Source organism: Bubalus bubalis, chromosome 9 (assembly GCF_019923935.1).
Source record: "Bubalus bubalis isolate 160015118507 breed Murrah chromosome 9, NDDB_SH_1, whole genome shotgun sequence".
NCBI lineage: Eukaryota > Metazoa > Chordata > Mammalia > Artiodactyla > Bovidae > Bubalus > Bubalus bubalis.
This window is the reverse complement of record NC_059165.1, coordinates 1,883,155-2,858,329: the sequence shown is the minus strand read 5'-3', so window position 1 is coordinate 2,858,329 and position 975,175 is coordinate 1,883,155. Positions and strand designations below refer to the sequence as shown.

General features: G+C 41.6%; 2 protein-coding genes, 1 long non-coding RNA gene and 1 pseudogene across 19 annotated transcripts; 2 read left to right on the top strand and 2 right to left on the bottom strand.

Annotated features, from left to right (window-relative positions):
* The first annotated feature begins 21,464 nt into the window (after positions 1 to 21,464).
* FER (FER tyrosine kinase) lies at positions 21,465 to 500,880 on the top strand. Of its 16 annotated transcripts, none has more exons than XM_044947250.1 (20): positions 21,465 to 21,588; positions 70,071 to 70,338; positions 113,194 to 113,367; positions 121,415 to 121,514; positions 145,536 to 145,719; positions 147,803 to 147,940; positions 148,557 to 148,676; positions 175,359 to 175,481; positions 185,621 to 185,810; positions 259,057 to 259,146; positions 270,651 to 270,854; positions 287,704 to 287,826; positions 352,207 to 352,263; positions 360,364 to 360,479; positions 362,962 to 363,056; positions 398,666 to 398,789; positions 483,920 to 484,074; positions 489,415 to 489,537; positions 490,881 to 491,061; positions 500,681 to 500,880. In XM_044947250.1, the coding sequence occupies exons 2-19, from the start codon at positions 70,132 to 70,134 to the stop codon at positions 491,021 to 491,023; spliced, it is 2,466 nt and encodes an 821-aa protein (XP_044803185.1). In that variant the 5' UTR covers positions 21,465 to 21,588; positions 70,071 to 70,131; the 3' UTR covers positions 491,024 to 491,061; positions 500,681 to 500,880. The 16 variants fall into 16 exon arrangements, 14 of the variants coding, with proteins under 14 accessions (XP_044803185.1, XP_044803186.1, XP_044803189.1 ...); XM_044947251.1 differs by lacking the exon at positions 500,681 to 500,880 and adding an exon at positions 491,168 to 494,871; XM_044947249.2 differs by lacking the exon at positions 500,681 to 500,880 and adding an exon at positions 40,124 to 40,270 and having other exon boundaries at positions 21,515 to 21,588; positions 490,881 to 494,871.
* A 75,241-nt stretch (positions 500,881 to 576,121) lies between these two features.
* LOC123334960 lies at positions 576,122 to 581,897 on the top strand. Its single transcript, XR_006553122.1, has 3 exons — positions 576,122 to 577,489; positions 580,752 to 580,960; positions 581,596 to 581,897. It is a non-coding gene; the product is annotated as an uncharacterized LOC123334960 (long non-coding RNA).
* Positions 581,898 to 661,694: 79,797 nt separating this feature from the next.
* PJA2 (praja ring finger ubiquitin ligase 2) lies at positions 661,695 to 734,162 on the bottom strand. 2 transcript variants are annotated; one of them, XM_025292150.3, is made up of 11 exons: positions 734,006 to 734,162; positions 713,334 to 713,451; positions 710,092 to 710,292; positions 707,408 to 708,458; positions 695,141 to 695,326; positions 685,348 to 685,533; positions 682,884 to 682,937; positions 679,496 to 679,607; positions 667,855 to 667,969; positions 667,373 to 667,494; positions 661,695 to 664,819 (listed from the first exon to the last, which is right to left on the bottom strand). In XM_025292150.3, the coding sequence occupies exons 2-11, from the start codon at positions 713,362 to 713,364 to the stop codon at positions 664,694 to 664,696; spliced, it is 2,184 nt and encodes a 727-aa protein (XP_025147935.2). In that variant the 5' UTR covers positions 713,365 to 713,451; positions 734,006 to 734,162; the 3' UTR covers positions 661,695 to 664,693. The 2 variants fall into 2 exon arrangements, with proteins under 2 accessions (XP_025147935.2, XP_006067456.3); XM_006067394.4 differs by lacking the exon at positions 682,884 to 682,937.
* A 2,408-nt stretch (positions 734,163 to 736,570) lies between these two features.
* Positions 736,571 to 736,722, bottom strand: LOC112587189 (annotated as a pseudogene).
* Between the last annotated feature and the right edge of the window lie 238,453 nt (positions 736,723 to 975,175).

Genomic DNA, 975,175 nt, shown 5'->3' with positions numbered 1-975,175 from the left:
AATGCAAAATGGTTGTCTGAGGAGGTCTTACAAATGGCTGAGAAAATAAGAGAAGTGAAAGGCAAAGAAGAAAAGGAAAAATACACCCATCTGAATGCAGAGTTCCAAGGAATAGCAAGGAGAGATAAGAAAGCCTTTTTAAGTGAACAATGCAAAGATGTAGACTAAAATAACAGAATGGGAAAGACTAGAGATCTCTTCAAGAAAATTAGAGATACCAAGGGAACGTTTCATGCGAAGATGGGCTCAATAAAGGACAGAAACTGTATGGACCTAACAGAAGCAGAAGAGATTAAGAAGAGGTGGCAAGAATACACAGAAGAACTATACAAAAAAGGTCTTCAGCACCTGGATAGCCATGATGGTGTGATCACTCACCTAGAGCCAGACATCCTGGAATTTGAAGTCAAGTGGGCCTTAGGAAGCATCACTAGGAACAGAGCTAGTGGGGGTGATAGAATTGCAGCTCAGCTATTTGAAATCCTAAAAGATGATGCTGTGAAAGTGCTGCACTCAATATGCCAGCAAATTTGGAAAACTCAGCAGTGGCCACAGGACTGGAAAAGCTCAGTTTTCATTCCAATCTCAGGACTTCCCTGGTGACTCAGCTAGTAAAGAATCCACCTGCAATGCGGGAGACCTGGGTTCAGTCCCTGGGTTGGGAAGATCCCCTGGAGAAGGGAAAGGCTACCCACTCCAGTATTCTGGCCTAGAGAATTCCAGACTGTATAGTCCATGGGGTCACAAAGAGTCAGACACGACTGAGTGACTTTAAAAAAAAAAATCATTCCAATCTCAAAGAAGGACAATACCAATGCTGTTCATAGTATGAACTATGAATGTTCATAGTACTGTACAATTGCACTCATTTCACATGCTAGCAAGGTAATGCTCAAAATCCTTCAAATTAGGCTTCAGCAGTATGAGAACAGCAGTATGAGAACTTCCAGATGTTCAAGCTGGATTTAGAAAAGGCAGAGGAACCAGAGATCAAATTGCCAACATTCGTTGGATCATTGAAAAAGCAAGAGAGTTCCAGAAAAACATCTACATCTGCTTGATTGACTTCACTAAAGCCTTTGTGTGGATCACAACAAACTGGAAAATTCTGAAAGAGAGGGGAATACCAGACCACCTTACCTGCCTCTTGAGAAACCTATATGTAGGTCAGGAAGCAACAGTTAGAACTGGACATGGAGCAACAGACTGGTTCCAAATCGGGAAAGGAGTACATCAAGGCTGTATATTGCCCCCCTGCTTATTTAACTTATATGCAGAGTACATCATGCAAAATGCTGGGCTGGATGAAGCACAAGCTGGAATCAAGATTGCCGGGGAAAATATAAATAACCTCAGATATGCAGATGACACCACCCTTATGGCAGAAAGTGAAGAGGAACTAAAAAGCCTCTTGATGAAAGTGAAAGAGGAGAGTGAAAAAGTTGGCTTAAAGCTCAACATTCAGAAAACGAAGATCATGGCATCTGGTCCCATCAGTTCATGGGAAATAGATGGGGAAAGAAGGGAAACATTGTCAGACTTTATTTTTCTGGGCTCCAAAATCACTGCAGATGGTGACTGCAGCCATGAAATTAAAAGACGCTTGGTCTTTGGAAGGAAAGCTATGACAAACTCAGACAGTGTATTAAAAAGCAGAGACAGTACTTTGCTGACAAAGGCCCATCTAATGAAGGCTATGCTTTTTCCAGTGGTCGTGTACGGGTGTGAGAGCCGACAGTAAACAAGGCTGAGCGCTGAAGAACTGACGCATTTGAACTGTGGTGCTGGAGAAGACTCTTGAGAGTCCCTTGGACTGCAAGGAAATCAAAGCTGTCAATCCTAAAGGAGTCAACCCTGAATATTCATTGGAAGGACTGATGCTGAAGCTGATGCTCCAATACTTTGCCCACATGATGCGAAGAGCTGACTCATTGGAAAAGACCCTGATGCTGGAAAGATTGAAGGCAGGAGGGGAAGGGGACAACAGAGGACAAGATGATTGTATGGCATCACTGACTCAATGGACATGAGTTTGAGCCAACTCTGGGAAATAGTAGACAGGGAACCCTGGCATGCTGCAGTCCATGGGGTCGCAAAGAGTTGGACTGAGTGACTGAACAACAACATTTGATACTCAGAGGCCCAGTTGATAGAAGAAGACAGTAAAACCTTTACCTTTAGGCCCCTTTGGGCTTGTGAGTAGTTCACTCAGTCCTGGGGAAGAGGAGATGAAATATAAATTTATCAGTGAGTAAATGCAATCTATAACTGCTACAAGAAAAACAATTCCTGTGTACTTTATGCCACTGTTAATGGACTAAGTATTAAAGAGTTCTTACTAAATTTGGACATTATTAATATCATTAAATAGGCAACAAAATCTCAGGCTCACTCTGCAAGGAAAGGATTTTTTAAAGAATGCCTTTTTATATCAATCAAACTGTGCTCATTAAAGCAGGGAAAAAAATGTTAAAGGTGCTAAAATAGAAGGCTTTTCCCCACCTTTCTTCTGCAGCCTCTTTTTCTTTCTCTGTCTCTATTGAGATAGGTTTTTTATTTGCCACTAGACAGAATCTTTAATTTTAAATTATTTTACCATTCATCTTTCTATGATGTGTTAGTAATTTTAAATGCCTATATAAGAATATTTAACTTGTATAGTCACCAAAACCTACAGAATTCATATTACATAGTTCATATATGAGTATGTATTTCATTCTTACCAGAAGAGTGTAAACTACACAAAACTAACTCAGTTTTTTTTTTAATTCAGGTTTTAAAAGTTCACTTTTTGATGTTTACACATCTATCAACTCTCTCTAGCTTTAGCTTACTAATGAGTAAGAAAGGACAAAAAAGGAAATCTGTCCTCACTTTATGTCATCTGTTCTCACGTATGGTGTGTCCTCATGTGCCATCATTTTAATATGAGTTCAGTTCAGTTCAGTCGCTCAGTCGTGTCCGACTCTTTGTGACCCCATGAATCACAGCACGCCAGGCCTCCCTGTCCATCACCAACTCCCGGAGTTCACTCAGACTCACGTCCATCGAGTCAGTGATGCCATCCAGCCATCTCATCCTCTGTCATCCCCTTCTCCTCCTGCCCCCAATCCCTCCCAGCATCAGAGTCTTTTCCAATGAGTCAGGTCTTCGCATGAGGTGGCCAAAGTACTGGAGTTTCAGCTTTAGCATCATTCCCTCCAAAGAAATCCCAGGGCTGATCTCCTTCAAAATGGACTGGTTGGATCTCCTTGCAGTCCAAGGGACTCTCAAGAGTCTTCTCCAACACCACAGTTCAAAAGCATCAATTCTTTGGTGCTCAGCCTTCTTCACAGTCCAACTCTCACATCCATACATGACCACAGGAAAAACCATAGCCTTGACTAGACGGACCTTTGTTGGCAAAGTGATGTCTCTGCTTTTGAATATGCTATCTAGGTTGGTCATAACTTTCCTTCCAAGGAGTAAGCGTCTTTTAATTTCATGGCTGCAGTCACCATCTGCAGTGATTTTGGAACCCAAAAAATAAAGTCTGACACTGTTTCTACTGTTTCCCCATCTATTTCCCATGAAGTGATGGGACCAGGTACCATGATCTTCGTTTTCTGAATGTTGAGCTTTAAGCCAACTTTTTCACTCTCTTCTTTCACTTTCATCAAGAGGCTTTTTAGTTCCTCTTCACTTTCTGCCATAAGGGTGGTGTCATCTGCATATCTGAAGTTATTGATATTTCTCCTGGCAATCTTGATTCCAGCTTGTGTTTCTTCCAGTCCAGCGTTTCTCATGATGTACTTTGCATAGAAGTTAAATAAGCAGGGTGACAACATACAGCCTTGACGTACTCCTTTTCCTATTTGTAACCAGTCTGTTGTTCCATGTCCAGTTCTAACTATTGCTTCCTAACCTGCATACAGATTTCTCAAGAGGCAGGTCAGGTGGTCTGGTAATATGAGTATTTGGCCAATACAGGCAGGAACACAAATAAGAAAGAATAGGATAGGATTCCTATTGGTTCACGTTTCGAAGGATGCCATTGCCTTCTTCCTGCATTTGAAGCAAGTTCTGACTTGGACGGAAAGCCTAGCCTTTAGGGTTGTCGGTGTCCCTGGTGACTCCGTCATAGGCGTGACGTGCTGGCCTTGTGCACACTGTGGATGGCTGAGCCCTCAGCACGTGAGTCCCCAGGCGGGCAGGACGCCGGGGCGCTGGGCGCACTGATTCCGTCATAGGCGTGACTTGCTGGCCTTGTGCACACTGTGGATGGCTGAGCCCTCAGCACATGGGTCCCCAGGCGGGCGGGACACCCGGGGTGCCGGGCGCACTGCTGAGCACAGCGGCAAGGAACAGGGCAAACTCGCGCCGTGCGTGTCTTCTCTGTGCACAGCACATTCTGTCGTTCCTTCCGACTCGACGTACAAGGCCCAGGGTCAAAGATAAAGTTACTAAGCATCCCAAGCCTGCCAAGGGGAGCATTCAATGAAGGACAGGGTCTCCTGAGCGTGGGCACCTGTGCCAGCATTCACCTGTGCTCACTCTGCTGGCTGGGCCCACCCTTCCCTTAGAAAGCCTTGTTTACCATAAGCCTCTGGTCTTAAAATATCTGGGGGAAATATCAATCCTACATACTTTCCTGGATTCCTAGGATAGTGCTGCCTGGGATACTAATTTGCTATGGGCTCCTTGTTTGGTTCTTAGCACTAATTCTAGGCCTAGCAAAGAGGCTGCATTTAAATTTAGCAAATCATGACCTTTTGACAAATGCAGTTAGGCTAAATGGCCTCTAGAAGAGACCAAAGCTTCTGATTTTCAAAGAAAATAATAATACAACAGTATATTTGGCAAAAACCAAAACTGAAGGGAATTGCTATTTCAACAAAATAGGTAAAATATATAACAGAGTTTTTCCATTTTCTTAACTTTCTATAACTATATACTTAGACAAATACATATTCACGAATCCATATAAGACTATATATACCTTCAGAATATACTTGTAAGACCTGCCCTCCTTAGATATAACCTCCCTAAGGCTAATACGTAATGAGACCAATTTGAAATCTGTAAGATGATGCCATCCATCCATAGTACTTGTTATTTTAGTCAATAAAGGTTCATTTCATTCCATGGGAACATATTGCAGTATATCAAGTGTCTGGCAAATACATTTAGGTTTTCAGTTTAAAAAGAGACCAGAATATAAGAGTATATTTACTAGTGTATACTGTTTTACAGAAAAGTAATAATGGCTGAGAAATGTTCATTCATTCATCCACTAGTGGTCTAGACATATGAATTCTAGTTCATCTGGTCTTTGAATTTTTCAGAGATGAAATTTGAGTTGAGCTTGAATGAATGAAAATGAAATGAATGAAAAGAATGAAAAGCATTTCTTTAAAATCAGAGAATTATATGCTGCCTACATGCCCTTCATCAGATGTGTGATTTGAAAATATTTTCTGTGGTTTGTCATTCTCCTGCCCATAGCTTTCATAGATCAATTTTTCCCTAATTTTAATCAAGACCAACTTACCAATTTTTTCCTTCCACATGTAGTGCTTTAGGCATTTTATCGAAGCACTCTTTTGTTAACTGACGATCACAAAGATTTTCTCCTGCTTTTTTTTGTTTTTCATTTTATATTTAGGTCTTTGGTTCATTTTGAGTTAGTTTTTTGTATAAGGTGAGAGATAAGGGTAAAAAAACAAGCCACCAGAAAAACTTTAGCAGGTGAGTGTCCAAGAGTTACAGAGTTGAAAAGACAGTTCCTTTCTCTGCTGAATTGTCTTTGCATGTTTGCCAGTAGTCAACTAATCATACTTACATGGGTATATTTTTGGTTTCTTTATCCATTCCATTGATCTGTATATCTATGTTTTCACTGATACCTCACTCTCTTGTTTATAATAAGTCTTAAAATCAGATCATAATAGCCCTTTGACTTTGTTCTTTCTTTTCAAAACAACAATCCAGTTTTTCAAATTTGCAAAAGCTTTGAACAGATACTTCACCAAAGAAGATATGTGGATAGAAAATAAGCACATGAAAAGATGCTCAACACTATTAGTCCATAGGGAAATGTAAATTAAATCCATAACAAGATACCACTATACACCTATCAGAATGAGAAAACAAACCACTAATCCTCATCCCCCTCCTCAAAAAAACACTTGACAATACCAAGTGTGGGTGGAAATGAGGCAAAAGTGGAACTGTCGTGCGTTGCCGGTGGGAGTGTGAATCCATGCGGCAGGCCTGGAGGAAGTTTGGCAGTTTCCTGCAAATCCGCCCTGAGCACAGGGCACAGCGATCTCACTCTTTCATATTCTCCCAAGTGAAATAAGTCTTTGTGCTCCCACCCTGAAACCTCTATGTGAATGTTTATGGCAACATTTTTCATAATACCTGACAACTGCAAAACAAAACCCAAATGTCCCTCAGCTGGGAAACTGATGAACAATGACATACTCTGCTACAATAAAATGGAAAAAACTATTAAGGCATGCTGAAACATAGATGATTCTCAAATGCATTATTCTAAGCGAAGGTGTCGGACTCAAATGCTGCATACTCTTAGGCTGCATTTAAATGACATTTCGGAAAAGGCAAAACTATGAGAACAGATGGAGGGAGAACAGATGAGGGGCTGTGTGAGGCAGCATCGACTTCAGAGGGGTAACGTAAAGAGACTCTGTGTGGGGGGGTGGTGCGAGGGCAGGAGAGGCTCGGAGCTGCTCTGCATCTTGATCAGGGTAGTGGTTCCATGGCTATGCCATGCTCAAAACTCATGGAACTGTACACTGAAAAAGTGACTATAACTGTATAGAAATTAAAAATAAATTAAACTGCATGTGGAGGCATAACGTATTCTATTGGTGAAGGTGAATGGGGAGAGGCAACAGTGAGGTGGAGAGAAGTGTGGATAGTCAGATTGCTTGTACATTTGCCAAGGCTGAAGTCGAAGTTAGGAGACTAGATTTGTGTGCAAGCTAAAGCATTCGAATGTGGAAACATCAAAGTGAAAAGGATGGTTAGGTGGCTTAATCTGTTGACAATGTGTACTGTAGAACACTAGGGAAGCAGACCAAGAAACCAATTAAGAACTGATAAGGGCTCTCCAAGGGTAAAAAAACCTTACATCTGAATAGGAATTTATTTATTGAAAATCCATTCACTTACTCTATCTCGATTATCATAAGACTCAGTGAAGATAGAATTACTATGTGCAGTTAATAGGTATAGAAATGGAGGCTCAGAATGGCTAAGGGTTTGTTTGCGTTCATAGTATACTGTGAAGTAGAGATCCGAAGCCAAGCCCCAAGTCTCAGCTGTTTGATTCTTTCCAGTTCTCTTTGTCTTCTCCCATTTTATTCATTCCCTTCCTAGCCTTATCCAATGGTCTGCAGGTTTCTGGCTTATTGTCTGCATCTCCGACTTGCATTCAGGTGAAGAGGTTTGCCCTGCGGTTTCCTGTCATATCCTCAGAGCTGCTCATGGTGTTTGACATGAGATAGGTGCTCAGGAAATATCTGAGTGAATAGCCATCCAAGTTAGAAAGCAAATTACGTCTGGCACGATTCTTTTAGCCATGTGTGCTATATGCAGTGATAGAGACAGGTGCTCCTTGTCCTGTTCTTTATCCTGAAAGTGTTTCTCCCTCAGTTGTGTCTGACTCTGTGACCCCAAAAACTGTAGCCCAAAAGGCTCCTCTGTTTATGGGATTCTCCAGGCCAGAATACTGGAGTGAGTTGCCATTCCCTTCTCCAGAGGATCTTCCCGACCCAGGGATCGAACCTGAGTCTCCCGAGTTACAGGCAGATTCTTCACCATCTGAGCTACCAGTTCTTCATTCTGCTGCTGCTGCTGCTGCTAAGTCACTTCAGTTGTGTCCAACTCTGTGCGACCCCATAGATGGCAGCTCACCAGGCTCCCCTGTCTCTGGGATTCTCCAGGCAAGAACACTGGAGTGGGTTGCCATTTCCTTCTCCAATACATGAAAGTGAAAAGTGAAAGTGAAGTCGCTCAGTTGTGTCCAACTCTTCGTGACCCCATGGACTGCAGCCCACCAGGCTCCTCCATCCATGGGGTTTTCCAGGCAAGAGTACTGGAGTGCGGTGCCAGTTCTTAAATCTGGCTGTGCAACAGATTCACCAACATATTCTTCTTAATGTTTATGTTTATCAAAGCAATGCAAGTGAAACAATGGCCCGAGAAGGGAGCCTCTGTCCCTATCCCCTGTTACTCTTCAGCTCCCATCTTCCTTCCCATGCTTGAACTCTACTTCCAAACACTGGACTTTATCCTTGCAAGCCTGAGGCAGACTTTCAATACCCTGTCTTGATTTTTCAGAATTAGCAAATATATGCTGACTTCCTACTATTAAAGAGGAAGATTTAGTTCTCTCAAATTATTTCCACTCAAGAATTTCCTTCACTGTATTCCTACAGTATTACAAGAATTACAATATTGTAATTTTTTGTTGAATCAACATTCAGTGTTTAGAGTAGGATGATTGTGTAATTATCTTTTTAGGCTGAGTCACATGTACTCTATGGTTACATTTTTTAATGTAAAGTTTTTTTAATAAAGTTACATTCCTGTGGCTCATAATTGTCATTTTTCATTTGCTTCATATCTTATATGCCTACTCTTTAAGTCATCTCCAAGTTGTGTCATGATGCTAATGCATCTCTTCTGGTAGTAAAATGCATCAAGTTACCTACTGATCCTGTCATTGTTTTCATTATTTGGAGACATCAGTTCTTGAGACTTCCATTCTCTTTCCTCAGTCTGTACTGGCTGCTTTTTAGGTCTCTCATATAGTTATTATCCTGGAAATATCCTTCATCATCATTCTGGGAATTTTCTTTTTCCAGTATTGATTCACAGAGAAGGCAATGGCACCCCACTCCAGTACTCTTGCCTGGAAAATCCCATGGATGGAGGAGCCTGGTGGGCTGCAGTCCATGGGGTCGCTAAGAGTCGGACACGACTGGGCGACTTCACTATCACTTTTCACTTTTATGCATTGGAGAAGGAAATGGCAACCCACTCAGGTGTTCTTGCCTGGAGAATCCCAGGGATGGCGGTGCTTGGTGGGCTGCCATCTATGGGGTTGCACAGAGTTGGACATGACTGAAGTGACTTAGCAGTAGCAGTATTGATTCATTTCTTCATCTCTCTTTTTCAGTCCTTCTTTTTGGTGGAAAACATTTTCAAGTGTCCTCCTAATAAAACGTTCCTTTCAAAGAAAACTTTCTGAGATCTTGCATATCTGAGGATGCCCTTATTATGTTCTTAGACTTGATTGATGGTTGAGTTTATAGGAAATTGTAAATTGTAAGTAATAGCCCTTTGGAATCTGAAGAGATTGCTCTGTTTTCTTCTAGCTTCCAGTTTTATTGTTGAAAAGCCCAATGTCATCCTCTGTTATCGTGTCTGATCTTTTGTCTGCAATCTGTTTGTTATTCTATTCGAAGCATTTAGGGAATTCTCTTTATCTCTGCTGTTCTGATATTTTAGGATTAAGTGCTTTTCTGCAAATCTTTTTCATTTATTTTTCAGGCACTCACTAGATCCACTTCAATTTGGAAACATACTTCTTTTAGTTCTGGGGAAATGCCTTTCTTTGATGATTCCACACATCCTCCATCCTGCCCCCCTTCTCCTTTTGTAACTGCTATAGTTACCTGTTCAACTTCCTGGATTGATCCTGAATTTTCTTTTATCTCATATTTTCCTAATGGCTTTTTGTTTTTCTCTTGAAACTTCTCAACTTCATTTTATCATTTACTACCAAGTTAAGACTTTTCATTTTTCTAATTTCCAAAAGTTCATTTTTTTCCTCTGAATATTTCTTTTTTTAAAAGCCATCCTCTTTTTATTCATGGAATTTCTTTCTTTAATGGTATTGCTCATAGTTCTGAAACTTTCTTCTGCTCTTACCTTTGGTTTTGTTCAAATCTTTCTCACCTCTTCTGGTAATTTTTTTTTGTTTTAGTGCCTGATTTTCATGATTGTGGTTTCCTCAAAAGTGTGGTAATTCCCAACGTCTCCTCAAATTTAAGAATGAGAGAAGTTAATTGCATTACTTGAACTTGTGGATTGACAGACTTCACTTTTGATGTGATAAGGCAATGAATCTGAATGTTGGAAGATTCTCCCCTCCCTAGAGTATCTGTAAAAGTATTTTTCCATGGACAACTCAGTTTCCATAGAAAGTGTTGACTTAAAAAACAAAACAACCAGCTATATTACCAGCAAAATAAGTTTATTTAGGAATTGTTGTGGTGGTGGTTTAGCTGCTAACTCATGTTGGACTCCTGTAATCCCATGGACTCTAGCCCTCTGAGGAGGCTCCTCTGTTCATGGGATTTCCCAGGCAAGAATACTGTACTGGGTTGCCATTCCCTTCTCTAGGGCATCTTCCCAACCCAGAGATTTAACCCGAGTCTCCTGCTTGCAGGGAGATTCCTTACCACTGAGCCACCTGCTGCTGATGCTGCTAAGTCGCTTCAGTTGTGTTGGACTCTGTGCGACCCCATAGATGGCAGCCCACCAGGCTCCCCCATCCCTGGGATTCTCTAGGCAAGAATACTGGAGTGGGTTGCCATTTCCTTCTCCAATGCATGAAAGTGAAAAGTCAAAGTGAAGTCATTCAGTTGTGTCTGACTCTTACGACCCCATGGACTGCAGCCCACCAGGCTCCTCCGTCCATGGGATTTTCCAGGCAAGAGTACTGGAGTGGGGTGCCAGTGCCTTCTCCACCTAGGAAGCACTATTTGGGAATAGTGAGTGAGTGCTCAATCGCTCAGTCACTTTTGATTCTTGCAACCCCATGGACTGCAGCATGCCAGGCTTCCCGCTCTTTCACTATCTCCCAGAGTTTGCTCAAATTAATGTCCATTGAGTCGGTGATACTATCTGACCATCTCAGTCTCTGCTGCCTGCTTCTCCTTTTGCCTTCAACCTTTCCCAGCATCAGAGTTTTTTTTCCAATGCAAAGAGTCAGCTCTTTCCATCAGAAGGTCAAAGTATTGGAGCTTCAGCTTCAGCATCAGTCCTTCCAATGAATATCCAATGTTGATTTCCTTTGGGATTGACTGGTTTGATCTCCTGGCAGTCCAAGGGACTCGGAAGAGTCTTCTCCAGCACCGCAATTGAAAAGCATCAATTCTTCAGCGCTCAAACTTCTTCATGGTCCAGTTCTCACAGCATACATGACTGCTGGAAAAACCCTAGCTTTGACTATATGGACCTTTGTCAACAAAATGATGTCTCTGCTTTTTAATATGCCATCTAGGTTTGTCATAGCTTTCCTTCCAAGGAGCAAGTGTCTTTTAATTTCATGGCTGCAGTCACCATCCAGAGTGATTTTTGAGCACAAGGGGAAAAAAATCTCACTGCTTCCACTTTTTTCCCTTTTATTTGTCATGAAGTGATGGGACAAGATACCAGGATCTTTGTTTGTTTGTTTTTTTTTGCTGTTGAGTTTCAAGCCAGCTTTTGCATTCTCCTCTTTCACCCTCATCAAGAGGCTCTTTAGTTCTTCACTTTCTGCCATTAGGATGGTGTCACCTGCATATCTGAGGTTATTGATATTTCTCCTGGCAATCTAGATTCCAGCTTGTGATTCATCCAGCATGGCATTTCACATGATGTACTCTGCATATAAGTTAAATAAACAAGGTGATAATATACAGCCTTGACATACTCCTTTCCTGATTTGGAACCAGTCCGTTGAACCAGTCCGTCTGGTTCTAGCTGTTGCTTCTTGACCTGCATACAGGTTTCTCAGGAGGCAGGTCAGGTAGTCTGGTATTCCCATCCCCTTTAGAATTTTCCAGTTTCTTGTGATCTACCCAGTCAAAGGCTTTAGCATAGTCAATGAAGCAGAAGTAGATGTTTTTCTGAAACTCTCTTACTTTCTCCATGATCCAACAAATATTGGCAATTTGATCTCTGCTTCCTCTGCCTCTTTGAAACCCAGCTTGTATATCTAGAAGTTTTCAGTTGACATACTGCTGAACTCTGCTTGAAGGATTTTGAGCATTACCCTCCTAGTATATGAAATGAACACAATTGTATGGCAGTTAGAACATTCTTTAGTATTGTCCTTCATTGGGATTGAAATGAAAACACCTGTTCTAGTCTTGTGGCCACTGCTGAGTTTTCTGACTTTGCTGACATATTGATTGTAGCACTTTAACAAAATCATCTTTTTGGATTTTAAATAGCTCAACTGGAATTCTGTCAGTTCCACTAGCTTTGTAGTGATGCTTCCTAAGGCCCGCTTGACTTCACACTCCAGACTGTCTGGCTGTAGGTGAGTGACCACAACACAGTTATTATCTGGGTCATTAAGACCTTTTTGTATAGTTCTTCTGTGTGTTCTTGCCCCCTCTCCTGCTTCTGTTAGGTCCTTGCTCATCTTTGCACGAAATGTTCCCTTGATACCTCAAATTTCCTGAAGAGATCTTTAGTTTTTCCCATTCTATTGTTTTCCTCTATTTCTCTGCACTGTTCATGAGGAAGGCCTTCTTTCTCTCTTTCCTGCTCTCTGGAACTCTGCTTTCAGTTGGGTATATCTTGCCCTTTCTCCCTTGCCTTTCACTTCTCTTCTTTCCTCAGCTATTTTGTAAAACCTCCTCAGACAACCACTTTGCCTTCTTTCATTTCTTTCTGTTTGGGATAATTTGGGTCACTGCCTTGTGTACAATGTTACAAACTTCTGTCCACAGCTCTTCAGGCACTCTGTCTAGCAGATCTAATCCCTTGAATTTATTCGTTACCTCCAATATATAGGGGATTTGATTTAGGCCATACCTGAATGGCCTACTGGTTTTCCCTGCTGCTGCTGCTGCTGCTAAGTCGCTTCAGTAGTGTCCGACTCTGTGCAACCCCATAGACGGCAGCCCACCAGGCTCCCCCGTCCCTGGGATTCTCCAGGCAAGAACACTGGAGTGGGCTGCCATTTCCTCCAATGCATGAAAGCGAAAAGTGAAAGGGAAGTCGCTCAGTCGTGTCCGACTCCCAGCGACCCCATGGACTGCAGCCTACCAGGCTCCTCCGTCCATGGGATTTTCCAGGCAAGAGTACTGGAGAGGGGTGCCATTGCCTTCTCCACTGGTTTTCCCTACTTTCTTCAATTTAAGCCTGTTATGTCTCTTGACTTCCTACTTTTACATTCCAATCCTTTATGAGGAAGAGGACATCTTTCTTTGGTGTTAGTTTGAGAATGTGTTTAGGTCTTCACAGAACCAGTCAACTTCAGCTTCTTCAGCTTAGTGGTTGGGATATAGACTTGGATTACTCTGAGGTTAAATGGTTTGTCTTGGAAATAAACTCAGATCTTTCTGTCATTTTTGAGGTTGCACCCAATTACTGCATTTTGGACTGCTTTGTTGACTACATAGGCTACTCCATTTCTTCTAAGGGATTCTTGCCCACAGTAGTAAATATAATGGTTATTTGAATTAAATTCTCCCATTCCCATCCATTTTATTTTACTGATCCTTAAGTTGTTGATGTTCAATTTTTCCATCTCCTGGAAGATTCTTACATCTCCTCTCCACATCCAATTTACCTTGGTTCATAGACCTAACATTCCAGGTTCATATACAAAGATTTTATAGCATTGGACTTTTCTTTTACCACCAGACACATCCACAGCTGAGTGTTGTTTCTGCTTTGGCCCGGTCACTTCATTCTTTCTGGAGCTATTAGTAATTGCCCTCTGCTCTTCCCCAGTAGCATATTGGACACCTTCTGACCTAGGATGCTAATCTTCCGGTGTCATATCTTTTTGCCTTTTCATACTGATCATGGGGTTTTTGCAGTAGATTTGTAAAACAAAACCACATAGCCATTTTAAAAGAAACTGAAATTTAGAAAGGAAAAACAAAAATAAAAAAATATCAAAATAAAGTTCCACACAGACATGACCTCTGGTGATAGTATTCATTCAAGAGAGCAATTTAAAAACCAAAGAAATTTGTATGCACTGAAAACAGAAACTGAAGTATGTATAGCATAAAGGTAGGTATGATTTCCATACTCCTTGCCTCAAGTCTCTTCATTTAAGGAGTGATATGTGTAAGCTGTTAGGTATGAATTGTGGATTAGAGAAAGTACAAAGCAAAGGAGTTGGTGAGCAGGAGGAAAAGAAGAGATATAAATTAGGGAAAAGAGGGAAGGATAGATGTGGAGGCCACTGAACGAAGAGGACACATGGCCAAAATTTCTCTTAAAGGCTATTGTGAGAAACAGTCACACAGGTAAACGGGAGGGGGGAGTGGCGCCATAGGGTAGGGAAAAGATTTTAAATCATTTTTTACTACCTAAGGTTCAACATCAATGTTATTGTATTCATTTGCTCAGGTAAGTGATGTTACTAGAACAGTAAAAAGTTGGTACTTGGGAAAATGGACTATACAGCAAAAACTCATCTATAGCTGGGAAAGACTGTGCATTTCCACAGTCATCGTAGTACCTGGTATAGATCTAAATTTTAATGACTGAAGATGCATCTTTAAAGTCTTATGCTAACAACTTCAACTGAGATACATATCCCTTCAGGCCCTTTGTGGGTGTCTAGTATTTTATGGATCCCATAGATCATCAAGACAGGAAATTATTTTCCTTTTTTCCTCTGTAATCTCCCTACATTTACAAGATGTAAGGAAATTTGCACAGCAATCAAGTGAAACAAAGTGTTTGCTAATTGTGTTGCAATGCACAGTAATAATTATAACAGAAGGAACATTTTAAATGGATTTCCTATAATTGTTTTTTTGAGTTTCAAAAATATAGCATAGATTTTTGCCACATTCATTTATCTCAAGTACATTTACTCAAAACTGCATTTCTTGGCACAGTGCTTGGCATATGGCAGGCAGTTTTTAGGCTGGCGTGAACAGGTGAGAACTGAGACAATTGAAGAACTAGGAAGATTCTTAATCTTTTCAGAGATCTGAGTTCCTTAAAACACACACACACACGCACGCACGCACGCACAAAGACATAGCGTATAGCAAACAGTTCTATTTTTCACACCAGACTTTTACTTAAAGCTACTCTCTGCAAATACATAATCACAAATTCAACAAACACATCTTTCCAGGCTTAGATTTTTCTTTGTATAAGGATAGAGGCATTCTAAGTTTCTTGGAGAAGATGTGCCTTGGTGAAGCAATCCCCAAAGTTGTATTTTGCCTTTGTCTAACCATTTCACGCATAAACATTCATCAATTTCTTTCATATTGATTTGACACATACCACAGAATTTAATATTCACAGAAAATTTTCTATTTTAAGAGGTTTATTCACCTATCTTTAGTTTGTGAACAGTCATCACAAAATACACACCAAACATTAATTTGATTATTTCTGACTGTATTAAAATGTTATCTTTAGTTTCGGTGATGTTATTACCCAATGTGACATCATTTTCAAGAATAAATAAAAAACTAGAAACTAATTACTTTCTTTAACTTATAGTCTCAATATTTCGGGCATAGGTATTTTGGGGAGAATATAATTAAAAACAAAATGTTCTCCTGACCCAGAAATTCTCTCCACAAAGGTAGTGGAGAAATAAAACACTTTTCTTATTGAATAAGCATTAGACCAGAATGTGATGGGCAATGCAGGCAATCCACAAAGAGACTGCAAAGACAGCAGGCATCCTTTTACACAGCCCAGCAGATACAACCTATTACTTACGTTTCCAAGTTAAACAATAACTAGTCATCAAGTACTAGGCCTTGATAACAAGGCACATATAATTCATCTTACCTTTATTTCATAATTGGGATGACCATCAGTGTTAGCTAATAAGCATCATCCACAGGAAAAACAAATGTTTCATTTTTATGACAGAAGGTAGTTTTGCAATTTGGGAAAATTTGCCCAAGAATGTTGGCTCCTAGCATCCCACAGAAGCTGGGAGAGCGGTGCCATAGCTCTCTCTCCCATCTGTTTAGCTGGGGTGTAACTGTCACACTAGCTTGAGACGCACAGCACAGTGCCTTATTTGTGTATATTTTTAAGTGATCACCGCAGTAAGTGCAGTTAACAGCCATTATGTATTACACAAGTTTTTTCTTATGAAGAGAACTTTTTAAGATCTACTTTTTTTTAGCAACTTTCAAATATACAATACAGTATTATTAACTGCAGTCATCATGATGTCTATTACATCCCCATTATTCATTTTATATCTGGAAGTTTCTACCTTTTGACCACTTTCACACATTTCACCCGCCTCTCACCCCTTGCCTCTTCCAACCACCCATTCTGTTTTCTGTATCTGTGATCTATGAGTTCTTTACTTTTTAACTCCACGTGTAAGGGAGATTACACGGCATTTGTACTTCTCTGTTTTATTTCACTAAGCATAATGCCCTCAAGGTCTATCCATGTTGTGGAAATGGTAAGATTTCATTTTTTTTTAGGCCGAATAATATTCTATCCTGTATATGTATGTATACCACAACATCTTTACCCATTCATTGGCACTATTTTTCTTGATATTTGCGTTTCAAAGAGAGAGGTCCCAGGTCCTTAATAAAGACATTTCTGGGATATAAAGCTAACAAAAAAAAATGACTAAGACCTATCCAGTCTTCAAAATAATTTGTATACATTTCAAAACGATGAAAAAGCATACAACAATTACCAATTTTCTAAGGCAAATATTCTAAGAAAGGGAAATACCTTCTAGCTTCAGTAGGGTGAATTAAGCAACTTTTTAAAAGTTTCTGTCTTTACATTTTGATTCTAATTGGTTATGTCTAACCTTCATAATTTTGCTTAACCTTTCTCAAATATAGAAAAATTTAAGAATAAAAGCTCTTTTAGTTTTGAAAAAATACAAATAAACAAAACCCCCAAAAGACAATAGAAAAAAAATTTTTTTTTTTGTCTTCACAGCACATTTTGGTTTCTTAACAGAGTATACATGTAAAGTCTAAAATTTGTTTTTCTATGTATAGGGCTGTTCATTACAGTAAAATAAGGAACTATTTAGAAGTGATCAACTATGAATTAATTATTCACTGTTCTCTGGTTCCCATGTAATACACAAATTTTGGAGGGGGAGGTGGAGTTTGGGTTGATCTTAAAATTTGCTCCAGAAAAAGAATGTGGTCCAGCCAATGCAGTGTTACTACACAATGCTTTAAAGAGTCGGTCACAGAAACACACCCTGGAACAGTGACTAATAACACCTGTCACACAGTTACAGATCACCCAGGTGTCTTTGTGCAGCTCCAATTACTCATTTTCCACTAAGTTCTTTTGGGGAAGGGCGCCTCAGAGCCGGAGCAAACCAGCTTTAGTTCTTCCCTCATTCCAGATTCTGGAAGAGGTGAGAACTTACAACATGGAACCACTCACAGAACTGCTGTATATTTTTTAACAGCATCCATCACACTCACTCTCACAGAAATCCAAGTCTATGCCCTGGCCAGTGTGCTGAACAAGCTGAAGGTGAATGGTTCTATGAAGACCTTCTAGATATAACACCCAAAAAAGATGTCCTTTTCATTACAGGGGACTGGAATGCAAAAGTAGGAAGTCAAGAAATACCAGGAGCAATGGGCAAATTTGGCCTTGGAGTACAGAATGAAGCAGGGCAAAGGCTAATAGAGTTTTGTCAAGAGAATGCACTGATCATAGCAAACACCCTCTTCTAACAATACAATAGAAGACTGTATACAGAGACATCACCAGATGGTCAATGCCGAAATCAGATTGATTATATTCTTTGCAGCCAAAGATGAAGAAGCTCTCTACGGTCAGCAAAAACAAGACCGGGAGCTGACTGTGGTTCAGCTCATGAACTTCTTATTGCCAAATTCAGACTTAAATTGAAAAAAGTAGCGAAAACCATGAGACTATTCAGGTATGACCTAAATCAAATCCCTTATGATTATACAGTGGAGGTGAGAAATAGATTTAAAGGACTAGATCTGATAGACAGAGTGCCTGATGAACTATGGATGGAGGTTACATTGTACATTGTACAGGAGACAGGGATCAAGACCATCCCCAAGAAAAAGAAAGGCAAAAAGGCAAAATGGTTGTCTAGACCAGATCAGATCAGTTGCTCAGTCGTGTCTGACTCTTTGCGACCCCATGAATCACAGCACGCCAGGCCTCCCTGTCCATCACCAACTCCCAGAGTTCACTCAGACTCACGTCCACTGAGTCAGTGATGCCATCCAGCCATCTCATCCTCTGTCGTCCCCTTCTCCTCTTGCCCCCAATCCCTCCCAGCATCAGAGTCTTTTCCAATGAGTCAACTCTTCGAATGAGGTGGCCAAAGTACTGGAGTTTCAGCTTTAGCATCATTCCTTCCAAAGAAATCCCAGGGCTGATCTCCTTCAGAATGGACTGGTTGGATCTCCTTGCAGTCCAAGGGACTCTCAAGAGTCTTCTCCAACACCACAGTTCAAAAGCATCAATTCTTCGGCGCTCAGCCTTCTTCACAGTCCAACTCTCACATCCTTACATGACCACTGGAAAAACCATAGCCTTGACTAGACGGATCTTTGTTGGCAAAGTAATGTCTCTGCTTTTGAATATGCTATCTAGGTTGGTCATAACTTTCCTTCCAAGGAGTAAGCGTCTTTTAATTTCATGGCTGCAGTCACCATCTGCAGTGATTTTGGAGCCCCCAAAAATGAAGTCTGACACTGTTTCCACTGTTTCCCCATCTATTTCCCATGAAGTGATGGGACCGGATGCCATGATCTTCGTTTTCTGAATGTTGAGCTTTAAGCCAACTTTTTCACTCTCCACTTTCACTTTCATCAAAAGGCTTTTTAGTTCCTCTTCACTTTCTGCCATAAGGGTGGTGTCATCTGCATATCTGAGGTTATTGATATTTCTCCTGGCAATCTTGATTCCAGCTTGTGTTTCTTCCAGCCCAGTGTTTCTCATGATGTACTCTGCATAGAAGTTACATAAACAGGGTGACAATATACAGTCTTGACATACTCCTTTTCCTATTTGGAACCAGTCTGTTGTTCCAAGGAGGCCTTAAAAATAGCTGTGAAAAGAAGAGAAGCAAAAGGCAAAGGAGAGAAGGAAAGATATACCCAACTGAATGCAGAGTTCCAAAGAATAGAAAGGAGAGATAAGAAAGCCTTTCTCAGTGATCGATGCAAAGAAATAGAGGGAAAAAATACAATGGGGGAAGATTAGAGATCTCTTCAAGAAAATTAGAGATACCAAGGGAACATTTCATGCAAAGATGGGCTCGATAAAGGACAGAAATGGTATGGACCTAACAGAAGCAGAAAATATTAAGAAGAGGTGGCAAGAATACACAGGAGAACTATACAAAAAAGGTCTTTACAACTCAGATAATCACGATGGTATGATCACTCACCTAGAGCCAGACATCCTGGAATGCTAAGTCAAGAGGGCTGAACGAAGTATCACTACGAACAAAGCTAGTGGAGGTGATGGAATTCTAGTTGACGTATTTCAAATCCTAAAAGATGATGCTGTGAAAGTGCTGCACTCAATATGCCAGCAAATTTTCCAGTCCTGACCACAGGACTGGAAAAGGTCAGTTTTCATTCCAATCCCAAGGAAAGGCAATGCCAAAGAATGCTCAAACTACCGCACAATTGCTCTCATCTCACATATTAGCAAAGTAATGCTCAAAATTCTCCAGGCCAGGCGTCAACAGTACATGAACAGTGAAATTTCAGATGTTCAAACTGGATTTAGAAAAGGCAGAGGAACCAGAGATCAAATTGCCAACATCCACTGGATTATACAAAAAGCAAGCGAGTTCCAGAAAAACATCTACTTCTGCTTTATTGACAACACTAAAGCCTTTGACTGTGTGGATCACAACAAACTGTGGAAAATACTTCAAGAGATGGGAATACCAGACCACCTGACCTCCCTCCTGAGAAATCTGTAGGCAGGTCAAGAAGCAACAGTTAGAACTGGACATGGAACAGCAGACTGTTTCCAAATCGGGAAGGGAGTACGTCAAGGCTGTATTTTTTCACCCTGCTTATTTAACTTTTATGTGGAGTATATCATGCGAAATTATGTGCTGGATGAAGCACAAATTGGAATCAAGATTGTCAGGAGAAATATCAATAATCTGAGATATGCAGATGACACCACCCTGATGGCACGAAGTGAAGAACTAAATAGCTTCTTGATGAAAGTAAAAGAGGAGAGTGAAAAAGTTGGCTTAAAGCTCAACATTCAGAATACTAAGATCATGGCATCTAGTCCCATCACTGCATGGGAAACAGATGGGGAAACAGTGGCTGACTTTATTTTTTTTGGCTCCAAAATCACTGCAGATGGTGATTGCAGCCATGAAATTAAAAGATGCTTGCTCCTTGGAAGAAAAGCTTTGACCAACCTAGATAGTATATTAAAAAGCAGACATTACTTTGCCAACAAAGGTCCATCTAATGAAGGCTGTGTTTTTTTTCAGTGGTCATGTATGGACGTGAGAGTTGAACTATCAAGAAAGCTGAGCACTGGGGAATTGATGCTTTTGAACTGTGGTGTTGGAGAAGACTCTTGAGAGTCCCTTGGACTGCAAGGAGATCCAACCAGTCCATGCTAAAGATCAGTCCTGAATGTTCATTGGAAGGACAGCTGCTGAAGCTGAAACTCCAATACTTTAGCCGCCTGATGTGAAGAGCTGACTCATTTGAAAAGACCCTGATGCTGGGAAAGATTGAGGGCAGGAGGAGAAGGGGACGACAGAGGATGAGATGGTTGGATGGCATCACTGACTGGATGGACATGAGTTTGAGTGAACTCCGGGAGTTGGTGATGGATGGACAGGGCGGCCTGGTGTGCTGCAGTCCACGGGGTCGCAGAGAGTCGGACACGACTGAGCGACTGAATTGAGCTGAACTGACTGCACTGGTCACAACTATAGCGCCTCGTGTCTTGCCTTTTTAAAAAGAGGGTCTCAGGTACTGGGAATTACAGGAATGAGAAGGAGCTCCCGTCTTTACGGCAATTCCAGCCGAAAGCTAGTTGAAGAGAATGAAGGCTACAACATCTCCATGTAAGATACACGAAGAGAAGGAGCGACACGCGCGCACTCCGGGTGGAGGGTCCGCGCCCTCAAAGCCGACTTCAGTGCCCGGCGTCGCCCGCGGGCGCCCTTAGCGTTTTAGTCACGCCCCCGCCCCAGGCCCTGAATTCCCTCCCGGCCGTCCAGCCGTCGGGCAGGCCCTTCCAGGCGGCCCCGGCTTATCGCCCCCGGCCCGGCCGCTTCCCGGCGCGGGCGGGCGAGCCTCCCCAAGCTTCCTGTGACGACGCCGGCCGCCGCCCGCAGCCCGCCTGGCGGGCCTGGAGCCCGGGCCGCGCCCCGCCCCCCGGGAGCTGGTGGGGGAGGGCCGGGGTCGGACGGCAGCGCCCGCCCCCGGCCGGCGCCCATTGGCCGGCAGCTCGCGGGCGCCCGGAGACCGGAGCGCCGCCGGATTGGCAGCGAGGGCCCGTGACGGCTGCGCCCATTGGCTGGGGCGGCCCCGTGACGCGGGGTGGCGACGGGCTCCCGCGTCCGAGGGGCTCCCGCTTGTCAGGTTCTAGGTAGGTGAGTTCCGCGCCGCCCGCGGCGGGCGCTGTTGCCTAGGGCAACGCGGGGAGGTGGGGTGGGGAGCGGGGGAGGCCGGCAGAGAGCCTGGGCCACGCTCCGCGCCCGCCGAAGGGCGCCCGGGGCTCCGTCCCCGCCCTCAGCCGCCGCCGCCTCCCGCTCCCGGCGGCTGGGTCTCCGCGGTGTCCCGCGCCCGCGGCGGCGCGCCCCTGCTCGGGGCTCGGGCCGGCCGCCCGCCTGACTGGGCGAGGCCCGCGCTCCTCACCGCCCGCGACTGGACGCTGAGGGGGCGCGTGCCTGCGCCGCGGGGCTGAGGCGGCGGGGTGAGGCGGCCCGGCGGCCCCGCCCGCTCGCCGGGTGCGGGGGCTGCGCGGTGCGGGGCGGTGCCGGGGCAGCGCGGGCGCCGCCCATCGCGCCCGCACCCCCTGGTCTCCGCGGAACCTTCGGCCCGTCCTGGCGCCGCGGCTTCTCAGAGCCGCTCCGCCCGCCCCCAGCTCGCCCTGTCACCCCTGACCCCCAGCGTCCACGCCTCACCCCCCCCCTCCCCCGCCGCGGCCCGCAGTGGCCCTCGGGGGGCGGACGAGGTGCGAAGCTGGCTCCGCCGGGTCCGCTCCCTCCTTGCCGATTAGGGCTGGGGAGGTGTCTGGAGGCACCTGGGGCCAGCTCTATGCTTCGTCTCCCACATTCAGGTTCCACCTTCCGAAACACGCTACCTGGGTTGGTGTTGGTAGGGTGCTACGTTTTGCACAAATTAACTGTGAAGCCGTGGCTTTTTACTTTTGTGCATTTATGATTTTGATAGGCAGTGCAGTGCAGCCCACCGTGTGTTAATTTCATAAGGCTGGCACTTTCGTTTTCGTTTGCCTTAGGGTTAAAAAGCCTTAATCTTTTAAATTCGGAAGCCACTGTATATATATTCGTAGCGGCCCCACTATCGGTTTGACATAAATTACTCTAAAGGTGTGGTGCTATTTTTTTTCTCTTTCTCCAGATGTTTTAAAATACTAAATTGGCAAATGGAGTCAGCGATGTAAAAAGTCTAATAGAAAAATCAGTAAGAATAGACCAAAACTATTTCAGTGAATAAAGACTAGAAAGCATGTTTCAGCTTACGGAATGGGGACTTGAATTTTGCAAAGTGTGGTTCTTGGGCTGAGCAGTGCTGTCGTCCTGCTGTATCCACCTGTGTGGGCTTTAGGAAAACAGACACGTGAAGAGCCAGGCGTTTTGTCAGTCAACGCAAAGGAAGACAGTGTGTGCTTTGTCATCTGGGTCGTCGTTTCTGCTAGTTCTCTTGAGCCAAGAGAACTGTTTTCAAAGGGAGTACATAGGCATACTTGGAAACCTATTTCCAGTTTCTTCCATGAAAGACCTTTGCAGAAGATCTGTTTCTCTTCATTAAATATATACCATGTAAAATTATTTGGGGTCGGGTTAATGCAGCTTCTACACTATTTCAAAGTTTGATGTAAGTAGTTGAATAAATAAGTCAGGCTTTTGGTAGACCTGCCCTTTTCATTTCATCTTCAACTATTAATGTAGCTATAACTGTGATCTGTGAACATTTCACGTTTGCCTTTTTCCCCTTCCAATATTTCACGTTGAAAAATTTCAAACAATACAGGCAAGTTCAGTTGCTGGTGAATACTCACCAACTACACAACAATAATAGGAACAGCTGTTAAATGGTATATACTAAGGAACAGAAGAACTGAAATGATCAACTTTGAAAACCAGAATAAATATGTATTATACCAAAATATTGTCAAGTGCTTATTTCCGTTTGTAGATGGAAATAGTGTTTATAAAAACCATAGTAATTGAATTCTGTGAGACCATTATAAAGCAGTCATCATCTTTGTAAAATCAAGGCCTTAAGTTAATTGTGTTTTGGTAATCAGAAAAAAAAAGGAAATCTAATGAACTTGTTATACAAATAAAAGTTTTGTTTTGAAATTGGACTTGTGTTAATAGATTATACTTTTGTACTTGATTTTTAAACGAGCATGTTTTGCAGATGAGTCGAAGGGACTATCATCTATGCACTGTTTTGGTAACATACTTAATAAATTGAATCATCCGTATGTATGTTGTTTTGGAATAAGAATGTTTTTGTAGTGGAAAAAGAAAGCTTACGAACATGAACTTTTTAAATATAACTTTTCCATGGAAAAGGAACTAATTTAGAGAGATTGAAGTTAATTTTGGTAGGAATCAAAGCTATCTTGCGTGTTATTTCATGGTGATGCTAAAGGAATATTTTAATACGAAACTTCAATTTATGATAAAAAATAAGAAATGGATATAAATTCATGCATGTGTATATTATATTTATAATTTTCCCATACTTAGGAAATTCCTGCCCTTTAAGTATGTAAATCCTGCTTTTCAGTTTTTTTTGTTGTTGTTGATAAGTTGCTAAGTTGTGCCTGACTCCTCTTTGCAACCCCATGGACTGCAGCACACCAGGCTTCCTTGTCCCTCACTGTCTCCTGGAGTTTGCCGAAGTTTGTGATCATTGAATTTGTGATGCTAACCAGACATCTCATCCTCTGCCACCTTCTCCTTTTGCCTTCAGTCTTTCCCAGCATCAGGGTCTTTTCCAGTGACTCGGTTGTTCACATCACGTGGCTAAAGTATTTCAATTTTAGTATGCCCCAAATCTGTTTTTCATACTTAACAATATTTTATTCTTAAATATTGAAATTGAGTTGTGCCTCAGAATGTATAGATCTTTGGATTGCCTCATTATTTTTTCATATGTCATTTGACTTTGGCACGCTTCAGTTCAGTTCAGTCGCTCAGTTGTGTCCGGCTCTTTGTGACCCCATGAATCGCAGCACGCCAGGCCTCCCTGTCCATCACCAACTCCTGGAGTTCAGCCAACTCATATCCATCGAGTCAGTGATGACATCCAGCCATCTCAGCCTCTGTCTTCCCCTTCTCCTCCTGTCCCCAATCCCTCCCAGCATCAGGGTCTTTTCCAATGAGTCAACTCTTCGAATGAGGTGGCCAAAGTATTGGAGTTTCAGCTTTAGCATCAGTCCTTCTAATGAACACCCAGGACCGATCTCCTTTAGAATGGACTGGTTGGATCTCCTTGCAGTCCAAGGGACTCTCAAGAGTCTTCTCCAACACCACAGTTCAAAAGCTTAATTCTTCGGCACTCAGCTTTCTTCACAGTCCAACTCTCACATCCATACATGACCACAGGAAAAACCATAGCCTTGACTAGACGGATCTTTGTTGGCAAAGTAATGTCTCTGCTTTTCAATATGCTATCCAGGTTGGTCATAACTTTCCTTCCAAGGAGTAAGTGACTTTTAATTTCATGGCTGCTATCACCATCTGCAGTGATTTTGGAGCCCCCCAAAATAAAGTCTGACACTGTTTCCACTGTTTCCCCATCTATTTCCCATGAAGTGATGGGACCAGATGCCATCATCTTCATTTTCTGAATGTTGAGCTTTAAGCCAACTTTTTCACTCTCCACTTTCAGTTTCATCAAGAGGCTTTTTAGTTCCTCTTCACTTTCTGCCATAAGGGTGGTGTCATCTGCATATCTGAGGTTATTGATATTTCTCCCGGCAATCTTGATTTCCAGCTTGTGCTTCTTCCAGCCCAGCGTTTCTCATGATGTACTCTGCATATAAGTTAAATAAGCAGGGTGACAATATACAGCCTCGACGTCCTCCTTTTCCTATTTGGAACCAGTTGGCATGCTTACATATGGTTAATTTTTCATGCCATGCCATTGGGAAATAAAAGGGAACAAGCAGGGCATAGTTCTGGAACTTTTGAAAGAATAAAATAGATGTTTTTTAATCAAAGCTCCAAATCTTCCCTTCCATCTCTTTCACCCATTTTTTTTATTATGAAAGTTAAGTGCTTTAAAATCAAATCAGAAAACTACAGAAGAAAAGTAATTCCATGATAGTTAATGTTTTGGAAAATAACTGAAGCTCTTGTTTCTTCTGTAACACTCGACCAATCTTTGCAGTTTTATGGTCTTCATTGCAGAATGTCAGCACTTACATCTAAACTTGGAGGAGTTCCTGAACTTGAGACTCAGTTAGCCTAAATTAGAAGAGGGCTCCAAGATCTGGAGGAAAAATGGAAAAGAATCAATAGAGAACAGAATAGAGTCAGAACAAAAGAATCAGACCCAAGCAATTACCCACTTTTTCTTTTTTCTTAAGTATAAATATAGTCCTAGTTAACCTTATGAGACTGCTGTATAACTGACAAAGTATGAAGCCTTTCACGTTTTGTCTAAGTAAGATGACGTTTACTTGCTGCCTGTCTACAGAAATTTTTGGATTTTTCTCTTTTGGAGAGATACTTCATGTTCAGCTTTTAAAAATTTAATGTCATGCATAACTTGGAATTATTTCCTAAATATTAATTTAATAATTTATTTCCTAAATATTAATTTATACAAACTATGACTAATTTTTAGCCTTATAAGTTACCACTGCTCACTATAAGCTTAATATTGCCTCTTCCTTCAGAAGGTTTTGATTAAAAGACTGTAAAGTTCAATGTATGTGTTTCTTGTGAGATTGCAGGGTATAGTGAAAAGAAAATTCTTTTTATTTTGGAGCCAGATAATCTGGGTTTCAGTCAGAAATTAGGATTTTCTTTTGTGGGATCTTGAGCAGGTTTTTAAAAACCTCTTTAAACCATAGTTTCTTTTTTTTTTTTTTTTAACTTTTTGGTTCTGTATTGGGATATCGCTGATCAGCAATGTTGTGAGTTTCCAGTGACCCTAAAGGAACTCAGCCATGTATATACATGTATCCATTCTCCCCCAAAGTCCCCTTCATCCAGGCTGCCACTTAACAGTGAACAGAGTTCCGTGTACTATACAAAAGTCCTTGTTGTAAGTCATAGTTTCTTCATCTGTAAAATGGGGATGATATTAATAAAATTGCCTCATAAGGTTGTTATGAAGAAGAAATGAGACAGTCGAGGTAAAGTGCTTAAATTTAGGGAGCACGCAGTCCCTTTCCCTGTAGTTTTCATTTTACCTCTTCGGGTGTTACTGTGTTTATTCTGCCATCCTAAGAGCCCCTAAGTTTTAGACTTTGGAAATTAAAGTAATGTACATTAAATGGACTGAAATTGAAAGACATTTACATTTGTACTAACCAAATAATAGAAGTATCTCAGATTAGCTGTTTTTTTTTTTTTTTTTTTGTAATAGTTCTTGGCTTATTGTATCTCAGTAGTGATAATCAGAAATTGACCTTAAATGATTTTTACCTCAAAATATGTCCAGTTTGTCTGAATTCCTGAATTATTTTTCTTTCATATTAGATTATCATCTGTTGTTGGATGGTTTCCCTACATTCCTTCCAACCACAAATATTTGCCTAAAAGTGGTACAGAAAAATGTTACCTTCTTAAATCTCTAACTAATGCACCCCACCACTTTAAACTACATTTACTTAATCTGTTTAAAACTTTGTTTTCAAATGTAATAATACACAAAACTCTTGAGTGTTTTCTGTCTCCTACAGAAATGTCTCCTCCAATTTCCTATAGGATTATTTTTTAGGGAGCAATATATCCCTATTTCAAAATGTGTGTTCAAAGTGTGGGATTTTGATTCTTAAATAATGCAATTATAATTAAATACACAGACATCCTGTAGTTTTTGGGTGTTGTGACAAACTCTGAATTGAGATAAGATTTGAACTAAATAGTCTTTACTGTCTCATCAGCAGGAAAACAAAGATTTTGTGGTTTAAGTCAGTGATTCTCAATGTTTTCCCCCACCCCAGTACAAGATGTGTACACGTGTGACATATTCTAACACGTAGTTTGCTAGTATGCCCTCTGTAATTCCATCTTGTGATGGAGAATGACACTGCGATAGGGATAAACTTGAATCTACTCTTATTGAGGAAAGTGGGTCATTAAAAAAAGCCAAATAGCTGTTATCAGTAACAAATCCTCGAGACACACCTTGTAGTACTGTCATTGAGGCCCTAGTTATTTCTGCCTTTTCCTGAAATGAGTACTCTTCACTTTTCCATGTCAGTCTTGTAATGCTACAGAAGAGATGACTAATTTTATGTAATTGATACTGAAGAGCCTTACATTTTTAAGAGTAACTGATGATGAACGTTTAAAAATATTTGACTAATAGCACCATGGTCTTTATAGTAAATAATATTACTACAGAAAAATTGAAATTGGTTTTCCAATATAAGTTATTTTGCTTACAGAAAATGTATTTCCAAAGTGGGACAAATGGTTTTAGGAAAAGGGGAAACTCTTAATAGAATATTTATATTCTAGGTGTTTAGTATAAATGATGTTCTTTACATTCTCTCAATCAGAAGAAATTTCTTTAAAATTACATTTTGTGGATGAAATTGCTCTTAAATAGTTCATCCTACATAGAAGTAATATATGTAATATATAAGTTGAAGTAAGATTTAGAAAAATTATATTCATTATACTCTTGGCATTAGCAAGTGGTATTTCTTGAAATCTTTGCATACCTAGGATATAATTACCTTCATAAAATGCAGTCAGATTTAATTGAAAAATTCAGGTGATCCCTTCAGACCCTTAATAATTCTGTAAACAGAACTCCAGTCCTCAAAGTTGTTAAACAATTTTTTTTTTTTTTGCTTCTGAAATGAAGGCTGGATGACTTTACATTACGTTATTAGTGTACATACGAAGTTTCTTCTACTTGGCTTTTCTTGTCTGTGGGTTTGTGGACTGGAAGAGTGTTTCTGGCTTGCTGCACTGCCACAGAGTTGAAGAGTTCGTCCTCGGTCAGTGCGGTGCTTGCTGCTCGCTGCTGTTTCTTGGTGATATTTGACAGCAGTCAGACTCTCAGGAGTTTGTGTCCCTTCTGCTCTCTGGATGTCTTCAGCTTGGGAGGGTTTCCCAAGCTTTTCCCGTCAGGCGTTCGGGCTTTTTGTTAATTTCACATTCTGCAAACAAAACTGCATTTGACTTTTCTACCAATATTCAGTTTTGGCAACAGATGCATCGGTAGCCACCTAGCAGCCACACGATTACTTCATGAGAATGTTTATACAGTATTCTGACTTTCTCTTGAATTATATTTGCTTCAGAATCACATGCTTTCTACATACATTATTATACAGATTAGCCATCGTTTTAACTTTCATTGAGGATTGAAAATTTTGCTTTGGTAGGAGCAAAAGAAACATGGTAAGCACTACCTTTTCGTTTGTTTTAGTGTGAAGTTTGTGGTGTCTGGTGGAATTTCTAATGATTCTCATCCAGTCACTGTTGTATTTTTTTTTAATCCATCCTGAATTTGTTCCAAATTCATATATTCTAAGTACCATCACTTTGTCAAGCCTCTTTGCTTTCTATAAGTTGAATAAATTGCCAGTAGAAGAGGAATTAAAGGGAACGGAACAATGCTGTCGTCTCAGGTAATTTTTAACGACAAATAACTTGATAAATCATTATCCCAATTATTTATAAATGATTATGTTGGACAAAGGATAAGAATTTTCATCTAGACTTATATATAATATAGCTTTTTACAAAGCAGGAGACTGATTGCTTTCTCTTACCAATAGTTATGTACATGTATGTATGTATGTATATGTATGTATATGGGCTTCCCGGGTAGCTCAGTGGGTAAAGAATCTGTCTACAATGCAGGAGATACAGGAGACATGAGTTTGAGCTCTGGTTCGGAAAGATCCCCTGGAGGAGGAAGTGGCAGCCCACTCTGTTATTCTTGCCTGGAGTATTCTTGCCTGTCCATGGACCGAGGAGCCTGCCTGGCAGGCTACAGTCCATAGGGTTACGGAGAGTTGGACACGACTGAAGCAACCGAGTATGCGCGCACACACATACATATTGTATTATAATTCTTTTTATGCGTAACCCTTTATCCCCTCCTCAACATTTTAACCTCAAAGTAAGAAGCAATTTCTGTCTGTAAAAGTTTTTGAGTACATTGCATGGATTCAGATATTGTTATGAGTGAGGGGCATTGGCATTTCTTTAGTACTTGCTAAAAATGTTAGACTTTTCTATGCATTTGTTTTGATTTTCATCACAACCTTGTAGATTGGATAACTTGTATTTTCATTTTGTGATCTGGAACCAATCTTAGGTCATATCCAAGGAGATTCTGCAATAAAGTGATACCTGGGATTTGAATTTAGGTCTTTCATATAAATGATAAACGTTAAAATATAGTGAACCATTAGAAGTCCTGGATTTAACATCAATTTCATCCACTTGGGAGTGACTTAGAGTTCGTGTTGAAATATCTGAAGTGTTACTGAAATAATTTCCTCTTATTGGAAGTGAGATCCTGAGATATTCATGACCCCACCCAGCTGCCCAGTGTCCACATGTCACCTTGACTGTGTTCTCAGTTTGAAGTTATCCTGTATAATAACTTTCGTCAAGTGATAAAACGTTGCTGCTTTGTAAAAAAAAAAAATTATTGAAAAGGAATACAACTGCTAGAAGTGAAGGAAAAGTATAGGCATAAGAAAGTGGTAGATCGTAGCCAAAGGATAGACATTTTTCAATATGTTTAAAATGGAATGGTGAGTCCCATGAATCTGGATGTGAATCAGTGTACTTCTAGGGAAACAAAAGTTGACTTGTGAAACATCATTATTTAATGTTCAAGCTCTGTCAAAAATTCTCATAGTTTTTAGATTTTTTGAAAATGTCAGGGGTCTTATATTCATAATTTCTATCCCATTTCCCTTCTCTCTCACACTTAACAATAATATTGAAAGAGATTTCACTCTAAGTAGCTGCTCCTGTTTACAAGTTAATGTCATTCTGACAAATATCTTAAAATACTAACATAAATAATAGCATTCTCACTTACGATTTGGGTGTCCTTTTCTGAGTTTTACAATTAATTATAACAGAATAGTCGCTAGTCTGTGGTGATGGCCTTTTTCTAAGGTTCTGATGTTCTATTATTATTTTGGATCTGATTTACCCTAAGATTGAAGTGGCTTTGCTTAGAGACACTTGCTATTACATGTCTTTACAGTAGCTTACATTATAAAAATAATGCAGAAATGTTCTGTGTTATTCAGGAGGCAAGTTGTTGCAGGAATGGGACAGAAAGCAGGAAGTTGTGGGATTCTTCCTTTTTTGGTTGTTTAACAAATGCTATATTCACTTCAGGTAAGGTCTTACTTTTTGGCTACAGGGGATTTTAAAACACAGAGAAGTTTCACACTGTTTTCTTGAGGAAGAGTAGATGTTGTGCAAAGAGCATTAGAACTAGACCCACTTAGGGTTGGATCTGTGCTACCAGCGATTAGGTGTATGAATTTAGCAAATAATTTTAATTCTTGGACAGCAAGGAGATCCAACCAGTCCATCTTAAAGGAAATCAGTCCTGAATATTCATTGGAAGGACTGATGCTGAAGCTGAAACTCCAATACTTTGGTCACCTGATGTGAAGAGCTGACTCATTTGAAAAGACCCTGATGCTGGGAAAGACTGAAGGCAGGAGGAGAAGGGGACGACAGAGGATGAGATGGTTGGATGGCATCACCGACTCAATGGATATGAGTTTGGGTGGACTCCGGGAGTTGGTGATGGACAGGGCGGCCTGGTGTGCTGCAGTCCACGGGGTCGCAGAGTCGGACACAACTGAGCAACTGAACTGAATTTAATTCACATCACTTCAGGTTGTTTGTTTTATTTTTAGTTTGAAAACTAACACCACTTTTGTCTGATAACTGGTAACTGATATTAGATTTTTCAATATCTTTCAGTTGCATGAGACCAAAACCCCATTCACAGTGTCTCAGGGCACTGGGACCAAGAGGGGTGTACTCTCTTCAGCTGTGGATGGACTGAGGGGCTCAACCGACGACCTCAGCAACCTCGGTGGCTCTCTCTTGTGTTAGATGTGCTTTCAGGTAGAATTTTTCCTGTGGCACTCCCTGTTGGCTTAACAGTGTTTAAGGTTAGCAAGCCCAGCCCAGACAGCCCTTTTCCTACTCGTAATTTTAGCAAAGGCCCTGGGGTTGCATTTCATTGAAGGAGTTGGGTCATTTTTTCATCCTTGATCCTGTGGTCCGGGCAGTTAGCATACGATGATAGCCCAGATCTGAATCAGGTATGAACTACTGGAGCTGAGACTAGGAAGCGTGGTCAGTCCCGTGGTGGGAGCCAGGTAGACAGAGAGACCAGGTGGGAGGTTCACTGAAGCAGGAGGAAGGTCCTGTGACTGTGGGGAGAGGGAGTGGATGCTAGACCAGCGTGATGAAAAGGCTTTCGCCGCAACCTTCCCAGCTTGCCTCTGTGTCCTTCCTCACATAGAAACCCTTGAAAAAATGCCCTCCCCTAACGAGATGCAGCTTCCAATGCATCTACCACTTGAGCCCAACAGAGGAAGACAACTCAGAGACTTGTTTAATTACTGCTTAAGTCTAGGATCACTGGGCGATTTCTCTCAATTCTGTTTGAAAAGACAGCCTTAGGGTCAAGGATCTTACAGTTCAGTCATAAATATAACTGATTATAATAAAGCCAGTGTTCAGTGATAGAAGAAGAAGAATCTAAGGACAATAGAAACTCTGAATCGGAAAAGAGAAAAAGGGGAAGAAACCCACGGAGATTTTCCAGTTCACACTGTGTACATATTTCATTGGTCAGGGGTGGCACGAACTCTTCGCCTTGGCAATGGAATCAGATTTTTGGTTAGCCAATGTGTCTGTCCATTTTCTCCCGCCTGGGAAGGTCGTTGTCGTGTTTCCTCCTGGTCACGGCCAAGATGGGTGTTGAGAAGAATGCCCTTACTGGGGGCTGCGTGGCCTCAGGAGCCGCTTCGCTGTTGACGAGAGGTTGGAGTCCAGGGAGATATTTTGAGGGTTGGGCAGTAACAAAGCTTTGTTGGGAGTTTCTTTGGCAATACAGCTTTCTTATGAACTTAGTAAGTTTTTGATTTATTTTTATTTGATTAACTTCTCCCAGGTTCCCAAAGCCCAAATCCTGGTCTTTGGATCAAACTGTTGCCTGGTATGTCTCTAAACAGCTCTGCCACCCTAACCCAGTGAGTGGGTCTCCAACAGGCGGCTTTTTTTTTTTTTTTTTTTTTTAACCCTTCAGGGGCCTTTAGCGATGTCTGCAGACATTATTATTGTCACAATAGGGGGTTGAGGGGTGAGTAGGCAGGTACTGCTGGCGTGGAGAGGTAGTGCCCCAGGGTGCTGATAAACATCCTGCCATGCAAAGAACAGTCTCCCACAACAAAGAATTTTCCAGTTCAGTGTGTCAATAGTAATGAGATCTGAAATCAAGCAAATCCTAGGCTTCTCAACCTTCATCTTGGCCTCCATCTCTAGGCCATTCTGAGCAACTTCTTGGAAGTAACAGTGCGCACTCATCTGTCCCTGCTCCGAGGGCATTGATATATCTTTCGCTAGGATGCTTGTGTTTTATTGACCTTTTATTTTGTGTGGTTAAAAGCCGGATTTTAGTTTAGGGATATTTGATTTTCAGCATTGTAATTTGCAAGATTATCAGCCATCTTGGATTTGCGGTAAAAGACTGAAAAGGTTTTCCATTTATTAAGACTTGACTCAAAGTGTGCCGCTTTTTTGAAGGGCCTTACTGAAGACTGCGGCATAGTAGGCAATATACCAACATCCTGGCATTTTTACCAAGTGTCCTCCTGTTCCATTCTTAGTAGGCAAGCAGTCTGATTTTCAAGAGCTGTGAGTTTACTAGATGTTTTGCTGATTATGGATCAGTCACTTCTTACCCTATATTAGAGGGTACCTCTTTGTTTTGTATGTGTGGAAAAATGCGTGACACACAGCTTAGGAGCCTCCCAGCACATGTTTGTTGCATAAAATAATAAGTAAGCCTTGTAGCTCAGTTGGTAAAGAATCTGCCTACAATGCAGGAGAAGGAAATGGCAACCCACTCCAGTTTTCTTGCCTGGAGAATCCCATGGACCTTGGGCTGCCAGGCTTCTCTGTCCATGGGGTCGCAAGAGTCAGACACGACTTAGCGACTGAGCCACCAGAAGCAGTTTATTGCCTCGTGTTACTAAGTGCAAAACACTAATGGGGCTGAGAACACCCTGCACAGGGAGAGAGATTACTCACTGAGCGGATCTGAGGGGAGAGAGGTAAAGTGTCTTTAGATTTATTAACCTAGAATACTGGTCAATATGAGTAAAAAGTATGATGTACCATAAGAAATGTATGAAGAAAAGAATGTAAGTGAATGTCTACCCGGGAAGGGAAGGAAAGGACTTTATTTCCCTGAAGCTCGTTGGAGGTCCCTGTCTTTAGGGAGTTACTCTTTCCATTTCTGAGTCTGTCTGTTACAAAGGTATCCTCGTAGTACCTTTTCCTTAGGAGACTCGGACTGAGCAGGGACTTGAGAAATGCAGAGAGAATTGTTTCCCTGCAGTAACTCCGAATTCCAGCAGCTGCATCTGAACTCCCCTGAACTAAAGGTGTGATTAAAGCTAGAGACAGAATGTTTTCAGAGTTTTCTTTCCTCTTGTCATCTCCTGGTGCTTCTTTGGGTTGGCTCACTGTCAAGTAGGAACTTAGTGTGTTCTTTTAGTTGAGCAGTCTCGGCTGAAAGTTGTCTTTCCGGTTAGTTCCTATAGAATTTTTCGATTGAGTCTTATCAGTCCAGTTGGGTCACATGCTCATGCCTGAACTACTGCTTCGGGCAGGGAATATGCTGATGGTCCAGACCTGGATGCCTGGTCCATCTGCACCTCTTCCAGGAACTTAAGAGTGGGAAATGATTGGTGCCATCCATACTATAGAGATTGACAACCGAGAGGGGTAGTTCAACAGAAGGAAACTGAAACGCTGCTGCCCAAAGAAAGGGGGCTTCCTAGGTGGCGCTAGTGGTAAAGAATACACCTGCCAGCTCAGGAAACGCAAGAGACGTGGGTTCAATCCCTGGGTCGGGAAGATCCCCTGGAGATGACAGCCTGCTCCAGTATTCTTCCCTGGGAAATTCCATGGATGGAGGAGCCTGTCGGGCTGCAAAGAGCTGGACACAACCGAGCCCCATACTGCTGCTAAGTCACTTCAGTCGTGTCCTACTCTGTGTGACCCTGTAGACGGCAGTCCACCAGGCTCCCCTGTCCCTGGGATTCTCCAGGCAAGAACACTGAAGTGGGTTGCCATTTTCTTGGAAGTGAAGACAACACAGGTCAATCTCATACACATGCAGTTTTCGTTTTTTAAGAAATATATGTATTTACTTTTGGCTGTGCTGGGTCTTGGTTGCTGTGTGGGCTTTTCGCATTGTGGCGAGTGGGGGCTACTCTTCATTGCGTTGCTTGGGCTTCTCACTGCGGTGGCTTCTCTTGTTGTGAAGCGTGGGCCTGGAGCGCACGGGCTCAGTAGTCGCAGCACGCAGGCTCGGCGGCTTCAGCTCCCGGGCTCTAGAGCGCAGGCTCAGTAGTTGTGAAACCCGGGTCAGGTGCTGTGTGATATGGGATCTTCTTGGACCAGGGATTGAACCTGTGTCTGCTGCATGGGCAGGTGGATTCTTAACCATTGAGCCACCAGGGAAGCCTGCAACTTCCTTTTTTTTTTTTTTTTTTTAAGACTTAGGCCCTTATTGTATATTATTATATTGTATAATAATATATTGTATATATTTTATTCCTACCTAATCTATTTTTCACCTGACGTCATGGACAAGAAATTTTCTTTGAAAACATGATTTTAAATGAATATAAAATGAAATCTGAATTCATTGCCTAATTTCAGATGTTTGGTTTGTCAGAATTAGATTTTGGTTTATCAGAATTGGGACATTCCTGATTAGAGAAGCCGGAGAAGTAAAGCTTAGAAAGAGAAGTAGGGCCAGGACGAGGGTGAGGCGAGAGAGAGACCGGGACACACAGCGTAGGTCGCTGCTCACTTTTAGGGTCGTGCAGCTGCAGGGAGACACTTGGTGGCCCTGAGAAGGAGTGTGTCTCTATTTTGCACCCCGGGTCTCTCTCCCGTGTCAGCCTAGTCCTCTCACAAAGGGAAGCACCTTCAGGGAATAGGAACTGTGTTTGGTTATGAGTGTGAGTTAGAGATGGTAGCCTGTGCAGTTGACCAAGTTGGTGGGGATGATTAAGGTGAACTAGAAAGTAATTATTAGACATTTTCACTTGTTTGTAGAAACCTTTGCTGGGCTCTGATAAGGATAATAATACCTTTGAAGTAATACAAGGAAGGTAAGTTTTATTCATGGGTTTGTTTGAACAAGGAAATGTTCCATTTAGAGCTACTACCCTGAAAGCTGTTACTTATTTTTAACCCAAACTATTTCAAGTGGAAAATATGACTTTTTCATTGAATAATATTGAATTTTTATTAAACAGTAAAGATTATAGAAGAGACTTGAGTTAAGAGAGTGATGCATAAGTAACAAATGGGTACTTTCACTAACTTCCTTGAGACGTTTGCCACTTCTCAATGTCAGATATGAAGTCCCAGTTGAATAGTTGTCTTTTGTGTTCTTAGGTCTTTGAAAGTCATGTTTCTTTATCAAAGTGAGAGACTAGAATATGGAATTCTAGACAGTTCTCAAGTTCCTTTGCTGATCAAGAAGCTGAAAAAACTTTTAATTAAATGAATTGTCCAGTAATTTTGAAGTCTGTGTTTGAGTGGATTAGATGACATATGTAATGTGTGCACTTAGGGACACATTCACTACAGTTTTGTTTCTTGGAAATCCATAAGTAATACTGCTTACTATAATACTGAAGGTTAGACTGAAGCTACTCTATTGAAAGCAGTTTAAGAGAGAAGTCATGATTAAAATTTTCATACTAAAATACCATCTTAATCAATACCAAGTATTGATTTTATCATTTACTGTTACAAATCTTGTTAAAGCCTTACTTTACACCAAGTGTACAAATCAGAGGAAGTCATATTCACCTTGGAATTTAACCATTCGGTAGTCACTTGTTTGGTGGCTGTAATGCTACAGGTATTGTGTGGGATGCTGACTGTATGTGTGGGATGCTGATTGTATGTGTAGGGTGCTGTCTGTGTGTGTAGGGTGCTGACTGTATGTGTGGGATGCTGACTGTGTATGTAGGGTGCTGACTGTATGTGTGCGACGCTGACTGTATGTGTGGGATGCTGACTGTATGTGTAGGGTGCTGACTGTATGTGTAGTTTGCTGACTGTATGTGTAGGGTGCTGACTGAATGGGTAGTTTGCTGAGTGTGTGTGTAGGGTGCTGACTGTATGTGTGCGATGCTGACTGTATGTGTAGGGTGCTGTCTGTGTGTGTAGGGTGCTGACTGTATGTGTGGGATGCTGACTGTATGTGTAGGGTGCTGACTGTAAGTGTGCAATGCTGACTCTGTGTGTAGGGTGCTGACTGTATGTGTAGGGTGCTGACTGTATGTGTAGGAAGCTGTCTGTGTGTGTGGGGTGCTGACTGTATGTGTAGGAAGCTGTCTGTGTGTGGGGTGCTGACTGTATGAGTGGGATGCTGTCTGTGTGTAGGGTGCTGACTGTATGTGTAGGATGCTGACTGTGTAGGGTACTGACTGTATGTGTAGGATGCTGACTGTATGTGTGGGATGCTGACTCTATGTGTAGGGTGCTGACTGTATGTGTGGGATGCTGACTGTAAGTGTGCGATGCTGACTCTGTGTAGGGTGCTGACTGTATGTGTAGGGTGCTGACTGTAAGTGTGCGATGCTGACTGTATGTGTAGAGTGCTGACTGTATGTGTAGGGTGCTGACTGTATGTGTAGGAAGCTGTCTTTGTGTGTGGGGTGCTGGCTGTATGTGTAGGGTGCTGACTGTATGTGTGGGGTGCTGACTCTATGAGTGGGATGCTGTCTGTGTGTAGGGTGCTGACTGTATGTGTAGGATGCTGACTGTGTAGGGTACTGACTGTATGTATAGGATGCTGACTGTATGTGTGGGATGCTGACTCTATGTGTAGGGTGCTGACTGTATGTGTAGGGTGCTGACTGTATGTGTAGAATGCTGACTGTAAGTGTGCAATGCTGACTCTATGTGTAGGGTGCTGACTGTATGTGTGGGATGCTGACTGTATATGTAGGGTGCTGACTGTATGTGTAGGATGCTGACTGTGTAGGGTACTGACTGTATGTGTAGGATGCTGACTGTGTGGGATGCTGACTGTATGTGTAGGGTGCTGACTGTATGTGTAGAATGCTGACTGTAAGTGTACAATGCTGACTCTATGTGTAGGGTGCTGACTGCATGTGTGCGATGCTGACTGTATGTGTAGGGTGCTGACTGTATGTGTAGGGTGCTGACTGTAAGTGTGCAATGCTGACTCTATGTGTAGGGTGCTGACTGTATGTGTGGGATGGTGACTGTATGTGTGGGATGGTGACTGTATGTGTGGGATGCTGACTGTATGTGTGGGATGCTGACTGTATGTGTAGGGTGCTGACTGTATGTGTAGGGTGCTGACTGTATGTGTAGAATGCTGACTGTAAGTGTTTGATGCTGACTGTATGTGTAGGGTGCTGACTGTATGTGTAGGGTGCTGACTGTATGTGTGGGATACTGACTGTATATGTAGGGTGCTGACTGTATGTGTAGAATGCTGACTGTAAGTGTGCAATGCTGACTCTATGTGTAGGGTGCTGACTGTATGTGTGGGATACTGACTGTATATGCAGGGTGCTGACTCTATGTGTAGGGTGCTGACTGTGTAGGGTACTGACTGTATGTGTAGGATGCTGACTGTATGTGTGGGATGCTGACTGTATGTGTAGGGTGCTGAGTGTATGTGTAGTTTGCTGACTGTATATGTAGAGTGCTGACTGTAAGTGTGCAATGCTGACTCTATGTGTAGGGTGCTGACTGTGTAGGGTGCTGACTGTATGTGTGGGATGCTGTCTGTGTGTGCGATGCTGACTCTATGTGTAGGGTGCTGACTGTATGTGTGGGATGCTGACTGTATTTGTAGTATGCTGACTATATGTGTGCAATGCTGACTGTATGTGTAGGGTGCTGACTGTATGTTTGGGACGCTGACTTATGTTTGGGATGCTGTCTGTGTGTGTGGGGTGCTGACTGTATGTTTGGGACGCTGACTTATGTTTGGGATGCTGTCTGTGTGTGTGGGACGCTGACTTATGTGTGGGATGCTGACTTATGTGTGGGATGCTGACTTATGTGTGGGATGCTGACTTATGTGTGGGACGCTGACTTATGTGTGGGATGCTGTCTGTGTGTGTGGGGTGCTGACTGTATGTGTAGGGTGCTGACTGTAGTGTGTAGGGTGCTAAGTGTAGTGTGTGGGATGCTGACTGTATGTGTGAGATGCTGATAATAATCCCTGTCTTTAATTTTGTCACAGTTTAGTGGAAGAAGAGGAATTATAATAATACTTTCATTGTATGTAGATGTCCAACCCATTCGAGCATTGAGACCCTTGCCACATCTGGGAGTGAAATGCTTAACTAGGGGCAAAGAAGGGATGCTTTTGGAAACGGGTCAAGAGCTTAGATGAGTAGGGGACTTGGAAGATATTCCTGATGTACCGTGTTTGGTTAGCTTCCTGACCAGGAAGAAAGGAGTAATGTTATTTATCGGTTGAAGTATGTATGTTAGTCAATCAGTTGTCTGACTCTTTGCCACCTCATGGACTGTAGCCTTCCAGGCTCCTCTGTCCATGGGATTCTCCAGGCAAGGATTCTGGAGTGGGTTGCCATTCCCTTCTCCAGGGGATCTTCCCGACCCAGGGATTGAACCCGGGTCTGCTCTACTGAGGCAGGCTCTTTACCGTCTGAGCCAAGGTTGGAGATGTTTATTGGTAACATCTGTATGTTTCACGTGATTCATGTGAAGGTGAAGGAGGCAGGGGAGATGACAGGATATAGAATAGACAAACAAAAAAGAGAAGCTTGAAAGGAAAGAGTTGATTATAAACCAAGAAGTCAAAGTTAGAAATACAGAGGTGTGAGACAAAAAGTCAGAAACCGTGATCGGGGTGTAAACCTCAGATTTCAACATCAGCGACAGAGAAGAGAGTCAGTGGCCAAGGAACATCTTAGAGATTCTCCTAGCTTCAAGGATTGAGAGAACAGCCATGCTGGAGCTCATGTTAGACAGGGAAAGTAGGTGTCTGCCAGGAGCATCCTTCCCAAACCTTCTCAGCCTTTGACTAAGTTTTTCTTACATAGTTATTTCTTAGGCTGTAATATCTTAACATATTACATATAAATATTTAAAATTTTGCTTCTTCTAATATGTTTCAAACTTGAAATTGGTTTTATGCTGTGAAAATGGAGGAAAAACATGAATTAACTTTTCAAAACTGAAGATGCAGGTTGGGGAGAAGATAAAATGCTTTACTCACGGGGAAAGTTGTGGAAAGAAAGGGAAGAGAGGAAGCAGAGAATGGACAAGCTAGGTAAGCAGAAGATCCTGGTTTTCAATGTGGTGAGCCTGGTGAAGTGTAGGAGCCCACCACACTCCTTGTGTCCATTTTTTAGCTTTCTGTCCGTAGGGAACAGTTCTGACTTGTTGAATCTCTTCTTGCAGCTCATGTTTTCTGCATAGACCTATGGTCGTTCCCCGTGAGACTTCACTGCTCGTTTTCTCAAGTGTCTTCCTCACCCCTAATGCATTGTCCTTCAACATGGATCTGCTACTTTAGCTAAGATATGACCAGCAACGAATAGTAGTAAGGTAGGATTACTGTACTCTTCTTAGAAAATTACTAAATATATATATATACATATATATACACACACATACATGTGTACACATGTATGTGTGTGTATATATATGTATATATATATATATATATTTTTTTTTTTTCTCTCTCTCAAACTGAAGCAGTTTTGGCTTGTCTTAATTTCATAGTGTTCTTTGTGTTAGATTGTTCTCCTGCCTAGGCAAGCTGCGATCATTTTATATTTGTGTTACTAATTTTTAGCTTGGCATTTATTCTGAATTCTATTAATATCTGTGATGTAATTACTCTTTTTTTTTTTTTTTTTTTTTCAGCTAACACAATCAGCAGAAGCCCAATCTGTATCTCTTCCCTGACCTGGGTGCTCATCTGTCCCTTATTTTCAACTCTGTGGCACCAAACTCCATGTATTTTATTTTTCTTCTCAAAGACTTATTTATCCTTCTGGTTTTTGTATTTCTACTAATAGCATTAGTAGTCCATTATTTTAACATAGTCCTATATTCATTTACTGTTTTATTCATTCATTTAATGTACAGTAATAGACTTCTGTTTAAGGATCAGAGAATTTCTTGATTCTGGGGATATAATGATGGATAAATTGGATATCCTGTCTTTATAGCTTATATTCTTGAGGTTATTGTTGTTGGTGGTGGTGGTTTAGTCACTAAGTCGTATCAGACTCTTGTGACCCCATGTGCTGCAGCCCGCCAGGCTCTTCTGTCCATGGGATTCTCCAGGCAAGGATACTGGAATGGGTTGCCATGCCCTCCTCCAGGGGATCCTCCCAACCCAGGGATCAAACCCAGGTCTCCTGCACTGTAGGCAGATTCTTTGCTGCTGAGACACCAGGGAAGCCTGTATTCTAGAAATTGGGACAGGTAAAAAAATAAGCTGGCAAAAATAATTATGAATTGCAGTATATATTTTTTGAAGGGAAGCAAATGACTTGGAAATACGGTCTCAGGAGCCACTTTAGATAGCAGAGTCGCAAAAAGCTCCTCTGAGGAGTTGGTATTGAAGGGGAAACCTGTGTCTGAGAAGGAGCTGTTTCCCGGAGGCTGTGTGGGAGGGCAGCGGTGGTGATGGTTTCGGTGGTGGAAGCGTTCTTATTAGAAGGAGTAGAAGGGTGAAATAAGTCAGACAGAGCGATGCTGTGTGCGCTCGCTTTTTTCTGCGGAATTTTAAAACGCCAAACGCGTAGAAATAGAGTGGAATTGTAGTTGCCAGAGGCTGAGAAGTGGAGGAAATAGGGAGGTGCTGGTCAGAGTACAGACTGCTAAATTATAAGATGAGTAAGTTCTGGGGATCTCATGTAGAACATGGCGACTTTAATTAAAAATGTTGTATGCTTGAAAATTTTCAAGAGAGTAGTTTTGAAATATGACCCCCGCTACACACAGCTGTAATTATGTGACGGTATCTCCGTGTTAACCGGCCTTGTGACAGTCCTCACGGTGTATGCGTGCATCTAATCGTCACAGTGTGGAAGTCACACTTACGTATGTTGGATGCCAATAATATTTCAATAAAGCTGAGTGGGAAAAAAGAAAAAAAGGAATAGAGGGTACAGAAACTTTGGAGGAAAGAGCTTGGTGAATTTGAGGAACAGAAAAAACTTCAGTGTGGCTGACATAGTGGGAGAGACCAAGATAGGTAGGAAGAGGTTACAGAAATATTCAGAGTTTTGAAGGGTTTGGCATGTTGTCTGTTTTGTCCTTAAACGATATCATCATTCTAGCTACTATGTGAGGAATGGACTGAGTGGGCTGAAGGTAAAAGCTGACAATTTTAGGAGCTAAAGTGAGAGAGAGTGGTGCCCTGATAAGATGCTGGCAACAAGAGGGAGATGGATGAATTTGAGATTCCTTTTAAAAAAAAAAATCTATGGGTATTTTTGGTGTGGAAAGCGACAACACACTCAAGGATGATTTTTGGGTTTTGAGCAACTGTGTGGATGCTAGCATCAGGTACAGAATCTTTTTAGTTTATTATCTTTCCTGTTACCTCAAGGATTGGTTGTTTTTCCAAAAGGGAAAGTAATTATAATGCTACAAATAGCATTAGTGCTGGAAATAAAAGCATCTGACAAATTTGTTACATGTACTAGTTAATACTTTGTTTTGCTTTATCTGTGGCTCAAATTGACGGTTTTTAATTCAGTAGAAATTGCATAGATATTAAGTAGATCATTCCAATTTTATGTTACTTATTTTATAAGTTAATTAGTCATAGCTATCTTTTTTTTTTTTTTGCTGAAGAAGTTTTACAATATTTTCAAAAGAGAGGAGTTAATATTTATTGTCTGTGTTCTATGTGCCAGGCATTTGGCTAGCTGTTTTAAATGTTTCTTTTGACAGTCCTGTGTCTTCATATCTGGTTATCTTTTGAATTTTAGACCTGAGAAGAAGTAGTGGAGTAATGGGGCTTTTAGCTGGAAGGTTACCTTAGAGGTCATCCACTTCCTCTGCTTTTAGCTTAGCTGAGACCTACGGCGGGCCGTGAGCTGCCCAGGATCACCGCGCTGCCTTTACCTCTGGCGCGTGCGTGCAGCCGGCAGCCCCGCGTGCTGTCGCCCCCTCAGGATTTCATTCTGAAAGTGCTCAGTGCTGCGGAGAAAAGGGACCGTGCAGGGCGGTGAGCACCCACACTGCGTTCATCTGCGTCTGCTCACCCCAGCATGCTGCTACATGCTCTCTATGCATTTATATATTCTAAAAACCACTTGAAAATATATTACATATATCTCTTACATTATATTACAGTATATAAAATTAAGCATGTATTTCCTAAGAATATGGATAATTTTTTGCATGATTATAATGTCAGTATTTATTTAAGAAAATTAACATTAGTTTAAGAATATGTCTAATGTAATGTTTCATATACGTATATCCCTAGTTGTCCCTGAACATTTTTTTTGTTTTTTTTAGTTTTTTGGATTCAAGATTCAATTGGGTTTCTTTTTTTTTTTTTTTCATACATGATATTTTACATGTTTCAATGCCATTCTCCCAAATCTTCCCACCCTCTCCCTCTCCCACAGAGTCCATAAGACTGTTCTATACATCAGTGTCTCTTTTGCTGTCTCGTACACAGGGTTATTGTTACCATCTTTCTAAATTCCATATATATGCGTTAGTATACTGTATTGGTGTTTTTCTTTCTGGCTTACTTCACTCTGTATAATAGGCTCCAGTTTCATCCACCTCATTAGAACTGATTCAAATGTATTCTTTTTAATGGCTGAATAATACTCCATTGTGTATATGTACCACAGCTTTCTTATCCATTCATCTGCTGATGGACATCTAGGTTGCTTCCATGTCCTGGCTATTACAAACAGTGCTGCGATGAACATTGGGGTACTCGTGTCTCTTTCCCTTCTGGTTTCCTCAGTGTGTATGCCCAGCAGTGGGATTGCTGGATCATAAGGCATGTCTATTTCCAGTTTTTTAAGGAATCTCCACACTGTTCTCCATAGTGGCTGTACTAGTTTGCATTCCCACCAACAGTGTAAGAGGGTTCCCTTTTCTCCACACCCTCTCCAGCATTTATTACTTGTAGACTTTTGGATCACAGCCATTCTGACTGGTGTGAAATGGTACCTCATAGTGGTTTTGATTTGCATTTCTCTGATAATGAGTGATGTTGAGCATCTTTTCATGTGTTTGTTAGCCATCTGTATGTCTTCTTTGGAGAAATGTCTATTTAGTTCTTTGGCCCATTTTTTGATTGGGTCATTTATTTTTCTGGAGTTGAGCTGTAGGAGTTGCTTGTATATTCTCGAGATTAGTTGTTTGTCAGTTGCTTCATTTGCTATTATCTTCTCCCATTCTGAAGGCTGTCTTTTCACCTTGCTAATAGTTTCCTTTGATGTGCAGAAGCTTTTAAGGTTAATTAGGTCCCATTTGTTTATTTTTGCTTTTATTTCCAATATTCTGGGAGGTGGGTCATAGAGGATCCTGCTGTGATGTATGTCAGAGAGTGTTTTGCCTATGTTCTCCTCTAGGAGTTTTATAGTTTCTGGTCTTACGTTTAGATCTTTAATCCATTTTGAGTTTATTTTTGTGTATGGTGTTAGAAAGTGTTCTAGTTTCATTCTTTTACAAGTGGTTGACCAGAGTTCCCAGCACCACTTGTTAAAGAGATTGTCTTTAATCCATTGTATATTCTTGCCTCCTTTGTCGAAGATAAGGTGTCCATATGTGCGTGGATTTATCTCTGGGCTTTCTATTTTGTTCCATTGATCCATATTTCTGTCTTTGTGCCAGTACCATACTGTCTTGATAACTGTGGCTTTGTAGTAGAGCCTGAAGTCAGGTAGGTTGATTCCTCCAGTTCCATTCTTCTTTCTCAAGATCGCTTTGGCTATTCGAGGTTTTTTGTTTTTCCATACAAATTGTGAAATTATTTGTTCTAGCTCTGTGAAGAATGCTGTTGGTAGCTTGATAGGGATTGCATTGAATCTATAGATTGCCTTGGGTAGTATACTCATTTTCACTACATTGATTCTTCCAATCCATGAACATGGTATATTTCTCCATCTGTTAGTGTCCTCTTTGATTTCTTTCACCAGTGTTTTATAGTTTTCTATATATAGGTCTTTAGATTCTTTAGGTAGATATATTCCTAAGTATTTTATTCTTTCCGTTGCAATGGTGAATGGAATTGTTTCCTTAATTTCTCTTTCTGTTTTCCCATTATTAGTGTATAGGAATGCAAGGGATTTCTGTGTGTTGATTTTATATCCTGCAACTTTACTATAGTCATTGATTAGTTCTAGTAATTTTCTGGTGGAGTCTTTAGGGTTTTCTATGTAGAGGATCATGTCATCTGCAAACAGTGAGAGCTTTACTTCTTCTTTTCCAATTTGGATTCCTTTTATTTCTTTTTCTGTTCTGATTGCTGTGGCCAAAACTTCCAAAACTATGTTGAATAGTAATGGTGAAAGTGGGCACCCTTGTCTTGTTCCTGACTTTAGAGGAAATGCTTTCAATTTTTCACCATTGAGGATAATGTTTGCTGTGGGTTTGTCGTATATAGCTTTGATTATGTTGAGGTATGTTCCTTCTATTCCTGCTTTCTGGAGAGTTTTGATCATAAATGGATGTTGAATTTTGTCAAAGGCTTTCTCTGCATCTATTGAGATAATCATATGGTTTTTATTTTTCAATTTGTTAATGTGGTGTATTACATTGATTGATTTGCGGATATTGAAGAATCCTTGCATCCCTGGGATAAAGCCCACTTGGTCATGGTGTATGATCTTTTTAATGTGTTGTTGGATTTTGATTGCTAGAATTTTGTTAAGGATTTTTGCATCTATGTTCATCAGTGATATTGGCCTGTAGTTTTCTTTTTTTGTGGGATCTTTGTCAGGTTTTGGTATTAGGGTGATGGTGGCCTCATAGAATGAGTTTGGAAGTTTACCATCCTCTGTAATTTTCTGGAAGAGTTTGAGCAGGATAGGTGTTAACTCTTCTCTAAATTTTTGGTAGAATTCAGCTGTGAAGCTGTCTGGACCTGGGCTTTTGTTTGCTGGAAGATTTTTTATTACAGTTTCAATCTCCGTGCTTGTGATGGGTCTGTTAAGATTTTCTATTTCTTCCTGATCGAGTTTTGGAAAGTTGTACTTTTCTAAGAATTTGTCCATTTCTTCCTCGTTGTCCATTTTATTGGCATATAATTGTTGATAGTAGTCTCTTATGATCCTTTGTATTTCTGTGTTGTCTGTTGTGATCTCTCCATTTTCATTTCTAGTTTTATTGATTTGATTTTTCTCCCTTTGTTTCTTGATGAGTCTGGCTAATGGTTTGTCAATTTTATTTATCCTTTCAAAGAACCAGCTTTTGGTTTTGTTGAGTTTTGCTATGGTCTCTTTTGTTTCTTTTGCATTTATTTCTGCTCTAATTTTTAAGATTTCTTTCCTTCTACTAACCCTGGGGTTCTTCATTTCTTCCTTTTCTAGTTGCTTTAGGTGTAGAGTTAGGTTATTTATTTGACTTTTTTCTTGTTTCTTGAGGTGTGCCTGTATTGCTATGAACTTTCCCCTTAGGACTGCTTTTACCGTGTCCCACAGGTTTTGGGTTGTTGTGTTTTCATTTTCATTCGTTTCTATGCAAATTTTGATTTCTTTTTTGATTTCTTCTGTGATTTGTTGGTTATTCAGCAGCGTGTTGTTCAGCCTCCATATGTTGGATTTTTTAATAGTTTTTCTCCTGTAATTGAGATCTAATCTTACTGCATTGTGGTCAGAAAAGATGCTTGGAATGATTTCTATTTTTTTGAATTTACCAAGGCTAGCTTTATGGCCCAGGATGTGATCTATCCTGGAGAAGGTTCCATGTGCGCTTGAGAAGAAGGTGAAATTCATTGTTTTGGGATGAAATGTCCTATAGATATCAATTAGGTCTAACTGGTTTATTGTATCGTTTAAAGTTTGTGTTTCCTTGTTAATTTTCTGTTTAGTTGATCTATCCATAGGTGTGAGTGGGGTATTAAAGTCTCCCACTATTATTGTGTTATTGTTAATTTCTTCTTTCATACTTGTTAGCATTTGTCTTACATACTGCGGTGCTCCCGTGTTGGGTGCATATATATTTATAATTGTTATATCTTCTTCTTGGATTGATCCTTTGATCATTATGTAGTGACCATCTTTGTCTCTTTTCACAGTCTTTGTTTTAAAGTCTATTTTATCTGATATGAGTATTGCTACTCCTGCTTTCTTTTGGTCCCTATTCACATGGAAAACCTTTTTCCAGCCCTTCACTTTCAGTCTGTATGTGTCCCCTGTTTTGAGGTGGGTCTCTTGTAGACAACATATGCAGGGGTCTTGTTTTTGTATCCATTCAGCCAGTCTTGGTCTTTTGGTTGGGGCATTCAACCCATTTACGTTTAAGGTAATTACTGATAAGTATGACCCCGTTGCCATTTACTTTATTGTTTTGGGTTCGAATTTATACACAATTTTTGTGTTTCCTGTCTAGAGAATATCCTTTAGTATTTGTTGGAGAGCTGGTTTGGTGGTGCAGAATTCTCTCAGCTTTTGCTTGTCTGAAAAGCTTTTGATTTCTCCTTCATACTTGAATGAGATCCTTGCTGGGTACAATAATCTGGGCTGTAGGTTATTTTCTTTCATCATTTTAAGTATGTCTTGCCATTCCCTCCTGGCTTGAAGAGTTTCTATTGAAAGATCAGCTGTTATCCTTATGGGAATTCCCTTGTGTGTTATTTGTTGTTTTTCCCTTGCTGCTTTTAATATTTGTTCTTTGTGTTTGATCTTTGTTAATTTGATTACTATGTGTCTTGGGGTGTTTCGCCTTGGGTTTATCCTGTTTGGGACTCTCTGGGTTTCTTGGACTTGGGTGATTATTTCCTTCCCCATTTTAGGGAAGTTTTCAACTATTATCTCCTCAAGTATTTTCTCATGGTCTTTCTTTTTGTCTTCTTCTTCTGGGATCCCTATGATTCGAATGTTGTAGCGTTTAATATTGTCCTGGAGGTCTCTGAGATGGTCCTCATTTCTTTTAATTCGTTTTTCTTTTATCCTCTCTGATTCATTTATTTCTACCATTCTATCTTCTAATTCACTAATCCTATCTTCTGCCTCTGTTATTCTACTATTTGTTGCCTCCAGAGTGTTTTTAATTTCACTTATTGCATTATTCATTATATATTGACTCTTTTTTATTTCTTCTAAGTCCTTGTTAAACCTTTCTTGCATCTTCTCAATCCTTGCCTCCAGGCTATTTATCTGTGATTCCATTTTAATTTCAAGATTTTGGATCAATTTCACTATCATTATTCGGAATTCTTTATCAGGTAGATTCCCTATCTCTTCCTCTTTTGTTTGGTTTGGTGGGCATTTATCCTGTTCCTTTATCTGCTGGGTATTCCTCTGTCTCTTCATCTTGTTTAAATTGCTGAGTTTGGGGTGTCCTTTCTGTATTCTGGCAGTTTGTGGAGTTCTCTTTATTGTGGCGTTTCCTCGCTGTGTGTGGGCTTGTACAGGTGGCTTGTCAAGGTTTCCTGGTTAGGGAAGCTTGTGTCGATGTTCTGGTGGATGGAGCTGTATTTCTTCTCTCTGGAGTGTAATGAAATGTCCAGTAATGAGTTATGAGATGTCTGTGGTTTTGGGGTGACTTTGGGCAGCCTGTATCTTGAAGCTCAGGGCTGTGTTCCTTTGTTGCTGGAGAATTTGCTTGTTATGTCTTTCCCTGGAACTTGTTGGCCCTTGTGTGGTGCTTGGTTTCAGTGTTGGTATGGAGGCGTTTGATGAGCTCCTGTCAATTAATGTTCCTTGGAGTCAGGAGTTCCCTGGAGTCAGGGTTTGGACTTAAGCCTCCTACTTCCAGTTATCGGTCTTAATTTTACAGTAGTTTCAAAACTTCTCCTTCTATACATCACCACTGATAAAACATCTACGTTAAAGATGAGAAGTTTCTCTACTGTGAGGGTCACTCAGAGAGGTTCACAGCGTTACATGGAGAAGAGAAGAGGGAGGAGGGAGTTAGAGGTGACCCAAATGAGATGAGGTGGAATCAATAGTGGAGAGAGTGGGCTAGCCAGTAGTCACTTCCTTATGTGCACTCCACAACTGGACCACTCAGAGATGTTCACGGAGTTATACAGGGAAGAGAAGAAGGAGGCAGGAGACAGAGGTGGCCAGAAGGATAAAAGGGGGAAATGAAAAGGAGGGAGACAGATCCAGCCAGTAATCAGTTCCTTAAGTGTTCTCCACCGTCTGGAACACACAGAAATTCACAGAGTTGGGTAGAGTAGAGAGGGGTTAGGGAGGAGATACAGGTGACCTGGTGGAGAAAATGGAGAGTCCAAAGGGAGAGAGAGCAGTCAAGCCAGTAATCTCGTACACTAGTGAAAAATGGGTCCTTTAGATTGGGTTCTTAAAGGTACAAAATTGGTAACAAATACATAAAAACAAAAATTAGAAATCTAGAGTAGAGTTTGGAATTTCAAAAATGCGATGTTAATGAAAAGAAGAAGGAAAAGAAAGAGAGAAAAAACGAACAAAGAAAAACAAACAAGGTCGTGAAAGTAATAAAGAAACTACAGGTACAAAATTGATAACTAATACCAAAAAGCAAAAATTAAAAATCTAGAGTAGAGTTTGGAATTTCAAAAATACAACGTTAAAAAAAAAAAAAAAAAAAAAAAAAAAAAAGACGAAGAAGAAAAATAAAGAGAGAAAACAAACAAACCAACAAAAACAATGTCGCAAAAATTATAAAGAAAATACAGGTACAAAATTGATATCAAATACCAAAAAGCATACATTAAAAATCTCGAGTAGAGTTTGGAATTGCAGATATACGATGTTATATAAAAGAAGAAGAGAAAGAAACAGAGGAAAAAAAAAAGTCACAGAAATTATGAAAAAAACTATAGGTACAAAATTGATAACATATATCAAAAGGCTAAAATTAAAAATCTAGAGTAGAGTTTGGAATTTCAAAAATACAATATTAAAGAAAAGAAGAAAAAGAAAAAAGAAAAAAAAAAAACCACGGTCAAAAAATTATAAAATATATATATGAAGTTTGCTGAAGAAGAAAAAAAAAAATGGGGTCTTTTTTTTTTTTTTTTTTTGCAAAGTAATAGTTATAAAAGTGAAAATTAAAGGACAATAGAGGACTTAAAAAAATTTTTTTTTTTAATTAAAAAAAAAAAAAGAAAGATTGATCGTAAAAATAGTAAAAATATATCTAGGTCTTTCTCTGGTTTTGTTGTGAGTATTGTGGGTTCAGTTCATTTTTGGCAGTTCCTTAGTCCGACTTATATTTCTCAAGATCCATAGGCCCCTTCCTATGTAATCCGTAGTAACCACAGGGTTTTAATCTATGGCCTGTAGCTTCCAAGGCGTTTCCCTCTGTTATAGCTTCTTCTGTTTGCTGGTCTCTTCAGTGTCTGGTTCCCGCCCTGACACAAAGGGGATGGTTGAGGACACTATTTTTTTTTTTTTTTTTTTAGGCTCACTTGTTCAGCCGCGCTGTGGGGAGGGAGGGAGGGATGCTGCAAACAGATAACACTGGCGTGCGCTCGCAGTGCCTCAGCCACACTGGGTCTGCCCCCGCTCACGGCGCGTGTAGCCTCCCTGCCCACACTGCTCGGGCTCTAGGTTGCTCCACCGGGAACAATCAGAGGCCGGCCCTGGGCTGAGCTCCCAGGTCCAAGCCGCTCAGGTTCAGGCACTCGGGTAGTCCTCAGAGGCGCAGACTCGGTTGGGCCTGCGTTTTGTGTTCTTCCCAGATCCGAGCAGCTCAGGTGATGTGTTTGGCGGGCGCCAATGCTGCGACTTATTGCCTCCCCGCCACTCAGTTATCTGGGTGTAAAACCGGCGCACCTTCTCAGGCAGCTGTTGACCGTCCAGACCCCCAAGAAGTTTTAGTTAGCAAAGAAGCCTGCTTACAGTTTTATAGATCGTGTCTCTCTGGGGCTGCGATGTCCCCCTTCCGGCTCTGGCTGCCTGTCACCGGAGGGGGAAGGTCTGCAGCCGGCTATCTCTGTTCAGTCCTTTGTTCTGTGCGCGGGCCTGGCGGTGTCTTAGGTTAGGGCTGGCTTTTCGCGTGGTAGATATCCCACAGTCTGGTTTGCTAGCCCAAATTATTTCGCTCAGATAGCGCTCAGGACATTCGGCCTGATTCTTACTCTAAGGGACACAGCCCGCGCCGCACTTCCCTGCCCAGCCCCCGCTTGCTAATGCCGTGTGCAGGCGTCTGCGCTGCTTCTCCGCTGGGGGAGTTACCGTAGGGCTCACAATCCGCGATTTTTAATTGTTTATTTTTTTTCCCCTCCCTTTTATGTTGCCCTCTGTGCTTCCAAAGCTCGGCACAGATTCGGCAGTGAGAGGGTTTCCTGGTGTTTGGAAACTTCTCTCTTTTTAAGACTCCCTTCCCGGGACGGAACTCCGTCCCTCCCTCTTTTGTCTCTTTTTTTGTCTTTTATATTTTTTCCTACCTCCTTTCGAAGAGTCGGGCTGCTTTTCTGGGTGCCTGATGTCCTCTGCCGGCATTCAGAAGTTGTTTTGTGGAATTTACTCGACGTTTAAATGCTCTTTTGATGAATTTGTGGGGGAGAAAGTGTTCTCCCCGTCCTACTCCTCCGCCATCTTGGCTCCTCCCTCAATTGGGTTTCATACATTGCATTTGAGTCTTAAATCTTTATTCTCTTAATCTTGAACAGTCCCCACCTTTTTTGTTTTTCATGATTTATCTATATTTTCTTTTACAATATGTAGTTTATGTATGTTTAATACCTTTCTTGAGACTTCCCTGGTTTCATGGAACATTATTCATTCAAAGTTTATTTGCAATTTACTTTTTCCTTCCAGTTCTCTAAAGTTGCTGGAGATAAAATTGTTTATTCTGAGTTTTAATTTTTTTAATCATTCCAGCTTTAAATATACATTTGCTGAAGTTTTTACATTTGGTTGCATTAAGTTAAAGATTAAAAAAAAAAAAAAGAGCTAGGAGATTTATGCTGTATTCAACCCACTGGTGTACATGTGTGTGTGCTGAGTAGCTTCAGTCGTGTCTGACTCATGGTGGCCCCATTGACTGTAGCTCAGCAGCCTCCTTTGTCAGTGTGATTTCCCAGACAAGAATACTGGAGTGGGTTGCCATGCCCTCCTCCAGTGGATCTTCTGGACCCAGGGATCAAACCTGTGTCTCTTACATCTCCTGCATTGGCAGGTAGGCACCAGCTGGCAATTAAAGTTCGCTTAAAACAACAGAAATCTGCAGGAATTACTCCCCCATCCACCATGGCCCACTCCCAGCTCCTAAGCAGTTGTTTTTCCTTAGGAAGGTGTATGTAATCGCTGTGGGCATTATAAGGCTGTAGCAGCCTACGTTTTCATCTTTGAAAAATGCACAGTTTCAAGGGGGAAGTAGACTGAAATGCTGGTGATACATAAGCAAGTGCGTAGAGGCCAGCAGAGCTAAGCACGAGAAGAGACCTCGGTACCTGCTCCCTCTGGTGCTTGCGTAGGACTGGCCTGCAGTCGCTGTTGTCTTCCTTCCTTCCTTGCTGGCTTTTGAGTTTCACAGATTTGGTTGGTTTTCTTTAAGCATTACACGGCATTTAGGAACAAGTGGAGATTTGCGGGGAGAAAGTAGGAGGTAAGATTTTAGCAATATTTTCCAGGTGGGAAGAGTCATATTTTGGTTGGAGGAAAGGAAGAAAGTGGCAGTGAGGAAAGCACTGCTCTGAACGTCCTGGGGCTGTCTGTGAAGGCTTTTCCTTCCTTTTACTTCAGCCAGGACTCTGTTGTTCGTCTGTGTTTTTATTGCACTTGGTACAGGGATTCCTTAGAGCAGTCACTGTTTGATGTTAGAGCTCTTCCTTCTTGTAAACTTCCCGAGGCTGCGGCCAGAACTTTTCTTATCTCCGTGCTCAGGACCTCACTCAGCGTCTGGTATATTGTAGATTTTTTAGAAGTACTTATTGGATGAATAAATCAATGGATGAAAGTCTTTCATTGAGACCCTGAGCAAAAAGACAGATACCTTCCCTAGGCAACCATGGTAATGGTTCGACCTGCAGTTTAGACCAGTGTATTGTTGAGGTGTTGAAATTAGAGCTAGAATTGGTTCAGATAAAACCTGAAAAAAATAAGGGACCAGAGAAGGGGGAGACTTTTGGTTCAAGAGTCTGGGATATGGAACAGGGATGAAATTGTTCAGTGGAAACCGGAAACGTTCTGTGAGAGAAATTATTTTTTATTTCTCCCTACATTGTAACTCTTTGAAAGGAAAAAAAAATTGGCCTTAATTTGAAAATTGAACTCTTTTATAATAATTGATCATATAGGAAGAGTTAAAAGTCAAGAGGTACCTAGATAACTAGCCAAGGCTATGGTTTTTCCAGTAGTCATGTATGGATGTGAGAGTTGAACCATAAAGAAAGCTGAGCGCTGAAGAATTGATGCTTTTGAACTGTGGTGTTGGAGAAGACTCTTGAGAGTCCCTTGGACTGCAAGGAGATCCAGCCAGTCCATCCTAAAGCAAATCAGTCCTGGATATTCACTGGAAGGACTGATGCTGAAGCTGAAACTCCAATACTTTGGCCACCTGATGAGAAGAACTGACATTTGAAAAGACCCTGATGCTGGGAAAGATTGAGGGCAGGAGGAGAAGGGGACAACAGAGGATGAGATGGTTGGATGGCATCACCAACTCAATGGACATGGGTTTGAGTGAACTCCGGGAGTTGGTGATGGACAAGGAGGCCTGGCGTGCTGCGGTCCATGGGGTCACAAAGAGTCGGACATGACTGAGCGACTGAACTGAACTGAACCTAGATAACTTATATTTTTATAAGTTAGGACATAATGATTTGTATGCCGTGTGGCCATACTTGATCCTTTTAACCTTTTGTTCCTGTTTTCCTTCAGAGTAGCCGTGGTTCACACACGTGGTCTGCACTTTCCCACCTGCTGTCTTTGCTTGTGTTCAGACTTGTGTTTAGAAAGGAGCCCTCTTCCATCACCTGCTCTTCCATGTTCTTTGTGTAGCTCTGTCTCTCATAATTTCTTAGCAATGACTGCTTCTTAATGTCTCTCCAAAGCCTTGCATGTTAAATACTTTATCTCTTCTGATCTTCACAATAACCCTGCAAACTTAGTATTACTGTCCCTATTTTAAAGATAAGATCTTTTAGGAGGTTAATTAAAATGCACAGTTACTCAGCTATGACATGTTAAGTTAGGATTTCAACCCAGGAGTGTTTCCAAAGCCGCCTCCTACGCACACCTTTGCAGAGAGACGTGCGTGTACTTGCGCTCCTTTCATGACTATTCCTCAAGGCTTGCCAGGGATTTTCTTTTTTTAAATTAACGATAGTTTTTCTAGCTTTAATGAGATATAATTGATATGCAGCATTGTATGAGTTTAAGGTGTACAGCATGACACACCTATGATTGTGAAATGATGTTTTTTTTTTGAGTGCTCTGCTCAGCTGTACCTCAGGTACTTTGTACCTCAGGCTTTCATATTCTGTGAAGGCTTCGCTGATGGTCTCTGGATGTATCCCCACTAAGCTTATAACCGATCTGTGTTTGTGAACCGGTTTAATCCTATATGGCATTTGTTTGTTTCCCTGTTTGTTATGCCTAGTAGGTGGTGAGCTTCTTGAGACTAGGGGCTATAATTTTATGCATTTTGATATTCCCGGCACTGAGGAATATGCTGGCAAATAGGTCCAGCTCTTTTTCCACCCCTTGGACTGTAGCCCTCCAGCCTCCTCTGTCCATGGGATTTTCCAGGCAAGAATACTGGCGCGGGTTTCCATTTCCTTCTCCAGGGGATCTTCCCAACCCAGGGATTGAACCTGCATCCTGCCTGGAGGGTGGATTCTTTACCATAAAGCCAGGCTTCCTTGCATTTGTTCTTAATACATCGTAACTTGTTTGAAGGCAGTAATCCAGGATTTTATTTATCTTTTCATCCCTAACAGTATCACTCCCATGATTACTCAATAAATACCTGTTGGTTTAGCTTAAAACACACACAAAAAATCTGTTAATAATCCTGCTCTGCCCAAATAATTTTAAATAATCAGTATTTCAAATACATTTTTAAAATGAAAAAAAAAATAGTTAATTTCAAAGCGAACATTTTGTTCATTTGTTTATAACCTCACACAGAATGTATTCAGTTCAGTTCAGTTGCTCAGTCCTGTCCGACTCTTTGAGATCCCATGAATCGCAGCACGCCAGGCCTCCCTGTCCATCACCAACTCCCAGAGTTTACCCAAACTCATGTCCATCGAGTCAGTGATGCCATCCAACCATCTCATCCTCTGTCGTCCCCTTCTCTTCCTGCCCCCAATCCCTCCCAGCATCAGAGTCTTTTCCAATGAGTCAACTCTTCGCATGAGGTGGCCAAAGTACCGGAGTTTCAGCTTTAGCATCATTCCTTCCAAAGAACACCCAGGACCGGTCTCCTTTAGAATGGACTGGTTGGATCTCCTTGCAGTCCAAGGGACTCTCAAGAGTCTTCTCCAACACCACAGTTCAAAAGCATCAATTCTTTGGCGCTCAGCTTTCTTCACAGTCGAGCTCTCATATCCATACATGACCACCGGAAAAACCATAGTCTTGACTAGACAGACCTTTGTTGGCAAAGTAATGTCTCTGCTTTTGAATATGCTATCTAGGTTGGTCATAACTTTCCTTCCAAGGAGTAGGCGTCTTTTAATTTCATGGCTGCAGTCACCATCTGCAATGATTTTGGAGCCCAGAAAAATAAAGTCTGACACTGTTTCCACTGTTTCCCCATCTATTTCCCATGAAATGATGGGACCAGATGCCATGATCTTAGTTTTCTGAATGTTGAGCTTTAAGCCAACTTTTTCACTTTCCTCTTTCGTTTTCATCAAGAGGCTCTTTTGTTCCTCTTTACTTTCTGCCATAAGGGTGGCGTCATCTGCATATCTGAGGTTATTGATATTTCTCCCGGCAATCTTGATTCCAGCTTGTGCTTCTTCCAGCCCAGTGTTTCTCATGATGTACTCTGCATATAAATTAAATAAGCAGGGTGATAATGTACAGCCTTGACGTACTCCTTTTCCTATTTGGAACCAGTCTGTTGTTCCATGTCCAGTACTAACTGTTGCTTCCTGACCTGCATATAGGTTTCTCAAGAGGCAGGTCATGTGGTCTGGTATTCCCATCTCTTTCAGAATTTTCCACAGTTTATTGTGATCCACACAGTCAAAGGCTTTGGCATAGTCAATAAACAGAAATTTATTCAGTATTCTCTCTCAATGAAACATCATTGTCTGTTAACGCTGTCCCAGTAGGCGGTCTGCTAATCTACTGCAGTTTCAGTTGGATGCACTGACATGTATACACTACTGTGTGTAAAATAGATAGCTAGTGGAAAGCTGCTGTGTAACACGGGGAGCTCAGCTCCTTCTCTGTGGTGACCTAAGGGTTGGTTGGAGTGGGAGGAGGCTCAGAGGAAGGGGCTGTACATAGCTGATTCACCCTGTAGAGCAAAAACTAACAACATTGTAAAGCAGTTATACTGCAATTAAAAAACCAGGAAACAATTAGACAAGTTTAAAAGCCAGCAAGAAAAAAAGCACCGTTTATTTTGAATTAATCTAAAGCGACACTTTGAAATAAGGAAAGTGTAGGAGAAGTTTTAGGATCCATATCTGAAAGGCAGTCAAGGTCAGTATATATTAACTGGTAATGAATGATGTTGTCTTTGTAGTTAAAGTCTGGTGACCATTCATTTCTGCCTGCTTAACTGCTTCTGAAGAAGCACCCTGTTCTGTATTCACGTGAGGTCAGCTTTTGGTTTGTGACTGTGGTTCTTACTTGCACACTCGGTGGCTTTTTGTGACCTTTTTTTCTGTCTTACTGCAAGCAGCTTTAAATTCTGCTCAGATAGTCTGACTTCTGTCAGTATTGAAGCATATGAAAGGTAAGAAATAACCGTTAAGTAATTATTTTTGTTCTTCGGTTAATGGTTTTATAGTCTTTTATCAATGAGCAAACATTCTGATAAAGTAACTTGAACCATAAACTGATTTGATGGGTTTTATTAATTAAGGATTATAGATTCAAACTCTGTTAAATTTCTTCTAGCTTGTGACATCTGTCTTGGGTGAAGAATGAAAGGCTTCCTGATTCTTTACACAGCTTTTATTCACTTATCTTTTGATTTTTCTAAATAAGCATATCTTCCATGGTATATTTGATTTTTTTTTCAGGGTTAAGAAAGGAAATATTTAAGGAAATATTTTTGACTACAATATACCATCTGTGTTAAAATAAATTCCCCTTACTTCAAAGGAAGTATTAAATACAGATTAAAGTTTCCTTATGCTATATAAAAACATTATTTTCATCTGTGTATTTGGAGGATGAAAAAAAAAAAAATTGCCAGTTGTGAAGCCAAAAGTTGAAAATCAGGAGGCATTTTAGATACTTACACACATCCTTATAAAATATGCCATTGGAATTCCATTGTCCTCCCAAAGAAACTAGGTATTTCATAGTTTGCTGTTTAATAATGTCAGTTTTTGTCTAAGCAGTATATATTTATAGATGTATTTTATACAGAATGAAATTCTAATTTTTGAAAATATGGCAACTTTTAATGGTTCTTTTAAAGTCTTTAATCACTATTTATGGTGAATTGAAAATTCGAGATAACTTACTCTATCCTAAATACCAAACTGAATACCATTAAATAAGAAAGATTTAAATAAGTCTAAAAGTCAGTAGTTTTTTAGGATTTTTATTAGTTTTACCTTTTAAAAAGATGGTATTTTAAAATGAACATCTTTGCTAATAACATGCATGTCCTTTTGTATATTACTCTATTTCTGCCTGACTTGTAGTTGGTGGTGGTTTAGTTGCTAAGTCGTGTCCGACTCCTGTGACACCCTGCCTGCAGCCCACCAGGCTCCTCTGTCCGTGGGATTCTCCAGGCGTGAATACTGGAGTGGGGTGCCATTTCCTTCTTCATGGGATCTTCCCAACCCAGGTATCAAACTTGAGTCTTCTGCCTTGCAGGTAGATTCTTTCATGACTTAACTACCAGGGAAGCCCCGATTTGTGCTTAGTATCCACTAAATTATAGGAATTTTTGTTTTAAAATCTCATTTATAAATCTTTTTAAAAAATGAATTCGCTCTTGCAATTATTTGATAAATTGAATGCCTATTGCATATGGGTAGTAATATTAGCCCCTGTGATAGAAAGATGAAAATATGTAATATTCTTATTTTCATGTAGATCATAGTATGATGGGAGAGATACACCTGAATAAATAATTATACTGTGAGAAGTGTTATATTAATCACATGTGCATACATGATCCCTGAGAGCTGAGAAAAAGGAACACCTAAATTGTCCTGGGTAGTGATGGTTGTAAGGATGGTCAGAGAAGGTTTCACAGAGAAAAATGGCTTTACAATTTAGTTGTTGGTAATTCTCCAGCTGGACAAGGGACAAAACATTTAGACTGAAGGAAGAACATCTCCAAAGGCAGAGAGGTATGATTGTGAGACATTCAGAGACCATAGATAGTAAGTTGTGGTGCTGCTTTTGAGGGTGGAAGGCGATCTGAGACCATCTTGGATTACCAGGCAAAGGGATTTGAATTCTAACCTATAGTATAGATCAGGGTTGTAAACGTAATTCTTAGTATTACAAGTAACGATAGAATTAATATCTAGAATCACTGAGTATCCTAAAGAATTAAGAGGGCTAAGTGTGGATTGTAGGGCATGTGGAGATGTGTGTATAAGGCAGGGGAGACGCAACCAGTTAGTTCATGTACCAGATTTTTATTGTGTACTATGCAAGGCATTGGCACCCCACTCCAGTACTCTTGCCTGGCAAATCCCATGGACGGAGGAGGCTGGTAGGCTGCAGTCCACGGGGCCGCTAAAAGTTGGACACGACTGAGCGACTTCACTTTCACTTTTCCCTTTCATGCATTGGAGAAGGAAATGGCAGCCCACTCCAGTGTTCTTGCCTGGAGAATCCCAGGGACGGGGGAGCTTGGTGGGCTGCCGTCTATGGGGTCACACAGAGTCGGACATGACTGAAGTGACTTAGCAGCAGCAGCAGCAGACAGCATGCAAGGCACAGTTTCAAGCAGTGAAGAGCTTAGTGAGGGAAGAGAGCAGAGTTATTCCTTGCCCAGTCGGAACTTAGATTACAAAGAAGTCTGTATTATACCCCCACCTATGCTCTGTCTTTCTTCGTAATTTTTGTCTGCAACATGACTGTATAATTTCCTTATATTTTTCTTTTTTCGCCTTCTTTGTGGTTGACATAGGCATCTCTGCCCTATGACTTGTGGAAGAAAGTACCTAAGTTTGTGACATGCTCTCCATGTTATTGTTCTTCTCCCAACCAATAGTTTGAGGTCCGGCATTACTTTTTTAAAAACTTTGAAGGTAATTGTAGATTAATATGCAATCATATGAAATAATAGTCCCTTTACATTTGGTCCCATTTCCCCTCTTAGTAAAATTTAGTAAAACTATGACAACCAGCATATTAATATTGACATAATGCACTGACCTTATTCATATATTTCTCCAGTTTTAATTGCACTCCTTTGCTGTGTGTATATTAAGCTCTGTAGTATTTTATTACCAGTCTAGACTGACGTGTCCGCCACTTCCACCAAGTACTGAACAGCTCCAACACTACTTCTGGTGCCCTTGGTATTCTCCTTCTGTAACCACGCTTACTCTAAACCCTAAACCATGGCTCAAACTCTAAACTCTAAACCCCTAATCTGTTGTTTTCCCAAGATTTTTCACTTCAAGAATGTTATATAAATGGAATCATAGAGTATATAACTGTCGGGTTGACTTTTTTGTTCACCAGGATTCTAGAGATTCATCCAGGTTGCTGTCTGTGTCAAGAGATTACTCCCCTTTAACGTGGGTAGTAGTCCACGGTATGCATTCACCTGTTGAAGGGTCTCTGTGCCGATTCCAGCTTTTGGCTTTTCCAGATGGAGCTGCTGTGGACACTTGGGTACAGGTTTTGTGTGGATGTGTGTTTTCATTTCTGTGCATAAATGCCCAAGAGTGCAATGGCTGGGTCATATGGTGCTGAATTAAAGTTTGATCAGAAGCTGGAGTGGCTGTACCACTTCTTGTCTGCTGACCAGTAGCAAATCAGTGACCCAGTTTTTCCATATCCATACAGGCATTTGGTCTTGCCATGTTTTATTTAGCCATTCTGATAGGTGTGGAGTGTATCTCATTGTGGTTTGACTGCATTTCCCCAGGGGCTGGCTTATGTTGAACACCCTTTCATGTGTTCATTTGCCATTTTTATACCCTCTTCTGTGAAATGTCTGTCGTCTTCTCATTTTCTAGTTGGATTGTTGTTTTTAAATGTTAAATTTTGAGAGATATTATGAATTCTAGGTACTAGTTCTCTGTCAGATACGTGGTTTGCACAATTTTCTCCCAGTCTATGGCTTGTCTTTTTCTCATCTTCACATGTACTTTCACAGGGCAACCTTTTTACTTTTGATGAGCCCAGTTTATCAATTTTTTCCTTTTTTGGATTGTGTGTTTTGTTTGAAGTCTAAGAACTCTGCCTAGGTTAAGATCCTGAAGATTTTGCTTCTGTTTTCTTTTTTCTGAAAGTTTTGCAGTTTTGTGTTTAAGTTTATGATTCTTTTGAATTAATTTTTGTGTATGGTGTTAGGTCAGGGTTCATTTTTTTCCCTTTTATTTAGCCTATAGTTAACTAGTTGCTTCAGTGTCATTATTAAAAAGGCTTGTTTTCTTTTGCTGACTTGCTTCTGGACCTTTGTCTAAAAACAGTTGAACATGTTTGTGTGGGTCTGTTTTTGAGTTCCCCCCTCTCTATCTGTTGTCTGTCCTCTACTGATAAAACACTGTCGTGATTTCTGACTTGTGAAGAATCACATATTTCTTTGAATACTCTTTCAGCCCTACTGCCTCCTCTTCTTCTGGAACTCAAGATGATACAAATGTTGGGTCATTTTTTTAAGACTTTAGAATATTACTTATTTTTTGGCTGCATGGCATACGGGATCTTATTCTCCCACCAGAAATTGAACCCTCACCCCCTATGGTGGAAGTGTGGAGTCTTAGCCACGTCAATGCCAGGGAAGGTCCCCAAATGTTGGGTCTTTGTTATTGTCCCACAGGTCCCCAAGGCTTTATTATTATTCTTATTTTCTGTTTGTTTTCTCTTTCTGTTCGGATTGATTGAATTCTATTCCTGTATTCTTACATTCACTGTATCCTCTCTTGTCTACTCCTGAGCCCATCTAGTGAGGTTTTTTATTCCCGTTATTGCAATTTTAATTTCTATAATGTCCATATATTTAAAAAATTTCTTCTATTTTTTGCTTAGATTTCCTATTTTTACAGGTGTTTTAAGGGAATTTATAACTGTTGTTTTGCATTTGTTTTAAGAGAATTTATAACTGATTGTGGAAGAGTTTCTTATGGTGTTTGATTTAAAAATCCTCTTCTGATAATTCCAATATCTGATTCATCTTGATGTTGGTATTAGTTGTTTGTCTTGTTTCAACTGTAATTTTTTTTCTTGGTTCTTGATACGACACGTGAGTTTCAACTGAAGCCTCAATGTTTTGTCTGTTAGGTTAGGAGACGCTGGGGCCTGTTTCAATCTTTTATTTTTACAGGCAGTCCATCAGTGTTTAGATTTAGCATGCGGTCGTTGGCCTGTTCTTGTGGGCTGTGGTTCCAGCGACAGCTCGTTTTCAGGGTCTTCATGCTGTTATTTCCATTTGCTTGATCTGGTGTCACAAGGGCTCCCGCTGGTCCTTGCTGGTGCTGCTTGAGGGAGTAGAGGACGTTCTTCTTGGGCTGAGCTGCTGGCTGTTGGTTGGTTAGGGAAGGGGTGAGATCGGGTTTCCTCCCTGTGCCCCTCACTACCCTGCCACCTCTGGGCAGGAGAGGAGCACCCTAGCCTCGCAGGGAACAGGGGCTTCCTGGACGGACCTCCTACTGCAGCTCAGCCCTCTGGCCAGTTCCGTGCACCGGCTCCAGAGTTTCTGGGGGCAGGAGAGCCTGGGGCCTGCGGGGCGGAGAGGACTGCTGTGGGCTCTTGCTGTGGCCGGGTCCCCATCGCTGGTTCTTCCTGCCGCGTTCCCTTTCTCTTGGCCGAAAGGGGGATTCTTGGGCCCTGATGGGAAGGAGACTGCCTCTCTTGGCTGTTCATTTTTGAGGAGGCTCGCCGTCTGTCTGTCTTGCTGGTGCTGGCTGGCTCCATGTTGCCAGAGGGACCCCCGTGGCATCCCGGGGGAGCTGGCCTTCACCGACGGCCTTTTGTTCCCAGACGAGCGGGTGGGCAGCCAGGGACTGACCACCTTTTCCTGTTGGGTGAGGGAGCCCAGGATACCCTGCCTCTGCCTCTGTCGTTCTCCCAGGCATGGGGCCAAAGGACTGTACCTCCTTTCCCCCGACTTTTCAGAGTTCTTCTTTGGTTGTCCCTTTTGCTATTCCCAGTGTTGACAGCTGTGTTCTGTGGGGCGGACCTGGGAAAGATGGCCTCTGCCACGTTACCTGGATCAGAAGCCAGGCTTTCCTTTTGCGTGCTCAGTCGCTCAGTTGTGTTCAGCTCTTTGCAGCCCGTGGTCTGTAGCACACTATACTTTTCTGTCCGTGAGATTAAAAGGTCTTACTTTTGATTTTGGCTTATTTGTGATACAAGCCTGGTGATCGAGGGCTGGGGTGGTATGGGCTGGGACTGAGTTTGGCCTTGTCTGGAGCCCTGAGAGACTCTCTGTCTCCTGAGAGTCCACTAACCATCCTGCGCTCCTGGGTTTCACCTCATCCACCAGTTCTTCACAGGGCCCTGGAAAATGGCAAGGCAGGGCTGCCCTCCTTGCATTTTTTCTGAGGTCCTGTCTTGGTCCAGAGAAGCTTGCTTCTTTGTTCTCTTGATTTTTCCCTTGGTGGGCCTATTTGGTCTCTGCTGCCTCTTTTCATGTTGGGGTATCCAGTGTGACTTCTCAGGATTTTGTTACTTCTTCCTCCTCAGGATTTCTTCTAGAAGTTGGGTAGTTTTGGGGCACATTTGCATGCTGCCTAGAGTGCCAGGACTTTCCCTTTTTTTCTCTTTGAAACTGTGTAGTGAAGCTTGTGGCGTGAAGTTGTACTCCTTTACTTGCTGATGGTGTGTTTAAATTTTTGTTTTTTTCCTTAACAATCTTTTGTTCTTTTTGTTATTGGCAGTAGGAGCTTCTGAAGTACTTCTTTTACTATGATGGCTTTACCTGAAAATTCTAATAATGACTTTCTGCAGTTTTCATCTCTCTCTCTGACATTTGACATTGCTAACAACTTCTTTTTTTTTAAATCTCAGTGTCTGTAACTGTCAAACCTCTTTTATTCTTCTGCCTACCTAATTTCTACCCTTTGGCTTTTTTCCTCCAGTTCCTCCACTGACAGATTCTCATGGGCTTTGTCCTTAATGATCTGCTTTTCTGTCAACATTCAGTCTTAGTTTGATCACTTTTAAGCACTTGACTCTCAGATTTGTATCTTTTAGCCTTGATGCTTTACCTAAGCATTTATTTCCTGCTGAAATGAAGGTATTTTCTTTAAAGTAGCTCTATATTCTCATTCTTCCATTTCTTTTGACATTATCTTCATTTCTTATAAAAGTCTTAAACTTGTCCTGTATCATCTGTCTCTTCCTTAAATCCATTTATCAGGTCAAGCCTGGTACCTTTTTACCTCTCACTGACATTGTCAATGATAGATCCTCATTTCTCAAGCTGTATAGCTATAATGACTTATTAATTTTCCTTCTTATGTCTTTTTTTATATTTTTGCTCTCATCAATCTATTTTATACCTAGCTTCCATATTAAAATCTATATTTCTCTCTTTTAATTAACTGTAACATACATATAGAAAAGTACACAAATCACAGAGGCTGAGCTTTAGGAAATTTTTCAAACTGAACGCACTTGTATAACTAGCACCAGCAAGTTACTCATTGAATACCTCACGTTCATGACTTTGCCGTTTTGCCTTAACACCAGTGACTAAAGGGATTGGAGCCTCATTAGTCTCCTTAACTTTAGAAGAGCAAGAGATCAATCGGCATGCCACTGTTTGCAACATTCAGCTCGATTTTGGAGACATTTCTTTCTTACTTCACCCCTATTCACTTATTTTCTCTATATTGCTTCCTGAAATACATTTCCTTTTTGATCTTTTATAATCTAAATCATGATTATTCAAATCTTAGCTCGTATCTTGCCATTTCTAGGAAACTTTCCTGGGTTACTCCAGCTTTCATTAGTTTTTTTCTCTTTCTCATCAAACCTTTTTGGGTTGTTGTTCAGTTGCTCAGTCGTGTCCTGCTCTTTGCCACCCCATGGCTGCAGCACACCAGGCCTCCCTGTCCTCTACTGTCTCCCGCATTAAGCTCAAACCCATGTCCATCGAGTTGGTGACGCCACCCAACCATCTCATCCTCTGTCGTCCCCTTCTCCCGCCTTCAATCTTTCCCAGCATCAGGGTCTTTTCAAATTAGTCAGTTCTTCGCATCAGGTGTCCAAAGTATTGGAGTTTCAGCTTCGGCATCAGTCCTTCCAATGACTATTCAGGGTTGATTTCCTTTAGGATGGACTGGTTGGATCTCCTTGCAGTCCAAGGGACTCTCAAGACTCTTCTCCAACACCACAGTTCAAAAGCATCAGTTCTTCAGTGCTCAGCCTTCTTTATGATCCAACTCTCACATCTGTACACGACTACTGGAAAAAGCATAGCTTTAATTGTATGGAAATTTGTTGACACAGTGATGTCTCTGCTTTGTAATATGCTGTCTAGGTTTGTCATAGTTTTTTATCCAAGGAGCAAGCGTCTTTTAATTTCGTGGCTGGTCACCATCTGTAGTGATTTTGGAGCCCCAACATATGAAGACTGTCACTGTTTTTATTTTTTCCCCATCTTTGCCATGAAGTGATGGGACCACTTACCATGATCTTAGTTTTTTGAATGTTGAGTTTTAAGCCAACTTTTTCACTCTCCTTTTTCACCCTTGTCAAGATACTCTTTAATTCCTCTTCACTTTCTGTCATTAGGGTAGTGTTATCTGCATATTTGAGGTTATTGATATTTATCACAGCAATCTTGATTCCAGCTTGTACTTCATCTAGCCCAGCATTTCTCATGATGTACTCTGCATAAAAGTTAAATAAGCAGGGTGACAATATACAGCCTTGACATACTCCTTTCGGAACCAATCCATTGTTGTATGTCCGGTTCTAACTGTTGCTTCTTGACCTGCATACAGGTTTCTCAGTAGGCATGTAAGGTGGTCTGGTATTCCCATCACTTTTATGAATTTTTCAGTTTGTTGTGATCTACGCTGTCAAAGGCTTTAGTGTAGTCAATGAAACAGAAGTTTTTTTGGAATTCCTTTGCCTTTTCTATGATCTACTGGATGTTGGCAGTTTGATCTCTGTTTCCCTTGCCTTTTCTAAACCTACCTTGTACATTTGGAAGTTCTTGGTTCTTGTACTGTTGACACCTAGCTTGAAGGATTCTTGCAAAAATTCTTTAATTCATTAATTTTTGTGTATCAGTATGTTCACTTAAAACAAACTTCAGACGTTCAGAAGGGCATATGATGAAAGTCTCCTCTCATTCCTGTGTCCCAGCCGCTGTGTGTTCTTCTAGAAATATTTTGTGCACTTACAAGTACATTTAATTTCTATTTTTCTGCTTTCTTTTTGTACAATGTAAACAAACCTAGTTCTGTATCTTACTTTTTTCTGGTAATAGCTCTTGATGATGGCTCCAGATCCACATGCGGATTTTCTCATTTTTTGTGTTAGGGCTGAATGGTACTCCACTGGACGCATGTGCCACGATCACGTCCACCACATACAGTTGTGAAGACTGAATCCTGAACAAATTCACATAGGCCAGATTTGAATGGTACTCCCTTCAAACGGTTTCTCAGTTACAATCAAATGTAGTAGCTTTGATTGTAATTTACGTAGTCAATTCCTTTTAATTAATATTTACAGTTTTTAAAAAAATTCACACATGTATACCTGTGGCGAATTCGTTTTGATGTTTGGCAAAACTAATACAGTGTTTGAGGTTTAAAAATAAAATAAAATTAAAAAAAAATTCTAAACACTACTGAACTGAATAGTCTTACATACATTGTTTGACATCTATGGAATAATTATCTTTCGGATACCATTTCCTTTAATTCCTAAACCGTTTATCATCTCTACTAATTTAATAATTAGACATAATCAGTTAATTATGGAGTTGTTTAAAAAATTCTTTACTTGTCATTCTTCAAGGAATGGTACCATACTTTGAATCCTTTTATATTTGCCCTGACCTAGAATGTTGGTGTAGATAAGCAAGCCCTCCGTGTGGGCTGGAGTATGTCTCAGCTGCCAGATTCTGTTTCCATTTTTATTCATCTAAGCTCTTCATCATTCTTTTGAAATTCCTAATAATGAGATAAAAATATTATTGTCAAAGCTTAGACCACAGCTAGATGCATTTAGAAGCAGAAGTGATATTTATTTTAAGTTACAGAATAAAATGAACCACAGTCTCAGAAATAGTTTCTTAAAAAAGCAAAATATTTCACCTTTCTTTGTCTGGAAAAAAAATGTTTCTTATTCTTCCATTGAAAATGTGGTATGAGATAGACTATGTCTTCACTGAGATTTAGTTGAGCTATACGTAAAATAATGGAAAAATTTTCTTTTTTATCAAAAAAATTTTTTGATACAGTTTTTAAGCTACTGTGTACAAAGTGAAAAGACTGGAATTATCCTGTGGTGTGCTTAGTTGCTCAGTCATGTCCGACTCTTTGTCACCCCATGGACTGTAGCCCGCCAGGCTCCTCTGTCCATGAGATTCTCCAGGCAAGAATACTGGTGTGGGTTGCCATGCCCTCCTCCAGGGGATCATCGAAACCCAGGGATCGAACCCATGTCTCCCACATTGCAAATGGATTCTTTACTGTCTGAGCCACCAGGGAAGCCCATGAATACTGAATTGGGTAGCCTATCCCTTCTCCAGGAGATCTTGCCATCCCAGGAATCGAACTGGGATCTCCTGCATTGCAGGCAGATTCTTTACCAACTGAGCTACCAGGGAAGCCCCTGGAATTCTCCTACTTGATATTAAAGTGGATAAGTCAGTTACTTGTATTGGCTTATTTATGTTAAGGTCCATTTAGTGTCCTGGTTGCTACTTTGGAAACCTTGATGAAGTATATTTTCCCACCATCTTTCCCTCCTACCCGCCCACCCCCGCTGACTTATTTGAGTATAAAACTAAACAGTTTTCAGTTGGGAGAAGATTGAAATTTGCTTCCTATTTGGAAAAGTCACAGTTTTATCATTTTAAATGTGTATCACTGAGGTTAGAGCGAAAAATCTCTTTTTTCTGATTAGCCTAGAGGATTTCAGCTCAATTAAATTGACTTCTGATATGAGCCAGACCTAAAAATTAAAGATGTGTTTTATTTCTTTCTTATAACTGACCCTGAAACATTCACTGCCTGAAATTCTAGGAGGCTGGAGGGGAAAATAAATTCTATTATAGTTCTTGGGATTTATATCAAACAAGTAGGAATAGATTTGGGGTAATTTTCTGATAATTGACCTTTGGGCTTAGTCAGTCAGTTGTGTCTGACTCTTTGTGACCCCATGGACTGTAACCTGCCAGGCCCCTTTGTCCATGGGGATTCTCCAGGCAAGAATACTGCAGTGGGTTGCCATGCCCTCCTCCAGGGGATCTTCCCAACCCAGGGATTGAACCCAAGCCTCCCACTTGCAGGCGGATTCCTTGCCATCTGGACACCAGGGAAGCCCAAGAATACTGGAGTGGGTAGCCTATCTCTTCTCCAGGGGATCTTCCTGACCCAGGAATTGAACCGGGGTCTCCTGCATTGCAGGCAGATTCTTTACTAGCTGAGCCACCAGGGAAGCCCATTAACTATTCTACATTTCCTAATAAATGGCGGTGTTAACCAAGACACAGACTCCTCAGTGGTGATTGCTTCTGTGGAAGAGCATCCTTAAGAAGTGTCCTTAAGCCATCAGGGAAGCCCCACTGACCTTTAGATGATTATAAGTTATGCTCTAGTGATTTTTTAAACAACTTTGAGATGTAACTCACATGCTGAATAATTCACCCATTTAAATTGTACAATTCAGTGGCTTTTATTGTTCACAGACTTGTGCAGCCATTGCCACAATCAATTTCGGAGCCTCTCCTCACCACAAAAGGAAATCCATTACCCGTTAGCAGTCGCCCTTCACTTCTTCCCACATTTGCCAGCTTTAGTCAAATACTAGTCTGATTTATGTCTATAAAGGTAGATTTCAGACATTTCATGTAAGAAGACAGGACAGCATGTCAGTCTTTTGTGTTTGACTTCTTCACATAGCATGTTTGCGAGGTTTATCCATGCCGTACCTTGTATCAATTCCTTTTCATTGTCAAATAATGTTTCCTTATACCATTATATTTCATTTATCCATTCATCAGTTGATGACTATTTGGCAGATATTCATATACATGTTTTTGTGTGGGCATATGTTTTTATTTCTCTTGAGTATATGCCTAAGAGTGGAATTTCTTGGTCATATATGATAACTCTGTGTTTAATTTTTGAGGAACTGCCTATTTTAAATGTATACCACCAACATATGATGGTTCTGATTTCTTCCCAGTCTCCAACATCTGATATTATCTATGTTTTTGTTATAGACATCTTAGTGATACGCAATGATATCTCATTGTGGTTTTGATCGGCATTTTCCTAATGGCCAGTGAAACTAAGCATCTTTTCATGTGGGAGAAGGAAAGAGCAGCCCACTCCAGGGTTCTTGCCTGGAGAATCCCAGGGACGGGCGAGCCTGCTGGGCTGCCGTATGGGGTCGCACAGAGTCGGACACGGCTGAAGCGACTTAGCAGCAGCAGCAGCAGTGGGCATCTATAAATTTTATTTGGAGAAATGTCTAGTCATATCTGTCTTTTGCCCATGTTAATTAGTTTGTTATGTTGTTACTGATGTTAAGAAATCTTTGTATAATCCAGGTAGATGCTGCTTATCAGATATGTAATTTGTAAATATTTTCTCCCGTTCTGTGGCATTATCACTTACTTGATGTTGGCCTTTGAAGTACAGAAGTTTTTAATTTTGATGAAACCAAATTTATATATTTTTATTTTGTTTCTTGTACTTTTGGTATCATATCTAGAAGCCATTGTCTGAGCCAAGGTCGTGGATTTACTGCTTTATTTTCTTCTGGGAGTTTTACAGTTTTAGCTCTATTTGAATCTGTGATTTCTTTCGAGTTAATTTTTTTTGTGTATGGTCTAAGGAGGCATCCTGCTGAAGTCTTTTGCATGTGGAATTCAATTGTCCCAGCATCTGTAGTAGAGAAGACTTTTTTTTTCCTCCGTTGAATAGACATGGCACTGAATTCTGAGTCCTCCAACTCTGTTCTTTTTCTTCATGGTGTTTTGGTTTTTTGTTTGGTCGACTGTTTTGGCTCCCTTGCATATCTAAGTAAATTTTAGGATTAGTTTATCAATTTCTGCAAAAAAAAAAAAAAAAAAGCTAGCTTAGATTTTACTGTGGATTGAGTTAAATTGGTAGATCAAATTGAACAGGCTTGCCTGTTTAACAATATTAAGTCTTTTGGATCCATTAACATGAGTCTTTCCATTTATTTAGGTTTTCTTTGCATTTTTCAACAATGTTTTATAATTTTAAGAGTAAAGTTTTGTGTTTATTTTGCAAAATTTATTCCTAAATATTTAATTCTTTTTGATGCTATTGTAAATGGAATTGTTTTTAAGTTTTATTTTCAGATTGGTCATTGCTAGAGTATAGAAATACAGTTGCTATTTGTATATTGATCTTGTACCCTATAATATTACCGAGCTCATTTATTAGTTCTAATACTCGTAAAATTGTACTTCTTAGGATTTTCTAGATACAGTGTCATATCATCTGTAAATAAATATAGTTTCATTTCTTCCTTCCCAATTTCAATGGAAATTGTTTCATTTCCTTCATTGTACTGACTAGAACAAGGTTGAGTTGAAGTGCTGAAATTGGACATTCTCATCTTGTTCCTGATCTTTGGGGAAAAACATTCAGTTATAGTGATTTTTTTTTTCACTCTAAAAAAATGGGCCATAACTTTGCTTTACAGATTAATTTGCTTTTGATTTAAGATTCTTTTCCTTTTGTTTACATACACAGATATGTGCTGATTAGAAGGCTCAGTTGTGCAGTGTGGAGGATAAGACAGTGCCTTACAAAGATGGGGTTTGGGAGTGACCTGAAGAATTCACACGAAGCTGTGTTAAAATTGCAAGACTGGGAATTACGGTTACTGGAAACAGTGAAGAAATTCATGGCCCTGAGAATAAAAAGTGATAAAGAATATGCATCTACTTTACAGAACCTTTGTAATCAAGTTGATAAGGAAAGTACTATCCAAATGAATTATGTCAGCAATGTATCCAAGGTAAGAAGAATAATTTCATCATTTATCGTCTGTAGCTTCGTAATTGTCCTTAAAGCAAATAGATAATACTATTGAATAAGCACACCTAAGTCAGAATTCTAAAGCAGTGGTTCCAAACTCCTGCCGACTATCAGAATCGCCTGGGGAAAGTTTCAGAAACTGTGAGATTGGGTCCGTCTCCCAATATTCTGGACATTAGGTCTGAAATTTTTGAGCTTTGAAATCTTTTTTTCCCCAATAGATGTCCAGATTATTCTAATGATTAGTCAGCTTTGAGAACCCTTCTTAAAATTTTATTTTCTTAAGTACCCTTGGGTACTTAAGTTCCTTGGGTCCCTTGCGTCCTGCTGTTTATCCTTTTGGCACAAACTCTTTATAACCCGCCTTCCTTGAATTCTTCTGTGAGTTATTAGTGCGGTCCCATGGAGTGTTGTAATGTGTAGGTGTTCTTTGCTACCGTTTCATCACTAAAATGCTAATATACTGATGATTTAATGACACATAAAATTCTTTGAATAAACAATATGGTTTTTTAACTTAAAGATTATATTATTATTATTCATTTTATAAAATATATAACATTAAAAATTGAGGGCTATAAAAATAAAGGTCCATATGGTACTGCTCATTATCCTTTGAAGGCATTAAAGGTGAAATATTACACACCTTAATAGTTCTTGGATTTTTGCTCTGTTTCCATTGTCTTCACATTTCACTGTATTTATTCAAAGTTAAGAAAATTTTATTTTACTTCAGAAAGTTAGAATTAGTGTGTTTCTTGCACTCACGGGTCTTAAGATCTGAGTAGATTGTAGAGGAAGCTGTGTTTCTTATGGGGATTGTGTGTGTGGTGTGTGTGATCTGGGAAGGATCTTTGATTTCTCTGAGAACTCCTAATGTGAATATCTAACTTCCTTTCCTGGGCCAGTGAGGTTCCCTGAAGAACATTTCTCTAGGTTCTAGTCTGAAGGTAGGGTTGCTGGATGTAGCAAATTAAAATATAGATCACCAGTTAAATCTGCATGCAATAATGAGAAATGCATAGCCTGGGAGTGCTCAGTCGCTCAGTCGTGTCTCACTCTTTGCGACCCCGTGGACTGTAGCCTGCCAGGCTCCTCTGTCTGTGGGATTCTCCAGGCATGAACACTGCCATTTCCTCCTCCAGGGATGCATACACTAAAGACTATTTTTTGTCCGCTATTCAAATTTACCTGGTGTCCTGTATTTTGTTAGACTACTCTGTTACGGGAATATGTAGAGAAAGTAGATTGGGTGTTCAGAGAGTCATGTTTTAGTTAATCCTCCTGGTTTGGTAAGCTGCCTGGTGTCTCTGCATCCAGAGGCTCTCTGGTTAATTTTTTCTGTTTGTTTCTGTCTGCTGTGGTGGAGGAATAGTTGCCTGTCTGTGGGCTGAGCAATAGACCCTAGAATTCTGGCTGTTCCTTATGCAGCCTGAACCGATCCTCCTGTTTCAGTGCCCTCTCCCTTTCCTTCATTTAGCTTTCTCCAGTTCTTGGGCTTTCCTGGAGTTATCTGGCCGTGTAGGTGGGTCTTTTCTTCTCCCTGCCCCCCAGAGTCTTATTGAGATATCATTGACATACATCGCTATATAGATTTAAGGTATATATAACATGATGGTTTATGTCTGTTGTGAAATGATTACTGCAATAGATTGTAACTCTTTGCAACCCCATGAACTAATACAGCTCCCTGGAGAGTTCCCCAGGCCAGAATACTGAAGTGGGGAGCCTTCCTCTTCTCCAGGGGATCTTCCCAAGCCAGGGATGGAACCCAGGTCTCCCACATTGCAGGCAGATTCTTGACCTGCTGAGCCACGAGGAAAGCCCCATTAAAAAGGGAATAAAAAGTTTCTCCTTTGGGTAAGAACTCTCAGAATGGACTCACTTAGCAGCTCTCCCATCTCATACGTCAGTGTGACCCATGGCCACCGTGCTGTGCCATCCCTAGCGCTTACTTGTCTTATTACTGGAAGTTTGGCCTCTTCGCGCATTTTCTTCCAGTTCCCCCTTGTGTCACAAGGCCTTCTCTTCTTGACCTCTACTTTGTAGAACACTTGTGTTTCAGCTTTTCCTGATGCTACTCAGTTATCCCTTCCTGCTTTTATAATATTTTCTAACATTTTTATTGGCATGTCTTATCTGTGATTGTTGCCTTTTCTATCTTCTTTGTGATTGTAAATTTATACTTTATCTTGTATTTCAGTGGGATTTTGGAAAGGAGTGGAAAAATAGCCATATGTTTTATTGACTACGTTTAACTGGAATTATACTCCTTAGGAAAGTAAGATACTGAAAGGAACAAGAGATAGGATTAATGGGTAAGAAGATACAGGATTTGTGAGGTCAGGACAAAGGAGGAATCATCAACGTGTATTGAAGTGCCAAGTATTTTTATTTTATTTTATTTTATTTTTAAACTTTACAAATTGTATTAGTTTTGCCAAATATCAAAATGAAGTGTCAAGTATTAAGGTGAGGAATCAGCTCAGTTCAGTCGCTCAGTTGTGTCCGACTCTTTGTGACCCCATGAACTGCAGCACGCCAGGGCTCCCTGTCCATCACCAACTCCCAGAGTCCATAGATGGAGACAAACGCTAAGATGATTAAAAAAGGCAGTAGAATGTGGGGCATGGAAAAGGGGGCTAGGGAAGGGTGATAGATTGAGAGGAAGTGGTCTAAGTGGGTAGTGTTGCCTTTCAAGAGGAAACCTTGAGAGATAACGGTTGAACAATAGTAGGAAACCCAAAGAAAAACAAGGAGTATGTCAGCTTTTCCTCTTAATGCTGAAAGTGCATCATTTATTCTACCTAAAAGTAAAGTTCAATATATCAATTTTTTATTTAGCTCATTAGGTTTTTCATGTTATATCTAAAAAAAAATCTGCCTGATCCAAAGGTGTTTTCACCTGTGTTTGCATCTGGAAGTTTTATACTTTTATATTTATGTCTATGACCCATTTTTAGTTAATTTTTGTATATGGGACAAGTTATAGATTAAAGTCAGTTTTTTTTGTTGCTGTTGTTAATGGATATCAATTTATTCCATCAACATTTTAAGAAAGGATTAAGCTTTCTTTCTTGAATTACTGTTTCATTTTGTTGAAAATCAGTTGACCATAATGAGTAAGTCTGTTTCTACACACTTGATCTGTTCCATTCATTTCTTTGTCTACCATGACACCAGTAACACTATTTTGATTACTGTGACTTTCTAGCAGTCTCAAAGTTATATAGTGTAATTTCTCTTTGTGCTTTTTTCCCCCAAAATTGTTCTATTTTAATTCCTGTGTGCTGGGAGCCGGCATATTGCATATTGAGTGAGGATCTGGAATAGCTCAACTGGAATTCTATCACTGCCGGGAGCCAGCGTGAGGCACTCTGCCCATGACAAAGGTCATGAGGAAGGAGGCTCGGCATACGCAAAGGCGGGATCGAGCCTCAGGAGTCCCCCTGGAAATTCTTGAGCATCTACCCCCAAAACCAGAGTCTGCCTACTTTCTGCTTTGTGCTTTCACCTACACCTCTGACTTTACGGGGGGCTGTCCCCCACTACCTCTCTCTGAAAAAAGAGTTAGCTTACAGCTCCAGTTAATAATTCCTGGGTGTGACAGTGTTTAACCTACAAACTCCTTTGGAAATCCTCTAGCCTGCCTGAATAGGTTTTTCCGGCCACATGTGATTGTTCAGAGCCTCCCAACTGTGAGAGGCAGGAGATGTTCTAAACTGTCTAAACACAGATTGCTTTGAGTAGTTAAAAGATTGATTAGAAAATGTATTGGTGAAGGGTTTTTCACTTGTTGGGCCAATGTTTGCTGCTAAGTCTCCATACTCCTTACCTACTGTGTCTTTGGCAGTGTATTGATTGATATAATGGGTGTATAGAAATGTAAAATGCAGCTTTGTCCAATGCTTTTTGGAAGGCTGGTGCCTGACTTTGGAATAATCACCTTTAGAGAAAAATAAGTTTCTTAAAATGTTAACAGGCCTCCGGGCCAGAAGATGATGTCAATCACCTGAACTTTTGCATATGATAAGTTTGAAAGCCTGGCTTAGATTAGAACCAGGAACTGCTGTCCTTGCATGACTCCACCCCTTCCCCCATTATCCTCTATGCATACCTTAAGGTATAAAAACTACTTTGGAAAATAAAGTGCGGGCCTTGTTCACTGAAACTTGGTCTCCCCATGTCACTCTCTCTCCCAAATTCCAGCTGAGCGTCCATCTGGAGCGCGGATGTCCTCTGCGACCATTTATTTGCCTGGGCTTCTAAGACCCACTCGAGAAGGTGTCTAAGGTGGGGCACCTTCCGCTATTCGAGAGGGCGCCTGTGGCCTCCGTGGTCAGAGCTAACCTGGTGTCACGGGTTATATTGATTTTCCGCGTAAACCAAGCCACTCAGCTTCTTTTCTCCACTGAATTTTCCTACTGAGCTATCCTTATTTCAGCCGCTTTTCTCCACTGAATTTCCTCACTGAGCCATCTTTATTCTATTACTCTTTATATCTTTGATAAATAAATAATTAAATAAGTCGCCGACGCCGTCCCCGCTTCGAATACCCTGGATCAGCCGGGGCTGGACCCCGGCACCTGTGCATTTCCATATGTATTTTAGAACACCTCATCAATTTTTTTAAAAGAGGTTACTGAGTTTTTATTGGAATGCATTAAATATATATACATAGGTAAATTTCAGGAAAATGTATATTTTAACAGTATTGGAGCTTTACAATACACCATATTATATTGGAGCTTTATATATATACCATAAACATGGTGTATCTTCTTTTTCTGAATAATCTTAGAGTTTTCGGTGTATAGACCTTTCAGATTTATGTGTATTTCAAATATAAGTAGCATTTTCCCTAATTTTTTGTTTTCCACTGTTCATTGTTATTATATATGTCAATCTCATAATGTAAACTTTGCAAAACATACTTATTTGCCCTTTCCTTGTAGATTCCATTGACTTTTCTACACAGATGATTATATTATCTGTAAACAAAGAGAATTTTAGTTCTTCTTTTCCAATTTGGATGCCTTTTATTTATTTTTCTTGCCTTCTAACAATAGCTAAAACCCCCAGTGCAAAATTCAATAGAAGTATTGACAGCAGACATCTATGTCTTGTTCCTGATTTTAGGGGAAAAGCATTGTCTTTCAGTATTTGTTATGATGTTAACTTTGGTAGATGTCTTCTATACGCTTGTGAAAATTCCCTTCTCTTCCTGCCTAGCCAAGACTTTGTTCATTAACATTGGATTTTGTCAACTGGTCTATCTTCTTCTGCTTAGATGATTATGTTGTTTTTCTTCTCAGTTTGATAATATGTTGAAATGTGCTCATTGATTTTCAGGTGTTTGAAACATATGGTGATTGCTAAAACAACAACAACAACAAAATGCGACTTGTATTCCTACATTAAATCCCACTTCATCTTTTTTTGTATTATCCCTTTTTTATATCACTGGATTCGATTTGCTAAAACTCAGTTTTTGGAGAATTTTTTTATCAGTGTTGCTGGGGGATTTTGATCTAGAGTCCCTTTTGTTTTAATATTGTCTGGTTTTGGTATCAGAGTTATGCTGGCTTCATTATACAAGTTGGGAAGTATTTTCTCTTCTTCAATTTTCTGAAGAAGTTTATGTAGAATTGGTTTTATTTCTTGCTTAGATTTAGATGTTTGATAGAATTCACCAGTGAAATAATCTTGGTCTAGAGTTTTCTTTGGGAGAAGGTTTTTAGTTATAAATTTAATTTTTAAAATAGAGAGCTATTCAGATTATCTTTTTCTTCTTGAGTGAACTTTGGTGCCTTTCGGGAATTTGTCCATTTTTTCCTAAGTTGTCCATTAATTTTTAGTGTTGTTTATTATTTTGCCTTATTGTCTTTTTCCTATTTGGAGAAATGGTCTTATCTCTTTCATGCCTGACATTGGTAATTTATGTCTTTTTTTTTTCCCTGATCAGACTGGCTAGAGATTTCTCAGCTTTATTGATGTTATCTGGGAATCATTCTTTTATTTCATTCACTGTCTCTATTGATATTCTGTTTTCTGTTGCATTGACTTCTGCTCTGCAATCTATTAATTTTTTCCCATTTAACCTGGGCTTCATTTACTCTTTTTCTTCTCTGAATTAATAAAGTAGAAATTGAGATTAAGACCATCTTCTTCTGCAGTGTTCTCAGTTTTCTCTGAGTAATGTTTTTGCTGCATTTCAAAAAACTCTCTGATGCTTATTTTCATTTTTTTCAGTTCAGAATACATTTTAGTTTCACTTTTGATTTCTCCCTTGACCCATGTAGTCTTTTAAAGTCTATTATTTAGTTTCCAAGAAGGTTTTTCTTTTAAGAGATATTTTTGTTATTGATTTCAAATTTAGTGCCATTGTTTTCCAGGATCTAATTTTATGTGACTGGAACCCTCTTAAATTCACGGGTGCTTGGCTCACGGCGCAGTGTGTGCTCTGTCCGGGTGGCTCTTCACGTGCACGTTATGCTCTGCGCTTGTCGTTTGCACTGCTGTGCAGGACGGGTCACGACGGTCGATGGTAGTGTCTTTACTCATTTCTGTCTCCCTAGCCTATCAGTCATTGAGGGGGTGTTGAAACCTCCGATTATAATTGTGACTCTGTCTGTTTCTCCCTGAGGTTTGGTCATTTTTTATTTCATACCTTTTGAATCTCTGTTACAAAGTACATAGTTATTTAGACTTGTTCTCCCTTTTTTTCACAAATGAATTAACCTTTTTCCCTTCCTCCCTTCCTACCTCTTTTTCTTGTTGGGATAGTTTTTTGGTTTGTTTGTTTTAATTCCAGTAAAACTGGTGTACACTATAGAGTGCTCATTACAGTGTCTCGTTATCATCTGTTAGCATATAATTGACCCCTTCACCCTTTCACTAACACCCGAACCCGCTTTCCCTTTGACAACCACCAGTCTGTTACTGCGAGTTTTGTTTTCCTTGTTCATTTGTTTTGTTTTTTTAGATTCTGCATTTACGTGAAATCGTGCGCTGTTGGTCTTTCTCTGACTGACTGACTTCACTTTGCATAGTAGCCCCACAGCCCATCCGTGCAGTCATTAACGGCAGCGTTTCCTTCTTTCCTATGACTGAGAAGTACTCTGTCGTGTATACGTACACATCTTCTTTATCTCTTTGTCCCCTGATGGACATTTAGGTGATTTCCATGTCTGACTGTTTTAAACAGTGTTACAGTGAACATAAGGAGGCATCTGTCTCTTTCAGTTGGTGTTTTTGTTTACTGTAGATAAATATCCGGAAGTGGAATAACTAGATCATACGGTTCTAGTACCATATGAGGTATGTTATTAATCATTTGAGGAACTGTCATATTGTTTTACACAGTGGCTGCACTAAATTACATTCTCACTCACAGTGTACAAGGGTTCCTTTTTCTCTTAAAAATTTCCAATACTTGTCCTTTTGATAAAAGCCCTTCTGACACATAAGTGATGATATCTCATTGTGGTTTTGATTTGCATTTCCCTGATAGTTGGTGGTGATGAGCAGCTTTTTATGTACCTCTGCCTACTTTAGACTTGGGTTTTGTTGTTCTTGTTTAGTTGTATGAATTCTTTATATGTTCTAGTTATTAGTGCTTTATTGGATATATGGTTTGCAAATATCTTCTATTCTGGAGGTTGACTTTTGGTTTGGTTGATGGTTTCCTTTGCTATACCGAAGCTTTTTGATGTAGTCTTGTTTATTTTGCTTTCATTGCCATTACCTTTGAATCAGATCCAATAATATCTCTAAGAGTGATGAAAAGGAACATAGTGACTATGTGTTCCTCTAGGAGTTTTATGGTTTCTGATCTTACATTCAAGTTTTCAATCCATTTTGAGTTGATTTTTGTGTATGGTGTAAGATAGTAATCCAGTGTTATTCTCTTGCATGTGACTGTTCGGTTTTCCCAGTACTATTTATCAAAGAGATTGCCCTTTCACATTGCATATTCTTGCCTCCTTTGTTGTAAATTCAGTTTAGTTCAGTCGCTCAGTTGTGTCTGACTCTTTGCAACCCTCCCTGTCCATTGCCTCCCTGTCCATTGCCAACTCCTGGAGCTTACTCAAACTCATGTCCATCGAGTTGGTGATGCCATCCAACCATCTCATCCTCTGCCAATCCCCTTCTCCTCCCGCCCTCAATCTTTCCCAGCATCAGAGTCTTTTCTAATGAGACAGTTTTTCGCATCAGGTGGCCAAAGTATTGGAGTTTCATCTTCAGCATCAGTCCTTCCAATTAACATTCAGGGCTGATTTCCTTTAGGATGGACTGGTTGGATCTCCTTGCAGTCCAAGGGACTCTCAAGAGCCTTCTTCAGCACCACAGTTCAAAAGCATCAATTCTTTAGTGCTCAGCTTTCTTTACAGTCCAACTCTCACATGCATATATGACCACTGGAAAAACCATAGCTTTGACTAAATGGACCTTTGTTGGCAAAATAATGTCTCTGCTTTTTAATATGCTGTCTAGTTTGGTCATTACTTTCCTTCCAAGGAGTAAGCGTCTTTTAATTTCATGGCTGCAATCACCATCTGCAGTGATTTTGGAGCCCCCAAAAATAGTCTGTCACTCTTTCCTCTGTTTCCCCATCTATTTCCCATGAAGTGATGGGACTGGATGCCATGATCTTAGTTTTCTGAATGCTGAGCTTTAAGCCAACTTTTTCACTCTCTTTCACTTTCATCAATAGGCTCTTTAGTTCCTCTTCACTTTCTCCCATAACAGTGGTGTCATCTGCATCTCTGAGGCTATTGATGTTTTTCCTGGCAATCTTGTCGTAAATCAGTTGTCCATTTGCCTGTGGGTTTGTTTCCTGGCTCTCTCTTCTGTTCCATTGATCTGTGTGTCTCATGCCAGCATCGCCTTGTTTCCATCAGCATGGTCTGGAATCAGGGAGCATGATGCCTACAGCTTTGTTCATTCTCCCCTTCTTTTCTTCCTCAAGGTTGCTTTAGCTATTTGGGGACTTTGATACCATACAGATTTTAGAGTTACTCTAGTCTGTGCAAAATGCCATTAGAATTTTGATAGAAATTGCGTGATATTATTTCAGGCAGTTTATTGAGACTTGTTTTGTGGTCCAGCATGTGGCTGAATCTTGAGAATGCTCCACATGCCCTTGAGGATAATGTGTGTTCTGCTGCTTTGCGGTAGAATATTCTGTGTATTTCTCTCAAACCAGTCAGGTCTAATGATTCGTTTCAAGCTGTTATTTCCCTGTTGATTTTCTGTGTGGATTTCTATCCATTGATGTAAATGGGGTAGTCTCCAACAATTACTGTATTGCTGTCAAATTTTCCATTTAGATCTGTTGATAGTTGCCTTATATATTTAAGTGGCCCTATGTCATGCGAAGAGTTGACTCATTGGAAAAGACTCTGATGCTGGGAGGGATTGGGGGCAGAAGGAGAAGGGGACGACAGAGGATGAGATGGCTGGATGGCATCACTGACTCGGTGGACGTGAGTCTCAGTGAACTCCTGGAGTTGGTGATGGACAGGGAGGCCTGGCGTGCTGCGATTCATGGGGTCGCAAAGAGTCTGACACGACTGAGCGACTGATCTGATCTGATGTTAGGTGTGTAGAGATTTACAAATGTTACATCCTCTTGTTGAATTGACCCCTTTACATTATATAATGCTTTTCCTTGTCTTCTATTATGGTCTTTGTTTTAAAGTCTGTTGTGTCTAATGTTAAGTATAGCTACACGAGCTTTCTTTCCATTTCTCTTTGCATGCAATATCTTTTTCTATCCCTCTGCTTTCAGTCTTTGTGTCCTTAAACCTGAACTAAGTCTCTTCTTGGCAACATATAAGTTAGTCTTTTATTTTTTAATTTTAAAAAATGTATCCATTCAGCCAACCTGTATCTTTTAACCGGATAATTTGGTCCAATTACATTGAAAATAAATATTAATAGGTGTGTACTTATTAATAGGTGTGTACTCATGTCATTCTGTTGCTTGTTTTCTGGCTCTTTTTGTAATTTCTGTCTGTTCCTTTCTTCATCTCTTGCTTGTTTCTCTTGTGGTTTGATGAATTTCTTTAGTGTTATGTTTAGATTCCATTCTCATCTTTTGTGTATCTACTGTATATACATATTTTTTTGTGGTTACCATGAGGTTTACATATAATGATCTATATATATAGCAGTCTAGTTTAAGTTGGTAGCAACTTAAATTTGAACACATTCTGAAAACTTGCATTTTTATTCCCCTCAGTCATGTTTTATGTTTTTGATGTCATATTTTACATCTTTTTGTGTATCCTTTAACTAATTATGTAGTTTTAATTAATTTTGCTACTTTATCTTTTACCCTTCTTACCAGTAGTTGTGGTTAATCTACTACCTTTACCGTATATTTGTTCTTACTGGTGAGGTTTTTGCTCTCATATGTTTTTCATTGGTTAGTGCCGGTTCTTTTCAGCTTAGAGAAGACCCACTAACATTTCCTGTGAGTGTTGTTAAGTGGTGATGAACTCTTTTTCATTGTTGTTTAGTCACTAAGTCGTGTCCTACTCTTTTGCAGCCGTGTGGACTGCAGCCTGTTAGGCTCCTCTGTCAGTGGGATTTCCCGGGCAGAAATACTGGAGTGGGTTGCCATTTCCTCCTTCAGGGGATCTTCCTGACTCTTTTCGAACCCGCAACTCCTGCATTGGCGATCTGTTGTTTACCACTGAGCCACAGGGGACGCCTGATGAACTGCTTTAGCTTTTGCTTATTTAGAAGCCTTTTTTTTAAATCTCCCCTTCAGTTCTGAATGATAGAGTGTTCTTGGTTGTGGGTTTTCCCCTGTCGTCACTTTAAGTATGTTGTGTTATTCCTTTTGACTTGCAGAATTTCTCCTGGAAAATCAGCAGATGGTCTTGTGGGAGCTCCTGTTTATACAACAAGTTGTTTTTCTCTTGCAGCTTTTAAGATTCTGTCTTTATCTTTGCCTTTTTCGATGTTTGGTTGATTGTGTTCATCTTACTTGGCACTTCTTTGCTTCCTGGATCTGAATGGTTTCTTCCCCAGGTTGTGGGAGTTTACGGTCACCATTTTTTTCTGCCTCCCTTCTCTCTTCTCCTTCTGGGGCCCCTATAATGTAAATGTTACTCTGCTTGATGTAGTCTCATAGGCCTCATTATCTTCACTTTTTACAACTCTTGCTTCTTTTCGCTGCTTGTCTGGGTGATTTCAGCTGCCCTTCCAGGTTGCTGCTTTGTTACTCTAGTTTATCTGGTCAACTCTTGAACCCTCTAGTGTAGTTTTCAGTTCAGTTATTGTGTTCTTTGGTTCTGTGGCATCCGTGTAATGTTTTAAAATACTTTCTGTCCGTCCATTATAGCTCTCACAGTGTTCATCCATTCTTCTTTGGAGTTCAGTAAGCATCTCTTTACCTCTGTATCATGCATTTTACTTATATCTGTTATATTAAGGTCTTTCTCTGAGGTTTCATCTTACTCTTTTGGTTGGAATATATTCCTGTGTTTTTGTTTTTTTTTTTTTTCTTTGCTTGACTCTGAGTAATTGTTTCTATGTATTAGATAAAAAAGCTCCCTCTCCCAGTTTTGAAGAACCAGGCCTTATGTAAGAGAGGGCTGTGCTCATTCAGCCATGCTCAGCTCTTGATTGTCTCTGGGTCCTATGTGCTCTAAGTAGTCTGATTTATTCTTGATAGCTCTCACTTGTCCAGGGTGTGCCAAGAGTTCTAAAGGGAATGTTCTAAAGGGAGTGATCTCAGTCAGCACCCGGGTTCAGGCTGATTGGAAGCCTGTTTCTCAGACAATAGCTTTTGAAGTAATTGGATAGATACATGAAGTCTTACAGCACAAGGATTGTATGCCCTGCTGACATCCAGATCAAGTTCCAGAGGTGTCCCCTTGGTAGCTGTTGGAAGGACTGGGGCTTCAGATGAGCGCACGTGCTTCTTTCTGGGAGTACCAGCGTGCTGTCGCGAGGATGCGATGTGCGCAGATGGTGTTTCCTTGCTTGTGCTCCCAAAGAGAAGCCATATAGCCTTTAGGTGTATTGCAGACATGAAACCTCCCATTCAGGTTGAAGTCCGGGGCGATTAATGGGGCCTTTTTCATGTGCAGACCAGGGGTGTTTCCCTTTGCTCTTTATGTAGTGTCCTGGGTGTGGTATTCTGCCCAGAACTGTCTTTCTGACTGTTCGAGTCCCGTGGGGCCAGGAGCGAAAGCTCCTCTGGCCCCCAGAACTGGGCAGTCAGGAGGGCTCCTTGTGTAGGCTGTTCTTCGAGAGCGTTAGTGCGGCTGTGCGAGAGTGCTGGGACGGGGCTTGCCCCCGATTTAGGGAGGCAGGAAGCAGAGAGTGCTGGGGAGGGGCACACCTGTGGTGTTCCCCATAATGGGGGGGGGTTGTTGGAGGGAAGTGCTGGGACGGGGCTTGCCCCCGATTTAGGGAGGCGGGAAGCAGAGAGTGCTGGGGAGGGGCACGCCTGCGGTGTTCCCCATAATGGGGGGAGTGTTGGGGGGAGTGCTGGGATGGGGCTTGCCCCTGATTTAAGGAGGCAGGGAAGGAGAGAGTGCTGGGGAGGGGCACACCTGTGGTGTTCCCCATAATGGGGGTGGAGTGGTGGGAATGGGGCATGCCTGTGGTAAGCACTGTAGGTGGGGCAGGCTCTTGGCTCTAGACGGATGGTGTGCTCTCCGGATCAGAGTGCAGAAACCCAGGAGGAAAAATCCCAGGTAATCTGTTCCTCCAGCAGACGCGCAGCCACATCTCCTTCAGGTACAATCCAGTTACTTTCCAAACCGGCCTCTGTGCTGGTTCCTGGAACCAGTGAGTCCGTACCTGAACCCCTTCATAGGAGGACCTCAGATCCACACAGCCCACCCTGGCTGTAAGCCCCATTGGTTTCTAAAGCCAGATATTTGCGGGCCTTGTCTCTCTGGCACAGGTCCCAAGGGTTGGGGTGCCCGACGTGGGGCACAGGCCCTTTGATCCTTAAAGACAGACTCTGGGCTCATGAGATGACGCCCAGCTGTGTGCCACTACACGGGGGGCGGGTTTCAGGGTCACTGCGCATCTTGCTGTGGTCTCTCTATCCCTTATTGCGGAGCAGTCCATTCAACTAGTTTACAGTTCTTTTTTACTTGGAATTATTACATGTGTTCAGTTCAGTTCAGTTCAGTTCAGTCACTCAGTCGTGTCCGACTCTTTGCGACCCGTGAACCGCAGCATGCCAGGCCTCCCTGTCCATCACCAACTCCCGGACTTCACCCAAACTCATGTCCATCGAGTCAGTGATGCCATCCAGCCATCTCATCCTCTGTTGTCCCCTTCTCCTCCTGCCCCCAATCCTTCCCAGCATCAGAGTCTTTTCCAGTGAGTCAACTCTTCGCATGAGGTGGCCAAAGTACTGGAGTTTCAGTCTCAGCATCACTCCTTCCAATGAACACACAGGACTGATCTCCTTTAGGATGGACTGGTTGGATCTCCTTGCAGTCCAAGGGACTCTCAAGAGTCTTCTCCAACACCACAGTTCAGAAGCATCAATTCTTTGGCGCTCAGCTTTCTTTATAGTCCAACTCTCATATCCATACATGACCACTGGAAAAGTCATAACCTTGACTAGACGGACCTTTGTTGGCAAAGTAATATCTCTGCTTTTTAATGTGTTATCTACGTTGGTCATAACTTTCCTTCTAAGGAGTAAGCATCTTTTAATTTCATGGCTACAATTACATGTGTTATATGTTGCCAAATTAAGACTTAAATTGAAGACAGTAGGGAAAACCACTAGACCACTCAGGCATGACCAAAATCAAACCCCTTATGATTATACAGTGGAAGCAACAAATAGATTCAAGAGACTAGATCTGGTAGACAGAATGCCTGATGAACTATGGATGTAGGTTTGTGACATTGTACAGGAGGCAGTGATCAAGACCATCCCCAAGAAAAAGAAATACAAAAAGGTTGTCTGAGGAGGCCTTACGAACAGCTGTGAAAAGAAGACAAGTGAAAGGCAAAGGAGAAAAGGAAAGATATAAGCATCTGAATGCAGAGTTCCAAAGAATAGCAAGGAGAGATAAGAAAGCCTTCCTCAGTGATCAATGCAAAGAAATAGAGGAAAAGAATAGAATGGGAAAGACTAGAAATCTCTTCAGGAAAACTAGAGATACCAAGGGAACATTTCATGCAAAGATGGGCACAGTAAAGGACAGAAATGGTATGGACCTAAGAGAAGCAGAAGATATTAAGAAGAGGTGACGAGAATACACAGAAGAACTATACAGAATAGATCTTCATGACCCAGATAATCACGATGGTGTGATCACTCACCTAGAGCCAGACATCCTGGAATGTGAAGTCAAGTGGGCCTTAGAAAGCATCACTACGAACAAAGCTAGTGGAGGTGATGGAATTCCAGTTGAGCTATTTGAGATCCTAAAAGATGATGCTGTGAAAGTGCACTCAATATGCCAGCAAATTTGGAAAACTCAGCAGTGGCCACAGGACTGGAAAAGGTCAGTTTTCATTCCAATCCCAAAGAAAGGCAGTGCCAAAGAATGCTCAAACTACTGCACAATTGCACTCATCTCACATGCTAGCAAAGTAATGCTCAAAATCTTCCAACCCAGTCTTCAACAGTATATGAACCGTGAACTTCCAGATGTTCAAACTGGATTTAGGAAAGGCAGAGGAACTGGAGATCTAATTGCCAACTTCGTTGGATCATTGAAAAAGCACGAGAGTTCCACAAAAGCATCTACTTCTCTTTATTGACTATGCCAAAGCCTTTGACTGTGTGGATCACCACAAACTATGGAGAATTCTTAGAGATAGGAATACCAGACCACCTGACCTGCCTCCTGAGAAATCTGTATACAGGTCAAGAAATAACAGTTAGAATTGGACTTGGAAGAACAGACTGGTTCCAAATCGGGAAAGAAGTACGTCAAGGCTGTATCGTGTCATCCTGCTTATTTAACTTGTAGGCAGAGTACATCATGAGCAACGCTAGGCTGGATGAAGCGCAAACTGGAATCAAGATTGCCAGGAGCAATATCAATAACCTCAGATATGCAGATGACACCACCCTTATGGCAGAAAGTGAAGAGGAACTAAAGAGCCTCTTGATGAAAGTGAAAGAGGAGACTGAAAACGTTGGCCTAAAACTCAACATTGGGAAAACTAAGATCATGGCATCTGGTCTCATCACTTCATGGCAAATAGATGGGGAAACAGTGGAAACAGTGTCAGACGTTATTTTTTGGGGCTTCAAAATCACTGCAGATGGTGACTGCAGCCGTGAAATTAAAAGATGCCCACTCCTTGGAAGAAAAGTTATAACCAACCTAGACAGCGTCTTAAAGAGCAGAGACATTACTTTGCCAACAAAGTTCCATTTAGTCAAAGCTATTGTTTTTCCAGTGGTCATGTATGGATGTGAGAGTTGGACTATAAAGAAGGCTGAGCGCCGAAGAATTGATGCTTTTGAACTGTGGTGTTGGAGAAGACTCTTGAGAGTCCCTTGGACTGCAAGGAGATCCAACCAGTCTATCCTAAAGGAAATCCGTCCTGAATATTCATTGGAAGGACTGATGCTGAAGCTGAAACTCCAATCCTTTGGCCACCTGATGTGAAGAACTGACTCCTTGGAAAAGACCCTGATGATAGGAAAGATGGAAGGCAGGAGGAGAAGGGGACGACAGAGGATGAGATGGCTGGATGGCATCACTGACTCAATGGACATGAGTATGAGTAGACTCTGGGAGTTGGTGATGGACAGGAAGGCCTGGCGTGCTGCTGTCCATGGGGTCGCAAGGAGTTGGACACGAGTGAGTGACTGAACTGAACGGATCACATGTGTGGTTGTAGATTTGGAATATCAAGCGGGGAAGTATGTTAAGGGTCTTCCTGTGCCACTGTTTTGGACCGGCCTCCCCCTCTAGCTCTGTAATAATTGTATCAGTGAGTTAAATCACCCTCCTAGACCTCTTCTGTTCCAACAATATCATTGCCTCCTTCCTTCTTCCTCTGGCAGTGCCACTTCTTGTCTCACCAGTATTTCAATTTAAATATGCCCCTGCATGCCAATCCTTCATCTTTTCATACCTTTTGAAACTCACATCTTGGTTTTACCCCACACCTGTGTTTAAGATGGAAGATTTGGAGAGAAGAAAAGAGAAAGGAAGTGCTTGAGTGATTTGCATGTTGAAAATGAGCAAGTCATTCATGAATCATCTGTATTAGTTCAGTTTGAATCCTTTAAAATTTCCATGTCTCTACTTAATGTATGTGTTCTTTCTTTTAATTTTATGAGCCTATGGAATCCCATCATAGTGACTCTTATTTTCCCTGTCTTCTGTTATATGCTGTTATTTCTGGACCAGCTGATTGACTGATTTCTCTCCTCATTTTGGGTTGTATTTTCCTGCATCTGCATTCCCTTGATATCGGGCATTATCAATTTTACCTTTTTAGGTACTGAATAGTTTTACCTTTAAATATTCTTGAGCTTTGAGATATGATGAAGTTATTTGGGCTCAGCTTGATGTTTTTGGCTCTTGTTTTTTACATTTGTGTGGTGGACCAGCAGTGTGTGTGTAGTCTTGGATGGATTTATCTCCTCTACTGAGGCAAGATCATTCTTAATATGCAAAGGATGCTCCCTATATTATGAGGTTTTAAATTCTGGCTGTTGGGACCTGGTACCGTTCCACGTGAGCCCTGTGTAGCATTTCCTGTCATAATCCTTATGGGTGGATTATTTCCTTGGCATAGAGTCGTTTCCTCATGCCCTGACCTGATCACTACTTAGCTAAAACAAATCACGGGTGAGTCTCTGCAGATCTTCTGAGTTTTCTCTTCCTGCCGCTCTCTTTTCTCTCGTCTCTGTCCTTGTCTCTTCACCAGTACGCTGACTGCATTGGCCTCTCTGTGCTCGGAATCATCTAACTCGCGGAGATTGCTGAGTTCTACTCAGCTCTTCTTCCTCGAGCTGTATCCTGGACATTCTCAGCATTCAGTAAACTAGGATAACCTTACGGTTCAGTTCATTTATTTATAGTCTCTCAGAGTTCACTGCCCTTACTCGCTCGATGTCCAGTGACTTGAATGCTATTTCTTATACTTTTGTCCAACTTTTAGTTGTTTTATCCAAGAGGATAAGTTCCTCTTGTTCCCCTTGCTTGTTCCCCTATCTTGACAGAAGCAGAAATCTTGTAGGTAGTAATTTTTATGTCTTTACTTGAAAACATTAAAATGTGCAACAACATTTCAAGAATAGAACAAAGATTCCCCTATGAACTCTACTCTGTTTATTAATTGCTAGCATTTTGCCCTATTTGCTCTGCAGTTCCCTTTCTCTCTGTATATAATTTGTGTTTTATATATATATATATATATATATATATATATGTACATTTTTCTGAATGATTGGCAGGTTGGTTGAAGACATCATGTCTCTTTATTTTTAAATACTTAAACATGTTTTTTTCTAAGAGCATATTCACAATGTAATGATTTGGGATTTGGGAAGTATAGCATTATTACCATGGTATCATCAAAATTATATTGCATATCTAGCTTCTGTCAGCTTTTCCAATACAGTCCGCTTTTGGCAGAGAATTCTTTTTTATCCTGGTTCAGGATCTAATTGAGAATCACTCATTGCATTTAGTTGTTAGGTTCCTCAGTTCCTGTAATCTGGAACATGTCGGTGAGAAGTCACACTCTGTGCTTTGGTGCTTTTTCTTAAATTTATTTTGAAGTGTGTACATTCTGTCTTTAATCCTGAGGGCATGGTTTTGTGTTTTTTTTTTTTTTTTTTTTTTTAATTTTTATGTTTTCATTGTATTGCTTTTGGAAAAATATTAGGTGATAGACGCCTAGGTAGGCATGTTTTCTTTCAGTTACCTGGAGTGTTTTCCTAGATTCTTTGAGTACTCTCTATTTCCTGGCATACTAAAATGTTCCAGGCTCATCTTTTGAATGTTCCTTTTTCAGTCCTTCAGTAAACCCTTTCCCCAAGGGATCCTGATTCCTTTTAAAAAAAAAATTTATTTATTTTGTTGTTGTTATTCAGTCAGTAAGGTGTGTCCGACTCTTTTGTGACCCCCCCGCCCCCACCCCCGTACTGTAGCACACCAGACTCCCCTGTCCTTCACTATCTCCTGGAGTTTGCACAGATTCATGTCCATTGAGTCGATGGTGCTATCTAACCATCTTATCTCCTGCTGCCTGCTTCTCCTCCTGCCTTCATCTTGCCCAGCATCAGGGTTTTTTCCAATGAATTGACTCTTGCCATCAGATGGCAAAAGTACTGGAGCTTCAGCTTCAGCATCAGTCCTTCCAAAGCATTGATTTCCTTTGAGATTCACTGGTTTGGTCTCCTTGAAGTCCAAAAGACTCCCAGGAATCTTCTCCAGCACCATAATTCAAAAGCATCGATTCTTTAGCACTCAGCCTTCTTTATGGTCCAACTTTCACATCCTTATCTGACTGCTAGAAGAAACCATAGCTTTTGGTGTTGGAGAAGACTCTTGAGAGTCCCTTGTATAGCAGGGAGATCAAACCAGTCCATCCTAAAGGATATCAGTCCTGAATATTCATTGGATGCTAAAGCTGAAACTCCAATACTTTGGCCACCTCATGTGAAGAACTGACTCACTGGAAAAGACCCTGATGCTGGGAAAGATTGAGGGCAGGAGGAGAAGGGAGAACAGAGGATGAGATGGTTGAATGGCATCACTGACTCAGTTGACATGAGTTTGAGTAAACTCTGGGAGTTGGTGATGGGCAGGGAGGCCTGGTGTGCTGCAGTCCATGGGTTGGCAAAGAGTCGGACATGAATGAGCGACTGAACTGAACTGAAGTAAACTAGAATGGGAGATGAGTCCAATTGTCTGATGGTTAGCATATTCTTTGGTACTGCCCACATTCCTGGAAATTTCTAGGTCATTTCTAGGTCAAAGTGTAAATGTCTTTGTAGTGTTGCTATATTGGCACTATAAATATAAATTTCCTTTGTGGCCATTGCACCATTTTGTGTATCTAGCAGGAATACATGAAACTACCAGCTTCTACTTGATCTAGGCAAGAGATTATGTTGTCAAACTTATGAATTTTTATTAATCTGGTAGGTAGAAATGATAGCTAGTATAGCTTAAATTTTTATTTCTCTAATTATGCATGAAATTGAACATCTCTCGTTATTTTGACAGCTGTTTTAGTTTGAATATTTGTTTTATTCTATGCTAATGTGAATTTTACTTCGTGTTTCTTTATTTACGTAAAATTACACCTGCCAGAAATAAAAGGCATCCAAATGGGGAAGGAGAAAGTCAAGTTGCCTCTGTTTGTGGAGGACATGATATTATATATAGAGAATAATAAAAATAATACCAAGAAACTAATAGAACTAATAGGTGAATTCAGTAAAATATATTTTGTTTCTATACACTGATGATGAACTATTTGAAAAGAAAGACAGTAATCCCATGTACAATATCCTAAAAGTTAAAATCCTTAATAACAAATGTGACCAAAAAGGGAAAGCCCTGTACACTGAAAATTATAAGACTGATGAGAGGAACTGAAGAGGACACAAAAGTGGAAAGACATTCTGTGCTAATGAAATGCGATAGTTAGCATTTTTAACATGTCCTTACTGCCAAAAGCCATCTATTGATTTAATGCAATTTCTATCAAAATTCCAATGGCATTTTTCACAGACACAGAAAAACAGTCCTAAAATTCATATGGAATCACGAAGACCCCCAAATAGCCAAAATAATTCTGAGAAAGTAGAATAAATCTAGATGCATCACACTTCCTCATTTTAAAATTTTTTGCAAAGGTGTGATAATCAAAACAGTATGGTACTGGCCTAGAACCAGAGACCTAGATCAATGGAGCAGAACTGATAGCCCATAAATAAACCCATGATATGGCCAACTAAAATTTGACAAGGAAGCCAAGAATGGCCTTTTGCAAAAGGATGAAGCATGACTCACACTACTCATAAAAGTTTAACTGGAACGGACAAAAAGCTTAAATGTAAGACGTGAAACTGTAAAGCTGCTAGAAGAAAACATAGGAATAAAAAAAACCTCCTTGACATTGTTCTTCGCAGTGGTTTTTGAAAAAGACACAAAAACTCAAGGAACAAAAAGCAAAAAATAAATGAGCAACAAAAGCATTTATGAAAAGCTTCTGTGTAGCAAGAAATTAACAGCAGAATGAATAGGCTGCCCACCGAATGGGAGAAAATATTTACAAAACGTCTATTTGGTAAGGAGTTAATATATAAGGAACTCATTTTACTCAAGAGCAAAAATCAAGTCATCCAATTAAAAAATCATCATGTCCACATGAGATACTCCCTTTGTCTCTCCCTTTTAATCTACAAGTTGTAAAATCTGCAGCCCAGCAAATGTGCCTCTGTGCAGAGCACTTCGATGCTGGAGAATCGCTCGTGTCTGTCCATCTGAAGGTGGGCGTCTGGGAACACACAGAGGAGGCCGCAGGAGAATGCGGTAGGCAGTGCTGTGACCCCAGAGCCCTGGCCGCCGTCTGAGCTGCAGCCCCAGAGAGCCCGGTGGCATCAGGCTCGGCAGAGGCAGCAGCAGCTCCCTGGCCGCAGAGCTGTCCCCAGCTCCCAGCGACAGTAGCAGGGACCGAGGAGCCCGCAGCTGCATCTGTGCAGCTTCAAAAGTGCCCAGCACTCCGCCCTGTGCCCACAGTGGCGGGACCTGGGCACCCTACAGCCCGGTCACAGTAGAGACACCCGTGACCCTGGCCTCCTCCACACACTCCCACCCCCACCAATGGCAGCAGACCCTGCCACCCGGGAGACTCTGAAAGTGCCAGAGGCACCTGACACCCTGGTTTCCCAGGGGATGATCCTGTTGACTCCAGCAGTAGTGAGGCGTCAGTAACCCTGCGGGCACAAACGCTGACATCCAGGGGGCTGGGTGGTACCTGTCAGTGGGCGGTGGCAAGTGAAAGTGCCAACTCAAATTCACCAGAGGCAGCTCAGGTGGGACAAGCCAGAAACTTGTGCTCTTGTGCCCCCTACTGTAAAACAGCTGTCATGAAGAAAGGCGGGGAGCTACAAGGAAACTCAGAGGCAGTTCTGTGAGCTCAGGAATAAAATGAAAGAACAGAGGCAATACTTTACCAGAGAGATTGAAACTCTCAAAAAGAACCAAACAAATTCTGAAGTTACATCAAGAAAGGAGATGAAGAATTCTCTCGAAAGAATTGGAAGTTGAGCAGACTGTATGGAAGAGAGAGCTAGCTAGTCCAAAGACAGAAATCTAGAAATGGTACAGTTAGAAGAGCGAGCATTAAGATCTTAAAAAAAATTCTGTGAGAAATACCCATTTCTATTAGAAAGGTTAACATTAGAATAGTGGGTATCCTGCATGGAGATGAGAGGGGAATGGGAGCAGAGACTTTAAATAAAGAAATAACAACTGAGAACTCCCCAGACCTGGGGAAGGAACTGGTTACATGACGCTAAGAGAACTCTTTATAACCTCAATGCAAAATGACCTTCTCCAAGACACGTTATTGATGCTTTTGAACTGTGGTGTTGGAGAAGACTCTTGAGAGTCCCTTGGACTGCAAGGAGATCCAACCAGTCCGTCCTAAAGGAAATCAGTCCTGAATATTCATTGGAAGGACTGATGCTGAAACTGAAACTCCAGTACTTTGGTCACTTCATGCAAAGAACTGACTCATTGGAAAAGACCCTGATGCTGGGAGGGGTTGGGGGCAGGAGGTGATGGGAACGACAGAGGATGAGATGGTTGGATGGCATCACCGACTCAATGGACATGAGTTTGAGTAGACTCCGGGAGTTGGTGATGGACAGGGAGGCCTGGTGTGCTGCAGTCCATGGGGTCGCAAAGAGTCAGACACGCCTGAACTGAACGGAAGACCCATTATATTAAAATTCTCCAAAGTAAATGCAAAACAAACAAACAAACAAAAAACAAAAACACCACACCACCACCAACAATGTTAAAGGCATCCAGGGAAAAAAAGGATGGTAACCTTCAAGAGGGCCCACATTCGACCATCAGCAGATTTCTCAGCAGAAACTCTACGTGCCTGGAGAAAATGGGATGACATACTCAAAGTACTGAAATATGAAAAGTGTCAGCCAATAATACTACATTCAGCAGAGTTATTCTTCAGATATGAAGGAGAAAAAAAGTCTTTCCTAGAGTTCATTACCACTAAACGTGCTTTATAAGAAATGTTGAAAGGAGCTCTTCTCCTAAAACAAAAAGGCAGAATGCACAAAAGTATGACTAAGGTGATAGAATAGAATCAGGAAATTGCAACCCTATGAAAATAAGTTGTTAAACATTTAATTATTGGATAAAGGTTGGCGGGGGGAAACAGTAAGAAATAAAACAAAATAAAACTATGGCTACTTCAACTTGGTGATAAACACAATATAAAACAGATAATTTGAGACAGTCAAATACAAAAGTGGAAGAAGGAAAGGAAGCAACCCATGTAAGCAAATGAAAACTGTCCAGCAGAAAAAAAGGACTATTTTATCTGTGAGATATTTCATGCAAACCTCATGGTAAACACAAAACAAATTTAGAACAGAGACATGAGGAAAAAAAATTTTTTTTTATTTTAAAAAGGAAACAGAAAAATCTCATGGAAAATCACCAAAGTAAAATGGCAGAGAGAAAAACAAGGAAAAAGAAACAATGGAGATACAGAACAACCAGAAAACAAAGGATGGCAGTACTCAGTATTGACAAACCTTTGGCTAGACTCAGTAGGAGAAAGAAAACTCTGGTAGTAAAAGTCGGAAATGAAAGAAGAGAAATGGCAGTGGGTGCCACGGAAATACAATGGTGTGTAAGAGGATTTTATGAACTGCTATCCACCAACAGATTGGACACCTGGAAGCAGTGCACAGTTTTTCAGTCACACCGTACAACCTTCCAAGGCTGAATCACAGAGAAAAAGCAAATCTGCATGAACAGATCAACAGGAAGAAGATTGAGACAGTGATAAAAAAATTCCAAAAAACAAAGTCTAGTAAAGAATCCGCCTGCACTAAGGGAGACCTGGGTTCCATCCCTGGAGAAGGGAAAGGCTACCTACTCCAGTATTCTGGCCTGGAGAATTCTATGGGGTTGCAAAGAGTTGGACACTACTGCGTTACTTTCACTTTCATGACAAGTCCACAGCTTATACTGAAAGGTGAAAAAGATCTCTAAGATCAGGAACAAGATGATGATGTCCACTCTCACACTTTTATTCAACAAAGTATTGGAAGTCTTTCCAATTGGAAGTCTTTTTCCATAGCCATCAGTCAAGAACAAGAAATAAAAAGCATCCGAATTAGAAAGGAAGAAGTAATCCATCACTATTTGTGAATCCTGTGGTGTTACGTATAGAAAACCCTAAAGACTCCATTAAAAAAACCTGTTAGAAATAATTAATGAATACAATAAAGTTTCTGGGTACAAAGTCAATGTAAAACAGATTTTTTTGTGTGTTCCTATATGCTAAGAACTAACTCGCAGGATAAGAAGTTAAGAGTCCCATTTACAATTGAAACAAACAGAATACTGAGGAGTAAATTTATTCTAGGATGTGAAAGACATGTACACTGAAAACTGTAAGATGTTATGGGAAAAAAATAAAGATGACGCAAAGAAATGGAAAGATATTCTATGCTCATGGAGTGGAAAAATTAAGATTGTTAAAATGTTCCTATTACATAAAATGATGTATGGATTCAGTGTAACACCTATGAAAATCCCAGGCTTCCCTGGTGGCTCGGTGGTACAGAACATACCTGCTGGTGCAGGAGATGTGGGTTCAACCCCTGACTGGGAAGAGCCCTTGGAGAAGGAAATGGCAATCTACTCCAGGATTCTGGCCTGGAAATCCCACAAACAGAGGCAGCTGGTGGGCTCCACTCCATGGGGTCACAAAGGAGTTGGACTTGGCTTAGCAACTAAATAGCAATAACAAATCAAAATCCCAAGGATATTTTTCACAGAAACAGAACAAAAAATCTTATAATTTGTATGGAACCAAAAAGACTACCCTGAATAACTAGAATAATCCTGAAAAGAGAGGGCAAAACTGGAGGCATCACACTCCCTTACTTCAAGTTATATCACAAATCTATTATAATTAAAACAGCATTGTATTGGCAGAAAATTGGACACGTAGATCAGTGAAAAGAATTGTGAGCCCAGAAATCCACACAAATATGTATATATAATTAATTTATGACAGAAGAGCAAAGAACATACAATGCAGAAAGAATATTCTTAATAAATGTGTTGGGGAAAATGGATAGTCACATGCAAAAGAATGAAACTAGGTCACTGTCCTATGTTGTATAAAAGAATCAACTCACACTCTATTAAAGACTTGAATATAAGACCTGAAACTGTAAAATTCGTAGAAGACATAGTATCCTTTTTATCAGTCGTAGCAATATCTTTCAAAAAACCAAATCAACAACAAAACCCACATGAGTATATCAAATTAAACACTTTCTGTCCCCATCAGCAAAATGAAAAGAGAGGCTACCAACTGGGAGAAGATGTTTGCAAATCATGTATCTGTTGAGAGACTAATATCCAAAATATATGAAGTACTCATACAACTCAACAGCAAGTGAAATAAGCCAGTTGAAGAAAAATAAACAGTTTTACTCTTAGATGGAATACTTTTAAAAATAAAAAAAGAAAAACCCCAACTAAAGGAGGAAACTAAATGTAACAAAAGCTAACACATAAATACAGAGAAGAGAGTAGTGGTTATCGAAGGGGAAGGGGCTGGGGCGAGGTTGAACTGGGTGAAGGGGAGTGACTGTATGGTGACAGACGGAAGGCAAACCTTTGTTGGTGAGCACACTGCAGAGAATATAGAAATAGAATGCTGTATGAAGTGAAAGTGAAAGTCGCTCAGTTGTGTCCGACCCCTTGCGACCCCATGGACTGTAGAGTCCATGGAATTCTCCAGGCCAGAATACTGCAGTGGGTAGCCCATCCCTTCTCCAGGTGATCTTCCTAACCCAGGAATCGAACCCAGGTCTCCCGCACTGCAGGTGGATTCTTTACCAACTGAGCCACAAGGGAAGCCCAGAATATTGTATACATGAAACTTATATAATGTTATAAACCAGCAAAAAAAAAAAGGAACTTAAAACTCAAGAGCAGATAATCAAACAATCCATCTAAGAAATGGGCACAGGATTTGAATGAACATTTTTCTAAAGAAGACATACAGAAGTCGTAAAGTGGTGCTGTTACTTTGGAGAACAGTGTGTAGGTTCCTCAGAAAATTAAAATAGAACTGTATAATCCAGCAGTTCCACGTCTGAGTGTACGTCTGCAAGAAATGAAATCACTGTCTGGGAGAGATACGTGTGCCCTCAGGCTCATTTATGACAGCCAAGATATGGGAGTAACTTCAGCTTCCATCAGTGGACGAGTGGGTGAAGAGAATACGGTATATGTACTATATATACACTATGTAGTACTATTCAGTCACAGAAAAGAGGGAAATCCGGCCTTTTGTGACAACGTATTTCTTGAGGTCATTACACTAGGTGAGATAAGTCAGACAAAGACAAATAATACATGTTCTCAGTTACATGTGAAAACTAAAACCCAAACCCATAGAAATAGAGAACAGAACGGTAGTTGCGATGAGCTGGGGTGGGTATAGAAGAAATGAGCAGATGTTGATCAAAGACTGTAAACTTCCAGCTCTAGGATATGTACAGCGTAGTGACTGTAATTAACAGTGTTGTATTGCTTGAAAGTTGTTAAAAGAGTTGATCTTAAATTATCACTGCAGGAAAAAAAGTAATTACGTAAGAGGATAGAAGTATTTAACTGACCTTATTGTGGTAATCAATTTACAATATGTGTGTGTAACTAATTATCATGTTTTCTACCTAAAAGTTGCATATGGTATAGGTTACTAATGTCTCCATACAGCTGAAAAAATAAGTAAAAATCAAAGTATATCTGTAGAATATAGTCAACTTTCTTGTGAAATAGTATAGCGATACAGATTAATTATCAAATAACATAACATATTTGAGGGGAGATATTAAGCTTACCTTTTAAACATGCAATGGCTTGAAATATTGACAATGTTCCATGTACTATGTGGGCGTTAGGAGTAATTAAAGATGCTCTTCGAGGGGCCGGTAACAAGCCAGCCTTGTTGCTCACAGTCACACTTAGGAGCAGATGTCCGCTGCAGCACTGCACTCTCCAAGGTCAGTTACATCTGAGGATTTGGAGCTCACATGGTGAGGGCCGACTAAAGTTACATGGACATTTTCTGCGTAGCAATAGGTGGCGGGTTGGTGCCCTCAACCTGCAAGTTGTTCAAGAATTCAAGTAACTTACATAACTAGAGTTCCAACTTCCTTTGTATCTTAAGGCAATAAGTCTTAAGCCTAAGTGTAGAGTCAGTTCTGCTGCAACACTGGATTTAAGAACATGAATTTGTTCCCGTGCAATGGACATATCAGGGAGCAATTTGAGCATAATGGGTTTTACGTTGCTTATGCACAAACCTGGAAGACTGCTGCAGACTGCATGTCTGAACTGATCTGCTTAGGAATATATAAAACACATGCACACACACACACACACACACACGCTTCCCTCATTTACAGGCTACCTTGTTTACCCCTTGTGTTATGAGGAATATCCACTTACATGTGATACTGCAACTTTCTGTCAAATCAGATAGCTCTTTCTATCACTTTACGATAACTGACAAGCTGCAACCCTTGTGACACCTGCTTTGATGAACAAGCTTCTTTTCAAGGTAATGTCACGTCACCCTCGACGTTGGAGCTTCCCTGGTAGCTCAGCTGGTAAAGAATCCGTCTGCAATGCTGGAGACCCCAGTTTGATTCCTGGGTTGGGAAGATCCCCTGGAGAAGGGATAGGCTACCCACTCCAGTATTCTGGCCTGGAGAACTCCTGTGGACAGAGAAGCCTGGTGGGCTACAGTCCATGGGGTTGCAAAGAGTGGGACATGACTAATCACACAGCACAGCCACTCTTGAAGAGACCAAAATCCAAGGAGACCCAAGTTCTTTTATCAAATGGTATAGTGTTTGTATATAACCTACTGTGTATCCTCCTGTTTACTTTAAATCATCTCCAGATTACTTCTAATACCTAATGTAATATAAATGCTGTTTAAACAATTGCTGGTATACAGTACATTGAAGTTTTGCTTTTTGGGACTTTGTGGAATTTTTTTTTGGAGTATTTTTGATCTGAGGTTGATTGAATCTGGGGATGTGGAACCTGCCATATGGAGTACCGACTTTACATCTCACTTATTTAGTGCAAGCAAGATCATGTAAAGTTTTTATTGTTCTATCTTTTTTTTCTTTAATCTTAAAAAAGTTATAGTCAATTAATATCCCTGAAGACGTTTTTGAGCATCGTACCTTTAACACTGGTTTCCCATAAGGTCTTTGGTTTTTACTGTGTGATTTTGCATTGCACAGTGATTTAGAGACACAAATGTTTTGTTATAGCAGAACTTACACATTAGAGTTACTTGGAGAGCTTTAAAATACTGACGCGAGACCCCATTCCAAACCTATTAAATCAGAGTCTCTGGTCATGGGATTCAAGAATTGGTATTTTTAAAAGGCTGCTGCGTGATTCTTATTGTAGAGCTTATTGCAGAACTGGCCTGGGAAAACTGGGAAACTGAAAAAAAAATGTAGAAAGGTAGGCTCTTCAGAATGGAAACTGCCTAAGGTCTCCCTTGCACTTGCAGTTCAGCCTTTGAAAAGCTCAGTTTTAGGGAAATTTAATGGCTTGTCTTCTAAATTTCTGTATCACACAAGAATTCAGAGATTTCAAAAACATCCTTATTTTGTAATGGGCAAACTCTGAACAAAAAGTGTTGTTTCAGAGAAACATTTGTTTTGAATTATTGTGCGCAGAAACTGTACTTTCCTCTTTATGTATTTTTATGTTGTATTTAAAAGTGTTCAACCAAGAAGAAGGCAAGCAAGTAGTTGGAAGATATACTTTGTAGAGAAAAGCTATTTACGACAACCGTTATTTAGGTATTTTTCAAGCTTGAGTCACTTTGTTGATTATTTTCAATGCTTTACTGTAATTATAGCTCTCGTAGTAGTTTGTTCTTTGACTCAAAGTCCCAGAATAAGTGTTTTTTGGTATAACGAACTCAAAACACTTAAATTACTACCTGTTTGAGATACTCATTTATCTCACCACGAATCTGTTAGTTCAAGCATGCTTTTCTAAAAGACAAAAAATTTCCCTATATGTAGGTTTCTGTTTTCAAAAAATTGAGTACAGTGTTTACTTTTTTATATTGTGCATTCATTCTAGTATTACCAATAATGTTTACCTCTGTTGACTTCCTAAGAGTGAAATGGACATTTTAGGAGTTATGCTCATTGATTTAGAAAGCTGGGATGATATCTAATGTATGCAACTGGTCTCCTTTTGGGAGGGGAGGGGATGTATAGGAGATTAAAATTTCTGTAACTTGAATCATTATTTGTCTTTTTTACTGTGAAATAAGAGATGCATATATTTCTAGGAATTATTTTTGATCACAAAACAATCCAAATATAAATATAAAATAAAATATAAAATAATAACATTTAGAAATTCAGAAAATCTTTTGAAATAATGCATTTCCCAAGTGGTGCTAGTGGTAAAGAACCTGCCTGTCAGTTCAGGGGACATAATAGACTCTGGTTCAATCCCTGGGTTGGGATGATCCCCTGGAGGAGGGCATGGCAACCCACCCGGGATTCTTGCCTGGAGAATCCCATGCACAGAGGAGCCTGGTGAGCTGTGGTCGATAGAGTCACAAGGAGTTGGACATGACTGAAGCAACTTAGCATGCATGCATGTAAAAAACAGTATTTTATGAGATAATATTAGTGTTCTTTAATATATGAATCGATATTCTGAAAAGTGTTCTAGAAATTGAAAGTCCCAAACCAGTCATTTTGTTTTCCTGGAGCACAAAGAAATGTATACTACGAATGTGTCCATCTTAAACTGGTGCTGTTTCCAATTATTCAGTGTGGTACTGGGGTTGGTTAGGTAAAATAAGTATTTCTTAATGATTTTGCTTAGGGAGATTTGAAGTGTGGCTCCTTATTCTTAAATAATTTCGTTAGAAACTTAAATGCAGTGAGAGTCCTCTTCCTTTTCCATCTTCGTTTCTTCTAACAGAGTGTGTCACACCAAGAATGACTCACTGATCTTGGCCTGCGAGGACTTCTTCACTTTAGCTGTTTGTGACTCATGCTGCAAAGCAGGTGGTCTGCAGGGAGTCGATGGATTTTCCCTCTGGCTCTTCAGCTTGTAATTTCATGATAAAGTGCTAAATACAGATTAATGTAATATGTAACCAGTTTGTAAGGTCCTCTCATCAGTTTATCGTAGGTAGTTATTCTCAAAGTAATTTTTATTACTTTGATGCCAGAGTCGTTAGGGTCCAACCCTTCTGTGTCCTCCAGACATCTGAGGTTGTGTTAGGTCCAGCTCACTAAGAGGTGGGTTTGGGTTGAAGTTGAACTCCCCCATTCATTAGCTGTATGATCTTAAGTAATTAAGATTACTTAATCTCTCTGATACCACTTATAAGATGAAGATATGTGTTTCAGATTATTGATATAAGGGGTAAGTAAGAGACAATCTATGGATATATCACAGGTAGATAATGTTAAAGAGGAGGAGGAAAAGGCTGTCTAGACAAGCAAGGTCAGCTTTAATAGGGGTGGAGTTGGGGAGAAGTAATGGAGAACGTAAAGCTCACCGCCTGGGTCTTTATTGCAGAGAATGCAAAAAAAGAAAACAGCATTTATTCCATAGAGCTTCGGAGAAAGGGGGTACCCTAAGTATACAGCCTGATTCATGCCACCTGGGAACTAATACAGAGTTTTAATTTTTTCTTTAACCCCCCTATTTCAGGGGTTTTAAACAAGATTAGATTGAGCAGTAGCTGGAAGAACTGGTTGGACTGAGGAAGTAAAGAGTTGTTTTCATAAAATATTTTGAACTGAAAGCCATTCGAGGAAACTTTGAGGATGCAGGAACTAGGGAATGACAGAACTACCCCTGGGACATGGCCGGGGAGCGGGGAATGGGCGTGGGGTGCAGCAGGGCGGAGGACAGGAATGTTAACACAGAAACTGCAGGGGCGTAGGCACGCATCTCCGTACTGTAACTTACTGCTTTCTCTAAAATTTCCCAACAGGCCATCCCCGTGTTAACAAAGACCCGCTAGAGCTGGGTCAGCAAAGGAGTCCTGTGGGTGTGAGCCGCAGGGAGTTTGTAAGGTTGATGAGGGAGGTAGCTGAGCAGAGAACGGTCCCCGGGTGTTGGAGCTGGAAGGGACTGCGGGGATCTGGAATCCAGCCCCTAACTTTTGGTAGGACAGACTGCTGAGCTGATGCGATTTGCTTCTGAAGGACAAAGGTGACTCTGGCCAGCTAGTTATCTCTGTTCCTCAGAAGAACAACAAGAGTGACCTTTAAGTCCAAGAAGAACAAAAGCAATTGAGGGGCACTGAGTCTAGAAAACTGGACGAAGTATTAGAAAAGAAAAGGTAATGCGGTTTCCTTTGTAGCCTGCATCTGTGCTTAGACGTTTTTTTAAAGCTGTATCAGTGGCAGGCGGGGTCTTAGTTCCGTCAGTTCCTTAGTTCCCTGAACTCCTGCCCTCTGCTATGGGAGCTTGGAGTCGTAATCACTGGGCTCAGGAAGTCCCTGCTTAGACGTTTAGACTTGCTCTTTTTCAGTAGTAGCAGCAGTATTCTAGTAGTGCTGAGGTTTCCTTACTGCTGGACGAGTGAGCTGACGTGGGTCAGCGTATTTGGGACCAGTCTTTAGAACCCAGATACTGACTTTGATTGTGTTGATTATTTTGATTCTATTTTATTTTAAAGTGTTTGATAATTGTTTTGCCTACCTAGTGTTTTTATTCAGGATTTGTTTTTATTATGTTAAGTGTTTGATAATCTGAGAATTTATACTACTTGAGTAACAGGGTCTTCAAAGTTTCAGCCCTTCCGTTGTTATAAAGATGGGGTTCCCTTTGTAGCTCAGTCAGTAAAGAATCTTCCTGCAATGCAGGAGACCCAGGTTCAATCCCTGGGTCACGAAGATCCCCTGGAGAAGGAAATGGTAACCCACTCCAGTATTCTTGCCTGGAGAGTCCCATGGAGAGAGAAACCTGGCAGGCTACAGTCCATGGGGTCTCAAGAGTCGGACATGACTTAGCGACTGAACCACCACCTATTAAAGAGAGAAGCTGAAATTCCCCTGATGTTAAAGGATGTACTTAACTCAGATGACCCATTTCTTGCTGACTCATTAAGTAAACTCAGTCCTTTGGTTCTTTAAAAATATCCATCAGATGAGATCATATCTGTAGACATTTCTGGATACTGGGATATAAACCATGAAGAGAAGGAGACTAGTCAATACCTGCTCTGTTTACAGGGAAAGAAACTGTAAATGCTGTAAGAAAAAAAGATATCCAGAAACTCATCAAAATAAATTGTACAGTTGATGGTTTCATATATGTAATCAGTTTATGAAAATTATTACAGTCATTATAAAACATTTGAATGTCCCAAGACTGCTGACTCAGATATGGTTCTGATTGTTGTTGTTCATACACTAAGTCGTGTTTGATTCTTTGTGATCCCAAGGACTGCAGCACACTGGGCTGGACAGGGGTCCTTCACTATCTCCTGGGGTTTGCTCAAACTCAGGTCCATTGAGTCGGTGATGCCATGCAAACATCTCATCCTCTGTCGTCTCCTTCTCCTCCTGCCCTCAATCTTTGCCAGCATCAGGGTCTTTTCCAGTGAGTCAGTTCTTCAAATCAGGTGGCCAAAGTATTGGAGCTTCAGCTCCAGCATAAGTCCTTCCAGTGAATATTCAAGGTTGATTTCCTTTAGGATGGACTGATTGGATCTCCTTGCTGTCCAGGGGACTCACAAGGATCTTCTCCAACACCACAGTTCAAAAGCATCAATTCTTCAGTGCTTAGCCTTCTTTACAGTCTTATTCTCACATCTATACATGACTACTGGAAACACCATCAGTTTAGTTCAGTTCAGTTCAGTTGCTCAGTCGTGTCCAACCCTTTGTGACTCCATGAACCGCAGCACTCCAGGCCTCCCTGTCCATCACCAACTCCCGGAGTTCACCCAAACTCATGTCCACTGAGTCGGTGATGCCATCCAACCATCTCGTCCTCTGTCGTCCCCATCTCCTCCCGCTTTGACTATATGGACCTTTGTTGGAAAAGTGATATTTCTGCTTTTTAATACACTGTGTAGGTTTGTCATAGCTTTCCTTCAAGGAGCAAGCATATTTTAATTTCAACGCTGCAGTCACTGTCCGCAGTGATTTTTGAGCCCAAGAAAATAAAATCTGTCATGGTTTCCATTGTTTCCCCATCTGTTTGCCATGAAATAATGGGATGGGCTGCCTTGATCTTGGTTTTTTGAATGCTATGTTTTATGCCAGCCTTTTCACGCTCCTCTTTTACCCTCATCAAGAAGTTTTAATTCCTCTTCACTTTCTGTCATTAGAGTGGTATCATCTGCATATCTGAGGTTGTTGATATTTCTCCCGGCAATCTTGATTCCAGTTTGTGCTTCATCTAGCCTGGCATTTCACATGATGTACTCTGCATATAAATTAAATCAGCAGGGTGACAATATACAGCCTTGATGTACTCCTTTCCCTATTTTGAACCAGTCCATTGTTCCATGTCACGTTCTAACTGGTGCTTCATGACCCGCATACAGGTTTCTCAGGAGACAGGTAAGGTGGCCTGGTATTCCCATCTCTTTAAGAATTTTCCACAGTTTATTTTGATCCACAAAGTCAAAGACTTTAGCGTAGTTAATTAAGCAGAAGTAGATGTTTTTGGAATTCCCTTGCTTTTTCTGTGATCCAGTGGGTGTTGGCAATTTGATATCCAGTTCCTGTGCCTTTCTACACCTAGCTTAGTTCTCAGTTCACATACTGTTAAAGCCTAGCTTGAAGGATTTTGAGCATAATCTTGCTAGCATGTGAAATGAATGCAATTGTACAGTAGTTTGAACATTCTTTGGCATTGCCTTTCTTTGGGATGGAGTGCAAACTGACCTTTCCAGTCCTGTGGCCACTGCCGAGTTTTTCAAATTTGCCGACATATTGAGTGCAGCACTTTCACAGCATCATCTTTCAGGATTTGAAATAGCTCAACTGGAATTCCATCAGCTCCACTAGCTTTGTTTGTAGTGATGCTTCCTAAGACCCACTCGAATTCACATTCCAGGATATATGGCTCCAGGTGAGTGAGTACACCATCATCGTTATCTGGGGCATTAAGTCCTTTTTTGTATAGTTCTTCTTTGTAGTCTTGCCACCTCTTCCTGATATCTTCAACTTCTCTTAGGTCTTTGCCATTTCTGCCGTTTATTGTGCCCGTCTTTGCATGAGATAGTTCTTGGTATCCCCAGTTTTCTTGAAGAGATCTCTAGTCTTTCCCATTCTGTTGCGTTCCTCTTTCTTTGCATTGTTCGCTTAAGTAAACTTTCTCGTCTCTCCTTGCTGTTCTCTGGAACTCTGTGTCCAGTTGCGTATTTATTTCTCTTTCCCGTCTCTTCTTTTCTCAGCTATTTGTAAGGCCTCCTCAGACAACCACTTTGTCTTCTTGCATTTATTTTTCTTTTGGAGTTTTGATCACGGCCCCCTGAGCAATGTTGTGAACCTCTGTCCATAGTTCTTCAGGCACTGTCTACCTGATCTAATCCGTTGAATCCATTTGTCATATCCACTTTATCATCATAAGGGATTTGATTTAGGTCATACCTGAATGGCCAGTGGTTTTCGGTACTTTTTTCAATTTGAGCCTGGATTTTGCAATAAGTTGCTCATGATATGAGCCACAGTCAGCTTCTGGTTGGGTTATCCATTAAAAAAAAATTTTTTTTTAACATTTTCTGTAGGTGAAAGTTGTTAATATTTTAACATCTAACATTAGGTGAATGCTTAGCGCTGTTCAGTGCTTCATTTAAGGCCTTGTAACAAAGTGAAGAGGAACTAAAAAGCCTCCTGATGAAAGTAAAAGAGGAGAGTGAAAAAGTTGGCTTAAAGCTCAACATTCAGAAAACTAAGATCATGGCATCTGGTCTCATCACTTCATGGGAAATAGATGGGGAAACAGTGGAAACAGTGTCAGACTTTATTTTTTTGGGCTCCAAAATCACTGCAGATGGTGATTGCAGCCATGAAATTAAAAGACACTTACTCCTTGGAAGAAAAGTTATGACCAACCTAGATAGCATATTAAAAAGTAGAGACGTTACTTTGCCAACAAAGGTTCGTCTAGTCAAGGCTATGTTTTTTCCAGTGGTCATGTATGGATGTGAGAGTTGGACTGTGAAGAAAGCTGAGGGCCGAAGAATTGATGCTTTTGAACTGTGGTGTTGGAGAAGACTCTTGAGAGTCCCTTGGACTACAAGGAGATCCAACAAGTCCATCCTAAAGGAGATCGGTCCTGGGTGTTCTTTGGAAGGACTGATGCTAAAGCTGAAACTCTAATACTTTGGCCACCTCATGTGAAGACTTGACTCATTGGAAAAGACCCTGACACTGGGAGGGATTGGGGCAGGAGGAGAACGGGACAACAGAGGATGAGATGGCTGGATGGTATCACTGAGTCGATGGACGTGAGTTTGAGTGAACTCCAGGAGTTGGTGATGGACAGGGAGGCCTGGCGTGCTGCGATTCATGGGGTCACAAAGAGTCGGACATGACTGAGCGACTGATCTGAACTGAACTGAGAAACAGTAAATAGCATTGTTGATATTAAACAGCCTGGTTTGCATTTGACTTATGTGGGAATACTTCTGTATTTCACTATTAAATTCTCATTTTTGAAATTTCCAAAACTGATTATAAGATCAGTCGGTCCAGTCACTCAGTTGTGTCCGACTCTGTGACTGCATGAACTACTGCACATCAGGCCTCCCTGTCCATCACCAACACCCGGAGCTTGCTCAAACCCATGTCCACTGAGTCCGTGATGCCATCCAACCATCTCATCCTCTGTTGTCCCCTTCTCCTCCCGCCTTCAATCTTTCCCAGCGTCAGGGTCTTCCAATGAGTCAGCTCTTTGCATCGGTGGCCAAAGTATTGGAGCTTCATCTTCAGCATCAGTCCTTCCAATGAATATTTAGGACTGATTTCCTTTAGGATTGACTGGTTTGATCTCATTGCAGTCCAAGGGACTCTTGAGAGTCTTCTCTAACACCACAGTTCAAAAGCATCAATTCTTCAATGCTCAGCTTTCTTTGGGGCTTCCTTTGTAGGTCAGTCGGTAAAGCATATGCCTGTAATGCGAGAGACCTGGGTTCAATATTGGGTCAGGAAGATCCCCAGGGGAAGGAAATGGCAACCCATTCCAGGATTCTTGCCCAGAGAAACCCATGTGCAGAGGAGCCATGGGATTGCAAAGAGCCGGACATGACTTAGCGCTGTCTTTCTTCTTTCTCACATCCATATATGGACTACTGGTAAAACCATAGCTTTGACTAGACAGACCTTTGTCAGCAAAGTGATGTGTCTGCTTTTTACAACGCGGTCTAGGTTTGTCATAGCTTTCCTTCCAGGAAGCAAGCATCTTTTAATCTCATGGCTGCAGCCACCATCTCCCGTGTTTTTGGAGCCCAAGAAAATAAAATCTGTCACTGCTTCCTCTTTTTCCCCTTCTATTTGCCATGGAGTGATGGGACCAGATGCCATGATCTTACTTTTTGAATGTTGAATTTTAAACTAGCTCACTCTCCTCTTTCACCCTCATCAAGAGTCTCTTTAGTTCTTCTTTTCTTTCTTTTTTTTTTTTTTCTTCTTTTCTTTCTGCCATTAGAGTGGTATCTCTGTATCTCTGAGGTTATTGATATTTCTCTTGGCCATCTTGATTCCAACTCATAATTCATCCAGCCCAGCATTTCGCATGATGTACTCTGCATAGAAGTTAAATGAGCATGGCCAGAATATTGGAGTGGATAGCCTTTCCTTTCTCCAGGGGATCTTTCCAATTCAGGGTTTGAACCCAGGTCTCCCACATTGCAGGCAGATTCTTTACCAGCTGAGCCGCAAGGGAAGCCTGAGAATACTGGAGTGGGTAGCCTATCCCTTCTCCAGCACATCTTCCTGACCCAGGAATCAAACCAGGGTCTCCTAAATTGCAGGTGGATTTTTTACCAGCTGAGCTATGAGGGAAGCCCCATACTTTTTTAGAGGTATTTTATTGATAATTGGCTAATAATAACCATGTGTTACATGGTTATTGGCCTCTTTGAATTTTCTATCTGTAAAAGTTAGGATTCAGTCAGGAAAACAAAACTTATACCAGGTACTTCAATAAATAGGGTTTAATTGGGAGAAATATGTTCAAAGGTTTTTGAAGGTCTAGGAGTGAACAGAGGAAGGTGAGGCAACTCAGAGATTAGTAACTCCATGGAGCCTCTGCCGTCTGGAAGCCCCAAAGGGCTGAGGAAGGCTCATTACAGTCAGCAAGAGAGACAGACGGAGGAAGAAATCTGAGCAGAGAGAGGTATACATCCAGGTTTCTCCCTTCTTCCCGCCTCTCCATCTTGTGCCAGGACCTCCAGTTGCACAACAAAACCAAAAGCCAGTTAGCAGGAGGACGCCTGGGAAATACAGTTTGCAGAGATCAGGTTCTAGCTGGTAAAGGACTGAGAATGTGCCTGTGAGCAGAAAGTGGGATGATCTGTGTGCTATCTCTTGAAATGTCGGTTTTACTAAATTGAGTTTATCTTTAAAAGAAATAAAGGAGCCACTTCATTTATTTTCAGATCAATTTCATCTTAACTTATGGTGATTTCTCTTTTCTAATTATAGATCTTATGTACTTTATTTCTTTTATTATTTCCTTTGTCATTGCTAAGCTCTCCTTTTTAATGCTATCAACATTATTTTTTCTATTTTTAATTTATCTAATTCATAAATATTTTAAATTTTTTCTTTTCAGTTTCTCCTGTGTACTTTCCTTAGTTTTACATTGTTCTCCATTTTCTAACTTCTAAACTTGAATTTTAATAAACATTTTTAAACTTTTTTTTACTTAGAAATAGAAGTAAATCTTTGAGCAAATTGAGCTATATATCATGGATCTTGATAGTATTTTACTGACTGTTATTTCCAGGATTTCTTTTAGATTAAAAATTTGTTTTGGCCTGTGCATTTTGTAGAAATGATTTGATTTTTTCCTTTAAAAAATTCTGATTTTTTTTTTCTTTAACTGAAAGAAGCTAGATACTGGAATTAGTATGCCCTATTTCTATTTTTGAGAAAATTTATACAAATTTTTATAGCCTGCTATTATCTAATTTTTAAAAATATTCTTCTAAAAATAGATATTTTCTAGATCTATAGTATATAGAGTCTTATAATGATATAGAGTCTTATATATATGATGAGTCTTATAATGATATAGAGTCTTATAATGATAATGATAGATCAAACATATTAATTACTAAATTTCTTGTTCAGACTCTGTATTATGAATTTTTTTGGTTTAGTCTATCATAGGTAGAGATGAGTATATTTAATTCTCTCACCACTTTTGATTTATCATCACGTTCCCTGATTTTTGCTTTTTGTTTGGATGCATTGATTTCTAGAATGAGAAGAATCACAACGGTTATATGTTATTGTGAGTGATATTCTTTGGCATCATACTTTGCCCTTCCTTGTTTTATATTTTGTGTCTAAAATTCAGTTTTAGATCATTTGAGTATAATGACTGTTGAATTTTATTGTTCATATTTTTCTGGAGTGATGTCCCCTACCATTTTTTGTTGATGTTACATGTTTTTTTACTTTACTGATATTTGTTATTTATAGTGTACAATGAAGTCTTTCCCCCCTGATTTGATAATAATTTTCCTTCTTGTAGATGTTTAACAGGTAATATTTTTATGTACTGCTTAACAGATGTTGTTATTTTTATTTTGCAGCTTATTTTTATTTTGAATCATTTAAAACTTTTAAATTTTCTTTCCTTTTTTAGTGGACAATGTTATCTTTCTTTAAAAATTATTTTTGTGACAGAGGAAGCCTGCAAAGTCTGCCTTTTTAAACATTCACTTGTTTAATTTTTGAAGCTTAAGAATTATAAGCTTAAATCTGTATCTCTTTATTTATAAACTTTCTAGTTAATGCTGTCTATTGACTTATATATGGAAGGTTAAGAAATGAATATACTTCTTATCAGTCTCTCACTCTTGATTTTTGTTAGTATCCTTTGGGATTTTTGTCTAGTTTATTATAGTTAAATTATTCCTACTTTCATATTTTGTAGCTCTTCTCTGAAAAGTTAATATACTTATATTCTATTCTGTAAACTTAACCACAGTGGTTTTATTTTCAAGTTCTATTATTCTTTGCCTGTGATTAGATTTTGTAAAATTAAACCAGTTATTTTTACTTTTTTTTTTTTTTTTTTATTTCTTACTCTATCTGTGGCTTTCAGCATCAGTGACTCTGACTGCTGGTAAAATTCCATTATGAGGAACATTATTAATCATTTAAACAGGATTCTGTATAATAAAGCAATTTGAATGTCTGCAGATGGCCTGCAGATGAGATGATTATTTTGTTTATTAGGTTATAAGGAATTATCTTCCAGAAATTATCGTAATCAACAAATATTTTATGCTTTGACCAGTGCTGTGCCAGAACTAAAGAGCCATATCTGCAAAGTGCTGTGTCAGTTTTACTATAAATGTTGAAACGCATCCTTTTTTGTTTCTTTATCAAGCATCTGTTACCATTTTACTCATATCTCTATATAACAAACGTTCCAGCCACGTGTCTAATTCTCGTTACACACCACCCAAACATTTTCTTGCCCGCTAACTCATTCCTTTTAGGCCAGTACTTCTTACTGTATTATGTGCTGCTCTGATCCCTAGCTTGTTTTATCAGTTGAAGATAGACCTGTTAAGTTTTCCCTCCCCATCATAATTGGCACTGCTTCATGCTGTCTAACCCAGGGATCAGACCCAGGTCTCCCACCCCACTCCAGCATTCTGGCCTAGAGAGTTCCATGGACCATATAGTCCATGGAGTCTCAGAGTAGGACACGACTGAGCGACTTTCACTCACTCACTCATGCTATCTAATTCCAGTTTGAAACAATTTAAAAAAATCTTTTAGTGGCATATTTTCACTTCATGGTTTTATATCACCATTAATACATAAAATAGTGAACAAGGAGACACAGTACTAACCCTCATGGAGCTTCCATTGTAGTTGGGGAGATCTTAAAAAAAAAACAAACCAGATATACACACAAATAAATAATTATTTTAAGTGCTCAGATAGAGAATAGCAAGGACGAGACCTGCATGAGATTTAGCTGGTTCCTAATTGAAGAGACGGATCTTGCCATGTGAAAGAGAGGATAAGCTCCCAGGAAGAGAGAATGTTCAGGAAACTAAAGGCCAGCACTCCTGGAATTTATTCAGCTGGGTAGAAGATGGCAAAACAGAAACTGAATGGATAGATTAGCTCAGATCAGTCGCTCAGTCGTGTCCGACTCTTTGCGACCCCATGAATCACAGCACGCCAGGCCTCCCTGTCCATCACCAACTCCCAGAGTTCATTCAAACTCTCGTCCATCGAGTTGGTGATGCCATCCAGCCATCTCATCCTTTGTCATCCCCTTTTCCTCCTGCCCCCAATCCCTCCCAGCGTCAGGGTCTTTTCCAAGGAGTCAGCTCTTCGCATGAGGTGGCCAAAGTACTGGAGTTTCAGCTTTAGCATCATTCCTTCCAAAGAAATCCCAGGGCTGATCTCCTTCAGCATGGGCTGGTTGGATCTCCTTGCAGTCCAAGGGACTCTCAAGAGTCTTCTCCAACACAACAGTTCAAATGCATCAATTCTTTGGCGCTCAGCCTTCTTCACAGTCCAACTCTCACATCCATACATGACCACTGGAAAAACCATAGCCTTGACTAGACGGACCTTTGTTGGCAAAGTAATGTCTCTGCTTTTGAATATGCTATCTAGGTTGGTCATAACTTTCCTTCCAAGGAGCAAGCGTCTTTTAATTTCATGGCTGCAGTCACCATCTGTAGTGACTTTGGAGCCCCCCAAAATAAAGTCTGACACTTTTTCCCCATCTATTTCCCATGAAGTGATGGGACCGGATGCCATGATCTTCGTTTTCTGAATGTTGAGCTTTAAGCCAACTTTTTCACTCTCCACTTTAATTTTCATCAAGAGGCCTTTTATAGCGGATACGTAATTTGAGACACTTTAGGTCTTAGAAGGAAGTTTGGATTTTCCTTTAAATGAAAAGGGAAGCCTGTATATGGTTTTAATGCAGGGGGATGGCAGTTTCTTTTGCTACTTTAAGGGGAATGGTGTGGAAAGGAGCATCAGCAGAAGAGAGGACACCAATTAGGTCTAAACCAGAGACAATAAAAACTTCCAAAAGGGGTGGTGGTGACTATGAAGAGAAGTGGGTAGATCTGTGGTGGCCTTTGGAGGGAGAATCAGAAGGACTTGCTGATGGATTGTTCATGTTCAAGGGTTGCTTCAGCTTCAGAAGAGAAGGAGTATTTTTTAGCCTTATTAGGTTGTTAGTAGGATTTCCCTGGTGGCTTAGACGGTAAAGCGTCTGTCTACAATGTGGGAGACCTGGGTTCGATCCCTGGGTCAGGAAGTTCCCTGGAGAAGGAAATGGCAACCCACTCCAGTACTCTTGCCTAGAAAATCCCACGGACGGAGGAGCCTGGTGTCCATGGGGTCGAAAAGAGTCGGACACGACTGAGTGAAGTGGGATCGAGCAGATTTTTGTTAAAGATACAAGATAATGGAAAGTTCTGATAAAAAGCATAAGGAGTTTTCTAATCACAGAGCAGGAGTTTTTGACAGTACAGGATTCTATAGATTGTGCCCTGGGTCAAAATGGGAAATATTGAGGTCAGTCTGGCTTTGACAGTCGTGGTGATAATATATTCCTCGGGAGGTTTTGACTTTTCCACAGTAACTACAGTGAACAGGGCTGTTAGACAGGATGAGATGTGCTGTCCTGCGAGGTGGAGGGTAATCTGACCTACTTGTATGACCTTTAACCTTAGCTTCTAAGAAGACTTCTCCCTAGGCTGCAAGGACTCCTACATAGAAACACAAAAAATTTTTGCTACAAAGCACTTAGAGAATATTTGTTTTTTGAAGATAGAGGATATTTATTTTTTGAGAAAGAAATTGATTCTTCTCACTTTATTTTTGGTAGCCTTAACATTCTGCACATGCTATATAGAATGTTTTCCTAACCCTCTATTTCTTAGAGTGAAAATATCATGAAAAAGGCAGAGCTACGGCAGTTACTAGGCAGTCTAGATTATATTTTAAATCCACATTTGTATAGTTTTTTGTTTTCATCTTCCTTAAATTTTATATTTCAATGGAGGAGCTATGTCAGTTTTAAATGGCTTTATGGTATCAAGAGCTTCTTAGTACTCAGGGTTTTGAATTTGAAAGTAAATATGATGAGTTTGTAGGCTACCTGTCTTATTTTGTGTTTGTAAAAGCAACTGAAATTTTACAACTAAAATGACCTTTTTCCCTAAAGAAATGTCCTCAAAGATTACTTTTTTAAAAAGAACATATACTGCAGTGTATCAAACGCAAGAATACCCAGTTAGACCCTGGAGAGTTCTGACTGTGACCACGAATTTGCTTCCTTTAGGCTAGCCTATGATTTAGATACTTACTAAATTTTGTTTTAGGATTACCTTGGAATACTAACAGTAATGAAATTAATTCTGTTCATTCACAGATCAAAAGTAATAGTGTAGAAAAATTACTTTTGAGAAATATCCAAACATGCCTTGTCTATTTTTTTGTGTGTGTCTTTAATATGGATCTTCTCTGACCAAACTAAACTTGTTTCTGAATAGGATTTTGAAGACCTATAGTGAAGAGCATTCTTCTGTTGCTTTTTCCCCAGTACTTATATGCTAGAAAGGCTAATAACAAATGACTTGTTCTTCCAGCTGTAACTATATGCCCACTTGTCCCAAACCCAGCATGATGTGTGTCTGCTGTTGAAGCAATGTGTTACGCTAGAACAAAGAATGGTTTCTAACTAATTTATTAAGAGAAGAGAAAAGATAGAAATCTAGAGAAGTCAAGTATTTAAGACATAGGCAGCAAAAGAAGAGCAGGTATAAAGATTGAGAAGGAATTTGTAGAAAGGGAGGAAGGCAGGTCAGTATGTTGGAAGAAAAGAGGCCGTAGGAACCAGCAACGAGAGTTTCAGGAAGTGTGAGTCAGTGGGATCAGATGCCACAGAGAGACAGGTTACAGTGAAGATGGGTAAGCTTCTGTTGCATTTGACTGTTGGGAAGTGGTTTCCTTACTGAGACAATGGAAGAGTGTGGGCAGAAGCAATACATCAGTGTTGGAAAACAGACAAGAAGTGATACAGTGAAGACTGCAAGAGTGGGCTCTCCATGAGCCCCTCAGTCCTGTCCTGCTGTTCTGCACACTCTCTGCTTACTGAATTTTGAAGCGTTTGTGCTTGAATTTAAAGATGTTGTATACAAAACATTCATATAGCTTATTGCATAATTGCCAGAAACCTGTTATTTTTATATTAGTGTAATAATTTGTGTAAAACTAAATGTTTAAAGTTCCTGAACACAGTGAAATGGAAGTCTCTAATACAAATGCTAATTTTGTTTCTTATTTTTTAAAAAGTCTTGGCTACTTATGATTCAGCAGACGGAACAGCTCAGCAGGATCATGAAGACACATGCGGAGGACCTGAATTCTGGGCCCTTACACAGGCTCACCATGATGATCAAAGATAAGCAGCAGGTGAAGAAGAGTTACATAGGTGTCCATCAGCAGATCGAGGCAGAGATGATCAAGGTTTGTCTTCCCACTCTGGGATTCTTTCTTTAGTGTGAGTTGTAGATTCACTGAGATGCTATATCCTGTTTGACTTTAAAAAGTGTTTAGTCACTATTTACTGTAAGAAATAGATTTCAATGTCTCTAATAAGTAGTATCTTATTTTTATTGAATATAAAACATGATTAATAAGATATGTGATTATATATTTGCACGAAAGAAATGCTGCCAAAATAAATTAGTTGGGATACTTCTAAATTTTCTTCACAACTGGTGTCTGTCCCTTCTGCCTAACTTTTTACAGTGGTTTTAATTGTGAAAATTTGCAAGTGTACAGAAGAAGAGAGAAGAATTAAATGAACTCCCATTGACCGGTCCATCCACCTAGTCAATATTTTGGTTTGTTTTTTTCATCTGTACTCTCACCTACCTTTCTTCTACATTGGATAATTTTATAGAAGATTCCAGTTTTTTACTTTTATCTGTAAATATTATTTATTGCTAAATAATTACACTTTAAAACTATTTTATGAACTCACCGAAAAATAAAGATAATTCCTTAATATTATTAATTATCCTGATTGTGCTCAAATAATTGTTAAATGTTATTTTTGCAGTTGGTTCATTTGAATCATGATCCAAACCTGGCTTATACATTGCCTTTTAATGATCTCTTTTAATCTGTAGGTTCCCCTTGCCACCCCGCTTTTAAAATGCTGTGCATTTAAAGAAACTGGGTAACTTACTCAATAGAATTGAATTCTTTCATTTTGGATTTTGCTGTTAGTATCTTATAATGCAGTTTCATGTATTCCTTTATCCTTCAGTTTTCCAGCAAACTGGAAGTTAGATCTAGAGGCTTGATAATACTCTTGCTGTTTATTTCGGGCTGGTATAGATTTCCTGTTGTTTCATAACAAGAGGTATATATTATCTGCTAACAGGTACCAGTGTTGCCAGCCTTGTCAATCTATTAAAAATTTTCTCTTCAGCCTTTCACCTAATGAAGCACTTGATGTCCACTGCTTAGATCCATTAGTTCAGTGGAGGTTGTAAAACGACAATATTTTACTTCTGTCGTTCCTAATGCAATTGTTAGCTGGAATTTTCAGTAAAAATTTTTCCTGTATCAGCTATTTGGTTGCCATGAGGTATAGATCATGCAAGAAAGGTAGGACAAATACTTGCTTTTAGACATTAATTTGCCAGTTTATGAACAGTGAATTGGTTCTTTAGCAACTTCAGAAGTTAAGACTTCCATTTTCCAATCCAGCATGTAAGAAGCTTGGAATTGTCACTCCATCCTAACAGCAAATAAAAATTGGAACAAACTGAAAAATCAGCAACTCTTCTTAGATCCATTAGAGAAGATAGGTGTCACAGAGCAAAATTACTATCCCCCAAACTGGACAAGTGAATATAGAGAATCACAACTAATCAGAGCAACATCAGACTTGAGAACAAGTGTTCAGCTCAGTTCAGTCTCTCAGTTGTGTCCGACTTTTTGCGACCCCATGAATCCAGCACGCCAGGCCTCCCTGTCCATCACCAACTCCCGGAGTTCACCCAAACTCATGTCCATCGAGTCAGTGATGCCATCCAGCCATCTGTGAAAAGAAGCGAAAAGCAAAGGAGAAAAGGAAAGATATAAGCATCTGAATGCAGAGTTCCAAAGAATAGCAAGGAGAGATAAGAAAGAACAAGTGTTAGGTGTAGAAAAACCCAAACTATAACTGACAAATTCTGGATGCTCTGATGGTTGAAAACTCCAGGAGGACCCACTCGTTGAGGGGTCTTCACACTTGTGAGTTTTACCTCCTGAATCTCTGTGAGGTACTCACAGTGAATATAGGGGGAAAAAAAAAACAAACTCATGATCTTGGCAGTGGAAGAGAAAGGGAACCATTTTGGCACAAGTTAGAGCATTCTGTTCCTACCAAGGTCTGTCCTCAGAAGAAGCTGTTGAGCTGGAGCCTGGCTGATCTGAGGAAAGGGCAACAACTATATGTTGTCTATAAGACACCCACTTTTTATATAAAGACACATACAGATTAATAGTAAATGGATGGAGAAAGATGTACTGGCCCTAATACAAAGAAAGTGGGAGTAGCTATATTAATTTCAGATAAGACAGACTTCAAAGCAAGGACGTTTATCAGGGATAAAGAGGGGAGTTACAGAATGCTGAAGGGGCCCGTTCTCCAGGAAGACAGTACAGTCCTTAATGTACATGTGCTTAACAGCACAGCATCAAATATTGGTAGGACTGCAAAAACTGTTAGAATTGTAGGGAGAAATGAGTGGACCTCCATTACAGTTGGAGATTTCAGTACCTTCCCCCCACCCCCATCAGAAATGGACAGATGCAGCAGACAGAAAGTGAGTAAGGACAGAGTGAACTCAATAATGTCATTAATCAGCTAGATGTGATGAACATCTATTGACGACTTCACGCAAAAACAGGGGAATACACATTCTTCTCAAGCTTATATTGCACAATTCAGCAAGATATTCCACATTCGAGGTCATAAGCTACATCAAAATATATTTAAAAGAGTGGAATTGATACAGTATGATAGCTAGAAAATCCCCAAATACTTGGAGATTAAACAACACACTTCTAAATAACCCATGGACCAAGGAAGAAAGCTCAAGAAAAATATAAAGGTATGTTGAACTAAATGAAACTGAAAAGAAAACTTATCAAAATGTGTGGGATATAGCAAAAGCAGTGCTTAGAGGGAAATTTATAGCATGGACTGCATTTGTTAGAAAGAAAGAAAGATCTAAAATCAATCATCTCTGCTTCTACCTTAGAAGAAACGGTGGAAAAAGAAGAACAAATTGAATCCAAAGTACACAGAAGAAAAGAACTAATGAAAATTAGAGTAGAACTCAGTGAAAATGAAAACAGGAAACTAATTAAGAAAAGTCAGCAAAACCAAAATCTGATTCTTCGAGAAGGTGAATGAAATCAACAAGTCTCTAGCCAGGCTAACAAAAAAACCAGTGTGGGTACAAATGACTAATATCAGAAGTGAAAGAGGAGACATGACTATGTATCCCATGGCTATTAAAAGGATAATGAAGGAATACTCTTTAATCAACCCTGTGTCCGTAAATTTGATAAGCTGGGAGAAATGGGAGCATGCCTTGAACGACACAATCTGCTGAAACTCACATAAGACGACATGGACAGTCTGAACAGGCAGGTATCTATTAAAGTAATTGAATTGATCATTAATAACCTTCCAAAACAGAAGGCACCAGGCTCAGAAGGCTTCAAGCTCAGATGCCTTCACTGGTGAATTCTATCAAACATTCAAGGAAGAAATTGCACCACTTTTCTACAGACTTAACTCAGAAAAAGAAACAGAGAGAAGCTTACCAATCCCATTCTAGGATGCTAGTGTTATCAAACACCAAAAGCAGACAAAGATATTAGGAAGCTATAGACCAATGTCTCTCATGAACATAGATGCAAACGTCTTTGAACTATTGAGAAATAAAATCCAACAGTGTAGAAAAAGAATTTACGCACCTTGCCTAAGTGGAATTTATTTTAGTTGTGAAAGTTTGGTTCAATATTTGAAAATCAATTAATGGACTCCATTATATCAACAAACTAAAAAGAAAAATTACGTGAGCATATGAATAGATGCAGAGAAAGCATCTGACAAAATCTACCACCAATTCGTGATTAAAAACTCTCAGTAAACTAGGAATAAAGGTGAACTTCCTCAACTTGATAAAGGATATCTACAAAAAACTTCCAGCTAACATCATACATAAATGTGAGAAACATGTAACTTTCCCATTAAGATCAGAGCAAGACATGGATGTCCCCCACTTGCCACTGCTTGTTAAAAAAATCCTGTCAATCTTAACTAATAAAACAAGACCAGGACAAGAAATAAAATGTATACAGATGGGGAATGAATGTCATTATTTACAAATGACATGGTTGTTTATGTAGATAATCCGAGAGAATCAACCAAAAACTCTTGAAACAAACAATCAGTTATAGCAAGTTTGCAGGAAATTGCAACCCACTCCAGTATTCATGCCTGGAAAATCCCATGGACAGAGCCTGGCGGGCCACAGTCCATGAGGTTGCAAAGAGTCGGACACAACTGAGCGATTTCACTTTGCAGGATACAGTGTTAGCATACAAAAATCAATCACTTCCCTATGTATTAACAATGAACAGGTAGAATATGAAATTAAAAGCACAATACCATCTACATTAGAACCTCAAAAAATGAAATACTTAGGTATAAATCTAACAAAGTGTATGTACACGATCTGTAGGAGAACAATGACAGAATGAAGAAGAACTAAAGAGCCTCTTGATGAAAGTGAAAGAGGAGAGTAAAAAAGTTGGCTTAAAGCTCAACATTCAGAAAACTAAGATCATGGCATCCGGTCCCATCACTTCATGGCAAATAGATGGGGAAACATTGGAAACAGTGGCTGACTTTATTTTTGTGGGCTCTAAAATCACTGCAGATAGTGACTGCAGCCATGAAATTAAAAGACGCTTGCTCCTTGGAAGAAAAGTTATGACTAACCTAGATAGCATATTCAAAAGCAGAGACATTACTTTGCCAACAAAGGTCCGTCTAGTCAAGGCTATGGTTTTTCCAGTGGTCATGTATGGATGTGAGAGTTGGACTGTGAAGAAAGCTGAGCACCGAAGAATTGATGCTTTTGAACTGTGGTGTTGGAGAAGACTCTTGAGAGTCCCTTGGACTGCAAGGAGATCCAACCAGTCCATCCTAAAGGAAATCTGTCCTGAGTGTTCATTGCAAAGACTGATGCTGAAGCTGAAACTCCAATCCTTTGGCCACCTGATGTGAAGAACTGATTTATTGGAAAAGACCCTCATGCTGGGAAAGATTGAAGGCAGGAGAAGGGGATGACAGAGGATGAGATGGTTGGCTGGCATCACCAACTCAATGGACATGAGTTTGAGTAAACTCTGGGAGTTGGTGATGGGCAGGGAGGCCTGGCATGCTGCAGTCCACAAAGAGTCAAACACGACTGAGCAACTGAACTGAACTGAACTGAACTGAAGAGCGTTGAAAGTCAGATGCAGTAGAGTCTCAAGCACACTCTGGGTAGTCTGTAAACAAGTATAAGCTATATAATGACTTCACAAATTTAAAAGAACAATGAACTGAAAGCAGCCTGATATACAAGATAAAATGAATCAGATTGGGAAATTTTTCAGACAGGTTTCAACAACAGACATGAATGGGATACATCAGTTTAAAGGTGTGCCAAATTGAAAAATGTTCAATTCCCTGAGACCAGAGCAGTAAACTGTGATGGGCAGTCATGCAGATGGAAGTGTCCATATTTCTTGCCTGCTGCAAATATATATTTACACACACACACACACACACACACACACATTCTCCTCAAAAACAAAAAACAAAAACCACACTTCTACAAAATACATTATCAAAGGAATGAGAAGATGAACTGTAAACTGGGAGAAAAAGTTTGTAAGGACATTTGATAAAGGACTGTTATCTAAAACACAGAAAGAACTCTAAGTCCGTTAAGACAAGAAGCAACCTTATGAAAAAATAAACACGTCACCAAAGAAGATACACAGATGGCAAATAAGCAGATAAAAATTTGCTCAAATTTTATGCCATCAGGGAAACGCAAACTAAAGGAACAATGAGATACCACCGCCACACATTAGAATGTCCCAAATCCAGAACACTGACGACATCAAATACTGGTGAGGTTATGGAGCAACAGGAACTCTCATTCATTGCCGGTGGGATTACACAGTAATTCAGCCGCTTTGAAGACAGTTTGGTTGTGTTTTACAAAAATAAAAATAGTTTCACCGTAGGTTCCAAAAATTGAGCTCCTTGGTATTTATCCAAAGAAGTTGAGAACATATGTCTACACTAAAGCCCACACATAGCAGTTTATAACAGCTTTATTCATAATTGTCAAAACTTAGACGCCACCAAGATGTCTTTTAGTAATGAATGGATAAACTGTGGTGCATTCAGACAATGGAATATTATTCAGTGCTCAAAGGAAATGAGCTACCAAGAAAGATATGAAGGACCCTTAAATGTATATTACCAAGTGAAAGGAAGGGAAAGTGTTCGTTGCTCAGTTGTGTCTGACTGTCTGCAAGCCTGTGGACTGTTGCCCTCCAGGCTCCTCTGTCCATGGGATTCTCCAGGCAGGAATGCTGGAGTGCATTGCCATTCCCTTCTCCAGGGGATCTTCCCGACCCAGGGATTGAACCCAGGCCTCCCACAATGTAGGCAAATTCTTTACCATCTGAGCCACCAGGGAAGCCCACTAAGTGAAAGAAGCCGCTCTGAAAAATATATATGATTCGACCTATATGGTATTCATATACCATATATGTCGGTAGAACTGTGAAGGTAGTAAAAAGGTCATCGGTTGCTAGGGGTTCGTGAACAAGTGGAGCACTGAGGGTCTTAGACAGTGAAACCTCTGTGTGTGGTCCTGTGGCGGTGGGGTATAGGTCACGGCATGTTTGTTCAAAACCATAAAAAGTTCCACTCCACGCGTGGAACTTAATGTAACCTGTGTACTTGTGCGAGAATGATATGTTCTTATAGGTTCATCAGTTGTAACAAATGTACAAACAGACTTGAGTGGAGCATGTTGATCAGTGAGGCCGTGCACGAGTAGGGATAAGGGACAAATGGGAAATCTCTGTACTTTGTGCTCAGTTTTGCTGTGATACTAAAACTGCTCTAAAAGGTAAAGTCCGTTAAAACATGTTAACCAGTGAGGTTTTCTTTTAAAAGGAAATGATTTGAAGTCATTTCTATCTATATCTGTATCATGGGCTTCCCTGGTGGCTCAGTCTGTAAAGAATCCGCCTGCAATGCAGAAGATGCAGGTTCGATCCCTGGGTCGGGAAGATCCCCTGGAGAAGGAAATGGTGACCCACTACAGTATTCTTGCCTGGAGAATCCTATGGCCAGAGAAACTGGATGGGCTACAGTCCATGGGGTTACAAGAGTCAGACATGACTTATTGACTAAATGACGAACGGTATCTATATATTATGGGGCTTCCCAGGTGGCGCTAGTGGTAAAGAACCTTCCTGCAATGCAGGAGATATAAGAGATGTGGGTTTGATCCCTGGGTTGCAAAGATCCCCTGGAAGAGGGCATGGCAACCCACTCTAATATTGTTGCCTGGAGAATTCCATGGACAGAGGCGCCTGGTGGGCTACAATTCATAGAGTTGCAAGGATGCGGACACGACTGAAGCGACTTAGCACATATCTATCATAGTTGTTGACATTTTTGTTCACTTACACAGTGCTGTCTTCCATGCTGTCAAGAGCCTTGGTGATGCAGAATTTGTTTAAAGTAGGCTCTGGGACTTTCTTCCAAGTTGCTTATGTCCCTTTAGCAAGTTTTTAATGGTGCTGATTTCTTAACTCTTCTCAGAAGTCTTAGTAGATGTTTTTCAGATACCATCTAAGATCCTCAGTTTTTTCTTGAACGCTTTTTATGGCTGACTACAGAGTCAAGGACTTGGATTTGTCAAGCCTTTCTGCAGAAATTATAACCAAGTTAATGTGTACATGCAGTGACCACTGTCATGAATGCTGCCTGGTCAACATTAACTGGATGCATCTTTTCAGAGATGTTACAGTGTAAAAAAAAAATTCATATTAGAAATGATGAATTATGACCACTCAGAGCTATTCTGTATGATTAAAATAAGAATTTTAAATTAGTTTTTTATTAGAGAAAGTATTTCTGTAAATAGCAGGGAATTACTGGCCTTCACATTTTAGGCGGTGACAGCGCTGGTTTACGATTTGCTTCTCTTCAGAAATGCGTTTCTTCTTTCATATGCTTTGAGTTTATCTCCAGTTTCTAAGCTAACTTTAGTTTATTGTTTCTAATTATATAGTAAAGAACACTTCTGACTCATAAGCAGTAAAAGATGCATCAGTTAATGCTCTGAAATTTAAGTTCTTGACAGATGTACATTTAAGCTTTTAAAAATCTTTTTGCATTTCTTTTTTTTGACAGGTTACAAAGACAGAATTAGAGAAATTAAAAACCAGCTATAGACAATTAATAAAAGAAATGAATTCCGCCAAAGAGAAATATAAAGAAGCTGTAGCTAAAGGTATGGCACAATTAGGAATAATGTTTATTGTAGTGACTTTTATTTTTATCATTTGAAAGTTATCTTTATAAGTGGTGGAATGAATCCACTTAGACTGATTAACATATAGGTTTATTAAAATAAGCCTAAATAGACAAATTATCAAACTGAATAATTTTTTCTTTTTGAGGTAGAAACTATTTTTGAGTAGTTCATACTAAATAGAGTTATGTAGTACTTGTGATAGGGTGCAAAGAATGTTTAAAATTTTCCCTCAGCCTTCAGATTTACTTATTGAATTAATATTAAATAAGAAAAGTAAAGTCATATTTGTTTAGAAGTCTTTATTGATCCTCTTTTTACCTGTATTTAAGTACCATTAAAATCACAAGTCATTTTATAGCTTAGTTTTGCTTTTATAGCTCGATTTTATTGTCCTAAAATTTTCATAATACGCTTTGGAAATAAATGGAAAGAGAAATATTATGTTTTTAACAGAGATTTCTGGTTATAGTTGTAAATGGGACTAAATAGTCTTCATATTTAGATTTTGTTAATTATAAAAGTTTTTTTTTTTCTTGGTTATATATAAACATTATTAGCAGCTCTTTTGGGGATGGAAATGGGAACCAACTCCAGCATTCTTGCCTGGATGATTCTGTAGACAGAGGAGCCTGGGGGCCACAGTCCTTGTGTGCTCCAGTCACGTGCAACGAGCTGCTAAACAACAAGCAGCTCTGACAAAGTTTTATCATTTAACTTATCTTCCTCTTTTATTATTGTATTCTCTCTTCGTCTTCTGGTTGCATATTCTTCTGTTGTGTTGTTGAGGTAGACAAACAGCTCCCGTGTTTGGATATGTTTTGCACAACAATATGTTGTTCTTGTTAGTCCCAGTAGACTAGAAGAGAGAGGGATTTGGAAGCCGTGTTCCGCTCTCCCTCTCCGTCCAGGCCTTTCTGCCTCCCTTCCCCGCCTCCTCCTGCTGCCCTTTCCAGCCTTCCTCCTCTGCTCCCTTCCCGCCCCTCCCCTGCTTCCCTCCCCGCCCTCCCCTGCCTCCCTCCCTTCTGCCCTGGCCCTCCCTCCCAGGACTCCCTAAAGTGTTTCCTTGGCATCTCTCTCTCACCCTGTCTCTACCCCTCCCACATTGTTTTTCCTGTTTCTGTTTCTTGCAGGGTTTCTGCTGCTTTTTTAGGGAAGATGAATTAATATTCACAGTTTGCTTATTTTTACTTATTTTTTCTTGTGCCTCAACCAACATTTTGAGACCCTGATCTCTTTTTAATGCAAATTTGTCTTTCAAAATGCCTTTGTACTTAAGTTATGTAAGTTATTTAAGTGAAGAAAAGAATAAAAGTGCAATAGCGGAAAAATCAGTCAGACTTTGGAGTCAGTCTTGGATGTAAGTTCCAATGTTGTATGATTATTTCATAATTTTCAAATTTCATATACCTAAGTATTATTCCTTTTTTGTCTTAAAGAGTCCTTTATATAATCAAGAAATATTTACTGAGTATTATTTGCTATCTTTAAGTTGTTGAGGTTCAAACATTCAAGGAACTTACCCATTGCTAGTTGATGTTCTAACTTGGGAACTTCAAGTCTTCTCCTGTTTCAAAATTTAGCCTTTGCTAAGCCATCAAGAGTAATATAAAAACAGTTTTGTACATTGAGCATTACTACTCAGTCTGTCAAAGAGTAAGTTTTATAAAGTTCATTACCTAATGCTTGGCTAGCATTCTCAAATTTCCTGTAGTATAAATATCCATATTTGAATTCACCCAGAGCAAGTGATGACTTAATTCATTTATATTGTAATCCATCTATGTGAAGTATTTCACAGTAGGTCTACATCTGTTGGAGAATGATTAGTTAGGAAAAGAAATACATTATTACTCCCAAGTCTTTGATACCTACTTTTAATGATAGTTTATTTTTGATTAAAACATGAAATCTAATTCTGGTATCATAAATTTTAAATAGTTCTTGTACCTAATGTTTATATTATCAAAGATTATTCACCGGTAATAATTGTTCTTTATTACTTTTGGTAGAGATAAAACTGGAGAAGGCAATGGTAACCCACTCCAGTACTCTTGCCTGGCAAATCCCATGGACAGAGGAGCCTGGTGGGCTGCAGTCCATGGGGTCGCTAGGAGTCGGACAGGACTGAGTGACTTCACTTTCACTTTTCACTTTCATGCATTGGAGAAGGAAATGGCAACCCACTCCAGTGTTCTTGTCTGGAGAATCCCAGGGACGAGGGAGGCTGGTGGGCTGCCATCTCTGGGGTCGCAGAGAGTCGGACACGACTGAAGTGACTTAGCAGCAGCAGCAGCAGAGATAAAACACCATTTATTGCTGTGTTAGTAATAAGAAGGAAACTAGAAAATCTGAAGACCATAGCTTTAATTGATCTTAAGAAGTATGTTATTTGACTGAGTCTCCTGTTAAAATATGTGAGCTTATTTATTAATGTATTTCCTTTCTAAAGGTGTTAGTGATAGTGTGTTCCTGTTTTCAAGAATTTGATTCCTCTCATTAAATCAATTTATAATGTGTAGAGGATGTACTTTTAAAATAAGTTCTTATGTAACTATGTAAATGCATGAGACATATGTAAATTTCCCTTTTATAATCATAGCTATCTTTATACTCCTGTTTATATGAAAAAGTATAAAACTGTACTTTTGAAAACCTGATTTTCAAACTGCTTCTACATTTATCATGGAAATAGGGGTTGTTTGTGTGTGTGTGATGTTGTTTACTCTTTATAAGCATGATGTGTGGGCAGATTCTTGCAGCATTTGCAGGTTTTATGTCAGAACCGTAGTTTATCTGGGAAGGCCCCACCAGGTCACTTCTGGGACGGGCTCTAGGAGCTGCTGGGGCACTGGCGGTGGAGAGCCGAACCACGGGTCTGGTGTTTAGAGGCCTTACTTTAGGAATTGGGAGGTCTTGGGAAAGCTATTTGAAAACTCAGTCCAACACATGGGATCCACCCTGAGAAGACAAGGCTCTGGAGGACATAGCACCTGGCAGTAGTTCCTGTAGTGAGTCAGAGTTAAATTCTGGATTTGGTGGAGAACTGGTTTAGAATCCAGGTTCAGTGACTGCGACTGGAGGTTCAGCCACAGTAGTAGATCAGTAGGCAGCCTGGGTTCATAGTGATGTTCCAGACTCCTGACCCCTGCTGTATGGATTACACAAAATACTTTCAGTTTTCAGTGTTAGAATTTATATCAAAGAAACACTGATTTATGTTATCGAATGTAAAGGATAGCATTCATTTGTAATATTAGTAGAGCATCATTTTTGCTGGGCTTCCCTGATAGCTCAGTTGGTAAAGAATCCACCTGCAATGTGGGAGACCTGGGGTTGATCCTTGGGTTGGGAAGATCTCCTGGAGAAGGGAAAGCTATCCACTCCAGTATTCTGGCCTGGAGAATTCCAGTATTCTGGCCATGGAGTTGGAAAGAGTCGGACATGACTGAGTGCCTTTCACTTTCATTTTAGTTAAACTTTTTTTCTTTTGCAATATATCCTAAATATCAAACTCATTTTGTTCTCATCTATGTTGCAGGAACAAATATTTGTCTTAAATTAACTTGGACTAATTTGGACAGTAGTCTCTTGGTTTTTACTTATAACATGTATGCTGAGAACAACCAAAGTATGAACTGAAGTTAATAATTTAGAATGTTTCTTGATAGCATGGAATAGTAAGTTCTTGAATGCAAAATACACAGGTTTTCCTTTCTTATTGCATATTATTCTGAATACTTTTAGTTGATTAAATACATGGTTAGGTTTGCCATAAAACAATTTTGTGAGTCCATAAAGCTTGTATCCAAATTAAGGTTCTGACATAATGGTTGTTAAGTGGAAAAATTTGCTGTCGTATCCTCTCTTTTTAAAATAATTTTTATATTAATCTTTTTTAATATTTTGAGTTTCTTTTTTATATTGGAGTAGAGCCAGTTAACTATGTAATGATATTTTCAGGTGGTCACATCTTCCTTATAGAGAGTCAATAACTACTCAGGAGGACTCCCACAGGATCATATTAGCTGTGAATAAAGACAGTTTTCCTTTTCAGTCTAGAGGTTTGTTTTTTTTTTTTTTTCTTTTTCCTCGCCTAACTTCCCTAGCTAGAATCTCCAATATAGTGTTGAATAGAAGAAGAAAGAGCAAGCATGTTTGCCTTGCTGCTGATCTTAGCGGGGAAGACTTGCATCATAAGGATGAAGTTAACTATAGTTTATCAAAGATTTTTTTTCCTGTTGGCTTGAATAAGTTCATTTTTATTCCTGCTTAGTAATGGAAGTTAGATTTTGTCAGATGATTTTTCTGTATCTGTGGAGATGTGTGTTTCTTCTTCTTTTAGTTTGATACAGTGAGTTGTTCTGATTGATTTTCACATTTTTCAAATATTATACCAACCTCACATCTGGGGGATAAACTCCTCTTGGCTATGATATATTATTATTTTTGATGTTATTTGATATGATTGGCTAAGTTTTTATGAATTTTCCTATTTGTCTTTGTTTCTTTTAATAGCTAGTCTCATTTTGGTATAATTTTAACACTTTTCCCCTGCTTGATTTTCCCCCTCTTTAATTTTGTAGAGATCCTTGTGTTCAGTTCATAATATTTCTTAAATATTGGTAGAATTCACTTGTGAAGCCATGTGGGTCTGCTTGCTTTATTTTTTTCTTTTCAGCTAAAATTTTTAAACAATAAATTCAGTTTCTTTAGGTGATACCAGCTATTTGTTTATCTTTTTCTTTGAGTTTTAGTAGGTTGTATCTTTCAAGGAATTGTTCGTTTGTTAAGTTTATTGGTACTAAGTTGTTCAGAATACTTCCTTTTTCACCCTTTTACAGAATCTGCGGTGATATTTTCTTTCTCATTTTTGTTATTGACACTTTCTGTCTTGTCTTTTTTACCTAATCATTCTGGCTAGAGGTTTATTGGCTTAATTAATCTTCTCACAGGTCGGCTTTAGGCTTTATTTTGTTTCTGTTTTTCTGCTTTCTTTTTAATTGATTTATACTCTGATCTTTGTTTCTTTTCTCCCTTGTGCTTGCTTTAGGCTTTGTTTGCACCAGTTTGTCCAAGTTTTTTTTTAAATGTGGAAACAAAGATCATTGATTTGAGAATTGTCTTCTTTTCTAATATAGGCATTTAGTGCTATGAATTTCCCTAAGTACTGTTTTAACAACATTATATTATGCCGTCATTTTTCTTTAGTTCAAAATACTTCAGGTATTTCTTTTGTGTTTTTTTTTTCCCTTTGATCCACAGGTTATTTAGAAATGTACTGTTTCCTAAGTTTTGACATTTAAAAAAGTCTCTGTTTTTGATTAATAATTTAATTTCACTTGTTCTGAGAATTTTTTTTATGATTTTATTCCTTTTACACTTATGAATATATTTTATAAGGTCCATAGTTGGTTTATCTTGGTAAATGCTTCGTGTGCACTTTATAAGAATATGTATTCTGCTGTTGCTGGCTGCAGTGGTCTGTATTGTTGGCACGGGCCAGTTGGTTGACAGTATTATTAAAAGCTATGTTCTCACTGATACTCCGTTGACCTGCTCTCTCGGTTAGTGAGAGAGGGCGACTGACATCTCCCAGTGTGGTTGTGTTTGTCTCTTCTCGCAGTTTTGTCGGTTTTTTGCTTAATGCGTTCTGAAACTTGCTATTGAGTGTAAGCAGCCATCATGACTGTTGTTCCCTCCTAATGCTCTGACCTTTCTCTCATATGAAATGACCTTTATTATCCCTGGTATTATTCTTTACTGTGTTATCTGTTCTGATGTTAATATTAGATATTTTGATTAATGTTTACATGGTATTTTTTTAATCCTTTCACTTCAACATTTTTTAGTCTTTATATAGTTGACGTACATTGCTGATAAGCAGCATATAATGAGGTCTTGCTATTTTATCTTGATAATCTCTACCTTTTAATTGGGATGGTTAGACTATAATGGGATTGATTTTGACAATGTTAGGTTTAAATTTGTCATCTTGCAGTTTCTTTCCCCTTGTTCCATTGTTCTTCATTGTACTTTTCCTTTTTTCTTCCTACTTTTGAATTAATTGAAAAAATTTCTTAAGATTCTCTTTGTTGTCGTATCTCCTTTGTTGTCTCATTAGCTATAACCGTTTTGGTATTTTATGTTTATTTTACCACAGTATACCTTAAAGTGACAGTGTATCACCTTGTGTACAACAAGGAATCCTGACACTGGTATGGTTCCTGTGTTTGTGCTATTGTTGTGATATATTTTACTTTTCCATATGTTTTTAACTTTATATTATATTGTTAATATTTTTGTTTTTGTTTAGTCAGATATCTTTAAAATTATATTAAAGCATCTTATATATTTATCCATGTAGTCATCTTTCAAAGAATTCTTTATTCCATCTGGTATCATTTTACTTGTTCATTTAAGAAGGCCTTCTTTGCTCTCCTTGCTTTTCTCTGGAACTCTGCATTCAGTTGAGTATATCTTTCCCTTACTCCCTTGGCTTTTACTTCTCTTCTTTTCTCAGCTATTTGTAAAGCCTTCTCAGATAAACCCGTTTTCCTTCTTGCATTTTGTTTTCTTCGCGATAGTTTTGGTTATTGCCTTCTCTGCAGTGTTACGAATCCAGACAGTCTGTCTACCAGATCTAAACCCTTAAATCTTTTCATCACTTCCATTCTATAATCATAAGAGATTTGATTCAGGTCATGCCTGAATGGGCTAGTGGTTTTCTCTACTTCAATTTAGCCTGAATTTGGCAATAAGGAGTTCATGATCTGGGCCACAGTCAGCTCCTGGTCTCGTTTTTGCTGACTTACAGAGCTCCATCTTCGGCTGCAAAGAATATATAATCAATCGATTATACCCAAGTGAATGCAGAGTTCCAGAGAACAGCAAGGAGAGATGAGAAGGCCTTCTTAAATGAACATTGCAAAGAAGTAGAGGAAAACAGTAGAATGGGAAAGACTAGAGATCTCTTCAAGAAAATTGGAGATACCAAGGGAACATTTCATGGAAAGATGGACACGAGGAAGGACAGAAACAGCAAGGACCTAACAGAAGCTGGAGAGATTAAGAGGAGGTAGCAAGACTATGCGGAACTATACAAAAAGGTCTTACTGACTGAGGCAATCACGATGGTGTGGTCACTCACCTAGAGCCAGACATCCTAGAATGTGAAGTCAAGTCGGCCTCAGGAAGCATTACTACCAACAAAGCTAGTGGAGGTGATAAAATTCCAGCTGAGCTATTTCAAATCCTAAATGATGATGCTGTTAAAGTGCTGCACTCAACATGTCATCAAATTTGGAAAACTCAGCAGTGGCCACAGGGTTGGAAAAGGTCAGTTTTCATTACAGTTTCAAAGAAAGACAATGCCAAAGAATGCTCAAACTACCACAAACTGCGCTCTTTTCACATGCTAGCAAGGTAATGCTCAAAATCCTTCAGGCTAGGCTTGAGCAGTATGTGAACCGAGAACTTCCAGATGTACAAGCTGAGATCAAATTGCAAACATTCATTGGATCATAGAGAAAGCAAGGGAATTCCAGAAGAACATCTGCTTGATTGACTACACTAAAGCTTTTGACCGTGTGGATCACAACAAACTGTGGAAGATTCTTAAAAAGATGGGAGTACCAGACCATCTTCCCTGTCTCTTGAGAAACCTGTATGTGGGTCAAGAAGCAACAGTTAGAACTGGTTGACTGGTTTTAGAACAGTTGACTGGTTCCAAATTGGGAAAAGAGTATGTCGAGGCTGTATATTGTCACCTTGCCCATTTAACTTCTATACAGAGTACAGCATGTGAAATGCCGGGCTGGATGAAGCACAGTTGGAATCAAGATTGCTGGGAGAACTGTCAACCTCAGATATGCAGATGATGCCACTATATTGGCAGAAAGCAAAGAGTAACTAAAGAGCCTCTTGATGAAGGTGAAAGAGGAAAGTGACAAAGCTGGCAGGTTTTTTTTTTTTCTTGTTAGGTCTTTAAGGATGTTGCCCTTTGTTGCTCTGAAGGAGAAATCTGTTCTAATCCTTTTCTTTGTGGCTGTACATGGGTTGTATTTCTTTGGCAGCTTTTAGGATTTCCTTTTATTTATTATTGATTTTGAGGAATTTTATTCTGATATTCCTTTATGTGATTTTTTTGTATTTATGGGTTTTGAGCTTCTTATATCTGAAAGTTTATAATTTTTATCAACTTTGGGACACTTTCAGCCATTACTTCTTCATGAATATTTTCTGCCTGCGTTTCTCTCGTTTCCTTCGGAGACTGCGGTACGTGTGCATTATGCAGTTTGTATCTGCTTACAGCTTCTGATGGCCTGTTTACTTTCCCCTTTATTATCTATCCCCTTTATTATTTAAATTTATTATTATATAAATAATTCCCCTTTATTATTACTATCCCCTGTATTATCTCTCTTTCGTGTTGGTTAGCTTGTACGGTTATGTCTACAGTTCTACTAATCTTGTCTTCTGCAGTGTCTAACCTGCTTTTAACTTCATGCACTGTATTTTTCATCTCAGGTATTAGAGATTTGCCTGAATAATTATGATTTGGGTCCTTTCTTCAATCTTCCGTATATCTACTTGGCACATTCACCTAAGTTTTAGAGTCTTAGTGGACTTTATCATTCTGTCTCATATGTTGGTAAAGTTGAATGAGTTTCTTCATTCCCAGATTTTGTTTGTTTCACTGTCATCTTGTTAATATTGTAGAAAATATGCGTCATCTTTATCTGCATACCTACATGCACAGCCTTGTTTGTATGCCATGTTAGTACCTTTTTCAAAGTTAAAAAATACTTCTAAAGAGTAAACGCATGCTAGTTTTATAAAATATAAGGAATGCTATATAGTATTGAATTAAGTGAATTTAAATATGATTCTCCTTTGAAGTTCTATAGTTTGCTCAAAGATATATTGAAATATCGGAAAAGATATTCAAAACAACTGCTTCACAGCTGTGTGTTCTGATAGCTAGAATTACACTAATGGTTTTATATTTACTAAGCCTCAGAATACCCACAAAGACATTTGTGGGGCTTCTCGTACATGGGTGGGAGTCTCAGTGTGTCTGCTTTGTGCATATCATATTCAGAAAAGACAGGATGAACTCTTCCACACTATACATGCCCTTACCAGTCAGTCTGGAGAAGCTTGTGAGGAACATTCTTCATCAGCTTTTATAACAAGAGAGAGGAAACAAACTCTTTTTCAAATTCTTTTCTTCTCTATGAGAAACAGAGAGGAAAACTAAAGCATTGGTAAAATGCCTGATTATCTACAAGCCCTCACTTAACCCAAAGCAGACAGAGTACGAGCTTGTCTATTGCTTGAGCTGTGGGGGATTACTTGTAAGTCTCATTCAAAAGTAAAATTTTCTGTAATGGGAAAGTAGATTTTCTTAAATTGCCTCTTCATGCTTTACAAATGGTTCTGTGATATATTATAGCCAATTAAAAGTGATTAGATCCATTGAGTTGTCTCTTTGGAGTACTTTAATTATGAAAACCAGTTTGAAATGAGCCCAGACTTGAGACAGATGGTTGAATTTGTATTTAAACAAATCTAAATCTTAAAAATGAATGAAACTTAGGAAAAGCTCTTTTAGTTGATTTCCTTGAGTCTACTAAGAATGGCAACTGGCTTTCTTATTTGATAACCCCTAAATATTGGGGATTTAAAAAATTCAGAATCATGTATGAATGATGTATGGAGGTCCTCTAGGAAAATACTCTGAAATTCAAATTACCTCTCAGTTCAACATATGGAAGGAATGTGTTTTGAATACAGAGTTTACTAAAGACCAAAATAGAGTTCAGTCTATCTTTGTTGGTTATTGGTCTATTGAAATGAGCTGAAAGTGGGAGGTTTTTCTCTTTTTTTGGATCTACTTATTTATATATATCAACAGCTAACTTATGGCATGAATGTTTTTCAGTGTATGGAACTTAATATGATAGGACTTTTACAAAGTCATAAGGAATAATGGCACTCTTAATTATTAATCTAATTTACATTGGGTTAAAGCTGTATAAATTGGAATGACAGTTATAATATTTGCATTAGATGCTGAAATATTATGTGGGATAGGATATGCTATGTGATTCATTTATATTCTGCAGATAACTTCCTAAAAATAATATGAAAGAACAATAATTTGATTTGTCCCTACTTTGCTTAGTTTTATTAAGTAAATAAAGCTAAGTTTCATATACAACAAGATTAAGAGAAATTATATTCTTTTGCTGATTTTCCTCTATATTTTGTAGGTGAGCTCCTTAACAATATTAGTTTTGGACTTGATTACTAGAAAGATGATATAAACAGATGCAGAAGGTAAAACAGTAATCTTTCTCTAACTTTTAATTAAAAAAATTATTTATGTTTACTTTAAAAAAATAAGAACTATATCAATTTGTACATTTTCTTGTTATTTACCAGGCACTGTTATTTGTATAAGTGACATTGTAGATAACAGAGCACAGGAAATCCCTGCCTCTTGGAGCTTATGTTTTAGAGCAGAAGCTAGCTAATGAGTAAAATAAGGAAATGAAACATATAGTGTGTCAGGTGATAAAAGATGTGATGGAGAAAACCTGGTAGGTAGATAGGATGTAGAGGATGATCAAGTTAGGTGTCACAAAGAAAAACATTTAAATGAAGGGTGAAAAGTGAGGGAGTGAACATGTGGTTATCTGTACTCCAGAGAGAGGGAAAAGTGGAAGCAAAGTCCCTGAGATGGGATCATGTCTGGAGCCTTTGAGGAGTAGCATAGATGCCTGTGTGGCTGGAACTGAGGGGTTGGTAAAGGAAAGGTGTGGCGGTACGAGATGAGAATGGAGAGGAAGAATGATGGTAGGTGGAAGGGAGGCACAGGTTATGTGGGGGTCTTGCTAGGGCTTCCCTGTAGCTCAGTTGGTAAAGAATCTGCCTGCAATGCAGGAGACCCTGGTTCGATTCCTGGGTCGGGAAGATCCACTGGAGAAGGGATAGCTTCCACTTCAGTGTTCTTGGGCTTCCCTGGTGGCTCAACTGGTAAAGAATCCACCTGTAATGTGGGAGACCTGGGTTGGGAAGATCCCCTGGAGAAGGGAAAGGCTACCCATTCCAGTATTCTGGTCTGGAGAATTCCATGGACTGTATAGTCCATGGGGTCACAAAGAGTCGGACACGACTGAGGGACTTTCACTTTCACTTTGCTAGTGGAAAGCCATTGGAGGGTTTGAGCAAAGGAACGACATGAACTTAAGTTTTAAGAGTAGAATTCTGGCAGCTTTGTTGAGAATAATATGAGTGGTTGGGGAGGGATGGAGGTACTAGTACTTCTAGGCTACTGGAGTAATCCAGGAGAGGGCTCAGTGCTTTCTTGGACCTGGCTGGCAGAAGCGGAGGTGATGAGAAGTGGTCAAATTCTGGGTTTATATACACCATTGATTCTTGTTATTTGTGGTAGTTACATTCTATGAAATCAATGTGAATACTAAATTAGCATTAGCTGATTACTGGATCATTGCCCTGGGTGCGGATAACATACGAAATTGGGTCTCTTTAAGCAGGGTCACTGGAGAAGGGTCACTGGCACCCCACTCCAATGTTCTTGCCTGGAAACTCCCATGGATGGAGGAGCCTGGTAGGCTGCAGTCTGTGGGGTCATGAAGAGTCCGACACGACTGAGTGACTTCACCTTCACTTTTCACTTTCATGCATTGGAGAAGGAAATGGCAACCCACTCCGGTGTTCTTGCCTGGAGAATCCCAGGGACGGGGGAGCCTGGTGGGCTGCCGTCTATGGGGTCACACAGAGTCGGACGCAACTGAAGTGACTTAGCAGCAGCAGCAAGCAGGGTCGCAGCATTTTTGACGCTTGATCGATACAGCACTTCACTGTTTGTGCGCTTCTGTTTAGAGACGCCTTCTTTCATGTGTATTGTGGGCGCATTGGCATTAAGCTCGCAGCTAGCACTGTTGTAATCGGGACCCAGCAGAGCTGTCTGACGCACACGTGCTCCGTAAGGCATCACAGGCTTCTTGAGCGCAAGAGCACCAGGCAGCGCTTCAGCATAGCGCTGGGGTTCGATTTAAACGGCAGAACTACCAACAAAAGGATCATAAAAAAACGTTTCTGCCGTCTTTATTAATTTTTCTTATTGTGTAAGTATACCTGCTTTGAAACATACATATTAAAACCAAGTTTTTTTTCTGTCATTGAGACTTTTTATCTCTAGGCTAAATAACTGAATTTTTAGATATAATGAACATTTAGATACTTTTGAGCTTTAATGAGTTTTTATAACTTTCTATTTTTCATTTTGACATTATTTTGGAACAACAGAAGTTTTGGAAGATTAATACAAAGAATTCTCATATATACTTCAGCCATATTCTACAAATATTAATGTTTTAGCAACTTTATCGTTTTCTCTGTACATGAGAAGGAAGCTGAAAACTGGTTCCTCTGTCTTTTTGGCATGTTCCTGTTATTTACTGAACACTTATTTTCTGGCTCATCTTATACTTTTCCTGTTCTGGGTTTTGCTTCATTTCTCTAAGGATCCGTAGCTTTCACTTAGTGGAAAATGATAGTTAAAAACCAGTGTTTGGCACTGGGTGTGCTCATTGCTGCTGGGATGTCTTTGTTCTCAGTCCTTTCAGTAGACAGAGATAGGAAATAAGCAAGTGCACACACACACACACACACACACACACACACACACGCATACCTCTGTGCCTGCTTCTGTGTCTGTTGCTCTGTCTATATTGAAACTGAAGTATTCACATTGATACTTCTAATTCTACTCAAACACCAAACAGTTCATTCTGTCTTTTCCTATTTACATATTTGTAATCTCCTTCTTTGACAGTGAGAATCCTGGATGTTATTATTTACAGTCTGCTTATCTGTTCAGTCCTAAAAGGTGATTTCAGAATTGCTAACTTATGCCTCTGAAAAAAAGAAACCTGCTTACTGTAGTTCATTTTTTTTTAGAGCTCTTTTTGCCTTTTGTCTTCCACTGTGGTCAGATATTGTTTGCCAGATTACTTGGATTAATTTTTCCCCCCACTATTTACATTACAAACTGGGGAAAACAGTTTGGTTCTTGTTTCTTGTTGTCCAGTTGCTCAGTCATTCTGACTCTTTGCAACTCTGTGAACTGCAGCATCCCAGGCTTCTCTGTCCTTCAGTAACTCCTGGAGCTTGCTCAAACTCATGTCCATTGAATCGGTGATGCCATCCAACATCTCATCCTCTGTCGTCCCCTTATCCCTTTTCCTCCTGTCCTCAATCTTTCTCAGCATCAGGGTCTTTTTCCAATGAGTTGGCCCTTCACATCAGGTGGCTGAAGTATTAGAGCTTCAGGATCTGTCCCTCCAAAGAATATTCAGGGTTGATTTCCTTTAGGATTGATTGGTTTGATCTTGCAGGCCAACGGACTCTCGAGTCTTCTCTGGCACCACTTTTGTTTCTATTGTATCCCATTTTAAGTTGCATTTCCTCTCTTACCCTAGTTGACTTAATTTATTTTGTTAATGATTAGACATTCAGTTCAGTTCAGTTGCTCAGTTGTGTCTGACTCTTTGCAACCCCATGAACTGCAGCATGCCAGGCTTCCCTGTCCATCACCAACTCCCGGAGTTTAGTCAAACTCATGTCCATTGAGTCGGTGATGCCATCCAACCATCTCATTCTTTGTTGTCTCCTTCTCCTCCTGCCCTCAATCTTTCCCAACATCAGGGTCTTTTCAAATGAGTCATTTCTTCGCATCAGGTGGCCAAAGTACTGGAGTTTCAGCTTCAGCATCAGTCCTTCGAATGAATATTCAGAACTGATTTCCTTTAGGATGGACTGGTTGGATCTCCTTGCAGTCCAAGGGATTCTCAAGAGTCTTCTCCAACACCACAGTTCGGCGCTCAGCTTTCTTTATAGTCCAACTCTCACATCCATACATGACCGCAGGAAAAACATAGCCTTGACTAGACAGATCCTTGTTGGCAAAGTAATGTCTCTGCTTTTTAATATGCTGTCTAGGTTGGTCATAACTTTCCTTCCAAGGAGTAAGTGTCTTTTAAATTTCATGGCTGCAGTCACCATCTGCAGTGATTTTGGAGCCCCGAAAAATAAAGTCTGACACTGTTTCCCCATCTATTTGCCATGAAGTGATGGGACCAGATGCCATGATCTTAGTTTTCTGAATGTGGAGCTTTAAGCCAACTTTTTCACTTTCCTCTTTCACTTTCATAAAGAGGCTCTTTAGTTTTTCTTCACTTTCTGCCATACATACGGGTGGTGTCATCTGCATATCTGAGGTTATTGATATTTCTCCCCTCCAATCTTGATTCCAGCTTGTGCTTCCTCCAGCCCAGCGTTTCTCATGATGTACTCTGCATATAAGTTAAATCAGCAGGGTGACAATATACAGCCTTGACGCACTCCTTTTCCTATTTGGGACCAGTCTGTTGTTCCATGGTTAGACATTAATGGTTCCAAAAGTCAGAACTGTATAGAACTATATTCTTAGAGAATATCTCCATCATTTCTCTTTATTTCTTATACAAAATCGTAATATTATGATATGCTTTTTCATTTTGTTTTTCCACCTGACATTGTGTCCTGAAAGATCACAATATTTCAGTTTGTAGATTTCTTTGTTATTCTTTTTAACTGCTGCATAGCACTTTATTTTAACTTATTCAAGCACTTTTTTATGTATGAGCAAGTTTCAATTTTTTTTTAATTATTTACACTACTACCATGAGTAAACTTGTACATAAAGTTTTTTTTTTAATTGTTGAAGCAATATCTTTATTTTTGAAGCAGTACCTTAAGTATAAATTTCTAGAAGTGTGAATGTAGGGTAACAATATAAATGTGTGTGTAGTTTTGTTAGATATTGCCAGATTTCCTTCTATAAAAATTATACCAATTTACATTCCCACCAACTATGTATAAGAGTATTGGTTTCTCCACATCATTGTCAGAACAGTGTTTGTTAATTTGGTAGGTAATTTTAATTTACATTTCTTCTACTATGAGTGAGGTTGAACATCTTTTCATATCTTTAAAGGCCATTTAAAAGTAATTTTTAATGAATTCTTTTGCCCATTTTTTAAAATTGAAGTTCAGTTTTTTTCCCTATAATTTAAAGAATTTAAAGATATATTACAGTGAATAGTCCCTTTTCTGTTATACATGGGACACAAATTTTCTGAGTCTGTTGGTTGTTGTTTGACTTTGTTTATAGTCTTTTTTTCCACAAATGATGATATTCTAGCTACTCATAAATAAACTGAGAATTAAACTATCCTTTGTCTCTGTCCCGAGTCTTGTGTCTTTTGCCTGCATCCACGAAATTGAGGCAACCCAACTTTTCAGCTTGCTGAGTACGATACAATCTCATGCCTTTCACTTTTGTGACAGAAATATGCTTCCTTACATTTTTGTTTGCTTTTCTGTAGGATTTTTTCCTTTCTCCCTTTTCAGAGTTCTTTCATGTTACCATTCCTCCCTCTAAAGAATCACCTTTCTAAGACTACCTCCCTTGTCTTTCACGTGCATTTTAAAGTCCCTGTCTCGAGGTCAGTTCTGTGATCAGCCATTACGCTTTTTCAGTATTTTCACATGTAGGGTAGACCTCCATATTCTGATGGTGGTTTTAGATGAGTCTTAGGCATGCTGGTAGCTCTTGTATGTCTCTCTTTTCTCTTCAGTGCATTTTTCTTTTTATTTCCCTTTTTTTTCCCCCTAGAACAGTCTTTGGTGCCCATGAAGGCTTGCAGTGGGAGGATGCAAGATCATTTTCAAAGATTTGATGTTTATTTTTCTACTCACTGCAAATTTAAACTGAACATTCTCTGTTATACTGAGGGTGCAGGTTTCATTTGTTTTTCTTTTTGTTCTTTATTATATTCTTAGATAATATGTGGGAGATTCAGAATTATGCTGCTGCCCCTATTGTAGCTACTCAGAATCCCCCCATTCATAGCATTGTTATTAGGAATATAGATTTGACCATGAAATATCATTCAGTTTGTAGGTTATTAAAAGACTGTGGGTCAATTGAATCTAGCAGTCACTGTGTACAAGGAAATGACATTGCACAGAGCTAGGGAGCTTGCTTTTTAAAGGTATTTTATATTGAAATTTAAAATATCACTATTTTAGTTCTTTGAATAGTCTAAAACCTATAATGCGTTTCAATAAATATTTCTTGATTGATACATAAAGTTCTGTTATACTAGTATGGATGCATCTCATATTTTTTAATACCTATTTATAGGACCATATAATCAAAAAGGTTGTTTTCTGCTCTCCGAATTCTGTCTTCTTTGTTATTAACTGTGCATTTGACAGTTTTCTGCCATTTAATTTCCATCACAACCCAGTGGATTGAGTAGGGCAGACAATTTAACTCCCAGGATTAAAAATTAGAAGCTGAAATTTATATTAAATGACATGCTTGGATTGTACAGCTAATCAAAGGAGAAACTGAGATGAAAAGTGACTTCTTAACTTTGTTGTTGTCAGAACATCACTGAGTAAAATAGATAGCTTATTCATGGTTCCCACATAGATACTTGTTCCCACTTTAGCTTCCCTGAGAAAAAAAACACGTGCAGACGTTTGGGCCGAGTGACTTGTAAGTTAAGATGAATTCTTGTTCATGTTCTTCTTACTCAGAGTAATGAGTATTGTATAGTTGAGGAATGTTTTGAAAGAAAGGAAAAATGTAAGGTGATAAAACATTTATTTATCCACATCAAAGCAGAGACTACTTGCGGGCACTTTACTTTTGGAAAATAATCACTTCTCATTTGTTACCCGGAGGCTTTTCACCATAATATTTAACAAATGGTAAATGCTTCAGAGGTTTTTAATAAAAAATATTTGACTTTCTAGACTAACTTAATGACTAGTCTAGCCTGTCTCCTGTAAATGTCAAACATCTGTAATTGAGTTTTGCTAGCTTCATAATACTGTTTGTGGCATGACATGTTGTCTACACACTCTGTTATTACAGACATTAAATGGATTTGTCAACAAGTGGAGGAAAAAGAATTGTGATTTAGTCTCTTTGTGAATTTTGTTATGTGGAGGAGGAAAAATTGGATGTTTTTCTCCCTGTCAGTTGACACGTAGAATGAGCCCATGCCCTGCTTCAGTGCTGGTTGTCGTTAAAAAAATAAAAGCATACATCACCAGAGGTGTGATTCTGTGTCTGTCATGAGAATTTATTTACTGTGTGTAGTCCACAGTAATTTTAAGCTAAGGTATGGTTATTTAAAAGTTAGGAAGGTATACTGTTGATCTGAGATATCCTGAACTAAAATGCAATGCAGCAGGAATCATGGTGCATAGTTTTTTTGTAATATATTTTGTTAAGTGAATAGAATTTTAAAAAATTTAGTTATAACTGGTTTTCACACAGTATTACTATTTCTTGAATTTACTTACATAGTCTCTTTGGAACCCTAAATATTTTTAAAAACAAGCCAAGTAAGAGTACACTGGACTCTCCTCTCAAATGATGGCATGTTTTTGATGCTTTTGAAACGTTTATTAGTATCTCCAAGGGAGGAAGTACAGGGTGTGTGCACACGTATAACCAAGTGCATGGGTGTGTTTGAGTGTGGAGGACAGCAAACTACACTAAGACATTCCCCTGGTTTATTTCAGTTTTAGACCCAAAGCTATTTTAAAAGAAATTTTCATGTTACGTATTATTATTATTATTTTAATATAATGGATTCTGCCTTGGATGTTTTCAAAGGCTTTTAATTGTTTTCTAAATTTGCAGACAACTACTGGTAAGCTGTTTATAGACTTTGGCTATGATAGTCTTCTTCACATTGTTGGTCATACACTGTATCTGATAAACCGTGTCGTCACTCAGTCGTGTCCGACTCTTTGTGGCCGCGTGGACTGTAGTCCACCAGGCTTCTCCATCCGTGGGATTCTCCAGGCAAGAGTCCTGGAGTGGGGTGCCAGTGCCTTCTCCAGGGATATCTGATAAATAAAAAAAATGAGCTGGGAAGTTCTTAAGTTTTCTAATATTATCTTGGATTATAAAACCTTAGTGAGCCAAGTGTGGCATATTTCGTGAGTCATTTCTATACCAGCTAGAAAGACAGATGGGTCGTGTACAGCTTAAAAATTGGTGCAAATAGGAAGACAGATGGGTGGTTTAAATGGTTTAAATGTCTCCATGAAAATGTTTGTGTGAAAAGCTTAACTCCTGAAATTACACTAAAAATATCTAAGTAATTAATTGGGAATAATAGAGTTTATACAAAGAAAGCAATATTTTTTAAGGAGGGGGAAAATGTGGAATTCATTGAATTTGCTAGTTATAATTTTAAGCTTACAATAAAAATAAACAAATTAGAATACAGTTAGAATGCAGTTAGAATACAGTCCCCAATTAGTGCTGCCTTGTTTTCTGATTATGGACATGTGGACTCTAAAAGACTTCTTTATTACTTGGAGTTGATTTAACTGCCTAATTGTACGTGAAATTTTGACATACCTGTTGTCAGAATTTGTTGAATATCAAGCAAGAGCACCATAAATCTGCTTTAAAATGATGAAACCAAACCAAACCCAAACAGAACCAACTCTAAGAAAAGGACCTTAGAAAGGGCTGCTCTGGCAATTCCCGCAGCCATTTTCACGGACTTTCACTGCAGCAGGCGTTCACGCATGAATGTGACTTAGCTCCAGCCGAAAGATGTGTTCCTGTTTGATTGGGTATACAGTTTGGATCTCAGGTGACAGCTTCATATGGGAGTCTCTGCCTGAGTTGTGTGGGTTGGTAGAAAAGGGGATGGTTCTTTTAGAGGAAGGCTGCGGGACTGATCATAGATGTATCAATTGTACTGCCTTTTGGAGACTTTTTTGGAAATGTATTGCTGCAAGAAGGATGTTAAGTAGCAATGTTTATGGGCAAATTATTTATACAGAGTATTCGATGAAGAAATGATTAAAGTAACTGAACATGTAAGCAGATGTGTTCCTAAGAATGTTTAAAATCATTTGTGATTATTATTATTGAAGTGTCTTATTAATTGCTAAGTTAAAAAATTAGCCTTCATGTCATGCAGAGTAAGTTACAACCGCTTTAGGAATTTATATTAACAGAGGACAAAAATATATTGGTTTCTGAATGAACATTTTTAAAAATTAAAAATTCAGATGATAGAATTTTTTTAAAAAATATCACAGCATCCTTCTCTTAATAAGGATAAGAATTTTTTAATGAATTTCTTATTTCAGTTATATATTTAAAATTTTATATGATTATTTACTAGTTCGTGGCATATAATAATATGGACTTCCCTGGTGGCTTAGATGGTAAAGCGTCTGTCTACAACGCGGGAGACCTGGGTTCGATCCCTGGGTCGGGAAGATCCCCTGGAGAAGGACATGGCAGCCACTCCAGCACTGTGTGTGTTGGAATCAGAAAGTGAGAAAACCTACTTCTTTGATAGCTAGTGTTACCTTTTTCTGATCCCTTCAGATCAGAACTGAATTAATATATTTGCTCCTATACTCCTGTAGTATTAGGACCTCTTTCCAGTCAGCTATGAAAGGGCTTAGGAAAGACACTCTAGTGATTAAATTATTTTCTCATCAATGAGTTCTTTATGTTATAAAGTGAAATAGGTTATCCAGGGCAATATTTTGTGAATAATTTGGCTAACTATTAAAATATCCTCATGTGCACGAACAAGCTAACGTCTGTAACTGGAGAAGTCGAGCTGCACTGCGTGCAGCTTCCCTGGAGGAGTCAGAGGTGGTTCTAGTGTCTGGAAACACTAGAATTTGTTGGTAACAGAGACATGCCAGTTTGCTGGAAGGATTTGTTCACTTTTTCACCAGCTGAATGTGGTTCCTTTCCTTCAGAATTAGCAGAGTGATGAGAAAGACAAAATTGTTCCAATTCTGTTGGTCTGCCTGAGGAAGTCTGATGCCGCCTCTCTTTGCAAAAACTCTGGGTTGTTCTCTGTTTTTGGCCCTGGGCTGCGACGTTTTTTTTTTTTCACTTGAAATTTTTTTTTTATATATAAATTTATTTATTTTAGTTCAGTTCAATTCAGTCACTCAGTCCTGTCCAACACTTTGCGACCCCATGAATCGCAGCACGCCAGGCCCCCCTGTCATCACCAACTCCCAGAGTTCACCCAAACTCACGTCCATCGAGTCAGTGATACCATCCAGCCATCTCATCCTCTGTCGTCCCCTTCTCCTCCTGCTCCCAATCCCTCCCAGCATCAGAGTCTTTTCCAATGAGTTAACTCTTCGCATGATGTGGCCAAAGTACTGGAGTTTCAGCTTCAGCATCATTCCTTCCAAAGAAATCCCAGGGCTGATCTCCTTCAGAATGGACTGGTTGGATCTCCTTGCAGTCCAAGGGACTCTCAAGAGTCTTCTCCAACACCACAGTTCAAAAGCATCAATTCTTCGGCCCTCAGCCTTCTTCACAGTCCAATTCTCACATCCATACATGACCACAGGAAAAACCATAGCCTTGACTAGACGAACCTTTGTTGGCAAAGTAATGTCTCTGCTTTTGAATATCTATTTAGGTTGGTCATAACTTTCCTTCCAAGGAGTAAGCGTCTTTTAATTTCATGGTTGCAGTCACCATCTTTAGTGATTTTGGAGCCCAGAAAAATAAAGCCTGACACTGTTTCCACTGTTTCCCCATCTATTTCCCATGAAGTGATGGGACCGGGTGCCATGATCTTTGTTTTCTGAATGTTGAGCTTTAAGCCAACTTTTTCACTCTCTACTTTCAATTTCATCAAGAGGCTTTTTAGTTCCTCTTCACTTTCTGCCATAAGGGTGGTGTCATCTGCATATCTGAGGTTATTGATATTTCTCCCGGCAATCTTGATTCCAGCTTGTGTTTCTTCCAGTCCAGCATTTCTCATGATGTACTCTGCATAGAAGTTAAATAAGCAGGGTGACAATATACAGCCTTGATGTACTCCTTTTCCTGTTTGGAACCAGTCTGTTGTCCCATGTCCAGTTCTAACAGTTGCTTCCTGACCTGCATACAGGTTTCTCAAGAGGCAGGGCAGGTAGTCTTGGTATTCCCATCTCTTTCAGAATTTTCCACAGTTTATTGTGATCCACACAGTCAAAGGCTTTGGCATAGTCAATAAAGCAGAAATAGATGTTTTTCTGGAACTCTCTTGCTTTTTCCATGATCCAGCGGATGTTGGCAATTTGATCTCTGGTTCCTCTGCCTGTTCTAAAACCAGCTTGAACATCAGGAAGTTCACGGTTCACATATTGCTGAAGCCTGGCTTGGAGAATTTTGAGCATTACTTTACTAGCGTGTGAGATGAGTGCAATTGTGCAGTAGTTTGAGCATTCTTTGGCATTGCCTTTCTTTGGGATTGTAATGAAAAGTGACCTGTTCCAGTCCTGTGGCCACTGCTGAGTTTTCCAAATTTGCTGGCATATTGAGTGCAGCACTTTCACAGCATCATCTTTCAGGATTTGGAATAGCTCAACTGGAATTCCATCACCTCCACTAGCTTTGTTCGTAGTGATGCTTTCTAAGGCCCACTTGACTTCACATTCCAGGATGTCTGGCTCTAGGTCAGTGATCACACCATTGTGATTTTCTGGGTTGTGAAGATCTTTTTTGTACAGTTCTTCTGTGTATTCTTGCCATCTCTTCTTAATATCTTCTGCTTCTGTTAGGTCCATACCATTTCTGTCCTTTATTGAGCCCATCTTTGCATGAAATGTTCCCTTGGTATCTCTAATTTTCTTGAAGAGATCTCTAGTCTTTCCCATTCTTTTGTTTTCCTGTATTTCTTTGCATTGATTGCTGAAGAAGGCTTTCTTATCTCTCCTTGCTATTCTTTGGAACTCTGCATTCAGATGCTTATATCTTTCCTTTTCTCCTTTGCTTTTTGCTTCTCTTCTTGTCACAGCTATTTGTAAGGCCTTCTCAAACAGCCATTTTGCTTTTTTGCATTTCTTTTCCATGGGGATGGTCTTGATCCTTGTCTCCTTTACAGTGTCACGAACCTCATTCCATAGTTCATCAGGCACTCTATCTATCAGATCTAGGCCCTTAAATCTATTTCTCACTTCCACTGTATAATCATAAGGGATTTGATTTAGGTCATACCTGAATCGTCTAGTGGTTTTCCCTACTTTCTTCAATTTAAGTCTGAATTTATTACTTTACAATATTGTATTGGTTTTGCCATACATCAACATGAGTCTGCCATGGGTATACACGTGTTCCCCATCCTGAACCCCCCTCCCACCTTCCTCCCCATACCATCCCTCTGGGTCATCCAAGTGCACCAGCCCCAAGGATCCTGTATCCTGCATCAAACCTGGACTGGCGATTCGTTTCTTACATGATATTACACATGTTTCAATGCCATTCTCCCAAATCATCCCACCCTTTCCCTCTCCCACCGAGTCCAAAAGACTGTTCTATACATCTGTGTCTCTTTTGCTGTCTCGCATACAGTGTTATTGTTAATATTTTTCTAAATTCCCTGTATACGCATTAGTATTCTGTATTGGTGTTTTCTTTCTGGCTTATTTCACTCTGTATAATCGGCTCCAGTTTCATCCACCTCATTAGAACTGATTCAAGTGTATTCTTTTTAATGGCTGAGTAATACTCCATTGTGTATATGTACCACTGCTTTCTTATCCATTCATCTGCTGATGGACATCTAGGTTGCTTCCATGTCCTGGCTATTATAAACAGTGCTGTGATGAACATTGGGGTACACGTGTCTCTTTCAGTTCTGGTTTCCTCGGTGTGTATGCCCAGCAGTAGGATTGCTGTCTCCAACAGGAGATACTTTTCAGACTCCTGTCTATAGGGAATACCCAAATGGGTGCTGAGTCTAAACAGAGTGGAAGCAGAGAAAAACCTCTTGCATCAAGAATTCTCAACATAAGATTTATTTTGGGGGAAGGATTCATTTGGTGAGCTCTCCTTGGATAGAGGGCAAAAACTTTTTATGAAGTCTAGATAATTGACAAGAAATATTTTTTCCGTTTGCTTCAAAAATTGAAGATCTGCTTAAAATTTTTATTTGTTTGTATCATCATTCATTTATATTGTCAACCTGTAAATATTTTCTGAATGATTTTAGTAAGGGAATCATAGAAATTTCTAATTTATTACTTTGTCATCTTCTAGACTTGTTCTGTATCAAGCCTAAATTTCTCTGCTTGATCTTCAAGTCATTCACAACCTAAAACTATCTGAGCTATGCAGCTTATTTCCTTCATTTCCTCAAAACTTGCTATCTTTGAGCTATTGATTTGCTTGCCTATATAACATTGCTTATTCTCTCCATGTTTTCACTCAATATTCCAAATCACCAGACCTTGGGCTGTTGTCAAAGACTCTGTTTTGCCAAATGCTGAATTCCCAATGTCTAGCACAGTTCCTGGGGATGAGCAGCTAATGATATTTATTGAATGAAATGAAGGAAGAAATGGAGAAAGAGAGTGAGGTGAAGGAACTATTATTGTCTCTCCTGTCTTTCTTATGCCTTTCCAGACTTGCCTTATCTTTTAAGGTCTGTTTTCTCCACAGAGTCTCCTCTGACTTCCCTGGTCTTTACTTACATCTCAAAAGTAGACCTTCAAATTTAACATTATTTGCAAACTTTCTTGTTCTCTTGGCGGTGCAGTTTCACGTGCACTGTCATTCCAGTTTGGTGTAAGCTCCTTGAAGATGAGAAGGAGCATATATCTGTACAGTTTTTCAAAAAAAAGTGTATATTGACCTTTATTCATCAAACAGCTCCTGCAAGGTACACTGGCTTCAGAGCATCCTTTGTACAAAGTACTGACAAATAAACATAATACGTGTTCAGTAGTCTTTTGATTATTCATAAAATGTGTGAGGTAACATGAATTAGTGGTAACTCAGTTTGCATATAGTGAAGATAGAACTTTTAAATTATCTCTTAACTTTATTCAACTTTTTTTTTCCAGGGAAAGAAACTGAAAAGGCTAAGGAACGTTACGACAAAGCCACAATGAAGCTCCACATGTTGCATAATCAGTATGTGTTGGCATTGAAAGGGGCACAGCTGCATCAGAATCAGTATTATGAGACTACGCTTCCCCTGCTTCTCGATTCCTTACAAAAGATGCAAGAAGAAATGATAAAAGCGCTGTAAGCTGCATTTCCCATTTGATACAAAAGTCCTTCCTGAAGCGATTGTAGCATTGCTTTTTCCTCCTAGTTAAAAGTTTTAGTATAAAATTTGTCTTTGTTTTGTAAGCTGTGTCACTGGACTAGCTCAGAGGGTGTTTCAGACCTTTTCTCCCTTGGTCCTTCTTGATTTTCTTGTCTGGTATCCCTTCATCTTATGCTCACTCACTCTTCTTTTTGTATGTTTTTGTTTTGCTCCAGTTAGCTGGAAATTTAAATGAGAAAAAAATCATTGTTTTGATAAGCATTAAGAAGTGGATGGAGAAGGAAATGGCATATCTATCTGTAGACCACTGAATGTTTAAATCTCGAGCATCTGATAAGCCCAAAGGAAATAATTTGTTTATTTATTTATTTGCCTGCTTCTAGTTGTATGAGATTACAGTGAACACATGTTTATTGAAATTGTCTGTATGCAAAGCACGCTGGTGCTTGGGGATGTAGAGATGAGTAGGGCACAACTTTTGCCTTCAGGGAACTAACAGTGTTGGTTAGTAATTCACATGCATCATGTTTACCATACATATCAATTCAGTACACCACCCTCTGGTAGACTTCATCTCATTATTAATGCTGGTGAGTCCCCGTTTTTCCAGTAAAGGATAAAGTGATTTTAGTCAACTTGAATATGTCAACGTTTAAGGGTATTGATAAAATAGTGAGATGCCTACTTAAAATATTTAATTAGTTATGTCTTCTTTAAATTACATATTATTGACTTATATATTTATATTTCCTTTCCTACTTTCATTTTATGAATCAATGTTTTCTCAAACTCCCCATACGAATGTTCAGTAACAGTATCTTTACCATCATGAGAACATCCTTTAGAGACATTTAATAATTTCACAAGTGTATTATCTTTACTGTCTAGTAAATTTTTTTAGATCTAGCACTTAAAAATATAATATCACTAAAACTGAATCCTTTGTCACACTCATTCATATAACATTAGGAGACTTCTTCCTTTTTTCCCCCAATTTGTCTTAAAGATGAGTGTTAACATTATAACCACTTACTGTATTGCTTTATAAGAATTATCTAGAGAGGCTCATTTACATTCATATCATCCAGTACTTTCAACTGTGAGGCCCCAAGGATATTTACTAAATCTGAATTAAATTTTTCTACCTAGCTCTTTTCTTTCAATTGTATCTATCAGGTGATTTCTGTAATCATTCAAAATTAGCATTGCCTGAAGCAGTTTGAATTTAATTTTTTTGTTTTTTTACCCAAATAGTATTTCACTATTCGAAATAAAGTAAAAGAATTCTTCAAAATAAGAGAGATTTTGTAAGGATTCCTTTTTGTGACTGATGATTTTGGAAAAGAAAATCAGAGTCTTATATTTATTTGGGTACATGCAGGATAAACATGTCTGTCCACACTTTTTAAGGCTACTAAATGAGCAGTTGTGTATTTTTATAGCATAGCATTATCAAGTTGAGGATTAGGGTCTTTGCAACAGAATAGTTTTCTTTTTGCACTTATTACATTAGGGTAATAACTGTTACGATCATTTTTGCTATTGACTGGTGGTCAGAAGAGATTGAAAAGTCATTGGAGATGTAAGCCAGATAAACTCTGAGTATAATATGGAAAAGAACAGAGGCTGAGGAGCAAGAGAAGACCCAGGAGGTAGGGCTTGTGAGGAAGCCGCACACAGTGAAAGTAACATTCTGGACACAGGATCTGACCCACAGTTCATGTGACGGGATCAGCCTGTCCGTGGTACTGTTTAGAAGTAGAAAGTGATCAGTTCAGGATTACATTTTGTATGTTAGATAGATGTTGAAAAATGTAATGTTGTAGATCATTTGCAATTATTCTGTTCTATCAAATGTAAATTGTTAATGCATACATTTTTATACTCCGTTTACTTCACTATCCAGGTGAATGAAATAAGGTGGTGCATGGACCCACCGTCTGTAAAAATTGGCGTTACATTTCTCATTTTTATCGTTCTATCATTCTAAATCCTTTCTGGGCCTGTGTTTCCCTGATAAAACTTTAAAATGTTGTAAAACTTTCTTCTTCTTTTCAGAAAAGGTATATTTGATGAATACAGCCAGATAACTAGTCTTGTTACAGAGGAAATAGTGAACGTTCATAAAGAGATTCAAATGTCGGTTGAACAGATAGACCCTAGCACAGAATACAACAATTTCATAGATGTTCATAGGTATGTATAGATACTTTCATTCTTCTTTCAGTATTTTTGACAGTATTATTTTTTGCCATGTGTTATTTAATGAATTAAAATAAGAAATATTGACAAACTTTGTTAGGACATAGGCTGTTTCATATTAGTCTGTTTTTAATTATTTTCAAAGTCCTTTCTCAGTGATTATAACTTTTGATATTTAATTTATATAATGATCTTTAAAAGTTTTTTAGTTGTTACTACATCATTGCTTAAACCCATATTTAATTCATGAAGTAATATTTTCTTTTTAACAATTATGTAATAATAATAAACCTATTGTTTTATGTTTGTGTTAAATTTTACAGTGATACTACATTTATTATGTTTTCATGTATGCATCATCTTATTTTAATTATCATCGAAAAAGGAATAAAGCAGATTAATATCTGTATTCTACAAATGAGGAAACTAAGCTGAAATTACTTGACTAGATCTTTGAGGCCTAAGGTTTAGTTTGATTTATACTATTTATTTTTGCTCTACTTACTTAACATAATTTTAAATAAGAACAAATATTCTGCCTTTAGTGTATACTAAGACATATTATGATAGGATATTCATATTGATCAAATTGTTTGGCATGCTTTACTAGAACAACGGCTGCTAAGGAGCAAGAAATTGAGTTTGATACTTCCTTACTAGAAGAAAATGAAAATCTACAGGCAAATGAGATTATGTGGAATAATTTAACAGCAGAAAGTTTGCAAGTAATGTAAGTATTTATAAAATCTGAAGCTTAAATATTAGTGTTACTATTTATAGTTTAACTTTATCAGATTAAAATTCCAATTTTTGTTTTCTTGAAAGTAATGAAAAGTAATTAAAAATGAACAGCTTTTTGTTTGGTCAAAGTAAAATGTTGTGAGAAATAGGTTAACTTTACCCATTATCATCACTAATTTTGGTAATTATGAGAATAAAAATTCTGTGTGATGTTACATTCATTTGCCCAATTATTAATGACATAAGAATATTAGAATAACGTTTTATTTTTTCCAAAATTTATATAATTTTTTTAACCCCATTTCATGCTTTAAATGGCAGAGATATTTGGAAATGAGGACAATGAGTATTAGAGATAAAAAGAGACTTACAGATGTTAGAAGCATTTATTATAAAAATTTGACTTTTCAGTTTTCCCTTTAAGCAGAAATGTCATCTGTTATAGACTGTTATAACACTTATAGACTATTATAACTGTTATAGACTATCATTTGGCCTTGGAGTACAGAATGAAGTGGGGCAAAGGCTAATAAGACTTTTGCCAAGAGAACGCACTGGTCATAGCAAACACCCTCTTCCAACAACACAAGAGAAGACTACACATGGACATTACCCGATGGTCACCGAAATCAGATTGATTATATCCTTTGCAGCTAAAGATGGAGAAACTATACAGTCAGCAAAAACAAAACCGGAAGCTGACTGTGGCTCAGATCATGAATTCTGTATTGCCAAATTCAGACTTAAATTGAAGAAAGTAGGGAAAACCATGAGACCATTCAGGTATAACCTAAGTCAAATCCCTTACGATTAAACAGTGGAAGTGACAAATAGATTCAACGGATTATATCTGATAGAGGGCATGAATAACTATGGATGGGGGTTCGTGACCTTGTACAGGAGTCAGGGATCAAGACCATTTCCAAGAAAAAGAAATGCAAAAAGGCAAAATGGTTGTCTGAGGAGGCCTTACAAATAGCTGTGAAAAGAAGAGAAGCTAAAGGCAAAGGAGAAGGGAAAGATATATCCATTTGAGTGCAGAGTTCCAAAGAATAGCAAGAAGAGATAAGAAAGCCTTCCTCAGTGCCCAGTGCAGAGAAATAGAGGAAAACAACAGAATGGGAAAGTCAAGAGATCTCTTCAAGAAAATTAGAGATACCAAGGGAACATTTCATGCAAAGATGGGCTCGATAAAGGACAGAAATGGTATGGACCTAACAGAAGCAGAAGATATTAAGAAGAGGTGGCAAGAATACACAGAAGAACTGTACAAAAAAGATCTTCATGACCCAGATAATCACAATGATGTGATCACTGACCCAGAGCCAGACATCCTGGAATGTGAAGTCAAGTCGGCCTTAGGAAGCATCACTACGAACAAAGCTAGTGGAGGTGATGGAATTCCAGTTGAGCTATTCCAAATCCTGAAAGATGATGCTGTGAAAGTGCTGCACTCAATATGCCAGCAAATTTGGAAAACTCAGCAGTGGCCACAGGACTGGAAAAGGTCAGTTTTCATTCCAATCCCAAAGAAAGGCAACGCCAAAGAATGCTCAAACTACCGCACAATTGCACTCATCTCACACGCTAGTAAAGTAATGCTCAAAATTCTCCAAGCCAGGCTTCAGCAATATGTGAACCGTGAACTTCCTGATGTTCAAGCTGGTTTTAGAACAGGCAGAGGAACCAGAGATCAAATTGCCAACATCCGCTGGATCATGGAAAAAGCAAGAGAGTTCCAGAAAAACATCTATTTCTGCTTTATTGACTATGCCAAAGCCTTTGACTGTGTGGATCACAATAAACTGTGGAAAATTCTGAAAGAGATGGGAATACCAAGACTACCTGCCCTGCCTCTTGAGAAACCTGTATGCAGGTCAGGAAGCACCAGTTAGAACTGGACATGGAACAACAGACTGGTTCCAATTTGGGAAAGGAGTACGTAAAGGCTGTAAATTGTCACTCTGCTTATTTAACTTCTATGCAGAGTGCATCATGAGAAATGCTGGGCTGGATGAAGCACAAGCTGGAATCAAGATTGCCAGGAGAAATATCAATGGCAGAAAGTGAAGAGGAACTAAAGAGCCTCTTGATGAAAGTGAAAGAGGAGAGTGAAAACGTTGGCTTAAAACTCAACATTTTGAAAACTAAGAACATGGCATCCAGTCCCATCACTTCATGGCAAATTGATGGGGAAACAATGGAAACAGTGTCAGAGTTTATTTTTTGGGGCTCCAAAATCACTGCAGATGGTGACTGCAGCCATGAAATTAATAGACGCTTGCTCCTTGGAAGAAAAGTTATGACCAACCTAGACAGCATATTAAAAGCAGGGACATTACTGTGTCTGTCTAGTCAAGGCTATGGTTTTTCCTGTGGTCATGTATGGATGTGAGAGTTGGACTGTGAGGAAAGCTGAGCACCGAAGAATTGATGCTTTTGAACTGTGGTGTTGGAGAAGACTCTTGAGAGTCCCTTGGACTGCAAGGAGATCCAACCAGTCCATCCTAAAGGAGATCAGTCCTGGGTGTTCATTGGAGGGACTGATGTTGAAGCTGAACCTCCAGTACTTTGGCCACCTGATGTGAAGAGCTGACTCATTGGAAAGACCCTGATGCTGGGAAGGATTCAAGGCGGGAAGAAAAGGGGACGACAGTGGATGAGACGGTTAGATGGCATCACTGACTCAATGGACTTGAGTTTGAGTAGGATCTGGGAGTTGGTGATGGACAGGGAGGCCTGGCGTGCCGCAATCCATCAGGTTAAAGTCGCAAAGAGTCAGACATGACTGAGTGACTGAACTGAACTTACAGACTATTATATCAGTTTCTTTTCCACTTTTTGTTACTACTGCATAAAATTTTAAAAGGGTTTTGAGAAATCTTAATTTTTTTTCTTTTCAAACATTAGAAAACATAATTAAGGCATTCTTCTTTTAAAGTAAATTTAGGACTTCCCTGGTGGCTTATTGTAAAGAATCTGCCTGCCAATGCAGGAGACATGGGTTCAATTACTGGGTCAGAAAGATCCCGTTGAAAAGGAAATGGCAGTCTACTCCTTTATTCTTGCCTGGAAAATCCCATGGACAAAGAAGACTGGCAGGCTTCAGTCCATGGGGTTGTGAAGAGTCAGACATGACTTGGTGACTAAACAACAGCAACAACAAAGATATTTAAGCTGTCTCCTGGTTTTTTCAGGAATGACAGAAAGAAACTAAAATTTGTTGGTAAGTGTTGTATGTACCTATCCCTGTGTGAAAAATACAGCTGGAAATTTTCTCCGTTTCTCTTCAGTTTTGCACATGTTATATCATCTGAGTTAATGAAATTTTATCTCAAAAGATTCAGCAAAAAATCCCTATGTAATATAATCAAAGAGTCTCTCTTCTACTGTTCAGTAATGTAGCATTTACAAATAATTAACTATGTGGTAGTATCCTGGGACTAGCTTTAGGTAAGGGTTAATGTCTTTCAAGTTGCTCAGACGGGGTTGAAGAAACTACCCAATACTTGTTGAGTTACCTTGTTCAAGCTGAAGGCTTAACAGTTATGGTGGACTGACCATCGACGAGAGCAATGACGAGAGGAATGGTGCATTGGGTGTATCCTGCACTAGTGGGTCTTTCCAAGAAGGCGTGATATGATTCTTGAAGAATCTCTTCTTCTGGGTTTGATACCCTTCACAGGAGACTCACTTTGACTTTGTGTTACGGTGCCAGCTATCTCTAAATCAGCGGTTCTCACCTGGGCAGTTCTTCTCAAGGGACATTTGACGATGTCTGAGACATTTTCATGTATCAGATGGTAAGGTAGAGACCATGCATGCTGCTAATCATCCTACAGTTCACAGGACAGCCTCCTGCAGCAAGGAGTTTTCTGGCAAAAATGTCAGTAATGCTGAGGTTGAGGAACTGTGCTTGTGACAGTAGAGTTGACTGCATGTCATGAAATGGATGGTAGAGTTTCTCAGTTCTTGTGCAGTAATAAATTCCATGCCTTAATTCCTGAGCTGCTTGGTGAAGGAACATGGCAGAAATTACTCTTGTTTTTTTAAACCATAATATTGCCTCATCAAGATATATTTACTGTGTGTTTAAGGTTGCAAGGTTTAATACTCTCAAGGAGTTTAGGCTATAATTGATCAATTTATTTTAATACACCAAGAAAGGATGAGCATATAGATATTGGAGTGTTATGTGGTAAAACTAAAAATTGCTAACTGTTATAAGCATATATAAGGTAAGAGATTTTGTGGCCAAAGAAGAATTTGTTTTATTGCTTTTTAGGGTATAATTAAAGCTAAAGTAGTTATACTCATAAATCATTATTTCTTAATTATGGTGATGAAGCAGTGAACAAAAATTCAATAAATTAGAGATAATAAGTCTTTGATAATGTGATGGAAGATTTAATTGCTTACATCTTACTGAGGTAAAGCTTTAGCTACATTTCAATGAACAGTGTCTAAATTCAGGTTTGAGTTTAGGATTAGACTATCCTCAAGAAGTTTATTCCAAGAATGAGTTATTCAGTGTGTCTCTAGGCACTGTTAAAATAATTCAATTCCATTAAAAAATATATATGAATGTATATGTGTGTATATATGTATATATTTTAATGTAATACAAGATGAAAGAATTATTAAGGATTTACTGAGCATGGCCCTGCCAATTGGAACAAGACCCAGTTTCCCCCTCAGTCAGTCTCTCCCATCAGGAAGCTTCCATAAGCCTCTTATCCTTCTTCATCAGAGGGCAGACAGACTGAAAACCACAATTACAAAAAACTAACCAATCTATTCACATGGATCACAGCCTTGTCTAGCTCAATGAAACTATGACCATGCCGTGTAGGGCCACCCATGACAGATGGGTCGTGTGGAGAGTTCTGACAAAATGTGGTCCACTGGAGAAGGGACTGGCAAGCTACTTCAGTATTCTTACCTTGAGAACCCCATGAACAGTATGAAAAGGCAAAAAGATAGGACACTGAAAGATGAGCATGCCAGGTCGGTTGCTACTAGAGATCAGTGGAGAAATAACTCCAGAGAGAATGAAGAGACAGAGCCAAAGCAAAAACAACACCCAGTTGTGGATGTGACTGGTGATGGAAGTAAAGTCCAATGCTGTAAAGCAATATTGCATAGGAACCTGGAATGTTAGGTCCATGAATCAAGGCAAATTGGAAGTGGTCAAACAGGAGCTGGTAAGAGTCAACATCAACATTCTAGGACTCAGCGAACTAAAATGGACTGGAATGGGTGAATTTAACTCAGATGACCATTTATATCTACTACTGTGGGCAAGAATCCCTTAGGAGAAATGGAGTAGCCATCATGGTCAACAAAAGAGTCCAAAATGCAGTACTTGGATGCAATCTCAAAAATGACAGAAGGATCTCTGTTTGTTTCCAAGGCAAGCCATTCACTATCATGGTAATCCAAGTCTGTGCCCTAAACAGAAATACTGAATAAGCTGAAGTTGAATGATTCTCTGAAGACGGACAAGACCTTCTAGAACTAACGCTCAAAAAAGATGTCCTTTTCATTATAGGGGACTGAAATGCAAAAGTAGGAAGTCAAGAATCATTTGGAGTAACAGGCAAATTTGACCTTGGAGTACAGAATGAAGCAGGGCAAAGGCTAATAGAGTTTTGCCAAGAGAATACACTAGTCATAACAAACATCCTCTTATAACAACACAAGAGAAGACTCTACACATGGACATCACCAGACAGTCAACACGGAAATCAGATTGATTATATTTTTTGCAGCCAAAGATGGAGAACTCTACACAGTTAGCAAAAACAAAACTGGGAGTTGACTGTGGCTCAGATCATGAATTCCTTACTGCCAAATTCAGACTTAAATTGAAGAAAGTAGGGAAAACCACTAGACCATTCAGGTATGACCTAAATCAAATTCCTAACGATTATACAGTGGAAGTGAGAAATAGATTTAAGGGACTAGATCTGATAGACAGAGTGCCTGCTGAACTGTGGATGGAGGTTCATGACATTGTACAGGAGGCAGGGATCAAGACCATCCCCAAGAAAAAGAAATGCAAAAAAGCAAAATGGTTGTCTGAGGAGGCCTTACAAATAGCTGTGAAAAGAAGAAAAGCAAAAAGCAAAGGAGAAAGGAAAGATAGAAGCATCTGAATGCAGAGTTCCAAAGAATAGCAAGGAGAGATAAGAAAGCCTTCCTCAGTGATCAATGCAAAGAATTAGAGGAAAACAATAGAATGGGAAAGACTAGAGATCTCTTCAAGAAAGTTAGAGATACCAAGAGAACATTTCATGCAAAGATGAACTCAATAAAGGACAGAAATGGTATGGACCTAACAGAAAAGTAAAAGTAAAAGGAAGTCGCTCAGTCGTGTCTGACTCTTTGCGACCCCATGGACTGTAGCCCACCAGGCTCCTCTGTCCGTAGGATTTTCCAGGCAAGAATACTGGAGTGGGTTTCCATTTCCTTCTCCAGGAGATCTTCCTGAACCAGGGATTGAACCCAGGTCTCCTACATTGTAGGCAGATGCTTTACCATCAGAAACCACCAGGGAAGTCCACCAGGGACCTACCAAAAGCAGAAGATACTAAGAAGAGGTGGCAAGAATATGCAGAAGAAGTGTACAAAAAAGATCATCATGACCCAGATAGCCATGATGGTGTGATCACTCACCTAGAGCCAGACATCCTGGAGTGTGAAGTCAAGTGGGCCTTAGGAAGCATCACTACGAACAAAGCGAGTGGAGGTGATGGAATTTCAGTTGAGCTATTTCAAATCTTAAAAGATGATGCTGTGAAAGTGCTACACTCAATATGCCAGCAAATTTGGAAAACTCAGCAATGGCCACAGGACTGGAAAAGGTCAGTTTTCATTCCAGTCCCAAAGAAAGGCAATGCCAAAGAATGTTCAAACAACTATACAATTGAACTCATCTTAGTTCAGTTCAGTCGCTCAGTCATGTCCAACTCCTTGAGACCCCATAAATCACAGCATGCCAGGCCTCCTTGTCCATCACCAACTCCTGGAGTTCACTCAACTCATGTCCATTGAGTCACTGATGCCATCCAGCCATCTCATCCTCTGTCGTCCCTTTCTCCTCCTGCCTCCAAATCCTCCCAGCATCAGGGTCTTTTCCAGTGAGTCAACTCTTTGCATGAGGTGGCTGAAGTATTGGAGTTTCAGCTTCAGCATCAGTCCTTCCAATGAACACCCAGGACTGATCTCATTTAGGATGGACTGGTTGGATCTCCTTGCAGTCCAAGGGACTTGGAAGAGTCTTCTCTGGCACCACAAAAGCATCAATTCTTCAGTGCTCAGCTTTCTTCACAGTCCAACTCTCATATCCATACATGACTACTGGAAAAGCCATAGCGTTGAGTAGATGGACCTTTGTTGGCAAAGCAATATCTCTGCTTTTGAATATGCTATCTAGGTTGTTCATAACTTTCCTTCCAAGGAGTAAGCGTCTTTTAATTTCATGGCTAGTCACCACCTGCAGTGATTTTGGAGCCCCCAAGAAATAAAGTCAGCCACTGTTTCCAATGTTTCCCCATCTATTTGCCATGAAGTGATGGGACCAGATGCCATGATCTTAGTTTTCTGAATGTTGAATTTTAAGCCAACTTTTTCTCTGTCCTCTTTCACTTTCATCAAGAGGCTATACACAAAAAATTGGTGTTTTCTCAGTATCAGTTGAACAGTTTGTCTTTTCACCATGTGTATTCTTGCATCTTTGTCACAAATTAACTGACCCTAGGTGTGTGGCTTTATTTCTGGGCTGTCTGTTCCTTTCCATTGATGTATGAGTCTATTTTTGGAACAGTACCATTCTGTTTTCATTGCTGTAGCTTTGTAGGGTAGTCTAAGGTCAGAGGGCTTGATTCCTCCAGCTCTGTTTTTTTTTTGTCTTTGGGACTCTTATATGTTTATCTGTATTGGTTTTTCTTTTAGTTTTTAATGCTTGGAATAATAAGCACTCTGAGCGCAATTCTTAGGTTTTTCAGGGACTTTTGGAAATACTTGACATCTGAAAAATTTTTGTTTGTTCCAAAATATGACAAGAAAACTGTTGTAAAGCATAATATCACTGTCATTAATTATTAAATTGGGTATACACCAAAACATTTCAAACAATTTGTAGGTTAAACTTTCTCACTTTTTAATATATGTGTATAAATGATGGTGTGTATACATACACACACACACACTTTGGATAGAGGACAAGTATTGTAAAGGTCTCTAAGTAGTCCTTTCATTTTGACAAAATACTGGGAATACCATAAATATTCATCAATAAGGAATTGGTTAAATGAATTATAGTAGGTCTATATTAATCCCATAATTTTTCCATATTATTCAGGCTTTAAATAGAATAAGATAGGCTTTTATATATGCTTGTATGGAAAGATCACCAGAGAATATGATAGAGAGCAAAAATAAGCTATAGAATAATATTTATGTAAAGAGTCTATTAATAAATGTCCATATAGGTTTGTATATACATAGAAACTATTTTGGAATGGAGATGAATTGATGGGTTTTATAAGGAAGCATGTTGGGGCCCATATTCATAATAATTTTAAATAAATACAGTATTATTTCACATCTTTTTGCAGTATTATTTGAAAGCTTATGTTAGTTCTCCAGAATATAAGCTAAATATTTTCCTTCCCATTATATCAGTTCTTATCCTTTCACTAAGCATTTGTTCATTAGTAAGATTGCTTTAGGGCTTCCCTGGAGGCTCAGTGGTAGATAATCCACCTGCCAAGCAGGAGATGTGGGTTTGATCCCTGGTTTGGGAGGATCCCCCTGGAGAAGGAAATGGCAACTCACTCCAGTATTCTTGCCCAGAAAATCCCATGGACAGAGAAGCCTGGTGGGCTACAGTCCACGGGGCATGACATGATTTAGTGACTAAATAACAACGCAACATTGCTTTATATAGTTTTATAATAGAGCACTCTCAAAGCTCTTTTAAAAGACAAGGAAGGTCAAAGGAAGGTCCGAGGACCAGGGTGAAGACTTCAGGCAGAACAAACAGCACTCCTGGCTAAGCCCAATTTGCATAGGGCAGGCCCAGGAGGAGGAAAAAAACATATAAAAGGAGGAGCCAAAGCGCTTTCTCTCGGACTCTCTCTCCTGCGTGCGTGCGCTCTTTTCTTTCTCTCTCTCTCTCTCACCCTCTCTCCTGCTATCTTCTAAATAAAATGGAGCTGTAACACTGAAAAAAAAAAAAAAAAAGAAAATGCTAATATTTAATGGCCTGTGTTTCCTTGTGTTCTACATTTTTTCTTGTCACATGTGAAAATTTTAATGCGTTATTAAGGGATGGTGTTAAAGAAGACTTCAGAAATATTTTTCCTTTTGTTTTGCATTCCTTTATGTTTAAGTGATATGTGACCCTATCCTTTGTGAAAAGTTATATTCGTTTGGAAGTGAGAATCATTAATTTTTGACTTCTGGAGTTTTTCTATAAATAGGGATCATACTGGCAATCTGTCAGACTGCTGATTAGTCTTGACTATGAAACAAAGAAAAAATTGGGCTGCGTTTCTTTCGGATTTTTCAGAATTCTTGGCTAGATGTCAGATGTTGCAGATGATTTATGAACATCTTTGTTGAATGAGTGAGTGAATGGAGGTATTTTATGGAGATTTCAGGGAGTTTCTCAGTAGCAGGTCTTGTCTGTGGCTTCATATTAGGATCACTGAGGGAGCCTTCAAAAAATGCTGATGTCTGGAATCGGACCCAAACCAGTTAAATCAGATTTTCTGAGGGTTTTATCCAGGCATTGGAATTTTTTGTAAACTTTCCAGATGATTTTAGTGTGTAGAAAGGATTGAAAATCTGCCATAAGCCCACTGAAACTGTTTGTAGAAATATGTGTTTTACTTTCTGTGGGGAGGGTGTGTGCAGGTTTTCAGAGGGTTTCTCAACCCAAAATGCCTGAGGACTGCTCTACTTGAATATCTGTCATATTTAAAGGTGTCTTTTTTGTTAAACTTTTCTAGTGAGGCTATATTTATCAAATTTATAGTAGTATTGGCAAAAATTAGCATTTTTTATAGTGGTCTAGCTGGAATTTAAAAAAAAGTTTAATAGGATAATTGCTTTACAGTGTTGTGTTGGTGCCTTTCCTACAACAATGTGACTCAGGGAATTTTGTTTTGACTCTTTTTCTTCTTTTGATCTGCCATACTTCTGGTCTAGTCTTGACTGGTAAAATATTTGAAATTTAAAGAGATCCTCTTTTTCTGAGGTTATCTTTTTCACTTTGCTAGTCATAAAAAGACACCTGTTAAGTTTTCTTATTTTAGATTCCTAAATATAACCTGAAAATTGTTGTTTTCGTTAACCACACTCATAAATTTAATAGTTTAGGTTGCTCTTCAGTGTATCGTGTAGCGGTTTCTCAGATAAATGTATGGGATTCTGAGATTATTACACAATTACTATTTACATCCGGAACAAGATTATACAATGTTACTCCTTGCCTCTTTTCAGATCTGATAGAAATCTAATGATATAATACTAAATGGCAAAGTTACTGCATTTTTCCATGTAAATAATGTGCCACAAAACATTTTTTATCATACTCTCATTATTTGTCTATTAACCATAATTATAAAGGTCATACCACTGCCATATTCTTGCCAGGAAAATCCCATGGACAGAGGAGCCTGGTGGGCCACAGTACATAGGGTTGTGAAGAGTTGGACTTGACTGAGTATAATATCACCGCTGCCCGCCCCCACCCAGCATATATGCAGAGAGAGGAATTCATGTCAGCTATTTGTAGATTGTTTGTTTATCTCTTGTATATTGGGAATGTTTTTGAATGGTAGATTGCTATGTGGGAAAGGGCTATTTCTCAGCCTGTGATAAATTCTGGCGCCTGATCACACACACGCCACCACACGTGCGTTCAGGTTGAGTCACCTTCAGGCTTGAGTCTGAGACTGCTCCCTTTGTCTCTGTCGTCTGCAGCCTCTTTGCTTCCCCTTCATCACCACTTTCACATCTACCTCATTTTTGGATCTCCCTTCTTGGCCAAAGACTGAAAGAGAATACTAAACTTTTTGTTTAAGATTATATATGTAAATATTTCCTCTCATCCAATCACTATTTAATTGACTGATTTGGGATTGGTTTAGTTTATCAAAATACCTTGAAAAAGTCAAGTCTGTTGAACATTAGAAGAATATATTTAAGTATCTGTTGTGTGGATTTTTGCATTTTGGATCGATGAGGCATTGATCTGTGATCCGGTGCAAACATAAAGCAGGGTAAATGGAGTTATGAATCCATAGTTTAAGCTAGGCAGGTTACGGATAGCGAGTTGTTCCAAAATATGAACAGTAACATGTCTGCCAAAAGAGGAATTTTTATTAATTTTACTGAATGGTGGAGAGCAAAAAGCCTCTGTCTTTTTGTGGGGTCAGTTTTCCAGTTTCAGGTGAGGTCTCTTAATAATGAGTTGTTACTGCCTAGCAGTAGGAAATAGATTTGAGTTCCAGAAGACTGTGTTAAATGTCTAGTTGTATATTCTAAAGTAAAGCCCAATCTCAGGTCTCATGTTTCCCAGATCATTTAACAAAATTTAAAGTCAAAATGTGTTTAGTTTTACAGTGAAATATAAATAAGATCTCTTAATTGAAGAATGATAATTCTCTACATGGGAAAGTGATTATTTTGGATTTTTTGACCTGTGAATGAGCAATCTATAGCTTATAGGTCACATCCTGCTAGCCACCTTATCTTGTGCAGTCTATGAGCTAACACTGCTTTTTACATTTTCAAATGGTTAAAAAAGTCAAAAGCAGAAGTATATTTTGTGAATATGAAAGTTACATGCAATGTAAACATCAGAGTACATCAGTTACATTGGAACACAGCCGCGCTCGCCCTTTACCTGCTGTCTGTGGGTGGGTTCCTGTTGCAGGGCAGAGTCGAGTGGTTGAGGCAGAGACCACGTGTGGCATTCCCATCGCTTCACACTGCTGCTTGGCACACTACAGACCGCAGTGCCATGGTTGTAACTCAGCAGTGTTTTGAATGCCACACACATCACTGGACTACAGCATTTATTTCCTTTTTATTATCAGTGCATGCATGTCATATCAAGAGGAGAAGAGAAAATGGCTTTTGGTTGTCACACTTTAAGATACAGTAGAGTGCAGATTATTTTGTTGTTGAGTTAGATGGCACAGCATTGTGTTCGTCATGCACGGGCACTGTGGCTGTGCTAAAATAACGTCTGTTGACATTACCAGAGTCAACACTCTTCTCAGGGTTACTGACACACAGGGCAGCAAGAGTCAAGAAAAATTATTAAAGTTAAACTGAAATGCTTCATCACAGCAGACTTTTTTCAGAAAAATAAAATATGAATGAGGATAAAACCAAATGAAAATAAGTTTCTGGGTGACTTATTTGTTAGCCAAGCAGGGAAAGCCCATTTATCAGTGGTAATTTAATTAAATAGTGTTTTAAAGAATAACTGAAGAAATATGTTCAGAGGAAGTAAGTTTGTTTATGACCACTACATTTTCAGTAAGGACATTTGCTTGAGGGGTTGAGAACTTTGGGAGCTGCGTCATTCGTTAATTAATAAAAAGCATGACAAATTATTCAGAGTGGTTTTCCCTGGCTCTTGACGAGTCAGCAGATATGATCCAAACTACTCAGTTGTTTACTTGAGAAGTCAAACCAGGTTTGAAGCGATTGAAGAATTACTTTCAGTGAATGTTGTGTGTGGGTCACCTACAATTAGTATTTTCATTGAAGTTGAGAAAAGACTAACCCAGTACAGACTGAAGTGGAATCTGTTACGATGTATTACAACTGATGGTGTTAAGAATATATGTGGATCAAAAAGAGGTTTAGTTGAACAAAGACCTGTATGCGGGTCAAGAAGCAACACTTAGAACCCTGAACGGAAGAACTGATTGGCTCAGGGTTGAGAAAGAAGTTCCACAGGGCAGTCTGCTGTCACCCTGCTTATTTAACCTGTACACTGAGCACATCATGAGAAATGCCGGGCTGGGTGAGTTACAGCAGGAATCAAGACAGTCTGGAGAAACATCGACATGTGGATATGTGGATGATACCACTCTAACGGCAGGAAGTGACGTGGAACTAAAGATCCTCTTGCTGAGGGTGAAGGAGGAGAGTGAAAGAGCTTGCTTAAACTGAATTTAAAAAATGGAGATCATGGCATTTGGCCCCATTTCTTCATGGCAAATAGAAGGGGAAACGGGAGAAGTAGTGACAGATTTCCTCTTCTTGGGCTCTGGAATCAATGCGGATGGTGACTGTGGCCATGAAGTCTGAAGACAGTTGCTTCCGACAAAGCGGATGACAAACCTAGACAGCGTGCTGAAAAGCAGAGATGTCGCTCTGCCAGCAAAGGCCGTGTCGTCAAGGCTGTGGTCTCCCAGTGGTCACGCACAGTTGTGAGAGCTGGATGGTTAAGAAGGCAGAGCACTAAAAAACTGAAGCCTTCAAAGTGTGGTGTTGGAGAAGACTCCTGAGAATCCCTTGGACAGCAAGGAGATCAATCCAGTCAATCTTAAGGGAAGGCAACCCTGTAAACTCATTGGAAGGACTGATGCTGAAGCCCCAGTGTTTTGGTCACCTGATGCAAACAGTGACTCATTGGATAAGACCCTGATGCTGGGAAAGATTGAGAGCAGAAGGAGAAGAGGGTATGAGAGGATGCGACAGCTGATGGCATCACCGATACAGTGGACATGAACTCGGGCAGACTTTGGGAGATGGTGAGGGACAGGAAGGCCTGGTGTGCTGCAGTCCATGGGGTCACAAAGAATTGGACATGACTGGGCAACTGAACAAGAATAGCAAATAAGGACTCTCAAAAAAGTTATATCAGGCAACTGTAACCTTTTTTGCATTTGGGTTTTTATTAACCCAAATGTCACAATTAATGAGACAGTATTAGGAATTTTTAATTTATATTTTTTTAGGAAGTTGGATCTCTTTAGAAGTGCTCGGAGATTTAAATAATGGTAGAAAATGGTTTGAGAATATAAAAAGTATTGTCATGAGTACTGAAAATTTGTTATCATCCACAATAGTTGCTTTCGGCTTTTGTATCTTTAAATATACATAGTAGTTGTATGAGGAGGCCTGACAAATAGCTAAGAAAAGAAGAGAAGTGAAAGGCAAGGAGAAAGGGAAAGATATACCCAACTGAATGCAGTGTTCCATAGAATAGCAAGGAGATATAAGAAAGCCTTCTTAAGTCAACAGTGCAAAGAAATAGAGGAAAACAAGAATGGGAAAGACTAGAGATCTCCTCAAGAAAATTGGAGACACCAACAGAATATTCATGCAAAGATGAACTCAGTAAGGACAGAAAAGGCAAGGACCTAACAGAAGCAGAAGAGATTAAGAAGAGGTGGGAAGAATACCAGCTGAGCCACCAGGAAAGATCCCCTGGAGGAGAAAATGGCAATCTGCTCCAATATTCTTGCCTGGAGAATCCCATGGACAGAGGAGTCTGGCGGGCTACTGTCCAAAGGGTTGCAAAGTGTTGAACATGACTGAAGCGACTTAGCGTGGCAAGAATACACATAAGAACTATACAAAAAAGATCTCAATGACCAGGACAACCACGATGGTGTGGTCATTCACCTAGAGCCAGACCTCCTGGGGTATAAAGTCAAGTGGGCCTTAGGAAGCATCACTAAGAACAAAGCCAGTGAAGGTGATGGAATTCCAGCTGAGCTATTTCAAATCCTAAAAGATGATGCTGTTAAAGTGCTACACTCAATATGTCAGCAAAATTCCAAAATTTGGAAAACTCAGTAGTGGCCATAGGCCTGGAGAAGGTCAATTTTCATTCTAATCGCAAGGAAAGACAATGCGAAAGAATGTTCAAACTACCGTACAATTGCACTCATTTCACATGTTAGCAAGATAATGCTCAAAATGCTTCAAGCTAGCTTCAACAGTGCGTGACCAAGAACTTCCAGAAGTACAGGCTGGGTTTAGAAAAGACAGAGGAACCTGAGATCAAATTGCCAGCCTCCACTGGATCACAGAACAAGCAAGGAATTCCAGAAAAACATCTACTTCTGTTTCATTGATTACACTAAAGCCTTGACTGTGTGGATCACAACAAACTGTTGAAAATTCTTAAAGAGATGAGACTTACCTGTGTCCTGAGAAACCTGTATGCAGGTGAAGAAGCATCATTTAGAATCAGACATGGAACAACAGACTAGTTCAAAATTGGGAAAGGAGTTTGTCAAGGCTGTATATTGTCACCCTGCTTATTTAACTTCTATGTAGAGTACACTATGTGAAGTGCCAGGCTGGATGAGTTGCAAGCTGGAATCAAGATTGCAGGGAGAAATATCAACAACCTCAGATATGCAGATAATACCACTCTCATGGCAGAAAGTGGAAAGGAACCAAAGAACCTCTTGATGAGGGTGAAAGCAGAGAGTAAAAAAGCTGCCTTAAAACTCAGCATTCAAAAAATGGGGATAATGACATCCAGTCCCAATACTTCATGGCAAATAGATGGGTAAAAAGTGGAAACAGCGGCAGATTTTATTTTCTTGGTTTCCAAAATCGCTGAGGACGGTGACTGCAGCCATGAAACGAAAAGATTCTTGCTCCTTGGAAGGAAAGCTGTGACAAACCTAGAGTGCAGATTGTAAAGCAGAGATACCACTTTGTGGACAAAGGTCTGTATAGTCAATGCTATGATTTTTCTGGTAATCATGTGAGAGTTGGATCATAAAAAAGGCTGAGCACTGAGGAATTGATGCTTTTGAGTTGTGGTGCTGGAGAAGACTACAGAGTCCCTTGGACAGCAAGGAGATCAAACCAGTCAATCCTAAAGGAAATCAGTCCTGGGTGTTCATTGGAAGGACTGATGCTGAAGCTGAAGCTCCAATACTTTGGCCACCGGATGCGAAGAGCTGACTCATTTGAAAAGACCCTGATGCTGGGAAAGATTGAGGGCAGGAGGAGAAGGGGAGGACAGAGGATGAGATGGTTGGATGGCATCACCGACTTGATGGACATGGGTTTGGGTGAACTCTGGGAGTTGGTGATGGACAGGGAGGCCTGGCGTGCTGCAGTCCATGGGATTGAAAGAGTCAGATAGGACTTAGCGACTGAACAACAATCTTTAAATACAACTAAATCTTTAAAAATCATCTATATATAACCTGTATCTACTAGAATGTTTTTCTCTTAATCCATTCTACTGCAAGTGGAAAAAAGGCAAAATCCTTTCCCTATATAATTCTGTTCTTCTAAATCATTTGTCTTTTCTACTTTGGATTTACAGCCATGGATCTATAGAGACTGAGAAATATTAAGAAGTTTTGACTTCAAAGGGTTATCTTTGCTCAATTTTTTTTTTAAAGAAGATTTTGCATAAAGCTTGGGCATGTTTTGTTTGTGCCAAGGCTGTAAAAGATTAAGGCCTCAAGAAGCGCCACTATTTCTTTATATGATCAAGAGCTAGAAAAAGGAAAGTTAGCTAATATTATCATTCCTTTTCCTCTGATCTCCCTTTTCTTATTCTTATCTCCTTTATTTTTCCAACCTTCATTGCTTAGCGAAACAGGTAGTAAATTGTAGGTAACACAACAGATCTGCCAGAGAACAGAAGTGTTGTTAGCTCTTCTAGGCCTTTGTTTAACTTCTAGAGTTTCCAACTCCTTAGAGAATCTAATACGCTGGTGGTAGGACTCTTTCGAACTGTGGTGCTGGAGAAGACTCTTGAGAGTCCCTTGGACAGCAGGGAGTTCAAATCAGTCCATCCTAAAGGAAATCAGTCCTGAATATTCATTGGAAGGACTGATGCTGAAGCTGAAACTCCAATACTTTGGCCACCTGATGCAAAGAGCTGGCTCATTTGAAAAGACCCTGATGCTGGGAAAGATTGAGGGCAGGAGGAGAAGGGGATGACAGAGGATGAGATGGTTGGATGGCATCACTGACTCAATGGACATGAACTTGGGCAGAGTCCGGGAGATAGTGAGGGACAGGGAGGTTGGCATGCTGCAGTCCATGGGGTTGCAAAGACTTGGCGACTGAACAACAACAGCAACAACAGTTTTCTTTCTCTTTCTGGGTTAAAGTTTTAGCACAGATCGGATGTTTGAAAGAGAAATAATCGTGAGTACCACCTCATTGTTCTCACAAATTAGCGTACGCATGTACTCCAAAAGTTGAGCATATACAAAACTTCAAATCTAATTCCTCACTGAAAGCCTAAGGGATATTTTTCAGAAGGCTGAATGCTTGCTAAAGGAAGTGAGTATGGGATTTTAATATCCTTTGTTAGAATTCACATGTGCCAGTGAGCTCTGATAAATAGAATTAGGATGTATCAGGTGGCTTAAACAGTGGATCAGGACTCTCTGGCTTTCACCTCATTCCTCCCTTCTTACCCTGTTTCAAAGTAAAAAGAGGGCTGTACTCCAATTAGCTAGGGTAAACATGATGTCCAACACAATCAGATGTCTTCCCTTGAATTTTTCTCAATCATATATGTGAAGAAATCAGTAGTAAATCTCCTCAGTTTTTGACTTGTTGTGATATTGTTACCATTATGTCACATCAAATCAGGAGGTATGTGTGTGTGTAGAGATTTTTTATTATTTTGTGTCAAGGGTAGCAATGACACGCAAGCTTACATTAATTTCTCTTGAACTGAAATTTTCCACATTTCTAAAACGTGAATGTTCTTGGAAATGACATTGTTGTAAAGGGAAAAACAACTTTGAATTATGAGTAACTCATATACTTTTAATATAAAATTCTTACAATATTTCTTTACTTGTCCTTAACTGGGAAAAATGTATAAATAGTATAACCTGTTCTTAAGTTTTATTTAAAATACCTTCAGGCCGACCCCTGCCTTGGGGGCAGTGTTTATTTTTGCATCCAGTGTTAATAAAACACTCTTTAAAAAAGGTAGAAGTCAAAATTTAGTTAATTTTCAGAAAAAAATGTTTCTTGATATCAGTAGTAAAATTGGTTAATAATATATAATTACATTTATAGGGAATATTCTATGCTTAAAAATCCATACTCACTTCAGTTCAGTTCAGTCACTCAGTCGTGTCCGACTCTTTGCGACCCCATGAATCACAGCACGCCAGGCCTCCCTGTCCATCACCATCTCCCGGAGTTCACTGAGACTCACATCCATCGAGTCACTCTGTCGTCCCCTTCTCCTGCCCCCATTCCCTCCCAGCATCAGAGTCTTTTCCAATGAGTCAACTCTTCGCATGAGATGACCAAAGTACTGGAGTTTCAGCTTTAGCATCATTCCTTCCAAAGGACACCCAGGGCTGATCTCCTTTAGAATGGACTGGTTGGATCTCCTTGCAGTCCAAGGGCGGAGAAGGCAATAGCACCCCACTCCAGTACTCTTGCCTGAAAAATCCCATGGGTGGAGGAGCCTGGTAGGCCGCGGTCCATGGGGTTGCTAAGAGTCGGACACGACTGAGCAACTTCACTTTCACTTTTCACTTTCATTCATTGGAGAAGGAAATGGCAACCCACTCCAGTGTTCTTGCCTGGAGAATCCCAGGGGCAGGAGAGCCTGGTGGGCTGACGTCTATGGGGTCCCACAGAGTCGGACAACACTGAAGTGACTTAGCAGCAGCAGCAGTCCAAGGGACTCTCAAGAGTCTTCTCCAACACCACAGTTCAAAAGCATCAATTCTTCGGCGCTCACAGTCCAACTCTCACATCCATACATGACCACAGGAAAAACCATAGCCTTGACTAGATGGGCCTTTGTTGGCAAAGTAATGTCTCTGCTTTTGAATATGCTATCTAGGTTGGTCATAACTTTTCTTCTAAGGAGTAAGCGTCTTTTAATTTCATGGCTGCAGTGACCATCTGCAGTGAATTTGGAGCCCAGAAAAATAAAGTCTGACACTGTTTGCACTGTTTCCCCATCTAATTCCCATGAAGTGATGGGACCAGATGATCTTCGTTTTCTGAATGTTGAGCTTTAAGCCAACTTTTTCACTCTCCACTTTTGCTTTCATCAAGAGGCTGTTTAGTTCCTCTTCACTTTCTGCCGTAAGGGTGGTGTCATCTGCATATCTGAGGTTATTGATATTTCTCCCGGCAATCTTGATTCCAGCTTGTGCTTCTTCCAGCCCAGCGTTTCTCATGATGTACTCTAGAAACTTTAAAAAAATGTATCATAGTTACATGAACCCTTTAAGTTAGATATTAAATTAATTTCCATTTTATTAGAGGAGAAAATAGAAGTCTAGAAAAGCCAAGTAAATATTGAACCCTAAGGTGTCTGCTTCTAGACCTGGTGTCTCTTTTACCAGGGTAAGGAGCTTTACAAAATGCAGCAGAGACGTGTAGAGTTGCAAACACAAATGATTTTCTTACTCTGAGGTGGAAGGTAAGGTGATCAGCTTGATGTCAAAATGTTTACGTGAAAAGCATCAGTCCTGTATTAACGACGTCTGTGTAGAGAATTAAAGCTTCCTTCACTGCAGTGTGGTTCATGTATCAGTTTAGCTGTCGTGGTGGGGGAAAGTCGTAAACTGTGCTGTTCCCACATTGAGGTAGCTCTTTGGTTTCTCTTTCTAGATAATTCAGAACTATAGGAATCAGGAGAGCCTTGGGAGTTATTAGGAAATTGCAGAAAAAGCTTAATGTGTGAGATTCTAATGAGACAAACAGGACATGCAGAACCGAGTTGGGCATCTACTGTGCGAAAGACACAGAGCTAGGTGTGAGGGCTGAGCAGTGAAGCGGAGGCCATGCTGCCTGCGTCTTACAGGTCGGTGGGGTTATGTGTTTATTTCAGGGTGGAACAGAATGCAGTGCAGCGAGAACTGAGAAGAAACCAGGACAGAAAGAGTAACAGAGAGAGGAAAGGAGGAGAAGAAAAGGGAGGGTCGGAGGGAAAAGGCGGTCCCCGTTTCTTCTGCTAGCATCTGCGTTTCCTGAAGCCAGGCTTGTTTACTGTTTATCCCGAGCGTCTAACAGTGTGCCTGTCACAGGGAATGGCCTTGGTGAAACCTGGTTTAAATGAATGAGCGAGGAGCTGAAAAGAGCGGTGAGTGGAAAACTGAGCAGGAAGAGCTTGGGGAAAGGCGTAGGAGAGCGAAGTAAACGACCAGAGAGGAGGGGAGTGCTCAGAGACGGGAGCTTTCTTTCCAGTTCATCTCTGGTGCAGCATGGCCAGGGCAGTGTGGGAGAAGCTGGTCCTTATTCCCCCCAGGCTGGGGTAGGGACAGGCACAGAGGTAGGGCCAGTGTTCCAGACTCCCATGAGGGTGAAATGGGATCATATATATGGCAGAGTTTTATAACGAGCAAAGCATTATGCGTGTTACTAATGTATATTATTTGTAGTTGGTAATAAGTAACTTGAAGCCAGAAGTTGAAGTGTAGATTTCTTGAGAATGACCTCAGATTTTAATATAGTAACTGTGTATCTAGTAGTCTGGGTATGAACTATTCCACAGAAGTGCATTTAACCCAACATTGTTTTGCCATTGAGTGCAACAAAATAATTTTACTAGATTTGATGTATGTCTCATAAAGATATGTATATTCTTAATGAAAAATACTTTAATTTTTCTTTTATTATTCTGGATCATTATTATAAGCATCATTAATTATGTTTTGTATAATAATGCCCTCAGAAACCTGTTGAGGTTTATTATATTGCTTAACTCTAAACATGGATGAGAAAACCTGGATTACTATATTCTGAGTTTTATCATGTTTCATGGTTTTTCTGCCTTTTCTGTCTCCATTACCTATTATTTAATAGCTTAAATTCAAATTCATTTTCGTTATAAGATTTAAATATAATATAGATTAATACCGAGTAAAATATGAGACTTTTTTGTCCAAAAGTGAAAGTCACTCAGTCGTGTCCGACTCTCTGTGACCCCATGGTTATATAGTCCATGGAATTCTCCAGGCCAGAATACAGGAATGTGTAGCCTTTCCCTTCTCCAGGGGATCTTCCCAATCTAGGGATCGAACCTAGTCTCCCGCATTGCAGGCTGATTCTTTGTCAGCTGAGCCACCAGGGAAGCCCAAGAAAACTGGAGTGGGTAACCTATCCCTTCTCCAGCAGATCTACTCAACCCAGGAGTTAAACTGGGGTCTCCTGCATTGCAGGCGGATTCTTTACCAATTGAGCTACTAGGGAAACCCTTTTGTCCTTAAATCACCCCTATTCTATTTTTTTTTTTTTTTTTTTACTTTTCTTTTTTTTTTTTAAATTTTATTTTATTTTAGACTTTACATAACTGTATTAGTTTTGCCAAATATCAAAATGAATCCGCCACAGGTATACATGTGTTCCCCATCTTGAACCCTCCTCCCTCCTCCCTCCCCATTCCATCCCTCTGGGTCGTCCCAGTGCACCAGCCCCAAGCATCCAGTATCGTGCATCGAACCTGGACTGGCAACTCATTTCATACATGATATTTACATGTTTCAATGCCATTCTCCCAAATCTTCCCACCCTCTCCCTCTTCCACAGAGTCCATAAGACTGTTCTATACATCAGTGACTCTTTTGCTGTCTCGTACACAGGGTTATTGTTACCATCTTTCTAAATTCCATATATATGCGTTAGTATACTGTATTGGTGTTTTTCTTTCTGGCTTACTTCACTCTGTATAATAGGCTCCAGTTTCATCCACCTCATTAGAACTGATTCAAATGTATTCTTTTTAATGGCTGAGTAATACTCCATTGTGTATGTGTACCACAGCTTTCTTATCCATTCATCTGCTGATGGACATCTACGTTGCTTCCATGTCCTGGCTATTATAAACAGTGCTGCGATGAACACTGGGGTACTCGTGTCTCTTTCCCTTCTGGTTTCCTCAGTGTGTATGCCCAGCAGTGGGATTGCTGGATCATAAGGCAGTTCTATTTCCAGTTTTTTAAGGAATCTCCACACTGTTCTCCATAGTGGCTGTACTAGTTTGCATTCCCACCAACAGTGTAAGAGGGTTCCCTTTTCTCCACACCCTCTCCAGCATTTATTACTTGTAGACTTTTGGATCGCAGCCATTCTGACTGGTGTGAAATGGTACCTCATAGTGGTTTTGATTTGCATTTCTCTGATAATGAGTGATGTTGAGCATCTTTTCATGTGTTCGTTAGCCATCTGTATGTCTTCTTTGGAGAAATGTCTATTTAGTTCTTTGGCCCATTTTTTGATTGGGTCATTTATTTTTCTGGAGTTGAGCTGTAGGAGTTGCTTGTATATTCTCGAGATTAGTTGTTTGTCAGTTGCTTCATTTGCTATTATCTTCTCCCATTCTGAAGGCTGTCTTTTCACCTTGCTAATAGTTTCCTTTGATGTGCAGAAGCTTTTAAGGTTAATTAGGTCCCATTTGTTTATTTTTGCTTTTATTTCCAATATTCTGGGAGGTGGGTCATAGAGGATCCTGCTGTGATGTATGTCAGAGAGTGTTTTGCCTATGTTCTCCTCTAGGAGTTTTATAGTTTCTGGTCTTACGTTTAGATCTTTAATCCATTTTGAGTTTATTTTTGTGTATGGTGTTAGAAAGTGTTCTAGTTTCATTCTTTTACAAGTGGTTGACCAGAGTTCCCAGCACCACTTGTTAAAGAGATTGTCTTTAATCCATTGTATATTCTTGCCTCCTTTGTCAAAGATAAGGTGTCCATATGTGCGTGGATTTATCTCTGGGCTTTCTATTTTGTTCCATTGATCTATATTTCTGTCTTTGTGCCAGGACCATGCTGTCTTGATAACTGTGGCTTTGTAGTAGAGCCTGAAGTCAGGTAGGTTGATTCCTCCAGTTCCATTCTTCTTTCTCAAGATCGCTTTGGCTATTCGAGGTTTTTTGTTTTTCCATACAAATTGTGAAATTATTTGTTCTAGCTCTGTGAAGAATGCTGTTGGTAGCTTGATAGGGATTGCATTGAATCTATAGATTGCTTTGGGTAGTATACTCATTTTCACTATATTGATTCTTCCAATCCATGAACATGGTATATTTCTCCATCTGTTAGTGTCCTCTTTGATTTCTTTCACCAGTGTTTTATAGTTTTCTATATATAGGTCTTTAGATTCTTTAGGTAGATATATTCCTAAGTATTTTATTCTTTCCGTTGCAATGGTGAATGGAATTGTTTCCTTAATTTCTCTTTCTGTTTTCTCATTATTAGTGTATAGGAATGCAAGGGATTTCTGGGTGTTGATTTTATATCCTGCAACTTTACTATAGTCACTGATTAGTTCTAGTAATTTTCTGGTGGAGTCTTTAGGGTTTTCTATGTAGAGGATCATGTCATCTGCAAACAGTGAGAGCTTTACTTCTTCTTTTCCAATTTGGATTCCTTTTATTTCTTTTTCTGCTCTGATTGCTGTGGCCAAAACTTCCAAAACTATGTTGAATAGTAATGGTGAAAGTGGGCACCCTTGTCTTGTTCCTGACTTTAGAGGAAATGCTTTCAATTTTTCACCATTGAGGGTAATGTTTGCTGTGGGTTTGTCATATATAGCTTTTATTATGTTGAGATATGTTCCTTCTATTCCTGCTTTCTGGAGAGTTTTTATCATAAATGGATGTTGAATTTTGTCAAAGGCTTTCTCTGCATCTATTGAGATAATCATATGGTTTTTATTTTTCAATTTGTTAATGTGGTGTATTACATTGATTGATTTGCGGATATTGAAGAATCCTTGCATCCCTGGGATAAAGCCCACTTGGTCATGGTGTATGATCTTTTTAATGTGTTGTTGGATTCTGATTGCTAGAATTTTGTTAAGGATTTTTGCATCTATGTTCATCAGTGATATTGGCCTGTAGTTTTCTTTTTTTGTGGGATCTTTGTCAGGTTTTGGTATTAGGGAATCACCCCTTTTCTAATCCCATACCTGTCAGAGTGATGATGAAAGTTTGGTTTGTAGTAATCTGGTTCTTCTCCACACATAAGTATATAATAGTGTATTACTCTGCTATGGCCGCCATGATAAAATACCATGAATGAGTGGATTAAACAATAGCAATTTATTTCTCATTGTTCTGGGTGTTACAAGTTCCAGATCAAGGTGACGGCCAGTTTGGGTCCTGGCGAGAGTCTTTTCCTGCTTGTAGACTTCTGCCTTCTCATGTACTGACATGACCTCTGCTTCATCTAGGCCTGGGGAGAGAGAGCAAAACTCTCGGTATCTCCTCTGAGGACCTTAATCCCATCATGAGGCTCTACCTTCACGAGCTCATCTAACCCTAGTTACTTCCCAAAGTCCCCCTCTCCAAATATCATCACTTTGGGGGTTAGAATTTCAAGATATGAATTTTGAGGGAATACAGTTCAGTCAGTAGTATGTGTATACACATACATTGATTTCAGTATAAATGGAGCCAGGCTATATGTACTTCTCTGCCTCATGCCTTTTAAGTAATGCCTTGGAAGAACCTTTTATGTGTTGGAAGAACCATGCTTTGGAAGAACCTCATTCTTTTTAATGACTATTCTGTTTCTTTAAAAATTTTTATTTTTCCTTTAATTGGAGGATAATTGCAGTGTTGTGATGATTCCTGCCGGACATCAGCACGAATCAGCCTGGAGTGTACACAGGCCCCTCCCTCTGAACCTCCCTCCCACCTGCCTCTCCCTTCCAGCCACCCCTCTAGGCTGTCACGGAGCCCCAGCCTGGGCTTCTCTGTGTCATGCGGCAAATTCTCACTGGCTGGCTGTTTACAGATGGCAGTGTGTATATGTCATCATTACTCTCTCAAATTGGACCAAAATTTATTCAGCTATTTCCCTGTTGATGAACAATTAAATATTTTCTAGTTGTTTTATAAACATTGTAGTACAAACATCTTCATATGGACTAATTGTGAGCATGTGTAAAGTATATTGATAAGACAGATTTTTAGATGGTCAAAGGAGATTCTAATTTGAGGTTTGAGAGACAGTTCCAAGTTTCCTCTCTCCTTTCCTTCCTTCCTTCCCCTCTCATTCTTGCTACAGTTTTGAGAATACTGTGTATTATCACTTGTTTTCATGCTTGTCAATTTTAGTAGGTAAAAAATAATTTACTGATTATTTAATCTGAAGATTTTAAATTGTGGTTCAGGTTGTAAATATCTCCATGTACTTACTGATCATTCGAAGTTTTCTTGGACTCCAGTTGTGTTTTTGTTCATTTTCATTGTAGATTGACTTTTTTCTAAGAGTTTTTCTGCATGAGCTTTTGCTTGTAACTTCCATTGCAAATATTTCTTCAAGGTTTGACTTTTGACTTTTGACTTTATCATCTCTTTAAGTTAATTTAAATTTTCATATACTTGGGTTATTTAGTATTTTGTATGGTTTGGGTTTCCTGTCTTGCTTTAAAAGGCTGAAACAATAAAAATTTTAATGTGATATGGTAGGTGTGTGTGTGTATATTTTATGATTATAGCAATTTTATTTTTTGTTTTTTTTTAATTAAGCTACAGTTGATTCAAGATACTGTGTTAGTTTCAGGTATATAGCAAAGTGATTCAGTTAGACATATGTATTTATCCTTTTTCAGATTTGTTTCCAGTGTATATTATTATAGGATATTAAATACAATTGTCTGTGCCATACAGGAAATCCTTGTTGTTTATCTGTTTTACATACAGTGATGTGTATCTGTTAATGCTATACTGCTAATTTGTTTCTCCCCTCTCTATCACGTTTGATAAGCATAAATTCCTTTTCTGTGTCTGTCAGTCTGTTTCTGTATTGAAAAATAAGTTCATTTTTATTATTTTTTAGATTCCAGTTGTGTGTTTTTGTGATAGAAATATTTCTATTCAGGGCTGGATGCATTTTATGTAATCAAAAAATGTCTGATCTATGGGTACAGACTAATTTTATACATACTAATTTCAAATCTATATAGTACCTCCAAAACATTACTGCAACATGTGAAAACAGAAATAGCTTATATTAATTTAAATTACCGTGTGACTGAGCCTTACTTTCTTTGAGGATAACAATATATATCTCATAGCTTGTGAGAATTAAATGAGATAACATATGCAGATAATACTAGATGTTATTTACTCAAATGCCTATCAAGTACCATTCATTATTTACACATAAGTGTATTTCATCTTCAAAACAATGCACTGAAGCAGGTGTTACAGTACCCAAAATATGAGTAAGAAAATAGAGTCAGTGAGCTGAAGCAAGTTTCATAGGATCTCAGATAAAAAATGGTAAAGCTAGAATATACATACATGTTAGTCTGAAACAAAAATCATGGTTATTTCACCATACACTCTTCCTGGGAGAACTACAGGTATTTTTTCTTTGGTTCTTTCCTCTTTCTCCATTTCCTGTTTCTTTTTCTCTTTTGCTGTTTGATGAATAAAACCCTCTAAAACAGACTGCCCAGAGAACTCACTGTGATTATTGGAATGTTCTTTTCTCTGTCCAGAGCGGTAGCTGTTAGCCGTGTGTATCTGTTCAGCTTGAAATGTGGCTGATGCAACTGAGGAGTTGAAATTTTACTCTTATTTAATTTAAGTTAAACTGCTGTGGCTCCTGTGTTGGACTTTGCGGCCTTAGGTGTGTGGTTCTTTTTTGGTCTGTGTAAAGTGAGCGTGATTCATGTGCTGACTGACAATGAGGAAACCTCCTCCTAGGTTGCGGACTTTGGCAGAGGAACTAATGCAGACACAGCAGATGCTTGTGAACAAGGAGGAAGCCGTCCTGGAGCTGGAGAAGAGGATCGAGGAGGCTGCCAAGACCTGTGAAAAGAAGTCTGAGTGAGTACAAAAGGGGTTATTTGAAGAAAGAAAGTTTAATTGATGTAATTTTACAGAAATACTTCATTTTACATGAAATTAGAGACAAAATTTCCAAAAGTTGAAATTTCATGTATAAAAGTATGAAACTGTGTATGGTTGACTTACTTTCGAGGACTCTAGAGGAATGATTTTGTGTTTTTATCCGTGTAATGTTACCTATCATTTGTCTCAGTGTTTTAGTGGTTTGAATTATTTTCTGAAAAGCCCCATTAAAACCTGTCTTTACTCCACCTTAAATGGTGACCCATTCCAGTACTCTGGGCTGGAGAATCCCATGGACAGAGCAGCCTGGCTGGCTCCTGTCCATAGGGTCACAAAGAGTCAGATATGACTGAAGCGCCTTGGCACAGCACAAATCAAAGTCCAGCATATTCTCTGTGAATTCCTTGTCTTTTACCATTTGGGCCACCAGGGAAGCCCCTAAAAGAGTGTTAGACCAGTGTAATCAGGAAACTGGCCTCTGCTGTGTTAGGAGGAAGCAAGTGAAATGAGAAAGGAGTAGTCTGCCTCGTGCATCCTTCTGAGATTCGCCGTGCTGCTGTCTTACTACTGCCTTTCGTCTTGGCGTCTGAATCATTGAACACATTCATGGGTCCTCTGACTCGTTTGGCTGTACTCTTGTGTTTTCTGATTTCAATACTTATGTTTTCTCTTGTTTTCAGGTTTACATTTTGATCTGAAATTTAAAATTTCTAGTCTGACTTTGGTCACTGTTTGCATCTTCAACGAGGATTACTTTTCTGTGGTTTCTCTAACCCCTGACTAGAACATATATATTTCTTGCTCTGGTACTTTTACAATTGGTTTGATTTGTCAAGACTTCCAAGGAAATTGTGATGTGTGACATTTCTCTGGTCTCTACTACTTGCTCGTACTTTCTGTGCAACTTTTCAGATATTTTCCATGTCTCTCAAATCTCTGATCCTGTTATATGCCTGATTAGAGTCGACAAATGGATGTCTCCTACATTACAGAAAAAATGAAAATCACCAGGTGGCAAATGCCTCATTTTTTGCCATTACATGTCTAAATTTGCCACATTTGTACTCATTCTCTTTCCTTACTTTTATAAAGGGTCTGTTCCTTGTCCTGTTTCTTGTCCCTGCTTTATATCTCATCATTTCTTACTTTCCCTGAAACTTTACATTGTTTTATATGTTATGGTTACCTTTTCTTCTGAACTGTGTCCTGTGCTCACTTTTTAAACATTTGTAAGTCCTGACTCCTAAAAGTAACCTCTACCTCTCTGCCCACCCTAGATAACCCTTCTTTAATCTCAGTATTCTCTCTCAGTTACTGGCTTTGCCTTCTGTTTTCTTAGTCAGACTTGTTCTAAGAGTGCTAATGTGCACTCAGTACCTTGACTCTTACTTAGTACTTAACCCACGAATCCCTAGTTTCTGCCCCAGCATTACTGAAGTAGGTATCTATAAGATTCTCAATGACTTTTTTGTTGTTTAGTCATTCAGTGATGTCCAACTCTTTGCGGCCCCATGGACTGCAGCGCGCCAGGCTTCCCTGTCCATCACCAACTCCCAGAGCTTGCTCAAACTCATGCCCACTGAGTCGGAGATGCCATCCAACCATCTCATCTGTCGTCCCCTTCTCCTCCTGCCCTCAATCTTTCCTAGCATCAGGGTCTTTTCTAGTGAGTCAGTTCTTCGCATCAGGTGGCCAAAGTATTAGAGTTTCAGGTTCAGCATCAGTGTTTCCAATGAATATTCAGGACTGATTTCCTTTAGAATTGACTGGTTTGGTCTCCTTGCTGTCCAAGGGACTCTCAAGAGTCTTTTCTAGCACCATGGTTCAAAAGCATCAGTCCTTCCAAACCCAGCCCTCTGTGTGGTCCAGCTCTCGCATCCATACAGCACTACTGGAAAAACCATAGCTTGGACTAGATGGACCTTTGTTGCCAAAGTAGTGCTGTCCAGGTTGGTCATAGCTTTTCTTCCAAGGAGCAAGTGTCTTTTAATTTCATGACTGCAGACACCATCTACAGTGATTCTGTAGCCCAAGAAAATAAAGTCTGTCACTGTTTCCATTGTTTCCCCATCTATTTCCCATGAAGTGATGGGACCAAATGGCATGATCCTCATTTTTTGAATGCTGTTTTTTAAGCCAGCTTTTTCAGTGTCCTCTTTTAGAGGAAAGCGTAGTTCCTCTACCCTTTTGGCCATAAGCATGGTGTCATCTGCATATCTAAGGTTATTGGTATTTCTCCCAGCAATCTTGAATCTAGCTTGTGCTTCCTCCAGCCCAGCGTTCTCACGATGTACTCTGCGTATAAGTTAAATAAGCAAGGTGACTATATACAGCCTTTCCAGCATACAAGGTGAAGGCTGCTGCTGCTGCTGTTAAGTCACTTCAGTCGTGTCCGACTCTGTGCGACCCCATAGATGGCAACCTACCAGGCTCCCCTGTCCCTGGGATTCTCCAGGCAAGAACACAATACTCAATGACAATATATACGTTTCTAAATTTTGCAACTATCTTACTTGACCTTCTCAAAGTATCTTTGTTGACTTCCTTTCCCTTGGACTTTGCGAACCAAGATACCAGATCTTGCTTCTCCCTTTCTGACCACTCCTTCTTTGTAAACTCATTCTTGCCTACTTGGCCAGTATATTTTGGAGTTACCCATGGCATGGTCCTAGGCTGTGCCAGTCTCCTTCCTGCACTCTGTCCCTGGGTGACCCCCTGAAGATGACTCATGCTTATTTCTCTAGCTCAGATTTCTCTGGGAACTCCATGCCCATGTAATCGATTGCTTACTTGACATGCCTCCTTGGATGTTAGTAGTACCCTGCATTTCTCATATCTAAGACTGAATTAAAAACCCCCTAAATACGATCCAACCCAGCCCAACCTAGTTCACTTTTAGTATTTTTTTTTCTCTCAGTTTCAGTGAATGGCAACACCATCTATTCTAGTATGCAACTCAGGTTAGTAGAAGCCTACCTCTCCCACTTAAGGAAAGTGAAAGTGAAGTTGCTCAGTTGTGTCTGACTCTTTGCAATGCCGTGGACTGTAGCCCACCAGGCTCCTCTGTCCATGGGATTTTCCAGGCAAGAGTACCGGAGTGGGTTGCCATTTCCTTCTCCACTCCCACTTAATACTATGGCTCTTATTACAACTTGGTATTAAATGTCATATTGAAATTGCTGAGCCTTTTAAAGGCGAGAACAGGAAAATATGAGTTACTCTGGATATTCCTTTAATAAATCTGAAAATTTTCAGTATTGAATCAGGATTAGATTTTCTTTGGATTATAAAGATAAATTTTATCAACCATTGCACATATAAAAGTAAAAATATAATTATCTTTTGTTTTTCTTTATTTGCAACTAAATCTCTGCACATGTCTACAGATGACTAAGTAGTTCTACTTTTTATAGTTTGGTAAATGTACACATTGTAAATGACTTTTGTTTTAAAATTTGTTAGATATAAAGAAATACAGTAGGACCCTCTCACCAGCATATCTGGTTATATATTGTTGAAGGAGACAGTCTTTAAGGGTTATCTTAACCTAGAATTTGTAAGATTCTTTGATTTTTTTGGTATGTTTTCTTGACTCGTATCTTCAGTTCTCGCTTCATCTGCATAATCAGGGTGATCCACATTTCTCCACCTGTTTATATTTATCAGGAGATAAGAATGGGATGAGAGGAGAGGAGGCTTAAAGGGTGATGGATATATGGGAATCAACACCTCTTGAGTTCTTACTCATTTCCACATATTATGCTGGATATTTTATATATATTAATTCACTTTAATGTTATCTTTACTATGCTCTCCGTGTAATTATGAGCATTTTACCTTTAAGACTTAGAGAATTTAGATAACTTAAAATCACATACCTAGGAAGGGATAGAAAACTCATGAGTTCTTGACTCCAAAGTTTCTGTCTGATCACAGCAATTGCTTGATCTCATGATTTTAGTAGTGTTCTTAGGAGAGTACGTTAGAAGGGATAGTATGTCTGGCAGTTCAGCAAATGAGTCCGGTTTAACCCAAATTCTGTTTGCACTCTGTTATCATGGAGTTTTTATTGTTAACTTCAGGGCATAAGTTTGAAAATGTTAAGTATATTTATATAACTAAGTAGTTATTGTGAAATCTCATTAATTTAGACATTGGTAGGTTTAAGTTTGTCTTTGAACTATATGTTAAAATAATTTGCAAAACAAACAGTCTGAAATGAATTCTAGGGTAAATGTTTGCATTTCATCTTCTGAATATTTCTTAAACATTTCTATATATATATATGTATGTATGTGTGTATATATATGTATATATATAATCTGTTGCTGTTTAGTCACTAAGTCGTGTCCGACTCTTTTGTGACCCTCATGGACTATACCTGCCAGGTTCCTCTATCCATGGAAATTTCCAGGCAAGAATACTGGAGTGGATTGCCATTTCCTTCTCCAGGGGATCTTTTAGACACAAGGCTCAAACCTGCCTCTCCTGCATTGCAGGCGGATTCTTTACCGCTGAGCCACCAGGGAAGCCCTGAATATATGTCTTCAGATACTTATTTAAATATATGATTAAAAGCAATTTTCATCTAATTTCAAAGATTTATTTTTACTCCAGAACTTTTTTAGCTTCAAATATCATGTTAGTTAAAAGTAATAAAACAATGAAACAAAACTACATTTCCCCCAAGACTAAAAATATCCTATATATTTGCCTTTCTTAAATGATCTCTAAATTAATGAAATTACATGAATTTTTACTATTATAAATAGCACTCATGTTCTTATGAAAGTATAACATATGAGAGACTAATGTTAAAACTTTTGAATTTAGATTTGGCTTAAGTTTCTCCAAAGCATGATACAGTGAAAAAATAAAACTACATGAAAAATCATCTGATAACTTTGATTCTTATAATTGAATTATATAAAATGAAAAATGAACTTAAAGAGTGGTTTTTATGTGACGTGAAATTCACACTAAGAAGCACAGATTTTTGGCTTATATAAATAATGCAGGTCTTAGTTGAAATATAGCTATTGCAAATTTTTATTTAAGAAATAAGGTGAAAGAAATAAAACCAACTTTTTGAAGTGGTATAATTTAATACAACGCAAAGTGTGACTCTATTATACATATCGTTACTTATTACTTCCAAACATGCTTATTCAACTGGAGGTAGTATCCATTTTTTCCTGATTTATGATCCTTGACTGCTGTATTAGAAAATAGTTTATGGGAAAATATACCAGGCATTTGTCATTTATGACTCATTGGCATAAAGAACTGGTAATATTGCTACTCGTTTTAATGCTTGATTTGACTCCAGAGAGTGAATGATAATTCAGTTTTGTATAGTTATGTACCATTATCACCTGGTACTTAAAAATTCTTTACACATTATAAAATCATAACTTTTAGAGCCATGTGGAATCTAGAGAAATCAATTTGATCATCTAATCTTGCAAATTATGTGGTATCTGAGGGCCAGAAATTTTCAGAGACTTGGGAAGATTCACATCCAGCTTATAGTGAAGGTGATGCTTGAACCATCTGGAGTATTGTTCTGGTTTGCAAATTCAGGTATCTGTTTTTTATTTTTGTCTCAGAGTGTTTCGGTTCTATCTACTAGGTGCTGTGACTGCAGTGAAACGTAAGGCCCATGTGGGCACATGGCTCATGAAGCTTGTGCTTTTGTGGAGTCGGCCAACACAAAATGAGATAGCGACAGTTGAGATGGTGGCTGCGGAACAAGTTCAGGTAGAAGAATGACACAGGAGCGCTCGCCTAACGCGGGTGATCAGGGGTCTTCTAGGAAATGGCATTTTTGCTGAGACCTAAGGGTAGAAGGGCTTCCCTGGTGGCTCAGATGGTAAAGAATCTGCCCACAGTGTGGGAGACCTAGGTTTGATTTCTGGCTCAGGAAGATCCCCTGGAGAAGGAAATGGCTACCCACTCCAGTATTCTTGCCTGGACAATCCCATGGACAGAGGAGCCTTGTGGGCTACAGTCCATGGGATCGTGAAGAGTGCGTAGAAAGAGTAGTCAGAAATAGGGAGTAAATAGCACATGCATAAATCCTGATCCCTTGCATGTTTCAGATTTATTTATAGCTTCCTGTGCATCTTGTTTTATACAATCATGCATTTATTATAATTAACTTCTTATTGAAAAATGTATAGCTCATTTGCTGAATGGTGTTGTAAGCATATAAAATAATTATATAGTGATTACAGCAATATTTTTTAAAAAGTGATTATTAAACAATAATAAGATGATAATGTATTTGAAACGGTCATTATACGTAGAGCTCAGTGAACTTAATTGGATGAAGGTAATAGTGCTCCTTAATTTGCTGATCAGATGTATTAACTAGAAAACGTTTGGACTAGAGCTATATAATAGGGCATCTACCTCCCCAAAATCTCATTGTTCTTAAAAACAACTAAATTAAAAGCCAGGATGCTTATCTATTTACTTATTTATTAAATTAAATTTTTATTTTATATTGAAATATAGTTGACTTATAATGTGTTAATCTCAGGTGTACAGCAAAATGATTCATTTATCTGTGTATATATATCCATTCTTTTTCAGATTATTTTCTTATGTATGTTATTACAGAATATTGAGTAGAGTTCCCTGTGCTATACAGTAGGTTCTTCTTGATTATGTAATTTATTTATAAGTGAAAGTGAAAGTGAAGTTGCTCAGTCGTGTCTGACTCTTTGCGACCCCATGGACTGCAGCCTACCAGGCTCCTCCATCCATGGGATTTTCCAGGCAAGAGTACTGGAGTGGGGTACCATTGCCTTCTCCGAATTTATTTATAGTAGTGTGTATATATTTGAATCCCAAATTCCTAATTTATCCCTCTCTGCCACCTTTCTTCTTCGGTGATCGTTAAGTTTGTTTTCTACATCTGTGAGTCTTTTTCTGTTTTGTAAATAAGTTCGTTTCTATCGTTTCTTTTTTAGATTCTATAAGTAAGTGATACCATATGATATTTGTCTATATTCTGACTTATTTCAGTTAGTATGATAATCGTTAGGTCCAACCATGTTGCTGCAAATGGCAGTATTTCGTTCTTTTTGTGGCTGCCTAGTATTCCATTTTATGTATTTCCTATTCTTGGTGTTAGGATAGTGTCTCAAAATGTTCACAAGTGATTTCTTATATGATGCAATAGATATTTAGAACTCCTGAAGAAAAATTTAAAAAGGCCTGTTTTAAAAGAGATTAGTTAAGAACCCAAGGTATATGAGATAATAAAATCTTCACATTACAACAGGAAGCTTCTTTTTCTCTTTCTGCTCGCATCGTGTAGCTTGTGGCATATCAGTTCTCCAGCCAGGATTGAACCCGGGCTGCAGCAGTGAAAGTGCTGAATCCTAACCACGAGACTAGCAGGGAGCTCCCAGTGATACATATTTTTAAATTAATTTTTAATGGAGATAATTACCATTGGAGAAGGAAATGGCAACCTACCCCAGTATTCTTGCCTAGAGAATCCCACGGACAGAGAAGCCTGGTGGGCTACAGTCCATAGGTTTGCAGAAAGTCGAATATGACTAAGCAATGGTCACTCACATAGTTGGAAGAATTAATGCAGAAAGATCCCATTAAGCCCTAGGCCAATGCAGGAGACATAAGAGACACAGCCTTGATCCATGGGTCGGGAAGATCCCCTGAAGGAGCAACCCACTCTAGTATTCTTGCCAGGAGAACCCCATGGCCAGAGGAGTCTGGCAGGCTACAGTCCCTAGGGTCACAAAGAGTCAGACACGACTGAAGCGGCTTAGCATGCATGCACATGCCATTCCCACTAGCAATGTGTTAGTGATAATCTTGCCTCATCTTCACCAGCATTTGATATTGTCATTACTTTTTATCTGAGCCATTCTATTAAATCTGTACAGAAACATCTAAAAAAAGACTTTTTTTTAGAGGAGTTTACATTTCACAGCAAAACTGAGGGGAAGTTACAGAGATTTCCAATATACTTCTCCCACAATAGTCTCCCACATTATCGCCCACCAGAGCATCAGATTTGTTACAACTGACGAATCTAGAATGACCCATCATTATCATTCCAAGTCCATAGTCTGCATTCGGTTTCACTCTTGGTGGTGTGCGTTCTGTGGGTTTGAATTAGTGTATAATGACCTATGCCATAATTATGGCATCATATAGGGCATTTTCACTAAGCTATGCTGTGCCCCACGCATTCATACACCCCAGCCCCAGCTGTTGGTGGCCGTGGTACTTTTACTGTCTCTTTATGTAGTTGTGCCTGGTACGGAGTGTCACATGGCTGGACTCGTGCATTATGCAGCCTTTCAGACTGGCTTCTTTCACTTAATGATGTACTTTTAAGAGTCCTCCATGTCTTCAGTGGTCTAGTGGCTTGTTTTGAGTTGTGAAACGTATTCCCTTGTACAGTTATCCTTTGTTCTGATGACTGACATATTGGTTGCTTCCCAGTTTTGACAATTATGAATAAAGCTGCTGTAAATATCCATGTGTGGGCTTTTATGTGAGCGTAAGTTTTCAACTCCTTTGGGTAAATACCAAGGAGTAGGATTGCTGGATCCCATGGTAAAAGTTTGCTTAGTTTGCAAGAAACTGCCAGCCTGTCTTCCAGAGTGGCTGCACCGTTGTGCGTGCCCGTCAGTAATTCCAGGCCACACCCTCACCAGCAGGTGGCGGTGTCACTGTTCTGGGGTTTGGCCTTCCTCGTAAATTTCTAATACTATCTCGTTGTTTCAATTTCCATTTTCCTGATAGTATAGAATGTGAAGCACTTTCTCATATGCTTATTTGTCATCTGTATATCTGTAAGTTATCTGTTAAGGTCTTTGGCTCATTTTTAAAGAAGTTTGCTTGTTTTCTTATTATTTATATTTAAGAGATCTTTGTATATGTTGGATAACAGTCCTCTATCAGATATGTCATTTGTATATCTTTTCTCCTAGTCTGTGGCTTATCTTCTCATGTATTTGATCAATTTTTTAAATTGATGTATAATTGATTTACAGTGTTGTATTAACTTCTCCTGTACAGCAAAGTGCTTTAGTTATACACGAATATACTTTTAAAAAATGCTCTCTTCCATGGTGGCTTGTCAGAGTATTGAATATAGTTCTCTATGTTATGCAGTAGGACCACATTGCCCCTGATTGCTTCTATGATTTTTAGGCATCTTGTTTTACATTTAAGTCTTTAGGCCATTTTAAGTTTATTTTGTGTGTGGTGAGCGTGTTGTAACTTCATTGATTTACATGCACTGTCCAACTTTCCCAGAAGCATTTGCTAAAGAGACTGTCTTTTTCCAAACTGTCTGTAATCTATTATTAACTTGCTTTCAACAGTGCGTGGCACAGTTCTTTCAGATACTAATATACTACATATGACAGCATTTTCAAGATATTTCTCACCGCTGCTACCTGTTTTCTTGTGGCTTTAAGATGGGCAAATTAATTTGAAATTCCTATTAGGGACAGCCTTGAAGGGTAAAACTTTAAAGGAGGAATGAAGAGGTCTACTATCTTTCTAATGGTGTATATTGGAAGATTTGAGGGCTTACACTTATTCGGTAGTCCTTGTCAGAAAACTTTCCCTAGCTCTAAGCCCACGATCCTTACAATAGGCACACAGCTTGCTTCCAGCTGTCACCTTGATTTGATTTATTCTCTAGGCACAGATCTGATTTTAGCGATATTCTGTTTGAGATTTAAAATAAATTAAGATTCTGCTTCAGTCATGTTAATTCATTTTGGGCTCTACACTTCTGGACCGAAATGTCTGTACTTTGTGAGGTGGACGGTTTACCGTAAAATAAAATGAGTGCCATGGATCGTAAAAATTTGAAAGCATTTTGAATTTGGTTTTTGCTTCCAAAAACTTCCTTTAATTTTGTAAATGCTAACGTTTAACAACTACTGTGATGACTGAAAACCCGTTTAGTTTCATAATCCTTACAGTTCCGAAAGACGCTTATAAAGGGGAAGTGAAGAAAGGAACACAATCTACACATACACAGTATATGATTCCCTTCAAAGTCTTTATTTCTTAGAGTAGTTGAAATAATTTATATTAAATGTGTTCTCTTTTAGTATTGTACTTCTGCTAAGCCAAAAACAGACACTGGAAGAGCTGAAACAGTCGGTCCAGCAGCTGAGGTGCACCGAGGCAAAGTTTACAGCACAGAAAGTATTGCTGGAGCAAAAAGTGCAGGAAAATGACGGGAAAGAGCCACCTCCAGTAGTCAATTATGAAGAAGATGCACGATCAGTTACATCTATGGTAAGCCAAAGAGTAAACAAATGAGAAAGTTGAAAGAGTTGTATATAGATAATAAGTGAATACAGAAATTAATTTTGGTTGCTATAACAAGTTATTACTCTTGTTAATGTGCAGGTCCTATTAAACTTGTGTGTAAATACAAAATAAACTTGTCGGTCACCTCAGGTCACCTGGAGAGCACTTTCAGAAACCACCTGTAGAGTCAGAGGAAAAAGCTCTTCTCTTGCCTTTAAATCTGAAAACAAAGACTGCAATTGTTTTTATTCCTGGGATACAGCAGGAAGGTAGGGTGTTATTCTTAAGGTAGAAATAAGAAAAAGATATTTATTGATTTTTTCTTATTAAGAACAGTAGAAGTTTATCTGAGATTGATGATGTTTTTGTTGTTTTCACAATACAAAACATTGATTTTGCTTATAAAGATTTTTTCTTATAAATATCTTTTAACTACAATAAACACATTTAAATCTAGCAACTACTAATTCAACTTTATTTTATATAGATTTATTAACTGTTTAAGAATGCTTACTGTAAGTACTTTTTCTCTCTTCTCCTTCCTTGCCTCCTTCTTTCCTCTTATGTTGGTGGTTTCTATCAAGCGACAATTTTGACACCCACGGATCATTTGGAAATATCTCCAGACATGTTTGATTTTCCCAGCTGGTGGATGCTCTTGGTATCTAGTTGATAGAGGCCAGTGATGCTGCTAAATATCACACAATGCCCATCACAGCCCCTCTCTTCTTATTCCCAACAAAAAAATACTCAACCTCAAATATTAACAGTGCCAGTGTTGAAAAAGACTGAGCTATGTCCTTGGTTTTTTCTGTGAGTAACTGAGTAACTGGATGCAGTCCATAAGTAGAACTATTATAGTTAATGGTACTATAGATGATATTTGAATAATTTTTAGTTTATGTTATTCTGAATAGTACAATTTAGCTGTTAAATGAATTCATAGGAAATGTCTCCATAGGAAAAAAGATTGCATTTGAAATTTCTAATTCCAGATAAATCTGGATATGAATATGAAGTGTTTAAGTTATTGTGATTATTGCAATTTTTTAATTAATTGAGCCATACTGATCTATGCAATACATTGTGAAGTATAATTCTTTGCTCTCCTTTATTGTCCTGCCAGATAATAAGGATCTTATTATATAGACCAAGGCCCCTACTAGATTAATTTTCTTATTTCATGATTTTTGGTAACTATCTGGTATATGTCTTTTTTTTTTTTTTTTTTTTTATTCAGAGAAACTTCTGAAGGTCATTCTTTTGCTTGGCTTTCAAACCTTAGTAAAGTGTTTATTCTCTGAGTATGGTTTATAATATTTCCTTGTCCCCATGTGGCTGTGGAAGTGGTTACTTCATAGCCTGATTTAGTGGTAGATTGTCACTAAATGGTAACATATCCCCATTTTATAACTACAACTAGAATCTAGAGTTTGCAATTTAAAATATAATAGTTCATTAAGTATTTCATTAAGAACTCCTAATCCTTTAGAGTTTTATCTTTGATAATCATTGAAGAAGAGGTTTTTCAATAAATGAATAAATAGTGTTTTAAAGAGTATATATAATACTGTGATCTCAAGTGGCATTAGTGGTAAAAACCCTCCTGCCAGTACAGGAGAAACAAGAGATCTGGTTTGATCCCTGGGTTGGGAAGGTCCCCTAGAGGAGGGCATGGAAACCCACTCCAGTATCCTTGCCTGGAGAATCCCTTGGACAGAGGAGCCTGACTGGCAATGGTCCACAGGGTCGCAAAGAATTGGACCCAACTGAAATACAACATAAAACAGTTTAAGAGACTAAACTGCTTTCTGGTACTTTCAGACCTTCTCTTGTACCCATTTATTAAATGATGATAATATCTTATGAACGTTTAGAAAGTGATATCAGGTGTTTCATTTTATTCAATTTATTTTAAATAGCTGAAATGCTGTTTGTTTCTATACATCTTATCTATTCATTGAAGTAATGCCTTTAGTAAGTCTTTAAGGAATTTGCAAAGAAATGCTGTGTGTAGTTTAAGGTAATAAAGTAACATTTTATATATCAAACAGGACATTCCACCAATTGATACCAATTGATGAGGTTCTACAGTATGTTTTATAAAACAAGTAAAAACTATTTTCAGTTCGTAGTTCTTACAACTAAGTAATACTCCCACATATACCAATGAAATCTTTGCATAATTCAGCCTTTCAGTAATAATTAGAATATAACTTTTCATTTTATTCAAAAAGTCAAAATATTAAAACTATAAATGGTTTTTCCCCAAATGTCTGTTTAAGCATTATGAGTAATTCTACCAAAATGCTTGAAATTCAGGTAAGCAGGCCCATTGGTTTTTCCTCTTTATAAATTGTATCTTTATAAATGATATCTTTATATTTCAATAAGGGAAATTTAGTTGAGTATTGGAAGAATTGGAAGAACTAAAAATTAAACCATAATATAGTGAAAAATAGTAAAGCTTGGCCTAAATATTATTTAAGAGCAAGTATTAACTATTCTGTGCTGTACTTAATCTCTCAGTTGTGTCCAACTGTTTGTGACCCCATGGACTGTAACCTGCCAGGCTCCTCTGTCCATGGGATTCTGCAGGCAAGAAAACCAGAGTGGGTTGCCATGCCCTCCTCCAGGGAATCTTCTCAACCCAGGGATCAAACCCAGGTCTCCCGCATTGCAGGCGGATTCTTTACCATCTGAGTCACCAGGGAAGCCCAAGAATATTAGAGTGAATAGCCTGTCCCTTCTCCAGAGGATCTTCCCAACCCAGGAATTGAACCGGGGTCTCCTGCATTGCAGGTGGATTCTTTATTAGCTGAGCTAATAAACTATTAACTATTCTACATTTCCTAATTAATGGCAGTGTTAACCCATTAACTATTCTACATTTCCTAATTAATGGCAATGTTAACCAAAATACAGACTCCTCAGTGGTGATTGCTTCTGTGAAAGAGCGTCCTTAAGGAACTGTACTGCTGAGATGGGCCATGGATTGTATATTCTTAAAAAATTCCAAGGTGATTCAGATAATCATGGTTAGAAGTCTCGTTAGGCTGTTAGATGTATTGACATTTATTTCAACTTTGTAATTTTATGAGAATAAGCAGATGTAAATTAACATCTGTTAATTTACAGAAATCTAAAGAATTGTGTAGGCAAGTAATATAAACATCTTTGCCAGGAAAGCAAGAATGAAAGTTGCTCAGTTGTGTCCAACTCTTCGTGACCCCGCTCCTCTGTTCATGTAATTTTCCAGGCAAGAACACTGGAGTGGGTAGCCATTCCCTCCTCCAGGCGATCCTCCCGAGCCAGGGGTTGAACCCGATTCCCCTTCGTTGTGGGCAGATTCTTTGCCATCTGAGTCACCAGGGAAGCTGATCCTCTAACGTTGTATTTTTCACCTGAGTCTAATTTTGGCCAAAATACCAAGGAGGAAATGATAAATATCAAGTATTGAAAAGTAAGGGCTTCCTTAGTAGCTCAGACAGTAGAGACTCTGCCTGTAAAGCAGAAGACATGAATTCGATTCCTGGAAAAAGAAATAGCTACCCACTACAGTATTCTTGCCTAGAGAATTTCGTGGACAGAGGAGACTTGCAGGCTGCAGTCCATGGAGTCACAAAGAATCTGACACAACTGAGCAACTAACACACAACAAAAACAACACTGCACAGTAATTACCTATTATTTGTGGACAAGTGTGTTTTATTTATACATTTAAAGCAGTATTTATTGATCACCTACTATGTGTCAAAGATGTTTTTATATGCTTGTAATATATCAGTGCATAAAACTAATGAAGACTCTTAGGAGTTACATTCTGTGGTGAGTGGCACTTAATAAATAAACTGTATATTATATTGTAATTGTAATTGAATGAACGCTCAGTCATGTCCGACTCTTTGTGACCCCATGGAGTACCAGGCTCCTCTGTCCATGGGATTTTCCAGGCAATAGTACTGGAGTGGGTTGCCATTTCCTTCTTCAGAGGATCTTCACTCTCCAGGGATTGAACCCGAGTCTTTTGAATTGTAGACACACGCTTTACCGTCTGAGCCACCGGAGAAGTCTGTATATCACATTGGAAGATGCTAAATGCCAGGGCATAAAGACAAAGCAGGGTAGGGGGTCGGGGGCCCAGTGGGTCAGAGGTTGGGATACAATTTTGTTTTTTGGGATACAATTTTAAATGGAAATAAAGATAAGCACCTTTGAGAAAGTGACATTTTAGTATTAACAATGTTCTTTTTAATGAAAAAAATGAAATAATAGGTAAATAATCATTACAGAATCTCTGTGTGTTGGAAATTTTTTTCTATTATTTTTCTTAATTTTCAAGATTTCTGAAAATAACATATGCTGCTTTAATAACTAGAAATGTGTGTGTTATTAAATAAATGCAATATATTCCTACTGCATAAAATAAAAATAGTAGATAAAATAAAATACCTCATAGTCCTGCTTAGCATTCAAAGGCATCCAGTGATCAATTTTTACACAAGAAAGTGACATTTGAACAAAACCTTGAACTGGGAAGCTAGTAAACCGCTTAATTTCCGGGAGAAGAACATTCTAGTCAGAGGATGTGTTTAGGTCAGAGACAAAGGCAGGGACCTATCTGGACTGTCCAGGGTATAGTGAGGAGCTCTGAGCAGGGGGAAGGTGAGAGGAGAGGGAATGAGAGTGAGAAGCCATGAGAGCAGGTCTCAGGTCCCGGGAGCATAATGAAGATGCTGCTGCTGCTAAGTTGCTCAGTCGTGTCCGACGCTGTGCGACCCCATGGCTGGCAGCCCACCAGGCTCCCCTGTCCCTGGGACTCTCCAGGCAAGAGCACTGGAGTGGGCGCCATTGCCTTCTTCAGCATAATGAAGGGTCATGCGGTTTCTCTGAATGAAAGGGAAGCCGCTGGATGAGGAGGTTATAACAGAAGATGCACCTGCTCTGACTTGTGATTTCAGTGATCGCTGTGTCGATAATATACTTAAAGGTGGTAAGGTTGGAAGAATAGGGTTCCTGCCACACCCGGGAGATGGCAGATGGCACACTGCGGACGGCGTCCTGGGGGCGGTGAGGTGATTCGCTTCTGAGTATGCTTTCATGGTTGAAAGCGAAAGTGAAGTTGCTCACTCATGTCTGACTCTTTGCGACCCATGGACTATATTATAGCCCACCAGGCTCCTCTGTCCATGGAATTTCCCAGGCAAGAATACTGGAGTGGGTTGCCATTTCTCCAGGGGATCTTCCCGACCCAGGGATCAAACCCGGGCCTCCTGCATTGCAAGCAGACACTTTCACCGGCTGAGCCACCAGGGAAGCCCATGAGATTTCCTGTGGGTTTAGTCCGGGGTGTGAGAGAGAGGATTCGAGGACAGTTTTCAGGTTTTGAGGAGGAGCTCTAGAGGAATAGCATGTGTTTCAAGTGCGGGGAAAGACTGCACGAGTAGCCTTGATGAGGAAGAGCAAGGATTCTGTTTGTGTTTCCAAAAATAAAGAAAAATAAAAAAACACCCAATCAATGTGGAAATTTGGTAGTTCCAGAGCATGTTTTGGATTGGAGATATACATTTGAGAGTTGTTTAAAACCATTTGACCATAGAAGGTCACCAAGTGAAGGAGGCAGAGAAGAAAAGGGAAGCAAGGGCTGCTCTCTGGGTCACTGCAAGTTAGGTCTGGACAAGGAGGAGTTGGCATAAACTGAGGAGGAGGGCCCAGTGAGGGGGCAGAAAGTCAAGAGAGTTTGGTGTCCTCCAAATACGCGCCAAGGAGAAATGAGTTCTGTGGTTTTGGACCTGCCAGGTTAGGGCACTTCTGATTTGACTGCAGGACTTCGCTAAACTTTCTGTATCAAATGGCCAAGAGAACTATAGCACAGAATGCTCTATCTCTGCAAAATACTGGTCCCATCCTTTCTCAATCCTTTTTCAGAGTGTCCTTAAGGGACCACTGTGCAATGGAAACTGTACTTTGAGAAGTGAATTAGAAGACAAATCCTTTCTTATCTAATTGAGTTATTGACTGATTAAATGTGCTGTTAATGCTAAAGGCATTTTGTGTTGTTTAAATGCTCTATGGACCCAAGGATTATTTTATCTTATTCTTCAATTTTAGCTCTGCAGGCAGAAGAATCTGCCTTTTGAGGCAGAGTAGAAGGGTAAACTCTTTGTTGGCTGCCCTTGGATAATGATGGCAATACCAAGATTTCTAGTCCCTGACTAAACATTGCCTGACTTTACTCTCTCGCTTTCTCTCTCTCAATTTGTTAAAAAGTATTACATAATTGTTTTTAGCTATCTAGTTGTAAAACATGATAAATTTTCAACCAGTGTCTGTTGAATTGAGGAATTGCACTTCCTTTTTATTCCAGAGTAATCTAATTATTTTACTTTATAGCAGCGTGTACATTAGGCCAAATATAATGATTTTTATTCAATCTCCTTTCTGTGTCAAATATAGCTAGAATTGATAGCACCATGGAATGAGTTCTTTTTAAATGTTTTTAGCTATACTGTAAGATAATTGCCTTTACTTTGATGTTTCTGAAGTTGTACATTTTAAGCCCTTTTACTAGCGTAGTGCACAATATAAATTTATCTTCTCTATGTATTTTATTGATTTATGCTTAATTGGACAGCACTGTCAGTAAAATCCTGTTTTGTTACGTTTCAACCAACAAAGTATCTTGTTTGCTGACTAAATATTGTCTGCCGTTATGACTCAGTGGTAATCCGTTTTACCACAGTGTTCAATGCATTTCCAGTTTTTATAGTGAGTCCCTGAATTGGAAGGCTATCAATTGAGATATCATATTGACAACATTATTGAAGCTTTATCTGTTTTCATCATCAGGTACATTTTCTTTCGTTAAACATAGAAGTTAAATGTTAATTCCAAGCTTTACTGTCAAATGTGCTGAGCAAAGTGCCAGACTAAGACCAGGAGACCTGAGTTGAGCTTTGCCTCTGTTGTGGAACTCTTGTGAGGTTACTTAACCTTTCTGAGTTGGTATTTTCTTCCCATAAAAGGAGCAAATGTCTGCCAGGATTTCTGTGACACTGAAATGAGATTATGTAAAGTATTTTATGTTTTATGAAATACTGTTAAAACACGTTTCTATTTCATTTCTTTTTCTAATAATGTACCTTAGTTCACATTTAAATTAATTTGTTAGATACTTACTGCATTCTTAATTATGAATTATAGATATTTCTGTTGGATTATCATTTGTATTTCTTATTTATGAAGGCAAACATCGTAATTAATTTCTCTGAATATGTAGAACATATGCAAGCACAGGGGTCTAAGTGTCTTTTTGTGAGTCCTCAGTCCCCTGCCTCAGAGGTAACTTTCCAGAAGCATTGTATGCAAATATAAACATGAATTTATACCACATGTTTTCTGCTCTTTTGACATAAATGGTAAGGCATATAACAATACTGTTTACTTTTCTGCTTAATATATTTTAAGTATCATTTACAACAGTGAATATACACTACTTTTTTTTTTCATTTATTTGTTCAACAAATAAGTATTTATTTCATGTCAGCTATCAGGTACCATTTTAAGTTCTGAGGATGCAGTAGTGAACAAAATAAACTTTTTTTTGTTCTCATGGACCTTGCACTCTTAACTGAAGCAGGCAGACAGTAAATTTATATATCTATATGTGTGTGTCTACACACACACACACACATATATATAGTCAGGTGGTGGTAAGTTCTTTGGAGAAAATAAAACAATGGAAGAAGAGGGTATGAAGGAGACAGACAGTAAATTTATATACATGTATATAGTGTCAGGTGGTGGTAAGTTCTTTGGAGAAAAATGAAACGGGAAGGAAGAAGAGGGTGCTGGGAGGTGTTTTATATGGATGGTGGTTGAATATGGCTTCACTGATCAAGTGGCGTTTACACAGAGATCTGAAATGACTAAGGAGCAAACGGTGGGATTGCCTGGGGTTAGGATATTTCAGGCGGTGGGAAAAGCAGCGGGTAGGCTCTGGTGCAGGAGTTTGTTTCTTGTGTTGGTGGAGCACCCAGGAAGGCCGTGCGCTTGGAACAGAATGAAGTAGGGGAGGGTTGGGGAAATACCAGTGTTCAGGTCACACAGTCGTGCAGACCGTTGTGAGCACTGTGATGCTGACTCAGAGAAATAAGCTTCTGAGCAAAGAATGACATGTGTACATGGTCTATAATATTTTCTTATTAAGACAGTTTTGGTGAAATCCTATACTTTTTCTATGTATATAAATGGAGAGTATATGTAAGATCCATTTTAGAGGGTTTTGTGCAGTTTATATAGGTTTAGATTTTACTCTAAAATAATTTAAAAGTTTCTTAATCTGAGAACAATGTAAGTTATGGATAGTAATTACTATATTAATATTGACATTAGTACTTCAGTCTTATAGATGAATACATTCTTGCTTTCAGCTTTCCTTTGGCATAGATTTTTATCATGCTTATCTTTTAGTAGCTCTCTAGTTTATTAAATTATTAGATTCTCCAGTGGATCTCATACTTAAAGAGTATTTAGAAATACGTGCTTTATGTTTATTTGATGGACAGATTTTTAATTTATAAAACAAAGATGTTCGCAGGTGATAATGATTACATTATAAAAAATTTGTTGATTTTTCCAAATGATTCAGGTCAAGATTCCTTAACATTCTAACCACAGGGGAACCACCAATCAAAACCACAGTGATATATTACCTTACTCTGATCAGAATGGCCGTTATCAAAAGAACAATAGATAGTGTTTGGCAAGGATGTGAATGGGCAGGAATGCTTCGGCACTGTGGGTGGGAATATTAATTGGTTCAGCCCCTGTGGATAACGGTATGGAGGTTCCTCAAAAAATTAAAAACAGAACTGCCACACAATTCAGTAATTCCATTTCTGTGTATTTATTCCAAAGGAAATGAAAACACTAACTTGGAAAGGTAGTCTGCACCCCATGTTCCTAGCAGCTTCCCAGGTGGCATGAGTGGTATAGAATCCGCCTGCTGCTGCAGGAGACAGAGGCTCAATCCCTGGGTTGGGAAGATCCCCTGGAGAAGGGCATGGCACCCCACTCCAGTATCCTTGCCTGGAAAATCCCATGGACGGAGGAGCTTGGCGGGCTGCAGTCCATGGGGTCGCACAGAGTCGGGCACGACTGAGCGACTTTCCATGTAGCACAAAGGGCAGAGAAAGATGTGGAAACTTGAGTCAAACTGGCATGATTTTCATTGTGTTTAAGTAGATTTCTGCCTCCCCCCACCTTAGGTCAATTTCATCTGTAAAATGCGGTTAGTAACATGCCCTTCATAGGATTGTCGTCAGGACTAAACGAGTGTTGCAAAGGCAAAGGCACTTTATAGAGCTCTGGATGGAGTTAGCAAGGAAGGTGTTTAGCGCAGTCGGTTTTTGTCCGCTTTCTCTTCCTTCTTCCTCCCTTTCTCCTTTTCTTCTTTTCTTCTGTGTCTTGCACTTTTGTCTCTGTTTCTCCTCTTCCTTCCTTTGCCTTCTTAGTAAACACAGTCAAACAACTTGCATGAGTATTTATTGTGTGCCATGGATGGAGACATCCTCAAGTAGAACAAAGTCTCCGTACTGAAAAATCTACATTCAGCAGGCAGAAAGTTGTAATGAATAATTGATTAACAAGAAAACATCAGAGTTAAGGGCTATGATGAAACTGATCGTTAATATTCCTCAGATTTTTGCCTTTACCCCAAGGCCTTCTGTTCTTTGTAGTTATGTTATCTGTGGGTTTTGTTGCCTTCTGTCGTGATTTAAACGTTAACTTATGACCCCCATATCTACTTGTCCAAGGAAATTAGGAATACTGAAATATTACTCAAGACAAAGATAAAAAATGAAAGCAGAGAAGTTAAGTGCAATATGCAGATTCACACAAAAAGGTTAAATTAATACAGATTTTAATTTATTGACAATTTCATTATTATTCATACACTAATTAGATTTCATTTTTGTGTATTTTTTTGGACTGTTTACTTATAGAAGTAGTGTTAACTGACATTCTCTGTTATTTAAAATTAAAAAAAACTAAACTGTCTTATGGTAGTTTAATACAGATACATTATTTGTAAAGACAGAGGAGAGATCTCATCATATGAAGAACAAAAAAGACTTTTAAGTACATGACTAATTTGTTATAATAATTGTGAATAATAAAATTGCTAATAGTTTCTATTGATAATGAATACATAATACATTATGTATTTTTTCCATAATACATTAATGGTCTTGTTTTTTTTTTTTTGCACCCATTAAAAATAGGTCAGTCAAAAGCAACTACTTGGCATATAAACTTTTACATGTCATGTTTAGGACATTCTTTTAAATTTTAAAAATTATCTAATTTCCTCAACCTGAAAAAAGTTATTTCCGTCTCTACAACTTATTTGCTCATTCCTGTATTAAGTTGAATAGTATTTGTCTTGAAATTCATCTGAGAATACATCATCTTTTGATTTGAATTATAGGCAGACAGTTGACCTTGCATGTGGTAAGGAATTCATATATTTTTATCTCCAAAGCCTTACATCTTAAATTTTGAAAATTATTTTATGACATATTAATTTCTTTAATTTAATTGAAAGGTTTAATAAAGAGGACATGTAAATATTATGATTGATTGCTTCATTTGGTACCTAATGATAGAATTTTAAATCCTAATAAATTTTCTCTTTTGTTATAGTATTCTGTAGAAAATTATTTCTTAGTATTAATATTTAAAAGATTAAGACTCAAGTGTTCATTTTTAAAGTCATTGTTTTATTGCAAATTCCAGGCAAATGATAAAATCTTGATCTAAAGAAGATTTTCTCTGTCAGAATTTATCTAGAGATCTTTTAGAGTAGAGTCTAATTCTTGCAGATACATTCTCAGAATTGCTAAAAAATCATTTAATCCTTGGAGGGAGAGAGAGCTCTATCAGAAAGAAATCATTTATACTCCTGCTGTGTATTTACTGTGTGGTAAATGTTACAGGCGGAGAAGGCAATGGCACCCACTCCAGTACTCTTGCCTGGGAAATCCCATGGGTGGAGGAGCCTGGTGGGCTCCAGTCCATGGGGCCGCACAGAGTTGGACACGACTGAACGACTTCGCTTTCACTTTTCACTTTCATGCGTTGGAGAAGGAAATGGCAACCCACTCCAGTGTTCTTGCCTGGAGAATCCCAGGGATGGGGGAGCCTGGTGGGCTGCCGTCTATGGGGTCGCACAGAGTCGGACACAACTGAAGTGACTTAGCAGCAGCAGCAGATGTTACAGGGGCTACAAGAGAAGATAAACAAATTCAGATCCTTTCATCTGCCTTCATTTTGAAACTTGAGTGTTTCTTCCATGGACAACATTTCTCCCTTCCTTTCTCTTTTGCAAACAAGCCATAATTAACTATAGTGCTTGCTGTGAGAGTGTTGCATCCTTCAGAGTGTTTTGGGGTTGAAAAAAGTTTGAGGACTATTGGGCGAAGAATTTTGTCTTTAGAGCTCTTTTAAAGTTCTGAATGCCTCTTGTGAAAGTAGCATATTAAGCATTGTGAGATAATAAAATGTACCTCAAACCAAGGCTTGGGGGACTAAACAGAGTGGCAGTCACCCTGAATGTGGGCAGTGCTGGCATGGAAAAAGACCCTTTGAATGAAGTCCTAATATAGATAGCTAAGCTAGAGAGTGGGTGTTGGTGTTAGAAAGGAAGCTCAGAAATTGCTGGAGATGAATTTAGTTTCTTTCATAATTTTGTCCTTAGGCCTGTCCCTTTCCTTTTTCAGAAGTAGTTTAGGTTGAGAAAGGTGAGGAAAAAATTAGGATAGAGGAGAAAGCTAAAGGAAAAGGTCTCAAAATTTTGGAAAGGAGAACTGACCTCTTTCTGTGATATAACCAGAAATGGTAGAGGGCTGCAGGTGGACACACATGGGCTTAGCAAGAGCAAGGAGCGCGTGGGGTAGGTGGGCCAGAAAGGCGAGCCGCGGTGGGTTCAGAGGCCAGTGAGCAAAGGACTGAGAGCAGGGTTGGTCAAACAGGATCAGGCTGGTGAGGGAAAGAAGACAAGAAGGGCAAAGAAGATGGCAGGTAAAGAACAGGAGGGAAACAAAATACAGAAATAAGAGGTAACTAGAAGAAAGACTAGAAGGGGACTCGGAAAAAGGAGATGGCAGAGGACCGTGCACTAATTGAAAATAAAACAAAAATATTTATTGAACCAAGCTAAGGGTGTCAAAATTTTTACTTTGTAGTTCAGAAATATCTAATATATGGGTACAATTTGTGGTTCCAATATTCATTCTTATATTTTCAAGTTTTACGTCAAGAGCCAAATTATAATGAGTGATTCCCAAAGGTTTTTATTGGATGGTATTTAATAAGAAAAAATAAAATGGAAAATTTTAACGTTTACCCACAAACAGAAATAATTTAGTTCCAAATAATTAGTTCCCCCATAGAGAAATATGTAATTTATTGGTACAGGGTATGAGTGAGAATAGAGTTCCATTATACCTATAGCTGCTTTGATTTGCTATTTCTTATATCATGGGTATTTGAGATAGCTTATGTTAATAGTGTGTAGTTGTTACAGATACCTATACTTTTGATATTGTGAGCCTTTTTCATTTTTGTTATTTATAAAATAGTTATGGTCTTTGCGTGTATTAGTCTCCAATGCAGGTAAATTATTAGCAAAGAAGACTGTGGGATAAGTCTTTATGTTCACTCATGGTTGGATGACGTAAGAGGAAATTCAAATCAATGTGAAAATTCTCACTGAGATCCTTTGTTGTCCTCCGTTTGTGCATAATAGAAAATGCATAGACTTTTTCTGTAGCCATAGTTTATATCACATTTGATCATGCTTTCAATAATTTAATTCCTGAGTTTACAACTAATAAAGACTAATTGATCATGGGACCCTACGTTTTGGTCAGGCAGTGTTTTCTGATATGATGTAGTGAGTACTTTATATCACCTTTTATCTGTATGATTGTCTTAGTGTACTAAAAATGTATTTAATCAGAAAGGTTCTTTGCCAGGCTCTTTTGGTAATAATGAAGACCCTTGAGGTTTCTTGTTTTTTACTGATGTACCTAGTGATGTAGATATGCTCTCGGTACGAGCACGTTGATTCTTACTCTCCACTGTTTAACTCACCAAGAGAAAGTGCCTTTGTACTTTCTAGCGTTTCATGACAGCATCCAATTTAGAGGTCTCAATTTAGTGGTTGCATGTTATAATTTGAAAATTGTGCTGAGGAATTAAATTATATCTATTTTGAAATACAGACCGTGCTTTTAAAGTGATGAAATAATTTGTGTAGATACTTAAGATACTTGGTATGTGAGGAGTAAAACAAGCATGGCCTAGCCATGCTGTGAAGAGAATGCTGGTCTGATGTTTTCCATAGGAATTTGAAAGCCTAATTTAGCTTTTGTTTGCCATTCCTTGTAGAACTTCTTGGATGGTTTTTAGGGATGTTGCCTCTTTGCTGTCTCGCAGTCAGAGACAGCTTGACTTCTTGCTCGGTGGCTGTACAGTGTGACTGGGGATTAGAATCCTGAAAAGCAGAGAACACGAGGAAGTCTTCCTGTGTCCTCTCCTGTTTCCGCAGAGTTCCTCAGCCGACTGACAGGAGGTGAAAAAGAGCCGTTGCTGGAAGCTTCAGCTGCGTCACTTCTAAAAACGGCAGCCTGGTAGAATGGCCGTGTCTAGGGGTCTGAAAATTGCAGAGACAGTGGTGTCACCAACACTAGATAACCAGGTTTTGTTTTAAATTGTTTACCAAAAAGACTGTTAACTTTGGGAATTTATAATCTTCACATTCCAAGGCTTTTCGTATACATTTCAAATTTACTCGTTTATATACTTGTGTCACCTCTCATTTACTTCCTGCCTTAGTCCTCAGAGTATTGGAGGAAGCTAATGATAATGATATTCAGAAAAATATAAATAAAAAATAAAACCAGAACCAGAAAAAAGGGAGGCTGTAACAGCAGTATGAAGACTGGAGGAAACACTGTGTAGCTTATAACGTGCTTGGTTACTACAGTAGAGCTATTATTTTGTCTCTAAGCTTCCCAAAGGCCAAAATGGAAAAGAAGATAAAGTTAGTAGTTACTGTTACATAAAAGAAAGCATGTCACATTGCAAGAGAAGCAGAGCTTTTTGCTGCATTTAGCTGTAATAGAATTTTTTCTGGAGGCTTTAACATTGACTTCTGCCATGACGGTGCCCTTGGCGATATCACTACAGCTCACACTGGAAAGAGATTCATAAGGCCATCTCTTTCAGAATCTAGAATCCCTCATGGAAGTGGAGGCCGTAACATCAGAATCAGTCCATGGATGTCTAAAAATACAGCTGTCTGTAAATTGAGTCTATCCAGGAATATAATCTCGGTTTAGAAATAATTCATGAGCTGTATGTACTTCTGATGACTCTTAGTACCATTTTTCTCAGCTGCAGTTAGCTTATGCAGTGAGTGATTATTTTCCCTGGAAAAAGTTTTCAACTGCAGGTATCCTATACTTGTTTGCAGGTAGATCTGCAAGATTAGAAGGATTCACTAGTAAATTAGCTTATGTTTAAAAATTGTTGAAGACCTATATATTCTTTGAAAGTTATTGGGAATATTTTATATGTTTAAAATAATTTTGATACGTTTGTGAAAACAAAGCTCCCATAAAATTATCTAAAGCTTGTCCTTTGTTAGGGCTAGAAACTATTACTAATGATTTAAAAGGAAATTGTCAACGTTAAACTTCAATTTTTACTTGCAATGTTCAAGATAAATTGATGTCTCACTGTTTATCTCACTGTTTACAAGGTGATCATTCTTAATTTAACTTGGTAGATTTTTTTTTTATTGGCTTTATGTATAATCACTCTATAGATTTTAAAGATAAGTAAAGAGTTCTGAAAATCTTGCTGTTATTTAAAATGTTCCATCTTTGAGGATTTTTCTGAACAGATTTTTTCACTGTCTATTACAATTCAAAATTTAAAATTTCCTAAAAGATTATTCTTTTAGAGACAGTGGATTTGACTCCTTGACATTTGGCCAATTAAAGCCTCGTACATTAGGTTGCTCTAATATGTTCGTTCAGTAAAATTACCAAAAGAAACTGACTGCATGTTAGACATAAAATATTGTCACTGGCAAGCAACCTCCAAGGAAGCAGTGATTCCTGCCTTACAGATGAGAACATTGTAACTTGGCGAGATTAAGGAATTTGATCAGAATCAAAGTGGCAGATTCAAGCTCAGAATTTTCTGTCTAAATTCTCAGCGTTGTCGCCGGTTTACAAAGCCAGCAGACTTGCAGTCAGAGAGAATTTAGTTCAGATCCTCTCTATGCTGTTAAAGATATGACCTTATGCGAAGTCACACAGCCTTTCTGAGGTAAATATTCTTACTTGTAAAATGTACCAAGTCATAGAAATCTCATAGAATTGTTTTGAAAATTAATGAGGTAATGTTTTAAAAAATGTTTAGCACAGTACCTGGCATATAGCTAATAAAAGGTAGCTATAAAGAGAGAAAAAGTTACCATGATGTATTCTAAGGGAAATAGATGGAGAAACAGTGGAAACAGTGTCAGACTTTATTTTTTTGGGCTCCAAAATCACTGCAGATGGTGACTGCAGCCATGAAATTAAAAGACGCTTACTCCTTGGAAGGAAAGTTATGACCAACCTAGATAGCATATTCAAAAGCAGAGACATTACTTTGCCAACAAAGGTCCGTCTGGTCAAGGCTATGGTTTTTCCTGTGGTCATGTATGGATGTGAGAGTTGGACTGTGAAGAAGGCTGAGCGCTGAAGAATTGATGCTTTTGAACTGTGGTGTTGGAGAAGACTCTTGAGAGTCCCTTGGACTGCAAGGAGATCCAACCAGTCCAATCTGAAGGAGTTCAGCCCTGGGATTTCTTTGGAAGGAATGATGCTAAAGCTGAAGCTCCAGTACTTTGGACACCTCATGTGAAGAGTTGACTCATTGGAAAAGACTCTGATGCTGGGAGGGATTGGGGGCAGGAGGAAAAGGGGATGACAGAGGGTGAGATGGCTGGATGGCATCACCGACTCGATGGACGTGAGTTTGAATGAATTCCGGGAGTTGGTGATGGACAGGGAGGCCTAGCGTGCTGCGATTCACGGGGTCGCAGAGTCAGACACGACTGAGCGACTGAACTGAACTGAACTGAACTGATGTATTCTAAATGTGATTTTTCAGTTTATTCATGTTGGAAGCTATATTCTACAGAAACTTAAAAAAAAATTTTTTGTAGTGTAATACCTAAAGATAAGTTACCAGCAGGTGGAGCTCAGTGTCAGAGAAACCAAATTTCTGAAATTGAGCTATTTTTTAACCTTACGTTTTAAAAATAATATAAATGCATATGGTTTTGAAATTTATATGTGAAGGTTTTCTATTTTTAGCATGCCTACCAAAAGTCATCACCCTGCCAGCTGGTTCTTGAATATGTGAAAATAGTGCTTTGGTTACTCATATCATTTAAAATTCTTTGTTATTTCTGGTATTATATAATGGGTGACAGTTATTTGCCTAAAGAAGATGTACTTAAAGTGAACTTTGTTTAAGAGACTGACTTAGAATTTGATCATTTCATTCATATTTGGACTGATAATGTCATATTTTATTGGTCAAAACCCTCAAACCTGCCACTCTCTCAGTATTCCACTTCTTAGTAAATGGTGTCATCTTTAATCTGCTGCTAAAGCCAAAAATCGTGGGCATCACCCTTGTGTTCACACTTTCAGAAATCTCATATCCATTCCGTCTGTAAGTTCTCATGGTGTTGCCTCCAGAATACACCCCAGATCTGACGTCTCGTCAGCTGCTTCCCCGTGATCACCCTGAGAAAGCACTCTGTAAGTTGCAGCCTGGCCTGCTCCCGTGTCCTTGCCTCCCACACTTCTGTTTCCCATGTTGTGGCTGAGTGCCCTCCTTGTGGTCTTGTGTCTCTCCTGCGTATATGCTCCAGGGGCACCCTAGTGTAATTAGAATTAGGCTTCTCAGCACAGCTTAAGCTGCACGAGCACGTCCCTGCCTACCTCTGCTGAGCAGAGCTGCCCACCCCTTCTCACCCCCTGCTGTCTGGCCTTCCCGATTTTATTTGTCCTTTGATCAGGTCACGCTGCTTTCCATCTGAGCGTCTTTCTGTTTCCTCCCTCGTTAGAGGAAGAACTCTTTTCATCATGTCAACTCAAATGTCATTCTGAGACACCGCTCTGACTACTCTAGATGTAATAGGCTCTTTGACTGCCTCGCTACACCTTGCCATGATTATTTATCTTGTCATGCTTTTCCATTTCTTACATGGCGCTTCTAGTATCTTTGCTGCTACTACTACTATTCTGTTGGCTAATGTTTACTGTATGGTAGGTTTTTTCTAGGGCTTTCCAGGTGACATTCTGTTGTGTCCAACTCTTTGGGACCCCATGGACTCTACAGTCCATGGGATTCTCCAGGCCAGAATGCTGGAATGGGTTGCCTTTCCTTTCTCCAGGGGATCTTTGCATCCCAGGGATCGAACCCAGGTCTCCTGCCTTGCAGGCGGATTCTTTACCATCTGAGCCACCAGGGAAGCCCCCAGATGGCACTAGTGGTAAAGAGACCGCCTGCCAGTGCCGGAGACATAAGAGAGTCAGGTTTGATTCCTGGGTCAGGAAGACCCCCTGGAGGAGGGCATGGTGATCCACTCCAGTATTCTTGCCTGGAGAATCCCACGGATAGAGGAGCCTGGTGGGCTGTAACGCAGAGTCAGGCATGACTGAAGTGACTTAGCATGCACGCACAGGTTTCTTCTATGCTTTTCTATGCATTAAATACTTTAAAATGTATATTTATATGTTAAATAGCTAATTCATTTAGCTATGGAATTTCATTATATATCGGTGTCTATTTTCTTCCCTATAGTCCCTGCTAGACCCCCAAACTGTAGCTCCACAAAGATAGGCACTTTCATTTTGTTTACTGTGAATTGTTACTGAATTTGTTACTGTGAATTCCATGGCCTTGAGCAGTACTTGGCAAATAGAGGAGACTTAGTAAATATTTTTTGAATATTGGGCAGGCTGTTAGAATTCATAATAATAAATAGAATCATCAAATATTTAAGTAAAAAAATATTCTAGGGGAAAGGGAATAGTTTCTAAGGAAGGAATCATGCCTAACTGATAATTCTTAGAGTTCTTTTTTATGAAAGTAATAGAGAACAGAAAATCATCTACTTAGGTTTTAGTTCTTTACTAAAGATTACTACATATTAAGTCACCACTGGGTAGGAAATATACTTTTAGCATTGGCCCAACAAAAGGTTTAAACTCAGAAATCAGAAGGTAGGAATAAATAGGTATTTCTTTAACTGGAAAATGTAAAAATCAAGGTGTTGTTCAGTTGTTCAGTCATGTCCAACTCTTTGTGACGCTATGGACTGCAGCACACCAGGCTTCCGTGTCCCTCGCTATCTCCCAGGGTTTGCTCAAATTCATGTCCATTTAGTTGGTGATGCTGTTTAACCATCTCATCCTCTGCCGCCCCCTTTTCCTCCTGCCCTCAGTCTTTCTCAGCGTCAGAGTCTTTTTCCAATGAGTCAGCTCTTTGCATCAGTTAGCCAGAAGCATCAGAGCTTCAGCTTTAGCATCAAGCCTTCCAGTGAATATTCAGGGTTGATTTCTGTTAAGATTAACTGGTTGGATCTCCTTGCAGTCCAAGGGACTGTCAAGAATCTTCTCCAGCACCACAGTTCAAAAGCATCAATTCTCCAGCTTCAACTGAAGAATTATGGTCTAACTCTCACATCCATACATGACCACTGGAAAAACTGTGGCTTTGACCATACAGACCTTTGTCCGCAAAGTGATATCTGTTTTTTTAAATATGCTGTCGAGGTTTGTCATAGATTTTCTTCCAAGGAGCAAGTGTCTTATAATTTCCTGGCTGAAGTCACCATCTGCAGTGATTTTGGAGCCCAGGGAAATAAAATCTATCATTGCTTCCAGGACTGGCTGTCATGATCTTAGTTTTTTGAATGTTGAGTTTTAAGCCAGCTTTCTCACTCTCATCTTTCACCCTCATCAGGAAGCTCTTTAGTTCCTTTTCACTTTCTGCCATTAGAATGGTATCAACGTACATAGCTATTAAGAATCCTACCTGTTACAGGTTGAATTGTTTCCTCAAAAAGATATGTTGAAATCCCAACACCCGGTTCTTGTGAATGTGGCTTTAATTGGAAATAGTGTCTGTTGCTGCTGCTGCTAAGTCGCTTCAGTCGTATCCGACTCTGTGCGACCCTATAGACAGCAGCCCGCCAGGCTCAGCCATCCCTGGGATTCTCCAGGCAAGAACACTGGAGTGGGTTGCCATTTCCTTCTCCAATGCATGAAAGTGAAAGGTGAAAGTGAAGTCGCTCAGTCGTGTCTGACTTAGCGACCCTATGGACTGCAGCCTACCAGGCTCCTCTGTCCATGGGATTTTCCAAGCAAGAGAACTGGAGTGGGGTGCCATTGCCTTCTCCGATAGTATCTGTAGATGTACTCAAGTTAAGATGAGGTTATTGGAGTAGGCTCTGATTCAGTATGACTGGCGCCCTTGAGAGCAGATAGACTGACATACAGGACATGTAGTCACGTGAAGATGGGGGCAGACGTAGGAGTTACGCTGCTACAAGCAGAGGATTGCAAGAGCAAGGAAGGCTACTTCCTTAGAGGTTTTGCAGAGCATGACCTTGTTAGAACCTTGATTTCAGACTTACAGCCTCTAGAATTGTGAGAAAATAGATTTCTTTTCCTTTAAGCCACCCAGTGTGTGGTATTTTGTTAACAGCAGACCTCGGACACTGATATAACATCCATTGTGTTTATTATCTTTAGAAGTGACCTGAAAGACTACCTAGTGACGTTTCTTGTTGTGGTTGTTTAGGCAGCTAAGTCGTGTCTGACTCTTTTGAGACCCCATGGACTGTAGCCCTCCAGGCTCCTCTGTCCATGGGATTTCCCAGGCAAGAGTACTGGAGTGGGTTGCCTTTTCCTTCTCCAGGGGATCTTCCTGACCCAGGGGTTGAACCCACATCTCCTGTGTCTCCTGCATTGATAGGCGGGATTCTTTACTGCTGAGCTACCCGGGATGCCCAGTGAAGTATCTAGATGACATAAAATTTTTCTAATTGTGAAGATGAAAAGTAATGGGTACAGATGATCACAGGAGAAATAACTGAATTAACTTTTTTTCTGTGCTAGACCAAGAGGCAAGAAATCTAGCTTCTCTAGACTTTATATTCCTTGACTGTGAACATTAATTTTGATTTATTTTATCTCCAAGATTGTTTTAAGATTTAAAGTTTTGTGATTTTATGAGCCTGTGAATTTATATGCCAAGCGTCTTGTAAATGCTCAGTGAATATTGAAACAATAAATAAAACCTACAGGAAATAAAGAAAGGTAGGAAAATACAAATAAATCTTTGTAGGTGTAAAACTACAAATTATATTTTTTAAATGGTCTAGGGAAAAGGTGAGGCAAAGGAAAGAAAATTGAGAATCAAAATTCATTGTTTCTTGAGTGTGTCAGCATATAGCAAAAAAAAAAATTAATAAATTGCTAATACACCCTTTGAGGCTCTGTTTTGGCAACAGAATACTTTCAGTGAGCTGGAGTAGAGATTTAACCTGAGAAGTGGAGTATAAGTTAATTCTATAGATTTTTGGAGTAGAGTTGTTTGGACTTGAATTCTGAGTTACCTGCATATTGGCTGTATGACTTAGGGCAAGCCATATAGGCTGTATGACTTCTATGCCTCAGTTTTCTCTTCTATAACCTAAGGTTTGTGATAGAACCTGTCTCATAACGTTATCGTGGGGTATTAAGTGAGCTTTCCGTTCAGTTCAGTCACTCAGTTGTGTCTGACTCTTTGCGACCCCATGAATTGCAGCACGCCAGGCCTCCCTGTCCATCACCAGCTCCCGGAGTCCATCCAAACTCATGTCCATCGACTCTGTGATGCCATCCAACCATCTCATCCTCTGTTGTCCCCTTCTCTTCCTGCCCTCAATGTTTCCCAGCATCAGGGTCTTTTCAAATGAGTCAGTTCTTCGTATCAGGTGGCCAAAGTATTGGAGTTTCAGCTTCAGCATCAGTCCTTCCAATGACCACCCAGGACCGATCTCCTTTAGGATGGACTGATTGGATATCTTTGCAGTCCAAGGGACTCTCAAGAGTCTTCTCCAACACCACAGTTCAAAGGTGTCAATTCTTCGGCACTCAGCTTTCTTTATAGTCTAACTCTCACATCCATACATGACTACTGGAAAAACCATACTAGGAAAAGGAGTACGTCAAGGCTGTATATTGTCACCCTGTTTATTTAACTTATATGCAGAGTACATCATGAGAAATGCTGGGCTGGAAGAAGCACAAGCTGGAATCAAGATTGCTGGGAGAAATATCAGTAACCTCAGATATGCAGATGACACCACCCTTATGGCAGAAAGTGAAGAGGAACTAAAAAGCCTCTTGATGAAAGTGAAAGAGGAGAGTGAAAAAGTTGGCTTAAAGCTCAACATTCAGAAAACGAAGATCACGGCATCCGGTCCCATCACTTCATGGGAAATAGATGGGGAAACAGTGGAAACAGTGTCAGACTTTTTTTGGGCTCCAAAATCACTGCAGATGGTGATTGCAGCCATGAAATTAAAAGACGCTTACTCCTTGGAAGAAAAGTTATGACCAACCTAGACAGCATATTCAACAGCAGAGACATTACTTTACCAACAAAGGTCCGTCTAGTCAAGGCTATGGTTTTTCCAGTGGTCATGTATGTATGTGAGAGTTGGACTGTGAAGAAAGCTGAACACCAAAGAATTGATGCTTTTGAACTGTGGTGCTGGAGAAGACTCTTGAGAATCCCTTGGACTGCAAGGAGATCCAACCAGTCCATTCTAAAGGAGATCAGTCCTGGGATTTCTTTGGAAGGAATGATGCTAAAGCTGAAACTCCAGTACTCTGGCCACCTCATGTGAAGAGTTGACTCATTGGAAAAGACTCTGATGCTGGGAGGGATTGGGGGCAGGAGGAGAAGGGGATGACAGAGAATGAGATGGCTGGATGGCATCACTGACTCGATGGACATGAGTTTGGGTGAACTCTGGGAGCTGGTAATACACAGGGAGGCCTGGCGTGCTGCGATTCATGGAGTCGCAAAGAGTCAGACATGACTGAGCGACTGAACTGAACTGAACTGACTAGACGGACCTTTGTTGGCAAAGCAATGTCTCTGCTTTTTAATATGCTGTCTAGGTTGGTCATAGCTTTTCTTCCAAGGAGCAAGCATCTTTTAAATTCCTGGCTGCAGTCACCATCTGCAGTGATTTTGGAGCCCAAGAAAATAAATTTGGTCACTTTTTCCACTGTTTCCCATCTATTTGCCATGAAGTGATGGGACCGGATGCCATGATCTTAGTTTTTTGAATATTGAGATTTAAGCCAGCATTTTCATTCTTCCTGTTTTACTCTCATCAAGATGCTCTTCAGTTCCTCTTTGCTTTCTGCCATAAGGGTGGTGTCATCTGTGTATCTGAGGTTATTGATATTTCTCCTGGCAATCTTGATTCCAGCTTGTGCTGAGATAATCTACCTAGAATGTTTTAAAGAAGGTCTGGCTGATAAAAGCCTCCCCATCCTATGTTGTCTATTATTATTATTCATTAATTCTAACATTTTATTAAGTTATTCTCAAAATATAAAATGAGTCTTTTCCCTAATGGACATGATATAAAAATGAATGATTGTTATAACAGCAAAATCAAAATGTGTATGTGTTTAGACTAGAGAAATAGAGGAAATTATACAGGAGATACCGCTTTTTTTTTTTTTTTTTTTTTTTTTTTAAGTTCATGGAATTGAAAAAGGAAGCAAAGGATTTAAAGAAAGAGACTTTATGTCAGAATTGTGAGCTAGGAAAGTTTTATTGAGTAAGACTTTTGTATAATTGGTTTCTCTTGCTTTTCTCCTGTTTTTTCTTATTTGTTTAAAAAAAAAGCGTCTTGGAGTTTGGCCCGTTTTAAAGAATGTTCTGCACAGTATCTGAATATGGTATCTGGCATCTAGTAGAAGCACCGTGCCTTCTTCTAAAGAAATGGATGAATAGAACAAGGGTTTATGTAGCAGTGAACAAGTTAGTATAAAACAGAGTAACAAAACAGGAGCCTTATTTTCAAATTAAACATTTGTGGTGTTAAGTAGCCCGAGCATGATACTGCTTCTCCAGGCCTTTCACCTCATTGTACATTGTTAAGCTCAACACATTTCTGTATGGACATGTTTAGTTTTTATTTAGACCTTAAAGATTATTTTTGTGTATAATTTAGATTCTTAATGTTTGAATCAGATGAATTATAAAGCATTGGAGAATTATCCCTTCTTGAAATCAATTAAAATATACTGGGTTGAGAAAGGCTTTTTAAGAAGGCTTTTTGCCAATATTTTTGTTTCAAGAAGTGCTTGAAAGTTTGGTCTGTTCTTGGAGATCTCAAGATCCAAGTTTCTAAAGCAGATGACTTCTACCGGTTGTATAGAGAGGAGACAAGGTGTTTGTATTTAAAAAGGTCAGTTGCAGCGTGGGTTTGTTTCTGAAATAGTGGGTCTTCACAGTCTGTGGGCCAGCACACCCGTTCCCTTCGTGGCGTGTGCGAGTCCCTCTCCTCCGGGAGCTGAGTGTCAGACGTCGTGCCGCAGGGGAGACAGTGCCGGCGGCAGAGCCCGTGTTCCTGCCCGGCTGCCGGCGCCGGGGAGGCCGAGGGAAGGTGCCTCCCGCGAGCCCTCGCCCGGCCCTCGGCGGAGGCCGCCATGGAGAGGAGCCGCCGGGGCTCGCAGGGTGAGGGCGCGCCGGAGGCTGGCGGTGACCCACAGCCCTCTGAGCCCTACGGGCCCGGGGACAGCTCCGAGGCGTCCTGCCCGTCCACCTCGGAGGTCAGGAGGGGGCAGGTAAGGCGGCCCGGGGCGTGCGCCCACCCCGGGGGCGCGGACGGAGACGCAGGCTCTGCCGCCGTCTGAGGAGAAGCACGTGAGGAGAATCACCGCGCGGAGGGCAGAGGCAGGCGCCTTGGGAAGGGGAGGGCCGCCCTGCCGCCGTCTGAGGAGAAGCAGCGCGCGGTGGGAGAGGCAGGCGCCCTGGGGAGGGGAGGGCCGCCCTGCCGCCGTCTGAGGAGAAGCACCGCGGTGGGAGAGGCAGGCGCCTTGGGAAGGGGAGGGCCGCCCTGCCGCCGTCTGAGGAGAAGCAGCGCGCGGTTTAACTTCTGTGGCGGGGTTACGGTTTCTTTATCTCCAGATTTCAGTTTCTTTATTGGCTGGTGAGCCTAGTTTGACCCTCTTAGTTTCAATTTCTGTCAGCAAAGGGAAATAATATTTTCTCGGATGGTATTAAGTAATCAGGAACGATGCCTGGTGAAGCTTTTCACTGTGCTGTGTAACTGCAGAGTTCAGTACTACTTTTATCATCAGTTCTTGTGTTTTAATTCGGTTATCGGGAACACACTAGTATTTTAGGATGTTAGTGCCTGTCATTTCTATGTAAGAATGGGGTCCCATCTTGAGTTTGTTAGTTAACGCGTAGGTTTACGTGCTCTTTTGCAGTTTAAATTGAATTGCCTGCCTCCCGCAAGTCGCTCAGTTAATGACCCTGTATTTTAGGCTGTCATTCTTCCAGATTCGCTACATTAAGAAAAGTAAATTCTGGCCTTCAGATAAGAATGGAAAATGTCCAAAAGCAACATTCAATGATTTTGTATGCTTCATATATTTTTTCTTTTATATTTGAAGAGAATTTAATAGACATAATTTCTGTTTTAATGTTACAAAATTCGTAGTTATGGTGTTCTAAATACTAGTGTCTTAGAGTCATTGGGTGAGTACCATTTATAAGAATCATTTCTTATATTTGTAAGTTTTATGTTACCTTGATTTAAGGAGTCATAAAAATGTCAGAGGATGTAGAATCTATTGGTGTCATCCTGTCTAATCTGTCATTTTATATATAACAATGTCTCTGAAGACCGAGATAATTAGTGCCTCATGTAGCTAGCTAGTGACTTGTACAACTGTAATTTTCCTGTAGCTTTAAAATAAAGTCTTGCTTCCTTTTCACTTTTCTCTTCCTGATATATTTTATGATCCTTATTTGATATTTTTCTGTACTTCTACTTTTTGTGTATCTCATTACTGTTTTTGCAAAACAGACTTATGCTCTGTATTTCTTGTTCTTGAAATTGTGCTTAATCCTCTTAATTTTATCTTTTGTGTCAACTCTGCTGCATGTTTTCAAAATAAAATGGAAAAGATTAAAAGTTATATTATTAGCTATTATATAAATTTCTACATTATTCTGCATTACTCCTACATTATCTTAAGGCACATAGAATAAGAGTTTTTGTCTTGATGGCTATCAGGCACCAACCTCAGGTAGATATTATGTATAGATATGCACACTATCTTCAAATAGATATTTATTGAACTCTCATACCTGTGAATGTCCATCTATAACTATGATTATTTGTTTTTGGTTATTAGCCAATGCTGGCCTAAATATAATGGGACTTTTTAGCTTATGATAAATCTGTAAATATACTTTTAAGCGCTTAAACATTTATTGTCAGTCTTGTTTAGTCGGATGTTACTACATCCACTCAGAAACACACATATTCAGATTCATTTATATTAGCTTATGTGATGATCCATACCTGAATTGATCAAAGGAGGGTTCTGTATTCTTATGAAGTCACTGTGTGCTGTGCTGTGCTTAGTCGCTTGGTCGTGTCTGACTCTTTTTGACCCCATGGACTGTAGCCCACCAGGCTCCTCTGTCCATGGGATTCTCCGGGTAAGAATACTGGAGTGGGTTGCCATGCCCTCCTCCAGGGGATCTTCCCTACCCAGGGATAGAACCCAGGTCTCCCACGTTGCAGGTGGATTCTTCACCGTCTGAACCACCAGGAAGGGCCAAGTAAACTGGAGTGGGTAGCCTGTTATTCAGGGGATCTTTCCGACCCAGGAATCGAACCAGGGTCTCTTGCATTGCAGGTAGATCTTTACCAGCTGAGCTACCAGGAGGCCCATGGAGTCACTGTTTATCCTCATTTCATAGGGATGTTCTGACCTCTTTCATTTTTACTCTCTGTTATTATTTTATGATGTTTTCAGTGAATCCTTATCACCATAAGATGTATACTGAGTAATGAGGGCTAATTTTAGGCAGGGGCCATTCTTTTTACTGGAAGCTCGGGCTCTGGTGACAGATGCAAGCCTGCTTCGTCTTCTTTTGCTGAGCTTTGCGGCCATGCTGCTTTCTCTAGCTGTCTTCTTCCTCTGTCAGTTAGTGTGTGATATTCACTCTGTGTTATATATGGCACGTTCATTCTTTACCTTAGTTTCACTTCCCCAAAGCATCCTCAGATAGCTCTGCACTTTCTGACACTTCTTTACTGTGCCCCTGGAATTTCATTCTGCTAAGTGTGCTTCCTTCTCAAGAGATTCATCCTCTCATATCAGTATAACTCAGTGTTAAGAAATGTTCACAAGTACTACCTTTTTTATTCTTTCACTTTATGTGAAAGCCTCTGTGCTGTCAAGGCTTTTGGGGTTTGGTTGTACTATATATTTACTTCTTCTCTGAAGTAATTTTTTCATTTTTTCATGAGTTCTTTTATGTTTCTGGTTATTCCTATTCATTTATCAAAGAATAAGTGTTCTGTGGTTCATTGTCTCTTTTTCTACCTCTAGCCATTTGGGATGACTTTAGCATTCATGTGCAAGTTCCATCCAAAATTGTAGTTTCTATGTTCATCAATCTAAAAATAGTACTGATTGAGGTCTGATAGCTGGTAAGCAAGTTTAGGTCAAGAGTCTTTTTCTTAAAGATGGACGAGGACTCCTTGACCCTTGTTCCTCTCGAGTTTCTGGCATCAACTCTGGGCTGCTTACTTTATAGACTTCTTATTTTATAAGAAACACAAAACCTGATTTGGTTAGGTTTAGATGTGTTTTTGAATGGAGTTCCGAGTGGAAGATTAAGTAAAGTTTTAGTGAAAATAGAAAATGTAGCACAGCACAAAGCTGCTATTTTTATTGTTATTATTTGTTTATATATTTGTATGTTTGAGAAGGTGCTAGCTTCCACAGGAGCTTTTGTGGCACTGAGATTATTAAAGTAGAAGAATTTCAATGCATCAATAGGTGTTATTGATTCTAATATTAAAGAATCTGGCTATCACATTTTGTTTTCATAAATACCTCTATTTTGAAAGCATGGTAATCTACCTCGCCCCCACCTCCCTAGTTTTTGGTTGAATTATTAGGGAGACTTAATTGCCTCTGTAGCTTTACAGCATATTACATGCTGTTTTAAAGTTATATACATATTTCAGTGTTTGGTGATATGATAATATGAATGAAAGTAGTTAATTTGGTGAGTTCTTGAGATTTATTGTAGGACTTAATCTTTTTCATGAGGACAAAAGCAAAGATTTAAAGAATTTATGGGCTTTTACATATATTAAGGGAAAACAGGGTCATTGTACATATTTCAGATTGTCGCTAATTTTATAGTTTTAGGTTATTGCTTTATATTCTCAATTTCTAATTAATTTCTGAATAAGATTTATTCCAGGTATGAATGATGTGATTTTTATGGCATCTGCCTTGAAAGTATACATCTATTAAGACTAGTTTTGCTTGTTTCTTAAGAGGATGAGAGAGGGTGGCAGTGGTAGCAGTTATGGTCAAAACTGTAAAATAAGCCAAAAGGAAGAATGATAGACGAATACTCTAGACTCTGTAGCCAGTCATTCAGCCAGATAATCCCTAGAATCTTTACAGTTTACTCTTTACAATGCTTTTCTATGTACTAAAAACATTATTTATATAAAACTTTATTCTGATTAAGAAGCATACCTATAGATATCTGAGAACATTGGATATATGTTGAAAATTCATCCCAAAGTACTCTAGGACCCTGGAGGTTACAGATGAAAGAGAAATGGCATGAGATGTTTTTTAGCTTCTTTTACTCAATCACTGCAGGTAAAGTATTTCTACATTTCTAATTTTATAAAGGTATATATCCTTCAGTAATTAGTAAAGTCCACATCTGTTGTTTTGTTTGTGGTAGCAAGAAAGCATTGGCTACCTTAAAGCCTCTTCCTCTCCCTGTACTCCCCTCGCCCAAATCTTGAATTAAGAAAGCACACAAAAGTAGATTGCTGTGTTCTAGGATATGTTGCACTGATCAATCTAAGTGCTGATGGGACCAAGAGAACATATTTCATCAAATAAAGCTAAAGTCTTATAAGTCAATTCTTGTCATAACCAGAAGTTTCTAGGTAGAATCTAGATATCATTTGAACTACTATTTACTGGAATTCCAGAAATCCTTGGTTACGTGGTTTATCTATTGCATTATTCACCAATGGAACGTTAGCTTTTGTATTTTATTTATATTAACAGAAATAAGATACGCAGGCATCTTATGGAATTGAGCTTGTAAAGATTATAGCTGGTTTTTTTTTTTTTTTTTTTAAACTAAAGGGAAGGTCACTAAGAATGGCTGGCCAGAGAGAAATGAAGACTCATGACTTGCTTATTACAGGCTCTCTATCAATGGGGGGAACAGCAATAGAGTAAAGAACAGCAGTAGAAAGTGGTAGGAAAACTACTACTTATTTTAAAACTATGATTTGCTACTTAATCACAAATCTCTGCTATTATTCGTCTTTGAAATAAACATAGAAGGCTTATTATAAACATAAAAATTTTGAGCTCCACACTTAGTTGACTGTTCATATAAACATTAACATCTAACAGATTTTAAATAGATGTTAATGTTTATATTTTATCAATTATTATAGACTTTTCTGTCTAAGGCAGAGAAGCAAGTATGATTTTTAGGGGGTGCTCAGTGGGCAGGATGGAGAAGGCAGTGGCAACCCACTCCAGCACTCTTGCCTGGAGAATTCTAGGGACGGGGGAGCCTGGTGGGCTGCTGTCTATGGGGTTGCACAGAGTTGGACATGACTTAGCAGTAGTAGCAGTAGCAGCAGTGGGCAGGAAGATGACTGACCGGCTCTGTGGAATGAGTGACAGGGAGAGATAAAGGTGGGGTGGAGGATGGCCACCGACAGGTGACGGGGGTCGTACTGGCTCCATCCACCTAGTGCCCCAAGCAGGGGGACCACCAGGCTGTGGGAGGACTGAGTTCAGTGTGGGATATTGACAGCCTGAGGTGTCCTGAACTTTTTGTCGAGATGAGTAGCCACAGTTTGGGATGTCCTTCTGAAGCTGGAGATGAAGACTTGGAAGTGGCCAGTGTAATTAAAGAGGAAGAGAAAAAAAGAAGAAAGTAGGGTAATTTGAAAGATAGAAGAACAAAGGAGTAGACAGTTCAGTGGAGAGACAGACAAGGCTGAAAAGCTTTCTGTGGCTTTGGCAGCTTTAGAGGTTCTCAGTGAGCTCAGAGGGAATGTACGTGCTGTGGAGTACGCAGGGAGAAGGTCGGGTTGCAGTAACACAGGAGTGAATGGGTGAAGAAGTGGGGTTTCAGCTGAGCAAATGGTTTCAGAATATTGAAGGATAAGATGTATTCCAGATTGGGTTCAGACTGAGGGACTTTAGACACTTACTTGGGCTTCCCTGGTTGCTCAGACAGTAAAGAATCCACCTGCAGTGCTGGAGACCTGGGTTTGATCCCTGGGTTGGGAAGATTCCCCTGGAGAGGCAAATGGCAACCCATTCCAGTGTTCTTGTCTGGAGAATCCTATGGACAAAGCAGTCTGGCAGGCCACAGTCCATGGGGTTGCAGAGAGTTGGACATGACTGAGCGACTTCCACTTTACCTCCCTGAGTCTGAGTTTCCTAAAAGAGGTTGGCGATTTGAATCTGGAACACAGGAGACAGTTTTGCCTTGATTACAACAGAACCAGTGAACCTTCCACAGGAGCAGGAGTTGGTTTGTTTTTTTTTTTCCCCTCACCTCACTGATGGCTCCCTAGAGCTCGCATTACTATCTGGAACGTTGTAGTTGGTCAACAAACATTATCTAAAAAAGGAGAGAAATCACACAGGAAGATGGTAGAGTTTGAGGAAAAGGCTCAGACCAGAAGCTTGGGGAACCTGAGGAGGATGGGGAAAATAAGGCTCACATGGAGACAGGAATGACGAGAGGAAACAAGAGTCACCCAAAGAAGCATTTCAGGAAAGGAGCCACCAGTGAGATGCAGAGGCTGAGAGATCTTACCTTCCTTTTCTGTGCTATGTTGCCAACCACCACTTTTTTACTGGCTTCAAAAAAGCCCTGGATTTAGCTCCTGTAGGTCAGAAGTCCAGGCCTGGCCCGACTCCTTGCTCAGGATCCCATTAAAGTCAGGTTGTTTGCTGGCTATCTTCTCACGTGAAGCTTGCGGGTCTGCCTCAAGCTCCTGAAGTTGTGGCAAAAGTCAGTTCCTTGCATTTGAGGATTGAGGCCCTCATTTGCATGCTGGCTTTCACCTGGAGGTCACCAGAATACTTTGCTGTATAATCCCCTCTGGCAGTGGAGGACGTTCTTCACACTGAATCTCTGCTAAGCTTTAAATCTCTGCCTTCAGGGAGACGCCAGTCTCTTTCAAGGGCTTACCTGATTGGGTCAGGCACATTCAGAATATTCTCCCTTTTTAAAAATCAACTGTGTCACATGCACATAACCTAATCGTGGAAGAAACTCCACCACGTTCACTGTCCCAGTGATCATGCGGGATGAACACACCAAGGGGTGGGAACTGTAGAGACCGTTTGAGAAATCTGCCTTCCCCAGGGCTCAAGTAAAATGAAAGCTGAAGAGAGAACAGGAGATATGGCAATATCTTTTTCCAGGATGGTAGTGAAAACCTGGAAAGACTATCCTAATTTAAGGCATGCAAGTAAGGCATCCAGGTGGTGGCACTAGTGGTAAAGAACCTGCTAGTCAATGCCGGAGACATAGAGACGCGGGTTTCATCCCTTGGTCAGGAAGATCCCGTGGAGGAGAAAATGGCAGCCCACTCCAGCCTTCTTGCCTGGAGAATCCCATGGACAGAGGAGCCTGGCGGGCTGCAGTCCGTAGGGTCACAGAATCAGACATGACTGAAGCGACTTAACAGACATAGTTTCACGCTTAAAAGCAAGTAGGAAAACATCCAGTTTCTCCGTGGATCATTGTCTCTGTGACTTTTACTCTGAAATAAGAAGTAGGAGAAAAAATATTCTATTTGGATTTCACAGATGAATGTAAGTTCACATAATAAAGATCAAATGTTCTTTCTACTCTTGTTTAGAAGCAGTTGTAAAGAAGTTATTTTCATGATTTTGCAAAGTATTGTAGATTAGAAAGAGCAAATGGTAAATATACCAAGTGCAGGCGTGGAGTGGCAAGGGACTGGGGGAGGAACAGAATCGGGCATTGTCAGTGGCAAGAAGTGATGACCCATATTTTAACATAACTGGAGGAATCTGGAGGGCGGGGAAAGGCCTGAAATTCAGATGGAAGAAAGTATGAAACAGTTATCTTGTAGTTTTGACTTAGCAAAGTAAGATTATGTTCATTTTGAACCATGTATTATTGATAGGAACACAGAAATATAAATTTGTTTTGTGAAGATAGTCTTTTTTTCAAAATATGGTCTAATGAGGCATCTCATTAGTGCCATTTAGTTCTAAAGTAAGTTATTCTTTTAAAAATTCTTAATTTCTACTGAAGTTTAAAGATACCGTAATTCACTGTTTGATTTTATTTTGTACCTTTTAAGACTTAAGACAATTTGTGGGTGATCTTTTGAAACTTTGTATGATTCTTAGAGCCCTGAAGCTGGTTTTTTTAAAAATTCTAGGCATTAATCTTTTGGTTCTGTAGATTATCTTGTTCCTACCCAATCATTGTAGGGAAGGGATCAAGTGATATGATTGTGATTACAAGATTGAATGTAAGAATTAGTACTCTGGATGAGAACTTACTATTGCCCTTGCAAAAGTTACCTAACCACTGCAAACTTCAGCTTTTTAATATATGAGGTGAGGCTAAGAGGGCCTGCTACGTAGTGTTAGAGATGACTAGATGTGCAGAAGACTGCGTGGACAGGCTGCATGGTGCTTGGCACATAGTTCGTGCTCAGCAAACGTCAGCTACTGCCAGAGCCGTTTTCAGAGCATGTCCGTATTTTCTCCACAGTGACCTCAAGCAGTGTATTATGGCTGTCCTCTTTAACAGAGCCCCTAAAATTTTAGTAGTAGTGATGTTATTCTCAGTTTTATTTAAGTATTTGACATTACTTAAAATCATTTGGCTTCTCACTGAACTACTTTGAAATGTAACAGAATTTATAGGCACTGAATGAAGCATTTCTGACATGCGGATCCAGCCTTTCCTGTATCTGTATTCAAAGCGCTCTCCCCATCTTAGTTTTTATCTTTAGTAGAAAAAATAGATAATTTTATCTGTCTGATGTTTTGTAGTTTTCGGTCACATCTAACATTTTGCCATTCCAGTCCCCAGTGCCTCTGTGTGTGTGTGTGTGTGCATGAGTGTATGTTCTTATTAGCAGCATTCTTTAGTCTTATAATTATTTTAAATTTTTACTGGTCTTTTTGTGTTTTTATTACATTCTTGAGATATGGTATTCAAAATAGTGCATCTTTTGGGGGTGTAAATGAGCAACAGTTTTTACACTAAATGTTCTAAATTTGAATGCAGTCATTGTTTCTATGTAACATTTCTACTTTAATGTCATTAGAGCATTTTCTCCTCACCTCACACTAAATTTCTGAATGAGTGACCAATGCCCAGCGTTGGTTGACTTTGCGAATGTAATCTAAGCCAGGCGTTACAGTAGAAGAGGGAGTTGGCTTTGTCATCATACATGTGTCATGAGTTGAGTCATCTCACTGCTGATCTCCATTTTTCTCAACTACGTGAAGTGAAAAGTTTGAAGTAGAAAAATAGCTAGCTTGGAGAAGTCTGTCTAATACCATTTCTATATAAACCATGAAAAAGATCTGATAGAATAAAGACTATGGCCCAGTAATTTTATACTTATTTCCAGTGTTAATCTTTTTACTACATGCCCTATATGCATAAACTTATATCAACTTATGTTTTTGATTAGTGGTTGATTGCCTTTGAAATTCCTCTTTTCTTTGCTGGCGCCTTATAATTGGAAACAATACTGGATCCAAAAATGTGAAAACCATGTGTGCTAATTAGTGTGAAATAGATGCTAGCAAAGCAAATAAAAAGTTAGCTACTGTTCCAGCTGCTGCACTGTAAATGAATAAAAAGGTCCTGTGACCTTGCTGCTGCTGAGCTGTGCATATTGCTGTATAGTTTCTGGAGTAATCAGGGTTCCTGTTGGGAAAAACTGTCTTTGAGACTGCAGCTATACTTCTGATAGTGCATTTGAGGGCACAGTGTTGTTTTGGCCTGAGATAAGTGTCTAAAACCTGGAGTGGAAAGAGTGAACAATAAAAATGCATGTATGCACATTTTAATCTCACTGTATAGAATTTATGAGAATAATGCAATTTTTGGACCAGTTTTCCTGATTAATAGAATTCACGTAAGCTTGGGTTTTTTTTGTTTTGTTTTTGATGCTTAGGGCAGCTGATGATCACGTTACGAGGTAAATATTCAGCGACTCTTTGTCAGCTGTGCATCAGTTTCCTAGGACTGCTATCACAAATGACCACAAACCTGGTGGCTTAAAAACAACATAGATTTATTCTCTCGTAGTTCTAGAGGCCAGAAGTTAAAAATCAAGGTGCCCCCAGAGTTGGTTCCTTCTGAGTGAGAATGCCTCCCTCCAAGCTTCTGGCGGGTAGCTGCTGGCAAACCCCGGCATTTCTTGACCTGTGGGCACGTCATGCCAGCCTATGTCCCCTTTCTTCACACCACCTTTTCTTCTGTGTGTTTTCTTCTCCTGTTTGTCTTCTTGTATGGAAGCTTATCTTTGGATTCGAGACCCGCACGGACAATCCAGGTCGATTTCATTTTGAGATCCTTGATTATAAACTCCTTAATTATAAACTCCTTTTCCAAGAAGGGTCCCATTTATAGGTTTTGGGTGGATATATCTTTGGCGGGGGCTCACATCCAGCCCATTATACCTGTGTATGTTTTCTCTTTAATTGTCAAATTTTTCAAAAGTTGAAGCTTTGGTTGTGAGCAAGACCTTTAACTTTGAGAGAAGCTGGTTCTTTTGACCTTTTATTCAAATATTTTTTGAGTACCTATTCTGTGAGCCCCAGAAATATTAAATAAATTACCCAAGGTCATGTGGTCTAGTAGCTGAAATGTTAATCCTGCTTTGATACTGATTTTTTGCTCTTAATCACTGTGCTGTTGTGTCTGTCTGGAGTAGTCTTTGCCAGCCTCTGACCTCATGCTTACCAAGAACTCTTTTCCAAATCCCTCAGAAAGGAATGTTGTCTAAATTTTGGTCAATAAATGTCTACTAAATTGCTACAAAGATAAAATAAACAGAGGATTTTCTGGCCTGAAAATACAGATGAAGACAATTGATTCTAGTTCTGGTTTTGACTTTAACTCAGACTTGAACCAGAAACATCCTTGAGCTTCTGGTGAAACAAAATTACTTTTATGGTATCTCCCAGTTGGGAAATGTTATGGCTGTTTTTTAAAAGATTTTTCTCTAATTATGCCTGTAGACATTCGGAAGTAGAATGCCTTTGCATATCAGAATGTGTATTATTATGAGATAGAACTTTTACCGTGTTTTGATTATGACAGCAACAGCAAATTTATTTGACTCATTATTGGATGCTAGGATCTTTGCTTAGTCCCTTCTGTGCCACATTTCATCCGTATAGTAGCCCTGTTCAGTTCAGTTCAGTCCAGTCGCTCAGTCGTGTCTGACTCTTTGTGACCCCATGAATCGCAGCACACTAGGCCTCCCTGTCCAATACCAACTCTCCAAGTTCACTCAAACTCATGTCCATCGATTCGGTGATGCCATCCAACCATCTCATCCTCTGTTGTCCCCTTCTTCTCCAGCCCCCATCCCTCCCAGCTTCAGAGTCTTTTCCAAAGAGTCAACTCTTCACATGAGGTGGCCAAAGTACTGGAGTTTCAGCTTTAGCATCAGTCCTTCCAATGAACACCCAGGACTGATTTCCTTTAGGATGGACTGGTTGGATCTCCTTGCAGTCCAAGGGACTCTCAAGAGTCTTCTCCAACACCACAGTTCAAAAGCATCAATTCTTTGGCGCTCAGCCTTCTTCACAGTCCAACTCTCACATCCATACATGACCATTGGAAAAACCATAGCCTTGACTAGATGGACGTTTGTTGGCAAAGTAATGTCTCTGCTTTTGAATATGCTATCTAGATTGGTCATAACTTTCCTTCCGAGGAGTAAGCATCTTTTATTTCATGGCTGCAGTCACCATCTGCAGTGACTTTGGAGGCCCCAAAATAAAGTCCAACACTGTTTCCACTGTTTCCTCATCTATTTGCCATGAAGTGATGGGACCAGATGCCATGATCTTCGTTTTCTGAATGTTAAGCTTTAAGCCAGCTTTGTCACTCTCCTCTCTCACTTTAATCAAGAGGCTCTTTAGTTCCTCTTCACTTTCTGCCATAAGGGTGGTGTCATCTGCATATCTGAGGTTATTGATATTTCTCCCAGCAATCTTGATTCCAGCTTGTGCTTCTTCCAGCCCAGCATTCCTCCTGATGTACTCTGTGTATAAGTTAAACAAGCAGGTTGATAATATACAGCCCTGACGTACTCCTTTTCCTATTTGGAGCCAGTCTGTTGTTCCATGTCCAGTTCTAACTGTTGCTTCCTGACCTGCATACAGATTTCTCAAGAGGCAGGTCAGGTGGTCTGGTATTCCCATCTCTTTCATAATTTTCCACAGTTTATTGTGATCCACATGGTCAAAGGCTTTGGCATAGTCAATAAAGCAGAAATAGATGTTTTTCTGGAACTCTCTTGCTTTTTCCATGATCCAGTGGATGTTGGCAATTTAATCTCTGGTTCCTCTGCCTTTTCTAAAACCAGCTTGAACATCAGGAAGTTCACGGTTCATGTATTGCTGAAGCCTGGCTTGGAGAATTTTGAGCATTATTTTACTAGCATGTGAGATGAGTGCAATTGTGCGGTAGTTTGAACATTCTTTGGCATTGCCTTTCTTTGGGATTGTAATGAAAAGTGACCTGTTCCAGTCCTGTGGCCACTGCTGAGTTTTCAAATTTGCTGGCATATTGAGTGCAGCACGTTCACAGCATCATCTGTGTTCGTTTCCAAGGCAAACCATTCAATATCACAGTAATCCAAGCCTATGCCCCAATCAGTAATACTGAAGAAGCTGAACCATTCTATGAAGACCTACAAGACCTTTTAGAACTAATACCAAAAAAGATGTCCTTTTCAGTATAGGGGACTGGAATGCAAAAGTAGGAAGTCAAGAAACACCTGGAGTAACAGGCAAATTTGGCCTTGGAATACGGAATGAAGCAGGGCAAAGGCTAATAGAGTGTTGCCAAGAGAACACACTGGTCATAGCAAACACCCTCTTCCAACAACACAAGAGAACACTCTACACATGGACATCACCAGATGGTCAACACCAAAATCAGAATGATTATATTCTTTGCAGCCAAAGATGGAGAAGCTCTATATAGTCAGCAAAAACAGGGCTGGGAGCTCACTGTGGCTCAGATCATGAACTCCTTAATGCCAAATTCAGACTTAAAGAAAATAGGGAAAACCACTACACCATTCAGGTATGACCTAAATCAAATCCCTTATGATTATACAGTGGAAGTGAGAAATAGATTTAAGGGCCTAGACCTGATAGATACAGTGCCTGATGAACTATGGATGGAGGTTCGTGACATTGTACAGGAGACAGGGATCAAGACCATCCCCATAGAAAAGAAATGCAAAAAAGCAAAATGGCTGTCTGAGGAGGCCTTACAAATAGCTGTGAAAAAAGAGAAGCGAAAAGCAAAGGAGAAAAGGAAAGATATAGGCATCTGAATGCAGAGTTCCAAAGAATAGCAAGAAGAGGTAAGAAAGCCTTCCTCAGTGATCAATGTAAAGAAATAGAGAAAAACAACAGAATGGGAAAGACTAGAGATCTCTTCAAGAAAATTAGAGATACCAAGGGAACACTGCATGCAAAGATTGGCTCGATAAAAGACAGAAATGGTATGGACCTAACAGAAGCAGAAGATGTTAAGAATAGGTGGCAAGAATACACAGGAGAACTGTACAAAAGAGAGCTTCACGACACAGATAATCACGATGGTGTGATCACTCACCTAGGGCCACACATCCTGGAATGTGAAGTCAAGTGGGCCTTAGAACACATCACTACGAACAAAGCTAGTGGAGGTGATGGAATTCCAGTTGAGCTATTCCAAATCCTGAAAGATGATGCTGTGAAAGTAATGCTGTTACATGAACTATTATTATTCCTATTCAGATCAGATCAGATCAGTCGCTCAGTTGTGTCCGACACTTTGGGACCCCATGAATCACAGCACGTCAGGCCCCACTGTCCACCACCAACTCCCGGAGTTCACTGAGACTCACGTCCATCGAGTCAATGATGCCATCCAGCCATCTCGTCCTCTGTCGTCCCCTTCTCCTCCTGCCCCCAATCCCTCCCAGCATCAGGGTCTTTTCTAAGGGATCAACTCTTCGCATGAGATGGCCAAAGTAATGGAGTTTCAGCTTTAGCATCAGTCCTTCCAAAGAAATCCCAGGGCTGATCTCCTTCAGAATGGACTGGTTGGATCTCCTTGCAGTCCAAGGGACTCTCAAGAGTCTTCTCCAACATCACAGTTCAAAAGCATCAATTCTTAGGCGCTCAGCCTTCTTCACAGTCCAACTCTCACATCCATACATGACCACAGGAAACACCATAGCCTTGACTAGACGGACCTTTGTTGGCAAAGTAACATCTCTGCTTTTGAATATGCTATCTAGGTTGGTCATAACTTTCCTTCCAAGGAGTAAACGTCTTTTAATTTCATGGCTGAAATCACTATCTGCAGTGATTTTGGAGCCTCAAAAAGTAAAGTCTGACACTGTTGCCACTGTTTCCCCATCTATTTCCCATGAAGTGATGGGACCGGATGCCATGATCTTCGTTTTCTGAATGTTGAACTTTAAGCCAACTTTTTCACACTCCTCTTTCACTTTCATCAAGAGGCTTTTTAGTTCCTCTTCACTTTCTGCCATAAGGGTGGTGTCATCTGCATATCTGAGGTTATTGATATTTCTCCCAGCAATCTTAATTCCAGCTTGTGTTTCTTCCAGTCCAGTGTTTCTCATGATATACTCTGCATATAAGTTAAATAAACAGGGTGACAATATACAGCCTTGACTTACTCCTTTTCCTATTTGGAACCAGTCTGTTGTTCCATGTCCAGTTCTAACTGTTGCTTCCTGACCTGCATACAGAATTCTCAACAGGCAAATCAGGTGGTCTGGTATTCCCATCTCTTTCAGAATTTTCCACAGTTGATTGTGATCCACACAGTCAAAGGCTTTGGCATAGTCAATAAAGCAGAAATAGATGTTTTTCTGGCACTCTCTTGCTTTTTCCATGATCCAGCGGATGTTGGCAATTTGATCTCTGATTCCTCTTCGTTTTCTAAAACCAGTTTGAACATCAGGAAGTTCACGGTTCACATATTGCTGAAGCCTGGCTTGGAGAATTTTGAGCATTACTTTACTAGCATGTGAGATGAGTGCAATTGTGCAGTAGTTTGAGCATTCTTTGGCATTGCCTTTCTTTGGGAGTGGAATGAAAACTGACCTTTTCCAGTCCTGTGGCCACTGCTGAATTTTCCAAATTTGCTGGCATATTGAGTGCAGCACTTTCACAGTATCATCTTTCAGGATTTGGAATAGCTCAACTGGAATTCCATCACCTCCACTAGCTTTGTTCGTAGTGATGCTTTCTAAGGCCCACTGGACTTCACATTCCAGGATGTCTGGCTCTAGGTCAGTGATCACACCATCATGATTATCTGGGTCTTGAAGATCTTTTTTGTACAGTTCTTCTGTGTATTCTTGCCATCTCTTCTTAATATCTTCTGCTTCTGTTAGGTCCATACCATTTCTGTCCTTTATCGAGTTCATCTTTGCATGAAATGTTCCTTTGGTATGTCTGATTTTCTTGAAGAGATCCCTAGTCTTTCCCATTCTGTTGTTGTCCTCTATTTCTTTGCATTGATCACTGAAGAAGGCTTTCTTACCTCTTCTTGTTATTCTTTGGAACTCTGCATTCAGATGTTTATATCTTTCCTTTTCTCCTTTGCTTTTCGCTTCTCTTCTTTTCACAGCTATTTGTAAGGCCTCCCCAGACAGCCATTTTGCTTTTTTGCATTTCTTTTCTATGGGAATGGTCTTGATCCCTGTCTCCTGTACAGTGTCACAAACCTCATTCCATAGTTCATCAGGCACTGTATCTATCAGGTCTAGGCCCTTAAATCTGTTTCTCACTTCCACTGTATAATCATAAAGGATTTGATTTAGGTCATACCTGAATGGTCTAGTGGTTTTCTCTACTTTCTTCAATTTAAGTCTGAATTTGGCAATAAGGAGTCCATGGTCTGAGCCACAGTCAGCTCCTGGTTTTGTTTTTGCTGACTGTATAGTGTTTCTCTATGTTTGGCTGCAAAGAATATAATCAGTCTGATTTCGGTGTTGACCATCTGGTGATGTCCATGTATAGAGTCTTCTCTTGTGTTGTTGGAAGAGGGTGTTTGTTATGACCAGCGCATTTTCTTGGCAAAACTCTATTAGTCTTTGCCCTGCTTCATTCCGTATTCCAAGGCCAAATTTGCCTGTTACTCCAGGTGTTTCTTGACTTCCTACTTTTGTATTCCAGGCCCTATAATGAAAAGGACATCTTTTTTGGGTGTTAGTTCTAAAAGGTCTTGTAGGTCTTCATAGAACCATTCAACTTCAACTTCTTCAGCGTTACTGGTTGGGGCATAGACTTGGATTACTGTGATATTGAATGATTTGCCTTGGAAACGAACAGATCATTCTGTCATTTCTGAGATTGCGTCCAAGTATTGCATTTCAGACTCTTTTGTTGACCATGATGGCCACTCCATTTCTTCTGAGGAATTCCTGCTTGCAGCAGTAGATATAATGGTCATCTGAGTTAAATTCACCCATTCCAGTCCATTTCAGTTTGCTGATTCCTAGAATGTCGACATTCACTCTTGCCATCTCTTGTTTGACCACTTCCAATTTGCCTTGATTCATGGACCTGACATTCCAGGTTCCTATGCAATATTGCTCTTTACAGCATCGGACCTTGCTTCTGTCACCAGTCACATCCACAGCTGGGTATTCTTTTTATTTTGGCTCCATCCCTTCATTCTTTCTGGAGTTATTTCTCCACAGATCTCCAGTAGCATATTGGGCACCTACTGACCTGGGGAGTTTGTCTTTCAGTATCCTATCATTTTGCCTTTTCATACTGTTCATGGGGTTCTCAAGGCAAGAATACAGAAGTGGTTTGCCATTCCCTTCTCCAGTGGACCACATTCTGTCAAATCTCTCCACCATGACCCACCCGTCTTGGGTTGCCCCACGGGCATGGTTTTGTTTCATTGAGTTAGACAAGGCTGTGGTTCTAGTGTGACTAGATTGACTAGTTTTCTGTGAGTATGGTTTCAGTGTGTTTGCCCTCTGATGCCCTCTTGCAATACCTACCATCTTACTTGGGTTTCTCTTACCTTGGGCGTGGGGTATCTCTTCACGGCTGCTCCAGCAAAGCGCAGCCATTGCTCCTTACCTTGGACGAGGGGTATCTCCTCACCACCACCCTTCCTGACCTTCGAAGTGGGATAGCTCCTATTATTCCTAATAGGCAGTACTATTATTATTCTCAGCTTATAGAGAAGGAAACTGATGAAGAGTTAGGCAACTCGTCCAAAGTCATGTAGATTGGAAGTAGGGAGGTCACATGTCAACCACATTCAAGACTGTGGAACCTGCCCTCTTAACATCTGCTTATATCACCTCTGTTGTATAGCTTCTGTAATAAGTGACGTAATAGGAGTTGCACATTATGGCCCATGGGGTCACATCTGGCCTGCTGTGTCTATTTGGGTGGCTTGTGAGCTAAGCCTTGTTTTTATATTTTTATTTTTTTTTTCATTGATTGATGGTTGGTTTACAGTATTGGTTTGGTTTCTGTCATACATCATCATAAATGAACCATAGGTGTACGTCTGTCCCCTCCCACCCCCTGCCCATTCCCACCCCTCTGGGTTATTCTAGAGTTTGAGTTTGAGTCTGCTGGTCTCACAGCACATCCTCCTTGGCTGCTTGTAAACGTATGTTAGCGTATATGCTTCCGTGCCACTCTCCATTCCTCTCACCTTCTCCCTCTTCTCCTCCAAAATGATTGAAAAAATTTCAAAAGAAAGACTACTTCATGATATATAAAATTTATATGAAATCAGGTATCAGTGTCTATAAATAAAGTTTTATTGGAACACAGGCTTGCTAATTTTTTTGGCATATTGTCTGTAGCAGCTTTCATAATACAGTGCTACAAACATTGGCCTTGTTGGGTAGTGATGACCGATACATATGGGCCAGGAACCTAAAATATCTCCTGTCTAGCCCTTTACAGAAAAACGTGCCAGCCAATGTAGTATCTCTGGTAATTATTATTTTTACCTTTTTATTGCTTTTATGGCAAAAATGTTAAGAACTTCTTTTTAGGTTTCTTTTTCAAAAAGGCAGTTTCTTAATAAAGTTTTAGATTTTTGACATTTATTTTTAATATTATATGCCATAATAAATATTCGTCAGTAGTGGGGGAATGGTAGTGAATATTTGTATGCTAAGTTGCCTCAGTCAAGTCTCTGCGCAGGTCTGTGGACTGTAGCCTGCCAGGCCCCTTTGTCCATGGGCTTCTCCAGGCAAGAATACTGAAGTGGATTGCCATGTCCTCCTCCAGGGGATCTTGCTGACCCAGGGATGGAACCCACATCTCTTAGGTCTCTTGAATTAGCAGGCAGGTTCTTTACCACTTGCACCATCTGGGAAGCCCCAATTAATATTTAGGAAATCATATAATTGGGAATTGTATGTAAAAATATATTTGTAGGCTTATTACTAATAGTTTGTAAATTATCATAGAATATTATGTCCGCTTCATAATGCAATGTCTAAAATTATAGTAAATATTTTTATACCTGAGGTAATTGCATGTTGTAGAATATCCCTTGTTATTTTCATGATTTGTATTTAATTATTTATATTTGAGAAGCACTTCCCCTCTAGCACAGAGGGCTTCCCTGGTGGCTTAGATGGAAAATAATCTGCCTGCACCGCAGGAGACCTGGGTTTGATCCCTGCATCAGGAAGATCCTCTGGAGAAGGGAATGGCAACTCACTCTAGGAGTTTGAGAAGATTCACATTCTTCACTGGTATACCTAGTTTATGCTTAGTATGAAGAAAGTGAAAATATTGTTTAAATCTCAAGTGAAACTTCTATTTGCTTAAATGTAATAAATGTACTTGAATAGTCCAGTTAGCTCATCAAGAGTAGATATCCCATACAGATTTCTCATTTAAATCTACACCAAATGTCTTATTTAAGAGAACTGTATGTTGCAATTCTGGTGAAATTACACTCTTGTTGTATCTATCAGAAGATTCCTCATGAGCTGGTACCTGCCTATTGAGGCAGAAGTATGGGATTGTAGTAGTTGTCATCCAGATCGCCACATGAGATTTAATCCATGTACTTGTACGTGGATTATATAAGCGTTGTTTATATAAAACAACAGTTTTATATAAGCATTTATACAAGCGTTATTTATATAAAAGCAAAACTGGTTAAGAAAGAATTGTCTTTACACTCTTAAGTATTCTGGTTAGTATTAGGCCAAATGATTAGAGTTACATCTGTGTAACCTATTTTGTTTCATTAATCTCTCTTCATCATGCATTTCAAAATCATGAGTTCTTGTTGATTTTTTACACCTAATATTATCTGAGTAGTATTGCTTTTTCTTAAAGTTATAAGAATTTCAGGATAAACTCTATAATCAAAGTTATTTATAGCAGATTTGAATCTTTCAAAATACAGTTTTATTTAAATTTAGTTTTTTAAGAATCTATTCCCGTGAGATGATTCAGTGTGCTTGAGTACTTTGCTGATTGTATTGTGTTCATTGGCTGATGTAGTTTTTATTATACTTTCTACTTGTTCGCTCTTGTGTAAAAGCTTTAAAATAATGAGAAATATGTATAATGTGCCAGACAGTCTTGAATTTATGTGTTTTGATTATTCTTTAAAAGCTTTTTCAGACTATGGTATTTTTGTAATTCAAAGGAATGGACTTCTGAAGAATATTTTTTACAAGTAAACATAAGTAAATGGTAGAACAAACATCTGGGTACATTAAATTGTAGTGACCGTGTTAAAACACCTTCTTCTGGTACAGGGATTATTACTTTATGTAATAGCTTTGGAATTTTCTATCTCAGAAGACCATCAGAGAACATATTTCCATGAAAGGTTTTAGAGACAATTTCTCATGTTAACCTTTGCAAAATAATCATTTTAGTTTATCTTTATAATAATATAGTTATTCAGTTCAGTTTAGTTCAGTCGCTCAGTCGTGTCTGATTCTTTGCAACCCCATGGACTGCAGCACGCCAGGCCTCCCTGTCCATCACAAACTCCCGGAGTTTACTCAAACTCTTGTCCATTGAGTCAGTGATGCCATCCAGCCATCTCATCCTCTGTCATCCCCTCCTCCTCCTGCCTTCAATCTTTCCTAGCATCAGGGTCTTTTCCAGTGAGTTGGTTCTTCGTATCAGGTGGCCAAAGTATTGGAGTTTCAGCTTCAACATCAGTCCCTCCAATGAACACCCAGGACTGATTTCCTTTAGGATGGACTGGTTGGATCTCCTTGCAGTCCAAGGGACTCTCAAGAGTCTTCTCCAACACCGCAGTTAAAAGCATCAATTCTTTGGCGCTCAGCCTTCTTCACAGTCCAACTCTCACATCCATACATGATCACTGGAAAAACCGTAGCCTTGACTAGACAGACCTTTGTTGGCAAAGTAATGTCTCTGCTTTTTATTATGCTGTCTAGGTTGATCATAACTTTCCTTCCGAGGAGTAAGTAAGTATGAACTGTTATCACATAATAATCATGGTTAACCAAATGTTTGATGAGGGGATGCATCTTTTTATAGAAGTATTCCAACTAATAAATGGGAAATGAATGATAGGATTTGAACACCACCATTTACCACACCCTGTGAACTGGTAAACGTAAATGCTGAGCATCAGTCCCTGCTGACATCACAGCAAGAGAGAATCAGACATTATTTCCTGGTACATACCACCATGCTTTCACTGAAGATGTTGCACCCAAGTCTGATTTAGTCTCTGATCCCAGCTGCTAATTTGTAGAAAAGAGGACAGAGGACACGCCAGACTGCCCCTGGAGTGTGGAATCATGCAATCCCATGCTGTGAACCCTGAATCCTATGGCTGGGTCTTTAAACAGATAAATTGTAAGTAAAATATAGGGACAGAGAGGGAACTTATCGATTAAAAGGTGCTTAAAGGTACCTTAAATAAAATTTTAAAAATGCCCAAAACCACAACTATCTTTTCTAGGGATGCACACCAAAGACTAACAATAATGCAGGTGAGTGATTTGTTATGGACAGCAGGATAGTGGTAACCTCGGAGGGAGGCATGCAGTTGGTGGTTGCGCCTGGGGCGCGTCGAATGGAAGCCGCCTGCAGTATTTAGCAGGGCTCTATTTCTTGACTTGGGGGATGGTTACAAGGGCATATAAATTCCTTGTGTTTGATTGTCAGTTTTTTAATGGTAAAAAAAGCTGAGATAGTTTAATTGTCCAATTAAAATACTTGGAAATTCTCTCCTCTATCCACCAAATCTAACTTACGTAGTAAAATTGATAGAGAACATATTTACTGATTCACCATATTTTATGTATGTGTGTGACTATGTCCTGTTCATGTGTAAACTCGTGTGTGTGTGTGTGTGTGTGTATGTGTGTGTGTGTGTGTGTGTGTTTACTCTGGCAGGCACTGTTCTGATTTTCTGTTCCTATGTAACAGATCACTACAAAGCTTAAAGGCTTGAAACACCCAGTCATTTTATTTATGCATGAATCTCTGTTTGGGAAGAATTCAATGCAGAAGGCTTATCTCTCTTCCATGTGCCATAACTGGAACACTTGGACTAGACGCCTTCAGCTCCACCTCCTAAGTGGTTCAGTCCCATGATTTTCAGTTTGGGTACTGCTGGCTCCAGGCTCAACTGAGCTCTGTTTATCTCCTGTGGGTCTGTCTGTGGGTTGCTTGAGGTTTGTTACAGCTTGAGGTGGCTAGGTTCCAGAGTATGTGTTCCAAGAAAACCAGAAGGAAGCTGGTTGTGGGACCTGGGCTCAGCCATCACATCGTGTCCCTTCACCATAGTCACGTACTCACCCAGAATCTTGAGGAGAGGACATATGCCCCACTTCCCAAGAAAGTGGAGTCAGAGTCTTTATGGTAAGAAGGGTGCGTGTGATGGAGGTACTATTGAGGCCATTTGGGGAAGTTCATATGCCACACGCACTGTCTCACCTTTGAATACAAAGCTGAGTGAGATTAAGTCTTTGTCTGCAAGGAGCTCAGAGTTGAGCAAAAGACAGGTTAGTAGATCATTATGACAAGAGTATGGGGAGTTTGATGAGGGTTAAGCCTGGGTCCCATCAGAGAACATAAGACGATGTCCTAGATTTAGAGCTTCAGTCCTCCAGGTGAAGATCTGCTTTGCGTCTGAAGAAGACACGGGACTGGACAGGCCAGAAGACAGAAAATTGGAATAGTTTTTCAGGAAAAGGGAGAGGCATCATGTATTACTCGGGTAAGAGAAAATATGGTGTGTTCTAAATCTTCAGCATTTATATATGACCACATTATGGGTATGAAAAGTTAAGTGGAGAGAAATGATATTGGATATTATGTCGGAGCTTAAACTATGGAAAAACCTTTGTGTGTGAGCTGGGGTTTTATGGTGACCACAGTGCAGGAGCCATTCAAGACAGTAAGCTGCAGAGTGAATCTATCTGGCTTACCTTTTCACAAAGAGGACTCTGGGGTTTTGTAGCAAACAGGAGCAAAGAACTATCCAGGCCAGGAAGGCTGGTGCTGACCTAAATCGAATCAGGGAGTACTGAAAGAAAGGGGCTGATGTTTAAATCTGTCTTTGTTTTTTGTCTGTGCTGCGCCGTGTGCAGGATCTTAGTTCCTCGACCAGGGGATTGAACCTGTGTCCCCTGCAGTGGAGGCGTGGAATTGTAACCCCTGGACTGCCAGGGAGTCCCTGGGGCCAGTTTTGGAGGTATTTTATAGATACAGACTTTGGAATTTGGTAACTGATTGGAGATGGATATGAGGGAGAAGGAGTACCAAGATTGCCCTCCAGAGTTCTGCCTTGGGAGTTCTGTCATTGGTGGTGCTCACCGCAAAAGATGAGGGTCATCGGAACAGAAGGACAACAGATTGGACTAGGTGAAGGATGGCGAGTGCTAGTTGGAGGTCAGGCTGCAAATGTGGCTGTTGGGAATCCTCAGCATGCGGTTTATAAGTGAAGTGATGGAGATAACTGTGTTTGACTGTGGGGCAGGAGAGGAGGGCCACAGAGGGGAATGTTGAGTGACTGGTGTTGAGGGCCAGGCGGAGACAAGGGGTGGGTAATAAGGGCTTTCCAGGTGGCGCACTGGGGAAGAAGCTGCCTGCCGTGCAAGAGACACATCAGGGAGGGCTGGGAAGATCCCCTGTGTAGGGGACGGTGAGCCACTCCAGTGTACGTGCCTGGGGCACTGCGTGAACCCAGGAGCCTGGCGGGCTACCGTCCATGGGGTCGCAAGGAGTCAGACGTGACTGAGCACACACACAGACACACACACGCGGGAATGAGGTGGATCAACCAGAGTAACCTGGCATAGTCTGTGGGTCACAGGGAGTCAGACGTGACTGAGCACACACACGACACACAGACACACACAGACATGCACACACACACACACACACACACAGGAATGAGGTGGATCAACCAGACAGAGTAACCTGGCAGGCTACCGTCCTTGGGGTTGCAAGGAGTCAGACGTGATTGAGCACACACACACACAGACACACAGACACACACAGACATGCACACACACACACACACACACACACACACACGGGAATGAGATGGATCAACCAGACAGACAGAGTAACCTGGTAGGCTACAGTCTGTGGGGTCGCAGGGAGTCAGACGTGACTGAGCACATGTCAGACACAGATATGCGGACACACACACACACACATACACACACGGGAATGAGACGAATCAACCAGACAGACAGAGTAACCTGGTAGGCTATACAGTCCGTGGGGTCGCAGGGAGTCAGACGTGACTGAGCACATGTCAGACAGACACACACACAGACACACACACGAATGAGGTGCATCAAGCTGACAGACGGAGAAAACCAAGAGGCGACGATGTCACTGAAGCAGGGAGAGATGGGCGTCGTCAGAAGGGAGCGCCGCAGTGCCCGCAAGTCTAGCAGCGCTGAGGTCGTGTGGGGGTGGGTCAAAGGTCAGCGACGTGCAGGCAAGTAGACAGCAAGGGACAGGGGCACATGGGCATGTGGTTGACTTTTTCCCTTTTTCTGTCCACACTCGCAGGTGGCTACGTTTCAGAGGGAAGGAAAACGTAGCATGGTGATCTGTGGAGAATAAGAGTGTTTTAGTTGTACCACTATCCCAGTGTTGAGGTTGATCATTGTGGGTGTTTCTGGTCTTTCCTCCATTGACAGAGTGCTTCCTGATTATCTGCTGTCCTTATACAATTTTCCTCCATTAACTCATCTGTTTTATCACATGAAGCAAAAACAACGTAGGCTAGGGTACTTTTCATAATGCTTTAATATTGCTTCTGGTAGGTTATTTCATTGCTTGTATTTTATTTTTTAATGAGAGGAAAATTCCAAACTCCATTTTAGAATTAAAAAAAAACTTTTTAGTGAGATAATCTTTTTTCTTTATTCTTTGATAAAGAGGATTATTGTTTAATTAAGATTCATCCTTTATTATTTCTCTTGGTATTATTTCAAATGAAAATATTATGTTTCTGTCAGTCAGTTCTATAGATATTATTGAGTAGTACTGATAAAAATTGGGTTTTTGATTGGAATAAAGTATAGCTATGCAAAAGTATTCTGAATTAGAAATAATGCAAATTAATTGTGCAGTTTCAGTTACTTCTGTGGCCAAGGAAATCATTGATATTTTAATCTTATATTGAAGATTAGAAAAAGCAGTACCTGTCTTCTTTCAGCTTCATATCTGTTAGAGATAAAGTTCTTTATGCTCTTTGAATTTTAAATGTGAATTGTGAGCTTATCATGAACTAAGCGGGTTTAAAATGCTTTCTGAGGGATAAATTTTGTCTTCTGAGAAGCTTATTTGAATATGGCTAAATGGCATTTTGAGGCTCTGGAAAAATTTTTGCTGTGTCTAAGGCCATGAAAACATGATTAGAATTAAACACATCTATACAGTATTATTCTTGTTCTCTTGAGTGTATATACACACACACACATACATATATATATATATATATATACACACACACACACACACACACACACACACACATACAAAGAAGGCAGTGGCACCCCACTCCAGTGCTCTTGCCTGGAAAATCCCATGGATGGAGGAACCTGCTAGGCTGCAGTCCATGGGGTCGCTAAGAGTCGGACATGACTGAGCGACTTCACTTTCACTTTTCACTTTCACGCATTGGAGAAAGAAATGGCAACCCACTCCAGTACTCTTGCCTGGAGAGTCCCAGGGACGGGGGAGCCTGGTGGGCTGCCGTCTATGGGGTCGCACAGAGTCGGACATGACTGAAGCGACTTAGCAGCAGTAGCAGCATACATATATATATATATATATATATATTTCTGCTGAGCTTGATATGTGCCTTTGAGCATAGCTATTCATGTTAAATTAGACCTAGATAGACTGTAAACCACTTCCTCTTTTTCTTACCCATCCTGAGAAGTTGTGAATTCATCTAAGTACTACCAGACTTTATATGTATTTGTATCAGCTTTCCTCCCGTTTTATAGGAAAATTTTCTTCTCTATAAACTATTTTGAATCTCAGATAAAACACACTGAAGCTACTTATAAGGTAGGAAGTTAATGCTTAGCGAGGAGAAAATGGTTGGAATATATATCTTGAAATAGGAATGCCAGTTTGACTAAGAAATGAAGATAGTGTAGAACAATCAAGGTGCTTAAAAGCCGTGCTTTCTAGGATATGTAGGTCATGCAAACCTAGGGAAGTTTAGTCAAGACAGTTGGCATTCACTTTGGCTATGATTTAAAAAAAATACAGCCTCTCAACTTTTGGGCTGCCACTTCCAATTGAACCAATCACTTTTTGCCTCTAGTTGTATATTGAGATAGGTAGAATATAATCACAGCCAAAAGAATGCTGTGGGGAATGTTGTCATCAGGAATAAAAATTTAAAGACCATTCATAACTTTTCAGGTACTTTTATTAGAATCTTCATGAAGTTTTGCTCTGAATGAGGTAACTACAGGAAACCTTCTTGGAGAGGCTTTTTTATTTAAGGGCTTAGTCAACTCTGTATTCAGCGGTATAGTGTTTTTTCCTCAAGCTGCTAGTATTTCTGGACTACACTTTCTTTGTCATAATCTTGTCTATGAGCATTTCCAATACGTATAAATTAAGGTATCCTCTATAAAGACAGAGATAGACAATGCTAATTATAAAATCCATGGAGAACTCAGTAGGAATAAGGGGATTTATGGGATGTTCAGATTCTCATATCTCTAAACTTTTTCTCCAATATAATAATTTTGCTTAATAAAAATATAATTTTAATTATTTAGAATTATTGTACCATTATGTACATTGTGTTCACATATACCATTATACTTTAATAACTTTGTGAGACCATTGGTACAGTTAGTTAGTGAATACCCACTCTTATTTTTCAAATGAGAACTGTGGCTTGTATGGTGATACCTAATCAGAGTTCTTCCTGATTTACAAGTATGATATTTGGAGCTGCACATTGAGTATTCTAGGCTAGTAGTTTGGTGTCTCTTTTTTCTTATTGATTCTGCTCTGCCTGTTGCCCGGTGGTGAAACAGTGAATGAATTTCTGAAAATACCAGTAAATATAATGAGTGCTTTATTAATTTAAACAGATTAATACCTGTTACTTAGAAACAGAGACTTGGTCCCAAGATTTCTAGCTGACATAGATAACTCTTTTAGGGATTTTTTTTTCCCTTTTGTGAAGAGCACACAATAAATGGAGCAGAGTATGTGGTTAAGGGAAAGGTTCATCATCTCCTCTCTTCATTGCTCTCTCCCTCCTTTCTCTCCTCCTAAATCTTCTTGTTTCCTTATGAGAGCAACTTAAATATGAAAGTCAGTGGGACAGTGCATCACAGAGAGGTCTGTTAGGTGTTTAAAGGTGTAAAGTCCTTGGGAGGGCAGAAAGGCAGGAAGTACAAGTAGAGTGGCCGTCCTCGGTGGGAGAGAGACAGCTCCATGTGTCCACATGGGGACGGGATTAGAATGGGAGGGGAAGGAATGCGTTTGTGGGCATGAAAAGGGATGCTGAAGGGGTTTCTGCCTTGTAGTTTCTTTCTAAAGAGGCAGGGGAGGGTAGATCAAGGTGGTTTAGACACATAAAGTAGGAAAGGGTGGACAATGGAAGTGGGAGCATTAAGAAGTGAGTTGACCAGCGAAATGCCATCGTATGTCAGATATTTAGGGCCCATTTGAAGCAATCATCACGTGACTCTCTCAACAGTGGTGAGTTGCCAAATGTTAGCTCAGAGAGAGCAGAAAGTTGGATCTGTCCGTGGTTGGGGTTTGCTGTGTGGGGACAACTAGGAGACCGGAGAGCAAGGGAATTGAGAATATGGCGAGTGTCAGTGGAGTGAGGCGTCATGGTCATCTCAGTGAGGAAGAGAACAAAAGAGAAGGTGATGGAGTGGAAGAAATTAGGAGACTCAAAGCCTTAGGGCTTCAGTGAAGTTGAAACATGGTTTTAGTGGATCTAGTTAAAAGCACACCAGTGGGGTAGGTGCTTGTGGCCAGAAAGAGACAAACTGGAATTCGTTAATTTGGACCTGTTATATCTGAGGATAATGTCCAGGAAAAGCCATGACTGATGTAAAGTGAAAGAGAATGTTTTCTCTCCTACTGCCTTTAATGAAATCCTCATGACATCATTTCTTAAGGTGAATTTTGTAGAATATTTCCCCCCAAAAAAAGTACATTACTGAGGCTCTGAGACATGTTGCATTTAAGAAATCTGCTTAAATATTTGTTTAACTGAGCAGTTCTAAAATCTGTGCAGTTACTAAACCTTTTGCAATATAATATCTATTAATAACCATCTACACTGGGGTTTTCACCAACACATTGGGCAGTTATTTCGTGTGTCATGTGCTGAAACTGTTCAACTAATGGGAATCAGTAAGAAGGAGCACCACAACATAGTAAATGTTTATTTTGCAAAGAATTTTGACATTTATGTTGATGCATTTCAATACTAAAATATTCATTTTCCTGTTAGAAGTTAACATATGTCCAAAATGTTAAAAATGTTAGTGCATTATTTTGTTAGTGACATTTGTGATAGTTGTAATTATTTATTAGTAATCTTTAATTACTCATGGATATTCTAAGAAAGCCTACTGTATTCATTCCATAATAGCAGTCAACTATGGCAGATTAGTTAAGACAAAATAGAGCATTTATCCCCTCAGATTTCTGGATATGTCCAGAGATTCCGAATCGTGTCGTCAGGCATGTGCCCTGGTTTCTCAGTTGTGCCTGTTATCGTATCGACTTCACTCCCCGCGGTGGTGCCACGATGCTGCAGTGTTGTATTATCTCAGGAGGGCTGAGGCTGAGACAGATGCTTAGAGCCTAGTTTGCTTCCTTCTAAAACAGGTTTCCCGGTTGTATTTTATTTGCTGATAATGCAAGGGTAACATTATACATACCACATTTCCTTTCTTTAAAATTTATGATTTTCTCTTTTTTAAGTCAGGATTCTCTTTTGAGTCCTGCTGTTTCTGATTCCATTCTAATAAAGTCTTGACTGAGGCCTTGAAACTTGAAATGTTCTCAGTTCTAGTTACAAAAGGAGCTCTGAACAGATAAGAGGATTATTGATACATGTGCAGTATGAGACTATCAAACAGTATGTTTCCATTCATGAAACTTCTCAGATAAAGTTGGAAACTTAAAACCTTTTACAAAAAATGAAATATGTTACACAGTAGTCTTTATAGTATCCTTGTGAGGTCTGCAGCAAATACAAGACCAATAAACTTCATCTCCCTTACCTCCCAAAAGCAATCAACAAAAGAAAACCAAAACAGAATAGCCATCAAAATTTCTGAGAAGTCTGGATGTTAACCCTTTAAATAATTTTCTGAGAAATGTAGTCTTTAAAGGCCTTTTGTGATAATTGACTGCTTTAGAAAATAGTAGTTAAATTCAAGTCTGTAACTTTTGATAAATTAATGACTTCTTACTGAAGACCCTTAAAGTATGTCTTTTTATTTTCTTGATTTGTGAATAAAGATAAATGATGACTAGTAGGTTACTTATCAGAGAATACGGTACAAAATAATAGTTAAAAAAAAAGACTCATCAGAGATCTGAGGACAGAAAGAAACCTAAATGAACCAAAATCCAGAAAGTGACAAGCTTTCTTAGGGGGGAAAAAAGACCTATGATTTCCTCCATCCTGGGTGAAGCTGTGTGATAAGAAGAAAGTTCCACTGAAAGGAATAAGGAGAAATCAACTGAACAAGCTTTAACCAAACTGGTGATAGCAGTGTAGGCTGGCGGGACAGATTAGAATTTGGGGGAGCCCTCCCCACAGAATGAGGCCGCTTCTGATCTGCTCACGTCTTCGCTGAGTTCAGCAGGGAATCAGAGATGAACGCTTGAGAAAGATATTCCGAGTGACATCCTCCTCACGTGTAAAAAGTGTTGCAGACTTGTCTGGGGGACGTGGGGTGGCTGTTTGAGGTTAGGGACAGGAGGACTGAGCCCTCTGGGTTTTTACTGACAAAAGAATGTAGGAACCCTCTCTCAGATGGAATCTCTGCAGGGACTTGTGGGTCTTCACAGAGTTGGGAGCAGTGGCCTTCTAAAGGCTACAGAAGGTAGAAAGTTATCTTAGATATAATGTAGCGGGTGAGCCTGGGGAGGAAAGAGAGCTCCCCAGAGCCTGCCTTCTGCCCCCCTCACCCCTGCCAAAGAGCCTGCTGGAATCTGGCCACAGTTCAGATTCCATCTGTAGCTGAAGAAAAACTTGCTGCTGCTCCTGCTAAGTCGCTTCAGTCATGCCCGACTCTGTGCGACCCCATAGACGGCAGCCCACCAGGCTCCCCTGTCCCTGGGATTCTCCAGGCAAGAACACTGGAGTCGGTTGCCATTTCCTTCTCCAATGTATGGAAGTGAAAAGTGAAAGTGAAGTCACTCAGTCGAGTTAACTCTTCGCGACCCCATGGACTGCAGCCTACCAGGCTCCTCCATCCATGGGAGTTTCCAGGCAAGAGTACTGGAGTGGGGTGCCATTGCCTTCTCTGGAAGAAAAACTTGATCTAGCCCCAAATATTTGAAGCTGGTGATGGATTAATTCAAACCAAAGCAGTAGCAGAGGACAAGCCCAGCTTATTAACTACAGCCCCAGTTCTAGCATCCTGAAAGGAAAAAAGAGTATGTGTGCCTCTTTCTTGAGGTAAACATATAGAATTCAGATTTTGCTTTTTTTTTTTTTAATAGAAACCATCTGTTAAACATTGTATGGCCACTAAAAAGTAAGAAATGTGACCTACAGCTCAGAAAATAAGCAGACTTAGAGATGACACTGGTATTATTAGTGTCTTTTAGTATAGCTTATGAAAATGCTTAGGGGTCTAAGAAAAGATACACAATGTGTGTGAAAAGATATACAGTGTGTATGGAGCAGTTCAGCAGCAATGTGGATGCTATAAACATGGGAATTCTAGAATGAAAAAGTTATCAGAACTGAGAAATTCATTAGCTGGACTTGTCAGTAGACTGGACACAGGACAATTACAGTGAGCTGTGAAGACAGGTGATAGAGAGCATTTAGAATGAAGCAAAAAGATAAAAATAGACAACTGAGTATTTGAGATCATGGGGTAATATCAAAAGGACTAACATACATGTTTAATAATTAGAATTTAAGAAAGGAGAGAGAGATGGGAATAGAAACGTATTTGAACAGACATGGTTGTGTTTTCTAACACTTTCAGTCCAGAAATCCAGGATATTTAACAGACCCCAAAAAGAATAGTTAAAAGAAAAATTTACATGTACTTATATCCTAGTGGATTACAACGCAATCAGATAAAAAATAAGCATTATGTACAGGGGAATAATGACATGAATTCTTGCTGACTTCATACGAGGAACAATGGAGACCAGAACGCAAAGCGCTGGAACAAAAGAAAAAAAAAGCCTCAACTTTGACTTCTATCTTCAGTGAAAGTATCCTTAAAAAAAATGAAGGCAAGCAGCACTTTACAATCACTGGGATGTTTATAATCAGAAAAACAGAAATAACAAGTGTTGGTGAGGATGTGAAAAATTTAGAAGCCTCATACATTGTTGGTGGGAATGTAAAATGGGTCCACCAGTTTGGCAGTTCCTCTGAAAGTTAAAATATAGAATTGCCATCAGGCTATCTCCCTTTATTTTTTCCTATGACCAACCTAAAATCAGGAGTATGTGTTCTGAAAGGCCAAAATGACATTACAATTTTTGTTGACTGAGTAAAATTAACGGAGTAAATTTCTTGAGTTTACTCAAGAAAAATAAGGATATCTGTTTTTAGAATGGCTATAGTAGTGATGATATTACGTGTAAACGTTCTCAACTCAAAAGCATTAAAATATAAGCTCCATTAGCCATTGTAACTTCCACAGATAGAACAATGCATAGGACATGGAAGTGAAAGTCACTCAGTCATGTACGACTCTGCGATCCCATGGACTATACCATCCTTGGAATTCTCTAGGCCAGAATACTGGAGTGGGTAACCTTTCCTTCCTCTAGGGGATCTTCCCAACCCAGGGATCAAACTCAGGTCTCCTGCACTGCAGGCAGATTCAGTTCAGTCAGTTCAGTTGCTCAGTTGTGTCTGACTGTTTGCGATCCCATGGACTGCAGAACGCCAGGCCTTCCTGTCCATCACTAACTCCTGGAGTTCACTCAAACTCATGCCACTGAGTGGGTGATGCCATCCAACCATCTCATCCTCTGTCATCCCCTTCTCCTCCCGCCTTCAATCTTTCCCAGCATCAGGGTCTTTTCAAATGAGCCAGTTCTTCACATCACGTGACTTCAGCATCAGTCCTTCCAATGAATATTCAGGACTGATCTCCTTTAGGATGGACTGGTTGGATCTGCCATATGACCCAGCAATTCCATTCCTGTATAAATCCCCAAAATAGTTGAAAACAGATACTCAAGTATGTTTGTATGAATGTTCATTACAGCACTATTCACAACAGCCAAAAGATGGGAACTGCCCACATGTCCTTGTCAGTATTAGTAAAACCCAAATAATGATGGCTAAAGTTTATAAGTGCCGGGGACCAGCCCCGGCTGATCCAGGGTATTCGAAGGAGAGACGGCTAGGCGAGGGTCAGGGAATAACTGCTTAATTACACTTTAATTAAGGATACAAAGAGTAATAGAATAAGGATAGCTCAGTGAGGAAATTCAGTGGAGAAAAGAAGCTGAGTGGCTTGGTTTACGCGGAAAATCAATATAACCCGTGACACCAGGTTAGCTCTGACCACGGAGGCCGCAGGCGCCCTCTCGAATAGCGGAAGGTGCCCCACCTTAGACACCTTCTCGAGTGGGTCTTAGAAGCCCAGGCAAATAAATGGTCGCAGAGGACATCCGCGCTCCAGATGGACGCTCAGCTGGAATTTGGGAGAGAGAGTGACATGGGGAGACCAAGTTTCAGTGAACAAGGCCCGCACTTTATTTTCCAAAGTAGTTTTTATACCTTAAGTTATGCATAGAGGATAATGGGGGAAGGGGTAGAGTCATGCAGCAAGCCAGGCTTTTTTCCTGTAAACTTATCATATGCAAAAGTTCAGGTGATAGACATCATCTTCTGGCCCGGAGGCCTGTTAACATTTTAAGAAACTTATCTTTCTCTAAAGGTGATTATTCCAAAGTCAGGCGCCAGCCTTCCAAAAAGCATTGAACAAAGCTGCATTTTACATTTCTATACACCCATTATATCAATCAATACACTGCCAAGGACACAGTAGGAGTATGGAGACTTAGCAGCAAACATTGGCCCAACAAGTGAAAAACCCTTCACCAATACATTTTCTAATCAATCTTTTAACTACTCAAAGGAATCTGTGTTTAGGCAGTTTAGAACATCTCCTGCCTCTCACAGTTGGGAGGCTCTGAACAATCACATGTGGCCGGAAAAACCCATTCAGGCAGGCTAGAGGATTTCCAAAGGAGTTTGTAGGTTAAACACTGTCACACCCAGGAATTATTAACTGGAGCTGTGAGCTAACTCTTTTTTCAGAGAGAGGTAGTGGGGGACAGCCCCCCGTAAAGTCAGAGGTGTAGGTGAAAGCACAAAGCAGAAAGTAGGCAGACTCTGGTTTTGGGGGTAGATGCTCGAGAATTTCCAGGGGGACTCCTGAGGCTCGATCCCGCCTTTGCGTATGCCGAGCCTCCTTCCTCATGACCTTTGTCATGGGCGGAGTGCCTCACGCTGGCTCCCGGAAGTGATAGAATTCCAGTTGAGCTATTCCAGATCCTCACTCAATATGCAATGTGCCGGCTCCCAGCATCTCCCCCTTTTTTATTTCTTAAAACAGCCAGATGCAGCTCAGTCGCGAGCTTCTGAATGTTTTGCCGAAGAATCCTGACAATACAAGGAAGAATGAATATGAGAAGCAAAACTAAAGCACCAGCAGCGATGTATCCAAGGATATTAGACAGAATGTTTTTTCCTGAAATGAAGTCAGAGAAAGTGTGAAAAAAGTCATTAGCTGCCCCAGCGGCAGTAAAATCCAGTCGAGAGTGTTCCAGGGTTTGTATTTGATTATGAAGTTTCCCTAAGTCCAGGCCAATGTCAGAGCTGTTCCAAACACCTGAGATATGATTTTTTATTTTTTCCCATTCATAATCTGTCTCATTTACCTTTAAAGATGTCACGCATATCCACCGGTAATCAGCGTGGCAAGACAGAGCCATTTTCACTTTTAACGCCTGTAACTCAGTCCCAATATGCATTATTGCCTCTTCTAAGGCATCTACTCTCATCTCCAATTTTCTATCTATAACTTCCTGTGTTGCTAGAGTTAAAGAGACATTTTTAGACATGGTATCAACATATTGGGCAGTATGCACTTGTTGAGTCAATGATATTGCTGCTACTAAAGCTGCTATTAAAGCTGATATTCCTAAAATAAGTAGACCCACAAACTGTCACGATTGCATTAAATCCTGTAGTTGTTGTAATACAGCAAGACTATAGTTATATCAATAAGTGGTTACATTATAAGATAAGGTGGACGTTGTAACACTACAAAGGAGCAAACATTATATTGAGGGTTTAAATAAGATGAGAGCATACATTATTCACAGGTCACTACATTGGGTCCACCAGTTTAAAGTCACATGTACATTAAGTTTTCCAGAATCATTGGTAAAGAGAAAAACATAAGAAGAGGGTAGACAAGCCAAAACAGAATAGTAGAATTATTTTCTGGTTGGAGTTCGGGCTGCAGCAGCCTCGTCAGTCTCGCCGGGATCTCAATGTTTATCTTGCCTCCCCTTCTGGTGGGCTCCTCTTTTGTGATCGAAGCAATGGGGGGACTGGATGTCTGGGGGTCTGCAACATGGTGAATCAGCCTGTCTAAATTGGAGAATCTGCATCCTGTGGAAAAATATAAGCACATCCTCGACCGATAGTTAATAATGGGTCAGGACCCTTCCATTGTCTTGAGAGGGCCTTCCATTTGACTAATGGTTTTGCATTTAATTGCTCCAGGCACCAATGACGAAGCATTGCAATAGTTCTGGCTGAAATCAGTATTTGAAATATTTATTGCGAAAAGAGCATGTTGCAAGATATGATGGGGAGAGCTATACTTAAACTCCCCTTCTTTTAGTTTTTGAATTTGGATTTTTAATGTTTGATGTGTTTTTTTTACAATGGCTTGTCCCTGTGGATAATAAAGGATGTCTGTATTATGTTTAATTTGAAACTTTATATAAAATTTCTGAAAAGACTTAGAAGTGTAAGCAGGAGCATTGTCAGTTTTCAAAGCTTTTGGCAGGCCCAAATATGAAAAACAAGTAAAGAGATGTTGTATCACATCTTTACCTGCCTCTCCGGTACAAGCAGTTGTAATAATAACGTGAGAAAAGGTATTTACAGTTACATGAACAAAAGACAGTTTTCCAAATGAAGAAACATGAGTTACATCTATTTGTCAGAGTATGTTAGGTTTGAGACCATGAGGATTAACTCCCATAGGTAGACTATTATAAACAGTGGGGCAGTGTAAGTAAGAATGTACAATCTCTCGAGCAGTCTCTCTGGGAATTTGGAATTGATACCTTAAGGCAGTAGCGTATTGATGATGAAGTGAGTGAGAGGCTCTGGCCTCCTCAATCACAGTAGCCACTGTATTTTTGGTTAACAAGTCAGCCAAATCATTAAAGGCATTTAAAGGGCCGGGCAATCTGGAATGAGCCCGAATATGTCCAATGAAAAATATTTTATTCTTTTTTCAAATTTGTTGTTATAACTTAGTTAACAAATGAAATATGGTAGTTTTATTTTCAGGCAGGACCGCAGTCTCAATGTGTGGAAACAGCCTGACCACATACTGAGAATCAGAGTAAAGATTAAATTCTTCATCTGCAAACATAGCAAAAGCCTCTATGACTGTTGTTATTTTAGCTCTTTTAGCTGAAGTTTTTTGTGTTTTTAAAACTTTTTGGTGATTTTTAGTAACTATGAAGGCTTTACCATTTGTTGACCCATCAGTAAAAACTATTTGAACATTTGGAACAGGAGATTGTTTATATCTGACAGGAAAATTAACTGGATGTCTGGATATAAAATTTAACAAAACATGTGAAGGTAAATGATGCAAAAATTTTGACCAAAATAGTTTCCTATAGCAATCTGTCAATTTTCAAACATTAGAAGAGCATCAAATTGTTTTTTATTATATGGAATTACAATTTTTGATGGCTCTTTACCAAATAATTCAATGTTCCGCTTTTTTCTTTTAATATCAAAGTAGCTATCAATCCTGGATAAGAAGCCACTACTTTTTTAGTTTGAGCGGGAAGATGGACCCACTCTAGGGGGCCGTTTTGCCATAAATCCAATTTTTGTCTGGCTTCCCCAATTACACCTATGGGGGTTTTATGGCAAAGGAATTGTCAAGCAGTTGTCAATTTAATTTTTTAATTTTTAAAATTTACATTTTAACAGCATGAATTTAAAGATATGTTAATTTAGGTCTAATGTTTAGTTTAGGTCTTTGTATAAATTTAAAAAATAAACGTATAACCTCATCTCATTTTAGTATACAGATATACCTAAATGCAAAATGTATTTATATATGTATTTATATATGGCAACAAGTATAAACTTATTGACATATATATAAATCAGTATACTTGAATTAATCGTTATAATTAATATATTAATATATATACTACAGCAATATAACACGTACACAGCTAATACCAACCAACACAAACCAATGCACTGCAATAATACATGTCACACATATATAATTATACGGTATATAGAACATATATCATCACAGCACATCAATCTATACCAATTAATATCAGCCACTCACACATTATATTACTGCAATACATATTCAATTATACAGTATATATATAATATGCATATATGGCATACATATTTATATACAAATTAATCAAGTATAGATCTATAAATAGAATTAGGTATACCTTTATTATATTTTATTTATACCCATACCCAACTAGGTAAACTGTAATTATGTAAATATATTTATATTATGTATTTATAACAACATATAAAGTATTGTTAATTGTACCGCCTGTTGACAACTAAGAAATTGAGAAAACCCTTTTCTGAGTATCTCCTATTTGAGACAGCACGTCCCTCCCCCATAGGGTAAAGGGGAGCATAGGAACTACATAGGGTTGGAAAGTTTCACAGGTATCCTCAAACTTCCAATCTAACATTTTTGAACTTTTAACTACTGTGGGGGCTTGAGGGCAAATGAAACAAAATTTGACTCTTGAAATCTATCAGGCAACTTGTCAATTATCACTATTTTGTAAAAGACTTGCAGTTGATCTTTATTGAGTGAAATTATTATATTTACTTTTTTTTCTAAAAAGTTCTACACTTCTTATTTCTTCTTTTTATAATTAATTGTGCCACCAAGCTGGGATAAGATAAAACTATTTTTCTTGGGGTCACTGATAGATGGAACCAATGGGCCTTTTTGTCACAAGCGCCTTGTAGGTGTATGTTTTGTGGCAAGAATAATTTAATCTCATCTTTTGGTAATATTAATCTTAATTAACTGATCATTTAAAGTCTCATCTACTTTAACAAGAGCTGACTGTCTCATTTAGTCAACTTTCTCTTAGAACTGGAATTAGGATTGCTTTTTAAGTAATCAAAGGCTTTAAATCTGCAGTAGTCAGTTTTAAATGTGGGCGTATCCAATTACTGTCTCCTAATAATTTTTGGAAATCATTTAAAGTTAGTAAACAATCTTCAAATGGGCATTATCAATTTTTAAAACTTTTGGCACCTAAATATGAGAAGCAAGTAAAGAGGTGTTACACAACATCTTTATAAGCTTCTCCAATTATCATTTTGTAAACTAAATCTGGTCTATAGCTTTTTATATGACAAGTAACCATCTAATCTTTGCTTGAATACTTCCAGCAACGGGGAACTCACTACTCTTCAAGGCTTTAAACGCTCTCTCACCTTTTTCTCTATAGCATTCCCACTCTGCTTTTTCTAATCCCACCAACTCATTTTCAGTAGTATGTGTTGGCCAGGAGCTGGGTCAGTCTTTCCCAGAAATGTTAAGAGACGTCTGTTCCTGTGTCTAATAGCCCTGAGATTTTACTTTTTTGAATTAAAAGATCTTTTAAAGGCCTTGGAGCTGTAATTTTCTGCACCCAAAAAGCTAGATCACTAAATCCAAATATTCTGTGGCTCTTAGCTTGAGAAGTCAAGTTTTTTCCTGTCTGATAAGGTAAAAGCAAAAACTGTGTTATTCTTTGACCTTTATTAATTTGCAGTTTTGGTAGGCTGCGAGATCAAAACTAATTTCTCCAATATAATCAGAATCTACTACACCATGTACCACCGAATTTTTTTTTTTTTTTTTTTTTTTTTTTTTTAAGAAAGCGAGCTTCGCCCTAGCACAAGTCCTACAATGCCCTCAGGCAGGGGGCCAGCCACTCCCATTGGAATTGGAGTAACCAGCTAGTCAAGGGTTAATATTGTTGTTAAATCCCCTTACGGTTTTTCTCTTGGCCTGGGTGAGACCCCCCTGAGGGGGTTTTCTCCAAGGAGCACGCTCTGCATATCGTGCAGGCAGTCTGTTTTAAAAGCTCCACTGTTTAAAAAACTTTCTTTTTTTTTTTTTTTTTTTTTTTCAGGCTTAGGTAACACTTTGAGAGGCTTTGGGGGCAAAGTGGGGAACTCTTGGGCCCTGAAAAGCGCAAACGGAGGCGGCGGCGATGGCCTTAAATCAGAAAGTGGTGCATAAGTTTTTTGTTTTTTAAAGGTTTGTGCAGAGCGGGAGGGAGCTCGCCAGGGCACCTGGTCACAGCGTCTCTTACTGTCTCTCTCTCTCTTCCTGCCTTTCTCACTTTTTTCTCACCCTTCCTTTTTCGCTACCCTTCTTTCCTTCGTTTCTTTCTCTTTACCCTCTTCTCTTTTTTAATTTTTTTTTTTAATCTTTTTCTCTGTATCTCTTTTTTTTAAACTTTCTTTCTCTATCTTGTTGCGTTCCTTGATTCCTTCCTTCTCTGTTCCTCTCCTTTTCAGTCTTTAGCTCTTTCTCTATCTTTACATCTTTCTCTACTTTTTTCTTTTTTCATTTTTTTTTCTTATTTTTCTTTTTTTTTTTTTTTTTTTATTTTACTCTTTTTTTTTTGTTTGTTTGGGTGAGGCCCCCCGAGGGGTTTTTCTGCAATGAGCAGGCTCTGTATATTGTGTATTTTTTTAAAAGCTCCTTTGTTTAAAAGAAATCTTTTTTATCTTTTTCAGCCTTAGGCAATGTTCTGGGAGGCTTGGATGTAAACTGGGGAATTCCTAGGCCCTGGGAGGTGCAAGCGGAGGTGGGGTAGCTGCCTTAAATCAGAAATTGTTGGATAAATTTTTAAAGGTTTGTGTAGAGGGGGAGGGGGCTCGCCAGGGCGCCCGGCCGCAGCGTCCTGTAAGCCCTCTCCTTTGTCGGGAGGTAGAGCACAGTCTCCCTCCTTTTTTTTTTTTTGTCAATGGCAGAAAATATGATCTGCGCAGAAGGTGGAGACCCACTACCATCCACCGCTATAGCCTCTCCCATAGGCTATCCCACAGCCTCATGACGAGGGTCCAGAACATTTTTAATCATATTTATAGCATGTTTTTAGTTGTTTTTTACCTTCACCCAAGTATCTAAATTAACAGTAGCCTCTTTATCAGTTTGAAGATTACTTGTATAAAGAGTTGCCATTCTTAGTTTCAGTGTTACCCATGTCAGAAAATTAAGTATAATAGAAGATAAAGCTTTTAGCTTTTAAAAGATCAGGCTTTTCTTTGGCCTTTTAACTTCAGAAACTGTTTTCTCTAAGTCTTCAACACTTTCAACACTTCCCACTCCTCAGCCCTGTCTATCCTACAGGGGGGTCCGCGGCACCCTTGAGTGGGGTCCTAGCCGTCCCGAACATTGGAAGGACAATAGGGGCTGATGACCCAGATTGTCCCGGGGGGGAAACAGAAGGCTGATGACCCAAACTGTTCCGAGGGGGGAGCAGTAGAGCTGATGACCCAAACTGCTCCGTGGGGGAACAAGAGAGCTGATGACCCAGTTGTTCCGAGAACGGGGAGCAAATAGAGCTGATGACCCTAATTGCAGGGAGCTTACCTTCGAAAATCCTGTCTCGGGCGCCACCTGCCGGGGACCAGCCCCGGCTGATCCAGGGTATTCAAAGCGGGGACGGCGTCGGCGACTTATTTAATTATTTATTCATCAAAGATATAAAGAGTAATAGAATAAGGATAGCTCAGTGAGGAAATTCAGTGGAGAAAAGAAGCTGAGTGGCTTGGTTTACGCGGAAAATCAATATAACCCGTGACACCAGGTTAGCTCTGACCACGGAGGCCGCAGGCGCCCTCTCGAATAGCGGAAGGTGCCCCACCTTAGACACCTTCTCGAGTGGGTCTTAGAAGCCCAGGCAAATAAATGGTCGCAGAGGACATCCGCGCTCCAGATGGACGCTCAGCTGGAATTTGGGAGAGAGAGTGACATGGGGAGACCAAGTTTCAGTGAACAAGGCCCGCACTTTATTTTCCAAAGTAGTTTTTATACCTTAAGTTATGCATAGAGGATAATGGGGGAAGGGGTAGAGTCATGCAGCAAGCCAGGCTTTTTTCCTGTAAACTTATCATATGCAAAAGTTCAGGTGATAGACATCATCTTCTGGCCCGGAGGCCTGTTAACATTTTAAGAAACTTATCTTTCTCTAAAGGTGATTATTCCAAAGTCAGGCGCCAGCCTTCCAAAAAGCATTGAACAAAGCTGCATTTTACATTTCTATACACCCATTATATCAATCAATACACTGCCAAGGACACAGTAGGAGTATGGAGACTTAGCAGCAAACATTGGCCCAACAAGTGAAAAACCCTTCACCAATACATTTTCTAATCAATCTTTTAACTACTCAAAGGAATCTGTGTTTAGGCAGTTTAGAACATCTCCTGCCTCTCACAGTTGGGAGGCTCTGAACAATCACATGTGGCCGGAAAAACCCATTCAGGCAGGCTAGAGGATTTCCAAAGGAGTTTGTAGGTTAAACACTGTCACACCCAGGAATTATTAACTGGAGCTGTGAGCTAACTCTTTTTTCAGAGAGAGGTAGTGGGGGACAGCCCCCCGTAAAGTCAGAGGTGTAGGTGAAAGCACAAAGCAGAAAGTAGGCAGACTCTGGTTTTGGGGGTAGATGCTCGAGAATTTCCAGGGGGACTCCTGAGGCTCGATCCCGCCTTTGCGTATGCCGAGCCTCCTTCCTCATGACCTTTGTCATGGGCGGAGTGCCTCACGCTGGCTCCCGGCAGTGATAGAATTCCAGTTGAGCTATTCCAGATCCTCACTCAATATGCAATGTGCCGGCTCCCAGCATATAAGCTCTCACTGTGACCCGGGAGACGGATGGGAGGAAAGAAGGGAAACGGGAGACAGAGAGGGAAGAGGAAGAGAGAGAAGGAAGAGACGCTGGGAGAGGCACGTGCCACTTACACAGCTAGTGACAAGGGGATGGTTTCGGCCTGATCAGAGCAGTTTGTTAAATATAATAATGAGCTTGGGAGTTAGTGAGGGTGGGGCTGAAGTTGGTAAAGTGCCTTGATTACTAGACATAGGGACCTCAAATGAAGTAACACTTTCATTCTCTATATAGTCTATACATTATAACATATATATTTCATAATTTGTTAGTTTAAGCAAAGGGAATAAATGTATGGTCTTATTATTATGTCCCTTATTTATTTTAATAGCAGAATTTCAGTTAAGATGTCTTAATAATTTAATTAATAATAGTGTACTTTTTTAAGTTACTGAAATGCACAGTTGCTTACTGAGCAAAATCTATCTGTATGTAAATTGAGTCAGTGAGGTCCTCAAAAGGAAACTGGTTGGTGTGCATCTTGCACTTCTGGGTACTTTATAAAAAACTATAATGGATATTTGTTCCTACACTTGAGGAAAGCTCCATGGAACACAAATTACGTTTAGATATTGAACAGGAAGGGAGCTGATTATAGCCTGACGCTTGGGATTTGTTTCCCTAGAGGAGAAGTCACCTTATTTAAGAGGATACAGAGTCAGAAAAGCAGGCAGTATGATGGGGAGCTTTACAGCCTGGGTTTCGCTGAACCCCATTCTATTATACCATAGATTTCTTCAGCATTGTTATTTTAAGATAAACTCTTAATCATTCAAGCATTCCTTTTGTGCATTTAGTTTCCTATTTCATTATTTCAAAAGGTGAAAATGCTTGACTTAGCAAGGGGGTTGTCTTTCTTTTTTTTTGGGCTTCCCTTGTAGATTGCCCGGAGAAATATCAGTAACCTCAGATACGCAGATGACACCACCCTTATGGCAGAAAGTGAAGAGGAACTAAAAAGCCTCTTGATGAAACTGAAAGTGGAGAGTGAAAAAGTTGGCTTAAAGCTCAACATTCAGAAAACGAATATCATGGCATCTGGTCCCATCACTTCAAGGGAAATAAATGGGGAAACAGTGGAAACAGTGGCTGATTTTATTTTTTTGGATTTGGGCTCCAAAATCACTGCAGATGGTGATTGCAGCCATGAAATTAAAAGACGCTTACTCCTTGAAAGGAAAGTTATGACCAACCTAGATAGCATATTCAAAAGCAGAGACATTACTTTGCCAACAAGGTCCGTCTAGTCAAGGCTATGGTTTTTCCAGTGGTCATGTATGTATGTGAGAGTTGGACTGTGAAGAAAGTTGAGTGCCGAAGAATTGATGCTTTTGAACTGTGGTGCTGGAGAAGACTCTTGCGAGTCCCTTGGACTGCAAGGAGATCCAACCAGTCCATCCTAAAGGAGACCAGTTCTGGGTGTTCATTGGAAGGACTGATGCTGAGGCTGAAACTCCAATACTTTGGTCATCTCATGTGAAGAGTTAACTCATTGGAAAAGACCCTGATACTTGGAGGGATTGGGGGCAGGAGGAGAAGGGGACGACAGAGGATGAGATGGCTGGATGGCATCACCGACTCCATGCACATAAGTTTGGGTGAACTCCGGGAGTTGGTGATGGGCAGGGAGGCCTGGCGTGCTGCTATTCATGGGGTCGCAAAGAGTCAGACACGACTGAGCGACTGAACTGAACTGAACTGAACTGTGGTTCAGCTGGTAAAGAATCCACCTGCAATGCGGGAGACCTAAGTTGGATCCCTGGGTTGGGAAGATCCCCTGGAGAAGGGAAAGGCTACCCACTCCAGTATTCTTGGGCCTTCCTGATGGCTCAGCTGATCAAGAATCCCCCTGCAATATGGGAGTCCTGGGTTTGATCCCTGGGTTGGGAAGATCCCCTGGAGAAGGGAAAGACTACCCACTCCAGTAATCTGGCCTGGAGAATTCCATGGACTGTATAGTCCACGAGGTCGCAGAGAGTCGGACACAACTGAGCAAATTTCACTATTACTGTCTTTACTTTAATAAATATTCTTAATATGCAAGCATCCAAGAAAAACAGTATGATGAACGAGTTTCCCAGGCAGTAAATACTTCTAAAATGATTTGTCTTCAGTAAGAACCCAATTGCTAGAATAAATCATTTAGAAACTGTTTTAATGCTTAAATTCTGTACTGTGATGGGAGTAGAAACTGTGTGTCCTTCATTCTCTCCAGCAGATCAACATCTGCAAAAGACTAAGGTATTTGTTTATTTATAAATCCATTCCTTTTATGAAGGACTTATTGATATTTGCAGTGTTTCATTTACATTATGGAGTTATCAACTGTTTAGAATTTTTTTTTTTGAGAGACAGTCTTCTCTAGCATTGTAATTTCCCTGCAGCTATTCCTCACAAAATCACTCCAAATTTCATGGCTGCTTTGCATAAGAAGTCCCAAAGATATTTGGCACACAGTCTGGAGGTTGAGAGTGAATATTGTGAATATTATCTTTTTCTTGAATCTTACCGCCTGCTGATTTGTAAACATCTGACTGTTCCTGCAGGGAAGAATAATCCCTTTCAGTGTTCCTTCTAAGAATGTTATTTGATTGAGTTTATTTACAGAAGTCTATGAGAAACAATACATGGTTACTGCCTCAATGAATGCGCAGTTATTAACCAAAGAGTGTTCTGGTGTCACCTCTCTCCATAGTTCTTTCCCCCTTCCTGGGGACAAGTTCTGGGGGCACCATCTGTCAGGTGTGACTGAGTCCCCCAGGGGGAGTAACTCTGGTTGCCAGCCTGATCCAGTGCAACCCTTCTGTGAGAGCGTCCTTAGTGATCAGCGTGGTACAGATGACTGGGGAGTCGAGCAATGGTCACAGAATTTTCAAGATGAAAATTTTTGTCTAGTCCAGTGTTCTTCTATTTGCTGATATGGAAACCTAAGAGCCAGAGTAGTTAAGTGGTTTGCCCAAATTTCTCTTCTGACATCAAGAATCGTATTCCTTCTTCCTTCAGTTCAGTTCAATCGCTCATTCGTGTCCGACTCTTTGCCACCCCATAAGTCGCAGCACGCCAGGCCTCCCTGTCCATCACCAACTCCCGGAGTTCACTCAAACTCATGTCCATCGAGTTGGTAATGCCATCCAGCCATCTCATCCTCTGTTGTCCCCTTCTCCTCCTGCCCCCAATAGTGCCTCCTTTAAGAGCCTTGCTTTGAGACCTGTTACGTGCTTTTTCGGAGAAGGCAATGGCACCCCACCCCAGTACTTTGCCTGGAAAATCCCATGGATGGAGGAGCCTGGTAGGCTGCAGTCCATGGGGTGGCTAAGAGTCGGACACGACTGAGCGACTTCCCTTTCACTTTTCACTTTCACGCATTGGAGAAGGACATGGCAACCCACTCCAGTGTTCTTGCCTGGAGAATCCCAAGGACGGGGGAGCCTGGTGGCTGCCGTCTGTGGGATCACACAGAGTCGGACACGACTGAAGTGACTTAGCAGCAGCAGCAGCACGTGCTTTTTGGTTCAAGTCGTTAGTTTGTAATTTACTTCGGCATCTATATAGACTGTCATTTGGAAGAGGGGTTCATTTTTAGCAAAACCTCAATACTTGCCTTTTATATCTTTGCCTTTGGACAGGAGATGAAGGTAACTTGAGAGCCTATTTTACTATAATTTGAGAGTTTCAGTGAAGAGTGATTTGGGAAACTGGATAGGTTTGGTTTTATTTGAACTGTAATTAAGATATTATTTCTTTCAGAATGTTTTGAAAGAGTTATCATAGATAGGCTTTTAATTATTATGGAAATCTCTTAGTTATTATATATATATGTGTATATATATATTGAGAGGGATATTGAGAAGCTCTGCTTTAATTTTAATGGAATGAAAAGCTGTTCTTAAATGAGATGTGAAACTGGTACTACATCTGTTCTTTCTAGATACCTTTATGGAATTTTTATAGGCTACTCATCATAATATTATTTGATAACATCATATATTACTTCATCACATTGCCTCTCCTTTCCCTCCTTCACTGGCCCGCAGCTGTCTCCACTTTGAGGGACTTTTAGCTAGAACTGATCCCTGTTTATCTGGAGAAATCTCTTTACATTGTTAAATCATCACCAGCCTTAGCAGGCCTACAGGCAAAATTAGATGCTTTGTCCATGGTAACTGAAGAGAAGCTTTTTAATTTTAATTGTTAAAGTAGGCATTTAATTCATTGATACAGTAATCAGCATAATTTGATGTATTGTTAGGTGGATTATTTAAACTTGATATGTAATGCTACACTGACCAGAAATTCTTTTGGTAAAAGAATTTCACATTTATTTGTGGAAATCTGGGCACCAAGTGAGCTGACACTGGTTAAAATGTTTTATAAACTCTAAGCCACAGGACTGGAAAAGATCAGTTTTCATTCCAATCCCAAAGAAAGGCAATGCCAAAGAATGCTCAAACTACCGCACAATTGCACTCATCTCACACGCTAGTAAAGTAATACTCAAAATTCTCCAAGCCAGGCTTCAGCAATATGTGAACCGTGAACTTCCTGATGTTCAAGCTGGTTTTAGAAAACGAAGAGGAATCAGAGATCAAATTGCCAACATCCGCTGGATCATGGAAAAAGCAAGAGAGTGCCAGAAAAACATCTATTTCTGCTTTATTGACTATGCCAAAGCCTTTGACTGTGTGGATCACAATCAACTGTGGAAAATTCTGAAAGAGATGGGAATACCAGACCACCTGATCTGCCTCTTGAGAAACCTATATGTAGGTCAGGAAGCGACAGTTAGAACTGGACATGGAACAACAGACTGGTTCCAAATAGGAAAAGGAGTATGTCAAGGCTGTATATTGTCACCCTGCTTATTTAACGTCTATGCAGAGTACATCATGAGAAACGCTGGACTGGATGAAGCACAAGCTAGAATCAGGATTGCTGGGAGAAATATCAATAACCTCAGATATGCAGATGACACCACCCTTATGGCAGAAAGTGAAGAGGAACTAAAAAGCCTCTTGATGAAAGTGAAAGTGGAGAGTGAAAAAGTTGGCTTAAAGCTCAACATTCAGAAAACGAAGATCATGGCATCTGGTCCCATCACTTCATGGGAAATAGATGGGGAAACAGTGGAAACAGTGTCAGACTTTATTTTTCTGGGCTCCAAAATCACTGCAGATGGTGATTGCAGCCACGAAATTAAAAGACTCTTACTCCTTGGAAGGAAAGTTATGACCAACCTAGATAGCATATTCAAAAGCAGAGACATTACTTTGCCAGCAAAGGTCCTTCTAGTCAAGGCTATGGTGTTTCCTGTGGTCATGTATGGATGTGAGAGTTGGACTGTGAAGAAACTTGAGTGCTGAAGAATTGCTGCTTTTGAACTGTGGTTTTGGAGAAGACTCTTGCAAGGCCCTTGGACTGCAAGGAGGTCCAACCAGTCAATTCTAAAGGAGATCAGCCCTGGGATTTCTTTGGAAGGAATGATGCTAAAGCTGAAACTCCAATACTTTGGCCACCTCATGCGAAGAGTTGACTTGTTGGAAAAGCCTCTGATGCTGGGAGGGATTGGGGGCAGAAGGAGAAGGGGACGACAGAGGATGAGATGGCTGGATGGCATCACTGGCTCGATGGATGTGAGTCTGAGTGAACTCCGGGAGTTGGTAATGGACAGGGAGGCCTGGCGTGCTGCGATTCATGGGGTCGCAAGGAGTCCGACATGACGAGCGACTGAACTGAATCGTGTTTGATTATTTCTTATAAAACAGTCTATTTATTGCTTCTAATAATACATTTTTTTAAGATCACATTATTTGAAGAGTGTCTTTAAATGAAAGGTTCTTTCACTGATCATATTCCTTTGAATACAGACAATATTATGCTTTGTAACTTGATATAAGGGAAGCAATTTTTTTATTCCACATCTAGACCTATCTACTAGTGTTACCTAGTTAGTAATAGCTTTTTTTTTAAATTTTATTTTATTTAACTTTACAGTATTGTATTGGTTTTGCCATATATCAAAATGAATCTGCCACAGGTATACATGTGTTCCCCATCCTGAACCCTCCTCCCTCCTCCCTCCCCATACCATCCCTCTGGGTCATCCCAGTGCACCAGCCCGAAGCATCCAGTATCGTGCATCGAACCTGGACTGGCGACTCGTTTCATATATGATATTATACATATTTCAATGCCATTCTCCCAAATCATCCCACCCTCTCCCTCTCCCACAGAGTCCATAAGACTGTTCTATACATCAGTGTCTCTTTTGCTGTCTTGTATACAGGGTTATTGTTACCATCTTTCTAAATTCCATATATATGTGTTAGTATACTGTATTGGTGTTTTTCTTTCTGGCTTGCTTCGCTCTGTATAATAGGCTCCAATTTCATCCACCTCATTAGAACTATCTTATGATCCAGCAATCCCACTGCTGGGCATACACACTAAGGAAACCAGAATTGAAAGAGACAAGTGTACCCCAATGTTCATCGCAGCACTGTTTATAATAGCCAGGACATGGAAGCAACCTAGATGTCCATTAGCAGATGAATGGATAAGAAAGCTGTGGTACATATAGACAATGGAGTATTACTCAGCCATTAAAAAGAATACATTTGAATCAGTTCTAGTAATAGCTTTTTAAGAAAATGTTTCTCTTTAGCATTATTAAGAGGCTTGGGGAGAAATTGTTCTCTTTACTTTCGTAGGGTTTGATGCCCAAGGTGTAGCTTGAAGAGAGTTATTTTTAGCATGAAAGTGAATATTGCTGTAAACATATGCAAGTAAAATACATTCTAACACTTAAATCTCTCCGTTGAATATTCTACTTTTCTGCATAACCTCCCATGTAATTTTCAGTTCAGTTCTCATAGTACTCCTACATAGGGATTCTACTCTCTTTAATATTTTAAGAGCATTGACTCAATTGATCTCCTAAGATTATTTTAAAGTATTAGTAGGCATATGTTTGTAGAATAATAAAAACTAACAGTACCACAACTCGTAGAATAACAGCAAATAACCTGGCAATAAGCAAGTGGAGAGACAAAGGTTAAATTCCAGGAAACATGATGTTTACCAGGTAGCATGTGACGAAAAATATTTACTATATAAAGAGACATACTATAGGTATTGGAGACACAGTGTCAATTGAAAAAACAAAAACAAAAACACACAACCTAAAGCTTGGGAATTAGGTTTTATCGATGGGCTTGTTGAGGACTTAAGCCCGGGACACAGCCCCTCAGATAGGTCTCGAGAGATTGCACTGAAGAGGTCAGGGAGGAGTCATAACAGATAGGAATTTTTGCAAGCAGCCAGGTAGTTGGAACATCAGTAGATTACTGCTGATTAAAGTAAGGTGGACGTCTCGTGTTAATAAGTGTAGTCCTTTTCTGTGTGTGGGAAGGTGCAGGAGCCTGGCTCACTGAAGTCGTCCCTTTGACGTGCACCTCTGGTATCGAGGGCCAGTGTCCACTTTCTTCTCCATCCTGAGTCCTCTCAGGGTGGACAGCTGAGGCAGCCGCAGAGGCTGATGGTGCGATGCCATGACATCCTGTGTTTACTGACGTGGCAGGAAACAGTGTTTATCTATGAGAGGAAACGGAACATGCTGTTTGTGGCCTGCTCTGGTTATTTTTCCACGACGAGTCGAGTCGAGCATCACTGCTGTTGGAAGACATGGAAGTACAGAGCTTGGCGCTGTGGTGCCTCGTTCTCTGCTGCCAGCGGTGGAACTGGAGTCGCTGTGGGGCCATTAGTCAGTGCTTTTACTACCCTCACACGCGCTTTGCTGTCGTTCTTCTCACCTCCAGGCTCTCAGTGTTGCTTTCCTTCCTGCTCTTCTTTCCTAACCTCTCTTACCTCTCCCATCACCTGTGTCTGTAGAACGGATCTAAGGATTTGAAATTTTAAGGAAGAGTTTCCTTCCGTTGTGGTATGTGACCGGCAGAAATGCATCCCGTAGCAAATAGTAGCCTGGACGCGCTCCCTTAGTGGCAGAGCTGCCGCCCCTGCCTGCTTGGTGTGCCTTGTCCTTTCCGTTGCCATCGTTCTCATCATCACGTCAGTCTCTGGGAAACCTCCACGCTGCTCAAGTGAAATTCGCTGTTTAGAAATACATTCCGTACAATTCTCCTCCTGCCCCTCGACTCCCGTTTTTTCCTTGAAAATCCCTCACAACCGTCAGAAATTTTCTGTTAGACTGATTCCTTCTAGTTTGTGTCTCCCCTGCCCCGCCTTGTGCTAATGCTTGTGTTTCTGTGGGTTTTCTTTGCATTTCTTGTTTTCTCTTATCTCATGAATTTCTTTCTTATTTTTTCCCAAATCATGATATTTATTGAGTGAACAGGCAAATAAAATGCTGCAGAGTTCATGTGCATTTGATTACTTATCACTTGGAATGTTAGGAAACTTGCATTTCATTTACTTGCAAGACAGAGTGAATGGACTTAAGCTGCGGATAAATGCCTGATTGCCTAGCGTAGCTGTGTGTGTACCCGACAGTTTACTACTGCTAACAGCTGCTTTCTGCATCTCTCCAGGAAAGGAAGGAGAGGCTGTCCAGATTTGAGTCTATTCGTCACTCAATTGCTGGAATCATTAGGTCTCCAAAATCTGCACTGGGCTCTTCAGTAAGTACGATGAACTCTATACATTACTGAAAATAGTCATTGTCTAGCTTTTTTCTGATATATCAATGAATGTCATGTAAATTTGTATTTATCAATGGAAAGGTAAGTAGACAATTTAACTTATGTGTGCCTGTGAATCTGTGTGTATATTAATGATATGTGTAGTAAGACCCATGTAACAGTGAAATAGGGAGGAAAGAAATAAATTTGATTTGTAGACTTTCTGTATTATGTATAAGTACTTACAGTATTTTATGTACTTTGTAGCATTATTTGAGGAAAACTTTAAATATAATTATTTTACAGTGAAACATTTTTATAATAGGGATTATTATATATGTATTTTTAAAATGTATCAGTTTATATGTGTTCATATTTTTAAGAATGTTTTAATTGGAAAATTAAAGTCCATTTGAAATTTGGGTGTGGCACATGGTAATGTATAGAATATTCACTACTCCTAGTAATAGCAGCTATAGCCAAGCAAGATAAAAAAAAATATTCTTATTCCATTTATATATAAAGGTATAAAGTATTTTTTTGCTTCATTACCTATAATACTAAGTTATCAAGCTTTTTATTCTAGCCATGCCTCACTCACAGTATAGAGCTTTATAGTATTTTATTGAATGATGGTTGAAACAGTATTCGGTACAAACTAATTACATGCTTTTCCCCCCATCTTGCCAAGTTTCTACAACATAATATCTTAATATTATTTCTTGTTCTTTAAACGTTTAGCTAAAACAATGTGACCTACTCATATATTAAAAAAAAAAAAGTGCTTCCTAACCTTAGATTAGTTCAATGTTCATTCACATTTTGGATATATTTACTATAGTTCCTTTTCAATATGTGGCTTTCCTGGTGCCTCAGTGGTAAAGAATCCACCTGCCAAGCAGGAGACACAGGTTTGATCCCTGGGTTGGGAAGATCCCCTGGAGGAGGAAATGACAACCCACTCCAGTATTCCTGCCTGGGAAATCCCATGGACAGAGGAGCCTGGTGGGCTGAAGTCCATGGGGCCGCAAAGAGTTGGACACGATCTAATGATTGAGCATGTACGCTTTTTAATATGTTAGACATATTCCCATATTTATTCCACTCAAGCAACAATCTTTTATACACAACTGTGGCAAGGCATCAGGTATTTTAATTTAAAAAAAGGAAGAAAAATATATTTTGCGTAAAAGATTTTCAACTTATCTTTTAACCTTTGATGCTGCCTTTGTCACTTTCAGTGTTCAGAAGTATCCACAGGAGAAAACTAATGCAGACCGTCTCATGTGGCATTAACTAGCAAATGAAAATTAAAATTATGTGCAGGAGCCACATGACAGAGTACGTCTCTTTCAAGCCTTATCTCCTGCTCTTATTTTCGTAAATTTACAACTTTACAGATAAATAGTAGTTTATAAGACTTAGTTTATTATGATTTGACAGTCAAAGTAAGGCATAGGAGACTTGATTAAGAATTCATGAGACGTTTCAGAGACTCTATGAGGAGAGTTTTTTTGATAATTTTTATTAGAAGAAAAGGGCTTCCCTGGTGGCTCAGGTGATAAAGAATCCGCTTGCAATGCAGGAGACCTCGATTCAATCCGTGGGTTGGGAAGATCCTCTGGAAGAGGGCATGGCAACCCACTCCAGGATTCTTGCCTGGAGAACCCCATGGATAAAGGAGCCTCGTGGGCTACAGTCTGTGGGGTCACAGAGAGTTGGGCATGACTGAGCAACTAAGCACAGCACATTAGAAGAAAAAGAAACAGTTCTTACAAGGAAATATTTAAAGTATTTTTTAAACAGAGGATGAAAGAGGTTTTTCTTTTCCTTTAAGACACATTGATTTACATCTAGAAACAAAGGAGAAATCCTGTTTGTTCATTAAGATGAAGTTGTATGGGGTTAGCACTCCTAAAAGTACGTCAGATATACTGTACACAATCTTCATAATTAGTTGATATAAATCATAGCTTTTTAAATGCCTTAAGATATTTACATGTTTTGTCTCTACTTAAAAGTGGTATTTACCTTATTCTTAAGTAAAATTACTAAATTGGCAGTGATTGATATAGGTTAAATTTGGTGTTTACTAACTGCTTTTATCTGAAATGAAGTGCCTTTCCCACAAAGCATGTACCTCATTCATATATACATTTTAATAACCTTATCAACATCCTTGAAGCTATGAAATGCCCGTTTCATTTAAGAAAATTTCCCTCTGTAATCAAGAATTCTAGGGAATCTGTATGTTGTCTTGCATTTGATCACGTTTTTATCTTCATGATTAAGGCAGTCATTATATCCATCAGTTAAGAGCCCTTTGACATTCCCTGGTTTATTCAGAAGTCTTATGAACTAAGAAGACTGAGATAGTCTGCACTTTATGACACTGTGGTACACTGTGAGTAAAGGTACAGAACTACTTCTGTAAGGTGTTAAATATCCTGTTTACTTGAAGAAGATTTTCCCCTCAACTACACAGGTAACTGAGGTCTTGAGTCTTACTGCCTTACTGTGAATGTGAAGGTTTCAGGTAGTATGGTAGTCTAAGATAAATAAACTTTAGAGGCTATTTAATTATAATTAAAATTTTTTTCTGACATAGTTTAGTATTTTTGAGTATTCTAGTCTGGTAAAGGTAGTGTAAAAGAAGGAAAATTTTTAATTACTCTAAACGAGTTTTTCTTTAAAACTTTTTAAGAACCCTGCCAAAATGGCAAACTTAAGCCAATTAATTTATTTTTTTGTGATATACTTCACACAGTGTGAAACTCACCATTTCAGCATATACACACAGTGGTTTTAGTATATTCATTGTTGTAGAACCATCACCATTATATAAATACAGAACCTTTCAGTCTCCCTAATTAGAAACTCCTATTAGCAATTGGTCTTAATTTCCCCCCTTTTCAATTTTCTGATAATCACTCATCTATTCTTGATCCTATGGATTTGCCTTTTCTGGACATTTCCCATAAATAGAGTCACACGCTATGTGGCCTTCTCCTGCCTGGTTTCTTTCACTTTGTGTAGTGTCTTCTTGATTCATCCACGGTGTAGCATTTATTGGAACTTCATTGCTCTTTATGAGTGAATAGTGTTTCCTTGTGTGGGTTTATCTGACATTGTTTACCTATCCATCAGCTGACATTTGGGTTGCTCTACTTTTGGGCTATTATGTATAAAGCTGCAGGGAACATTCAAATACAAGTTTTTATGTGAATGTATGTTTTCAGTTCTTTCAGTTATATACCAGGGAATTGCTGGGTCAGGTGGTAATTCTTTGTTTAATTTCTGAGGAACTACCAAACTGTTTTCCACAGTGTTCGCAGCATTTTGTATTCGCACCAGCAAAGCATATTATTTGAGTGTTGCAGTTCTCTACAATCTCAACACTTTTTATTTTTCCATTTTTTAAAAATTATGGGCATCCTAGTGGGTATGAAATGATATCTCATTGTAGTTTTATTTGCATTTTCCTGACAATTGATGATGTTGAGTATCTTTTAATGTGATTTGTTGTCACTTGTATGTATTCTTTGGAGATATGACTATTCATATCCACTGTATATGTTTTAATTGGTGATTTTCCTTCATGGTTGAGTTATGAGTTCTTTATATATTCTGAATACAAGCCCCTTATCAGATACATAATTAAAAATTTTTTTTCCGTCATTTTTGGAATTGTCTTGACACACACAAGTTTTTAATTTTGCAAAAGTCCATTTATCTAATTTTCTTTCATTGCACATACTTTTGGTGCTGTATCTAAAAAGATTGTCTAGTGCAAAGTCATGCAAACCCTCACCTGTGTTTCCTTCTAGAGTTCTGTAGTTTTACATATAGGTCTTTGATCCACTGCAAGTTAATATTTGCATATGGTATGAGGTATATATTCAAATTATTTTTTAAAGTGTGGAAGCATATTTAATTTAAAATCTAAAAGCAGCAACTATGAAATCGCTGGTTTTTTACTCAAACATATAAAATTGGGAGCTTAGAGCATAATTTTAGATAAAACTGTTAATTGCATTATACAAAGGGAAATGGATTAATCATGATAGTATTCCCATTGAACTTCTCATAGCTACTTATTTTGCCATTTTTTACACTGTGGCTAAAATGTAGATCTCTCTGTGAAGACAGTCTGATGGAGCACTTTAATCAGAAATGTTGCTGGAAGGAAGAATGTCAGATAATTAGCTCATAGGTGAATTTGACTTTAACAGACTATAGTATCTGATGATAGATGTTTAATATTTACTGTTATGGTGAGATTAGTATTTTAATACGCTGTATCAGCTCCAAGCAGGCGTTCCTTTTTTTCTACTGCACTAAAGGAGTTAAATAGCCTATCCTGAGTCCCTCCAGGCGCTGAGGTCTGCTTCATATCCTGCATCTTTCGTGCTTCAGGCAGTTATGAATTTGCATTGAGGACTATTTCTCATAGACTGCTTCTGAAATCAAGGCCAGGGGTGTTAGACAGGGTTCGTTGTATAATCTGAAAGCCTACAGGCAATCATGAGGGTCCATTTCCATTGAAAGTCTTTCAAACCACATTATATTTGATGAGATCTGTTCTAGTCATATCAAGAATACTGCCCTTTCTCCAGAGCCATTTTTTGACTGCAGAATTTTTGTTATAAGTGGCTGAACAATCTCTTCTGTCTTACAGCCCCTTCTAAGTACTAGTTGTTCACTGATGAATGGAGTACAGAACACATTTATAATAGTAGCACTCTTTGAAAAATGTTATTTAAAATAAAAATAAAGCACACTTTGGTCCAGATAACTGTTCTTTAGATGTCAGAAGAATTATTAAATTATTCTTCTGTCACCTTAAAATTAACATTTTTCTGGATCTAGGTTTTTTAAAATTTTTGAATTACTTTGAACTTGATTGAAAATAAAAATATTGAAAAATAATGATGTGCATCCATAATAATAATATACTAAGTAAGATTTGCTTGTTTGCTTCTGTTTAGAAAATAAGCAGATTATGGTTCAGTTGTGTTTGTTGTACATTGGTTATCATGTTGGTATTATAATGCTGGGCTTTCACCGTTGGCATAAGGGAATATAGTTATTTTCATTCATAACATAAAAAACTGCTCGTGTTTTTTAGTGTCTTTCTTCAAGTCCAACAGAACAACCTTGTACTTCCTCTGACAAGGGATGTTGTTAAGTTCAACTTAGATATTATGTATTTTAAACCTTGGTTGTCTTCCTTTATCCTTAAGGACTTAATATTTATTTATGTATCCCAGACAGTAACATGTAGAAAAATGAGAAATAGGAAAAATAAAAATTAAACTTCTTACATCATATCACTGCCATAAATAGATTGAATCCTCCATGTAGCTAGTCATGTCTAAGAAAACTAAATAATATTCTCAGAATTACATGTTTTGAATCCCTAGTATTATACATAATTTTCAAGAAGAGCTTATCAAGCTTTCAGTTCAGTCAGTTCAGTCACTCAGTCGTGTCCGACTCTTTGCGACCCCATGAATCACAGCACGCCAGGCCTCCCTGTCCATCACCAACTCCCGGAGTTCACCCAGACTCACGTCCATCGAGTCAGTGATGCCATCCAGCCATCTCATCCTCTGTTGTCCCCTTCTCCTCCTGCCTCCAATCCCTCCCAGCAGCATCAAAGTCTTTTCCAATGAGTCAACTCTTCGCATGAGGTGGCCAAAGTACTGGAGTTTCAGCTTTAGCATCATTCCTTCCAAAGAAATCCCAGGGCTGATCTCCTTCAGAATGGACTGGTTGGATCTCCTTGCAGTCCAAGGGACTCTCAAGAGTCTTCTCCAACACCATAGTTCAAAAGCATCAATTCTTTGGCACTCAGCTTTCTTCACAGTCCAACTCTCACATCCATACATGACCACTGGAAAAACCATAGCCTTGACTAGACGGACCTTTGTTGGCAAAGTAAAGTCTCTGCTTTTCAATATGCTATCTAGTTTGGTCATAACTTTCCTTCCAAGGAGTAAGTGTCTTTTAATTTCTTGGCTGCAGTCACCATCTGCAATGATTTTGGAGCCCCCCCAAAATAAAGTCTGGCACTGTTTCCCCATCTGTTTCCCATGAAGTGATGGGAGCAGATACCATGATCTTAGTTTTCTGAATGTTGAGCTTTAAGCCAACTTTTTCACTCTCCTCTCTTATCAAGCTTTATTTTCTATTATTTCAGTACATAAAGAGTGTGTGCTAAGTCACTTCAGTCATGTTCCACTCTTTGCAATCCTATGGTCTGTAGCCCACCAGGCTCCTCTGTCCATGGGATTCTCCAGGCCAGAACAATGGAGTGGGTTGCCATGCCCTCCTGCAGGGGAGCTTCCTGAACTAGGGATGGAACCCAAGTCTCTTCTGTCACTTGTACCGGCAGGTGGCTTCTTCACCGCTAGTGCCGCTTAGGAAGCCACATAGAGAGTAAGCCTCTTCTTTTATGTGTTTGCTCAGATGCTTACAACATTTGACCCAGATCATGTCAGAATGACACTGTGTTCTGTACAGGCAATCCCAACATGATGATAAATTTTCAAATTTACTGAGCTGTGATTTTATACTGATTCATCAGAATGATCTGGTAATAGTTTTAGTTGAGATGTGTAGTATAGCATTTGCACTGAAGAGAGTTAATGGACTAAAATGTTATTATTGATGCAGTGGTACATTTTCTCTGCAACATTGTATGAGCTTCAGGTCAGGATGTTTGATTTGGAAAAAATAAAGCTGTAGAAAAAATGGCAGCAATGTGATGAGATGAAAGAGAATGAATGAGAGTCACAGGCACAACTGGAAAAAGTAAATGGATAAAAATAATGAGAAAAAAGAACGATTACTCCTAAAAAGAAGTTGAGTAGAGGAACTAAAGAAGCAGGGAAGAAATAGCAAAGCCGGGAGAAATCAGAAGGTATTGGAGAAGTATGAGACCAAAAATGAATGACCTTTAAAAAATATATTTTGCTAGAGATAGGGTCTCTTATTAGAGATCCTGGAAGGTGCACACATAGGCAGTCAAGGAAGTGGAAAGTCATGCAAGTAAGGTGACATTCAAGTTTGATTGAGTTGTATATCTTTGGGGAAGAGTGACATTAATATTGTTTGGGGAAGAATTGTATAAGAATGTGAATCTGATCAGCATATAATGCTGCCTAATCATTATGGTAATCATAGTTGTATTATTACCTAACGACTGAACAAACTCAAAGTCTCAAAAAGTACAAAAATTGTTAATTAAGAAATTTGTTAATAAGAGTTTTGCTTCTAGTTTCATAGTATAAAGTGAACATTAGATAAACTATGCTTTTGATAAAAATAACAGATATCAGTGCATGAAAAAAAGATCAATTCTACTTTATTGCTAAAAAAATAGAATTTGTCAATTTACAGATAGGCCTTTGTGCCTGTTGAAGATGGAAGCACTGCTTTACATCCTGTTTGTCCAGCAGGAATGCAAACAGTCATGAAGGTGAAATATCCAGAGTGTTTACATTGCCCTTTCATAGAAAGTCGCCTTTACTGCCGTCAGTCAGATTCCTACTCAGTAGGCCAGTATTTCCCACCTTCTGCAAGTGTTTGGTGATTCTCTTCTGTTTGTATGACATTTGATTCTTAATTGCCTCTAAAATCTCTCAGTGATATATAGCTTTAAAATTAAAGGAGTCATTATGGAATTTTTTAGAAATGTTTAAAATCCTATGAGTTACTTGTAGACACTATGGTATATTATTACACTCGGTTTGAAATAATTCTTTACTTAAATTGTTAAACTAATAACTAAATTTATATAAGGATTTAGAAGAGAATTATGTTCACTTTTATGTTTATTAAAAATTCATAAAAACTCATATGTTAGTGTTGAAATTTTATTTAGCTTGTTTCAAATCTCACTGAGAGGTTTACTTGCATATTTTCGATGCTGTTACATTTTAGTTTTTTTTTTTAATGGTTTCTTATTTGGGTGCTTAATTTGAGTAAAATCCAGACATTGATTTTTTTTTAAAAAAACATCGTTGTCTTTGTCTCTCATAAGAAGCTAATCTTGTGCTCAAATGTTTGAGATAAAAGCATACAAATATTCATTAAATTCTTGGTAATTAGTCTTAATTAGACTAAGACAAAAAAATAACCTCTTATTCTTAAGTCTGGAAAAAAATTTTCATTTTCTTGGGCTGATTCCTCATTGCCTCTTCATTTAAACCATCTTTTTATTAAACTAAGTTCAGTATGTTTTTGCTGGAATATTCTTTAAGAATAAGGTCTGGGGAAGATAGGTAAATAGCTAGTCTAGTCAATCAGGAAAGCTTGTCTTATTATTGTATAACTTGTTAATTATGTTATATTACTGCACATTTGAAAATGGAAACTTCATCTTCCCCATGTCTTTGACAAAAATTTTAGATAACAAGGAAAAATCTTTCCCCACTTAGGCTGAGAAAGTTGTGATGTTTGAAGTAAAAAGCTTCCTTTCATTTTTGATGTCATTATGAAATCCTTTGGAATGCTGGATTTCATTGCTGGCACGTCCTTCATTCTGTTAATGTCAAGCTTGCAAAGCTGCATTAGAATTTAATTGAAAGCACATTAATAAAAACGTTTTTTCCAGTGTTTCCAGGGAAATTCCTGAAAGACCTGGATAGACGCAGTCAGGGGCTATGTACAGCCTTTTCCTGTGTATGCATGTCTCACATGTACACACACATATACCCACAGTGACTTCAGCCTGCGTTCCATGACAGTATTGACTAGGGCCAGGAACAGCAGAAGTTTTCCTTCCTACCCAAAAGACCTTATGAAACAAAAAAACAGAAGTATAATCCCTATGAAATACCATTGTAAGTTCCTTCCCATTTATTTCTCTTTTTAAAACAAACAAACAAACTTAGATGTTTCAGAATGATTTTTTTTCCCCAAAATGTATTCTTCACCTTCAGATCCTTAAATGAATTTCTGTGTTAGCTGAGCTTTTGTATTTCAAATGCCCTTCTGACTTAATGAATTCCCCAGGCTCTTTGTTGTCCCACTTCTAAATAAATCAACCTTTTGGAGGATAGGTTGATAGGAGAGGAAATCAAGCATATGATATCCTTGTTTGTGATGCTTTTCTATTATGTAGACCTTTTAAAAAAGAGATAATAATAAAAAGTTTTTTTTGCCTAAAAATGACACTGAATTTCTTTCTATATTGATTCTTCTCAGAGGAAAAAATCAATAAAACACTCGTCATCGGTTGAGACTTGAAAATATTTCTATAACAGTAAAAATTTTAGTGTTTTCTATATTGAAATCCATTGTGACAAAATTTTAGAGAAGAAATATTTAATCATTCTGACCACCTACTTTAAGAATTATAAACTCTTAGTATCAGTATACACAAAAATTAATTTCATATGGATTATGTATTTGTTTTAAAAAAATAATTATTTTTATCTCATAGTTGTGGCTAGTTCTTTATATAATTCAATTGTAAACCCATTTTGGGAATACAATTTAAATTGTTTTGAAAGTAAAGTATTTGTCATAATTCTAACAAAAGAAAAGGCTTATTCAGCTTATAAACAATTTCCATGTACAGATGCATCATATATGTATTTAAAGAATACATATATGTATTTAAATACATCATATATGTATTTAAAGAATTAATCTCATAGTGGCTTGGATGGTAAAGACTCTGCCTGCAATGCGGAAGACCTGGGTTCAATCCCTGGGTCGGGAAGATCCCCTGGAGAAGGAAATAGCAACCCACTCCAGTATTCTTGCCTGGAAAACCCCATGGACAGAGGAGCCTAGTGGGCTGCTGTCCATGAGGTCACCAAGAGTTGGACACAACTGAGCCACTAGCATTCACACTCACATGGTGGTAGAAGTAGAAACCAAACTGTGTACTCTTCTTTGAATTCTGTTTGGGATTTCTCAGTTTTTTAAGTCAGTAGGATGGGCTTTAGCTAATATAAAATGGAACTTTGACCAGTAAATTTTAGGCCTCTTCAAGCGATAAAACTTGAGGGCTTCCCTCATAGCTCAGTCAGTAAGGAATCTGCGTGCAATGCAGGAGACCTGAGTTCGATTCCTGGATTGGGAAGATCCCCTGGAGAAGGAAATGGCAATCCACTCCAGTACTTCAGCCACCTGATGCGAAGAGCTGGCTCATTTGAAAAGACCCTGATGCTGGGAAAGATTGAAGGTGGGAGGAGAAGGAGATGACAGAGGATGAGATGGCTGGATGGCATCACCGACTCAATGGACATGAGTCTGAGTGAACTCCGGGAGTTGGTGATGGACAGGGAGGCCTGGCGTGCTGCAATTCATGGGGTCACAGAGTCAGACACGACTGAGCGACTGAACTTAACTGAACTGATTCTTGCCTGGAAAATCCCATGGACAAAGGAGCCTGGTGGGCTACAGTCCGTGGGGGTTGCAAGAGTCAGACATGACTTAGCCAGTAAACCACGAAGTGACAGAAACAGTGCAGACTCTCTTCAAACTAGTTCTCGTTTACCAGAAAGGTGCCTGTGCCTTACCTATGAAGAGTTCTTAGGACTGGGGCAGTTCAGTTTCTGTGGGTGATAAACAGAAACAAACAACTTTTTACTTGTAACCATAAGATGTATGCTTTCATCTATTATTTTTTTAATATAAATTTATTTATTTTAATTGGAGGCTAATTACTTTATAATATTATATTGGTTTTACCATACATCAACATATTAATTAGAAACATTTCAAAGAAATATAGCCAGCTCTGAGTTATCTCTATTTGTTGTTAGCATTTGGCCTCCTAAAATAACAGATGACTTGCTTCTTGCTGCGCTCATGGCTTATATCCCCCTCGCCTTGTTTTTGTCACATGTTTGTCATTGCACCTTGGTGGTTTCAGGGATGCTGTTTCAGCTGAGCCTTTGTCTGCCATTGCTGTGTAGGATCAGGACCAGCCATGTGGCAGAGGTAATGGTTTAGGAAGTCGGAGGAGCAAGGATGAGCAGGCACAGCAAGAAGGCAGCACCAGATGAAGCCTTAGTGTTTCTGGAACCCATGACGTGGGCAGCCCATGTGATCAAGAGTTAATTCCATAAAAACATATAATTCAACTTTTAATTCTTTGAAAATGAAGTTGTTTATGATAAGTGTCTCTGATAATACTCTCATTTCATCATAATCCTCTGATTGAAGATTTTTAAATATATGTATTTTATGATATGGTGACTCAGACTACAAGTGCTAACTCTAAATGCTAATATTGTGTGTACCTATGTCTGATAGAAAAAACAAATAATCTTGCAGTATTTAAGGGTATGTATTACACTTCAGCATCAGTGCTCCAGGAGGTATTAAAAGATTATGAACATCTCAGAGTTTTCAGATAACGTTTAATTGATCAATTAAAGGGAGGAACATAGGTAAGAAGTATTTATAATTGCTATTAGTCCTACCAGAAAAAAATTGCTATCTTCTCTAACTTAATGTTTTTTTTTCAATATTTGCTCAAGTTCTGTGATACGATCCCCGTACTTGAGAAACCTCTGGCAGAACAGGACTGGTACCATGGTGCAATTCCCAGAATAGAAGCGCAAGACCTGTTAAAACAGCAAGGAGACTTCTTGGTGCGAGAGAGTCATGGGAAACCTGGTGAATATGTCCTTTCTGTATTTTCTGATGGACAAAGGAGACACTTTATCATACAATATGTTGATGTACGTTTCCACTTTAGTTTATATGTATATTTTGATGTAGTTAATTGAGGTATACTGGTAATAAAATGATGAATGATTTGTGGTAAATGCCTATAACAGTAACTTTAGCACTTAATGTTTTTTTAAATTCCTTAAATTCAGTGCTCCAAAATGCACTGAAATTTTCATCTTTTAAAGGAAATATGCATTTTAAAATATTAAGTTAAAAATAGTTACAATTTGCATTAAATTTAAATGCATTAATATTTAATATTTTAAGTTAACTTTGTTTATGATCCTTTAAATTAAAAATGAAATATGTGATTATTACAGTTTTTTTCTAGAGAAACTTAATTATGATTTTTATGCTCTTAAAATTGGACCTTGAAATTGCACAAAAATGTTGCCACAAGATAATGAAGTACCTTAATGAATGAGACGGTGATAGCTGAATTGGTTTTATGATTCACTGAGGATTAAGGGGTTTTTTTCCATTTAAGTATAAGCTTTTATTTGTTGGTGTTAATGAACAGTAAATAGGAATTTAGGAAGAATTTTAAAAGTGATCAAGTCACATTGCTTGTTATACTGATTTATTTATTGAAGTTTAAGTCTTGTAAGCTGTTTCCTTTTGTGTTGCATTCTTTATTAAGCACTAAACAGATGAAGAGTGTTTCAAAATTCTTCAACTTTATCCACTGAGAAATTTTAAACTTTTTGGCATAGGAAGGAATTAATACTTCTGTTTGTCATTTTTTAACCTCATCATTTCAAACAGCATGAATTTTCAAGCTGGCTGCCTATAGGATTTCAGTAAATGTCCAGGCACTATAGCAACACTAAGTACTTACAAGAAGATTGAACCATTATCATTAGATGAATTTCAGAAGGTTTTAGGAACATATATGTTCCAGTTCATACATAGTTCATATAACATATAAATTCATCTAATGATAATACATTACATTTTATCTATGTGTTACATAGATATAGTTCTGAGCTGAAATTCATGTATCATAAAAATAACCATTTAAAAGTGGCATTTAGTGTAGTCACATCTAAGAATTATATTTAAAGGAAAATAGATGCTGATCAGATGGGTTAAGATAAGCCTTTTAAAGTGTATATTAAAATGTTAATTTTGTATAGTATTCAGATCTCAACTTGATGATTATAATTGTTTACTCTCATACATCAAACTTACTGTTTCTAATAGTATGTCATTCCTTATTTCCTTGCCAAACTGTTTTATAATTTGCATCTATCTTTAAATTATGGGTGTATTGATAGATACCCTTCCTTATTACAACCTGTAACCATGTTGGCAATATTTGTAAAATGGTGTGAGAATTTAGAAGGAAAGAGGGTAGGTAAAGTATGAACTAACTACAACTTATATGAATGTTTCCTTCTATTTTCTAAGCTCTAAAAGTTACTATTTTGAAATGTTTCATACAGTAAGACTGAAATATTTCTTTTATTACCTATTATAGTTTAAAATGTAACCTCAGGAATTTAAATTAGTTTTTTTTAGAAACAAAATGGAAAGGGTCCACTTGGAAATTATCACCTGTCTTTATATTTCCATTTTGTTTTAAGTAACTAAAGTGAACAGCATTATATATTCAAAAAATGAGACATTGTTACAAGTTCACATTTAAAGATTTTATTTGGCTTCCTCTGACATTGAAATTTTGCAGAGATCTTTGAGAGTGCCTATGTTTCTGTAAATGCCTCCAGTTTTCCACTGCCTAATTTTATTTAACTTGCCCTCCTTATATAATGTTGAGTTCTTCAGTCATAAGAGTTTTGAGGTAAAATAGACTACTGGGAAAATTTTAATTCTTTTTCTTTTTATGTAGGTGATTCTGACTTGGTCTAAAATTATTCCATTTCCTTCGTCATATACCTGTTGTCTGGAAGGGTTTTATAAATGGGGGAAGTCATTACCAGATATTTATTATATTGCCTATTGAAATTTTATTCCGATCAATGACTTTTTAATCCATTACTAGATTATAAAAGCTGTACATAAGTGAGGGGACAGGTGTCCTCAGAGAGGAAGATATAAAGACATATAGGATTTTAGAAAATGGAAAAAATGTCAAGTAGTAGACCAATGGAAACTTGGGTTTCAAGCCCAGATATGTACTTGATAAGCTCTGTGGTTTGGGATGTAATGGGGGTAATAGCCAATACAGTGCTTGTGAGAGTCGGAGAGTGAATATATTCTTATTAAGTGCTGTGCAGATCATTAGGCATTTTTACCATTGTTTGAGCACTTTATTTGAGAAAACATACAAACGTACTTTGTATGGAATATCAATGTAATTGGAGAATTTAAAAATTCTTTCTGGTTCCTGTTGAGATTTATTTGTGAAATTTAAATAATGGTGGAAATGTTATTTTGAAAATCATATATTTAAGTTTGAGGCATTCATTGATCACAAATAATGTTGTTTTTAGTAACGTTGTCTCTGCCAGCTAGAGTCTAGTGTGGCAGCTAGTTTGAAGCTTTATTTTTGTGTGCCTATCAGTTATTTTACAACATGGTGTGAAGCTGCGTGCTGTGAACATATGGCTGACCTGCATGGGTGCAGATACTTTCAGTTTTCACCTTTCTTACTATGCTAGCAGAGAATGTCTGTTGTTTTAGCTAGTTCAAGCGAGGACAACTGTACTTTTTATTGGATGTTAATGTATTAAGCATATCTAAGTATCTGAATCTCAGTGTAATTCTAGTGTTACTTACTGACTATTCCATAGTTATTAACCTGTTTATGGTGCATATTGTAAAGTCACAGTTAGACTTTGTACCTAAAACTATTTATCTTGTGTCATAAATATTGGTAGATTTTCATAGATTCAAATAGCATCGTTAGATTTCATATGTTAATGTATAATCAAATCCTTGCTTTTGTATAAGATAAACAAAAATATGTGATAAAGTATTTCAGAGGAAACTTTTATGCTGTTATTAATAGGAAAGTACCAATTCATATTTCTCTGATTTATTTATCTGACACATTTGCTAAAAACACATTTTGGTAAAGTATCATTTTATTCATGTTGGGAGGGTAGGAAGTATCCATGTTGGCAAGGTAGGAAGGTGAAATTAAAAATGCATGGCCTACTGCTTGGTGAGCTTAATACCTGGTAGGTGAGACATTAGTAGAATTTATGAACAGAGAAACATTAAAGATGCAGAATTAGAGATGACTGAACCAAACATTTGAATTAACATCTGATAATGAATTGAAAAATAGCAACATAGTAAATATTTTAAAATAAAACTTGGGGGAAAGTCCTCTGTTGTAATTGCATATCATCGTTTTTTATTTCTTCATTCATTTCAATCAAGAAGTACTAGTTGAGCAAGTATTCTGTAGGACCCTGGGGTGTGGGCCAATCAAAAGTAACACAAAAGTGGAGGCCGTGAGTAGTAAGTATGTGAAATTAGGTATCTCAGCATGTTGTATCATCAGTTCATTCAGCAGGTACTTACTGGATGTCTGTCATGTGCTAAGTTCCGCTTTGAGCTGATGGATTAGTCTCTGAATGTACCAGACAGGTTTGCTTTGTTTTGTTGCCACAGTCTCTAGGCTCTTTGAACTACCTTTTAAATCCATACTATGAGTCTTCAGACAGACTGAGTGAAAGTAAATACAGATCCACAGTTTGTTTGTATGACAGTCAATTCCAAGTTTGTAGCCTTGTCCTTGTATGCTTAAGATTCTTTTAACTGTTTCACTACCCAGCCATTCAAGGATTCAAGAGAAGGCAGTATATATATATACCTTGAAGTCAAAATGAAACCATCATGAGATACCATTTTCTGTGCCCCAGGCACACAAACAGGGACTTAGGAGACTTCCTCCTTAACAATAAGACAAATCCATTCCAAACCCTGATTAATTAATTTCCAGGAAATACTAATCGAGTGAGTGCTTTTGAGGCCCAGACATATTACAAGGGAGCTTACATGGTGGGGAGAATTCACGGTCATTTATAAATCGCATACAATATATGAATTTATAAACCATAGTAAATGCTATAAAGATACACAGTGCTCTGAAAGCTTTTAACTGGAAAACTTAAGGAAGTTAACATTTGAGACAACATCTGAGGAATGAATAAAAGTTAACTAGGAGATGCCATGCCAGGATCATTTTAATATTATTCCTCAGGTTCCCCAACAACCTTTTCTGTTTTACTGGTTTAACTGGTAATATGTTACAACTAGTCAATGTGCTGTTTTTATTTGAGAAAGCTAAAATTTATGTTTTACATTTTTAGATTTGGGTATTACCCCAGAAAGGAGTGTTTTAGCATTTTGCTTTTATTCAGCTTATTCATCTTGGCCTCTTTCAGAAATGATTTTCCTTTTTTCCTTTTTATTTTTTTCTGAAGCATGCTTATCCTCAATTTCTTTTTTTTTTCAGATCTCCTCAGGCATAATATTTCAAATTAACATTCATTGAATCCCCTTCTCATTTTTATGTGCTTATGCTGTTCTGTCTGACTTTCTTGCATAATAATAGTCTTCTGGAAATATGTGTAGCAACAAAATCTGATTCTGCTTTTTATGTGTTTTTCATCAGTATGCATGATTGATTCTTAAGTTGCACAGTGATAAATCAGGAATGAATTCTGGATATTGTGAATGTTTTAAAAACAAAAGTAATGCATACTCTTAGTGAAGATTCAGAAATATGTATCACGGAATGTGTGCTTCACAGTAACACCCCCTTATAGGCTCAGGGAATATTCTTTGAGATTTAAAAAATATCTAATAGTATGTATCTATATAATTCTTATTTTATAAAATTGAGCCCTAGCATATTTTTATTTATACTTATTTTTTAATGATATATTACTTGATTTTTAAAAATGTAATACAAATGACAGTCAACACAATTTTGTTAGAATTTGTGGAAATTTATTCTCTACTACTGTTTTTATTGCTTCTTTTGAAATTTACATAGAAATCATTAGTAGCTCCAAAAAGAAATCTCTTATTTAAAAATGAATATGAATTCTCTCAGTCACATTGTCATTAAAGCCACATTAACAGTCACATTATTCTTTTTTTTTTTTTTTCTGGAGGATAGCATTTTATTTTATTTATTTTTTAATTTTATTTTTTTTAATTTTATTTTATTTTTAAACTTTACATAATTGTATTAGTTTTGCCAAACATCAAAATGAATCCGCCACAGCTACACATGTGTTCCCCATCCTGAACCCTCCTCCCTCCTCCCCTCCCCATTCCATCCCTCTGGGTCGTCCCAGTGCACCAGCCCCAAGCATCCAGTATCGTGCATCGAACCTGGACTGGCAACTCGTTTCATACATGATATTTTACATGTTTCAATGCCATTCTCCCAAATCTTCCCACCCTCTCCCTCTCTCACAGAGTCCATAAGACTGTTCTATACATCAGTGTCTCTTTTGCTGTCTCGTACACAGGGTTATTGTTACCATCTTTCTAAATTCCATATATATGCGTTAGTATACTGTATTGGTGTTTTTCTTTCTGGCTTACTTCACTCTGTATAATAGGCTCCAGTTTCATCCACCTCATTAGAACTGATTCAAATGTATTCTTTTTAATGGCTGAGTAATACTCCATTGTGTATATGTACCACAGCTTTCTTATCCATTCATCTGCTGATGGACATCTAGGTTGCTTCCATGTCCTGGCTATTAGAAACAGTGCTGTGATGAACATTGGGGTACACGTGTCTCTTTCCCTTCTGGTTTCCTCAGTGTGTATGCCCAGCAGTGGGATTGCTGGATCATACGGCAGTTCTATTTCCAGTTTTTTAAGGAATCTCCACACTGTTCTCCATAGTGGCTGTACTAGTTTGCATTCCCACCAACAGTGTAAGAGGGTTCCCTTTTCTCCACACCCTCTCCAGCATTTATTACTTGTAGACTTTTGGATCGCAGCCATTCTGACTGGTGTGAAATGGTACCTCATAGTGGTTTTGATTTGCATTTCTCTGATAATGAGTGATGTTGAGCATCTTTTCATGTGTTCGTTAGCCATCTGTATGTCTTCTTTGGAGAAATGTCTGTTTAGTTCTTTGGCCCATTTTTTGATTGGGTCATTTATTTTTCTGGAGTTGAGCTGTAGGAGTTGCTTGTATATTCTCGAGATTAGTTGTTTGTCAGTTGCTTCATTTGCTATTATCTTCTCCCATTCTGAAGGCTGTCTTTTCACCTTGCTAATAGTTTCCTTTGATGTGCAGAAGCTTTTAAGGTTAATTAGGTCCCATTTGTTTATTTTTGCTTTTATTTCCAATATTCTGGGAGGTGGGTCATAGAAGATCCTGCTGTGATGTATGTCAGAGAGTGTTTTGCCTATGTTCTCCTCTAGGAGTTTTATAGTTTCTGGTCTTACGTTGAGATCTTTAATCCATTTTAGTTTATTTTTGTGTATGGTGTTAGAAAGTGTTCTAGTTTCATTCTTTTACAAGTGGTTGACCAGATTTCCCAGCACCACTTGTTAAAGAGATTGTCTTTAATCCATTGTATATTCTTGCCTCCTTTGTCAAAGATAAGGTGTCCATATGTGCGTGGATTTATCTCTGGGCTTTCTATTTTGTTCCATTGATCTATATTTCTGTCTTTGTGCCAGTACCATACTGTCTTGATGACTGTGGCTTTGTAGTAGAGCCTGAAGTCAGGTAGGTTGATTCCTCCAGTTCCATTCTTCTTTCTCAAGATCGCTTTGGCTATTCGAGGTTTTTTGTATTTCCATACAAATTGTGAAATTATTTGTTCTAGCTCTGTGAAGAATGCTGTTGGTAGCTTGATAGGGATTGCATTGAATCTATAGATTGCTTTGGGTAGTATACTCATTTTCACTATATTGATTCTTCCAATCCATGAACATGGTATATTTCTCCATCTGTTAGTGTCCTCTTTGATTTCTTTCACCAGTGTTTTATAGTTTTCTATATATAGGTCTTTAGTTTCTTTAGGTAGATATATTCCTAAGGATTTTATTCTTTCCGTTGCAATGGTGAATGGAATTGTTTCCTTAATTTCTCTTTCTGTTTTCCCATTATTAGTGTATAGGAATGCAAGTGATTTCTGTGTGTTGATTTTATATCCTGCAACTTTACTATAGTCGTTGATTAGTTCTAATAATTTTCTGGTGGAGTCTTTAGGGTTTTCTATGTAGAGGATCATGTCATCTGCAAACAGTGAGAGTTTTACTTCTTCTTTTCCAATTTGGATTCCTTTTATTTCTTTTTCTGCTCTGATTGCTGTGGCCAAAACTTCCAAAACTATGTTGAATAGTAATGGTGACAGTGGGCACCCTTGTCTTGTTCCTGACTTTAGAGGAAATGCTTTCAATTTTTCACCATTGAGGATAATGTTTGCTGTGGGTTTGTCATATATAGCTTTTATTATGTTGAGGTATGTTCCTTCTATTCCTGCTTTCTGGAGAGTTTTTATCATAAATGGATGTTGAATTTTGTCAAAGGCTTTCTTTGCATCTATTGAGATAATCATATGGTTTTTATTTTTCAATTTGTTAATGTGGTGTATTACATTGATTGATTTGCGGATATTGAAGAATCCTTGCATCCCTGGGATAAAGCCCACTTGGTCATGGTTAGCCAGACTCATCAAGAAACAAAGGGAGAAAAATCAAATCAATAAAATTAGAAATGAAAATGGAGAGATCACAACAGACAACACAGAAATACAAAGGATCATAAGAGAGTACTATCAACAATTATATGCCAATAAAATGGACAACGTGGAAGAAATGGACAAGTTCTTAGAAAAGTACAACTTTCCAAAACTCGATCAGGAAGAAATAGAAAATCTTAACAGATCCATCACAAGCACGGAAATTGAAACTGTAATCAAAAATCTTCCAGCAAACAAAAGCCCAGGTCCAGACGGTTTCACAGCTGAATTCTACCAAAAATTTAGAGAAGAGCTAACACCTATCCTGCTCAAACTCTTCCAGAAAATTGCAGAGGATGGTAAACTTCCAAACTCATTCTATGAGGCCACCATCACCCTAATACCAAAACCTGACAAAGATCCCACAAAAAAGAAAACTACAGGCCTATATCACTGATGAACATAGATGCAAAAATCCTTAACAAAATTCTAGCAATCAGAATCCAACAACACATTAAAAAGATCATACACATTATTCTTAAAGTAGAGAAACTTTAAAAAGAGCCTATCTATATGTGAACCCAACCTCTTAGCTGAATTATAATACATTTGCACAGATTTGTACAAGGTCAAATGTAATATTTGGAATTTTGAGTGTATCAAGAAACAAGTCTTCAACATTTTTTGAGTGTACTTTTTAGTTTTTTTAAATAGAAGTATAAATCGTCTTCCAATATTGTGTTTGTTTCAGGTGTACATCATAGTGATTTGATATTTTTGCGTAGTGCAAAACGATCACCATGATAGTCTAGTGATGATCTGTCACTATAACGTCAGTGCACTCTGTTGACTATGTTCCCTGTGCTATGCAGTATGTCCTATGACTTCTTTGTTGTATAGCTAGAAATTTGTACCTCTTAATCTCCCCTACCTGTTTCTTTCATCCCTCTACCCTCTTCCCCTCTAGAAAAGACCACTTTGTGCTCTGTATCTATGAGTCTGTTTCTATTTTGTTAGTTTTGTTTTTTAGATTCCATACATAATATTTGTCTTTCTCTGACTTATTTCACTTAGTATGAAATCTTCTAGGTCCATCCATGTTGTCACAAATGGTAAGGTTTCATTCTTCTTTATGTCCAATTAATATTCCAATGTGTGTGTGTGTATATATCTTCTTTCTTATCCATTCATCTATTGATGGATACTTAGGTTGATTTGATATCTTGGCTATTGTAAATGATGCTGTAATAAACATAGGGATGCATATATCTTTTCTAAGTAGTTTTTATTTTCTTTGGAAAAATACCACATGGAGGAATTGCTGGATCATATTATACTTCTTCCTAGCTGGCACTAGTGGTAAGGAACACGCCTGCCAATGCAGGAGACAGACAAGGGTTCGATCCCTGGGTCGGAAAGATCCCCTGGAGGAGGGCATGTCAACCCACTCCAGTATTCTTGCCTGGAGAATCTCATGGACAGAGGAGCCTGGCGGGCTGCAGTCCATGGGGTTGCACAAAGTCAGACATTCCTGAGCACACACATATTGCAGCTCAAGTTTCAGTCTTTTGAGGAAGTGTTATACTGTTTTCTGTAGTGACTGCACCAATTTACATTCCCACCAACAGCGCGTGAGGGTTCTATGAATGAACTGTTCTTCACCATAGTTGTTTAGATGAACTTTGTGAGCAACCGTCCTTGGCATTATTTTTAGATTCTTTATCTTCATCTTTAAGAAAGGGAGTTGATGGGTTTTGCACTGTGTTAGGACTCAGGATGTCCCTGATGTCAGAAGGATTGCTTTAAACAAGTAATTGCCAGGAGTCAGTTTCTCCTTTCAGCCCATGAAGGAGGTACCGCTGCTTGTGTTACTCTCTGTATTACTCCATCATGATTGCTGTGTCAGTGGCAGAAAGCCACCTTCAGATTAAAAACTAGATATGTTCTTTAGAATTGGAAACTGAAAATTCCCATTATTTTATTCACAATTTCTCTAGTTATAAGAGATATATTAGAAATTTATACAAGATCTTAGGACACTAGTGGCTAATTTGAAATTTCGTTTTCTCTGTCAGCTTCATCTCATTATTACATTTTATTAAACACTCTCCTGTTTGACTATGTCCAGTTCACCTTGATTCATGGACCTAACATTCTAGGTTTCTATGAAATATTGTTCTTTACAGCATTGGACTTTACTTTCACCACCAGATACTTCCACAACTGAGCATCGTTTCTGCTCTGGCCCAGTCACTTGGTTCTTTTTGGAGCTATTAGTCATTGCCCTCTGCTCTTCCCCAGCATATTGGACACCTTCCGACTTGGGGCTCATCTTCTGGTGTCACATCTTTACTGAACGTTGATGTCTTAGGAATCAGTGAACTAAAATGGATGGGAATGAGCCAGTTTAATTCAGATGGCCACTGTGGGCAACAGTTCCTTAGAAGAAATGGAGTAGCCTTCACAGTAAACAGGAGGCCAACATGCAGTGTCCAGGTTCAGGCTCAGAAACCACAGAATGATCTCAGTTCACTTCCAAGGCAAACCATCCAACATCACAGTAGTCAAAGGCCCCGACCACTGATGCTGAAGAGGCTCAAGTTGACCGGTTCCTAGAAGACCTACAGACCTTCTAGAACTAGCCAAAAAAATAGATGTTCTTTTCATCATAGGGGACTGGAATGCAAAAGTAGGAAGTCAAGAGACACCTGGAGTAACAGGCAAGTTTGGCCTTGGATAACAAAATTAGGCAGGGCAAAAGTTAACAGAGTTTTGCCAGGAGAGCACACTGGTCATAGCAAAGACCCTCCTCCAAAAACACTAGAGACAACTCTACACGTGGACATCACCAGATGGTCAATATGGAAATCAGGATGATTATATTCTTTGCAGTCGAAGATGGAGAAGCTCCATACAGCAGGAAAAACAAGATCTGGAGCTGAGTGTGGCTGTGATCATGATCTCTTTATTGTACAATCAGACTTAAATTGAAGGAAGTATGGAAACCATAGGCCATTTAGGTATTACTAAATCTAATCCCTTATGGTTATACAGTGGAAGTGACAAATAGATTCAAGGGGTTAGATCTGATTGACAGAGTGCCTGAAGAACTATGAATGGAAGTTCATAACATTGTACAGGAGGCGGCGATCAAAACCATCCCCAAGAAAAAAGAAATGCAAGAGGGCAAAGTGGTTGTCTGAGCAGGCCTTACAAATAGCTGAGAAAAGAAGAGAAGCGAAAGGCAAGGGAGAAAGGGAAAGATATACCCATTTGAATGCAGAGTTCCAGAGATAGCAAGGAAAACTAAGAAGACCTTTTAAATGAACAGTGTAAAGAAGTAAAGGAAAACAACAGAATGGAAAAGATTGGAGATCTTTTCAAGAAAATTGGAGATATCAAGGGAACATTTCATGCAAGGATGGACATGATAAAGAACAAAAATGGTAAGGATCTAACAGAAGCAGAAGAGATTAAGAAGATGTGGCAAAAATACACAGAAGAACTATAGAAGAAAGGTCTTTAATGACCCAGATAACCAAGATGGTGTGGTCACTCACCTAGAGCCAGACATCCTGGAGTATGAAGTCAAGTGGCCTTAGGAAGCACTACTATGAACAAAGCTAGTGGAGGTGATGGAATTCAGGTTGAGTGACCTAAAATCCTAAAAGATCATGGTGTTAAAGTACTGCACCTAATATGTTATCAAGTTTGGAAAGCTTAGCAATGACCACAGCCCTGGAAGCGGTCAATTTTCATTCCTATCCCAAAGAAGGGGAATGCCAAAGAATGTTCAGACTACCATATAATTGTGCTCATTTCACATTGTATTAAGGTTATGCACCAGATCCTTCAAGATAGGCTTCACTAGTGCATGAACCAAGAACTTTCGGATGTAGAAGCTGCATTTACAAAAGGCAGAGGAACCAGAGGTCAAATTGCTAACATTCATTGGATCATATAGAAAACAAAGAAATTCCAGAAAAACATCTACTTTTGCTTCATTCACTACAAGAAAGCCTTTGACTATGTGAATCACAACAAACTGTGGAAAATTCTTAAAGAGATGGGAATACCAGACCCGGTTACCTGCCTCCTGCGAAACCTGTTTGCAGGTCAAGAAGCAGCAATTAGAACTGGACATGGAACAACAGACTGATTCCACTGGGAACAGAGTACATCAAGGCTGTATATTGTCACCTGCTTATTTAACTTCTGTGCAGAGCACATGATGAGAAGTGCCAGGCTCGATGAATCAGAAATTGGAATCAAGATTGCTGGGAAAAGATCAACAACTTCAGATATGTAGTTGATACCACTCTAATGGCAGATAGTGAAGAGGAACTAAAGAGCCTCTTGATGAGGGTGAAAGAGAAGAGTGAAAAGCTGACTTAAACCTTAACATTCACAAACCAATTTGCCTTGATCCATGGACCTAACATTCCAGGTTCTTCTGCAATATTGCTCTTTACCAGATTGGACTTTGCTTCTATCACCAGTCACATCCACAACTGGGTGTTGTTTTTGCTTTGGCTGCATCTCTTCATTCTTTCTGGAGTTATTTCTCCATTGATCTCCAGTAGCGTACTGGGCACCTACCAGCCTAGGGAGTTCATCTTTCAGTGTCCTATCTTTTTGCCATACTGTTCATGGGGTTCTCAAGGCAAAAGTGGTGAAGTGGTTTGCCATTCCCTTCTCCAGTGGACCATGTTTTGTCAGAACTCTCCACCATGACCTGGAATGTTAGATTCATGAATCAAGGCAAATTGGAAGTGGTCAAACAGGAGATGGCAAGACTGTATGTCAACATGTTAGGAATCAGCAAACTAAGATGGACTGGAATGAGTGAATTTAACTCAGATGACCATTATATCTACTACTGTGGGCAAGAATCCCTTAGAAGAAATGGAGTAGCCCTAATAGTCAACAGAAGAGTCCAAAATGCAGTACTTGGATGCAATCTCAAAAATGACAGAATGATCTCTGTTCATTTCCAAGGCAAACCATTCAGTCTCACAGTAATTCAAGTCTATGCCCCGACCAGTAATGCTGAAGAAGCTGAACAATTCTATGAAGACCTACAAGACCTTATAGAACTAACACCCAAAAAAGATGTCCTTTTCATTATAGGAGACTGAAATGCAAAAGCAGGAAGTCAAGAAACACCTGGAGGAACAGGCAAATTTGGTCTTGGAGTACAGAATGAAGCAGGGCAAAGGCTAATAGAAGTCTGCCAAGAAAATGCACTGGTCATAGCAAACACCCTCTTCCAACAACACAAGAGAAGACTCTACACATGGACATCACCAGATGGTCAACACTGGAATCAGATTGATTATATTCTTTGAGCCAAAGATGGAGAAACTCTATACAGTCAGCAAAAACAAGACTGGGAGCTAACTGTGGCTCAGATCATGAACTCCTTATTGCCAAATTCAGACTTAAATTGAAGAAAGTGGGGAAAACCAGTAGACCATTCAGGTATGATGTAAATCATATCCTTTACTGTTCTACAGTGGAAGTGACAAATAGATTCAAGGGATTAGATCTGGTAGATAGAATGCATGATGAACTATGGATGGAGATTCATGACATTGTAGAAGAGTCAGTGATCAAGACCATCCTCAAAAAAAGAAATGCAAAAAGCAAAATGGTTGTCTGAGGAGGCCTTACAAATAGCTGTGAAAAGAAGAGAAGTGAAAGGCAAAGGGGGAAAGGAAAGATATACCCATTTGAGTGCAGAGTTTCAAAGAACAGCAAGGAGAGATAAGAAAGCCTTCCTCAGTGATCAGTGCAAAGAAATAGAGGAAAACAATAGAATGGGAAAGACTAGAGATCTCTTCAAGAAAATTAGAGATACCAAGGGAACATTTCATGCAAAGATGGGCTCAATAAAGGACAGAAATGGTATGGACCTAACAGAAGCAGAAGATATTAAGAAGAGGTGGCAAGAATACCCAGAAGAACTGAACAAGAAAGATCTTCACGACTCAGATAATCACGATGGTGTGATTGATCACTCACCTAGAGCCAGACATCCTGGAATGCAAAGTCAAGTAGGCCTCAGGAAGCATCACTACTAACAAAGCTAGTGGAGGTGATGGAATTCCAGTTGAGCTATTTCAAATCCTAAAAAGGTGATGCTGTGAAAATGCTGGGCTCAATATGCCAGCAAATTTGGAAAACTCAGCAGTGGCCACAGGACTGGAAAAGGTCACTTTTCATTCCAATGCCAAAGAAAGGCAATGCCAAACAATGCTTAAACTGCTGCAAAATTGCACTCATCGCACACGCTAGCAAAGTAATACTCAAAATTCTCCAAGCCAGGCCTCAACAATTCGTGAACTGTGAACTTCCAAATGTTCAAGCTGGTTTTAGAAAAGGCAGAGGGACCAGAGATCAAATTGACCAGAGATCAAATTGCCAACATCCATTGGATCATTGAAAAAGCAAGAGAGTTCCAGGAAAACATTTACTTCTGCTTTATTGACTATGCCAAAGCCTTTGACTATGTGTATCACAATAAACTGTGGAAAATTCTGAAAGAGATGGGAATACCAGACCACCTGACCTGCTTCTTGAGAAACCTGTATGCAGGTCAGGAAGCAACAGTTAGAACTGGACATGGAACAACAGACTGGTTCCAAATAGGAAAACGACTGGTTCCAAATAGGAAAAAGAGTACGTCAAGGCTGTGTGTATTGTCACCCTGCTTATGTAACTTATATGCAAAGTACATCTTGAAAAATGCTGGGCTGGATGAAGCATAAGCTGCAATCAAGATTTCCCGGAAAAATATCAATACTCAGATATGTAGATGACACCACCTTTATGGCAGAAAGCAAAGAAGAACTAAAGATCCTCGTGTTGAAAGTAAAGAGGAGAGTGAAATAGTTGGCTTAAAGTTCAACATCCAGAAAACTAAGATCATGGCATCTGGTCCCATCACTTCATGGCAGATAGATGGGAAAACAGTGTCAGACTTTATTTTGGGGGCTGTAAAATCACTGCAGATGGTGACTGCAGCCATGAAATTGACAGACGTTGTGCCTTTGTAGAAGTGTTATGACCAACTTGGACAGCATATTAAAAAGCTGAGATATTACTTTGCCAACAAAGGTCCATCTAGTCAAGGCTATGGTTTTTCCAGTAGTCATGTATGGATGTGAGAGTTGGAGTATAAAGAAAGCTGAGCGCCCAAATATTGATGCCTTTGAATTGTGGTGTTGGAGAAGACTCTTGAGACTCCCTTGGACTGCAAGAAGATTCAACCAATCCATCCTAAAGGAAATAAGTCCTGAATATTCTTTGGAAGGACTGATGTTGGAGCTGAAACTCCAATTCTTTGGCTACCTGATGCGAAGAACTGACTTGTTGGAAAAGACCCTGATGCTGGGAAAGATTGAAAGTGGGAGTAGAAGGAGACAATAGAGGATGAGATGGTTGGATGGCATCACCAACTCAATGGACATGAGTTTGAGTAAAGTCCAGGAGTTGGTGATGGACAGGGAGGCCTGGCTTGCTGCGGTTCATGGGGTTGCAGAGAGTTGGACATGACTCAGCAACTGAACTGCCTGAATTTTATATTGCACAAATGGAGTTTGAGTTTTTTTATCCTTTATCTGGGAGAATACCTTCCAGTAATGTAAGTAATATCCGAATTTGGAGAGTTCGCAAATTTCTTGTTTCTTACCATGCTGCTGCTAAGTCGCTCAGTCATGTCCGACTCTGCGACCCCATAGACAGCAGCCCACCAGGCTGCCCATCCCTGAGATTCTCCAGGCAAGAACACCGGAGTGGGTTGCCATTTCCTTCTCCAAAGCAGGAAAGTGAAAAGTGAAAGTGAAGTCACTCAGTCATGTCCGTCTCTTCACGACCCCATGGACTGCAGCCTACCAGGCTCCTCTGTCCATGGGATTTTCCAGGCAAGAGTACTGGAGTGGGTTGCCATTGCCTACTCTGGTTTCTTACCATAGGATTTTCTTAAAACGAAACACATTTGTATCTGTATTAATACACATGTACATGTGAGCTATTTGTGAATAATCAGATGGGAGCCTTTGTTACACGACACTGTATCGTAATGCTCCTTTCATTGAAAAATAGCCCCAAGAAGATGTTTTTCTTTGCTAAATTTATTGCCATCGGTTCTTTCATAAGATTACCAACGGATGTGCCTTTTTGAAGTCAGAGGAAAGCGGTCTTGACAGAGTTTGGGAACATGTTACTAACTTCATGTGTTGAAATCACAAGTGTGAAGATGTGACTGTGCTGATGTGCACAGATTTGTCTCTGCTGCATTTTCTCTATCAAGTGTATGTGACTGACTGTATAGTTTTGTTTTGTTTTTTTGACTGTGTGGTTTGATGAGAGAATAATACATGATGTGTATTATTCTACATAATAATAACAATGATGCTGAAGCTGAAACTCCAGTACTTTGGCCACCTCATGCGAAGAGTTGACTCTTTGGAAAAGACTCTGATGCTGGGAGGGGTTGGGGGCAGGAGGAAAAGGGGACAACAGAGGATGAGATGGCTGGATGGCATCACCGACTCAATGGACGTGAGTTTGAGTGAACTCCGGGAGATGGTGATGGACAGGGAGGCCTGGCGTGCTGCGATTCATGGGGTCGCAAAGAGTCGGACACGACTGAGCAACTGAACTAAACTGAACTGAACTGAACCCAAGTATAGAAAAATCAAATCATACTGTATTGATGAAAGGGAATATATGGTCATCAGAGGTATTCTTAAAATACTATTATATTGGATATACTTCTGCAGACTTTTGACATTATTTTTAATCTTGAAAGCTTTTTCAAATGAAACACATCTGGAATCGTATGTACACATATTTCTGTTGCTTAAATGTATCCTGTATTTTATTTCCTTTGGTTATTATTTTAGCAAAGTGCATTCCAGATCTGTAAATTTTTCTTTTCTTCTGGTTTTTTTTTTCTTTTTAACAATCTGAATTACATTTAGTCATTTATGAAAATTAGTTTCTTGATGCAAAGATTATTTTTTAGCATGTTGCAATATCATTTATCTTTATTTTTACCATCTTAACCATTTTTAAGTATATTATAATTCAGTAGTGTTAAGTATCTTCACATGGTTGTACAACAATAGATTTTCTAAATGGAACTTTATTGATGGATGAAGTGTTGCTTAAGCAATGTCTTCATGATTATTCTACTTTATTGTTCTTTCTCCAGAATATGTATCGTTTTGAAGGCACTGGGTTTTCAAATATTCCTCAACTTATAGATCATCACTATACAACAAAACAGGTCATCACGAAGAAGTCAGGTGTAATTCTGCTGAATCCTATTCCTAAGGTAGGTGCTTACGTTCACTTTTTTTTTAACAAAAGGAAAAAGAAAGGACTGCTTCGTGAGTTATGTCCCACACTAAATAAAGTCCTTAGATTATTTATAATTTTGGAAACAAATATAGTTAAAGCGTGAAATTTCCTTGGTTGTACTTAGATGGCAGATGGGTTGTCTTTTTATTCAGTGTTTGCTAGGTTACAAATGGCCTGTTTTTTTTCTTTTTCCTTTCAAGTGTTGAAAGACTTGAGGCTTTCCTTCACACTGTAAGGTTCAGATTTTAAAAGGTTTAGTTTATAAAAGATTCTGAGATGTAGATGTTCAAGAAAATGTCCAGCAATTAAGAGTTCATTAGAATTTTACTTTTTGGTGTTAAGTGTATGATATATTGTAAGATATTGGAATTTTTAAAAACTGCACTACTCTTCTCAAGGGCAGTAAATCATAGCTTCACTGTAGAGTCAGCCAGCTGGGTGAGAGATTGTTCTAGGTCAGTGTTACCTCTAAGATCTGTCACAGAGCATACTGCATTTAAGTGCTTTAAGTGGTCTGTGAGGTAGTGAGTGAGTTGAGGAAGGCTTATGTTTTTAAGGTGAAACCTGCGGCACCTGGACTAAGGGAACAGTGGAGCTGGCCTAGCTTCTGGGCACTTCTGATGGTCCCGGAATTGAGTTGGGGTCAACAGGGGCCCCTTTCCTTAGGGCGCCATCTCACATGAGGAACAGTGTAGAAACAGGGAAGTCATAAAACATGGGAGGTTAATATTTGCTGATTGAGGTTTACATATCCAAGGATGACTTGTAATATGAAGCAAGTGTTACTCCCAAGAATGCTAGTATATAATCTAAATTCACCTGAAATTTTAAAAATTTAGAAAGCAGTTGTTATATTTCCCTTTGTTAGCCTGGAGCATGGTGTCTGTGTTTGTACTTGTATTATGTATTTATTCCTCACTCTTTATTTTTACATTCCACCCACAGAAGATTTCAGCAGTCAGTTACTAAACATTAATTCGGTGGCTAAAGAATTGTCCTTTTTGCATAATTTTCTAGAATTATGAGTTTGGCTCATTCTTTGTTAGTGTTTTTCCATTCACTTTTGTTTTATATTTTAATTTCAGAAAACCCTATAAAAATTCTCCTTTAGTCTGAAACAGCTTGTCATATTTTTTTCTCTAGTTAAAAAAAGGTCTATTAATATTTCTTATTTCATCAATGAATAACTGCTGTCTGTTCTCATTACTTTATTTACTATTAAAACATCAGTGACTTGCAAATTTATGTTTCCAGCTCAGATATATATCTTTCCCAAATCTAAAAATTTTCTACTTTTCACCTAAAACTGAATTTATCGCATTTAACTACAAAATGTGTTCTTCCTTTATAGTAAATGGTATCACCAAATACCCAGCTGCTCAAACTCTAAATCTAGGGGTCCTTTGACAGCTCTTCACCACTGCCCTGCCTCAGCACTTCAAGTGCCAGGAGTTTTGTATACTCAGTTGTACATGTGAAAGTATGAACTCAATTCTAGTATATCCCAATATGAAGTAAAGTTCAATGTGGTGAAGGTACCACAGTTTGACCGTGTTAAGTTAATGAGAGATGCTTGGTTTTCAGAGATACTGATACTGTCAAATGATTTTGACTCATTTCACAAGCCAACCTAGTGTTTGCGTTGTCTACTTGCTTAGCCAAGTCTAAGTTGAGAGATCAGAGCCCTAAAAGAGGCACAAAAAAGTGCTTATCTGGCCTTGGATATGAATATATAAGTAAAGCTATATCCCTCATAATATGAAATATTCCATGAAATCATTGTAGAGAAATGGAGTAGATGTTCTGGACTTTTAACATGGCCAGTTATTCTCTTCCTCTCAAACCCCCAACTCTGGCTGTGGAGCCGATTATCCCAGCATTTTATAGCCTTAGTTATGAAAATAACTATACTGAAAGCTATAAAAGATTAAGGGGCTACATATGATTGTTTTATGAGGTAGAAATTTGAAGTTAATCTACTTGACTGTTAACTTGATCTAAAGTACTGATATTTGAAATACGCAAGTTATTATCTCAATTTATGGTAAATATTATTATGCACTTGATTTAAAGAATCATATCGCTCTTTTAAAAGAAAATCACAAAACAGGGTTATGAGAGCAGGTAATTTTCAATCATGAGTGGGGAACAATTTTCTTATGCTAGTTTTATCTGTTACATATCTTCTCTTGGAAAGTTATTTGTCGTCTTATAAATGGAATCTCTTTCCTGATTTAATTTGTGTAAGAAGTTAATGTCTTTGACCATATAATGTGCTATAAAACATCTAATTTCCATCTTGCCAGACTTCATTTTTAGCCTACATAAAGAATGCTATTTTGGTCTCAGTATAATTTCTGTTTATAGTACCTCACGCCTCTCTCCATTTGTTTCCCTCTTACTCATGAGAATATACGTGTACATCATATGTCAGAGTAGAGGACGTGGCAACCAGGGTAATTTCTCTCTTATTCCCAGAGGCACATGAAACTAGACAGCCTGAGTTAGAGAAATTGACTTTCTCATGATGATGAAGCGAACTGATGTTCCACCCACGCATCCCTCCCTCTGCCCTGACTGACGTTTCCTCCTCTGCCTCCCAGAGCCTGTGGGAAGGTATGGGAGTGAGAGAGGTGTCCCACACAGGTTACTGATCATGATCTTCATCATCATCCTAGCAGCACAGTAGGACGCACAGTGCCTGTTCTTTCCTCAGCTCAGACTCTGTTCAAATATCACTTCATCGGGGAGGTCTTTTCTGACTGCTGCCTGTGAAATAACACCTACCCCTTATATCTCTCTCTTGTCCTCAATTTCTCTTTGTTACAGTTCTGTTTACCTTACATCATACTATAGGATGTATTTTTGGTTGTCTGTCTCCCGCAAGAGAAATGTAAGTTCTCAAAGAAGACATACAGATGGCTAACAAACACATGAAAAGATGCTCAACATCACTCATTATCAGAGAAATGCAAATCAAAACCACTATGAGGTACCATTTCACACCAGTCAGAATGGCTGCAATCCAAAAGTCTACAAGTAATAAATGCTGGAGAGGGTGTGGAGAAAAGGGAACCCTCTTACACTGTTGGTGGGAATGCAAACTAGTACAGCCACTATGGAGAACAGTGTGGAGATTCCTTAAAAAACTGGAAATAGACATGCCTTATGATCCAGCAATCCCACTGCTGGGCATACACACTGAGAAAACCAGAAGGGAAAGAGACACGAGTACCCCAATGTTCATCGCAGCACTGTTTATAATAGCCAGGACATGGAAGCAACCTAGATGTCCATCAGCAGATGAATGGATAAGAAAGCTGTGGTACATATACACAATGGAGTATTATTCAGCCATTAAAAAGAATACATTTGAATCAGTTCTAATGAGGTGGATGAAACTGGAGCCTATTATACAGAGTGAAGTAAGCCAGAAAGAAAAACACCAATACAGTATACTAACGCATATATATGGAATTTAGAAAGATGGTAACAATAACCCTGTGTACGAGACAGCAAAAGAGACACTGATGTATAGAACAGTCTTATGGACTCTGTGGGAGAGGGAGAGGGTGGGAAGATTTGGGAGAATGGCATTGAAACATGTAAAATATCATGTATGAAATGAGTTGCCACCAGGTTCGATGCACGATACTGGATGCTTGGGGCTGGTGCACTGGGACGACCCAGAGGGATGGAATGGGGAGGGAGGAGGGAGGAGGGTTCAGGATGGGGAACACATGTAAACCTGTGGCGGATTCATTTTGATATTTGGCAAATCTAATACAGTTATGTAAAGTTTAAAATAAAATAAAATTAAAAAAAAAAAAAAAAAGAAATGTAAGTTCTGTAAGGGCCAGCACTGCATTTAATAATCAGTCCAACCAATACCTAAAACAGTGCTAGCTACTGTGTGCTCAGTTGCTTCAGTCGTGTCCGACTCTTTACGACCCCGCGGACTGTAGGCCACCCAGCTCCTCTGTCCATGGGATTCTCCAGGCAAGAGTACTGGAGTGGGTTGCCATTTCCTCCTCCAGCTAGCTAGTAGGTGTTCAGTAAATATCTGTTGAAGAATTGAATTCACTGGACAATTGCTAGAAGCCAGGTACTTCCAAGCTTCTTACATGCCTTAACTGTATATATTGCCATGAAATAAATATTGTTACTAACCCCATACAATTATGAACCCGGAACTGAAGTTTACAGTGGTAAATTACTTTCACAAAACAACACAGCTGTCGGCAGAGTTGAGATATTCAACCCATGTTCTTAACTGCTATCTGTCTAGACTGTAGAGTCTAAATTTTAGAGGCTATAGGGAATAAAAGGTTTATTTTATGGGACATGTGTATGAGTTTAATGGAAAGGAAATATCTTTCATTGCACAAAACAGTAAATTGGAAAAATCTTTACTATAGCAAAAACTATAGGTCTCTATAGAAGGAAAAGTATTAGACAGTAATATTGGGTGACAGAGTTGGAATTTAAGGTATAGTAGAGGAGGATGTTGGGGAGAAGGCAATGGCAACCCACTCCAGTACTCTTGCCTGGAAAATCCCATGGACAGAGGGGCCTGGTAGGGGGCAGTCCATGGGGTCGCTAGGAGTCGGATAGGACTGAGTGACTTCACTTTCACTTTTCACTTTCATGCATTGGAGAAGGAAATGGCAACCCACTCCAGTGTTCTTGCCTGGAGAATCCCAGGGACGGGGAGCCTGGTGGGCTGCCATCTATGGGGTAGCACAGAGTTGGACACGACTGAAGTGACTTAGCAGCAGAGGATGTTGTAAGATGTAGGTAAGGAAGACAATCTAGTTCACCTTTAACATTTGAAAGTCTGGCTTTTGAAGCTTAATATTTCTTTAGGTTTAGCTCTTTAAAAATTTTTTTCTTTCTGAATGGAAGTTAAAGTTCATGATTTAAATTCAGGCAAGTTAGGCAGTGAGCCGTTAAGTTGAACCTTTAGGTAAATGACTTGCCTGCCAGCTTAAATCAAGTAATTCTGGCTTTTTAATCAGAATTTGTATAGTATGCCAGAATATTAGAAGCAGATTTTTGTGGAGAGAGTAAACCTGTGGCTGAAATTAACATGTCGTGAGGTGGCCGATTTCTGGTGACGGCTTCTTCGACAGACACATGCACACGAAGGGCAGAGAGGAGAGCGTTGCTTTTCATTGAGGTGCTCCGTTCATACTGTGAGGCTTCAGACCACTGAAGACTGTTCACTTTACGTTATACTTGAGTCACATAGTCACTACTTACCACGTACCTTGTTTATTATAAAAAGACACAACTCAAGAAAAGTCAATTTTTCTCTGTAGATTTTGAAAACTATAAAATACCATATACTTTCCTGTTCAAAAACTTTCTTTAACAGGACAAATAGAACAGAAGGAAAATTTGGAAGATTTTAAATTGTGAAGGAAAAAATGTATTCATAGAGTGTATAGTCTGTTGGTAACACTCCAGTTCTATTATTTTATTAAATATTTTCAACAACTGTGAACTGAGTGTTCGTATTATCCCCATTATTAGATGAGGAAACTCAGAAATATCTAAAACCACATTTCTCATAAATTTCAGAGTGGTAACATGAAAATAATTCTGTTCTATTCATCATTTTTTACTACAACCCTAGCTAGCATATTTTTAGTCTGAGGATAAAAATATCATATTTTTAGTCTGAGGAGCAAGGTTTTTTGGTAGATAAGAATATTCTTTTTATCTACCATATAAATAGATGGAAGGGTGATAAAATAGTCAGATGGGGGCTGAAAGGTTAAAAAAAAAGTCATTAAAGTTTTTTTTAACGTAAATTAAAGGATAGGATTTGGTATTTACAGCACAAACGTTGCCTGGAGTGTATCATTTCATCATTTTAAAATATTTACAAAATCTGTGCATATGGACCCTGGGAAAGGGAAGGTGTTAGTTGCTCAGTCATGTCTGACTCTGCGACCCTGTGGACTGTAGCACGCCAGACTCCTTTATCCATGGAATTGTCCAGGCAAGAATACTGGAATGGGTAGCCATTCCTTTCTCCAGGGGATCTTCCTGATCCAGAGATCAACCCCAGGGCTCCTGCATTGCAGATGGATTCTTTATTGTCTGAACTACTTGAGAAGCCCAAGAAGCACATAGAAATGTACACAGAAAATGTATAAAAGGATTTCTAGTATGAACATGGTTACGTAACAATATTTTGTCCCTGTTACCTGTGGACCATAGAACAATAACAACAAAATAAAAAAGTATAAACTGCATTTTTCACGAAACTAGGAGCTATATATTCTCCACAGACTTAAAAAAGTACATGTTTAGGTAGCCAAAAGCTCCTTTGCTTAGGCAAAAGTTGTGTAGAACAAAGGTAAGAGAAGAGATGATCAAAGAACCAAGTTGCTCTAGGTCTTATAACCTCTAGCAAAAATACATGTTGAAAGGAAAGAACTCTAAATTTCTATATTCTTTGCTTGCATCAAAGAATGCGAGACATGTGTGGGGAAAATAAAATTTTTCATATAGCTAGGTGATACAGACAAAACTGCACTTGGAGGAAAATTCAGTACCTTAAAAACTTAACATTGATAAAACAAAAAGAATGAAATGAATGAGTTAAACATCTAATTCAAAAAATTAAGAGGAAAAAACACCACAATTAAAAGGAAAGCAAAAGAAAGGAATTAAGAAAGGTAGAAGGACTGGAGAAGGCGATGGCGCCCACTCCAGCGCTCTTGCCTGGAAGCCCCATGGATGGAGGAGCCTGGTGGGCTGCAGGCCATGGGGTCGCGGAGAGTCGGGCACGGCCGAAGCGACTTAGCAGCAGCAGCAGCAACGGTTCTTAAAAAATGCAGTGCTTGGCAGCCTGTTAGAAAGAGATATTTTCTGGCAGGTTGTTGAAATGCAGTCATGGACCTGCCTCAGACTCACTAAATTAGCCATCCTACTTTTTAAAAAATGTGTTTATTTTCAATTGAAGGATATAACATCTGCTTTTTAATAAGGTCCCCAAGTGACTCAGGTGCACATCATGACTGAAGAAGAAAAAACTAGTCTAAGGTTTTTTGAAATTTCTATGATTTGAATTTTGAAAATGAGCTATGAAGCTTGCTAAACACCAGCATACACTTAATCAATATACTACAAAACAGCAATTAGCTCTTATGTTTTATTTCCTTAAAATCAAATTTAACTTGTATGAAAATTTAATAAAATATTTTAATCCTTTCAAAAAAAGTAAAAGGAATAACTTAAAATAAAATATAAAAAATAAAAAAATATATATATAATAACTGCTTTTTATAAGATCAAAAGAAAATTAAAATACTTGCTAATTTATTCAAGAAAACACATACCACCCGGGGCTAATATCTAATATATAAAGAATCTCTAGAAATTAATGCTGCCCTGGTTGCTCAGACGGAAAAGAATCTGCCTGCAATGCAGGAGACCTGGGTTTGATCCCTGGATTGGGAAGATCCCCGGATTGGGAAGATCCCCTGGAAAAGGAAATGGCAACCCACTCTAGTATTCTTGTCTGGAGAATTCCATGGACAGAGAAGCCTGGCGGGCTGCAGGCTGTCAGATAAAGACAATCAAAAAGGAAAATTAGCAATGGGCATGAATGGTTAGTTCAAAAAATGAAAATACAAATGGCTTTTAAAATATGACAGATGATTATATTACTCAGAATAAAGGAGTATTAAAACTAGGATGAGATATGTTTTTACCTAGCAGATTGGCGTAAACTCAGTTTGATAATTTACTTTCTTGGCAAAGATGTACAGATAAAAACCCTTAGATAATTTGGTGCTGGGGATATAAATTAGAAAAACCTCTGTTGGGCTTCCCTGGTGGCTCAGCTGGTAAAAAATCCGCCTGCAATGCAGGAGACCTGGGTTTGATCCCTGGGTCGGGAAGATCCCCTGGAGAAGGGAAAGGCTCCCCACTCCAGTATTCTGGCCTGGAGAACCGTCATGGACAGAGGAGCCTGGTGGTGGGCTACAGTCCACAGGGTCCCAAAGAGTTGGACACGACTCAGCGTACACATTGTAGAAGGCAATGTGGCACCATCTATAAAAATGATAAAATGTATCTAACTGTGACTTAGCAATATGACTTCTGCAACTTATTCTTTAGTTATATCTGTGTATATATGAATGATATCAATAGAAGGTTATTCACTGCAGCATTTATAATATCAGGAAATTGAAATAATTCAAATATTCTTTAATAGGAGTCTGGTTAAATTAATTATTGTACCCCATCCAATGTAATACTGTGAATGAGAAAGCATCTCTATACTGGTTGGAGAGAGTTCCAAGATACAGAAGCAGTGTTTCTAAAACTCTTTTTTCCCATAATGCATAGAAATTGCATATTATATTGAGTCACAGGACATACCGAATTGGAAATGTTGGTGTGGATATGTGTTCATAATTGAGAGAGATTTTATGAAACTTTTTATATTTCTTAATGTGATGTGTTCTATTAAGAATGCATCCAAAAAGTCGACATCCAAAAAGTTGATTTTATGAATCTCAGTTTGAAAAATATTTTATAAAGGATTTTTAAAGTAACAGTATGTGAATTTAGAAGAAGAACATACGGCCTAGGAATAATTCACAGAGAAATGTGGACTTGAAGTAGGCCTCAAGGATAGGCCAAAAGACTAGGGAAATTGTTTGGGGTTACGGTAAGTGATTGGAGGAGGGTGTGGCAGCCCATTCCAGGATTCCTGCCTGGAGCACCCCATGGAAAGAGGAGCCTGGTGGGCCACGGTCCATGGGGTCACACAGAGTCAGACACGACTGAAGCAACCGAGCACGCACGCATGCACTCATGGTAAGGGAAGTCTCTAAAACATGGGAAATTCCTAGACTTGTTTTAAGGAAGGCAAGATCAGTTGCCTTGACAGAAACAGATGATTTAAAAAGATGAGTAATCTGAAAGTTCAGTTTTGAGAGCTTTGAATGCCACAATTAGGATTTCCCTGTGGAAATGCCATTCCATTGCAGGTTTATAAGCAAGGGTGGGATGTGAGCTAAACACATCTAAAGTGTAGCTAGTGATGCCGTACGAAAATACTGAAGCCTGACCAACCTTTTGGAGAAGGAAATGGCAACCCACTCCAGTATTCTTGCCTGGAGAATTCTATGAACAGACGAGCCTGGTAGGCTATAGTCCATGGGATCGTGAACAGTCAGGTATGTCTGAGCAACTATCACTCATCCAGCCTTTTAAATTATTTATTGGCACATTTATAAAACAAATGAATCAATTTTGATTTTACTATGCTTCACAAAGAACTTGTGTAGCCATATCCAAATTATATTTCAGTGAATAATGTCAAAATATATATAGAAAAAATATCAATACCAGGAAAAAATAATTAATAGTGGAAATTTAACAGCAGTAAATAAAATATAAAATGCAGTTTTGTTTTGTTATTAAATATAAAAACCCAGAGACTCTTGTTAGAGTAGTTCGCTAAAATCAAAGAATAAAAGAACTAGGTGAAATTTCAAGATTAGACAGTTCATTCCCTGTTACTTTACAAATGAGGTAATAATCTCTAAGGCAAGAGGCTCATGCTCAAAGTCACAGAATAACTAAATGTTAAAGTCAGATTTCCAGGTTCCTTTCAGTAAAAATATATTTCTTATTAAATTGCATGTTGTTGGTCTCATCATTATACATTTTATTTGAAAGAACATATAGTTTAGCTTGTATCCAGCTCGCAGAAAGCTGGCATATGTAACCACAAATTTAAATTTTCAAAATTAGAATACATAAGCAAAACAACAGTTATAGTCTCTGGAAGAACAAATATTTGAAACAGACATAATAGGATGGTCAGTCGAGGAAGAAAATTACTTGTTCACAAATTATTACATGAAAGGATGAAAGTAATTAACTTCATATTTATTGATCTATTTTATTGTACACAGAGCATATCACCTAAACCGTACAATAAAATTTTAACTTCATTTTAGAAAATACCAACAATTAATTGTCTATATTTTTTAAAATAGTTAAGATTTACATGTGTTATGCCACTTGCTCAAATCAAATATCTAGTAAATAATAGGTGATTTGAATGTGGTTTTGTCTGACTAGAAGTTTAATCTTAATTGTTATAGTTCTTGATGCTTGAGATAAAATAACTTGAATTAAGAAAAGAGGATATTTTATGTATTTTAATAAAATATATGTTTTTTAACTAACCAGCAAAATGTAGTTTCTTAAAGACCTATAATAATTTCCGTGTTGAGCTTGAAATTTAGCCATAAGTCATTGTAGAAAAAGTTAACTAGTGTCATGGTTAGAGAGGAGGAAGCATATTAATTTATTTAAAGCAAAGTTTTACTACCAATAAGTTCTAAAGGAGATTTCTCCCTTGGGATTTTGGATATAGCAGTGTCCTTAAAAACGTTTCTGCAAAAGTTTAAGGGCAGATTTCATAGATGGTTGCTTTTCGTGTCCTTTCATAATAGCCAAGGGCATAATATTAAGTTGTATTTTATACAATGTAATGAAACACGTTCTGTGTTGAAATTTTTCATCTGTTTCCAATTTTTGCTGAATAGAATGATAGAATTCTAGGATCCAGATTTATAGTCGAAATAGTAATAACCTTATCATTAAATACAGCAGAAATTTTAACAAGTACCAGAATACCAGAAGATCACACATATGATATTTACAAATCTCTTAATTATATACCTGAACAATTTAAATTTAGCCAAGTTGGTAGAAGATCCACAGACTGAGTGCAAAATATCTTAACATGGAATGAGGTATTGTTGAAGTGTTGTTTTCATTCATACTTTGCCCTTAATGGGGAAAAAAAAAAAAAAAGCCCTGATTATGTTGCCAATAATTGATCATTCAAATTTTTGTAAATTATCTTTTCTGGATAATTTAATGGATATTATTATGTCTTTTACTGTCTTACTTTTCAAATCTTGAACTTAGACACTGAGAATATATTTAATTGTTCTGAAATCGCAGAATACAATGGATTTAAGTTAGTGAAATCTGGAAAGCAAGGTAGGTCTGTACCAAGAAGAAGACAAAGGCATTCTGATGCAGTTTTATTTTAATTGGAGGACCCTTACTCTGCAGTATTGTGATGGTCTTTGCCATGGGTCAGCATGAATCGGCCACAGGTGTACACTGTCCCCTCCCCACCTCCCTCCGTACCCCACCCCGCTGGGTTGTCCCAGCACCAGCTTTGGGTGCCCTGCTTCTTGCATGGGACTTGCACTGGCTGTCTCTTGCATATATGGTAATATACATGTTTCAGCACTATTCTCTCAAATCATCCCACCCTCGCCTTCTCCCACTGAGTCCAAAAGTCTGTTCTTTACATCCATGTCTCGATGCAGACTGTTCTTAACGTTGGGACTTGTCTGATGCAAAGCCGTAGAGACGTCGGCAGGGTAGGTGGGATGGATGAGGTGGTCAGGAGTGAGGGAGGTGAGCTGGTAAGGAGACTGTGGCATAGAGAACAGACGGGGCCCGCTTGCCTCCGAGCCGGGTTAGTCTCTTGAGTCACATACTCCCTTTTCCCTATAAACACTCTCTGCCCTGTGCCCCTGAAGCCTGCAGCCCACAGAAACTTCTGAGGGAGAAAACCTCTGATGATGGTGTGTCATTTTCATTTTACTGTTAGTCAGTTTTAGTTAATATATGTATTTACTATTCCATCCATAACTGCTCCCTTATAAGTAAAATGAGGGCATCCTTGGTGGCTCAGCTGGTAAAGAATCCGCCTGCAATGCAGGAGACCTGGGTTCAATCCCTGGGTTGGGAAGAACCCCTGGAGAAGGGAAGAGCTCCCCACTCCAGTACTCTGGCCTGGAGAATCCCATGGACTGGATAGGCCATAGGGTCGCAAAGAGTCGGACATGCCTGAGCGACTCTCCCTTCCCTTCACTAGTCCACGAACATGTCCTCCTTCTCCTCCGGGCTCGCCCCTCGCTGTGCAGTAGTCATGATGCTTACTTACCTTCTGCTGTTACTGCGCATCTGTAGTCTGATGTCCCCACGCGATAATAAGCTCCGTGAGAGCAAGGAGGATGGTTTTACTCGTTCTTTATGTATCTTACACCACCTGATACATCATTCACTAAATATTTGTTGTTATTTTTGAGAAAATCTGGACTTGATAATTTATTATCAAGTTAGTAAATGCTTGATAAATATTTGAAAAAAATCTTATAACTTAAAGATATTAATACTCTCTATTTTTTTTTAATTTTTATTTATTTATTTATTTATTTTTACTTTACAATATTGGTTCTGCCACACATCAACATGAATCCGCCACGGGCGTACGCGTGTTCCCCATCCTGAACCCCCTCCCACCACCCTCCCCGTACCATCCCTCCGGGTCATCCCAGTGCACCAGCCCCAAGCATCCTGTATCGAACCTGCACTGGCGATTCTTTTCTTATATGATATTATACATGACTCTGTGGGAGAGGACAATTTGGGGGAACGGCACTGAGACATGTATAATATTCTCTTTTTATAGTAAATATAAAAATGTTACCATGGTTTAGATTTATAAATGAGATTCCTTTGGAATTGACACACTTCATTTCAGTTCTTTTTGTATAATAGCTTTTTCATTATATTTTTCATTTCCTTCTTATATTGCTTTATATTAGAAGTTGCTTTTTTAGGTAGTTATTTTTCTCTTGTAAATTTCATAAGTACTTTTAAGTACAGATAGGAAGTATTTTTAATGTTCTCTTATTTAGCTTATATGTATTTTATACTACTGTGAACTGTATACGATTGGTTCCATAAAATCCATTTGACACCTTAATGAGATTTCTCTCTGATATTAACTTTAAAATAGTGAAGCAATCTTGTATAATATTTAATATTTCTTGCTTGCAAATTATTGTCCTGTATTAACCCATTTCAGAAGTGGAAATGAAATACAAGAATTGACATTGCTTATTTTCACTTTTTTAAAGAACCACTTACCATTCTTTACCATATTAGCTAAATTAGTGCTCCTTTCTGCTGCGTTGTCCTTGAGGGGAACAATTTAATTGCGCCACAAAAGACTTGCCCCACGCCCTACTTTGCAGTGACTAAGTATGCATGCCAAGAATCTTAATGACTTCAAAATAATAGGATTTAAATTAGAAAGACCAAGGACGTTAAAAAGATGTCTTCAAGTGATTTTTTAAAATGGTTGTTCATATATAAGCCTTAGAGAAAATGAAACTGTAAGGTTTTCTTTCTGTTACTTATATTAACAACTGGCATACATTAAAACTATACCAAAAATTAAGGTCTTATAAAAGAAATACCCATGCTTGGAAATAATAATCTAGTGGACATCCTTGAATCTTGACTGATAACTGTTTAATGAGAAATAGACTTAAGATCAACAAAGATCAGTTATAATTTATAAGTTATAACTTATAAGATCATATAATACATATAATATTACAAATATACACAAAATATAATACAAAGATCAGTTATAACTTTTATAAGTTATAACAAAGATCAGTTATAATATCTATCTCTCTTTGTAATAAAAGACCATCATGTTCAATTCATGGCCCTAACTGTTTTATTATTAGAAATATTTTGTAATGGTGAATTCAAGAGGTATGATTTTACTAATACTTTCTAGTAATGCTATGTTCTCTTTTAAATAATAAATGTGTGTCTTTTTTTGCCCCTAGAATAATTTCAGGTGGTGACTAAAAGAGTAATTTTTTAATGTCTGTAACACTGGACTGTGAGAGAGTCAATAGAGTTTTAAAAGTCTTCTCTAGAAATAACTTCTAAAAAAAAACTCCTCCATTCCTCTTGCCATCTTGAAAGCAGGGCTTCTGGAAGGTCATCAGTGTTCATCTAAAGTAAATAGGTCAAACTTTTCTAGAAATTTGTAGGTTTTAAGCATGTCTCTTTAATTAGCATTCAGTAAATGTGTATTGTGTCTATATTAAAATAGAAATTATATTCGCTACTGGTTTATCCCCAAAGAAATTAGAGTCTGGTTGGGAAGACAGACAAGTAAGTAAGAATTATGCTTGAGGTGCTAAACCTTATTCTAGAGGAAATTTATGGTCTTTTTAGAGCACATAAGAAGGGCCTCTTACCTTGGCAGTCCAGGGAATGCTTCCAAGAGTTGTGCAGGATGACAGAGTGTGCTGTGAGGAGCCTGCAGATCATAGTGTTTGAAACAAAGCAGCTGATCTTGGGGTGAGAGATTCTGTGCAATAGCTGAAAATACAAGAACTCCACTTTATACACCTGGAATGTAGAATATCCCAGCAGTCAGGGAGGAGGGCAGAATAAATATGGTAGGCAAAGTAATACCTCCCCACGTGTGTCTGTGTCCTGGTCCTCAGAACCTGTGGGTGTGTTCTGTCACATAGCAGAAGGGACTTTGCAGATATGATGATGTCCAGCATCTGGAGATGAAGAAGTTATTGTGTTTTATCCAAGTGGGCCCAATGTAATCACAGATTCTTCTAAGAGAGAGAGGGAGCAGGAGAGTCAGAGACAGAAAGAGAAGGGTGCCAGTCCTTCATGGGTCTGGAATCCCCATCACTTCTCAGAATGGGATTTGCTGCTCCCCACCTTTCCATCTTTGTACCTGGCACACATTTTGAGTGTTATTTTCTTCTGAAGGCTTTCTTCACCCGACCAGTTCAAATTAGGTTCTCCTTTCCTTGTGCTTCCACAGAATTCTGCACAAGCCATGATAATAGCACTTATTTTGTAGTATTTCAATTATTTTAATTTTTACATACTTCAAGTAGTGGATCTATGAAGTCACGGACTATACTGACTCCTTTTTGTCTTCCTTGAGCCTTGTTTAATGGTGGCTTATAAAAGACCCTAAATAAATATGAATTGAAAGAATAAAGAATATAGGATAGCATGAACTTATAGATGCTGTTGTATACAAGATGTCCAAAAATACCTAGGTATTAATAGGAGTGTTACAGTTAATAAACTGGGTGGTGGTCTGGTCCTTGTCAGTGTCTGTAGTAGTACCTAGATGACCTGGACTATAATACTAGGAGCCACCTCCAAGAAAGAGGCAATGAAACTGGAAAAGGCCCAGACTGGGAGAATTGTAGGGATTACTACAATGGTGGAAGTGTTACACAACTACCAATAATTAAGGAAAGAGTTACTGTTAAGTGTTTCAATGGTTTCTTACATGTATCATCCTCTCAGGACATATTTATGGATAATGGAGTAGATTTCTAGGCTGTTAAAAGAGTGTGCAGATTATTCCCAGCTACCACAGGTCACGTGAGTCAAAATATTTTCTCAGATATTCTGGAGAAGTCCGCATCACTGATTCAATCGATGGCGAGTTGTGTTTCTTATCAACCCCTTAAAAATGCTAGTTTGGAGTTAGAGGCCATAAAGCAGTGCTCGTCCCTTTAAGATTTTTCCTGATTATTTCCTGGAGCTGATTAGGCAAGAAAGGCTGTTCAGAGGCTGATTCAGGTTGACACCTGCTCCATCAAATGTATGTTCACTGATGCTTTTTCTTAAAATAGTTGAGACAACACACCTGATCTCTTTGAGACCCAGTTTATGCTTCTGTGCCTGCTGTGCAGTGCCGCTGTAAAGACACAGTGGTGGAAGCACTTTGTAAGTTCTCAAGTACTTTAAAAAGTCACATTATCATATAGTATGCAGTGAAACTATGGCTAGCTAGGTTGGAAGCTTTAATATCCATAGACTTGGGAAAATGTACTATCCTTTAAGCTTTGAGAGCTTTTAAAAAATCAAGATATCTGGCTACTGGTAATCGTTTTCATTATAATGTACACTTCCTTAATATTCATTAGGTTCCTATTATAATGTAAGTTTGACCTAGATATATTAAACAGATACCCTTGCAATCTGGGACAAAAGACAGGAAAGACTCTGTATTATTGTGTGGGTAATAGATTGAAATAATGAGTTATACTGAATGCATTCCGAAAAGAGAAAGGTAACTAGGTATATTTCAATGGTGAGGTCTCTCATTTAATAACCTAAAAGACAATAGTGAAGAAACACATGGAATTCAAAGTTATTAAAATGGAAAGGTGGAACAATAATTCGAACATGAAGAATTTATAAAGGCTGTGTTTAATTTATAGGCGGTATATTTCATATTTATGTATTAAGGTATATTTCACATATGTATTTAGTCAAATATATATATTGTCAAATATTGAAGAGTCAAGAAATGTTATATAATATTACGTTGAGTGAAGAGGACATAATTTTTAAAAATTATTTTTAAAAGTAATCTATGTTGTAATATCCCTTTCTTATCTACATATATCACTAACTGTGGTGTAAAAATCCTAATTCTCTTAATACTGGATATTATGCAATATTACTTCCCTCCATTACTTTTAAAAAATAATTCATACTACAGGCTAATTTTGCTATGTCAACTAAGTGGCCATGAAAACTATTATATCCTGTTTTGATAACGTCTCTGTTCCAATTCCTCTGTCTAATAGAAACCATTCAAGCTAAAATACTTTTAATACTATTTCTCTGATGCTTTTTCACCTGAAATATATAAAAGTGTGAAACTTCATCCCAGATTCCTATGTCAAGAACTAATGTATTTGAAGTTGTTTTCAAATTGGTTGATTATTTAGGCATTTTGGCAAGAACATAGGATATACCTAGAAGTCACAGTGAAAAAGCTGTGCCTGAGGGTTTGGACTAATAAGAAAATGTGAATTTCCAAACACCCAAGTTGAGCATACTTACTATTGTCACCAGATTCCCTTAGTCCTCAAGTGGTCATTCAATATCCACAGTGGGTCTTCCTGAATGATATGAAGAGGCAAAGAAACCAGTGAATGCTGGCCTCACATTTTGTTGCAGAAACATGTACCCTAATAAAGTCTCTTGCCATTTGTTCACACTTTAGTGAAAACTGGATATTTGTTTCTTTTGGGTAGGGTTTCAGAGAAGTTTTTCTAGAAGGGATTTAGGTCATGATTTGAAGTAGATGGATAAAATAGCCTGTTATACTCCATCATTTTGTCAAAGGCACTAAAGAGTAGCTGAAGTAGTTTTTTTTGTTCATGAAGCTTAATTTGTTTTAGTTGACTTTCATTGTTTAATAATTATGGTAAACATTAAAAAGAGCTATAATATTTATTGGCTTATTTATGCATAGCATACTTCATTTGGAGACTTGCAAATATACGGTTAATACAACAGACTAAAAATTAGCTGATGACGACACTAGAGTGAAGAGAAAAAAGCATAATTAACATGTTTAATCAGGAAATAATTGTTATATAGCAATGTTTATGAGACTTTGTGAGTTAATAAATAAAAGTAGGAAAAAAGGAAGCTACTCAGAAGAACAAAAACCCATAGTTCTGAAATCTGAGAAAAAGCCCCTGGAAAGTCTTCACTGAGGAAGTGTTGTAGTCCAGTCGCTCGGTTGTGTCCGACTCTTTGTGACCCTGTGGCCTGCAGCACGCCAGGCTCCTCTGTCCTTCACCAACTCCCAGAGTCTGCTCACACTCATGTCCATTGTGTCGGATGCTGTCTCACCATCTCACCCTCCGCCTCCCCCTTCTCTTCCTGCCCTCAGTCTCTCCCAGCAGCAGGGTCTCTTCCAACGAGTTAGCTCTTCATATTGATATATACTTTGTATTAATACTTAGGTATACTCTAACTCAGGTGTTGGTCTAAGTGCTTTCCTCATTTAAATATCAGAAAACCCCTCTGAGGCAGTATTATTTTCCCACTTCTGTAGATGAGGGAAGTGAAGCCCTGAGAAGTTAGGTAATTTTCTCAAGCATACCTAGGTGTTAAGAGGAAAATAGGTCCTGGATTCCAACGCAAGCAGTTTGCCCTCCCAGCATTTGCTCTTAAACACTATGCTGTACTGCCTTTCCAAGTGCATGCAGAGGACAGTACCTGTAATGCCATCTTTGTAGTGAGTATACTGACTTGTGTGATTGTTCTCATTACAGCTGTCAGTGACACTAATTAGGACCAGTGAAACTGAGTTACTTTGAGAAATGTCAGGACTTTCCACTCTTAGTTGTAGAGCTCCCTGAAGTTTACCCCCTAGACCTGTGGTTTTGAAAGTGCATTCTCTGGGTCAGTAGCATCAACATTCCCTGGGAACTTGTTAGAAATGTACATTTCCTGGTGTCATCCCAGACCTACAGACTCAAGAAGTCTGGAGTGGGGCCAGGCTCTGCTTTAACAAGTCCTGTAGGGCTTCCCAGGTTGCTCAGATGGTAAAAAATCTGCCTGCAGTGCAGGAGACTTGGATTTGATCTCTGGGTTGGGAAGATCCCCTGGCAAAGAGAATGGCAACCCACTCCAGTATTCTTGCCTGGAGAATCCCATGGACAGAGGAGCCTGGTGAGCTACAGTCCGTGGGGTCACAAAGAGTCAGACATGACTGAGCAACCAACACTTTCACTTTAGGTGATTCTGATGCTCCCCATAGTATAAGCACCGTTGATTTAGATGAGTAAAAAAGAGCTATCCTGAACCAGGAAGTTCTCTTAATTACCTTATGTCTGTAACTTAGACAGGGAGAATATGGGAGGAATTTGAAATAATGATATGTGTATTCTGCCTTTCGAAATAAGAGAAGAAATCACATTAATCAAGTAATAGGCTGATAATTATTTGAGGTATAAGCAATGACCACTTTAAACTTTAATCATCTTAAAATATCCTAGTGATCAAGAATCAGTGAAGCAAAAATGCCTATTTTATGACTTTTTGGAGAAGTTGATGTTCCAAAATTGATTTTCGCAGTCTCATCAGAATTCACAAGAAAGATATCTAAAATGATATTCTGCATGAACACTGTATTTTTTTGGTCTTCTTTTTATGAGCTATATATTCACTGTAGTGAATTCTGAAGTGATTCTAAGACAGAAAATGATAAAGTTCATCTACTTAAATTATTATTTTTAACCCTGTGTTTGGTTAATTGTAATGTGGTGAATAAAGCTAAACTGTAACAATTATTTTTTCAGAGCAATGTCCTTTGACCTCTAGGAAAATCAGATACCCTGCTACACATTTTAAATTTCCTCTTCAAGATTTTCCGTTTTTTGTAATTATACATTTACTAGGGTGACCCTGTTTAAGCCTCAATCCTTTACCCATAAAATGGTAATATTCTTACCTTACTGGTTGTGTTATCTCAAATGAGATAACATGCTTGGAAAACGTGCAGTTGTTTCATAGTCATTTGTTTAATACTACTAATATAGCAGTAGTACCACCCAGTAAGCCCATGAGGCCATGTGCCACTGTGTCCTCTAGCGCTTTTTAATTATCAAGTGTTCGCTGAATGGGTTGATGGACTGAGTGACTCTGACTTTGAGAGGCGGTGGCAGTGTGAGGCGACGTACAGCACCAGTAATGGTTTCAGAGATCGCTGAGCCTCGTGCCTAGCATTTCTGGTGAAGGAGTCATGGGCACAAAATTTTAAGACTGATAGCATCTCTAACCAAGATTTATAGGTAGGCAATGACATAGCACATTCTCCCTGTCTTACTGCTTTTGTGCTTCCTCAAAACCCCTATTCTCTTTCTTTATTCTCTGCTTGCTTAAAATATCTTGATGCTTTCAGTCTAAACCAAGTTGAAATCTAATGATGTTTTGAAATTGAGTTGGTTTTGGGAAGAAATCTGGACAGTCAATTCATAGTATTCTTGATATTTTCATCATATTCTTATCATATCTACTTTATTCATAAATATGAAGCATATGCAAAGTAGTACATTAACTTTTGGCCTCTCATGACAGTGAAATTTCTGACAGGGCAGTCATGGTTAGCAGTTTTATTGGCACATGGGGCAGATGAATGGTGTTTCTAAGCCATCAGAGCAGAGGAAACAGTGGTGTTACTCATCAGGAGACTGTCCATAAAATTTGATTTTAGGCACTTCAGAATTTTATTTGTAGCATTGAGGTCACAGAGGAGCAAAAGAATCAGCAGAATTTAAGAACAGTCAGAAGATAAATGGTGCTTTAAAAAATTACAAGTCCTAGATCAGGTAGAGCGTCTCAGCCAGGTCCTTCCAAGAAAGGAGAGAATTGTGAGACACTTCGAGAATCCTGCTCAAGGCTTGCTAGCCAGGCACACACGCACACTCACGTGTGCTCCCCTCTTTCTGCTCTCTCCGTCTCTTTCATCCCTCTCTCTGTCGCCTCTTCTCGTCCTCTCTCTGCTCTCTCGGTCTCTTTCATCCCTCTCTCTGTCGCCTCTTCTCCTCCTCTCTCTGCTCTCTCCGTCTCTTTCATCCCTCTCTCTGTGGCCTCTTCTCCTCCTCTCTCTGCTCTCTCGGTCTCTTTCACCCCTCTCTCTGTTGCCTCCTCTCCTCTCTCTGCTCTCTGTCTCTTTCACGTGATCAGCATTATTCACTGAGTACCCTCTGTGCAGCTGGTGCTGGCATTGCAGTGGAGAACGCGAGAGACGTGGTGCCTGCTCTCTTGAAGTGTGTGCTCTCTGTTACATGATTGCTCAAGAAGATCCCCTTAACCACCTAATCCTACTGGCACTTTTCTGTCTTCTCCGTTGCTTGCCTTCCTTTCTGAATGCTGTTGCAGAAGTGAAAAATTCCTGAAAGACTTCCTAGAACTCTGCATCTTACCTTTCTTATGTCTTAAACTTCTCTTTGTGGAGAATTAAAGTTAATGAAGGCAAAGATCTAAAGGCATGTGAGAAAAGGGATTGGGAATATACTCACCAGGTTTCCAGAAACTACTCAATTAGTCGAGTTAAAAATAACTTGGTTGTTGTTGTTCACTTGCTAAGTCGAGTCTTGACTCCACATCCCCATGGCTGCAGCATGCCAGGCTTCCCTGTCCTTCACCTTTTCCTGGAGTTTGCTCAAACGCGTAGAAATAAAAAAATTGAATAAAATGTCCCACCCAAACCAGCTAATGATATACACAAGTGTATCTTTAGGGTCTAACACTGAAAAATATTAAATGTTCATTGACAGAGAAATGGATAAGGAAGATGTGGTGTACATATGTATAATGGAATATTAATCTTCCAGAGTAAAAGAATGTTATAATGCCATTTGCAACAATGTGGATGGACTTAGAGACTGTCATACTGAGTGAATAAGTCAGACAGAGAAAGACAAATACCATATGATATCCCTTGTATGTGAAGAAAATGGTATAAATGAGCTCATTTACAAAACAGAAACAGAATCACAAATGTAGAAAACAAACTTATGATCACCAGGGAGGGTGGGGCAAACTGGGAGGTTGGGACTGACATACGTACACTGCTACACGCAGAACAGGGGAGTAAGAGGGGCCCGCCGTATGGCACAGGGAACGCTACTCCTCAGTATTCCGTGATGACCTGGATGCGGAGTGAATCTTAACGAGTAGGTATATGTATAACTGATCCATTTTGCTGTAGCTGAATACTAACGCAACATTGTATATTAACTATCCTTCAATAAAAATTAAAAATCAAAATAAAATTTTTATTGAGGTATACTTGCTTAATACAATACTTACAGGTATTCAATATGACTCAACTTTTAAAACATTATACTCCATTTATAGTTATTATAAAATATTGGATGTATTCACTGTTGTACAATGTACCTTTGTAGCTTATTTTTCTAACAGTTTGTACCTCTTAATACCCCTCCTGTATATTGCCCCTTCTCCCTTGCTGCTCCTTACTGATAACCACAAGTTTGTTTTTAATATCTGTATGTTTCTTTCTTTTTTGTTATGTTCTTTTAGTTTGTTGTATCTTTTAGAGTCCATGTAGGAGTGATATCTTACAGCATTTGTTTTTCTCTGTTTGATTTATTTCACAGTATAATACCCTCCAAGTCCATCCATGTTGTTGCAAATGGTGAAATTTCTTTTTTGTGTGTGCGTGTGACTGAGTAGCGTTGCCTTGTATATGTACACACATCTTCTTTATCTGTTTATGTGCAAATGGACACTTAGGTTGCTTCCATATCTTGAGAATTGTAAATCATGCTGCTGTGAAGATCAGAGTGCATGTGTCTTTTCGAATTACTGTTTTTCTTTCATATATATATATATATATATATACACACACACACACACTCAGGAGTGGAATTGCGGGGTCATGTGATCATTCTGCTCTTTGTTCGTTTGTCTGCACCAGATCTTAGTTGCAGCAATGGGATCTCTAGCTGAGGCGTGTGGGTTATAGTTCCCTGACCAGCAACTGGACCCAGGCCCCCTGCATTGGGAGTCCAGAGTCTTAGCCACTGCACCACCAGCAGAGTCCCTGCTTTTAGTTTTCAGTTTTTGGGAACCTGCATTTTCTTTTCCACAGAGGGTGCACCAACTGACATTCCCATCAGTAGTGTTCCAGGGCTTCCTTTTCCCCACGTCCTTGCCAACATAGTTATTTGTGTTCTTTTCATAACAGACATTATGACAGGTGTGAGGTGTTATCTCATCATGGTTTTGATTTGTGTTTCCCTGATGATTAGTAATGTTGAACACATTTTCAAGTGCCTGTTGGCATCTGAATGTCCTCTTTGGAAAATTATTTATTCAGGTTTTCTGCCCAATTTTTTATTGTTTTTTTGATGTTGAATTATATGAACTGTTTATATTTTGGATATTAACCCCTTGTCAGTCATATCTTTTGCAAATATTTTCTATCATAGACAGTAGGTTGTCTTTTCATTTTGCTGATGGTTTTTGTTTGTATGCAAAAGCTTTTAAGTTTGATTAAATTTGTTTGTTTGTTTTGCTTTTATATTATTTGCTCTAGGGTACAGTTCAAAAAATATTTCTGTGATTTATGTCAAAGAGTTTTCATTTTCATCTACCTGTGTTTTCATCTATGAGTTTTATGTTTTCCAGTCTTATTACATATAGGTATTTAATCTATTTTGAGTTAATTTTTGTATATGGTATTAGATAATGTTCTAATTTCATTCTTCTCCCTGTAGCTATCCAGTTTTCCCAGCACCACTTATTGAAGAAACTGAATTTTCTCTGTTGTATATTATTCCCTCCTTTGTCATAGATTAATTGACTTCAAGTGTATTGGTTTATTTCTGGGCTCTCTACTCTGTTTTATTGGTCTGTGTGTGTGTTTTGTGCCAGTCCTGTACTGTTTTGATGGCCCTCTATTGTTTTCGTGGCACTCTATTATTTTGGCGGCCCTGTATTGTTTTGAAGACTGTAGGTTTGTAGTAGTCTGAAGCCAAGGAGCATGAGCCTTCCAGCTCTGTTCCTTTTCTTTCAAGATTGTTTTGGCAGTTGGGTTTTTTGAGTTTTCAGACACATTTTAAAACTATTTGTTCCAGTTCTGTGAAAAATACTATTTAAAGATTCCAGAGATAAGGATTGCATTTGAATCTGTAAATTGCCTTTGGTCATTATAGCAATATTAATAGTTCCAATCCAAGAACATGGTATATCTTTCCATCAGTCCTTCAGTTTCTTTCATCAGTGTCTTAAAAAGTATAAAATTTGAATGAAGGATTAACTAAGCATATTTGAAAATATAGAAAAAAAATCTGGAAGTTGAAATTGTTCTTAAATGAAGACATTATGCTGTGCAGTGAATAAATGCCAGTCAGTAGTTATTTCTCTACATTCTTCATAGTTAGATTTCATTGAGTATTATGCTCATGTCTTTTCTTATACAGATGTAACCAGTTACTCTTTCTATAAAAGTATATGGGAAAATATGATAAAGAATGTGTCTAAAATCAGTTGGAAAGGGGATTTTCTCTCAATCAATGGAAGTGTGATAGACTAGTTAGTTTACTAAAGCAACAAGTTAGACACTGCTTGTTACAATATTATATATTTAGAATTAGTTAGAATTACCTATAGGCCTTCCCAGGTAGTGCCAGTGGTAAAGAACCTGCCTGCCAATACAGGAGACACAAGAGACACAGGTTCAGTTCCTGCCTTGGGAAGATCATCCGGAGCAGGAAATGGCAATCCACTCCAGTATTCTAGCCTGGGAAATTCTGTGGACAGAGGAGCCTGGTGGGCTACTGTCCATGGGGTTGCAAAGAGTCAGACAAGACTGAGCATGCACGTGCAGGCAGAATTACATATAAAAATTAAATCATAATAAAAGAGAAAATAGAATTTAATATTTATAAACTTCTAGAGATGGAGATGAAACCTTCAAAGATTAGAAAACGTATAGAAAATTAATAAGGATAATGTGACCAATTTTGATTATCTAACAATAAACTAATCTTAAATTTTAAAAGAAAGTCTCAGATAAAAGAACAAATCACAAACTTAACTAAGCTGCATGTGTGTATTTTTCTTTACTTAATCAGATTAGGATTTTTACATTTTTTTTCATTCTTGTATAAGACTGTTTCTTTCACTGTGATGATTAGTATAAGCCTTTGAAGAATGTTCAAGAAAAAATTATGTAAATATAATTATTATATCAGTAGTATTTCCATTATTGAATTGTATGTGGGATAAGCATGGGAATACAAAACTATTAATATGAAGGAGTTTAATATGATATAGGGAGACATTTGGGCTTTTCTGGCGGCACTAGCAGTGCCTGCCAATGCAGAAGACACAAAAGAAGCGAGTTTGATCCCTGGGTCAGGAAGATCCCCTGGAGAAGGGAATGGCAACCCACTCCAGTATTCCTGCCTGGAGAATCCCATGGACGGCGGAGCCTGGTGGGCTGCAGTCCCTGGGGTCTCAGAGTCACACACGACTGAAGCAACTTAGCATGCACGCGACAGGTAGACATTTAATACGTTTCTGTTCGTTTGAATAAGAAGATTTGTACTCTTTTCGCCAGTGTTTGTTTCAGTTATTTGCAAACACTCATATTGTCTTTGTAGTCAGCCTAGGACAAGATGTATATCGGAATGATTTTGTATTCTTAAAGTGCCTTGTACTTGCTAAGGGCTCAATACATGTTTCTTTTAAGAATTCATTAGGTAATTTGGGCCACACCACAGATACAATCCACTTAATTTTTTTATACTGAAAACATACAAAGTAAACTGCTGCTTAACAGTAATCTATGTCAGTAAAAGCCAAAAAGTATATTTTTTTAAAAAATTAGCTAAGTCATGAAATAAAACATTGCTGAATCTGAAACCACACTAATACTTATAAAATTCTTTTTGTGGTTAGTCAAGTCAAGCAATATTAGAAGAAAAGCTTATGATTTTACTAGCCTACTTTAACCTGGTACTTCTCATTTATATTCCACTTGTATAGATAAATATTGTAATCACAGTGTAAAAAGCATGGTTGATAAATGTTTTGATGAAGTTTCAAAATGCCAGAATTAAATTCTGTAAAAAGTGTTCTAAATGGCATCTTGATTTATACATAGTAATGTATTTCAACTTAGAAAATCGTGGTGATGCTTGTCACAGCATTAGGGTACATGTGTGTACATATAGGTACCTGCATCCTGCCTGTCCACTTACAGTTAGAGAAACAAACAAAAAGGGATGGAGATTTGAAAAAATATTGCAAATGAAGAGAGAATCAAAGAAATGGAGGCGAGGATAACAGAAAGTAAGCCAATACTTTATGAGTGTTTTAGAGGTGTCAATACTTTTGGTGTTTGAAAGAGGTGACGTGGGTACTAGTGTCAATAGAGCCATGGAGAACGCATCTTTATAAGGCCGGAAATAAGGGAGAAATGATGAGAGGTATTACTCAGTGAAGCCGAGAGCTGAGTCATTTTCTTTAGCATCTGTGAAATAAAACTTAAATAAAACCGGGCAATACAGAAACCCTTTACCAAGTATACTGCAGAGCTGTTCATTTTAGACAGCCATTCATGATTTGTCATACTGATAACTGCTAAAATAGTCTCAGTACGCTACACTTAACATTAAAATATGTACCAAATAAGTACCAAACTTATGTGGCATGAAATAAAGCTGCTTGAAAATGTATTCACACATGCATGCTGCTGCTAAGTCGCTTCAGTCATGTCCGACTCTGTGTGACCCCATAGACGGCAGCCCACCAGGCTCCCCCGTCTCTGGGATTCTCCAGGCAAGAACACTGGAGTGGGTTGCCATTTCCTTTGCTTTCACACATGCATAGGTATATACATATACAAAAAGACATATCTTGTACAGGGGTACTCCTACTTATAATGAGACAGAAGGAATGCTATCGGCAATACAGTGTCCTGGTGAAAATGTCAGTGTTGACACTCAGCACCCAGGTTGCATGCCCGTGTACACACACATACACACTCACCTGTATTTCACCTGGATTCTAGTTTATCACTGAAGGAGCTGATTGGATTATTACATAGTTTAATTGTTCTAGTTACTAGCAAGGTAAATGAAAAAGTATAGGCATATTTTTTAATCCTCAATGATTATAAATAATGAGTTATCATGTTTCCTACAAAACAAAAAACTCGAAAAATTATTGATTTTGTTATCTATACATGACTATAAAATTTAATGAAAAGATACAGATTTAATCGAAATAAAACACTTTTCAAATAGATGGACCAACTTTGATATCTTATTTTTTAAGAGATATATATGGTTCTTAGGATTGTTAATTATACACATTTTTGCAAAATTTGTCATTCAAACAGATGAACAATTTTTTTGTACCTCAAGATCTCCTCCTTTACTCATTTTTATTCAATATGTTTATTAAGTGCTGATTTCTCTCTCTTTTTTTTTTTAGCACTTGCTATTTTACTGAGGAAAAGCTCTCTTTAAGCAGTTTCAAGCCCTCAAGCTATATGGCTCAGCCACAAAAATACATTAAATCATCTCAAAGTTTTCTCTTACTTTGGCTCGTCTAGTTCTTTTTCCCCGCCGTATATCTCAAATTCGAGATGAGGATGTTCTTCTGATATTGAATAGTTGAATGATATATATTGTCCCGCCAATTCATCCTTATCTGTCTTTGTATTGAAAGCTTAATGTCAAACTTGAGACCAGTTTTGAAGGTGAATGAAAGGATAGGAACTTTGAGCTTGTATTTAACATTTAATCATCATTCTCTGCCATCTGCATGCTGGGGATGCTTGATGAATGTTGATCAATAGTGATAACAAATAAGATGAATAAGATGAATTGAGGTAAAGCTATACCCAGAAAGAGGGTTACAGATCCTCAACAGATACCAGAATCCTTAAGAAGTAGAATCTAGTCTCTGTAAATAAAAAGCAACAGAGTTAGTGAAAGGTCCCCTGGCCATAAAGGCAGGGTTTCTCTCTCTTTCTCTTTCTCTTTTTTTTTATACCTTTTCCTATTAACACATTTTCTCTGTGAATTCCCTTGTGGGTCCAAGTCAGGGCACACACACACAGAATTAACCAGGAAATGCATCCTCGCTATGAATTTTTATGTTTTGCATCTCTTCCCAGTCTGCCTGCCATTGGTAACTTTTCAGTCCTCAGATAATTGGTTTACGTATTTGGTCCAGAGTTTTTGTTATAAGCGGTGGAAGAAATAGATGGGAGTTAGATTGCGTCATCTTATTTGTTATTGGAAGTCTCTACTCAGATTGCTTTTTAATTGATTTATATACATTTTATTTTTGAAAAAGATTCTAGAGAATTCTTTGTAGGTTTTTTTTTTATTAGTTTGGTAATATGAATTATTTCAAACATGAAAAACTACAGAGAATAAAATAGTATGTACCCATATCCAAACTCATTTACAATTTTTTCTGACATTCTACCATACTTAATTTTTAAGAATTGAAACAACATGGATAAATGTGAAGCCCTCCTTGATTCTGCTACTTTTTAGTCTCCTTGCTCCCTACATAATACATCCTTCCTTACATTTTTTTTTTGTTTTGCATTTGTTGCATGTTTTTCAAAATTTATAAAGCTGTATCATTCTGCAACTGCTTTCTATACTAAACATTTTAAAACATTATATTTGCCCATATTAATACTGTTATTGTTTAGTCACTAAGCCACGTCCAACTCTTTTGTGACCCCATGCGCTGTAGGGTGCCAGGCTCCTCTGTTCGTGAGATTTTGCAGGCAGGAATACTGAAATGGGTTGCCATTTCCTTCTCAAAGTGATTTTCCCAACCCAGGGATCTAATCCACATTTCCTGCATTGGCAGGTGGGTTCTTTACCTCTAAACCACCTAGGAAGCCCATTAATAGTTTAGCTCAGGTTTATTTATTTTAACTGGTTTTAATTTTTTAATAATTTCAAAATTTTAGGGATATAATGCAATTCATGTATTTTCTTGTTAATAAATATTCTATTTTTTAAAATTTGTTTTTAGTTATTTCTGACACAAATAATGAATAAAGAACATCCTTTATGTAGACGTGAGGTATGTGTGTGAGTTTCTCTGATTCAGTTCAGTTTAGTTCAGTTGCTCAGTCGTGTCTGACTCTTTGTAACCCCATGAACCGCAGCATGCCAGGCCTCCCTGTTCACCACCAACTCCTGGAGTTTACCCAAACTCATGTCCATTGAGTCAGTGATGCCATCCAACCATCTTATCCTCTGTCGTCCCCTTCTCCTGCCTTCAATATTTCCCAGCATCAGGGTCTTTTCAGATGAGTCTGTTCTTCGCATGAGGTGGCTGAAGTATTGGAGTTTCAGCTTCAGCATCAGTCCTTCCAATGAATATTCAGGACTGATCTCCTTTAGGATGGACTGGTTGGATCTCCTTGCAGTCCAAGGGACTCTCAAGAGTCTTCTCCAACACCACAGTTCAAAAGCATCTATTTTTCTTCTCTTATTATTTATACCTAAAAAGTGGAGTAGCAACATGAAAGGGTATGCACGTCTCTAATTTTGTTTTATGTTGCTGAATTGCTTCCTGATGTGTTTGTACCAATTTATACTCCTATCAATAGAGTAAATGTGTTTTCATTTCCCCGCATCTCTGCAATGCTTATTATTTTTTGGTATTCTGATAGATATATTCTGATATATATATTTTGCTGTTCTCTGGGAGTTGGTGATGGACCAGGAAGGCTGGCTTGCTGCAGTCCATGGGGTCACAAAGAGTCAAACATGACTGAGTGACTGAACTGATTCTGATAGATATAATCTCAATTATATCCCACCATCACTAGAGAGATTGAAAATCTTTTTCTGTGTGTATTGTCTGTTCTGGTTTCCACTTTTGTGAATTGTACATTTGCTGTTTCAAGCTGAGAGCCTGGATCTATTCTTAGTTCTTTTCACTAAGGAGAAGAAAGTTACTTTAGTATAACTAATTCCAGACACAAAACACAGAAATGCAGCAGGTGCAGCATTAACTCCACTTACTGCTTTGTGTCTGTGTAAGTTGAAAGTATTTATTTTGTTTCTGAGTCCAGCACAGCCTTTTTGACTATTTTTACATTTTACCTGTCATTTGTGTGTGTTTGAGGCAGGGGTCATGTTTTAAAGTATGAATTCACTGTTTCATCTTGACCCTTTTTATTTTCATAAAAGTGGTGAATAAACTGTATAAGTTGACATCTAAATTGGCTTGAGATGAAAACACAAGCCTAAGATCAATAAATGTAAATTAAAATATAATACTTCTGTGTATCAAAGAGCATCATAATAGAATTGGAAAATTATTTGAAACAGATATGAGCAAGAATTCATTTAATATATACAGACCATTTATTCTAAGAAAAGCAAATACTCCCTCTAGTAGAAAAATTGACAAAGGAAAAGAACAGTTCAACAGACACTCACACAAGAAACTGAAAACATGAAAAAATGTTTAACCCGTGCATTTAAAGAAATATATATTAAGCAACAATTCCCTCTATTGCCTAGGAAATTGACAAATAATAGAAAATAAAAGATGTCTTAGCTAATGAATGTATGAGGAAATGAACACTCATTCTCTGCTGATGAAAATGTAAATTGTGCTTTTTCTAGGTGACATTTGGACATTCTGTATCTAATGCTGTGCTGCGCAGTACTACACAGCCAGTAGCCATGTTGGCTGTTTAAGTCAAATGTTTATTTCTTCAGTATAACTCACCACATTTCAAGTGCTTAATAGACTTACAACTTATTGTTGTTTAGTCGATAAGTCATGTCCAAGTCTTGCAACCCCATGGACTGTCATCCACCAGACTTCCCTGTCCATAGGGTTTCCCAGGCAAGAATACTGGAGTGGGTACCATTTCCTTCTCCAGGGGATCTTCCTGAACCAGGATTGACCGGTGTCTGCTGCCTTGGCAGGTGGCTTCTTTACCAGTGAGCCACCAGGGAAGCCCAGACAGCGAGTGGCTTCATACTGCACACAGCAGACAGAGTCTCCATAATCACAGGATGTCATAACTTTCAAAATATTCACATCCTTTTACCCCAATAGCCCTACTCCTACTCTTAGGGATGTAGTCTAAAGAACTATTGGAAGTTTAAGGATCATCATCAAAGCACTGAAAAACAGTAGTAAAATTTTGGAAATAATTCAAATGTCTGCAAAATGGAACAGTTAAATGATTATAAAGCCTATTAAACTATGTTTTTACATTTGTTAAATGTCATGGAAATGTGCTCATAATATGCTGTTAACTGAACAAATAGGCAACAGACATTGTTTATAGCAATACCATGGTGAAAGTGAGAGTGAAGCCGCTCAGTTGTGTCTGACTCTTTGCGACCCCGTGGACTGTAGCCCACCACGCTCCTCTGTCCATGGGATTTTCCAGGCAAGAGTACTGGAGTGGGTTGCCATTTCCTTCTCCAGAGGATCTTCCCAACCCAGGGGTCAAACCCAGGTCTCCCACATTGTAAGCAAGACACTTTACCGTCTGAGCCACCAGGGAAGTCCATGGTAGTGTTGCAAATTTTTGGTAATATTTTCTATCTGACACACAAGCCCACTCATATATTACTTTCATCATTACGAAACTTAAAAAATCAAAAGCACGTTGGTTTGGGATATGTCTGGTTTTGAGCCTTATGAAGCAGTTGGTAATTCTAGTCATTTTAGGTGGTTAGTTTCATGTGAAGTTTAGTGTTAATTGATATATTTACGTTTAAGTATCACACTGTATATGTGTAGGTGATATATCTTTGTATAGATGAGTAAAAAATTATAATTTTAAGTTTCTTCTTTTTTTTCTATTTTTTAAAATATAAATTTATTTATTTTAATTGGAGGCTAATGACTTTACAATATTGTATTGGTTTTGCCATACATCAACATGAATCCGCCACAGGTGTACACGTGTTCCCCATCCTGGACCCACCTCCCTCTTCCCTTCCCATACCATCCCTCTGGGTCATCCCAGTGCACCAGCCTCGAGCATCCTGTATCGTGCATCAAACCTGGACTGGCGATTCGTTTCACATATGATATTATATGTTTCAATGCCATTCTCCTAAATCATCCCACCCTTGCCTTCTCCCACAGAGTGCAAAAGACTGTTCTATACATCTGTGTCTCTTTTGCTGTCTTGCTTACAGGGTTATCGTTACCATCTTTCTATATTCCATACATATGCGTTAGTATACTATATTGGTGTTTTTCTTTCTGGCTTACTTCACTTTGTATAATAGGCTCCAGTTTCATCCACCTCATTAGAACTGATTCAAATGTATTCTTTTTAATGGCTGAGTAATACTCCATTGTGTTCTTCTTGAATAAATCTACTTTTATATTATTTTCTAATAATTATATAGCCTAAAGAAAGTGATTGTTATGTTTTATATGGTGGCAAAATCTTATCTACCTCACCTTATTAAGATTATTAAAGCAGTGTATTAATTCTGAGAGTAACTTTGTAGAGAAAAAACTTTGGTAAAATTTTTTTTCAGTTATTTGTTTTAAAAGTTTACTTAACTTAGGTACTGCATAAAATTAAAGTACTATGAAATCTATCCTTTGTATATTCTGATGTGCTTAGCAGATGTCATTATTATTGGAAAAGGTATAGTTAACAGCTTTGTTTTCTATAATAGGTTATTTGGAAAATTGAGAAATGATATTTAATTTCTCTTTATTTAGCATTTAAAAGGTGGTTTTAATTACATGGTCTACTGATATTCATTCAATGGAGTTGTGAAGTAACACTTCACATTCTAAAATGCTTGAGCTGTTATTGACATTATATTAGTATGGTAATCCTGTTGTGTTTTCATTCAAAATAGTAAGAGTCGGCAGTCTTTGCAGTGTCATTTCATCTTGCAAAGGCCCTTTACATTGTTTTAATCATTCCTATGGAGAGATACCTTATAAACAGAAAAATTAATCCTTTTTAGTATGCATTCTCGGAGAAGGCAATGGCACCCCACTCCAGTACTCTTGCCTGGAAAATCCCATGGATAGAGGAGCCTGGTAGGCTGCAGTCCATGGGGTCGCTAAGAGTCAGACACGACTGAGCGACTTCACTTTCACGCATTGGAGAAGGAAATGGCAACCCACTCCAGTGTTCATGACTGGAGAATCCCAGGGACGGGGCAGCCTGGTGGGCTGCCATCTATGGGGTCGCACAGAGTCAGACAAGACTGAAGCGACTTAGCAGCAGCAGTATGCGTTCTAATGATTTAGGCAAGTGTGTAGTTATATAACTTCACCCACAATCAAATTCCAACACCCTCCAGAATTCTCCTGTCTTCTTTTCTAGTCAACCTAGCCCTTTAAAGTTTACTAAGAATGTCATATGAAGGAAATCATACAGTATGTGTCCTCTAAGTGTAATCTTCACTGAGCAATGGGTGAATGCATTTCATCCATATTGTCACACAGACCAGACGTTTCTCCTTTTTGTAAGTGAGCAGCAGTCTGTTCTATGGCTATACCACAGTCTGTTTTTCCATTCTTCAGTTGAAAGGTATTTCCAGTATTTTGACTATTATTAACCTAATTGCTGTAAGCATTCATATTCAGGTTTTTGTATGAATGTAAGGTTTCATTTCTCGAGTGTATGCCTGTGAATGGGAGCGGTGGTTTTTCTGATAAATGTATGTTTATAAGAAACTGCCAAACTGTTTTCCAAAGTGACTGTGCCATTTTGCATTCCCACTAATGATACTGGAGAATTTTGGTCACTCTACCTTCTTGTCAGTAATTGGTTTTATCATGTAAAAAAATTAAGTATTATTTTTGGTCAATCTCATAGGTATATAGTTATCTTATTGTGTTGTTAATTTGCATTTCCTTAACTGGCTCAGTGGTAATGAATCTGCCTGCAATGCAGGAGACTTTGGTTCTGTCCCTGGATCAGGAAGATCCCCTGGAGGAGGGCATGGCAACCTACTCCAATATTCTTGTCTGGAGAATCCCAGGGACAGAGGAGCCTGGCAGGCTACATACAGCCCATGGGGTCACACAGAGTTGGACGTGACTTCGCAACTAAACAACAACAATGATAATGATGTCAAGTGTAATTTCAAGTGCTTATCTGTGATCCATGTATCTTCTTTGGTGGGAATTGACAACCATGTAATACAGAAACCCATGTATTAAAATGATAATCCTGCACTCGTGGAGGAAATAAAGTGTGCTCCTCTTTAACATTATATTACTGTGTTTATTCATACATGCTGCTGCTGCTAAGTCGCTTCAGTCGTGTCCGACTCTGTGCGACCCCATAGACGGCAGCCCACCAGGCTCCCCTGTCCCTGGGATTCTCCAGGCAAGAACACTGAAGTGGGTTGCCATTTCCTTCTCCAATGCATGAAAGTGAAAAGACAAAGTGAAGTCGCTCAGTCGTGTCCGACTCTTCGCGATCCCATGAACTCAGCCGACCAGGCTCCCGGTCCATGGGATTTTCCAGGCAAGGGTACTGGAGTGGGGTGCCATTACATGGGATTGAGTAAAAATACTATCTTATTATTTGTTTAAATAGCAACATAGTAATTCTTCTTCCTAACCACAGCTGTCCTCACAGATGCTGGCTGCCGCCTTGCTTGTCAGGATGTCAGCTGTTAGGCTTGACATAACAGTTCCCCTGTTGAATTGTTTCTTCTCCCCATTCCCCATGGCTGTTTCCAAACTTGACTGTTTTTCTCATGCTCTTGAAACAGTTTCTGCTCCTTCAGTCTTAGCAAGTGATCTTGCTTTCTTCTTTTTTCCTAAGAGCCTGGGTAAGAAAATCCTGCACACTCTACCAAGGATTATTTTCAGCCATCCTAACCTGGTTTGCTGTCTTATCCCAGCTGTTACCAGTTCACCTAGCTTTTTTTCTTTTCACTTTCCTCTGGTTAACTCAATTGTTTTGGACTGCATGTTTGTGCCTCCCCTCCCGCAATTCACACGTTGAAACCCTGTCACCCCATGTGGAGGATATTAAGAGGTGAGGGTCTCTGTCGGGGAGGCAGGGTTAGATGAAGTCATGAGGGTGGGGCCTCCGCCATGGGATCAGTGTCTTGGTAAAGAGAGGAGCCGGGAGAAGAGGTTTGTCTGCAAACCAGAAGGGGTGTTCTGTACCTGCTGGTGCCTGGATCTTCCAACTTCTCAGCCTCCAAAAATGGTGAGAAAGAAATAGCTGTTTGCTGTTTAAACCACTTAGTCTATGGTATATTGTTAGAGCAGCCTGAACTAAGATACTGCTCACCTTCATCCCTAGTCTTTGCACCTCCCTTGGGCCTTTGATACAGTGGTTTTCTCTATTTAAAGAAGAAAACAAAAAACAAAGCATTTTTCATTTATTTTGCAGCTGCATCCTTATCTTAAACCATTGTGGACACCAGCTTACATTCAACCAGTCTTGCTCTTCAGTCTTATAAAATAGCTCCTGTCTTTCTTATAAAGTAACTTACAAGAGTAATCCAGTTTTCCGTCAGTCTTGCTCCTCAGCTGCTCATTTGGAATCTTCTGAGAAAACCTTCTACCCCTTCCACCTGACTGACACTGAACTCTCAAGTATCTGGGATGAGTTCTCTCCACTTGCTTCAGTGACCTCCTCTTAGCCCCCAGCCTGTTTAAAAATCTCTGCTACTTCGTGAAAATTCTGTCTTTTAGTAGAAACTGTCTTCTGCCTTTGCTTTTTGCTTCTTCCTGGATGCAGCTCTCTGTTGGTTCTCAGTTTCAGTTAATTATATAAAACACTATCCCCAAACTTAGTATCTTAAATCACGTTTTGTTATTTCTCATGATTCTGGACAGTTCTGCTGGTTTAAGCTGGGCGCACTTGTTGGTTTGCGCTCAGCTGACAAGGTAAGGGCTGGGCCCAGCTGACAGCTTCAGTGACTGGTCTTTAATGCCAGGCTTCTTCCTATAATATCATCACAATCTTGGCATACTGTTTGAAGATAGTAAACACAAGAACGTCAAGGCTTCTTGAGGTCTAGACTTTGTAATTTGCCCAGAACCACTTCTGTCACAATCTGTTGTTGTAAATAAGTAATAAAGCAGGCCAGGATTCAGGGTGAGGAAGAAACTCCATGTCTGGAGGGGAGAAAAAGTACTTGCTCTTCAAAATGGCATATATATACGTGTGTGTGGTTATGAAGCAGTCTTCTATAATTCTTGACTTTTGAAACTTGCTGTTTCCTCTTTAACTGTCCTTTTCTTTTCCTCTTGAGATGTTCTGTGCTGCTACTCTCTTACAAGTCTCCTGAACTTTTGACCAGTAGTTAGAATTGTCTCCAAGGAGGAACACCTGTATTTGGGTGTCCCAGATTAAAATGGTACAAAAGAGAATTCATTATCTTCACTCCTGGTCCTATGCTTTTGTCTCTTTTCCTGATTTTATGTCGTCACCATGACCCATAGAGTTACCATCTGTGCAGATAAGCTTTCTAGGTTTGGGGACTGTCTCCCCTTATCTCCCAAACAGAGCTGCCCATGTAGTTCTGCTGACTGTAAGTTTAAACAGCTGATTACTTACAACAAGCTATTAAGATTCACGTATCAAGAGAATATAAAGTATTCCTTTTACTTGACTATTATTTTTACAATGATTTGGAGTTTTGAACATTTGGGTTTTGGCACAAATGAAATGAATTTATTTTGAAAAATGAGAGAGATGGACATGCGAAAATACCAAAGAAGTTAATCCTTCTCTTTTTCTTATGTTCTTGACACGTGGTTCATAATGTTAATATTACACTTTCTTGACTTTAGTTTTGTGATGATGTCTGTGGCGGTGAGCTGCTCGAATGTGGAGACCGTATGTTGATATATGCCTGTCACGTTATGTTGTCATTGTTCAGTTGCTAAGTCGTGCCTGACTGTGACCCTGTGAACTGTAGCCCACCAGGCTTCCCTGTCCGTGGGATTTCCCAGGCAAGAATACTGGACTCGGTTGCTATTTCCTTCTCCAGGAGATCTTCTCAACCCAGAGATCGAGCCTTGTCTCCTGAGTCTCCCGCCTTAGCAGGTGGATTTGATACATTTATATATTGCAATAGACTACCACTGTAGCACTGGATGCCTATCACGTAATTATAACTCCTGGAAACGATTAAGGTCTAGATTCTTAGCAACTTTGGCATTTATATGAAACAGTATTGTTGACTATAGTCACTGTTTTAGCTCCCCAGGACTGATTTATCCGCTAGTTCCAGTTTTGTACCCTTTTTTTTTTTTTTCCCATTTCTTTCAAAGAGCTTTTTTTTTTAAAGCAATAACTTTGCTTCATGTAGTATGATTTCCGGAAAGTGATTCCAAAATTTGCCTTCTTTGAGACCTGTGTGGTGTTTCTGTGTGATGTTGCTATGATGGCACATTAGCAGTTTGCATAGAGCTTCAAATTGGAAAGATTTGTTCAAAGAGATACATTTATGTCTCATGGGACATTAAATGTAAATGTGTGGATAATAATAAATGCAACAATTTCCTTTACATTATGGGTTATTTTCTTCCTTTGCTTTTGTCACAATGGAGAGGGAAAAAATAAAGGCAAATGCTCTAAAGGCTAGGAGAATATGATAAATAATGAAAACTGAAAACTGCCGACTCTTGCTTCAGGTGTGAGATGATGAAAGCGAAGGACAGCAGCAGCAGACGCTCTCTTGGGCGCTTAACTCACTGACTTCTCGCGTCGCTGAGCCTGCAGAGTGGGGTTACCTGCTGCTAGAAACGGGGAGGCCTAGGTGCATTTTCTGACTTTAGTGTTATCCTTGTTTTTAAAGTAATCTTTCTAAATGTTGATTTTTAGAGAACATTTTATTCTAAATGTCTCTGTAGGCGTTAACGTGAAAATATGATATTTAGTTTCCAGAAATAATGTCGGACTCAATCTAGTTATCAGAAAAAGTTGTTCTTGTGTTTGACAGTTGTGTGAATTTTGACTCGTGTGTGTGTGTGATTTCATAAGCTCCCTGGTTCTAACACGGAGCAAGGCAGCGTTTTTATCAAAGCAACATCTGCTGGCCCCTTTGCAGTCATCAGAGTGGAATCATCATTTCCATTTAAAGTTTTTGCTATTCAAGCCTTTTAAAACTGGGCTGAATCAGTTTCCTGTGACTGCTGAGACAAAGGACATAGTAAGATTTTCATGCTGTATTAATAAATGTTATATATTCACACATAATATTACTCATTTCTGGATCCTCTGCAGTAGCAATTCACATGAAAATACAAAACTTATCTCCATACAATATTCATTTTAATTCTTTTAGCTTGGTCCAAAAAAAAATCATTTATCTTTTATTCTGTTGACTAATTCTGGAGGAATATATTATGTTACTGACCTTAACTTTTTTATGGTTATTTTATTTAAGTTAAAATATGTCCTTTTTGCAATGAATAGATCTTTTAATTGAAATGTACTGGACATATAACATTGTGTAAGTTTTAGGTGTGCAGTGTGTTGATTTGATGCATTTATATATTGCAGTATGATTACCACTGTAGCAGTGGATGCCTATCACATCACATAATTATAACTCCTTTTTCTTGTGGTGGGAACAATTAAGGTCTAGTTTCTTAGCAGCTTTGGCGTTTATATGAAAGAATATTGTTGACTATAGTCACTGTTCTGTGCATAGCCCCCAGGACTGACTGATCTGCTGGTTCCAATATTTACTCTTAAACAAGGCACCCTTGGTTCTCCCGAACACTGGCCTCTGGTGACCACCCTTCTCTGTCTTTTTGAGTTTGGCTTTTTCAGATTTCACATATAAACGACAACAAACGGTATTTGTCATTGTTTAGTGTTCGTCGTTCTCTAACTTGTCTCAGTATAATGCCCTCAGAGTCCACTTATCTTGTTGGGAAACGGGAGGATCTCCTCCTTTCTTGTGACTGGACAGCTTCTTCCCCTCACCCTCAGCGGCCACCTGAGTTGTTGTAGTGAGTCGTCCACTGTAAACAATGCTGCTGCCAACAGTGGGCCACTTGTATCTTCTCGAGATAGTGATTTTATTTCCTTCATGCAGATACACCCAGAAGTAGGATTGCTGGGTTGTATCATATTCTGTTTTTAATTTAAGGAACCTCCATTCTGTTCTCCTTAGTGACTGAATCACTTTACATTTCTACTAACAATATATAAGAGTTTCCTTGTCTCCGCATCCTACCAACACTTGTTGCGTCTTGTCTTCTTTATGGTGGCCATTCTAATGGGTGTGAAGGGATATCTATTGTGGTTTTGTTTGCATTTCCCTGGTGAGATGCAGAGGATCCGTTTCACCTGTAGGCTGCATGGATATCTTCTTTGGAAAAAAGTCCTCTTAGCTCCTCTGCCCATTTTTTAAAATTGAAATTCTTTGTTTTTTTTTTGTGACTGAGTTTTAGTAATTCTTTATATATTTTGGATATTAAACCCCTTATCTAATTTATGGTCTGCAATTTTTTTTCCCATTTCACAGGTTGCCTTTTTATTTTCTTAAATTTATTTTGTTGTGAATAAAATTTTTAGTTTGATGTAGTCCCGCTTGTTGTTTTGGCTTTTACTACCTGTGCCTTTGGTTGTCTTATCCAAAAACTCAGAGGACCCATAGGAATTATTTGTACTGACTAGAAAGCGGCAGTAAGAATCATTGAAGGTAATACTTCTGCTTTATCCTGCCCATTTAAAAGCATACTTGTCTTCATATTGAGCATCTGAAGATTTAGGACTGATAATCAGTTTTAACTTTTTATTTTGTTTTGGGGTTGAGCCTATTAACAATGTTGTGCTAGCTTCAGGTAAAAAGAAAAGGGACTCAGCCATACATATACCTATATCCAGATAATCAATTTTTTATGATGATACAGTTAAAATAATACCATATCATTGGAATTATACATACAGAGAACTCTAGATAACCAAGATTTTTATACCCCCTTTCCCCATTATCTTTTTGCCCTTTTACAATTTTCAGTATAGTTCGGCAGTGAAGAATATAGACGTGAGTATCCAATACCTGAATCCTAATGTTGCAGATATGTAGGATGGGTCAATTTATCAATGAAAGCTTAAGTTTCCTCATCTATAAATGGAATTTATGACTGCCTGTTAGGTTTTACAGGTTTAAATAGATGCCATATGTGTATTATCATATAAATCATATACATGTAAAAATTACAGTGTCTGGCATAAAGTAATCTTTTAAAATGTCAGCTAATTCCCACAGCATTTTAAAGGACTCACTATGTTCTCCTAGCAAAATGCAAGCCTTTCGAAGGGCTCAAGTTGCAGAGCTGCATTTCTGTCACACTGTTTTCCGATCATCTTTACCAACCCCTTGGTTGGATAAACTGTAAGGAAAAATGCAAAACAAAAATGTGAAAGTTTGATAACTAGTTGGGTAATACCACCGTTAAATCATGGGCTTCCCAGGTGGTGCTAGTGGTAAAGAACCTGCCTGCCAGTGCCAGGAGACTAAGAGATGAGGGTTCAGTCCCTGGGTGGGGAGATCCCCTGGACGAGGGCACGGCAGCCCACTCCAGTGTTCTCGTCTGAAGAATCCCACGGACAGAGGAGCCTGGAGGGCTACAGTATATGCTGTCGGGGCGGGTTGGACATGACTGAAGCAACTTAGCAGGCACGCACTTTAAACCATGGGACTTTGAGAAACTGCTTGTCTTAACACAAAAGGCTGAGCTGGCATAGCTGGTTCATGCAAATCACAGCTGTCTTCCAACACTGAAGTATTATAATAATTCAAAAGATAAGTGTTAGACACTCGGTCATGTCAAACTCTTTTGTAACCCCATGGACTATAGCCTGTCAGGCTCCTCTGTCCATGAAATGTTGCAGGCAAGAATACTAGAGTAGGTATCCATTCCCTTCTCCAGAGGATCTTCCCAACACAGGGATCAAATCCAGGTCTCCTGCATTGCAGGTGAATTCTTTACCATCTGAGCCACCACGAAAGCCCAAAGCAGAAATCAGGCACAAATGTAGTGTTCTTTCTCCCCTTGGGGCTTGTGTCTGTGATGTATAGCTTTCAAAAGCTTCCCTTTCATCACAGGAGGGTAAGTTTTGGATTAACAGAATCAAAAGTTTCAAGCAGTGCATGGTTTGGGGATTCTGTTCTTTCAGTCCATTAATTCCACACACAAAAATTCTTACATGAAACTGAAGTTGCTCAGTTGTGTCCGACTCTTTGTGACTCCATGGGCTGTAGCCTACCAGGCTCCTCTGTCCATGGGATTTTCCAGGCAATAGTCCTGGAGTGAATTGCCATTTTCCTATTCTCTAGTCATGCACTCATAATTATTGGTTATTGTAGATAAACGTATCTAGAAGACCAGGTAAAGACCTTAACTTTGTAGGTAAGCCCGCCCTGGTAACTTTCTCCTAGGTTTATCCATTTAGTTCAGTTCACTCACTCAGTCGTGTCCCACTCTTTGTGACGCCATGGACCGCAGCACGCCAGGCCTCCCTGCCCATCACCAACTCCCAGAGTTTACTCAAACTCATGTCCATTGCGTCGGTGATGCCATTCAACCATCTCATCCTCTGTCGTCCTGGGTTTATACCAAAGTATTATTATTAATAGTGTCAAAGTGAGATCAACAGACCAGCAGCATCAACTCTACCTGGAAACTTACTAGATATACAAATTCTTGGGTCCTCTGCCAGATCTACTGACGAGAGAGTCTGGGGGTGAGACCTGTCAATCTTACCAAGTCCTCCACATGATTCTGATGCAGGCTGAGGTTTGAAGACCAATCTGTCCATAACTTTACCAGGACGTCTGGTGGAGGTCATTCATTCCTCCTGGCATTCTTCCTGTAGTGCCAGGAAAGATGTGAGTCACAAAGCTGATAACTCTTTCCTTCCCAAGCTTCATTTCAGATCAGATCAGTCACTCAGTCGTGTCCAACTCTTTGTGACCCCATGAATCGCAGCACGCCAGGCCTCCCTGTCCATCACCAACTCCCGGAGTTCACCCAGACTCACGTCCATTGAGTCAGTGATGCCATCCAGCCATCTCATCCTCTGTCGTCCCCTTCTCCTCTTGCCCCCAATCCCTCCCAGCATCAGAATCTTTTCCAATGAGTTAACTCTTCGCATGAGGTGGCCAAAGTACTAGAGTTTCAGTTTTAGCATCATTCCTTCCAAAGAAATCCCAGGGCTGATCTCCTTCAGAATGGACTGGTTGGATCTCCTTGCAGTCCAAGGGACTCTCAAGAGTCTTCTCCAACACCACACTTCAAAAGCATCAATTCTTTGGCGCTCAGCCTTCACAGCCCAACTCTCACATCCATACATGACCACAGGAAAAACCATAGCCTTGACTAGACGGACCTTTGTTGGCAAAGTAAAGTCTCTGCTTTTGAATATGCTATCTAGGTTGGTCATAACTTTCCTTCCAAGGAGTAAGCGTCTTAATTTCATGACTGCAGTCACCATCTGCAGTGATTTTGGAGCCCAGAAAAATAAAGTCTGACACTGTTTCCACTGTTAGCTTTTACCTATACAGCTATAAAGCTGCTTCTGTAAATTTCTAAGACCAATGTAAAGAATTCTAATAATGATTTGCGCTTATCATCAAGATAATTTTGGAGAACAAAAAATTCTAACCGCTGTGCTTTCCTAAAAATGCTTTAAAGTTTATTTCTTTTGGGGACTTCCCTGGTGGTCCAGTGGTTACGACTCTGTGCTCCCAATGCAGAGGACCTGGGTTCTATCCCTGGTCGGGGAATCGATTCTACATGCTGCAACTAAGACTCAGCACAGCCAAATAAATAAATATTTAAAAAAATTATTTCTTTGGGGTTTGACTTAAGGGTAACGTTTCGACCAATACAAAATGGGTCTCACTACTTGGCAGTCAAGTTGTTTTTTAGCAGGTTTGGCCTACCTACCACCTACCACATCTACCAGATTTGGCTCTTAATTACTGTCTCTACAAATTCCATTTCCATAGGTTGATATCTGCTAACATTGGATACATTCTTAAGTTCTGAAGGCAGTTTTTAAAATGGATTGCCAGAGTTGTTTTTACCAAGAGCAGTGTTTGTGGAGTAAGTTTACTTAGAAATTGTGTTTTAAGAATCAGTAATATTGCTTTATAGTCATAAATAATATAGTGTATATTTGGTCATGTCTCTGGTCTCTACCACAGTATAGAGGATACTCTTGAGTCAAATGGCATTTTTAGTACCTTCATAACATACAGACTGTCGTGGTCTCAGTATACCTGTAGCCTGGAATATTCTACCTTTATTTTCCTTTTTTTCTTTACCATAAATTTATTCAGTTTACTCAAAGAAATTAACATAATTTGAACTGCATTAATTCCAACTACCTGTTTCATTCACTCTATTTCTTTCATAAGAAATCATCTGATTTTCTGATTGTTAATATAGGCAGTCTATAGTCAAAGTGAAATTTAAAGAAGAAAATTATTACTACTCAAACCCTAGAGATAGCTTCTATTGATGAGCTTCTTTCCTTTCAATCTGTTGTGTTTTTTTCAATTCAAATTATTTTCAGTATTTTCTTCACATATTGAGTAAAATGATTGTAGTGTAGCTACTTTAATATGTCTGTGTCATACATGCCAAAATATTTCACACCCACCTCATGATTAGATTCAAAGAAACAAATGACTTTTTGTTCTACCTGGTGCTGTTTATTACCATTATAATTAACAAACTTAGGTTTTTAGCTGGTATGCAGGAGCACTGTAAAATTAAATTTTGGCAAACCATCTGCCTTTTTAAAGTTTTCTTTGATGTGAATAACAGTAATATCAGGGGCTTTAATATTGGATTCTCTGTTGTGGAATTTTCTTGAATCTTTCATCTTGAAATCAAGCAACTTAGTTTCTATGAAGATATACAATTTAATACAAAATGCATAGTATAGTGCTATGTTTAAATAATTAACAAGTCATTTAAGGAAAATTTGACTCACAAGCAGAAATTGCTTTTCAGTTTTAGTTTCTAATGATTTACTGGAAGAATGATTCTGCATATGCTGAGTATAAAATATATTAGAATATTAAAGTAAACTTTTTTATTGGCCAGTTTCTTCCCACCTGTTGTTGTTGTTCAGTTGCTAAGGTGTGTTCGATGCTTTGCGACCCCATGAAGTGCAACATGCCAGGCTTCCCTGTCCTTCATAATCTCCCAGAGTCTGCTCAAACTTATGTTCGTTGAGTTGGTGATGCCATCCAACCATCTCATCCTCTGTCGTCCCCCTTTCCATTAGTCTTTAGTTTATAATGAGAGATTTCTTGGTATTTATCTCAATTTTTTATAAAATTCCTAAGGCTTTAGGATAACATATATGCCATCTTATAAAATAGTAATAGATAACTTTTACTAAACTGTGAATCTTACACAGTTAAGATTAGTTGAAAGGCAGCACTTGCTTTTCTTAGATTCGGTAAGTTGTTTGTTGTTGTTTAGTCACTAAGTCGTGTGTGACTCTTTGCAACCCCATGGGCTGTAGCCCACAGGCTCCTCTGTCCATGGGATTCCCAGCAAGAATCCTGGAGTGGGTTACTATTTCCTTCTTCCCAGCCCAGGGATCAAACCCACATTTCTTGAATTGGCAGGCAGATTCTTTACCCCTGAGCCACCAGGGAAGTCCAGATTTGGTCGGTATTTATTTGCAGACATGACCTTTTGAAACATTTTTTCTAAAAGTTGTTGTATTTTCCTGTTATCATTGTAAGAACTATAATCCAGCAAATAATTATGAAATAGCAGTGATGTATGTGTCAGACATTACAAGCCAGACAAAGCTCCTATAAGCAGGCAGCTTACCTTTTAGAGGGAAGAGATACAGAAAAGTAGGCTTCCCGAGGTGGCGCCAGCGGTGAAGAACCTGTGTGCCAGTGCAGGAGACGCAAGAGACGTCGTGAGTGCTATCCCTGGGTTGGAAAGATCCCCTGGAGAAGGTCATGGCAGCCCACTCCAGTCTTCCTGCCTGGAGAATCTCTCAAATAGAGAGGCCTGGTGAGCCGCAGTCCATGGGGTCGCAAAGAGTGTCTGAAATGACTTAGCACGCATGCACACATGCATACATAAAAGTAAACAGATGAGTTAAAAGAATTATAGTTTAATGTTGCTAAAAAGGAGGATTCGTTTTGATGTTCGGCAAAACTAATACAGTGTTTCAGGTTTAAAAATAAAATAAAAAAAAAAAAAAAAAAAAAAGGAAACAGGTGAACTGGTGAGATCCTTAGACCCAGAAAGACTTTACACAGCTCCTTCTTTGGCTCTGCGTTGGAACTCCGCCTGCAGTTGAGGCGCTCGTAGTCCCCGGAATGTGGACTGTGGGACCACACAGAGTTGGTCGATTCCCTTTCAGGGCCTCGAGGGCTTCAGATACCCAACCCCACTGCCCCTGAACCAGCCTCCATGGCCCATCCAGGCCCACGCTCTCAAGGATAGACTGTCTGAAGAGTGACCGACAGGTGCCTGTTGATGGCACACACAGGTGCAGCTTGGATGCTCAGAAGGGGGTGTCCACAGGTGTGTACATGCCAGGCTTCTTGAGAAGTGCAATGGGATCACTAGTGGGAAGAGACACAGTAAACTTAGAGAATAAGACTGGGATCAGATTTTTCTTACAGCATCGAATGTTTTCTTCTTAAAGTAAGCCTTTTTAATGGGCATCTTTTTACCATGTTCCACATATTGGGGGAGGCACATTTGTCAGAGGAATATAATAGAACGTGTTTTATGTAATAGTCTGTTAATAGAATAAATAACTTTTACATATTTGGATAAGTGATACTAGGTCCTCAAAATGTCAATGACATAATAGAGAAATAGTATACTGTCATTTGGAGTCCATTTTAGATTGGATGGTCAGATACAGTTCTTTGAAAAGATACAGTTTGACTCAAAGACCTGGAACATGAAATGAATTAACTATGGTTAAAGTTACAGAGATGAGTAAGTTCTAGGTAGAGTGACTTCGCAGTACAGAGTTCAAAATCAACAATAACCAGAGATGTAGACTGTGTAAAGAATGTAAGAAAGCCCTCAAAACGGGGAGTGGGAGAAGATCAGTGTAAGAACTGTGGGACCCAGGTCTTGTCCTGCTGTGCTGCAGGGGAGAGTCTGCATTTCATTCTAAGACCAGTGCAACGTTATTGGAGATTTTTAATAAAAGAGAAGGCAGTTGTTAATTACATTTTTTAAAAGATTATTTGCAACTCTCTCCTGCATTCAGAATATTTATGAGGTAAGGATGGAAGCAAGAAATCAGGCTAAAGGACTCTTACAGTGCTCTCGGGGAGAAATGATGTTTACTTGGTCTTCAGTGGTGGGACTCGAGATGGACAGAAGGTAGATGTGTTACCTTTTGGAAGTAGACGCAACATGTCCTGGTGGGTTGTCTATGGGAGACGAGGCAGAGAATAGACTCCAGAACAACTCTTAAGATTTTTGGTTTGAGGAACTGGTTAGCTCTTCAACACTGAAATTGGAACACTGTGAGAACACAGTTTTTGGAGAGAAGAGTAGAGCTCTGCTACGAACATGCTTAGTTTGAGATAGGATCACACGTTCTGATACAGATGTCAAGTATATAATTGTATGTCCACATGGAGAACCCAAAGAGTCAACATGAACTCTGTTTCTTGGACATACCACGCTCTCCCCATGACTTAGAGCCTTTGTTCCAGCTGTGCCTTCTGTCTGGAATATCGTTTCCTTGTCTCTGCCTGGTCTCAGACTCAGTTTAAATGCCAGTCTATTTAAATAGTTATCTCCACTTTATTCATTATCTCAGTATTGTTGGTGCTTTTTAATTTACTTAGTAATTTGCAAACGTGTTTTCACTTCGTCCTGCTCTCAAGAAGGGGGGCTGGCTTCTGTCACCTTCTTTAGCCAACGCCCAGCACAGTGATGGTCACTCAACAGATACTCGATAAATGCTCGTCGAGGGAAGGAAGGTCCGAACAGGATCATTGTTTGCTTAAGAGGGGAGTTGAGGCACTGGAGGTAGATGAGTGTGAGAGATGACGGATTGCCCTTTTCTCAGATGTTTGAGGGATTCTGAGCAAAGAGAATGCTTAGTGTTCAGTAAACGCTTCCTGTGTGTCAAGCACTGTGCTGAGCTCTTTAAAAATCTCATTTAGTATTTGGAGCCACTCTGTACAGTAGCTGCTGTTCTTCCCTTCACTGTGAGGTAGGAGATGGGGCTCCGAGAGGGGAGGTCGCTGGCGTAGTACTGCACAGCCCTGGGTAAAGCCCACACAGTTTGGCTGCACCGCCTCCTGGCTTCACCGCTGCAGAGCACAGGGGGCTCAGGCTGCAGTGACTTAGATCGCCACGTTTCTGGAGCCTTTGGACCCGTTGAGGAAGGTTCTGATCAATCCCAGGGAATTGTCCTCAGCCCCACTCAGCCCCCCTTGACTAGTATCTGGATCAGAAGTCACTTCACTGACCCCCGTCCCCGTCGCCCTGAGAAGAGGGCGAGAGGCACCCCTTGCGTGTCTTGCCCGTGAGGCTGCCGCCCTCCATGCAGACTGGACACAGGGCCCAGAGGGCAGGCTCTGACCCACTCCTCTCAGACACACCTCCTGCTCAGGGGGCACTGGGGAGAGAGCCAAACCCTCCTGAGAGGGACTCAGCTCAGTGGCCAGGGTGTGGGGTAGGTAGGGGCTAAGACTAGATGGAAAAAGCTATAAGTTTTCTCTTTCGTTCTCTAGGGATAAAGGTACCACCCAGTCTGTTTCTCCTGTTCTCACTGGATAACAAGCCGCAAGAGCAGAATCTATACTCTGCTGTCGTTTTAATGAACCCCTGTCCCTTTCACAGTGTGTTTGCTAAACTCAGTTCCATCAGCAAAAGGGATAATTATCCATGACATAATGATGGTATGAATGGATGAAGAACAAGATGTGTCTTGCAGGAATTTGATAGATCATGTTGAACCTGCATATTGTTCTAGCTGGCTATTTTTGGTCATTTAGTTTCCAGAATGTGGAAAGGGTTTGTATCAGCATGTTTCTTTACTTATTCCAGCTGCATGTATCCCTTTGGAGGGTGACTTGGCTGTGAGAGTTTTCATCAAGAAAAATGAGATGTTTTAAGGTTCAGATGAAAAATGAATTGGAAGATATTAATGTCTACAGAAAGTTATACAACCTTTTTTCAATTAATAGTATACTAATAGGAACAGAAGTTTATAAGTAGGGGATTTGAGTAGACATGAATTAAAAATAAGAATTAAGTTTCCCTTTGAAAGACAAAATTATACCATACACGTAGAGAAAGTATTTTATGAAACCTGCAGATACAATAATGAAATATTTGCTAAGGTGACAAATAGAAGTCTTTCCCAAATAAGAACCATTTGGGAGCAAAGAACATTTGAATTATTTAGCATTAATTTGTAGAGTATTTAAACAGGTATTCAATTACTAAAAGCTATTCAAGCGGAGTCCATAGTGGCAGACTTCTTTGCATACTTGTCAATGAAGATTTTTATTCTAAAGCAATTCTGATAACTTTAATGACAAAGCTGATCAAATTCTGAGTAATCCTTGGACTCTAAAAATACTCCGTGGCTGTGACCTTGGGTGGAACAAATGTGCTAAGCAGGCCAAGCAGGTAATGAAGCAGACGGACAGAAAAGCTGTGTCGAAGAGAAAAGTAGAGAGAACAATTACTTCTCAGTGTAAACAGCAGAAAAATTACAGGTTCTGACAATCATTTTATGTTCTGTATTGTGGCATTCTGTTAATTATTCCTCCTGAAGATCATAGTTGGGCTTGTGGCTTCAAAATAAAAGCTCATGTTGTCAATATGTTCAGGAATTTATCTGCTTTAGGTGTTCAGCTGTAAATTGTTAATCTAAATTGTAGTTAGTTTTCTTTTTAAAGTCTGTGTTTTTTGCCTTTAAAAAAAATCCATTATCCTGGATGGTTACTTCCATCCACTTGACCATGGATGGATAAAGCTTATGTTTTCACTGTTTTGGGTAACTAACTTCTTAAGTTGGACCTGTAATACTTGACTCTTGCTTGGGAATAGGTTGTATTACTGTATTAGTGAGTTGTCCTGTAATTGGTTAAGGTAGAAGTCATTACTAAAAAAAAAAAAAATGTAAAAGTGAAAATATAGCTTTAAAATTTATCTCTTCTCCACCCTATGGAAGAACTCCTTTTATTGAATTTTGAATATGGGAAGGATATGGTAATAGCTAAGATTGTTTGTGGTATCCCTGGTTGTATTATAGGTGGGTTTTCATCCTGGAGAACTGACTATTCATTTAAAGCATGCTCTTAATCACTGAGTTATCTGCTTAATCTAATTTCAGATAGGTCCCTGTATCCCTGTAAAGCTCTTTAAAAGATAACTGTAGGAAGAGATGTACAGCCATCACAGAACAGTTTGGCAGGGATTAATTGGCATAGCAAGTAAGGACCATCTGCAGCCTGTGGCAGGCCACCAGGAAGCCCGATTAGGCCCCTGCGGCCCAGGCAGGCGGCGGCTGGTGGTCCTCCACAGGAGAGCAAAGGGGAAGTTGCTTATTCACTACCTTGCTCAGGTCATTTAAAATAGCTACTTTGTGAAGCCACAGTAATTCTCTCCAATTCGGGTTTTAACATTTTCAAGCTGTCATTGTTTCTTATTTGCAGCTATTTTTATAGCTTATGCCTTCTATTATACCTATTTATGTGCAAAGATGAAGGATTACAAAAGCCTAGAGTTTTCCTGAAAGTGGAAAATGTTATAGGTATGACTTAATTTTTTCTTGTTTTTTATTTCTTTAAACTTTATAGAAAAATTGATAGAGTTACCATGAGAAAATGGAACTTTTGTCATATCTCATCTAGTCAGAATAAGTGGTCTGAAGACTGAAGTCATTATTACAGGTTATAAAAAATTTTACAAAATTGATTCATAATTTTGTCAGCTATGTGGTGTCGTTTTACTTAATTGCAACTTAAGATTTTTATAGTGGCTTTATTTTTTGATCCCCAAACTGTGAATGTGCAAAATGTAAGGCTTTAAATTAGATATAATGTAGTCAGTTCAATGAATGAAGAGCAATCTATGATTGGATTACATAGGCATTGTTTGCTGAAAACAAGTATATGAAACGTAAGTCAGAAATCTTTTAGAACTAGAATTTGAAATAGAACATATAACCCATTGTGTTTCAGTTAATTAAAACTGATTATTGCATGATGAGCTTCCCTGGTAGCTCAGCTGGTAAAGAATCTGCCTTCAGGGAGACCTGGTTTTGATCCCTGGGTTGGGAAGATGCCCTGGAGAAGGGAACAGCTACCCGTTCCAAATTCCATGGACTAGTTAGTTCATGGACTCACAAAGAGTCGAACACAACTGAGTGACTTCATTGCATGATAGTCAATCTCTGAAGTTTAAAGAGTCTATGCATTGCTTTCAATATATTACTCTATCTTGGGTGGCAGCATGGTTGTTAGAAAGGACATAGCTTGCAGAGCCAGAAAGTTGTGGGTTCAAACAGTGTTTCTGCCACTTGCTACCTGAGGAATCTAGCTCTCAGAACCTGCAAGCCCCCAGAGTGTCTTGATAGCTCAGCTACCACCCGCTAGTTCACGCCTTCACTGAAAAGTCTTACATGACTTAATAGGGAGTTATACTCAAGGCCAAGATTTATTATAGCAGAGTGTACAAGTGAGATGGCAGGAATGGCAAAGGAGTGGTCAAGCTCAGGATTTCTTGCTCTATTTATGGGCATGTCTTTCCACCTACAAACTGCAGAGATATACTCAGGAAGAGACATACTCAGAGATATACTCTGAGTCTTGGAGTCCAGAATTCTCCAAGGGAGTGGACCACATACCTGCTCCATGACCAGCCATGGTGAGGACCTCAAGCCACACCAGATGCACAGAGCAACTCCAGGTTTATTTTAAACAAGCCAACAGCGGGTTCGTCTTGACCCGCCGTTTCAGGCATGTAGACTAACATTACTCGGTAACATCTGAACATTGCAGATATTCTCAGCTTTAACTAAGAGTATGCTATGCAGATAAGCAGGAGCCGGGTGAAACTGACATGCTTAAAGAGTATTAACTCTTTCCTTGCATGGAGTTAAATGAAAGTTGAAGGGGAATTGTCCCATGAGTTACTTTTCCTATGTCTCGCCTATCCTAACTAACATTCTGCTGTCTGTAGTATCTGGGGTACACAAAACGATTCATCGAAGAGTAGAGAGAAAATATTACAACTCTGTTTATATTCTTGATCACATCCTTTTAGTTTTCCTTCATCCAAGAATGTCTTTTTTTTTCTTTACTCTTAAAAGATAGTTTTGTCACCTGTAGTGGCAATGGACAGTTCTTTTCTTTCAACATTTGAAAAACTGTGCTACCTCCTTCTGAACTCCATAGCTTCGGAGGGAGAAATCTGCCTTTGAATCCAGACTTCTTCTTTGTCCTTAATTTTCGGAGCATAATTTTATGTCTCAGTTGAACTGATTTTTTTGGGTTTATCCTATGTAAATTTGTTTCAGCTTCTTGAATTTGTAGATTTGTGTCTTTGAGCAAATTTGGAAAATTTTCAACCGTTACTTGTTTCAGTGCTTTTGCAGCATTACACACACTCTGTCTCTCCCCTCCTTCTGAGACTCTGATACAAAGGTTGGGCCTTTTCTATTGTCTCATGCGTCGCCAAGGCTCTGTTCCTTTTTAAAAACTTTTTTCTTTGTTTAAAGTGAGTAAATTCTATTGGTCTGTTGCCAAGTCCAGTGATTCTATCTTCTGTCATCTTCATTTTACTGAATTCCTCATTCCGTCAATTTATTTTTGTTACTGAATTTTTTTAGTATTATGATTTTCACTTTTCTGGTTTATAACTTCTGTTTCCATTGCTGAGTTAATCTGTTTTTATTTTGAGAGAGTTTGATTGTTGAAGTATTCTTGTATCTGCTTTGAAATTCTTGCGAGATGATCCCGACATCTGATCTGTCCCAGTTTTCGTGTCAATTGACTGTCTTTTCTCATTCAGGTTGTGATTTCCTTGGCTGTGGGTTTGATGGATGATTCTGTGCTGTAGTCTGAACATTTTACTTTGTTGGGAGATTCTGGGTCCTATTTAAATCTTCTGTTTTCACAGGCGCTCACCTGGTTTAGGTTTGGCGTGTAAGACCTGGCTTGTTTTTGCGGGTTGTGGCTTAAGCAACCGTTTGCTTCTTGGAGCCTTTGTGGTGTGACTCTGCTTTGCTGGTTTGCCTGGTTTCCACCTGCTCCTCTCCCTGTGGTGGGCCGCAGTGTCGGGCATGTAGGCTGCCTGGTACTTACTTGGCTGAACTCCACTGCCCGTAAGATCAGAGAGCCCTTCGTGGGCTGGCTGCCTGTGGTCAGGTTCTGTCAGTTCCCTTCCAGCGCCAGCTGCCCCTGTCTGGGAAGGAGATGGGAGTCTTAGCTCTGTGGGGACAGAGGCTTCCCAGGCGAGTCTTTTTTGTCTGGCAGCATTTCCCTCCCCAGCAGCCTAACTACTTTGGTAATTCTTGGTCTGGAAGAGGAATATCAGGTCTCTGGGACCAAGGACTTCCCAGTCTTGGCCTCTGTTGTTCTGGGGTCCCTCCTGCCCTTGCTTTTGGAGCTTCCCCCATACTTCTTGGCAGGGCGGGGAGTCTCAGCCCTGGTGGGAAAGAGAGGGTTGGCCCTAACTGCTCCTATCCACTGAGCTCCCCACCTGCCCCTCGCAGGTGGTGCTGGGTTTATCTGATGTTGGGCAGGACAGACGTGTGATCCTGGAGGGGAATGGGCCCCCCTGGGCTGTCTTCTGTTGCCACTCTGAGAGTTAAGCCTCCTTTGTCGTTTGGGGGACATCCTGCTGCAACTGTATCCCCATCCCTGGGGTCCCACACAGCTCACCTTCCTCTTACCTCCATTCAGAGTTCTTTCATCATCTCTTTATCATTTCCTGGTTTATAGTTGTGCTTAATGAAAAGCAGCAGGGAGAAATGTATTTACACCATTTGCCCAGGGACTACATCACATTAAAAAAATGAGTGATAAAAGTTTAGAGACAGTTGGGTATAAGATTCAGTGAATACTAGATTGCTTGGTACTTAAAGCTCTCCATGTTTTGGTCAGAAAGTATATCTCTAGTTTTTCTACCCATTCAGTTCAGTCACTCAGTCATGTCCGACTCTTTGTGACCCCATGAACTACAGCACGCCAGGCCTCCCTGTCCATCACCAACTTCTGGAGTCCACCCAAACCCATTCCCATTGAGTTGGTGATGCCATCCAACCATCTCATCCTCTGTCGTCCCATTCTCCTCCCACCTTCAATCTTTCCCAGCATCAGGATCTTTTCAAATAAGTCAGCTCTTTGCATCAGGTGGCCAAAGTACTGGAGTTTCAGCTTCAACATCAGTCCTTCCAATGAACACCCAGGACTGATTTCCTTTAGGATGGAGTGGTTGGATCTCCTTGCAGTCCAAGGGACTCTCAAGAGTCTTCTCCAACACCACAGTTCAAAAGCATCAATTCTTTGGCACTCAGCTTTCTTCACAGTCCAACTCTCACATCCATACATGACCACTGGAAAAACCATAGCCTTGACTAGACAGACCTTTGTTGGCAAAGTAATGTCTCTGCTTTGTAATATGCTGTCTAGGCTAGTCATAATTTTCCTTCCAAGGAGTAAGCATCTTTTAATTTCATGGCTGCAGTCGCCATCTGCAGTGATTTTGGAGCTCAAAAAAGTAAAGTCTCTCACTGTTTCCCCATCTATTTGCCATATCCAGTACTACTGCCTTTAAAAACTTAGGGGTCTACAATATTGGTGTGAGGGCTTCCCTGGTGGCTCAGTGGTAAAGAATCGGCCTGCCAATGCAGGAGACACCAGTTGGGAAGATTCCCTGGAGAAGGAAATGGCAACCCATTCCAGTACTCTTTCCTGGAAGATCCCATGGACAGAGGAGCCTGGTGGGCTATAGTCCAGGGGGTCTCAAAAGGGTTGGACACGACTTAGTGACTAAACAACACAAGATTGGTGTATTTACTCTTTTTAGACAATCTGTACTTTTTCCTGTGTATTTACTGAAGTTATTTTCTCCTTTTAGTGTATCAGAATTATAACCCTGTTCAAGACTTTTCTTTTTTACTTCTTTCATGAATTTTTTTCTTAAGTTCTCAAATACAATATGGATTACTTTTTCTGACTTTTAACATCTGTCACTCATGTGACACTAACATTTTGAACAGAGTGTGCTCTAAAAGTTTCTTCTTTGGAGATGAACTTTCCTGGAGAAGCAGTGCCTGCAGTGACATTTGGAGTCTTAAATTCATTGGCCATGTATTTAATGTTTGGGTTGTAACCACCTTTGTCATAAGGGTCTAATAGAATATACCCTTATGTTTTGAGTCTGTCTTGAAATTCCAGAACTGTGTATCTCCCTAGCGTTTCATCTTTTCCCCTCCAGTGTAGTTGTAACATTGAGTTCCATAGAAGTGATGGCGTTTATGGCTTATATCAGAGACTACTGCCTGGTCTGCTAGGAGAAATTTTGGGGGGAATGGAATTAGAAAACAGACCAGCTAGTTTCTAGAAGAAGAAAGTTAGTATCAGTGGAATGATGACAGTCATCAGCTACAGATAAAGAAACTTCGGGATCCCTGACCAACCCCTGTGTTTCACTCCTGCAAAGGTACGCATACCTCTTGTGCTTTTTTTTTCCACCCCAAGTAGCTTCCATTTAACCTTTATCTTTTCAAGGATTGCAGGGAGTAGCAAGCACTGTAAGCAACTTCTGAACACCTAAAGCAGGAACTTTATGGTTTTCATAGTTTAGTAGCTTGTAGGAGGTTAACGAAAAGTTACCCTGAGAAATCTGAGAAACCTTTCTACGTCTTCTGTGAAGCCTTTTTATGCATGTTTATATAGACCACATGTATCTCAGTGTTCTAGCTCTTCTGACTGTTTATTCTCATATGCTTATATTAAAGCCTTTGAGAACAGGAACTGTGTTTAACTTACCTTTGGATTCACATGTCTTGGAATTTCTAGTGCAACTCAGTGTGTGTTTGTGTGTGTGTGCATAAATATAAAATCAGGATGGATTCAGAGCCAGGCTGAGTTGTATCTCAGCTTCCATTGTTTCCCCAACATGCTGTTTCACTGGCTTTGTTTTAGTAACCTGCCATAGCCTGGTGTATTCCAGACTGTTCTGTATCTTGTGTATTATATTGTGTCTCAAAGTGAGTCCTGGAAAAATCTTTCCTAGTAGTCTCTTTGACTGTATAGAGTCCATTCATGTGTATTATATGAAATAGACCAGACGTTTTGACTGCCTAATTTAGAAGTTCTGCTTTCTTCCAAAAGAGTATAATTACCTTTTGTTATTATTTTACCATGGCAGTGGCAGGTGCGTTCTACTTTTCACTCTTCTGTGCCTCATTTATTTGCATTCCTTTCAGAAAAGGAAAGGAAAGCAAAAAAAAAAAAAAGAATCTCAAGACAATTAATTTTTTTTTGCAATTCTGGGACTAGAACGGATGAAGGTAGAAGTTATAGTCTATAAATAATCTATTGAATAAACTTCCATGTTCCTTTTATATGAATTTCTGTGATTTAAATGCTTTCTCTGGTATTTATTGTGAAATGTTTCATTGTAAGAAAGATTGACATATAAAAATTCACTCTAATATAAGGAGTAAATTTAGAAATTACCTGATGGCTTAGCTATGAATTTTAACCTTGTTTCAGAGAAAAAATTTACCTTTAATTCACTCTGTGAAGCGTTTTAATCAATATTGCTATTTTATGTTTCAGCATCTGCTTCTACTTTTATCTGTATTTACTAATTTATTTCTGAAAGCCAAAGGTTTTACGAGAAATAAGAAATAAGGTTTGAGTTACCAAATAGAATGGTCATGGTATTGTGCTTTTAGAATATGGTGCTAAAATTGGATTAACTCCTAATGGACCTTTTAATCTCTGTTGCTTTACTTAAATTTTATTCTTATATTTACTTTGAAATATTTTGTAAAACACGGACAATAAGCCTGGTTAGTTAAATTCATTTCTTACAACTGATTTTACATATGAATTATTCACATTTTCTTACAGAATTACCATTTTCCCTAGAAGCATGTGATTTACAAGGATTGATCACATTCACAGATAAGAAATTTGGCCTCAAGATACATCATTCCTAAGAATATGACATTAGAATATTTAATTTTTCAAATTTCAGTTTATTTTTAGGCAACTGTAAGTGTCCTAAGTATTTAAACAATTCAGTGTTAAAAATTATTCTTGGAAGATTTTTTTTAGATATCAGTAGTGTTTTCTAGCAATATTTGTCATTGTAATTACTATGTCTCTTTGATAAGACTTAAAGTAAAAAGTGAAGTTGCTCAGTTGTGTCCGACTCTTTGCGACCCCATGGACTGTAGCCCACCAGGCTCCTCCATCCATGGAATTTTCCAGGAAAGAGTACTGGAGTGGGGTGCCATTTCCTTCTCCAGGGGATCTTCTCAACCCAGGGATTGAACCCAGGTCTCCCGCACTGCAGGCAGACGCTTTACTGTCTGAGCCACCAGGGAAGCCCTAGACTTAAATTATCTATTTAGAAATACAGAAGTATTAGGTGCATTCCAATGGCTTTTGGGGGGGGGTCATTATATGCTGATTATACTAATCTTAAACAATATGAAGACTACGGGTATTACTGCCAGAGCCCATTGGAATGTTTTCTTCTCCCAAGTGATGAAACGCCTCCTCTCTTGGTAATGAGGGTGAATTCCGGATGCTTGTTGTGTCATAAATCTCCAGGGAAAGACCTCCTAGTGTCAGAAGTCTCCTAGTGGAGACCGTGGAGTCACAGGTGTGTACTGTGTTACAAAAAGGTTCAAAATGAGGTCACTAAAAAGGTACTGAGTATTATATTAATGTAATAACTAAGTATTAAGATAAAACCCCAATGTTAATAACCTGTTAACTATATTGAATGTTTGTCTAGCTTACCTCAGTCATCTAGTTGTTTAGCTCAGCTGTTAACTTAGAATTGCCGATTTCTTTTTTGTCTTTAATAAAGTAGGTCTAACTGGTGTTACCTTTTGAAATGTAAACAAATGTGTTTTTACATTCAGTGAGTAGTTGAGACTTTGCGAACAAATATATATGTGGGGGAGATTTAAAGACAGAAAGAGTGACAGCTCTGTAGTCTGTTAAAGCTGGATTTGGCGCAGATAGGAGGGCAGGGGCTCTGGAGGAGAGGCGTCCTTTAGGATGGCCAGCCTCGGGGAAGAGCAGGACACGTGGTGACGCGGTGCTGCCAGTGCGGGGCTTGTCTTGTGCGAACCTTATTCACGCGAGCCTTGAAATTCACTGCAGGACTTTTTCTCTTGGGTGCCTTGTGTTCAAGGGTATGAAAACTGGGGAGCTCGTGAAATATTAAAATCCCAATATGTAGTGCTGGGAAAGCTGGACAGTTACGTATAAAACAATGAAATTAGACCATTCACTCACAAAAGTAAAGACCTAAAGGTAAGACGTGGCACCACAGAATTCCTGTTCACAGAAGAGAACATGGACCAAATACTCTTTGACACAAATTGTAGGAATATTTAGTTCATTCTGTCAAGGCAAAAGAAATAAAAGCAAAACCAAATAAATGGACCTTAATGAAACTTAAAAGCTTTTGCTCAACAAAGGAAATCATTAACAAATCCAAAAGACAGCCTATGGAATGGGAGACATTATGTGTAAATGATTCCACCCACAGAGGGTTAATGTCTAAAATATAGACCACTCACAAACTCACTATCAAAAATGCAAGCAGGCCAATCAGAAAATGGGCAGAAGAGCTAAATAGACTGTTTTTCCAATGAAGACACGGGCACATGAAAAGATCCTTGACTTCTCTAGTTATGAGCAAAATGCAAATCAAGACAGCAATGAGGTGGCATCTTACCCCAGTTAGAATGGCTGTTGTCAAAAAGTCTACAAATAACAAATGCTGGAGACGATGTGGAAAACAGGAACCCTTGTACATTGTTGGTTGGAATGTAAATTGGTGCTGCCATTATGGACAACAGTATGAAGGACCTTAAAAAACTTAAGAGTTACCATAGGATTCAGAAGTTCCACTCCTGAGCATATATCCTGAAAAAACAAAAACTCTAATTCAAAAAAAATACACGCACCTCAGTGTTCATAATAGCACTGTTTACAATAGCCAGGACATGCAAACAATTCAGGGGCCCATCAACAGATGATTGGCATAAGAAGTGGTTTATATACACAACAGGATATTAGTCATAAAAAGACAGAAATATTATCCTTTGCTGCAGTGTTGGTGAACACAGAATATTATGCTGAGTGAAACAACTCAGAGAAAGATAAATATCACTTGGTATCACTTACATGTGAAACCTAGAAAAAGTACACAAATGAACGTGAACACAAAACGGAAACTGACTCCCAAACAGACAGTGAGTTTACATTACCAGAGTTTGGGGGCCGAGTTAGGGGATGCATTAACAGATAAGCAGCAAGGCTTTCCTGTGTAGCACTAGGGATTATACCCACCGTTTCTCTGTGTAATCTGCCTGCAACTAACACAGTGTTGTAAATCAACTATAGTTCAGTAAAAAATCCAATGCTAGGCTCATTTACCATACAGTTTAGGGGCATGTTTGCTCTCCTGTGTCAGAGAGGAATTTCAATATAAATATTTGATACTACAAAAATGAAAATAACTCTAATAATTAAAAGATAAGCAACCGATAGCAAAAATTATTCTACACTTTTATTTCTTACATTCTAGTCTTGTATCTGCTTGTAATGCAGTGATTTACTGATTTTTTTTTTGTAATATGCCACCAAAGCACTGATATATCATTAGAGTAATAATTATGCAATGCATGCTTATTATTAATAGTCCTGCTGCTGCTGCTAAGTCACTTCAGTCGTGTCCGACTCTGTGCAACCCCATAGACGGCAGCCCACCAGTCTCCCCCATGCCTGGGATTCTCCAGGCAAGAACACTGGAGTAAGCTCTTTATTATGATAAGCTGCGTTCATGAAGTTTATCCGTGGTTTATTTTTTTTTATCATTAAGAAATAGTTGTAAATTGAAACTTGGCATTATTTGCTAACACAATTTTGGGGACCACAAGATTTAAGGGAACAGAATACAAATAATCTTGACACATCCTAAAACTTGGAGAAATGTTGCTATGACAACCATCTTTTAAAACTGCCTAAGTTTACCCATGAAAATAAAGGATGAGTTACACTCTCAATGTAGATCTCTAATTTGGCACTTGGACAACAACTTATAATTCAACTAGAAATTAGGTTGAAATTCTGGGAGTGAGCAAGCTGGAATCAATCTTATTGCCATAGAGGAGATGTGTAAATTTTATGCAAGGTGTGCTTTAGGGAGAATTCTCATATCTCTTAGCTCAGTTGCCTCAGTGATTCAGTTGTCAGAACTGCTTCATTGACCTTCCTGTTCTATAATTCAAATGAAAAACTTTTTGGAATTGATTATATTAAATATAATAGTTAAAGGTCTCAGTGAGACTTTCTGAAAATTTTTACCTCTAGGGTAGTTCCACAATGTGGCATGAATTGGCTCTTTGATAACATAACATTCATTTATCATATACTGTAGATAAATATTTAAGATTTTAAAAATTAACAGCACACTTTGGCCACCTTATGTGAAGAGTTGACTCATTGGAAAAGACTCTGATGCTGGGAGGGATTGGGGGCAGGAGGAGAAGGGGACGACAGAGGATGAGATGGCTGGATGGCATCACTGACTCGATGGACATGAGTCTGAGTGAACTCCGGGAGCTGGTGATGGACAGGGAGTTGGCGTGCTGCGATTCATGGGGTCGCAGAGAGTCAGACATGACTGAGCAACTGAACTGAACTGATTCATGTTATAGATAGTATGTTCTTCATTTGACTCTTTTTAATTACATGATATGATATATGTATTATTTAGAGTCAGAAAAGTATTATACTACTGAGTTTTATTTTAATGTAATGTTCTTTACCACACTGAAGAGACTAGTGAAATCAAAACAGAATATGTTGGAACAGTAGGCCAAAAGACAGAAGACTGAAGTTCTTACCTCTCAAACTTAGTACCTGGGTGATCACAGTCAGAATTGTATCTTCTCAAGGCTTCGGTTTTCAATGTGAGGTGGAGATGATACATTCAATCTAATGGAGGTTCTTCTGAGATTCAGCAAGCAAGCGTGTCTGGGAACATGTTAAAAATGTGTCCCTAGCTTTGCTTTATAAAAGTTTGGTTTTCAGACAACTGGTAATACTTACTTGCCTTTGCTTGTACTGTGTGTGACTGCGTGCTCAGTTGCTCAGTCATGTGCGACTCTGTGACCCCGTGGACTGTAGCTCGCCAGGCTCCTCTGTCCATGGGGCTCTCCAGGCAGAAACACTGGAGTGAGTTGCTATTTTCTCCTCCAGGGGAATCTTCCTGACCCAGGGATCCTGTGTCTCTGGTTGGTAGGTGGGTTCTTCACCACTGGTGCCACCTGGGAAGCCCCCTTGCCTGTACTGTGGGCTGGCTTTAAATCTGCTCTTAGGCAGTTTTAAAGAATATTCTGATCAGTTGACAAAACCCAGAAATTCTTTTTTGGGGGCAGGGGTGTGCCCCAAGGCTTGTGGGATCTTAGTTTTTGACAGGGGGTCAAAGCTGGGACCTTGACAGTGAAATCAACAAGTCCTACCCACTAGATCACCAAGGAATTCCCCAGAAATTCATAGTTTAGAAAATGTACTCAGGTCTTAGAGTTTCCTTCCATTCCCTCCTTTCAAAATGAGTTGTCTGATTTAGACCAAATAATTTGATGTTTCAAAAAAAATTTTTTTTCATTTTCACGGGTAACTGATAAATGGAAAAAGTAGAAGTTTCTTTCATCATAGTAATGAAATGTTAATACTTATGAATTAAAGCATAAAACCCTAATGTCAAGAATATTTGAACAGTCTAAATCAAGTATTTTATAGCTTTTGCATCAGGGAAATTTAATCGTTAGTTTTGAATGAAGGTTTGTAGATATAATGGTGATAAATCACTAGCAAGCAGATGAAACAAAACTGTTAACTCTATTCATTACAATTTTGATTCATAGTTTTATGTCTTTTATTTCTATTGACTTATACTTTAGTGCAGCTTTCATTTTCATTCAGTATTAGTAAATCTGCGAAACCAGGGAAGACACTGCTACTCATGTTTCTTGCAGGCAGTCTGCATCCATTCCTCTTGATTATTCTCCACATTCAAGAAGGTTGCACAAGTCTACTTGCACCTCTATAGAGAGCAGAGCAAAGATAAAGATAATCTCCATGTGTGCTCAGTTGCATCTGGCTCCTTATGATCCCGTAGACTATAGCCCACCAGGCTCCTCTGTCCATGGCTTTTTCCAGAAAGAAGACTGGAGTGGGTGCCATGCCTTTCTCCAGGAAATCGTCCCAGCCCAGGGATCGAACCCACATCCCCGCATTGCAGGCGGATTCTTTGCCTCTCAGCCACCAGGGAAGCCCTGTAATCTCTGTAGAACATACCAGGCCTGGGACAGTTGTTGAGGAGTGAGCTGCAGCTGTTTCTGGCAGTCCTGCTGAGTGTGGCTTTTCTTTCCTGTGTGCTAAAGGGAGAAGAAGAGAGGTCAGTAAAGATGAAGGGCAAGTCAGGGATCCAGTCTCCTTCAGCAGCGCTCCATTCTCCAGACTCCATGTGACTCAGTGTCTCTGTTCCCTGCCTTACCTTGGAATTATCTTCTGAGGAGTTTCTGCCTATTGACTTTCTGTTTTCCCCAAGGATAAAGTTATAGGAAACCTCCTTTGTTACCATATTCATCACACCTGGATCAGAGGCGTAGTGTTTGGTGAGCGTTAGTGTCATCGTGTGTCTCAAGTTGCTTGCCTTTCTCAACCATTCAGCAGCCTCGGTAGGAGTATTTCATTTATTTTGTAAGGGAGGAGCTGGATCGTTCCCCTCTTCAGGGATGTGTCAAGTGCTGCTGCCTTTTTCCAGTTTGACAGATTGGAGTTTGCCCCTCTGTCCATATTTCTGCTCAATTGCAGCTATCAAATTGTCACTGGATTCCCTTTGGGTATTTTGTCCCTTCCTCTTACAGACAGACTCACAAATCTAAATTCTGAGGCTCTAGGTTCCTTCCTTCTGATCTTCGTTTTTAGCTAAAACAGATTAAGAGCAATCTTACTCTTAACGGACTCCTCAATTGCAGTGATTTGCTTATCCAATTAGTCTTCTCCCCAACTAACGTGCTTTTCTGCCCATCAGAAGAAAGGTGATTTTCGTGACTTCAAACCAGGAGTGACCCTCTAGATAACAGCCATTCTGGCGATAATAAGCGTTCCAGATCCCCTTTCTGCTGTTACAGCCCTAGAGACAACAGTAGCACCCCTCATCTTTAACCCCAGGTAACACCATGAAAGTGCAAGTGAAGTCACTCAGTCATGTCCAACTCTCTGTGACCGCATGGCCTGTACCTGCCAGGCTCTTCCATCCATGGGGTTTTCCAGGCAAAATCACTGGAGTGGGTGCCGTTTCCTTCTCTTTACCGTCTGAGCCGCCAGAGCCATTATTTACATTTTAGACTTAGGGACCCTTTCCCAGACAGAGGCTCTTCAAGGCATTTCTTTTTTCTGATGTATAGTAAATTTACAATGTTGTATTGGTTTCTGGTGTATAATAATTTATATTTGCTAAGTCCATACTCCTAATTAATTTATCCCTCCCTACCTATTTGCCTCTTTGGTAACCACAAGTTTGTTGTCTATATCTGTGAATCTGTTTCTGTTTTGTAAGTGAATTCATTTGCATCATTTTTTAAGATTCCACATGTAGGTGATATCATACGATATTTGTCTTTCTCTGACTTACTTCACTTCATATGATAATTTCTAGGCTTATCTGTGTTGCAGCAAATGGCTTTATTTCATTTTTTTTAATGGCTGAGTGATAACCCATTCAGCGTGTGTGTGTGTTTCTGTGTGAATGTGTGTCTGTGTGTGTGTGAGAGTGAGTGTGTGTGTACACACACCACATCACCTCTATCCATTCACCTGCCCATGGCGTGTGGGTTGTCTCTGTGTCTTGGCTATTGTAAACGGAAGGCGCTTCATTCTGATGATATGAAGTGGCATCTTATTGTGGTTTGTTTTTGTATGTTACTGACTGATGATGTTAAACATCTTTCGATGTGCTTATTGTCTATTTGTCCATCCTCTTTTGTTAAGTATTCTACCTGATTTCTTAAAATTGGGTTGTTTGTCATCTTGTTTTTGAGGTGTGCGTTCTCTGTGTTACATAGAAATGATTTGTCATTTATATATGTTTCAAAAATGTTCTTCCAGATAGTAGTTGGACTTTTCATTTTTTTTAACAAGATTTTGGGGAAACACATGTTTTTAATTTGATGAATTCCAGGTGTGTGTGTGTGTGTGTGTGTGTGTGTGTGTGTGTGCTTTTTGTCTCCTAAGAAATCTTTGCTTACACACTTGGTCATGAAGATATTCTCCTGTGTTTTCTTCCAGGACCTTTATAATTCTGGTTTTATACTTGGGTTGAAAGACTTGTCATGGAGGCAGAAAACTTTCCTCTATCCTTCTAGATTCTCTGACTAGTCTAACATTTAAATTGATACAAGACCGATTAACAGGAGAAAAAAATCAAATCTAATTTTGTACATGTACATAGACATGAGAAGTTTAGAGTTAGGAATCTAAAAGATATATATGCCATCCTGAGCTAAGGGATGTATAGGAGCCGGAGGCTTCAGAGAGAAGGAGGGTAATTCTCAGAAGAGAAGAGCAGGTGTTTAGTAATTGGATGTTTGCCCTGTCATTCAGATAGGTCATGAAAAGTTATTTCTGGTAATGACTGTTACTGTGGGCAGATCACCATATTTCAATTCTTAAGAGGGAGGTAAAAATTTCCCTTGAGTCTGCAGGGTCTCCATTGCCTTTAGTCCAGAGTAATCCAAATGCCAACGTAGCACGTCTAACCCCTGCAGATCATACATGTAAAGTGTTCTTTCAAAACAATCGTTGTCCCTTTTGTTGACCTATCAGAGGGTGTGGTGGGTACAGAGTGTTTCAGAAGGTAAACTACTTCAAAATGGCTGTCCAGGACATTTTAAAGCCATGGTTGGGGTGAGTTTTTACTTCAAGATGTTTGACTACGTGTTGCAGTTGGTCCAACAGATCACAGTTATATTTCAGTCTATGTAATGGGAGAATACTATGCTTTAATGCAAATTCTTTTACATAAAGAATAAAACATATCACTCCAGGATTTTTCTTTCTTAGCCTCATTTTCCCTCCCCTCCTTTCTCCGGTCTGTCTCCTACCTTGTTTCTTCCTTCTTTAATTTATATGTCTTTCTGGCATTACAGCATTGTGTACTCTCATAGCTGAGACTTTTTAGATGATAAAATATTCCCTAAGTAGTGATTAGTTCCTGAGGTCAGATAATGGAGTGTTCTTTTATAATGCACGTTTGCATCATTGGTCGTGTGTGCCTTGATGATACTGCAGTTGATGTTTGTTGCTTTATTATGCTATAGGAAATTACTTGGGAAAGATGTGGGTCTATATTCACTCTAATAGGCAGCCATAACTCATGACCAGCTGTGGAAAAATTAGATCTTAGGAATGTGGTTTGGGTAGAAAAATTATTCTGTATGATGAAGTGAGGATTGGAAATTTAACATTGCAAAATGAAATTTCCTCATGCACTGATGACACAACATTCTGAAATGACAAATAACTGCGTAGCCTAAGCTTTATGGTGGGAGGAAAGCGTATGCTGTGTTCTAGTTATAGGGATACCATCGTTTTGAAGTCTGAGAACTCTGATAAAAGTTTGCTGTAATGTAGATCTTAAAGTTCTGTTGTGCAGTAACACTTATTAAATCTGTTTTATAACCTCTTGAGGTTACAACTTCTTCGTGTGCTGTTGATTGAATGGTATGAATGAAATATCCCTTAGGTCTATTTGCCACGGCCTCAAATGCATCTTAGAGCAATTGCATTTCTCACCTAAGCTAAAAAACCATTCTTTCTTTTTGCCATAGGATAAGAAGTGGATTCTCAATCACGAAGATGTCACATTAGGAGAATTACTGGGCAAGGTATGTAATCCACTGAGCTGAATGACCAGAAGTCTTGATAGTGATTGTGAACTCTGTGATTCTTTGTTTCTTCCAAGCCTTTCTAATATTCCTGCACACAGCAGGGTACATTCACACGTGAACCTAGAAGAGCACAGTGCCGTATCTGTTACAAACTATGGAGTTCATGGAAAAAGAAGTGTGAAAATCTTTGAAAAGTTTAAGGATTACCTTGACTTTTTTAAAAATAATGTAAATTTTCCTCTGAAAGGATTAAAAGCCACAATAATTTTTATTACATTGTAGTAAAACCAAAACTAGTGAGCTGAGATTTGGAAAGGAGCTGTGAGGTAAGAAGAATGTATACACCAATAGTCTTATTCCATGTGTGTCTGATTACACATGGTAGTCAGAAAACATGCAGGCCTGCTCTTAGGGATCTCAGAACGTGTATAGAATCACAGCCTGTGGCAACACGGGCCGTGTTATTTCAATCTGCAAGCGATGTGGGCAGGACACATGTCTCAATGCACCCATTCTGTAGCTGGCTCTGCTTGTGGCCACAGGAAGTAGCTATATATGGTAAAGTCACTGTCCTTCAAACTGGTTGGAAATTTCCAACTCATAGGCAATATGAAAGTATATTATATCTAATAATAATGGCACAGATTTAATAATCAAATGGGTTATTTGGACATTGATTGTTGATTTATAATTGAGTTCCAATAGATAAGCATTAACGTCTTTATCGATGGCTTAATTAGTGAAGTTTGAATTGAGTTGGGGTTCATAATACAATGGAAAAAATAGTGTAAAATCCAGGTAGGGAAAACTGTTACTCGTATACTTGTGAGTGATCAGTACTAGAATTTAAGGCTCAGCATTTCAAGTAAAGAAATAAATAATTATCCATTACTTTTCTTGATTCAAATGTAAACTTGATGAATTGACAGATTTCCCCTATTTTTTAGCCTCGCTATGTGTTAAGAAAGTGAATCCCTGTTGAAACAATCTATTTTGCAGAATCCTTATTATTTTAAAAATATTTTTCCAAATAGAAGCATTAAATTGCTATTAGAAAACAGTTTCTATTGATTGCTAATACTTATTTAGTAAGTAAATTCTAAAGAATTTCAAGCTACAGTAGCTATTATGTTAATTTCCTCTATTGTAGCCATAATTCTTAAGGAAATATTATACTTTTTCATTACTTTAAGTAACTCAGTATCAGTGATTGGGCTACAAATTATTACAAAGAAAATAAAGTAATTTCCATGAAAATACAATTAAATATAAAGTTATAAGACTGTTAAACCAGTTACTGAAAAAGTGTGTTGAGAAGGGCAGATTTTTCAGTACTAAGGAAAAAAAATGTTTTCAGTTAAAGAGAGAGATTTCAGTTATTTTTATGTTTAGTTTAATATGTGATACACGATACTTCACATATTAGGAATTTCATCCATTAGGTCCTTACTTGGTAAGGTTATTTGAAAGAATAATTATTTTCAATGACAAGGCAGTAGCATATACCAGTTTTAATAAATTTAATCATTTTAATAAAACAAACACTTCAACTTTAGAGACATGTATGGCTTAATTTCAGGCTTCCTGGTAGCTCAGACGGCAAAGAATCTGCCAGCACTGCTGGAGACCTGGGTTCGATTCCTGGTTTGGGAAGATCCTCTGAAGGAGGATAGGGCAACCCAGTTCAGTATTGCCTGGAGAATCCCCATGGACAGAGGAGCCTGTTGGGCTGCAGTTTGTCGGGTTGCAAAGAGTTGGACACGACTGAGCAACTGAGCACATAGCTTAGTTTCAGCAAATATTTCTGAGTTGAAAATTGTCATTTAATATTTTCATTACCTGTTCTAAGTGTTTATCATATACTGCTTGAAAATGCATGAGAAAAAAAGAGGATTAACCTATACTTACATACTTTGGGATTTAGTAGTAACATAAAGTTGATGTGGTAACTGTAACTTTTACTGAGCACCGTAGTTCTTCATACTGTGCTTGATAGCTGGTAATCAAAAATATTAATTCCTCAAATATTTATTGAATGCCTACTGTATGCCAGGCACTCCCCAAGGAACTCGGAATACATCCATGACCAAAGTAGACAAATGTCCTCGCCCTTGTAAAGCTCATATTCTGTCTAGCAGGGAAAGACAGACAAACAATAAACAATAAATAGGTAAACTTCATAATGTTAAAGGTGCTACTCCTGTGAAAACATGAGGAATTTAGAGTGCTGTTGGTTGGAGTTGCGATTTTTAATAGGGGAATCCAGGTAAGCCTTATCAAAATTGTTACTTTCCGATAAAAACCTGGCAAGAAGGGATTTAGCCACGTGGTCAAATGAGGAATAGGATTTTAGGCAGAGGGAGTATCAATGCAAATTACATTTGATGAGCTGGAGAGGCAGTTTGTTGTAGCTGAGTAGGCAAGAAGGAACAGACTCAGACAACAAGTGGCTGAGGTGGTACAGATCATGTCGAGCCATGCTGGTCAATGTAGTTACTTTGGCTTTGAATATGTGTGAAACAGTAAGCTGGGGGATGACTTTGCTTGGAGGAGTGAGATGATCATACCCTCTACAGAGTTCGCTCGGGCTCCCGTGTTGAGAATACGCTGGGAAGGTTCGGAAGCTCTTGTCTTTACCTAACTAATGATGATGGTTGCTGGTCAGATCACAGAAGTGGCAGTGGAGATGGGGGAATGTGGTGGGTTCTGCATTTGTTTTTATGGTTGACCCAACTGGGGCATGAGACATGGAGGACATCGGCTTAGGTATAGTAGGTTTTGGGGACTGAGATTAGGGGTTTTGCATGTAAATATTAAGGTTTGTCTGCTAGACTTCCCAGTGGAGATGCTGAGAAAACAGTTGGGTATTAAGTCTGAAGTTTAGAAAAGAGGCGTGGATCAAACTACAGATTCGGTAGTTGTCGCTTACTTGGTGGTTTCCTTCGATGAGTTCAACAATGGAGTGAGTCTAGGTAAGAGGAGAGAGAGCTTGAGCTCCGATCACTTCAAAATCAAGAGGCTGCAGAGAAGAGAAGCAAGAAGATTGAGGCTGAGAAAGAGAAATCTCCAGAAAGGCAGAAAACTGGGAGACAGGATGCCTTAGATGTCAAGAGAAAAAAGTACTTGAAGGAGGAGTGATCGGTGGTGGCATCCACTGATGAGAGGTCAAATGAGACGATGATGGAGAATCACTGAATTTAGCAATGGAGAGACTCCTGGTGACTTGACTGAGCACTTTCTTTAGCATGTTTTATGTGAAAACCAAGCTGGAATATATATTAGGGAGAATGGGAGGAGAGGAAATAGGAATGGCAAGGATGCAACTCTGAAGCTTTGCTGTGAAAGGAAGCACAGACGGTGGCAGTTTCAGAAGAAATGATTTGTGTGCTGTTGGTTAACCTGAGAAAAGCAGCATGCTGGTTTGAAGCTGGGAATGATGTCGTGAAAAATCATGATTTTTAAAGGAGATTAGAATTGCTGAAATAATATCATTGAGTAGACAAGAGGGAATGGAATTTAGTTTACAATGGAGGATTGACTTTAATAGAAGCACAGTTCATCTTGTAACAGCAAGGAAGATTGGTAGGAGGGTCAGTGTGGACCTGAGAGTCAGAAATTGCTTGAATTTTCTCAGTAAATCAGGAAGCAAGATTATTAGCTGAGAATGAGGTTGTAGGGGAGGTACGGGATCTTTAAGAAGGGAGTTGAAGGGTGAGGAAAAGTTAGTTAGAATGAGAGTGTTCATGTTCTAGGGAATTGTATAATAATTACTGAACAGTATTAAGGACCCCCTAGAGGTGTGTGTTCTTAAAGTGAAACTAGTCAACACTGGTGTGGACTTTCTCCATCCACACTGAACTGTATCAGCCCAGAGTAGGCCATGCCGCATTTGGTCTGGGTTGCAGATTTGACAAGGGGGTTCTGTAAATTAAGAGGAATAAAGAAGCTGGGCGTGTACGGTAGACAGTAATTACGAGCCATGGAGTTTAAGCTGAATAAGGAAGAAACCAAGGCTGTTAAGGGGGTTATGGACAATAAAAAGTAATAGGATCTAAAGATTTGGAGGTTCATATCATGAGAAACACTGGGCTGGAGGAAGCACAAGCTGGAATCAAGATTGCTGGGAGAAATATCAATAACCTCAGATACGCAGATGACACCACCCTTCTGGCAGAAAGTGAAGAAGAACTAAAGAGCCTCTTGATGAAAGTGAAAGAGGAGAGTAAAAAAGTTGGCTTAAAGCTCAACATTCAGAAAATTAACATCATGGCATCTGGTCCCATCACTTCATGGGAAATAGATGGGGAAACAGTGGCTGACTTTATTTTTCTGGGCTCCAAAATCACTGCAGATGGTGACTGCAGCCATGAAATTAAAAGACACTTACCCATTCTAAAGAAGATCAGTCCTGGGATTTCTTTGGAAAGAATTATGCTAAAGCTGAAACTCCAGTACTTTGGCCACCTCATGTGAAGAGTTGACTCATTGGAAAAGACTCTGATGCTGGGAGGGATTGGGGGCAGGAGGAGAAAGGGACGACAGAGGATGAGATGGCTGGATGGCATCACTGACTCGATGGACGTGAATCTGAGTGAACTCCGGGAGTTGGTGATGGACAGGGAGGCCTGGTGATGAATCACAGCCCCGTGCTGCGATTCACGGGGTCGCAAAGAGTCGGACACGACTGAGCGACTGAACTGAACTGAACTCCTTGAAAGGAAAGTTATGACCAACCTAGACAGTATATTAAAAAGCAAAGACATTACTTTGTCAACAAAGGTCCGTCTAATCAAGGCTATGGTTTTTCCAGTGGTCATGTATGGATGTGAGAGTTGGACTCTGAAGAAAGCTGGGCGCCGAAGAATTGATGCTTTTGAACTGTGGTGTTGGAGAAGACTCTTGAGAGTCTCTTGGACATCAAGGAGATCCAACCAGTCCATCCTAAAGGAAATCAGTCCTGAATATTCACTGGAAGGACTGATGTTAAAGCTCAAACTCCAATACTTTGGCCACCTGATGCGAAGAGCTGACTCACTTGAAAAGACCCTCATGCTGGGAAAGATTGAGGGTGGGAGGAGAAGGGGACGACAGAGGATGAGATGGTTGGATGGCATCATCGACTCAATGGACATGAGTTTGGATAAACTCCAGGAGTTGGTGATGGACAGGAAGGCCTGGCATGCTGTGGTTCATGGGGTCACAAAGAGTCAGACACGACTGAGTGACTGAACTGAACTGAACTTATAGGGTCAAGGAATTTTCAGTCTGGGTACTAGAGGAAGTAAGCTAGAAAAATGAAAGCCAGCCAGAAGATGAGATAAATGAAATAGATGTTATTGAGGAGTGGCATTATTGGTGATGGCAGAGTTTAAGATCTGAACCTAGAAAATAGCTTGGAATGCAGATCATTGGAGGAGAGATGGTCACAAAACAGTTTGAAGTGTTTGAAGGATCCTTAATTGTCTCTTGAAATTTCCAAGTATTAAGACAGGAGTAACACCTGGTGCAGTGATTCAGGAGCTCAAATAGTCAACAAATGAGGGAAAATATTTTCAAATGCAGTAGCTGCTAGCCAGGGTATTGGATATGTAATCAAATGATAAAGTTTCAAAGCTAGGGGTTTTTAGGAAGGCAGTAGAGAGAACGTTTTAAAAGCAGTGACAGACAGCTAATGGAATCCTTTATTCTGTCTCCAGGGCACTGGGAGAAGGCCTGGTGTATGTGTATAGGGGACTGAAAGGAAATCACAATTTTAGAAGCCAAAAGAAACTCACCCACCATTTGAGTGTTCTCAAGTGAGAGTGAGGTTTCTATTAGAGCAAGAAGGTGAAGAGCATGACCAAAGAATAGATTAAGATAAAATTTTAATGATGGACCAGAAGTTCCCAAAGACACAGTGGAGGCTGGGGATAGAAGAGAAATAGTTGGAGACAGCAGGAGTCCGCCCGGCCTGATCAGAACCAAAGAGGGAGGATGTATCGCCAGGACCTTCTGTGGGGACAGACATAAACAAGACAAGAGACACCATTAAGCTTAGCCTCATGGACATGAAGCCAGCAGTGGAGATGAAGCTGTGCCTGCTAGGTGGTAGGGAGCAGTGGGTGGCCTGTCCTTTTTCCTGATCTGTTTGGATGAAGAAGAGGTGGTCTGTGAAGCAGAGTCTTTTTCTCCGTGTTTCAGATTCCTCCCTTGATCACTGTTAATAGAGTTGACGTCTTCTGAGTGAAGACTGTTAAATGAATATTTAAAGTTTTAAAATGCTTCCTATGAGCCAGAACCTATAGGTCCATATAGGGCAGAGACCAGTAAAAATGAACCAAGGGGCCAATGGGATGACAAGCGTTCAGGAAAGACAGAAGTAATCTGGGGAAGATCAGGAATCTCTTCATACAGGAGGGGCAGAAGAAATGCACTTCCAGAGTAGTCAGCTTGTTCTTTGATTGGAAGTAGAGGGGAAGTATGTAGAAGGCAGAGCACATATTTTGAAAACCCTGTCTGAATTTAGGATACATGTAGCAGTCAGAAGCTACAAGAGGGAGCTAGACAGAGGCTGAGAGAGTAATGGCTGTGGAAGGCTAGATGTTGAAGAATGCAGGAGTGTTTCTTGCAGCAGTTAATCTGGCAATGCTGTGGTGTGTGGGTTGAAGGCCTGAAGAACTGATGGTGAGATCAGCTGAGGTGAGAAAAATGAGAGCAGCTGTCTGAGATGTGAAGAGGAAGACAGCAGTTTCTAGAGGGGGATCTGAACGCTTGCAGAGAGAACAATGGTCCTGCTAATTTAGTCAGCAAGTGTCTTCCAATGAGTTAAATGTTAATGAATTTTAAGTGCTTCAGAATCATTCAGGTAAATAACGGTCTAGCAGTAATCATGTATACTAACACCTTTACTGGGTCTATTTCTGATATAATAAATGATGTGATGATTGTGGGAAGGAAAAAAACCCTTGAATAACACGGAAGGATATAAAGCTCAACTTTTTCTGTTTCTAGCTAATGATGAATGTGTACTCTGTTGAATTTATTGGATGTTTACTTTTCATGTAATCAGTTATCGTTTTCCATAAATATTTGAGTTGAATATTAGATTTAATAGTAATACTATTCATTACTTAAATACCAAAGTATGCTTAATATAAGTAAAATCAATGTTATTTTAAGCAAAGAGCAATTAGCTAATAAATAATGAGTTTATTAAAATCAGTATTTTAGTAATTTTCAATTATTAAGAACATTTAAAATTTATATACCATGGACTGTTAAGAATTATGTTGATCTTAGAACTCATACTCATGGATTTTCAGACCCCTTGTTGAGTTTCTTGCTCAATGGTGGTAGCGTTAAAGCTATTTATGATGTAGCTTATTACAGTTACAGCCAGGAGTGCACACGTGCACAGAGAAGGGCTTAAGAGAACACCTAACAACAGCTGTCACGTTGGCTTTATAGGTCTTCTCTTATTTTTTTTTGTATTTATCATAAAAGCAACTTCAAACTAGAAATAAGGCATTTTAAATCAGAGTATGTTCAAGCCATAGAGTAAGGCTCGGAGCTCAGACATCTGGCAGAGATGAACTCACCGTGGTGCTTGCGTTTGGGCAAGCCCGCCCTTCCCTGGTGCCTTCCAGAGACAGCTGACGGCTCTGCCCCTCTCACTCTTCTCCACTCAGCCCTGGCCGTGTGCATCAGTGCCCCTAGTCACCTCACAGCACCGTGGCTTTACCTGTAAGCGTTAATGGGGACTTTTTTAATACAGTGATACCAAAACGTAGAGCTTGAAGGTAAAGGGGATGAGGCAGAGTGAAATTTAGGTACTTCTGACAGTGTTAGTCTTTCCTTTTACACTACTTCAGTTTTTTCCCATTTCCTTTCCCATTCCCCTCAAGCCTCAGTCTCCCGAATGGCTGGAGTGTTGGATAGTATATTTAAAGTTGGAGAATTGGAAAGAGCAGCATGCCGAGTCTTTATTTATACTTGAAATTGAATAAAGCTAACAGAGTACTCTAACTCAAAACTCATCATTACATGCTTGCCTGGAATTTTGCAAAGACGTATGTGACTGTCTTACACACCAAATGATAAATATGTTTGTATTTTCAGGGAAATTTTGGTGAAGTATTTAAGGGTGTATTAAAGGATAAAACTGCTGTTGCTGTTAAAACGTGTAAAGAAGATCTTCCTCAGGAACTGAAAATAAAATTCTTACAAGAAGCCAAGTGAGTTCTTTAAAATAATGTTAATATGTACTCCTTAAAAGTGATTCATTAAAATGTAAGTTTGAAGATATCTTAAATTATGATTTGATGAATTAGAAGTAGGTACTTTCAGAGTCTTCAAAAGTAGACACTTCAAAAGTAGGCAGTCTGAAAACAGAAAGATTCTCTTTTGAAGTAAGACTCTAGGTCAATTAGCAGTTACAGTCAAAAGAGCTAGATGCTAAGAACAGTGAATATTCTTCAAGTCATTAAAAAAACATTGTAGTATTTCTTGCTTCTATCACATGCATATACACATATGTGTATATGTAGTGTTGTGATTGATCTTATAATAAAAATAGTCTGTATTCTCCAAATAAAATACTTACTGTAAATATACCTTGAGAATTTAATGATATTTTCCTTACTCTCCTTAGATGTTACAGCTTGATTGTTTGTTCCCAGCTGTCAGTGTTCTTTTCTGAGAATCTCAGATTTCCTCTTCGGCTCAGTGTCTGACATTGTTCCAAAATTTGCATTGTTTCTTTTCTAATTGATCTCCTAGAATCATTGTCTTCCCTTTTTATGTTTTAGCTAAAATTTAATGTTGCAACTTCCCAGCTCTATATTGCAAGTAGTTAAAACTGTTAGTGGTAAAATCTAGTATATACAACAAAACACAAAACACATGGAAAGGGGCTTTGGACAGAGAATGGACATATGAATGGGAGCTGTACAGATTAGTGGTTGGATGGTTGGGAGGGAGAGAAGAAGGGTGTATAGATCATAGATTGGTGTAAAGGGAAGGAGGAAAAGAGGTGTGTGTGAGGGCCTGTTACCTGCTACATGGCATTGTATATAAAAGCAAAGCTTTCCTAAAGTGTGTGTGTGTGGGCGGGGAGGGTGGGGGGCGTGTTACCTCTTTCACGGCATTGTATATGAAAACAAAGCTCCGTAAAGTGCCCTGGAATAACAGAGGACATGCAATGAGGGAACTAAATCCTGTGGAGTGGAGCATCTTGATGTCATTTCTCCATGTAAACAATAGATATTTATAGTAATGTATTAAGCTAGTTGGGTACATTTATTAAATATCTATGGAATAAAATTGCAAGCATTTTTCATATATATCACCAGCAATTCAGAAAAAATACTCTATAATGAATTTAAAAGCATCCTATTGGAACTGAAATTCATGGGCTCATCATTTTAGTTATTCATAGATATCTTAAAGTATCTTGCTTTCTAATTTGTGAATGTTTATTGAAAAATAGAGTTTAATTTCTTCTTCTAATGTGAAACTATGAAATTTTCTGTTAAAAATTACGGTTATATCCTTGCAAGCTCTCAAGCATCTTTTAATTAGAAGATAGATCTATATATTTCAATATTTAATGTTATTTGGGTTCATCCTGGCTGTTTTGTAGAATTTCTTTATTAAGCAGTTTTCAACTTAAGAAATGACATTTTGGATTAAAGTCAATCATTCTAGAACTCCCTTTCTAATTAATCATAGAAACTGCAAACTCTGTTATTAATAGTATTTTTTTTTATCTCTAGAATTCTTCCTAGTCTGTCTTCATTTGTTAATAAACATTGAACATTTTAAATTTATGACATTTTTCTTAGAGCTATCTCTGCTTTAGTTGTACATGTATAGCACATATATAAACTATTTCATCTTTCTCCAAATGAAGTTATTTTTTTCATTCTCCTAGGAAGGAACCTGTGTTTTTTCAAATATGAGTGAGTTTATAACTGTGTCAACAGGATAATATGGAATATCATTTGATAACAGGAATCATCAGGGCAGACAGACCTGTGAGGGCATCTAATCTATTTTTAACTCATGCTTGGAGTCCTGTAGATGAGTCTTTGCTACTTTTATAGCCCTCTGAAATTCTGCCTTTATCCAAACCAAAAGTTCCTTGCTTTGACTTAAATCTAATATTACTTATTGTTTAAACTTTCTGCCAGGCTTCTCAAAACTTTTGAGTTTATACTATTTGAAATTGACCATGATTGTCAAGTAGGTATTATGAAATCTAAATATGAAGTGATTACTCTATAGCATTTACCAATATGAATTGTTCTTAAATTTGTCTGTTTTAAATGAATTGTGTACATAAAACAAAACTAAACAAAAAGATGCTGCCCTAACAGCTATACAGTTTTTGGTCCACTAATACTCTTCAGCTTTTGTGAGGGCATCGAAAAGCAGATGCTTTGAAAAGAGTTCCACATATTTTGGACTAAGTTATTCAGATTTAGCATGATTGTTAGTTATTCAGAGTGGATACTAATTTTTAAATGAATATTTAATTAAAAGCTGACTCATCTATTTTTCCAAGATTTATCAAAACTTATATGCATCCCATTTATCATAATTTGTGTTCGTACTTACGTTTTAAAAATTGTGTATTCTACTTGTGCACACTACACATGATCATAAATTAACGCTTACTACTTAAATGGTGACTATTCTTATATTTCTCTCATCCAGAATTCTCAAGCAGTATGATCACCCCAATATTGTCAAACTTATAGGAGTCTGCACACAGAGACAGCCTATCTACATCATTATGGAACTGGTTCCAGGTAATACCGTTTTAGCAGTTTCCTCGATGGCATTTTAATGTCTTTCTATTGCTTTTATATATTGTCTCTTTGATTTCTCCTTGTGAAGTTTCCAGTGACTTCTTTAACATTTTCCTCATGATGAAGAGCTTGTACATGTACTCATTGTTCTTATAGTCTCTAATACTTGCTGTTTTCTAGAAAATGTCAACCAACCTTTTTAAAAGGAAATATATTATTACATTGCAGTTACACATGGAATTTAGTTATATATAATGTTTCTGTGAGAAAAACTATTTAGAAAAGTTGTCCACTTAGTTCGACTTTATAGTAATGATAGTATTAAGAATTTAGTTCATTTATGTCATTTTACAAGTACCTTACCACACCTCCTCTTGTTAAGTTGTACATAATAATACCATAATGCTTTGGGTCACAGATGCTTTGAACTTCTTTAATATGTGGACAAAAAAAAGATAATCTCTCTTGGAATTTATCCTTGTATTTTTTTCTGGTGACTTTTAAAACTGCCAGGTATTTTGGTTAACTACTTTTGCCAACAAACAAGGATAACATCAAACTGATAGCGTATATCTTTATTTTTATTATATTGATGCGTCTTTCTGTTGCAGAAAATGTAATCAGAGGCAAATATGATCTTTATAAGATTTACAAATATAATATTTAATAACTGATAAGCATTTGCTTTGTTACCTTAACTGTTTACTCATTTTAAAAGAAGAAACTTAAAGGAATATGAAAAATATTTCTAACTTTGAATATACATCACATAAACCTGGTATTGCTGATTGCCCACTGAAAACTTTTCACATAATCCTTTCATAATTTAAGGACAGTTGGTCCAATTTTACCATGTTGGTTTGATTGCTATTGGAATATTTCTTTATCACCATGTAACTGCAAAATTCCTAGATTATAATCATTTTTGTTCTCAAGATGGCAATATATATTTGCATGATTTACACTACTTGTGATTAAATCTCAAAGTAGCTTTCATACAGTTATGAAAAATAGACTATAGTCTAAAATTTTAAAAGCAGTTGAGTAGCCTCTGATTTTACCTAAAATAGTATGTTTAGGTATTATGAATACATAAAACATTTACATAATCCAGATGATGCCCCCAGATAATAAGGGATGTCACTGAAAAAGTTAGATTTGAGGGGTGGGGCAGACTTGATGAGGAAAAGTAATTTGGTATTACTGTAACTGACTAAAGGAGCATGATAACAAATTCCTGATGGAGGTCCAAATTGAATAAAACAAAAGATAGCTTTGGAAGAGAGCCAGGGAAGTGTTTATCTAAACATTAAATAGTAACCTTTATTGATATTTTTTTAATGATTAAGAATAATAAATTTCATTAGAAAATTCAAACTGTAATGAAGGCGGAAAATTAAAAATAAAGACCTCCTACTCAACAATCTAATCTTAATCCAAAGCGAATTATTTAGTTTTTTGTGGTTCCCCCCCAGGAAAATATTTAATATAGAATACCATGATTTTATGCAAATCTTTTAATTATTTAAAATCATAAAACTTTCTTTTTTCTCTAATATAACATGGTTTCATTGTTTCCTATTCATCCATATAGTTCTACCTTTTCTTTATAATGGCTGCAGAATATTCCATTATTTGGTTTTATATAATTTAATTTGGCCTTCTATTTATGGACACTTTGGTTGTTTCCAATTTTATTCCTTTTTTTTTTTCTTTTTTAAACAATGTTCAACAGGGGTCTGAGTTTATGTGCATTTTGATTTATGGAAAGTGTATTTGCTTTCTGCTTACGCACAACAAATGATCATAACTTAGCAGCTTTACATAACATCCATTTATCACCTCGCAGTTGTGTAGGTTAGAAGTCCAGGCAGGCTTGACTGAGTTCTCTGCTCAGGGTCTCACAAAGCCAAAAATCAGTATATCTGAGTTCTTGTCTGGAGGCACTGGGGAAGAATCACTACCAGACTCCTCCTGGGTGGTGGCAGAATCTCATCTCTTGCAGGTGAGAAGTGGCCCGAGGTTCTCTTTCTTTTCTTGCTGTGAGCCAAGGGCATCTCCCAGCTCTTCACAGGTTTCCACACTCTTTGATCTTCAGACCTGGTGTGTCACATCTTTCAGATGCTCTGAATTTCTCTAACTTGCTCTTATGTTTTTTGTTTCATTCTATTTTGTTTTTCAAAAAAGCTGAGAGAATACGCTGCTGTTTTGAAAGGTTCTGTGATTAGAACAGGCTCACCTGGCCCAGCTGCCTGCCTTTAGGGCAGCTGTGCTGCAAGACAAAATATAATCATGGGAGTGGCCTCTAACCATGTTCACACATCTAAACATGTTCCAGGGATTAGGGCGGGACATGACTGGGATGCCATCTTCACATTCTGCCTACCACAGTAGACTTAGCTAAATTTTCTTGAAGGTTCATTGCCATGTGGGATGTGAAACCACACTGAACTTTTCATACTCTGTCACATTAATTCAGTTGGTTGATCTTGTAAGATGAATGCATGATTTTTGTAGCATCATGCTTTGTCATTTCTCATTTGGAAAATATCAAGTGACCGAACAGTGACATAATTCATTATGCACTATCAAAAGATCACATTCATTAATGCCATCCCTAATCTCACTGGAAAAATAATAGGAAGTGTCAATCTCTTGACAGCAAGTATGTGTTTTCCAAAATTTCAGTTTGCATTGGAAAACTGGAATGTTGTCCCTGGCAGCAAAAACTGTCCGTTTTTTTGCCTTGAAGTCTCGGACTTCACTCAGTCTTGAGAGAATGTCAAATGTCTAATATTTAATAGCCATAATTTTTCAATCTTTTTGAAAACATTTATTGACATGTAATTGCATATACTATATATATGTATATATAAAATACTGACATATGTATACACTTGTGAAACAGTTACCACAAACAAAGTAATGAAAACACCTCTCATCCTCAGATTTTTCTCATGCCTTTTTAGTCCCTTCCTCCTCCCGCTCTCACCTCCTGTCCCAGTCCAGCACTGATCTGCTTTTTGTGACTGTATGTTAGTTGGCACTTCTTAAAATTTAGTATAAATGGAACCATACAGTCTGTACTTCTCTTTTCTTGTTTGGGTCTAGTTTGTTTCATTCAGCATAATTTTGAGATCTGTCCATGTTGTAATGGTTTTCACAAGTTCACCTTTTTATTGCTGAGTAGAGCTGCATTATATGAATATGTCACATTTGTTATCAATTATTGACAGACTTTTGGATTGTTTCCTGTTTAGGGCTACTGCAAAGTAAGCTACTATGAACACTTATGTACAAGTCTTTGTACTGACATGCGCCTTCATTTTTCTGCTGAAAATCTACCTAGGAATGGAATAAGTGAATTAGATAGAGTGTACAAGTTTAAAATTTTAAGAAGTTGTTAAATGGCTTTCTAAAGTCATTATACTAGTTGACATTCCTAACTGCAGTTTCTCTACACTTTCATCAACACTTTGTACGTTCAATTTTAGACATTATAATTTTATGTTGAAGTGCCTTACTGTGTTTTTAATTTGCTTTCCCAACTGACGAATGATATGAGCATCTTGTCATGTGCTAATTTGCCATTCATAATCTTCTTTGAAGTATCTATTTAAATAATTTGCCCACTTTTTAAAAAAATGTGTTGTTGTAACAGGGGCCTCCCAGGTGGTGCCAGTGGTAAAGAACCTGTCTGCCATTGCAGGAGCTGCAGGTTCAGTCCCTGGGTGGGGATGATCCCCGGAGGAGGGCGTGGCAACCTACTCCAGTATTCCTGCCTGGAGAATCCCCAAGGACGGAGGAGCCTGGCGAGCTATAGTCTGTGGGGTCACAAAAGAGTGGGCCACAGCTTAGCGACTAAACAGTGACAGCAGAGAGTCAGACACGAGTGGGCAGGTTTAGCCCACGGACGCGATCAGCACACAAGCACATTGCCGTTGAGTCTTGGTCCTTTATATCTTCTGGATACAAGTCCTTTGTCAGATGTATAATTATCAAATATTTCCTTTCAGTCTGACTTGTCTCTTCATTCTCTTAACAGTGTCTTTTAAAAAGCAGATTTTTTTTTAATTGCAAAGTTTAAATTATTTTTTTTTTAACAGGTCATGTTTTTAATGGTAAATCTAAGAAATCTTTGAATCCCAGATTACAAACTTTTTCTCCTGTTTACTTATACAGTTTTAATAGTTTTAGAACTTAGAACGTATAGTTCAGTCTATGGTTTGTTTCATATAGTCGTGAGGAATGGTTTGAAGTTCGTATTTTTGGCATGTAGATATCCAGTTGTCCCAGCATCATGATTCTTCTTTCTCTCCTGATTTTTTACCTTCCTTTTAAAACATATTTATGTGGAATTGTATTTCTGGATTCTGGGCTTCCCTGGTGGCTCAGATGGTGAAGAAGCGGCCTGCAGTGCAGGAAGCACGGGCTCAGTCCCTGGGCAGGAAGACCCCTGGAGGAGGGCATGGCAGCCCACTCCAGTATTCTTGCCTGCAGAATTCCGTGGACAGAGGAGCTGGGTGGGCTACAGTCCCTGGGATCCCAAAGAGTCAGACACAGGACTGAGCGACTAACATGCACGCATATTTCTGGACTCTAATTTCTGTCAGTCCTTCTGTTTGTTGTAATGCCAATACCACAGGTGATGTTAGTTGTCTAGCTTTGTTCTTTTTTAGAATTGCTTTGGCTGTTGAGGTCCTTTGCATTTCACTATCAATTTTATGGCTAGTTTTTCAGTTTCTATATAAAGGGTTGCTAAGATTTAGTTTAGGGTTAAATTGAATCTATAGATCAGTTTGGGGTGAATAGGCTTCTTAACAATATTGAGTCTTCTGACTCCTCTACATGGTATATCTTTCTAGTAAGATAGATCTTTAATTTCCCCCTGAAAGGTTCTATAGAGTTTAATTATATAGGACTTTCCATCTTTTGTCAGACTTCTGAGTATTTGGTTTTCTGAGATGCTATTGTAAGTGATTTTTTAAAAAATAAATAAATCCACTATGGAAGTCATAATATATATGTGAATAACACTGTCAGTTTGATGTATTGACCTTTATAGGACACTCTACACAACATCACCAAGATATACATTCTTTTCAACTAGATAGAGAATGTTTACCAAGATAGACCATATCCTGGGCCATGAAACAAAACTCAATAAATTTATATGAATTTAAGTTCTGTTGGCTTCCCAGGTGGTGCTAGTGTTACCCACCTGCCAGTGTAGGAGACATAAGAGATGCAGATCTGATGCCTGGGCTGGGAAGATCCCTTGAAGAAGGGAAGGGCAACCCACTCCAGTATTGCCTGGAGAGAATCCCATGGACAGAGGAATCTGGTGAGCCACAGTCCCTGGGGGTGCAAAGAGTCGGACACCACTGAGCAACTAACACACATGCACACACACACAAGTTCTATGAACACAACAGAAATAAAGTAGAACTCAAGGACAGAACAATTTCTGAAAATTGTCTAAATATCTGGAAAGTAAGCAATGCATAGCTGAGTGACCAGTGAGTCAGAGGGGAGCTTAAAAAGTACTTTGAACTAAGCGAGAAAAAAAATCTCAATATTTATATGATTTATATGATGCCTATTAAACAGTGCTTAGGGATGTAAATCTAGCACTAAATACATGTATTAGAAAAGAAGGAAGAACTCAAAATTATGATCTTGACTTCTACCTTACACTCAAATTAACTCAAAATGTTTATATAAAAGAAAGGAAAAAATACAACAGGAAAAGGAATCAGTAGAATCCCTTGAGATTAATAAAATTAATAAAACCTCTACATAAACTCTTCAGAAAAAAGACACAAATTATCAATATCAAGAATGAGAAAGGTGACCTCATTACAGGTTCTACATAATTAAAAAGATATCCATAATATTTTCTTAATCACTGTATAAAGAAATTCAACAGCTTAGATGAAATGGAAAAATTTTCTGAGAGACAAAAACTGCCAAATCTTATTCAACCTTCATAACCCCATATCTTTTATAGAATTGGTCACTAAGAAACCATCCTTCTAAGAAAACTCCAGGCCTATATCACGTCACTGGTGAATTATACCAAAGTTGTAAGACAAAGCACCAGCTCTACACGAATTCTTAGAAATGAAAAGGAGAGACTACTTCTCAACTCATTGAGGTCATTGCTACCTGATTCTATAACTAGACAAAAATATTACAGGAAAAGAAAACCACGGATATATGTCATTATTACATATTTTATATTCTGAGCACAATTTTAATGAAGCAAATTAAGCCATAGACAAATACATCATGATCAAGTGGAGTTTATCCTAGGACTAGCAGCTGATTTAACCTTCAAATAGCAATCAATATAATTCAGATTAATATCATTTAAAATTATACAATCAGTAAATGAAGAAAAATCACTTGAGAAAATCCATCGTTCATTCCTGATAAGAATTGTCTGAAAACGAGGAATAAAAGAGACTGTCTTCACCATGAGTGACTTCTGAGAAAGTCCTACAGATAACATTGTCCTTAATGGCAAATGTCTGAATACTTTGCTCATTTATATCAGAAATAAGACAGATTTGCCTACATTTACCACTTAAACATTGTATTCTCAGTGTTCTAGCTTCCAGGACAATACAGCAAAAAATAAAGCAAGAAAAAGTAAAAATCATCTTTTAATATGTTTATGGTATTTTTCACCTCTGCCACAATATTTCTTTGTCATTGTTTGAAATTAAAATGCTGCCTACTATGCTAATATAAAAGACATTATAGAATTCTATGGTAAAACCACTGCTGCTACTGCTAAGTCACTTCAGTCGTGTCCGACTCTGTGACCCCATAGACAGCAGCCCACCAGGCTTCTCCGTCCATGGTATTCTCCAGGCAGGAACACTGGAGTGGGTTGCCATTTCCTTCTCCAATGCATGAAAGTGAAAGTGAAGTCGCTCAGTCGTGTCCAACTCTTAGCGACCCATGGACTGCAGCCTACCAGGCTCCTCCATCCATGGGATTTTCCAGGGAACAGTACTGGAGTGGGGTGCTATTGCCTTCTCCCACTACAGCACTTAAAAATAAATTATTTTTTTTTGTTTTAAACATTTTAAAAGTAATATAAATCATCTTAGTGGTTTTTCTCTTTAGACACTGCTTTGAAATCTCTTGTGTTGAGCCAGTTATAATCTAACATTATAATGTCATGAAACTTGGGCCAGAATAGCAAGTTCAAAACAATAAGCTCATAATTTTGACATTTTCAGGCTTCAAGTTAAGGCTTGGTAAGGAACTTCGCATTGTCTCTATAGATTTTGTTTAAGTCTTAGGCATCTTTTCCTTTCTCATCAGTGAACACGTTTACATACAGAATATAAAGGCAAATACATAAAATTCCTTGTAAAAAATATTTCCACTATAAGATGAAAAGCTGATAAATACATGGTTATAAAAAGCTTAGGAAAGATTTGTCCCAGGTATGCAAGCTAGTTTCAACATTTGAGAATTCATTAAAGTAATTCATCACAGTAGGCTAGAAGAAAAATCCAGTGATCATATATATATATATAGATGCAGACAAAGCTTTTAACAAAATTTAACACTCATTTATGATAAAGATTTTTAAAAGTCAGTAAACTTAAGAATCTTGGTCAGTTGTTTTTTTTTTTTTTTTAATCTATAAAAACCCTAACTATACTTAGGGTTACATTATACTTAATGGTGACAGACTTGAAGCTCTCCTACTAAGATCAGAAAGCCATGCATGGATGCCTCTCTGACCATTCCTTTCCAACATCTTACTCAAACTCCTGGCTAATGTAAGACAAAAGGACTCAACGGGCTCTGTATCAACCTAGAGGGAAGGGATGGGGAGGGGAGATGGGAGGGGGGTTCAAAAGGGAGGGGATATATGTGTACCTATGGCTGATTCATGCTGAGGTTTGACAGAAAACAGCAAACTTCTGTAAAACAGTTATCCTTCAGTAAAAGAAAAAAAGACAAAAGGAAACAAAAGTTATACTGATGGGGAGGGAAGAAATAAAACTTTGTTTGCAGAAGACAGTTTGGTGGTTTCTTATAAAAGTAAACATACTTTTACCATGCAGTCCCTCAGTCACATTCTTTAGAATTTACATAAAGGAGTTTAAAACTTATATCCACACAAAAACCTGCACAAAGATGTTTATAGTAGTTTCATTCATAATGCCAAATCTTGGAAGCAGCCAAGATGCTCTGCACTAGCTAAGTGGGTAACCTAGGGTACATCCAAACAATGGAATATAAATCAGAGCATGAAAGAAATAGCAAGCCATGAAAATTCCTAGAGGGAACTTACATTACTACATAAAGGAAGCCAGTCTGAAAAGGCTATATACTTTATGATTCCAACTCTGTGGTATTTTGGGAAAGGGAAAACTATGGAGAGTGTTTAAACAAATTTCAGCTGAGGATTGCAGAAGAGAGAGGTATGAACAGGCATAGCACTGAGGATTTTTGTAGGCTATTTAAGCTACCACGTATGACATAATAGTAGATACATGTCATTTTCTATTTCTCCAAACAGAAAGAACGTACATTACCAAGAATGAATCCTGATGTAAACTATGGACCTTGGGTGATAATGATGTCAGTATGGGTTCATCAGTTGTAACAAATTATAGCAAGGGATTTGATATAGAATCTATAACATATTCTAGCAAGGGATTTGATAATACAGGAGGCGCTGTCTTGTTCAGTTCAGTCACTCAGTCAGTCCAACTCTTTGTGACCCCACAGAATGCAGCGCACCAGGCCTCCCTGTCCATCACCAACTCACGGAACTTACTCAAACTCACGTCCATTGAGTTGGTGATGTCATCCAACCATCTCATCCTCTGTCGTCCCCTTCTCCTCCTGCCTTCAATCTTTCCCAGCATCAGGGTCTTTTCAAATGAGTCAGTTCCTCACATCAGGTGGCCCAAGTATTGGAGTTTGAGCTTCAACATCAGTCCTTCCAGTGAATATCCAGGACTGATTTCCTTTAGGAGGGACTGGTTGGATCCCCTTGTAGCCCAAGGGACTCTCAAGAGTCTTCTCCAACACCACAGTTCAAAAGTATCAATTCTTTGGTGCTCAGCTTTCTTTATGGTCCAACTCTCACATCCATACATGACCACTGGAAAAACCAAAGCTTTGACTAGATGGGTCTTTCTTGGCAAATTAATGTCTCTGCTTTTTAATATGCTGTCTCGGTTGGTCATAGCTTTTCTTCCAAGAAGTAAGCGTCTTTTAATTTCATGGCTGTAATCACCATCTGCAATGATTTTGAAGCCCCCAAAAATAAAGCCTGTCACTGTTTCCACAGTTTCCTTATCTATTTTCCATGAAGTGATGGGACCAGATGCCATGATCTTAGTTTTCTGAATGTTGAGCTTTAAGCCAACTTTTTCACTCTCCTCTTTCACTTTCATTAAGAGGCTCTTTAGTTCTTCTTTGCTTACTGCCAGAAAGGTTGTGTTATCTGCATATCTGAGGTTACTGATATTTGTCCCAGCAATCTTGATTCCAGCTTGTGCTTCCTCCAGCCCAGCATTTCTCATGATGTGCTCTACATATAAGTTAAATAAGTAGGGTGACAGTATACAGCCTTGACGTACTCCTTTTCCAGAAACATTTGCTGAAATTAAGTGACTTTGCTTAGTCACTCAGTTGTGTCCAACTCTTTGCAACCCCACAAACTGTAGCCCACCAGGTTCCTCTGTCTGTGGGATTCTCCAGGCAAGAACACTGGAGTGGGTTGTCATTTCCTCCTCCAGGGTATCTTCCCAACGCAAGGATTAAACCGGCGTCTCCTGGCTGCATCTGCTGCACTGGTAGGCAGATTCTTGACCACTTGTGCCACCTGGGAAGCCCTTATATGCATATATATATATATATATATATATACATAATTTATATTTATATATATAATCTTGAGACATTACTACATGGTTCAGGGCTCCCTGGTGGCTCAAACGGCGAAGACTCCGACTGCAATGTGGGAGACCTGGGTTTGATCCCTGGGTTGGGTAGATCCCCTAGAAAAGCCCATGGCAACCCATGGGCAGGGGAGCCTGGGGGACTACAGTCTGTGGAGTTGCAGAGAGTCGGACACGACCGAGCAACTCACGCTGCCTCTGTATGGTCTTAGAATGGTTGTGTTAGTTGCTCAGTCGTATCCGACTCTTTGTGACTCCGTGGACTGTAGCCCACCAGGCTCCTCTGTCCATGGGATTTTCCTGGCAAGAATATTGGAGTGAGTTGCTTAACCATTATAACTACTCTGTGTATTCTCATCATCATGTTCTAATTTTTATTGTTATTATTTTATAATTGGCCAATAAAATAAAGTGACCAATTAAAACGACTCCTATAATCTGGCAGAACTTGAACCCAACCTTGGAACTTGCCCTGCCCTGCCCTCTAACCCTAACCCTAGATTTCTTCAGCCAAGTGTGACATGACAGCAAATTGGGAAACATAACGTTTGTGTTTAATTCTCCCCTTTCCACCACCGTGACTTTCCACCCCAACCGAAGTGTGTATGTTTTTAGTATTTACCTTCATGGGTCTTTCTTTTCTTATATCTAAAACTAAAGTTGCTGGGTTAAATGGCTTCTAAATTTTAGCTCTGATCTATAATATTTTAATTAAGAAATTTTTTCTTTGAGACTTCTCATAACAATTAGATTATTCAAAATAGTGTCTTTCTGTCCTATCCTTATTTTACAAAAGGCATGATGGGGAAATAACCAGCTAGTTTTCATTCTTATTAAAGTAGCATAACAATACACAGTATTTTATATTTACATAATATTTATAGTTGTCAAAGCACTTTAATTAACATCATATCATTTGCTCTACCAGGCAGTATTGTTATCTCCATTTACAAATAAACTAAATGAGGTTCAGAGGGCTTAGAGTGACTTGTCAACCTCAGTAAATAGCAAGTGGGAAAATAGTGCTCTATTTTCTCTCCTTATAAGTGGGTCAAAGTATATAATCCTTTTATGAATTGAAAATATAAATGAAAATTTAAGCAAAATGTCTATGCAAGATACTCTGGGCAAATACATGAATCCCTATTCCATAATTTCTCAACCTTGTGCACAGATAAGTAAATAGCTTATTACAGTAAACAGGAAGATTTTTGTTTGAGTTACTTTTTTCTCTACTGGGAATCAAGCTGTGGAGAGACGATTTAGAGGACTGGTGGGTTAAAAGCAAGATTTAATAACTGCTTGGTGTCTTAGATACAAGCCATTTCAGAAATGTATTATGCAGAGATTTAATATGCTCCTGTTCTCGTCAGATAACTGAGCCCTTTGGAAACATAAATCTGAAATACATTTCAACCAAAGTAATGTTTGAGGAGATTATAAGCATTTGAAAATTCAGGTTTAGAGTGAATACTCCAAGATTATCCTGTCTTCATTTGAATCATCTCTTGAATTACAAACACTATATTTTGCTTGCTTATAAGTTGCTGGATAAATAAAATCAAACAAAAGACAATTCTAAATGATGCTGGGAAATACTGAAAACAAAACAAACTCTAATATGCTAAAAGATGATCTGACTTTATTTTGCAAACAAGTTGTTTTTTTCTTAGTGCCCCAAGTGAAGAAAAGGATGAGAGGACTTTTTTTTTAATGACAAGTCACAACTTAAAGGAATGTTTGTGGTCTAGGCAGCTGTCATTTCTTTTCACATCTGTAGTTATATTAGGGCTGCTGTAAGATACCTTGATGAATAAGAAACCAAACACCTTAACCTCTAATTACAATGTTAGGTACATATCCCGGGTGGAGGTAATTAATTTTAGCAAGACTAGCGACTGAACTGAACTGAACTGAACATCAGTCTCTAGTCTTATACTAGATCTTGCTAACTTCTCCTTCTTTCGGGGATATTCTGAGTTGAGAAATTCCTGGAACTAATTGAATGTTATATTTTCTGGTCCATTCCTCAGGTCATACAGATCCATGCCCTTTGGTAGTCCTCCGACTTATCTGTATTTTAAAATGATTTATGGCTTGGAGTTTTTAGAGTTACTGAGGGATTTTTACTGAGTTTTATGCATCATCAAAACATCTCACCTCTATAACAAGTTTGAAAAAAAATTGAGCTCATGTAGTTTATATTGTCTAGAGATTCTAGCTTAGAAATTTGGACATTATTATTTACATTGTTCTCATAAATGTCTTTAAGCCTTTCAGTGGAAATCTTTCTATTATCATATTTTTTTCTATTAATTACTCATTTCATTTGTAATTTCTAGGGTAAGTTTGCTAATTTTAGCCAGAAGGTTAACTTCTTCTAAAAAATAATTATTTTTCCTTCCAATTCGTATTGAAGTTTTATAAATATTTTTATGTGATTCTAACAGAATCAGTTTGATACATGACATCACAACTATAGGAGGTTATTATGGTAGTCACTGGAAACAACAGTTCCTTTGATAACAAGTCCCAATATTTTGGCTCTAGATCTTTGTCTGACATTTGTTTCTTTCCCTCATTATAAATATAAAAAGGGTACATTCTGCCAACAAAAAATTAAGGAACATGGCTCCTGGCACACTGTAAGTTCAGTTCAGTTCAGTCGCTCAGTCGTGTCCGACTCTTTGCAACCCCGTGGACCACAGCACGCCAGGCCTCCCTGTCCATCACCATCTCCCAGAGTTTACCCAAACCCATGTCCATTGAGTTGGTGATGCCATCCAACCATCTCATCCTCTGTCGTCCCCTTCTCCTCCTGCCTTCAATCTTTCCCAGCATCAAGGTCTTTTCCAATGAGTCAGCTCTTCACATCAGGTGGCCAAAGTACTGGAGTTTCAGCTTCAGCATCAGTCCTTCCAATGAACACCCAGGACTGATTTCCTTTAGGATGGAGTGGTTGGATCTCCTTGTAGTCCAAGACACTCTCAAGAGTCTTCTCCAGCACCACAGTTCAAAAGCATCAATTCTTCGGCGCTCAGCTTTCTTTATAGTCCAATTCTCACATCCATACATGACCACTGGAAAAACCACAGCCTTGACTAGATGGTCCTTTGTTGACAAAGTAATGTCTCTGCTTTTCAATATGCTGTCTAGGTTGGTCATAACTTTCCTTCCAAGGAGTAAGCGTCTTTTAATTTCATGGCTGCAATCACCATCTGCAGTGATTTTGGAGCCCCCAAAAATAAAGTCAGCCACTGTTTCCACGCAGTATAAAAATAGCCCTCAAAATCTGAACTGGCACCTAACCTTACATAGATTTAACCTATCCCCCATCATACAATCCATTGCCGGTTATATAACAATATCACTTCATAGCAGTAAATTTGAGTTGAAGGAAAAGGACAAACAGTAATTCTCAGATTAATATTTTGTGCTAAAAATGGTAAGATATGTCAACTCAGTGGCTGTCTTTTATGTTGCCAATAAATTACTAACTTTATGGGTTTTATCACTTTGTTGTTTGGAGATGTTTATAGAAAACCATTTTAAAACAGATTTTGTATGATTCTAAATGAGTTATTATAAATTAGCATGTTGTATGTCTCCATTTTGAAGAATGGGTAACTTTTCTATGTTAACCAGTACTATAATGTCTAAACTGAAATATTGGTCTTTATTTTATAATTCAAGTCCTTTGCATTAATGAAAAGCAAAATAAATGCACTTAACTGACATTTTCTATCACAGATAATATTTTTGATATAATGTAAAATATCTCCAAAACAACATTTTAAAAAGATAGCCTCTTTAAATTGTTATTTCTTTCTCAGCCAAATGATGTATTGGGTTGCCCTAATGTTTCATTTGCTGCCTAATATCCCAAAGCAAATGCAGATGGGCTAGTTTAAACTGGCCATTTCTCCAGACACTAAAGACACTAATATATTTTGAAGTTAGTTACTTTATTTAATTTATGCACAAGTTAAATGGATAACCTGGTGGTACTCCATACATGTGATATTAGCATTTTTCTGTTTTCTTTTTTTGGGGGGTAGACCGCGCCCTTCTAACAGTGCATATTCTTTCTCAGAGGTTGAGCTAAACGCTGGAAACATTAACCCAGAGGAAAGCTATGAGAAATGAAATCTAACACACAACAGTTGTTACTGCAGCCCCTCCTGAGTGGTTGTAAAGTAGTGTGTAGGGCCTGTGTGTAGGGCCTGTGTGTAGGGACTGTGTGTAGGGGCTGTGTGTAGGGACTGTGTGTAGGGGCTGTGTGTAGGGACTGTGTGTAGGGGCTGTGTGTAGGGGCTGTCTTCTCTACAGTGAGCAAAGGCTGGTGCGTTCTAACAAATACTAAGTTTCCATGGTGCATTTGAGCCACTGAAGCATTGTCTGTATCTGAGCAGCATGACTCACTTTTTTATGTTCTGAGTATCTGAAGGCACTTATAGCTGTCAAGTATCTCCTGCACGGAGGCAAAAAGCTTAGTGAGCAGGACAAAGCATGTTCTGAACCGTATTTTCACGTTTAGATCCTGTTTTGAAAATATCTTTATGATAATTGAAGCTCCATAATGAATTAAAGGAAAACAAGAGTTACGAACATATATGCATTCTTCCACATGTATAAAATACTGATGAGTTTTAGTTTTGTTATTGTTTTTAAATTTTTGTTACTATACATGGAAAAGTCTTAAAAAACTTGCTAAGAAAGTTTAAAGTAATATTATACGTGATAAAATTTTCTTTTTTGCTGAAAGCTTACTGTATTTGTTGCAAATCTTAGAAGTATGAACAGGGCTAGTTAAACTGTAGTGAATTTAGCTGAAATAAAAATTTTTACATATAATGTTTTGGGTTTTGATAAATAGGTTTTCCTCAGTTTTCTACCCAGGTTTATGACTCTGACAAGTGCCTATGAGTTTGGAATTTTCATATTATCAGAATTACAAGGAGAATAGATATTAAAACAATGGGGAACACAGAATATTTCCAAGATTAAAAGACAACTGAAAATCAGTTGAATCAAAGTTCTTTAAAAATACTTATTTTACTTGTGATGGAAGTTGAACAGTTAACATGTGTGAATTTTTCTATTTGTATTGCAGTGCCATAAATGTTCAAGCTATTTTATGTAAAAGCTAAACTTCTCTTGTCAACATCAGCCAAAGATACTGTAATGTTCACTTCTTTTTTTATGTATAAAGTTTACCCCTTTCTAGTTGTAAGTTACTTATATTCCTATTTAGTTGTAAATTACATGTGTATTCAGAAATTATGCACAAACTCTGGACTCTTCCTAAATTTGTGGATGAAATGAAAACTTTATCCATTAATACTTGAGAAGGTATGCCATGCTACTCAGATATACCAGTATATTTTAAGTAGAATATTACTTAAAAAGTATTTAAGGCTAGATATTCTGTTAGATTATTCAGTCATTTGCTCAGTTACTGAGTGCCTCCCATGTATGCCACATACAAAAGACTCCACAAAAAACAAAACCTCCAGCTTTCCTGCACCCTGTGTTCTGGAGGGGGAAGAAATGTGTTATATGAGTAAAGCGTATATAGTGTGTTAAATGGTGTATAAAAACAAAACATAGAGGGAAGAGGGATAAAACTGTTGGTACGGGCACAGGTTGAGTGTTTGGCCAGGGAAAGCCTCAACAGGAGTAGAATAAAATGAGTGAAGTGCCTGGTGGAAGTGAGGGAACACGCTGTGTAGACGCCTGGAAGATGAGCCTCCGGGCTTCATGGAGATGCAGAAAGAGCAGGGTGGATGAAGTCGGGGTGAGGGGGTGTCATAGGAGATGAGGTCAGGGGAGGGATGCAGTTCAAGACGTGCAGGGCCTCGTAGATGAGAAGAATGAATTATTTCATCTTAAGGAGCCACCTGGCAGCGATTGCCCTCACCTAGATGTGCTCTGTGCTCTTGCTGTCCTTCCCAGCTTTCAAGGTAAATACCGTAGAGAGAGCTTCGTCTTTACGGCCAGTTCCTTGGGAGACACTGAGTGTCTTTTAGGCTCTCAAGACCCAAGAGTCTGGGTTATGTTGTCTCCAGTGGATATGAATGTGTTATCTTTTTGCCTTTTCCTCTTATTTCCTTCATAAATTTGAGTAAATTTTTGAGGATTTAAATCAATCTTCTACTTGCTAAATGCTGATTTTATGACCAGCCATGTTAATTACTTATGAAAATCTATTATGCATTTAAAAAATTTTTCCATTTCTTCACTAGTCTGCTGGTCATGTTTAATATCTCTCTCTTCATTTAGATACTCTCTTTTCTGTTTTTAGATTTTCAGTTGCTGTATAACATAACTCTTTTTCACAGACACATCTTGAGGGAGTGCACGTTATATTAAGTGTTGCATAGCTTCTTGTCATTTAAAATGTGAAAGTAGTATTAGGAGCTGTCATTATAACCAGGTTTTGTGTGTATGGGACTTCTTGGCTCTTTACTTGGCTTCATTTGTCCTTTTCTGTAAAACTGAAGTTGATTGTCATTGCTGCCTGTTTATGGGCATGAATTTCAATTCCAGAAAGAATATTATTCAGTACCTGATACAGCTGTGCCTCAGACTGAGCACTTAATAAATGCACGTAGAAAATGTAACCTTTGCTAGAAAAAAAAATTTGCCTAAATTCTGTGTCAAACTTGACAAAACAGTATCACATTTGACATTATCTGCATTCAAAATGAAAGGCTTTATATAGCAACCTGGGAGAGATTTAGAAAGTGACTTTATAGCGTCTTTAATAATTTTGTTTCTTACAGGAGTACATGTATTCCATATTTTCTGTTTTTTAAGATATGTTTTTGTCTTTTTTTTTTCTTTCTCTTACATGTTAGTCTGTGGATTAGTGTTCAGATTAGTATTCAGATTAGTATTTTGAAGATCTTTGATAAGACTTTCAAATGAATTTATCTTCTAAGATATTACTTGCTACCAGCAAGTGCTATTCATTATTTCCCATCTTGGCTACTAAAATTAAGGAAAAAATCCTTTCTATGTTTAACATCTGTCATTTGTTGAATAAAATAATAGTCTTGGATATCTATCTTTGCCTTTTTTTAAAACATTTTTTTAAAGTGCTTTTTAAAAATAAAGGATAGGTAATCATATAGTAAAAATTTGTAAGTGTTGAAGAATTGATATTACTTCTAAGAGTCATATTTATATTATTCAGTTCTTTTTAGAGTGGAATTTATAAGCTAATGAGGCTGTAATTTTGAAGGAGTTTTATTATTCTGTCAAAAATATTATAACCAGTCAATTTTGATAATAAATACAGAAATAACTATTTTTTTGAAGCACATATCACCGTGTTCTTAAGTGACTTCAAAACTTAGAAATACACCCCTTTTTAAAAGAGGTGTATTTCTTTCTTTGCATTCTTTTTAAACTTATTGTTGTGAGATTTGGGTTAATTACTTTATTTGATTAATACTTAGCATCAGTTGCATTCCATATACCATATACATTGGTGGAAAATATAACTATGATCTCTTCCGTCATGAAATTCAGTGTAGTGGGAGAGACATATGTTTAAACAGGAATCTCAAATAAATTTATTATTGCAAACTTTACTATTAAGAGTGTTGCTCAGAGAGACAGTCACAGGTAGCACCTAACTTTTAGGAAACATTCCTGGAAGGTGGCTTTTGTGTCTAGATGAAAGATTGAAACTCATCTCCCTTTAGCCAAGGGCTAAAATAAAAGCACAGAGAACTGCTACTGCAGAGCTGTGTGTGGGCGGGGCTTCTGTGTCTGAGGAAGGGGAAGAAGCACGCTGTGACCTGGGCATGTAGCCCGGGAGAGGGGCTAAGGTGAGGTTGGAAAGACAGGAGAGACGAAGTGACGAAGGGTCTCATGGTCAGGGGGATCAGCTTTTATTTCCAACAAAATTATGATTCAGGCATCTGACTTTTAAAAAAAGTTTTGCTTTCAAAGAGTACATAGGAAACGCAATAAGAAACCATTTTTCTGTCCTTGACTCCCCTTTCCCTTTGGAATTCTTACGTGTGGAATCTAGAAAAATAATGCAGATGAATGACACAGACGTAGAGAACAAACATACGGATAGCAAAAGGGGAAGGAGGATGGACTGAATCGGGAGAGTATTTCTCTGCTGTGCATGAAGTAGATGAGTAATGAGAGCCTATTGCACAGCCTGTTGCTCTCCTCAGTGCTCTGTGATGAGCTAAATGGGAAGGAAATCCACACAAGAGGTGTGTGTGTGTGTATCACAGATTCACTTTGCTGCACAGCAGAAACGAATGCAACATCGTAAAGCAACTATAATAAAAGTTAATTTTAAAAAAGAACATGGTACCATTCTTAACACATTCTGAGTGTTTAATAAATAATCACTTCACTGCAGTTGCTCAGTCATGTCTGACTCTGCGACCCCATGGACTGCAACACGCCAGGCCTCCCTGTCCATCACCAACTCCCGGAGTTTACTCAAACTCATGTCCTTTGAGTTGGTGATACCATCCAAGCATCTCGTCTTCTTTCATCCCCTTCTCCTCCCGCCTTCAGTCTTTCCCAGTGTCAGGGTCTTTTTCTAGCAAGTCAGTTCTTCACATCAGGTGGCCAAAGTATTGGAGTTTCAGCCTCAGCATCAGTCCTTCCAATGAATATTCAGGATTGACTTCCTTTAGGATTGACTGGTTTGATCTCCTTGCAGTCCAAGGAGTCTAAGCTAATAAATATTAGTTGCTACTAAAGTAATCTGAGCCGAGGAGCAACATGAAGTGTAGATTAGATTTTCAGTTCAGTGAGCTATCAGATTACTATCAGGCCCCGCTACTCAAAATAAAAATATCCAGCCATAGGAAACCGTCAGTAGTTTTAAAGCATGAGTAGTTATCTGTTTTGGCCTAGATTGTTCAATCATAATGTTAATTAAAAATTAATCTGAGGCATGCGTTTCTTTGTCTTCCTACTAGAGTATTCCCTGGCGGCTTAGCAGTAAAGAATCTGCCTGCCGTGCAGGAGACATGGATTCGATCCTTTGGTTAGGAAGATCCCCTGGAGAAGGGAAGGGCGACACGCTCCAGTACTCTTGCCTGGGAAACCCCATGGACGGAGGAGCCTGGCGGGCTACAGTCCCTGAGGTCACACAGAGTAGGACGTGACTGAACGACTGAACCACCACCACCTCCTGGTTGTGATGTGGACGGTCTGGAAACAGGAACAGGATGGGGTGACAACTGAGTTCTAATTTAATAGAAAAGAGCGCTCTCAATGTGTAGGTCAGTAAGTTCTCTCTTGATTTTTAACACATAAAACCTTTCGATTTTTGGAAAACATGCAAACAGAATTTCAAATAGCAGTAGACCAAACATTTTGTCTAAAGTCACTCATAAATAAAGGAGGAAATATGAATTCTGAGATAAAATATGAAGCATTTGTCATAGGAAAGAGTTTTAAGTGCAGTTCAAGCAGAGTCACAGTTCACAAACTCAGAAATTCATAACAAGAGATAGACTAATCTGGGTTGGAAGACTAGTGGAGACGCAGGAGGTGGCTTGGAGGACAAGTAACCTTTGGAGAGCTCAAAACCTGTCAGAGGTGGGGAGCAGTGAACAGAATAACAGTTTCTCAGACGTGCTGGATGTATAGAAGACCAGAGTATATAAGACAAGGTTAGATGATAAGACAATTTGGCTGAGCTGTCTGCACCCCCTGAGTGTACTGAAGATAGATTTATGAAGAGTGTAATTTTAATAGTTGAGGTGGGACATGATTAAGCTATGAAGAGTAGTTTTTTTAAGTCCAAGTTAGGATATGTTCTGGCAGTATCCCAGGGAAAATGACAAGGTTTTTGCCAAAAGGAAAGATGATATTGATGTCAAGGATCTTTCAAAATGTTCTTGGATTTCCAAAGCAGTGTTGAGGTATGCGTGATATCCATCTCATAAAGATAAGCCATATGGGTTTTTCTATTTGAATAACAATCTAGGTTGCTAAGGAAATAAAAAGTTTTTACTGTGATGAATTAAATATTTGACCTATTTTACTTCATTTTTTAGGCAACTAAAATTTTCATTGTTGAATTAACATTGAAGTTATTTTATATAATCCATAGGCAGGTATAAACTATTGAACAAGTCCAAGAACATGCTTCCAAAACTTTTTACAGTAAAGTTGACAATAAATATTAATAAACCTTGGGGTTTGTGTGCTCTCCTGTTGAATGTCAATTGCGCTCATTGACAAACTATTTTTCAGACCTATTACATGATAGATTAAATGAAATGCTGTGCCTGCGTGCTCAGTCGTGTCTGACTCTGTGCGACCCCATGGACTGTAGCCTTCCAGGCTCCTCTATCCATGGAATTTTCCAGGCATTAGTACTGGAATGGGTAGCCTTTTCCTTCTCCAGGGGATCTTCCTGACCCAGGGATCAAACCCAGGTCTCCCACATTGAAAGCAATTCTTTCCCTTCCCTTTTCTATGGTCCAGTGTATGACGGCAATTTGATCTCTGGTTCCTCTGTCTGTTCTAAATCCAACTTGAACATCTGAAAATTCTCAGTTCATGTACTGTTGAAGCCTAGCCTAGAGAATTTTGAGCATTACTTTGCTGTGAGATGAGTGCAATTGTGCAGTAGTTTGAGCATTCTTAGGCATTACCTTTATTTTCTTTTTTAAATCATTTTATTTATTTTAATTGGAACCTAATTACTTTACAATATTGTGGTGGTTTTTGCCATACATTGACATGAATTAGCCTTGGCATTGCCTTTCTTTGGGATTGGAATGAAAAGCGACTTTTTCCAGTCCTGTGGCCACTGCTGAGTTTTCAAAAATTTGCTGGCATATTGAGTGCAGCACTTTCACAACATCATCTTTTAGGATTTGAAATAGCTCCACTGGAATTCCATCACCTCCACTAGCTTTGTTCTTAGTGATGCTTCGTAAAGCCCACTTAACTTAGCATTCCAGGATGTCTGGCTCTAGGTGAGTGATCACACCATCATGGTTATCTGGGTCATGAAGATCTTTTTGGTATCATTTCAGTTCAGTTCAGTCGCTCAGTCGTGTCCGACTCTTTGCAACCCCATGAATCACAGCACGCCAGGCCTCCCTGTCCATCACCAACTCCCAGAGTTCACTCAGACTCATGTCCATCGAGTCAGTGATGCCATCCAGCCATCTCATCCTCTGTTGTCCCCTTCTCCTCCTGCCCCCAATCCCTCCCAGCATCAGAGTCTTTTCCATTGAGTCAACTCTTCACATGAGGTGACCAAAGTACTGGAGTTTCAGCTTTAGCATCATTCCTTTCAAAGAAATCACAGGGTTGATCTCCTTTCTTTGTATTCTTGCCACCTCTTCTTAATATCTTCTGCTTCTGTTAGGTCCATACCATATCTGTCCTTTATTGTGCCCATCTTTGCATGAAAAGTTCCCTTGGTATCTCTAATTTTTTTGAAGAGATCTCTAGTCTTTCCCATTCTATTGTTTTCCTCTGTTTCTTTGCACTGATCACTGAAGGAGGCTTTCTTATCTCTCCTTGCTATTCTTTCAAACTCTGCATTCAGATGCATATATCTTTCCTTTTCTCCTTTGCTTTTCACTTCTCTTCTTTTCTCAGCTATTTAAGGCCTCCTCAGACAACCATTTTGGTTTTTTGCATTTCTTTTTCTTGGGTTGGCTTTGATCACGGCGTCCTGTACAATAGCTCAGCCAGTGGCAGCTGAACAGCCCCCTCTATCCTCCTGACGCCACTCCTGGACCCAATGCCAGCCTGTGCTCTTAAAGCCATTTCTGGCAACATGGGAATTAACTTAAAGGAGCTCGTTTCCTTTTGTCGGTGTATCTACATTGTTTGGATTATGATCTTACTGTGGTCATGTTTATGGTTACACATTTGGTAGGTTAATAAACCTGTCTTTTTTGATAAATAGCCATTGTTTTTTGTTCTCAAATACATTTTTAAGAGCATAAACCAAAGTGAAAAAGAAACCCCAAGTTGTACATGACATTTTCCCTCTGCCCTGTTGCTCACTGAGCTTTTATTCATGTCATAAATGAAAATAATATACAATAAGAAATGACCAGCAGTAACTGGAAGAAAATACTCATGTATCTAAATCTTTTGTTGGTTTCTCTGTGACATTTAACCTATCACTTTAATGCAAATAGTTTTAATTGCCTATTTGCACACCATGTTGTACTAAGTGAGTTACCTACTGGGGTGTGCCTTCTGGGAGTTGATGATAAAAGCCCTGAAAAACTTCGTGTGAGTAGTTGCGAAAAGGTCACATAGATAATAACTTAACAAAAGATCTATTTAAAATTAATGAAATACTTGCTGTTTGTAAAAGTGAAGTTATATGGATTACGAAGGAATAGAGGCTGTGTTATTCATTTTAAACTGGTGACACTGGTAAAGGTCAGCTTTTGTTGAATAAGGAAGATGCTTAAGGATTTTATATCTGAATCATGTGAGCAAATTAGCTGGGAAAGAATAAGGCAGGATGATTCCATTTTCTTGCCAGAATTCGATATCAAAAAAATCAAAGTTCTCACTAATTCCAAAATGAACAGCTAAGTGCTTGTGTAAAGCACTAACACTAGAGGTTAAATGATAGAGGTGCGGAAGTGGATTATACACTGGGTGTGCTGGGTGAAGTATGCAAGCAAGGAAGCAGTTATTCTTGGATGCTTGGACCAGGTTCCAGAGAAGCGATGGCAGTGATGCCTGGGATGGGGAGTGTCAGGAGTGGGAAGGCGTCTGGAGAGCTCCAGCCTCGTCGGCAGGCCACGCACACAGATGACAGGGCCTCAGCCCTGGCCCAGCGGGGAGAGTGGACGGCTGCCGTGCAAGGAAGATAGGACTGCAGGCAGCGTGTCCAGAGCAGAGCGGCTTAAGACAGGGAACCCGGAGGTGGTGCCTGCATATCCCCGCTTTCTATTCCACTGAACTTCGGGGTCTAGATTGGAATTTTGAGGTCCATCTAACCCAAAGCCCTTTATGTAATAGATGGAACCCAAAGAAATCAAGCAGCTTGCCTAAGTTCCTACAACTAATTACAAAGTTGGAATGAGAAGACAGACTGCAAACTTATGGAGTAAAACTCTATTAGTTAATCTTAAAGATGTATAGCAACTGTTTTCCTTTTCCGTTAGATGACTAGACTTTTACTGCATGCATGGTTCTTCTCTCCTTCCTGAAAGTACTTATCCTAAGAGAAACATTTAAGTCAAATAACCTTAATATATCTTTTTTTTACCCACTTAGATTTGAGAACATTCAGTGTAATTGAGAACCCATTTCATGATGATCTGAATTAGGAGGAATATCGGTTTATGGCCAAACATCCTGTGCTTCTAGAGAATGATAATTATTTCTAGCACAGAGTAACATTCTACTAGAAAAACTCCAAAGAAGGAATTAATGTTTATTTTATATCCAAAATCAAGCTTAAAGAAAAAAGATGGTCAATATTTTTGACATTAGAGTGAACCCAATTTAGTTTTTCCCCCTCAGCAGTTACCCAGGAGAAAGCTTCAATTATTCATCATCGGTCATGCCAGTTTAGTGCAAAATATTCAGCAACAAAAATAGAATGAACTCATACAGAAATGGGAGTCTTGGTTCTGTGGCTGTTTACTCCCCGTGAGCCCTTAGTTTCAATTTCTGTCTTTCCCTTGTAACATAAGTTCAGCTGGTTCTTCTGTGTTTCCCCCTCCTTGGAACCCCACTCATCTTTCACAGTGTTACTGACTTTCTGAATCTTTCTCTCGTCCCAGAAGTCAGATCTCACTGTGCGTTTCTGAACCATCACTACATATTACTTGTGTATGTATTTAACTGCTATTTCACCTTGTCTTTTATTTTCCCTTTTGGCCTGCTCCGGGTCTTAGTTGCCACACTCAGGATCTTAAATCTTCCTTGCCTGCAGGATCTGGTTGTGGAATGATAACTCTTGGTTGGTAATTGTGGCATGTGGAATCTAGCTCCCAGACCAGGGAGAAAATGCAGGCCCTCTATATTGAGAACACAGAGTTTTAGCCACTGGACCACCAGAGAAGTGCCAACTATGTCTTTTAATATAGTTTTTTTTCCCCTAATTTTTTTGTCTTCCTTATTAGATTGAGAATGGCTGGAAGAAGGAGTATCCATTAATCTTTAGTAGACCTTAAAGTTCTTTGAATACCGCTGTCCCCTGTATCCTTTCCTGATGTGTCAAGAGACCTTTTGTGGGGTGGCTGCCCGAGTCCTTGTCTGTGTCCTGAGAGGCGGCACCCTATGTGGCCCACCAGGAAGCCCCTGCTGCCCCTTCACCTGCGGAAGACAGACAGCAGGCAGATCCAACCAGTCCATCCTAAAGGAGCTCAACCGTGAATATGCATTAGAAGGACTAATGCTGAAGCTCCAGTACTTTGGCCACCTACTTCGAAGAGCCAACTCACTGGAAAAGACCCTGATGCTGTAAAAATTGAAGGCAGGAGGAAAAATGGGGTGACAGAGGATGAGATGGTTGGATGGCATCACCGTCTCAGGGGACATGAGTTTGAGCAAACTCTGGGAGATAGTGGAGGACCAAGGAGCCTGGTGTGCTGCAGTCCATAGGGTTGCAGAGAGTCAGACACAACTTAGCTACTGAACAACAATGTTAGAATGTCAACAGTCTTATTCTATATGTTTACCTAAGATAGATCAAGTTAAGCCAACTTAATCTGCTAGAAAGTCATCCATCCTAGGAAATTCTGATACCTCTAAAATCTCTTGTCCAATATGAGTAATCATCTTTTTTTATCATTGACTACTCATCATTGTAGAAGTATGTCACACTCATCGCAGGTACTCACTTTGTATTTTTTTTTTAATCCTAAATGGTAAGCAACATAGCTTTTCTGTTCTAAGCAAAAAGGGAGATAAATTTTCCTGATGCAGATATTTGAAGGTGGAAAAGACAATGTTAGCTCACACACAAGCATTTCTCTTACTATTTTTGAAGAAATAATTTAGACAGGATATCCTGGCACACAAAATATCACCCTTACTTGAAACCTGAAGTTAAATGAGAAATAAAGTTCTTATTTCATTTTTTCTTTTTTTAAAAAAAAGCTCTTTATATATTTGAAATCAGCTTTGATATCACCTCGGGTCACAAAGAGTTGGACACGACTGACTGACTTTCACTTCACATTTTTGATGAGTTAAATGGCTTGCAGAAATATTGTTGCATTATGTTTATGACTTTCCTCTGATCTACTTTTTTATAGTATTAGAAATCTAGTAAGCTTATTATTAAGGTATGTTACAAGATACTCTTGCATTGATTTCTTGCATTCCTACTCACCTTACTGGGTATGCCAAGAATACAAGGCCCTGACTGATCTTTATCTGGGCCATTTCTCTGGGGTATGTTTGTAATGAACAGCTTCTAGGGACAAGGTAATATCTCCCTTTCAGAAGAGCAGTCTTGCTTTGTTATTGTTACTGTTCAATCACTAAGTCATATCCGACTCTTTATGACCCCATGGACTGCAGCACATCAGGCTCCTCTGTCCTTCATTATCTCCCGGAGTTTGCTTAAATTCGTACCTGTTGAATCGGTGATGCTGTCTAACTGTCTCATCCTCCGTTGTCCCCTTCTCCTCCCACCTTTGATATTTTATCATCTGTGCACATGCTAAGTCATTTCAGTTGTGTCTGACTCTTTGTGACCACTTGGACTGTAGCTTGCCCGTCTCCTGTGTCCTTGGGATTCTCCAGGCAAGAATGAATGAGTTGCCATTTCCTACTTCAAGGGTTTCTCCCGACCGAAGGATCAAACCTGCCTCTCTTACATCACCTGCATTGGCACGCAGGTTCTTTACCACGTGCGCCACCTGTGAACCCCCAAACACCACTTGTTGTTGTTCAGTCACTGAGTCATGTCTGACTCTCTCTGAGCCAGGCTTCCCTGTCCTTCACTATCTCTGAGTTTGCTCAAGCTCATGTCCATTGAGTCGGTGATGCCATCCAACCATCTCATCCTCTACCGCCCCCTTTTCCTCCTGCCCCCAGTCTTTCCCATCCACAGGGTCTTTGCCAGTGAGTTGACTGTTTGCATCTGGTGGTCAGAGTACTGGAGCTTCAGCATCAGCATCAGTCCTTTCAATAAATAATCAGAGTTGATTTCCTTTGGAATTGACTGGTTTGATCTCCTTGCTGTCCAAAGGACTCTCAAGAGTCCTCCAACACCACAGTTCAAGAGCATCAATTCTTCTGCGCTCAGCTTTCTTTATAGTCCAACTCTCACATCCATACATGACTACTGGGAAAACCATAGCTTTGACTAGATGGACCTTTGTCGGCAAAGTAACGTCTCTGCTTTTTAATATGCTGTCTAGGTTTGCATAGCTTTTCTTCCAAAGAACAAGCATCTTTTAATTTCATGGCTGCAGTCACCATCCACAGTCACTTTTTGGAGCCCAAGAAAAGAAGATCTGTCACCGTTTCCATTGTTTCCTCATCTGTTTGCCTTGAAGTGATGAAACCAGATGCCATGATCTTAGTTTTCTGAATGTTGAGTTTTAAGCCATCTTTTGCACTCTCCTCTTTCACCCTCATCAAGAGGCTCTGAGTTCATCTTTGGTTTCTGCCATTAGGGTGGCATCATGTTCATATCTGAGATGGTTGATATTTCTCTGGGCAATCTTGGTTCCAGCTGGTGATTCATCCAGCCTGGCATTTCTCATGATGCACTCTGTTGGCTTGCTTACTGCCTGCTAAAAAACAGCAGCTTTTTGAAACTCATCATTCCTCTCCCAGAACACATCCTACTTTGTGTTCAAGGATCCGTATATGCTTAACCCACAAGAGCCCCCTGCTGTGCTGTGACTACTGAAGTTATTTATCTCTGACCCATGAAAAAATAATAATTTAACTTATTAGTTTATATATAGGGTGAAATACTAGATCAAACGAAATATAACACATACAGAAGAGTACACCAATTATAAGTTTGCTGCTGCTGCTGCTGCGTCGCTTCAGTCGTGTCCGACTCTGTGTGACCCCATAGACAGCAGCCCACCAGGCTCCCCTGTCCCTGGGATTCTCCAGGATTATCAAAAAGTATACACACCCGTGGTTACCATTTTCTGATCTTATAAAATAGATTCGTTTGGGCTGGTTTTGGACTTTGTATCAGATCAGATGAGTCGCTCAGTCGTGTCCTACTCTTTGCGACCCCATGAATTGCAGCACGCCAGGCCTCCCTGTCCATCACCAACTCCCGGAGTTCACTCAGACTCACGTCCATCAAGTCAGTGATGCCATCCAGCCATCTCATCCTCTGTCGTCCCCTTCTCCTCCTGCCCCCAGTCCCTCCCAGCATCAGAGTCTTTTCCAATGAGTCAGCTCTTCGCATGAGGTGGCCAAAGTACTGGAGTTTCAGCTTTAGCATCAATCCCTCCAAAGAAATCCCAGGGCTGATCTCCTTCAGAATGGACTGGTTGGATCTCCTTGCAGTCCAAGGGACTCTCAAGAGTCTTCTCCAACACCACAGTTCAAAAACATCAATTCTTCAGCGCTCAGCCTTCTTCACAGTCCAACTCTCACATCCATACATGACCACAGGAAAAACCATAGCCTTGACTTTGTATAAATGGAATCAAACCTTTATCTCAGAGGGAGACACTACTGAACTATATACTTAAAAAGAATAAAGATGCTAAAATTTATGCATTTTTTTTACCATAATGAAAATGGTTTCTAAGTTATCAAAGGTTGTTGTTGAATCACGCGAATACACCGGGATTCTTGGCCCCCAGAGGAGAAGAATTCAATCCGGGGCTAGAGACGAGACTTGATCGCTCAGAGCTTTTGTGTAATAAAGTTTTATTAAAGTATAAAGGAGATAGAGAAAGCTTCTGACATAGGCATCAGAAGGGGGCAGAAAGAGTACCCCCCTGCTAGTCTTCAGCTGGATGTTATATAGTCACTAGCAGTCTGTTAATGAAAGAAAGGAATGTCTTAAAGATCAGAATGGCACCAAATGGTTTATCCTGGGCCATAAAATAATTAACTTGAATCTTAAAGAAGGGCAGACCACCATACAAATAGTTTCATTTACATAGATTAGGGGAACAATATCTGAGTATAACATACTGGTTTGTCAAGTAGGTTCTGGGCCAAGAGGAGGAACCGACTTGGAGACAGAGTTTGGGGTAAAGGCCTAGTACATTAGCATAGCTTAAGACAAACATTTCCATAAGAAAAAGGCATTGGTTACCTCTAGGCTCAAGAATAGCTAACTTCAGGCGAAACCAGGTGTCATTATGGCAACACAGTATTTTAAGAGAAACCTCTCTTTAAATTTGTACAGAGAAGGAAAAAAATATTGCTAGTTTGTTTCCTCCTGCCGCTTAAGAGAGAGAAAAATGTCTGACACTTGCAGGCTATTTTCTCCATTTGGAGACCCCTCTCTCCTTGGGGACCCCTAGATTTCCTATCAACCTGCCTAGGAAATGACTCTCTCAGTTAGAAAGTCAATTCTGTGGCTCACCTGGATCACTTGTACAACATTGTCAATATAATTAACAGTATTACACTTAAAATTAAGAGGAAAAATTTATAAGTGTTTTTACCACAACTTTTTAAAAAGTGAAAAAAGATGCTCCTGTTTTTTTGTGATTTTTTTTTTTTCTCAACACTGACATTCCAAGCTCTTTGCTGCACTGTGTTCTTTAAAATTATAAAGTAATACTTTTTAATTAATTTTGATAGAAAGTTTCATAGTTTGTAAATGTGTTTATGATTAAAACCTTTGCATAAATTAAATTCTGACCATATCCAACAGAAATGGGTAAACATGAAGATATAAATATGTTTCTAATTACTTTAGAGAATAAGATTATATAATAGTTTTTATAAAGTAGTCACTGATTTTCACATAGTCACTGATTTCAGGGACTTAATGTCTCTGAAATATGTAGCCTATGATAAATTCAATTTCTAAAAATATTGTTAGCTTTTATAAACATTTTTTCTCTTATGAAATTTAAATGTACTTATGAGTTGGTCTTTTTATCCCACATCTCTTTAAAAAATCTAAGGAAACTTGAATTGATGCTTTTTTCTCTGCAGGTTTTCCTGTAATAGATAGATACATCAAAATAAGCATTCTTTTGAATTTTTTATTTAGAAAAAAATGTCTTTGTAGCATCTAAGTATTTAAAGGGTATTCCAGTAATGAACCTCTTTATACACCTGATCGTCCTGTCCATTCTTATTTTTATATCAAAGGCAGCCTTCAGGGGCATAACAGGCCACAAAATAGAAAAGTAGCTTGTTTGGCATGAGAGCAGGGAGAGACAGTGTAATTTCTTTGTCTCAGTGGCAGATGGTGGGTTGTGGACGGGGAGGATACCAGGGGTTTATGATCTCACTCTTCATATGTTTTTTTCTGTGTGAATATGTTTGTCAGCCTTAGGAATTAAAATTAATTGGTGAATTTACCTTTCCAGCTTCCTCCTTGAACATTAAAAAATGGCAGTATTGAGCCCTCACGCAAAAAAGAAAGCACAGTGAACAGTAAGATCTTGGTTGAAAGTAACCAAGGCGATCGTGAGAACCTTTAGATAGAGGTACTGTAGCGGTATGAAATACTGAGTAATACCTCAAAGCAAGAGGCAGTGAGCTTTTTCTGTAAAGGACCAGGTAGTAAGATGGTTAGGCGTTGAGGGCTGTCCAGTGTTTGGCCATCCTCAGCTCCACCATCATAGTTCGAAAGCATCTGTAAACAGCATGTAAAGGCATGAATTTAAAGTTTCCAGTAAAACTTTATTTACAAAAGCAGGCATGGGGCTGATTTTGGCCTCTTCAGGCCATAGTTTGCAGGCACATGCCTTAGAGTTTCAGTTATATCACCAAAATTACCACCTTAAAAGTAAAAATCAGGTGAGTTCAGCTCTCTCCTCCACCGTGTAATAAAGCAGATTATCTCCAGAGTGCTTTCTGGAAGCCAGTGTTCTGAAGGTCTGTGAAACCTGACTCTGCATCTGTCCTGGCAGGTCACATAATGTCTAGCAAGATTATAGCTGCTGCCCCTTCAACCGGCAAGTTAAAAAGTACTGTGAAAGGCACTCTCTTACTTCAGAGAACTGGTTTTATGACCATTAGAGAGTTGCGTTGTTAGAAATCATCTGCAAAGGAGAAATGCCAAAGGCCCCGGCACCCTGCACTGCTGGCAGAGCGTGGTCATTAAGGAGCCGCATCTGAAAAGATGCATGTCGTGCGTTAATCTAAACTGGGAAACCATCCTCTCAGCGCTGCCTTTGGCTCAGCTGAACTGCACAGGGACCAAGCTCTTCAGCACGCGCTGTGTTAGAAAGAAGAGCGTGGCTTCAGAAGAGCCAGTGTGTCCTTGGAGTCATTTTCGGCTTTCCTGTGTTGCATGTTTCTCATCTTTCCTCACAGACTGAGCCATGCCCCGCTCATGGCCGAGCCTGTCAGCTCCTGTGGCCTGTGTGTGTGCTGCTTCTTGGAAGAAGCCCCCATCACCTCGGTTAGCAGCCAGCGCCTTCTCCTGTCCAGCCTCCCTTTCCGTGAAGGCCGCCTCTCCTACACGTGCCCTGCGTGTAGCAGTCAGTATCGGCGCCTCAGTGTCTGCATCGATCCTTTTCTTCTGGAACGTGTTTTAACTTACCTTCTATTACACAAAATCTATTCTGTGTCTCCCAGAGCACAAATTAAGTCAGCACTCGTTGTTATGATTGTCATATAAATGTGTACCTGCCTGAGTTTTGATGGGCTGGCCCACAGCCAGAAGTCTAATTAAAGAGAAGAAAAGATGAAAAGTTTTATTTTTTAGTAACAACTCTGAACAATGACATAAATGGATCCTCTATAATAGCCCTCTATAATTTAATACTTGCTTTGATTATGAGCCTATTTTAAATGTGTACGTGAACACAACTAAACCAAACTTCTCTGGAGTAAATTGATATCCTAAAAAACAAGGGTAATGAATTATGCATTTTATATATCACTAGGGACTGGTATCTCGTAATTTAATAACCTTTAAATTTATTTGAAGATAAATTAAGATCTCTACATGATTCAGTGGCAGAAAGTCATTAGTGGTATAGCCTTGATGATCCCTTTTCCCTAATGACAAATTGATATATTCATATTCTTGTTTACATAATAATCTCTACGACTTTGTTTAATATGATCAGTTCCTCAGAGTCCCGTTAATACAGAAAGAACAGATAGGATCAGATTTTCATAGCACAGAGTAAGAAACCTTTGAGAAAGAGCTGTTAAGAATAAAACAGTCTTCTATTCTCTTACTAAATGTTGGCTGTAAACAGAATAAAGCACTTCTATTTATTATTTCCTACTTGTTCTAGACATTTAATATATCAATGTATAGTATCTTTTTAATTCTCAGTATCTTCTAATACAGTTATCATTTTATCCATAAAGAATCTTTGAGTGGCTAGTATGGGAGTTATATCAAAAAAATTATAGAGCTTTTATTTGTTCATTCAACTCAAAAATCTAGAAGAAAGTCATTCTTGAGGCAGCGTTTGATCCAGTGGCTCAGAGATGCCACCAAAAACTATTCTTTCCTTCACTCTTCCTGGTGAAGCTTCTCCATGGTGATGGCTTCATCCCAAGGCTGCCAGTCTTTGTGGAGCACATGCTGCCCTGCATACTTCCACTTGCAGATAAGCTCCTTTCCTGGTACTTGTCTTAAAAAGTTTCTTTCATTCATCCTTTAAAAGTTATCTCCTGTATCTCAGTGGCCTGAATTAAACAGTGTACCTACCCCTGAGTCTGGCTTCCCTGGTGGGCTCAGATGGTAAAGAATCTGCCTGCAGTGTGATCCCTGGGTTGGGAAGATCCCCTGGAGAAGGGCATGGCAACCCACTCTGGTATTCTTGCCTGGAGAATCCCATGGACAGAGGAGCCTGGCCGCCTACAGTCCTTGAGGTCCCAGCGTCGGACAAGACTTAGCGACTGCGCGCACATCCCTGAACCGTCACTTGAAAATGCGACTCCGTTGATAATTGGGTTAAGCAAACCTAGGATTGCCTTTAGTGCTGAGACGAGATAAATACTCTCCAAAGTGGGAGAAAGGCAGTGAGGTGAGTGAGGAAAAACTACTGTTGTGTGACAACCAGTCCTTGCTGCAGCTGTTCCTGGTTTTATATGCAAAATAACTTCAACAGAAATAGTAAGTTACACTGCTGTTTATTGTGTGCACCACATGCTAGGTAGACATTTGCTTTGTGGTTTAGATACGTTTTGGTCTTCAAAACCACCTTGAGAAATAAAAGGCACTAATCCTTATGTTGTAAGGAAGGTTAGAGAGATTGAACAGTTTACCCCAGGTTACATGCTAATCAGACCTAGATTGCTGAGGCCTAACTATCCATGCTCTTTTCACCATGTGATGCTGTATCAGTAGTAAACTAGAAGTTGTTTATAAAAACATTCTAAGAATTGTTTTAGAAATTTATCACTGAAGAACTCTAGAAAATAATCCATCCTGTCTTGGCTTAGTATGCGGTATATCCATACAGAAATAAGCCTTGGTAAGACAGAGTTACAAAAGAGGAGTTATTATCTCGTTTTACACATTTTTGAGTACCACCATTTTACTGCAGTGGTCAGGTGGGGTACTCTAGGCTACATGCATACATACATATGCAAACATGTATGCACATGTGCTGCATATATGATTATTAGATAGATCACATGTTCAAAGAGGTTCTTTAAAGTGGCCCAGTGAAAATGACAAAAAATTCTCCAGACAGGAATACTGGAGGGGGTTGCCATGCTCCCTGCCAAGGAAGCTTCCCAACCCGGGGATCAAACCTGCATCTCTTATACTCTTGCATTGGCAGGCAGGTTCTTTACCACTGGCACCACCTGGGAAGCCTCTGTTGGTCTACAGTCTTCTCTATTAAGAATTGCTCCTTTGCAAATTATTTTTTAAAATGATGCAGTTTGTAAGGCAGCGGTGTTACAGAAGCATCTTATCAAGGTGAGCTCCGAGTTTTAAATGTACTAAGTTTTATTTTGGAATCTAAAGACTTTTATGGCCTCTGTCAGGTGCCAGTGATTCAGTGTTATCCTTTTCTAAACGTTAATTTTGAGCAAGTACTTGAAAAGCATAGTTCCAACCATTGGAGAGGAGCTAAGGAAGAAATGACTAAAATTAATAAAAAATTTCATATGTAGATTGTCTTCATGGGTAGCTTATAAGCTACATGGAAGAGATTGTTTTTTACATTATTTACTCATTCATCCAAGAATGCTTATTGAAGTATGACATTCTGGACATCCTGTGGCGTTTGCTGAAACTAGCCTTCTGACTAGAGGTGCAGTGCTCCTCACTGGGTTTACAGGCTGGGCTGGGGGTTGAGGAGGAGTAGGTGAAAGTCTACATTTAAATAGAGCAGGAGGCAGAGGAAAAGTGCTGAATGTGAGCTAATTTTGGAAAGAAGAAATATTAGGATTCCACAGAACACTGAGGTTATGTCATATGCTGCTTTAATCAAATTCCAGGAAAGATTTCTTTCATTTGAAAGTTATTCCAAATGAATAAACAAAATGCTGTATGGTTTCAAAATTAGAAGGGTACACTTCTTCTAAACTAGACCAGTGTATCAATAAATGTATCTAACAGTATATGAGAATATTGGCCCAGGAAGTAACTTGAACTAAATATTGATTTCAAGTCCATTTTAATAGACATTTTTTGCCTATTAAAGTTGAAAAATTAGTGGTTAATTTTGCTGTTTACTGTTGCATTTAGGTTTTTTTTTTTTTTTTTTTTTAAGAAAATTAAGTCAAGCTTGACAGAAGCTATTTCAGTAATGTTCTTAGTAATAAGTTTGATATTCTCTTTGGAAGAACAGAAAAAAGTAAATAATCGGACACCATTAAGATTACTTTTGAAGCATATAGCTTATCGATTTCGTAAATAGTCCACCTAAATTTGTATAATGCTTGATTTATGAATAGGGGAAAGATTTTAGAAAAAACTTTCTAAGGAGAGTTAGGCTGGTGTTTGTTTTCTTGAGACTCTCATTAAAGAAAAAGCCATTTAATCTTCACCTCTAGAGTTGTTCTATTTAAGGAGGCTAGATCCCTGGTGAAGAGTATCAAAAACATCAGGAAATAACAATTAAAATGCTAATCCCTCTTGCAAAACTCTGGCTTAATGTCTGAGGTTCTAATAGACAGAAAAAGTAGGAATGACTGTTTTTAGAGAACGTTCATTCAATATATTTTGACTAGGTGTTGTTTTACTTTGTTGACTAATGCAGTGCATTATAATGTGCATTAGCAAGGAGAAGTGACCGAGCTTTAACCGTTAATGCCATGCTGTTAGGGCCTGTGTCTAAGACTGTCCTGTTTAGTCTGGTAGTCACTGGCCATATGTAGCTCCTGAGCTCTTGAGTTTTGACATGTGTGCTTCTAAAAGATGAACTGTGAGTTTCACTCAATTTTATATGATTTAAATTTAAAAATTTCATTTCCAGTACTATGATTCAGTTATTGGAAAAATTTAAGTATAAAATTTTTGGAACAACGTAGGTATGTGAATCTGCGTTTTTTAACCATGAATTTGATGAAATCTAAATACAGATCAAATATTTCTGATGGAAATTTGCATCTAAATTGAGATGTTCCATAAATGTAAAATGCACAACATGTTTTAAAGAGTTAAGATGATGAAATGTAAAATATTTTCACCATAATTTTATAATAATGCATGTTGATTTAATAATATTTTATACATAAATCGACCCAGAGGGAGAGTATGGGGAGGGAGGAGGGAGGAAGGTTCAGGATGGGGAACACAGGTATACCTGTGGCGGATTCATTTCGATATTTGGCAAAACTAATACAATATTGTAAAGTTTAAAAATAAAATTAAAAAAAATAAAAAATAAAGTTAACTACAAAAAAAAAAGAGCTGAAAAAAAAATAATATTTTATACATAATGGAACTAAAGAAAAATGTATTACTTCAGTCACTTTCACCTTTTCATTGTTGTTACTTTTAAAAATGTGGCTACCAGTATATTTGAAATTTCTAAGTGGCTTGCATTACACTTCTTGTGGAACATGCTGGTTTGAGGAGTTTCTCTCAGATATCACTGGAATCCATTTGATGCATGAAAATGCAATCTGGCTTAGCATCTAAATCTTATCAAACTCATAGCCTTTTTTTTTCATGGTGTTACTCTATTTATCATGGTGTTAGTAATCTCAGTTTTTTAAGCAATCACTGAATCTGGTAACTAATTCAATATCATTTACTTTTTTATTTAACTCATAATAATTATAATCTTTTATCTGGTATTAGAGACAAAAGGATTTCTTAGAAAATTTTAGCCAAGTAGATTGGTGAGAAATTATGACCGAGGAAAAAGTATGACTGAATATTGTTATGTGTTGAGTAATATACAGTGTGAAGCCCTTGCAGTACTTAATCTGCATCTAAGAGAATTCATAGTGTCTGCTTTCTAATAAGATGTGTTCTTTTCATGTTTTCTTTTATCCTCCTCTTAAATGAGCAGAAAGTATGGTTAAATGTGTAATGCTTTTTGTTCTGGAAGGTGTATCTAATAGGTGATAAATATGACTTTCATCGTGATCTTCTCTTGTTGTTGATTTTTCTAGGAGGTGATTTCCTCACGTTTCTGAGAAAGAGGAAGGACGATATAAAACTCAAACAATTAGTGAAATTTTCATTAGATGTTGCTTCTGGTATGGCCTATCTCGAGAGTAAAAACTGTATACACAGGTAAGGAGAATATTTTTAAAACATTTTCCAGGTCTGTTAATAGGATATTAGAAAACTGATGTATTTGCTATCATAAAGCAATGAATTTTCTTTCACAACATGTATTTCTTGTTGGTTTTCATATTTTGTGTGAAAGCATTCTTTGACATTTTATAGAAACACTTGTTGTCTGTCTTCCTGAGGTAACTCCTTATTAGACAATTATTTACTAATTAAAAATTTATTATAATCATGAATAGCATAGTGATAAGAAGTGCCTCAAGCTAATCATATAAGCAGCTATAATCTTATAACTGAATAATATTGTTTCATGTGTTCTTCCCCCTTTTTAAAGAAATTACTTATAAAGTTATGGGAAATCTTAATAGTAAAATAATTCTTGACTGTGTATGTGGCCAAGGGTAAAAAGATTTTAGCACACTAGTTATTTCAAAGGAGATTTTAGCAAACTTGCTCTAATTATATTAAGACCAGCAACTTGGTCTTACTGCCTTATAGACTGTGGTTTTAGTTGCTCATAGCTGAAAGTATTTTTTTTTTTTTTTTGCTAAATGTGAATAAAAATTAAGATCTCTTGTAGGATTCATGTCAGAGCCTAAATATGGCCGTGTATATACTTGAAATAAGGTTTAGGATTTGATACAGTTTTTATCTGCTGGAAGCAGCACATGATACTGTTTAATGTGGGGAGGGTTCATTGTCAGATGAAACCATTATGTACTTTAAGTTGGTTGGTTATTGAGATGTATTTTTTCCTCATGTGTTTCACCATGTAGCCTTTGACCTAATATTCTGGTGAGGTTGTACAACGTAGAGTTGCAGCAGAACAAAGTTATAGTCACCTGAAATATACATTTATTTGATCTCAGTGAACATTTTTTACTTAATGACCCCCCCCAGTTTTGCTTAGTATTCAGTTTTATTCTGAAACTAAAATTATAGCTTATGTTTCAAATATGGTTCAACAATCACATGTGTTTTAAAATACGTTTCAGTAGGGATATTCAGTTCAGTCACTCAGTCTTGTCCGACTCTTTGCGACCCCATGGACTGCAGCACGCCAGACCTCGTCCATCACCAACCAACTCCCGGAGTTTACTCAACTCCATGTCTATTGAGTCAGTGATGCCATCCAACCATCTCATAGGAATATTATATTTCTGGAAATTAAGACAATGAAAACTAAGTCACCATCATATTCCTGTTTTACTTTCTATCAATAGTGACTGTATTTACTTTCTATAAATGTAGATCGAATTACAATGTAATAGATATTTGAAAAGACTCTAAAAAATTGGTTTTGGACAGGAATTGTGTAATGACTTTGTTACTTTATGTTAAAAGTAACAGGAAAGGATTGCCCTTTACTTAGAGAAAACCTGTAATTTTGATTGTTCACATGTTAAAGTTACTTTGGGTATCAAATGCTCTACTGTAGTTTTTTATTCTGTCTCAGATTTTTGTAAAACTGGTAGACTATCAATGACTTTAAACCATAATAAATACCCATTCTTGAAACTGTTGTATTGTCAGTTACCAATAACACTCTTTAATTGCTGGTGTGTTGTGGTTGAGGGAACTGCTGATTCAATTTCTTGCTGCTTTTTAGTGATGGCTTTTCTTGCAGATGGATGACTGTATTTTTTTTAAGTGCTTCTATCATCAGAATTGAAACCATTCTAAATTGCTGATGGCAGTTAACTTTTAAAAATTTGTCCCACTTACAAAATCACAACATTATCTGCTATAATTTTTATTTTCTCCTTTTGCTTAAAAATGTTCATGCATTTACAAATTTTTGAAAGTCAGCCCACGCTTGAACACCTAGCTTAGAAGACTGTCCCTAGTCCTGTGCTGCTTGCCTGTGAGGAAGGCTCCTGACTGCACGTCTTGAGTGGCGGTGCTGAGAGCAGGTTTGACAGACAGGCCTCGGCGACTGTCTGCATGGCGCATTGAGAAGGATTCCAGGGCCAGTGACGGAGCCCCGTGATTGATGAGTCACATCTGTTAGGGTGCTCACCAGCATTAACATAAACCCCCCAGATTTGTCACCTGTCACATAGAATGTCTTTGTCTTTAGTTTCATAAATACATTTTGGATATGATATTTTGCTAGCTGTATTATAGCAACATGTAGTATTTTTCTGTACTCACTTTCACTGATAACCTTCTAAACTATCTACTGTTCTTTTCTTGTTAATCATGATTACTGGATGAATTTTATGGTATCTCTAGCCAGTGGTCTTTTGTTTCTCTTCACACTTATGTAAATGATCTTTTGGATGAATTCAGTATTTTTTTTTTTTTTTCATTTTAGTATCTCACCAATACATGATGCTTATATTGAGAAAGTAAATCATTCTTTCTGCTGATTTCATGGAAGTGACTTGTGCTGTGGAACTGTGTTCCTCTATGTCTAATTCTGTGGTAGCAGTAGTAATTGCAGTGGAGTTTTAATTGATTTACATTTAATAGATATATTCAAGACATGCATTTTTTTCTAAGAAATAATATATATATATATATTTATGTAGTATAAATATACCATAAATATATAAAAATAACATATATAGTATATACTACAGTGAAGAGTATTTTTCCTCATTGGGGAAATTTTAGTGAGGTATTTCAAAATTCAATTAAAATTTCTAAAGTGTAATTGAAAGTTTCCTTTCAGTTTTTCAAGAAATGAAGAAAGACACCAAGCTCCAATCTTGACATCCCCAAATATATATAATACATGTCCATGAATTCTAAAGTGTTTGTCCTACAAATCAAAGCAAAATATTAAATATACTTTAAATTTTATATGAAGTTATAAATTTATAACTGTTCACTGATTAGAGGTCACTGGAATTCAGAACCTGAAAATATTTTTAATTGTGTTTCCCCAAAATAGTATTTTCACTTTGGTGGGGGATGCATTTCTTTACTTTAGCTTTGTTTTGTTTTGATTACCATGAGAAAAGCAGAGCAGTGTTTCATTATAGATAAAAACATGTGACCTATAAAATGGAAACAAGTAATTGCATAAAGAAATGGCCTGCTTTTGGAGAATGTTCTTGTCTCCGTCTCACTTCCGGAAGTGTTCTTTTGGCACACTAAGCTTCTAACAAACCATTTCTGTTTAGAGTGTTGGATATTTTGTGTTTCAGTTTACGTGAAATCAACCCCATTTACTTTATAATTATTCAGTAAGCCAATGTGAATTTTTTTTTCTCCCTTTTCATACAAATGTTTGAAGTACACTGACAAACTTTGAGAGGGGATGTTACTTACAATGGCATTAGATTGCTAGGTATCACTCTAAAAAGTATTAAACCTGATTATTCTGAATGTTAAGTGGGTTGAGGGTTGACCTTATAGTAGATTTAAATGGTAATGGCATTTATGGTTTTATTGCTGATGAATTCTACTGCAAGATTTATTTTTATTTGGGTTTATTTTTAAGAACTGGTTTTGGGCTGTGTTCTTTGTCAATGAAAAGTAAAGGAGGATAAACTCTTGAATGCCATGTATTTGAGTAAAAGACCATACTCTGTTGGGAGTGTTGGAAGCATTTCTTAATTTCCTGATATTGTATGTCATTGTCAACGCCAGAAAAGGTGTTTTGGGAGACTACTATAGAATGTGATTTCTTTTTCTATTTTAAGTCTTACACTGATTCCTCTTAATTTTTGATTACTCTACCACAATGATGCTTTTTTGTTATGAAGTAAGATTAACAACTCTACAAATTAAAGTATAGAAGACAAAAATATTTTATTGTTTAGTAAAGGTTTTGCTTGTCCATTGAGAACAGTGATGTTTCCGGTACTTCATAAACATGGATAGTAGCCTATTCTGTACCAGGGTGATAACAACATGAGAATCATGGTCCCTGCCTTCAGGTGGATGTAACAAAATAATGCAAGGAGATACTCAGTTTAGTGACAACACGTCCAAAGCACCATAGGAGTAATATCAAGAAGGTCTAATATGATGTGTCATTGTGGGAGCTGTGTTGGGGAGCAATTGGAAAGTTTTGTGGAGGTTATTGTTGAGTGATACTTGATGGATGGGCTTATCACTGAATACAAGGGGAAAGAATATTCTTGCTGAAGGAAAGTTGAAAACAAAGTTTTGTATTTCATGAGAAGGCGTGATTTAATCCTGAAGTACAGAGAGTTCAATATTATCAAAATGGGACGTCCAGGGAGCATTGTGCTGGGCCAGATAAACAGGGCCTTTCTTACCCGGGGCCGTGTGATGCCATTTAATTTGGCTAAACCTGGGAATGTCTGCCCTGTGTTCAGATAATTTTAAGATGGTTAAAAATCTATGGTTTTTAACTGAAAAAGGAAAGTAATTTCAAAAGAACTTATAAAACCTTGAAAAACATAATCTTGTGAAAAGATGTGGGTATGAGACCAATTTTATTTTTAAGTTTCAATGGAAAAACAAAATAAGGAAAGCTAAGATTGCTAGAAAGGAACATATTACATTTCTCTTGTATGTTCTAGAAGGAGATTGTTTCATCTAATGATTTCTGATAGGGTAGCCATGTATACTTTTTAAGATAAATGTAAGATGTCACTTATTTTGGGGTTTTGTGATTTCATGTTTTATGAAGATTTGGTATGATAGTGATCATTTATGTTTTTCCCTTTCTTGAGAGTTTTTCTTTATTTTTTAAAAATGCAACTGAATACCTAAAATCTGAGTTTTTTCTAAGGTTTTAATGTACTGGAAAAGCATTCTTTTGTATAATGTATCTTCATATTTTCTTTAATCTCTTCTGTGTCTCATGATCTGCCATATATTTAATAGGAACAATCTTAAGATCACTTTACAGATTAAGTAATTGAGGCTCAGAAAGATTAAGCAAATGTGTGACCGCACCCTGACACATTGCTGTTCCAGTGTTCTGTCTCAATCAGCTATTCACAATCCTAACAGCTGACATTTACTGATTACTGAATACTAGGTATTATGCTAATCAGGTGCTTTAGATGCAATATATAGAACATAAACTTTAGGAGGGCAGTAATTTTCAGTTATATTATTTGCTCTTGGATTCCAAAAGGCTAGAACAGTGCTTGGCACTTAAAGGAGAATGAGTGAGTCCTCAAGGCAACAGTAGGTACTGTGTTGGGCCCATTGTAACATGAGGAGAATTACGGTTGGGAAGGTTGAGTATCTTGCCTAAGATCATATGAGAAGAACATGGTGGATCCAGAATGTGGACCCTGGGAATCGGTTTTGAGAGCCCCAACTCTGAATCTACCCTAGACTCACCTGCTCTGCACAAGCCATGCGTCTTCTGACCAATCAGGAAATTCAGGGCAGAAGGTGCTGTTTGGTGTGGTGGCTCAGCTTATGATCAACATCTGGTTTCTTTATGATCACAAGTAAAAACAGAAGAGGATGCTGAAGCCTGTGAAACGTAATTTTAGAAAGACATAACAAGATTTTTCTGTTGTTTTTTTAATGAACAGTTGCTGAAATGCAGCAGTATTTTGTTATTGCTTCTCCATTTAATTAGAGCTTGAAATTTTGTTTTTTTCGTTTTTATACACTATTGTTTAGATACCCCCTTCTGCTTTATCTGTTAATTAAAAACACAAGATTAGCATAGAAATGTGATCATCTCAGTTGACTAAGCATTTATGACTGATTCTCTTGTTCTAACATCTGATTACAATTTTGAATATATTAAGCTGTACTTTTATTTTTAGCTTCTAAAACCATTTTGCTACAGTACAAAAAGGAATGCTCAGTAATTTTAAATGTCTCAAAAATATATAGTCCTCTCTACTTTAACCTTTTTTTTTTTAATCTAGTGGCTTGGTATTCACAAGAACACCTTTCTAAAAATTACTTACCCTGCTACTTTATTCAGTGTCAGAATTTCCTATTGCTAATTTCATTCATTTTCATTAAGGGATTTTTTTTACCTTAAGTCACATGTATGTTTCCAGGAATGAAAAAGACCTTCTATTATACTGGAATCAATTAACAAATTGGCTTGAGTTAATGTACCAGAGTATCCATCTGCCTTCTGGAAAAACAGAAATGGGGGATTTGGGATAGCAGGTCACAGGAAAAATGAGTTTTGATTTATGGTTACTAGTAGGAAAGATGTACCATATGTAGGATACTATTCAGGAATTCTGCTCAATCCAATAAACAGAATAAAAGTCCTCGAGAGGAAGCAGAGGAGTACGTGAGTGGTTTCCTGGTTTAGTGAGGACTAGTCTTGTCTTGTGTTACATAGAAATGGTAGAAGGAAATTGGCCTATACCTCATTCTCTGTTATGTCTGATTTTTATTCACTTAATTGCATTAAGTACATTCCTGGTTCAGAATGTCTAAAGTGATCTTTTACTTTCAGTTCAGTCGCTCAGTCGTGTCCAACCCTTTGTGACCCCATGGACTGCAGCATGCCAGGCCTCCCTGTCCATCACCAACTCCTGGAGTTTACTCAGACTCATGTCCATTGAGTCAGTGATGCCATCCAGCCATCTCATCCTCTGTCATCCCCTTCTCCTCCTGCCTTCATCTTTCCCAGCATCAGGGTCCTTTACTTTAAACAAATGCAAATAGGTGGGTCACCATTTTCTCTTATGGCCTTTCTGATTATGAAGAACAGAAACTGCTGAAGCTAAACAATAGTAAGTGTATTAGAAGAAAATAGAGTTATCTCATGAAACGGAAACAGCAGGAAGTTCAGCCAGCTCTGGGCATCACTGCAGTTAGGACCTGGGAAGCAGTCAGGAACCAGAGCATATTCTCTCTCTGCTCACTCTCTCTGTTCACTCGGTCTTCCACTGTTTCTCCTTGCTGTGTTGCTGCTTCATTTCCCTCTTGCTCTGAAGACTACGTTCCTCTGTCCTATCTTCAGAGGTCATTCTGGTGACATCCAGGTTACCACCTTCCAAACCCCACATCTGCAGATACTGAATTAGTCTTTGAGGTCTGGTTTCAGATTCTTGGCAGTAAGAATTGACTGACCCAGCTTATATTAAGTGTTTGTGCTGTGCTTAGTCGCTCAGTCGTGTCCGACTCTTCCCAACCCCGTGGACTGTAGCCCACCAGGCTCCTATGTCCATGGGGATTCTCCAGGCAAGAACACTGGAGTGGGTTGCCATGCCCTCCTCCAGGGGATCTCTCCCACCCAGGGATCAAACCCAGGTCTCCCACATTGCAGGTGGATTCGTTACCGTCTGAGCCGCCAGATAAGCCTATATTTAGTGTTTATCCTATTTTTAATCAATAACATGGCTAGACAGAGAAAAGTAGGCAGGATGATGTTTACATAGATTTACAGGAGCTGATTACTGTGTTGTTCTCTGTCCATGGAATTTTCCAGGCAAGAATTCTGGCGTGGGTAGCTGTTTCCTTCTCCTGGGGATCTTCCCAGCCCAGGAAGTGAACCTGGTTCTCCCACATTGCAGGCAGATTCTTTACCGTCTGAGCCACTTAGGATGGTATAATACTCAGAGGGTGGAGCCTGGACTAAGCAGGCTTCCAAAAAGAATGGTTGCCATGCATTCATTGAGTGCTTCCTATTTGGCAAGTACATTCATTATCTTATTTAGTCCTCATACTTCTATGGCCATTTATCTCTACTTTAGAGTAGAAAAAATTGAGGCATCAAAGTATAATAAGTATGTTGTCCAATGTCATACACCTGATGAGTGGAAGATCTGAGTCTGGATCAAGTGGGTGACAAAGCCTGGGAAACTAAGCAGAGCACTTCAGCTCCATGCTAGCTATAATTTCCTGTTTCTTCCCTTTTGTGAATATGATCAGCCATGTGGGCACCTCTCACAAGGAAACCATTTAATAAATGGGATTTAGAGAAAGCCTCGCTATAGGGATGAGAGACTCCTTTTTAAGTCTTTGCTCTGTCTTTTCCTGGGATGGTTCATCCCCACACAGTTCCATGGTGCAGGGCTGGTGGGTTCACTCCTTCCTGCAGAAGGTCCACGCAGTCTCCTTGAATCCTAGCTCACAACACATCCATACAACAGACGGGAGATTAAGCCCAGAACTGTGCAATTGGGTTCGTGATTACCCCAGAAATTTGGGTAACCATTGGTCGAATTAATGTTCCGAAGTAAAACCTTGTTTACACTAGAGCAGCTAGCTTTTCCTAATTATTCTGGTCAAGTAGAAATTCTGGCCTTTGAGGAGTCCATTAGAACACAGACGACATAGAAACAAGCTTAACCTTCTTGCTTGCTTTTTTGTTCTTGTTGTTTTCGGGGGTTTTGGGGGTTTGTTTCCTGTTCTCTGGCCTCCAAGGAAGGATCAGAGCAATCAACATATGGAACTGGAGAACTCAAGCCTGAGCCACTCACTGGGCATGACTCACCTCACTGAGAATTACTACGGGCTTTATCCAGTATACTTCCCTGGTGGCTTAGACGGTAAAGCGTCTGCCTACAATGTGGGAGACCCGGGTTCAATCCCTGGGTCGGGAAAATCTCCTGGAGAAGGAAATGGCAACCCACTCACAAGTATTCTTGCCTGGAAAATCCCATGGATGGAGGAGCCTGGTGGGCTATAGTCCAAAGGGTGGCAAAGAGTCAGACACAAGTGAACCACTTCCCTTTCACTTTGTCCAATTATTATCCTTAATTTTTTTAATTTGGTAAAATATAGAAGCACAATGAGAGACCCTTTTCACTCCACGATTTCCTTTAAGTGTCACTGTGCCAGTCTGATTGTCTCCTGCATTGCCAACTAGCCTGCAAGCTTTCAGAGCCATTTAACAGCTTCAGCACAGTGGTTAAGACCACAGGTTTGGCGCTGGAATGCTCAGAATTTGAATCCTGGCTCCATGGCACATCAGCTGTGCGACTTTGGAGCCCTACCCCGCCCCACCCTCGCATTCCCTGTAACCTTTACCTGCTTTACTTTGATCAGTCCGTATATGACCTGACATTTATCTGTGTCTACATATGCACCTACATGTGTATAAATATATGAGGAGTATCCCAGTGGTGCTATAGCTGTATGTGCCTGTGTGTGCTCACTCTGTCATTCATGTCCAGCTCTTTGTGACCCCATGTAGCCTGCCAGGCTCCCCTGTCCACGCGATTTCCCAGGCAGGAATACTGGAGTGGGTGGCCATTTCCTTCTCCAGGGGATCTTCACGACCCAGGGATCCAACCCATGTCTCCTGAGTCTCCTGCATTGGCAAGTGGATTCTTTACCACTGAGCCACAGGGAAGCCCACATAGACATATATAAATCAAGTGAATACGGGTTTACTTTTTATTTTCTACCTCAACTAGAGTGTAAGCTCCATGAGGATAGAGGCTGTTGCCTTGTTCATTCCTTGATCCAGAGAATAGTTACCAGCATCTAGTTTTGGTGTTCAGTAAAAGTTTGTTGAATGGATGACGATTAAAGTTACTGTACTTCTGTCTCTTCTGATATAAAATGAAGACAATAATATTCTACATGACATACTGAGTAGTGTTAGGGCAAGGCTACTTGAGTAGGAAAGGGGTCTCTCTAGGACCTCCAATAAGAAACATCCCCCCAGACTTTCCAGAGGTCACAACTTAGCAGAAAGAGACCACCACAGCTATACCATTGGATGGACATACTGATCACACTCAGTTGTCTATTTAGCCAAGGGTACAGAAACTTTGGAAAAGGGTGGCCATGTAAAGCAAAGCAAATGCAGAATATCTCCGTTCACCTCACCGTGGTTTCCAGAATCTCTAATGATGGCACAGCCTGCACAGGATAGGGCCTTACTGCATCTGAGCAGCTCATCTTGCTAATGCCGTGGTGTGGAGCTTATGACACCATTCACGGAGTACTTATACATCTGTGTGATTTTGCTTAATGTGATGTTTTAAACATTGGGCTCCATTGGTTCTTGTTGTTGTAACAGGCTACATCCTCACCCTGAGGAAAAAACGAAACGAAAGCCTGGGTATCTCCAGTCAGGTGCCTCTGTCTCCAGCCCTTTTCTCCACAATTTGCTGCCTTGCTCTCATTACCTGTTAGCTATGTGTTTCCAACCTGGGTGTGTTTGTGCCAGACACTCGTCTAGATGCTATGGCTAGTGCAGTACAGCCGAGGATGACAATTTTCCCTCTCCCCTCCTAGATTCTTGACTGAGACCTCCCTGTAATGGAAGACACATTAACAGTAGAATAACTGAAGTTTAATAACAAGTCCACCTCCTGTATGTGTGGGAGATACACAGGAAAACTGAGTAACTCCCCCAAATAGCCCAAGCCACCACCTTAAATACCATCACCAGCTAAAGACAAAAGGAAGATATTGGAATGAAGGGAGACCAGTTATGTAAAGTAACCAGGAAAAGCACAGTCAACAAGGGTAAGGCAGCTATGCAGACTTTTTAAAATCCGTCTTCTCCATTGGTAAGAGATTTCAGAGATTTAGTTCTTCCTTTCTTCCTGGTACAGACAGGGAGAAGTGAAGTGAAGTGAAGTGAACGTTCCTTGGTTGTGTCTGACTCTTTGCGACCCCGTGAACTATACAGTCCATGGAATTCTCCAGGCCAGAATACTGCAGTGGGTAGCTGTTCCCTTCTGCAGGGGATCTTCCCAGCCCAGGGATCAAACCCAGGTCTCCCACATTGCAGGCAGATTCCTTGTCAGCTGAGCCACCAGGGAAACTGAGAGGAACCCTTACAAATGGAAATTTCCCTTCTAAATGTAAATGCCTCTTACAAAATGGTAACTACTTAGTTTTCAGAGCTTCTTCTGTGTCTGCTCAAATAATCAGCTCAAAATAATCTTACAGTGTAAAAGGCATATTTTGGGGTGGCAAATTTTGCTCCCTTCAGTGGTGAATAAACAAAACTCTCCCTTTATGGAGCTCACAAAAGTGAGGGGAAGCAGGTAATAAACACATTTGAAAAAGAATAAGCAAGTGAATACACAATATTCCACATGCTGATAAATGTTATAGGGAGTCATAAAATAGGATAAAAGGGAATGGAAAGGTGGGGCAGGCACTGTTTCACAGTCTGTAAGAGAAGACCCAGAAGAGAGAGGGGTGAGCCCTGTGAATATCAGTGAGGAGAACTTCCCTAGCTGTGGGTGGAGCAGGTACCAACGGCCCTGAGACAGGCACGCACCAGGTGCGTCCAAAGAAGTCCAACAAGGGAGACAGGAAGTGAGGTTAGAAGGTGCTGCAGCCCGATCAGGCAGCTCTTGTAAATCACTGAAATGCTTTGCTTTTAGTCTGCAGCGACTGGGGGCCGTTGAGGACTGACTTGGTCTGTCCCAGGTTTTGAAAGGATTAGTTAGAATTCTGTTTCAGAAATAAACTCTCAGGGAACAAGTGCAGAAACGAGAAGACAAATGAGAGAGCTGTTGCAATAATGGAAATTAGAGACACTGAGGAAGGTATGGTGGAGAGCAAGAGGCGTGGCCCGTTCTGGGGGAATGGTGAAGGCAGAGACGGCAGGATTTGCTACTTGTTGTATTAGACATCGGCTTCCCTGGTAGCTCAGCTGGGAAAGAATTTGTCTGCGATGCAGGAGACCCAGTTCAGTTCCTAGGTTAGGAAGATCCCCTGAATAGGGGATAGGCTACCCACTCCAGTTTGCTTGGCCTTTCCTGGTGGTTCAGACAGTAAAGAGTCTGCCTGCAAAGTGGGAGACCTGGGTTCGATCCCCAGGTGGGGGAGATCCCCTGGAGGAGGGCATGGCAACCCACTCCAGTATTCTTGCTGGGAGAATCCCATGGACAGAGAGAGCTGTCATGTGACACTCCATGGGGTCACAAAGAGTCGGACACGACTAAGCACACAGCACATATTAGACATTACATGTAAGTGAAACAGACAGATGACTTCATGTCTTTACAGACATCAAACGGTGATCCACCTGTATTATCTTCCTCATAAATTCAGGTGCATGTAAGACACTCTCCAATGTTTTATTTCATGTAATTCCAGAAATTCAAATATGAATCTTTCAAACTATAATGAGCCAAATAAACACACAGTTCGTAGTTTTTTCTCTACTGGGAGCTTCCTAAATACTGAGAGCTGTGCCAGTGACGGAGCCGAGAGGATGCAGAGCGCCACTCCTGGCATCCTCACTTTCCCACACTGACTTTATATTTCTTCTGATGAAAGAAAATAAAGGAATGTAGCCTCAAGAGCTCATCTGCAGTTTTTCCATTTAATTGGACGTATGTTTTCCAAATAAGATGCAGATCTTTAAGAAGGGTATCCTACGTCAGATAGTATCCTATGTCACAGACCCACTGATTTAAAGAGATAATTAAAATTAAATGTATGCAAACTTTATAGAGGGTTACATTTTCACCCAGGTTTCTGCTTTTATGACTTGTAAATGAAAATAATTGTTATTTACTGAACCTAATAACTCGGTAATGTTGCTCATTAATGATGCCAGTGGTTTATGTCTGATTTTTGGAGGTTTGTTGTCATCTGTAGAGCTGCAGTGACACAGGGCAAAGATGTCATCCACTTGCTATTTCCTTAGTAACAGAGGTCATTTCCTTCTAATGCAAGTTATGACTTCCATTGGAATTAATATTACGTTTTCATGAAATAGCTTAGAGACAGTAGTATCTATTTGTGGCCTATGGACAGAGAAGCCCGGCAGGCTACAGTCCATAGGGTCACAAAGAATTGGATATGACTGAAGTGACTTAGATGCTTTTGAACTGTGGTGTTGGAGAAGACAATCTTGAGACTCCTTTGGACTGCAAGGAGATCCAACCAGTCCATTCTAAAGGAGATCAGTCCTGGGTGTTCTTTGGAAGGAATGATGCTAAAGCTGAAACTCCAGTACTTCGACCACCTCATGCGAAGAGTTGACTCATTGGAAAAGACTCTGATGCTGGGAGGGATTGGGGGCAGGAGGAGAACGGAACGACAGAAGATGAGATGGCTGGACGGCATCACCGACTCGATGGATGTCAGTGTGAGTGAACTCTGGGAGTTGGTGATGGGCAGGGAGGCCTGGTGTGCTGAGATTCATGGGGTCGCAAAGAGTCGGACGCGACTGAGTGACTGAACTGAACTGAAGTGACTCAACAGACACACTCATACACTTACTTATACTTTATATGAATAGATATTCTTATTACTATAGAAAAGAAACACATGCCTATTCTGTGTTCTCAAACTGACTCTTTAATACTGGACACTTTTTATTGCATAGTTTGATTTCCTTTTTTTGTAGGGAAGGAAATAGTCAAATTTTCTGTGCACATTTTTCACAGGGTGCTTTTCAAATGATAGAGGTGTGATAAATATCTGCTGCATGAATGAATGTATGTGTGGATAAATTAATGAATAAATGAAATAGGCCTCTAATCAACTGTACAAAGTACCGATCAAATGCCATTAGATGACTAAGGACTTTCTGGGAAAATAATCCTGAATTGTTTATTTTCCACTGATTGATTTCTTTAAATGGCATAAATAAAGAAGTAATTATTGTGATACGAACCGGTATGTGTCATGCAAACAGACCAAAATTCCTTTTCTGCTGTGAAGTCAGAATGAAGGTTTTAGGATGCTGAGAGCGTTTTCCTGAATTGTGTGAATGTGACCGTCTCAGAAATTCAGTGAGACAGTGTCAGTGCTCTTCTCTGGATATTGTCGTCCTCCAAGAGTCACAGAAGGGGACTACTATCCTGTTTCAATCCATTTTCCTCTTAACAGTAGTTATTTGTTATATTGACTCTGTCCTGTTGCAGACAATGATCAGGACTTAAGAAAGCAGCAGTAGTTTATAACATGCTGGAAAGTATTAATTTTTAACAATGTGCTTCAGAATAATAGGGCAGCAAACATCAGATGTGTTGTTATGTGTGAGTCATCAGGCATGTGTTTCTTTCAGCCTCTGTCCCTTAGGCGCTCTCTGCCCATTCACTGTGCAAATCACTGGAGAATGGGAATGGTGCAGCCAGAATAGTGCTGAGGCAGGTAGTTCCTTGCCGTTTAAGCCTGTTTATAATGAGTAACTTTAATTCTCAGGGAGCAGTTTTTCTCCCTTCATCCTTAAAACTCCCATTATGCTGCTTTAAAATTAGGAGTCTATTTACACATAAAGTAATGACAGAATAAAATTGAAATAATTATGTCTGCTATTTGAGATGTTTTAAAACCCAAGGCAGGACATAAACATATGGCATGATACACAAAGAATCTGTAAACCTCTTTGTAACCAAATGAAAACATAATTGGTATGTAATTTAAAATTTTATTTTTTATCATGTTGTGCCATATTATAAATATTTAAGACTGTTTTTTCAAATATATATTATCTAAAGGAAAGAAAATTATAATTTTCATATCCTATTTATACTTAAATGTGTGTCCTAGTAGAAACAATTATTGGGGTTTCTATATTTTTGCTTGATGATATCATGTAAACATGCCTGGTGAAATTCCTCAATTTATTCATAATTTCTAAAGCCTCTCTATATCCACACACTAAATTAATCAAAAACCCTGTATTGAATACCTTCCTTGTATAAGTTTTCTGTTTAATCATGCCCCCTACTCTGAAGGAAAATGAGAAAATTAAAGATATTTGATAATTTGATAAAGTGCATTGGGGGAAGGGAGTGGACAAGACACAATAATAGGATTTCTAAAGACCTTTTATAGTAGGATTTAGAAAATAGCATATAGAGGTCTAAATTGCAAGAGCCACCCAATAAATATTGGGGTAAATTATTGAATTTCTTTTATGTGACCAGGTGTATTAAAAATTAGCTTAATTCCCAAGAGATTTTCAAACTGAATTTTGACCATATTTAGCAGAACTTAGAAATGTTTCACTCCCCCCTACCCAAATTAATTGAAGAATACTTTAGCCACTTACTTTGTAAGTATCTGGGTATTGAAAAGCAGGCATGGGGCAAGTGTTCCACAATGTTAGTTCAACTGAAGTCATCACGTGTTTACTTAAGTACTTTCTATGTGTAAGCACATTGTTGGTGTTTGGAATACATAAGTTGAGCCAATCAGATAGGGTCTTTGTCCTCCAGGAGCTTAAAATCTAATGAATGAGTAAATAGTCATGTAACAATGCAGATAGTCATGTAAGAATGCATTTTAAAGTGGGATATGATCCTATCCTGGGGCCACGGAAGGCATCTTGGAAGAAATGACGTTTGGCCTGAAAGGTGAATAACTAAAGGAAGATGGGAGAAGAGAAGAAATAGGCAACTGGGGGAGAGTGGCTTGGAGGCTGGAAGCAAAATGGCCTTTCGGGGCAGTGAGAGGCAGCCAGACTGTGAGTAGGTGAAATTCCAGGTTGAGACGAGACTGGAGCGGTGGCAGGGGCCGACCCTGGGAGGCGAGTCCTCACAGGGAAGTTTGTGCAGAGTCTGAGAGCAGGAGAAGCCACCGTGGGGTGTTCAGTAGGAGAGACCCCACGCATGTTCCACGCAGGGTGCTCTGGCTGTGGTGTGGAGAGTCAGTGGAGGGAAGGGACGCTTTCAAGGAAGCCAGCATCAGGGTGTCTTCCATGTTTCTTGCTTGTCCGGGTGGATGACAGGTCTCTCTTCTCGAAATCCTGGAAGATGAGCAGGGTTTTTTGGTTTGCTTGGATGGGGGTTTGGGGGAAGAGGGATGGGCCGGGATTGTGGATGACAAAGGGAGTTTATTTTGAGGCATGTGAATCTGACGTGCTTGTGAGGTATTTGTGAAGCCGCTGAAAAGGCAGGTGAGTGTTTAAAAGTAGAACTGAACAGAAAGGTCTGATGTGGAGCTAACAATGCGGAAATGATGAAAGCAAAATGAATGAATTAAATGGATTTGAGAATCAGTGAAACTTTGAGTTACTCATGAATGAGTGAAAGAAATATTTGCATATAAGAATATATCTGACTTTTTAAACTATATATTTGTAATATATATATAAGCTATCAGGTCATTTTGCCTGTAGGTTTTTTAAGTTCAGTGATAATTTTATTTACTTTGGCCATGCGCGGTCCTTGTTGCTGTGCAGGGGCTGTCTGGTTGCAGTGAGTGGGCCCCCCTCCGATGCCGTGGCGGCCTCTCGTACTGTGGGCCGCGGGCTCTGGGCGCTGGGCTGTGCTAGCCGTGGCGAATGTGCTCAGCTGCTCCACAGCACGTGGAAGCTTCCCCGACCAGGGATCAAACCCACGTCCCCTGGTGGGACGTGGATTGGCAGGAGGATTTTTATCCATTGTACCAACAGGAAAGTCCCCCTAGCTTTTTTATTATTAAATGAGGCAATTTCAATATTACTTTTGACTTTTGATGATAGTATCCAATGTTTGTCATTTCTAGTACTATTAATCTAGTTTGACAATAAAAATAACTCTAGAATAATGTTTCTTTATTTAGCTTATTTGCTTACTTAAAGATTCACTTTGAGAGTTAAGTGTTTCCTTTAAAAATCTTGATATGCATTTATTTCATCTTGGATAACTTCATAGTACCACAAATAACAGTGACAACTAGAAAATGTGAAGTGGGAAACATATTTTCATTGTGTTCAGAAATGTCCCTAACGCTGTACAAACAAACTGTCAGTCAAAAGATTTTTATAAAAGCACCGTTCATAGAAAGAAACCTGTTTCCTTTGGAGAGTTTTTTTCTCTGGGAAGAAAATCAGGAGCATAACTGACTTTGCTTCTTGGGAGTCCAGCTATCTGGCCAGTAGAGCTCACTGTAATGTTTGAAGTAATGCAACAGTGAGCAATGTGAGCACAGATTACAGCTTTGTTAAAGTGAGAGTCGGTCAGTCGTGTCCGACTCTTCGTGAGCCCATGGACTCTACAGTCCATGGGATTCTCCAGGCCAGAATACTGGAGTGGGTAGCCTTTCCCTTCTCCAGGGGATCTTTCCAACCCAAGGATCGAACCCAATTCTCCCGCATTGCAGGCAGATTCTTTACCAGCTGAGCCACCAGGGAAGCTTTGTACTATTCTTAAATGACTGGGACTTAACAATGGTAGCACAGAAACTGTCTCTTGTTATTTTCACATCTCAAGGCATGTATATTGGTTTACCTAAAATAAAGACATTTCCCTAGTTTTTCTATGACTAAAAAAAGTAATAATAAATTTAAAGAGAAATTATCTTCTGAAAAAGGTGTATTATATCTAGATTTTCTCCCTCTGTTGCTACTGCTGCTGAGTCGCTTCAGTCGTGTCCGACTCTGTGCGACCCCATAGACGGCAGCCCACCAGGCTCCCCCGTCCCTGGGATTCTCCAGGCAAGAACACTGGAGTGGGTTGCCATTTCCTTCTCCAATGCATGAAAGTGAAAAGTGAAAGTGAAGTTGCTCAGTTGTGTCCGACTCTTAGTGACCCCATGGACTGTAGCCTACCAGGCTCCTCTGTCCGTGGGATTTTCCAATCAGCACCATAAGGTTAAATTAAGAGATGAGAAAGCCTTTGAGTAAACTAAGTGACAATTCAAATGATACATAGTGGAAAATGACTGTCCAGTTCCAGAGGAAGACTGAGTTGTTCACCAAGTCTCTTTAGAAAATGAAAGAAAACAAAGATGGATGAACAAAATAGATGGGTTAAAATTGTCAGCAGAAAGGTTTGAGCGAGGTAAAAGCACACGGTGACCCTATTCTGCATTTGGAGCATGGTCTCCGTGTAGCCGCAGTCAAGGACAAAGATGCGGTCCTCAGCCACGGTGCTCAGAGGTCAAGTTTTCTGTTGGCAGTGGCCTTCTCGGTGGGCCTCCCATGGGCCGTTCCAAACTGACTGCTGAGCGAGGTCACTGCTCAGAGCTGTTTGACTGCGGATTTTCATATTTACTTTTTTCAAGGCTTTATTTATTTAGAAGAAAAATATTAAAACAGGAAAAAAAAAGGTTTTATGTGATAGCTGTTAGTTTTCATTACAAAAGAAAGAAACGAGCTTTTCCTTCATTATGTTTCATAGCTCTCTGTTCTAGAGCTGAATTGAAGCCATTCCAATCTTAATATCCATTATATGGGTATTGCTTAAAAAGGACCGTCCCTGCAGCAGGGCCCGGCGCGCGCTCCTCATGTCCGTCCCGCGCCGTCAGCCCGGCCGGGGGAGCAGACAGGCAGCTTTCCTATCCGACGTCTCAGATACGCTGCTTCCCCTCCACAGCGTGAAACCTGCACATTTTCGCAGAGATCTGTGCCCATTTCATTCATCTGCCTGTCTTTCCCGATCCATCTGCCTGTCCAACTGTCTTCCAGTGCCAGAAAACATGGTCGTGCTCTAGAATCCCCTAGATTTTGAAAAGAGATAAGAATAGATTTCTGTCGCTGCTGAACCGAAAGCCAACCCGGCGGCACTGGAACGCGTTGCATCTCCCGGAATCCTTGTTCACAGTTGCAGGATTAATCCTGGGGCGAGGGCGGGGCCTTTTATTGTCTTTGCTGGACGGAAAAGTGGTTTGCTCTTGCCTGCTGGAGCTCGGTCTGATCTAGCTTCTTCTGCCTGTGTACCTGTGACTTAGACGTACCAGTACCAGAAGTCCTCAACTGCAGGAGGAAAGAGAACTCCCCCCCTCCCGCCCCCTCAAAAAAGTGTATTTTACATCCTTTTCTCACGAAACAGGAAATTTCAGGAAGCTTTCTTTTAAAGACTTCTAATGTAATTTTTATTTAGCTAGTTATTTTTAGCCGTTCTGGGTCTTCATTGTTGGAGAGGAAAAGCGCGGGCCCCTTTTCCAGCTGCTGAGAGCGAGTGCTGCTCTAGATGTGGTGTGCAGGCTTCCCACTGCAGTGCCTTCTCTAGCTGGAGAGCGCAGGCCCTCGGTAACTGTGGTCCCAGGCTCGAGAGCACTGGCTCAGTAAGTGTGGTGCGGGGGTTTAGTTGCTTCAAGGCATGTGGGATCTTCCTGGACCAGGGATTGAACGCCTGTCTCCTGCATTGACTTCCCCAGGGGGCTTCCCTGGTAGCTCAGCTGGTGAAGAATCTGCCTGCAATGCAGGAGATTCTGGTTGGATTCCTGAGTCTGGAAGATCCGCTGGAGAAGGGATAGGCTACCCTCTCCAGTATTCTTGGGCTTCCCTAGAAAAGGGAAAGCCTACCCATTCCAGTATTCTTGGGTTCCCTGGTATCTCAGATGGTAAAGAATCCGCCTGCAATGCAGGAGACCTGGGTTTGATCCCTGGGTTAGGACGAACCCCTGAAGAAGCGAAAGGCTCTACCCACTCCAGTATACTGGCTTGGAGAGTTCTATGGACAGAGGAGCCTGGCAGGCTACAGTCCATGGGGTCGCAAAGAGTCGGACACAACTGAGCGACTTTCACTTCACTCCTGCATTGGCAGGTGGATTCTTTACCACTGAGCCACCAGGGAAGTCCCAGGAAACTTCTTCTATTACAAGATGAGAGAGTTTGAGAACCACTGCTTTCAAACAGTATCTGTCGAAGGAAATCTCTTTTTACTTATTGGGGCATCAGAAGTTCACTTAAATTTTTTATTTTGAAGCTCTTCTCTTGGAATTACTCAGTTCTTCATCCAAAGTTGTTTAAATATGGTTGCTTTAAACTTAGGCACATGCACAGCAAACTGTGACTGTCTTGAGGGGTGAAACTGGGCTTCATTCATGTTAAGGCCTTACTCCCAACAGGAGCACTGTGCCTGGCACGTAGGACAGCTGAGTACTGTGTGTGTTAAAGAATCTAATGTAGCTTATTAGCTAAGAATCTTAAATTTTTTGCACCACAAAATATATTCAATTTTTTAAAATACTATTTTATAATGATAAAAAAGTAAATTTCCCTCATAGTATACTCAAAATGTTATCTATGCAAATTATTTAATATGCAAGAGAAAAGCCATGGGAAATAAATAATGGGTAAAGCGAGACATCCGCTTAGAAAAGGATATAGTCAGAGTTGTAAGAATGGCGCGTCTAAGGCAGTGTTGCCCTTGCGTGCTCTCAGTGCCTGTGGTGGTGATGCTTCGTGCTGAAGGACAGTCTTCAAATGAAAGGCTGTGTACACAGGCATTTAGAGGCAGTGCTGAGTACTCACCTCCCTCTCACCGCTTTCATGCTCCTCCCTCGTGGGACAAGGCCTTGAGATGGGATAGATTCCATAAGCCATGCCTTTCGTAACTTAGCGTGAATACAGATGGTGACCATGGCTCACCCAGGACTAAGTTCAATATCACTAATTTCTTTTAAGGTTCCCAATAACAGTCAAGTATTAATTTTTTCATTTGCCACTTTGAAATTGTACAACACTGTGCTTAACATTGCTCAGTCATGTCCAACTCTTTACGACCCCATGGACTGTAGCCCACCAGGCTCCTGTGTCCATTGGATTCTCCAGGCAAGAATACTGGGGTGGGTGGCCATGCCCTCCACTAGGGGATGTTCCCAACCCCGGGATGAGACCCAGGGCTCCTGCATTGCAGGCAGATCCTTTAGCAGCTGAGCCACCAGGGAAGCCCACAGAAATAAGCTAAGCTTTGTGAAAGTGATTTTCTGTGACTGGTCTAACCTTCCTCGTTTTATATATGCTGATATCCAGACCTCATTGCCTGTAAAAGTGTCTGTAGTACTGTGCACAGGATTGTAACTTGAAATTTGGGGGAATAATAAAAGCATTAGACAGGCATGTATGAATCCTCGCTCTGGAACCGTTTGTTTAGGCCAGATCGTACTCTAGGCTTTCTGGGTCATCTCCACCTCAGCTGCTCAGCTCTGTTGTCAGAGCACAAAAGCAGCTACGGAAAATACGTAGACAAAACGGTGTGACAGTTTCAGTAAAACTTTGGCTTGTGGATGAAACATTTAACAAGGGCTTCGTCACTCTTCCCAGCCTTTCTGTTTGTTCCCTTGGAGACCAGGCTCAAACCCTCCTCCCCCGTCAGCTTCTCCTGCTTCTCTTCGTCCCTGGCGGCCATTCTGTGTGCTGTTGTCTTCCGAAAGGAGCGTCTTGCCTCTCCAGCGACATTGTTAGCTGTTTGGTTGTTCCCTTCCTTCCTTCTTGACGCCTTCCCTTCTTGCCATCCTTTCTCCTTCTGCCGCCTCAGTTCTTAATAGATGAGCCAGTAGATATTTGTTGTGAAAAGTGAGTTTAACTCAGAGCTATCATTATAAAAGATACTGCAGAAGTAATTATTTTATTTTAATGTCTCAGGCCCTAATAACCACTCGGTGCTTGTTTGTTGCTAATGAAGATCTTACATTTTTCTCTAACAGATTCAATAAATTATGCTCTTAACATATAAGACTAGGGAGACCAATTAGTCAAAATATTGGAAAGGCCCAAAACTGCTGGGGCCTCCCTGGTGGGTGAGATGGTAAAGAATCCACCTGCAATGCAGGAGACCCGGGTTCAATCCCTGGGTTGGGAAGATCCCCCGCAGAAGGGAATAGCAACCCACTCCAGTATTCTTGCCTGGGAAATTCCACGGACAGAGGAGCCAGGCAGGCTATAGTCTGTGGGGTCTCGAAGAGTCAGACACGACTGAGCGAGTAACACTTTCACTTTCGTACTGTAGTAGATACGGAAAAAATGAAAAAGACGATGTATGATTTATTGACAGGAGTCAATGATCTCATTCCCAAATTGAATACAGATGTTTTCCAAATAATACTATCATGATACTAACTAACCTGGGCAGTCATGAGTGGAAAACGGCTTACACACGCATAGCAGAATAAGCGGCACAGCATCTCCACATCTTGTAGCTCAGCCAGTAAAGAATCCGCCTGCAGTGGGGGAGACCTGGGTTTGACCCCTGGGTTGGGAAGATCCCCTGGAGAAGGGAAAGGCTGCCCACTCCAGTATTCTGGCCTGGAGAATTCCAGGGACTATATAGTCCATGGGGTCGCAAAGAGTCGGACACAACTGAGCGACTTTCACTTCACTATCTCTACAACTTGGAGTTTTGTGAGATTCACTTATAATAATGGTTTTCTTATCTTCAGGTTTTTCACCCTAAGATTATGAAAACACTCCAAGTTATTTTTAGACCCCTCAATAAGTAAGGCTTGTTAGTACTCCAGCAGACAGATTTTACAGGGGCTTTTGCCAAGAAAGACTCCACTGTTCTTTTGGAACGATTAGTATTTTCAGCTTCTGCTGACTTCTTGCACTTTGTGATATTTTTATTAGGTTTTGTAGTTAGAGGCTTTTTCTTTATACCTCAAAATGCTAAGACTATACCATGTAAAATATGACTATCAATTCTTCTCCTTTTCTTTCTTCTCCTCCTCCCTTTTCCAAGCCCTGTTGGTGTACTCTGCACACATCATACTCTGCTGGTTCTGTTGGGGATTCTCAAATGAGTAAGAAACTCTCTTAGAAGGAGTTTTTCACATTAAAGAACACAAAAGACATACATACACAACCAGACAATGACATGGAAAATGATGAGCTACAAAAGTCAGATAAGGACTCTGAATTGGGGAAATGTGACTTTCGTTCGGTCAGATGATTGAGCAGGAGAGAATGTGTGCGGGCCCTGTGTGTTACTGGTTTCAGACTGATGGTACTGATGTCCTGAAGAGGGTCACCACACTCCCAAAAATGCTTGACCTACACTTAGAGAGATGGAAACCCATGAAATACGGGTTTTTACCCAGTTTTCTTTGCTGATAGATGTTGACAAACAGTGTAATACTGCCGACTATAGATATCGGCTATAATGGAACTGTACTTTTAGCTTTGGTAGAAGCATTGACTGTTCCTGTTTCTTCATTGCTGTAAAAGTCACTCAGTCGTGTCCAACCCTTTGCAACCCCATAGACTTTACAGTCCATGGAATTCTCCAGGCCAGAATACTGGAGTGGGTAGCCTTTCCCTTCTCCAGGAGATCTCCCAACCCAGGGATCGAACCCAGGTCTCCCTCCCTGCAGGCAGATTCTTTACCAGCTGAGCCACCAGGGGAGCCCCATTCCTTTGTAGGTTTTCTCTTTTCCATTTGCAAGGAGAATGCTCTGTCAGATGATCAGAAACAAAACAACAGTGTCAACAACAAATGACTTTATTTCTGTTTGCAGGTACAATTTGACAATTCATTTGGGTAAAATGGGAAGACATCACTCTTCCAGTTCTATGGCATATCCGATGAATTAAATAAAATCTGGACCAAGTTACTTGTTTAAAATGTTGCAGCTCTGCCTTATTCTGAGAAACAAACGGATATCCACGCTCTCCTTGTGTTGGTGTCCTTGACTGTAGGCTGCCACCGCGTTTCCTGATGGTTATTTCTGATGCAGCCGGTCTTCATTCACACAGAACATTTGCACTGCATTTTGTCTTTGGGATGTCACTCTGTAAGAAAGACAAACATATAGTTTGAGTGAAGATAAATGGCATTTTAAGCATAATATCATGTTCCACATCTTCCTCTTCTATGAATGAAAATTATCTAGCAGTTTAGAGGAAGAGCTTAGTGAAGTAAATAATGAAAAAGTACATCTATATGTGGTCGTGCATTTAAAAATGTCATAACAGAAGATGAATGGAATGTTCAGGTTTATGATAAAAGATTTAGCTACCTTTTGCCAGTGTATGTCAGAACTCTTGGATGAGAACCTACTGTGAGACAGTTTGTCCAGGCGTTTAGGTTTCCATTTCATCTGCCATCTGGGATTTTACTTTTATTTTAAGGAGCTTTGTTGACAGTAGTGATTCTTTCTCAGGTGTAATGTGTTACCTCCATTATGCTTATCATGTTACAAGTACAGAGAAGTTTTTTGCTCCAGGATAACTTCCTAGAATGGTAAAGGTCATCCATTAAATGCTAAGCTCGTTTCTCTGTACACAGATGAGATCACTGTATGAAATTCTGCATGCTTTTAGTGTATACCTTATAATGCCACAAGTTCATGCCAAGCAATGAATATCATATGGATATTGTTACATACTCAGGTAGGGGTAACTTTACGTTGATCATTTTGTGAATTTAAAATGTCAGTGATGGTAAACCATATGAAGATGGGGTTCCCGGGCATAGGACGCCTGAATTCTTGTGGTAATTAGCTACGAATTTTTCTGATGTTCTTCCTCAGTAGTGAAATGTAATGATAGTTCTTCCCCCCGGTCGTTTAGCAGGGGACTTTGCATCAAGTCGTAGTCACCAAATGTTTATTGACTGAATGATAATGTGATCATGTAAATAAAAGTTATTTATAGATAGTAAACTATACAAATAGGTAACATTATTATTTTTATTATATAGCATCAGACCTAGAAGCTATTTTGTTGAAAAAAAAATAAAGTATTATGTACTCCTTGTGGAGTATATATACCCAAGTATACCTGACATAGTTCTTAAACCTATGAGAAATATCTTTTAAATATTTTCTCATTTTCTTTGCTTAATAACATTGCATTCACATTTACTTTTTAAATTAAAAGCTGAGTAATCTTTTTATAGCATATGTAAAAATTGAAGTTTTAAAACGTGGGTCAGTGAATGCTAGGCAGAAGAAGGTTAATTTGCATTTTTATCATTGCTTCTTTTAGCTGCAGAATATTTTAATTTTCCAGTCATCTCAGACTATCTCAGTCAGTATCTCTTTAAGTCTATGAATTACTCTTATGAGCTTATGTTAGCAGTGATACTGGCCAGAAACATTTCAAAGGAACAGAAAACTAGGTGCTTGGCGGTTTCCTTTATCCTTGTTACAATAACCAGTTTGAAAGCTTTGAGAAACAAAATGCAGGGGGAAATTATTAGCAGTATTTTTCCACTCAGTGGCTTGTACAAAGACCAGTAATTCATACCTAGTGTGAGCGCTCTGTGCTCTGGTGAAATGGAAGACGTTTTTCATTAGAAGCCTGTGTAAATTCCGAGAAATCACTGTGCTGGATTCTCCTCCCTTCCTCTGTATTTGGAAAGGCATCATTTGTCCTGAGAAGTATAACACCTGTCAGCTGTAAGATTCAGTCTGTCCTTTCTTACAGACATTTTTGTTAGTAGTTTTTCTTTACTACCTTCCTTGATGGACAGCAGCCTTCAACTGACATCTCAAAACTGTGACTCTGATCCAATTACTTAACCTCTTGTGAGAGAAAAGCACTTAATAGAAAGAAAATATAAGACAAGAAATGTGAGTTTTCCTTTTAAGACAAGTTGACTACCACTCACTAGGGAAGGTCTTAAAGCAATTTGTTTTTCTTTTAGTAAACTTACTGTTCTCAAGATCCTGATAATTCAGGAGATAAATATTTAGAATTATTGACTATACTTCACCCTTATAAACATTAGAACCATATATATAATACAGTGGATTCAAATGATTTGTGAACCACTGTTTGGATAAATATATAACCATAAAGTAACAGTCACTGTGAAAATAGGGATTTAAACATAAGTTTATATAAATTATTTTATGGAAGAACTTTACCAAGTTTTTCTTAGAGGTGAATTATATTCAAAGATTGTAAAAAATCTGCAATTAAGTTCATTATCTCCTCCTACCACAGACATATCTTTTAAATAGCATTAACACACTCTGCTCCAAACTTGCATATAGTCTGTAAAATTGGGGTAATCATAGTACTTAAAAGATTTTAGTGAAACTTGTGTTTAGCACAGTGCCTGGAATATTCTAATCACTCCATCAATGTGAGTTAGTGTTAGTAGTCACAGTATTAGTTTTGAAATGTTACAGTAGCAGACCGGAAGAACTGTATTTTGCTTTTACCTCTTGATGTGCTACTTCTAAAAATCTAATATTCCCATTTGTTTTGTATTATAAATCATCTCTTAGGAGGCTTTGTCACTTAAGAGGTAGGAGTTTTAGGGAGCGGCACCCACACATTGTCCTTAATATGCTTGTTCCTAAACTGGAAATTCTTTTTAGGCAGCATCTACAGGACTCCTTGTTCTTCTGGCTTGCCGGAAAAGACGAGACAGTGAGGGCCCAGGCTGCTACCTCCCTGGGGGCTCATTCATTGCTTAGTGCTCAGAGACTCATATCTGCAGCTGTTGTTTTTATCCTGATGCAGCCAGTAATTTACTCAGTTCCAGAAACCATACTTTCAGTCTGAGAGACTCCCTGACCTTTATTGAATTCTCTATGGACAACTACAGTTACGTGCCTGGAAATAATTGCTGTTGTTACCTTTAAAACACAGAAAAATACCTCTAAACATTCACCGTGTGGCCTCGGATAGCTAATTAAGTCCAGAGCGGACTTGCTGTCCCCCTGCCTTGCATCCAGCTGTCTGGTCGTCTGGCCCCACTCCATGTGCGCTCTGAGGTCAGAGCCATGCAGGTCCCCACTGGGTAGATCTTGAGCAGGTCTAGCCTCTGTTCCTCCCGGAAGCGCTGGGCAGCAGCAGCGGTGCTCCCTGGCTTTCATCCTCTGTTTCTTACCTTATTCCTCACATGTGGAGCCACCACACAGAAGCTGCTTGGAAAAAGAGGTTGAGATCTTAATTTCAGCAGTATACCCATCAAAACCCAAGCATGGTCCAGGAAAATTTTCTAAGTCAACATAATTGGATAATTTTCATTTTCAATAAAAAGATTGATTAATGAATAGGAATTTATTGCCTATTCACAGCTACGAACTTACAGCGACTAGAGCAAACCTCCTCGGGCCTAATCTCTACTTTCTTTCATTTTGCAGACACTTATTGGACTATTCATTTTGTGCAAAGCATTGTATTAGGTACCACCTGTATAACTCCTTTTTATAATCAGGTAGGGATGGCAGTAAAAAGGTAAACACTTAATTAGGTATTCACTAGTTGTGACAGAAGCTGTGATGGAAGCAAATGGGAGCAATGATGAGAATAAATTGTAAGAAGTGGGATGGGAAAATCCTCTCACGTGGGAAATCGGGAAAGACTACTGAGAATTCTTCACTCTGGTGAAAACCGAAGGAGTTAGCAGTGTGAAGACTTGGGGAACCGGCTCCCAGGCTCTGTCTTGGAAGGTCACTAGGGGGTGCACCAGCCAGCAGAAAAGACTGCAGTAGCCTCTAACCCTTGCACATCCTTCCAATACATAGAAACCTGTTAACAGGCAAAATTCCAAGATTATTTTTTACCATGTTTTAAATATTTGTTGGCATGTATTATATGCGGTTCCATCTAATCTTGATTTATCTTTCAATATAGTCACTTTGGGGAAATAAGGCTCTGTCATACATCTGTATTGAATACCAGTACAAAATTTAATTTTAAGCTTATCTGCCTTTGGGGATTATCTCTGCTACTATTTTATTACAATACATTTTGAAAAGTTGTGTATATATTGTGTGTTCATTGTACCTAAAATAATAATAAATTATTAATACAAAAAGTATTAATATTAATCCATACAAAGTATGCTGTTAAAAATGAAACCTAGTCTTTGTCTGTAAAGATTGCTGTTTTAAGAAAGATATTCCCAATTAACTATATTGGAAGTCATAAAAAGTGAAAATATCCTTCATGTTTTTATGTTCAAAGTTAATTTTTACATTTCACTAGGGACCCAGAATCAGCAAGTACTTTCAGAAGTAGGCCCCTGAAATCAATACATATATTCTCTAACAATTATTATTTCATAATAGTATTAAAATGCTAATTTCAGTTCTTGATAATTTTTTTCTCCTCCTCTCGTTTTCAAGATTTGCTCTTTACCTATAGTATGCAGAAACTATTAAATGTCATGTTAGTCATTCATTATTCATTGAATAAATAAGTCTCTACTGTGTACAAGGAGCTGTGCTACATGCCAAAGGAACAGCTGGGTACTGAAATAATTCATGCATGATACCAATGTATTGGGGTTACTTCCTTGAGTACACTGAATATATATACTCACATTAGGTAACTGCAAAACAAGCAGATTGTTCATGCATTGACTGTTGCCATAAATTTTTAATCACTTTATCACTTATATGTCACTATGTTATGAAGGGTCATTGCCAGCAGGAAGAAATAACAGTTCTTATGCATACCAGGCATTTTATCTCTCTTTTTTTTCTGTACTGCTTCATCCATGTTTGGTTTTAGCTTTTGCCAGTTTTACTGAAAGCTGTAAATCAGAAATTACATAAGCTTCTGATTTGGCATTTAAATTGATGTTTAAAATATAAAAGTGGGCTTGCCAGCTGCAGGTAGCAGTGTTGAAGGTGAAGTTTGTTCTAGCATGGACACAGGACATATATTTCCTCAGCCCCTCCTTCTCTACCCAGTTATTGAGCACACACATCCTTGTCATACCTTTTTTGAAATATACAAGTTTTTTCATGAGAGAAATAAAAACTATTTCTTAATTATGAAGTAGCATATTTTCAGTTCCTAGATCCTCAAGGTACATTTTTTTTACATGTAATTATGAACTTTGCCATGTCTATGACATTGTAAATATCTGTGACCACTTTGAGTGGTCAGTTTTGTGGGCATAAAATAATGGTCTTCATATGAATAAAGCATTCACAGAAAGCACTTTTAGAATCAGCAGGTGCTTTTGGACTGTTGTCTTTGGCCTAGTTGATCATTTGATGATGTTTCTGGTTCATGTTTGGGGGGTTCCTAAGCAGGGAGGTGCACTCAGGGTGGTGGGCCATCACCTGGGTGTCGCTGCTGAACAGTGCGCACTTCATCCTGTGTGGGGTCCGCAGTGGAGCAGCGCAGAGTGGTGACCGCAGGGATCGTGACGCCCACGCTGCACGCAGCAGTGCCCGAGCCGAATCAGGCATACGGGCCTGAAGTATGTGGGTAACGAACTGTTAAAATAATAAATTCACATATTGTGCAAGTAAAATGGGTTGCAATTTTTATCTTCATAGCTGGAACATGCATTTAATGTGCTTCATATTAAAATTGAGTGTTTTGGTTTGGAAACTATATATAAAATGACTCTAAAGTATATATAGAAAGATAAATATGCAAAATTAATGAAGAAAGCATTGTAAAAGCAAAAAGGATGAAGAAGTTTCCCAGTTGTATGTTAAAATATTTTATAAACCTATAATAATTAAAACAGTAAGTGTGGATGTAAGTATATATAAAATATTGGTGAAAATAGAATATAATGTCAAGAATTAGACTATAGTATAAACTATAGAGATTTAGAGTACAATAAAAGAGATATTGTAAATTAGTAGAAAAACATTTATTTGAATCAATGGTCCTGGACCAATTAGCTAACCATCAGTGATAAGGCTATGATGACAGCAGAGGATTAAGGTTAAATACTTAAACTTTATTTTATTACAAAATCAGCTCCAGATGGAGAATCTGAACACTCTGCTAAGGTTAAATAATTATAATTGGAAATACAGAAAATTTGTAACTTAAAAATTTAATGCTCCAAATATGTACCTTAACATTCTCATTCAGTTCAGTTCAGTTCAGTCACTCAGTCGTGTCCGACTCTTTGTGACTCCATGAATCGCAGCACACCAGGCCTCCCTGTCCATCACCAATTCCCAAAGTTCACTCAAACTCACGTCCATCGAGTCGGTAATGCCATCCAGCCATCTCATCCTCTGTCGTCCCCCTTCTCCTCCTGCCCCCAATCCCTCCCAGCATCAGAGTCTTTTCCAATGAGTCAACTCTTTGCATGAGGTGGCCAAAGTATTGGAGTTTCAGCTTTAGCATCATTCCTTCCAAAGAACACCCAGGACTGATGTCCTTCAGAATGGACTGGTTGGATCTCCTTGCAATCCAAGGGACTCTCAAGAGTCTTCTCCAACACCACAGTTCAAAAGCATCAATTCTTCAGCGCTCAGCTTTCTTCACAGTCCAACTCTCACATCCATACATGCATATCCATACGTGCATAACTATATATACTAACTTGTTTATTTTTTGATTGTTCTATTTAATGCTAAAAAAGGATATATTAAATTTCTGTATTATTTAGTAATTTTATCAAGACCTCCTTGAATTTCAAGACTCTCTGCCCTTCATTCCTCTGTTATGTACTTCCACATAGCAATCAACCAATCACTGTTACATGGAAACCTGGAAGACAAGATTTGAAATAGGTGTGGTAAACTAAATCTGAATATTACATAATGTATAAAGAGATCTTAAAAAGTAATAAAGAAGCAAATAGAAAACTGAGGAGAGGGCATGAACAGGCAGTTAATTTAGAATATGAACAAGTTCATTAATTTCTAATAAATATTTGAAAATGAAATGTAAATTTAAAACAATGAAATACCATTTCTGCTATCGAATTGGTAACGATTTTTTAAATCTTTCATTCCTATTGTAAATTAGTAGAGAAAAACACATCCTCATAAGGAAGAGGTATACATTTGTGCAAGTTCTTTAGATTCAAATTATTAAAATGTAGTAAACATCTGTAAAAATGCATACCCTTTGACACAGCTTTTCATTTCTTAAGAATTTACCTCAAAGAAGTAATCAAAGAAGACATTTAAAAAGTTTTGAAACTATAATGTTTTGGGTTGGCTATCATGTCATTGCATGTAACAGCAAATTTTAGGAAACATTCTAAATCTCAACATAAATGAGACCCTTCTTTTACTACTAAGATACAGTCACAATACTAAATAAAGTATGATTTAATTTTATAAAAATAAATTTTTATTTCCGTATTTTTGCATATCCTTGCCTGGAAAATTCCATGGACAGAGGAGCCTAGCAGGCTACAATCCTTGGGGTCACAGAGAGTCAGAAATGACTGAGGATTCATGCCAACACACCCACATTTACATACAAGTACTTTAGGACGTGTAGCAGTGTATTAATAATTGTGGATAGCCTTTCTTTTTTACGCTTTATCTCTGCTTTCAAAGTGACTGAGTGGACATACTTTACAGTAAAAGAAAAAAAGTCATCTTCATATTTTAAAGATGATAAAGAAGATGACTAAAGACTTTATACCTTAGTAAATAACACAGTTAAAATATATTTGCTCATTTAAAAATTTTATATTTAATATGAACATATATTTGGTGATCTTTGTTATTTTTTCTCACATTTTGTTGCTTAAGAGAGATCAGTTTTCTCCTGAGAAGGCTTTCTTATACTCCTTCCTCTCTTTACTGAACTATCCTAGCACTTATCAAAGATGACAACCTGTATTCCTCTGTTAACTTATCTGTTTCTTCTATTAAGCATGTCCAATAAATACGTAATATCAACCACTGTGTTATTTAAAGGGCTTCCCTCATAGCTCAGTTGGTAAAGAATCTGCCTGCAATGCAGGAGAACCCAGTTCGATTCCTGGGTAGGGAAGATCCCCTGGAGAAGGGAAAGGCTACCCACTCCAGTGTTCTGGCCTGGAGAATTCCATGGACTATACAGTCCATGGGGTCGCAAAGAGTCAGACACGACTGAGCGACTTAAAAAAAAATGTTATTTAAAATATTCTAGTAGCAACACTAAAAATGTAAAAAGAAAAAGGTGCTTTCAGTAGTATAGCTTACTAACTTCTCATATTAAAACATTTCATTTTAACATGTAATTAATATGAAACTTGTCATTGAGTTCTTTTGCATTCTTCTGCTGTGCAGAGTTTCAGAATCCCATGTGTATTTATGGTGAAAGCGCATCTCCGTTTGGACTGTTGCAGATGTCACATGTGGCTAGCGGCCGCCTTACTGACCAGCATAGCATTAGATTGTTCATTAGACTGTCAGGCTCTCCGAGGACCAAGTGTCTCTCTTATTATTGTATCTCCAGTGCCAAATAACTGTCTAGAACTTAGAAAGCACTTTTAATATTTGAACTAGCTTCTGCAGAGTTTTTGGGGGGTGTTTTTGTTTGTTTGTTTGTTTGTTTTTGCTATTCCTGCCTCTGTCGTGGGGCTTCCCTGGTGGCTCAGACTGTAAAGAGTCTGCCGGCAATGCAGGAGACCCCAGGTTTGATCCCTGGGTTGGGAAGATCCCCTGGAGCTCTGTCGTGCTTTTCGCTTACATGCCCATCTCCTGCATCTAAGTGTGTGCTCCTCAAGACAGCAACCATGTTTTATTCAGCATTACATGCCTGACATAGTAGATGTTCCATATATGGTTATCAGAAGGAAATTGGAGAAGTGAGAACACTAATTTTTTATTTCAAAGAACTTTTTTTTCCTGGTAATTCACTCTCTTGAAATATATGTTAAATCTCACAAGGTCAGATAGAATTACATAGCACTTAGCACTGAAAGTAAAGTGGAGGACGTTCAGTCGTGTCCAACTCTGCGGCTGCATGGACTGCAGCCTGCCAGGCTCCTCTGTCCATGGGATTCTCCAGGCTGCTGTTGTACTGTGTTGTTACCAGTGCATTGCCATTCCCTTCTCCAGGGGATCTTCCTGAGCCAGGGATTGAACCCAGGTCTCCTGCATTTCAGGGGAATTCTCTACCATCTGAGCCACCAGGGAAGCACAAGCACTTAGCACTAGAAACTGAACAACCTCAACTGTTTATTTGCTGGGTCTTTAGATGATTAAGCCACCAAAACGGCTGATTGCTGATTTTCTTTTTTAAGATCCCTATCGGTTAGAGCTTCAGTAACCTTCCTTGATATAACTCTGTCCTGTTTTTGACTAACTGCATTATAGCTATATATACTAACTGTGTTATAGCTGCAGGGTGCTGGCCTGTCAATCCTGATACTCTCTTGCAGTAACATAAGACTTCCTCCTGTGACCCTAAGTGGAGATGGACAGCAGTTGCTCAGATTAACCACATAGTGAGCTTTCACGCTAGTAATATTACTTATTGTATTTTCCTTCAGCTTTTTCCCAGTTATCAAACACTGATTTTTAGAAGTTTACATCATAGAATTGTTAAGGCATATTTTTCTAATAGAAGAGATGAGATTATAATGTGTTTATTGGGTCTGTGAGAGGTCGTTCCCCTCATAAATAACATCACAGTGACACTAGTGAATACTTTCACTTTGTCAGTAATAATAACTGAGCAGCCATCAAACGCCAGTGTGGTGTTAGTTGCTAAGTGCAAGGAAAAAATTTAAATTTTTTTTCTGACATGCTCTTAGCTAATGGTTTTATTTTAGGTAGGAGCCTGGGAATCATTGTGGAGCCATGTCAGCATCAACATACAATAATCAATTGCTATTATAATTATCACTAATATTGTTATTAAGTTTTCTTTGAAGAATCAACAAAACATGCTGTTGTCAATATTCAGAAACAAATGCTGTTTATCTTTAGAAACTTAAAAAGTACCAATAACCTAAAGATAAAACCAAAATATGCAACTGGTTTTAAGCCAGATGGCACATTTGGAATATGGACTTTGACCTCTCAGTCTGTCCTCATAGGAAAGATGCAACAAGCTAAGGAAATTCCTGAAAGGACAACTAAAATAAGTACTATGCAGATAAACTGCTACCTCGGGAAGGCATTCATTTGTTCATTCATTTAGTCTATTGAGTGCTTTATTATGTCTCAGGCACCATTCTAGGAGCTTGGGAAGTGTCAGAGAACCAAACAAATATGCCCACCTTCCAGTGCTTCCAGTGAAGTTCATACTTTAATCTTAACCATAACAGGCTCTGCTATAAGGCCACATTGAGAGAAGAGTAAAGCTGGAAAGAGGGTGGCCCGGGAAAGGAGGTCGCCTCTTACAGTGTCCCAAGACAGAAGGCATCAGGCCAAACTCCAAAACCTGTGTCTGAGGACCCTAGCGCCCTGAAGTCCAGTTCAGGTTGAAATTGGTACCCGAGAGCCCTGTGGGTCTATGAGGAGCACCAGGCTGTGGAGAATCCAGTGCAAGTGGGGAGGTGGAGAGGGGCCGGGCTGTCCTTCCTGGAAAAGAGCGCTCATGGCTCAGAGGCAAACCCAGAGGGCAGCTCCTGGTGTGGGGGGTGGACTGCCGGGGCCCGAGCCGCAGCTGGCGGAAGTCAGATTGATGCCAGGCTCCTCTGAGTAGCTAGCGGAAATGAAAACACAAACAGGTGGAACCTGACTGCGTGACCGGGAGAGCAGAGTGGAGGCCTGCGTGCGGGGAAGCTTGCTGCTGCCGCCAGAGTGTGTTTGCTCCTATGTGGTTTCTAAATGATGGTTATCCACCATGTATGAGTCATTGCAGATGTTTACGATATATGAGTTGGAAATCATTCATACTGGAAATTTCAGTTTTATTAAAAAGAAAAGATCAGTGTGTTTTGAGGGGAAGGGTTACCCAGATCAGATCAGATCACTTGCTCAGTTGTGTCCGACTCTTTGCGACCCCATGAATCGCAGCACGCCAGGCCTCCCTGTCCATCACCAACTTCCGGAGTTCACTCAGACTCAAGTCCATCGAGTCAGTGATGCCATCCAGCCATCTCATCCTCTATCGTCCCCTTCTCCTCTTGCCCCCAATCCCTCCCAGCATCAGAGTCTTTTCCAACAAGTCAACTCTTGGCATGAGGTGGCCAAAGTACTGGAGTTTCAGCTTCAGCATCATTCCTTCCAAAGAAATCCCAGGGCTGATCTCCTTCAGAATGGACTGGTTGGATCTCCTTGCAGTCCAAGGGACTCTCAAGAGTCTTCTCCAACACCACAGTTCAAAAGCATCAATTCTTCAGCGCTCAGCCTTCTTCACAGTCCAACTCTCACATCCATACATGACCACTGGAAAAACCATAGCCTTGACTAGACAGACCTTTGTTGGCAAAGTAACGTCTCTGCTTTTCAATATGCTATCTAGGTTGGTCATAACTTTCCTTCCAAGGAGTAAGCGTCTTTTAATTTCATGGCTTCAGTCACCATCTGCAGTGATTTTGGAGCCCCCCAAAATAAAGTCACCCACTGTTTCCACTGTTTCCGCATCTATTTCCCATGAAGTGATGGGACCGGATGCCATGATCTTCATTTTCTGAATGTTGAGCTTTAAGCCAACTTTTTCACTCTCCACTTTCACTTTCATCAAGAGGCTTTTGAGTTCCTCTTCACTTTCTGCCATAAGGGTGGTGTCATCTGCGTATCTGAGGTTATTGATATTTGTCCCAGCAATCTTGATTCCAGCTTGTGTTTCTTCCAGTCCAGCGTTTCTCATGATGTACTCTGCATATAAGTTAAATAAACAGGGTGACAATATACAGCCTTGACGTACTCCTTTTCCTATTTGGAACCAGTCTGTTGTTCCATGTCCAGTTCTAACTCTTGCTTCCTGACCTGCATACAAATTTCTCAAGAGGCAGATCAGGTAGTCTGGTATTCCCATCTCTTTCAGAATTTCCCACAGTTTATTGTGATCCACACAGTCAAAGGCTTTGGCATAGTCAGTAAAGCAGAAATAAATGTTTTTCTGGAACATTCTTGCTTTTTCCATGATCCAGCGGATGTTGGCAATTTGATCTCTGGTTCCTCTTCGTTTTCTAAAACCAGCTTGAACATCTGGAAGTTCACGGTTCACATATTGCTGAAGCCTGGCTTGGAGAATTTTGAGCATTACTTTACTAACGTGTGAGATGAGTGCAATTGTGTGGTAGTTTGAGCATTCTTTGGCATTGCCTTTCTTTGGGATTGGAATGAAAACTGACCTTTTCCAGTCCTGTGGCCAGTGCTGAATTTTCCAAATTTGCTGGCATATTGAGTGCAGCACTTTCACAGCATCATCTTTCAGGATTTGAAATAGCTCAACTGGAATTCCATCACCTCCACTAGCTTTGTTTGTAGTGATGCTTTCTAAGGCCCACTTGACTTCACATTCCAGGATGTCTGGCTCTAGGTGAGTGATCACACCATCGTGATTATCTGGGTCATGAAGATCTTTTTTTGTATAGTTCTTCTGTGTATTCTTGCCACCTCTTCTTAATATCTTCTGCTTCTGTTAGGTCCATACCATTTCTGTCCTTTATTGAGCCCATCTTTGCATGAAATGTTCTCTTGGTATCTCTAATTTTCTTGAAGAGATCCCTAGTCTTTCCCATTCTGTTGTTGTCCTCTATTTCTTTGCATTGATCGCTAAAGAAGGCTTTCTTATCTCTTCTTGCTATTCTTTGGAACTCTGCATTCAGATGCTTATATCTTTCCTTTTCTCCTTTGCTTTTTGCTTCTCTTCTTTTCACAGCTATTTGTAAGGCCTCCCCAGACAGCCGTTTTTGCTTTTTTGCATTCTTTTCCATGGGGATGGTCTTGATCTGTGTCTCCTGTACAATGTCACGAACCTCATTCCATAGTTCATCAGGCACTCTATCTATCAGATCTAGGCCCTTAAATCTATTTCTCACTTCCACTGTATAAACATAAGGGGTTTGATTTAGGTTATACCTGAATGGTCTAGTGGTTTTCCCTACTTTCTTCAATTTAAGTCTGAATTTGGTAATAAGGAGTTCATGATCTGAGCCACAGTCAGCTCCTGGTCTTGTTTTTGCTGACTGTAGAGAGCTTCTCCATCTTTGGCTGCAAAGAATATAATCAATCTGATTTCGGTGTTGACCATCTGGTGATGTCCATGTGTAGAGTCTTCTTTTGTATTGGTGGAAGAGGGTGTTTGCTAACCCTTAATTAATAATGATAGCTAAAAGATTAGACTAAGACATCAGAAATACTTTTTCCCTTCCTAAGTTGTTATGGTAAATAAATAACTTTTCTATTTTTAAGGAAGTGTATTAGCTTGTGAGTATCTCATTTCTCTCATTTGGAAAATAAATGTTTCCTGTAGTTGTCTTCTTGGGAAATTGAAACATGATTTCAAATGGCTAACCTGTCATGCAGAAGAATTCGGATATTGTAATTATAGATGGAATGTTTGAGGGGCTTTTGGCAGGGAAATAAGATGAAATTTATTGGGGACACTGAACTACAGTATCTGGTTCATCATACGTTTATAGGTAGGACACAACCGAAGTATTCTCCAGAATTACCCACAGCCTACTCTCTCCAACCCTGACTCACGCCCATCTGTTTGTAAATGGGCTGATCCCTCCCCTTTGGGCCTTCACTGTCCCCTGGACTTTTGCTGACACCTTGCTGCTTCTGATGACTTCTGCCACTGCAAGCTGGAGTTCTAATAACCAACACTCCAAAGTAGAGAAGAAAGCAAAGAGACTACAGTAAAGCTCTCCTTCACAGCCGTGCTTTCTTTCGCTTGGCCTGGGCCATCCCACATTTACTTATGAAGCATGTTGATACAAGACTGGGTATGAGCTAGCTCAAGAAGCATAGGGATGAAAAATGCATACATATATTAGAAGGGTGTTTTCACTGGCTGTCTTTCGGCTCTGTATTTTCTGTTGTTGTAAATTTTTGTTTGATTGCTCTGGGTCTTCCCTGTTGGTGAGGGCTTTCTGCAGTTGCAGCGAGCGGGTGCTGCTCTTCACGGCAGCGCACCGGCTTCTCGCTGCGGTGGTTCTCTTGTTGCGGAGCACAGGCTGCAGGCACGTGGGCTTTAGGAGCCACAGTACGCGGGCTCAGTAGTTGTGGAGCCTGGGCGTGGCTGCTCCGCAGCCTGTGGAATCCTCCTGGGCCAAGGGTCGAACCCATGTTCCCTGCATTGGCAGGCGGCTTCTTATCCACTCTCCCACGAGGGAAGACCTGTCTGTGTTTTTGAAGTGTCCTCAAGTATGAATGGGCTTCCGAGGTGGCTCAATGTTAAAGAATCGGCCTGCCAGTTCAGGAGATGGAGGAGTCCTGAGTTCGATCCCTAGGTCAGGAAGATCTCCTGGAGGAGTGTATGGCAACCCACTCCAGTATTCTTGCCTGGAGAATCCCATGGACAGAGGAGCCTGGCGGGCTACAGTCCATGGGGTCACAGAGAGTCAGACACGACTTAGCGACTGAGCATGCAAGTGTGAATAGCACGTGCATACCACATACAAAATAACTTTGAAATGTTTCTCATAGTTATTCTCTAAGTCATACTCTTTTGAAAGACAATCTTGAGAGTAATGATAGCAATTACATTTATTTAGATTGTTATAGCTTCCAAATTACTCTCATAAACAGTCTCATTTGATCCTCTTAGAAACCAAGGGAGGTAATTATCACCATTTTATAGGTGAAAGAACAGAGGTTTAATGAGAACTTGTATGCTTTCAGAGCTTCCATCTAGGATTCCTAACCTTCACATCCATCCTTTTATCCCTGCATTGCAAAATCTGTTTACATCGATAAATTTAATAAATCAAAAGAATGTTTTATTAAAACTGGATAATAGTTCAAACTCATGAGTCTCCAGTCTGAGTGTTAACTTACTTTTATTGTGTTTGTATAAAGCAAACAGCCTCTCAACTCTGATTATTACTAAGGCAACCTGTAGTATTTTTATGGTCATACAAGTAATTTTGATGTTGTCTATATGAAGTGAAGAAGCCTCATCCTCACATACCAGTCAGGTAATACAGGCTTTGCAATTTATCTGTACAATCTCATGCTGTAGCTTAAAATTTCCAAAGTCTGTTGGTTTCCTTGAGAGGAAGTATTTTTGAATTGTGTCTTAATTGAAATGGTTTTTTGGGCTCCAAAATCACTGCAGATGGTGATTGCAGCCATAAAATTAAAAGACGCTTACTCCTTGGAAGAAAAGTTATGACCAACCTAGACTGCATATTAAAAAGCAGAGACATTTGTCAACAAAGGTCCGTCTAGTCAAGGCTATGGTCTTTCCAGTGGTCATGTATGGATGTGAGAGTTGGACTATAAAGAAAGCTGAGTGCCGAAGAATTGATGCTTTTGAGTTGTGGTATTGGAGAAGACTCTTGAGAGTCCCTTGGACTGCAAGGAGATCCAAGCAGTCCATCCTAAAATAGATCAGTCCTGGGTGTTCATTGGAAGGATTGATGGTGAAGCTCCAATACTTTGGCCACCTGATGTGAAGAGCTGACTCATTTGAAAAGACCCTGATGCTGGGAAAGATTGAGGGCAGGAGGAGAAAGGGACAACAGAGGATGAGATGGTTAGATGGCATCACTGACTCAGTGGACATGGGTTTGGGTGGACTCTGGGAGTTGGTAATGGACAGGGAGGCCTGGCGTGCTGCAGTCCGTGGCGTCACAAAGAGTTGGACACGACTGATTGACTGAACTGAACTGAAACAGTAGCTTTTATAAACTACCTGGTCTGTTCAGTTGGCTCTGTGAGAGAGGGGGGGCATAGAGAAGGAAGCCTCCAACCTAGAGCCAGTCCTGAGGGCTTCAGAGCTCTGCTCACGGCTTCCAGGGGAGGAGAGTGGGGGGTGGCATCAGAGGCCCCGGCTCTCCTTGACAGCGGCCAGTCAGGGGTTGCCCGCCCCACACCGTCGCTGACCCCTGAGGGTGAGCCAAGCCTGGGTAGTTCTGCCGTGCTTGTACCTGGCCGGCTCTCACGCCGGGCCTCTGTTTCTCTGCTCAAGTGTCTCTGGAGCCTCTGTGAAGTCGTTAACCTTGGTCTGACCTATAGGAATTCGGGGAAATAGAAGAGGAGGGTAAGGCTAGCTTCCAGCGATAGGGAACAGAGCTGTGGGGGAACCCAAGACAGTGTTCCATCTCATCAGTCTCTAAATGCATCTCGACGAAAATCCATCTCGTTAGTCACACACTGATCTAACAAGCCTTTCACCCAGAGGTACCATAAACAGAAGTGCTAACCCCTGATGGCAAGGAGCCATAGACAGGGATAGGAAAATCAGAGGTGGTAAGAGGCTGAGCTTGGTGAAAGGTGCTCTTTATAGCGCCCTAGTGGCTTCAGCCCTGTGAGCAAAGAAGCAAATAAGGACACCAAAACCAATTTTCGATTCCACTCCAGTCTTTAGGGCCTAAGGTTTCCGTCAGGCCCAATCCTCCACTTCTCCTCGGGAACTCGGCCCCCACCTGTGTAACTTGGGGTGGACGTCCTGCCCTCCTGCAATGTCATCCTGAAGACATCGCAGGCCTTCCGCCCAGCCCAACCCCGGGCCAAGGCACTGATGTCCTCTCCTGGTCCCTGCAGTCCACCTCAGGCCAGGAGGTTCCCTTTCACACTGAAACCGGAGGGACTTCTGCCTTGAGAGTGTAGGAGAGGATGTCACGTGTAGGGCTGGGGCAAAGGATATTCAGGAAAAAGAGGGTGGGGAAAAGAGCACCTGCTCTTGGTTTAAGGAAAGAGGGAAATACTTTGTCTCCCTAAATTGCCCATGGGATACTTGCAGGTCCTCAGGAGGTTTCATCACTCATACTATTCATTATGAGTTTTCTTGCATGTTTCCTGTAGTGGGCATTTCTTGTAGAGACAGTAAATGGAAGAGAGATTCTGTGAGACCATGTTAACTAAAAGCCTTACTAGACTTAGCTACTGTCTCCAGAACTTCCGTTTATCTTGTTTGAAGCAGTGCCGCTACCTCAAAAATTCCTCGTTTCTCCAATTCCTCCCAGTCTTTTAGGATACACTTAGTTCTCCCTGAGTTTCCATCTGATATTTCACAGATCGGGGGCTGTGAAGTCACTTCCCATCTCTGAACAGTTAGGAGACTATTCTGGTTGTCTCAGCAAGCAATGAGGGCATGTCCTATGACACGTAGTGTGATTGCCAAGGGAGGGTTGAATTCAAGAGTTTTTTCCAGATGTAGAATAATGATAAATTATTGATGTGTAGAGTGAAGGAAAGGGAAGTGTCAAAGAAGATTTCGAGTATGTGTTTCTAATGTAAGTAGGGGGCCCATGGCAATCCATCAACCAAGACTGGGGGGAGAGTGGTCAAGACTGATGTTTTTTGAGATTGAAATATCTGTAGTCATCCAGGAAGAGGAATCTTGAAGAGTTCTGCGGAAGTAGTGGAGTGGGAAATATGAAACTGGGATGCTGGCATCAGCCTCAACTAATGCCGCTATGTGATCATTAAAGCCACGAAAGAGAGTACGAATCATACAATCACACAGAGCCGTGAAGGAGAATAAGATAGCACAAGGGGAGAGAAGAGAGACAGGTCTGGGCCAGAGCCACGTTTGAGCATAGGAAGAGGAGCCATTGAAAGACTCCAAAAGAGTACAAGGGGCCCGGATGGGTCAAGGAGGGTATAGATGGGCCTTGGGTCTTTTCTGTAATAATCAGAGCTTCCTCATCTCCCACAGCCACCTTCCTGAATCTCTGTCTTGCTGCCAACAATGCCAAAGATTCCCTCTCCCACCCTGTACCCAAAAGGACAGGGCTGCTGTCTTCTCATAACTTAGGGAACCTAGTAAAGGGCAGGAAAATTGTTCCTATTGAACAACCAAACGTTCCTATTGAATACTCCTTTACCAAGGGAGCATTTTTAAGGAAACAAAGTTTGACCATCCCTTCAGATGTCAGAAGTGTTTTTTTTTTCTTTTTTCCCCATTTCTTCCCAGTAAGATTTAGAGGTTTTCTGGTTAAATCAATATAAAAATTGCCCTGGTAACATATGCCCTGGGTATGAAAGCAAGCCCTCCTCCCTTCATTTTTTTCTGGCTAGGATGTGTAGATATGGGAACACACATTTTGCTGACATGTTCTGAAGCTTGGTATTTTGATAAATGAACCCGGGAACAAGAATTGATGGAAAACTTCTCACTTTTACAGTGGCGAGGTAAGTATCAGTTAGAAGGATGGGCAGCCAGGTAGCTGACAGGGTCTACACAGAGCTAGATGGATCGCAATAAAAGCATGAATCACAGAGAGAACACTGCCATCCGTTACCAAGCTGACTTTCGAGTATGTTATTGAATTGTAGCAGAAATAAAGGACAAAACTTTTTTCTCTGACTCCCCGAAAAAGCTCAAATTGCAAATACCTTTAGTGCCTAGTAAGCAAAGCAGTGCTGCCTTATGCAATGAGAAGTATTGCTGTAGACAGTGAAAGCGCATAGGTTTTCTTTTTTTTTTTTTTGCTGTTAGCAGATTAAGACTATTTTTATCCTGTGAACACAAAAACTGTATTCATGTTACATAAAAAAGGAAGGCATTATTTTAGTGGCTTTTAATAGTGATTCATATAAACCCTTAAATAGAAAACAAATGGGTTAAAGTAGAGCAGAATTATACCTATAAGAAAATTACATTTCCCTTTCCACTATATTGGATAATTACACAGACACAAATGAAGAAATAGTGCAAAACATATCCTTTCTGAAGCAATATTAAAGGCTTCTTGAACTGGCAGCTTACCACACATTAATCATAAGGTTGTTTCATTTCATGCTCATATTGGCCAAATTTTTCACATAAATCCCGTGGGAAAGAATTTGGCTGTCATTTGTAAGATGCATATCATCAGTGGTATTGGGGCACAGAAAAATTGAAAAACAGTGTTATGAACTAGAAAATACATCTTTTTAAAAATTATCATCAGAAAGCTATTGATGATTTTTTTTGAGAGAGCAGGGGAGAAAAATGACTAAATGCTAAACCCACTGAAATTATTTTGGTGTTTGATGCTGCCCCTTATGAAAGTTTCATACCTCAAATGCGTTTTCCTTTAACACCCCTGTTAATGTTAGAAAAAGATTAAAGCCTTCTGTCTTTTAACTGGAAACATTAAGAATACATAGAAAGCGCCTTTCATCATCTGAGTCATCTGATCCTAGGGATGGACGGAGGGAAGGAGTGTTACGTGGTGGAGATAGACCTTCTTATCATTTATCCAGGTGGAGAACTTGAGAGCACAGCGTTCTCGTAGCTCATTTCTGCTTCAGCTCACGTCAGAATCCGCTGGCCCTGTGCTCCGTGACAGCTCCTCCTCTTCCACGTCTCGAGCACGTTACGTTTAGCGACCTGGGGAAGTCTGCAGGAGCTGGCAGCTGCCTCCCTGTGGTCCCTGTAACGGCCTGCACCGAAGTCTAGACCGCACAGAGGCCTCACTGGGCCAGCAGCCCAGGGGGCACAGGGGCCTCACCTGTCTTGTGTTCCCAGCATGTGAGTTCTCCGTGGCACTGGAGAGGACCTATTTCATGAGTATTAAAAAGAAAAGAGAACTTCTCATATTTTGAAAGTATAAATTAAACTTCCTTTCTCCATTTTCACACAAGCCATGTTGATGATATCCTGTTTCATCATGAGTATCTGAAGTATTTATTAGAAATAAGAAAAATTCACAGAAGTTTCAGGTCATAACATAATTGCAGATAAAGATAATATTTTTTTCCTCTGCATTGGACTTGATAGAAGCTTCACTAAGGCGGAAGGCCATCAGAGGTCCTGCAGAGCAAATATCAGCCATACTCCAGTCATCACAAAGGACAGGAAAGTTTTACCTCCTGTATCAGTTAGGGCAAGCTAGGTTATGCTGCAGTAACAAACAGCATGAGACTCTTAGGAACTTAAAGCAGCTGAATGTATTTCTCACTGCAGTCCATCACGGATCAGAAAAGGAGCTCTGCTCACAGTCATCACCCAGAGACAGAGCCTACTGGTTCTACCGTCGCAGGGGCAGGGAACTTGTGAAGTCGTGGACTGACTGGCTCTTCAAGTTGTTCCTAGATGTAGCAGTCTTCACTTCTCATGGGTACTGACTACATCAAGTCACAGGGCAGTGCGTGAGCTCCACGCGGTGGGCGTGTATAACCCTCCTGCTGGGAGGACGCTGTGTATTCGTCGTGCACGGTAGCACAGCGAGCACACTGGCGGTTCTGCCTGCTGTGCCAGTGGAGTGTAGGCGCCTGAAAAGTTTGCTTGGTTTATTGTGGTTTTAAAAGCCACCGGCTTAGGAGTCTAGACACACATCAAGTGGACGAGGCCTTGGACTTCATGGAATGCTCGCTCCAGTATGGCTACCAGAGCATGGATTCCAAGGTTTTTTTTGGTCCTAATTTGTTAGCACCAGTGAAATTTCCATGAAAAGTATCTCTTTGACCATGGATTTCACATAGTAGCTTTAGGCCGAGGGAATAAAAGCAGTAACAAGCGTCTCTGACAGGAGACTGAAAATAGAAGGAGGGCACAAGAGGCTACTCTAGGAACCTGTTTCCTTTCTGTTAGGGACTTAATGGGCTTTTTCACTAGGAACAGCTTTTTACCTGCGTTTTTGAAAACGTTAAATGCGTTGTCAGTGAACCACAGTAGAGCATTTGAAAATTCAGTTCCACTTCGTTTGCTCGACTTGTAATAATCTGACCCCAACTCCCTTCTCAGTCGTTTTAATTATTTAGATTATATGCATGGCAAGTGTGGGTGTCTTGTTTAATGGTGAGTCACTGAGCAGGTGTGGGAATTAGACAAACAAGGAGGCTTCAGTCCGGGACATTTTCATAAAAGAGGTAGATCTTTAGGGACTACAAAGTGGTTTGGAATTTTTAAATGACAAGAACTATACTTAAGGGAAATAAAAAGAATGGCATGGCTTCGTGAAGCATTTATTAAACAAGTGCTATAGTACAGACTGTGCAAGGTGTCGGGGATCCAAAGAAGAGTGAGAAATGATCTTCCCTTGAAAGGCATTCAAAGCCTTTCCGAGCGTACGGTATCGATGGGGGATCTGGGGAGGGAGATTTATTCAAAGGCTTCAGAAGGCAAATTCAGCTAATAAAAGTCAGCTGAAGATGGACTAGAGAATACGGAGAAATTAAGAGCAGACTTCGAAGAGACTGTTCAGTATATATTAGCTCTGAGCACCTTTTGCACTTCATTTTGGCCTCTTCTGTGAAATCTAGAGTTTTGTGTGAAAATGTGGGAAGCATAGAGTATTAGAATTGCAGAATGTGTTCCAGCAGTGAGTACTAAGGAAGCCGGACTGTTCTGCCTCTTCAGTGTTAGAGAGACTGATGGGCAGACAGAACCGAAGGGGAGTTTGTTGTTGTTGCTGTTCTATCACTAAAGGTGGGCTGTGGTTACTTGAGGACAGACCAGCACCTGGGCATCACTTCGGCCTCTCTGATTTAGGCAAGGGCCCAGCTACGCTGAATGACCTGCTCCTGTTTCATTAGGAAGGAGTTCAGGGTCAGTGAGAAGCAGCAGCGGCTGTGTCATCCGGTTAGTATCTCGGACGGTTCACCTCCGCGTTTGCAGCACTCTTGGGCACATCGGGAAGGGCTGTATCAGAGAACCGCACGGCTCGGACCACGTCCACCGGCGGGGTGCAAAGAAAAGAGCTTGTTCTGTGTGATAACATGCTTGACTGTAGACACGTAAATTTAGTTGTCTTCTTGCCAACCTGAAAGATAGATTGCCTCATCAGTCTTCCGAGTATTGAATGAAAGAAAGAACCAGCAAAAACCTTTGGGGAAAATCAGAGCCCTAGCTAAGGTCCAGTGTGAATAAATTTTCCTTTACCATATTTTATTTAACTTCCCTTTAACTTATTTTATTTAACTTTCCTTCAACTTCCCTTTCCTTTAACTTATTTCTCATCTCAGACCCTTCTACCAGCCTGACTGCCACTCACACTTCAAAATTCCCAGATCTCCTCCCCTTCTCAGCCATCACCTCCTTGGAGGCCTTCCTGTCAACCCCGTTAAAATCACCTCCTCCTCTCCCCTTACACTCTGTATTCCTACGGGCTCCTTTTCCCTAGTAACAGAGACAGCTATCAGCAACTGTATTACTTAATTACTTGCTTACTGTCTGTGTGTCAAACTAATCTGTAAGCTCCATGAGGAAAGGAATGCATCCTATTTACTGTTGTATCTCAATAAATATTTGTTGAATTTTCAAAGCCATTACTCACCATAAATGCCTGATACAGGAAAACATAGTTTTCTTGGGGAAGGCGATTCATATAGATGAAGTAGAGAGCTGTCTAAGCCTTGAGTCTCCTCTCTGCCCTTTTTTTTTCCCAATACTTTTCCTTCTACCATTTTTTACCGATAATTGTTTTTATGAGAGTAAGTAGTATTAAAATATTGCTAATTTTAGAATTAAACATCAGAATAGTTCCCTGTGTCTCAGAGGTTGTGGGGGGTCCTTTGTAAAATGGGTAAATATTCCTTCTCTGCTGGTGGGGCCTCTGACTAGCCGTGGGCTTCGTCAGAGACTCAAGCCTTCCGTGTGCAGTGAGGAACTCGGACAGAATTCTTCAGGGCCTTCCGCCCTGTAGCATCATATGTGATCATCTACATCTGGGTGATGTTTTCTCACCTCAGTTATATCCCTAAAAGTGGGAATATCTGAGAAATGGGATTTGTTTCTTATTTGGGGGGTTTGTTTTAGTTTGGTTTGTTTTTCCTGCTGATCTAGCCAGAACAGGAAGGTTGTTTATCAGTGGGGTTTTTTTTGGAAGGACGGGTACTGCACGGCTTAAAAGATCTTGGTTTCCAGGGCTCAAACCCAGGCCCCAGCAGGGCAGTTGCCAAGTCCTAACTGCTGGGCTGTCAGGGAATTTCCCAGGAAAGCCTTTTAAGGACCTGGTCCATTTCCCTTCATTCCTGGAATCACAAAGGCCAGAGAGCTGCTGCTAAATGTAGTTTGGGCCCGACAAGGACACAGTGTTTCAAGAGCTTACTGCATAAGGAGAGCAAGAGAGGAAGTATAATGAATACGGAAACAAATGTGAATACTTTTTGTATTCATTCTAATTCCACATTAAGAAAACTGGAGAATAGGAGAATAAATATATTGAGTTTGTAACAGTGTCTCTCTTAATTCTTCCATGAGTAATCTTCAAGTTGTGGAGAGACAAGTCTTGTTTTTATTCATCAGATCTCCTTTTCCTGGTTTATTTTTTCAGGAAGCTCAAATAATCTGAGTAAGATTGTTTATTGATTGAAAACCTAACTGAACTTTTGTTGTCGTGTTTCTTATAGACAGGAGTGCACGTTTATGTTCATAATGTGCAGCGAACAGCTACAGAAAGCTCTGCCTGGCCAAAGGCGGTTTCTCCCTTCGGTGTGAACGTTCTCACAGCTCCAGGGTTGCACGTGCGCATATCACTAACTACCCAGTGTGTCCTGAGAAGGTGACCCTCACTCGAGCCTGCACAGTCAAAACAGGAGCTGGACTCTCTCCCCAAAGGAATTGTTCTCTGAAATCTGCAGCAGACATCTCCTCATAGAGCTTTACTGCAGTGACATAGAGAAGGAAACGTGCAAGTGGTAGCTCAGTCGCGTCCAGCTCTGCATTCCCATGGACCTTAGCTCGCCAGGCTCCTCTGTCCATGGAATTTTTCAGGCAAGAATACTGGATGGGTTGCCATTCCCTTCTCCAGGGGATCTTCCCGACCCAGGGATTGAACCCAGGTCTCCCACACTGCAGGAAGATTTTTTTACCATCTGAGTCACTATATGAAAAAAAATTTTTTTAACATCCTGATAAGGAAACAAGATGTGTAAAATTATTTTTCATATGATTTTATGAAGCTAAGTTTACCTTCAAATAATGTGCTTCAGTGCTTTATGTTTGCTTTACAGATATGTTCTTGCCTGAGTTGTAAAGCATTCTCCTCACCCCTCCTTAAATCACTCCTTTATGCTTTGCAGTACATGGCATCAGCCTGTGCTTGGTATCTTTCCATGGAGGCAGACCCAGGGGCCATCCTGAGGGCTGGCAACATCTAACATTCAGAAGCAAAATAGTGTTTTCCAGGGGACCTTTATTCAAGTGAGGTGGAACATTTTCTGAGATTATTCTGAGGTTGGGTTTTGGGGTTTTTTTGAGATTTGTGGATGAGAGAGGCTATAGACATAGAGAATGTTGTTACTGGGACTTTATTATTGTCGCATTGATACTGCATTTCTCAGGAAATGTATGTTAGTGTGTTTCTGCTTGCTTTCTTTTAAGGCCTTGAGTAAATGGGCTGAAGTTATTTGGCTGCCTGCAAAATAGACCTTACAGTTTATAAACTGTATATTATAATGTTTAAAAAAACAATAATAATCTCTCAGAACTTTGCATAAATAACAGAGAGATAGAGAAACTTAGGTGATTTTCATCTCAGTATTTACTTTTTAATATATGTACAGGTAACATACCAGGAAAGCAATGACGAACTATATGTTATGTTCCTCAGGAAAATTAAGAACACTTTTTCATCATAATTATATGACAGTAAACAACAACAGAGGGAGTCTGGTTTATATTTTCAGCCAGAATATCTTTAGTTTTCAGCACTTTTCTAGGAGTTTTAAAATATTTTTCAGCCATGAAGTAGAGACTTAGGTCCAGCCCCTTCCCATCTCAGAAACAAAAGTAGAAAACTCCTGATGTAATCCAACTGTCAGTAGAGAGATTAAATATCTGTATTCCAAGGCTGCTGACATGAGTAGTATTATTGACTACCAATCTTTTCATGCTTATGGCATATCTATCTATATATATCTCTTCTTTCATTTTCATAATTGTTTTACCTGGCTTTTTTTTTTTTTTTTACCTTTCTACCTGCAGAAACATTTACTTATATGTCAGAATTTCTAAACTATGTTTTTGTGACATTTATCCATGTATTCAACCTGTTCAAAGTACCTATGATTTGTAAGCCATCGTATATAATTATGTGTGCTTCAAAAAGACACAAAGTCCTTCCCAACCCACATGTCACAGATGAAGTAGTGACAGAGTGAACAGCATTTAAAGGATGCTCCATATGGCGAGTGTGGCATTGGCACAGCTCAGCTCTCCGTGTTGCATGCGTCATTATCTCAGAACTGATGGGCTGGGAAGAAGTGCAAAGGAGATTGTTTTAAAAAGCAGAGAGAAGTCTTTGAAAATGTGTCAAAGGATTCAGTAATGTGATAAAGCAACAATTAAGAGACAATTGATGTTTTGTTTTAAACAGTGAGAATATAATTGAGACCAAAATGTTGGGAAAATATATATGAGACACATGATATCTTTTACTCATAAAGACTATTTATAAATGAATAAAAAGTAAACAACTCAATGGAAACATTGGTAAAGCAATGAAAAGGCAATTGAAAAATGACGAAAAGGTTATTCACAGAAAAATGATGATACAAATGCCCCTCCAAAATAGGAGAATTTAACACATGTATATATTTAAAGTTGTAACATATTTGAAAGAATGTTAAAGTCCCATAGTCATAAAAAAATGCAAGTTAAAAATTAATATCATTTTTTCTTGCACATTGGAAATAATTGAAAAGAATGCTGCGAATCCATGTGAATGAGGATATGGAAAAGCAGACATGCATATGGCCCTGGTGGGAGTGCAATTGCACAGTCTCTTTGGGCCATAACTTTAGAATATGTCCCTGAAGTCATGCAGGTTTGTTTGCTTCATCCCAGATATTCCACTTCCAGGAATATACTCTGTGAAACCAGCTACAGAAGAGCAAGAGGATGTGTGTGACCACACGTTTCTTGCAGCCTTATTCATGATAGCCCAACAAGGAATGGAAAGATCTGGGAAAATGCCCAATGATCTAGTGTTAGTTATACAAATTATGCCCATTAGTGGAACGCAAATGCTGACATTAGATTTTTTTGATGTCATACACATTTATATGGTTAAGCAGAGTAGAGGCACCTCTTACATACACTTGAGTGCCAGAATCTGTAATAGCTCATTTACCTAACATGCGATTAATCAGCAATTCCAGCTATCCAGAGCACAGTTAAGAATGGGAAATAATCCATGAAAGAACTCTGAAGTCTAAATAAATTCCATAAAATCCCCAGCATAGAAACTCCCACACTTTTGAAATGGGAGTTTTCCTTTGGAGCATCTTTATTTTTAACCTTAAACATAAGCCTCTTAAGTTTGTTTTTCAAGTTCTCACAGAGTTGAATTAGCAAATTAGAAAAGACCATGGCAAGAGTGTAGACCAGGGAGAGACGAAATAGGTGCTTTGAAAAAACAGACAACACAGAACAAGAAGGAATCAATATTCTCAAAGCAGCAGATAGCAAGTGAGAAGAAACCTTATAACTTTTTAACAGTTTAAAAAAATATATATTTTATGTTGGAGTATAGTTGTGTTACTTTCAGCAATATATCTTATATGTATCTTTAAAGTGATACATGTTTTAATCACTATCATTAGTACTCTCCATGCATATAAAGTTACCTAGAAGCTAGTAAAAATGATGTTTCAGGTGTCTTTGCTCTTTTGTTATTATTAGAACAATCTGTAATCTATTTGTGACATCTTAATCATTATACCTTGAAGTAGAGCCCACTGCAAATTTCTCATACTTATCTCTGAATCATCTAACACAGTGTTTAAACTAAAACAGTTCAAGATAATCAAAATGACATTTTAAAAAATGGCTATTATACTGGAAATAACTGATGGACTCTATAAAATAATGAATTATAGACAAGTGTTTGGAAAAGCTTGTATCTTCAACTATTTGTTTTTTTCCTTTTGAAAAGGGAAAACTAGTCCAAAATGACCCTGCTGGACAGAAAATTGTTATAATTCATTGAATGATACTTTCCTGCTATGCTATACATTTTTGATGGAGGTTTCAAAAATTTTTTAAAGAACATTATCTATATTTGTTTTTCCTATTTTTGCATGTTAGTAGATCCATGGACAGAGAGAGGAGCCTGGTGGGCTGCAGTCCTTAGGGACACAACTGAGTGTCTCAGCGTTAGCGGTCGTATTTTTTTCACAGACCACGTTGAGACATAAGAACTAGAATCGTAAGTTTCAATTCGGGCAAACTGAATATATGGTAAGACTGCTAAGTTCAACTTTAAAATTAGGTTTCCTGTTTTACATAGAATATACTGAATTATCACTTCAAAGACCATAATAAGACTCTTGCTTAACAGAAGAAAAAAAAATGTGGATTGGTAAATTTACAAACTGGTACAAAAGCTATTTGTTGTTTTCAGTCACCAAGTCGTGTCTGACTGTACAGCCCCATGGGCTGCAGCACGCCAGGCTCCTCTGTCCTCCACTATTTCCTGGAGTCAAACTCATGTCCATTGAGCCACTGATGCTATATAACCATCTCATCCTGTCATTCCCTTCTCCTCCTGCCTTCAGCCTTTCGCATTATCAGGGTCTTTTCCAATGAGTTGGCTCCCCACATCAGGTGGTCAAAGAGTTGGAGCTTCAGCATCAGTCCTTCCAATGAATATTCAGGTTTTATTTCCTTTAGAATTGATTGGTTTGATCTCCTTGCAGTCCAGTGGACTCTCAAGAGTCTTCTCCAACACCACAGTTCAAAAGCATCAATTCTTTGGCACTCAACCTTTATGGTCCAACTCTCACATCCATACATGACTATTGGAAAAATCATAGCTTTGACTATATGGACCTTTTTTGGCAAAGAGATGTCTCTGCTTTTCAATGCACTATCTAGGTTCCTCATAGCTTTTCTTCTAAGGAAAGCATCTTTTAATTTCATGGCTGCAGTCAAATCCACAGTGATTTTGGAGGCCTAGAAGATAAAATCTGTCATGGTTTTCATTTTTCCCCATCTATTTGCCATGAAGTGATGGGACTGGATGCCATGATCTTAGTTTTTTGAATGTTCAGTTTTAAGCCAGCTTTTGCACTCTCCTCTTTCACCTTCATGAAGAGGCTCTTTAGGTCCTCTTTGTTTTCTGCCATTAGAGAAGTATCATCAGCATGACTGAGGTTGCTGATACTTCTCCCGTAACCTTGATTCCAGCTTGTGATTCATCCAGCCCGGCATGTTGCATGATATACTCTGTGTAGAAGTTAAACAAACAGGGTGACAAGATACAGCTTTGACATACTCCTTTCTCAATTTTGAACCAGTCCATTGTTCCATGTCCAGTTCTAACTTTTGCTTCTTGACCTGCATACAGGTTTCTCAGGAGGTAGGTCAGGTGGTCTGGTATTCCCATCTCTTTAAGAATTTTCCACAGTTTGTTGTGATCCATACAGTCAAAGGCTTTCTTGTGTGAATGAAGCAGAAGTAGATGTTTTTCTGGAGTTCCCTTGCTTTCTCTATGATCCAGTGAGTGTTTGCAGTCTGATCTCTGGTCCCCCTGCCTTTTCTGAACCCAGCTTGTACATCTGGAAGCTCTTGCTTCATGTATTGTTGAAGCTTAGGTTGAAGGATTTGGAGCATTACCTTGCTAGCATGTGAAATAAGTGCATCTGCATGGTAGTGTGATTACACTGCCTTTCTTTGAGATTGGAGAAAAAATGACCTTTTCCAGTCCTGTGGCCATTGCTGAGTTTTCCAAATTTGCTGGCATATTGAGTGCAGCACTTTCACAGCATCATCTTTTAGGATTTGAAATAGCTCAGCTGGAATTCCATCACCTCCACTAGCTTTGTTCATAGTAATGCTTCCTAAGGCCCACTTGACTTCCCACTCCAGGATGTCTGGCTGTAGGTGAGCGATTACAACATCATGGTTATCTGGGTCATGAAGATCTTTTTTGTATAGTTCTTCTGTGTATCCTTGCCACCTCTTTTTTATCTGTTCTGCTTCTGTTAGATCCTTGCTGTTTCTGTCCTTTATTGTGCCCATCATTGTATGAAATGTTCCCTTGTTATCTCCAGTTTTCTTGAAGAGATCTCTAGTCGTTCTCGTTCTATTGTTTTCCTCTATTTCTTTACATTGATCACTGAGGAAGGCTTTCTTATTTCTCCTTGCTATTCTCTGGAACTCTGCATTCAGTTGGGTATTTTTCCCTTTCTCCGTTGCCTTTGACTTCTCTTCCTTTCTCAGCTATTTTTAACACCTCCTCAGACAACCATTTTGCCTTCTTGTGTTTTTTTTTTCCTTTGGGATGGTTTTGGTCACCTGTACAATGTTACGAACGTCCATCCACAGCTCTTCAGGCACTTTGTCTACCAGGTCTGTCAACTGCACTGTTTAATCATAAGGGATTTCATTTAGGTCATACCTGAATGGTGTAGTGCTTTTCCCTACTTTTTTCAATTTAAGCCTGAATTTTGCCATATGGAGCTCATGATCTGAGCCACAGTCGGCTCCCGGTCCTGTTTTTGCTGACTGTATAGAGCTTCTCCATCTTTGGCTGCAAATAATATAATCAATCTGATTTTAGTACTGACCATCAGGTGATGTCCATGTGTAGAGTCGTCTCTTGTGTTGTTGGAAGAGGGTGTTTGCTATGACCAGTGCGTTTTTTTGGCAAAACTCTGTTAACCTTTGCCCTGCTTTCTTTTGTACTTCAAGGCCAAACTTTACTTTTACTCTGGATGTCCCTTGTCTATTGTATTCCAATTCCCTATGGTGAAAAGGACATCTCTTTTTGGTTTTAGTTCTAGAAGGTCTTGTAAGTCTTCACAGAACTGGTCAATTTCAGCTTCTTCAGCATTAGTGGTGAGGGGTGTAGACTTGGATTACTGTGATGTTGAATGGTTTGCCTTGGAAACAAACCGAGATCATTCTATCATTTTTGAGATTGCACCCAGTACTGAATTTCGGATTCTTTTGTTGACTGTGAGGGCTACTCCATTTCTTCTAAGGGATTCTTGCCCACAGTAGTAGGTGTAATGGTCATCTGAGTTAAATTTACCCATTCATGTTCATTTTAGTTCACTGATTCCTAAGGTGTTGATGTACACTCTTGCCATCTCCTGCTTGACCACATCCAGTTTACCTTGATTCATGGACTTAACATTCCAGGTTCCTATGCAATCCTGTTCTTCACAGCATCGGGCTTTACTTCCACCACCAGACATATCTACAACGGGGCATGGTTTCCACTCTGTCCCAGCCTCTCCATTCTCTCTAGAGCCATTTCTGTGCTCTTCCCCAGTAGCACATTGGACACCTCGTCTTCTATTGTCATGTTGTTTTGCCTTTCACACTGTTCATGGGGTTCTCGAGGCAGGAATGCCAAAGCTACAGACACACATTTACCCAGGTAAAAGATGAAAAAATATGCAAAGTTATAAAACGTGTCAAGGGTGTGTAATTTCTGTTTTGCTTTCACTAATAGGAGACACTTTCCTTCATTGATGGATTAAGGCATTTCAGTAGCCAAAATTAGTCAACTTGACCCTGGAAGAAATTTCTCCAGCACAGAAACCTTTATAAATTCATGTTGTCATCGCTTTAACAGCTGTCATCTTCTGTCAGAAAAGTTACAATAACTGTGTTCAATGCATAATCTGACATCATCTCAAAACAGGGTTCATATTTCTGATGTTTCAGAGACAGTCCGATGGACATATTTACAGACATTCAGAAAGATTTTCCAGGTCTCATCACAAATTGATTTCTAAAATCAGAAAGCAAATGATTGCATTATTTTAGCTCCTTAAAAAGTATCTTCAAATTTATGGTTTACTGTGATGCCTCCTGTTCTGAGGGAGAATCAGTATAAGGATTGTCAGTTTGTACAGCTTTTCTGAAATTTTGGGGTAACCATAGTTGAAGATGGTCAAGATCATTTATCCTAGGGGCTAAACACATGAGTTTAGTTCCAATGTGCTATCTTTCACCTTTGAAAAGTATCTTCAGCTATTAGAACCTCAAAAATTAAGGTCTCAGCCCCAAAGTATTGTGTACAGTTCGACTGGGAGCAGCAGAAAGCATCAGCTAGCAGAGGAGCAGTGAATGAGTCTCTTCTCAGTGGTCTTCCTTGCTGACGTCAACAGATGTTTCCTCTAGTCACTGTCTTATATTTAAGGGTCTCTAGGTTTACAGAAACTAGCAAGAGTACTGACACTTATATTTTCAGAAAGTGGCAAAATCACAGACTCTTGGAAAGTTAGGTAGGTCCAGCCTGCTTAAGAGTTTAGTTCTTAGAAGTCTCCCACTTGGAATCAGAAAACAGGTTTAACAGATGTTTGGTCATCATACGTCTTCTCATCAAGTGTCAGGAATGTCTATATAACATTTCTTAACGTTTACCAGAGGTATGAAAACTGAAGGAATAGGAAAAAGCCTCCAAAGATTGTACCATATTTGTTTTGCTGCTGGAGGGCATCATCATGCTTGCATGCTGGAGGGGACTATTACACACAAGGTGATCTTTACAGTATATAAGGTGAGCACTTGTGAATTGATTTCTGTGTTCCATATGACTGGGGAAGATAGAATAAATAATTCAAAAATGAAAGGAGGAGAGAAATCTTTTTATAGTAAATAAAAAATTAGCAAAACCCATGTCCGTAAGATGAAAATGGTAAAATCAGTAGGTTTAAGAATACAGGGAGTAGAAACTTGTATCCAGTAGCACCTACTATTTGTATTTAGGGGTTCCCTGATAGCTCAGACAGTAAAGAATGTGCCTGCAATGCAGGAGATCCATGTTCGATCCCTGGGTCAGGAAGATCCCCTGGAGGAGGAAATGGCAACCCACTCCAGTATTCTTGCCTGGAGCATCCCCACAGACAGAGGAACCTGGTGGGCTACAGTCCATGGGGTCGAAAGAGTCGGACATGACTGAGCAACTGACACACACACAGTTCATATTTGGAAAAGAAAGGGAAGAAGAGTAGTTTAAGACATCATTCTTACTTAGACATGTTTACGTCAGACTTTAGAAAGTCATTTCCACAATTTTCAGAGAAAGGAAAAGTACTATTCAACATCTGTATTACTTTCCGGTTGCTGTTATAACATCACCACAAACTTATTGATGTAATGCAACACAAATGTATTCTCTTAGAGTTCTGAAGGTTAGGAGTTCAAAGTGGGTCTCATGGGGATGCAGGCAAGGTGTTAGCAGGGCTGCACTCCTCCTGGGGTGTTCCAGGGGAGAGTCTGTCTCCTTGCCTTTGCCAGACTCCTGAGGCCGCTGCATTAATAGTTCAGGGCCCCTCTCTCAGTCTTCAAAGTGCATCACTCCAACTCTGCTTGTAGTATTTTATCATATTCCCTTTTTCTGAATGGCCTTACTGCCTCCTTCTCATAAGGCTGCGATTACACTGAGCCTGACCAGATAATCTGGGATAACGTCCCCAGCTCAAAATCTCAAATCCCTTTGCCACGAAAGGTAACATATTCACAGGTTTCAGGGTTTAGGACAAGGATATCTTTGAGAATAAGAGATGACTAAATTATTCAACCTATTTTAGCATCTTAAAATTCTAAAGGGAAAAAAATGACTCATTTGGATCAGGAGCCCTTCAAAACTAAAATTTGGAAATAAAAATGAAAAATGCTGTATTAGCTAGGAAAAGTTAAACTATGCTGCAGTAATACAGAAATACTACATCTCAAGGGCTTACTGCCTAAAAGAGTATTTCTTGCTAATGGGACATCTGTCACAAGTCCCGTACCTGTAGAGCAGCTCCCTTCCCAGCAGTGTCCCGGGGATCAGGGTGGTTTCAGCTTATGCCTCCACCATTGCAGGGTGCGCCGTGGTCACCAGGGCGAGAGGAGAGCTGGGTGGCTGGAGGGGAGCTTTTTACCCCCTGAGCCCAAAGGTGACGCGTGCCACACATTCCTTTGTCATGTGGCGAAGAAGGCAGTCTTCTACATGTTCAGGAATGAAAGAACCAGATACTGATGTGTTAATATCTTAAGTAACTGATATGTTACTGCCTAAGATACTTTCTAGTGAGAAACTCTGTAAAAACAGCATCAGCAGGTTAAAAATTAAAATGAGCTGAAGCTATTGAAAATACGAAACATAATCAAAATAAAAACCTGGATTTTTGGTGGAGAGTAATGCTCAGACCAGGGAGAATAGAGCCAGTTCTTCTTGGGTAAGATGTGATCGTTTTAGCAAGTGACAGGGCAAGTTAGGAGAGAACAGAAAAGGGACCAACATTGCTAAGAGGTCCTCCCAGTTCAGCAGTGATAAGAAAGTACCAACATAACTGCTTAGAATGAGTTTTCTGGCTGAGGCGAATTGCAGCCCAGGGTACAAAGAAAACCCAACAATAAGATAACTAAATTGGAAGGACTGATGGTGAAGCTGAAACTCCAATACTTTGGCCACCTGATGTGAAGAACTGACTCATTTGAAAAGACCCTGATGCTGGGAAAGGTTGAAGGCAGGAGGAAAGGGGGACGACAAAGGATGACATGGTTGGATGCCATCACAGACTCAATGGACATGGGTTTGAGTAAACTTTGGGAGATGGTGATGGACAGGGAGGCCTGGCGTGCTGTGGTTCATGGGGTCACAAAGAGTCGGACACGACTGAGCGACTGAACTGAACTGAAACTGTTGGTGGTGATATAAAAACTCACAGAGAACAGATAATGAGCTGAAACACTATACAATCTGCAAAGACTGTCTTGATTATTCACATGAATGAAAACTTAAATTGAATTTTGTACCAGTAAGCTCAATGATGCCCTCTTGAAAATCCTCACATGGATCCTTAAATAGATTGTGAGACCACAGAAGGGAGAGTGATGGTAAGAGGAACACATGAACTCGTCAAGAGCGTGTCTTTTTGTTCATTTTTTGAGAGTATCCATATGCCAGTAGACTAAGGGCACTGTGATTGTAAGTGGATCTCATCAAGGTGTCTGACAAAGTTCCTCATGATATTCCTGTGGAGCAGATAAGGAAGAGTTCTCACTGATCATGTAGTTAAGATTTGTTACAAGTGAGTAACAGGAGAAAGTAAAAATAATAATAGTAATCCAAAGAAATAAACTAGAGCTAAATCATGAAAATCCTTATAAGCTATTTTAAGGGATTCAGACCTTTTCTTGAGGGCAGTTTGGGTTCATGAAGTAAGGTTTGCCTCACGGAAGTATCACTGTCTGCAGTGTAGAGAACAGGCTGAAAGAAACTAATACTAGAGAGGAGCCAGAAGGCGGGAGGGGTGGGCTGAACTAAGGGAATTAGAGAGTGAGTAGTTGATGAGTTTAAAGGTCATAAGTGGGCCGGATGGGCAGGGTTTTTTAGTAGAATGTAAGGGCAGAAACACAGCGAAACCTGAACGTGGCGGTCTCGAGTGTGACTGAAGTGGCGTGGATGTGGGCGCCATTCTTTGTCAGAGGGACACAGGAGGGATGCACTTGCGTCCTGATGAACCTTAGGTTTCTGAAGGGTAGTAAAATGGGGACGTCTGCAGGCCTGTGGGGAAGCTCTGGAACAGAGGCGGCTCCAGGGTGGAGACCCAGGTTTAGGAGTCACAAGTCTGGAGGTGGTGATCAGAGGTGGAACAGTGGAGACCGTCCAGAGGCAGCCTCTGGACTAGAAGGGAAGCTCCTGGGACCACACCTGGGGACAGTGATGCGGAAGGGTTTGAGGGCCCAGAGAGGGGTGACGTCGTGGAGACGGGGCAGGGGGGAATGGGGGGCGACTGCAGCAGGCTGAGGGCTAGGGGCTCGCGCGTGTGCAGTAAGGCGACAGGGTGAATGCAGGTCATCACGGGCCCAGGGAGGGGTGAGGTCATGGGGACAGGGGGACTGCAGCGGGCTGAGGGCCGGGGGCACGGCTCTCCATCCAGGTGCTAATGGAAAGAGTCAGACAGGAGGAGGCAGGGCAGACTAGTAATACGTCAGTGTACTAAACAGACCCAGCCACTTATTTCTCAGAGGCCATTTAACCCAAAATATCATGTTGTCTGTTGAAAACTGCTAAGTTACCTGGATTTCATGCTGGTTACATTGTTTGGAAGCCGGGTGTAGCTGTTTACTCCCTCTACAAGCCACTGGAGCCTGTGGACTTAATATTTTTCAGTGAATTGAAAATATATACACAATTAGATTGAATCAGGTCTTCATTATCTTCCCAGAGACACTTGTGTTTTTAAGTCTGCTGGCAGCTCGGTGTTATAGCCGATTTCCTGAGTGACTTTTCTGTGAAAACGCTTTAAAATGCAGTTTACTGCTGTCATCAGCCACAGCGGAAGGCTGTGAAGTCTCCACTGTTCTAAATTCTGTTCCCCTCCATCTCTCGAGCCTGGACTATATATTTTTTAAACATTTATCTTCTTGTTGGATTTTTCTGCAGGAGTATATGCTGCTAGTGGTCTTATTTGATTACTGGCAACGAGTTCTGACATTTTTTTCTGATACTGAGCATTAAAAGCAGTTCCCTAGGGAGACGGCCTCTGCACTCCAGTGCTGTTATCTTTGATAGACTTCCTATTATGAGAATAAGCTCCAAAAATAATCAACTTACTTTCTTTAGTGATTCCCCATTTTTGTGAAATTTCGTTATTTGTAAAGTTGTAGATTTTAGTTTGCCTAGCACTAGTTTAAATTTAGCTTCTGAATTTAAGTAACATCTGAATCCTGGGGATTTGGGAATCTTCATGCATCAGCTCAGCAGACATGCATCGAGGATGACTCTGTGGTGTGTACCTGAGTGTGGAGGTGCCAGGGTCTCATCAGAGGCTCTGCACAGAGCTGACGTTACGGCAGAGTCAGACAAGTAGACCTGTGGTTAGCGTTCAGTGAGACACAGGGTGAACTGGGCTGCGGTGCACAATCAGCAAAGACTTTTCAAAGGTAACGGTCCTTGATTACGTTTTGAAGAATGAGTGGGATTTAGCTAGATGAAGCAAGTAGGGAAGAAAAAAATCTTGTTTTAAAAAGTACTCTATTTTGTGGAAAGAATCTGAGAGTCTGAAATCAATGAAGTGGAAAATGGTGGCAGGGAGAAGGCTTCACTTTAGAATTAATCTCCTCCTAGAGGTATGGCCTCTTTTCTCTCCTTCAGTCCACCATCTAGTCTTGCTTCCGTGTTCTCATAAAATCCAGCTCTGCCCATGATACCTTGAGGAAATCTTTAGTGGCTCAACACTGCCTTTGGATAACGTTCACAGTTGAGAACTAGTCTTCATGGGCTTTGGGCCCCCTGATCCTCTTCAGAAGCCCCAGTGCTCGCCGTCCCTGCGGCCACTATGCTCTTCCACGGCTCGCCGCCCCTGCGGCCACTGCGCTCTTCCACGGCTGCGTCCGTTCCTTCTGCTCAGAATAACCTTCGTTTCCGTCCCTGTCCATTCCCTTCAGAAGCCTTTTCATCCTAGAAAGTTAAAATATCTCAAAAAATGATACATCCATGCAGTATAACGTCATTAAAAATAATCCTATGGGACGAATAGTATGAAAAGGTTATTTAATATATTAATGGATAAAACAAACAGGATACACTGCAGTATGTTTCATCACAGTTTTAAGAAATGAACATGCAAAACAGGGGACTTCAGTATATCAACATGATGGGAACAGTCGCTGCCTCTGGCTTGTTGGATAATGGCTGCTTTTTCCCCCTTTTCAGTCCAGTCTGTATTTTCCATTTTTTTCATAAGAGTATAGGTGGTGCTTTTACAGTAGGGAAGAACATGATAGATGGTATTTTCAGCTTTTTTAATAGTGTTTTTTAAGCCCTACTCTTTCCTCAAGAGTTTCAACTCATTATTTCCATCTTAGATTCTTCTGTGGTCCACCAATCAGAAATAATATTTACCTTCTCTCTACTACCATTTTGACCTTCTTACATAATAACATACCATATTCTATATTATGTTTTAATTATGTGCTGCAGGTCCCATAGTAACCAACTGGCATTATGAGCAGAGATCACTACTTGCTGAATGAATGAACGAAGAATGGTTATGGGAATTCAAACAACGACTATTAATTTCTATACAGAACATAAAATCTTACTGGGGAGATGACACACATAGTCAAGAAAAATATAAGTTAGTTTATAAGACAGGAAGGGCGATAATTGTCAGGAAGCATATAATGTGGAATGTGGGGTGGAGTCAGTGAAGGAGGGATTTTTATAAGTTGTCAAAAGAATCCTGTTTGCCAAAATGAGATTCAGGGATTATAGCTGAGATAGGTGCCAGGAGAAGGCACTTTTATTTGGAAACATGCTTCGGTGACATTTGAAGGTCAAAATATGAATGCAGAGTCACGGACTGGAGTCTGTGAAGAGCCCCAGCCCACCCTCCCCAAGCCTGTCCTACTGGCTCTGAGTAAAAATAGAATGTGACTGCAACAATCTACAAAGCAGATCATCTGCACTGATAACAGGCCATTGACTAGTTTTAATTTACCTGCCTATTGAAATTCTATTTTGCTAGCAATGGTTATTAAAGGGACAAAGAAAAGGACTGCATCTTTTTTTCTTTTTTTTTTTTGGTCCCAACTTGAATCTTATAAGAGCATCTGCTGAAGAGGAAAGAAAATGAACTCAAGGCATCTTTCTGTCTCAAATATTTGGTGATATGTTGGAATGCTATTTATGCTTACTATTTTCAGATATCATACAGTCAGAAATAAGGCATCTCATATAGCTTTCTCCCCCTACAATTAAAAGTTAGCCTGTGGAGCTGCATGGGTGTCTCTTAGGGATTCAGTCAGAAACCAGACTCAGAGATCCTGATGGTTCTGTCTGCAGACCACATGGGAGGAGGCGGCGAAGAATCAGATGACAGGGCTGAGAATCCTGGCCTCCCGGTAGCCCTGCTGCTTTCTGAATGCAGAGCTGGTTCAGTCAGTCTTCCCTCATCTCCTCTCTGCGTTGGTGTCCTAATAACTTCCCTAGAAGGAATATTACAGACATAACTGCAAAGAGTCTTTGCAGGGTCTTTGTAAATGGTGCATGAGAAAGAAAGTCCTATTATGGAAGCTTCCAGTCATAACTGGCTGTGCAAGACACTAGTCCATCATATACATCTTCTTCCTTGCTTCAAGTGCTCAAAACCGAGAGCTGTTAGACTTCAGTTCCCTGTCCTAAGCAAATTAATTCACCAGAATCCTATTTCGCAGCACCTCCTCCTCCGTGTCTTGGTATTTTGCTTTCATCTCTGTCGCCTTTATTTTGTCTCATTTTAAAATGAAGAGTAGGCTCGGCTTGGCAGCCCTCGACAGCATCCCACGCGCTTTTCTGTGTCTCCTTTCGGAAGCAGGATGTCGACTGTTTGGCTCACAGATGAAGGGAGAGGCAAACCTTTGGGACCAGACCAGTTGTGTAACTTGATAAAAACACTGTGAGAATGTTTCTATCTAGATTCTGCATTTAAGCTAAAAGTAGACCTCAGCACCTTAACTCTTGGGAATCTCATAGGCTGATGGATGCAGCATATGGGAATTTGGGGGGAAACCACACCTTGATGTATTATTTTGTTTTTCCCCCACTCTTGGCATGATTACCTTTTTCAAATTCTTTCTCTTCAGCGTACACTAAAGGCTTTCGGGGGACTATCATCCATAAACATCAAGTGCAGAAGTCAGGAGCAAAGTAAATGCAAAAGATTAAAAATAGGACTAATTGCTTAATGTAAAGTATGACACTGATATGGTGAATGTACTCCTCTTTCAGCTTCAGTGTTTGCAAAATGTTCATTATTTGTTTAATTATCATTTACTGATACTTTCTCTAGGATGCTTTTTTAAAACTTTTTAATTTTGAGGCCATAACAATATTAAAAGAATTTATTAAATGTTTTCAATGGTCTAAAAAAAAGTCTACTTTTTCAGAAATGCCTTGCTCTCAAGTTGTTTTTGTACTGTTAGTATCTTTTGAAAAATGTGAAGTAATAAAAAATATATAAATGATGAGTTATGTTATACCTAATAGTATAGCAATATCTAATCTATAAGAGTTCTAGTTTTTAGCTTCTTTGGTAAGAATTTGGCATATTAAGCTTTTAATGGAAAATAAAGGGTTTTCATTTGGGTATTAATGTAGACACCATTTTTATGAGATAATATCCTTAAAATAGGCTACCCTGGTTGCTCAACAGTAAAGGAGACACAATATAGGAGATGCAGGTTTGGTTCCCAGGTTGGAAAGATCCCCTGGAAGAGGAAATGGCAACTCACTCCAGTATTTTGCCTGAAAAATCCCAGGGACAGAGGAGCCTAGTAGGCTACAGTCCATTGGGTTGCAAAACAGTCAGACATGACTTAGTGACTCAACAACAATCCTTAAAGTAATACAGAGATAGTTTATTGAATTTTCATTTGACTATTTTACCAAAAAAAGACCTGTAAGAAAAGTTCTTCTTATCAAAGAAACTGTAAGTGACATAAAGACCAGTTAGCTGCTCAGCATTAGAAAAAGTCATTTAAGAGCCACAAAACTCTCCTCCAAGCCTTACTCCTTACTAACAAATACTGGGCAAACACTGGTGCTGTTCCTGTGAAAGTGACTGAACAGAATCTCACCAAGATAGTCAAGAAAGCAGAACACTTACCCTCAGAAGCGTTTTCACAGATTAAGGAGAGACAGTGTTTTAATACACTGTTTGCTTGGTTTAACTTAAAAATAAATTATTTGACTGTATGGTCCCTTAATTATTTTGAAATCCCATATAAAGACATCCCAAAGTAACATGGTATCCCAAGTTCTTTATTAAAAATAATGCCATTTACTTTAAAATGATGAAATAGCCTGTAAGTATCTTAAGATGCCCTACATATTTTTAATTATCTTTATGGTGATATGAAGACAAGAAAAAGCACCAGTTTTGAGGGTACAGTTTGGTGAGTCTCCCCCAGAGTGTGCAGACCGGCTGCCAGCAGAGCACGCCCATCACCCTGAGGTCCGCTGTGCCCCTTGGGCTCAGCCCCCTCCTCCCGCCCCAGCCTGACAGCCGCTCATCCTGTCTCTCCCTGTAGCTTATCCTTTCCTAGAACTTCAGGTAAATGAGACTATTTAATATATGCTTTGGCCACCTGATGCGAAGGGTTGACTCACTGGAAAAGACCCTGATGCTGGGAAAGATTGGGGGCAGGAGGAGAAGGGAACAACAGAGGATGAGATGGCTAGATGCCATCACCAACTCAATGGACATGGGTTTGGGTGAACTCTGGGAGTTGGTGATGGACAGGGAGGCCTGGTGTGCTGCAGTCCATGGGGTCACAAAGAGTCGGACACGACTGAGCCACTGAACTGAACTGAATATATACTAATCTTTTGTCCTAGCTTTTTTCACTGAAAACATAACGCTGTTGACGGAGAAGGCAATGGCACCCCACTCCACTACTCTTGTCTGGAAAATCCCATGGGCGTTGGAGCCTGGTGGGCTGCAGCCCATGGGGTCACTAAGAGTTGGACACGACTGAGCAACGTCACTTTCACTTTTCACTTTCATGCACTGGAGAAGGAAATGGCAACCCACTCCAGTGTTCTTGCCTGAAGAATCCCAGGGACGGGGGAGCCGGGTGGGCTGCCGTCTGTGGGGTCACACAGAGTCGGACACGACTGAAGCGACTCAGCAGCAGCAGCATTCCATTTTATGTTACAGTTTGTTTTTCCAGTTTCCCGTTTGATGACATATGGATTATTTCCACTTGGGGGCTGTTATAAACAAAGGTGCTGTGAATATTCATATACGTCTCTGTGTGAATATGTTTTTGCTTTTCTTGGGTAAATATCTAGAAATTAAATGAGTTGCATGGAAAAAATTCTGAGAAGCTGTCAAACTGTTCCAAGTTCCGTTCTACTTTTGCATGCTCACCAACTATGCAAGGCAGCTGCACTTTACCCCCACAGCAAGTAACACTTGTTACCATTAGTCTTTTTATCGTTTTTCTGGTAGGAATGCAGTGCTATCTCATTATGAGTTTAATTTTTGTTTTACTTTCCTAAGGACTAATGATACTGAGTCTCTTTTCTTGTGCTTATTTGCCATTCATATGTCTTCTGTGAAGCGGCTGTTCAAATCTTTTGCCCATTTTTCTTTAATCAAGCTTTTGTCTTTAAGTTACAAGCATTTGTTATTTTTTGGAAAGAAATTCCTTTATCAGATAGAAATTTTACAATTTTTTTTCTCTCAGTGTGTGGCCTGCTCTTTGCTTGGTTTTCTTTTCAAGAGATGTTTCTAATTTTAATGAAATCTAGTCCATCGATTTCTGCTTTTATGGATCACGCTTATGGTGGCATATCTAAGAACTCCTTTGTAACCAGAGTTGTGAAGGTTTTCTCCTATGTTTTTCTTTTTTAAAATTTTGTGGTTTAATTCTTGTTTTCAGATCTGAGACCCACACGATTCCTGCCTCTTGTCCGTGCTTTCTCACCCTTTCTCACCCTCCTCCTTGGGTTCTTTACCTGCTTACCTGCCTGTTTCTGGCTCTGCACACCTTCTAGTCAGAACATACCCTGTCATCTTCTGGGGACTCCCAGTTCCAGTCCTATCTCTTCCTGGAGGTCAAAATACAACAGAAATCCCTTTTTAATTGTCTGCCTTTTACCGTTCCTGTGACTTTTCAGTACCAAGACTATTTCCTTAGGTGTCCTATACATGGCTCTTTCAAGCCATCTTTTAGAAAAAAATCTCAAAACATTTTTATTTGCCTGGTGAAATGCAAAGGTTCAGATGTACATAGGGCTTGAAATAACCCTTTAAAGTTTTCAGTGAGCAAATATTTTAACTTGACTAGAACTCAGTGTGAAGTTCAGAAAACCCCATTATGCTGATTTGATAGCACTGGGAGACTGATTCAGCTGACCCTGTGAGGATAAGATTGACAGATGTTCTTTCCCGGCTTACATCACACAGTTTTTGTGTCTGGATAATTGCCCTGGCAAGTCTGCAGTCCCTTAGTGAGGCTCTCTTCAAGGCTACAGCATTTTGGGGTGCCCCGTCTTCTTGTCTGCACCCACCCTGCCCTCTAGCCCTCTGCCGTCTCTCAGACAGCATGGCTTGTTACTGATAAGCTCCTTGAGGACAGAACCTATTTTTTCCTAACACTGCACAGAACTTGCCACATATTTGGTGCCAGGAAATGCTTGCTGCATCAGTCATCTGCCCCTTTAACATTCCCAGATAACAAATCGTATCATCTCCCTTTATGCGAACATCCTAAAAATCCCTATGCACAGAAATTCTGCTATTTCATCTGTTAAATAATTTGGACCCACTTTCTCCAGTCTTGTCTTATTTTGCTTAATAACACAGTCAACTAAAATGTTTACCCACTGACTGGCACTCTCTGGTACACCATTGGCATTTTATTAAACCATGTAGATACTTCTAAGTTTTTAGTAAATAATGTCCTTTCTTTGAGTTGGCCTTTATCTTTATGCCACATATCCTTTGGACCTGGAAGACTTTATCTTTGAATCATCTTCCTGAATCATTATTAGTTCAGCATGCTGCTGCTGCTGCTGCTGCCAACTCGCTTCAGTCGTGTCAGACTGAGCGACCCCATAGACAGCAGCCCATCAGGCTCCCCCGTCCTTGGAATTCTCCAGGCAAGAACACTGGGTTGCTCTCCAATGCATGAAAGTGAAAATGAAAGGGAAGTCGCTCAGTCGTGCCCGACTCTTAGCAACCCCATGGACTGCAGCCTACCAGGCTCCTCCATCCATGGGACACTCCAGGCAAGAGTACTGCAGTGGGTTGCCAGTACCTTCTCCAAGTTTAGCATGAGAGGAATTCTTTTTGTTATTGCTGGAGAGAACTTTGGTATGGCAAATTTTGCAGAAAAAAATTTTGGGATATTGGTATAAAAATAAACATCTACTCTTCCATCAGAAAAAAGAACAAAATTATTTTTAGTATATAAAATTCAGTTTTAAAGAAAATATTCTTTTGAAAGCATAGCTGCCACGTAGTATATTCTTTGATAATCTGACATAAATATAATCAAGAATATGGATAATAAAACCTTTATAGAATAGTTTGGTTGCCTGGTATGATTTTAGATAATCATTTTATTGTTCAGCACATGGCAATTTAATGAAATTTACATGTCTATTTTACAGCTAATGTAATGGATTATAGAAACATTAAGAAAATAAAACCGTCTGCATAATAGTTAAGATTTGCCTGTTATTATATTAATAGAATCAGTCACCAAAAGAACTAAACTGCAGAAAACCTAAGCTATTTATTATAACTTTGACAATAATCGTGATAATTGGTTCTGAGATTCCAGCTGTAAAGGCCTCGTGAAGGTTTGCCGGTTCTTTCTCAGAGACAGACTTGTTCCCGGTAAGGTGCCCCCAGAGGCCCTGATCAGCCGGCTTCAGTAAGCTGAGAGTGAGACAGACACAGCTTCTCCACAGAATGACATCACTCCCGGTTAATAGTCAGACCACACGCTGGTACAGTGTGGGATTCCGTAATTACTCTGATTGTTTCCGCATGGACTGAATCTGAATGCCCCCTCTCCCATTAGTGAGAGAATTATTAAAGTACTCAGAGATGGCCTCCATTTCCTCTACCCGTGTTTCAGCGTTTGTTTGCCTGGGAAGCAGGTCCACCGCTGGCTGTCTGGTAACTGCCTCTGATCGCGTCTCCCTTTCTGCTGATTCCGCGGGCATTCCACCTGCCGCAGGCGTTAGACGCCGCCCCCTTCTAGGCCAGGCCTGCGTTCATGTGGAATTGTGCTGCTTTTGTTTTGTACCTTTGCTCATAACACACCTGGATTTCCTGTTGTTTTCACTCTTTGATGCATTTCCCCTTTAGGATCAGTAATGTGTCATTTTGGTGAAGTCTGCTTATCTAGAAATGCAGTTCTTTTTATTCTTACTGGTGCTCTTGTTCTGCGTTCTGGTGGCGGTGTTGCCACAACTGCCTGTGGCCCAGCTGGTAAAGAACCCGCCTGCAATGCAGGAGGCCCCGGTTCCATCCCTGGGTTGGGAAGGCCCCCTGGAGAGGGGAAACGTTACCCGCTCCAGGATTCTGCCCTGGAGAATTCCGTGGACTGCATAGTCTGTGGGGTCGTAAAGAGTCGGACGCGACTGAGCGACTGTTGCTTCAGTTCACGTTCACCTGCACTTCTTACCCCCGAGCGTTGTACACCATAGTCCCTTCTCTCGTGGGAGCAGGCCAGTGCCTTGAGCGCCGATCATCCTAGCCGCCCCCACCTCCTCCCTTCCACTTAGCATGGTGAAGAGGTCTAGGACCCTTTTTTAACAGAATGGATCAACAGTTATGTTGACATAATTGTATCACTCATGTCTTTGCTTCTGCTGTTTTTTGCACACTACATCTTCCTCTTTTATGGATCCCTTTTTTACATTATGTCAAATATGTCCTTGAGTAATTCTTTTAGATGTATCCTATTTGATATTGCATCATTTATCTAGTGTGTGCCAAAGGAACCTAAGTTTCATAAGAACATAAATTTGTGTGTCTTGTCACTGTTTTGCCTAGAAGAGTGCCCGGCAAATAGGAAGTGCAAATTACATACTTTTTGAGGGAAGCAAATCAATTTATTTTATCACTTAGCCTTCTCCTTGTCAATTTTAAATCTTTCATGGAAATAGTTAGAAAGTGTCTATCACATTTTCCTACTTTCTGACACCAAGTTTTCCCCATAGTTATCACCTTTATTGATGACTCAGGGGCATCATTACCTATATCACTCATTGTGATTTGTTCTATTCTGAGAGCAGAACTCCCTGAAAGTGTCTCAGGGAAGTGTGTCTCTAAGTGAACTAGCTGTCACCTGCCAGATATTCTACTTTTTTCCTGTTATACCCGGTTGGAAGTGACTGGTCGTAAAGAGATGGGACCAGGTGGAGCCCTCTGGCACTGTCATTTTCTGGACACAGAGCAGCCACGTCTGGAAGAGACTCTCGTCAAAGAGCCTGGTGGTCATAAGCGCAAAAAGAAAGCTTGAAAGGGAAAAATCCAGCCCATAAAAGCTCTGTGGCCCATAAAAAGCTAGATGAGAAAACAAGTTGAAAGCAGAGGATCAGGAGCCAAGCCCGGAGAAACAGCTGCCCTGGTAAGAAGATGCCTCCGGTGCCCCATAAGGTGTGGATAAGGAGCCGCAGGGAGCAGCCGTAGGCCTTCCCTCAACAGCAAGCATTGCTCTCTGGTCCCCTGCCCTCCCCTCTTCCCTTGCTGTTGAGTTCTCCTCATTTTCAGTGCTAATAAACGCTTAATAAATCTGCTGTTCCCTTTGTTTAATGCTTCATCAAATACCATCCCAACAGAGTGGCTTAAAACAGCATTTCTTTTTTGTCTCACCGGTTCGGGTCAGTAGTCTGGGCTGGCTCAGCCGAATGGTTTTCTTCGTTTCTCCCCTGGGGTCACTCATGTGGCCTCAGACACCTAACAGTTTGACTGGGACTGGGGGGTTAACCCAGCCCCACTCACACGGCCTGGGCCTCCTTGCCCACTGGAGGCTGTGCCCCTCTCTCTTTAGATGGCGTCTGCCCAGGCTTTTTTCCACAGTGTCAGGAGTGTTCCAGGAAAACTAGAGTGGCAGCTGCAAGGCCTCTTAAGACTTACATTCCGGAACTTCATACTACTACTTCTGCACATTCTGCTCGTCACAGTCACAAGTTAGCCTAGATACAAGGGGTGGAGAAGAACAAAATGTTATGGCCGTGATTTCATACCGCATCTGAGAGCCCACTCCTAATTTTCAGACTTGTCACCTCCAATATTGTAATGTGTGCACTTGCATAGCTGTTTCTTGTAATGTTGAGTTTCCTGAGAGAAGGAATTGGGCTATCTTTACCTGCAGCACACAGCAGAAGACCCAGTACCTATTCAGTTCAGTTCCATTCAGTTGCTCAGTCATGTCTGACTCTTTGCAACCCCATGAACTGCAGCATGCCAGGCCTCCCTGTCCATCACCAACTCCCAGAGTCCACCCAAACCCATGTCCATCAAGTCAGTGATGCCATCCAACCATCTCATCCTCTGTTCATCCCCTTCTGTTCCTGCCCTCAGTCTTTCCCAGCATCAGGGTCTTTTCCAGTGAGTCAGCTCTTCGCATCAGGTGGCCAAAGTATTGGAGTTTCAGCTTCAGCATGAGTCCTTCCAATGAACACCCAGGACGGATCTCCTTTGGGGTGGACTGGTTGGATCTCCTTACAGTCCAAGGGACTCTCAAGAGTCTTCTCCAACACCACAGTTCAAAAGCATAAATTCTTCAGCATTCAGCTTTCTTTATAGTCCAACTCTCACATCCATACATGACCACTGGAAAAACCATAGCCTTGACTAGATGGACCTTTGTTGACAAAGTAATATCTCTGCATTTTAATATGTTGTCTAGGTTGGTCATAACTTTCCTTCCAAGGAGTAAGTGTCTTTTAATTTCATGGCTGCAGTCACCATCTGCAGTGATTTTGGAGCCCAGAAAAATAAAGTCAGCCACTGTTTCCACTGTTTCCCCATGTATTCGCCATGAAGTGACGGGACCGGATACCATGATCTTAGTTTACTGAATGTTGAGCTTTAAGCCAACTTTTTCATTCTTCTCTTTCACTTTCATCAAGAGGCTCTTTAGTTCTTCTTCACTTTCTGTCATAAGGGTAGTGTTATCTGCATATCTGAGGTTATTTGATTCCAGCTTGTGCTTCCTCCAGCCCAGCATTTCTCATGATGTACTCTGCATATAAGTTAAATAAGCAGGGTGACAATATACAGCCTTGACGTACTCTTGTTCCTATTTGGATCCAGTCTGTTGTTCCATGCCCAGTTCTAACTGTTGCTTCCTGACCTGCATACAGGTTTCTCAAGAGGCAGGTCAGGTGGTCTGGTATTCCCATGTCTTTCAGAATTTTCCACAGTTTATTGTGATCCACACAGTCAAAGGCTTTGGCATAGTCAGTAAAGCAGAAATAGATGTTTTTCTAGAACTCTCTTGCTTTTTCAATGATCCAATGGATGTTGGCAATTATTAATGCCTTAATAAAGAGAAGTTGAACCATTAATGAGCTCATTGGTTGAAAGGTACATACAGTACATGGATGGAAACTCTCTTTTGTGTACATGTTATAGCTAGATTCTAAGATTAATGGAATAGTAATTTTAAAAGTACAAAGTAAAGTAGAAGTACGTCTTTTTGATATAGAGCAGAAGAAGTCTTTGTACGTATCAAGCAGTAACTATAGAATGCTGGGTTGTTAGAACCTAGAAACTCATCTCTGTAACAGAGACTCAGTAGTGTTTCCTTGATCAGTTCCCAGATCAAATAACCAGAGATTATTTCTTCTCTTTTCTGTACCATCGTTATCACAAAGGTTGGGTGTTATAGTCTTAAGATATATATTAGTCTTGTGGCATGCATTTAGTGTCGGATTAGTGAACATTTGTGCCAAGGTAGCAAGATCTTAATAAGACAGTCTGTTTGCAAGTGCAGCCTCTAATTCCTTTGCTTTAGAAATACTTTAAATAATCTAAAAGGCTCAACTATTACGTAATGTCAGCTAAGATTCAACCAATGGCACTAAAAGAACAATTTGGTATCTCATGGAATTTAAAAGTCCTGTGTCCCAGTTCAGTTGCCTCATAGGTGACTGTTTTCCATGTAATTTCACCAAGATTCAGCAAGAGCCGCCCTGACTTGCCCCCTTGCTGTGCACCGTCCTGAATGTTGTCAAAGCGGCTGTCACATTTCCCTCTCAGAGTCTGGAGAGGACTGTAATTTGCAAAAACATGTGGCCTCCTTTAGGCATGATAGGCTTTACACATATATACATTATTATTTTGTCTATTTTGGGTCTTTCAGACACTTTTGCTTAACTGCGGTGTGCAAGTTGGTAAATGCAGATTTCATTCAGAGACCAAAAGGACACATGTGTATGCAACGCTAATATTTGCTCAGACAAGTAATCCTTCATGAATGCAAAATGCAGATTTTGTGTGGATTACTGCAAAGAATCATGGAACGAATAATAATCATAGGAGGACATTTTTGTGACTGTTTTAAAAACCTTTTACCTCGTAGAAGTATACGAGAAAAATAGTTACATATATGAAACAAGTCTTAATATAATACCATAAAAATGAAGTCTTATCAAACATAATAGAGAATTAAAAATAAGCGAAGATAAAGCAAGCTCTCCTGACTATGAAAATACAGAGAGACAGAAAAGAAATTGAATTTCAGATCTTTGTTTCAAGATAAAAATGAATTATTATAAAGTAGACCTTATTCATAAGTTTGGCTCTCCTTATTTGGATTTCATATACTGAAAGCAATGATAGGACTGAAGGAAAGTTTATAATAAAAGTCACCAGGGATATCACTTCATAAACCTAGAAAACAACATTAGAAATTGAAATGGGAATAATGAAAATGGCATTTGAAAGGAATGTAAATGGGAGGCAAGGAAAGAATTGTTGAGACACATGAAAGGAAGTCATTACTTCTGTTGAGTTCCTATAAATACTGAAAAGTGTTCTCCGTTAAGGGGGCTGGTACCACAGTGAATGGGATGGGTCCCATTCATTCTTTCCCCTCTGCACACGGGCTGTGGTTGGGCGACTCTCCATGTTCCTATGCCAGGTGCGGCCGTCCTCCTGCTCGACCAAAAGTGCAGCCTGAGAGGCTCCCACGCATCACCAGACCGACAGCTGTGTCTGGTGGAAGAAGTAGGGTCAGGGCACTGGGGGGACACAGTCCATATGGACTGTCTCGGCCAAGTGCAAAGCCTGTGGCCTTCCCTGCACGGAGAAGATAGTCATGCAGAGCGTTAACCATCTGCAGATGTTTCGGTATCTGCATTGAGGTGCATTCCACCGTGATTCGTGTGTGCGAGTTCATTAGTATCTGGACATTTTGCAGACCGTAAAAATTCAAATGGCCTTGATGCACCTTGTGCATCACAGATTATACGCAGTTGCTCTCCTTCTTTACGTGCCTTTGGTGTCTGAATTTGGTGCCAGTGTGAGTCCGTGTGTCGCACAGTGAGAGTGTGAACAATGACAAATGGTTTGGGAGGAATCGTCCTGTGCCTTTATAATTGTCATGCGCCTTTACATAGGACAGAAAAATAGAACAGCCAAGGTAGCGCATGTTTTAGTCCTCTCAATATAGTCGGTATTCCGGAGCTTAAGCACTAGCAGGACTCTATTTCATCAGGTCTCAGGAGCAAGGTGGCAGAGGCCTGTCTACTCAGGGGCTGCCGAGCTTAAGTTTTGTCAAGGTAAAAACAGTCATTCAAAGGAACCAAAAGAATACTCAGCATCGTAGAATACTGGAAGCACACAAGCTTTGGAGCAAGACAGATTCCACACTCAGCTACTTGTCCACTGTATTTCCTTGAGCAAGTTATTTAATCTCTGCGCCTCGGTTTCTTTATTGGTACAGTAGTGTCAGTCATGTCCTACTCTGTGCGACCCCATGGACTGCAGCCCACGAGGCTCCTCTGTCCATGGGCGTCTCCAGGCAAGAATACTGGAGTGGGTTGCCATTCCCTTCTCCAGGGGATCTTCCCAGCTCAGGGATCCAACTCAGGTCTCCCACATTGCAGGGGGATTCTTTACCACCTGAGCCACCAGGAAGTCCTGGTGATGCCTGCATTTAAGATAGAGATACCTACAAGGAGATCCCACCAGCCCATCCTAAAGGAGATCAGTCCTGGGTGTTCACTGGAGGGACTGATGCTGAAGCTGAAACTCCAATACTTTGGCCACCTGATGCAGAGAGCTGACTCATTTGAAAAGACCCTGATGCTGGGAAAAATTGAGGGCAGGAGGAGAAGGGGATGACAGAGGATGAGATGGTTGGATGGCATCACCGACTCGATGGACATGGGTTTGGGTGGACTCTGGGAGTTGGTGATGGACAGGGAGGCCTGGTATGCTGCAGTTCATGGGATTGCAAAGAGTTGGACATGACTGAGCAACTGAACTGAACTGACTGAACTACCTACATTTAAATAGCAGTTAGGGATAATAGGTTAAGCTCCTTGTATCATGCCTGTCCCATACTAGGTGCTAAATAAGTGGTCACTCTTATTATTCTTACTGGGTCAGGAAGTGTGTTTTCTTGATTCAAGCATGTAACTTGTAACTAGCCCTCCCAACTTTACTTCCATTCATCAATGTTGGTGTTCATGCTTGTGATGGAAAGGTAGGAAACCCTTCACCAGGACCGTCGAGCATCCCTGTGTGGCAAGTTCATCCAGCCGGTTACAGGGGGACAGTGCCTTTAACCAGAGCTTACAGAATGTTAGAGTGGAAAGGGTCATACGCTGGCTACCGCGTGCTGGACCATTGACCACCGGCTCCTCCAAGCTACTGCAAGTGTCCAAGGGCGCATCAAGCTTCCTTTGAGACAGAATAGTGTATCTGTATATGTCCATATGCAGTACTATTTTACTGTTGTGATTAGTGGAATACAAATTTGTTTCAAAACATTTTTGAATCCTTAGGAGCTTTTTCATTATATTGTATCTTCTTTGTCAGCCATTGTAAAAATACAACTCTTACATCAGGGTAAATGTGGTACAAACAAGCCATGACATGGTTGCATATTATGTGGAAGACCTTATGCTCAAGACGGTTAAGAACTGGTGCTCTCATCCCGAGGCCCAGGAAAATGATGCGTGGGGTACTCGTTTACTTGGCTTGTTAAGGAAAACCTCGGTGATAAACCCAGGTCTCCAACTCCTGGTCCAGAACCCCAGGCAGAGGAGGTGTTCTCACTGTTGCTCCTGGAAAAATCTGAAGTGTATTTCATATTCAGATCAGTACCCACGAAGCTGAGTATTGACAGGAAATGAATTGTTTGAAAAAGATTTAAAACAGTACCTGACAAATATAAAACATTCAACAAATGGTTGCTGTTGTCTTGATGACTGTTCAGTAAGGAGTGATTCTGTCACTTTCTTCTGTCTGTTGCTCAGAGGAATTGGCTGTAGGAGCGTTACAAGTGTAGCGTTGTAGGTTTATCATCAGTCACTCAAGCAACTAGCTTCTTTCTCCCACTATCAGAACAGGAGTGGGCGGGTGTTTTTAAAATCTCCCTTCCAGAAGTCTTAGGAGCAGAGGCTCTTGCCATTAGTACTAAGTGTGGAGGGCGGGTATCTCTTGGCCTTAACTGTGCACGCTTAGGACAGCTCTGTTTTGTTGTTGAATTCCCCACTGGGATTTGGTATGTTTCTGTGAACTAAAGAGATTTCAGTATTTACTTTCCATCAATGTTGTTTCATTTGTCTTCGCCACTACCCACCATGCCCCAGTTCTTTTTGACCAGACTCTTTCTTTATTAATAGGTTCACCTTTAGATCAGTATTGATTTATAATTTGTAGTAGTCTCTACAGATTTGATATCTAACATCATCATGTGGCCCTCAAGTGATAGTAGAAAGTTGTGAATAAGAGATGCTTAGTTCTGACTGTTTAGACAGAGGTTCATAACGATACACCATCCAGATTAGTCACAGTACTTAAAGACAAAGGAAGTCCCCTTTGGGTTTGTCCAGTAAATTGAGGACTAAAGCAGGTGTTATCACTGCGTGTTTGTGGTTCTGGGTTTTTTTTCAATATCCGTATTTGTGGTATGAGTTCCCTTTCTAACTATCTAGGAATTATCTATAAGCTAAGTGAAAGAATATGCCTAGTCCATACGCGCATATCCAGCGCATATCTGACAGCTAAGTTGCTGTCAGAAAGGAGATCAAAGAGCCAGAGTAAGCACAGGTATGTGCGCCCCCCACGTCCATTTTGGTGACGGCAGGTGGCTTCCGGGGCCTCCGTGAGCGTGAGCAGCTCTCCTGCAGCCAGCTCTCAGGGAGCAGTTTCAGGGCCCAGCTTGCCCGCAGCGGCCTCGTTAGGGGAGTCAGCAGAGCCTCTGTCTCTCCACGGACAGGCCAGGGCCACGTTTCTCCAGCACACGCTCCAGACTCGGATGGAGGCAACTCAGCCTCCAGGGCTGACCCTGCTGTGCTGTTGAGAGAAGGTCACCTGGTTTAGAAGAAACTCCCTAGGGCAAGCCCAGGACAGCTTTTTAGCAGCTGCACCTGCACTCCCAGGGGGTGCATGTAAAGAACCCACCTGCCAGAGACGCGGGCTCCACCCCCGGGGGTGGGGGGAGGAAGGTCCCCTGGAGGAGGCCTGGCCACCCACTCCAGTGCTCCTGCTGGAGAATCCCATGGACAGAGGAGCCTGGCGGGCTGCGGTCCATGGGTCGCACAGCGCTGGACACGACTGGGCGGCTCAGCAGCAGCAGGCTGATGTTCCCCGCACACTCAAACTCACCAGCGCCAGGCCTGCCCGCGCCCGGGCCGGGCCGGCTCTCCGTGGCCTGCTCTGGGTGCTCAGCCTGTGCCTGCTTTCTCCCCACTGTTGGAGCAGGTCTGCGCCTCATCGTGAGGTTCTGTTTGCAGTGCCGCCAAGCACTCAGGCCTGTCCGACTCTGCGCCGCCGTGGACCGCACCTACCAGGCTCCTCTGTCCACACAGATTCTGTGTGACGTCTGTTCGTTTATCTACTGGAGTAATTTATGCCAAAATGTGATTAAAAAGTCTCATGTACCTCCCTCCCCTCAGGTAGCATGTTTGCATTTTTGCAGCGGCTTTAAGCAAATGAAGCGCCTCAGATCCCCAGGCCTCGAAGTGTCCCGCGGGCAGCAGGCCAGGGGTTTCAGGAGCCCCGTGGCTCTCAACGCACCAGCCCGCCGGGCACTGGGGCAGGCCTCAGCAGAGACACACAGCACACCCTCTCCCTCTCCTGTCTGCACGCACGAGGGCGGCACCTTCCTGCCCACCTCCCAGAACGTGTGGCACACGACGGTTTCTCAAAGGAACAGAAAAAGCACAGTTTAATAATGGGCCTGATGTCCACAGTTCTGCAGCTGGGCCTTCCTTTGGGGCCTCTTCTTTTAGAACTAAGTGCCCCGTTAGTGGTGGGGGCACAGAGCTCACCAAGGCAGAGGTGGGAAGTGTGGTGCAGGAAGCTGTGAGGGGAAGGGAGGCTGAGGAACGAGGTGGGGAGTGGAGACCTGGGAGTCAAGTCACAGGTGCGCCTGAAAGTGAGGCGGAGAGATCTGCACCTTCACATGGGTTTTATTCAAAGAAGAGAAGGTGATTCAGAGGTGGAAGGACGCACCGTGGGGTCTGCAGAAGGGTGTGGCCGTCACTTCTTTTTTGCCTCATCTCTGGTCCCATCACTGTCGGGTCAGTAGTGGCGGCCATGACGTGGTCCCCGAGGGGCCGCTCCATGCTGCCCGCCTCCCTCTCCCAGTGGACACGCGTGTGTCACTTCAAACCATTTGCTGACATTCAGCTTCTTCCAAAAACAGGTTTTTCAGGTCCTCCCAACTTTTCAGAGGGGAGAGTGGAGTGTCACTTCCTTTCTTAAAGGTAATCAACTTTTAACTCTTGGGTTGTTTAAAATTCGGAAGTTGTAGCCACTGGCTGCGGATTACGGGGTGTGTAATGGGATAGCATTCTGGAAGAGAAGCACAAGGTGTGTTGAGAGGCATGATGGCAGGGGGCCAGTGTGGCAGGCTCTGAGGCCGGACCTCAGTAAGCCCCCACTGACCGTGCAGCCCTAGGCCGGTCACTCCACCCTCCAGCCTTCAGGTTCATCTCCTGTATAAAGACAGAGGTCATCAGTACCGTAACTAGAAGAATTAAGTGGCTTTTATGAAAGGAGCTTAATATAATCCCTGACATTTAGCAAATGCCACATAAATTGTTGCTGTTAGGAGAATTAAATTGAATGGCTTCTGTGTTTATATAAATAGAAAGGTGGTCAAGCAGTTATTCCAATTAGAAGGGAGGAGAAGGCAGTTATTCTCCAATACACAGTTTCTGTAACTAAAATTCAAGGTTTACTGCTGTTTTCCAATTGCTGTGCTAAACAGTTTACATAATTTTCACAACAGTCTTTAACAGATACTTCCTACTTTACAGATGAGAAAACTGAGGCCAAGCCTAAGTAAATTTCTAAAGGTCCAAGAGCTAGTGAATCATCGATGCAGTGTTTCAGAATTGCTGCTTTCAACTACTCCTCTGTAATGCTCCCCGAGTGTGCCTGCAGCCAGCACTGACACATATGCTGTGCACTAATAAGACAGAATTCTGTTCTTTAGCAGAGCATAATAAGGCAAATGAAGTCGACTTCATTTATCCCCCACCCCTGGGTTATTGGCTTTCTGCCATGTGTTAGAATAAGGAGATCTCAGGTATTCTCCTAAATGCTGAGAGTTATTTGTGACTCAGTTTTATCCAGACTGGGGCCTTCCCTGGTGGCTCAGTGGTAAAGAATCTACCGGCCAATGCAAGAGACGTGGGTTCAGTCCCTGGGTCAGGAAGATCCTCTGGAGAAGGAAATGGCAACCTACTCCAATATTCTTGCCTGGGAAATCCTATGGACAGAGGAGCCTGGCAGGCTGTAGTCCCTGCGGTCGCAAAGAGCTGGACACGACTTAGCAACTAAACAGTAACAATTATCCAGACCCAGTGGGGAAAGAAGCAAATATTTCTTAACTCCTTTCCTACTGAGGGATTAATCTTGGCTGCAAGCAGTGAATGACATTTGGGATAAAGCAACCGGCAGAGGAGAACACTGGCCCAGCCTCCTGGTTGTCCCTGGTTCACCACAGTATTTGCTCTGAGAGGCAGCATCGCTCCAGAGCAAGCTGCTCGCTGTTGTAATTTCCAGAGAGAGCAAAGGAAATGTGCTCGTCTCCAGTGCCTGCTGGCATTGGATTTCCCGTAAATGTTCTCTGTGCTCGTTTCATCCTTAATTAGCCTGTGTCATACTGCGTACAACTTGTAAGAGACCCTTGGTATACAGTTAAAAGTTTGAATCTTCAAGTAAGATTACTCAGCAGACCTAAGTGGAGCATCTCCATGTCCTTTTGGCAGTCAGCAGCATTCACTGTGCTGTTCCTCTGCACCTGGTAAGATCAAGTCATCTCCCATCGAGACAACCCAACTGAACTCCCAGTTCAGTTCAGTCACTCAGTCGTGTCGGACTCTGCGACCCCATGGACTGCAGCACGCCGGGCCTCCCTGTCCATCACCAACTCCCGGAGTTCACTCAGACTCATGTCCATTGAGTTGGTGATGCCATCCAGCCATCTCGTCCTCTGTTGTCCCCTTCTCCTCCCGCCTTCAGTCTTTCCCAGCATCACAGTTACCGTCTGTGAACACCACACCAGCCTGCTAGGAGATTCCCCATCTCTGAATTCCTCTAGGATTTGCAGTCGGTAGCACACTGGCTCACGTTGACTTTTCTCCGGCAGTTTCATGTGGGGAGAGGCAGGGAGCATTAGTCTCCTGCCATGTCTGACTTGGGGCAAGACAGCTGGGAGCTAAATAAAGAAATAAACGGAGATGAGAGAGGGGCAGAGGTGTGTGTCTGCCTTATCTCCCAAATTAGATTGTCAGCTTCTCAGCCCAGAGACCGCATCTGTGGTTCCTATCTCCTTTAATACTTTTTAGACTATTAGGCAAAGGGTGAGTATGCAGTGCATGCTTATTGCCTGAAGGCCTGAGGTTTTATTTTAATTCATAGAGTATGCCCAAAGATACCATTTCCATGCACTTGAACGTATCTCTAAATTAGTTTTAGCTTCGGCCCTCATAGAACTGAAATCCTCGTTTCAGAGGACAAACCCCACGCCAGTGCCGCAGTGAAGATGGCGTATGTCGTTCACAGCACAGGCCTTATTCTAAGGAAAGGTCTGACACCGAAATCCTGTAAATGCCTAAACAGCTACACTGAATAACACTCACTCGGACCAAGAGAAGTGGCATTTGGCCTGAGGGGGCGTCACCCGGCCCCGTGGCCAGGACTGGGCGGTGCGCCCTGCGGTCCACCGTACCTCTGTCCAGTCAGGTGACCACATGCCAGTGATCCATTTCAGGACCTGCTATTCTGCTCCAGTGATCTGTAATATATCTGTTCTACTTAACTGTATTGATGATGATATCTTTCTAGTGACAGAATCAGGTTAGGTGAGTCCTTCAACTTTATGCTTCTTAAAATTGCTTCGATTATTCTAGAACTTTGCATTTCCAGATCCAGTTTTTTAAAAAAATGTACATTAGTATAGTTGATTTATAATGTTGTATAAGTTTCAGGTTTACAGCAAAGTGATTCAGTTATACATATACATGTATCTACTCTTTTTTTAGATTCTTTTCCCAAGGACACTCAAATAAGTCACAGAGCTGTTATTCATTCAGGCCATCTAGGCCATAGGTAGGACGTGGCATTCCTAAGCACACAGAATGTACCTTTATAGAAAAGTTCCTTCCTACAGATTAGAATGAACCAGTATTTCACTACCACTCACTCTAACAACAAACCAGAGTCCCTCACTCTTCCACAGAACTGGGAAGCGAATCAGTGATTTAATTTTAACCTTCGGCTTCTAAGCTTCTCCATTGTGAAACTAGACCTAATGAATAAAGCTAATCTTATCAGGTTAGTAAGGTAGGAAGATGTCACTTTCCTTTCTGAATGTCTTTAGCTGCTATTGGCCAAGTTTACTACAAAGATGTACAAGGCTGATTTAGCTCCCCGAGGAAATGCCATATTACCAGTCAGCTGTTGCTAAAGTCAGTGCTCAGGGTACTTCCTGTGTTACAAGACCAACTGTATAAATTAGACTACAGTTTTTCAGACGTCTTGACTCATGTTGGCTATGTAGAAGTACATTCCAAAGATAAATATATAAAACCATCTCAGCTGAAAGAGAAGCAGTTTGTTGATAGTTCCTCAAGAGAAAAGAATTACAAAGCAAAGCAAAGGACAGACAACCCGCCTTGAGCAGGGATCACTCCTAGAATAAAACAGTGTGTGTGCATTCAGCAAGCGTCTGCTGAGCACCTGCTAGTGCCCGGTACTATTCTGGGCACGGGGGTATAGCTCGGAACAGCACACCACCTCTTGACAAAGGCCTCACACCGGCAACGCCCACCTCCCCTTCCCGCATTAGCTTACCCTCTATACACTAGTATTACTGTCTGCATAAGTTAGAGGGGAAACCCCTTTGACCTGAAAGGCTCTCTAGTCGCCTCCTCATTTCTCCATATGCCTTTATAGAAAACTGACTCAAGAGTGGCTAAACCTCCCTGTCTCCACTTCTTTCTTTCATTCTCTTTGAACATGCGTCAGTCATACCATCGTACCCACCGCACCTGAGACTACACTTGTCAGTCTCATTAAATCCCACATTGCTGAATCTAATGGCCAGCTCATCGTCCTCATCTTGCTTGTCTCCTTAGTAGTAGCTGACAGTTACTGTCTGATTCCTCCTCGAAAAGCCTTCCTCACTTGGCTTCCAGGACACCAGCTCCTCTGTTGGTTCCCTCCCTGCCTCACTTGCTCCTCCTCAGCCTTCTTTCTTCAGTCCTTCTCTAAGTCACAGAGTGCTCTGGAGTACAGTCCTTGAATCCTCCTTCCTCTCTACACACACTCTCTAGGTGAAAGCATTCTCTAATCCCATAACCTCAAGCGTCACCTCAAAGTTGACAACTCCAAGACCTCCCTTCTGACCTCCAGACTCATACACCCAGCTGCCTACCCAACATCTCAGACTCAGTATGTCCAAAACCAGACTCCCCACCTGCAGTACTGAGTTAGTTTTGACTACATGGGTCCGTCTAGTCAAGGCTATGGTTTTTCCAGTGGTCATGTATGGATGTGAGAGTTGGACTATGAAGAAAGCTGAGCGCCGAAGAATTGATGCCTTTGAATGTTGGTGTTGGAGAAGACTCTTGAGAGTCCCTTGGACTGCAAGGAGATCCAACCAGTCCATTCTGAAGGAGATCAGTCCTGGGATTTCTTTGGAAGGAATGATGCTGAAGCTGAAACTCCAGTACTTTGGCCACCTGATGCAAAGAGCTGACTCCTTGGAAAAGACTCTGATGCTGGGAGGGATTGGGGGCAGGAGGAGAAGGGGACGACAGAGGATGAGATGGCTGGATGGCATCACCGACTCGATGGACATGAGTCTGAGTGAACTCCGGGAGTTGGTGATGGACAGGGAGGCCTGGCATGCTGTGATTCATGGGGTCGCAAAGAGTCAGACATGACTGAGCGACTGAACTGAACTGAACACAAACATACATATATCAAAAAAAAAAAAAGAAAAATCTAAGAAACAAAAATTGCTTAAATGACATAGGAATTTCTCTCACACATTTAAAAGAAAAAATCTAGACATACAAAGTCCAGATTGTGTATGGCAGGCATACTTGTCATTAGGGACCTGGGCCCCTTGTCTCGTTACTTCTCCAGCTTTAGTGTGCTTCCTCTTTTCGTTGGTGGGAGAGAGAAATGTAATGGTCCTTCCCCTCTAAAAGAAACTTACTAGAAATCCTAGACAACTCTTCTGCTTGCAGCTCATTGGCCAGAACTTAGATCATGGCCAGATCTCGCTGCAGGGGAGGTTGGAACGAAGAGCATTTTTTAGCTGAATGAGAATATATGCAGCTAAAAATGGGGTGGGAGGTGAAAAAGAGGATTAAATGGACAGTAGGGAGCAGCTAGCTGTGTCTGCCATGCTCTGAATCTGGTTCTCCCCCAGTTCCCCTTTCCCTTGTCAGCCACATTCTCCCAGTTGCTTAGGCCAAATGCCTTGGGTCAGCCACGGCTCTTTTTCTCTCCCAGTCTACATCCAATCCACCAGCAAATCCTCCTGATTGTGCTTTCAGAATAGATCCTGAATCTGATAGCTCTGACCACCTCCACACTTGCATCTTAGTGCAAGCTGTCATCGCCTCTTCTAGACTTCGCAGATAAGCTGCTTACTGGGCTCTCTGGTTTTGCCAATCCACTCTCCGCACAGTAGCATATCATCCTTCAAAACCTAAGTCACACTGTGTCATTCCTGTGTGCAGAACCCCGCCTACCTCCTAGCTGATAAAATCCAAGGGGCTTAGTATTAAAAGGCCATGCATCATTTGGTCCTGGCTCACTCTGATTAAATCTGTCTTCTCGCTTACTCATTCCACTCCAGCTCTGCTGGCTTCCTTGATGTTCCTTGAATATACCAAGTATGGACCAATTTTAGGGCCTTTGTATCTATAAATACTATTCCTTCCACCCTGAATGCTCTTCACCTAGAGATCCCCATGGCTTGCTCCTTAGTTTCTTTCAGGTCTTTGATCAAATCTCACATTATCAGAGAGACCTTTCCTAACCACCTATCTAAAATAGGATTCCCTCTTGAAAATCTTTTTCCCTTTATATAGCTCTTTTTCCTCTTAACACTCAACATTGTCTGACCTTTCTTCTGATATTCTGTGTGTGTGCATGCTCATATGCTTTATTTATGTCTATATATAAACGTCTGTATTACATATATGAATCTGATTGTTGAGCATCTTCCCACTAGAACTAGAGTTGCAGACTTGGTCTCTTTTGTTAACCACCATCTTTCTATTAGTTAAGGGAGGTCAAGACAGAGTTCTCTGACAGAGAAATGTAATGGGTACTTCCCTTTTCTTTTAAAGAAACTAAAGAGTTCTTCTGCTTATATCTCATTGGCCAGTATTTAGATTATGTCTGGAGCTAGCTGCAGGGGAGGTTGACAAGTCTCACAGAAGTCTCAATTGAGCTAAGAATAAATGAAGAGGAGCGAACTATGTAAAAGTCTAGAAGGCGAGTACTCCAGGCAAAGGGAATAGCAAAGTGCAAAGCCCTACTGTGGAAATAAGCTTGTCACGTAGGTGGGGGTTGTCCTATGTTTGGGGACAAAACACAGTTGAATGTGGCTGGAATAAGCAATTATGGAGACACCGGAACACGATAGAGGCTGCCCAGGCGGCACTGGTGGTAAAGAAGCCCTGCCAGTGCAGGAGACAGAAGAGACTCAGGTTCCATCCCTGGGTCAGGAAGATCCCCTGGATGAGAGCATGGCAACCCGCTCCAGTATTCTTGCCTGGGAAATTCCATGGATAGAGGAGCCTGGCGGGCTAAAGTCCATGGGGTCGCAAGGAGTCAGACACGAATGAAGCAACTTAGTCAATTTAGTACACACGCAGAACAAGGTGAGAGAGGCAGGGCAGATCACCAGGGAGGGTTTTGCGTATCCCAGATGCAAAAAGGGAAAAGAGAGAAAGAAAGGCACCTGCTGGGAGCAGGAGCTCCGCTGTGGCAAAGGTCATGAGGAAGGAGGCTCAGCATACACAAAGGTGGGATCGAGCTCAGGAGTCCCCCTGGAAATTCTCGAGCATCTACCCCCAAAACCAGAGTCTGCCTACTCTCTGCTTCGTGCTCTCACCTACACCTCAGACTTTATGGGGGGGGCTGTCCCCCATTACCTCTCTCTGAAAAAAGAGTTAACTTACAGCTCCAGTTAATAAAGTTCCTGGGTGTGATAGTGTTTCAACCTACAAACTCCTTTGGAAGTCCTCTAGCCTGCCTGAATAGGTTTTTCCGGCCACATGTGATTGCTCAGAGCCTCCCAACTGTGAGAGGCATGAGATGTTCTAAACTGTCTAAATACAGATTCCTTTGAGCAGTTAAAAGATTGATTAGAAATTGTATTGGTGAAGGGTTTTTCACTTGTTGGGCCAATGTTTGCTGCTACGTTTCCATATCCCTTACCTGCTGTGTCCCTGGCAGTGTATTGATTAATATAATTGGTGTAAGTAGTAGCTTTAATGTTTGTAACCTTGGACCCTTGAGTTAATTCTTTTTCTTGTTGTAGCCCACCACACCTTTGCCCTATAGGAATGCAACTTTAATGCTTTTGGAGGGTGGCGCCTGACTAATCACCTTTAGAGAAAAATAAGTTTTCTGAAGAAAGGGTCTTAAAATGTTAACAGGCCTCTGGGCCAGAAGATGATGCAAATCACCTAAACTTTTGCATATGATAAGTTTGCAGGAAGAAAGCCTGGCTTACTGCATGACTCTACCCCTTCCCCCATTATTCTCTATGCATAACTTAAGGTATAAAAACTACTTTGAAAAATAAAGTGCGGGCCTTGTTCACCAAAACTTGGTCTCCCCATGTTGTTCTTTCTCTCACCTTCTAGCTGACTTATTCAGCCTCTTTTCTCCACTGAATTTCCTCACTGAGCTATCCTTATTTAACCACTCTTTATGTCCTTAATTAACGTTTAATTAAGCAATTGTTTCCTGATCGCCGATGCCATCTCCCCTTCGAATTCCCTGGATCCACCGGGGCTGGACCCCGGCAGGCACCAGCCTCTTTGGCACCTCAGCCATTCTCCAACCTTTGGGAAATTCCAGGGATACACTGCCAAAGGCACACGCACTATTTAAGTAACTGAAAGTAAAGAAAATGTAAATGTTCTGTTTCCCCATCGCACCCGTCACACTGCATGTGTTGAGTAGTCACATGGTCCGTGCTGCCTACCAGCCAGCACACACGGGGCCCGCGGGGCCGCATACACCCTTGTCCCAGAAAGTTCTGTTAGTGCAGCTCTGGGACAGCCAGTCAAGAGAGAAGTAATACGGAGCCTGCTTAGTCTCTCCTGTGGCTTCTCTCTTAACCCTAGAATCAGTGCTTCCTGTTTCAGTGGGAATGATGCCCGTGGCGCCTGGATTAGCTTCCTGTTTCAGTGGGAATGATGCCCGTGGCGCCTGGATTAGCTTCCTATTTCAGTGGGAATGATGCCCGTGGCGCCTGGATTAGCTTCCTGTTTCAGTGGACATGATGCCCATGGCGCCTGGATTAGCTTCCTGTTTCAGTGGACATGATGCCCGTGGCGCCTGGATTAGCTTCCTGTTTCAGTGGACATGATGCCCGTGGCGCCTGGATTAGCTTCCTGTTTCAGTGGACATGATGCCCGTGGCGCCTGGATTAGCTTCCTGTTTCAGTGGGAATGATGCCCGTGGCGCCTGGATTAGCATGTGGCCCATCACATGTGCATGTGCTCTCGTGGTAATTTTTACCTGTGACAGAGAGAAAGACTGGAAACTCACATGCATTCTTAACCTCATTACGAGCACACTGCAGATGTGAAAATGCAAAGTGTGGAAGCCATCCATGTGAATGGTGTTTTCTGTGTCTTATTGTGACCTAGGGATCTTGCTGCAAGAAACTGCCTGGTAGGTGAGAATAACGTGCTGAAAATCAGTGACTTCGGAATGTCTCGTCAAGAGGACGGTGGTGTGTATTCATCTTCTGGCCTGAAGCAGATCCCCATTAAGTGGACGGCACCAGAAGCGCTTAATTATGGTAAGAAGGGACCCTTCCTTTCTGGTGGTCAAAGCGGACTCCGTCAGCATGAACAGTCACAGGCAGAGTCCCGGGGCAGAGCAGAGCACAAGTGAGAATCAGCTGAGGGGCAGCACACAGGGTGTGTGTGTTCAGACTTTGTACACTTGAGGACAGACTTAATTCAGCGATTTTATTGATCAGATTTCTGTGTGTAAGATTGCTAGATTTAAAAGATGGTTAGAGTTACAAGCACTGTTAAGTGTGAGTGTGCATCTGAAAGTTTCTATCGTGATCCAAGAAAAAGATTATTTCTATTTTAATAGTCAGATTAGACCCAGAGTCAAAGTGTTGTGTGGCTCTGGACCATTTCCTTTGAATACCTTATATTTGGTCCAATAACCTCATCTGATGTTAGGTTCCTAAAATACTGAGTCTGTAGTTTCTCTCTGAAAAACTGACATGGTTTCTTAGCATCTCAGTCTCTGGAACTTGTATAAATCTTTTGGGAAGAAAGAGATGGAATATGTGTGTGTACATATCTAAATCACTTTGCGAGGACATTTCGACTCAACTACCCTCCAGTATAAAATAAAAATCAAATTTAAAACATATCATAAAATGATTCTTTGTTAATTTAAATTGAAAAGTACTTCATCATGAAAAATTAATATAAAGTATTTACAAAAGTCTTAATGCCTAAATTAAAGACAGGTAATTTAGAAAAAGCTTTGAGGTAAAATTCATGTGACATAAAACTGACCGTTGTAAAGTGACCAGTTCAGGGGCGTTTAGTGCCTTCACAGCGCTGCACAAATACGGCCTCTGTCTGGTTCTAAAACATCTTCCTCACTCCAGAGTAAAGCCTTACACCCGTATTAAGAAGTGACTCCCCCAACCACTGGCAAGCTCAGACCTGCTTTTGGTTGCTATGTATATACCTATTCTGCCTATTTCACATAAATGGAATCGTATACTATGTGGCCATTGGTATGTGACTTCTTTCACCTAGCATAAGGTTTTCAAGGTTCAACCGTGTTATAGCATGTATCATTATTTTACTCCTTTTTGTAGCTCAATAATATTCTGTTGTATGTATCTACCACAGTTTATTTATCCGTTCATCCACTGATGTGTATTCGAGCAGTGTTTGCCTTTTGGCAGTTGTGAATAGTGCTGCTTTAAACATCTGTATACTAGGATTTATTTGTGTACCTATTTTCAATTAATTCTGAGTACACACTAGGGAATCTGGTAATTCTGTGCTTAAGTGTTTGAGGAACCACCAAATGTTTTCCAGATCAAGCTTTGGAATATGATTGTTTTGGAAGTGAGTTGGGATGGATCCAGACACCACAACCAGCTTTGCATTTTGCACATCAGCAATGCTACTGAATAGACATGCGCAGGCAGTTGTCATTGTAAGAAGTTGACTAAGCTGTTCTAGTTTCCAGCAATGCAGTTTTTTAACTTAACACTTCAGGGATGCTAAGCCTCACCCTTAGTCTGTCTTCCCGTGTGCTGGCGAGAGAAGTGCTGGTAAGCTTTGAGGAATCCCACCACTCCTCAAAATCCACAGAACATGGCAGCCCTGCTATTTTCCACAGTGATTCTTCTCTGGGGTGGTCATTATTCTGAGGCTATATTCCTAAGGAGAGCAATCACAAGATGAAAGAAAGGACTGCAATCTTTTTTTTAATGGAGACATTTTCTTAGAAAACGAAACATTGCTAAGCACTTCTTGTTGATTCTTACAGCAGCCCTATAAGGGCCAGTCCTGGACTGGGGGCCTTAAATACTTACCAGTAAAACCCACTCTCTACAGTGTGTTCTTAATCCTGTTGGCCAGATTCTCTATATTACATTGCCTTTAAAATCTCTCTTACTGCTAAGCAATTATGCCAGTAAAATTCTGCCTTTTAATCAGGGCGTATTTTGGTTGAATTTCAAGCTGACTAAAGTATTTACCAAATACTTTAATTCAGAATTCTAATTCCAATATCTGTAAGAGCCAAACCTAAATTTAGCATGTCATAGAATAAAGACATGTTTCCCTGTTGGCTCAGATGGTAAAGAATCTGTGTGCAATGCTGGAGACCTGGATTTGATGCCTGGGTCAGGAAGATCCCCTGGAGGAGGGTGTGGCAACCCACTCGAGTATTCTTGCCTGGAGAATCCCATGGACAGATGAGCTTGGTGGGCTGCAGTCCACAGGGTCACAGAGAGGCAGACATGACCGAGCAACTAAGCGCAGCACACATGAAGATCTTTGGTGGGCAGTGACGGACTGTTTTTTCATGTTAATTTTATAAAATACTGAACACCACACCCTCTCATCACAAACTGAAAATGGCTTAAAGACATAAACCTAAGTCTTTAAGACAACATACAACTCCTAGAAAAGATCATAGAAAAAACATTCTTTGACATAAAGCATACCAATGTTTTCTAAGGCCAGTCTCCCAAGGCAATAGAAATAAAAACAAACCTAATCAAATTTACAGGCTTTTGCACAGGGAAGGAAACTAAAAACAACATGAGAACACAACCTACAGAATAGCAGGGAATATTCAGAAATGATGCGATTAACAAAGGCTTCATTTCAAAAGTATGCAAGCGGTTCATACAACTCAACAACAAATAAACAACCCAATAGACCTTTTTCTTCTTTCCTTCTTTCCCCAAAGGAAAGAACCCTTTCCTTCTTCTCCAAAGAAGGAAAACAAAGGACCAACAGGCACATGAAAAGATGCTCAGCATCACTAATTATCAGAGAAATGCAAATCAAAACTGCAGTGAGATACCACCTCACAGCAGTCAGAATGGCCATCATTAAGAAGTCTACAAGTAAATGTGGGAGACGGTGTGGAGACAGGGGAGGCCACTGTTGGTGGGAACATGACTGGGTGCAGCCACCGTGGAAAACAAGACGGGGGCTCCTCAGAAGACCAAGCGCAGCATCACCACATGATCTAGCCAGCCGACTCCTGGGCACACACCCAGGCAACACTCTAACTCAGAAAGACACGCGCGCCCCAGCACTCACAGCAGCAGTGCTCACAGCGGCCAGGACAGGGCAGCAGCCTAAGCCCATCCCAGGCGGGTGGACACGGAAGACGCGGCCCACGCACACAGTGGGCTGGGAGAGAATGGAATGACGCCGTTTTCATGACATGGGTGCAACTGGAGACTGTCATACCAAGTGAAGTAAGACAGAGAAAGACAGGCAGGCACCATATGGTACCCTTACATGCGGAAGCTAAAGCGTGACACAAATGAACCTGTCTGTCAAATAGCCGCAGACGTGGAGGGCCAGCTGGCAGTGGCCAAGCGGGAGGGGGTGCGGTCAGCAGGTGTGAGCTTTTATGTACAGAATGGAGAAACAGGGCCCCACTTTATATGTTTATACACAGAGAATAGTCAATGTCCGATGATCAACCATAAGGGAAAAGAATATTTTTTAAAAATGTATGTACATGTATAACTGAATCATCTTGCTGTACAGCAGAAATTAATACTGTAAGTCAACTATACCTCAATAAAAATATTGATAAAAAAATTTTAAATGCAGAACAGTTTAGATGAGGGAGAGATTTCTAACAGGATGAGAAGGAAGTCAGGAGTATTTATTACCCAATCCAGTGAGGGAGTTCCTGAGTGTGTGCGCATGTCTCGGCAAACCTGAGAAACATTTTAGTTCTCCCAGAATAAAATTACTGAAGATTGGCTCTAAATCCTAGCATATTTTAACAAGAGAAAATATATTTTACGAAAGTCTTACTTGTTGTTCTACATGGAGATGTAATTTAAAGCATGGCTGCTATATAATTAATACTATATTGTATATCTGAAAGTTGCTAAAAGAGTAGATCCTTAAAGTTCTCATCACAAGAAAAAAAATTTTTGTGACAGTGGATGATAGTGTTAACTAGACTTACTGTGATTATTTTGTAATATATACAAATAGTGAATCATCATGCTTTACAACTGAAACTCATATAATGTTATATGTCAATTATACCTCAATAAGAAATACTAAGTAATTCCTTAAAATAATCCAGTTAAAACCAGATTCAAAAGTCAGGTGACAGAGTTAGGTTATAAGCTTTCACTTCCAGAATGTGATCTTGGTTTACAGAACAAGTGGCCATTCTTGACCTCTTCCCAGATATCATCTCACAAAAAGGCATTGGGTTCTCTGGGCTGTACATGTCCTTGAAGAGTTAATTAGTCTAAACTTGTGGCCATTGAATGATTTTCATAAAAAGCTTTAAATCATTGGATGTCAGGCATGAAAAAAGTTGATGTACAGACAAGGCAACTAATCTTGGTACTGACTCGCATAGTGAATGTCCATAATTACTGTCTAGTAAGAAGGAAACTAATTCACACAGCTGGAGACGATGATCCTCCAGAACACTCCAATCTCTGACGTCAGAGCAGTTAGCATAGCAGTATTGTGCTATTTCCTTGTACTGTTTGCAAGAAAGAGAAAAGGCCATCCTACTCAAATTAACAAGACATTTTTAGAGGCTAGGCATTTATAAATCCAGGAATGGCAGAAGTACACTGGAAAATCTTGGAAATTCATAGTCTTTTTGCTTCCACTCCTTGATGTCACATTCATTCCAGAAGGTATCTTTGTTTGGCTTCTATCTCTGTGTTTGTCTAGAAGATTACCAAGGGGAAAAAACAAAACCAAGAGCTTAGCTTATGTAATTCAGTAAAACAGGTGCACCAAGATATTTTGACAAAACAAGGCACCATGTAATTTAAAGAAGTTGTTTTTATCAGCAAGCTATGTTAATTCTACTCTATTCAAAACACAGAAAAATGAATTTGCCATAAATGAAACTGTCAGTGGAGAAAATGAGACGTTTAGGCATGTAAGAATATCTGTAAACAGTGATGAGTAAAAAAACTGAAGTTAAGAAACTTTCCTTGTTGCTCTAACTTTGTAATTTCAGTAGAAAGAAATTGAATGCAGGCAGAAAACAAAATTACATAACTCCCAGCTTATTTAATCTCCTAGGCATTGATGTATACAAATTTATATCTTTTTTATATAAACCATCCAGCTCATTTAGAGGCCACAGAGAGAGTAAGCTTGCATACTGAGTGAGTATGTGTTCTTGGTGGGGGAAATGTGATTTGGAAGGTGGTTTGGTTAAACTAATAACCTGAAGACTGTTCATTTAATTGGTGCATTACTCCTCCCGGAAAGCAAAACTAGGCAAGAGAATTATATCACTAATTGTTGAGTCCCTGGTAAGTTTAAACATGTGACTGACACAGACATACGCAATCAGAACTTGTCACCTGCTTACCCAGTGCGCTGGCTGTGATTTGTCTGCCCTCCAGGGAGGTACAGTTCCGAGAGTGACGTGTGGAGCTTCGGTATCCTGCTCTGGGAGACCTTCAGCCTGGGGGTCTGCCCCTACCCCGGAATGACAAACCAGCAGGCCCGGGAACAGGTGGAAAGAGGTGAGCTCAAGACACAGGGTAGCGGTGTTCACGGCCGACACCGGGGCAGGCTGAGGCTGCGTCTGCATTTCCCGGGCAGAGGAAGGCGGTGCTGTTTGGGTACGTGATAGACACAAGTGTGTGTGTGTGTTTAGTCACTCAGACGTGTCCGACTCTGCGACCCCATGGACTGTAGCCCACCAGGCTCCTCTGTCCATGGGATTTCAAAGGCAAGAATACTGGTTGGGTTGCTGTTTCCTTCTCCAGGGGATCTTCCCAACCCAGGGATCAAAGCCAGGTCTCCTGCTTGGCAGGTGGATTCTTTATCATGAGCTATCAGCAAAGCCCAATCGAAAAGGTGTTGGTACATCTACTTTTGAACCTGAAGGATGGTGTGGATCTTACACAACAAAAACCAACCACAAAGCCTTTGAAACATCCCAGCGCCTTGGAAATAGAAGGGTCTAGGCTCTTCTTCCACTGCCTTTGCCTAGCACAACCTCTGCAAGGCTGTGCTATTCACTCTTTTCCAGGGAAACAGTTAAGAGGCTCAGGAACAGTACCTGTTTTTTATTCTGTGCCAAATACACAGTGTTAATGTCCCTACTAATTGAAAGGTAGTTAGATTTCAGGAAGAAGTGGAAAGTCTTGTAACAGTTCTAAAGGAACCCCGTGGTATTCTCAGATCAAAGGCAGGCCTGAGCATGTGATGCTGGCACCCTTGTGTGGACCTGTGTGTCCACGGCTTTCGACAAATGCCAGCGCCCTAGCTTCAGGCCCCCCACGGGGGCATGGTTGTAGCGTTGGGGGCAGGAGGGTGACTTGCCAGCATCCTTCCTAACGCTGAGGACATGCGGACAGGTACACACATCCCACCCCGCACCCTGCTGGGACACTGCCTGGTGACTCTGAATTAAAGATTCTTCTCAGCTGTAAAGCAATATGACTTGTATTCATGCTTGTTTCACTTTTGAGGTAATGTTTCTAAATCCTCATCCTCTCTTCACCTTCAGAAACCTGAGCTGAAAGAGGTGATTTAAAAAAAAAACCGCCCATAGCATCTACAAGCTAACACTTAGAGCAGCTAAAACATGCACTTGTATGTGATGTTTCTCACATCAGGCTTTGTTCATTTGTCACAAACACAAAATGGGTTTGTGGCACTCGAAGGTAATGATGTTGCTCTATGATATTAAAACCGGCGTTACTTACAGAAAAGAAAAAAAAAAAGCCTGCCCTAAAATGGCATTTTTGTTTCTGTTAACCGACAACATACGGTACTGCAAACAGCGCGATGCCCCGTGTGAACAGTGGTGTCTGGTTATCCCCGTCCTAAATTCTCTGTCCTTCTCTTGTGTCTTCAGGATACCGGATGTCAGCCCCTCAGCACTGTCCAGAGGAAATATTTAAAATCATGATGAAGTGTTGGGATTATAAACCTGAAAACCGCCCCAAGTTCAGTGAACTTCAGAAAGAGCTCGCGGTCATCAAGAAGAAGATCACGTAGTGACGGAGCAGCGTGGACGCGGCCTCTCCTCCCGCTGAGTAATACTGTTCTCCTTGTTAACCATGAGTGTATACCGTGTTGTGTGCAACCGTCTTCTAAGGTTACTTTTTTATTAACTGTTTTTTTTAATATGTGCTGTTTAAGGGGGAAAAAAAAGGCAAAGGCATTGAAGCGCAGTCCTTGCACGGGCGCTCCTAGCTCAGCCCCGCGGGAGTAGACGGCACGGCACGGGCTCTAGCGTGCCGGGAGCCCGCCCGTCTTGCCCTCACCGGGCGCTCCGGCGCTCCGCAGGGCCGCTCCAGGCCCGGCTCCCCGCTGCCGCCCCGGCCGCGGCCCCGCTCCGTCCGTGCGTGCGCCGCCCGGCACGCCGTGTCCGCGAGGCACGTCCCGACCAAAGTCAGCTTTCTGCGCCGCCAGGGCAGGAGCGTGATGGTAAATATCACTTCACACTGAGAACTGTTCAGACCTCCCAGGGGTTTTCTCCTTTCTCGCCAGAAATAAGCATAAGAACCCTCCCGTTTCTTCCTCCGAGTAAGGCTGTGGTTTCCCTCCTGTTTTGTCGGGGATGGTGGCTGGAGTCCCCTCACAGAGCTGGCAGTTGAGGCCGCGGCTTTTAGAGGCCGTTTTGGACGGCTGTGACCTGTGGCAGAGTCTCTCCTCCACACACAGACACTCACACACACGCACACGTTATGATCTGAATTCATGAACAAGGTTCTGAGAAATGCTTTCAGGAGCTCTTAGGTACAGCCCTGTCGGCAACCAGAAATTGTTTAGGGAAGCTCCAATGCACAAGTCCACAAAAGTCACAGCGCCTTTGAAGCGCCTTGATTCGAGAGGAGACATCTCGGAATTCAATTCCTTTCATCCACGCCACTTTCCAGGGCTGTCTGAACTGAATGGTCCTAGTTCATAAACACATGCCTGTGTGTGCACCCGTGGGCATGTGTGCACACACCCCCCCCCCCCCCCCAACACACACACACACACACAGATAGTACCAGGAAGTCAGGCAGGTGTGAATGGAGCGAACAGCTCGGAAGTCAGATGAGCATTATCAAGGAGGTAGCTGTAGAGGCGGCCCTGCTTTGTCCACTCTCTGTTCATTTACTCTCACACGGCAACCTGGGAACTCTCACCGTTAGCATCATCTGTGAGCGCAGTGGAGATGCGTCACGGGGAAACGCTGCCCAGTTTAAACTAGGATTCTCTTCGGCTGACAGCCGCATCCAGGGAACTTACCCCATCCCATGTTCTGTATATAGTTGCCTCAGGAAACACGTGTGTGTGAGAGACAGTCACGCTCAGGGGTAAATGTGCCTGGGAGCTTTTAGTGCGTGCTCCGGCCTGTGTCCAGACGCACAGCAGTGATCATTTGGTCTGCGTTCAGTGCAGGCGCTTATGGGATGGAAATGCCTCCCGCCCCATCCACCTGCGTGCTGCCTGGGAATATCACTGCACACGGAATGAAGGTGAAGAGAAAAGGGGCTGTGTGTGCGAGTTTCATACACGTTTCATGATTACCACATCCGGACTAAAAGGAAAGCATAATAAACTTGCCCTCAAAAATAATGCAATATACAAGGCAACTTCTTTTAAAAGCAGCTTTGTTTCCCTTCTGTCAAATACGATGAGTAAGTGAAACCTTCTTTTGATGGCATAAACTGCGGTAGATCACAACACAGACTCAAGATTAAGAGCTCTGCTCTACACTCACTTGCCAGCTTTCAAAAGCAAGAATAAAATAGGGACCTTTCCGCCCTTTGCCAATGCTTCCAAGTGCACTTCTGTAGCATTCTTTATTAAAAAAAAAAAAAAAACAGCCTCCCATCACTGAGCAGCCCCAAAGCTTAGCTATCAGCAAAGAGAATGAAGGTTTGGGCTTTAATTTTGTGAACAAGACCTGAAGCTTAATCTCTGCATTCTGGTGGAAAGAACGAACATGGCTTTGATATTTCACTCATCCAGGCCGTTAGAATTTACAATTCACATCATAACTCTATGCTTAAATTAAAGAAGCTTTTCATAACATCGTGACATCTGCAGCATTTAAATTCTATCTTATTCTGTGTCCCAAAGCAGGCTGTGGTATAGTTCGGGATTAATAACTTCTTTCAGGGTCATATCAGTTGTATAGACTATTCAGTTTAATATAGGCACATGCATTAAGAAAAACTTTTGCAGACCATTTTTTTTTACCATTAATTTTGTTGTGCTTGAAGCATAATTTATTCATCCCTTCTGTCACTGATAATTATTGGAATTATGTACTTTAGGAGGCTAATCCATACCCAGAAAGCTCACATGCAAATACTCCCCTGAATTTGCAAGTTGATGTAGGGAAAGAAGGCTTCAGAAACATACAAAATAGACTTGTTTAGTAAGAAAACAGTGGTAACCAAAACTGCCACTGGTCTGAATGTAATCCAGCCAGGTCACAAATCTTTGTGTGGTGAATGGGTTTTTCAAGTATGGCATCTCTTCTCCTGTTCCGTTTCTGTCGTCAGTCCTTAAATTTATGACCACAGAGTAGGGGGCAGGTGAGCCCAGGCAGCTGGACCCTCCCCTGCATTTTTCTGTCTTGAGTCACCAAGGAACCTGTATGAGAAATAGGTAGGTCATCATTTTTCAAGGAAAGAAATCTTTTATTGTCAGGTAGGCATTTATTATCAACACTAGAAACCTAAAATTATTTTGTGTTCCACGTAACCTAAGGTTACTTCCCAAAGCCAATATTCTCTTTCTCTTCTAGGAAATAATAATAAAGGGTGTGAATAGGCTTAGTTTAGATGCTCAAACCCGGAGGTTTCATTTCAGTCCACTCTGTCACTGGGTCCCTAGTGACAGGTCTCATGTAAACATTTCTCTTTTATCTCCCAAATTTAATAGTCAATATAGTTCTTCATCCATAATCCACCATTTTATCACAGATACTCTATTATTGAAGCCTCTCACTAGCATTATCAGTGTAGAACATGAGTCTAATTGTTTCCGCCAGTTTTCATATTTCACAACTTTTTTCATTTGAGGGTCGTTTTTAAAAGAAAAGAAAATGTTCGGTCATTGAAACAGTCTTCATTTCCTTTAAACCACAGTACGATTTTCTTGCGTATGTTTAACTCGTGTTTCAGTTGTGCCATATGGTCTTACATAAAGTTTGGCCAATACCACTAAAATAGCTATAGCTTCACAACTCTGGTGTGATGCGTGTCATGAAGGAAGTGTTTTAGTTATATGCCGCACACGAGGACCTTACAGTGGGGTAAACATAGAAACGGCAGCGCAGAAAGTCCCGTCGAGGCCATCATTCAGTTTCCTCCGTCACACCGCCCCCTCGTTTATTCCCGTGGCCTGAAAGCCTTCCTGAGTTGCCCTGGGGGCTCTGCTCTGGGGCTGGTGTCCTCTGAAGTGAGACTAGCTGATACTTGCTAAAAAGAAGTTGTTTGCCTTAACCTTCCTTTTACATATGCGTACTCCCCCATCACAAGATTGGCATTTTAGATGTTTCTTGCCAACAGAATTGACTGTCTGTAAACACTGTTCTGAGTCACATGGAGACTAATTTTTGTATTTAGGAGATCACAGCCCTCACTCAAACAGAATAAATGTAAAATACAAAAGACAACAAAGGGGCAGATAACTGCAAAAGACACGGTTTCTTTATGTGTTCATATGTTAATTAAAGGAAAAAGATTTTATATGAAAATGAGTTTATATTACACTTCCATTATACTATTAAGTTAGCATGAAAGTTTACCATTAAAATAAAGTGTTACCTCTTTTATTACTAACTCTGATTTGCTTATAAATACCAGAAAAATTTTTATTAAATATTTTAGTTTTATTTATTTTCTCTTGAGTTTCATATCAAGTCTGAATACTGTATTATTTGGGAGGATCCAAAACCATATCTTAATTTCTGCCAAAGAAAATACACTGATTTAAAAGTCAGGATTTCACGTACCATGATTACCTACTTGAAGGAGATACTGGTACAGTTGCAGAGTCCCATAAAATTCTCCTTTAGAAGGCGATGCTATAATACAGAAGGTGTGTAAACTATATGTCTCAGTCATAATTTGATTTAAGGAAATATTTATTACCCCTTTGAAACCATCCTACTGCCTCATGCTGATTCAAAGATTACCTTCTGAATTGTTAAGTGTAGACATTAAAACTCACTTAGCTGCCTAGTAAGGACTGAGATTCTTAGGTGGGAGGAAAACCCTACTGTGCTAAATTCCTGATCACTTTAAATTGTGGAGAAGTGATGAGCATAGGCTTCAGCGCCTTTGCTAATTAGACGCCGAGGCGAGCGTGTGCAAAGGAAGAAGAGAAAGATTCCTCCGCGGCAGGAAGACGCAACCCCTACGGAGATCATCGGGTAGTTAAAGCGGAACCAAGACTGACGGTGTCGCCGGGGGGCCTGAGGAGGGCAGGGCCAGCAGGTCAGCGCCTTCCCTACGCAAAGTCTAGCAGAAGCAGAGAGGTCACCTGCCAGCGTGGGGCCTTCGTGCAGGTGAGCCAGCCCCTCTCCCGTCCACCGGAGCGGTCTCCGGTCCCTCGCTGCGAGCCTGTGCCGTGCTGGCTGACACACGCTCACGGTCTGGCCGGCTCGCGGGTTTGGCCACGTGTGTTCAGACTCAACAAAGTCTCTCTCTGTGTGAGTTAGTTATCTTGTTTCGTAAACTCAATCTCTGATTATTCACACCTTACTAGAAATCTGGTTGCAGCGGGGCCGGTCACGTAGAAGGGAGAGCATGCTGAGATCAATGCTGCTTCACCTTGTGGCCTATGTTAACTCGTGGGCTCCGATTGGCGCCCCAGAGACACCTTCCGGGGGTGAGCTCTGCTCTGGGAAAGCATGCGGTCCAGCAGGGCAGGAGGAAAATGACCATTGAATAGCAGTGGTCCTTGTCTTTACACTGGTGGCATGGGAGGGAAAGCAATCCGGGCACCGTCCTAAAGCCCATCTCTGCAGAGCCTGGCCAGCCAAGGTCAGACACGGAAGGCAGAGCAGAGACACCGTTAAGGAAGACCGAAGGGCAGAAAGAGCCATCACAGAAAACCAGCGTGGTGACTCAGAGGCTCACCCGCCAGCAAATACATGCAGCGTCAGTGAGGGAGGACAGCCCTCAAGGGGAGTTTTGAGCTGCTTCCCGCTGTATGTTACTAAACTCATGTAGGTCTCGAGTCCCTGCGACATTTCTTAAAGGACAGAGTCAGCCGTTGATCTGATTTTCTCTGCATTCCCTGTACTCAAGAGGAAGCCACCGCTGCATGGTTCTTGTGGAAGAGGGCAGACACGACAGAGGTTCAGCCCACCTCTTAAGCAGGGAGGAGCTGAAGGTGGTGCACGTGTGGCTGAGGGGGTCAGCGCTGGAGGAAGACTGCAGTGAGAGGCCCACGTTGTATTTTATGCAAGAAAAGGTCCCTCCTGAGGGGCTCCCGCTTGCAATGTAAACACATTTCCACTTCCCTCCTTGCCAGCGGGCTTGTAGGAGCTTCCAAAGAAGAACATTTAGGAGTCACTAAAAAGATTCACATCTTGAATTCAGACATCACCTTCCCAAACGTCACCGCTGAAGTCAGAAGATATGAGTGTTCTACGGAGGAATGAAATGTTCTCAGTAATGGTAATGACCCCGGCAGCAGCAATTTGTAATTTGTAATAAGGTAGCAGCCTTATCCATTCGGGAGCTTTTTCTCAATATCTGCCACGTCAGGTTCAAGGAACCCTGCTGGGTGCTAGTTCGTCTGTTTTCTTTTTCTTTCTGGTTGGTACTGATTTTTTTCTCTCATACTCAGTTTCTTAATCTTTTTAACGAAACAGAAGAGCCTTCTCTCATCAGCTTTTATCAGACAGTGTCTTCATCGGCTTAGACCGAAGAGCTTCTCTGGTGCTCAGGGTGCCTCCCAGGGAGCTCCCAGGCATCCACCCACCAGGCCAACTGCACACGCTCTGCGAGAGGCCCCGGGGCAGATGCAGCTGGGAACACCGAGAGGCCATGTCATGGTCTCTGGAGGACACAGGACGACTGGGTGGCATGTGCGTGACCACTGTCAGCTCTTGGGAGATGGTCCCAGGACGGAAGGACCACCTTTCCCAGGCAGACGCGCCCAGGGAAGCAGCCTGCTGACTTGGCCGAGGAAGCTCATTAGGTGACCTAACACCTCCAGAGAAATGTCAAAACACTAGTGGCTATTTTCAACCTCTGGAGATTTTCAGTCTTCCCACTCCACTTTTCTCTGCCAATAAGTTTTATTGTTTCCTTCACTCTCCTCTTGTCAGTAAATGTCTGAAAGTATTTCAGTTGTACAGTGTCAAAGAGTTTTTTCATCACTTCAGGAAAGAGGGTAGCAAGTATGAAGACTCCAGTTTAAAATAAGGCATCCACCTAGAGATTCAGACCCCAAAGCGCCATTGTGTTGAAACCAAGCTCTACCTTCCAGGCTCTCCCAGAGTAGTACTCTTCCTCCAAAGCCAAACATCACTGTCCTGGCTGTCGACAACATCTTAGAATAAGCACCTTCCAGAATCTATCCAAAGCAGATTCTAAAATGACACACTAAGAAACCAGATTTCAACAATTAAAATGATAACAGAAACACTATTTTCATCTCTCTGTACTCAGTTAAAACACCCATGAGAAAACTGGAACCATCCAGGCAGTTCATCTTAGCAACAGCTAGTGTCTAATTTTGAAAGAATAGGATGGATGTCAGTGGGAAATAGCAGTGTTCTGAGCAACACAGGATGAGTATAAGATGGCCGTTAAAAACCCTAAATCCCAATTCCCACATTAAAACAGCAAAAATCTGAGGATGAAAAACGAAGTTGTTTCTAAACTTACTAATTTTCTTCATGTAAAATTGTACAACCTTGGTGGGAGTTATCTTTTGGGTTACCTGAAAGATATTTGTGAAGCAAAAAACTAAATCCCCTCCCTCCAACCCCTGATAGGAACTTAAATTTCTAAGTGCCCTGGATTCAGAAACTTAAGGGCTAAGAGGGAATCTGGAATGTTATTACTGAGATCCCAGGCAAGAGGACCATCCTGGCAGTTTTGCAAGCTTGTTAATGCATGTTTTTGTTTTTTCAAACATGGAAGACAGTGGGGTGGGGGGTGGGGGGCAAAATACTATTACCTAGAAATTTTCCTTCTGCAAATAGTTTGACTTGGTAGAAGTAAACTTCCTTGCCTGCTGTTAAGAAATGCCCAACTATTGTAAGCAAGTGCAGAGGGTGTGGTGCCCACAGCCACGCTTAATACTACTGTGAATGTTTTCCCCAACCCAAAGCATAGTAGGTCTTTATTTAGATGACAAGATGCTATGGCGGCCCATTCCCTGCTGGTCTAATTGCTTTGTGGAAGACCAATTCCAACAGAAATGAACTTACTTGCCGTGATTTCTCCTCTGATGCTAGGCCTTTCACACTTGAAATGCACAGAAAATATACATGTTTTAATGGAATTCACTGTCTTTGACTTTTCCTGTCAAAGAGATTGGTTCCAGAAGGCTCACCTGATTCCCCATAACAAGTATGTTTTATAATCCCCTGTGATTCTAAATCCAATCCCAGCTATAGGTTTTGAGCATCAGATCAAAATCAAAGATAAAGAGGAACTGCTAGACAGGGGTTTTGGTTATTTCAGATTCATGACCAAAGTGACCAGAAAACATGAAACTCCCTCTTGCTGGATGACCATTTCACCATATGAAGTGTCAGTTAACCCCATGCCATCCTGCGACAGAACCAGACTCTCACCATGGACCACTGGCCATTTTCCTTCTGCTTGAGGTTTCCTACTGAAACAGCTTTACTAGTCAGAGGCGTATAGATTTTATGTTTACCTTATGCTAAATATATTAAAGCAGACAGCCTGCTTAAGTAACATGAGTCCAGCAGGGCTTGGTGGTGGTGTGAGTTCTGCTGACTTTACGGTATGGTTTCTTGGTGTTTTCTCTTGGTTTGGTCTGGTGGGTGCCCTGAAAGATCGGACCTCTCTGAAGTCATAGCCATACAACCACATAGGGTTAGGAAAAGCCATATAAATACAGGAGAATCAGGTCAAGTTGTCACAGTCCCGAGAACAGCCCTGACTTCTTCAGGGAGCGCAAGCACACGGGGAGCAAAGACAAAATGTACAGATGTTTTCTGGGCCGTTGGGTGGTGGCACTCTGGCCCAAGCTGGACGGCCCCTGGCGCGGGCTGCAGCGAGCGCAGCGGAAACGTGCCTTTCTGGGTTGCTTCCGCTCCCCTGTGTTAGAAGACGAGGGTGGGGTGGTGCGGTGGGGACGGGCCTGCCCTCAGCCCCCCACGGGACGGAAGCCTCGTTTCGAGCAGGGCGCTCCGGGCTACAGCTTCCTTTCAGTGCCAATGTTGTCAAGTTAAAGCGCCTGTAATCTTCTGTTGTTATTTTAAAATAATATATTTGTGAAGCAGATTAAAGAAACACTGGAAATAGGGTGCCTCTCATTAAAAGCTCAAGTGTAAGACACACAAGCAAGGCCTTTGGTGAGTTTGTCTGGCTTTGTAAAACAAGTCTGAAAGTGAATGAGATGGATATCTGGGTGGGTAGCTGTCTTTTTTTTTTACCGTTTTTAATGCGGATCTGTATTTAACACTTATTTATTTGTTAGTTTTACATTCAGAAGAAATACACTTTGGCTAACATTGTAGGATGTTTTTAAATTGTTTTCTACTTTTTTAAAACAATTTCATCGTTTTTGTACACGTAGATCATTTTTGAATAGCCCCTTTTTCCTTTCCAATAGACCAATTACCGCTCATAGATCGGTGGGACTTTTTTTAAAACTGTATCCTTATAATAAATGTAAAATATTTGTAGCAAACTGTGCCTTGTCTTGTTTAATCTTTCCATGGTGTTTATGTTTCTCTTCCTATTCCATATAAATATTCTCTAAGCAGAAGAAAAGGGAGGAGAGATTTCCATGGTAACTGGCCTCCTAGGGACGAATAGTGCTTAAGAAATTATTAGCTTTCAGTTTCTCTGTAATGAAGATTATGCGTTCCGATGACAATGGGCGTGTGTTGCTTCCAGTCTGATCACCACTTCCTCTGTTTAGAAATCGAAACTGAAGTTCAAGTCCCATTTCTCTGTGCGGACTGGCTGTTTGCCAGGGTTTCTGCAGCTGTTGCTTCGTAGCAGGATTTGTTTAGACATAACGAGGATTCAGGGGAGAAAGGTGGCTGAGAGGGATGTTTGGAAAGAGACTCTGCATGCTGCTGCTGTATGGCGGTTACCCGCATGCACCTTTGACGGCTCGCGTTCAGGGCTGAGCGGGTCACGGAGCCAATATTCTGGACTTCTGTTTCCCCTTCAGTCAGCAAATCGATATCTTTCTAAAACGCAGGCTGTGGTATTTACACGGGTTCCCCTGCATTATACCAGGCCCTGCCCCCTCCTCTTGTATTGGGAAGGGCAAGCACAGCCCTCTCAGAAACCCATGTTTCCCTCGGGGATGGGGCGGGGTGGGGGTGCAGCCGCCCCAGCTTCTTAGGCCGACAGAGGCCCCACAGCCCGGCTCGGCCGTCTGCACCCACAGCGCTCTGCGTGTTTGTGGCCCTGGTGAATCCTTTCACCGCAGCTCCTGACCGTCTGTCTGCGATGGCATTCTCGTCTCCGGCAGGTTTGACTTCTGACGCAACACCCAACAACCCTGTGCTGTTAGACTTCAGCTGAATAGGACCAGGTGCATCCGTCACCGGGGGATGTCGGCTGTAGGACGGGAGCCCCACTCCCAGTTCAGATGGACAGCGTCTCTGAAATTCCCTGCACTTCTTAACGCCCTACCCTTCACCGTACCTCCCTCTCTGGATAACGATTTCTTCAGATGGTGGTAACGTGTGAAAAAACATGGATGGAAGAATTCGTTTCTGTTAATTAAAAGTATCGGTGATGGTTCCTTCCATGAGAAGCTGAGTCTCCATAAAGTGTGTTTTTTAATTCCCCAAATCTTCTGCGATTGGACTGACCAACACACTCGGGCCCAACTCGCATACACGTCAGCCAGGCTGCTGCTGCTCCTGCAGAGGCTTCTAGAGTCACTGCAGACACCAGGGGCGTTGGGAGGCCTGTCTCATCCCTGGCTGGACCCTCACTAGTCTGCGAACTTGAACAAACCGCATCACTATGTGGACCACAGGCTCACTTATAAAATAGGTAGGACTAAATTATTACCTAATATTAAACTTTGTCTTTTAATTTGGCTTCTCTGAAGGCATCCTGATTCCCTCTTCAGTATCTGGTGGCCCCACTCTGGAAGCCCCAGGGCTGATCCGTAATCTTTATTAACCCAGTTGGAGCCTTTCTCCCAGACTAAGTCTTGAAGGACAGGAGGCGCTGCTGCAGGGCACTGCTCCTGGGAAAACCTTGCTTCTAGGAAACTGGCACCCCAGAGCGCCCCGGTTTCCTCCCATTCCCAAGCTCATTCTCTACCCTCCTGTTGACCTTGGGGCCTCCGGATGGCCTTCTAGCTCATTACTCTCACTAAGCTCCCCAGAGGGCACCTCTGTGGCCTGCAGCCCCTGATCCAGGCTGATAGAATGAACCTCTACAGGGACGCCCCTTCTGGCTTTGAGAGCCTGTGATCTCCCAAGTCTTCGCAGGGTCACTGTGGAGTCCCAGGCCGAGTCTGCTCTCTTGCTTTTATAGAGTGGCTGTCAGAGTTCAGAAGTGATGAGAGGAAGGAAGAGTCCCTGAAGGTTCAGCCATCCAATGCACTGATTATCCAAACTGAGCCTTTTAACGTCTCCCCAGCCCTGGACATAGGTAATTCAAAATTATAAATGTTTCTTTTGCAGTGTCCCTGCGGTGACAGAGGCACCATAGGATAGTCAAGTGATAAGGTCAATGGACTAGAATGTTGTGAGAGGCTAATTGATCTATCACAGCAATATAAATGCCTGGAATTAACAGAAAAATAAATGTCACCAGGAACTGAGATATTCACCACCTTAGAGGCTATTCTCCCGTGGCCTTGTCCCACCTTCCACTCGGGCTGGGTCTTGTTCAATGTGCAGAGGGTCTTTCCCCTCCTGAAAACACATCCAGGCCCCACACACTTCCCTGTAGACCTGGGTGGAAGTCAATGAGTAATTGAAGCCTGTTGGGTCTTTAATCCCAACTTTCCAGGCAGCCCCTGCAAGCCTTCCCCTGTCTGCAGTCCCCATCTCGTCCCCTGCCAAACGTCAGGGGAAAGTATGACAGTGAAATGGCACAGCGGGACTCGAAGGAACACCGCGAGGGTGAGTGTGCCTTGGGAAAGGGCGAGAGTGGGAGAAGGCAGAGGGTTTGCCCACACGCCCCTCACTGGAGCGCCTGGTGCAGCAGCCGCATCCCAGAATCCGGGTGTTCTCACTCCCAGAACTGCACGCGAGTCTTCCAGGGAACGCCGATCAGAGACCACAGTGTCTCCCCGGCTGTGTCTGAATTACTGCCTCTTAACCTTGATCAAATCGGGATAGGCAGCCATCTGCCCAGCCAGGTTCACTCCTAAATTTCTCTGTATATCAAATCCCAGTCTCTCTCCTACATTGCCCTCACGCATATGGAAGCTTAGAAATGCGAGACCAGCAAATTCACAAAAGCATCCACCCTCCCTCCGCTTCACTTCTCTCCCAGACTTCCTGCTTTCCCCCCTCCTGCCCATCCTTTCACTTGGTTTGAAATCTGTCCTGCATCAGATACCCTCACGGTTTACCCCAAAGCAGACGTTCCAGGAAAACAATCATTGGTGTAGATTAAAGTATATTCCTCAAGTACTAACTAGGGAAGACCAGAGTCCTCTACAAGGTTAAACATAAAATAAAAAAGGAAAATTATAAATTTAAAAAGTCCAATTATGAAGAGCAGAGAAAGAAAGGAAGGCAAATATCTAGATTCATTAATAGAAGAAACCGACAAGGACTTAATCTCCAAAATACACAAACAGCTCACGCAGCTCTCTGTCAAACAAGCAACAGCCCAATCAAAAGCTGGGCAGAGAATCGAACACGAGCCTGAAAATCAACTATACAAAAGGCAGAAAATCTAGATAGACATTGATCCAAAACAGACATAACAGACGGCCACACAGCACATGAAAAGACGCTCAGCGTCGCGCAGAGAAATGCGAATCGAAGCTGCAGCGAGGCAGTCTGATGTCAGCGCAGTCAGCGAAACAGTGCAGCGCCAGCACAGAGAAAGAAGCGCAGACCAGGGGCAGAAAAGCAGAAACAGACCCACGCGCGTACAGCCGCTGATCCACGACAGAGGGGGCCAGAGCACACAGTCTTGGAAGGATGGTCTCTTCAACAAATGGTGCTGGGAAAACTGAACAGCTACCTGTGGAAAAATGAAATTAGATCATCTGTTAACACTGTACACAAAAATAAGCTCAAAATGGATTAAGACCTAACTGTGAGACCGGACACTATAAAACTTTCCACTAGAGGAAAACCTAGGCAGAACACTCTCTGACATAAATCTCAGCAATATCTTTTTCAATCTATACATAGGTTCCTTAAAAAACTATACACACACACTATATATATATATGTAGTATATAGGTTCCTTAGAAAACCAGAAATAGAGCTACCATATGACACTGCAATCCCACTCCTGGGTATATCTGGAGAAAAACATGATCCAAATGGGTACAAGCATCCCAGTGTTCATTGCAGCACTGTTTACAATAGCCAAGCAAGAAAGCAGCCTAAACATCCATCTATAGAGGAATGGATAAAGAAGGTGTGATGCATATATATATATATATATATATATATAAAATTGAATATTACTCAGCCATTAAAAAGAATGAAATAACTCCATTTGCAGCAATGTGGCTGGACCTAGAGATTGTCATACTCAGAGAAGGAGAAATATCTTATGGCATCCCTTATATGTGGAGTCTACAAAGAAATGATACAGATGAACTTACTTACAAAACAGAAAGAGACTCACAGACTTTGAAAACGAACTTACAGCTGATGGAGGGAAGGGATAGTTGGGGAGTTTGGGATAGACAGGTACACACTGCTATATTTAAAATGGGCAACCAACAAGGACCTCCTGTAGAGCACAGGGAATTCTGCTCAATATTACGTGGCAGACTGGATGGGAGGGGCGTTTGGCTGCTGCTGCTGCTACTAAGTTACTTCAGTCGTGTCCAACTCTGTGCAACCCCATAGACAGCAGCCCACCAGGCTCCCCCGTCCCTGGGATTCTCCAGGCAAGAACACTGGAGTGGGTTGCCATTTCCTTCTCCAATGCATGAAAGTGAAAAGTGAAAGTGAAGTCGCTCAGTCGTGTCCGACTCTAAGCGACCCCATGGACTGCAGCCTACCAGGCTCCTCCGTCCATGGGATTTTCCAGCAAGAGTACTGGAGTGGGTTGCCATTGCCTTCTCCACCAGAATGGTCAGGGGACTGGACAAATCCTCTCTGGCTGAATGGCAGGATTTTCCCCACTCTGGCACATGAGCCCACCTATCTACCATGTCCTTAGATAACCTTTGGCGGCCACTGGCTCATTAAATGTTTGTAAATATTCTATGAATGCAGATATATAATTATAACACACTGAATTATGGGAAGGACATGCACAGTAGAGCCTCTGCTTATATAACCTACAGCTGTCAATGAAGACTGTCAATCAAAGACCTCCTGGATTATGCAAAAAACTTTTCCTTAAAAATTCTACAACCCAGCCTTCCGGGACCATTACCTTCCTTAGTCTGGCCCACGTCTCTCTTGAGGTCTTCTCTCTGTTCACTTTTTCCTTGTCTTCGATAAACTCTCTCGCAATGGGTAAGCCCTCAGTTTCTTCTTTGCCTCCTCACCAGGAACCGAGTTCCACAGGAGGGGTCTCCATACTCTATACCGCTAACGTTCTGGTGCCGTGACTCAGATCTTTGTAAGAAAGAGACGTTCTCTCTCAGTGTGCAGGCGCAAAAGACTACTCGTTTCTCAACTCCTCTTTTCTCTTTCAATCTCTGTCGGTCAGAACAGACTCTTGTTCCCACACCCCAGCCCATCTGACCACTGTCCACACCTGAGCCTACCTCTTGGAACCAGCGTCAGAGCCTGAGACAAGCCCCCGCTTTCCTACCAGGATGAGGGACAGCCCAGACCCGGACTGGCCACCAGGTGTCCCACACATTCTTAGTTGGGTCCACGCAGGAGACGTCCTCCCCAAGTCCCAGGTAGTCCCAGCCCACAGGCCAGACGCCAGTTATGCCCCGGGGACACCGGGCTCTTTGACTTCTCCTCCAGATGGGAAACAACCGTCTGTCCACGAGGGGACACCCTTGAGATACATCCTCCAAAACTGGTCAAGATTCAAGCCCACGGAGCCACCAAGGAGGAGACTCACTTCTTTTGTAATACAATCTGGCCCCAGTGGCACCTTTTGGATGGGGAATTCAGTTCAGTTCAGTTCAGTTCAGTCGCTCAGTCATGTCCAACTCTCTGCGACCCCATGGATGGGGAATCCTGGCCCCTAAATGGGACCATTAATTATAACACCAGTCTCCAGTTAGACCTATTTTGCAAACCGCAGGGTAAATGGTCTGATATCTCATGTACAGCTTCCCTTCCTCCTGTGGGACAGCTGGGGCTTTCTCACAACCTGTAAACGTCCCACCGTTGCCACCCTGCTACCTGGGAAAATCCCTCGATTTCACCAGCCACATCACCATCTAGTTCTGCCCCACCACCTTACATGGGACCTCCACTACCCACATCGGTGCAAGTCGTCCCTTGGTGGAAGTGCTAGGAGGTGAATTTGGGCCACAGTTAAGTCCATAAGCCCTTCTCATTAGTAGAACTAAAACAGATCAAAGGTAGCTTTTCAGATAATCTCACTAAATATATCAAGGGATTCCAATATTTTTGTATGGCTTATGAAATGACCTAGAGAGATATCACCAAAACTCAAAACCAGACCCTCTCTGATACTGACACAGAGTTAAAAGACAGTCAAAAAATAAAATTGCTGATGGACTCCACCTTTCCAATACTAAATAACCCCACCAGGGAAATGGCATTCCCCAGTACCAATCCTAGGTGGGACTACAATCAGAAAGAACATCAATGGGAAAGAACTCATTTCATCATCTGTATCAAAAGTGGCCTTAAGGCAGCCGGACATAAAGCAACAAATGGCTCCCAAGTCACAGCAATCAGCCAGGAGGCTGGGGAATTCCAAGAGCTTTCCTTAACAGGCTGAGGGAAGCATTATTAGATATACCAATCTGGATCCAGACACTTACAAGGGGCAAGGATAAATTAAAGATACATCTTTAACTCAGTCAGCCCCTGGCACAAATGAGGACCCAGTTAGGACACAAATTACAAAACTAATTCAAGAACCTAATGTCGCCCTAGATGAATAGCCTCCTGGGTCTTCTATCACCAAAAGGCTGAGGCCAAGGCCCTGGAGGAGGGAAGAAGGAAGGAATTCAGCCGTGCCCAAATGATGCGTGCTGTCCAATGCAAGTGCACCCCTAGAACCCTGACTCACAGTCCAAAAAAGACAGATGTCACATCTATTGGGCACAGAAGTGCCCCAATCAAGATAAACCTCCTAAGACTGCTTGCAACAAAGGCCATCAGTCAAGATGCTGGGCGGCCCTTTGCCCCACAATCCAAAGGCACCGAGGACCGAGGGCCACTCTACAGATGACTGAAGACTGAGGAGGCCCCATCCAGTCGGCCCTCAGCCAACAGATCGACATCACTGGACCGGATACCCATCACAAACGGATGTGGTGGGTAAGTCATCTGTCTTCTTACTGCGTGCTACGGCTACACATTCCATCTTGATTTCCTTCTCCAAATCCTTCTCCAAACAGACCTGTACCAGCATGGGGGCCTCAGACAAGCCATTCAGCAGGTCTGCATCGTACCTGTCTCTTCTGTCCTACCAACTCCTTATTCCCACAAATTCAGCTTCAATGCCCCAGTGCTAGCAGTCAGGAAAAACGATGACACTTACTGTCTCAACCAGAACTTACAAATCGTTAACGAGGCAACAATTCCCCTACACCCGATGGTCCCCGATCCTTCATACTTTTGTGAAAAGTACCCCCAGATAGCAGCTGGTTCTCAGTTCTAGATTGAAAAGATGCTTTCTTCTGCATCCCACTGGCTCCAGAATCACAATTCTTGTTCACGTTTGAATGGGATTCTCCACTACAGGCCCTTTAACAAGAGACATGAGCTATTCTACCCTTGGGATTTAGGGATACCCCCACCTTTTTGGATAGGGGCTAGCCCAAGATTTATAAGATTTAACACTTGAAGGGGGAATGTTCATACAGTATGCAGATGACCTCTTGATTTGCTCCTCCACTCAACACCAACATATTCAACATGCCACTCAGGTCATCAAATTTCCTGGCCAGATGGGGTTACAGGGTGTCCAAATCTAAGGCTCAGCTAGTATAAAACAAGTTTCCTTACTAGGAAAATAAGGTCCCTGGCAGGAGTAGCCTTTCAGCAGACCACACAAAGACTGTATCCAACCCACAAACTCCCACCACCCAGCTACATGCACTTCTGGGCCTAACCCAGTACTGTAGGATTTAGACACCCAACTACAGTCTCATTTCACAGCTTCTATACGAAGCCCTACAAAGTGATCAAATACCCCTTGAGTTGGGGCTACAGAATATCATCAGTCAGTTCAGTTGCTCAGTCGTGTCCGACTCTTTGCGACCCCATGAATCACAGCACACCAGGCCTCCCTGTCCATCACCAAGTCCCAGAGTTCACTCAGACTCATGTCCATCGAGTTAGTGATGCCATCCAGCCATCTCATCCTCTGTCGTCCCCTTCTCCTCCTGCCCCCAATCGCTCCCAGCATCAGAGTCTTTTCCAATGAGTCAACTCTTCGCATGAGGTGGCCAAAGCATTGGAGTTTCAGCTTCAGCATCATTCCTTCCAAAGAAATCCCAGGGCTGATCTCCTTTAGAATGGACTGGTTGGATCTCCTTGCAGCCCATGGGACTCTCAAGAGTCTTCTCCAACACCACTGTTCAAAAGCATCAATTCTTCATCGCTCAGCTTTCTTCACAGTCCAACTCTCACATCCATACATGACTACTGGAAAAACCATAGCCTTGACTAGACAGACCTTTGTTGGCAAAGTAATGTCTCTGCTTTTGAATATGCTATCTAGGTTGGTCATAAGTTTCCTTCCAAGAAGTAAGTGTTATAGAAACATTAAAAAAATCTCCTTTGCAGAGCTCCCAGCTTTAGAGCTAGCCATTCCAAATTTATACCCACAAAAAAGAGGCTGTTGAGGTAAGGGTCCTCACCCAAAAGCTAGGAGAAATTCCACAGCCAGTAGCCTATCTTTCCAAACAGCTCAATTCCACTGCTAAGGGCTGGCCCTGACTTAGGGCACAGTGGACACTATTCCTCCCAACTGAGGAGGGGCCTAAGTTCACCCTGAGAGCACCCACTCTGGTTCTAACTGCCCATCATGGACCAGATTTACTTAGCAACCAGGCCTCGGCCTGGCTTTTAGACAATAGGATCCTCAGATATCAAATCCTTGGGTGTTTGCAAGACTCTAAATCCAGCAAATCTGTTGCCCATACCAGAGGAGAAAAGTCCTAGCTGTAGTTGTTCCGAGGTCTTGACAATTTCCTTAACTGCTGGCCCCAGAACTCTGGGAGCAAACTCTGGCCAACGCTGACAAGGGTCAGTTTGCCAATGGAAGCAGTTATACAGCAGAGGGAAAATGCAAGGCTGGATACACCATCGTGTTCCCCACGGGATCACTGATGCTGCCTGAGCTCAGCCTTGGGGTCATCCAAATGACTGACCGAACTCACTGCGCCGAGAATTGGAATTGGCTAAAGGAAAAAGGCTCACAGTTTACACTGGTTCTAAATCTGCTTCTTGACCCTACATGCCCATACAGGCATCTGGAAAGAAAGAGGATATCCAGCCTCCAGAAAACAACCCCATTAAATATGGCCCTCAGGTTGGCCACCTCCTCTGGGCCATCCACCTGCGTACAGAGGTAGCCATTGCTCATTGCAAAGGCCATCGGTGAGGCTCGCCTGACATTACAGAGGGGAGCCAGTTGGTGGACCAAGCTAAGTAGGCTGCCTCTAAAGCCCCAAGACAGGGGCTCTCACCCCTCCCCACGTCACTTCCTCTACCTATTTCTATGGAGGAAGAAAGTGCGTGGCAGCCCAGAAGGGTTTCCCTCTGGACTCATCCGGATGGTCCAGCTCTGAGGGACTCTTCTTGTCCCTGAAGCCCCCAGTGGAAACTCACTAAGACCCACCATGAATTCACACATCTGGGAAGAGGTGTCCTCTCTGCCTCAGTATCTAGAGCCCTAAAAGACAAAGGACTTATATAATCCAGCAGGTATCCAGCTCTTTTCCGACTGTTCCTACAATAACCCCCAGGGAAATAAATGTCCCTCCTTGATCCAACCTGTCCAATGACACGGGACTTACCCTGGGGAAGACTGGAAGATGGTCACCCCAACGCCTCTTTCCCCGGACTACAAATATTTCCTGTGTTTGTAAACACATGCACAGGATGGCTAGAGGCCCACCCAACTAGGACAGGGAAACAGCCCTGGAAGTTACCAACAAGCTTCTATAAGAAGTCACTGCCTGGTTTGGCCTTCCTTGCTCCCATCAAAGTGATATTGGGTCCTCATTATTTCCACAATAACCCAACCCATTGCCAAAGCCTTCAACATAAGGCTGGCTTGCTCTGCATTGCTCCTGGAGGCCCAATCCTCAGAAAAGGTAGAAAGAGCCAATCAATTCCTTAAAAACATCCTCAGAAAATTAACTCAGAAAACTTCTCTAAGTTGAGTAACCCTCTGACCCATTGCCATCCTCCACAGCAGAATAACTCCAAAGGATCCCCCCGGACTGAGTCCATATGAAGGCTTATACAGATGTCCTTTCCTAACACCGACCTCCTTCTGGAAGGGAAATGCTAGGGATACAATCTCATGGAAACAAGCTCAGTATTCCAACAGACCTGTAGGGGATTTGGCCTAAAACCTCACCCTCCTAGCCCTCAGCCACCTATACTGTATCAACCTGGGGAAAAGTCCTTTGTAGAACCTGGACTGACGGGTCCCCAAGTCCCAGCTGGACTGTATTTGGAAGGGGCCTCTTTCAGATCTCCTTTCCTCACCTACAGCCATCAAGGTTCCAGGAATCTCCAACTGGATTCACCACTCCAGGGTGAAGCCTTGGAAACTGCCCTCTGAAGACTCAGGCACCCCAATGTCCCACACCCGTGAGGCACTTGAAGACCCTCGTTTCCTTTTCAAAATGACCAAAGTTAAGAAAGAGTGTTGTCGTTGCTGTTGAGGTTCAGATGCCACGTCGTGTCGCCTCTGAGGCCCCAGGGACTGCAGCGCGCTAGGATCCCCTGTCCTCCACTGTCTGCCGCAGTTTGCTCAGATTCACGTCCCTTGAGGCGGGGATGCCGTCCAGCCATCTCAGTGACAACGCTTTAAACATGTGGCCAACTCCCCATGTGATAGCCCTGCTCTCCCGTTGTCCTTTCCTCTCCTGAACCTGTGTCCTCCCGTGGGTGATCCTACTGCATGCTCTGGTGCCCAAACTGGGCTGTCCTTCCTTCCGGGGCCTACACCAGGCATCAGTCTCGACTCCGTGTCACCCAAACTCACTCACACACTCATCTTACCCCTCCCCTGGCCCATCATCCAACCTACACTCTCTCAACGTCTCTTAGATGCAGAGGACTATACTGCCCACGGCCTGTCCTCCTGATCGCTGTGCATCTCCGGCTCTGGCCCTCAGACAGTGCTACCTTTGCCAAGAGAAACTTGGCCCAATGTCTCAGCTTACGCAGCTGCTCAACTCGATCCCAGAACCACAAGCTTTAGGTCAGATCATATAGACTGTATCTTTCTTCAAGTCCTATGAGAACACCTAAACCTTATTCCTATCAATCTGTCAACACCACAACCCAGACATGTCCTAACACCTAACCGAGGCTCTCATATACCCTCTCTGGGTTCCACAGGGGTTCCCTGTTGGTAACCTCTCCACACAGTGCAACCACACTTTCATCCTGACCCTCCCTCGATAAGTGAACAACATCGAACACAACCAAACTACCCGAGGAGCAGTTGAACAACATATAAAAAACTACAAGCCTTCCTGAATACCACGACTCTTCAGTCTCTAACATACAGGTGCCACAAAAATAAAACGTGTTAAAGACCTAACTGTAAGGCCAGAAACTATAAAGCTCTTAGAGGAAAACATACACAGCACATTCTTAACATTCTTAGACATAAGTCATAGCAAGATTCCCTATCACCTACCTCCTGTGTGAAAGCCACTCAGTCCTGTCTGACTCTTTGTGACCCCATGGACTGTAAACTGCCAGGCTCTTCAGTCCATGGAATTCTCCAGGCCGGAATACTGGAGTGGGTTGCCACTCCCTTCTCCAAGGGGATCTTCCCAACCCAGGGGTCAAACCCAGGTCTCTGGCATTGCGGGCGGACTCTTTACTGTCTGAGCCACCAGGGAAGCCCTACCTCCTACAGTAATGGAAATAAAAACAAAAACAAATGGAACCTAATTAAACTTAAAAGCTTTTGCACAGCAAAGGAAACTATAAACAAGATGAAAAGACAACCCTCAAAATGGGAGAAGATAATTGCAAATAAAGTAATTGACAAAGGATTAATCCCCAAAATATATAAGCAGCTGATACAGCTCAATATCAGAAAAACAAACAACCCAATTAAAAAATGGGCAGAAGACCTAAATAGACATTTCTCCAAAGAAGACATACAGATGGCCAATCAGCACATGAAGCGACGCTCAACATTGTTCATTGTTGGTGTTCAGTCACTGAGTCAGACTGTTTGTGACCCCATTGACTGCAGCATGCTAGGCCTCCCCTGCTCATTATTAGAGAAATGCAAATCAAAATTACAATAAGGTGTCACTTTATAACCAGTCAGAATGGCACTCTTGGGAATGTAAATTTATAGAGCCACTATGGAGAACAGTGTGGAGAGTCCTTAAAAAAAAAAAAAAAACCTAGAAATAAATCTACCATATAACCCAGCAATCCCACTACTGGGCATATACCCTGAGAAAAACACAGTTCTAAAACACACATGTTATCCCAGTGTTCATTGTAGCACTGTTTACAATAGCCAGGACATAGAAGCAGCCTAGAAGTCCATCGACAGATGAATGGATAAAGAAGATATGGTACATATATACAATGGAATATTACTCAGCCATAAAAAGGAAGAGATTTAAGTCAGTGATAATGAGGTGAATGAACTTAGAGTGAAGTCAGAAAGAGAAAAACATATATTAACATATATAAAGTGAAAGTGAAAGCTGCTCAGTCGTGTTTGACTCTTCGTGAGCCCCTAGACTATACAGTCCATGGAATTCTCCAGACTAGAATACTGGAGTGGGTAGCCTTTCCCCTCTCCAGGGAAGCCCAAGAACACTGGAGTGGGTAGCCTATCCCTTCTCCAGAGGATCTTCCAGACCCAGAAATCGAACCAGGGTCACCTGCATTGCCGGCGGATCCTTTACCAACTGAGCTCTCAGGGAAGCTCATATACATGGAATTCAGGAAAGTGGTGCTGGTGAACCTCCGTGCAGGGAAGGAATGGAGATGGGGATGCAGAGAGCAGACCTGCGGACACAGTGGGGGAAGGAGCGGGCACAGATGGAGAGGGGAGCACTGGCCTACAGGCCCTCCCGTGTGAGACAGACCGCTAGCGGGAGGGCGCTGTGCGGCACGGGGCTCGGCCCGGCCCTGTCACGACCCGGGGGCGGGGGGAAGGGGCAGGGGAGATATATATATATATAAATATATTTGATTATGACTGATCCGCATTGTTGTATGGCAGAAACCAACATAATATTATAAAGCGATTTTCCTCCAGTTAAAAAATAAATTTAAAAAAAAGTACAGTACAGGCACCAAATAGGCCCCTCTTGACCACAGACACCATTAGCACTTTCATCCCCTTAGGATGGGTCTCACCACATCTGGTCACCCCTCGCTTCACACACAATTACTGGTCTGGAGGCAACAAACCCACTTCTCAAAATTCTCTCCCACTTCCAGCATCCACGCGAGCAAATTCCAACCGTCTGTTTCCCTGCAGAGGTCAGCTGGGAGTCAATGGCAGTAACATGGATCCCCCAACTACACTCTACTCCTACTCATATGGAACCAATTTTTCCTGGTCTCAAGGCCTCTTTTTCATCCGTGGGACCTCAGCATACACGCACCTGCCCTCGAGGTGGGAAGGAAAGTGTTCCTTCGGTTACATCATACCAAGTGTTACCTGGGCCAACGACCCTCCCCAGTGCCCCATAAAGGAGTCCATCTCCAAACTAGAACACGGCGGACATCAGTGGCACCTAACCTCATCCCCCACCACCATCCTAACAGGCATCACCGGAACAGTGACAGAGGGGATCAGTTCATGTGTGCGTGCTCAGTCATGTCTGGCTTTTTGTGACCCTGTGGACTGTAGCCCTCTGAGCTCCTCTGTCCATGGAATTTTTCAGGTGAGAATAGTGGAGTGGGTTGCTATTTCCTCCTCTCCGGGGCATCTTCCTGAACCAGAAATCAAACCTGCATCTCTTGCATTGGCAGGTGGATTCTTTACCACCCAGCCACCCGGGAAGCCCACCTCATTTCATATTCACTGAATTAACCACAGCCATGTCCAAAATGTCTACCATCTTGTGAGAACTTCACACCCAAATAAACTCATTGGAAGGTGTGGCACTCTAAAGTCAGCAGGCATTTGACCTTTAAACCAAGGTCAAAGGTGGCTGCTGTTCCTTCTTAGAAAAAGAATGCTGCTTCTACATCGACAGAGAAAAATCACCAGTAATATATTCAAAACAAATCAAATCTTAAATAGGGTAACCACAGTGATGTCCTGGCTCCAATCAAAGAAACCTTTCAGCAGTGGTTCTTGGCTCATAATTACCCCCTTATATGTATTTTCTTAATTCCATTATTTACACTTTGCTTTCTCAACTTACTATCCCAGTTTGCTTCCTTCCAGGTTAATAAGATCCAAGCCCAACTCCTGATGCAACAAGGATACCAGCCTTTAGCCTCTGCGACAGCCTCCTCATACTGCTCCCCCTTAGACACCAACAGAAGCTTCCAGCCACTCTCGCTGACAGCAAGTAATGGACACTCAAGGCCCCTCTTTCCCCCAGGGCAGCAGGAAGCAGTCAGAAGAAAGGCCCATCTCCCCCAGGAACTGGGGTCCATGCCCTTGAGGGGGAAATGTTAGGCAGGAAGTTAGCCATGAGCAATGAGAGGCAGCCCCGTGAGCTGAATGATCAATAGCTGCCTAATCCCACCAAGCTATTTGCCAACCCCATCAGTACTCCAAAATGGTCAAAGGACCAGAAAAATCCCTCACTGGCTGACTGGGGGGACTTTCCCCACTCTGGCACATGCACACACCTTGGGCTACATGTCCTCAGATAGACTTTGGTGGCCTCTGGGCTCATTTCAGTTCAGTTCAGTTCAGGTGCTCAGTCGTGTCCAACTCTTTGCGACCCCATGGACTGCAGCACACCAGGCCTCCCTGTCCATCACCAACTCCTGGAGTTCACCCAAACTCATGTCCATTGAGTCAGTGATGCCATCCAGCCAGCTCATCCTCTGTTGTCCCCTTCTCCTCCCACCTTCAATCTTTCCCAGCATCAGGGTCTTTTCAAATGAGTTGGTTCTTCACATCAGGTAGCCAAAGTATTGGAGTTTCAGCTTCAGCATCAGTCCTTCCAAAGAGCACCCAGGACTGATCTCCTTCAGAATGGACTGGTTGGATCTCCTTGCAGTCCAAGGGACTCTCAAGAGTCTTCTCCAACACCACAGTTTCAAAGCATCAATTCTTCGGTGCTCAGCTTTCTTTAGAGTCCAACACTCACATCCAAACATGACTACTGGAAAAACCATAGCCTTGACTAGATGGACCTTTTTTGGCAAAGTAATGTCTCTGCTTTTTATTATGCTGTCTACATTGGTCATACCTTTTCTTCCAAGGAGCAAGCATCTTTTAATTTCATGGCTGCAATTACCATCTGCAGTGATTTTGGAACCCAAAAATGTTCTGGGCTCGTTAAATGTTCATAAATATCCTATGAATATATACATCTAATTATAACAGGCTGAATTATGGGAAGGTCATGCTCAGTAGAGCCTCTTATTATATAACCTACAACTGTCAATTAAGACTATCAATCAGTGACCCCTGGGATTGTGCAAAAAAACTTGTCTTAAAAACTCTACAGCCTGGCCCCCAGGGCTGTTTTCCTCCTTGGCCTGGCCTACCACTCTCTTGAGGTGTTGTCTCTCTTCTTTCTTTATCTTCAATAAGCTCTCTTGCAACAGGTAAGCCCTCAGACTCTTCTTTGCATCCTTACCGGGAACCAAGGTCACAGCAAGAGGGATCTCCAGACTCTCTTCCACTAACACTAACAACGCTGAAAATCAACTGGAGCCCAATAAAAATCGTTAAAATTCATTAATTACAACAAGACAGCACAGTTTACTAAATTTATCAACACACACACAAAAAAACCCCCCAATAGCTGAAAATTCATGTGCTAAGCATTCAACGTAAAAGACTAGAAATAGGAGACTAGATGGTGGAGGAGCAGGTCTCCATGGACGCACCAGGAATACATCTTCAGAGGCAGAAGATCTCGCAGAAGACCACCTGACAGTAGGCTCTGGTCCCTGACCACAGGGAAAGAGTACATAGACCCACACGAAACCCAGTAGGATGAAGGAAGGCGGGGAAGAAGAGGACAGTGAGCGGGACTGGGCCTGCACCGGGAGGGAGGGACAGAAGCAGGGGTCAGATCCCCACATGGGGCAGTGGTTTGGGACAGAGGGGAAGCATTTGAGGCTGTCAGAGGGCACAGCAGCTGATCTACGACAGGTTGAAAGGAATGAGAACCACACAGGTAATCCTTGCCACTGCGTGACGTCCTCTGGACAAGGACAAAAGTCCCCTGGAATACGCGACAGCTGGAAGCTGTAAGCTGGAATGTAAGGACTGGAGAGCAGTCCTAGGGCGAGGTCGGCTGTGACGGCCCCAGGGGACAAGAGAGAGAGGCGATCCGCCTTTGGGGGCAAGCTGGGCGGCCATGGAGGCGGAGCGCTGCTGCTGAATTGCATCCGGAGTGTGGAGGCGTCACCGCGGCCTCTGCACGGGCAGCTGCCAGTAGAGAAAGACCCACCCAGGGAGGCTGACCCTTTACATCACCGATGCGGTGAGAAATAGAGAAGGACTTCAGCCAGGGGGGCTCCCTCTAAGTGCCTGAATGCGTCAAGCCACAGAGAAGGACCAGCCAAAGAGGGTCTTCGAATGCAAGCTGCCAGAGCCTAGAAAAAGACTCTACCAGAAGCAGAGCTCCTGCAGCTGAGGCGACCTGTATCCCTGCGCACGTAGCCCTGCCAGGGTCCCTGCGATCCAAGCGGCTGTGTCCCCTCCACACCCAGGACTCCCTGGGGGCAGACCCAAGGCCTCCAGGGCAGGCTCAGGAGCAAACTCCTGTGGACAGTCCACATGCAGGGGTGGAGATAAAAGCACAATTGAAATCCAGGGGCAGTGTGGTTAAGGAAGATGATGGAAAAACTTCCCACCAGATGTACAAGCTGCAGCTTAAATCCACAGGATCAACTAGGCAGACGGTGTGTCTGTGGGGTATATGAAAGGACAATGAGAGTTCCCATAAAAGAGAGCACACTAGCTCTGCCACCTGTGGACACTGGAGGCAAGACTACGCAGCAATGGGACCAGATTAGAATCTGAGCTGTCCCCACAGCAGGTCCAGAAACCAGCCTAGCATTGGAGGGCGTTGTAAGGAGGCAGAGGTGGACTGTGACTCTCAGTGAGGGAAAGAATGCTAACAGCTGGGAGTCAAGACAAATATTTTTTATTATTCTTAAATTCTGATTTGTTCTGTAGTTGGTTCTGGATATTTTTCTTTCTTTTCCTCTTTTGCTGTGGTTATTGATTTTATTATTAATATTAACTCTGTGTAAGCTTTTTTTTTTGCATTCCAGTCCCCTATATGGGGCAGTAGGTGCCCCATATAGGGGACTGGAATGCAAAAGTAGGAAGTCAACAAACACCTGGAGTAACAGGCAAATTTGGCCTTGGAATACGGAATGAAGCAGGGCAAAGACTAATAGAGTTTTGCCAAGAAAATGCACTGGTCATAACAAACACCCTCTTCCAACAACACAAGAGAAGACTCTATACATGGACATCACCAGATGGTCAACACCGAAATCAGATTGATTATATTCTTTGCAGCCAAAGATGGAGAAGCTCTATACAGTCAGCAAAAACAAGACCAGGAGCTGACTGTGGCTCAGACCATGAATTCCTTATTGCCAAATTCAGACTGAAATTGAAGAAAGTAGGGAAAACCACTAGACCATTCAGGTATGACCTAAATCAAATCCCTTATGATTATACAGTGGAAGTGAGAAATAGATTTAAGGGACTAGATCTGATAGATAGAGTGCCTGATGAACTATGGAATGAGGTTCATGACATTGTACAGGAGACGGGAATCGAGACCATCCCCATGGAAAAGAAATGCAAAAAAGCAAAATGGCTGTCTGGGGAGGCCTTACAAATAGCTGTGAAAAGAAGAGAAGCGAAAAGCAAAGGAGAAAGGAAAGATATAAACATCTGAATGCAGAGTTCCAAAGAATAGCAAGAAGAGATAAGAAAGCCTTCTTCAGCAATCAATGCAAAGAAATAGAGGAAAACAGCAGAATGGGAAAGACTAGAGATCTCTTCAAGACAATCAGAGATACCAAAGGAACATTTCATGCAAAGATGGGCTCAATAAAGGACAGAAATGGTATGGACCTAACAGAAGCAGAAGATATTAAGAAGAGATGGCAAGAATACACAGAAGCACTGTACAAAAAAGATCTTCACAACCCAGATAATCACGATGGTGTGATCACTGACCTAGTGCCAGACATCCTGGAATGTGAAGTCAAGTGGGCCTTAGAAAGCATCACTATGAACAAAGCTAGTGGAGGTGATGGAATTCCTGTTGAGCTCTTTCAAATCCTGAAAGATGATGCTGTGAAAGTGCTGCACTCAATATGCCAGCAAATTTGGAACACTCAGCAGTGGCCACAGGACTGGAAAAGGTCAGTTTTGATTCCAATCCCAAAGAAAGGCAATGCCAAAGAATGCTCAAACTACCACACAATTGCACTCATCTCACACGCTAGTAAAGTCATGCTCAAAATTCTCCAAGCCAGGCTTCAGCAATATGTGAACCGTGAACTTCCTGATGTTCAAGCTGGTTTTAGAAAATGAAGAGGAACCAGAGATCAAATTGCCAACATCCGCTGGATCATGGAAAAAGCAAGAGAGTTTCAGAGAAACATCTATTTCTGCTTTATTGACTATGCCAAAGCCTTTGACTGTGTAGATCACAATAAACTGTGGAAAATTCTTCAAGAGATGGGAATACCAGACCACCTGATCTGCCTCTTGAGAAATTTGTATGCAGGTCAGAAAGCAACAGTTAGAACTCGACACGGAACAACAGACTGATTCCAAATAGGAAAAGGAGTAAGTCAAGGCTGTATATTGTCACCCTGTTTATTTAACTTATATGCAGAGTACATCATGAGAAACCCTGGGCTGGAAGAAGCACAAGCTGGAATCAAGATTGCTGGGAGAAATATCGATAACCTCAGATATGCAGATGACACCACCCTTATGGCAGAGAGTGAAGAGGAACTCAAAAGCCTCTTGATGAAAGTGAAAGTGGAGAGTGAAAAAGTTGGATTAAAGTTCAACATTCAGAAAACGAAGATCATGGCATCCGGTCCCATCACTTCATGGCAAATAGATGGGGAAACAGTGGAAACAGTGTCAGACTTTATTTTGGGGGGCTCCAAAATCACTGCAGATGGTGACTGCAGCCATGAAATTAATAGACGCTTACTCCTTGGAAGGAAAGTTATGACCAACCTGGATAGCATATTGAAAAGCAGAGACATTACTTTGCTAACAAAGGTCCGTGTAGTCAAGGCTATGGTTTTTCCTGTGGTCATGTATGGATGTGAGAGTTGGACTGTGAAGAAGGCTGAGCGATGAAGAATTGATGCTTTTGAACTGTGGTGTTGGAGAAGACTCTTGAGAGTCCCTTGGACTGCAAGGAGATCCAACCAGTCCATTCTGAAGGAGATCAGCCCTGGGATTTCTTTGGAAGGAATGATGCTAAAGCTGAAACTCCAGTACTTTGGCCACCTCATGTGAAGAGTTGACTCATTGGAAAAAACTCTGATGCTGGGAGGGATTGGGGGCAAGAGGAGAAGGGGACGACAGAGGATGAGATGGCTGGATGGCATCACTGACTCGATGGACATGAGTCTGAGTGAACTCCAGGAGTTGGTGATGGACAGGGAGGCCTGGCGTGCTGTGATTCATGGGGTCGCAAAGAGTCGGACATGACTGAGCGACTGATCTTTTTTTTTTAATTTATTTGTTTCTTAATTGATGGATAATTGCTTTACAGAATTTTTTTCTTTTCTGCCAAATATCAACATGAATCTACCATAGGTGTACATATGTCCCCTCCCTCTAGAACCTCCCTTCATCCCACCCCTCTAGGTTGTTATAGAGCCCCTGTGTGAGTTTCCTGGGTCATATAGAATATTCCCATTAGCTATCTACTTCACACAGGTATGGAGAAGGCAATGGCACCCCAATCCAGTACTCTTGCCTGGAAAATCCCATGGAAGGAGCACCCTGGTGGGCCGCAGTCCATGGCATCGCTGAGGGTCGGACACGACTGAGCGACTTCACTTTCACTTTTCACTTCCATGCATTGGCGAAGGAAATGGCAACCCACTCCCATGTTCTTGCCTGGAGAATCCCAGGGATGGGGGAGCCTGGTTGGCTGCCGTCTATGGGGTCTCACAGAGTCGGACACGACTGAAGCGACTTAGCAGCAGCAGCAGTTACACGTGGTAATGTAAGTTTCCATGTTACTCTTTCCATAGTCTCACCCTCTTTTCCCCTCTCCTGTGTCCATAAGTCTGTTCTCTATGTCTGTTTCTCCATTGCTGCCTTGCAAATAAATTCATCAATACCATCTTTCTAGATTCCATATATATATACACACATTAATATATGATCTTTATCTTTCCACTTAAGCTTTTGAGAACTGTTTCTTTTTAAATCACACTTTTTATTTCCTTCATATACTTCTATCTGGCTTTTTGCAGTTCTGTGGGGTTTTTCTTTCTTTTTTATTTTTCCTTTTGGTTGTTTTTCTTATTCTTTTCCTGCTGTAGTTATTCTTTTATATATATAAACCTTTTTTATATACTTCTATGTAACTTTGTTTTTCTACTTTCTATCTTTCTTTGCTTCCTTTTTTTTCTTTTCTTCATCATGTTTGTTACTTTATTTTGCTCTCTTTGTAGGGTGCCCACTTGGCCCCCTGCTTTGGTTTTGTTTTCCAGTTTGTGTTTTAGTTAGTCTTGCTTTTCACTGGTTGATATGGTTTTTATTTCCTTTGCTCAGTGGGCTGCTCTCTAGTACTTTCTTTTCCTTGGACTGCTTTGGTTTTGTTTGTGTGTGTTCCATTGTTCCTGTTATTATTTCTCTGATTTTGCATTTATCATTTGTCATGCAAACACGGTGACCCAAAACTTTTGAGATGCAACAAAAATAGTTCTAAGAGAGAAGTTTATTAAGCAACACAATCCTATCATAAGAAAAAGAAAAACATCAAGTAGACAACCTAACTTTGCGCCTAAAACAACTGGAAAAAGAAGAACCAAAAAACCCAAGTTTCCTAGAAGGAAAGAAATCATAAAGATCCGAGCAGAAATAATTGAAAAAAAAAATGAGAGAAACAACAATAAAGATTAATAAAACTAAAAGCTGATTCTTTGAGAAGATAAACAAAATTAACAAACTATTAACCAGGCTTATCAAGAAAAAAGAAGGGAGAAGAATCAAATCAACAAAATTAGAAATGAAAAAGGAGAGGTCACAGCAGACAACACAGAATTACAAAAGATCATAGAAGACTATGACGAGCAACTATATGTCAATAAAATGGACAACTTGGAAGAAATGGATAGATGCTTAGAAAAGTTCAACCTTCCAAGTGTACCAAGAAGAATTAGAAATTATGAGCAAACCAATTATAAACACTGAAATAGAAACTGTGATCAAAATCTGCCAAAACAAAAGCCCAGAGCCAGATGGCTTCACAGGTGAATTCTATCAAGTATTTAGAGAAGAGCTAATGCCTATCCTTCTGAAACTCTTCAAAAAATTGCAGAGGAAGCAATACTTCCAAATTCATTCTGTGAGGCAACAATCATCCTGACACCAAAACCAGACAAATACATCGCAACAGAAAGAAAACTACAGGCCAATATCACTAATGAACATAGATGTAAAAATTCTCAACAAAATTCTAGCAAACAGAATCCAACAAAACATTAAAAAGCTCACACTCCATGATCAAGTAGGGTTTATGCCAGGGATGCAAGGGTTCTTCAATATACACAAATCAATGTGATACACCATATTAACAAATTGAAACATAAATACCATATGATAATCTCAATAGATGCAGAAAAAGCTTCAACAAAATTTAGCACCCATTTATGATAAAAAAAAAACTCTTCAAAAAATGGGTGTAGAAGCAACCTACCTCAGCATAATAAAGACCATATATGATAAACTGACAGCAAACATCATTCTCAATGGTGAAAAACTGAAAGCATTCCCTCTAATATCAGGAACAAGACAAGGACGCCCACTCTCACAAGTATCATTCAACATAGTTTTGGAAGTCCTAGTGACGGCAATCAGTGAAGAAAATGAAATAAAAGGAATCCAGACTGGAAAAGAAGTAAAACTCTCACTGTTTGCAGATGACATGATACTATACATAGAAAAATCTAAAGATACTATCAGGAAACTACTAGAGGTAATCAATGAATTTAGTAAAGTCACAGGATACAAAATCAATACACAGAAATTACTTGCCTTTCTATACACTAACAACAAAAAATCAGAAAGTGAAATTAAGAAATCAATCCCATTTACCATAGCAAGAAGAATAAAATACCTGGGAATAAACCTATCTAATGAGAGAAAAACAGAAGTTTTTGTCTTATTGTTTTCTGTGTACAGAAAATGATGAAAGCAATCGAAGATGACATAAACAGATGGAGAGATATTCTATGTTCCTGGGTTGGAAGAATCAATACTATGAAAATGACTATACTACCAAATGCAATCTACAGATTCAGTGTGAGCCCTATGAAATTACCAATGGCATATTTCACAGAACTAGAACAAAAAATTTCACAATTCATCAATTCATATGGAAGCAAGAAAGATCCCAAATAGCCAAAGCAGTCTTGAGAAAGAAGAATGAAGCTGGAGGAATTAACCTTCCTGACTTCAGACTATACTACAAAGCTACAGTCATCAAGACAGTATGGTATTGGCACAAAAACAGAAATATAAACCAAGAAGAAGATAGGAATCCCAGAGATAAACTCACACAACTACAGGCACCTTCACTTGGACAAAGGAGGCCCTGGGAAAACTGGACAGCTCCATGTAAAAGAATCAAATTAGAACACTCTCAAACACCGTATACAAAGATAAACTCAAAATGGATAAAGCCACTAATGTAAGACCAGTCAGTCAGTCAATTCAGCAGACATGTCTGACTCTTTGCAACCCCATGGACTGCAGCATGCCAGGCTTTCCTGTCCATCACCAACTCCCTGAGCTTTCTCAAGCTCGTGTCCATGGAGTTGGTGATGCCATTCAACCATCTGATCCTCTATTGTCCCCTTCTCCTCCTACCTTCAATCTTTCCCAGCATCAGTGTCTTTTCCAGTGAGTCAGTTCTTTACATCAGGTGGCCAAAGTATTGAAGCTTCAGCTTCAGCATCAGTCCTTCCGATGAACACCCAGGACTGATCTCCTTTAGGATGGACTGGTTGGATCTCCTTGCAGTCCAAGGGACTCTCAAGAGTCTTCTCCAGCACCACAATTCAAAAGCATCAATTCTTCGGCACTCAGCTTTCTTCACAGTCCAACTCTCACACCCATACATGACTACTGGAAAAACCATAGCCTTGACTAGACGGACTTTTGTTAACAAAGTAACGTCTCTGCTTTTCAATATGCTATCTAGGTTGGTCATAACTTTCCTTCCAAGGAGTAAGCGTCTTTTAATTTCATGGCTGCAATCACTATCTGCAATGATTTTGGAGCCCCCCAAAATAAAGTCAGCCACTGTTTCCACTATTTCCCCATTTCCCATGAAGTGATGGGACCAGATGCCATGATCTTCATTTTCTGAATGTTGAGCGTTAAGCCAACCCTTTCACTCTCCTTTTTCACTTTCATCAAGAGGCTTTTTAGTTCCTCTTCACTTTCTGCCATAAGGGTGGTATCATCTGCATAATCTGAGGTTATTGATATTTCTCCTGGCAATCTTAATTCTAGCTTGTGCTTCTTCCAGCCCAGCGTTTCTTATGATGTACTCTGCGTATAAGTTAAATAAGCAGGGACGTACTCCTTTTCCTATTTGGAACCAGTCTGTTGTTCCATGTCCAGTTCTAACTGTTGCTTCCTGATCTGCATATAGGATTCTCAAGAGGCAGGTCAGGTGGTCTGGTATTCCCATCTCTTGAAGAATTTTCCACAGTTTATTATGATCCACACAGTCAAAGGCTTTGGCATAGTCAATAAAGCAGAAATAGATGTTTCTCTGAAACTCTCTTGCTTTTTCAATGATCCAGGGGATGTTGGCAATTTGATCTCTGGCTCCTCTGCCTTTTCTAAAACCAGCTTGAACATCTGGAAGTTCACGGTTCACATATTGCTGAAGCCTGGCTTGGAGAATTTTGAGCAGTACTTTACTAGTGTGTGAGATGAGTGCAATTGTGCAGTAGTTTGTGCATTCTTTGGCATTGCCTTTCTTTGGGATTGGAATCAAAACTGACCTTTTCCAGTCCTGTGGCCACTGATGAGTTTTCCAAATTTGCTGATGTATTGAGTGCAACACTTTGCAAAGCAAAGGAAACTATAAGCAAGATGAAAAGACAACCTTCAGAATGAGAGAAAATAATAGCAAATGAAACTGACAAATAATTAATTTCCAAAATATACAAGCAGCTCATGCAACTCAATACCAGAAAAATTAACTTCCAATCAAAAAGTGGATTGCTGCTGCTGCTGCTGCTGAGTTGCTTCAGTCGTGTCTGACTCTGTGCAACCCCATAGATGGCAGCCCACCAGGCTTCCCCATCCCTGGGATTCTCCAGGCAAGAACACTGGAGTGGGTTGCCATTTCCTTCTCCAATACATGAAAGTGAAAAGTGGAAGTGAAGTCGCTCAGTTGTGTCCGACTCTAGTGACCCCATGAACCGCAGCCTACCAGGCTCCTCTGTCCATGGGATTTTCCAGGCAAGAGTACTGGAGTGGGGTGCCATTGCCTTCTCCAAAAAAAAAAAAAAAAGTGGGCAAAAGACCTAAACAGAGATTTCTCCAAAGAAGACATAAAGATGGTTAACAAACACATGAAAAGATGCTCAACATCGCTCATTATTAGAGAAATGCAAATCAAAAGTACAATGAGCTATCAACTCACACCAGTCAGAATGGTCATCCTCAAGAAAATCTACAAACAACACATGCTAGAGAGGATGTGGAAAAAAGGGAACACTCCTGCACTGTAAATTACAGCATGGTGTAAATTGATACAGCCACTATAGAAGACAATATGAAAGTTCTTTAGGAATAAAACTACCATATGACCCAACAATCCCAGTACTGGGCACGTACCCTGAGAAAGACATAACGAAAGAGACACATGAACAGCAGTGTTCACTGCAGTGCTATTTACAACAGCCAGGACACAGAGTCGACCTATATATATATATGTCCATTGACCGATGAACGGATAAGGAGGTTGTGGTACATATGGAACATTACTCCGCCATAGAAAGGAACACATCTGAGTCAGTGTAATGAGGTGGTTGAGTTGATTATACAGAGTGAAGCCAGAAAGAGAAAAACAAATATCATATATTAACGCTATGTACATAGGGAACCTAGAAAGATGGTACTATTTGCAGGGCAGCCTTGGAGACTCAGAGAACAGTCTTACGGACCTGGGGGTGGAGAAGACCTGGGGAGGAGAGAGTGGGACAAATGGAGAGAGAGGCATGGAGACTCACACACCGCCGTACGTGAAACAGACAGCCAGTGGGGTTTGCTGTGTGACTCAGGGAGCTCAAACCGGGGCTCTGGGACACCCACGGGGATGGGGAGGGAAGTTCTGAGGGAGAGGACACATGTATGCCGATGGCTGGTTCACGTCGATGCAGCGGAAACCAACACGGTATGTAAAGCAATTACCCTTCCATTAAACGTAAATTTTAAAAAAATTAGAAATGAGGTGATTCTAGAACTTGATGTTTTCGAAGACTGAACACAAAAGCCACGGCAGTGGCTGTCGACCGGAAGCATTTCGTCCCCGGGGACATTTAACAGCATCCTCGGTGCCCCGTGCTTCTCACGCTGTGAGCGCCACGAGCACGTCGTAGGTGGGGGCCAGGGCACTGCTAGCCTTCCTGCACGCCCGGGACAGACCTTCACACCAACGAGCTCTCTGGCCGCAAACGTTAGTAGTGCCGCAGGTGAGACACCCTGAGCCATGCGGCCTCTCTCACTTTCCACCCAGGGCAAGCGGAAGGCTCGCTTTCTCCGGACAAAATTTAAAGGAACAATGCAAGACAAAAAAGAAAACTGCTTTTTAATTTTTTCCCCCTACACTGATATGTTTGACATAATCAATATATATCAAACATATATATAAGCAAAACCAAGAGTTGGTTCTTCAATGAGATACACCAAGAAAAAGAATGAACTATCTTAGGAATGAAAAAGTAGATATAATAGCTACAGAAGCAGCAGGGATTGAAAGGTAATAAGTGAATACTATGAACCTAATAATAAATTCAAAAACTAAATTAAACAAAAATTAAACAAAATAGATGAATTCCTAGTAACACTAATTGCCAAAGCTTTCTCAAGAAAAAGTAGGCATTCAGAATAGTTCTTAAGATAACAGAAAGCTTATTTCATGCATAAACTTCTATACACATGTTCATAGCAGCCTCTTCTGTTTGTTTTATTATTTTAAATGAAGCTGGAGAAATTTAATACTGACACCCTTCAGTGTGGTTCGGGTCACTGCATGGCTGTTACAAACTCAGGGGTCAAGTTCCTAGGCTTAGGAGAAAGATGTCCTAAGTATGTTAGCAAAGGGTATCATTACATCTTTAAAACTGTTTACTTTAACCGTGCACGATCACAGCAGCATTTAAGGTAACTTTTAAGCACAATTAATTTCATAGCAGCTTTTGTCGTAATGCGAAAACTAGAAGCTGCCCAGGTGTTCTCCCGTAGCGATATCTGTGCTACACCTGCACCAGGCACCACCACTCAGCAACATAAAGGAGCAAAACGCTGACCACGCAACTTCAAGGGACCTCAAGAAGATTATGCAGAGCAAAAAAAATTAATTGTAAAAGGATACACACTGCGTGATTTCATGTGAGTAGCATTCATTCAATAATATCAGAGAGAGACAACAGATTGGTGATTGCCAGGAGTTTGAGAGAGAAAGGGTGTGGCTATAAAAGAGAAACACAACGGAGACTTGTGATCACGGTGCCATTCACTATCATAATTATAGGGGTGGTTACACAAGGGGACTCACGATTAACTGTAGGGCTACTGAGGTTTGAAACATTGTACAGGAGGCAGTGATCAAAAACATCGCCAAGAAAAAGAAATGCAAAAAGGCAAAATGACTGTCTGAGGAGGCCTTACAAATAACCAAGAAAAGAATAAAAGTGAAATGCAAAGGAGGAAAGGAAAGATATACCCATCTGAATGCAGAGTTCCAGAGAATAGCAAGAAGAGATGAGAAAGCCTTCCTCAGTGATCAGTGCAAAGAAACAGAGCAAAACAATAGAATGGGAAAGACTAGAGATCTCTTCAGGAAAAATAGAGATACCAAGGGAACATTTCATGCAAAGATGGGCTCAATAAAGGACAGAAATGGTATGGACCTAACAGAAGCAGAAGATATTAAGAAGAGGTGGCAAGAATACACAGAACTATACAAAAAAGATCTTCATGACGCAATCAGGATGATTGTGATCACTCACCTAGACCCAGACATCCTGGAATGTGAAGTCAAGTGGGCCTTAGGAAGCATCACTATGAACAAAGCTAGTGGAGGTGATGGAATTCCAGCTGAGCTATTTCAAATCCTAAAAGATGATGCTGTTAGAGTGTGGAATTCAATATGCTAACAAATTTGGAAAAATTAGGAGTGGCCACAAGACTGGAAAAAGTCAGTTTTCAATGCAATACCAAAGAAGGGCAATATCAAAGAATGTTCAAACTACTGCCAATTGCACTCATTTCACACACTAGCAAACGCATGTTCAAAATCCTCCAAGCTAGGCTTCAACAGTACGTGAACCGAGAAATTCCAGATGTTCAAGCTGGATTTAGAAGAGTTAGAACAACCAGAGATCAAATTGCCAACATCCGTTGGATCATCAAAAAAGCAAGGAATTCCAGAAAAGCACCTACTTCTGCTTCATTGACTATGCCAAAGCCTTTGACTGTGTGGATCACAACAAACTATGGGAAATTCTTCAAGAGATGGGAATACCAGACCACCTAACCTGCCTCCTGAGAAACCTGTATGCAGCTCCAGAAGCAGCAGTTAGAACTGAACATGGAACAACAGACTGGTTCCAAATTGGGAAAGGAGTACGTCAAGGCTGCATATTGTCACCCTGTTTATTTAACTTATATGCAGAGTACATCATAGGAAATGCCAGGCTGGATGAATCACAAAATGGAATCAAGATTGCCAGGAGAAATATCAATAACCTCAGATATGCAGATGACACCACCCTTATGGCAGAAAGTGAAGAAGAACTAAAGAGCCTCTTGATGAAATTGAAAGACGAGAGTGAAAAATCTGGCTTAAAATTCAACATTCAATAAAAGAGGATCATGGCATCCAGTCCCATCAGTTCAGTTCAGTTCAGTTCAGTTGCTCAGTCGTGTCTGACTCTTTGCGACCCCAAGAACTGCAGCACGCCAGGCCTCCCTGTCCATCACCAGCTCCCGGAGTTCACTCAAACTCACGTCCATCGAGTCGGTGATGCCATCCAGCCCCATCACTTCATGGCAAATAGATGGGGAAATAATGGAAATAGTAACAGACTTTATTTTCTTGGGCTCTAAAATCACTGCAGATGGTGACTGCAGCCATAAAATTAAAAGATGCTTGCTCCTTGGAAGAAAAGCTATGACAAACATAGATAGCATATTAAAAACCAGAGACATTACTCTGCCAAATAAGGTCTGTATAGTCAAAGCTATCGTTTTTCCAGCAGTCATGTATTGGAAGGATTGATGCTGATGCTGAAGCTCCGATACTTTGGCCACCTGATGCACAGAACTGACTCATTTGAAAAGACCCTGATGCTGGGAAAGATTGAAGGCAGGAGGAGAAGGGGACAACAGAAGATGAGATGGTTGGATGGCATCACCGACTCGATGGACATGAGTTTGAGTAAACTCCAGGAGTTGGTGATGGACAGGGAGGCCTGGCATGCTGGGGTTCATGGGGTCGCAAAGGGTCGGACATGACTGAGTGGCTGAACAAGAACAACACACACATACAAACGTGAATGTTATATAGGTAAGTGGTGAAATCTGAATAAACCTTGTCGATTGTCCCAATGTCAAATGGTGGGAAAGTATGAGGAAGCACACTCAGAAGTCCCTGTACATTTCTTGGTAACCTCTTGTATATCTATAATTATTCAAAGTTAAAAGAAATGTAAGAAAATAATAATCTTCTCACAAAGACAATACCCGAGCCTAAATGTATAGAGTTTACAGAGAAGCCACCAGGCTTTCAAGGAACTGAAAAGTCCTTCTCACAATTTCTTCCAGAGAGAGGAAAAAAAAGACTCTCCAATTCATTTAATGAACCAATATAACTTTGAAAACAAAGAGTAAAAAAATACAAGGAAAGAAAATTTCAAGCCCATCTTCATCAAAAATATGAATGAACCTCCTCCAAGGTTAAAAGCAAACTTAATCCAGCAATGAACAAAATATTTAAAATATCAATTTTAAATTAAATTTATTTCAAGAATGATAGAAAGAATGGTTTCATTTTATAAGATCTGTTTAATACCAAATTATCACATAAACAGAGAAAATAGGGGGAAAAAAACCCATGAAATTCTACCAGTCAAAAATCCAGTAAACTGGAAAGAAAAATGTAACTTCTTTAAAGTCATTTTTAAAAATCTACAAAAAACCCTACAGTAAACATTCATGAAACATTAGCAGCATTCTCTTTAAGACCAAGGATAAAACAAGAGAATATCTATCACTACTTCAGCCTTGTATTGAATGCCCTAAAAAAAAAGCAAGAAAAAATATATATAGTGTTCCTAGCTGATTGCAAACATTGTAATGATGTTTAGCATTCACAATTCTTATAATGAATAAAAGAACAAAACTTCTAAATATAAGATAAACTTGAAAAAAATCAACTACATTTATTCACTAAAAAAGAATAATATTTTTAAATGCCATTGCAATAGCGATAAAAACTGTAAAATACCTAGAAGTAAACTAATGAGAGACACGCATGCCCTTTATGGAGTTTTCAAAACATTAAAGAAGATAACTAAATAAATGGAGAGCTATGTCTTTTAATGACCAAGACACTCGGTATTGTGAAAATATCTATACTTTCTAAATTATTTACTAAAACAAAATGCAGTTCTTAATATTCAATGGAGATTCTTATAGAAATTAACAAAATTATTTTAAATGTATATGGAAAAAGGGTCAAGAAGAGAAAAGATATTCTTAAATAAAAATCAAACATTACAAGGTATAGAGATTTCTCCCATTAGACAAGACCTATCATAAAACTGGGCTTCCTAGGTGGGGCTAGTGGTAAAGAACCCAATTGCCAATGTAGGACTTAAGAGACTCGGGTTCAATCCCTGGCTCAGGAAGATCCCCTGGAGTGGGGCACAGCAACCCACTCCAATATTCTTGCCTGGAGAATTTCATGGACAGAGGAGCCTGGCGGGCTACAGTCCATAAGGTTGCAAAGAGTCAGACACAACTGAAGCAACTTAGCACGCATGCATCCTAAAGCTATAATACGGTATTAGCACAGAGAACAAACAGAAAAATAGACCAAAATAGAGAAACTGAAAATAATCCCAAATACAAATAGCTAATACTTTGCAAGGTGGTACTGCAGATGAGTCCAGAAAAGATACACCATTCATTAATATGGAGCAGGGAGAGTAGGTTATCCACATGGGGGGAAAAATGACTTTAAGTTCCTACTTTTCACACTATGTACACATTTTTTTAACTTAAAAACTGATAAATGGATTAAAAACATAAATGTAAAAAGCAAAACATCAACAAGTTTATCAGAAATGAAGTTTGGAGCAGGAAAATAACCCTTAAATAAGATACAAAAAGAAAATACTAAATGCAATTATATCAAAATTTATCAGCTGATTTTTCAGTAGAAACTCAGCAGACCAGAAAGGAGTGGCAGGAAATATTTAAAGCAATGAAATGGAAAAACCTTCCACCGAGATTAATCAACCCAGTAAGTATCGCATTTAGATTCAACAGAGAAATCGAAGCTTTACAGCAAAAGCTACAAGAATTCAGCAATGGCACCCCACTCCAGTACTCTTGCCTGGAAAATCCCATGGACGGAGGAGCCCGGTAGGCTGCAGTCCATGGGGTCGCTAAGAGTTGGACAGGACTGAACGACTTCACTTTCACTTTTCACTTTCATGCACTGGAGAAGGAAATGGCAACCCACTCCAGTGTTCTTGCCTGGAGAATCCCAGGGACGGGGGAGCCTGGTGGGCTGCCGTCTATGGGGTCGCACAGAGTTGGACACGACTGAAGGGACTTAGCAGCAGCAGCAGCAAACCACCTTTACAACAAATGCTAAAGGAACTTCTCCAGGCAAGAAACACAAGAAGAAAAAAAACCTGCAAAAGCAAACCCAAAACAATAAAGACAATGGTAATAGGATCAAACATATTGATAATTACCTCAAATTAAATGGATTAAGCGCATCAACCAAAAGACACAGACTGGCTGAATGGATACAAAAACAAGACCCATAAATATGCTGTCAAAAGAGCCCCCTTCACACTCAAGGGCACTTACGACTGAAAGTGAGGGAATGGGGACAGTCCATGCGAATAGAAATCTAAAGAAAGCCGGAGTAGCAATACTCATATAGGACTAACTAGACTTTAAATAAACTAACTAGACTTTAAATAAAGACTGGTACAAGAAATAAGGAAGGACAACATATAATGATCAAGGTTTCAATCCCAGAAGACAAAAATTATAAATATTTACACACATAACATAGGAGAACCTCAATCAGTTCAGTTCAGTCGCTCAGTCGTGTCCAACCATTTGAGACCCCATGGACTGCAGCACACCAGGCCTCCCTGTCCATCACCAACTCCCAGAACTTGCTCAAACTCATGTCCATCCAGTCAGTGATGCCATCCCACCATCTCATCCTGTCATCCCCTTCTCCTCCTGCCTTTAATCTTTCCCAGCATCAGGGTCTTTCCCAATGAGTCAGTTCTTCGCATCAGGTGGCCAAAGTATTGGAGCTTCAGCTTCAGCATCAGTCCTACCAATAAATATTCAGGACTGATTTCCTTTAGGATGGACTGATTGGATCTCCTCGCAGTCCAAGGGACTCTCAAGAGTCTTCTCCAACACCACAGTTTCAAAGCATCAATTCTTTGGCACTCAGCTTTCTTTACAGTCCAACTCTCACATCCATACATGACCACTGGAAAAGCCATAGCTTTGACTAGTTGGACTTTTTTGGCAAAGTAATGTCTCTGCTTTTTAATATGCTTTCTAGGTTGGTCACAGCTTTTCTTCCAAGGAGCAAGTGTCTTTTAATTTCATGGCTGCAGTCACCATGTGCAGTGATTTTGGAGACCCAAAAAGTCCAATACTGTTTCCACTATCTCCCCATCTATTTGCCATAAAGTGATGGGACCAGATGCCATGATCTTAGTTTTCTGAATGTTGAGTTTTAAGCCAACTTTTTCACTCTCTTTTTCATTTTCATCAAGAAGCTCTTCAGTTCTTCTTCACTTTCTGCCATAAGGGTGGTGTCATCTGCATATCTGAGGTTATTGATATTTCTCCCGGCAATCTTGATTCCATTTTGTGCTTCATCCAGCCCAGCATTTCACATGATGTACTCTGCATATAAGTTAAATAAGCAAGGTGACAATATACAGCCTTGATGTACTCCTTTCCCGATTTGAAACCAGTCTGTTTTTCCATGTCCAGTTCTAACTGTTGCTTTTGACCTGCATATAGATTTCTCAGGAGCCAGGTCAAGTGATCTGGTATTCCCATCTCTTTCAGGATTTTCCACAGTTTGTTGTGATCTACACAGTCAAAGGCTTTGGCATAGTCAATAAAGCAGAAATAGATGTTTTTCTGGAACTCTCTTGCTTTTTCGATGATCCAACGGATGTTGGCAAAAACCAGCTTGAACATCTGGAAGTTCATGGTTCATGTACTGTTGAAGCCTGGTTTGGAGAATTTTGAGCATTACTTTGCTAGCGTGTGATATGAATGCAGTTGTGCAGTAGTTTGAGCGTTCTTTGTCATTGCCTTTCTTAGGGACTGGAAGGAAAGCTGACATATATGATAAAGCCCACAGCAAACATCATTCTCAATGGTGAAAACCTGAAAGCATTTCCTCCAAAATCAGGAACAAGACGAGGGCGCCCACTCTTACAACTTTTCAACAGTGCTGGAAGGCCTAGCCACAGCAATAAGAAAAAAATATAAAAGGAATTCAGGTTAGAAAAGAAGTAAAACTGTTTCTGTTTGCAGGTGACATGATACCAAACACAGAAATCCTAAAAATGCCATCAGAAAACTTATTAGAGCTAATCAATGAATTTGGTAAAGTTACAGAATACAAAGTTAATGCACAGAAGCCCCTTGCACTCTCATACACTGGCAGCAAAAGATCAGAAACAGAAATCAAGGAAACAATCCCATTTACCACTGCAATAAAAAGAATAAAATATCTAGGAATAAACCTACCTAAAGAGGCAAAAGACCTCTACTCAAAAACACTGATGAAAGAAGTCAAAGATGACCCAAACAGATGGAGAGATATATCGTGTTCTTGGTTTGCAAGAAGCATTATTGCCAAAATGACTAAAATGACCCAAAGGAATCTACAGATTCAATGCAATCCTTATAAAATTACCACCAATGGCATTTTTCACAGAACTAGAATAGAAAATCTTATAATTTGTATGAAACCACTAAAGACTTCAAGTGAAAGTCACTCAGTCGTGTCCCAGTCTTTGGGACTCCATGGACTGTATAGTCCATGGAATTCTCGAGGCCAGAATACAGAATCCTGGAAAGGGTAGCCGTTCCCTTCTCCAGGGGATCTTCCTGACCCAGGGATAGAACCGGGGTCTCCTGCTTTGCAGGCGGATCCTTTACCAGCTGAGCCACAAGGGAAACCCAAGAATACTGCACTCCAGCGGATCTTCCCGACCCAGGAATCAGACCAGGGTCTCCTGCACTGCAGGCGGATTCTTTGCCAACTGAGCTCTGAGGGAAGCCCAAAGACTACAAGCAGCAAAAGTAATCTTGAGAAAGAAAAATAGAGCAGGAGGAATCAGGCTCCCTGACTTCAGACTATACTACAAAGCCACGGTCATCAAGACAGTGTGGTACTGGCACAAAAACAGAAATAGAGGCCAGTTGACAATATAGAAAGGCCAGAGATAAATCCATGTTCCTCTGGTCACCTAATTGATGACAAAGGAGACGAGTATACAATGGAGAAAAGACAGTCTCTTCAATAAGTGATGCTAGGAAAACAGGACAGCTACATGTAAAAGAATGAAATTAGAACACTCCCTAACACAATACACAGCAATAAACTCAAAATAGATTAAAGACCTGAATGGAAGAGTGGATACTATAAAACTCTAAGAGGAAAACATAGGCAGAACACTCTGACATAAACTGCAGCAAGATCTTTTTTGACCACCTTCTAAAGTAATGAAAATTAAAAACAAACAAACAAAAAAAACAGAACCTAACTAAAGCTTTTGCATGGCAAAGAAAACCATAAATGAGACAAAAAGACAATCCTTAGAATGGAAGAAAGTATTTGCAAATGAAGCAACTGACAATGGATTAATCTCCAAAATATACAACCAGCTTATGAAACTCAATATAAAAAAAAAAAAAAACCCAATCAAAAAATGGGTGAAAGATCTAAATAGACATGTATCCAAAGGAGACATATGGCCAACAGTATGAAAAGATGCCCATCACTAATTCTTATAGAAATGCAAACCAAAACTACAATGAGATATCATACCACACTGGTTCAAATGGCCATCATCAAAAAATCTATAAACAATAAATCCTGCAGAGGGTATGTGGAAAAGGGAACCCTCTTGCAATGCTGGTGGGAATTTAAATTCATACAGCCACTCTATGGAGGTTCCTTAAAAAACTAAAAATAGAACTACCATGTGTGGTAATCACTCAGTCCTGTCTGACTCTTTGTGACTCCATGGACTGGAGCCCACCAGGCTCCTCTGTCCATGGAATTCTCCAGGTAAGAATATTGCAGTGGGTTGCCATGCCCTTCTCCAGGTGATCTTCCCAATCAGTGATCAAACCCAGGTGTACCTGCCATGCAGATAGATTCCTTACCATTTGAGCTATCTTGGAAGCAATGCCAGTACTAGACATGTATCCTCAGAAAACCATAATTCAAAAAGACACATACACCCCAATGTTCCTGTAGCACTAATTACACAGCCAGACATGGAAGCGATGTAAACGTCCATCGACAGATGAATGGATGAAGAAGATTATGTAAACGTCCATCGACAGATGAATGGATGAAGAAGATTATGTGATACATGAATGCAGTGCAATATTCAGTTCAGTTCAATCACTCAGTCATGTCCGACTCTTTGTGACCCCATGAACCGCAGCACGCCAGGCCTCCCTGTCCACCACCAACTCCCAGGATTCACTCAAACCCAAGTCCATCAAGTCGGTGATGCCATCCAGCCATCTCATCCTCTGTCGTCCCCTTCTCCTCCTGCCCCCAATCCCTCCCAGCATCACGGTCTTTTCCAATGAGTCAACTCTTCATATGAGGTGGCCAAAGTATTGGAGTTTCAGCTTCAACATCAGTCCTTCTAATGAACACCCAGGACTGATTTCTTTTAGGATGGACTGGTTGGATCTCCGTGCAGTCCAAGGCACTCTCAAGAGTCTTCTCCAACACCACAGTTCAAAAGCATCAATTCTTCTGCACTCAGCTTTCTTTATAGTCCAACTCTCACATCCATACATGACCACTGGAAAAACCATAGCCTTGACTAGACGGACCTTTGTTAGCAAAGTAATATCTCTGCTTTTCAATATGCTGTCCAGGTTGGTCATAACTTTCCTTCCAAGGAGTAAGCGTCTTTTAATTTCATGGCTGCAATCACCATCTGCAGTGATTTTGGAGCCCCCCAAAATAAAGTCTGACACTGTTTCCACTGTTTCCCCATCTATTTGCCATGAAGTGATGGGACCAGATGCCATGGTCTTAGTTTTCTGAATGTTGAGCTTTAAGCCAACTTTTTCACTCTCCACTTTTACTTTCATCAAGAGGCTTTTTAGTTCCTCTTCACTTTCTGCCATAAGCGTGGCATCATCTGCATATCTGAGGTTATTGATATTTCTCCCGGCAATCTTGATTCCAGCTTGTGCTTCTTCCAGCCCAGTGTTTCTCATGATGTACTCTGCAGAGAAGTTAAATAAGCAGGGTGACAATATACAGCCTTGACATACTCCTTTTCCTATTTGGAACAAATCTGTTGTTCCATGTCCAGTTCTAACTCTTGCTTCCTGACCTGCATATAGGATTCTCAAGAGGCAGGTCAGGTGGTCTGGTATTCCCATCTCTTTCAGAATTTTCCACAGTTTATTGTGATCCACACAGTCAAAGGCTTTGGCATAGTCAATAAAGCAGAAATAGATGTTTTTCTGGAACTCTCTTGCTTTTTCCATGATCCAGCGCATGTTGGCAATTTGATCTCTGGTTCCTCTGCCTTTTCTAAAACCATCTTGAACATCTGGAAGTTCACGTTTCATGTATTGCTGAAGCCTGGCTTGGAGAATTTTGAGCATGACTTTACTAGCGTGTGAGATGAGTGCAATTGTGCGGTGGTTTGGGCAATCTTTGGCATTGCCTTTCTTTGGGATTGGAATGAAAACTGCCCTTTTCCAGTCCTGTGGCCACTGCTGAGTTTTCCAAATTTGCTGGCATATTGAGTGCAGCACTTTCACAGCATCATCTTTCAGGATTTGGAATAGCTCAACTGGAATTCCATCACCTCCACTAGCTTTGTTCGTAGTGATGCTTTCTAAGGCCCACTTGACTTCACATTCCAGGATGTCTGGGTCTAGGTGAGCGATCACACCATCGTGATTATCTGGGTCATGAAGATCTTTTTTGTACAGTGCTTCTGTGTATTCTTGCCATCTCTTCTTAATATCTTCTGCTTCTGTTAGGTCCATACCATTTCTGTCCTTTATCAAGCCCATCTTTGCATGAAATGTTCCTTTGGTATCTCTGATTTTCTTGAAGAGATCCCTAGTCTTTCCCATTCTGTTGTTGTCCTCTGTTTCTTTGCATTGATCCCTGAGGAAGGCTTTCTCATCTCTCCTTGCTATTCTTTGGAACTCTGCATTCAGATGCCTATATCTTTCCTTTTCTCCTTTGCTTTTTGCTTCTCTTCTTTTCACAGCTATTTGTAAGGCCTCCCCAGACAGCCATTTTGCTTTTTTTGCATTTCTTTTCCATGGGGATGGTCTTGATCCCTGTCTCCTGTACAAGGTCACGAACCTCCATCCATAGTTCATCAGGCACTCTGTCTATCAGATCTAGTCCCTTAAATCTATTTCTCACTTCCACTGTATAATCATAAGGGATTTGATTTAGGTCATACCTGAATGGTCTAGTGGTTTTCCCTACTTTCTTCAATTTCAGTCTGAATTTGGCAATAAGGAGGTCACCATCTGAGCTACAGTCAGCTCCTTATCTTGTTTTTGCTGACTGTATACAGCTTCTCCATCTTTGGCTGCAAAGAATATAATCAATCTGATTTCAGTGTTGACCATCTGGTGATGTCCATGTGTAGAGTCTTCTCTTGTGTTGTTGGAAGAGGGTGTTTGCTATAACCAGTGTGTTCTCTTGGCAAAATTGTATTAGCCTTTGCCCTGCTTCATTCCGTATTCCAAGGCCAAATTTGCCTGTTACTCCAGGTGTTTCTTGACTTCCTACTTTTGCATTCCAGTCACCTATAATGAAAAGGACATTTTTTTTGGCTGTTAGTTCTAAAAGGTCTTGTAGGTCTTCATAGAACCATTCAATTTCAGCTTCTTCAGCATTATTGGTTGGGGCATAGGCTTGGATTACCGTGATATTGAATGGTTTGCCTTGGAAACAAACAGATCATTCTGTCATTTTTGAGATTGCATCCAAGTACTGCATTTCGGACTCTTTTGTTGACCATGATGGCTACTCCATTTCTTCTGAGGGATTCCTGCCTGCAGTAGCAGATATAATGGTCATCTGAGTTAAATTCACCCATTCCAGTGCATTTTAGTTCACTGATTCCTAGAATGTCAGCGTTCACTCTTGCCATCTCCTGTTTGACCACTTCCAATTTGCCTTGATTCATGGACCTGACATTCCAGGTTCCTATGCAATATTGCTCTTTACAGCATAGGACCTTGCTTCTATCACCAGTCACATCCACAACTGGGTATTGTTTTTGCTTTGGCTCCATCCCTTCATTCTTTCTGGAGTTATTTCTCCAGTGATCTCCAGTAGCATATTGGGCACCTACCAACCCGGGGAGTTCCTCTTTCAGTATCCTATTATTTTGCCTTTTCATACTGTTCATGGGGTTCTCAAGGCAAGAATACTGAAGTGGTTTGCCATTCCCTTCTCCAGTGGACCACATTCTGTCAGACCTCTCCACACCATAAAAAGGAATGATATTATGTCTTTTGTAGAAATGTGAATGGACCTAGAGTCATACGGAGTGAAGTCACACAGAAAAATACTGTATATTAACACATATATGTGGAATTTAGGGAAATGGTATAGATGAACCTATTTGCAGGGCAGGAATAGAGAAGCAATGATAGAGAACAGATGTGTGGACATGGAGGGGAGGCGCCTGGGATGAACTAGGAGACTGGGCTTGACATGTGCACCGCCATGTGTAAAACAGACACCTGGTGGGAACCTGATCTGCAGCACAGGGAGCTCAGCCAGTGTGCTCTGGTGACCTACACGGGGGCTCTGCAGTGCAGGGAGCTCAGCCAGTGCGCTCTGGTGACCTAGATGGGGCTCTGCAGTGCAGGGGGGAGTACACGAGGGAGGGGATACATGTACAAATCCAGTTGATCCACTTTGCTGCACAGCAGACACCAACAGAACATTGTAAAGCAACTATTGTCCAATTAAAGAAAAATGGAAACTTCGATTCATCAAAGGTCATTGTGAAAAGATAAAAAAGCAAATTATAAGACAATATTTATCATGTATGTAACAGACAACCATCAATAATCAATAATATATTAATGACTCCTATGGATTAAAAAGAAAGAACAACCCTAAAGAAAAATGGAATCCTCCAAAAAAGAATCATTTTACAAAAGATGAAAGATGAATGACCCATAAACATATGGGGGAAAAAATCTCATTACTAATCAGAGAAATGCAAACTGAAACTACAATTACATATAACTTTCTATGTACAATATTTGCAAAATTTTAAGCGTGGATACTCCCAAGCATAGGTGAAGATGTAAACAGTAATATTTATAGAGTCATGGCATCTACCCACTGACTCAGCAATTTCTTTCCTAGAATGTCTGAGAGAAATACTTGGGCAGGTGTAGCAGGAGACATTTCTTAAAGCATTTATAATAGAATAGCTTGTAATAGAGAAAGAAACCTGAAACAGTCATCAACAGGAAAGTGGAACGTGAGTTTTGAGCAGAGCTTATAGTAAATACTTGCAGCTGCCAAATCCATGAGCTGCATTCATCAGCATCAGCACGGATGGATCTCAAACACGGAAGTTGGGACGCTGCTGCTTAGGATGTAGAAAGCCACATGAAATGTCACTCCCACCCTAAACAATGAGAAAACAACGGAAAAAACTACACAGTACTATTCTTTTAACTGTCAGACAGCTGATGTCACAAGACATCCACGTAAAGTAACTGCCAAGAGTGCCAAGGTCCTTGGGCAGGCCCGGGGCACACAAACGGTTTCGCCTTCGGCTGAGCGCAGGAAGAAGACTCAGCTGTCACAGACGCAGTCAAACAGAAAACAACCGAAGCTGTAACAAATTAAAGGCTAAGGGGGAGCTGGTATAACAGAGATGCATGGCACCCACTTGCCACCTCTCTTGCGTGGGTCTCCACCACAAGCTCGCAAGGGTGGGACCCCTGAGAATGTCATTCTTAGTGGCTGAGGCATGAAGAAACTGCCCAGATTCAAGAGCGGAGAGTGACTGCTCTGGGGGGTTCATCTACAACCTCAGCCCAGCAGAGGCAGAGGGTCACCACTGGCTGCTGCTCGAGAACAAACAAGAAACCGGCCCGTGTCTTAGAGGTTAAACGTGTCTGTGCTAAGAAACAAAAGCAGGAGCTTCCCGGTGGTCCAGTGATTAAGAACCCAACTGCCAATGCAGGGACACAGGCTCAGTCCTGGTTCAGGAAGGTCCACATGCCGCAGGGCACCTAAGTCCGAGCACCACAGCTACTGAGACCACGTGCCTGGAGCCCATGCTCTGCAGCAGGAGCAGCCTCGGCCCCGAGAAGCCCTGTCCTGCAGCTAGAGAGGAGCCCGCACACAGCAAGGACCTAGCACCGCAAAAATAAATTTTTAAAAAAGGCTTTTAAAAAAAAAGAAACAAAACCATCTGCCTCTGCGGCAGGAAACCCCCTAAACCCTGGAACCTATCCTGTTTCAGAGGACTGTGGTCTGCCATCAGGGTGGGGAAAGGAGTACCGAGAAACCCCATTCCTAAACTCAATGGAAATGGAAAAACAAAATAATAAATTTTCTGGAACACAGCTAAACAATGCTTACAAGGAAATTTATATCATCCAATGCTTTTACTAAAAAAGAAGAAAGGTTTCTATTAATAACCTAGAGAAGTTAGAAAAAGAAAAACAAATTAAACCCAAGGTACAAAGATAGAAGGAAATATTAAAAAGCAGAACTCAATGAAACAGATTACAGGAAAACAAAAGAGAAAAGTCACTGAAATGAAATACTAATTTCTTGAAAAGATCAATAAAAGTAGCAAAGTTCTACCAGCTTGATTAAGGGAAGAAGAAAGAAAGATGATACACATGACTAATATCAAGAATGAAATAGGGGAGCAATCTTACTGACTGCACATATTAAAAGGAAAATAAGGAAATACCACTAAAAATTTTGTGCCAGTATGCTGGCCAACTTACAAAAATCAAAAGACACAAAGTACAAAAACTCAGCCAGGAAGAAACAGATAACCCGATAGCAAAACTGCTGAGCCTCGAGCAGCAACATAGGGTGTGGCACGGTGACTCTCGCTGCAGCCGAAAATTTGCACATGACATGTAGGTGCTCCTCTGTACAGAAGGTTCCTCCCCATCCAAGTTCTTCTGTATCCACGGCTCTGCGTCTGTAGATTCAACCAACCGGCATAGTACTATTGTGTGGACTAATGAAAAAACCCACCTATAGGTGGACCTGGGCTTCTCTGGGGACTCAGATGGTAAAGAATTCACCTGCTCTGTGGGAGACCTGGGTTCAGTCCCCTGGGTTGGGAAGAGCCCCTGGAGGAGGGCATGGCAACCCACTCCAGTGTTCTTTCCTGGAGAATCCACACAGACAGAGGAGCCTGGCGAACTCCAGTCCATGGGGTCACAAAGTCGGACACGACTGAGTGACTAAGCACACACGTAAGGGACCTGCATTGTTAAAACCTGTTGTTCAAGGGTCAACTGTGTATTTGTTAAATATACAGTGAATTTGTAGTTGAAAACCTAAACCACAAAGAAAACTGCAAGACCATATTACTCCACTGATTAATTCTACCAAATAGTGGTCGTTGAAATAACAGTATTACACACACTTCTAGAATGTAGAAAGGAGGAAATACTTCTTAAGTCATTTTACGAGACCAGCCTCACACTAATACCAAAACTACACAAGGATTTCTTGTAAAACTCCAGACCAATATTACTCAAGATCATAGGCCTTAAAAATCTGTAACAAAGTATTAAGAAATCAAACCTACTAATATGTAAAAAGGAAAATAAAGTATGAACAAATAGGTGTTAATCCAGGACTGTAAGATTGGTTGAATAATCAAAATAATAATAATAGTAATAATGAATCATGTCAATAGACTAATAAAGAAAATCTTTATGATCATCTCATTGGATGGAGAAAAACATCTGGCAAAATCTATGGCTTCTGATAGACATTAACACAATAGGAATTGAAAGGAATATCCTCAAAATGATAAAGTTATATGCAAAAGATCTATAGCTAGGAGTTTGGGATTAACATATACACATCATTATATATACAATAGATAAAAAACAAGAACATACTGTGTAGCACAGGGAATTATACTCAATATCTTGTAATAACCCATAATGGCAAAGAATCCAAAAAAGAATATTTATTCAGTTACACATATAACTGAATAACTTTTCTGTACACCTGAAACTAATGCATTGTAAATTAGCTACACTACAAGAAAAATGAAAGATCTATAGTCATTATTGGGGTTTCCTCGTAGCTCAGCTGGTAAAGAATCCACCTGCAATGCAGGAGACCCCAGTTCGTTGCCAACAAAGGCCCATCTAGTCAAAGCTATGGTTTCTTCAGTGGTCATGTATGAATGTGAGAGTTGGACCATAAAGAAAGCTGAGCACCAAAGAATTGATGCTTTTGTTGGAGAAGACTCCTGAGAGTCCCTTGGACTGCAAGGAGATCCAACTAGTCCATTCTGAAGGAGATCAGTCCTGGGTGTTCTTTGGAAGGACTGATGCTGAAGCTGAAACTCCAATACTTTGGCTACCAGATGCCAAGAGCTGACTCACTGGAAAAGACCCTGATGCTGGGAGGGACTGGGGGCAGGAGGAGAAGGGGACGCCAGAGGATGAGATGGCTGGATGGCATCACCGACTCGATGGACATGAGTTTGAGTAAACTCCGGGAGTTGGTGATGGACAGGGAGTCTGTGGGGTCACAAAGAGTCGGACAGGACTGAGCAACTGAACTGATTGATGTTATTATATTTAGTGATTTAAAAAAATGAATTTTCCCCTAAAATTGAGAGTAAGTCAAGGATATCTACTCTCAATGTATTTATTCATCACTGCCCTGGAGGTCACAAGAAGTATACTAATGTAAGGAAAAGAAAAAAATAATAAAATCTGAGAAGAACAAAGTAAAATTATCTTCATTTGCAGCAACATGACCCTCCATGTAAAGAATCCTAAGGAATTACAAGAAAAAGCTACTAGAACTCAATAATGAGTTTATTTAGCAAGGTCACAGGATAAAATGTCAACATATAAAATCAGCCAATTCTATATACTATTAATAACAACAAACAACTGAAAACTGAAATTCCACACATCTGTTTACATGACAGAAATTAGTGGAGAGAGACACACGGTCAAGGGTTGAACAACTCAGTATTAAGTTCTCCATTCTCCCCAGATGACGTGTAGATTTGAGTAAAGCCAATCAAAATTCCAGCAGGCCACTTTCAGATACTGCTGAGTGGATTCTATATTTTATGTGTAAAGGCCAAACATTTTGAAAAGGAAGAGAAAGAAGACAAACCACCTAATTCGCTATAAAACTCAATAATCAAACAAGATGGTATCTGCCTTAAAATACAAGAATAAAGAAACCAAATTGATCCCCAAATAGACCAATACATGGTATATACAATTAATTGATTTTCAGAGTACCAGAATATTAAATATCTCCATGCAAGAAAAGAACCTTTACCATTTCCTCTCAACATATAAAAATTAACTCTAAATGGATCATAATCCTAAATGTAAAAAGTAAAATCACAAAACTTTTGAAAGAAAACACAGGAAAAAAGTTTTATAACCTAAAGTAAGGCAAAGAATTTTTAAATAGAATATAAAAGGCAAAGCCATTAAAAAAAGATAAATTGGACTTCCTCAAAATTAAAAGGATTTGTTCTTTGATGCCCTTACTAAAATGAAAAGACAGCTGAAAGACTGGTGAAAATAAAGTGTTTGAACCAACATTTGAACAAAGAAAAGTGGAAAATAACCGATAAGCACATAAAAAGATGCTCAGTGTTGCCATCAAGCAAATACAAATGGAAACCTATGCGACTACAGAGCTGCGGAAAGGCCAAGCCTATAAAGACGGACGGCGCGGGTGTGAACAGCTGAAAAGCTCGTATATTACTGGCAGGGAGGCCAAAGGGTACAGAAAACACTCTGGCCTTTTCTTACAAATTTAAACATGTGCCTATCATAGGGTCCAGAAAACCCACCTGTAGGTGTTCACCCAAGAGAACGAAAGCAAAAGACCTTGCAAAACTCTGTTTGCAAAAGTCTTTATGCTCAGGGAGAGAGCCTAACACAAAAGACGACAGTGAAGGACGGATGTCGGCAAGACGGTGACTTGGGTTGTTCCTGGCCCTTCTCTCCCCACAGGCACAGCCAACAACCGCTCACGGACAAGATACCGCGGGACCCTCCCAGGACAAAGGTAAGGCTGCCGCCCCGTCTGCCCCACGGGGGCCAAGACAGACTTGCATTTAGCGGGGTTGCCCCTGCCCCAGGCCAATGCAACCCCTGGGCCCAAGGGGGCCTCCAGCGGGAAGAGGGAGCCCACGGTGGACATGCTCCCCCCCAGGCTCTGGAGCTCCTTTTGGGAGCCTCCATGCCGTCCGGTCTTGTCTCATGGGGGTTTCAGGGGCAGCCGTGGGGCTGGACCCCCAGGAAGCTGATTTTGAAGCAGAGGAAAGGGCCTTGCAACAACCAGGGCTGAGTGATCGCCCCCTGCCCCACCTGGCCAGAGAGCCTTGCTCGGATACCTGGAAGCTGCAGTGCCCCGTGACGCTCGGGCACAGGACGGAACTCAGGCGGGGGAGTGGACCTAGTGCAGAGAAAAACCAGTGGCTCTGCTGGGCCAGGACACTGGAGAGTGTGTCAGCTTGAGTCAAAACCACAGAGAGCCCTACTGGACTTCGAAGAGTCCTGTGCTTCAGGAAGGCACGTGACTTAATTCAGAGCCTGGCCCTCGCTGAGTGCGGCTCCGCCCAGCCAGAAACCCTGACTGGGAACACCACAAGGTGCGGGGCCCACAACACTCCAGCAGAGAGTACGGCAGACAGGGCTGCTCGTCAGAGTGTAGCCCCTGGCAGTGCTCAGCCAAGGAACTCGGGCACGGCTCAGCTCAAGACTGCAAGGAGCCTTCCGTGCCTAGAGCTGGTTCTCCCACCGCACCCTGGTAGGAAAACTCATTCATAGACATGCCTACTGCTTCACCCCACTCAACCAGGGGACCTAGCCGCAGCACACAGGAGCTGCAGAACCCATCCAACGAGCTGGCTTACAGAGGCGTTTGAACAGAGAGGCTAGCCCGCGGCTTTCCTCCTCTGCAAGGCAAGACCAGTGACTCCATCTGCACAAAGAATTCAGGGCACAGCCTAGCCTGATCTGGGTCCCCAGACAACGAGCTGTGCAGGCCCTGGGGCTGGCTGTGCTGGCCTCAAAGGGCAGGGAAGCTTCCAGAGCCTCACCTACTGCTGAGCACAGTATGCAGTCCCAGGCATCTGGGAAGCTTGACCAGGGAACTGGGGTCTCTGGGGAGCCCATCCTTCAGCCCTGCGAGGGCAGGGAACCAAGCCAGTCATCCTATCCAGCTGTTCTCAGTCAGCAGCACCTACCCCTACTCAATCTCAGCACTCAACCAGCAGCTTCTCCCTCAAACAGACCCTGATAGCAAGCCCCACTGTCCAAGGACATTATTAGCAGACGGGTCCAGAAACCCAGACTGAGACAACTGGTGGAGAACATTTTCTACCAGCATGAGCCTGTAAAGTCTGGAAGAAGGCACTGCTTATTCAAATGTGCAGATGCCAACACGCCAAAATAAGGAATAAAGAATCACAAAACATTAGGCATGCATGATGCCACCAAGTGAAACTAATTAAGCTCCAACAACTGACCCAAAGGAAATGGAGATCTCAGAACTGTTAGACAAAGAACCCAGAATAATCCTCTTAGAGAAGTTTACTGAACTACAAGAACACTCCTATAGGCAACTAAACAAAATTGGGAAAACAAATTGTCAAAACAAGCTTAACAAAAAAAATATAGAAACCATAAAAAAAAATGTCCTAGAACTCAAAAATACGACAGAACTAAAAAACCAAGGGAAAAAGTGAGAAAACCCAAATTGACACTATTTTCAATGAAAAGGAAGACATTACAACTAATACCACCACAGCTATACACAGGATCATAAGAAGCTACTATGAACAACTATATACCAACAAAGTGGAAGACCTAGAAGAAAAGGAAAAATTATATTTAACCTACCAAGATTGCAGGAAGAAAGAAAACCTGAGCAGACCAATTACTAGTAATGAGACTGGATTAATAATAAAAAATTTTCCACTAGAGGAAGGCCGAGTACCAGATGGCTCCACTGGCGAATTTTACTAAACATTTAAAAAAGAATTAGTACTAATCCTTTTCAAACTTTTCTTAAAAACATCACAGAGGAGGGAATGCTCCCTACATTTACAAGGTCGTCATTACCCTGGTGCCAAAGCCAGAAAAGGACACAGCAGAAGAGAAAACTACAAGCCAATACTCCTGATGAATATAAATGTAACAATTTTCAATAAAGTACTAGCAAACTGAATTCAGCAGCATATTAAAAGGGTCATTCATCATAATCAAAAGGGCCATTCATCACAATCTTAGGGAATTTATCTTTAAGATGCAAAGATGGTTCCATATTCACAAAATCAATGTGCTACATCACATTAATAGAATGAAAAAACATATGATCATCTCAATAGATGCTGAAAAAGCATTTGACCAAATTCAACATTTATGATAAATCCTTAACAAAGTAGGCATAAAAGGAACTTACCTCAACATAATAAAAGCCACATATGACAAGCCCACAGCTAACATCATATTTAATGGTGAGAGGTTAGAATCTTTTCCTCTAAGCCTGGGAGCACAACAAGGGCGCCCCGTCTCACCCCTCCTAAACATCATACTAGAAGTTCTAGTTAGGATGACCAGACCAGGCAAAGATAAACAAAAGGTATCAGAATTGGAAAGGAAGACGCAAAATAGTCTCTACTTTCAGATGAAACAGTTTTGTATATAAAAAACCCAAATACTCCACCAAAACTTTTAGATCTAATCAGCAAATGCAGTAAATTTGCAGGATACAACATTAGCATTCTAACAATCAGCAGCTTTTCTGTACATCAACAATGGACTGTCTGAAAATAATGAAAACGATCCCTTTTACAATTGCATCGAAAATCATAAAATACCTAGGAATCAACTTAACCTGGAAGATAAAAGATCTCTACACTGAAAACTACAAGCCACTGATGCAAGAAATTGAAGAAGACACAAATAAGTGGAAAGTTATCCTGTGTTCACATACAGGAAGAATATTGTTAAAATGTCCATACTACCTAGTGGCATTACAGAATTAGATAAAACCATCCTAAAATACATATGGAGATGCAAAAGACCCCCACCTGAAAAAGAGGAAGCAGGAGGCACCATGCTTCCTGATTTCAAGCTACATTATGAAGCCTTAGTAACCAAAACAGTAAGATACTCGCATAAAGACAAACACGCAGACCAGCGGGACAGTCTGAGGGCCCAGAATTAAACCAGTGCAGACAAGGCCAGCTAATATTTGACAATGGGCCAAGAATACTCAGTAGAGAAAAGAAAAAGTCTCTTCAATAAATGGTGCTAGGAAACTGAATATTCACGTGTGACAGAATGAAATTAGACTGTCTTACACCTCACAAAAATTAACTTGAGTTGGATTAAAGACTGAAGTGTAAGATTGAAACCATAAAACTCCTAGAAGAAAACATGGGAAAAAGCTTCTTGACAGTTCTGGGGAATGATTTTTTGGATATGAGATACAACCCTTAAATCACAAGCCACACACACAAAAAAGAGTGAGTTGACTACATCAAACTAAAAAGTTTCTATACCACAAAAGAAATGATCAACACAAAAGACAACCTACAGAATACCAAAAAGTAGCTGCAAATCATATATCTGATCATGAGTTACTATATCAAATGTGCAATCAACTCATACAACTCGATAGCAAAACCACAACCCAAATAATTCAAACATTTAAAAATAGAGAAAGGACCAAACTCATGCAAAAAGATATCAGAATTGTGATTGTTAGAACTGGGAACTGCGGGAAGGTGATATTAGATGAAGGTGATCAAAAAGCACAAACTTCCAGTAGTAAGATAAATAAGTGCTAGGAATGTAAACGTACGACGTGACAACCACAGCTAACACGGATGGACATGACACATGAAAACTGTTAAGGGAATAAAGGCTAAGGGTTCTTACCATAAGGAAACACATGATCTGCTTTACGGTTTCATGTCTATGAGGTGATGGATTTTCCCTAAACTTACTGTGGTGATCACTTCACAGGAAGCCTGAGTCACATCACTATAGTGCTCACCTCAAGTGCTGTATGTCAATATATCTGGATAAAACTGGAAAAAAGCCTTCATATTGTAAGATTTCATTTCTTTGATATTCTGGAAAAGGAAAAAAATCATAGTGACAGAAAACAGATCTGGTTGCCAGGTGGAGGAAGTGCCGTTAGGGATGCGAGGAGACTTTGTGAAGTGGCAGGAATGCTGTCTACCTTGACGGTGGGGTTATTATGCAGCTGTGTGCATTCATCACAACGTTTCAACTGCACTCTTTGAAAAGTGCGTTTTACTGTATGTAATTTATACCTCAATGAACCTACCTTTTAAAAATCTCTATGTATTTCTATACATTTAAATGTATGATATGTCTTCTATGATTTGCTTCCCCATTAAAAGGAAGCAAATCATAGAATACATATAGTATGAGCCCATTTACATAAAGATCAAAAAATTATATAAATTTAAAACACTGAAGCATGTAGTTAACACTGTAACATAATAAACACAAAATTCCATACAGTGGCTTTCTACTGGGGAAAAAGAAGAGGAATAGGCTCAGGGGAGGCAGATAAGGTCTTTAAAAGGCTTCTTCATCCTCTGTTTCTGAGGGTGGGTGATCTCTACATTGTATCTGTATTACTATCTTTAATTTCTCATACCCTACATATTTCTGTATGTATATAACATAATAAAATTTATTGGTTTAATATTTTTCCTATAGGAAAACAATGCTTGTAGTACCTTGTTTCTCTAATAAAAGTGTCAGATCTGCAGAGAGCAGAGTTTCCTGCTGAAATAGGACAGCAGACCCATGAAAAGGCATGCTTTAGTTCCAAAAATGTCTATCAGGAAATCTTCAAACTTCCATCCATGTTAAAGAAGATGATCTCTGCCTGGCAGGTCTTGGGGGCAGAGAGGACACTTGAAAATATTGTCCTCTAATTTGAAATTAATATCATTGTCTTGTTTCCTCTCAATAATGACCAGCACTTTGCTTAGACACCTAGATGCAGAGGGCTGAGCGTGACACTTTGTTGAGATCAGTCCCAGCACTCAGGCTGTAATGTGTTTGGCTGTCTTGGTCCACTCACATGAGCTGGTCACGGGAGCCCGTGAGCAGAGGCAGAGCACTGGGGCTGCCAAGCAGATGTCCGGCCTGGACAGCCAGCAGAGAGCTTGCAGAATGGGGCTTTCCTTTCACTTCCAAGTCCCCTGCCCCCAAATCTGCACTTGTGTCTCCTGCCTGAATTCTCTAGCATCTGTCGCTCCTCGGCTGAGCTGTGCTATAGCACCTTCCACCCCGTGGAAGAGATCAGAGGCTTCCCAAGTGTGGACTGGGACAGCACAAGCCGGAATGAAACTCAGGAAAATGTCTGCGGTGACCTCGGGTCTGGCCAGGCAGGAAAGCGGACTCGGGGCAGCTGCTGGCCCTCCCGGGAGTGCTCTGTCCCCAGTCGGTCTGATCCAGCTCAGTCCCTCCTGTTAGAAAGTCCGTGCGATGCTCAAGCTCACAACCAATAAGAGAAATGAAGATGAAGAGACACATTGAAATACCACTGCTTTCCTTTCAGACTGGCAAAATTCAAAGCTTAAAAATTTATTTTAAAAAAACCAAACAGGTAGACTATAAAATATATATGAAAGTTTGAAGGGCCAGAATATCAAAGCAATCTTATAAAACAAAGTAGGAGGACTTATACTAAGAAGGCAGTTCTGGCACAGGATTGACAAAGGACAAGTGGGACATAATGGAGCCCATAAATTGACCACAAATTATACACGCAATTGCACCAAAGTAATACCATGGGAGAAAGAAAGTCTTCTCAAAAAGTCACCCTGAAATAATGGACGGGATATGGGGGGAAAAAGAACTTTAACCCCTACCTCAGATGATACTCAAAACCTGAGATGAGTCATGGGCCCCAAATAATATTTAAAGTCATAAGTATTTTAGAGAAAAGAGCAAGAGTTTGTGACTCATTGAGGGGGCAGTCAAAAGTGTCTAGGACAGAAAAAACAAAAAACCTTAAAAAAACCCCAGCTAATTCCAAATTTTAAAACTTATACTCATCAAAAGAGACAATGAATAGGCAAGCCACAAACCAAGGGAAAATAATCACAAAGCACGTACCTAAGAGAGAACTTCTACAGCTCAATAATAAAAGATAAATGACTCAATTTTTTTAATGGACAAAAGATCTTTTTAAAATTTTAAAAAATCTAGTTTTTTTAAATGGGTGAGAGAAAGACCATTCACAAAAGATGTGTGAATGGTGAATAGGCACTGAAAAGGCACCCATTATCATTAGCTGTCAGGGAAATACCAGAACACATTCACCAGAGTGGCTAAAAGTATAGGCTGACAATACCCAGTGTTAACAAAGATGTGAAGTAACTGGAACTCTTGTTACTCATCCACCACATTACTGGTGGGAGTATAAAATGGGTCAACAGACACCAATCTGCCGCTGCTACTGCTGCTAAGTCACTTCAGTCGCGTCCGACTCTGTGCGACCCCATAGACGGCAGCCCAGCAGGCTCCCCCGTCCCTGGGATTCTCCAGGCAAGAACACTGGAGTGGGTTGCCATTTCCTTCTCCAAGACACCTATCTACAACCTGCTAATTCCACTGCTAAGTATTCACCCAAGAGAAATGAAAACATGCATCACATGGTAACAAAAAATACAACATTTATAGACTGTTAGCAGCCCAAAAAATTAGAAAGAGACTAGGGTCTATCAAGAGGAGAATGAATAAACTGGTCTATGGGGTAAGATATCCCAATACAAAGGATCCTATTCAGCAATAAAAAAGAATGTATTAGTGATCAATGCCACATAATGAATCTTAAAAGCATTATACTACATGAAAAAAAGCCTTATATAAAGGAGTATAAACTATAGGATTCCATTTATGTGACATTAAACGAAACTGCTCTGTGGTGGAAAAAAAATATCAGAACAGTGGCTGCCTCTGGGGTGGGAATAGGATTGACTAAGAGTCATGAGGGGCACTGCTGGGAAACCATGCTGTTCTCCATCACGGTAAGGAGTCGGCTGCCGCAGGGACGTTCATTTGTCACAACTGGCAGATGTACACTTAAGGTTTCTGCACAACAAATACTGAACTCTAATATTGTCAAGCTGAACTACATAGGAGTGTGATGATGTCTGTGATTTATTTTGAAATACATTTTTTTAAAAAAGGAATGAATTGAAGGGTAGAGTAATGAAAAAAATGAATAGGTATGTGAAAAGACAAGTATAGGAAAGCATTAATTGTAAAATATAAATTTATAGGCATATGGTTGGTCTTCCGATGGCATCACCAACTCAATGGACATGAGCCTGAGTAAACTCCGGGGGTTGGTGATGGACAGGGAGGCCTGGCATGCTGTGATTCATGGGGTCCCAAAGAGTTGGATACGACTGAGCGACTGAACTGAACTGGTTGGTCTTCCAATTGTTAAAAATCTTCCAACTTTGCTGTTTGTTTGAAGTTTGTCATAATAAATGCTTTTCTTTTTAAAGATGCATAACTTTAGATACAATACGAAGTCTTTTATTTCTAAAATAATAAGGAATAAGAATATATCTTCTTCATTTGCTTATATTTGTCTAGACAAACTCTAGGAAGGACGATAAATGAGAAGGTTGATGGGAGCATAGCAGTGCATACCTTAAATATTGTTTCACTCTTTCAATCATGTAAATATGCAACCTATTTGCAATCTATCTAAATTTTTAAAAAGGCACTTTGCCCATAGAAGGAATTAAGGCTAAGGGGGCCTGGTTGACCAGTTCCTCATTTCTCCTGACTTCCCATGTTTACAATTCGCTCATTCCAACGTCTTTGAAAGAGAAAAGGCAGATAGCTGAGCTTCCTGGAAGTTCACCTTGAAACTCTGACGTGGTGAGATTTCTGCCTTAGCTACACCTTTGCCCTCTCTCCTGCCCTACACACACACTCACGCACACTCACCTGCTCATACAGAAGTGTGCCCGAACAACCCCAGGGAGGCATCTCCATGTCCCTGCAGCCCCTCCCCACTCACCCTAGTTCCTCCTTCCCCACCAGCCTCCTCTTCTCAGGGCAAAGTTTTACAGTCCAGTGTACAGATGGCAAAGGTGAGGAAGACACAGATTCAAGAAACAGCCACCTCCTAAACCACCTCATCCAGTTTCTCAGGCAGTTCAGTTCAGTTCAGTCGTGTCCAACTCTTTGCGACCCCATGGACTGCAGCACGCCAGGCCTCCCTGTCCATCACCAACTCCCGGAGTCCACCCAAATCCATGTCCATTGGGTGATACCATCCAACCATCTCATCCTTGTCATCCCCTTATCCTCCTGCCCGCAATCATTCCCAGCATCAGGGTCTTTTCCAATAAATCGGTTCTTCGCGTCAGGTGGCCAAAGTATTGGAGTTTCAGCTTCAACATCAGTCCCTCCAATGAACACCCACGGCTGATTTCCTTCAGGATGGACTGGTTGGATCTCCTTGGCAGTCCAAGGGACTCTCAAGAGTCTTCTCCAACACCACAGTTCAAAAGCATCAATTCTTTGGTGCTCAGCTTTCTTTATGGTCCAACTCTCACATCCATACGTGACTACTGGAAAAACCATAGCCTTGACTAGATGGACCTTTTTTGGCAAAGTAATGTCTCTGCTTTTTAATATGCTGTCTAGGTTGGTCATCAGAGAAGGCAATGGCACCCCATTCCAGTATTCTTGCCTGGAAAATCCCATGGACAAAGGAGCCTGGTGGGCTGCAGTCCATGGGGTCACTAAAAGTCAGACACTGAGCGACTTCACTTTCACTTTTCAATCTTCACTTTCACTTTTCAGTTTTCACTTTCATGCACTGGAGAAGGAAATGGTAACCCACTCCAGTGTTCTTGCCTGGCGAATCCCAGGGACGGGGGAGCCTAGTGGGCTGCTGTCTATGGGGTGGCACAGAGTCTGACATGACTGAAGTGGCTTAGCAGCAGCAGCAGGTTGATCATAACTTTCCTTCCAAGGAGTAAGCATCTTTTAATTTCATGGCTGCAATCATCATGTGCAGTGATTTTGGAGGCCATAAAAATAAAGTTAGCCACTGTTTCCACTGTTTCCCCATCTATTTGCCATGAAGTGATGGGACCAGATGCCATGATCTTAGTTTTCTGAATGTTGAGCTTTAAGCCAACTTTTTCAGTCTCTTCTTTCACTTTCATCAAGAGGCTTTTTAGTTCCTCTTCACTTTCTGCCATAAGGGTGGTATCATCTGCATATCTGAGGTTACTGATATTTCTCCCGGCAATCTTGATTCCATCTTGTGCTTCTTCCAGCCCAGCGTTTCTAATGATGTACTCTGCAAATAAGTTAAATAAGCAGGGTGACAATATACAGCCTTGACGTACTCCTTTTCCTGTTTGGAACCAGACTGTTGTTTCATGTCCAGTTCTAACTGTTGCTTCCTGACTTGCATATAGGTTTCTCAAGAGGCAGGTCAGGTGGCCTGGTATTCCCATCTCTTTCAGAATTTTCCAGTTTATTGTGATCCACATGGTCAAAGGCTTTGGCATAGTCAATAAAGCAGGAATAGATGTTTTCCTGGAACTCTTGCTTTTTCAATGATCCAGCGGATGTTGGCAATTTGATCTTAGGTAGGGATCCCTGCTAAGAGGTACTGCTGTGAGATGTTTTGCTCAGAAACGTGACTGAGCTGACGTGATACCATGACCCTGAGGAAGAGAATCCACAGGTCCTACCAGTTCTTTCCTAAGGCACAGGGCCCTCAAACTGAGGCACTGCTCAGCTGAATCCTGCCACACACTCTCCACCTCCAAATGTAAGTGCCTTACCCAGCTGGTTCCAAAGAGACAGAGAAGACAGAGCACCCACCAGCAGGACAAGAAATTCAGGGGCAAACACCCCCTGTGCAGGCAGCCTCACACTCAGGGCCCTGGTCTACCAGATGCCGGCAGCCGAGTGCACCGGAGGGGTAAGGAACTTAGGAGAGGGTCGAATATTTGGAGAGATGAGACAGAAAACATTTTCCTCAGGTACGTAGAATGCTTGTTAAGACTGATTACTCTCAGGAAAGGCCAGGGAAGGGCAAATACATTGACCCCATAGCTAAAAATTAGAGCTATGAACAGCAGCCAAGAAAACCCAACTGATTATAGTGCCTCTAAAGGAGACACATCAAAGAAGAGATTAAATTAGAGCAGCGATTTTTAAATCATGGATGGGCTGTCTGTCTTTATCAGCTCCCATCGCTAATGAAATCCGAGTCTTGGCGGAAAGCTGGGAGGATAATACAGAAATAGAAGGGATGTCAAGAGGAGGCTGGCTATAGAACCGAGTGTCCTGGGGAGCGACGAGGTGTTTAAAATTAATCAGCGGGCCTGCGGGAACCACCCGGGTCTTCTGCTTCCCCTTCCTGGAGCTGAGCCTGAACCCTGAGGGGTAAACCTGGGGAAGAGAAATCACTAGAGGGAAAGGAAGGAATTAAAGAAGGCAAACAAAGGAAGCAGTCCCTTTACGCACAAAGAGGGTGGCCTCGGGCTCTGTGGACAAGCTGCCCAGAGCAGTGCCAGGCTGCACGTGCCCACACCCCGCCCCACACCCTGCAGAGAGCCCCCCTCCCCATTTGGGTCTTCTCTGTGCAAGGTCCACCCACAGTCCTGTCCTGGGTGGGGCTGGCAAGGCCCTGGCTCTCAAGGAGCACAAAAAGGTCTCAGTGGGGCCCTCCTCCGCCTACATTAGGGAACCAGGAACGAGCCCACATGCTCCAGAACAGAAGACTCATCCATCCTTGCCTCTACTGGCGAGACGCTGTTCGGAGGGGCTCAGCAGTGGGACAGCCCCAGAGGGTGACTCCTTATCCAGCTCTGGGCAGGGGCACGGCTACAGGCTGTCCTTGGAAGTGGCCACAGGGCCTTCGTGACGTAGCCAGAACATCACACAAAGGAACGGAAGAGGCCAGAAGAACCCTCCTCACCTTGCTTGGGGAAGCCTCCTTTCCCACCTCCGCAGCAGGCCAGCTCTGGGAAAAATTATCACGGGGAAGACTGAGGCGGCAGGGTGCTCGGTCTTTAGCTCCCCTGAACCCTGGCCCTGGGCTCTAGAAGCCCGGCACTCTGACTCTTTCTTCATCTTGGCAGCCTCTTCACTAAGGGAAGTTCTGCTCTCGATTATTTTCACCGCAACGTGAATGAGACAGTGGGGTCTATTAAAAGTGCGCGAGCTTTGGCATCAGTTGATCTGAGTTCAATCCCGGACACCAGCACACACTGTGATGCCCTAAACCAATACTGTGACACAGTCCCTTTGATCTCTGGGTCATCCACCTGCAAAATCAAGACAGTGCCCACCCCATCAGTGTGCACTTGAGTAGGAGCAGTGTGTGCAAAGGCACCTGAAGTAGCACTTACTACTGAGAAGTGCTCCCTAAAGTGTTCCCTTCACCTTTCCTCAGCTTTCTCCAGAGACCAACACTTCAAAATGCTCATACACATAACAATAACTTTCAGGCAAAAATCCGATGCTTTGTAACTAGATCTTAAAACCTCTTCTGTTAGGATGAGTTCTGGTGGACTCTGCGCTCCTTAAGTCTCCTGGAGCTCATTTTCTTAAGCTTCTTTATCTAGCTACTCTGAGCAGAGGGCACCCACAAAGGGGTCTCAGAACATTCTCGGCCTCTCATTTCTTCATCTTAAATCTTGCTCGAAACAAGATAGCCAGGGTGCCTTGGCCTTTGTGGAAGGCTGAGAATTGTCCTTCAACATATGTTATGGGCTGAATTCCAGCCCCCAAACTCATATGTCAAATTTCCAACCCCCAGGCCCTCCAAACATGACTATATTTGGAGAAAGTGTTTTTAAAGAGGCAATTAAACTGAGATTATTTGGGTGACCCCTAATCCAACTGAACTGGTGTCCTTATAGAAAGAGGAAAACTTGATGTAACTATGCTTGGAGGGAGAATGCTTGTGAACATGAACGGAACTCAGAAGAAGCCCAGGCTGTCAACATTTTAATCTTGGGCTTCTAGCTTCCAGAACTGTGAGAAAATACATTTCTCTTGTATTTCTGTTGTTTAAGCCACTCAATCTGTGATGCTTTGTCATGACAGCCCTAGCAGACTAATACAATATCTATTCTTCCCTCCTTCATTTTAAAAACAGAATTTCTTTAGTTTTAGCTAAACGTGTAGCTGACCAGCTGGAGACCATGCATCCCAGCCTTCCTTGCAGCAAGTCTGAGCCATGTGACTAAGACTGAGCCAATGGGATGTGAGGAGAAGTGATGTGGCAACTTCCAGGTCCTGACTTTCAAGTGAAAGCTGCTTGCCCTCCACTTTTGTTTTCTTCCTGCTGGTGGGGAGATGGCCACAAGCAGAGCAGCTTCCTTGGAAAGCATTAGCTAAGCTCTCCTGCAACACTAGACCACCCTCGTCTGTACCCAGGAGTTGATGGAGAAAAACACTGCTCCCTTATCTAAGCCTCTTTTGTGTATTTTGGGCTCCTTGATTATGGCAGCTTAGCCTGCCTTTGGGCTAATTGACTGTTCTCCCTCCACACCCCAGATGCTCTGGTTCCCAGGTTCCCTAGAAATACCTGGCTGTGGGAAGAGCAGAGACTGCTAGAGCTGTGCTCAAAGTAGAGATTGTCAGCGATCAGGTGGATGGAGGCCCAGGATTTGGGAGGGACCTCAGAGACAGTCTGGCTTCTCTTCCCACTGAAGGCAGGTACAGAAATCTCATCTGTGTGGCCCGCAAGTTCTTATCCAGCTTCTATTGATATGACCCAAGACAGATCTCCCACCTCAGGAGGTCACCTTTAACACAGGTGTGGTCCAGGTGTGTGTAGACCACGCCTGTGGTCAGATAGTCCATCCTTGTGTGATCTGAAATTAGCCTCCTATAACTATGCACTCTGCTTCACCTCTAGGTGAAATAAAACTAACATTTCAAGTGTCTAGAAGACTGGATTGTTGAATAGAAGGCTTCCCAAAGGTCTCAATTATCAGTGTCCTCGGTGGCACAGAGACTTTAGTCATCACACGTAGGCCAAAAGAAATACTAGAAGTTCCATTAAATAAAGAGTTACTTCCAAACGGCTTAATAAATATACCATAACAGCTTAAAATACCTTACATATACTGAAAGTGAAAATATTTTGACTTTGTTCTTAAATAATCACAATCACTTTTTAATAGGATTTGCATCTGTTGGGCATTGCACAGCTTCTCAGACCTTAGACTCAGATTGGACTTAACCACCCCTCATTTCCTGTTCCAAACTGATTTTTATTTAGCACTCGCTTTTCACTGCAGCAACCACTGAAAATCCACTGGACTCCACTGGACTCCACTGGACAGGGAAGCCTGGCATGCTGCAGTTCATTGGGTCGAAAAGGCATGGGGTCGGACACGACTCAGCGACCGAGTAAGAGCAACTGAAGGTCCAGCTTCACAAAGATATGATATCATCAAATAGACTAATCTGATCCAATGTTGAAAATGCAAGCTACATGGAGCTAGTAATTTACATGAGAGTAAACAGATGTTCCTTCAAATTTTTAAAATACCCTGTGGGGTGCCTGCACATTTCTGTGGTACTTTGCAGTGCTTCAGTGCACACTGGGGGAGCCCTGGCTGGGAACTAGTTACTGGAAATCTACCTGGGTTCAAATCTGTCAGTTTACACATCTATAAAATTTGTAAAAGTATGCTGCCTACTTCCTCTGGGTCTTGTGAAAATTAAACGAGATGATAGGGGACTTCCTTGGTGGTTCAGTGGTTAAGAATTCACCTTGCAATGCAGGGGACGCGGGTTCGATCCCTGGTCAGGGAACTAAGATCCCACAAGCGCCAGACTAACTAAGCCTGCACGCCCCGACAACCGAGCCCACGCATCACAACTCGAGAGTCCAGGCACCTCGACAAAAGGTGCCCCGTGACCCCACGAAGACCCCGCCTGCTGCAACTAAGACCCCATGCAGTAAAGTAAATAAACGAGGTGACACATTTAAAATGTCCTGTGCAGGATCTGATAAAGAGAAGTCTTCTGTGTTCGGCTTCTATTCCTACATAACAAACGACTACGTAAACGTAGAGGCTTTCAGCGACGCGCATCCATCATCTCGTGGTTTCCATCAGGGGCCGTGGCTGAGCTCGGCTGAGCTCGGCCCTTCGTACCAGGGGCTTACGGGCTGCAGTCAGGTGTTGGCCAGGGCACAGGATCACCAGAGACTCGAGTGGGAAAAGAGTCCCTTCCGAGCCCCCTCAGGTTGGTGGCAGAATTCCCGTCTCTGTTCTATCACTGGCCGTTGGTCAGGAACCGCTTTCAGCTTTTTACGGCTGGCCTCGGCTTCCTGTCACGTAAGCCCCCTCGCAGGCAGTCTGCCTGGCAGCAGCTCGCTTGTTCCAGGCCGGTGGGAGCATCTCTCTTTCCCGTCCTCAGAGTCTCGTATAACGAAAGCCAAACCTGGGAGCGGCGTTTGCCGTGTGAAGTGACCTCACCTTCGCCTCACACATTCTGCTCAGCAGAAGACACCCCGGGCTGCACCCCGGCTCACAGACGGTCACTGCAGAAGGGCAGGACTCACCGGACCTCCCTAGGTTACATCTGCCACAGGCCTGGGAGCAGCGTCCAGCCCTCCTCTCTTCTCCAGGCTAAACATGTGCAGGGGCGCCAGCGGTGGCCCCTGAGCCTCTTCCCCATGCTGACAGCAGCAAACGTCTGCCTCGGGTGGAGACAGCGGCCGGGGGGTGCAGCGTGGCTTTGCTGTGTAGTGGGCTGGGCCCCATGAGGACCGGAAGACGTGACATGTGGGGGCACGTCCGTTCCCACTCAGCTCACCCAGCTTCCACTCACTGACTCGGCCGTTTCGGGGGAACCATGTCTGTGATGGAGGCCCTGCTCTGGCCCCAAGTATGAACAAGATGAAGGGAGAGCCTCACGGTCCCCTCCACCACGGGCCCCCCACCCACCCTGGACACAGACCACACCATTTACGTCCGCTCAAACTCGACCTTGAGTGCCTTTCCCAGCCTCGTGACGCCTCTGGGGTCAGGGAGCTGCCACTCCTTGGTCAGAGCTGTGGTCCTGCGTTTGACACAGATGTGTTCAGAAGCCATCAGCCCTGGGGAGGAAAGAGAGAAGTGGAGACGTGAGAGGCGCAGAGGGAGGAGACCATGGCCGGCTCAGGGTCTGACTCCCGGCCTCTAGGAGCTTGTTGCGGGAGCTCCTGGGAGGTCGGCTCCTCCACAGAGGAGGCGGTGATCTGAGCCAGTGGCTGCTGGACTTCCTACACTGGAAACCCATTGTCCTCATCCTCCCCGCATAGACATTTTGAAAAGCTGTGTCTACCCAAATCAGCTAGAACATAGTCAACTGATCTTTGCCATGAAATCAGCAGTGTTGTACTCGAGTCGCTATCACTCCTAACACTGAGAAGCGACTGCTTTGGCCCACCCAGGTGGCCAGGGGGCATGCGACTGAGTGTAAGACATTAGAAAGTGAAAGATGCTCACGGCCCCCAGTACTGCCGACGTGGCCTCTGTGCGTGCAGGGGCCCAGCCGTCTGGATATTTCCTCAAGAGGTATGTGAGCCACTGGCTAACCCTGTGGATGATTTAGGTGGTATGTCATATTTATAGGTACCTATTTATTTTAATATGCAATAATAAAACTTCAAACTAGCCCATCAAACCAGTGAGATAATAGCCATTTTAAATAAGCTGGGTGAAAACTGTCCAGAGTAAATAGGGCTCAGAAACACTGAGGGTCGCGTGCAGATGACTGGCGTCTGGGAAACCGCGGCTTCCCTCACCCCAAGGACCCCTCACCTCCCCCTCTGCGAGGCTGTGTGACTGCAGTTCCTTCCTCCAGCCGGCCCTGAAGGACTGCCCCGGTGCTCTTCGGTTCTACAAGAACGGGGCCTTTAGCCACCCTAGGAAAGCGGGGCTCAGAATAGCCAGACCGGTTAACCGCCTCTTTGATTTCTGTGTTTTGAATCGCTCATCAGCTTTCTTACAAGAGCCCTGCGTTTTTCATCCCTGTAATTTGCTGTCAAATATCAGACTGCAAAAGCAAAACACGACAATGGTCAGGGATGTTTTTGTCCTGAGACTTTAAAAAATAATGATGCAGTTCTCACTAAAGATCAAACGCAAGGCTGTTGTGCTCAGAAGCACGTCAAGAACGGGGTTGCCTTGATGCTTCCCCCAACCTCCTCTGGGAGACACGTTAGGATGCCGGCTTTGAAAGTCTTTTTCTTTCTTCTTTTTTCTCCCCAGCATTTTTCCTGGCAAGAAGCTGACAGTGAAAAAGTGCCAACTAAGGCTGGAGCCCCGACGCTGGAGATTACCAGGAGGCTAAATGAGATCTCTGTCGGTCTGTCTCGGGGACGTCCACGGGCCCCCTCCCCGTCAGCTCGGCACTGTGGGCAGAGAGCCAGGCGCACACTCTTGATTTATCTGTGCTCCCTATGTTCCTCGGAAGCACATTTTTTAAAAGGAGGAAATTGGCATTTTTATATCTCTTATGGGATACCTCCTCCCTATCTATAATGGTTTGGAAATGCTTTTAAGAAACCCAGATGATGAGGTAAGAAGGAAATCTTCCTTCTGGCCTCAGAGTTCCCCGAGAGAAGAAGAATGAAGCGGGCCCGACAGCAGGGCGCGTGGAGCAGCAGCCTTCCCTGAGCCTAGAAGAGCCGCGTGCCCACGGCCGGCCCCGCCCTGCTCCCGGGCAGGAGTGGGCGGAGGGCTCGGGGAGTGAGCGCGGGCGGAGGTCTGCCGTGCTCGGAAGCCAGCACCGAGAAAGGCGCTCGGGATGGTTGTACTCCACACCGGCGCCCTCGGTACAGAGCAACACAGGCTTCAGGTTTGAGGGAAACAGGGTGGGCGCCAGGAGAGCTTCTGGCTCAGCCTTCTGAGAGAGTTTAAAGGCTTTTGCCTCTTCCGGCGGAGGGCGCACGCGGGCAGTGCCCCGTCCTCTTCTGCCCTAGCATCGGCCCTTCTAAGCTCTGTTGCCCAGTTCTTAGCTCCCTGCAGCAGCCCTGGATTCCATTACCTGTCTCCTAATGTGACTCAGTGCTTGGGCTCTCTGTCCTTTCTTTGCAACGGTCTTTGTATCTCTTGGGTGCCCAGAAGCCCAGGAAAGCCCACCGCAGCTCACAGAGGGACTGTTCTACAATAGCTGAGAGGAGGTGGACGAGAAAGCGTTAACACACTTTGCCCCCGACTTGCTGCTGCTGCTGCTAAGTTGCTTCAGTCGTGTCCCACTCTGTGCAACCCTATAGACGGCAGCCCACCAGGCTCCTCGGTCCCTGGGATTCTCCAGGCAAGAACACTGAAGTGGGTTGCCATTTCCTTCTCCAATGCATGCGTGCATGCTAAGTCGCTTCAGTTGTGTCCAACTCTGTGTGGCCCAATGGACAGCAGCGCACCAGGCTCCTCTGTCCACAGGATTTTCTAGACAAGAATACTGGAGTGGGTTGCCATGTCCTTCTCCTCTCCCCCCTTTGGAGCCTGTTAATTTATATTACTGTTGCAATTTGGGGGAATATATTCATTCAAATTATGAGGGCTTCCCTCATAGGTCAGTTGGTCAAGAATCCACCTGCAGTGCGGGAGACCCTGGTTCGATTCCTGGGTCAGGAAGATCTGCTGGAGAAGGGATAGGCTACCCAGTCCAGTATGCTTGGACTTCCCTATTGGCTCAGCTGCCTGCAATGTGGGAGACCTGGGTCTGATCCCTGGGTTGGGAAGATCCCCTGGAGAAGGGAAAGGCTACCCACTCCAGTATTCTGGCCAGGAGAAGTCCATGGACTGCATAGTCCATGGGGTTGCAAAGAGTCGGACATGACTGAGCGACTCTCACTCACTCACTCACTCAATCATTCACCTTATGAAAGCTCTTTTATGTCCGCTATGACAATAACAGCCACTGGAATCTCTCACATGAGTAAAACTCGAGTTCAATTTCAAGGACTTATCCTATGACCGCCTCATTCATCAAACAGTTCTAGTTCAGGACACTCTCAAGGATTTCTCGTGTTTGAGCATCTACCAGGATGGGTGTGGACGGAGAGAATTCACAGGAATTCCCTGACCCTCATGCCCACAGGGTAAAGCAATGCCTTCAATTCACTGGCCCACAGATGCCAAAGTGGGGGGGTGGAAGGGTCGGAGGTTGGGAGCCATGGAAGTTTGAGATTATCCCGACAGTGAAAGGGGATTCTCTTAACAAGTGGGACCACAGGACAGTCCTAGGCAAGCTGGGAAGTTCAGTCACCAAATCTAAGATGAAGGGACCCGGCCGGCACTGCCTCCCTCCCTGGCACATTCTGGGCCCCCTTTTGGCAACATATTAACTCTGTGATGTTGAACTTGCACAAACTGAGATTTAGGCTGCATAGATGACCTGGAGATGAAGAAGGGTAGATTTCCAGAAGACGCATCTGAAAGGGAATACAGGGAAAAGGAAAATCATTGCTCACTGGAACTGAACTCTATGGAAAGGTATTGGGAATATAATTCTGGGCCGGAAATTTGACTCTGCTCCAATACAGAACCACTTTGCTATAAACTGCTTCCCTTTCGTTATCTCATCAGCCCAGATTCACCCATCTTGGGCTGCTGTGCCCAGCTGATTACAAACGCAGTGGCCTCTCGTAGGGCCCAGTGGAGCCGGCCGATGGGCACTGGGGGGAGTAAAGCAGGTGAAGGCTGACCTGGCACATGAGAAAACAAAGCGTGCCCAGCTGTGGGGCCAGGAGTAAGTGAGGCATGCGTGCATGCTTGAAACCTCCCTCCAAATTTCAGTCACCTAATCTGCATGTGGCGGGGGGAGGGGGGGACGGCTTCAGTCTAAAACATGTGTAGGATGCAGACACTGGCTCCAGTTGGAACCATGTTGCTGGAGGACTCAGGCCTCTGTTACCTGGGGATAATCAGAAGACTGCAACCCTCGAGGGCCTGTGGCTAGACAGATGATCAAGGAGTCACGATCAGCATGGGAGACTGGAGACATTTCAGACACACAGACGTCTGTCAGTCAAATGATTCCCAACGAATAAGGTCCATTCAGAGAGGACAATTTATATGCCTTTGTCTCTTTTTAAGACGGCCACTTAGAGGGGTGGGATAGGGTGGGATGGTTGAGAGGGAGGGAATGTATGTTTGCTTACGGCTGAGTCACGTGGTTGTATGGCAGAAACCAATACAATATGCAAAGAAATTACTCTCCAATTGGAAAAAAATAACAAACAAACAAATGTCTATATAACCTAGCTCTTCTCCTTGCCTCCTCGGAGAAGTACTCTCAAGGTTACTTGAGATGCTGTCTTGCAGGCTTGAAGTCATAAAACTTACCCACCAAATAAAACACAACTCTGAAAAATGCAAAGAAAGAATGCCAACCCCAAGACCAGCATTACTTTGACACCAAAACAGACAAGGATACCACAAGAAAAAATTATAGGCCAATATTGCCGATGAAAATAGATGCAAAAATCCTCAGTAAAATATTAGCAAACCAAATTCAGCAGGATTGTCGAAAAGGACACTTTTAAAAGAACCATACATCATAATCAGGTGGAATTTATTCCCGGGATAAAAAGATAGTTTGACATTTACAAACCAATCAATGTGATTCACCGTGTTAACAAAATGAAGGATAAAAACCGTGTAATGATTTCAACAGATGCAGAAAAAGCATTTGACCAAATTCAACACTTATGATAAAAACTCTCAACAAAGTGGGTACAGAGGAAATGTACTTCAACATAATAAAGGCCAGATATGACAAACCCACAGCTAACTACATACTCAGTGACTGTAAGCTGAAAGCCTTTTCCTCCAAGATCAGAAATGAGACAAGGATGCCCACTCTTACCACATATTAGAAATCTTGCCAGACCAATTAGACAAGAAAAACAAACAAAGACGTTAAAATCAGAGACAAAGAAGTAAAACTGTCAGTATTTGCAGATGACATGACATTTTACATAGAAAACCCTAAAGACTCAAAAAAAGAAAAATTAGAACTAATCAAAGAAGTCAGTAAAGTTGCAGGATACAAAATTAATATATAAAAATCTGTTTCACTTCTATACACCAATTAACAAACTATCCAAAAGAGAACTGGAGAAAACAATACTATTTACAGTTACATCAAAAAGAATATCTAGGAATAAATTTAACCAAGGAGGTCAAAGATTTGTACACTAAAACTATTAAACATTGATGAAAAAAACTGAAGCAGACACAAATAAATGGAAAGATAACCATGCTCATGGATTTTAAGAATTGATAATATTAAAATGTCCCTATTACCCAAAGAAATCTAGAAATTCAATACAATCTTTATCAAAATTCTAATAGATTTTTTCACAGAAGCACAAACAAGCCTAAAATGTGTATGGAGCGACAAAAATCCCAAGAATCCATAGCTATCTCGAGAAAGAACAAAGCTAGAGTCATCATGCTCTCAGATTTCAAACTCACTGCAAAGCTACAGTAATCAAAAGGGCATGGTATTGGCATAAAAACAGACACAGAGATCAATGGGACAGAATAGAGGGCCTGGAAATAAACCCACACGTGTATGCCAAATTAATTTATGACAACAGAGCCAAGAATATACAATGAGGAAAGAACAGTCTCCTCAGTAAACGCTGGCGGGAAAACTGGACAGCCACATGTGTGTACAAAAATGAACTCAAAATGGGCTAATGACTTACATGAAGACACGAAGCCATAAAACTCCTGGGAAACAACGCAGGCAGTCAGCTCCTTGATACAAGTCATGGTGATGATTTTTTGGGTTTGACACCAAAGTCAAGTAACAAAAGCAAAAACAAACAGGTTATATCAAACTGAAAAGCTTCTACAAAGCAAAAGAAACCATCAAGAAAATGAAAAGGCAACCTACTGAATGGTAGAAAATATTTGCAAATCATGTACCTGATAAGGGGATAATATCCAAAATATAGAGAGGGCTCATGCAACTCAATAGCAAATAGTAATGGCAGAGAATCTGAAGAGACATTTTTCCAAGGATGACATAGACAGGGCGAACATTTGTGTGGAAAAGGGCTCTACATTGCGAATCATCAGGGAAACGCAAATGAAGCCCACAGTGAACTGCCACCTTGCATCTGTCAGAAGCGCGTTATCAGAAAGAAAGAAATGCTGGTAAGGCGTGCAGAAAAGGAAACTGTTGTGCCCTGCTGCTGGCAATGCAAATTGCTTCAGCCACTATGGGGAAAAGGCATGGAGGTTCCTCAAAAAATTAAAACTAGAACCACCAGAAATTCCACGTCTGTGTATTTATCCAAAGAATACAAAAAACACTAACTCAAACAGATGTATGCACCCCCAAGTTCACTGCAGCATTGTTTACAATTGACAAGACAGGGCAGTTGTCTAAGTATCCACACTATAGATGAGTGGATAAAGAAAATGTGGAATTTAAATACAGTGGAAAATCAGTCAGCCATAAAAAAGAATGAAGTCTTGGCATGTGTGACAACATGGATGGAATCTGAGGACACTATTCTCAGTAAAGTAAGTCTGATAGAAATACTACGTGATCTCACTCATAAGTAGAAAGGAATGCAGGAAGGAGCCAAAAGAATGAACTTACATAGAACAGACAGGAGGTCGCCAGAGGCTGAGCTGGGCTTGGGAGGGGGTCTGGGTGAAACAGGGGATGGCTGTCAAAGGGAACAAACTGCCACTTAAGTCCTAGGGGTGTCGTGTGCAACAGGGGAACTTCAGCTGGTTACACTGTGTTGGGTATTTGAAAGCTGCTGAGAGTAAATCTTAAAAGTTCTCCCAAGAACCAAACACCTGTAACTGTGTGCACCGTCAGCTGCTCACGACACTTCTGTGATCATTTTGCGATCGGACAAATATCAACGCGTCATGCTGTGCACCCGACACTCATATAATGCGATAGGTCAGCTACAGCTCGATTCAAATGCAAGAGCAAACAGTGCCTCCTGCTGCTCACAGCAGTAGTAGTGGGCAGAGTGATCTCTCGCGCCTGCTCTCAGATCCTGATTCCCACAGAGCAACGTGGGCAGACCAAGGGCTTCCCCAACGCACAGTGTAGGGCATCATCCAGTCTCGTCTAAGTGCTTCTGGAAAAACTGCCCACCCCACCTTTCCAGAGGGCGATCACCCTGGAACGTGAGCAAGTCTGCTCTGAGGAGAGGTGGGGGATGCCTCCACCTTTATTAACCTGTAAAGCAAGAGACGGGCTTCCCTGGTGGCTCAGCTGGTAAAGAATCTGCTGCAATGTGGATTCGATTCCTGGGTCGGGCGGGAAGATCCCCTGGAGAAGGGAAGGGCTACCCACTCCAGTATTCTGGCCTGGAGAATGCTGTGGACTGTCCATGGGTCACAAAGACTCGGACACAACTGAGCCACTTTCACTTTCACCCTTATGTCTAAGAAAGGCATAGTCTTAATTAAAAAAATACTTTATTGCTCAAAAGTGCTCTCATTTGAGGCTTCAATAAGTCCTCGTAGGCTGATTTCCTGGAAATCCCTCTCCACTCACGTGGGGCGCACGCTGAGATAAGCCCCGGGTTCCTCTCGCCTCGTCCACAGTGACCCTGCCGACCTAGTGATGCCCCATGCTAGGCCTGTGTCCCTCGCAGCCTGCTGTTCCGCACACCTCGCTGGCCCACTCAGACACCCAAGGCCGCTACTGCTGCTGAGGGCAAGGGGCCTGGGCTCCCAAACGCCTCTGCTCGGTTCGGGTTCCTGCCCTCGCGGGTCTCGTGAGGAGTGGACACACGGCGGGGCTCCCGCCAGCATCTGCCCACTGATAACCCTACTTCTGACTCTGCGTCTCCACGTGGCTCGGAGTCCAGAAGGAGGGTTCTAGAGTCTCACACGTGTTGCAAATTTCTTGATTACCTGTAGGGCCCGGGTCTTTAAAATGAAGAAGTTTCTTTTTCTGCGGCGCTTTTGCAGTTAAAACTTCTTCTCTGAGGAGCAGGCGCCCAAGTGGTCCAGCGGCCGTCTGGACAGGGACACGGGGAATACAGGAAATACAGGAGAGGGAGAAGGACCGGGCAACACTTCACTTTATGGCTTTGTTCAATACCCCCACAGCATCCAGCCCACGGAGCACGATGCCGCGGCGACGCTGGAGCCCTGCGCCCCGGCCTCTGCTCCCGTGGCTCGCTCTCCAGATCTGACATTCTCTGCTGCCCCACCTCTGTGCGCCTCCCACCCCAGGTGCCTCTTTGCCGCCTTGCCCTTCCTGGGGCCCCGGGGGGTTCTGCACAGGGGCTTACAGACACAGAGCAGCTGGGAAAGGCTTCTCCCCACGGGGCCCACTGCCGCCACTGGTATTTCTGGCTTGGCCATCCGTCTGGTGTAATTATCACTCAGTTTGGGGCTCACGTTCTTATGTGGCTCCCCTGAATAAATCTGAACAACGCCCCGAGGGAAAACACTGATCTCAAGATGAATCAAACATGACTGCTTTTGCTGACTGTGTCAGCCTCCTAATGTCATTTGACTTCTTAAGGAATAAAGGATCCCGGCCACAGTTCAATCAGGAGCTAGAGGGCAGTCCAGGTCCTGCCCGGTGAGAAGCCACGGGCCGCTCCATCTAGAGAACTACTTCTCCAACACTTTATTCGTGAGTCTAATACCTCCTCTTTAGAATTCTCCATCCGTTCTGAAATGCCGAGACTTCAGGTTGGTATACAGCACAGGTTTGAAATTTGGAGTCTAATCTATTTGGAGATTATTATTCAAAGATTGCTCTATATTCAGCTCTTCATTCAAGCTGGCCTTTAAGCCAAGAATGATTTTCCAGCTGATGAAATAGCCAGGTGCCCAGGAAATGGGAGCAGGAGGGGAGAAAAGTCTGAGCATTTGTCTCCGCCTTGGAAAGCACAGGATGCCACCGCAGACGCGGCCACGGTGAGAGAGAAGGAAGGGAGCCCGAGGTTTACACACAGCTTTATAGTTTCTGCAGGGCTCGCCCTTACGCCGTGGCACTGGTCTTGTGCCTTTAGTCTGCGGTGTTAGTTCAGAGCTCTGGTGCTGAGCTGGGGGCAAAGCCAAGGTCCTGCTATTAGAGCAGCCGCTACCCAGAGTGGAGAGCTGGGCTCCTGACCCTGACCCCACCGACGGCGATGACCCGTCCCCCTGCGAGGCTGTGAGAGGGTGAGCTAGTTGGGTTAGCCCCTGACTCCCCCCGCTGTGGCCTTGAACTCCTTTGAGAAGACACCTTTCAGGTCCCCTGTATTCTGCAGATGAGACCAGTCAGCCAACAGCCCGGGCTTCCCTGGTGGCTCAGATGGTAGAGAATCTGCCTGCAACACAGGAGACCTGGGTTCGATCCCTGGGTTGGGAAGATCCCCTGGAGGAGGGAAAGGCAGCCCACTCCAATATTCCGGCCTGGAGAATCCCATGGCCTGTGCAGCCCATGGGGTTGCAAGGAGTCAGACAGGACTGAGCGCCTTGCACATTCACTTCACCTCCCTTGTCCAAAGCCCCAGTGTGGGGTGGGAGGGAGGCTGAAGAGTGAGGGGATGAATGTATGGACATGACTGATAATGGCTGTACGACAGAAACCAACATTGTAAAGCAATTATCCTCCAATTAAAAAAAAAAAAAAAACCAAAAATCCAAACCCACAGCCCAAGCGTGCGGACAGGAGCCCGTGCGGAGCGGGCCTTCCTGCCGGGCTGCCTGGGGCCCACGCGATGGTGACCCTGCCATCCGCCTCTGCTCGCCCTGGGCGCCTGTGAGTGAGAAGACGAGGGGCCGGGAGGCAAGCAGGGTCCTTCCCAACACCCGCAGGAGGCTCATCATCACGAGCGCACTGGCTGGAACCCTGGGCCAGGGAAGGCGCCCAGGAGCAGAGGGCCCGCGCAGGTGCTCGCCAAGGGAGTCATGGACATGCAGCTGGTCAGGTTGGGTCCCGGAAAACGCGCCCGCATCCAGCAGCAGCCGCCTTCTCCAGAGCAGCTTTCAGGAATGCTGGCTGGAGCACGGGGCCCCGAAACAGAGGTGTACACTGACCTGGGCTTGCTAGATGAGGGGGCCGACCCACACCCTGCCCATCAGCAAACAGCTCTGGGAGGACTGCTCGGGGACCCAGCGGCCCATCCGCATGCCTGACCCAGGAGCTCCCCCGCCCTGGGCCTTGCCTTGCAGACCTCGCAGGCATCAGGACTCCAGAGGTATGCTGGGTTATCCAGTGTCAGCCATGCCTGGGACAGGGGTCTCCCTCCAGCTCAGCTCAGCCTGGCCGTTTTCCTTCTGCATTTTGAAGCCCTTTCGCAGGCTCTCAGAAGTCTCCCGGGACACATAAGACAAGTGCTGACCACAGCGGCTCTCCCTTCCTCCCCTTGCTCAGTTTATTGGCTTTGAGTCTGAGGCTGCCGCCTCCTTTTAGACACTAACCTTTTTATAGACAGTTTGATTTCTCTCGGTGGATCAGATTGCTCTAGGATGCTGAAGCTCCAATACTTTGGCCACCTGATTCAAAGAACTGACTCATTAGAAAATACCCTGATGCTGGGAAAGATTGAAGGCGGGAGGAGAAGGGGACGACAGAGGATGAGATGGTCGGATGGCATCACTGACACAACGGACATGAATTTGAGTGAACTCCGGGAGTTGGTGATGGACAGGGAGGCCTGGCGTGCTGCAGTCCATGGGGTCGCAGAGTCGGACACGACTGAGCGACTGAACTGAACTGAACTGAACTGAAGGTGCTCCGCCGACCGTAGTTGAATGCACGCACAGCCAGCTCTCTGGGTAGGATTTCTCCTCTGACAGCTCCAAGTCAGGCCAGGATTTGGAGGGTCTCACGCTCACTCTGTCTTCAAAGGTGCTCTGGCCTACACTAACAGTTTGCGCTGGATCGCCGCTTGGAGGCCTCTTCTGGAAATGCTGAGCTGCCTTAACTGGGGCGGCCTTGCCCAAGGCGATCTCGACAGCATTCATGGGAGTCCGTTCTCCTTGTCCTTTGGGAAGTGGTAATACAATCTCAGCCCAGAAAGGTGTCAGGGGACTCGCGTGGCTGTGGAATGCCACCTCACCCAAGCGGCCAGCAACTCGTAGGCTTTCTTTTCCAACGTCAAGTTGCTCTGCCAGGAAAGGGAGAGTCACTTGCATCCCTTCACAGGGGCGTGGGCATCCCAAGAACTGCCAGGGAGGAGAGGAGATGGAAATACGCCTGACGTTTCAGGGGGACGGAGGCGAAAGGTGCTCTGAGACCCTGAATCCTCGTCCATCACACAGGCGGAGGCTGAGGCTTCTTTCCCCAGCTGCCAGGGTGCCTGGCCTGAGACCGTGAATGCACAGACAGCAGGGAAGACATAAGCTGCAAATGGGAAGGGGGTTTCTATTTCCAAGAGCCAAACGAGGTTCGGGAAAGGCACAAATTATCCAAGCCTCCCATGTAAACCAGTGGTTTCAAATGTTTCTTCTGCCCTGGGTTTTACAAACACTGAAGAACCAGGGGAGGACAGGGGCTGTGAAGTGTAAGAGCACTGAGAATACTCAGTCAGTTCAGTTCAGTCGCTCAGTCGTGTCCGACTCTCCGCAACCCCATGAATTGCAGCACACCAGGCCTCCCTGTCCATCACCAACTCCCGGAGTCCACCCAAACTCATGTCCATCGAGTCTGTGATGCCATCCAGCCATCTCATCCTCTGTCGTCCCCTTCCCTTCCTGGCCTCAGTCTTTCCCGGCATCAGGGTCTTTTCAAATGAGTCAGATCTTCGCATCAGGTGGCCAAAGTATTCGAGTTTCAGCTTCAACATCAGTCCTTCCACTGAGGATACTAGGTCTTGGGAATTAATTGAGGGGAGACCAGGACTCAGGAAACTGGTTCTCAAAATGCTCAGGAAAGGTTCTGACCGGTTGAGTGATGAGATGGCAGGTGAACCTTCAGGGAGCGAAGGCTTGCCTTTGCTGAACACCTGCCAATCCTGAAGCTTGGGAGACTCCACCCGTTCAGTTCGGGCCCCAAAGTCTCCTCTGACAGTCGGATGAAGGAGATTCCCCCCCGGCCTGCCGTGAGGTTTCTGTGAGCAAGCCTCCTTGGGAACCATGGCAGGTTAAGGGTCCCACTCATGGTTTTTGTCCCTTCGTGCCTCCTTTTCTTCCCCGCTCTGCCACCCTCTCCCTTGTGGTGCTCCTGTTGACAGGGTAATGCTCAGTGGGCAGGATCGGGGGGCAGACAGCCCTTAGAGGGTCTGCTCCTACTCACAGCCTCTGGCCTGGCTCAGGAGCTGATCCAGTGCCTCGAGGAACCACAGCCACGAACCACGTGTCAGCTAGGGGCCGGGAAATTCTGAGAGGACACTCATTCCTCTCACTCAGATAAAAATTACAGTTACTAACGGAACTGAGCCTAACCCACCTAAGTCTTGTTAATTACTTAATAAGTCCTGCAGTCTCATTCCAGACTTTCTGGGTTCCTTTAGCCCCTAGAAGACGGGGCTAAAGGACACACTTAGAAGCTTCCAGAAGGGTCTAGAACCTTCTTTGTCGCTTCCTCCTCTTCCCCAGCAGCCCTTTCCCTTCCGTCGGCTTTGGAGACCCAGCCCCCTTGCTTCAGGCGGACTTGTCAGGGAAAATAAGGGGCCTCGGGGCCTAGCGGTGCTGCACTGGACTCAACAGCTTTCTTTGGTTTCTGTGGCGCATCTGCACTTGCGATAGACTGAGCCTCTTCTAGGCACTGGGATTTGTTCTCTCTCAATGCTTGTCATCTCTTCTTTCAGGCTCGGGTCAGGCTAACTCTCTGGAGGAGTTAAGATATCAAAAAAACAAATGAATGCCGCAACTTGGTGCATTTTCTCTGGTGACTGGATGTTGCAATCGTTACTAAGTCTGGCACTGTTTTTTCCCTTAGTTGTGAAGAAGCTCTGATCACCTCGATTTAGTAGGAGAATTTAGGGAGCCTTTATAATCAGTAGCTTTATTTTGTAAAGGTGGCATTTGCTAAGGAAAGTCGTTTGGCTAGTCCGACTCACTGAGCACCTGTGATAATCTGAGGCTTTGTGAAGGCAGACACAGCCCACACCCAGACTTGGGACTGAGACGTACAGAAACGATGTGGTTTTGCATCAGGTCCCCCCCGAGCACGAAATGCACGCTGACTCCAAATGCATGTGAGTCCCCCAAGTGCCAACTTCAAGGCAGGCTCTGCACCACCACCCCCGCCCCCCCCCCCCCCCCCCCCCACACACACACTCTTAGGTTTCCATAAACCTAAGAGCCCTGCCAGGGACACAGGTGAGGCCAGATAGCCCGTGCCACCGTGCTGTTTCTCTTCTCTGTGGCCCTGACATTCTATGTGAGTATTCAGCTTTTGATTTGGCGGGGCCTTTGCTTTTTTTTTTAAGCAACTTCCTGATTTTGCTAGTAAAAGAGGTAGCGGGCAGACCATGACCACCCCAAAGCAGTAGTCTCATGCCATCATCTCCTTCATTATGATTAAGGTATAGTTTCAAAAGCCCCAGATGCAGTGGTTTCAGCAAGACAGAAGTCCATTTCTCTCCCACACGTTCGTCCAGAACTAGGTGGACAGCACGAGGCCTTGGCGGGGGGTAGGGCATCGCGGGGCCCAGCCGCGTGGAGCTGCCGTCCCGGCCGCCTCCTGGCCTCGGCGGGGGGAGGGCATGGCGGGGCCCAGCCGCGTGGCGCTGCCGTCCCCCCCGCCTCCTGCTGAGCTGCTGCCCCGGCTCCGGCTGTCACAGTCACCCTCCAGCCGGAGAGAAGGAAGGGAAGCGAGGACGAGGCCAGACTCTTCCCGTAAAGGTGCCTCTCAGAAGTGCCACATGCCGTTTCTGCTCCCATCTCACCCACTACAGCTGTCCCAGTCTCTCACTGTTGGGGGCCGGCATGAGGCACTCTGCCTGTGGCAAAGGTCATGAGGAAGGAGGCTCGACATACGCAAAGGCGGGATCGAGCCTCAGGAGTCCCCCTGGAAATCCTCGAGCATCTACCCCCATAACCAGAGCCTGCCTACTTTACTACTTTGTGCTCTCACCTACACCTCTGACTTTACGGGCGGCTGTCCCCCACCACCTCTTTCAGAGAAGGAGTTAACTTAAAGCTCCAGTTGATAAAAACCCCTGGGCGTGACAAGAGTGTTTTAACCTACAAACTCCTCTGAAGGTTCTCTAGCCTGCCTGACAGGCTTGTCCGGCCACATGTGATTGCTCACAGCCTCCCAACCATGAGAGGCACAAGATGCTTTAAACCTTCTAAAAACAGGTTCCTTAGAAAAGTTAGAAAATTATTAGTATAAGTGTAATGGGCTGATTAGAAATTGTATTGGTGAAGGGTTTTTCATTTGTTGAGCCAATGTTTACTGCTAAGTCTCCACATCCCCTGCCCTTATACACATTAATGAATATAGAGAAGAAATAAGTATTAACCTTTGATATAAATCACGTTAGACCTTAGGCTAAGTAAATTCTTTCCTTAACTAAAACCCACTACACCCTCACCCTATAGGAATGTAACTTTATTTGGGTGGCGTCTGTTTTAAGAATAATCACCCCTGGAGAAATAAGTGTCCTGGTTGACTGACCGCTGTCACAAGGAGAGGGTCGTAAATTGTCAGCAGGCCCCCTGGCCAGAAGATGATGTAACACCCCTAAGACCTCTGTATACATTTGTATGAAGCACCTGACTTTGATAAAAGTCAGGACTGCTGACCCCGCGTGACTTTTGCATAACACCTCAGTGTATAAAAGTAGACCATGGAAAATAAAGAATTGGGATCAGTTCCTCGAAAGACTGGTCTCCCCATGTCTCTCTCTCTCTCTCACTCTGGTTGAGTCTCCATCTGGAGCGCGGAACCCACCAAGCTTACTAATTTTGCCTGGGCTTCTAAGATCCGACCGGGGAGGCCTCAGTGTCTCCTCTCCTTCAGGAGAACGGAAGGACGCCTGCGGCCTACGTAAGTGGTGCAAGCTTCTTGTCTTGAAGTTTTATTGGTCCCCCGCGTAAACCAAGCTACTCAGCCTCTTTTCTCCACTGAATTTTCCTACTGAGCTATCCTCATCTTATTATTCTTTATATCCTTAATTAACGTTTAATTAAGCAGTTGTTCCCCGACCCTCGCCTAGCCGTCTCTCCTTCGAATACCCTGGATCAGCTGGGGCTGGACCCCGGCATCTCACCACCTTCAAGAGGACAGGACACACAGTCCTTTTTGGATTGTTTCTGGAAACCCCATGCCGTGCTCGCTACAAAATGGGGCTTCTATTATTATAGAAGAAAGGAATGGATACTTTGAGAGCAGCCAGCAGGGTCTGCCACACAGCCTCTGTTCCGTTCCCCCCAACACACGTATTTTTACATTACCACGTTAAATTATTTGTAATCTTGCTGTGCGTGCTCAGTTGCGTCTGACTCTTTGCGGCTCCATGGTCTATAGCTGGCCAGGCTCCTCTGTCCGTGGGATTTCTCAGGCAAGAATCCTGGAGTGGGTTGCCATTTCCTTCTCCAGGGGATCTTCCCGACCAGGGAGCAAACTCACGTCCCCTTCATCTCCTGCCTTGCAGGCAGATTCTTGACCACTGAGCCACCAGGGAAACTCTTCTTTGCTCTTACTCTGCACTCAAATCCACCCCAGAGGTTGCCAACAGACTCCAAAACTTCAAACTAATTTGGATCAAAATCTCTTGAAATGTCCTCCAGCGGCTACTTTGCATTTGCTACTGAAAACCCGCCGGCCTTCCTTAATCAGGCAGTCCTACTAGCATCCTCGGCCTTGACTCTTTGATTCCCGCCACAGAAACACGCACACGCAGAGGATCCCAAATTCTTATTTTTCCATTCATCCAGGAAGACATTATAACCACAGATGTTGTGTGTTGATAGAACTCCTGTGGCTTTCTTTTGCAGCCAAACGGTGGTGATTTTCTAACTTCTTGCTTAAGAAGAGACAGAAGGTCTCCCTTCAAACAGGAGTCACCAGAGCCATGGCCTTGATATCTTCAGACCATCTAACAACACTTTCATCCTCTTTCAGGGAGAGCTGCTTTTAATCATAACAGTAACATTGTAGATAGAACAGGGGAATCCGGTAAAAGAAACACTATGTATCATCCATAACCTCATTAGTCTCGACAGGCTCTGCTGTGGCCAGGGCCATTTCCTTCCAACCTTTTTTCAAATGGGCCTAATTTTATAAAATACACACATACATCTTTATTTGACATTATTCCCTAACCTTTTTCATGTCTCTACCTCAGTTTCCAATAAGCCCATTATTCCAATAACTACATAATGGATTAGATAGATAGATAGATGACTTCTGTAGCCTCTCCCTGTCATGGGCATGTAGGTTGCACACAACTCTCTTCCTTTCCATGAGCTAATAAACAGTAAGAACTCTTACAAGATTCATTCCCTATTCAGAGTCACGGGGATTCTGAATCTTATTTTTTAATAGATATTTTTAAACTAGTGTGGTTTGATTACACAAAGAACACAAATCCCCATTAAAAAAAAAAAAAAAAAAGCAGAGAGCTGGGCATTAAACAATCTCTCCCCCTGCCCGGCACTCGCCCAGCCCCCAGGGCTGCAGTTTCTCTTGTTTTTCTTCTGGTGACCTTCCAACGCAACTTTAAACCATATTTATGTGGCTTTAAATATTTATACCTAGGAGCTGGTGACTCCTGAATTTTTATTGTCCTCTTGAGTGAGGCTTCTGTGTGCATCAGGGTCTAACAGATTCATTTTTATTTACTTTCTCTGGCTTTCTTCACGTCCTCTGGCTCACACTCAGCTCTGTTTCTTGTCTCTTGCCATTCATCTTCTGGACTCCTGACTTAAGTTTTTCTGGAATGCTACCTCAAATAACTTTCTCAAATGAATGTATGGGGGAGAGCAGGCAAACTTTACGAGTGCCTTCAGGTTAAAAAATGCACTCCACCCCCCCCCCCCCCCCACACACACCCCCCGCTGACTAACAGTCTAGCTGGAAACTGAGCTCTAGCACTAAATTCCTTTTAGATCCCTACTCCTTTGAAGCTAGTCCGAAGGGCAGATCTCACAATTGTGCTGAAAACTCGGATGACACTCAGACTCTTTTCCCTTTGGTCCTGGGCACGCACTTTTCAGCTGGAATTCTCAGCCTCAGCACTGCTGACATCTTGGGTCCGATAATGCCAAGTGGTGGGGCTGCCCTACACTTTGTGGGATGTTTAACAGCGTCCCCGCCCTCGACCCGCTGAATGAGTGTGATGGGAGAACCAGGCATGGGGTTGGAGCACAGATGAGAGCTGCATCCGCGGTGGCAGCGGGAGGTCAGGGAGCTCGGGTAGTACTTGAACCGGGTCTGAAAGAAGACAGAGCGGTGAGCCAGGCCGAGGCTGGGAGACCGTGCTCCTGGCAGGGTGAACAGTGAGAGAGAGAAAGTGCCGTCTCTCAGTCGTGTCCGACTTCTCGACCCCATAGACGGCAGCCCACCAGGCTTCTCTGTCCATGGGATTCTCCAGGCCAGAACACTGGAGTAGGTTGACATGCCCTCCTCAAGGGGATCTTCCTGACCCTGGGATCGAACCCAGGCCTCCCGACGCTTTACCGTCTGAGCCACCAGGAAGCCCAGTAATTAGCTTTACATAATTTCGGCAGCGCAAACACGTGGAGGCCTGGAATCCAGCCCTGCGCCCGGGAAACACCTGAAGCAGAGCCGCGGGCTCTGATGAGAGCCGGGAGAGAGAGGCGGAGGCCGGGGAGGAGGGGACCGGCTCCTCGGACGCTGCGTCCCAGGATGAAGCGGAGCGCGTCAGGCCCCGGGGCTGCAGACGGCAGACCCCTCCCTGTCCCGCTCCTTCGCCCCCAGTCCCGCCTTCTTTCCTACCCGCCACCCGGGCTCAGAGTCCTTTGCCCGCAGGCACTCTCAGGCAGTCAGTCCTCAAGGGCTGGGTCTCTGGGGCGTCGTGAGTGTAGAAAGACGCGGATGCCGCCATCCTCCTAGCTCCAGCGGAGTTCCCAGGGCGGGAGAAGGGGAAGGAGGCTGGACCAGCCCTGCTGAGGTTGGCGGGGCGCCCAGAAGGCGGCCAGCAGGGAGGGGCCTCCTGGGTGGGCCCGGGTGCTGTGCCCGCCCCTGAGGCTGGACGTGGGGGCTGCGGAGAGGCGAAGGGCGTCTCTCCTCTCCCGGGCGCCTGCCGGGCTTTCTGAGCGCCGGCTGCGGGCAACCGCGCAGAGAGGGGCGGCACCTGGAGAGAGGGCCCGGGGGGCCGCGTCACGCCCAGGACGGCCGGGGACGGCGGTGGGCCGGAGGAGCGAGGTCACAGCGCAGAGACGTTCAGGCTGAGGAGGTGAGGGCCGCGGGCGTGTGCGCGTATTGCGGGCGCAAGGCCGGCGTCCGACTTGGGAGCAGGCACCCCTTAGCGAAGTCACCGCGGACGGACCCCTGCTTGCTCCCCGGGCTGTTTCGGAGCTGAAAAACGCCAGGGGCCCGAGAAAAACCATATCTGATGAAACAAAGAGGAAAGGACCTCCAAAGTGCTGGGGGCATTTTTGTTCCCTTTCGCACGCGCCCTGCCTTTCTAAGATAAATGTAAACTATTTTAGCAAGAAAAACGGGAGAGGGGAGTTGACCAATTGAATCGCTGCGTATTAATTATGCATTCAGTTCAGTTCAGTCGCTCAGTCCTGTCGACTCTTTGCGACCCCATGAATCGCAGCCAGGCCTCCCTGTCCATCACCAACTCCCGGAGTTCACTCAGACTCACGTCCATTGAGTCAGTGATGCCATCCAGCCATCTCATCCTCTGTTGTCCCCTTCTCCTCCTGCCCCCAATCCCTCCCAGCACCAGAGTCTTTTCCAATGAGTCAACTCTTCACATGAGGTGGCCAAAGTACTGGAATTTCAGCTTTAGCATCATTCCTTCCAAAGAAATCCCAGGGCTGATCTCCTTCAGAATGGACTGGTTGGATCTCCTTGCAGTCCGAGGGACTCTCAAGAGTCTTCTCCAACACCACAGTTCAAAAGCAGTGAAGATAATTCCACAATGCATTGCGGTCCCCACAATCCATCTTTGAGCAGAAGGCAAGTGTAGAATATAATCTTTCATGATAATAATAATATTAAAGAAAAGTCCTCAGCTCAGCTCTTGCTAGGAATCCAATCGAGAGTGAAGTAAGTACTTGACTCACCCTCAGCCGGGGGCTTGGCCAAACCGCATGGCTGAGCTCCAGGGTGGGCCACAGGGCTCAGAGTGTGCTGGGGATGCAGAAACAAAGAGCCACCGTCGGGGGCTTGATGGAATGTGCTTCCTCTTTTGGGGCCCTGTGAGGGGAGAGCGCTCCAGCGTCTCTTCCTCTTATGAAGACACCAGTTCTATTGGATTAGAGCCACACCCTTCCCCTTGATTATCTCCTACAGCACCATCCCCAAGTCCAGTAAGTTCCCTACCTACAAACAAGTTCTGTACCAAGAGCACATTCGTAAGTTCAGTTTGTCTGTGAGTCCAACCAAGTTCGAGCTTCCCCGGTAGCTCAGCTAGTGAATAATCCACCTGTGATGTGGGAGACCCCGGTTAGATTCCTGGGCCAGGAAGATCCACTGGAGAAGAGAATGGCTACCCACTCCAGTGTTCTTGGGCTTCTCTCAGCTGGTAAAGAATCCGCCTGCCATGTGGGAGATGTGGGTTCGATCCTGAGTTGGGAAGATCCCCTGGAGGAGGAAATGGCCAACCAAGTTCAGTGCAAGACATGTAAGCGACTCAGGTTCAATCCCTGGGTTGAGAAGATCGCCCGGAGGAGGAAATGGTAACCCATTCCAATATTCTTGCCTGGAGAATCCCTTGGACAGAAGAGCCTGGCAGCCTGCAGTCTACAGGGTTGAAAAGAGTTGGACACGACTGAAGCGACTTAGCACACGTGCCTGCCAACCAAGTTAGCCTCGGTATCCAACTAATGCAATCAGCTGTATAGTTCAGTTCAGTTCAGTCACTCAGTCATGTCCGACTTATTGTGACCCCATGAATCGCAGCACGCCAGGCCTCCCTGTCCATCACCAACTCGCGGAGTTCACCCAAACTCATGTGCATCGAGTCGGTGATGCCATCCAACCATTTCATCCTCTGTCGTCCCCTTCACCTCCTGCTCCCAATCCCTCCCAGCATCAGAGTCTTTTCCAATGAGTCAACTCTTCACATGAGGTGGCCAAAGTATTGGAGTTTCAGCCTCAGCATCAGTCCTTCCAATGACTATTCAGGACTGATTTCCTTTAGGATGGACTGGTTGGATCTCCTTGCAGTCCAAGGGACCCTCAAGAGTCTTCTCCAACACCACAGTTCAAAAGCATCAATTCTTCAGCGCTCAGCTTTCTTCACCATCCAACTCTTACATCCATACATGACCACTGGAAAAACCATAGCTTTGACTAGACAGACCTTTGTTGGCAAAGTAATGTCTCTACTTTTTAATATGCTTATTAGATTGGTCATAACTTTCTTTCCAAGATGTAAGCATCTTTTAATTTCATGGCTGCAATCACCATCTGCAGTGATTTTGGAGCCAAAAAAAATAAAGTCTGACACTGTTTCCACTGTTTCCCCATCTATTTCCCATGAAAATGCCATGATCTTAGTTTTCTGAATATTGCGCTTTAGGCCAACTTTTTCACTCTCCTCTTTCACTTTCATCAAGAGGCTTTTGAGTTCCTCTTCACTTTCTGCCATAAGGGTGGTGTCATCTGCATATCTGAGGTTATTGATATTTCTCCCAGCAATCTTGATTCCAGCTTGTGCTTCTTCCAGTCTGGCATTTTGCATGATGTACTCTGCATATAAGTTAAATAAGCAGGGTGACAATATACAGCCTTGACGTACTCCTTTTCCTATTTGGAACCAGTCTGTTGTTCTGTGTCCATTTCTAACTGTTGCTTCCTCACCTGCATTTAAGATTCTCAAGAGGCAGGTCAGGTGGTCTGGTATTCCCATCTCTTTTAGAATTTTCCAGTTTTTTGTGATCCACACAGTCAAAGTCTGTGGCATAGTCAATAAAGCAGAAAGATGTTTTTCTGGAACTCTCTTGCTTTTTCCATGATCCAGCGGATGTTGGCAATTTGATCTCTGGTTCCTCTGCCTTTACTAAAACCAGCTTGAACATCAGGAATTCACGGTTCACATACTGCTGAAGCCTGGCTTGGAGATTTTTGAGCATTACTTTACTAGCGTGTGAGATGAGTGCAATTGTGCGGTAGTTTGAGCATTCTTTGGCATTGCCTTTCTTTGGGATTGGAATGAAAACTGACCTTTTCCAGTCCAGTGGCCACTGCTGAGTTTTCCAAATTTGCTGGCATATTGAGTGCAGCACTTTCACAGCATCATCTGTCTGGATTTGAAACAGCTCAACTGGAATTCCATCACCTCCACTAGCTTTGTTCGTAGTGATGCTTTCTAAGGCTCACTTGATTTCACATTCCAGGATGTCTGGCTCTAGGTGAGTGATCACATCATAGTGATTATTTGGCTCATGAAGATCTTATAGTACTATACTGTAATAGGTTTATAATACTTTTCATACACATAATACAAAAAACAAGCACAAAAAATATTTTTAATCTTGCAGTATAGTAAGACTGAAATGTCCAGTTAGCACAGCACAAGAGCTGGTGTAGAAGGGCTGGCATCCAGCTAAGAGGCAAGAAGACTTACTGACTAGCAATGGAAGAGCCAAAGGATCATCAGCGCCAGAAGACTGAGGGCAAGCTACAGTTTCCCCCACTCCTGACGCTGATGCATCACACACTCACAACTTTGAATGTCGGCAACTTGAAGGTGTGTATGTAGGGGACTTACTTTTGTTACATTACATTGGGGTTAATGCTCCAAATTATGAATTTTGCTGGGGACATGATTCCATCTATAGCAGGAAGCCTGCCACGTACAAACAAGCAGTTTTCTCTGGAGGCTACGTCATTCTTAGAATTTCTGAGATTACGTGAGCTGAAGCAGAAGGTGAGAGCCCACGTGGCTGTAGTTAATGTGGTACCCAGGCATTCCCATCTTGCTTCAAGGCCCCCTTGCTAGTCTTTTTCCAGACACAGAGAGCAGAGGCGGCCAGCACATGCCCCGAAGCCACCACCACTTCCAAAACGCAGATGCAGAACCTTGAACATTTATAATATGGAGGGAGTGGGGAAGGGGGCCACAGTTGGCCAGACCACAACCCAGGGTAGCAAAGGCCTGGAACTGAGAACCAAAGACTTTTCCAGGAACACCATCTTAACAATTTCTCTACCGCTCACCTCTCACCCGGAAGATGATCTAATGATGCCAGTCTCACAGGGCGGTCAGCACATAGGTAAGAGGATGCAGGTACATAAGCTGGCCTTTGAGAATTCTTGCTTCTGGTTTTCTGTTTTGGTGCAATGGACACTATTTCAATGGCTCCTACTCTCCTTGCTCCACAGGACAGAGAACCGATAGACACTGCCAGTTGCTAATTTCATCTTTTCTGATCATACCCCCCGAGGACTTTGGAAGTACGATGGAGCCATCATATACATTGGGAGGCGGACGTGTGCCAAAACATGAACTTGTACCAAAACACCACTTCAGCTGACCTCACATTCTGACTGGTAGACCACACTGGAAAGGCCAGTTTTCATTCCAAACCCAAAGAAGGCAATGCCAAAGAATATTCAAACTACTGCACAATTGCACTCATTTCACATGCTAGCAAGGTCATGCTCAAAATCCTCCAAGCCAGGCTTCAGCAGTACGTGAACTGTGAACTTCCAGATGTTCAAGCTGGATTTAGAAAAGGCAGAGGAACCACAGATCAAATTGCCAACATCCATCAAATCATAGGGCTTCCCTCGTAGCTCATTCAATAAGGAATCTGCCTCAATGCAGGAGACCTGGGTTCAATACCTGGGTGGGAAAGATCCCCTGGAGAAGGGAATGGCAACCCACTCCAGTACTCTTGCCTGGAAAGTCCCATGGACAGAGGAGGCTGGCAGGCTGCAGTCGATGGGGTTGCAAGAGTTAGACATGACTTAGCAACTAAACTACTACCACTACTGGATCATAGAAGAAGCAGAGAGTTCCAGAAAAACATCTACTTCTGTTTTATTGAGTACACTAAAGCCTTTGACTGTGTGGAAAATTCACAACAAACTGTGGAAAATTCTTAAAGAGATGGGAATAGCAGACCCCGTTACCTGCCTCTTGAGAAACCTGTATGCAGGTCAGGAAGCAACAGAAGCAAACATGGAACAGACTGGCTCAAACTTGGGAAGGGAGTGCATCAAGGCTGTATACTGTGACTGTTTATTCAAATTATATGCAGAGTACATCATGCAGAATGCCAGGCTAGATGAAGCACAAGCTAGAATCAAGATTGCCCGGAGAAATGTTGCCGGGGTTCAGCCCGGGCTGATCCAGGGAGTTCGAAGCGGGGACGGCATCGGCAAGGATCAGGATACAATAGCTTCAATTAGATATTAATTAGAGGTATAAAGAGTAATAGAATGAGGATAGCTCAGTAGGAAAATTTAGTGGAGAAAAGAGGCTGAGTAGCTTGGTTTATGCGGGAGACAAGTAAAACTTCAAGACAAGAAGCTTGCACCACTTACGGAGGCCACAGGCGTCCTTCCGTTCTCCCGAAGGAGAGGAGACACTGAGGCCTCCCTGGTCGGATCTTAGAAGCCCAGGCATAATTAGTAAGCATGGCGGGTTCCGCGCTCCAGATGGAGACTCAGCCAGAATTTGAGAGAGAGAGAGACATGGGGAGACCAGTCTTTCGAGGAACTGATCCCAATTCTTTATTTTCCGTGGTCTACTTTTATACACTGAGATGTTATGCAAAAGTCACGCGGGGTCAGCAGTCCTGACTTTTATCAAAGTCAGGTGCTTCATACAAATGTATACAGAGGTCTTAGGGGTGTTACATCATCTTCTGGCCAGGGGGCCTGCTGACAATTTATGACCCTCTCCTTGTGACAGCGGTCAGTCAGCCAGGACACTTATTTCTCCAGGGGTGATTATTCTCAAAACAGACTCCACCTTCCGAAGGTACCAGAGAAAGTTACATTCCTATAGTGTGAGGGTGTAGTGGGTTTTAAATAAGGATAGAATTTACTTAGCCTAAGCTCTAATGTGATTAATATCAAAGGTTAATACTTATTTCTTCTATATATTCATTAATGTGTGTAAGGGCAGGGGATGTGGAGTCTTAGCAACAAACATTGGCTCAACACACGAAACACCCTTCGTCAATACAATTTCTAATCAGCCCACTATACTTATACTAATGGTTTTCTAACTTTTCTAAGGAACCTGTTTTTAGAAGGTTTAAAGCATCTCGTGCCTCTCACGGTTGGGAGGCTGTGAGCAATCACATGTGGCCGGACAAGCCTGTCAGGCAGGCTAGAGAACCTTCAGAGGAGTTTGTAGGTTAAAACACTCTTGTCACGCCCAGGAATTTTTATTAACTGGAGCTCTAAGTTAACTCCTTCTCCGAAAGAGGTGGTGGGGGACAGCCCCCCGTAAAGTCAGAGGTGTAGGTGAGAGCACAAAGTAGTAAAGCAGGCAGGCTCTGGTTATGTGGGTAGATGCTCGAGGATTTCCAGGGGGACTCCTGAGGCTCGATCCCGCCTTTGTGTATGTCGAGCCTCCTTCCTCATGACCTCTGCCACGGGCGGAGTGCCTCCCGCCGGCTCCCCGCAAAATGTCAATAACCTCAGATATGCAGATGACACCGACCATGTGGCACAAAGAGAAGAGGAATTAAAGAGTCTCTTAATGAAGGTGAAAGAGGAAAGTTCATGAAAAAGCTGGCTTAAAACTCAACATTCAAAAAACAAAGATCATGGCATCTGGTCCCATCACTTCATGGCAAATAAGAGGGGAAACAATGGAAACAGAGACAGACCATTTTGGGGGGCTCCAAAATCACTGCAGATGGTGACTGCAGCCATGAAATTAAAAAACACTTCTCAGAAAAAACGTTACGAAAAACCTAGACAGTGTATTACAAAGCAGACACATTTGTCAACAAGACACAAGTGTCAACAAGACACTTTGCCAACAAAGGTCTGTCTAGTCAAAGCTGTGGTTTTTCCAGTGGTCATGTAAGGGTGTGAGAGTTGGACTATAAAGAAAGCTGAGTGCCAAAGAATTGATGCTTTTGAACTGTGGTGTTGGAGAAGACTCTTGAGAGTCCCTTGGACAGCAAGGAGATCCAACCAGTCCATCCTAAAGGAAATCAGTCCTGAATATTCATTGGAAAGACTGATGCTGAAGCTGAAACTCCAATACTTTGGCCACCTGATCCAAAGTACTGACTCATTTGAAAAGACCTTGATGCTGGGAAAGATTGAGGGCAGGAGAAGAAGGGGACGACAGAGGGCGAGATGGTTGGATGGCATCATTGACTCCATGGACGTGAGTCTGAGTGAACTCTGGGAGCTGGTGATGGACAGGGAGGCCTGGTGCGCCACAGTCCATGGGGTCACAAAGAGTCGGACACGACTGAGCAACTAAACACAACAAGACCACAGTGGCACCTAAAAGCCGACACCCACCATCCCCTAAAGGGCTGAGCACTCTCCTCCTCTGGTGGGAGTCTGCAGGTCCCTTAGCGCAGACTAAGGGGGGGTTAGGGACGCTTCTGTGGTTCCACCATCAGGCCCCCCCTCCAGGTTACACCACGCGATTTCCCTCAGAGAGCTTCAGCTCTGCAGACCCTCTCAGGCGTGGGGCCTAGGCCGGGGCTCCGACCCTCTGCAGTGATTCTAGGCCGGGGTCTGACCCTCTGTGGTTGGGTTGGGAAGCCAGGTGATTGACCCACTCAGGTATGGGGCCTAGGCCAGGGCTCCGACCCTCTGCGGTGATTGACCCTCTCAGGCATGGGGCCTAGGCCGGGGCTCTGACCCTCTGCAGTGATTCTAGGCCAGGGCTCCAACCCTCTGCAGTGATTGACCGTCTCAGGCGTGGGGCCTAGGCCGGGGCTCTGACCCTCTGCAGTGATTCTAGGCCAGGGCTCCAACCCTCTGCAGTGATTGACCCTCTCAGGTGTGGGGCCTAGGCCGGGGCTCCGACCCTCTGTGGTGATTCTCGCTGCTTTCACTCTGAGGGACAGAGTCTCTTCAGACACACAGCTCCAGGAGTGCCTCAGTGGGCCACCCACCCAGCCTCGTTCCAGGGACTCTGTAACCCATCAGTCGCCAACGAAGTTCCTTGAGAGTCAAACCGTTCTGCCGTGCCCCCTGGCCGTTCGCCTGTGACAGAAGCCACGGGAGCCTTGCCCCTGGCAGATACCTTCTGCGCCACACCGAGACCAAGGGGGCTGTTTCAGCATCCCCCAGCCTCGTCCCAGCCCCCAGGAGAGCCACCCCTGCACTCTTCAGAGACGTGAGCTGGCACAGCTCAGGTCACCTAGAATCAGAGCCTGGCGGGCGTTTACTTGTGAAAATAATCTACTGGTGAGTGTCCTCAGGAGAAGGCAGGTGAGAAAAGCAGGACAGAGCTGGGAAGGAAGCTAAGCAAGGGGGTCCTGACGGGGCACGGGGTCCAGCCTGGTGCCCAGGGCCAAAGCGCGGACAGCACCACAGAGCTGGAGGCAAGGCGACCGCTTCCATCTTTTGTGTCTGTCAGCCTCTGGCCTCTGACTGCTTAAGAGAGCAACGGGTGTGGTGTAGTCTCTCAGTCGAATGGCTTCTGTTTCAAGTGGGTGAGAGTCGCTCAGTTGGGTCTGACTCTTTACGAGTCTATACAGTCCATGGGATTCTCCAGGCCAGAAGACTGGAGTGGGTATAATTCCCTTCTCCAGGGGACCCTCCCAACCCAGGACTCAAACCCAGCTCTCCCGCATTGGGCGGATTCTTTACCAGTTGAGCCACAGGAGGCTTCCGTTTTGTGGACGGGGGTCTATGGAGAAGGCGGCAGCCAGCGCTCAGAGCAGCTGGCGACAGAGGGGATGTGGCGCCAGCAGGGCCCACCACGCAATCATCCCTTTCCCCATATTTTGCTCAACACCGTGGTGAGGGAGGTGTCCTCTGTATCTTTCAGGGAACACAGGGGCAAGGAAACCAGTGCCACATGCTTGAGTTACTGTAATAGTTCTTCCCGTTTCCCCCAGTCTTTGAAATCCTTCTTCTGCACGACCCCGAGAATTCCTGGCATCACCCCTTTGCTTACCGTAGACCTAGACCACCACACTAAATGGCTAGAAGGGAGGGAGGAAAGGACTGTAGAAAGGACTCAGACCCAGCAGAGCGCATGGCAAGTTCAAGGATGTGGAAGAAGTTCTGGTGACTTGTGTGAAGACAGTGCGGGAGGAAAGAGCTAAGGCAAGCTAGAGACATAGGTGGAGGCCGTCTGGGGGCTGGGGGCGTGGTTGAGGAGCTGGGCTTTATACAGCAGCAAGGGTGCTGAGCGTGCAAACAGCATGATCACTCTCTGTCTTCAGAACATTTCACCCTGGTTTATGTGTCAAGACGGGGAGTGGACTGAAGGGGAGCAAGAATGGTCAAGGGCCAGACGGTCTGGACGCTGTGGTCATTCATGCAACAGATGACGGGACATTGGACTTGGGAGTTAGTGTTGGCTGTGGGGAGAGAAATAGACCCAAGAGACTGTTAGCAGGGCATTTTTCAAACTACGGGTCTTGACTGATTAATGAGCATAAATTTACATAGTGAGTCACGACTAGAATTGTTTTCATGAAATAGAACTAAGTAAAGGCTACCAGCTGCTGCTGCTGCTGAGTCACTTCAGTCATGTCCGACCCTCAGCAACCCCATGGACTGCAGCCCACCAGGCTCCTCCGTCCGTGGGATTTTCCAGGCAAGAGTACTGGAGTGGGGTGCCATTGCCTTCTCCGAAGTCTACCAGAGGGGAGGTCTATTCCGTGTTCCTGGGTAGTTCCCATGTAATCAGAAGGAGTAAATCTTAATAAACTTGTTTTTTTGCCTCTGTAAACAAACAGATAAACACAAACACAAACAAAAGCTATCAGAGGACTTTGCATCTAGGAAGGGTCAGTACCGCTCCCTCAGATGGCTACTTCTGGCGTGCGTGCGTGAGATTGCGTTACCTGGGGCGCTGAGCCTGCCGCACACAACGTATTTCTTCTTTCCGGCTACAAGGAGGGTTTGAAACCACAGAGTAGGAGCAAGACCTGCGGAATCTGCTGACTGATGGGATGGGATGACTGAGGGAGGGGCGGGAGGCGAGGCTGACTCCCCGTTTTCAGGCACCAAGGTGGTGCTGGGTGAGGAGATGGGTGGACTCATTCAGGCTGCAAACTGTGTGGGGATGAGGGTCCTTGGGAGGCACCGAGCTCCCCAAAGAGGCCTCCTGGCAGAGTGAGCTGGCTCCCCTGCAGCCATTCCTGTCGTACAGGGAAGGCATCGGCGCCGCTAGACTTCGGCTGAGGTTCCCAACCTGGGACTGGGCCCCATCCCCTCCACAGGGCACCCCGCGCCCATCGGGGCTCTGCAAGGGGGGGCGTCGGTGGAGCCGGGGCCGGGATTTGGGCCTGAGAGCTCACAGCCTTTCCAGGGTGGTGGATGACCCCTGCGGCTCCCCCGAGGGTAAACGCTGAGATGGGTCTGCCAGGCGGCGCCGCCCACCTCCTCCTTTCGCGCCTTTGCAGGTTGCTTTTGTCGGCTTCTCCGAGCGGGAGCTGCTCTCCATCAGTCAGGAACAGTGGCCCGTTGGCATGAACAATCCCCCTCCCAGCCAGCCGAGCGAAAGGGAGAGCCCTCCTGGCTCTCTAAGGCCACCACCCAGGTGGCCATCCCCCATCCCCCATCCCTCACCTCCACCCCCTCCCACGCAGCCCCTGCCTGCCTGCAGCCCCCCACCTCCAGGCACTCATCTCCCACCTGACAGTTGTGGTGCCTCCGCCGAATCCAGATCTCTGCCTCTAAGGGATCAGAACTGTCGGACCTGTAGTCCTAATAGAGACAGTATCTGCTTTTCTGTGGTTAGCACTTCATGTATTTGTTAAATCTTTTCATTGAATCTTCCTTAAGGAAACCCATGCTTAAGGCCTGCCTTATGGAGCCAAGATATTTCTTTTTTTTTTTTTTTTCCAAGATATTTCTAAACCAGTTTCGCATCAATTGTCTCAGAAAAGTTACCGCCTAAGGTTATGGGCAGAGGCCCTGAGGCTGTCTGCCCAGGTGTCAGCTCTGCTTGGCTGCTGTCACTGGCCGGCTGTGGGCAAGCCGGTCCCTTGATCCATTATTTCTGTAAAAGGAGGACAATCTGGGTGCCATCCTCATAGGTGTGATGTGAGGACCAAAGGAACTGATAGCTGTCTCACAGCGCTGCCTGGAGCGTGGCGGGTGCTCCTGTAAGTGCCCGCCAGGCTCCTCTGACCCTGGGCTTCTCCAGGCAAGAACGCTAGAGTGCATAGTCATTCCCTTCTCCAGGGGACCTTCCCGACACAGAGCTCAAACCCAGGCCTCCTGCACTGCAGGTGGATTCTTTACCATTTAAGTCACCAGGGAAGCCCCCTGTAAGTGACACCTATTACTTATTATCACCACCATCATCTACACCATCCTCATCACTATGTTCTTCAGTATTTGAATAATCCTGTGGGAGAAGGGTTTCCTTGGTGGCTCAGCTGGTAAAGAATCCGCCCACAATTCGGAGACCTGGGTTGGAGACCTGGGTTCAATCCCTAGGTTGGGAAGATCCTCTGGAGAAGGGAATGGCTAGCCACTCCAGTATTCTTGGGCTTCCCTGGTGGCTCAGATGGTAAAGAATCTGCCTGCAATGCGGGAGACCTGAGTACGATCCCTGGGTTGGGAAGAGCCCCTGGAGAAGGGAATGGCTACTGACTCCAGTATTCTGGCCTGGAGAATCCCATGGACTATTGAGTCCATGGGGTTACAGAGTTGGACACAACTTAGCAACTCTCACTTTCAGTACATGAGAGGAGATTAGGCATTATTCCACCCATTTTCTAGATGCATAAACTGAGCCTCAAAACTGTAAAGATGTTAAGTGACCAACTCATAGCCCTGATGTCAGCAAGTATGTCCCAGCTCCAAGCCCTGTGCTCTTTCTCCCTCACTTCCGTGGATCTATAGCACTTCAAGTGAAGTGAAGTCGCTCAGTTGTGTCTGACTCTTTGCGACCCCATGGACTGTAGCCCACCAGGCTCCTCAGTCCATAGGATTTTCCAGGCAAGAGTACTGGAGTGGGTTGCCATTTCCTTCTCCAGTGGATCTTCCCCACCCAGGGATCGAACCTGGGTCTCCCACATTGTAGGCAGATGCTTTACTCACTCGCTGCAGTTGTGAGAAAGCTTGCAGCGTTCACCACGGCCAGTATGATTTGACACCCCTCTGTGCACCATCTCCTCCTGTGGGCAGGATGGAGCACTCACACCGTGAGGAGTTCTCCCAGGGGGTGTCTCCAACAACACGGCTTCCAAAGGCTGCTGCCAGCACTCACCAGGGGATGAGGGCGGGGGCAGAGGGGGGCCAGCGTCCCGAGGACCACCACTGCCTTCCTGGGGCTCTCCTGGGCTACCTGGGAACCTGCCCCGGGAAAGGTGGCCATCCCGTGAGCTGCAAGTCGTTCCCAGGCAGCTGGTGATACGCAAAGCTGTGGACGTTAACACGAGCCCTCCCCTTCCCACGGCCGGCTGGCTGCAGGGCTCCACGGTCAGCGAGGGAGAGGGCGTGACTTCCGCCTTCCGCTCTGCCAGAGGTGGGCGCAGGGTGGGCCCAGGCGGGTCTCCATCGGGGAGCTGCTGAGCAAGGCCCACCGGACATGAGGCTCCAGGCCCGCTCCACCCCTGGGGGGTCTGCTCCCAGCTCCCGAGAGTCGCCCTGACAGCTTACGGTGAACGGTGTCAGATGCGTGATCCCTGAAGAAGATGGACCTTCAGGACCAGGGGCCAGGCTTGATCACTCAGGAGCTTTTGTGTAGCAGAGTTTTCTTAAAGGAAGAAAAGGGACAGAGGAAGCTTCTGACACAGACATCAGAAGAGGGAAGGAGAGTGCCCCCTTGCTAGTGTTAGCAAGGGAGTTATATACTTTTTAAATTAGCTATTGTAATAAATCGAAAAAATGTCTCAAGGTTGTAAAGATCCTACCAGACCCACTCCCATAATTTACATTTTTAGAAAACAGGATTAGCCAGAACGTTTTTAGGAAGGAGAAACTGTCCTCAAGCAGGATACATTGTTGTTATATAATCCTTAGTACAGAGTTTAAACTGAGTTGTTTATTGTGTAATCATCAGTTCTGGGCCTAAAGAAAAAAACGTTTTATGTGACTAAGACTAAGGAATGTAAAGAAAGAAAAAGATGTTTGTGCTTTCCTCCTCCTTGAGAATTCCAGACCTCTACCTCCACTTTGAGAGCCCCAGACCTCTCTCTCCTCCTCGGGCACCCCGGACTCCCTATCAACCTGCCTAGGAATTGACTCCCAGACTTGTCTGGACAGATGGCCCAGTCTGCCCCACCACACGTCCCCCAGGCCCCCATCGCTGCCTCCCTTCCTCTCCATCCTCTTGCAGACAGAGTTCTAGTTCTCTGAAGGCCAGACTAGCTTCCTGAGGGCTCTCTGGGGTCAGCACCTTTGGTTCTGCATCCTGACTGATGTCACCCCATCCCTACCCCAGCCCCAGATCCGGTGGGCTTCCTCAGTCCTCTAGGAGGTCGAAGCCTCTCTTCAAGGGTGTGCCTGCCTGAGTGTGCTCAACACCAGCGGTCCACAGAGCTGGCTCCTGCCCCTGGCTCCCCTCTGCTGTGCCCAGCCATCCATTTCCTTTCACACCTCTCTGCTGAGTGACAGAGCTCATCAGTCTCCACAAGCCCACGGCGGAGGTACTAACGCAGCTGCCTGCCTACTGACAACAGCTGGAGGAAACACATGGGGCTCTTGTTACGGGGGGGAAGGACAGTCACATCAATAGAGATGTCCCAGGTTTTAGCAGAGGCGATGCCGGTACTGGGAGCTGGAGTGAAAACACCCATCTGTACTTAGAACTTGCATCTCCCTGTTTTTTATACACATTCTTTCAACAAAATTTTGTCTCATACTAGAAGAATCCTGAATATGCCAAAAGCAAAACAGCAGCAACCCAAACAAGGGACAGACACACACTTGCTGCTGCTAACATTCCACGCTGGGACACGCTCATTCAATATGCTCGTTGTTGTGGGCTGGGAAGGCTAAGCCTGTAGCAGGCAGAGGCTCCTTCATGAGGCACCAAAAACAGTTGACAAGGCTCAGGGGCTCACATCAGGCTCCTCGGGGTCAGCGGAGATGCCTCGGGGCTCCTGCTTATTGCTGAAGGAGGCTGGAAGACAGCAGCATCTGGGAGGTGACCGCTAAGCTCTTCTTCATCTCACCCCTCCCTGCAGCTCTGGTGGTCGGTGGGGGCGGGGGCGGGTGGCCGCGGTGAGCAGAGGAGGGGGCACGGCTGCTGTGTCCTGGCCTCAGAGAGAAACATGCCCACAGGCCGTGCTGGGCAAAGCTGCAAACGCAGCAGGTGCCTGAGGATGCCCCCCAAGCTCAGGCAAGGTCCCCACATGTCTGGGGTCAGCAAAGACGGGACAAGCGGTGCTGGGGAGAGGGGGAAGGTAACTGCAGACTCAGAACTCAGGAAGATGCAGAACTTTCCGGCCCAGGAATTTTCAAGCCTGTCTTCTGGCTACATTGAAATAAGGAGGTCCTTTGAACCAAGGGCTCTGTGTGCAATATGTTTGGTTGTGGTTGGAATGAAACCCACAGAGAAACAACCTAGTAATGTTGCCCCAGATTTCAGTTCAGTTGCTCAGTTGTGTCCGATTCTTTGCGACCCCATGAACTGCAGCACACCAGGCCTCCCTGTCCATCACCAACTCCTGGAGTTCACCCAGACTCACGTCCATCGAGTCAGTGATGCCATCCAGCCATCTCATCCTCTGTCGTCCCCTTCTCCTCCTCCTGCCCTCAATCTTTCCCAACATCAGGGTCTTTTCAAATTAGTCAGCTCTTCGCATCAGGTGGCCAAAGTATTGGAGTTTCAGCTTCAGCATCAGTCCTTCCAATGAACACCCAGGACTGATCTCCTTTAGGATGGGTTGGATCTTCTTGCAGTCCAAGGGACTCTCAAGAGTCTTCTCCAACACCACAGTTCAAAAGCATCAATTCTTCTGCGCTCAGCTTTCTTTATAGTCCAATTCTCACATCCATACATGACCATAGTATGGAAAACCATAGCCTTGACTAGACAGACCTTTGTTGGCAAAGTAATGTCTCTGCTTTTTAATATGCTGTCTAGGTTGCTCAATGGCAACCCACTCCAGTACAGTACTGTTGCCTGGAAAATCCCATGGGCAGAGGAGCCTGTTAGGCTGCAGTCCATGGGGTTGTGAAGAGTTGGACACGAATGAGTAATTCACTTTCACGCATTGGAGAAGGAAATGGCAACCCACTCCAGTGTTCTTGCCTGGAGAATCCCAGGGACAGGGGAGCCTAGTGGGCTGCCGTCTATGGGGTCACACAGAGTCAGACACGACTGAAGTGACTTAGCAGCAGCAGCAGGTTGGTCATAGCTTTTCTCCCAAGGAGCAAGCGTCTTTTAATTTCATGGCTGCAGTCACCATCTGCAGTGATTTTGGAACCCAGATTTGCCTGTTCATTTTTTGCCATATACACCATAATCCTTCTATTAAACTGGTATTGTTTTTGGTCTTATCAACCTGGGACCTGCCTCTGTTCTCTGGACCAGACTCAGCTGATTCTGATCTTCCTGAGATCAGCTGGAAGTCACAGGACACAGACAGGTGCCATCAGGGCGCTTCCCCCCTTCACTCTATCAGGTAAGCGTCTGCAGGGTCCCTCAGGATGGGCACTGCGGCAGCCGGTGGGCCATGGAGGGACAGCCGGGGCTGCCCCCCTGCAGCTGGCTCACCACAGGGGCTCTGCGAAGACAGTGGGCAGGGCCACCTCTCCTTGGTGCCCTCTGGTCTCAGCTGTGGACCCACGGGCACACGCAGGCTTGGCTCTGACACTCTCTGGGAAACTGAGGGCAGCTTGCGTGCCCTGTTCTTTCACGGGGACATAAACAAGCGGTGACGATTTCTACCCAGACGTGCCGGGAGGGACTTCACAGATGCTACCTCTGTCACCCACTGTGCGTTGAGGCACCCAGTCCCCAGGGAAGAGGTGCACAGGCCTGGGTTTCCTTTGCTCCCAGAAGAAGGAGACAGTTCCCAGGGCATCAATCCTGGCAGCATAAGAGGCGCCTCAGGTCCCCGGGGAGGGACTGTGGGATGTGATGTACTGGAGCGAGAGGTTTCTCCATAGAAGGAAGTTTTCCTCTTCCTGAGTCATTTGCCTCCAGCAGGACTCACTTCAGAACTGAACACGGAGCCACGTATCTGACGTCAAGGCTTCATTGTAACACAGTGTTGAATTGCGCCATACAAAGTTCAGAGGGTAGAGGCACCCTTTGCCCGAAGCAGAAATTCTGCCTCTTCCCCAAATGACGGCAGAAGCTCCGGATTTATAAACACTGTCTCTTTCTCCGTAGCCCCTCCCTTTGCTTTTGGCCACTTGCTGAGGACCAGAAGCAAAATTACATTTTAAAACCTACCATTAGCTTATGGATGCTGAGAAGATTTGTTAATCATGTCAGACTTTTTCCTTTCGTGATCAATACAGATCTAGCTTATCCTGAGAATAACAGTTACCCAATTACCTGCCTTCTAATCACAGCCTCCACGTTCTGTAACAATTCAGCTTGCTTCATTGATCAGGTAGCAGCTATTAAGTTGGCCTGTGGGCTCTTGCAGAACAGATTTAATCTGGCCTGCCGTGATTGACGGCCCCAGCCAAAGCCGGTGCCAGGTGGGCCGTAGCCGTGCACAGGCCCTCAGGGCCCTCGCAGCACGCCGGCAGCAAGGCCCTGTGTGGCGAAACGGACTCTACAAGTCCTCTCCAGTCTTCAGAGACGCCCATGTGTACGACGGAACAAATGTGTCCTAGAAACACCAAATTCCTGGTCCTCCTCTCCTTGAGAAACATTTCTAGAAGTGCACTTCTCAGGTGAAAGGGGTAGTTCCTTACACATCTGATGATTTGTCGATTGCAGAACAACAACAACAAAAACTAGAATATAAATTTCACCAAAAAATAACAGTGGGAAAATACTGAGTTCCCTTTGTAAATCCACTTCATAAACGGTAAATTTCTTAGGAATCACAATGTGATTCCATAATAATTTTATAGGAACCTTTAAAACAATTCCTATGTCTTCAAGCATTTATGTTCCTAAAATTTACTTAATGAATCTCTCATTTGGAAAAAAAATAAATGTTTAATTAAAATGGAACTGTAGACTGCAATTCATTCATAGAGAGTAATCACTTTCCCTGTCCTTGGGGATTGAATGATGACGCTAAAGGCTTTCTAATTACCAAGGAGAAAAAAAAAATCTGTTATCTCTGTCATTAGTTTTCACCTCAACCTTGCAAAAGAAGAAAATGCAATTAATTCATTTGCAGTAAGAATCCTGAAATTGTAAGTAGAAAGCCAAAAATATATCCAATATTTTATAGTGTGTAAGTGATGTACAATGTAAATATAAATTATTTATAAATGGATTGCATTGTACTTGCAACGAGGAACACTGAGCTCCTCGTCCAGGACCACGCAAGAAGGAAGGAGATAACTGAGTGTGAGGCGTTTTAGAAGCCAAGGGGGAGAGTTGGTGTCAGGATTTCCGCCTTGACTCCACATAAACCACCTAGGAAGCTGTGCAAAGGGAGCTCAGACCCAAAATATGTGCTTGAAAACGTTGACATACAAAATAGTAAAACATATAACAAGATGTTTTAAAGTCTGCTCTCTTACTCCAGAGCAGAGAATCAGGTCCACTGTTGTGGAATCATGCTTTAAGTCTTTCTCAAGCAACATCTGAGTTGGAGTCAGATGAAATGCCTGCACTTCCTTATCTGAAACCATAAATAACAACACACGGTGAATATTTATAAAATCACAATATTACAATATTCTTTACAAAACATTGAGTAATAATTACAGTTTTCTTTCTGTAAGTCAGCACCATGCAGCACAGTAGAGGCAGGTGGAAAGGCCGTGTGGCTCAGTCACCCGCCGTGGCCCACTCTGTGCGAGCCCTGGCTGCAGCCCGCCAGGCTCCTCTGTCCACGGGCTTCCCCAGCCCAGGAAACTGGAGTGGGTTGCCTTGCCCTCCTCCAGGGGATCTCCCCAACCCAGGGACTGAACCCAGGTCTCCTGCATTGCAGGTGGATTCTTTACCAGCTGAGACACCAGGAAGTCCATAAAGGCAACAGATAAAAAGAATATCTGAGAAACTAAATCGTGGAATTTCTAGATTTTACCTTCCTAAGTCAGTCATGCTGCTCTGAGATAAACCACCCTGAAACAATAGACGTTGGAACTGACACACTTTTGCAGCTACTCTTCAAATATCAGAAATCCACCCTGGCTTGCTTGGATGTGGTATGAAGAACATCCTCGGATGGCGCCGTGCTGGGGTCCAGCCCCAGCTGATCCAGGGTATTCGAAGGGGAGACGGCGTCGGCGAGGATCAGGATACAATAGATTCAATTATATATTAATTAGAGATATAAAGAGTAATAGAATGAGGATAGCTCAGTAGGAAAATTCAGTGGAGAAAAGAGGCTGAGTAGCTTGGTTTACGCGGGAGACCAATAAAACTTCAAGACAAGAAGCTTGCACCACTTACGTAGGCCGCAGGTGTCCTTCCGTTCTCCTGAAGGAGAGGAGACACTGAGGCCTCCCCGGTCGGATCTTAGAAGCCCAGGCAAAATTAGTAAGCATGGCGGCTTCCACGCTCCAGATGGAGACTCAGCCAGAGTGAGAGAGAGAGAGAGACATGGGGAGACCAGTCTTTTGAGGAACTGATCCCAATTCTTTATTTTCCAGAGTCTGTTTTTATACACTGAGATGTTATACAAAAGTCACGCAGGGTCAGCAGTCCTGACTTTTATCAAAGTCAGGTGCTTCATACAAATGTATACAGAGGTCTTAGGGGTGTTACATCATCTTCTGGCCAGGGGGCCTGCTGACAATTTATGACCCTCTCCTTGTGACAGTGGTCAGTCAACCAGGACACTTATTTCTCCAGGGGTGATTATTTTTGAAACATACGCCACCTTCCAAAGGTACCAGATAAAGTTACATTCCTATAGGGTGAGGGTGTAGTGGGTTTTAATTAAGGAAAGAATTTGCTTAGCCTAAGGTCCAATGTGATTAATATCAAAGGTTAATACTTATTTCTTCTATATATTCATTAATGTGTATAAGGGCAGGGGATGTGGAGACTTAGCAGTAAACATTGGCTGAACAAATGAAAAACCCTTCACCAATACAATTTCTAATCAGCCCACTATACTTATACTAATAGTTTTCTAACTTCTCTAAAGAACCTGTTTTTAGAAGGTTAAAAGCATCTCGTGCCTCTCACGGTTGGGAGGCTGTGAGCAATCACATGTGGCCGGACAAGCCTGTCAGGCAGGCTAGAGAAGCTTCAGAGGAGTTTGTAGGTTGAAACACTCCTATCACGCCCAGGAATTATTATTAACTGGAGCTCTAAGTTAGCTCCTTCTCCGAAAGAGGTGGTGGGGGACAGCCCCCCGTAAAGTCAGAGGTGTAGGTGAGAGCACAAAGTAGTAAAGCAGGCAGGCTCTGGTTATGGGGGTAGATGCTCGAGGATTTCCAGGGGGACTCCTGAGGCTCGATCCCGCCTTTGCATACGTCGAGCCTCCTTCCTCACGACCTTTGCCACGGGTGGAGTGCCTCCTGCCGGCTCCCCGCAGCGCCGTCTTTAATAGACTGTCTCTAGGGTCTGTGCAGAGAAGGAAATGGCAACCCACTCCAGTGTTCTTGCCTGGAGAATCCCAGGGACAGGGGAACCTGGTGAGCTGCCATCTCTGGGGTCGCACAGAGTCGGGCACGACTGAAGCAACTTAGCAGCAGCAGGGTCTGTACACAAGACACTCTGCTTTTCCTTCCTCCCTTCCTTCACGATCGCCTTGGCCCTGGTTTCACCTTTCCTTCTGACAAGGGCATTTGCTTGAAGATGAAATTCACTAGGGCCAAGCACCTCAGCTTTTCTCAGGGGACACATCACTTTCTGAAGGAGCAGAATTGCTTTGTCCTTCCGAGTCTGACAGTCTCTGTTGTGAAGTCCCAGGAGGTGCTGTTTCAAGGTTGAAAGCACCTCCAAGCTGGGTGGGAGTGGGAACTTTTGAGTGCTTGCCTCAACTTTCCTGAGTCCCCCAGATTGGCATTTAACTCAGGACCCTCAAATGGAAAGACCCCTTTCTGTGTAGATGCTGCTGCTGCTGCTAAGTCACTTCAGTCGTGTCCGACTCTGTGCGACCCCATAGACGGCAGCCCACCGGGCTCCCCCATCCCTGGGATTCTCCAGGCAAGAACACTGGAGTGGGTTGCCATTTCCTTCTCCAATGCATGAAAGTGAAAAGTGAAAGTGAAGTCACTCAGTCATGTCCAACTCTAGCGAACCCATGGACTGCAGCCTACCAGGCTCCTCCATCCATGGGATTTTCCAGGTAAAAGTACTGGAGTGGGGTGCCATTGCCTTCTCCAGGAGATGATGCTAAGAAAGAGTAAAGGTGATTTTTCAAGGGTTTCCTGATAAGGAAGAATCGGAACCAGCTTCCCCTGCATTTGTCATGTCACAGAGTAGGTGCCCAGGCCTGGCTCTAGTAGGTGCTCGAAGAGTCGCCTGGATGAGTCTACTGTGCAGAAGAGCTGGGCTTTTATTGCCACGTCTGACAAGAGTCTCAGGGTCAGACCAGGACGCCCAGGCACCAGGGCTCCTAGGAGCTGGGGTGGAGATAGCCCCAGGCTCATCTGCTCTGCGCCGTTTGAATCGTTTCTTCGTGACAGAGTTCCAGGGTCCAGCAGGCAGAGGGGTCTTCTCACTGTTTCTGCTCCTCCTCCCGCCGCGGCTCTGTCCCGTTTCCTTCCCCTACCTTCACTCCAGTTTCCTTCCCCCCACAGACTCAGCTTGCGTAGACTTTGCTCCCTTCATGCAGGTGCCAAAGAATTGGTGCTTTGGAACTGTGGTGTTGGAATAGGCTCTTGAGAGTCCCTTGGACTGCAAGGAGATCCAACCAGTCCATCCTAAAGGAGATCAGTCCTGGGTGTTCATTGGAAGGACTGATGCTGAAGCTGAAACTCCAATATTTTGGCCACCTGATGCAAAGAGCTGACTGATTTGAAAAGACCCTAATGCTGGGAAAGATTAAAGGCAGGAGGAGAACGGGATGCACAGAGGATGAGATGGTTGGATGGCATCACCGACTCAATGGACATGGACTCCAGGAGTTGGTGATGGACAGGGAGGCCTGGTGTGCTGCAGTCCATGGGGTTGCAAAGAGTCGGACATGACTGAGCAACTGAACTGAACTAAACTGAAGAGAAGAGAGAAGGAGGCAAGACGGCAGAGGAGTAGGTGGACGAGGAGTCCATCTCTTTGTGGACACACCAGGAATAATCTCCAGATGCAGAAGATCTGGCGGAACACCCACTGAGAGTGGGCAGGAGTCCCTGACCTCCAGAAAGGGGTTTATAGATCCGTGCAGAATCCTGCAGGGCCTGGGGGAACTGATGCAGGGGTCGGATCCCCATGTGGGGCTGTCGTTTAGGGCAGAGGGGAGGCAGGGGGCCGTTAAGAGTGCAGCAGCTGACCTGTGACCCTGGGTGGACCGAGATCCACATGGACAGTCCCTGCCTCAGCTCTGCGGGCCCAGGACAGGGCCTGGGAGGGGCAGTGGGAGGGAGCTGGAGTGTGGGGATGGGGGAGCAACCCCAGGGTGAGGTCTGCTGCTGACTGTGGAAGAGAAGAGGGAGACGGCCCGAGGGGACGTGAGGGGGAGGTCTCGGGGGGCAGAGCCGGGCAGGCAGGGAGGCAAGATCACAGGCTGAGTCACACGCAGATCGTGGAGCATCACCATAGCCCCCCTCGCCCAACGCCAGTGTGGCAGCCGACCAGCAGAGACCCCAGAGAGGTGGCCCTATAAGTGCTTGAGGCGCCAAGCACGAGGGAAGGACCCCAGCCTGGGGGTGGGTTTGAGCACTGCTGCACCAACAAACACAGGCCAGCCCGGGGCTTCTGCACGCCCGCTGGCAGAGGCTCGAGAGAGGGCTCCAACAGAGCCGCGGCTCCTGGCCCGAGGCAGCCAGGGCTCCTGTGATGCAAGCGGCCATGCCACCCCGGCGGTCGACCCCATGGGGCAGAGCTGCCAGGGGCTAGAGAAAGCCCTAAGAGATGGCATCCCTGTACCGTGGCCACCAGCTCCCCTGCCTAGCTGGTGCTGCCCGGGCCTGATAATCCACACAGCTGTGCCGCGTCCACCCCCGTCCTCCCCGGGGCAGACCCAAGGCCTCCAGGGCAGCCTGTCCACCGTGGAAAACAGTCCAGAGATTCCTTAAAAAAATACCGTGTGTGTGCTCAGTCAGTTCAGTCATGTCCGACTGTTTGCGACCCCATGGACTGTAGCCTGCCAGGCTCCTCTGTCCATGAGACTCTCCAGGCAGGAATACTGGAGTGGGTTGCCACGCCCTCCTCCAGGGGATCTTCCTGACCTGGGGATCGAACCTGCATCTCATATCTCCTGCACTGGCGGGTGGGTTGTTTACCTGCATCTCATATCTCCTGCAGGGGCGGGTGGGTTGTTTACCTGCATCTCACATCTCCTGCAGGGGCGGGTGGGTTGTTTACCTGCATCTCATATCTCCTGCAGGGGCGGGTGGGCTGTTTACCTGCATCTCACATCTCCTGCACTGGTGGGTGGGTTGTTTACCTGCATCTCATATCTCCTGCAGGGGCGGGTGGGCTGTTTACCTGCATCTCACATCTCCTGCACGGGCGGGTGGGTTGTTTACCTGCATCTCATATCTCCTGCACGGGCGGGTGGGTTGTTTACCTGCTCTTGTATCTCCTGCACTGGCGGGTGGGTTGTTTACCTGCATCTCACATCTCCTGCACTGGCGGGTGGGTTGTTTAGCTGCATCTCATATCTCCTGCAGGGGCGGGTGGGCTGTTTACCTGCATCTCACATCTCCTGCAGGGGCGGGTGGGCTGTTTACCTGCATCTCGTATCTCCTGCACTGGCGGGTGGGCTGTTTACCTGCATCTCATATCTCCTGCAGGGGCGGGTGGGTTGTTTACCTGCATCTCGTATCTCCTGCAGGGGCGGGTGGGTTGTTTACCTGCATCTCGTATCTCCTGCAGGGGCGGGTGGGCTGTTTACCTGCATCTCGTATCTCCTGCAGGGGCGGGTGGGTTTTTTACCTGCATCTCGCATCTCCTGCAGGGGCGGGTGGGTTGTTTACCTGCTCTCACATCTCCTGCAGGGGCGGGTGGGCTGTTTACCTGCATCTCGTATCTCCTGCAGGGGCGGGTGGGCTGTTTACCTGCATCTCGTATCCCCTGCAGGAGCGGGTGGGTTGTTTACCTGCATCTCGCATCTCCTGCAGGGGCGGGTGGGCTGTTTACCTGCATCTCGCATCTCCTGCAGGGGCGGGTGGGTTGTTTACCTGCATCTCATATCTCCTGCAGGGGCGGGTGGGCTGTTTACCTGCATCTCATATCTCCTGCAGGGGCGGGTGGGTTGTTTACCTGCATCTCGCATCTCCTGCAGGGGCGGGTGGGTTGTTTACCTGCATCTCGCATCTCCTGCAGGGGCGGGTGGGTTGTTTACCTGCATCTCATATCTCCTGCAGGGGCGGGTGGGCTGTTTACCTGCATCTCGTATCTCCTGCAGGGGCAGGTGGGTTGTTTACCTGCATCTCGTATCTCCTGCAGGGGCGGGTGGGTTGTTTACCTGCATCTCGTATCTCCTGCAGGGGCGGGTGGGTTGTTTACCTGCATCTCGTATCTCCTGCAGGGGCGGGTGGGCTGTTTACCTGCATCTCGTATCTCCTGCAGGGGCGGGTGGGTTGTTTACCTGCATCTCGTATCTCCTGCAGGGGCGGGTGGGCTGTTTACCTGCATCTCACATCTCCTGCAGGGGCGGGTGGGCTGTTTACCTGCATCTCGTATCTCCTGCACTGGCGGGTGGGCTGTTTACCTGCATCTCATATCTCCTGCAGGGGCGGGTGGGTTGTTTACCTGCATCTCGTATCTCCTGCAGGGGCGGGTGGGCTGTTTACCTGCATCCCATATCTCCTGCAGGGGCGGGTGGGCTGTTTACCTGCATCTCGTATCTCCTGCAGGGGCGGGTGGGCTGTTTACCTGCATCCCATATCTCCTGCAGGGGCGGGTGGACTGTTTACCTGCATCTCGTATCTCCTGCAGGGGCGGGTGGGTTGTTTAGCTGCATCTCATATCTCCTGCAGGGGCGGGTGGGTTCTTTACCTGCATCTCGTATCTCCTGCACTGGCGGGTGGGTTGTTTACCTGCTCTCGTATCTCCTGCAGGGGCGGGTGGGTTGTTTACCTGCTCTCGTATCTCCTGCACTGGCGGGTGGGCTGTTTACCTGCATCTCATATCTCCTACAGGGGCGGGTGGGCTGTTTACCTGCATCTCGTATCCCCTGCAGGGGCGGGTGGGCTGTTTACCTGCATCTCACATCTCCTGCAGGTTCTTTACCACTAGAGCCACCCGGGAAGACACAAACTACCACACGACCCAGCAATGCCACTGTGGGACATATACTCTGAGAAAAGCAGAATTCAGAAAGACACAGGTACCGCGATGTTCAGTGCAGCACAGTTACAATAGCAGGACAGAGAAGCAACCTAGATGTCCATCGACAGACGAATGCATAGAGAGGCTGTGGTACACGTACGCAGTGGAACATTACTCAGCCATAAAAAAGGAATGCGTTTGAGTCCATGCTAATGAGGTGCTTGAACCTGGGGCTTATTATACATAGTAAGGTAAGCCAGAAAAAGAAACACAAATATTGCATATTAACACATATATATACAGAATCTAGAAAGATGGTTCTGATGATCCTATGTGCACGGCAGCGGTGGAGATGCACACACAGAGATCAGACTTGTGGGCACAGGAGGGGCAGGAAGGAGAAGGTGGGGTGAATGGAGACAGTGGCATGGAAGCTTACGCACTAACATACGTACAACAGAGAGCCTGCGGGGCTGCCGTGTGACGCAGGGAGCTCACGGCAGCACTCTGTGACAACCCAGGGGTGGGAGAGGGCGACCAGAGAGGGCACACGTACACCTACGGCCGATTCATGCCGATGTGCGGCAGAAACCAACACAACACTGTATAGCAAATGTCCTCCAATTAAAAACAATCAACTTTTTGTTTTTTTAAAAAAGAGAGAAACATCTGTGATTTTCTATTCCAGGGATTTCATGTTACCACGAGGAAATCAAGGCTCGGACAAATTACACGATTTGCCCAAAGCCACAGAGCTGGCAACATTTAGGATAGTCAGTGCTTGACTCCCGCGCACCAGACGCTCTTCAGTGGTTGACAGCCACCACGCAGCCTCACAACCACCTGTGAAGGAAGGACTTGCGCTGTGTGACCTTGACTAGGCTACAGTCAAGCATTAGACAATCAAATGCTAATCTAGGTGCTGCTATGAAGACATTTGGACATTTAATTAAATTCTGCAATCAGTTGACTTTGGTCAAGGAGACTGTCTTGGAAAAGCTGGATGGGTTTAAAAGCAAAGGCTTCTGCAGCTGCGCATGTGAAGCGTTTTGTTGAAGGTAAGATTTGAAGGAAGCTTCTGAGCCCCAGCTCAGCCCTAGGAGCCTGAGGTGGTGGTTCCTTCCCACTCCCTGCTCAACTGAAAGCAAAGGTGCCGGGCTTTCATCAGAGAGGGTCATGCTTTCCCCTGCAGTGTGGGGCTGGAGGAAGTCACGGTGGACTGGCATCTAAGTCTGCCTGTTGCATTTAAAGGGCAAAATATGACTTCTCCGCTGGGGGAAGGAGCAGGGAGGGCCAGCTGCGAAGGAAAGGTCTAACCCCACGGGGCCTGCCCCCCGACCTCCCAGGGGCCAGCTGCGATTCATGGGCAGAGGCATCCTTCAGCCCTGCCCAAGAGGGCCACCTGAAGAGGCAGAGGATGACAGAGGATGAGATGGCTGGATGGCATCACCCACTCAATGGACACGAGTGTGAGTAAACTCCGGGAGGCCTGGCGTGCTGTGGTCCGTGGGGTCGCAGACAGTCGGACACGACTGAGCGACTGAACTGACTGAACTGGACTGGAGGGGCAGAGCTCCCTCGGGATAAACAAAGTACAGGAACCACTGACGTTCAAGACACATCATGAGAGTAAGTCACCCGCCTTCCGGGGACTGTGCGGGACAGTTCCGGATGCAGGGGTCCAGGAGGGAGGGCCTCTAGCCCCTGCAGGAGTCAGCAGTAATACGCGCCGGGCCACGTGTGAGACGGTGGCCCTCATCACAGAGCCACAGGGGAGACGTCTCCCCACCGAGAGGGGAATGCAGAGAAGAGCGCCTTCAGCGGGGAGGGGCCAGTCACGACCCGGGCTGCTCTCTGCTCGCAGCGTCCGTCCAGGGGCTGCCTCGATTTTAGACCAAGGTCATAGTTTCGATTGTTCAGGGTCTGGGCTCATAGTCTCTACATAATTCCTGTGCAGAAACAGACCGTGTGGGGGATTTGTCTGACATGAGCGTGCCCAGGAAAGTCACGTGAGCCCTGCTCCAGGGAAGGAACTGGCCCTACTGAATAACCTTAAATGGAAACAAAGATAAAGTGTGTTTGTGTTTTTAATACAATGAGACACTTGTCTGAGACAAGTCTGCTCCGTGTACTCTTTGCATACGTTGCAGCATTTCCTTAAAGTTTGACAACCTCGATGCCCCAGAATAGGAGGCCTTCTTCTCCAGAGAATACAGCACTGTTTCATCTTCTTTGAGGGTTCTTTGCCGTCTTTGGTGATTCAGCTGCAAACTCAGATATCTGTTTCTTTCTTTGAAGTGACTCATTATCTTGGGAGTGACTCTGTTGATTGTCAATGCAAGCAAACAAGCCCGTCTTCTTTATCCTTCTCCTTCTGACAGAGCTTTCGTCTCCCCCAGTCCCTCAGCTGTCACTCCTGCAGCACCGCTACACTCTCAGCCTCTTCATTCCCAGGACTATTTCTGGCCCCCGATCCTGAAGGCAGTGCCTCTCTGCTCCGCAGGAACTGGCCCCACAGTGGGTCTGAACACAGACCAAGTTCACTCTGTTCCAAGAGGAGTAAGAGCGGGAGATTTTTTGTTTGTCTTTTAATTAACACATATGTAGAGGGAGATTTTTATGTAATTATACTCAGGCACTGGAGAAGGGAATGGCAGCCCACCCCAGTGTTCCTGCCTGCGGAACAGGGCCACCAAGAGTCAGAGACGATGGCGTGCCCTCACCACTCGAGCAAGACGACTAAGGCAAGAAGGCTGCTCCCGGAGCTGAAACCCACACAGCTGTACTTGCGGGCGCACCTCCGATGTCCGGGCCTCGCCGCCCTCAAAGGCTGCTCTTCCATCTCCTCTCTCTTCTCTCTCCCCTTCCCCCACTCCCTGTAAAGCAAGCCTCTATCACACTGTGGGAAGTCTTTCCTCTCCCCTCTGCAAGAAGCCTCCTGCCCGTCTCCGGTGACGACGCACCCACTCTGCTGACCACGTTTCATGGGGCACTTGCTGAGAAGGATGAGGCCCGCTTCGCATCCATAAAGGGAGACAGTTGCAAACGTGTGAACAGAGCACAGTGGGCAGAGCAGTGGGCAGACCAGGGTCCTGGATCTTCAGTGCAACCGCCTTAAACACCTGCTCTCCCTCACCTTCCGAAGGCCTGGAAGAAAGGAAGGTAAAGCAGGGCAAACCCCAAATCCGACAGAAAGCCAAATCAGTTCAGTTCAGTTGCTCAGTCGTGTCCGACTCTCTGTGACCGCATGAACCACAGCACACCAGGCCTCTGTGTCCATCACCAACTCCCGGAGTTTACCCAAACTCGTGTCCATCGAGTCGGTGATGCCATCCAAGCATCTCACCCTCTGTTGTCCCCTTCTCCTGCCTTCAGTCTTTCCCAGCATCAGGGTCTTTCCCAGTGAGTCAGCTCTTTGCATCAGGTTGCCAAAATATTGGAGCTTCAGCTTCAGTCCTTCCAATGAACACCCAGGACTGATCTCCTTTCTGTTAACTCAAGCAGCAAAAGAAAGCGAGTGTACAGGGTTATATATTTGGAAAGGCCTCTTTGCATTCAAAATTGTGCCCCCTACACATAACCAGCAAAACTGAATTTAGGTTACATGGATGAGAAGCAGTGTCTAACTGAGAGGTCACAGTGCGTGAGGAACGCGCGTTCATCAGGAGGTCACAGCTGCGTTCTCTGCTTGTTGTGAGAGGACAACACGAGGGTGCAGGTAAGAACACGATGCCCAGAGCCGCGCTCAGGCTCCCATCCCAGAGCCGCGCTCAGGCTCCCGACCCGTCAGCCTTTGGGAATTCCACCAAGTTCTCCCAAAGTGGCTCCTTTCTAAGAAAATTGCCTTGCTGTTTACACGAGCTCCTTCTCTCCCTGACGCTTCCTGTTGGCAATCACTGTCACAGAACATCACGTTTTCCTCCCCCAACTCAAGCCCAGGTCAGAAGCAGGCTGCAGACAAGTGACACAGTCAGTCAAGACAGAAATTTCTAGCTGAGTTTCCTGGCTCACAGCAACCTAAGACAATCCATGACCCTAAAAAATGACCCTGGACTCTTGACTAGAGACCTCCCTTTCCATTCATCTTGTTTTCCCAGAGTTTTCAGTCTATACCATGAATGACCTTGAGTGGAAATCACTGCAAAGAGCCTGAAGCAAGCTGGTTTCCGCATTGCTCACAGCCAATCTGCAATCACCCTGACAGATGTCATCTATTACTGAACGAGCGTGTCTCCACAAGGACGTGGGCTCCCAGGGTGAGGGGTGAGCAGACTGGCAGTTGGGAGGGTGGAGCTGGCGCTGGGTCCCTGGTGGGCAGACCAGCTCCGCTGCCCATCGTAGGCTCTGTGGACACACGGCCTCAGGAGACTCACGAGCAGTGGGCACTCCTGTCCTGGCTCTTTAAGGCGGGGACTGCCCAGACAGAGACAGAGGAGAGAGGACCCCACACCCACTCTAGAAAAGGGGCCCCTTTACCATCTCTCAGATTCCCCCGAGGTGGGACCCAACCTGGTGACTCTCCCGCCCCGTCTGCGCCTCACCCCACCCTGAAGTCCTCAGTGTGTATTAAGGCTAGGTTACCAAGGTCTCATCTGCACACAGGAAAGCCCACGCCACGCCCATCCCCAGCACCTGCAAGGTTCTGATCTGTCTTCTGCTCCTACGGTTTTGCCTTTTTCAGAATGCCGCTTAGTATCTGAGTCCTTTCACTTGAAGGATGCTGGGAAGACTCGTCCATGCTGTCCTGCTTGTCAGCATTCCGTGTCTTCTGATTGCAGAGACGTGTTTCACTGAGTGGACGTTCCACGGTTTATGAGTTTACAGCTGACGAACAGTTTGGTTCTTCCCAGCGTGGGGCCACTGTGACTAAAGCTGCCTTGCCGGTCTTTCGGGGGACACGTGTGTTTAGCTCTTTCTCTTGGGTAATAACTCAGGAGTAGAGTTGCTGGGTCATGTGCTAAGTGTACGTTGATTTTGCAAGAACTTGCTCACTGGCTTCCGAAGTGGCTGGACCAGTTCGCGTTCCCGTCAGCAGCCCTGGTCACGTCACATAGCTGCCAGAGCGAGGTATGTTCATTTAAACAGGTCTGGACACATAAGTGTGTGTCCTGTGGCACAGAGAAGTGGGGAGGACAGACACCAGCTCCTTAGCTTCCTCCGGCTGAGGCAGCCTCCTCGGGGGCTCTGTGCCGTGGGCTGCGTGTTTGTGTCCTCCCACAGGCTACATACTGAAATCCTAGTGCCCAGTTTGGTGGTATTAGGAGGCAGTATTGAGAGGTAGAACTCCCATGCATGGAAATCGTGCTTATAAAAAAGAGACCCCACACAGCTCTGCAGTCCCCCTGCCTCGGAGGCCCAGTGAGAAGTTGGCCGTCTGCAGCCTGCGAGCGGAACCTCACCAGACTCTCTGTGTGTTGGTGCCACAATCTCGGACCCCCGACCTCCAAAACTGCAGGAAATAAATGCTTGTGTTTATAAGCCACCCGGTTCATGCCCAACGCTTTGCAACCCCATGGACGGTAGCCCATCAGGCTCCTGTGTCCATGGGATTCTCCAGCTAAGAAGACTGGAGTGGGTTGCCTTTCTCTTCTCCAGGGGACCTTCCCAACCCAGGGACTGAACCCGGGTCTCCCGCATCGTAGGCAGATTCTTTACTGTCTGAGCCCCCAGGGAGGCCCCATAAGCTGCCCAGGGTACGGTGATTTTCTCACAGCAGCCTGAATGGACTAAGACAGGCTCTTTTCTCTCCATTTGGGGAGCTGGTTCCCATCACTCTGGGGGCCCAAGATGCAGACACACTCCGTCCACACCACTGGCATCTCCCCTGCACACCACGGCTGTCCTCTGTCAGCCTGAGCACTTCCTCTCCTTGCCGCCAGTGCCTGAACAGCAGGAAGCGGCCACAACCAGGAAAGACGGGGAGCTGATGGGCTGGCATCACGGCGCCCTCGCGGCCCTCCACCGAGGCGAACGGCTGACGGGTGTGCCACGCTGTCCCCAGGACCCCAGCAGGCCTGAGCCTTGGCCCCCACTGGTAACAGGCATGCTGCACGCCCTTCAGGCCTCTTTCTCCTCCCTTTCATGCCCCCACTTCCTGCTGCCTCCTGTGTCAGCCATCAGATAGCCTCCTTGCATTTAAGTTTGTCTCAGGGTCAGCTACAGGAGGAACCCAAATGAAGACAGCTTTTCTTTTTGCATTCTTTGGGACAGCCCTGCCCTATGTCTAGAGGGCAAGCCAAGTCCTTCTCAGAGGAAGCCCCGGCCGACACCAACGAGACAGACTCTGGCGGCCCGGCATTAGGCTCCTAAGAGTCATCCGCTCCGAGCTCTCTGGACTCTCTCATCCACCACGCTTCCAGGAGACTCCAGGTCTAGTTATTTCTAAAATTCAGTACTAAATATAATTGCACTTAAGAGCATTCGCTGGGTCTGGTATGATGTGTTCACACCAAGCCAGGTAGCTTCTGAGTCTCCAACCTGAGAGGCTATGGACAGACCACATTTAGATCAAACCATCAATGACCTTCACCACAGCGCAAACCAAAGCAACAGTTTACATATGCGGGATTCACCCAAGTACCTTCATAAACCCAGTAGCTGGGAATATTTTACCTACTGGACTGGCGGAATGCTTTAAGAAAATTAGAAGTTTTGCAATGAGAGTCAGTCTAGTATCAGACCAAACTTACTCTGAAGGATCCACTTTAGGAGCTCAGGTCACTTTCAATACAGTGAAACTGCCCTCTCTACTGGCCTATGTCATGTTTAAATCCATGAAGCAACAGGACCCAGCTCTGACATTATTTGTAGGTACAAAAACACAGTGTTCTTAAAAGAATTAGGAAAGCCTTGCTGAGCTTCAGGAGGAAAGTCTGCTCTTGGAAAATGGAAATCAATATCTGGTGAACACGCGACACTCTGAGAAGTAAGGCAGGTTCTATGCGAGTGAAAGAAGCTTGTGCACACGATCCGTGAAGCCAGCCCCTGACAGGAGAGCTGGGGCGGCCGCACCCACGGTGCGGCGAGAACCGCGCTGACATGCGGGGCAGGGCCCAGGCTGCTTGGAGGGAGGCTATTTACTGCACATGCTTACTCCTGGGGGGAGGTGAGATGCGTCCAAGGGCTTCCCAGGTGGTGCTAGCGGTAAAGAACCTGCCTGTCAATGCAGGAGATGCAAGACATGCGGGTTCCATCCCTGGGCGGGGAAGACCCCCTGGAGGAGGGCATGGTGGCCCACTCCAGTATTCCTGCCTGGAACATCCCATGGACAGAGAGGAGCCTGGCGGGCTACAGTCCATGGGGCCACAAAGGTTTGGACACGACTGAAGCGACTTAGCATGCGCACATGCAAGGAGCATCCAAAGCTCACAAGACTTAAACAACACGCAGGAATATGAATCCCAGGACTAAGTAGAGCCCCGATTTGGATGTTTCCAGGAGATCCTGTCCCACCTGCATTTTCTGCACTTCTCTTTGAAAATTAAACTGGTAACCCTGATGTAACTAACAGCAATGCTCACCCATATCTTGCTCAGGCTCAGGCCTTTGTTGGTCAGCAGCGAGCTCTCCTGAAATCACAGACTCTGAGATTGGGTCAAACTAACTTATGTTTCTGTAAATGTCTTGCTTGGAGATGGTTTGTTTTTAAAACAATTAAAGGCGGAGTGGATGCAATAGATCTTTAGAAGAAATAAAAAGTACCCAGGATAATTAAAATCAATTGGATAATGCTAATGTGGAAATGGCTTTCAGAAACGGTTAGAGTGGTTTATCATAATATTACTCACGGAATCTCTGAGAACATTAAGAAAATGTTACACATGGGTTAGAACAGAGGGAATCTTTTCTTGCATATGACGTCAGATGATGGGCCATTTCTCCCAGATTTGTTTAATGGCTCCAGCGTTCAAGGTCCTACTTAAAGGTGATGCTTGAGCTTCTTGAATGAGATGGAGCAGTCAGAAACCTTTCCTTGCGCTTGTTTGCTGGACTTCAGCAAAAGGCCAGAACCATTTACCATATGGTCTTAACACCCCAGCAGGGCTCAGGGCCTGTGGTACTGACTGTTCCCTTCCTCTCCTGTGCCGTCAACTGGTCCTTGCGGCTGGCTCCTTTCCATTAACATCTGACACTGAAACGTGTTCCATTTGTCCTCGTCTTAAAATTTAAACGCCTCCTCTTACACTTGCTTTGCACAATCGGGTTTCTTATACCTACCAGCTGTGATGCTTACCGCTCACTCATTCTGCAACCCACACGCAGCTAGACATGAGTTCTATGAACACTGCTCTTGCCAGATCAGGAACGGCCCCTTCATCATTGAGTCCAGTGGACACCTTTCAGTCCACGTTTCCCTTGACCTCCGTCAACTTCTCCTGCTGTTGTCCTCCCAGGGATTCCACCAGGATGGAGCAGAGGCTGGCACACTGAGGAGGCAGCACCCTGCGATGCCAGGTGGGATCACAGGAGGTGGGAGGGCGAGGGAAGTGGGAGCTAGGAGCGTCTCAGGGTTCAGAGTCCGGGACACGCATCGCCCCCTTCTCTAAGGGTTCAGAGTCCGGGACACGCATCGCCCCCTTCTCTAAGGGTTCAGAGTCATGGGACATGCATCGCCCCTTTCACAGTTCTGCCCACACTGATGCTAGAAATGCCCCAGCACCCTGTGCTATCTGCTGCAGGGTGGAAGAAGCGAGACTGGCTTTGCAGCACTTTTCCTCCTTAAAATTCACCCATTCGAGTAAGGATGACAGTTTCCCAGCAACATGCAAAAACCAGGGCCTCAGCCTTTTCTCTGAGTTTCTGGTTAGTTTATCAAGCGTAATCTGCTGAAGTGTGACCAAACACTGTTGCTTTTTAACGGATGGAACCGGGCAGGTTAGCGGCCATCTGCGTTTGCCCCTCCTTCTACCTTTCGTCACATGGCCTTCCTCTACTCGCCCCACTATCGGCCTCATGAATTTCTACAAACAGTCACAACTTCATTTACAAACCACGCCATCACTCTTGGCAATGTATTGTCTGCACATGACTCTGTGGCCGTTAGTTCTATCCAGGGAGCTTTCTGCAGTACGTGGAATGACAGTCGTGAATTTGCTTTCTTTACAGTTTGCTTTTGTTGTTTAATGTCCTATGCAGCGCATGGACACACGAGGCCATAAATGTCGGCCTTCACGGCCTCCTTCGACCCCCTCCTAAGCCATCTCGCGACGGCCTAGTTTGCGCAGCGTCTCCTGTTGGGCGGCTCTCTCCGCTAGAAAGGCGCTTGTGCACATCGTGGTGCTCAAGACGTGCTTTGCTAGAGCTGCAGTCTCGCTCGGCCTCCAGCAACGCTCCTTCTTCTTTCCTGAGTCTTATCTCTGGGCTGACCTGAGAACATCTGCGGACTGGGCTAGAGCACGGCGTGTTTACAGAGCTGATTGCTCCCCTTGATGGTTGTTGCAGTGAGTGGAGACATGTCCTGCCTTCAGTGCGGGCGGGCACCTCAAAGCACCCCGTCTCTTCTCTCACAGTAAAGGAAAATGGCTTTTACTCTGATCAAAATAAAAACCCCGAAGTCTTTACAACAGTGCCGTTGCTGTGCAGACCTGCAGCTCTTCACGCTGCTCACCACCTCCCTGCTGCTCCGCAGACACTCGCAGACGCCCCCCTGCTGCTCCGCAGACACTCGCAGACACCCCTGGCGCCTCTGATCTCACCCCCCACTGCCTGTACCGGTATTCCCCCCGCGTCCCCCGGGGCCCCCCATCACCTCCGCCAATCTGCTCTGACGCCGCCTGAGCCCTCACTACTCATACACTGTGGCACAGGGTTCCTGATGCCTTGGATTCTTGCTCCAGCCTTTGGTCCATCACAAACAGCGTAATTTACTTATTTACTAAGTTCACAGCTTATTGTCCATCAACCCCCATGCCTCACCACGAGGGCAGGGGTGTTTTCCTCTTCATGTCTTCCAACTACTGAGAAAATGCCAAGCCCGTTGTTGTTCAGTTGCTCAGTCGTGTCCGACTCTGAGACCCCATGGACTGCAGCACGCCAGGCCTCCCTGTCCATCACCAACTCCCGGACTTCACTCAGGCTCATGTCCATCAAGTCAGCGATGCCATCCAGCCATCCCATCCTCTGCCGTCCCCTTCTCCTCCTGCCCCCAATCCCTCCCAGCATCAGAGTCTTTTCCAATGAGTCAACTCTTCGCATGAAGTGTCCAGAGTATTGGAGTTTCAGCTTCAACATCAGTCCTTCCAATGAACACCCAGGACTGATCTCCTTTAGGATGGACTGGTTGGATCTCCCTGCAGTCCAAGGGACTCTCAAGAGTCACCTCCAACACCACAGTTCAAAAGCATCAATTCTTTGGTGCTCAGCTTTCTTTACAGTCAAACTCTCACATCCATACATGACCACTGGAAAAACCATAGCTTGACTATATGGATGAATAAATAAATGAAAGTGAGGTGATTATAAAGAAGTAATTATCAGCAAGCTTCAGCTGGTTGTCTTTGCGTTTTCAGAGAAAATGTCTACAGCTCTATTTACTACCTTCACGCTTTTCGTATCTCAATGGGAAATTAGCCCTTAGAAAAGAGATTTAAGAGGTTCGATACCCAGAAGCAATAATGCTGATGAAGGAGCGGGTGGTGGTGGGTTTGGGAAGGAGGAGTTGGAGGGTAGGGGCCAGGAGACAGTGCAGGGCCCGCACAGGAGGTGACCCGTTCAAAACGGACCCCTGGTTTCCTGTTGGAAAGGCCCCCTCGGGGACGTTTTCTGGGGCTGCAGCATTTCCCTTGAGCTGCGGTGGGCTTCAGTCCCGCTCACGGAGTGAGCAGGAAGGCCAGGAGACCTTGTAAACGCCCTCAGTCCAGGGAAGGGGCGCCTCGCGGAAGCGAGCCTGCGCTGTGGTATCGACAAGCGCTCGTCCAGGGGCTGCCCTCGGCCCTCGGTGCTCTGGGCTGGAGCCCCAGTCTCAGCTGCCCGGGGCTGAGGGCAGCAACCGCGCTGGGCCGGGGAGTGGGCCAACCTTCCCGCCGCGGCTTGTCCGTGCCGGGCCCGCGTCGGGTCGTGGGAAACAGGAGACGCAGCAATTGCCTCCTGGAGCTTCTCCCCGAGGGAGAGGACAGGAGCGCGCGGAGCAGCGAGGTGCCCACCACACGCGATGGAGGCGATGGAGGGCTCGGGCTGAGCGCCCAGAGCCTGCCTCCAGCTGGGAGAAAGGGCTACCAGAGCAGGAGAGGAGGCAGGAGCTCAGCGGGCACCGGGGAGTCCCTTCCCGCAGAGGAGACACTGGCAAGGGAAACTAAGGCCGACTTTCCACACAGCAAAATACGAGGCATCCTTCAGGAGCAAAACAGGGAAATCAGGGCAGGGAGGAAAGTCACGTGTAAACTGGGGAAGATCCGGAGTCCAGTCTCAGGGCTGAGCTTTATTCCGGCAGCGATGACAAGTCTCAGGCTGTTTCTTAGCAGGGGTTTAAGTGGACAGAGGCCGTCCTCCCTTAGATCCTGAGAAGGAAGACGGAAGGGAACCCGCTGGGAAGGAGGCTGCACCATTCTGCACTGTTCCTGGCTCCAGCTACCAGGACAGATGTCAGAGTTCAGAAGGCAGGAGGGAACATCACAGAAGCCCAGGAGACCGCCCCCTGCCCCATGGTCACAAAGCCCAGGCCTTTCTCCCGCTCTCCCTGCAGCAGGAGGCCACAGATCACAAGGACGCAGGAAGTACCTCTAGGCCCTGGAGAAATGGCCCTCATGGATCTGAAATTTATCTTCCCTAGATTTTCTACCTCAAATTGTTTCTGCCAGCCTGCCAATTTCTTTTTCTGGCTTTACATTAAGTCAAATTGTTGATTTTTTTTTAAAATACAACCTTTAAAAGGAAACATAATAGACACACAGAGTGAAAAATAAGCAGAAGGGAGCTGTAAATCATATTTCTAAAGGCAGTAAGATGGAATAGTCACATTCATTTCAGAATCCTGGTCACAGAGGCATCATCGAGCATCTGATTAGACTGTCCTCTTTAAGAAATAAATCTAGATGACGATGGTTTTGTGGCTCTCTGTGTATGTCATCGTGGGCCTGACTTCTTCAGGGGTTACAGGGCACTAGTAGAAAAACTGCTTTAAAAATAACTCGCTGTCATTTTTCAATTTCCAAATAAAACTGGTTACTGGGCTCAGAAAGCACTGCACAAGAGATAAATCATTTCTAAGGAACATTGAGCTACTATTAAATTTTTTTTTTATGTGGTAGACATTCTCACTTTAAAGATAAATATATACTTTACAAATTAAAGTATAGCAGAAGCATTTGTTCTCCGTGTTGACAAGAAAACAGGCCGAAAGGAGCATGCCGTCTGTCTCCTGCCGCGTGTTGGTATGCCCATCCCTTTGTACGCACCTCCACGCCTCGACATACATTACGTATTAATAACAGACAGTGTGACAGATGCTCCTGTTTCTGCTGCTTTTGGAAAAATTTAACAGATTGGATTTAGCTGTTCTGTGATTATACTGTCTCCTGTTGAGCAACCACCGTAGACCAAGGCTGCTCTCCGAGGAGCTGGAGCAAAGCGCCAATGGTGACTTTCTACACTGCCCGAGGGCACCTGCCGTGCAGCTGGGGTGTAATGCTGGGAAGGTTGTCTTTGTCAGTTCAGGCGCTGTAACCCAATGCCACAGGCCAGTGGCGTGTAAACAGGAGGAATGTCCTTCTCACCATTCCTGGAGGCTGGAAAGCCTGAGGTCAGGGCTCTGGCAGATTTGAGTCTGGAGGGATCCCATTTCCTGGCTCATAAGCAGCCTCCTATCGCCGTGTCCTCATGGAGTAGAAGCAGGGAAGAGAGCTCGGTGGGATTTCTTTTGTAAGGGCACCAACTCCACTTGCAAGGGCCCCACCTCCTGGCCTCCGCACCTCCCAAAGCCCCCATCTCCAAGTACCAATGCGAGGATGAGGTTTCAACATGTGAGCCTGGGGAGATACAGCCAGTTAGCCTATAGAAAAGGCATAGGAGCTTTGCTTGGCCTCCTTAACTTTTTTGTTCCCTCTTCTATGAAAACCAGTCTGGCCTTAAAGAGCATCTTTGTTTTTTAAATGTCTATAGATTTTGATTAACAAACATGTGCAGAAATACCTTCATTCTTAATTAAAAATAAAATTGTGTGTCTGCATGTTGGCATGCTCAGGCGTGCACACACACACAGACACAGACACAGACACACACACACAGAGACACACACACACAGAGACACACACACACAGACACACACACACAGAGACACACACACAGACACAGACACACACAGACACAGACACACACACACACACACGGATGCTGAGATTGCCTTTTCCTTAAAGATTTATACCTAAAATTCACAGAACCAACCGAGTACTTGAGGGAAAAATCCAATTTGAATGTGCAGAAATGCCTCATTCTTAATCATACCCAAACACACACGAGGTGGCTAAGATTGCATTTTCCTAAAGATATTTAGCCAAAGTTCCCGTCCCAGGGCCAGAGGTGAAATCGTTCCAGTGTGCCTTCAATCAGTCTCCACACTTGTTTCAGTAACTCCACTCAACTCCACTCACACACATCTTTGTCTTTTTACAGTACGTTTTTGGAGTGTTTTCAATTAGTTGAGAAGCAAAGCTAAAAAGCTGTATTGTTTTAATACAATTCCCAGGCAGAAGCACAGGAAATGTCTATTGCTGAAGATTTATAGACCTGGTTTGACAACTTTGCCTCTCCACAATGTGGAGAAAACATTTTACAATGTGTTACGGGATTCAGGCTCATCATGTAGCATTAAAGCATTTATTAGCTTACACCGAGGGTTCTCTGTTTACGCTCAATCATAGTTTTATTTCCTTTCAGTATAAACACCGCTGATGAGCTGTAATGCATCCTGCAGTGAAGGCTGACACTCCCGGCTTCTCTTCCACATTGTCTGACCTTTTAGGCATTTGCTGAATCCCTCTGTGCTGCAGGTCTTGAACAGCCGTTCCTGCGGCATGATGAATCCAACCAATGCTGTGTCCTGGAGGAGAGGGAGGCACCGTGTTCCAGGAGAGGAGAAGGAATGAAGGAGCACAGGCCATCGGAGGTGTGCGTGTCACTGGGAGTATCATGGAAGAAAATTGCAGCCCCCACAAGCATGGCCTCCAGGGGACCACGTTCTAAACACCCTCACCACTCCAGGCAGTGTCCGAAGAGTCTAGAAACTCTGGCACGTGACGCTAAAGACGGTGCCGGGGGGCCCTCTCTGCCCCCCGCCCACCATCACAGTGGCCAGTGGGAGAGGAGGGAGAAAACTGGTCTCGCGCTGCGGGGCCCTCTCTGCTCCCCCACCATCACAGTGGCCAGTGGGAGAGGAGGGAGAAAACTGGTCTCACGCTGCGGGGCCCTCTCTGCTCCCCCCACCATCACAGTGGCCAGTGGGAGAGGAGGGAGAAAACTGGTCTCGCGCTGCGGGGCCCTCTCTGCTCCCCCCACCATCACAGTGGCCAGTGGGAGAGGAGGGAGAAAACTGGTCTCGCGCTGCCCCTGGAACAGAGTCAGGATCAGAGTGGGAGAGGCAGGCGGGGCTGAGGCTCGCCGTCCGACGTTAGGACGCAACCTGGGCCTGGACCTGTCCTCCGGAGGGAGCTCCCTGGCACTGACATTTCCAAGGGGATCCCCAGATGCTCTTTTCTGCTGGTCAGCGGTTCATGGTGCTGACCCTACTTTGGAATCATTTAAAGACATTGTTTCAAACTAAGGATTCCTGGGCCCTAAACCAGACTTACTGATCAGAATACCCAAGGGCTAGGCCCTAAATACTTGTCCTTTCACAAACTCCCCAGGTGGGTCAGACGTGCGGCCAACATTGGGAGCTACTTGTAACGACACTAAGACGCCATTCCAAACCAAACCCCTACTCACATATCCACAACGCTAGGGCAGCAGCGGCAAGAAGAAGCGCTTTGTCACCAGGCACCCGCTTCTCTTTCCCTGCCTGAACTCTGCTTTCCTTGGTCTTGGGCCACTCAGGATCTCTTGTAGGGGAGGCAGACTGACAGTGTGCACAAAGCCCCTTCCAAGCAAGACTTCAGCTCAGTGGCTCAGTCCGACTCTTTGCGACCCCATGAATCGCAGCACACCAGGCCTCCCTGTCCGTCACCAACTTCTGGAGTTCACTCAGACTCACGTCCATCGAGCCAGTGATGCCATCCAGCCATCTCATCCTCTGTCGTCCCCTTCTCCTCCTGCCCCCAATCTCTCCCAGCATCAGGGTAGGAGGGGCAAAATTGTGTTTAGAATCAAACCCTATACCTGCCAGAAATGCTCAGAATATTTATTTGCCAAAAAATCTTGTATTTTCCATAACATGAATAAAGGCATGAAATGAAGCAGGAAGGTATTTTTAGGGAATTGTGTGCTGTTAACCTACAGTCATCTGAAAATTTATTTTCTTAATGAAGGTAAACAGCTGGCCTCAGTTCCTCCTGAGAATAGTGTAAGACAAACAAGTTTGCCTTAGACATGAAGGCAAGCACCTTTTCACTGAAGGTCCTAACACCTGGAATATGTTTCTGAGAGCACACGCATTCCTTGTAGGAATTTCTGGAAAACATGTGGGTTCCTATGTGCCTGAGAGGACTGCGTTTTGTCTACCAGTCAGAGGCTCTTGCAGCCCTAAACCATGTGTTAACTTTAAGCCCCCAGTGCACCTGCAGCTTTGGCTGCTTTCTCAGGTATAGCTTCAGAGTCTCTCCAGGAGAAGTGAGTCTGCATCTGATGGGGCCTGTAACCAGTGGCAGGGCCCAGGGCCTGGCTCTAATTTTCACAAGCTTTACTTGCATTGTTTCTCTTTGAAACCAGGGCACAAGAAGGTGCTGGACTTCTGTAATTGCTTTGTTTATTCATTTATTACCTTAACTTTCTTTTTCATGATGAGAGAATTAAATTTGTTTGATTGGTCAAGGATCTTATCATCGATGCCTAGAACCTTGGCTGAATGAGCAAATCAGCAAAATGATTCATTTGAAAGCTGGGAGATCAGCGGCCAACTTACGGGCGCTTCTTACTTTCCTTGCACAGACTTGGCTTGCACTAGGTCGGCCTGGCCAAACGCAAGGTCCCATGCCCTCCGGAGAGTGACCCCCTGGGACCCTGACGCTCCCAGAGCAAGGAGCGCCTTAGAGCTGGGGTCTGTGAGCCGTACTTGCTCGGGGGGAGGTCACTTGGTGGAGGTCATTAGCCAAAGGACACTGAATACCATCCTGCAGGAAGCTGGGAAGGTGGAAAGGAAACGTAAGCGGTGTGCAAAGTGAGGAAGGGCTGTTCACTATGAAAAATACCTGGGTTCTGCACGGAGTGTCCGAGAAGCTCCACGCTGTGAAATCAGGGAAGTGTTCACTGAACTAGGGCCAGTGGAAAACAATTTCCCAGGTCAACCAATAATAGATCTTTTCATCTCCACATTTTGCTTTTCTTTCATCTTTATCGGTAACATTCTCCTCTTTGGACACATCAGTGAAAAATATTTTCCTTCTCCTTCCTATAGGAGTTCTGATTGATTAAGCCTACCGTGGCCATTTCTAGGGCTGTATTTGATAGGGAAAACCCTGTCTTCATGAGAGTTAGTGCAAGGTGGTTCCTGAAAGCCAGGAGGGGGGTGGTTTGGACAGGCCATTCCTCAGGTAACGTGGCCTCCTGGGGAGCTGCCAACTGGCCTTGACCCCACCAGCTCATAGCATCTGGATCCAACAGTCAGCAATTCACACTTACGCAAGAACAATGGAGTGGATGTCTTATAATTTTTTAACCTAGAATTTCTTTTGCCACCCACCACCTAAACATGACAGACCACATCTTCTGAAGAGTTTTCAACACCCACAGCCTGGCAACTTGGAATAGGAAAAAAATCATGTACAATATACACTTTAAAAGTATTTTTAGTTTCTTCTGTGAATTGACATTTTATCTTATTCTTCTTAAAAACATTTAACTGTCAGCAATGGCTCATGTCTGCTAAACTCTGCAACTTCTCTAAACAACCTGATTAATTCTTCAAGACAATGGACAGCTTTATCGTAACTTGTTTGCCCAAGTTATAGCAGGCACAGAGCCATTTGGTGTGATTGTGAAACAGTGGAGATTTACCAAGGGGAGTGACAGGATCTGCACTCCCAAAACCAAGAAGGCCCAAGTCCTGCTCTAGAATAGGATACATTCAGATCTATCTGGCATGGTATCAGTGTCCTTGGGGAAGAAATGGCAGATACAGAGTGGATACTTTGAGCGTTTTTTTTTTTTTTTTTTAATGGACTGCTCCCAACAGTGTGGGCAGGGTGATGGGAGCCAGTAGAGACATTTGCAGGACCAGCAAGAGCAGGGAGGCACTCCTAGGCCTTAGATGGATGCAGCAGTCACAGGGCCCCAGAAGGAGCAGCTGTACAGGAAGAACTTCCTAGTCCAGACCTCACTGCCTTTCCTCCAGTGGCTCCCGTCTGCTAAACTCATCAGAAGCCAGATGACAAGGGACCCGGTTGGTTTAGCCTCCTAGATCTCAAGCTGGAGAAAGATGGACAAGAGATTCCAGGGCAAATGAAAGAAATGCAGGAAATGGGGATCAGAGAGGCAGAGGTGACCAACCAAAGGCTCTGGTTTCTCTCTGTTCACTCTCTCGTTCATCAGGCATGCATTGTTAAGCACCTTCTATCGATTCCCGAGCACCCGGCAACAATGGTGAAGAGTGATAAATACTTCCTTCTCTCAGGGAGCTCAGCTCCAAGCAGTAACATTGAAAAGAGTTAGAGGAGGGATGGTCAGCAGGGGCCCTGAGGGAAGGGTGTGGGTGGGAGGATAAGAAGGCTTTAATAGGCCTTCTCCAGTAGTCAGATGTGAGAACTGGACCAAAAAGAAGGCTGAGTGCTGAAGAACTGATGCTCTGGAATTGTGGTGTTGGAGAAAACTCTTGAGAGTCCCTTGGACTGCAAGGAGATCCAACCAGTCCATTCTAAAGGAGATCGGTCCTGGGTGTTCATTGGAAGGACTGATCCTGAAGCTAAAACTCCAATACTTTGGCCACCTGATGTGAAGAGCTGACTCCCTGGAAAAGACCCTGATGCTGGGAAAGACTGAAGGCGGGAGGAGAAGGAGATGACAGGATGAGACGGTTGGATGGCATCACCGACTCAACGGACATGGGTTTGAGCAAGCCCTGGGATATAGTGAGGGACACAGGAACCTGGTGGGCTGCAGTCCATGGGGCCGCAAAGAGTAGGACACGACTAAGTGACTGAACAACACCAGGACTTGGGCTGGGCAAGGGAGGGGGTAGTCCTGAAGCCCTCAGTCTCCACTTCAGCACCTTGGGAGTAGCATCTCAGTGAGTCCCGGGACTATGTAAAACTAAATCCATATACTGCTCATTGGATACTTGTACTGGGTCAGGCATTTTACATATAATATCTCACTGAAGGCTTATGATGGCATTGTTGAGATGGATGTTATTTTCCACACTTTATGGATGATGATAAATGAAACTCCAAGAGGTAGCGTGTCCTAAGATAACACATCTGATGCCAGAGAAGCTGGGATTCAAAGCCAAGTGTTTCTGACATCAGACTCTAAGCTGCTAACCCTAAATACTCATGACAGAAAAGGATTTGGCAATGGTGTCTGACCTGGGTTTAAACATTTCTCTTGCTAACACCCCCGGGTGTTCTCAGATGACTAGCAGCTAGAACCGCTCCCGTTTTCAGAAGCTGCTTGACTTGGAGAACAGTATGAGCTGCCTGTGTCTCTTGCACTCACACGCGGAGGCACTGTCTGTGCGGCGCCTGGTGAAAGCCCTCTGGCGCCGCGTCTCTGTGCTTGGAGCTCACGCCACGTGCTGTGCAGGTGCTGGTTCGGCCTCTCCCGTGGCTGCCTGGGCCCCTGACCAGCCGCCCTTTCCTCGCCCTGCTCCAGCCACGGTGGCGTTCCTTCTGGTCTTTGAGTCATTTATGCAATCCCTGCCATGGCTGCTGTTCTAAACGTTCCGTCTGTCTAGAATCCTTGCCCCACAAGTCCTCACAAACAAGTTTCTCTACTTACTCAGTCTCAACAGAAATGTCCAAAAGTCCTTTCTGACCATGTCCTGTAACGGCCCCCAATCAATCTCTGAAACAACACCCTTCTCCTAGAGTAATGGAAATAAAAGCAAAAATAAACAAATGAGACCCAATAAACTCAAAAGCTTTTGCACAGGAAAGGAAACCATAAACAGAATGAAAAGACAACCCACAGAATGGGAGGAAATATTTGAAAATAATGCCAGCAACAAAGGATTACTCTCCAAAGTAACAAACAACTCATGTGACTCAGTATCGAATAAACAATTGAAAAATGGGCAGAAGACTTAAATAGACATTTCTCCAAAGAACAGACATATGGCCAGGGGGCACATGAAAAGATGCTCAGCATCGCTAATTATTTAGAGAAATGAAAAGAAAGTGAAATGAAATCAAACCATACCAGTCGGAATGGCCATCATCAAAAAGTTTACAAACAACAAATGCTGGAGATGGTGTGGAGAAGAGGGAGCCAGGTGACCCTCTTACGCTGTTTGTAGGAACGTAAACTGGAACAGCCGCTGTGGAGTGCAGTGCAGAAGCTCTTTAAACACTAAAGGCAGAGCTGCGGGGTGATGCGGCAACACCCCTCCCGGGCACACATCTGGAGGAAACCAAGGCTAAAAGGTACCGGCAGCCCAGTGTTCCCTGCAGCGCTGGTTACGACAGCTAAGGCACGGGCGCGTCCTAACGTCCACGGACAGAAGAGCAGGTACAGGACGTGGTGCGGACACACAGCGGAATACTACTCAGCCATTAAAAAGGATGCAACGGTGCCATTCGCAGAAACACGGATGGATCTAGAGATTATCACAACAAGTGAAGTCAGTCAGATAGAGACAAATATTTGACATCATTTATTTGCAGACTCTTTAAAAAATACAAATGAACTTATTTACAAAGCAGAAACAGACTCACAGACTTAGAAAACAAGCATATGTTTACCAAATGGGAAAGGTAAGGAGGGGGGCATAAGTTAGGAGTTTGAGATTAACATACATACACAACTACATTTAAAATAGATAACAAGGACCTACTCTATAGCACGGGGCACTTACTCAGTACTCTGTAATAACCTAAATATCTGTATCTGAAAAAGAATCTGTAAAAGAACAGACATATGTATAACTAAATCAGTTTATTGTACATCTGAAACCAACACAACATTGTTAATCAACTACGCTCCAATGTAAAATGCACGCATGCTCAGTTGCTCAGTCGTGTCTGACTCTTTGTGACTCCGTGGACTGTGGCCCAGCAGGCTCCTCTATCCATAGGATTCTCCAGGCAGGAATACTGCAGTGGGTGGCCATGCCCAACTCCAGGGAATTTTCCTGACCCAGGGATCGAACCCATGTCTCCTGCACTGTAGGCAGATTCTTTACTGCTGAGCCACCAGGGATATAAATTTTAAAAAGAAACCTCTGCAATATTTTTAAAAATTTTTTAAAATAAATAAAACTTAACCTTACCTTACATAACACTCATCAGTACACATCGTTTCCTGTCTATTTACTCTCCACCCTCATGAGGGCTACAAACTTTCGGCATCTTATGCAATGCTATTAATAAACCACCCGCACCATGGATAGCCCTGGGCACCTTAAATGTTTGCCAAATAAATCAATGAATGAATTCATGGTGATGAACCGTGACTGAGAAAGAAAAATAATCAGCATGGTGCATTTCTTTATCCTTTAACAGTCACCTATCTTTCAGGTATTATTTCTCCTTAAATTTCAAGATGAGAAGAGTAGGCTTTAGGGATGCCCAAGACTTGCCAGCCACAGAGCAGGACCACACAGAGCCCTTCTGACTCCAAGCCCACTGAGCTTTCAAACCACCACCGCTGCTTGTCTGAGTTAGGCTCCAGGTGTGAGGCCCCAGAGGGCAGTGAAAACTGGTTTTTCTCCACGTTCTTATAGAACTCAGTGTGAAGTGAAGGGGCTGGTGAAGACAAGCTGCGGAGGTGCGGAGGTGCGGTCCACCCTCGGCAGAGCTGCAGGAGAGGTGCGCCGGCAGTGGCTGCTGGGGGGTGTCCGCTCAGCTCTGGGGGAGCCCGGGAACCGAGAGGAAGAAGGGAGAGCTAGATGCAGGGGGTGATAAGCAGACTTCTGGGCCTTAGACAGATCATGGTAGACAGAGATGAGTATCATTTCCCTTTTACTTATGGAGAAACTGGGGCTTAAAGAGGTCAGAGATCACACCGTCAGCCAGCAAAAGGGCAGGACTCACAACAAGATTCCATTTTACTTCCCTCTTGGACATTTTTGTCTGCCTGTCTCTCGCCTTCTCTCTCAGTTCAGTTTAGTCACTCAGTCGTGCTTGACTCTTTGCGACCCCATGGACTGCAGCATGCCAGGCCTCCCTGTCCATCACCAACTCCTGGAGTTCACTCAAACTCATGTCCATTGTGTTGGTGATGCCATCCAGCCATCTCATCCTCTGTCATCCCCTTTTCCTTCCGCCTTCAATCTTTCCCAGCATCAGGGTCTTTTCCAGTGAGTCAGTTCTTTGCATCAGGTGGCCAAAGTATTGGAGTTTCAGCTTCAGCATCAGTCCTTCCAATGAATATTCAGGACTGATTTCCTTATTGACTGGTTGGATCTCCTTGCAGTCCAAGGGACTCTCAAGAGTCTTCTCCAACACTACAGTTCAAAAGCATCAATTCTTTGGCGCTCAGCTTTCTTTACAGTCCAACTCTCACATCCATGCATGACTACTGGAAAAACCATAGCTTTCGCTAGACAGACCTTTGCTGGCAAAGTAATGTCTCTGCTTTTTAATATGCTGTCTAGGTTGGTCATAACTTTTCTTCCAAGGAGTAAGCGTCTTTTAATATCATGGCTGCAGTCACCATCTGCAGTGATTTTAGAGCCCCCCAAAAGTAAAGTCTGTCACTATTTCTACTGTTTCTCCATCTATTTGCCATGAAGTGATGGGACCAGATACCATGACCTTAGTTTTCTGAATGTTGAGTTTGAAGCCAACTTTTTCACTCTCCTTTTTCACTTTCATCAAGAAGCTCTTTAGTTCTTCACTTTCTACCATAAGGGTGGTGTCATCTGCATATCTGAGGTTATTGATATTTCTCCTGGCAATCTTGATTCCAGCTTGTGCTTTATCCAGTCTGGCATTTAGCATGATGTACTCTGCATATAAGTTAAATAAGCAAGGTGACAATATACAGCCTTGATGTACTTCTTTTCCTATCTGGAACCAGTCTGTTGTTCCATGTCCAGTTCTAACTGCATAGGCAGGTCAGGTGGTCTGGTATTCCCATCTCTAAGAATTTTCCACAGTTTGCTGTGATCCACACAGTCAAAGGCTTTGGCATAGTCAATAAAGCAGAAGTAGATGTTTTTCTGAAACTCTCTTGCTTTATCGATGATCCAACGGATGCTGGCAATTTGATCTTTGGTTCCTCTGCCTTTTCTACATCTAAATCTCTCTCTCACGTGAGCACACCCACACCCAGAGCTCAGTGTCCCATGCTTAAATGAGATGTGTCTGTTTTCACACTTGGAATGTCCTGCAGCTTTTGTCTCTTAGAAAGACCTCCACCAATAAGGAAGGAAGAGAGCTGAGTGGGGGCCCGGGACCCTGTGCAGACTCTGACAGCAAAGCCTGCCTTCTGGAGAAGCGGTCCCTGGGCACAGTGTGCACTGATGAGCCAAGACCCGGCTCCCAGTGGAGGGGCTGCGTGTGCACCAGGAGCTCTGTTAGAACAAGAGACAGGGGCCCTGGTTCCTGAGCAACAGTAGCAAACAGGCCACCAGCAGGCACGGGACCACACGTCCTTGTGGACTGGGGTAACCCCTGTGCACAGCTGCTGTCCTGGTGTCTACATTAAAAGCACCCCTCTCATTAATGCCCCAGTTTGGATAAATCACGGGCTTTCCTGGAGGCTTAGATGGTAAAAATCCCCCTGCAATGCAGGAGACCCAGGTTTAATCCTTGGGTCCGGAAGATCCTCTACCGGGAATCACTACCCTCTCCACTATTCTTGCCTGGAGAATCCCATGGACAGAGGAGCCTGGTGGGCTACAGTCCATGGGGTCACAAAAAGTTGGACATGACAGAGCATTAACATTTCAGATAAATTATATAGTCACCGTACCAGTAGCCCTACTTTACCATGGGTACTCAGCTTTAGTGTCGGGGGAGAAACCACGAACAGCTAACACACAGGAGAGATACTTAATATGAGCCCTACAGTTAATGGCCATGGTTACGTCCCAATAAGAAATGGATCAACTGTTCACATTAACAGTGATTCCATGCTACTGGATAAATCCAAACAATCTACTTATAAAGGTTAATTTTATAGTTCCTTCTTAGATTAATTACTGAACAGAGTAAAAATGTCTTGGAGGATATTTTATGCTGTAGAATCATTCATGATTGAAAGGTCTAGGAGCAGAAACATGCATAGTTACAAATTACTGAAACCACACAGGACTTTATGAAACTCTGTCTAGGAGAGGCATTCAATAAATAATCCAGGATTCATCTATTTCATGTCCATGCCCTTTGGTTTCAGTGACATTCCCATTTTTCAAAACAATATTGAGTTACATGGCACATGGAGTTGCAGAAAAGTTCTTCCCAGTTAATCAAAATTTACTCAGTTTGTAGCACAATTTTATTCCCCAGAGGCCATCATTGACACTCCATATCTATGAACCTGAACAAAAAATCCTAGCAGGAGAGTTGCAGAATGACAGTTCTCAAGGAACTCTGTGACTTGGAATCAGACAGATGTAAAGATCAAGACATAAAAGCAGCTTCTGCTTCGTGAGGTTAGAATGAAATGCAGGATATGTTCATAATCTAAGGATAACAAATAAGAGAAAGAAAACAGCAATTTAAAATGAACTCACATAAAACAGGGACCAACATTTCACAATAAATGACGCAAACAAAGCAAGTTCCCACAGGATTCAGGGAAATTAAGAACCGTGCAGATTTGGGTATAACTTCCCAACAAAACTGTACTTTAGCATACGTATTTCATTTGATTCTTGATTTTTCACAGTATCAGTGCATTGAGGATCATTTAACAAAAATGTGTTAAATGGCCTCTCTGAGGGTTCCTTACACTCATTCACATCCAAATGTTTACCTGGGGGCTTATTAGCCGGTCAGCCTTCTTGGGCTTCCTTGCCTCTCAGCTGTCAATCAGTCTGACTCCAACAGACGTCATTTATCAAGTCTTGTTAGCACACATGACTGAGCAATTCTCACTTCTATCAACCTCCTGAAATCCTGCATCTTTCACAAGATGTACATTTTCACTTTGCAACCTATGTGGACTGTATTAACAGCACATTGTTGGATGTCCTGTATCCTGGAGTTGGAAAAACAGACATTTATATGATTGGTGGGAACCAACATTAAATGTAGCAGAGTGTTTGAATGGGGATTTTCTGGTCAGGTTCAGAGATATGGAGAGTCAGTGATGACCTCTGGGGAGTAAAACTGTTGTGCTACCAGTTGAGTAAATTTTGATGAACTGGGAAGAACTTCTCTGAAACTCCATGTTGAGCGGAGAGTGACTTTATGGCTATCAGGCCCATTAGGCAATAGTTCTCTTTTAAGCCCCCACACCCACTGGGCATCATCAGGGCCTTAGATAACGAGCTTGGGCATGGCCGGACTCCCTAGAATTTCAGGCTCAGGTCCTGAGTCCATCAGCTTGTGCTATGGTCTTGGGCAAGTCATTTTATTTCAATGACCCTCCAAGCTCAAGAAACCCAGCTCCACTTTTGGGGATCCCAGGAGTCCTGCACACATGTTCTAATGTGCATGTTCTCAGGGGGTCTGCTCAGATGTTTCCCCCAAAACAGTCAAACCATCAGTTGTGAGGTTTCTTGCATGATCTCCAAAGCTGCTTCCAGCACTCACAACCTCTGATTTCTGACTTTCTCTGGGCCAAACTATCTGTAAGGAATACAACTAAGCCAGAAGGTGGAGGTATCAAGGGGACCTGTTATCTGTAATTAGTACTGAAATGTGGGTAGCTAATCCATCTCTTCCAACCAATCTACCTCCCAGCAATGTCTGGAAAGTTGTTTTGAGAAGCTAAATATTTTCAAGTTTGCTGTTTCAGGAGAGGCAGAATGCTGTATAGATTTAATGATGCTTGTACAAGTCATCAGAGAAATGCTGGGCACTCAGCTGAGTCTATTTCTAAGGATTTGAAACATCATTAATAACTGTCTTCGTGTATTACTAATTATGACTAAAATCACTGCAAATACCAGAACCAGAAAGATAGAAAATGACACATAACATCTGATGTGGACAGAGCAAGTAAGTTTTCTGAACTGGCCTTTAATACAGTTATTCCAAGCCTTGACATCATCACAGCTAAACCTTTGTTACTTACTAAGTGCTAATTTTATTTTTAAAACTCTATAAAGATGATCTCAACATGATATTCCTGTAACAGCAAATACAAGGGGAAACCAGGAAACTGCTTTGACGACATCAGTTTCACTTTTAAAGCTCTTTACAGTCTCCTTTGCTGGACTCAAAGAATCTGTGTCTCACTTATTTATCTATTCATCAGAAATAAAAGGGACTCAGGATGGGGAAATTTGGTATGACACTCCTGAAACATTGTAAGCTTGAACTCATAAAATCTTACATGATAATACTCAACGGTGGATGGGGTAAGGCCCAGGATAGTAGGAAAACAGCTTATATATTTTTATTTAGTATCCATAAGCAAATAGAGTCTATCTCACTGTAAGAGATGGCAATGGCAACCCACTCCAGTACTCTTGCCTGGAAAATCCCACGGATGGAGGAGCCTGGTAGGCTATAGTCCAAGGAGTGGCAAAGAGTCAGACACAACTGAGCAACTTCACTTTCACTTTTTACTTTCCTGCATTGGAGAAGGAAATGGCAACCCACTCCAGTGTTCTTGCCTGGAGAATCCCAGGGATGGCAGAGCCTGATTGGCTGCCGTCTATGGGATTGCACAGAGTTGGACACGACTGAAGCGACTTAGCAGCAGCAGCATTGTAAGAAAAATTTATGAGACACCTGAAAGAGGTTATAGGGACTGAGTCAGTTATAATGAGAGGCCAGGACACAGAAACTGTGAAATCGATTACCATCTACTTTCTCAGCCATAGAAAAATTCCCATTTTTAAAGGGCTCTGGGAAAACAAATATGTTGGTGTTCAAACCAAACCATGCTTCCTAACAGATATGAAAATACATATGAACAAAACGATTGAATGTGTACGGGGGAACAAAGCATTGCTAACTAATTCAAGTGTATGCCAGGATTTATACTCAAACTGAATAGAAATATCGGGAAACTGACAATAGGAAGGAATTATTTTTCCACCGCCAAACTGCCAAGAGCTTATTCAGATCACCGATTTTCAAACATTGCACGATGGTGAAAGTAAATCAAGAGTTTCAGAGGAGATGTGTAGGTTCTATGGCCACATGCGCATGTGGCGTGCTAAGGGGACCTTTCAGACATCCGTCTCCCTGTTACCTCCCCTTCTTCCTTGCGCTCGCCTCTCCCCACTCCAGTCTGCGCAGCTCCGCCAGGGCGCTCAGACCCCGGATCAGGCCTGGCCAGTTCCAGCACCACGTCCTTCAGGCCACAGTGATGGGAAGAGTAACAGGAATGACCAAGCTGGCTGCAGTAATATCGAACCTCGGGGCTGTGGGGAGGCTACTGAAGAGACCTCTCCTGATTCTGACAAAATACAGGAGGTGGCTGCGGTAGCAACTGTGTCAGGCACCGCCTGGAGGAGCCAGAGGGTGACATGCCCCATCCCCCCGCAGACCACAGTCTGAACCGCACGCGGCATCCAGCGATCCTGGCTCCGAGACCCTGTCTAGCCTGGATCCGTTTCTCCAGACCTCACTCTGAACCGCACACAGAATTCCGTGATCCTGTCTCTGAGACCCTGTCTAGTCTGGACCCGTTCCCCTGTCTTTCTTTGACTTTCCTGACCTTGAATCTTTGCAAGGTGACAGGTCAGCTGTCTTTGGAGGGTTCTCAACTTGGGTTTTCCTGATGTTGCCTTGTAGTTGGGTTCGCGTTGTGTGTTTTCAGTCGGGCTTATCACAGCAGTTCTTCTGAAGGCCTCTTATCAGGTGGCACAGATCGCAACTGGTCTCCTGATGGATGGTGTCTGTTCACTTTGGCCCGTGGATGAGGTGGTATCTGCCAGATGTTTCCACTGCAAAGTCACTGTTCTCCCTTCTGCAGTAAGCGTTTTATGGATAAGTACTCTGAAATTGTGTAATTATACTATTTTTAATCAAACTCTCACTTCTTTGTTTCCTGATTGATAGTTTCCAGTTTCCTTTAATGCGTTACAGTCTTTCACCAGCGTTACTTATTCTGATGCACAAATCATCCTCCATCTGCCAGTGGGAGCCACTTTTTGCATCTTTGTGACCATCAATCTCTGATCACTATCACTTCCTTTTCCGACTCAAGGTGTTTCAGGCTCATCTTGTCCTTTCCCTATCCCAGCCCTGAAATAAGCCATTTCTCCAGTAAGCCCTGGTCTCTTTTAGTGGCAGGTGGCTTTTCGAGACCAAGATCTGGGTATCAGGATCATCATTGCTTCTGGCATCTCATTGGACAAAGGCAGGCGATGTATGTGTGTATGCACGCACACATGAATGTACTGCCATCTGTATTTCTGCATCTGTGTATACGGAAAACCATGATTCCCACTGACATACCCAAACCCAATCAGCACCAGAGAGCTGATTCTACCTTTCTTCCTCTCCCCTCTTGCAACTCCCTCCCAAGGGGAAGAAAGTCTGGATATCATTGGTATATGCAGCTATCAGCCTCCCTGGATGCAAGAAACCACTGGTTTCTGCAGCACCAGGGACACCCTGCCCTCTCTTTGGGGGCTCTGCTCCGACACAGGGCTGCCCCAGCGCGGACACCCTCGTAACCCAGCTTGGCCCGGCGCTCCCGGGCAGACACCCCTCAACCTGGGCTCGGACCGCCCTCCTCTGCAGGGCCCCCTCTGCTCCTGCGGCCCCGCCCTGGGGTTTGGCGCACCTGGCTCAGCGCCGAGATGCCCCCCGCCAACTCCTGCAGCCCCCCGCCCTGGTTTGGTGTTGGGGGCCAGAGGCACTCTGCCTGTGGCAAAGGTCATGAGGAAGGAGGCTCGATATATGCAAAGGCGGGATCGAACCTCAGGAGTCCCCCTGGAAATCCTTGAGCATCTACCCCCATAACCAGAGCCTGCCTACTTTACTACTTTGTGCTCCCACCTACACCTCTGACTTTACGGGGGGCTGTCCCCCACCACCTCTTTCAGAGAAGGAGTTAACCTAGAGCTCCAGTTAATAAAAACTCCTGGGCATGACAAGAGTGTTTTAACCTACAAACTCCTCTGAAGGTTCTCTAGCCTGCCTGACAGGCTTGTCCGGCCACATGTGATTGCTCACAGCCTCCCAACCGTGAGAGGCACTAGATGCTTTAAACCTTCTAAAAACAGGTTCCTTAGAAGTTAGAAAACCATTAGTATAAGTATAGTGGGCTGATTAGAAATTGTATTGATGAAGGGTGTTTCGTGTGTTGAGCCAATGTTTGTTGCTAAGACTCCACATCCCCTGCCCTTACACACATTAATGAATATATAGAAGAAATAAGTATTAACCTTTGATATAAATCACATTAGACCTTAGGCTAAGTAAATTCTTTCCTTAACTAAAACCCACTACACCCTCACCCTATAGGAACGTAACTTTATTTGGGTGGCGTCTGTTTTAAGAATAATCACCCCTGGAGAAATAAGTGTCCTGGTTGACTGACCACTGTCACAAGGAGAGGGTCATAAATTGTCAGCAGGCCCCCTGGCCAGAAGATGATGTAACACCCCTAAGACCTCTGTATACATTTGTATGAAGCACCTGACTTTGATAAAAGTCAGGACTGCTGACCCTGCGTGACTTTTGCATAACATCTCAGTGTATAAAAACAGACTCTGGAAAATAAAGAATTGGGATCAGTTCCTCGAAACACTGGTCTCCCATGTCTCTCTCTCTCTCAAACTCTGGCTGAGTCTCCATCTGGAGCGCGGAGCCCGCCATGCTTACTAATTATGCCTGAGCTTCTAAGATCCGACCGGGGAGGCCTCAGTGTCTCCTCTCCTTCAGGAGAACGGAAGGACACCTGCGGCCTACGTAAGTGGTGCAAGCTTCTTGTCTTGAAGTTTTATTGGTCTCCCACGTAAACCAAGCTACTCAGCCTCTTTTCTCCACTGAATTTTCCTACTGAGCTATCCTTATTCTATTACTCTTTACATCTTTAATTAATATCTAATTGAAGCTATTGTATCCTGATCCTCGCCTACGCTGTCCCCACTTCGAACTCCCTGGATCAGCCGAGGCTGGACCCCGGCAGTGTGGCACACCTGCCTGAGCTGGAAATGCCCCCCCTACTCCTGGGGGCCTCCACCCTGGGGTTTGGTGCACCGGGCTCAACACTGAGATGCACCCCCCCACTCCTGGGGGCCCCCGCCCTGGTCTGGCACAACACGCTTAGCCGGAGATGCCCCCCACTCCTCGGACGCCACACCCACGTGGGCCTCAGGGGCCCCCACCCCGGCTCCCGGGCCTTCCTCATTCTGCACAAACTGCAGTGCAGGGAGGAAAAAGGAAGGCGGGAGCTTTTGATTTTTTAAAGGAAACTTTTTGTGCTTTAAACAATCGCTTTCATACTGAAAAGTGAACCATTCTTTTTGATTGGAAAGAAAGAAAGAGAAGGAAGTTTTGAGGGTTTCCAGTAGTGGTCTGGTCCTCTCTTAAGCTTCTCACTGAAGGTAATGGATGAAGGGATGACGCATGGCTTTAAAGAAGCAATACATACATAGAGACACAAGAGACATGACGGGTTCAGTCCCTGGGTCGGGAAGATCCCCTGGAGAAGGAAATGGCAACCCACTCCAGTATTCTTGCCTGGGAAATCCCATAGACAGAGGAGCCTGGTGGGCTACAGTCCAATAGGCAGTGAAGACTCAGACATGGCTGAGCATGCATTCTTAAAGAATCAGATCCCAGCATAAAGTGTTTTTCCCCTTAACGGGCAAGGGAGACAACAGGCCTAGGCAACGACCAGCACTGGCCCAGCCTTGGGGGAGCCTCAGCCTGGTTCTTCAATTAACTGTACCTCACAGACGAGCCTGCAGAGGGCCTCCCGGGCCAGGGCTCTGGCTTTCTTGGCTGCCCTGGCAACTGGACCCTCAAACATATTTTTCCTTTGCTACAGGAGAGATCATGGTCTGGGAGGCTTCATAATTTATCTTCAAAGCTCTGAAAATAAATTTGGGCCTTGTATTCAGCGTGCTACTTAATGGAACCCCTACTATTTAGGCTGCTGCTGCGTCGCTTCAGTCGTGTCCGACTCTGTGCAACCCCATAGACGGCAGCCCACCAGGCTCTGCTGTCCCTGGGATTCTCCAGGCAAGAACACTGGAGTGGGTTGCCATTTCCTTCTCCAATGCATGAAAGTGAAAAGTGAAAGTGAAGTCGCTCAGTCGTGTCCGACTCTTTGCGACCCCATGGACTGCAGCCCAGCAGGCTCCTCCGTCCATGGGATTTTCCAGGCAAGAGTACTGGAGTGGGGTGCCATTGCCTTCTCCGGCTGTTTAGGAGAGTGGGTTATTAGTGATTTGATTAATATTCATGAATTCTGTGAAAATCCAGGTGATCATTTTATCCTGGACAGGAATTACAGATGATTATAAAGGAAAGCATGAGTGTTTTGAATAGCTCACACACACAGGCAGTGAGGGACGCTTGCATCCACGCACTGGGGGCTGTGGTTTAGCAGGACTAGGGGCCTGCTGACACCACGCGCTCGGCTGGACCCCAGGCTGCTCCACAAGTGGACATCATGGAGCCCACCCAAGAAACAGTGGTGAGGAGGGGTTCACGCGAGAGCCCCGAATCCCCAGGAAAGGCCTCGCTGGTCTTAGAAAACATGCTTTCTCATGTTTTACGTTCCCGGAAAAGACTGGGGCAATTCTTGCCCCTGTGGAAGACACCTTCCCATTCTGAGCTGGAACACTGGCGTGACGGGGCAGCACCTGCGGCTCTCAGCTCCTGCCCTGAGGGAAAGTCGCTCTTTGGGTGAGTCTCTGCAGGGCGAGAGCGTGCCCCTCGCCAGAGGAGCTCCTCCGGGGGCTCCCTGCGGGATGGGGGGGCAGCAGAGAACGACTGCATCCTTGGTCTGAGGCCTGGAAGCCGTGGGCTCACGACTGCGTACTTCTGGGCACGGTAGCGAAATAAGGAACACTGAGACCGCTTGGCCAGCCCTAGGGCTCCGGAGTCTCACGCTTGGCATTTTCTCGAGATCAGGAATCAAAGTAAGCTGCATCCTCAGCGGGCAGTCCTAACTTCAGAAGGCAGGCCTCGAAGCGGGGGAGAGCACACAGCAGTCCTGTGACAGGACGGCGTGTGCAGAAGGCAACGTTCCAGGGAAAAGTATCAAAGTATAGATGAAAATTTCCAAAGAAAGGTCTGGGGATGACAACACTCTGTTCACTGAGTCTTTACACACACACACACTTGCACGGCATAATTCCAGGGGATTCATTTTGCTTTAAGAGATAATACAGATCACAGAAGTCCCTGTGTGCTTTTCCTTGAGGGTTTTTGCCTAAAAAATCATTTTGCTCTAAACTTCAGTGAGTATGAGGACCACCCAGGAATTTGCTTACAATGCAAATTCCATAGCTCCGTCCCCAAAGGCTGTTGTAAATGATACAAAAAGCATACTTTAAGAAACAACAAATTAGAGACAAAAGAGCTAGGGTGTCACAGGAGACAAGGCTGCTTGCTGTGACTCAGGCATGACTCAGCCGTGACTCAGCCATGACTCAGGCTGCAGATTGCTGGGAGAAAAGGCAATGGCTGAGCCTCCCTTGGAAAGAAAGCACTTATTAAATTATATTAAAACAACATTGCTGCAGTACATTTGGTTTTTCAAAAGGCAATAAGAAATATAATAATCCAATTACTCTAACATATTATTTATTATCACTTTATTCCCATTCTCTTTTCCGATCCAAATTTTCCTCAGGTATTACCATAAAATGCACTATAAAATAGTGTTGCCTCCTCTCCTCTCTATTTTATTTCACAGAAGTCTTATTCCATGTCTCCAGCTGGCCTCCCTAACATAAGGGCAAAGTGCTCCATCTTGGTTTATTAATCAGTTTAATGATGATTTACTTTATCATGTCCTTCTTATATTCAGCGAACATGTAGTTTGCTTCCAATTTTGCTATGTTGAATACCTTTATTCCTATAACCCTTGACATTTTGAATTAATGCCCTTCTTTCTGGGCGTCTTGATTTTTAACCTGTGAATACACCTCTCCCGTCATCTTCCCCTCAGGTCAGGGCCCAGGCACAGGTTCAGCCTGTGGGCCTTCAGAGCATAGCAGCTGAGGGCTAGGAAGCCAAGAACTTTCAAAATCTACTAAAGGACATTAAGAAGGAAGGGGGTTTCTTTCTGTGCTATTGTCCAAGTCTCTGGAATAATCATAAAAACAAAACAAAAAAATTCCAGGCATCTTGCAGGGCTCAGAGAAGAGCTTATAAGCTTTGGGAATGGAAAGGAAGGAGAAAAATGAAACATAAAGTGCAACCTGAGGAGGTGGCTCAAGATGGCAACTCAGCAAGATCCTGAACTCACCTCCTCCCACAGCCATACCGGATCTACAGCCACGCGTGGAACAATCTCCTCTGAAAAAGGTCTGAAAACTACCTGAGCAACTCCTACACGTGTGGAAAATGAGAAAAAGGCCACACTGAAGTGGGTCAGAGAGGCTGAGACAACAAACTCACCAGGAGGTGAGACATGCCAGAACGCCTGCTCTGGGGCCAGCGGGGTAAACCGCTGACCAGGAGGTGAGACACGCCAGAACACCTGCTCTGGGGCCAGCGGGGTAAACCGCTGACCAGGAGGCGAGACGTGCCAGAACGCCTGCCCTGGTGCCAGCGGGGTAAACCGCTGACCAGGAGGTGAGACGCGCCAGAACGCCTGCTCTGGGGCCAGCGGGGTAAACCGCTGACCAGGAGGCGAGACGCGCCAGAACGCCTGCCCTGGTGCCAGCGGGGTAAACCGCTGACCAGGAGGTGAGACGCGCCAGAACGCCTGCTCTGGGGCCAGCGGGGTAAACCGCTGACCAGGAGGCGAGACGTGCCAGAACGCCTGCTCTGGGGCCAGCGGGGTAAACCGCTGCAGCGCCACAGGACCCACATTTGCATAGTGTATTTCATACTTTCAAGTTGCCGCCTGAAGGTGTGGCATCCAATCAGCCTGAATCCAGGTGCTGTGATTCCACCTCTCGGGACCCTGACAGGGCTTGGAACACCCTCAAAAACCGAGAGCTAGTAAAAAGTAAAATAGGCTACTTGGACAATCTCAAAGTTTCAAGGGACATACAAGAGCTAGGACAAGGGTGAATAAGGTTCATCTCTGACACAAGACCACTCCTTCATGACTGGGAAAGGTGGCGGTTTCATCTACTACATAGAAACAAACACAGCCAAGAGAAATGAGAAAACACAGGAATGTGTTCCAAAGGAAGACTAAGATAAAATCTCAGGAAAAAAAAAAAAATTAAAAGGAGACAAACAATCTGCCTGATAAAGAGTCCTAAGTCATGGTCATAAAGTTGTTCACTAAACCTGTAAGAAGAATGGATGAGCACAGTGAGAACTTCAACTGAGAGACAGAAAATATACGAAAGTACCAGACAGACATCACAGAGTGAAGAATACAATGACTGGGCTCAGAGACACAGTAGAGAGGGGTCCAACAGAAGACTAGATGGAGCAGAATAAAGGATCAGTCAACCTGAAGACAGGGCAATGGAACTCACCCAACCACAACAGCAAAGAATTTTTTTAAAGTGAAGATAACTTAAGGGATTTATGGAACAACATCAAGCAGATGCTGTTGGAACAACATCAAACATTTGCTTTATAGGACTCCCAGTAAGAGAAGAGAAAGTAGTGAAGTCGCTCAGTCATGTCCAACTCTGTGACACCATGGACTGTAGCCTACCAGGCTCCTCAGTGCATGCAATTTTCCAGGCAAGAGTACTGGAGTGGGTTGCCATTTCCTTAATCACCTGAAGAAATAGTGGCTGAAAAGCTCCCTAATCTGGGGAAGGAAACAGACATCCAGATCCAGAAAGCCTAAAGACCCAAATAAGATGAACCCAACAAGGCCCAAGATACATTATAACATGTCAAAGGTTAAAGACAAAAAGAGAACCTAAAAGCTTCAAGAGGAAAGCAACTTGTTATGCACAAGGGAACTCCCATAAGACTGTTAGCAGATTTTTCAGCAGCAACTTTGCAGGCCAGAGGCATAATATTAATATATTTAAAGGGCTAAAAGGAAAACAGTTCTAACTGAGAATATTCTGTCTCACAAAGTTAATATTCAGAACTGAAGAACAGATAAAGGGTTTCAGACAAACAAAAGTTCATCATCACTAAACTGACCTTAAAAGAAATGTTAAAGTACTTCTCTAAGCTGAGAAGAAATAAATAACAAGAAAACGTGTGAGAGTATAAATCTGACCGGAAAGAGTAAATATATACTGAAGGTAGTATATAAATCACTTATAAAGCTAGTATAAAAATTAAAAGACAAAGCAACAAAAATAACTAAAACTATGGCTTCCCTGGTGGCTCAGCAATAAAGAATCCACCTGCAATGCAGGAGCTGCAGGTTCAATCCCTGGGTCGGGAAGATGCCCTGGAGGAGGGCATGGCAACTCACTCCAGTATTTCTGCCTGGAGAATCCCATGGACAGAGGAGCCTGTTGGGGTGTAGGCCATAGGGTCACAAAGAGTTGGACACGACTGAAGTGATAGCATACATGCACACAGTAGTTATTTAAGGGATATACAAAATGATAAAAATTTGACATCAAAAATACAAAGTGGGGTAGGGGAGGAGAACAATGTAGGGCTTTAGAATATGTTCAAACTTAAGTGGTTACCAACTTAAAATATTCCGTTATAAATACAGGTTGTTATATGTAAGTCTCATGGTAACCACAAAGCAAAAATATATAGTAAATGCACAAAACCTAATGAGAAAGGAGGCTGAGCACAGCACTAAAGAGAGTCATCAAACCAAAGCGGTAGCGAGCAAGAGAAGAAGAAAGCGCCAGAGAGCAACGGCAGAACAACCAGAAAACAATTTTAAACCTGGCTAAGTGTGTATCTGTCATAAGGGTGGTGTCATCTGCATATCTGAGGTTACTGAGATTTCTCCCGGCAATCTTGATTCCAGCTTGTGCTTCTTCCAGCCCAGCGTTTCTCATGATGTACTCTGCATAGAAGTTAAATAAGCAGGGTGACAATATACAGCCTTGATGTACTCCTTTTCCTATTTGGAACCAGTCTGTTGTTCCATGTCCAGTTCTAACTGTTACTTCCTGACCCGCATATAGGTTTCTCATGAGGCAGGTTAGGTGGTCTGGTATTCCCATCTCTTTCAGAATTTTCCACAGTTTATTGTGATCCATGGGCACTGGAGGGCCTAGAGGAGCTACTCCATGTTCAAGGTCAGGAGGGGCGGCGGTGAGGAGATACCTCTCGTCCAAGGTAAGGAGCAGCGGCTGTGCTTTGCTGCAGCAGCCATGAAGAGATACCCCACATCCAAGGTAAGAGAAACCCAAGTAAGATGGTAGGTGTTGCAAGAGGGAATCAGAGGGCAGACACACTGAAACCATAATCACAGGAAACTAGTCAAACTAATCACACGGACCACAGCCTTGTCTAACTCAATGAAACTAAGCCATGCTGTGTGGGGCCACCCAAGACGGGTGGGTCATGGTGGAGAGGTCTGACAGACTGTGGTCCACTGGAGAAGGGAATGGTAAACCACTTCAGTATTCTTGCCTTGAGAACCCTATGAACAGTATGAAAAGGCACAAAGATAGGATACTGAAAGAGGAACTCCCCAGGTCAGTAGGTGCCCAACATGCTACTGGAGATCAGTGGAGAAATAACTCCAGAAAGAATGAAGGGATGGAGCCAAAGCAAAAACAATACCCAGCTGTGGATGTGACTGGTGATGGAAGCAAGGCCCAATGCTGTAAAGAGCAATACTGCATAGGAACCTGGAATGTTAGGTCCATGACTCAAGGCAAATTGGAAGTGGTCAAATAGGAGATGGCAAGAGTGAATGTCGACATTCTAGGAATCAGCGAACTAAAATGGACTGGAATGGGTAAATTTAACTCAGATGACCATTATATCTACTACTGTGGGCAGGAATCCCTCAGAAGAAATGGAGTAGCCATCATGGTCAACAAGAGTCCAAAATGCAGTACTTGGATGCAATCTCAAAAACGACAGAATGATCTCTGTTCATTTCCAAGGCAAACCATTCAATATCACAGTAATCCAAGTCTATGCCCCAACCAGCAATGCTGAAGAAGCTGAAGTTGAACGGTTCTATGAAGACCTACAAGACCTTTTAGAACTAACACCCAAAAAAGATGTCCTTTTCATTACAGGGGACTGGAATGCAAAAGTAGGAAGTCAAGAAACACCTGGAGTAACAGGCAAATTTGGCCTTGGAACACGGAATGAAGCAAGGCAAAGGCTAATAGAGTTTTGCCAAGAGAACGCACTGGTTATAGCAAACACCCTCTTCCAACAACACAAGAGAAAACTCTACACATGGACATCACCATATGGTCAACACCAAAATCAGACTGATTATATTCTTTGCAGCCAAAGATGGAGAAGCTGTATACAGTCAACAAAAACAAGACGGGAGCTGACTGTGGCTCAGATCATGAGCTCCTTATTGCCAAATTCAGACTTAAATTGAAAAAAGTAGGGAAAACCACTAGACCATACAGGTATGACCTAAATCGAATCCCTTATGATTATACAGTGGAAGTGAGAAATAGATATAGGGGTCTAGATCTGATAGACAGAGTGCCTGATGAACTATGGAATGAGGTTTGTGACATTGTACAGGAGACAGGGATCAAGACCATCCCCATAGAAAATAAATGCAAAAAAGCAAAATGGCTGTCTGGGGAGGCCTTACAAATAGCTGTGAAAAGAAGAGAAGTGAAAAGCAAAGGAGAAAAGGAAAGATTAAGCATCTGAATGCAGAGTTCCAAAGAATAGCAAGAAAAGATAAGAAAGCCTTCCTCAGCGATTGATGCAAAGAAATAGAGGAAAACAACAGAATGGGAAAGACTAGAGATCTCTTCAAGAAAATTAGAGACACCAAGGGAACATTCCATACAAAGATGACCTCGATAAAGGACAGAAATGGTATGGACCTAACAGAAGCAGAAGATATTAAGAAGAGGTGGCAAGAATACACAGAAGAACTGAACAAAAAAGATCTTCACGACCAAGATAATTACGATGGTATGATCACTCACATAGAGCCAGACATCCTGGAATGTGAAGTCAAGTGGGCCTTAGAAAGCATCACTACAAACAAAGCTAGTGGAGGTGATGGAATTCCAGTTGAGCTATTTCAAATCCTGAAAGATGATGCTGTGAAAGTGCTGCACTCAATATGCCAGCAAATTTGGAAAACTCAGCAGTGGCCACAGGACTGGAAAAGGTCAGTTTTCATTCCAATGCCAAAGAATACTCAAAGCACCACACAATTGCACTCATCTCACATGCTAGTAAAGTTCTGCTCAAAATTCTCCAGGCCAGGCTTCAGCAATACATGTACCATGAACTTCCAGATGTTCAAGTTGGTTTTAGAAAAGGCAGAGGAACCAGAGATCAAATTGCCAACATCTGCTGGATCATCAAAAAAGCAACAGAGTTCCAGAAAAACATCTATTTCTGCTTTATTGACTATGCCAAAGCCTTTGACTGTGTGGATCACAATAAACTGTGGAAAATTCTTCAAGAGATGGGAATACCAGACCACCTAACCTGCCTCATGAGAAACCTATATGCAGGTCAGGAAGCAAGAGTTAGAACTGGACATGGAACAACAGACTGGTTCCAAATAGGAAAAGGAGTACGTCAAGGCTGTATATTGTCACCCTGCTTATTTAACTTCTATGCAGAATACATCATGAGAAACACTGGGCTGGAAGAAGCACAAGCTGGAATCAAGATTGCCGGGAGAAATCTCAGTAACCTCAGATATGCAGATGACACCACCCTTATGGCAGAAAGTGAAGCAGAACTAAAAGGCCTCTTGATGAAAGTGAAAGAGGAGAGTAAAAAGGTTGGCTTAAAGCTCAACATTCAGAAAACGAAGTTCATGGCATCTGGTCCCATCACTTCATGGGAAATAGATGGGGAAACAGTGTCAGACTTTATTTTTGGGGGGCTCCAAAATCACTGCAGATGGTGACTGCAGCCATGAAATTAAAAGACGCTTACTCCTTGGAAGAAAAGTTATGAACAACCTAGATAGCATACTGAAAAGCAGAGACATTACTTTGCCAACAAAGGTCCGTCTAGTCAAGGCTATGGTTTTTCCAGTGGTCATGTATGGATGTGAGAGTTGGACTGTGAAGAAGGCTGAGCGCCGAAGAATTGATGCTTTTGAACTGTGATGTTGGAGAAGACTCTTGAGAGTCCCTTGGACTGCAAGGAGATCCAACCAGTCCATTCTAAAGGAGATCAGCCCTGGGTATCCTTTGGAAGGAATGATGCTAAAGCTGAAACTCCAGTACTTTGGCCACCTCATGCGAAGAGTTGACTCATTGGAAAATACTCTGATGCTGGGGGGGATTAGGAGCAGGAGGAAAAGGCGACGATAGAGGATGAGATGCTTGGATGGCATCACCAACTCGACGGATGTGAGTTTGAGTGAACTCCGGGAGTTGGTGACGGGCAGGGAGGCCTGGCGTGCTGCGATTCATGGGGTCGCAAAGAGTCGGACGTGACTGAGCAACTGAATTGAACTGAACTGAAGTGTGTATCTATCAATAATTACATTTTAAAATGCATTACATTCTGCAATCAAAAGACATAGACTGGCTGCATGGATTTAAAAGATAAAACCCATCTATATGTTGCCTATAAGAGACTCATATCACACGTAAGGACATACACAGACAAAGTGAAGAGACAGAAAAAGATATTCCATGAAAATGGAAATCAACAGAAAGCTGAGTTGGCATACTTATATTTAACAAAATAGACTTTAAAACAAAGTCTGTAATCACAGACAAAGGTGGGCATTACATATTATAAAGGGGTTAAGCCAACAATGATTGACATTTGAAAATATTTATGCCTCCAACATAGGAGAGCTTAAATATATAAAGCAAATAATAGAGCTAAGGGAGAAATAGACAGCAATCCAATAATAGTAAGGGACTTTAATACCCCACTTACATCAATGAGTAGGTATCAGCCTTAAATGACACAGTAGACATAATAGATATATACAGAACATTTCATCCAAAAGAAGCAGAACACACAGTCTTCTCAAGTGCACAGGAGACTTTCTCCAGGACAGAGCATATGTTTGGTCACAAAACAAATCCTAATATATTTAAAGAGACTAAAATCATAACAAACATCTTTTCTGATCAAAATGATATGAAACCAGAAATCAATTACAAGACAAAACTGGAAATTCCACAAACACGTGGAGATTAAACAACATGATAGTGAGCAACTAGTGCGTCAATGGAGAAATCAAAAGAGAAACCAAAAAACACCTTCAGAAAAAGGAAAACAGAAACACAACATATCAAAATTTATGGGATGCAGCAAAAGCAGTTCCAAAAGAGTTCATACTGGTAAGTATGCACCTCAAAAATAAAAATAATCTCAAACAAACTTCACATCTCAAGTAACCAGGAAAAAGACAAAAAAGAACAAAATAGTAGAAGGAAGGAAATAACAGTGAAAATGAATGAAATAGGGACTAAAAAGAGAAGAGAAAAGATGAATTAAATTAAGAACTGGTTCTTTGAAAGATAAAAAATTTTAGCTGGACTCATAAAAAAAAAAGGATTCAATAAAGTCATATATGAAACAAGAGATGTTACAACAGACACCACAGATAAACAAAGTATCACAAAGAGATATCTACAAATAATTATATGCCAACAGATTTGACAACATAGAAGAAATGGACAACTTCCCAGAGACATGTAATCTTCCAAACTGAATTATGAAAAAATGGAAAACCTAAACAGACTAATTCAGTTCAGTCGCTCAGTCGTGTCCGACTCTTGTGACCCCAGGGACTGCAGCACGCCAGGCCTCTCTGTCCATCACCAACTCCCGGAGCTTACTCAAACTCATGTCCGTCAAGTCGGTGATGCCATCCAACCATCTCATCCTCTGACATCTCCTTCTCCTCCTGCCTTCAATCTTTCCCAGCATCAGGGTCTTTTCAAATCAATCAGTTATTTGCATCAGGTGACCAAAGTATCGGAGCTTCAGGTTCAGCATCAGTACTTCCAATGAATATTCAACTGATTTCCTTTAGGATGGACTGGTTGGATGTCCTTGCAGTCCAAGGGACTCTCAACAGCCTTCTCCAACATCACAGTTCAAAAGCATCAATTCTTTGGCACTCAGCTTTCTTTATGGTCCAACTCTCACATCTATGCATGACTACTGGAAAAACCATAGCTTTGACTAGACAGACCTTTGTTGGCAAAGTAATGTCTCTGTTTTTTAATATGCTGTCTACATTGGTCATAACTTTTCTTCCAAGGAGCAAGCATCTTAATTTCATGGCTGCAGTCTGCAGTGATTGTGGAGCCCAAAGAAATAAAGTCTCTCACTGTTTCTATTGTTTCCCCATCTATTTGCCATGATGTAATCAACCAGATACCATGATCTTAGTGTTTTGAATGCTGAATTTTAAAACAGCTTTTTCACTCTCTTCTTTCACCTTCTTCAATGCCGAGGTCCAGCCCTGGCTGATCCAGGGAGTTTGAAGGGGAGACGGCTTCAGCGAGTTCACTGGATACAACAGCTTTATTTAAATATTCATCAAAGATATAAAGAGTAATAGAATGAGGATAGCTCAGTAGAAAAATTCAGCGGAGAAAAGAGGCTGAGTAGCTTGGTTTACACGGAAAATCAATATAACCTGTGACATCAGGTTAGCTCTGACCACGGAGGCCGCAGGCGCCCTGTCGAATAGCGGAAGGTGCCCCACCTTAGGCAGCTTCTTGAGTGGGTCTTAGAAGCCCAGGCAAATAAATGGTCACAGAGGACCTCCGTGGTCCAGATGGAGACTCAGCCAGAAATTGAGAAAAAGAATGACATGGGGAGACCAAGCTTCGGTGAGCAAGGCCCATAGCTTTATTTTCAACAGGGGCTTTTATACCCTAAGTTGCACATAGAGGATAACAGGGGATGTGAAATCATGCAAAGTCAGTAGTCTTTGATCCTTATCGAAACCAGGGTTTCTTTCCTGCAAATTTATCGTATACAAATGGTTTAGGTGATTTACATCATCTTCTGGCCAGAAGGCCTATGAACATTTTATGACTCTTGACAAAGGTCTGTCAACAGTAAGACTTATTTTCTCTAAGAGTAATTATTGTAAGGTCTGGCGCCATCCTCCGAAGGTGTTAGATAAAGTTGCATTCCTATAGGGCAAAGGTGCAGTGGGTTTACAACAAAGGAAAGAATTTATTACCTTAAGGGTCTAAAGTTGTTAACACCAAGGCAACTACTTATTTTTTCTACATACCAACTATATTAATTAATACACATTCAAGGATACAATACAGGGGATGTGGAAACTTGGCAGCAAGCATTGGCTCATCAATGAAATCTTTTACTAGTTTTATTCTGACAGTTTCTAACTCTCTGAGAGGCTCTAAGCTATTTGAATATCTTAAGCTTCCTGTGCCTCTCGAGGCTGAGAGACTGTAAACAATAGTATGCATAGCTGTAGGAGTCCGGGTAAACTTGTCAGGCCAGTTAGAGAGCTATCTGAGAGGTTTGGATTTAAATACTCCTAATGCCCAGGAACTTATTAACTGGAGCTGTAAGTTAACTCTTTATCAGAGAAAGCGAGATGGTGGCGGGGTACAGCCCCCAGTAAAGTCAGAGGTGAGAGCACAAAGCAGTAAAGTAGGCAGACTCTGGTTTTTCGGGGTAGATGCTCGAGAATATCCAGAGGGACTCCTGAGGCTCGATCCCGCCTTTGCGTATGCCGAGCCTCCTTCCTCATGACCTTTGCCATGGGCGGAGCTCCTCACGCTGGCTCCTGGCACTTCAAGATCTTTAGTTCCTCTTCACTTTCTGCCATAAGGGTGGTGTCATCTGCTATCTGAGGTTATTGATATTTCTCCCTGCAATCTTGATTCCAGCTTGTGCTTCATCCAGCCCAGCGTTTCTCATGATGTACTCTGCATATAAGTTAAATAAGCAGGGTGACAATATACAACCTTGACGTACTCCTTTCCTGATTTGGAACCAGTCCAATGTTTCAAGTCTGGTTGTAACTGTTGCTTCTTGACCTGCAAACAGATTGCTCAGGAGGCAGGTCAGGTGGTCTGGTATTTCCATCTCTTGAAGAATTTTCCACAGTTTATTGTGATCCACACAGTCAAAGGCTTTAGCAAATTCAATGAAGCAGATGTTTTTCTGGAATTCCCTTGCTTTTTCTATGATCCAGTGCATGTTGGCAATTTCATCTCTAGTTCCTCTGCCTTTACTAAACCCAGCTTGAACATCTAGAAGTTCTTGGTTCACGAACTGTTGAAGCCTGACTTGGAGAATTTTGAGCATTACTTTGCTAGCGTGTGAGATGAGTGCAAGTGTGCAGTAGTTTGAACATTCTTTGGCATTGCCTTTTTTTGGGGTTGGAATGAAAACTGACCTTTTCCAGTCCTGTGGCCACTGCTGAGTTTTCCATATTTGCTGGCATATTGAATGTAGCACTTTCACAGCATCTTTTTGGACTTGAAATAGTTTAGCTGGAATTCTATCACCTCCACTAGCTTTGTTTGTAGTGATGCTTCCTAAGGCCCACTTGACTTCATACTCCAGTATGTCTGGCTCTAGGTGAGAGATCACACCATCATGGTTATCTGGGTCATTAGGACCTTTTTTGTATAGTTCTTCTGTGTATTCCTTTCACTTCTTATTAGTATCTTCTGCTTCTGTTAGGTTCATACCCTTTATGTCCTTTATTGTGCCCAGTTTTGAGTTAAATGTTCCCCTGGTATCTCTAATTTTCTTGAAGAGATCGCCAGTCTTTCCCATTCTACTGTTTCCCTCTATTTCTTTGCACTGATCACTGAGGAACGCTTTCTTATCTCTCCTTGCTATTCTTTGGAACTCTGCATTCAAATAGGTATATCTCTCCTTTCCTCCTTTACCTTTCACTTCTCTTCTTTTCTCAGCTATTTGTAAGGCCTCCTAAGACAAGCATTTTAACTTTTTGAATTTCTTATTCTTGGGGATGGTTTTGATCACTGCCTCCAGTTCAATGTTACAAACCTCCATCCATAGTTCTTCAGGCACTGTATCATATCTAATCCCTTGAATCTATTTGTTACTTCCACTGTATAACCATAAGGGATTTGATTTAATGGTCTCATGGTTTTCCCTACTTTCTTCAATTTAAGTCTGAATTTGGTAATAAAGAGTTCATGATCTGAGCCACAGTCAGCTCCTGGCCTTGTTTTTGCTGACTGTGTACAGCGTCTCCATCTTTGACTGCAAAGCATATAATCAGTCTGATTTCAGTATTTACCATCTGGTGATGTCCATGTATAGAGTTCTCTTGTGCTGTTGGAAGACAGTGTTTGCTATGACCAGTGCATTCTCTTGCCAAAACTCCATTAGCCTTTGCCCTGCTTCATTCTGTACTCCAAGGCCAAATTTGCCTATTATTCCAGGTATTTGTAAGATCATGGCATCTGGTCCCATCACTTCATGACAAATAGATGGGGAAACAGTGGAAACAGTGTCAGACTTTATTTTTCTGGACTCCAAAATCACTGCAGGTGGTGATTGCAGCCATGAAATTAAAAGACACTTACTCCTTGGAAGGAAAGTTATGACCAACCTAGATAGCATATTGAAAAGCAGAGACATTACTTTGTCAACAAAGGTCCGTCTAGTCAAGGCTATGGTTTTCCCAGTGGTCATGTATGGATGTTAGAGTTGGACTATAAAGAAAGCTGAGTGCTGAAGAATTGATGTTTTTTAACTGTGATGTTGGAGAAGACTCTTGAGAGTCCCTTGGACTGCAAGGAGATCCAACCAGTCCATCCTAAAGGAAATCAGTCCTGAATATTCATTGGAAGGACTGATGCTGAAGCTGAAACTCTAATACTTTGGCCACCTGATGCGGAGAGCTGACTCATTTGAAAGACCCTGATGCTGGGAAAGATTGAGGGCAGGAGGAGAAGGGGACGACAGAGGATGAGATGGTTGGATGGCATCACCGACTCCATGGACATGGGTTTGGGTGGGCTCTGGGAGTTGGTGATGGACAAGGGAGGCCTGGTGTGCTGTGGTTCATGGGGTCACAAAGAGTCAGACACGACTGAGCGACTGAACTGAAATGAACTGAACCAGTTATTTCTTGACTTCCTACTTTTGCATTCCAGTCCCCTATGATGAAAAGGACATCTTTTTGGGGGTGTTAGTTCTAGAAGGTCTTATAGGTTTTCATAGAACCATTCAACTTCAGCTTCTTCAGCATTACTGGTATGGGCATAGACTTGGATTACCGTGATATTGAATGGTTTGCCTTGGAAACAAACAGAGATCATTCTGTTGCTTCTGAGATTGCACCTAAGTACTGCAGTTTGGACTCTTTTTTTTGACTATGATGGCTACTCTATTTCTTCTAAGGGATTCATGCCCACAGTAGTAGATATAATGGTCATTGGAGTTAAATTCACCCATTCCAGTCCATTTTACTTCACTGATTCCCAAAACATCCATGGTCACTCTTGCCATCTCCTGTTTGACCACTTCCAATGTGCCTTGATTCATGGACCTAATATTCCAGGTTCTTATTCAATATTGTTCTTTACAGCATCAGACTTTTACTTCCATCAGCGGTCACATCCACAAGTGGGCATTGTTTTTGTTTTGGCTCAGCCTCTTCATCCTTTCTGTAGCTGTTTCTCCATTCTTCTTTAGTAGCATATTGGGCACCTACCAACCTGTGGAGTTCATCTTTCCGTGATGAACAAAATAATTACTAGCAACAAAATTGAATTGATAATTGAAAACTGTCCAATAAACCAAAGTGCAGAGGCTGATGGCTTCACTGGAGACTTCTACCAAACATTCATAGAATGAATACCAATCCTTCTGAAATTCTTTCAAGAAGCAGACAAACAACAACAGCAAAAAAGAAAACACTTTCAAACTCATTGAATAACACCAGCATTAGCCTGACACCAAAACCAGAAAAGAGAAAATTATTGCCAATATCACTAATGAACATAGATTAAAATATTCTCAACAAAATATTAACAAGTTAAATTCAACAATCCATTAAAAGAGTCATACACCATGATCAAATGATATTTATTCCAGGGATAGAAGGATGATGCAACATTAATAAATCAATCAACATGATAAACCATATTAACAAAATGAAGTATAAAAATCCATATCATCATCTCAGAACATGCAGAAAAAGCATGTGACAACGTTCAGTATTGACTTATGATAAAAAAAACTCAACAAAGTGGGTATAGAAGGAATGTGTCTCAACATAATAAAGGCCATAAATGACAAGTCCATAGCTAACATCATAGTCAGTGTTGAAAACCTGCAAGCTTTTCCTCTAAGATCTGAAATAAGACAAGGATGCCCTAGCCAGAGCATTTAGGCAAAAGTAAATAAATAAATAAATAAAGGCATCCAAATCAGAAAGGAAAAATTAAAACTGTCATTATTGGTAGATTACATGATAATATATATAGAAAACCCTATTAGACCTCTATATATAGAAAACCCTATTAGACCAAAAAAACTGCTTGAACTAAGTCAATGAATATAGTACAGTTGAAGGATATAAAATCAATATACAAAAATCTTCTGTGATTCTATAATCAAATAATAAACTATCAGAATGAAAAATAGAGGAAATAATCCCATCTAGAATTGCATCAAAAAGAATAAAATACCTAGAAATAAATTTAACCATGGAGGTGAGAGGTCTGTACACTAAAAAGTATAAGACATTGATGAAAAAAATTGAAGAAGACACAAATAAATGAAAAGACATCTATGCTCATAAGAATTACAATGTTAAATGTCCATGCTACTCAAAGAAATCTAGAGATCCAATGCAACTTCTATGAATATTCCAATGACATTTTTCATAGAAGTAGAACAAACAATACTAAAATTTGTATGGAACCACAAAAGACCCTTAATAGCTAAAATAAATCTTAAGGAGAGTGAAGGAGGCAGCATATGCTCTCTAATTTCACGCCATATTACAAAGCTGTAGTAATCAAAATAGTATTTGGGGCATCCCTGGAGGCTCAGTGGTAAAGAATCTGCCTGTCTGTGCAGGAGACGTGGGTTCAATCCTGGGTTCGGGAAGATCCCACATGTGATGGAACAACTAAATGTGTGCAGCCCAACTCCCGAGCCTGTGCTCTAGAGCCCAGGGCCACGATTACTCAGCCCACGTGCTGCAGCTACTGAAGACCAGGAGCCCTAGAGCCCACGCTCCACAACCAGAGAAGCCCCTGCATTGAGGAGCTCACGCACGGCAGCTAGAGAGCAGCCCCCGCTTGCCTCAATGAGAGAAAAACCTGCAGGCAGCAACAAAGGCCCAGCACAGCCATAAGTAAATAAAACAAAATAAAAACTGTATCTGATAGGCATACAAGCACATAAATAGGTCGATGGAACAGAATAGAGCCCAGAAACAAAACCACGCGTATATGGTCAATAAATTCACGAAAGAAGAGTCAAACAGATACAGTCGGGAAAGGACAGTCTCTTCAGTGAATGGTGTTGGGAACACAGGACAGGCACACACAAAAGGGTGAAACTGGACCATCAGCTGACACCACGTATGTGTGCGTGCTAAGGCAGTTCAGTCATGTCTGACTCTGCGGGCCCATGGGCTGTAGCCTGCCAGGCTCCTCTGTCCATGGGATTCTCCAAGGCAGGACTACTGAAGTGCATTGCCATTGCCTTCTCCAGGGGATCTTTCCAACCCCGGGATCAAATCCACGCCTCTTACTTCACCTGCAATGGCAGCGGGTTCTTTACCACTAGCGCCACCTTCACTATACACAAAAATTAACTCAAAATGGGTTTAAAGACTTGAGTGTAAGAACTGAAACCATAAAACTCTTAGAAGAAACATAAGCAGTAAGCTCCTCCACTCAGTTTTAGCCATGATGTTTTTGGATCTGACTCCAAAAGTAGAAATAGACAAATGAGATTACATCAAATCCCAAATCCTCTGCACAACAAAGGAAATCATCAACAAAATAAAAAGACAATGTACTGAATGGGAGAAAATATTTGCAAACCTTAACAGTTCTCATCATAAGGAATAAACTTTGCAACTACGTATGATGATGGATGCTAACTAGACTTACAGTGGTGATCACTTTGGGACATATACCCACAGTGAGTCCTTATCTTGCATACCTGAAACTAACATGATGTTACATGTCAATTATACCTCAACGGCTAAAAAAAATGTAACCTGAAAGCTTATAAAGTGATAATCTTTAACCTTTGTTGTTGTTTTTAGTCACTCTGTATGTTCAGCTCTTTGCGACCCAAAGGGGGGACTGTAGCCCCCCAGGCTCCTCTGTGCACGGGGTTTCCCAGGCAAGGATACTGGAGTGGGTTGCTGTGCCCTCCTCCAGGGGATCTTCCCGACCCAGGGATTGAACCTGCAACTCCTGCATTGGCAGGCGGATTCTCAGAGCCATCAGGGAAGCCACTAACTAACTTAGAATGCTTACTACTGGGGGCTTTGAAAGTGTTTGAATAAATAGCACCCGTATTCCCTGATCAAATTCTAAAGAAACCGAGGAATAAGACAGAAGGGTGGCAGATAGTGGTCAAAACAGCACCTTTGTGACTAATAAAGGTAAGATGGGAGAATGGCTTTATTCTTTGAGCAAATGCGTTTCTCCAAGGCATTTCCTAAGGTGTGAAGAGCTCTGAAAATACCTTTGTTGGGCCCTTGTCTATATAAATAACTGATTAAAAAATACATTATAAAACTCAAGGGCCCGTGTGAGGTATTGTGATTCATCAATCAAGATTTAGCACCAATAATGAGAAAAGGTGGTGTACTTACGTATTTGTTTATGATCCATCAGCACCTGTGAAGGAACCATTTCTTCCCGTCCAGGTCCAGAAACCCTTTATTCATGTTCTTTACTATCATATGCAATGCTCCTGGCTAATTTCATGTTTCCCACTGTGAGGAAATGTTAGCAGCAGCGTGATTCACGACGCCACAGCTATCAGAACCGGCTTGCACTGAGGTAGCACAGGTCTTCTTGCCTCTGCAGGCTGCTCCTCCGGTTTGCTGAACGCTGGTCACAGCATCACTTCTGGCGTGGGCTGGATGCCAGCTTCCCATGGCTCCATCCAAGGTTGCTACTGTGCTTCACGGATGACGATCACACCCGCAGGTCCTACCCAGAGTAGGCGGGAAAATGTAAACAAAAACTCATCCTCTACATATGTGAGATGTCCTGTTCTGAATTTTATGGCATAAACAGAACAGTGCATCTCCCAACGGCATCCTCTCTAGAACTCCTGAGGCTGCAATTACTTCATTCCTAGAACTGATCTCTTTCCATAGGGACCACACCCCTGCCTTCCACACACCGTCATCAGGGAGAAGGGATGGTGGTGGATGGAGGAAGCAGTTCCTTTGGTACCAGAAACTCTGACCCCCTGTCCAGCACGGTTTAAGACCAACCTGTGAGAGACCATATCACCGTGACTGGAGGCAGGAGAGGACGTGGATGCAAAGGGCCTGCGGGTGCAGTGGGGCAGGGGTCTCAGGGTCCTCAGAGAAGACGGCAAGCCACCCTGGCGATGACCCGCTAGAGCTGGCTGACCGCCATGGCTGCCAGCGGTGGGCATGGAACAGGGAAAGGACACCCGCGGGTGCTGGCTGAGGGCCACAGGCTGAGTGGCTCCAGGGACACCCGCCCACACTCGCAGCTCCACCAGCTCCGTCTGGTGTGGGTCAGAGGTGCCCCACGTTAGCGTGATTCTGGGGCCTAATCTTGTCTACTTTTCCAAAAGAAACATCCTGTCGGTCAGCAGGAGAGACTCACAGCCAAGCCATCCTCCTGGAACCAGAGCCGGGGGTAGGGCCGCAGACCGACCTGCACACGTGAGGGCCGGGATCTCCGTGCACCTCCGTGGGCCCACGGTCAGGACGATCAAAGCAGCTGAGGCTGCACCCAAGGACAGACGCCGGGTCCAGGGCGCACACTGACCCGGCTCAGAGGGTCCGTCTGTCCAGCCACACGTCTCCACGGGCCCACTGTCGGGGTGGTAAGAGATGAGGACTCAACCCTGGGATACAGATGAGGCGTGGAGGTCCAGCAGGCCGCTCGCGGTCTCACAGCTGATAAATGCGTGGGTTTGAGTTTAAACTGAGTCAGTCCGGCTGATGAAGGAGAGAAGTAAAGGCGGGGAGGAGAGGAGGGAAGGAGGGAGAGATGGGGAGAAACGGCCGGTGCCTCTTACTTCTGCAGTCACCAGGATTGAGGGCATTTTTCTTCCTTTCTAATTTGGAGTGTGTAGGTGTTGCCTCAGCTTCCCAGTTCCAAGACTCAAGAAACTCTGAACAAAACAACCTTAAGTCTGTATATACAAACTTAAGGTTGAAAAGAAAAAGATGCTCTCCTTGGGTGCAGTGAAGCCTACCCTCCCTTTTGGGGACATCTTACTTTCAACAGATCACTAGAGAAGGCCATTACTCAATTTACAAGACAAAGCATTCCCTTCAAATGTGATTTTTTTAAGCCAGCAGGTTCCCTCCTTCAGGACCACGAAGCAATCACCATCTCCCAGAGATGATTAATCAGTGTTATCCTTAAAAAGCTCAAAAATTCCACCCAGTACTTTCATTTTCCTAAAGGGCCTGTTGTAAAAAGCAAGCTCTCAGAAATGCAAAAGCAGGTAAAGCTCCAGTCCGGAAGAAACGAAGTACATCTCACCTCCTGCCTGGAGCTCAAGAAACAAGTTTCCCACGAGGCCTTCCTCAGAGTTTCCAGGCAGGAACCACAGGGTAAAATGGGCCCAGGGTGAGAGGTAGAATTTTCTGCAGAGGGAGTCCAACCAGGGGAGGAGAAACGAGCTCCTTTAGGACACGAATTGCAGAGTGTCTTCCTGAACCAGAGTGGCTCAGCATTTACAGTGACCGGAGGCAGAGTACCCCAACAGCAGGGTCTGGATGCCTGGGCAAGGGGGCTTGCACAGCGCTGTGCTCACTGTGGACCAGCCCGCAGCAGACACAGGGCTGGGGGGTGGGCGCGGGCTGGGTGGGTGGAGGCGGGACGTGGCCCCGGCTGGTGGCCCTACACTGAGGGCGGAAGGGCCTTCCTGCCCTGTCCCCCGGATCCTAGATTCAGCGCCCCTCCTTCCAGCCTGCACAGCTCAGACTCAAGGTCAAGTTGGGCAAAGCCTATTTCTGACCCTTGCCGGTGGGAGACCCATGCAGTTTCAGGGGGGCCTGTGAGAGTAGGCCCTCAGGTAGGGGAGGACGAAACCAAAACAATTGTACTCGGGACACGGCCCTTTCTGAGGAACAGGGATCCCTGTTACGCACAAACATACACATGAGCATTCTTTTGTCAATGTGGTAAAATGTGTAGTTACCAAGTCCACTGCAGACAGATAACTGGCATACATCATATACATGCTGTATGGCCTTTAATTTCTCAGCTACCTTTTGAAATGTTATGAAAATGTCTCGATACTCATGACATGTATTTTAGAACTCTTCAGAAGTTTAGCGTTTGTGCTGCAAGAGCACCAAACACCTACTTAGAAATTCCTCAGGTTCTAGACCCACTGACGCTGCTTTTCTGTCCTGTCTCATTCTAGCTCCTTTCTCTGCCACTTCATTCTACCGCTTCACCCCAAGCCTTTCCTAACTCAAAATGGGCCCAGAATTGAAGAATAAACATAGGAATTCATAAGCAAAATCTTGATCTGCTTATCTGTCATTATTTCCCTACTTGGCCTGCAGGCAGCTGAGGACCCGGGCACAAAGCAGCTTTAGAGGCAAACGCGACCTATATCTGCTCTACGCTTGCTGCTGCCCTGACTCACCGGAGGATGACCCTGGGCAAGAAAGCAGAAGCAGAATCTTGGGCATGGTCAGAAAACCTCCTCTGAGGTCTTGGCTCCAGCATTCTGCTTGTATGATCATGGGCAAGCCACGGCCTCCTCCTTAGGTGACGTAATATATTTGTAATTTAATTGTTCATTTTTCATTGATCCAAGTACGAAGCAGTCTATGGATAGGAAAGGCACCTCCGGCCAAGTCGCTTGGGCAGTGCTCTCCCAGCCTCCTGTTTCTGAAGACGATGAGGCCGCGGGTATTCATTAACCGAAGGGCTGGCTATCTGGGGCAGTCACTAGTTAGGACAGAGGAGACCATGTACTCAGGGCGAGAGACAGCAGGGGCCTGACATGCAGCCCCATTCAATCACAACCCGCTTTTCACCCTGGCCTGATCAGTGTGCAAACAGCAGGCTTCCTCTGGCCACAGTATTGCTCTTGCTTACTCAGAGAGGTGGATACTGGCCAGTGGTACTGCGGGAACCACAGGGAATGACGAGAGATCGGTGGACGCACAATTCCGCCTGCAGTGGATTGGAAAGTAACATAAATGTCTGCATCTGCTGAGATCTTTTTCTCAGGTTCAGTTCAGCTCAGTTGCTCAGTCGTGTCTGACTCTTTGTGACCCCATGGACTGTGGCACGCCAGGCCTCCCAGAGTTTACCCAAACTCATGTCCATTGAGTTTGTGATGCCATCCAACCATCTCATCCTCTGTCGTCCCCTTCTCCTCCTGCCTTCAATCTTTCCCAGCATCAGGGTCTTTTTAAATGAGTCAGTTCTTCCCATCAGGTGGCCAAAGGATTGGACTTTCAGCTTCTGCATCAACCCTTCCAATGAGTATTCAGGACTTACTTCCTTTAGGATGGACTGGTTGGATCTCTTTAGAACTCAGTCCAAGGGACTCTCAAGAGTCTTCTCCAACACCACAGTTCAAAAGCATCAGTTCTTCAGTGCTCAGCCTTCTTTATGGACCAACTCTCACATCCATACATGACCACTGGAAAACCATACCCTTGACTAGATGGACCTTTGTTGACAAAGTAATGTCTCTGCTTTTTAATATGCTGTCTAGGTTGGTCATAACTTTTCTTCCAAGAAGCAAGCATCTTTTAATTTCATGGCTGCAGTCATCATCTGTAGTGATTTTGGAGCCCCCCAAACTAAAGTCAGCCATTGTTTCCACTGTTTCACCATCTATTTGCCATGAAGTGACAGGACTGGATGCCATGATCTTAGTTTTCTGAATGCTGAGTTTTAAGCCAACTTTTCCCCTCTCCTCTTTCACTTTCATCAAGAGGCTTTTTAGTTCTTCCTCACTTTCTACCATAAGGGTGGTGTCATCTGCATATCTGAGGTTATTGATATTTCTCCCGGCAATCTTGATGCCTGCCAGCTTGTGCTTCATCCAGCCCAGCATTTCTCATGATGTACTCTGCATATAAGTTAAATAAGCAGGGTGACAACATACAGCCTTGATGTACCCCTTCCCCGATTTGGAACCAGTCTGTTGTTCCATGTTCAGTTCTGACTGTTGCTTCCTGACCTGCACACAGATTTCTCAAGAGGCAGGTCAGGTGGTCTGGTATGCCCATCTCTTTCAGAATTTTCCACAGTTTATTGTGATCCACACAGTCAAAGGCTTTGGCATAGTCAATAAAGCAGAAATAGATGTTTTCTAGAACTCTCTTGCTTTTTTGATGATCCAACTGATGTTGGCAATTTCATCTCTGGTTCCTCTGCCTTTTCTAAATCCAGCTTGAACATCTAGAAGTTCATGGTTCACATACTGTTGAAGTCTGGCTTGGATAATCTTGAGCATTACTTTGCTAGTGTGTGAGATGAGTGAAATTGTGCAGTAGTTTGAACATTCTTTGGCACTGCCTTTCTATGGGATTGGAATGAAAACTGACCTTTTCCAGTCCTGTGGCCACTGATGAGTTTTCCAAATTTGCTGGCATATTGAGTGCAGCACTTTCACAGCATCACCTTTCAGGATTTGAAATAGCTCAACTGGAATTCCATCACCTCCACTAGCTTTGTTCATAGTGATGCTTCCTAAGGCCCACTTGACTTTGCATTCCAGGATGTCTGGCTCTAGGTCAGTGATCACACCATTGTGATTATCTGGGTCATGAAAATATTTTTTGTATAGTTCTTCTGTGTATTCTTGCCACCTCTTCTTAATATCTTCTGCTTCTGTTAGGTCCATACCATTTCTGTCCTTTATTGAGCCCATCTTTGCATGAAATGTTCCCTTGGTATCTCTAATTTTCTTGAAGAGATCTCTAGTCTTTCCCATTCTATTGTTTTCCTCTATTTCTCTGCACTGGTCACTGAGTAAGGCTTTCTTATCTCTCCTTGCTGTTCTTTGGAACTCTGCATTCAAATGGGTCTATCTTTCCTTTTCTCCTTTGCCTTTTGCTTCTCTTCTTTTCATAGCTATTTGTAAGGCCTCCTGAGACAGCCATTTTGCTTTTTTGCATTTCTTTTTCTTGAGGGTGGTCTTGATCCTTGCCTCCTGTACAATGTCATGAACCTCTGTCCATAGTTCATCAGGCACTCTGTCTATTAGATCTAGTCCCTTAAATATATTTCCCACTTTCACTGTATAATCGTAAGGGATTTGATTTAGGTCATACCTGAGTGGTCTAGTGGTTTTCCCTACTTACTTCAAGTCTGAATTTGGCAATAAGAAATTCATGATCTGAGCCACAGTCAGCTCCTGGTCTTGTTTTTGCTGACTGTATAGAGTTTCTCCATCTTTGACTGCCAAGAATATAATCAATCTGATTTTGGTACTGACCATCTAGTGATGTTTGCTATGACTAGTGCATTCTCTTGGCAAAACTCTGTGAGGCTTTGCCCTGCTTCATTCCGTAGTCCAAGGCCAAATTTGCCTGTTACTCCAGGTGTTTCTTGACTTCCCACTTTTGCATTCTAGTCCCCTATAATGAAAAGGGCATCTTTTTTTGGGTGTTATTTCTATAAGGTCTTGTAGGTCTTCATAGAACCGTTCAACTTCAGCTTCTTCAGCATTACTGATTGGGGCGTAGACTTGGATTACTGTGATATTGAATGGTTTGCCTTGGAAACGAACAGAGATCATTCTGTCGTTTCTGTCGTTTTTGAGATTGCATCCAAGTACTGCATTTTGGACTCTTATTGACCATGATGGCTACTCCATTTCTCATAAGGGATCCCTGCCCACAGTAGTAGATATAATGGTCATCTGAGTTAAATTCACCCATTCCAGTCCATCTTAGTTCGCCGATTCCTAGAATGTCGACGTTCACTCTTGGCATCTCGTTTGACCACTTTCAATTTGCCTTGATTGATGGACCTGACATTCCAGGTTTCTATGCAATATTGCTCTTTACAGCATCCGGCCTTGCTTCCATCACCAGTCACATCCACAACTGGGTGTTGTGTTTGCTTTGGCTCCATCCCTTCATTCTTTCTGGAGTTATTTCTCCACCGATCTCCAGTAGCATATTGGGCACCTACCGACCTGGGGAGTTCCCCTTTCAGTATCCTTTCCTTTTGCCTTTTCATACTGTTCAGGGGTTCTCAAGGCAAGAACACTGACGTGGTTTGCCATCCCCTTCTCCAGTGGACGTTTTGTCAGGACTCTCCACCATGAGCCGTCCGTCTTGGGTGGCCCTAAGTGGCGTGGCTCCTAGTTTCATTGAGTTAGACAAGGCTGTGGTCCATGTGATCAGATTGGTTTGTTTTCTATGATTGTGGTTTTCAGTCTGTCTGCCCTCTGATGGAGAAGGGTAAGAGGCTTATGGAAGGTTCCTGATAGGAGAGACTGAGGGGGTAACTGGGTCTTGTTCTGGGCCATGCTCAGTAAATCTTAATCCAATATTCTGTTGATGGGCAGGTCTGTGTTCCCTCCCTGTTGTTTGACCTGAGACCAAACTAAGGTGGAGGTAATGAAGATGGTGGCGACCTCCTTCAAAAGGTCCCATGCACACACTGCTGCTCTGAGTGCCCCAGCCCTGCAGCAGGCCACCACCACCCATGTGTCTGCCAGAGGCTCCTGGACACGCATGGACAAGTCTGGGTCAGTCTCTTGTGGGGTCGCTGCTCCTTTCTCCTGGGTCCTGCTGCACACCAGGCTTTGTCTGTGCCCTCCTGGAGTCTGTTTCCCCAGCCCTGTGGAAGTTCTGGTGGCTCTGTGGTGGGGTTAATGGCGATCTCCTCCAAGAGGGCTTATGCCAGACCCATGTCTGCTGCACCCAGAGCCCCTGCCCCTGTGGCAGAACACTGCTGACCCGCATCTCCTCAGGAGACACTCAGAGACAGTTCTGTCTCTGTCTCTGTGGGGTGCACAAGGTATGTTTGAGCCCTCTGAGCATCTCTGGCAGGAATGGGGTTTGATTCTAAACATGATTTCACTTCTCCTACTGTTTTAGGTAGCAGACTATAAATCGATTTAATATGTTTAGGCTCCTCTCCTTAGCCTCTTTGGGCTTATTCTCTGTAATTATTAATAACGATAATTACCAACTTGAGTAGTTTTTTTCCTCCGAATGCTAGGTTAGGCTATTGAACTGGCAGGTTAGTCTATTCAGAGTCTAAGGGACTTTAATACCCTCCTTACATCAGCTGAAATTTACTTCCTTTATGCTCACCTTGAGTGTTAACTCGCTGACCTGTGCAGGAAGCAGCAGAACAAGGCACCAAGAAGCACTGGGCTGGAATCCCGACTCGCTCCCTCACCAGCCATGTGACCCTCAGCCGCTACTTAACCTTTCGATGCCTTTGGAGATTTAAGTCTACATCTTAACAATTTTTGGTCCTGCAGCATCGTGACCAAAACTTACACAGTATTTTGTACCCGAGGTTACTCAGCCAGCAGGAAGCCGGTGACTCAGAATTGCCTTTCTGTTCCATTTTCTAGGGAAAAACAAACTGGATGCCTATGTGTAAATGCCCCCGAGCACAGGGAGTAGAAGAAGGTAATACAACACAGCATGGGGAAAGGTGAGACAGTCATGCTTTGCTTCTATTTCAGCCAGCCCTATCTCTGGAGAAACTCTTTTCCCAGCTTCCTGGATTGTGAGATATCATGACCTTTTGGAGGCCATCGGGCATATAACCTCCTAAAAGATCTTCAACGTATAAACACAGTAACAGAGCTACAAGTCATTGGGGAATGAAAGGAGCTGCTGGGAGCTGGGCACCTTGCAGGGCTCAGCACGTGTTAAGTCTCTCTCCCTGCTTTGGTTGTTTCTCACTTGGATAATCATGGAGAAGCCCTATGAGCCAGGCACACCCCAGGCCAAGATGAACCCCTTCCCATACGGTGCATTTGGCTGCTTTGGGAAAAACACGTTGTCGAGTCTCCCCAGCACGAGACACTTGAGGCGGCCGGGGAGGCTGCGATCCTGCTCACAGCAGTGCTAGAGGAGGCACCTGGTAAACATCCACTCAACAGCCAGCAGGACAAGATACAGAGTTCATTTGTTGGATTTGATGAAATTGTTTCCACAGGTTCAGGGAGGTTGCCAGGCTATGTCTAATGTATTATTTTTATAAGGCAACTAATTTTTACTAAAACACTTAAACATCTCCTTTCAGGTGCTATTTACTCAAGTAGCTGTGGGCTGTAATCACAGTTCACTTGTGATTCACCATCCAATCTAGGCTAGAGCTTGCTTTCCAGACAAGGTGGATTTTGTAAGCTCCCCATTTCTATCCTCATCTGCCTGAAATGTGAATTTAAACTCAAATGAAAACTCTGACAGTCTTTCGTGGCTCCAAACCGAAGGCACTGCAATACCAGGAATGAAGGCTCCTTGGTCCAGACCAAGAGGTACTTGTGGAGCCCAAAGGCCAATCAGCACGATGGTACGTTGGGAGGCTCCTTATAACAGGTGTAACCTCTGAGGTCTTTTAACAAGAAAACGGGAATAAAATAGGAGAACTAGGGCACAGATTAAATACCTGGAAAGAATTTAAAATATCACTTTAGGACTAAAATCAGAAGGAAACCCTGTGTCATATGTTTGTTCCTACTGACTGCAAATGTGGGGGCAAATAAATGCCCACGGCTTCTGAGGCAAGGACTCCAGAGGCCTGGAAAGAGCAGGGCTTGTCACTTATACGCAGATGTCTGCACCAGTGAGGTTTCACTGGTTGAAGAGACAAGAAGATGCTACATACCTCGTGGGCTAGAGACAGCCTCCACAGGACAACTTAAGGATTCCTCCAAATTAGGCAAAGGGAGGAAGTTCTCATAGATTTTAACCGTGACTAAGAAACTTCACTAACTAGGACATTACGACTTTGGTCAGCAGCACCTTACTTAAGGCAAACATGTCTCTCTGTAACAATTTAGCAAAGTAATATGAAAAGGAAAAACTAACCAAGTATTTTCCAGAATTTTAAACAGGCCTCCTTCCCCATTTTGAAAACTCAGACATCATTTCAAACAACCTGGTTAAATACTCACACCGATCACACTGTTCCTACCCAGAAAGGTGGCGTGAACCACCCAGAACCCTGGGGTTTCTGCTTTGGAACCAGGACTCAATTTTTTCATTTGTGAAAGTTGTGACAACATAAACTACTCTGCAGACTCATTATGAAGATTAGCTAAAACAGAGAGCCTAAAACAATGTCTAATATTTAATACTTCATAAATTGGAACTATTCTTAGAATGTAAAAATGCACTTTTCTCAATTAATCTGAAGAATTGCTGTTTTATAATCAAAGAAAAAGAAATCATTGTGGCTTACTGAATGTCTCTGACAGTGAAGGGCTAAAATGCAGTATTTTTCCCTGCATTAGACCTCCTCCAATATTCACTAAAGAACTGCATATGGTCATAAATTAAAAAGAAAATGGAATAAATTGCCATATCCAGGCATGTTCAGTTCAGTTCAGCCGCTCAGTCATGTCCAACTCTTTGCGACCCCAGATCTAGGCATGTAGCCTTTTAGTAAAACTGACATTAATTTTCTTTCTTTTGATTTAATAAAGTTCCCATGTCAAACTCTTTCAGCTCCTAAGAAGTGATTAAGATGCTTTTAAGATTTTTAGCTAAAATGTTCATCAATCCTAAAAGGCAGTGCTAACATCAATCAATGATAGAAAGCAACTGTACTCCCCCCTCCCTCTGCACATCAACAAAGAACATTTTTTTCAAACTTTTACCCATGCACAAACAGTAGTACTGAACCTTTAATTCAGAGTCCTTGCTTTATAGAGAAAACAGAAGCAGAGTGATTAAGTGACTTGTTAAGGTCACGTTAATTCAAGTATCATTAATTTTTGAAAGAAAAAAGGTAGATTCCAAAAATTAAAAAAAATTAGGTTGACACTGGTCACTTACCAAATTTCTAGAGAAGGTTAACAGATGGCATGTGAGCAGTTAGAAAGGAGGTAGCATGCTTTCACTAAGAGTGAAGCATTTCCAGGTAACTTCATTTGCTTTCCTGATTTAATTTACTAGCAAGATTAGGCTACTTCCATAGTGCTTGTCAACCAAACAGGACAATATTTCTTATTCTTCCAGAGTCCTTTCAGGAAACGTAGGCATCTAAGTGACTAGCAGTTGCTTCAACAACTGTACCCAAAGCACTGACTGGTGGGCCAAGGTAATCTAGAGGCTGTCTACAGTGGCGTTCTCAGGAGGGCCTGTATTTCACCGTGATTTGTCCAGTATTTATCAGTAACCTGGAGAAAGCCTCTAAACACCAAAGGCATGCTTCATCAAAATTGGGACTGACACAGGCTGGGAGAAGAATCAGGAGTTCATACAGACCTTTACAAGATAATTTTAGTAAGGATGAATGTAGTCCTTCAATTAGGTTAATGGGAAATTGTGTAAGGAATTATTAGGAACCAGCCTGGCTTACTAGCAATACCTTGAGGTTTAGCAAAAGACAATAATGTGATACATGTGCCTAAAAATGATGGTAATGATAATAATAATGTCAACATATACTAGTTGTAATGGTCATATGAGAATCACCTTGATGATGGCAATAATGCTTCTGGATCCTGCTTTAGTCAGACCACAGAACTGTGTCTAGTTCTAAGCAATGCATTATACATGAGAGACTGAAATAGTCAATGCCAGCTGGTCCAGAATAGGTATCATGCAAAATCTGAGAAAAGTATGAAGCCTGAGGGGAGACATGAAGAGGCGGCCACATAGAAGGAACAAGACCTTTCTGCCTAGCTTCACACGTGCTACCTGTAGGCGCATGTGGGCGACACTCCTGTGATGCTGAAATCCAGCCCTTGTGAGCGCGCAGAACGGCTCGCCCTCTGCAAGGCCACCAACCACTTCCGTACAGCCGAGTTCTCTTTTAGCCTCTTCCTTCTTGGATCACAGCAGAAGGACTATAAAATCACGTGCTCAGGCGCCTATTCCAGACTTCCTGTTAAGACCTGTGTTCTTTGCTATTAACACTAAATCCTCGAGGAGGTTACGTTATAGAAGTGATATGACTACACGATTAAATATTAGAAATGACCACTGAGTATATCCTGTTTATTGTTTATGATTTACACGAAAAATGATGGTCTGGGGTTGTAGAACAATAAACCAATCATTACATTTAGACCTGGGCTTTTGAAAAGCTTGCATTCCATTTTAACAGTTCACATATATTTAACAGCTTATATATAAATCCAGATCACAAATAATCTTAAAGACTTAGTTAGCTTAGAGATAAACAAGAAACACAAAAGAAAACCACATAGATTTACCTTTAAATATCAGCATTCATATTACAAGAAAGAAGAAAACGTTTAAAAAATAATAAAATTATTAGGTCACGTCACTTAACATAGAGAAATAAGAGAAACAATATTTTAATTAATACTAATACTTCTAATTTACCATCATATATTCTTTACTTATTCTAAATTTTTAAAATTTAGTTGCCTTGTCAGCCTCAGATTATATCAGCTTATTACAATGACAATTCTAAAACCTCAATTTTCTTTCTTACAGAATTTTTAAGCCAACTCTTACTGAACTTTTCTCCTTCACAGCAGATGTTTATAGATAGTAGGGAGCCAAGAATGAAGGGCGGAAACAGATGGAAAGCAAAAAGTACAACAGCTATCCTAAGTTCAGCTCTCAACACTGCTGGTTGAATTTGGAACCAAAACCTCTTAACAACTGGCAGATAATAGCTAAATCTTAATAGGCAAAGAAGAAATATTTTCTTTCTGACAGCTGCTATCTAGAAGAAAACCAAGGTCCCATTATACTGCCTAAATATAATGTGTGGCTTATTACAGAGAAAACCTGTAACAACGTCAGTTTAACCAGTAAGTGTCACAACTGATCATTATTACTTAAAGGAAACAAACAACAACAACAAAAATCACACTAACCACAAATTTCCACAATATACACATGAGAATTAACCTTAATCTGATTTGACCCCTGACACTAACTGATTATCAATGAAATATGGTATGGAAAGATCACGGAGTAGAAAACAAGCAAAGATTAGTTTATACAACAGTGACTATATACATCAGAAGGAAAACATGCTACCTAATGCAACATTAAGGCTGAATGTAAGCATTTCCAAAGTCACAGATGCCCCGAAGAACCTCTAAATTACAAAGTCACCACATTACATGCATGCAATGTTCAGTTTTGTTTTACCCATAAAAGGATACACAGTATTTTGCTGTAAATACCAGACACATTTACAATATATGCAAAAATTAGAATGCAAGTTTTGTGTTCCTTATATTTAAGCCTCAAATGTGCCAACAGTGAAAATTCATTTAAGAATGGAGAAAAGAAATGGAATATAAATACTCAGAGAAATTACACAAATAAAACGCAAACTTTGCATTTGGGAAGCCATATAAACATTCCTGTTTTAGTGTCCAAACTAAATTATCAATGTACTACTTTGATGGATGTACACTCACTATGTGCTTTACTATTTTACTTGCTCAAATGTGGCATTCTAAGACCCATCACCATTCTCCGGTCTTGGTATCTAAAGCATCCCTAAGTTAAATATCATGTCCACGTTGATATATACTTGCCTACTGGGTAGGACGACCTAAACAGAAAGCTGTGCAGTCTTAGTTTGGTTTCATAATTACAGAGATGACTCTGTGGTCAGGTTTCCCATTAAAAAAAAAAAAATGTGAGGAAAGCTGATTTCCTCTCTTGTGTAAAAGCTTGTGAACAGGTCTCTTTCAGAGGTTAAATTTGAGGTCAGCATCTTTCCTTTTATGGTAAGGAAATTAACACCAGAGCTGTGTTACCTGTTCAGTTCTGTTCACACAGTTACTAGGGAATCATACAATCTATTCCTTTTTCATCTACAGCTTCATTTGACACTATTTTAATTCTGGGTGAATAGTTTTACCAAAATATATTAGTGCAGATAAACAAAGGCTGATAATGTAATATGAATAATCTCTGTCCAGCAATACTTTAAAATAATAAATTGTAACACAGGAAGGTTTAGATATGTTGTAAAAAGGTGTGGTCAAATCTGTCCTGTACTCCATCAATTTGATGCTTTATACAAGATAGTACAATTAACTTTCTAGTTTTTTTAAGGATTCAGATTTTCCTTTGGGATACAACAGAATGAGTGTTTTAAAACCCTTCATACTTTTTTTTTCAGACTTTCCAAAATATTACAGAGTGAAAATCACCTTTAACTCTATCCAGTATTTATTACACAAATGTGCCATGAGTGTTCTGGACCTTCAAGTGTAACTTTAGACAAACAGAAGGATCTCGTAAGGCCATCTAAGTAGTCTCACTGCACCAAGCACCGACCACAGGAGATCAGTACTTTTCTTTACTAACTTTACTTTACACACATCCGCCAGTTCAAATATAATAATTTTCTACCTAACCATTTCAAGGAGACTACAATTAAGATATAAACATTTTGTGATACTCTAGCTAGAAGTTTTGTTTGGCATTCTAAAAAGTCTTAATTTGAAAGAATATATACCTTCTTACAAAACCACTCAGTATTACCAACCAAGAGGTTTTGATGAAGCAAAGGGACCAAAGAAAAAGCATGCTTTATAATTCCTTTTTATTTCCAACGAAACCCAATTTTACTACTGTCGTAATCGCAATCTTCACATTTGATGCAAATAGGAAAGCTTAATTATAATCACTTAGTGGCAGTACTCCAGACAAAATCAACAACGTGTGCCACACAGATGATTATTTCTTCTGGAGAGAATTAACTGATAAGCTTGACTTTACAATTAATAACATGTTAAACTAAAGAAAATGGATGCACTACTTCAACATTCAGCTTGAAAACGTTTAGTACTTTCTGCAAACCTAAACTTAAGTTTAGAAAGGTTAATATTCTCTTTCTAAACTATGGCATAGACTATATATAGCATTTTTAATATATTTATATATAATTATTTGCACATCGGATCAAGAAGGAATCTGCAGATTTACTTTGATAGACTGATCTCGCGCGAGTGGGAAGGCTTAGGGGGCCTCCGCAGCACGGCCACCTGCAGGGGGCGCGTCACGATCAGGCTCAGCGGAAGCAGCTGCGGGCGTCTCCATCACAGCGGGCGGGAAGTGACGGCGGCACACGGGGCAGGTCCCGGACTGGAGGGAGAAAAGCGGAGGGAGAGAAGAGCAAGTTCGCAGCCAACAAACGGAAAGGTCTGAATTGCTATGACGTATCAGAACAGTAGCATTATCCTAAAAAAGCCAAATACTGTAACAACAAATGAACGTCAACCCACAAATCAGAGAAGCAGAATTCTGAGGCCATTTCCCCTCATCCCAATCAGACTCGTGATTTCTTTGAGGGAACAAGGTCTCCTCATCAGTTCTGTATGTTATAGGTCACTCATCTTTCCTTTAGTGAGTATCACTGAGCATCTACCGTCCTCTCCACTGAGCACTGGGGCTACAAGGGCGAGCTAGGAGTCGCAGGGCACGTCCTCCCCTGAAGTGAATTATTATGACTCTATGAGAAACCAGAGACCTACTTAATTCACGTATTTATTACATCAAATCACCCCCCTAGGATCTTCCACATATATAGTAAAACCTCACTCTAGTGTGGTACAGATACGTCAAAGCAGATGGACTGCAGCCCTTCTTTATAAAGCCATATACTTCCTTTTCAGAAAGTTAAGAAGAGTTAGGTGCCTTCTGAATAATAAAACAAATCAATGAGGGAAGGTGGAACAGGGAAAGCAGTTAGACTGGGAGTGCATGATTTTAGGACCAATGGCAGATTACAGAGACTACCATCTGGCAATAGATAATCCCCTCACAAATCGTCTTTTTCCCAGAGATCTCCCCGATAGAAAACAGGTTCAAGAAATCATGCTGTTGAAGGTGACAAAGATATGTATCTTGGGAACCTTCTCCCCAGAGGCAAGGCTTCACACTATGCTGCTTCCTGACAGGAGAGAGACTAAAGAAACTATGACCTTGGGTTAAGGCAAAATCATTGACAATTCAAGACTGTACAACATAAGCAATATTTACAATTCAAGAACTTAATTCAGCAAACAGGTACTGTGCACTTGCCATAGAGATGGAGCCAAAGAGCAACATCTGAGAGTCAAATAGGAGTCCAGTCTCAGCCAAGCACATTGCAGCCGTGGAACCTTGCATGAGTGACAACTACCAGGAAATGAGAGTAAGGACACCAATATGCCCCCGAGTTGTTATCAGGATGAAGTGGGGAAACGCACATGTCCCATCCAGGAGTGACACACGGCAGGCACAGAGAACACGAGACCCTTCTTGAGGCTCTGATACTATTGTGGGCGTTTAAAGAAAGAGGGTGCTAAGAATAAAAAAGGTGGAATGGAAGCTGGACCTCCCTAGAACCTCTATTTTTACAGTGAGGGCATGATCACACCAGGCTAGGCATGAGTAAAGGTATAGAGGAGTAAATCTGAAGGACAGACTAGATCCCAGAAGGCCTTGAAAGCCTAGACAGAAACTTTAGATATTATAAAGGCATAATGAACACTTCTGCACTGGATCTGACAGATATTAACTAGAATTTTGACAGAGATGAAGTGGCAGTAGAAGGGGAGCAAGAACAAAACAAAAGAAAGGAAAGAAAAGGGAGGACGGAGAGGGTGGAAGTGAGAGAGAGGAGATCAAAGGAAACGGTCATGGAAGAGACAGAGAGCCGTATCCGTAAGAAATCAAGCTGGGAGAGCAATCTGGGAGCTTCTACTGAACTGCATGTAAATATCCCTTATGCAAGAATAGAGTTCATTGAGATTTAAAGAATACTTTTTAAAGTAATTCAAATATACTTAAAAATTATTGGGTAAACATTAAAAAACAGTATATAAAAATTGCATCAGAGGTACTTGGTAGGTTATTAAATATTTATCAAACCATTTTTACTTTACCTTTTAAATATTTTATTGAAGTGCAGTTGATTCAGAATGTTGTGTTAATTTCTACTATATGGCGAAGTGATTCAGCTATCTGTGTGTTCTTTCTCATATTCCTTTCCGTTAGGGTTTATCACGGGATATTGACTGACTACAGCTGCCTGTGCTGCACAGTAAGACCTTGTTTACCCTCATTTTTAGAGATACCATCTCATGTTAGCAGAATATCTGTACAATGTTACAGTACTCTGAGTAGTCCCAAAGACTTCCTGGCTTAAGATATTTTTGAAAACAACAGATTTCAGAGATACAATCAAAGATATAACTAGTTTTATCCTAACATCATTTTCTTACATTGTTTTTTAGAAAATGTTAGTGAGTTAAAGGGATTCCCTGATGGCTCAGATAGTAAAGAATGTGCCTGCAGTGCAGGAGAACCAGGTTCAATCCCTGGGTCAGGAAGATCCCCTGGAGAAGGAAATGGCAACCCACTCCAGTATTCTTGCCTGGGAAATCCTACGGATAGAGGAGCCTGGCAGGCTACAGTCCATGAGGTTACAGAGAGATGAATACGACTAAGGGACTCACACTTTAGTAAGGTAAAATAGCTTGATATTACCATTAATCTGTAATCATTAAAGGGTAACCAATTTTAAACACTAAATTAAAAAATATTTTGAGTACGTAGCTAAGTATAACAGGCTTAAAAAACACTATTATCATCATTAACTTGTAGAAGAAACCATTAAAATATTAATTCTAAAAAAGTAAACCTGCAACTCACCTTTTGTAGCCAAATTGAGACACAAGGTTTGTGAAAGAAATGGTGACAGGGTAACTCTGTTGCTATGTCATCCTTAATATACTCACTGCAGCAGATCGGACAGCACTGCTCCTGCCCAATAGCTGCAATCAAAGCATGTGACTCATCAATCCCACAAGGTTCAATTTTAACAAAACTGAAATCCAACACAGGAACTCATAAATGATAACTACAGAAGATGAAAGAACCAGCACTTGATCAGTTAATTGGCAAATGTATTTCTGCTTAATGCATGACAATTTGGAATTTAATAAAAACTGCTTTTGTAGAAAAGTTGACTGGAGAACATGTGTCCCAACCTATCACTTGAAAAATTTCTAAGTTTCACAGAAAATCTAATGAAAATGTCTGACCATATTTTTATCTTCTATGTGCACTGGTAACATACTTGAATATGCAACGTGTCGTCTGACACGTTTATTAGAGATAAACTTTGCTCTTACCAGTGTGATCCTCAAGAACAAGGGTCTCTGGAAGACCATCAATGCTCTCCTTACTGGCTGGTGGATTGGCCACTTCAACATCAACTGCAAGAGACTCTAAGTGTGCCAGGGCAGTCTGAAAATGGAAAGTCACAACACTTTGTTAGATACGCTTTTTAAGCAGCAATGAGAGCCATGTTTAAAGGTGTCATCTAAAATCACATCCAACATTACCCCTCTTCCTGTTGGTTTCTTTTGCTTTGATTCTGCACTGAACCAAAAATATCATAAACACAGGGAAAAAACCAAACAAACCTACTTCTCACAAGTACAACAAAAATCTATTTTGTCTCAATAACCATTTACTTGACTATCGTACTTATATTTTCAAAACAGTGGTTCTCTTCTAACTTGTGAGTTTCTGCGTGAGATCAATCACATGAAAGAAAGTAATATTTTGCACAGGTTCAACTTGTGAAAGTAAAATATGGCCAAGGTTACACGATGTTCAAGGCAGGGAAGCCAATACTGCGCCCCTGAATGGCAGCATCGACCCCTGGCATCGAGTCCGTGCACCCACGTTACCAGTTCACCAGCACTGGCACAGCTCGTTTTACCGTACCTGGCAGACACGGCATTTTTTACGAACCAAAGATTTCTGGCAGCCCTGCCTCAAACAAATCTATCAGTGCCCCTTTTTCCAACAGCATTTCTCATTTCATGTCTCTGTGTCACATTTTAGTAATTCTCACATTTCAAACTTTCTATCATCATCACCTTTGTTCTGATGATCTGGGATCAGTGAACTCTGCCGTTGCTGTGACTCACTGAAGGTAAGACAGTGGTCAGTGCTCCCAGCAATGAAGCACTCTCACATTCAGGTGCGTGCACTTCTTTAGCCATGCTGCTACCATACACGTAATACAGGATACCATAAACACAGCCTTATACATAGCACTGAGAGACCTGACGTTCATGTGACTCACTTCACTGTGGTGCTCGTGGCCTACATCTGTAACCTCAGCGAGATATGCCCGAACTCCCAGTTACCTGGGCTCTGAACTTTATTTAGGGACTCAAATGTCTGGGAAAAGTCACTATTCTAAGAATGACAGGAAGACCAGCAGATCATACGACCATCTAGCAGGAGTCAGCCTCATACTTTTGTGGCTTGATTAGCCCTTTTGATTACAATTAAATTACAACTGCAGACAGGACCTATATTCACAAGACCTAAAAGGTAGAAATAAACCAAATATCTACTGATGAATGAATGAACAAACTGGTTAGTAAAGGTTAAGTATATGGTCAAATTCAGAACACTCTGATACTGTAATATGGCAGTATATTAACCATTTTACTGAGTATTAAGGTTAGAGGGTAAGAGTATTAAAAATAAGGACACTACAATAACTTGCTAAAGAATACTCAATATACAAAGAGAAACTGGGACATCAAAAACCTAAAAGGGGAATAAAAGGGTAGAGCTTTTTGCATGCAACTGAAGTTGTTACCAGCAAAAATAAGCTATTAAGATGTCTTATGTAAACCTCACAGAAATCATAAAGCAAAAATCTACATTAGATTTTTGTGTAGATAATACATCTACATTATCTACACAAAAGATAATGAAAATCAAGTCACAAAGAAAACAACGGGAGAGGGAGAAAGGAACAAGGGAACTACAAAACAGCCAGACAATAATGGGTAAGAAAGAATTAGGAACTTCTTACCATTCTCCAATCAAAAGGATACAGTGGCAAAAGGAGAAAAAGACAACGACTCAACTCACCATATCCTACCTCTAAGAGACTCACTTCAGCTTTCAGGAAACACACAGGCTCAAAGTGAAGGGATGCAAAAAGACACTCTATTCAAGAGAAATCAAACAGCAGGGGCAGCTATACTTGTATTAGATAAAAGAAACTTTAAGCCAAAAACTGTAATAAGAGGTAAAGATGATTATTATATAAAGAATCAACTCATCAAGAGGATGTAACAATCATAAAAAATATGTACCAAATAACAGAGAACCTAAGCATAGTAAGCAAGTAAAAACAGATCTGAAGTGAGATTAGACAACAATAAGGGAGTATCAGGGGAGTTCAGTAACTCACTTTCAGCAACAGATACATTACTCAGACAAAACAAAAAGGAAACACTGGACTTGGACTCTACTTCAGGTAAAACAGACCTAACAGATAGATACAGAACATTTGGCAAAACAGCAGCAGAACACACATTCTTGGATGCACACGGGACATTCTTCAGGTTAGATCCTAGCTCAAAACAAGTCTTGACAAATTTGATAGACTGAAGTCACACCAGCTATCGTTTCTGACCAAAATGGCAAGAAATAAAAAACCAACAACAGGAAGAAACTGGAAAATTCATAACTATGTGGAAATTAAACAAAACACTTCTGAACAACCAATGGGTTGTTCACATGTTCAGTATGCCAAAACTTATAGGATGAAGCAAAACCAGATCTAAGAGGGAAGTTTATAATGAAAAAAGTCTACGTTGAAAAAAAAAGAGGAATTTTTCAGGCAACCTAACTTTACACATTAAAATTTGTATAGAACCACAAAAGACCTCGATCGTGAATAGCCAAAGCAAGGAACAAAGCTGAAGGCATCACATTTCCTGATACTATTAAACTATAGTGATTAAACAGTATGGAGCTGGGATAAATACAGACACATGTTAGTGGAGCAGAATCAAGAACCAGAAACAAACCCCGGAAAACACAAGACCTGATAAAGGAGCCAGGAATACTCAGGGGGAAAGGACAGTCTCCTCAATAAATGGTACCGGGAAGACTGAAAAATCACACACAGATGGATCATCACATGCATAAAACTGAACCCCTAAGAATAACTGATGCCTCTGAACTGTGGTACTGGAGAAGACTCTTGAGAGTACTGTGGACTGCAGGGAACTCAAACTAGTCCATCCTAAGGGAAATCAACCCTGAATATTCATTGGAAGGACCGACGCTGAAGCTGAAGCTCCAGTACTCTGGCCCCTGATGTGAAGGGCCGACTCACTGGAAAAGACCCCGATGCTGGGAAAGATTGAAGGTGGGAGAAGGGGACGCCAGAGGATGAGACGGTTGGATGGCATCATCGGCTCAATGGACATGAGTTTGAACAAGCTGTGGGAGATGATAAAAGACAGGGAAGCCTGGTGCACTACAGTCCATGGGGCTGTAAAAGGTCAGACACGACTCAGTGACTGAACAACAACCACCTTACACCACTCACAGAAAGTTAACCTGACACGGAATAAAGACTTACACCTAAGACCTGAAACAGTAAACTTCCAGTTATAAGACAAGTCAGTCCTGGGGATTCACGGTAGCAAACTGATTATAGGTGACAATATTGCATTATATACCTGAAATAAGGTAAGGGAGTAAATCTTAAATGCTCTCACAAGACAGAAACGGTAGTTATGTGAGCTGACGGAGGTTAACAACTCGACTGTGATAATCACTGCACAATATATAAGTGTATCAAATCAACATTCTGTACGCCTTGTATGCTTGTGTGCCACCTCGCTTCAGTCGTGTCAGACTCGGTGTGGCCCCATGGACTGCAGCCCGCCAGGCTCCTCTGTCCATGGGATTCTCCAGGCAAGGATACTGGAGTGGGCTGCCAGGCCCTCCTCCAGGGACCATCCTGACCCAGGGACTCTACCACTAGCACCACCTGGGAAGCCCTACGGTCCACCTGAAACGTACACAATGTTACGTGTCCATTATACCCCAATAGAGCTGCAACAGTGTGGTACATACAAACAGTGGAGTACAACGGAGCCTTGAAAAATAAGGGGATCCTGACACACGCCAAAGCAAGGGTGAGCACTGAAGGCATGATGCTTGGTGAAACAGGTCAACCACAGAAGGATAAATACTGTATCCCTGATACGAGGTAGCTAAAGTAGTAAAATCCATAGGACAGACAGGAGAATGAAGGCTGCCACAGAATGAGAAGAGGGATGTGGTTACTGTTTATGTTCTTAATGCCCCTTAACTATATACTTAAAAATGGTTAGAATGGTAAATTTCACATTATATGCCTGTTACCACAATACAAAATAAACTGGGCTTTCTAGGCAGAAACAGGATTCTGCCTGATGGTTCACACTGTGTCGCCTTGGATGGCAAGCACAGTCTTTTGTATACTCCTCATAACCTAGCCTAGGTACTTCAGCAACCATCTTTTCAAAAAGAATTTGAGAAGACTTACAACAGCATATAGGGCCAAACCACAGTCAGGACTGAAAAAGGAAAAAGCAAAGGAAGGTTTTTTGTAAAAGTTAATAAACACAGTTAATAACATTGAACCCCAAGTTTGACTCTGGATGTGCAGACAGACATTGCAAAAAGAAAAACAGTGTGCTGGAAATAGAATTATTGCCTCTCCGCTCCAAATTCACCTTTCATTTCCATTCTGTGAAAACAGGCCTTTTAAGTGTTCCTCCTTCGTCGTAGGCTCAGGCAATAGAGGGTGCTGGAGAGGCGGGGGGAAAGGACTGCTGCTTAGTTCCAGCGGGCTTGCCCCCGGCAGGGAGAAGACTTCCTGTTTCTACCCCTACCTCGGCCTCTGCACCACAGGGCTTCTGCCCTGGCTCCTCTAGGGAGAGGCTTCCTAGCACCTGGCTCCTGAAGCACACGCACTCTCCCCAGTGCCTCACAGCTGCAGGGGAGGTGCCTGCAGCCTCCCCTGGCACTCATCTTGGTGGTTTTATAGTAGGAGTGCTTCCCTGGGAACAGCTTCTCCAGCACTCCAAAGCCAGATTTTTGCCAAAAACCAGAGGGCAGATCTCCAGCAAGTTCTGCCAGCCTAGCTGTACAAACACTTGTCGAAGAACCACGGCTGTGTCCTTTTCAACACCATCTGGATCTTAACCCTGCAGGCAGAGTGGTAGAGTGCTTCATCTCAGCCCTAAGGCTATCCCTTAAATCTGCTATTCCTATATTCTTCAGAATTCACTTTACTCGGGCCTCCCACGTGGCACAGTGGTAAACAATCTGCCAGCCAATGGAGAAGTGGGTTCGATCCCTGGGTCAGGAAGATTCCCTGGAGAAGGGAAGGGCAACCCACTCCATTATTCTTGCCTGGGAAACTGCATGGACGGAGGAGCCTGGCGGGCTGCAGTCCATGGGGTCACACAGCGTCAGAAACAAGTACGCACACATGCAGCCTAACTGCAGTTCGTAATTCTTATCCTACTCAAATTACTGTTTTCTTTCTTGTGACTGAGCCCAGACTGACACAGAACTGGCATCAGGCGCGATCCCATGAAGGAAGAATGGGACTGGTGTGGCGGGATCTTTCTGCTTGAGCTCAGTGCTGAGAGCCTTACCAACTGGAGTGGGATGCTCTCAAGGCACAGGCTGCAGTGGCATCAGAACTAAACTATCTGGTGGCATGCAACCACATGCCAACCAAAGCACGTGTGGGGAACCCAGCTGTCCGCCCCCCCTGACCTCATGGCAGTAACAGTGACTGTAAGGACTGTGGCGTGTGACAGACCCTTCTGAGTGCCCCTGCTGACAAGGGGAAAAGGGCAACCTGAGCCCACTAGCTTTCAGAGGGAAGCACAGTATGAGAACCAGAGTGTGCCCATGACAGCCCTGGAAAAAATCTCTCATGTCTAAAAATCAAGCATACATTTTAAGTTAATTCTAAGTCTTGTCAAGTTTCTCAAAAATTATACCACTAACTGGTTAAGAAACAGGATTCTAAAACTCAGAATGAGGATATGTGGTTGAATTCAGATGTAACTGTTTTGAATCCCCATGTCACTCTTGAGTCTCCTTTACCAGCAGGAGCAACTGACCATCCACAAGCCACTTTCCTCTACTTGAACATCCTGTAGAAGGATAACTGCGTACAGGGCCCACATCTCTTAGTACTTCTATCCCCAACAGTAAAGCTACCAGAAGACCACAGCAGCCAGGAAAGGCAAGATGACTGAGGACACGAGACTCCTGAGAGCTGTAGGCGTGGGTCCCACCACCAAGTAAAGAATCCTAACCAGGCAGATCCCTGCTGAAGACAGGGAGAATAAGGGAAAAGGACACTGCAGTTGTCAATTACAGCCTATGACCAAACACAAAAACGAGGACCAGCGGCTCTGCAGGCACTCCATCTGCTTGGTGTATGTTTATGTTTATCTGCGTCTAACCATTTTTTCCATCTTTCCCATTTTTATTTTATACAGCAGTCAACTTTACAGTTTAATTTTTATGTAAAAGAACATTAGGTATGACTGACTTAACCTGTGGAGTCATTAACATAGCCAGCAATGAATGCAATGACTCTTAGGGCTCTTTATCTGCTCATCGGGGGAAAGGGTGAAAACTTCTGTTGTATCTTGTTAGACAGAAACATAACTCTTGTGTACTGGATGGGAGTCCAAATGTTTGTTGAAAGGGGTATACAGAATCCAAGCAGTCAAAGATATATGGACTGCTCCAATGACCAATGATCATTTCTCACATCTAAATTCACTTCTTTAATAAGCTCTGTGAAAATGGATTTGGGCCATTTAAATATTTTCCCTCCTGACAGCTATCATGACGTCAAGCTTTGTTCACAGAGACTGCCGAAGAGATGCAGCAGCAGGGAAAGGACTTTGCTGCTGATCCTCGTGAGAAGCCACCCAGCTTCCGCGGCACAAACAGCCTTCTGCAGCCGCAGGCTCCTGCAGTGCACACAGCTGCTCTAGCACCCAGCTCTTGCAGGGCACGCGGCCACTAGGCTCCCCAGCCCCCACCGCAGACTCAGCGCTCCAGTCAGACATCACCCTCCAGGGCTGATCTTCCCCAAGTTCTGCCAGCCGAGGACTGCAGTGACTTCTCTGCTATTCACTGAGCCACAGCTGTGCCATCTGCACCAAGGTGTGGATCCCAGCCACGGAGCAAAGTGCCAGCTCTTCCTTAGGTGGTCCTGGGTGGTGGCTGCCCCTTGTGCGTGCTTTTTCTATATTCTGTAGAACGATCTTTGTTACTAAACACTCCCTTTTCATTCTAATCCCTTGTTACAGTGGTTTTTACATATATTGAAATTTCAGGTATTTCTTAGCACTACAAACTGCAGTCATCAGAAAGGAATAATGAACCCAGTGACACAAACATGTATTAAAGCATAGTTAACCTGGAATAACCTCCCCAAATCGATCTTCCTATAAATAGAATCCCTTCTTTTCGGTTATGTGTAGCACAGATGAGCTCTCTTTATATTAAAACTTTCCCATAAAGAGATGGGGAAATGGAAAGTAAGAGCCTGTTACTTGTCCCTTCTTTCTCATGAGTAACTACAGCGGCAATCATGAATGTCCTTCAATTCCCTATGTACTTCTCAAGGTAAACTCTGTAAGAACTCATCTGTAAATTTCAATGTATGTAAAAATTATTTATTGTCTTGGCAGTTACATGTATTTAAGATGATCTGGGGTCACTTATAAGCAACAAGTGCAAGAAAGACCACTTTACAGCCACTGCTACGAAAATCCATAAAAATCTGTCTACACCTTAGTACAATATATATTCAAATGTTAGTCCAAGTGTCAGAAACGCAACTAGATGGCCTAAACAGCCTTAAAGCAGCACAATCCTTTGTCAGCACAGAATCTAGTTTCTAAAGAATAAAATAATTAAGCTTTTAAAGAATGGAGACTTATACCAAATGATTTATTATGGACTTTGAATGACCACTAATTCCAGATTAGTGATTACCACTAATTCATGATGTTAGATGATTACCACTTGGCTGGCTGATCATCTGAAGGCATCTTTGAATACAGCCATTTACTGAGAGCTTATGACGATACCAGGTACTTTGCTAAGTGCAAAACTTTGTTTTTCCCATTTTGTAGATGAGGACCTACAACTTAAAGAGGTTAAGTCAACTATCCAAGGTCACACTGACTAAAAGAGTCACTCTAACTCAAAAGTCTCTGTGTTTATCTCATCTACCACCTTTCTAAGGCCTACACCCCAGTGTATATGAAGTGCTCTGTAAATATGTGAGGATTTTCCTCAGGGCTTATGGGTATGGAGAGTCTTAAAAGACCAAATTTCCATTAACTTTCTTATGTAATCTTTCTTCAAAGGAATCTGCCTAACAATGCACCTCCAATCACAGTATCATGCTGGCTCTCCTACTCTACATTCCTTTTTTATACTCACCTTTTTTTCCACTTTATAAATAAAAGCATACTTCTTTCCCATTCAGAGGGGCAATCTGAAATACTGGGGTCAAACTGAACTATAACGACTGAATAACAAACCTTTGTGGAGGACTTCCAATTTTCCACTTTCAAAAAAAAAACTGAAGGAGGCTCTCAACAAGTTTTGGGGATTTTGGCAAATATCTCAGAAGAATTCAGTGACAATGCTATGATAAACTCCTTCCATCCCTACCAATTGATTTATCTGAATAAGGTTTCTCAACCTTCATTCATAAAGACGAAAAGCAGAAATAAAGTTCATGCTGACTTATGTCTCACTCTATAAATAAATTCATTCAATCAGGAAGGAAAAAAAAGCCTCCATGTCATTAAGAGATGCATTTCTAATGAAAGTTTACTTTATGTTTAAGTAATTATATATAAAATTTGTATGTAAGTTTGTTCTTGATCAATAGATACCACAAACAACTTTAACTCAATCTACACCAGTTTTTTTTTTTTACATTTAAATTCCTGAAGATATTTTTACTGCAAACTGGTATAATAGGTTAAATAATATTACTTAGGTTTTATGCTAAAAGTCTTTAGATGTCCATGTCAAGATGTACAAAGGAATGCTTAAATTTTGGGGACACCAAGTAAAAAGTTTTAATACCACTGTTTCAAACAGTTAAAAGTCTTAAGTATTTTGCCCTATGTCTCACTCAAATCTGAGAAAGATATGAGGCAAATGTTTATTGCCAATGTATTAACCAATAGCTACTACGCAAAAAGAAAGGTCAGTCTAGTATTGGAAAAATAACAGAAATGAAAACAACCACTGCTAAAAAGAGACAGGGTTGCTAAGAAACAAAAACAAAAGCAAAGCACTCAGTTTGCTTGTTATTCATACTTGTTTTTCACTTATTTACAAAATGTTAATGTTAAACCTAAAAGGAAAAATCCTCCATTATACATTATATCAGTTCATTTTTCAAAATGATTAAGTAAGTGCACGCTAGACCTAGGAAAGTAGAGATTTCTCGAGACTGACAGGAAGAAGGAAGTGTGCTGGTTCTCTAGGAGTGAAACATGTCTCAGTCAACTCCAAATAAAACAAAGCTGAGCACTCAATCTGAAGAAGCGGTTATGCTGTCGGGAGAAGGGAGACACTTAACGCCGTTAATCTGAATGAACCAGGAGGACGGATGGGTAAGAACAACTGAGAGTGTGCAGCCACGGGGCTTCCCTGAAAGCAGAGGGTGGCAGTGAAAGAGTCTATGCTCCCTGGGCGTGCGATGCTCTTTCCTGCCTCGTGTCTTTGCTGTGCAGCTACTGCCTTTACCCAGCACGACCCTCGTGACAGGCCTCTCTGGCTCTTCTTTCAAGATGCCAAACATCACATTTCTCATTAATAACAAATAATAAAGTTTTTAATTTTCAAAACTACTTTCTAAAGATATTACCACATTGTAGGAGATCATAAACCACTAGCATAATGGGAAAAAACTATCTAAGCACTGCAAAACCAGACTCCAATACTGATGTATTCCATGTGGTCACTTAAAATTTGTTTAACTCAACGAAGTTAGTAATCTTTACATATTCTATTTCTGATGCAGGTTATCATGCTGTGCCAGTGTTTTCGTGTCAGAATTTGGCAAGGCAAGTTATATAACCTGGGAAAAGTCCTAAGAATATATAATTCTGTCTCATGATGTTCTAACTTTTCTTCTAGTGTAGAGTATTTCCCCCCTCTTCCAGTTTTACTGCAATATAATTGATATACAGTACCATGTAAATTTGATGTATATAGCATGATGATTTGACAGAGATAACATTATGAAACCATTATCTCAACAAGTCTAGTCAACACCCATCATCTCAATAGATGAAAAATTAAAGAAACAGAAAAAAATTATTTCCTTATGAGAAATCTCAAGATTTACCCTCTTAACAATTTTCACATATAATGTCAGTATAAGCAGTGCTAACTACATTTATCATGTTGTACATCACATCTCCAGTAGTCATTTATTGTGTGCTGCTGCTGCTGCTGCTAACTCACTTCAGTCGTGTCCAACTCTGTGCGACCCCATAGATGGCAGCCCACCAGGCTCCCCAGTCCCTGGGATTCTCCAGGCAAGAACACTGGAGTGGGTTGCCATTTCCTTCTCCAATGCATGAAGGTGAAAAGTGAAAGTGACGTCGCTCAGTTGTGTCCGACTCTTAGCGACCCCATGGACTGCACCCCACCAGACTCCTCCGTCCACGGGATTTTCCAGGCAAGAGTACTGAAGTGGGGTGCTACTGCCTTCTCCACATTTATTGTGTAACTAGGAATTTATGGTTCTGACTGCCTTCATCCAATTCCTGCTTCCCCACAACCCCTAGCCTCTAGTAACCACAAACCTCATCTCTTTTCCTGAGTTTGTTTTCAATGTATAACTGACCTAAACAGTGTATTAGTTCATTAGTACACTACCAACATAGTGATTGGGTATTTCTATACATTTCAAAATGATCACCACGATACACAGTACTTCTCCTATAATCACTTTGAGAAAAACATACACTATAAAGAGTAACTAAGAGCAATGATCTCCGTGGAAGGTGACACACACCTCAGTGACGCCAAAGCAGAGGGAACCTGGGTGTGCACGTGCGTGTGTGCGTGCGTGCGCAGGTGAACAGGTCTGTCTCTATTCCCTACTTTACAAATCTAGTCTCATGGGGTTTCAAGATAAGATACCATTACAGTGTTCCTGAAAGTCCTCTCATTCCTTTTCGTTCTTTTACTTTTGACTCATTCGTGCTACTACCTTTCCTCCACTGGAAATCACCATGGAGACAGTGATTAAAAGACTTCTTAACAACGACATTGACTGGTGCAATGCAAGTTCCCAAACATGAAAAAGCTTGGGCTTTCAACCACAGGCAAATACAATTTTGAAGAGCTGTTTGTGTTTTGGTCAAACAAGGCAAAGAAGGCAAGACAAAGAGGCACCCAGTGTGCATGTGTGTGAACCTGTGCACGTGTGTGGGGATGAGGGGGAGTAAATTTTCCAACTGCATTAAGCAGCTAGATAGATTCAGAAGTCATACGAACCAAAAAAGGGAAGTAATTTGAAGTGTATCTTTAGATATCTTTAATTTCATTTAACAAATATACCTGTATGTGTATAAAAAATATTCAGATTCACAGACCTGTATAATTCAATAGAAGAAGTATATTTCCTAAATGTAAACAAAACAAATACTATATTCTGCAGTAGATACTGGAAAATACTGTAATTTCAGGCAAATGGGCAGGATGTCAAGTATAATTTATATACACACACTGAACCACTACTCAGTAATTGTTATTATATTGGCAAGAAAATTATTCACCTTTTCTTGAAAGCAGTTTAGTAAAATCTTTAATTTTTATCACTGTGCATCCCACCCACCATGTATGGGTACCGGAGCACTAAAATACCTCCATAGCCTGGGCTAAGCGCTCTTCCAGCGCCATGTAAGTGAGGAACTGAGGATCCACGTAAGAAATAGCTTCAGCAACTCCGAGTCCATCTGCGAAGCCATCAAACAAGCTGGGGGAAAAAAAAGTACGACCGTGATTTGGGAAATCTTTATGGTGAAGACATAATTATACACTAGCATACTGACAAGCCAATAAACACACAAGCAGAAACCTGAAAATATTTTAATATAACCTTACGGGGTGAGGGGCGAGAAGAACCCAACAGGAAATTAAATGCTAGGTGTAAGGAGTTAAGATACCATTCCCATCCCTAACAGGCTGCCACACTCACTGCACAAAGTTTGTAAGAAAATTCTCTGCTGTTTCTAGTTCTAGTTCTGGGAACCGTGTATGGCTGGGATAAAGGTAATACTTTTTATCTACTAATTCTTTCCCATGTCTTTCCCCTTTATTTTGGTTTCCAATTTGAATTTTGGTGAGAACATGTTAAGAATTACTCCATCTATTTTAATTCTATCATTGGTCAAAGCCTCTTTTCTTCTCTTACCTTGTACTGCTTAATCATTCTGGCTTAAGAATACTTTATTTTCTCAAGTTTTTCTCATTAATTTCTCTTCTATTTTTCTAAGGACTAGGGTTTCTCCCTTACCATTCAGTTTGAAAAAGATCTGAGCTCTTAACTGCTCACATCTATTACTCTGAAGGTTGTAAGCCACTTGAAGAAAATGTTACGTCTTAATCTGGTTCTCATCTGCTCCCCTCCACCTTTATATATACACAGATTCCTCCCTTTCCTCTAGTTCTTGGAAATACTAAATACTTCAAGATTCAGAAAACGTACGATATCCTCAGTCATCTTTCTAAATCTTGTTCCGCTGGAATTCCATCCCTTCGATTATCCTTTCTGCAGATAATTCCTAAGCCTCTACCTAATTCCAAACTCTCTCTTGAGTTCTTGCCCTATATTTTTAGTTTTCTGTGGGGCACTTTACCTCAATGAACTCCTACCACCTCGAATTCAACATCTCCAAAACTGGGCTTATTTTGTCTAGTTAGGAAAAGCTTCTGCTGCCGCCACACTCCTATCAGAAACTGAATATCACACTCAGTAACACCCAGTGACTTACGCTAGCTCAGAACAGTTATGATGTGCCTCCACTCAAATGACAAATCTATATCAAATATCTAAAGTATTTCTATGAAGAATGTATTAAAGCTTGGTAGTATCTAGAAATCACCAGACATCATATGGTACAAAAGGAATGGGCATTTTCATACAATCACAGATTTTAGAATTAGAATTAAAACTTAGATTACTGAATCCAACCTTCTTTGCACTATTAACTCCTTCATCTATCAGTGAGATATAGGGCAGAGAGGAAGACTCTTGGGAGTCAGACAGGAATTTAATGTCACATTTAACTGAATTATTGTTAAACAATATGAAATTTTTATTGGGTTGTTACTGTTTATCTATAAAACAAATTAGATGAGTAAATGCACACAGGTGCTATGCAGAGATGGCACCAGATTAGGCATTCAAGAAACAGCAGAACCACTTCCTCCATGCAAGAAACACACTGCTTTCTAAGCAGGTGCATGTGGTATAGGAGAACCCTCATTAGAAGTTTGAAATATATGAATTAAGTGCTCTAGTTCTGCCTGCTGAAGCAACACAAACTATGTCCCTTTTCCTCTTTCAAGTGATGAGAATCAATTATCCCCTAATAATTCTTTTCTTGTCTAAGCTAAACAAATCTAGACACTCAGGGCATAATTTGGTTGTAATCTGGTAACTGAAGAACGATCAGTGAACATTAAAAATTCCAGTATTGTTTACTTGGTAAACACCATGGTAACAACTGCCTCAGATAAGAAGCACCAAGGACATTAAAACAAGTAGTTTGAGAGGAAACAGGTTATCTTCCCACTCAATGCTTATTTAATTATAAAGGTGAAAATGGTGATGAACTCTGAGAGACAGTACCTTCACCAAGTGATCAGAATTAATGTCATGATGGGACAATTCAACACCATGTGCCTTCTGACATGCACCGAGAACAGAACCCTGCTCCTATGGTCTGCCTGCTAACGCCATGCCACTCACATCTAACCACGCCATCAGACAGAGGACAGAACCCTGCTCCTATGGTCTACCTGCTAATGCCGTGCAAACTCACACCTAACTATGTCATCAGACAAAATAAACCTAAGAGTCATTGCCGGAGTCCAGCTCCAGCAGTCAGGGAATCAGCCTGAAGGGATGAGCAGCATTGGCGAAGAATTAGCCTCTGACTCGAGGTATGGGGCTACATGTTTATTTCAAGCATCAAGTCTTCTTTTATACTTTGACAAAAGCATTAGGTCAGAGGTTTGACACTTTCAGTTCCACCTCACCCAGATTTATTGTCTCATTGTTGCCCTTCAAACCGAGTTCCTGCTTCAGCGATTCTCAGAAGGGTGTTTACTTGTGATTACATTGTAACACGTGCTTACCTCTGGGCTGCACACCACATCCCTCAGTTTATTTCTTATCTTTCTAAATCCTGCTTGCCCCTAGTATCCTAAGCTCACTATCTCCTAAAAAGGCTTCTAGCTATTCTTAATTATTCTTAAACCCTAAACTCAGCAAACTTCCTTTGCCATAAACATTCCCCTCACAAACAGGTCTCAGATAACAATCCTTCCCATGGCCTCAAGCTGCGGCCTACGTGCTCAACCTGGAACATTCTTTGTAAAGATCCTTGAACAAATGTCAATGGTTACTTTATAGATTATTTTCTGGGCACAACTGCAGAAGGCTTTGTGCTTTCTCATGCTTCTCTCAAGAACAATAAGCACCTTAACATTCTTTCCAGCCAACTTAACCTAAGAAAGGAAAAGAACAAGTCAGACTCAAAAAACCTAACTCCTACATCCCAGAACCGTGCCTGTGGGATGAGAGGGGGTTGGGTGCCTCCATTTTGTCAGTAATGCCTAACGTGGCTCCCAACAAGTCATTCTACAAAATAAGCTGCCTGTCCTTTTAAAAATACCAAATTCATAAAAAACTAAGACAGGAAATGTTTCAGATTAAAAGAAACTAAAGAAAACATGTTAACTAATATATCTTGGACTGCATCAGAAAAAAATTTCTCTAATGGCATTAGTGGGACAATTATAGATATTTAAACAGGTCTGTAGATTAGAATAGTACTTGTATCAGTGTTGATTTTCTGATTTTTATAATGTTATTGTATAAGAAAATCTTCCCATTTTAATGAAATTCATTCTAGGTGATTTATAAGTAAAGAGGCAAACATGTTTGCAACTTACTAAATGCGTCAGAAAAAATATAAATAAAGGAAAGAATGGCAACATGAACATGGTAAATGTTAATACTTACAGAATCTTAGTGAAAGGTATATGGGAATTTTCTGTACTATTGTCTGCCATTTTTCTGTAAGTGTGAAATAATTTCAAGAGTTTTAAAAATTCTAGTCTTAAACCATAACCATAAAGAATTAATTTCTCACAATCTAATTAGGTTAATTATTATCATCCCAATTTCTTATTAGGTTGATAATTATTAAAAAATAATAATAGTAACCCAATTTCTAACCAAGAGCAAGCTTAAATTGTTATCAAAGAATAAATAAATGGTACATTTGGGATGTGTCTAAATCTAAAATCTATGTTTTTTGCACATCAATTCCTACCACACAAATCCATGAAAACAGTCTCTGGTTATCCTATAGCATTTCTGCGACTTAATGAAAACAAACAAGCAAGCAAACTTTTGATAGAGGATTTTTTCCATTTTCCTTTAAGCTAAAATAAAAAACCAAGACTTTAATTTTTTTTTTCCTATGCAGAGGCAAAACTCAAAAGAAAAAAAAAAGCGTTAAATTTTGGAGTTACATAAGAATTGCTGCTGTTCACCATGGCCATTCCTTTAAGACGCCAAAATGACATGCTATTTTAATGTGAAAATCAAACCATATTTTTACCTTATCAACATTTAGCTACTACCACATAAATCGAACAGAATACCACCAAAGCAAATAATGAGGTGTTGCCATATTTAGACAAAATTCAGAACAGTAACTTCAAAAATTTTGTCTTAAAAATCAAGGCTAACTTGGTTTCCATATTAGAAAAAAACAAACTACTTTGAAGCTTCATAACTTGGGGGCAATCAGTAATGTCTTCACAATCTTCATACAATAGCCATATCCTCTTAATACAACAGCCATACCCAGAACAGTCGTCAATGAATTAGAAGCTTTCAATAAGGACCTCAATCATTTCTTCAAATTTTTATAGGAAACCTTTTTTGAAGGTTATTTAGAAATATATATATCAAGATCTTAAAAAATATCACGTTAGTAATACCATCTCTTATTAATCTGTCCTAAAGAAACAATCTGATGTACAGATCAAGTTTTATTGGTGAAAAATTTACTGCACTATTTCAATAAGGAAATAATCAAGTAAATTTTCGTGCTTCTGTAGGATGGAGCATTTATACAGTATTTCTCACATGAAACCGTAAGTGTCTCCCAACATGCTCAGATGATGCTGAATAGACAATCCTGCTGAGCACTGTCAGAAATGACTGTGCATAATGTCATCAGGAAAAAAGTCAGAATGAGCAAGCTCAGTAAGAGGGAAGTGGGCAGACCTGAAGGAGGGGAGAAGCAAAGGGGGTGCTCAAGGTCAAGACGAGGACCAGGTGAGGCCACTCTTTCCATTCTGCTCGGGAAGACGGAAAACAGGTCTCACAAGAGAGCCTGTAGGATGAATTACAAACTAACTGTGTGGCTGTGAGGAAACCCACTTCTGCTCCTGTAGCAGGGTCACTGAGGTCTGCTCTGACTCTTACCCTAGGGAGGGAGAAAAGGGTCAGCAAGGAGAATCATTGAGACACTGCTTCGTGTCTGGAACAATTTAAAGAAGTACAAATAAAAACAATCAGAAAGAGAGACTGAAGACACAAAGGAGGCCTTAAAAACATATCACCAGGGGTCTGAATGAGCTTTCCTTACCTTTATTTTTCTAAATTTTCTGTAATGGAATTTTAACTGGAAAAATAAGACAAATTCTTAAAAATATATCTGTGCAGAGAAGAAAATAAGGGTAGTATCAAGCCATAATTTTTTCCAGAAAAAGTAACAAAAACAGAGTAGCTGGAACAAACATTCTCTCTACATCTCAGTCATTATTCCAGAGGGCTGTGCATACTTGAAAAAAAAAGTCTAAGTTTATAAACCAAAATAGATAAATTCTGATCATTCTATCATAAGCAGTAACAATTCTATAATCCATTTAATGTATATGTTACTTTTATTTGAAGCTCACTTTTCTTTGCAGCATGAAGTAAATTTAATCCATTCAACATCTCTGGGAAGGTACAACTGCATTTTGCAAATACAGAAGGAAAACTACAGTCTTGATTCTTCTGATTCAATCACAGGTTTCAAAATTCTTCAAGTAGTATCCATCATGGACTTTTATTTTTTACAGGGTTATATTAAGTGCTATATTAAGGGGATCAGAACACACAATATATATTTGTCATAAAAAATTTCTTAACACCAAATTTAAAAGTCAGAAACCTCAAACAAGTATGTAAATAACTAGGATACAAGGTAAGCGTCCGTGGAGCTAACGGTCACAGAAGGAAGAGGTCAGTGACTGGAGTTCACATAGGAAGCAATATCTGAAATGAGCTTGGAAGGAGAGGAAGACTGACAGATGAGGAAAATCGCAATATTTCTTAGGTATCAGAGACGCAGTTTTCATAATTTAGAATCATGAACGAATTCTACTCAGTCAACAGTGAGCACGGTAAGCACTGTGCTACATACCTCCAGTCCACATCCAAGTCTTCACTCACACTGGAGTCATCCTCAAGGTTATTGTTACCATCCAACATGAAAGCTTCTGGCTGTGCAAATTCGTTAGCGGGCTCATTCCCTTCATCACTGCTGCTTTCATTGACTTCATTATACTGTAACCAAGGAATTTCTCCCTCTTCCAGGGATGTTTGTTCCCTAATACAAACATTTTCATGGAAGAAAAAATATTATGATTTTAAAACATATCACAAATTTTTTCTTTAAAGAGCTCTCTTAGTGCAAGTAGATACTTCATTTAAATTCTAAATCCTTGGTACTTACATGATTCTAAAAAATCTGCCTTCTTTAGATGTGAATCTGTTTATTTGATATATATTATCTACACTCTCACTATTTTCTTTTTGCAGGAGAAAAGTAAGAAAAACTCACCCTAGGTAATCTGAATCGTTAAGTCCCGATCTTGAGTAGCTCCCCTCAGTTACAGTAAGGCCACGTTGCTCAGCCTGGCCTACAAACCCTGCAAAGCAGGAGCCCGCCTCTGGGCATGCCGCCCCGACCCCTTCATTGCTCTCCCGCGGCTCTCTCCCCTCCTGGAGCTGTGGGGCTCAGCCTGCCTTGCGGACACCCCCTCCACGTGAAAGGCGCTTCCACCAGGCATGTGCACGGCCACTCCCCTGCCTGCTGCTCAGACCAGAGGCACTGTCGCTGCTTCAGGGGAAGCCTGCGTGACCACTCATTTTAAGCAGCTCACCAGCCACTGCTGATACAGCATTGTGCTTATTTTCCTTATAGACCTTCCTTTTACTTATCATTTTCTTGTTTACTATAAGTCATTCTTCCACTAGAAAATAAGCTAACAGAAACAGCGGTAGACAAATCAATGACACAGATAAAGAAAATAAGAAAAATGAAAGTATTTCAAAACAATAGGGGAAAAGAGCACTTGATAAATGACACTGAGACCACTGGGAACACACATGGGGGAGGGAGGGACGTTACATTTTGATGTCATTATTTAGCCTTAAATAAATTCCAGATCTATTTTATAAAAATGCATGCCTGCCTTCAATACCTCTAAAAAACACAAGTACTAGAAGAACCACAAGAGAAATTTCCACAAAAATCTCAGTATCGTTCTAAACATGATGCAAAATTTTGAAGCCAAAGATAAATTGACTGCTAAATTTCACAACATACACACTGAAGAAAATGCTCATGGAAAAGCCAAAACACCAAGAACTTGGACATGAAGACCAAACTGAGGAAAATTAATAATTATAATACATAATAAAAAACAGCACTTCAAGGCTGCAAACACTGAACAAAAGCTACTTTCAAATTTACAAATAAGACAATTATACTGTTAGAATTTTCTTATTCATTTGACAAAAAATACCTTTTAGTATACCAAAAGGAGGTTAAATAATATAGTCATAGCAAAGTTTCATTTTAGTTTGGGTTTAAGATGAGAAATGTTGTACAACAATTTATGTATCTCAACTTGAAGAACAGCTAATTAGAACTCTATTCATTGTAACGTGCAAATTTAACTTTAGGGATAAAAACATTTATGAAAGAGATGTAGACAATGCCCACATATAAGAAACAACACATTTTAAATATAAAGAAACTATCTCCTTCTATACCTAAATCCATAATGTTTAATTTCTGCTCAACTACACTTCATAATAACATGCTTATATGATTCAGTCTAATAAAACAAGAGAAATGAGCATACCAAAATATACTTATTTTGTTAAAGTTTTAATGTCTAATACATAAAGACAGTAGATGCTTTCTTGTGCATAATTTAGTTTCAGTAAAATTAAGCCTCAAACAGTTTTAAAGTACAGATCAAACTAAAAATCCCTGCACAGCAGACCTCTCTTCTCAGCTTTCTGAGAGTACCTGGCACAGTGTCCTCTAACTCTCCTGGGACTCACTTGCCTCCCCCTAGACTGGCAGCTTCTCAAGGGCATAACACGCTGTTGTGTCTCCTCATTACCCTGGAGGAGGGCATGGCAACCCACTGCAGTGTTTCTGCCTGGGGAATCCCATGGACAGGGGAGCCTGGTGGACTTCTGTCCATGGGGTCACAGTCGGACACGCCTGAGCGACTGAGCCCAGCGCACACATTAGAGCCTTACTCCCTGTAACATGTGCTTGACACTTAATAAGTTCTCTCTCTGTGTTGCAAATATAATAAACCCTTGAAAAATAAATATTTTAAAAGTCAAATAATTTAGAGATTAAGCCTAGAATAGTCCTTGGAAATGTCGGTTATTTCAATATACACCTACAAGAAATACATTTCTTTTTATTATATGGCTATCAAAATGACTGTTATGCTGTAATTCAGATATCTAACATAAAACTCAAATACATGGTTGAAAATTATTCAGTACAAGAAATATTAATTTGAGTTTTTTAAATTCAAAGAAGAAAACTAACAAATTATTCTGAATCTAAATGATAATGTCTTTAATACTCTTTCAACTTTATAAATAATCCTTGGCTACATTATTTTGTTTAAACATTTGTTTCTCTCTTTCACAACTCATTACAAAACAGCTGCAGAAAAAGAAAATAAGTGCTATGTGGCATATGCTCTCAACGTGTTACACAAAGGCCATTCACCATTTAACACAAGATCGATCAGGCTAGAAGAGTGGCACTGTGGTTGGACGGAGTTGGCCTGACAGGGTAACAAAAGGAATTTTGATCTTAAAAAAAAAAAAAAAAAAATTTGAACAACAGGACACCAGAAGTACCCAGGTCCAGCTGTTGCCTCCCCAGAGCTACAATGGAGGAGCCTCTGATCCTAGAGGCCCTCTTCCTGAGCTCTGGATCATCTTCTCAAGAATCTCACTTACCTTTGCTCTAATCATCAGTCAGTTACTTTCTCCTTGAACATTCTATAAGCAAACAATCATGCTTCTAGGTTTTTAGGGGTGAGGACAACCCTTTTCTAGGCCCAAAATCCACATGGAATCTCCTCCTTTTTGTAAAGAACTGGGTATCTCCATTTCCTCACCTTCAATTCCCTTTATTTTTTAATTCCTTTTTTTTTCCAAATGCAAAATATATACAACCTATTTTAGTTATACAGTATATTATACTGAACAATCAGAGCCAGGCACCCAAGCCAGGAACTAGAACATCAGCACTGACTAGCACACACCTTGTGTTCTACACTTTCTCTATCCCCTTCGCCTGACACTTCAGAGCAAAGTTCAGTTCAGTTCAGTCGCTTAGGTGTGTCCGACTCTTTGTGACCCCATGAATCGCAGCACGCCAGGCCTCCCTGTCCATCACAAACTCCTGGAGTTCACTCAGACTCACGACCATCGAGTCAGTGATGCCATCCAGCCATCTCATCCTCTGTCGTCCCCTTCTCCTCCTGCCCCCAATCCCTCCCAGCATCAGAGTCTTTTCCAATGAGTCAACTCTTCACATGAGGTGGCCAAAGTACTGCAGTTTCAGCTTTAGCATCATTCCTTCCAAAGAAATCGCAGGGCTGATCTCCTTCAGAATGGACTGGTTGGATCTCCTTGCAGTCCAAGGGACTCTCAAGTCTTCTCCAACACCACAGTTCAAAAGCATCAATTCTTTGGGGCTCAGCTTTCTTCAGAGTCCAACTCTCACATCCATACATGACCACTGGAAAACCATAGCCTTGACTAGACAGACCTTTGTTGGCAAAGTAATGTCTCTGCTTTTCAATATACTGTCTAGGTTGGTCATAACTTTTCTTCCAAGGAGTAAGCGTCTTTTAATTTCATGGCTGCAGTCACCATCTGCAGTGATTTTGGAGCCCCCCAAAAAAGTCTGACACTGTTTCCACTGTTTCCCCATCTATTTCCCATGAAGTGATGGGACCAGACGCCAAAGTACCCTCATGTTAATGCTGTTTTCATTCCATTGCTTCTGAAAGATGTTTTCACTATTTTTTTATACTTAAATAAGATATTTACTACTGCCTGTTTTTAAACTTAATGAAATAGGTATGATACACATTTTCCCAGGAATGGTTATTCTCTCTCAGCATTCTATCTTTAAGGTTCATCCATGTTTCTGTATGTAACTAAGGCTCATTCATTACCTCTGCTGTGTAATACTCTATGTATGAATACACTGATTTTTCTTATTAATTAATACTTGGGTAATATCCACCTCAACAAGCAGCGTGTAGGAACTGATTCACATCCTCCAAAACACCTGACGCTGCTGACACAATAGGTGATTAAAAGAGGACACCTCCTTGTGACCCCTTTTTTGTTATTTTTTGGCTGCGCCACACAGCATGTGGGATCTTAGTTCCCCGACCAGGACTGAACCTGCACTCCCTGTATTAGAAGCACAGAGTCCTAACCACGAGACCACCAGGGAAGTCCCCCTCCTTGTGTTCTTAATGTACACTCCCTGATTGCTAATGATCTAAGCATCTTTTGATATTTTTAATTCACCGTTAATATTTCCCTTCAGTGAATTATTTGCTCAAGGTTTTGATCATTTACAGTCAGACTAAGTTTTGCTTCCTGATTTCTAGCTCACTATGCACTATGCACATTAAGACCTTATACTGTAAGTACAGTTTCCTAATTTGGTTCTCTTCTTTTCTATCTTTGTTATCTTTTATTAATCTCCCATCCTGCCATGCTAACACTTCCTCCTCATTGGCCATAGAAATGGTACACTTGTCGTACTCCTGATCTTAAGGGGGAAGTTTTTTTTAATGCTTATTTATTGAAAATTATTTCTATTTTTTTAGATAGGTTTTATAAGGAACCTATCTCATAGGAAATTCTGTTCTGATCTTAGTTTCCGAATTTTTATCATGATGAGATGCTGAACATTACAAGGTTTTATGAGGAACCTATCTCACAGGAAATTCTATTCTGATCTTAGTTTCTGAATTTTTATCATGATGAGATGCTGAACATTACAAGAGATTTTTTTTTCCCCCATAGAAAAAAAAAATCTACAGAATCTGTCATTTGAATTTTCTCCTGTATTTTGCTAATGTGGTGATAACATCGACAGGTATTCTACATGAAACTACTTTTACATACCTGGAATAAACTCAAATTGGTACCTGAATTTCACCTGTTAAAAAAATACACTTAACAAATTCAGATTTCCAATAATTCTGTTTAGGAGTCTGATGTATACTTAAATGAATTAAATAAGCTTATAATTTCCTTCACACACTCTTTTGGTACTAGGGTTATACTGGCCTTATTTGAACGACTTGGAGAAATAGTTCTTTTCTCATTCTCTTGAAGAGTAGTATGATATGACCTTTGAAAGTCTAGAGAGAATTTAAGAGAATTCAGCTCTAAAACCATTTGGATCAGTTGTTTTCTCCATGGAAAGATTATAAACCACTGATTACCTATCTGTAATAATTACCATATTATTTAGGGCAGTGATGAATTCTATTTTTCTAGGAATTTGTCAACTTCTAAGTTTTCAAATGCACTGATCTAAGTTCACAGTGTTCTTGGTCCATACGACCTTCACTGGTTTTGCAGCTCTGTCCCCATCTGCATGCCCACATCACTCATCTGTGTCATCTTTATTCTCCTAGTGCAATGTCTTCTTGTTTGTATCAGCTTCTGGCTTCTTTAATTCTCTCTACTGTTATTGTTTTCTAATTATGTTGACTTTTGTTCTTATCTTCTCTAACTCTGATTCTTATCTTACCTTAGTTTATTTATTCTAATAATCCTTTTCTATGCATAGCTACTCCATCTTCAGCTTTTGTTTTTTTTCTAACATAAGTATTTATAAAGATAAATTTACCTGTAAATATCAATTTCATTATAATCCCAGTTTTTGATTGGTGGTATTTTCATTATCATTGAGTTGCATGCTTTTTAAACTTCTAGTATGATTCCTTCTTTGTCCTACTGGTTTTTCAGAAGGACGGATAATTTCAAATGCAAAGGGGGTTTTATATAACATACATGTATTATTTATTTATAAAATTAATTGCATTATGGTCAGAGAAAATGGTCTGCAGGGATACTGATTCTTCAAAATGTGTTAATTTGTGCTTTGCAGTCTATAGTACACGTTCACTTTTTGTGTGTTTTTGTATTCCACAGCATGCAGTGTTCCTTAAACCATGTTTAAATGAGTTGCTCAAATCTGCAATTAATTTTTTGTATCCATTAATTAGAAATTCAGAAAGGTATTTAAAATTTTTCTAATATGACAGACAATCTGTCAATATTCTCTAGTTTGATTAAATTTTGATTTATATCTTTTGAGTCTATTTTATTAGGTACATTCAAGTTTAAACCTGCTACATTTTACTGGAAACTTGGACTTACTACGTAGTGACCGTCACCCTTCCCAATAATGCTTTCTGTCTTTAAGTCTACTTTGCTAATGCTAGTATGATTAGTCCATTTTCTTTTAGTTAGTATTTCCCTGAAATATCATTTTCTGTCCTTTAACTTTCAATCTTTCTGTATGCTAATGCTTTAAGTGTGGGTTTTATAAACAACATTTAACTTAAAAAATCTAACTGATTTGAAGCTTTATCTTCCACAAGCAGAGAGTAAACAGTTTATATTTATTACAGAACTTTTTCTCAAGTGCTTTTTTTAATCTCTATTTTTCTTCCATGTTTTAATGCTTTTTCTTCCTTTCTTTACTGCTATTTGGATTTACTTTAAATGTTATTTTTCCATGTCTCAAGTTTCTTTTTTCCTTGTATACAGGTTTCTAACACATATACTCTGTATTTATTCTTATAATGGCTACCCTTAAAATTTTACTGGACAAATTTACCTTAGGTCAAAAGCTAACTTTCAGACCTCTCCCAAACTATACACTTCAATGCTGATCTTTTCCATCAACTGAAACACTACTGCTGTACAGCATACTAGTTCTGCTCTTCTCACCAACTGACTACTGTTTTTTAAAATCAAATTACTGCATTTTTTATTATAGGATACTGATGCAAGCACTAGATGACTTCCTATGTGTTTCTGTTTGTGCTCATGTATCTGTACATCTAACTACAATTCAGGACACTTCCCTTAAACTTATAAGCTAAACATCCACGTGTCTCCTGCCATCTACAATGCATGTCTAACTCACACTTAAAATTCCAAAAAGGGGTTCCTACTTTCCAATTCTCTCCCCAGGCTTCCTCATCTTAGTCAATGACATTAATGTCTACCTACTGCTCAAAATACCCAGTCATAATTGACTGATTTCTCCCTCATCTCACACACCAATTCATTCTAATATTTATAACTCAATAATAGTCCCAAACTTGTTTACCTTTTAAAATTCTCAGTATCAGATATCCCCTCACAGCCTAAATCACTCTTACCTTCTTTTTTACTTTAGTCCCTTTCCAATTCAATCTCCACAAAGCTGTTTGATCTTTTAAAAATGTGTGTTAAATCAGTTAATTCTCCACACTTAAACTCTCATTGCTCTCTGAATAATTCCAGCTGCTGTGTGTTCTTCAGCCTGGTTCCTGCCCACTCCCTCTCATCTTGCTCTCTGCCGCTCATCTGCTTCAGCCCCGCTGTCTTCTGGCATGCCATGCCCTTTCCTTTTCAGCACATCTGCTCTCATCGTTCCTACTGCCTAGAGAGCTCTTCCTCAACTGCTAGTTCTCATCTTTTAGAACTCAGTTCAGAAGTCAATTCCTAAGAGAAGTCCTCCCTGACCATTCTATATATAAGCGCCTGTCAGTTGCTTTATTACATTTGTGTTTCATTCCCTTCACCGTAATTATCAGTTTGTGATTTACAATTATTTCCATCTTACATATTGCCTGCCACCCCCACCATCACGTAAGCTTCATGAAGGAGCTTGGCCTTGCTTACTGACACAATCCCAGGGTCCAGGACAATGCTTACTGCACGCTCAGCACATGGCATACACTGCACGCTCAGTAAATGTTTGTTGCATGATAGTTACACACCAAACATTACATATGAAATTTTTCACCAATTACATACAAAAAATTTAATACTTAGTAAACTAACTAATTGAAGGCAGGAAGAGAAGGGGACGGCAGAGGATGAGATGGTTGGATGCCATCACTGACTCAATGGACATGAGTTTGAGCAAGCTCCAAGAGCTGGTGATGGACAGGGAGGCCTGGCGTGCTGCAGTCCATGGGCTCGCAAAGAGTCCGACACGACTGAGCGAATGAAATCAACTGAACTGAAACTAACTAGTAATAATTAAAGATGATCAAACATAAAGTCAGGAAGAGGGGGAAAAAACACCACCTCAACCTGCCATTATCAAAACCAATTGTAAATTCCTTTCTTTACAAATTTTCTAATGTTTTTTATTTCTAGATTTTCTTATAGAATTAATCTCAAACTGGAAATTTATATTTTTTGAAAAGTAAAAATTTGATGTTTGTCCAAGTTGAAATAGTTTTTTCCTAAGAAAATATATTTACCAAAATAGATTTCATGAGACTAAATTAGAACCAATTATCATCATAAAGAAATTTTAATTATCAAAGAAATACTCCCTCAAAATAAAATACCAAGCTCGAAAGGTTTCACAAACAAATACCAACAGCCTTTAAAGTAATAAGAAGCTATTTAAACAGCAGGAGATACAATGTATATAAATATATATATATTTATGTACTCTTTTAGCAAAGCAAGTATCAAACTTATCAAGACCAAAAAAAACCACACAAATAGGGAAAATTCACACAGCTCTTAATATAAAAATCCTATGTAAAATGCTGACAAAAAGAATCTAGCAGCTCATTAAAACAACAATAAACCATGACTATGTGATCATGCTGGGTTAATTATAAGAAGTAAGGGTAGTTGAATATTAGGAAATCGAGTAACAGAATAACTGCTCACGATTACTAGGCCAAAAGTGAAAAATCATTATGTCATTTCCATTGGTGCTAACAAGACTTTAAAATTCAACAAACATTCTTACCAGAAACCTATAAAATACAAAATGGGGAAAGTTTCTTTAATGCGATTTAAAACAAAAAAAATTCTTTGTGTATGAGTTGTATATGTACGAAATCAATCTAAACACCAGAGTCTCTCTTAACCGGGAAATACTAGTGGAGCTAGAGCTGGTAAACAATGGCCCACAGCTTATTTCCAGCCTGCCACCTGTTTTCATAAAACAAGTTTACTGGAAGACAGCTACACCCATTCATTTACATATTACCTAAGGCTACTTTTACACTGCAACGACAGAACTGAGCAGCTCCAATAGAGACTGACACACAAAGCTGAAAATATTCACTATCTAGCCCTTCAGAGTATAAACTTGACAAGCTCTGCACTATAGCATTCCCATTAAAGTTAGGAAAACACAAAGATATTTAACATCAACCCACTAACTGGAGATCTCATCCAATGCAATCAGACAGCAACAGTAAAACTTCCCCTTTTACAACTGCCTGTGTCCCCAGGAACAACCACTGACTCCCCCGACGGCCGTCCCTTCCGCCTCGCCAGCATCTCCAGAGGAGCAGGTGGCTCTGACTCACTCATACCTGACTTAACCAAAACAATCGTTTAAATGCCCACGGTTTCTTTTAATAAAGCAAAATGGAAACACAGACTGTACTTCAAGAGAAGACACTGTAATTACCAGTATTTTCAAGTTAATTGTTCTTTGGAAAATAACCAAAAGCATAACAAAATTCAGCAGGATCTACTGGTCCTACATAGGGCTTGCAAATGTGATTAACAGCATACCCAACATTTGAATGTGACGCGTAACACTTCATGCAATACACGTAAAAATCACAAATCCTACTGGCACACACCCTTCCTGAAGAGACAGCTCCTGGCTCTCTGCTTCGGGACCACTGCTGTCGCTCTGCAGCTCAGGCTCGTTCTCATCTTTCCCTGGCAGAGTCTCCCAGCTTTCATCGCTTGAGGACTGATCTTTTTCTGTACCAGAAAATCGATGAGGCAAAGAAGCAGACCATTCTCCATCACTGCATTCTGAACTACAAGTTTAGAACAGAAAAAAACTGTCATTACAAGTGTGTTTATCATTTGGAGTGTTAACCGGGCATTATGGTCGAGAATGGACTACTGATGCTCTGTATGTTTCATCAGCAGACGATTCAATTTTAACACATTTTAAAATAGAGATAAATATTCAGCAGAATGTAACATTTTCAAATGAATATATTATATGGCAAGTTATAAAATTATCAATTTATTTTTTCTTCATTAAAGTAATTCCATGGTGCTTAGATATAGGTTCTTTATATTTTAGACATAGTCTAAACAAAATTTTAATTTATTCAGTAATCACAATTTAAATGGTATCTGGAATATATAATGAGAGTTGTTACTCACTCGACCTATCCACAACAACTTTGTAATTACCTATTCACAACTGATATCATATCCTCTATGAATAAATTTTCACTATTACCATGTTCAATGGAGAAAGATGCAAATTCATACAAAACTGCACTGACAAACCTTTACTGAAGTCCTTTGGTAGGACTAGGAACACAAAATAAACCTCAACAGAATATTTAGATAAGGAATGAAATAAGTGATAAAAAGGTTAACGAAAAAATTTCAGAAAAATAACTGTTAGTTATACGTATTTAACTGGTTAGTTTGTTTACATTCAACAACTTGCGAAGCATTAGTTGTCTTATATTTGCTGTTGTTTAGTCACTAAGTCGTGTCCAACTCTTTTGCAACCCCATGGACGTGGCCCGCCAGGCTCCTCTGTCCGTGGGTTTTCCCAGGAAAGAATATCGGAGTGGGTTGCCATTTCCTGCTCCAGGGGATCTCTCTGACCCAGGGATCGAACCTGTGTCTCCTGTATTGGTAGGCGGATTCTTGGCTTACCACCAAGCCCCCAGGGAAGCCACATCTTATATTACCAAAAGCTACAATATTACTTAACAGTGTTGAATATAAATTATAAATGCTCTTTCCAGTCATATCAATCATTCTGGTCAAGAATTCCCTTAAAGATTACCTTTTTTGCACTGACTTTTAAGAAAACAAAAAAATAACAAACTTTATGTTTTTGAAAGGAAGTGATAATTGGTATTGTCTTCTTCTATAGGCAGATGAATCCAAGAGATCAAGATGCAATTAACAAAGAGAAGCACTGATCTGAGCTCTGAGAAGTTAACAGAAGTAAATAAAATCAACTTCCAATTTTCAGAAAACAATGGGCAGCGGGTCACAAATATCCTGGGGAAGGACAGAACAAAGCCCTGGCATAGCGAATAAAGGTGGGCCTTCACTGGTATGCGCCAACACCGCTTCTATTCTGTAAAACCCTCTCTGGTCCAAAGAATATCCTAAGATCAAGTAAATCATTTTCAGACTTGTATCAGTGTCAAAATCAAACAAAGAAATAGTTTTAAAGGAGCTTACTGAACTAACTTTCCTTGACTATGAAGCTTCTCAAATTTATAGCTAAATTACCAACTCCAATTTTGGTTTAAGAAGCAGGGTAAGATTTCTACATTAGTTTGTGGCCATTTTTAACACACTTGCTTAAAAGCAAACTTCATTATTAAACATTTCTCTCAGAGTAAGGTCCTGTCCAGAAAGATAACATATGAAACTTCTGAACTTTTATCAATTAGTGAAATAACTGATGGAATACCTCTAAATTTCAGTATAAAAAGGATGTCTATGATCAACTATCAATTTATTTAAGACGCTTATGCTGAGGACTGGCAAACTATGCATCTCATTAGCCAAATCTGGCCCTGCTGCCTGTTTTACTTTTTAATGGTATGTGAGCCAAAAATGGTTTTATATATTTGATTTTGCCTCTTAGTCAGCAAAACCTAAAATAACTAATATCTGACCCTTTAAGAAAGTTTGTAGACACCTGGCCAACATCATTGTTACTCAATATATATAACACTCACCTCTAAGTAGGTAACTTTTTAAACATATATCACCAGCCCTGACCACATACTAAGCTTTCATAACCACTAACTCCCCACCAAATATTTTTTAGATTTTCACATTCCTTTTAAAAATTATGCATTTATAACAAAATTCATCTGCTATCTAAGTCCCTTTCTTGATTTTTTATCTGCTAATGGTATTATCCTGCCCTTAAGCTGGATAGATCTCTGACTCTTCACAAACTCCCCACACTTAAGTCCTCTCTTACTTCCCATTTTTTCTGTTCAATGGCTCTTATATCCTAGCTCCCTTTTCTCCATTTCCCCTAAAAATCTCTGGCTCAAGTGTTTTCTCCAAACCTAGACTTAAGACAATTATTAACTCAGTTCAGTTCAGTCACTCAGTCATGTCCGACTCTTTGCGACCCCATGAAAAGCAGCACGCCAGGCCTCCCTGTCCAAACCCAAGTCCATCGAGTCGGTGATGCCATCCAACCATCTCATCCTCTGTCGCCCCCTTCTCCCACCTTCAATCTTTCCCAGCATCAGGGTCTTTTCAAATGAGTCAGCTCTTCGCACGAGGTGGCCAAAGTATTGGAGTTTCAGCTTCAACATCAGTCCTTCCAACAAATATTCAGGACTGACTTCCATTAGGATGGACTGGTTGGATGTCCTTGCAGTCCAAGGGACTCTCAAGAGTCTTCTCCAACACCACAGTGCAAAAGCATCAATTCTTTGGCACTCAGCTTTCTCCACAGTCCAACTCTCACATCCAAACATGACCACTGGAAAAACCATAGCCTTGACTAGACGGACCTTTGTTGGCAAAGTAATGTCTCTGCTCTTTAATATGCTGTCTACATTGGTCATAACTTTCCTTCCAAGGAGTAAGCGTCTTAATTTCATGGCTGTAGTCACCATCTGCAGTGATTTTGGAGCCCAGAAAAATAAAGTCTGATACTGTTTCCACTGTCTTCCCATCTATTTCCCATGAAGTGATGGGACCAGATGCCATGACCTTAGTTTTCTGAATGTTGAGCTTTAAGCCAACATTTTCACTCTCCTCTTTCACTTTCATCAAGAGGCTCTTTAGTTCTTCTTCACTTTCGCCATAAGGGTGGTGTCATCTGCGTATCTGAGGTTATTGATATTTCTCCCGGCAATCTGATTCCAGCTTGTGCTTCTTCCAGCCCAGTGTTTCTCATGATGTACTCTGCATATAAGTTAAATAAGCAGGGTGACAATATACAGCCTTGATGTACTCCTTTTCCTATTTGGAACCAGTCTGTTGTTCCATGTCCAGTTCTAACTGTTGCTTCCTGACCTGCATACAGGTTTCTCAAGAGGCAGGTCAGGTGGTCTGATATGCCCATCTCTTCCAGAATTTTCCACAGTTTATTGTGATCCACACAGTCAAAGGATTTGGCATAGTCAATAAAGCAGAAATAGATGTTTTTCTGGAACTCTCTTGCTTTTTCAGATGATCCAGAGGATGTTGGCAATTTGATCTCTGGTTCCTCTGCCTTTTCTAAAACCAGCTTGAACATCAGGAAGTTCACGGTTCACGTATTGCTGAAGCCTGGCTTGGAGAATTTTAAGCATTACTTTACTAGCTAGTGTCCCTAAATTTAATCCCAACTCCGTCAACTCAATTAAAAAACATATTCTGAATATTCCTAACACTTTAATTTACATCAAACAGTACATTTATAATATTACTCCAAAAATATTATATTTTATAATAAAATATTATAAATAATAGATTTATATTAAAACAATATAGGAACTTCAACAGTTCCTCTCCACTAAGGCTTATTTCACACACATAAGCCATCTGCCTACAGCCCTCACAATTCTTGCTACAGCTGTCCAGTAACACTGTGCCTTAAGGTAATGCAGCTGAGAACACAGGTTCTGGAGTCAGTTGGCCTGGATTTGAATTCACCAGTTATTAGCTGTGGAAAAGTTATTTAACGTCTCTGTGCCTTCACTGTGTCACCTATCAGAAGAATATAGTAATAGTATCCACTATCACACTGAGTTTATTTGAGGAGTAAATGGGTTAATATACAGAAAACATTCTAACAGGGCCTGGTAAAAGTATCATCAGCAACTATTAAGAAATCATTTTTTAAACAATACTTTTTTTTGTTACCTAAATGCATTTTAGTTATCTCCTAAGCAATATTCGTAAAGTTCCAAATGTGATGTGCCAGCTTTATTTTTTTTTCTAATTCACATCAAAATAAATATATAATGATAAAATTAAGAAAACTTTGTGCCATTTAATATATTTTAGCCACTCGAAAAAATACTAGTGTGTAGAAAAAAAAAAGTTTTAACTTCGAATGGCACTGATGATTTACTACAGTCTGATCCCAGTTATGAGTATATTCTCACATCCAACACTTTCCTTCCAATACGCTCTATTCCAAATACTGTCCCTCAAATATGAATTTTCATCACAACTATTGCTCCCACCACCACGAATGTTTTCACAATCACCTCACCTTCTTTTTTCATTTCAGGGCCAGATCATTCCTTCAAGACCTTCCCCTACAACACTGCTTCTTTTGTTTTTCAACTGATCCATAGACTAGCCTTCTTATTCAGTCTGAACCACTGAAATGCAGCTGCTTCTGTAGTGCTGCATTTAAAGGCATCTTTCTTAAGTGCAAACTCAGTTTCTTTTCCCAGAAAAGCATCCAAGGAGATCTGCTTGTATTGTGAAGTATCTGTAAGCTCTTAGAAGTTAACTAAGACTGTATTATCAAGTGATTTTAAATAGTGAATTTTCAGTGATATCAGTTTATTTAAAAAGGACTAACAATCTTCTTTAGTGTATGTTCTCTAGAAATTAATACACATGGATGATATAAATGGTAAAAAGTAATATCAATAATTTCCTATTAATATTTCATTCTGAACATTATTATCTATGACAAATTTCCCAATTTAATGTCTGTTACTAATTTGTATCTCTAAAAATCCAAATTGGTTCAGAGACCTAGTCAAAGGAAATTTAACTATGATTAAGATTTTTTACTACGAAAAGCAAAAAACCTACCATAGATTATTTCTTTACTGAAGAAACAAGATACTGTATTTAACATCAGGTGAAGTTCCATCTATGATGTATGACAGCCTTTTTCACCCTGACGGTGGAATACGATGATGGCAAGAGCAAGCTTTGAAGTCTGACAGTTAGCTTAAGATCTGTTCAGTACTTATAGTACAAGCCTGGACAATGAATGAACTTCCCTGAGTTCACTTTTCCTCATCTGTAAAATGAGGATATTAATGTTTCCCTTTCAAGTCTACAGTGATGTTTAAATGAAAAACAGATAAAATGTTTTGCACAATTTTCAGAAAATGGCAAACATTTAATAAAAGTGGTAGTTACTTCTTTCGTTGTATAACCTACCTGCTTAGAAATTTCAATAGGATTTCCTGCCAGCACACCACCATTTTCCTCCTTTCTCTACCAAAGGAAATCTACTCAATACCTTCTGGTCTGTCTTACTGAATAGACAAACTGACACTATTGTCAGTCTCCTGGTCCCCTGACAGCTTTACACCAGAGCTCAGCAAATTATGCCCCAGTGCAAAAGCAGAATCTGCCCACCCGTCTGTTTTTCAGTGGCATGGAAGCTAAGGGCGTTTTTTGCATTTTAAAACGCTCATGTAAGTATCCACATAATATCCTCAATTTTGCCCTTTGGTCCACAGAGCTTAAAATATTTACTATCTGCTTAATCTTTAAAAAAAAGTTTGCAGACCCCGAAGAAGACAAAGCAAAGAAGCATCCAACATAGATCAGTGGAAGAGAAACTGTGGAGCAGAAAAGTGTGAGCAAACAGCTCACTGGCAGCACTGAAGTCACAGAAGATGTGTACAGAGTAAAAAATCAATTAGCTATGGAAACTAGAGAATATAGAAATAATAAATGGAATTAAAATTGAGGCATTTAATAAGAGTAGATAGTCAAATAAAAGAAGCAGTGGGTGTGAAACATTTATTCTGAAAACTCAGCAGTGGAAAACATAAACAGGCAAGTAATAAAAAGAGAAAGCAAGATCAATGAACGTTGCCCCCAGGATTTATAAAATTGAAGGAAAGTAGGGGTAAAGACAATAAATAAGCAAGGCATCAGGCACAACTGCTAAAGAAAAAATTTCGGAAGAAATTTAAAATAGGAACCAATACCAACATATTATGTTAGTATGCTAATATGTATTCTTACGGAGGAGCGGAAAACAAGATGGATCACATTCTACTATTTCAGTATCTCCGGGAAAGTAGAGACACAGTTAATCGACTAAGTGACATGACAATAAGTAACTAAAAGAAAAAGATCGTAAAATAATTTTTCAAGAACAAGCAACAGAACAAACACGACACAGATTCATCCTGGACTAGTGAGGACTCATTTGTTGTTGATTATAAAAGCACATGAGTTAAACACTTTAAATTTCTCAAAGTAAAAACTAAAATACCACTGTGAGTTTCACATGGTCTTTCACTAGTACTGTCTTCCATTAGCATTCAGAACTATATTCAAAAGCAGAAAACTGTAACTTACTCAAATACTACGCTCTTTACAGATTTAATTGTGAACCAAGAACCGTTTTTCATATAAATAAAATTATATGTGGTTTCCGTTGCTGCTCGTTGTTCAGTTGCTCAGTCGTGTCTGAGTCTCTGCCACCCCATGGACTGCAGCATGCCAGGTTTCCCTGTCTTTCACTACCTCCCAGAGTTTCCTCAAACTCACGTCTATTGTTGATGATGCCATCCAACCACCTCACCCTCTGTTGCCCCCTTCTCCTCCTGCCCTCAATCTTTTCCAGCATCACGGTCTTTTCCAATGAGTCAGTTCTTTGCATCAGGTGGCCAAAGTACTGGAGCTTCAGTTTCAGCATCAGTCCTTACAGTGGATACTGAGGGCTGATTTCCTTTAGGATTGACTGGTTGGATTTCCCTGCAGTCCAAGGGACTCTCAAGAGTCTTCTCTAGCACCACAGTTCGAAAACATCAATTCTTTCATGCTCAGCCTTCTTTATAGTCCAACTCTCACAGCCGTACATGATTAATGGAAAAACCACAACTTTTGACTACTATATGGACCTTCGTCAGCAAAGTAATATCTCTGCTTTTTAAAACACCACCTAGGTGTGTCGTAGCTTTTCTTCCAAGGAGCATCTTTGAATTTCATGGCTGTAGACGCTGTCCTGAGTGATTCTGGAGCCCAAGAAAATAAAGCCTCTCACTGCTTCCACTGTTTCCCCATCTATTTGCCATGAAGTGATGGGACCAGATGTCATGATCTTAGTTTTCTGAATGCTGAGTTTTAAGTCAGCTTTTCCACTCTCGTCTTCTACCTTCATCAAGAGGCTCTATAGTTCCTCTCTGCTTTCTGCCATAAGGGTGGTGTCATCTGCATCTCTGAGCTTACTGACAATTCTCCCAGCAATCTTGATTCCAGCTTGTGCTTCATCCAGCCTGGCATCTGGCGTGATGGACTTTGCATGTATGGTTTTTCTATCATATTCAAAAAAGCTACATGCACCCCAACGTTCACGGCAGCACTGTTTACAGCAGCCAGGACACGGAAGCAACCAGTCATCCATCGAGAGGTGAATGGATAAAGAAGTTGTGCGTATATACGGTGGAATATTACTCACCCATAAAAAGGAAAAAATTTGAGTCAGCTGAATTGACGTGGATGAACCTAGAGCCTATTATGCACAGTGAAGCAAGTCAGAAAGAGAAAAGCAAATATAAAATCACAGATATATGGAATCTAGAAAAATGGTACTGATGAACCTATTTGCAGGGCTGGAACAGAGATGCAAGCACAGAGAACAGACTTGTGGACACAGTGAGGAAAGGAGAAAGTGGGACAAATTGAGAAGAGTAGCACTGAAATATACAGACACTTAGTGGGCAGGTGCTGTGTAACAAAGGGAGTTCAAGCTCAGTGCTCTGTGACCATCTAGAGGGGTGGGATGGGGGTGGTGGGGAGGAGACTCAAGAGGGAGGAGATAAATGTAGATATATGTATACTTACAGCTGATTCACACCTATTGTACAGCAGAAACCAACACATTATAAAGCAATTATCCTCCAATTAAAAAAAATTATATGTGGTTTCTAGACAAAATACTTTATGTACAAACCCTAGTTAGAAAGCAGCAGCAAAATCAGCCCTAATCAACCTCTGAGTCCCTAAATCTCACAAGGAATTGATCTGTCTTCTCTGATATTTATATATTTATATCACCCCAAAAAATTAAACTATATATAAGCTTCAGGAAGAATGAAATTTTAGATAGTTTTCTTATCTGACCAGCTGTGGATCAAAAACACTTTTCAAATTTTATTGAATATACGTGAGAAGGAAATTATATTAAAAAGTATGGTGTTGGAGAAGACTCTTGAGAGTCCCTTGGACTACAAGGAGATCCAACCAGTCCATCCTAAAGGAAATCAGTCCTGAATATTCATTGGAAGGACTGATGCTGAAGATGAAGCTCCCATACTTTGGCCACCTGATTCAAGAACTGACTCATTGGAAATGACCCTGATGCTGGGAAAGATTGAAAGCAGGAGGAGAAGGGGACAAGAGAGGATGAGATGGCTGGATGGCATCACTGACTCAATGGACATGAGTTTGAATAAACTCCGGAAGTTGATGATGGACAGGGAGGCCTGGCGGGCTGCAGTCCATGGGGTGGCAAAGAGTCGGACATGACTGAGTGACTGACCTGATTATATAATTCTTGGCATTCTCAAAAATAGTATACTAAACATAATCTTAGCAGTTTGGGGCTTTTTACTAGTACTAACACTGAACTATGTTGTGATAAAATGATACGATAGAAGTTGTTCAAATCTATTAAGTCTGCTTCATTTAATAAATAAAACCCAATAGTTAGGTTTTTTCTTTTTTTGGCCTCATCGTGGGGCTTGTGGGAGCTTAGTCTCCCGACCAGGGATCAAGCCCTGGCCCTTGGCAGTGTGCAGTCGCAACCACTGGACTACCAGGGAAGTCCCTAGGTTTCTTCTTGAATTGTGTCTGCCTTTTACAACTTTCTGGTCTTTTCCCTTAATGGCAAAATACTGTAATCTATGACTCTCTAGGTATGCCTGAGGAACAAAGTTATTTATCCCTGATTTATTCCTTTTAAACTATGAACTTGGAAACAAGATAAAAAGTTTTGCTAAAATATTAGAGTATGTGCTTACAGTTCTTTGCTTTGGCTGTTCATAGATATTTCACTTGTTGCGAGATAGTATGATCAGAGGAGCTTTCTTCACAGCTTTCAACTAACACATAGGAGAGGAAAGGAGCTTAATTTAGCCTCATGGTAACTATCTGTATATTCTGTCTTTCTCATAAGGCTGATGAAGATCAAGGCAACAGGGATCACTATTATTTGTATTTACAGAGTACCTAGAACAAAATGTGACCTTTAGGAGGAATTCAATAAATTCTTTTTAAATAAATCAACATCAACTATAAGTAATATTCCTTTCATTCTCCCCAAGTCATCAACAACAAAAAGTTGTCCTGACATGTTTACATTAGATAAGGTAAGGTTTCTTACCTTTTAAGCAAAGTTAAGGCCTAGGGACAGAAAAACTCTGAAAAAAAACTTAAGTACTGTAAGAAGTGGTCAGGAGATGGCACACCTCTTTTCAGAACAATTAGGCCCAAGGTTAAAATCTGCTGCCATGGGCAAAAGGCTCTTTTAAACTCAAGATCTTGTGCTCAAACAGTTATTAACATTCTCAGGGTATGTTTCAAAAAAGCCGAGTATGAACCTTAGCTCTTTGGTCTAATTCCAAGTCTGGTAATTATACACTGCCTATTAAAATTCCCCTTGCAGTTCTAATTTAATAAGGTGGTGTTCAGTTCCTGTCAAACAGCTCAGAGCAACTCTACCAGCTGCAATGCTTATCCCATAAAGTATAATGTTTCACATGTGATTAAATGATCATTTAGAATTTTTCAGGGAAGCAAACATACATTCTTTAAAATATTTTCTACTAATAAAGAATAAACTATGTATTTTTAAATGGCCAAAAAAATCCTATACCTTAAAATGTCACAGTAAATTTTAGTTTATTTTCTTGATAAAAGAGTTCTACTTGTAGCTATTATACTATTAATATGATGAGAAAACTCTTCAGGTATATCATCTTTAAGTTTTTTTTTAAAGCAGAGAAAATACAAAAACCTCGCAGACTCAAAACTATCCTTTTTCTGGTGGTTGGCAAATAGCATAAATATTTCAGCAACTTCATTAGATGACATTAGGCTTGACTACAAAATGCAAACTAAAGAGGTTTTTATTTTTGATTAATGTGTCTATAGTGGAGAAAGCATAGTCAAGCTAAATGATTTTCTTCAAAAAAGCAAAAATGTGGTAAAAAAAAGTACACCAACCTTATACTTTCAAATCATAAGATATCTAGGATTATTAAGTTGTTTTTAATAGTAATCTAAAGGTCTAACAGATGTTCACAATCCAATCCAAAAACCTTAGGGCTGAGTATGTTTCAGAATTTAGAACTTCAACCTCCCCTCCGCAAGATTTAGAAATACTACCTAACATTACCAATGGAGTCTAAGCCAGCACCAGAAATCAAATGTTTTCATATTTCTGCAGTAAAATGTATGAATACTTGAAAAAGGGCCTAATTTTAGTTCAGATCTAGATCTGCAATCAAGACTAGTCAGGTTTTGTGGTCAATTTCTGTTTTTACAACTTTATGGATTTTGGATAAAAGACTGCACCTAAACTGAAAAAGCAGAAGTCAGTCAGGCACAAGTTCTTAACTTCAAGACAACAGTAGAAATATTTCAACTATTTCTACAAGTTACATATGCTTTATTATGGAAGCTTAATTTATACATCCCCCCCCAAAAATCAAGACAATTTTATTAATTTTATGATGTGAAAGAAAATATATAAAATGCATTCATATTCACAAGGATAAATTTCTTCCTTTGCAGAACTTTCTAGTTAAAAAAAAAAACAACTATTTTTTTAAATTGATAAAATCTTGAAATTGCACTGCAATTGAGCATTCCAAGGGTTACCACAAGCGTAAAAGAATAGATAAAAGTCTAGACTCTGGGGTACTGAAAAGTCAGCAGCTGGACAAAGAAATTCTTCATTTCTCTGTTCTTTCTGTTGTCTTACAGTATGGGAAAAAAGCAATCTATGTAAGAGGAATCAGAATGCTTCTTATAAGAAAAGTTATATGTTCTCTTCAAAACAGTAAACTACAGTGGTGAAGAACAGAGAGCCTGGAGTTAGTAAGTAGACAATCAAATTCCAGGTCCACCTTTTACTAGCTTTCTGACCTTAGAAAGTTAGTAAATACTCTTATGTCTCAGTTTCATCTACAAATGTGGAAAATAACAAATGTACCACATAAAGTTACTAATGAAAAATAAATGCCAAATAAAAATAAATAAAAAATAAACTGATAGGAACAGCAACAGGAAGAATAAACAGGTGATATTAATAAATATTGGCAAAGTTAACACAATATTATCAACCAAAATTTCCTTGATCTTAACCACATTTTAAATCCAGACTGGCTTAACATTAAGAAATTTTTAAAAATACAACAAATGTTTACCTTGCATATTATCAGTATTAACTGAAATACCACGAATTGAAATAATTAGTATCGCTATCCTTTTTTAATAATGAATAGTTATTACCTGAACTTTTAAGATCCATAAACTACTGAAACACCTCAGAGAGCGTTTCTATGAAAAACTAACCAGTATGCATGGTTAGCAATGGGTAAATAAAAATATGTGATAAGTCAAAATAGCTAATTCCATGACCATGCCAGAGAGCCCATCCACCAAACATAAATGGTCAGTCAGTTCAGTTCAGCCGCTCAGTCGTGTCTGACTCTTTGAGACCCCATGAATTGCAGCACGCCAGGCCTCCCTGTCCATCACCAACTCCCAGAGTTCACTCAGACTCATGTCCATCGAGTTGGTGATGCCATCCAGCCATCTCATCCTCTGTCGTCCCCTTCTCCTCCTGCCCCCAATCCCTGCCAGCATCAGGGTCTTTTCCAATGGTAAGTGGTACTAGAAAATAAACCACTTTGCTCACTATACAATCTCACAAAGCACTGCACAAAACTCACCTGTCTTCATCTTTGTCATACAGTTGGTAATAATCCCCACAGCCATTCCAAAACGTGCTCTCCACAGCCCCTTGCCTTGCTGGGGCTCCGCCTTCCGCTGCTAGCTGGCGATCCTCTGTGTCCCTCTGCGTGACTCTTGCGAAAGGCAGATCCAAGAACATACAGTCATGTTCTCCATCATACTCATCGCATTTTATTAAGAGGTCATCTGAGCCATTTTCCTCAACTTCCAAAGCCTCTCTCCACCTCTGAACACTTTTTTGTTTGGCCTCATGCCTATTCAAACCTGATTCTGGGTCCACCTGGCTTGAACTTATCACTTTCCTAACTTTGGGCCTCACCACCTGCTCAAGAGAATTGCCCTGGTTTTTGCCCTTATCACTGGCGTTTTGTTCACTGCAAATATGCCTGGGAGCACAGGCTGAATCTTCAGTTGAATTTTCTCTTTGTCTCTCCTGGCTAGTATTATTTTGTTGTTTCTTTCTAACCACTTCATCTTCAGAAGAGGACGTCTGAAATTCCTGATTGTTCTGATTGACAAACTCAGTATTATAAGTAGATCTTTCCACTAAAGGTGCTGAATCTACCTCTCCAAACGCATCTCTTAATTCACAGTTGAAAGAGGGAGCTGTTGGTGAGAGACCAGTGTATGCCTCTGCCTCTCCATTTTCCAGCTCAAATACCGTATCACCCAGTGCTGCCTGATAGCTGCCACCTTCCACAACGCCTGCAGAGAGCTGAAGATGGCCATTATCCTCTCCGTGTCTGCCGTCTGGGTCGTAAGAGTCAGTATGAGCCAATGTAACTCCATGCTGGACGCCTGAAGCATTACAGACTCCTGGAGTACACTCTCCCTCAGAGTGACTGTGCAGATCTGTGCTGCTCCCTAAGGGCTCCCTGCCTTCCTCGCTATGACGCACTGCAGCAAAGGATGGAGTGCTCGCAATGGTTTGGTTCAATGCTGTATCACAAATGGGAATTTCTGCTTCACTTTTTTCAAATAAAGGGTCACTGGGTACAGAAGAATGAACTTGATCCAGTGGACTGGAACCTTCACAGAACAAAAGAAAACATATTTAGAGGGGTTAATTTAGATAACATTTAATAATGACTCTTTAACTAGAAACCATACCAATTATTACCTATTTGAGAATATGAGTGAATTTCTCTGACTGGTGCTTCTACACTCCCTAACTTAACTGGGAGGGGCAGACTGGTTACCCTATGAGTTCATTTATGCCATTGTATAGCCTCTCAATATCCTCTCTCTCGGACATCTTCTGCAGGTTTTTCACCCAAATCCTAATACTTAAAACGTTCTAAACAAGATATTTAAAAGAGAAACTAATGAAAGACCTGAGAGAAGTCACAGGGTAATCAATCTACTCTTCCCGTTGTTGGAATGGGCAATTCAAACTTAAAATTATTTTATTACATGTAGATTTCTTTAAAGTGTTTAGAATAGCTATAAGAACAGCAGATCTAACAGAAATCAGACTGTGTTATATGTCAATTCAGAAGATTATATCTCAGTCACTAGATACATAATATTAAAATTTCTATCCCCAAAATGAACTGTTATAACATATCTACAATGAGTTAACTTCAGTTACATTACAGCTATGACTGAAAAACAACAAAAAAGTCAATATATTGATTCTCTTTATCATAGTTTCTAAGAACTATGAGACAAGAGTAAAATGCAATATACCCTACAAATTACTTTCAGCACAACTATCTTTTACACTAATGTATAACTAGAAAAAATAAAGACACCAAGACCTGTTGAAACAAAATTTTATAAATAAAGTTAAGTCCTGTCATATCACAAAAAGGCTTCTTTAGCAGAATGACCTTAGCTAATAATTCATATTCTTGAACATAAATGACAGAAAAAAACCAACCCTAGAATTATCAAGTTTGCTCAGGATAAAAGGAAACTGACATTCCAGTCCAAAAATGTGTAGTTATAGCACATGGATCGTTGTTATTCTTTAGTTGTTAAGTGTGACCAACTCTTTGCGACCCCGTGGACTGCAGCCTACCAGGCTCTTCTGTCCATGGGATTTCCCAGGCAAGAATACTGGAGTGGGCTGCCATTTCCTACTCCAGATCTTCCCGACCCAGAGATCGAACCCGCCTCGCCACATTGGCAGGCGGTTTCTTCACCACTGAGCCACCTGGGAAGCCACAGTACATGGATACCTGCAAAATACTTTTTGAGTAATGAATAATTAAGGCATTTTAATTAAATAACTATTACTTGACCTTTGTATTTTATATAATGATTCTAAAAATATCAAAATAACCAAGTTAAATTATTTAGAAATACAAATAAAACCAAACAACAAAAAAAGCTATTTAAACGTAATATGCAGGGGAGAATATACTCAGTGCACATTTAAAAAAACAATTTTTTTCCTTGAACATTTCCACTGGCGAAATGATGCGACAATGCAATCACTGCAATGACAATGCAGTTACAGATTAACGACTGGCCATGCTCTACTTTCTTCTATATATATACTATTAAGCTTATAGAAAATTTAAAATAGAAATTCTTGATAGGAAATGTACAGCATTTATACTCAAGACACACGTAAAATCCACTCACTATTTCAAGCATCACAAGATCAATGTTTACATTGCTATTAACAGCTTTTAAATAACCCCAGGCTGCGTACCTGAGGAACTGGCTCTTGGAACATCATCCAGCTCCAACACTTCATAGTCATCGCCAGCCCGACCTAAGCTTCTTTCATGCCTGGTCATACATGGTTTGAAACTGACATATGCATGTCTTCTGCCATATCTCCTGCCTGTGATTGTCTGATATCCACCTGCTGGTTTCGGCCAGGCAGCCTTGCTAGAGTCTTGATCCATTGCTGAAAAACAGAGTTAAAAATAAGAGGCACAGCAATGGCTTTCGTTGTGACATTTGGGGTACTGTTTCAACATATATGCATGCTATTATCTGTCAAATCATATGCTACTGAACACCAAGTGCCCCTTACGAGTAATATAAAACTAACTTGAAAAATAAGCATGAAATATTACTTTCTGAGTTACGTGACCCCCTTCATCCCTCCCCCAAATATCTTTTCTTGATTCCTTTAAGGTATTGCAGCTTTTTATAACATAACCTACTCCAAATTTTTTCCACATGCCAAATTACTATACTGTAAAAGCTGCTAAAGGATTGGCGAATGATCCTTCAAATAGTATCTAAGTACCTTATGTATAACTGCTCAATACAAATTCGTTGAGTGAATTACTTGCATATAATATAATGGTTTCAATGACATTAAAAGTGAATAAATTCCAGTCAAATTGCTGTTCAGTTGTTTAGTCATGTCTGATTCTTTGTGACCCCATGGACTGCAGCACACCAGGATTCCCTGTCCTTCACTATTTCCCAGAGTTTGCTCAGACTCATGTCCATCGAGTCGGTGATGCCATCCAGCCATCTCATCCTCTATCGTCTTCTCCTCCCGCCTTCAATCGTTCCCAGTATCAGGGTCTTTTCTAATGGCTCTTCATATCAACTGGTCAGAGTACTGGAGCTTCAGCTTCAACATGAGTCCTTCCAATGAACACCCAGGGCTGATCTCCTTTAGGATGGACTGGTTGGATCTCCTTGCAGTCCAAGGGACTCTCAAGAGTCTTCTCCAACATGACAGTTCAAAAGCAACATGAATTCTTTGGCGCTCAGCCTTCTTTATAGTCCAACTCACATCCACACATGATTACTGGAAAAACCACAGCTTTGGCTATACGGACCTTTGTCAGCAAAGTAATGTCTCTGCTTTTTAATATGCTGTCTAGGTTTCTCACAAGTAATTTCTTTAATGCTATCTGTACTATTACAAAGAACCAACTGGACCACAATAAAATATATCCCAAAGATTAGGGTCAAGTAAAACTCTCCAAAAGAAAACAGTGGTGAACCAAGTCAAACTTTTCAAAACTACCAATGTTATACGCATGGTAAGAAAAGTCAAAAACATCTGAACAACTCAAGTACTAAGTTCTGATGCCTAAGGGATATATAACAGCAAAGATTAGCATCTTTTACTAAGTAGAACATTATCTCACATCTACACATAGAATAAATTTGCTTAGTCACCTGGATTTTACCTATATTATGCAGGAACTAATAAACAAAATATTTCCTCACAGTATATGGAATAATCAGTAAATTAAAGTTACATATTTCTGTTTTAGGGTATTAAAATAAAAAATATAATTGCTTCTAAGCACAAATACCAATTCCAAAGAAAGGCAATGCCAAAGAATGCTCAAACTACCACACAACTGCACTCATCTCACACACTAGTAAAGTAATGCTCAAAATTCTCCAAGCCAGGCTTCAGCAATACATGAATCGTGAACTTCCAGATGGTCAAGCTGGATTTAGAAAAGGCAGAGGAACCAGAGATCAAATTGTTAACATCCGCTTGATCATAGAAAAAGCAAGCGAGTTCCAGAAAAACATCTACTTCTGCTTAACTGACTATGCCAAAGCCTTGGACTGTGTGGATCACAATAAACTGTGGAAAATTCTGAAAGAGATGGGAATACCAGACCACCTGACCTGCTTGCTTAAGAAATCTGTATGCAGGTCAGGAAGCAACAGTTAGAACTGGACATGCAACAACAGACTGGTTCCAAATCAGGAAAGAAGTATGTCAAGGCTGTATACTGTCATACTTATATGCAGAGTACATCATGAGAAACGCTGGGCTGGAGGAAGCACAAGCTGGAATCAAGATTGCCAGGAGAAATATCAATAACCTCAGATATGCAGAGGACACCACCCTTATGGCAGAAAGTAAAGAACAACTAAAGAGCCTCTTGATGAAAGTGAAAGAGGAGAGTGAAAAAGTTGGCTTAAAGCTCAACATTCAGAAAACTAAGATCATGGCATCCAGTCTCATCACTTCATGGCGAATAGATGGGGAAACAGTGGAAACAGTGGCTGACTTTATTTTTCTGGGCTCCAAAATCACTGCGGATGATGACTGCAGCCATGAAATTAAAAGACACTCTCCTTGGAAGAAAAGCTATGACCAACCTAGACAGCATGTTAAAAAGTAGAGACATTACTTTGCCAACAAAGGCCCATCTAGTCAAGGCTATGGTTTTACCAGTAGTCATGTATGGATGTGAGAGTTGGACTATAAAGAAAGCTGAGCGCCGAAGAACTGATGCTTCTGAACTGTGATGTTGGAGATGACTCTAGAGTCCCTTGGACTGCAAGGAGATCCAACCAGTTCATCCTAAAGGAAATCAGTCTTGAGTGTTCATTGGAAGGACTGATGCTGAAGCTGAAACTCCCATACTTTGGCCACCTGATGCAAGAGCTGACTCATTTGAAAAGACCCTGATGCTGGGAAAGATGGAAGGAAGGAAGAGAAGGGGACAACAGAGGATGGGATGGTTGGATGGCATCACTGACTCAACGGACGAGTCTGGGTGAACTCCAGGAGTTGGTGATGAACAGGGAGGCCTGGCATGCTGCAGTCCATGGGGTCACAAAGAGTTGGACACGACTGAGCGAGTGAACTAAACTGATGACTGCAGAACCAGTATCTTTAACAACACCTCCAAATAAATAGTCTCCAAAGTATAAACCACAATAGATGCCAAGGGGGTAGGAAAAGAAAATATTAACAATTTCTATTTATACTCATTTCTGTGTGTGCTGTGATTCATGGGGTCGCAGAGTCGGACACGACTGAGCACCTGATCTGATCTGATCTGACTGTATAAAACATTAGAAATTAAGCTTTATAAATATTCAGTACATGGATTGAAACTGGCCTTAAATAAGACCAAGATTAAACATCATATACAGTACACAAGGAATCCAGAGGGGAAAATACGAAGTCCTCAGTCTAGAGTAACCAACACAGACTTTGCTTACCTGCTGGCTCTTTTTCAATGTACTGTGACATATATGGCAGTTTCCGTGTGCCCAGTTCAGTGGAATTATGGATGTGATTTAGTTTTTACTCACACAATGGATAAGCTGCAGAAGATTCCTACAAAGAAACCACAGATTAAACACAACATTAATAAAACAGAAGCACAAAACAAAATGCCAAAACTAACACTTCTAGTGAAGTTCTTAACTTGCCCATAACAACACAATAATATACAGTGGATTTGATAAGGCAATAAAAAAAATCTCCAAACTATGAAAACGGCTATTTGAAAACATTTAGTATCCTCTCGGAAAACCTTGCCTTAAGTACATATCATCCTTAAGAAAGACAATGATGATAATACACGAATAATTTATAAGTACATAAGCAAATATATTGGAGAAGGCAATGGCACCCCACTCCAGTACTCTTGCCTGGAAAATCCCATGGACGGAGGAGCCTGGTGGGCTGCAGTCCATGGGGTCGCTAGGAGACAGACATGACTAAGCGACTTCACTTTGACTTTTCACTTTCATGCATTGGAGGAGGAAATGGCAACCCACTCCGGTGTTCTTGCCTGGAGAATCCCACGGACAGAGGAGTCTGGTGGGCTGCTGTCTCTGGGGTCGCACAGAGTTGGACACGACTGAAGCGACTTAGCAGCAGCAGCAGCAAACAAATATATTAGGAGAAGTGTGGATTGGGATATGTGACCAAACTTATGTTATATAGTACTTTGGGCATCTACTACAAACTATGCTATCTTTGCTTCTCCATCAAACACTAAAGTTCCCTTAGCTCTGCCACTGTTAAAAGAAGTCAACCCTAAGAACACAAACTTCATTTAAAAATGTATAATGGCTTATGACAATAAGTGTAAAAAATAATAAACTGACTATTAGAATAGTCAACTGACCAGATATTTTAATCCCAAAGAAGAAACTATTCTAAATCAGGAAAACAAAATTTACCATGTAACATATAAAAACTTCATGTTTTGAAATTAATCCATTTATTTAGTATTTTAAAAGTTACAACCTGTGCTTTTTTTTAAAGTTTGGCAAGAGCTTCATTTTTTATTTCAACACCTTAACACCTGAGCTACTGCTAACTGCCCACCACCAACTTAAAGTTATCAGAAGACGACAGCTCTGAAAATTAGTCTCGATCTATATGCTGTCTGTCTAGCCACACAGCTAGCTACAAATGAACACATAAAAATATACATACACGTTCTCCATATAAATTATAAACCCAGCAATAGGCTGTGTACTGCTCTAATATTGCTGAATCAAGTCAGACTGTTAACAATAGCTAAAAGGGAAAGGAATATCAAAAAAATAATCCTGCCATACTGGCAAAAATACAAACTGATTAATACTGTTTTAATAATAAGAAAAATAATCTGCAATAACTTGCATCTTCACAGATTCACACTACAATACATAGCAGACTTAAGGGATGGCCATGGATTTAAGTTCATGGATATTTTATCCAAAGCCTTTTCTTTGAAATAAGGCAATATTCCAGGCACTATTTTCAGCGCTGAAGATATAAAAATGACCAAAATAGACAAATACTCCTGCCATCTTAAGCCCTCCTAAAATTGTAGTACGGGTACAGATACTAAACAAAACAAACAAGAAATAAATGTTAGACAGTACACGTGTGTGTGCGCGCTCAGGCGCTCAGTGGTGTCAGTCTTCTTGCGACCCCATGGACTTGGAACCCACCAGGCTCCTCTGTCCATGGGACTTTTCCAGGCAAGAACACTGGAGTAGGCCACCATTTCCTCGTCCAGGGAGATCTTTCCCATCCAGGGATTGAACCTGTGTCTCCTGCATTAGCAGGCGGATTCTTTACCACTGAGCCACTTGGGAAGCCCACAGACAACATCTATGGAGCAAAACAGAGCAGGGACTTGAGAGCTGCTACGAGTATGCGGTTTAAAACAGCATAGTTAGGGAAGGCTTCACCAAGAAGGGATCATTGGGCAAATACCCGTGAGAGAGGGAGCCCCATGTGCGGTAAAGAACATCCTCAGCAGTATAAAAGGAGACTCTGAGGTGAAGATTCCCAGAAGTGACCATGGCAAGAAGGTCTGGGGTGGAATGAGCAAGAAAGTAACAAATGAGGTCAGAAAGTAAATTATGGATGGGGGAGTGAAATGGAACTGATCACATAAGTCTTTACAAGGTAAGACCAGAAAGTCAAAGTGAAAGTCACTCAGTCATGTCTGACGCTTTGCAACCCCATGGACTGTCCATGGAATTCTCCAGGCCAGTATACTGGAGTGGATAGCCTTTCCCTTCTCCAGGGGATCTTCCCAACCCAGGGATCGAACCCAGGTCTCCCGCATTGCAGGCCGATTCTTTACCAGCTGAGCCACCAGGGAAACCCAAGAATCCTGGAGTGGGTAGCCTATCCCTTCTCTAGAGGATCTTCCTGACCCAGGAATTGAACTGGAGTCTCCTGCATTGCAGGCAGATTCTTTACCAGCTGAGCTACCAGGGAAGCCCAATATAAGAAATGTAGGTGTTATTCTTAGTGAGATGGAAAACCACCAAATAGTTCTCAGAGGAGACATTACCTAACTTGTTTTAAAAGGAACACTCTGGCTACTGTGTTTAGACTGAAGGGGAACATGGTCAAAGGTAGGGAGACTGGTTAGAAAGCTATGAAAATACTGACAAGAGATCACAGTGGTTTGGACCAGGGTAAAAATAGAGGCAGTGCGAATTTACCAGATTGTGGATATATTTTGAAAGCAGAGGCAACAAAATTTTCTGATATAGGTTATGAAGGAAGGTCAGAATCTGAGGTTGATTCTTGTTTTACAGCCCAGGCAACTAGAAAAACAGACAGGTCATTACCTGATGTAGGAAATTTGTGGAAGAAGCAGGTTTGGAGAAAGTATACCTAGTTTACTTCTGGATGTGTCAAATCTGAGGTATCTACTAGATATCCAAGTAGAAATGTTAAATAAAAGGCTGGAGTTGACTGCAGAATTCTGAACTGCCAGTATAATTTGGGAGTTATCAGGATATAGATTAATATTCAAAAAGGGTTTGTTAGAGATGGCCCCTAAAATTAAGAAGTCAGGGGAAAAGAAGTACCCGGAAAACTAACCAACCAGTGAGAGAGGCAGGTGAGAGAACGAAAAAACTCTAGGAGTGTGGATGCCAATGAAGAAAGCACTTCAGACCAGAGAACTGATCCACTGGGCCAAACTGCTGCTACAAGAAAAGCATGGCGAGGATCTGTAACTGACCCCAGACCAAGCAACAGGGAAGGTCACTGGAGCTCTTGACAACGTTGTCTTTGGTAGAACGCTGAACACAGAAGCCGCATCAGAGCATGCCGTTGAGAGAGAGAGGTGCTAAGAGTACAGAAATCATTAAAAGCTCCCTGTTTCTTAATCATACTTTTTTTCAACATAAATCCATTTCTTTCTAAAAGATTCATTTTGGAGCCCTCCAACTTCCTGATAAAAACTAAGGCTACTTGCTTTCAAGATCCGACTACTTCTGGGCTATCTTCTGGTTGTGTTTGAATTAGGTCCCCTGATTTGAAACCCATGTTCTCCCCTCTTTACCTTGTTTCAGGAACAGGGGTGTGTTCCTTTTGTCTTTATTAGTAGATTCTCAAGTAATTGTTTTAGCAGTTTTATGTAAGTAGGTAAAAGTTGAGTCTTTACACATCAAAATATTTCCTCTTTCCATCACACTCTTGACTTCTGTTCAAAACAAAATCATTTTTCCAACTTCTAAAGGGCACTGCTTTCTAACAGGCCCATGTTGCTGTTAAGAAACTGTCCTGTCAGTTTATTTCTCATTCTTTTGTAAGTAAAACAATTTTTATTTATGGAATAACTAGGATTTTCTCTCAAGAAATGGTATTCTATATTTCACAAGGACCTTCTTTGGCCATTTAAAAAATTTCTATCACATAGCACTAGTAGGGTTGCTTTAAAGACTCACATAAAATTTTCTCATTCTTTTTTCTTTCCTTATTTTCTCTGTATTTGGCCCACGGAGTTTAATTCTTTGTCTCTAAACTTTTCTTTCTCATTTTCAATGTACAAAATGATAGATTTCATGTACTTTTGTATTTCTGGCTTTCTAATATTCTCTACAATAATTTTTCAGATTTCTTGTGTTTCTTGTTCCCTGCTTCTTCAATCATCATTGTCATTTTCAATAGTGGTTCTTGTCTTACGAATAAAACGTAAACTTGAATCTCTCTGTGGATATCAATTATCTCTATTTTATCTAGGCCAGCTGTTTAGATAAGTCCTGCTGCTGCTGCTAAGTCGCTTCAGTCGTGTCCGACTCTGTGCGACCCCACAGACAGCAGCCCACCAGGCTCCCCCGTCCCTGGGATTCTCCAGGCAAGAACACTGGAGTGGGTTGCCATTTCCTTCTCCAATGTGTGAAAGTGAAAAGTGAAAGGGAAGTCGCTCAGTCATGTCCGACTCACCAACCCCATGAACTGAAGCCTACCAGGCTCCTCCATCTATGGGATTTTCCAGGCAAGAGTACTGGAGTGGGTTGCCATTTCCTTCTCCAATGCATGAAAGTGAAAAGTGAAAGGGAAGTCGCTCAGTCGTGACCCCATGGACTGCAGCCCACCAGGCTCCTCCATCCATGGGATTTTCTAGGCAAGAGTACTGGAGTGGGTTGCCATTGCCTTCTCCCATAGGTAAGTCCTACAACAGGGCTACTCATTCCTATCTCTGAAGTAAAAAAGAGAAAAGAAAACAGAACAGAAGATGAACAATAAAAACCATAGTTATATGTCAAGATTAAAACAATTAATTCATCAGTGGCAGATTTGTACGTAAAGTTTATTGGGAACATTTGGTCTCTCGAGTTTTCTCTCAAGAAATGTTTCCTTTGCTAGTACTATTCATCTAATAATAACATATGATTCCTCTCTACTTGTGACAATCATTCATTTCCAATTCTTAAGAGTGTTCACATACTTCTTCCTAATTGCAAAAACAAAACAAAAAAACTATACAAATGTGCTATTGTCTAAGAATTAAAGGAATTAATCAGGGAAGTATTAATTCTAGATCTTCCAATTATTGACTTAGGTGTCATCATTTTACCCCTTAACTAGCATAATATGCCAGCAGTTCTAGATAGGTAATGGGAACAATCTTCAAAAGAATACAAGGAAAAGCCTGAATATGGGCTCTACCCTCCCACGGCAGAGCTGAAAGAGTGAATTTAAAGACAAAGGCCTTGCTTTAAGTGTGTTATGTCTATTAAATAAACTGTGTTGGTATACTAACATAATGATGCATATTTAAACAGCTGTCAATGAAGGGATGAATGAATGCATGACAATCCCCTTTCTCTGATGGAAATACGGAAATATAGTTAAAAGAGACTAAGACTTGGGAATACTTAAGATTCAAGTTCCAACTCACACACATTAAATGAAAGCTAGTAGTAGAAGTAATTCAGAAAACTAAAAATCTAGAATAGTAATAAAGCAAAAGACTTAAGCAAACAGAATAATGAGCGCTCATACCTAAATGAACACAATATACACTGAAGTAGAATACACACATACCAAGCTACACCTTGAACTGCCTTCAGAATCAGTTCTCCTACACATGGCAACTCTGTCCAGAATCCCATGGACAGAGAAGCCTGAAAGGCTATAGTCCATGGAGTCAGAAAGAGCCGGACACAAATGAAGTGACTTAGCATGCATGCATGCACGCACACACCACTGAGTAGTCAACTAATACTCCGGCCTGTATAATATTCAAAGTTCACATTTATTACTATTATTTTTGTAATGTAGGCTACTCATTTGTGCAATATCACCATACCTGTTAGAATAATGTAGTGGTTTTACAGCATGTCCACAAATCCTCTGATAGTTCTTAAAAAAGCAGAACCTAATTTGTTCCCATTAAGTGTGGGCTATACTCAGTAACATGTTTCTAATGAAGACAAAGTGATAGAAGTGACTATGCGATGTTCAAGACTCAGGCCCAAGATACTGTGGCTTCCTCCTCACTCTCTCGGCTCACACTCTCTCAGAGAAGCTGGCTGCTGTACCGTAAGATCACTCAGTAGTCCTACAGAATGGCCCATGTGATGAGGAACTGGCAGTTTCTGCCAAAAGGCAGAAGAAACCAAGGTCTTCTGGAAATAGCCATGAGAATAAACCATCTAGGAAGCAGATTCTTCAGCCTCATTCAAGGCTTTTTATGGCTGCAGTTCCATCTTGATTGTAACCCTCATGAGGCCTTGAGCCAAAACCATCCAGTCAGGCTGTTCCTGAACATCTGACCCACAGAAACTATGATATAATACACATCCTGAGCTGTCAGGTCTATTACTGCACAAAACTATCCTGTATTAGACAATAAATCAACCGATATAAATTACCTGTGTTTAGATTCTGAAGTTATGCGTCCATCTGCCACCATAAAGATTCTCTAATACCAGCTCACAAAAGTGCATTTTCTCCCTGTAAGAGACCTACTTATTCTCAACCTGGGAGGCACCATATTGGGGATGACAGTGTAAAATGAACTACATGCGTCATTCGCTTGTTGACGTCTGCACTGCTGCTTAGCACCTACACTCTGCATTTTTTCATGTGTCTGATAGCCATCTATATGTCTTCTTTGGAAAAACATCTACTTATTATTTGCTATTGAGTTGCATGAATTATTTATACATTTTGAATATTAACCCCTTATCGAATACATGATTTGCAAATATTTTCTCCTATTCAATAGATTGCCTAGAAATAATCTACTTTAAAAGTGTCCTTTTAGAAACAAAAAAGTTAATTAAGGGGGTGGGCAAAATGGGTGAAGGGGGTCACGTACATGGTAATGAATGGTAACTAGACTTTTGGTCATGATCACTTTGAGAAATGACTCTCTGCGACCCCATGAACCAAAGCCCACCAGGCTCCTCTGTCCATGGCATTCTCCAGACAATACTGGAGTGGGTTGCCATGCCCTCCTCCAGGAGATCTTCCCAACCTAGGGATCGAATCCAGGTCTCCCTCATTACAGGCAGATTCTTCACCGTCTGAACCACCAGGGAAGCCCATTCATTAGACTGCCTAGAAATAATCTACTTTTAAATGTCCTTTTAGAAACAGAAAAGCTAATTAAGGGGCTAGGCACAAGGGGTGAAAGGGGTCAAGTAAATGATGATGAATGGTAACCAGACTTCTGGTGATGATCACTTTGTAATGAACATAAATGTTGAATCACAATGTTGAACACCTAAAGCTCAGATAACATTATATATTAAAAAAAAAAAAAAAAAAGAACAAAACAATAGTTCAGAAACAAATACAGCTTGATCCAACTATTTTAAGGGGGGGAAGTCTTACTCTTCCAAGCTCACTGAAATATTTATTTTGTATTCTCCCATATTTACATATATCAAAGTGCCCTAGAAATGGTTTTTAAAATTTCTCTTAAAACAAACTTTTATAATTACCTAGCCCATATTTCCTTTCAGTAAAATAATTTTTTAGTCACACAAAGCTTTGTAATTATTACCACACTTAAGCTATAAATTCAAAAATAAAAACTCCATGACAAAATAGTTTATGACAAATGCTGACAAATGCCACCAGAAAGCAGCTTCATATATGCTGGAACCAATTACATTTAAACCTAGCTTCCTAACATTACCTCATCCTTCCACTTTCAGTGGCTAAGGCAAAGTAAATACCCCAAGAGATTACTAAAGAATCCACTATTAGCAACTTAAGCTTATACTTTAATTATGTCTGACACTTATATATTATTTTTTTCTTTTTTTTTTAATTTAATTTTATTTTTAAACCTGAAACACTGTATTAGTTTTGCCAAACATCAAAACGAATCTGCCACAGATATACATACGCTCCCCATCCTGAACCCTCCTCCCTCCTCCCTCCCCACACCATCCCTCTGGGTCTGTATCTCTAGATTTTTCATGTTTTCTATCAACAAGCACAAATGATTGCTTATATGTATTTACAACTGCAAAATATTCAGTACATCTAACTAGTATACACACAATAAATGAGGACTAAAGTGATATTAATTCCATATATCACTAAGCAACTGGACATATTACTACAACTAATTGTAGTAAATCAAGCAACCAACCACAGACTTAAAGCTACAGGCTGCTACACAAGAGATCAAATTACCAACATATGCTGGATCATAGAAAAAGCAAGGAATTCCACAAAAAGATGTACTTCTGCTTCGTTGATTATGCTAAAGGTTTTAAGGTTTAACTGTGTGGATCACAACAAATTGTGGAAAATTCTTAATGAGATGGGAATACCAGACCACATTACCTGCCTCCTAAGAAACCTGTATGCAGGACAAGAAGCAACAGTCAGAACTGAACAAGAACAATGAACTGGTTCAAAATTCGCAAAGAAGTATATCAAAGCTGTATACTGTCACTCTGCTCATTTAACATATTTGCAGAGTACATCGTGTGAAATGCCCGGCTAGATGAAGCACAAACTGGAATCAAGACTGTGGGAAGAAATGTCAATAACCTCAGATGACACCACCCTTATGGCAGAAAGCAAAGAGGAACTAAAGAGCCTCTTGATGAAGGTGAAAAAAGAGAGTGAAAAAGCTGGCTTAAAACTCAACATTCAGAAAACTACGATCTTGGCATCCGGTCCCATCACTTCACGGCAAATAGATGGGGAAAACGTAGAAACAGTCTCAGATTTCATTTTCTTGATCTCCAAAGTCACTGCAGATGGTGACTGCAGCCACCAAATTAAAAGACACTTGCTTTTTGGAAGAAAAGTTATGACAAACCTAGACAGTGTATTAAAAAGCAGAGACGTCACTTTGCTGACAAAGGTCTGTATAGTTAAAGCTATGGTTTTTCTAGTAGTCATGTATGGATGTGAGACTTGGACCATAAAGAAGGCTGAGCACCATAGAATTTACGCTTTTGAACTGTGGTGCTGGAGAAGACTCTTGAGAGTAGCTTGGACAACAGGGAGATCAAACCAGTCAATTCTAAAGGAAATCAACCCTGACTATTCATTGGAAGGAATGGTGCTGAAGTTGAAGCTCCAATACTTTGGCCACCTGATGAGAAAAGCTGACTCACTGGGAAAGACCCTGATGCTGGCAAAGACTGAGGCTAAGAGGAGAAGGGATGAAGGATGAAATGGACAGAGTTTGACTTGATGGACCTGAGTTTGAGCAAACTCAGGGAGATAGTGAAGGACAGGGAAGCTTGGCATGCTACAGTCCATGGGCTCGCAAAAGTCAGACATGACTAAGTGAATGACCACCACCACCACAAGAAAACTTCCAAGGTATGACTAGCAAACTCTGCAAATGAACAACTTTAGAAACAATAATAATACCTAAATCAGAGAGAAATTTTAAGGGACAGCTGTTAAAACTTCTGAGATGAAATGGGTTTGTTATCCCTAGTAACAGGAGATAAGACAGAAGGCTATACTTGATTATCTACTACTCTTCCCTTACCTATTACTCTTCTCTTAACTACTACTCTTCTCTGAAGATAAGTTTTGCAAACTATTGTAAAAAAGGAACAATAAGTTCAGCACCGGTACAGTGAAAATTACATTACAAAATGTAACTCAAACATAAAACATACATAATCAGAAACAAATAATCTAAAAATTTCATAGACAAAAAACTGTATTTTCAAATTCTGTTCTGGTAAAGCTTATATCTCACCAAGTTTGTATAAACTTCTCATTCTGTTAAAGAAAAATCTTGTAAAAAAAGATTTTTTAAGACTATCAATAGCAATCTTTGAGGAAAGAAGTGGAATACAACTCTCAACACACTTGAACAATAATTTCTGTGGTTTACCTTAAAGTATAATTGGCTAAGGCAGGAAAAGATTAGCGTCAAAGAAAAGTGAGATGAAAGAATAAAATATTAAATTCATTTAAAAGAGATGAAGAATATTCCTCAAATTTACCTCTCATTTAGATAGGAAGATCTCTGATTCAAGTGTCACAAATAACAAGAATGCTGCTCAACCGACCCTCCTTCGAGATACACAAATTAATCAGCTTTAAGCAGAAAAGTTGGGAAGAACTAACATAACATTGTAAATCAACTACACCTCAATTAAAAAAAAAAAAAAGCTGTCAAGATTTATTTTCATGTCAATAAACCAGAAAAAGAAAAAACCAGGGTACAGGAAACAAAGAAAATAAAAAATTCAATGTTATGCATACCAAAAGGTAACAAATGTCATTTGATGCTAAAAAACACAATATATGCTCAGAATAATGTATCTGTGATAGATCCTGAGATGTGTGCACTATCAAAAAAAAAAAAAAAAAAAGAGAAACGTGAGTGAAGGTTGAGGAGATACAAAAAACTAGCAAGGCAAAATGCTGAAGCAAGATGGTATGTACATGGGGGTTCCTTGTACTCTACAGACATGTTTGGAAATTTCCATGATGAAAACTTTGACATTATTTCCCTTTTATTTGCCATCATTTATTGAAGAATTGTTCACATACAAAACTCTTAAGCATACATTACAATCCAAATAATTTTTACATATATTTCTAGCTACTCACCTAAATAAAAATTATTTATCATCACTTCAGAGGGTTTTCTCTCATCCCTGCTAAGACACTGACTCCTCTCAACCCAAAGGCAACCACTCTCCTGACTTCCATTACCCCAGTTAAGTTTTTCAGATTTTAAACTTCCTGGATGTGGAATCATGCATCATAAACTCTTCTGTGTCTATTTACTTTTGCTTGACACAATGTTTCTGAGATTCATTCATGCTGTTATAAACATCTTTGTATGGACTTTTTTTTTCAACTTTTCTTGAGTATCCATGACCTGGAATTACTGGGTAACAGTACAGAGGTACGTTTGGCTATAACAGATCCTGACGGCTTGGTAAAACGGCTGAAACGACTTACATTCCCACCAGCAATATGTAAGAGTGTTGTTTCATATCCTTGGCAACACTTGATATTGATTCATATCCTTGGCAACACCTGATATTGTCAGTCTCTAATTTCAGCCATTTGGTGGGGGTGTGATGGGATGGTGCCTCATTGTGACATTCCCTGATGAGTAATAATGTAGAGTACCTTTACCTATGCACAGTGACCTTTTGGATATCTTCTGTGAAGAACCTGCCTGCTTTCTTGCAGATTTTAAAAAGTGTGTTGCTTGCCTTTTTCTTTTTGATTTTTACGAGTTATACTTTCTGGATACAAGTCTTTCACCAGATTTACTTAATGTGAGTATATTCTTGAAGTCTGTGGCTTGCCTGTTCTCTTTAATGACATCTTCATGAACAGAAACTCATAATTTAGTGTAGTCTAATTTACCAACTTTGTTTTATTTAAGAAATTTTTGTCTAATCCAAGGTGATGAAGACATTCTAGGTTTGCTTCTAGAACCTTGATAATTCTAGCTTATACAGATCCAACTCATATGAATACAGTATCAGGTAGAAATCAAGGTTCATTTTTCCCCCAAATATTCAATATCCAATTTACCTAACACAATTCATTAAACATGTTTCTTAACTTCAGTGGAGCTTTCGTCATGATCCCAGATACTACGTATGTGAAGGTTCCACTTCCAGACACTCACAGTCCTCCATTGGTCTTTCTGTCCATCTTGTTCAAATATAATACTATTTTAATTACTCTAACCTTATATCAAGTCTTGAGACATTTACATTTTGATATAAATTTTGCAATCCATTTCATCATAATTTTTAAATTCTGGGATTTTAAGTGAAATCATATTGAACCTATAGCTCAACTTGGAGGAAACTGACATTTTAACAATAGTGAGTTCCTATTATATAAAGATGAAGTATTTCTCCACATACTTAGGTATTTTAAAATGTCTCCTAGCACTGTTTTATAATTTCCAGTGTAGAAGTTTTGCCAAAGTTTTTATTAGATTTATTCTTAGGTATCTTACATATTCTGATGCTTTTCTAAAAGTACTTTTCTAATTTTATTTTATACTTTTTGGTTGCTAGTACACAACTTACATTTTTGCAAGTTGTCTTTGTACCCTTATATCTTTTTAAATTCACATATTCTAAAACATTACTGGCAAACACTTTTAAAATTTTTTTCCATTTTTTTAAATTAACCTTTTCTAACCTGAGGGCACTGGTTAGGATTCCAATGTAGTTAAATAGAGAAAAAGATAGGGGACATGAAACAAGGTTTTTCACTGAGTATTGTATCAGTTGTAACATTTGTTGTTGCTGATACTATACAGAAAATTAACACTGTTTTCTTCTATTCCTAAATTGATAAGGATATGCTACCTGTATCAGTAAGAAAATGCTACTGGACAAGTAGCACTAATGAATTCCTCAATCTGTAAAGAAACACAGTATCCATGAAGTGCAATGAAGCAGAACACAATAAAGCCTGAAGTATGCCTGTATACAGAGTGCTCTCAGAGCACTGCTTCAGTTGCACTCAACAAGCTCGATGTAATCTTTTTGTTATTTTTCAGATAAAAAATGTTTTCTAATTTTCATCATGACTTCATTTTGATTCATGGGCTTGATTCATGTCTTGGTTAATTTTCAAACATTTGGAGCCTGCTGCTGCTGCTAAGTTGCTTCAGTCGTGTCCGACCCTGTACGACCTCATAGATGGCAGCCCGCCAGGCTCCTCCGTCCCTGGGATTCTCCAGGCAAGAACACTGGAGTGGGTTGCCATTTCCTTCTCCAATGCATGCATGCATGCTAAGTCACTTCAGTTGTGCCCAACTCTATGCAACCCCATGGACCTAGCTAGTTATTTTTATGTTGCTGTTGCTGTTCAGCCGCTTTTTACTTTTGTATTATGTGCGTCTTTAAAGTGTTGAATTGCTAAGTCATGTCCAACTCCTTTGCAACTCCATGGACTGTATGTAGCCTGCCAGGCTCCTCTGTCTAAGGGATTTCCCAGGCAAGACTGAATTGTAGTTAATTCCACAGGGTTCAAAGAACATGTACTATATAATTTCCATCCTGTGAAATTTGATGATACTTTTTAAGGACCACAATATTTTGACAAATGTCCCATATGTGCTTGAAAAGAAAAGCATAGCCTTCAGTTGTTAGATAAAATGTTCTATTAATGTCAATTATATTATGATGATTAATCATGTCATTCAAATTTCCTATTTCCTTACTGACATTTTCATATATTTGTTCTATCAGTTATACCAAATGTATATTTAAAATCTCCAGTTATGAATGCATACCTATCTTTACTAATTATATTAACTTCTATATTCAGAGGCTATGTTATCAGATACACATACACTTAGGATTATTATACTGTCTTGATGAATTGACCTACTTATTATGGTATTTTCCTGTTTATTTCTTGTAATATTTCTTCCTTTATGTCTATTTTGAATAATATTACAACTAATGCAGGCATATCAGTTTACTTTTGGTGAGTACTTGCAAACAATAGTTCAGTTCAGTTGCTCAGTCGTGTCCGACTCTTTGCGACACCATGAATCACAGCACGCCAGGCCTCCCTGTCCATCACCAACTCCCGGAGCTCACTCAGACTCATGTCCATCGAGTCAGTGATGCCATCCAGCCATCTCATCCTCTGTCGTCCCCTTCTCCTCCTGCCCCCAATCCCTCCCAGCATCAGAGTCTTTCCCAATGAGTCAACTCTTCGCATGAGGTGGCCAAAGTACTGGATACTTACTCAATCTTTTTATCTTCATATTATGGGTGTCTTCAAAGTGTTTTTTTAAATAAATGCCTTTGAAAGTTTTTAAATCATGCAATCACTAACCAAAAGAAAGATAGAATAGCACTATCAATATCAGAAAAATAGTCTGCAGAAGAACTATTACCAGAGATAAACAAGGATACTACATAATGATAAAGGGGTCAATTCACCAAGAAGATATAACACTCCTAAACAAATATGTACCTAACAAGAGATTCAAAATACATGAAGTAAAAACAGTTGGAAGATGAAGCAGAAATAGACAAATCCACAACTATACTTAAAGGCTTCAACTCTTCTTGCAATGACCAACAAAACGAGTAGACAAAACCTCAGTAAGGAAACAGAAAACCTAACAAGCATCACAAGTCAACTTGACCTAACAAGTACAGAATATTTAATACAAATGATTAATTTAGTATTTAATGGAATGCTGACTTTACAGAATATCCTGCCCCAAAGCAGCATGACATACATTATTTTGAATTGCACAGACATTTACCAAGACTGACCATATTCTGATTTATAAAACTTCAAAGAAGTCAAACAAAATTATACAAAGTATGTTTTCCATCTACAATAAAATTAAGCATAGAAATCAGTTACAGAAAGAGATGGGCAAAAATCACCAAATAATTGGGAATTAAACAATATACATCTAAATAACCCATGGGTCAATGTGAAAGTCACAAAAGAACTCAGAAAATATCAACATAAAAATATGTGAGACCATGTGATGTAGTACTTAGAAGGAAAAGAAGAAAGGTCTCAAATCAACAGCCTTTTAAGCTTACGCCTGAAAAAACGGAGTGGATTTAAATCCAAAGCACTTAAGCAACAGTAAAGAGTTAAAATCAGTGTAACTCAAAACTTTTTTTAAAGTAATAAAATAATAACCTGGAAATGAACTAATAAAGACACAAGAGAGGTCACACTGACAACATCTGGAATAAAAGAAAAGACATCACTACGACTGCCATAGCTATTAAAGAACAATAAGAAACAACTTCATGGCAATTAATAAAGAGACAAATTCCCTGAAATGCACAGACTACTAAAACTCATATATTAGGTGACTCACATAGGCAAAGACTGACAATGTTTTTAAGACAAAATTAGGATAGCCTTACCATCCTATACCTATTAAGGTAACTAAATCCATCTCTGTTCAACAAAGAAACCTAGGCCCAGATAAATTAGCTTGCAAACTCTGATTAACATTTATGAAAGAAATAGTAATCCTATCCAAAATTCTTCAGGAAATACAGAGGAAGAAACACTTAAGTCTATGAGACCAGCATTATCCTGGTACAAAAATATTACACAAAAAGGTATCTTTCATGGACACTGATACAAAAAAATACTCAACAAATATTAGCAAATCTAACCTACTAACTTATGAAAACGATAATACATCATAACCAAGTGAGGCATATCTAGAGAATGCAAGGTTGACTCAAAATTTGAAAATAAATCAATGTAATTCATCTTATTAACACACCAAGGAAGATAAATCAGAAGATCACCTAAACAAATAACAGTTAAAACATCTGAGCACACTCAATGTCCAATCATGATTAAAAAATTCTCATCTAAGAACAGAATGGGGACATCCTTAACTTGATTAAAGGATTATTTTACTTAACTATAACATGTAGTACATAATAAAACCTGATAAAAGGCCTTAGTGGCCTTACTAATGAAAGACTGAAAGATTTCTTTCCCTAGGATTACGAATAAGACAAAGATACCTGTTTTCACCACTCCTATTCAACATCATACTGGAGGTCCTAGTCAGGGCAATAAGGGGAAAAAAGGTACAGTGGAGGTGGCTACATACAAATTGAAAACAAAAGAAACAAAAATGCTCTGTATTCACAAATGATGCTAACTTTCTACATGAGAAAATCCGAAAGAATCCACAAAGGAAAAAAAGTTATTAGAATAGGTGAGTTTAGCAAGGCTGCAAGGTTCAAGATCAGTATACAAAATCAACTGCATTTCTACATACTGTCAGTGAACAACTGGACATGGAAACTTTGGAAAATTATCATTTACAATATTATCAGAAGTGATGAAATACCTGGATATAAATCTGACAAGAGCAACAACTTCTGTATCTTGCAACCATAAAATATTAATGAAGGAATATGAAGACCTTTGATTAAAACCAGAGACAGCTCATGTGCTTACATGATTATTCAATATTAAGATGTTAATTCTTATCAAATTGATCAATGTATTCAATGTAATATCCCCTGAGTATTTTTTGTAGAACCCAACAAGTTACTTCTAAAAAATTTTACAGAAAAGCAAAAGGAACTAAAATATCCAGAATGATTTTGGAAAATAAAGTTGAAGAACTTACACTATCTGATTTTAAAACTTATTATAAAGCAACAATAATCATGAATGACAAAGTGGCACTGGCAAAACGAAAGATAACAGAGATCAAGGGGATAGTCCAGAAACACACTCACATACATTGTCAAACTGACTTGACTAAGTGGTGCTGGAACTGGGAGCGTAAACTTGATCCTGATTTCACACCATATACAAAAATAACTCAAAACAGATTGCTACCCCTCGACATAAAAACAGTAACATTTGAAAAAGAAAATGTAAGGGGAAATATGCCTGACTTTGTACTGAGCAAACTTAGAACACAGAAACACAAATTATAAAAGGAAAAATTGATGAAATGAATTTAATCAAAATTAAAAGCTCCTCTGGGACAACTGAGAGGTAAGCTTCAGACTGCACTGAGTGTGTATGCATCTGTCCGAGTCAAAGGACTTCTACAGAAAACTGTATAAAGAATTCCTCCAACTCAATAAGACAAGCAACTCAATGTTTAAAAACAGCAAAATATCTGAACACATACTTTACAAAGGAAGACATACAAATGATCCATAATAAATGATAAATTCTCAGCATCATTAGACATCACATAAATACAAATTTAAAATAGTGTCATATTACTACATATCCACTAGAAGGGCTAACATTAACTAAGTTTGATGAGAACATAGAGCAATTGGAACTGTAAAATGGGGGACAGTTTGACAGGTTCTTACAATTAAACATTCATTTACAATACAACTCAACAAATCCATTTATAACTATTTAACCAAGAGAAATGAAAATATATGTTCACACATTCATGAATGAATGTTCGTAGAGCTTTATTAATAAGAATCCCAAACTGGAGACAATCCAAATACCTATACATAGGTGAAATGGTCAATTATTGTGGTAAATCTATACACCATAAACTACTACTCAGCAACAAAAGCCGTGAACCAGCTAAACATACAAACACATGGATTATCCTCAAAAACAACAGTGAAAGAAAAAAACATGGACACAGAAGAATATACATTACATAATTTATTTATATAAAATTCTAGAACAAATGAAACCCATCTAGAGTGAGAAAAAGAGGACAAACTGTTTCCTAGAGCCAAGGGTAAAAGAGTGACTTACTGAAAAAGGGTAGAAGGGAACTTCTGGGGATGAGAGAAATATTCAATATCGTGACTGTAGTAATGAAAATATTCTACTCTTGATTGTGGTAGTGGTGACATGACTGTATATACATCTGTCAAAACACACGGAGCTACACATTTTAAATCTATGTATTTTATTGTAAGTAAATTATCCTCAATAAAATTGATTCTGTAAAAAACAGCTCTTTTGGGAAAATACTAACCAGGGAATACTGGTAATGCCCTATACAAATACTCAAAAGGTATCAAAAACATCAATAAAATTCAATACCCATTTATGATTTTTTAAAATATCATCAGAAGTTAAAAACAACAATAAAATCACTTGGAAAGTTAAGAATACAAGAAAATATTTTAACCTATTATACTCTCTATTTATCAGAAAGCTTCAGTAAAATCATAACTGATGCTAAAACATCAGATCCCCTTAAAGTCTAAAACACCACCAAGTTGTGAACTATCACTGCTATTATTTAACATTGTATAAAAATGTTACTAGCCAAAGTAATGAGAAAGAAATATGTATACTAGCCAAAGTAATGAGAAAGAAAAGTGAAAAGTGTTAAGTCACTCAGTCCAGTCAGACTCTTTGTGACCCCAAGGACTGCAGCCCACCAGGCTCCCCTGTCCTTGGGGATTCTCCAAGCAAGAATACTGGAGTGGGTTGCCAGTCCCTTCTCCAGGGGATTGTCCCAACCCTGGGAACAAACTCGGTTCTCCTGCATTGCAAGCAGATTCTTTATGAGCTGAGCCACCAGGGATGTCCTAATATAATGAGGAAAACACAAAATTATAAAATTTAAAAGCCACAAAACTGTGAATATTTTCAGATAATCAGTTAAGTGGTTAGATACATGATAAGCAGAAAAAAAATTCAAAAGCTTTGGTATAACTGGGGGGTGAGAAATAAATATTACTTAAAGTTTCTATCCACCAGAGCTACCAAGATGGAATGCCATAGAGTTTTATGGAATAAAATTATAAAACTTTCCTTAAGCAAGATGTGAATTAAGAGACATGCTATACATATCTATCAGAGGGGAGAGATTCAGTATCACAAAGTACAATTTGCTCCATATTAATCTAAAATTTCAATATAACCTCACTCAAAACACCTAAAGGATCTTCTATCTAATTTGCAAGTTGAGTCTAAAGTTCATTTGTAGAATGCATAAGATTAACTTGGAAAAGAGTACTAAGTAGGGAGAAATTTAATAGGTTATCAAAACTTAAATGCATACTGTTTTTAATCTAGCAATTCAATTTCTAGGAATACATGCTCCAGAAATAATCACATAAAGAGGAAGTTTACTGAACAGCTGACTCTGAGAATGAAGGTAGAACTAGAAGGGGAAGTGGGAGGTGCACTTTTTACCTTAGTCTTTCCATGCTGTTTGAAGTTTTAAAATTTAAGAAAATTTAAAGGATATTAATAAAAACAAGTAACTGTAAAACTTGGCTTCAAATAAAGCATTATTTGTGATTAGAAAAAGAAACTAACTTAAATGTCTTTTTGTAAGGGAACAGTTAAGTAAATTACAGCCCATTGAAATTATTTAAATATTATTTAGCTTTTAAAAAGTACCAAGGGGACTTACAATTTCCAAGGGAAGATGGTCAAGATACATAATTTGGCGAAAAGAGCAAGTGATGTATCAACGTGTTTAGTGTATTCCCACCAAAGTCTCCCAACTTTACATGTATGCATATGTGTTTAAAAGTGTACGTTAGAAGACGTACAGTATTGTTAACTCTAGACACAGGAACGAGACTGGAGGATAAAAAGGAATGTTCACATTGTAGTTAATGATTCATTTTCTGTATTGCTGAAATTTTACATCTAGTTTGCATGTTTGTAACTGAATTTTAAAAAATTAAAATTATTTCATAAAAAATAATAAATTCCAGAAGACATGGGGGAGAAGAGTCCAAACGTTCGTTAAAAATCTTTTAAATGTTTATCTTCGTGTTTATTTACACACTCTGCAAATGATCTATGCTGCTGCTAAGTCGGTCCAGTCGTGTCCGACTCTGTGCGACCCTGTAGACGGCAGCCCACCAGCTCCCCCGTCCCTGGGATTCTCCAGGCAAGAACACTGGAGTGGGTTGCCACTTCCTTCTCCAATGCATGCAAGTGAAAAGTGAAAGGGAAGTCGCTCAGTCGTGTCCGACTCTTAGCGACCCCATGGACTGCAGCCTACCAGGCTCCTCCATCCATGGGATTTTCCAGGCACGAGTACTGGAGAGCGGTGCCACTGCCTTGGGGCTGCCAATGTAAATAAATTTAACTTACCAAACAGGTCATGATAAAAAATAAGACTATATTAGGCCTTTAAAAAAAAACTTTCCCGGAAGCAGCCGACTCAACGCAGTGCCTTATGCGTCTGTTAGAAAAAAAAAAAAAAGAGGAAAAAAAAAAGGCCCGGAGAGAGGAGTCTTCTCAACAGCTCTTCCTCGCAGGGAAGAAGGCTGCCCCTCTCCCGTTCGCCTCGCTCCGAGCGGCGCTCAGCCCCTGGACGCGCGCGGAGCCACCGACGAGCCTTCGCCGCCGGGCCGGGCGCTGACGGGGGCGCGGGGCTGCTTTCGGGGCGCGTGACGGCCGCGGCCTGGGCGGGGGTCTGCGCGCCCGAGCCTCGGGGACGACCGCGGGGCAGGGGACGACGGCCACGGCGGCTTTCGGGGGCGCGGGGCTGCCGCAGGCCCGCGGCGTCCGACGGCTCGGCTCTAACGGGGTGCCTGACCGGGGGCGGGGGGTCTCCAGAGGGGTGAGCGTGAGGGGTCTCCCCAGGGGTGGATGAGCGGGCGGCTCCACACGCGGTGACTGAACGGGGGTCACGGGGGTCTCCACATGGGGTGACGGAGTGGGGTGAGCGGGGGTCACGGGGGTCTCCCCACGGGGTGGGTGAGCGGGGGTCTCCACACGGGGTGGGGGGGTCTCCACACGCGGTGAATGAATGGGGGACTGTGTGGGATGAGCGGGGGTCTCCACACGGGGTGACTGAATGGCGTAAGCGGGGGTAACAGGGGTCTCCACGCGGGGTGGGTGAGCGGGGGTGACGGGGGTCTCCACACGGGGTGCCGGGGGCGCGGGGGGCGGTGAGCGCGCCGGGGGAGACGCTCTCCTCACACAGCCGCGCTGACGGAGAAAGGCAGCGTTCGCGGGCCCAGCCGCCAAGGGCAGCGAGGGGGAGCGGCCTGCGGAGGCCCCGCAGCCACCGCTGGAGGAACGGGCCCAGGCGGCGAAGACGGCCTCTCCCAGCCAGCGACCCCACCCACCATGGCCGGCGCGGCGGGCCGGGACGGAGAGACGCCGGCGGCGGAGGCGGCAGCTTCCCGGCCGTGACCCTCGCACGCCAGATACCGGGACCAGCCTCATTTAAAGGAAAGGAAAGCAATCCCCTCACCGAGCTGAGAAGCGGCTCCGGAGCGAGGACGGCGCTCGGTCCTCCACCCGCCGCCGCCGCCGCCTTCTTCTCCGCCTCCGACTCCTCCCCCGCCCAACGCGCAGCAGCCGACGGCGGCGGAAACACGGTCGGCGGCGGCCCGCCCCGCCCCTTGCGCCGCGGCGCAGGCGAGGGCGGGGAGCGCGCAAGCCCCGCCCCCAAAGCGGACTCAACCAATAGGCTTACAGACCGCTGCGGGGGGTAAGCCTCCTGCCCAATCGGAACCTGAGGAGTGGGCGCGCGTCAGTAGTTGGGACGTGGCGGAGAAGGGGAAAACACTTGTCCTGTCTTTGCGCCCCGCTCCCCTGTTTCGGCAATGGGGAGCCTCGCCGATTGGCCCTAGAGCGGAAGGACAAACCCCACCCCCGCCAGGCCCCGCCCCCTTTCCCTGCAGCACTGCGACGTTTGAGGGGGCGGGGCGCCGGGCCGGGCCGGGCCCGCAAGGCCTTCAGTGGGTTGAGCAGGGAGACAAGGGCGGGGTCTCAGGGGAAGGGACGGCGTGCGGAGATCTGGAGGACTGGCGCAGTTAGGCTTTGAGAAATGAAGGCGCAGCACGCGAGATGGAGGTGTCAAAATCAATCCTCAGTCAGTCCAGTCGCTCAGTCGTGTCCGACTCTTTGCGACCCCCTGGACTGCAGCACGCCAGGCTTCCCTGTACGTCACCAACACCCTGAGCTTGCTAGTCGGTGATGCCATCCAACCATCTCATCCTCTTGTCGTCCCCTTCTCCCGCCTTCAATCTTTCCCAACATCAGGGTCTTTTCCAATGAGTCGGTTGTTCGCATCAGGTGGCCAAAGTATTGGAGTTTCAGCTTCAGCGTCAGTCCTTCCAGTGAATATTCAGGACTGATGTCCTTTAGGATGGACTGGTGGGATCTCCTTGCAGTCCAAGGGACTCTCAAGAGTCTTCTCCAGCACCACAGTCCAAAATCAATCCTAATTTGACTGTAGACCTAACTAACAAGATGAAGGTCTCCCGGCGTCATGGGTAGGCCGAGAGAAGATAGCAGGAGGAAGGGCAGCTCCCCTTCCCTGCCCACCTTGGCCTTCTCCCCTCCCACCCCGCAGTCCAGCAGGCAGTTGTCTGTCCCCTCATTTCTGATTCTCTTGGGGTGGGGGCGGGTCATATGGGGATAACTGCGATTCCTCTGTATAGCCATGGCCTGACCAGAGGCTTCCAGTTTGCACCTTGGGGCTGATGGGTTGTCAAGCTGGGAAGTATCAGCTCCCATCACTTGAAACCAAAATAAATACAACAGCTGTAGTCCTTGGACACCTTGCTTAATTTAAACATGGGTAACAGTTTAGTCAGTTGTGTCCCTGATGCTGAATTGTTTCTTCGCCCTGCACGTTTCCTCTTTCATGCTGAACCTGTCTGCTTCTGTAATTACAGGCCCACTCTCCTCCCATCTTACCACAAGCCCCTTCACCCCCACCACACACATGGCCAATGCCCAGGATACATGTATCTTATCACCTGCACCAAGAGTTAGAGCCCCACTTCTCGTGCTGTCCCTGGCAACTGCAAAGTCTCTTGCCATTGAACCCAGACTAAATTTTTTGCTGTTGATGAAAACAAAATTATCCCAAATTTACTATAAAAGTTAGACTGTGAGAATTGGCTAGGCAGTTTGTGGAACAAAACTCTCAGCCCACTGATGTAGTACATTTCTTACCAAGAAACCATTTCCTGCTTGATATTTCTCTGCTTCACAGGTGTTGCTCTTTCTCCATCCAAGACTCTTCCTCTTTGAAGAACTGATACTTTAGTCACATTTCCCTTGTCTCCTTTTAGGATGTTGTATACTGATCCAATTGGATACCCTAACCTGTTTGTTAGGGCAGGGTTTTCCAAATTTTAATCTCTTCCATATTGTATCTGTGTATACATTCACAGTAGTATTTATTTTCTTTAAATAAATCTGTTTTTCCTTCAATTTCTTTAAAAGGGAGACTTCGTAAATTACTGTAAATTGAAACCCTGTATCACCTCTCCCAAGTTGAAAGCAACTGAAGGAGAAGTGAACATAAAGCAACATTTTTAAAATCTGGGAATTAAAGAGCATTTTTTCTTCTAAAGTCTCTAAGCCTAAAGCCTACTGCCTGTAAAACACGGAAGGTTACCAAGCACTAGAAACATTTTAAAAGCAAGCAGGGAAATGGCATTTTTATCATGATGTAATCAAAGGAGAGAAAAATAGAACCAAAATAGGAATCACTCTCCCACTATGTGAGTCTTTTTTTTAAATCCTGCATGCATGTCCCAAGGCATCAGAATTGATCTATGTTACCCTTTGAGAAACACCCCATGTATTCTAGGATCAAAAGGCTGCCTCACTATATACTGCCCCTGTGGGACTGCCATGTGCCTCTGGGTTTGGCACTTAGCTTGTTGATGTGTTACAATGAGCATACATTGAGGATTAAGGTCTAGTCGAAATTGACGTATCTGACATCTTTGACCCATTTGGTTATAATCTATTTATGTTGTGTCCTTGGGCTATATTATTCTTTTTTTTCCCCCCGGGGGGAAAGTTCCCCATTACCACAAATTATGCAGTCGAGTTTCCCACATTTAGGGAAATTGCAGGGGTCAGCACATCTGGAGTGCAATGGATGAGCCTCACTTTGGAAAAACTACCTTTGTGATCATTGTATCTCCCCTGTCAGGTAAATATGGGCTGTGTCATTTTTTCAAAGGTTGTGCCATGTCCCCTTCCCCTGTTTCAATACCTAGCATGTAGTAAGTACTAAATACTTATGTATTGTATTATATATATAGATATATATATAGGTATATCAGTTCAGTTCAGTCACTTAGTGGTGTCTGACTCTTTGTGACCCCATGGACGGCAGCACACCAGGCCGCCCTGTCCATGACCAACTCCTGGAGCTTGCTCAAACTCATGTCCATCGAGTTGGTGATGCCATCCAACCATCTCATCCTCTGTCGTCCCCTTCTCCTCCTGCCTTCAATCTTTCCCAGCATCAGGGTCTTTTCAAATCACGTGGCCAAAGTATTGGAGTTTCAGCTTCAGCCCCAGTCCTTCCAGTGAATATTCAGGACTGATTTCCTTTAGGATGGACTGGTGGGATCTCCTTGCAGTCCAAGGGACTCTCAAGAGTCTTCTTGAACACCTCAGTTCAGATATGTATTAATGATTTATATGTATTATTGTTGACTTCAGAGGGGGGAAGCACTGCCTATGGCAATAAAATGAAGGCACCACTTTTCATTTCCACAGGATGTAATGCAGTAGTTCTTGAAGTGTGATCCCCAAAGCACCAGAATCAGCATTAATGTTTTTAAAATGCAAATTCTCAGGTAGGTCCAACTTCAGACCTGACTTGGAAACTCTAGGTGTGGAGTCCAGCAATCCGTATTTTAGCAAGCCCTTGAGGTGATTCTGATGCATGTAAAGTTTGAGAACCACAGATATAATAGGTGGAGGATTGGTCAATGAGGGAGAGGACTTGAATTCGAACTATATCCTTAGAGTGACATCCCAAAAATGGAGATGCAAGCACCTCTGAAAATTATTTTCTCCATAAAAGTGATGAGAAAGCTGGGAAAATTGTCAGAGTCAACTTTTTCAGAACTCTGGAAACCAACCAAGGGCTTGCAGCAACCCAGGAAGCATTTATTCAAGAAAACAGCTTATTCTAATCCAATCTCCTCAACTCCAGCTCCACTGTTGCACTGAAAAATAATAGCTGACAATTATGGTGAAAAGGAGCATCATGGCAGATACCAGACAAGGTAGAATGAGGCTGTAACTCCTTCAGACCCTATTTCCAAGAGAAGAGTCATCATTTGACCTATCCGCTGGTTCCCCAGAAAAATCTCACTTGCAAGCCTGGGAAAGCTTTTTCCCCAGAAGCGTTTGTCAAAAAACAAGCAAACCAACAAACACTGAGAGGGAACTAATTAATTCTGTCACACTTTAGGCAGTGGAAACAGTTTGGAGCAGCAAAATTGGTTAAACAGATAGCTTAAAAGGAAAAGCTGGAGAATGTCTGTAGGAGCTTTGTAAGCTCCAACACATTCATAAGAATCCAGAAACCAACACACATGCCAAAGATTATGCTAAGCAGTGCATAAACTTGGCAAAGACTTGAGAAGGCCCTAAACATTCACTCTTGAGAGTACTTGGGACTGCAGGGAGATCAAACCAGTCAATCCTAAAGGAAATCAACCCTGAATACTCATTGGAAGGACAGATGCTGAAGCTGAAGCTCCAATACTTTGGTCACCTGAGGCGAGGAGCCGACTCATTGGGAAAGACCCTGATGCTGGGAAAGACTGAAGACGGGAGGAGAAGGGGATGACAGAGGATGAGATGGTTGGATGGCATCACCGACTCAATGGACATGAGTTTGTGCGAGCTCCGGCAGATGGTGACGGACAGGGAAGCATGGTATGCTGCAGTCCATGGGTTCACAAAGAGTCGGGCATGACTGAGCAACTGAACAACAGCAAAGGCTGATTTTGAGGCTCTGCATAAGTAAGAAATGAAGACTAAGGGGAAACTGTCAACTGCCTGGCTTGGTGTTGAACCATGACCCAAACACATACACCAGATACTCAACAAACCTTGGGAGACATACTGATTGCAGGCATTTAAGGAAATCTCTGTCTAATCATTAGATAAGCACTAAGCTAACCAAACAGAATTTCAGTGGCCACACACCACTGTTGATAAAAATCTCATCTATTTTTAATTGATAAAAAAAGCTCTGAGAAGTATTCTGCCCATTTGAATTCAAGGCACAGTAATATAAGTTTTTTGAGGCAGAGGGATATGCATTAAATAGCATACTATTGACAGTTTACATAATCCATATCTAAGCATCATCATGGTCCCTTACAAGTCTAGAAGCACTGTTATCTTTTAAGGAGCTGTCTTACTGATGCCAGGAAAATGTTGCTGTTTATGGCTGAGCAGGTATTTCTGATGGGGGAGGTTTGGTCTATGTGTAATGTGCAGTAGAGGGGAGAGAGGAAACCAAACGGTAAAGAAAAAACTTTTTATATTTAAATGTTTGTTGTCTTGTCATAAAATATGAATTTTATTTCACAGTTTCCCCCTTTTGATCATTCATCATTTGATAGAAAGCAGTAAGTGAGCAGATATTTTCTAGGGTAGTTGCTTTCCTGCCCTGGGTCTGTTGTATCCCTTGATACCAAGTCCTAATACGTTGGTTCTCTGTCTTTATGGGGTTATTTATACCAGCAGAATGTTTGGCAAGGACTGACAGCCAATTCTAGGTTGTCCAATAAGACTTAAACCGATTTTTCTCACATGTGCATTGTGTATGCCTATTATTTTATAGAGAACTATTGGCATAATGTGTATTTTCATTTGATTGAAAATATAAATATACTATCTTAGTATAAGCAAGTGACACATAGCATAAAAGAAACTATTACCTTATAAGTTCCACAAAGTATAACTAAAATCGCCTGTAGTATCAACAATATCATTAGCAAAAACTTAAGCCAAGATCCTTCTAAACCAAAGCATTTTCCTGGTGCTTCCTCTAAACTGGGAAGAGAACCATTCAGAGCAGAAATATGACCCTTCACATGGGTTATAAGGTTAGTTACATTTGAAGACTCATCAGGTGTAAAGACACAGCATTCAGTACATGTTACAGCACAAATTCCCCATTCAGTTCAGTCGCTCAGTTATATCCAACTCTTTGCGACCCCATGGACGGCAGCATGCCAAATTCCCCCTTGGGAAGCAGCTAAAATACTGAGGGCCACGAAATTCTGTGAGACTGCTTTTCTCATCATGGAGACTTCCAAACTGAGAACCTAATGGGTTAATTACTATCATTCAAAGCTTGCTGAGTGAATTTTGTTAAAGCCTCTACATGAATAATACCTTCTGTTCCAAGTGAAGGAACAAATACTGTGATCAAATGATCATACTTTTGGAAAACTGCTTGAGCCCAGTGTGCCTGTATTAAATGCAGATTGGCTGGGGCTGTTTCCAAGGTTACCTGTAGGTGACCTTGAGCCCAAGGGAAACCAATTACATATCTTCCTGAACAACCTGGGGAGAGTCAATGTCATAAACTTGTTGCAAAAATCCACTGGGGCCTGTTAGGAGCTACCCAAAATATAACACCTAATGAAAAGGAGTATGTATGGCCAGGTTGAGAATAGGCGTTATTAATTGCCTGGATCAGAAAGTCTCCGTTATCCTGGTGATAACATTAGCTTGTGGGGTGCTCGAGTTTCTTTTCTTTAAACATTTCCAAGAGCCATCCAGTTAGGGCCCTGGAGAGGAAAAATCCAACAAGGCGATCGAGGAGTAATGAACATAGGTATTTGGCCATAAACAGCAATTTGATTTATTTTTGAAACTTGCCTAAGATTGAGCACAAAGACAAAATACATTTGGTTCATAAGCACAAGTGTGAGCAACTGCCAAGGTCAGCATACAGGCCTAGTCCCGCATCTTGAGTTGTCTGTCTGTTTCAGATGCCGCCATCTGCTCACCCTGGTGTGGTCGCACCTATCTGAGTTGTAATCAGGCGTCAAAAACAGGAGTTGCAGTTCATCTGGGAGAGGCCTGGCATGGTCTCCAAGGTGGCTATAAAGAGTCTTTTGCCTGATATCTTTTCCAGGATGCATCATCTCCCAGTTGCAGGTCATGGTGAATCAGATCTTCATCCAAAGTTAGATTACTTTGATAAACTTCAGAAACAAACTTAGAGTGTCTGTTTAAAAACTAAACGTCACTAGTAACTGTCTAGAAAGTGAGTCTTAGCCAGTAAATACAGACCTCCATGGATAAAGCTAGAATTTAATATTCACTAAAACATCTTTTTTCTCTTTAAAATTACCCTTGCTTCTGCCATATATGGCCAAATTAAGACTAATCTGTTTGTGAAATAAGTCTGTGGTAAATTGATCACATAGGCTTTTTAATTGGTTGTGTTGAAGCTTTTCAGAAGCAATCAGATTGAACTTAAAAAAAAACACACACACAAAAAAAACCTTTCAGGGCCAGGAAAGTCACAACAGGGATGTGTTACAGGTTTCACCTGTGATATCTATGAATTTGGATGATAGATTCAAGTGACTTCTTCTCATCTGGAGGTCCTGAAATACCTTGAGATTGTGGCACCTGTTGGAAGTTGACCTTCCTTGCACCTGAGAAAGGGCCTCCCAGGTGGCGCTACTGGTGAAGAACGTGCCTGCCAGTGCAGGGGTGTAAGAGAGATGGGTTCCATCCCTAGGTCGGGAAGATCCCTGGAGAAGGGCATGGCAACCCTCTCCAGTATTCTTGCCTGGAGAATCCCACAGACAGAGGAGCCTGGTGGGATGCAGTCCACAGGGTCCCAAAGAGCTGGACATGGCTAAAGAGACTTAGCGTATACACGCGTATCTGAGAAAGCTTCTGGGAGCCTAAGAGTTTCCAAATTCTGGAGAGATCAGGTAGCGAGAAAAGATAGTTTCAATTCTATTTGTAGGGGTGCAGTTTAAAGCCTTCCTTATATCTGGAAAACACAGGTAAAAAAACAGTAATATTTCAGACAAAACTGAAAATAAAATTATAACCATACTTATAGGTTCACTCAATCCTATTTAACTAATCCCTGATCTTAATCTTCTGTTAATAGTTTTATGAAGCCATCGGATTTTCCATTAGAATTCTTTAATTTCTTATCCAATTCAATAGTATGATCTGGGAGTTCTCAGAAACCTGCACTTGTCACAAAGTCCTTTCCATGAGTCTTCTTGAAGATAAAGAATTTTGCAAAAGCATCAGAGTATAACAATAAACAGCAAAAGGCTTTTTAAAAAGTCAAGCTTAAAGATCTAATTACAGTGCAGCTGGAAAGAAGCTTGGTTACCAGTATGACATATAGCATGCGTGCATGCTCAGTCACTTGCATCCAACTCTTTGCTACCCTACGGACTGTAGTCCGCCAGGCTCATTTGTCCACGGGGATTCTCCATGCAAGAATACTAGAGTGGGTTGCCATGGTTTCCTTCAGCAGATCTTCTGGACCCAGTGATGGAACCCATGTCTCTTATGTCTCCTGCATTGGCAGGAGGGTTACAATTTAAGATAATTACTAGAAATACGACTAACAACATTTTACCAGCCTAGATGCTTTTGAACTGTGGTGTTGGAGAAGACTCTTGAGAGTTCCTTGGACTGCAAGGAGATCCAGCCAGTCCATTCTGAAGGAGATCAGCCCTGGGATTTCTTTGGAAGGAATGATGCTAAAGCTGAAGCTCCAGTACTTTGGCCACCTCATGTGAAGAGTTGACTCATTGGAAAAGACTCTGATGCTGGGAGGGATTGGGGGCAGGAGGAGAAGGGGACAACAGAGGATGAGATGGCTGGATGGCATCACTGACTCGATGGACGTGAGTCTCAGTGAACTCCGGGAATTGGTGTTGGACAGGGAGGCCTGGCGTGCTGCGATTCATGGGGTCGCAACGAGTCGGACATGACTGAGTGACTGAACTGAACAGAATTTTAGGAGTTCTATATGATTTCTATATTGATAATATTTTTATTTCAAGGATTATACTTTCTCCAAATAGGAAAACTAAAAAGTTTGAAATTTTTACCAAAATTTAATACAATACTTGGCTCTTCACAACAGTCACAAGGTTTTTAGCTCTGAACACTCAGGTTACACAACAACTTTGTTGCATTGATTCAACCAGAACCTTCATACTTTCTCAGTAAAGAACAGGGTCAATTTTTTTCAAGAGGCCTTGCATTCCAACTCCAGAGTTGAGAAACTCCTGTTACAGGACAGAATGAACCAAGCTGAGATCAGGCTGCAATCAACCTGCTTTCCGCCCTGATGCTCACAGGGCTCTGGTCCAATTCTCCCCCAATCCTGGGTCTATCATGGTCCATTCAAAGTCTGCTTTTGCCAACAGTGAACTCCAGGATATTCTACTCAACAAGATTATGATTTAGAATTGAAGAAGTGACAATGAATTTCTCAGAATGAAAGGAGTTCATCAATACTAAACCTACCCTAAAAGATATAGAGAGTCTTCTCTAAGTGGAAAAAAAATGGCTACAACAAGAAGAATCTACAGGAAATAAAAAAATCCCACTAGTAGAGTAAATGTATACCCAAGGCTACGAATCAACCACTTAAATAAATTAGTACAATGATTAAAAGACCAAAAATTAAGATCAACAATAACTACCATAAACAGAGAAGGGATAAACATGAAGATGCGAAGTATGACATCAAAAAACACACAATGTAGGGGAGAGGGGTAAAAAATATAGATATAATAGATGTTTTCAAGTCTTTTTGACCCTAAATGGCCACCAGTTTAAAACAAGCAGATATTGTTCTAGGTCAACATATTTGAATCCTTTGGTAACCACAAAACAGAAACTTATAATAGATACACAAAAACCATAGAAAAAGGACCAAGCACACCACTAGAGAAAAACATCAAACCACAAGGAAAGAAGCAAAAAGAAATGAACAGGGAACTATAAACATAACCAGGAAACAAGTGAAAAATGGCATATTTACCTATCGACAGCCGCTGAGTGCTTTCGGTGCTTGTTCAGCTGTGTCAGGTCTTAGATACAGGCCACGGGCTGCCTTTCTCTGGTGCGGCGTCGGCTGGGTACTCTCCCAGCAGGTGGCATCTTAGTTCCCCAACCAGCCACCAAACCCATGTCCCCTGTGTTGGAAGGTGGATTCTTTTTTTTCTATGCAAGTTTAATTTTATTTATTTAAAAAATGAAACAAAGATGAATATTTTTAATGATATAGGCTACAGTTCACAAAGAAGATAGACAGCATGAACCATTGGACACCTTGAAAAAAGCAAAGATACATAAAGCAAAAATCAGAAGACACATAAGGGAAAAGTAAAAATATACTATCATAGTGAGACATATTAACATTTCTCTGAGAATACTTTATCAAGTGCAGAAAAAATAAGCATAGGAGCACCTTGAATGATATCATTAATAATTTAAATATAATAGATTTATATTTAATTTATATTAATCATATCCTATACAAGTATATTTAAAATTTTGTATATGTTATTATCCATAGGACATATAGAAAACCTGGCAAAAGGATAAACATTACTAAATTTCAAAAAGCTATTTTTTGTGTGTGTGATTCAGTCATACATAAACATACATAATATTTTCAAAATTATTTTTCATTATAAGTTATTACAAGATATTGACTATAGTTCCCTATGCTACATAGTAAACCATTGTTGCCTGTTATATGTCTATTTTTTATAATTAAAAATCTAGCATTCTATTCATACTAAGTCAAACAGGTGGAATCAAAATGTCATAACTTTTTTGGTTAGGCAAAAATTCATATGTTTTCTAAAATATATATATTATACATATTATTTATATATATGTATATAAAAGTTTTTCTACTATCTTGATAAAGGCTTGACGAAAAAAATTTTAAAAAAGAGATGGAGAAATTGGAAAACATAAACTAAATGAAACAGGAACACTGAATATGAAATAGAAAAAGTGAAACAAACCAGATAAAATTAAAATATCCTCATATGGTCCAGCTGTTTCTAAACATGGCTGCTCATTAGAAACATCTGGAGCTCTAGAAAAAAAAAAAGCACTGGGTATTTGTATTTTTCAAAAAATTCTGAAATAATTCTGGTATGCATATGGATTTTAAAAACTGATGACAGGCTTTTCTTTTAAATGGTAGTTTTGGTGATATAGAGTTCTATAATTTTTCTCTTGACCAAACATGATACAGTGGTACCAAGTAATAGTTACATAATTACAATAGTAAAAGATGTTTATCAGTTTTCACAATCAATAGAAAGGATAAAAATAAAAGATAATTACAATTGGAGTCCATAATGGGAACATGATTAACTTAACAATATAAAATAATTACATACACTTTGGGGGGTCAAGCAGAATTTGTGGTAAGGCCTACATGCACATGTTTTCTTCTGCCCAGATAGTCTATGTCTTTTGGTGGTGTATTTAATACATTAACATTTAAGAATCATCCATATGTATGATTCTCTTACTGTTTTCTTAATAGCTTGGGTTTATTTTCTGAAGGTCTTTTCTTTCTCTTGTGTTTCCTGCCTAGAGAACTTTCTTTAGCACTTGTTGTAAGGCTGGTTTGGTGGTGCTGAATTCTCTTAACATTACCTTTTCTGGAAAGCTTTTGATTTCTCCAACAAATCTGAAGGAGAGTCTTGCTGGGTAGAGTATTCTTGGTTGTAGGTTCTTCTCTTCAGTCAGTTCAGTCGCTCAGTCATGTTCAACTCTTTGCAACCCTATGGACTGCAGCATGCCAGGCCTCCCTGTCCATCATCAGCTCCTGGGGCTTACTCAAACTCATGTCCATTGAGTTGACGATGCCGTCCGACCATCTTATCCTCTGTCGTCCCCTTCTCCTCCTGCCTTCAATCTTTCCCAGCATCAGGATCTTTTCAAATGAGTTAATTTTTCACATCAGGTGGTCAAAGTACTGGAGTTTCAGCTTCAGCATCAGTCCTTCCAATGAATATTCAGGACTGATTTCCTTTAGGATAGACTGGTTGGATCTCCTTGCAGTCCAAGGGACTCTCAAGAGTCTTCTCCAACAATTCAAAAGCATCAGTTCTTCGGTGCTCAGCTTTCTTTATAGTCCAACTCTCACAAACATACTTGACTACGGGAAAAACCATAGCCTTAACTAGATGGACCTTTGTTGGCAAAGTAATGTCTCTGCTTTTTAATATGCTGTCCGTGTTGGTCATAACTTTCCTTCCAAGGAGCAAATGTCTTTTAATTTCATGGCTGCAGTTACCATCTGCACTGATTTTGGAGTCCAAGAAAATAAAGTTTGTCACTTTTCCACTCTTTCCCCATTTATTTCCCATGAAGTGATGAGACTGGATGCCTGGATCTTATTTTTCTGAATGTTGAGCTTTAAGCCAACTTTTTCACTCTCCTCTTTCACTTTCATAAAGAGGCTTTTTAGTTCCTCTTTGCTTTCTGCCATAAGGGTGGTGTCATCTGCATATCTGAGGTTATTGATATTTCTCCCAGCAATCTTGATTCCAACTTGTGCTTCCTCCAGTCCAGCGTTTCTCATGATGTATTCTGCATAGAAGTTAAATAAGCAGGGTGACAATATATAGCCTTGACGTACTCCTTTCCCAATTTGGAAACAATCTATTGTTCCATGTCCAGTTCTAACTGTTGCTTTCTGACCTGCATATAGGTTTCTCTAAAGGCAGGTCAGGTGGTCTGGTATTCCCATCTCTTTAAGAATTTCCACAGTTTGTTGTGATCCACACAGTCAAAGGCTTTGGCATGGTCAATAAAGCAGAAATAGATGTTTTTTCTGGAATTCTCTTGCTTTTTCAATGATCCAATGGCTGTTGGCAGTTTTATCTCTGGTTCCTCTGCCTTTTCTAAATCCAGCTTGAACATCTGGAAATTCACAGTTCACATATTGTTGAAGCCTGGCTTGGAGAATTTTGAGCATTACTTTACTAGCATGTGAGATGAGTACAATTGTGCAGTAGTTTGAACATTCTTTAAATTGCCTTTCTTTGGGATTGGAATGAAAACTGACCTTTTCCAGTCCTGTGGCCACTGCTGAGTTTTCCAAATTTGCTGGCATATTGAGTGCAGCACTTTCATAGCATCATCTTTTAGGATTTGAACTAGCTAAACTGGAATTCCATCACTTCCACTAGCTTTATTTGTAGTGATGCTTTCTAAGGCCCACTTGACTTCACATTCCAGGATGTCTGGCTCTAGGTCAGTGATCACACCATCATGATTATCTGGGTCGTGAAGATCTTTTTTGTACAGTTCTTCTGTGCATTCTTGCCACCTCTTCTTAATGTCTTCTGCTTCTGTTAGGTCCATACTATTTCTCTCCTTTATTGAGCCCATCTTTGTGTGAAATGTTCCCTTGGTATCTCTAATTTTCTTGAAGAGATCTCTAGTCTTTTCCATTTTATTGTTTTCCTCTATGGCTTTGCTCTGATCATGGAGGAAGGCTTTCTTATCTCTCCTTGCTATTCTTTGGAACTCTGTGTTCAAATGGGTTTATCTTCCTTACATCAGTATATCATGCCATTCCCTTCTGGCTTGTAGAGTTTCTGTTGAGAAATCAGCTGGTATCTTGATGGGAGTTCCCTTGTATGTTATTTGTCCTTTTCCCCTTGTTACTTTTAATATTTTATCTCTGTCTTTAATTTTTATCAGTTTGATTACTCTGTGTTTTGATGTGTTCCTCCTTGGGTTTATCCTGCCTGGGACTCTCTGTGCTTCTTGGATTTGGTTGATTATTTCCTTTCCTATGTTAGGGAATTTTTCAGCTCTTATCTCTTCAAATATTTTCTCAGGGCCCTTCTCTCTTTCTTATCCTTCTGTTACCCTTATAATGAGAATGCGGGTGTGTTTACTGTTGTTCCAGAGGCCTCTTAAGCTGTCTTCATTTATTTTCATTCTTTTTTCTTATTCAGTTTTGTGGCATTGATTTCCAACATTCTATCCAGCAGGTCATTTTTCCGTGCTTCTGCCTTAGTTTTTGTGCCATGGATTCCTTATAGTGTATTATTCATCTCTATTTATTTGTTCTTTAGTTCTCATAGGTCTTTAGTAAACATTTCTTATATCTTCTCAATCCAGGCCTCCATTCTTTTTCCAAGATCCTGAATCATATTCATTATCATTATTCTGAATTCTTTTTCGGAATGGTTGCCTAGCTTCACTTTATTTAGTTGTTTTTCTGGGGGTTTATCTTGTTCCTTTATCTGGGATGTAACTACCTGCTTTTTCATCGTGATGAAATGTAATGTGGTTTTGTTTCAGTCACTGTGGGATTGTGGTTCTCCTTGCTTCTTCTGTCTGCCCTCTGATAGAGGAGGCTAAGAGGCTTGTGTAAGCTTCCTGATAGGAGGGACTGATGGTGGTGGGAAAAATTGGTTCTTACTCTGGAGGGCAGGTCTTTGCTCAGAAAAGCTTTAATCCAATAATCTGCTGATGGGTGGGGTTGACATAGGTGGTAGATTTTGGCCTGAGGCAACCTAGCCCTTGGGTCTACAGGCTCTATGGTAGGTTACTTCAAAGGGGACCTTCCCAGACAGCTGCTGTTAGTCCCCCTATCCCTGTGGTGAGCCCCTGGTTACCCACGCCTCCACAGCAGACCCTCCAACATTAGCAGGTAGGTTTGGTTCAGTTTCCCATGGAGTCATTGCTCCTTTCCTCTGGGTCTTGGTGCATGCAAAGTTTTGTTTGTACCATCCAAGACTGGAGTTTCTGTTTCTTCCCCCAGTCCTGTGGGAAGTCTTGTACACAAATCCCACTGACCTTCATGGTCAGATTTCCTGGGGATTTCCAGTCCTTTTGTTGGGTCCCCAGGCTGGGAAGCCTGACATGAGGTTCTAAACCTTCACAACAGTTCAGTTCAGTTGCTCATTCATGTCCAACTCTGCGACCCCATGGACTGCAGCACACCAGGCCTCCCTGTCCATCACCAGCTCCTGGAGTTTACTCAAACTCATGTCCATTGAGTCGGTGATGCCATCCAACCATCTCATCCTCTGTTGTCCCCTTCTCCTCCTGCCTTCAATCCTTCCCAGCATTAGGGTCTTTTAATATGAGTCAGCTCTTCACATCAGGGGGCCAAAGCATTGGTGTTTCAGCTTCAACATCAGTTTTTATTCAGACTGATCTCCTTTAGGATGGAGTGGTTGGATCTCCTGTCGTCCAAGGGACTCTCAAGAGTCTTCTCCATCACCACACTTCAAAAGCATCAATTCTTTGGCCCTCAGCTTTCTTTATAGTCCAACTCTCACATCCATACATGACCATTGGAAAAACCATAGCCTTGGGAGAACTTTTTCATATTGTTGTCCTCCCCTTTGTGGGTCACCCACCCGGCAGGTGTGGGATTTTATTTTATCATGATTGTGCCCTTCCTAGCATCTCGCTGTGGCTTCTTCTTTGTCTTTGGACGAGAGGTATCTTTTTTTGGTAGGTTCTGGCATCCTCCTGTAGATGGCTGTTCAACAGCTAGGTATGATTTTGGTGCTCTCGTAGTAGCAGATGAGCACATGGCCACCTACTTCGCCATCTTGAACCAGAAGCCTGGAATGTGGATTCTTAATCACGGACTACAGAGAAGTCCCCAATAATCACTTTAAATATCAAAGTTGTAAATGCTCCAAACAAAGGGCATATGGTGACTGAGTAAAAAAGAAAAAAAAGAAAAAAAAAAAAACCTCACCTATATGTTGCTTTTAAGATATTCAATTCTGAGCTAAAAGCATACAGAGACTGAAAACGAGGAGATGGAAAAATGTATTTCATGCAAACATATGACAAGAAAGTGGCTGTAGCAATACTCATATAAGATAAAATAGAATCAAAACCAAAGTCTATTAAAAAATACAAAGAAGGGTATTATATCATGGCAAATAGATCAGTATAAGAAGAGAATTTTTAATTTATTAACACATATGTAACAGATACAGAAGCAATTAAATACATAAAGCAAATATTAATGGACATAAAGGGGGAAATCACCAATAATATGATAATAATACTACTAGAGGTGTGCTTAATCATGTCTGAGTCTCTATGACCCCATGGACTGTAGCCCATCAGGTTCCTCTGTCCATAGGATTCTCCAGGCAAGAATACTGGAGTGGGTTTCCATTTCTTTGTCCAAGGAATCTTCACAACCCAAGGATCAAACCCACATCTCTTCCGTCTCCTGCATTGGCAGGCGGGTTCTTTACCACTGCTGCCATCTGGGAAGCCTACTATGACAATAGTAAGGTACTTCAACACCCCACTTACATCAAAGGAGAAGTCATTCAGACACAAAATCATTAAGGCAACAGTGGTCTTAATTTATACAAAAGATCAGTTGGACTTGATATCTACATGACATTCCATCCCCACACAGCAGAATACACTTTTTTTTTCCAAGTATGTGGGAAATGTTCTCAAAGATAGATCACATTCTAGGGCACAAAACAAGTCTCAATGAATTTAAGAGGTTAAAAATTATATCAAGCATGTTCTCTGACCACAACCTTATGAAACTAGAATTCAATGACTGGGAGAAAAATGGGGAAAACACAAACATGTGAAGATTAAACAGCAGGTTGCTGCTGCTACTGCTGCTAAGTCGCTTCAGTCGTGTTTTTTGTGCAACCACATAGAGGGCAGCCCACCAGGCTCCCCTGTCCCTGGGATTCTCCAGGCAAGAACACTGGAGTGGGTTGCCATTTCCTTCTCCAATGCATGAAAGTGAAAAGTGAAAGTGAAGTTGCTCAGTTGTATCCGACTCTTAGTGACCCCATGGACTGCAGCCTACCAGGCTCCTCCGTCCATGGGATATTCCAGGCAAGAGTACTGGAGTGGGGTGCCATTGCCTTCTCTGAAATAGCAGGTTACTAAGAAACAAATGGGTCAATGAAGAAACCAATGAGGAAATCAATATACCTTGAGAAAAATGAATATGAAATCATAGCATTCCAAAGTCTAAGAGAAATAGCAAAATCAATTTTAAGAGAGAAATTTATAGTAATACAAGTGCACCTCAAGATATAAGAAAAGTTTCAAATAAACAAATTAACCTATCATCTGAAAGATTTAGGAAAAGAACAAACAAGGCTCAAAATCATCTGTAGAAAGGAAATAATAAAAATTAGAAAAATAAATAAAATAGATTCCAAAAGCAACAGAAATACCAATGAAAACAACTGCTGTTTTTTTTGAATAGATTAACAAAGTGATAAACCTTTATCTAAGCTTATCAAGAAGAAAAGAGGACCTAAACAGAAGAGAAATAACCAATATCACAGAGATCCAAAAATAATAATATGAGAATACTATGAACAGTTATATGCTAACAATTGGACAAAATAGAAGACATATATTTCTAGAAACATACAATATTCCAAGACTGAATCAGGAAGAAATAGACAATCTGAATAAAACAATCACTGGTAGTAAAACAGAATTTGTGATTTAAAAAACTCCAAGCAAACACAGGTCCAAGACTGAACATCTTCACAGAAGAATTGTACCAAACACATAAATAAGAGCTAATACTATCTTTCTCAAATGATTCGAAAAACTTGAAAAGGATGACAGACTTCCAATTCATACTATGAGGCCACAATTACTGTGATACTGTAAACAAAGACATCACAGAAAATTATAGGCTAATACCTCTGATGAATATACATGCAGAAATCCTCAACAAATTACTATTGAACTGAATTCAACAATATATAAAAACGATCATACACTGTGATCAAGTGAGGTTTACTCCAGGGAAGCATGTATGCTTCAGTACCTGCAAATCAATCAGTGTGATATGCCACATTAACAAACTGAAGAATAAAAACTATATGATCATCTCAATAAGTGGAAAAATTTTTTGATAAAATTTTTTTTTATTCATGATAAAAATGCATCAAAGTCGGTAGAGAGGGAACATATCTGAACATAATAAAAGCCATATATGAAAAACCCATAGCTCAGTTCAGTTCAGTTGCTCAGTTGTGTCCGACTCTTTGAGACCCCATGGACTGCAGCATGCCAGGCCTCCCTGTTGATCACCAACTCCTGGAGTTTACTCAAACTCATGTCCATTGAGTTGGTGATACCGTCCTACCATCTCATTCTCTGTTGTCCCCTTTTCCTGCCACCTTCAATCTTTCTCAGCATCAGGGTCTTTTCCAATGAGTCAGTTCTTCCCATCAGGTGGCCAAAGTATTGGAGTTTCGGCTTCAACATCAGTCCTTCCAATGAATATTCAGGACTGATTTCCTTTAGGATGGACTGGTTGGATCTCCTTGCAGTCCAAGGGATTCTCAAGAGCCTTCTCCAACACCACAGTTCAAAAGCATCAATTCTTTGGCACTCAGCTTTCTTTATAGTCCAACTCTCACATCCATACGTTTCCATTGGAAAAACCATAGACTTGACTGCATGGACCTTTGTTGGCAAAGTAATGTCTCTGCTTTTGAATATGCTATCTAGGTTGGTTGCTGGGAGCCGGCATATTGCATATTGAGTGAGGATCTGGAATAGCTCAACTGGAATTCTATCACTGCCGGGAGCCAGCGTGAGGAATTCCGCCCATGACAAAGGTCATGAGGAAGGAGGCTCGGCATACGCAAAGGCGGGATCGAGCCTCAGGAGTCCCCCTGGAAATTCTCGAGCATCTACCCCCAAAACCAGAGTCTGCCTACTTTCTGCTTTGTGCTTTCACCTACACCTCTGACTTTACGGGGGGCTGTCTCCCACTACCTCTCTCTGGAAAAAGAGTTAGCTTACAGCTCCAGTTAATAATTCCTGGGTGTGACAGTGTTTAACCTACAAACTCCTTTGGAAATCCTCTAGCCTGCCTGAATAGGTTTTTCCGGCCACGTGTGATTGTTCAGAGCCTCCCAACTGTGAGAGGCAGGAGATGTTCTAAACTGCCTAAACACAGATTCCTTTGAGTAGTTAAAAGATTGATTAGAAAATGTATTGGTGAAGGGTTTTTCACTTGTTGGGCCAGTGTTTGCTGCTAAGTCTCCATACTCCTTACCTACTGTGTCCTTGGCAGTGTATTGATTGATATAATGGGTGTATAGAAATGTAAAATGCCGCTTTGTCCAATGCTTTTTGGAAGGCTGGCGCCTGACTTTGGAATAATCACCTTTAGAGAAAGATAAGTTTCTTAAAATGTTAACAGGCCTCCGGGCCAGAAGATGATGTCAATCACCTGAACTTTTGCATATGATAAGTTTGCAGGAAGAAAGCCTGGCTTGCTGCATGACTCTACCCCTTCCCCCATTATCCTCTATGCATACCTTAAGGTATAAAAACTACTTTGGAAAATAAAGTGCGGGCCTTGTTCACTGAAACTTGGTCTCCCCATGTCACTATCTCTCCCAAATTCCAGCTGAGCGTCCATCTGGAGCGCGGATGTCCTCTGCGACCATTTATTTGCCTGGGCTTCTAAGACCCACTCGAGAAGGTGTCTAAGGTGGGGCACCTTCCGCTATTCGAGAGGGCGCCTGCGGCCTCCGTGGTCAGAGCTAACCTGGTGTCACGGGTTATATTGATTTTCCGCGTAAACCAAGCCACTCAGCTTCTTTTCTCCACTGAATTTTCCTACTGAGCTATCCTTATTTCAGCCGCTTTTCTCCACTGAATTTCCTCACTGAGCTATCCTTATTCTATTACTCTTTGTATCCTTAATTAAAGTGTAATTAAGCAGTTATTCCCTGACCCTCGCCTAGCCGTCTCTCCTTCGAATACCCTGGATCAGCCGGGGCTGGTCCCCGGCAGGTGGCGCCCGAGACAGGATTTTCGAAGGTAAGCTCCCCAAAGCAATTACGGTCATCAGCTCTTTTGCTCCCCCGTTCTCGGAACAACTGGGTCATCAGCTCTCTTGTTCCCCCACGGAGCAGTTTGGGTCATCAGCTCTACTGCTCCCCCCTCGAAACAGGGTCATCAGCCTTCTGTTTCCCCCCCGGGACAATCTGGGTCACCAGCCCTATTGTCCTTCCAATGTTCGGGACGGCTAGGACCCCACTCAAGGGTGCCGCGGACCCCCCTGTAGGATAGACAGGGCTGAGGAGTGGGAAGTGTTGAAAGTGTTGAAGACTTAGACAAAACGGTTTCTGAAGTTAAAAGGCCAAAGAAAAGCCTGATCTTTTAAAAGCTAAAAGCTTTATCTTCTATTATACTTAATTTTCTGACATGGGTAACACTGAAACTAAGAATGGCAACTCTTTATACAAGTAATCTTCAAACTGATAAAGAGGCTACTGTTAATTTAGATACTTGCATGAAGGTAAAAAACAACTAAAAACTTATCCTATAAATATGATTAAAAATGTTCTGGACCCTCCTCATGAGGCTGTGGGATAACCTATGGGAGAGGCTATAGCGGTGGATGGTAGTGGGTCTCCACCTTCTGCGCAGATCATATTTTCTGCCATTGACAAAAAAAAAAGGAGGGAGACTGTGCTCTACCTCCCGACAAAGGAGAGGGCTTACAGGACGCTGCGGCCGGGCGCCCTGGTGAGCCCCCTCCCCCTCTACATAAACCTTTAAAAATTTATCCAACAATTTCTGATTTAAGGCAGCTACCCCACCTCCGCTTGCACCTCCCAGGGCCTAGGAATTCCCCAGTTTACATCCAAGCCTCCCAGAACATTGCCTAAGGCTAAAAAAGATTTAAAAAAAAAAAAAATTCTTTTAAACAAAGGAGCTTTTAAAGAATACACAATATACAGAGCCTGCTCATTGCAGAAAAACCCCTGGAGAGGGGGGCCTCACCCAAGCAAAAATAAAAACAAAAAAAAAGAAAAAAAAAAAAGTGAAAAAGGAAAAAAAGTAGAGAAAGATGTAAAGATAGAGAAAGAGCTAAAGACTGAAAAGGAGAGGAACAGAGAAGAAAGGAATCAAGGAACGCAACAAGATAGAGAAAGAAAGTTTAAAAAAAAGAGATACAGAGAAAAAGATAAAAAAAAAAAAAAAGATTAAGGAAGAGAAGAGGGTAAAGAGAAAAAAACGAAGGAAAGAAGGGTAGCGAAAAAAGAAGGGTGAGAAAAAAGTGAGAAAGACAGAAAGAGAGAGAGAGAGAGACAGTAAGAGACGCTGTGACCAGGTGCCCTGGCGAGCTCCCTCCCGCTCTGCACAAACCTTTAAAAAACAAAAAACTTATCCACCACTTTCTGATTTAAGGCCATTGCCGCCGCCTCCGTTTGCGCCTTCTAGGGCCCAAGAGTTCCCCGCTTTGCCCCCAAAGCCTCTCAAAGTGTTGCCTAAGCCTGAAAAAGATAAAAAGTTTTTTAAACAGTGGAGCTTTTAAAACAAGACTGCATGCACAATATGCAGAACATGCTCCTAGGAAAAACCCCCTCAGGGGGGCTCTCACCCAGGCTAAGAGAAAAACGGTAAGGGGATTTAGCAACAATATTAACCCTTGACGAGCTGGTTACTCCAATTCCAATGGGAGTGGCTGGCCCCCTGCCTGAGGGCATTGTAGGACTTGTGCTAGGGCGTAGCTCGCTTTCTTAAAAAAAAAAAAAAAAAAAAAAAAAAAAATTCGGTGGTGCATGGTGTAGTAGATTCTGATTATATTGGAGAAATTAAAGTTTTGATCTCACAGCCTACTAAAACTGCAAATTAATAAAAGTCAAAAAATAACACAGTTTTTGCTTTTACCTTATCAGACAGGAAAAAATTTGACTTCTCAAGCTAAGAGCCACAGAGCGTTTAGATCTAGTGATCTAGTCTTTTGGGTGCAAGAAATTATAGCTCCAAGGCCATTAAAAGATCTTTTAATTCAAAAAAGTAAAATCTCAGGGCTATTAAAAACAGGAACAGACGTCTCTTAACATTGCTGGGAAAGACTGACCCAGCTCCTGGCCAACACATACTACTGAAAATGAGTTGGTGAGATTAGAAAAAGTGATATGCGGGGTGGGAATGCTGTAGAGAAAAAGGTGAGGGAGTGTTTAAAACCTTGAAGAGTAGTGAGTTCCCCGTTGCTAGAAGTATTCAAGCAAAGATTAGATGGTTACTTGTCATATAAAAAGCTATAGACCAGATTTAGTTTACAAAACGATAATTAGAGAAGCTTATAAAGATGTTGTGCAACACCTCTTTACTTGCTTCTCATATTTAGGTGCCAAAAGTTCTGAAAATTGATAATGCCCATCTGAAGATTGTTTACTAACTTTAAATGATTTCCAAAAATTATTAGGAGACATTGATTGGATACACCCACATTTAAAACTGACTACTACAGATTTAAAGCCTTTGATTACTTAAAAAGCAATCCTAATTCCAGTTCTAAGAGAAAGTTGACTAAATGAGACAGTCAGCTCTTGTTAAAGTAGATGAGACTTTAAATGATCAGTTAATTAAGATTAATATTACCAAAAGATGAGATTAAATTATTCTTGCCACAAAACATACACCTACAAGGCGCTTGTGACAAAAAGGCCCATTGGTTCCATCTATCAGTGACCCCAAGAAAAATAGTTTTATCTTATCCCAGCTCGGTGGCACAATTAATTATAAAAGGAGGAAAAAAGAAGTGTAGAACTTTTTAGAAAACAAGTAGCAAATATAATAATTTCACTCAATAAGGATCAACTGCAAGTCTTTTACAAAATAGTGATGATTGGCAAGTTGCCCTGATAGATTTCAGGAGTCAAATTTTGTTTCATTTGCCCTCGAGCCCCCACAGTAGTTAAAAGTTCAAAAATGTTAGATTGGAAGTTTGAGGATACCTGTGGAACTTTCCAACCCTATGTAGTTCCTATGCTCCCCTTTACCCTATGGGGGAGGGACGTGCTGTCTCAAATAGGAGATACTCAGAGAAGGGTTTTCTCAATTTCTTAGTTATCAACAGGCGGTACAATTAACAATACTTTATATGTTGTTATAAATACATAATATAAATATATTTGCATAATTACAGTTTGCCTAGTTAGGTATGGGTATAAATAAAATATAATAAAGATATACCTAATTCTATTTATAGATCTATACTTGATTAATTTGTATATAAATTAATATGTATACTATATATGCATATTATATATATACTGTATAATTAAATGTATATTGCAGTAATATAATGTGTGTGAGTGGCTGATATTAATTGGTATGGATTGATGTACTGTGATATATGTTCTATATACTGTATTATTATATATGTGTGACATGTATTATTGCAGTGCATTGGTTTGTGTTGGTTGGTATTAGCTGTGTACGTGTTGTATTGCTGTAATATATATATTAATATATTAATTATAAAGATTAATTCAAGTATATTGATTTATATATATTATATGTCAATAAGTTTATACTTGTTGCCATATATAAATACATTTTGCATTTAGGTATATCTGTATACTAAAATGAGATAAGGAGGTTATACATTTATTATTTAAATTTATACAGAGACCTAAACTAAACATTAGACCTAAATTAACATATCTCTAAATTCATGTTGTTAAAATGTAAATTTTAAAAATTAAAAAATTAAATTGACAACTGCTTGACAATTCCTTTGCCATAAAACCCCCATAGGTGTAATTGGGGAAGCCAGACAAAAAATTGGTTTTATGGCAAAACGGCTCCCTAGAGTGGGTCCATCTTCCCGCTCAAACTAAAAAAGTAGCGGCTTCTTATCCAGGATTGATAGCTACTTTGATATTAAAGGAAAAAAGCGGAACATTGAATTATTTGGTAAAGAGCCATCAGAAATTGTAATTCCATATAATAAAAAACAATTTGATGCTCTTCTAATGTTTGAAAATTGACAGATTGCTATAAGAAACTATTTTGGTCAAAATTTTTGCATCATTTTCCTTCACATGTTTTGTTGAATTTTATATCCAGACATCCAGTTAATTTTCCTGTCAGATATAAACAATCTCCTGTTCCAAATGTTCAAATAGTTTTTACTGATGGGTCAACAAATGGTAAAGCCTTCATAGTTACTAAAAATCACCAAAAAGTTTTAAAAACACAAAAAACTTCAGCTAAAAGAGCTGAAATAACAGCAGTCATAGAGGCTTTTGCTATGTTTGCAGATGAGGAATTTAATCTTTACTCTGATTCTCAGTATGTGGTCAGGCTGTTTACACACATTGAGACTGTGGTCCTGCCTGAAAATAAAACTACCATATTTCATTTGTTAACTAAGTTACAGCAACAAATTTGGAAAAGAAATAAAATATTTTTCATTGGACATATTCGGGCTCATTCCAGATTGCCCGGCCCTTTAAATGCCTTTAATGACTTGGCTGACTTGTTAACCAGAAATACAGTGGCTACTGTGATTGAGGAGGCCAGAGCCTCTCACTCACTCCATCATCAATACGCTACTGCCTTAAGGTATCAATTCCAAATTCCCAGAGAGACTGCTCCAGAGATTGTGCGTTCTTGCTTACACTGCCCCACTGTTTATAATAGTCTACCTATGGGAGTTAATCCTCATGGTCTCAAACCTAACGTACTCTGGCAAATGGATGTAACTCATGTTTCTTCATTTGGAAAACTGTCCTTTGTTCATGTAACTGTAGATACCTTTTCTCACGTTATTATTGCAACTGCTCGTACCAGAGAGGCAGGTAAAGATGTGATACAACATCTCTTTACTTGTTTTTCATATTTGGGCCTGCCAAAAGCTTTGAAAACTGACAATGCTCCTGCTTACACTTCTAAGTCTTTTCAGAAATTTTGTATAAAGTTTCAAATTAAACATAATACAGGCATCCCTTATTACCCACAGGGACAAGCCGTTGTTGAAAGAGCGCATCAAACATTAAAAATCCAAATTCAAAAACTAAAAGAAGGGGAGTTTAAGTATAGTTCTCCCCATCAAATCTTGCAACATGCTCTTTTCGTAATAAATATTCTAAATACTGATTTCGGCCGGAACTACTGCAGTGCTTTGTCATTGGTGCCTGGAGCAATTAAATGCAAAACCATTAGTCAAATGAAAGGACCTCCTCTCAGGACAATGGAAGGGTCCTGACCCATTATTAACTAGCGGTCGAGGATGTGCGTGTATTTTTCCACAGGATGCAGATTCTCCAATTTAGACAGGCTGATTCACCATGTTGCAGACCCCCAGACATCCAGCTCCCCCATTGCTTCGATCACAAAAGAGGAGCCCACCAGAAGGGGAGGCAAGATAAACATCGAGATCCCGGCGGGACCGATGGGGCTGCTGCAGCGCGAACTCCAACCAGAAAATAATTCTACTTATTCTGTTTTGGCTTGTCTACCCTCTCCTTATGTTTTTCTCTTTACCAACGATTCTGGAAAACTTAATGTACATGTGACTTTAAACTGGTGGACCCAATGTAGTGACCTGTGAATAATGTATGCTCTCATCTTCTTTAAACCCTCAATATAATGTTTGCTCCTTTGTAGTGTTACAACGTCCACCTTATCTTATAATGTAACCACTTATTGATATAACTATAGTCTTGCTGTATTACAACAACTTCAGGATTTAATGCGATTGCGACGATTTGTGGGCTTACTTATTTTAGGAATATCAGCTTTAATAACCGCAATTACTTCTGTTACTGTGGCAGCAATATCATTGACTCAACAAGTGCATACTGCCCAATATGTTGATACCATGTCTAAAAATGTTTCTTTAACTCTAGCAACACAGGAAGTTATAGATAGAAAATTGGAGATGAGAGTAGATGCCTTAGAAGAGGCAATAATGCATATTGGGACTGAGTTACAGGCGTTAAAAGTAAAAATGGCTCTGTCTTGCCACGCTGATTACCGGTGGATATGCGTGACATCTTTAAAGGTAAACGAGACAGATTATGAATGGGAAAAAATCAAAAATCATATCTCAGGTGTTTGGAACAGCTCTGACATTGGCCTGGACTTAGGGAAACTTCATAATCAAATACAGACCCTGGAACACTCTCGACTGGATTTTACTGCCGCTGGGGCAGCTAATGACTTTTTTCACACTTTCTCTAACTTCATTTCAGGAAAAAACATTCTGTCTAATATCCTTGGATACATTGCTGCTGGTGCTTTAATTTTGCTTCTCATATTCATTCTTCCTTGTATTGTCAGGATTCTTCGGCAGAACATTCAGAAGCTCGCGACTGAGCTGCATCTGGCTGTTTTAAGAATTAAAAAAGGGGGAGATGCTGGGAGCCAGCATATTGCATATTGAGTGAGGATCTGGAATAGCTCAACTGGAATTCTATCACTGCCGGGAGCCAGCGTGAGGAATTCCGCCCATGACAAAGGTCATGAGGAAGGAGGCTCGGCATACGCAAAGGCGGGATCGAGCCTCAGGAGTCCCCCTGGAAATTCTCGAGCATCTACCCCCAAAACCAGAGTCTGCCTACTTTCTGCTTTGTGCTTTCACCTACACCTCTGACTTTACGGGGGGCTGTCTCCCACTACCTCTCTCTGGAAAAAGAGTTAGCTTACAGCTCCAGTTAATAATTCCTGGGTGTGACAGTGTTTAACCTACAAACTCCTTTGGAAATCCTCTAGCCTGCCTGAATAGGTTTTTCCGGCCACGTGTGATTGTTCAGAGCCTCCCAACTGTGAGAGGCAGGAGATGTTCTAAACTGCCTAAACACAGATTCCTTTGAGTAGTTAAAAGATTGATTAGAAAATGTATTGGTGAAGGGTTTTTCACTTGTTGGGCCAGTGTTTGCTGCTAAGTCTCCATACTCCTTACCTACTGTGTCCTTGGCAGTGTATTGATTGATATAATGGGTGTATAGAAATGTAAAATGCCGCTTTGTCCAATGCTTTTTGGAAGGCTGGCGCCTGACTTTGGAATAATCACCTTTAGAGAAAGATAAGTTTCTTAAAATGTTAACAGGCCTCCGGGCCAGAAGATGATGTCAATCACCTGAACTTTTGCATATGATAAGTTTGCAGGAAGAAAGCCTGGCTTGCTGCATGACTCTACCCCTTCCCCCATTATCCTCTATGCATACCTTAAGGTATAAAAACTACTTTGGAAAATAAAGTGCGGGCCTTGTTCACTGAAACTTGGTCTCCCCATGTCACTATCTCTCCCAAATTCCAGCTGAGCGTCCATCTGGAGCGCGGATGTCCTCTGCGACCATTTATTTGCCTGGGCTTCTAAGACCCACTCGAGAAGGTGTCTAAGGTGGGGCACCTTCCGCTATTCGAGAGGGCGCCTGCGGCCTCCGTGGTCAGAGCTAACCTGGTGTCACGGGTTATATTGATTTTCCGCGTAAACCAAGCCACTCAGCTTCTTTTCTCCACTGAATTTTCCTACTGAGCTATCCTTATTTCAGCCGCTTTTCTCCACTGAATTTCCTCACTGAGCTATCCTTATTCTATTACTCTTTGTATCCTTAATTAAAGTGTAATTAAGCAGTTATTCCCTGACCCTCGCCTAGCCGTCTCTCCTTCGAATACCCTGGATCAGCCGGGGCTGGTCCCCGGCAGTTGGTCATAACTTTTCTTCCAAGGAGCAAATGTCTTTTAATTTCATGGCTGCAATCACCATCTGCAGTGATTTTGGAGCCCCCCAAAATAAAATCTGTCACTGTTTCCACTGTTTCCCAATCTATTTGCATGAAGTGATGGGACCGGATGCCAAGATCTTAGTTTTCTGAATGTTGAGCTTTAGGCCAACTTTTTCATTCTCCTCTTTCACTTTCATAAAGAGGCTCTTTAGTTCCTCTTTGCTTTCTGCCATAAGGGTGGTGTCATCTGCATATCTGAGGTTATTGATATTTCTCCTGGCAATCTTGATTCCAGCTTGTGCTTCATCCAGCCCAGCGTTTCTCATGATGTATTTTGCATAGAAGTTAAATAAGCAGGGTGACAACATATAGCCTTGACGTACTCCTTTTCCTATTTGGAGACAGTCTATTGTTCCACATCCAGTTCTAACTATTGCTTTCTGACTTGCATACAGATTTCTCAAGAGGTAGGTCAGGTGGTCTGGTATTCCCATCTCTTTCAGAATTCTCCAGTTTGTGGTGATCCACACAAAGTCCTTGGCATAGTCAATAAAGCAGAAATAGATGTTTTTCTGGAACTCTCTTGCTTTTTAAATAATCCAATGGATGTTGGCAATTTGATCTCTGGTTCCTCTGCCTTTTCTAAAACCAGCTTGAACATCAGGAAGTTCACGGTTCACATATTGCTGAAGCCTGGCTTGGAGAATTTTGAGCATTACTAGTGTGTGAGATGAGTGCAATTGTGTGGTAGCTTGAGCATTCTTTGGCATTGCCTTTCTTTGGGATTGGAATGAAAACTGACCTTTTCCAGTCCTGTGGCCACTGCTGAGTTTTCCAAATTTGCTGGCATATTGAGTGCAGCACTTTCACAACATCATCTTTCAGGATTTGAAATAGCTCAACTGGGATTCCATCATCTCCACTAGCTTTGTTTGTAGTGATGCTTTCTAAGGCCCACTTGACTTCACATTCCAGGATATCTGGCTCTAGGTCAGTGATCACACCATTGTGTTTATCTGGGTCATGAAGATCTTTTTTGTACAGTTCTTCTGTGTATTCTTGCCACCTCTTCTTAATATCTTCTGCTTCTGTTAGGTCCATACCATTTCTGTCCTTTACTGAGCCCATCTTTGCATGAAATGTTCCCTTGGTATCTTTAATTTTCTTGAAGAGATCTCTAGTCTTTCCCATTCTGTTGTTTTCCTCTATTTCTTTGCATTGATCGCTGAGGAAGGCTTTCTTATCTCTTCTTGCTATTCTTTGGAACTCTGCATTCAGGTGGATATATCTTTCCTTTTCTCCTTTGCTTTTCACTTCTCTTCTTTTCACAGCTATTTGTAAGGCCTCCTCAGACAGCCATTTTGCTTTTTTGCATTTCTTTTTCTTGGGAATGGTCTTGATCCCTGTCTCCTGTACAATGTCTCGAACCTCCGTCCATAGTTCATCAGGCACTCTGTCTATCAGATCTAGTCCCTTCTTGTTTTTGCTGACTGTATAGCTTCTCCATCTTTGGCTGCAAAGATATAATCAATCTGATTTTTGTTGACCATCTGGTGATGTCCATGTGTAGAGTCTTCTCTTGTGTTGTTGGAAGAGGGTGTTTGCTATGACCAGTGTGTTCTCTTGGCAAAACTCTATTAGCCTTTGCTCTGCTTCATCCCGTATTCCAAGGCCAAATTTGCCTGTTACTCCAGGTGTTTCTTGACTTCCTACTTTTATGACTTCCCTGGTGGCTCAGACGGTAAAGTGTCTGTCTACAATGCGGGAGACCCGGGTTTGATCCCTGGGTTGGGAAGATCCCCTGGAGAAGGAAATGGCAGTCCACTCCAGGACTATTGCCTGGAAAATCCCATGGACAGAGGAGCCTGGTAGGCTACAGTCCATGGGGTCGCAAAGAGTCGGACACGACTGAGCGGCTTCACTATAGCCCTGTCCTCACTGCTGCTGCTGCTGCTGCTAAGTCGCTTCAGTCGTGTCCAACTTTGTGCGACCCCATAGACGGCCTCCTCCCAGGCTCCTCTGTCCCTGGGATTCTCCAGGCAAGAACACTGGAGTGGGTTGCCATTTCCTTCTCCAGTGCATGAAAGTGAAAAGTGAAGTCGCTCAGTCGTGTCCGACTCTTAGTGACCTCATGGACTGCAGCCTACCAGGCTCCTCCATCCATGGGATTCTCCAGGCAAGAGTACCAGAGTGGGGTGCCATCTGTCCTCACTATAGGCCCTATAATAAAAAGGACATCTTTTTTGCGTGTTAGTTCTAAAAGGTCTTGTAGGTCTTCATAGAACCGTTCAACTTCAGCTTCTTCAGCATTACTGGTTGGGGCATAGACTTGGATTAGTGTGATATTGAATGGTTTGCCTTGGAAATGAACAGAGATCATCCTGTCGTTTTTGAGATTGCATCCAAGTACTGCATTTTGGAGTCTTTTGTTGACCATGATGGCTACTCCATTTCTCATAAGGGATTCCTGCCCACAGTAGTAGACATAAAGGTCATCTGAGTTAAATTCATCCATTCAGTCCATTTTAGTTCGCTGATTCCTAGAATGTCGACGTTCACTCTTGCCATCTCCTGTTTGACCACTTGCAATTTGCCTTGATTCATGGACCTGACATTCCAGGTTCCTATGCAATATTGCTCTTTACAGCATCAGACCTTGCTTCTATCACCAGTCACATCCACAGCTGGGTATTGTTTTTGCTTTGGCTCCATCCCTTCATTCTTTCTGGAGTTAGTTCTCCACTGATCTCCAGTAGCATGTTGGGCACCTACTGACCCGGGGAGTTCCTCTTTCAGTGTCCTATCATTTTGCTTTTTCATACTGTTCATGGGGTTCTCAAGGCAAGAATACTGAAGTGGTTTGCCATTCCCTTCTCCAGTGGACCACATTCTGTCAGACCTCTCCACCTTGACTCGCCCTTCTTGGGTGGTGCCACAGGGCATGGCTTAGTTTCACTGAGTTAGACAAGGCTGTGGTCCGTGTGATTAGATTGACTAGTTTTCTGTGATTATGGTTTCAGTGTGTCTGCCCTCTGATGCCCTCTTGCAACACCTACCGTCTTACTTGGGTTTCTCTTACCTTGGAGTGGGGCATCTTTTCATGGCTGTTCCAGCAAAGCGCAGCCACTGCTCCTTACATTGGAGAGGGGTATCTCCTGAGGGCCACCCCTCCTGACCTTGAACATGGAGTAGTTCTTCTTGGCCCTCCTGCGCTCTGCAGCCACTGCTCCTTGGACCATGGGGTAGCTCCTCCCGGCCGTTGCCCCTGGCCTCTGGCGTGAGGTACCTCCTCCAGGCCATGGCCCCTGACCTCGGTGCGGGGTAGCTCCCCTGGCCACTGCTCCTGGTTTCGGGCATGGGGTAGCTCCTGTCGGCTGATCCTGCACCATCGCAGCCCAGCACTCGGTTGCCGCCCCTGGCCTCGGGCCTGGGGTAGCTCCTCTTGGCCGCTCCTGGGCCATTGCAGCCTAGCGCTCTCGGTCACCGCCCCTGACCTCCGGCGAGTGGTAGCTCCTCTCGGCCCTCCTGTGCCCGCACAGCAGCCGCTCCTTGGACGTGGGGTAGCTCCTCCTGGCCGCTGCCCCTCGCTTCAGGCATGGGGTAGTTCCTCCCGGCTGTTGCCCCTGGCCTCGGGCGAGTGCTAGCTCCTCTCGGCCATGCTTCCACGTGGTCCGTCGCAGCTGGCGAGCTTTTGCGTGGTCACACCAAACCACAGCCACCTGTAGAGGAGGCACATACCGTGACAGTGTACGCCAGACACGTGAACTAACTTATGTGACTGGATCCACAAATATACGCTCATATCTTTGAAAGTTCACAACTTGAAGGTTCATGTGTAGGGGACTTATTATACTGGAAGTCATAGCCATAGCAATTAGACAAGAAAAAGAAATATGAGGCATCCAAATTTGAAAGGTAGAATAAAACTGTCACTCTTTACAGATGACATGGTAATATATATGGAAAACCCTAAAGTCTCCACCAAAAAACTGAAAACTAATAAATGAATTCAGTAAAGTTTTAGGATATAAGACTAATAGAGAGAAATCTGTGATTTTCTATACACTAATAAACTATCATAGAGAATTTTTTTTAAATCCCATTTATAATTGCATCAAAAATAATAAAATATAAGAACAAATTTAACCAAGGAGGCAAAAGATTTATATGCTGTAAGCTATAAGACATTGATGAAGGAAATTGAAGACTATACAAATAAGTGGAAATATAACTTATGTTCATGTTCATGGATTGGAAAAATTAATATTGTTAAAAGGCACTACTACCCAAAGCAATCTACAGATTTAATGCAACCCTTATCAAAATATCCATGACATTTTTCACAGAATTAGGCCAAATAATCCTAAAGTTTATATTGAACCACAAAAGACCCTGAATAACCAAAGTAATCTTGAGAAAAAAGAACAAAGCTGGAAAAACCATACTTCTTGACTTCAGACTATACTACAAAGCGATAGTAATCAAAACACCATGGTGCTGGCATCAAACAGACATACAGACAAATAAAATAGAATAGAGAGCCCAGAAATAAGCCCACACACCTATTCTATTAGTCTATGACAAAGGAGGTAAGTATTACAGTAGAGAAAAAACAGTTCATTTACTAAATGGTGCTGGGCAAACTGGACAGCTACATGTAAAAGAATGAGATTGCAACATCTTCTCAAACCATATAGAAAAATAAACTCAGTATGGATTAAAGATATAAATATGAGTATAAATCATAAAATCCCTAGAAGAAAACATAGGCAGAACATTCTTTGGCATAGTATAGTATAGTATAGTGTAGTCACTCAGTCGTGTCAGACTCTTTGCAACCCCATGGACTCTAGCCTGCCAGGCTCCTCTGTCCATGGGATTTTCCAGGCAATAGTCCTGGAGTGGACTGCCATTTCCTTCTCCAGGGGATCTTCCCAACCCAGAGATCAAACCCGGGTCTCCTGCATTGCAGACAGGCGCTTTACCATCTGAGCCACCAGGGAAGTCCTGCGTCTTTGGGAAAAATCATAGCAATTTTTTGGATAAGTCTAAGGCAAAGGAAACAAAGGCAAAATTAAACAAGCAAGACTTAATTAAACTTAAGAACTTTAGCACAGGAAAGGAAACCATTGGCAAAATGGAAAGCCAACCTACTATAAGGGAAAAATATTTGCAAATGATATGACCAATAAAGAGTTACTATCCAAATATATAAATAGCTTATATAACTCAATATCAAAAAAGCCTGAAACAACCCAGTCGAAAAATGGGCAGAAGACAAGAAAAGACATTATTCCAAAGAAGACATACAGATGGCCAACAGGCACATGAAAAGATGCTCACCATTACTAATCATCAGAGAAATGCAAGTCAAAGCCAGTTGCAATACCAATTCATGCCTGTTATTTGTTACAAATAACAAATGTTGGGGAGGAAGTAACCCTAGTCACTGCGTTTGTGGGAATGTAAACTGGTGTGGTCACTGTGGTAAACAGTACAGAGGTTTCTCAAAAGAACTAAAAATACGTGTGTGTGGGCGGTGCTAAGTCGCTCAGTCGTGTCCAACTCTTGGCAACCCCATGGACTGTAGCCCGCCAGGCTCCTCTGTCCATGGGATTTCCCAGGCAAGAATACTGGAGTGGGTTGCCATGCCCTCCTCCAGGAGATCTTCCCAATCCAGGGATCAAACCTGCATCCCTTATGTCTCCTGCATTGGCAGATGGGTTCCTTACAGTGGTGCCACCTGGGAAGCCCCAAAATACCATGTGCTGACTCTTTTCGACCCCATAGACTGCAGCCTGCCAGGTTCCTCTGTCTATAGGGATTCTCCATGCAAGAATACTAGAGTGGGTTGCCATTCCTTTCTCCAGGGGATCTTCCTGACCCAGGAATTGAACCCAGGTCTCCTGTACTGGAGGCAGATTCTTTACCATCTGAGCCACCAGAGATTTTCTCAAAATACCATATGATTTAGCAAATCCACTGCTGGGTATATATCCAAAGAGAGTAAAAACACAAATTCCAAAAAATACATGCAACCCAACGTTCAGATCTGCATTATTCACAATAGCCAAGATGTGGAAGCAACTTACGTGTCCACCAAGAAATGAATGGATACAGAGGATGTGCTGTGGATATGTGCCGCCCCACCGAGCACTGGGTCATACAGCCTGCACTACTGCTGCGTTCTGCTCTTGGCGGCTCTGCACTGGGGACTGATTGCCCTTGTCGCCAAAAGAGCGCTTCCGTGACTATGCTGTAGTCACCGGCTCCCGCGCCAACGCCCCGAAGGGGGCATGTGACTGCCAGAGCCTAAGCATGTGCCACTAGAGTACGAAGGCAGGCGTCTGGCATTTTCTGCGGCTATAATGGCAAGTGTTGCCTCCACTTAGGGTTTGTATAGTAAGACATTCCTCAAACAGCAAAGAGGTTTGCATTCTAGGTAGCCAAAAGACAGAATACATGGCCACCTCCAAGCACATAGCTGATACTCAGAACCAACATTCAGCATGACGTTTAGAAATGTGAATGCTTAAATGAGTTTAGAAAATAGATTTTTCTAATTACAGTAACAGCAAAATGCAGAGATAAATAGGCTGTGAGATCTACAATACTATATCAAATGATTTCTGAAAGATAAAAAATGAAGGATTTAGAAGAAAGAGTTGATATCAATGGTTCAGCTTCTTAGACATTGCAGAAATCTTTCCCCATGATCCATTTCAATACTTGTAGGATTTGAGGAGCTCATTGAATAGGGTTTCACTCCAACTCGGACATGTTAATAGTGTAATGTTAGACGTTTCCTCTTTATATAGGATGAACTTTCTCTCTTACAACATCTACTCATGAATCCTAGATCTGATGACTCTAGTTATTCAGAATAGAGTGAAGTACAAGTTCATTTTAACTACTGGACTCAGACCAATATTTGATTCCTGACTTTGTTTCTTTCTAGCTGGGTGACTGCTCTAATTCTTGTTTTCTACAACTGAAAAATGAGGATTATAACAGTATCTATCCTGGAGAGTTACTGTGAGATATAATGCAATAATTTAGTGCGTAGATCAGTAACCAACAGCGTGAACATTCAACAAATGTTAGTGATGACAATGATTGACTGACTGATCAACCAATCACTGATGATGATGGTAACAGCCTTTCTGAAGTTAAAAGTCAGCTGCACGGAAATACAGAATGAAACTGAAGAGAGAACATTGAACTTTGTGAGATTCCAGTCATAAACCTTATTCTACCACTGGCCAATTTCATAGTCTAAAAGAAGTTACTGTATCATTTTTTTCCTGCAAAATGAAATATTTGGATTAAATTATCTTGGGCTTCCTTGGTAGCTCAGTCGGTAAAGAATCCAACTGTGATGCAGGAAATCAGGGGTTCCTCCCTGGGTTGGGAAGATCCCCTGGAGAAGGAAATGGTAACCCACTCCAGGATTCTTGCTTGGGAAACCCCATGGACAGAGGAGACTGGAAGGCATGGGGTCGCAAGAGTCGGACATGACTTAGCAACTAAACCAGCACCATCCTAATAAAATCCCTTTCAGTTCTAAATTTCTGAGATTTACACATGCCAACTGTTTTCCATACTGAACATTACCAGTTCCCTCAGCTGTGCCTTGTATAAGCTAACAGACTCAGCATGGCCTTGGTTCCCTCTCCTCAGCAATGCTTGCGAGTACTCAGACTATTATTTTATTAGTAGACTTGTTTCTTCAGATAACTGAGATTCTTCATCATATTTCAGAAATTGAAAAGAGAGCATAAGGATATATATATATAACGTCCGACTCTTTGTGACCCCCCATGGACTGTACCATGCCGGGCCTCCCTGTCTCTCACCATCTCCTGGAGTTTGTCCAAGTTAATGTTCATTGCATTGGTGATGCCGTCCAGCCATCTCATCCTCTGACACCCTCTTCTTCTTCTGCCCTCAATTTTTCCCAGCATCAGGGACTTTTCCAATGAGTCGCCTGTTTGCCTCACGTGACCAAAATACTGGATCTTCTGCTTCAGCATCAGTCCTTCCAGTGAATATTCAGGGTGGATCTCCTTTAAGATTGACTGGCTTGGTCTCCTCACTATCCAAGGGACTCTCAGGAGTCTTCTTCAGCACCACAGGTCAAAGGCATCAATTCTTTGGCATTCTGCCTTCTTTATAGTCCAGCTCTAACAACTGTATGTGACCACTGGGAAGACCATAGTCTCAACTATACAGACCTTTGTTGGCAAAGTAATGTGTCTGCTTTTCAACACACTGCCCAGGTTTGTCATACCTTTCTTGCCAAGAAGCAATCGTCTTCTGATTTCATGGCTGCAGTCACCATCTGCACTGATTTTGGAGCTTATGTGTGTATATATATATATATATATATATATGTGTATATATATATATATATATAAACAATATAAAGCTATGAACCATATGGCTTGCATTAGCTCTTTATGAAAAGAAAGTAATCTTACATAAACAGAATTTGATTACCTGTGTTTTAAACCAGAGTACACAATGGCACCCCACTCCAGTACTCTTGCCTGGAAAATCCCATGGACAGAGGAGCCTGGTAGGCTGCAGTCCATGGGGTCGTGAAGAGTTGGACTCTACTGAGCAACTTCACTTTCACTTTTCACTTTCATGCATTGGAGAAGGCAATGGCAACCCACTCCAGTCTTCTTGCCTGGAGAATCCCAGGGACGGGGGAGCCTGGTGGGCTGCTGTCTATGGGGTCGCACAGAATCAGACATGACTGGAGCGACGTAGCAGCAGCAGCAGCAGCAGTGTTTTAAACGCAGGTCTTACGTGCTTAGACTATGTGTTCTACAGATAGTCTGTATGTTTGATCACGCTCATCTGTAAACTCTGTGAAGGCAAGTATACGTCTTTTTTTTCTCCACTGTATCCTGGCATTTAGCAAAGACTATATAAACGTACACACGCAGAGACAGGCATACATGATAAACTGAAAACCTGCAACATTTGTGCAACCCTAAATCTTATCTCAAAGCAAAGACAGACATTGTTCTCTTCAGGTGCTGACTTTGCTTTTGAGGAATGGTGTTATGAAGTTTTGAATGGCACCTCAAAAAACATGGTGCTATAATATTTTTCTAAATTAATTTAATCTAGGCTTTTCAGCCATTACCAAGCCTTTGAAAAGTCAGTGCTGCCTGGAGTCTGTATTGCCAAAAATTTGGAAATGTTGACTTAGAGGTGGGAAGAAGTAGCCAGAAATTGCTTTTGTAGAATACCCCCTAATTTTGTTTTGAAGAAAGACTAAGTGTAGATGAGGACACTGAGAAAGAGAGATATTTTGGACTGCAGGGCCATCATTATGTAGATAATATTCAGCTTTATTCAGCCATACATCTCTCTTTCCTCCAGCCCAGATGGTGAGATGACTCATCTATTCCACTGGCCAGCAAAACAAGGGAGACAGAAGAGGAGCGGTTATAATCCAGATAAAAATGGATGATATTTCAGAAGCAAGGGGAAAATATTTCTGGGCAATGATGATGGTACATTGCTAGTACTTGTTAATACTTTACATTCCTTTTCAGATTCACAGCTTGAGTCTCATATTGCTTTCAGGATTCCTGACGAGTAGTAGTTCTGACCAGGAATCCTTTTTATCTTTGTCATAGATGTAAGTTGCAAGTATTTTTGAGCATCATTTTACTTTAGTGATTTCTCTTTGTGAAGCCTAAACATCAACCTTCAAATGTGTGACTTTTAAAATTAGTTTCTTTGAAAATCATCTGGCAATTTTATGTGGAGCACATTCTTGTCAAGGATTTGGCTAGGATGAGTGTATAAATTTCTTTACTGAATAACTGTGAAGGAATGGCTACTGGGTACAAAGAACAATGAGGCAGATAATTAAAGGGTTTGAAAGACGAAAACGAATGGAGTAGGATGAAGAAGGTTTGTGTATTCTTGCTTCTATGGTTGTCATTATGAGAGGTTATGCTGAGTCACTGTGTAGGAGTTTTTAGATATGTCATTACTGGGTCAGGAAGATGCCCTGGAGAAGGGCTAGGTTACCCGCTCCAGTATTCTTGGGCTGCCCTGGTGGCTCAGACAGTGAAGAATTTGCCTGCAACGCAGGAGAGCTGGGTTTGAGAGATCCTCTGGAAGAAGTGGCAACTTACTCCAGTATTCTTGCCTGGAGAATCTCCATGGATGGAGGAGCCTGGCGGGCTACAGCCCATGGGGTCACAAAGAGTTGGACACGACTGAGTGACTAAGCACAGTACCGAAAATCATATGTCTTGCCTCCTTCCCGCAAAGATCTGAAGAAATAATTGATCTCTAGGAAATCAGACTTGTCTTTCACTAAAGAGAGAATGGAAACAGCTAGGTAAGCTTTGTTCTTACCTACTGGTGGCGTAAGTATATTTTGAATCTAACCTCCTACTCCATTTGCTCCCAGATCCATTGACCTGAGTCTCCTTAACTGCAGTTGCTATTAGTTCCCCCGATGCTAGAGCAGTTGATAGCGGCCTACGCCTTGTGCCGCTGGCTAAAATCTCTCATCTGCACACTCAGGGACAGTCCTACCAGCTGCGTCTACTTTCCTGTTGTTACCTGGGGAGGGCTATTTACATGCCCCATGCTAGCCAAATGAAACTTGTTCATACCATATACACTCTATTACCATGCCACTACAACCTAGCTGGCTCTGCTATGATTGCTCAGAATCCTTCCCATACCACAGTAGATAGCTCTTATTTTGCTGCCTAACACACATTTCTTCTTCTGGTAATGATGCCTGGAATTGGCATTGGGGAAGAACCTCCTCTCGTTGCACACAATCTTTGTGGGTTCATTAATCAAGGTGTTCATCCCAGTTTTGGCTTAGGAGTGGATACATTACTTATGAAAAGCCAGTCAGAATCTATTTCTCACTGGAATTTCAATCTTGAGCAGCATAAGAATAAAGCATAGTTAGAGCTATTCATCAAGATAGTAGTGTCTATTAAAAAGATTGTCAATCATCCCCTACTTTCTAGATATCCAGAGCTGCTCTGTTTCACATCCATTCCAACACAGAGTTATTCAGCTTCTCTGTAATTCTATGAGCCAAACCTTTATTCACCTAATAAATTCTCTATCTGCTTAAGTTGGAGACAATTTCTATTGCTTGTAAACAAGGAATACTGATGATCTTTGTAAAGGGAAAAATGGTTCCTCAAAGATGTTCACAAGCTAATCACCAGAACCCATGAATATATTCTGCTACACAGCCAGAAAGTGAAGAAGAACTAAAGAGCCTCTTGATGAAAGTGAAAGAGGAGAGTGAAAAAGTTGGCTTAAAGCTCAACATTCAGAAAACTAAGATCATGGCATCCAGTCCCATCACTTCATGGCAAATAGATGGGGAAACAATGGAAACAGTGGCTGACTTTATTCTGCTGGGCTCCAAAATCACTGCACATGGTGACTGCAGCCATGAAACTAAAAGACGCTTACTCCTTGGAAGGAAAGTTATGACCAACCTAGATAGCATATTCAAAAGCAGAGACATTACTTTGCCAACAAAGATCCATCTTGTCAAGGCTATGGTTTTTCCAGTGGTCATGTATGGATGTGAGAATTGCACTATAAAGAAAGCTGAGCACTGAAGAATTGATGCTTTTGAACTGTGGTGTTGGAGAAGACTCTTGAGAGTCCCTTGGACTGCAAGGAGATCCAACCAGTCCATCCTAAAGGAGATCAGTCCTGGGTGCTCATTGGAAGGACTGATGCTGAAGCTGAAACTCCAATACTTTGGCCACCTGATGTGAAGAACTGACTCATTTGAAAAGACCCGGATGCTGGGAAAGATTGAGGGCAGGAGAAGGGGACGACAGAGGATGAGACGGTTGGATGGCATCACCGACTTGATGGACCTGGGTTTGGGTAAACTCCGGGAGTTGGTGATGGACAGGGAGGCCTGGTGTGCTGTGGTTCATGGGGTTGCAAAGAGTTGGACATGACTGAGTGACTGAACTGAACTGAATCACCAGAACCCATGAATATATTCTTCTACACAGCAAGGGGGAATTAGGCTTGCAGATAAAATTAAGATTGCTAATCAGCTGATTTTAAGATGAAGAGACTATTTCAATTGACCCGATGTGATCACACAGCATTAAATGGGGAAGAGGGAAGCAGAAGAATCAGAAAGAGAAGACATCTTGAGAAACACATGATCTGCCATTGCTGGCTTCAGAGATCGAGAGGGACTATAAGCCAATGAATGTGTGCAGCTTCTGGAAGCCAATAGTGAGACATCATGTGCAATACCAACTAGTTCTACAACTGTTCTAAAACAAAGTCTATATTAAAAATGAAATAAGATCAAAAAAATAGGGGGAGAGAGAAGCAAAAAGCATTAGGAAAATGGGGGAAAGACAGAAACAGGCAATTCCCTAAAAAAGTATAAAAATTGCCCATAAAGGTGTGAAAAGTTGCTCAATTTCATTTAAATTATATTGTTGTTGTTGTTCAGTCACTCAGTCGAGTCTGACTCTTTGCGACCCTATGGACTGCAGCACGCCAGGCCTCCCTGTCCATCACCAACTCCTGGAGTTTACCCAAACTCATGTCCATCAAGTCGGTGATGCCATCCAACCATCTCATCCTCTGTCATCCCCTTCTCCTCCCGCCTTCAATCTTTCCCAGCATCAGTGTCTTTTCTAATGAGTCGGTTCTTTGCATCAGGTGGCCAAAGTATTGGAGTTTCAGCTTCAGCATCAGTCCTTCCAATAAATATTTAGAACTGATTTCCTTTAGGATGGACCGGCTTGATCTTCTTGCAGACCAAGGGACTGAGAAACTCAAATTAAAACATTTCTTATTTTGTTTTTGCAGAACATCTTTCTTCTCTTGGAGACAGTGCTCCCTTTTGTGGAAAAGTGTTCTTCCACCCCACTACATCCCTGCAGTTCTAGTTAGCCCAGTCAGAAATAACAACCTGATACATATGAAGCACTCCATTAATGTTAGCTGCTGCTGCTAAGCTGCTTCAGTTGTGTCTGACTCTGTGCGACCCCAAGAGGGCAGCCCACCAGGCTCCCCCATCCCTAGGATTCTCCAGGCAAGAACACTGGAGTGGGTTTCCATTGCCTTCTCCAATGCATGAAAGTGAAAAGTGAAAGTGAAGTTGCTCGGTCGTGTCCGACCCTCAGCGACCCCATGGACTGCAGCCTGCTGGGCCCCTCCATCCATGGGATGTTCCAGGCAAGAGTACTGCAGTGGGTTGATTAATGTCAGCTAGTAAATTGTTATTTGACTTTTGGCAAAATCCATGTTTGAAAAAATTTCCATTCATGGACAGCTTGAAATTGAAACACAGTTCCTTCCTGGGTCTTGGAGATTGGAAGGAGGGTAATCGTGGCCACAGTGGGCATTATGGAAGCAGCAATGCATATATCAGGACCCTCTCCTAGGTCAGGCCCAGAATACACCGTTACGTGGAGGGCACTCTGAGTCTGCTCCTCCTTTCCCACTCAGATGCTCGATATCTACCATACTGGCCACCACAGTGACGATTTTGACTTGGTATTAGTTTGACTTCTAGGCCAGACATCAGGAAAGGCTATTAGCCTCTCTCTCTCTCATACACTTGCACGTGGACACACACACACACATTGTTCACTATAAAATTAAGAGTTATCAAGGTATACATGGAATCTAGAAAGATGGTACTGATGAACTTATTTTCAGAATAGCAGTGAACATGCTTCCCTGGTGGCTTAGACAGTTAAGAATCTGCCTGCAATGCAGGAGACCTGAGTTCAATCCCTGGGTCAGGAAAATCTCCTGGAGAAGGAAATGGCAACCCCAATCCAGTATTCTTGCCTGAAGAATCCCATGGACAGAGGAGCCTGGCGGGCTAGAGTCCCTGGGGTCTCAAAGAACTGAACACAACTCCGCGACTAACAACAGTGGAGATGGAGACAGAGAGAGCAGGCTTACGGACATAGTGGGGGAAGGTGAGAGTGGGCGGATTGAGAGAGTAGAATGGAAGCATGCGTTCCCTGAGTAAAATAGATAGCCAGTGGGAAGTCGCTGTATAACGCAGGGAGCTCAACCCAGCGCTCCGTGATACCCGAGAGGGGTGGGCTGAGGTGGGAGTCGGGAGGGAGACTGGAGAGGGAGGGGACACGTGTATACCCATGGCTGGTTCATGCTGATGTGCGGCAGAAAGCAACATGATGCTGTAAAACAGATTATCCTCCAGTCAAAAGTAAATGAATTTAAAAAAAGAGTTATGCAAGGAGGAACGTCTCACTTGAAGACCTTCTTGTCCCACATTCGCTTATCCCGGGCTCTGAAAAGATGCTCATTTGCAGCATCATCTTTCAGTTGATTGGACCACCCACACAGTGGTGGCTGCTGAAATCCAGCTTGAGATATCACTCATCCCCAATTCTTTTTTCTTAGCAAACTGTGGTTTCTTTGTTTACAGACCTTGGTGTGGTTTCTAGTATTGCAGCCATAGCTTAGTTTAGGATCAAGTATAAAATCCCCAGATAGATCAGCGCTTGCAAGTGGGTTTAGGGAGAGGCCACTGATGATGGTCAGTTCCTCCAAGTCCTGTGACACCGACGAAAGGCAAGCTGCCTAGGAGATCTGCAAGGTGTCCGAATGTAAATTCATGAGCTTAAAATGAAAAGTAACTGTCACAAGAAGTAGAAGACCCACAGTCAGAATGAAGAGTTTTTCCTTCTTGCAATCAAGATTATGTGACTAAAAGTTTACCGACACATAAAGATTTTAATAACAGGAATTACATAAATCAAAGGTCTGTTACTAACAGGGTTGATGTGTCCAAAACTCCATGGATATAGTTTTGCCCTAGGGACGGTATTCAAAACATGATGCCTAAGACCCTCTCTCATTAAGAATCGGTTGAGATGGACATGGCCAATGTTATCCTTGATAACTCTCCTTTGTGTGTGTGGGGAAGGACCCCAAACCACCCTCCATGGCCCTCTGTTTTCTGGGTTTCTTGGCTGAGCTGACAGGTAAGGTTATAAACATCATCTGCACTTTATAGTTCTGAAGACCTAGAAAGTTATCCCTTTTGCAGGAGACCCTGTCCATCAAAATATGGTAATTATACTCATTTTACAGTTTGTCTCATAAAGCAATCCATTTCCTTCATTTCTAAGTTCTTGAGGGCCACCTCTATATATACTTCTCTGTTCACATTACATCTAGCTTCTGACAAGCACAGTATTTTCAATTTGTTGCCATATGGAGAAAAACATGTAAGAAACTGACAGATAATAGTTTAGAAATTTATCTTTATATTATGAAATGCAATAGACAGGTGCGAAAATGTTGAGTTACCAAGTTAAATTAGTTATAAAAGATGTATCCTTAAAATAATCACAGCAGAAGATTTTTCTTAGTCTAAATGGCATTCAGTCCTTTCCGATCATTCATCATGTTTTCTGTAACATAATTGATTTTTAATATTTGATGTGTTCATATCTTATTAACTGTATAATAGCGAGCAGCATCAGATGAGGGTAAATTTGTTTCTAGAATGACTGATTAATGTTAAAACCCTTTTGTGAAGACCATAGTGCATATTTGAATGAAAGATCGAAACATGTTAACAATACCAAAGGAATTACGTTATCAGCTATAAACTGCTCAGATGCTGCCATCTGCACATTATTCTTCTTTCCTTAAACTATTCATATGAGGTAGTGATACATCTCAATTATTTTTCAAATAGGCAAAGTTTAAAAATTATGAAATGTCATTAACTCATTTGCAATTTTATGTTTTGACTATTTGCCAAGTTAACTTCCTTTTTCACGTGGCCCTTATTTTAGAGCATTTTTTAAAGCTCACAATATGCTAGTTGTATGAAACAGCTTGTCTGCTGGAAGGATTCTGGGAAGGAGCCTACTGTTCCAGCTTGGTTTTGGTTCATACGGGCTAATATTCTGACTCTAGATAGGAGGCAGGCAATGCTGAAGTCAAACTAAGCTCTGCATGTGGATAACAGGGCAACTGGGTCTGTATTTAAGCCAGTAACTTCTGCAGTCACTCTCCCCTGGAGCCGTTCTTCAGGATATTTGTCATGGTTTTGGCCCAGCATATTTGAACCAAAGTCCCAAGTTTCACAGAATGTCTGCTTTATGAGGTCTGCCTCACCAAGGTAGAAGACAGAAAATCCAGTCTCTTTAGCAGTGAAGAAATTGGCATACGACCTACGTGCCTTCATCAGCCACTCTGTCGTGTGAAGCTTTGACTGGGAAGTCAACAGCTCAAGGAAGGACGCGCGGGGGGTCCTGCCGGGCTGGCGAGTACAGTGACTAAGATGAATGGCTTTGAGGGCGGCAGCGGTTGCACGGATGAGTTTCTGGACGGAAACTGGCTTCACTCCCATCAGTATTTGAGCTTCTGACACCAGTGTACAGAGAGCGTGCAGCGCTGGGAGAGCCCGTGGCAGCTTCGTGGTGGTTTCTTTAGACCATTCTTGTTGGAAGCTTGGCTGCAGGTGTGGTTCTTGCCTTTACAATTCTGCAGCTTACAAAGTAGTCTTTTAATAAACTCATTTTCTGTTTAATCCTCAGAGTCAGAGTGTAGAGCTACAAGTAAGAACTCTGATCATAATGTGAAACTTCTAGATATAAATCTGGAAATTTCAGGGGCCCTGATGTGAAGGTAAATTTGAAAATAAAGTTATCATGAAAGAAAGGATGGCCGAGTGGTCAAGAGTTAAAAACAGATTTGATGAGTCCCTGGATCCCACCAGGGGCTTCCCTGGTGGCTCAGAGGTTAAAGCGTCTGCCTCCAATGTGGGAGACCCTGGTTCGATTCCTGGGTCGGGAAGATCCCCTGGAGAAGGAAATGGCAACCCACTCCAGTATTCTTGCCTGGAAAATCCCATGGATGGAGAAGCCTGGTAGGCTACAGTCCATGGGGTCGCAAAGAGTCGGACACGACTGAGCGACTTCACTTTCACTTGGATCCCACCTTGCCTGAAGCTAATATGAATACCTACACGTGAAAATTGCTCAGTTGTGTCCAACTCTTTGCAACCCCATGGACTGCAGCCTTCCAGGCTCCACTGTCCTTTGAATTCTCCAGGCAAGAACACTGGAGTGGGTGGCCATTTCCTTCTCCAATGAATACCTATGGAAGTAGATAAATCCTTTTTTTTTTTCTTTTTGCAAAAATCATTTTGGGTTGGATTATTTGTCATTGAAGCTGAATGCATTCTGATTAATACAGGTTCTTGATTAATATGTATATTTGTGGCAGGAGTGTCAAAGAATTTATGGGTGTTTTAAGACAACCACAGTGGTACAGCTCATAGTGACAGAGTTGGGATTCAAATCTAGGAAGTGTGACTCTTATCTACTGTGTCAAAAGGAACCTATTAATCGGAATATGATACATATGCTGCTGTTATTTAGTCACTAAGTCACGTCCGGCTCTTTGTGACCCCATGGACTGTGGCCTCCCAAACTCAACCGTCCATGGACTTCTCCAGGCAAGAAGACTGGAGTGGGTGGCCATGTCCTCCTCCAGGGACCCAGGGATTGAACTCACATTTCCTGCTTTGCAGGCAGATTCTTTACCACCCAAGCCACCAGGGAATCCCATGATACATACATACATGCTCACAATTATAGACATTAAAACGTATATAGGGCCTCCCTGGTGATCCAGTGGCTAAGAATCTGCCTGCCAATGTGGGGCATGTAGGTTCCATCCCTGGTTCAGGAAGAGCCCACATATCGTGGGGCAACTCAGCCTGTGTTCCACGCCTACTGAGCCCCAGCTGGTGCAACTCCTGCAGCCTGTGCATGCAGAGCCTGTGCTCTGCAACAAGAGAAGCTGCCTCATAAGAAGCCCATGCACTACGGCAGAGTAGCCCCTGCTCGCCGCAACTAGGGAAACCCCGCAAGATGTGATGAAGACCCAGTGCAGCCAAAAATAAAACAAAACTGAAAAAAAAATAGACAGCAGTGATTAAAAATTTTTCTTTTTAGCAGCAGAATCTTTTAAACAGAAAAGCTTTTTTTTTTTTTTTTTTTTTAAGTAAAGCATGTGTTTGAAAGCCTGCTAATGATGAAGGTTGGATTCGGGATGGGGTCAGGGTGTGGAGGCCCTCTGTCCACTTGGCCACAGTCCAAACCCTGGAAACCCCTCAGGAACCTCAGGAAAAGCACTGGGGCTCCTCAGAGCACCAGCGTGAAACTGGCTGGTTATACATGTGAGATTCAGGGACATATGAGGGTGTTCAACATGCAGTGTTGGTGAGAAAAGCAAATTAAAACAAGCAACCCCACCTGCATATGAAAAAAATACATAGGAACACACATGAAAATATTCATGGACTGATGGGTTTGAAAGTGGTTTTAATTTTTAAATTTTTATTTATCTGAATTTATTAAGATTATCTTTGTATGGAGGACATCAAGGGTTTTATTTTTTGTTGTTGTTAAGTTCAACATTTCTAAGCTGACTTTCCCTTAAAAAGCCCTGATCTCACTACTTTAAAATTATGTGTTGACAACGTCGGATGCCGAATCAAATTAATTTTTCAAAGTTAACGGAAAACTGAGAGACGTAGTCAGTTTTCTCTATGTCTATGATAACTGAGAAATTACACATTTAGCATATATTTAGCAGCAAGATGATACTCAGAAGTATTTCAATACTGAACTGAACTTAGAATTCTCAGTTCTTCCCTTTCAGTCTATTGAATAGAAATCCCAAAATGGCTTCATAGCTTTTGAACTAGCCAAGGAATATTTCTCCTTTTCAAAAACATGGCCTTTGAATAGACACCTTGGCTTTTAGATGCAAATCGATAATTTACTTGATACAGAGACCTCATCACCTCTCACTTCCTCTCCTAGCAATGCCCTTGGCAATCTCGCTGAGCTGGATGTTCAGGCCTAGTCACTGGATCAGCTCTGGCTCAGTGCAAAATTAGCCTCAGTGTGGCTAGCATCCTTCTAAATAATCTGCATGAAGAAGAGAAATTGTTATTGGTCCTTTATTAGCACCACTATAGATTTTGCCTTTTCGATTAAAAACTGTAATTTTTTAAGTCATTGAAATAGATAGACTGAGAAATTAAAATTCTATTTTGTTATGCCCTCCAATATATGACATCATTTGTACATTTAAAGACAGCTGTCATGAGAAAAATCATGTTTTTTTGGAATTGTAAGGGGTCTTGGAGATCATATGGACTTGTTTTGCTGGTACAGAAACATACTCTGCAAAGGTTGTGACTTGTCAGCGTTACACAGTACAAGTAGGACGTAGAATCCAGCCTTCCTTACCTTGGCAATCATGTCATACTACTTGTTATGAGAGAGCTTCCTAAAAACTTCCAAATGGGCTTGAGACCTCTGGCATTTCCATATGATGGTTTTCTTTTTCTTATGGGAACATGGAATTCACAGGGAATGAAGGCAGTATGAAATGCTATGAAATGCTCTATCTGTTGGTAAATTGTTAATTCTTTCTCATTGCAATAAGAAGAAATTTAACCCAAACAGAGGTAAGACCAAGTTTAACAGACTCCTACAGCAACTCTATGACAGCATTCTAAGATTTAAAGAAGCAATTTCATTTTATATGATTCTCTTACCAGTTCTGTGATATTAGCACAGAGGAGGATGATGGGGTCCAGAGAAACGAAGCAATAGGACTTGGTCATAGTGCTGACTTTGCTCGGGGATCTGCTCCTCAGGCTCCCAACCATTGCTGATGCAGCTAGAGGGACCTTACAGACATGGAGACAATGCGTTACAAAATACAGATTAGACAACAGAGAGGCGAGGCTGGGAGGATCTGAGAGAACAGCACTGAAACATGCACATTGCCATATGTGAAATAGATGGCCAGTGCAAATGTGATGCTGAAGCAAGGCGCCCAAAGCCGGTGCTCCTGGACAACCCAGAGGGGTTGGGTGGGGAGGGAGCGGGGAGTGGGGTTCAGGATGGGGAACACCTATATGCCTGTGGCTGATTCAGGTGGATGTATGGCTAAAGCCATCACAAAATTGTAATTATCCCCCAATTAAAATAAATAAATTAAGTTCTTTAAAAAAGATTAAACAACTGGAAGTGTTCAGTTAAAGACAAAATTCCTGTGACCGGTTTGATTCCTGGATTGGGAAGATCTGCTGGAGAAGGGATAGTCTACCCACTCCAGTATTCTTGGGCTTCCGTTGTGGCTCAGCTGGTAAAGAATCCACCTGCAATGCAGGAGACCTGGGTTCGATCCCTGGGTTGGGAAGATCCCCTGGAGAAGGGAAAGGCTACCCACTCTAGTATTCTGGCCTGGCGAATTCCATGGACCGTATAGACTATGGGGTTGCAAAGAGTCTGACACGGCTGAGCGACTTTCACCTTCACTTCACCTTCACGCAGTCAAAATACTGTCCTCACAGAGGCAGAGATGCTGAGTGGCTTCTTTTCATTTTGGCTTTTGGCCATGAATTTGTAACAAGCAACTGGACTTTGACATGCCCTTATGGTTGATAGACTTAAAAAGCAGTACAATTAACAATGAAGGTCTTCCCCTCTGGTGAAGTATACTTTAAGGTTCTGCTGCAAAATCTTCTATAGCACATGGAGAGAGGCTCATAGACTCTGCCAAGCTGTGACGAGCTCCCCACACATCAAGGCGACCTAAAGCAGGGCACTATGTTGACACTGACCAGCAGATCGAGACACTAGTTTACCGGTTAGAACATTCAAATGGTTTCACTTTTATTCATTCAATTTACTCACGGATCCAGTTCTTATAGGTTCCGTTTAATTTCATTCAGGTTGTATAATTTGCATGGATGATTTAGCAAAATAATTCCTTATTTTCTGTTAAAAATGCCTTTTATAATATTCATCCTTTCAATCAATATTCACAGCAAATATTTATTGTTAGACATTGAGCTGATCACTATTTGCAAATTTTGTCCCTCTTTTATCTGTATTTCTTTCTATATGCTCTTCCCTCCATCTAGAAATATCCTTGCACATGTCCGACTCTTTGGAAACCCCAAGGACTGTAGCCTGCCAGGCTCCTCTGTCTAGCAAGAGGGGATTCTCCAGGCAAGAATACTGTAAGTGGTTTGCCATTTCCTCCTCCAGGGGATCTTCCCGACCCAGGGATTCTTTTTCTTTTCTAGCTAAATCCTCCTTATCCTGCAGACTCAGCTCTTCTGAAAAGGCTTTCTTAGTCCACAAATTACTTTGATGCCAATACTTTCATTTACATCCAAATGGGTATAGACAATCTTCACTGGGGAAGAATACACCATGTGAAAACAGAAGTGGTTTGTAATAGACATGCAAAGGAAGCCATGCCTGCAGGTGAGAACAAAAGAGTAGCCAGAGAGAGAGGAGGAAAACCAGGAAAGACGCCAAAAGACCAGTGTTTCCAGACAGAGGCTACTGAGGCTTGCTCACTGCTGCAGAGAGGACAAGTCAACTAAGAAGTGAAAACCTTGGTTGGTTTGTATTTGTATCTGCTTCAGTGCACATAGTGATACAGTGGTAAAGAATCCACCTGCCAAAGCAGGAGACGTAGGAGACGCGAGTAGGATCCCTGGGTTGGGAAGATCTTCCATAGAAGGAAATGGTAACCCACTCCAGTGTTCTTGCCTGGAGAAACCCATGGACAGAGGAAGCTGGCAGGCTAGAGTCCATGGGGTTGCGAAATAGTCAGACTGATTTTAGCGACTAAATAAAAGAGCAACAATGCATATACAGCACACTGGAATGACATAAAAATCTAGGAACAGTAGTTACCTACAGAGGACAGCAGGCTCTTGGCAGATGAGGAATATGGACAGAAGGTTGACTGTTACATTTTGCATACCTTCTAAAGTTATTGAGTTTTAAATTATGTTAATGTAATACATATTCAATATATTAAATTAACGTCTGCCTCCAATGCAGGAGACCTGGGTTCAATCCCTGGGTTGGGAAGATCCCCCAGAGAAGGAAATGGTAACCCACTCCAGTATTCTTGCCTGGAGAATCCCATGGGCGGAGAAGCCTGGTAGGCTACAGTCCACGGGGTCACAAAGAGTCGGACACGACTGAGCGACTTCACTTACTTACTTAGTTTAATTGTAACTCATTAATGTTCATAACAAATTAGCAAAATATACAAACTTCTAAAATTTTTATGTGAAATTAAAACTGAGTTTAATGGGTCAAATGATCTAATCAACATTTGCATGAAATTTGTACAATAAATCCTTTTTCATTTGCTAATTATACTGTTTTGGAAAATAGAGGATACTTTCCAATCCATTTGAATTAAAAATCAAAATATTCTAAAATTGTATAAGGCATTTTCTTGATTTCACAAAACTTCTGGAATCCTTTAAAGGAAGTGAAGTGCACCAGAAATACAAGATTTATGTATAACTAATGAAGGATAATGGAGAAGACAATGGCACCCCACTCCAGTACTCTTGCCTGGAAAATCCCATGGACAGAGGAGCCTGGTGGGCTGCAGTCCATGGGGTCGCTAAGAGTCAGACACGACTGAGCAACTTCACTTTCGCTTTTCACTTTCATGCATTGGAGAAGGAAATGGCAACCCACTCCAGTGTTCTTGCCTGGAGAATCCCAGGGACGGGGGAGCCTGGTGGGCTGCCGTCTATGGGGTCGCACAGAGTCGGACACGACTGACATGACGCAGCAGCAGCAGCAATGAAGGATAAAATCTTTGTGTTCGTCATGAGGTTTATCTAAGAATGAAGAATGTTTAAAAACACAACTTTCCTTTGGGGAAATGAAATAATGAAAATGACAGAATAATTTCACTTGCCAAAGAATGTTTGTCAAAGTATTAGCATCCAAAATATGCCACCAGATAGGCTAGAACTTTTTTATAAAACGTGAAACACATATAAACAAGGACTCTATCATTATGGGCTTTTAGTGCTGTCTGTAGAGATACTTGTTTAATGTATTGGTTATATATTATAATTTCTGTTATTAAGCTTTCATGTCTCTATGCCATTTGCTGTCATTGCTTCTCTCTTTCTGTATCATACCCCCTGTGTGGGATCGTGGGATGAAATCTAATCTGTCAGACCCTGCGTTCTGGGCTTATTTGTAGCTAAACAAGAGGTTGCTTTTCACTGTTTTTAGCTGAGCAGTCTGAAATAAATTCCAATTTATTTGTAATTCAATTAAAATTAATTAGAATTAAGAAATACCCTGAAGTTAAATAAAAATGATAATACCCATTCTTATAAAAAAATATGTAAAATACTTGTTTATGTATCAAATTTTCTAAAACTTCCAAAAGATTTTTCCAAGAACTTAATTTAAACATTTGTTAACTTTAAAAAAACAAAACGTTCCTCCAATGGTTAAATTTCACATTTTTACCTAAGAGAAATCCTTAGGATGTGTATTATATATCAATTTAGTAAGCTTAAAAGATTATAAAGGGACATACTGCATCCTTAGAGTAGATTTTGAAGACTAGTAGCCATATATATGAGTCCTTTAAGGGAAGAATGGCAATAACCCAACATTTGATTCATTCTCTGTTTTAAGCACAATTATTACTATAACATCATGTGTGTAAAACTCGCTCAGTCGTGTCCGACTCGTTGCGGCCCCATGGACTGCAGCCTGCCAGACTCCTCTGTCCATGGGATTCTCTAGGCAAGAAGACTAGAGTGGATAGCTTTCCCTTCTCCAGGGGATCTTCCCAGGGATCAAACCCAGGTCTCCCTCATTGCAGGCGGATTCTTCACTGTCTGAGCCACCAGAGAAGCCCAATATAACATTATAATTTATACTTTATTAACCACTAGGAGAAAATAAACTGATTTCCATAATTTTTCTTTTTAAGATTAAGTCCCAATCAAATAATTTTTTCCACTATTTATACCGAAAATTTGTTTCTCTGATTAGGACACTTAGGCTAGGTTATCTTGCAGTGGCGAATTAATCCTGAAATCCCATGACTCAACACGACAGAAGTTTACTTCCTGTTCATAATGCAAGAATAATACTATCTACTGTGTTGTGACTCAGGCAGTCCCCATCCTGTGGTTTTGCCATCTCAATAGGTGGCCTTGAGTGCTGTGCCAGAGGCACCTTCCACCCCAGTTACGGGCTGGTGGCCAGCATGGGCTGCATGGCCACAGCTGACCACAGGCAGCTGTAAGATGCTATGTTCTGCCATGTTCAGGAAGAGAGAACCAAATAGACTGGCTGAACACAAAGCATTGCCTTTGCCACAGTTTTAAGTATAAACCCTTTGAAAGTACTTTTTCTAGTACCGAATACTCTTGGAAAAGGAAAAGCTGCATGATTGAAACCAAATTAGAGCCATTCCTCCTCTCTATTCCTTGTGCTTATGATGCAAATGTTTCAACCAAACATGTCCTCATGTATAACTGACGATCCAACCCTGGGATTCGTGAACATCCCTGGTGTCTTATTGCCTTCAAGATTTAATGTCATAATTCGTTTTATTTTAATTGGATATGGGACTGCAGATGTAAGAGTATATCAGTTTTTAGTACTGTCAAGCAGAGAGCATCTCTCATCGTGACTTTAGGGAAGCTTTTAAAAATATTATCATCAAAAATGGTTTGCATACCTCTGATAATAAATATGGCCTTAAAAGTTTTATTGCATTAAGCATTTGATGGAGTTGAGAACCTACATTAACAGAAATGAAATTATATCTAATAAAAATACTCTATAAATGTCACAGAGATAAATGAGGTGTTTTTATAACCCCAAATTCTCTTTCATCTGGGAGCATTTTTAACCTAATATAAGAGCCCAAATTTCCCCAAAGTTTATGGTTTCAGGCTATTTTGAGTTTCACCAGAATGAGTATTTTTTTAAACAAAAGTTTCCCTTCCAAACTTTGAAGTGCAGTCAAAGAATGTTGAAATATTTGCTGTTGGCTTGCTTTATTAATGTGAAGACATCCTGAGTACAGAAGAGAATCAATGGCCATATATCTAGCATACCTAGACTTTTCCTTGCCACACAGGGCACTTGGAACAGACCATATAGCTGTCATTTGAGGTCTGTGGGTTGACCTACTGGGTACAACATGAGGGTTATATATGGTAGCTGGCCTGGCAGGTGTGAGCACTGGTGTAATATTTATGAGTTTCAGCATGGTTCCTGGACCCTTTGTAGTCTCAAATAAGTAACAGGTGAAACTCTGAAAAGTAACTTCTTTGTTGGAAGTGAGGCAAACTTACTTTAGCCAAAATAATAAATAAATAGGAAAACAAAGAAGCAAGGAAATAAAGCTTTAAAAATTTCCATAAAAGAGATTTCTTATCTCACATTGCCATTAACAATGCTGATGGCAAAATCTAACTATAATGAGAAACATGGGGGAAAAGCACATTTTGAATATTTAGCTCCCGTTGACTCAGAAATAGCCGAAAGATAAAGATTTCTGTTTGTAAATTCCTGATGGAAGCCTTAGTTGCCAAGTCATAACTTGGATCACGCAACTAAAAGGAATTTTTACAGAGAAGAGGGAAAAAACTCAGAGAAACTAGCTTTCTTCTGTAAGAAAGTAGTTTTCTTCTTCCTAGTCTCAAAACATGGGCAGAAGACATATTTTTGCAATGTACTAAAATATAATTGTATAATTGGGCTTCCCTTGTAGCTCAGTCAGTAAAGGATCTGCCTGCAGTGCAGGAGACCCGGGTTCGATCCCTGGGTTGGGAAGATTCCCTGGAGTAGGAAATGGCACCCCACTCCAGTATTCTTGCCTGGGAAATCCATGGGCAGAGGATCCTGGTGGGCTATGGTCCAGGGGGCCACAAAGAGCTGAACACGGCTGAGTGACTGATCACACACACACACGCATACATAAGCATGTATCTAAACTGGCAGTTTAGTAAGCATTTTTATTATTTAGCAGTCTTCCAAAACTGTGAATTAAATAACTCTGAGACATTATAAAAACTAAAATACCTCCTTTATCCAGATAAAGCCATTCCATTTGATAATATAGGGTCCTGATAATACGCCTTAGTCAGGGTTGTTCTGTAGACACCCTTGCAGGGAGCAAGCCCCTTTGTGGCTTGAGTGGAGCTCAGGCCCGGCTTTGACATCTGTGGAGTGTTGCACCTGAAGAGAATGACTCTGGCTGATCAATAATGTGGTGAGTAGGATAAGTGCCACGAGACCAGACGTTTTGGAAGGAATGAACTCATCTGTTCACTCTTTCTTTCATCCATTCAAGAATATCTACTGAAAGCCTATTTTGCACAGACTTGGGTATAAGTAAGACCTAATTCTTGCCTTTCAGATGGTTACAACTTAGAAGGACGAAAAGTGACCAATGCAAAGCAAAGGGGGCAAGCAATCTGAAGGAATGAGCGAAGTTAGGATTCACAGTGAGAAAGGTAAGTTTCAAGAATTCAAGCAAGGATGGTGAGGTGGAGAGGGTTTTGTAGCCAAGGAGCCCCCTCAGGAGAGGTTCTGAGAGCTGATCTGTCATGACTCTTTGAGTGAAGTTTTCACCCCAGCACACCTGGCCACTTCCAACTTTATCCTCCGTTGTACCAGGGGCAATAGACAACTTTAATTTTGTTGCTTTATTTTTCCCCTTGAAGCTCTGTCTTATTCATCTTCGCGTCGGCATCACCCAGTGCAGTATGTTTGGGATTTGGATTGCAGATTATTTCATCTACAATCTAAACTGACATGGAACTAGAGGTTGCTTGCACTTTGAGGGTATGTCAGCTATGAAAGCAGTTGAAATAATTAGGCTGCCTCCACAGAGATTAATGGTAACTAGGGTACATTTTCTTCTACCCCATAGTACGTGGCACAGTGCTCTCTCTGTAAGGGTATAACTTTTGTTAAATACGCACACAGTTACTCGCTATTTAGACCTGCTAAGCCCAGTACCTGCACTTACTTTACTTGGCAGCTGCTGGTTGCTCTTCAAAGTAATGCGAAGGATGTGAAAAAAGAGCGGCAGGAAACACACCACTGGCTCTTACGCACATACAGAAGTGCTCAGTCTTTTTCATAATGAACATGGAAAGAAAACCATGTTGAGATGTCAATTTCCCTCCAATCGTTGGCAAACGCTGGGAAACTTATTAACACTACTTTTAAGTACATGCGAGTATAAAACTAGTACAAACTAGAACAGCAGTTTCTGGAAGGCAGTTTGACAATATCAGAATTACAAATATATGTACCCTTAAAGCAATTCTATTTCTAAGGACATTAGTATCAGTATTCTCATATGTGGAAAAAGATGCATCAGCAAACGATGAGTCAGTTATTCAATACATTAGTGTCTGTAAGAGGAAAACATTGGAAACAACCTAAGTATGTAATCAGCAGGTGTCTGGTTCAGTAAATAATGGCATAAGGTACGATGAAATGTTATTTTTTTTATTGGTGGAATAATTACCAAGATATGCTACAGGGAGATAAGAAAGGTATAGAACAATGTTGTAATTATGCTGTTCTGTATGTAAAATAAGGGGAAAATAATATGTCTGATACTTGTATATGCAGAGGATATCTCTGGACGATGACGGAAGGAAGTAGTAACGTTGATTGCCCTTGAGGCGGGGAGCTGGGTGGCTGAGAGGCAGGAGTGGGAAAGACAGTTTTCACTGCGTGTTCTTTCACATTTTTTAAATGTCGAATCTCATGACTACGTGGCCTACACACAAGTAAATCACAATAAACAGGAGGCTGCCGTCCTGGCCGGGGTGCGGTCGCCATGGTCGCCTGCTGCAGATGTCACATCGCTGTGGTCACCGACAGTGACCTTGGCTGGTCCTTTCCAACAGCTCTTTTTAGGTCAGGGTTTTTAAAACTGTTAGTTGGAAAGTGGGCTATGAGATCAATTTAGCGGGCCCAACTAGCACTCAACAATAGAAAAAGAAATAGAATGTAGAATGACAGAATAAAAAATTTCAGACTTCATAAGCAGCAGCGAAGTAAGTCCTATTTTGTGATCTTTGTTTTTTTTTTTATCTGTATACGTGTTTGTGTGAGTCTGTGTTCTGTATATGTGGTCTGATATAACATACCTTTCTTCCTCTGTTCAAAAATGTTACAAAGCCACCATCCTCAGAAGTGACCTTTTTGTAGCTAGTTTAGAGTTCCAGTTCTTCCTGAGCAACCATTATGCTGGCAGAGAAGCCCTGGTGGGGCGGGGTCTCGGGCCGCGGGTGTGGGCTCCATAGCCCCCAGGCTGGCCCCTCTGTCCGAGTCTCCATCACTGCTGTGCACAGGCCTGTCCACGCAGGCGCCAGGCTGTGTGTCTGCTCACACGTAAGCACATCTGCTTCCTTTAGCAGAGCACACCCCACCTCACGAAACGCCGAGCCATCAGCAGGGCTGTTTGGAGTCTACACGGGGTAACTGGGACCGAGAGCCAACCTGGAGTTCTTCGTGGAACCTGGAATGGTGACCCTGAAACAACTTCCCATCTCAGAGTGACCCCAGTGCCGCTGCACTCAGCAAGGCGCTTCTCTTCACCTCTGCTCACTCCGGGCTGGTTTCCTTCAAGTTCATGCCCAGTACTACTTCTTCCAAGGGATGTTCTGAATCCCCTCAGTCTAAAGCAGTTTCTCATGTAGCTGCCATGCTCTCTTGATGGCAAGTGAATGAAACAGTGGTGTTAAAGAGGGGAAATTAGCTTAACTAACTGAGAAGTTTAAGAACAGGTTAGGTGCGCAGGCTAAAAAGATACCATCAGGACTCAGTCTCTCAGTCGCTATCCCTTCCACGCCCTGCTTTCCTCTGTTTTTGCTTAATTCTTAAATAGACCCTGCTTTCATGGTAGTGAAATGTCTTTTAGGAGATTAATGGTTTTATCCAACAAGTTGAATTCCAAAAGGAAGAGAAGTCCATTTTTTTTCATGACCCCCCCATGTGTTGCAGAGATGTGGGTTCGATCCCTGGATCAGGAAGATCCCCTGAAGAAGGAAATGACAACCCACTCCATATTCTTGCCTGGAAAATCGCATGGACGGAGGAGCCTGGTGAGCTACAGTCCATGGGGTCGCAAAGAGTCGGACACGACTGAGTGACCTAGCACACGCACACACACACGCACACACACACACACGCGCGCACCCCCCAGGAGTTCCAAGAGTGTGTCTCACTGGCCTAACTTGAGCCATGTGCCCAACACTAAGTTAGTTGTTGCAGCTATGAGATTAGAACCCACTGATTGGCCAATCGAAGATCACTACTCAGCCCTGGAGACCAGCCAGCCCAGTTGTGGAGAGCAGCTACACAGAGTTTGGAAAAAGGATGGTTCCTCAAATATATGTCACACTTGCTGGAGAAGACTGACAAGACAGGCAGAAACAATCCATGTCCTTGTCAAACTGGAATCTGTGCAGTGAGAACCCAGCTTCCTAAGCATGCTTTTCTGTGTTAATACCTTTCCTATGTGAGAACGAATCATTTAAGATAAAAACGTCAGGGAGGTGAGATTAACATTTCAGTTATTATTGAGCTGAATAAGTTATCTCATTCAATTGTTTTTCATATTTCAGGTTTTTCCATGAAGTGTTTTCCCTTAGGATTCTATTTAGATTCCCCCACTGACCAATCTCTATGAAGAACTGAATAATTCATCAGTTTATAAAATCTATACCAATTATAAAAATATTGAATTTATTGGTTTTTTTCCCCCTGTTAATTCTGTTCAAATATTTTAATCACAATTGAAATTTAAAATTTATAAAAGAAGACCAAAGCTCATTTTGAGGAGCATATATCTCACTTCTGCTTTTGCTCATTCCTTCTCAGGAAACAGAAAATGTTTCTAAAGAGAAACATCTTAACACATCTGGTGTAATTTTCTAGATATCCAGTTTAAGCCAAAAAAAAAAGTGGTATCATCTGTTTTTTCTTTTATACGTTTTGAAACATGAGTCTCTGAAAGCTACTTCCTAACATATGTCAATTTAACATCTGCCAGTTCCTAATTGATCACCAGAAACAGCCGCATTGGCAGCCCCTGCGATGGTGCCAAGGCGCTTCCATTAGAACCGTCTTCGCTTTGGAGTTGTCAGCAGTATCTTTCCTCCAGGGGAAGCCTATTTCGTTAACTTGAAGGAGACATGTGAATTGGAAGCACAGAGCAGGAGGAATAACTAGCGTGATGCATTATAGTTATGTGGGGGCACAGCAGAGAAAGGTTTCAAAAAGAAGTACTAGATGAGAAAGTCCATGTCATAGGTTATGGATTAAACAGCCTCTGGCAAAGCATGCTGCACTATGCCACATCTTAATTTCTCCTTGTTATTCAACATCAAGAGGGTTTGTGAGCGGAATTAAGACGTGTTAACCATATCTAATGGTACCCAACCATGTCCAAAACTTCTCTTACATTTTTTCTCCTTTTTAATCCTTTGATGGAATTTAACGTGCATCAGTGAGCTTCCATTTCTGTCTGGGAATTCATAATAGAAAGATATTTTGACATTTGTTTTGAAAGAGGGAGCCTAAGGGTCAGTCCTGGGAGAGATCAGTATTTTTACCTGCTCCAAGACAGTCTGGAGCTGAATCTCGCAGTTCAGCAATGTCCAGACCTAGCAACTCAGGGGCCTCCAAGTGAGTACTATCATTGTTCTCCTTAGTACACGTTCCCCAGCCTCATAACGTTACTGCACTTTGCTTCACTGGACTTGAAAGGAGAGGTGCCCTGTGGGCTCGTCAAGTTCAAGGCTGTCGGTGTTTCATTACTGCTATATTCTAAAGGTCAGAGTCAGTGCTTACACAGTGCGTGTAGAATGAATGGATCAATCCCGTCCTGAAATTCTGAGACCCAACACTTTCTTCTAGAGTCTTCAAATTCAGGCATCTTGGATAGTCTTACATAAATCATAACACCATAACGTTGACTTTGATAAAGAAGAAATAAGTTCCAAGGCTTGGACTTCCACAGGAAAACTTCGATGAGACATTCTCTCTAAATACATTTGGGAGCTCACATGTAATCCCCACCAAATACCACTTACAGTAGAGGCCACTCAAAAACATTTCAGTAAACATACTGGTTTTGAATAGAAGTGTTGGGGTTGTCGAAAGAGAAGGAGCTTTGGTGACTGATGGAGTTGAAATTCTGGATTCACTCCTTACAAAGTTATTTAACCTAGATTTCCCCATCTTCAAAATGGGCAGAACAACACTACCACGCAAGGCTGTTGTAATAAACTGAGCACAATAATAGAAACATGCTTAGTCAAGTGCATGGTATTTGTGGTAACTCGCAGACAGCTTATTAAAAATCAAAGTCATCATTTTGTTGACAAAGGTCCGTCCAGTCAAGGCTATGGTTTTTCCAGCAGTCATGTATGGATGTCAGAGATGGACTATAAAGAAGGCTGAGTGCCGAAGAATTGATGCTTTTGAACTGTGGTGTTGGAGAAGACTCTTGAGAGTCCCTTGGACTGCAAGGAGATCCAACCAGTCCATCCTAATGGAAATCAGTCTTGGGTGTTCATTGGAAGGACTGATGCTGAAGCTGAAACTCCAATACTTTGGTCACCTGATGCAAAGAACTGACTCACTGGAAAAGAAATGCCATGAGTTATGTCTTTAAAACTTTTTGATGCATGAAAAGATTAAACATAAATAATCCTAATTTCAACTTCAGAGTCTATTTACTGAAATCTTTTTAAAATAGTTGCCATAATCCTCCCTAACGAAATGGATGGAGTGCAAAAGGAATGAGTTGATAAAAGTTATGTATTCAAAATTATTTAACAGTGTGACCTAAAAGTAAGTGTAAAATTGTACTTCTACCAAGCTAGTAGGTTCATGCTTTTCCAGCAATAGTTTATCTCCAAATTTACTGATTAAAGTGACAATTTGCTTAGGAGTTTACCTACTTTTAGAGAAAAGAGAGGTCTTCATATGCTACATTGTAAGACTAAATAAAGTGTTTAAATGCAATCTACATATAGCATAATTCTAGCCAACACTTTAAATAGATATATCACTTGTTTATAGATAATATATATTGCTTTCCCTGAAATAAAAGAATTCTCCCTTGAGACTTATTTTGGGGATTACACATTCTCATAAAAATGACCTCTTCAGAACACTGATTAGACTTACAAAGTATAGCACAGGAAATTATATTCAACTAAACTTTAATGAAAAAGGACAAAAAATATATAACTAAATCATTTTTCTGTATACCTGAAACTAATACAATATTGTAAATCAACTCTACCTCAATAAATAATTTAATAAGACAACAATAATTTATTATTACTTTATGAATGGCTCTCAATCTGCAACACGGGTAAGACCTAAGAGTGTCAGCTTTTCCCTGCTCCACCTGGTGTCAACTGGCGTAGCTCAAGGCAGTCCAGTCATGCTGAACATTCCATCACACTGCTCACGCTGGCTGGCGGCTGAAAGCTTAGCTGGGTTGTTGGTTGTTGCGGGGGGGCAGGGGGTTGCCTTGTTCCTCTCCACGTGAATCTCTTTGCAGGGTTTCTTGGGTTTCATCACAGCCCAGACACTGAGTACCAAAAAGGATTGTTCCAAGAAACCCAGGAGGAAACTGCAAGACTTTTTATGAGCTGGCCTCACGAGTCTGAGTAAGACACCTCTGCCACATTGATCAAGCAAGGCACTAAGACTTTTGAGATTCAAGGAGAGGACGGAGTCTCTTAATGGAAGGAGTAACAAAGATTTTGAAGGTATTTTTAATCTACCACGTCCTGTCTCTATCCAAGTTCTGCTGAATCTATTCTGAAGTGTGTTAGTCACTCAGTCGTGTCCTACTCTGTGCAACCCCTTGGACTGTAGCCCACCAGGCTCCTCTGTCCATGGGCTTCTCCAGGCAAGAATACTGGAGTGGGGTGCCATCTCCTTCTCCAGGGGATCTTCCCGACCCAGAGTCAAACCTGAGTCTCTTACATCTCCTGCATTGGCAGGCGGGTTCTTTACCACTCGCACCACCTGGGAAGCCCTTTAGGACTATGACCCTCAGTAACGATGCCAATCTTATGAGGGAGAGGGATCTGTGTTAGCACAGAGCCTTATATGGAAAGGTTTCCAGGAACGCATTGTGGACAGGAACAGGGACAGTCTGTACTGTTCCAGGAAGAGAAAACAATACAACTACACATTTGAGGGAACATCAAAAAGCACCCTGCACCCAAGCACTGCATAAGGGCACAAGAGAAGGGAAGGTTCTAATAGAACTTGGAGAAGAGCGCTAAATGGAATTTGACATATTGCTCCCTAAGTTCCCTTTCTTTATGTCTCTAGACCAAGACCAAGTGAAGTCGTTCAGACGTGTCCGACTCTTTGTGACCCCATGGACTGTAGCATACCACGCTCCTCCATCCATGGGATTTTCCAGGCAAGAGTACTGGAGTGGGTTGCCATTTCCTTCTCCAGAGGACCTTCCCAACCCAGGGATCGAACCCAGGTCTCCTGCATTGTAGGCAGATGCTTTACTGTCTGAGCCACAAGGGAAGTCTTCTAGAGGGGGCTAATTGTTTTCCTCAATCCTGTGACAGAAAGAATTGGAGAGGACAGGAAGGGCAAGAACAATTTGAGTCTTGATTTTCAATAAATGATTACTGAACTTCATCAAGACCAATCAAAGGAGATTGATCAAGAGGGCAGAGTAGGACATGGAACTCAGCTCAAAAATAGATCTACCTCTGGAACAATTCTCACTGAAATCTAAACTGGAAACTGGCTGAAAGGCTCCTGTACAAACAAGGCTGTAAGAAAGATCCCAAAGGGTGGGGAGGGAAGAGAGGTGACCCCGTCAGGACGTCTGCCCCAGGAGGGGACTTAGAAGGAAGGTGAAATAACACAGCAGGAGATCCAGCCCAGAGAGGGAGTGATTTGAGCCAAATAGTGGGCCCATAATTCCTGGGGTTTCACTGAGGGAAGATGAGTATTTGGAACCCTCCCCTCGGTATTTGGGTATTTGGTATCTGACTTGCCTCTGAGGCAGGGCATACAGGGCAGACTGTGGACTGCTTCAGGGGCTGCCGGCGTCCTGTGCCAGCCCCAGCGCGTGCCCCTCCTAAGCTGGGAAAGTGCTCCAGCCCTGCCTACTTCACATCACAGCTCAGCACTGGGCTGAGGGCTACAGCATCTGCAGGGGAGCTTGGCCAGGGGACGCGGAGGTGGCTGAGACCTGGGGAGGCATCGACGGGGTGGGGCAGCCACTGCTGGAGCTGATGCAGCGAGGGCAGACGGCTGCCCTCTCTGCAGGCAGTCCACACCACGTACACGCTGGGAGCCCGTGCGGGGCCCTGTCCCTCAGCGCAGGGGCGGCAGAGACAAGCTGAGGAAGTCATCCTTTGTGAGCAGCAGAGGAGAGCCCAGCCTCACGCCGTGTGTGAGCAGGGCGGGGGCAGCCACCGCTGGCACTTGCACGAGTGAAACGCTGGGGCCAGCCTGCACCTCTGTCTGCTGTTGGCCCACGGCAGCCCTCACCCCTTAATCAGCCAAGGGCAGTACACACCCTTCTCGCTCCAATAACACTTCCTCAGGGGCAAGGACGCTGCTGCTGGGGGAGGGGAGAGCATGCATTCGCAAGTGTTGGGGGAGTGTGTCATTTCCTCCGTTCTGTCTCATCACAACAAAAATTTGAAGCGATGGACCAGTGTTACAGCTCAGTTTTATTTCAAAAATAAAGGAAAACACATCCTTGAGGTTTGAGGGCATGCTGACCCAAAAGATGCAAAGAGAAGAAAAGAGGCCCCGGCCCAATCTTGGCTCCTCTTTTTAGGTTTCCCCGCCCCGGGCCTGCCCTGTGTAAACTGGGCTAGCCAGGAGTGCTGTTTGTTCTACCTGAAGTCCTCACTCTGGTCCTTTGGAACTTCCCTTGTTCTATTTTTGCAGGCTTTTCCTTTCCTTAACTTTTAGCCACTGCCATTTTGGACTCCTTTTTCCTATTCTAACTACTGAACAAAAGGAACAGAGCTGGGCCGAACCTGACCCTCAGAGATTCTGTTCCATCAAGTTGGGATCAGACCCTACCCCCGGTGTAGCAGTCATGGCCACCGAGCAGTGGACAAACCCTGATCCACACTTGGCTTCAGCCCCAGCCCATCGCCAGCCTCGCCTCCTACCAAGATGGCAGATGCCAGTAACCCTGACCAAAGATATGACTTATTTTCAAGTCAAGTCCAGGTCTCCCACCAAAGGCACTGGGGAGTGAGAAGGGTACAAGGGTACTCCCACATAAAGAGACGCCCTCAAGACTGCAACAGGTAACTGTTTTACCTAAATTCGGAAAGACAGAGAAAGTTAAGCAAAATGAGAAGATGCAGGAACTGATCTCAATGAAAGCTCAACAGAAAACTCCTGAAAAAACTGAATAATGAAACAGAAATATGCAGTTTACTACATAAAGAATTCAAAGCATTAGTCATAAGGATGCTAAATAAATTACAGGAGAGATAGGTGAACAGAGTGAGAATGTTATCAGGGAACGAGAGATATAAAGAACTAGCTTCAGAACTAAAGACAAAAGAAGCAGTCAGAGCTAAAGAATACAATAAATAAATAAAAGTACATGCTGAAATAAGAACAAACTAGAAGGTATTAACAGCTGACTAAGGCTTCCCCAATGGCTCAGCAGGTAAAGAGCCTGCCTGCAACACAGGAGACACAGAAGACGCGGGCTCGATCCCTGGGTGGAAAAGATCCCGTAGAGAAGGAAAGGGCAACCCGCTCCAGTATTCTTGCCTGAAAAATCCCATGGACAGAGGAGCCCGGTGGGCTATAGTCCAAAGTCCTGTGAAGCGTCAGATATGACTAAGAATGCAGGCAGGGCAAGTGATACAGAAGAATGCATGTGATCTGGAAGACAGAATAATGAAAATCGCTGAATCAGAATAGCAAAAGAAAAACAAATTAAAAAATAGTTACATTCAAAGCAATCTATGGGATAATAGCAAACACATAAATCTTTGCATTATAGAAATCCCAGAAGAAGAGAGGGAGAAGATTATCCAACATGCATTTGCCGAACTATGGCTAAAACTCCCCAAGTCCGAAGAATCACACACACACACACACACAGACACAGACACACACAGACACACACACAGACACATACACACACACACACACACAGACACACACACACACAGATGTATATACATATATATATAAAAACCTACCTGGCTCCTGTATCCATGGAATTCTCCAAGAATACCAAGTTGGTAGCCATTCCCTTCTCCAGAGGATCTTCCTGACCCAGCGATCAAACCTGGGTCTCGTGCACTGCAGGCAAATGCTTTACCATCTGAACCACCAAGGAAGCCTGTAAAGATATATACACTTATATATAGATAAAGATATATACACTTATATATAGATAAAGATATATCTCCAGGTACAAGAAGCACAGAGGATCCCAAATAAGGTGAACACAAACAGACCCACAGCAAGATACGTTACAGTTAAAATGACAAGAGTTAAAGAGAATTCTAAACGCAGCAAGAGAAAAACAAAAAGTCATATACAAGGGACCTCCCATAAGGCTATCAGCTAATTTTTCTGCAGAAACTTTGCAAGAGTAAAGGGACTGTCATGACGTATTCAAAGTGCTAACGGGAAGAACATACAGTTCAGGATACTCTACTCAGCAGGATTATCACTGAGAACTGAAAGATGATTCAGAACTTCTCAAGCAAGCAAAAACTATAAGAGGTCATCGATACTAAACCTACCCTAAAAGAAATGGTAACGGGTCTTTTATAAGTGGAAAAGAAAAGGCTATAACAAGAAGGAAAAATCTATAGGAAAGTGAAAATTCCACCAGGAAAAGCAAATAAATAGTAAAGGCTACGCTCAATCACTAAAATGAGCTAGTATGAAAATTAAAATGCAAAAATTGTAGCAGCAACTATAACTACGATAAACAGCGAAGGGATAAACGTGAAGATGTAAAATGTCACGTCAAAAACACAAAATGTGGGGATGGGAGTAAAAAATGTACATCTTTCAGAATGTGCTTGAACTTAAATGAAAAAGAAAGGGTATGAGAAAATATTTGAGGAGATTACAGTTGAAACCGTCTCTAACATGGGAAAGGAAATAGCCACCCAAGTCCAGGAAGCCCAGAGAGTCCCATACAGGATAAACCCAAAAAGAAACATGCCAAGACACACATTAATCAAACTAACAAATATTAAACACAAGGAAAAAAATATTAAAAGCAGCAAAGGAAAAGCAACAAATAACACACAAAGGACTCCCCATTAGGTTAACCGCTGATCTTTCAGCAGAAGCTCTGCAGGCCAGAAGGCAGGGGCAGGATATACTGAAAGTGATGAAAGGAAAAAACTTATAACCAAGATTACTCTATACAGCAAGGATGTCATTCAGATTTGACAGAGAAATCAAAAGCTTCACAGATAAGCAAAAGTTAAGAGAATTCAGCACCACCAAACCAGCTCTACAACAAATGTTAAAGGAACTTCTCTAGACAGGAAACACGAGAGAAAGAAAAGACCTACAAAAAAACCCCCAAATCAAAAAGCAAATGGTAGTAAGATCGTGTTGTCATTGTTCAGTCACTGTAAGTCATGTCTGACTCTTTACAGCACCATGAGCTGCAGCACAGCAGGCTTCCCTGTCCTTCACTATCTCCCTGAGTTTGCTCAAACTCATGCCATCCAACCATCTCATCTTCTGCTGCCCCCTTCTTTGCCTACCCTCAATCTTTCCCAGCATCAGGGTCTTTTTCAATGAGTTGGCTCTTCACATCAGGTGGCCAAAGTATTGGAGTTTCAGCTTCAGCATCAGTCCTTCCAATGAATATTCAGGGCTGATTTCCTTTAGGATGGGCTGGTTGGATCTCCTTGCAGTCCAAGGGACTCTCAAGAGTCTTCTCCAACACCACAGTTCAAAAGCATCAATTCTTCGGCGCTCAGCTTTCTTTATAGTCCAACTCTCACATCTATACACGACAACTGGAAAAACCATAGCTTTGACTGGATTGACTTTTGTCGGCAAAGTAATGTCTCTGCTTTTTAATGTGCTGTCTAGGTTTATCATATCTTTTCTCCCAAGGAGCAAGCATCTTTGAATTTCATGGCTACAATCACCATCTGTAGTGATTTTGGAGCCCAAGAATAGAAATTCTATCACTGTTTCCACTGTTTCCCCATCTATTTGATATGAAGTCATGGGATCGGATGCCATGATCTTAGTTTTTTGTATGTTGAGTTTTAAACCAGGTTTTTCCCTCTCCTCTTTCACCTTCATCAAGAGGCTCTTTAGTTCCTCTCCACTTTCTGCCATTAGAGTGGTATCATCTGCATATCGGAGGTTGTTGATCCTTCAGTTCAGTTCAGTCGCTCAGTCGTGTCCAACTCTTTGTGACCCCATGAATGGCAGTATGCCAGGCCTCCCTGTCCAACACCAACTCCCAGAGTTCACTCAAACTCATGTCCATCGAGTCGGTGATGCCATCCAGCCATCTCATCCTCTGTCGTCCCCTTCTCCTCCTGCCCCCAATCCCTCCCAGCATCAGAGTCTTTTCCAATGAGTCAGCTCTTCACATGAGGTGGCCAAAGTACTGGGGTTTCAGCTTTAGCATCAGTCCTTCCAATGAACACCCAGGACTGATCTCCTTTAGGATGGACTGGTTGGACCGCCTTGCAGTCCAAGGGAACCATGCCTTGACTAGACAGACCTTTGTCAGCAAAGTAATGTCTCTGCTTTTTAATGTGCTGTCTAGGTTTGTCATATCTTTTCTTCCAAGGAGTAAGCATCTTTTAATTTCATGGCTGCAATCAGCATCTGCAGTGATTTTGGAACCCCGAAAAATAAAGTCTGACATATCAATAATTACCTTTAAATGTAAGTTATTAAATGCTCCAACCAAAAAATGCAGACTGGCTGAATGTATACAAAAACAAGACCTCTATATATGCTGTCTACCAAAGACCCACTTCAGACCTAGGGACACATACTGACTGAAAGTGAGGAGCTGGAAAAAGTTATTCCACACAAATGGAAATTAGGAAGCAGGAGTAGCAACACTCATATCGGATGAAACAGACTTAATAAAGACCATCACAAAAGACTAGGAAGAACACTACCTAGCAATCAAGAGATCAATCCAAGAAGAAGATATAAATATAAATATATATGAACCCAACATAGAAGGACCTCAATACATAAGGCAAATGCTAACAACTGTAAAAGGGGAAACTGAGAGCAACGCAGTAATAGTGGGAGACTTTAATACTTCCACTGACACCAATGAACGGATCATCCAGACAGAAAATTAATGAGGAAACACAAGCTTTAAATGACACACTGGAGGAAGCAGACCTAATTGATATCTCTAGGACATTCCATCCAGAAACACTTTATTTTCTTAAGTGCACAAGGAACATTCTCAGGATAGATCACATTTTGGGTCATAAATCAAGCCTTGGTAAATTTAAGAAAATTGAAGTTGTACCAAGCAGTTTTTCTGACTATAAAGCTGTAAGATTAGATATCAATTATAGGGGGGAAAAACTATAAAAAACACAAACACCTGGAGGGTAACAATACATTTCTAAATAGCCAAGAGGCCACTGAAGAAATCAAAGAGGAATTCACAAAGTGCCTGGAAACCAATGACAATGAGGAGACATAGCTCGAAGCCTGCGGGACGCAGAGGATCGCGCCTGGCGTGCGTTGCTGCACGACAGAAACCCACACAGCCTTGTGAAGCAATTTTCCACCAATTGAAAACTTTTGAAAAATGCCTTTTGCAAATTAATTTTGTTTGGTGAAGACTGATGACAATGCGAGAGAAGTAGCTCTTGCCATCTGATCCAAGTTCCTGAAGAATTGTGGTTAAAATTTTTTTCTACTTACTCAGTGTATAATTTAATATGATTATTTGTAAATGGGGTTCAAAATTTACTACATTACAATGGCAGGTAGTGTGTGAAAGAGAATGAAGCGTGAGATGGAGGAGTCTGGTCAGCAGAACTGTATCTTTCTTGTACAAAGGATACAATTATAATTTCTTTATCTTGGCTCTTTTTTTGATTGGGCTAAAGTAGGTGCAAGATGAGTGGCTCTGATAACCAAGCAGATAACAGAAAATATGCTGGGGAAAAAGCTTCCAGTGATATTTCAGGGCTCTGGAAACAAAATTTTAATAGGTTGCATGCCTCTAGAGATAGAAAGATATGTTACGGCCTCTCAAAAAGGAAGACCAAAATGAAAGAAAATTCTAATTCTTGTGAGAAAATGCTGGAAGTAATCATTAAAAATCAAAAAACAAATAAGGACTTTCCTGAAGGTCCAGTGATTAAGAATGTGGACTTTCACTGCAGGGGCATGGGTTTGATCCCGCCCCCAAACCGCCCCCCATCAGGGGGCTTAGAGTGCTCATACTGCATCACTACCACCCCAAAAATAAGCTGGCATTGAAAAGCAACTCTAACTGTAAGACAGCTGAACTGGCATGTCAGAATCCTCTTATTCCCTTAAAAATAAAACTTGAATGTTGAAGGAAAATGCTTTCTTTATGTTATGATATATTTTAAATATATAAGTGAATAATACCCATGTATTTGTTACCCATCTTATCAAATCTCAACATTTTCCCTATTTGTTTTAAATTTTTTTTATAAATGGAATGAAACAGTTGACATTTCTTGTGTCTCCCTTTCCACCCTCCCCAGAAATAACATGATCATGAGCTTAATATTTATTGCTCTGAATTTCTTTATAGTTTTATAAATAAATAACTATCCACAAACAGCTGCTTGTTTGTCACATTGCTAAATTCATGTAAACTGTTAAACAATGTAACACAATAAAAACCACACTTATTTATCCATTCACCTGCAAATAGTATGTTTAGTTTTTTCCAAATTTTTGTTTTTATGAAATATGTTGCTTTTATAATATTCATTTTGAAGTGAAATTGCTGGGTAGTAGAAGATGAGAATCTTGACATTTACTTGATATTCACAAGTTGTCCTAGATAATAATGACCAAGTCACATCCTACTAGGATGTAAACTGAATACATAGGAGGCACAGTTTCTACACATTATCACAAAGCTAACAGCTTTTTAAACTTTCACCAGTTTGACAAGTGACTTTCTGTAGTTTTAATTGCATTTCCTTAACAACAGTGACCCAGGTTTGATCCCCGGGTTGGAGAGATCCCCTGGATAAGGTAATGACAACCCACTCTAGCATTTTGTCTGAGAAATCCTATGGACAGAAGAGCCTGGCAGGCTACAGTCCATGGAGTCGCAAGAGTTGGACACAACTTAGCAACGAAACCACAATAACAGTGAATTTAAACATCTTTTCCTAAGTTAATTGGCCACTCAGGTTTCCTACTCTGTAAATTGTCATACTTACATCAGTTCAGTTCACTTCAGTCGCTCAGTCGTGTCCAACTCTTTGCGACCCCATGAATCACAGCACGCCAGGCCTCCCTGTCCATCACCAACTCCTGGAGTTCACCCAGACTCATGTCCATCGAGTCAGTGATGCCATCCAGCCATCTCATCCTCTGTCGTCCCCTTCTCCTCCTGCCCCCAATCCCTCCCAGCATCAGAGTCTTTTCCAATGAGTCAACTCTTTGAATGAGGTGGCCAAAGTACTGGAGTTTCAGCTTCAGCATCAGTCCTTCCAAAGAAATCCCAGGGCTGATCTCCTTCAGAATGGACTGGTTGGATCTCCTTGCAGTCCAAGGGACTCTCAAGAGTCTTCTCCAACACCACAGTTCAAAAGCATCAATTCTTCGGCGCTCAGCCTTCTTCATAGTCCAACTCTCACATCCATACATGACCACAGGAAAAACCATAGTCTTGACTAGACGGACCTTTGTTGGCAAAATAATGTCTCTGCTTTTGAATATGTTATCTAGGTTGGTCATAACTTTCCTTCCAAGGAGTAAGCGTCTTTTAATTTCATGGCTGCAGTCACCATCTGTAGTGATTTTGGAGCCCAGAAAAATAAAGTCTGACACTGTTTCCACTGTTTCCCCATCTATTTCCCATGAAGTGATGGGACCGGATGCCATGATCTTTGTTTTCTGAATGTTGAGCTTTAAGCCAACTTTTTCACTCTCCACTTTCACTTTCATCAAGAGGCTTTTTAGTTCCTCTTCACTTTCTGCCATAAGGGTGGTATCATCTGCATATCTGAGGTTATTGATATTTCTCCCAGCAATCTTGATTCCAGTTTGTGTTTCTTCCAGTCCAGCATTTCTCATGATGTACTCTGCATATAAGTTAAATAAGCAGGTAGGATTGTTTATTTTTAAAAATTTTATCTGTAGGAAGAATATATGCATTTGTGTATGCGTTGCAAATATCTCAGTTCAGGGCTTTTCTTTCCTTTTTCTTTGTGTTATCTTTCAATGCACAGAAGTTAATTTGGGAAAACTTATCACATTTTGTCTTGTGCTTTTTGTATCTTATTTAAAAAAGAATCTTCCTTATCCTAGGTTCTTAGTTGTCCTGGAATTTATCTCACTCATGTAAAATAAAATTTTTATTTTATTTAGATTTAATATTTTCCAATATGAATTTTCTCTTCTTTGATTTCTGGATGCCACCATGGATTTTTTAAAAATTGGATTTCTATTTTGTTCCATTAGTCATGTAAGGCAAGTTACTTCCATATGGTTCTTTTTCAAATTGAACAGACTATGTATCAAGTCATGTATTATAATATGCAGATTTTGTATCAGTTTCTTAACATACACAAGTAATTGTATTAGTATTTTGATTGAAACTGTAATATATTGATAATATGTAGAGCAATCTGCAGAAGCTGACATCTTTATCTTATTTAGTTTTTCCATCCATGAACATTGTATATCTCATCATTTTTTAAGGACTTTTTAATGCTATTTAATAATGCTTGATAATTTTCTGTATAAAGGCCTTGCATATCTGTTCTTAGCATTATTCCTGAGTACTTTATAGTCTTTGTACCTATTGTGAATGGGATTATCTCATGTATAAAGTTTTCCAGTTGGTTATTGTGAATATATATATAAGCATGTTAGTGGTTTTTGTATGTTCATCTTGAGAAGAAATATTTTAAAGCCAACTTGTAACATTTACTAGCATAACTTTTTATAAAAGAAATAAATTTGGCATTCATTCCAATTCAGCTAAAATCATGGTTATCTGGAGATGAGTTAGTAATTACCTGCATTAGAGTGCTAAAACATTACACATTTTTTGCTTCAAGATCATTACATTATATTGGACCCAGTTTGGTAAGACTTAATGACCCCATCTAGTGGCAGTTTGAAATTCTAAGTGAACTGGAAAAAGCACTTAAATATTTTATTAGATAGCTATTTTTGTTTAAAGAATTATAATAGCAACAATATCCTTGCTGTAAATGTTAAGAAATTGCTGGGAGCCGGCACATTGCATATTGAATGAGGATCTGTAATAGCTCAACTGGAATTCTATCACTGCCTGGAGCCAGCGCGAGGAACTCCGCCCATGACAAAGGTCATGAGGAAGGAGGCTCGGCATACGCAAAGGCGGGATCGAGCCTCAGGACTCCCCCTGGAAATTCTCGAGCATCTACCCCCAAAACCAGAGTCTGCCTACTTTCTGCTTTGTGCTTTCACCTACACCTCTGACTTTACGGGGGGCTGTCCCCCACTACCTCTCTCTGAAAAAAGAGTTAGCTCACAGCTCCAGTTAATAATTCCTGGGTGTGACAGTGTTTAACCTACAAACTCCTTTGGAAATCCTCTAGCCTGCCTGAATGGGTTTTTCCGGCCACATGTGATTGTTCAGAGCCTCCCAACTGTGAGAGGCAGGAGATGTTCTAAACTGCCTAAACACAGATTCCTTTGAGTAGTTAAAAGATTGATTAGAAAATGTATTGGTGAAGGGTTTTTCACTTGTTGGGCCAATGTTTGCTGCTAAGTCTCCATACTCCTACTGTGTCCTTGGCAGTGTATTGATTGATGTAATGGGTGTATAGAAATGTAAAATGCAGCTTTGTTCAATGCTTTTTGGAAGGCTGGCGCCTGACTTTGGAATAATCACCTTTAGAGAAAGATAAGTTTCTTAAAATGTTAACAGGCCTCCGGGCCAGAAGATGATGTCAATCACCTGAACTTTTGCATATGATAAGTTTGCAGGAAGAAAGCCTGGCTTGCTGCATGACTCTACCCCTTCCCCCATTATCCTCTATGCATACCTTAAGGTATAAAAACTACTTTGGAAAATAAAGTGCGGGCCTTGTTCACTGAAACTTGGTCTCCCCATGTCATTCTTCCCTTTAACTTCTGGCTGAGCGTCCATCTGGAGCGTGGATGTCCTCTGCGACCATTTATTTGCCTGGGCTTCTAAGACCCACTCGAGAAGGTGTCTAAGGTGGGGCACCTTCCGCTATTCGAGAGGGCGCCTGCGGCCTCCGTGGTCAGAGCTAACCTGGTGTCACGGGTTATATTGATTTTCCGCGTAAACCAAGCCACTCAGCTTCTTTTCTCCACTGAATTTTCCTACTGAGCTATCCTTATTTCAGCCGCTTTTCTCCACTGAATTTCTTCACTGAGCTATCCTTATTCTATTACTCTTTGTATCCTTAATTAAAGTGTAATTAAGTAGTTATTCCCTGACCCTCGCCTAGCCGTCTCTCCTTCGAATACCCTGGATCAGCCGGGGCTGGTCCCCGGCAGGTGGCGCCCGAGACAGGGACTTCGAAGGTAAGCTCCCTGCAATTAGGGTCATCAGCCCTTTTTGCTCCCCGTTCTCGGAACAACTGGGTCATCAGCTCTCTTGTTCCCCCACGGAGCAGTTTGGGTCATCAGCTCTACTGCTCCCCCCTCGAAACAGTTTGGGTCATCAGCCTTCTGTTTCCCCCCCCGGGACAATCTGGGTCACCAGCCCTATTGTCCTTCCAATGTTCGGGACGGCTAGGACCCCACTCAAGGGTGCCGCGGACCCCCCTGTAGGATAGACAGGGCTGAGGAGTGGGAAGTGTTGAAAGTGTTGAAGACTTAGAGAAAACGGTTTCTGAAGTTAAAAGGCCAAAGAAAAGCCTGATCTTTTAAAAGCTAAAAGCTTTATCTTCTATTATACTTAATTTTCTGACATGGGTAACACTGAAACTAAGAATGGCAACTCTTTATACAAGTAATCTTCAAACTGTTAAAGAGGCTACTGTTAATTTAGATACTTGGGTAAAGGTAAAAAACAACTAAAAACTTATCCTATAAATATGATTAAAAATGTTCTGGACCCTCCTCATGAGGCTGTGGGATAGCCTATGGGAGAAGCTATAGCGGTGGATGGTAGTGGGTCTCCACCTTCTGCGCAGATCATATTTTCTGCCATTGACAAAAGAAAGGAGGGAGACTGTGCTCTACCTCCCGAGGAAGGAGAGGACTTACAGGACGCTGCGGCCGGGCGCCCTGACAAGCCCCCTCCCCCTCTACTACACAAACCTTTAAAAATTTATCCAACAATTTCTGATTTAAGGCGACTACCCCACCTCCGCTTACACCTCCCAGGGCCTAAAAATTCCCCAGTTTACATCCAAAGCCTCCCAGAGCATTGCCTAAGGCTAAAAAAGATTTAAAAAAAAAAAAAAATTCTTTTAAACAAAGGAGCTTTTAAAGAATACACAATATACAGAGCCTGCTCATTGCAGAAAAACCCCTGGGGGGGGGGGGGCCTCACCCAAGCAAAAATAAAAACAAAACAAAACAAAAAAAAAAAAAAAAAAAGTAAAAAAGGAAAAAAAGTAGAGAAAGATGTAAAGATAGAAAAAGAGCTAAAGACTGAAAAAGAGGAACGGAGAAGGAAGGAATCAGGGAACGCATCAAGATAGAGAAAAGAAGTTAAAAAAAAAGAGATAACAGAAAAAGATAAAAAGAAAAAAAATTAAGGAAGAGAAGAGGATAAAGAGAAAGAAACGAAGGAAAGAAGGGTAGCGAAAAAGAAGGGTGAAAAAAAAAAAGTGAGAAAGGCAGAAAGAGAGAGAGAAAGACAGTAAGAGACACTGTGACCAGGTGCCCTGGCGAGCTCCCTCCCGCTCTGCACAAACCTTTAAAAAACAAAAAACTTATCCACCACTTTCTGATTTAAGGCCATCGCCGCCGCCTCCGTTTGCGCCTTTCAGGGCTCAAGAGTTCCCCACTTTGCCCCCAAAGCCTCTCAAAGTGTTACCTAAGCCTGAGGAAAAAAAAAAAAAAAAAAAAAAAAAAAAGTTTTTTAAACAGTGGAGCTTTTAAAACAGACTGCCTGCACGATATGCAGAGCGTGCTCCTTGGAGAAAACCCCCTCAGGGGGGTCTCACCCAGGCTAAGAGAAAAACCGTAAGGGGATTTAACAACAATATTAACCCTTGACTAGCTGGTTACTCCAATTCCAATGGGAGTGGCTGGCCCCCTGCCTGAGGGCATTGTAGGACTTGTGCTAGGGCGAAGCTCGCTTTCTTAAAAAAAAAAAAAAAAAAAAAAAAAAAAAAATTCGGTGGTACATGGTGTAGTAGATTCTGATTATATTGGAGAAATTAGTTTTGATCTCGCAGCCTACCAAAACTGCAAATTAATAAAGGTCTAAAAATAACAGTTTTTGCTTTTACCTTATCAGACAGGAAAAAATTTGACTTCTCAAGCTAAGAGCCACAGAGCGTTTAGATCTAGTGATCTAGCCTTTTGGGTGCAGGAAATTACAGCTCCAAGGCCTTTAAAAGATCTTTTAATTCAAAAAAGTAAAATCTCAGGGCTATTAGACACAGGAACAGACGTCTCTTAACATTTCTGGGAAAGACGGACCCAGCTCCTGGCCAACACATACTACTGAAAATGAGTTGGTGGGATTAGAAAAAGCGGAGTGGGAATGCTATAGAGAAAAAGGTGAGAGAGCGTTTAAAGCCTTGAAGAGTAGTGAGTTCCCCGTTGCTGGAAGTATTCAAGCAAAGATTAGATGGTTACTTGTCATATAAAAAGCTATAGACCAGATTTAGTTTACAAAATGATAATTGGAGAAGCTTATAAAGATGTTGTGTAACACCTCTTTACTTGCTTCTCATATTTAGGTGCCAAAAGTTTTAAAAATTGATAATGCCCATTTGAAGATTGTTTACTAACTTTAAATGATTTCCAAAAATTATTAGGGGACATTAATTGGATACGCCCACATTTAAAACTGACTACTGCAGATTTAAAGCCTTTGATTACTTAAAAAGCAATCCTAATTCCAGTTCTAAGAAAAAGTTGACTAAATGAGACAGTCAGCTCTTGTTAAAGTAGATGAGACTTTAAATGATCAGTTAATTAAGATTAATATTACCAAAAGATGAGATTAAACTATTCTTGCCACAAAACATACACCTACAAGGCACTTGTGACAAAAAGGCCCATTGGTTCCATCTACCAGTGACTCCAAGAAAAATAGTTTTATCTTATCCCAGCTCGGTGACATAATTAATTATAAAAGGAAGAAAAAAGAAGTGTAGAACTTTTTAGAAAACAAGTAACAAATATAATAATTTCACTCAATAAGGATCAACTGCAAGTCTTTTACAAAATAGTGATGATTGACAAGTTGCCCTGATAGATTTCAAGAGTCAAATTTTGTTTCATTTGCCCTCAAGCCCCCACAGTAGTTAAAAGTTCAAAAATGTTAGATTGGAAGTTTGAAGATACCTGTGGAACTTTCCAACCCTATGTAGTTCCTACGCTCCCCTTTACCCTATGGGGGAGGGACGTGCTGTCTCAAATAGGAGATACTCAGAAAAGGGTTTTCTCAATTTCTTAGTCATCAACAGGCGATACAATTAACAATACTTTATATGTTGTTATAAATACATAATATAAATATATTTGCATAATTAGTTTGCCTAATTAGGTATGGGTATAAATAAAATATAATAAAGGTATACCTAATTCTATTTATAGATCTATACTTGATTAATTTGTATATAAATTAATATGTATACTATATATACATATTATATATATACTGTATAATTAAATGTGTATTACAGTAATATAATGTGTGAGTGGCTGATATTAATTGGTATAGATTGATGTACTGTGATATATGTTCTATATACTGTATTATATATGTGTGACATGTATTATTACAGTACATTGGTTTGTGTTGGTTGGTATTAGATGTGTACGTGTTGTATTGCTGTAATATATATTAATTAACATTAATTATAAAGATTAATTCAAGTATATTGATTATGTCAATAAGTTTATACTTGTTGCCATATATAAATACATATATAAATACATTTTACATTTAGGTATATCTGTATACTAAAATGAGATAAGGAGGTTATACATTTATAATTTAAATTTATACAGAGACCTAAACTAAACATTAGACCTAAATTAACATATCTCTAAATTTATGTTGTTAAAATGTAAATTTTAAAAATTAAAAAATTAAATTGACAACTGCTTGACAATTCCTTTGCCATAAAACCCCCATAGGTGTAATTTGAGTAACCAGACAAAAAATTGGATTTATGGCAAAACGGCCCCCTAGAGTGGGTCCATCTTCCCGCTCAAACTAAAAAAGTAGTGGCTTCTTATCCAGGATTGGCAGCTACTTTGATAAAAAAAAAAAAAAAAAAAAAAAGCAGAACATTAAATTATTTGGTAAAGAGACATCAGAAATTCTAATTCCATATAATAAAGAACAACTTGATGTGCTTCTAATGTTTGAAAATTGGCAGATTGCTATAGGAAACTATTTTGGTCAAAATTTTTGCATCATTTACCTTCACATGTTTTGTTGAATTTTATATCCAGACATCCAGTTAATTTTCCTGTCAGATATAAACAATCTCCTGTTCCAAATGTTCAAATAGTTTTTACTGATGGGTCAACAAATGGTAAAGCCTTCATAGTTACTAAAAATCACCAAAAAGTTTTAAAAACACAAAAAACTTCAGCTAAAAGAGCTGAAGTAACAACAGTCATAGAGGCTTTTGCTATGTTTACAGATGAGAAATTTAATCTTTACTCTGATTCTCAGTATGTGGTCAGGCTGTTTACACACATTGAGACTGCGGTCCTGCCTGAAAATAAAACTACCATATTTCATTTGTTAACTAAGTTACAGCAACAAATTTAGAAAAGGAATAAAATATTTTTCATTGGACATATTCGGGCTCATTCCGGATTGCCTGGCCCTTTAAATGCCTTTAATGATTTGGCTGACTTGTTAACCAGAAATACAGTGGCTGCTGTGATTGAGGAGGCCAGAGCCTCTCACTCACTTCATCATCAATACGCTACTGCTTTAAGATATCAATTCCAAATTCCCAGAGAGACTGCTCAAGAGATTGTGCGTTCTTACTTACACTGCCCCACTGTTTATAATAGTCTACCTATGGGAGTTAATCCTCATGGTCTCAAACCTAACGTACTCTGGCAAATGGATGTAACTCATGTCTCTTCATTTGGAAAACTGTCTTTTGTTCATGTAACTGTAAATACCTTTTCTCACGTTATTATTACAACTGCTTGTACCGGAGAGACAGGTAAAGATGTGATACAACATCTCTTTACTTGTTTTTCATATTTGGGCCTGCCAAAAGCTTTAAAAACTGACAATGCTCCTGCTTACACTCCTAAGTCTTTTCAGAAATTTTGTATAAAGTTTCAAATTAAACATAATACAGACATCCCTTATTACCCACAGAGACAAGTCATTGTTAAAAAAACACATCAAACATTAAAAATCCAAATTCAAAAAACTAAAAGAAGGGGAGTTTAAGTATAGTTCTCCCCATCAAATCTTGCAACATGCTCTTTTCATAATAAATATTTTAAATACTGATTCAGCTGGAATTACTGAAATGCTTCCCATTGGTGCCTGGAGCAATTAAATACATAACCATTAGTCAAATGGAAGGACCTCCTCTCAGGACAATGGAAGGGTCCTGACCCATTATTAACTATCGGTCGAGGATGTGCTTATATTTTTCCACAGAATGCAGATTCTTCAATTTAGACAGGCTGATTCGCCATGTTGCAGACCCCCAGACATCCAGTTCACCCATTGCTTCGATCACAAAAGAGGAGCCCGCCAGAAGGGGAGGCAAGATAAACATCGAGATCCCGGCGGGACCGACGGGGCTGCTGCAGCCCGAACTCCAACCAGAAAATAATTCTACTTATTCTGTTTTGGCTTGTCTACCCTCTTCTTATGTTTTTCTCTTTACCAACGATTCTGGAAAACTTAATGTACATGTGACTTTAAACTGGTGGACCCAATGTAGTGACCTGTGAATAATGTATGCTCTCATCTTGTTTAAACCCTCAATATAATGTTTGCTCCTTTGTAGTGTTACAACGTCCACCTTATCTTATAATGTAACCACTTATTGATATAACTATAGTCTTGCTGTATTACAACAACTTCAGGATTTAATGCGATTGCGACGATTTGTGGGCTTACTTATTTTAGGAATATCAGCTTTAATAACCGCAATTACTTCTGTTACTGTGGCAGCAATATCATTGACTCAACAAGTGCATACTGCCCAATATGTTGATACCATGTCTAAAAATGTTTCACTAACTCTAACAACACAGGAAGCTATAGATAGGAAATTAGAGATGAGAGTAGACGCCTTAGAAGAGGCAATAATGCATATTGGGACTGATTTACAGGCTTTAAAAGTGAAAATGGCTTTGTCTTGCCACGCTGATTACCGGTGGATATGCGTGACATCTTTAAAGGTAAATGAGACAGATTATGAATGGAAAAAAATCAAAAATCATATCTCAGGTGTTTGGAACAGCTCTGACATTGGCCTGGACTTAGGGAAACTTCATAATCAAATCTAGACCCTGAAACACTCTCGACTAGATTTTACCGTCGCTGGAGCAGCTAATGACTTTTTTCACACCTTCTCTGACTTCATTTCAGGAAAAAACATTCTGTCTAATATCCTTGGATACATCGCTGCTGGTGCTTTAGTTTTGCTTCTCATATTCATTCTTCCTTGTATTGTCAGGATTCTTCGGCAGAACATTCAGAAGCTCGCGACTGAGCTGCATCTGGCTGTTTTAAGAAATAAAAAAGGGGGAGATGCTGGGAGCCGGCACATTGCATATTGAATGAGGATCTGTAATAGCTCAACTGGAATTCTATCACTGCCTGGAGCCAGCGCGAGGAACTCCGCCCATGACAAAGGTCATGAGGAAGGAGGCTCGGCATACGCAAAGGCGGGATCGAGCCTCAGGAGTCCCCCTGGAAATTCTCGAGCATCTACCCCCAAAACCAGAGTCTGCCTACTTTCTGCTTTGTGCTTTCACCTACACCTCTGACTTTACGGGGGGCTGTCCCCCACTACCTCTCTCTGAAAAAAGAGTTAGCTCACAGCTCCAGTTAATAATTCCTGGGTGTGACAGTGTTTAACCTACAAACTCCTTTGGAAATCCTCTAGCCTGCCTGAATGGGTTTTTCCGGCCACATGTGATTGTTCAGAGCCTCCCAACTGTGAGAGGCAGGAGATGTTCTAAACTGCCTAAACACAGATTCCTTTGAGTAGTTAAAAGATTGATTAGAAAATGTATTGGTGAAGGGTTTTTCACTTGTTGGGCCAATGTTTGCTGCTAAGTCTCCATACTCCTACTGTGTCCTTGGCAGTGTATTGATTGATGTAATGGGTGTATAGAAATGTAAAATGCAGCTTTGTTCAATGCTTTTTGGAAGGCTGGCGCCTGACTTTGGAATAATCACCTTTAGAGAAAGATAAGTTTCTTAAAATGTTAACAGGCCTCCGGGCCAGAAGATGATGTCAATCACCTGAACTTTTGCATATGATAAGTTTGCAGGAAGAAAGCCTGGCTTGCTGCATGACTCTACCCCTTCCCCCATTATCCTCTATGCATACCTTAAGGTATAAAAACTACTTTGGAAAATAAAGTGCGGGCCTTGTTCACTGAAACTTGGTCTCCCCATGTCATTCTTCCCTTTAACTTCTGGCTGAGCGTCCATCTGGAGCGTGGATGTCCTCTGCGACCATTTATTTGCCTGGGCTTCTAAGACCCACTCGAGAAGGTGTCTAAGGTGGGGCACCTTCCGCTATTCGAGAGGGCGCCTGCGGCCTCCGTGGTCAGAGCTAACCTGGTGTCACGGGTTATATTGATTTTCCGCGTAAACCAAGCCACTCAGCTTCTTTTCTCCACTGAATTTTCCTACTGAGCTATCCTTATTTCAGCCGCTTTTCTCCACTGAATTTCTTCACTGAGCTATCCTTATTCTATTACTCTTTGTATCCTTAATTAAAGTGTAATTAAGTAGTTATTCCCTGACCCTCGCCTAGCCGTCTCTCCTTCGAATACCCTGGATCAGCCGGGGCTGGTCCCCGGCAAGAAATAACAAAGATTAATTTGACACTCAAAACTAATTATGCTTGTAGTCTTGTATTGCTGATTTTAAGATTAGAATGAGGTAGGCTTACAGAGAAAATTATGCGCAACCTCCCATGCTGGAGCCAAATAGTATATGTGGGGATTTAATTTTCAGGATTGCTATTCAGGGAATTATCATAGGTCATATTCACATAATGTTTTAAAAATGACATTACCAACAGCTGGCTAGTGTCAATCCATATGACCTTCATAATAACTTGATCCTCAGAGTCTAACCCATAAAAGGACTATTTTATAGTGAAGGACCCTTTAAAGTGAGGCCTAGTTTTATATATCACTAATTAGAATTTTTCCTTTCTGTAGGACATAACAAAATTTTATGCATAATTGTACTCAATTTCAGAAAACACTGGGACAACATGCTAATCATTCAAAAAAGTATTTTAAACTCAAATGAATTCAAGATGTATTTAAAATGAAAACATACACACAATAACATTTTTAAAGTGTAACATTAAAATACTTGTGAAAACTAAGTTTGAAGTAGGGAAGACCTTTCTAATGATAGACAGAACCTCTACGAGAAAAGGTTGATTAAAGCCTTTTATAAGAAAATAAAAAATGAAAACAACACTGTCATATCTCTGGTAAAATCTTTAAAATGATGATTCCCTGTGTTAATACCAGTTAAAGATGAAAACATCAAAAACAGGCTTTCCTTATATTATTTGTGGAGAATATATTTGGAATAAACTTTCTCAAGTGAAATTTGGCAAAGCATTAGAAAACTTTACCCCAGAAGTTATACTACCCAGAATAATTATAGGCATACAACATAGAAATGATTATAAGAATATTCTTTATAGCAGTATTTAAAATATTTTCAGATTATAAAAAATAAATGTCTGTCAGTAGGTGAATTGAGAAACTAATTAGAATATATACATAAAGTAGAATTTTATGTTACTATTAACCCTATTGGCCACAAAATAACATTTGAAGATATCTGAAATATTTTTATATATTTAATTATATAATTACATAAAAGGGGGGATACTCTCAGAATAGTATTAAATGACAAGCAGAGACTTACCAATCATTTTCATTTTTCTCAAACTTTCTTGTTCTTATGGGAAAAAACCCCAGAATTTAAATATTCAACAGGAGTTATATTCTGAACTGTGATGTGTCCCCCCACCTTATATATGTTGAAAGCTTACCCTCAGTGTGAAAACATTTGGAGATGAGGCCTGCGGGAGGTAATTTAAAGTTAGATGAGGTCACAGGGCCAGCCTCTGGGGTGGTGAGAGGAAATAGCAGGGAGCTTGCTGGTTCTCTCTCTCTGCTCACCACCTGAGGACACGGAGAGAAGGCAGCCTTCCGCAAGTCAGGAAGAGAGATCTCGCCAGGAGCTACACTGGCCAGCACCGTGATCTGGGGCTGTCAGCTTCCAGAACGACGAGAAAACATCTGTTGTTTAAGTCACCCACTCTTAGCCTAAGCAGATATCAACAACCTCAGATAAGCAAATGACAGCTCTCTAATGGCAGAAACTGAAGAGGAACTAAAGAGCCTCTTGATGAACTGAAAGAGCAGAGTGGAAAAGAGGGCTTAAAACTCAGCATTCAGAAAACGAAGATCATGGCATCCGGTTCAGTCACTTCATGGCAAATAGATGGGGAAAAAGTGGAAACAGTGACAGACATTCTTTTCTTGGGCTCCAAAATCACTGTGGATGGTCTCTGTAGCCATGAAATTCAAAGATGCTTGCTCCTTGGAAGAAAAACTATGACACCTAGACAGCATATTAAAAAGCAGAGACATCACTTTGCCCACAAAGGCTGGTCTAGTTAAAGCTATGGTTTTTCCAGTAGTCGTGTACAGATATGAGAGTTGGACCATAAGGAAGGCTGAGTGCTGAAGAATTGATGCTTTTGAACTGTGGTGTTGGAGAAGACTCTTGAGAGTCCCTTGGACTGCAAGGAGATCCAACCAGTCCATTCTAAAGGAGATCAGTCCTGGGTGTTCATTGTAAGGACTGATGCTGAAGCTGAAACTCCAATACTTTGGTCACCTGATGCGAAGAGCTGACTCATTGGAAAAGACCCTGATACTGGGAAAGATTGGGGGCAGGAGGAGAAGGAGGCAACAGAGGATGAGATGGTTGGATGGTATCACCAACTCAATGTATGTTTGAGTAAAGTCCAGGAGTTGGTGATGGACAGAGAGGCCTGGAGTGCTGCAATCCATGGGGTCGCAGAGAGTCAGATACAACTTAGTGACTCAACAAAAACAAAGCAAATAAAATCACAAGATGAGAAGTTTTCTGGATTCCCCCCCTTTTTTGCTTATCTATATTTCTAAATTTTCTCTAATAAACATACTATATTTATAATTTTAAGAGATGTTATAAAATATATTAAACAGTATTAGAGCATTTTCAGGGCATACAGTTGGTTCAGTGAGAAACTCATCATTAGTAAAATCAGTTCTTCATCTCTTGTTGTTCATATCATATTGACATATCTTCTTGAATTCTCTACATACACTAATTATTTGGCCTACAATTAAACTTAACAAAACAAATTGAATCCTTCGTAGCTACAAATGTCAAAGATTGATAAAGTTTCTAAATATATCACTGAAGGACAGATTTGTTTTCCTCCCATAGAACTACTCTATAGTTATTATTTGGACACATTGACCATATCAGTTACTATTTATCCAGTTACAGTGACTGATTAGCATTCTGCCTGAGGACCACTTGCCTAATAAAGGTGGAATGACACATCTTTTTGTATTATAAGACAGTTTTTAGTTGTCTTACTCAGCCACCCTGTTTCCCTCTTATGCCATCACATTTCTAAGAAACAATTTACTCCTGTTTCTTTTGCTACAATTACATATAACTGGATATATATTATATTATCCAATCATGGGCTTCCCTTGTGGCTCAGCTGGTAAAGAATCTGCTTGCAAAGCGGAAGACCTGGGTTCGATCCCTGGGTTGAAGGGAATGGCTACCCACTCCAGTACTCTGGCTGGAGAATTCTATGGACTGCAGAGTCCATGGGGTCACAAAGAGTCGGACATGGCTGAGTGACTTTCACTATCCAACCGTAGTTATCCAAGCACTGGATGCACCATAAACCAGAGGTGAGGTCATAGGTCGCTACATGGCAACGTGTGAGGTCCACTACGCCTACACACGCACTTTTAAATCAGTTTTATCTTCATCACCACAATATCCTACATGAACACTGAGCACCCCAGTGAGGGAGGGAGCGGAGGAAGCAGGGTACGTGCTTCACGAACGGCACGTTTTGTTTGTGGAAGCAAAGGGTCTGAACCATCCGGGATCTGAGGAGCGTGGAGCCACCTCCAGAGAGCTGAAAAACACCTGGCAGCGGGGAATTTCTCCCCAGGGACAGAAATCTGCAGTCAGTACATAGAACACGCAAATGACCGGGCCTGTGATGCATGCTCATCGCTTGAGCTCCCTGCCACGTTTAAGCACTTCCTTCATATTACGATAATTTCCTGCATTATATGTCTCACCTTCCCCAGATGAAACCGGCAAGCCTGCAATCCCAGACTCCCTGCATTAGGGGGCAGGCATGACCTAGCTTCCTCTGGCCCAGCTATCCTCGGACACAGAGCTGGAGGGAGCAGGTGAGGAGCCAGGTGCATTGAGGAACATCTGTCCTTCAGCAGGCCAGCAGGTGGGAGGATCCAGCTCTGGGGGCTGGGGAGTGGCCGTGTCTCTGGACTCCTGTTCTGAGCATCTCAAGTGCCACGTGCTAGCGTCCAGTATTTCTGCTCAGACAAGGAGCGACTGGCTACTGTTCATGGATGCTCAGATTTCTAGCAGGATCCTGTGGCCCCACCAGACATCCTGTGAACTGTCTAATGTCCTCTCACCAGCTCCTTTCTACTCAAATTTGCAAAAGTGGATTCTGGAGATGACAGTTAAGATCTTTGCCTAATGTATTACCCCAACCATAACACTCCTCTCTGAAAAACAAAGCCTAACCTGGTAAAGCTTCACTGCTCATTGTTTAATTACCACAAAGACCAACCGTATTTATAGATATTAATATGAAAAATTTACATATAAGTCAGGGCTCTTTATTTATTTACAGAGCGTCAGTAATTAAAAAGAAATAACTTTCCGACCAGAGTCCCCCTTTCTACAGTGATCAGTCAAATTCATTCTTCCTGTTTCCCCGGTTTCACAAATAACAGGAGGATTCAAATAGAACCTGTGAAGTTTGACAACTTCCTCATTAACACATGTTTGATCTCTGAAAAGCCTCTCTATTCATCTACTGGGTGCTTAACCGCTTATTTCTCTGTTATGCAAACATTCTGAAACTACTTCATATCACATGAAAACACCTAGGGATGAACCCATGAATATTCTCAATGTAAACCTAAATGCCAGCAGGCGAAAATGTCTGTTAGGAGCAGTGTGTACCCAGCATGAAGGAGGGAAGGGGCGCAGAGGGATGCACGGAAATTAACTCATTCCCACATGAAAGAGCTGTCGCTAGAGAGGCCACTGCACTCGGGCAAGGGCTGAGCATCACACTCAAGTGGCTGAAACTGGAATTACTTTTCCAGCTTCACTGACCTATATTTGCCATAAAATTTTGTGCAAGTTTAAGATGTACAACACAATGATTTGATATCCGTTTATGTTACCAAATGTGAAATTGGAATTTAAAGAGACTATGGGTACACAATAAGAATCTGATCATGTGTTAAAGTCGTTGTAGTTCAAAAATAACATTCATTTTCTATTTGATGGGATACTATACCACTTAAACATTTCTATCTTCTGAAGGTTATTTTTAGTCAAAATGTATTGGACATTTAATAGAGGTCTAGCATTAAGACTTTGCATCCCAGAGCACATTTCTTTCTCCTGACAATACAAGGCAGATACCGTCAACCCTATTTTAGGGCCAAAGTGATTCCCAGAGAGGTTAATCACCCCAGGTAATACAATTACTAAATGACAGAGGTAAGATATGCCCCCAGGTCTGTTAGACACCCAAACTCTCTACCCTGAATTGCAAAGGCTGTGCAGCAACACTGACTTAGTGCTTATGCTTTTAAGTAAATGTCAGAGGGAGCGCAGAAAGCTGTATACACACCATGACGCAACTCTGAAACTCTATACACTCATGGACAAAGGCTTCGGGGGAGGACACGTCCTGTGCTGCTCATTTCCGTGTCCAAGAAACCAAGAAAATGAGGAACAGAGAGTTCTTAACAGAAAAAAGATTGAGCGCTTGTGTGTGTGTGTGTGTGTGTGTGTGTGTGTACGTACACACCATGGTTTTAAGAAAACAAGTTAGGAAACGAACTCCTTTACTAAACACACAGATTACAGAGACAGAACTCACAGACTCTCTTCACTATGCAGTCCTGGACTGGGATTATTGTTTTTCCCATTATTTTTTTCAAATGTTCTTGAAAGCTGTTACATTGTTTTTAAAATTAAAAAAGAGATAAGAACAAGCAATACGCAGAAGGAGAAAGGTCCAGCCTTTCAGCACCTGAGAAGTGCTGAGCTTGCAAAGGCTGAGGAAGCCAAGGTCAGCCCCACCCCTCTGCCCCAGGGCCACTGGGAGGCTCTGCCCAAAGCTGAAGCCAAGTCTGGATGGAGAGTCCACAAGGTCACTGAGCAAACAGCTTTAAAAGGTCACTGTTTCGCTGACAATCAGAGACCTGCAGGAAGGTAAACATCCCTTCATTCCAGGAAGAGAAACATGTTATCCTAGGATCCTAGGGATGAACCTTTCTATGACTGTTGAGAAGTTGCTGGTTCTTTCTTGCCAAGTCTGTGATTTGGCAATCTTTTAACCTGTGGGGTTAGGGTCATTATGCCTTGCCAGCTAACAGACCTGATTCTGGGCCTACGTCTTTACAAACTTCTACCAAATGAGCAGCAGCTCGTACCTGCTAACTCGCTGAAGGGTAAACAATGGAAAGAGAGAAATCAGGTGAAATGTCAGGGTCGCTTGGAGAAGACAGGAATGAAAGATAAGAGGCGGCACCCTGAAGGAGCTGTCCCTGAAGTTAGGCCACGAAAAACAAAATGAATCCTTGGAGAAAGGGTGAAAAGCTTTCTAAACGGACAAGAATGAACAGAGGGCAAAGACCCAGAGGAAAGAAAGTTCAGGCTGGGTTCCTCTGAAGATTCATCTGTTGGTGATAACCAAAATTCCTTTTAATTTCTCAAAAACTAGGATGACGAGCCAGACGCTCTGCAGTCAGGTACAGACATGTGATTTGAGTTATGGTAGCTAATGTTTTCCAGTGAACATACTCGGATTTATTTGGAAGAACAGATAAGAGCCTTGAAGTATAAATGTCTGGGAGAGGGTTCCTGCCACCCGCAGGTTTGCCACTTCTGGACAATCAGCCCATTTTGGGGGTTCTTTGATTCTTCACACAGCACCCCTCCTTCTTTCTGGTTTATTGCAACAGTCAAGCTAAGCATCCACAAATTCAGCTGTATAAAACCCACAGCTTAAAGCATTCCACAAAGAGAGAATGGTATTAGGAAAAGAGAATGGTAAGTATTAATGCTTCATTTTAAAAACTCAAGTGGGGGAGGAAAGTGGCTTTCTTACCAATGTTCACGTTTCTGACACCTCGTCTAGAATTACGCACCTTGGGGTAGCTCTTCACGCTCTGCCCCCCTGCTCTTGGCTTTATGATGGAATGCTTTCATTGGCTCCACACATAATATCCTCACACCACTGTTTTCTGTAATTTATACCACATGCTGTCCACTTTCTTGTACTATTTTATTTGGTAAAGCACTTTGGATACCAGTTTATATGAAAGATAGTTTTTGAAATGAAATTGTATTGCAAGCTCCATTATTATAATTTCCTCCTTGCTTGGGGCGTCCTTCGTCTTACCCTGTTGCCTGATGTCTGATGCGGGGCTGCGATTTAAATGAAGAGTGTTCGGAACTGATGCACATGTATTACCTACTGTCTGCTGTCAGGGCAGTCCACTACCCGGCGTTCAGTGTTCAGTATCTTCAAAGATCTGCTCTGATGTCCCGCTTACTCGTTTCATGGAGAAAACACTCAGCGCGTGCAGTGTTACAAGTTCAGCAGGAGTGGGCGGATCGTTGGGCTGGGAGGAAGCGCCTCACAAGGCGCAACTTAGTAACACCGCACATTGTGGGTAGTAGAGAACTGTCAGATCTCACTTATTAGAGACTAACAGCCTTGATCTTTTGTTTCTGTTTTTTTTTTTTTTTTTTTCCATTCTGCTCTTTGCCTTTTATTCATTCCAATGATTCACTTTTGTACTTTTAAAAGTTAAGAGGAAGAAAAATTTGAACGGAGTCACTTGAATGACTTTTTGGCAGATCTTGATAAAGACTCAACAAAACAGAAGAAGAGATTACTTTGAAGAGAAAGGTGTCTTTTAATTTGGTTTTTATTTTTTAACTTTTTGTGTTGGAGTATAGCTTATTAACAACGCGGTGCTGGTTCCAGGTTCCCAGCAGAGTGACTCGCCATTCATACACGTGTATCAGTTCTCCCCCAACCTGTTCCGGTACAGACTGTCACATGACGCTGAGCAGAGTTCCCTGTGCTATGCAGTGGGTCCTTGTTGGTTATCCACGTTAACTATAGCGGTGCATAACGCTGATCTCAAACTTCTAATTATCCCTTCCTCCCACCCTCACCCCCGGGAAGCAGAGCTAATGCCTGAAGTCTACATATTCTCCCGTATTTGTGATTCTTCTGGATCTGAATACATGCGCATCACATTTCAGATATTCAGTGAATTTTGCCTAACTTAATTTTGCTAGAAGGGCTATCAGTTCAGTCGCTCAGTCGTGTCCGACTCTTTGCGACCCCATGAATTGCAGCACGCCAGGCCTCCCTGTCCATCACCAAGTCCCGGAGTTCACTGAGACTCACGTCCATCGAGTCAGTGATGCCATCCAGCCATCTCATCCTCTGTCGTCCCCTTCTCCTCCTGCCCCTAATCCCTCCCAGCATCAGAGTCTTTTCCAATGAGTCAATTCTTTGCATGAGGTGGCCAAGTACTGGAGTTTCAGCTTTAGCATCATTCCTTCCAAAGAATACCCAGGACTGATCTCCTTTAGAATGGACTGGTTGGATCTCCTTGCAGTCCAAGGGACTCTCAAGAGTCTCCAACACCACAGTTCAAAAGCATCAATTCTTTGGTGCTCAGCTTTCTTCACTGTCCAACTCACATCCATACATGACCACAGGAAAAACCATAGCCTTGACTAGACGGACCTTTGTTGGCAAAATAATGTCTCTGCTTTTGAATATGCTATCTAGGTTGGTCATAACTTTTCTTCCAAGGAGCAAGCGTCTTTTAATTTCATGGCTGCAATCACCATCTGCAGTGATTTTGGAGCCCCCCAAAATAAAGTCTGACACTGTTTCCACTGTTTCCCCATCTATTTCCCATGAAGTGATGGGACCGGATGCCATGATCTTTGTTTTCTGAATGTTGAGCTTTAAGCCAACTTTTTCACTCTCCTCTTTCACTTTCATCAAGAGGCTTTTTAGTTCTGGCACTTTCTGCCATAAGGGTGGTATCATCTGTATATCTGAGGTTATTGATGTTTCTCCTGGCAATCTTGATTCCAGCTTGTGCTTCTTCCAGCCCAGCGTTTCTCATGATATACTCTGCATATAAGTTAAATAAGCAGGGTGACAATATACAGCCTTGACGTACTCCTTTTCCTGTCTGGAACCAGTCTGTTGTTCCATGTTCAGTTCTAACTGTCGCTTCCTGACCTGCATATAGGTTTTTAAAAGGCAGGTCAAGTGGTCTGATATTCCCATATCTTTCAGAATTTTCCACAGTTTATTGTGATCCACACAGTCAAAGGCTTTGGCATAGTCAATAAAGCAGAAATAGATGTTTTTCTGGAACTCTCTTGCTTTTTCCATGATCCAGCAGATGTTGGCAATTTGATCTCTGGTTCCTTTGCTTTTTCTAAAACCAGCTTGAACATCTGGAAGTTCACGGTTCACATATTGCTGAAACCTGGCTTGGAGAATTTTGAGCATTACTTTACTAGCGTGTGAGATGAGTGCAATTGTGTGGTAGTTTGAGCATTCTTTGGCATTGCCTTTTTGGGATTGGAATGAAAACTAACCTTTTCCAGTCCTGTGGCCACTGCTGAGTTTTCCAAATTTGCTATACTGACCATGAATAATAAGAAAGATGACAATATTATTATTATTGTTATCATTTATAAGAAGATACATTCCAGCATCTTTCTGGAGAAGAGATATGCTGGTAGTGTAGACAGCAAGTAAGATCTCTCTGGGTTACTATTCTTCTGCTTCACTGCTTTAGTCTCTGAGTGTTTAAGCCAATCCTGTGGCTTAAGATTGAAGGTCACCTGCCCAGCCTGACTCTCAGAGCACTTGTGGAGCCTTTCTGGCAGTGGATATTTATATATTATGCCCCAAACCAGAGCATGCACTCTGAGGGTGGAGAAAGGTTTTGGTTCATCTTTTATTCTTCCTACCACATACAGACAGGAGGTGTCAGGAAGTACTTTCATATCTAGACTTTTCTTTTTTTTTTTTATTCCAGACATTATACAATTTACCAGTAACATACTATTGATATGTAAATAACAATAGATTCTCCCAGGCAGTCTTTGAACGGAGGGAAGGTAGAAGTGGAAGAGGTCTTAGAGAGCAACCAACCCAACCCCGGGTCTCACAGCTGAAGACCTTGAGTGGAGACCCACCTCTAGCATTTATTGTCAGCGTGCTGCAGGGCAGACAGTTGCCAACTGGAATTTAAATTTCCTCTAGTTTAGAAAAGAGCAATGTTTGCCTCACACAGTTGCCGTGAACCCTGAGTGAGATCATGGATGCGAAAGAGCTTTGTCAGACTTGAAGTGCTCTCTCCTTGTCAGGTTGGGAGACGCTGCTTAGAGCAGTTAAGGGACTACTTCACAGAGGTTTCTTCAGCTGGCGCAGAGTCAGGCTTCCGTAGGTGGGGCCGTGTCAGTAAGAACTGAACTTGGGGTGAGAAGGAAGGCACATTTCAAGCAGACCATGATACTACTTGGAACACACCCAGAATATCCCACTTTGGTTCGTGCTAATTAGAAATATGAACAAAGTTGACGGTTTTGAAAAATAAAACTGACTTCAAGATACTGTCGCTCCTCAGGTGAGCCTGTTGGTGAAGTGTAGAGAGGTGATGAGAGCTGCTCTTACCGGCGGGTGCAGAGCTTTGTGTCTGTCAAAGGGGACTGTGCATGTGAATGTGTTTGGTAAACAGTAAGGAGCTATGTAAATGTCATTATTATGGTTTTCTGCGTCCTCTGTACCTTTTTATTGTATTTCTCACATCAGAAAGGAGAAAAATTATTCTCTTGCAAATTTCGCCTTAAGTCACTGGAATAGTTTAGTGTAACATTTTTGGGGGAATAACATCGATTGAATTTTTTTTTCAGCAAAATAAGCCCATTAAATCTTCCTTTTATGATACCCATTCCATTTTTCAAAAATTCTTTATCTTATTTTCTTATTTTTCCCCAAAGATTATTACTACATATTTGTCATTTTTTTTTATCCTGCCCTGTGTCTCCTACTACTAATCATTTTGCATCTTTGCTTCTCATCATTAATTCTTTACCATACGCTGTTTTTTTTTCTAGTACCTGAACAACTCTCTCCCTCCCTCTACATTCACCAACCTTAAGGAGTCTTACAAATAAGAGCTCTGAATTAAGGCAAATTTCTTTTAGTTTACCTTTTGGGAAATGGTTGAGATTCTGAGATTGTGTTTCTCTTTAAGAGAATTACTATAAAGAAAAATTGTCCTGTATCATAACTCTTACTACTCTCCAATTTGTGGAGCTTGCTCTGCATAAGAAAAGAATCCATACTGAAAGAATCGCAAATAAACACCTAATAAAAGGAATTCAGCTCACATTAAAATACTGGAATACCAGATGGTGGAGTTTAAGTATTATTCAACTACTGTTTATCCTACCCAGCGCTCATTTTAAATTCAACATTTTTGAGAATTATTCATGGAGGCATGGTTGTATTTCATGCAGATAACAAGCTTAGTTTGAAGTGAACTACCAGAATGCACCCATAATTTCCATACTTCTTTGGTTATTGTTAATTTGGATTGCAACTATTAGTTAAAGTTGAGAGGCTTTCGAAAGCAAATCGACATCAAGCTATTGTGGACAATAATTTGTTCAGCAATTCGCAGGGAGGGGAAATTATTAAATTTTACAGGGTGGAGGAACTCACCAAAGGATGTGATGTTCCATCTGCCAAAGTTGAAAACACCACTGTTTGACGAGTGTGTTTCCTCCTCTGTAGCAGCCTGCCCACCGAGCAGGCAATTATTCTTGCTTTTATCTAATGGCTGTGGCATAACTTTTAAGTGAATGTAAAATGCAATTTCATCTTCCAATACCTCTGCACGTGGATGGATAAAAGATCAACAGAGCTGGCTCTGGCACAGCCCAGCTCCCTATGTAGTCACGGGGCCATGTGAGCTGATCAATGGGGCACACATTATGGAAAATGTAGTTTACTGAGCTCCTCCCAACTCTGCCTTCCACCATACATCAGTATTTTATTCACATTGGTTTAGGGAAAATGACAAGCTTTCCTGCTCTGAGTCATTAAAGAAATATTAGGAGACCTTTTAAAAGAACAACATCCATTCTAATGCTGAAAGCTAATGCTTTGACAGCTTAGAGTTTTCACCCCATGTTTAAAATTAATCTTTCAACAAAAAAAGTTGCATTCAGTATGGCACATCTCCAGTGCCTGAAAAAGCCTTTACATGGAAAACAGGACTTAGAAATCTTCTGTTTCTCTTTTGGACAGGAAGTAGGATGCCTTGGTGGGCATGATTAAGGAAAGTCAGCCCCGAGGCTCTCACGAGTGCAGGGCTGTCGTTTGTCCAGAGGCCACGGTCAGGGGGAGTCTGACCCCACAGCCGTCTGGGATGAGCTGCTTTGCGGTCACCACGTTTTCTAGTTCATCCGCATTAAACTCAGTAAATCCCTGGCTCTCGGAGACGGGGCTCTTTCGGCAGCCAGGTAACCTGAGGTTGGCCCCGCGGAGGGCTGCGATCACCGGCTCCTGTCCTGCAGCTCGGTGTGTACGGACACGATGACTTAGCCAACGTGGACTCTGCCCACTGTGTGCCCGGGGCTTTCTAAGGTCACCGCACGTGCCTGTCTGGAGCCTAGGCTGAGGCCAGCATGTCAGTCATGAATGTCCACTGGAAAGCCGTGTCTCCAAGGCAACCTGTGCAGGCAACAGGCTGCGTGCCCTACCAAGGAGGCCGCTGTTTGCGACTCCTGCTTTGATTGCTGGATTCTCCCCATTCTGAGAGCAACAGAAGTTAAGAGGGCTTTGCTTACAACCATCTGACGAGGCACCGTTATTGCTCTCTGGTGTTGAACACTTGGTATGTGCCAGGATTCGGTTCTGGGATCCTCACACCATGGCTTCATTTAATTGCCACGATGACTCTACAAGGCATTCCTATTTCACAGAGGAGGAAACAGTCTCAGAGGGGTTAGTAACTATTGAGCTAAAATTCCAGCTTGACGCAACCTGACTTCAGGGCTCCAGTTTTTTCTATTGTGACATACTTTCTCAAGCAAAGTAGGTGTGAAATTGTGTTTGAAAGTTAAGGTTTACTTTTAAGAGTAACATCACAGAGAGGAAGCACAATTTATTTTTCAAAACACCTCCAGAAAATTTACCTTGGGCACGTCTTTATACCCAACCCACTCTTTGAATGGTTCCTTAAATTCACGCAGTGCTTTCTAAGTTTCAGGTTCTTCACATGTGAGTGGAATAACGGTAGCACCTGCATCATCTGCTCAGTTCAGTTCAGTCGCTCAGTCATGTCCGACTCTTTGCGACCCCAAGGACTGCAGCACACCAGGCCTCCCTGTCCATCACCAACTCCCAGAGTTTATTCAAACTCATGTCCATCGAGTTGGTGATGCCACCCAACCATCTCATCCTCTGTCAACCCCTTCTGCTCCTGCCTTCAATCTTTCACAGCATCAGGGTCTTTTCCAATGAGTCGGTTCTTCACATCAGTGGCCAAAGTATTGGAGCTTCAGGTTCAACATCAGTCCTTCCAATGAATATTCAGAACTGATTTCCTTTAGGATGGACTGGTTGGATCTCCTTGCAGTCCAACAGACTCTCAAGAGTCTTCTCCAACACCACAGTTCAAAAGCATCAATTCTTCTGTGCTCAGCTTTCTTTATGGTCTAACTTTCCTACCCATACATGACTCCTGGAAAAACCATAGCTTTGACTAGATGGACCTTTGTTGGCAAAGTAATGTTTCTGCTTTTTAATTTTTCATCATGCTGTGAGATAATTCCTGGGCATCCTGCATTTCTACATGTCCCCAAAGTATAGGCACAGAATGCCTTTCTTTGTTCTAGACAAACTGTTCCAGGATGTCTGTACAGTAAATACCCTTAAAAGACAGTGACAGTCCCTTTGGAGCAAAAATAGCCTGCTGTCTGCTTTAAAAGACTCAGGTCTCCTAACTTCAGGGCTCCTCTTCGATGATGCGACCCACTGTGTGTTCTTCACAGTGTCCTGTGGGACTGGGGCTTGGAGAACTGGCCCAGGGAAACGCTGGTACTCTGGGTTTTGCTATTTCTGGGGGTAATAAAGTCCTTTGTCTCTGACCCAAGAGTCTTATATCTTCCACCAGCATCTATTAAACTATGGGAGGCTATTTTGTTAATTTCCGAATAGGGTAAACATCTCAAATCCTTCATAATTTTTGACATCCCATGAAGTGACAATTAAATGAGATAATCTGTGTAGCTGGATTAGTCACTGGCACATAAAAAGTATTAAATATATATTGGCCGTTGATGTCACTATTGAATCAGAAAAAACAACACATAATTGTTTCTTTAATACTACAGGTACTTTTGTATTTTACATCAATTAGCCTCAAACTGCTTTTTTTTTGGTATGATAAACCATATAATAGCAATGTTCCTTTGTATATGCTAGAGTTAATGCTGTTGGGGCTATTGGAGGGTCAGGATTCAAGAGTTTTTTTTGTGTCTTACGGCTAGGAAAGTTGATATAGAAATAATTTAGAAGGCATATTTTACAATGTAACTTGAATAAAGATTTTGAAATGTTATAAGAATGCTGAAGGAAAATTAATAAAATAATTTTCAACAAGAAGCATTCAATAGTCTTTCAAAGTTTAAGACTTAGAAACCCCAAAGTCCATGGCTCTTTATGAATTTGATCTCAGGAATACTGGAAATATGATTTTTATTTCATCTGTGAACCATATAACTTACTGAAAATGAGTTAAGAAATACAAATAAGAATGCACCTCGGAAAACTACGAAATCTGTCTGGAATTCCTCCTATTTCTCTTCACATTTTATCTCTTTATTTTAGCTCTGTCCTTGAATTATTGAAAAGAGAAGGTTTTTTTTTTTTTTTTGGTATTAATGGCAAATTGCTTTACTCTTTATGCCTTTTTGAGGGTGCTTTTGCTTCATATGCTCTGTGTTTAGCATTTCTAAGATCCTCTAGGATGATCATAAGGGCCACCAGTCTAGTCTGGCTTTTGATTTCACTTGTAGAGTTCTCCATGTGCCTTTTCTTCAAAAGTGAGTTGCTTAGTGTGTGAAATTTAAGAATAAATAGGACGTTTGAATAATTTAAAAATATATTTTATTATTAAAATACTTGTTAATTATAAAGGGGAAAATAACCTTGAGGTTATTAAAATAACTTTAATAAATAACCTTAACCAAGATTAATCTCGGCAATAAGAAGACATATCCAGATTAGCTACCCCTGGTATGACACAGTGGTGAGGGGCACACCACTTCTGTGATATTCCTTCTAATAATGCATAAACTCAAAGCATGAGGAAACATGAAACAAACCCAAACTGAGGGACAGCCTGCAAAGTAACTGACGAGTACACTTCAAAAGCCTAAATTTAATGAGAGACAATAACAGGTGAAGGAACTGTCAAAGATTGGAGCGAGGGATGCCTGACAAGCATGAGTTAGACCTTGGGACACAGAGAAAAGGACACTGCAGAAGAACGGAGGCAGTCTGAACAGAAGTTCTTGTTTCACAGCATTGTACCGATGGTAATTTCTTAGTTTAGAGAGCAGTACGCTCTATCTCTTCGTTTGGGCTTCCTGGGTGACTCAGTGGTAATGAACTTGCAGTAGACACGGGTTTGATCCCTGGGTCAGGAAGATCCCCGGGAGAAGGAAATGGCAGCCCACTTCTGTGTTTCTGCCTGGGCAGTCCCATGGCGGGAGGAGCCTGGCAGGCCACGCCCATGGGGTGCGAAGGACTCGGACGCGCCTGAGCGACTGCACCGGCGCACCGCCTCTTTGGTTGTAAGGTGTTAGCAAGGGAAGTTGAGTGGATACTGGGACATCTGTACTATTTTTCAACTCTTCTCTAAGCCTAAAATTACCTAAAATGATAAACCCTAGTTTTATTTCCATACTGGGAAAGAAAGTTAAAAGGTGAAAGAATATAACAGATTAATCTTCATGAGTGAGGATAATTATGTAACATCATGGAGATGCAGGATAAAATGAGGTCATTTATGAAAGACATTCACTTTGCTTTGATCACTTTTAACGTGTAGGTGGGTGAATAGGCATAGTCTGCCACCCAAAATAGACTTTAAGATCTCCTCCGTTTTATTTTTGCTCTGCCTGGATTATATTTTTATGCACGCTAGAAGCTCAGTGGAGGCTTGTTTTGATTGTTGAGGGTGATAACCAGGCGATCTCAGCCGGCGCAGGTCTCAAGTGCTCTTTTTCATGGGTGCTGAATACCTGCCCTGTAGACTTGTCAATTGCCTATTCAACACAAGTTCTGAGCTACCAATTTTTCTATATAAACTCAGGGAAAAAATAGTTTTTCTTTTCCTTCTAACTCACAATTTCTCTCAGCATTATCAAAACATATACTCAAAGAAGACTATAGAACACATTTTCTTTAACTAGTGACAAGAAAAATGTCTTATTTCCATTACTCAATTATGCTGAGTGCTCATGTCAATGAGTTAAGGGTTGAAAGGGATAGACGTAGTTTTATGTTTATAGTGATAACTTTGAGAGGCTGGAAAAAGATGCAGATTATCCTGACATTCATACAAAAGCATTCTTATTCTGCTATCGTCTCCTTCAAGTGTATTTTTTTCCTTGAAATCCCAACAGTTTTTCATCATTCTCCTCAGAAGATATTTTCAAGCACGTTTTGTCCATGTCACTGTAATGGAGATGGACAAAAACACATAGTCCCTGACTTCAGGATCTGATAGAGTTGAGACTTTAAAGTGTCCCACTAGAAACTCAGCCTCTTTTCCCAAGACTATAGTCTTAAAATACATCCTGTATCAAACTGTCACTTACCTAGCATTTCATCACTGAAATTTCATCCTATGGTTTCTTCCTACTCAAATGCCACCAAAACTAAAAATTATATTACCTATATATTAATATATATTAATTATTAATTATAATTATTTTATTAAATTAAATTACCTGTATGTTAAAATGATATCATTAAATCCCTTCTAACATGACAGCAAGTTGAAAATCAGTTTGAATATGAAGAGCTCAGAAAAGAGGGAGCACCAAGAAAGAAATAGAAATGGGGAGGAACCATTAAAAGAGGTTTAAGAATTAATAAGACAGAAGCTTACATTTTGGGTTTGTCATTTACTAACTGGTTAACTTTGGATATATTGCTTCCCGTCTTTTAGGTCCTTTCCTTCATTTGTTAAAGCGGGAGCAGGTAGCAAACCTCCCTGGAATACTGTCAGATGTAAATGAGCTAGGAAGTGGGAACACACCCAGTGTGGCACCTGAGCTGGAATAAATACTGAGGCTCTCTTGGGTTTTTTTTATAACTGAGTGAAAACTTTGTCCTCTTCACAGTTTTGATGGTGGGACCGAATTTTACTTAATTCAGAGATCTCAACTCTAGCCACAGAGGTTTAAAGATGGTATGGGAAACATCCTTTAAGCCTATCTCTGCATGTTTGAACGCCGAATTCAAAGCTGAGAGCCAAAGAATTGGTGCTTTTGAACTGTGGTGTTGAAGAAGACTCTTGAGAGTCCCTTGGATTACAAGGAGATCCAACCAGTCCATCCTAAAGGAAATCAGTCCTGAATGTTCATTGGAAGGACTGATGCTGAAACTCCAATCCTTTGGCCACCTAATGTGAAGAACTGACTCATTTGAAAAGACCCTGATGCTGGGAAGGCGTCAGGGGTCTTCAACCCCTGATTGAAGGAGGGAGGAGAAGGGGACCACAGAAGATGAGATGGTTGAATAGCATCACTGACTCAATGGACATGAGTTTGAGTAAACTCTGGGAGTTGGTGATGGACAAGGAGGCCTGGCGTGCTGCAGTCCATGGGGTTGCAAAGAGTCGGACACGACTGAGCGACTGAACTGAACTGAACTGCATGTTCGTCTTGGAGACAGTTCAGGATGTGCAGGCTGCATTACTCTGCCGGCGCAGAAGGCACGGAAACAGCCGCTTCCTCCTTTCCACCAAGGTGTGATCCTGGGTTCTTCCAGTAGTCCCCTAGGCAGGTTTGACCTGGGAGGCAGTCGTGTTGGATGAAAGACAAGTGTTACCAGAGATGGAAGAAAGTCTCCGTGCTTCCCCGCTGAGAGGGAGCGCCCCTGGTGAGTCACTAATGATGCCCTTAGTCGGAGAGGCTGCCAAGGTGAAACTCCAGGGCATTTCAGAGGCTGCACAGGTTTCTAGGGAGCAGGGCCCTATTTCCGGTGAGTCTGGGGAGATAATTGGCCTTTTACACGGAGACCTGATGTAGGTCATCTGTAGCAGCTGTGTCTGACTTCCAACTACCTCCTCCCTGGGCTGGAAAGGTGTCACTCAAGCTTTGTTTGTCCTGCCTACGTGCCAACGCTGCGAATACCCCTCTCTGTGTTGAGAACAGTTTTTGAATAGCACTTTTAGACAGCAGTTGAAGGAAGCTCTTCTTGCAAGCTACTTTTAGAATCCAGTTGGGCTGTTTTTCAATAAAGGAGAACTTAAAACAACAGCAAAATCCATCCTTATTTTTCCCTGAGGCTGTTCACCAAGGTTTCCTTTATTCATCTGTTTATGTATTTACTTCAATTTTGTCTCATTAGTGTCTGACACGGCGCTAACCGGCACGCACTTGCCACCATCTGCGGGCTCTGTTCTCTGGGGATTTCTTTTAATGAGCGTCACCTCTGGATAATCTGAGAAAATAACCATCAGTTGGAAGAAGCCATCAGAGAAAACAGATAAACCCCACGTATCTGCCATTTGTCTTCTGTGACAGGGGTTCTCTGCGCTCGTGAATGAGGATATAGCTGTGCTTCAAAGCCTGTTGGCAATACACACAATCAGCGTTGTTGCTTCATAGCCATATTGCTTTGACTCAAAGAGCATCACCCAGTTTAATGACTGACCTTATTTACTGGGTATTAATACAAAACTACTTTTCTTGAAGTTTCAGAGGATATAATAAAAGATGAACTTTTACAAAGTGGTCTCCAAGCTCAAAGAGAATATAATCCATGGGAGGAAGCATGATGCCTGGTGAGGAGTCTAGGAGGAACCATGATGCCTGGTGAGGAGTCTAGGAGGACGCATGATGCCTGGTGAGGAGTCTACTTTCAAAAGTCAGGGTTTGTCAATTTTGAGCGCATTCAAAAATATGAAATGTGGACTGCTGGTTACAGTGTCAGCTGAAGAGAAACTTGGTAGTAATGAGTTTTTAAAAAAACACATTCTCATTTTTTCCCAGAAATTCTAACTCTAGAAATTAAAATAACTTCTAGGAATTAAAATTCTACCCCCACTGTAATAAATGTGCACAAAATTCATGTACAAGGTTACTCATTACAGTGTTATTTATAAAAACAAAGTATGGAAAATGTTAGATAAACCTGGCAATAAATTGCTGTACATCTGTTGAATGCTATGAAGCCATTAAAATGATAATGACAATAATATTTTAATGGTGAGGGGAAATGTTTATAAAATATTAATTGAAAAAATCAGGTTATAAAACATAGAGAGTGTTTCCAAATTTTTAAAACTTGTATATGGATATATAGATTTTAAAAACCTGGATTATATACCCAAACTTTTATGATTATTTTTAAGTGGCAGGATTAACATTGATTCTGTATACGTTTCTGTATTTTTCAAAGTTTTCATTAAAAATCATGGATGTCTATACTCTAAAAATTGGTAACACATTTTTTGAAAAGTATTTTGGCTTTTGAAGGTGATTACAGATAAATTTAAAAAGCGTTTTGGCTATATTTGGGTTATTATGTAAAAAGCTTCATGAGATGATGATTACTTGGCATTATCTCCATGTCTTATCAGTTTCCAAACAGATCATTCTACAAAAATGTATTTTACGTATTTGTTTAAATATAGGGAATATTTACCCAAAGAAAATAGCAGTCCGAACAATCTATAAAGAAGCATCTGGGCGCTTATTCTGCAGAAATCCCTCTGCTACATGCTGTGAAGAGTACAAAATGAATGAGCAACAGCTGGGCTGTCAGCGCTTGCAGAGTTTAGCTGACTTGTCCAAGGTCACCCCTCCATGTAGAGGCAGAGTCTAGAATTGACGAACGAGGCATGTCTGGAGGCCAAGAATGCTTCAGTCTACTGATGACCTCTACTGTGTCACGTGCCTCCACTCTCCATGTGGTCACTGCACTCCTCGCTTCCCAGCGCGACCAGGCTGGAGACACAGAGATGCGCTGGGCATCGCTCACCCCGACCTCGTTCCCCTGTGTGTGTTGCTTCCGAGGCCCATCACTGCCTCCGCCCTTGCCCCCTCCCCCTTTCCTGTTTGTTGTTTAGTCGCCAAGTCGTGTCTGACTCTTCGTGACCCCACAGACTGCCGCACGCCAGACTTCCCCGTCCCTCACCGTCTCCCGGAGTTTGCCCGAGTTCACATTCATTGCATTGGCCATGCCCTCTGACTATCTCATCCTCTGTTGCCCTCTTTTCCTCCGCCTTCGGTCTTCCCTTTTAGGTTTCATGTTTACTGAGGTTGATCATATACAACATCTAAAGATTCCCGTAGTTGACAAGATTTGCTATGAAATACAGCATTGCTCCAGTCCTTGTCAACTTTCTGTGCCCCCCAGAATTAATCACTTTCATCTCATTACGTAGTCAGAGCTTTGTGACTCTCAGGAGCATTCTTGCTGATTCCTGATCTTCCCGTCTCTGACACTGTTCACGGGCTTCTCACTGTGAAGTTCAGACTCACATCTCCCTCTCTTTCTCCTCCCCTCTCTACATGTGCACATAGTCTTTCCATTTCCTTTTCTTCCAGTAGATTTATACAGTAATTTTAGTTAAATTAATATTGTATATTCACACATTATTATGACTATGTAAATTCTATTTTTAGAATTTATTTTTAGCTGAGACATGTAGTAAATGATGAGCATCATTCCTTTCTTGAACAACTTTGTGTTTTACCCAGAGTTAAAATTGTTTTCATTTGCTTAATTTTTTTATTGGTTTAATCACCATTTGACTGCTCACTCTTCAACAATTATCTGAATTTTCTCTCGAGTCTTCTGAAAACTCTGAGTTTTCATCTTTAGCTATAATATTTTTTATTTCTAAACGCTGTTCTTTGCAGTCTATTTCTCTAGTATCCCGTTCTTGTTTTTGGTTGCAGGATCACTCATCTCTCTGTAGATACTAATGCTGTTTTGTTCTCATTTTTCAGGTTTTCTCTTTTCTGCATAGTCTGTTGTCTCCAAGTTGCTTTAAATCTATCTGTTTAAGACTCTGTCTTTCATGGCTTCCCTGGTGGATCAGACGGTAAAGCGTCTGCCTGCAATGTGGGAAACCCGGGTTTGATTCCTTTGTCGGGAAGATCCCCTGGAGAAGGAAATGGCAATCCACTCTGGCACTCTTGCCTGGAAAATCCCATGGACGGAGGAGGCTGATAGGTTACCATCCATGGGGTTGCAAAGAGTTGGACACGACTGAGCGACTGACTTCACTTCACTTCACTTATGTCTTTCAAATTATATGCTGACTTCCAATATATGATGACATTTGTCTTACCATACTTTATAGTATTATTGTCTTCTCATACGTTTGAATATTTTATAAATAATTATATATGCATATATATTGTCTGCTCATGTTTGACATATATGATCTTTTCATACTTTGTAGTATTTTAAACAGTTCACTGGCCACTTTGAGTGCATTAACAGGCCTTATAGATTATGAATTTCATTTAGGGTGATCTGGTTGCGCTATTTACTAATAACTTTGATGTCAGCATCTTTGGAACTTCCTGTTGAGTTGGTATAGGATTTCCAGAGACCTTTCATCTCTTCCCTGGTTGGTTAAGGCCTGGCTACCAGCATATGGCATACCAGCATATACCACCCTTATGGCAGAAAGCAAAGAAGAACTAAAGAGCCTCTTAATGAAAGTGAAAGAGGAGAGTGGAAAAAGTTGGCTTAAAGCTCAACATTCAGAAAGCTAAAATCATGGCATCTGGTCCCATCACTTCGTGGCAAATAGGTGGGGAAACAATGGAAACACTGACAGACTTTATCTTTTTGGGCTCCAAAATCACTGCAGATGGTGACTGCAGCCATGAAATTAAAAGATGCTTACTCTTTGGGAGAAAAGTTATGACCAACCTAGACAGCATATTAAAAAGTAGAGACATTACTTTGCCAACAAAGGTCCGTCTAGTCAAGGCTATGGTTTTTCCGGTGGTCATGTATGGATGTGAGAGTTGGACCATAAAGAAAGCTGAGCACCAAAGAATTGATGCTTTTGAACTGTGGTGTTGGAAAAGACTCTTGGGAGTCCCTTGAACTGCAAGGAGATCCAACCAGTCTGTCCTAAAGGAGATCAGTACTGGGTGTTCATTGGAAGGAATGATGCTGAAGCTGAAACTTCAATCCTTTGGCCACCTGATGCGAAGAACTGACTCATTGGAAAAGACCCTGATGCTGGGAAAGACCGAAGGTGGGAGAAGGGAATGACAGAGGATGAGATGATTGGATGGTATCACCGACTCGATGGACATGAGTTTGAGTAAACTCAAAGAGTTGGTGATGGACGGGGAGGCCTGGTGTGCTGCGGTTCATGGGGTCGCAAAGAGTCAGACACGACTGAGAGACTGAGCTGAACTGAATCAGCATATGGAGAGTGGAGTGGAAAAATTGCTAAATTTACATAATTCTTCAGTGTTCAATATAGTACTCACACCTTCAATTTTGCCCTTTTGCTCCCAGATCAAAAAACAAAACTCCAATACTCAGTAAATATAACTGAGATGGATTCAGAAATATCAAAAAATATCAGAGTTTGTCCAAGCATGTCTGTCTACAAATCTTGTCACATTTTAAGAAAAACTGTGGCTTAGAATTCCTGAGGACCCAATAATATTTTAATAAAAATAACATAAAAAATCAGATCAGATCAGTCGCTCAGTCGTGTCCGACTCTTTGAGACCCCATGAATCGCAGCACGCCAGGCCTCCCTGTCCATCACCAACTCCCAGAGTTCACTCAGACTCACGTCCATCGAGTCAGTGATGCCATCCAGCCATCTCATCCTCTGTCGTCCCCTTCTCCTCTTGCCCCCAATCCCTCCCAGCATCAGAGTCTTTTCCAATGAGTCAACTCTTCGAATGAGGTGGCCAAAGTACTGCAGTTTCAGCTTTAGCATCATTCCTTCCAAAGAAATCCCAGGGCTGATCTCCTTCAGAATGGACTGGTTGGATCTCCTTGCAGTCCAAGGGACTCTCAAGAGTCTTCTCCAACACCACAGTTCAAAAGCATCAATTCTTCAGCGCTCAGCCTTCTTCACAGTCCAACTCTCTCATCCATACATGACCACAGGAAAAACCATAGCCTTGACTAGACAAACCTTTGTTGGCAAGGTAATGTCTCTGCTTAGGTTGGTCATAACTTTCCTTCCAAGGAGGAAGCATCTTTTAATTTCATGGCTGCAGTCACCCTCTGCAGTGATTTTAGAGCCCAGAAAAATAAAGTCTGACACTGTTTCCCCATCTATTTCCTATGAAGTGATGGGACCAGATGCCATGAACTTCGTTTTCTGAATGTTGAGCTTTAAGCCAACTTTTTCACTCTCCACTTTCACTTTCATCAAGAGGCTTTTTGTTCCTCTCCACTTTCTGCCATAAGGGTGGTGTCATCTGCATATCTGAGGTTATTGATATTTCTCCCCTCAATCTTGATTCCAGCTTGTGTTTCTTCCAGTCCAGCGTTTCTTATGATGTACTCTGCATATAAGTTAAATAAACAGGGTGACAATATACAGCCTTGCCGAACTCCTTTTCCTATTTGGAACTAGTCTGTTGTTCCATGTTCAGTTCTAACTGTTGCTTCCTGACCTGCATACAAGTTTCTCAAGAGGCAGATCAGGTGGTCTGGTATTCCCATCTCTTTCAGAATTTTCCACAGTTTATTGTGATCCACACAGTCAAAGGCTTTGGCATAGTCAATAAAGCAGAAATAGATGCTTTTCTGGAACTCTCTTGCTTTTTCCATGATCCAGCGGATGTTGGCAATTTGATCTCTGGTTCCTCTGCCTTTTCTAAACCCAGCTTGAACATCAGGCAGTTCACGGTTCACATATTGCTGAAGCCTGGCTTGGAGAATTTTGAGCATGACTTTACTAGCGTGTAAATACAGAGCATCAAATAGACACATCAATTGTAATGGATTGTATTCCAGACATATATGTGTGAGCAGCCAACTTCACATTAGATGGAAATAATTATGGGTATTGAAGTTCTTGCTTTCTCAGTTCTTGACCCTGAGCATCCCATCCTTTCACAAGAGGGTGGCCCGGCAGGACACGTCACTCAAGGGCAAACCTGTCAATGAAATTGTATTAAACAGTCTGCACGTGCAGCGTGCTCCTGCCTGTCACTCCAGGAAACAGAACGACTTTTCCGACTATGTGTCTGAGATCAAGGTGAACTTTAAGTGTGAAAATACATGTTTGTTTCTGATTCTAAAATAACATTTAATCTCTGGCATTTTTGTATAGTGGCCAAGTCCCTAAAGCATTCTGATCAGCAGAACCTACCTATCCTAGAGTCCTATTTGGAAAGTAAAGACATCACAGAGTTAAGGAAAAAAACATTTCTTTTCAACTACAGTAACGGGACTTCCTTCACGTTTTGAAAGATCTTTACTTTCATTTGAATTTGAATATGGTTTCCTTTCTGATGATATCCGACATTCAAACAGGTCTTGTTAATAAAATCTAGGCCACCTTCCACTTGACTAATTAGGCATGATTAGTTCCATCAATCAGCCTTTCTAACATTTTTCCCTATAAATTAAGCTTTGGAGCTTTGAAAAATACAAAACAATCAAATTACTGTTTTTTGAAATAGATATAGTGTGTCGTGCTGCAGTTTGGTTTATAATGGGAGCTCATTACCATCCTCATTACTGTGAATTATGGGAGTTTCCTGGCTGGCCTTCATTAACCATCTGGCTTTAAACATTGATTTGTGGTTATGTATGTTATTTTTAGAAACGAGCACCTGAACATCTAGTGAAAACATTTGTTTCATCTTGTTCTACATATTTTTAAAGGCCATGAATCTCACTGTTGTGAAAATCTCGTACATTCTGGTGTGTCTTCATCTTTGAGTTATGTTCATGTATTATTTAGCCAATGGAAAGGCTAGCCAGGTCATCATGTCTTGATCCTATAAGCTACTGGAGAAACTTCCTAGCAAGTGTGATAGGGAAATAGAAGACAGACAAATCTAACCTTACAGATTTTCATTCCAATTTTATATATTTGAAAGTACATGAAGACGTTGATGTTGGAGTGCTTTAAACAAGATGATACTAAAAAAATCATTCACTACTTTAGTCATCAGTATCTAACGAGCACTTTTTAAGGAATAGAGACTAGTCCAGGTGCAGGAGATGTTGGGCAAGGCTCCTACGCATGGAGTTGGAAAACAAAGGAGAGGACCAATAATCAAGATATGAGTATGAAGGAGATAAACTGTATTTCATAACAGAGAAAAAGTGGGGAAGGAAAGACTTCAGAAAAAGTAGAATAAGTCTCCCTGAGGGTGTCATGAGGATGACCGTGCGAACAACCCGTGAAAGAAGCTTCTCGGGAGAAGATGCCGTGAATCCAAACGGCACCAGTCCGCAAGGAGCCGGATGCGTCGTGAGATGTAAGATCTGAATCGAGAGCACAGGGCAGCAGACAGAGGCGGGAGATGAGCTTGGAAGAGCTGGAAGGACCCAGGCCCTACAGGTCTGAAGGAGTCTAAAGGTCGAAAGTCTAAATTTAATTGCATTGTGACTTACGTTTAAAAACCATTATGGCCCTGGTGTAGAAAAATGCCTCCAGGAAGGCAAGAGTTGAGAGATGGTGGCCTCGCAGAAGGCAGCCCTGACAGCCAGAGTGATAGCTAATGATGACCAATGCTAGGGTCAGGACAGAAGGGACATGAGGAACAGACAGGGGTGGTTTTGGAGATGGAACCAACATTACGCATCTATGCACCGAATGTGAATAACCCGGGAGCGAGGGCACAATCTTCAGTGGCTTATCATAAAATAGGCTTTGTGTCAGATGATTCTGTCCACCTGTAGGCTAATGTAAGTGTTCTGAGCACAGTTAAGGTTAGGTTGAGCTATGATGCTCAGTAGGTTAGGTGTATTACATGCATCTTCAAGGTACAATATTTTCAGGTTTTGATGGGTTTATTGGGAGAAAATCCTATTGCAAAGGAAGATCCATGGCACTGTATATATGGTCTTGCACATGAGCGTGAATATATCTGCAAGAAGAGTCCTAGAGATGTGTGTGCCTTACGAATCTTTCTGTGTTCATTTTACATTTTGGTAGATGGTTCCAAATAGATTTCCAAGAATTTAGTTTCCAAAGGATATAGTTTAATTTAATTTAATTTAAGAATTTAATTTCCAAGAATATAGTTTCAAATAATTTTATCAGTTTTGATTCCCATCAACAACAGCACTTTCGCCCTCATCCACCCAATAAACCACAGAAGTCTGAGTTCTGCTCGGTCTGCCGTATGAACATGGTGCATCACTGTGGTTTTGTCTTTTCTTTATCAGAGAGATCTAGTTCATTTTCAAGTGTTTAAAAGCCACTTGCTTCTTGAGTGTATGTAAACTCTCAGCTCCTGTCCTTTGCCCACTTGCATTGGACTGCTGAGCTTATTTCTGTAACGAGTTCATTACTGTTTGTCCTCTCCAGCAAACCCTCAGAGCCAGTGATTCTGCTCACGAATGGGAAGGAGCAGGGAAGACGCCCATCTCTCGCCCCGCAGTAGACTCTTACTAACAGCTTTGCTGCCAGTTTAGAGACTGTAGCGGTAATCGTGGCTTCTCCCTTGTACTCTGCACTGGGAAGTTGACACAAAATGTTTTTAGTGGGGGGAAATCGAGAATCAGTCTCTATTCTCCCTCTGCCTCCAGATCCTAAATCCTTGGCACAGGGCTGAGAAACATCCTCTCCTTACCATACCTTGGATTTTCAGAGAAAATCCAAATGCGAGCATGGTGAGAGACTTCTTTTTAGTTTCATGTACTGTTTTGCTTGACACAAACTGCAGAGGTTCTTGTGGAAATCTGTTTCATGCTGTACTTGTGGCTGGATGAACATGTGAGAATGCGTCTATGACACAGTCTATGGAGTTATAGCTGCGAGTAATGGAACACTGCTGCTGCTGCTAAGTCACTTCAGTCGTGTCCGACTCTGTGCGACCCCATAGACAGCAGCCCACCAGGCCCCGCCGCCCTGGGATTCTCCAGGCAAGAACACTGGAGTGGGTTGCCATTTCCTTCTCCAATGCATGAAAGTGAAAAGTGAAAGTGAAGTCGCTCAGTCGTGTCCGACCCTCAGCATGGACTGCAGCCCACCAGGCTCCTCCATCCCTGGGATTTTCCAGGTAAGAGTACTGGAGTGGGGTGCCGTAATGGAAAACAGACATGCGTGATCAGGAGAAGAACACAACAGAGTACCTCTCTCAAAGTCATCCTGCAGCCCTCCCCTCCCTCGGCAATATTTAGTCACCCATTCAAACACTTATATACAATTATATATATATATATATGAATCAGTGTTTGCCATGATTTTAAAATAGTAATCAGAGAGCATTTTTCCTTACCACTAATGATTAAACAAAGAAAGAGTAAATGAAGATGAAATATAACCTTTAGAGTACATAATTCTGGAGACCACACACTCACACATATGGAATATTTTTTCATAGCAAAACCCCTCCCCACGCCAGCTGCCATCATTGTAAATAAGCAGAACAGTCTCGGGTTTACCTGAATCCATTCCCATTTTCCTAAACTTACTGACTGTATATGCTCTATCAGATAAATTTGTGGAGAGACTCCTAATGGGGTTGGAAAGAATGTTTATAAAAAGGAAAAAAGTCACCTCCAGGCATTTCAAAGGTTTTCTTTAGAAATACTGTAAATAACCAAGGGTATCTGCAATAAGACAGCCATCCTCTAAAATTTAGAGGATTACTAAGTGTTAATTATCTTACAAGCTCTCCATTTTACTTCTTGCCCATGTCTTACTTTTAATTAATGTTTCTCTTTGAGCTAGGAGAGCAATAATTTTCTTGGCTGTTTCTTCACTGAGAGATTTGCTATTCTTCCCAAATCTTGATATGTAGCCTTATTTTCTACTAAGAGAAGCCCAGGAGAAAAACAACATACAGCATCAAAGATAGGGATTCTAAGCTTCGAGATGTTGTTAAAATATTGTTTAATCACAGAACTTTTCTGAGCCAGTGCTGAACAATGTTTTTCTATCTGTCTGAATCCCATGGCTATCATTCATTCATTGATTCTTCTATTTGATCATTTGTCTATAGATTTATCTGTTTATGTAACATTGGTTGAGTATACTTTGACTTCCAGGCACAGTTAGGCCCTGAAACTCACAAAGTTGAACAAGACTCAGCCTGTGGGTGTTTCATTTATAGAAGAGACACAGGAATAAATGATAAATAAGTGTAATGTAAGTCCTTTATTCCATTTGAACCTCAAACTGGCCCTGTAAGTTAGTGCTACTGTCTGAAAGTCTGTGTCCCTCCAAAAGTCAAATGTGGAAATTCCTACCTTTTTTATTGGTCTGGCGTGTGAGAGGTGATTAGGTCAGGAGGGTGGAGCCCTCCTAAATGAGATCAGTCCTCTTATAAAAGAGGGTCCAGAGCTCCTTCTTTCCTTCCTCCACGTGGAATACAAGGGAGTCTGAGACGCAGAAGAGGGCCCTCGTCCAACCATCACGCTGCTAGACAGTCAGTCTCTGGAACCGTAAGAAATAAATCTCTGTTGTTGATGAGCCGCCTGTCCATGCCATTGTGTTGTAGCAGCCTGAATGAACTAAGACAGTTCAGTGGGATGGTTGTTGATAGTCTCGCATTATAGGTGAAGAAATGGAGGCTTAAATGGCAGTTAAGTAAATTATCCAGGGCCTACAAAGGTAGGGCCAGGACTTAACTTCAGTTCTAATTCCAAAGCCACATTCTTCTCCTTGCCGTGCTACACGGCGCTGAAGTCCTTCCTTGAGACGCTCCTGGAGACTGCACTCAGCAGGGCTGGGAGACAAGCTCCTTCTCCTCCCTGACGCGGCCACTTTACTGACCCTTGCCACCTGAGCCATGAATCATGCAGTATGCCCTCAGCTGACAAGTTCACTAAATAAACAAGGACTTTATTCCTTTTGTCTGTTGATAACAGAAAGACAAGCTTGTACTATGCCCCCAAGTTTCCCACACCTGTCCTTCAGCAAGAGCAAACTTAAAATCCAATTAAGACCCAGGCATGGAGGAATGAGACTTGTCCCTGAAAGCAAACTAACACATATCTTCCCGGTGATGTTATCGACAGACATTTTCCTTTCCTGCAACAAGTCAAATTATCATGGTGTTCCTGCAGAGCCAAATTATAATATACAGCAAGCCATGTTGCGATAAGCGTAGGAAAGAGATAAAGCTAGGTGTGTCTCACTGGCATAAAACAAGCTGACTGTCTACTTAGGAATGATTTGTCCCAAAGCAGAATTGAAACATGAATGGTAGGGAGGTAGGCCTGGACTTAGAAGAAACACATTGCTACAGTGACTGTAAATAAATAAGGTCAGGTTTGGTAAGACTTCACTGGCCCACATACCCCTCCTGGATGTTCAGATTGCTCCTGGGGTAATGAATGATATGACCCAAAACTGTCCCAAAGGAGGCTTCTGTATCCTGGCTGTCACTGGTCACATGAACCTAGCCAGACCAATAAGGCTCAATTTGTGGATTTCTGTTGGGACAACAAGGAAGCTCCTTTTTCTCCCTCCCTCCCTTTCTTCCTTTTTTTTTTTTTTTTTTTTTGTTTGATTGGAAGCTGGGAGGATGTAAGTCTCCACAGAGCTTATAAGGGGCAGAAGATGGAAAGAGCCTGTCTGAGAGTCAAGCCAACACAGAGAAAACGTGACTTAAAACATGAAGGAAAAGTGAGTCCTAACGGTATCATCTTGACCAAGCACGCACCACACCTGAAGTGAGAGCTGCCTCCGTGCTGCTCTGGTCATTAAACCTACAGATTCCTTTGGGTTTCCTCTCTCGCCTCTCCCTTGCTGTTTCTTGCTCTCCCTTTTTCTTCTTAGGCCAGTTTGATACTTATTTCTGTTACTTACTACTAAGAGTTCTAACTGAGGGAAACAGCAAGCAACAATTCTTCCCAGTGATTCTGTATTTCTTTGTCTGAAAAGCTTTAGATTATTAGAGACAGCAGCCATTCAGTCCCACAAATCCTTCACTATGCAGTCCACAAGAGTCAGCCTTGTCCCTTTTCTTGATTTTTAGTTAGCAACCGAAATAGGTTTTGGAAAAAATATAGCCTCGAATGATTTAATTTTTTTTTTTTAATTGAAGTATAGTTGATTTACCGGGCTTCCCTCGTGGCTCAGACAATAAAGAATCTGCTTGCCATGAGGGAGACCTTGGTTCGATCTGGTCAGGAAGATCCCTTGGAGAAGGGAATGGCAACCCACTTCAGTATTATTGCCTAGAGAATTCCATGGACAGAGGAGCCTGGTGGGTTGCAGTCCATGGGGTTACCAAGAGCCCGACACGACTGAGTGACTAACACACACACACAGGTAATTTACAGTAATGTGATAGTTTCAGGGGTACAGCAAAGTGATTCAGGTTTTTGCGGATTATGTTCTACTATAGGTTATTTAAAATATTGAATACAATTCCCTGTGCTATACATTAAGTTCTTCTTGCTTATCTGTTTTATGTGTAGTGATTTGTGTCTGTTAACCCCATACTGCTGTCTCTTCCTGCCTCTCCTTTGATAACCATGAGTTTGTTTTCTCTGTCTGTGAATCTGCTGTATACAGATTCATTTTTAATATTTTTTAAGATTCCACATTTAAATAATATCACGTAGTATTTATCTTTCCCTGTCTGACATAATACTTTATTTGTTAATGAAAAGCTAATTTTATTATGAAGTCCTGAGACCAGAAACAGTTGAATGCTTGCATGGTTAATGACATTTTCTGTTGGTATAATAAAATGCAATCTTTTGTTTTAAAGATAATAGCCATTTAAAATGACCCAATAAACATGGTACACTGAGTTCATCATAAGGCTTCTTCTCTAGTCTCTTTCTCATTATCTCTTTAATCCTGCCAGATCCCTCTGAAAAAAACACCTTGCTTTCCATGAGATTCCATAAGCACATAGTTTTGTACGGTTTCCGTAAGCTGAAAAAATAAGAATGGTTTCTAAAAGTAAAGATCTCTGGAGCCCTCCATCTGAAATCCCCACGGTAGACATCATGTCTCAGTAGGTTTTCCTTCCTCTATTTATTCCTCATTCAACAACAACCATGACAACACATGAGTCTTGAGGAACTGAAGACTTTGTACACACAGACTAGCGAGACACATTCTCACTGTCTGAGGCGGAGAGGGAAAGGAAAACTCGTACAGAGCTCTCTGTTTCCTTTATTCTAAAAATCACCGTACTACTTTAATGCTTTTATTTGAAAAGTCTAGGCTCCCAAAGGGAGAAGGCAATGGCACTCTACTCCAGTACTCTTGCCTGGCAAATCCCATGGACGGAGGAGCCTGGTAGGCTGCAGGCCATGGGGTCCCTAGGAGTCAGACACGACTGAGCGACTTCACTTTCACTTTTCACTTTCATGCATTGGAGAAGGAAATGGCAACGCACTCCAGTGTTCCTGCCTGGAGAATCCCAGGGACGGGGGAGCCTGGTGGGCTGCCGTCTATGGGGTCGCACAGAGTCGGACACGACTGAAGCGACTTAGCAGTAGCAGTAGCAGGCCCCCAAAATTATACATTGAATTTTTTTAAAGGATAGTTTAAAAATGTTTAATTGAAGGATAATTGCTTTACAATGTCGTGTTGTCAGAAACCATAACCAGCAACCCTTGTTGAGTTTCTGCTGTACAACAACGTGAATCAATGATAGATATCGCACACCTCCTTCTTGAACCGCCGTCCCACCCTGCATCCCTTCCCAGACCTGCCCCTTGTCACAGAACACGGGCTCCATGTGTCATAAAGCGCCTTCCCGCTGGCCAGCTGCACTGCTCATGGTAGTGGGTGTGTTTTAGCACTGCCCTCTCTAACCACCCCACCTTCTCCTTCCCCTGTTGTTTCCCCAGGTCTGTGCTCCGTGCTTGCATCTCTATTCCTGCCCTGCAAATAGGTTCATCAGTGCCATTTTTTCTGCATTCCATATATATGCATTAATATATGATATTTGTTTTTCTCTTTCTGACTTAATTCACTCTATATAAGAGGCTCTGGTTTCCTCACCCCAGTAGAACTGACTCACATTTGTTCCTTTTTAAGGCTGAGTATATTTCATTGTATATAGGTACCACAGCTTCTTTATCCATTCACATAGATTGGATTTTGAGTAAACAGTTTAAACTTGAAACTAGTTTATCAGGCAAATATGTTGACTTGTCTGGTTTTGGTACCATATATAAACACAAATACATTATATGGGCCTGGGGCTGGGCTAAGGTTTAAAGTAAGATGGAATAAAACATAAAATAAAACCATAAAATAACCATAAAATAAAACATGAAAACAACTTTAATGCTTCAAGTAAAAGTGAGCGTGTGCGTGCTCAAACATGTCTGACTCTGCAGCCCCATGGCCTGCAGCTGCCAGGCTCCTCTGCCCGTGGGATTTCCCAGGCAAGGATACTGGAGGGGGTTGCCATTTCCCTTTCCAGGGGATCTTCCCGACCCAGAGATTGAACCCAGGCCTCCTGCATTGGTAAGCAGGTTCTTTACCACTGAGATATCAGGGAACCCAAAAGTCAGTGTGTAACCGACAGCAAACGCTAAAAGAGATTGTAAGGAAGCTAACACTCGTTCTGCTCTAACGTGGTAAGTACTTTTGTAGTAAGTTTTCTCGGTTAATTCTCAGAACCTTCTATGCGGCTGGCGCTATCATCCCTGGGGAACCATTCTGCCCTGCCTCCTCCAGGCAGGTGCCATCCTCCAAGAAGGTTGGACAGGCTGGGAGAGCCCTCCGGGCAGGCCTGGGTACACCAGCCTCTGCAAGCAGGCACCAGGGGGGTGGGCCCGGCCTAGGGCTCCTGATTCCGGCGGTTCCCTTCCCAGCAGCAGTCTGATTAGACTAAGCGGCGCAGTGCAGATGTGTAACTGTACCCAACTGATGATCACCTCTGACTCTCACCAAAGTCAGCTCCGAGGAGCAGCAGGTCCTCCATACCAGATGCTCTCCCTGCTCAGGCAGGAGGTGACCCTTTCCTGCACAATCATATTCTCTGTTGTAACAGGAAGTTTTGGCTGTCACCTAATCCCCTTTCAAACTACCTCCCAGATAATTCTTAAGGAAACATTTATTCAATTACAAGGAATGGTTTTCTCTGTAATGTTATTATGTTAAAGCACGGATCCTATCATCAGGGCAGCCTCATGTAGGGCATAATTATGTAGTTTTGACCGAGACCTTTGTTCCTACCTGGCCGGAGTCCTTTGCTCCCTAGATCTCCACCCTATGGTTACAGGAACGAAAATCCTGTCATTGTTCTGCCTCTTTCTCACTTCATCCTGTAGTTTTCTCTCCCTACGCTCTGGTTGATCTTCAGTTCCTCCTCTTTCTTAGATCAATTTCTGCTTTTTCTACTTGTTGTTGTTCAGTTGTTCAGTCATGACCAACTCTTTGCAACCCCACGGACTGCAGCACGCCAGGTTCCCTATCCTTCACCATCTCCCAGAGCCTGCTCAAACTCATGTCCATCAAGTCGGTGATGCCATCCAACCATCTCATCCTCTGTCGCACCCTTCTCCTTCCACCTTCAATCTTTCCTAGCATCAGGGTCTTTTCCAAGGAGTTGGCTCTTTGCATCAGGAGGCCAAAGTATTGAAGTTTCAGCTTCAGCATCAGTCCTTCCAATGAACACCCAGGACTGATCCTCTTTAGGATGTACTGGTTGGATATCCTTGCAGTCCAAGGGACTCTCAAGACTCTCCTCCAACACCACACTTCAAAAGCCTCAGTTCTTCGGTGCTCAGCTTTCTTTATAGTCCAACTCTCACATCCATACATGACTACTGGAAAAACCGTAGCTTTGACTAGATAGACCTTTGTGGGCAAAGTGACATCTCTGCTTTTTGATATGCTGTCTAGGTTCGTCATAGCTTTTCTTCCCAGGAGCGTCTTTTAGTTTCATGGCTGCAGTCATCATCTACAGTGCTTTTGGAGCCCAGGGTAAATAAAGTCAAATGCTGCTTCCACTGTTTCCCCATCTATTTGCCATGAAGTGATGGCACCGGATGTCACGATCTTAGTTTTTTGAATGTTGGGTTTTAAGCCAACTTTTTCACTCTCCTCTTTTACTTTCATCAAGAGGCTCTTTAGTTCTTCTTCACTTTCTGCCTTAAGGGTGATGTCATCTGCATATCTGAGGTTACTGATATTTCTCCCGACAGTCTTGATTCCAGCTTATGCTTCATCCAGCCTGGCATTTCGCATGATGTACTCTGCATATAAGTTAAACAAGCAGGGTGAAAATATGTAGCCTTGAAGTATTCCTTTCCCAATTTGGAGCCAGTCTGTTGTTCCATGTCTGGTTCTAACTATTGCTCCTTGACCTGCATACAGGTTTCTCAGGAGATGGGTAAGGTGGTCTGGTATTCCCTTCTCTTTAAGAATTTTCCAGTTTGTTGTGATCCACAGAGTCAAAGGCTTTGGCATAGTCAATAAAGCAGAAGTAGATGTTCTTCTGGAACTCTCTTGCTTTTTTGATGATCCAACAGATGGTTCTGCCTTTTCTGAATCCAGTTTGAATATCTGGGAGTTCTCAGTTCACACAGTGTTGAAGCCTGACTTGGAGAATTTGGGGCATAACTTTGCTAGTGTGTGAAGTGAGTGTTGTTGTGTGGTAGTTTGAACATTCTCTGGTATTGCCCTTCTTTGGGATCGAAATGAAAACTGACATTTATCTACTAGTTAACCCTCATTATCCTCCTGGACTGCAGATGACTCCTCTGAGGTCTCTCAATAACTTTCATTTTAAATTCAGACGATGAGGTTCAGAAAAGTCAGTTACATTACTGGTAACACTAGAGCAAAGATTTGAATTCAAAGCCCACATGCTTTACTCTGGTTCTTCTCACAATTGCTTCATTTGTGTTGATTTAGAAAATTAAATAGTAACAGAGTAGAGTTTTTGGAGTATTTAACATGAATCATCCCCTATGGCCAATTATCCTGCTGTTGAACATTTTCAACAACATATAAATAAAATGTGTATGTTCACACATTATAATATTTTTAGTATTATTTTTTCACCCAAGGACATTCTAAAATTGATTTTTATCCAGATTTTTAGTAAGAATTGATTGTATCCTATAACCTTGCACTTTTAAAGAAAATTATATTGCTTTTACCTAAAGCTCTTGTGAAAAGATATTCTTCAAAGGAAAAAAATGAAATAAATAATATATAAAGTTAACTTTGGTTTCCTCAAAATTGCCCTTGGTTGGATTTGTAATGCCAATCTTGTTGGTATTGGTATGTGTAAATATAACTGTTGATGAAGTTCCTGTGCCAAGTTCCAAATGGCCAATCATTATAGTTAGTCCAGGAAGTTGAAAATATTTCCAAGATTATCTACACTTTGACATTTTGCTTGTGGTACATTTTATGCAAAGTTCTTATCTGATGGGTAAGATTTTATTTTAATTGAGGGTTTTCAGGGCAATGTAATCTCATAAATAATTATTATTTTGGACTGTAAAATAGAATATATCCTTGAGATTCTGTTTCTTTTAGATCAAAATTATTGATTGCTTGGGCTTCCCTCATGGCTCAGTGGTAAAGAATCTTCCTGCCAATGCAGAAGCTGCAGGAGATGCAGGTTCACTCTCTGGTCTGGGATGATCCCCCAGAGAAGGAAATGGCAATCCACTCCAGTGTTCTTCCTGGGAAATCTGGAGCCAGAGGAGCCTGGAGGGCTACAGTCCATGGGTTGCAAAAGAGTTAGCCACAACTCAGCATCTAAACAACAATTGATTGCTCATGTTTCTAAAAGTAATACCATGTATGAATGTTAGTTATTGGCAATAACTTCCACAGCCTTGTTTTACTTCTGTTTTATGCATTTAACCAGCTTAATCTGCTAACGAGCCAGACTGTGAAAGGCCTTTGAGACAATCACTTATTTACTCACTCATTTAAACAGATGGTTTGAGTAGAAGCTGAGGGTCGGGCACTGTGCTGGATCCTGAGTGAACGAGCAGGCAGGACAAGACCTCTGCCCTCCAGAGTCCAGTCGGGAAGACAGACGGCTGACCAGCGAGCAAATATCTCACCTATGACACGCCTTGTTGGGGCTACAGAGGAGAACGTGAAATCAGAAGCTGGCAGAAACAAAGGCGGAGAGCAGGAAGCTACACTGTCCAGGTCTGATTGGTTCACGCTTCAGAACCATTTCCTTGGCTACATATTCCTACATATTCCTGAATCTTGACCATAGTATTTTGGCTGTACTGCCAGAGTAACACTCTTCCTCAAGAGAGTGCTAAACTTGAACTAGTGAAGATCAGGAAGCACGTAAAATCGGCTCTACTTCTTTATTTACTTAGCCACCCACTCCAATAAACATGCATTTCATTCTGTCAGTTCCTTCTTTAAAAAATTAAAGTACAGGTGATTTATATATTTTATAAGTTTCAGGTATACAATACAACATACGGATTCAGTGTTTTTATAGACTATGCTCCATTTAAGGTCATTATAAACTACTGGCTCTATTCCCTGTGCTGCCCAGTGTAGTCTCATGGTTTATTTGTTTTATACTCAGTAGTTCCTACCTCTCGATCCCCGACTCCTGTCTTGCTCTTACCCTACCCTCTTCCTACTGGTAACTACTAGTGTGTTTGCTATATCTGTGAGTGTGTTTCTGTTTTGTTATATATTTTAGATTCTACTAAAATAGAAGTAATAGAAGTAATAAAATCTAGAAGTGATACTAAACAGTATTTGTCTTTCTCTGAATTATCTCACTAAGCATTATATCCTCCAAACTCATCCAAGTTGCTGCAAGTGGCTAAACGTCCTTCTTTTTAACGGCCCAGTAATATTGCGCTGTGTGTGTGTCTGCGTGTGTGTGCGTGTGTGTCTGCATGTGTGTGCATGTGTGTGTGTGTGCGTGCATGTGTGTGCATGTGTGTCTGCATGTGTCTGCGTGTGTCTGCGTGTGTGTGCGTGTGCGTGCGTGTGTGCGTGTGCGTCTGCGTGTGTCTGCGTGTGTCTGCGTGTGTGTGTGTCTGTCTGCGTGTGTGCGCGTGTGTGTGCGTGTGTCTGCGTGTGTGTAAGTGTGTGTGTGTAGAACACACATTCTTCATCTGTCGTCTGTTGATGGTCGCTGAGGTTGTTTCCCGTATCTTGGCCGTTGTTAAAAAGTAAAGCTGCTGTGGTGTTGGGGTGCAGATAGCTTTTCAAATCAGTGTCTTCTCTTTCACTATATATCTACCCAGGAGTGGAATTGTTGGATCGTGTGGTAGTCTTATTACTAATTTTTGAGGAACTTACACACTGCTTTCCATTCGGCTGCAGTGTAAATATATCACTCGACTGCCTTCTAGCCTACAGAGTTTCTGCAGAGAAGGCAGCCGATTGCTGTGTGGGGCTCCCTTGTTTGTGATGCTTTGTTTTTCTCTTGCTGCTTTAAAATTCTCTCTTTAAGTTTTGCCATTTTAATTATTATATATCTTGGTATGGATTTCTTTGGGTTCATCATCTTTAACAGTCTCTGTGCTTTCTGTGGCTGAAAATCTGTTTCCTGCTTCAGGGAGTATTTCAACCAAAATTTCATCAAATACTTTTTGACCTGTTTCTTTCTATTCTTCTGGGACCCATATAATGTGAATGTTGGTACGCCTGATGTTGTCCTAGAGGTTCCTTAAAATATATTAATTAAAAAAATTTTTTTTTAATGTGGACCATTTTTAAAGTCTTTATTGAGCTTGTTACAATATGGTTTCTGTTTTTTGTTTTGGTTTTTTGGCTGCGAGACATGCAGGATCTTAGCCCACATGTGTTTAACCAAACACGGATTGAACTTGCACCTCCTTCGTTGGAAGGTTAAATCTTTACTGGGGCATCAGGGAAGTCCCAAACCATCCTTATCTCTTTAAGTTTGTGTTTCTTCTTCTTGTTCTGATTCCACAGTTTCCATTACTTTGTCTTCTAGATCACCCGTGCATCCCTCTCTGTCGTCTGGTCTGCTGCCAGTTCCCTCGGAGCGTATTTCTTGTTTGTTGTATTCTTCAGTTCTGACCACTTCGGTTTTTATATTTTCTAGTTCCTTGTTAAAATTCTTATGTTTATCTGTTCTTTCCCCAAGGTCAGTTAGCAGTTTTGTTAGTAATGTTTGGAGATATTTATCTGGTAAATTACCTGTTTCATTAGGCTTTTCTTCTTTCATTTGAAACAAATTCCTCTGTCTTCCCATTTTGTTTAGCTTTCTGTCTCTGAAATCAGGGGATGCAGCTATGGATCCAAGTCTCACAGGGGTGCGCTCGGTGGGGTGCGTCCCTATGGCACCAGGTATGCCAAGTGGCTTTGGTGGAGAGCTGGAGCCAAGGTGAGCAGGGTCGCCTCCTCGCCCCGGGTGTTTGGCAGCTGTAACCCTGGTGCGCAGGGCTGCAGACAGCGGGCGGAGCCAGGCCCTGTGTGAGCAGGGCCTTCTCCTGCTCAGGGGTCGCTGCCCCCGTCGGGGCGGGCCTGAGGTCCAGGGCACTGGAGCAGACCGCCCGAGGGTCAGGTCAGAGCGGGCTCTGTTCCCTCCCAGTGTGTGCCCTCCCCACCACCAAGGGCACTTTGCTCTAATGGCGAGAATACCAGAGCAAGAGGGTCTTCGGTGGTGCCTGGCACGAGTCTAACGTGTGCTTGGCGTGCGCATGATGGTCCCGCCAGCCGGTGGGAGCCCCGCGCAGTGGCCCGCCCAGCGCCTCTGTGCCCTCTCTGGTGACAGACGCCCTGCTCTGCTCAGAGGCAGAGCCGGCGCTCAGCTGACTCGGCTTCTTCCTGTTGCATACATCTGCCTCGACAGGCAGTGGCCTCTTCACCCTGGCGGAGAGCAGGGTCAGGAGAGGGGCTGGCGCAGGGGTGAGTGGGGGCCGGGGATCCGCTCAGGGGTCCCGCGCACCCCCAGCTCCAGGCCTCACGGCGACGGCCGCCTTCCTCTTGCTTGGCCGCAGGGCTGCTCCAGTCTGGCCCGGCTCCACGCGTGCGCGCTCCTTGGCACCGGCAGCCAGCCTGCACCCTGGGGCAGAGTGGAGCCACAGCAAGAGGACCTGGAGCGGGCACCCGGCTCAGGCCAGCCTTTACGCCGCGGCGGTCACCGGAACCGGCCAGGCCCCCGGGCTGTTTCCAGTTTACTTGTCCGCCTTGTTTCGGGAGCAATCAAGCATGCTCGGGTTCTCTTTTCCATCTGAGTCTCGGTTCCTTTTAGCCTCTGGGAAGCTCCATTGGTTTTCAAACCAAATGAGAAGACCTGAATCCTGGTGTTGGACCCCAGTGCCGGGGCGCCTAACACGTGGCTGGGACTTCCCCCCCAGAAAGGATTGGTAAGTCTGTGATACCCTCTCTTCTCCTGTGCCCCCTGTTGGACCTGCGGGTCCCAACCTGATCGCATCTCCTCCTTCCCTTCCTGACTCTGTGTGGATCTTGTTTTACAGCCTTGGTTCGGGAAGAGCCTTTCTGCCAGTCTCCAGTTTGTTCTTGGTGAGACTTGCTCCGTATGTAGATGATTTTTGATGTGCTTGTGGAGGGTGGTAATCTCTATGTGCTTCTACTCTACCACCTTTATCTCCTTCCACTTCTGTTAGATTTTCTTGGAAGGCCAGAGATGTAAAGATGCAAAATATGTGGAGGAGGGCTTCTGCTTCTGAGCAGGACGTGATAGGCCACTACTCTTACTTGAATAACACAATATTACAGAAGTCATTTTCAAATCATTAAGAGCTGTGAAAGCAATGAAGACCAAAGGAGTCAAACTTCTAGAGAGGGAACAACTCTGAGATGACCTCACATTGTTGGTATTTTTCTCTTGGGGCATCTGTCAGTCTTAGAGTGATACTTGGGTTTGACCCGTGTGCAGGGACTTTGCTGGAAGAAGAGAGACCAGCAAAGCTTTTATAATCTTCAGCTGCACTGGTGGGCTGCAGCCCATGGGGTGGCTAAGAGTCGGACACGACTGAGCGACTTCACGTTCACTTTTCACTTTCATGCATTGGAGAAGGAAATGGCAACCCACTCTAGTATTCTTGCCTGGAGAATCCCAGGGACAGAGGAGCCTGTTGGGTGCCGTCTATGGGGTCACACAGACTTAGCGACTTAGCAGCAGCAGGAGCACTGGAAACTTGAAGAGCCTCAAATGAATGCCTGAGTCTCCCCATTGTATTGAAATCTCCCACGGTCTCACAGAGCCTAGACGCAAATTCTCATTAAGAAGAGATCTGTCTCAAATACATGGCCAGTCTCCCACTTTGGACATTTGTCAAATCTTGAAGTTGCATGGGACGGGAAGCCAAAAAGTAAGCTTAAAACTTCTGAAGGGCAGAAATGTGTCTTCTCTGGGTCTTTTGTACAAAACATCCTATCTGCAATCAAGGATTACTAGACATGTGAGGAGGCAAGTTCATATGATTAGCAATCAAGAGGAACAAAATCAACGAAAGCAAACAGATGATCCATGTAATTGAAGTTAGCAAGCAGGTAAGAACTTCAAAACAGCTGTTACTGGGGGCTTCTGGGTAGCTGAAGACAGCAACGGCTGCCTAGCTACTCACCTCCTGATGTTTCCTCCTCAAGGATTCAAAGCAGTAAGACAGGCTATCCAAATCTACTAGCTACTCGCCTCCTGATGTTTCCTCCTCAAGGATTCAAAGCAGTAAGACAGGCTATCCAAATCTACTAGCTACTCACCTCCTGATGTTTCCTCCTCAAGGATTCAAAGCAGTAAGACAGGCTATCCAAATCTACTAGCTACTCACCTCCTGATGTTTCCTCCTCAAGGATTCAAAGCAATAAGATAGGCTATCCAAATCTACTAGCTACTCACCTCCTGATGTTTCCTCCTCAAGGATTCAAAGCAGTAAGACAGGCTATCCAAATCTACTAGCTACTCACCTCCTGATGTTTCCTCCTCAAGGATTCAAAGCAGTAAGACAGGCTATCCAAATCTACTAGCTACTCACCTCCTGATGTTTCCTCCTCAAGGATTCAAAGCAGTAAGACAGGCTATCCAAATCTACTAGCTACTCACCTCCTGATGTTTCCTCCTCAAGGATTCAAAGCAGTAAGACAGGCTATCCAAATCTACTAGCTACTCACCTCCTGATGTTTCCTCCTCAAAGGATTCAAAGCAATAAGACAGGCTATCCAAATCTACTAGCTACTCACCTCCTGATGTTTCCTCCTCAAGGATTCAAAGCAATAAGATAGGCTATCCAAATCTACTAGCTACTCACCTCCTGATGTTTCCTCCTCAAAGGATTCAAAGCAATAAGATAGGCTATCCAAATCTACTAGCTACTCACCTCCTGATGTTTCCTCCTCAAGGATTCAAAGCAGTAAGACAGGCTATCCAAATCTACTAGCTACTCACCTCCTGATGTTTCCTCCTCAAGGATTCAAAGCAATAAGATAGGCTATCCAAATCTACTAGCTACTCACCTCCTGATGTTTCCTCCTCAAAGGATTCAAAGCAATAACATAGGCTATCCAAATCTACTAGCTACTCACCTCCTGATGTTTCCTCCTCAAGGATTCAAAGCAATAAGATAGGCTATCCAAATCTACTAGCTACTCACCTCCTGATGTTTCCTCCTCAAGGATTCAAAGCAATAAGATAGGCTATCCAAATCTACTAGCTACTCACCTCCTGATGTTTCCTCCTCAAAGGATTCAAAGCAATAAGATAGGATATCCAAATCTGTACAGAACCATGCCTTCAGCATAACTTCAAGACAGAGAATGCCAAGACTTTAAAAACAACTGTGAATTAAAAGAGAAAAATCAACATCCCAGTGCATGGTCTCTTATACTTGCTGACCCCTGTATGACCAGAAGACTCTGTAGTGGGCAAAGGCAAATTGAGAAAAACTCCAGCAAAGTAAGAAAGGGAAGCTAGCAGAGAAGCTTAAAGCTCACCCCAAACTACCATCTTAAAGTCTGAAATCGCCTTCCATAGGAAAATATTATCACAGTATCCAGGCAGAGGATAGCATGGAAAGGGCAGTCCTTGCCCTGTGGAAGCAGTTATTTAAAGGGCATTGTTCAAAACACTATTTCAGAAGACAGAAAAGGAAAGGAGAGGACAGACATCCTCTGTAATTGGGTCATGAAGAGAAAATGAAAGAAAAGATAGAAGTTTTAGGGTCCTATAAGATCAAAGAGAAATAAAACATTGTATGGCTTGCATTTCTTCCTCCTGCTACTAAAAGAATGAACACCCTAACCCCTAAAAACACATGGATCTTACTAAATTCCTGAAAGATGTATCCATTAAGTCAGGAACCTTACAAAACACTACAATACCATAAAAATAAAAAGAAATGTCAACAAATTCATATAAAGTTGTTTCAAAAACAATCAGGAAATTTTTTTTTTTTACATATATCAACTGAGTAACAACCTACCTCCCATGAGAAGCAGAAGAAAATTGTAAGTCAACACTCCAAACAGAATCATATATACTCATCAAAGCATTTGAAGGCATAAAAAAACAACCTCTGAATCAGAAATTTAAAAAATAAAGGAACATAAAAGGATAAAAACTTGAAGAAATACACAGAGTTAATTGAATTCCGGAAAGAAATGGATTAAAAAGACAAAAAACATGATAAATAACAAGAATATAAGGTGCCCAAGGGAAGAAAAGACATAAAAATCTCATAGGCATACAAGAAAGGCAGGAAAATAAATAAGAGAATAAGGTAAAAGAAAATAAAAACACGATTAAAGAGAAAGTAGTGGAAGAAAAGAAAGGCAAAAAACAATACAAAAAAGAAAACTACTAACCAATATCCTCTTGGTATTGATGCAAACACACTAAATAAATATTAGCAAGTGGAATCCACATTAAGAAATACACCACAACCAAGTGGAATTTATTCAAGGAACACAAGATGTGTTAAATATTAGGAAAAGCATGAATATCATATACTATCTCAACTGTGCTAAAGAAAAAAAATCACATGAGTATCTATATGGATACTGAAAAGACCTATGACAAAATTAAAACCCCATGCACAATAAAAACACTAACAAATAAGAATTATGAAATAAACAAATGGGACCTAATCCAATTAAAAAAATTTTTATAGCAAAGGAAACCATAAACAAAACGAAAAGGCAAACTATGGGCTGGGAGAAAATATTTGTAAATGACGTGACTGGCAAGGGGTTAATTTATAAAATATACAAACAGCTCATATAATTCAATAACAAAAAAACCCAACCAAAAAATGAACTGAAGACCTAAATAGTAATTTCTAAAAAGAAGACAGATGGCCAACAGACATATAAAAGATGCTCAATATTGCTAATTGTTAGAGAAATGCAAATAAAAAGTACACTGAGGTACCACCTCACAGCAGTCAGAATGGCCATCATCAAAAAGTCTCCAAATAAAACATGTTGGAGAAAGTATGGGGAAAGGGAACGCTCCCGTGCTGTTGGTGGGAATATAAACTGGTGCAAGCACTATGGAAAACACCATGGAGATTCCACAAAAACCAGAGTTCTATATGATCCTTCAGTCCTACCTCTAGGCTTATATCCAGAGGAAACTCAAATTCAAAAAGACACATGCAGCCCAGCCTTCAGTGTAGCAGTACTTAGAAAAGCCAAAACATGGAGCAACTCCAGTGCTCCGTGACAGGTGAGAGGATGAAGCAGATGTGTTACATGCATACAACAGAGCGCCACTCAGCCCTAAAAAAGAGTGGGATGGAATACTGCCATCTGCAGCAACAGGGATGGACCTAGAGATGACCAGGCTAGGTGGAGCAGTAGGAAAAAGAAAGACAAATGCCGTTTGACATCACTTATATGTGGAACCTAAAATATGATACAGGTGAACAGGCACAGACACAGGCAACAGACTTGTGCTTGCCATGGGTGGGGGTAGAGAGGTGGATTAGGAGTTTGGGATTAGCAGATGCATATTATTACATATGCATATAATATATGTATATAACTGGCTATATAAAAAGGCAAAGAGATATGACACTGAAACTAAACTCCTCAGGTCGGTAGGTGCCCAATATGCCTCCGGAGAAGAGTGGAGAAATAACGCCAGAAAGAATGAGGAGATGGAGCCAAAGCGAAAGCAACTCCCAGTTGTGGATGTGACTGGAGATGGAAGTCTGATGCTATAAAGAGTAATATTGCGTAGGAACCTGGACTTTTAGGTCCATGAATCAAGGTAAATTAGAAGTGGTCAAACAGGAGATGGCAAGAATGAACATTGACATTTTATGATTCAGTGAACTAAAATGGACTGGAATGGGTGAATTTAACTCAGATGACCATTATATCTACTACTGTGGGCAGGAATCCTTTAGAAGAAATGGAGTAGCCCTCATAGTCAACAAGAGAGTCTGAAATTCCATTCCGTTCAGTTCAGTTCAGTTGCTCAGTCGTGTCCTACTCTTTGTGACCCCATGAACTGCAGCACACCAGGCCTCCCTGTCCATCACCAACTCCTGAAGCTTGCTCAAATTCATGTCCATTGAGTCAGTGATGCTATCCAACCATCTCATCCTCTGTCATCCCCTTCTCCTCCCACCTTCAGTCTTTCCCAGAATCACGGTCTTTTCTAATGAGTCAGTTTTTCCCATCAGGTGGCCAAAGTATTGGAACTTCAGCTTCAGCATCAGTTCTTCTAATGAATATTCAGGACTGATTTCCTTTAGGATGAACTGGTTGGATCTCCTTGCTGTCCAAGGGACTCTCAAGAGTCCTCTCTAACCCCACAGTTCAAAAGCATCAATTCTTTGGCACTCAGCTTTCTTTATGGTCCATTTCTTCCATCCACACATGACTACTGGAAAAACCATAGTCTTGACTAGACTGACATTTGTTGCAAAGTAATGTCTTTGCTTTTTCATATACTGTCTAGGTTGGTCATAGCTTTCCTTCCAAGGAGCAAGTGTCTTTTAATTTCATGGCTGCAGTCACCATCTGCAGTGATTTTGGAGTCCAAGAAAATAAAGCCTCTCCTCACTGTTTCCACTGTTTCCCCATCTATTTGCCATGAAGTGTTGGGACTGGACGCCATGATCTTAGTTTTTTGAATGTTTTTAAGCCAGCTTTTTCACTCTCCTCTTTCACTTTCATCAAGAGGCTCTTTAGTTCTTCTTCACTTTTTGCCATAAGGGTGGTGTAATCTGGATATCTGAGGTTACTGATATTTCTCCCAGCAATCTTGATTCCACCTTGTGCTTCACCCAGCCTGGCATTTCTCATGATGTACTCTGCATAGAAGTTAAATAAGCAGGGTGACAATATGCAGTCTTGACGTACTCCTTATCCTATTTGGAACCAGTCTGTTGTTCCATGTTCAGTTCTAACTGTTGCTTCCTGACCTGCATAGAGATTTCTCAGGAGGCAGGTCAGGTAGTCTGGTGGTCTTCATCTCTTGAAGAATTTTCCAGTTTGTTGTGATCCACACAGTCCAAGGTTTGGCATAGTCAATGGAGCAGAAGTAAATGTTTTTATGGAACTCTCTTGTTTTTCTATGATTCATCTAATGTTGACAATTTGATCTCTGGTTCCTATGCCTTTTCTAAATCCAGCTTGAACATCTGGAAGTTTTCAGTTCATGTACTATTGAAGACTAGCTTTGGGAATTTTGAATATTACTTTGGTAGTGCATGAGATGAGTGCAATTGTGCAGTAGTTTGAGCATTCTTTGACATTGCCTTTCTTTGGGATTGGAATGAAAACTGACCTTTTCCAGTCTTGTAGCCATGCTGGCATATTGAGTGTAGCACTTTCACAGCATCGTCTTTTACGATTTGAAATAGCTTAGCTGGAATTCTATCCCCTCCAGTAGCTTTGTTCGTAGTGACGCTTCCTAAGGCCCACTTGACTTCACACTCCAGGATGTCCGGCTCTAGGTGAGTGATCACACCATCATAGTTATTAAGATCTTTTCTGTACAGTTCTTCTGTGTATTGTTGCTATGTCTTCTTAATATCTTCTGCTTCTGTTAGGTCCATACCATTTCTGACCTTTATTGAGCCCATCTTGGCATGAAATGTTCCCTTGGTATCTCTAATTTTCTTGACGAGATCTCTAGTCTTTCCCATTCTATTGTTTCCTCTATTTCTTTGCATTGATCACTGAGGAAAGCTTTCTTATCTCTCCTAGGTATTCTTTGGAACTTTGCATTCAGATGGATGTATCTTTCCTTTTCTCCTTTGCCTTTCACTTCTCGTCTTTTCTCAGCTATTTGTAAGGCTTCCTCAGACAACCATTTTCCTTTTTGCATTTCTTTTTCTTGGGGATGGTCTTGATCACTGCCTCTTGTACAATGTTAGAAACCTCTGAGCATAGTTCTTCAGGCACTCTGTCTATCAGATCTAGTCCCTTGAATCTATTTGTCACTTACACTGTATATTCGTAAGGGATTTGATTTAGGTCATGCCTGAATGGCCTAGTGGTTTTCAGTCGTGTCTGACTCTTTGCGAGCCCATGGACTCCACAGTCCAGGGGGTTCTCCAGGCCAGAATACTGGAGTGGGTAGCCTTTCCCTTCTCCAAGGGATCTTCTGAACCTAGGGATCGAACCCAGGTCTCCTGCATTGCAGGTGGATTCTTTATCAGCTGAGCCACAAGGGAAGTCTGGTTTTCCCTACTTTCTTCAATTTAAGTCTGAATTTGGCAATAAGGAGTTCATAACCTGAGCCACAGTCAGCTCCCAGTCTTATTTTTGGTGACTGTATAGAGCCTCTCCATCTTCACCTGCAAAGAATATAATCAATCTGATTTTCGTATTGGACAAACCTACACAGTGTTTTAAAAAGCAGAGATATTATTTTGCCAAGAAAGGTCCGTAGAGTCAAAGCTGTGGTTTTTCCAGTAGTCATGTATGGATGTGAGAGTTGGACCATAAAGAAGGCTGAGCACCAAAGAATGGATGCTTTTGAGTTTTGGTGTTGGAGAAGACTCTTGAGAGTCCCTTGGACTGCAAGGAGACCCAACCAGTCAATTCCAAAGGAAATCAGCCCTGAATATTCAATTGGAAGGACTGATGCTGAAGTTCAAGATCCAATACTTTGGGCACCTGATGCAAAGAGCCACCTGATTTTAAATGACCCTGATGCTGGGTTAGATTGAAGGCAGGAGGAGAACAGGATGACAGAGGATGAGATGCTTTAATGGCATCACTGACTCAATGGCCATGAGTCTGAGCAAGCTCCTGGAGATGGTGATGGACAGGGACGTCTGGTGTGCTGCAGTCCACGGGGTTGCAAAGAGTCGGACAAAACTGAGCTAGTGAACAAAACAACCAATACATGTATACCCATATAGGTGTGTATATCAACACATATTCCACATACACGTTGTGCTCCACTGTGCCAGTCTTAATTGTGTCTGACTTTTTACAGCTGCATGGACTGTAGCCCTGAAGGCTCTCTGTTCTTGGAATTTTCCAGGCAAGAATAATGGTGTAGGGTGCCATTTCGTATACTTCACATATATAATAAGCTCCCCGTCATGTAAGAAAGAAGGGCATGAGAAAATCTTCTTTGTGCAAAAAGAAGGAAGTATAATCCTAACTTTGAGGCTTCCCTTGTGGCTCAGCTGGTAAAGAATCCACCTGCAATGCGGGAGACCCGGGTTTGATCCCTGGGTCGGGAAGATGCGGGAAGGCTCCCGGATCTGGAAGGGACACTGGAAGGGAAGGCTCCCCAGTCCAGTGTCCTGGCTTGGCTGCAAAGAGTCGGACACGACTGAGCGGCTCTCACTCGAACTAGTACCAGCACCATAACCTAACATTAAAGATCTGGTTCCCTGTGGGGTGGGGCAGGGTGGGAAGGGGCACAAAGAGCAGAGAAATGAGGAAGGCGTAGTGCGAGAAGAACGTGACCCCAAGTCCCCTCAGTGTTGCTGTTAATATCTGAAGCCGTGGGCTTCCCTGGTGGCTCGGGGGTAAAGAGCCCGCCTGTTGGGTGGGACCGCAGGGCGGGGAGACCCGCTGCAGGGGGCGTGGCATGCAGTCCAGGATCTCGCCTGGAGAATCCCATGGACAGAGGGGCCTGGTGGGCTGTCCATGGGGTCGCAAAGAGTCGGACACGACTGAGCAACTCAGCACATTTGAGCCCATGGTCTGCCAGTTGGTTAAGCATAGAGGCCAGTGGCCAGGGTTTTTTCAGGATTGGACACAGGAGGCCAGCAGAGATATTCATTCCTTTACTTTTGTGCTTTTTACACTAACTATATTGCTTTCTGTACAAACAGCACATCATTCTTTGTTTAGATTTTTTAACCTTAAACTAACACTCCGTTTAGAGCAATGGTTAAAAAGCAAGATCAAATAGCAAAGAGATAATTTTATTTCTGTCAATTATGCAGCAACCACTGTCTTTTTTTGACAGCCACAGGGTACCCTAGGCAATTTTCACTACTCTGGACAATCAAAATCTTAGCTGGATGGCTTTACACAGGGGTCAATTATCTCCTTAACACATTCCTCTGTCTCTCTCAGCACTAACCGCTCTTCACTACCTTCCGTTTGTGATGAGATAACTGGAGACAATCAGGAGAAGACTGGGAACTCTGGTTTTTTCATTTTGTGTGTGGGTGAAGTAAGAGTTACTCAAGCAATTACTAAGCCAGTTCAGAAGCCTTTTCTTTTCACCCACCATAGCTCACATTTGCTACAAGAACATGGGATCACCATAACCATATGTCCTGATTATTTTGATGTAACTCTATTTAAATTTGCACTTTTTAATTTAAAGTGCTACTGTTACTTAGCTTGTTTCCTTTCCATAGGATAAAGAATTAGCATTGAATTTGAATTCTGTCTCCTGTTTGCTGACATCAGGCAAATCTTTCTGAGTATTGTTTTTTCTATTTGTGAAGTTGTAATAATAATAACTGTATGTAGTGAGACCTAAACCACAGCACCAGTTACTAGTAACGTTCAGATAACCTTAGCTTAATCTATTTTAAAAAAATTAATCTTCCTTCTGTAATCAGTAGGAACTCATTTTCTACCACTATTTTTGAAAGCAACACAGAACAGTGTTTCCCAAGGTCATTTGTTTCAGTCAAGGTTTGATTTGTGATCGCACACAACAGAAATAACGCTGGCTGGTTTGAGCAGGAAGTTATTTAATTAAAGGCTTTGGATAGATCACAGAACCTCCAGGAGAGTTTGGGAATCAGGCTCGGAGGCCACGTCACTGGGGAACAAGCCGCACCGCGCGCAGGACTCTCCGGAGCCACAGCCCTGCCTCTGCAGTGGGCGCAGGCGGCCAGCGCTTCCCCCAGCGCCGCAGGCCCTGGAGCAGGGATGAGCCACAGGACCGCAGAGCCCGCGGCTGCCCTGCTCGTGGCCTTGCCAGACTGCGTCCTCGCAGCCCCGGATTCGACTCGTCACCGCCTTTGGAATCGCGTCTGGGGCAGGCTGGTCAGACCGGACAGGCTTACGTCTTGTGTCTGTGCAGTGACCACAGGGGAGACTGGGAAAACGTCTCTTAGGTGTCTTCCTCTTCAAGGGGGAGTTGAGTTTATACCCTGGTTTATACCCTGGGGGTGCCCCCAAAGAGGAAAGGGGTTCAGGTACTGGTTTTGTCATACAAAAATATGACAAATGTGCACCAGAGGATTTGAGGAGGTGCAGCAAGCACTTAGGAGAAAATGAGGGCAAGCCCTGCACACCGACAAAGCAGGGGATGCCCTTCCTCGTCTCTCTTCCCCCTCCCCACCCCCGGTTTTTACCTTCACGGCACAAAAAGTTGCCTCATTTCTTAGGCAACTTCTCTCTCTCATCCAAGAGTGTGTGTGAGATCTTAGGAAGGGGCAATGGCATTGGGCTCAGGATAATCTTGAATCCTCTCTAGTTTAATAAGGAGAAAGTGAAGTGAAAGTCACTCAGTGGTGTCAACTCTTTGCGACCCCATGGACTCTACAGTCCATGGAATTCTCCAGAATACTGGAGTGGGTAGCCTTTCACTTCTTTGGGGGAATCTTCCCAACCCAGGGATCGAACTGAGGTCTCCCACATTGCAGGAGGATTCTTTACCAACTGAGCTATGAGGGAAGCCCAGTATTAAGGAGAAAAGGGGAATCAATTCTAAAGTTTGGCATTTATTATTATTAGCAAATATAGTAGACTACAGTGGATTTTGATACATTATGAGTCATGAGATTATGACTAAAGCATGGTTTAGGCAAAACAGTATCAGAAAAACATGCTGATCAAAATGTGCAGGTTTGGAGCTTGCTCTGTGATCAACATTAATTTTCAGCCAAAACTCTACTGGGCTTTGCTCTGTCCCCCTCCATTTCTTTACTTTCTATTGTGTACAGCACAGTATGCTGTTGCTAATATTATTTTGTTGTGGTGTCCACTTAAGCTTCCTGTATCTTTCCACATAATCTGCAATCGATTCTCAATAATTACAAATTTAAATAAAACCTTGTAACCAGCCAACACATTAACGACTGCTTTATTCAGTTACAAGGCTTCCCAAACAATTAAGTCCACAGGCTAGTTAATGTACAGTGTTTTCAACCCTAGCCGATGATGTCGATCACAAAGCACTTTGCGGTGCATGGGAGTGTCGATTTGTGAGTTCCACCATCACCTTATTGAACTTTTATCCTGTTAACGACCCTTCTGCCACAATCCTCACATCATTCGATATAAATTAGCTGTGTCTCCATGCTCATGAATGGAGAAAAATATGTGTGTGTGTGTGTTTGTATCTGTATATGTGTTTCTCTTCAGAAAAAAAATCTACCATTTTGTTAGTAGCCCAAATGTCTCTTACTCAATGATCAAGTTGAGGGTATTGCCAGTGACTGATCAGTGCCTTTAATGCCTTGAGGGAGATCCCACTGTATGAAAATCATTGTTGGCCCTCACCTCTAGAGAGACATTTATCTAAATTTAGCACAGAAGTCCCACGAGGCACCCTATTCTCTTCAATCCGGCCCGTTTCCTCTGGTTTTGACTTTCAGCCCCTTCGATAGTTTACATTTCTCCTTCTTACTGGAACGGTTCTTGGTATCTCACTCCGAGCCCCTGTTCCCAGCCGCCTCCTTCCTCAGGACTCTCCTTGGGTTTTGGATGAAATGGACACCAAGTCTAACCTCCCAGCTACCGTCCTGGGGCGTTCTGGACCTTGCCTGTTCCCGGCATTCATCCCCGTGACGGGAGACGTGCGTGTCAAGACCTCACTCAGTCCGCTGACAGTGCTGGTCTGGAGAAATGCGAAAGGGTCCACCTCTCTCTTTTCCAGTCTTCCTCTGACAGGGTTTCCAAAGTATAAGAAATGAAGAAAAGGGAATCAACAAGAGAGAAGTTGGAAATTGCTTGTATAATCCATAGACCACATGTTTCAAATTCCAGATAAACAAAGGATGGCTGAGAGACATATTTATAAACCTTAAATTGTTCTGACTTGTTTTTAAAACCTTAAAATTTATTACCTTTCAATATGTCAGGCACAGTGCTAGGTTATATTTGAATATACAACATAATGTGTTATAATGTAATATATTGCCAAGTAACATAAGTTATATATGATATTATTAATAATATATAAACATACACACATAATTTACTTCTTACAACAACCCTATGGCACAAGGATTATGGGAAATAGTAATTATCTGGTTCAAGGCAATCAATTTGCCTGTCTGAAAAATTGGTCCTAATTTGTATTTGATGCTTGTGTCTGAATTACTGCTATAGGTTTTATTCTTCGAGATCCCCTAAAGGAATTAAATAATGTTAGGTGACCTCCTAGAACGGCAGTTCTGCTTCTACTAGCAGAAAATTAGGCTAGAATCCTCCGGAGATTTGCCGGCAAAATTAGCAGCAGAGGGTATAAAAGCAGCAACTAATTCTGCAAGAAAATGAATAGAAGGGAAGTCACTAATCTTATTAGCAGCTGTGTCATTAGTCAAAACAGCAAGAATATAGGAATGAAGTTTTGAAGGCTAGTTTCTTTTAAGAGTTCTATTTAAGAGTCCCCGTTCTTATTTCAAGACCAGTGAAGGATAAAGAATAGTGGTAACAAGATAAATTTCATAGAGGTGAAAAAGTAGAGTTCTGCTGCATACTTCTGCAAAACCTGGACAGGGCTTAAGAGGGCCTTCGGGCAGCACAGCGTGGACTGCTCGACGCTGCACACCGCAGTGGTCAGCGCGCTCCAGGAATACTGAAAGCTTTGCGAACAGAGTCCCTTGGTGGAGGGTTAGCCTGAGCGGGTTGGAGAAGGCAATGGCACCCCACTCCAGTACTCTTGCCTGGAAAATCCCATGGACGGAGGAGCCTGGTGGGTTGCAGTCCATGGGGTCGCTACTAGCCAGACACGACTGAGCGACTTCACTTTTCACCTCATGCATTAGAGAAGGCAATGGCAACCCACTCCAGTGTTCTTGCCTGGAGTGTCCCAGGGACAGCGGAGCTTGGTGGGCTGCCGTCTATGGGGCTGCACAGAGTTGGACATGACTGAAGCGACTTAGCAGCAGCAGCAGCAGCAGCAGTCTGAGTGGGTAGGCTAACTGGATTCATCTGTGAAGGACACGCACCAGGCCCAGGTATTCCTCACAGAAGACAGGCTGCCTTGGGCTGCCCCCAGTCCAGAGGCCATAAGGATGGGCATAGACCATAGCGGTGTGTTCTGTCCACTGACTTCTACCCACAGAGCCTACACGATTGTGCACATGGCCCATCAGTTGGGGGCCCATCAGTCCTCCTTTTATTCATCAGTCCTCCTTTTATTCATCAGTTCTCCTTTTATTCAGTGTAAAGTTACAAGTCAACAAAAGGGTTTGATAAGAAACCTACATTTCTCAAAGAAAAAGGACCCAGAAAATATATAAGAAAAAAGACGGTCTCACATTTGACCAGCATGATAGACCTAATCTTAGACAATGACTAGATACTCAAACTTGCTTGTTTACATAGAATGATTTCCCCTGATAGGACTGACCTGAATTTTATCCCTGGCTTTCAGGGTCTCTGGTCTCTAACCAGTAAATTCTCCAAGTCTGCATCCAATGTTAAGACTCAAATTTTGTAACTGATCAAGTCAGACTCATAACAACTGGGACAGTTAAAACATGTAGACGCAAGTGTTAACATGAAGTCTTGTGAGGATATCAAAATATGGGACTTCTGAGTCACCAAATCTCAGGAATTAACCTAATTTCCAACCAGATACCATTTCTGGTAATGTGAAATAGGACCAATATGAAATTAAAAATATAATTACTTTCCCATTTCCATATTCATTGTTGAATTGATAAAATATTCATTTTTAAAACCCCATCTGACTGTTGATTTTTCCTGAACATAATTAGGAGTATCAGTATAGTAATTAAGGCTGCATGACATACAGTCTCATGTGATAACTTTCAAAGGAAACTGTGGAAAAGACACAGGTAGTGCCGCAGAGGTGAGTAAGCCTCCCCCGGCTCTTGTTCCTGGCACTAGAGCTCACAGATGTCACTTCTCATCCCTGCTCCATGCTGTCTGGTTCCCCCCATGACTTTCCAGGACACTCCATAACGGACACTCCATAGCGCCGTCCTGCTGAGGAAGCTGAAGGGTGGAGCCTGGGCTCCCACACTGGCCTGCTGTTGGTTTCTGTCTTCCCACCTCTACTCTTATTTTTTTTTTCAATAGTACCTTAATTTTCTTTTGGGAGCCATTCTTTCACGACTCTCAGCCTATGAGATTTAGGTGGCTGCTGTTAGGATGGACCCGTACCTGGCTAACCAGCAAATTCAAACACAGAGATTCGTTCTTACCTCAGGTTACCTGGAACTCATCTGTCATTGAACTTATTGGTGATGTTACAAATTCCACTTCTTAAAAGCCAAAAGAATTCTAGCCCTCTTTATCTCAGAGCAAAGTCCTTTGCTCTCCACACAGGCAAATTCCGTTTGTGTGGCCACGGTGCCAGTAAGGTCAGGACATTTTTCATAGACAATGACAGCCCCATATTCGCCTACTGTTTTGATTTTCTGAGCTCTGCTCAGGATAAGACATTATTGATTTTGAAGGTCAAAAAGGCTAATTCTTAGAAAAGAATACCAAGAAATATGCAGTTAGGGCAGAGCTAATAGTGAGTGAGTGGAATGTAGGAACAACCTTTTTTTCCCCCTCCAGATAAGGGCAGTGAGCTTTTCCAAGGAGAAAGAAGACAAAAAAGCTTGTTCATCTATAAAAGCCCACAAGAGTGCGGGGAAACGGAAATCAATGGTGTTGTCATTGTGTACATCACAATCAGTGAAGGAGAGAAAGAGCGCTGAGTGGCAGACAGATGTCTTTCTAGAGCTTTTGACTCTTACGAGAGGTCGTGCAGCTAAGGTCATGAATTTCGGGGGGTCAAGTCGTCCGGTCCCAAATCCCATCATGGTCATTTAGTAGGTGTGCCGAGTTGAGGAGCCTGTGCCGCCTCTGTGCCTTTCTTTCTTCATCTGCAAAGTGGAGATGAAAGCCATCACGCAGGTTTTTGTTCTAAGGAATCAGTGCATACGGAAGACTTACAGCATTGCCAGGCCTATGGTAAATGCTCTGATGCTCTGTTCTTGGCAGGTAGCCCTGCGCTGTCCTGTGATCGTCTGCTGTTTATACTCTCAAAGTTCAGGATTGCTTCCCAGCTCTTTGACCTGTATCTCCATCTCACCAAATCTCAGAGCCTCTCCTCAACTACCATATTTCGGAAAGAATTGTCTCCATTCTGGTCTAAACCCAAAGCTTCGGATCGTCTCAAGCACTCCTCCCAGTGTGGTAGATCCCAGAGGGGTAACTGTACCAGATTCCAGCCAAGGCCCAGACAGATCCGTCTCCCATCACAGCCAACGGCGTGACTTGGCCAACGAGCCGGTGCGCCTGCCGCCTGTGACGCGGACGGAACGGCTCCTGTGCAGCCTGCGCAGGGCTGCTGCTGCCAACGAGCCGGTGCGCCTGCCGCCTGTGACGCGGACGGAACGGCTCCTGTGCAGCCTGCGCAGGGCTGCTGCTGCAAACGAGCCGGTGCGCCTGCCGCCTGTGACGCGGACGGAACGGCTCCTGTGCAGCCTGCGCAGGGCTGCTGCAGTCACCGCCAGGCCCGACAGGCGCCCTGCCCGTCTGGGGGAGGCCAGCCTGCGCTAGTGGGTCCCTGGACGCGGAGCTCCCCGGACTGAGTGCGCACCACACCCTCCTGTGCATGGTACCCCCGGTCCCGCCAGGGCCTGATACTGAAATAGCATTTGTTAAATAAGCAAGGGGTTTAGAGATGAGAGCAGCTTCAGCTCTAGGGAAGACAGCTGTGTTATTGCCTCAAGATGAGTCACTCACGGATTACTCCCAGGAACCACGTTTTCAGTGGGCAAAAATTTAGGCCATACTGTGCTTTTTCACTCGATTTTTATTTTAGATTGGAGTATAGCTGATTTATAAGTTGCAGATGAACAGCAGAGTGATTCAGTCATACACATACATAGATCCATTCTTTTTCAGATTCTTTTCCCATACAGGTTATTACAGAATATTGAGTAGAGTTCCCTGGGCTGTATAGTGGGTCCTTGTTGATTATCTATTGTATATATAGTCGTGTGTATATGTTAATCCCAAACTCTTAATTTATTATGTTGGTTTATGGGTCTATAAAACTGCTAATCCTAGTTACTCAGTTGTCCCAAGGGAAAGCTACACTTTATGTGTTTGTAATAAGGTTTTCTTAGTTTTAATCTGGCAGGCTTTTTTTATGTCATGGATCAGAGCTACACAAAGACATATGCTTTTTTGTTTGTTTTTAAAATCTATTTATTTTTAATTGAAGGATAATCATTTCACAGTATTGTGTTGGTTTCTGCCAAACATCAACATGAATCAGCCGTAGATACACATATGTCCCCTCCCTCCTGAGCCTCCCTTCCACCTCCCTCCCCATCCCACCCCTCTATTTCTTTTCATAGAAGTTCATGTAAAAAAAAAGGTAAAAAATAAAGTTGCTTGAACATGGTTCAGTAACAGACCATGACATCTTTTGGGGGGCATCCTATGAGTACTTTGATAATAGTTCTTGTGCAGTCACGTTAAGGAAAACATATTGGCTTTATGTGTTACACTTTCTTTGCTTTTAATCTGTTGGAAAATTTAGAACCACCTTTGGCAATCATAGGTTGTATTTATAAAGCTAGACTGAGGCTTCATTAATCACTGTATCATGAATTTATATGAGGTTTAGGAAATCTTGCAAACATTTATAACATTTAGTTTTTCATTAACTTGCTAGAAGGAAGTTCGTGAATAATTTGTTAGTTGAGACATCTGTGAAAACAGACTCGGTTAATTTATTAAGGAAGTAGTTGCTACAATCTCTCAGAGCAAAACCTTCTTCCCTGCTGTATTTACTGAGTTCTACCCCTTGTATGTGAATCGAGAACTAGGCTACTTAAGACCAGAATTAGAAAGGACTGTAGCAACAAACTGGACATTCATATGGGCATTCATTTTCTCCAGCATTAAGTTGTAATGCAGACACTTGTTAACTTTGCTCACTTTCTATAACTCTTAGAAGTAAATCCAGTTTTATTCAGGGCAAGACCTGATGCAGCTGGAGGGTGGATGTTCTTGGTAAGTTACAGAGGGGCTAAGAGAGATGCTGGGGTGTGCTTGCTGTCATTCCAGGAGGAATTCTGCCTCTGAAGCAGCTCATGGCGTAAGAGAAGCCATCTCAGATATAGCAGCTTGTCATAAATTAAGTTGACCTCGGGACAAAAAAATATTTTTGGAGAACTTTTCTCTAAGAACAAGGCCTCTGGCTTATCAGATAGTTAACAAAAGTAACTCCTTTAATAAGTCTTGGCATCTCAAATTCAGTTTGGTTTCAAGCAATCCAGAAAAGAGCTCTGTTTAGTGTATATCTGTGCCTAAGTGCAATGCCACAAACCAGGCAAGGAGCTGCAAAATGCTCTCGTGGGGTTCACCGTGAATGATGAGCAACATAAATACAACTAAGAAAGGCACCCCGTCCATCCACTGAGCAAATATTAAATGTGAACTCAGAGCTTCCCGTCTCTGTAAAACATGGAAGAAAACGCAGGAACCAGAATAGCTGATGTTATGGAGCCCCAGTCTGATTTGCTACTGGTTACATAATTAAAGTCCAATGTAGGCAAAACACAGTGGGGCTTATTCATGCACCTGACACTTATTTTCACTCTTACCATAAGAAAAAGCACTGAAGTGAGGGCCTGACAAGACCCAATGCCTATCCTCAAGTTACAGAGCAATTACCTGGTGTAGAAAAACCATGTAGATGCCTGAAATGAACAAACAGTTTTATTCCGCAAACCTGAAGCTCCAGATTACTGCACTTGCCCCTTCTGCTGCACATGGTCCGAGTGGTAAAAGCCCCTGCAGGGGGCGGCCGTGCGTCCGATTACACACCGGGGCCCTGCACATTCAGCGCAGTTTACCAGGCTTCCCAACGCAGTGCGCCTGCCCTGCTGGGGTCCACCAGGTTCTGCCTAAGTGAAGTGAAGCCGCTCAGTCGTGTCCGACTCTTTGCGACCCCATGGCCTTTAGCCCGCCAGGCTCCTCCCTCAGTGGGATTTTTCCAGACAAGAATACTGGAGTGGTTTGCCATTTCCTTCTCTAGGGGATCTTCCCAACCCAGGGATCGAACCCGGGTCTCCCTCATTCCAGGCAGACTCTTTACCCTCTAAGCCGCCAGGGAATCCTTGGAGGGTCTGCCCAAGAAGAGCTCAAATGCATTTTAAAAAATAGACCTCAGTCTCCAAGAAGCCTGTTCAGCTGGTCTTAGAGGTGGAAATCCTAGCCATGGACTGTGGCTTTGGTCACACTCCTGAACACTGGCCTTTGGACTCCTGTGCACTCAGCCACAGCTTATGAGCCATATCAGCAGCTTCCTGATTTCTTTCCGGTCCTGGCTAGCCCTGGCAAGGAGCCGACACTGAGTTCTGTAGCATCGCACCAGAGGCCACAGCACACCTGCCCTTAGCTCAGCCCCATCGGCTGTCCTAACGTGGGGCTCGGGAAGGTGGGCTAGGACGGGCTTTCTCTGGGCCTCAGATGAGCATTCTGACCCCTCTTCTCTGCTTACAGAAGCTGCGAGGTCTTAGACAAAATAGTTAACCCTCCCAGACTCTAAGACTTCTACTTCAAGGCAGAACATAGTTTTTAACCTCCTCTGTTAGGAGGATTAAACGAGATAGTGCAAGTAAAGTGCTCAGCACGTGACCGTGCTAAGAAGTGTGTGTGGAGGGGGGAGGGGGGCTAGCACTTTCTTCTCTCTCAGACCCTCACTTTAACGAGCCAGCCTCCACACTCGTGCCTGACCATTAGCCAGCTTAGCTCTTGAGTGTTCATTCCCCACATTTGGCAGCCTGTCTTATCCAGGCCCTCCATGGAGAGCCCCAGGTCCCTTGCCCACTGCCAGGCAAGGAAGGGGACAATTCCCCTCATCAGCAGATGCTGCAGTGTCTGTGAAACATGGGGTTCCCACAGACAATTCATGCCTCACCTGAGCACAGTGATGCTTCAGATAAAGAGATGCTGAGTACAGGAGTGAAGGGTTGAGCTTAGGCCAAGTCCCATTACTCCTCAAGAGAATCCCGGGGAAGGTCAAGTGGAGACAAGAGGCTGTCCTTATTTCTTTTGGGTCCCTGTCCTATTCCCCACACCCAGGAGCAAGCGTGACGTTGTGTTTGAAGGCTGCCAGGAATCCTAGGGCCAGACTGCCTGGGTTCAAGTCTTGATTCTACCATTCGCTAGCTGATGACCTAGAGGGAGTTCCTTAACCTCACACTTCGGTTTCCTCAACCACGAGGCAAGGACAGTACCTACCCGATAGGGTTGTTCCAGGAGTCACTGAGTTCAGTCCTGGGAACTGCTTAGAACAAGGCTTGGGACCCAGGAAACCCGATCCAAGTGTTTTTAAAATGGAGCACATCTAAAATGCCAGGTGTTGAACCTGTCCCTAAACCTTGAAGGGTGCATGCATGTGCCAGCTCTTCCCTTTTGCCTCAGTCACACGTGGGAGAGCTCTAGTGAAGCCGCCCATGAAAATCCTGCGGGTGCTGCTGTGGCCACGTTTGCTCAAAAATCTAGAAATGCAGCCTCAATGCGCGCCACCCTTTCTTCCATCAGAAAGTGAAGGATGTGGGCTTCGTGAAATTAGACGAAGTGATCACCTTTGAATGGATTATCCAAGGCTTCTACTTGACTAAAAAAATAATGCTAGCTCTTTGTATATAAAATTTGAAAAAAAAAATCTCTGGAGTAAACATGCCACTTAGCATTGGGGCAAGCTGGATGGCTTTTAATGGTAGAGGTCACACATGTTCAGACCTCTGATTGCTTCCTGTCTCCCCCTGAAGAGTGCATCTTGTCATATTTTTGTCCCCCAAAGTGCTCCATTCAGCTTCACGCTGCCACACTGCCTGCCTTCATCTCTGAAACGGGGGAGCCCGCTCCTGTTCAATTTATCTTGTCCCCTTTTGCTTGGTACCCTGACTGAGCACTCACCAGGTCCTGAGTGACACGGACGAACAAGAAACACGTGGGATAGGTTGTCCTGGGACTTCCGATTTTGAGAATAAGAACTGAGTTTTTCTTGTTTTGTAACTCTGTCTAAACAACTGGTAGAATGGTTTTCACTTACATGGACATTTGATAAACTTAGACTCAAGGAGCAGTTAGCAGAGAGACAGGAGAACAGGACTCTGTTAGAAATAAGGCTGTGTTTTCTTGGATAATGACCTCCATGCCTGGAGTTTCTGATCCCTTAACTGTGCAATTGTTAGGGTTGGCCTGCGTTGTCTTCAAAGGCTCCTGCCTCCTCTGAATGTCACTAAATTGCGTTTGTGAAATGTTAATAACTGCAGGTGGGTACCCTAGTGTTAGCTGCCTTTTAAGTGAGGGGGTTGGAATTTAAAAATAAGATAAATTACCAAAACATCTGTGAAAGAAGCATGAAAGTTTCTAAGATCAGTTTCATAGGTTGCTTTTGAGTTATTATAATATCACTATTTAAGACAGCTAGTGGGGAGCTGCTGTACGTCAGCATCCTGTGATGGCCTAGAGGGGCGGGATGGGGCTTGGGAGGGAGGTTTAGAGGGAAGGGATATATGTATTCATATAGCTGTATAGCAGAAACTAACACAACAGTGTAAAACAATTATACCCCAATTACAAAATTTAAAAAATAGCTTCACTATTTAGATTTTTGTTTCAAACTAGAAATATAATAATAAAAAGCGAGTTGAGGTGATACCAGGTAAAGGATGGAGTTAGCACTCTATCTTTTAAAACAATTGATAGGAAATTTTTGTTTCAACATAACTGGTGATAAAGTCTCTTTTCTCCTTGAGGGAGGTAAGTATCTACTTATCCAAAAGTGACTGCACAGGGGGTGAAATTATCCACAAAACTTAGCTCAGTGTGAGTCTGAAGTAATGACTTCCACGGGCAATTAGGCTTATGAATCCAGGTTCTCTGCAAATTGTATGTACTTGTATTTACAGTTTGATCTGTATACATTAAATGACTGATGATTAAGAGGAAAAAAAAGTTATACAATCCATACTTCTCTGATTTTTTAAAAAGCAGCCTGAATACCACCATAGTAAATTTTACTGAATGTGAAATGTCAGGGAAAATATAAGTCCAGTACTTCCTTATATCAATAATTAATGTTGGGTTATACTCATACAGGCCTCTAAGATCCTAAAAGATGATTCATTCAGAATCTGCCATTTTGCAGAAGCCTAGGGAAAGTGATCTTCCCAAGGTCACTCCATGAATTAACAGCAGAGCTGGAAATCTAACCTTTCCTTTGTGGATTAACCCCACAGACTCTGTCCTCTGTGTGTGGAGCAAATGGACACAGATGACATCTGCTACCTATCTTTTAAAGGTGCTCAGTTTAGAAGGCTCAGAACATCCTTACATTACGAGTCTGTTTTAGCTGTTTATCTTAGTCCAGTTGCTTATTATTAAGCTAAACCTCTCGTTTATCCTTATAACCTAAGCATTTCTTTTAAGAGTCCCCCCTTTTCTCCTTCTTCTTTTTCTGTTTCTGTATTTTGTATAAAAGTGTTTCCCAGGTGGCACAGTGGTAAAGAATGTGCCTGTAATGCAGGAGATTTGGGTTCAATCCCTGGGTTGGGAAGATCCCCTGGAGTAGGAAATGGCAAGCCTCTCCAGTATTCTTGCCCGGGAAATTCTATGGACAGAGGAGCCTGGTGGGCTACAGTCCATAGGGTCGAAAAGAGTCAGACACAGCTGAGCGACTGAGCACACACACACACATTTTGTATAAAGCTTACCTTCGCTTGTTCTACCTGTAATCTCACTCAACTTGGTCTAACTGTTGGTGCAGCCCTTGAAAAGCTCTATAGCTTTTCCATTTAGGATCCTTAGAAGGATTTTACTTTCAATTTTGAAAGCTGGCACATATACATTTATATCTGGTATTTCTTGTATTTCAGTTATTTTTGAGCTGCTATCAAAGATTTAATGTTGACTATGCACGCTTTCTCTCATCTGACTTGGAAGATAACTTCCTTCATCCTGGGTCATCCTAGGGAACCACACCATTAAGTCCTGAATAGAATGCTAACTATTACTTAACCCGTGTGTTTGCTATGGTAACCCATTAGAGGGCACAGGGGGTGGGGCAATCAACATAAAATGGATGAAGGAGGAGTTAAGTTTCGGTGCTACTTAGGCAAAGAAATTGTTATATCAAGTTTGCACAGGTGGTTAAGTCATCAGCTTCTTTCATTCTAAGCTGGTAAAACACATTTTCCCAGAAACACTGGAGAGAGAATCCCTCTTCTTCATCTCTGCTTCTATAGGGAAAGAAAGTCATTTCCCACATCTATGCGAACCTATATGCTTATAATGTCTTAGCTTCCAGTATAGGCTGATTGCTAGAAAGGAAACTTAATCTCTGAGACTGAGTTAATATGATGCTTCTAAAATTGTCAGTGTGAAAAACTGATGGTGAGGGATTCTGCTTTTGATTACATCAGACTAGCTTATATATCAGACCAAACCTCTCATTGACTAAAATCATGAAAGCTGCATAAGGAAAACATCTGAAGCCATCCAGGGGCTTCCAAGAACCTTCCCTTTGTGCTTGAGGAGCTGTGATGCTGAAGAAAAGGGAAGCCAGGGAGAGCCTGACATTTGGTTGAACGTTTCTCCTGAGCCATTTGCTGATTTGTCAACAATGGATGAAACGAATAAAAATTAAGCAGAATTTCTGGCAGGTTCACAAGGCTGACGAGACAAAAATTTGAGTTTAAGCCCCATCAGAGACGAGGGCTGATAAAAACTCTATACTTTCAATGAGCCCCTATGAAGGCTTCAAGTGAAAGTGAAAGTCGCTCAGTTGTGTCTGACTCTGCGACCCCAAGAACTATACAGTCCATGGAATTGTCCAGGCCAGAATACCGGAGTGGGTAATCTTTCCCTTCTCCAGAGGATCTTCCCAACCCAGGGATTGAACCCAGGTCTCCCACATTGTGGGTAGATTCTTTACCAACTGAGCCACAAGGGAAGCCCAAGAATACTGGACTGGGTCATCTTTCCCTTCTCCAGCGAATCTTCCCAACCCAGGGATTGAACCCAGGTCTCCCGCGTTGTGGGCAGATTCTTTACCAACTGAGCCACAAGGGAAGCCCAAGAATACTGGAGTGGGTAGCCTATCCCTTCTTCAGTGGATCTTCCTGACCAGGAATCGAACTGGGGACTCCTGCATTGCAGGCGGATTCTTTACCAACTGAGCTACCAGGGAAGCCCATGAAGGCTTAAACTTTAGGGCAAGAGGGAACATACCTGCCCTCACAAAAATTGAAACCATGATTTGAGTTATCTCAAACCCCAATTAGATTAAAATAGTCTGCTCTAACCTAATTGCCTAACAGAAGCTGAAGTATATTCTCTTGAGGAGGAAGATGACATCACCCAGAGCCTCAAATTATATCTACAATCTTTCAAAAACAAGGTCTGGAATTTAATTTTAAAATTACCAGGAAAAAAATAGAAGAAAGTCTTTGTGAACTTAGGTTAGGCACAAATTCTTTACCCATGGTAGCAAAAGCTCAATCTATCAAGGAATAAATTGATATATTAGACTTTCTCAAAACTGAAACCTCCTATTCTTTGAAAGACACTTTCAGGAGAACAAAAAGAGAAGCTATAGAGTGATGGGAAATATTTGTAAATTATATTTCTGATAAAGGACTTGAATCCAAGTATGTAAAGATCTCTCAAAACACCCAATAATAAGAGAACAAATCATTCAATTAAAAATGAACAAAAGAGTTGAAAGGAGACGTCACCAAAAACAGCATATACATGACAATTGAGTGCATGAAAAATACTCAACATCCTTAGTTATTAAGGATGTGAAAATGTAAGTTAAAGTCACAATGAGATGCTACACATTCCAGTTATAATGATGAAAAAAAGAGACAAAACCAAACACTTGCAAAGATGTACTAAAAGTCACTGGCGTTCATATATTTCTGGTGGGAATGGAAAGTGGTACAGTCAATTTGGGAAATAAAAGGGTTTCTATTTCTTACAAGATTAAACATCCATTTAAACTAAGACCTAGCAATCCAACTCCTATTTATTTTCCCAAGACAAATAAAAATTTACGTTCACACAAAACCTGTATATGAATGTTCACAGTAACTTTATTTGTAATCACCTAAAACTAAAGACAATCACAGAGGGCGATTTCAATTACGTCTCTCAGTAACAGACTGAAGAGGCATACAAACTTTAGCTAGAATATAGATAATTTAACAACATGGTTTACAAAATGGAACTTATTGGTATATCTAGGAAACTGTACCCAAAACTTCAGAATATAAATAATGTTCTAGTGCTTTTGAATTATTTACAGATGGAGCTACACTGGACCATAAAACATGTCTCTGCACATTTCAAATGACATAATAGTGAGCATATTCTCTGGCCACAGTGAAATGAAGCTAAAAATCTATCTAAAAAGTAGGAAGCCACCAAATGCCCCCAAATTTGGAGTTTATTTATATAAAATCTGTTGTTTAAAGAGGAGAGATCAATAAAAGTTATAATATATTTTGGACTGAAGTGTATAAATAGAATATATCAAATAAATTCTAAATATATATATATATTCTAGATATATTCTAAATATATCAAACAGAATACATCAAATCTTGTAGATGCAACTTACATTAAAAGGGAAATTTATAGCTTTTAGTGCATATATTTCAAAGAAGGAAAGACAAAATCAATTATCTAAGCATTTGCCCCAAAAGGTAAAGAAAAGAAAACACCAGTAGAATTACCAAAAGTAGAAGGAAAAAATAATATATAAAAGTTCAAAAAAACAATGAAACAGCATTAAATCCAATAATGAGAATAAACGAATGTAAAAACTAGTCCCTTTAAAAGTACAATAAGAAAGATAAACCCCTGACAATAATGATGAGAGAGAAAGAGACTTCCTAATGCCACTCGTAGAAATGACGACATCACATAAATTCTTCATCTGTTACAAACACATAGCAGGATAGTATTAACTTTTTGCCAACAAATTGAAAAGTCAAATAAAATAGGCAAGTTGATTGAAAAAACACAACCTTTTTCAAAAAATGATATAAGAAGAAATAACATATGACTATCACCAAATATAAGTAATCAAATTTCTATTTAAAACTCATCCCATAAAAAATTCCAGACCAAAATGACACCATTAATGAATTCTCCTAAACATTAAAGGACAAAATAATATTAGTCTTATACAAACACTTCCAGAGAACAGAAAACAACAGTCAGCTTGTTTTTTGAGGCCACCATAATCTTGAGAACAAAAGCCTATATGAATATTACAGAAAAGAAAAATAATAGTCAATCTCTTTCATGAACATAGATGTAAAATAATCCTAAACAAAATGCTAGCAAGCCAAATCCAGTGATATGCAAAAAAGAAACATACAGCATGGTTAGCGATGTAAGTTTGGTTTAGTTATACAAGAAACAATCAGTATAATTCATTGCATTAAAAGAACAAAGAAAACATCATATCTCATAGAAGTGTTTAAACATTTGATGAAATTTAATACCCATTCAAAACAAAAACAAAAAGCCTCTCAGCAAAATAGAAATAGAAGGAAACTACCTTAATTTGACCAACTCTGTCTATTAAAAAGATTTCTCAGTTGGTTCAGCAGTAAAGAACCCACCTGCAATGCAGGAGACATGGGTTCGATCCTTGGCTTGGAAAGATTCCCCTGGAGAAGGGAATGGCAACCCACTCCAGTATTCTTGCCTGGGAAATCCCATGGGCAGAGGAGCCTGGCGGGCCACGTCCATGGGGTTGCAAAAGAGAGGGACACGACTTGGTGCCTAAACAACAGCAAATATAAGAGGACTAATGCTTCGCAAGTTGTTGAATGTAAACAAACTAACCAGTTAACTAACAGTAATTTTCTGAAATTTTTTCATTAACCCTTTTATCACACTTATTTCATTCTTTATTTAAATCTTCTCTTGAGATTTATTTTGTGTTCATAGTCCTACATAGTCCAAAGAGTCGGACGTGACTTAGCATAAACAGCAACAACAACATCTATTTACAAAGCCTGTAGCTAGCTTCAGAACAAATAGTGAAAGGCAGAAAGCACTGCCTGGAGGTTGGGAACGAGACCAGGACATGTGCAGCCTATACTGTTATTTGACACTGTCTCAGAGGGTCTAGGCTGGGCAATAAGTCAAGAAAAATCAGAAAAAGATGTCAGGATTGGAAAAGGTACTGCCATTATTCACAGTCATAATAGTCCAAACTTGGAGACAACTCACAAGTCCATCAACAGAGGAATGGAAGAATGCATTGCGGTATATTCATATAAAGAAACACTATGCTGTAGTAACAGAGAGCAGAGGACTGACACATGTAAAAACGTGGGTTAATCTCACAGATGTTTACGTTAAGGGACAAAAAAAACAAAAACCAAGTAGTATATAATTACATTCATATAAAATTGAAAAACATTTAAGACGAATCTGTGGTGTCAGTGTGAATGGTGGTTACCTTCAGGGTATGGCGGTGTTGGCGTCTGGCAGGGTTGCTTCTCTTGTGCAGTGAACGTTCTGTCTCTTGACTTCTGTGGTAACTACAAAGGCATATTCATATAACAGAATTAATCAGACAGAACAGTTACGACTTTTACATGTTTGCATAGATGTGTATTACATCCATAAAATTTTGTTTGAGTAAAACTAATGGGGACTCAGACAGGAGCACTTCCCACTTAAAGGGATCGCAGAACAAGATTGTTTTCCGTTTCCAATTTTTTAACCCCAAATAATAAATAGCATAATTCTGACAGAATTAAATAATGGAAACAGACAACTTTGTATTAGTTTGTATTTCTGTCATCAGAAAGGCAGGGTGTAAGTTAATAACATGTTATAGGAAAATACTTCATAATATTCACATTTCCTTTGCTCTTTATCAAGTTTCTTAAATGTATATTCAAGGAGGCTGTGACTATTTCCTTGGGAATACTATATTCTTAAAAGGAAGCAAGGAAGTATTTCTGGTTCAGTCACATTTGTGATGCTACTGAAGAGTGTCCAGTAAATAAAAATTCATATGCCATGGAGATAAAAGTGTTTGCTTTGCTATAAAACAAGCAAACAAGAAATGCATCATTTTAGAATTAGGATTTAAATGTCCCTGAAAGCAGCAGGAGCTTTCTAAAACTGGTTAAAAACGGGTAGCAAGAACTGAATGATAGGAATGAGGCGGGTGAAAGGTCTTGAGCAAGCATGAAACACAAAAAGAACGAAGAAGAGACGCTTTCTTTCTCCAAAAATGAAAAAGAATACAATTTTGGGATAGAGAATTTAGATGGTATACAAAGGGATAGAAAGAAAACAAAAATCATCTACGGTCCCCCCACCCAGAGGTCAATACCTACCTACTGTTTGTTAGAACTCACTTTCTCGGTTTTATTAAGCAGGCTCTGCTGTATCATGACAAGCTTCCTACTTTCCCTTTGCGCTTGGAACACATCCCCATGTTGTTGGATACTGCCCTCTACTTAATGGCTTTAAATTCTTCACACAATGAATCTCCTGTGTGGATTTTAAAAATAGAGCTACCTGGATCTTACTCCCAACCTACTGATTCAATTCTTTCCTTCCAGAGACCTAGACGCAGGCCTTTTTAGAAAGTTTCCCATTCAGAACCAGGATTGAGACCATTCTTTGTCTCCTCTTTGTCTTTCCTTAACTGGAATGTGCCTGCTTTACAGTGCTGAGTGTTTCTGCTCTATGACACTGAGCATCTGTCCCCTCCCCCCGCGCCCCGCCCCCCAGGTCCTCAGGGAGCGCCGAGCTGAGCCCCGTCCACGCAGCAGCTCCCCACTAGCTGTCTGTTTCACACGTGGTGCTGAATACGTGGCAACGCTACGCTCTCATTTCGTCCCTCCCCGCTTCCCACACTGCGTCCACAAGTCCACTCTCTACATCTGTGTCTCTAACCTGCCCTGCAAATAGGTTCTTCTGTACCATTTTTCTAGATTCCATATATATGCATTAATAGACTCTTTTTCTCTTAATAGATGCATAGATTTCTATCATATGAATGTACTATATTTTAACTTGTTCTCATTATTATTAGACATTTATGGTCCCCTCTTTTTGGGTATTAGAATACTGTAGCAAGTATCTATGGCTACATCTCTGATTATTTTCTGTGATTAAATTCCTAGAAGTAACCTGCTGGTTTGTTTTAACTGAAGGCTTTTCATTGCCAAATCATCCTGCAGAAATGTATTGCCAAAGTATTCTAACATCAGCATGTAATGAGATTCCCTGTTTCTTTGCATCATAACTAAATATTGGTAAATATTATAATTTTAAAATATTTTGGCTAATTTTATTATTTGGTGTATGCATTTCTTTGATTATCAGTCAGGTTGAACAGTTTTTCATCAGCACATTGCTTATTTATATCAGAAGCAATTCTTACATGGGAGAAGACTGGAGGAAAAGCTGAAAATTTCAATGTAGAAATGAAAATGACTTGGTGTGTTCAATGTTCTAAATCAGGAACCAAAGCAAAATTTGAAGAGTTTTTATGGAGAAATCTAAAGGTATCTTAAATGTTTCTTCTTTAAAGTTAATAGAAAAAACTAAAGCCCTCAAGGAAAAATTGGTTGGTGTTTATCTCTCCCTAGAGTCCTATTGACCCTGAATCAATGTCTATGGAATAACTTTGTGTATTATCCATAAAAAATTGAAATCCAAATGCATATCTGGACCATCATTTCATCTCACTTTCTATTTAAACACTTACTGAACTTTGCATCAACTGGAGTTCCAACAGGAAATAGACAGTTGGCACACATTGGCATAATCTGCTGCTGCTGCTGCTAAGTCATTTCAGTCGTGTCCGACTCTGTGCGACCCCCTAAACGGCAGCCCACCAGGCTCTCCGTCCCTGGGATCCTCCTGGCAAGAACACTGGAGTGGGTTGCCATTTCCTTCTCCAATGCGTGAAAGTGAAAAGTGAAAGTGAAGTCGCTCAGTCGTGTCAGACTCTTAGCGACATCATGGACTGCAGCCTACCAGGCTCCTCCTTCCATGGCATTTTCCAGGTGAGAGTACTGGAGTGAGGTGCCAGGCATAATCTGAGGAGGGTTTATTCACAAAGGACTGATTACAAAGATGGGGGCGTGGTAATGGAAAGCTCAGGAATCACAGCTCTCCAGCCTCAGGCCTGGGGGAAGACAGAATTAACTGTATCAGGTAGACCGCTCTGAGAGATCGGGGAGCTTTGGCAGAAAAACCCAGCCAGTTTATAATCATTTCACAAGGAAGGTGCTAGTGAACAAGTTCCCCGAGAACAGCGTCTTACAGGACCTCAGCTGGACTCCCCAGCCTTATCTCCTACCATTTTCCCTACATCTCTGCAACCAAAATTCCTTCACTTCAGCTTGCCATCTCCCCGAAGGTCGCCTCACCAAGGAGGACTTCCCTGGCACGGCAAGTGGCCAGCAGAGGCTGGCCTGCCTCCTCCAGCTCACCACTCTGCTTCACCTCAGCTTATAAACATCAGTGCCGCCGGCTATGCCCTTTCCCCCTCACTGCACTGGTTGCCCCCATCTTCAGAAAGTAGGCTCTGCCAGGGCCTGGGCCGCGTCTCTGCCATGCTGTCGGTGTCTTCAGTCTCTGCCAGGGCCTGGGCCGCGTCTCTGCCGCACCGTTGGTATCTTCAGGCCCGACGAGGGCCTGGGCCGCGTCTCTGCCGTGCCGTCGGTATCTTCAGTGCCTAAAACAGTGTCTGGCTCATAGCAGGTGCTCAATATTTTTCATCTTTGAGAAAATGCTTAGTAAACTTCCATGTACCATGGAAACATGAAATGGCATTTATTATAAATTGCATATAACACCATGTAAATACACACTTTTTTGGATTATCTCATTTTCATTCATGTACCTTTATTAGCACAAATGACAAATTTTATATCCAATTATATTTCCTTAGAGTCTACCTCCAGTACATATCTCTAGCCTATCCACCTCTTTCCATCTTTACTGACATCTTTCAAGACGAAACTACCACCTCTCACTTGCCAACTGGTCTCCAAGCTCTGTTCTTTCCTGTTTCGATCTTCCCACACCCAGAAGCCAAAGCTGGCTTTTAAGCACCTGGTATCCCTTTCCTGCTTAAAAAGCTTCAAAGGCTTCATTTTGCTCTCCTGAAAGCATGTAACCCTTTCAGCCTACTGCGGAGGAGCCTGCACCCTCTAATCTACTTGCCCCTCCACTCAATCCCATCCTTTCCCGTCAACGCCGCGGCCCCTCCAGTTCACTCTGTTTCTCTAACACCCCAGGGCGCCCCTGCCCGAGGGGAGCCACACAGCTCTCCTCCGCCTGGATGTTCTTCTGCAGGCCTTTCCTGTCTAACTCCTGCTCGGTGTCACACCACAGTGTACAGGGACTTCCTCACTCAGGGCTTCCCTGACCTGCTCATCTTAATAGGGGCCCTGGGGCCTCAGTGCTAAGCGCCTGTGTGTGCTAAGTCACTTCAGTCGTGTTGACTCTTGCGACCCCACAGATTGCAGCCCTCCAGGCTCCTCTGTCCATGGGACTCTCCAGGAAAGAACACTGGAATGGTTGCCATTTCCTTCTCCAGGGCATCTTCCCGATCCAGGGATCGAACTGGTGTCTCCTGCATTGCAGGCAAATTCTTTACCATCTGAGCCACCAGGGAAGCCCCAAGTGCTTAGAGCACTCCATGATTTCAGTTCCTAAAGTTTTTACAGTTGTAGTTGTGTTGTTATTTGTGTGACAACTTGTGGAGTCTGTCTTCCCCACTAGACTATAAGCTCCAAGGAGGTGGAACTGCACCTGTTTTGATCCTGTTATCTCCAACAGTTAAGATAATGTCTCAAGCGTAGTGACTTAATTTCAGTGTTGAATGAGTAATAGTTTATGTCTTTAAAATCCTCACCTTTAACATTTCAAAATGCATTGTCCTTGTGTGTGAAAATGGCATTCAAAACTCAATTCCGCGTATAGCTGCTTCTTTTTCCTATCAGGGCAATGAACACGGTTGAAGAGCCCGTGAACGTGCCCGAATGAGAGACGCCCTCTTGCTGTGCAGTTGGAGTCTTGGCTCCCAGGTTAAAGGTGCCGGCACACGCCCGGGTCGTCGGATGGAGCCACACCGTTGTTTCTGATGGCATTCTTGTGCCATCCCGATGTCGAATGGTGGGATGACGCAGCTTTCCTGGCTAAAACGGGGTTCTGAATAAGACAGGTTGTGAGAAATGATGCCAGGGGTGCTGCTGACTCAGGTAACTCACTGGTAGCTTTGAAAAATGCCCCCCTTCCTCAGGACACTTTGCTTGTTTGCAATTGTCATAATGTATTGCTGATTTTGTTGGAATCTTACTGCCAAACTCTTCTAATCATTACACAAGTCTGCAACATCCACCCCATGAGTGGCATCCCCCGGTGGCGTCACGGTACCCACACAAAGGTCACGGTAGCCTTGGGAGGCACAACAGTTACGGAATATAATACCGAAAAGTGCCACCCACTGGGTACCTGGGCCGTGGTTTTTCTTCACTAGTATAGTAAGGATAGTAAATGTCAAAAATCTTTCTTTTTGCTCATTGGATTTTTCTGAAGCAAGACTGTAACCTCATAGATAGGCCTTAAATATTTGACTTTCCTGTTCTCATTTCTTCCTCACAAACCCTATCGGTTTTGCTTGATTCCATTTTGCCCATGTCACTCTGACTGACCTCTTACTTCACTTGTGTGATAGACCTTTAAATTCACTCTTTAAATACATCCCAGGAGGCAGCGTCCTTCCTGCCTTGAGGAAACAACAACCAGCAACTCAGGCGGTCTGCTGGAAAGCTTAGAGGGAGACGCAATTAAATTTTAAAGTAGCTGTTATGTTGGCATGGATTTTCTCATTTGGAATGAATTTCACGCTCTCATCCTACATTTTCTAAAGTGGTGTTCTGTAGGATGCTAAGCAGGGTTGGGAGGAAAGGTATCCTATACTGTAAAAACCAGGGGACCAGTGGCTTGTCACACTTAATACATTTTGTAAGTTTTTCTAATGGTTTGGGTTTTGATAGTTTTCACCTAGATCTTTAAGTCAATGCGTATTTGAATTTAAGGTGTTTTGCAGTTTAACCATAAACTCTTAGCAGCACCAGTTAATAAACCCTGGAAAAGGTTCTGCAGAATATAGGTTTGGGAAACCTGTATTGCTTTATTGATGAGTTCATCTGGTGTGCTCTTGGGAAGAAGCCTCCTGAAGAGGAAAGGCATTGACTAACAGCGAGTAGACCTGGTTTCTAAGCCTTCTTTCTATGAAGTAGTTATATACCTTGGGCAACGAACCAAATATTTCTATGTCTAGTTTTCCTCTCATTGAATAGTTGTTCAAAAATGTGTCAAGTCAAAATGTGGTCAAGACAGCGGAGTAAGAAGACCCTGAGTTCACCTCCCCCCACAGACACACTATAATTACAACTATTTAAAACAGTTTTCAGAGCAACTACCTATGAAAACGGGCTGAAGACTATCAGAAAGCGTTTTCCCACGACTGAAGACATGAGGACTCCCAGTGATGAGAGGGAAAGGCAGAGAGGCGGTATACGCAGGACCTGTGCCCCCAGGCAGGTGGCCCATCCACGGGAAGAGCGTTAGAGCATCATAACTGCAGAGATGCTCCTGAAGGGGAGGCGGTCCCGGCCCACCCTCGTCTCCCTCGCCCGGGGCTCTTGCAGGCTAGACTGATTCTGAAGGCTGGTGGGGCTTTCGCTGGTGGCCTGCGTACAGAAGAGCTCGACGTCTGCAGGAAACAGAGACTCTCTTCTTAAACGACGCACACAACATCTCACGTGCTCCGAGTCCCAGCACGGGGCGGTAATTTGGAAGGAGCCAGGGTCAAACCCACTTGCTGGTCTTGGAGAGCATGAGGCAAGGAGGGAGGCAGCGAGGACTCACTCTGGGGACACAGACGTTGGTGAGAGCCGTCTGGGGGAGCTCGCTCTGCCAGGAGGCCCCTGGTGCTGGCGAGCCACGTTGGGATCCTCCCTCTGGCCTCCTAGCATCAGGGGATTGCTGCCTGCCAGCAGGCAGCACCTGTCCCGGGACTTCCCCGCTCCTCTGCCAGCCCTGACCTTCCCACCAGGGCCGGCCACCAGGCCCCGAAGCCTATTACCACCTGGCCCTGCCCTGGTGTGTGGTGGCCGGCACTCAGGCCAGGGCATGTCTGCCTGCAGGAGCCCCCGCAGGCATTGGCTCTGACTCAGTGGAGGGGCCCAATGAGCCACAGGGTGAACCCTCCCAGAGAGAGTCCAGCTGGTGACCGACGGGAGTGTGCTGATCGGCCCCACTGAATATCCCTACAGAAGGCTGCTTCTCTAAGATGTGAAAAGACCAAACCATCTCAGACATCGAAAGAAAAGCAGAGAATTGGGCAAAATGGGAAGACAGGGATATGTTCCAAATGAAGGAACAAAACCAAACCCCAGAAGAAGAGCTAAGCAAAGTGGAAGTAAGCAGTCTACCAGGAGGAGCTCAGGGCAGTGATCATAAAGGTGCTCAGTGAGCTTGGGAGAAGGATGGGTGAACAGCAGGATTTCAGCAGAGTGACCAAGTGTAAAGAAGAGCCAAAGAGAGCTGAGGAACACAATAGCTGGAAGAGGAAGAAAAACACTAGAAGGAATCAACGGTAGATCAGATGATGCAGAGGAACAGATCTGCACAGATTCCTGTGGGAAATCACCCAGGCTGAGCAGAAAAAGAGGGAGAAAGTTACAGAAAGGAGGACTGTATAGGAGAGCTCTAGGACAACATCGATTCACGTTACAGAGGCCCCAGAAGGGGTGGGGGCAGAAACCTTACTTGAAGAAATAATGGTTGAAAACTTCCCTAACTTGTGGAAGGGAACAGATATCCAGGAAGCACAGTCTCAAACCAGACGAATCCAAACAGGTCCATGCCAAGATACATTACAATTAAAATGGCAAAAATTAAAGATAAAATAGGGAATCTTAAAAACTGCAAGAGAAAACCACTGAGTTACGTGCAAAGGAATGCCCATATGAGTACCACCTAACTTTTAGAAGAAACTTTGCAGGAGTGACGTGATACATTCAAAGTGATGAAGGGAAGAAAGCCTACAATCAAGAACACTCTACCTGACAAGTTCCGTCCAGTCACTCGGTCGTGTCCTACCCTTTGCGACCCCATGGACCGCAGCACGCCAGGCCTCCCTGTCCATCACCAACTCCCAGAGTTTACTCAAACCCATGTCCATCAAGTTGGTGATGCCATCCAACCATCTCATCCTCTCTCGTCCCCTTCTCCTCCTGCCCCCAATCCCTCCCAGCATCAGGGTCTTTTCCAGTGAGTCAGTTCTTCGCATGAGGTGGCCAAAATATTGGAGTTTCAGCTTCAGCATCAGTCCTTCCAATGAACACCCAGGACTGATCTCCTTTAGGATGGACTGGTTGGATCTCTTTGCAGTCCAGGGACTCTCAAGAGTCTTCTCCAACACCACAGTTCAAAAGCAAGGCTATCATTTAAATTTGAAGGAAAGATAAAGTTTTTACAGACAAGCAAAAGTTAAAGGAGTTTATTACCACTAAGCAGCTTTATAATAGATTTTAAAGGGATTTCTATTAGTAGAAAAGGAAAGACCACAACTAAATATGAAAATTACAAAAGTAAAGTTCTCATTGGTAAAGGCAAATATACAGTAAAGGTAGTAGGTCAAACACTTATGAAGATAGGAAGGGTAAAAGACAGAAGTGCTACATATCCACAATAAGTAGTTTTAATGGATACCAAAACAAAAAAGATGTAAAGTATGATGTCAATACAGATGGCTAATAGCACATGAAAAGATGCTGCATATCACTAATCATTAGGGAAATTTGAATCAAAATCATGAGATACCAGTTCACACCTATCAGAAAAGCTATATCAAAAAGACAAGAAATAACGAGTGTTGGTGAGGATACAGAGGAAACGGAACCCTTGTGTACTGTCAGTGAGAACACAAATTTTACAGCCAGTATGGAGAACTGTATGCGGGTTCCTCAAAAAACTGAAAGTAGAGCCTCCATCCTCCAGTATTTCTCTGGAGAAAACAGAATCACTTATTTGAGAGATACATTCACTCCCATGTTCACTTCAGTATTATTTACAACCAAGGTATGGGAACAGCCTATGAGCCCATAATGGATAAAGAAGTGGTATGTATACACAACGGAATATTACCCAACTGTAAGAAGAATGAAATATTGCCATTTGTGAGAACATGGATAGACCTACAGGGTATTACGCTAGATGAAATGGATCAGAGAAAAACAAACACTTACAATTTCACTTATATGTGAAATCTGAAAAACAAATAAATATAAAACAAAACCAGAATCATAGATACAAAGGACAGTCTGGGGGCTGCCAGTGTAGAGAGGGATCGGATGAGTGACAGGGGTGAGGGAGACTGAGAGGTTATAAAGCACACAGCTCATGGGGATGTAGTTTAGCGCACAGGGAATGTAGTTATTAATACTGAAATAAATTGATATGGTGACGCATGATAACTAGACTTGTGATAACTTTGTAATGTACAAAGATACTGAATCACTATATCGGGCACTTGAAGCTAACACAGTATCATGTGTCAATTACACTTCAATTTTTAAACATGTGGCAAGTCAATATTCTTATTAGTTAGCCATGTACTAGGCTGCTGTAACAAAATATCAAAAACCAGGTGACCTAAAACAATAGAGACTTTCTGTCTCGCAGCTCTGGGGGCGAGAGGTCTGAATTTACGGCGCTGGCAGGGCCGTGCCCTGTGACGGCCCTAGGGAAGGGCCCTGCCTGGCCTCCTTCTGTGTTTGCGGGCAGCCCCCCGTGTTTGCTGGCAGCCCTCGGGTTTGCGGGCAGCCCTTGTGTTTGTGGGCTTACAGACGGACTGCTCCTGTCACACGGCCGCCTTCTCTATGTTTGTCTGCACACCATGCATGTCTGTCTCTGTGTCTGGATTTTCCCTTTTTATCAGGACACTAGTCATATTGGATTAGATCTCATCCGAATGACCTCATTTGAACTTGATAACCTTGGTAAAGACCCTATTTCCAAATAAAGTCACATTCTGAGTTGATAGGGGTTAGGATTTTGACAGCATCTATTTGGAGGGCAATTCAAATTGTACAACAAGCAGCTACCAACAGAGTGTGCTTTTTCAGCTGAAACACATTAAATTCACAAAGACTGCCTTGGCTAGGAACTACACTGCCCCCCAGACCTCTGCTCCCCACTCCAGCTAGCTTTCTAGTTACCTGCTTTGCCTCTTTCTGAGTTGGCCTGAGACTCTGCTGCATCACACATGATCCCTGTACCAGCGGCATCAGTACCATCCAGAAGTTTGCCAGAAATGGAAACCCTAGGTCTCACCTCAGAACTCCTGATTCAGAATCTGCATCGTAAAAGACCCTCAGGGGATTCATATGCGCCGTATTGAAGAATGAGCTCCCCTGAGAATGTGGAGTCCTGAAACTAAAGTAGGAAACTGCCTCTTCCCTTAACCTTGTTTGACCCTGGGAAAGACTCAGGTGTTCTCTGCAGGCTGCCTCCTGCTTTCTCGTCACCTGTCCCCTGACTTGTCCTGACTGTGAGCACTCTTTCGGCATCATCTGGTCTGACTCATCCCTTGGTGTCTGTCTTCCTCATCAGTCCTTCCTAAGTCTTTCTCCTTTCCTGGATACCCACCTTGGGCTTCTGTTCTGCCACTGCTGCCTAAGCCCCTGCGTGCTATAAATAATTGTAAGTCCCACTGCACCTGGAGTGTGAAGAGTTACGACAAAGCAAGTCAAAGACCATCGAGCAGATGTGTTATCGTCTCCTCAAACAGCACCAGAACGTTGGTTTCATAGTGTATCACAGTGTATATGACAGCGCTTTCCTCCGTTACTGATGTAATCCACAAAGCTGAAAACAGAAGCTGCCCACCAGCTGGCAGAGTGTATGATGTAAAGCAAAATCAAAATATTGTGATATTGGAGTTATAAAGGTACATATTAATTATGCTGGCCCTACCTTGCATTGGACTCTCTCTGAGGCAGAAAATTAAATCGCTTTCATTTGATGAAAAGGTAAAATTCCATTTATACAGGATACCATTTGTTGCAGAAGTTCATTTAGATGAAAAAAAAGTGACTGGCAGAAAAGCAATCAATAAACTATAGGAGACATGTCATTTTTATTCTATATGTAAATTCTAGTTCACTAGTACGGGGGGAAAAGGAATACTAAATGTATTATATTTCATCGTTGTTACTTTTAATAAAATTTTAGGCTCAATTACCAATTTTTCTTCTTTAGAAAATTACTTTCGATCATCTTGATCACTACTGACTGCATTAAGATAGGATATTACTAACCACTTATGAAAAGGATGCATTTTTTCTATTGCTATTTACATATGAATTTTTATGTCTCATAGAGCTGACTTTTTAAAACTAAGAATACATATTCCCCATTTTTTTTATCCAGTCTTTAGTAGAAAGCCAAATAATGTCTTACATTTAATGGTACGTTACCACTATCCATATGCAATCATATGAAATTATTTAGCTTTATTTTTAAAATCTATATACGGCTCCTTTTCTTAAGACAATTTTTTAAAAATGTGATTAAATGTTTTAAATGGAGTTGTTTGCCTGAAACTTGATCAGTAACAGTTCTTATTAATGCCATCCAGTTAGATTGAGATGCTAGGATTCAGATGGAAAATATTCAAGAACAAATGCTATCTTCCTTATATAGGACATGTCAAGCTCTTCTAGGAAATGTGTTTTTGGTTGGGCATCCTAGAAAGAAAACATTTATGACCAGGAAAGTGCATGCACTGAAAAACGAAGCCGGTTGGACAGAGACTGACATTTCTCACGGAGAAAGGCCACGATCGGCTTGGAGGAGACAGGATCGTGTTTCTTGCTCTGCTAGTAAATCACTTCCATGGCTCTGGGCACTCAATTAACCTCCCCGGCCCTCATTTTCTGTCTACACAGGTAGGCCTCTACTTACTGCAGAAAGGCGCTTTTGAGATGAAATATGGAAATAAGCTAAACAGAAACAACCTGAGTAAAACTACTTTCCTGTTCAATAGTTATTAAACAAACAGCTTGAAGCCCTATTTACGGGCGACATCGCTGACTTGAGGAGCTGACTCGTGATCTAAGGAATGTTATCACACGCAGAATCGAGCGCATGGATAGTGCTGCAACAGAAGCAGGATCTGCTTGTTACACGGGCAGAGTCAGGCTCCTGCATCCGCAGAGCGGTGCGGTGTTGTTCAGACGTGCCCTTACTGACTCTGCCGGGCCTGGACGGGTGTCCCGCTAGAGGCGCAGAGCTGCCAGAGCGGTGGAGAGGAGGGATGGGGACGCGATGAGGTCCCGAGTGGGAGAGGGTAGAGGAGCGACCCGATCTGACGATGACCGCGTGCGAGCGGCGCCACCTCTCTGCCCCGCGGTTCGGCCTCCGCGGTCTCTAGGGGTCATTTAGACGAGGGTATGAAGTGACAGGTCCGCACTGAGCACAGTGCCCGCTACATAGGAGACGCCCTGCAAGGCAGCGATTCTACTTTATCATCATCGCCCCCATCACCGTCTTATTCTTTCTTCCTTTCTCCAGGATCAGAGCCTCTGGGACTGCTCGCTTCCAGAACTCTACAGTTAAAGCTACGCCTGTAGCCAGGGTTTCCTGGCTGACAGGATGATGACTTTAATTAATGTTCTGTATCTCTCAAAGATAATCTCATGTTATTCGTTATCTACTGAGTCTCTCAGGCTCTCTCAGCTTTTCCCCCTCTGTCATAAGGGGGAAACGTGGCCATTTTTTGCTCTGTACCCGCCATTAAAAAATATTTTCGATTTGTGACTCAGCTTCCCCTGTTATTGTGTATATTGCATGATTTTCAGGACTTTACCTTCTCAGTCTTGTCACGATTGTATCTTCTTGATCTGAATTTCTTTTGGAATCATTCTTCAATCAGCTCCAGATATTTTCTTTGGAACAGTTAAATACAAGGAAGTGCAGCTTTAATTTTAACATTTAGAAAAAGATGCTTCTTGTAAAAGCTAGTGATTTAATAAAACATTTTCATTTTATTTAAATAGTATTTGTCTATGCCATACTTCAGAGAAGGCAATGGCACCCCACTCCAGTACTCTTGCCTGGAAAATCCATGGACAGAGGAGCCTGGTGGGCTGCAGTTCATGGGGTCGCTAAGAGTCGGGCACAACTGAGTGACTTCCCTTTCACTTTTCACTTTCATGCATTGGAGAAGGAAATGGCAACCCACTCCAATGTTCTTGTCTGGAGAATCCCAGGGACGGGGGAGCCTGGTGGGCTGCCATCTATGGAGTCGCACAGAGTCGGACATGACTGAAGTGACTTAGCAGCAGCAGCAGCATGCCGTACTTCTGTACTTTAACTGTTAAGAGTTGATCATGAACATTTTCATGATTGTTTTATTAATATAGAAAATAGCCTATGTTCTCTTTATCTTTCTGTCCCTGCTAGAGTAAGCAGCAAAAATTTGAATGAATAAATAAGTAAAGGACTTTTATGCAGGAAAAGGATTTCAGTAGTTATGTTTATTTATGGTAGAGAACTTATGAAAAAGTAAAGTGAAGCTGTATCAAAGAAAAATCTAAGCAAAAAAGTCAGAGATTAATCTTTACATCATAATTATGACTTAAACACTGATACATCCAGTGACCTTATCTGAAAGTGTGAGTACTGTTTTCTGCAGATAAGGTGCCTGTAACAAACAAGAATATTTATTCTCCTACAGAATTCTGCAGTTCAAATGCAAAAAAAAAAAAAAAAAAAATCAGGTATAATAACTTTCCTTCCAGAACCTTTTGCTCACGGGATATTTAGAGATAATTCTCTAAAAATAGTAAAGTTATATGCAAAAAAGAATAAAATACTAAACTGCTGAAGAAAGACACCCCATTGAGAAAACATTTGTGAGGGTCTTGGCTCACATTTCTCAATGATTCAGTATTCTTATTGTAGCTATCATTCACTTGTATACTATAACTTTAAAACTCCCCCCAAGTGCAGCCAGTTCAGTTCAGTTCAGTCGCTCAGTTGTGTCTGACTCTTTGCGACCCCATGAATCACAGCACGCCAGGCCTCCCTGTCCATCACCAACTCCCGGAGCTCACTCAAACTCATGTCCATTGTGTCAGTGATGCCATCCAGCCATCTCATCCTCTGTCGTCCCCTTCTCCTCCTGCCTCCAATCCCTCCCAGCATCAGGGTCTTTTCCAATGAGTAAACTCTTTGCATCAGGTGGCCAAAGTATTGGAGTTTCAGCTTTAGCATCAGTCCTTCCAATCAACACCCAGGGCTGATCTCCTTTAGAATGGACTGGTTGGATCTCCTTGCAGTCCAAGGGACTCTCAAGAGTCTTCTCTGAACTGAACTGAACTGGCTGCACTTGGTGGGGAGTTTTAAAGTTATAGTATACAAGTGAATGATAGCTACAATAAGAATACTGAGCCACTGAGAAATGTGAGCTAAAGACAGGGAGGTTTACTGGAGTTATTTACTGAAATCAGTATCACGTACACAGTCTTGAACACTAAGATAACCTAGGATTTGTTTACCAGGTTACAGAGCATTGGATTCTGTGACTGAAAGCATTTTTTGTATAGTGATGGTATTGGTAGTAACAATATTCATTACAAAAACTTAGAAAGTAGTATAACTAGTTTTTAAGATACTATTTTCTATCATTCTGAAGGAATTAGGAAATTATACTATAGTCAAAATTTTCCAGAAAGAATCATGGAAACCCTCCCAAATTCAAGCAAAAGGATTACTTATTACCCAAAATAAGAAAGGGAAGAAGTAGATGGAGGATGCTTGCAATCCAGTCAGTAAATAATGAAAATAGCTAACAACTGCTTAGAGCCTATCACATGATGAAGACTGATAGACCCTCACAAGAATCCCACCAGGTAAGCACTATTCAGTTCAGTTCAGTTGCTCAGTAGTATCTCTTTGCAACCCCATGGACCACAGCACGCCAGGCCTCTCTGTCCATAACCAACTCCCGGAGTCCACCCAAACCCATGACCATCGAGTTGGTGATACCATCCAACCATCTCATCCTCTGTCATCCCCATCTCCTCCTCCCCTTCCATCTTACCCAGCATTAGGGTCTTTTCAAATGAGTCAGCTCCTCGCATCAGGTGGCCTAATATTGGAGCTTCAGCTTCAACATCAGTCCTTCAAATGAACACCCAGGACTGATCTCCTTTAGGATGGACTGGTTGGATCTCTTTGCAGTCCATGGGACTCTCAAGAGTCTTCTCCAACACCACAGTTTAAAAGCTTCAATTCTTTGGCACTCAGCTTTCTTTAGAGTCCAACTCTCACATCTATACATGACCACCAGAAAAACCATAGCTTTGACTAGACGGACCTTTGTTGGCAAAGTAATGTCTCTGCTTTTTAATATGCTGTCTAGGTTGGTCATTACTTTCCTTCCAAGGAGTAAGTGTCTTTTAATTTAATGGCTGCAGTCACCATCTGCAGTGATTTTGGAGCCCAGAAAAATAAAGTCAGCTACTTTTTCCACTGTTTCCCCATCTATTTGCCATGAAGTGATGGGACTGGATGCCATGATCTTCCTTGTCTGAATGTTGAGCTTTAAGCCAACTTTTTCACTTTCCTCTTTCACTTTCATCAAGAGGCTCTTTAGTTCTTCTTCACTTTCTGCCATAAGGGTGGTGTCATCTGCATGTCTGAGGTTATTGATATTTCTCCCGACAATCTTGATTCCAGCTTGTGCTTCATCCAGCCCAGTGTTTCTCATGATGTACTCTGCATATAAGTTAAATAAGCAGAGTGACAATATACAGACTTGATGTACTCCTTTTCCATTTGGAACCAGTCTGTTGTTCCATGTCCAGTTCTAATTGTTGCTTCCTGACCTGCCTATAGGTTTCTCAAGAGGCAGGTCAGGTGGTCTGGTATTCCCATGTCTTTCAGAATTTTCCACAGTTTATTGTGATCCACACAGTCAAAGGCTTTGGCATAGGCAATAAAGCAGAGATGTTTTTCTGGAACTCCCTTGCTTTTTCGATGATCCAGTGGATGTTGGCAATTTGATCTCTGGTTCCTCTGCCTTTTCTAAAACCAGCTTGAACATCTGGAAGTTTCTGGTTCACGTATTGCTATTATTGTATCCATTTTACAGGTGGGGAAATTGGAGCACAGAGACATGTTGTAAATTGCTCCATGTCACACATTTGGTTAGTGAGACATACGCAAGTTGAATTCTGGCAGCCTGCACTCAGAAACCAGATTCCTATATTCTGCACAATACTGTTTTCCAGAGAACAAAAATCCCGAAGTACTTTTCATTCTGAAAAAGATAAATGTTTAGATCTTGGTGCACACATAAAGCATTTTCCACAACATAACTCAATTCAGTTAACAGCATTAACAGTTCTATTTTAAGAAATCCAAATTCACATTAATTAGGTTTGGTTTTTCAATTTGTCTTTGTTAAAGGTCTCCAGCCTGGGGGTCACACTAGGAATTCTGTGTACACAGTCATGAATGTTCAGGCCACCTGGGAGAGAAACAAGATGCAGGGAAGTTTTCAGGCCTTGCCTAGGAGGAGTCTCCCAATATTGCCTGGGGCCCAGTGGCCCCAGATGGCAACTAAACTCCTACTCCTGTGCTTCCAAACAGGGCCACATCCCCCTGAGATCAGGGAACTATGCAGTTACTATCCCTTTAGCTGACTTAGCTTCACTTAAATAATTAACAAAAAATTTTTTTCTGGCTTAACAAGAAGCCCAAATGTAGGGATCAGTTCAGTTCTGTCGCTCAGTCATGTCTGACTGTTTGAGACCCCATGGACCGCAGCACGCTAGGCCTCCCTGTCCATCACCAACTCCTGGAGTTTATTCAAACTCACATCCATCAAGTTGGTGATGCCATCCAACCATCTCATCCTCTGTCGTCCCCTTCTCCTCTTGCCTTCAATCTTTCCCAGCATCAGGGTCTTTTCCAATGAGTTAGTTCTTCAAATCAGGTGGCCAAAGTATTGGAGTTTCAGCTTCCATATCAGTCCTTCCAATGAATATTCAGGACTGATTTCCTTTAGGATGGACTGGTTGGATCTCCTTGCAGTCCAAGGGACTCTCAAAGAGTCTTCTCCAATACCACAGTTCAAAAGCATCAATTCTTCGGCCCTCGGCTTTCTTTATGGTCCAACTCTCACATCCACACATGATTACTGGAAAAACCATAGCTTTGACCACAGACAAAAGACAGGGATACTCCAAGATTAAATTCAGTGGCTCAAGATTATCAAGAAGGGTCCAGGCTCTTTCCATTTTGTCACTCTGCCATTCACAGTGAAGTGGATTCGTCCTGTCATAAGCTAGGAGGCGGGGTTTTGCCAGTGGCTCAACAGTAAAGAATTCGCCTGCCAATACTGTAGACAGAAAAGACGCGAGCTCAACCCCTGGGTCAGGAAGATCTCCTGGAGGAGGGAATGGCAACCCACTCCAGTCTTCTTGCCTGGAGAAACCTATGGACAGAGGAGCCTGGAGGGCTACAGGCCATAGGGTTGCAGAGAGTCAGACACGACTGAAATGACTGGGCATGGCAAGCTAGGAGTTAGTGCCTAATGTCCACAGTGGAAACCATCTTTGCTAGACCGTTTCTCATGGCTTGTTACTAGCTCACGTTTCCACCCTAGGCGGACACTGGCGAGGGGAATGGAGCTGCTGTGATTGGTTGACCAAAGCCCTACAGAGGGGGACAGGTTCCCTTTCTTTAGGCATTTGGAAGAAGGATAGAATCCAAGATACCTTGCTCTGCCAACATGGTAAAGGAGAAAGGGTTGGGGATGGCCTCCAACGGTGTGCGCTGTAGGAGGATCACTGCTCATTTTGAGACTGTTCACCTTTAAGATAAAAAGAAAAAAAAAAAAACTGCCTTCAATTTCAAAAGCTATACTTATAATACTGTCCATCTTTCTGGTTATGAGCAAGGTTCATTGTGTTTTTTACACTCAGAGACATTTTTCATATTCCTAGCTCTAATTTAATTTTAACTTTGCAGGGAAAATATTATGCAAATAAGACACTTAGAGACAGCAAAAGCATGACACACTGTCTAATACTTTGGTGGTTGAAGAGTGAGAGAAGAACTGAATTCACTTAGTAGACGGATCAGATAACCCTGTATTGGATTGTCTTTCTTTCCTATGAAAGTTTGCATTTTTATCCCAGATAGGGATGGAAGAATGGTGGGAGAAGCTCAGAGAATTTAGGATTTCTCGTACTTAAGTCCTGGCCTGCATCCAGTGTGCTCTCAACTGGCACTAATTTCTCTCTCTCTGTTGGTAAAACAGGGATATTAAAAATCTACTACAGGTTTATCATGGAGCTCAAATCAGATACTATCTATAAAAGCATCTCATCAGTTAGAAATACTTTCAGCTACAAGAAATAGGAAATTAAAATTCTAGTACTTGAAACAAAAAGAAGTTTATTTTGTGCTTGTAACAAGACATCTGCAGGTGGGTTGGCAGGTATAGCAGCTTGATGATATCACCAGCGTCTCAGGACCCATTTATCTTAACATTCCAACTTCCTTAGCAAAGTGGGCATTATGCTTCAGGCTCAGAGCCTGACTGCTGGGTCTCTACATGGTCCCAAGTGACCCGAGAAGTGTGCGTGAGTTTTGTCTGTTCCCGTCTTCTCAGAGCCCTCTCGGCAGACTTCACTTATATTTTATAGTCTCTAGAGCTAAGGACTAGAAGGATTGGATGGACTGATGCTGAAGCTGAAACTCCAATACTTTGGCCGCCTGATGTGAAGAGCTGACTCATTGGAAAAGACTCTGATGCTGGGAAAGATTGAGGGCAGGAGGAGAAGGGGACGACAGAGGATGAGATGGTTGGATGGCATCACTGACTCAATGGACATGGGTTTGGGTGGACTCCGGGAGTTGGTGATGGACAGGGAGGCCTGGCATGCTGCAGTTCATGGGGTCACAAAGAGTCAGACACGACTGAGCTACTGAACTGAACTGAGCTGAGAACTAAATGGCACGGCCACATCTACACCGGAAAGGCTAAGCAAGTATTTGGTGTTCAGCCTCTACAGCGGGAGAGAGCTGGGCAGAGAAGGAGGTTGGATAAGATAATCAACAGTGTCTGCCATGAGCATTTTGTCAAGTGCTAACTCTGGGCCAATGTTAGTTACGAGTGTTCTAGTTGAAAGCTTCCTGAGAGTAAATCAGTCACTGAGTAGATGGTAGATGAGAAGTAGGAAAATATATAAGAAGAATAGAAAGTTCAAACACTCACTCATTTAGTATGCCTGGTTTTCCCTTCATCTCTGTGGTGAACCCCGCAAGGTCGCCCCTGTTAGGTTTCTCACAGGAAGGCATGTGCAAAACAGGCCTCCCAGTGAAGGCTGCAGAAGGCGTGGATAGACTGGGCACCATCTCCTCCTCTCACCATCATGTCTACAAGCAGATGAAATAATCGGTGCCCCCAGCCCCCTTTCAGAGCTTGTCAGTAGAATGGAGAGTGGAAAGGACTTACAATGCCTGAAGCATTTAGGAATTAAAACAGTGCAGTAGTACCGTGACCTTTGCAACAGGCCGGATCTGCAATTGTTCAGCCATTCCTCTCGTTCACCTTAAGTAGGGAGTGCTCACAGTAGCAAAACAGCACATCCGTCACTAAACCAACCTGGAGGCAACCCCCGCACTGTGTCAGAGTGGTGGGGGAACAAAAGCGGGGAAGTCCGGTCCCAAGCCTGGGGCAAGGACGCAGAACCGGCCTCACCGAGTTTCTCCCAGCGCGCTCTGCAGGCACCCTGGTCTGCACGCAGTCTCTGAGGGATCAGTGTGACCAAAACCGGCCACACCCCCTGATGGCACTGCCATTCCGCCTCTCTGAAGGGAAATAGCTGCTTCTGCATCATGACCGCCCCACGACATCCACTGGGAGCAGCCTGGCAGGGACCCCCAAGCCCCTCCTCCAGGTTTCCCTGGCGCCCGGATGTGTCGCCGTGCAGGTATCACGACATGGAACTGCAAGTATGCATTTACCCACTGGTTTGTCAGGTGAGTGTGATTTCCTGGGCACCTCGCACACGCCTGGAACACGGGAAGAACTCTCACGCTGTGGCCTAATGAATGCGCCCTGTGCCCTGGAGCAGAATACACCCGCCTTCCCTCCCGCTAGCCAGAGCCATCTCTGCCCAGACCCGAGGAAACACGAGGCCCATGGGATTTGAGACCGACCCATGTGCCCCAGCTTACCCCAGAGGTGACTCGGTGTGGCTCCCCCCATTCTATCGAATTAGGCTGCCCGAGAATCCCGCAGATTAAGCAGCTATGAAGCCATTCAGCTACTTTCTGACAAGAGACAGAAAGTCTCCTCTAGAAGAGGAGACAGGTATCACTTTTAGGTAGTAACGATCATTTCAGAAATCAAAATAAAATGTAAAAGCCCAGTGCCTCACCCTTGCATTTTAACCCTTCTCCTTTATGGCTTCATTCCCCAGAGGCGAGGAGCTTCAGGAACGCAAGGATGGCCGGGGGTGATGGGGAAGAGCTAGTCTCACACACGGGTGTCTGCTCCTGCACACAGGCAGCTGTCTGCACAGGGCAGGGGCCGGCGCATGGGACGGTATGTACAGCAGGGGAAACCGTTCTGCTAATGCTGTTAAAAAGGATGGGATGGGAAACATGTAACACGTGTAACAGTGAGTGATAAAGTGTGTTCTTGGTCAAGGGGGAGGCCTCTGGCAGGAAGGATGGAGGTTCAAACCCCAGGCTCCCACTCTGTAGCTGTGTGCCTTGGTTACTTAACTTCTCCAGTCTTTATTTTCCACCTGTGAAGCTAGAATGGGGATAATGCTAGTGTCTGCATCTCACAGCGCTGTCGGAAGAATGAGCCAGATGCTCTTTATGCGTCCTGTGTGAGCATTAGCTGTGAATGCGGGCTACTGCAATGCGGCAGTGCCTGCCGTTGCTCTTCTAGGAGGCTGAACGCCTGCAGCAGGGCGAGTGCCGGGGTCAGAAGACCGAGCTGTAGGCTCAGCTCTGTGGCAGCACAGACGCCACGTGGGGCAGGTGGCAGGACCTCGGGTTATCGTCTCAGAAGGAGGACGCTTTGGAGGAATCACGTCCTGTCTGATCTGAAAACTCTGGATTCTATGATATAACCAGTGCAAAACGATCTAAAGACTTAGTTCTGAGTATTTCCTGCGAGTTTGGCTACAGCAAAGGGGGAGGGCTCCCACATAATTGCAAGCAGTTCTCAGACCCCAGCAGGGCGTCCGAGAATTCAACTCCATGCTGACACCATCTTCCCAGAGATAGCATCAGATTCTACAGGTTAAGGGCTTGGTCTTGTAAGATGTGACTCGCTTCTATTCCCAAGCTCAGGTTGTCATCTGTACTTCTGACCATGGCCACACATCAGAGGTTCTGTTCACTCCCTTCTCAGGTTCGATCATTTGTTTGAGAGGCTCATAGAACTCAGGGAAACACACGTAAGCTCATCAGTTCAGTAAGGATATGATAAAGAACACAGATGAACATCCAGTGGAAGAGATGCGAGGGATTTGGGGAGGGCTGCAGAGTCTGCACGCCCTCTCTAGGCCCCCTGGAAGCTCTTCCAACCCAAGTCTCTTTTTATAGAGATTTCATTACACAGGCAGGGTTGATTAAAATATTGATCATTGGCAACTGATTCAACCTCCAACCCCTCTCTCCCATCCAGGAGGTTAAGGTTGGAATCTTTTAATCACATGATTGTTTCCTGGTAAACCAGCCCTCATCCTTAGGTGCTTCCTAAAAGTCACATTAATTTTGTTATGTCATTAACATAACAAAAGATTATTTTGCTGTTCTCAAGTTGCAAGAGTTTTAGAAGCTCTAGGCAAGAAGCAGGAAAAAATGAAAATGAGTGAAAGTCATTCAGTTGTGTCCAACCCTTTCTGGCCCCATGGACTGCGGCTTTCCAGCTCCTCTGTCCATGGAGTTCTCCAGGCAAGAATACTGGAGTGGGTAGCCATTCTCTTCTTCAGGGAATCTTCCCTGATCTAGGGATAGAACCCCAGTCTCCCGCATTGCAGGCAGATTCTTTACTGTCTGAGCCACCAGGGAGGAAGACTAAATACTAGGTATATTTCTTATTATAAATCACAATATCACAGCTACCTAAGTCCTCCCAGGCTGAAATGCCTATTTTCCTTGCCCAAGGACACCTTCTGCTGCTGCTGCTGCTGTTGAGTCGCTTCAGTCATGTCCGACTCTTTGCGACCCCATAGACGGCAGCCCACCAGGCTCCCCCATCCCTGGAATTCTCCAGGCAAGAACACTGGAGTGGGTTGCCATTTCCTTCTCCAATGCATGAAAGTGAAAAGTGAAAGTGAAGTCTCTCAGTCGTGTCCGACTCTTAGCAGCCCCATGGACTGCAGCCCACCAGGCTCCCCCGTCCCTGGGACTCTCCAGGCAAGAACACTGGAGTGGGGTGCCATTTCCTTCTCCAATGCATGAAAGTGAAAAGTGAAAGTGAAGTCTCTCAGTCGTGTCCGACTCTTAGCAGCCCCATGGACTGCAGCCCACCAGGCTCCCCCATCCCTGGGATTCTCCAAGCAAGAACACTGGAGTGGGGTGCCGTTGCCTTCTCCAAGGACACCTTCTAGTTATGCTTTAACCTCTAACTTTCATTCTAACAGGCTTCCCTTGTGACTCAGGTGGTAAAGAATCTGCCTGCAATGCAGGATGCCTGTGTTTGATCCCTGGGTTGGGAAGATCCCCTGGAGAAGGGAAAGGCTACCCACTCCAGTTTTTGGGCCTGGAGAATTCCATGGACTGTATAGTCCACGGGGTTGCAAAGAGTCGGACATGACTGAGCAACTCTCACTTTCATTCTATCAGTGCTTTGCTGGTATCCCTGCTCCAATCCCCTGTTCCTCTGCCACCAAACTCTTCTTCAACGCTTTACAACTCTTTTTCCATGGCCAAATCATAACGTACATCCTCAACTTCTTCAAGCGGCCTTCCTTCAGTCTTTGCACCTGCACAGGCATTTGGCTGTCACCCTGTGAAACCCCTGGGCCCACAAGCGTCTCGAGTGGAGGCTGTGTCTTCTCTTCCACACGTTGTGTAGATCGACACTGCAAGTAGCGTGTGCAGCCCATTACTCTGTCTCTCGTGTCTGATAAATGAAAGCTCCGGGCTCTCTGAAGCGCGTGACCAGGGACCACTGGACGCAATCCTCACCCTGACTAGCTCCCTTGTCTCCCTCCCCCAGTCCCTGCAGCTGTCCTACAGCACTCAAACATCCACGTGGCCGGCCTGCCCAGTGCTCAGCCTCTCGGGCCCGTGACTGCTGTCTGTTCAAACATCTTCTCTCCCGCTGAGTCACCTGGTGCCGTGTTTGCATCTTGTACCCTGTCATGACCTGAAATCTTGCCACTTCCAAATCTCTGACTACACCATCCTACACTTCAATCACAACTCCTAGTTTTGAAGATTGACTATAGAGATTACTTTCTCTATAATTGATCATCCACATTATAAAATAGCAGAAGTTGACCCCTTGACGTTCTCTTCACTCATGGGCCTTCTCCAGCTTGACCCCCTCCTAATTTTTTGTAGCCACCTGACAAAATCTCAACCCTGGATGAATTCACTACTTGGTTTTCACACCTATACTTGAGCTGCTGAGGCAGCTGTAGAAAAAGAAATGACATAATCTGACAAACTAATATCAGTATAAGCCCATGCTTTCTATCAACCAGGATAGATCAGGTTATGTTGCAGTAACAACCAACATGAAACAAGATGAAGCAAAGCAAAAATAAACAACAAATCTCAAACATCGATGGCTTGATATAACTTTGTGGTGGACGTGGTTTAGTCACTAAGCCGTGTCTGGCTCTTGTGACCCCATGGACTGTAGCCCACCAGGCTTCTCTGTCTATGGGGATTCTCCAGGCAAGAATACTGGAGTGGGTTGCCATTCCCTTCTCCAGGGGATCTTCCCCTTCCCTAAATGGCAACCCACTCCAGTATTCTTGCCGGGAAAATTCCATGGACAGAGGACCCCGGTGGGCTACAGTTCATGGGGTCACAAAGAGTCAGACACGACTGAGGGACTAACAACAACAGCAACAACCTGAGTTCAAGGCTGAAGTGCAATCTTGCCATGTGCCAGGAAGGATGAGAAACAAGCGTGAGCATTTACGAACAGCCAGTGACTGCCACGGTTTCCAACTTCAGCCACTCTGGCATCCTTAACGTCCTTCCAGTCAGCTTCCTGTCTCCATGGTGTTGATGTTGAAGTTCTTCTACCCCGTTCAGCCTCTGACTCTGCCTTATTCTTGTGCTCACCCCGCTGTGCACGTTGCAGAGATGCGAGACGAGCCCTCGGACAGTGGCTGTGAGACCTACCATCCAGTTTCCCCATGTGTAACACGGACGTGGTAACCTCTGCCTAGCTTATTTCAAGGCCAAGGGAGTGCAAAAATTAACTCACATTATATCTGAAAGTACTTGGAAAAGTCAAAGACTATATTTTATAAAAGTAAATTAGTATTATCATTATTATTTATTTCAGAATATCTAACATGCAAAAGAATACAAAATGGGGCTATTAGTGTTGCAATGGTGCAGACTTTCAGCCCCACGTGGATGATGTTTCTGTCTGGTCACTGAGATATTCTCAGTGCACACAGTGTCCAACACACGAGAGGCACTCAGTAAACACTAGTGAGTGAAGCTTTTAAAAATATGTGGTCTGATTTATAAGATAGCATCACTACTGTGAGGTGTTAAATACTTTGATCTAAGTTCATACACTGGGAACTATTACCTAGTTCTATACAAAAATTGAATATTTTCTTGTTTATCCAGTATAAAATTAGGACTATGAGTTGGGAAGTGTAGGTGGCTGATTATCTCAAATAAATAAAAGCAAAATCCTATCTAAAAGCCCTATCTAAGGGCATTTTGAAAGAAAAGTTTTGCTTGCTAACTTATCCATATTTTAAATGCTATTCAAATTCATATGAGTTTTATATAAGCATAATTAAATATTATCATTATCATAAATTTAAAGTGCATTATTTAACATATGTGGCAAATGTTTGCCAAAAAACGTTTTAATTATATACTAGACAAGACAAATACATCACTTAAATTATGGCATGATAATTTAACAGGAAACATTCACAATTGATCTTTTTTCTAAGCAAGTTGGATGCAAGTCAATATTTACTCAACAAATTATCAGTCATTTTTTAAGTTTATATAAAATAGTTCTTGTCTTCATTTTTTTAAACTTACATTTTATAGCAGTAGTATACATGAGTAGATATGCAGTTACTATTTATTTGGTTTCCCTTATAAATGCACCGCTTACTAATATTTGTAAAAACAACTATTTTGCAGTTGTTAATCTTTGAAAACATTTATAACTTTGAGCATTTTTTCTCAAGTTGCAAAATTCAAAAAGCAAGTCTGTTTCTTTAGCCTTTAATTCAAAGCTTTCTTTCACATACTATGCTTCTTTCTCAGAGTGGACATTTTGGTGATGTTTAAGGTGGCCACGGTAGGGGAGGAGCCTTCCTGAGAGTGGCCTCCAGCGGGGACAGCCCCACAGCTGCTCAGTGTGGCCCAAGCAGAGCCCTGGGCCTCGCTGCGACCCGAGCCACAGATATCAAGCAAGCCAGGTTTACTGTGTCACCAAACGCCCAGACATCCAGGGTTCTCCCACACCCCTATTCGTGCTCAGAAAGTGAGCTGCTCCACTGCGCCTCTGAGGGCAACATTGATAATCTTTTTGACCCAATTCTCCTTATTAAAATCATGTCTTAATGTTCTCTACCTTTAAGTCTTAGGTGATATGTTGCCACATATCTAATAAGAGAAACAAACTAAACTCTTCATGAACACTTGATGTATCTCCCTTCAACAACTCAAATCATGTTTGAACATCTATTATGTACAAGTGATAGGATAGGCTCTGCTTGTCTATGAAAAGAGTTGGGGAAAAAAATCTCAAGCATAGGCAATAAATCTGACATAAATCATCCATGTTTTCTTAGACCAGTCTCCCAAGGCAATAGAAATAAAAAAAAAAAAAATAGATAACTGGGCCCTAATCAAACTTATGAGCTTTTGCACAGGAAAGGAAACCATAAAGAAAACAACCCATAGAATGGGAGAAAATATTTGCAAATGACACAACCAACAAAGGCTTAATTTCCAAAATATACAGACAGATCATACAACTCAACAACAATAGAAAAAATTCCAATCTAAAAATGGGCAGAAGACCTTACTAGACATTTCTCCAAAGAAGAGATACAAATGGCCAACAGGCACATGAAAAATGCTCAATATCATTAATTATTCAGTTCACTTCAGTCACTCAGTCGTGTCTGACTCTGTGACCCCATGAATCGCAGCACGCCAGGCCTCCCTGTCCATCACCAACTCCCAGAGTTCACTCAGACTCACGTCCATTGAGTCAGTGATGCCATCCAGCCATCTCATCCTCTGTCGTCCCCTTCTCCTCCTGCCCCCAATCCCTCCCAGCATCAGAGTCTTTTCCAATGAGTCAACTCTTCGCATGAGGTGGCCAAAGTACTGGACTTTCAGCTTCAGCATCATTCCTTCCAAAGAAATCCCAGGGCTGATCTCCTTTAGGATGGACTGGTTGGATCTCCTTGCAGTCCAAGGGACTCTCAAGAGTCTTCTCCAGCACCACAGTTCAAAAGCATCAATTCTTTGGTGCTCAGCCTTCTTCACAGTCCAACTCTCACATCCATACATGCCCACAGGAAAAACCATAGCCTTGACTAGACGGACCTTTGTTGGCAAAGTAATGTCTCTGCTTTTGAATATGCTATTTAGGTTGGTCATAACTTTCCTTCCAAGGAGTAAGCATCTTTTAATTTCATGGCTGCGGTCACCATCTGCAATGATTTTGGAGCCCAGAAAAATAAAGTCTGACACTGTTTCCACTGTTTCCCCATCTATTTCCCATGAAGTGATGGGACCGGATGCCATGATCTTCATTTTCTGAATGTTGAGCTTTAAGCCAACTTTTTCACTCTCCACTTTCACTTTCATCAAGAAGCTTTTGAGTTCCTCTTCACTTTCTGCCATAAGGGTGGTGTCATCTGCATATCTGAGGTTATTGATATTTCTCCCGGCAATCTTGATTCCAGCTTGTGCTTCTTCCAGCCCAGCCTTTCTCATGATGTACTCTGCATGTAAGTTAAATAAGCAGGGTGACAGTATGCAGCCTTGACGGACTCCTTTTCCTATTTGGAACCAGTCTGTTGTTCCACAAATGCAAATCAAAACCACAATGAGGTACCATTTCACACTAGTCAGAATGGTAATTATTAAAAAGTCTACAAATACCAAAATGTTGGAGAGGGTGTGGAAAAAAGGGCAGGGCACCCTTCCACACCATTGGTGGAGAACGAAAGTTGGTGCAGCCATTATGGAAAATAGTATGGTGGTTCCTCAGGAAACTAAAAATAGAATTACCATCTGATCTAATCCCACTTCTGGGTGTATATCCAGAGAAGAACTGTAAGTCAAAAAGATACATGCACGTCTATGTTCACAGCAGCGCTGTTCACAATAGCCGAGACATGGAGACAACCCAAATGCCCACTGACAGGTGATGGACAAAGATGTGGCACATGTACGGTGGAACGCTGCTGAGCCACGAAAAAGAATGCAATAATGCCATTTGCTGCATGGACGGACCTCGAGATCGTCGTACTGAGTGAAGTACGTCAGAGAGAGAAAGACAAATGGCATATGCCATTGCTTATGTGTGGAATCTAAAAACAGGATACAAATGAACTTCTCTACACAACAGAAACAGAGCTACAGATACAGAGAACAAAGTTGTGGTTTCTGGGGGTTAGGGGGGAGGGATAAACTGGGAGATTGGTACTGACATATACACACTACTGTATATGAAAGACAGAGCTTATAACAACTTCCTATGGAGCACAGGGAACTCTACTCAGCACTCTAATGGCCTATATGGGAAAAGAATCTGAAAGAGTAGGTGTATGTGTAACCGATTCACTTGGCTGAACAGCTGAAACTAATACAACACTGTAAATCAACTATACTCCAATGAAACTTAAAGAAAAAGATCTCATTAAGGATTTCTACCTACAGAATTAGACAATACACAATTGTATTAGATTGTTTACATCTAAGTCCAGCTAACCAAAACTTAAATGAGCAGGCCAGTCATTGTACTGGGCTGTGTGCATACACAAGAGAGTAAGATTCCTCCCACGTCCTCAGGGAACTCACTGTGCGGGAGGGCAGAGCTTGCACATTGCTGCCCACAGGCCCACTCCGGCAAACTGCGTAGCAGCTCTGAGACTAAACTTGAAATGGTGAGATTTCATGTAAAAACCTCGCTTTGCAGTTTCTACAGTAAGATCATGACGTCGGGCTCTGTTAGTCCGCCTTCTGGTTGGTCCGACCCCTGACCCTGAACGGCAGCCTCCTCATCTCATCAGGGTGTGAGCTTTCCAGTTTGTCATGGTCTTCACCAGTCCCTCTTTCTTCCTGACACTAAGGGTAAGCCTTAGCGCCTATTTACCAACGAGCTTGAAAAAACACTAGGGAAAATTTTTTGTGGTCGAAACGATCACATTTTAAGAAAAATAGAGGAGACAGTGTCCCATTACAGAAGTGAAAATAACCCAATGTATTTAATATGCAACTGGTAGACCTTCAGCACTCATTTGAGTCATCTGCTTCACCTCTTTGAGCATGTGAATGTGGGGTTCCTGTTTTAGGGGATGTTGGTGTAAACTGGGAGGAACAGATAGAAGAAATTGCATGGGGTGATAAGACACATGAAGAGAGTGATAATAGAAAATCTGAAAGGGCTTCAATGCCTTGGCGGCACTGTGGGCAGTGTAGAAAAGGTCACTGAGAGGAAAGTGTCGTCTTGGACCAAGTCCTAAAGGGGAGAGCGTTTAGTGAGCACGAATGAAGTAAGCGGCAGAGTGAGGTGCCGTGAGGGCAGGGGTGAGTGGGTGGTAATACTGAAGTTGCAACCTCTGATGTGTAAAGTATCGTGCTATATCTGGGCTTCAGGAAGACTGATATGCAGATGCAAAGAGCTGATGCGAAGACTAATATGCGGATGCCACCTGATGGGAAGAGCTGACTCACTGGAAAAGACCCTGATGCTGGGAAAGATTGAAGGCGGGAGGAGAAGGGGGCAACAGAGGATGAGATGGCTGGATGGCATCACCCACTCAGTGGACATGAGTTTGAGTAAGCTCCAGGAGTTGGTGATGGACAGGGAGGCCTGGCGTGCTGCAGTCCATGGGGTCACAGAGTCAGACACGACTGAGCGACTGAACTGACTGAACTGAATACGAGGACCTCTATCTCACCCTTTTGGTGGCTCCTTCTTACAGCCACGGTAGACCCTTTTCATACTGCTTCTCCAGGCTGCCCCTGAACATTAAGGTGAAAATGTAGCACCACCCCAGTTCTGGATTGTGCCAGTAGGCCTTGCAGAATCCTCTCAAAATTAGGCCCAGTTGTGGGCGTTTATCAGCTGGATGATCTCGGGGCAATGCCATCAAGGACTGCACGTGTGGGTCAAGGCAGAGCTAACAAAGACACCGGAGGAGGAGCCACAAGAAGCTGAGCCAGCTGCTCACACAGCTTTTCCGTCTTCGAGCCTAGGGGAGCATGGTCTTGTTCATAAACTTCCACCCGATTCTGGAGCAATGCCGCCCCATGCCCACCGTGGCGCAGTGAACTCAGCAACTTCCAGCTCGTGACAGGCAGCTCAGGCCGTGCCATTGCTTGAATGCTGTGTCATTCGGTCTTTACTTGGATCCAGACGCACTCCAAGAGCTATTTCTCAAAAGAGGAATTGTCTGTCGAAGAGAGCATGTTTCGCTCGAAAACCCCGACGGTCGCACTGTACTTCTCTTACCTGGTTGGTCAGAGGCTGAATACAGCACTTCCACTTGCCTCGAGCGGCCTTCACGCACTGGCGCGAGAAGAGAGCCTCTGCCAGGTCAATGGCGGCGTAACTGGATGCCGGGGATGTGTTAATTGGCTCCAGAAAAGAGAGAAGGTTTGGGGCAGGAGTCGTAATTAGTGTCACAGCCTGATTAAGTTTATGCTAATGTGCTGTTTTTCTCCAAACTTCATCTTTCTTCTGCACAAGACACACAGGAGAGATTTACTGGAATGCGATAGGAATCATCACCCCTGTATCTTTCAAGCCTTTGGTGATAATATTAATCTCTAAAGGTTCCCCAGGGTTGTAGCGCGATTAATTTACTACTTTTAGAAAGGGGACAGTTCCAGGGGCTTCCTCTTGGCCCTTCCCGTCATAATCACCCTTGAGTGAACAGCCAGGAAGTGAGAGTTTGACCAGTTGCCAAATATGCTTTTGGAAACTTGGGAAATAACCACAAGGCTGGGTTTACAGACCCTCTGAGCCCTCGGGAGGAAACCGCAAGCTCCACTTCCATTCGTTACCAGCATTCCTAAGTCCCCACACTCGCTGCTGGAGCCTAAAATTCGGGGCTCGTTTCAGAGCCAGTGTCCAAAATTCTGCAATATCTGGAGATCTTCCTTTCTCCAGAGTATATAATCACCCTGATAAATGAATGCATTTCCTTTTGGGGAAAGTTAGCAGAAAATTTTACAATTTTACGTTTTTGTTACAATTGCACTGGGGTCTTCCTCAAAGGCCCCAGCCTCCTCTTCTTTTAAGGGACCTTGTAAACTAGCTTAGGTCTGAGGACTAAGTCCATGACTCTCTACTGTGAATATTTAAATCAGATACCTGTTCAACTAGATTAAATTTTTTACATTTTGCAAATGAACTAAGGATTTATTAGCCTGGCAATCCATGTTGGTCCCAGGGACACTATGATCAAAAGTCACGGCCAAAGATCTCTGTGGATAAAGTCCTTCAGGTTAGAACTTTGGCCTGCTGTCCAGCACAATGATCTTGTTATTTCTCTGGCAGCTAAGTGCTATGTCAACGGCCTCTACAATTCCCAGTAATCCTTTTGTTATTATTACACTTTCATGTCTAATCTGAAAAGGGACTAACTCCACTGAGATGTTCAAGGATGCTGGTGCTTCCCTTACTAATATACTTTTCAATAATTTCACGATGGAATTGTCCTCTGGACTCTACTCAGGACTCTGGTAAGGGGTGGATGAGCCAGTGAAAAATGGAATACCAGCAGTTCATAGAAAGCAGTGGCAAAATAACTCTAGTTTTCTGGAATGAAGTGTTGGTTTTGAAGAAAAAACCTTCAAGAGACTACTAACTGCTACAATAGGATTTTTAGAGGGAATAAGGGATATGGGCTGGACTGTAAGGAGATCCAACCAGTCCATCCTAAAGGAGATCAGTCTTCAATATTCATTGGAAGGACTGATGCTGAAGCTGAAACTCCAGTACTTTGGCCACCTGATGCGAAGAGTTGATTCATTTGAAAAGACCCTGATGTTGGGAAGGATTGGGGGCAGGAGGAGAAGGGGATGACAGAGGATGAGATGGTTGGATGGCATTACTGACTCAATGGACATGGGTTCGGGTCAACTCCGGGAATTGGTGATGGACAGGGAGGCCTGGCATGCTGCAGTCTGTGGAGTTGCAAAGAGTCGGACACGACTAAGCGACTGAACTGAACTGAGCTGAACTGAAGGACTAGTTTCTTCTAAATAAAAGGGTAGGACTTCAGATTCTCAGTTCAAGGCACAGAGAACCAGAGATCTAAGACTGCCCTAAAAATATCTCATAGCCGTGTGGCTAGTGTATAAATATTTTTTATTCTGTAGGTTGCACAATTATAACCCAAATAGAATTCACAGACCTGCCAGGGGTCTTATGTAAAAGTTTGGGGATTGATTAAGAAGGAGCAAAAAATGAGGACATTTGGGGACACTGGGTGGATTCCAGTGACTCTGAGACCCACCAGCTACTAAGTCCCACTGAGTTGCCCTTCCTCCTCAGCCTAAAGGCACTGACGATGCGCCTTTCACAGGGATCCAGGTTCTCTTCCTGGCCCAGCTCCACTAGTCATTTGTAATGAGGGTTGGAGCCCAGCAGATCCTGGGAGGATCTCAGAAACCTGAAAAACATTATTGGGAATAGGAACTAATTAATGGTTTTAGATATGAGATGGAGAAAGGTCATTTTGAGTACAGGCAAATGTATTAGCACGTGTGTAATTACCATAGTACCAATTGCCCATGGTACCAATAGTACCATAGCTAGTCTAGATTCATGGTTTAGTTTGAGTGACTGTGAAGAGCTCTAAAAAGTTCACCTTACTGGTTAACTGAAGTGAGGACCCAACAGTGGTCTTCATTAAAGAGAATTTGTGTAATAAGAAGAAATTCAAAGAATTAAGAAGATAAAATTGTTGGCATGGATTAATCATCAGTCCTTAGTCCCTCTAAACATCCTATTGTAACAGCAGTCTCTTGAAGGATTTTCTGCAAAAAGCACTTCATTCCAGAAAACCACAGATAATTATTTTACCACTGATTTCTATAGACTACTGGTATTCCATTTTTCATGGGCAATGAAGTCTTAACTGCTTTCTAATCTAAGGAAGTCAGAGAACTAATCCAAGATTTGTGTCTTTGGGGTTCTGCATCTGGGAACTCAGAAACCAAACCCTGCTTTATCAGTCGAGTTTCTGCCAGGGAAGCACTTACCTCTTCAGTTTACAGAAGAAGGCATGATTTAATATAAAGGGAATCACAAACTTACAACATTTCTGGTAGAACTACAGGGCTCATGGAAACACACTGATGGCTTTAAGGAAATTTGGAAATCCGGGTATGACAGTAAGTGACTGGTGATTACAGCCCCATGAAGTATCAAGGTAGAAAATTCACAAGTGTTCACCCAGAAGCATCTGTAAAGTTCATGTCCACTTTACAGCCTCTCAGGGGGGAGAATAATGGCTGTCTCCTCTTTCACCTTCCAAATTTTATGCAAGATGCCTTTTATTGGCGGAATCTAAAGGAGGCAGCGAGGGAACTTAAGCATTGTGTTGTCCAGACTTCCAGGCATTATAATACAGGGAAGAGTTTGGACGGATGGAGATCATGCTGAGTATAAACAGTCAATATTTGACACAACGTATAACCACCAGCGTCTCAAAAAGACTTTAAATGTGGCAACAAAAATTAGTATATGAACTTTCAACTTTTCCAACTGCCTTTCCAATAAACAGAGGATTATAGCTTTCCAGTGATCTGTTTCTTCTTTCTCCTCACATTTCTGAAACAGTTATTTTGAGCCTTTAGGATGAGTCTAAGTAGGTAAGAAGTAGATAGAGAAGGATTAAGGGATCACGGGCAGTTACCGGGGAGAGAGACTTTGGGAGGTTGAAGAGGAAGGCTCCAAAGTAGCAGCAATATGAGAGCTTGGGGTGGAAGGAGAAAAGGATCTTTAGAAGCATTTAGTGGAATATATGTGCATTTCACAAGTTAAGTATTTTAATCATTCTGAGATTCCTCTGTCTGCTGCATTTTGTTTCTATGCTTGTTTACCTCAGAGACTCTCCAAGTGAGGTCCACAGACCCCTGAAGTTCCCCAAGAGCTTTTCAGCGTCATTTTTGTAATAACACCAAAACATTGTTTGGATTTTTCACCGTGATGAAATTTCTACAGATGTGCAAAAGCAACGGTGGGTAAAACTGCTGGCCATGCAGCCAGTTTCAAAGCAGGGCACCAAGCTGCTCTTGTCCGAGTCAGGATATTCTTCACCACCATGTACCCACATTCTAAAAATGAAATTCAAATGCCACTTTCACTTAATAACATCCTTGATGAAGTAATAAAAATGTTAATTTATTAAATATTAATCCTTGCATATGTATCATTTTCATATGCTATGCAACAAAATGCCAAGTGCATCTGGAAAGTGCTTCTGCTGCACAGAGAAGCATGATGCTGTCTCCAGGAAAAGCGCTTCTGTCACTGATGGTGAGCTGAGCTAACCAGTGTTTTACACAGAACATCATTTTTACTTGAAAGAATGACTGACAGACCTTCATTATTCAGACTTGAGTGTTTGGCAGATAAGATCTCCAAAATGAACAAAATGAGCCTGTCACTTCAAGAAAAACAATTTACACTGTATGCTGCCAATGACAAAAATTCAAGGCTTTATGTAAAAAATAACATTTTGAAAATCTTTACTCTAAACCATGAACTTAGTAGTTTCCCAATATGTATTTAAAGACTTTTCTAACATAATTGGTAGGTGGGAAAAAAAAAAACTAAAAAACAGGTAGGGAAAACCACTAGACCATTCAGGTATGACCTAAATCAAATTGCTTATGATTATACAGTGGAAGTGAGAAATAGATTTAAGGAACTAGATCCGATAGACAGAGTGCCTGAAGAACTATGGACAGAGGTTTGTGACACTGTACAGGAGACAGTGAGCAAGACCATCCCCAAGAAAAAGAAATGCAAAAAAGCAAAATGGCTGTCTGAGGAGGTCTTACAAATGGCTGTGAAAAGAAGGGAAAAGCAAAGGAGAAAAAGAAAGATATACCCAGTTGAATGCAGAGTTCCAAAGAATAGCAAGGAGACATAAGAAAGCCTTCCTCAGTAATCAATGCAAAGAAATAGAGAAAAACAATAGAATGGGAAAGACTAGAGATCTCTTCAAGAAAATTAGAGATACCAAGGGAACATTTCTTGCGCAGATAGGCACAATAAAGGACAGAAACAGTAGGGACCTAACAGAAGCAGAAGACATTAAGAATAGGTGGCAAGAATATACAGAACAACTCTACAAAAAAGATCTTCATGACCCAGATAATCACAATGGTGTGATCACTCATCCTGGAATGTGAAGTCAAGTGGGCCTTAGGAAGCATTACTACAAGCAAAGCTGGTGGAGGTGATGGAATTCCAGTTGAGCTATTTCAAATCCTGAAGGATGATGCTGTGAAAGTGCTGCACTCAATATGCCAGCAAATTTGGAAAACTCAGCAGTGGCCACTGGACTGGAAAAGGTCAGTTTTCATTCCAATCCCAAAGAAAGGCAATGCCAAAGAATGCTCAAACTACCGCACAATTGCACTCATCTCACACGCTAGTAAAGTCATGTTCAAAATTCTTCAAGCCAGGTTTCAGCAATATGTGAACCGTGAACTTGCAGATGTTCAAGCTGGTTTTAGAAAAGGCAGAGGAACCAGAGATCAAATTGCCAACATCCGCTGGATCATCGAAAAAGCAAGAGAGTTCCAGAAAAACATCTATTTCTGCTTTATTGACTATGCCAAAGCCTTTGACTGTGTGGATCACAATAAACTGTGGAAAATTCTTCAAGAGATGGGAATACCAGACCACCTGACCTGCCTCTTGAGAAACCTGTATGCAGGTCAGGAAGGAACAGATAGAACTGGACATGGAAAAATGACTGGTTCCAAATAGGAAAAGGAGTACGTCAAGGCTGTATATTGTCACCCTTATTTAACTTATATGCAGAGTACATCATGAGAAACACTGGGCTGGAGGAAGCACAGGCTGGAATCAAGATTTCTGGGAGAAATATCAATAACCTCAGATATGCAGATAACACCACCCTTATGGCAGAAAGTGAAGAGGAACTAAAAAGACTCTTGATGAAAGTGAAAGTGGAGAGTGAAAAAGTTGGCTTAAAGCTCAACATTCAGAAAACTCATGGCATCCAGTCCCATCACTTCATGGCAAATAGATGGGGAAACAGTGGAAACAGAGGCTGACTTTATTTTTCTGGGCTCTAAAATCACTGAAGATGGTGATTTCAACCATGAAATTAAAAGACACTTACTCCTTGGAAGGAAAGTTATGACCAACCTAGACAGCATATTAAAAAGCAGAGACGTTCCTTTGTCAACAAAGGTCCATCTAGTCAAGGCTATGGTTTTTCCAGTGGTCATGTATGGATGTGAGAGTTGAATTATAAAGAAAGCTGAGCACTGAAGAATTGATGCTTTTGAACTGTGGTGTTGGAGAAGACTCTTGAGAGTCCCTTGGACTGCAAGGAGATCCAACCAGTCCATCCTAAAGGAGATCAGCCCTGGGTATTCATTGGAAGGACTGATGTTGAAGGTGAAACTCCAATACTTTGGCCACCTGATGCAAAGAGCTGACTCATTGGAAAAGACCCTGATGCTGGGAAAGATTGAGGGCAGGAGGAGAAGAGGGTGACAGAGGATGAGATGGTTAGATGGCATCACCAACTCAATGGACATGGTAGGACTCCGGGAGGTGGTGATGGGCAGGGAGGCCTGGCGTGATGCAGTTCATGGGGTCGCAAAGAGTCGAACACAACTGAGCAACTGAACTGAACTGAACTGATTGTGTACTTTTATACTCATACTTTTTCTTAACCTCTTAGTTTTAATTTCCTTATTGTAGAACAGAAATAATGATACAGATATATGGGAATTAATATGTTTAAGCAGAATTATGCTTAGGCTAACATGCTTAAGAGTGTGATAAAAATTACAGGAGTTCAAATAAGATGAGTTTATTTCTATCTCTGTTAAAAGTCTAGTTGGTCCAGAATAACTAGATATTTCTGTCCAACACAGAGAGTCAGGAGCCCAGATAATTTTCATTGTGCTGCTTCTGCATTCCCTGGGTTCTTGTTCCATATGTGTGGCCAAGCTCGTTTATGGACACATCTGTATCTCATCCAGCAGGAAAAGGGCAAGAGTGAGACAACAAAGGATAAGAATATTTTATTTAAGTGATGCAGAAATTCCACATTGCACTGCTCACATTCTTATAAAAAAAGAACTTAGTTGCATGGCCACCTACCTTGCTTAAGGTAGGCTGAGAAATATTCTCAAGGTGGAAAACCATGTGCTTGTCTGAAACTTCATTACTATTGAAGAAGGAGAGAATACACTAGAAACCAACTATCAGTTTGCAGAGGCTAATTTTTGTTAAATACCAAGTATAGCACCTGGTAATTCAGAGGTGCTCAGCAGTTAGTGTCTATCTTATTATAAGAATAATACTATAAATAAATGTTAATAAGTTAAAAGGTCTCAAAGAGCTTTCCAGCAAAGCCTTAAGCTGAAACAGAACTTGGCATAAATATACATTTCTTGTCTTAATACGAAGATTCATAGCTTTAGGTTGTGCTTCTTGCATTCTCTTGCAATGCTTGAAAATTTTGCCATTAGGGTCTAATTTCTTTGAATACATGGGGAGTGAGCATTACAATGTTATTATGAGCTATTATCATCTTTCTCCTGTCCCACTCCCTGCCCTCTTTCCCTGTATTCTTATACAAGTCCAAAAGAATATATATGGAGAAGCAAGAATTTCCCACTTGGTAGGAGAAGCGAGGAAAGTAAGTACAGAAGGCCAGGACCCTCTTTATCAACTCAAGGCGGGCACCTGTCAGAACAAGACAGGAGTGAGTCTGAGTGGGAAGCGGGGAGACTGTGTGGCTCTGAGTCATGGCTCAGCCCTTAGAGGGTATGTTTTAGCGAAACTACATGAGTGTTAGGCACAAGTGGCCAATTGGCACATGAAAAGATACTCAACATCACTAATCATCGGGGAAATGCAAATCAAAACCACAATGAAATACCACCTCACCCCTGTCAGAATGGCTATTACCAAAAAGGAAACAAATGAAAGTGTTATAGAGGAGGTGGAGAAAAGGGAACTCCTGCGCAGAGTTGATAGGAATGCAAATCACTGCAGCTACTATGGAAAACAGTATGAAGTTTCCTCAAAACATTAAAACTAGAACTACCATATGATCCAGCATTTCCTACTTCCGGATATTTATCCAAAGAAAACGAAAATGCTAATCTAAAAAGATATATGCACCTCCATGTTCATTGTAGATTATTTATGAAAGTCAAGATACAGAAACAATTCAAGTGTCAACTGCCGGATGAATGCATGGATAAGACGTGGAGTGTACACACACAGCGGAATATCACTCATCTACAAACGGAGGATGAAATCTTGCCATTTGCGACAACACGGGTGTACCCTGAGGGTATCATGCTAAGTGAAATAAGTCAGACAGAGAAAGGCAAATACCGTATCATTTCATTTATATGCGGAATCTAAGAAACAAAACAAATTAACAATCAAAACAAAACGCACAGACACAGAAAACAGAACGGCGGTTGCCAGGGGACTGAAGATGCTAGCGGGCAGGAGAAGAGGGTGAGGGGGCGGGAGGCGTCCACCGATGATAAAACAAAGGCCCTGAGGACGCAGCACACAGCACGGCGACTGCAGTCATTAACTGCACCGCCTTGCTTTCAAGTTGCTCAGAGAGCGAATCTTAGATGTCCTCATCACAAGAGAAAGAATAGTTTTTATAACTGCATGGTGACGGACGGTGACGAGGCACTGTGGTGGTTTTAGCTATCTATATATATATATACTCATTATGTGCTACACCTAAAAGTAATATAATGTTATACGTCAATTATACCTCAATTAAGAAAAAGAACGTCAGGTGCTTCTGAGGGGAGAGAAGGCAACAAAAGGGGACCCTAGAGGTGCTGAAATCAAAGTAGCTATTTCACGACTTTTTCCCCAGAGACGGTCATACCTCAGAGGCTTTGCTGTAGCTACATTTAACTAGAGACAAGTAAGGTATATGAAAGCTCCCAGGGCTTCGAGCTCTTAAAAAGCTTGTGTATTTTCGGGTTCTGCAGTTATTTAATTATGGCAAGCAAGAGGGTTATAAATTCAACAACTTTGTGATTGAGATTAATGTGCTCAGAAGTTAACCCTTGCCTTCACAAGCAACTGCAAAGTGAACAGCAGACATTCAACACTCTCTAAATTAAATCTGCCTGCGTGGTGGCCTAGAACAGAACATGGATCCTAGAATTTAACCTTTCCAGTGGCTGATGCCAGAGCCAGATTAAGCGATGGCCAGTTAGGATAATATCTAAGAGTTGAAATCTGTAAAGGGTGGTAAATCATTAGCAATAATGCAACAAAATGGGCAAACATGATTTTGCATTCAAGAAAAATTTCTTTCAGGAAGGTTATTTGGTTATTACAAGGAATAATTTGAATATGCTATGGAGTCTTGATGTCAATGCCAAAGACTTTGCTCAGAAGTCTTTCTGTCTTCGTTTAAACTGGTGCTTCAAAAACTGAGACTAAAGCAACAGGTTGCAGGTTTCAAGCTGTGTCCAAAATAAAGCGCTAAGCCTGCATGTAAAGAAGGCCGACCAGTGTTGCAGACAGGCACGCATGTGGGGATATGAGCAAGTCTGGTGGAGATGCTGGGGAGGGGACTGCTGTGGTGGGCGAGTCGTTGGAGCCCTAGGGCCTCGTATTCAGTCATGCTGGGCTGCACCGCTCCTCTACCTCAAGAAAGAACTTCAGGAAAACTACTTAAAAGTTTAACTTGTATCCTGAGGTTTGCCGGGAACAGAGACTGGAAAAGTATAAAGATGAGAGAGCGTGGCTGGCTTGTTACTGTCCAGCAGTTAAGCAGTCTCTGGGCAGTGGCAGGCGGGCAGGGGCCCTAGGGTAACCATGGAAACTGCTAGATTGGTTTCCACACTTCCGAAGATTCGGCTGGTAATGTGACGGTGAGCCCCAGTGGATTCAGGTATATAGATTCTGATCGCACAGCAAAGTCAGGCCACCATGGTGTCGGTTCTCCATTCTCTCTCCCACAGGACAGGTGGGAGATGATACCAAACAAGGAGGGTGGTGTGGGTAGCGGCCAGTCTAATGCTAAGGAGCCAACGCTGAACTATAGCCAATCAGTGTTATGGACTAACACAGGAGAGTGAAAAAGCTGGCTTAAAACTCAACATTCAAAAAACTAAGATCATGGCATCTGGTTTCACGACTTCATATCAAATCGATGGGGAAACAATGGAAACAGTGAGAGACCTTATTCTCTTGGGCTCCAAAATCACTGCAGATGGTGACTGCAGCCATGAAATTAAAAGACACTTACTCCTGGGAAGAAAAGCTATGATGAACCTAAACAGCATATTAAAAAGCAGAGATATTACTTTGCGGCAAAGGTCTGTCTAGTCAAGGCCATGGTTTTTCCATTAGTCATCTATGGATAAGAGAGTTGGACTATAAAGAAAGCTGAGTGCTGAAGAATTGATGCTTTTGAACTGTGGTGTTGGAGAAGACTCTTGAGAGTCCCTTGGACTGCAAGGAGATCCAACCAGCCCATCCTAAAGGAAATTAATCCTAAATATTCATTGGAAGGACTGATGTGGAAGCTGAAACTCCAATACTTTGGCCACCTGATGTGAAGAACTGACTCATTTGAAAAGACCTTGATGCTGGGAAAGGTTGAAGGCAGGAGGAGAAGGAGATGACAGAGGATGCTATGTTGGATGGCATCACTGACTTGATGGATATGAGTTTGAGCAAGCTCCGGGAGTTGGTGATGGACAGGCAGGCCTGGCATGCTGCGAAGAGTCAGACACTACTGAGCAGCTGAATTGAAGGAGGGAGAAGAAAAGTGGGTAGAAAGCAGCAGGCTTGGCTGAAATCAGGATGAGAAACAGTCTCAAGGAAGTTTCTCACAAGATAGGAAGGCAGATGAAGAAATGAGTTGGATGGTTCTTCACATGACTGTTTATCTCCCCTTTTTCTGGGAACCACAGGGCATTCAGCCAAAACTTGGATAAGACTGTGATCAAGCCTTTGCCCATGTGGCCCATGTGAAGAACAGGCTGTCGGGGTGCTGAAGCGAAGCTTAGCCAAGTGTGCCTTGGTATGACACATAAAAGAAGGCTGCTTTGGGAACTTCTTGGATTTTGCCTAAAAAGACAGCTTGGAGGATGGATGAGAGTCCCAAGAGTGGAGATTAACTATGTGAAAATGACCAGGAATCATGAGATGCAAGTGGGAAGAGACTCATCCCCAAATTAAATGAATAGGCAGTTGGATATTTTCAGTATGTAAATATCAGAAAAGCATTCAAAAGCACCCAGCAGGGGAAAAGTCAGCTTTGAGCATGAAGGAAGCCCAGAGACCACACAACATCTTATCACAACAGCAGCAGCACAGACCTTTGCTACCGCCTCGTGTTTTTGTCTAACCCCACCCCCAGAGCAGAAGTCAGAGCCAGGCTGACTGAATTGGAAAGCTTTAAAATAAGAATAAGTCAGAGAATAAAGAGACTGATCAGGTGTGCATTTTACCACCATCGGCATTCAGCTGGAAAGAGCCAATATACAGGGGAAGAGAAGCTTTCCATTTGATTGAAGTTTGCAGCTTTGACTACTATACTGGAATAAACATTTTAATTACTGATATTGTGCTTTGACTAGAAGTTCCTGGAGAACTTTTAAAACATTGTCTTCAAGCGAACATAAAAGCCAAGATTTCATCCATTGATAGGGAAAGAACTAATGCACACAAAGGATTTAAGGGAACTTGAGGGGAAAAAAACACGCTGTTTTCTCTTTGTGTCTTCTTGGGTTCTACCTGTTTTAGCTTCAAGGCTATATCCAAGAGAATGCCTGAGTAACAGTAGATGGTGCAAAGTCGACTTTAATTCAAGGTAGGTGTCCTTTTGCAGAGTTGGGTGAGTAAGTTTGGGCAGGGATTGAATTGCCTAGGGAGACTGAGGAAGAGCTGAGTCTGCCCGCAGCCCAACCTTGTCCACCTTTCCCCCAGTAATCTTCAAACAAAGAGGAAAATGATATGTAAGAAATACAGATTTGATCAAAACTACAATGAGATGTCATCTCATACCAGCCAGAATGGCTATCATCAAAAAATCCGCAAACAATAAATGCTGGAGAGGGTGTGGAAATAAGGGAGGCCTCCTCCTCTGTTGGTGGGAATGTACCTTGATGGAGCCACTATGGAGAACAGTATGGCAGTTCCTTAAAACACAAAAAACAGAGGCACCACACGACCCTGCAATCCCACTCCTAGGCTTGTATCTAGAGAAAAACATGATCTGCATGCCCAATATTCATTGCAGCGCTGTTTACAGTAGTCAAGACGAGGAGGCAACCTAAATGTCCGTGACAAAGGAATGAATAAAGAACACGTGGTAAGTATTACAGTGGGATATCACACAGCCATTAAAGAGAATGAAAGATGCCATGTGCACCAATATGGATGGACAGGAGAGAATCCCGCTGAGTGAGGTGGGGCAGACAGAGAGGAGAAATGTTGCACGATGCCCCTTGTATGTGGAGTCTAGAAAGAAATGGTACAAGTGAACTTACTTACGGGGCGGAGACAGACTCGCAGCCTTAGACAACAAGCTATGGCTTCCAGGGGAAGGATGCGGGAAGGGATAGTTAGGGGTGTGGGGATGGACAGGGGCTCACTGCTGTATTTGAGATGGATAGCCAGCAAGGACCTGCTGGACGGGACATGGAACTCTGCTCAGTGTTTTGTGGTAGCCCGGATGAGAGAGGAGTCTGGGGGAGAGTGGATACATGGATGGATGGCTGAGTCCCTTCACTGTTCACCTGAAACTGTCACTTCATTTGTTCATCAGCTGTACCCCAATACAATATTCAAAGTATGAGAAAAGAAATACAGATTTGAAGGAGTGCCAAATTATTCGTTTGTTAGCTGCAGCACGTAAACTGGTCCAGGACTTGACCTCTGAGCTAGGTTGAAAATCTGGTGGCTACGCGGAATAAGAAGAGCCAGAGCCCGTCCTTTTGCAAACCTTGCTGCCTCTCTGAACAAGTCACCTGGGCTTTCAGACACTCGGTGACTAGAGCTGACTTCCTTGGCGGGCCGCAGCTGCAACAGAGGCGGTGTATCACATGGGCACACGGTGTCCTGCAGGTTTCAGTGCCTTTAAGAATGTGAAACGGCTGTTACACACAGCGGCAGGTTTCACATGCAGATACGGCTGACTGCTCTCAAAAGACGATTTGTCCAAACTAAGAGAACAATTTGTTATAATCAGACATCATTTAATGGCTCTTAGCTCTGGAAAAACTTGTGCCTAGGTAAACACTGGTAGGTGTTTCATGGCTGAATGAAAACCTTTTTTTTTTTTTAAGTTCTGAAATCTATTTTTAGGTCACTAAAATAGTGTTTACAAGTCTCAAAAGATCTTATCATTGTCAGGATGCTTCTCTCTTCATCCCGTATAACCAATATAACTATTCAACATTCATTTTCTAAATGCCAAGACTAATATACCTCAAATAAAATAGAAGCTAAATATTGACACAAATTTATTAGAATATTAGAACTACAAAGAGACTTGACTCATTTGTTTGGTTCATGCAAGTGAATGCCCCAGACCAGGAATTTTCATTTATTTTTGTGACATCCATTTAATTGAGGGAATCACAAGGGGATTTCAGAATATACTCTAATTTAATTAACTTTAAAGAGACATGCCTTAACATACTGTTAGCAGAATGCTTTGGTACAATAAAATAAAGCAAATAGAGAGGGTATCTAGAGTCCAAAAGTTTGGATCTTAGTGTTCAAAACCTGTCAAGGTGGAAAGTTATCTACCTATGGTTTCCAGAAGACTAGAGCCAAGAGGTTCCTTCAGTAACCCTTGCCAGTAATTTATCAAGTGCCTACTGGAAAAGCAGATCGTCCCCATGGTAGATGCTTTGTCTAGTTTCCCAAGTACTGCCCAGAGGAAAATTCATATACTCCATACAAATATAACGGGGACAGGCAGACTCCCGTTCAGGCTGTGATAACTCAGGGCCAGCACCACGCCCTTGTGAGTGAGGATGGAGGGGCCTCTGGTGGCGGATGGACAGAAGGTGGGTACAGGGCCCCCAGAACCGTGTGTTCACAAAGAGCAGAGGCCTGGACACGAGATAGGCTGGGAGATGGGAGCTGGGACCCTTCACTGGAGCACTCGTACCTAAACAAATGCCTACGTGAGCAACAGAATAAAAAGAAACTGTGAGACACTAAGATAAGTGTGTGCATATGAATAATAAGACACAGAATGCCAGAAAGCAGGGTAGACCCCTGCACACAGCACCGCCAAGAGGGCGGCCCTGCAGTCCTCCCCGCCGTCAGCCCATTTGAGGACCCGGCGGCCTTCCCCAGGGAGGGGCAAGGGAGACTCCGTGTGTTTGCTCCCTCGTGTTACAGCACGAGTCCCAGTAAAGCCTTGCCTGGTTCCTTATCAGTTTATATTGATTAAAGGATCCAAGGACCCAAGTCAGTAACAAACACACAACACCCATCAAAATGCATACACTACTACCAGAGTGAACCCCAGGAGACCCCATCCTAACATCAGATCCTGCTTACGTTCTTTCAGACGTGTCCTTTATGTTAATACGACTGTTACTGTGTGAACACTGTTTTCAGGCCCTGAGTCCCTGGATCATTGGTTCTGGATCTGGACTCACTTGGATCACTCTGGACCTCTTCCTACCTGGAAACAATTACAAGGAAAGGAACAGACTCATCTAAACTCTCCCCAAATTCAGGCTCTTCCTCCTTGTTACTGGAAGGCAATTGTAACTCACCTAACGCCTTATCACCATATTCGCAGAATCCACACAGTCCCAACTGTATCTCTCTAGGAATCCTTTGAATTTCCCTTCGGAATCCTTGTTGGATGTTTATGCTCTGCTCGCTGCACCAAACCGTCACAGAGCCACTTCTTTCTGACTTCTGCAAACACACCCAGTATGTGATGATTCGGGGCGGTTTCCTGAAGACCCGTGGGCCCTGAGGAGAGAACCATACTCACAGCTGGGGCCATCCAACGCCCTGCATAGCCCCCGCCCTGCTTGGTCAGCTTTTTCTGAGATTCTCCTCTAGCTGTCACTCCCAAAGCCCACCTTCCTTCCGGGACACACTCCCTCCTGCATGGAGCCCAGGACTAGCTCTAGAGTCCTGCACGCCTGTTCTGACTCCTTATTCTCCGAGGCCTTCTCTTGTAGCAATAGTGCCTCTGTCTCCCTTCCCGCACCCACTGCAGGCCGGGTCAGGCCAGCAATCCATCACGGCGCCCTGGGGGCCCTGGGCCAAGAGCCTCGGAGCTCGGCCGGCCAGTCAGCCACCCTCTTCCGGTGTCGCAGGCGGCTGGAACGCCTCCTCTGGAGCTGCAAACCCAAGAAATCGCCCGTGAGGGGCTCTCCTTCCTTTCCTTTCTAACGCGTTTCCCCCGCATTCTCTCAGCTCCCCATTGACTCCCTTTCTACTTAAGTCACTACTAAGTCAGTAAGGCGCCAACCAAAGGAACCTGGGTGATACCAAAGCAGTCTCTACTCTCTTGCCTCACTCAGATGCCTGGCAAAAGCATTTTCTCTGGAATTCTGTCAACTTTTTTTTTTTTTCACTGAAGTATAGTTAATTTGGGGAGAAGGCAATGGCACCCCACTCCAGTACTCTTGCCTGGAAAATCCCATGGACGGAGGAGCCTGGTAGGCTGCAGTCCATGGGGTCGCTAAGAGTCGGACACGACTGAGTGACTTCACTTTCACTTTTCACTTTCATGCATTGGAGGAGGAAATGTCAACCCACTCCAGTGTTCTTGCCTGGAGAATCCCAGGGACAGCAGAGCCTGGTGGGCTGCCATCTGTGGGGTCGCACAGAGTCGGACACGACTGAAGCGACTTAGCAGCAGCATAGTTAATTTACAGGCTTCCCTGATGGTTCAGTAGTAAAGAATCCACCTGTCAAGCAGGAGATGTGAGTTTGATCCCTGGGTCAGGAAGATCCCCTGGAGTAGGAAGTGGCAACCCGCTCCAGTAATCTTGCCTGGAAATCCCATGGACGGAGGAGCCTGGCGGGCTCATGAGGTGCAGAAAGTCAGGCACGACTTAGCAACTAAGCAACAACAACATAGTTAATTTACAATGTTAACTTCTGCCATAGAGCAAAGTGCCTCCGTTATACATATATATATATATATATATATTCTTTTTTCATACTCTTTCCATTATGGTTTATTACAGGTTATTGAACACAGTTCCCTGTGCAGTACGGACCTTGCTGTGTATCCATTCTATATATAATAGTTTACATATGCTAACCCCACACTCTCAGGGAGTTTTGGGAGTCTGACAAATATTTTTTTCATCTTGTTATGTAAATATCAGGAAAATTATCACAGTTCTCAAAATTAGCAGGTCTTTTTTTTAAAGAAGGATAAGAGGAGAAAAAAAAATCCCTCAACTATTATTTATGAGCTTTCAGGGACAGAGAAGGGAGAGGGAAGGAGTGCAAGTTGGTATACAAACTACAGGCAAATATATTTAAAGTTGCCTACAGGACTTTAGTATTTGTCCAAGGTGGGCAGAGATACGCAACTGACAGGTACCCTAAAGACATGATTCACTGAATGATGGAAAGATTTTCCTGGAAGTTAAACAGTGGTTTGAACATAATTGTTCTTTTCTACTTGAGGCCTCAGCCCGCCGGCCCCCATTACTCTGAACAGCCTTCCTTTTTGTCATGTGATTAATCCGAACAACTTAATTGCACCTTCCTCTCAGCCAGGAAAGTGCATTGTTAATATGTTAATGACTTCATTGTCCTCGATTTGTCTCTCTGTAACTAGATTTCTGAGTAGAAATTATCAATCAGGTTAACAGAAAATTGTGTTCAAAGAAAATATTATGCAACTCTCATCAAAAGATCATCCACTTTTCGTGCAAGAGTTCTAATACTAAAGCCAGGTTTTCATTTGGTCTTGCATAAAAATACACTGAGGAACTTAACAGAATTCCAAAATTTTGGCCTGGCAAGTGTCATCAAGGAAATATTTCCAAGAAAAAGAAATGTTTAAGCAATATTTATCCATGAGATGTGGTTGTGCATAAGTGGTGAGATGGCAGTTGCCAGATGAAGCAAGTTATTTGTGTTTTCACATAAGGTGAAAGGCGTACTATGAAGAGAAATTATTAAAGTATGATATACCCAATAAAAATGGAAATTGGCTTGACTTATACTTCAAGTTGGTCTAATATTGTGATTGATTATCTTGACTGTAACAGAACTGAGTCTTATGGAGTTAAGGCGTTCTAAAGTAGTCTATACGTTGCCATGGAAACTCACCAAAATATATTCCAACATTACTTGGGGGCATTTCCGTTCTTCCAATTGACAAGTGCCTGATAGAGAAAGACTGTTTAGTCAGTGGCTTACCAAAGTAGTTTTGGATTGGACCTCAGAAGAAAAGATAATTAAGAATGTATATGTTACTTACATTTTTCAAACTATTTAAGACACTCAAGTTTGACATTCTTCAAAAAACTTATGAAGTAGGTCAATACTATGACTGACCTCTTTATTTAGCTGAGAAAACATGGGAAAAATAGAATTGTGTGGCTAGAAAGCATTTTCAGGCCATGTTCCTTAGGCAAGATTATAATTAAGTCATCAGCAATAAACCATCCGGCATTTTATTCTGAGAAATTTCTAGCTTATTCACAACATCCTAATTAAAAAGAATTGTCCTTAATTATTCAGTCTATATCTTTCCAAGTAAAATGTAAGCACATTTGTTAACAACAATAAAGATAAATAATAGAATTTCCGTGTTCTGAGCACTGTGGATGTGTTAGATAACCTGCTAACTCTTCCTCCGTTGTATTACTTTTGTCTTACCGAGTTCTGCGAAGCAGGCCTTGCTACTGCCATTTATGGAAGCGAAATCAGACACAGAGAGGGTAAGTAATTTGCCCAAGTTCTCGATTAAGTGAAAGAAGCAAATTTGAAACCAGATCTGATCGGCTCCTAAGCCTCCTGAGAATTTAATCATTTTGCCCCATTTTCTGTTGCCATTTTATAGTTTCATTGGAAACGCACTTGCTCTGCATCGCACAGTTACAGGCAACACACGTATAACGTCTTCTGAAAGAGCAGCGGGCTGAATATAAAGGCGCTGGGGTGAGAGCGCTCTGGGTTCAAACCCAGACAGAAACCAATTTGTACTTACCGCTCTCTGATTACGGGAAGGATTTCATAAAAGGAAATAATGAGGTCAGCCTCGGGGCTTAGTGTAGGGACTCGGAACAGGTGAGTGGTCAACCATCCTCCCCAACTCTCACATCCCCTAAGCCACTCTTGGCCTTTCAAGTAGTAAGCCAGCCCAAAATGCAAACCGTCATTCATGCATTCGTTCCTTCATTCAGCAACGCTTACTTAAGTCTTACTGCCGGACACTGCCCTAGGCTCTGCTGATGTGATATTCAACAGCTCAGACCAAACTCTAGCTCTTCCAGGGCCGTTTCCCTGCTAGAAACTTTCCAGGGCTCCACCTTACCTACAGGATAATATTTGCGTCCATCATCAGGGAACAGTGAGTCATTCCTGACTAGGGCTCTGGAATGCAGAGATTTACAATAAAGCCCATCACTGACTCGATGCACATGAGTTTGGGTGAATTCCGGGAGTTGGTGATGGACAGGGAGGCCTGGCGTGCTGCGGTCCATGGGGTTGCAAAGGGTAGGACACAACTGAGTGACTGGACTGAACTGAACAATGAAGTCTGGGGAACGTGGAATGTCGGGAGGAGGTAGGCAGCACATGAGAGAGCCAGAAGAAACGCAGGCGTCTGCAGGGCTTGGGGGACTGCAGGCTGGGCTGAGGAAGTAGACTTCCGGCCCCCGAAGCGAGCTCCGCCAGCCCGCCCCTTCCGGCCCAGGCTCCCTACACCCCGCCAGCGCCAAGGGAAAGGATGGCGCCCTGTGCACCCTCACCTGTGCCCCTAGGCCCGACCCAGGCCCGCACATAGGAAGCGGGTCATAGACCTTCCTGCACAACAGTCCTAAGGATCTGTGCAAACTTAAGCCTCTAAGTTCAGTTTGGGTCAGGTTTTTCTCCTTTGGAAATGAGGTCATCTCGATTCTTGCAACACCAGATACGCCCAGACAGGCAGCACTGGCTACCTCTTGTTCAAAATAAAGACTCCCAGGTCTCACCCAGAACAACTGACTCAGAGTCTGTGTTCTAACAAGATTCTCAGGTGATATATAAGCACATTAAGGTCTGAGATGTGCTGGCCCAGATCATGTTTATAACTGATTATAATTTTAAGACAAAACAGAAGCAACTCTAGAACATTACACTCCAGTAGTGCCCACTGTTTTCCATAAATATGAGGGGATAAATACAAGGCCAGGGCCTCCCAAAAGCTGCAACAGGGTAGATTCTGAAATCCTGTAAACCTCCTCGGAAATATTGGCACCCAAGAGGGAAGGACTTTATAGCTCCCGACAAAGTTAGGAGGCTGTAGACAGAACATATTGCATTTGTCAACCTGGAAACATTAAAGAAAGTTTGTTCTTTTGTGCAATCATTTAGCAATAAGGTAAGGCTTGCCAGCTAGATTTATTGGGATATTGGATTTTATGTTTCTTGTATCGAATAATATTTTTTACATTGTTTATGTGTGAATAAATCTGTCTTCTATTTTACATTGCCCTGTTGAATTGCTGCCTACAGATAAAGGTTCAGGGAGCATAATTTGCTCTGCCCTTGGGACATGCAGCCGTACATTAAAGCCCAGTCACATGGCGACTGCAGCGGAGAATTTCAATGTGCTCTGAAAAGTTGCACAGAGATAGTGAGGGAATAAACCTCAGTGAGAAGATGTGGTTTCTGATCTTGTCTATCTAGTCTGTGCCTGGCAGACACTGATTATCAGCAATATTCACATCCAAAGATAATTTTAAAGTAAAATGCAAATGCGCTAAAAACCACACTTACGATCTAATCCTCGAAGCAGCTGCTTTGTGACATCCATGGCTGTATGACCATCAGTACCTCTGTGGTTTTAACTTTTTTTTTTGGTATATATACATGAATTGAACCAGTAAGCAACTGTGAACATTAAAAAAAATATGATCAGATTAGAGCTTTAAAATTACTTAGGATATTGCAAGAGAAGTCATGACTATTGTGAGGCAAATTAATGTAGGCCCTTCTTTGTGCTCATAAAAGAAATAGAAATGTGCTCTCATCGTGAACAGACAGGATAAAATATGTCCATTTGTGTTATAGTCTTTATCCGTTAGTCTGCTTTATGATTTGATTTCATGTTTTCATTGTTCCAAAGCAATTTTCCAGATTGAATCTTAAAAGGATTATAAACCACAAAAGTCACTTTAAATTCCACGTGGACTTAATACACCTACTGCAATTCTGTGCATTTGTCTTTTAAATTTTATTAAAAATTTGTTGACACTTTCCCTTTCACTTGTTTCTTACAATCCATTTTGTGTAAAAAATCGTCAAACACCGATGGCTGTCTTATTTATATGTTTAAAAATACATGCCAATCAGCGTAATTTCAAATGTCAAATATGCTAGAGTTTTACATTTTTTCTATATTAAAATACTACCCCAAATTGAAATCATTTGGTGATGCAACAGAAATAAACAAAAGCTTAAGTTCAGAAAATGGTGTCTAGAGGATTCTTTTTTTCTCTCCAAAGTCTCCTTCTGACGAAAGGATGGTGTGTCTTTCTTTCCCATTCTAAAGCAGAGCCACTGTTGACAGCACTGGGGAATTTAATGGACCAGTCTTCTTGCGCCCCTCTGAAAGACAGTTTGTGTTTGAGCTGGAAGGGGAAAACTGAAGAGTAATGAATTCTTCCATCTGGAGAAATAAGAGCAGGTATAATAGCTTTTCAACAGACCTAGAACGTTTAAGCAAGTTGGCTAAGAGGTACACTAATTTTTAAACTAAAAACTTAGCCTTTTCAAAATAAACTGAATAACCAGTATTTCCCTCAATTATTCTCCTCTCCAGAATTCAGGCACAGGAATTCATGACTCAGTTACTCGCCTATTCTTACTGTGTGGCTGAGTCCCCAGTATGAGTCCAGGCCGGGATACCTGGGGGGCTCAGCCATGTCCAGGAGGCGGGTGGGCTTTCCAGAGGAAGTACAGGAGCCTCCGGGGGCTAACTAAGTTGTGAACAGACAACGGATAGAACCTTCATGAGGAGGACTCCGCGGAAGTCTGCACTGGGCGCACACGTTGCCGCTGAAGACAAGTCTCACACGTGCGTGCACTATTAAGCCTGTTCTCTTGCCGTTCCGACACTGGCCTCCACCCCTGTGTCTTCCCGAGGTTTATCCAAGGCTCCAGGAGGACACAGCCCTCGGGAGGACGAGGGAGCTGTGCCTCCGGCCGTGGTGCGGAGGAGCACCCAAACGGGAGCAGGGCATTTTATTCTCTCCAGGTAAGCCGGTGTTGGAGGGTGGTGACGGACAAAGCAGAACACTGGCCGTGAGTTCAAAGTAGCAACAAGCTAGGTCTTTTTTAAAGAAAGCTCTTTGAATGTTTATTTATTGGCTGTGCTGGGTCTTCGTTGTTGCTCAGGCTTGTCTCTAGCTGCCGTGCACAAACCTCTGGTGGCGATGGCTTCACGTGCTGCAGAGCTCAGGTCCCAGAGTGCAGGCTCACTAGATGTGGCGCACAGGCTTAGCCACCTCCTGGCATGCGGGATCTTCCCAGAGCAGGCATCGAACCTGCGTGTCCTGCACTGGCAGGCAGATTCTCTACCACTGAGCTAGGGAAGCCCAAGCTATGTTTCTGTAGTGGCCGAAGGTCCACGGACCCAGTGTCAGAGACAGAAGCGGCCCGTTGAGCTTCTGTCTCATTTTAGAGCTGTAGATTTACATTTCTTACTTGCTATCTTGTTGAACACAAAAATGGAGTAAAGCCAGATATTCAGTCTGCACTCTGCAGTTCTCAAAGCCAATATCTTTATAGGGAATAGGTGGGCTAGTCCACTGTGGAGTCTGTTACCCTTGGGGAAGAAAAAAATCCTTCAGAAATAGTGTTAATTTATTTGTGACTTTATTGGCCTGTATTCAGCCTTTGGTGCAGAAGACAGCAGATGGTTTTTTAGGTATAATGTAGAAGCTTGATTATTGATACAACATCTGCATATTAACACTGCTCTGAGAGTCAGAGTTGGTAATAACCTGTTATATAAAACAAAAATTTCCAGTAGAGGAAAATACACATGTGTTCTGTTCTTCTGTCTCATCTTCTTTTTAATTTTTAAACACCCTGTTTGCACGGATTCTTGCAGGCCATGTAAGAGGATGCAGCACTTCTCTGATCTTGGGAAGAGACAGTCATCAGCCTCCAAACTGATACCCCAGTTGACACATGCCAGAAGCTGGCTTTCATTCTGTGTTGGACTGGATCGTTCCAATTTTTCCAGCCCCGCTGACGGACATTTTTCTTACCAGTGCTACTTGTTGTTGTTCAATCGCTAAGTCACGTCTGATTCTCTGCGACTTTATGGACTGCAGCACGCCAGGCTTCCCTGTCCTTCACTATCTCCCGGAGTGTGCTCAAACTCATGTCCATTGAGATGGTGATGCCATTTAACCATCTCATCCTCTGCCACCAGTGCTTCTACTGCTGTCCAAGTAAGTCCCAGCAGATTTCACAACTGAGGCGATACTGTCTGGGATAGGATTATGCAATAAGTGTTTTCATTTGATGAAGAATCTATCAAATAAGCAAAAATCAGAGCTTATTTTGTACTTTGAATTTGTACCTACTAATAAATACATTGTTTTTCTCAGATACTAGAGACATTTTTTCTGCTTTAAAATAAAATTTAAAATTAGAGCAGTTGTAGAAGTAACCTTTTTGCTATGTTTTCACAAAAGATAAGATTTTTCTAAAAATATGAAAAGCACAGTCAAAATATTGAACTCACTACTCACGTTCTTATACTCCCACACTGTTCCACATGTGTTCAGCCCTTAAATTTGCCCTTTCTCCACAGGACCGAACTGGGGGCACTCCTTTGCACATGGCTGGCATGGATGATGAGGGGACCAAACGCGAGGCTCTGCTGGGACAGGCAACTGCCTCCAGCTGGCACACCTCACTGCCACCCCCACTGCTGGATACCAGGGTGAGAGCTGGCACTTGCCAGCATCACAGCCCCAGGACCACTGGGAGGCCAGCCTCTGTGCACGTGGGAGATGATGAAAAGTGTTTTCATCCACAATTAGACACTCAGGAGAGCATGTGGTTGGTGCTTCCTGCACAGTTAGGAGACTTGAGGTCGCCCTGCTTTAAAGGCGGGCTGTAAGAGGAAGCCGCTTCACTTAATGTAAGAAAGTCATTCTTCACCAGTTAGCAATGATCTCATTTTGTTTAATGGCTGAGGACAAGACTGTGAATATTTTCCAGGAAGCAGAATCATCTCCTACAGGGTTTCCATGGTAGAAACTGTAAGAATAGACATCAATCTGACTGTCCAACTCCCAGAGGCACCATCATGCTGCAGCCTTTTCCGAGGGAGATGGCTCTCAAAAAAGGACCTTAGTATAGGTAGCATTTTAAAGCTAGGACAAGAAGGATCTTACAGCTTATCCGGTCTTATCCCTTATTTTACATCTGAAGAAACTGAAGTAGTATAGATGATCAAATAAGGTAATTCATGTAGATTCCTTACCATCCTAACATGTGCTCAACCAATATTAGCTATATAATTATTATATTGGTCTGCAATTTGCTCTCTCTTTAAATATATATCCGTAAGAATACATATTGAAAGGTTGTTGTTGAATCACGCGAATACACCAGGATTCTTGGCTCCCGGAGGAGAAGAATTCAATCCGGGGCCAGAGACAAGGCTTGATTGTTCAGAGCTTTTGTGTAATAAAGTTTTATTAAAGCATAAAGGAGATAGAGAAAGCTTCTGACATAGGCATCAGAAGGGGGCAGAAAGAGCACCCCCTTGCTAGTCTTCAGCTGGATGTTATATAGTCACTAGCAGTCTGTTAATGAAAGAAAGGAATGTCTTAAAATTTAGAATGGCACCAAATGGTTTATCTTGGGCCATAAAATAATTAACTTGAATCTTAAAGAAGGGCAGACCACCATACAAATAGTTTCATTTACATAGATTAGGGGAACAATACCTGAGTATAACAAACTGGTTTGTCAAGTAGGTTTTGGGCCAAGAGGCGGAACAGACTTGGAGACAGAGTTTGGGGTAAAGGCGTAGTACATTAGCATAGCTTAAGACAAACATTTCCATAAGAAAAAGGCATTGGTTATCTCTAGGCTCAAGAATAGCTAACTTCAGGCGAAACCAGGTGTCATTATGGCAACACAGTATTTTAAGAGAAACCTCTCTTTAAATTTGTATAGACAAGGAAAAAAATATTGCTAGTTTGTTTCCTCCTGCCGCTTAAGAGAGAGAAAAATGTCTGACACTTGCAGGCTATTTCCTCCATTTGGAGACCCCTGGCCTTCCTGCCTGTTACCCTCTCAATATCATGGACTTTTTTTGATCTATTTCATTTACTTATATGAATGCATCACCATTTTCTAAAGTAGTTCTTAACTGATGAGCATTTATGTTATTTCTGATGTTTTAAATTTCAAACAATGTGTAATGAGCATCCTTAAAGCAGTATCTTTCCATACCCATGTATCATTTCTGCAGGCTAGATACCTAGAGGTGGGATTCCATAATGTGTGTACTTAAGGTTTTAAAATTATTGCCAAATATTTCTCTAGGGCTATTCTGTTACTTTCTCTTCCATCAACCATGTGTAGGAAGAATCCACCACAACCCTACTTGCACTGGATATAATCAGTCAGCCATTTAAACTTTTTTTTTTCAATCCATGGTTAAAAAAATGATGTTGCTTTAATTTGTATTTCTACCATTATTCCTGAGATTGAGCCTCTTTCCATGTATTTGCAGACAGTGCTTTTCCTGTGTGTTTCCTCCCCTACCCTTTGCTTATTTTTCTGAGGCATGGACAGAGGAGCCTGATGGGCTACAGTCCACAGGGTCACAAAGAGTCAGACACGACTGAGCGACTGAGCACAAGCTCACATGTCCTTTTCTTATTCGTTTGTAGAAGCTATGTATTCAATAAACACGTATTGGGCATCTGTATGTGCCGAATACCCTTGTACTGGGGATGGAACAGGAACAATGAGTACCATACCCTGAACACTTACTGTACACCGGACAATGCTCAGTGACTCTCAGAGAAGTGCTGTGAACTCAGTATTCCTGCCATCCCCGCCGTGAACTCAGTACTGCTGGCATCCCCACTGTGAGCTCAGTACTCCTGCCATCCCTGCTCTGAGCTCAGTACTCCATCCAGCCCCGCTCTGAGCTCAGTACTCTTGCCATCCCCGCTCTGAGCTCAGTACTCCTGCCATGCCCACTGTGAACTCAGCACTCCTGCCATCCCCGCTGTGAGCTCAATACTCCTGCCATCCCCGCTCTGAGCTCAGTACTCTTGCCATCCCTGCTCTGAGCTCAGTACTCCTGCCATGCCCACTGTGAACTCAGCACTCCTGCCATCCCCGCTGTGAGCTCAGCACTCCTGGAATCCCACTGTGAGCTCAGTACTGCTGCCATCCCCGCTGTGCTCTTACCCTGAGACACGGAGAGGCTGCAGGACATGCCCAGAGTCATGTAGCTTGTGAACAGCAGAACCAGAGCTTCTTCCCAGACCTTGTTAACACTCTTCACAGTCCTGGGAACTCTGGATGCAGACAGACTCAGGAACTTAAGAAGGGCTGGTGGCTTGAGGGAAAGCATTCTCCATGGTAAGGGCCTCAGTTTGAAACTGATGCTGAGGGCCATGAGGGAGTAAAGCGGAGCACAGTCTAAGTAAGAACATTAACTCCTTGTTAACAATGGCCACAAATATTTCCTCCCAGCTGTGCTGTTTCAGCAGTTTGGGGGGAATATTTGGATTATTTTTGGTAAAGATGTAAATTAAAAAATTGTATCATCATATCTATCAGTTATTTTCATTTACAGTTTCCAGATTTTGCTTCTTTGAAGAGCATCTCCCAAATTCAGATTTTAAAAATTTTCCTAATTTCATTTTGATACTTTGTTACTTTTTTATGCATAGATATTTAATTCATATGGCATTTATTTGGGGGATGACTCCAGAGAATCCAAATAAACATTTTTCTAAGTGGAAATGAGTTCCGTCTCATTCACTGCCTTTATTACTTGTAGTTGCTAAGTTATTTGCTGCTTAAAGAATTTAAGGCTGAAAGAAAGGCATTGGTAAAAAATTCTACCTCAAAGGATTTTGATATTGCAGTTTCTTTGAGAAGATTTTGATATGTCTTTCTACAGCTGGGCATACTACTGAATACATGTAGGAAAGTCTAGAGATCAGCAACCAGTTGATTTCTTCTTGGGCCAATACGTTGAAGAAAACGAATTTGGATTTTGGAATCAGACAACTGAGTCCCTTGGACTGCAAGGAAATCCAACCAGTTCATCCTAAAAGACATCAGTTCTGGGTATTCATTGGAAGGACTGATGCTGAAGCTGAAAGTCCAATACTTTGGCCACCTGATGCAAAGAGCTGACTCATTGGAAAAGACCCTGATGCTGGGAAAGATTGAAGGCAGGAGGAGAAGGGGACGACAGAGGATGAAATGGTTGGATGGCATCACCAACTCAATGCATATGAGTTGAGTAAACTCTGGGAGTTGGTGATAGACAGGGAGGCCTGACATGCTGGAGTCCGTGGGGTCGCAAAGAGTTGGACACGACTGAGCGACTGAACTGAACTGAACTTGAGTTTAAATCCTGGCTACAGAAGCCTGGAGTGCTGCAGTTCATGTGGTGGCAAAGAGTCAGACACAACTTAGCGACTGAACAACAACATTACTTATTGGCCAAATGACTTTTAGGAATTATTTAACCTTTGTGTGCATGTGGGCTCAGTCACCTCAGTCATGTCTGACTCTGTGCGACCCTATGGACTATAGCCCGCCAGCCTCCTCTCTTCATGGGATTCTCCAAGGCAAGAATATTGGAATGGGTTGCCATGCCCTTCTCCAAGAGATCTTCCCAATCCAGGGATCGAACCGGTGGAGTCTCCTACATCTTCTGGATCACAGGCAGATTCTTTACCACTGAGCCACCTGGGAAGCCCAGAAACTCAATTTCCTGGCCTTCAAAAATAAGGTGGGGGATATCTACTTTATGAGATAAAGATAATTAAGATAATGTGGAGGTAAAAAAAACCAGTTCAGTACTTAGGCAATAACAAGCCCCTCAATAAACATTAGTTTGGTTATATGTTGATTATTAGTTTGACAATGTTGATTGTCATATTACATATAATACAGAAATATTTGTCTCCTAATCCATTCAAATGTTTTTGTCAATTAGACAAGGACATTGGCTATTACACACTTAATCAAATAAATGATTCCATACACATATATCTTATTTAAGTGATAAAAAAAAATCAATACCAACTTAAAAGCTCTGGTGCTATAAACAATTAGCCTAGTTGACACATACGTAACAAATGTGAGGGGGAACCCATTGGAAGAGAGGCATCAGCTAAGTGGTGAAGTAAGGAAACCAAGACCTTAGGGAAATAAAACACATTCCAAGTCATATTGTTAATGTCTAAAGTAACTCCCAGGGATTCATACAAAAGCTAGATACAAATGACCATATCTCAGGCTTTCAACAGACTGTACTCAAGGGTGAAGGGCTAGGTAATCTGTCAATTAAACGAAAATAATCAGAGTAGATTTAAAAAGAAATGGTAGAGGCTTCCACTTTCACCCAAGATAGACTAACAGAGACCAGAGTTACTCTCCACATTAAACAACCAAAAAAGGGACAAAATAAATGAGAGAGTGGGTTGAAAGACTCTGGATGTACGGTAACCAAGGACAGTAATCCTTGAGAGGTGGGAAGCAGATAGGCGAGCCCTGCAGCTGCCCCAACTTACTGCCAGGAGGGTGTTTCCAGGCTGTGGCACGGGGGAGGGGGGCCAGTGAGACTCCAGGGGCTTCCTGGAGTTGAAGAGATGGAGCTGGGAGTCCGGAGGCATCAAGGTGATCAGTGGGTGTAGGAGAGTGTGTCCGAGGAGAGTTGCACAGGTGGAAAGTCCAGAGATGTGGAGAGGGTCTGCCTCAGAGGAGGTTTGAGCAGGGCATGCTTGTGCAGAACGGCTTGAGTGAAGAGAACTATTCAAAAAGATTAGAAGGGACAGTGTCTGGCACTCATGTAGATCTGAAATAGTGTCTGTTCTTATTAGCCAGATTGGAAAACCTCAGAATTCATGGAGAACTAAACACAATACACAAGAAAACCTTGCCTCAGTAGTGGGGAATAAATATCCCTGGAGTGGACATACTCTAGTTCTGTCTAATAAATCTTAAGAGCAAGATAAGAAAGGATCAAACAATTGCCAAACAACTACATTACAGAATAAAGCTCAAGTATTCTTGTAAGTATCCAAAAATATCCAGCACCCAAAAAGATAAAAGTCATGAGATCTGGCATATATACAAAACTGCCAGGCATAAAAAAAAAAAAAACCAGAAAAATACTATCCATATACTATCCATAATAAGGAAAAAAATCAATCCCCCTAAACTGACACAGATATTAGAATTAGCAGATGGGGACATTAAAACAGGTGTAATTCTATTCCATATGTTCAAAAAGTTAAGATACAAAAAAGACCCAAATCTAATTTCTGGAGATTATACTACAATGTATAAGTTAGGAAATATACTGGCTGGGGTTACTGGAGATTAGACATCGAAGAAGAAAAGATTAGTGAACCGAAAGATCTAACAATAGAAACTATCCAAAATGAAACCCAGAGAAAAAGGATAATTTTTTTTTTTTTTTTTTTAATGAGCAGAGCATCACTGAGCTACGGAATAACTTCAAACAGAGTGATATTTGTATAATTGGAATCTTGAAGGTGGAGGTGGAAAGACAAAAATATTTGAGGAAATAAGGGTTGGAAGTTTTCTAAATTTAATGAAAATTACAGATCCAAGAAGTTCAATGGACCTCAGATACAAGAAACATGAAGAACATGATACCAGGACACATCATTAGTGATTTGCTCAAAAGCAATGATAATGAGGAAATATTAAAAGCGGCCAGAAGAGAAGGCACATTATGTAGAGTGGAACAAAGACAAAGATAATAGAGTTCTCACTGGAAATAATCAAGTGAGAAAACAGTGGAGCCACATATGCAAAGTACTGAAGCGAAAAGAAGAAACTATCAACATAGAATTCTATACTCAGTGAAAAAATCTCTCAAAAGCAAAGGCAAATATTATCATTATACTACATACAAAAGCTAAAAGTATAATATTAACCTGCAGACATACCCTGAAAGAAAATTTAAAGATAAAGTTCAGGCAGAAAGCAAATGATATAACAGACCCATCACAAGCACGGATATTGAAACTATAATCAGAAATCTTCCAGCAAACAAAAGCCCAGGTCCAGACGGCTTCACAGCTGAATTCTACCAAAAATTTAGAGAAGAGCTAACACCTATCCTACTCAAACTCTTCCAGAAAATTGCAGAGGAAGGTAAACTTCCAAACTCATTCTATGAGGCCACCATCGCCCTAATACCAAAACCTGACAAAGATCCCACAAAAAAAGAAAATTACAGGCCAATATCACTGATGAACATAGATGCAAAAATCCTTAACAAAATTCTAGCAATCAGAATCCAACAACACATTAAAAAGATCATACACCATGACCAACTGGGCTTTATCCCAGGGATGCAAGGATTCTTCAATATCCGCAAATCAATCAACGTAATACACCACATTAACAAATTGAAAAATAAAAACCATATGATTATCTCAATAGATGCAGAGAAAGCCTTTGACAAAATTCAACATCCATTTATGATAAAAACTCTCCAGAAAGCAGGAATAGAAGGAACATACCTCAACATAATAAAAGCTATATATGACAAACTCACAGCAAACATTATCCTCAATGGTGAAAAATTGAAAGCATTTCCTCTAAAGTCAGGAACAAGACAAGGGTGCCCACTTTCACCATTACTATTCAACATAGTTTTGGAAGTTTTGGCCACAGCAATCAGAGCAGAAAAAGAAATAAAAGGAATCCAAATTGGAAAAGAAGAAGTAAAACTCTCACTGTTTGCAGATGACATGATCCTCTACATAGAAAACCCTAAAGACTCCACCAGAAAATTACTAGAACTAATCAATGATTATAGTAAAGTTGCAGGATATAAAATCAACACCCAGAAATCCCTTGCATTCCTATACACTAATAATGAGAAAACAGAAAGAGAAATTAAGGAAACAATTCCATTCACCATTGCAACGGAAAGAATAAAATACTTAGGAATATATCTACCTAAAGAAACTAAAGACCTATATATAGAAAACTATAAAACACTGGTGAAAGAAATCAGAGGACACTAATAGATGGAGAAATATACCATGTTCATGGATTGGAAGAATCAATATAGTGAAAATGAGTATACTACCCAAAGCAATTTATAGATTCAATGCAATCCCTATCAAGCTACCAACGGTAGCTTCACAGAGCTAGAACAAATAATTTCACAATTTGTATGGAAATACAAAAAACCTCAAATAGCCAAAGCGATCTTGAGAAAGAAGAATGGAACTGGAGGAATCAACCTACCTGACTTCAGGTTCTACTACAAAGCCACACTCATCAAGACAGTATGGTACTGGCACAAAGACAGAAATATAGATCAATGGAACAAAATAGAAAGCCCAGAGATAAATCCACGCACATATGGACACCTTATCTTTGACAAAGGAGGCAAGAATATACAATGGATTAAAGACAATCTCTTTAACAAGTGATGCTGGAAAATCTGGTCAACCACTTGTAAAAGAATGAAACTAGAACACTTTCTAACACAATACACAAAAATAAACTCAAAATGGATTAAAGATCTAAATGTAAGACCAGAAACTATAAAACTCCTAGAGGAGAACATAGGCAAAACACTCTCTGACATACATCACAGCAGGATCCTCTATGACCCACCTCCCAGAATACTGGAAATAAAAGCAAAAATAAACAAATGGGACCTAAACTTAAAAGCTTCTGCACAACAAAGGAAACTATAAGCAAGGTGAAAAGACAGCCTTCAGAATGGGAGAAAATAATAGCAAATAAAGCAACTGACAAACAACTAATCTCGAGAATATACAAGCAACTCCTACAGCTCAACTCCAGAAAAATAAATGACCCAATCAAAAAATGGGCCAAAGAACTAAATAGACATTTCTCCAAAGAAGACATACAGATGGCTAATAAACACATGAAAAGATGCTCAACATCACACATTATCAGAGAAATGCAAATCAAAACCACTATGAGGTACCATTTCACACCAGTCAGAATGGCTGCGATCCAAAAGTCTACAAGCAATAAATGCTGGAGAGGGTGTGGAGAAAAGGGAAGCCGCTTACACTGTTGGTGGGAATGTAAACTAGTACAGCCACTATGGAGAACAGTGTGGAGATTCCTTAAAAAACTGGAAATAGACCTGCCTTATGATCCAGCAATCCCACTGCTGGGCATACACACTGAGGAAACCAGAAGGGAAAGAGACACGTGTACCCCAATGTTCATCGCAGCACTGTTTATAATAGCCAGGACGTGGAAACAACCTAGATGTCCATCAGCAGATGAATGGATAAGAAAGCTGTGGTACACATACACAATGGAGTATTACTCAGCCATTAAAAAGAATACATTTGAATCAGTTCTAATGAGGTGGATGAAACTGGAGCCTATTATACAGAGTGAAGTAAGCCAGAAAGAAAAACACCAATACAATATACTAACGCATATATATGGAATTTAGAAAGGTGGTAACAATAACCCTGTGTACGAGACAGCAAAAGAGACACTGATGTATAGAACAGTCTTTTGGACTCTGTGGGAGAGGGAGAGGGTGGGATGATTTGGGAGAATGGCATTGAAATACGTATAATATCATATATGGAACGAGTTGCCAGTCCAGGTTCGATGCACGATACTGGATGCTTGGGGCTGGTGCACTGGGATGACCCAGAGGGATGGTGTGGGGAGGGAGGAGGGAGGAGGGTTCAGGATGGGGAGCACATGTATACCTGTGGCGGATTCATTTTGATATTTGGCAAAACTAATACAATATTGTAAAGTTTAAAAATAAAATAAAATTTAAAAAAAAGAAAGCAAATGATAATGGATGGAAGTACAGATGTACAGAAAGGAAGCAAGAACACCAGAAATGATAATTATGTGGGTAAATATAGAATTTATTTCCTTATTTACATTTCTTTAAAAGATGAGTACTTAAACAAAAATAATTACAATATATTGTGTAGCTTATACAAGAAATAAAATGTGTGCCACCAAAGCACAGGGACCAGCGGGGAGAAATGGAAGCGTGCTGCTTACAGGTTCTCATGCCATCTGTGAACCGGAACAGTGCCAGCTGCCAGTAGACTGTGACAAGTCGAAGACGGGCACGATAAACCCCAAGCCAACCACTAGAATGATAGAACAGAGCTACAGCTAAGAATGTGACTAAGGAGATAAGTAAAAATCATAAAAAAACGTAATAGTCTACCCTAAGGCAAAAAAGAAGGAAAAAGAGAACAAGAAGAGATGGTAAAAACAGAACACAAATTACAAGATGATGTACGTGAACCTAGCCATGTCAACAATCACATTAAATACTCCAGTTAAACGGCAATGATTGTTGTACCTAAATAAGTGTTACCTTACAGGAAACTTACCTGAAATATAAAGACATGCATGAGTTAAACTTAAAAGGACAGGAAAAGATATACCAAGATTAAAGCTATACACAGAAAAGTTGGAGTAACAACCATCTACTATACTATATTACTATCAAGTGAGGTGGATGTCAGAGCAACAAAACGCTACTTGGAATACTACTAAGCTCAGTTTGTAATTATAAAGAGATCAGTTTATTCAGATGACACAACCATCCTAAACATGAATGAACCTAATTACAGAGCATCAAAATACATGGAGCAAAAACTGATAAAATTTCAAGCCAAAACAGAAAAATCCACAGTTATAGTGGTCATTTCAATATCCATCTTCCAGTAACTGATGGAACAAGATGACAAAGTATTCAAAATATTTGAAAACAGTATTAACCAACTTGACCTACTGACCTTTGTAAAGTGCCAGAAAACATATTCAGGACTTGTAGGCTATATTCTGGGTCATAAAACAAGTCTCAGTAAAGTTAAAAATGATCCAGTTATACAAAATATGACAGAATATTTCTGGAAATTCATCCCAAAATTTGGAAATTAAGTAAAAACAGTTCCAAATAACTATGGGCCAAAGAAGAAATCAAAAGGAAAATTAGGAAGCATTTTGAACTGAATAAAAAAAGAAAAACTACAGTTTAATCTATGTAATTTCACTTCTGGGAAATTTATGGCATTAATCATCTATATTACAAAAGAGGAAGTGTAAGGTGATGAATATTAAGTAGACTTGTTGTGTGATCGTTTTGCAATGTATGTGTGTGTGTGAAATTTGCTCAGCCGTGTCCGACTCTTTGTGACCCCATGGTCTATACAGTCTATGGAATTCTCCAGGCCAGAATACTGGAGCGGCTAGCCTTTCCCTTCTCTAGGGGATCTTCCCAACCCAGGGATTGGACTCAGGTCTCTTGCATTGCAGGCAGATTCTTTAGCAGCTGAGCCACAAGGGAAGTCCAAGAATACTGGAGTGGGTGGACTATCCCTTCTCCAGGGGATCCTCCTGACACAGGAAATGAACCAGGGTCTCCTGCATTCCAGGCAGATTCTTTACCAGCTGAGCGATCATTTTGTAATGTATACAAATATGAAATGACTATGCTGTAAACATGAAACTAGTACAATGTTATATATCAATTATGTCTCAACTTGACTGTTAAAAATAAATAAAGGGATACACAAAGAGGGAAAAGGGGGTATAAATTCAAGGATCGGTGTATAGGGTAAGCTAGTTAAAGTCTGGGTTAGAAAACATAAAAATGCATTTATTTATTAATGAGCAGATTGTCTCCAGTGCCTAAGTAACCCTCTAATAGGAAGTTAGGTGTATAGGGCTGAAAATCATCTTTTTCTGGCCATCAGAGCCCATCTGGGGACTCGCTAGAAACCCAGCATAACTGCAGTGATGCATTGACTGCCCAGAGTGAAGCCAGGGACTCCCTGGGGATTCAGCACAGCTCCCGGGTATCCGATGCTCAGAGGTTTCAGCAGCCTGCGGAGAGAGTGACGTGGAATCCTCAATGCTCTGTCCCAGGGAGACCCTGTCCTAACTAAAAAACATGACCAACTTCCCAGGTTCCCCACCTGTGTCCTGGGCTAACTCTAAGCCTGCCCACTAGGCAGAGTGAGTAACAGAGAGGGGCGTGCTGACAGGCCCGCACTGCCCAGCGTGTACTGAGCACCTGTCCCGTCCCAACTGTGCGCGCACAGCTCAGAGCACGGCCTCTTCTGAGCAGGTGCGGGGCCGCAGGTGACCACCTCTGCTGCGACCCCCCAGGCAGAGCAGACCCCTCGTCACAGTGTGGCGTGCTGAGACAGACCCTGGCTCCAGGCACTTTGTGACTCTTTTCTTAGCCAAGTCTTTCTCAAGGTTACAATACAGAAATGTCTTAATACTAAGCTTATCTCCTTGTCTCAATCTATCCTGCCCATTAAAATGACTTTGTCGCTGTGTGTGTCAATTTGGATATCATCTATTGAGTTTTTTCATGAGTCAGACACCATCTTGAAAATGTAATGTGGATTAACACATTTAATCCACATAGGAACTCTATGGAATAGTATCAGTAGCAGTATTGTCCTCACTTAAAATGAGGAAATTGAGGCATAGAGGGGCAAAGTAATCTGTCCAACTTTGCAGATTTAGTAAGGAATGATGGAGACAGGGTCTGGATCTAGGTGTTATAACTCAGGAGCCCATACGCAGCTGATCAGAAGACTAATGACACTGGACAGGGCTGAGGACATGATTGGCCGAGAGCCAGTTGACTTTGCCAAGTGAGAAATAGTCTGTTTTGTGGGCACAGAGTCCTTAAAATGTTTGTGTATTAGTGACAAGTGCTATCAAGCCAAGGAGATAGAATGGTTCATTGTAAAGCCATTTGATGGCTTGAAAAATAGATCCCAACTCAGTGAGTACCAGCGGCACCAGCTCACCCAGAGCACCTGAGTGGTCTTCCCTCTCATCTCTGCCAAAATCTGCTCCAGTTTGGAGAGGGGGCTGCAGAGTCATTGAGAAGGGTGGACACTGGAGCAGAACTGCTGCCCGATGCCGGAAGCATACAGAGAAAATAGACGCCTCCGAGCCTCGCTCTTGGAGACTCTGCAGGAGAGAAACACAGGAGTCAGGTTTCAAAGTGTAGTGAGAAAGAAACAGAAGGAAACACTAATATTCTAAAAGCACGTGTCTCTAGCCTTGTTATAAATTTTTCCTCTTTATGGATCTATCAGATCAGATCAGATCAGTCACTCAGTCGTGTCTGACTCTTTGCGACCCCATGAATTGCAGCACGCCAGGCCTCCCTGTCCATCACCAACTCCCGGAGTTCACTGAGACTCACGTGCATCGAGTCGGTGATGCCATCCAGCCATCTCATCCTCTGTCGTCCTTTTCTACCAAAAAACCTACAGTTAGTGTCATAGCCTTTAAAAGGATACATGGTAGAAAAACATAAGTAAGGATTTACTGGCAGAGTTGCCAAAGGATAGAGTAGTCTAGAAATATCTGTAGCAGGACTTAGGAAGCACACTGACACATATGCTGTTAACCGGGAGGGATAACGTTTGAATGGGCCTCATCAGAGGCGAAGACATTCCTTTCATAGAAGATAATCGAGTAGGGGTCAGACAGCCGTTTGATGGAATACCGCAGATGCGTCTGCTGGGGAGCCAGGCTCGGACCCTGCTGCTCAGGTGTGGCCCATGAACCGGCGGCACAGCAGTTAGGACTGAAGACCCTCCGGACCCCACCCCAAGCCAGAAGAGTCCCCTGAGAAGGATTTAAACGCCTGGCCTGCCTCCAACCTGGGCGCTTATTCAGTAGTGCTAGGCCAGGGGCCAGGAGTGGGGACCCTTGGGCTCGAGGACCCTTCAGAGCGGCTGGCGGGTCTGAGCATCTCAGCTTTCCAGCCCCAGGGTCACCCCTGAGAGGCAGGGGCTCCCTCCTCCCACAGCTGTCCGCGTTCCGCCAGGCCAGTCACGCCGGGCATCCTCTGCTCTCGGGGATACTTCCTGACCTTGACCCTTACCACATGAGACACCCGGCCTCCGCAGTCCGCGCGGCGTTGAGGTCTCGTCAGCATCCGCTGCTGTCCTTGCCACACCCGCACCCAGGGGCCCACGACAACCTCCCTTTGGTTCCGGGTCCACTGCCAGCCCGCCCTGTTGGAGCGGGTGTAAGAGTTACTCTCTCAACCCCGAGGTCTGAGGGAAGGAGGCATTCATGTCTAAACGTCCCACCTAACTCACCATGCTGAGGGGTCAGCCTGCTGTTCAACAGAGGGTCCTGGGGTGACCTATGAATATTTGTGCTGCCCACCCCCTCCCCGCCCTGAGTGCAGAAGGTGCTACCCTCCTTTCTCTCACATTAGCCCAAGTGACTCTCTTGGGTCTGGGGCCGAGGTGTGATTGATTTGTCTTCCTTTTATTCCCCAGAATCTCTCCAGAACCTGAAGGAAATGAGCCAGTCATATTTGTGCCTCTATTCAGTTAGTTCAGTTGCTCAGTCGTGTCCGACTCTTTGCGACCCCATGAACCACAGCACACCAGGCTTCCCTGTCCATCACCAACCCCTGGAGTTCACTCAGACTCATGTCCATGGAGTCAGTGATGCCATCCAGCCCTCTCATCCTCTGTCGTCCCCTTCTCCCCCCGCCTTCAATCTTTACCGAGCTGCACACTTTGTTGTCACATTTGAAATTTACCCTCATATTAAAAGGATGCTCCTAATGGCTCCACTTTTCAGATGAGTAAAATTAAGCCCTAGAAAGAGTAAGGAACATGGTCAAGGCTACACAACAAGCAAGAGGAAGAGAGATCTGATCCCAGAGCTGGCTGACACCAATTTCTATATTCACCGCATTGTCCTCTCCATCATCCTAAATTTCCAGCTGAAAGACCTGCCAAGTCCTGGCTCTGCAGAACTGAAGAATCCTGTGTAACAAGATGGAGATACTTATGCTGCCAAGATTCTAAGGCTGGAGGATTGTGAAAGACAGAGGAAACTGGAGAGGCCGTGGTAGTCACATATCAGAGCACAGGCGTCAGAGGGCTGCAAAGCGTGACAGAGCGGCCTTAGAGGAAGAGGCGTGTGGGATGGCTAGGGAACCGGAAGGTGGCAGGCGGGCACAGCCTCCATGGAGTTTATCTCTCTCATCAGATGGGAATCTCTAGAAAGCCAAACTGTCCTATTCACTGCTGTATCTAAAAAACATAGTAGACGCTCAATAAACAGGTAGATGTGATTGCCCACTGCCCTTGGTCCCAACAATTATTCAATAACACTACAAAACTTGTGATGTACTCTGTGTGATTCTATGCCTTATGAACACTGATAAGGGATTGGGGGTTTTGTACCTGGGTTAGACCTTTGGTTTGATGAGGACCTATTAATTCATTGTAAAATGGATGCAGGGGAGGAGATAGAGAATAAAAACAAGCTTGGAAATTAATAGCAGTTGTGCTGAGTCCTCAGTAACCTCCAGTTGTGAGCATGGGGATTTGAGGAAAGTTTACCAAAATCTCAGAGGGTAGAGAAACTCCCGAGTGACTCCTGGAAGACCTCAAAGAGACTGTGAACTATATTCTTCTTCATTTTGAAATACCAACCCAAAGCCCTGCCCTGCATGCGCACTGGACCAAGATCAGGAGTTTCCAGTCCGAGGACTAACACTGCTTTTTTCTGGACATCAGGCATCAGTTTCCCTGATTCCCACACTAGTGTTCATCTCCAGAAGAGCTAATTTGGTCCAATTGCTGTCTAACTCTGATCCACAGGGTTGTGTATTCAAATCCATATTGTTTCCTAGTGACCCACAGGTCTTGAGCCCAAAGAATCCAGGACTATGACACAAATCCTCATTCTTCTCTGGCTTTTGTCTTGGCTCCAGCAACCCTAATCGAAGGTCTCTGTGCCTTATCTTTCACTGCCCACAGCCTGGTTCCAAGCACTCCTGGGACTCGGGGACAGGGGCTGCAGAACTCTGCTCGGTTGCCCTCATCGCGTGTCATGATCATCGCTGCAACAGGCACGACCTTGCCGTGCCTGCAAGCGGCCCCCGGCTGGCGCTTCCTTTTCACATTCCTCACACTTTCTGTGCACACACACAGCATGTTCTTGATAAACATGGCTGACCAAGGAGATGTTTGATCACTTTGACTTTCCAAGTCCTGTAGGAAAGTAGTGGTTTTTATATAACTTGACTCTAAGTAGGGGGATCCTGAAGGGAGGGTAGAAGATGTACATTTCCTTAGTTAGGCTGCAGAATAACTTTCGTGCTATCAAGTTTTTTTTTTTCCTGTACCTAAGATTCCACTTTCACTTGAATTCAGTGAGACCTTCATAAAAAGCAAGGCAGAGAGATCATTTTAGAGAAGCCCAGAAACATAGCCTGTGACTTTGAAAAAGGAAAGTGAAGTCATTATCTATTTTCTTCTTATGTTCTATAGAGTAAGTCCACAGTGATGATAAGCAATAGCAATGTTAGTGAGATTAGGTGTAAACAATGAACTATTATGGACGATCATCATGGTTACTGTGATTTGCCTGATTTTACAGTTGATATCTAGTAATTAAGAGAGTCATACTCAACTGTAAGGTACTGAGTATTAAGGGGAAAAAAATCACATAGAGGAAAGCAGGAAAGAGCAACTCACTTTTCAAATAGTGGAGGGTCTTTGAACAGGTGTGCTTTGAACAGCTAACGAGCAGCACTTGCACAGTGAGCAACATAGAAATGGGAAACAGACGGGGAAGCAGTGGAAACAGTGGCAGACTTTATTTTGGGGGCCCCAAAATCACTGCAGATGGTGACTGCAGCCATGAAATTAAAAGACGCTTACTCCTTGGAAGGAAAGTTATGACCAACCTAGATAGCATATTCAAAAGCAGAGACATTACTTTGCCAACAAAGGTCCGTCTAGTCAAGGCTATGGTTTTTCCAGTGGTCATGTTATGGATGTGAGAGTTGGACTGTGAAGAAAGCTGAGCACCAAAGAATTGATGCTTTTGAACTGTGGTGTTAGAGAAGACTCTTCAGAGTCCCTTGGACGGCACGGAGATCCAACCAGTCCATCCTAAAGGAGATCAGCCCCGGGTGTTCATTGGAAGGAATGATGCTGAGGCTGAAATTCCAATACTTTGGCCATCTTGTGCGAAGAGTTGATTCATTGGAAAAGGCCCTGATGCTGGGAGGGATTGAGGGCAGGAGGAGAAGGGGACAACAGAGGATGAGATGCTGGATGGCATCACCGACTTGATGGAGGTGAGTTTGAGTGAACTCTGGGAGATGGTGATGGACAGGGAGGCCTGGTGTGCTGCGATTCATGGGGTCACAAAGAGTCAGACACGACTGAGCAACTGAACTAAAATGAATTGAAGATAGAAAAGATACCTGTTTTCAAGGCTTTTGCGGGATTCCAGGTAGAGTGACAAAGTGGCAGAGGTCTTGGGGATGATAAACTGCAGACTGCATGGAACCCTGCTCTTCCCATATTGAGCAGCCCACATGTCTTGGTATACTGTGACCACCCTGAGATGCTCTCACTCCAGCTTGCTTTTTCCTCTTCAAATCTCTGCCTCCCTACCCGTTCCGCTGCCTCCTTCCCTTTCTTTCATCCTTGAGACACAGCTGCTCTCCACGCTGCTCTGCTCAGCCCTCTGCCCTTTTCTTTCTGTATCTTCCCTCGGAGACCTTACTCACTGCTAAGGGGTCAACCACCACTTCTAAGCTGTTAACTTCTAAATCTTTATTTCTTCTCCTAGCCCCTCTTTCAGCCAAGGACATATATTACCTACCCGATTTCATATTTTATTTCCAAATGCTCTGTCACTTAAAGCTCAGGATGCTCCAAATTGAACTCCGCTCAAACCAGCTCCTTTCCTAAAGTCTCTAAGTAAGCATCACTATTCCCTTAATTCCCAGCCGTCCCTCACCCTCCATATCTAATCAGTCCTCAAGTTACATGCCCCTGATCTTCACAATTCTCTCCTATACTCCACATACCCATGCCCATTTGCCACTGCCAGAGTTCAGCATCCTTATTTGGACTATCCAAGTAGTCTCTTAATTAATCTCCCTGCCCTTAATTTCACACTGCCTCCTTCTATCTTAGAATCTGCTGTCAAACTAACTTTTTTTTTTTTACTACCCCATTAGAATTCATCTCCTTACTCAAAAATCTTATAGTTCCTCATTATCCACTGACTAAAGAACAGCCCACTCCAGTATTCCTGCCTGGAGAATTCCATGGACAGAGAAGCCTGGCAGGCTACAGTCCATGGAGTCATAAAGAGTCAGACACAACTGAAATGACTGATGCACAGATATAAAGAAATGTTCCAAAACAGTAAAATTAAGAAACTCTAACAAACTCATGGCTTATTGGGCTTCCCTGGTAGCTCAGCTGGTGAAGAATCCGCCTGCAATGCAGGAGACCCGGGTTCGATTCCTGAGTCAGAAAGATCCCTTGGAGAAGGGATAGGCTACCCATTCCAGTATTCTTGGGTTTCCCTGGTGGCTCAGATGGTAAAGAATCTGCCTGCAATGCAGGAGACATGGGTCCAGTCAGTGGGTTGGGAAGATCCCCCGGAGGAGGGCATGGCAACCCACTCCTGTATCCTTGCCTGGAGAATCCCATGGACAGAGGAGCCTGGCAGGTTAAAGTCCATGGGGTCGCAAAGAGTTGGACATGACTGAGTGACTAAGCACAGCAAAATAAATCCATATTCTATCTCAGAGCTATTCAAACTTTATTTTTCAGCTCCCTGAAAATAATACCTGCATTTTCCACCGTATAAAGCACGAAGGCAGGGCTGGGCTGGTCAAACCAGGGAGAGGAGGTGAGGGAGTCCCCTGCTCAGTGTCTTTGCCTCTGAAAGGCACGGATCCCGCACCTCCATCCCCCATCTCCACTCACTGAGCCCCGAGACGTCTGGGAACCCCCTAATGCTTCCAGGGCATGATTTAATAATGCATAGTTTTCCCTAACCTACAGCAAGTGTAAATCAATTCAGGCTTTGAGGCCACTGCCGTAGGGCTTACAGAAAAGAGCTAGCCAGATTGCTCATGGGCCAGAGTTTCTGAGATCCTGTCGGCACCCACCTTTGTTTAGCCAACTCCCCCTTTCCCTCTGAGCCTCAAATCCAGCGCCACTTATTCCTGCAAACTTCCGCTGGCCCGAGGCCTGGCTGAGACTCTTCCGCTTACGGCTTGCACATCACTCTGCACTTTCCTGACCAGAGCTCGCCAGGGCGTCTGCTTGTTTCGCTGTGAAGTAGCATTGGCCCTCCAGCGTTTTGTGAGCTCCATGTGATCAGCAGTGCACCCATCTTGTTCACCCCAGAAGCCCCAGGACCAACAATGCATGCCTCGAGGTAGATGCTCTGGTATCTGTTGAACGGATGGACAGACAGATGGATTAAGAAAGGCAAGGAGCAACATAGGACAGGAGAAGACAAGAAGCAGGGCCTTGCCGGGCAGAGCCCGCCTGCAGGCTCCCTGACGCTGAGTAGGCAGTGAGCAACCTGCTGTGCTCAGGACCGTTGTTGAGGGCCCTTCACACCTGTTTTTCTTTCCTTCTGAACTAAACGCTTATTGGGAGGTTCAATTAAAGCTTACATCCAAACCCCTTTGGGGAATATTTAATGTTCTCTGCCTAGTATTCATCTCCTTTCAACAGCCCTTTTTGGCAAGTATTTCTGGCATCCCTCATCTAGGTGCTGTCAACACACTGACCATACTTCCAGCTCCAGTGTGCTAAGTCGTTTCAGTCATGTCTGACTCTTTGCAACCCTGTAGACTGTAGCCCACAAGGCTCCTCTGTCCATGTGCCTCTCTAGACAAGAATAATGGAGTGGGTTGCATTTCCTTTTCCAGGGGATCTTCCTGACCCAGGGTCGAACCCCGGTCTCCTGTGCCTTCCCCATTGGCAAGTAGGTTCCTAACCACTAGCAGCACCAGCTCCAGTTCAGTGCAGGCGCTCAGTCGTGTCCGACTCTGCGACCCCGTGGACTGCAGCCCGCCAGGCCTCCTGTCCATCACCAGCTCCCGGAGTTCACTCAGACGCACGTCCATCGAGTCAGTGATGCCATCCAGCCACCTCATCCTCTGTCGTCCCCTTCTCCTCCTGCCCCAATCTCTCCCGGCATTGGGTCTTTTCCAATGAGTCAACTCTTTGCATGAGGTGGCCAAAGTATTGGAGTTACAGCTTCAACATCACTCCTTCCAATGAACACCCAGGACTGATCTCCTTTAGGATGGACTGGTTGGATCTCCTTGCAGTCCAAGGGACTCTCAAGAGTCTTCTCCAACACCACAGTTCAAAAGCAGTAATTCTTCAGCATTCAGCTTTCTTCACGGTCCAACCCTCCCATCCATACATGACCACTGGAAAAACCATAGCCTTCACTAGATGGACCTTTGTTGGCAGTGATGTCTCTGCTTTTTAATATGCCATCTAGGTTGGTCACAACTTTTCTTCCAAGGAGTACGATGCTGTACATCTTAAATATATACAAGAAGGAAAAAAGAAAACTAAAGAAAGGTGCCTAACACACAGATCAACAGATAGTAGCTGCTGTTGTTCCCATTGCTGTCTTTTTTGTTATCGCTCCACAGGTCTTGGGGCTGTAGAGATACACAGCTTTGGGCTGCAGCCATCAAACCAAGGGGTCTGCTCCTCTCTGTTAGTTCTGCTTGTGCTGAATCATTTAACCTTCATTACGACCTCTAAGATAGTCTCTATGACAGGTTTATCCCTTTTGTATGGATGTGGAAACCGAGGCTTAGAGGAATTAAGTGATCTGTCCAAGGTCTAGAGCTAGTTAGGGCTGGATTTGAACCCTCCACCTTTCACACAAAAGCCAGTGTTATTTTTACCATGCTGTCTACTGCTCCTCAAGGGAGGAAGAAGAGACTGGGCTCCAAAGGACAAATGCTCCATATTTAGATACTTAAAAAAAAAGGGGGGCGGGTGAAATTCAGCACTTCTTGATTTTCATCTCTTCTTGGTATCATGTAATGAGACTCAATCCCAGGGACAAGGGCTAGTTAGCAATCACATGTTTAGAGGATCAATATTCTAATTTTACAAAGGGGCATCAATCCCATACTCACATTTTTTAGGCTGCAGATCTCAGTTTTTTAGAGCTACTCTAACCTGGCTAAGCATTAAAAATGGACAAGTTCATGAAATTGGTGTGCAGAGGGTTTTTTCTTGTCTCTTCTTTTTCCCTTTCCTACTTTCTAACCCCAGGCTCTAGATGGATGACAATTGTAATTAGGAAATGACTTCCTTTCAATTAATTGTAGATGGCCACAGTTATACTACAGGCTATAATCCACAGCTCAATATATGTACCTTGGGCCAAAATTTTATGTCCACAAATGTTCCTGTGGTGAATTGTGATTGTCCTGTTTTTAATAGCTATTGCCCTCCTGCTCTCTGTAGAATTAACCTTTTGTGAATCCACTTACAAACTTTTAACAGGAAATTTTAATTGTGAAGAAAATTATACGAATTCTGGGCTACTTCCTGACATCCACTCTGCACACACCATTCTCTGCATAGTGGGGCAGAGCCTGCACTGGGGCTCAAAGCTCTCACCACACAGTGGGGTGAAGGCTGCCGGTGATCCAAAGGGAAGTTTGTCCTATCCCTCCAGTGAAGGGTCTGTAGGATTTTTGCAAGTACTATTTTGCAATTCATTATTCCTGATGTCACTGGAATGTTTCATTTTTGCAAAAGCAGGAGTTGCAAAATACTCATCCATTGCTAGGATAAGTTCTTTACCCTATGATACCCCAAGTGAAGAAAAGATTAAAGTTGCTTTCTGAAATGCAAATATCATAAAAGAAAGCACAAAGGTAATTTTTAAAATAATAATTTATAAAACAGAGTATTGATAAGTGCAACTTTCCAAGAATGCATACATAATTCTTTCAGCACACCTTCTCTAAGTATGATTTTGATTTGATCCAAGCTTGTAGTTTGAAAGAATTAATTTTGTATAAAAAAGCAATGGGAGAGGAAGAACCCTTTCCCTGTGGTCACTTTGGGGCTTTTATTTGAAGATAAGTTGGATAATACTTTTAGCAACCACTTAACATACACTTTTTGGCTATAATGAGAATTCGTTCCTACTCTGATACACACCTGTGAAAGCTTATCAGGCAGCGTTTGCAGAAATGGAAACTTGCTGGAGATGGTTCACAGGACACTTTACGTCCTTTTCTCGCCAGAGTTTAGGACAAAAATGGCACTTCACAGTGGAGCCTTGGGAAGAGGGAGACCTGAGGAACTGCAGGCCTTCTCCCTTCTCTTCTAACGCTTATACCTGGGGGGTTGCATATTGAACGAAGCATCACATTTAGGATGAAATTCTAACACAAAAAGTGGAACGATTTTAGCATCATCAGCTATGTTTGTCCACTGAATGCCAGCCTGTTGTGCAAACTGTAGAGAAAGGTCTGGGGCCATATGTCAGGAAAGGCAACCAAAATGCATTTGCTGAGCTGTGCTCCCTGGGGCCTATGGGCATCCCTCACCAGGGCAGCTGCTGCCCGTCGCACACCTGACACTGAGCGAGCGTCCGCATCTCTGCAGCCGGGGCCGCCGGCCCAGCCAAGGCAGGAAGCAGGTGCGGTGGGCCACGGACGGGTGGACCCTTCATGTCTGGTCCTGACTTCCTCCACCTTCCACTCTGGAAGAGCTGAGTGTGTCTGTGGACCAGGCATGGGGTGTAGCAATAGAGCAGAGTGGCGCGCCCCCAGGCAAATGTTGCCAAGACTCCTTAGAGCGATTCCTGGTTCTGCACCTTAGATTAAAGTAATATCACCGCCTGGACAGAATCCACGGCGCGGCATCTCTGGTCTGACTAACTCATTTCCATGTCTCATCGACAGGAATGGGGACACGTATCTAGGTTTTCGGGGAGCTGTACTCATCTACCCTGATAATCGTCGACAGATTCTCACACCCGTCCCCACTCCACCCGAAGCATCTGGCTCGCCCTCCTGCTTCACTTTTCAGCGTAAGGTCCAGTCAGTGTCAACACAAGCAGGGAGACACATCGGAGGTGGAGCCTGGAGGCTGCGGTGGTGGGTCATCGAGTGGTCTGACCCGAGGCTGAAATCTCTTTCTAAAAACCTTACTTACACTGTGAATGTTACACAGCCTTCTGTTTTTTCCCCAGATGCTCGCTGGCTGTTTTAGCTCAACTGTATGTATCTGTGCATGTCCAATTAACAGTGACCGTCTTTGCATGTTTCTGCTGCCCTTCTGTAAGTGTTCCTATCTATTTTCATTTGTAGCTGTCCCATTTTCTGGCCTGTGTATTTTATTCCTTCCATTAGACTTCAGACTCCTAAAAGGAAGGGGCCATGCCTTCTATTTCATTTTAATTCCCTAAATTCTCTACAAACAGGGCTTAATGGGAGCTCTTGGCTGCCTGATACGCCTTAACAAATAGCTTTGATTCTGCTGGTGCCCTGAGCTTTTCACAGGAAGCTTGTCACGTGAAGGTGTCCCTTTTGACCTTGAGCAAAGCTCTTAAATCCTAGTCAGCTGCATGTTTTCCTTTCCTCCTAAAATTGCTGCCAAGGAGTTGTGGCCCAACATGGACTCAGGAACCAGACCCCAGGTTCGACCCCACTGTTGATACTGAGGACTGCGAGTCATCCCCTGGACCCTGGTTTTCCGGCTCTAGGGAAAACGTGGGTCATGAATGGCTCTGCGGATGTAAATTCAACCACTCCCTTCCTCTGAAAAGAGAACAGTGTGCCTGACAGGCTTGTAAAGAGATTCTTTTTGTCCCTTTCTTGTATTCTAAAAAATAAAAACAAGGCCATCCACAGAATAATGACATCAAAATAATACTAGGCTTGTGAATGAGCATAATGAGTGCGGAGAAAACTGCAGGCAATCCAGGCTGAACCCTTGGCTCTCTTTCCAGGCACAGCAGTGTCTTTCCCAGACTGTTTTCCTTCTCCTCCATCCTGCCCAGGTTTTTTGAGGGCATTTGTACATGTGGTCATTTTAGCCCCTGTTCTGATTCTTCCTCGTTGTTTGTTGAGTTTGTTGTTTGCTCTTCTAGTGTTCAGACTTGGTTCACGAACTGGGATATTCAAGGAGAAAGGTGAGGGATCAAACGGAGGGCCACGTTTGACAAGCTCCTACGGGGACAGATAGCGATGACTCTGGTGAGGTGGGAAACGGAAAGAACGGACACTGAGCCCGGGGCCTGAGGGAGACCAGCGTTCAAAGCTCACGGCAGGAAGCTGAGGTGCTTCGGTCAGGCGCTCAGCAACCTGACGTGGGTTGCCGTCCGTGCTGGAGATGAGGACCACAGGTCAGGACACAGATGGCCTCCTGTTTGACGAGGGGATGCTGGAGCTGAAGCCTATATCTTGACCGATTATGCTTTGTTACCAACGTGGTAAATGATGGGCTTGATTGGCTATCACGTGACTCTGCTCTAAGAAAGCAGGACACAGCACTCCTGTACCTCTGACTTTGTCTTCAGGTCAATCTCCTGAGCTTCATTAGCTGTTAATCCACTGAAAAGTGAGGGATACCCCAAATTTTAATTTTCTTATTTCTTCAGAAGAGCATTGCCTTCTCTCTGCGCCTGACTTTCAAATTCTCCTTTTCAATTCACTGTAATTATCTCTCCCTTGCATGTGTGCTGAGTTGCTTCAGTCGTATCTGACTCTTTGTGACCCAATGGACTGTAGCCCACCAGGCTCCTTTGTTCATTGGGTTCTTCAGGCAAGAATACTGGAGTGGGTTGCTATTTCCGCCTCCAAGGGATTTTCCTGAACTAGGGATTGAACACACTTCTCTTATGTCTCCTGTATTGGCAGGTGGGTTCTTTACCACTACAACCACTTATGTACAGTCTTGAAAGGAAATTCTATATATATTTATGAGAATCAGTTCTCCTATAAGGAGGAAATTCAAGCTTCAGTTCAGTTCAGTCACTCAGTAGTGTCCGACTCTTTTCGACCCCATGAACTGCAGCACGCCAGGCCTCCCTGTCCATCACCAACTCCTGGAGTTCACTCAAACACATGTCCATTGAGTCAGTGATGCCATCCAGCCATCTCATCCTCTGTCGTCCCCTTCTCCTCCTGCCCCCAATCTCTCCCAGCATCAGAGTCTTTTCCAATGAGTCAGCTCTTCGCATGAGGTGGCCAAAGTACTGGAGTTTCAGCTTCAGCATCAGTCCTTTCAAAGAAATCCCAGGGCTGATCTCCTTCAGAATGGACTGGTTGGATCTCCTTGCAGTCCAAGGGACTCTCAAGAGTCTTCTCCAACACCACAGTTCAAAAGCATCAATTCTTTGGTGCTCAGCTTTCTTCACTGTCCAACTCTCACATCCATACATGACCACAGGAAAAACCATAGCCTTGACTAGACGGACCTTTGTTGGCAAAGTAATGTCTCTGCTTTTGAATATGCTATCTAGGTTGTCATAAGTTTTCTTCCAAGGAGTAAGAGTCTTTTAATTTCATGGCTGCAGTCACCATCTGCAGTGATTTTGGAGCCCCCAAAAATAAAGTCTGACACTCTTTCCACTGTTTCCCCATTTATTTCCCATGAAGTGATGGGACCAGATGCCATGATCTTAGTTTTCTGAATGTTGAGCTTTAAGCCAACTTTTTCACTCTCTTCTTTCACTTTCATCAAGAGGCCCTTTAGTTCTTCTTCACTTTCTGCCATAAGGGTGGTGTCATCTGCATATCTGAGGTTATTGATATTTCTCCCGGCAATCTTGATTCCAGCTTGTGCTTCTTCCAGCCCAGCGTTTCTCATGATGTACTCTGCATGTAAGTTAAATATGCAGGGTGACAATATATAGCCTTGACCTACTCCTTTTCCTATTTGGAACCAGTCTGTTGTTCCATGTCCAGTTCTAACTGTTGCTTCCTGACCTGCATATAGGTTTCTCAAGAGGCAGGTCAGGTGGTCTGGTATTCCTATCTCTTTCAGAATTTTCTACAGTTTGTTGTGATCCACACAGTCAAAGGCTTTGGCATAGGCAATAAAGCAGAAGCAGATGTTTTTCTGGAACTCTCTTGCTTTTTTGATGATCCAGCAGATGTTGGCAACTTGATCTCTGGTTCCTTTGCCTTTTCTAAAACCAGCTTGAACATCTGGAAGTTCACGGTTCATGTATTGCTAAAGCCTGACTTGGAGAATTTTGAGCATTACTTTCCTAGCATGAGATGAGTGCATTTGTGCGGTAGTCTGAACATTCTTTGGCATTGCCTTTCTTTGGGATTGGAATGAAAACTTCCCTTTTCCAGTTCTGTGGCCACTGCTGAGTATTCCAAATTTGCTGGCATATTGAGTGCAGCACTTTCACAGCATCATCTTTCAGGATTTGAAACAGCTCATCTGGGATTCCATCACCTCCACTAGCTTTGTTCGTAGTGATGCTTTCTAAGGCCCACTTGACTTCACATTCCAGGATGTCTGGCTCTAGGTCAGTGATCACACCATCGTGATTACCTGGGTCGTGAAGATGTTTTTTGTACAGTTCTTCTGTGTATTCTTGCCACCTCTTCTTAATATCTTTTGCTTCTGTTAGGTCCATACCATTTCTGTCCTTTATCGAGCCCATCTTTGCATGAAATGTTCCCTTGGTATGTCTAATTTTCTTGAAGAGATCTCTAGTCTTTCCCATTCTGTTGTCTTCCTGTATTTCTTTGCATTGATGGCTGAGGAAGGCTTTCTTATCTCTCCTTGTTATTCTTTGGAACTCTGCATTCAGATGCTTATATCTTTCCTTTTCTCCTTTGCCTTTTGCTTCTCTTCTTTTCACAGCTATATGTAAGGCCTCCTCAGACAGCCATTTTGCTTTTTTGCATTTCTTTTCCATGGGGATGGTCTTGATCCCTGTCTCCTGTACAATGTCACAAATTCAAGCTTGCTCTGTGTTATTCCAGACCAGGGAGAAGGAGTCCCTTTAAAGACTAACTTTCAATCTACTTCCTCCCTCATTGCTGTTTTCGCAATGTATGCTGACACTCCTCAGCCTATCTTGAATTATCTTTTTGTTTCCAGGCCTTTTTGCCCTTGCCTGCTTTGATATGAAGACCCATGGTTTAGCTTTCTTTTGATGCCCCTAATGCTTAAAATCATGCTGATAATCTTTCTAATTTAATAAACAGAGAAGTATGATGTATTTACCTTTATACCTGTAGCCACGCAGGTCTGTGTCACAAAGCAAATTAACTCGTCTCTAAAGTTCAGGGCTTCCCAGCTGCTTCAAAGCCATGCACTCTTCTGCACTGACGTGAACGTGCACATATACACACAGGGCTTCAGCAATGAAGTCCCTTGTGTGCTGTGCAGCTGGGACCTGGGACTGGTGAAAACGCAGCTGGGAATCCTTTTCAACTCATAATGGGCTCTACTCCAAGTTTCAGCCGTCACACTGCCTGTTTCAAAACACTGATTCAGCTTCTAGGGAACATACAAACTCCTGCAGGAGGGAGTGGGGAAGAAGATACAGTCCTCCATGGTGCAGAGGGTACCTGCCACCGCCTCACGGGACGAGCGAGAGCAGAGCAGACAGCCAGCGCCTTCTTCATTTATTCTGCGCTTACCCTCTGGCAGTAGCGAAAGTCAATATCAAAAATTGATGGAAAGTAAAGCCGGGGAAAGATTACAGTGACCCTCCATATCTTCGGGCTCTGTATCTTTGGAATTAACAAACCAGGGGCTGAAAATCCTTTTTAAAAATTCCAGAAAGTTCCAAGAAGCAAAACTTGAATGTGCTGTATGACTGCAACTATTTGGGCTTCCCAGGTGGGTCAGTGGTAAAGAATCTGTCTGTCACTGCAGAAGACACGAGTTTGATCCCCGGCTTAGGAAGATCCCCTGGAGGAGGGAATGGCAGCCGACTCCAGTATCCTTGCCTGGGAAATCCCACGGACAGAGGAGCCTGGCGGGCTACAGTCCATGAGGTCACAAAGAGTTGGACACGACATAACAACTGAACAACAACAACAAAACAAAAGCAAGTATTTACATAGCAGTTGCATTGCATTTACAACTGTTTACATAGCATTTGTATTGTGTTAGGTATTATAAATAATCTGAAGATGACTGAAAGCATACGGGATGATGTGCTTCGGTTGTCAGCAAATACTGCACAGTTTTATACAAGGGACAGGAGAGCTTCCAGATTTTATCAGAGGCGGTTGTGGAACCAGTCCCCCATGGATACCGAGGGACCAATGTAAAGCTGGTTGAAAGAAAGCTAGCTTTGATTATCTGATATTCATAAAGACATCCCTAATCTCTTCCACTGCATTTCCATTGCAAAGACAGGTCAACCAAGAAAGGACAGTTGGGTTAGTTTAAAAAGTTCCCTTCTAAGGGAACACAGGAGAAGGCAATGGCACCCCACTCCAGTACTCTTGCTTGGAAAATCCCATGGACGGAGGAGCCTGTTAGGCTGCAATCCATGGGGTCGCTAAGAGTCAGACATGACTGAAGTGACTTAGCATAGCATAGCATAAGGGAACACAAATTTCAAAGACATGAGACGTAAGCAAATTTCATTCTTAAACTGCAGCACCAAAGCAAGGCTCTTGAACTAACTCCTGTTCTTGGGAATATTCTCAGCAGAGCAAAGGACTCATCCACAAAGTGTTCTTCCTCTCCCTGATACATCTGGTTTGATTTTAGAGGGAGACGTCAGAAAGGGCTTACTAACATTAAATTGCTCTGGGTACTACAATGTTCATCTGCCCAGGTTCCTCTGTTTTCTGGCCGTGCCTAGAGTCACTGGTCAGGCATACGCTAAGCAGGTTTTTAGGGAACAGCAGCCAAATTGGGAAGGGTGCATGTGTGTACAAACGTACAATTCAAACATCATTGTCAGCACTGAAGTTTGAAAGCCTGAGAAGCCGGCTCCGTGCCCTGTCATGATCTGCAGTTGGTCTGCTGATGCATAAGCTTTGGTTGGAGGAAAATGAGTCCTCTCACAATAATTCTAAACATTAATTTTAAGTGCTCTCCCATCGATTTACTTAACTCCCCCAAAATACCATGCTTCAAATTAATGGTACATTTGTTTGAAAAGAATGGATACAAAAGTGGTGAGAATGATACTCAAACTATCAGCTCACAGACAGCATTCCTGGTTACCTGTCTAGGGTACCCTGGGAATGAGGGGAAGAGTGTACACCAAAGTCACTGTCAACTTTCTTCACCCCAGAATCAGAGAAATGCAAGTGCCTGAATCAAGGTATCAGATCAGATCAGTCGCTCAGTCATGTCTGACTCCTTGCGACCCCATGAATCGCAGCACGCCAGGCCTCCCTGTCCATCACCAGCTCCCGGAGTTCACTCAGACTCACGTCCATCGAGTCAGTGATGCCATATGGCAGCCATCTCATCCTCTGTCGTCCCCTTCTCCTCCTGCCCCCAATCCCTCCCGGCATCAGAGTCTTTTCCAATGAGTCAACTCTTCGCATGAGGTGGCCAAAGTACTGGAGTTCCAGCTTTAGCATCATTCCTTCCAAAGAAATCCCAGGGCTGATCTCCTTCAGGATGGACTGGTTGGATCTCCTTGCAGTCCAAGGGACTCTCAAGAGTCTTCTCCAACACCACAGTTCAAAAGCATCAATTCTTCAGCGCTCAGCCTTCTTCACAGTCCAACTCTCACATCCATACATGACCACAGGAAAAACCATAGCCTTGACTAGACGAACCTTTGTTGGCAAACTAATGTCTCTGCTTTTGAATATGCTATCTAGGTTGGTCATAACTTTCCTTCCAAGGAGTAAGCGTCTTTTAATTAGGAAACACGGATTCTGAAAGGGCAAGGCCAGGACCAGGGCCAGGTCAAAGGTCTTAGACCTGTCAGCTCCTGTGCTTTGGTACTCATTTGCTCTTGACTTTGTTTTCCAGTGAAAAATTATTTTTGGAAAGAAAAAATGGATCTTGGGTTTCGGTGGCCCCGTGGCTGAGGGACTGGCTGGGCCCCTCTTGGCCCGCGGGTGGGGTGCGAGGTCCTGCCTTGAGATGCACGCGGCCTTAGCGGCGGCGGTGGAGCTCAGCCCGACCCGGAGCCTGGGGCACACCCGCAGGGCGGGCAGAGACCGGCCTGGGGCGCTGGCCTCTCCCCCGGGGGCAGATTCGGCCAGGGGGCCCAGCGCTGCACCCACCTAGGCTCAGACACGGGGTGGCTTCAGAGAGGCGGGTAGACGGGGTGAGATCCGCAGAGCGCTTTGCCAGGGCCTTAATGCCGACTCGCGGGAAGGGGCCGGGGAGCCGCTGCGCAGGAGGAAAGCACGTGGTCAGGGAGGGGGCGGCCCTCCGGCGGCAGCATGGACCTTATGGAGCCCACTTCTAGGACAAGTGTGCAAATCCTGTGAGCTGCCGTGGGAGCCAGGCTGCACTAGCTCCAGCCTGCGCGTTGTCCCTGTCACTGTAATTAGGTAAACCAGGCCCCATTCCGGGGCACTCGGAGGGAAACTGCATTATACTTCCAGCAGTGGTAAGGGACACCGCGAGTTTCAACAAAATGAAGCCCGCTCGCTGTAGATATGAGGCTCCATCTTCCCTGCAAGTGGCTTTATAGCATATAAAACCAGCCTTCCTTTCTGCAATTAAATCAGCACGAGATGAATGTGTCTCATTCCCTGACGGAAAGGCCTTGAGGTACCGCAGGAGAAGCACTCTAATAAACGTTTATCTCAGATACTGACCACACCCGAGCACTGGCTGTACTGAGAACGGTGAGCCGCGGCCCCAGGCCTTCAGCCTGACCCATAAAGAAACCTCGGTGTCCAAACTCCGCGATGAAAAGATCGGGATGAGACCTGCGGGGATGGGAGAAACATGATTACGTCTGGACCGAGCCCCTCAGCTCACCATCTCAGAGAAGGCATTTCTGACCTCTCTGTCTAGAGGTCTCCAGAGGCCTCCTACACCCCGTCAGCCCGCCCACAGTGGTTGGAAGATGAAGAGCATGGTCTGCAGCCTCTTTCTTCTATGAGAGTTGTGCGATACAACAGGGCATCACTATTTCTCAAGCTGCAACCCAGCTCTTTAAAAGTAAACCCCCCTTTTAATCTCTAAAAGAAGGGAAACGGAAGTCTTTCAGCAGCCATAAAGAAAATCCTAAGCTGTGCTCAGAGAGAAAAGTACTCCTAAGAAACGCAGCTCTCAGCACCAAAACAGCACTTTCAACGTGGATGGAAAGGTGAGTGGCATTTCCTCGCACGGTGCCCCAGGAATCATGATGTTTCCAGTCTCACCTCCCGTGACACCTGCATCCCACAAACGTCAGGCCCAGTTCACACACATCCACCGCTTCTCAACCCCGCCCCCTCTGTGGGGGACTAGGGATTGACCAATCCTTATTTCAGCTGGTACGGTCAGGGGACACGATGGTGCTTGAGATTCAGAAACGAACCCCAAAGGAAGCTAGGAAACTGGGATGTACGGGGTAGTCACCTTCATGTCCACAAAGATTACTTGGTATCTTTAGTTTTATTTAACCAGAAGCAGAGTCTACACTGAAATTTAGCCATCAAAACTGGAATTTGATCACTAAATTTATTTCCTGTTGTTCACCTTTGGTTGGAAATTCCACCTCGCACCAGTGCTGTGATCTGATCAGAGTGCTGGGAAACGCCATGCTTGTTTACACAACAGCTGCTGTTCTTGGCCTTTGGGAACTCATCCAGCCTTAAGTCACTGCCATGCACTTTCAAGTAAGCCCCCATTTGAGTAGGTGTCAGTTCACGGCCGAGGGTAAGGTATACCCTTCTCAGCTACTGAGTTGTTTCATCCGGAAAAAGGAAGCTACTTCGTAAGTGTGTTGACAGGAGAAATTCAGAAAAGGTTTACAGGTGCTTGTGGGTTTGCCTGGTGACTCAGATGGTAAACAATCTGCCTGCAATGCAGGAGACCAGGGTTTGGTCCCTGGAGAAAGGAATGGCAACCCAGTCCCGTATTCTTGCCTGGAGACTCCCAAGGATGGAGGAACCTGGCGGGCTACAGTCCACAGGGTCGCAGAGAGTCAGACACAACTGAATGACTACACACACAGGTGGTGGTATCAGATACGGGTGAGAGCTCCGCGGTGGTAGGTGTTAGCAGTCGTGGTGTAAGAGCATTGCTGTCGTTCAGTTTCTCTGGCTAAGGGTGTGTAAACCAGGCAGAAGAGGCCGGGGCTGGCAGTCAATGTGTCTTCAGTTTTGATTTGCTTGTTGCCCTCTCTGGCAATGAAAGGCCATCAGTGAGGCTTTTGAGAGAGTGGATCCAATTTTTTTTTTTTTCCTATGTTCAACTGGTGCCCTCTTTGTTTGGTCATGGACATACTGCCTGATGAACAATGAAAATTCTATAATGTTTCCACACAACTCCTGCCTCTTGGTAGCCACGGCCAGACTTGCCCTGCCGCTGTCATTTACAACAGGGCCCCCAGCCCATCACTTGCAGCCACCCTGCGCTGGGGGCAGCTGCTCAAAGGCGTTTCAAGTGGGAAGAAAGTGGCCGAGCCAGGTGCTACCAGGTGCTGCCCTCCACACTGTCGGGGCTCTGGGAAACAGTAACCACCCCCCAAAGGGTGGAGACTTCTGCTTCCAACCCAGGCCAAGCAGCTAAACCCAGGATCTTCCTGACATTTATGAATTACAACAAAGGCCCAGGTAATTCACAGCACTTGGAGCCCTGCATAGCTAGGAGGAAACCAGGGCAGCACAATGATACAGTTCCAAGCAAAGGTGACCTGTTAGGACAATCCTTCAAACCTTTCTCGTAGGAGTTAAGAATTTCTCAATGCAATCACGTGGTGTCAATGCGTAATAATGCATAGCTGGGACTTATATACAACCCTGTCAAATATAGAATACAGTATCTCCTTAAAGACTCCAAATTCAATAACCTAGCTGGGAAATCTGAGAATTCTTCCTCCACCAGAATGGGAAAGATGTTCAGAAAAGGATCTTCCCACCGGTGGTTTGAGAAATGCTAGTTTCTTGGACTGTCAATAGGTTTTACACAAAAGGTATATCTAAATTCATCTGAATCAAAATAATAAGATAAATAATTTATAAGTTAAATAATTGAATAAAATTAAATAAGATTCTCTACCCCCCAACACTCAGAGCTTCTAATATGTTGATCTTCACTTTTCTTTTTCATGCATTGGAGAAGGAAATGGCAAGCCACTCCAGTGTTCTTGCCTGGAGAATCCCAGGGACGGGGGAGCCTGGTGGGCTGCCGTCTATGGGGTTGCACAGAGTCGGACACGACTGAAGTGACTTAGCAACCCCATGTATAGCATTTTCCAAATATGCTTAGTCAGAGAGAGAGAGACTTAAAGACAGAGGGGAGTAAGGTGACTGCAGGAGCATGTTTTCTTGGGGCACACTTTGGGAAAAGCTCTGGAGACGTAAGCATCCTGAGGACAGGGACGTTGTAGTTTTCTGTGTTGCTCCCAGACCTTCAGCATAGTGCCTGGAATGGAATAGGTATTCGATAAATCATCAGTTAAATGAATTAATGAACACTAAAGCAATTCTTCAGATTTATTGATAAATTCTCATACAGCAAGAAAACAGTTTCTGGTCAGGCCAAAAGAATGGTTGCTGAGATATCTCACTTGCTGCTGCTGCTGCTGCTAAGTCACTTCAGTCGTGTCCGACTCTGTGCGACCCCATAGAAGGCAGCCCACCAGGCTCCCCTGTCCCTGGGATTCTCCAGGCAAGTACACTGAAGTGGGTTGCCATCTCCTTCTCCACTCACTTGCTAAAGGGCACAATCAATTTTATGGTTAAATTTAGAATAATTCAGAAAATAAGAAAGAAACGGATATTTCAGGGAATGAAAACATATCACATATCTAGTAAAAGAACTTATTTGCATACAGGAAATTCACTGAATGATGCTTTTGCAAATGGCCTCTGCAGGACACTGCCTTTCATCTGCTCGTGCGCTGTGACCTGAAGGCCGGCCCGGCCCCAGGACGAGTCACGTCCGTTAGTCTTCAGCAGCAGCGCGCCAGGGAGATGGGGGCGTGCTGTGTGACTCCCTCATCGTCTCTAGTGAATAGGTGTTGGTGGGAGGGCAGGGAACAGGATGAAGGAGGAGCGTTTCTCCATCTGGACGCCTTCTCCAGCCCCGACACACAGCGCACCCCACCCCACACACCTGGCCGCCGCGGCCCTGGCTCCAGCCTTCATGACCCACACAGCGCTGTGCAGACCATCTGGACCTCTGCCTGAGGGCAGCGTGGATAACGAGGGCCCCGCTGAGGAGCTGCAGACGCCATGAGGAACCGCACATCGGCGCCAGGAGGCCTGTTGTCAGGCCTGGGCCCTGTCCCCGAGGAGACTTACAGGGTGCCAGAGAGGGGAGCTGGGGCCGTCCACGCCTGGCAGGGGAGCGATACAGGGAAGTACAGCATTTCAGCTATTAGGGAGGAAGAGATCAGACAGTTTGATAACCACCTATGTTACTCATTTATATATTCTGAGAAGACTAGGCTGGTGAAGAATTTTTGGGAGACCAGCAAATTATTAGCATTCTCTGTTGAAGGCAAAGAAGGTGTTACTATCTAAAGTAAGATGATTAAGTTGCAATTCTTCAGTGTACAAAAATACTTTTAAATCTCTAGCAGAATATCTACAATCAAGCAAAGGCTCTGCTTCCTATGCCAGCAGCTGCTACATTTTAAGTGCTTTCCTAGGAATTCTATGTTGCCAAAAATACAATTATTATATTTTTCAGTTACTTCAGAAAACTTTACGACAAACTGTTGCAAAATGTCAGAATCTGAAATAAGAATCTGCAAAGAAACTTGTTTCAATCACATTCATTTTGGCTGCGAGGTACAAGCCTGGTGATCCCATCTTGATAGATCAGGTTTCATTGGCCTTGTAAGCACCGTGTAATTTACTTCTACAGTTGAATTCTATCACTGGAAATCTGAGCTCTGAGGGACTGGCTGTCGGGCTGTTTTTCTGCATGTAAGGAAGATCTAGGCTGTGTCTTCTGGGTGAAGCTACTGTTCTGTTAGATCAGCTGCACATCGGCAGTAAGGACAGTCATCTCCAAACTGATCTCATGTAATTCAGAGTAACAGGGGGCATTAGGGACTTCTACACTTTAGACTGCCTTTAACTTCTACTTGCTATGACGATTTTCAAATTAGAAGACTAAAGCCCATTTCACAAATGTTAACAGTTTTCTAAAAAACAGCTGTTTTTCAGTCGCTAAGCTACGTTCAACTTTGACTCCATAGAATGCAGCATGCCAGGCTTCCCTGTCCTTCACTATCTCCAACAGTTTCTTCAAATTCACGTCCATTGAGTTGGTGGTGCTATCTAATCATCTTATCCTCTGCTGCCCCCTTCTCCTTTTGCTTCTAGTTTTTCCCAGCATCAGGGTCTTTTCCAATCAGTTACCCCTTCACATCAGGTGGCCAAAGTATTGGAACTTCAGCTTCAGCATCAGTCCTTCCAATGAATATTCAGGGTTGAGCTCCTTTAGGACTGATTGGTTTGATCTCCTTACTGTCCGAGGGACTCTCAAGAGTTCTCCAGCACCACCGTTTGAAAGTATCAATTCTTCAGTGCTCAGTCTTCTTCATGGTCCAACTCTCACATCCAAACATGATTACTGGAAAAACCATAGCTTTGAGTATGTGGACCTTTGACAGCAAAGTGGTGTCTCTGCTTTTTAAGAAAACAGAAGGCTGTGCTTAAACAACCAGACTATGCCAGGGCCTTAGCTGATCTCTGGAAAGGAGAGGAAAACTCTGACTGAAGGAGTGCCTACTGTATGCTATTAACTCTACTTCAAATGATCACATCTATGGTCTTATTTAATAGTCACAAATCCCTGCTATGTTCTTTTCCCCATGTTCCAAGAAGGGATGCTCAGATACTAAGGAATTCATTCAGGCAACTTAGGCCCCGTAACCATGAATTACGTGGTGGAGCCAGCATTTGAAACCATATCTGTCTAAAACCAAAGTCCAGGCTCTTTCCACCAAATAATCAGAAAAGATTACATTAAGTTGGTCAGTGTATTAAGATAATATTTGAAATGTTCTTGAACTACTCTGTCCATCAGGAAGTTATCAGAACAGTTTATCAACTCTCTTATTATCAGTTCAGTTCAGTTCAGTCACTCAGTCGTGCAACTCTTTGGGACCCCATGGACTGCAGCACGCCAGGCCTCCCGATCCATCAACTCCTGGAGTTTACTCAAACTCATGTCCGTCGAGTCAGTGATGCCATCCAACCATCTCATCCTCTGTCGTCCCCTTCTCCTCCCGCCTTCAATCTTCCCAGCATCAGGGTCTTTTCCAATGAGACAGTTCTTTGCATCAAGTGGCCAAAGTATTGGAGTTTCAGCTTCAGCGTCAGTCCTTTCAATGAATATTCAGGACTGATTTCCTTTAGGATGGACTGGTTGGATCTCCTTGCAGTCCAAGGCACTCTCAAGAGTCTTTTCCAACATCACAGTTCAAAAGCATCAATTCTTTGGTATTCAGCTTTCTTTATAGTCTAACTTTCACATCCATACATGACTACTGGAAAAACCATAGCTTTGACTAGATGGACTTTGTTGGCAAACTAATGTCTCTGCTTTTGAATATGCTGTCTAGGTTGGTCATAGCTTTTCTTTCAAGGAGCAAGCGTCTTTTAATTTCATGGTTGCAGTCACCATCTGCAGTGATTTTGGAGCCCCCCAAAATAAAGTCTTTCACTGTTTCCATTGTTTCCCCATTTATTTGCCATGAAGTGATGGGACTGGATGCCATGATCTTAGTTTTCTGAATGTTGAGTTTTAAGCCAACTTTTTCACTCTCCTCTTTCACTTTCATCAAGAGACTCTTTAGTTCTTTTTTGTTTTCTGCCATAAGGGTGGTGTCATCGGCATATCAAAGGTTATTGATATTTCTCCCGGTGCTCTTGATTCCAGCTTGTGCTTCATCCAGCCTGGTATTTCTCATGATGTTCTCTGCATATAAGTTAAATAAGCAGGGTGACAATATACAGCCTTGACATACTCCTTTCCCGATATGGAACCAGTCTGTTGTTCCATGTCCAGTTGTAACTGTTGCTTCTTGACCTGCATACAGATTTCTCAGGAAGCAGGTAAGGTGATGTAGTATTCCCATCTCTTTCAGAATTTTCCACAGTTTGTTGTGACCCACAGAGTCAAAGGCTTTGGTATAGTCAATAAAGCAGAAGCAGATGTTTTTCTGGAACTCTCTTGTTTTTTCCATGATCCAATGGATGTTGGCAATTTGATCTCTGGTTCTTTGCCTTTTCTAAAACCAGCTTGAACATCTGGAAGTTCATGGTTCACACACTGTTGAAACCTGGCTTAGAGAATTTGGAGCATTACTTTGCTAGTGTGTGAGATGAGTGCAATTATGTGGTAGTTTGAACATTCTTTGGCATTTTCTTTCTTTGGGGTTGGAATGAAAAGTGACTTTTTTCCAGTCCTGCAGCCGCCGCTGAGTTTTCCAAATTTGCTGACACATTGAGTGCAGCACTTTCACAGCATCATCTTTCCAGATTTGAAACAGCTCAACTGGAATTCCATCACCTCCACTAGCTTTGTTCGTAGTGATGCTTTCTAAGGCCCACTTGACTTCACATTCCAGGATGTCTGGCTCTAGGTGAGTGATCACACCCTCGTGATATCTGGGTCATGAAGATTTTTTTTTGTATAGTTCTGTATATTATTGCCACCTCTTCTTAATATCTTCTGCTTCTGTTAGGTCTAGACCGTTTCTGTCCTTTATTGAGCCCACCTTTGCATGAGGTGTTTCCTTGCTGTCTCTGTTTTCTTGGAGGGGTCTCTAGTCTCCGCATTCTGCTGTGGATGTTGGTGGCGAGTAGATGCTGATGAATGGTCGTCTTGGAATGTGACACCGTTACTGTCACAGTGAAGCTCCCCTCCCCTTTGTTTCACCCCATCGTTTCAGCTTCTGCTCCAGATGTGGGATCATCCTGCAGGGGGTCAGGCTGAAATCCAACAACATCCATGTTTTGGGGTGTTTTGGGGGAGGGGGGTCATTGTTTATCACGTAAAAATCTTAAACTACTGAATCTTATAGTCTGTATTAAAAAGAATTGAATATATTGTCATTACTAACTCATTTGACCAATTTATTCATTATGAATTTACAACACTTTCTGATTACTAAACACCTCAGGCATTACATAAACAGCTTCCAATTGAGCATGTCTTCAGGTATTCTGATATAGTACCAAATATCACTTGTAATGATTTTCTTCCTTAGATGGGAAAAAGTGTTGTAGTATTACTGAAAAGCAATCTGGAGACTCACGTTACTGCATCTAGAAAGAATTGTCTCATACCACGGTTAAAAAAATAATACATAAATGCGCAAAATGCAAAGCATTTCTGTGAGTCATTTCACACATGCTGCTAAGTACTGCAGAGTATTGCCAAGAGTAGCCTTTAATCTCTATGGGGGCCGTAACCGCTGTAAATTCTTATTTGCTGTCAAGTGTCTTTTGCAAGGGTATTAGAAAAGATAGGAGGTAGGAAATCCTTCCAAGATACCTTACTTTATTTTTTGACCTGATTTGATTATCATTACCACTTTATGTCTGTTGATAGCTCAGAATGTGCACATTTTACCCGCCCCAGGCAGAATCACAAAGCGGGCTTCATGAGGCCTTGGTGTTTGCCCACTCTGCTTTCCAGGGTCTCTCTCACACTCCCTCCCAGCAAGTTTCATGCCCCCCGAGCCAACCCCTGCTCTCTGTCCAAAACACTTTTTAACAACTTTAAGGTTATATTCTCAGCAAAACGCAGACCAGCATGATCTACTGATCCACATTCATGGATCACTGTGTGACATCTCACAGCTAAAGATCTTCCACGAGAAACTGGGCCTGAACGAGTAAAGCTAAGGCGTGGAGAAAGCAGACTTCCTGAAGGGGTCCCCCTCCTGTCGTGGGTGTGCCCTCCGGGGTCCTTCACGGCTCCGTGTGCGTGGCTTTTGTTTCTGAGCCCACAGGCGTGCTTGGTAGGGTGGCTTGACTGCCCTGCCCTCACTTCTGTCGCTCGGGCAGAAAACCAAACTAGGCCACAGTTTCCCAACCTCGGTGCCACTGTCCCGGTGCTGGAAACACACTCCTAGTTTTAAAACCGTTCGGAATTTGTGTATGTGTGCGTAATCTGTCTCTCAGTAGGCTCTGACTCTTTGTGACCCCATGGACTGTGGCCCTCCAGGCTCCTCTGTCCATGGGATTTCCCAGGCAGGAATACTGGAGTGGGTTGCCATTTCCTCCTCCAGGGAACCTTCTCAACCCAGGGATTGAAACTGCGTCTCCTGCATTAGCAGGAAGATCCTTTACCACTGAGCCACCTCAGAATTTGTGAGGAGTAGTAAGCCATGCTGTTAACTATGTTAGGGAAGGGTGGATAAAATGGGAGGTAGATTTGGTGCTGTGCTGAGCCTGGAGAACTGAATATCAAATTTTCAGGAATTTTGTGAGTCAACCGACATTACCTTGGCAACTTAATATCAGTCACAGGTGGGAATGACTCAGACAAATGTACACAAATTAGCTGCCCCGCTTTCACCGCTAGCTGCTTTGGGGAGAGCCGGGACTGGGATGTGGTTGCGTTTCCCGCAACACAAGAAGCTCTGTGTCCAGCCCTCCTGTATCTACGTTGTTCACTTGTGTATCCCTTGGTCTGGTGCGTTACATATGCACTTGGTGTGTGTTGAATAAATGAATAAGCTGGAGACAGAAGAGATGTTTTACACAGTATGTAAAATTTGTTTTGGTCTTTACTGAAACGTCAAAAAAAAAAACCCCAAAAAGGTGCAGGTCTATTTCCTCCTGGCCCCTCTTTGCCTGCCTGTTCGTAGTAGCTGCCTCCCAGCTACTCATTCTGTGACTTTAATTCCTGTAGCTGGAGGTCACTATTTGCTCAACTCCTGTCTCACACCCATAACCTCATCCATTTAGTTCTGTCAGATAGGTTCATGAATATCCTACAGAATATATTCTTAAAAAGTTAGGGGGAAACAAATAAAGAACTTCAAGTGTCTATTTGGGCTGCTATAATACATTACCATAGACTGAGTGCTTAGAAATGACAGAAACAGATGTCTCCTGGTTCTCCAGACTAAGTACCCAGTCAAGGCGCCAGCAGACACGGTGTCTCAGGGGAGCCTGCTTCCTGGTGCACAGCCTGCCACCTTCTCTCTGCCCTCGCATTGGCAAAAGCAGCGAGGGAACTCTCTTGGGAGTCTCTTTTATGAGGGCACTAACTTTATCCATGAAGGTCCCACCCTCATGATGTCAGCACCTCCCAAAGGCTCCATCTCCTAGAACCATCACATTCAGGGTTAGATTTCAACATATGAATTTGGGCAGAAGAAACATTTACTTCACAACATTAACTTTTTAGAAAACTTGGCTTCCAGGACCATTTAGCCACACGATTCCTGTGTGGTTTCAGGAGAACATGCAACTCCCAGGTTATCTGGAGTCTTCATGTATAAGCAAAAGTGTTATTAGTGCTATGCCTACCCCAGGGAGTTCATGAAGAATCACAGAAGGTGACATAAGCACTCTTCCAACCACAGCAGTAGGAGACTAGAACTCGATCATAGGAAGAAACTAGGGAAGCGCAAACCTGTGGAGACTAAACAACATCTCAGTAAAAAATTCAAAGGGTCAATGAAGAAATCAGAAAATGCCTTGAGACAAATGAAAATAAAAACACAACTTTTCAAAATCATAACAAAAGCATTCCCAGAGGAAAGTTTACAATGATACAGGCCTTCCTCAAGAAACAAGAAAAATCTCAAATAAACACCTAACCTACTACCTAAAGGAACTAGAAAAAAAGAAAAAACAAAGCCCAAAGTCAGCATAAGGAAGGAAATAATAAAGATCAGAGAGAAACAAATAAAATAGAGACCACAAAATAATAAAGATCAATGAAAGCAAAAGCTGGCTTTTGGGAAAGATAAACAAACTGATAAGCTTTCAGCCAGGCTCATCAAGAAAGAAAGAAAAGACCCAAATAAACAGAATAAGAAATGAGAGAGGAGAAATAACAACTGATATCACAGAGACATAAAAATCATGAGAATATTATAAACAGTTATATGCAAACAAATTGGACAACTGAGAAAAAAACAGAAAAATTTCTAGAACCATACAATCTTCTAAGACTGAATCAGGAAGAAATAGACAATCTGAACTGACCACTCACTAGTAGTGAAAAGGAATCTATTAAAACAACAACAAAACACCCAGCTAACAAGAGTCCAGGACCAGGCATTGTCACAGAGGAATTCTACCAAACATATAAAGAAAAGTTAATACCTATCATTCTCAAATTATTCCAAAATATTGAAGAGTAGGGAGCACTTCTAAATTCATTCTGCCAGGTAAGCATTACTCTGATACCAAAGCCAGATAAAGATACTACAAGAAAAGAAAACTATGGGCCAAGATACTGGTGAAGATAGATGTAAAAATTCTCAAGAAAATGCTAGCAAACCAAATTGAATAGCACATTAAAAGATTCATATCCCACGATCAAGTGGAACTTATCCCTGGGATACAAAAGATGATTCAACACACACAAATCAATAAATGTAATATGCTATATCAACAGAATGAAAGATTAAAACTATGGTATTTTCAGCTCTATCCTGGGATATTTATATCCTGAATATAACTGGGAATGTTGTCCACTCTATATCAAATTCAAAATGCTAGTTTGTGTTAGGAGGTATATTTGACCAGCTGCTTCAAATTCTGTATAAAAAAAGGTCCTAGAAAGTTTAATAAAGAACCAAACGGAATGAAAAAAAATTTTGCTTATTTTTAGTAACCAGTTACGAATTTAAAATCTGAGCTGCCAAAAAACGGCTCCAGAAATTAGGCTTTAGTGTGTCAGCAGTTCTCCCAGAAAGGATGCCAGAAATGAACATCAGAGAGTAAAGTCGTATCTTGCATGTTTAAGTGTTTCCGTGTTTACCAAGTCACTATTTTTCATACTGATAGAATTCCTGATCCTCTCTCTTATCAGCGTTTCAGAATCAGTTTGAATCATGATAAGGAAAACTGAACACTGTGTTAAATTCCTGGCTGTGTTTGTCTTTCTTTCATGCCCTTTTGCATTTGACGTTTGGTATTCTCTAGGATTTTTGTCACACAGAGGATCTTACTCTTGGAAGCACGACACCAGGTGAGTCTTTTCCCTTCAGATGGGCCCGTGCTGGTAGAATTCCTGTGCTCCTTACACATACTCTCCACACATAATAACAGGACCAAGGAAGGGGCTCTATTATAGCTCTGGGGACCAGATCGTACAACCAGGAGCAGCTGTCTGCACTCATTCTTCTGATGCAGCCCTTTCCCTCTATAGCAGGACTTGAGTTCATATCAGAGGTGGATTTCAAGGGGAAAGATCTGGCTGCATGGTCTTCTCAGAGTTCACTGATGGGCACCATTAATTTGAGGTTCTATATACTCAAAAAGGGCATCACTGACTCAATGGACGTGAGTTTGAGTGAACTCTGGGAGTTGGTGATGGACAGGGAGGCCTGGCGTGCTGCAATTCATGGGGTCACAAAGAGTCGGACACGACTGAGCGACTGAACTGAACTGATCCTCAAAAAAAATTTTTTTAAAGTATATATTGTGACTCTTGTCAAACTGTACCTTCTGAGTAAATGTAGCCCAAAATATATTTTAAAGGAAATTTTAATAACCATCTTCATTTCTACTAGGTCTGAATTTCTTCTAGCCCTATAGGTATTCAATGTGCTACACGAAGGTCAAAGATTGTACATCTCTGAATTTTATGGCATCTCAATTTTAAGAACTAAATTTCCACACAACAATGCTAAACTAAAAATCTGCATGTGCTCCCCTCTATAAATTAAACTCAATTTTTACAATAGGAAAAAAAAAAATCTCAGAGCAATTAATTCAGGATCTGGTGGCAGTAGGGCCTGGATCTGGGTATTTTTCTTTTCAAAACTTTTGAGGCAATTTTAATGTACAATGAGAACTTCCAGATGTTCACACTGGATTTAGAAAAATCAAAGGAACCAGAGATTAAATTGCCAACATCTGTTTGATCATCCACAAAGCAAGAGAGTTCCAGAAAAACACCTGCTTCTGCTTTATTGACTACGCCAAAGCTTTTGACTGTGTAGATCGCAACAAACTGTGGAAAATTCTTTAAGAGATTGGAATACCAGACCACCTTACCTGCTTCCTGAGAAATCTGCATACAGGTCAGGAAGGAATAGTTACAACTGGGCATGGTACAGCAGACTGGTTCCAAACTGGGAAAGGAGGACATCAAGGCTATTGTCATCCTGCTTATTTAACTTATACACAGAGTACATCATGAGGAATGCTGGTCTGGAAGAAGCACAAACTGCAATCAATATTGCCGGGAGAAATATCAATAACCTCAGACATGCAGATGACACCACCCTTATGGCAGAAAGTGAAGAAGAACTAAAGAGTCTCTAGATGAAAGTGAAAGAGGAGAGTGAAAAAGTTGGCTTAAAGCTCAACATTCAGAAAACTAAGATCATGGCATCTGGTCCCATCACTTCATGGCAAATAGATGGGGAAGCAATGGAAACAGTGACAGACTTCATTTTCTTAGGCTCCAAAATCACTGCAGATGGTGACTGCAACCATGAAATTAAAAGACACTTGCTCCTTGGAAGAAAAGCTATGACCAACCTACACAGCATATTCAAAAGCAGAGACATTACTTTGTCAACAAAGCTCTGTCTCGTCAAGGCTATGGTCTTTGCAGTGGTCATGTACAGATATGAGAGTTGGACTATAAAGAAAGCTGAGTGCCAAAGAATTGATGTTTTGAACTGTGGTGTTGGAGAAGACTCTTGAGAGTCCCTTGGACTGCAAGGAGATCCAACCAGTCCATCCTAAAGTAGATCAGTCCTGAATATTCATTGGAAGAACTGATGATGAAGCTGAAACTCCA

What these genes read in the sequence shown, in the direction of transcription:
- FER (XM_044947250.1), top strand. Translation starts at nt 70,132, where the DNA reads ATGGGGTTTGGGAGTGACCTGAAGAATTCACACGAAGCTGTGTTAAAA. An exon ending in TTATCATACAATATGTTGAT is followed by an intron (nt 270,855 to 287,703) that starts GTACGTTTCCAC and finishes TTCTTTCTCCAG; the next exon opens with AATATGTATCGTTTTGAAGG. An exon ending in AAATTCTTACAAGAAGCCAA is followed by an intron (nt 360,480 to 362,961) that starts GTGAGTTCTTTA and finishes TCTCTCATCCAG; the next exon opens with AATTCTCAAGCAGTATGATC.
- PJA2 (XM_025292150.3), bottom strand. Translation starts at nt 713,364, where the DNA reads ATGTCACAGTACATTGAAAAAGAGCCAGCAG. An exon ending in GACTTGGATGTGGACTGGAG is followed by an intron (nt 682,938 to 685,347) that starts GTATGTAGCACA and finishes TCACACTTACAG; the next exon opens with AAAAATGGCAGACAATAGTA. An exon ending in GCTTAGCCCAGGCTATGGAG is followed by an intron (nt 667,970 to 679,495) that starts GTATTTTAGTGC and finishes TTCCATTTTCAG; the next exon opens with ACTGCCCTGGCACACTTAGA.